At 45.8% G+C, this 1,095,594-nt stretch overlaps 39 protein-coding genes, 2 long non-coding RNA genes and 6 pseudogenes across 119 annotated transcripts; 28 read left to right on the top strand and 19 right to left on the bottom strand.

The window, feature by feature from the left end:
* Positions 1 to 3,184: 3,184 nt before the first annotated feature.
* On the bottom strand, positions 3,185 to 10,804 carry PIP5KL1 (phosphatidylinositol-4-phosphate 5-kinase like 1). Its single transcript, XM_037798254.1, has 10 exons — positions 10,775 to 10,804; positions 9,743 to 9,946; positions 8,625 to 8,675; positions 8,257 to 8,411; positions 7,866 to 7,990; positions 7,499 to 7,533; positions 7,355 to 7,410; positions 6,463 to 6,575; positions 6,012 to 6,165; positions 3,185 to 4,041 (listed from the first exon to the last, which is right to left on the bottom strand). The coding sequence occupies exons 1-10, from the start codon at positions 10,802 to 10,804 to the stop codon at positions 3,774 to 3,776; spliced, it is 1,191 nt and encodes a 396-aa protein (XP_037654182.1). The 3' UTR covers positions 3,185 to 3,773.
* Positions 10,805 to 34,915: 24,111 nt separating this feature from the next.
* Positions 34,916 to 63,570, top strand: LOC119545276 (translation initiation factor IF-2-like). Its single transcript, XM_037850791.1, has 4 exons — positions 34,916 to 34,925; positions 35,230 to 35,417; positions 35,521 to 36,267; positions 62,701 to 63,570. The coding sequence occupies exons 1-4, from the start codon at positions 34,916 to 34,918 to the stop codon at positions 62,722 to 62,724; spliced, it is 969 nt and encodes a 322-aa protein (XP_037706719.1). The 3' UTR covers positions 62,725 to 63,570.
* Positions 63,571 to 66,078: 2,508 nt separating this feature from the next.
* On the top strand, positions 66,079 to 86,067 carry LOC119545275 (ral guanine nucleotide dissociation stimulator-like). The gene is made up of 6 exons (XM_037850790.1): positions 66,079 to 66,192; positions 83,588 to 83,781; positions 84,067 to 84,107; positions 84,382 to 84,441; positions 85,117 to 85,398; positions 85,658 to 86,067. Exons 1-6 carry the CDS (start codon positions 66,079 to 66,081, stop codon positions 86,065 to 86,067), a joined length of 1,101 nt encoding a protein of 366 aa, XP_037706718.1.
* A 198-nt stretch (positions 86,068 to 86,265) lies between these two features.
* On the top strand, positions 86,266 to 88,193 carry LOC119505225 (ral guanine nucleotide dissociation stimulator-like). Its single transcript, XM_037797875.1, has 4 exons — positions 86,266 to 86,388; positions 86,550 to 86,671; positions 87,246 to 87,438; positions 87,610 to 88,193. Exons 1-4 carry the CDS (start codon positions 86,371 to 86,373, stop codon positions 88,006 to 88,008), a joined length of 732 nt encoding a protein of 243 aa, XP_037653803.1. The 5' UTR covers positions 86,266 to 86,370; the 3' UTR covers positions 88,009 to 88,193.
* Positions 88,194 to 88,394: 201 nt separating this feature from the next.
* LOC119505226 (ral guanine nucleotide dissociation stimulator-like) lies at positions 88,395 to 91,245 on the top strand. The gene is made up of 2 exons (XM_037797876.1): positions 88,395 to 89,210; positions 90,546 to 91,245. The coding sequence occupies exons 1-2, from the start codon at positions 89,069 to 89,071 to the stop codon at positions 90,692 to 90,694; spliced, it is 291 nt and encodes a 96-aa protein (XP_037653804.1). The 5' UTR covers positions 88,395 to 89,068; the 3' UTR covers positions 90,695 to 91,245.
* A 2,685-nt stretch (positions 91,246 to 93,930) lies between these two features.
* Positions 93,931 to 97,050, bottom strand: DPM2 (dolichyl-phosphate mannosyltransferase subunit 2, regulatory). Its single transcript, XM_037797364.1, has 4 exons — positions 96,982 to 97,050; positions 96,593 to 96,682; positions 95,668 to 95,770; positions 93,931 to 94,635 (listed from the first exon to the last, which is right to left on the bottom strand). The coding sequence occupies exons 1-4, from the start codon at positions 96,982 to 96,984 to the stop codon at positions 94,577 to 94,579; spliced, it is 255 nt and encodes an 84-aa protein (XP_037653292.1). The 5' UTR covers positions 96,985 to 97,050; the 3' UTR covers positions 93,931 to 94,576.
* A 1,988-nt stretch (positions 97,051 to 99,038) lies between these two features.
* FAM102A (family with sequence similarity 102 member A) lies at positions 99,039 to 137,587 on the bottom strand. The gene is made up of 11 exons (XM_037797242.1): positions 136,518 to 137,587; positions 110,804 to 110,924; positions 110,551 to 110,580; positions 107,639 to 107,755; positions 106,091 to 106,137; positions 105,806 to 105,963; positions 104,432 to 104,536; positions 104,134 to 104,329; positions 103,395 to 103,516; positions 103,207 to 103,276; positions 99,039 to 101,803 (listed from the first exon to the last, which is right to left on the bottom strand). Exons 1-11 carry the CDS (start codon positions 136,946 to 136,948, stop codon positions 101,758 to 101,760), a joined length of 1,443 nt encoding a protein of 480 aa, XP_037653170.1. The 5' UTR covers positions 136,949 to 137,587; the 3' UTR covers positions 99,039 to 101,757.
* Positions 137,588 to 188,185: 50,598 nt separating this feature from the next.
* On the bottom strand, positions 188,186 to 192,138 carry NAIF1 (nuclear apoptosis inducing factor 1). The gene is made up of 2 exons (XM_037797453.1): positions 191,443 to 192,138; positions 188,186 to 189,684 (listed from the first exon to the last, which is right to left on the bottom strand). The coding sequence occupies exons 1-2, from the start codon at positions 191,951 to 191,953 to the stop codon at positions 189,212 to 189,214; spliced, it is 984 nt and encodes a 327-aa protein (XP_037653381.1). The 5' UTR covers positions 191,954 to 192,138; the 3' UTR covers positions 188,186 to 189,211.
* Positions 192,139 to 193,054: 916 nt separating this feature from the next.
* SLC25A25 (solute carrier family 25 member 25) lies at positions 193,055 to 226,180 on the top strand. Of its 7 annotated transcripts, none has more exons than XM_037797226.1 (10): positions 193,055 to 193,422; positions 217,969 to 218,095; positions 218,185 to 218,272; positions 219,348 to 219,459; positions 220,764 to 220,922; positions 222,253 to 222,405; positions 222,762 to 222,869; positions 222,972 to 223,139; positions 223,735 to 223,885; positions 223,995 to 226,180. In XM_037797226.1, exons 1-10 carry the CDS (start codon positions 193,165 to 193,167, stop codon positions 224,177 to 224,179), a joined length of 1,509 nt encoding a protein of 502 aa, XP_037653154.1. In that variant the 5' UTR covers positions 193,055 to 193,164; the 3' UTR covers positions 224,180 to 226,180. The 7 variants fall into 7 exon arrangements, with proteins under 7 accessions (XP_037653154.1, XP_037653158.1, XP_037653155.1 ...); XM_037797230.1 differs by lacking the exon at positions 193,055 to 193,422 and adding an exon at positions 208,117 to 208,739; XM_037797227.1 differs by lacking the exon at positions 193,055 to 193,422 and adding an exon at positions 208,803 to 209,315.
* Positions 226,181 to 236,142: 9,962 nt separating this feature from the next.
* PTGES2 (prostaglandin E synthase 2) lies at positions 236,143 to 242,464 on the bottom strand. Of its 2 annotated transcripts, XM_037797240.1 has the most exons (7): positions 241,382 to 242,464; positions 239,962 to 240,159; positions 239,178 to 239,236; positions 238,670 to 238,819; positions 238,190 to 238,390; positions 237,511 to 237,628; positions 236,143 to 236,812 (listed from the first exon to the last, which is right to left on the bottom strand). In XM_037797240.1, exons 1-7 carry the CDS (start codon positions 241,655 to 241,657, stop codon positions 236,684 to 236,686), a joined length of 1,131 nt encoding a protein of 376 aa, XP_037653168.1. In that variant the 5' UTR covers positions 241,658 to 242,464; the 3' UTR covers positions 236,143 to 236,683. The 2 variants fall into 2 exon arrangements, with proteins under 2 accessions (XP_037653168.1, XP_037653169.1); XM_037797241.1 differs by lacking the exon at positions 237,511 to 237,628 and having other exon boundaries at positions 241,382 to 242,460.
* An 8,577-nt stretch (positions 242,465 to 251,041) lies between these two features.
* On the top strand, positions 251,042 to 255,064 carry LOC119504899 (hepatocyte nuclear factor 4-gamma-like). Its single transcript, XM_037797507.1, has one exon. It carries the CDS (start codon positions 251,768 to 251,770, stop codon positions 252,992 to 252,994), a length of 1,227 nt encoding a protein of 408 aa, XP_037653435.1. The 5' UTR covers positions 251,042 to 251,767; the 3' UTR covers positions 252,995 to 255,064.
* A 7,875-nt stretch (positions 255,065 to 262,939) lies between these two features.
* LCN2 (lipocalin 2) lies at positions 262,940 to 274,103 on the top strand. 2 transcript variants are annotated; one of them, XM_037851283.1, is made up of 7 exons: positions 262,940 to 263,160; positions 263,661 to 263,797; positions 264,626 to 264,705; positions 264,895 to 265,011; positions 265,249 to 265,350; positions 266,159 to 266,188; positions 273,975 to 274,103. In XM_037851283.1, exons 1-6 carry the CDS (start codon positions 263,023 to 263,025, stop codon positions 266,179 to 266,181), a joined length of 597 nt encoding a protein of 198 aa, XP_037707211.1. In that variant the 5' UTR covers positions 262,940 to 263,022; the 3' UTR covers positions 266,182 to 266,188; positions 273,975 to 274,103. The 2 variants fall into 2 exon arrangements, with proteins under 2 accessions (XP_037707211.1, XP_037707210.1); XM_037851282.1 differs by lacking the exon at positions 273,975 to 274,103 and adding an exon at positions 266,324 to 266,510 and having other exon boundaries at positions 262,941 to 263,160.
* On the top strand, positions 270,893 to 274,453 carry C10H9orf16 (chromosome 10 C9orf16 homolog). Its single transcript, XM_037851284.1, has 2 exons — positions 270,893 to 271,124; positions 273,975 to 274,453. Exons 1-2 carry the CDS (start codon positions 271,046 to 271,048, stop codon positions 274,145 to 274,147), a joined length of 252 nt encoding a protein of 83 aa, XP_037707212.1. The 5' UTR covers positions 270,893 to 271,045; the 3' UTR covers positions 274,148 to 274,453.
* A 1,006-nt stretch (positions 274,454 to 275,459) lies between these two features.
* CIZ1 (CDKN1A interacting zinc finger protein 1) lies at positions 275,460 to 294,604 on the bottom strand. 6 transcript variants are annotated; one of them, XM_037851277.1, is made up of 17 exons: positions 294,415 to 294,604; positions 293,606 to 293,747; positions 293,217 to 293,332; positions 291,592 to 291,663; positions 289,556 to 289,785; positions 287,543 to 287,636; positions 287,239 to 287,347; positions 286,100 to 286,734; positions 285,737 to 285,858; positions 284,888 to 285,085; positions 283,980 to 284,104; positions 278,889 to 278,976; positions 278,401 to 278,514; positions 278,047 to 278,199; positions 276,496 to 276,565; positions 276,165 to 276,286; positions 275,460 to 275,799 (listed from the first exon to the last, which is right to left on the bottom strand). In XM_037851277.1, exons 2-17 carry the CDS (start codon positions 293,740 to 293,742, stop codon positions 275,584 to 275,586), a joined length of 2,601 nt encoding a protein of 866 aa, XP_037707205.1. In that variant the 5' UTR covers positions 293,743 to 293,747; positions 294,415 to 294,604; the 3' UTR covers positions 275,460 to 275,583. The 6 variants fall into 6 exon arrangements, with proteins under 6 accessions (XP_037707205.1, XP_037707206.1, XP_037707207.1 ...); XM_037851278.1 differs by having other exon boundaries at positions 294,455 to 294,601; XM_037851279.1 differs by having other exon boundaries at positions 294,482 to 294,587.
* Positions 294,605 to 304,075: 9,471 nt separating this feature from the next.
* DNM1 (dynamin 1) lies at positions 304,076 to 350,505 on the top strand. Its single transcript, XM_037851020.1, is given in 23 exon segments — positions 304,076 to 304,349; positions 317,321 to 317,394; positions 317,698 to 317,847; positions 318,201 to 318,404; positions 318,660 to 318,758; positions 318,862 to 319,022; positions 320,089 to 320,231; positions 320,363 to 320,498; positions 320,769 to 320,836; positions 321,941 to 322,079; positions 329,052 to 329,138; positions 333,721 to 333,791; positions 333,949 to 334,000; positions 334,207 to 334,218; positions 336,481 to 336,594; positions 340,383 to 340,492; positions 341,313 to 341,424; positions 342,566 to 342,577; positions 342,981 to 343,151; positions 345,268 to 345,509; positions 345,877 to 345,985; positions 345,987 to 346,093; positions 349,880 to 350,505. Coding segments are annotated over 23 exon segments (2,595 nt in total). The 5' UTR covers positions 304,076 to 304,188; the 3' UTR covers positions 349,941 to 350,505.
* On the top strand, positions 346,127 to 348,548 carry LOC119545483. Its single transcript, XR_005219091.1, has 3 exons — positions 346,127 to 347,479; positions 348,266 to 348,302; positions 348,462 to 348,548. It is a non-coding gene; the product is annotated as an uncharacterized LOC119545483 (long non-coding RNA).
* Positions 350,506 to 351,167: 662 nt separating the features above from the next.
* Positions 351,168 to 367,885, bottom strand: GOLGA2 (golgin A2). The gene is given in 29 exon segments (XM_037851021.1): positions 351,168 to 352,130; positions 352,226 to 352,379; positions 352,459 to 352,565; positions 352,665 to 352,767; positions 352,850 to 353,065; positions 353,340 to 353,428; positions 353,668 to 353,743; positions 353,829 to 354,077; positions 354,784 to 354,897; positions 355,189 to 355,538; positions 355,976 to 356,063; positions 356,332 to 356,439; positions 356,544 to 356,633; positions 358,111 to 358,249; positions 358,571 to 358,629; positions 359,586 to 359,692; positions 359,796 to 359,889; positions 359,977 to 360,030; positions 360,296 to 360,334; positions 361,648 to 361,692; positions 361,694 to 361,828; positions 361,830 to 361,985; positions 362,425 to 362,488; positions 362,609 to 362,655; positions 362,945 to 363,055; positions 366,415 to 366,442; positions 366,444 to 366,508; positions 366,510 to 366,536; positions 367,805 to 367,885. Coding segments are annotated over 29 exon segments (3,213 nt in total). The 3' UTR covers positions 351,168 to 351,912.
* A 106-nt stretch (positions 367,886 to 367,991) lies between these two features.
* On the top strand, positions 367,992 to 375,340 carry SWI5 (SWI5 homologous recombination repair protein). The gene is made up of 6 exons (XM_037850789.1): positions 367,992 to 368,055; positions 368,315 to 368,396; positions 368,751 to 368,799; positions 371,779 to 371,900; positions 372,647 to 372,741; positions 375,084 to 375,340. Exons 1-6 carry the CDS (start codon positions 367,992 to 367,994, stop codon positions 375,146 to 375,148), a joined length of 477 nt encoding a protein of 158 aa, XP_037706717.1. The 3' UTR covers positions 375,149 to 375,340.
* Positions 375,341 to 377,498: 2,158 nt separating this feature from the next.
* Positions 377,499 to 379,064, top strand: LOC119545273 (annotated as a pseudogene).
* Positions 379,065 to 395,101: 16,037 nt separating this feature from the next.
* On the bottom strand, positions 395,102 to 406,615 carry TRUB2 (TruB pseudouridine synthase family member 2). Its single transcript, XM_037850992.1, has 8 exons — positions 406,217 to 406,615; positions 405,697 to 405,825; positions 404,200 to 404,274; positions 402,716 to 402,777; positions 401,200 to 401,281; positions 399,654 to 399,726; positions 398,071 to 398,207; positions 395,102 to 395,654 (listed from the first exon to the last, which is right to left on the bottom strand). Exons 1-8 carry the CDS (start codon positions 406,323 to 406,325, stop codon positions 395,329 to 395,331), a joined length of 993 nt encoding a protein of 330 aa, XP_037706920.1. The 5' UTR covers positions 406,326 to 406,615; the 3' UTR covers positions 395,102 to 395,328.
* On the top strand, positions 406,428 to 421,394 carry COQ4 (coenzyme Q4). 2 transcript variants are annotated; one of them, XM_037850993.1, is made up of 8 exons: positions 406,428 to 406,570; positions 406,663 to 406,852; positions 406,940 to 407,071; positions 408,125 to 408,221; positions 408,730 to 408,832; positions 419,558 to 419,687; positions 420,272 to 420,365; positions 420,813 to 421,394. In XM_037850993.1, exons 2-8 carry the CDS (start codon positions 406,783 to 406,785, stop codon positions 420,982 to 420,984), a joined length of 798 nt encoding a protein of 265 aa, XP_037706921.1. In that variant the 5' UTR covers positions 406,428 to 406,570; positions 406,663 to 406,782; the 3' UTR covers positions 420,985 to 421,394. The 2 variants fall into 2 exon arrangements, with proteins under 2 accessions (XP_037706921.1, XP_037706922.1); XM_037850994.1 differs by lacking the exon at positions 406,428 to 406,570 and having other exon boundaries at positions 406,582 to 406,852.
* A 4,142-nt stretch (positions 421,395 to 425,536) lies between these two features.
* SLC27A4 (solute carrier family 27 member 4) lies at positions 425,537 to 438,619 on the top strand. 2 transcript variants are annotated; one of them, XM_037850989.1, is made up of 14 exons: positions 425,537 to 425,555; positions 425,689 to 425,776; positions 427,037 to 427,203; positions 428,707 to 429,101; positions 430,366 to 430,524; positions 432,020 to 432,089; positions 432,185 to 432,276; positions 433,062 to 433,171; positions 433,445 to 433,654; positions 433,819 to 433,945; positions 434,642 to 434,779; positions 435,022 to 435,186; positions 435,293 to 435,439; positions 437,749 to 438,619. In XM_037850989.1, exons 3-14 carry the CDS (start codon positions 427,043 to 427,045, stop codon positions 437,904 to 437,906), a joined length of 1,932 nt encoding a protein of 643 aa, XP_037706917.1. In that variant the 5' UTR covers positions 425,537 to 425,555; positions 425,689 to 425,776; positions 427,037 to 427,042; the 3' UTR covers positions 437,907 to 438,619. The 2 variants fall into 2 exon arrangements, with proteins under 2 accessions (XP_037706917.1, XP_037706918.1); XM_037850990.1 differs by lacking the exons at positions 425,537 to 425,555; positions 433,445 to 433,654 and having other exon boundaries at positions 425,613 to 425,776.
* A 6,304-nt stretch (positions 438,620 to 444,923) lies between these two features.
* On the top strand, positions 444,924 to 483,332 carry URM1 (ubiquitin related modifier 1). 2 transcript variants are annotated; one of them, XM_037797131.1, is made up of 6 exons: positions 444,924 to 444,967; positions 449,063 to 449,133; positions 461,932 to 462,013; positions 463,524 to 463,572; positions 482,599 to 482,691; positions 483,031 to 483,332. In XM_037797131.1, exons 1-6 carry the CDS (start codon positions 444,933 to 444,935, stop codon positions 483,304 to 483,306), a joined length of 606 nt encoding a protein of 201 aa, XP_037653059.1. In that variant the 5' UTR covers positions 444,924 to 444,932; the 3' UTR covers positions 483,307 to 483,332. The 2 variants fall into 2 exon arrangements, with proteins under 2 accessions (XP_037653059.1, XP_037653060.1); XM_037797132.1 differs by lacking the exons at positions 482,599 to 482,691; positions 483,031 to 483,332 and adding an exon at positions 463,907 to 466,274.
* Positions 444,928 to 493,223, top strand: CERCAM (cerebral endothelial cell adhesion molecule). 6 transcript variants are annotated; one of them, XM_037797126.1, is made up of 15 exons: positions 444,928 to 444,967; positions 449,063 to 449,133; positions 482,599 to 482,691; positions 484,904 to 485,014; positions 485,172 to 485,289; positions 485,843 to 485,977; positions 486,142 to 486,346; positions 488,287 to 488,406; positions 488,744 to 488,820; positions 488,909 to 489,015; positions 489,858 to 489,990; positions 491,167 to 491,294; positions 491,479 to 491,682; positions 492,092 to 492,344; positions 492,709 to 493,223. In XM_037797126.1, exons 4-14 carry the CDS (start codon positions 484,941 to 484,943, stop codon positions 492,342 to 492,344), a joined length of 1,554 nt encoding a protein of 517 aa, XP_037653054.1. In that variant the 5' UTR covers positions 444,928 to 444,967; positions 449,063 to 449,133; positions 482,599 to 482,691; positions 484,904 to 484,940; the 3' UTR covers positions 492,709 to 493,223. The 6 variants fall into 6 exon arrangements, with proteins under 6 accessions (XP_037653054.1, XP_037653056.1, XP_037653055.1 ...); XM_037797128.1 differs by lacking the exons at positions 444,928 to 444,967; positions 449,063 to 449,133 and adding an exon at positions 475,528 to 475,891; XM_037797127.1 differs by lacking the exons at positions 444,928 to 444,967; positions 449,063 to 449,133 and adding an exon at positions 477,805 to 478,258.
* LOC119504698 lies at positions 466,275 to 467,792 on the bottom strand. The gene is made up of 2 exons (XR_005210615.1): positions 467,439 to 467,792; positions 466,275 to 466,729 (listed from the first exon to the last, which is right to left on the bottom strand). It is a non-coding gene; the product is annotated as an uncharacterized LOC119504698 (long non-coding RNA).
* A 10,644-nt stretch (positions 493,224 to 503,867) lies between the features above and the next one.
* On the top strand, positions 503,868 to 539,847 carry ODF2 (outer dense fiber of sperm tails 2). Of its 12 annotated transcripts, none has more exons than XM_037797517.1 (22): positions 503,924 to 504,031; positions 505,169 to 505,400; positions 506,779 to 506,869; positions 507,729 to 507,845; positions 508,135 to 508,260; positions 512,337 to 512,507; positions 513,421 to 513,581; positions 514,508 to 514,637; positions 515,248 to 515,379; positions 518,482 to 518,553; positions 521,149 to 521,220; positions 521,344 to 521,460; positions 522,442 to 522,627; positions 523,238 to 523,347; positions 525,258 to 525,393; positions 528,958 to 529,068; positions 529,233 to 529,337; positions 530,377 to 530,535; positions 531,918 to 532,018; positions 533,924 to 534,086; positions 534,368 to 534,493; positions 538,257 to 538,445. In XM_037797517.1, exons 2-22 carry the CDS (start codon positions 505,369 to 505,371, stop codon positions 538,443 to 538,445), a joined length of 2,607 nt encoding a protein of 868 aa, XP_037653445.1. In that variant the 5' UTR covers positions 503,924 to 504,031; positions 505,169 to 505,368. The 12 variants fall into 12 exon arrangements, with proteins under 12 accessions (XP_037653441.1, XP_037653442.1, XP_037653446.1 ...); XM_037797516.1 differs by having other exon boundaries at positions 503,939 to 504,031; positions 505,164 to 505,400; XM_037797513.1 differs by lacking the exon at positions 505,169 to 505,400 and having other exon boundaries at positions 503,868 to 504,031; positions 538,257 to 539,847.
* A 2,979-nt stretch (positions 539,848 to 542,826) lies between these two features.
* On the top strand, positions 542,827 to 626,708 carry GLE1 (GLE1 RNA export mediator). Of its 3 annotated transcripts, none has more exons than XM_037798050.1 (16): positions 542,827 to 542,987; positions 567,786 to 568,004; positions 586,941 to 587,051; positions 595,854 to 596,002; positions 596,230 to 596,290; positions 596,544 to 596,798; positions 607,536 to 607,767; positions 608,406 to 608,518; positions 608,681 to 608,750; positions 620,601 to 620,743; positions 620,849 to 621,039; positions 621,583 to 621,712; positions 622,806 to 622,910; positions 623,973 to 624,055; positions 624,762 to 624,825; positions 625,585 to 626,708. In XM_037798050.1, exons 1-16 carry the CDS (start codon positions 542,889 to 542,891, stop codon positions 625,651 to 625,653), a joined length of 2,094 nt encoding a protein of 697 aa, XP_037653978.1. In that variant the 5' UTR covers positions 542,827 to 542,888; the 3' UTR covers positions 625,654 to 626,708. The 3 variants fall into 3 exon arrangements, with proteins under 3 accessions (XP_037653978.1, XP_037653980.1, XP_037653979.1); XM_037798051.1 differs by lacking the exon at positions 542,827 to 542,987 and adding an exon at positions 567,441 to 567,464; XM_037798052.1 differs by lacking the exon at positions 567,786 to 568,004.
* Positions 547,605 to 548,088, bottom strand: LOC119505079 (annotated as a pseudogene).
* Positions 550,475 to 552,108, top strand: LOC119505345 (annotated as a pseudogene).
* LOC119505078 lies at positions 598,996 to 599,461 on the bottom strand (annotated as a pseudogene).
* Positions 626,709 to 637,133: 10,425 nt separating the features above from the next.
* SPTAN1 (spectrin alpha, non-erythrocytic 1) lies at positions 637,134 to 710,115 on the top strand. Of its 4 annotated transcripts, XM_037798581.1 has the most exons (57): positions 637,134 to 637,271; positions 647,787 to 648,026; positions 649,151 to 649,276; positions 655,757 to 655,897; positions 656,270 to 656,416; positions 657,762 to 657,895; positions 658,057 to 658,201; positions 658,282 to 658,436; positions 659,042 to 659,177; positions 660,511 to 660,612; positions 661,562 to 661,699; positions 662,234 to 662,344; positions 663,604 to 663,681; positions 663,823 to 663,978; positions 664,213 to 664,417; positions 664,954 to 665,135; positions 665,499 to 665,742; positions 665,937 to 666,059; positions 666,572 to 666,789; positions 667,883 to 667,975; positions 668,137 to 668,271; positions 669,765 to 669,913; positions 670,991 to 671,050; positions 672,193 to 672,391; positions 682,824 to 682,928; positions 683,425 to 683,448; positions 684,038 to 684,073; positions 686,077 to 686,124; positions 686,906 to 686,997; positions 687,334 to 687,478; positions 687,588 to 687,769; positions 689,269 to 689,368; positions 689,518 to 689,715; positions 689,820 to 689,966; positions 690,679 to 690,782; positions 690,957 to 691,119; positions 691,511 to 691,525; positions 693,169 to 693,300; positions 693,578 to 693,715; positions 694,761 to 694,865; positions 695,948 to 696,156; positions 697,851 to 697,971; positions 698,198 to 698,319; positions 698,648 to 698,780; positions 700,111 to 700,209; positions 701,862 to 702,021; positions 702,699 to 702,775; positions 703,509 to 703,718; positions 704,169 to 704,465; positions 704,686 to 704,798; positions 705,272 to 705,289; positions 707,840 to 707,894; positions 708,370 to 708,566; positions 708,712 to 708,765; positions 708,856 to 709,002; positions 709,095 to 709,242; positions 709,631 to 710,115. In XM_037798581.1, the coding sequence occupies exons 2-57, from the start codon at positions 647,790 to 647,792 to the stop codon at positions 709,754 to 709,756; spliced, it is 7,434 nt and encodes a 2,477-aa protein (XP_037654509.1). In that variant the 5' UTR covers positions 637,134 to 637,271; positions 647,787 to 647,789; the 3' UTR covers positions 709,757 to 710,115. The 4 variants fall into 4 exon arrangements, with proteins under 4 accessions (XP_037654509.1, XP_037654511.1, XP_037654510.1 ...); XM_037798583.1 differs by lacking the exon at positions 670,991 to 671,050; XM_037798582.1 differs by lacking the exon at positions 691,511 to 691,525.
* On the top strand, positions 651,018 to 652,720 carry LOC119505712 (annotated as a pseudogene).
* On the bottom strand, positions 710,099 to 759,009 carry DYNC2I2 (dynein 2 intermediate chain 2). The gene is given in 10 exon segments (XM_037798585.1): positions 710,099 to 710,518; positions 710,718 to 710,875; positions 711,144 to 711,376; positions 711,681 to 711,848; positions 712,386 to 712,495; positions 713,110 to 713,267; positions 713,854 to 713,963; positions 732,375 to 732,623; positions 758,826 to 758,985; positions 758,987 to 759,009. Coding segments are annotated over 10 exon segments (1,608 nt in total). The 3' UTR covers positions 710,099 to 710,279.
* Positions 759,010 to 779,583: 20,574 nt separating this feature from the next.
* On the top strand, positions 779,584 to 786,549 carry SET (SET nuclear proto-oncogene). 2 transcript variants are annotated; one of them, XM_037798680.1, is made up of 8 exons: positions 779,584 to 780,031; positions 781,612 to 781,669; positions 782,301 to 782,443; positions 782,795 to 782,898; positions 783,006 to 783,119; positions 783,708 to 783,878; positions 783,967 to 784,113; positions 784,737 to 786,549. In XM_037798680.1, the coding sequence occupies exons 1-8, from the start codon at positions 779,959 to 779,961 to the stop codon at positions 784,758 to 784,760; spliced, it is 834 nt and encodes a 277-aa protein (XP_037654608.1). In that variant the 5' UTR covers positions 779,584 to 779,958; the 3' UTR covers positions 784,761 to 786,549. The 2 variants fall into 2 exon arrangements, with proteins under 2 accessions (XP_037654608.1, XP_037654607.1); XM_037798679.1 differs by lacking the exon at positions 784,737 to 786,549 and having other exon boundaries at positions 783,967 to 784,300.
* A 3,518-nt stretch (positions 786,550 to 790,067) lies between these two features.
* PKN3 (protein kinase N3) lies at positions 790,068 to 801,241 on the top strand. 5 transcript variants are annotated; one of them, XM_037798668.1, is made up of 22 exons: positions 790,068 to 790,185; positions 792,212 to 792,440; positions 792,689 to 792,834; positions 793,331 to 793,442; positions 793,516 to 793,643; positions 793,852 to 794,035; positions 795,455 to 795,586; positions 795,694 to 795,803; positions 795,916 to 796,059; positions 796,483 to 796,558; positions 796,649 to 796,817; positions 797,026 to 797,113; positions 797,237 to 797,304; positions 797,638 to 797,701; positions 797,840 to 797,931; positions 798,388 to 798,564; positions 799,258 to 799,320; positions 799,453 to 799,529; positions 800,002 to 800,144; positions 800,236 to 800,343; positions 800,504 to 800,584; positions 800,698 to 801,241. In XM_037798668.1, the coding sequence occupies exons 1-22, from the start codon at positions 790,162 to 790,164 to the stop codon at positions 800,908 to 800,910; spliced, it is 2,628 nt and encodes an 875-aa protein (XP_037654596.1). In that variant the 5' UTR covers positions 790,068 to 790,161; the 3' UTR covers positions 800,911 to 801,241. The 5 variants fall into 5 exon arrangements, with proteins under 5 accessions (XP_037654596.1, XP_037654597.1, XP_037654594.1 ...); XM_037798669.1 differs by having other exon boundaries at positions 795,455 to 795,598; positions 800,771 to 801,241; XM_037798666.1 differs by having other exon boundaries at positions 795,455 to 795,598.
* ZDHHC12 (zinc finger DHHC-type palmitoyltransferase 12) lies at positions 801,177 to 804,570 on the bottom strand. Of its 4 annotated transcripts, none has more exons than XM_037798675.1 (5): positions 804,418 to 804,570; positions 802,805 to 802,947; positions 802,378 to 802,455; positions 802,048 to 802,298; positions 801,177 to 801,832 (listed from the first exon to the last, which is right to left on the bottom strand). In XM_037798675.1, exons 1-5 carry the CDS (start codon positions 804,515 to 804,517, stop codon positions 801,511 to 801,513), a joined length of 894 nt encoding a protein of 297 aa, XP_037654603.1. In that variant the 5' UTR covers positions 804,518 to 804,570; the 3' UTR covers positions 801,177 to 801,510. The 4 variants fall into 4 exon arrangements, with proteins under 4 accessions (XP_037654603.1, XP_037654604.1, XP_037654605.1 ...); XM_037798676.1 differs by having other exon boundaries at positions 802,048 to 802,214; XM_037798677.1 differs by having other exon boundaries at positions 802,048 to 802,211.
* A 5,214-nt stretch (positions 804,571 to 809,784) lies between these two features.
* Positions 809,785 to 840,869, bottom strand: ZER1 (zyg-11 related cell cycle regulator). Of its 4 annotated transcripts, XR_005210824.1 has the most exons (18): positions 840,751 to 840,869; positions 839,860 to 840,124; positions 826,464 to 826,715; positions 824,825 to 824,975; positions 824,169 to 824,605; positions 823,659 to 823,835; positions 822,861 to 822,975; positions 822,555 to 822,701; positions 821,968 to 822,141; positions 818,990 to 819,205; positions 818,090 to 818,131; positions 817,802 to 817,921; positions 816,981 to 817,096; positions 816,444 to 816,632; positions 815,283 to 815,380; positions 814,768 to 814,867; positions 813,344 to 813,446; positions 811,470 to 811,484 (listed from the first exon to the last, which is right to left on the bottom strand). XR_005210824.1 is itself a non-coding variant. In XM_037798671.1 (17 exons), the coding sequence occupies exons 3-17, from the start codon at positions 826,619 to 826,621 to the stop codon at positions 811,427 to 811,429; spliced, it is 2,301 nt and encodes a 766-aa protein (XP_037654599.1). In that variant the 5' UTR covers positions 826,622 to 826,715; positions 839,860 to 840,124; positions 840,751 to 840,869; the 3' UTR covers positions 809,785 to 811,426. The 4 variants fall into 4 exon arrangements, 3 of the variants coding, with proteins under 3 accessions (XP_037654599.1, XP_037654602.1, XP_037654600.1); XM_037798671.1 differs by lacking the exon at positions 814,768 to 814,867 and having other exon boundaries at positions 809,785 to 811,484; XM_037798674.1 differs by lacking the exon at positions 814,768 to 814,867 and having other exon boundaries at positions 809,785 to 811,484; positions 821,974 to 822,141.
* Positions 840,870 to 856,774: 15,905 nt separating this feature from the next.
* Positions 856,775 to 871,972, top strand: TBC1D13 (TBC1 domain family member 13). Of its 6 annotated transcripts, XM_037797111.1 has the most exons (13): positions 857,840 to 857,903; positions 858,067 to 858,140; positions 859,691 to 859,731; positions 860,316 to 860,377; positions 860,528 to 860,627; positions 861,467 to 861,549; positions 861,999 to 862,158; positions 865,289 to 865,339; positions 865,433 to 865,499; positions 866,748 to 866,911; positions 867,966 to 868,126; positions 868,379 to 868,436; positions 869,311 to 871,972. In XM_037797111.1, exons 1-13 carry the CDS (start codon positions 857,872 to 857,874, stop codon positions 869,374 to 869,376), a joined length of 1,119 nt encoding a protein of 372 aa, XP_037653039.1. In that variant the 5' UTR covers positions 857,840 to 857,871; the 3' UTR covers positions 869,377 to 871,972. The 6 variants fall into 6 exon arrangements, with proteins under 6 accessions (XP_037653038.1, XP_037653040.1, XP_037653042.1 ...); XM_037797110.1 differs by lacking the exon at positions 857,840 to 857,903 and adding an exon at positions 856,775 to 856,851 and having other exon boundaries at positions 865,289 to 865,499; XM_037797112.1 differs by lacking the exon at positions 857,840 to 857,903 and adding an exon at positions 856,805 to 856,851 and having other exon boundaries at positions 859,385 to 859,731; positions 865,289 to 865,499.
* A 582-nt stretch (positions 871,973 to 872,554) lies between these two features.
* ENDOG (endonuclease G) lies at positions 872,555 to 876,581 on the top strand. Its single transcript, XM_037797116.1, has 3 exons — positions 872,555 to 873,685; positions 874,852 to 874,961; positions 876,232 to 876,581. The coding sequence occupies exons 1-3, from the start codon at positions 873,182 to 873,184 to the stop codon at positions 876,512 to 876,514; spliced, it is 897 nt and encodes a 298-aa protein (XP_037653044.1). The 5' UTR covers positions 872,555 to 873,181; the 3' UTR covers positions 876,515 to 876,581.
* Positions 875,943 to 883,126, bottom strand: SPOUT1 (SPOUT domain containing methyltransferase 1). The gene is made up of 12 exons (XM_037797115.1): positions 883,068 to 883,126; positions 882,433 to 882,478; positions 881,990 to 882,115; positions 880,483 to 880,642; positions 880,135 to 880,224; positions 879,979 to 880,028; positions 879,623 to 879,753; positions 878,551 to 878,623; positions 878,365 to 878,463; positions 877,770 to 877,872; positions 877,445 to 877,592; positions 875,943 to 876,737 (listed from the first exon to the last, which is right to left on the bottom strand). The coding sequence occupies exons 1-12, from the start codon at positions 883,101 to 883,103 to the stop codon at positions 876,669 to 876,671; spliced, it is 1,131 nt and encodes a 376-aa protein (XP_037653043.1). The 5' UTR covers positions 883,104 to 883,126; the 3' UTR covers positions 875,943 to 876,668.
* Positions 883,127 to 886,009: 2,883 nt separating this feature from the next.
* KYAT1 (kynurenine aminotransferase 1) lies at positions 886,010 to 940,679 on the bottom strand. Of its 8 annotated transcripts, none has more exons than XM_037797672.1 (13): positions 940,552 to 940,599; positions 897,236 to 897,294; positions 894,891 to 895,038; positions 889,460 to 889,609; positions 889,291 to 889,377; positions 888,939 to 889,067; positions 888,355 to 888,475; positions 887,922 to 887,998; positions 887,717 to 887,806; positions 887,414 to 887,600; positions 887,256 to 887,335; positions 886,633 to 886,719; positions 886,010 to 886,529 (listed from the first exon to the last, which is right to left on the bottom strand). In XM_037797672.1, the coding sequence occupies exons 2-13, from the start codon at positions 897,286 to 897,288 to the stop codon at positions 886,464 to 886,466; spliced, it is 1,275 nt and encodes a 424-aa protein (XP_037653600.1). In that variant the 5' UTR covers positions 897,289 to 897,294; positions 940,552 to 940,599; the 3' UTR covers positions 886,010 to 886,463. The 8 variants fall into 8 exon arrangements, with proteins under 8 accessions (XP_037653600.1, XP_037653599.1, XP_037653597.1 ...); XM_037797671.1 differs by having other exon boundaries at positions 940,546 to 940,589; XM_037797669.1 differs by lacking the exon at positions 940,552 to 940,599 and adding an exon at positions 900,177 to 900,387.
* Positions 940,680 to 940,783: 104 nt separating this feature from the next.
* LRRC8A (leucine rich repeat containing 8 VRAC subunit A) lies at positions 940,784 to 965,324 on the top strand. 3 transcript variants are annotated; one of them, XM_037797067.1, is made up of 4 exons: positions 940,784 to 940,891; positions 944,092 to 944,198; positions 957,280 to 959,444; positions 965,024 to 965,324. In XM_037797067.1, exons 3-4 carry the CDS (start codon positions 957,288 to 957,290, stop codon positions 965,297 to 965,299), a joined length of 2,433 nt encoding a protein of 810 aa, XP_037652995.1. In that variant the 5' UTR covers positions 940,784 to 940,891; positions 944,092 to 944,198; positions 957,280 to 957,287; the 3' UTR covers positions 965,300 to 965,324. The 3 variants fall into 3 exon arrangements, with proteins under 3 accessions (XP_037652995.1, XP_037652997.1, XP_037652996.1); XM_037797069.1 differs by having other exon boundaries at positions 940,835 to 940,891; positions 944,097 to 944,198; XM_037797068.1 differs by lacking the exon at positions 940,784 to 940,891 and adding an exon at positions 940,925 to 942,622.
* A 60-nt stretch (positions 965,325 to 965,384) lies between these two features.
* On the top strand, positions 965,385 to 980,481 carry PHYHD1 (phytanoyl-CoA dioxygenase domain containing 1). Of its 4 annotated transcripts, none has more exons than XM_037797073.1 (12): positions 970,004 to 970,065; positions 970,457 to 970,532; positions 972,635 to 972,793; positions 975,426 to 975,501; positions 975,640 to 975,687; positions 976,612 to 976,667; positions 976,755 to 976,817; positions 977,468 to 977,489; positions 978,777 to 978,905; positions 979,007 to 979,123; positions 979,867 to 979,993; positions 980,102 to 980,481. In XM_037797073.1, exons 3-12 carry the CDS (start codon positions 972,695 to 972,697, stop codon positions 980,145 to 980,147), a joined length of 783 nt encoding a protein of 260 aa, XP_037653001.1. In that variant the 5' UTR covers positions 970,004 to 970,065; positions 970,457 to 970,532; positions 972,635 to 972,694; the 3' UTR covers positions 980,148 to 980,481. The 4 variants fall into 4 exon arrangements, with proteins under 4 accessions (XP_037652998.1, XP_037652999.1, XP_037653001.1 ...); XM_037797074.1 differs by having other exon boundaries at positions 970,048 to 970,065; positions 970,485 to 970,532; XM_037797070.1 differs by lacking the exons at positions 970,004 to 970,065; positions 970,457 to 970,532 and adding an exon at positions 965,385 to 965,663.
* A 2,113-nt stretch (positions 980,482 to 982,594) lies between these two features.
* DOLK (dolichol kinase) lies at positions 982,595 to 985,071 on the bottom strand. Its single transcript, XM_037851225.1, has one exon. It carries the CDS (start codon positions 984,380 to 984,382, stop codon positions 982,766 to 982,768), a length of 1,617 nt encoding a protein of 538 aa, XP_037707153.1. The 5' UTR covers positions 984,383 to 985,071; the 3' UTR covers positions 982,595 to 982,765.
* NUP188 (nucleoporin 188) lies at positions 984,786 to 1,075,330 on the top strand. 3 transcript variants are annotated; one of them, XR_005219113.1, is made up of 44 exons: positions 984,786 to 984,841; positions 989,244 to 989,298; positions 990,296 to 990,369; positions 995,877 to 995,961; positions 996,476 to 996,556; positions 997,010 to 997,054; positions 997,770 to 997,862; positions 998,000 to 998,119; positions 1,007,084 to 1,007,295; positions 1,008,061 to 1,008,175; positions 1,013,847 to 1,014,047; positions 1,014,936 to 1,015,025; positions 1,040,775 to 1,040,840; positions 1,041,836 to 1,041,955; positions 1,042,511 to 1,042,637; positions 1,044,322 to 1,044,474; positions 1,044,664 to 1,044,790; positions 1,045,063 to 1,045,150; positions 1,045,249 to 1,045,325; positions 1,046,017 to 1,046,131; positions 1,048,303 to 1,048,423; positions 1,048,550 to 1,048,616; positions 1,049,352 to 1,049,480; positions 1,049,782 to 1,049,921; positions 1,050,785 to 1,050,891; positions 1,051,832 to 1,052,038; positions 1,052,156 to 1,052,325; positions 1,054,078 to 1,054,147; positions 1,054,525 to 1,054,592; positions 1,055,017 to 1,055,212; positions 1,056,966 to 1,057,043; positions 1,057,375 to 1,057,460; positions 1,057,746 to 1,057,891; positions 1,058,215 to 1,058,396; positions 1,059,675 to 1,059,878; positions 1,060,080 to 1,060,172; positions 1,071,896 to 1,072,054; positions 1,072,420 to 1,072,557; positions 1,073,275 to 1,073,349; positions 1,073,430 to 1,073,669; positions 1,073,800 to 1,073,931; positions 1,074,186 to 1,074,259; positions 1,074,455 to 1,074,532; positions 1,074,699 to 1,074,841. XR_005219113.1 is itself a non-coding variant. In XM_037851224.1 (44 exons), exons 1-44 carry the CDS (start codon positions 984,810 to 984,812, stop codon positions 1,074,873 to 1,074,875), a joined length of 5,262 nt encoding a protein of 1,753 aa, XP_037707152.1. In that variant the 5' UTR covers positions 984,786 to 984,809; the 3' UTR covers positions 1,074,876 to 1,075,330. The 3 variants fall into 3 exon arrangements, 2 of the variants coding, with proteins under 2 accessions (XP_037707152.1, XP_037707151.1); XM_037851224.1 differs by having other exon boundaries at positions 1,059,678 to 1,059,878; positions 1,074,403 to 1,074,532; positions 1,074,699 to 1,075,330; XM_037851223.1 differs by having other exon boundaries at positions 1,074,403 to 1,074,532; positions 1,074,699 to 1,075,330.
* LOC119505077 lies at positions 1,018,309 to 1,040,066 on the bottom strand (annotated as a pseudogene).
* An 815-nt stretch (positions 1,075,331 to 1,076,145) lies between the features above and the next one.
* On the bottom strand, positions 1,076,146 to 1,095,310 carry SH3GLB2 (SH3 domain containing GRB2 like, endophilin B2). Of its 12 annotated transcripts, XM_037851209.1 has the most exons (14): positions 1,095,172 to 1,095,310; positions 1,090,580 to 1,090,721; positions 1,089,639 to 1,089,767; positions 1,083,762 to 1,083,895; positions 1,083,414 to 1,083,506; positions 1,081,928 to 1,081,939; positions 1,081,107 to 1,081,169; positions 1,079,751 to 1,079,897; positions 1,079,290 to 1,079,313; positions 1,078,601 to 1,078,690; positions 1,078,124 to 1,078,224; positions 1,077,727 to 1,077,741; positions 1,077,330 to 1,077,570; positions 1,076,146 to 1,076,975 (listed from the first exon to the last, which is right to left on the bottom strand). In XM_037851209.1, the coding sequence occupies exons 1-14, from the start codon at positions 1,095,232 to 1,095,234 to the stop codon at positions 1,076,868 to 1,076,870; spliced, it is 1,362 nt and encodes a 453-aa protein (XP_037707137.1). In that variant the 5' UTR covers positions 1,095,235 to 1,095,310; the 3' UTR covers positions 1,076,146 to 1,076,867. The 12 variants fall into 12 exon arrangements, with proteins under 12 accessions (XP_037707137.1, XP_037707140.1, XP_037707148.1 ...); XM_037851212.1 differs by lacking the exon at positions 1,077,727 to 1,077,741; XM_037851220.1 differs by lacking the exon at positions 1,078,124 to 1,078,224.
* Between the last annotated feature and the right edge of the window lie 284 nt (positions 1,095,311 to 1,095,594).

Here is a 1,095,594-nt window from a genome sequence, read left to right as displayed (position 1 = left end):
GGAAAGGGATCGGGGGGTCGGCGTCGGAGCTACCGCTCCCTTCTGACTGGCCGTCAGGACTCGAGTTTCTCCAGCTCTGAAGTTGGGGGATGGGTAGGGAAATTAAGCGGGGACTTGGCGTCAGGTTCCAGGATGGTAGGGCTGCCAGATTTTGCAAATAAAAATACAGGACACCCAGTGAAATTTGAATTTCAGATAAACAACGAATAATTTTTAATTACTCGGTTTAATTAAGTACATTTCAATGAATTATAATTACATTTATTGGTTGTTTAATTTAACTGGGCATCCTGTATTTTCTCACCAGGGCTCCTCTTTTTTTTGGCTGTGTAACCTTCACCTGAGCCTGTTTTTCTCCTCTATAAAGTGAGAATAATGTGACTCCCAGTGAGATCGTGCAGGGGCAGATCATGGTGGTGCCAGAATTCGAACCCTGGCCAGTCTCACTTCAGAGCCAGAGCTCTTCCACCTACTTTCGTCTCCCAAAGCCCCTTTGCTAGTGTCCAAATTCAAATCACCCCAGACCAGGGCCCCCAGCAGATGTCCCATTTGAAGGCTCAGACGGAGTCCCTCAGGAATCTCAAATTCAAATGCACTCAGGGGCCAGCTGGTGGCAGAAAGGATTGAAGGGGGCAGGTGTGGGGCAATAGGATGAAGTGAAGATCACACTCATCATCTAAGTTTTTTAAACTAAATGTTGCACAGGCCAAACAAGCTCATCTAAGTATCCCCACCACAGTCACTTCCCTCTGTAGGACTCTGGCCTGGGAAACCGGCCTGGATCCATCCAAGTCTGACCCAGTTGTGTACTCTGGCTCTCATTTCCAACTCCAATTTCCTTTGTGCTCAGATATGGGCACAATATCAGGGTATCTATCTGTCCCCAGCTCAGCAATCTTTCAAGATCCCCCTGCTCCAGGTCTGAAGCCAACCCCCCAAGTCTGGCTTCCCAGCCTGGATGCCTCTTCCCATGCCATGTACACAGGAGGACCCTGCTGAAGTGGCCCTGCCCCTGGGACCTCCTCTGAGCACAAGTCCTCTGTGTCCTCTCCAACCTGGGCACACCTCAGGAGCAGGGGTGCAAGCTCGGTCTCTCTGGGGCCCCTCACTGGCACAAGGCAAGGCATACAGTGGGTTCTCAAGCCAAAGCCCTTCTGGCCACCACTCCCCCCTCCTGAACCCCCCAAGTCTTTGTTTCAAGTTCCTCTTCTTCTAGACCAACCCCCAAAGAGGGCAATGTGAGAAGTTCCTATGGATTCATTCATCAGTCTTCCCCAGGAAGGAAACTCCCTTCTTGCTAGGGCCACACAGAGGCAGGGGCATGCCCAAAGCAGATGAGTCCCAGAACAGATGAGGATCCTATGTCCACAGTGGAACTGAAACTAGTTAGTCCCACAGTCCCAAATGAAGCTCCTCAGTTTGATTTGGCAAAAACCCACACCCCTTACTCCAGTCTACAAGGTCCTGTATGGTCTGGCTTGTCTCCCCTTCAGTAACCCTAAGCCCACTCTAGGCACCCTTCTGATCCCCAAGCACACCAAGCTCATTCCCACCTCAGGACCACCCTGGTCACATTGGCTGGCACCTTCTTGTAATTCAGCTGTCAGCTCAACTGCCATCTCCTCAGAAAGGCCCTCGCCAACTATCCAATCCAGCACTACACCCCCATTTTATTTTCTTCATGGCATTTGTCACCCTCTGAAATTACCTTGCATATTAACTGGTTTCCTTGTTTATGGTCTACCCACCCACTATACTCTTAGCTCCATGTGGGAAGAGTTAGACTAGTCATGTTCTTGGGGGCACCTCCAGCACCAGTGCAGTGTCCAGTACACACTGGGTGCAAGATAATCCCTGTCCAATGAACAAGTTAGGAGAGCCAGGGGTCCTGGGCCCATGAGGACTTGGACATGTCACTTCCCTCTCCAGCCTCAGGTACTGCCTAGTAGCACTGACAGGCACCCAATGGGGGTGGCAGGTCTGAGACACCTTGACTCAGCTCTGTCGGAGCCAGACTACAAGGAATCTGGGGTCAGACCCCAGCCCCTGCCGCGCTGCTCTGCCACCTCTGAGTTTCCACGGCCCTCCCACCATCTGAGTGATGAGCTTAACACACTTGGTGTCTCAACTTCCTGCTGAGCCATAACAAGAAATTCCCCATGGCTCACGCCAGCTCAGAGAGGTTAGTGGTTACCCAAGGTCACTCAGACTAGGGATGATGCTAACATTAGCAACAACCACCACCACAACAAAAATCCAAGAATTCTCATTCCAGCCCCATAGCATAAGCCTTCCCTTTTCTCCCCTTTCCCCATCAGCCATTTTTCTTTAGGGGTATCTCAAGGCCAATGGCATGGCAGTGCTTTGTGAGCCTGAGTAGCTTTCCCAAGGACCCGAGTGCTCCAGTCCTGGGGGGCAGCACACTGCCCACCCTCCCCCATTCTGTACTGCAGCCACAGTGACATTTTTTTTCTCTTAGATGCCATGTTTTCTCTTATCCCAGGCCTTTGCTGGTCCAGGGATATGTCTGACTGACACTGACTTCAGGGCTCAGTTTAGAGGCTAGATCCCCCAACCCCAACCCCATCCATCAAAACATTAGGTGGGCATCCCTTCCCTGAGCTTCATGACCATGTGCTTCTCCACGAGGCTTTGTCACACCAGGCTGTTTTGGTCACTATCCTCCCCGGACTGTAAATTCTGTGAAGGTGGAATCTGTTCATCCTGTTCCACCCCCATGTCCCCATTGCCCGGCAGAGGCAATGTGTTCGATAAATATTTAATCAGGTAATAAGATCTGTTTTCATCTTTTCCAGTTACAGATTAGACCACTGAGGCACAGAGAGGTTTAGCACCTTACCCTGGTCACAGAGCCAGGCCCCAGAGCAGCTCTGGACTGGACCAGTGTCAGAGGCTGAGCTGGAGTTTCCTGGAGGGAGAAGGAGTGATGAGGGGCTACAGAGGTGCTTTGTGCCTCTGCTCCCGGTGACGTCTGTGCAGCCAAGGCCTGTGGTCTGACCCTGCCCCCACCCCCATTTCACAGATGAGGAAAGGAATGGCCAGAGGAGGGCAGTGCTTTCTCAAGATCAATAATGGATTCATCAGAATGCCTGTCAGAGCTCCAAGAAGCTCCCCCACCTTCTCCCTTCTGCATCCCTGGAGAAGCAGAAGCAAGGGTGGCCATCCTAGAGGGAGGCTGGTGGGGCCCTGCTTAAGTTGGGGGCAGTGGGGCAGGAGGCCTGGGTTCTACGGCAGGCCTTACCTTACCTTACCTGTGGAAAGCCCTTTAAAGTTTTTGGGCCTCCATTTCCACGTTTGGATGACAAGGGGGTTGGAGCCTCCAGCCTCTCCCTTTCCCCAGAGCATGAGGACAGGGCTGAGGGAGCTGGTGTTAAGAATACAGGCTCCTGAGTCAAAAAGGCATGGGTTTGAGTCCTGACTCCAGCATTTATTGCTGAGTGATCTTGTTCAGTCCCTTCCTCCCCTGAGCCTCCATTTCATGGTCTGTAAAAAGAGAATAGTTTTTTTTTGTGTGTGTGTGAGGATTAAATGAACTACTATAGTAGAGTCCTTGGCACAATGCCTGGCACAACATCACCATCAAATGGGGGTCGGGGGGTTGGTGTTGTAGCATTAAAGGATGCTGCTGCCCCCTTCTGGCCATCACGTGGAACGGCAGGAAGGGAGCCGGAACCGCTGCCCGACCCCGGCTAGAATTAGAACTCCTGCCCTGTGCGGATTGTCGAGATGAGGAGACTGGGGCTGGGTGCCGGTCACTCGGTGTGAGCCTCCACCCACTGGCATAGGCGACGGGCATAGCGAGCCGGGCTGACTGTGGAGAAGGTCCGGCCCGGGTAGCGCAGCGTCTTCCACAGGTACTCTAGCCGCTTGCGCAGCCCGTAGACTGTGGCGAGGTCCACGAGGCCCAGGAAATAGCGTTGCTCTGGCCCGTCCAGGATGTGTAGGGCATTGGGGGCGTCGGGCAGCAGCCGGCGGTTCTGGGCTCCCGGCTCCTCCGGGCTCTGTGCCCCCTGCACGGACCTGAGGGCAGACACGAGGGTGAGACAGCTATCTCCGTAGGGGGACTCCAGCCTCTCAGCCCGGTAAGCCTGGCTCTGTAAGCCCTGTAAGCGCTGACACTTCTGTTCACATTCTCATTCACATACCTCCTGTGTGCCCAGGACTGTGAAGTCCGGTAAACCAGGAGGCTGAGTAAATTATGGTTGACAGCTGGGCTGTCCAATACGTAGTCACTAGCCACACGTGGGCATTGAGCACGTGAAATGTGTACGGTCCCAACTGAGATTGCTGTAAGTGTAAAACACACAGCGGATTTCAGACAGTATGGGAAAAAAATGTAAATATTTCAAATAATTTTTATTGATTATATGCTGAAATAATATTTTGGTTATATAGGGTTAAACAAAATATATTAAAATTAATACTGAAATTAATTTCACCTGTTTCCTTTTACTTTTTTTAAATGAGGCACTAGAAAACGTAAAAAGACGTGTGGCTCGCATTGTATTTCTGTTGAGTAGCACTGGTTTACAACATTTGGGTTACACAGATCCTGGCTCTGTACTTATGTGCGAAGTGCTCTGGAACTTATTTGGGTTTCTGCTCAGGGTTATCCAACCCCACAAGTCTCAGGGTGTTATGGCTGAAGCTCTGTGAACAAGATCCAATCCCAGTTTGCAGATGGTGCGTGTCTTTTTGCCTCAAAATATATCCCAAATCAGAAGATGCCCTTGGCTGGGTCTCCAGTCCCAACCAGATTCTGTAAATTTGGCGGGTGGGGAGTCGCTGACAGCTTTATTCCAGCGCTGCTGCGGTCTAGGGGAAAATAAACCAATAAGAGGTAAGCCCCGCCCAAGCGTCGACCAATCAAAACCTAGAGGTCTGAGCGCCCAGGCAGAGTGCAGATAACCCTCGGCTGTGCCTGCGTTAACCAGCTAGCTGCCGACAGAGTCCGAGGCGGGGAACACGCTTAGAGAGCGGCTGGGAACTGGGGTGGGGTTGGGACTAATTACCATTCAGCGTGGAAATATTTCGGTATATTGACAATCACCATGTGCGAACCGGTGCGGACACTGGTGGCAGCCTAACCTTAGCACCAGTCTGGGGGAAGAGGGCAGGGAAGAGCTGACTTAGCTTGAATGGGCAGACTTAGGGAGTTCTGCACCCCAGCCCAGGCATTCCCTCCATTCCATCAGTAAGCGCCCAGCCCCAGGATTCTGCCTAAGATTCACCTCTACCAAAGTCTTCCTCCAAGGGGCTGGCACGAGAGGCTGGATGTGTGGACCTCAGCTTTCAATTCTCTTGTCCACCCACCTGCTAAATGGGCTTCTTTTCTTAAGGTGCCTTTGTTCACCTCTAGATAATTCTGTTCAACCAATGGGGTGGGCCTTGGACAACTGAAATCCAAGTAATGTACTAACTTGAGCCCACAGAAGTCCTTCTGCAACTTCATTTTCCCTCTCTGAGTCTCAGTTTTCACATCTCTAAAATGGGAATGATCAGCACACAAGGAGTGAAGGTTACTACTATGAAGATGAGGAAAACATGCCCGTGGCCTCAGGGTCCTCAGCTGAGGGGCCCACAAGTGAAATGACCAGGTTAAGAGGCAAGGGCTATTTCTGAGGCAAAAATGAAACAGGTCCTTCCCCTGATCCAAAAACTTGAATGACTCCAGATCTCCTGCTGGAAAATGGGCAGATTCTTCAAATCAGCACCAAAAACTCTTGCCCAACTGGACCTCTCCTGTCTGGTCTCCTGCTATGGCCCCCTATGCCTGCTACCCCCCAACAGCCAGGCTTCTCCAGCCCAACACCCTACACAAATGCACACACATACACATATTCATACATATACCCACAAACACGGCACTTTCCATTTGTCGAGCTTTTGCGCCATTCCTCACACAAGGTAGGCACTCCTTCACCTCACCACCGGTCTTTCCCATGCTCTCATCATCTCATTTCTTGCCTCTGCCCCTGTGGGAGGCCCACCTGGCCATGCGGAAGATAAGGCTGCTGCCTGGGCCCTTCTCGTCCTCGTGGAGAGGCTGGAAGGCTATCAGGAGGCTGTAGTCCAGCACGTTGAGCTCCCGGAGGAAGGCAGTGTCCAGTTCCATCTGGCGGAGCAGCCAGCTCCTCTGGGACCCTGCCAGAGCATCAGTGTCCCTACCTGAGTGCTCACTATGTGCCAGGCACCATGCTGAGGGCTCCACATGCATCTGCCCTAAAAGGGCAGGTGTCATTATTGTCTCCATTTCACAGATGAGGAAACTGAGTCCTGGTAACACCTGGCTAGTAAGGCATAAAGCTGGGATTTGAACCCTGCTCTTCCTGACTCCAGAATCTAAGCTTTGAATCACTAGGGCAAAGCAGTGCCAGGGACACCCTTCTAAACATCAACCTGAATGGAGGATGAGCAAGCAGTGACCAGGCAAGGGCTCACCCAAGTTGAGGGTCTTGCCCTGAAAGTTGAGGTCCTTCAGCACCAGGACGAGGGGGTTGCCCTCGGGGGCCGGATTCACCCAGCGGCTCACCTCACAGCCCTTGATGTCATACCTGGAGGTGGGGCAGAATTCAACTTCACACAGAATTCAGACACATAGGGAACGTCACAAGGTAATAAGAAGCAAGAGCTTCCTCTGGGTGACTGTTGACGTATGCACTAAACCCACTAAACCCATCATCTCTAGTCCTCAGCACAACCCATTCTATTATTGTTCCCATGTTAGAGACGAAGAAACTGAGGCTCAGAGAGGTTCTCTGATTTGCACAAAACCACACAAAAAGTAAAGGGCACAGCAGGGATTTGAACTCAGGCCTTTGGAAACCCAGCCCAGAGTTCTTGCCTCTCAGTACTGTGACATCCTTTGGGGTCCCAGACACAAGGCCACAGCATCAGGAGTGCATGAAGTAAGACAATAGTTCTGGGGGGAGGGAGCAGTAAAGGGAAGTCTTTGGACAGAGCCAGGGCTGGGAGGCACAGAGGGCAATGCGCAACTGGAGAGGCTGGGTTTGAATCCCTGCTCCCTCACTTATTAGCTGTGTGACCTTCCCTTTCTCATCTATAATGGGATTATAACACACGCCCTTCAGAGTTGTTCTGTGAATAAAGGAGATAATTAATGAAAACGACTCAAGGCAGTGCCTAGGCATACTGAGTGCCCCAGAGAGGCTGCTTGCAGTTATCATTGTCATTGACACACCAGGGGACCTTAGGAACTTCCTTTTCCCTCCCTGGGCCTCAGTTTCGCCGGCTCTCTAGTGAATGTGTATGTCTCAGGTGGCACATTCCGGGTGGGACCGGGTCCTGTGAGGCCTGGTCCCGCCGGACTCACCTCTCAGAGATGCGGCCCACCGGGTAGAAGACGCTCTGCATGATGATGAAGTATTTCTGGGGGCGGGGGTGGGGAGTGAGGGAGGCCAGGATCTCACCCTCCAGCTGAACCCCCGGCCCAGCCCCTCATCCCGGCCTCACCCACCTTCTTCCCCCCGGTCACCCGCAGACTGTGCACTCCTGGAAGGAGAGAGAGCGCGCGAAGTGAGGGAGGGGCCCCAAACTTGACAATCCCGGGTCCACCCCGCCCCAGCCCAAGCCACGCCTCCTTCTCAAGGACCTCCCCATCCCGAGCCCGCCCCTCCAGGCCCCTCCCTCAGCCAGCCCGACCGCTCCTTAGACCCCGCTCCAAGGATGCCCCACCCGCCGGGGCTCCACCTCCAGATCTGTCTCCGCCCAGCGACCCATGACTGTCCAATCTCGAGTCCGCCCCTTCGGGTTCCGCCCCGGAGTCTGACCCCGCCCACTCGCGGTCCCCCGCCCCTCAGGGACCAACCCGGAGCGGTCCTTACCCAGCAACCGCGCAAGCAGCGAGTGCGGATGCCTCTGCAGGTGCTGCACGTAGCGGGGCAGGTGAGCGAGCAGGGCCCGCACCTCCCGACGCCCTTGCGTCTTCAGGAAGAAGCGCTGGTCGTGGCTGAGGGGTGGAAGGGAGAAGTCACGGCCCGAGCCGGGATGAAGCGACCCCCACCGGGCTCCCTGCCCTGGTCCATTTGTGGATTCGTCTCCCCAGGTCTTGCCCTCGGTCTTCCCTCCCCATATCTGACCAACACCTGGCCCTGCTCCTTTCTGACCCTGGCCGCTCTGTCTCCCCAAGCGGCCTTTTCCCACCTCTCAGAATCCTGCCTCTCTCCAACGCTGGGCACTGTCCCCACCACTCCCCCACCCCTGCCGCCGGCTCACGACAGGAAGAAGCTGGCCTTGCTCTTGGAGGTGCTGAGGAACTGCAGGTAGGGGCCGCCGGGGCCCAGTGCGGCCTGATAGTCCTCCTCCGCCAGGCCTAGGGAGCGGCGCAGCCGGGCGAAGGTCGGGCCCGCCAGGGTGCCCAGCTCGAAACCCTGCGGGGGAGAGAGCAGCCCCAGGAGTGTCGTCGGCGCTGCCGGTTCAGGTGTGTGAAGGTAGTCCTGGAGTGCAAGGGTGCAGGTGACCACATCCTATAAAACCCTGAGGCAAAACATCCCTCCCACTGCACAGCTGGGGAGATAGAAGGAGAGAGAGGAAAGCCGGGTGGGTACATGCCCCCTCCCACACAGGAGTCTTGGGCTTCCTACCTCGTGAACCTGGGTCAGGACCTCAGAGAAATCTTCCTCACTGGGCAGCCCCTGCAGAGAGCAATGAAGGGGCTCAAGGCAAGTCTCAATCCCACACTGCCCACCCTAGAATCTCCAAGCATCTGGCCAGGAGGGGAGGAGACGAGCCAAGCCTGCAACTGGCCTCATCCATCTTCCCCCAGTTTGACTCCTTCAGCACACAAGAACCGTGGGTCTGCTCTGAAGGTGCCTGAGAGGGCAATTGGGCTCCTGGTCCCCAGCACCAGGCTCTGAGCTGGAGCCTGGTGCATGCTCTCAGACATACACACTGGCCAAGTGAAGCTGGCTGTCATCCCAGTACAAGGAGATGGCCCTGAAGACAAGGACCAGCCTGACCCAGCCTGGGAGGAGCAGGATCAGGGAAGGCTCCCTGGGAGAGATGACCTCCAAACTGAAATTTGAAGGGAGTTGGAGAGGAAGAGCAGGATGCTCATGGCAGTGGGAACAGCATTGGTGGCCACCAGGAAGGGAAGGAGGACCCAAATGGCTGAAGTGAGTAAGGGAAGGATGGGATGTGAGTGAGGATGGGCAGTGGGCCCTTAGGCCTGAGCCAGCAGGATCTGGAGACCATGCTGAGGAGCCAAGATTCCATCCTGAGGGTACTGGGGAGCCATGGAAGATACTCAGCAGGTGATGAGGCTTAGAGGGCTCCCTCTGGCTCTGTACTCTCCCTGCACCTCCAGGTTCATGTACCAGGTATGTGGTCACACTCTGTACATGCAAATACACATAGGCAACCCACACGCTTACCCGGGCCCTGCTGAGCTTGCATTTGGGCGACATTTTCTGCTGAGCTAGCCTTGCCCTAGCTTGAGGTCCAGGGAGGGGGCACAAGCCCAACGGGATGGGGGTTGGGTCCCTTCTCAACCCTATACCCAGGTGGGGCTGAGAGGGCCTTAGAAACCAAGCACAACTCGTTATACAGGTGAGGGGCTTCCCGGCCTCAACCCCACTCCAGAATTTCTCTCCCTCCCTGCTTCAGGCTCCTGCCCTCTCCTCTTGAAAGCCTTGGCTGATCCCAGCCCTGTGGTATTAGTAAACCAGGCCATCGGGGTCAATGGGATGGATTGGCCACTCACCAAAGGTGGGTGGTCCATGGAGACCTGGGTGGCAGCCCACAGCCCGGCCTGCATCATGCATGTCAACCCGTGCAGCTCATGCCCCAGGCCAATCTCAAATAGGCCCAGGCGTGACTGCTTATCCCGCAGGCGCCACAGGAGGCCACGGCGGCCAGAGGACGAGGCGGCTGCTCTGCATCCACCCTCTGGAGAAAGGGTCAAGACCTGGTGGGAGGAGGCACAGGAAGCAGTGAGCATGTCACAGCATTCCAGAGGGGGAAAGGACCTGACTTTGGACAGCCCAGGTTTGAGTCCCACCTCCACTCCTTGTGAGCCATCCCCTTGCCTCTCTCTGCCTCATTATCCCCAGCTGTACACTCAGGATAGTACTGGTACTGACCTCACAGGGTGTTGTGAGGGGTCACACAGCGCTCAGCATCTCAAATAGAGTAACAGTTTTATTTTTATCGATATTGTTATTGGTGGGTAAAGCACGCACTCTGCAGTCAAACCTGACCCAAGAATGACTGTCTCTCACCAGCTGTGTGACCCTATAAGTCTGCCTTTCTCTGCCTCATTTTCTCATCTGTAAAATGAGGATTGTAACAACTTTGTTGCACCCTTGATAGTAGGAGCTGCGATACTGGAGATTCAGGCATCTCTTCGACTCGTCCATGCCTAGGCCCAGGGCGAGGAAGGGCCAGCACAATGCTGAGCTCACACCAGCTGACCCATTAGTGGTAGTGGGCACCGGCCACGTGGCCAACACTGGCTGAGAACTTGACCTCCTAATAGCCCCAGGAGGGAGGGGCTTTTATTAGCATGTCCATTTTCCCGGTGAGAAAACTAAGGAAGTTCTCGGGGGATACTCGGCAGACCCCCTTTCATACCTGTGGCCCCATGTGGGGCGTGTCCTGGTCCTCGCCCAGTGCAGAGCCCCTCCCTGGCTTGCATGGGGGCGTGTCCGCACCGCTCCGGGTGGGGAGGCCCGGCCCCTGCCCCCCAACCTCTCCCTCGCCTGTCTCTCCTGTCCTCCCTCGGGTCCGCACCTACCTTGCGGGGCCCGGGGCTCGGCGCCGCCATCGCCCCTGCAGCAGCTTCGCGGGCTCTGGCGGCGTCCCCAGCCACACCGCTGCAGGAGCCGGGCTCCGCCCCCGCTTCCGGGCCGACCAATCGCACCAAGCTGGTCGCCGCTGCGCCCAATCCGCGCGGGGGGCGCCGGCCATCGCCTGCGGGGCCCGCCTCCCCGGCTGCAGCAGCCTCTGGATCGCTGTCCGGGCGGGGTTGGGGGGATGGGGCGCCAGGCGTTGGCTAGTGTCCTCGGGAGCGACAGCCCCCATTCTGCTCCCTGGGGTGGAGGGCTCGGGTCTCCGGGGCCGCCTGGGGAGGCGCGTAGGCTACATCCAGTCCCGCCCATCCACGCTGGCGTGAAATTCCCACCGACTCACTGCGCTTCTGTGAAGAAACTAAGGTCCAGAGAGAGCAGTGGCTATCTCCAGGTCACACAGGAAGTCAGGGGCATGCACTCATTCAACACACATGTTTTAAACACCCACTATGGGCCAGGAGCAAATTGCTAGGCCCTGGGGATTCGGTGGTGAGCGAGAGGGAGGGATACGGGTGCCAGAGTGATCTTTTAAAAGCATGAATCATATGATATCACTCTCGTGCTTAAAGCCTCCAGTGGCTTCTCCCGGCACCGGAACAAAATCTAAACCCCTCCCCGAGGCCCAAGGCCCTGAGCGATGGACCGGCCCACTCCAGCCCCACCTCAAACCACATCCTAGACCATTACCTGTCCACCACCATTCCTGCTTTTCGTTAGAAACCAACTCTTCTCACCTCGGGGCTTTTGTGTTTACTGCTCCCTTTGTTTGAAATCCTTTTTTCCCAAGCTTTGTCCGTGGCTTTCTGAAGGATGCACACAAGCCCCCTCTTCCCAGAGCAAATGCCACAGCAAACGTCCGTTTCAGTGTCAGTCACCTGGCTGGAAGCTGACTCTGACCATCTGAATTCCCTGGGACTAGAGGTTGAACGACCTTCCTGATGGCACAGCCACCACCTCGGAAATGTGGGCATCTTTCAAAGTAGCATTTGCAAGGACCTCAGTTCCCACCCAGGTCCTTCTTAGGATTGCAACTACATGAAACATGAGAAAAGCAAAACTCCGGAGACTGTAAACATATCCGAGGTTGTCATGAGTCTGGGGTCTGGTCAGGATAAACAGGTGGAGCTCAGGACATTTTTAGGGCAGTGAAAGTATTCTGGATGCTTCTGTGTTGCTGAAAGCATGACGTCATGCATCTGTCACACCATAGAGCTGTGCAGGCAAAGAGTGACCCATAAGGTACACCATGAGTTTCCTTTACTAAAGATGTATCCACACTGGTTTGTTAATAAAAGATATTAATGGAAGGTGGAATTGGGGTGGGGAAAGTTATATGGGAATTCTATACTTTCTCTGCAATTCTTTGTCTTGTGAAGTTAGAATAGCTTTATAAAGAAGTTTATTATTTAAAACACACCCAAAAAACTTCCTCAAGATTGAATTCCAATCCTTCCATTTGATGGGGAAATTGAGGCTCACTGGGGATAGGTGCTACAGGAGCTGGAAGGTGAATATTTTCTCCTGTGTAAACCTTGCTTCCATCCCTTCTTTCCCCCTCCCCTTGCCCTCTGGGAACAGTACAGGAAGTGTCCGAGGGCCCTGCCCTGCCTCAGAAAGGAGGGAGTATTCACTGAATCAGAAGGCACCTGCAGTGCGGGGCAGATAACTCTGGAAGGACTCTGCCCCGGGTCCCTGAGGGAGGGGGTGGTTTTGTACAAAGCCCCTGTGCACACGCACCAAAGGGTCCCATTCAGTTCCCGAGCACTGTAAGTGGGCCTTGTGGGCCTTTACGGTTTGGCTCAATGTCTTTTTCCTTCTCCTCATATATCATCTCAGTGTAAACTGCTGCACACTGAAGAGTCCTACTTGTAGTGTATGTGCTGCGCTGGACCAGGTCTCCTGAATGTAGGCTTCCTCCATCCCTGTTTGCAGGACTAGTCCGTGTCTTCCACAGGCATTCTTTTTTAAAGAAAAAATTCAGTTGTATTGAGATGTATTCACTTACCATGCAATCATCCATGTTGCACAAACAACTGTTCACAGTAACCATCTTATAGTTGTGCATTCATCACCCCAATCTATTTTTGAACATTTTTTATTACACCAGAAAGCATCAGAATCAGAATAAAAAATAAAAATAAAAAAAGAACACCCAAATCACCCCCCCATCCCACCCTATTTTTCACTTAGGTGTGTGATCCACAGGGTTTTCACAATCACAATGTCACCCCTTATAAGCTATATTGTTATACAATCGTCTTCAAGATTCAAGGCTATTAGGTTGGAGTTTGGTAGTTTCAGGTATTTACTTCTAGCTATTCCAGTATATTAAAACCTAAAATTTGTTATCTATATAGTGCATAAGAATGTCCACCAGAGTGACCTCTCGTCTCCATTTGCAATCTCTCTGTCACGGAAGCTTTATTTCATTCTATTTCATCCCCCTTTTGGTCAAGAAGATATTCTCAATCCCATGATGCTGGTTTCAGATTCATCCCTGGGAGTCATATCCTGCATTGCCAGGGAGATTTACACCCCTGGGAGTCAGGTCCCACGTAGGGGGAAGGGCAGTGAGATCACCCACAAAGGTGGCTTAGAGAGAGAGGGCCACATCTGAGCAACAAAGAGGCATTCAGGAGGAGGCTCTTAGGCACAATTATAGGGAGGCCTAGCTTCTCCTTTGCAGCAACAGTCTTCCCAAGGGCAAGTCCTGTGGTAGAGAGCTCAGCCCATCAAACCACCAGTCCCTTATGTCTGTGAGCACAACTTATGATCTTTCTTTGATGCAATTTTGAGAATACTAAAGCTCCTTCTTATATGCAGCAAATTAGACCTCGCTGTAGACTTCAGGGCACTAGCCATGAACTCTGCTTCATCTGTAGATATTGCTGCAACAAAGTCTACCCTTAGTTATAGCAATATCAATTTTACCCACCGTTAAAACAGGTGGCGTCCTTGTGAGGTTTCAGCACAGCGGCTGAGAACTTCTGAAGTAGCAGGTGTGGAGGCAAGGACAATGAAAAAGGCATCAGTCCACTATACCCAGAAACTATAAAATAAAACAAAATGCTTTGATGTCCATAAGAAAAGAAAAGAACCATGGGAATTTGGAAAGGGCTTTTGCAGGAAGTGGCCCTAGAGCCAAGCCTTGGAGGGTGGTTTTGGACAGACGATGAGAGGAAGGGAAAGGAAGGTGTGGGTAGAATGACAGCATCGAGGGGACATGGAGGAAGAAGAGGGCTAGTGTAAGGAAGGCTTGAAATTCTGAATTTGAAATGACCTGAATGACTTTTTAATATAATTTATACATAAAGAATCACTGTTCTCACAATGAGCCACAGGTCTGGACATATTGCTTTATTCTCCTCCACTTCCCTCAGTTCTAATAGGTGGAAGATAAAAATGCAAGTTCATAAGGAAAAGACGATTTGCAAAATGGCTGTGAAGCCCTTGTGTGTGTTTGGGGGAAGGTGGGAATAGGGCACTAAAGCAAACAGGGTTTAGTCTGTGGATCTGGGTCAGGTGGAAGAGGAAAAGCCCAAGGGGATCAAGACCCTTCCTTCTCTTGTATTCATAATTGATTGTCTCACCTCCCTCTGTTTGGGCCTATGAATTGTCTTTACTTCTCTTCGTTGACTTCAAATCTTCCTTAAATTGGTTAATTTGACTCTGCTTTCCTCTGCAATCCTGAACTTGTTTTTCTATTTGATGATTTGTTTGACTTCAGATCCTAAGTTACATGTTTCCAAAGCTAGTCTAGAAGTCCATAATAGATTTGATTGCTTCCCTTTTCAGGGTAGTACCACCCCCATTGAAAGCATCTGGAAATGGGAAGTAGTTTCCATAGCTGAAATGATTGTGGGGTGCTACCGGCATTTAGTGGGGGGAGACAGCAGGAATGATAAAGGTTCTGCAATTCTTGGGATATCCTGGCACAAGGAGAACTGTCTCATCCAAAATGCTAATAGTCCTCCTTATTAAGAAATATGACTTCTTTAGATCTCTTTATTTGCAGGCTTATTAAATTGACCCAAGCAACACAGCAGAATGGACCAAAATCATTTCCCTTAACAGGCTAGCACAGTGCCTTGTACAGTTTTGAAAAATTAGGAATGGAAGGGAGTTTGTTGATAGAATAAGGAATTTATTGCTATGGTCCCTGGAACACAGAAATTGAGCCCCAAGACCACAGGTTAACCCCTATCTGCTTGGCACACTGTTTTCCACAGGAACCTCACAAGCATTTTGCAAACTGTCTTCATCAAATATTCATCACCATCCACCACCACCCTGGCACCACCCCCACCCCCCAGCCCAGCTGCAGGAGGTTGCCAAACAAATTCTACAGAGAAAGAACAACTGCAAAATGGGAACAAAATACCACTTCTTTGATGGCTGAACAAGTATCTGACACACCTAGGAGAGCTTTAAACAAGGTTGGGTTGGAGACCAAGATTTACATTAGACAGCCTGTGCCAGTTTTGAAACTGTTACAAATCCCAGAAGAGCCATGATCTTTTAACCCAATCTTGTTGGGTGGAACCTTTTGATTGAGTGTTTCCATGGAGATGTGACTTACCCAACTGTGGATGAGACTTTGATTACATTACTTCCATGGAGATGTGGATTAGTTCACACCCATTCAGGGTGGGTCTTGATTAGTTCACTGGAGTACTTAAGAGAGCTCACAAGCCAATACAAATGCTTGACGACACTTGGAGATGCTTGGAGATGCAGACAGAGGGACGTTTGGAGATGCTAAGCTAAGAGATGAAGCCCAGCGTTTACCCCAGAGAAGCTAAGAGAGGACCCCCAGATTGCCCTGGGAGAACCAAGCAGAGAGCTGAGAGAAGCTAAGAGACAAAGGAAGCCCCAGAGACATTTTGGAGAAAGCCATTTTGAAACATAACCCGGGAGCAAAGGGAAGAGCAGATTCCAGCCACATGCCTTCCCACTGACAGAGATGTTCCAGATGCCATTGGCCTTTCTTCAGTGAAGGTATCCTCTTGTTGATGCCTTAGTTTGGACACTTTTATGGCCTTAGGACTGTAAACTTGTAACCAAATAAACTCCCTTTATAAAAGCCAATCCATTTCTGGCATTTTGCATAACAGCAGCTTTAGCAAACCAGAACAGAGCCTATCCTGAGCCTCTACTCCACACCCAGGCCCCACACCCACCCTGCCAACCCACACGACTACATAGCTTTCCCAGAGTGAGCAATGAAGTTAAAGAAAGGAAGAAGCATGGCTAAGTATCTAGCGTAAGCCTGAGTTTAATTTAGCAACTTAGTTTCATTTATCAAGCAGCGGCAAATGTAGAAGCAGTCAGAAATGGAGAAAGAGAGAGACCTGACTGGACTTGCCCAAAGATGAGGCACTATCCAGTCTACATCTGAGACACCAGAGACCAAAGGTGCAACAGGACAAACAAGGCCCAGCTCCCGAACTCTACAGTCTTCCTGCTGAGTCAAACACCGTGACCTAAAGACCTTGTCTCTGACCTTTGATTTCCTTTCCTCCTTCTGGGTGATGGAGAACCAAGAGGAGGGCCAGCAGAAGCAGGCCTTGGGAGATGAGAGGAAGAACTCTGGTGGCCTACATTTTCAGCCCTGTGTGCTTTCCGGTTAAAGGGGACCGTATCTAATGTTTTAGGCATCTTGAAATGAAATTGGGTTTGGAGGCATGAGAGGCGTTTCAGACAGGAGAATGAATCCAGGTGAAAGTTAGAGGGTCGGGCTTAGTGACAGGAGCAAGGTGGACTAGCTGTGTGGAGGTGGACCTGGCAGTATGTGGTGATGAAGTAGACGTGGAGGCTGGGGAGAGAGGAGTTAAATTGAAAACAGCTTTCAGAGTGGCACCATTCACTAAAATACAGAATAAACGTTTGGGGCAAGAACTCTTTCTTTTGGATGTGTTGGGATATCCAGGGGAAGGTGTCCAGCAGGCAGCTGGGATATGAGTCAGGCACCCAGTCAAGAAGTCTAGGCCGTTTAGCCCCGTGTCTGACCGTCAACTCCACTGATTCTTCAAGGCCCAACTCAAATGGCTGCTTTCATTGACCCAAATGAACAGAATTATGTGTGATTGTTGTACCCAGTGCATTTTCTACCACTTCTGATAAAATGCTTATCACATTTTATTCTTGTCTTCATGCCTTCCTTGTCTTGTGACAATCAGGCCATGTCTGATTCATCCTTACGTCCCCAGTGGCTAGCCCAGCCCATACGATGCTCCCTGAAATAGAATCAACAAATACCTGGTTAAAAGCTGATAGACTGTTCTGGCAAATTCAGTAACATATGGATGCAGTCTGTGGTCATGGGCAGGTGTAGTTTGGTAACTAGTCAACTCTCGCCTGCCATTGGCCTTCTTTTTGCTCCTACAACAAGCCAAACTCACGCTCATTCTAGATCTAGGATTTAGATCTAGATTTATTCCTTCAGGTGTTCCTACTGCTTTTCCTGATTTCCAAATGATCTTCTCAGAGAGGCACTCCAACTAAAGAACGGCCAGCCCACCCGGCCCCTCCTATCGTAGCACCACACATCGTTTTTTTTTTCATAGCTCACATCACAACTGGATTTATATATTTGTTTGTTGTCTGTCCCAAATTTGTGAGAGCAGAGATGGTGTCTGTCTTGGCATGGCTGTATCCACAGTGTTTAGAACAAGGAGGCTGTGTTGGTTTGGGTGTATTATGTCCCCCAAAACACCATTATCTTTGATGTAATCTTGTGTGGGCAGACATATTAGTGTTGATTAGATTGTAATTCTTTGAGTGTTTCCATGGAAATGCACCCCACCCAACTATAGGTGATAACTCTGATTGGATAATTTCCATTGAGGTGTGGCCCTGCCTATTCAGCATGGGCCTTGATTAGTTTACTGGAGCACTATATAAGCTCAGACAGAAGGAACGAGCTTGCTACAGCCAAGAGGGTCCCTTTGAAGAATACACAGGAGCTGAGAAGAGTTGCTGCAGATGAGAGACAGTTTGAAGACAGCTGTTGAAAGCAGACTTATGCTTTGGAGAAGCTAAGAGAGGAAAAACGCCCCAAGAGCAACTAAGAGTGACATTTTTGAGGAACTGCAGCCTAGAGAGGAATGTCCTGGGAGAAAGCCATTTTGAAACTACAACTCCGAAGCAGACACCAGCCACGTGCCTTCCCAGCTAACAGAGCTTTTCCGGACACCGTTGGCCATCCTCCAGTGAAGGTACCCGATTGCTGATGACTTACATTGGACACTTCATGGCCTTAAGACTGTAACTGTGTAACCAAATAACCCCCCTTTTATAAAAGCCAATCCATTTCTGGTGTTTTGCATTCTGGCAGCATTAGCAAACTGCAACAGGGGCCCCCTGGAAAAGTTTGTTGACTAACTAAATGAAGGATGTCCTCACCAAGGGAAGAGAAGGCATTGGGCTTACTCTAATTGGATTTATATATTGAGACCAGTGTGGTGAGCTGCCCCGGCCTCCTGTGTTTGCTCTCCACCCGCAGCTTTTCACTTCAGCGAATCACGAGACACAGAGTCAAGGATCCTGGCATCCTCCATTTTCACAGCTGAGTTGCTGAGATTATAACTTCAGTGATGAGAGACTGGGTTCTTTCTAGGATCTCTTTGTTGGAGATTTTATCTTATTTAGTGCTGCCCACGAACAGGAACAAAAAATAGGCATGCCATTATTGCAGGTTCAAGAATTGCCTCTACAACCACAGGGAAATAGAACATCTGAAAGAAACATCTGCAGTTCAATCACTGCTGCCTCCGGAAAGCTGTGACCAAGGCTCGGCGACACCCAAACTGCACAGTTTGCAAATTGCCTAGTTAAGCCTGGACTCAAACCGTGTTACCCACTTTTAAACTGTGTTGAATTTCCTAATACTTCCGAGTCGCTAGGATGAGCCTATTTACTGTCACAAAAGGATAACCTTTAAGTTGGTCTTTTACCTTAAGTAAGTAATGTTTCTCCTTTAATGATTCTAACAAAAGAGGGCTACAGTTTATTACCTACAGAGAGATTATAAAGAGGAAGAATCTGAGATGTTGGGTTTTGAGGGGAACTGCTGGCAGAGCTCATAGTAGGTTTGGGGATGTTATAAAAGTAAATCATTAGGATGATGGGGTGGGGATAAACCAATCTTGGGTCATGAATACATATTCCAAAGTAGATTAACTAAAACATTTAATAAAATAAAATTTAAAGATTTGAAAATAGTTTCTCCTAACCCACATGAGTATAAATACTTAGCTTCCCTTAATGATAATTGTTCTAGTTTGCTAATGCTGCCAGAATGCAAAACACCAGAGATGGATTGGCTTTTATAAATTGGGGTTTATTTGGTTACAAAGTTACAGTCTTAAGGCTATAAAGTGTCCAAGGTAACGCATCAACAATTGGGTACCTTCACTGGAGGATGGCCAATGGCATCTGGAAAACCTCTGTTAGCTGGGAAGGCATGTGGCTTGTGTCCGCCCCAGAGTTCTGGTTTCAAAATGGCTTTCTCCTAGGACGCTCCTCCTCAAAAATGTCACTCTTAGTTGCTCTTTGGGCATTTTTCCTCTCTTAGCTTCTCCGGAGCAAGAGTCTGCTTTCAACGGCCGTCTTCAAACTGTCTCTCATCTGCATTCTGTGCATTCTTCAAACTGTCCCTCTTCGCTGTAGCTCCTCTTCAAAATGTCACTCTCAGTTGCACTGAGTTCCTTCTGTTTGTCAGCTCATTTATATGGCTCCAGTGATTTAATTTAGACCCACCCTGAATGGGTGGGGTAACACCTCCATGGAAACTATCCAATCAGAGTCATCACCCACTGTTGGGTGAGGTACATCTCCAGGGAAACACTCAAAGAATTACAGTCTACTCAACACTGATACGTCTGCCCACACAAGATTACATCAAAGATACTGGCATTTTGGGGGACACAATACATTCAAACTGGCACAATAATAGTTTAGGAATTAGCATCCATTGAAGGGTTTGGTAATCTTGGCAGGAGCTACTGAAGAATGATTTTTTTTTAAATCACACTAAAAGGATATTCCTCTTCAAATTTCACCATTTATTCATTTAAACATTTTTAAAAGACCTTCTTCAACACTTTTTCTTACCCTTTTTTGCAATGCACTGCTAATATTTTCTTCTTTTTTTCTTTCTATGATATACCATCCCCATCTTCCTCTGAAAGTTCAGATCTACTCCAGCAGCAGTTCTCTAAATTTGTCTCCACACTTCACATGTCATTCTTCAAAGATCTCTTGAGATCTTTGCTTAATTTTGCTTTAGAATCCTTAACTAGCGGTCCAGTCCCGAGATACCCATCACACATTGCCTGTCTTTCCTGACAAATAGACATCGAATTTCTTGCTGATTTTACTGATCTCACGGGGGCTGTGCCCCCTGCAGGGAGCACTTCAGTTCTACTGAAAAAGGCCTGGTGAGGTGTTGGGGGAACAGCATTTCTGGATCTGAAGACTAGCCCTAAAATTGGCAGTGGGTCATCCCCCTTTGTAGAAAAGATTCTGTTTATTTAAAAAGTGAATTAATTTCCAAGACAGATTTGTTACTATTTACATTCAATCTCCTGGCTTAAGTCAAATATTAATTCTTGGAGGAGGGGGTCTTGGAAATGAATTTATTCTGTACCCTAGAGAGACTAGGATTTCTTTGGAGGCCCTCTAATTACATCTTCCTCAGTACCATGAGGGAAGACAACAGGCAAATAGCTTGAAAATAGTTTTAACCTTATTCCAGTTTGCTAATGCTGCCTTTTCCCAAAACACCAGAAATGGATCGGCTTTTATAAAGGGGGTTTATTTGGTTACAAACTTACATCTTAAGGCCATAAAGTGTCCAAGGTAAGTCATCAACAATTGGGTACCTTCGTTGGAGGATGGCCAATGGCGTCTGGAAAACCTCTGTTAGCTGGGAAGGCACGTGGCTGACGTTTGCTCCAGAGTTCTGGTTTCAAAATGGCCTTCTCCCAGGATGTTCCTCTCTAGGCTGCAGCTCCTCAAAAATGTCGCTTTTAGTTGCTCTTGGGGTGTTTGCCCTCTCTTAGCTTCTCCAGAGCAAGAGTCTGCTTTCAAGTCCATCTACAAACTGTCTCTGTAAGCTGCGGCTCCTCTCTCAGCTACTGTGCATTCTTCAAAGTGTCCCTCTTGGCTGTAGCAAGCTCGCTCCTTCTGCCTGAGCTTATATAGTGCTCTAGTAAACTAATCAAGGCCCATGCTGAATGGGCAGGGCCACAGCTCCATGGAAATTATCCAATCAGAGTTATCACCTACAGTTGGGTGTGTCGCATCTCCATGGAAACACTCAAAGAATTACAATCTGTTCAACACCAATATGTCTGCCCACATAAGATTGCACCAAAGACAATGGCGTTTTGGGGGACATAATACATCCAAATCGGCACAATCCTATTGTTTGGAGCCCGCCAGTCACCCAGCCTCTCCATTCTCCCATCTCCCTACTCCTTTGAGCTTTACTTCCGAATCAAACCCTTCCTCCCTCCCAAACCCTTTTCCCTGTGATTTCTGGAAACCTCATCACAGAATCTTCACTCTACTTTGCTTTAATTAAACTATCAGCTTTCTCAACAGGAATATTGCTTCCTTTGAATCCCTCTCAACTGGAGGCTGCTCGTTGACCCCACAACTAGTTAATCACAGGATTTAGAAGGGGGGTTGATATAAAATTAGCCCCACACCATCTCTTCCAAATCACTGCTCCTCTACCATGGTATAAACACTCTGTCTTTTGAAGATGTTGCCATCCAGTGACATCATCTTCTAACAGCCACTGCCCCATTCATTTTTTAACTTCCTCTCCTCCCAACTCCCAAAATTGTCTTATTTGGCTTCCATGCCCATGAGGCTGACACATCTATCACCCTAACCTCACAGTTTCTTGATTTCTTCAGCTCTGAGATTCTGAACTTTTCGAATTCAACCTCCCACCACCTATATTCTAGACACTTTTTATGGCCCACAACTAATCCATATCAAAAAATCGTAAGCTTCAGTCAGCATCCTTCTTCTCTGACATATTTTTCAAAATATCTTATTCCTAACTTCTACTTTACCTGTTCTGTGACTTCAGGGTCTATTATCTATTTTCCAAAGGTATCAGTTGTTGCTGTCTTAACTTTCCTAGTCCTTTAGAACAAACCACATGATACATCATTACAACTGCACTCAAGCCAGTGCCTTTCACTCTCTAACTCTTGATTGCTCTGCCATGAATGCCAGGAAAGTCTTAATCCTGAGTCAATACTACTGTTGACGCCTCCATTCCTATACACAAGTTGCTGAAAATTGGTGGGGAAAATTGAGAAGATCGTGCAGTCTCCAAACCCAGCAGCACTCTCAGCGGTGCTTCCCCTTTAGCATATATAAACAGGTTCTAGTTTCTCTCACCTTAGGATTATTCACCCACATGTCTGCCTCTAAGATAGGCCATCTGTCCTTTCTTTTGCAACCAAGGAACCTCAAGGTGCCTGATGGTTCCTGAGATACACCTTCCCTCCTGAACCCATTTCTGACTTCCATTCCAGAGAGAAGAGGAGAAGACTTCACCTTCTCTCCTGTACCGTGTGTGGAGTGGGGTCATGTGGCTGAGCAGCCCCAGGGGAGGTGGAGGACGTTACCTTCATCCCATGAGTCAGAATTCCACGGGGGAGGGGCAAGTGGGCCAAACCCTGTCCTGAGAGCTATAGGTGATCAGTTTAATTTTCATTTTAAACATTATGTGAATTAGAATAGTAAAGGAAATGATGCACAAACAAACAAACCAGAGAGTGTCTTCCTTTCCCTTCGTGGAACCCAAGTCTTTGATGGAGTTTTGCCTTCAGAGATGAGTCAGAGGTCATCAAGATTTGGACTTGAATTTATTCCCCAAACCCTTTCCTGATGACTGAATCAAAAGGTTGGCTAAGCACTTAACAGTTACTTGGTTCTTCCCTCTGTCTCTGGGCAGGGGTGCATTTAGGATTTCATAGAAAATTCCCATTTTAAAAGATCCCCCTAGAGGATATTCCACAAACTCCCTCTATTGAATTTAATGTGCATCAGTATTCTAGCCAAAATGTACCCCTTAAGTTGTTCGTTTCCATTTCCCTTCCCTAAGGCTCAACTCTCACGACAAATCACATGTGACCAACATAATCCTAGAAATAACTCTTTGAGAAATGAGATTGTGTATTTTTGTATTAGTAGATACTTTGTTATTTTTAAATTTAGCAATATTTCATAGCTAAAAGAGCCTCTTGGGCATCTAGTTTCTCATTTTCTATTCTTTGTCAATGCATAGATCTTAGAAATAAAAATGAGCCCCTACTCTCAGCAGAAGGGAGCTCAGTTTATCAAATTCAACACCTCCCAGCCTCTCTTGGGCTCACACCAAAATGTTCTAGAAGTAAAGATGGGCTTTTACAACTATATTTTAACCCCGTAGGACTGAAGAGCAGGAACTAGAGAAAAAAGGAAGGAAAAGGCTTACTTTTAACTCAGTGCAAGGTTTATAAGGGACTATAATCTACAGATTCAGAAGGCAGAATGGAAAAATCTAACCATGACAGGCAGTTCCATAAGAATTCTGCTCCTGAATCCATGCTCTTACTATTTACTTCCATAGAAGATTGTTCTGAGGACCTGCTATTCACTTTCAAATAATTTATATTTTAGGACCTGCTATTCCTTTTCAAATAATTCTTATTTTAATGTATTTATGTAGAAAATTTACATAAAATGATATTTTGAAAATCTGACCTATTTCAATCTGTCTCCTGATTATCCATGGTTTAATTCCTGTGAAAAGCAATTAAGTCTGTCCTGGACTCTGGCCAGAAAGATCTCTAATTTTGTAGGTCTCTTAATTTGTTCACAAATGACCATCCATCTCTTTCCAGGCATGGCATCTTCTAATGTGAGATGGTCTGAGCCCACACGTCCACCCAGACACAGGGCTTGGAATGCATGTTATTCAGTTATGCAGATGGTTGGGGACAAATTGATGCAAGAAGCATCAATATACAGCCTTTTCAAACACGCCCCCTGAGTGGCCTTCTTGGTTTGCTATGACAAATGCCACTTTATTGGTTGGCTTATGCAACAGGAATTTATTGGCTCACAGTTTTGGAGAGTGGACGTCCAGAGTTGAGGTGTCATCTGTAGCTTTCTGGCAATGGCTAGCCTTTGTCACTTGGTGGCTTCTCTCTCTGGCTTCTCTCGCTTCTGACTTCTATTTCCGCACCCGATTTCCTTTATTCTAAGGACTTCAGCCTTCATAAGTGGCTAAAGTCCACCCTGATTCAATGTAGCCACATCTAAACAGGGTCTTTGAATATCCTATTCACAAATGAGTGCACACCTTAACTAACAGTCACGTCTTCAAGGTCCTGTTTACAAATGGGCTCACACCCATGGGATGGTGGTGAGGCCTTGAACATGTGTTTTGTGGGGGATGTGATTCAGTCCCCAACACCTGCCTTCATGTCTAGTTTCTTATCTCCTAATTCAAAATCCTGGGGAGCTGTTCCTAGAACATTTCTTCTCCAACCCTAGGCAGCTGGAATCAATACATATCTAGTCAATATCGAATCTCGAAAAAAAATAAATGAAATGATAGAATAGCCTCAGAAAAGCAGCTTAAAAAGATGAGAAGATTTTCATATATATAAGAATACATATACATACATATTTACATACATATGTGTGTATATGATCCAATGCTATGAACTGAATTTTTAAATCACATGATCTTTTAAATTCACACCAATTCACAGTTAACCGGTATCTAAGTAGGAGGCTGGATTTGGGAAACTGGGACTCATAAGCTCAAGGACCAGGGATGCTTGGTGGAATGCCAGCGTTCAGGAAATAGGCTGTGAATTGAGTGCAATAACCACAATATTTCAGCGCAGAGATGGTGGTTCCACCCATTAAAAATATGTTGGGTTTTGGTGGCCTCAACAAAAATGGTCTATTAACCCAACAGCCAGTAACTGAGAGGTTCCCATGAACTAAGGGACTAAAGTTGCTGGAGAAGAGGCACACAATACTTGCAGAACAAATAACTTAATGCTGAGGCCTGACCTTTACTGGCCACTCCTCCACTCTGGAGAGAATCAAGACCAAGAGAGGCGAGCCTGGGGTCCGCTGGTGACTGCAAACGTTTTGCTGGCTGCACTGGTTGGTCAGAGGGAGAAAGCAGCAGCGACTGGTGGCAGGCTTCGGTGCCCCCCACAGGAGGGTTGGTCTAGCATTTACACGTGCAGTGCATTGCTACAGTGCAGTTCATCCACCTCCTAAATGTAGCCCATGTGAGTGAACTCAGGCAATGGAAACGAGAGTAGAGCCAATGGTTTCTATCCCAGATGAAATCATGCACATTGAGCATCCAATAATTCTCCTTTCAAAGTATGTTTGTAGTGGCAAGAAAACATAAATCCCAAGGGGAATTTGTCTATACTCTGCAAAGCTTTTCCCTGTTCTCACAGTAGAAAATGGATTATAGGATTTTTTTTTTTTAACTGGCTATTTATTGACAAATCTTCCTGTGAGAACTGAGTTGTTGGCTCCATCCCATGCACTCAGGAACATCTGCCCTTGGGGACTGATGCTTTCATCCAAAGGAACCATGAGTACAAGGAAACTGATGCAGGAAAGCTGCCTGCAGAGTTTGTTTAGGATCTCAACTTTGGTCTCTTGTTTACTTTATCTTCCTTTTTGTTCATTTATACTTCCAGATTCTTGACCATTTGCACAACTTTGCCTGCTTGCCCTGTTCTCCAGAATTTGAGATTGCCTTGACACTACTTTGCCAGGTGTTTTAGTTTCCTGGGCGGCTCAAGAAAACACCATGAAATGGTTTTGACTTAAACAATGGGAATTTATTCATTCATGGTTTTGAGACTGGGAAAATGTACAAATCAAGGCATCATCAAGGCAATGCTTTCTCCCTGAAGACCATGGCATTCTGGAGCTGGCTGCTGGCGATCCTTGGTTCCTCTGTCACATGGCAACGCGCACGGCAGCGTCTGCCGGTTTCTTCCTTCTGCAGTGTTCTGTCTCAGCTTCTTGCTTTCTGTGGCTTTCCCCTCTGTCTCTTTGACTTTCATTCTCTTATGAAGGACTCCAGTGATAGGATTAGACCCATCCTGAATGAGGTGGGCCACACCTTAACTGAAGTAGCCTCATCAAAAGGTCCTACTTACAATGAGTTCACACCCACAGGGATGGATTAAATTTAAGAACATATCTTTCTGGGGTACATACAGCTCCAACCACCACAGCAGTTTTGCCCCAATTGTGCCTTTTCTCACCAGTTGTGATTCCTGACCATTATTAGCTCTGAGCATTGAACCTGCCCATATACCCCCATTTAAACCTCACCCCCAGAACTTGTCATAGAGTTGATTAAAACCAGGTTTGTGCTCTGAGTGTGCAAACCTGAGCTGGACTGCCAGTATTTGCAGAATCGTGAGTAGTGCTCACCCCAGATTGCTCCAGAATCTGTGCTATTGATTTCTCTCTAAGACACCACACTCTTCAACGAATTGTCCCAATTTATCTCATCTGTGTCCACAGCATCCCTACCAGACATTCCCAGTTAATGTTAAGAAAACCAGGATTCAAAGAGGTTGGATAGTTTACTGAATACCACACAGTGGAGATTTGATACTTTGAATTCTAGTTTAAAGGAATTTATCCCTCCTCAAAATTCATGTTTTAAGGAAGTGTGCACTTCTCAAAATTAGCGTTATAAGGCACTTAGTCCTTCAGGTGAGTGATTTTATTCTGATTTAAAAAGCCTTTGTTCTTCCTTTAGTAGCTGCGATTGCCTTATATTGTGAACAATTAGTATCAAACGGTTGAATATTGAACTGTTAAAATTTCTACCCTTTAATTTCTTTCCTCCTTTCTTTCCCTCATTCAAACATCTCTGGAGAATGTGCCGAGCATCGGCCAATAAGCACAGCGTATTGCTGAAGCTTTTGTTTGTAAGAAAGACATAGTCTTTGCCTTCAAGTGGGTGTGCTCCTTATTAGAAGGTAAGGTCCATGAGGACATAGACCTTGTGTTCACTGCTTTATTTCCCAAACCCTGAAAGTCTCCATGGCATACAGAATGCACTGGACAGACAAGTGTAGTCAGAAACAAAATGTTAGTTCTCTTCTACGCCTTCTAAATAAAATTAATCATATGTTTCTTTTTTTACTGAATGAAGATTACTTATTAGATACATGAATTCAATATATTTCACTTAAGTTTTTGGTTGTTTTATGTTGAAATTCTTTTTAAGTTTTTCTAGCCTTATTAGCAAGGCCACATGTGTTATGTTCTTCAATGGACACACAATATTTTAAATATTGAATTCCTTTCATCCATTCAACCACACACATGTCCTGTTATAAATACAAGATGTCTCCTTACAGTAGTCTCATTTCATGTTTTCATTGCTTGAGGCCCTTTAGTTTGCCCTCGATGAATCTGTGATTGTTAGAATTGCTGTTTGTTTATGTAATAATTTTGGAGGAAAGTTTTTATTCATTTACCATTTTAGGTTAATAGAGATTGAGTAATAGGTGGTCAAAAAGCGCTAAGGGTTGATGATGCAATTACACTGGCTTTTTAAAAATGTTTATAGTTTCTGTGTCTAAGTTTCATTGCATCTCTGCTCTCACTCTCTTCTGCTCTATGTGATTATATTTCCTTGGCATTTTCCTTACTTAAAAATTAAATCTACCACAGTTTACAATTCTCGAATGCCGAGACCACGTCTCTGGATTTAGCTTTTTGAATAGTCAACAGTGTTATTAAGTGCAAACTTAATATATATTTTACAGTGATTGGGGATAAGACATTTTCAGTCCAGGCACTGAGTAGAGGCACTGGGACAACGAAAGGCATGGTGAATTTTACAAATATTCCCGAGTAGAAAAATTCCTAAGAAATAATAGACAGGAAAAGAAAGCAGGGGTACCAAAATATCCATTGCCAACTCACATTTTAAAAACTGGAAGCTCTGTGGGTAACAAAAACAAGAAAGTTTGTGGCATATGATTGAAGTAACTAGTGTCGTGTGTTTACGGCAATGTCACAATTAAACACACACACCTAAGAAAAAATTTGGAATCGTTTCTGGAAATCCCGCTAGTCCCTTTAAAAAGTCCTTTAAAAAGAAAGTCAAGGAAAGCTCTCCATCTAGGGATGAATTTAAAGTGCTGAACTTTATTATTTATTTACAAAAGATTTTAATGAAAACTAAAAGTAGAGATACAGTCAGATATTGAAACAAGAGGACAAAAGTATGTTTTATCCCTCAGATATATTTTAGTAGACTGTTTACTTCTGTGGATTAGGAAATTATAAAGGATGATTGTTATTATTTCTTTATTATTTTAGCTTTTTTATTTTTAAAAAGCCTTAGAGAAAAATACCTAGTTCTTAATATGCCTTCTTTCCCTGTGATTAGCTAAAAATAAAGAAATGATACATTGCTAATTTGGTTTAATGTACTTAAGAGGTATAACATTTAAGTTTGAGATAGGACTGCAAATTATTAGGAACCTTGAAAACAAATGTTGAATACACATAGGGCTATTAATTAGGAAAAAAAAACAACTAAAGAAGACACTACTGTCTTATTTGCTATTTGAAGAGGGGAAAATTGAGTCAATGAGTTAAAAGAGAAAATATGTGGAGAAGATTAGTGTGTTCTAATTATATAATTTGAAATCTCACAAAGCTCTGCTAAGCCTTCTTTTTGTGTTGATGTATAATCACAACTTCTGTATTTATTGAGTGCTGACTAAAGGCACTGTTCTAAATGCTTCACATGTCTTATCTCTTCAAACCCTCACAGCAACACATATGAATTAATTACATTTTACAGGTGCAGAAATAGGCTCAAGAGCAGTTTGTCTGGATTTGAACCCTATCTATTTGATTTCAAAACTGATTCCTTAAGTTATATACCATATGCCAAAGGACTATATTGGATTAGGATGGGGATGGTAAAAAAGCAGTGAAATGATTGGGAGAAGCATCTAATTTCATAACGTAACCATATGAGCTATTTCTTGTGCTTATAAAAGAAAACACTTTTGTTGAATTATGAGGGCAACCAGGTGGTTTTTCTTACTATGCCTCACTGAATGCAAATAACCCTGAAACATAAAGTCTTCTCACCACTGCAAAAGAAATCTGGCTGAGCTTGTTTTACCGTAAACAAATAAATGAGTGATAAAACTGGCCCACATATGACCTTCCAGCAACTTCTCACAAGCTTACATTAGCCAAATAGAAAGGAATTTTTATATACACGGTCATGTAGATTTGATACGCAAACACTAAATGTGATTAAGCATCTTGATCTTTAACCTCTCCCTTTAACCATATGATTATCTGTGCTATTTATTTTTTTATTTGTTTTTACATTAACAACAAAGGGGCTATATCAAATGTATACCTCAACATACATGCGATTAAACTCTCAGTTTGAAGGTACAGGTCAGATTCCCTGTTCTACCTTCCTTTTACTTCTCTCTCTTTTCTGACCCTGATTCTACATTTCTACCCATTAAGTGACAGGAGATCTGTTATAGCCCTGGGAAGTCAAGCTTCAGGTTCTCCATGTACCAGCTGCTAACTGATCACTGAGGGGCCATCTCACACTTCTTCCACTGGTTTGTCCATGGCGCTGCTGGTACCTGAGAAGGGCTGCAACACAAAGCTCAATGCTGCAGGACAGGCTTTGCTTGATCCTACATGCTCTTTCTTAGTAGGGCTACAGTTTTATAAGATGCCATCTCTTATTCCGAGGAGACTCTGGTCAGTGCCTGACTATTTTAAAGGTCACTTGGACATTTCCACTTTGCGTGTCTTCTTCTCCCTCCACTCATGGTCTGTGCTTTTTATTATAATTATATAGAAATCTAATGGTGATACTTTTCAAGAGGAAGTAGGAGATTCATGGTTAGTTAGACACATAAAATCTTTGCTAGAAAAGCAAAACGAGTAATATATTAAGGGAACTATGAAACTAGATTTTGGTTAATTTTAATGAACATATTTAAAAACAATTTGTTTATTCTGAGTGATTTTTGTCCAATATACTTCACCAAAATTAAAATGTTTTCCAGGAAAAGAAATGGTTGATGGAATTTTCTGAATGGTGATAGGCACAGAAGTCTAAAACCAGATTGGTTCTAGACATCATCTTTTGGAGAGCAGCTTTTACTGAAACAGGCAAAACAAGACGGTTTTCTTCTTTTTGTTAATGACCTTTCCTGATCTCCTTTACTATCTTCCATCTGGCAAATTTGATATGAATGTGACAGTGGCCTCAGGCTGGGTCCCGATGCAGCCTGGGTGCGGTGGGGAAAAGAGAGGACCCTGGACTTCATTTGCCAGGCACAGAGAATGCGTGGAGACATGTCATCAATTGAGCTGATGACATGTATCCGTGTAGAAACTGTTGTGATTAATAAAGTAAAAATTCTGGAGCACCAATCCACCGACCCACACGGAGCTGTTGGGAGACCAGCCATGTCCAGGGTGGACTGGAGAAGGGGGAGTGTAGAGATAAGAGCTGGTGTGATGTGATGAGGACTTGAGTCAGGACGGGGATGATGGCGGTGAGAAGGAAGGAACCTGAGCCCGCCAGTCCTCTTGCCATGGGAGAATGGGCAGATTGTTTGGCTGACTGGATGGAGAATAGGAATGCGTGTTTGGTGCATTTGTGTGGATATTCAAGTAAAGGTGTGAGGTGCATGTGCACAAAGGATGTTTTTATGATCTCTGGTTCTTTTGAAATTCCAGGGTACTTATTGCTTCTGTACCATTCATCTGACCATTTTCTTGTACTGACTTGCTGATTGATGTTCCATGTGTGAACCCAGTATTTCTCTAAATGGAAACTTTGGCATTATCTATTTCAACTAATCTAGTTTCTTGCACACAGTAGGTATTCCAATCTGTAAGTATCAACATTTTCGTCATTCCCACACAGGGTTAAATTAGGTAATAAATAGTGAATTTCTATTTTGTGTCTCTGCTCTCTATTTAGGAGAAAAAGTAGAGGAGTGAAAATGGCAGTGCTAATAGCAATTGGAAGAAACTGAAGTTTAAGTTTGGTGAGGAAACTGTAAATAGGCACTTAACTAAATGCCTTCAAGACCCCAAGGCAGGACAAATTATACCTATTGATCCTGAAAGAATATGAAAACTAGATCATTGAACAGCTCTCAATGGTCTTTGAGGAGTCACAGAAAAGCAGAAGTGCCACAGGGAGAAGGAGGAGGTAGATTCTTGAAAATTCAGAGCAAGTAGCTTGGTGTCACTTCTAAGTGAGCTTAGAGGATGGTTAGCCCATCAGAAAAGGAAGCACTGAGTTGTATAATGAGAATAAGCTCATTTTTTGGTTTTTAATATAATTCTTGGAAAAACTGATCATGATAATTTGCATCTATGTATTTCTTATTTTAATTTTGCTCAACTGGGGATAGGCAGAGTGTATCCAGACCCCAGTTAACTGGTTGTCAAGATCCCTTATGATACCTTTTCAGACAAGTTAGAGAAATATGGGCTAGTTGTTAGTACAGTATGCTAACTAACTTAACAGTTGAACAGTTAAAGCATACCATTGTTTACAAGCAACTTAAATCAGTGGTTTTCAAACTTTTTGACCATGACCCACAGTAAGATATACGTTTTTATATCAGGACCTAGTAAGCATACATATATATATATATATATGTATGTGTATGTGTGTACATAATTAAGACAAAAGTTTTGTAAAACAATACCTACCCTTACAAAATGGATATTGATATTTCCAATGTTATGATTTTCTATTCTATTTCATTAAAAAATAAAACAAAACCCTGCTGGTTGCAACCCACTAAGTTGATTTCATGACTCACTAACGGTTGGGACCCACAGTTTAAAGAATGTGATTTGATTTTAACCAGAATGTTTTAGTGACTAGAGAGCTCTATTTTTATCCTATTCCATCTAATATTTGGATGATGTAGAAGGAATGTTCTCAAATTTGCAGATAACAAGATTAAGAATAATAAGACAGTAAATGATTTGCATGATGTAATCAGGATTAAGAGGACTTTAGCAGAGGATAATGAATAGCAAAGGAAATTTAAATAGATACGTGCAATTCTGCACGTAGATCTTAAAATCAACATGTAAAATGACCAGAGGAGATGTGGCTTAGCAGCAGTATGTCTAAAACAAAACAAAACAAAACAAAACAAAAACCTTGTAGTTTGAGTTGACAGTAAGTTCAACATGACAGGGGAATGGAACCAACAATTTTGGGGAGCTGACATCATGACAAACACGAGGCAGCTTGCATTTACCTGAACCATTAGTGTCATGTTGCTAGAGAAAACCAAACCAAGCCAAACCAAACGAATTCAATTGGAGGTTACATTATCAGAAGTTATATCTCTAAAGGTTAATGAAAGAGTTTCCCTCTGATTTATATGTATGAGAACCCACTTAGAATTTGGAGTATTGTGTTCGGATGAATTAAATAAAAGTTTAGAGGAAAGTAAGAAACCTGTTCTTTAAACATGGGAATACTAACCTGGAGAACAGTTGTTTTTCTTTATCTGTCCATTCATTTATTTTTGAACACATGTATTAAATGTAAATTACATGCCAGGTATATTAGATGCTGAAAACACAAAAATAACTATACCATGGTGTTTTCACACAGTAAACAAAGGGAAACATTATTTATTGACACTTGGTACTCTACTAAGTCCCTTAAACGTTCTCCTTTAATCCTTTTAAGTAGCACTAATACCCTTACTTTGGGTTTTGTTAAGATGTTGGTTGGTTTTGAAACTAAGTCATTTGCCCAATCACATAGATAAGTGTAACTGAAATTTAAACTCAGGTTCCTTTGAATCTGGAGCACGTGTTCTTGGCCATCAAGCAACAGTTTCTTGTGAAACCCCAGACTCATGGGCTTCTTATTGTTGGAATTGTGTGTGTATATCTATTAAGGCAAAAATTTATACAAAGTTAATATTCACACTTTTTTTTAATCTAGAGATTTAAAAATGAACATTTTAGGTAGCTTCTATTATCATATAGCTGTCTTTTATTTCAAAAAAATCAATGCAGATGCAAAAGTTATTTGCACGTTAGCAGGGAAATAAGCTTTGTAAGCCAGAAGGAAACAGACATGCTCTCTTTTTTAATCTTCAGGTTTTGGGGAATGGTACTGAAAATGTGTAACTGCAGTTATGAAGACTTGTTTGTGGCTATAATTGGTCTTAGATGCATCTGCAGTCATCTGACATACATTGAGCCTGAGTGCTAAGGACATGGCGACACATTTACTGTACTCTTGTGATGGAGTTAAATTTACTGCCTTGGAGTCTCACTTCCTGTGGGGCAGGACTGATCATCCCTGTTTAATATATGAAGAGACTGAAGCTCAAATAGTGTGTGTAAACAACACAGCTAGTAAGTTGTGAGTGTGATTCAAAAGCCTGTGCACTTTCCCATGGTGCCATACTGCCGATGAGGAGCTGACAGTCTTCTGGAGAGTATTTCTTAGTTTTTATTTTTATTGTGGTAACATATACAAAACACAGTTTCCCTCTTTTTAAGTGTACAATTCAGTGGCATTAATTACATTTAGAATCTTGTGCTACCATCGCTGCCATCCACTACACTAAACCATTTTCATCACCCAAACAGAAACTTTGTATCCATGAAGCCAGGGCTCCCCATTATGCCCCACCCCCCACCTCTGGTAACCTCTATCCCACTTTCTAGTTCTATGAATTTGCCTATTCTAGATATTCACCTAAGTGCTATCACACAGTATTTGCTCTTTTGTGTCTGGCTTTTTCACTCAACACGAGATGTCTTCAAGGTTCATCCATGTTTTAGCATGTATCAGAGCTTCATTCCTTTTTATGGCTGAATCATATTCCACTGGAGAGCACTTTTTAATTGGCAGACTCTTAACTATCTTTAAAACTGAATTAAGTGTACAAAAGAAGTGAGGTTTTCCTACTTTGAAATACCAATATCTTCTTTACCAACTTCCTATCTATACTAAAGAAAAACAAACAAACATGAAAAACAACACACACATACGTCTTAACAAAAGTGGACAAATCAAAGTGAAAATATTTAAATGACGTTAAGCTATTCATTCAGAAAGGAAACAGAAAGTTCAGGTTGTCACTGCTTTTGAAAGCATGCTGTAGAAATCTAAAAATAGCAAAAAGTAGAACTGGCTGCCAAGTATATGCACAGTGGAGTGAAATAAAGCAAGAGTGATGACCTTTCAGTCTGGATTTATGTATTTGAAACAGATATGTCATTTTAAATTTGCAAATGAAAACAATGCTGGTGACAGTAGGTGATACTTGGGAGAGACAAAATTCTACAGAGGGATATAAATGTCACAGGATTTTTCAATCACATCATATCTCAAGTGACACTATCCATACTTACAGGTTCGTAAATTTCCCACACACTTTCAACTATTCTGGCATTTGATAATTACTATTTAACTTAAATGGATGTACCAGTTACCCATTTCTTTCAGAAATTTCTGTTTCACTATTTTAATAATTCATTCACTTCAGTGCAAGTTAAAACAAACACACAACCAAAAATGAAACCTTAGCACTGGTTTTGAGGAATTATTTTATACATAGCCTGTGCATATCGTGAGAGTCAATCTGATTAGTGGAATTGGGTTAAACATGGAGAAAAACAAACTGGATTATGATGGATTTGTCTATTGACTTTTTCAATGGAAATGAAAATTAAAATGATTTGAATATACCTCAGTATACACACTATTTCTGGTAGCTTGTAATGCATCTTTATTGAGAAGGGCATGCCTCATAATAGATGAAAGAAAATGACATCCTTCATTTTGAGGATGAAACCACAGTCATGCTTACTTAGCTTTTAGTCAATACCAGCAGCAAGATGACTGTGTATATTTTCATTTTTTACTAAACTTCCTTTTTTTTCTGCTTCTAGATCTGTGCAGAGTCAGAAATCTAGTTTTATTTCGGATCATGGCTGGCAGTGAGAATCATCCATATTTTTACATAATTTCAAAATTCCTTTGAACTGTACGTGCCCAGGAAGAAGGAGGCTCACTGGCCTGAGACCTGAGGATGTTGGGGATTTTTAAAAGGTGGGCTCGTAGCTCCCACTAACCTACCCCAAGAGTGACACAGCGCAGCCTTTTTCGGGCTGCGAGGCGGGTGCCAGTGCGCGGCTGTGGGACGATTCTCTTTGACGTGCCAGCGCGGGCAGGTGTCAGCCTCTCTCACGGCTGGGGAAAAAGCCCCGGGCCACCGTCTGCCTCCTTCCCCCGACACCGCAGGCGGTCCCCGCGGGGTGCCGCTCTCTGCTCCCGCGGCCAGGGTTTCTTTGAGGGATTCCGGGGAGGCCCGGACGAGAGCAAGGCGAGGGGGACCGCGGCGGCGGCTGCCACTCCTGTACCTGGTCCAGCACGTGGCGCTGGCGCGCCCGCAGCGCGGTGCCAGCGCCGAGACCATGACGACCCCACTAGTGAAGCCCACTCGCGCAGTGGAGCGGCGGCCAGGCACAGCCGCGCACGCTCCCAGGGGGAATCGGCAAGCCAGGACGGGCCCCCGCGTCCGCGCCTCCGCAGCGGCGCGCCCGCTCACCGGCCGGTCGGCTCCGAGGGGTCGGGTTGGACGTCGGACGCCGGCGGGAGGGGGGCAGGGCGGGGAGGGGGCCCGCCCAGGCCACGCCCCCAGGCGGCGCGCAGGCGCAGAGGGCCCACCGCAGGCAGGGGGCGTCAACATGGCGGCGTGAGCGGCGGCGTCGGGGCTTCGCGACCACTGTTGCGGCCGCAGTTGCGGCGCAGCTTCCCCAGCGTCGGCCAGCCCGAGCGGCAGCGCCGGGGCTCTTCGCGGCCGCTCGCGTATCGCCGCCGGGACCAGGCCGGGCGCACCGGTACCGCAGAGGCGGCGGCTCCCGGGCGGGCAGTGTCGCCCGCCGGCAGCGGTCAGCGGCGCCGCCAGCGCCTGGGAGCTTCCCGGGACCCCCTCCTCGGCCGGGCCCAGCGCCGGTGGATGCCGGGGCTCCGAGACGCCGGCCGGGGGGCGGGGGCCGAGGCGGGTGTTGTGGTCCCGGAGGTGGTTCGTGCCCGCTGCCCGGGCGCGGGCAGATAGTGAGCGAGAAGCCGGGCCCGGGCCCTGGGCTGGAGCCTCCGCCCACGGCGCTCGTCGCGGTCGGGGGCGGCGGCGGCCCGGGCGCAGTGGTGCTCCCCGCGGGCATGATTAACCCTTCTGTTCCGATCCGCAACATCCGCATGAAATTCGCCGTGCTTATCGGACTCATACAGGTCGGAGAGGTCAGCAACAGGGACATCGTGGAGACCGTGCTTAACCTGGTAAGGGTCCCCTGCGCGCCCCTGGGGCCCACGCCCCGCGGTCCCGAGCGGCGTCCGGCCTCCCCGGCTGGCGCCTCTGCGCCCCCGGGTCGCGAGCGAGTTCTCCTCTGCCCCCTGCGCGCCCCTCGGGCCCGCGCCCCGGCACCCGGGGTCCCGGGCGAGCTCCCCTCTGGCCCTTGCGCGCCGCGGATCTCCCCGCCACCCGGCTCCGTTGTGAGCACCCCCACGGCTGGCAGCGCACCATCCCGCGCCGCTAGGGCTTGGGGTCGGTAGGAGAGGTCGCGAGGGGGCAGGAGGCCGCCTTCCCCCCGGGTTCTGTTCCCCACTCTGAATTGTCGGCGGGGCTGCGCCCGGAGGGTGAACTCTCCTGGAGCCCGAACCCTGAGCTGCCTAGACGCGAGGAGCGCGTCGGCTCCAACTTGAGCAACCGGGGCGTGATGCTCTCCAGCCGGGAGGGCAGCGCCTCAGCTTTCCTCGGCCCTTAAATGTCCTCCCAGACTGTCCTCCCACCTCCCCCACCCCCTTTTGGGGCAACCTGCCTTCCTTTGCCATATTGCCCCAAGTCTGCGCATCCCTTAGCCATTTTTGGGCGCACAAAGCGTTAAAATGGGAGGACCAATCGCACAGGTTGGTCTCGGTTGCCTTGCGAGAGCGTGGCCTGGGGATGGAGAGCAGCGGAAAAGCGTCCGCGCCGCGCTCGGTTCGGGTTCTTTGCCGACGAGAGAATCACTGCAGGACTGAGCATGACTTAATGTTCTGCGCCGTCGGTGGATAGGCCAGGGAGCTACAAGGTGTCAGGGCAAGAGATGGAGAGGAGTGGGGAGAGGAGACTCACAAATTGCAGACAATTAAGACTAGTTCGATTTCAGTGTTTTGTAGATGCAGTTTTTGCTTCATGCAGCGAAGCTTTTTAGACAATTTCGTTTGCAATATCTTGTCTTTGACATGCTGTGAGGCTGGGTTTTGGAAGGCAAGGCTTGAGTCAGGAGCAATCAGTTGAGTCTTGTATTTGATGTGGAGTCACAGGGATATAAAAATATGCTTTCCGGGGGATTTTATAATGTCCGAGCCATCTGATTTTTTGGCTAAGCAATTATTTTTATTTGATCTATTGGAAAACTGAAGAAAGCTGCAGCTACAGCAGTGGTGCCTTGAGACGTGGATTAGATAATGTCTTCGGTTTATGAACCTCTTAAGTTCACAAAAAAGTTAAATTGATTTTTTCTTTTTGCTAAGAAAATAGCAGTCTTAATATTGTTATGTTTACTGCTGTTTAAACACAACACCACTTTCTACTTTTGAGGCACATTCCCTTCAAATACATCACTACGCAAAGTCAAATGTAAGTTTGGGAAAATGTCACCATGTTCCTAGATAAAACCAAAGTATTTTAGAACACTGAAAGGAACACTGTTTTCTTGGGAGTTTTAATTTTAACCATCTGCAAATGGGAGGTCAGTGCTTTTTTTTTTCCCTTATTCTTTTTCATAGAAAAGAGATGGCATTTCATAATGTTAATATGTTAACAGGTACTGTATTTTTGTAAATTTAAGGGAACACATTTTATGTTTCTTCCAGTTTTCATCTAAATGATACCATTTTTACTTCAGATAATGTGATATTAGGTTATTCTGATGAGTATTTGTGTGCTTACTCGGTACATTTTAGCCTGGTAAGAGGCAGTCGAGCTCTCCAAGCTGGAAACTGATCTGAATGTGTAACCAGTTGGGACTCTGCAGCAGGAGCAATATATGTTGGATCAGTTCTTAACAGATGGGGGTTCTGTAGATATACAGTAGATTAAGAAAGGAAGCAAAATACTTATTTTCATGTAAAAAGAAATTTTAGTTTCTTCAGTGCTATGAAAATCTGGCATGAAGTATTGCAACATTATTTTAGAGATTAACTTCACTGTTAGGCTTGGGTAATAAGAAATAAGGCAATATCGAAATGGTGTATCCCCAAATCCACTTAAGGCTTGTAATTGCATTGATTTTTGGAATAAAAAACTTAGGTTTAAAATTTCTTTTTACACGTTTTAAGAATGCAGTAGATTTTTAAGTGGAAACTTTTGGGGAAAAGAATGAATGACAAAAGGAGCTGTTTATTATTAAGTTGTTAATTATATTGCTTGTAGAGTATGAATTGGTCATTTGAAGTGCAGTAGTTCTTGCACTATAATGTTGGGACTTTATCTTTCCAGTATACTTATGATGAAAGTGTCATGTGAAAATTTAAGCTAATTCTGAACATATTTTAAAATCATAGACATTTTTAAAACAATGATCAAAACTTAATTCTACTTATTTAATAAGTAAATGAGTAAAATCCATTTAGGGCACTCAGTGGCTTAGTAGAGGTTAGAATCCTCTAATATCTTTAGAATGAATTTAAAATTTTCAATCTGAATTTAAGACATTAAATGATAATGTAAGGTAGAAATAGGAAAAATATGTATCACAGTGCTTTGTATGACAAAAGAAAGAAAGGGAACTAATGAAACTTTAAAGAACAGAATAGCGTTTCTACCTTAAATAATGCTTTGTCAAAATAGTTTTCTTTCTTCATTCGCCCTGAACATTGTTTTTCCATATATAATATGGAAATACTAATACTTGGTTTTTAGGTGCTGTTTCTCATGTGCCTTGCCCCCAAAATGAAAAGTTTTACAGAGTAAAGTTTAGTCCTGCAGTAAAGTCAAGCACATCACTTGTTCACCACGCTGTGGCTGTGCTTTTTCTGCTTTTGTATGCTAAAAGGGGAGAGTCATTTCCACCACCTGGTTGTGCTGGGGTCTGTTGAAGAATCACCAATGTAATGAGAAAACAAAATGAATGACATTAATTGTGAATGCTGTGTATTTTATATAGTGATGCTGTAGTTTATGTAAAATATTCAAACATGAGGTGTATAGTTTTGGGAAGATGAGTAAGTTTGTTTTAAATAACATTAGTAACAAAGAATATTGCCAAGAATTTTGCCTTGTAGTTTTATCAGGACGAGAGAGTGATCATCAACCCACTCTGATCCTGGGAGACGTTGTTTAAAGTGGCAGTATCAAAGAGTTTACAGAAATGGGTTTTGTTGGTTGGTTCAGGTGTGAAACAAGCATGCTACTTCATCTATTTCTTCTTTTGTAAATGTATTTCACCTGTTTGCGTAACGTTTTTTCCCTTCCTTGAAGGAAAATGCTATATAAATATGATGTGTTCATTTTATTTATAATGTGAAAGTTTCTTTTTATCACAGATTTTAATAAAAACATAAATTTTTAGTAAAGAGAAAACAGGATTAACATTACTTAATGAAAGAATTCACAATAGTGTTTTTTTGAATAGTTGTCTTCTGTAGTATAATTCTATAAAGTTTGATTTGTTGATTTTTTAAAAGAATTATTGTGAGATATATCAGTTTTTTCATTTTTTGGTTAATAATGAGAATATTTTCATTTTAAGCATATTTAGGATTTTCAAAAAGAAAAGATGCATTCTGCATTTGAATTGCATTTACTTAGAATATATAGTTACATCTTTGATAGTCATGGAATTCCTAATACATTAATAAAACCACATTTATTTATATTACAAGAGAATTTCCTGCATCTTAATTTGTGTTGCCAAGTAATCCTTTTCATATTAACTTGAATTATGTTTTTATTCTTGTTATTGGGTATGGAAGATTAAAGTAAGGTTGCTTATGTAAATGCTAGAAGTTTCCATGTCATAAGGAATGCTGAGATTTTCCTCAGAAGTATTAATTTAGTCACATAATGATACTGAAGTAGTAAATATATCTATAACCTATGATCAGGTTTTATCAATCTGAAATGAGTGTTTTGTACATCTAGTCAATTTTTGGCAAATACCATGCTGTTTAATTAAAAATACATCAAGAGTCCCTTTTCTTTTACTCTCCTTTCCCCAAACATTCATTGGGTTAGCAGAGTCAACCCCCATCTTAGATCATGATGTAGTGGTTTTATACGATTCTGTCTTCCACATTTTTGACTGTTTTAAATATTGTTTTGCATCCATTAGTTTTACAGGTTTTTCATTTTTTGCCTTATTTCTCACATTTTTCCATTGTCAGCATATCTTTTTTATGTCGCCTACTGTTCTCTAGTATTGCAGTTGTATGTGGGTTTTTCCCTCCTGAGCTGTGCATTCTAGTAGAGCAGAAGACATAATATATATGTGTATGTATGTGTGTTTATGTGTGTTATATATATGTATATATATGTATTTTGTATTTGTGTCTCTTGGATAAGTTAAGTGCATTTTGAATATGCGGGACACCTTTATTAGGCAGTAGAGGACAAGTTTCTGAAATTGTGTTCAACGGTAGGATCCAGAAGACAGCAACCTGCAATAGATTAAACTCATGTACATTTAGTGTACTGCTTATACCTGTAACTGCAAATGTGTGTTGTATATTTTGACTTTCTCTTTGTATGTAGGCATTATCATATATGTAATGCTATTTTGAACAGGCATCTGGGAACATATAGGAACCTGGTAAAAACCTTTTTCTTTTCAGTGAAACTGTATGATCAAGTATAAGCACATAACAAAGATTGTATTTTTATTATTAACAGAAACAAGATAGGTTGCATTGACCCATATGCATTCGATAGAGATAAAAAAAAACACTGTCATAGTACCAAAGGGTATTGGATGCCCCTGTTTCTGTCTGTCTAGCATCCACCTGTCCTTCTGATAATGGTGCCTCAGTTTCCCTTTGATGAACCACTGACCCACCTTTCTTGGTGCAGCTGGCTTAGGTGGGGTTGGCCCCTGGAGGGACCAGAGCCTCAGGGATTTTCTTTAGATTCCTGATAGCCTTTAACTCCAGGGGAGCCACAGACTAGTCCCAGGACTAGAACCCTTACTGATGGGGAGGAAACTAGTAGACTCTTTTTTCCCCAAGGGACACTGATTTCACTAAGCTATAGCTGCCTGGTGGCTGGCTTAGAACTTGACCAAGTGAAGCTGGAGAAAGAACTAGATTCTTGGTTCTGTTGTTTGAGCACTCAGAGTTCTCTGTGCCTGTGGTGATTTATCATTTTCTAACCATTAAATTATCTCTTAAAATTTATTATTATTAGCTTCTAATGTAAGTTGGGCTTTTGTCACTTGTAAACTAAAAGAATCCTCAGTGTGCATAGAAATTAGTAACTGGGAAGGGGACAATGTTAGGGACAAACCTTAAATGTTGAAATGGAGAGCAAGATGATGAGGATTTTACTGTGTCTGTCCCACCTCCTGAGCAGAGTAGCAGTCCAGGTTAGACCGGGGTACGGCCGGGGCAGGAGGGCCAGCTGGCCTGCTGCTGGTGCCAGTGCTTCCGGGGCCATGCGGTGGGTGAGTCGGGGCACTGCCAAGGCCTGCTGCTGGGAGCCCGAGACCTGGGGAGCTGAGTCCCAGTCGGGGTTCTGTATGTGCACAAGACCTCTTGCTTTGGTTGGTGATTCAACTAGCTGAGTAAAGTAAACTGACCAAAAGCTCAGTGATATTTTCGGGGAAGCTGTAATTGTGGAGAAACTTGAGGCCAGTAAACAAAGGGCGTGTGGTGTTTTGTGTCTAAGGCACGTTCACAGGGAGGAAGTGGGCTGCTAAAGTTCAGCTGCCAGCAGGAGACTCTTCTTCAGTGACCCTCTCGGATGTGGCAGTGGAGGGTAATGGAAAAGTGAGGCTTCTGGGGTAGTACTAACAGGTGTGGCCAAGTTGGCGGCCAAGGACAGTAAGTTCTTGCTGGTCTGACGAATAGTGTAGGGTAATGCACAGAGAACACTGAGTGCTCAAACAACAGAATCAAGAATCTTGTTCTTTCTCCAGATGGCTTTTTTTTTTTTAACCATTGTCTGTACCTATGTATTGTCAGATCATTAGATACCTCCCAGATGAATGGCCTTGACCAAGAATAATGCTCATTACACAGATATCAGACCTGTAGCTCCTTGAGTAACTGGATATCATTTGTTGTTTTTTCCCATGGAGAGGTGGTGAGTGCATTTTCTGTTGTGGCTAATACAGTAATATGATTAAACATGAGCATTTAAAAAGTTGTGTATATGGAAAGAAGCATGTATGTAGGTGGATGGGCAGCCGGGCGCTGGACTATAGTTATTTGTTGATTTGGGCTGCCTGGCATCCATTTTTTCTGCTGCTAGTAGTTCTAGATTTTTAAGTATTCCTTTGGGAGTCATCCTTTCTCCATTCTTTGTTAATATGGTTTGGGGCTCTCTGGACCCCTCTCTCCCTCTCCTGGACCGTACACACAAACTGAGACCTGGCCCATCAGTGACACACGTTGGTTATAAAATCGAGCTGCCCTTCTAAGACGGCCTTATAGCGTTGCTGTTTTGCTGGGGTTGCGAAGATGTTAGAGTGTACATCCAGACGTGACTGGCACCCTCCACCTTGAAGGCAGGGTCTGCTTGGGAGAGGAGCCGTCACAGAGGACTTAGAACCAAGACCCCCGTTGTCATTGGCATCTTTGGAGCCCCCAGGTCAGCTGTACCTGCAGACTTTTCAGTGCGTGAGCCAGTTTGAGTCACATTCTATCTGTTGTGCCCGAAAGTTAAATCACTAACACACTAAATTAATTTTTTTCATTAGGTATTAAATATTGTAGGTCAAATCAGTGAGAAAATTAACATTTAGTAGAAAATTTGGCAAAGGACTTGATACATTTCAGAAAAGAAATATACATGACTAATTAAAAAATTCAGCTTCGCTAAATAAGAACATAAGGTAACAGTGAGATAACATGAACTAGAAGTGATTAAAAAGAAAATTACAGTAGTTTGCTAGAGCATGTTAAAATAACCTTAAATGCTGTTGTTGGGCATGTAAAATGTGACAGCTGTTCTGAATAGACGTTTTGTCAGTTTGTATCAGGAGCTTTAAAGGGGCTCTGGTCCTGCACCCTTGGTTCTCCAAGCCCAGAAGCCAGCCTTGAGTGAGGGGAGGATGTTGGGGGGAGGTCGGGCCGGGTTCAGTGAGGGATGATTCTGTAGAAGATATGTCCCGCAGGGACTCTGAAAAAGCTGTTCAGAGGAAATAAAAGATGGATGCAGGAGCATTTATGGATTTGCACACAAAAATGACTTAGCAAAAACTATACTATGAGCTATTAATTTTTGAGTTTTCCTGAATAACCCGCCATACAGTTATAAATGGTAACTGACTTTGACTTTGATACCTCTTTGTTAGGCAACATGTAGCTACTTTAGATACTATTCTGAATTACAGTAAATATGCATTGATTTATTTATATTATTTAGACAAAATAGATGTGATTGATTTTCTTTGTATATATTTTAGAGTTAATTATATGAACCACCGCATCTACCATATTTGAACAAAACGAATGGTTATGGTAGGAATTATACTGGAGTCTTTGTAATATAATTTTCAATAATTGTAGCTCCCTTCTCAGTTTACTAAAGTAAAGCAAACATTGATTTATAGCAACTTCTGTGGAGGTGTAAATGTCGATACATTTCTCTCTAGCAAATACTTTCCTTTTCTGAAGGAACTAACCGAAAGTTGATTTTAAAATGGTGTATAAATATTTCTAGTGTTACTTAAAATTTTTTTATATTTGAAGAGGGAATTGGCATTTATAGATTGGGTTTGGGTTCAGGCCTTAGGCTTTTAACTATTCTCTCCCAACCCCCCCCCTTTTTTTTTCCCCCACATATTTTTTTTCATTAATTTCAGTTTTATTGAAATACATTGACACACCATACAATCATCCATGATATACAATCCACTGTTCACAGCATGATAACATAGTTATTCATTCATCACCACAATCTATCTCTGAACATTTTCCTTATATCAGAAAGAACCAGAACAAGAATAAAAAATAAAAGTGAAAAAAGAACACCCAAATCATCCCCCCATCCCACCCCGTTTGTCCTTTAGTTTTTATCCCCATTCCTCCACTCATCCATACACTAGATAAAGGGGGTGTGATCCACAAGGTCTTCACAATCACACTGTCACCCCTTGTAATCTGCATTATTATATAATTGTCTTCAGGAGTCCAGACTGCTGGGTTGGAGTTTGGTAGTTTCAGGTATTTACTTCTAGCTGTTCCAGTACATTAAAGCCTAAGAGGTGTTATCTATATAGTGCATAAGAATGTCCACCAGAGTGACCTCTCGACTCCATTTGGAATCTCTCAGCCACTGAAACTATTTCGTCTCATTTTGCATCCCCCTTTTGGTCAAGAAGATACTCTCAGTCCAACGATGCTGGGTCCACATTCATCCCTGGGAGTCATACTCTGCGTTGCCAGGGAGATTTACACCCCTGGGAGTCGGGTCCCACGTAGGGGGGAGGGCAGCGAGTTCACCTGTCGAGATGGCTCAGTTAGAGAGAGAGAGGGCCACATCTGAGCAACAAAGAGGTACTCAGGGGGAGACTCTTAGGCACCATTACATACAAGTTTAGACTCTCCTTTGTGGTAATGAGCTTCATAAGGGCAAGTCCCATGCTCGAGGGCTCAGCACATCAAACCGCCAGTCCCAATGTTTGTGACAACATCAACACCAGTCCAGGCGAGGATGTCCAACACATCCGCACCTTCCCCCAGATCCTCGGGGCTGGGGAGGGGGAGGCTGTAAATATATTTTTTATTATCTGCCCAAATTACTCTAGGATGTGTCACTATTTCACTCCAGCCTATACTAACCTACCGTATCTCACTTCCTATTCAAAGTTCCATGCAATTGTGGTGTTTGAACAAATCGACTGTAGAGTTGTACCGTTTAGAAAATTTAGATCCTGTACCAAATAGATATCTATTCCCTTGGTCTCATATGAAAGTTGAAGTTTTAAAACACAATCAGTTTCAACCTTTACCCTTTGGCCTGGCTTGCCCTGGTCTTAACCAGACCTGCTTCATTCATGTCACTAATTGAAGTCTGGGCTCTTTTTCAGCTTTTTTTTTTTTTTTTTTGACAGTGGCTGTATGCACTAATACTGACATTCATATCTGCCGAGCTCTAGCTCTGAGTTTCAGGTGTCTCAGAGATATGCATTGTTCCAGAGACCAATCAGGTTATACGCTAGGGGATCAGCATCTCAAAGTTTAGAGATAGTCCTTACAATTCAGGGATAGAGTTAACTGCTGTAAGAGCTTACAATCTAGGGACTATTACAATTATGTTATGTATGTTATATATATAACAAGTTAGGCTATGTTCTAAGATTCAATTCTGAGTTTACACATTGTAGTTAGTCCATATTGGTGAGGCATCATCCCTCTCACCATGTTTTCTCCAACACTTTTACTCCTATATATATATTTTCCTACAATTTTATAGTTATATTCACATACCATACATTTATCCACAGTGTACAATCAGTTGTTCATGGTATCATCATAAAGTTGTACATTTATCACCACAATCAGCACTTGAACATACTGATTACTACAAGAAAAATTGTTTTTTTTTTTTAGCAATAAGAAAAAATGATAAGAAAAATAACATGTCATGCAATACAATATACTACTAAGGACAGCAAATAACACCACTACCAAGAATCCCATATTACTCCCCTATATCCCCCTCTCAAATACATTTAGCATTGGCATATTGCCTTTGTTACATTTAATGGAGGTATATTACAATGTTGCTGTTGACCATAGGCTCCAGTTTGCTTTGATTATGTTTTTTCCTGAATACCATCCCTTTTTCAAATTTCTACATGGTTGACATTCATTTGCTTTCCCACATGCCAAAACATTTTTATATTTGTATATTTAGTAACAGTCATTGGCCACTCCAGTTTTTGCCACGTTATACAGTCCCAGTCTTTATCATCTATCTTTACCTCTGGTGTCATACATTCTCCTATCCCACCTCTTTCAGCTTTACTCACAGACATCTTTGTTCAGTGTACTTACAATACCGTGCTACCATCACACAGTATTATGCTATCTATTTCTGGATCTGTGCAATCAATCCTAAACATTCTGTAGTCCTTCAGCATCAAATGGCTGATCTCTGTCCTCTTTCTATCTCCTGGTCGCCTGTGTTGTCAGCTTTTAACTCCCAAAGTTTGTTCATTAATGTCTGTTCATATTAGTGAGACCATACAGAATCTGTCCTTTTGTTTCTGGCTAACTTCACTCAACATAATGTCCTCAAGGTTCATCCACATTATTACATGATCCATGTCTTTGTTCTGTCTTACAGCTGCATAATATTCCATCATGTGTATATACCACAGTTTGTTTATCCACTCGTCCTTTGATGGACATTTGGGCTGTTTCCATCTCTTGGCAATTGTGAATAATGCTGCAGTAAACATTGGTTTACAAATGTCTGTTTGTGTCTTAAGTTTCAGTTCCTCTGAGTATATACCCAGCAATGGAATAGCTGGGTCATATGGCAAATCTATATTTAGCTTCCTGAGGACCCTCCATACTGTCTTCCAGAGTGGTTGCACCATTCTACATTCCCACCAACAATGAATAAGTGTGCCTCTTTCTCCACATCCTCTCCAGCACTCGTCATTTTCTGTTTTTTGGATAAAGGCCATTCTGGTAGGTGTGAGATGATAATCTCATTGTGGTTTTGATTTGCATTTCCTTAATAGCCAGTGAAGTTGAGCATTTTTTCATATGCTTTTGAGCCATTTGTATTTCCTCTTCAGAAAAATGTCTGTTCATGTCTTTTGCCCATTTTTTCATTGGATTGTTTGTCTTTCTGTTATTGAGATGCAGGATTCCTTTATATATTCGGGATATTAAACCCTTATCTGATACGTGGTTTCCAAATATCATCTCCCATTGTGTAGGTTGCCTTTTGACTTTTCTGACAAAGTCCTTTGATGTACAAAAGTGTTTAATTTTGAGGAGATCCCATTTGTCTATTTGTTCTTTGGTTGCTCGTGCCTTGGGTGTGAGGTCTAAGAAACCACCTCCTTTTACAAGATCTTTAAGATATTGCCCTACATTTTCTTCTAAGAGTTTTATGGTCTTGGTGCTAATGTTTAGGTCTTTGATCCCCTTTGAGTTAATTTTGGTATAAGGTGTGAGATGGACATCCTCTTTCATTCTTTTGGAAATGGATATCCAGTTCTCCAAACACCATTTATTGAACAGGCTGCTCTTTCCCAGTTGCTTTGGCTTCACTGCCTTATCAGAGATCAGTTGTCCATAGATGTAAGGGTCTACTTCTGAACACTCAGTTTGATTCCATTGATCAGTATATCTGTCCTTATGCCAGTACCATGCTGTTCTGAGCACTGTAGCTTTGTAATATGCTTCAAAGTCAGGTAGTGTGAGACCTCCCACTTCATTCCTCTTTCTCAAGACATTTTTGGCTATTCAGGGCATCTTACCCTTCCAAATAAATTTAGTTATTGGTTTTTCTATTTCTGTAAAGTAAGTTGTTGGGATTTGAATTGGTATTGCATTGACTCTGTAAATCAGTTTAGGTAAAATTGCCATCTTAACTATATTTAGTCTTCCAATCCATGAACATGGTATGTTCTTCCATTTTTTCAGGTCTTGTTCAATTTCTTTTAGCAGTTTCTTACAGTTTTCTATGTAAAGGTCTTTTGTGTCCTTGGTTAAGTTTATTCCTAATACTTGATTCTTTTGGTTGCTATTGTAAATGGGATTTTTTTCTTGATTTCCTCCTCTTGTTGCACATTACTTGTGTATAGGAACACTACAGATTTTTGCGTGTTGATCTTGTAGCCTGCTACTTTGCTGTATTCATTGGCTAGTTCTAGTAGCTTTGCTGTAGATTTTTCTGGATTTCTTACATATAGAATCATGTCATCTGCAAATAGTGACAGTTTTACTTCTTCCTCTCCAATTTGGATGCCTTTTATTTCTTTTTCTTGCCTAATTGCTCTAGCTAGAACTTCCAGCACAATGTTGAATAACAATGGTGATAGTGGGCATCCCTGTCTTGTTCCTGATCTTAGAGGAAAAGCTTTCAGTCTCTCCCCGTTGAGTGTGATGTTAGCTATAGGTTTTTCATATATTGCCTTTATCATATTGAAAAAGTTCCCTTCTATTCCTATCCTTTGAAGTGTTTTCATCAGGAAAGGATGTTGAATTTTGTCAGATGCCTTTTCTGCATCAATTGAGATGATCATGTGGTTCTTCTGCTTTGATTTATTGATGTGGTGTATTACATTAATTGATTTTCTTGTGTTGAATCAGCCTTGCATACCTGGAATAAATCCCACCTGGTCGTGGTGTATAATTCTTTTAATGTGCTGCTGGATTCGATTTGCGAGTATTTTGTTGAGGATTTTCGCGTCTATATTCATTAAAGAAATTGGTCTATAATTTTCTTTTTTTGTAGTGTCTTTGCCTGGTTTTGGTATTAGGGTGATGTTGGCTTCATAGAAAGAGTTTGGTAGCTTTCCCTCTTCTTCAATTTTTTTGAAGAGATTGAGCAGGATTGGTACTAATTTGTTCTTGAATGCTTGGTAGAATTCACATGTGAAACCATCTGGTCCTGGGCTTTTCCTTTTTGGGAGTTTTTTGATGACTGACTCAATCTCTTTACTTGTGATTGGTTTGTTGAGGTCATCTCTTTCTTCTTGAGTTAATGTTGGTTGTTTATGCTTTTCTAGGAAGTTGTCCATTTCATCTAAGTTGTCTAGTTTATTAGCATATAGTTGCTCATAGTATCTTCTCATTATCTCCTTAATTTCTGCAGGGTCAGCAGTTATATTTCCTTTCCCATTTCTGATTGCATTTATTTGCATCTGCTCTCTCTTTTTTTTTGTTAGCCTAGCCAGTGGTCCATCGATTTTATTGATTTTCTCAAAGAACCAACTTCTGGTTTTGTTGATTCTCTCTATTGTTTTCCTTTTCCCAACTGCATTTATTTCTGCTCTAATCTTTGTTATTTCTTCCCTTCTGCTTGCTTTGGGGTTAGTTTGCTGTTCTTTCTCTAATTCCTCCAGGTGAGCAGTTAACTCTTCAGTTTTTGCTCTCTCTTCTCTTTTAATATAGGCATTTAGGGCAATAAATTTCCCTCTCATCACCGCCTTTGCTGCATCCCATAAGTTTTGATAAGTTGTGTTTTCATTGTCATTTGCCTCGAGGTATTTACTAATTTCTCTTGTAATTTCTTCCTTTACCCACTGGTTTTCTAAGAGGGTGTTGTTTAGCCTCCATATGTTTGTGAATTTTATGACCTTCTGCCTTTTATTTATTTCCAACTTCATTCCATTGTGGTCTGAGAAAGTGTTTTGTATAATATCAATATTTTTAAATTTGTTGAGACTTGCTTTGTGACCCAACATGTGGTCTATCCTAGAGAATGTTCCATGAGCACTTGAGAAAAAAGTGTATCCTGCTGTTGTTGGATGTAGTGTTCTATAAATGTCTGTCAAGTGTAGTTCATTTATCATACAATTCAACATCTCTGTTTCTTTAGTGATCCTCTGTCTAGATGTTCTATCCATTGATGAGAGTGGTGTATTGAAGTCTCCAACTATTATTGTAGAGGTATCTATTTCTCCTTTCAGTGATCGCAGTGTTTGCCTCATGAATTTTGGGGCATTCTGGCTTGGTGCATAAATATTTATGACTGTTATGTTTTCTTCATGAATTGACCCTTTTATTAATATACAGTGTCCTTCTTTGTCTCTTTTAATTGTTTCGCTTTTGAAGTCTAACTTGTCTGATATTAATATAGCTACTCCCGCTTTTTTCTGGCTGTTGTTTGCATGAAATATCTTTTTCCAACCTTTCACTTTCAGTCTATGTTTGTCCTTGTGTCTAAAGTGAGTTTCTTGTAGACAGCATATAGATGGGTCCTGTTTTTTAATCCATTCTGCCAGTCTGGGTCTTTTTATTGGCAAGTTTAATCCATTTACATTTAGTGTTATTACTGTAAGGGCAGTACTTTCTACTACCATTTTGTTTTTTGGAATTTATATGTCATATCTTATTTTTTCCTCTCCTTTTACCTTTCCTGATAATCTTAATTTCTGCACTCTTCTCCAACTCTCTCTCTCCTGTCTTTTCCTATCAGCCTGTAGCACTCCCTTTAGTATTTCTTGTAGTGCCGGTCTCTTATTTACAAACTCTCTCAGTGTCTGTTTGTCTGAAAATGTTTTAATCTCTCCCTCATTTTTGAAGGAAAGTTTTGCTGGATATAGAATTCTTGGTTGGCAGTTTTTCTCTTTCAGTATCTTAAATATATCATGCCACTGTCTTTTTGCCTCCATGGTTTCTGCAGAGAAATCTGTACATAGTCTTATTGACCTTCCCTTGTATGTGATGGGTTGCTTTTCTCTTGCTGCTTTCAGAATCCTCTCTGTCTTTGACATTGGACAATCTGACCAGTAAGTGTCTTGGAGTAGGTCTATTGGGATCTATTGTATTTGGGGTACGTTGTACTTCTTGAATCTCTAATTTTCTGTCTTTTATAAGAGTTGGGAAATTTTCAGTGAATATGTCTTCTATTACTCTTTCTGCCCCTTTTCCCCTCTCTTCTCCATCTGGGATACCCATAACACGTATATTTGTGCGTTTCATGTTGTCACTCAGCTCCCTAAGACCCTGCTCATATTTTTCCATTTTTTTCACCATCTGTTCTTTTGTGTGTATGAATTCGAATGACCTGTCTTCCAGTTCACTGATCCTTTCTTCTGCCTGTTCAAATCTACTGTTGTGTCCCTCCATTGTGTTTTTCATCTCCTCCATTGTGGCCTTCATTCCCATGAGTTCTGCCATTTGTTTTTTTAAGTTTATGAATTCTTGTTTATGGTCAGCCAGTGTCTTCTTTATATCCTTCAGCTCTTTTGCTATATCTTCCTTCATTTCATCAAATTTATTTAGCATTAGTTGCCTCCACTCCTGTGTCTCAGCTGAGCTATTAGTTTGTTCCTTTGGCTGGTCCATGTTTTCGTGTTTCCTGGCATGGCTTGTTATCTTAAGTTGTCTAGGCATCTGATTCCCTTGATTAGTTTATTTTGGAGCTTGTTTTCTGTCTTTTACCTGGTGGTTTTCTTGTTGGTTGGCTTTGTTCTCTGGCCTCTGTTATTCAGTTCAACTTATTCTAGACCTGTAACTTAGGTTCTATTTAGTTGATCAGAATTTTTCCCCTCTTGTTTTTTCTGTTTCTTGCTCTGCCTCTGTGTAACCTTTTTGTGAGTGGGTCTCCTCAGATATGGTCGACCCTAGTCAGATTTTCCCAGTCTAGTGAGGCCCAGGTCTCATTGGGAGGGTATGGAGTTTTCCTGAGAATGAGACCCTCCTATGAGTCCTTTAGAATTGGTGCTTTTCCTCTCCTGTCCAGCAGGTGGCGCTGGCCAGCCCGCAGCTCCCCTACCAGTGTAAGGAGGTATGGAGACATTAGTTCTCCTGGTGACTCTGATCCTGTCAGGGGCGTGGCTGACTGAAGCCACAATCTGAATTCCAGCCCCTGGGGTCTGAATTCCCAGAAGGAGGACTGCCAGTTGAGCTGGACCTCCCTCCACTCTCCCAATCCTCAGAACTCCAGTTGTCTCTCAGGGGCACTATTCCCTTCTCCCCTCTCCTCTTTGGGGCCTCTCCAGGTAGATTCCTTGGTCAGCCTGAGTTGCCAATTAAAGACGGGGGTGGAGGCCTTCAGTAGTGAATACGGAATTCAGAGACACTGTGGGTACTCTGTCTCTCCCCAAGCCCAGCCTAGTCCCTCAACCTGGGCTTTCCGATAGAAAATAACCACATATATTACTTTTAGATTTAAAAAAAAAAAAAAAAAAAAAAACAGAAAAGAAATCAAGAAAAAGAAAACAGGAAAAAAAGAAAAAAAAACCAGTCTCTTTTAAAAGTGTTTCCCCAGCCTGGAAGTTTTGTCAGGGTCAGGATAGAGCATTTAAAGATATGCTTTGGGCTATTGTCTGATAATTACTCTCCAACCGCTTCAGTTCCACCCCTGCCGGGGGCTACTGAAATGCAAAAAGATAAGGGATCAGTGAGAAGCCAGAAGGGACAAAATGTAGGGGGAAAAAAAATGGCTTTTTTGGAGTCTGGGAATGGGTGCCCGCTTTAACGTGCCCCCACTTCTTGGAGCCCAGCCCTTCTTTAGCACCCCAGCTCCCAAAGTTAGTTAATTAATTTGTTAATTAATTCTGCAGTTGAGGCTGGGTTGAGCCTCCCTTCTTGCCCTCAGCAGATTGCTGTTTTTTGGTTTTTTTTTCCACCCCCCTTTCAGGGAGCCAGCAGCGAGACAGTCTGTGAGGTCTGGGTGGGGAGGGGCGCCAGATCCTTGGTCCGGGAACTTACAATGTTCACTGCGATCTCAGCTTTTCCTCCAATTCCAAACTTGTGTCCAATGTGTGACTGGTTACTGGAGACCCCGAAAACACTGTTTCATATAGTTCTTGGGTAATTGCCAGCTGCTCTAGGGGAGAGACGAAATTCTGCTCCTCACCACTCTGCCATCTTGCCCCGCCTCCAACAGTTTGATTTTTACTTGTGGTTGGCTGCTAGCATCCAGGTGTACTACTATATGTTATAGTCATATGAAACAGTTATAAAAATGGTTATATACTGCTTTTGATAAATGGCCTGTTGTTTTAAATACATTTTAGAGATACATTTTGAAGTAGGCACTTGTTGTTTGACAGATGCTCCCTTTGTTTTCTCCTTTCTTCTCTAGAGTTTTTATGGCCTGTATTTGTGGCAGCCTTTGTTACACTCTTGGGTATTATTTCTATCCCTTGAAAAGATTGCAAATAGGAATTACTTGTAGAGAGGACTGCTAGGAAAGAAAAAGGAAACAAATAATTTTCTGTCTTGCCTTGGTTTGTCAGCTGGGCTCAGGATCATTAACTTTTATTATGTTGTGCCCAAATAGTAAAGTATTTTCTTGTAATTTACTAAACAGTTATCCAGAAGTTATTTATTATACATGTTAGTGGTTGACGATGGCAGGTCTTGAAGCTAGATGATTGGGGCAGGTCCTTAGGTAAATCTTAGAGGCGGTGATCTTTTCAGGCATTGGTCTACTTCTGAATTCTTTGTGATGTTGACAAGATCATGGTTTCAATTTCAGATGCTGATAACTAGTTTTGGGACTTTGGGCAGATAGGTTAACTTAGGTTAGCCTTAATTTCTGCCTTTGAGATCCGCATTTCACACAGTTGTGAGAATCAAATGAGGCCATATACATAAATTACTCAGCATGTAATAAATGTTCACGAAAGGGTGATTCTTAATTATTATGTTTGCAGTTTACAGAGATAAGCTTTATTGTAAAGATCGAAATAGTTCATGAGCTTTATAGTTTAGATTGTGTTTCCTTCTAAAAATAATTTTAATTGGCTTACAGTAAAAGACGTCTGTAAACTAAGAGGAAAAAAAGTAACAGGAAGATAAAATAGAGGAAGGGGTAATAGAGATAAATATTGTTATCAAATTTCGGTCATTAAATTTGTGAACTTCCTGACAGCCGAGACAAAAATAATAAACAATGGCTGACATTTTTCTTACTCTCATGAAAGAAAGCAGGTTAGTTTGTTAGTGCCTATAGCACATTCACCCAATTTCTATGCTAGAAATGTATTTCTTTATAAAGGGATGTTTTTCGGTGTAACAAGTGATGAAGTCACATATAAAGAAGATGAGAATTTATTCTGTCACCTCAACTGTCTTCTTAAGCTCTTAGGCTGTAAAGGGCTTTCCTGTGCACTTTTCGTTTTATCACATGAGTGGGCATAATGCATTTTACATGTCATGTATAGTACAGTTACCAACACAAGTGTCGTGGGGTCAGATAGCTGAGTACTGTGGATTTTGCAAAGAAGTGTTTTAGAAGGCCTCGCTGAGGGGTGGGGTGTAAGTCGAGTCTTCACTGACATGGAAGAAAGAGTGTCTGGGTCTGTGTCTCTGCACACGTGTGTAAATGTCTGTGCCTGCGCAAAGGGAAAAGCCGGAGTAAAAGCGAGGAAGTGGAAGGCTTAGGTGGAGGTTGTGCGTGGGAGCTACTGGGAGTCCACCCTACCGCCCTGGATGCCCCTAGGAAGTCGGGTCTGTCTTTAGGAAGCGCCCTGGGGCAGTTACGCTTCAGAAAGGGGGCTAGAGCTGAGCAGCTGAGGAGTTGCGCCATATTGTGTCCATCTCGTCCCCTTTCTTGCAGACGCATTATGGTTAGACTACTGGAGGAACCTCCTACGGTTCTTTTGTCCTCTTTCTTTAGGAAGAGTTTTTCAGTAGTCAACAAATTATTTTGTGTTTTTGGAGCTTCTTTGCAATCTCACTTGAATTTTTCTGCTTTGTTTGGCCAGCCTTTTCACTGTCCATGTTAGGAAATGCATGTTCTACAATTATTTCATCTGTTTTCCCCACCAGCCAGCTAGCTTCTCAGACAGTCTTGTCAATAGAAATAGAAACTATAGCTCAATTGCCAGCCATATGTAATTGTGATTTTTCTAGAAGCCACATGGAGAAAGTGAAAAGGAAGAGGTGAAATTAATTTTGATAATATATTTTATTAAACTTAAACTCAGTGTATACAAAATTATCATTTCTACATGTAATGAATGTAAAAATTGAGATTTTTATATGTTTTTTCAATACTGTCTTTGAAACCTGGTCTGTGTTTTACGTTTGGAGCACATCTCAGATCAGTCTGACCCCATTTCAAGCTCTCTCTCACCACGTGGGGCTCAGGGCTGCCCTGTTGGACAGCATGGTTCTAGAATGTGTAGGATTGTATTTTACTCAGCATTGTTTCCTTCAGAAGTTATACATACTACACATATAACTTTTTTTAGTAATTTTTTTTAATTTAAATTCTTTTTAAAATTTCATTTTATTTTTTATTGTGAACTTTAACATAAATACATAACAGTGGTAACTTTCAAGGTACGATGTCACAACTAGTTAGCAAATTTCAAAGAATGTCGTGAATCACAGTTCCACAACTTCAGCCATTTCCATTATTGTAAAATATAACATACAGAAAGGTGTCATCTCTCGATGTATAGCTCAACAAGCAGTCATATGGGTAATTACAGAAATTGTTGTGGGTTACAGTTGCACAGTTTTAGTTCTTTCCTTACTATGCAATACAAGGTATATACAGAAAGGTGAAGACCTTCAAGGCACAATTCAGCAAGCAACTATAGAGCAAATCCCAAGGGATGCCATAGGCTATAGTTCCACCATGTCATTTACCTCCTTCCAGCCATTCCAACACCCCAACATCCAAATATATTTATTTATTTATTTATTTATTTATTTATTTATTTATTTATTTATATAAAGTTTCAGTATTCATAGACCTATGTTAAATCTTAACCTTGTTTGTTGCTACTCCTTCCTCTCAATCTCTTTCTCCCTCTTCAGGCATGTCTAGGCAGTGAGCACCCTAACTTGTTCATATTGAAAGGGGGTGTCGACAGTATGGAGAGGGGGCCACATCTGATAGTTGATCTTAAAGAGGCTGTGTTGCCTCTGAGTTTTAGGACTTGTCTGATATAGGAACACCTGGTGAATTTAAGTTTCTGAGTGAATCTTTTATAGAATTTCAGGTAGGGGCATAGGTTTTTGGGGACTACGTGTGGTAAAGGCATGGCATACTGTGGCTATTTGGGATGTCTAGCTGGAGCTTGCCTAAGAGAAGCCTCCAGGATAGCCTCTTGACTCTGTTTGGGATTTCTCAGCCACTGTGACCTCAGTTTTTTACCTTTCTTTTATCCCCCTTTTGGGCAAATAGGCATTTTCAGTTGTCTGTTCTGATCATTCTTTTGCTCGTCTCACTTGTATCCTTCGTGTTTAATTGTACAAGCATTTGCTTGTTTAAACGTATTCCTTAATTTATAAACATGAACCCATTCCTTTTTATGATCTGCTTTCACGTACACTGTGCACATACACATGAGCTCATACTTGCGCCGAGATGCTGTCTACATAGGAAGAAGCTGTAGCTGCAATGAGATGAAGTGGTTTGCTCAGAATCATACAGATGGAAAGCAGATTTGGCTTAAAACTAGTTTTTAAACATTTCTTGTATAATGTTAAAATACAGCATACAGAGAGGGTCATATAATTTGATGGAGTAAAGTTAAATTTTTTTGTATGCAGTTTCAGAAGCATTCATATAAGCACTGGTTTGTGTCCCAGTGAATTATGTTGGTAATTTGACACCCTAATTATTGTATTTCTCCTCTTACTAGCTTTCTTTCTCAATTTATAGTAAAAATATTTTATATTTGGCTTTAGTTTGCAAACAAATGGAGAAACTGTATAGACTCTTAATTGAATCTTCAGTTATAAAAAGGAGGTATTTTTAGCATCCAAAAACTTCACGTATTTTTATAGTGGTATTGGTATATGCTGTAATCTGTGAAATCTGTAACGAGAATTATTCAGAAATTCCATTTCCAGAATCCGATGAATAAGCTTAGTTTTCTGTTTTCAGATGCCTCCCTGTGGACGTTGATAAAATAATAGTCTCTTGCCTGTGGAAATGGGGATGGTCTGGTAGCCAGAGCTCCATTTGGGAGCCCTCCAGTTAAAGACTCCTTGGCTTGTCTGGAAGGATGGTGGAGTAGGTTCTTATTTGCAGTTTTATTGTATGCAAAGGAAACCATAACTTGTAAATTTGTATGTGTTTTGTAGAACAAAGACATTAAAAACTCATTGTGATAACATACATAAAACATAAAATTTCCCATTTTAACTGTTTTCATGTGTATCCTTCCGTGGTATCATTTACTTGTGCAATATTGTGCCACTGTCACTGCCATCCATTATCAAAACTTTTTCATTACCCTAAACAGAAACTCTACCCATTAAACAATAGCTCCCCCAACCCTCCTTGGTAATCTACAATCTACTTTCTGTCTCTCTGAATTTGTCCTTTGAGGTCTGCTTATTTCACTCAACATGATGTCTTCAAGGTTTATCCACTTTGTCACATGTCTCAGAACGCCATTCCTTTTTAAGACCAAATAGTCTTCCATCGTATGTATAGACCACGTTTTGTTTATCCATCATCTGTTGATGGGTACTTGGGTTGCTCCCACCTTTTGGCTAATGTGAATATTGTCACTGTGAGCGTTGGCATGGAAATATCTGTTGAAGTCCTTGCTTTGAGTTCTTTTGGTTACCTGGGAGTGGAATTGCCAGGGCATGTGGTTATTCTGGGTTTAACTTTTTCTTAGGAACCGCCAAACTTGTTCCACAGTGGCTGCAGAATAGATTCTTATGAAATACTTGGCAGTTAGAGTGAGGAGAGATGAAGAGTGGTTTGGTCAGAACCAAGGAGAAAGTGGGTTCATGGGGCCTGTTTAGATGGCCTTGACTCTCACGGCAGCCGCTCGTTCCTCCAGTCTGAGTCTGTAGATGAGTTTGCAAGTCCATTCATTGGGGCAGGGGAACGTGTATTCATTTTATCTCCCTGGAACCATGCACGTCCCATTGACACGTAGCAGTTAATCAGTGGAATGTTTCTTGTCTTAATTGTTTTTCGTGCAATTAGGAGAATCATTAGTTCTTAACATTTTGTTGTTGTAGTGACAGAAGGAAAGTTTTCTCTTAAAAGTATCCCTTAAATTTTTTCTCTTACCAAGTTTCATTAGTAAGTGGTTTTTATTTATTTCTTGTTTTACTCTATAATATTAGAAGAATCAGTACCACAGAATATAGTTAAGATCATTGATTTCAACCCTGCTTTTTGATGCTTTCTTATTTAAGGAATTATTTTGAAAGGTTAGAAAAAAAATTTTGACCTTTTTATTTTGAAATAATTATAGATTCAAAGGAGGTTGCAAGGGTAGTATACCGAGTTCCCATGTACCCTTCTTCCAGGTTCCCACATGGTTTCATCCCACATAACTATAGTACCCTGTAAAAACAGGGAGTTCAGCATAGATATTATGCCATTTTATCGTATTTGGATTCCCTTAGACACCATCCCACACCCCAGAGAGCTGCCTCGGGCTGCCCTTTGTAGTTGCACCTCACCCATCTGGAAGTGTGGGCAACCACTCCTCTGTTTTCCATCTCTATTACTATGTCATTTCCAGAATTTATGTAAATGGAATTAGACAGTATGTGGCCATGTGAGATTAATATTTTTCACTCAGAGATTCTGAGATTGCCACGTGTATCCAGTTTGTTCCTTTTGTGACTGAGTAGAATTCCACGTGGTGGTTGCACCAGTTTGTTTCACCTTTCCCTTATTGAGGGATGTCTTCATTGTTTCCAGTCTTTGACTATTCCAGATAAAGTTGCTGTGAACAAGTTGTGTCTTGGGTTTTGTGTGGTCATAGATTTCCATTTCTCTGGGGTAGAAATGCTCAGAAGGACAGTTGCTGGGTTGCACAGTAATGGTATATTTAATTTTATAAGAAAGCACCGGACTATTTTCCAGAATGGTTGTACTCTTTTGCGTTGCCACCAGTAATGTGTAAGAGATCCAGTTTCACCGTATCCTCACTGACGGTATTGTCACTATTTTTTGTTTTCGCTGTTGTGGTACGTGCATCGTGGTATCTTATTGTGCCATCCATAGATCCCCTTTGGTGAAATGTCTTTTCATGTTTTCTACCCATTTTCTAATTGGACTCTTTGCTTTTATACCATTCACTTTCTAGAGTGCCTTATACAGTCTAGATGTTAGTCCTTTGTCAAATCTTTTTCCCAACCTCTTAACGTGGACTTCTGCAGAGAAAGCATTTTCATTTTGATGAAATCCAAGTTATTAATTTTATCTTATGTGGATTTTGCTCTTGGTGTCATGTTTAAGAAATTTTCATTGAGCCCCTGGTCCCAAAGGTTTTCTCCTGTGGTATCTTCTAAAAGTTTTTCAGTTTACATTTGCATTTAAATCTGTGACCCATTTTGAGTTAATTTTTGTGTACACTGTGCGATTTAGATTGAGGTTCACGTTTTTGTGCGTCTGTTGACACCCAGTTGCTCCAGTGTCAGTTGTTGAATAGGTTAGTCTTCCTCCTTTGAACTGCTTTTGCACAGCTGTCTGAAATCACTTGGCCATACTTGTTTGGGGCTGTTTCTGGATTCTCGCTTCTTTCCATGACCAATGTGTCTATCCTTTCATGGTTGACACCACATCGTCCCGATTACCCCGTTGAGGTAATAAATCTTGGAAGCGTGGAGCGATTTCTCTTTTCTTTCTTCAAAAAAATCACTTATTCTAATTTTGTTGCCTTACCATATAAATTTTAGCATTATCTTGTTTATGTCTACAAAAAGTATTGCTGGAATTCTGACAGGAATCACGTAAACTGATGTGATAGTTTGGGGGAGAGTTAATGTCTTTACCATGTTGAGTCTTGCAGTCCCTGAACTCTGTGCGTCTCTCCATTTATTTAGATGTTTTTTGATTTCTTCTATCAGCATTTTGTAATTTCCAGTATGCGAGTCTTGTACATGCTTTGTTAAATTTACCTAAGTATTAGATTTTTTTTTTAGTGATTGTAAATGGTACTATATTTTTAACTTCAGTTTCCACGTGCTCATCGCTATATCATATAGGAATACAGTTGGGTTTCATATGTCGATTTCATATACTGCAACTTTGTTGACCTCACTAGTTCTAGAAGTGCTTTTGTAGACGGTCATGTCATCTGAACATAGGGGTAGGTTTATTTTTTCCGCTTGGATGCATATACCCTTTATTTCCTTTTCTGGCCTTGTATGCTATGTAGAGAATTTCCTGTGTTGTGTAGAGTAACTGTGGTGTGAGCAGATATCCTCGTCTTGTTTCCAGACTTAGGGAAAGCATTCCATCTTTCCGCATTAAGCATGATGCAGGTATTTGGCAGATGCTTTTTTAGTAAGTTGAGCAAAATCCCCTCTATTCCTCATTTTCTGAGAGTTTGTTTTATCATGAATGGGTGTTGGATTTTGTCAAAAGCTTTTTTGCATCAATTGATAGGATCATGTGATTTTTCTTCTTTAGCCTGTTAACCAGGTGGATTTCATTAGTTGACTTTTGAATGTTAAAACAGCTGTTTAGTTATGGTATGTAATTCTTTTTATATATTGCCAAACTCTGTTAGTTAATATTATGATAAAGATATTTGCGTTTATGAGGGAATTGGTCTGTAGTCCCCCCCCCCCCTCCCCACACACAGACCTTTTAATACTGTCTTTTTCTGGTTTTGGTATCAAAGTAATACTGGTTTCATAAAACGCATTGGAAAGGGTTTCCTATTTTATTTTCTGGAAGAGATTGTGTAGAATAGGTGTTCATTCTTTAATGTTGAGTAAAAGAAACTATATGAGCCTATTGAGGAATTTTAAAATTATGAATTCAATTTCCTTAACAGTTTTAGGACTGTTCGTAACATGTATTTGATATTAAGTGAATCATGGTAGTTTGTGCTTTTTGAGGAATTGGTTGTCAAATTTATATGTATAGAATTGTTTGTGGTATTCCTTTATTATTCTTTTGAAAGCCACACAGTCTGTAGGGATAGCCTGCATTTTATTCCTAGTATGGGTAATTGTATCTTTTCTGAGTGATTGTTTGTCATTCTAGTTAGAGGCTTGTCAATTTTATTGACCTTTCAGAGAACCAGCTGGCGCTTTTTGTTTTGTTGATTTTTTTTTCTATTTTTCTGTTTTTCAGTTTCATTGATTTCTGCTCTTATCCTTATTATTTCCTTCCTACTGCTTGTTCTTTTTCTTGTTTCTTGAATTGGGAGATTATATTTCTAGATTCTTAAGGTAGAAGATTAGATTATTGGCTTGAGCCTTTTCCTTTTCTAATGTCAGTATTTAGTGCTATAACTTTTCCTGTCAGCATTGGTTTAGCTGCATCCCATGTGTTTTCTTTTTCCTTCAATTCAGGGTATTTTTTGATATTCCTTGGGTCTTCTTCTTGAGGAAGACTTAACCCTGGCTTATTTAGATTTTCCTGTTGATTTCTAGTCTGATTTCATGTGATCAGACAACACACTGTGTATGATTCCAGTTCTTTTAAATTTGTTTATTTTTTTATGGTTCAGGATATGGAATATTTTAGTATTCTTGTGGCATAAGAGAAGACAAGTTGACCAGTGGAATTGAACCCATTTGCAAATTGACCAGTGGAATTGAGCCCAGATACAGGTATGGAAGCTTGATATATGACAGATGGATCCAAGTGGCATTGAAGTCAGTGGGGGAGAGGAAAAGCTGGCTTTCCTGTAAATGGTGCTGGGACAATCAGTGCTAATATATATGGGTGCAGGTGCACACACACACACACACAACAGTTGTATTTCTACCTCACATCCTACACGAAAAACAAATCTAGTTCAAGCACTTCAGTGTCCATGTCAACGTTTTTAGAACTTCTAGAAAAAAATATAGAATATATTTATGATTTTGAGGTGAAGGACTGAAATTAATCTTGAAATAAAAATATAACTACACTAAATTAAGAACTTCTGTTAGACAGGTCCACAAGAAAGTGAAATGCTGAATCAGGAGAAGGTGCTTGCCCACCTGTGGGGCCAGGAGAGGAGTGGTGGGAATGCCACCTAGCGCACAGTAGGGCTCGAGTCTCTAAATTCAGTAACCGAGACAGCAAAGATAGGCAGATGTAAGGTGTGTCTTCTGAAATAAGAGAGGTTCCTGATACAAGTCGAGTTTGAGAATGTTAGCGGTATGCTTTCAGTGCTAAAGACCAGATGAGGGTGTAATGGGTCAGAATCAGGGTTTGTTCACCCAGAGCAGTGTATGAATTCAGCGGCATTCTGCTATGACTGCTGTAGGCTGTGTCCCCCAATCCCCACCCCAAATGAAATGTAGCAAGTAGATCCTGAAACTTAAGTGGAGTAGCAGAGGTGTGAGGAGATCCAAGTCCATTTTAAATAATGATAGTAAGACAGGTGGACTTGAGCTACCGATTATTAAGGTTTAGTATAAACCTTTATTAATGAAGACCCTGTGTATTGCTGCTTCTTGTTTGTGCCTACTAATATGCTTTCGTTCAGTCACGGCAAGGGGAAGGGGAAAGGCTGCGGCTACTGATTTTCTTGTAAGCCTTTCTGGTCTACTCAATTTCTTTAAAACCATATTTATGCTTTACTTTGATGATATTTAGAAGGATATTAAAAATGCAACGTTTTTTGGGGAGAAAAGGAACAAAGCATAGTATTTTTGGCTTCTCAGACTGCTTAACTCAATGGCGGATTCTTTCCTCTGCCTGCTGAGACCCGCTGTTGGACCTCGGCAGGAACGTTTCATTTCGGTCTTGGTCTCGAGCAGGTCCAGTGCTTGGGCATCTGTGGGAACAGTTTCTTTTCCCATTTTTTCTGGTTTCTTTGCATGCCTCATATATTTTTGTCTTAAAGTGGACATTTTAATGAGGCTACTCTGGAAATCAGACCCCCACCCCCATGGGTTTTGTTGTGGCTCCTGCTTGTGAATTTGCTTTTTCAGTGACTTTTCTAACGCTTGTAAAATCTGTGTCATGTCTTCCCTTAGCTTGGCGGCCACCTGATGCTCTGACACAATTTCCTTTAATGCTTGGAGCCAAGAGAAGAGAAAAAAGAAAAGAGAGCAAGGCATGAAGCAGCACCTCTCCCGGTCTGGACTGGGGCTCTCCCCAGGCCCTGCTGGCACACGGCCCTCTCCTCACCGCAACCCGCAGGCCCTTCCCAGGCGTGTGCGCCTCCCGCGGGGCCTCATCCCCTCCCGCTGCGGGTCCCAGGTCCTGTCCTGTGCCCCGTCCCTGCAGCCAGTACCTGTGCCCGTGAAGGGGCAGCCAAAGGCGGAGGAGGGCCTGGGCGCGGCACTTGCGGGCCCAGCAGCCTCTCAGCAGCCTCCTGCGTCTGCCCTGACGATTGTATGTTTTTGACCAGATTTCATAGTTCTCAAAAGTCGGTTCTGGCAGTTTCTGCTGGTTGCTTTTGGGCCCCCACTGCTTTTTCTGTGGCATTGTTCCTGGCCCTCTCATAGACTGGTTTCATTTGAAAGTAGTTAGAAACTGGAAGGGAAAATATATTTAAGCCTGATTTTAACAACTAAAAATTGTGTATAGTGTACTTATTATACATAGGAATAGAGTAGAGAAATTGTGCCTACTGACCCAAAAGTTCAGGTCTCCTGGATTTTATCTGTGTTATTTAATTTCTAACTTTTCTCAGGTTGTCACAGAGGAGTATAAACAGTGGTGACAAAAACATCATCTTTGGCTTTGTGATCATCTCTGGAGCGCTAAAAAAGTTCTGTGGCCAAAGGAGAAAAGTGAGAGTACAGTGGATGCTGACTCCCAGCGTGGGAGGTGGTTGTGCAGGCCGCCCGTGGCCCTCGCTGGCTGGCGCCTGGCCTCCCCGCCGCCCCACCAGCCCCGCCTCTGGGCCTCCCCGTCCCCCTTCCCCCTCCCCGTCCCCCTGCCCCCCTTCCTGCCTCCCCCTTCCCAGCCTCCCTGCCTTCCAGTCTGCCCGCCTCCTGGCCTCCCTGCCTCCCCTCCTCACCTCCCCACTTCCCAGCCTCCCCACCTCCCAGCCTCCCTGCTTCCCTGCCTGCCCCCGCGAAATACCGTGAGATACCTGGTCCTGTGCGTGTGCCAACTGCTCGGCTCCCTCCTGGTGTACTTCAGTGGAGGGTGAGATGGGAGTGGTCCTACCCTGGAGAGTGTGGACATAGCCGTGCCGGGCTCAGGACTGCTGTGGGCTGAGTTCAGGGTACCCGCCAGTGGGTCTGGGCAGGCTCTGGGTGAAGCCACCGCAATGAGATGTGGGGATTCCTGGACCTTGTGAGGGTTGGGGCCTTGCTTCGGGAGCACACACAGGGAGCAGCACTAGGAGGTGGTAGGGAAGCGGGAGACACATCGTAGCCAAGCCCTGGGCTTCGGGAGCAGTGCTACCAAGCTGGGAGTTTATCCCAAAGAACTTGGCAGAGAAGCCCAGCTGGTTAATAGTTGTCCAGTTTGATTTAATTAATAGATTGAATTAGCCCATGCTATCCAATCTAATCTAAGATTTCAAGTAAAGATTTTTAAAGACTACAGTTTTAAAGAAATAAACAAGAGATACTTAAATTGTTAGTATTTAGAAAACTTCCTGCTCTCAGAAGACTGTATTTTGAAGCCAATATTTTATATTCTAAAGTTTTGATTCAGATATAAAGTAAATAAAAGTTATTGGCATTCTGAAAGCTCAGCTATGGTATTTACTTTTTTTTTTAATCTTCATTTTATTGAGATATATTCACATACCACGCAGTCATACAAAACAAATCGTACATTCGATTGTTCACAGTACCATTACATAATACACATAAATCAATCCCTGACACCTTCATTAGCACACACACAAAAATAACAAGAATAATAATTAAAGTGAAAAAGAGCAATTGAAGTAAAAAAGAACACTGGGTACCTTTGTCTGTTTGTTTATTTGTTTCCTTCCCCTATTTTTCTACTCATCCATCCATAAACTAGACAAAGTGGAGTGTGGTCCTTATGGCTCTCCCAATCCCATTGTCACCCCTCATAAGCTACATTTTTATACAATTGTCTTCGACATTCATGGGTTCTGGGTTGTAGTTTGATTGTTTCAGGTATCCACCACCAGCTACTCCAATTCTTTAGAACCTAAAAAGGGTTGTCTAAATCGTGCATAAGAGTGCCCACCAGAGTGACCTCTCGGCTCCTTTTGGAATCTCTCTGCCACTGAAGCTTATTTCATTTCCTTTCACATCCCCCTTTTGGTCAAGAAGATGTTCTCCGTCCCACAATGCCAGGTCTACATTCCTCCCCGGGAGTCATATTCCACGTTACCAGGGAGATTCACTCCCCTGGGTGTCTGATCCCCCGTAGCGGGGAGGGCAGTGATTTCACCTCTCAAGTTGGCTTAGCTAGAGAGAGAGGGCCACATCTGAGCAACAAAGAGGCATTCGGGAGGAGGCTCTTAGGCACAACCATAGGGAGGCCTAGCCTCTCCTTTGCAGCAACCGTCCTCCCAAGGGCAAAACCTATGATAGAGGGCTCAACCCATCAAACCACCAGTTCCCTATGTGTGTGGTCATGTCTGCCACCATTGAGGTGGCATTCTGAAAGCTCAGCTATGGTATTTACTTTTTATAAATTGACCTAAGATTGATTCTTGAGTGGGACCACTTGTCTTGCTGTGGGAATACGTTTTGTAATTTTGAGGACAAGGCTTGTAGGAAAAGAACACTCTTAATTGTGTTAATAGAATGTCACACTGACACATTCCGAATTATAGGAAGTGTCATTTGACTTACAAAGCTTCTGTGTAATGGTAACAGTGATTTGGCACACTTAATTTCTAAGACCAGACATTTTGATACCTTCATAAGGGTAGGATTTAGCTTTGTCACATCACTTGCTGTGCTTTAAAAATGTTTTTCTATAAAGGAGCTTCCCTCCCTCACTCCCTCCTCTCTCCCTTTCTCCCAATTCCCTTATACTGGAGCCTTCAAAGTCTTCTATTTTCTTGCTGAATTAACTTTAAAGAAATTGGTTGTTTTTCTTCACTGTAGTTTACTACATCCAGGGGTTTCATTTATTACCCACAGAAATACCGTGTCTTCCTTCCCACATTTTATCCCCCCTCAGTGTTCATGAAGTGCTGATTTCTTCAGAGAGCTGCCTAACCAGGCTGTCCCCCAGACTTCCCCGCGTGGCATTTCCGTGCATTCGCCAGTCCGTCTGTCCTGCCACCCTGGCCCTGCACTTGGCTCCTGGCTGGCTGGGCCCCTGGGTTCCCTCATCACCTTCTTCCTTGCCCGCTCCCAGGATAGGGGAGCCGTGTCGTCCTGGGTCCTGCAGACCAGGGCGGCCTGGAGAGTGAAGGTCGGCCCGGCCCATTCGGCTGATGTGCTGGGCTGCCCACGATGCCCGTGATGCTGGTGGTGCCGGAGGTGCTGAGGCAGAGCTGCCTGCGATGCCGGCGGTGCCAAGCCAGAGCTGCCCGTGATGCTGGTGGTGCCGAGCCAGACCTGCCCACGGTACCTGCAATGCCGGCATTGCTGAGCCTTCCTCCCAGGTGGGCTGCCTGCCTCCTGGTCCTGGGACGGCGCGGTGAGCCTCTCTCCAGTCTGGCTCCAGCCTCCATCGAGCACTCCTGCAGCTTCCCGCTGCGATGTCGGAGAGCCAGGACCTCTCTCTGCTCTGTAATTCAGTGAGACGTGAAAGGGGGCCTTGTGCTTTTGACAGCGAGAAATGAAACGTTAGGCGGCACGTAACAGTGTGATTGTTGGAATTACAGATATTAATTGTTAATTCCTTGAAAAGGAGACAACTTTTTATTTTCTCTTCCCTCTGAGACCATCTTGATTATTCACACATTTCCTAATGGTGCTTGGTTTTAGCAGACTCTGCTAAAGCATAAGGAACCGGTTTAGGAGATTGGGTTAACAAATTCTTCAGTGCTCTCCTAATTTGGTGTACGCTGGTTCCTGCACAGATTTATTTATTCAGAGGCTTAAGGGCTCACGCTTCGGTCTTTGCTTCTGTAGGTCCGTCAGCATGAGAAACAAGCACTATACCTAAAAAAAGGATAAATGCTCACCCGATTGTGGAGAAGAAAGGATTTATTCATGATCTTGCAAGAACGGGTGCACAACCAAATCATGGTGGCTGGTACGCAGAACTATAGAACACAGTACTATTTTATTCGCTAAGCCTAACACTCAAGTCCCTCCCCTGTTTCTCCATTGGCTGGATACTCCAGACATTACAGTCTGTTGGACAGGCGTAGTAATCTGTGCAGATTTAAAACAAGCAACCTGTGCAAATTTGAAACATTTGAAACAAGTCTTCCTTGTGAATTGGAAACATTTGAAACAAGTCTCCACCCCAACTATAACTGTTAATGCCCATATAAGGCACTGACAGCACTCCTGTGCTTACATGGCCTCTTTCCTTTGCTCCTCAACTGCAGAGCCAGTTGGTAACAAATTATGAGGCTATTTTAGAAGCCTCCACCCCCGAGTCTCCACCTTGCAAGGACAGTGGGTGGGTAAACAGGAGGACCGGCCTCTGACTACGGTTTGGCTTCTTGACCCTCTGCCATCCCCTTGAGCTGCCCCCACCTGTGTGAAAGCTAAAGTTATTCTCACAGTCAATACGTGTCCACATGGCTGCTCCTTGGCCCTTTCTGTTTCCTAGTTACTGGTCTGCAAGGTTCACATTAGCGAATAGTGAAAAAATAAGCTGTTAGACCAGTGCTCGGCGAAAATGAGGTTTGAGTTGGTTTGGCTAGATAGCCAAGTATTCCCTAACAGAGTCCAAGACATGCCACCAGATGCGCCTTTGCGGGAGCCCGATGGCTTAAGCTGGGGCGTCCCAGGGTTGTTCAGCGGGGTGTGACCAGGTGGCTCGAAGCAGGCATGTGGGAAGTGATGGTTGCTGACAGCAGCCAGATGCTGGCTATGTGTCTGACGTGGTACCTTGGCCCATGGACACCGTTCTCTCTCTCAGTCCCCACAGCCGCACTGTGAGGCGGAGACTTTGTGCCCGTTTTGTAGACCAGATGACAGGCTTGGAGAAGTCGCTGCATTGGGGTCACTGCCGGAACCTGAACCCAGGGCTCTCTCCCTTAACCACGGCTCTCCCCTTTACCACAGTTGTGGTTACTGTAAAGTCAGAGGTTAGCATAAGGGCCAGTTGCTTACAAGTGGAATTTTTGAATGGCAGAGAAAAATATACATAGTGTCATATTTTAAAATTTGGGTTAAAAATTATTATAAAAAATCTTTAAGAAGGGTTTTAAAACATCTTAGATTTTATTGCTTGAGTAGACTTGCATGAAGACAGACTACTTGAGTTTGAATCTTGGGTCCACTACCTGCTAATTTTGTGACATTTTGGAGTTCTTTGACTTGCTGTGCCTCCAAGTCAGTATTATTGTTATTGCTATTACTGTGCTATTATTATAGCATGTGGTCATCCAGCTGTTTGTGAGCACCTTAAGTGATGGGAAGCTAATTCTACTTCTTGGTGCTAGTTCTTCTCCCTGTCTGTGCCTGATCTCAGTTTTCAGTTGCTTCCTCTTTCATACCTACTTATGATCTGTGTCCTCTTCTGTGCTTCAGGGATCATTCTAAGCCCCCTTCAGCCTTCTTTGGAATAAGGTAGGGCGTACATACATGATGCATATGTGTACCTTTATTCCTGGGAGCTTAGAACTTTGTCTTGTCCATTGATACATCCCTTGTGCCTAGGACAGTAAGTGGGAGATACAGCTTTAGTAAATGAAATAATTGCTGAATGGAGTACTGACTGACTTCCGGTTTATCAGGCTTGTTGTGTATGGCTATCGTTTCCTTCTTAAATCTTCCATTCTCTAGACTGAAAGGATATCCAGTTTGTCAGTGTTCTTCTTTAAGAATGATGCTTACAATTGAATATAGTAATTCATGTGTGACTTAATCAACAGAGAATGAGTGTATCATTATTTCTTTTATACTGTGTGTATTTATCACGCTACTTAAAGTAGCATTTGGGGGAGGGCATCATGCTTTTGACTTGTTTGGCATAAGACCGTAAGTCAAATATGTTGCCATTAAACCTGCTGCTTTACTCATTCACGTTAGTATATGAACTTACATATTGCTTTATTAAACTTACTTTGATATTCTTTCCATCATCCCAACATTTATTGTAAGTTGTGTGATTTATCAGTTTCATATTTCTTCATCTTCTACGCATTGACATTAGAAACCAGCTATTCTTTTTCTATTTTATCTCTCTTTAAAAAAAAGTTTTATTCACACATCATATATTCCACCCAAAGTACACAATCAGTGGCTCTCGGCGTAATCACAGAGTTGTGCATTCATCACCACAGTCACTTGGAGAACATTCTCACTGCTTCCAGAAGGAAATCCCGTATCCTGCGTACTTCCTATCAGTGACACTTAGCATTGGATGGTACCTTTGTGACAATTGATGAGAAAAGGTTATATTATTATTTACTGTAGCCCATATGTTATATCTCTTTTACCTGTCAGTTTAGTAATATCAAAAAAGAAAATAAATTTCACATATCAAAATTTATTCTTAGCGAACTCTGTCTCTTCTCCTGATAATCACTTTTAAAGATCAAAGCCTTCTTTAGTAATTTGTCTTAAATCTCACTCAGGAATTTGTTGGGTAATCTCCTTTTCCATTAAAAAAAAATTAGAATTGTGTTTGCTAGTTTCAATTTTTATAGCAGCTTTCGCTTATCTGTAATTCTCAAACCTTTGATCAAAATTAATTTTACACCAGAAGACTTGAAATTTTTTAGAATAGCATGCTTTTTTATGACTTGAGTTTTTGGTATTGTTTTATTGCATTGTAAAATAAACTGCATTCGCTTCAGTGATTGTTTCTTTCTGTTTACTTTCAGCTCGTTGGTGGAGAATTTGACTTGGAAATGAACTTTATAATCTAGGATGCCGAGAGTGTAACGTGCATGACAGAGCTTTTGGAGCACTGCGATGTCACGTGTCAAGCAGAAATATGGAGCATGTTCACAGCCATCCTACGCAAAAGTGTTCGCAATTTATAGACTAGCACAGAAGTTGGGCTAATTGAACAAGTGTTGCTGAAAATGAGGACATGATCGCAGGTATGGGGCTACCTGGCAGGAGAGTGTAATTTAAATGTTTTTGCAGGTTCTCTCGTACTTCCTTCTGTTCAATAGGAAATGCAGATTTGTTGAAGCTACCTTGACTTAAAATACATAAACAGAAATATAAGGTAAAATTTACTTTTCATATTAAAGGGAAAGCTGAAGAAGATATGAAGACTTCTTCAGTATTAGACAAATGTAGTTACCAATTTTACTTTGCTAGCCTTGAGAAAATCTCAGGACTGTGTAGTGAGCATATATATATATATATATATATATATATATATAATGGTCTAGAATGTAAAGTTTGCATGCAATTTCAGGGTAAATACTAACGTTTGTGTTTGTTTTGAACTTGTTCAAGCAGTGATCCTGAAATCTATCCTATTTGCCCTCACCCATTGCCTTTGCCCCAGTCCCTTCTCCTCTGTGGTTAGAGGCACTCCAGAAGTGTTTTGAAACCTGGGCCCACAGCAACAGCTGTTCCCAGAGAATAGTGTACAGTGTGAAATGTCAGTTCTTTGAAGCCGTGAGTCTTCAGCAGGAGTGTCTTGTGACGTGAAAGGGTTTTCCTAATTCTGTAAGTGGCAGTGCAGTTCCTTGCAATATCCTAATCCTCTCTGATCATTGAAAGTAGTTCACACACCAGAAAGCCGTCAGTAAATGTCTTTAAATAATTTTAACATTTGTCAGACAAAAACAGTACATAACAAAGAATTTAATGAGGAATGGGTTGAAGAAGAAGGCTTTATTTATTTTGATTTGAACAGTATTTTTGGAATTGTGTTTTTTTATAGAGTATATTAAAATCATTTCTAGTTGCTTTTAAGGGGACATATATCTCTATTTAGGATGATCTGATATTTTCTATATTGGACACTAATGGGAAGCTTGTTGAAAATGAGATTCAAATTTATATTTTTCAAAAGTCTTTTTAATGTAGATGTGGTACCATTTCTGTCAATTCTTGCAGTGACTTAATGGGAGTTTATTTGTGTAAATGTATATGTACCCAGGTTATGTAGAATACTGTGCAGTTTTTGAATCTTCTTGTCTGAGCTTTAGCATTTAAATTTATTATTATTTTTTAATTATTTATTTATTTTTAATCTTCATTTTATTGAGATATATTCACATACCACGCAGTCATACAAAACAAATCGTACATTCGATTATTCACAGTACCATTACGTAGTTGTACATTCATCACCTAAATCAATCCCTGACACCTTCATTAGCACACACACAAAAATAACAAGAATAATAATTAAAATGAAAAAGAACAATTAAAGTAAAAAAGAACACTGGGTACCTTTGTCTGTTTGTTTCCTTCCCCTATTTTTCTACTCATCCATCCATAAACTAGACAAAGTGGAGTATGCTCCTTATGGCTTTCCCAATCCCATTGTCACCCCTCATAAGCTACATTTTTATACAATTGTCCTTGAGATTCATGGTTTCTGGGTTGTAGTTTGATAGTTTCAGGTATCCACCACCAGCTACCCCAATTCTTTAGAACCTAAAAAGGGTTGTCTAAATTGTGCGTAAGAGTGCCCACCAAAGTGACCTCTCGGCTCCTTTTGGAATCTCTCTGCCACTCAAGCTTATTTCATTTCCTTTCACATCCCCCTTTTGGTCAAGAAGATGTTCTCCGTCCCACGATGCCAGGTCTGCATTCCTCCCCGGGAGTCATATTCCACGTTGCCAGGGAGATTCACTCCCCAGGGTGTCTGATCCCACGTAGGGGGGAGGGCAGTGATTTCACCTTTCAAGTTGGCTTAGCTAGAGAGAGAGGGCCACATCTGAGCAACAAAGAGGCATTCGGGAGGAGGCTCTTAGGCACAAATATAGGGAGGCCTAGCCTCTCCTTTACAGCAACCATCTTCCCAAGGGTAAAACCTACTGTAGAGGGCTCAACCCATCAAACCACCAGTCCCCTATGTCTGTGGTCATGTTAGCAACCATCGAGGTGGGGTAGGCCAATACCCCTGCATTCTCCACAGGCTCCTCAAGGGGGCACTACGTATTTTTTTTCCCCTTTTTTTTTTAAAAAAAACTTTTTTTTTCTTTTTTAAATCAACTGTATGAAAAAAAAAAATACAATAAAAGAACATTTCAAAGAGACCATAACAAGGGAGTAAGAAAAAGACAACTAACCTAAGATAACTGCTTTACTTCCAACCTGTTCCTACTTTACCCCAAGAAAGTTACCTAATATAGCAACATTTCTGTGAACTTGCTCCTACTATATCCATCAGAAATTAACAGACCATAGTCATTCCTGGGCATTCCCAGAACGTTAAATAGCTTATCTGTTTTTCTTGGATTATTGTTCCCCCTTCCTTAATTGCTCTCTATTGCTAGTTCCCCTGCATTCTACATTATAAACCATTTGTTTTACATTTTTCAAAGTTCACATTAGTGGTAGCATATAATATTTCTCTTTTTGTGCCTGGCTTATTTCGCTCAGCATTATGTCTTCAAGGTTCATCCATGTTGTCATATGTTTCACGAGATTGTTCCTTCTTACTGCCGTGTAGTATTCCATCGTGTGTATATACCACATTTTATTTATCCACTCATCTGTTGAAGGACATTTGGGTTGTTTCCATCTCTTGGCACTTGTGAATAATGGTGCTGTGAACATTGGCGTGTAGATATCTGTTCGTGTCACTGCTTTCCGATCTTCCGGGTATATACCGAGAAGTGCAATCGCTGGATCGAATGGTAGCTCTATATCTAGTTTTCTAAGGAACTGCCAGACTGACTTCCAGAGTGGCTGAACCATTATGCAGTCCCACCAACAATGAATAAGCGTTCCAATTTCCAACAAGGAAAAAAATATGTAGTGCCCCCTTGAGGAGCCTGTGGAGAATGCAGGGGTATTGGCCTACCCCACCTCGATGGTTGCTAACATGACCACAGACATAGGGGACTGGTGGTTTGATGGGTTGAGCCCTCTACCATTCTTTCACTTTCAGCCTATTTATGTCATTGAATTTAAGGTGAGTTTCTTGTAGATAGTGTATAGTTGCATCATGCTTTTCCCCCCGTTCTGTCAATCTCTGCCTTTTGACTGGAGAATTTAATACATTTACTTAGAAAGTCACTATTGATAATGCAGGACTTTCTTTGCCATTTTACTATTAAGCCTTTGTATGTCTTTGTGATGTTTAGGTTCCTGTGTCAACTTGGCCAGACGATGGTATCCAGGTATCTGATCAAGCAAGCACTGGCCTATTACTGCAAGGATGTTTGTGGCTGGTTAATAAACCAGAATGTTGGTTTATTAAATCATCAGTCAGTTGGCTGTAGCTGTGACTGACTACATCAGTGAAGGGCATGTCTTCCACAATAAGAGAATGCAGTCAGCTGGATTTAATCCAATCATTTGAAGATGTTTAAGCAAGACAGATAGAGGACCTTCACTTCTTTGGCTGACCAGCAAAGCGTCTCCTGAGGTGTTCATCAAAGTTGCCAGTTCATTGCCTGAGGAGTTCATCGAACACGTTCATTGGAGTTGCCAGTTTGCTGCCTGAGGAGTTCATCAAACGGCTTCATTGGAGTTGCCAGTCTGCTGCCTGCCCTACGGAATTTGGACTCGTGCATACCCACGGTTGCATGAGACACTTTTATAAATCTTGTATTTATAGATATCTCTTGTTGATTCTGTTTCCCTAGAGAACCCTAACTAATACAGTCTTAAACCATTTTGTCTCTTAGTTCTTCTGTTAATACCTCCTTTCATATATATATGATTTTTTATATTGTACCATATTGAAGATCCTTGTCATTTCTATCTGGTTGTATTTTTCATATTTTTTTTCTGGTTACCATGTTAAAATTTAATCTCCTAAATATATAACGATCATTATTTTATTTGTTACCAACTTGACTTCAGTAGCATATGCATATACTATTCCTGAATCCCTCCCCCAACCTTTTTTGTACTTGTTGCAAATTATATCTTTGTACCATGTATGTCCAAAACCATAGATTGATCATTACTTTTTATGCATGTGCATTTTAGCACCTGTAGGAAATAAGAAGTGGAGTTATACCAAAAGTACAATACTAGAGTTCAGGCATTTATAGTTTCCTAAATGATTACCTTTACAGGGGGTCTTTATTTCTTTATGCTTCTATGAACCATTGTCTGGTGTCCTTTCCTTTCAGTCTTAAGAAATCCCTGCAGTATCGTTCGTAGGGCAGGTCTAGTCATGATGAACTCCTTCAGCTTTTGTTTATTTGGGAATGTCTTAATCTTTCTTTCATTTTTTTTTTTAATCGGATTTATTGAAATACATTCACACACCATACAATCATCCATGGTATACAATCCACTGTCTACAGTATGATAACATAGTTATGCGTTCATCACCACAATCTGTCTCTGAACATTTTCCTTACATCAGAAAGAACCAGAACAAGAATAAAAAATAAAAGTGAGAAAAGGAACACCCAAATTATCCCCCCATCCCACCCCATTTGTCCTTTAGTTTTTATCCCCATTTTTCTACTCATCCATACACTAGATAAAGGGGGTGTGATCCACAAGGTCTTCACAATCACACTGTCACCCCTTGTAATCTACATTATTATATAATTGTCTTCAGGAGTCCAGACTGCTGGGTTGGAGTTTGGTAGTTTCAGGTATTTACTTCTAGCTATTCCAATACATTAAAACCTAAGAGGTGTTATCTGTATGGTGCATAAGAATCTCCACCAGAGTGACCTCTCGACTCCATTTGGAATCTCTCAGCCACTGAAACTATTTCGTCTCATTTTGCATCCCCCTTTTGGTCAAGAAGATACTCTCAGTCCCACGATGCCGGGTCCAGATTCATCCCTGGGAGTCATATCCTGCATTGCCAGGGAGATTTACACCCCTGGGAGTCGGGTCCCATGTAGGGGGGAGGGCAGTGAGTTCACCTGCCAAGGTGGCTCAGTTAGGCAGAGAGAGAGGGTCACATCTGAGCAACAAAGAGGTACTCGGGGAGACTGTTAGGCACAATTATATGCAAGTTTAGCCTCTCCTTTGCAGTATGAAGCTTCAGCTCAACCTCTGGTTGCACCTCTTCCTCCTGGATGTCTCTCTACTTTGCCCACTGCAGTCCCTCCCACCCTCAGGTGCCCCTCTTAGGGGGCTGCAACCTCAACTCCTCACTGCCCCTCTACAACCGGCAGGGGGCGACTGCACCATTCACTGGGACATTAAAAAAGATCCTAGGTAGAACATCCTGGAAGCCAGGTGGGCCTGGAATCCCCTTGGTGCTCCACTCAGCTCTCTCTGGCTACTGATCCCCTGAACAAGTAGTTTATATGTATCCAGATCCAGATCACTGACCAGAATGCCACCCCTTTACCCCAGGATGAAGCAGGCATCTTCCATAGCACCCACTATACAAAGGATAACTAGGGAGGCCTCTTCATTGCTGGGTGAGGCTCAGCCAGCCATGCTTGGGTTTGAGAGGACCATGTGCCCACTAAGGTCCCTCCAGCTCTGGACTCAGAAGACAGCCAGGTCATGTTCCCTGCTCACCTGCCAACCTGCAGAGGCCCTGAGTCCTTTTCCCAGCATTCACAGCCCTGAGCGGTCTGCTCTAGACACCCTCTCCAGCCTGTTCTGCTGACCCCATCCACCTTCCCGAGTGCTTTCTTTGCCTCTGGAGCAGGCCATGCATGTGCCCACCATGGAAGCCCCCTGGGTGCCTTGGAGCTCCCAGTCACCCACCCATCCTCTCAAGACTGAGGTTAGAGGGTACTTTTATGGCCACTGGGGTAGTACACTGCATCTGGGGTCAGATGGACCTCAAGAAAAGTAGGGATTGACCCAAGACCCAGGAATGGACACAGACTAGAGACTAAGACAAGGTTAAAGCCTCCTAGGCTACGGTTCAATTCCCTACAGTAATAGGGTTTGCTTTGGGAATGAGAGTCCCGAAGATTCTGGAGAATCTTGGTCTCTACTTCCCAAACCCAGCCATTGACCAGGCAACCCTCCAACTCAACTATTACCAACTGTTCCCCCACCCAAGGCTGGGCCCTGTGGTGACCTGCCTGCCTCTCAATGAGAATCTGGCACTAACAGGGCAGGAGGGGTCAGGAAGGGGTGGTGGAGAAGACGAGCAGTGAGCCAAAAGCAAGGGTCTGGGTCTTTCTCTCTGACCTGAGCTGTGTTTTCTTTTCCTCCTTCATGGCTGAAGTGAGAGGGAGCTGAGTGGAGGGTGCTTCCAGGAGATGGGTCAGGGTCTTTGGGGAATCAGCACAGCCTGGTCCCTAAACTCCAATTCCTGGGGTCACCTAAGACACTGGTCGTCTCTGTGGCCTGCAGTGCTGCACCTCCATCCACACTGGACCTCCATCCACACTGGACCTCCCATCCCAGTGGGCTCGTATCCCTGCCCAGTGGGCTCGTATCCCTGCCCAGTGGGCTCGTATCCCTGCCCTCAGGATAGGGTTAGGGGTCACACCCAGGGCAGGGCCATGTGGCCCCACAGGAGGGTCCAAATGCTCAGGGTGTGAAATCTCACCTGTGGTGGAGATGTGATGGCTCTCTCCAGGCCCATGGCCCAAGGAAAGAGTTGCAATTTTGACTTGAGAAGTTGGGGGTTCTCAGCTCAGATGGGACACCCTCTGCTTGAGCCCTTCCTTGGGCCTGAGTCTTTGCTGCTGTGAAATAGGATGTGCCACATCAGCAGGGTTCAAACTCTGTTTCTGGTGCCTGGAACCCAAGAGGCTGAAGCGCCCCTTCCATTCATGTTTTGTCTTCTGCATTTGAGCAACGGACTAAAAAGTCAGAAACCTGCTGGGTCAGCTCTGGTCTCCACCCCACTCTGTTCATTGGGGACCTCCAGCAGGTACCCGGAGTTTCCCTGCAGGTCTTGCTCAAGTTTCCCATGTGCTTTTCCCCCTCAGTGTTTGTTGGAGCCGCTGGGGGCCATGGGTGTGAACAGATGTTCCATCAGGTCCTGATCCCAGGTAGTTTCATTTGCCAGGTGCTATGCTGAGCTGCTGCTGCTTCACCCCATGTTCGCCCTGCTGGAGAGCTGGCTGTTGTCCCCATTGCTCAGAGGAGCTCCTGGAAACTGAGTGCTCAGGAAGCCACAGAGCCGGGAGGAACATCCCTCCCTGAGAGTTGGAGCTCTGGGGTCTGGTCGACCTGGGGAGGAGCTTAGAAATCCCTGGTTTGACACTGGGAACCCACTAACTATATGTCCCTCCTTTGTCCCACCCCAGTGTGAATACAAGTGCCCAGAGCAGGGCTGACACCTGCACAACGAAGCTTGTCAAGGCAGGCAGACAAGAGAGGCTTCTGGAGCACTGGGGGCCCCCGTTCCAGGAGAGTGGCTTGTCCTATATCATCATCTTCCTGGGCACCTAGACAGCCTTCACCTCCACTTGACAGGTGCTGGACCTGCTATTCGACAGGTGAGTCCTCCTCTCCCCACATGGCACAGTGATGACTCTTCAACCCACTAGTTCATGTCTGGGGAAGGTCACTGCAGCTTCTAGCCTCAGTATATGCCTCTGAAAAGTGGGGTGGTAAGAGGACCAACCTCCTGGGTGATTGGCAGTTCTCAATGGGAGATGCCATGGAAAGTGCATCCGTAGTGTCTGGTTCTGCTAATGGGCAGGCAGAGCAGCAGGTAAGATTCCTCACTCTAATGAAGAGGCTCTGCCTCACCTGTCACTGAGCTCTTGTTGTTTGGCAAAATTCTGTTCCTGTTTGTAAAGGATGTTTGAGAATCCATTTTGGTTTATGCCTTATTGGGTGTAGTGAGAGCAAAGATGGGTGGTGACTAGCAGGGGGGCCCAAAGCCACTCAGATATCTTGGAAATGGGCAGCCCAAGGCTGGGCACCATGGAGTCTCTGGCCAGATGCTGAGCAGCTGGGAAGGTAGAGCACTGAGAATGATGACGTCTCAAGAGAAATTAACAAATAGTTGAAAATGAACATTCAACTGTCATAATTGGAATCAGTGAAGGGACTGTTAGAAGGCCATTTATAGAAGTGGGGGAAGGGGCTTGTTGGAGGAGGAGGCTTTGCCTGGGCCTGAAATGAGGTAGTGGGAGGCAGGGATGGCAGCCTAGGAGCTTTAGTCAGGAGGCATCTTGCTCTCTTGCTACCCTCTCTGGTTCCCCTGCACAGTCCAGGCAAGTTTCAAGGAACACAACACCCCATAGAAATTCACCTAAATGAAGCTTCATGGCCAGGCAACTGGGAGGAGGGAGACAAGATGAGCCCAGCCCCTCTCATGGGTTTTATGTGCTTGTAGGACCTCCTGTGTCCTCTCCACTCTAACCCCTGATGCCACATACATCGACACCGCCAGAGGAACTGCTCCTTCTTCCTAGATGTTCCTGCACGCACTCCAGCTCCTCCTGGGCTATTTGGATTCACACCTTCCAGGATCACTCCTGCTGGGAGGAGAGCCTCATGTGCCAATAAAAGCCCATTGCCAGCATACTGGGAAGAGAGTGCCCCAGGAGAGGGACTACCTCTTCCCACACTGATGTGGACCTGGTATTTTGGAACTCAATGGAGTTGGAGAACAAGTGGCAGCCTTTCTCCTGGGCTACTCCGCTGTATCCTGCCTGCAGTTCCCCATGAGCACACGTATTTCCACCACCTTTGCAGCATTCAGTTGGAAAGAAAGAACTTCTGTTATGGTGGGGTGATCTTGCAAGGCATGTGGGCAGCATGTCCTGGTTAACCAGGTGCTTCCACATGGTGATCTGGGCTGACAAAGATATCAACCAATGGCTCTCTGACAGGTAGAGAGCCACCTGAACCTGCATGTCATCTGTCACAAGCTTCCAAAGTGCCATCTCTGAGTACCCCTTCTGCAACTGGAAACTCCTAATACCCGGCCTGATGCTGATGAGGTTTTCTCTACTGGTCAAGAATTACCTCTGCCTGAGGAACGATGGCAGAGCAAGCGCTGTGATGTGACTGGACCCGCCAACCTGCTGCCAGGATGTCCAAACTGGGCCAACTTGCATAAGGGTCTCGCTTCTCAGAACCAGCCCTGGCATGCCGTCCACTCATTTTGTCAGGAGTATCCATCAAGTCCCAGGATGGGTGAGACCTTTGTAAACTGTAAAGGGCTGTGCACAGAGGAGGAGACAAAAGAATCCCACTATGATGAAGTCCAAGGGTGGTCAAGCAGGAGGAGGGGAGACCATAGGTTTAAGCTGGCAGGGCCTGATCAGGCTTCCCAGGGCAGAGGAGCCTTTGGGCTGAAGCTAGGAGCCTCTGGGCAGTCTCCACTGGTCCTCAAATCCTGGAAGTTCCACTTCAGTTCCCACTCTTGTTGCACATGGCCCTCAGAGGGGAACTCTAATTTGCAAATATGAACAGCATCCAATCACCCTCCTCTGACAAGAGTGCTCCAGATAACTGTGAGGCTCAAGGCATCAGTGGCCAACTCTTTATGCAGGTCCAAGGAATCACCTTTGAAAAGTGAAGGTCTGGACTTTCCCTGGGTCCGTGCCCCACCTGCATCCCATGTGTGGCCATAGGCCCTTGCACTGCCCATTGCTTTCTTAGGGCATCTGAGGCAGGTTTCCATAATGGGTCATGTGCTAGCAGCCTAACCAGGGCTTTGTCCACATCACATTTGAGGGTCTGCTCTGCCAGGTGCTGGATGGAGAGACAGCCTGGCTTCCCAACACACCAACCTGCAGGGAGCTGAGGGTACAAGTATTTCAGAAACCTGAGCTCAACAACAGCTTGGCAGATGTACTTCTGTTTGTCCTGGGTGACTAGGTGACTTGGAGACATCCCGACTGACTATCCTCCCCTCACCTAAATGAAAGGAAGCAGAACCCCGCAGCTGAAGAGCCCTGTGGACATTCATCTGCTCCTCCCTGAGTGCATACCAAAGATACATTGGGTTCATCCTCAGCCCTGTGAGACCACTGGCTGGCCAACACCTCCAGGTGGAGATGAGAGCCTAGGATATAGGTGGTGGGAGGGGAGCCTGACAAACCTTAAAGCAATGTGAGGCATGCTCTGATATGCAGCCTGCTTTTGCAAAAAAGGGAGATGGGGGAGGGGCCCAGGGCACAGACCTAACAGTGCCCGGAGAACAGGGTGGCATGGTTGAGGAGGATGGTGTGAGAAACAAGCACTATTCCTAAAAAGGAATAAATGCTCACTCGATTGTGGAGAAGAAAAGAATTTATTCACGATTTTGCAAGAACGGGCACGCAACTACAATGTGAGGAGTTGGCGTGCAGAACAATAGTCCCAGCACTATTTATTCCCTACACCTAACTCGCAACTCCTTCACCTGTTTTTCCAGTGGCTGGATACTTCAGAGGTTGTATTCTATTTGACAGGCCTAACTAGGCCATGCAAATCTGAAACATACAGCCTGTGCAAATTTGAAACATTTAAAATAAGTCTGTGTGAACTTGAAATATTTGAAACAAGGAACATTTGAAACAAGTCTCCACCCCTGACTATTTGTTATGCCAAGGCTTCTTTCCTTTGTTCTTTAACTGCAGAGCCAGTCTAACCTAGTTAGGTAACAAGTTATGAAGCTATTTTAGGAACCTTTACCCCTGAGTCTCCTCCTTGCAAGGACAGTGGGCAGATAAACAGGAGGACTGGCCACCAATTACAGCTTAGCTTTTTAACCCTCTGCCAACCCCCAAACTGCCCCCACCCTGTGTGAAAGCTAAACTTAATCTAATTCTCACAGATGGGACATGAGGGGTCCTCAGGGGCCTTCGCTGAGGTTTTATCTGTTGAGTGGTGTCAATTAAGGGACACAAGGATGTGACCTCACTTCCTTGGAGGTAGAGCCAGTGGAACTTGGAACTCTGGTAACCAGGCACCCAGATTCCACAGACTGGCCCTGCCCAGCTCACTTAACAGGAGACGCTCGAGAGAGCAACATGTCCTGTTGTTTTGGTAAGTCCCAAGGTTCTCACCTCAAGACACTTGAGAATGAGACCTGTTTCCAGCGGTGCAGACATTGGCTCAGCCCTTCTCCCCAAAGCCGCTGTCCATTGGCCAGGAGGTTTTCAAAGGTAAGTCAAGGTTGCCAAAGTTCAGACAATTGAGGAAATGCCTGTATTGTCATCATCCCTTGGTAGCCTAACATCCCTCTTCCTTATCAGTGTGTAGGAGGCAAGAGGAGCAGGCCCATCTGGGCAGGGTTGGGAAAACTGGTGGGCCCTTCATGTTCACACCTCAGGTCACAGGTGGCTGGTGGGAAGGCAAGTGGTGATGAGGAGGCAACCGTTATTCAACGTGTGAATCCCGGCTCCAAAAGTTGTCATCTCCATTCCAAGTGGGCCGGAGGTGCATTCAGGCGCCCATCTGTGCCTGACCTGGGTCGCAGAGATAACAAGGGGTGCTCCCCTTGTGGCGATGGCCAGGCAGCCTCCTGATGCCCCTTACGCAGCTGCTGGGCACTGTGTTTGCAGAGCTCCACGCAGGGCATCAGTGAGGAGCTGCTTGTAGGTGTCAGGTACACTGTATGTGTATGCAAGGTGGTGGGGCCTCCTGACAACAACCTGGACTGGTGGAGTGTGTAAGTGAGAGCAGGAGCAGGGGCTTCTTCATTCCAGGGTCCTGAGGCAGCTGGGGCAGGCCGGAAGGTGCAGATATGACCGTTGAGGCTTCCCCGGGCATCTTTCCATGGCTTTGCCTTCTGATTGGCTGAAAGTCTCACTCCAAAAGGCATCTGGGCCTCCACCCTCACCACCCCACCAATCTGCACAACCGTGTTCATGGCCAGGTGGAGAGTAGTTTTACACACATTTGTAGTAGCATCTGAGAAGAGATAGCAAATTTTTTTCCCTCCAGATTAAGCCAAGAGCTCCTTTGCACTTTGGTGATTTTCATTGGCAGTTGTTGAACTCAGCTAACCCCTCGTGTGAGAAACAAGCCCTATTCCTAAAAGGAATAAACGCTCACCCGATTGTGGAGAAGAAAAGAATTTATTCACGATCTTGCAAGAATGGGTTCCCAACCCCAATGTGGGGGGTTGGCGCCCAGAACAATAGACACACCGGAATTTATTTCTTAACACCTAACAGCAAGTCCCTCCTGTTTCTACAGTGGCTGGATACTCCAGAGGTTACATTCTATTCCATTCTATTTGACAAGCCTAACTAGCCCATGCAGATTGAAACATGCAGCCTGTGCAAATTGGAAACATTTCAAATAAGTTTTCTGCATGAATTTGTAACATTTGGAATGTTTGGAACAAATCTCCACCCCTGAATATAATGGTTATGCCCAGGCCTCTTTAGAGCCAGTCTGGGCTAGTTTGGTAACAAGTTATGAGGCTATTTTGGGAACCTCTCCCTGGAGTCTCCACCTTGCAAGGATAGCAGATAGTGGGTGGAAAAACAGGGGGACTGACCGTGGATAGTGGGCAGATAAACAGGGGGACTGACCGTGGACTACAGTTTGTCTTTTTAACCTTCTGCCAATTCTTGAACTGCCCCACCTTGCAAGGCACACCTATCCTGTGTGAAAGCTAAACTTAATCTCATTCTCACACTGGGGTAGTTGGCTGGACTGTCCTTCCACACCATCTCCAAGCCTTACAGATCTTCATGCTCTCAAGGGTGGTTTGACTCAAAGGAGTGGGGCTTACTCGATCACATGATTTCCAGTGCAAATTGAATACTAACATAACACATCCCCTTGACTTTCCAAGCCAGGAACTGTGGCCTGAGACACCTGCAGCACATTCCAGAAGGGGGGCTGCATGGACCAGTGGTTCAGCCTCTGCTGTTCTCAGCTCCTGAAGGGATTCCTTCCTGGGCCATTTCTGCAGTGCTACAGGGAACATCTGCTTGTCCTAGCAGACTGCTCGCCCTTCCCGCATCCCAGGATACAATCCCCAGAATGGGATGGCTGGGCATATACATGCAGAGGAGATTCAATAGCCTGAGCCACTGAACTTCTGGAAGGCTGCAGTGGTTCAGTGGCCACCAACAGGCCCCGACCGTGGCTGCTTCCCTATGTCCGCTCAGTCTGGCTGTGAACATTCTCTTGCGTTTTGGCAAGTCTGGGGTCAGTGGGGCAAATGGAGTCACTTTGGTGATTTGATTTGCAACTCCCCCGTGAGAGCTGGAGTCCCATCCCATCGTCCAGGGGCCATTTGGGTTTGCTTTTGTCTGAGGCTTCTGTTCAGGTCCTCAGATCTGTAGGGGACATTCTCCCACTTGGATACCCCTGGCATTTGTCCCTTTGCCAGAGGAGGGATCACCATGGCTGCAGGTTCCCAGAACTCCCTTTAAAGGAAGAGAGCAAAGTCAGGGTGTTTCTTGAAATCACAGGTGTTCCCATAGTCTGGGCAATCTGCGTCCACGCCTCCGAAGTGGGGAACAGATGAGGTGGAGCAGACCCTTTCCCTCCATGTCTGGGGCACACCCACCTCCCAGAGTCTTGAGGGATCATCCCGAGGCCTGAGCATGGATGGTTCTGCTTCTGACCTAAGGGACCTTGAGTTGCCCCTGGAGGATCCCCCATCCCATGAATGGGGGTGTTTCCTGAGGACTCATGGGATGAAGCTCTTTCCAGGCAATGATGCAGGGAGGTTCTCCTGTGACTCAGCTCCCCATATGATGGGGACGGTCCACGACTTCATTACTCCCTCACCTCTATTCTCCTTTGGAGGCTGGGCCCTTTTCCTGCTGGAAGCCCTCCTGCCCCTCTTAATGACCAGGTCTCGGAGGGCCTGGGAGAGGCAGATCTACACCTCCCCCCAGTGCAGCTGCTGACCATCTGCTCCTTCTCTGCCCTTTCCTAGCGTGCAAACACACCGGCACACAGGAGGGTGCAGAACAGCCTGGAGCGCACCCCCAAGGAACGGGTTTTGGATAAGCTCATGGAGCTGCTGGTGCTGGCCGTGCAGGAGGGTGACCGAGTCTACGTGACCAACTTGCTAATAAATTACCGGGGCTTCCTCTCCATTGAAGAAGTCCTCGACCAGGTTTCCAAAAGGTGAGTGCCCCCCTCTTCCATCCCCTGACAGCTCTGCCACCCACGAGCTGTCTGTCTGGGGAAGGTCATTGCAGCCTCTAGCCTCAGTTTCCTCCCCTGGGAAGTGGGGTGGGAGAAGGACCAGGTTCCTGAGGTCACCATCAGGACTCAATGGGAAGGTGCTCACTGTGCTAGGCCTCAGAAAGGGGTGTCAGTGGGGAGGGGTTGTCAACGTTTAGAAATTTCCTCTCCACGTGGAGAAGCCGTACCTCAAACTGACCTTTGGAAACCTGTATTCCCATTCAGAGGAGCTTTCAGATCCCATCTTCATGGACCTTGTCTTCGAGGTAGCCTGGGCAGACAATGCTGGGGGCTGGCAGAGGAGCCCCAGGCCCTATCTGAGAAGGTGCAGTTCAGGCCTCATTCATTCCTCAAATATATATGAAGGGTCCGCTACGTGCAGGCACTTTTTAAGGCACTTAGTCTACTTCATTGCACAAAGCTGCAAACTTGTCTGCACTTCTGGGCTTTCCGTCTAGTAGGGGGGTGAGAGAGCAGCACCAGATATCATTAGGAGGTACACCCAGAAAGTTACATGTGACACCCTCGTGTCCCCTCTAGATATGCGGATTACTGCAGTTTTGGTGATGGGGATGGAGGAGGCCAGGAAGGCTTCAAAAAGTGAGTGAATTCGGGGTGAGGAGAGGGGGCTCCTTCTTCACAACCCAGGATGGGGGTGGGGGGCTGGTTGCAGGAGTGACTGGGCAGAAGCCTGGGTCCCTCTCATCATTCCCACAGGAGAGCAGAAGCCAGGGCTCCATCTCCTGCAGGAGAACCGGACTCACAGTGACCCATGGGAGGGTTCCCGGGGCACTGGGTGCAGACACCACCCTGGGTCTCATAGGCCATCCCAGCTCCACCCCAGCTCTGCTTGTCCCTGCAACACCCTCCAGCCAGAGTTCCAGATCAGTGGGTGTGGTGAGAATGCAGCTTACAAATGTGCCTCCATGCTTAGTCCTGTGAGCCTAGCTGCTGGAGGGCTGGGGGGAGCTGTCCCATGCCCTCTGGGGGACAGTGACAGTGCATGAGAGTCCCTCACATGGCTCACAGAGAAGGAGGAGGCATGACCTCAGGGCATGAACTCCAGACTGAGGGGCCACGGGGGCTGGGGCAGGCTAGGGCAGGGGGACAGGCTCTGTTCCTTCATCAGGTGGAGACGTTCACATTTCCTACCGTGTGCCAGGGCTGTGCCATCCGACAGCAGACACAGCCCTCCCTGTCCTCATGAAGGTTCTGTTCCAGGTGGAGGGGCCCAGGGGACACAGACGGAGAAGTCTCTCTTCTTGTCTGACCCAGGAACCCCGACCCGGGAGGTGGTCGTCAGAGGGCAGTGTGGCCCGAAGGGCCGTTCCCCTCACCCTGCTGCCCACCCGTCCACCCCCAGCTCCATCTCCTGCCTCCTACTCACCTGGCTGGAAGAGCTGCCGGCTGATTTCTGCCAGCACCCAGGCGTTCCCTGCCTCAAACAGCTGGTGGTGCTTGCACAGGTCGCCCTGCCTGGGTCTGCCCTGGAGAGGCATGCTCAGGACCTCCTTTCTCTCCTGGAGCCCGCGGAGCCCAGTGAGACCGCGACAGAGGGTGAGGGCCCTGGGGGTGAGGGCACGTGAGCGGGTGGGGAGGGAACGGGCTGGAGCCTCACAAGGAGGAAACTCCAGAGGGTGCCTTTGGGTCCCTAGTAAAAGGGAGCATCAGACCACTCACCTGGGGAACTGCAGTTTGGGAAGGATTCTTGGGGGTGGCGTGCTTGTGTGGGGCTGGTGTAGAGGCCGTGCAGTCATTTCTGCCTCCAGAAAGGCCCGTAGATAGCCAGGCCTGTTGCATCTTCCTCCTCTTCCAGCTCCCGTGTTAGACCCAGAGGTGAAAACCAGCTCAGTGCCCCCTGCGGAGCCAGTTCCATCAATGGCACTGCCTCCAGTGCCACATGCAGTGGCAGAGCCACTGCAGGCTCGAGAACTCCAGCCTCCTACTCCTGCAACGTTCATCCCACGTCTGGAGTTGGAGGCAACTCTGAAGCCACCTGCTGTGCCACCTCCAGAGGTTGCAATATCACCGGCTGCAGCGTCACTGACAGAGCCGGCAGTAGCTCTGAGGCCACCTCTACTGCCAGAGGTCGAGGCATTTACGGCACCTGATGTGGAGCCATCCTCCTCACCAGCAGACACCCCGTCGCCAGAGCTGGAGGCAGGTCCGTTGCCACGTCCAGAGGTGGTGACCTTCCCAACTGAGGAGCTGGAGCCGGTTAACTGAACACCGGTAGCCTCAGTTCCACAGCAGGAAGTGGCTCCTGTGTCACCTGTACTGCCACTTTCCCACCCAGCACCAGTGCCACCTCTGGACATAGCACCTGTTAACTCACCGACCGTGGTAACAGCTGCAGAGCAGGAGGAAATCCTCGTGTCACCTGCAGTGCCACTGGCAGAGCTGAATTCAGCGCCAGCTCTTGCTCCACCACCAGAGCCTTCCTGCTGCTCCCCTGAGTGCCTGGAGCATGGTCTGAAGGAGGTGACGTCCCCCCTCTCTGAGGACCCCCCCAGGCTGGTGGCCGAACAGATGACACCGATGCAGGTGGTGAGCATCTGGGCTTGGGCGGACTTGGGAGGAACTGTTCTGGCATCGGTGTCCCTGAACTGCCACTCCTTGACTGGAGTCCAGTGATCTGGGTCCAAATCCCAGCTCCACCATTTGACAGCCTGGTGACCTCTCCACCCTCTCCTGCCCTCTCGCCACAGGGAGAACAGGTCATGCCGAGGATCCAGCACCTCCAGGCGGAATCCAAGGAGACCCACTGTCAACCCCTGCAGCAACTTGGGGCCTGTTTTGGGGACGTGGAACAGCTCAGCGAGGCCAAGTGGTAATGCCAGGGCAGAAAGTGGACAGAATTGGGGGCATCTTCCTACAGGCCAGGTCCAGAGAGCCTGTGGCCCTGACTCTGGGTCCCATCAGACCTGTGGCCGAGGGACCCCTGGGGCACCCAGACTCCTGATCAGACTGTGGGAGGGAGCCCTGAGCTGTGGCTTCTGGTAGCCTCACAGCAGCCATTTGCCCTGTAGCGACCACTGGTCTTGTGAGTTGGAGCCCCCAGCCCTGTTGGCCAGCAACATACCCCAGGCCCCAGACCTCCCAGGGGACCTCATGCCTGGGAGAACTGAGTGTGTTCCCAATCCAGGGATGCCTCAGGGCTCAGTGTCCCTTTGGGCTAAGGATGGGCTCAGGGTGTTGATTCCTTAGTATTGGGTCCCCTCTCCACACCTGAGCAGGCCTGAGACAGTATCGAGTCCACCATCATTCTGGTCCTTGGTGTCCCTCAATGAAAATAGGAGATGTTGAATGAATTCTCTGGTTGGTTGAGCCCAGAGTGCAAGGGGAGCATGAGGGTGTAGACTGTGTCCCTGGCAACAGCCCAGGTAAGCCGCCCTTCCTTTCAGCCCTCAGGAACCCAGTGCTGAGCCCAGCACTAGTGGCAACACAGAGTCCGGGGCCTGGCTCCAGAGTGGCCCCGACCTCAGCAGTGGGGACACAGCTACCTCATTCCCTGGACACGTGGCTGACGCCTCAAAGCCAGATCTCGAGATAGGCATGGCCCTTGTCTCCGAATTCCCCGATGGCCAGGAGAAGCAGGTGCCTGCCCGCTCCTCCTCCCTGGAGGCCCTTCCCCATGTCCCCCTAAACAAGTGGTCAAGGGGTCCCCAGTAAGAAACAGAGCTCCTAGAAGCCCCACTGGAGCCTGCCATTTGCCAGAGGTGTCCTGCAGGCTCCAGGGTTGCTTCTGACCTTGCTGTCCCCCCACAGGTTGGGGAGTCGACCTTCCCGTCATCCCCGGAGTCACCCGGTGTCACCTCAACATCCAGTGGCACCACCTCCTCCTCGGCCCACCCCGTGCCGAGGGCCCCTCTGAGAACCCAGATACCCTTTGAATTCCTGCCAATTTATAACAAGATGGTGGACGACAAATGCATCGTGCGAGTCAGAGTGGACATGGACAACGGAAATGTTTACAAAAGCATGATGATGAGCCGGGTGGGCAGCTGTGCGTGGGGGCCCCTCACTCGTTCAGACAGTGGATGTGGAATAACTGACATGTTCCCTCCCTGCCCTCCTGGTGCCCACAAGCTAGCGGGTTGGGAGGGACAGAGACACAAGCAGATCCCGAAGGAGCACAGGCGGGTGCTCAGTGGCAGTCAGGGCTGAGGGTGGTGGATGTGGGTTTGAGGCTTCACCTTGAGATTGCACAGCCTGGGACGACCTCAGTGAGGCAGCCCCTGAGGGTGGGGAGAGAGGGGACAGCCTGGAAATATCCAGGCTTGAAGCATGTCTGCCCCAACTTAGGAGCAGTCAGGAGGCCAGAGGTGAAGGAACAGGAGTCAGGGGGCATGAGTGAGGTCAGGAGGCCCCAGGGGCTGGGTCACATCAGGCCCCGAGTGGTGCAGACCCTGGGAAGTCAGTTAGGGGCTGCTGCTGCCCCCCAGGAAGGGAGAGGAGGGGCTGCCCCAGGGCAGTGGCCGTGAGGGGACCAGACCCTGGATAGATTTGCTGCTTGAGACACCTGAGCCCGCACCCACACAGGCTTGCTGAGGTGCCATGTTACACACGTGCCTTTCTCTACTTCCCTTGTCACCTGGGACTCGGGTGGTTGTAACTAAGCTGTCACTTGTGTGACTCTTTGCCTGAGTCTGGTTGGTGCCCAGGCACTCGGGGTGAGGCCGCTGGGGTGTGTCCCCTGAACCAGCACAGGCCTGGTGTGTGGTAGCCCTGTGGGTGTCCAGCTCCCCCTCCTCACTGACACCCAGGCTTGGACTAGATGTCTTTCTCGGAGTTCACTCACATTGTGATCCTGGAGGGGCCTGTTCAGCAGGGCTGGTCCTTGAGTGCAAAGAATAGCTCAGTGTGGTGGGAGGAGCTCACAGAGAGTGTCCACATCCGTCTCCAGCACCATCCTCTATGGAGGCCTCTGTCCCTGGGGCCCTTGAGGTGGAGGAGCTGTGCAGACTGAGGACCCAGAGGGGAGGGGCTCTATCCTGCTGAGGGAGCTATAAGACAGATGTGTATTTCTTGAAGGTGATGGGGAAGGAATAATTGGAAAACACACCCTCATTTCCTGGAGGTGGCTCAGGGGAGCAGAGGAAAGCAGTGGGGCCCCTGTCCACCCAGGCTGACTGGAAGCTCAGAGCCCTGTGTTCCCTGGGGAGACAGCCCCAGAGGGACCCCGGCCACTGCCCTTGTGGGAGTTGGCTCCACAGTCTGAGCCCTGATGGCCTGTCCCCCCGACATACCCCAGCTGACCTGCCAAGACAGGACCCGGGCCTTCATCCGCAAAGCCTTGCAGAAGCATCTCCTGGAGGAAGAAGATCCAGAGGACTACATGCTGGTGCAAATTGTTTCACCGAAAAGAAGTAGGTCAGGTGGCTCTTGAAGAAGTCCTCTGTGCGGGGGACGGCCTCAGCACCCCACTCCCAGCCCCCGGGACCCAGGCCCTCTGCCCAGAAAACCCGTGAAAAGGGAAGTGGTCAGCATCTTGGTGCCCTCGGTGCCTGCAGCGACTGCTCCTGCCGGCTCCTTCTCCCGGACATATGTCCTCCCTGGGTGTGTCCAAACAGTGGGGGTCCTAGGGGAAAGCTGACGTCAGTGAGATCCAAGAGAAAGGCCTCCTTCCTTGGCTCAGTGGACATCAAGCCACGTTCACATTCTCCACTTTGAGGGACCCTCTAGCCAGCGTGGGATCAGTTGTGCATCCCAAAGAAACAAGAGGCTGTGCACACCAATTTCAAATATGAAATATTATAATGACAAAAGAGAAAAAACTCCCCTTGATCCCCTTCAGAGGCTCCAGGAATCCACCGAGTCCCCACAGCAGTGACTGAGAGCCGGGCAGCCTGGGGTCTGGGTCCATGGGGCAGTTACACCCCCGTGCCTGTTTCTCATCCCCAACGGGAGAGGAAACCACTCCGTTTGAGAGCGCACAGTCTATCCACGCACCATAAAGGGTAACTGTATTTCCTTTTTGGTGAGCTGGTCACACTTTCTCAGCCATTAGCCCAGGGAAAGTCTTCTGACACCCTGGAGGTGGTTTCCTAAATCCTCTCTCATCTTCCAGCACCACTGTGGTGAGATAGGCAGGGTGGGTGGGACCCCGAGTTTCAGAAAAGGAGGAGTGAGGCCTAGAGAGGATGAGGACCTAGAGAAGGAGCCACACAATTGAACCTGGAGCAGTGAGTCCGCCCCAGCCTTGTGTCCCAGCAGGCTCTAGGCCAGAGCCGACAGGTGGAAAAGAGGTTCAGAGAGGAAGTCAGTGCTGGCTTAAGGTTCCCTGGGCTTGGAGGCCCCCTGGTCCCCTGCTCTGGAGGCCTGGGCTTGGCCTGCCCCTCCTTCGTCCTCAGTCACCTTGCCCCGAGGAGTGTGGGATTCAGGAGAGATGTCTGCATTCTAGAAGGCTTCCACCAGCTCCAAGATGCCCAGCAGGAAAGAGATCTAGGATTGGGGAGTGAGGTGTCCAGGTGGGGGAGCCTTTGACAGCTCTCACCTGAGGTTGACCCTGGTAAAGACAGAGTCCCCTTTTCACAAGATTTGTTGGTTCAGTGCTTCTTGACTTTTGCCTTTGGGCAAGTGTCATTCAGAGGGGTCCTTGGTGGTCTTAGACCTGGATAGTGGGACTCATGTCTCTCGCACAGGCCTGCCCTTGTGGGTGTGCAGTGGGTGGAGGTGACCACCTGTCTTTCCCTCTCCTCCAGGGATGAAGATTCCAGATAGGGCCAATATCTTCTACGCCATGGACCCTTCAGGCAATTATGATTTGCTGCTGTCTAAGAAAACCTCCGCCAAGGGGAAGAAAGGGGAAAAGGGTGGCCTGTTCACCCTTTTCCAAGGGAAGAAGAAGTGAAGCCGCTTCTCACTGGCCCTGACAGCCGCCACCCTCAGGGTCATCTTCCCATGTGTAGCTGGTTGGGTGCCATCGCCCTGCCAGGTGGGCACTTCCCTCCCCACCAGCCAGCTGAGCCCTCCCTGCCCTGACCCTTGTTTCAGCCCTGAACCTCTCCTCCTGCTGGCATCTCCCTGCCCCTTGACAGCCTGACCCAGACTCCTGTGGACCACTCACTGCCCCCTCCTCGGGCCATGGGTCCCCACACATGACCTTCCCTGGGGTTCCTGCCCTGCCTCACCCCACTGCAGTGTTCCTCAGGCTGCTCCAAACGTTTTATCATCAGGACCTCCCCGGAGTGAGGCTTCTCCTCCCACCCATCCCAGGCCCTCATCCCAGGGATTGCAGAGGCCTCTTCACTCTGTAAGGCTTTACCCATTGATGGAGGAAGCACCCAGCTGGGTGCCACAGACCTTAAATCTGAAGCTGTGCAAGGGCCATGCACCACTGCTTCCTGGGGTGTATGAGACCCCTGGAGATGGAGGTAGTGGGAGGGCATATTGGGGAGGATTGGTCAGTTATTGAACTTTGGTATATTGGGCAGAAAATACATACCTATTGGAGAGAGGTAGTTTTTTTTTTTTTGTATATAGGAAATGTTAGGCTTTAGTATTATATTAAATCTTCTTTTCTTCAAGCTTCGGAGTTGAGGGTTTGTTCTGTCATGTACTGTGTTGAGATGAATGAGATACTGGCTCTCACCTGATCATTCAAATAAGCAGTCATGCAGGGTTGTCAGTTCATTGTCTGTGAGGGAACGGAGAAGGGCCAGTGAACCTTTCCTTCTTGTCGTCTACTCAGAAAAGCCTTGCCCCTACCCTGAATCATGATCACATCACCTTGTTTTATTTTGTACATCACCCTTAACAGAGATGAAGGCATCAGAAATCGCCGTGATCATTTGTTGGTTTATTACCTCTCCCCCCCTAGAATGTGGGTGTCAGGAAGGAAGGGACCAGGGCTGTTTCATTTCCTGGCCCAGTGCCTGGCACAAACTAGTGAGGAAACTGCCCAAAGGGCCATGAACTGAAAGGCCAGTGTGGGTGGGCGGTGAAGGAAAGCCGGGGTCAGGGATGTCTTCCAGGCTGGGGTCAGGGACACAGGATGATGCTGGTTGTGAGGGGCAAATCAGATTTGGGGGGAAGCCTATGAATTCAGCTCATGACAGGGTGAATTTGAGGTGCCACTGGGCATCCAATAGGGATGTCAGGTAGGCGGCTGGGTGCATGGACAGTGCATCTGTTGCTAAGAGGAGTGGGCTGAGCTAGAGACAGGCCTGGGCATCGATGAGTCACCCAAGGAGAGTGGGGGTGAGAAGGCTACAACTCGGACACGAAGAACCCACCATCTCATGGCAGAACAGAGGGGCACAAATGCAAGAGACGTGTAAACTAGAGAACGGATCTTTAGAGACCCCAAGTCAGTGCTGCAGGTGAGTGCAGGGTGGGTCGCAGGGATATCCCAAATGTGGCAGAAGAGTTAGAGAAATGTCCTTTGGATTTAAAGACTAAATGCCATGATTGCGTAGTAGGGGAAGGTCTGAGCACAGCCTTCTCCCTTTCCCCCTGACCCACAAATAAACCCTGTGGTCAGGACTATGCTTGCCCAGCTCCTAGAATGGGATGATAAATGTGGGTTGACTTCCTTCCTGGGAGTTCCTTGAGGTAAAACACATCGCCTAGCAGAGAGGACTGACAGCACACTCCTTCTGCTTTGGCCCCAAGCATATGGAAATAGCAGTGGGAGACAGTCTAGTTAAAGTATGGCCATTTTATAGCATTTGTTCACCTCTGGTACATCTGTTCCTGGCAGGGAGGGAGTGATGTCCTTCCACTGTGACACAAGACGTGTGCATAGACCATCCCCTGCAGAGGCCACAGATTGAGACCCACTGGTCCTGGGGAGCCGATGCCTCTAGGGGGGCTGGCCTTGCTCTGTCTCCTCTAGGTGAGTAAATGCTTTTCCATGAAACGCCTGTGTCATGCTTTTGTTGGCGACCCCGACACCTGCAAACCATGGAGTGGGCTGGGCCCCTAGGAGCACTGCTTCTGGGGACAGGTCTTGGTATGCTCTTTGCTACCCCTGGAGGTGGTAATAGGGTGTCTCTCTTTCTGACTGACAGTTTGGCACAGGGAGGGGGGTGCTGACAGCCCAACAGACAGCCTTACTGGGTGCAGCCTTCCCAGAGTGGGTGGTAAGGTGGGTGGATGTCAAGCACAGGGGGAAGTGAGGAAACGCAAACAGCAGGTGTGGATGCCTTTTAGGGAAGTTTGGCTGTGAAGGGGAGGAGAGGGAGATTCCTAGAGGGGAGTATTGGATGGATGGAACAATGGGAGCCTGCCGCACATTCATGAAACTGGAGTGTCCTGTTGAGAGGCAGAGGTTGGACGTGTAGAGAGGGATCTTTGGTGACAGGAGGTTCGAGCTATAGCAGTGGGAGAGGATCCAGTGGGTAGCTCTGCCTGGGACTGGAAAACAAAGGGGAAGGTGCAACAGGTGAGGGCAGGGCAGGTGTGACTGTGTCTGGCCTCTTTTCTCTATGATTGGGGAGACGAGATCCTCCACTTACTGGAGGAAGAGTGAACATCTGAGGTTTGAGGGGATGGAGGGGTTTCTACCAGGCACTGTGGTGGACAGGACAGTCAGCTGCCCAGTGTGTATGTTTGGGGGGGCACAGTTAGCCTGCTGTGCCAGATCAGCCCACCCGAAAACAGTGTAACCAGCCCTGTTCCAGCTTAGCTGCAGCCCTTGCTTCTCAGGGCCAGGCTGAGTTGGGGTTCCGTTGTGTGCAAGCAACAGATGGGCAATGGGCTTGGGCTTTTAAGAGACTGGCTTGAGGGTCCCTGAAACGCTAGTACATGCTGGCCAAGCTAATCGAGGGGAGGTGTGTGTTGGGGGGGATAATCTGCCTTGGGCAGATTGCGATACCAGAGCCCCTCACCCTCACCCCAGCCATAAGGCAACAGAGGTTCTGAGCTTCTCCAAGCACTTATGCCAACTGTCCAGATCCAACTCCCCAGCCATGAGCTCTACTGGACTGGAGCCACATCTGTTCCAGTTCCCATTGTATCCCGTGTCTGGTCCAGAGAAGGCACCTGAGGCCCTGTCACTGCATGAACCAGGATCTTCTGACTTGAGATGACTGTCCCCCCACCCCACCCACAGGAGCTCCCCTAGTCCGGAGTGGCACACGGACAAACACATGATCAATGTTTATTGTTAAACTCTCCAAACAGACCAGCTCTGAGGCCCGGGGGTTGGGAAGAGAAAAGAAGCTGTCAGTCTGGGGGCCCAGTGTGGTCACCCTAATGTACCCTGATGCCTGGTGGCGATCCTGGTATAACAGACCTTCCCCTAGGTTTTTTGGGTCTAGAAGTCCTTATAGGGTTGGAGGCTGTGTCAGGCTCGGTAAAACTGCCTTCATGGAGGAGCAGAGTATGATGGGGAGAGACTGCATGTTGCCTCAGAGCCTGTTAAGTCCAACATTAAATGTGTGAAAGGAGGGAAACTGAGGCAAGAGAGTAGAACCCAGAGGAAAAAGTGACAGGAAGTCTAAAGGTGAGGTGGGGAGGACCAGCATCTTTCTGGTCCTGGGCCAGAAGGGGGTGAGAAGGAGACTTCCAGGTACCCCTCCATCCTGGCTTCTGGAAGGGTGAGCAGGGGAGTAGTAGTCAGGGGCTGTGGTCGGGGGGAGTAGTGCACTGCTCTATCCCATGGGATGTCTGCAGGGCAGCCAGGCTTGAGAGGCTTCAGTGTCTGGACCGGTCCTGCTGGCTCCCATCCTTTGTCCCTGCTGCGAAGGGAAGCAGGGAAGGGGCAGGCAGCCTCCTCCCCATTGGGCCTTCACTGAGCCTTCTTGGACACCTTCTGGTTCTTCAGCATCACGTAGGTGATGAACACTCCTGGATTAGAGAGACCAGCGAGGCAGGATAAGATCCGGGCTCAGGGGTGCTGGCAGGGCAGGGCAGGGCCATCCCCACCCAGGGGCCATGCACCTACCCTGCCACCCTCCAGACTATTTGGTCATCTTCCCGGTCATTCGCCAAGCTATATATTCACTCACATTCACTGAACAAACACCAACTGAGTGTCTACCACATGCAAGACACTGCATTTGGTGTTTGGGATTCTGTGGGAGAACAAAACCCATCCATCTATCCATCTACTCACCCACCTACAAACCCACTCACCCACCTGCCCACTCAGTATCTACATCCATCCACCCACTCATCCATCCATCTAGGATCAACCAGTCATCTGATTGTTGACTCATCCAGACCAATTCAGTGCTAAACCCTGTGTCAGGTGCTAGGGACATGGTAATAGTTAAGGCACAGTCCTTGGATGGATGGATGGATGGACAGATCGGTGGATGGATGGACAGATAGGTAGAATGATACAGCAAATGTGGCAAAAGGTTTAAAGTTGGTGGATCTGGGGATCTGGATGGGGGTATGTTGGAGTCTCTGTATGGGTTATGTATTATTTTTGCAACTATCCTGTAAGTTGAAACTATTTCAAAATAAAAAGTTTATTATTAAAAAAAAAAAAAGACATCCCTGGCCCCTTGAGAACCCGTAACACTAAACCTTGGGAGATAGAGAGGTGCAGGGCTTACAAACCAGGATGACAAGAGGGTGAGAGATGATTGAGGTGTGAACAAAATGACGGTGGTGGTGGAGGTGGGGGCAGGGAAAAGGGAGACCTCCCACTAGAGACCAATGAGCTCAAGGCATCAGAAAGACCAGAGGGGTTACTGACCTCCAGCCTTGAAGGATGAACCGGAAAACCCCAAGGGAAGAGATGAGGATAAGAACCCTCAAGTAGGGATATAGCATGTGCCAAAGTGTGCAAGTATGTTCAGGGGTGGGAGAGGGTCATTCCTGGGGACCCTCTAGACAGCCCTGCTCAGGACCAAGGGAGTGATGACTTACCCACAAACAGGAGCAGCAGGAGGCCTGCGGCCAGCGGGATGGCAACAGCGTAGGCTCGAGGTAGGAAATACTTGTGGATGACATGCTGGCTGTCAATGAATGGCTGGGACCGAGGGCAGAGCTCTAGTGAGCATTACTTGCCTTGCCTAGGCCCATCTAGCTCCCCAAGCCCAAACATCCCACCTCCTCCATCTAAGAGGCTGACTCCATTCAGGGCACTGGGATAGCATCAGTTTTTCTTTAAGATGATGGCATTTTGGATTTCTTGATTTGTTTCCTTCTTTCATTTATTTAATGGTTGTTTACTGGACACTGGCTTGGTGCCTGCTCTGGGTTGTGCTGGGGACTTGGCAGTGAACAGAAGACAAGGGACCTGCCCTAGGGCACTCATGGCTTGGCAGGGGAAAGGGGTAAATGAGGAATTCTCCAGTGATTCCCAACCTGGGGCCCAAGGTTCTCTTTACTAACATTTTTCTCCAAAGGATACCAAGTTCTACAAGATTTTGCCTTCCAAACACACTGCACTCCTTAAGCAATAACCAACAAATTTTCTCATAAGAAAAAAAAAAATCCTAAAGGCTCTCACAAAATCCATTGGCACTGGCCATACTCAGGAGCCAACAGAATAATCAGAACGACTAGAATTCCCATCAAAGGCAAAGCAACTCAGAAAACAGGGCTTCACAGTGCAGTGGTTACGCATGAGACTTTGGGTCAGAACCTTCTCCCTGAGCCTCAGCCCTCTCATTTATAAAATGCGGACACCACCAGAATCTTCCTCATAGTGCGGTTCTGGAGATGTAACCAGATAAGGCAGGTAAAGCACCTAGCCTGGGACTGACACATGGTAGCTGCTTAAACGGTATTAGGTCGGCTTCAGGATCCGAGGATGGGGAGAGATAAAAAGAGGGCAAGGGAGACGCACCAGGAGAACCACCCAGATGGTGTAGTAGGTGAAGATGACCAGACTGACAGCGACGAGGCCAAGTCCCACCACCTGATCTGTTCCCGTGGCCTGGAGAAAAGGGAAGGTTCAGCTGATGAAGTGACTCTCCACTGACGTGAATTAATGGAGCGAGGGTGTCGCAGCCTGATTATGCTCTAAAGCTTCCTTCATTCAAGAAACCTATTGAGTGTTAACTAGTTATCGGTTTCTAGGTTGGAAATGGGGGTACCGGGCCTAGGTGTTTTCATCCGTACAATGTGCCCGCGAGAGGACAATCCCAATTCCGAGGGCGGAAGCCCCAGCTCCTGGGTGTACTCCGAACCCTTACCCGAGGGGCCCCCAATTCCAAGACCCAGCAACAACCTCACCATCTCCCCGCCGCTCCGCCGCGAGAGCAGCAAGCCTCTTCCGGTTCCGGATCCGGGTCCTCCTTGTTTTGAGACGCGGGGCACGCCGGGAGTAGTAGTTCCCAGGCCCAGGAGCCGATGCCCGAGATCAAGAGGCTGTCGCCTCCTCTTTGCATGTCGGGAATTGTAGTTTCTCAAGGGACTGTGGGGCAGGTTGTTGCCCGAATTCCCCCTAGAGAATAGGACCGAGTTGGGAACCCAGACTGCTTGGCCCTCATGGCCTTAGTCCTATTGGACCCACTCCAGAAACCAAACCCATCCCTAAATATTTCAGCGTCCCAAAGCCAGGCTGGAATGGCAGTCCCATTTTTCAGATGGATCAAGTGAGGCTCAGAGAGGAACAGAGATTTGCCGGTGGTCACCAGCCATGTCAGCAGTGAAACCGACACCAGAACCCGAAGGTCCTGGTCCCTGGTCCGGAAGCCCTAACTTATTGGTGCGAGGGGTACAGAGGGACTGGCCCGAACCTACGGGGATGGGGATTCTGTTTGGCAATGAGAGGGCCCCTTACCATCACCTGGCCGACGGACAGACTCTATTTCGCTGTCCACCCTGGAGGTGTCCCCTCTTTACTGCAGGGGTGGGGCTAGGGGAGCCTCCCCACCTCTTCACCATCTGGCCTAGTGTGGCAGCAGCTCGGATGGATCTTCAGACTGGCCCCGTGGACACATCCTTCCCCTATCTCGGAGGCCCTTTCTGCCAAGGACGAGGGGAAGTTGGGCCAGGACATCTTTGATGTCTCCTCCAGCTCCAGGGTCTGGAAGGCTGTCTCCCCACAGCTCACAGGATTGGCTGTTCCTCACCCATCACATTTCACTGAGGGAGGCCAGGGGCCTCAGCTGGAGGCAGGGGCTCCCTCCTCTGTGCTCCACAGCCCTGGGTGCATCTCCATCATGGCACTTGTCACTGTGTTTTAATTAGCTGATTTACTTGGTGGTCCTGCCCACCTGACTGTGCACTTCCTGAGGGTAGGGTCTGTGGTCACTGCTGTAACTCCAGCACCCAGAATGAGGCTTGGCACAAAGCAGGAGCTCAGTAATTATTTACTGAATGAATTGGTCAATGAGCTTTAAGATTCTGTGGTTTTTGTTTGTTTTTTAACATTCTGGAGTGCTACAGGGTCACATCTTGGGACTCCAGGCCTCCCTTAGAGGTTGTGTGGAGGCTGTCTCCCGTGATGGTGGGGAGGGTCTGAGCCTGGCATGGTTTGCTCCCGCTGGCAGCGGCAATGAGCCCATCTCTGACTATGGGGGCTACCCCTGCAAAGCTGATAGGAGCTATATACTTTCTGATCCATAGCCCAGTTCCTTACCTCACACTGGCCCCGTGGGCAGACCCTTTCCCTATCCCTTCTGCCCAGAACAAGGGAGAGTTGGGCCAGGTCATCTTCAGTGTCTCTCCTCCAGCTCCAGGGTCTGGAATGCTGTCTCTCCTCAGTTCACAGGGTTGGCTGCTCAGGTTTCATGAGTCTGGCTGGCCCGCCTCGCTGCTGTGTGACTTGGGACAGTCAAGGGCAGGGAGTGAGGGGCCCAGGCCAAGCCCTGGAGTCAGCCTGGGCCTGGGAACATGCTCAGCACCTCCTGCAAAGCAGCTTGTATACCCACTTTCTCATTTGATCCCAAACCCCATTTTTGCAGCTGAGAAAACTGAGGATTAAGAGACAAGTTATTTGCCCTGAGGCACACTTGACTACTGAGTAAGTCTGTAGAGCATTAGTTAGAACTTCAGTTCTGAGATTAAGTCCTCTGAGGTCAGAGACAAGTTCAAATACAGGCCCTGCAACTTAATAGGTGTGTGAAACTGGCAAGTAACCGTCCTTCCAGGCCTCAGCTTCCTCACCAGGAATCTGGAGTAATAAAGGTGGTGATAATTAAGACTGCAGCCAGTACTTAGAGAAAACACTGGCAGGTACACCTTCCCTATCCTGGGGAAAGTCACCTCACACATCTGGCACCCTTCCGATGTGGTCTTGGTGTGATCCCAACACCAATGTGAAGTAACAAGGAAAAAACATGCCATACCAAAACAAAAACCACAACATTTAATTTTTTTCCCAAACCAAGACACTACACTGATTTCCCCGTACAATGTTATTTTCTACAATAGAAGCTGGAGACAGAGATACAAATAGCCCGCTGAATCTGGGGGGCAGTGGTGGCAGCATTCTGTTAGAAAGGAGGGGAATTAAAAAAAAATAAAATAAAAATAAAAAAGACAAATGATGCCCCTCCCTCATCTCTCTGCTCATCTCCCTAAATAGAGGAAAACGTGGACATTCTCCATCCTGGCTGATCATGTCTTATGGTCAATTTGTAGAGTGACCAGGAAAAAAAAACCTAAAAATACTGTAGACCTTTATTTTCTTTAAATCTCCTAGTAAAAACATTAAACTGTCTTCCAAGAAGATTCCAAACTGGCATTGCATAGACTGATTCCTTTCCAAAAATATCTATAATAAAATCTATCTCTACATATAGAATTTGCAGCCGGAGCTGTGGGCGCCTGATAGGGATTCACTGAGCTCAAGGGGGCCAGAGGGCCAAAGAAAGGGCTCCTACATGGGGGTGAGGCTGGACTCCAGGCCTCTGGGTCCAGCCAGTGTTCGTTCATTTGGTTTTGGCCGAATTCTCAGTTGATCAAATTCTTCTGCCAGGGGCCTGGTGTAGGAGTATGGCAGGCTCTCTCTCCTTCTAGGGTGACTCTCAAACTCAGACCTTGCCCTTGATGGGGCTAGGATTCCTGGTTTGGGGCAGTCTCCCCAACAGTGCCAAAGCCAGCGGTTATGTACCTAAAGCGCCAGAACCTTGAACCAAACCCAAAATACACCCTGAATGCACCTCTCCACTGAGCTGAGGTCATGCTGACACAAAAGGACAGCACACCTCCATCCTCTGGGAGTCACCCCATTTGGACACAGTGCTGCCAGTTTCCTTCTAAAGTGCCAGATGTTTGTGGGGCAGGAAGGGATCTTCGGAGCTCATCAGAGCCTTCCCCAACCAGAGCAAACACTCCATCCTGCCTTGGCAGGCACCTTCTAACATTCATTTTTTCTTCTAAAGTTAGGTGATTTAAAACAAAAACAAAAACACAAAATATCTACTAGAAATGCTCTGGTCCCAATGCCAGTGAGGTTCCAGGACCAAGGAACCCAAATTTTACCAGCTGGGGCAGATAGAAAACTGGGCAAGGAACCCTCCTGGCCTGGGGAGGATACACCCCACTTGGCAGAGAGATCCAGCATCCCAGCTCCTCCATCCAGAGCCCTAGCCCCGCTGGGACCCAGCCAGCAGGGAGGGCAGAGAACAGAACCATCTCCCCTCACCTGGGGGAGGAGAAAATATTGAACTGTGAACTCAAAAAAAAAAAAAAAAAAAGAAAAGAAAAGAAAGACTTGAAGATGTAACTAAACACCAGCCTGCTGGGTTTATACAAAATGACTAAAATTTAAAAGAATGGCACATGGAGTTTGTCCAGGGACTGGCTGGCAATCAGACCTCACCTTCAAGCAAGTAATAAGGACCAGGAAAGGAAAAGTGCTGAGAGCAGAGGCTTTAGTGAGGGGGGGTCAGGGCCAGACTGCTCCCCACTGGAAAAAAATACATCCCCCTAAAGGACCCCACCTCTTCCTTGCCCAGAAATGGGGGATGCTTTCAGAAGGCTGAGGTACTTTTCCAGCCAGGAGCCCAGCTCCGGGCCGGCCCAGTCACACCCCACCTGCCTCTCCAGCCTGGGCCAGCTGACCCTGAGGAAGAAATGAGGGCCTTCCTTGCTAAAGTCTAGCTTAGCTAGGCCCCCAATCTCCAAGAGCTTGGGAGGCACCTTCTGTGACACCTCTACAGGAAAAACAGTGAAGTTGCTCAGGACCCTGCCCTGGGCAGAAGGAAAATCACACCGATGCTCAGACCTTTCTCGGCATAGGTTACACCTAAGCCGGGGCTAACTAGAGGGTGGGGAGGAAGCGCCAGGTTCCAGCCGGGCTGCTAGACCCTGGGACTCCAACTGCACAGCAGGCAGAGCTCAGGAATCCTTGGGAAGGGGAGGCAAGGGGCCAGTGGGGGCTGTGCTGAGACAAGCATGTGCAAAGTGCAGGCTGCCAGGGTGGCAGGAGAACATTCGTTTGCGGGCGAAGGGGGGGGTCTCAATCTGGAGCATGGGTGGGGTCTGAGGTCTTGGCTCCTGGGGGGAGGCCACCAGTGGGTCCCCCAGGATACAGGGGAAGGACAGCTAAAGCACTAAGCAGTCAGGGGGTCATGGTGGCAGGATTCTGGGGGTGGGCTGCCCTCCAAGGCCAACGGAGCAATGGAGCAAGGCCCTGCCTCTGGAGTGAGTGGGGGACACAGGGGAAAAGCAACAACCCCCTCAGCTGCAAGCAGCCCCTACATGTTAAGGAGCTGCTGGCATGTCCTCAGCCAAGACGGCCAGGTCAGTCTTGTGCAGGGGCAGTCCTGGCTGTCTTTCTTGCCTGCCTACTGCATGGCCTGCTTGTCCTGCCCTCTAGTGGTTCACAGGAAAATATTCACAGTGGTGCCTGGACCTGAAAGGGCCAGGAGGGCCCTGGCCTGGATGGGAGGACTATGGAATGATACTTTAGGGACAGGTGTGGGGCTGGAGTGCACATGGGAGGCACAGATGAGATGCAGCGCAGATGGTGATCCAAAGGGGAAGGTCCCTCGTGGAATGATGCAGGTCTAGACACCCACAAAGGCAGGGCCCTTCTCCAGCCTGGATACCAGCTCCTCAATGGCTTTCGATCACAACTGGCTCATAGACCCCAGAGGAGACCCTGTGGGGAAAGAAGCAGGTCAGCTTGTCCTCCTCATTGCTCCTTCTGCCAAGTGCTCACCTGGGCCAGGCCCTTGGAGGTACTTCAGTTGTAAGGAGGCACTGTTAACAGGCCTGTATTTGCAGACAGAAAACTGAGGCTCAGAGATGTTAAATTTCACTTGCCCAGTTGACACAGATTGTTAAGTATCAGAGTCAAGACTTGTCACCAGGTCTATGGTGAGACTGCAGCACTGTCACAGGCTGTGCCCCTTAACCCGTCCTGGACACCAGCAGCCTACACACATGGTGTGCCACCCCCATTCTCACAGCAACCCTGGCAGGTAGGGACTATCCAAGCTGCATCTGTCAGATGAAGAAAATGAGGCTAAGAGGAGTTATGAGGTTTGCCAAGAAGGCAGTGGAAGGTGGGGAACCTGGCCAGTAGCCAGCCTTCTCCCCAATGATGCTGGGGCCCATCTGTGGGGTCATGGACATTCAGGGTTTGGCATCTAGCTCCTCTATGATGCTGCTGCCAACCAAATAGGTTTCTTCTCTCTCTCGGATCCTAATTTCTTCATTTTCAGAGGAATTAGAGCGGGATGTTCACAAACCTCTAAGGAAGCCTTCTCTCTTTTCTTCTTGCCTGCCCCACCTGGGGCAGCCCAGGAGGCTGGCTGGGAGGTGCTGGTTGCAATTTTGAGCCTCCGCCAGCAGGGGTCAGCAGAGTAGCACCAGATGGCATGTCCTGGCACCCAGGGCTGCCCTGCCAGTTCTCCTCCCTGCCTTGGACCTAGATGCTAAACGGACACTTTCCCACCAGGCCCTCAGGAATGCAGGGAAAAGCGTTCAGCATAACTCTCCACATGGGACACTCTACTCACTCATTCATTTGGTGAGCCAGGCACATTGCAAACGTTCTAAATGAATGACCATGAGAGGGCACACTGCAAACTGTTGAGTTCAAGCAAAAATGTGGTCCGACCACCCCTTGGTCTGTGAGCATCAAGGCAGAGAGATGTGTTGCTCACTGCTGGATCACCAGCACCTAGCACAGTGCCTGGCGTTCAATTAATAAATGAAATCATCAACATATTTTAGGGTTCCCAGATCCAGGAGGACTAGGAAGGAAAGCTGGGTCCAAATTAAAATGTAGTCAGCCCTTTCTGTATGCCAAGCCCTGTGCTAACTAAGCTCTTTCCAAGGATCACCCTTGGAACATCCTCATAACCAACCAACCCCATGGCACTGGTGCTCTCTTACTCTCCCAGGTGCTGCCCACATCATTTGGCACATGGGGAAACTGATGCTTGAAGAGAAGTGATTTGCCCAAAGTCACACAGCGTGTCAGAAATGGCATTCAAAGATCTCACCCCCATGCCCCACAGTTTCCTTGGCCACCCCTCCCCTGACCCTTCCCCCTACCTGTTGGCCAGCTGGATGCCACTCAGTGTGGTGGAGCCGTCACGGCTCACAAACAGCCGGAGGTTGCTGTCTGTGAGGACACAGGAGAGGATGGAGGCTGATCTGGGGCAGGGGCAGCCAGGGAGCCCCCCTGGAGCAGGTGACACCGTCCCCCCGACCCCTCCCTCTGCCTGGCGTGGGCAGCTCACCCTCGGTGTTGCTGCCGTCCGTAAAGTCTTGGCTCTGCATGATCTTCTCCACAATGTCGTCCGCGTCAATCCGCGTGTCATCCACCCAGGTTGGGTGGCTCTCCATCGAGTCCTTTTTCCGTCTGGGTGGGATGGGCCAGAGTCACAACAGTAAGAACGGTAACAGGCATGACAACAAGAGCAGCACCTACAGCACTCAGAACGTTCCAAGCACATTCCATGTCATATCCACTTAAACCTTGTAACAACCCTAGGGTGAAGGTGCTGTTATTATTATTCTTTTGTAAATGAGGACACAGAAGCTCTGAGAGGTCAAGTAACCTGCCCAGGCCCACACAGCATGTAAGTGGTGGACCCAAGGCTCAGCCCAGTTCTGCCTGGCATGAATGGTCACACTCCTGATCACTACACCAAACTGCCAACAGCAAAACTGTTAACTGACCACCTGCTACATGCCAGGCATGTAGCCACATCCTTTATGAGCATCATCTGGTTGAATCTGAGGTGGGGACATTTGCCCCTGTGTTCCAGTGGAAGAAGCAGAGGCTCAGAGAGTCACCAGAAACAGGGAGCACAGTGGCCAAGCTTTCCTGTCCACTGCATCACACTGTCCCTGGAGGGTAGGTGCCCAGCAAAGCCCCTTGGGGTCTTCCCCACCCTTGCACCAAGCTGTGCGCAGAGGCACACTTGGTGGCAGGCTGTGGCTCTGGCCAGGCCTCGCTGGGGCAGTGGGACTCACCGAAATGAGCGGTCTGAGAGATGCGGAGGCCGGGGTGGCCGTGGTGGTTTCTCGGGGGGCCGGTACTCCCGCTCACTGACCTCAGGGCCCTCCACAGTCATGTTGAGGCCACCCGAGGCACTGCTGCTAGTGGATGTGTTGCGGCGGTGTGTCAAGTCCGAGAGGCTGGAGGAGCGCGAGTGCTCCGTGCTGTAGCCTGGTGGGTGGGCAATGGCGGGGGGGGGTTCATTACTGGGGGATTCCAGGAATGTGGGAAGCTGTGGGAGGCTGCTGGGGTGGGGCCAGATGGGGCACTCACCTGAGATCTTGGACTGCTGGCTGGCGTAGCTGGAGTTGCGTGAGTGGCCAGAGTGGAACACCTCCTCAGGGCTGGACAGGTTCTGGTCTGGCTCCTCTGGCACCCCTGGAAGGCAGGGAGAGGTGTGTTGTGTGTGTGGGGTTTTACCCATCAGCACTACCAAGGCCCTTCACACCCATCCTCTCACTGAGCCTCACAGCCTCCCACAGCGGGGGAGGGCCACTGTGTACTTCCATTTTACAGACTGTAAAACAGGTTCTGAAAGAAGCCACCTGCAACCCTCCCACTCTGAAGCTGGAGACAGTGCTAATTCTGGAAGGCCTCCATCCCCTGGGCAGGCAAGAACCTGAGCTTTTAACTCTGGGCAGAGCCTTCTGCTTTCCTCATCTGGCTGGATCTGCAGGAAAAATGGGAGTGGAGGAAAGCAAAGTCCTTGAGGTCAGAGGGTCCCTCACTGCTCCCCAGCCCTGGTGAGGGCAGAATCATTCAACAAACATCTACTGAATGGCATGAGGCTGTGTGCCCTCTCTTATTGCTCCTGGGGCACAAATTAGGACCGCCACATGCTGCCTTGCTCACTAATCACTTGGGGGCAGTCTGCTTCCCAGTTGAGTTCACCTCTAGGGGACCCTGCTTCACCCCACCCAGAACTAGGTACAGGGGGAGCCTGGCAAACACTCTGGGGCAGACCAGAGCCTCCTTTCCAGGTAACACCCATCACCTCGTCCTAGTTAGCAAGCCATTTCCTCCAGGGACTTGACTCGGTCACATTTTTCATAACAACAATATTAGTAATAATGATAATAAAAATAAAATACCAGGAAATACCTATTGAGCATTTAGTATGTGTCAGGCCCGGCACTATTGCACATTTCCTTAGTTAAGCCCCAAACCAACCCAGGATTCAATTGCTACCACTGATCCCATCTTACAGAGGTGGATGCTGAGACTCAGGTCACAAAGCAAGTGGACAAGCAGGAGCTCACCCCACTTCCCTCTGCCAGGAACACTGCACCCCTGTGTCCCCAGAAGCCAACTCAAATGCCACCCCAATGCTGCCACATCTGCGAGTGGACATGTATTTGAATTATTGATCATGGGATTAAGGCTGTCTCTCCTGCTAGCCTGGGAGGGCCACAAGGCAGGGGAGGCGCATCGGTCTGGGCCCAGGTCACCGCTGTGATCTCGGGGCCCTGCCCAGTGCTTGGCGCACAGGAAGTGCTCAGCCAACGTCTGCCAGATGGAAGCATGGACAGATGGAGATACCATTCCACCCCCAACCGCTTCTCAGCATGAGAATCCCTGGGACCTGAGGACCCTGGGGAGGTAAAAGCTTTCAGGGGCTGGGAGGGGTGGGAAGATGGGGAACAGTACCTGAGCTGAGGATGGTGGGCCGGGCCTTGGGGGGCCGGGTCCCTGTGAGGGAGCTGGTGCTGCTGCCGCCACTGCCGCTGGTCCCACCACCCTTACATGTCAGCTGCAAGGAGGAATCCTGGCCTGGGATGGAGATGGACTTGGCAGTGGACGGTGGCCTGGGAGGACAGACAGGAGTGACTGAGGTGCCCTGCCTTTGGGAACAGATGAAGACAGGGGAGCCCAAGAGCCTGCGCTCCCAGTCCTGAGCTGCCACCCCCTCACCCAGCCTGTGCTGGCACTCACGTCTTGAAGCAGGGGTCTCCAGAGAGCAGGAACATGCCAATGGTGACCTATGGGAAAGAGAGAGAAATCAGCCATGCTGCTACACCCAGTCCAGGGGCCACCTCCCTGTAGCCTTGGATCAGGCTTCAAAAGGGCTTGGACTTTAATCCTGTCTCTGCCCCTTCCTGGCTGGGTGGTTCTGGCAAAGCCACCTGACCTCACTGAGCCCGTTTCCTCAACTGGAAGATGGGGATTATCATGGTGTCCGCCTTGTGGAACAGAAGTGAGGATGCAGGCAGCTGAGCACAGCACCCGGCACAGAGTACATGTGCAGCAAAAGCCAGCTGCTATTTTAAAATCATGACAAGGCTGTGGGCTCCTTGAGGGCAGGGGCCACAGACACTCACTCCCCATTCTCCATGCCCCGCTTACAGCCCTCAGTGGGCCAGGGGCTCGCTGAGCCTGACAAGAGAGGGAGGGGGAGTACCGGGCCCCTCACAACGGGAAGAGGGTTCACTGAGCCCGCCATGGTGGTGGTGGTAGTGGGGAATTCAGAGCCTGAATTGGGCTGCAGCTCACCAAGTCTGACACAGGGGGTGGTGAGGGGAGGGCATGTTCAGAGTCCAACTCGGCATGTACTGGCTCAGGGAAAGTTTGCTGGATAAAGTAAAGCATGAAGCCAGTGGAAATTTAACACCCACCCAGACAAAGATTTTGGCCACCTGACCCCTGGCTCTCGCCATGACTGGCCTGGACCTTTGGTCTCTGGTATTTCTGGTTTCCTCTGCGAGGGTCCAGGAGGCTCCAGAGCACCTGCCCGGCTCTGCTCTAGCACAACACTCTCCCTCTGGGTCAGTTCCCAGAGGTGTTGTTAGGACAACATTGCATTCTCAGCCAGATGGAAGGGTGTGGAAATGAGGAAGAGTGGTGTGCTGGCAGAAGACATCCACACATCTCTGTTCCTGAGAGGCTAAGAGGCAGCCGCCTGGGGAGGGAGCTGCCGCCAGCACTGGAAACCTGCACGTGTCAGGCCAGGGCAGGGCGGGCCACAGTGGGGCCTTCGCAGTCCGCACAGGTCCAGGGAGATGCGGATTCTTCCACTCACAGACACTCTACCTGGGAGCTTGGGCCACCTCAGCAAGGTCATGGGGCAATGGTTAGGGGCTGGACTGCAGACTCGAATGGCTGGGGGTTCAAGTCCCAGCTGTGCTAGGGACCCCAGGCAAAGTACTAAACTTCTGTGCCTTAACTCCCTCCTATGCAAAACTGGGACTAATGATAGACACACCTCATGAGGCTGTTGTCAGGGGATCTTAAGATAAGAGATGGCCAGCATTCAGCACAATGCTTATCTCCCCTAAAGTGCTCGCTAAACCTTTAAAGCAACTGAGCCCAATCCTCAACCCCCTGATGTTTTCCTGACCCTGATCCCATGTCTTTCCTCTTTCTTTCACTGCCTGGTTCAGGGTGAGAACCTGCATTTTTAACAAGCCTGGGGGATTCTGACAAGGAGCTAGGTTTTCCCCTTGGTGGGGAGCAGGCAAAAGAGGCAGGAGGGTCCCTGGGTACCTTGAGGATGGAGTTGTCCTGGCGGGTGTTCTTTGTGTCGTAGCCCTCCAGCAGGCAGCAGCGCACCGTGGATCCCGAGCCTGCAAACTCGGCTAGGTTCAAGTCGGCAAAGCCCAGCTGGGAGGAGAAGAGGAGCCAGAGAGGGTGGGAGGCTGCAGGGAGTGTGGGCGCATGGCTGGCAGATGTGGCCAGAAGGGTTAACTTGGCAGAGCGGGGAGGGGCAGGCAGAGCCCCCAGCCTGACCCACAGCCCTGACTGTTGCATAACCAGGCCCCAAGGACAGAGGCCCCGGGTAGGCATCACAGACATGGCAAAGCCAGGAGCTCACATCCCTGAGCCACACAAAGCACCCTTTGTGCCACATCCCAGTATGCACTGGGGCCAATGCGCCTGAGATGAAAGGACATTGTTGTCTGTGACACAGTCACATTGTTCCCTGGGAAACAAGGCCGTGCTGTCGAGCTGCCAGGCGAGAGAGCAGGGGAGAAGAGAAGGCCCATGGGAACTTGGCAGTGGGGTGGGGGGCAGGGGTCTGGGAGACGGGGCACTCTGCAGGTGGAGGCCCATAGTGAAGGGGCTGGTGGGCAGAGTCGAGGGTCTGGACAGGCTCTTGTGGAGCTCTGGGAGCAAGGACAGGGAATCTAGGCTGCTTCTCTGATGCCAAGTCCCAGAGAGGAGGCAAGGGATGGGTAGGGAAGTGGGGGAGAGTGCAAAAACAGGGCAGGAGCTAAGGAGTCCCTAGATCGAAGCTAAGGCGGCCCAGACCTGGAGGGAAAACTGCACTTGAGGTGAGGGCTTGGTGGCTGGGGGACAACCAAGGCACCCAGGGATGACCGCTGAGCACCTGCCATGTGCAACTCCACTGCAGTGTTTCAGGACACATGCTCCAGAATCAAAATGACCCCCATTTTACAGATGAAGAAACCAAGGTTCAGAGGGGAAGGGACTTGCCCAGAGCCACACAACTTTAACCAGCAGAGCCAGTACTGAACCTCATGCCTGAGCAGCACCCAGTCCCACCTGTCTGGGTCTCAGTTTCTCCTCTAACGGGAATAAAACCTGGAGTGAAGTTTCCACCAGATAACAGAAGGGAAGGGGCCTGGCAGCATCTGACATGTGCTTGGTGCCAATAAATGTTTGCTGGGTGGAGGGGGAATGCTCCCAGCTGTCTGCTGGTAGGTTCTTTCGTAGTTGTGCTGCTGTCCTAACCCACATGAGCCAACAGAAGGAGAACTTTCCAATACAACCGCCTCTTCCACAGGCCTCTTCCACAGCCTGGTTCTAGCCACCCGCCCCCTGATTCTGGAGAGAGACAGCAGCATATGGGGCCGGGGCAGAGCGCCTGCAGACCTGCTGAGCTTCCTGAGCTCTTCAGTGGGAAGGGCCAGGCCCTGGGCAGTGCCGCCCTCCATGCTGGGGGAGAGGTGAGGCGAAGACACTTGTGGTCCCGACCGAATGAGCCCACCCTCTGCCTGCTGGCCCACGAGGGATGTGCCCAGGGTCCCTACAGAGAGGCGCTGAGGGCAGAGTAAACCTTCTAAAGCTGTTTTCTTCCACTTTTCCCAGTGGAAAAGGTTTCTGTGGAGGGCCGGTCTGTGAGGGCAGTGAGAAGACTGGCAAGAACATACATGTTAACAAGTCGAGAATGGCTGAATCAAGTACAGCCCAACCATACAATGGGGTCCTCTGCTACTGCTACAAAGCACAAGGAAATTTGTTTGTGTTGACAGGAAAAGATACCCAGAAACGATTTTTACTGGAAAGTAAAATTCCAAGCTGCAGAATCTGCTTAGAGTGAGTCCCATTTGTGTATTAAAAAATCATATTGTTTACACGTGTACAAGATCATACAAAGTATGTGCATTTTACATTCCTCTAAACCACACACGTTTTATTCACTGCTCTGTATGTCTGATTTACTTTACAATAATTTATTTATTTTTTCTAAGAAGGCCCGGAAAGAACCCAACCAACTCCGATGGTGAGGTCCAGAGAGGAGGCCTGGAGTGAAGAAGGGGGATGAAAAAGTCTTTTTTTTAATTCTATGAACATCTGTACCACTTCTGTTGCAACAAACCTGTGCTGCCTTTATAATATTCAGCGCAAAAATTATTAATAAAGAAAACTGCCAAAAGATGGAAGCAACCCAAGCAATCAACTGATGAATAGATAAACAAAATGTGGTACCTACATACAATGGAATATTATTCATCATAAAAAAGAATTAAGTTCTGATACATGAGACAACATGGAATAACTCTGAAGACACCATGTTGAGTGAAATAAGGCAAATATTGCATGATCTCACAACATGAAGTTATTAGAATAAGCAAATTCATAGCTTCAGAAACTAGAAGACAGGTTACCAGAGGCTGGAGTCGGCGTAGGAAATGGGGAGTTAATGCTTAAGCTGTGCAGAATTTCTATCTGGGGTGATGGAGAAGTTCTGGAAAAGGATGGTGATGATAGCAGCACAACATTGCATTCATAATTAATACCACTGAATTATATATTTGAATGTTGCTAGAATAAAAAATTAAAAAAAAATCCAACCATAGGACTGTACAACAGACAATGAACTCTAATGTAAACCAAGGACCACGGTTAATAGTGAAATTACAAAAATATTCTTTCATCAATTATAGCAAATAAATACATGCCCCACTAATGCAAGGTGTTAATAAAAGGATGTTATATGAGAACTCTGTATTTTATGCATAATTTTTCTGTAAACCTACAGCTTCTCTAATAAAAAAATTATTAATAAAGACATTTCCCAAAATACTCTTTCTCATGTAGAGCTGAATGCCTCCCATTTGGGGCAGAGAAGGGACCGGAAGTCCTTCTGGGCACTTCTCTCAGGTGAGCTCCCTCCCACCCCATCCCACCCCCCTCCACAGAGCCCTGCTTACCTTGGAATAAGCCTTCCCGCCTTTCAGCTCCTGCACAAGGAGGGGAGACACAAGCAGCAGGGTAATTATGGAATCCGAGGAACCACGCGGGTCTCCCCCAAACCCCCTAAGTCTGACTGCCAGGGGAGGAGGACAAGAAGAGGCAGAGCAGCACTTCTCATTTTCCCTTGGGGTGGGGGAGTGGGGGGGCGTAACTCAGGGGATGGACCCTAAGCTGCCAGGCCAGTTGCCCCACTCCCGCCCCTGGCCTCACCTTGCGCACGGACACACGGAAGATGCAGGGGTCCAGCAGGCCGGTGGCCGGATTGGCGCTCATCTTACACACAAAGGTGAACCTCTTCTGCCACCGCACGCAGTTCTCTTGGACCTCCTCCCTGTGGGCCAGACAACCTTGTGAGGTAGGCTCTAAGTCACCTCCTCCTATAGCTGAGGGCACCAAGGCTCCAAGAGAAAGACACACCCTCCCAAAGATCAGATCCCTAAATGAGCAACAAAGCAGGGTTTGAACCCAGGGCTGGTGGATTTCAGAACCAGAGCACTCAGCCATTGCCTTGGTTCATAGGCCCCTCAGAGCCCACAAAAGGCTGACGGGCAGAAAGAACCCATGGGGTTGTGGGGTCAGCCGTGTGCAACCTCCTACCTGTCCATGTATCTGAGTGGTGAGTATATGCTAGGTGATGGGCTACTGCAGTGGTCTTTATTCACAGACTGACATTTGACAGTCACCCCAGTGATGACTCAGTGTCCCCAGGAGAGGGTGGGGAAAGGGGTGAGTCAGAGAAGGTGACTGGCTACAGGGAGGTGACATTCAAGTTCAGATCTGAATGAAAAGCGGGGAAGGAGACAGTTCCAGGAAGAGGGAACAGCTCAAGTGAGGCAAGAATCTACTTTCCATTCTGCTGGGGAGTTCATTTCCTCAGCTAAGGAGAGCCCCCAAGTCTCACCTTCTATGAGGAGCTTTCTCCGGTTAACCCCTCCTGGCCCCCACAAAGCTTTGGGGATGGGTCCAAGGCTTATCCTGCATCCCTGCCAGGGCCGTGATGCGGGGCACCTTGACTTGGGCCAGGCAGCCCTGGGCTCACAGCCCTCACACTCACTGTGTGGCTCGGGCTGGGGGCCTGACCTCTCCATCCACTGTAAAATGTGCACACCACCTGCTCCCTGTAGGCACTGGGACACTCAGTGAGATGAGCCCTGCGAAGTGTCTGCCTGGTCAGGAGGGATCTGTGGGAAGTGTCTCGTCTGAAGAAGATGGTGAGGATCCAGGGGAACTCCATCGCCAAAATGCTCCTCATTGGGGGGTGAGGTGCTGAAACCCAAACTTGGGACAAGCAGAAGAGGGCAGGGCCAGGTAAGGGGGTAAGGAAGGGAGAGTACCCAACCCTCTGGCAGACGTGGGTGGGACCCCACAGAAAGCAGGTGCCACAGGAGGGGAGCCCGGGGAGGGGAGGGGTATCATTGGCTCCAGTCACCCCACTCTGCTCATTCATTTCATTCAAAAAGTAGGTGAGCGCCAGCTGTGCCATACCCTGTTCTATGCAACAGAAACACAGTGGGGACCAGCTTATACCTTGGTGGGAGGAGAGAGGGAAGGATCAAACAAACCTAAATAATACACGGTAGTGGAAAAGAAGTAAAACTATCTCTATTTGCAGATGATGATTTTGTGGATATATAAAGTCCTAAGGAATCCACTAAAAAACAATTAGAACTAATAAGACAGTTCAGCAAGATTGCAAAATATAAGTTAAAAAATAATTGTATTTCTATGCATTAGCAATGAACAATTCAAAATGAAATTAAGAAAACATTTACAACAGCATGAAAAAGAATAAAGCACCTAAGAATAAATTTTATCAAAAGAAATAGAAAACTCCAAAAACTACAAAACATTGCTAAAATAAATTAAAAATCTAAATAAATGAAAAGGCATCCCATGTTCATGGGTCAAAAAGCTTACTATTGTTAAGATGGCAAAACTCCCAAATCGAACTACAGTTCAAAGCAATCCCTATCAAAATCCGAGCTGGTTTCTTTGCAGAAACTGACAAGCTGATCCTAAAATTCATACAGAAATTCAAGGGACCAGAGTAGCATAAGAATCTTGAGAAGGAAGAACAAAGTTAAAGGATCCACACTTCCTGATTTCAAAACTTACCACAAAGCTACAATGCACAAGACAGCATGGTCCTGGCATAATGACAGGACTATGGATCAATAGAAAAGAACAGAACAGTCTAGAAATAAACCCTCACATTTATGGCCAACTGATTTTTGACAAGGGTGCCATAACAATTCAGTGAGGGAAAAAAAAGTTCTGTCAACAAATGATGCTAAGACAACTGGATACCTACATGCAAAAGAAAGAAGTAGGACCCTAATAACATCATATACAAAAATTAACTCAAATTGGACCAAATGTAAGAACTAAAACTATAAAAGTCTTAGAAGAAAACATAGCGGTAAATCTTTGTGACCTTGGGTTAGGCAACAGTTTCTTAGATATGATCAGCAAAAAGCACAAGTGACAAAAAGAAAAAAAATAGATAAATTGAACTCTCTCAAAATCAAAAATTTCTGCATTACAATGTATACCATAAAGAAAGTAGAAAGACAACCTACAGAATGAACTAAAATATGTGCAAGTCACATATATGATGACTATCTAAAAACAGACTACATAACTAATACTTACAACTCAATAATAAAAAGGCTCAATCTAAAGAGGCCAAGGACCCAAATACACATTTCTCCAGAGAAGTGAATATTCAAAACGACCAATAAACAGCTCAGTATCATTAATCATCGGGGAAATGAAAATCAAAACTAAAATAGGATACCACCTCACACCTGCTAGAATGGCTCTGATCAAACGATAGTAATGTGTTGGCGAGGCTATGGAGAAATTGGAACCCTCATATACTACTGGTAGGAATGCAAAATAGTGCGGCCACTTTGGAAAACAGTCTGGCATTTACTCAAAAGGTTGAACACAGAGTTATCACATGGCTCAGCAATTTCATTCCTCGGTATATATCCAAGAGAACTGAAAACATATGTCTACATAAAATCTTGAACAGGAACATTCACTGCATTATTTACAACAGCTAAAAAGTGGAAACAATCCAAATGTCATTCAACTGACGAATGGATAAATAAAATGTGGTATATCCATACAATGGAACATTACTCAGCATTAAAAAGAAATGAGGTACTGATACATGTTACAACATGGATGAACCTTGAAAACACTTTGCAAAGCAAAAGAAGCCAGTAACAAAGGACCACATGTAACATGATTTCATTTTCATTTATATGAAGTGTCTAGAATGGGCAGATTCATACAGAGAGAAAGTAGAATGGTAGTTGTCTAGGGGAGAAAGGGGGAGTGATTGCTAATAGGTGCACGGTTTCTTTTTCAGATGATAAAAATGTTCTAAAATTGTGGTGATGGTTGCACAATTCTGTGACTATTCTAAAAATCACTGAATTTTACACTTTAGATGGGTGAATTGTACAGTATGTGAATATCTCAACAGAGCTGTTAAAAAATGCATGGTAGATGAGATGACGATAGAAAAAAAATGGAAAAAAACAACAGGAAAGGTGGGTGGGGACTGCTGGGTAGAGACGGGAAGCTGAGGGCTGCTATTTTAGGTGGGTGGTGAGGGAAGGCTCCTGAGGCAGTGACATATGATCAAGGCCTAGAATGAAGTGAGGGCACAAAGACCTGGGAGAAGAGCTGTCCAGATGAGGGGGAAGCAAGTGCAAAGGCCCTGAGGCAGAAACACGCAAACAGGAAAGCACCATGGCTGAAGAGGAACCAGGGCAGGGTGGAGGAGGTGTAGTCAGCAATGGAGCAGGAAGTCAGGTGTCACCGGACCTTGAGGGCTGGCTGGTAAGGAATTTAGAGCTAATTCTCACAGTGGAACTGTTCATTATGGCTCTGGGCAAAGGCAAGAGCAGTCACGAGGAGGTGGGTGGAAAAGCAGAGAGAGCAGAAACACTTCCCAAGCAGCCAGAGGCCCAAGCCTAAGGGGGCAGGGGGGAGGCTGGGGAGCGGCCCTGTCTCCCTCGTGGACCTCAGATCCCCTCAAGACCCTCCCCTCAGATCCCACCCAGGAGTTGGAAGCAGCTGCTGGAGACCCAAGGAGGAAACTCGGCTGGGCATTCTGAAACACCCAAAGGAATTAGGATTAATGTTTAAGAACAAAAGCCAATATCGAATTTTAGGCTTTCTCCCTTCCCCTGTGAGAGTCTGCTGTGGGAATGCCCGGCCAGGAAGCCTGCAGCCTGCTTGTGGTTCCTGTCGGCCCTGCCAGGCCAGGCCAGGGACACCCACGTGGAACCCTCCCAGGCTCAGGTACAGGCATTTTCCTCCCTCTGCAGGAAGGTGAGCCAGGGCAGGGTTCACAGGATCAGTGATGGGCCCCCTCCTGTTTCCACGGGGCTCAAAACACACACATATTAAATGCCACCACTCCCACGGGAAGAGGCTATCAGCTCCACCCCACTCCAGCCGCAGGAGGTCACAGCAAGGGGAAAGTAAACACCACAGCAGTGGCCATTTCCTGAGGGCCTACTGTGTACCACCTGGATGCTCCCACAATACTGAAAGGTGGGATCAATCACGGTTCACATTACAGATGAGGAAAGTGAGACCCAGAACCCACCCAAAGTCACAGAGCTGGTGAGCTGGGTCTCAAGCCCAGGCTCATGTCACAGAGCCAGGCAGGGCCAAGTCACCTCCAGGGCCCACACAGCCTCCTCATCCAGATCCAGGGAGCTGGGCTCCACTACTCAGGTGGTATGGGGTTCCAGGCATCCAGCAGGGATAATACATGGAGCTGAACATGGGTTGGGGTGGGGGTGCTCCTAAGAATGAGGCCCCTCCCGGAGAGGTGGGAATGAGGAAGCAGTCATGAGCCCCAGGGTGGGAGCCAAGAAGACCACTCAGGACCTGTAGAGGAAATATCAGGGACTTGATTCACAGAGAACCTTTTATTGAGCACCTACTATGAGCCAGGCACTGTTGAAGGCCTGAGGACACAAACAGTGAACAAAGCAGACAGAAATATCTGTCCTCAAGGGGCTTCCACTCTGGCAGTGGGTGAGACATAGACAAAACAAGATAGATATACATCATGGTGATAAGTGAGTGCCATTGAGAAAAAGGAACCGGGGAAGCAGGTGGGGAGTGCCTGTGAAATGGGGGGCACGAGGGAAAGACAGTTAGGGAGGGTCTTAATGGGAAGATGACATCTAGCCAACAACTGGAGGAGGTGAGAGAGAGAGCCATGCCGTTACCAGGATGGGGGGTAGGGGTGGAGGGGAGCATGCTCCAAGCATAAGAAACAGCAAGTGCAAAGGCCCTGAGGTAGGAATGTGCCTGACAACTTAACAAGGAGCACAAGGGCCAGTACACTAGAGCTGGGTGCGTGAAGGGGAGAGTGGTGGAACTGAGACTGGAGACAGAACCTTAGCCCCATATTTACTGAGACTTTTCAGGGGCCTGTGCAGGTGCTGGCAATTGCTGGCATCCACATGTGCAGGAGTGGCCATGGCAGCAGTGTTTATAGTTGGAAAATGCGAACAACCCAGATGTGCAACAGGAGACTGCTTGAATTGGCATTAGGCAGCCTGGGATAGAATGGCAGGCAACTGCCACGAAGACGGAAGGGGGTGGTTTATGCTCACCAACAGGGAATGAGGGCCCCCCCAACACGCAGGAAAAGCAAGGTGCAGAAGAGTATCTGCGACAGGACCCCCATTTGTACTTAAAATTTAAAAAGAAGAGAGAAATACAGAAATGCCTGTACGTACAGAAAAAGATAGAGGTGCTCATATCACACTGTGAACAAGGGCTGATGGACCACCCAGAGATCAGGGAGATATGGAAGAAAAGAGAGGCAGGATACTATGCCCACCCCCACCCCCCTTCCTTTGAACGGGTAAGTATGAGTTGCGGCTTTTTAATAAAGCATGTCTGGGAAGCCTTGAGCTTGCAACGAGAGTGATTTCCTAAGAGGCACTCAGGGGAAGAGCAGAGGCCACAGCAGCACCGAGGGACCACTGAAAGCTGACAGCCACCTGGCAGGCGGGAGGGCAGGGATCAGGCTGCTGGGCACTGTGGGCCCCTGGGCAGCAGCACCCAATACACCAATGAGGACACAGTGAGCCACCTGTCTCGGAAAAAGGGAGAGTATGAAAAAAAGTGGAACAAATGAGCAGCTACGAAGAAAACTTACAGATAAAATGTTGATTAAGAAAATGCAAGACTGTGCATCCCCCCATTTGCCCTGCCGATGTGGCTGAGGACAGGGCTAGACACCACCACCCAGAGAAGGAGACCGCCTTACTCCTGGAGGCCCAGAACTCTGGACTCTGGGTTCCGGGATCTGACTGGCTTGTTCCATTTCTACATTAACTTGAAGAGACAATGGCCAAAGCAAGGAGGGGAGTTCAGAGCAGGTCTGGCCAAGGTGGGGGTAAAGGGTTGCCAGAGCCATTTTCCTTATTTCTGCCCTCAAGTTGTTTCTATAATTGAAACTGAAAAATGAGAAAATGGTGCATGAGGTTAGAGGGCTAGTCAAAAGCCAAAGGGATCGGAAACTCCATCCACCTGATTCAAGGCCTGGGCCCGTACTTGCCCAGGTAGGTAGGACCTGCTGGCAGGACCAGGCACCCTATTGGGAAAGAAGGGGCAATGGACCCAGCCCCCAACCCAGCCTAGGGTTTCAGGGCATGATTCCCCAGTCCCAGCTGCTGGGGACAGGTAATTAGAGACTGGGTTTTCAGGGCGGCTTCAGGGGAGTTTCAATTTTAGCTTTAAGATGTACAATTAGCCATCCACACCCCAGAGAGGCAGGGTGAGCCCTCCACCCACCGCAGCCCACTGTAGCGACCACAGGGGCAGAATTCAGCTATTTCTGGGTTGTCTTAAAATAGAGCAGAGCACCCCACCAGGCTGGTGTCCTCAGCCCACGAGAACTCCCCAGCCCCAGGAAGGTGAGACGGGTGACCTGACCACCCTCTGGGCCCTCCCAGGCGGCTGTGCCAGGCAGCGTGGGGAGATGCTGGGACCTGGACCCAAATCCTGACTGGGCCTCTATTACACACCCACAAAGGCTTACTGTGCCGGCCCTGCTGGGGGTGGGGACACAACATGAGCAAACTTCCCTTGGGAACCCCCAGTTAGGTGGGGGAGACAGACATCTACACAAGAAATTAATGACAACTGCTGCCAGTCTCTGGGAAGTAGAGCAGGGTTACAAGAGCACTGAACAGAGCAGGGCCTGGTCTAGTCTGGGGGCAGGTGTCAGAGAAGGCTCCCATGGCACTGACATCAGAGCTGGGACCTCAAGGCCGAGGGTGGTCAGCTGGATGGCTGGACGAAGATTTGGGGAAAAAGATGTTCCAGGCAGAGAGAACAGCACAGAGAAGACCCAGAAGGAAGGAGGTGGCTCCCAGGAGCAGCCAAGAGAAGGTCATGGGAGCAGGATCAGGCTGAAGAGCAGGAGAGAATGACGTGGAAGCTTCCATCAGAGTGAGCCTCCATTCCTTTGTCTGTAAAAGGGTGATACTGCCCAACATACGGGGTTGTTGAGATGACCCTATGATGCTGTGTCCAGGCTCCCTTCTCCATTGCCCTGCTCGGCGAGGGAGGGGCAGGGGTGTGTGTGTATGTGTGTGGCCAAGTCTCCCTAGTATCTGCCCCAATGCATCTCAGGGGACCGGCTGCAATTGGAGTCCACATGGAGATTCCTGAGGGGTTGTGGGCCCCATGCAGATGGGGACTGCATCTGTCTTTGTCACTACTGTCTCCCTAGAACACAGGACATAGCTGGCATAGAGTGGGACTCCCCCCTGGGACCTATTCTAGAATACACTCCCCTACCCCTCAGGTTCATCTTTAATCAACAATAGTGAAATCAGCTCCTGTTCACTGAGCTCTGCTGTGGGCTATGTGTTTTACATACATGGCCAACAGAATCCACCAAAATCCTCTGAGGTACATACCATTATCATTCTCATTTTACACATGAAGAAACTAGGACAGGGGACAGGACAGGCCCAAGTCATTCAACAACAGGGCCACCAAGGCAATACACTTTCCTCTATACTCCATGCCTTCCCTATGTTGGTTCCCCCCAAAAGCAGGAAGGTAAGTGGAGACCCCAGTGGAGGAAAATGCTTTCCCATCCACTAGCACTGAAGGCCACTGAAAAGGCCTTTAGGATTGTGAAGGGTGACAGGTGAGGCTGAAGTGAGCCACTGTCCTCCTCCTCAGATGGGCAAACTCAGGGCTCCCAGCAGGAGCCTGCTGGGCACGCAGTGGTAGTTCCAGGTGGTCAGCTCACTGCCACATCCCCAGCACCTGGCCAGGCCTGGTCCAGTTACTGCTCAGTAAGAGCAATAAGACCTAGGTCTCCATCACACAGGTGACAAAGGGCCAGTGCCAAGGGAGCCACCTCCCGACCGCAGGCTGCCCATGGCCCCCAGGCTGCTGGGCCAACAGAGTCCTTGCTGACAGGGCCTACACAGACCAATCTGGACCTCTCTAGAGTCCAGAGCAAAGGCACACACACAGCCAGGCTGTCATCAAAGGAGCAAAGAAATGGGGGAAGGTCACCTGGGGGGCAGTGGAACAGTCCAGGCCCTGAGTCAGGATGACAGGGACAGGGCTTCAATATGACCCCACATCCACTCTCAGCATTTCACCTTTCCAACTGCCCAACTTAAGTACTTCTGTCCATGCATCTGTCTTGTTCACCACTGCGTGCCCAGCAGGGAGCAGGTGCTCAAACAAGCAGAAGCCATGAGCAAAGTGGGGTGGCAAGTCCTGGCAGAACAGGGGTTCTCAGACTGGTGCAAACATAAAAATCCCCCTAACCTATCAAAAGTGGAGATTCCCAGACCCTGTCAGAACAACAGATTCTGTACGACAGGGTTTAACCTCGAACCTACTGACATTCTGAGTCAGATAATTCTCTGTTGTGGGGGGCTGTCCTGTGCATTGTAGGATGTTTAGCAGCATCCTGCTAGTAGCACAACTCCAGCTGTGACAACCAAAAATGTCTCCATACATCACCAAACATTTCTCCTGGGGAGCAAAATTGCCCCATTTGAGAACTACAGCTGCAGGCCTTGGACTGGACATTTTACACAAGCTCTCAGGTGATTCTGATGCAGGGAGCTGGGTAACCTACTAAGCGGTAGTGTGCGGAAGACAGCACATCCGCAAGAACCTGTGAGACTCCTAGGACCTCCCAGCTCCCAGCTGTGATCCGGGGTTCCTGATAGGGCCGGATGTGTCCCGTCCCCTGATTCTTCCTATTTGGTCCCTATAATGAAAGGTAACCAGGCTCTGTCACATAAGCCCCCACTGCTCCACCCCCTAGAAAGAAGGAGAAAGACACATGGGGCCATCCTGCCCTTGGCTGGAGGCACAGCTGAGAGCCTCCCTCCTGCCCCTGCCCAGTGGCCCCTGAGGGGCTGCCCCAGCACCCAGCCTGCACCTCTTGAACCACCTCAACTCCATGACGGCCTGGACTCCCCGTCCCTGGCCAGGTTCCTGGAGGAGCAAGCGATCACACTGATGTAATCAAGGTTCCCGGATGATGAAACCCAGCCCAGGCCCAGGCTGGGAGAGGCACGAGTCTAATAAGGAAACAATTTAAATCTACAACATCTGCCTGTGCTTCCCAGAAGAGAAGAGAGTACAGTTGCCTGGGGAGGGCCCCACCCTCGGGACCAGCCAAGGCGTCTGTCCAGGGGCTGCAGGGCGGGAAGAGCCTCCATCCCAGCAACATGGCCAACGTGGCAGCACAGCAACGCCTGGCTCCTGCCAGGAATTCGGGGCTGCGCGGGGAAGCAGCTTGTTACAGTTCTGGCATGGCCAGACCCCTTCTCCTGCGACAAGGCAGCCATAAGTTCCTAGAAGCCAAACAATTCTGTTCCCAATGCTGGAAGGCTCAGAGGAACCACCCTGGCCACCCCAAGACTGCTCCTGTGCTCCTTGCAATGTGAGCCCCAGGAGTGGCTCAGGGATTGGTAGATGGGCTGAGGGTGGAGGCTGGCATCAGCCAGTGGCCTGCAGCAGCACGGAGTGGACAGCAAGCAGGGAGCTTCAGAAACTCCGAAATGGAAAAGGAGTGGGGCCTTAGGCAGGCCATTAATGCTTGGTGGGGAAGCATCAGGGTGAGGAGGAAGGATTCTGGAGTCAGACACACCTGGGTTCGAATCCTGCTGTTCACCAAATAACCCTGAGATAGTGATCCTCAACTGGTCCCCCACTGTTCTACAGACACAGGCACATACATAGCCACCCTGCTCTGCCTTCCACACCCAAGGGTCAGTATATGCAGGCAGCTCGAGGCCCCCTGCCACCCATGTGAATGCCCCATGAATGCCATTCTCAACTGACATCAACAGGTCACTCCTTCTTGCTCTTTTTTTTCCCCCAAGGTTTGTTTTATTTCTTAATATCTGTTATTTGCACTAAGACTCAAAAAAACTGCAACCATAATTTGAATTAAAAAACAAGCAAACCAAAACCAACAGACCCAGAAAAGTGAAACAGAATGATACGGTCCCTTTTTTTTTTCTGTTAGTTAGTCTCTAGTTTATGTTGATTGCATCCCTCCCCCAATGCCTCCCCATTTTTAACACCTTGCAAGGTTGGCATTTGCTTGTTCTCCCTCGTGAAAGAACATATTTGTACATTTTATCACAATTGTTGAACACTCTAGATTTCACCGAGTTACACAGTCCCAGTCTCTATCTTTTCCTCCTTTCTTCTGGTGTCTCACATGCTCCCAGCCTTCCTCTCTCAGCTGTATTCACAGTCATCTTTGTTCAGTGTACTTACATTGCTGTGCTACCGTCTCCCCAAATTGTGTTCCAAACCACTCACTCCTGTCTTCTCCTATCACTCTGTAGTGTTCCCTTTAGTATTTCCTGTAGGGCAGGTGTCTTGTTCACAAAGTCTCTCATTGTCTGTATGTCGGAAAATATTTTGAGCTCTCCCTCATATTTGAAGGACAGCTTTGCTGTATATAGGATTCTTGGTTGGCGGTTTTTCTCTTTCAGTATCTTAAATATATCACACCACTTCCTTCTTGCCTCCATGGTTTCTGCTGAGAGATCCGCACATAGTCTTATTAAGCTTCCTTTGTATGTAATGGATTGCTTTTCTCTTGCTGCCTTCAGGATTCTCTCTTTGTCTTTGATGTTTGATAATCTGATTATTAAGTGTCTTGGCGTAGGCCTATTCCGATCTCTTCTGTTTGGAGTACACTGCACTTCTTGGATCTGTAATTTTATGTCTTTCATAAGAGATGGGAAATTTTCATTGATTATTTCCTCTATTATTGCTTCTGCCCCCTTTCCTTTCTTTTCTCCTTCTGGGACACCAATGATACGTACATTATTGTACTTCGTTTCATCCTTAAGTTCCCGGAGACGTTGCTCATATTTTTTCATTCTTTTCTCCATCTGCTCTTTTGCGTGTAGGCTTTCAGGTGTTTTGTTCTCCAGTTCCTGAGTGTTTTCTTCTGCCTCCTGAGATCTGCTGTTGTATGCTTCCATTGTGTCTTTTGTCTCTTGTGCTGTGCCTTTCATTTCCATAGATTCTGCTAGTTATTTTTTTGAACTTTCGATTTCTGCCTTACGTATGTCCAGTGTTTTCTTTACAGCCTTTATCTCTTTTGCCAAATCTTCTCTAAACTTTTTGAATTGATTTACCATTAGTTGTTTAAATTCCTGTATCTCAGTTGAAGTGTACGTTTGTTCCTTTGACTGAGCCATAACTTTGTTTTTCTTAGTGTACGTTGTAGTTTTCTGTTTTCTAGCCATCTGACCTCCTAGGCCACCCCAATCAGGTTTTCCCAGACGAGAACAGGCTCAGGTCACAGGAGGAGGAAATATTCAGTATCTGGTTTCCCTGATGGTCTTTCTTAGAGGATTGACACACTCAGTGCTTTTCTGCCTGGCAGGTGCACCTGTCAGCCTGTCACTGGCTGGTGTAAGGGGGTGTTGGCCTGTGGCTCTCCTCCCCCAGGCTTTGGGGTCTAGTTCCAGTAAGGCAGGTAGTATAGCTGGGCCCCTCTCTTTCCTCTAGGGAAGCTATGCCCCCTCCAGAGAAGTCATCTGTATATCAGTAAGTTCTTTGTTTCTCTGATTCTGCTGGTCAAACTGCTGTGATTTTAAAATGGCTGAGGCTTTCTTTACCGCAAAGCACTGCGGGCTGAAAATGGTTGAGGCTTTCTCCACAGAGAGAGAAAGGGACAGAAAGCTCCCAGATTCACCCATCAGCCAGAGATAGCACCTGATCCTCTGTGTTCCCCATCCTGAGAAAGATATGTCCCCTGACTCTCCCAAGGTCAGTTGTCACCAAAAGCCTCTGTCTGCTTATTGGGGATTCGCTGTCTGTATTGAGCGGTTAACATTAAAACCCCAGTTGGAGCTGGGCTGAGAGAGTGCTGCTCTCTAGCACCGCAAGGCTTCCGTGAGGGAGGGGCTCTCGGCTCTCGGCGTGGGTCCAGTTTTTACTTACAGATTTTATGCTGCAATCTCGGGCATTCCTCCCAATTCAGGTTGGTGGATGATGAGTGGACAGTCACATTTGTCTCCCCACAGTTATTCCAGGTTATTTACTAGTTTTTTGGTCATTTATGAATTGTTCCAGGGGGACTAACAGTCTTCTACTCCTCTCTATGCCGCCATCTTAGCTCCTCTCCCTCTTGCTCTTACAGCCTGAGAGGAGAGCTGGCTGTAGAAAGGATCCAAAGCAAACTGCTGACTTTGACCAAGCACTGGTGCAACCCCATGCCCCTGGGCGAAGAAGCCACCACCACCCAGTACAGCTCAGCCTAGTTCCTGTTTCCTGGGCACCCTCCCATCTGCCAGGTGCTTCTCAAGCATTAACTCCCTGTTCTAGTTTGCTAATGCTGCCAGAATGCAAAACACCAGAGATGGATTGGCTTTTATAAAAGGGGTTTTATTTGGTTATACAGTTACAGTCTTAAGGCCATAAAGTGTCCAAGGTAACACATCAGCAATCAGGTACCTTCACTGGAGGATGGCCAATGGCGTCCGGAAAACCTCTGTTAGCTGGGAAGGCACGCGGCTGGTGTCTGCTCTAAAGTTCTGATTTCAAGATGGCTTTCTCCCAGGACGTTCCCCTCTAGGCTGCAGTTCCTCAAAAATGTCACTCTTAGTTGCACTTGGGATATTTGTCCTCTCAGCTTCTCCGGAGCAAGAGTCTGCTTTTAATGGCCATTTTCAAACTGTCTCTCATCTGCAGCTCCTGTTCTTTCTTCAAAGTGTCCCTCTTGGCTGTAGCAAGCTTGCTCCTTCTGTCTGATCTTATATAGTGTGCCAGTAATTTAATTCAGACCCACCCAATGGGCGGGGTAACACCTCCATGGAAATTATCCAATCAGAGTCATCACCCACAGTTGGGAGGGGCACATCTCCATGGAAACACTCAAAGAATTTCAATCTAATTAACACTGATAGGTCTGCCCACACAAGATTACATCAAAGATAATGGTGTTTAGGGGACATAATACATTCAAACTGGCACACTCTCTAAGGCACAAATACCACCCCACTTCACAGATGAGGAAACTGACACCTAACGAGTCCAGGCACTTGCTGCAGACCACACAGGAGGTGAGAGGTGGTCTGCACCCCTCCAGACCTCACCTCAGGAGCCCCCACCCTCCCTAACCCCATCCCTGCTCTGCAGGGATCCCTACCAAGACAGCAGAGCCATTCTCAGGGGACTGTGGCATCAGGGTGAGTATTTGTCACAATGGTGACCCTGGACCCTATGCTTTATGGGCTGACCTTTCACTGTGAGTCTCAGAGACCAGGCTCACAGCGAGACAGGAATGGCCACTGGGTCAGAGTGTGGGGGCAATAGGGCGTGGCTCTGAGCCAAACCCATCAAATGACCCAAGCTGGGTCAATTTGGGGTCAGAGGAAGAAGTGAGAAAACACTCCCCAACAGGTGGACCCTGTGAAAGTTCAGAACCTCAGCTTCCTACCCTGAGCATTTGCTATGCTTCAGGTACTGAGTCAGGAGCTCTCCCTGCATGACCACTAGAAATTCACCCCCCAACCCTGGGAGGTGGGTACTACTCTCCTCATGTCACAGGTGAGCAAACTGAGGCCCAGAGCAGGGAAGTCATCTGTGGAAGGTCTCATGACTGGGAAAGGGCAGGGCTCTAATTTGAACCCCTAGTTGTCTGACCTCAGTGCCCCAAACTGGCCCCCCATGCCAGGGCTGGGCCACGCTGGAGGCTCCAGGAATTCATAGCAAGAAGTCACAGCAGGTGTCATGCTGGGCTGTGGTAGTAGGTTCCTCTCTTCAGGACCCACAACTGTAGAAAACAGAGCTGCAGGTTGTCTCTGCTCATGGAATTTACCTTCCTGAGCCCTGAAGACTTCACTTACAAGTCACAGACCCGAGAGGCAGAGAGACCAGGGCTGAAGGGCCGGCTCTGCCACCACTGGATACTTGACCTCTGCAGGTCTCAGGCACCGTCCTTGTTTACTGAGGCTGCTGCAAGGACCTAGTGAAAAGAACAGGGCCTGCCATACACATGACGGGGACTCAATCACATGGAATGGGGGACAAGGGCTAGACCTTCAAGAGGAACTGGAGAGAATGACAGTGAGCGCCCCTGTGAGACAGCTGGTCCAGCAGGAAGCCAGGCATGTAAAGACCCCACCCACACCCATGGCTCAGGACATTTCTGCAGGCCTTGAACCCGACTGTGACCCTTGGCTGGATGCCCAGAGCGGTGAGCAGGCAGGTGGCCCAGGCACTCCCAGACCGTGCCTGGTTGACTCACGCCCAGATGGTGTTTGATCCGCGTTGAGGAGGAGGAAGGGAAGAGAGAGGTGAGAGCAATCTCCATCCCTGGGGCCCAGTTCCCTGAACGGGTGAACTTGAGTCACAGGGGTGTCCCTGCCCTCTGAGCCCCTACCCTCCATCAGGCTGGACAAATTCCTCTCTCCCAGTGCAGGCTGGACAAATTACTTCCTCTTCTGGGCCTCAGTCTTAGGTGTGGTGAAAATGGACCAAGGCTCCCATCTCCCAGAGAGCGTTGCTCCTGAGGGAGGGTCCTGTTCTGCTCCTTCCTGCACCCCCAGTCCCGAGGATGGCCCCTGGTGCACAGCAGGGGCTTTGTGCCCTTCACCCCCCTGCTCCCAACAAGGGCTGTGCCCAAGCCTTTCTGCATTGCCACTTCTCTCTCCAGGGGAGGGGCCTCCCAGCCATGATCTCTTGCCACAGAATTCGAGAGGTCAGGGGTCACCACCACCTCTGGAGCTGCACCCAGCACTCCTGCTCTTCCACATGGCGTTCCTCATGGCTCCCTGGACTTCTGAGGTGACCAGGGATAAGGAAGGGCCACTTGGCCAGAGTCACATCTCCTCACAGGCCTGTTTTTCCAACTCAGACCTGTTTTTCCAACCATCTTGGTGACTCTCAGAGATTCTGATCACAGGAGGAAGGGCTCAGGGTCAGGAGAGACCATGAGGCCCTGGCTCACTGATCCTCTACCTCTTCCCTGGGACATTTAATCCCCCTGAAGACTCACTGACCTGCCCTGGGCCAACTGCTGCCTCTTTGGTTCACCTACTCCACACACATTCACTGAGCACTTGTTACAAGCCAGGCCTCAGCAGGACACTGGGGACACAGGCATAACCAGTCTGGGCCTCAATCTTGCCTGCATTCAAAATGGGCGTGTCATCCTCACCCAGGCCCCAACACAAAACCGTTAGTGGGGCTGGAGCTCAGAGTCAGGCCATCTCTTGGCATTTGGGGAGAGCACCCATCAGTCAAAGGCCCATCCCCAAAGACAGGGTTCAAGACCAGAACAAGCAGAAGCCAATGCCTCCTCCTCCCTATTGTACACAGCACTTCTCTGAGAGATGGATATGTCTAATGGTCTCCCCCAGTTTGTGAGTCCCAAGGGCAGGGACTATGCCCAATGGCCCCAGCAGTGGCCGGGACCATAGCCTGGTTCTAATCACAAATGTCTGATGAATGGGTGAACAAAAGGAAGAGAGAAGAAAAACAACTAAAGGGAGAGCGGAAGGAAAGGGGACCTTGCCTTTCTTCTCCCACGTCTGGATGCTCTCCAATAATTGTCCAGGATTAGTACCAAACGCTGCGAGGCTTTCCTGAGCATTCACTCTGTGCCAAGGGCTGTGCTGGGTACGCAACAGGCCTTAACCCATTTAATCCAAGCACCAAGTGGGAGCTCATTACTCCATTTCACAGATGACGAAACTGAGGCTCAGAGACATTTTGTGGTCCAGCAGCTTTAGGAGCCTCCCTCTGAAATGCCAAGCCCCACAGCCCAGCAGGCCCATCTGGGATTTGCAAGAGACAGAAAGAAAAGTTCCCCAGCCAGAGAAGACTGCTGGCAGCTATTGCCCCACAAACAGGCGCGATGCTTCTCAGGGTGGAATGGTTCAGGCTGCCCCGCCAGAAAGGCCCAGAAAAAGATCCAAGCACCCCACCTAGGATATGGCTTCCTGATGCCACATTTCTGTCTAGAGGACTTTGGTGCCTGGGTACCAACGTCAGTGCGGACATCTCAAGGCTTACTTCTGGCACAGAGACGAGCACACATAGATAGTGCACAGCCCGAGGGATCTTGAATGAACATCCCTGAATAACCAGCCTTCATGAGGGAGCATATCATGACCCTCAGAAGCCCCTCCAGTCACGACCCCTCCCCCAACAAAGACATCATCCTGACTTGTACCAGGATGTTATACAAATGGCATCAAATGGGAAATTTTATGCTGTAATATGTTACCACATAAAATTTTTTTAAAAAGCCACTACAGAACTATGCAACACAAAGCAGAAACCTTAATGTAAACTATGGAATACAGTTAATAACCATAATATTGGTTCATCAACTGTAATGTAATTGTACCACTCTTGCAAAATGTTAATAGTGAAAACTGCGTGTGTGAGGGGTGGTATATGGGAACTCTGTACTTTCTGCACGATTTTTCTGTAAACCCACAACTGCTCTGAAAAAAATAAAGAATAAAATCAATTAAATGCCATTGTACAGTGCACTCTTGTCTCCAGCTTCCTTCACTGCACGTAATGCTGGCTGTGAGGAGCGGCAGCTGGCTCACTCTCACTGCTGCGCACCATGCCTGAGTTTTGTTTTTAACAGTTCCATGATGTCAGCAGTAAAGCCACCCCCTCTTGGCTGACACCCACCTCCCCTTCCGCAACCTGGAGCTCCTGGCAGTCAACCCCATCCCTGCCCTCAAGACTCTAAAATACAAACCTGCCTGAGTCCCTCCCCTGATTCTCACCCTTCAACGGCTCCCACTCCTCAGGATAAGGTCCAGCCCCTCCCCATGGCCTCCACAGCCGCTCTGTGCTCCCGCCCTGCCTCCCCCCACTCCCCGGCCCCCTCCTAGGCTGCCCTGGCTCTTCCCACTGCAGCCTCGCTGTTCCTGCAGCCTGGGCTGCTTTCCTCTGCCCTCCAGAGGCTAATCCCACTCAGACCCGGGCAGAAGAGCCCAGCATCATTTCCTTGGGGCCTGCCGCCACAGCACCGATCCCAAACACAACTAAGCAACTGGGGGATAATTCAATTTGTGTGCCTCCCCCACTGGAGGGGGCTCTGCATGGGGTGGTCCCTGGGACCCCACACAGCGCTGAACCCCTCCTGGAGGTGCTCAGGAAATACTTGCTGAGTGACTGTGGGAGCTGCGGGTTTGCTACCCTCACATGTCGCTGAGGAGCCTGACTGCCCTCAGAGAGGAAGTGGGGGTGGGGTGGGGGTGCTTTGCGTGCAAAGAGGGTCCAGATTCCACCTCCCCAAGCTCCAAGCTGCACCCCTTCTCCCCAGCACCTCTTCTCTTGACAGGCTTTGGTCTGATTTTGGCTGCCAGTTGCCTGGCCCTGCCCTGAACACATTATTGGCCTGATCACAGGTAACACCCCTGTCTCCACATGATCACCCTCATTTGACAGAGGAGGGAGCTGAAGCTGGGGGTTGGGGAGGAGCCAAGGCCCTTGGCTATGGACACAAAGCAAATGGGCAGTGGCCAAGGTCCAAATGCAGAGCCTGGGGTAAGGCCACAGTCCCCTCTCCTCCCCATCCTGCTATGACCAGCCCCACCCCCATTTTTACTCCATTTCACAGATGAGGAGACCAAGGCTCAGAGATTTCATGGCCTGGGAGCCTCAGGAGCTTCTCTCTGAACCACTCAGCCCCACAGCACAGCAGGCCCAGATTCACCAGAGACAGATGCAACACAACCCATCAGTGCTGCCAGCTGCCTCTCAATTGCAGCCTGAGCCCGGGGTGGTGCCCAGCTGCCCGGTGCGTGGGTGAGGGCTGCCCCTGACACAGACTGACACCTCGGGGCACAGGGATGAGGCGGGTGGAGACTGGGCAGCTGGCAGGGGCTGCTGCACGGTCCAGCACCATCAGCATCCACACTGGTTCAGAGCTAGGGAAGAAATGTCCCAGCCCTGGGCCAGAGCCAACCCACAGCAGGAAGCTCTGGGACTAAGAGGTATTGGAGGTGACCCCTGCCCATGGTCTGGGGAAGCAGACGGGGATAGCAGTGCTCTAAGGTAGGGGCCCACAGGGGTGAACAAGTCCAAAGGAGAACAGGAAAGGCTTCTCAGAGAAGGGTGGCTCTTGGGCTGAGCGGGAGTTCAGCCAGGTGAAGAAGCAGGGAAAGGGAGCAAAGGCACAGAAGCTGGATGAGAAAAGGGGCAAGACAAGGGCCAGGAGTGGCAGGGGCCTCCTACCCAGTGCCCTAGCCAGTGCCCCCCACCTCATGTGGGAGCTCTCTTCGGCCTGCCAGCATGGGTCCCAGAGCTGGCTGTGGAGAGGGTGGCCTGAAACAGCAGGAACACTCCAGATTTCAGGGACTCATGGCCACGCAACAATTGTGGGGAGGTTCAAGCCAACAGGGCCAGAAAGAATGGGAACACCATGGGGTTGCAGCTTGAGGCCCTGGCCCCTGGAACACTAGGTGTGCTCCTTACCTGCTCCCACTCCTCCAGAGGGCAAGGTGCCCCATGCAGGAGCACCCTCTCCCCGCAGCCCCCAGCAGTATCGCCGTGAGCACCTTAGTCAGTCCCAGCCCATGGCAAATACCAGCTGCTACACAGAGACAACTGAGGGGCACCAAACAGACCACTGCCGTGACTCAGCCACAGGGATGGGAGGATGGGGGGCAGCATGTATGACGTGTCCTCCACGTGCCAGGAGCAGAGCTGGACGCCTGACAGGCATCACTGCCTCCTCCTGAGCATGTTACAAGGCAGGCACCAGCAGCTCCATTTCCCAGGGAAAGTCACTGAGACTCAGGGGTGAGGTCCCTTGCCCAACATCACTCAGGCAGCAAGTAGCAGAGGCAGCACTGGAAGGTCAGTCTGTATCTTCACCCATCTCGTTGGGGTCTGTGTGAGAGGCCAGGCACCCAGCCTGCAGAAACCCGTTCTTCCCCGCAAACCACCTCTGGCCCAGGCATAAACTTCTCTATCAGAGCTCCTTCTTCCCAACCCTGAAACAAGTCAGCTGGAGGAGACCATGACCACTCCCAGCTGACATGTGGGCAGTGGGGGAGGGAGGGCAGTTCCAGGCCTGCCTGTGGGAGCTGTTCCAAGCCCTGAGTGCCAAGAGAGGCTCACAGCAAAGACCAAGGATTTGCAACCACAACCCCTGGCCAACACCAAGCCTGGGCACAGGCTGGGCAGCTTCAGGCCTCATCAGTTCCGACTTCACAGGGAGCCAGCAGGCCCAGAGGGTGACTGACCTAAGGTCACATAGCACATCTGAGGCCCTGGTGGAAGGTCTGGTGTCCCCAAATTCCAAAGCACTTGTTAGAGACTCCCCACCCCACCCAATGTTAGTTCCAGGTCTCTTTCTAAGCAAATCTGATGTCTCTCCCCTGCTTGCTTATACCTTTTGGAGTCCTCCAGGTGAGATGAGGATAAATCAGAACTCTCCATTGTGGTTGCCTCAAGTATTACTGCCTGTCCCCAGCAACAGGTGAGGTCACCACATGGCAGTCACCAGTCCCCACAGAGAGTCCCGAGGCTTCTGAGGTCTGTGAGCACACATGCTAGCGGCTACCCCAAGGCCCAGGCAGAGCTGCTAGAATGTAAGTCAGGCCTTCCGTGTACTAAACCATGAGCAGGGTTCAAAGGACCCGCTAAAAGACGGCCTCCTAGCCACCCCTGGCCAAGCAGGGCCCACAGGTTGCAGCTAAGAACCACCAGCCAGAGCAGTAACCAGGACAGAGCTCAAATGAAGAACAGGCCTCAGGGGACAGCCTTGGCTCCGTGGAGCCAGATCACCTTGGATCAGGGCTGTAGCCGGTGACAGGCAGGCAGGCTGGCTGCAGGGGCTGCCAGGGCAGCACCTGCGAATGGGTCCAAGGAGCAGACACCAAGGCCACCAGCATCGCAGTCCAACCTCAAGGGGAGCTGGCAACTGGCCTGGTACCCAGGCCTTGCTGCCTGGGGTGGCCTCTGAGGCCTCTCGGTCTGGGGCTCCCCTCTTACGCCCCCAGGCTTCACACAGAGTGGTGTCCACAGGGGCCCCCAGAGGGGCTGGCCTGAGTAATCCGAGGGAGGGAGGCCACAGTCAAGGATCCAAGGACAGGGGGTGGGGTCAGGCCTATGTGAGGAGGCAGCTGTGAAGCCTCTTGAGCCAAATGTGGCCACACAGCACTGTTGCTAGATCTTCCAACTCAAAGAGAAACCAAAAGCCTGGATTTTTATTTCATTAAAAACTTTTGGATCACTATAAGGGTCAACAAAATCCTGGTTACATTTGGCCACTGTGCAACCGATGAACTTCCATTTCCAAGTACCTGTTACATGCTGGGCACAGGGCCAGGCACCTCAGGACAAGGAAACCAACCTGCCCACTCTGCTTTCCAACCTTCCCTCTCATCTGCCCACTCCGCTCCGTCTCCCTGCATCACCCGGCCAGGTCAGGCGAGTACTGTGCCCCTCACCCCACCCCCCACGTGTGGCCGACTCTGACTCTCCCTCACCAGGCACAGGACAGGCCCCCTCACATCTTCTCCACCCGGCAGCCAAGAACCATCATCCTAATCGGCAAACCCACACGGCTCCCCTGCCCCTCAGCAGGACTCCCAAGGCCATGAGTGGTCCAGCCCTGCCACCCTCCATTTTCATTCCCTCCAGCCCTCCCCAGGCCTCCCTGCACTCTAACCACACCAGTCCCTTGCTGGGGACCACCAGGATCAAGTGTCTTTCCCAGGCAGGGGTGTCGACACCAATAGCTTTTCTCAACCTCTCTTTAGTCCAATTCCCCTCAACCCTCAGGCTCCCATGAGGGTGGTTTCCTTGGGGAAGCCCTCCCCATCACGATGATGTGCCCAGCATGACCAGGATTAAATACCCCGTCTGACAGCCTGGGGGAAGTCTCAATCAACAGCTGTCAAAGGAATGGACAGTCACCCAAACAGAAATGCCTCCGCAAGTCGATATACTGGTGCCTATGGGATCCAGGACCACCTGGCTCATTTCTGGCTTGGGAGTCTCTGTGGTGCCCACCAGTCACACTGCCCCCCACCCAACTGGGAGCTCCACGAGGGCAGGGCTCCCTGGTCTGGTTTACCTGTGGAAACCAGGACCAAGAGGTGCTTGGTACATATGAAGAAGGGGGACACGTGCCTGCCCCCCACCTCCCAAGCTGGATCATACAATACCTGCTCTGTGAAGCAAAGTGGATGCCGTCCCCACTTCAGCGATCCCACTGCAGTTTCATACCCCCTCCACCTCAAGGGACAGAACCATGCATGCATGTGTTCGCTGCCCTCCCTCCACACCAAGATATGCCTCAGAGAGTGATGGATTCAAGTGGCATTCTGTAGCCTTTTCCTAGGAGAGAGGGAGAGGGATTCAGGGAAGCAGAGACCCTGGCCAAGACTGCGGTGTGCGCGGAAAGAACCAAGTAGGCCAGGCCTTCCCAGGGGCCAGGCCCAGGCTCAGGGCCTCCAGCTGCAGAGCTGACCTGTCCAAGGCCTTTTTCATGCCCAAAGAATCCCAAATATCTCCCAGAGGCCTTTCAACCAGCACAAAGCTGCACATACCGAAGGCAGGCAGTACTGTGTTGAGAACACACATGCACTCTTCCTGTAAGATTGAACTTATTTCAAAATAAAATTTATTAAAAAAAAAAAAAAAAAAAAGGCTTACTGAGACACAGGGGACAGACAGAGTTCACCTGGCTGTGCCATTAGCTCCTCCTATGAAGTGACTCTGGGCAAGTCACTTCTCTGTCCCAGGCCTTGGTTTTCGTGTCCATTGGCTGAGCAGACACTCTCTCCTCCAGAGAGAACCTGCGGTAAGGTCAGTCAGTCCTCCCTTGGACTTCCCTCCTTGGCACTGCCAGCCACGTGTATGGGGCAGGCCACAGGACCAGTGCCAGCTGGGAGCAGAGACCTCTCAGGATGTTTGGGATTCTTCCTGCTTGAAGGCTGCCCTGGACAGGTTGGGTCGGTGCTGGAGGCCTGCTGCCTGGCTCGCCCTGGGGAGATGGCGGCCCAGCCTACTGCCTCCTGACCTGTCACAGACTTGGCTGGGGTGTCTGTATCCCTCCCAGGGTTCCTGGGGAAAGCCTCCTGAGAGCCATCTGGATACACCAGCCTGGGAGATCTCCAGGCTGGGGACCTTGGCAAATGTCCACTGTGCCCCAGTGCCAGCCTGTGCCTGGCATCTTATGGCCCTGAAGACTCTTTTCCTTGTACCTCACAAGGCCTAGCTTGGTACCTCCAAACTATTCAAACCCAGACTTCCCACCCAACCCACTGAAAGGGACCTTTAAAAAGTCTAGGGACATTGTGTAGATCTGTAGCCCCCTTCAACCCTCTGTTACCAAGGCAAGGTGGGACTTTGGAATGGACCTGCCCAAATTTAAATCACTTCCCTACTACTCCCTAGCTGTGCGACAGGGGCCGAGTTACTTTAGCTCTCCTGACCCGTCTCCTCATCCGTGCATAGCACCATCAGCCCATCACGTAAACTGCGAGAACTCTATGGATCACGGGTCTGAGGTGCTTACCAAGTCCCTGATACAATCAAAGGTGGATTAAATAGTATTGATAAATCATTATCTCCCAGTTCTAGCATCACCAGCTGGGTGACCTTTGGAATGTGGCTTCACCCCTCAGGCCTCAGTACCTTACCAGATGGCCGAGAGGATTAATGAAAATACCATTTGCAAAATACCCAGCATGGTGCCTGGCACATGGTACGGGCACCCAAAACATGGTACTGTGAGGATCAGAGTCCATAAGGAGGCCTTAGAAAGATGAGGGTAAGGAACGGCCGACATACCACCTGTTCTACCTGCTCAAATTGGGTCAGACTGGAGCTGTGTACCCAGTTGTTGCCATGGTACCCCCCCACACAGGGAAACACTCCAACTAAGTGGGTGGGTGCTACAGGGGTGGGGCCTGGGGCCTGGGGCCTGCCTCACCCTGACACCACCATGCTGTCACCACAGGGTGTCTGGGCCATCTCAGGAGTCTCTGGGATTGGGGGGAATATGCTACTGGACAGGCAGATCCTGTCGCTCCACCTGCTGACCCTACCCAACTTGAAAACAAAAGTGCTTTGGCTGTCTGGAGGGATGGGCGGAGAGGCGAGGCTCCTGGGCGGCAGTCCAGGGTGGGTGGGGCTGGTGTAGAAGGGGCAAGAACCCAAGAATCCCTATCTCCTGGACAAAGGCCCAGACCCCAGCAAAAGACAAATCAGCTTAGATCCCAGTGTCTTTGCACACTCCCTACAGCCACACCTGCCATAGGAGCAAAGAGGTACCCAGTTCCCACTAAGTGCCCAGCCTTGGGGGCTCAACATCAGCTCTTCCCACCCAAGCCTAACTCAGGCTTCATCCAGGACTCATCCTGGGAAAGGCAATTCAGCCTCAGCTGAGTTCAAGGAATCTGTGGCTCCTTGCCAGGAGGGAGGAAGGGAAGGCAGAAGTGGAATCCAGGCATTGTAGGCCAAGGCTGGGAACTTTCCAGACTTTCCCAATGAGGGAGGGGGGCAGGTTTAGGGCGGATGGAGAGCCCAACAGGTAGGGCAAGGCCAGACAAAATCCCAGCTTGGGGCTCGATATCAATTCCTCAGTGGGATTCAAGACCTTGTGCTGTCAGTCAGCTCACAGGCAGGCCTCCTGCAGACTCTACCCATTCGCTCCAAGACCCGACTCCTCTGCCCAGTGTAACCACAACTGCTGCAGCACCTTGCCCAGGCTAGACGTGGTACGTACATTATCCATTCCCTCAATAACATCAAGGTGGGTATGACTTCTTCATTTTTACAGGAGAGGAAACTGAGAACAAGATAGTGCTTAAAAGTAAACCCTGAGCTTGAATCCAGGGTCCACTGTATTAACTCAGGCAAATCATATCCTCTCTGAGCCTTGGTTTCCACCTCCGTAAAATGGGAATAATAATTTTATAGAACCCATCCCTCCTGCTCCACAACACAGCCAAGGAGTTAAGTGAGATGTACTTAAATTACAAAAAGGGGAGCACAGCACCAATAAACACTGGTTCTTGGAATCAGAGAGGTTAGGCAACTCACCTAAGGTCACCCAGCCAGTGAGTGGCAAACTCCAGGCTTTGAACACAGCCCTCTCCCTACAACCTTGGGCCACTATGTGGGTGGGCTGCAGAATCACTGGCTTCCCAGGCAACTGAGGATGGTCCCCATTCTGGCATCCCCCCTTGTGAAGGGCAGCCCATCCAAATTCTTCTGACAAGCAGCCCAAGTGCACAGAAGCAGCACCCCAGCCTACCCACACTATAGACCGCTAAATTTGGATTAAGCCACTCTGCTCCCCTCCACTCCTGCCATCAAAGCATTCCATTACCAGATTCGTCCAACCGGTCTCCGAACAGGCCAAATTCTAGTTGGCAACTGCCACCTGCAAAGTCCCTGGAAAGCCACTTAGTTCCTCTCTCTGGATCTCAGTTTCTCCATCTTTAATACACACCCCAATCTCTCAGCAGTGAGGCTAACTGGGCCCACAGGGAGGCCTGAAGCAGCAAAGGGACAGACCAGGGAAAGGAACTAGCATGCCCCAGGTGTGGGGCCAGGTCCTGCACCGCATTCTATCTCACTGAAACTTCAAAGCTACCTGACATGGGACTTCTATAGGCCCATTTTCCAGAAGAGGAAACCGAGGCCCAGAAAGTGACAGAACCAAGACTCAAACCCTCATTTGTCAGGCTCCAAGACTCTCTCTTGGGCCGGCCAGGGCTGTGAGACCAGCGGGCCCAGTCAGTGGAGCACAGCCCAGGAGCTCCGTCTCCTTCAGTAATAAACTGGGCAGTGAGACCTGCCCCGATGGAGAGAAACACAAAACCCAGCCGGATGGAGCCTCTTTCAGAGAAGGCAACAGCCTCCTCTATAAGGGCATTTGCAATGCAAAGCAGCCTGGTTCCAGCAGGGACAGACACTGGGAGGGGGCTGGGCAGGCCAAAATCCAGACACCTCCCTTCCAGCTTGGCTAGGGAGTGCCTGAGGCAGGGCCTTCCCAGCCACCAGGGAACCTGCGGCTGGCACAGGTTCCAAATCATATGACGGCCTGCATGGCCAGTTGGGATGCAAGGTGGCCTGGTACACCCCTCCCCTCCCCATCCCTTCAAAGCACAAGTCCGGTTGGACTTTTCCTGCACATCTGCAGAATGGGTCTACTGCGGGCTTCAGGCAGTAGCTTCCTCAGGCCCAGGCCTTCCGGATCTCCCAGTCTAGCCTTGAACAAATCTGCCCCAAGCACCAACAATCTCCAGGACTCTCCCCAAGCCCGAGAGGGGTGCTTCCACACTTGACAAGTGGGTGGATCCTGCTCATCACCCTCCTTCCCTGCTGAGGTCGGGTGGACTGCCCCAGCTCCTACCTTGACGACAGGCTGACAAAATCCCCGCCATCCAGCAGCCGGACTTTGCAGAAGAGGACCCCGTTCATGAACGGGACCGCAGTCAACTCCTCCAGGGTGAAAGTGGTTTGGAATTTGAATTTCTTCTTCTTCATCAAGAAAGCCATGGGCGAGTTCCCTGAGTCTGAAGCCCCGAAGGCCAAAAAAAAATGGAGTGGGGAGGGGGAAGGTGTGCAGAAATCCCCAGGATTCCTTTCCCCACACCACACCCCCTCCTCAAAACACCAGAGCCGGATCCTGCCCAGATGCTGGCAGAGGCGGCAGAGCGGGCGGGGGTCTGAATCCAGAGGACCGAGGTCTGAGCGTCCAGGGCAGTTCGCGGGTCTGCTGGCTTCACCCTCTGGGGACCGGGGCTCGGAGGGGCTCGGAGCTGTCGGAGGCTTCACCGGCATGTAAACAACGGTGCATGGCCCAAGAGGCAAGGGCAGGAGTGGCAGGCGGCGCGCGACCGGCCGTGCTGGCGGGCAGCATCCCGAGCCGCGGTCCCGGGGGAGCTCACGCCGTGCGGCGGGGCATGGCAGGCGGACGGCTGAGACCGAGGGCGGAGAGCGGCCCCGCCCCCGCCCCGCTGGCGGCTGGGGGAGGCGCCCTCGCCGCGCACACGCCCCCGCACCTGGGTGCCAGGCGGCCTGCTCAGGTGAGTCCGGGGGGGTTGCTGAAGGTACCCCCAGGGGCAGCCGAGAGCCCTGGGGGCTCCTCCGGGGGTCACGTCGGGGCGCCGCGGACCTGGGGCTCGGGTCCGGCGTCGCGCTCGGGCCGGGAACGTCTGGCCACGGGCCTCCTCCGGGCCGGCACCGGGCTCGGCCCCAGCCCCGGGCAGCGGGGGCGTCGCTTACTCTTCGATCCTGGGTCCCGCACCGCGGGCCCCGGCGGAGCTGAGGCGCCCCTCCGGCCCGGCCGGTGGCGCCCGCCTCGTCTGCCGCCTCTGACCAGCACCCCGCGAGCAGCAGCGCAACCGCCTGCTCTCCCGCCGCCGCCGCCGCCCGAGCCCGACGCTGCGCGGCGCCCCGCAGCTCTGAGAATGCCGAGGCCCAGCGCGGGCGCCCGCGGAGCCCGAGCTGAGTGCGGGTGGGGCGGGGCGCCGGTGGCCCAGCCCTCCCGCGATTGGGCGGCCCGGCGAGGCGGGCACGGAGCGGCGTCCCTGGCCGCGATTGGTGAGCGGCGGTGTGGGGCGGGCCTCGCGGGAGGCAGAGGCGGCTCCAGGCCCTCAGATTGGTGCGTTGCGCGGCTGGGCCCGCCTCGCCGCTTCGGGCGGAGCGGAGGGAAAGCGAGTGGGGCCGGGGGAAGGCAGTGGGAGGTCGCCGGGGGGGGGGGGGGGGGGCCGGGGTTGGTAGGGCAAAGAGAAGAGCGCGAGCAGAGGAAACGAAGAAACAATGAACAGGAGAAACAATATGAGAACTATCACTGGGACAGCCGTCCAGTGTTCCCCCAGATTTGGCCGCGTTGAACACCAAATCAGGTCCGGGAAGTAGTGAGTCCCTTTTCTCAGAAACCTGACACCCAGAGAGGTGGCCTGGGACTAGCCCCAGCAGGTCTTTAACCTCCCAATCTCTAGTTCTCAACGCTTCGCCGAGGAGGTGACTTGGAGCAGTTCATCACGCAACATTGTGACCCAGCCTCGATCATCCCAAACTGCTATCTAAGCCTTTTAGTTTTTTTGGAGTTTAGTTTCTTGCCTAGTTATGGCTGCTCTCCCTGACTGGCTTAACTGTTCGGGGAGCAGGGACTGCTTCTGGAGACTCGTAATCCCCAGGCCTGACACAAAGAAGGCCCTCGATATATTGTAGCTCATTCAGTCCCCAAATCTTTAGCGGGCAGTCTGCTCTGATCTAGCCTCTGGGACCTAGCACTGAGCCCAGTGGGCTTTTCCTCTCCAGCTTCACCAAGCTCAAGACCAGGCAAGGATGCAGACAGGGACATGGGCAGTGACAAATTTGATGGACCAGAGCTGTAATAGGAAATGTACCAGGGGCTGGGGATCTCAAAGGAGGCACCTGAGAAGGGGGTTTTCAGAGAGAAAGCTTCTTGTACAAAGTGACCTAAGCCACCCACAGGATGCATGCTGTGAGCCAGGCAACTTCTTGCGAAGAAAGTTGCAAGTACCTCCATCTCGCTGCATTGTGGCCATCTGAGGGAGAGAGGGGTCAGGATATGGGGCTGAAAAGACCTGCAGCAGCCGGATCTTGCAGAGGCTTGCACGTTGCACACTAGAGCAAAGAGCTTAGACTTTCCCAAAGGCAATGGGGAACCACCAACAGGTTTTGAGTAGGGATGTGACACTGTCAGATTTGCTTTTTGTTGGAGGAGGCTTACTTCTGGCTGCAGGTAATGTGGAGGGGAGAAGATGGGAAACACATATAGGCAGGAAAGGGACTGTTGTGTTGATGGAAGCAAGAGATGTGATGGTGAACCTCAGCCTTGGAGGAAAAAACTAGAAGATGGGTCTGAGAGGCCTTCAAGAGGCAGATTCAACTGGATTTGGAGATCAGTTGGGTCTGGACGTGTAACCGAGGACTCAGATTTCTGACTTCTTTCCATTTCCCTCTCAATTCTTCCCAGCCATAAAATGGGTGATGATCCACGCCTCTTTCCAGTTTGTCCCATAATTTAGAAAACACAACCAGGTGGGAGAAAAATGGTAATAGTGCAGCTCCAAGTGCTATTATTTATCTCCATTTACAGATGGGAAAGTTGAGGACTAGAGAGTATTTAATCATTTGACTAGTGACTTGGCAGGCTCTAGATTGCTAAATGGGAGGGTGTTCCTCCAATTAATCCTTTCTGGGCTTGCTCCACAGGGAGGAGCCTGTGGCTCCCTGACCCCATGAGAGGATTTCAGAGGAGGGAGCCAGCCAAGGATGTCCCGAGGTTTTACTAGCTCATGAGTACCTCAGGCTACTCCAGCAGGAAAACAGGATGGGCCCTGCCAGGCTTGGCTCCAGTGGGGCATTTATCTCTCCAAAGCCCAGGAAGTTTCCCTGCCCTTCATTTCCCTGATGGGATTTGGGGAAGAGAGAGAACATGGAGCCATGCCAGGATGCTGGATTTGGAGTGAGACAGGTCCGGGTTAGAATCTTGGCTCTACTGTGTGTCAGCAGTATGGCCTTGGTTTGGGACATTGAGCTCTAGGGGCTCCCAGTGGGGAGGGAGTTCAATGTGGTATGGCTAGGACCACTTTCCCTGGATTCAAAATGCAGCTGATGTAACACTGACTTGTGTCACACACATTTTGGGTGGGTTGCTTTTCCTTTCTAAACCATAGTTTCTGCACCTGTAAAATGGGAATAACTATACCAACCTTTCCTGAATGTTGTGAGGACTTGAGAGGCTGTGCCTGAGAAAGGCTTGGGCCCAGAGGGACCTGGGGATCTGAGCAAGTGCTCAGCAGGGAGCTCCAGGCCAGCACTTCCACACTTCTCCAGCCCCATAAAATTCCCAAGCATGGCCTGTCCTACCTTCTTGAGGCCCTAACCAGACATATAAGGAAACCAGTACTGAAGAAGATAATCTCAGACAAGTGGTCTGGGGAAAGAAACCCAGGGAAATGTGAGAGAGAACAATTGAGGTCGGGGTCCTGATTTAAATGGGGTGTATCATCTCAGCTAAGACCATAATAACAAGCAGGGGCCCGGGCACAGGAAGCTCTAGGGGCAGAGGCACAAGCTGGCTTGTTTGGAGGACTCTTTGCCTGGAGTGGAGTGAGTAGAGAGGAGAGAAGGAGAGATGGGGAAAGGCAGGGACCTACTCATGTGGGCCTTTGTGGGCCTAGGAGGAGTTCAGATTTTGTTCTGGGCCCACCAGGAGGCCACTGAAGGAGGTGAGCTGGGGAGTGACAAGAGCCAAACTACATTTTTAAAAGTTCCCTCCAGCTGCTGTTTGGAGAAAGGATTGATTGTCAGGAAGCAAGAACAAAAGAAGACAGGTGAGGAGGCTAATACAGCAGCTCCAGCAGGAGAGTCCAGGGGCTCACACCAGGGTGGGAGCAGTGGATGGATCAATGGGGAGAGAAGGACACATTTTGGAAGAAGAGCTGACAGCATTTACTGGGCAAAGGCAACAGTTACTCAAAGTTGTGATCAAGGCTAACGAGCCCAGAAAGGTCTTAGAACCTTTTGAATATAAATAATTCCCCGTGTTTTGAATTTAGTTGAAAACAGGCTATCAACTATCAGGCTGTCAAAGTGGGGAGCTAGGTGAGCATAAGCGCTAGATTAGAGGTGGGAAAGGAGTAGAGGGGAACAAAGGAATTTAGTGCAACTGCCTCCAGAGGAGAATCACAGCTCACAGCTGGGTAAAGCCGGAGGGCCTTAGAGAATCCTTAGTCTTCTCTGGCCCTGGACAAACACTTGTGGTGCTGTGGTGCTGTTTTACTTACTTCTCTGTCCCATTAGAGCATGAGCTTCGCCGGGTCAGATACCTCATCTGTTGTGTCTCCATCTCCAGTTCTGGGACTGTGACAGGCACTTCATGAATGGTTGCCAAGGGAAAGGATGCATAGATGAATGCATGCATGTGTGTGGATGTATGTGTGGACTGATGGATGCATGATGGATGATGGCTGGGTAGATGAAGGACTGCAGCTTTAACCAGGTAAAATTCCTTGATGTTACCAATAACTATCAAAATTCAATGTGCACTTTCCTTTTAGCATTAATTACCCAGTGGCAGTACCCATACATGTGTGCAAAGATACATGTACAGATATGGTCTCTGCAGTATTGTATGTTATAGGGGAAAAATTGGAAGCAGCCTAATGCCTGCATTTTGTTTCCTGCTAGATCTTTGGCACTTGAAACAGCACCTGGTACACAATAGGGTCCAATAAATGTTTGTCGAATGAAGAGAGGTGTTGTCAGTAGATGCTGTTGAGAAGGATTGGGAAATGTGTGTGCTGAGGTGGGAGACATCCACCCTACAGTGGCAAAGCAAGTCACAGAACAGTCTGTAAAGGATGATGAGGTTATTTCTCTGAAGAAAAAATTGATGTTTGTGCATGCCTAGAAAAGAATCTTGAAGGATATACCCTAAACTGTTACCAGAGGCTTCCTCCAAAGAGCAGATTTGGAGGGAAATTTTTCACTTTATTGTAATGAATATTCTTGGGTATTGTTTGCTTTTTTGTAATAGAATGAATTAGTTTTAAAATTTAACAATATGTAATTGTAATTATAGACAAAAGCCCTTCCTGCTTCTCTGTAACCCTCCAGATAAAATCCAAGGTCCTTAACTTGGCATACAGGTCTCTCCAGAAGCAACCACTCAGCCTCTCTCTTGCCGTCCTCCCTCGGATCCCTGCCTCCCTGCTTAGAGGTCCTGGGCTCCTCCTCCCTCTTTACCTGGTGATACCTACCCAAATGTCAGGATTAAGCTCAAGTATCTGCCTCCACCCTGTCCCATTCAACCCTGCATCAGGTACAATATCCACTTCCTGTTCTGTGCTCCCATATTACCAAGCATGAGAAAATGTGGTCTTGGTCTTTGGTTTGCTGTGATCCCAGAACCTAGCATAATTCTTGGGCATACTTGACATTCATGGAAGGGAAAGGGAGGGAGGGGAGGGGAGGGAATGAGGGAAAGGGAGGGGAGGAGAGGGGGGAAGGGGAGGGGAAGGGAGGGAGGGAAAGGGAGGGAGGGGAGAAGGAGAGAGGAGGGAAGAAGGGAAGGGGAGAAAGAGAAAGAAACAAAGAAAGGGGAAACTGAGGTAGGGGTGAAGAAAATCACTTGCCCCAATCACCCTGAGGGCAACTACACGCTGGCCTGCTCTCTCTGTCACCTGACACCCAGCACAGAGCCTGCTTCATACAGCCATGCCACACCAAGCCACCTTCCCAGCCCTGCTTGCCAAGGGCAGTCGGTGCTGATTCACTGGTGACTGGCCTCCAGTTATTTGCAGAACAGGAATGGCAGCTGAGCCACCACAGCAGCTGACCAAAGATGTATTGATTTGTGCTGGGCTCCTTGCTAATATCTGAGCCAGAAAGATAAAGGCTCCAAAGAACTCGCCCACAGCAATCCGTCCTGCTTAAGCCTCCCACGGTCAAGTCCACAAGTCTCCACGTTGAGCAGCCAACTCTGCCCTTTCCAACTCAAGCCTGACCGTCACTCACCAAGGGTAGTCATGGTTCAGAACACGAGATCTAGAGTCAGGCTGCCCTGGGTTCTGGCCCTGGGATGACTGAGTCAGGGTATTTGCATGTTTACTGTTGAGAGAAGCTGCCAAACAGCCTTCCAAAACTGTTGGATCCATTTATATTCCCACCAACAGTATAAGAAAGTGTCCATTCCCCACACTTTCTCTTTACCAATCTGACAAAAACAAAAAACAAAACGTTCTCTCATTCTGCTAGCAGTTCTTTCATGAGCCTCTTTTCATATGCTTTTTGGCTATTTGAATTTCTTCTATAAATTGCCGGTTCAAGTCCTTTGTCCATTTTTAAATTAGGGTTGTCATCTTTTTGTTATGTATTTGTAGTAGCTCATTATATATTATGGATATTAACCTTTTATGTATGTTGAAGTATTTTTTCCACTTAATCAGTTGTCTTTGGACTTTGTTTATGGCATCTTTTTGCCCTACAGAAGCCCCCTACCAAGCCCCAGCCAAGAGATAAGAGTCTTAATGGAGAGAGCACTGGGTTAGGAGTCAGGAGCCCAGGGTAAATTCCACTGCTACCACTGACTTACTGTGTGACTTTGAACCAGTCCCTGACTTCTATGTCCCGATTTGTTAAGAGCATTAATTAAGTGGTGTTTGGGGACTTGTCCACCTCCCTGGTCTAGAACAGTGCCACCTGAAAGAACTTTCTAAGTGATGGTAAAGTTCCATACATGTGCTGTCCAATAGGTAACCACTAGCCACATGACAGTTCAGTGCTTGAAATGTGACTAGTGTGACTGAGAAACTGAATTTTAAATTCCATTGTATTGGACTGTGCAGGTCTAAGAATTGTCTAGATCTCCCCACCTCTGAGCAAGCTGCAAAACAGAATTATAATTAAGGCAGGAGCTCCATAGTCCCTGAGTGACTTTGGACAGGCCATTCCACCTCTCTGAGCCTCAGTCTCCCCATCTGATCAGCAGGGCCTACACCGGTGCCTGCCTCCTGGGATTGTTCAACAGATTTTATTGGTGAGCAAACAAGGCCAAGGCCCAATGCCTGACCTGACATTGTGCAAACTCAGCCCAGATTCCCAGACTGAAATATAAAAGTATATTTACCCTATTTACGTTGGTTCCAGAGACCCATAGGTGGCTTTCCCCAGAACTGCTTTTCTCCTCCTTCGGCTTTGAGGCCAGATGCACCCTCTTAAAGCAGGACTTTGGCTCCAGCATGCCTTAAACCTAAGACTCCAAACTGCTGATAGGGCAAAGTCAAAACTCTGTAGACTATTCCAAGCCCCCAAGAACTGGCCCTGCCATTGCAGTACCATCATTAGTACAATCTGCAGGTCAGTCTGGTGGCTCTTGCCATCCTCATCCCATATCTGACTCTCACCCCTAGCCTTCCAAGATTTGCTTAGCACTTCATTCCTTCAAGTCATTCATTTTTCATCCAAAGTATTTGTTCTGCTAACTGCTCTGGGAATGAGGCTGTGATGGTGGGCATGTAGATGTGGCCCAAGTGATGACAGCTGTGATACACATGGTGGGTGGGTGGGGAGTTCAGGGAGCCATGGGAACACAGAGTAGGTTTCCATGAGAAAGTGGCATATAAGCCCAAGCTTGATGAATGGGTAAAAGTCAGCCAGGAAGGAATGGAGTTAGTGGAGAGGACAGTCTAAGCTGGCCCATGGCAGGAGGGAGTGTAGGAGCCCAGGAGCTGCCAGAGGCAGGGGTAAGGCTGGAAAGGATGGCAGGCCGAATCCCCTGTTGGCCATGTTTATGATGTTATGCTTGACTCTAAAGGTAATGGGGAGTCATGGAAGGTATTAAGGAATTATGTGATTATTCCAGATTCCAGGCCATTTCCCCTTGTGACCTTTGCCTCCTGTGGGATTCAGGAATTTAGACCCTTGCCTTTCTTTTCTCTCTCCGCCGCCTCTCCCAGAATGCTTCCTCCTGCTTAGATAACCTGGGTTCAAATCCCAGCCCTGCCACTCCCCGGCCCTATCACTTCAAGCAAGTCATTAACCTCTTTCATTCCCAGTCTCTTCGCCTTGTAAAAAGGAGATAATGACACCCGCTTTGCACAGTAACATTACTTAGTGAGGGGAAAGTGTCTGACGCAGAGCCACTTAGGAAATGGAGTCCAGTTGAATTTCTTCTGTGCAAGGGCTGACCAAAGCCATGAGGGAAGCCGGAAGGGGCTTCCCAGAAGGCAAGCAGAAATACAGTTTCTTGGAAATGGCCCTTTGGCCCAGATGGCCTGGATGTGGGTAGAGGAAAGGGTTGACTGAGGCATTTATTGGGCAGTCTGACCACATGCTCATCCACCTCAGACAAGGCTTCCTGGCCTAGCCTTGGTCTTCTGGACCTTCTCAACCCCCCACCCAGTGGGGCCAGGAGTCAGCAGGTGGGTATGGAGCTTATATAACCAGGCAGAGGTCTGACACTTTTCACCCAGTCATCAGGACCATGTTGACTGAGAAAAGGTGTTCCCGGGTCACCTCCCTGCCATCTTTGGTACTGGCATGCACACAGCCCTTTGGCCTTTGCTGAGCTCTGCTTATTTTGTGAATTCTTAGTCACAGTCCCTGGTGTTACTGTCAGCAACAGCTATTGTTTTTCAATGTGAAAGTGGTACTATTTAGTGGAGAGTATTGGGGTGCTATGGGGTGGGAGGTAGCAAAGGGCAGTGGGAGCGGCAGGGACTGGCAAGTGGACCAGGGTGTAAGTCCCAGCCTCCTCCACCTGTTAGCTCTGGGACCTGAAGTCAGTCGCTTGGAGTCTCTGAGCCTTGGTTTTTATAGCTGTAATGTGGGTCCAGTGGCCACACTTATCCTGTGAAATTTTGAGAATTCCACGAGGTCGTAATGTTATACAGGGCTTCATGGAGTACCTGACTGACAGGAAGCATTCAGCCAATGTTAGCTGTTAACGTCACCCTGTGTTTTGTAACCTGACTTTTCTACTCAACAGTGCATTATGAACCTCTTTCCTGTGGGAGTAGAGAACTTAACACTTATTGGGATTTTCCCATACATCCCAAATTCCTGACTGCCTGGGATTGCAGGGCTGAAAGCCAGGAACCCTGGATTCTAACCTCCAGTTTGGCCTCGGGGCCCCGCCCTTCCAGGCCTCAGATTCCACTTGCGGAAACTTTGGTAGGGGTTCCGTGGCGGGGTGGAGAGGAGGGAAGACTGCTTCTGGCTACAGGCCCTGCTCTTTGACTCCATGTTTCAGACCTAGAGACCCGAGACCTGTGCCTCATCTTTTCCTTCCTTCCTTCCTTCCTTCCTTCCTTCCTTCCTTCCTCTCTTCCTTCCTTCCTTCAACAAACATGGCCCAAGGTTTTAAATTCTGTCCTGCTGCTCTTTGGCTATGCGACCTTGAACTAGCTATGTAATCTCTCCATGCCTCAGTCTCCTGATCTCTAAAATGGGACTCATCATACTCCCTATTTCACAGGATTGCTCCCAGTATTGAATGAGTGGATATTTCTAAAGTGCTTAGATATCACCTGTTTGATTAAAACAAAACCAAGTGAGCCCGTATGTGGCAGGCACTGTTGTAGGCACTGGGGATAGGAGTGAACAACCAGAACAGGCCTGTCCTCAGTGAGCTTTTGTTGGGTGTGGTGAGGGTGGGGGGCGGGAAGTCAACATTTCCATGATGCAGCCTCCAGGCAGGGCGGTGCTCACCCTTCAACCTTTCCTGCCAGGGATTGGCTTTAAAGCAGGCCTTGGCTCTCCCCACCTCTTTTTCTCCACAAAACAACTGCAGCTTTTGGGTATTGACCTCTCCCAGTGGGCCAGGACCTGTGTGAATCACTGAGCTCCTAAGACCTCCTCAAAAGCCCACGATGACCTGCAGGTAGGGAACAACCTTTCCCCATTTCATATGTGAGTGCATAAAGACACAGCTCGTTTATGTCTGCCACCTTCAGGGCCTGGCCAGCAAATGAGTGTTTAATGAAGGAATGAATGAACAAACCAGCAGGACTGTCGTTAACACTACCACAAGATAAGCCTGGAAAGCAAGAGGCAGGAACCCTTGAGACCCTGTGGGGCAGAGAGCTCAGTGTGTATACCTGGTGGCTGCCATGCTGGGCTCAGCACAAGCTGTGCGGCTGTAGCAGCTGTGTCCCACTGCCCTTCTCCAATCCTCACCATCTTCATAGCTAACCCTTTACTGAAGTTTGAGTTAGTATATGCCCCAGGAACTGATCTCACATCAGTCCCATGAGGCATGCCCCACTTCCCAGGTGAGGAAACCGAGGCATAGAGAAGCCATGTCATGCCCAGGGCCACATGGGCAGTGGTCGATGGAGCTGGCCTCAGATGCAGGCAGTCTGGATCCTGAGCTGGAGCCTTGAACCCCAGTGCTGTCGAGACATTCTTCTTCTTTAATCTTTGCTTTGCTGATTTCAAAAATAACACATGCTCATCATTTAAAAATTGAAGCATTGCACAATTTTATACTACAGAAAGCGCACACTTAGGAAGTGAAAGTCCCGCGTAACATTCCTCCCCAAAGATGACCTTTGTTAGCAGTGCAGTAGAGACACCTCAGATGGCTTTTTCAAAACTTGCAGCAATCATGCAATACACATTGTTTTGTCACTTTTATGGGTTTTTGTTTTTCTTTTGTTTGTGACAGTGATATCTACAGGCAGTTTCTTGTACGAACATTTGCTTCAGGAGCTGCCAGGTCCTCTGTGGTGAAAACATCCACACTGGATTTACCCACTTCCATCAGGCTGTGTTTAGAGTGTTTGCAGTTTTTGACTATTTCAAACCAAACTGCAGCAAGCACCCTTGTAAATGCCTCCTGAGTGCAGGTGGGAGGGTCTTTGGGGGGTAATTTCCAGAGGTAGAACCCCTGGGCCAAAGGGCAAAAACATTTTTAATGTTCCCTCCAGGAAGAGAACCAGCTTTGCCCAGAGGGTGGGAGAGGGCCGGTTCCCCTCCCTCCACCCCTACTGATGTCGTCTTTGTCCACCTGATCGAAAGGAGCCCAAACCGCTGGCCTGGGCTGCTGGGTACCGCAGACCCCAGGAGTGACCCAGCCTCTCGTGGTGACGGCCCAGCTGCCGCCTTTGGGGTCTGCAGATTGACCGTGCCTGTCAAGAAGCTTCGTCAGGTGGCTGAAGCCGCAGCACTTCTCAAAAGCCCCAGCGTTTGCTTTGTAATTCATTTAGTAAAGCCAGGAATGTTAAAAATAAACCTTTGGAGAGGGGCCCAGAGCTGCTCTGCATAAACAGCTGGGCTGGGGCCCCTCTTTTCAAGGTGAGTGGTGCCCAGGCGGCCTCTGATTAGCATCTCCACGCATGGGTAGCTGTGCCGGCTCCATTCCCTTCCAGAATCCAAAGAACAGCTTTTCCCCTGAATCATCATGACTTGGGCAAACCTGGCACAAAAGTGATCATTGTCCTTCCAGGCCTCCTGGTAGCAAATATCTCTCCAGACACATCCACCGGTTTGTCCTGCTGCCCCCTCAGAGAGAGCTGCCAGCAATCCCCCCGCGTTTGCTAGTGGGGAGGCGAGGCAGAGGCACAGAGGGGGCTGCCAGTCCACCTGGAGGCCAGGGCGGGGTCCTTATCATGCGTGTCACCAATGCCCGGGGGACCCTATGCAAAGTGTGTACCTAATCTGGGGCCCACTGTACACGCTGTTCCCTCTTACCTGGGCCTCAACTCGTCACACCCCCATTGCTTTGCCTGGCCCACTCCTCTTCACCCTTCAGACCTCAGCATCAGTTGTCACCTCCTCAAGGAAGCCCTCCCGGACTCCTCCAGGCAAATATGATTCCTTTCTAGATAGCCTCACATTTCAAGCCACGGTGCCCAGCTCAGCTGGTGGGTCATTACTATTTATATCTGTCTCCTCCAGACGGTGAGGTCTGCGAGGTAGGATCTGTGTCTTAATTTGTATCCCAGTGCCTGGGACAGTGCCAGGTACAAGGCAGTGTCTGCAGGACAGTGTAACACAGCGATTATAAGCATGGCACCGAAGCCAGGCTGCACAGGTTTGCACCCTGACTCTGTGAACTGCGGCTGGTTACTGAACCTCCTTGCGCTTTAGTTCCCTAGCTGTAAAACGGGATCACAGTGTCTACCTTGTGGGATTGTTGGAAGGGTTGCAGTCACGTCAGTCTCACATCCATGTGACTTGCTCTGGTGACAGCGCTGACAAGCCCCCAAAGCTGATCTTTATGTGTCTGTGCTGCGGTGGAGGTGACGCTGGTGATGCGGTCTGGAGAGTGAAGAGGAGTGAACCGGGCAGAGCAGGGCCATGGAGTCCGCCGTTCCTCCCACTCCGCTGCTGGCTGTGTGGACCTTTCCACCTCTGCGTTTACTGACAGAGCCCCCCGCGAACCCAGTTCAGACTGCTCGGGGGAACTTTCACCACCGCCCTGTTGGAGCAGAACTTTGCTGCCCTGGGGCAGGTGTCTGAGCAGCTGTAGCCGGGGGTCGTGGGAGAAGAGAGGGGCTACGGACCACTCCCTGGGAAGGGGCTCGAACCAGACCAGCCTTCTAATGCCTGCCCTCCTCAGGCAGATGCCGCCCAGGGAGGTACCACGGTGTCTGGGGCCCAAACCATCCTATCAGACTTCCCCTAGAGAGTGTAGTGGGTAGCCTTTAGCGAGCCCGGCCCACCCCTGCCCCTTCTCCAAGAACCCCTGAGAACACCTTCAAAGGGTTGGGTTTTTTTGTTTTTGTTTTTGATTAAAATTTATTATGGTAATATACATACAACATATATTTTCCCATTTTAACCACTATCAAGTATACAATTCAGTGTTTTGAAAGCATTTTACTGTACTTCACCCCACTGCATTGGCTAACTGGATGCCACCTGACCCAGGTTGGGGCAGTCAGATTCCATCTTAGGAACTGGACCCAGAACCCAAACTCTGAATGTGGTCAGGGGTAGCCACGTGTCCAGAGAAGCTGAGAAGGAAGGAAGTAGTCCTTGACACTAAGAACTCAAGAGGGTCCTTCTGGCAATCCCGGTTTCCTTCAGTTCTCTAGGGAGCTGGGCAGCTCTGCCTGCGCTCTGTTCCCACAAGCCTCCTCTTTCTCCACATGATAAACTCCTAGCCCCACCCCCTCAAAGCTAGGTGTGAGTGAGCTTCCCTTACTCACATCCAAAGTCTGCATGCATTTCCCTTACAGAAGAAACGCTCCGGCCCTGCGGGTAGCCAGCGCAGCCAGGACGTGCGCCGGTGGGTGATTTTCTGGTCTAATCGAGGCTGACCCTGGGGCTTCCGGGAAGCATCTGCAGGGCTGGTCTCCGCCAAAGCACAGGAAGCCCTTGAGGCTGTGTCAACTCCAGTCTCCGGCTGGGGAGGACAGGCCCCTGGAGCAGAGCACTCCGTGAGGTCAGCAGGGGCCAGGCTCTGCTTAGGGCACTTGTTTCGTTTTCCTCTTGCAAAATGGAAATATTTTATTTATTACAAATATAAATGCAGACGTGTGGTTTTTAAAAGCATTACGCAAATGCAGAGAAGTTTAAAGAAAAAATCTACATTACCTTCGATCCCATCATCCAGAAGATATGCACACACTTTTTTTTTCCCCTGAAAGGAAACCAAACTGTACTTACTGTTTGGAACCCTTGCTTTTTTCTTTCTTTTTTTTTTAGCAATATATCAAGAGGGTATTTTAAAACAACAGCTTTATGGTGATAACTGACACAGAATTAGCTACATATTTAAAGTATGCAATATAAGTTTTAACTCATGAACCCATCATTACAGTCGAGATAACCAAAATATCCACTACCCCCAAAAGTTTCTTTGTGTCCCTTTGTAATTCCTCCCACCATGCCACCCCCCAACCCCCAACCCCCAACCCATTGCTAGGCAACCACTGATCTGCTTTTTGTCACTGTAGATTAGTTTGCGTTTCCTAGAATTTTACATAAATGGAATCGTGGAATACTCTCTCTCTCTCTCTCTCTCTTTTGGGGAGGGGAAGGAGGATCTGATTTCTTTCACTTAAGCATAATTATTTTGAGATTCATCCATGTTATTGTGTGTATCAGTAGTTTGTTCTTTTTTATTGCTAAGCCATATTCCATCGTGTGTATATACCACACATGGCTTACCCATTCACCTGTCTACGGACATTTAAGTTGTTCCCAATTTGGGGCTTTTATAAATAAAGCTGTTATAAACATTTATATATCAAGTTTTTGTATGGACATATGCTATTATTTCTCTTGGGTAAATAATGGCTGGATCATATGGTGGGTGTATGTTTAATTTTTTATGAAGCTGCCAAACTATTTTCCAAATCAGGTGGTAGCATTTTACATTCCCACCAACAGTGTATACAAAAAGTTCCAACACTTGGTATGTCAGTGTTTTTAAATGTAGCTATTATGGTCAGTATTTTTAAATGTAACTATTCTAATAGATATGTAGTGGTATCTCATTGTGGTTTTAATTTTGAGTTTTCCTGGTGACTAACGAAGTACAGCATTATTTCTTGTCCTTGTTCAAGGCTTTCTTTGTATGTTGATAAATGGAATGGAAAGATAGGGCTTAATGGATACAAAGTTTCTGCTCGGGATGATGAAAATGTTCTGGAAGTAGTGGTGAAAGTTACCCAACATTGTCAGTGTACTTAATGTCACTAAAGTATATACTTAAAAATGCTTAAGATAGTTTTAAATTGTGTATATTTTACACAGTGAAAACAATGGAGACCCACATCACCATTTTTAATGATAGTATCAACGTTGGATATATAATTTTATTTAATCAAGGCTCAATTGATGGACATCTTGATTGGCTTTGATATTTTGCTATTATAAATAATGCTGTGATACACAACTTATTTGTGCATATTTACACATTTGTCTGATTATTTGCTTCATATGGGATCAATGCGTGAAGGGATGCACAATTTAAAAGGCTTTTGGAACACAATGACAAAAGCTCTCCTGGAAATCCACACCCGTTAAAGACCTGTTGGCAGTGTGTAGGAAACAGTCCCTGTTTCTAATTCAGGCAGAAACCTCCAGAGTGATGACTTGCAGGGTTTGAGGAAGTCTTTCAAGTGTGACCCCATGACTTTTGGCAAGAAGCCAAAAGTAAAGGCAAATTGGCCACAGCACTCACTGGGAATGGCCTTGGAAATCATTAAGACAGGCTGGAGGGAGGTGAAGCCGCTTCAGGGCTGGGGAAGGAGTGGAGGAGCTGGGTTCAGATCTGGGTTTGAGCAATGTTCACCCCCAACCCTGTGACCTCGGGCCAGCCACTTGACCTCTCTAGTCACAAATTTCCCACATGTGGAGTAGAACAAGTACCAGTAACCCCCAACCCTTTAGAAACTCACAGATGGCACAAAAGGTGTGTTGTTAGACGCCTTCATTTCCTCACTAGAAATGCAGGCAGCGCACACTTCCTCCTGCTCGCCTGCCTGAGGACACCTGCCTGGAAAGGGTGAGGGGGAAAGGGCAGGAGCTGGTGACAGAGGGGGACAGGGACGTGTAATAGGCAGAACAATGGTCCAGCAAAGATGTCCACCGGAACCCGTGACTACATTAGGTTACATGGCAAAGGGAAATTAAGGCTGCAGATAGAATTAAGGTTGCTAATCAGCTGACCTTAATGTAGAGAAAGCCTCCTGGGTTATCCAAGTGGGTCCACTGCAGCCACAGGGGCCCTTACATGTAGAAGAGGAAGGCAGAAGAGAACCAGAGAGCTGGTAGCTTGAGAAGGATTTGACCTGACCTTGCTGGCTTGGAAGAGAAGAGGACCACCAGCCAACGGATGGGGGCAGCCTCTAGAAGTAGGAAAAGGAAAGAGGTTCTCCCCTGGAAGGAAACAGCTCTGCCAACACCTTGATTTTAGCCTGGCAAGACCCATTTTGGACTTCTAACCTGAGAAATGCAAGATAATAAATTTGCATTGTTTTAGCCACTAAGTTTGTGGTCATTTGTTACAAAAGCAAAAGGAAACTCCTGTAGGACAGGTGGGCCCACGGGCTGCAGGAACGATTGAAGGGACTGGAGGGCCTCCATGCCAGCATCCCTGGAGGCGGCCAGGGCAGGGTCCAGCGGCAGGCTTCCCCGTGCCCTCCGGGGAACACTGAACAGAGAGGGTTCACGCTTTGGGTGGGTTCACGCTTTGGGTGGGTTCACGCTGGGGGACAGGGAGCACCCTGAACAGGGATCTTGAATTCCAGACTGAGACAGTGTGGAGCCACTGAGGGCTTCGAGCAGGGTTGGAGGATAATGAGAACCTGCTTCTTCTGGCAGCTAGGATGGGGTGAAACAGAACTGGGGCCTAGATCAGAGACCTGGGCTCAAGTCGCTGCACTGCCTCCCAGAGTGACCTTGGGGGCAAGTTACTTACACTCGGATTTATTCCTGAAAACTTTAGGGCCATGTCTGGTGCCCTTCCCCATGAAGGAACACAGTTGGCTCAGCCCAGTCAGAGCCTATGGGAATCAAAGAGAATCCTCTGACCTGACTCCCAGGGGTTGGAGAAAGTAAAATAACATAACACTGACAATATGATGATGATGATGATGATAGCAGCATTAGTTGAACATTAACTGTGAGTTAAGGACTTCGTAGGAAGTATCTCATTTAATCTCACCATCCCTTCTGTGGCTCTCCTGGGCTCTTAGTTTAAAGGTCAGCATCCTCACCGTGGCCCACAAGGCCCTGCATGGTGTGGCCCTGCTGACCTCTTGGGCCTCATCTCAGACCTCTCTCCCCTATGCTCTCTGTGCTTCAGCTTGCTTCAGTCCCCAGAATGAATGTAACATGCTCCTCCCACTGCAGGGCCCTTGCACGAGCCATTCCACCTGGCTGGAATGCTGCTATCCTGATCTTCACCTGGTGAGCTCCTCCACACTTCTGGTCTCAAAGTGATGGCCGTCTAGTTGCCCCACCCTCCAACCAAACCAGGTTCCTGAGTACCTGCACTCATTTCCACATGATGTGTCTCCGTATACAAGTTACACATATATACATATCTTTGTGGGTATCTGATTGGCCTTTGCCTCTCCCTCCAGACCATGGGGGCCAAGAGGCCTGGATGGGGAATGTTTGCTGAAAGTATAAGTAAATAACTAGATAAGTAAGTAAGTAAATAAATGTTTGCAGGAGGAATGAACAACAGAGCCCAAAGGTCAGTATTGTTATCACCCACATTTTTCAAAAGCAGAAATGGGCTCAGAGAAGATCGGAGGTTTGTCCGAAGTCATGAAGGTGAACTAGGAAGGCCTGGCATCTGCTCCCCTTTTTGCAGCAGGTGGGTTTGAGGCTGGTGCCCATCTGAGCCAGAGGGTCCCTGTGAGCAGGGGAGTGGGGGTGGGGGTAGCATCAAGACCAGAGGAAATCGGGCCTAATCATGGAGCAGGTCTGCTGGGGAAGCGCCTTCAAGGGCAGGCTGAAAGCGGACGTGCTGAGCACAGCTGCCCAGGCAGAAGAGGAAGGAACCGAGGGGGTGGGCAGGCGGGGGCCCCTGAGCCTGCTCCCTGCAGCCGCAGCAGATCTTCCCCCCAGTCCGGGCCCTCACCCCACCCTCAGCCACCCTCTGTAACACTTTCTCACGCTGTCACTAATTTTGTGGTTTAAATGATTATTTGAGGTGGATCTCAGGTGTGAGCAAGGGTTAAAGGCCAGACCCATTTGCCCACTGTGGGTGGGAGTATAAATTGGTACAAACATTTCAGAGGGTAATTTGGCAATAGTTGTGAAAAGTCTGACCCAGAAATTCCACTTCTGGGAATTTATACTCTAGAAACCCTAAGACCAACCAGCAATGATATTCACACAAGGAGCATTGTTTGTCATGGCAAAGAATTGGAAACGACCTAAGGTACACATCAGTAGGGTAAGTAAATCATGCGTCATTGATCCATGGAAAACTATGCAGTTGTTAAAAAGAATGAGCCGACCTATGTGAATTGACCTAGAAGGAGGTCCATGATATACAGGTGTTGCTAAGATTTTTTAAAAAGTTGCAGAACAATACATGTTTCAGTTATCTGTTGCTGAGAAGTAAACCAGCCCCAAACCGGCCAGTTCTTTTACAACACACGGCCTCAACCAGGGTCACTCGCTTGGCTGCATCCAGCTGGGAGCCTGGCTGGAGCCGCAACATCCAGGAAGCCTCCCGTCATTCCGCAGCCTGGCCCTGACCTTCCTTGTGGCGCGGCAGCTGAATCACCAGAGCAAGTATTTCCAGAGGACAAGCCTCAAAGCACAAGCCTTTGGCAAGCCTCCGTTTGCTAACATCCCCTTTTCCAAGCCAAGTCACACGGCCAGGCCCAGAGGCAATGTGAGAGGGTCCTGCAGCAGGGCATGGATCCCGGGGGGCGTGAATCAATCTACTACAATACATGTAATCAGATCACATTTTACCAAGAAACTGGGCATGCTCTTAAAATATCTTTTAACATGTGTTGTCTAATACATACATATGTATAAATATTTCCGCATTTACAAATGCATTGATATAAGTCTGAAAGACTTTTTATTTTATTTATTAAACCATGAACTCTGGTTAACTTTCAGGAGTAGAAATAGGTGGGTAAAAGGGGACTTTTCAGATTTTACTTTATACTCTTCTTTAGGGTTTGAGGATTCTGAAAGTAAGCACATATTATTTTAGCAATACAATTTTTAGAAAATAACATACTATGAAAACCTTTATGTCACCAGATACAATTTTTCAACACAACTTTAGATAGCACAGCCTCCCGTTCCCTTAACGCTGGGCATTTAGATCATTTCCAATTGTTCTGCCATTATAGGCCACACTTTGATGTATATCCTTTTTGGCCAATCTTTTCACCAGTCCTAAATTATCATCTCAGGGTAAATTCTGAGAAGAACTGCTGAGTTGAAGGATGGGGACGATTTAAGGGTGTAATACACTCTGCCGGATCACCCTGCAGAAGATGGTACTCGTTTGCCAGGCCACAGCAGGCTCAGGGAGTGCACATTGTGGCCCAATCTGGTGTCGTAACCTCACAGGAAGCTGGTGCCCATTTCACAGATGAGAGAACTGAGACCCAGAAAGGGGAAACAACCTGTGCCAGGCCCACACAGTGAATGTGCAGCCAAGGGTGCTCCAACCCAGCTGGGGATTTCCTTGCTCCTGGTCCAGCCTCTGATGCCCCATCCCAGGCCCTGCCTCAGAATGAAGTCCAGCCTCCTTGTGATGCTGAGTGATCGAGGTCCTGCTCGCTTGCCTGTGCTCTCTTCCCTTGCCACCTCCCAGCCTCACCTTCTGACCTCCACCCAGATTAACCTGCTTTCAGTTTCCAAAAGGAATAAAATGTTCTCTGCTCTCAAAACATTTGTACATGCTTTTCCCTGTGCCTAGAACACCCTACTCCTCCTCTTACCACAACCTGCCTCCTCTTCCTCCTGGAAGCCTTTGCTGATTGCCAGAGGGTAGGTTCAGTCACATGGTCAAGAGTCCACTGTTGGACTTTCCATTCATTCGTGCTTGCTTGTGTTCATTATCCATCAGTTGCGTACTGAATGCTTGTTTGGTGGCAGACATCAGGCTGGGCATTAGGGGGTACCTAATGAAGGAGCTGACACTCCCTACCTGCTGAGCCCCCATCTCAGTCTGGGGTTGGGGAGGGTGGGGGAGCAGACAGCCTCAATGCACATGTGAGCAGTGCTGGGCTGGCCATGGGCTGTGAGCACTCTGGGAGGCCCATGTTCTTCCACCTTGAATAATGTATGGACCCATTTAAAAGGGAGAAATCTCTCTTAGAGCCCAGGAGGGTGCGGGAGTGACATAGAATTAAAATAGAAAAAAATATTTCCATTCCTTAAATATGTATGACCTTGATTATGATACCAGCTTACATTTATTGGATTTTTGCTCTGTGCACCTCATATGTATGAACTCACCAAATCCTTACCACTACCTATGAGGAAGGGACTATCAGTGTTCCCATTTTTCAGAAGGGGAAACTGAGAGAGGAAGCTCAGAGAGGTGTGTCACTTGCCCATGGTCACCCAGCTGGGAAGTGGCAGAGCTGGGGTTTGGCCCCGTGTTTTCACCACTACACTACGTGGCCACAGATTAAACATGAACTGAACTACAAGAGCAGCAGCATTCAAACGATTTCACAAACTGAACGTGAAAGACAATGATGGTTTGCAAAAATGAGGTTGCCTCATCTCCTCGCCCACATTGCGTTAAGCCCCGGTCTGCCCACTGTGTGTCTCTTTCTAAACCACAGGAAATCATCAACTTTTGTCCTTCTCTTGGACCACAGCAACTTTTTTATTTTTTTATTTTTATTTTTATTTTTTTTAATTTTTAACTTAATTTTTGGAACAGATAATATGTCCATATGGTTCCAAATACCATACATATTATATATATATATATATATATGTATAATATATATTATATATACAAGGTATACAGCCCCATCCCTCTCCCACTGGAAACCGGGGTTATAGGCTTCTTATATATCCTTCCAGAGATAGTTTATACAAGCACAAGTGAACACAAATATATATTCTGCTTTTCCTCTCATTTAAAAAAAAAAAAGTTATCAGGCCACATCTGTCGCCCTGCTCCGTGCTATTTCCACTTAACTGAGTGTCCTGGAGATCGCTGCTTCTGGGCAGGAAAAGGGCCTCCTCGTTCCCGGTTGCCACGCGCCCCTGTCCGCCCCCTGCCCGTCCCCTGTGCCCTGCACTGAGGTTGGTTCTGCCCTTCACAGCTGCACCATCTCAGGTGAAGTCACTGGGGTGAGCAGCCTTTCAGGGGGCCCCAGTGCCCCCGCCTCCTGGTGCTGATGCCCTGTGTGATCCCCTCCCTGTAGGACTGGGCTGGACCTGGGGACTGGCCTCTCACACGCGGAACACGGCAACAGTGAGGGGCTGGCTGAGGGGCCTGGAGGCCGCGACACCACAGGCAACCGGCAGACCCAGCCCCCAGAGCTTGAATCCTAAATACCATTCTCCAAAAAGAGCTTCAGGGCTCCGTTGAGAACAGGCTGATTCTGAGGCCAGGACAGGGAAGATGAGCCTGAAGCATCTTAAAGTGCCAGAAAGGAAGTGCTCAAACAGCAAAGAGATGGGGGCATGTTCAAGGGATGCCTGAAAGAGCTCCCAGTGCTGTGGCGATTTGAGCAACAAAATAAACAGTGCAGTATTGGATGACAATCCAAAGTATAGAATAAATATACCTTTACATACTAATATAAATAAACGATTTAATAAGTGGGGGAGATGGGGCAAATTGTTCTCGCAGAAGAATTTCAAATAATTTATGTAGATACTTCCCCTCCGTGGACCTTGGCTTAATGACTTGCTTCCAAAGGATAGAGTATGGAAAAGGGAAAAATAGTCACTTTGCAGTGGAGAAATCTGGCTGACAGTCCCTTAATCAAGTGATGTAGATTAATATCACTGGAGATAACGTGTGGATATTCTGTGGCCCCTGATATAATGTAATGAGGAAGGCTCATTACAACTCCACTCACCTCTGTGGCTACACTCACCTCTTCCCCAAAATCCATAACCCCAATCTAATCGTGAGAAAAATAGCTGACAAACCCAAACTGAGGAACATTCTACAACATTCTTGACCAGTGCTCCTCAAAACTCAAGGTCATGAAAAACAAAGTAAGACTGAGAAATGGTCCCAGACCAGAGAAAACTAAGGAGAGATGACAGGATTGGATCTGAAACAACAAAAGGCTGGAAGTGTAAAAATGGGTGAAATCCAAAGAAAGGTTGGAGTTTAGTTAATAGTAATATACCAAAGTTGGTTTCTTTTGACAAATGTACATGGTAAATTAGGATTATAACATTAGGGAAACTGGGTGAGGAACATATGGGAACTTTCTTTCTGATCTCTGTAATTTCTCTGTAAATCTAACATTATTCCAAAAAAAACATTTGTTAAGAAAAAAGTGATGGAATGTCACTTCAGAGATTAGATTACAAAACGACTCTGTCTTCTGTCTTGCTTCTCCTGTCTTGCTGTCTTGCATGCTTGCTCTGAGGGATGCCGGCTGCCACATACGGATCCGTCTGCTGGAAAGGTCCACGTGGCAAATGGTGCTGGGACAACTGGATATCCACTTGCAAAAGAATGAATGTGACCTTACCTCTCATCATATACAAAATTAATTCAAAATGGATCAAAGACCTAAATATAAGAGCTAATACTGTAAAGCTCTTAAAGAAAACATAGGGACATATCTTCAGGACCCTATAGAAAGCAATGGATTTTTAGATTTTACACCAAAAACACAAGCAACAAAAGAAAAAAATAGAGAAAATGGACTTCACCAAAATTAAAAACTTTCATGCATCTCAGGACATGATCAAGAAAGTGAAAAGGTAAACAACAGAATGGAAGAAAATATTTGGAAATCATATGTCTGATAAGAGTTTAATATCCAGAATATATAAAAGAACTCCTACAATGCAACAACAAAAAGACAAACAACCCAATTTAAAAAATGGGCAAAACTTGAATAGGTATTTTTCCAAAGAAGATTTATAAATGGCCAATAAGCACATGAAAAAATGCTCAACATCATGAGCCATTGGAGAATGCAACACAAGTCCACAATGAGATAGCAACTCACACCTACCAGAATGGCTATTATTTAAAAATGGAAAATAATGAGTGTTGACAAGGATGTGGAGAAATAGGAATCCCCTTACATTGTTGGGAATGTAAAATAATGCAGCCTCTGTGGGAAATAGATTGGCTGTTCCTCAAAAAAGTTAAATATAGACTACCCCATGACCCTGCAATCCCACTTCTAGGTATATATCTAAAAGAATTGAAAGCAGAGACTCAGACAGATATTTGTATACCCATGTCCATAGCAACGTTATTCACACTGGCCAAAAGGTGGAAGCAACCCATGCCCATCAGCAGATGAATGGATAAACAAAATGTGGAATATCCATACAATGGAATGAAGTTCTGTTACATGCCACTACATGAATGAACCTTGACGACATCATATTGAGTGAAATAAGTCAGATGCACAGGGACAGACATTGTATGGTTCCACTTATATGAAATAGCTAGAACATGCAAATTCATGGAGACAGAAAGTAGAATACAGGTTACCAGCGATGGGGAGGGAAGGAATGGGGAGTTGCTGCATGATGGGTGCAGGGTTTCTATTTGGGGTGATGGAAAGTTCTGGTAGTGGATGACAGTGAGGGTAGCACAACTTTGTGACTATGCTTAATCCCACTGAATGGTATGCTTGGGAGTGGCTAGGATGGGAAAGTTTATGTTGTATATATGTTTCTACAATTTTTTTTTTTTAAAGAGCAACTAGCTGCAAGGAGAGACTGGGCCTGCTTATAACTGTGCCTAAGAGTCTCCCCCTGAGTGCCTCTTTGTTGCTCAGATGTGGCCCTCTCTCTCTAACTAAGCCACCTTGGCGGGTGATCTTGCTGCCCTCCTCCCACATGGGACCTGACTCCCAGGGGTGTAAATCTCCCTGGCAATGCAGGATATGACTCCCGAGGATGAATCTGGACCTGGCATTGTGGGATTGAGAACATCTTCTTGACCAAAAGGGGGATGCAAAATGAAAGGAAATAAAGCTTCAATGGCTGAGAGATTTCAAATGTAGTTGAGAGGTCACTCTGGTGGACATTCTTATGAACTATATAGATAACACTTTTTAGGTTTTAATATATTGGAATAGCTAGAATTAAATACCCGAAACTACCAAACTCCAACCCAGTAGCCTTGACTCTTGAAGACAATTGTATAACAATGTAGCTTACAAGGGGGTGACAGTGTGGTTGTGAAAACCCTGTGGATCGCACTCCCTTTATCCAATGTATGGATGGATGAGTAGAAAAATGGGAACAAAACCTAAATGAAAAATAGGGTGGGATGGGGGGGGGTGATTTGGGTGTTCTTTTTTTTAATTTTTATTTTTTATTCTGATTCTGATTCTTTCTGGTGTAAGGAAAATGTTCAAAAATAGATTTGGGTGACAATGCACAACTATAAGATGGTACTGTGAACAGTTGATTGTACACCATGGATGATTTTATGGTATGTGAATATATCTCAATAAAACTGAATTTAAAAAAAAAGATAACATGGAAATATAAAATTACTTAAAGGTCATTTAACTTGTTTAGAGTACAGATTGATCAAAAATTTCAAAACACTCTCCTTCTACCAAAGTTAAATGATTATAAGATATTCTAATTAATTGAAAAATCAGAGTAGATTACTTTAGTGATATCACCTTTCTACCTAATAAATATGAAAACCTATAAATTCCATACAACCATGAAAAAATTTTTGCACAATTTCCTGAAGACATTTGTCTAACAATCTTAAAGAAGTTCTTGTTACTGCAATCATTTATTTAGGAATAGATACAATTGTAATCCAATGAAATTATAGCATGGAATTAGGTAACTTTGGAAATACATGAAGTATGTATTTATTGTAAAGAATAGTATTTCTGAACATATAGAATAAGACACAAACTATGTTGTGATTACCTTTTCTTCCACAACTGAACTTGTCAACACTCTATGTATGTGAATTTGGACTAATCTGGTAACTGTAAATACCCAAAGACGATCTACTTCTTTAGGACTATGAACATACATATTTGAAACACTAACATTATCTCATACTGAAGATACTAGCCATTTGCAAAATAAGTTGGGCTAAGGACAACTGTCTAAAAGAAGGCCATTAAGCTCACATAAATAAAAAAAAAGTTAAGAAAAAATAGATATAAAATTTGAAGGACTTATCCAGTTTATAATAACCTGAGCTGCACATGTTAAAAACTTGAGAACTCTTAGTAAGAATATTATTCTAGGTGGATGAGAACAATCCCTAACCTGAGAACAATCTTTAACCCAGAGTTTGTGATACTGCAAGCAATTTTGTGTCAAAAAACTATCATTTTGTTTTTAAATTGTGATTTGAAGAAGATTGTGACATCTAAGTATCATTCTCACTAAAAGGAATGACAGCTTTTTGGAGAAGAGACTAATGCCAAAAGAGAGACTTTACAGGGGAAAATACAAGATGAGTCTGCTACGTCTTGGTGCCAGAAAGTAAGGAAGTGCTCAGGAACAATGGGAACAAGTCAAAAGGTCACAAGAGCCAGTTTGAAGAGCCCACGCTGGCCAAATCTGGGAAAATTTGAGCATCAAAACTGATAATAATAGTAAAGGAACCATTGAGTTAAAAAAAAGTCTGTACTGATATTAATAAATAAATAAACACATAAGTAAGAAATGGAAGAAGGCAAAGAGAAAGTTTTTCCTTTCCATAGAATGTCAGCTAATAATGAAAAGAAATAAATAAATGAAGAAGGTAGAAAATTAAAATTTTGAAACATCATAGTAGTAATTGATTCAGACAGGAATTATCAATGGATGCTAAAACCACTGGGCAAAAGTTTGATAGAGAATAGATAATTGACATAGTCTCAAAATATCTCCCCACAGAATACTTACTAATTGTAAACGGGATAAAGTAACTTTATAGAGCTATTAAAGTTAACATTCCCAATAACACAACAAGCCAATATTCTATGCCTCCTTTTTATGCTGCACTGAGAAGGACTTAACTCACATATAGTTTTCCTGCCCAAAATGCGTAACCTAAATCTAATTATGAGGAAAAAATTATAAACTTCCAAACTGAGGAAGATTCTACAAAATAGCTGGTTTGTACTCCTCAGAAACATTAATGCTATGATAAAGAAAGGTTGAGGAACTGTTCCAGACCATAGCAATATGACAACTAAATGCAAGCCATGGTCCTAGACTGTATCCTGGATAAGAAAAAGGAATTCTATGAAGCTCATTATTGGGACAACTGGTAAATGTGCACATGAACAGTAATAGCTTTGCATCAGTGTAAAATTGCCTAAATTTGGTAATTCTTGTGTGGTTATGTCAAAAAATATCCTTATTCTTAGGAGATCTGTGAAGTATTCGGGAGTAAAGAATCATGATGACGTAAAATGTATTTAAAAAAAGAGCAACTAAAGAGACAATGATAATTAAATTTTTAAAAAAATCCTGGAAGCCTCACCCACTCCCCGGTCTTGGGTTCCATCTCCCCCTCCCCCTTGTCCTCCGGCCTCCCTGTCCCTGTCCATGCCCGCCTCAGAGTATCTGCACACAGCTTGTCTTTCGCCTCATATGCCTTTTTAGCATCTTCCTGGGGCCTTATCATTCCGGCCTCAATTAAAATATCACCAACTCTGGTCACCCCCCACTCCCACCCCCTGCCCCCCACTAGCTCTGCTTTAGGTCTTTATTTTCTTAATAACATTGGTCACTTTTTTTTTTTTTTAAGTCAGAGTGTGGTGTTTAAGAACCTTGGACTCTGGTTTGAATCTGGCTCTATCACATGCTAGCTCTGACCGTGAACACGTTATTTAGTCTCTCTGGGTCTCAGCTTCCTCATCCGTGAGACAGGCACGATAATAAAGCACTGCGTCACAGAGTTGCTGAGAGAATTTAAAGAACATAAGAAGTGCTTGGCCTGTGCCTGGTGTGTTAAGTGTTCTGTATATGTGTTTGCTGTTGTTGTATTTGTTATTGCTCTGTCTCCTCTGCTTCCAAACATAAGCTGTATGAGGGAACGGACTTGTTCAGTTTGGGGTTTTGCTCATTGCTATATTCCCATCGTAGAACCTGGCACACTGTAGGGGGTTAATAAATACCCGCTGAATGAATGAATGAACAAATGAAGGAATAGTGTGGAATAAGGATTAGGAACCCTGGCTTTGGAGTCAGGAAGATCTGCCTCACTTCTCAGCCTTACCCCTAGGAGGTGAGTGATGTCACCTCTCTGAGCCAGCCTCAGTTTCCCTGTCTGGCTGGGTCCTCCGTGTTCCTGCAGGGCAGGCCCTTATCATAGCTCTGGCGTGTACAGGCACAGAGAACAGTAGCTATCATACGTCTCAACCTTGGGGAGTCTGGTGCTGTTGGCCTCCAGATGCACAGGGGTGCACACAGCAGTTTGCAAACATTTCCTGAGGCTCTGGGACCCAAGTCCATCCTCAAACGGCCCAACCCCAGCCTCTGCCCCCCTGGGAGAGAGCGGCAGGAGGGGGCGCCAGGTTGAAGGCCGTGCTCCTGACGCTGACCACACCAGACTCAATGGCCTTCCCTGGGCCCAGAATGAACACTTCTAAAACGTGCCTCATCAGCACTTCCTTCTGCTGGGTGGCTGGCAGCTTCCAGGGGCAGCAGGGGAGCCTGGCCCTAGTACTCCAGTGACTGAGGCTCTGGGATAGGAGGATGACAGGGAACGCGGACATGAAGGGAAGCAATCTGAGGGGCCAAGAGGCAGGCAGGCCTGGGGCTGTCGAGCTGGAGCCAGGGAGGATCACTAAGTGGGCAGTAGAGACTGGCCAGATCCATAAAAACGTCCCTCTCCATCCTCCACCCTCTCAATTACCCCACCTGCCACAAGGCTGTCTATGTAGGCGGCCTCCTGGGGAGCCACACGAGGAAGCTGGCAGAATCCCCGTGGGCCAGAATCCCTGGACGACTGTGCACTAAAGGCCTTCCCAACCCACCCACCCCCACCCCCACCCCCAACCCCACGCTGCTGACGGGGCTTTACAAGAGTGAGAAATAAACTTCTAATCTGTTAATTACTGAGATTTCAGGTGTGATTGGTTCCTGCAGCCATTTTATTTTGTTTCCTCAGGTTTGTTTTGGGCAAACCTTTTAAAAATTATTGTGTTTTTCCCCCAGTGTACCAACCAAAACACAAACACATACATTGTAAAAGATTCAAACATCACGGAAATGAATGAAGGCCCCCACGAACCCCACCCCTGCTTCTGCAACCAGAGATAACCACTGTTCATAATTTGGATATATTCTTCCAGATTTGTTTCCTAAGCACGGGCAGCATATTTTTATACAAAAAGAATCGTATTGTACATATCGTTCTGCAAGCATCCCTTTCATTTGGCAGCATAGCTTGGACACAGGGATCCACCTCATTCTTTTTAACACTTGTCTGGCGTTCCATAGCACAGCTACACTAGAATGTATTTACTAGTTATTTATTGCTACATAACAAATTACTCCAGAACTTGGCTCAGTAGCAGCAGCACTGAGAACTAATAGGCAGCCCTGCAAGGTGGGGTTGGGGGGGGACACAGTATTGATCATGCGAGTGGGCTGGCTGTAAGCGCAGCGGGCAGACTGAACTAGGATGTCAGCGGTCTTTCGTCTCAAAGGAAGGACTCTTCTGATTTCCTTCAAAGCCGGAAGGGCTCAAAGTGAAAACCAGTAAGTTCTTTCCTCTCACTCATGTCATGCCTTGGGAGCTGCATTCATTCTTATTTTATTGCGAAGTATTAAAACTTGAATGTAAAGTTTCCTTGAGGGGAAAACATTTACCCAGTCTTCTTTCCTTTGGACTCTCTCTCTCACACATGTGGTCTATCATTCAATGTAAGAATCAAAGTGCAAAATACAAAAAAAAAAAAAAAAAAAAAAAGAAGAAGAAGTTGCTCTGTATTGAAAGTCCAAACTGTGCTGGGCAGTGTAGAGAACATTTTGCATGGGTTATGGTGTTGTAACAATAAAACAAAACAAAATGTAGCAACTGAGAGCAACAAGCATGTGTTATCTCAGAGACACCGAGGGTGAGGAACCCTGGCTTGGCTGGCTGGTTCTGGCTCAGGCTCTCTTATAAGGTGGGGCTGTGGTCCTCTAAGGGTCTGGAGAATCTGATCCAAGATCAGTCTTTGCCGGCTGGGGCTGGGACTGGAGCCTTCAGTTCCTCACCTGAGAGCGTCTCCATGGGCTGAGTGTGTCCTCACCATGTGGCAGCTGCTTCCCCCAGAACCAGCGATAAGAAAGAAAAGGCCCAAGATGGAAGCCACAGTCTTTCAGAACCCAAGCTCAGAAGCAACATACCCTCTCTCTGCCGTTGGTCACTCAGACCTCCCTGGTCCAATGTGGGAAGGGCCACCCTGGCCGTGAGTGCCAGGGGGTGGACAGCGATCCCTGGGGCCGTGGAGGCTGTCTGTCGCAGGCCCCTGTTGACGGAACATGGACGGCCCCCCTTTCCTCCATCCCAGCCCTGGCTGCTGCTGCAGGGCTCAGCCTTCCTCCCTTCTCTTGACACACCAGTGGGAGGGGGTTTCTGCTTAAGGCAGTTTATAGGCATCAGCTACTGAATTCTTACCACACTCCACTGAGGCAGATGCAATCGTGGTGCACATTTTGCAGATGAAGAGGTGGCTCTTGGCTCATTCCCACAAGATTCCTAGTGTCCTCGTGAGCAGAGGAGTCTGGTGTGAGTTTTCCAGAGGGAGAAGAGGATCAATGAAGATGACTGTTAATCACAGTAACGTTAGCTTTGCACTTTAGGTAAATAGAAGGCAGGGCAGGGCCATCACACCCAATACGTAGATGAGGAAACCGAGGCTCACAGGAACAGAGACTTGCCTTGGTCAGTACAGCTGGTCAGTGGCAGAGCTGGGATCGCACCCATATCCCCAGACTCTTAGACACTCCCAGATTCCCACCTGGCAGCTCCCCCATTGGCCGCAGGCTCAGAACATGTGTCAGCACATCAGTCTCCACAAGCACCCTATGAGGTGAGCTTTACTCTTCCCTCCCATTTGACAGAAGAGGAGACTGAGGCTCTGAGACATGAGGTGTGAAAATCCTGCAGCCCCTGACGAGTGCCACTGGTGGTGCCACAACCATGCACAAGCCGGGAGCTTCAGGGCAGAGCAGAGAGGAAGAAACAAGGGGGCAGGGCCTCACATGGGAGATTTACTACTGATACCCTACTATCATGAATTCATATCTTTGAAGCAGAACTGGAAACAGGATGTGGGTTGGCTTTTAAGGGGCTGGTACCCCAGATAGACATTTGCGATCGGATACACATGAACATCATGAGAGGGGCAGTGATATCAAGCGCTTAGACCGCAGGTTCCTGAGTCAGATGGGGTCCTGGCTGTGTGACCCTGACGTGTGGCTTGACCTCTCTGAGTCTCTGGGTAGAACCTACCATGCAGGCTGTTAGGGGGGCTAGGGAGATGACACTCAGTAAATGGTAACAAGGTCTCATTGCAGTGTTGGGAGGTGGTGGCAATCGTTTGTCAAACAAGGAGGCAAAGCCAATGGAGAGGCTTTATCTCTCTCTCCACATAACAGCCACCAGCAGCCCTCTGCCCCAGCCACCCCAAACGAATCCACCATTTAAGTAACAACAGGGAGCTTGCTGTGCAAGTGAAGCTTCCAGACAACCCTGGCCACCTTGTATAATTTCTCTCCACCTTCATGACCCCAGACCCCTCCTGTGCAGTTGTTCTGGGGCTGCCCTATCCTGAGGCCAGCCTGACCCAGCCACTGGCCCAGGCACTCACAGCTGTGTGCACATGACACAGGTTTGCTGAGCCCCTGGCAGGCAGCAAGTGCTCGTGAGCAGGACAGACAAGGGCCCTGCCCTCCTGGAGCACACCTTCCAGTGCTCTGCCTGGGACCCCCTAAGTGCCACCTGCATTTCGGAGCTGCAATTCAAGTTCTCAGTCGTCTCCTGAGTGTCAGGATCATGGAAAGGAAGGGAGATACCAGATTCAAGGGAAGGACACCAGACTGGGTGTTCAAGGCCCATGTCTAGGGCCAACGTGGTCTTATTCTTGCTGTGTGATTTTAAGCAAATCACTGCCTCTTTCTGGTCCTTAGAACCAAAGGGACCATAGATGGAAGTCTTTTAAACCAGTCAAAACATAGGCCCTGCACTGTCAAAAGACAGCCCCTTTTTTGACTCATGTGTCTATTACTTACTGACTGGCTGACATTAAGGAAGTCACTTAACCTCTCTAAGCCCCAGTTTCTTCATCTCAAAAATTTGAATAATCCGGGGCTGTCAAGAAAGCTCAGTGCTTAACCCAAAATAGGAGCTCTTCCAATTTAGCTCATTTCCTTCTTTAAAGTAATTTTATTTTATCAAAACAATAGCATACATCATTGAATCTAAGACAGTGATAATTGTAAAATGCACCATTACTTACGCACCATCAAGAAAAAATACTGTCAGTTATGGTTGTCGCAGATGCACCATTGATTATAAAAAGATGCATCCTGATTTAAAGATGTTCAAATGTGCATAACTGGGCATCTTAGAATTGATGGAATATGGTGACAACCTTTACTAAAAGTCATAAACAGCACACAGCAGTTTCCTGTCTGCCCCGCCCAAGTCACCTCCTCCATTCCCCAGAAGCAACCACTTTTGACTCTTCTAGCTGTGTTTTCCAAGCACTTACACATATCATGTTTCTAAACAATATGCACATACTGCTGTGTTTTGATTCATTTGTTTTAACCATTATCTACCCACTATCTATTATGAGAAATGAGGATTTAGCTTTCCTCTGTCACCATCCCCCTTTTTCCCTTCTCCATCATCCAGTGTGGCAGAAATTTTGCAATTTTTGGTTAAATCACTAGTCACACTTCAGATTTGTACACTTCTTTAAACAACTCATTGTATGCATTTTATACCTCAATAAAAGAAATCATTCTTCAGTGTTTTTATGATTTTTCTTATCCAAATATTCACAGCTGAGCATTGCAATTCCTTTTCTACTATTTTTCCTAAAGTTAATACTTGCCTTACTATTTTTCAGCTTTATCGAGATATAACCAATAAACTATAAACTTCACATATTTAAAACATACAACTCAGTAAATTCTGATACATGTCATCACCCATGGAAGCAAAATCAAGACAGTGAAAATACTTATTACCCTCAAGAGTTTCATCATGTCTCTTTGGAATCCCTTCTCCCTAACCCTCCCTATCCTCCCCTCCTTTCCCACCACACCCCTGACCAGACACCACTAATAGACTTTCTGTCATTAGGGATTAGTTTTCATTTTCTGGAATTTTATGTAAATGGAATCATACATGCTGTACTCTATATCTTCTGGCTCCTTTCATTCAGCATCATTTTTTTCTTAATTAATTTATTTTTTATTGAAATGTATTCACATACCATACAATCATCCAAAGGGTAAACACAATTATTCACAATATCATCACACAGCTGTGCATTCATCACGACAATCAATTTTTGAACATTTTCATTACTCAAAAAAAAACACCAAAAATAAAAATAAAAGTAAAAAGAACTCCTAAAACATCCCACACCCCTCCTCCCCCATATCATTCATCTACTTCCTGTCCCCACCCCTCTACTCGTCTGTCCATACACTGGGCAAAGGGAGCATGAGCCACAAGGTTTTCATAATCACACGATCACACATATAAGCCATATAGCTATACGCTTGCCATCAAGAACCAAGGATACTGGATTGCAGCTCAATGGCATCAGACATTTCCCCCTACACTCTAGTAAACTAAAAACTAAAAAGGGATATCTATATAATGCAAAAGAGTTACCTCCAGAATGACCTCTCAACTCCATTCGAAATCTCTCAGCCACTGAAACTACATTTTGTTTCATTTCTCTTCCCTCTTTTGGTCCAGAAGGCTTTCTCAATCCCATGATGCTGGGTCCAGGCTCATCCCTGGGAGTCACGTCCCACATTGCCAGGGAGATTTACACCCCTGGGAGTCATGTCCCACGTAGCAGGGAGGGCAGTGAGTTTACCTGCAGAGTTGGCTTAGAGAGAGAGGCCACATCTGAGCAATGAAAGAGGTTCTCTGGGGGTGAGTCTTAGGCACAACTATGAGTAGGCCTAGCCTCTCCTTTGTAGTAACAAGCTTCATAAGGGCAAACCACAAGATCAAGGTTTCGGCCTACTAAGCTGGTGGTTCCCAATGCTTGCGAGAATATCAGGAATTCCCCAACTGGGGAAGTTTAATAGTTCCACATTTCCCCCCAGTACCTCAATGGGGGCTTTGCAAATACTTTTTATTCTCTGCCCAAATTACTCTGGATTTTATTGGGGCTTCATGCTAACCTGTACAAACCGACAAGATCTCACTCCCTAGTCAAGATTCCATGTAATTATGGTATTTGAGCAAACTGACCATACAAGCTAAATTATGTAGCATGCTTCAGAAAATATAGATTTTTCCACCAAATAAATATCTCTTCCTTTGGTCCCACACAGAAGCCAAAGTTTTAAAACACAGTTTTAAAACCACTCTACCCTTTAGTCTGATCTACCCCAATCACAACCAAATTCATTTTGTTCATATCTCCAATCGAAGTCTGATCTTTTCACCCTCTTTAACAGTTGATTCATGGGGCAATGCCGTCACTCACAGCTGCTGAACTCTGGCTCCAAGTCCCAGGCGCCACACAGATACCCAAAGCTCCAGGGACTGACCATGTCACACACAAACAGCTCAGCATCTCAAAGTTTAGAAATAACTGTTACGACTCATGAATAGACGTGACTGCTGTGAGAGCTTACAATCTAGGAACCTTTACATAAGCCTTCCCCTGATAACCCGTGGTCCCAGATTCAATTCTCAGAGTTTGCACTTTATTATTAGTCCATATTAGTAAGGCGTTATAATGTTTCTCTTTTCATTTCTGGCTTATTTCACTCAAGCTACTGTCCTCACGGTCCATTAACATAGTTGCATACCTCACAACTTCATTCCTTCTTGCCACTCCTTCATGTAAAAACATTCTTATATTTGTACATTTAATCACATTCATTGACCTCTCCAGGTTTCACTAAGTTATACAGTCCCAGTCTTTATCTTCTATCTTTCCTTCTGGTGTTATACATACCCCTAACCTTCCTCTTTCAACCATATTCACAATCATCTTTTGTCAGTGCACTTACAATATTGTGCTACCATCACACAGTACTGTGCTATCCATTTCTGGATCTATAAAATCAATCCTCTAGAACATTCTATATTCCTTCAACATCAAATGCCCAATCTCTACCCTTTTTCTATCTCCTGATATCATCATTTCTATATTCTTCTTCAAACCTTTCTCTCCTGTCTTTTCCTGTTTGTAGCACTCCCTTTAGTATTTCTTGTAGAGGAAGGTCTCCTGTTCACAAACTCTCTCAGTGTCTATCTTTTAATATTTTAAACTCTCCCTCATTTTTTGAATGACAGTTTTGTCAGATGTAGGATTCTTGGTTGGCAGTTTTTCTCTTTCAGTATCTTGAATATATCATACCACTGCCTTCTCGCCTCCATGGTTTCTTCTGAGAGATCTGCACTTAGTCTTATTGAGCTTCCTTGTGTGTGATGGATCACTTTTCTCTTGCTGCTTTCAGAATTCTCTCTTTGTCTTTGACATTTGACAATCTGATTAGTAAGTGGGTCTTGGAGTAGGTCTATTTGGGTCAATTCTGTTTGGGGTACGCTGTTCTTCTTATACCTGTAATTTTATGTCTTTCATAAGAGCTGGGAAATTGTCATTGATTATTTCCTCTATTATTCTTCCTGCTGTTTCCCTTTTCTTCTCCTTCTGGGACACCTATAACATGTATATTCATGCACTTCATGTTGTTATTCAATTCCCTGAGACCTGCTCATATTTTTCCATTCTTTACCCTATCTGTTCCTTTGTGTGCAGGATTTCAGATGTCCTGTCCTCCAGCTCACTGATCCTTTTTTCTGCCTCTCCAAATCTGCTGTTGTATGTCTCCATTGTGTTTATTATCTCTTCTATTGTGCCTTTCATTCCCATAAGTTCTGTCATTTGTCTTTTCAAGCTTACAAATTCTTCCATATGATCACCCAGTGTCTTCTTTATAACCTTCATCTCTTTTGTCATATTCTTTCTCAATTTGCTGATTTGATTTAAAAGATTTGTTTGAGCATCTACAATTAGTTGTTTCAACTCCTGAATCTCAGATGAGGTGTTAGTTTCTTCCTTTGACTGGGCCATATCTTTCCATTTCCTGATGTGGCTCATGATTTTTGGCCATTTGGCATCAGATTTTCTTGGTTTATTCTGGAGGGTGTTTTCTCTCTTTTGCCTAGGATTTTCTTGTTGGTTGTCTTTGATTGCTAACTTTTCTTTGTTTTCAGATTGGCTCTGCCCCCCCCATCTTCCCCCCAAAATCAGGTGCCCACCATGGCCTGCACAGGGATGGGAGGTAGGCACTGGGCACCCCAGCAAGTTCACTGCGTGTGGTAATACAGATCTGCTGGCTTCCAGTGGTGCTCTATTTTCCACCAGCTAGCAAGACCTGGGTTTGTTTTGGAGCCCTGCTTTAACAGTTGGGTCTTCTCTATTTCTCAGCCAAAACAGGGTCGTGTTTCCATACAGGGCATGTAGACCAGCTCCTGTGCTCCTAAGAAAGGGTCTGAAGCCTCTTTTAAAAATTATTTTATTTCCTTTGCACTTTCTGGATGGTCCAGCAGATGGCACTGTTCGGTAACTTAATCGTCTTCAGAGGCTGCTTTGCCTCTGAGCATAGGCTATATCTACACGTGAGCTGAAACTGTGGGATTCGTATGCCTTCACTTTGCCGCCAAAATCTGGCTCAACGTGGGGCTACACCTGTGGCACAGTACTCTCTCAGTTGACCCGGCACTCCAGCTGTCTCCAAGGCAAGGAAACGGCCACTGGCTGCTGCTTCCCTCAAGGGTGGGGGAAGGGCTTTCAGACCCAGGGCTGGGAACAGTCTCTGTCCATGTTTTCTCAGTCTCTTTGTTCCTCACTGATCTGGGCCTTGAAATGTCCTCTCCTTCAAACAGTGAGGGTGTTTTTCAATGCTGTGAGAGATTTTAAAATCTGTGTCCCTGGTGGGAGGGGTCCCATCTGCTGATTCTGTGCCTCAGAGACTGAGTGAGGGAGAGGAGAGAGGACTGGCTGGTGTAGGACAGAAGATTCCTACCTGATATTTCTTCTCTTTCTTCAATTTGGCATTTGCAGAGTCTTTCTCCAGTCTATATCCTCTTCCAGAGTTTCAAACAATTCAGAATTGTCCTTTTTTTCAATGAATCTCTGGAAAAGAAGGTTTCAGTAGCTGTTTACACTGCCATGTTGATGACGTCCACTTAGCATCATTTTGAGATTCAGGTTGTTGTGTGTGTCAATAAATTGTTCCTTTTTATTGCTGAGTAGTTCCTTTATTCAATTGCAGCACTCACTCTGGTATGGACGCACTACAATTTGTTCAACCATTCACCCATTGATGGACATTTGGATTGTTTCCAGTTTTTGCTTATTATGAATAAAACTGCTATGAAGATTCCTGAACAAGTCTTTGTGGGGATACATGTTTTCATTCCTTTTTGTATTTCTATATACCTAGCAAATACAGCCATCTAGGACTGTATTTGCTAAGTATATAGTACGTATAGGCTTAACTTCATAAAAACTGCAAATTGTTTTCCAAAGTGATTGTTCCACTTTACATTCCTACCAACAATATATGACAGCTCCAATTGCTCCACATCTTTGCCAACACTTGAGATTGTCAGTCTTCTTTATTTTGTATACATACACTGGAATATTATTCAGCTGTAAAAATGAATGATGTTCTAATACATGCAATGACATGGATGAAACTTGAAGACATCATATTGAGTGAAATAAACCAGTCACAAAAGGAAAAATAATATGTGACATCACTGATATGAAATAATTTGAATAAGCAAACTCATACAGTCATAATCTAGAATATAGTTTACCAGGAAATGGGTTGTGGGTAGGGAATCGGAAGTTAAAGTCTTAAAATATACAGAGTTCCTATTTGGAATGATGGAAATATTTTGGCAATGGAAGGTGGTGACAGTAGCACAACGTTGTGAATGTAATTAACAGCACTGAAATATATAGTTGAATGTGGTTTAAAGGGTGCTCTAGTCTGCTAGGCTGCCAAAAGCAATATGCCAGAGATGGGTTGGCTTTTAATGGTGGGAATGCATTAGCTTACGAGCTTACAGTTCTGAAGCCATGACAATATCCAAATTGAGGCATCTTCAAGATGATACTTTCTTGCTGAAGACTGTCCTGCAATCCTGGACTCCTTTGTCACATGGCAAGACACATGGTGGCATCTGCTGGTCTCTCCCTTCTCTTCTGGGTTTGTTGCTTCTAGCTTCTTGCTTCTGCGGCTTTCTCTGTCTTTTTTATTTTAGCCATTCTAATGGGCAAGTAGTGGTGTTTGCAGTTTTGATTTGTACTTCTCTTACAATTAGTGATGTTGAGCATCTTTTTCTGTGGTTCTTGGCTATTCACATATCTTCTTTTGTGAAATAACTGTCCAAATATTTTGCCCATTTTTAAACTAAGTTGTCATTACTATTGAATTGTAGGGAAGTTTGTATATTCTGGATACAGGCCTTTGTCAGATATATGTATTGCAAATATTTTTTTTTTCCCAGTCTGTAGCTTGCTGGTACATTTTCTTAACAATGGCTTTGAAGACCAAAGTTTTAAACTTTGATAGAGTCCAATTTATCAATATTTTCTTTTATGGTCACTCTCTTTGTGTCCTTTCTAAGAAATATTTGCATGTTTTTTTAAAACATATTTTTACTGTATTGTAATAGGGAGACAAATTATGCTATCATCTTACCAAGGAACTTCTTGAAGCTCATTTTTGTTGACGGGAAATTCCCCACCCTGCTTTGCCTTTCCTTCCATTGCAAGCGGGAGGTTGGATGGACGTAGTAGAAGGAGAAAGCAGATCTAGCTTTTACTCCTGGCTCCAAACACACTTGTGCAGCCGTGGGAAAGTCACTTAATCTTTTTGTGCCTCAGTTTCCTCATCCGGAGGGTAAGAGAGATGTCATGGCCTCAGTGGGAGGTGGCAGGGTCAGACGGGAAGAGGGCTGTCCCCTGGCTTCAGGCTCAGCAGGAAAGCCAGTGGCCTTCCGGGCAGGGCAGGTCGAGGCCTTCTGGTTACCGCAGAGTCTTGCCTGTCAGGGTTCAGTTGGCAGGCCCCCACACCCTCACTGCATAGTGGGGGAGACTGAGGCCCGGAAAGGACGGGGAGGCCCAGAATCACAGAGCTTGCCCAGGCAGGGCACAGCCCCCCGATTTCTGTTTCTAAGCTCTCTCCACACCCAGAACTGTCTCTGGACTAGGCGGGCTGGTAGAACCCGCTGCATCCTCTCCTGGGGTGGTGGAAGAGCCCGCTCCCTGCTGGGGAAGGATACCCCTGAGGCCTCTCTCCCAACCCCACCCTTCCTCACCCTCCCGCCTAGAACTCTCCGGCTGTGCTCAGAACCGCGCCTGGCTGTGGTTAACCATCGCCACCTGCAGGGCGTATGGAGAATGACATGCAACAAGGGTTCTCTGAGCCCAAGATTCCTTCCCGTCCTGAGTTGGAAGGTGCCGGATGACAGGGTCCCTCCTGAGTGCCCTGTCGAGAGCTCTGCACCCGCACCCCGCACGGGTCTCTCCCTGGATCCACACCACATTTCCATAGGCCAGGGATACATTACCGTATTTAATCGAATCTAAGAAGCCTCCAGTTGTAATTTGCATCAATAATTTCTGTGCCACTGAAAAAGACAGTACCAATTAAAATATGGCACAGTGCTTCCTTATCACTTAGACTATTAATTTTATACTTATTGAAGGAGCTCTTTTTTTAAAAAAATTCAGTTTTATTGAGATATATTCACATACCATACAGTCATCTATGGTGTAAAATCAACTGTTCACAGTAACATCTTATAGTTGTGCATTCATCACCCCAATTTATTTTTGAACATTTTCCTTACACCAGAAATAATAGAAATAAAAAGAAAAAATAAAAGAAAAAAAAAACACCACACCCAAATCATCCTCCCCATCCCATCTTATTTTTCTTTTAGTTTTTGTCCCCATTTTTCTGCTCATCCATCCACACATTGGATAAAGGGAGTGTGATCTGCAAGGCTTTCACATAACACTGTCACCCCTTGTAATCTACACCGCTATACAATCGTCTTCAAGAGTCAAGGCTACTGGGTTTGATAGTTTCAGGTACTTCAGCTATTCCAATACATTAAAACCTAAAAAGGGATATCTATATAGTGTATAAGAATGCCCACCAGAGTGACCTCGCAACTTCATTTGAAATCTCTCAGTCACTGAAACTTGATTTTGTTTCATTTTGCATCCCTCTTTTGGTCAAGAAGATGTTCTCAATCCCACGATGCTGGGTCCAGAATCATTCTTGGGAGTCATATCCTGTGTTGCCAGGGAGATTTACACCCCTGGGAGTCAGGTCCCATGTAGGGGGGAGGGCAGTGAGTTCTCATGTCAAGTTGGCTTAGCTAGAGAGAGAGAGAGGGCCACATCTGAGCAACCAAGAGGTACTCAGGGGGAGACTCAGGCACAATTATAAGCAGATTTATCTTCTCCGTTGCAGTAATGAGCTTCATGGAGGCCAGTCCCAAGATACAGAGCTCGGTATACCAAGCCGTCAGTCCTCAAGTTTGTGAGAACATCAGCAATAATCCAGGTAAGGCAATCCAACACTTTCACATTTTCCCTCAGCCCCTCAGGGGGGCCCTGCATATACATTTTTATTCTCTGCCCAAATTACTTTGGGATGGCTCACTATTTCACACTAACCTATACAAACCTACCAGATCTCACTTCCTATTCAAAGTTCCATGTTATTATGCTGTTTGAGCAAACTGACTGTATGAGTTAAATTTATTAGAAAATATAGATCCTGCACCAAATAAGCATCTCTTCCCTTGGTCTCATATGGAAGTTGAAGTTTTAAAACACAGTCAATATCATCCTTTACCCTTTGGCCTGGTTTGCCTTAGTCCTTACCAGATCTGCTTCATTCATATCTCTAACTGAAGTCTGGGCTCTTTTTCAGCTTTTTAAACAGTTGCTGTGTGCATTAATACTGACATTCATATCTGCCAAGCCCTAGCTCTGAGTTTCAGGTGTCACACAGATACCCAAAATTCCAGAGACTAATCAGGCTCTACACAGAGGGATCAGCATCTCAGAATTTGGAGATAGCCATTGCAAGTCAGGAATAGATGTGACTACTGTAAGAGCTGACAATCTAGGGTCTCCCTGATAAGCTGTGCTCTAAGATTCAATTCTGAGTTTACATATTGTAATTTGTCCATATTGATGAGGCATTGTAATGTTTGTCTTTGTTTCTGGTGTTCTTCACTCAAAATGCTGTTACAGGATCCATTCACCTCCTTGCGTGTCTCACAGCTTCACTCTGAAGGAGCTCTTTTAAACTAACTTCGATTTTTACCACAGACCACTCTTGTGAATATGTAAACAGGAAACTATAATCAAAATATTTTAGTTAAAGTATTCCTAAAACTTTTGCACATTCAGAGTTTGACTTTTCTGGATCACTTTTTCATTCAGTCATTGGTGTCTGTGTTTTTACCAGACAATATTATCTCTGCCATCAAGAGCTTGGGGGATACAGCTTTTTTCAAAGAGGGTACCCCTATTGTCTCCGGGATGTCCTTCCAAGCTGTAAGTTTTGATGCTCACGTGCAGGCATTGATGAATAGGTCACCATTGCTACCTGGCACGGCCACTGTAATATATCCTGATTTCAGAGGTGTTAAAATATGGGTGGGGGAGGGTGGGCAAGGCATCGTAGAATGGATGAAATACGGTGTCAGCTCTACTTGCTCAACAAAACTACAGGGGCACCGACTTCATGCCAGGGCTGTGCAAGGGGTAGGGGGACAACCCAGAACAAGTCTGACTTGTTCCTGCCCTCAGAGTTCCCAGTGCTATAGGGGAGACAGACATCAAACTAATAATCACACAGACATCATTGTTCGATGAGCATGGTGGTGCAAAGGGGAAGTACTAGGAGAGGGGTCAGCAGCAGGAGTGACTGTCTAGGGTCAGGGAAGGTGTCCCTGAAGAAGTGGCATCTCGTAAGCTCTGAAAAGTGAATAGTAGCTAACCAGGGAGAGAGGGGAAAGGACATGCCAGACCGAAGCCAGAGCATGTGTAAAGCCTTGGGGAGGAGGGAGGAGCTTGGAGATTCCCCTGGACTGAAAGGCAGCCAGTGTAGCTAGATTTTGATGCAGGAGCCAGGAAAGTGGGAAGAGGCAGATCATACAAGGCTTTTTGCCTAAGCACAATGGGAAGCCACTGTGGCTTTAAGTCGAGAAAGGAACTGAGGTATAAAGAGGCTAAATAACCTGTCAAGTCATAGAAAATGATGGAGAAAGAAGTAGAACTCAGGTCTGGCTGGTTCCAGCATTCATGCTTTCAATAATTTCTGGAGAGACTGGAGGAGTCTGACTATCTGATCCAATTCCTTCACTGTTCAGCTAGGGAAACAGGGCCTAGCAAGGGGAAAGTGTTTGCCCAAGTGACTCAGCAGGGCAGGGTCTAATCTACAATCCAGGTCTCCAGGATCTCAGCTCCCCTCTTGCACCCAGCTCCAGAGGTCCTAGCCAAGCCTCAGCTGAGGTCAACTTCCCTGAGGCCCTGGGAAACTACTGGTGCTTGAAGAACAAAGAGCCATCCTTCCTTGGGTTCCAGCCCTAGAGTCCCCACTTTCCAGTATGCACTGGTGGTGGCTGCTTAAAACATGAATTCTGGCCCTTCCAAGGCCAGGCTAGGCTCGGAGTGGACCTGGCTCCTGACGCAGTGGGGTGAGACCAGCACTCTCACTTTCCTGGCTACCCTCCTGGGGACAGGTCGAATTCCAGTCCCACTGACCTCCCAGTCCCTCTGAGCCTGCCACCCAGGCTTGATGTAAATGGGCTCTGAGCCACATAAGGGTTCAATACCAAGAGCCTGGTGCCAGCCAGCCAGGCATGTCTGCAGCCCGCTCTGCTCAGCACAGTCCGAAGACCAAAGGTTCTGGGGCAGACAACTTACTCCTTTCGTTTATATTTTCAGGGAAAATTCCTAGTACTGAACTTGCTTAGTCAAGGAACCCACATTTAAAGATTTCTGATGGACCATCAGCAAATAGCCCTCCTGGGATTTTGTACCAATGTACTCTCCTTCCAACAGGAGTGCACCCCGCCCCTGACTCAGTCACCTATGGCCAAGTGCCCTCCTTTTGATCTTTGCCAATCCAATAAACCAGCACCTCACCCTGCTGTTTTCATTTGTACTGTTTGTTGTTGAAGACAGATTCTCAGATTTGATGTGTTTTAAAGTAATCTGTGGAACTTGTTACAACAATAGCCAGGCAAGCCCAAAAGGAAAGAAAATGTTGGCCAAAAAACATATCCAACAAAGGATTTGTATCTAGATATATAAAGAACTCTTAACACTTAATATGACAATTTAAAAATGGGTAAAAGACTTGAATAGACACTTCAGCCAAGAAGATAAACAGATGGCAAATAAGTACATGAAAAGATGCTCCACGCCATTAGTCTTGAGGAAATGCAAATTGAAACCACAATGAGAATGGTTAAAATGGAAAGGACTGACCAGAGCAAGTGTTGACATGCATGTGGAGGCACTGGAACTCTCATACACTATTGGTAGGTGTATAAAATGTTGGAAAAAAGTTAAACAGTTTGGCAGTTTTTGAATAAGTTAAAGATACAATTACCATATGACTCAGCTATTGCCTTCAGAGGTATTTCCCTAAGAGGACTGAAAGCATATGTTCCAGCAAAGTCTTCTACATGAGTGTTCCAGCAGCTTTGTGATAGCTAATTATTGGAAACAACTAAAATATCCATCAATATATGATTGAATAGATAAATTATGATATCTCCTACTCAACAGTAAAGGAATGAACTATTGATATCCACAACAAACTTGGATGCATCTCAAAATAATTATGCTGCGTGAAAGAAGCCAGAGAAAGAGTAAGGGCTGTATAATTTTATTTATGTAAAATTCTAGAAAACACAAACTGATCTATAATGACAGAAAGCAGACCAGTGGTTACCTGGATAGGAGGGGGAAGGGAGTGGGGAGGGAAGGATGGATTACAAAACTTGGAGATAATGGAGATGTGTGTCTGTCTTAATTGCAGTAATGGTTTCAGAGGTGTGTGTGTGTGTGTGTACTCAACAAATTATTAAATATGTGGAGTTTATTGTATGTCAACTAGGTGTCAATAAAACTTTAAAAATACATATAACTGGGCCCCACCAGACCTTCTCCATGATCACAGTCTCCATATAAGGCCCAGGGATCTGCATTTAAAAAGTTTCCCAGTAATTTCAGTGCACACCAAAGCTTTTGTAGTGAAATCCTCTTGCCCCCACTGCCCCATGTCACCCAAGACCTCTCCTGATGGAGGGAGTGGTTGAAGCCTGGTGTCTTCAATGAGGACCTGGTGCATGGATGGGGGGGCATAGGGGTTGAATTACACCTCTGGTCATTTTACAGACAAGGAAAATGAGACCCTGAGAAACAGACTGCATCTTAAGTACGATTCTCTGGGTTACTAGTAATAGAAATCACCCAAGTTAGTTACAGCAAAAAGAGAGTGGGGTTATAAGAATACTGGGTTCCACAGGCAGTGAGGAAGGGGCCTTGAGGGGCCAGGGCCAGGCCTGGGAAACTCACAGAACCAGGGTCAGGTGCTGGCACGTCTCATCTCTGCCTCCATTCACATGTCCCTTCCTCCCTCCTCCCATCAAGCATCCTTTTCTGCTTCTCTGTGTGTGAGATGGAAGAAGTGTCAAGCAGCCTGCAAAGACTGAGGGAGTCTCTGGATCCCAGTTCCAAATTTCTGATAAAGAAAACCAGCGGGCCCCACTTGGGCCAGGTACCCTCTCATCATCCAATCAGCCAAGGCCAGAGGGGTGGCATCATTTGGTTCAAATATGGAGGAAAAAGGATGGAAAAGAAGAGAAGCACAAGCCTGGCTAGTGTACTCAAACCTGAGATTCCATCAGAATCACCCTGGACTTTTAAAAAATTCAGCCCCTAGTTTGTATATGTTACCAGAATTAAGAAAAAAAAAAAAAATTCAGCCCCACCTCCTCCAAATATCTCTTTCAGTAAGTCTGAGTTGGGGCCCAGAGAAACAACTGGGCTAGGCCAATTCCTGACCTGAATCTGAATTATCTTGACCTGAATCTGAATCTCAGAGGCTTAGGGTGGGAAAAAGCCTTAAGACTCTTTCAGCTGCTAAGGTCAGACAGCCTGTTTTAAACGGCATAAGCAGAAATGGAGATTTGTAACTGGTAATTCTAGGAGGGTAGCTCTAACTTCAGGAACTGTTGGATCCATGTATTCACGTTCCAACTGAAATCTCTATCCTCTGCTTAGCTTTCTCCTTAGCGTTCTCCTCCTTTTTTCATTCTTATGTGGGCTCTTCCCTTGGGGTGACCCTCCCATGAGGCCCAGATTTTCATCCTAATAGCTTGGAGACTTCAGTGGAAAAGAGCAGGCTGTTTCCCAGGGAGAACCACGTAAAGTCCCAGGGAGGACTCTCACGGGTCCCATTGGGTCACATGTCCATTCATTAACCGATTGTTGTGGATAGAGGGATGCGTTACTCTCACGGACCAGCCCTGGTCACATCCTCACCCCTGAAGCCAGAGTTGGCAATCCTTGCTCCAAACATGGACTGAGTGTGCAGGAGGGATGATTCCCCAAAACAGAGTGCCACAGCCAGGAGGAGCCCTGGGTGCTTAGCAGACACTAATGACAGCCAGAAGAGATCATGGAGGCCTTTTGTGCTAATCTCCTACCCAGATGGCATCCTGTTGGAAGCCTGCCTAGAAACAGGGCTTCTCTCAGCCTCAGCCTTGGTGGGGGCCCCCGTGGCGGCCAGTCCTGGTCACGCTTGGTTCCTGACAAGCAGGTGACATGTATTATTGCCAACGTGTGCCAGTACTGACTCAGCCATAAGCAAAGCAAAGAGTCCAGCCCAGGTCCTCCCAGTGAGTCAGGCCCAGCCTGGACAAAGGAGGGTATCCTTACCAGGGAACATTCCAGCTAGGATGGCCCAACCCCCATAGCATGTAAGGGGAGACTGAGATGCAAGAGGGAGAAGGATCTGGCACCCAGGCCTCCTGACTACAACCTCTGCCTCCAGTTGCCTTCCTCTGGCTCCCCCCACAGGGTTATAAACTGGCCCCCAAAGGGTTAAGTAAAGGGCTTGCAAACTGACTACCATGGGTTGAATTCAGCCCACAGGTGTTTTGTCTGGACTGCCCAGGGTTTAAAAATACTTAGTAGTCAATATGTTTAAATTGGGAGACTTCACTGCTTTTGTAAAAAGGAAAAGTCTGGCAGAACAGGCCTACATTCCTGACCATCAGTATAACCTGGATCTGGGATCAGCCTTCACCTGGCCAGCCTCCTGTAGGTGCAGGCATAGGATTTGTTATCTGAGGCAAGGGACTCATAATCCGAGTTACCATCAAGGCATTTCAAGTTTATGATCCCAGTGTTAGCAGAATCCCTGGAGAACGTGCTGTGACAGGTCCTCAGATGGGCCCCTTCCTGCCAGGCCCTGCATGGGGTTCCAGGACTCTCACCTGTGCACAGTCGTGCCCACTGTTTCATCTCACACCAGGTATCCCTTTAGTCCTCTCATCAGCCCTGAGAAGCAGGGGCAGCCCAGCCTGGAGGCATGGCTTGCCCAAGGCCACAGGGCACTCAGGTGGGGCAGGGTCCCTCAGGGCGGGGCTCCTGCTGCACTTGACAGGGGTCCAGGGTCCAGGTTGCAGCTCCGGAAGGCTGATTCACACTCACACTCTCACGGGAGGGTGACTCACAAAGAGGAGGCTGTGGAGCCTGGCACACCTAGGTTAGACTCCCAGCTTGGCAGCTTACAAAATATGGACCATGGGGTGAGTCTTGGCTTTAGTATCTGCATCAATCAAATGGGGGAAATGCAAACCATCTCACAGAAATGCTGTCAGCATTCAACCCAAACAACACTGCAGTAAAACATGTATTAAGATATCTGTTCAGGTCCTAGTATATATCAGGGACTGTACCATCTACTTGAAAAGTAATTGTGAATAAGGCAGATGTGGTCCCTGTAGGACAGTGGTTCTCAACCAGAGGTGATTTTGCCCCTAGGGGACACTTGGCATTGTCCGGTTACATTTCTGGTTGTCACAGTTGGGTGGGTGGGTAGGGGGGCTACTGGGATCCAGTGGGCAGAGGCCAGGACTGCTGCTCAACCCCCTCTGATGCACAGGACAGTCCCCACAACAGAGAATCACTCGTACCGAGGTTGAGAAACCTTCCTCCAGGGTTTACAGCAGGACACTGACATTGAAACATGCAGTTACCGTACAGTGTGATAAACATGGGAAAGAAGCACAGCACGTGACCCAAGAGGGCTCCCTGGAGGAAGTGACACCCAGGCTGGGCATGAAGGATGAAGAGGAGTTAGGAAAGCATTGAAGAAAGTTGTTCTGAGCAGGAGGAACAGCAAAGGCAAAGGTTTGAAGGCTTGAAAAGGAGCCTGGCCTATTTGAGGAAGGAAACTTTCAGTGTGGCTGAAATTAGAATACAAGGCGGGAAGCAGTAAAGATGTAAGGGACGTCGGGAAAGAATTCGTAGGTCACGTTAAGGAGCTTATGCTTTGTCCTGAGAATTAAGGGAAGTCATGAAGGGATGGAAACAGGAAGCAGCCTGGTTATATTTGCTTCTGAAGACCCTCAGGGGGAGGATAACACAGGTGAGAGAGCACATGGAGCTGGACCAGGGGAAGGAGAGCTGTGAGTGGCATTGAACAGTGTCAGGGGGAGATCTCACCAACTAGCGGAGCTGTGGATCTAGGGTGTCACCTGGGTCTTCAGTTTGAGCAACAGGAGAACAGAGGAGCCATTCCCAGAGTTGGGCTCTAGCCTGGAGCAAGGTGGACGAGGTCCCCGCAGCCAAGGAGCTCCTGCTGGGGAAAACAGTCGGAAAATGAGCAATTCCAATGGGACCAGAGTTAGGGAGAAGGTGTGCAGGGAGCTATGGTGTGGAAGCAGGGGAGAGCAAACCCAGGGCTGGTGGGGGCAGTTGGGAAAAGCCTCTTGAGGAAGTGACGTCCAAGCTGAGCTCTGAAGGCTCTGAAGGCTGAGCAGGAGTTGGTCAGGGTAAGAGGTGGAGCAGAGAACCAGCACATTCCGGCACAACCTCTAGGCCTCCATCACTGGACAGGCTATTCTGAAAACCATATCTCCCTTCGTGAATACCCATACCAAGTTGTAGGTCATCATCTCTAACCGGGAAAGTTGGGTTTGTCCCTGCCTGTTCCTCCCAGAAACAATCCATGCCCACTCTCTGAGACCCCAACCAATTGTCTGGAATTTCTCCAGGGGTCAGTATGTCTTTTCAGGGAGATTTACAAGCAGGTCTGCGCATATGGGCCCTTCCATGCCCTGGGCCCCATTTAGTGTGCAAAGATTCTAATCAGCGGCATGGAGAGGCTCCTTCCTCCACCCTCTGCCCTGGCTGACAGTCCCAGCTTAGTTCACAGCCAGCATCCAGCATCTAGTATTGACTTGCAAGGTGTCAGTGAGCCATCTTGGAAGTAGACGCTTGGAGGTAACCTCAGTAGAGCTGCTCCAGCTGACACTATGGGGAACAGTGACAAGCTGTTTGGGCAGCTGAGCCCTGCCCAAATTGCAAAATCATGAGCAAATCAATTGATGTTGTTTTAAGTCACTAAGTTTTGGGGTGGTGTTGCACAGCGATAGATAACTGAAATAAGAAGCTACTTTTATTGAGCACCTACTAGAGGCCAGGCACTGTGTTCTACAAGTATTAACTTTTTAAAATCTCCTCATTAGAGAAGAATTTTTAGATGAGGTGGCCAAGGCTTCGAGATATTAAATGACCCTGTCCCAGGGCACACAGCCAATAAGGGGCAGGCTGGTTCCAAATACCTGCCACTTCCTTGTACAACCTGCCTCTTTCAGAGCACTTGCAGCAAGAGCCTCTCAGTGCCAAGCTCTTCCCTTTTCTGGCCCTGTTTCTCATGCGCCCTGTCTGCCTTGAGTCCTTCCTCCTCTGTTCCCTGTGCCCCATCCATCCTCTAGTTCCAAGGTCACATCTTTTGTAATCTGGCTCAAACCACTTTTAACAAAGCTCCCATTGTGATAACGAGAAAAGACTAGATAGTTACACTTTGGAGTGTCAGGCACTGTGATGATGATGAGAGCAGCCAGTATTTATTGAGCACTTACTATGCCCCAGGCTCCTACTCAGTGTTTCATATACATGATCTCATTAAAAGAGTTAATATATACAGTACTTAGAAAAGTGTCTGGACATAGTAAGCACTCAAGAAATGGTAGTTATTATTCCTGTTGAATCTTATACCACCACTGACAAGAACAGACTATCATTTACCGTCCTCACTTTATACTGGAGAAACTGAGTCCCAGAAAGGTTAAGATACACAGCAAGTAAGCGGTGGAGCTGGGCCTCAAGCCCAAACCTGTCTGACTCGAGAGCCCGGTGCTTTCCATGGGGCTGCACCACCTCCTAGACCTGTGTTGCAACCCTACTGCATGAAGCATGGCTTAGTAAAAAGGAACACCTTTTTGGGTTCTATCAAAATGGTTTAAGACACAAAAGGTTTCAATGCTTGAAGTATTAAGTCTCAGTGGCTTGGAGGATTTCCTTTATAGAAAACTCCACATTTCATAAGGGACCACAGATAAATCACCCTCATGACAGTTCTTCGCCAGCACCATCAAGGTGTGACAGGTTTAATCTTGTTAACCCGTCCTTCCTTCCCTTTTGATAAGTCCAAAGCCCGTAGGAAGTAGAAGAGATCACCATCTTCCCTTCCAAGCATCGAGAAGAAAACCATGAGCTGCCTCCTTCTCTGACCTAGAAACTCTTCAAGGTCAGGTCCAAATATCTCCAGATTACAGCATCTCACTGGCAGCAAGGTCAGAGGAGGTAAGAGCAGTTGTAGTTAAGAGCATGGGCCACCCTCGGGAATAAGGTAGTTCTGACTTGAGGCAAATTATTTAACGTCTCTGATCCTCAGTGTGGTCTGCAAACTGAGAACAATATTAGTACCTACCTATGGGGCTGTGGCAGGGAGACAATGAGATGATGCCTGCTAGGGCTGGACAGAGTAGGGGCTCAAAAATTGCCTTTTTATACAACTCTACAGTCGATTTGTTCAAACACCACAATTGCATGGAACTTTGAATAGGAAGTGAGATACGGTAGGTTAGTGTAGGCTGGAGTGAAATAGTGACACATCCTGGAGTAATTTGGGCAGATAATAAAAAATATATTTACAGCCTCCCCCTCCCCAGCCCCGAGGATCTGGGGGAAGGTGCGGATGTGTTGGACATCCTCACCTGGACTGGTGTTGATGTCACAAACATTGGGACTGGCGGTTTGATGTGCTGAGCCCTCGAGCATGGGACTTGCCCTTATGAAGCTCATTACCACAAAGGAGAGTCTAAACTTGTATGTAATGGTGCCTAAGAGTCTCCCCCTGAGTACCTCTTTGTTGCTCAGATGTGGCCCTGTCTCTCTCTAACTGAGCCATCTCGACAGGTGAACTCGCTGCCCTCCCCCCTACGTGGGACCCGACTCCCAGGGGTGTAAATCTCCCTGGCAACGCAGAGTATGACTCCCGGGGATGAATGTGGACCCGGCATCATTGGACTGAGAGTATTTTCTTGACCAAAAGGGGGATGCAAAATGAGACGAAATAGTTTCAGTGGCTGAGAGATTCCAAATGGAGTCGAGAGGTCACTCTGGTGGACATTCTTATGCATATATAGATAACACCTCTTAGGCTTTAATGTATTGGAACAGCTAGAAGTAAATACCTGAAACTACCAAACTCCAACCCAGCAGTCTGGACTCCTGAAGATAATTATATAATAATGTAGATTACAAAGGGTGACAGTGTGATTGTGAAGACCTTGTGGATCACACCCCCTTTATCTAGTGTATGGATGAGTGGAGGAATGGGGATAAAAACTAAAGGACAAATGGGGTGGGATGGGGGGATGATTTGGGTGTTCTTTCTTCACTTTTATTTTTTATTCTTGTTCTGGTTCTTTCTGATGTAAGGAAAATGTTCAGAGATAGATTGTGGTGATGAACGCATAACTATGTTGTCATGCTGTGGACGGTGGATTGTATATCATGGATGATTGTATGGTGTGTGAATGTATTTCAATAAAACTGAATTTAATAAAAAAAAAATTGCCTTTTTATTATTACTAAATGCTGGGAGAGTGATAATTATGCCCAGGAGGGCTGGGATACATCCAGAACAAAGGCCAATCTTCAATGAGCATCTAGTCTTGGTAGCACTTCCAACTGTTCAGTAGAAACTCCTAAGGGCCAGCACTCCCTGGGGCATGGTCCGGATTCCAGCTGGGTTTAAGTCTTCCAGTCTCTGAGCCACAGTTCTTTGTCTTCAGGAAGTATCAGAATCACCCAGAGAACTTGTTTACAATGCATATTCTTAGAGCAACCTCCCACCCTCACCCCCAACCAGGGTCTAGTCTGGGTTTTGGGTGAGGCACAGGGTTGGGTATACTTAACAAATGCTCCAGGTGATTCTCACTCAGAGTCTCAAACACTGCTCTAAACCAGTGTTTACAGCAGTGTTTTAGACTTTTTCTATAAAGGGCCAGAGAGCAAATATTTTCAACTTTGTGGGTCAGATGTCTCTGCTCTCCGCAGGGCAAAAGCAGCCATAGACAATAAACAGGTGGATGGATGTGGCTATGTCCCAATAAACTTTATTAACAAAAACAGGCAGCAGACCAGGTTTGGCCTGTGGGCCAGTTTGCCAGCCCTGGCTCTTTGCTAGCCCACATTTCTTCTATATATAACCAGTAAAGACACAGAGACTCATGTATAAAAAAGTGACATTTCTTTAATTTAAAACTATGACCTGGAAGGAACTAGTAAGTTCAAGTGCTCCAGACTTCCTCTTTATAGCCAACTGAAGGAGACACACTATTGGCTCAGATTTCCAACCCTGAAGAACAACCAAATCAAGTTGCAAACCCTCAAGAAGTCCCTGCCGCTCCCCTGGTGGGAGCCATCCAGACTCCATGAAGTGAGGCTGCCAGGGGCTGTGGCTTTCCAGCCATGCTGTGCAGAGCTCTTCCTCTGCCACCCAACTCTCTCCCTGGGCCTGATGCTTCTCCACCTCTCTGTAGTAGAGAGGCTGGTGATATGACAGTCACCTCCCAATTCTTTTGGTGGGCATCTTCCCATGATTGCAATTCTTAATGGGCATGCCCAGAAGGGAAGCATCTTGCATTTTTTTATTGAGATCTGGGGCCTCGAGTTGCAAGCATGAGTTGCGTGTGGCCAAGGCACCGGCAGCAAACGGCAAACTTGGAAAATGATCTGGGGAGCTGCAAGTGTCTTGGTAATTGATGGTGATTCTGCAGATGAAACAATCAAATGCCATTTGGGTAAAATCCTTACAAACTTCATTGGTTTTGTCTGAGGGGTGTGAAGACGGAACAAGGGAGCACCACCTCCTTCAGCTCTGCAAGCTTCAGTCTGCTCTTCCCCAAGCAAAGGATGCAAGGAGGCCAGAATTCAAAGGGTCCCACTTCTGAGGTCAACTTCAACCCTCCCACCTCATACATTCCATGTCAGTCATGGTTTTGGGTTCATTCCAGCCAGTCAGTGGGAGTCTTGCAAGACCATGAGGGGCTACCTTTTATGTCAAGGGGGAAGAATCCAGGGTGTGATGTTCAGCAGGCTTTTTTTTTTTTTTTTTGCACTGAATTTTGAAAATGTGGAGTCAGCAGAGAGGGAAGGAAAAAGGGCATGGCCACAGAGCTGCATGCATTTCCTGGAGGCCTTCCCAGGAGGGGTTCACATACAGAATAAATACAACTGGCTTGAAGCAAGCCTTCCGGAAAAAGCCAACAGGTCATCTCAGAGCCACTGCAGCAGAGCAACACATTTCTGCAAGGGTTTGCTCTTCATTTCTCTACAATTTACAGCACCCCAAAGCCTGATGCTTGACCCGAGTCAAAAAGGTGTTGGGGCAAAGCACAACAGGGCTGTCCAGGGGACTCTGTGGAAGACCAGATGGCAGCCACGCCAGTCCCCACCATGCCCAGCATTGCTGAGCCTGGCTGACTGGTGGCTCAGTCATTTTTGAGCTAGAGCTGCTGACATCCTGGATGTATTGCAGACGCACCCCCAGGCATGAGCAAATGCCCCTGCTGTGCCCAGAGGAATGGGAGAGAACATAGCATTAACCGGAGTCCCCTGAGAACTGAGGCACAGCGAGAAGAAAAGCGTGGGGTTACCTCCTCTGGCCTAGTCACCCTGCCTCCCAAGGGAGGAAGATATTATTGCGCTACTGCCAGCACCAATGACATTGTCTTACTCAAAATGATGACACTTAGGCTGAGGCAGCTCAGCACAGACTCCTGGCTGTAAGACCCTCTCCAGCAACAGCCTTCCTTACAGCTGTCCCAGACCGAGTTGGGTCATGTCACAAGCCATGGCACATGACAACACACGTACCATCAGCAGTGCCTGGGCTCCCAGCTAACCAATCTTCTAGTTCTTAGCAATGTAGCTCACAGGTTGGGGAGTAAGAGAGTCTGGGTCCCAGAAGCCCAACAAGTTCTTCCATTTCTCAGAAACACCGGACCCCTAAATGTCTATCAGAGAGGGAGCTGTTTACATGGCCAGCACTAAGGCCAATCACAGAACCCACATACAAGACCATGGAAGTTTCATCCTGGCTCACCCCATGTCCTCATTGGATGATGCTGTCCGGCTGCCCGTTCTGGGCCACCTGTCCAGGGTCAGAGGCTGGAATGGGGTTTGGAGTATTGCTCTGTAGGTAGCGGCGGAAATCTTTGATCATGGGCCGGAGGACTTGGATGAGGACGCTTAGGGCCGCCTGGGTGCCCTCCATGGCCTGGGCCTGGCGCTCCTGGGCACAGGCCTGCACTTCCTGGGAGCGGCGGATCATCTGCAGGAGGTCGTTTTGCTGTTCCAAGTGCTGGGCGATCTCCTTCACATGCAGATTGGTTACCCGCTGCTCCTGGATCAGCTTGGCTGAATTGAGGGCGATGCGGCTCTTAAGCGCCTGTGGCTTGACGGATGTGTCTGCATGCTGGGCCATCATCTCCACGGGGGCCTCGGCTGGCAGGGGTGGGGGGGCCTCGGTCGTGCAGTACTCCACCACTCCCTCCTCCAAGGTGTGATAGGTGGTCTCTGTGGGGACTGCAGGGAAGAAAGAACAAAGGCAGAGGCAGGTCACTTTCTAGAAGCAATGAAGCTGGCTGCATGGGGTGGAGAGGCCATTAAGCCCCATCCTAGAGAAAGAGGAAGGGGAATTCAGGTCTTTATAGCTATTTGTCTATAAATCTACAATCAAAAGGATTTAGAATCTTAATCTACTTGGTAACCAAAGGGCCAGCCCCGGATCTGGCAAAAGCAAAGATGTTAATAATATTACTAGCAAAAATTTTGGAGTGCCTCCTATGTGCTAGCCATAGTGCTAAGCCCTTTATACTCATTAGCTCAATGAAACCACATAATAATACCAAGAGGTGGGTATTGTCATCTCCGTTTTAAGAGAGAAGGAAACAGACTCAGAAATATGGAGTGACTTGCCTAAGGCCACACAGCAATTTCAGCAGAGCCAGGATGCAAACCCAGGTCTCTGTGACGCCAGAGCCCAATGTGCTAGTAAGCACCCTGCTGGGCTGCTTCTAGCTAATAAAGGCACCTCAGAGGCAGGACCACATGCTCCCTGTTCTGCCAGCACACAGCAGGCATCTTGTATGGGATGCTTTATCTAAGCTGCTTGCAGCCAGACTAGTCCTACCTTCTTTGGTGCTTTCTTGACTTCCACGTCCCATGCGGCTAAGCAGAGGAGATGGGAGTAGGGCAGTAGCAGCAGAAGTGCCCAATAACCTGTCTCCTTGATTACCCTGGTCAATGGGATACCTACAGATCCTTCCTGTTGCAGAACAGCAACTTGTTTGTGTTTGTCCCCTCTTTTCTCACCTCAATATATTTGAGAAATGTGATGCCTTCCTAACAGCAACTTCAAGAGGAGGGATGGCTATCATACACACACCCAACTCCCCTAAGCTCCAGTGAAAATCACTGATTGATACAATTCAGAGCCCATCACAAACAAGCAGGGTGAACCACCACTGGCACAAATGTCTGAACTAAAAAATCCAACCAAAGAAAATTGTGTTGTCATTCATAGCTGAAAACCTTTAAAGGGATCCTAGGTGGACTGTTTGGGCTTCCATGCATGTGGTAAAGGTCAAGTCCGCCTTCAATCTCCCAGCTGCAATACCTTTCTCCTCTGGAGTCTTTAGGTACTCCCAACTGACAGCGCAGTTATTCATTTATGTGTCTTATCTGTTCTACTAGAATATAACTGGTCTATATTTTAGACACCTTGGAAATCCCAGCAGCCAGCACAGGGCCTGGCACAGAGTAAGTGCTAAAATTTAATGGATGAATGAATGCATGAGTAGATCAATAGCAGGAACCATGAGGTTCCCGAGGCACCCAGCAGTGCCTGAGGGATGTTCACCACACTGAAATCACAATATCTTTGTTCAGAATCCATGTCCCACTTGGACATTATCATTCCCACATATTCATTCAACAACTAAGTCCTGACTGCCTACTATGTGCCAAGTCCTGTGCGGAAACAGACATGGTCTCTGTAGTCAAGGACCACACAGTTCAGCAAGTGGGGATGAGTCATGGACATAAATGGTGGCAAAACACAGTAGAAAGCTATCCAGCTCGTCAGAAGTGCAGACTACATGCTGAGAAAATCCCAAAGAGAAAAAGATCACTTATGTCTGAGGAGATTCTGGAAGGCCTCATGGTCTTCCCAAACCATCATCTGACCATTGACCCTTGGCAGCCAACCTTCCCCAGGCTGCCCCAGCTCTTGCTGGCCCTTCCCATTTATGCACGCTGAACTGGGCAAGAGAGGTCACTCACTCTGTGTCAGGGTGACCGTGGCGGCGGCTGCAGTGGCTGTGGGTCCAAGGGCCACGGGGTGAATCTCTGTGGTACTGGGCAAGCTGATGATGGTGGCCTCACCCAGCAGGTTGCAGATGCGTTGTTGCATGGGGGTCAGCAGTACAGGGGCTACAGCTGGGCCACCACCGCCACTGCCACCACCTGTCCCAGGCCCACCAGCTCCATCCTCCTCAGTGGGCCCCGGGGCCTCGCCACCCTCCACGGCTGCCCGGACCTGGGCAACCTTGCGACGGACCTCAGTCTTGAGGTCAGACCACTTCTTCTTGACCTCGGGCAGCTCCCTACGACAGGTGGCCACTGCGTTGACCCTTCTCAGGATACCGTGCCAGGCCGCACTCTTGGCGGCCAGAGGGACCCCAGCGTTGAAATGGTTCACCAGCAGGTGCTTCTTCAGCTCCAGCTCCTCCACGATGATCTCCACCTCCCGCTCAGAGAAGTTCATCTTCCTCTTCTTGGCTGGGACAGCCATGGCTTCTCCCCTCCCCCTTTTAAAAGAAATTATAATCCCCTCAACCGCCCAAATTTCCCTTCTCTTCTTCCTCAGCCTCGCCCCTCACCTATCCCCTACAGGGGATAGGCCGGGCTTGCCCAAGGCCAAGCATCAAGCCTTGGTAACCCCCCTCACTACGCAAAGTGCGTAGGGCCCAGCCCTGACCGGCCCAGACGCTGCCAGCCAGCTGCGTAATGGCTTCCTGAATCTGCCTCTTCCGCTGGGGTGTGCGGAGATCCGCCCACTTCCCCTCTTCCCGCCTCCCAGCACTTCTCCCGGGGAATCTGCCCTGCCGGCTGGGCGCAGCTCAAATATCACGTCGCTCATTGGTTCTTTTTGTCTGTCGCTCAGCCAAGGAGCCCGCCCACTTATTTGAATTGGCCTGATCATTGGCCTAAAGATGTGTCTGTCGCTACAAAGCACACCGCCCATCTAGCCTTTCTTCACTTCCATTGGAAAGTCATTCTGTCATTCAATCACTACTACGACTCTTACGCCTTTAAATTCAGCTGTTTTATTGGCGGTTTAGAGAGTTAGACTAGCAAAATCCAGCCTACTGAGGATACCTGTTTCTTTCGGCCTTGAGCCGTTGGCCAAATAATTTTAAATTCCATCCACGAACACAAATTTTTGCCTTGCAACTGCAGTTCATAATTTCCCTTAACACTAATTCTGTTTTCCGCCGGAGACTCCGATCTTTCTGCACACGACCGCTCCTCCTAAGTTTATGATTCCGCAGCCTAAACAGCTTTTCGCAATGGAAATTGGACACTGGGCCTTCCGTCTGCCAATCTCATGACTTCTGCCTATCGCTGCGTGATTTTCTCTCTCTAGCCAATCCCGGCTTCCCTCAGTTTGAATCGGCCCCGGGCTGAACTGGGGTCGCCCCGCCCACCACATTGATCCAGGTAGTCCTGGGTGGAGTGGGCCGTCCCCGGGCAGGCTCCGCCCCCGCCTCTCGCCCCGCCCAGGTCGCCGTCCGAACCTGTGGCTGGCCGGCGGCGCCCCTGGGGGCGTGGCCATCAAGGCGGCGCGCGGCTGGGCGGGACTCCCGGAAGCGACCCCTCCCGCCAGCTTGCCGGCTACTCGCAGCTCGCGCTTGCCATCTGGGCAAACCCGGCGTGTCTTCCGCGCTCTGCCCGCCGGCCCGCCGCTCTCGCCCCGCGCCCGGTGCCCCTGTCTCGCGCCCGATGGTGAGCAGTGTGTTGTGCCGCTGCGTGGCCTCCCCGCCGCCGGACGCCGCCGCTGCCGCCTCGTCGTCCGCCTCGTCGCCGGCGTCAGTGGGAGACCCGTGCGGCGGCGCCGTCTGTGGGGGTCCGGACCACCGGCTGCGCCTGTGGAGCCTCTTCCAGACTCTCGACGTTAACCGCGACGGCGGCCTGTGTGTCAACGACCTGGCGGTGGGGCTGCGGCGCCTGGGACTGCACCGCACCGAAGGCGAGCTCCGGGTAGGCGGCGCGCCCCGTCCGCGCGGGCTGGGAGGGGGCCCCTTTGCTCCCCGGCACCTCCGGCAGGGCCTGGTGACAGGTCTGGGCCGCTGAGTGATAGGTGTGGACGGCTGAGCTTCTTGGGCAGCCCCTTGAAGCTTGAGAGGTCCGGGTGGACTGCCCCTTGGGTTGGGCAGGACCCCTAATGTTCGGAAGCGTAGTGCCCCCTTGACTGAGAGATGGACGCTCCGTTTGTGTCTCGGGGAGTGGAGCCCCTTGCTGACCTCTGTGAGCGCTTAGGCCAGGGAGAAAGGCTCTTCGTGGGAATAGGTGGGCACTCTTCAGGCGTTCTGGTGGACTAAAAGCCTGCTGTCCGAGCTTTCCCCAAAGTAGAAGGGCAAGTCTCAGGAGTCTGCCTTTCAAGCTTGATGCTCCTCCCTGCCATTGACAGGTTCATCCATCCATCTCCAGCAGTACCCTCCTTCCTCTTCGGTTTCCATGCCACCCGTGGGCTCTGAGCTGGTTCCTCTCAGAAGCATGTGGGAGTCGGAGAAAATGGGAACTGGGGTTTCAGGCAGATGTATAACAGTGTGGGTATTTCCAGGCTCACTTTGCTATACATATCCAGAAAAAGGGATCGTTTTCAGGCTTGTAATGTGGATGGAGTGGAAGAATCTGGGGGGAAATGTTTCCTAAAAGTGAAAGTGTTGTAGACCTAAGAGGGGAGATTATTAGTCTTGCTCTGGAGTGGGTCCTTGGTGGGGTGGGGAATTGGGAGGTAAGTTAGGAGAGGGGGGATGGTGATCTCTGGTATTGCCAGGGAGAGAAGTTTTGTACTTTTCTCTGTCAGAGCAGCAACTGCTTCTTCCTTGCTTCTTCCCCTTTTGTCTCTCACGGCATGTTTTTCGGTCTAACTTTGTAGCTGTAGCTGCCCTTTCTGAGTATTTTATTTATTGCAGCTTAGCCTGATTTACAATCTGGAGTAGGACCATTAAGTACTTACTTAGTAACCTGTTTCTCTTCTAAGTTAGCTAGTTTGCTCTATTTATACATACATAATTAGAGAATAACTCATAACCAAATATGAAAAAATCTGGTAAAATGCCACTGTATTAAACCAATTTGTTGGCTGGGTGAATATACAAAAGGTGTTTTAAACTCATGTCCAAGATATCTTAGATCAACACCCAAGGTATTTAACCTACTTAGGATCAGCCAAGGAAGACCAAGGGTGACACTATACAAAATAGAATCATTGGGTTAAGTCTAAGAGAGTTAGAGACAAGCTTTAAAATTTTTTGAAAAGTCAGTTTTACATAAAATGGTGTTGTGAGCTGGATATTTCCCCATACCTACCTGATAAGTAAGTCACCTGGAAAGATAGCAGAGGGTTTGTGCCTTAGGGGTTCAGGGAAGTGTGGGCCCAGAGTACACCTTTTTGCTTTTATGAACCTACCCGTTTGACATATGCCACTGGTCACATTGAGGGCATCTGGCTGCAGGAGTGTATTAAATGTTTATACCACGATTTGTGCCACAGCCTGGGAGCCCTGGCCCCACCCACCTCTCCATGCCTCCCTCCCGCCCCCCTTTCTGAGCTCCATTCACTCTGACCTTCTTCCAGGGGCTACCCTAGCTCTTTTTTGGTTACTATTTGCATGGAATGTATTTTTCCATCCTTACACTTTCAACCTATTTGTGTCTTTGGGTCTAAGGTGAATCTTTTGTAAATGACATATTTGTGACACATCTGATCCTGTTTTTTTTTTGGCAGTAAATTTCTAAGGACCAAAAAGGAGAAAGTGATCATTTTTCTTTCCAGTGCTGAAAGAAAGCCTTTCTGATTAACCAAAGGGAGCCTGGCTCACTGGGGTCACTTTGTCTCTAATATCTTGGCTCTGTGACTGATCTGAGTTTTATGATATGAAACAATTCTTTCTGGTTCTTTTGGTATGTGGATTTAATATGGACTCTGACTATTTCGACATTTTTTTCAGCATTTGGACAAGTAATACAGCTTTGAGAGAGATTGGAAATGATTCAGTTTATTAGTTTATTACCTGTGGAGGAGCACAAGTTAGTCCTGAGGTGAATGTTTTAAGTATTGGAAAGAAAATCTGCCTTTTTGTAAATAACTTAGCCACAGGAAGACACTGTGCCTCATGTACCCCCTGTTCCACTTCCTGTTAAGTTGTATCAGTATTAACTATCTACAGAAAAGCAGTGGTACAGTTCATACAAAAATATCAAGAGCTGAAAGAGAATCCAGGGCCCCTTCGGTCAAAATGGGTCATCTGCCATAGAAATAGGGATTAAAAAATATGACATCAAATTTTGGAAGCTGTCTCCTGTGACCCGAGGGACCAGTCTGAGATGCTAGGGTTTGCACAGGAATCAGCTGTGACTACACCAGCATCTTGCTAGAGGCCTAACTTACAACAGCTTAAGTCAGGTTTTCTTTAAAAGGAAGCCAGCAAGTTTTGGCGTTTGCCTTTGTTGCAGAAGAGATTCAGAGATGTTCTTGTTCATGGGAAGTGTGTATGTGAATTATAGTGTTTGTTCAAGGATGTGTGCAACTAGCTCTCATATGTTCAGAAGACAGAGCAATAGATGATGGATAATAGATAGGGAGGGAAGAAATAGCAATGTCACAGCGTGTTAAAGTTGGTGGATTGGGGTATCGGGGAAGGGGGAGGGGTATGCTGGAGGTCTGTGTATGGGGTTTGTATTGTTTTTGCAACTGTTCCTATAACTTTGAATTTATTTCAAAAAAAAAAAAAAGATTCAGAGAGTCAAATAAAAATTACTTAAAATGGAAGTGGGGAGAGAAACCCATGGCAGCTAGCCAGGGACATTTTTTTTATAAGGGGTGTGTGAGCAAGAAGCTTTGGAGTTCAGAGTGTGAGTTATGGAAAGCCTGGACCCTGTAGGCATTAGGAAGATAAACCTTGGTGGTCAGACAAAAGAAGGAAAGGATTTATTAAAGAAAATAAAAGTTGATGAGATAGTAGTGACTTTGGGAGATGAGACCAGCCAGAGCTAATTATAGTATTGCCTATTTAAGGCATTTTCATGTGACCAAGCAAAATCTTTCTGTCTTAAAACAAATTTACACCGTGGGTTAGAACTCAGCCAGCCAGAGGAAAGCAAGCTATGTTACTTGTAAACAGTTGTCCCTTTAGCTGAGGCTTGTGGAGAGTGGACTCTCTTAAGGCCCTGTGATTAATGCAGGTGAGGATTCTGGAAAATGCTATGATTGAGTTTGCTGATTTGAAGACCTCAGTAATCTGGCTTGAGTTTGCACATGCAGTATCTAGCCTGAGCATCACAGTAACTTTGTGAAGTAGGCAAAGCAGTGATTTTACTCCTTTTTACAGGTGAAAGAACAGAAGTTCAAAAAGACAACAAGACAACCTCAAAAGTCATTTGACAACTTAGATTCCCAGGCCACTCCTCTTTTTTTTTTCTTCCCTGTTTTATTGAGATATATTCGCATACCAAACAATCATCCACAGTGTACAATCAGTTGTTCACAGTACTGTCATATAGTTGTGTATTCCTCACCACAAGGGCCACTCCTCTTTAACATAACATTTGTTTCTGAGGAACATAAAGAGTTCCAAACTTGGGTGTTTTGGAGAACTTGAAAAAGATAAGGAGAGATCAATTTAGAAGCACCTCTCTTCCCCAAAGCATATGTTTCAAAATTATCTACAGTGTTCTGTCAAAGAACAAGAATCTGTCCTGCCCTAATTCTTTCTTTGACCTGAGCAGTATACATGAGGCAGTCCCTGTTGACTTAAAGTAATTGAATGCAGAATCAGCATTGTGGAGTTGGTATTGCTTAATCAGAACCGTTGAACTGTATACCTTTAAAATGTTTGGCCATTTGTGAGGAGGATGTTTACCAAAGCAGCTGGAGTTATATAAAATAGTCTATAGAAGAAAGAGCCTTTTTCAAAAAAAAATGTATGGGCATCATTTAATGTAGTATAATAGCCCATTAGAAAAAGAAAAAATGCTATTTTCAGATAAGATTGAATTCATACATCAAACTGATTGTATTATATTGTTGCAAAATTGGTTTCTGGCTCAAAGTAATTGTCATTGAGTCAACTAGAAGGTATTTTTAAAAAATGAGTTTAAAAATGACTCCAAAAGGTGGAGTCAGGTACTCTGATTCTAAAACCAGATAATAGATAAGACTATACCAAGAGTCAACCCCATCGACTGGAGCTTCAGTTGAGTAAAGTCCTTTGATGTTCAAAGAGTCATTAATTGTTGAAGTCTCACAGAAACCACAGGAGAATAAGGGAGACAAATATTTTGCTGGTATTCATTTCCAATCCAGCTGAGTACAGCTGTGGGATGAATTCAGTGAGCAAAACTGTACCTCTATAGGAACAGCCTCATTAAACTTAAGCCCGGACAGCCTTTTTATTTTAAACCATTTCTTACAACACTTGTGAATTTGGCAGCCTCACAGGATTCAGTCTTCGGGTCACCAGCTGTCATAGGCCAGCTGCCCACCCAGTGTGGGGATCATTCTTCCTTGGCGTCATTGGCGGGTGGTCATCCAGCCCATTCCACTGCGGACCTAATCACGGTCATTGTTCTTTGTTATGTCAAACTGAAACCTGTCTTGTAAGCACTACCCATTTGCTCCAGTTTTATCTTCTGGAACAACCCAGAAAAGTGATCCAAGGACCTTCAATATCTGAAAACTGCTGGCTTGTCTTCCTGCAAAACAGTAGGTGTCTTCTTCCATTTCTCACATGATGTGCTGTCCATACCTTCTGCAGTTCCCTCATCTGAGGCGGTATACCACGGGGGTTAAGAGCGCAGGCTTTGTGGTAGAGACCTGAACTTAAATATTGTTTCTGCTGCTTGCAGCGGTATGACCTTGAGCAAGTTACTCAACCTCTCCAAGTCTGTTTCTTCATCATAAACATGGTGGTGTGAATACTTCACAAGGTTGTGGTATGGAGTAAATTGGATAAAGTCCATAAAGAGCTGAAGACTTAGTCTGGCACAGAGGAGTTCAATACATGCTGACTTATTTCCTCATTGATTCTTTCAAAATGAGTTGTCTAGAATTGGTCATAATCACCTACATTTTCCCCAGATCAATTAGGTGGAAAGTGAACTACAAAGAAGGACAGAGGCTGGGGAAATTGGTAGCACTCAGGTAGAGCATCAGCAACCTGGAGAAAGAGGACATTTAGCAGCTTTGGAGTAGAGAGTGTGAGTTATGGAAAGCCTGGACACTGTAGACATTAAAAAGATAAACCTTGGTGGTCGGAGATTTCTAAAAAGTTGTTGAAGTAGAGTCACTCTATGTACACAGAGTTCATAATGATGTCTTGGGCCTACATGTTTCCCCAGACAGAAAGGAACCCTATGAGTACTGATCTGATTTGGCAAGCCTGTTGCCCACTGGTTCTCCTTTAAATATGGAGTTGACTTTGAAAGTTGTGAAAATGGATGGCTGAGAAGCTTCAGGTTAAAACCTTTAAAGATTATCCCACTACCCCTTTACTTTACAGAAGAGGGACAGGCCCAGAGATACTGGTTGAAGGTAAAGCTGGTGCTAGAACCCAGGATTTTGACTCGGTCCAAATTTAGCTGAGCACATACTGCCTCTTTCTTTCTATGGTTGTAGATAAATTAACTGGTCCTAAAACTTTGCAGAATTTATTTTAACAGTTCACAACAATGATATTGTGTTTAACACTGGCTCAGCATTTTAAGGCCCCTCATGGTGTTCAGGAAGCAATGACTAAAATGATAGGTACATTGTCCTTAAATATGGGCTCAAAAAGACTAAACACAACATAGTACCTAAGAAAAGATTTCCTTCTAAAGATTCACCTTCCTTTAAAATAAATAAATGAATAACAAAGGTAGGATGCAGTGGCCAGGTTTTCCAGGAAGCTTGAAAAGGAGGTGGGTTATGGCCCTTTTCTGTGGGGTCAGTCAGGAAACTGGAGATGTTAGCTGCCCTTGTTTCTGTTTTATGACGCTTTCCAGGCTGCTCCATCAACCCCTGGCCTCTTTGCTTCAGTCTTCCCTCCTTCTCGGCTGGAGATGTATGACTCTTCTTACCAAAACATGAAGAAAACTGCCTACATTGTGTGAAAAAAATTCTCAAAAATAAAGTAAAAGAAAAGGTGGGGAAAGGTAGTTTAGATCACCAAGATTAAGAATAAACTGCTAAATCTTAGTCTGAGGTGTGACACAATTGAATAGTCCTGTTGGTAGAAACCAACCATATAATCAGCCTGGTTGGCCCTTTCTCCATCCCACATAGCTAAATTCTTATGTTGCTTTGGCTAATGCCTTGAGATTGAACTTGAATCCATAGAACGTTAGAACTAAGGTCTTCAAGGTTTGTCCAGTTCATTCCCCACATTTTGCAGTTCACACAGGTTAAAATGACTTGCCCAGGGTCATACAGAAACATTTTAGGGGGTAATTTAGGGGGAAGGATAAGGTCCTTCTAATGGCACTCAGTGATGCATTTATAGTCACAGTTAACTTTTTTCCTTTTTTCATTCACCTCTTGGGTATATTCTTTTGTTTGTTATAGTATCTTCTTGTCTAATCTGTATCTGAAGTAAAAATAGGATCTGGAGGGTAAATAGTTATGTAGCAAAAACATTCCTTTTCTGAATTGTGTCTAAGAGCTGGCTTGGTATAAACCTTCCCAGAATTCTCCCAGCTACCCTCCACCCCCGAACAGCCCTGATGTCTGTCTGCTGAAGGCAGCCATTGGGTGGGTTTCACACACTTGCCCTTGCTCTTCGCTCTGCAGTCTTCCCTCAGTGCAGAGTGATCAGCTGGTAAAAGCTGTTTGCATTCATTCAGACAATCGCAGTTTTAGAATGAGATTCTGAAATCATTTTTAAGAAACTGAAAATGTTTACTGTTGTTTTAATAAGCCTGATAGTTTGCCTTTTCATGGGGGTGGGGTGGGGAGAGTAAGGATAAAGTAGCTGTGACAAAGAGGCACAGCATGTAAGAGTTGTTTGGCTCCCACTGATCAAACTTGGATTGGCTGCAAAATGCTCAGTATGTAAGAATTGTTTAGTTTGCTCTGATCAATTTTGGATTGGTTGAGAAATTTTTTGATCATTTTAGGTGGTTGGGTTTTACATGCTGGCCTCAATACCGTGCCCTCCCCCTCCCTCCCCAATACACTTGGCACATATCTAATCTGAAGGAGATTCATGCCCTTATGAGAGCAAAAAAAGAAGAGAAATTATGTTGTGTTTCTGTGCAGACTCTTGCTTCCATAGAACTTTAATTTACATGGTATATCTCAAACTCCTATGCTTAAAACTGAGTTAATTTTGTACACCGTAACTTTCTTTCAGGGGGAAAAAGGACATCTTTGTTAACAGGCATTCACCTTGAACTTGGGACCTTGATGGGGACTAGTTTCTCACGATGAATCAACAAAGGTCATCCAAGAGACTGAGTGTCTTCTCATGGTGCACTTCTCTTTTTCTTCTAAAGTTACGGAAGTTTTCTTCAGGGAGTTTTCACCAAAACTGGATTTTCCGGTTTTATTTCCTAAAATGGAAATAGATTAGGGGATTTCACCTTTTTCATCACTGCAGTTTTATCTTTAATATCTTTGTTTCATTGGTGCCAAATGAGGCAAGTGCCTGGTCCTCTTCATTTTATAATTGTAGGCTGAGGCACGAGCAGGAGGATGTTTAGTAGTCCTAAAACCCCAGCTTCCCGTGCCAGGGCATAGGACAGCACATAGGATCTAAGTTTTAACTTAGCCAGTTGATTGAGTGCAGTGGAGACATATGTACTGATACTCACCTGCTCAAGCCATGCCTCTGAAATAGCAAATTGCTACCCTATATCAATATACAGAACAGATTCTTCAAACTTTTTTTTGGTACTGGACCCCCTTAAAAGAATTTTTCAAAACTCCTTGCACATTTTAAAGTTGACATCTAAAAATGTTTATTATAAGTTTAATAGTTGTGGAGAATATAATTTCTGGCATATTTCTACTTTAAACATATTTGTTTGTTTTGTCTTAGTCACAGCCTTTTAACTGATTCAATTCATGGAAAATGCCCTCCTTATAAACTAGTTGGCAGAGCTAGTCTTCGTTATCAAATCAATCAGCCAAGTCAGTCTGGCTTTCTGTCAGATAAAACCTGGCTTCATTTTTCAATTTGAAAAAGAAGTGTTAATAGTTTTCCCTCTTACATCCCTTCTGTATGTTAATAATTGCCCTAAAACAGATAGGCAGTGGGTAGTTACCTTGGTAGATGATGAGCAGAGAGCATTGCCCTGGAGTTGGTCACAGGTCGCTGCTGTGTTGTTGAGGTCCCTCAGGAAACTCCAGTTGTCCTCTGTGTGATACTCCAGGGCCTTTTGTACCCTGGGCATCTCAACGTAAGATTTGGAATGGGTAAAGTGCCAGTCTTTTGATTGCCTGCCTCCTGGTGGCGGTCCATTCCATTAGAATCTGTTTTCTTTGAGAACTACAAGACATCCTCTGATACACTATTATCCATTAAGTCTATTTTCTAGATTCTTAAGACAAGTGAATTACTTCTGAAGTGATGAACTTCATCTTAACCAGATTCTGTTTGTAAATAGTTACAGGAGCATTACATTTGCCAGTCCTGTCCCTGAATATTGGCGCTCCCTCATTCCCAGGAAAGCTATGTATGGTTAGAGCTGTTGTTATAATAACTGGCACGTAACCCAAAAGAAACTGTTGATCTACCAGGTACTGATGGTTTAGGTGATGCTGTGGTGTAAGGAAAGAGATGTTCTGTATTAATCCATAAGGAAAACAAAGGCATGAGGAAAAAAGTACTTCAAAATAAAAATACTGGCAAGTTGAATAATTTTTGATCCCCATTTTAGGTGCCAGCTAAGGGGGATCTTAGGATAACTAAGGCATGGGTCTCTGCCGTCACCTATTTTATTATTTCTTTTCTTCTGCTCACTTTTGGTTTAATTTGTTCTTTTTCTGATTTCTTAAAGTAGAAGCTGAGGTCATTGAGACCTTTCTTTACTAACAAAGTTATTTCCTTCTAAGTACTGCTTTGACTGCATTCCACAAATTTTGATACATTGCTCTTTTACACCATTTAAAATACTTTCTAATTTCCCTTTTGGTTTCTTCTTTGACCTATGGATTATTAGAATTGTGTTGATTTAGTTTCCAAATATTTGGGGATTTTCCAGATAGCTTTCTGTTATTGATTCTAATTTGACTCCATAGTGGTTAGAGAAGATGCTTTGTTTGAGTAGAGTCCTTTAAAATTCGTTGAGACTTGTCTTAGGGGCCAAAATATGTTCCATGAGCACTTGAGAAGAATGCGTATTCTATTGTTGGGTGAAGTGTTTTAGAAGAGTCAATGAGGTTAAGTTGGTTGATAGCGTTGTTCAAGTCTTCTATCTCCTCATTGCTTTTCTGTGTCAGTTATTGAGAGAGGGGTGTTAAAATCTCTACTGTTGTGCGTTTGTCTCTTTCTCTTCGCAGTTCTATTGGTTTTTGCTTCATTTGTATTGAAGCTCTGTATTTGGTGCAAAAACATTTGGATTGTTATGTCCTCTTGATGAATTGACCCTCTTATGATATGAAACGTCCCTCTATCCCTGATAATATTCTTTGCTCTGAAATCTACTTTGACTGATATTAATATAGCCATTGCAGCTTTCTTTTGATTAGTGTGAATATCGTATCTTTTTCCATCTTTTACTTTTAACCTATGTGTATCTTTATAGTTAAAGTGTATTTCTTATAGGCAGCATCTAGTTGGATCTTGGGTTTTAATCATTATGATTATCTCTACCTTTTAATTGGGGTATTTAGACCATTTGTATCTACTGTCATTATTCATATGGTTGGATTTAGATGTACCATCTAGCTGTTTGTTTTCTATTTGTCCCTTCTGTTCTTTGTTCCCGTTTCCCCCTCTTTCTGTCTTTTGGATCAAGTGAATATTGTTTATGTTCCATTTTATCTCCTTTGTTAGCTTACTAGCTGTAATTCTCTCAACGAATACTTTAAGAATTATACATCTTTAACTTATCACAACCTCTACTTTGCATATAATTTAAGAACCTTACAATACTGTTCTTGTAGTGCAAGTCTGCTGGTGGTTAATTCTTTCAGTTTTTGTATGTCTGGAAAAGGCTTTATTTTTGACTTTATTTTGGAAGGTGTTTTTCTGGGTATAGAATTCTAGTCTGACAGTTTCTGACTGGAATCTGCTGTAATCCTTACCCCTGTTCCTCTGAATGTACTGGCTCTTTTTCCTCTGGTTGCTTTTTTTTCCCCCAACTTTGAGATTTTGAAATAGTTTTAAACTTATAGGACAGTTGCAAAATCTGGCTACTTTTAAGATTTCCTCTTTAATATTGTTTTTTAGAAATATAATTATGTGCTTGAGTGTAATTTTTTAGTTTCTTATGTTTAGGGTTCACGGTGCTTCTTGGATCTGTAAATACGTAGTCTTCAACAAATTTGGAAAAAAATTATGGCTGTTATTTCTTTAAATATTTTTTTCTGACTCCCTTTCACAGACTACAATTACATATATATTTGCTTGTTTAAGGTTGTGCCTTAGCTCACTGATGCACTGTTCATGTTTGTTGTTGTTTTCAGTTTTAGCTGTGTGTTTCATTTGGATAGTTTGTCTTCGAGTTCATTAATCTTTTCTTCTGCATTGCCTCATCTGCTGGTAAAACCATCCAATGTATTTTTTTTTTATCTCAGGCATTGTCATTTTCATCCAGAAGTTTGATTTGGATCTTTTTTTAATAGCTGCAGTGTCTCTATTTAACATGCTGATCTTTCCTGTAGCTTCTTGAACGTGGTGTATACACTTATAATGACTTTTAGTGTCTTGGTCTACTAATTCTGTCATATGTATCATCTCTGTCAGTTACAATTGCTTGATTTCTGTCCTCATTGTGGCTCATATTTTCCTGCTTCTTTGCATGCCTGTTAATTTTTTATTGGCTTTTACCTTCTTGGGTGCTGGATATTTCTGCATTCCTACAAATATTTTTGAGCTTTATTCTGGAAGGTAGTTAGGTTATTTGGAAACCTAACTTTTAAGGCCTGCTTTTTAGGGTTTGTTAGGGGGGACAAGAACAGTTTACTATAGGGCTAGTTTTGTCCCACTACTGAAGCAAAACTCTGAGTTCTTCCTGACGCTCCCCGTATTTGGAGATTTTTCCACTCTAGCTGATGGGAATAATAACTGTTCTCAGTCCTGTGATCCTTTTCGGTGGTTCTTTTCCCAGTCTCAGGTAGTTTCCTCACATGTGGGTGCTGTGACTCTAGGGGCGTCTGTCTTCATTTCTCAGCTGCTAAAACAAATACCATACAACAAGTTGGCTTAAACAACGGGAACTTATTGGCTCATGGTTTTGAGGCTAGGATAACTTCCAGATCCAGGCATCAGCAAGGACAGAACAGTGTGGTATTGTAGGTTAGCTGTTGGTGATCTCTGGTCCTTTGCTTTTCTGTCACATGGCAATCACATGGCAGCATCTTCTTTCTCTTCCAGGTTCCACTGACTTCCAGTTTCTGGCTGCTCCCCATAGTTTCCTTTTCTGTGTCCAATTTCCTTTTCTTATAAGGACTTCAGCAATATTGGATGAAAGCCTACCCTCATTCAGTTCAGGCCCACCTTAATTAACTAAGAACATCTTCACAGGGCCTGTTTACAAATGGGTCATACCCACTGGACCATGCCTTTTATTGGGAACATGATTCAGTCCCCAAAAGAAACCCTTGGCAGATCTCTGAAATTCTCTCCCTGTGCAGCTCTCTCTTCTCTGGTACTTTACCCCATAAACTGTAGCTGCTCTGGCCTCCCAGTTCCATTCCTTCAATGTAGGGAGACCCCTGGGCACTGCCTGGGTTCCCCCTCTCTGCACTGTGGCCCAGAAACTCTCTCCAGGCAGTAAGCTGGGGGCCACCATAGAAATCACCCTGTTTGTATCCATCTCTCAGGAATCACTGTCCTTCATTGCCAGGTGTCCAGTGTCTTGAAAACTGTAGTTTCATTTGATTTGTCTGGATTTTTGTTGTTATAGGCAGGAGGGTAAATCTGTTACTCTATCTTGGCCAGAAGCCCCTGACTTTATAACTCAGTTCTATGGTATGGAGAAATCTATTAAATTAAAAGCCTTACTAAATAAGGTATTTCTCTTATGTCTGTAAATGAAACCCAAACATCAATATCCTCTCAATTCCACTAGTCTTTTCTGTACCTAAAAATAGGATTCATTTTACATTCCCACCAACAGTGCACTAGAGTTCGAATTTTTCCACATCCTCTCCAATACTTGTTATTTTTCAATTTTAAAATAATTAATAATAATGTAAAATGGTTCAGCCACTGTGGAAAACCATAAGGCAGTTCCTCAAAAAGTTAATTATAGAATTATCATATCACCCAGCAATTCTACTTATAGATATATACCCAAAGAAAGTGAAAACAGGGTTTCAAACAGATAACTTGTACATTGATACTGTATAGCAGCATTATTAACAGTAGCCAAAAGATGCAGACAACCTGAGTGTCCATCAACAAATGTATGGCTAAACAAAATGTGGTCCATAAACAATGGAATGTTATTTGGCCGTGAGAAAGAATGAAGTTCTGAAACATGCCATAACAAGGAAGAACCTTGAGGACATTATATTCAGTGAAATAAGCAAGACACATAAAGGCAAATATTGAATGATGATGTCACTTATAAGAGATGTCTAGAAACAGCAAATTTGCAGAGACAGAAAGTTCATTAGAGATTACAGAGGGTGAGGGAAGGAATGAAGGGGAGTATATGTTTTCTGGGTATAAATTTAAATAAATTCTTTAAGAAACACTATTCATTTTCATTAGATTATTGTTCTAGTTTGCTAATGCTGCCGGAATGCAAAACACCAGAGATGGATTGGCTTTTATAAAAAGGGGTTCATTTGGTTATTCAGTTACAGTCTTAAGCCATAAAGTGTCCAAGGTAACACATCAGCAATTGGGTACCTTCACTGGAGGATGGCCAGTGGTGTCCGGAAAACCTCTGTTAGCTGGGAAGGCACGTGGCTGGCGTCTGCTCCAAAGTTCTGGTTTCAAAATGGCTTTCTCCCAGGATGTTCCTCTCTAGGCTGCAGTTCCTCAAAAATGTCCCTCTTAGTTGCACTTGGGATGTTTGTCCTCTCTCAGCTCCCCCAAGAGTCTGCTTTCAACGTCTGTCTTCAAACTGTCTCTCATCTACAGCTCCTGTGCTTTCTTCAAAGTGTCCCTCTTGGCTATGGCTCCGCTTCAAAATGTCACTCACAGCTGCATTGAGTTCCTTCTATTTGTCAGCCCATTTATATGGCTCCACTGATCAAGGCCCACCCTGAATGGGTGGGGCCATGCCTCCATGGGACTATCTGGTCAGAGTTATCACCCACAGTTGGGTGGGGCACATTCCATGGAAACACTCAAAGAATTATAATCTAATCAACACTGATAGGTCTGCCCACACAAGATTACATCAAAGATAATGGCCTTTGGGGGACATAATACATTCAAACTGGCACAATTACTAATGAGTTTTAGCCTTGGACTTGTTCTTCTTTAGTAATAAAAATACCTAGTTTCATGAACATTTTCTAGATAATCATAATAAAATAGCTAATAGTTATTGAGTGTTCCATGTACTGCTCTAAGAGCTTTATATAATACCATGTAATTTAGTCCCCAAACAACTCTATGAAGTAGGTTCTGTTACTACCTTCCTTTTGTGTGTAAGGATATTGAAGTACAGAGAGCTAAGTAACTTAACCATGATCACACAGCTAGTAAGTGGCCAGGATTTGAACCTGGATCTGGTTCCAAAGACTGTACATTTACTCAACACAGTGCAGCTTCTAGATAAAGTTATTTTGTATATCCAGTGAGAGGGCAACAGATATAGCCTCCTTCATATACATTCCTGGATCATACATGTACATGGTTTAGTTTCCCAAGATATAAGAGGATATTCCATGAATGTAAGTCTTCCACCTGCCTCTTCCCTCAAACCACCACCTTCCCAGATGCCTTCCCTGCAGCCAACCCTCTCTTCTGTTTTATTGTGTCCTTCCAGAAATAGTCTTCATGTACACAAACCTAGAAATAAATGGCAGCATTCCATCCCCACCTTTCTGAACCTTTCATGTAACAAGCTATTTTGAGGTCATTCCACAACAGTACACAGAGAGCTGCCTTATTCTTTTTAACAGCTGCATAGGGTTCCATTGAATGGGTTTGCCATAATTTATTTACCCTTCCCCTTTTAAAGGACTTTAAGTTCTTTCCAAACGTGCTGTTATAAACAAGGCTGCCAAGAATATCATTATATTATACTGATGTGATTCCCCACATGTGCAAATGTCTATAGGATAAGTTCTAAAAGTGGAATTGCTGTGTCCGAGGGATTGTGCTTTTGAATGTTGATAGCTATTGCTAAATTACTCTTCAGAGAGGTTACGTTCTTGCAGCAATGTATTAGAGTCTATGATTCCCTGTACCCTCCGCAATAGTTTATTAAACTTTTCCAATGCTTGTGTTTTTAAATAATGGTTATGAACACCATACCAAATGGTCACCTTTGTGGATGTGTGTTTTCCTAGTAGTTGATATTTGCATTTGTCTGCTAGTGAATTAAGAAACAAATAACCAAAGATTCATTCCTTTTTATTCGTGATCATTTACTCCACTATGCCTACAGACTCAATTGGTGCCTGGTTCTAGGTACTAGGGTTAGAAAGGACTGTGACACGGCTTCTGCCCTCAAGAAACTCACTGTCTACAGGGAGACACAGGAAAAGAGGTAGCTATGACATGGCGTGCATCATATGTTAAGTATGGCTGAAAATAATTGGATAATGGAACCAGGCAAAGTGCTGCTAGATGTCTTAGGAAGTGTTGCCAAGGACTCTTGATCTTGTTGAACTTGATGGTAAACAAACCAGGTGGAGAGTAGGAAGTTGGGCCCCTGATGATGCCCCAGGCTTGGGGTGCCTTCGGTGAGGCTGGAGTCTCATCTGGAGGGTGTGGTCTTCACCTCCCTGCAGAATTGCTGGGCTGCATGCAGGAAATCATCCGGCTGTGTGCGCCCGTGATTGGAGGGAGGTTGCGGTTGGAATAATGAACACGGCAGTGTCGGCAGAGGTGATTGGCCGGGCACTGCTGCAGTGAGAATGCAGCCTGGATGCTTGGGTCCTCGGCTTGTGTGATGATCATCAGTTGAATGAGGACAGCTGAATAATTGGGGAGCTCGAAGTTGCTTCTGCTCCTGGAGAGGTCAGTTTGGCTATTGCTTCCTCCCACCCACCCACCCACCCCCTTTTTTTAAAAGCCAAACCTTTGATCAGCGGCCACCTGCAGAAGTGAGTTTTTGTTGAAGACGCTCCAGCTGCTCTGTCCTTACTGCCAGCAGCCTGGCGAGACGCTCTTAGAATGAGCTACTTCTCAGGCCAGGCACGACAGCAGTACTAGCAGATTTGAAAAAGCAGGAAACAGCCTCCGCATGCCGAGTTTCCAGCCTCAGAACACCCCAGGCTAGTCTTCACGCAGCTGTGTGGCCAGAGACCCTGGTACTGTGGTCTCATCCCTCCTCCAGAGCACAGTCGCCATCGGCAGCATTTGCAGGGAGCCGTGATGTTGCAGATGCTGTGGCATTTTCTGTCTAGCTTTTTCCCTAGGGCTGGGTGCCAAGGCTCCAGAGAGGGGAAAGATGATGAAATCAGAGGCACCCAAGCTCCTGCTCGGGGATACCAGGTGTCAAGCTTTTTGGGCAAACAGGACGGAAGGGCTGAGGCCCCAGAAAAGAGAGCCACCATTTTGCTGGTGGTTGGACCTGCAGAGCAGTTTCCTAAGGTAATGGCAATCTCAAGAGGACCTCCGAGTTTGGGGGCTGGTCATTTTCCTGGAAAAAACTGGGGTGCGGGGAGGAAGGCAGGGCTTTTAAATAAATCAATTTTGTTGATTTATTGTGGGATAGGGAGAAATATTAGACAATGAAGAAGCCTAAATCTTCCGTCAGTCAAAAACCTTTCTGTGGTCACTGTAAAAGCTTTTTTGTGCTATTAAGACAGTCCCAGGTGGCCACTGAGGGAAGAAAGGTTCAATTCAGTTGATTTGTCAGTTTGGCCCCAGATTTGTCAGTTTGCCCCCAGAAAGCCATTTGAAAGCACAGGACAAAGTGTCTTAGCTCATCTGAACCATGCAGGGAGGACTAAGCTGAAACGGCAGTAGAGTGAACCTTGAAAGTTCAATCCAGTTTCCTGGAGCTGGGGCGGGACTGCCTCTGCCTGAGCACTCTGAAGGTCAGACAGACTCCCCTTGCTTTGGGCCTGCCGGCTTCCTGCCTTACCTTTCGGATTCGGGGGGAAGAGAGTGAAGGGGAGAAATTGGGTTCCAGAAGCAGCTGGGCCCTCTCAGAATGACTGACCGCAGCCACTGTGGGTCCCAGCCTCTGCTGAGGCCAGGGCCTCCCCTCCCTCCCAGGCCCTGTGCATGCGATATCTCATCCAGTCCTCACAGGGGCCAAGGTAAGTGTAAGTGGTAGTTCCCCCATTTCATAGATGAGGAAACTGAGGTGCAGAAGGGTTCAATAATTTGCCCAGGGTTAAACAATTAAGGAGTGCTAGAGCTGAGATTTAACCCCAAATCTGGCTGGAACTTTGTCCTAAATTACCTTGCTTTCCCTTAAGAAAGCATCTTTAATGTGACTGAGTTCTCAGGATTATAAATAAAATTGCTATTTGGCTGAGATTTTTCCTGCCTGCAGTAGGAGTGACCTGAGCTTTGGTTGTTTTGAGTTTTTTCTCCCTTGGAGATTTCTCTGATAAATTGGAAAAGGGAGATTCTGCCGTGTTTGGTATATAATAGATAGTACAAAATGTTTGTTGTATTGAATTGCTACATTTAAGAAGTAAGAGTCCATTTTTCTGTTTCTAATAGGAAGGGACTTTTGATGCAGCAACTTCTGCAGTCATTTGGGCATTGAGGAGGATCCTTAGTATGTGATGGGCTCTTTCTGGTTTTCGGGAGTCTTACCGAGTCCGCATTCTGCCTGAGATGTGCATTCTTAATGTGCTGCTGTAGGGTGTCACTTTCTAGCTTTGTTTTAGACAAGATAAGAAAGGACAGTGGTGCTGTCTTTTATGAGTAACCTTTATCTACAGACCTGCTTGTCTTATGGCCTCAATTGGCTGGCTGCTTTTTAAAGTCACCTATTTTTGACTTTAATAATTACCTGTTCCATTTCCCAGACCCTTGCCAGCGCCTCTTGCCAGCTCTCCAGCTCTCCCCACAGGGGTTGCCTCGCCTTAGGACTTTCTGTTCTGAACTCTGTGGGTCCTGGCCTGCAGAATCAAGAAGCTGGAGCTGTGGGGACTGAACCTGAGACCCAACCTCTCGTTGGCTCTGTCCCCAAGAGGGAGGTGAATCAACCAGCGGAATGTGGGGGGAGCTCTGCTGGTTTCAGCTTGGGTTTTTAACCACCCAACCAGGAAGACAGGTTTGAAGCAAGAAAGAAAACATAACTGGGGCAGTGAAGATTCTTTAAAAGCAGGTAAACTGAGACTTGGAACAGTAGGGGCACTTATGCAGCGTGTGTCCTTTTCCAGTGCACTAAAGGTGTTTGGGGTTTGCAGTCACTGGCTGATGGGGCTGGGTCTTGCTGTCTCTCTCTGGAAGGGGTCTCCAAAATACTATGGAGACCTGAAAGAGGAGTTCCCTTTGGTTCTCAGGCTTCTCAGTTTCCCAGAAACACTACTATGTTTTGCTCTCACTTCCCCCGTTTAAATATGTCTCCTAGTGAGTCAGGTTCCTGCAAGCTTTTTTTCTAGGAACTGTTCCAGTTTTTCCCTTTATCTTTGTCTTACAGTTAATCTGCAGTTGGAGAAGGAAGCCATTACTCTGGAGTGGGAGGTGCCCTCAGCGGCATTCAAGCTTTCAAATCGTGAGGGGCTGTCTTCTCAGAAGCTCAGAGAATTTTGCTCATTGTGTGTCTAATTGCCAAGTGTAGGCAGGTTTCATTGGAAACGGGCTACACTCGGCTGTCATGGCAACCTGATCATCAAATGACACTGCGGCCACAGCAGCGAATGAGGTTTGAGAGCCTTTAGGGTGGGCGGGGCTTGATCAGCCCGATGCTGGCAAGGCTCCTTCATATATATTTCTGCCTTGCTCTGAGTCATTGCAGAGGAGGGGGGAAATACTTTATGACCTAATGCTAAACTCCCAAAGGCACTATGCCTGCCCTGTTCTTACTCTCGATACTCCCACCTTTACAGGAAGCACCTGTGTTTTTGGCATGTCACAAGAGTGGTAGAACAAGGAAAGAATATAGAGCCATTAGCATAGCTGAAGGTGAGAAGCCGCTTGGGAGTGGAGCTGCTGGTTTACAGATTAAATGAAATCTGATACCACTAAGTTCTAAGGGATCTAGAGTTGCCCTCCTTGTTTCTAAATACTTATTGTTATAGAAATGGACATCAGAGGAGGGGAAACAAAAGTAGATCTGGCTCACAAAATTAGAATAAGTAAAGACAGCAGAGAAAAATCGTGGTTGGTAGGAGGGGAAAAGATACAGTGGTTTAAGACCGGATTTTGAAAAAAAAAAAAAAAAAAAGACCAGATTTTGGGGGCCGCAGAGCTGGTGTGAACCGGCAGGAACGGAACATGAGCCTTTGGGCTTCTTCCTGGTATTTCTTATATATGCGTTCAGAAGCTGTAAAACAGATGTGGTTGCTTGTCGTTTAACTCTAACAATCAACTTGCTCAGGTCGGAACTTTCCCACCTATGTGCTACCCTCCAATATGAGGTATTGCTTATTAATTCTCAGTATTAGGTTTACAGGTTGTCTTAGGAACTGAATTCTGAAACCTCTTGGCAGTGTAGGTCTCTGGTGCTGTTTTAAGTGGATGTTGTACAAGAGCCCTAGCGTGGGTGCGAGGTCCAGTCCTACTACCAACAGACTCCGGGCAAGTCAGGTCATCTCCCCAGGCCCATTTGCTGTCTCAGAGATAATGAGAATGACCCCCAGAGCCCCCCTGGGTCCCACAGTCTGCAATTCCAGGAATAGAGCATTTGCCTTGGAAGAATGAGATTGTCTTAATTTGGAAGAATTCCCAGTGTCTGCATGAAAATGGAGTTCTAAATTATCTAGAGAGTCAGTAGGATAGTTGGTTTAAATAAATAAGCAAACACCAGTTTAACTTTGTCCAATGAAGATGTTCTGTGGGACTCACAGTAGAAAAATAAAAATGTTAGAACTCCTTTTTAAAACTAGTGTTGCAATAGAATTGATGTCAATTATTGCTAAACATTTCAGAGAACATTTCCTGATCCCACGATACTCTTGGTCTGTATGGAGTAATGAGCTTTGTTATAGTCAAGGAGATTCCATTCTATTTTTTCTAGAAATCAATTGCTCTTATTTGAAAATGATTTAATAGTTTTTCCTTACAATTCGGAATATAGGTTTCACTTTTAATTGGTATTTCCAAATGATCTCCTCAGATTTGTTTTGTAAACACATCACAAAACGAATGGTACAGATATATTTACCAAAGTTATTTGAAAAAATGTACTTTATTGGGGGAAAAAACTCCTGTTGAACACCTTGTTTATTCACTTGAAATCTTTGACATTTTATATTGGAATGACTGCAGCCATCACTAAAACAAGATACTTCAACAGATCTGTGCAATTTTATTTTGGTTTTGGAAAAATACATGAGTAGTTTAAGGAAGGAAGACCATCCTTTAAAAATTCAGCTACTTTGTTTATAAATGTGAGCCTCCTTTAAAAAAAACATGAATTGTTTAGTTGGATAAAATGCCCTGGTGACTCTCTGAAAACAAACCTGAGGTCTTCATGAAGAGTGGCCATGAGTTTATTTCTTGGGGTGTTAGAGGCTTACTGTGCCTGATTCACTCGTTTAGAAGCTGCTCATCAGCTTCAATGGTTAAGGTATGGGGCTAGTTCCAGGAGAGGGGGTAGAAAGGTTTGAAACGATGATCCTCTGCCTTCATGGACCCCAGTAGTAGAAATAAGATGCATATAAAAATAGCCCAAACAGAGCTTTCTGGATTGGGCAGCTTAAGAGACAGCTGAGTGTCATGGCCTTAAGTGGAGGCTGAGTGGGAATTGGCCTGGATAACCAGCCCAGCTTCTGTTTACCCCCTTGGATCAGGCCTTACTATAGCCCAAGACCTGTTTTTACAGACTCTCAAATTTCTTTTAGAAGAGTCTGACTGCCATATAATTTGCTAAAATCTCTGTTTCACAATGTTGTACATAAGCATCAAAATCTTATTCTAAATCCTCTGAGTTTGTAACCCAAAGCTTTTTAGTGAATTAAGAAATTCTTTTTAAATTTGTTGACCCCGAAATTAAAACCACTAGTTTTTATCCATCCTGGTAGTGAGAAGACTCAGTCTATATTAGGAAGTGGTATGCTGTAGAAAGAACGAGGTTGAGGCTGACTCCGTTCTCATCTTCTAGATGTGATTTCTCCCTCCGTGGCAAGTGTTCTGTGGCATGTGCCATGGGGAAGGAATGCGGTTGAGAATGCCGGCTGGGCTGGAGAGCATCCTCTTCTAATAAGGATAAAATCTTGAATTTTCATTCAAATATTCATAACATTAGGGGACCCGATCTTCATTTAAAAGAGATGTTCTAGAGCCATGTTGGCCAATAGATCTATCTGTGATGATGGAAATGTTCAGGGGCTACCTGTGGCTCTTGAGCCCTTGCAGTGTGGCCAGTATGACCAAGGAACTGAATTTAAAATTTCATTTCATTTTAATTAATTTAAGTTGTAAAAGCTTCGATATTGAACAGCACAGTTCTGGATCAAAAAGCTGTGAGTAAATTGAATTTTCAAGTGTTTTGAATGATCAGGAACTAAATCTGTGGGTCTTATGTGAGGCCCTGGATGACCCCAAGTTTAATGTTTGTGGGGAGTCTCTCAGGACAAAGCCTTTTAGCCCAGAGAGCATCATCTTCCCACCCACTTCGTGTCAGCCCCTCGGCACTTCTGACACCCCTAGGTGAACCCTTCAGAGGAATGGTGCTTCTGCATTGCTCAGATTGCAGAGTGGCCTGGGAAAGGTTTCCAGGGCACTGGATACATGTGAGCTGTGGAGGACTGGGGATTCTCTGGATTGGAGCCAGAACTGTGCCAGGACAGCTCAGGGGCACACCCCACTATGGGATGCACGATCCCATGTGGTCCCATCTCAAGGAAGGCTGTGGATGGGCTCTAAGGCACTCTCTCTGACTCCTACCCTCAGAGCTGAACTGGACCCGTTTTCAGTGGCATTGATTCTCTCATATCCACATATCTTCTCTGTTGGCAATGATTTACCAGGGGAAGAAGACTGTTGTATTCCGTGACGTGTTTGGAGACCTTGTGTAAAAAAGTACTGTAGGCCATTTGTTCATTTGGAGGGATTGGCAGCCAGAGTGTGAAAGTTTGTTTGGGCATGAACTCAAAGCAAGGCAGAATGCTCTGCCTTGCTGTCTGAAGAGTTAACTGCTGGGAAGCAAGTGACGTGAGTCCTGATCTTTACACATCTCCGCTTGAGCAATCTGAAGCCGCCCTGCTAGTCAGTGATGTGGATCTGTTCTCATTGGCTGTTGGTGAGGACTTACAGTGGGTGGATTTTTCTTCAAATAAGTAAAAGGGCAGGGCTTAAACAGCCAATGACAGCTGAGCCCCTGCATATCTTGTGCAAGTTTCAGTGGACAAGCAGCATTTCCCATTCTTCACGCTGCCAGAACTTGCTCCCCGGTGGTGGCTGAGCCTCCCTGCCAGCATGCTCTGCCTGTGCCTATATGTGCCGCTCATTGGGGAGGCCCAGACCGAGTTCCAGTACTTTGAGTCCAAGGGACTTCCTGCCGAACTGAAGTCCATCTTCAAACTCAGTGTCTTTATCCCTTCCCAGGAATTTTCCACCTATCGCCAGTGGAAGCAGGTCTGTATGGACAGCCACGTCAGGAGGTAAAAGGCAGTGGGCATTTAACCAGTGTTTGTGAAGTGCATGCATGAATGGTCACCACCAAGAGGAAAGAATATCTGGTACACGGGAGTTTTCTCTGGTTGTCACGTGGCTACAGAAAAAGCTGTACATCCCAGGAATGACGGCTTTCATGTGTCCAGCAAGGAAGGCTGGAATTGTAGGGCAGGTACTTGTGGGAGATGGAATCCCGACAAGGACTCTCCCTGCTGGAAGGAGGTGGCCTGAGAAATACTAGGGCTAGAAGGGGACTTGGGCGAGTGGTCCAGCTGCTACAGGACTGTTCTCTGAGCTTGTGGGGCAGAGGCCAGGCGAGTGTGTGAGGGGAGAGGCAGAGAAGCTCCTCTTTTGATCCCAGGATCTTGGCACTGTTGCTGTGGAGTAGAGATGATCCTCCATGAGGACTGGAGCGAACTGGCAGGGGCTGTGCACCAGATGAAACAAAGGACATACAGGGAGGCTTTGCGTGCTGACACTGGCTCTCCAACAGCCCTCTGGAGCATTATCTATCGTTTTAAAGATGGGGAAACAGTTGTGCAGTCTCTGGGTGTCGCGTGCGTCCTAACGGAGCACCTCTACTGCCTTGTTAATCAGATTCCGGTGCTGTCCTCAGGGTTCGTGATGGCCATGGGGGTCAGATATTGTGCAGTGAATGGTGATTTGTACATCCTAGGAAGGTGAAAGAAAGTAGGCCCAATTGTTTTGAGGTAGAAGCAAAGGACTTTGAGAATCTTTTGAAATCAGCAGCAATGAGCACATCCTTGGGTTATCTGTATTACAGGGCCCCCAGCCCTCTGCTGGGTGGCAGAGCAGCCCGGATATCAAAGAGCTGTCAAAGAATGTTCAGCATAACGTTTGCCTCCTCTGTTTCCGCTCCTGGGATTTATCCAAGTGATAGTTTGTATCACTCTTGTCTGAGGACACAAATGTCTTCAGGAAGTTAATGTAACTCCAGATAGCAAAGATGAAACATGTGCTAGCATCTGACCAACATTCCAGCTGTGCCGCAGGCATTATTCTTTTGATCAAGTCAGGTCACAGCATTATCCATCCAGGCTTCCCACCTCTCAGCACATCTTGAGGCCGAGCAGTCACAAAGAGTCATCAAGGGGTTCAGAGTGTTGCCTGAGAGAGAAGTCATGGTTTTAATCATTTGAGAGCATGAGCTGGGCCAATAGTCCATCAATTATCAAACCCCAAATGGCTTGAAAGACTTTTACGCCCATATTGGCTTGTGTATAGTTAATGTATTTATCTCTGAGAGAATCAGGGAACAAAGGAATACTATAACCAACTTCCTTAGGAGACTCTCGGTTCTAGTTTTGGCATGATTCAGGGTGGAGCTCAGTTGGAGTAACTCAACTTGTGTCCCCCACGTTCTTGAGACTAATCTTTAGAATGGCAATCAGGTCTCTAGAAAGACAGCTCTGGACTCTGACAGACCCAGCTTGAATCCCATCTGCCACTTCATTAGCTGTCTGATCTTGCATAAGTTCCTTAACTTCTCTAAGCTTCTGTCCTCTAATGTGGGGAAAATGATAGTATCTCCCTCCCAGAGATGTTGGAGGTGACTTCCTGTCATTTAGCATGATCTGAGGCACATGGTAAGTGCTTGGTAAATGTTCACTGTTTCGTGCAGAAATTCCAGTTGTTGAGCATCCAAAACCGATTGCAGCTGCCGAACAAAGCTCATCTCCTAAGGGCAAGTGTAGAGCTTTGGAACCCCATGCCAAGGAGCAGTCTTTTAGGGTCACTAAACTATTGTTAAGTAGCGTTGCACTGGTTTTAAGTGCCTGGTTGAGAAAGCCAATGTTGGTTATATCATCGGGCTCCCCCGAGTATAGGGACTGGCAGTGCCATTAAGCACATTCCTTGACTCGTACCCCTTCTCCAGCTTCCAAAATTCTATCTGGCAGTTTTCTGCCAAGCGGGCATTGGCAGGGTCCTGCTCTGCCCCATCCCTTCACCCTGGCCACTAAGTTGTTCTTGGGCCATTGCCACTTCTAGGGATAAAAAGAGCAAGCTACAGAGTTCCTGATGGAATCTGGAGTCCCAAGACCAGTTCTGCATTTAGACAGGGAGCATGTGGGGTTGAGGCCTGTCGCCAGGGACAGCTCTGTAGGGGAGCTAAGCAGCTGACCCTGGCTGTGCAAGTTGCTTCAGAACACTCACAGTGAAAAGGCGCCAAGTCCCCCACTGTTGGCCTCTGTCTGAAGGGTTCTTCCTTCCAGGGCTCCTTTTTTCTTCTTTGCTTGTGAGGGAAGCAAGGTGGGCCCTTGCTTGGGGTCTGGCCAGCACTTGGAGGTTTACAGGGTGGCTCTGGGAGGGAGGTAAATGGACATGGTGACCTTGGGAGTAGAGCAGGAGAAGTGTCTCGTATTCTCAGGGTCAACTCTTCATGGATTAGCACGGTTGTTTCCTTGGTATGGGGCCCTAGGAGGGACAAGCAAAAGCTGGTGCATGAGCTAAAGGACAAAACCCTACTTTTGTTTTCTAGAAAATTGTACAAGCCGGAGATAAAGACCTTGATGGGCAGCTAGACTTTGAAGAGTTTGTCCATTATCTCCAGGATCATGAGAAGAAACTGAGGCTGGTGTTTAAGAGTTTGGACAAAAAGAACGATGGTGAGCATTGCCTTCCAGAGGCACTGGCTGACCCAGTCTGGGGCCTTTCGACATGCCTGGCTACTGGCTCACTGCCTTTGTTGTTGCAGGACGAATCGATTCTCAGGAGATCATGCAGTCCCTGCGGGACCTGGGAGTCAAGATATCTGAGCAGCAGGCAGAAAAAATTCTCAAGAGGTGAGCATTTAGCCAGCCTCTGGGTTTGGGTTAACAAAAGTGTGATGAAAGAAAGATTCTTGGACTAACTCTGTGGTTCCATTCATTGTGTCAATCTTGATTTTCTAAACTTTGACTTTGGTTTGAAAGGGTGAGTAAGTTCCCCTCTCTGAGACAAGCAGCTCCCCCGGCCACAGGTCAGCTCTCACTTGAAAAATCACGGATCACCCGGACTTACGCCTGTTCACCAGTGACCCATGAAGAGAAAAGACTAGTTAGGGGATTTTAAATAGGTGAAATGTGAGCAAGGAGTGCCCTTCTCTGGCCATGGAGGAGGGAAGGAGTTTTCCTTGCAGCCCTCGGTTCACAGTGGATGCCTACCCTGATGCCAGCCACCTTTATCTTAATACTGTGATCAGATGCGCTGCCCTGAAAACATCCTCACTGGTCAGCTGTGGTCCTTCAGGACAGTATAACTGTTGCTCTACCAGGAAATCATATAGAATAGCCCCAGGAGGTGCTTTTTCTCCTGGCTGCACCTTTCCGAATGCTGGGGCCCAAATCCTGGCTGGTCCTTAGGGCCAGCAGCCTCTTGTACCCACTCCCTAGGGTGGCTGCGGAGGGGTGTGTCCTTGTGCTGTGCTGTGCCCCGATGTCTTGGGGTGTGTTCTTGCTTTACTAACATCTACTCAGAGCACTTAATTTGTGTTGTTTTTCCTTTCTCCTCTGCATCCTCCTTTGTCTGTCTGTCAGAATACGGACGGGCCATTTCTGGGGCCCTGTCACCTAGTAAGTATCTGTGTCACCCTGGTGACTGCCCCCCTCCTTGACTTCTGTGCCGATTGGACAGGGTTCTTGTGGGCCATTAGATCAGATTTTTTTTGTGTAAACTGGGCTGCGGAGCCACCTTTCCTTTTTTCTTGGGGGCAGGAGGAGCACTGCTTCCTTGGCAAAGGCACCTTCTCTGGTCCTCTCTGTGGCCACGGCCCCTGCCTCTGGCTGGCCTGGAGGTGGGAAGTGTAGCTGACAGATGGGGTGTGTTGACTGAGGGCACTTCACCATGTTTGCACATGGCAACTGTGCATTTTCCTTGTAGCATGGATAAAAACGGCACGATGACCATCGACTGGAACGAGTGGAGAGACTACCACCTTCTGCATCCTGTGGAAAACATCCCCGAGATCATCCTGTATTGGAAGCATTCCACGGTGAGGCCCGCACTCCCGGTGCCTGAGCACGATTTCACCAGGTCTCCCAGTAGCATCAGTCCCCATTGCCAGGGTGTGGGGACAGTCATCCCGACTGGCCTCTTCTTCATTCATGTGACCTTCAGCTCCTCTGCCAGCCAGGTGCAGCCACCCACGTGCTGGTCAGCGTGCACTGCCTGACCCATGGGTGTGCTGTCCCATCCCACATGCTCCCTGCTCCTCAGGGTCCATTCCAAATACCCCTACCCCCTGATACTTCTTGTTCTCTTCTTCCTCCTGAGGTATGGGGAATGGGGGAAAGAAGCTCCTCTATAGTGAACAAACATGTAGAGCTGTTAGCTTTCTCCCCCACTGCCCCATTATTTGTTTCACGTATCTATATAGCAAAAGACCAGGTCCCCACAGACACACACATACTGCTTTTTCACCCCATGTTCCATGTTCAGATATATGGACCCACGCTCTTGCTGGTTGTGGCCACATAGACCTTCCTGCCCAGGAGCCCCTTTGGTGCTTGCTTTGTTTCTCTCTGCCAGCCTTTGCCAAGTTCCCCATTGACTTGCAGTCAGCTGCGGGTCTGTCAGCCCTGGGAGGGGAGGCCAGCGGCACTCTGCCTCACCGTGTCCCTCAGTGCCCAGGTGGAACCTCGCCCTCAGGGACATCTGTCATCTTTGTTGGGTGAAATGAAGTGAACTTCTTAAGGGGTAGGGACAGGCTGGCCCACGTCTCTGGACATCAGCCCTGGGGCCAGGGCAGAGCTGGCTCTGCCTGACTAGCCAGGATGCCGCCCAGAAGAGAGGATACTGTGCAGGGCTCGTTGCCCTGTCAAATTTGCTTAGGACTTGCACAATGTTCTGCCAGCATGATCTGGTTACACATCAGGTTTCAGAGGATTCTCTCTCCCCTCCCCTGCCCCTGCCAACTCGATCCTTTCAGTAAGGCCAGCCTGGTGATCCTCGGTGAAATGCCTTTGTAAGCTGTTTTCGCAGGAGCAGAACAGAAGGGTTTTATAACTAAAGATTTATCTATCTGGTCTCTTTCGGCCATGTCCTTGTTTGTGGCCTGAGCCTCTCCAAGGCCACAAACAAGGATAAGGGCTTTGCCCTCTTCTCATAGTGAAGGGGAGGGGGCTTTATCAGCTTCCTTCCCAGAATCCTTGGCATTCTCACCATTCATGTGGTTCCCTGGGATGCAGGCCATTCTAGAGGGTGGAGGATTTGGCAAGCCTGCTGTGGCTTTGCTAGGTGTGTCAGTTGTCTGCTCCTGGGTAAGGGTTGTTTTATCTCTGTTGGTCTTCCTCACAGATCTTTGATGTGGGTGAAAATCTGACGGTCCCTGATGAATTCACCGTGGAGGAAAGGCAGACGGGGATGTGGTGGAGACACCTCGTGGCAGGAGGTGGGGCAGGGGCTGTCTCCAGAACCTGCACAGCTCCCCTGGACAGACTCAAGGTGCTCATGCAGGTGCGCAGGTACACAGGCCCGACCCTCCTGGCTTTCGCTTCAGGCTTGGTTGGTTGCTTCCCTCCCTTGGCTGAAGCCTTGCTTTGGGCCCATAGCTTCTACCCAACAAATTAGATTGGAATTATTACCCAAACAAGGGTAACTTTAGATCCAGGCCAAGTGACCTTTTGCATATAGCTGAACTAATTTTATCTGAGGCACTTAAGCAAGGCATCAGGTTACGGGGACTTAGGACAGGTGAATCTGGTGAGAACTGGAGTGTGGCAGGAACCCATTTCCTTAAGCACATCTTGTGTTGGGCACTTTGCTGGGAGGGTATGGGGCAGTGAGCAGATCCTCACCTGCCCCCCAGATACCAGGTAGAAACAGCACCATTACTTTGGCTGGGCACTTGACTCCACGTCCACAGGGCAGAGATAATCTAGAATGATGTCGGGGGCTGAATTGCGAAACTGACATGCAGGAGGATGCTCTGTTGGACTTTGGTATCTGCCTCAATAGTGGCCAGTCATACCTTTGTCCCCTGCTTGCCTTCTGGCACTTGATGTTCCAGGGGCCCTGTTTAGGAAAGGTGTCAACTTTCCCTTCCCCCTTTACCCTCCTGAGCCTCTGTTGGTTGGAAGCCTCTTAGTGGTAAATGTGAACACCCTGCATTGCAGTGAAGCAAAGGAGGCAGAGGAGTTAAGGGAGAAGAGCTTGACATCTGCTGCGGGTTCCCAGTCCGGCTCCCTTGCTTACCAGCTGGGTGACATTGGGCACATCACTTCACCTCTCAGGGATTCCACTCCTCTATGAAATGAAGGGGCTTGAAAAAATTGCATAATCAGTTGGGTTTTTTAAAACACAATTCCCAGGAATATTGTAGAGATCAAAAGCAGTCCTTGGGTGAATGATGCAATGCCCAGGGTTTGCTATAAAGTAATCCAGCAGGGGTGGGGCAGCAGGGGATATACATTGGCCGTAGTTTGATTGTTGTTGAAGCTGAGTGATAGGTTCATGAGGGCTCATTATATAACACTCTCCACTTTTGTATATGTTTGAAAATTCTCCATAATACAAAGCTCAAATTCTTTTTATTTTAAAAAGTAGTCCTTGTGAAAGGGTTTGGCCCAATGCTGACACATAGGAGATGCGTGGTAAGAGCTGGTTGAACCTAAGTCAGTCCTTTTTGGTTCTCGTGGTGCTGAGTTAGTCTTCAGAATCCCAAGAGGGACGAGCCTTCCTGCTGACCTTGATCTGCCGGTCACTAAGAAGAGGCTCTTGGTCAGGATGTGGCGGCCCTGGGGGCCCAGCTGCATTGTTTCTGACCACGTGTCCTTCCCCTCCTCAGGTCCATGCCTCCCGCAGCAACAACATGTGCATCGTTGGCGGATTCACCCAGATGATTCGAGAGGGAGGGGCCAAATCCCTCTGGCGGGGCAACGGCATCAACGTCCTCAAAATTGCCCCCGAGTCAGCCATCAAATTCATGGCGTATGAGCAGGTGAGGACTGGGCTCCCCAGGGAAAGTCACCCATCGGCGGCTGTTTACTGAGCATCCCCTGGACTGAGGTCCTACCCTGCTGATTCCCAGGAGCCTGGACAAGTCACTGTATCTGAGGGACAGCAGGGCAAGGCAGGAGGAGGGAGGCCAGTTCTGTCCCTGGCTTGGCCTCTGGTTCCACTTTGGGCCAGTGCCTTTCATTTCTGAGCAGTATGGAATGTGCCAGGGATACCAGGTCTCAGCTAAAACCAGCTGGCTCAGGCTCAGTGAAGAAGAGCGGGGGCAGGGGCAGGGGTTCTGGTCTACGGGGCTCATCGGTTGTTTTTTCTTTTTTCCTTTTTTGCTCCCTGTTCTAGATCAAGCGTCTTGTAGGTAGTGACCAGGAGACACTAAGGATTCATGAGAGGCTTGTGGCTGGGTCCTTGGCAGGTGCCATCGCCCAGAGCAGCATCTACCCAATGGAGGTGAGGGGCACCTTGGTCCTGGGGGCCGGACAGTGCACGTGGGGGTGAGAATGAGGAGTGGGCTGGGCTCATGCTTTGTGTCTCTGCTCTCTGATTCTGCAGGTTTTGAAGACCCGAATGGCCCTGCGGAAGACAGGCCAGTACTCTGGCATGCTGGACTGTGCCAGAAAGATCCTGGCCAGAGAGGGGGTAGCTGCCTTCTACAAAGGCTACGTCCCCAACATGCTGGGGATCATCCCCTACGCCGGGATAGACCTGGCCGTCTACGAGGTGAGGCCCTAGATGACTAGGCAAGGGACTTGGAAGCCCTCTCCTATCCGAGCCCCACCATGGTCTCTCATCAGTCCTGTAGATGGTTAGAACAAGAAACACCACTAAAGACTGAGTCTCTGTACAGACTCATCTGTTTATTGCAGTGGTCTGGCAGAAGGGTCCGGGCAGAGCTCCTATCACCCTGCCTGCCCCTTGCAGCCCCCACCCTAACTCCTGCAGCCCTTTTCCCAGATTTTCCACCCCCAGGGCCTCAGCAAGCAGACCTCTAGAGCATGTTGGCCCTCAGGAGCTCACTGGGCCCTTAAGCCCCTGAGCAGACTCAAGACCACAGAAGTTAGGCTTTTTGTGGGGAGAATCCCCACTCCTTGTGCTATCCGGGAATCCCTGAGGACAGCAGAAACTGAGGACAGCAGAAACTCAGGGCAAGCAGGCCAGGAGCTCGGCAAGCCACGGGCATAGCCCAAGCCAAATGAATAATTTTACAGCTGCCTCCCAGGTCCAGTAACTCACCCCTCCATCTCTCACCACCTCATAAGCTCTTCCCTGGGGTTCAGAGGCTCTTTGACTCATCCAACCCTCTTCCCCCATCCAGACACTCAAGAATGCCTGGCTGCAGCGTTATGCGGTGAACAGCGCTGACCCTGGCGTGTTTGTGCTCCTGGCCTGTGGTACCATGTCCAGCACCTGTGGACAGCTGGCCAGTTACCCACTGGCCCTGGTCAGGACTCGGATGCAGGCGCAAGGTAAGACCAGGCCCAGACCAGCCCGCAGGGTCCAATGTCCCAGGGGCAAGTTGGGATCGAAGGAGGTACTGACGTAAGGCCTTTTGTGAGTGGTGGCCTCTCGTTGCAGCCTCCATCGAGGGTGCGCCAGAGGTGACCATGAGCAGCCTCTTCAAACACATCCTGCGGACCGAGGGGGCCTTTGGGCTATACCGGGGGCTGGCCCCCAACTTCATGAAGGTGATCCCAGCAGTGAGCATCAGCTATGTGGTGTACGAGAATCTGAAGATCACCCTGGGTGTGCAGTCACGGTGACGGTGGGGAGCGTGGCCCCACCCGGCAGACTCTCTGATCCTGGGCCTGCAGCCCCAGGGTTTGTAGCCATCTCATTCTGTGAATGTGCCAACACTAAGCTGACTTACACCAAGCTGTGAAGACCCTGGGATGTGCAAGGGGAGCGGGGATGAGCTGGCATGCCCACTGGGTTTGTCCTGCTGACCCCAGCTGATCCTCTGTCCATTCCAGGGAAGACCTGTGGATATTCCTCGGGGTCCAGGGGTCAGCATGATTCAGGCTCATGCACATCAGGACAGGGATATTTCCTCCTGCAGTGCCTGCCAAATAGCAGAGCTTGGAAGCTGGCTTAGTTCTTCCATCTCGCCCTAGCAGCCAGACCATCAGCCATAGGCCCTCTGCCCTCTGGCCTACTGAGCGTTTTCCCCCTGCCCACTTGGCGTCTCTCCTCTCTGCTATTTTAATATGGTAGGAGGAGGACTAGCAGCCCACTCCCCACCCCTCTCCTCACTTGTCTCCTCTCAATCCGTAGTAGGAGGTGATGTCACCTGACTTGACAAACCTTACTTCCCCAACCTACAGCCTCGATGCTGGCCTGGTCATGCAGGGCAGAGGGAGGAGGCTAGCTTCTGTGTTCACCCTCCCTTGAGCCCCTCTGTTGGCTCGAGCTCACCAACTGGTGGGCATGTGCATGCTGGGTGGTTGAGGGGCTGCCCGGCAACAGGGTGCATGGCTTCACAAAGTTGGTGCTGGGTCCTGGAACCCAGAGGACCTCTGCAACTTGTCTGGGGCCTCATGACACTCTGAGCTGGCCTCGCACGCTGTCAGGACTGGCACTGGCTCGGAACCAAACTCCACCTCCCCGCTCTGTGGCATGAGGGCAGTGGGGGAGAGTTTTTAAGGGGAGAAGGGCAGAGTTTCTGCCCCATGTCTGCATCCCCTGGCAAGAGAAGGAAACGGTGTTAAAGGCCTTAATTAGGTATTGTTGGGAAAAGGGTTTTGTTCAGAAAGGCAAGCTGGACAAACGTGCAAGCTGTTTGCTTCCAGAGAGGAGACAAAGGGAGTAAGTAGATAGGTTTGCTGCCTGTGTTAAAGTCTATTTCTGATGTCCCTGGGGATTTATGCCCAATCCCAACTGGGGTGGAGAGGGACCAGCCTCACATTCCACTGACGTAATGTATCACACTGCTTGGAGCCTATTTATTTCGTATTTATTTGAACAGAGTATGCCCTAACTATTTTTATAGATTTGTTTAATTAATAGCCTGTCATTTTCAAGTTCATTTTTTATTCATATTTATGTTCGTGTGATTGTACCTTCTCCACACCACGCGGTGCTGGTGGGGAGAGGAAAGGAAGGAGGCCTTCCCACTACCCAAGTGTATGTCTGTCTGTCCAAAGAAATTCCTCTCAGAGATGAAGATGGGGAAGAAAAGCAAGGAGCAGGAGGAACCTTAATCGTGGGGGAGGGACGTGTCCTTGGGCAGGTCGGGGCTGGGCTCCTCGGGATTCCTGTTACTTGCGTGTTCAGGAAGGAGTGAGCCCAGGAAGCCTCGGAAGCTGTGGAATGAAGGCCTGTCCAGGGGGCGGGAGGATTGGGAGAAATATCAAAAAACCTTGAAGATGAAAGTCCAAATCATTTCCTGGACTGGCAAAATTTCTTTGTCTGACCCTTTTTGAATCAGAAGGCAGTGAGGTGCCTCTCACTGTGGGTTTCTGGTGGATGGGTGGGGAGGGGGCCGTGGAGGAGAGGGCGGCCAGCTCCCCAGGATCATTTATTAGTGGGCTCTCTCCCGCCACCCCCGCTCAGTAATGCTGGTCAACTTGCACCTCTGCAGTTGCACTTCCGTTCCACCAGAATGGCCTACTGAGGAAATCTAAAATAGGATGCAAAGATCAATGCAAAATTATTGTTATATATAAATATATATATAGTTATAACTGGACTTTGTCAAAAAGCAAATTAAGAAAGAATTGGAAGTTGTCATTTAAAACAGCCTTCTAATAAAGCTTCAAAGCTCATGGTGGAGCCATGATTTTTCTGATTTGGGCTTGGGTGGTTTGGGGACATTTACATGTTACAAGATGAATCCATTTTTCCCATCAGAAGCCTCAGCAGTTACCCCATCTTGGCTTCTTGGAGGCCTCCCTCTGTAAGATGGGTGTTTGTTAGATTTGGGTGCCCTGCACAGGGTCACCGATGGGGACTGAGAAGCAGCAGTATTTGTGGCAGAGTATGGTGGCCTTCCTCAGTCCTTACCTGACTCAGCCGCTCGTGGGCTCTGCTGATCATTCCTGCTCGTAACACCATCTTCACAGGGCCTCCGACACCACTCTGCTTCCTTCTGCACTCCCTGACTATTCCTCCTCAACTCTCAGAGTTGGCTCCTGCCCGTCTTTCTGAACTATAAATGTTGCAGGGCCCCAGGGGTAGCCTTAGACCTCTCCTCTTTAGGCTCACTCTTAGTAATCTCACCCAGTGTCATTACTTTAAATATCTGTATTTAGATGACCCTCCTTTTATGCTTGAACTAACTCTGGATTCATAAATCCTACTACAAATCAGATCTTCACTTAAATGACTAATAGGTATCTCAAGTTTAACACGTCTAAAACCAAACCCTATTTTCCTCCCAAACATGCTTATCCCATCCCCTCATTTTCCTAATCCCAGCAAATGGCAACTCATCCTTTCTAGTAACTTAAGCCAGAAACCTTGGAGTCATCCTTGACTCCTCCCTTCCATCTCATTCTATGTCAAATCCATCAGACGGTCCTGTTGGCTCTACCATCAAAATAGATCCAGAATTTGACCACTTCTCATGACCTCCACACCGAGACAGAGTGATCCTTTGGGAACCTAAGTCTGGTTCATTCATTCCCCTGCTCCAAACCCTCTAATGAATAGGCTAGCCACAGATTGGGGGAAAATATTTGCAGCACACATTATCTGACAAAGGATTTGCATATAGAACATACAAATTTAACTCAATAAGACAACCCAATTTAAAAATTGCCACTTTACAAAGGAAGATTAATGAATGGCCAATAAGTAAATTAACATTGTTAGTTATCAGGAAAAAGCAAAAACATAGTAAGATAACTGCACCTACACACTAGAATGAGGAAAATAAAGACTGACAACTCCGAAGGGTGATGATATGGAGCCACCAGAAGTACTCATGTGCTGCCAGCGGGGAGGTAAAATGTTACAACCATCTTGGAGAACCGTTTAGCAGTTTCTGATAAAATTAAGCAGACATTTACCGTATACCCATCAATTCTAAGTATTTACATCTCCCCCACCCCACCCCCAAATGAAAACTTGTCTATCAAATGACTCGGACCCGGTTCACAGCAGCTTTATTCATAATAGCCCAAAACTGGGAACAGTCAACAGGTGTATGAGCAAACTGGTACACATCCATATGTTGGGATGCTGTTCAGCAGTAAAATGGAAACTACAGTCAACAATATGGAAGAATATAAAAAAAAACACTGAGCAAAAGAAACCAGACACGAAAGAGTAAATGTTCTAGGTCAGTTGTACCTAGCACAGGCAAAACCAGTCTGTGATGCAAGAAACAAGAATAGCAGTTGACTTAGGGGAGGGACGATGGGGACTGAGAAGATGCAATGTGCATTTGTCAAAGCTCATTGAACTGTACTCTTCAGGTGCTATTTCATTTCACTGTATGTGAATTATACCTAAGTTTAAAAAAAAAAAAAAGGCGGAAAACAACCTCCCATTGTTTCCCTTCTCACCGGGAGGCAAAGCCAAAGTCCCCATGCCTGCGTTTACCAGGCCGGTTTACCAGGTGGGTTTACCAGGCCGGTTTACCAGGCGGGTTTACCAGGAAGCCAACCAAGCTTGTTTACAGGCCCCCCCACCCCCACCCCTGCAGGGGCCTGGGAGTGCTGAGCGTTGCTGGGAGCTGTGGGGCCTCTGAGCTGGAGAGAGGAAGCCTTCCTGGTAAAGAGCCAAGAGAGAAAAGGACCTGTGTCTCCAAGGCTCCTGCAGGTGTCCGATTTCTTATTTAAATCAATATTCATTTTCAAACCTAATTTTGCGGTCCTATTTTGTTTTGTTTCCTTAAACAAGGCTTCCAAAATGCCATTAGCTTCAGGCCCCACAGAACCTGGATCCACCCTTGCTCCAGCCTCCCCTGTCTCTCTCTCGCTCCCCTCCAGCCACATGGGCAGCCCATGACCCCAAGTGCAGTCCCGCCCAGGCCTGTGCCCTGCCCTCCTACCCCCGGACCCTGTCCCCTGCTTCCTTCTTCACTTCCTTCGGTCCCCGCTAAGGCATAATCCCCTTGGAAGCCAAAGTACAAGACAGAACCCCTACCCCCTCTCTGTCTTGGTCCCTGCTTGGTTCCTTTGTTCTGCCTTTATCTGCTTTCTGCCCATCTCCCCCGGACAGGGTGAGGTCCCAGAGGACAGGGAACACTTTTACCCTTGTCTCTCCAAGGCCTGGTGCGTGAAGTGCTTAATAAACCTTTCGATGAATCACTGCATAAAGAACTATCCACCCTCCAGTTTCCAGCCGTCCTGGGCACTGTAGGTCCAGGCTGGCAGGGGCCGGTATGAAGCAGCTTGGGGAACCAGCCGGGGGCACTGGCACGCAAGGGAAAGCCTGGAAGTGTACCCATGTGTGAAACTGGCATATACTACTTGCCTCAGTTCGTTACAGGACAGTGGGCATAATTCATTTCCCAACCACTGGGTCTTGGCAGATTGGTCCCCCCCCAATCAGGCCATCCCAGGTTGATCCCTTGGGGCGGTAACCTGGGTGCCCCACCCAGAGCCTCAAATCCATCCGGCTCCCAACCTGCCTAGTCTCTGTCCCGTTTTATTTTTCTCCCTTACCCTTTTTACCATCGAATATACTACTTATTTGTGTTCTGTTTCCCCCAGGTGCATGTAAATCCACAAGGGCAGGGGCATTTATTGGCTTGTTCACTTCCATATCCCAGTGCCTGGAGTAGTGGCCTGGCACCTGGTAGGTGCTGGGAGAACAGTTCCTGGTTGAATGAAGCCCATCCATGTGTTTCCTGATGTGGTAGGTAGAATGGCCCTCAGAGTTATCCATATCCGAATCTCCAGAATCTGTGAATATGTTAGTTGACATGGGAAAGGGGAATTAAGGTTGCAAATGGAATTAAGGATGCTAATCAGCTTGCCTTCAAATAGGGAGATTATTCTGGGTTATCCAAGTGGGCCCAGTGTAAACACGAGGGTCCTTCAAGGCTGCAGAGGGGGCAGAGAGAAGGCAGCGTGGGAAGTGTTACTGGCTTTGCAGATGGAGGAAATTTAGTGGTTTAAAATACACCTATTTATTCTCATAGTTCTGGAGGTCCAGGGTCCAAAAATGGGTCTCACTGAGCTAAAATCTGGGCGTCATCTGGGCTGCGTTCCTTCTGGAGGCTCTGGCGGAGAGTCTGTTTCCTTGCCTTTCCCAGCTTCTAGAGTCAGCCCACACTCCGTGCTTGCTCCGGTGCACTGTGCTCCTCTTGGGAGCTGGTGAGCGCTCTGCCCGTAGCAGTCAGGCTGACCTGGTGGCAGTTCTGGGAGGGATGGGCCCTGGCCTTGCCACCGCTCCATCTGAGCATGAGACTGCAGCTGTGGGCAGCTGGGCAGACCCTCCTCTTCCTCCAGGCAGCCCAAGACTATGGAGCTCCCTTGGTCACTCAGGTCTTCAGACACAGAGTCACAGCACCTGCCCTCAGGGAAGGGGCACAAGAGACCAGAACAGTGCCATCCCCTGGTCTGGGAAGGGGCCAGGGGAGATGCAGAAAACCTGTCTGGCTTCCCCTTGGACAGATGCTATGACAGTGGAAATCCTTGTTCCACTGTTTCCAAGCTGTGTGACCTTGGACAAGTCACACCACCTCTCTGAGCCTGTTTGCTTGTCCATTAAGTAAGGAGAATAATTCTTACCTTGGAGGGCTGTTGGAAAGTTTAAAATGAATAGGAAATGGAAAGCGGTTAGTCCTTAATAAACATAGTTTTATCTCCCTGCTCCCCTCCCCCCAACCCAGGATTCCAAACACAGGGAAATTTCTCCCTTAAATCCTTTTCACTCCAGCCTCCCAGGCCAGGAGGCCCATGAGGGTATGCAGAAGAAATCTGCAGCCAGCCCAGCGGGCTACTTATGCTGGACTGTCTGCCCAGATCCTCCTCGTGCCTCCTTCCTGAAGCTAGCCTCTCATCTCTTAACTCTGAGAGTGCCATTTATTGAGTGCCAGCTGGGCACTGCACACGTATCTCACTTAACCTCTTAACAATTCTTGGAGGTGGTGCTGCTGCTATGTCTCTGCTTTACAGATGAGGAAACTAAGGCTCAGGGGAGGGAAGGGACATGCCCAAGGGACGGACCCTCCTTGCCTTGCCTCAGGACCTAGGAAGCCACAGAGAACCTGCAACATGTTGCACAGGCCTGTGTTTGAATCCTGGCTCCTGGCGGTGTGATCTTGGGTGAGTCTTGTACCTCTCTGAGCCTCAGTTTCCTCACCACTAAGATGGGCATCCTACCTTCCTTACAGTGCAGGGGGGAGGGACCTCTTTGGGTTATACAAAGGGGAATGTTGAGCCGAGACTCCAACAGCCTTGCTGACTCTGAAGCCATGTTCTGCACTGTGGCTCCCCTCTGAACTGCCTGCAAACCAGATTCCATTGGTCCACGCAGGGTTGGAATGTAGGGGAAGGGTGAGGGGGTGGCGCCCAGGGTGACGGGCCCAGTGTGGACTTTGGTTCCTCACTGCAAGGGCCAAAAAGGAAGCAGGAGGTGGCTGAGCCACTAGAGGCAGGGCCGGAGAGGTCAGCCAGGCTGGATGGGAAGGGCCAGCAGGAGCGGAGTGATGGACTAGGGCAGGGAGGAACCAGGAATGGCTCCCCCATCCTGCAGATGGGTAAACTGAGGCCACAGAGGGCCAGAGGCCTGCGCTGGGCTCCCGAGGAGGCAACGGCCTTCCGCACTTGGCTTCCTGGCACATGGAGGCTGGCTCAGAGGATTTTGAGGATCCCAGCTCTGGCCACAAAGGAGTGATTTCTCTTGGTCATTGGCTATCACCCAGCATTGCTGTCGCCAGGGTCCAGGAGGAACGATTATCTCCCTACAGCAGTTGTTGAGGCTGATGAGACAGGGGGAGCTGGCCTCACTCATGCCAGCCAAAGAGCCTGAACTTCCACCCCTCACTTTACAGATGAACAAAGTGCCATCCAGACAAGGGATTTGCCCAAGGTCACAAAGCTCCCTGACTTCACTTTGCTTATACCATTTGTATTCGTTTCCTAAGGCTGCTGATACAAACCACCACAAACTCGGTGGCCCAAAACTCCACCAATTTATTCTCTTACAGTCTGGCATAGGAGGCCTGAACTCAGTTTCACTGGGCTAACATCAAGGTGTCGGGAGGGCTGGTTCCTTCTGGAGGCTCTAGGGGAGAATCTGGAGGCCACCTGCCTTCCCAGGCTCATGAGCCCCTCCTCTCACCATCCCAACCTCTCGCTTCGTCCTCACGTGGCCATCTCCTCGCCTGCACTCAGATCTCCCTCTGTCTCCCACTTACAAGGACACTTGTGATGACCTTTAGGGTCACCTGGATAATCCAGGATCATCTCCCCATGTCAAAGCTTAAGCACATCCACAAAGCCTCTTTTACCACATAAGGTTGTATTCATAGGTTCCAGGGACTAGCCCTGAATATCTCTGGGGGCTGTTCTTTAGCCAGTCACACTGTTTCCCATTAAACACTTCTGCCCATCAAAGTCCTTCTCATTAGCCTGGTTAAGCAAATTATGGCACAGGCAGACAGTGGAGCCTGGCACACTGGAATACTGCGCCATCATTACAAATAGCGCGGGAGAGCAGTTACTCACCTGGAATATGGTCATGATGGAGGAGCTACTGTATGACCTGAATGTTTTTTTTAAATTCAGTTGTATTGAGATATATTCACATACCACATAATCATCCATGGTGTACAATCAATGTTCATAGTACCATCCTACAGTTGTGCATTCATCACCCCAATCTGTTTTTGAACATTTTCCTTATACCAGAAAGAACAAGAATCAGAATAAAAAATAAAAATTAAAAAAAGAACACCCAGCTTACGCCCCCCATCCCACCCTATTTTTCATTTAGGTTTTGTCCCCATTTTTCTACTCATCCATCCATACATTGGATAAAGGGAGTGCGATCCACAGGGTTTTCACAATCACACTGTCACCCCTTGTAAACTACATTGTTATACAATCGTCTTCAAGAGTCATACTCGGTTGGAGTTTGGTAGTCTCAGGTATTTACTTCTAGCTATTCCAATATATTAAAACCTAAAAAGTGTTATGTATATAGTGCATAAGAATGTCCTCCAGAGTGACCTCTCGACTCCATTTGAAATCTCTCAGCCACTGAAGCTTTCATTTCGCATTCCCCTTATGGTCAAGAAGATGTTTTCAATCCCACAATGCTGGGGCCAGATTCATCCTTGGGAGTCATATCCCAAGGATATGACATTGCCAGGGAGATGTACACCCCTGGGAGTCAGGTCCCACTTAGGGGGTACAGCAGTGAGATCACCCACCAAGGTGGCTTAGTTGGACAGAGAGGTCCACATCTGAGCAACAAAGAGGCATTCAGAGGGAGACTCGTAGGCTCAATTATAAGCAGGTTTAGCCTCTCCTTGCAGCAACAAGCTTGTATCACCTGAATTTTTATTTAATTTTTTTAAAAGAAAAACTTATCTAGAGGGAGTGGGGCACTGTAACATCATGATTAAGATCACAGACTCTGGAGCCAGGAGTTGTGGGTTCAAATCCTGGCTCTGCCACTTGCTAGCTGTGCAACACCAGGCAAGACACTCAACCTCTCTGGTGACTTGGTTTTCTCATCTGTAAAATGGGAGTAATGTTTGTACCTACCTCATAGAGATGTTGTAATGATTAAATGAAGTAATGCATGTAAAGTGGTTGAAACTGCCGGCCATAAAAAGGCCCCGTGCAATATTACATATTTTAATATAGACACATTTTAATATAAATTATATATATAAATACTATATAGACTACATAGAAGAATAAACTAGAAGACTATACTCCAAAAATGTTAAAAGTGATTAAAAGCACTCTGGGTAGTGGGACTATGGATAATTTGTATAATCTTTTTGTTTACCTGTAATTTCTATTTATCTACAACAAACATTCATTATTTGCATAAAGTGAAATTTTAAAAACTTAATGACTTAAAAATGACAGCAAATGACAGCAAAAATGGACTGCTCCCCATCCTTGAAGCTCAGCTCCGGCTTGCCCTCCCCAGGGAGCCTCCCCCAACTCCTGGGGGGAGGATCTCATTGCCCTCACAACTCCCTTTCAGCTCTTACTTCCTGGAGCTCTTGACCACAGACTCTGGGAGCCAAGAGAAAAGAACAGGGAGTTCTGAGAACAGCAAGCAGACCCCCGCTGGCTGTATAAAAACGCCCCTTGCATGTCCACTCTATGCCACATTGTCCAAAACATCTTCCCATCCCTGACCTAACCACCAACATACCTATTAAAGACCAACCCTCTAGAGATTCCCTAATTCACAGCTGGTGGTGGCAGAGTCCCAAACTCAGGCCTTCTGCCACCATCAAGGCTACAGGGGATATGCTGCAACCTGGGCATGGCAAAGATGGGGCAGGGGTTTCTGGCTTGGGGCCCTTTCCGTGGAGAGATGGCTTTTCCTACCCACCCATCTTCAGACCCTTAACATACTAAATCCATTTTACGGGTGGGCCAAATACTGAAGGCTGTCCAGAGAAGTTGCATCCCAGACATGGCCACAAGGAGGCAGCATCAAATCTCATTTCCACCTCCTACAGGACATCGCAGACCACACCGCCCTCTGTTGATTGTGGGAGAACACAGCAGAGAGGCTGAGGAGCGTTTGGGGAAAATGCAGCATGACTGTTACCTTTTTTGGGAGGGAGTACACGAGAGAAGCCAAGCCCAGGAGGTGCCCCGTGGTGGCTGCGGGTCAGCTGGCATCTCCAGCCCCGTCATATGGCACTGGCCTGACTAGCACAGTCCTTGTTCTTTTGCATTGCGGTACCCACTCCAGGGAAGTACCCCCCAGACCCCAGCAGCCCCAGGGAGTCAGGCCCTGTTTCAGGTATAGCTCAGCCACCAATCACGTGTGAAAGGGGACAGAGGAAAGTATTATCTCTGAGTCTGTAAAAATGAGGAGAGGGGAGATGGCTGGTGGCTGAGACCTGCCTATGCCCAGGCCTCTTAGTGGGGCCAGGCCTCAGGGGGCTGAGGTGAGATCCACAACCGCTGGGCTGAGCAGGAGGGGCAGAAAGTGCAGGGAGCACAGGGTGGGCAATGGGATGCTCTCCTGGCCACGGTGTCAGGGTCAAAGGGTGGATACCAGTCCCAAGCCGGGCACATCAGATGCCCCTTCTGGGGAATTGGGGATGGAGACAGAGAGAGGATGTGGCCTCCCTGTGGGGCTGAAAAGGTACCAAGTAACCCCAAGCAGGGTCTGTGGGTGCCCTGTCCTCCCCTTCACAGGGTGGCAGGAGAAACCTGTCTGTGAGAGGTGGGGAGTAGGTGAGATGCCCGATAGAGCTCTAGTCTCGTTCCTGCTCTGCCGAGAGGCTCCAGGGCCTGCAAGCCGCACCAGGGCCCCCTCGGGACGTGAGGCCTGGCCAGCAGGGCAGGAAGAGCCTTCTGGGCACACCTGCGGGCCTCCGGGACGGCCTCCACCACGCCACAGCCACCGACTGGAACAGCGTCAGGACTCGGCTTCTCTCCTCCCCACAGCCCTTCTGTGAGCCCCCGTGCGACACTCCCAGAGGGCACGTGATGGGGGAACGGCCACTGCCTGCGTGGCCTGGCTCAGGTGGCCGAGCGCTCTGAGCTGTGAAGGAGCCAGTGTGACACGTGCTGATGTGGAGAGACGCCCATGATGCGAACGAGAACAAAACAAGTGGCAGCCCAGCCCTGCGAGAGGAGCCGGGGCCGCCGACTCCACAGCCAGGCTGCCCCCACTAACCGGGCACTGCCTGCCTCCAGAGCACAGGCCACTCACCTCTTCCTTATTTGTATCTTTGTTATGACAAGGAGCATGTATTATTTTTGTGTTCTTAAAAGAGTTAATAATTAAAAAATTAAAAAATAACAAAATTTTCCCGTGAAGGAATGGTCAGTCACTGTGCAATAAGGAGGGCCCAGTGGGTGTTCCGCTCATGAACGGCCAACCCAGGCTCTGGAGGCCTCGTTGCGAGGGCACCTCCCTCCCACCTGCAGAGAGCAGAAGAGGGACCCCGGCTCGGGGTGCTCTGCTTGGAAGGGGGCTCCACCCACAGCCCCACCCCCGCCCTGGAACACCCAGAGCAGGCTTCTCCCCAGACCCATCCCCACATCTGCCCACTTGAGGGCAAGTCCCAGACCCGGGACTGAAGCCTGGGACGGCCACCTGCTGCCGGAGGGGCCCTGAGTGAGGTGCTACGCTCTCTGAACCTCGGTCTCCTCGTCTGTAAAGCAGGGATTTGAACAACCCTGGCCCCCTGGACTGGGAGCCTGCTGAGCTGGGCATTGTTCTATTTCTTAACAAGGCTTGACCAGCTTCTTCTTGTCATTTATCCCTCACTTCCCCATGAGGTGGGTACTGTCATTATGCCCATTTGACAGATGGAGAAACCGAGGTGCAGACGGGAGGTGGTCACTGCCCAGTTTCCCACAGTCAGTGAGAGAGAGAACTGGACCCAGACCCAGGGCTGTCTGATCCCCAGGGCCATGTTCTAGGCCACTCTGCTGTGCACTCCACCCCACAGTGGAGTCCTGGGGATTATGTAACACATGCTGAAGGCTCTCACCCCATGCCTGGACAAACAAGTTCCTACCTGAGCTGGGTGTAACCTTATCTGGGAGCTTTACCTGACCGACGGCCACATCACAGCACTCAGCCACACAGACCTCACACAGCACCCACCACAAGCAGAGCAATAAACTGTTTCTTTATTGTGAATCTGACAGGCAGTTCTGCATGGGGTTTGGGGAGAGCAGGACTTGGGGGAGCCAGGGATGGAGTGTTCCCTAAAACAGATCCTGCTACTTCACTTGTCTGGGGCTGGAGCCTGGCCTGATTCCCACCCACAGGGTGCAGTCGCAGAGCAGCCACTGAGAGCCTCAGGAGAGCAGGGTGGCCCAGGGCTGGGGGTAGGGGTGGGCTGGCTCCTCTAGGGCTGGGGTGAGGGGGGCAAAGTAGTCTCTGTGCCTCTCGGGGGGTCTGCTGAACGGAAATTGAATCTGAGTCTTGACCCCAGCACCCCAGGACCCTAGCAGCTATTCAGTGTTAGAAGCAAGAGGGCTCAGGGGGTAGCCTAGAATATCAATGTAATGGCGGGGGGCACCAATGGGCAGAAGGCTCCTGCCCCCTCCACTGCACCTGAGCACAGTCACCCTGCCGGGGGTGGGCCCAGCGGCCCTGGTGCCTGGCAGCCGGCGTCTCCCACTGCCTCATCCTGGCGGGGATGCTCAGTGCACCGGGGGGGCCTCGGCGATGGCCTTCTCCACCCGCAGGTACCAGGGCTGGATACGTGTGTGACGCATCAGATCGTCAAAGGCCTCCATGCCCTCCATCACACGCAGTACACCATACACCGCCTGGATGGGGACAGGGTGGTGGGGTTAGGCACGGTGTTGGGGGGCTGGCACAGAGGAGACAGAGGGGGTCTCCAGCCTGCCCCGGTGTAGGCACTTCGCTTCCCCTCTCCATGACCTCCTGAAGGGCCAACTTTGAATGCAGGGCTTTGAATGGTGGGGTAGCTTCTGGTTTCACCTGTCCTGTCCCCACACCCCCTTTCCAGGCAGCAACCTCCCCGAATTTCCTTTGGGAGAATACTCCTCTGCTCTCAGATTCTGAGGTTTAGGGGGAGGGGACCCCAACTTCCGGCTCCAAGATTCAGGCCTTCCAATCAAAACATTCCACGCCCGGCTGCACGACTGCTTCAAGGATAGACACCCAAGCCAAGGCAGTAAGATGCCAGCCCATGACTTTTGCTGTGGAAGCCTGGAGCACCAGAGACCTGCCTCAGGCTGAAGCCAACTCTGGTCCCCTGGATCCAGCCAGGCCTGAAGCCACCTCCTACCCCTGAACTTATCAGTCATGTGAATCAGTATAGTTCCTTGTGGTTTCTTTTTCCCTTAAGCCACTCTTAGTTGGGTTTCTGTCCCTGAAAACAGATGAAACCAGGTTCCTCTAGGGAGTAGGAGGCTGCAAGATGTCAATATTGTCTGAGCTTTCCCCCACCTCACCCAGGACAGACCCTCAATCTGGCACTTCCTGCCACCACTGCACTCACCAGATCAGCAAGGTTAGGCTCCTGGCCCCCCATGAAGGGCCGGTCTTTGCCCACAGCTGCCACCCACTTGTTGGCAGCCTCATACAGGTCCACACGCACGTCGTCCTGGAGGTGGTGCCTGGGCCGGGGATGAGGGAAAAGTCTACCAAGGAACTCCCACGTCTGGCCCAGGGACCTCCTCTGGGGAGAGAGGGAAGGCCTGGGGGCCAGCATCCCTCTGCTGCACCCCAGATGGGGGCATTGCACCCGCAGAGCCTGAGTGGCCTTAGTGGTGATCTGCCCCAGATGGGGAGACTGTGGCTCAGGAAGGTCAAGAGACATGGCCACAGAGCCCAAGGCAAAGGAAGGCACAAGACAGGGACTCGGGCATCTGAACTCCGAGGCCAGCCCTGCTGCCCCTGGGGTGGAGGAGGTGATTAGGAGTTCTGGGTTCGAGTCCTGGCTCTGCTGTGTGATCTGTCCTGTGTTCCTTGCCTTCTCTGGGCCTCAGTCTCCCAGACTGAGAGGATAGATGGGAGATCTATCCTCTGAGGGTTTTGCTGGGATCATCTTTGGGATGGAGGATCCACGGCCAACATCAGAGCCCTTGGGCCTGGGGACTCGGGAGCAGTAGGTCCCCAGAGAGACACATGCATATACACGCACAAATATACACATACACACATGCGTGCACCCTCACCTGCTCTTGAGTCGCTTGCTGATGAGGTACATGGCAGCTGCGCCCACGTACTTAGCCACAGTGCCCTCTAAGGCCCCAAACTTGCCCTCATGCACAATGTAGTCAAAGGAGGCCAGAGCCTCAGTGGGTGTGCGGTACACGTTGGGGGAGATGAGGTGCACCAGCCAGTCATCGGCCCACTGCCGCCACTTCATCTCCTCCCTGCAGGTACAGTGGGGAGGGATGCAGGAGGGAACATGAGCCACCAGCCCTGCCCTGCCAGCTCCACCCTCCCAAGCCCACTGCTGGGGGGAAACAAGGGGAATTCCAAGGCACGGAAGTCCAGACCAGTCATTGTGCGGACAGGAAGCTGAGGCCTGGACAGGAGACTCAGTCCCGGGCTTGGGGTGGCTGCTGGCCCAGCCCTCATGGTCTCCCAGGCTGCTTCCCCCCTCCCCCTGCCCTCACCACCTACCCTGGGCTGACCCCAGCCCCACTCACGTCCTTGCCTCCTTCCCACCATAGATTCGCTGGGCCTCCTTCTCATCTAACATGAGCCAATACTTGTTGCAGAATTCAATCACCTCCTTGCCCTGGTCGTTCTCGGCTTTCATGGGTGGGTAGTAGGTGATGATCTCCTCCAAGGGCTGCCTTTGGGGAACATCCAGAATCTCACTCCAATTCCTTCCTGGGGCAGACTGAGCCTCACCTCTCCCATCCACCCTAGCTGACTAACCCTGAAGTGGAGCCAGGACTGCCCCACAAAGGCTTTCCGCCCCTCCTGTGGGTGACACAGGAAGCCCTACAGCAAGAGGCATTTGGGAGACACACGTGGAGCCCTTCCCTGACAAAGGGAGATGTTTGGGGTTAAGGGACTGTCCCAGAGCAGGACATTCTGGAAAGGCAGCAGCAACCCCTCCCCTGCGCCCATGTGGGCCACTCAGGTGAGGCTTCCCCAGAGCCAGGAGGAGGATGGAACACACACCTGGATCTCTGGGGGGCTCCTTACCCTGACACGAGGTAGGTCTTAAGGGCACTGATGATGACAGAGGAGTCATTCAATTGTTGCTGGAAGAGAAGAGGTTGGTTTAGATCCAGGTTCTCACTGACCACCGGGAGCTCCTAAATAATATCAACATCCAGGGATTCCGAGGTCACTGACCAGATGGAGCCTGGGCACTGTTTATCCATCCCCAGGAGTTCAATCCTAAAAGTGATGCCCACTGAGCTCACCCCTCCCCCCAGGCCCCAGGCCCCGCCTCCGGGCGCCTGCCGTGGGTGAAGGGAATGTAGGTGTGGCTAATGGGAGGAGGGCATGAGAGGACCCAGGGCCTGGGGCCAGAGCCCACTCACCTACCCGGCCTCCGGGGGACAGAGAGGTAGGACAGGCTCCTAGACGCTACCGACCAGATGCTGAGCATTGTGCCAGGCATTTCATGTCTGCTGACCCTATAACCCAGAGCTTTTGGTCCCCTGTCATTAAAGAGCCAGACTTTGAACCCAGAACATCCTAACTCCAGAAGCCATGTTCTTTAGCTCCGTGGTACTCGCCCTCACTTCAATACAGCTGGTGTTTAGCATTGGTGGGGATGGAAGGGAGCCAATGTTTATCAGAGCAGCTTCAGTAAAGTACTTCATTTCCCCTTCATGATTCTGTCAAGGTCTAGAAAAGCCAAGTTCCTTCTGGGCCAGACACAGGGTACCTGAGGCGAGCCTGTGGTTTTCCCAGGCTCTAGGATGAACCTGGGACAGGAGGGGGATTTTATGGGGTTGGGAGGAACCCCGAAGCTCACCAAACAGTCTCCTTCCTGTGCCAGCAGGATGGGCACCTTCCTGTAGGAGGAGAACTTGATCTCGGTCTTGCGCACAGGGTTTACCTCCACCACCTGGTAGGGCAGGGCGTGGAAATCGAGGAAGGCGCGGACCTTGCTGCAGAAGGGACACATCTTGTACTGGTACAGGGTCAGCTGCAGGCTGCTGGGTAGGGAGAACTGGGTAGGGAGCAGAGGGAGGGGCTTCTGAGGCCCGGTGCCCCCAGGCCCAGGCCCTGCCCCCAGCCAGCAAACATGAGTTTCCCAGGGGAGTCTTCTGAGATGACCCTGAGAGCATGGAAAGGAATGGGGGGTAGGTAGCCTCCTGGAAGGTGGGGAGAGCAGCCCATGCAGTGGACAATCCAGGTTCAAGCCTTCTTCCAGCAGCCCCCCAGGGGAGAAGGCCAAGCATACGCTGAGGGTCTGTGTGCAGAGGAATCTTCGGCTCTGCCCAACAGTGGATACCACCTCTCCTCTCCCTCCTGTCCCCAAGAGACACCAGACAGCCCCAGGGGTGCCCCTGCCAGATGCAGAATAATTGCTTCAACTTGGGCTGTCTTCCCCCCTCCCCCACTCTGCTCCCCTAAACCCAGGTACCCCGACCAAGAGGTCCCCAGCGGATAGGAAAGGGAGGGTGGGGGTCCCAGGCTACCCTTGCCCCTCTGCCAGGCTGGGTTATCACCTAAGCTAGCAAGTGGGATCTACATCAAATATCCAAGGGGGCAGGTTTGTATCTGGGCCATGGGCCTGGAATCTGCATTTTCAGCAAGAAAGGTGAGCTCACTGCCCATCCACGTTTGAAAGTCACAGCTGGGGACAAGTTCCCTCAATATGCAGGTGGGAAACTGAAGTCAGAACGGCAGAGGTGGGCAGGCAATCCCCTCCCCCTCCACCCACCCCTCTTCCCCTGAGTCCAGGAAAGGAGCACCTGTAGGTGGGCTGTGGGGACAGAGCAGAGATAAGGGGCTGTGATGTCTCCCCAGAAGCAGGGCTACAATTTCAGATGGGACACCTCTTTGTCTTGGGACCTGGATTCTAAGAGCCATCAGTGCCATGCAGACTAATAATTACACAACTTTAGGATTTAAGGGAATTGGGGGGGACAAAATGTTTGGAAAGTGATAAACTATGAAAGCCACTTTCCCTTTTAGATTTTCCTAATCTTTCAATTAAAAAAGTCTTCCTAAAACACGTTAGAAAAACAATTTTAAGAGAAAGACAACAATTCTAGTAAGCAGATCTCTGTGAGCGTCCCCATTTTACAGATAAGTCACTCAAGTCACTCGCCCAAGGTCACGATCGGGCGAAGGCGCGGGACCGGATTCCGTGGGTTCCCAGAAGTCCTGAGGTTCGGCGCTGTCTGATCCCAGGTCCCGCCCCGCCAGGCCCGGTCTGTCCGTACCTGCGCGGTCGCGCTCTCGGCGTGGAGCTCCTGGGAGCGCAGGTGCCACCGCGCGGTGTGGTACAGCCCCAGGGCGCCTCCCAGGGTCAGCGCCGCTGCGCCCAGCAGCCGTGGGCTCCGCTTGCGGGCGGCGGCGCGGCCCGGGCCGCCCGCTGTTCCCGCAAGGCCAGCCCGGCTCTGCGCCGGGACCGCGGGCCTGGGACGGCCGCCCAGCCTCCAGGCCAGAGAGCGCCCGCCGGGCCACAGTGGCCGCGCCACCAGTGTCACCAGGGCCATGTTCGAGCCGTCAGAGCGGCGGGCACCGCGGGCGGGCGCGCGAAACGGACTGCGGGAGACGCCGGCTCCCCTTAAAGGCGCTGGGTCTTCAGCGCCGCGCAGGTTGCCAGGAGCTACGATGACGCCGGGGGCGGAGGCGGGAAGGGATTCGGGAAGGAACAAAGCTCCTGAGACCCGGCGTGCGTGTGCCCGCGTCCAGGTTCGAAACCCTCTTCACTGCCGCAGGAACCCCCAAGGATGTCTGGAAGTCGCCAGGTGCCTCCGGATATATGGGTGTCATCCCAGGCTGAATGCAGGGACCACCCGGGTGGGGTGCCAGTCCGGGCTCTGCCACTTAGCTCGCTAGTGGCTTTTGAGCCCCAGGGTCTTCGTCTGCAATATGTAATTAGTAGTTTCTACTTCACGCACCCCTTCGAAAGAAATTAAGCACTTCACCGTGTCAGGGAAAGGCCACGGATTCCGCTCAATGAAAACCGCGGAAACGGCCGGACTCAGTCCACAAATCGTGCTCTTTCTGCCCTCCCGTACCACTGCACCGTCCGTTCTGTGGCTCGAACCATAAAATTTTCCTGGAGCCATAGGGGGCCTTGGAAACCACGTGTCTCAGATTTCGCCCACGCGGAGGGTGCGGTTCGCCGACCAAGAGGTCCCCAGCGGATAGGAAAGGGTAGGGTGGGGGGTCCCACGCTACCCTCGCCCCTCTCCCGGGCTCGGTTCCCCTCGTGAGTGCTCGGGCCTCCACCGCCTAGGCTTCTCCGCGGGCAGCCCGGGACTGGCCCCGCTCGGTAGCCGGGAGAGGGCGGAGCTGGTGGGGCAGGCGGCTGGTGGGCGGAGCTCTGCCCGTGGACGTGTTGGCGGGGCGGGGCGGAGGGCCGGCGGGGCGGGGCGGGGAGGGGCGGGGCGGAGGGCCGGCGGGGCGGGGAGGGGCGGGGCGGAGGGCCGACGGGGCGGGGAGGGGCGGGGCGGAGGGCCGGCGGGGCGGGGAGGGGCGGGGCGGAGGGCCGGCGGGGCGGGGCGGCCAGGCGGAGGAAGGCTCGCGGCTCCTGGCCGCATTTAGCCCTGGCGTTACCCTTTCTCGGTCCCGCGTTCCTCCTACTGCCTCTCTGTTCCCACCCGCGCCGGCTTTCGGCCACGGTCGCTGGTTCCATCGTCTTGGGGCCTCGGCTTCGGTAGAGCAGGTGACTGAGGGAGCCGCTGAAGCGATCTTTGCCTTTCTAGGGTTGCCTTCCTGGGACGGTGAATCGGAGCCTGGGTCCGGGCTTAGAAAGGACGGAAGAGCCCGGCTCTTCCCTTAAGTGTCTCCTGCACTGGGATGTATCAGGATTAAATGAGAAAATGAATGTGGGGAGTGAAGCCGCTGCCCTAGAGACTTGGTATTTATGTGTCCACCCGGCAGCTGCCCCACCCCAGCATGCGGTGACTCAACCCTTGCCAAATAAAAGAAGGAAACCCAATGATCACCTCTTCAACCAAAATGCAGTTTTCCCTTTGTCCTCCTGGCCAAGGTTAGGCAGGACATCAGGGCGGGCCTTTGGCTCTTTGTTGGATGTCCCCTACTCATTTTGCCTCCCAGCCCTTGGTCTGTCTCTTCCTTAATTAATCCCAGCCAGGGACGTCTGGTCTGTGGCCAGCACTGATCACAACCCTGCTTAACGCCCAGGGGACCTCAGGGCTGAGGACCCAGCTGTAGCTGAGCTGAATGGAGCCCTAGACACAAGTCTGAGTTGTGCAAATGCCAGGGCCGGTATAGGTGACCACTGAGCATAGCCTTGCTGTGAGGCCCCTTTCCCTGACCATCTCCCAGCCCCCACACCCTGCCTTCACGGAACATTTGTGTTCTGTCCTCCTCTCTCCGGAGAGGGGCTTCAGGGGCTGGCCAGCTGGCCAGGTTGCAATGGGATTCTCTCCCACTCCATTCACCCCCAGGAGGGGACCCAGTGGAGCTTCCAGTGTGATTCAGTCAGAGGGCTGGATGCATCTCCTTGATGCTCTGTCAGCTCCGCCCAGTGGCTGTGGGAGAAAGAGCTGGAGACAGCTCCAAAAAGGGCCTTCTTGAAAGGATGGACTGATGCTGTCGGTTCTCTGTTGCCAAACTGTCTATGGACAGCCTGATCAAGGATGAATAGGTATATATAGAGAGGGCAACAGTGAATGGAAGGCAAGGCATGAAGACATGGATGTTATGAAGAAACAAACGACGATTGGTTAGAAACAACAAGGGAAGGACAAAACACACATTTGAGGGAAGCAGAACAAACGGCAAAGACACTGGAAGAGTGGCCAAGACTGTCCTCAGTGGGGCCAAGCCCGGAGACCCTGAGCTCCAGCTGCCCCTCACCCAGGCTGTTGGAGCAGGTGCCTGCCTCCCATACAGATGTGAGCAATCCCTGGGCCCCAGGACTTGGGGTCATCTCAGAGTCTTTTGCACCTTGAAACCAGAGGCACCTGGAATGCCCAGCTTCCTTCCTCTTAGAAGGTATAGGAAGATACAGTTTGAAAAGCGAGTTACTAGGCAGAAATCTGACTGCCACTGACCCTTCCTCCACCTCTCGATCCCCAATTCTGTGTATCCTGGCCATGAAGAGACACCGCTAGTTACTATTTGCTCCTGTCCTGCCAGCTCACTCCCCAACCTCAAGCAGGTGCTCATGGCTATAGGGAAGGGGTGGGAAGGAAATGGCAGACCCAGTGACTGCCACAGGCACCACTGTGTCTTTTTTCATGGTGAAGTGAGGTCCTTGGTAAGAAGGAGTGAGGCGTGGAATGCCATAGCCACGCACGTAGCATTCAGTTAGACCAGCGCTTTGTTTGCAAAGTTATCTGACAATTTCTGCTATGAAATATGGTTCTGATATCTATTTCAGTGTCTTTTTTGAAAAGATGGATGAATGCACTTGTAATTTAAATTTAGTTTCCTTTAAAACAGAAGAGTTTGAGAGCCTGCAGATCCTTGCAAAGAGAGCAAGCATGCTGAGGGTCAGGGAAGATGGAATTGACACATGTGCAGACCACCCACCATCCTGAGCTGACTCCGTAGTTCCAGCACTGCTGGCCACCAGCATGGCTTGACAGTTTCACAGGCTGTGATATCTTTATTCATGATTGGATCTGTTTCAGTAATATGTATAATGGGCTGGGGGCCCAACAACATAGTGATGAGCTTGGAAAACTATCCTCATTTTGCAAATTTGTCTGAAGACGTCCTTCATCAGATCTTCTTTGAACTGATCAAAATTCTTTGTTAAGAAGAGGAATCATAATGATTACTATATCCAATGTAGCTTTTCATTTATCAGAATGAGGAATATCCATGTACAATGTATTAGTTTCACAAAGTGCTTTGGAACACTTCTCTTACTTTGTCACTTAGAAGTAAAACAAAAAGTATACATAATAAACCAAACCATTAGAATGTATTGGATAAGGTAGATAAGTAGTTATGTTAGTTGTTAATAGCAAAGATTTTCAGCAGAAAAGACATGTAAGGAAAAAATCCCAGATGTTGAGTGAAAATCCCATCTTTTTTTTATACTTTATTTATCAAAAAATTTAAAAAAAACAATCAAAATGAAACAAAGGAATAAGAAAAACAACCTAAAATAACTACATTGCTTCTAACATGTTCCTACCATACCCCAAGAAAATTAACAAACCATAGTCATTCTGGAGCATTCCAATATCATTAAGATTACTCTCAATATCTTATCTGTTCTTTTTAGATTATTGTTTCCCCTTCACTAGCTGGGGTCTATCTCTAGGTCCCCTACATTCTACAATATAAAACATTTATTTTACATTTTTCACAGAGTTCACATTAGTGGTAACATACAATATCTCTCTTTTTGTGCCTGGCTTATTTCACTCAGCATTATGTCTTCAGGTTTCATCCATGTTGTCATATGTTTCACGACCTCATTTCTTCTTACATCATGTGTATATACCACATTTTGTTTATCTCCTCATCTGTTGAAGGACATTTGGATTGTTTCTATCTCTTGGCAATTGTGAATAATGCCACTATGAATATCAGTACGCAGGTATCTGTTTGTATCACTGCTTTCAGATCTCTGGGTATATACTGAGAAGTGAAATTGCTGGATTGTAGGTAACTCAGTATCTAGTTTTCTAAGGAACCGCTCCTCCAGTGTGGCTGTACCATTATACAGTCCTACCAGTAATGAGTAAGAGTTCCAATATCTCCACATCCTCTCCAGTATTTCTAGTTTCCTGTTTGTTAATGGCAGCCATTCTAATTGGTGTGAGATGATATCTCATTGTGGTCTTAATTTGCATCTCTGTAATAGCTAGTGAAGATGAACATTTTTTCATGTGTTTTTTAGCCATTTGTATTTCTTCTTCAGAGAAATGTCTTTTCATATCTTTTGTCCATTTTATAATTGGGTTGTTTGTACTACTGTCATTGAGAGGTACGATTTCTTTATATATGCAAGATATGAGTCTTTTATCAGATACATGGTTTCCAAATATTTTTTCCCGTTGAGTTGGCTGCCTCTTTACCTTTTTGACAAATTCCTTTGAGGTACAGAAGCTTTTAATTTTGAGGAGTTCCCATTTATCTATTTTTTCTTTTGTTGCTTGTGCTTTGGGTGTAAGGTCTAAGAAGTGTCCTCCTGATACAAGGCCTTGAAGATGTTTCCCCACATTATCTGTAGGAGTTTTATGGTACTGTCTCTTATATTGAGGTCTTTGATCTACTTTGAGTTAATTTTTGTGTAGGGTGTGAAGTAGGGGTCCTCTTTCATTCTTTTGGATATGGATATCCAGTTCTCCCAGCCCCATTTGTTGAAGAGGCTGTTATGCCCCAGTTCAGTGGGTTTGGGGACCGTTCTGGCTTGCTAATGCTGCTGTTTTGCAAAACACCAGAAATGGATTGGCTTTTATAAAGAAGGTTTATTTGGTTACAAAGTTACAGTCTTAAGGCCATAAAGTGTCCAAGGTAAGTCATCAACAATCGGGTACCTTCACTGGAGAAAAGCCATTGGCATCCAGAAAACCTGTTATCTGGGAAGGCATGTGGCTGGCGTCCACTTGCTCCCGGGTTGCGTTTCAAAAAGGTATTCTCCAAAATGTCAGTGTCAGCTTTCAATGGCCGTCTTCAAAATGTGTCCTTCAGCTGCAGTAAACGTCTGGGCCTGTGTGGCTTTCCTATTTATTTATTTATTTATTTATTTTGAAATAAATTCAAAGTTATAGGAACAATACTAACCCCATACACAGAACTCCATCATACCCTGACCCCCCTCCCCCGATAGCCCAATCCACCAACTTGAACCTGCTGTCACATCGCTATTTCTTTCCCTCCCACCCTATCTATCATCCATCATCTATTGCTCTGTCTTCTGAACATATGAGAGCTAGCTGCACACATCCTTGAACAAACACTATAATTCACATATGCACTTCCCATGAACAAGAACATTCTTTTATGCAATCCCATTAAGCACAGCTAAGAAGTACAAGAGATTCAACAATGATACAAAGCTTACATTCTATATTTCCTTTTCCTTATGTCTCAACTGTGTCCCTTGGAGCCTCCTGTCCTCCATCCTCCAATCCCATCCAGGTTCATCCTTGGCATTCAATTGTCATCTGTTTAAACTGTCTTTTTTTTTTTTTTTTCGGTTGTGGATACATATATACAGCCTAAATCTTCCCATTCCACCCCCTCCCTAGCATTCCATTAGTGGGATTAATCACCTTTAGAATGTTGTAATGCTCTTTCCCACCATCCATTACAAGAAATTTCCCTTCACCTCAAACAGCAACCCTACACTCATTTCTTAACTCCCCATTGCCCCTTCCACCATTTCTCTTTACCCATACTCTACTTTTCATCTCTATGGTCATATTCTCTGATAATTTCTTTGTGTTTACTGTGGGGCTTAAAATTAACCTCTTAAATCCATATCAATCTTGTTTTTCTTTGATACCACCTTCACTTCAATAGGACATATAAACTATGTTCCTATACTTCTCCATTCCCCCACCTTTATATAGTTGTCTAAAATTACATATTTTACGTTGAGCTCAAAACCACTGATTTGTCATTAGAGTTTGTGTATTTTATATCATGTAGGAAGTAAATAGTGGAGTTACAATTCAAAAATCATTGACTTCTATTTGTATTCCATTGTGGTTGGAGAATGTGCTTTGAGTATATTCAAAAAAATTTTTTTTAATTTATTGAGGCTTGTTTTATGTCCCAGCTTATGGTCCCTTCTGGAGAAAGATCCGTGATCACTAGAGAAAAATGAGTGTCCTGGTGATTTGGGATGTAAGGTTCTATATATGTCTGTTAAAATTCTCTGTATCTCTTTCTCCTTTCTTTGTTTCTCTGTTGGTAGGGCTCCCTTTAGTATCTGAAGTAGGGCAGGTCTTTTATTGGCAAACTCTCTCAGCATTTATTTGTCTGTGAAAAGTTTAAGCTCTCCCTCAGATTTGAAGGAGAGTTTTGCTGGATAAAGTATTCTTGGTTGGAAATTTTTCTCTCTTAGAATTTCAAATATGTCATGCCACTGCCTTCTCACCTCCATGGTGGCCGCTGAGTTGTCACAACTTAGTCTTATGTTGTTTCCTTTGTATGTGGTGAATTGCTTTTCTCTTGCTGCTTTCAGAACTTGCTCCTTCTCTTCAGTATTTGAGAGTCTGATCAGAATACGTCTCGGAGTGGGTTTATTTGGATTTATTCTATTTGGAGTTCACTGGGTATTTATGCTTTGTGTATTTATATTGTGTAGAAGGTTGGGGAAGTTTTCCCCAACAATTTCTTTGAATACTCTTTCTAGACCTTTACCCTTCTCTTCCCCTTCTGGGACACCAATGAGTCTTAAGTTTGGATGTTTTATTTTATCTATCGTATCCCTGAGATCCATTTAGATTTTTTTGATTTTTTTCTCCATTCTTTCTTTTGTTCTTCATTTTCTGTTCTGTGGACTTCTAGGACACTGAGACGTTGTTCATCTTCCTCTAGTCTTGTATTGTGAATATCCAGAGTCTTTTTAATTTGGCCAACAATTTCTTTTATTTCCATAGGATCTTCTATTTTTTAATTTACTCTTGCAATGTCTTCTTTATGCTCTTCTAGGGTCTTCTTTATGTCGCTTATATCCTGGGCCATGGTCTTCTTGATGTCCTTTAAATCCTTTGCCATGTTTTCATTCCTCGATTATAGTTCTTTGATTAACTGTGCCAAGTACTGTGTCTCTTCTGATATTTTGATTTGGGTGTTTGGAATTGGATTTTCTATATCGTCTGGTTTTATCATATGCATTAAAATTTTCTGTTGTTTTTGGCCTCTTGGCATTTGCTTTGCTTGATAGGGTTCTTTCAAGTTGTAAAAAAAAGATACCAATATAATTTTTCAGAAACACAGTTTGGTGGCGTATGCTTCCTCTAACTAACAGGCAGATGGTGTCTGTGAGTCACCTATACCCCTCAAGTCAGTTCTCAACCTTGTCCCCATGGTGTGTGGGGAAATGATTCTTGTGGGGTTCAGTTGGAGAACTCAGTTTGGGTGTGTTGCTTGAGCCGTCTGCCCTGAATGTGGGGCGTGTGTCTGGGTGGCCAGGGAGGAAGGGCAGCTTTAATATTCAAATCCCCCAGGTTCCTGGAGATTCAAGGCTGCCGCAAGAGTCTAAGCCTTCATTTCATTTCAGCCCCAGACCCTCTCTCTCGCTGTCCCACAAACCCACCGGACTTGGCGTAGCGTCCCTGGGTTCTCCGAGTGGGCCCCCGCTCCCAGCCGCAATCCTCCAGGACCTCTGCCAAGGGAATGCTGTGCTACATCACCAGTGCGCGCCGTCCCTCAAGGGAAGCCCCAGGCCACCGGGCCATGCAGGGGCACTCTCAGCCTGATGCAAAGATGGCCGAATGGGGCGTCTCAACCCCCCCCCTACTCGCACAGTTCCTCCTTCCCTGCTGCTGGACAACTGGCGGGGCTCTGGACTGTGGGCATGGCCCCGGGCAGGAGTTTATCCAGCCCTCCAGGGAGCAGGCTGCAAGCTGCGGGGTTTCTTTCTGCTTCTGGCTCTCCCCTCCGTTCCCCCGGCCCCGGGGGTATCTGCAGCGGGCTATCCTCCAGGCCAGACACCAAGCGGCCAGCCCAGCCCCCTCTTGCTGTGTTTTACTGTGTGGTTCCCACTGTCACAACTGCAGCCGTTCCTGGGTTTTTCCCTTTTTTTTTTTTTAAAAGAACCAGTCAGTCTCCAAATGCCAACCCCTGGCTTCCCCAGACTGCCACGCAGCTGTGGGTCTTCCAGCCAGCTTACTCACTCGCTTCAGAATGCAGACTCCCGGTTTCACCAAGTATAAGGCCCCTGTGGTACTAGCAGACCTCGTCTAGCTGGCGCATCACTGTAACCAGTATTCTGGGTCACTTTCTGGTTTTTATCTAGTGTTTTTCATGGAGGTGTTTTTTTGCCCTGTCTCACCTAGCCACTGTCTTAGTTTCTTCGTGGCTCTCTTTTAAACTACTCCAGTAATTAAATCAAGACCCACCCTGAATGGGTGGGGTCCACATCTCCATGGAAATAATCAAAGGATTCCAACCTAATCAACACTAATACATCTGCCCCCGCAAGATTGCATTAAAGAACATGGCTTTTTCTAGGGGACGTAATATATCCAAACTGGCACAGGGACCTTATCAAAGATCAGTCGACCATAGATCTGAGGTCTATTTCTGAATTCTCAATTCGATTCCATTGATCAATAAGTTTTTCTTTGTGCCAATACCATGCTGCTTTGACTACTGTGGCTTTATAGTAAGCTTCAAAGTCAGGACGTGTAAGAACTCCCACTTCATATTTCTTTTTTAGAATGTTTTTTAGCAATTCAAGGCATTGTTCCTTTCCAAACAAATTTGGTAACTAGCTTTTCCAAGTCCACAAAGTAGGTTGTTGGAATTTTTATTGGAATTGCATTGACTCTGTAGATGAGTTTGGGTAGAATTGACATCTTAATGACATTTAGCCTTCCTATCCATGAACATTGAATATTTTTCCATCTTTGTAGGTCCTCTTCTACTTCTATTTCTTTTAGTAAAGTTATGTATTTTCCTATGCATGGGTCTTTTACATCTTTGGTTAAGTTTTTTCCCAGGTACTTGATTTGCTGTTGAGAATGGAATCTTTTTCTTGAGTGTCTCTTCCGTTAGGTCATTTCTAGTGTATAGGAACTTTACTGACTTATGTGTATTATTTGTTTATTAACTCAAGGAGCTGTGTTGTTGATTTCTCAGGGTTTTCCAAATATAAGATCATATCATCTGCAAATAATGACAGTTTTACTTCTTCCTTTCCAATTCAGATGCTTTTTATTTCTTTGTGTTGCCAGATTGCTCTGGCTAGCACTTCTAACACAATGTTGAATAATAGTGAAACCCCATCTTCTTAAATTGAAATTAAAATATCAGCATGAACTATAATCGTTGGCTGCTTAATAAGACTGCATTTCCTAAGTCTGCTCACCGTAAAGAACTTGAAGTACTGACAGCCCTGTTGATATAAGCAACCCTGGTGCCCAGAAAGTGGCCTCTAAATTTCGTTTTCCTTCTAAAAAGAACCAGAGATTCTTGGAGAAATGGTTGTTTCTGAATGTGGGGCAGAAAACGTACAGGATAAATCTGGGATATCTTTTGCCAGAAAGCCGAGAGGAGTTCAAAGTCTAATGAGTCATGTCAAAAGAATATAGGAAGAGGCAACGCAGGACACCGCTGGCAGGGGTGGGTGGGGGGAACCTGCTGCTGGGAGATGCAGCGGCTGCCGCGCGGCTGACTGCGACGCGGGAAGTCCCGGAGCCACGCAGGGTGGTTCTTAATCTTCTTACTGGAGTCCTTTATAAAAGGATGAAATTCAGAGAGGAAGACACAGAAACTGAGAGAGAAAGCCATGGAAGCCAGAAGCTGTAAACAATGAAACCTGGAAAAGAAGGGAGAGATCAGCATTTGCCACTCAGTGCCTTGCAATCAGACAGAGGAGTCTAGGATCGCCAGCAACCTGTCTTCAGGAAGAAGATGAAAAAACTGAATTTGAGAGAACTTGACTTGCCCAAGTTTGCAAAGCTGATAGTTCTGCCCCAGAAACAACAAGTATGAATACTGCAGACAACGGTGTGAACTGCCTATGTGCTATATGTGGGGACAGAGCAACAGGAAAGCACTACGGGGCATCGAGCTGCGATGGGTGCAAGGGCTTCTTCAGACGCAGCATACGCAAGAGTCACGTTTATTCCTGCAGGTTCAGTCGTCAATGTGTTGTTGACAAGGACAAAAGGAATCAATGTAGATATTGTCGATTAAGAAAATGTTTTAGAGCAGGAATGGAAAAAGAAGCTGTGCAAAATGAACGCGATAGAATAAGCACCAGAAGAAGCACGTTTGATGGCAGCAATATTCCTTCCATTAACATGCTGGCACAGGCCGAAGCTCTGTCTCGCCAGATCCCTGTCTCAAGCCCTGGGGCAAGTACTGACATAAATGTGAAGAAAATTGCAAGTATTGCTGATGTCTGTGAATCTATGAAACAGCAACTCTTAGTCTTGGTGGAATGGGCTAAATATATCCCTGCCTTCTGTGAGTTACCATTGGATGATCAGGTGACACTGTTGAGAGCTCATGCAGGGGAACACTTATTGCTTGGAGCTACCAAGCGATCCATGGTGTATAAAGATATTTTGCTTTTGGGAAACAACTACGTTATCCACCGCAACAGCTGTGAAGTAGAGATCAGTCGTGTGGCCAATCGGATTCTAGATGAGCTGGTCAGACCATTTCAAGAAATTCAGATTGATGACAATGAATACGCTTGTTTGAAGGCAATTGTATTTTTCGACCCAGATGCAAAAGGACTCAGTGACCCAGTAAAAATTAAGAACATGCGATTCCAAGTTCAGATTGGTTTGGAGGACTACATCAAAGACAGGCAGTACGACTCCCGGGGGAGATTTGGGGAGCTGCTTCTGCTTCTGCCCACCCTGCAGAGCATCACCTGGCAGATGATTGAACAAATACAGTTTGTTAAACTTTTTGGGATGGTTAAAATTGACAGCCTACTTCAGGAGATGCTACTGGGTGGTGCTTCCAACGATGCTGGCCATCTCCATCATCCAATGCACCCACATTTGTCTCAAGATCCATTAACTGGACAGACTATCCTTATAAGTTCCATGTCAACACTGGTTCATACAGACCAGATCTCAACTCCTGAAACCCCACTCCCTTCCCCACCGCAAGGCTCTGGGCAAGAACATTACAAAATAACTGCAAATCAAGCCTCCGTCATTTCACACCAGTCTCTCGCCAAACAAAAGCAATTGTGAGAGTACATGTTTGTTTACTTCTGAACGGCACTGCATAAATGTGAAAAGTTGCTGGCCTTGAAATATCTCAGGATAGTACTTTTGGCAAACTCTTACCCAAGGCTTCTTCATGGTGCTGTTATAAGAGGTTATCCCATTCTCTTGTTGATATGTTCATTTGTTCTTTTTGTCATTGTTATTGTTTAAACCCTTCATATGCAACCAATGTATATGAGTTTGGATATGTTTATATGGTGTATTTTTCCGCACTGCCTTGCACTGTGTCTGAATGAATTGAATGTTATGTACTATTTTCATTTGTTGTCTTAATATTAATTTAAGTCTGTAAATAATTGCTTTATCATAATGTGTTGCAGAATGAAGTGTCCTTCTTAGACTGAGAATTGTAAATCAGAAATCCAGGTTATTCTAAAATGAACCAAGTTTTTACAAATTATAAACCTGCTGATTAGAAAAATAAAGCAGTTGTTATAGAATAGGGTGTACTTCTTTGAAAAGAGAATTACTTATATGAGCTTTCTGTGACCAAGAAGCACCTCTTTGGCCCACAGTTAAATATGCCTATCTTAAATTTGGAAAAGTATAGTCATTCTAAAGATAACCAGATGCTTTTGGAGATCTGACTGAATTCAAGGAAGAATGCTAGGATCTTAATATGCTTTACCAGTTGGGATACAGGCTCAACTACAGCAACAAAGAAACCCCTGAAACAGTGGCTTAAACAGGAAAGATGTTTATTTCTTTCTCCTGAAACAATCCATAAGTAGGCATCCACCAAGTAGACTTTAACACAAGCTCATATCTAGCTCTCAGGGAGGCTGGGAGAGGGAAAAGCCTTTGCCAGCTACAACTGCACAAATCTGGGAGAACTGATACTGGGAGACAATTAATCACCTCCCACACATGTGTTGCCTTGTTTAATTTTTACAACAACCCTATAAGGGAGGTATCTCTAACTCTTTTTTAAAAATAAAGAGACCAAAGCTTAGAGGGTTTAAATAATTTAACCAAAGTTCACAAACCTAAAGGGTGGGTTAGCCACATTTGAGCCCAGGTCTGGTTGATATTAACCAGAATCGATCTTGGTGCATTGGAATAAAAATCTTGAGCTTATCACTGTGATTTTTAAATATATGTAATTGAGTAATTATTGAATACTATATCTGTCATGCTACTTGTAAAATCCATTTGTCCACTTTTCACAAGCATCTCCTCCCCTAAAATTTTTAAACAAAATAATAGAAAAACAACAACCACAACAACAAAAATCCACTGGATAGGTTATGATGAAAATAAAAACAAAATCAAATCAGTGACTTAGCAAATTTTCAAAAACCCAAGAATATACTTTAATTTAATTCCATACTGAGGGGAGGCCAGGAGTTGTACCTATGTGATATCATCTGCAATTGGAACTTATTTTAAAACAGTTAATGATGAGTTGCCACATGAAGCAGTAACTTCTCTCTCTTTCCTCACTATAATGGCTGAACAGGAAAATACCAACTAATTATCAACAATATAAAAAGAAATAACACAAGCTTTCATTTAGAGATTAAATTAAACTATTTTTTTCTGGACTTTGCAAAATTTCTAAGATTGTGATTGCATAACCCTCACTTATCCTACAAATAAACAAGTTCTGTTAATGTTAACTGACTTACTAGGTTTTAAAATCAAATTGAATTTTCAGAGTGGAAAAATAATTACTTACAAGCTATCGTTGATTTAATAGAATCAATAAAATTCCTTCTAAGTTGGTATCCTTGTAAAACTGTAAAATTTTTCTTTGAAACAGAGACAGAGCAGGAGAAAGAGAGAGACAGACAAAAAGAGAGAGAAGGAAAGTATTTTTTAACCCTTATTTAAAAAAAAAAAAATCACTGTGGTATCCATTTTATGAATAATATTTTTGATGTTTATAAATTCAAATGTCTTTTGTAGGTCTCTGTTTACTTTTATGTGTTGTTCCCTTAGAAGACACGAAAAAATATCCATAAAGTATAAAACATAAAATTCATTTTTAGTACACCCTGTAATTTAACCACATAATTTACTAACTAGCTATATTTTAGAAATTATTACTACAGATTTTGTTTTAATAACTATGGTCAGGGAATTTATAACATAATATTTTTGTATACTGAACTGTCAAAAATGCTAGACAAAAAGGAACTGATGTTTATATAGTACAAAATGTTTTTCAGGTAATAAAAAGGAATAATTTATTGTGCAGTAATGATTCATTTTATAAATATAAAATTATTTTTATAAATTTCATTGTTGAAAATCAAAAATTACTAGATTTTTAAATGTTAAATTATAGTGAGATTAAAATTCCAAACCGTGATATCATGTTGTTTTACTGAACTTTCTAAATAAAAATTGAGAAAAAAAAAAAAAAAAAGAATATAGGAAGAAGTTTGAGGCTCTTTTTGTGGGAGGATGTGTTAACTGATTCTATTTCTGTAATGGTTATAGTCGACTCAGAGTTTCTTTTTCTTCTGGAATCCATTTGGTAAGTTATCATTTGCTGGGAGATGTCTCATTTCGTTACTTGTAGTATTCCCCTATTATCCTTTTAATGTTTGTAGAATCTACAGTTATGTCCTTTTTTGAATTCCTAATATAGTCTGTGTCATATCTTTTTGTCTTGAAAATGCTTGCCAAATTTCTATGTTATTAGTCTTTTCCAAAGGTCAGCTTTTGGCTTTGAGATTCCTATTATATCTTTGTTTCTGTTTTCTTAGTTCCTGCTCTTAACTTCATTTTCTCCTTCCTTCTATTTGCTTCTGCCTTATTCTGTGGTTTCTTTTCTAAATTCTTACTTTGAACACTTTGCTTATGACGTTGCAGCGTTTGTTATTCTAAAACACATATTTAAGGCCATAAATTAGTCCTGGTTTATTGTGAGCCCCGAAGGGCACTGAGTCTGGTTTATGCAGGATCTGGTTGTCTGGCTTGGAGAATGCTGTTCAGCCAGGATGGCTTTTTGCATGGATCCAGGCCTGCTTCCTCCCAAGGTCCACCGGATCCCAGGGGGGTGTCTGCCATTGGGGAGTGGCAGCCCCTCTGTCCAGCAGGGGCTGATGTGTCCCAGGCCCGTCCCTTGCCTTTAGACTTCCCCTGGCAAGAGTCTGACCCTAGTCCACAAGCTCCAACGCCAGAACCCAAAGCAGATCCAGAGTAAGGGGGGCAAGAGGTGCCCTGGGGGTGGGACTGATCCTGCTGGGGGTCTTTCTAGCAGCTGTGGCCATCCAGCAAGACTTTGGCCTTGGCCTGGCCTCTGTCTCTCTGAGGTCCAATTCTCAGGGGCCCAAGCTCAGGGGTGTGGGGCCGGTGGGGAGTGTGAGTATCTGGGGCAGGGTTTGGTGTCTCAGACCCTGGGCTGGGGGGAGGAATGCCCACACCCCCACTGCCCCTTCCCCTCGGGTGGTGCTCTGAGATGCCCCTCGCTTGGGAGGAAGTAGCTCCCTCCTGCCTCCTGCTCCCAAAGTCTCGCCTTCCTTGGGGAGAATTATAAACAGAAGGGAAGGGTGGGAACCCTGAAACCCCTGGACACCAGGCAATGCCTTCTCAGTGGCCACCGCTCCTTGTCCTCCCAGTCCCCCTGGGGGCACACTTGGTGTCGTGTGCGTTTGAATCCTATATGAACCTTAGCCACGCGGGAAGGGGAAGGCAGGGGGAGGGGCAGAAAGAGGAGGGGACAGTGGGAAAAGGGCCGGATGCGTCTCCAACGGGCCTCCCACCCTCCAGCCACAGCCACAGCCCTACCCTGGGACAGAGCCGAGCCATGAAGCTCCTCAGCCCAGGGACACCAGGGGTTCTCTGAGCAGCCCAGCTGCAGCTCCCTACACAGGCCAGGCCACCCATGGCCCAGGGCCCTGCCTGAGAGGGACCCAAGTTCCTGGTGGGCAGACCTGGAGCATGGATGGCCCAGGACAGGGGGGACCCAGGAGTGTGGATAGAAACCAAGGAGCCATTAGGCCCTCCAGTCTTGGCAGACCCAGGCTGAGCCCCCAGGGAGGGAAACTTGGGGCTGCACAGACCCTGGGGGAGGATAGTGCCCACCCAAGTCGTTAGGGCCTTCCAGAGGGAAGCTCCCATACCCTCCAGCCTGTGCCCTGCTCAGGGTTAGGGTTCGGGCCCACCTGCCCATCACACCTCTGCAGAGGGGCTCCTACTCCCGAGAGATGATCGGAGAGTCAGTGGAAAGGGCGGTGGGGTGTGGGTATTTCTCCCCCCAGCCCAGGGTCTGAGACACCAAACCCTGCCCCAGAGACTCACACTCCCCACCGGCCCCACACCCCGGAGCTTGGGCCCCTGAGAATTGGACCTCAGAGAGACAGAGGCCAGGCCAAGGCCAAAGTCTTGCTGGATGGGCACAGCTGCTAGAACGACCCCCAGCCGGATCAGCCCCACCCCAGGCACCTCTTGCCCCCCTTACCCTGGATCCACTTTGGGTTCTGCTTCTTGTTCTCCTCTGCCCCCCACACCACCTGCTGCCCCCTTGCCCCTGCTCCGCGTGCCCCGCTCAGCCTCCCTCCCCTGATGAAGGTGGACACTGCCTTGCCTTTGAGGCCTGACCTGGTCCTTGATGCCTGTCACAGCCTGGGGTGTGTGGGGGGGCTCAGCCAAGTCTGTTCCCTCCACGCCCCACCCACCCAGTCTGAAACAAACCCTTGGTGCCAGGACCCAGACCCTCCTCCACCGTGGAGATGAATGGTGGGGAGGGGTCGAAGGGCCAGACCACGGGGTGGCTCCCCAGTCCCGAGGAGCAGGCATGGGTTTCAGATTCAGGCACAAACCTGAGCACCATATTTCTGGAGCCAAGAGGAGTCCTCTGGGGCACCTGTTCTCATTTAACCCTTCTGGTACCCACCGCCCTGCTCCCCTACCCCACCCCAGGCTAGGCAATCTTCTGGCTTGTCCTGGGCTCTTAGGGCACAAAGGTGAACCAGCCTTTTGGAAGCACCAGACCCATCTTCCCACACAAGGCCGCCTTCAGGTGCATCCAAGAGAGACCTGGGAAGCAGGGAGTGTGGGGATGAGCCAGGAGAGGCCCTTCCTCAGGGCCTGCTGGAGTGCCAAGGGCCGCAGCAGGAGGGTGCAGAGCTGGTAGTAGCAGAGGTCATGCCTAGTGCCAGGGCTGTGCCAGGCAGAAGCCTCTGACACAAGCCCCACAGGGCCCAGTGCCCACCTACCCCTCCTGTCCCTCTATGGTCACCTCGTCCCTGTCACCTCTGTGGAATTCCAGGTGTAGAGTGAAAGACAGGCATGCTTGGGCCTGGCACCTGAGGCAAGAACCAGGAGGTGGCCCTCAGCCCAGGCCCCATGTGGCAGGGCCTGCTTCCCCCTGTCTGGCAGGACCCTGAGGGCCTCCCTGGAAGGAGGAATCCAGTGGGTGCATTGGGGGGGGGGTGTTGGGAGGGGCTGCTTTCAGAGCTCTCCCACATGCAGGGTTCCGGTCAGGTGGGAGAGGAAGGGACCAGGAGATCCTGGAGGTTCCCCGGATGAATCATGGCTTGAGGGAGGGGGTATATTGGTAAGAAAGCTGCTTCTGTGAACAGGAGACCCCAGGCCTTGGAGGTGCCCAGCCTGGCCCTGCAATGACCAAAGAGGGCCCATCTGTGGACCCCAAGCATTTCCACTGCCATGACTCGGCCTCCCAGCGGCACTGGGCCTGCAGGCTCTTCCCAGGGGTGGCCCTTGGATCCCAGATGTCGCCTTGTTCCCACCTCCCTGGAGATCTCTTGGGAGAGAGGGATGCCGGGATGGTTCATTTTATGTGTCAAATTGTGTGGCTAAGTTATGGTGTCCAATTGTTTGGTCAAACACTGGCCTAGATGTTGCTGTGAAGGTATCTTGTAGATGTGATTAGCATCTACAGTAGTTGATTCTAAATAAGGCAGATTACCCTCCATAATATGGGTGGCCCTCATCCAACCAGTTGAAGGCCTTCAGAGCAAGACAACGGAGGTTTCACAGAGAAGAAATTCTGCCTGAACACTGCAGCGCCAACTCCTCCTCCCTGAGTTTCCAGCCTGCCAGCCTCCACAGTCTTGTGAGCCAGTTCCTTAAAATAAATCTTTTGTTGGTTCTGTTTCTCTGAGATCTCTGACCAACCATCCAGGCCTGGGCTGGACACTGCCCATGAGCTTCAGGAAGCCAGAAGGAGCTCAGCCTGGGTTCCTGATATGCCAGCACTGCCAGGGAGTATCTCACATGGGGATTCAACCAGGAGTGGGGCACAGGCTCCTCCATGGCAGGGCAGGCCCCTGCAGTCTCGGGGAGTGGCCCTCTGAAGACAGAGGGGGTGGTCTGGAGCAGCACAGGTGGTGGGGGAGAAGACCCTTATCTGTGATGTGGGAGTAGGGACAGGCAGGAGCCCTGTTCAAGCCCCTGTGAGTCCCAACCCCAAGCAGGACTTGAAAGGCCCAGCCCTGACTTCTCCCAGCTGGGGCTTGGCCCCAAAGCCTCCGTGTGGCCTATTGAGGCCTCGCTCCTGAACATCTGCAGCTTCCTAGAAAGAGCAGGGGAAGCTGGGTGAGGTGGCCAGGCTCTCACTGCTGCCAGCTGGCTAAATCCCACTGCCCTGCAGGACCAGCCCCAGCAGCCTCTGGTGCACAGTGAAAACCAGCAGGGGGTCAAGAGGGAGGGGGCTGTGTGCATGCCGGGCCACCCATGGTGCCACCTGTGTGGTACAGACCCTTCCAAGAACCGTGGGATCCTGGACAGAGCGAATCTTCCGGCCATCTCCTTCCTCAGGGGGAAGGAGGTGGGTACAGAGTGAGGGCCTCCAGTGTCCTGTCCACCCTGGCATCCTTGGAGCCAGCCAGGAGTATAAACCCTCTCAGTGCAGAGTCTCCAGCCTGTGGGTGGTAGGCGTGGGCGCCTGTGTTCAAGTGTACATGTGCCTGTGGATGTGCCCTGGGGGTTGAGCCGTCCACCCTGCCCCACAACCCTGCTGGACTCTGAAGAAGGTGGGCCCAGCTTCTCACCTTAATCGCTCACCATGCCTGCCGGATTCCTCCCTTCCTAAGAAAGAACGCTGCAAGGCACCCCCCCTGCTCATCTCCTGCTGCGCCTCCCATCCTGCGGGCCTGGCCTCTGCTCCAGCCATGCCTAGGACCGTCCTTGGTACCCCACAAGGTCTGGCTGGGATACTGCATGTCCGAGACTCAAATCCCCAGAAAGGCCTCGTCCCCTTCACTCCTGTCTCCTCCCTCAATTCCTGGACCAGCCCAGCCTCTAGAGAGGCAGCGGGTGAGGATGAGGCGATGAGAGGGTCGCCACCAAGTGTCAGCAGAGCAAAGACCAAGGTAGAAGTGGAGGCAGAGACAAGGCCAGTGGGTCTGAGACAGTCCTGGAGCCAGTGCAGAGAGAATGGGCCCTGTGTGGGCTCTGCCAGAAACTCAGATTCGACCCTGTGTGGGGACATTCAAAGTCCTGGGTTCTTGGCCGCAGATGGCTTCATTAAATCCACTGAGCAGCTCTCTCTATACGGGGGCAATTAGGTTGAGGGATGAGCCAGGATTTAAACATGGCCTGGAGACCCCTGAGCTGAGCTCTCCCCTCCTGCACCCAGTTCTGGTTTTCTCATGCTACAGACCCAGCTTCCCACCCCCCCGCTGCTGCTCCTGCCCACCTTGTGCCCTGAAACCCACCCGGGAGCTCTAACCACTCTGCCCCCTGACTTTCAGAGTCCAGAATATTCTGTCCAGCAGCTCTTGGGTGATCCAAGACATTGCCCCTTAAAATTCTTTGGGGCTCAACTCGGCAGGTGAACTCACTGCCCTCCCCGCTACGTGGGACCTGACTCCCAGGGGTGTAAATCTCCCTGGCAATGCAGGATATGACTCCCAGGGATGAATGTAGACCCAGCATTGTGGGATTGAGAACATCTTCTTGACCAACAGGGGGATGCAAAATGAAACAAAATAAAGTTTCAGTGGCTGAGAGATTCCAAATAGGATCGAGAGGTCACTCTGGTCGACATTCTTACGTACTATATAGATAACCCATCTTAAGTTTTAATGTATTGGAATAGTTAGAAGTAAATACCTGAAACTATCAAACTCCAACCCAGTAGCCTTGACTCTTGAAGACAATTGTGTAACTATGTAGCTTAAACAGTATGACAGTGTGATTGTGAAAATCTTGTGGTTCATACTCCCTTTCTCCAGTGTATGGACAGATGAGTAGCATAATGGGGACAAAAAACTAACTGAAAACTAGGGTGGGGGGTGTTTTGGGTGTTCTTCTTTACTTTTATTTTTTATTCTTCTTTTCACTTTTTCTGGTACAAGGAAAGTGTTCAAAAAATAGACTGGGGTGATGAATGCACAACTATATGATGGTACTGTGAACAGGTGATTGTACACCATGGATGATCGTATGCTATGTAAATATATCTCAATAAAATTGAATTAAAAAATTCTTTTGGGCTCCCTCTGCCAGTTTCCCCCACATACAACAGCCACAGCAGACCCGAAGACACCTTTTAAGGTCAAAGAGAGGAGTCTCTGCAAGCAGGGGTGGAGCTTCTGGGCTGTGAGGCCAGGGGCAGCCACCGGCCCCTCTGGAGGGCGGGCAGGGGGGCTTTAGTGGCAACATCGTTCCTCCCCAGCTTTGCTCATCTTCACTTCCTGCCCTTTCATCACACCCACGGCTGGCAAGCAGGGCCCAAGAGGTGGGGTAGGGGTCCAACGGGGGCCATTCCAGGCCCCGTGGAGGCGAAGGCTGCTCTCTACCCACCCTCTTAGTACACCTCGAAAGCTCCTTCCCTCAAACCAACTGCCCCACAGCCCAGGTTGGGGGGAGCTGATTCCCATGCAGCAGTTGGGTAGAGCTGATGAGGTCCCTGCTGGGGATCAATGCCCAGGCTTGTCTCCAATCTGCCTAGGCCACAGACAGGGGGATGGTTTCAATGACCTCTCAAAGGCCAAGCCCTATGACCCAAAGCAACCAGTGTCCAGAGTAGGGGGGTGATATGTGCCTGCCTCCCCACCCTAGCCCACCAGGCAAAAGCTATGTCCACCCTCACCCCACACAGGTGCCCACCCCTCATACCACCCCCCATGCCTGGCCTTGGGGACGGTCTGGCAGGAACTGCAGCCTCCTTGCTCTGCTTTGCCAAGCGGCCACATCTGTGGCTCACGTTCCAGCTTGGGGTTCTCTGCCCACTGGCCCCACAAGAGTCCTGGGGTCAGCTGCCCAGCGTGCTGCACATAGGGCCAGGAGGAAAGGAGGCGCTGGCTCAGGGCAAGGAGCTCTTGCCAGGTCAGGGAGCACGCCAGGCCAGCCTCTCTGGCATCACACCCTGTACCAGGGCCTGGGGTGGGGCTCCTGGGAGAGCCAGATCTGGGCTCAGGAGCTCAGAGCAGACACCTCATCCTTCCCTGTCAGGAATGTTCACTTGCAGCTGCTGCAACCTCCCTTGTCCTGTGTGAGAACCGGGAAATAGCACATGGTCTGCAGGGGGTGAGGTATTCCCTGCTTTCGGCATGTGGGGGGAGGGAGGCCTCACCACACACACACACACACACACACACACACACACACACACATTCCACTCTGGGCTCAGGCACAAGCAGGGGCTCCTGTGGGGCAGAAGTGACAGCTAGGTCAGCTGTCCAACATGCAGGGCCAAACTCAGAGCACAGGGAAAGGGCACAGACAATGTGCAGAGGGAGCCCTGAACCCTGCTGGAGGGGACGGGGTTCTGGAGAATGTCCCCTCCTACCACCCTTCCCCCAGGCCTCCCTGTCCCTCCATCTTGCACAATCTTGACCAGGGGGAGAAAGGGGCAGAAATCTTGCCAAGTGTTTCAGCAGGAGTTGCTGACAATTGCCTCATTCTTCCTGGAGTTGGCAAATGATGAGTCACCCCACCCAGAGAGAGGCTGGCAGCCAGGTGGGCCCATAAATAGAGTCCCGCAGGCTAATGCCCTCACTTACTTCCTCCTCCTTCACCACCTGCCAGGCTCAGCATCCACTGGGAGCTCCCGCTTCCTCGGCGCTGAAATCATGTCCCTGGGTCTCCTGTGGCTGGGCCTCACCCTGCTGGGGGCTCTGCAGATCCAAGCCCAGAGCTCCACCCCAGACCTGATCCCGGCCCCACCCCTGCTCAGGATCCCTCTGCAGCCAGACTTCGAAGACGACCAGGTAGGAGGCCTGTAGGGGCACCTGTGGGGAGGGACTGGTGAGGCGCGGGAGCAGAGGGCAGAGGAGGCAGAGGGTCCTGGTGCCAGGGCAGGACAAGTCCTACTCAGTCCAGGGCCCTGCCCGTAGGTGCCCTGATGGAGACCCCCACCCTTACCTGAACAGACCCTCCCAGGAGTACACACTCTCGCCCAGAACTCCCACAGGGCCATCTGAGGGGGGAACATCTTCAGTCGCTCGGCACAGAGGAGGAAACTGAGGCTCAGGAGGCCAACGGGCCACTTGCCCTGGGTCACCTCACCCCTGCCAGACTTAGGGCTCCCTCCCTGGCCTGGCAGCCTCCAGCTCCTGCTGGCTTCATCAGGGCAGGTCCAGCCTAGGCCTGAGTGCCCAGTTAGAGGGTCTCGGGCTCCAGCCAGGCTGCCAGGAGGACTGGCAGGGGCAAGGCAGGAGTGGCTCCTGGGACCATGCCTGGGCTCTGCCCATCGCCAGCCCTCCTGCAGTTCCAGGGGAAGTGGTATGTCCTGGGTGTGGCTGGGAATGCAGTGACGAAAGAAGAAAATGGCCAGTTTAAGATGTACACCACCACCTACGACCTGCAGGAAGATCACAGCTACAATGTCACCTCCATCCTGCTCAGGTGAGAGCTGCCTTCTCCTGGGGAGCATGGCGGACCTGGGAGGGCTGTCCCAGGGGTCTGAGAGGCAGACAGGTGTCACGGCCAAGGGATGACCAAAGCTGAGGGACACTTGTTCATTCATTCGTTCATCCATCAACTAACATTTTTTGATCAGTTTAGTGCAGACACACACAAGGCACTGGAGGGGAATGGACCTCAGAAAATAAGCAGAGGCCACAAGCTATCTGGCAGTGAGAGGAAGGACACTGGATCTGGCCTGAGGTCCTACTTCGTGCCTTCATGGAGGGCTTCTGGGAGGTGGTCTCCGGGCTGGTCCTCAAAAGAGCCAAACTGCCTCAGAAAGAGATGTGGGGCACTGGCAGCAGGGGACAGTGGCCTCCAAGTCAGAGAGCACTTTCCCTTCGGGAGGCAGCAAGCCATCTCTGTGGCTGCCCTGGGCAGCGGCCGATGAGCAGCCTGGAGGGGGTGGGGTGGTCATTCTGGCAGGGTCCCCGGGCACCAGTGAGGAAGGGATCCAGTGTGTGGGTTTGAGCAGGTCCCTCTGGCTGCAGCGGGAAGGGGAGTGGTGGGGATGCAGATGAGGGTCCAGGAGACTAGTGAAAGGGAGACTGGTGGGTCACACAGATGGGAAAGCACACAGGGAAGGAAGGAAGGACAGTGGGTGCTGGGTGGAAGATCAGAGCAGGGTCAGGTGACCCAGGTTGGGCTGGAGACACCAGACTCCTGACCTCTCCAGCTGCAGTCCTGGCCCCTACCTTGTCCAGCCCAGGGGCCCCCATGCCTGCATCATCTCCCCCCTCACCCACCCACCATCTCTCACTCCCACAGGGACGGGCACTGCTTCCACTGGATCAGAACTTTTGTCCCAAGTTTCCAGCCTGGCCAGTTCAACTTGGGCAATATCAAGGGTGAGTCCTGAGCTTGGGGGGCTCCTGGGTCAGACACCTGTGTCCTCCTGGAAGGGACACAGGCCTCTCTGCCCCTCTACATAGAGACTGTGATGTCGGGGGAAGCCCATGCTGGTGGGGGGGGGAGCAAGGGAGCAGCCCCCTCCTCCCGGCCGGGGCAGGGCTGACACCTGGCCGCCCACCCTGCAGCTTACCCTGGGATACGGAGCTACACGGTGCGAGTGGCAGCTACCGACTACAAGAGGTATGCCATGGTGTATTTCAAGAAGGTTGCCGACAAGGAGTACTTCAAGACCACCCTCTACGGTGGGTCCTCACTGCCCCCTCCCTCCGGGGACCCTGATCCTGGCCCCATGCAGGGAGAGGGGAGGCCCATCCCCACCTGACCCCAAGGGCCTTCCAGCTCTGTGCCCTATCCCCAAGGAGGGCTGGGAAAGTGGCCTTTCTGGAGACCCACCACCAGGAAGGGGTCTGAGGGTTGGGTCACGCATTCAACAACACTCATGGTGTTCGCTGACCACTCACTGGCCTTCTCGGGCACAGGGAGAAACAAGGAGCTGACCCCTCCACTGAAGGAGACCTTCGTCAACTTTGCCAAATCTCTGGGCCTCACCGATGACCACATCCTCTTTTCTGTCCCAATTGGTAATGGCTGGTCAGGGAGAGGAGAAGGGGACGTGAGGATCTTTTGGGTTTGCTACCGCCCCACCAGGGAGAGGGGGAGAGGAGGGACTGCTCGTTGTGGGGGTCTGAGAGATGGATGACCCAGGAGCCTCATGGGTTTAGGAAGATCCAGCCCTGCCCCCTGGGGGTCTGTGGGGACCCTGGGGATCGAGGCCCACGTGCTCCTCCCTGTCAGTTTAGCCAGGGTCTGCCCAGATGAAAGTTTTAGGCCCATGACCAAGTTTCCCGGGTCTCACTGACCTGGACAACCAATCCCTATGCCCTGGGTCCTGCTGTCCTGTCACTGTCCCCTTCCCCCACTCCCAGGCCCGTGTCCTGGGCCACCTCCCCATTCCTCCTGGGGCTTGCTCGCCATTGACTTGGGAGGTGCCCTTGTCTTCAGGTGGCCTGGCCTGGACAGAGAGTTCCCGCCAGCCTGTTCAGAGAGCCGCCAGCCTCCCTCAGGCTGAGGGCTGCTAGGGCTCAGCGGGGTGAACAGGCAGGAGGCCCGGCTGCCCAAGCCCGTGTGTGGCTGGGCCCCACTTGCCTCCCAGGTCAGCGCTTCCCAGGCCTGTCGCCCACATCCTTCCTCATTGGTCCCTCTGCTGTCCGATCCCTGAAGGCAATACCCAGAGCTGCTGCTGGGCCAGGCTGGAACCCGGGGCAGCCCAGGGGCAGTACAGAGGCCCCAGAGGTCAGGGTGCGCACACACACGCACGCACACACACACACACACACACACACATACACACACTGGCCTGCCAGTTCTGACAGACCCTCTCCCTAACAGACCGGTGCATTGATGAAGACTGAGCATGCAGTGAGTATGGCTCCCCTGGGGCTGGGGCTGATGGGAGGCCAGGGTGGAGTGGGGCGGGGTCTCAGGCTCCTCCTCTCCCCACGACCCCAGTCCTTCCTGCACTGCTGCCCTCCTACTCTCCTGTCTCCCTCTCAGCTGCCTCCTGTCTCTTGGGCCCCGTATCCCTCCTGTCGGCCTCTGTCCTTGGCACTGTCCAGCCACCTATGCCAGCCCTGCCACCAGTGAGAGAGCCAGGAGACCTTCCACACAGCCCTGCACCCCCCAGGCCAGCCTGCCGATAGAGCCCCCCATTGCCTGAGAAATAAACAAACTGCCAAGAGGAGCTCGAGTCCATGCCCCTTGACACTCATCCGGGAGGGTAAGGCCAGGGTGGGTATACCCCAGCATCGCTCCCAGGGCCTGCCTGCCCCCAGCGAGGGATGGAGGCCACAGAACCCAGCACAGATGTTAGGGCTGCAGAGTGAAGGCACAAAGGGAAGGAGACTGAAAGGGCTCTAGGCCGGCTCCCGTGCGGCTTACTGTCCCCAAGCCTTTCCTCATGTCTGCTTTGATTGGGCATGTCTCAGCTCCCAGCCCTCACACACAGCAGCCCTCACACACCCCTGCCTTTGAGGGGTACCCAGTCCAACCCGAAGACAGATGGGGTCACACCTCATGCCCACCGCAGAGGCCCAGCCAGGGCCCAGGAGCTGGAGGGGCCCTAGGGTGGCTGAAGGGCAGCCACCCCCACCTCACCAGGATGCTGGGAGACAGAGCCCAGGCAGGAGGGGTGCACAATGGGTGGGAAAAACGAGGCCAGGACAGAGAGGGCCGGCAGGGGTGGCCCCTGCCCCTCTGCCAGCCCCCAGCATGCCCAATGCCCACCTTCCGCCTCCGCTGGGTAGGTGGCAGTGTCTGTGATGACCATTCACAGTGAGAATCACCTCCAGACCCTCTCGGGGGTCATTTTAAGGCTGGGACAGGGGTGGGAGGGGCAGGTAATGCTGCCAGGAATCCAGCTCTTGGGCAGAAGACTCCAGGGCCCTGGGACCAAGGGTCTGTACCCACCACATGGCTGAGCCTGTGTTCTGGGGACCCACAAACCCCTCCCTGTCTACCCCTGGCCGTAGCTGCAGCCTCTTCACGTCCACATCACACAATAGGAACTCCTTCCCCAGCCTCTTCTCCCCTCTCAAGGTCAGAGGCCAGAGGTGATGGGGTCCTGAAGAAACCCATCCCACAGACACACATACTTGCCCCCTTCTGGGAGATACCGGAACTGTGAGCTGTCCCAGACTCAGTGCCCCATGGAGCACAACAGGGCTAGGCCTGGTCCCACCAGAAGGTGCTGTAGCCTCAGAAATCTGAGCCAGATTTGGGGAGAGACCAGGTCGGTGCAGCTTGGGTGGCAAGTAAGGGACAGGGACCCATGACCAAGCCCAGAGAGGCCCCGAGCTAAGAAGGATGCCCAGAAAGCCACTGGTCAGAGCCCCAACAGCGGGCCGAGGTGGTGAAGCCATGCCCAGCAGGCCTGGCTCTTGGACCCCATTGCAGGCAGCTGATTCAGTACTTTACTTTTGCCCAGGCCAGGCAGATTCCCACCACCACCTATGCCACCCAGGCCTTTCAGGACCAAGCTCTCAAGACACAAATGGGCATTATGCTTCCTCCTGGGGTAGGCGGGTATATTAGTTTCTTATCGCTGCTATAACAGATTACCACAGATCTGGGGGTTTTAAGCAACACATATGTATTCTCTTACAATTCCGGAGGCCAAAAGTGCAAAATCAGTTTCACTGGCCCTGAAGTGTGTGCAGGGCTGCACTCCCTTTGCATGGGAAGAACCCATCTCCCTGCTATTTCCAACTTCTAGAGCTGCATTCCTTGCATTCTTTGGCTTGGCCCTTTCTTCTATCTTCAAAGGCAGCAGTGTGGCATCTTCAGTTCTGTTGACTGCAGTGGTCACATCACTGTCTCTCTTCTGGCTGTATCACATTTCCCTCTGCCTCCCTTTGATGCAGACACTTGTGATGACATTCAGGGACCGTTCAGATAATCCAGGTTAATCTCCCCGTCTCAAGATCCTTAATTTAATCCCATCTGCCAAGACCCTTTTTAAAGAAACATTCACAGCTTCCCGGGATTAGGACCTGGCTATCTTTGGGGGCCATAATTCAGCCTACCACACCGGGCTTGGAGAGGGAATGATGGTAGGGTTTGTGAGAAGGGGTGTTAGAGGGTCTCAGCCCTAAGTGGGAAGTGACCAGAGACCCCAGAGACAGGACAGCACTAGAGACAAGTGGCACCCCCTGCCCCTATCAGAGCAGGCTGGGGTGGGGGCTGTTTTCTCCAATGGTATGTGGGCCATGACTGCAGGAGTGGGGTGGGCAGGATCCAGGCCAGCTCTGATCTCTGGGAATAGAGAAGGGGACAGCCATGAAGGCCCCTTGGCCAGCAAGGACCAGTACTGTTCTGGGGCAGAGTCTCTTGTATAAGCAGCCCCATGGGGGGTGAGGCTGCACCTGGGTCCCATCCTTCCCCCTCCAGCATCACAAGCCTCCATGGGGTGGCTCCTGGGTCTTGGGTGGAGGCCAAGCCAGTCCCATGAATAGGAGTCTCCCCAATGCCCAGGATTCTCCTGCCCACCTCCCTTCTTCTGCCCTCGCATTTGGTACCAGGCCCTGGGCCTCTGCTCAGGCTCCAGGAGAATGGCCAATCCTTGGATGCTGTGGGTGGGGCTGGTCCTGCTGGGGACTTTGGGGGTCCTGGAGACTCTGGCCCAGGCCCCCAACCCTGGACCCCAGGTCTCTGTGCAGCCCGACTTCCAAAAGGACAAGGTGAGGCACTCCCCTGCCTGGTCCCCATGGCAGGATGGGGTCCCTGGTGGGAGAGAGGGGCATTCTGTGGGGCTGAGTTGTCTTCCTGAGAAAGAGGGGGTGCTGAGCTGGGGCAGGGCCAGGCAGAGGTCTGAGCAGAACTGAGAAGGCAGGCCCGTGAGAGACTCTCCTTGGGGCTATAGCATTTCCCCAACCAAGAGAGAAGAGCCTTGTGTCCCCAACAGGCACAGAAATATGAGCACATAGGCATGAAGGGACACTGCAGAAACATGGGTCACACATGCAGACATGCAGACACAATCCAAACATGTTCACCCCTATAAGCACAACACACCCAAAGAAAAACACAGGCACATGTTCTCACACATTCCCAGATGCAAAGTCACATCTGGGTCACAGGACACAGCTCTGTGTGGTTGCCCACAGACAAGGGGAAAATCAGGCAGCCTTCCAGGCACACAGGATGTGGGCAAGACACCAGCAGGAAAACATGCAGATCCTCAGAAACACACCAAGAGGCACGAGATGGGGCAGGAGGCACGACAGGAGCAAGAGATTAGGAGGACAGGAGGAAGCATGTCTACCCCTTTCCATCGAGGAGGGTTGGCTGACGTGGGTGAGGGACCATTCGCCAGTTTTTCAGGTATGTGGTTCAGCGTGGAACTCACTTCTAGCTCAACCTGTTTGAGGGAGAAGAAAGCAGCCTGTCCATGTGCAAGTCGGTGGTGGCCCCTGTAGCAGGTGACAGACTCAGCCTCACCCCCACCTTCCTCAAGTTAAAAGTGGGGGCAGCATCTGGGACCAGGGAGACCCCCTGTGCTTGTCATTGTCTGGGAACATACCCAGGCTGACCCCTGACCCCGAGGTTGGTCTGCCCTCAGGGACAACCAGTGTGAGGCTAGGACCATGATGCTGCAACCATCAGGGTGGCCACTACAGCTACAGAGTCCTCATGAGTGACCCTCCTCCCATCTCTCATCTGGACCCTGGGCAGGGTCACACTTCTGTGGTCAACCCGGAAGTGACACTTGCTGGCTGGATGACTTTGGGCAAGCCTCCCTTTCCCAGCTGGTGAATATGGGGAGTGATGGCAAAAGGGCCAGCCTTATCCTGAAACCTGCAACACTGAGCCACACAGGCTTCCAGTAGAGCACCCCCTCACACACATACACCCCCAGGAGTGGAGCAGCAAACACTGTGAGGGCTTGGGAAGAGCAGGAACTAGGGGGAACCTCACCCTCTGCCCCTGCCCCCAAGCCCAGGGATGGGATGTCCCAAAAACAGGCTCTCCCTACTTCCCTTCTCCAGGGCTGGAACTCGGTGATTTCCACTCACAGAGACTAGGCAGCTGAGGCAGGGCAGCCATTGAGAGCCCCAAAAGCAAGTCTGAAGACCAGGGAGGCCCAGGACAGGGGGTAGGTGAGGGTCGTCTCCGCTGGAGCTGGGGTTGGGGTTGGGGAGGACGAGGTAGCCCCATCTTAGCTCTCAGGGAGGTTGTTGAACAGAAATTTCCCCAAAATTTCCACGGGGGCCTTGGAAACCAATTGTCGCAGATTTCGCCCCCACGGAGGGTCCGCCTGGCTGACACGGAGATCCCCAGTGGCAGAAGGGAGCAGAGCTCCAGCTTCCTCGCCCAAGTTTCCCCGCGGGCGGCGAGGAACTGACCCCAGCCTGACAACCGCGAGAGGAGCGAGGCTCGGGGCCGGGCGGGGCGGGGCGTAGGCGGAGCGCTAACTCTGAGGCAGGGCGTGGGCGGGGCCACGACAGGAGGCGGAGTCTGACGGCGGGGTGGGGTCGGAGCCCGCTTCCGCGGGGAAGGGGCGGAGCTCTGGAGAAGGGGCGGGCAGGGGGCGGAGCTTGGGCCGCGGGGCCAGGGCCGCGGGGGCGGGGCTCGGGCGGTGAGACCGCGTTCCGCCGCCACGTTCCGCCCTTCCGGCAAGGAGTTCCATCTACTCCCTCCGCGTTCCGCCCCGCGCCGGCCGTCGGCGCGTCGGAGTCCGCGTTCCATCGTCTTGCGGCCCTTGCGGCGCCGGACCCCGCAATGTCGGGCCCCAACGGGGACCTGGGCGTGCCGGTGGAGGCGGGCGCGGAAGGCGAAGATGACGGCTTTGGGGAAGCAGGTGACGGAGGAGGCCGGCTGAGGCGACCTCTACCTTTCCAGGGGTCCCTGTTGGGAAGGGGAATCGGGACTTGGGTCGGGGCTTGGAAGGGAACGAAGAGCCCTCCTGTCCCCAGCCACTGGGTGGGTCCCGAGCTGCAGGTGCCGTCTCCAGGGTGTAAGGCGAGCGCCTGCAAGCGCGTCCTTGGAAATCGCAGCATCGGAGAACTGTTGACGACCGGCCTCGTTTTACAGATGCGGAAACTGAGGCAGCTCCAGAGACACTCGCCCATTTGGGATTTGCTCCAGCCACTTCCTTCAGCTTCCTAGGGAGACAGAGGCACCGGAGGGGGGCTGGGCTGGGCTTGGGCTGCCTTGGATTAGCTGGGGCGGCCCACTGAGGGGGCGCGCCCGCTCTGCTGAGTCAGCATCCCCAGGCCCCTGGCTTTGCTGGTGTAGCCTCCAAGCTTTGCCAAATGTGACCTGTTTGCAAAGCAGCCTCACTGCGGGGACATGGGGTGAGGTGTGAAGAGAGACCCAGTGGCTCATCTAGAGCCTCAGTTTCTTCATCTGTAAATAGGAATAATGATTAGTGCCTCCTGCATTGAAATGAGAAAATGAATGGGAAATTCTCAGCGGGTTTCCAAGGACATAAATGTTCAGTAAGTGGTTATCATGGTTCTCTTTTAGCATAATCCAAGATTGGTTTATTAACTTAGAGGGAAAGAGTAAATGTGGGGTAAGTATAGGATCTGCTTTCTTTCATGTGACTTCTTTATTGAGACATAATTCACATATTTTGCAATTCACCCATTTCGTTTAAAGAGTACAATTCGGTGGTTTTTAGTATATTCACAAAGTTCTGCAACCATCACGATCTGTTATCAATTTTAGAACATTTTCATCACCTGGGATCTTTCTGCTTTTAATAGAGTAGCAGATTTCCTGCTGCTGGTGGGGGGTAGATGGGGGGTGGTAAGTGGTGGGCTTGCAGTTCTGCCTTGGGAAATGCTGGTGACCAGTAGCCAGATGTGTATAATCACCTCCTGCAGGACGGGTTGGCCGGGCAGTGCCATAGCTTTGGTGGGAGCATTAGGAAAGACCTCTTAGGGAGGTCACATTGAGTGGATGTTAGCAGATTCATGAGACTTAGAATGGTGGGGACGAAGGCATCCAGGCAGAAGGCAAAGGCTTGGAATTGGAAAGTGCCCTTGACGCAGATTCAGCCTGACCTGGGAGTGGTGTGGAAACGCCCCTTCCCTTCTCTTTTCTTCTGGCTGTGTCCCATGACATGAGTGTGAAATATTGATAATTGTGACCATCTCTTGAGTACTTGCTGTGGCCAGGCCCTATCTGAGCTCTTGATATATTTGAATCCTCACAACAACCCAGTTCTCCTCTTCTTCCATAGAGGTACAATAACTTGCTGGGATGTAACAGAATGGCAGCTCACACCCAAGTCCACCTTCTCCCTAAGTCTGAGCCTCCACTCTGCTTCTGATCAGCTAGAGGACCCTGGACAGGTTCCTTCCCTCTTGGGCCTCAGTTTCCCTATCTGTGCCACAAGAGCATTAGATTCTGAGATCCAGCAGGGACTTCCCAGGATTCTGTCCTCTGTAAGGCATGTCACTGTGGGTAACAGGTGCCCTTCCCCTAGAACTCAGGCACATTCACACCCACATCCCAGTCAAGCTTCCCTGACCCTGGCCCTTTCCAGCCACTGCCAGCTGCTTCCTCTTTGGTCCTGAGCTGGCAACCAAGTGTGTCTGAGCCAGAGAGGCCTGAGTCATTGACTGGCTCAAAACTGGGTCCCACAGCAGGGATAGGGCCAGACGTTGGCTCCAAGAGACATTATGTGTCTGAGAAGCTGGTCAGGAGTGGCCTTAGTGGAAGTAGCCATGGTCTCTGGGGGAGGCCAAGGAAGACTTCTTGGAGGAGGAGCATTTTGAACTGATCCCTGAAGGGTTGTTGTGGTTGAGGCATTCTGGGTGGTAGGGACAGTTGAGCAAAGGCATAGAGGATGGAAAGTCAGGGGCTTTGTTCATTCATTCATTCATTCATTCATTCAACAAATGCTCATTGTGTGATTTGTGGGCACTGGAGAAAAAGCAGTGAAAAAGACAAATAATTCCAATGGTACATCCCAAGATGGGGGCTATGGAGGTGTGAGAAGAGCAATGGGATCAGGAATAGAGACCTGATCTGGCCTGGGACATCAAGAGGGCGCCCTGTTATGATATCCATGCTGAGACTTGAAGGATGAGTAGTATTCATCCAAGGAGAAGAGGAGGGAAGGAAGACAGGAGGAGGATGCAGCAAGTTCCAGATAGAGGCAATGGCATGTTCAAATGGCCTGAGGTGGGCAAAGGCTGAGGCAGGTGTGAGCGAGGAAAGGAAAAGGCATGGGAGGCAGGGCTAGAGAGAAGCAGCAGGGGCTGGATCCTGACGCAGGGCCTTGGAGAGTCTGCTGGGTGCTATGGGCTTTATCCTGAGGAATGAGGGAGCCACAGAATAGCTGGAGAAAAGGGCTGCCTGGGGACAGCGACATTTAATGCCCAGCTCAAGGATGTGGGCATCTCTAGGCAGATGCGGAAGGAAGTGGAGAGATTTGACACCTGGCAGGATGTCCCAGGCAGAACACTGTCTGGCTGACCACCCTGGTGACCACCTGAACCTTGGAAAAGGGATGGTGCACTAAGGTGTTTTTTCTCCAAAGCGGGGGCTCAGGGAGGGGTAGGGACTTGCCCAAGGCCCCCTTGATGCTGTTTCCCAGCCCCAAAAAGGCAGGCTGGGGGATAGCTGGGAGCAGAGAGGATGCCTGTGAGCCATGAAGGGGCATGGGGCCTTAGCTGTGTCTTCCTCCTCCTCCCAGAATACGCCGCCATCAACTCCATGTTGGACCAGATCAACTCCTGTCTGGACCACTTGGAGGAGAAGAATGACCACCTCCACGCCCGCCTCCAGGAGCTGCTCGAGTCCAACCGGCAGACGCGCCTTGAGTTCCAGCAGCAGCTTGGGGAGGCCTCCAGCGATGCCAGCCCCTAGGTTCCGGGAACCCCTAACCAGGCCCAACCCTGCCTTCCTGGGCCAGGTCTGGCCCGGTCACTCACCACCTGACTTGGGTCCCCTCTTAAGGGCTGGCCTGCAGGTCCCCTGGTGGGTCTGCCTGTCTGAGCCATCCTCTTGGCACTCCCCTTGGCCTACCTAGGTCAGCCACCACTGCCCGGCAACCCCTCCTGGGGTCAGGTGTGGGCCTACAACCCACCCACCTTGCCTGCCTAGCCAATTCCAGGACACTCCTCCTCCACCTGAGCCTTGAGGGTCCACATTAAACGGGTCTCTCCAACGCCACTGTGCTTTTCTCCTCTGTACCCCAGGATGAGGACCCCAGTGGCTGCCAGAGGTGAACAGGGCAGACAAGGTATTCTGGGTGTTGATCGTGCATTGGCATCTCACGGGCTGGCGGTGGGGCTGGGGTTCTTGGCTGCCTTGTATTTCTGGACACGGAGAGTCAGGACTTCCTCCCCACCTGTGTGCTCTGGGCTGTCGGCTGCTTCCCCAGCCCTGGCTGAGACCGTGTCAGATGTGCTGTGTGACCCTGTGTGATGCACTCAGCCTCTCTGGGTACCAGGGCCTTTCACCAAGCCAACCCAAGCTCACTGCTGTCACACACATGCTGTGCGACCTTGGACATGGCCTTTCTGGTCTTGGCCTTGGCTCCCAGCTGGCCAATAGCAGGGCTGGCCTGGTTGTCTCCCTGTAAGAATCTTTCCAAATGGGGAGACAGCAGAACCACAAAGCCAGCTGAGCCCGGATTCCATTTGCTGATGTTTCATCGCACAGTGTCACCTGATGAAGAGGGCTGGGCCCTGCTAGTGAACCCAGGACTCAGAACCAGGGGCCTGAACAGCCAGGGCCCCTCCTCCTGCACTTCACCTTTCACAGGGTCCAGCTGGGAGACAGGCCAGCACAGGGGCCCAGAGCTCAGGCCCTAAGGTGGCATCCTGGCCACTTACCAACTGTGTGACCTTAGGCAAGTCACTGACCTGGCCAGGCCTGTTTCTTCATCTGTGAATTGGGGATAACAAGACCCACCTCCTAGGGCCACTGTGAAGATTAAATGAGATTTTTCTTGAAAGCGGTTTTCCAGCCCTGATAAATTATTACGAGGGAAAATGAGACTCAGAGAGGTGAAGAACCTTGAGATCCCAGCATCCCAAGTCTCAGGAAGCCTGTCTGCAGCCTTCTAGTCCTGCCACCACACTGCGCCCAGGGAGACTGGACACTAGCTGAGAGCTGGCTAGGGTGTCCCTCTCTCCCCTTCCACACAGACAGAAGTGCTGGTGGGGAATGCACAGCCGAACTACCTTCTTTTATTGGATTTTGAGTAAAAATACCAACTATGTCACAGTTTCCACGCAGACACCTAAAAAATGTATTGGCAGCTCTGGACCCAGACAGGCTGGGTCCAGGGAGCTCTATCAGGTTTTGAGGCGGGTAGAGCGCCGGGGTGGTGGGGGCTGGGGGGACTGGGCCATCAACTTGCTGGCGGTTTTGGCCGTGTTCTGGGTGCTGGGCTGGGGGGGCTGGCGGCCACCGGAGGTGAACAGGGCAGTCAAGGCGTTCCGGGCATTGATGGCGCACCGTCGGCTCACGGGCCGGGTGGTGGGGCTGGGGTTCTTGGCTGCCTTGTATTTCTGGACAGAGAGGGTGCAGATGAGGTCAGCACTTCCTCCCTACCTGGTGCGTTCCTGGCTGGCAGCTGCTTTCCCAGCATAGGACATGCTGTATGACCCTGCGTGATGCACTCAGACTCTGGGTCAGGGCTCTAGAGCTAATAGCCTGACCCCTCAGCAGCCTCCAGAGCATTAATAGAGAGCCCAGCCCCACCCCCACCCCTGCTCAGACCTCATTCATGGGAAGGGCTTCTGGGTTTTTTGCAGGGGACATCCAGTGGCTGAGGCCAGGCACATGAGGGAGGTGGCCACTGGCCATCCCCATCAGCTTGGACACAGTCTCAGCCCCCAGGCAGGGCAGGCTGGGGCAGGGATGCCTGGCTCACCTGCAGGTTTTCAAAGTGGGCCAAGGACTTGCAGTGGGAGAGCTGTGCCCCTGAGTTGCTGTGGTAGAACTTGTGGCAGATGCGGCAGATGTACCCCATCACGGGCACCAGGTAGTCCACACCTGTGAGATGGCAGGGTCTGCGCACTCAACACCCTCCCCCCGCTGGGGCCAGCCATGTATCCCACCCTCTCAAGGAGTTGATTTGCTCTCAGACACTCCAAGTGAGTGCAGAAGAGAAGAGGACATGGGGACAGGCTGCCAGACTTTGGGTCTAGGGGGTCATCTGGATGCTGGGCCTGAAGACCGTGGGGTCAGGGCTGGGATCTTACCGTATGCGGTGTTGGGGGTGTAGGTCTCTGAGCCCTTCCACTCTTCTATGGATATATCTCTGGTCCTCACCTGGGAACATGGAAGCATGGGCCTTGGATCTGGCTTTCCCCCAGACTCCTCCCAAACATGGGTGGGTGGACCTGGATCCCACCTATGCTTTCCAACACATCTGCCCCTTGATTTCCAGGAAGATGTGGGTGGGACTCTGAGCTTTTGCACATGCTGATCCTGCCTCCGAAGTGCCCTTCCCAATCTGTACCTTCTAGGCACTAATCCCTCCTCCAGGAAGTCTTCCTGTTCCCACAGTGTCCGTGATACATGCCAGGTGTGCCAAACACGTTATGTGCATCATCTCATTGAATCCTCCTAACAACCCTCTATGGCGATACCCATTTTATAGAAGAGGAAACTAAGGTGCAGGGTTGTTAACTCATTTGCTCAGGGTCTTACAGCTGTTTTATGGAGGAGCCAGGTAGTGAAACCTACTGGGCCCCAAGCCAGAGTTCACACTCAACTATGAGCCCTCTTCAGCTCCCTGAGCTCTTATCTGATGCTGTAGTGACCTCAGCCCTGGAGGGTGGGTTTCAAGTGGTCAAGGGCCACTCATCTCACCTGCTTGGACATGAGCCCCTTCCAAATGAGATAGCTGACTCCAGCCACGTCAGCCCCACCATGCCTAGCAGTGCCCTACAGAACTTACCAGGCAAACAAAAGTGACTCCTAAGAATGACAGCCACTCCTATTTGCTGGGCCCTTCCTAGGGCCAGGTCCTGGGTTGCAGCCTTTCCTTGCAGCCTGAGTTGGTACTGTTACTTCTGAGCAGAGGAAACAAGCTCAGAGAGGCCAAGTGGCTTGCCTGAGGTCAAACTGTTGCTGAGGGGCAAAGCTGGGGCTCACCCCTAACCTGCCTAAGGCTGGAGGCCACCCTTGCAACCCTCTGTTCACAGCCCCACAACACTCTCCCTTCAGCTGCCCATAGCCCATGAGCAGCCCTGGCTGGACCCTCACCGCCCTAGACTCCAACTGGGGTGAGCTCTATGATGGCAGGAGCCAGACCTTGGTCCCCATGTATCACTGGTGTCCAGCTCCAGGGCCTGTCCCAGAACAGTGCTCCAAGGCATTTGTTAAATTGAAGTGAATCCAAGCTCCTCCAATTCCTCACTCATGGGAGGCAGCGGATCTGGGCATTAAAAGCATGGGCTCTGGAATCTCACTTCCTGGCATCCAATTCAATGAGATTCTGCCAGGACAGTGCTTAGTAAGTGCCTGGCATACAGTAAGTGCTCAAAAGATGCCAGCTGCTATCATCATCTTTTCCTACGTGCATCACATAGTTTCCCACCACCTTACCTTTGTTTGTGTTTTGCCCCCAGCCTAAGGGGCCTTTTTCCTTCTTCAGGACTGGTCAAGATTTTAGCCAGGCTTGAAGGCCCTTGCAAATTTCACCTTCCCATTCTGTAGTCATCATGATGTATATTTACATGCAGTCATACGTAATATAGTTCGTATGAACAAGATTGAGGCATGCCTCTCCCCCATTCCCCAAGCACCTGCTTGCAGAATTCCTCCTCAACCTCGATCTCTTCTTCTTCATCGTCCTCGTCCTCCTCCTCCTCTTCATCACCTTCAAAGCAGCCCACGGCGTCCACTGTGATGAAGTGGTCCTCGTCTTGGCCAGCTATCTCTTTCTCGAGCATCTTCAGCTGCCCAAGGGAGTGGGTGAGGGGCCAGGTCAGCTCTGGGCAGCCAAGGTGCCACACCCTGCCCACCCCACACCCCCAGGAGTCCCAATCCCTCCAGGCCTATTTTGAGTTTGGACTGTGATAAACCCTGACTTGCTGTGTGGCCTTAGTCAAGGCTCTGTACCTCTCTGGGTCCATGTCCTCTGAGGGAGCTGGGGTTACCTCCTTGGCTTTGTCCTTATGTCCCTGGGACTTAACGTGTTCCACAAACTTGCGAGGGGTCTTGAAGTAGCGGCTGCAAACAGTGCAGAATGGGCGCAGGGACTGTTTGGCAATCTGGGGAAAGGAGGGCAGGTCAAGTGGGTGGGAGACAATACCCCTAGCTGCACTCTGCCCCTGCAGACATGGGCAACAGAGAAGCAGGACAGAGAAGGAGAGGACAAGGGAGAAGGCAGCCACCCAAAGGACCCCAGAAGCCCCATGGTCAAATGGCAGGGTGAGATGGTGCCTTGCCCCCATTGGACAGATGGGGAAACTGAGGCCTAAAGAAGAAACAGGACTGACTTGTCCAGAAACCACACGGTGAGTTATGGCCATGTAGAGATTAAGCCTGACATTTACTTCCACTCCCAACTGGGCTCCCTCCCTCCCCAGCCCTCAGGTTGGAGAAAGCATGGGCAGGTGCCTTCCCAGCCAGCAGTCCTCCCTACCTTGTGGTCCTGTGTCCTGCGGTGTTGGATCAGGTCGCCCATGTAGTAGACCTGGCAGGTGTTGCACCAGCGCCTTGGTGGAGGCTCTCTGAAGGATGACAATAAAAACAATTACAATGTGACATGATACTGTGTTCTTGTAAAGAAAGCACCTTCCCAGGTTGCTCCATAAACGCAATTCCAATTTAAATCTCAACAGGATCATCCTAGAAACTTAACGAAAGGTTCTAAGGTTCATCTGGATAAATACTTAAGAATGAGCAAACTTTGGGGGAAACAAATAGATTTAGAAGCATTTGGGATACCAGCCACTAAAATGAAAATAACAGCTCTAGTAGTCAAAACTGGGTAGCCCTTGGGAAGACGGTTGCTGCAAAGGAGAGGCTAGGCCTCCCTATGGTTGTGCCTAAGAGCCTCCTCCCGAATGCCTCTTTGTTGCTCAGATGTGGCCCTCTCTCTCTGGCTAAGCCAACTTGAAAGGTGAAATCACTGCCCTCCCCCCTACGTAGGATCAGACACCCAGGGGAGTGAATCTCCCTGGCAACGTGGAATATGACTCCCGGGGAGGAATGTAGACCCGGCATCGTGGGACGGAGAACATCTTCTTGACCAAAAGGGGGATGTGAAAGGAAATGAAATAAGCTTCAGTGGCAGAGAGATTCCAACAGGAGCCGAGAGGTCACTCTGGTGGGCACTCTTATGCACACTTTAGACAACCCTTTTCAGGTTCTAAAGAATTGGGGTAGCTGGTGGTGGATACCTGAAACTATCAAACTACAACCCAGAACCCATGAATCTCGAAGACAGTTGTATAAAAATGTAGCTTATTAGGGGTGACAATGGGATTGGGAAAGCCATAAGGACCACACTCCACTTTGTCTAGTTTATGGATGGATGAGTAGAAAAACAGGGGAGGGAAACAAACAGACAAAGGTACCCAGTGTTCTTTTTTACTTCAATTGCTCTTTTTCACTCTAATTATTATTCTTGTTATTTTTGTGTGTGTGCTAATGAAGGTGTCAGGGATTGATTTAGGTGATGAATGTACAACTATGTAATGGTACTGTAAACAATCGAAAGTACGATTTGTTTTGTATGACTGTGTGGTATGTGAATATATCTCAATAAAATGAAGACAAAAAAAAAAAAACAAAAAACTAATAAATGCAGTGATACATTCAAAAAAAAAAAAAAAACAAAAAAAACCTGGGTAGCATGCTGTACATTCTGACAGTGTATCAATGGGACAGAATATAAAGTACCAAACAGATTTGAATATTGGTAAGAATATAGCTTCCAATAAATTGGTTTTGAAAAGTACAACTTACACAATAAATTATGTTGGGACAATTACTGTACACTTAGAGAAAGAAGGCATTTGCTTTCGCTCCCTACAGTACTTAAAAATAAATTCTAGTAATTACTAGAATTACTACTTGTTAAATTGTACTTTGACAATTATTACCTTTTTGCATATATGATGTATTTCACAATAAGGAACTAACTGAAACTGTGGAACTGTAACCCATAACATTCTTTGAAATTTGCTCTCTAACTACTTGTTAAGTTGCACTTGTAAAGTTATCACTTCTATGCATATATGTTATATTCCACAATAAAAATATGATTAAAATAAAAATAAATAAAAATAAATTCTAGCTAACTAGAGATTTGGGTATAAAAATCAAAACCTTTTTTAAAAAGGGAGGGGAGAGGGAGAGGCAACCATTTATACAGTTTTTGGTAGGGAAGACTCATCTAATTATAACACCAAAGTCATAAATCATAAAGGAAAAAATTGATAAACCTGATTGCACAAAAATGAAAACGTCTACACACTGAAAAATGCCACAAAGAAAAGTAAAAAGAAAACAAATATTAGAAATAGGTCTGTGCTGTCCTTTACAGTGGCAACTTACCAAAGAAGAAAAATCAAATACATAAGAAAACATGTTCCAACTCAGTGAAAATATAGACCCTCCACAAAATACACACATACACAATTTTCCATAAGTTTTATGGGCTCATGAACCCCTCAAGGTCCACTCCCAGAGTCCTGTTAAAGAACCCTTGTTTAAAGACATGGAAAACTGTTCATACACATTGTGTAGCATGATTCTAATTTTTATTTTTAAAAATACTGTCTGTATAAACATAGAAAGGATCATGGCCAAAATGTAAACAGTGTTTATCTCTAGGCAATGAGTGTTTATCTCTAGGCAATGAGGTTTGGGGCAATTGTTATCTTGTGTTTTTGTCTTTTTGTTTTCCTATTTTTGAAATGTTATATAATGAACACAAATTATTGTAATCAGAAAAAAAGGTTGTTTTGTTTTGTTTTGTTTTGTTTTAATTAAAAAAAGGCACATCGACCACATAATGAAAGCTCCAGGTTTTAGGAGCCATCTACAGAACGGGGCTTTAAAACAGCTCACTCTGGAGGGCAGCGTTACTGTGGATTTTTGCTTTTAATATAACTTTGTCATGTTTTAATTTTTTAACGTGCATTTTAATATCTTTGTAATCAGAAACCACAATAAATACATTTATGGGATTACGAAGAAAGTGAGGGAGGGAGAGGACCTGGTACTCCAAAGGGCGGACAGCCCAAAGCCTCTTAGAAATGGCCAAGGCAGGTGAGGACTTGGACCATGGAGCCTATTGTCTGGGCTGCAAAGAGAAAGGGGACAGTCACCCCCTCATCTGGGCTGGACCTGGCCCAGTTCTGGGATCTGCTGCTCCATCCCCACTTCGGGAACACTGCCTTCCAAGTGGTTTGAGTGTCTACCTAGAGGCACATGGCCCAGGCCTGGCCAGTCAGAACACCCCATCCCTGGCCAGAGGATTGGTTCCAAAATGGGTACACGGCCACTGCTAGACCATCAACAATCCTCCCAGAAACTGTTCTGCTATTGCAGACACAGATGACTGCCTTTCCTCAGGGGTCGCTGCACTGGGAGGCTGGGGCTGTGGATGTCTTTGTGCCCACATGAAACTCTCTAAGAGATGGTGTCCCCCGGACATCACTTGAGGCACAAGATCCGGCTGTATCCCTAGCTTTCTCAGTTACTTAAGCCAAAACCATCACCCCTTTTTGCTCAAGCTAATGTGAGTTGGGTTTCTGTCATTTACAACTGCAAAGGGCCCATCTGATATGGGAGGACATAACCGACGTCCATATGTTGGGGACCAAAGTGGGACAATCATAGATTGGGATTAGAGGCTTAGTTTGTTTTACCAATTGTTAATACTTTAATGCAGCTAGGCACTGACAGACATGACACTGACTACTGGTGGTGTATAAAGGAGGCTACCAGTAATGGAGACGCAACAGGATATATGGCTGCGAAAACTCCTGTTTATCCTTCATTTTAATGCTCCATCCGTCACCAAGCTCTTTTTGCCCTGCGCCCCTACCTGGGCCTGTGCCCATGCCAGTAAGCCAGGCCCACTGTGGGACCCCAAAGTGCCACTGCCACAGCATTTTCGCCATGGATTAGAAGGACCTTCTCTGTCCCCACTAGACTGTGAGCTCCAGGAGGACAGGACCCACCCTGGGAATCAGCCCAGAATTTAGAACTCTGTTGGAGGAAGGACAGGCAACATGTCTGAAGGACTGCCACGTCTGCATGGCTTCAGGGGGCCAGATCAGAATTCCAGGGGTGAAGTCACCAGGAGACGGTGTGTGGTTCAATGTGAGAATGGATTTGCCCCCCCTTCAGACCTCCCCCCCCAAGCTTGTTAACAACTTGGGCTGCATCCTTCCAGCTTTCTTCTGTGTCACAAGGTCTATTTTTACCTGGTCAAGCTGATTATGCATATGCAATTTTGAATCCTGTTTCAACTAGATATTGCATTATACATGTTTCCACATTATTATAAATTTCCTGCAATTGTCCTATTTATTGGTTGTTCCACCAAGTGGACAGGTCTTAACCAATCTAACCAATCCCCTAGTTTTGTATATATTAGATTATTTCCAATTAAACATTTTTTTTATACCATTATATTAACCCTGCAAGGAACATCTTTGTGAGTCAATGTTAATGATTATTTCACATAAGTATAATTCCAGGGTCTACAGGTAGGGGGAGGTTTAAAACTCAAGAACATACTGCAAAACTACTTAAGGAAGCTCTTCTCACTGTGTGAGTCAGCTAACAGACACAAGCTGCCCTTGGAGAGAGAGAGCTCCCTGTCATTTGAGGCATGCAAGCACAGCCATTTCTCAGAGGTCTACGAAGAGCTCTTACCATCCCTTCATTCCTCAGGGGAGCTTCAAGCTGTGACCCTCTGTAAATGCTCATGGCCAAGTCTCTGCCACCAACTGAAGGGCCTACCCAGTCTGGATATGGGTTTGATTTGGCCTCCGTAGGGTTTGTTTCAATTCTGAACTAGCTGTTAACATTTTGAAACTGGAAGGTTTCACGTACAAATCTGGATGTCTGGATTCTCCCCCAAAACTAGGAGATCTGGAGTTGAGGGGCAGCTGGCCCGTGAGACAGAGTCTTTCCCTCCCAACCCCTACTTCTCTCCCTGATGACACCTGCCAGCCCCTGCAGGCCTCCGACTGCCCACAGGGCTGTGAACAGTCCTCCAGCTTCTCACCAAGCCCTTCCAGCCCAAGAGCTAGCCCCAGACTCCAGGAGGGCTGACATTTCTGATCAGTCAAGCCCCCGTGACAATGAAGTGGAAAAGATGAAGGGAAGCTCTGGAAATAAGATGACCTGGTCCTTACCATCATGCCCCCATGGTTGGGGTCAGAACCTATGCCAGGGGAGCAGGGGGCCGGGCCATGGTCCACCTCCCTCCCAAGTGGATGGTCACACTGTTTCTACCTGGATGGGACCTTGGAGACCAGTTCATGTATTTCTGCACCACACCACCATGCCTCGCCATTTTACGGATGGGGAAAACTGAGGTCCAAGGTCACAGTAAATGGAGTGAAGAGGCCTCTGGGGGAGAGCATCGCTTAGCCCAAAGGCAGACCTCATACATGGTGGATTCAGGGCCTCTCTAGAGAACTCAGCCTGGCCTGGCCCGTGAGACTGCCCACCCCCCGGCTCTGGGCCTCCAAGGCCTCCCACTCACTCCTCCTCTCTCTCCAGGACGTCCCGGGGAACGGGCAGCAGGGACAGCAGGCAGGCTTGGCTCATGTGCTGGATCTCCCCGAGCCGCTGCTGGTGCTGGGCCCCCGACATGTGGTCCTGGAACTCCTGTAGCAGGAGGGAGTGAGGGAGGGGCATGAGGCGTGAGCCCTGGGACGGTGGGCAAGGGTGGGGCCCAGGGAAGAGGCCTCCAACCTTGGCCTCATGGCCACCCTGCCCTTGCTGGGAGGCTGTTTCTCTCCCAACAGCTCTGCGTGGGCCAGAGCAGGGATGGAAACCGAGGCACAGAGTGGCCACACACCAGCCAATGATTCTGTTCTTCCTGGGAAGAAGCTGGCTGTGTGGAGTGAAGACCCTGTGAGCGCCCCAAAGCTGAGGGGCAGTCTGATTAGCTTCTGGATATCCAGGGCTCTGCTTGGGGTGAGGCACAGAGTAACAAGAGGAAAGAGTAGCAACCAGAGTAATGATACGGACATTATGCCATTATTAATGCTACTCGTGAGCACGCACTCTGGGCTAGGCCAGAGACTCAAGAATTCAATGTCAAGTCCCTGAATTATCAGAATCACCCAGGGAGGTGGGTTCTAAATTTTTCTTCATCTGACTCATGAGGAAATAGAGGCAGAGGGGGATGGAATTCACACTGGAGGCCCACCTAGCTGGTCAGGACACAGCTGGATTTGAACTAGGTCTGCCTGACTCCCAAAGCCTGTGTTCTAGATTGGTCAGGAAATGTTTTCTGGGCAAACAAACAGCTGCTAGGGTGGGGCTCAAGGGGTCCAGTGTGGTCTCTCAGGCAGCTGTGGAAGGGGCATGCTGGGCATCCCAGACAGACTCAAGCCCTCCCAGCACCTGCTCCCACCACCCATCTGGGGCCTGGGCTTGCAGTACCTGCTGGCTGGAGCAGTTGGCCTTGCAGATGTAGCAGAAGAACTGGAGGGTCTGCTTGGAGGACGTGCTGGCAGCTGTGGGGGTAGCGGAGGTGGAGTCGCCGGGACGGGGCCCGGATGTCAAGGGTACAGTGCTGAAGGCCCGGCTGTCGCTGCTTTGCAGGATGGTGACCTTCAGGGAGCCCCCGGCACCCCACATCTGCACCGAGAGCAGGAACAGAGCTACCACCGGCTGTGTGCTTATGGGGCACCAGCCTCAGCACTGACAAACATTGTCTCACACATCCTCCTGACAGTCCACTTTATAGACGGGGAAACTGAAGCTTGGAACCTCTGTTAGACTTATCCAAGATCACACAGCTGAGAAATGCTACAGTCAAAATTCAAACTCAGGTCCACCTAACTCTACCGGGACAAGATCCAGCCCACTCCACACTTCATATGACAGACAGGGAAACTGAAATCCACAGAAAGGAATGGGTTTATCCACGATTACACTGTATGGCAGATTGGGACTCAAACGCCAGGCACCAGGCTTCCCACTCTGTGCTTTCCAACGTTAATCTTGTTAGGGAACTGGGGGCTCTAGTTTTGGGATGAGAAGGCTGGAAGGAGACACTTGTCACCAAAAGTGCCTCCAGGTCTTCAGAGCATAGGCATGTGAAGGCAACACAACAGCAGGAGAGTCTCACGTGGACAAACCACTGTCAAATCCAGTCTGGTTTGCCCAAGTGCCCAGGTGGGAGGGCTGCTGCTGTCCCAAGTCACAGGTGGGGAAACAGGTGGTCTGGGGACAGGAAAAGGCCATCCCACTGCAGGGCCTTAAGCTGCCACATTTGCATCTACCCACCCCCAGCAAATCTCTAGCTCTTTGATCACATTCTCCCACATCCAGGCCACTGGCTAATTCCTCCTGGCTCTCTTCCTCGGGGACTCGGGTTCCCACTGGCTCCAGCGAGGTCTCCTCCAGGCCTGAAATGACAGATTTGCTCTGTTCCCCAGAATCCATCTCCCACCCTGGACCCCAATGGCTGGCCACCTTCACTGCCCATGGCCAGGACCTTGAAGCCTCCAGTGTGGGTGGCCAGACCTCAGTTTGATTGGGTGCTGGTCCCAGGCAGCACCCAATCAGGGCTGGAAAATGTCAGGGGAGAGGTGAAGGAGCCCAGCAGAACCAGTCCATCACCAGGGCCAGCTGGGGGTCAGGACTCACCTCCTCCAGTTTCTACCGTATCAGGCAGCTTCTCCAGCATTGTGGCATGAGCTGGAACTGGTGCTTGCTCCGCAGCTGGCACCAACACCTGTGGCTGGGCCTGAGGCTGCCCCTGGGTCTGCTCTGGAGGCTGCACTGGCAACTGCACTGGTGGTTGTTCCAGTGGCTGCTCCAGTGGCTGGAGCCTTGGCTGTGCTTGTGTCTGCAGCTGGGTTTGTACCTGTGGATATGTCTGTGTCTGGGCCTGCCTCTGCAGCTGTGTCTGGGCCTGCTTTGGGGGCTGTGAATGTGCTTGTGGCTGCACCTGTGACTCTGCCTCCTTCTGCAGCTGTAGCTGCACGTGCACCTGCTTCTGCTGAGGCACTAAGTGCTCTGGATAGGTCTGCGTTTGTGCCTGCTTCTGAAGCTTTAGCTGCACCTGGGTGTCCATTTGTGGCATCTGTGGCTGAGTCTGCGGCTGCACCTGGGCCTGGATCTGCAGAACCTGTGGCTGGAAGCGTGGCAGCACTCGGGCTTCCAGTGGCTCAGGCAGCACCTCAGGGGTCTGTGTCTGCTTTGGTACTGTCATCCGGGCCTGTGGCTGGATCTTTGCCTGCAGCTGCCCTGGGGTCCCCTTCTCTGTGGGCTCCTCTGAGCTAGGAGGGATCAAGAAAGATGAAATTCATGTTTTCCCAGAGGGAAAACCAGGAAGTTCCCATGAAAGGCCAAGACCCAGGCTCCAATCCTAGCTCTATCACTTACGAGCTGAGGATTTGGGAAAGCTCCTTCACCTTTCTGGCCTCAGTTTCACCTAAGTCAATTGGAAAGAAAAGCTCCCACCTCCTGCAAAGCCCTGTAAACCTGCTCACCCTCCTGCCCTCTCTATGAGATGCCAGATGCACATCCTCTCCCTTTCTACCTGGCCACCCAGCCTAGCCTCCAGGTGGGGCTCAGTCACGGTGGAAGACACCAGAGTCTGGCCTGGGGCCCTCCCAGGTAAGATGCAGAATTAGGTTTGACCTTCCTCCAAGCCAGAGGCCAAGGCCCTTTCCTTGTTCCAGCTCCCCTGAAGGGTCCTGCCCCCAGCCACACCCTCCCCCTGCCTTTGCAGGCAAGCAACTATAGGGCTCCTGAGCCCAGGCAGGCTCTCAGCATGTTACCTCTTCAACCTCTTGGCTGGTGGCTCTGATGTCCCACAAGGCTCAGGCTCTGGTGCTGGGGTGTGTTTCTCCTTAGTGATACCATCCGGACAGTGGGGAGACACTCGGCCTGGAACGGACAGTAGGTAGGTAACCTCAGAGACAGAGTAGAGCTCCAGGAGACGGGGCCTGGGTCACCCCTGCCACCACCCCTTCCCTAACCCAGTGAGGGGATGCTCACCTCTGTGCCCCCCCGATCTGCCTCCAGGACCCCACCTGCCCAAGCCATGTCCCCTCTGGGAGGCCAGCAGCCTCCCTCTCTCACCTTCTGGTGTGTTGGTTCTGGGCTCTGTGGCTTCCTCAGACCCCTCTGGGGGGTCTGACTTGTCTTCCACAGGCATCGTCTGAGAATAAGAATCCTGCTTCCTTTCAGAAACCATTTCTGACATCCACAACCCACCTTTGCAGATACCCCTTTCCCAACAGCAGTGGTAAAAGTCCCCTGGGGATCAAGGGGCCCCAGGGACCTCGGGTCATCCTGGCCCCAGAGCTGCTGGGCAGAGGATCCTAAACACCCCAGGAATGGGGGGTTCCACCGAGCAGCGAAATAAACTGCTTATATTTTTTAGTAACAAATAAATAAATAAACACATGTTTAGGGGACACAAAACCTGCTTCTGGCCCATGGTTTCTCCATCCCCTTCTTCACAGAGCAGCCAGACGGATCTTTCTAAACTGCAAACCCGATCCTATCTCTCTGGGTTAAAGCCTTCCCGGGCTGCCTGGTGCCCTGCAGGGCTCCTTACCCCAACCCTGAGCATCACCTGGCCTCTGCTGCCCACTTGGGCCTCAGCTCCCTCCTCTCTCCCTGTCACCCTCTCTGTTCCATCCACACTGGCCTTCACTCTGTCCTCTGACACCCCAGGCATCTTCCTGTCCCCAGGTCTTCCCCCAGAGTCTCAAAAGGAAGCCCCCCCTGACCCCAGGCCAGATCCAGACCCCTGATACAGGTCCCCAAAGCCCAGGCATCTCCTGTGTGGCATTTTCCAGTCTTAATTAATTATTGGAGCACCATTTGCATTATTGCCCCTCATCCCACCCCCACCCACACCACACCCCTGGACTTCCAGGAGGGCCAGACCAGATGCATCATCTTCACCCCTGAATCCCCTGAATCTCCAGTAGGGGTTTACAGATGTTTGCTAAATGAATGCACGACTCCGGCTGGTTCCAGGGCACCCCAGATAGCCCCAGGAACCCGCCTACAGCCTTCCCTCCTGCCAAGTCCAGGGATCCAGCACTGAGCTGGGAGCAGCCATCTGTGCACCAGGTCGGACTCCACATTCTTCAGAAACTCCCCAGCTGCCGCCCCGCCACACAACACAGGCCCTGACAGGTAAGTCAGGACACTAGCCAGTCTTTAAAGGACCATGTTATGACAGGGCTCTACTGGAAGCTCTGAATCTGGGGCCCCTCTCCGGAGGGGAATGACTCACTTTCAGGTAGGGGTGACCCCAATGCAGACAGGAAAGGGAGGTGCTGGGAGGTTCAGAGTCAGGACAGCCTCGAGGGAGTTGATTCCCTCTGCAAGCCTCTTTGAATCTTTCTGCTTGTCAGGGACAGGCTCATTTTGGTGCCTCTTGTGCCTCAAACACCTGCTCGTTGCCATTTAACAAGGAGCCAGAGGCCAGGGCTCAGAACCCTCAGCTGGCAACAGTGCATAGCTTAGGATTTTATAACATTTTTCTATCCCAGTTGGGCAGTCATACCATTTGTTGCATTTCAGGTAGCGATATAACGATTCCTTTTTAAATAAATGTAACTGAAAAGAAGCTAGTGTATTTAAAGCTGTCATCCCACTAACCACACAGTGGTTCCTGAGCACTTGAAACGTGATTAGTCAAAATTGAGATATGCTGTAAGTATAAAATACACACTAGATTTTGAAGACTTGGTACCCACCGCCACCAAAAAAAGGAAGGTAAAATACCTTATCAAGTTTTTATATTGATGACATGTTTTTAAAATATAGTGGGTTGAATATGATACACTAGTAACATTAATAAAGAATTTTAAATTACATATATGTCTTACAGTATATGCTGATTTAAAGAGAAATATTAAGTAAATAACTGGTGGTATTTAGACATGGCAACCAGGGTTACAGGAATGTTTGAAGTTTGAGGAATGCTAGGTAAGTCCAGCCCCCGACTTAGCAGGTGAGGAAGCTGAAGCCCAAAGAGGCCCGAGGTGACCCGAGTGGGTGGAGCTGGGGCCGATACACACGTGGCCCCTCTCCCACTCCCATCCCCACCTGCTTCACCCAGTCACTACTCACCTTGCGATTGGGGACGGTGGAGGAGGGGGTTCGGGCCTGTTTCTGGGGGGTCCTCCCTGAGAGGTTGAGCTGGGAGGTGTTTATGGGGACCCCAACGGGAGGGGGGCCCAGCAGCGATTGGCGAGTGGCCTGGGGAAAGAACTGCTGTAGGTTTGGGGTGGCCATCTGGGGGGGTGTGAGGCTGGGGGCTGTCAGATTCGGGGTTGCCAGGCTATAGCCACGGAGGTTACCTGTGGGCCAGAAGAGGGGAGAAGAGGGATCACACCATGCTTGGGTGGTAGAGGCTGGGGTCAAGGGTCAGCCCCTCAAAGCATCATGGGAACATCACAGACAACTTCGAAGTGGACACTTCCCTGCCCAGGGGCAGCCAGAGGGAAGAGATGAGGGCCAAAGGGTCAGTCCCACCTTGGGCATAGGTGGTGGAGGAGGCGTTAGGGCTGGGTTTTTTTGCTCCATCTGGGAAGGGGCAGGGACACTGCCTTTTCCCCCTCCAGATGCCTCCCTGGTCAGTAGCTCACCATCAGCCATGCTTTAGGATATGCAAAAGACCTCATGCAAGGCCTGCAGGGAGAACCAGCAAGATGGCTGGTCCCTGGAATAATCGATAACCCTGACTCCCACCAGCCCCCCTTCATCAAAGGCCTACTATGAGCCAGGCACCATGCTAAGCACTTTCTCTACACTGCATCAGTCACTCCACCCAGCAGTCATGGGGCAGGATGATCTCTACCGATGAAAAAACAGACACAAAGTGGAGGAGTAGCTTGCCCCGGGTCAGTGAGGGACCCCGTCATCCACCCACCAGCCCCAGCCAGGATTCTAGTGTTCCTCCTTCTCCTACTGCGCCCATCCAAGCCATACCCAAATCCTATCAATTCTATCCCCTACACCTCTGCCCAATTTGGCTTCTCCTTTCCATCCTCCACCCACCCCTACCCCCGTTTCCAAAGCCACTTCACCCCTTGCCTGAATTTCAGCCACAGCCTCAGCACAGGCTGGTAGCATTTGGTGACCTTTCCAAAACCACTTTCTGACCTTGTTCCTTTCCCGGCTTACACCTGTCCATAGGTCCCTGCTGCTCAAGAATGAAGCTCACTACTCATCGTTCAAGATTCAGCCCTGCCCATCTCCCCAACCTCTTTCCTTGCCATTCTTCCCACACATGCCCCCACTACCCTCCAGCCATGTGCCCCCTGAGCACCCCTCAAACATGCCAGGCTTCTTCATGCCTCTGGGCCTTTGTACATATGGTTCCCTCTGCCTGGGCCGTTCTGCCCCTGCTAACTCCTAGTCATCCTTCATTCCCCCTCTTAGGTGTTTCTCCTCCAGGAGGACTTTCCGGACCTCCACTATGTCCCCACAGGTCCCAGCTTCCCTGTCCTAGGATCAGCCACACAATCTTCTTGTCTCCCTCTGGCTGCCCACCTCCCAGTCACACTGGAAACTCCTAAATGGCTGGCACCTCATCCAGCCCAACTCCACACCTCAGGGGAGACCCAGTGCTCAAGAAGTGCTTGGGCCATAAAAGTTGGTTCAAACCCTTGCCCAGAAACACTGAAGTGCCTCATTGTGCTGGGACAGGAAGCACAGAGGTTAAGGGCATGAGTCAGTTCTGAGGTAAGAGGTAAGTTCAAATCCAGACTCTGTGACCTTGGGCAAATCAGTGTCCCTTTCCAAGCCTCAGTTCCCTCTCTGTAAAATGGGGATAATAATAGTGATAATAATAATTCATGAGATATATGAACATGCCTAGTACATAGTAAGTGCTCAATAGACGTTAACTTAAAATAAATACATATACACAAATGTGCAGCTTTTGAAAACAGTAAGACAAACGATGGAACATCCTAATAGAAAAATGGACAAAGGACATGGACAAGTCACAAAAAGAAATACCAATGTTTAACAAACAAACAAAATGTCCAAATGCACTAGTATTCAAAGAAATGTAAATTAAAACATTAATGACCTAGTTTCGTTTACCAACCAAATTAATAAATTATATACATATATATTTTTTAAAAAGTATATAGTACCCAAAGTTGCTGTGGGCATGGTGAGACCGGTACTGTCATACGTGGCTGGTGGCATTGCAAACTGGTCCAGTCCTTTGGGAAAGCAATTTGGCAGTATTTATCAAGAGCCATAAAACATCCAACCCCTCACCCCCCACCCCGACCCAGTCATCCTGCTTTTGGGAATCCATTTTAAGAAAACAGTCTCAAACATATGGAAATATATCCATTCCAGTGTTATTTAAAACAACAAATTTAAAAAAATAAAAAGGAAACAGGTCAACTGTCCAAAAAGAGGAGAAGGTTTGGGTAAGAAAACATGCATTCCACCCCCCCCAATGAAATATTAAACAACTATTAAAAATAATCTTTAAGAAGCCTGTAAAATCATTCGGTAAAGGATCATGCCATTATATTCAGTGGGAAAGAAACACTTAAAATATGATCACAACCCAGTTTGTGCCTATAAAAAAAAAATTGAGAAAAAATACCCTAAAACACTAACCCATGTATTTTTTTTCAGGAGGTGCGTGAGTACAGATGACAGTTTTGGGTTTTTCTATCACCTGTGATTATATTTTTTCATGTTTCTTTGAAGAGTATGACTTTTCAAATGGGGAAAGAAAAAGGGGGAAATACATGTATAATAGTATACATCGTGGGTCTCTATGTGTATTTTTTATCCCTTCACCCATCCAGCCATCGTTTGTAGGTCAGCTTCTTGGGCCATCCACACCCAAGTGGCCCTGGCAGGACTGAAGACTGATGAGCCATCACGTCTTCTGACCCGGCTGCTTACCCTGCTGGGAGCTGGACAGTGGCTAAGGACACAGCTCTGCAGTAAGACCTGGGCTCTAATTCTCCCTCCACTCAACACCTGTTCCCTACCTGACCTTGGGCACATGCCCCCTCTCTGGGCCTTGGTTTCTTCAGCAGTAAAGCAGGGATCATAGGTCTCTCTCCCGCCTCGGGTTGTCAGCAGAGACAATGAGTTGAGCACGTAAAGGTCTCATTACAGTGCCCTGCCCGGAGGGAGCGCCCGTAACTGTTAACAGCTCTGTAGGAGGGTCTGGGTTGAAGATGAGCTGGCCCCAGGTACGGGATTATTCCTGCAGGGGCTATGGTATCAGGAGCAGCATCTAGGAAAGAAGAGCTGAGAGACTGCCCTCCATATGGGGAAACTGAGGCAAGGGCATAGGTGTAATATGCAGGGCTAGAGACACCCACCCAGAGAATAGGATTCAGGAGGCCTGGGCCCTGGTCTAGCTTAGCCACTGCTGGTGTTGTGTGACCCAGGGCAAATGACTTCCCCTCTCTGGGCCTCAGCTTCCTCATCTGTCAAATGGAATCTGGAGGGTGGACCATATGTATGTTTCCACTCATCAGCTCACCTAATCTGAATGTAGGGGAAGGGCACTAAGTACTGTCCACAGAGCCAGCACCATGGCCAGGGGCATGCCTCTGTGATCAGACCCAGCCACAACTCAGCAGCACCACTTGGGAATTCTCACCTCCTGGAGCCTGACTGGAAACCAAGGTGTTGAGAGTAGCTCCCTTTCAGGGTTACTGTGTAGACTGAAGAGATTTTGCACAATGGGGCTGCTGGGGAATTACCACTAAAACGGAGAAGGATCCTACAGCCATACCTTGCAACTGCTGCAAAAGCAAAGCTCTCTGTAGCATAGAGCCATTGAGGAGGGAGGCCGAGCTGGTGCCCTGGAGATTCAGAAGCTGCTGCTGTGGCTGCTGCTGCTGGAGCCCCCTGTGTGCCAGGAACGGGTATCAGAAGGCTGTTGAGCAGGTCGGATCCTCCTCTTCCCTGAGGCCCCTCGCCTCCACTCTCTGACCCCCAATACAGCAGATAAAGGATCCCCCTGGGGGTAGGAATTGATGACACCCCTCTCTCCCAGGCCTCAATTGAGGCAGGGATGCCCCTGGAAGAAAGGACTGGGGTGGGGGTGGGAGGTGGGGGTATGTAAGACATGGGCCTGAGTGGCAAGGCTGGGACTGTCTAAGACCCCGATGGGGAGCTCACCTGCTGACGGCCATGGGCAGCGAGGCCTGTGGTGGGGACTGCTGGAGCAGCTGCTGGAGCTGCAGCAACTGTTGCTGCTGCTGCTGCAACTGCTGAAGCTGCTGCTGCTGCAACTGCTGCGGCTGCTGGTTGAACATGGTGGCTGGGGGTCAGAGAGGGAGAACGCTGGTCAACCTAGGTCAATCTAGCCCCCCACCCATTCACCGCCACCCACCCTAACCCACGGCCCTCAAAAACTGCCTGCTAAGCTTCACGGCTTCACTTCCGAGATCTGAAAATAGCATGTCACATTCACACCCATTCTTTCAAGACGCCTACAATTCTGCCAGCAGCACCCCGGTTCAACCTCTCCCGCCAATTTCCCCTAAATCCTGACAATAGTCCGTCCCTCAAATCTCCAACCTCGCCATCCATCTCGTCAACTTTTGCAGCTCCATCCTTCCGGAAGGAGCGCCCAATCTGTCAGTGCCATTCTAATACGCCTCCCCACCCCCACCATCCCATCTTTCTCTGCGCCAATCACATCCTACTACCAGCCCCTCCCCATTCACACCCCCCTTTCAATACCCCCCACCTTTTCCTCATACCTGTTTCAAAAACATCAGCGTCCCCCATAACCTTTCACTTTCACCCATCAGCCAAAGGAGGAAGGCTGCCCTCCACCCTAAACCCACCTCCCTGAGCCTCTCACCCCACTCGACCCCGTTCCGCTAACTCTTCCCTCTGCAAATACAGCCGACATTGTCCATCAAATCCTGTAACCCCAGCTTCCCGCGAAGCCCGCAGCCTCCATTCAAGTTGCCCCTAACCTTTCCACACCCCTCAACCTCCGGGTGCGGCTTTTGCTACCGGAATTGCACAGCCTCCTCCCCGCACCCGTTTAGCAATCTCCTCGCCCCTCGGGAAAGGAGGGTCGCGGGGCCTGCCACGGGCGGGCCGGGAGGCTCCAGGTCCCGGGCGCAGGACTCCCAGCGGCTCCGCCCGGGCCTGCCTGCTCCGAAGCTCGTCTGCGGGCCGGGCCGGGCCAGCGCCCTCTGGAGGACCGGAGGTCCTAGTGCCGCCGGCCGCGCGGCAGGAACCTTTCCCGCGCTCAGGTCACGCTGTGAAGGTGGCGCCCGCTCACCCGGCGCCCTGGATACTGCGGGCGCGTCTCGGGAATGCGAGGGGGTCCTCGGCCGCGCCGACCCTCTGTCCCGCGTCCTCCGCATCTGGAAGGGGCGACTCGGAGCCCAAGATCTGTCGCCCGAAGGAGTCTGTCTTCAGGCGGGGACATCGCAAGGAGCTTCGAAGAGGGCTGGTTCCCAACCGACCTCCCCGTGGCCGTCCCTGTCCCGCGAACCTGGGGCCCCGCGCGGGCCCGGAGTGGGAGGGGGCATGTAGCCGGCAGATTTACATTCGGGGACGGAGGCCGGGCAAGAGAGACCGGTCAAGGCCGCACAGCCAGGTAGAAGAGTCTGCCCTAGAAAGGGATGGAGGTGGGGGCTCTGTTTGAAGTGTTCTCATTGGAGTTGGCTCGGGTGGGGGTGATGAGGGCAGAGTTCAGTTATAAGAGAAAAAACAAACGACAATCATCCAGACCCTAAAACGATCCTGCCTCAAGGACCCCTTTAATTACGACTCTATCTCCCACCCCGGCGCCCCCCTACTCGGTCCCCAAACGTATTTACTGTGCCAAACAGTCCTTGGTTCCTAAGTAGCAATTCCTTTCCCTCCCCCCCCCACCCTTTTTTTTAATTGCTCAAAGCCATCCAGAGCTGTAACAGCCCTAGGGGATTCACTCCTTTTGCATTAAGCGCCGGCTGTGTGCGGGCAAGGCGCGCGGTGGCGCTAGGCACGCACACACCAGTCAGGTGATGTGCTTTGATGGAGGGCGGTCAGGCAGCCGAGACCCGCAGAGCAGCAAATCACTGCAGTCATATGACAGGCTCTGCCCTAAAGCTCTGACCCGGGCTCTACCTCCGCCCCGGGCGGCGGCAGAGGTGTCCTAACTCAGCCTGGACTAATCTCAGCAGAGTTGGGATTTAGAAGCCCAAAAAGGTGGCTCAGCGTGGCTGGAACACCGGGCGGAGGGCGGGATCAGGGGCACCCCGGAACGGGTGGGTGGAAAGGCAGCCCGAAAGGCGGCTTTGAACGCCGAGCTGAGGAGTTGGAAGCTTTATCCCGGACCAGTAGGGAGATCCCGGGAAGGATGTGAAGTCCTAGAGTGGCTGAATGAAATCCGCTCATTAGAAAACTCACGCCATTGAGAGACAATGGTGGCCCGAACCGAGACAGAGGGACTGGGGAAGGAGAGAAAGAAAGGGCAAGTCGAAATAGCCTACTCTTCCAACCAGGTCGAAGCACTCTGACCCCCTGATCTGGGCGCTGGATTCAGAGAAGTCCAGGGTTTGAATCCCGGCTCCACTGCGTTCTGGCTGAGCGACCCTGGCCCTTTTCCACTTCTGTAAAATGGGTGCCACCTGGTGTGAGGATGGCATTACACAATGCTTAGCACGGCACCTGGCACAGAGTGAGCTTAGCAAATTGCCAAAGTGAAAAAAAACAAAAAAACAAAAACACAAACCCATCGGAAAATAATGCTCATGCTGGTGAAGATTGGGAACCCATCTGGCTTCCTCTGTGGTGCACATTTTTTGAAAGCAGTTTGCATTTATGTATCAGGACTCTTGAACATGTTCTGTGCTTTGACCTGGTAACTCCACATGTAAGAATCTAGCCTAAGAAAATAATCAGAAATGAGACTTTTGAAAGCCAGCAGGTTGTTCATGGAAATATTATTTATAATAGCTGTCAGGAAAATAATCAACATTAGGGGAACAGCTAAATGAATCCAGTTGTCTGCCTCTTATGGAATAGCACACAGCTACCCAAAATTATGTTTTCAAAGGATGTATAAACGTTCACATTATGATGTGAAGTGAACCAGCAGGTTACAAAGCCACACACGCATTATGATCCTGGTTTGGGAAAGAATAAATATATGTGTGCAGTGGGCTCATGGGGAGTTTTCACCTTCTTCTTTTCTAATTTGCTGTGATTGGTTTGTACGACTTTATCATGGAAGGGAGTAAACTTGTTTTTCGTGTATCTGATCTAGTGCTGCCTCCCTGAAAGCCTGACAAGATCATGATGGGAACTCTCTGGGGACACTGTTTGGGGCTAGACTGATGTTAACTGCTTTTTATCAGCCCCATGCAGGCAAAGCCCTTCAAGGAATAGCTCCAGAGGAAAAGGAGAGGCCCATCTGTTTTCATCCCAAATGAAGTCTGAGGCTGTAGAAGCACCCTGAGACATCGTTCTTGCCTTTGATTTGAGATGCCCCTTTACCAAAAAATAAATTCTTTTTTAAAATTCAATTTTATTGAGATATATTCACATACCATACATACCATGCAGTCATACGAAGTGCACAATCAGTTGTTATATATAGTCGTGCGTTCATCACACGAAATAAATTCTTATACTCACATGGATCTGTGGACCTAGTCTCCTCCAAGAATCCGCCTCTGTCTTCCCATTATGATACCAGATAGTGCGATCTTTGTAACTTTAGAATACATTTTAATGCCCTATCTCACAAGTCCCTGATGTTATTCATGTTTTCCAAAAATTTCTTGCCAATTTCCAATCATATATTTTTTTTCAGATAAAGTATAGAATGATTTTGTCAACTCCTTAAAAAAAAATCCATCAGAATTTTGTTTGGTGTGGTATTATATATATGTTAAGTTGAAAAAGAGCTGACATTTCTACACGGAGTTTTTCAGTTTAAGGTTTTCAGTTTAAGATAAATGTCTCCATTTATTCAAACATTTCATTATGCTATGGTTTTGCAGTTTTCTTCATCCTAGCACCTGTGCAGTTTCTATGGTGGCTATTGTTATTTCCTCAGTTCACTTATTGATTATGGCGTCTGTATCTTGTACCCTGCCATCTTGCTCACATCAAATTATTTCTGCATTAAGTAATGAATGTCATGTGTGCCTTGAGGGCAGAAAGCAGCTGCTGATTTGGTCCTGTATCTTTGTGACCTAGCTTAGAGTCCTGCATATCATGGCTGCCTGGTGAAGGTTGAATGAATGAATGAATGAATGAATTGCTCCAGGATGCAGTTTTCTCCCTCCATCCTCACATAGGTGTGCAATGTAGCAGCTCTTCCCTCCTTGACATCTGTCTCCAGTCTTTCAGAGAGGGGAACTCCTCTGAGGCATCAACACAGACAACATGGATCAGGGCCAGAGTGTGCCCTATAGCCAGACACCCCAACTCAGAAACCCTGGGAAGAGCTGCAGAGAAAAATATAAGGCCATATGTTTGTCACATGGTCTCCCCCAGTGGCTGCTGTCCACCCACCTGTGCCTTTATCTATAAATAAATAGGGCAAGGCAGACAGAAGACAGAAGTGGGGTGTAGCAGGGTGGGCACAGCACTTTCACTGCCCCTTCCTCCCCAGGTGACACAGGGCAGGCCTTTTCCTGACATAAAGCCTTAGTTTGACTGTCTCTGCTAGAGAAGCCTGACTTGCAGGTAACAGCCCTCCATCTGCCTGGGCCTTTTCTCTACTGCTTCCATCAGTCTCTTTGCTTCCTTCCTGCTAGGATGTGGCTCATCACTGCCAAACCCCTTCAGCCCTGATAGGTGTGGATGAAAACCACAGGGACTCCTGGTGAGTTCCTTCCATCCTAGCAGCAATTCTGCCCCTTAAAAGATATGTCTACGTCCAAACCACTGGAATCTATGAATGTGACTTTATTTGGGGGGGAGGATAAAAAAGGTCTTTGCATATGTAATTCGGGATCCTGAGATGAGATCATCCTAGATTTAGGGTGGACCCTAAATCCAATGACAGATGTCCTTAAAAGAAAGCCAGGAGGAGATTTGAGACACAGAGACACAGAAAAGAAGGCCATGTGAGAACAGAGGCAGAGACTGGAGTTATGCTGCCACAAACCAAAGAATGCCATCAGAAGCTGGAAGGAGCAAGGAAAGATTCTCCCCTAGAGCCTTCAGAGGGAGCATGGCTTTGCTGACACCTTAATTTGGGACTTAATGCCTCCAGAACTGTGAAAGAATAAATTTCTGTTGTTTTAAGCCACCCAGTTTGTGGTACTTTGTTATGGCAGCCCCAAGAAACTAATTCACATCCTTGAAGCAGCCCTGGAAAAATAGGACCAATACCAGCTTCCCCACCATCGATGGGCAGAATAAGGTTTAACTCCTTCACTCCTCTCTTGTTGCTAGGAGTGTGTGACCTTGGGGAAGCCACCCTGCCTCTCTGAGGCTTATTTGTGAGATGGCAGTGACCACAGATTTCATGGTAAGATGCAAGGGCCAGGTGCATAGTAAATAACAATAAGCATTAGCCATCAGTAGCACCATCTCCCCATCCCCCTCCCTCATCACATCCAGCCACAGTGGCTGTCTCTGACTTTAAAGGAGCCAAGTTTCCTTCACAAATGCTTCACATAACCTCTCACTCCTCAGCAGGTGTTCTAGTTTGCTAATGCTGCTGGAATGCAAAACACCAGAGATGGATTGGCTTTTATAAAAGGGTGTTTATTTGGTTACACAGTTACAGTCTTAAGGCCATAAAGTGTCCAAGGTAACATATCAGTAATCGAGTACCTTCACTGGAGGATGGCCATGGTGTCTGGAAAAGCTCTGTTAGCTGGGAAGGCACGTGGCTGGCGTCTGCTCCAAAGTTCTGGGTTCAAAATGGCTTCTTCCTAGGACATTCCTCTCTAGGCTGCAGTTCCTCAAAAATGTCACTCTCAGTTGCTCTTGGGGTGTTTGTCCTCTCTTAGCTTCTCCAGAGCAAAAGTCTGCTTTCAACAGCCGTCTTCAAACTGTCTCTCATCTGCAGCTACTCTCTCAGCTTCTGTGCATTCTTCAAAGTGTCCCTCTTGGCTATAGCAATTTTGCTTCTTCTGTGTGAACATATATAATGCTCCAGTAAACTCATCAAGGCCCATGCTGGGTGGGCGGGGCCACACCTCCATGGAAACTATCCATCAGAATTATCACCCACAGTTGGGTGGGGCGCATTTCCATGGAAACACTCAAAGAGTTACAATCTAAACAACACTGATACATCTGCCCACACAAAATTACATCAAAGATAATGGCATTTTGAGGGACATAATATATTCAAAGTGGCACAGCAGGCCAATTCCTGTCCAATCTTCCCAGCTCAGCTCAAACATCACCTCCTCAGGGAGGCCTTTCCTGATTGTCCCATGGACTAAGTCAGGAACCTAGTTATGCCCTCAAAGCCTCCTGTGCACACCAGAAATCAGGCTATCTGGGGCCCACAAGGCCCTGGGATTCCCATGAGCTGAGCCATCTGGGTAGAGAGTTAGGCCCGAGCCATCTGGGTAGAGAGTTGGACCCCTCTCTGCCTGTCTCTTCCCCCAAATCCTGGCCCATTTATGACCCTTTATCCTTTCTTTCGAGAGGTGACTCCCTCTGCTACCTTCACGAGACTGAAGAAGTTTCTTTGGCCAGTACAATAATGAGGATGGTGATAATTATACCAGTCATAGCTCCAACTATTGACCATTCCAGGCCCCACTCTAATGCTTAATGTAACCCAGGATTACATCATTGAATCCTCACACAACCCTACGAATTAGGCACTATTATTCTCCTTTTACAGATTGAAAAAAAATGAGACTCAGGGAGGTAAACTGACTTGTCCAAGGTCTCCAGGTTAGAAAGTGGCAGAGGTGGGATTTGAACCCCAGGCAGATTGGCTGCAAAGCCATGATCTTGACCCTCATGAACCTAAACATGGCTCAATCAGCAGGCATCAGGCAGCTGCCCTGAACCAGACTCCTGGGGTGCTCCTCACCATGATATGGGGCAGTGCAAGCAGAGATGCCTGGACCATCAGTGCCTGAAAGCCCCTGGGAAGTCCCAGCCATGCAGAAGAGATTACTATGTGCACCCCAGCCTGGTCCAGCTGCTCCCCAACAGAGACTGTAAGGACCCAGGGTGAGGGCCCTGGCCCCATGCCCTCATGGCTCCTGGGTTTGTCCTTCCTGGTTCAGGTCTGCTTAGCATGTCTGTCTCCCCTGCACAAACCCTGCATCTTAGTAACCTCATCACCCCCGTGTCTCACATGAGATCTGACAAGAAGTAGCCACTAATCAATGCCTGTTGAAAAACTAATGAATGAATGAATGACTCCAAAGGTCCAGATCCTGAGGAGACTTAATGATTAAATGCAGTGGCCTGACCCAGGAGCTGTATAATAATGATACAGTCAGCATTTATTGAGTACCTGCTGTATGCACACCAGAAACCTGAACAGAAAGGGCTAGTGTTTATTTTTTGTGCCTTAAAAGCATGTTTCAAGAGCTGGTGTAGTGTAGGATATAAAGTGGAAGCTCTGAGTCACACTGATCACTGTTTGCATCTTGACTCCATCACTGCCCAGCTGTGTGACCTTGGACAAGTTTCTCATTAACTTCTCGGTGTCTCAGTTTCCTCATCTACCAAACAGGGCTAATAAAACATCTCCCTCCTGGGATTTGGGCAATAGTGCAGGTGAATCCCTTAGCACAGCACCTGGCTGGGAGGAAATGCCCAGCGAATGTTCCTGTTGTTAATAATCTGCCAAGCACCGTTTGTGGTTTAAGCTTTGGGATCTCTAGAGAGCTTTCTCTCTCCTCAGCTCAAAGTGAGGGTCAGAGCCATTACTAAGACTTTCCATTTAATCACCTGTACATTCAGCAGAGCCCAGCTTCTCAGGGCCTGGGGAGAACCATCTGCAGCCTTCCAACACCCCCCATCCATCCCTGTGGGGAAACTGAGGCCAGGCTAGATCCAGGTTCATTTCCTTTCTGACTCCATACTTGGCTTATACTGGTTCCTCTGCCCAGAACATTGTCCCTTCTCTACACACTCAGGGGCATTCTATCCACCCATTCTTCAAGCCCAGCCCAGAGATGTGTGGGAAAGGTGCACACTGCAGCCATTTTTAACAGGCCAGCAAACAAAACTGGGGCATGGCCAAACAGTGGAAAACGATGCAGCTGTGAACAAGGAATGTAACCCATCTGACTGTTCTTATGTGGAAAGATGTCTAAGACATACTGTCACTAAAAAAAACAAGTTGCAGGTAATAACATGTATGAGCTTCTCCAACTTTAGCATATGTATGAATCCCCTGGAATTCTTGGTTCTTGTTAAATGCAGGTTGTGATCCAGCAGATCTGTGGAAGGGCCTGAGATTCTGCATTTCTGAAAAATTCCAGGTGCTGCCCAGGCTGCTGGTTTGGCATCAGTGATACAACAGTATAAGATATATAGTATGATCTCATTTCTGTAAAAATAAAATGAAGCAAACAACACACACACACACACACACACACACACACACACACACACACACACATATGCATGTATGTCTATGGGGGAAAACGCCAGAGCATAAATCCTAAATTATAAATAGTTTTATCTCTGGGTAGAGGGATGACCAGAGGCTCTCAAATACATGTACAAAGTCCGATTTTTTACAGTAAGTTTCACTATTGTAATTAGGGGGAAAAAAAAGACAATAAAGATTAAAAACAATGAAAGCCTAGCTGGTACAGCGCCCCTCCAGGCAGACATCTGTAAACCATACTCCTTCCACTTAATATCTCCACCCCAGGCTCCCTCATCTAGGCTGCCCCGGGACCGCAGGGGAGCCCCTGAGGCAGGTGCTCATGTCTGCCATCCCGATTCTCAGAGCCTAATAATAACAGGCTGCCCTAAAGCAGCTGCTTGGGCTGCACATTGTGTGGAGCTGATGCTCCAACTGTCTGGAGAGCTGTAATTATCCACATCCTCAGAGCTGAGGGGTTACTGAAGGCCTCCTGACCTTCATGGGCAGGATAATCCATCATTATCCCCATTTGGGGGATTGGATAACCAAGGCTTAGAGACAGGGATCACAGAGCTGGGCTCCTAATCTACTCCCTGGTGCCATCCTGGCTGGGGCCTGCTTGCTCCCCTCTGCCTGCCTGGGGATCTCTTCCCCCCAGGTGTCCACACGGCTCCTTCCTCACTTCCTTCAGGTCTCTGCTCAAATTTTACCTTATAATAGAGTCCTTCCCTGCCCACCCTCTACAAAATAGCAATGCTGCCCGTGCCCACAATCCTCCCCAGCCTCTGACCCTACTGCCTTGCTCTCCATAGCTCTCATCATCACCTGACCATGCTCGTATTTATTAGTTTATTTATGCATTGTCTCTCATTTCCCACTAGACTGCAAGCCACGTCTGGGTAATGACTTTGTGCACTTTGCTCACAGCTTTATCCCTGGGGTCCATTTTAGGGCCTGACATATAGCAGATGCTCAATAAATATGACTTAAATGGATGAGTTTATGAACGGTCTCTGATCCACAGGTCTCCGCTCTCCCGGTAGGGAGGTGACCCACCAACCCCCAATAGCACAGGATAGGCTGGACTCCCTTTCCCACCCTCCTGGTGGATAGTCCTAATTAGGTTCCTTAAATGCAAAGGGGGATGGCTGGGCCTGGGTCTTCCTGGCCTCTCAGTGTGAACGGGATAAGCAAGATGATGCTGGAGGAGTCCCACTGTGTTTCCACCACCCTGATGGGTTGGGGCAACCACTGCCATTCTCTCGGACAAGGATTCCCAACCCTCCCACGAAAGGCCTTCCAACCCTCAGGGCCATCACACTTCCTGTTCACTCTTCGCGTGCTTTTCCCCTGATCCATCCATGGCAGCTCCTTCTCCTCATTTAGGTTTTTTCTCAAATGTCAGGTCCCCCTGACTCCCATAGACTAATGTGGCCTTTCACACCCACTCTGTTACCTCTCTTTACATCCCCTGTTTATTTCCTTCATTGCTCTTGATATAAACTATTTTCATTGGTAGTATTTCATGCATCTGTTTATTTATTTACCATCTGAATGGAAGCTCTGTAAAAGTAGAGACCTTGTCTGTCTTGTTCACTGCTGTGTCCCCAGTGCCTAGGACAGGGCCTGGCTCTTAGTAGGTGATCAGTAGATATTTGTTAAATCAATGTTCCATCTTTTTGCTTCTAGAAATAGGGAAATTGAGGCCCAGAGGTGGGAAGGGACATGCTGGAGATGAATTAGTGTCAGAGTAGAAGCAGCCAGGCTAAGTGGAGCTCCAGGTTAGGAGACTGTGACCTTGGAGGAGGCAGATGTTTTCTCCAGGCCTCAGTTTCCCCATCTATAACATGGAGCGAGGCAGCCATGACCACGATCCAAGAGACCCAGTACTAGAAGGGAAACCCCTCCCATTCCCCAGAATGACATCCTAAGAACAGCATCCGCGCTCCCCAGGAATCGCTAAAGCGCGGGGAGAGCCGCAGGAGGAGAAAACTACAACACCCATGGCACCACAACGCGGCGCCTGCGCACCGCGGCACACCCGCAGCGCCGCGGGCGCCCTCTGGCGGCGGCCTGGCGCGGCGCTCCGCTTGGATCCCCGAGGGGCTGGGGGCCGGCGGCTCAGGCAGTCCCGGCGTGCGGCGGCAGCGGCGGAGCCCGAGCCCGGAGCCGAGCGGCAGGCGGATAGCAGCCCGCGGGGCCCGCCGCAGCCATGGGCAACCGCGGCATGGAGGACCTCATCCCGCTGGTCAACCGGCTGCAAGATGCCTTCTCCGCCATCGGCCAGAACGCGGACCTCGACCTGCCGCAGATCGCTGTGGTGGGCGGCCAGAGCGCTGGCAAGAGCTCGGTACTCGAGAATTTCGTAGGCAGGTAGGAACGCACCCCGGCTCCCCGGGTTCCCCGGCCCCCAGTCCCCGGCCTCGACGGCGCCGTGACCTCGCAGCCCTCGGCGCTGCTGCCCGCGGACGCGCGTCCCCTACCCCCAGCCAGACGGGGCGGCAGCGCCTGGAGCTCGTCCGCAAACGTTGTCAAGCAGCGGGCCACGGTGTCAAGTCCCCCTCCTCCGCCCCATCCTTTAGGGAAGACAGCGCTCTCTGGAGACCCTGGTGTCCCACCACCATCACCATGGCCACCTAGGGGCCCCGCGTTACTCAGCGCCTCTCTTCGGCTCTGGGAGCCCCCTGAAGCGGGCAGCATCCGCGGCGCAGAGCTCCCCACCCCAACAGGCTCTATGGAGGACAGCCCTCTCCACTGTGGCAATCCCTGGTGCGCGGGGAGAGGACACCCCACAACAGTCCCTCATAGAGGACATAGCCCCGTGGGCATCGGGGGCCAGATTCAGCCTCCCCCCCCCCCCTCCACACACCTCTGCAGCTCCCGGCAGCCATCCGTGCGCAGCGCGGCGGAGGGGGGAGTTGCGGGTTGCAGGCTGAGGAAGGGAAGGGATAGGCGTTGGGGTGTGTGTGGGGGGCGCAAAAACCAGCTTCTGATCCTTTTCTGAACAGCCTGCCCCTTGCTCCGCCGCCGGCCCTGGGTGGGGGGCGCCTGTCAATGTCGGTCTCCGCTGGGTCTTGCAGGGGGATTTTGACGGAGGGAGGGAGAAAGCGGCGGAGCACAGAGATGACTAAGACAGGGAGGCAGGATGGGGGGGGGGAGCCATTTGCAGAACCTAATCCCCTTCCTGCCTCTGATCCCACAAGGCCTCGGATAGTCAGGTGGCAGGCAGAGGGGGGCAACCGCAAAAAGAAAGGGCTCCAGGTTTGGGGGAGCAGGTAGGGTAGGAACCCCCAGGCTGCCTCCATATAGGGGAGAAAGAGATGGCTTTTCTGATGCTGAGAGGAGGGTGGGGTTCTTCCACTGCTGCAGGCAGAATGGGGCAGTGGGGGGAGAGTTGACACCTGACCTCTCCCTCCCCCATCTCCCTCCATCACCTTCAGAAACTAGCTTTCTTCCAGTAATCTTTGTGGCTAAGAAAGTGACTGGCATATGGGAGAGGGAGCCAGGGACCCCTCCCCCCAAAGGGACAGCCATTCTGTAGGGTGACACCTTGGGTCCCAGTTAGGTTCTTCTGGTGAAACCTCAAGCAAGTCACTTGAGCTCTCTGAGCCTCAGTTTCCCCATCTGTGATATGGATAATTGGACTGGATGGTTATTCCTGCCCCCAAATTTGACTTGGAGAGCCCAGCACCAGCCCCAGAGGTGAAAGGAGAAGACTGGGACAGAAAGATGTATCTGTGGGATGTTAGAAAGCTACATGACGGTGGCTGGGCCCATCTGCTCAGCAGAGGGGAAGGTTGTCTGGCTCCCGCAGAACCACCCTCCTGCTCACATGGCCCCAGAGCTGCAGAGCCTCAGGCAAGAGACGCACAGATGGCCCTTTCCCATGGCCCCATGGTCTGGGCCAGGATGGGGGGAGGCGACCCTGGAGAGAGTAAAGCCCCAAGGGCTTGGTGCTTCTGATGGCATTCATGGATATCCAGCACTTTATAGTTTACAACCATATTCCTACCTTTTCTGTTTATCTATTCGTTCATTTATTAATTGAACATTTGCTGAATGCCTGCTCAGGGCCAGGCCGTATGCTCTTGGCAGAGGAGACAGAGGGGAACAACTGGCATCCACAGCTCCCATTTACTGAGCCCCTCTCATCTGCCCCATAAGGCATGGCCACACAACAGCCCCATCGGGCAGGTACCATGATGCACGTCCTACAGATGAGGAAACTGAGACCCTGGAGGATAAATGCTTAACCCAAGGTCACATAGCCAGAAGAGCAGTGTCTGTTAGACTCAAACGCCCAGGTTTATAATCTCCACCCTGCACAGACTCTAAGAGCCAGGCCCTACACTGACATGGGAGACATGCAGGTGAGTGTACCTCCATTTACCCTTCAGTGGAATGGGAACTTGGATGGCTCCTGCCCCACCTTCCTAAGAGGGTAACTGTGGGGCGCCAACAAGTTCATGAGTATAAAAGCCCTTTTGTAAACACGTGGGAGGGAAGCAGTGCTAGTCAATTAGGCTTGGGAGCTAGCCCCTACCCTCTTGGAATTCACTGTCCAGTGGACAGAGATGCCAGTAAGCAGACAGCATGGCAGGCCATCCCTGGCCACAGAAGTCTCCAGCAACTGTTTGCCTCTTGAGTGTCAGGGAAAGGTGTGGAGTCTGTCCCTAGAGGGCCCTGGGCCCTCTCACTGCCCTCCACACCGTAATGCCCTTTGACCATGGTGCCTGCAAGAGGTTGCACAGGGGGTCGGAGGAGGGCTTGGTCTGAGAGCTGATGAGGAAGCCAGGGAAACTGAGGCTCATGGGGGCTTCCAGTCAGCTCTGCCTGCTCCTCATGCATCCCGACTTTGGGCTGAGTCCCCAGGGCTGTGAACATGGTAACAGCCGTTCTGCCTCTGGGGCTTCACATGAGCCAATCCCCTATGGAGAGGAAGTGGAAAATGTGTCAGAGGAAGCAGAGGCTTCTCCAGACTACCTGGGGCTCCCAAGCACCCAGGAGGCCCTACAGTGTCAACTCTGCAATGCAGGTGGCCCAGTGGCTCCTTTGGACCTGGTAGGACTTGTATGAGTCTGTGCTAGTTCCTCATCCTCCTTTTATAGAAGGGAACACTGATGCTGGTTCATTCAGTCTTTTGGCAAATATTCACAGTGTATCCACAATGTCTCAGCACTGGGGATTCTATGGTAGAAAAGACAAGGGCTCTGCATTCCAGAGGGGAAACTCAGACATAGTAAACACAAGAACATGCACGTTAAGGAGACAACTGGAGAATGTGGTCTGAGGAGAAGAGAAGGGCTGTTTTCCAGAGTGAGGTAGAGAAGGTCTCTAGGAGGAGATGACATCTAAGATGAGAACTGAAGGATAAGAGACCATGTGACTAGCCAGGGGACAAGCCAAGGGAACAGCAAATGCAAAGACCCTTGGGCAGGAAAGATTGGTGGGACAGAGAGAAACCACTGTGGTTGGTGGCTGGTGGGCAAGGAGAAGACGGGATAAGAGAGGTAGGCAAGGGCTAGATCTACAAGGCCTCAAAGACCATAGTGAGGAGTCTGGATTTATTTTCATTGTTGTTGGAATGTTTATGTAATGGATGACCACCAGCTTCCAGCAAGGGTGTAGCTTGAGATGGAGATGGCAAGAGAGGCAGCAGGAGACTGGTGAAGAGCTAGTGCAATAGACAAGAGGTGACAGGGGCTGGACCAGGGCTTTAGTAGTGGACAGCAGAAGTGGCAGGTTCAGGATATATTTTGGAGGAAGAGCCAACAGCACTTGCTGGAGGATAGGACATGGAGGATAAGGAAGGAGAGTATCAAGTATGACTTCAGGGTCTTTGACCTGAGCGATTGGGTGAACGGGGTGCCATAACGGAGATGAGGAAGGGTGCAGGAGGAGCAGGTTTGGGGGGCAGGGGGTAAGATCAGGAGTTTGGTTTTGAACATGTTAAGTCTGCGATGCCCACTAGACTTCTAAGTAGAGATGGCTGGTGGGCAGCTTGGTGATATAAGTCAGGAGCTCAGAGGGAAGGTGGGCTGGAACTATAAATTTGGAAGTTGCCTGTAAGGATGGGATTTAAATCCATGAGCGTAGATGAAGTCATCGGAAGCAGAGAGATCTTGGGCATGTTCTTTAAACCCTGCTCAGCTGCTATTTCCTCATCGGTAAAATGGGGATAATAATAGCACCTCCTTTGTGGGGTGCTGGTGAACGTTGAAATAATGCCTGTGAAGCACTCAGGGTAGGGCCTGGCAAAGAAGATGTGCCGGTTCCATTCCTCCCAGGCATAGGCAGGCAAACCCTTTGGGATGGTGCAGGCTCAGAGGTGGGCCAGGGTGGGAGTGGAGGGTCTTCTCCATCCAGGGTGGGGGCTGGGGGTCTGGTGAGTGAGCCTCTACTGACAGCCCATGCTGCAGCCTGGGAGGGGAGGTTTGGATTTCCCCAGTGAGTCTGCCTACCCCCGCGGGGCTCAGGGCATGCCTCCCACCAATCCCCTCCCGCCTTCCTGCTCATTGTCGCCCTACCATGGGCTTAGTGCCTGTCTCTGGCCTCTGGGAGCCCCTCCCTTCCTTAGGCCCAGCCTCTCCCACAGGGAGCAGCCCACTGCCCACTGTGAAGCTCTGTCTCTTCCTCTGTACACTCTGGGATACATTATAGTGGTCCCATTACCCAGATTTGGACACTGAGGCAAAGATTAGGGATAACTGAGACATCTTGGGCAGAGGGTCATTGACCTGAGGGGGAAGAGGGAGCTAACATCTATTTGACACTTGCAGTGTGCCAGGCCTGGGGATACAGCCGCAAACAAGACAGACCCATGCGTGCCTCAGGAAGCTCGCAGCTGACAGGGCAGACAGACATGAAATCACACAAAGAGCTCAGTTATTGTGTTTTGAAGAAGAGTGTGTAGAAGAGAGGAGCCTGATATTGCAAGGAGGGGAGTCATCTGGGGGTCAGAGAAGGCCTCTGAGGAGGTGGCATGTAAGGCTGGGCCTGATCAAGGACAGGAACTGGTCAGGCAAAGGAGTGGGAGCACTTGGGGGTGGGGAGGTAAGCCGTGGCTTGAGAACCCGGGAGAAGGGCAGGGTAGCTGGAGCATGTGGAGCGAGGAGCAGAGGCTGGAGGGGAGACTGGGAGGTCTGGGGGTAGTGGGTGGGCGCTGATGGCCCCCTTACAGGCCCTTCTCCATACACACTCCCCCAGAGAGCTTGTGCTGCACTCTGCTCTGGCCTCTACATGCTGAGGACATGCACCTGCCACATGCTAAGCACACGCTGCCTGTGGAGCCCGCATGTGCAGTACCTGCCTGCGGGCTTGGTGCACATGGAAATGAGTCCACTCCTTAGCCAGAGGATGTCCTCCCCAAGCCCCCACCCCAACCAGTGACCCAAAGCTGCCGGGAATGAAAGGCGACCCTGGCAGACGGCATCTGATCCTGGCGCCAGGAGAGTGGAGGATCCTAGGACTTGGCCGGGGTGAGAGGGCCAGAACCCCAGGGAGAGGGGGCACAGGTGGACAGGGAGGGGCCTGGCAGGTCAGGAGTGGAAGAAGGGTAGAGCAGGAGCGAAAATGCAGGCCCATGTGCCATATGTCTAAATATTCCAGTTATAAAACAAGCTAAGGAATTACTAAATAGAATACATTCTACCCTCCCTACCTTGACAAAAACACCTTCATAACAATCTGGCAGACTGGCTTTGAATTTAGAATTTCAGCCTCCTCAGCGTTCCGTGATGGGAGGTGGGGTGTGGGGACAGGTGGCTCCTCTCCCCAGGCCGTCTCTTCCCACTCCCACTCCATCCACCACCAGGGGCCTCTTAGGGTCACATGTGGAACCCCAATCCGTGCCTTACAGCTCCATCCGTAGCCTTAGAAATGATTGGCCTCAGGCCTTGTGCCGCCCCCACCCCATCTCATCCTCCCCCAACAGTAAGGTCAGCCTTCAGGAGGGCAGACCCTGAAGATGGACTTGGGAATGCCCAGGCACCCAAGTGTGGTCTAAGAGGGGTGCACATGCTTCAGCTGGGAACCTTCCCTTGGCCTCTAGGGACCCCTCACCCCATGAGAAGGGCAAGGCTGGAGGAGGACCAGAGAGGGGCCCATCAATTGTGAGGCCCAGGGTAGGGGCACCAGTTCCCCAGGTCTAAGGGCTGATATTCGTTGTTGTCTTCTTGGAACCAACAACCCATCAGTAGGAGGAGTAGAGACTATTGTCCCTGGTTTTCAGATGGAGTCATGGCACAGAGGGGTGAGGGACCTGCCTGAAGTCACACAGCAGCTGGATCGGGGACAGGACAGGAACTGGCACGAGGACTCCTGCCTCCAGGCTAGGCCTTTCTATGTTTCTGTCCATCCCCTTCACCCTCCATCCGGGTGACCCCACACATCCACACACTCACGGTTTCTTCTCCTCTTCTCTCCCTGGTTCATCTCTCTGGCACTCCCACCCCTTCCCTGGGCTGAAATCTGGCCAAAGGAACAAGAACCATTTGGACAAGGCAACCCTGGCAGCTTGGAATTGCTATAGGCCACATGAAAAAGTGGAATATTGGGCTTGGAAGGTGTTCAAGACAGTCTCCTAAATGGCATCTTCCCAGTGCCCTGGCCAGAGTCTCTGGAATCGACTTCCACCCCCGTCCCCCATCCTCGCCATGCATTCAGACCCCAGGCCCTGCGGATTCTACCCCCAGTCAGCCACCCTTCTCCACCTCAGCTGCCACCACCTTTGTCTTAGCAACTGGGGCAGCCTCCTCTCTTACCCCCCTAATCCACTCTCTGCTGACAGCAGGGAACCTTCTAGAGCCTCCCAATCTGACCTTTCGGCTTGAAGCCCTCCCTGCTCCCCTGCCCTCAAATCAGAACCCCAGCTCCCGTGTCAGGCCTCTGAGAACAGTCTCATGTCCCATGTGACCCACCCCTACTTCCCCTCCAGCTGATCCCCCCAGGCCCACCCTCTAGCCATGCTGAATATCTTCCAGTTCATGGAAAAAATGGGCCGTGCCCTCTCTCGCACTCTCCTGGGGTGCTGCTGTGTATGCCGTTCCTCCTTCTGGAAGGCTCTTCACCCAGCCCTTGTTTCTTCCTTCACTTGCTCATCCTCCAAGTCTCACAAAAGCCAACACCTCCTCTGGGATGGCTTCCCTGACCACCCTCTCCCCAATGACCTGACCTTGGTGTGTGGGCAAGCGTTCAGATTTCTCCCAGGATGAGGTGCTGCAGAGGAAAAAAAGAGGCTGGTTCCCTTGGGCTGAGAGCTCCTGGCAGACAGCAGCTCTGACCACGGCTACTCTTAACATCTCATCTATTTATGATCACATTATTCCTTTTTCACTCTGGCTCAGATGCGTCTGATCTTAGCACAGGGAAAGTAAGCCACCAGCCAGGATTCAACAGGTAAATGCTTGCCCATCTCCTACCTGAGCTCTGAATTCGAGGGAACGTAATGCTCAAGCACACACAGAGCATGTCAGGGCAGGCGGTGAAGGACTGGGCACCACCATTGGGCACCCTCTGTTAGAGCTGGGCCAGGCCCTTCCACGGCCAGGATCTCAGGGGATCCCCTCAACAGCCCCGGAAGGGAGCTTCTGGACTGTGTGGCCCATTCGCTGATGGGGAAACTGAGACCCAGGGCAGGGAAATAAGTTAGCTGGTGGGATTCCTTAGCATCAAGTCTCTGGTAATAAAAAAATAAGGATCCAGATGTAGCTCCAAATGGAATGACTTGTAAAATATCCATGATGTGCTGTTGGAGACTAGAACAGCTACCAAAGTGTGGCTAGGAGGCCAGTACGTGTGTACACAACGAGGGGCTTGGGACTTTGCCTCTTTGAGCCTCAGTTTCTCTTCTGTAAGACAAGGAAACCGAGCATATTGACCTAACAGCTGTTGTGAGGATCCATTGAGATGATACGGATATTTCATAATGGCTTTATTGAGGCATAATTTCCATAACATAAAACTCACCCATTTTAAGTGTGCAATTATTGATTTTTTAGTAAATTTGCAGAGTTGTGCAAACATTATCATATTCTAATTTTAGAACATTTCCTTCACCCCAAAAAGAAGTCTTGTGATGATCCTGATCTTAAAGTCCCTGGCAGAGTCCCTGGCAAACAATCCACAATCCATCAGTGTTAATCATTTTTATTATTATCAATATTAAAATGTTTACAATAGTTATCCCCAGGTGTTAGGATCATGGTTGATTTTTCTTTTTAAAATATTTCTATGTATTAAAAAATTTTTTTCAGATACAGAATGTATGATGTTTTAAATTAGAGGTCAAAAGAGAAATCTATTTACAATTTCAAAAATACAAAAATCAACCTTGAAAAAAGGAGAGAAGGAAGGAAGAAGGAAAGGAAGGTGGGAAGAAGGGAAAGAAGAGAGTTTAGAAGAATGGAAGGATAGGGAGGGAGGAACGAGAGTAGGTTTTCTTTAATAGGGAAAGCAGTCGTTGTGGAGAGAGCACTGGACTGGGAGTCCAGAGCCCTGGGCACTAGTCCTATTCTGTCACCAACTTGCACGGTGACCTTGGACAAAACTCTTCCCCTTTTTATGCCTCGGTTTCCACATCTGTACAATGAAGGTGATGGTGGGAAAACTGAAAGAGTGCCTCTCCAAATCATTCATTCAGTCAACAAAGGTTCTCTGACCACTTGCTATGTGCCAGGCTCCGTGCTGGGTGCTGGGTGCCAGGGACATGGTGGGAAAGAGAATGGGCCCAGTCCCTGCTCTCAGGACCATCAGAACATCAGGGAAAGTCAAGACAGCCCTGAGATGTTCAAACCTCAGTTGAAATTCATAAGCTGTGTGACATGGGCACGCCCAGGCCTCCTGAGGCAGCAGGAACAGAGAGGGATTTGTTGCCTGGGAGCAGCCTCACCTCCTCCCAGTTGTATTTCTTGGCCCCTCCTCTCCCTTGCCTTGCCCCAGCTCCCCCCTTCAGAGGGCACCTCAGAGTTCCACCCAGAGCCCTTGCCTTCTGCTCCAGAAGGAAGATTTAGCCAGAAATGTCCTGGTTCACCCCTCATTCTGCCAGCCAGCTTCCAGGAGACCGCCTTCCTGCTGCCTTCCTGCTGTGTCTTCTGGTGACATGGTTGAGAGAGTCCAGTGTGTTCTAAGCATGTGCAAGTTATCATTATTATAATCATCATAGCGTCCATTTGTTCATGCGCTAATTCAAATGAGCCTCACAGCAACCGATTTCACTGATGTGGAAACTGAGGCTCAGAGGGGTATGGTCATTTGTCCACAGCCATACAGCGCCTAAGTGGCAGCTCTGAAATGCCACACCACAGCAGGTCTGTCTGACATCAGAGCTCAGGAAACAGGGGACTTAGAAGAATGACCACCACTGGGCACATGCCAGACCAAGCATGCTGCTTTCTGGCATCCTCTGCATTCAGCTGGGCCTGGGAATCAGCATCTCTAAGCTCTGACCCCAGATCTCAGGTCCTAGAGTAGGGGTAAGGGGTCACTTCAGCCCTTTGGCACAGTTTCTCCAGACCCTACTAGGGGTGACAGTGACAATTCAGACAGGGGATGTATGGCATTTTGAGGTCCTGGGAAGTGTTTATTTCATCCTCTCCATGCTTTAGGTTTGAAGGCGCTTCTGCAGATGGCAAGGCAAGGCCTCCCTGGGAAACCACCATCTGCCAAAATGAGTGGTGAGAGCTGGCATACTAACCAGCCCTCCCACGCTGGGGCACAGCACACAACTAACTGAGGCTGGTGGGCTCAGCACACTTCCCTCTTGGCAGCTGTTCTGTCCTCCCTCAGCCTAACCAGGAGCAGGGGTGGGAGGTGCAGGAGGCGGCCTGGCTGGAGGCCAGATCAGGCCCCAAATCCCAGCTGGGGAGGTGCCCAGGGGAAGGGGGGGTGCAGTTTAACAGGGTGCCGGGTGATCATGTGTCCAGGTGAAGGGAAAGCACTGGGGAGCCAGCCCCTGTGCCGGGTGTGGGGATCTGGCAGTGAGAGAGGAGCTCACAGGCTATACATGGGTGCCAGCTGGTCCTCTTCACTGTTGTCCAGGTGTGGAGCTGAGAAGCATGCCTTGTGGGGGCCCTGGTTCCATCTCGGCCACTTTTCCCACCTCCGTGTGGCTTCACAGCTCCCTGCCCCTCTCTGGGCCTCTGTCCCATTCCCATCCTCTGGATGATAATGGAATGAGACGGCCTCTGAGAGCTTCTCCCACTTGATTTACATCATTTCCACCTAACATGTCATGGTCAGAATTCCAAGATTCCATACCCAGAGGAGGTGAGGTTGAGGAGTTCTGCAGGGTTTAGGATTCTCATGCCGAAATGCAGGAATCCTCCTAGGGAGGAGGCCGAGAACAGGAGTCACTCTTCAGCAACCTCCTTGAGCTAGTGAGCACCTACTGTGTACCTGACATGGGCTCAGCTCTCTGCATGAAAAGGCTCCCTAAATCCTCCTGCAGCCACAGGGGACTCTGAGGCCCGGAGGGTGAAGCAACTTGCCCAAGGGCACTGGGCCCAGAGGGGCAGAGTGAGATTCGAACCCAGGACCTGTGCCAGGCATTGGCTCCTAACTGCCGAGACAGTGATCCTGAGACTGGAAAGGGAACATGAAAATCACCTGGGGATTGTGTTTAAAATCCAGATTCTACCTATTGTCAACCCAGCATGTCTGAGGAATGTGCATTTTAACAAGCTGCCCAGGGATTTCTGATGCAGGCTGTGTGTGAGGCACACACTTTGAGAACCTGGGCCATGGCAGAGATGGGACCTCTTCTTACCTGGGCACCATTTTGCCCACCCTGGCCCGGGAGCTCTCCGTCTGAGGAGAGACTCTTTCCCCAGGCATCACCCTGCCCTCTAATCTCTATTTCCCATAAGCTGATAGACCCTGGAGGCAGCGACTTGGGGCAGAGTAGCCCAGGCGTCTGACCGCCCACCATTCTCCCCAGCTAGACCCTGGGCTGCCAGCACCCTCGGCACCCCCTACGTGGCTCCTCAGAGACACCAGCCCCTCAGCCTGCTCTGGCCGGGTAGGCCCAACTGTGCAGGGGGAGGCCTCTCAGGGAGGAGATCCAGGAAGGGTCCATGTCTCCATGTGGGGGGGGTTCTCTGTGGGGAGTCTCATCCTTCCCAGCCCCTCCTGCAGTTCCCATGGCAACTGCTGTTGCCATGGAATTGCTGAGTGAGGAGCTGGTGGGGAAGAGAGGTGGACCCCAGGTTCCAACCCCAGCCTCTGTGAGACCAGATGTCCTATCACCACAGCCCTGGGGGACCCCTAAAACTTGGGGTCACCTCCTCAAGAAGTCAGTGATTAAAGGATGGGAGACAGAGACGCAGGAAGTCCGTCACCATTCCCCCCCAGTGAATCACCTTCTCTGCGCAGCCTGGTACATCTTCTTTCTAGCACATGTCACACTGCATTGCATTAGTGTTTACTTGTCTGTCTCTCCCACCACACAGTGAGCTCCTTGGGGTGGGGAAGTGTCTGACTCATCTCCCATCTCCAGGGCCCAGCACAGGGCCTGGCACAGAGCAGCTGCTCCCAAATATGTCCTAGATTGAATGCAACCAAATTACATAAAAAGCCAAGTCTGGCTCCTTGGATTTAGGGGGTGGCACAGTTTGAAAGGGAATTTCCTCAAGTTCTGGTGTTCAGCAGACACTCAGGTTTCAATGATTCCAGCTCTGCTGTTCCTAGCTGGATAACCTTGGGCAAGTCACTTTACCTCTTTGAGCCTCAGTTTCTTCATCTGTAAAATAGGGATCATGATTTCCATATCAGAGCAGTTTTGAGGACTTGTGGATGTAATCAAAACTCGTTGAGCACCCCTGTGTCCTAAGCCTTGCACCAAGCACTGAGATACAGTGGTGGACAGAAGGATGCAGCCCCCACCCTCCTGGATCTCACAGTCTTGCAAGAATGAATTGCACTTACCTGGCACCTAGAAAGATATTAATAAATGTAGGATTTATCCTTCTCCTCCTCCCGTTTACAGTGGCTCCCTCAGCTCCAGCCTGGACTTCCCATGATTCTTCCCCAGCAGCCTATGCTCTCCCCAGAGTCAGGGCAGGATGACAGAGGATGGAAGAGGCCCTCCCCAGGGCCCCCAAAGGAGACCTGGAACATAGGAGTCCTGAGCCCTCTGCCCCTGACCTTGGGGCACAGGAAGCTTTTTGAGGCTGGGGGCAGGAGACCTGGGTTCTGGCTCCTGCTCTGCCAGGGCTGCTGTGTGAGCCTGAGTGCATCTATTCCTCTCCCGGGGCCCCTGTGTGCCTCTCCATGAACAAGGCAGTTGGCCAGATCTTGGGGGTCCCTTGGGCTCCATTCTATTCCCCCCTTTCCTGGGTCTTGGGGATCCCATGACTTCTGATTCCATCAGCCTGATCCCTGGAGAGGCCTCCACCCTCATGCTTGTGCTAGCCTGGGTGGGGCCATGGGTGGGTGGGAGATGAAAAGAGCTGACAGGACAGAGAGAACCCAAGTCCACAAGAGTCAGCCAAAAGGACCAAGGCTGACACGGGCATAAGCAGATGTTTGAGGTATAAACTCTGAGGATTTGGGGCAGTGGGTGCCTTTGAGTTCCCTCAGTCCAGTCCCTCAATGGCGGCTGAGTCCCCAGAAGGCAAGTGGCTGAAACGCAGAGAGCTTTCACTTCAGAGTCAAACAGACCTGGATCCAGGGGCCATGCTGCCAGTTACTGGCTGTGAAACCTGAATGTCTCTGAGCTTCAGTCTCTTCATCTGTAAAATGGGGATAAAAACAGCACCTACCTCACAGGGGTATTGTATACAGTCCATGAGATAGTGCCCACAAAGTGCCTGACACACAGTAGGCACATAAGAACATGTTATTTTCCTTGCCTCCTCCTCCCCACCCCCACACATCCTCAGCCCCAGCCAGATGGGGCCCCGGGGAAGGGGAAGTGAGATGCCATGCCACCCTTTTCCACAGAGGAAGGGAAGGGAGATGTAGCTCTGTTTTCCTGGAAACCACTCTATAGCCACTTGGCACTTAGGCCTATGGGGAACTTCATGCCTCAGTTTCTCCTGCTGAAAAGCAGTGGCTGAGTTGGTGCAGATCAAACACAGCATATCTGAGAGTGGTCTGGGGAGTTGTTGGTCTTGTCTCTTGGCAGCTCAGGTGCTTAAATTCTGTGGCCCAGGAGAGTTGGAGGAGGTCTTTTCCACCCTTCTCAGCTGCCGCCTTCCCCAAGTGTCCTGAAGCCCTTGGGCTAAGATGCAGAGTGGGGACAGCATTTTGGGGGAGATTTGGAGCTCCCAGTGGCAGGACAGGTGCCTCTGGGACAGAGGGAGCCCTCTCAGACCTTGACCTCCATCTGACCTCCAACTGCATTGCAGAGACTTCCTGCCCCGAGGATCTGGCATTGTTACACGCCGCCCCCTGGTCCTGCAGCTGGTTAATGCTACCACAGGTACGTGCTCTCGCCCACTAGCAGCTCCGCCTGGCCTCCCAGTCCCCCTGCCCCAGCCTTCTCAGGGAGGTCCAGCCTAGTGGCTGATGTGACTTGGAGCAGGGACATCCCCTCATTGGGTCTCAATACCCACCTGGACAGGGGGATGAAAATGCATAACGGAGTCGTGCGTTGTTGTGGAGAAGGGAGGGGAAGGCAGTGTTTGGGGTGTGTGTGTGTGTGTGTCTTCCGGTGGGAATGGGACCCACGTGGGTTCCCGGGCTACGATGCCCACTCCCCTTTCTCTACCCGTTTCTGGGGCAGAATATGCCGAGTTCCTGCACTGCAAGGGGAAGAAATTCACCGACTTTGAGGAGGTGCGTCTGGAGATCGAGGCTGAGACAGACCGGGTCACTGGCACCAACAAGGGCATCTCGCCGGTGCCCATCAACCTCCGCGTCTACTCACCGCACGGTGAGACCTGGCCCTGCCCCTGGCCTCTCTGGACTCTCGCTTAGCCCCGCCCCTTGGGACCATTTGGCCACGCCCCTTTGCTGGCGCCTAGGACAGGAGCCCCGCGCCTCCTGCCGACTGCGCCCCCACAGGGACCCCTGCTTGCGCCTTCCTACCAAAGCGCCACCCTGCGGTAGCTCCGCCCATCTGTGGCCACGCCTCCAACGGCCGGCGTTTCAGTCAAGCTGCTGCCCTAGCACTGCCCACCTAAGACCAAGCTCGCAGCCCGATTTAAGCCCAGCCCTGCTCACTAACTCCGCCCACCCGCGGCCACGCCCCTCGCCTTGAGCCCGCCCTCTCACCGCCCTGTCCAGTTCTGAACCTGACCCTGGTGGACCTGCCCGGAATGACCAAGGTCCCGGTGGGGGACCAGCCTCCTGACATCGAGTTCCAGATCCGGGACATGCTTATGCAGTTCGTCACCAAGGAGAACTGCCTCATCCTGGCCGTGTCACCCGCCAACTCCGACCTGGCCAACTCGGATGCCCTCAAGGTCGCCAAGGAGGTGGACCCCCAGGGTAGGTTTCCACGCGACAGCCCATGCTCAGGGCCCCCGGAGCCACTTCTCAGGGTAAAGGGGGAGCGAGGGCCGAAGCAGAATAGGCTACTCTGTGGAGAATGAATGAGAGGGGAAGAGCTTCAAGCAAGGAGTGGGTGAGCAAATAGGCCAGAGAGAGATTGGCGATGCCTGAGAGTGGGATCTGGGTGGGAGTGTGGAGTCTTGTGTGAGGGCTAGTGTAGACACCAAGGACTCTCTTCCTGCCTCCCCCCAGGGCAGCGCACCATCGGGGTCATCACGAAGCTGGACCTGATGGACGAGGGCACAGACGCCCGGGATGTGCTGGAGAATAAGCTGCTTCCTCTGCGCAGAGGTAGGCATGCCCCCTACGAGACCCACTCCACTGTCCCTCTCATCCCCCCTCCCTCCACCCCCTTGGCAAGGCTGGTTGCCACTGACCTCGATCCCACGCACAGGCTACATTGGCGTGGTGAACCGGAGCCAGAAAGACATTGATGGCAAGAAGGACATCACGGCCGCCTTGGCTGCTGAGCGCAAATTCTTCCTCTCCCACCCTTCCTACCGCCACTTGGCCGACCGCATGGGCACACCCTACCTGCAGAAGGTCCTCAACCAGGTAGGAGCCCAGGCCAGGTGGAGTGGGCCTGGGGAAACCAGCATGGAAACAGAATAACGTGAGTGTGTTCTGTGAGAGCGGCCAGCAGAGATTCATGTCCCCATCATGCAGATGAACAAATTGAGACCCAGAGAAGCAAAGCAACTTGCACATGGATACACAGCGAGGCAGCAGCAGAGCTTTGCTGACCTTTCCCTGTCTGTGGCCTGGGATGGGAGCCCTGGAATTCCCCAGGACTTGGAGCATACCAAAACCGTCTGTGAAGGGTGGTGTTGATAAGGGCTTGGGTTTGGAGGCCAGGTTTGGAGTTTCCTCGACTGAAGACCTTGGTCTATTCTGAAATGGGGAGAGGCTGATCCAGAGACAGGGGCCTTCCTAGGATGTTTCTCCACCTGGAATGGGGTCTCCAGAATAGAGGCGCGCAGGCACGTGTGCGTGTGTGTGTGTGTGTTAGGGGGAGGGAGGTAGGGGGGAGCGCAGTGTGGCATGGGTGCAGAAGTGCGGACTCTGGAGGCCACAGACCTGGGTGTCACTCTCTGAGACAGTCTCTCCAGCTCTCCGAGCATCTATTTCTGCATCTATAAAATGGTGATAATAATGGTACCTGTCTCATCGGGTCATTGTGAAGATTCAGGGAGATTCTGTGTGTGAGGACCAAGCCAGAGTGAGCACGAAAACTTGAAATTTACCTTAAGGGAGGCCTTAAACCCAGAGGTACAAGGGGGCAACCCTCCAGCCATCCCTGCCCCAGACACATTTGGTGTGGCACTCACAGTGTATCTAAAAATAACTAAGTAAAAGTCAGTTTATTTCACCTAAAAATCCAGATTTCTGTCTTCCATTGAAAATTAGGTTGGTCACTCATTAATTCAGTATACTCTGTTGAGCACCTGCTGTGTGCCAGGTCCTGCCTTCAGGCAGCTTGCCTTTCGGTGGGCAGGGCAGCCGTGCAGCTCCCCTCCTCACCATATCCACATGCCCCGCTGACGTCCCATTCCCAGCCTGGCTCCACGGACATCTGGGTTTGTGACCCTGGCCTTAACCCCTTCCTTGCCCCTACCCCCAGCAACTGACGAACCATATCCGGGACACGCTGCCAGGGCTGCGGAACAAGCTGCAGAGCCAGCTGCTGTCCATTGAGAAGGAGGTGGAAGAGTACAAGAACTTCCGCCCAGATGACCCAGCACGCAAGACCAAGGCACTGCTGCAGTGAGGCCCTCCCCAACCCCCGACTCCCGAGCCCAAGCTCTCCATCCCCCCATCCCCAGCACCACCCTCTGCATAGGTGCCTCTCCACTGGGCTGCTGCTGCCCCCTCAGGCCACATCACTCTCCCCCCAGGATGGTCCAGCAGTTTGCCGTGGACTTTGAGAAGCGCATTGAGGGCTCAGGAGACCAAATTGACACCTATGAACTGTCAGGGGGGGCCCGCATCAACCGTATCTTCCATGAGCGCTTCCCCTTCGAGCTGGTCAAGGTAGGTCAGGCTCCTGCCTCCCAGCAGCCCCAGGGGCAGGAGGGCTCAAGAACCATCTCCCTTTTCAAGTTTCTCTGTCTCTGTCTCACATACACGCACACACATACACACACACACACACACACACACACACACACACACACGTCCCTTTGCTGACCCCTTTAGAGGTCCTGGTGCCCAGCCCTGGGGAGGGAGGGGGGCAACCCTGACTTGACTTCCCAGGCAGCAGAGATAGGCCTTAACCAGCCATCTCCCTGCTCTTCTGCACAGATGGAGTTTGATGAGAAGGAACTCCGAAGAGAGATCAGCTATGCTATCAAGAATATCCATGGCATTAGGCATGTACTGGGACCGGGGAGGCGGTGTGAACCCTGGAGGGCAGGGGGGTCTGGCGCAGAGGCACAGGGAGTGATGAAGTGGGCATCCCTCAGACAGGACCCGAGAGCCCTGGTCTCAATCCCTTGACCCTGACTTTTTGGTTCCCAGCTTGACAGGCCCCAGTTGGGGGTGGCAAATGGGAGGCCTGGGCTGTCCTGCTCCCTGCAGCCTGCTGCCCTCCTTTGCTGTCCCTGGAAGCAGGGCCTAGAGCCCAGGGCACAGGTGGCAGGGGAGGCATCCTCTGGGGCTGGGCTCCCTGCCCATTCCCAGGGTGAGACAGATCCACCTGTCTCACTTAGGTGGGAGAGTAAAGCTGCCCAAACCACTGGTGGGGCCTGGGGCGGAGCATCTAGGCAACCCTTTGTGATGTCACCAGGAGTGGGGCTGCTCAACCCTCCCATATACCTGTTAGTCCCAATGACCCCATTCTACCCCACCTCCTTCCTTCCAGCCAACCCCAAGGAGAAGGAAGGGGGGTTGGGGAATAGACTTTGTTCCTTAAAAGCTTAGTCCTTCTTTAGGAACTCAGATTTGCACTTCGTTTATTCAACAAATCAATTCAACAACAACAAATTTAAAGCACCTACTATGTGCCAGACAGTGAACAAAACCAAAAGGTCACTGCTTTCATGCAGGTTCCATTACAGTGTTTGGTTTGGAATTTGCATTCTAATAACTGCATTGGCCAAGAAACGGAAAAATATCTCTCTCCTAGACCTAAAATAAAATGCTCTCTTCCTGGAAAGGCTGTTTGGGAGAACCCAGTCTGGCAACTTTCAAACCATTTCTGGCTGTAGAACCCTTTGTATGAACAGAATCTTGAGCAGAAGCACAACATATAAAACAGATACAAACAGACTTTGTCTTGCCCCAAAGAGCATAGATCGAAAGCTCCTCGTTAGAATCCCTTCTGCCCATTTTACAGATAGGGATGCTGAGGCCCGAGAGGGGTAGGGGGAGGACCTGTGGGCAGAGCTCAGGGGCTTGGGTAGGGGCCCTGGCCTAGCACTCCCTGCCGGAGCCGGCCTGTGACACTGTGCCCTTCTCCCGCCCCGGGCGTTCAGAACGGGGCTGTTCACCCCAGACATGGCCTTTGAGACCATTGTGAAAAAGCAGGTGAAGAAGATCCGAGAACCGTGTCTCAAGTGTGTGGACATGGTTATCTCGGAGCTAATCAGCACCGTTAGACAGTGCACCAAGAAGGTAACCCGGGCCAGCCCCACCCCCCCGCCTATGCCCCCGCCCTGCACTGCTGCCAGGCACCCCTTCCCCACAACCCCCACTGCCCACTGCCTCCTTGGTAGCATGTACAGGCCCCAGTGGGGTGGGGGAGGCAGCCCGCCACAGATGAGGGGAGGGACACCCTCTGAGGGGGGCCTCACCCACCCCCCATCCCCAGGTCCCGGAGACCAAGGGAATAGACATTGGGAAAACAGGTGTGATGGCTGGCTGTTTACCCTGAGAGCCCACCAAGAGCTCCCCCAGCTCAAGGAGAACAGGGCTTGTGGGTCCCCTGAGGCCCCTCCCTGCCCTCAGAGGTGGGATCATCTTCGGGACCTCCAGGGAGGGACCTTGGGAAGGAAGACCTTGGCCCTGGAGACAGGTGAGGTGCAGGGCCTTCTTGCAGGCTGCCTGGGGGGCCTGGGCTGCTAGAGGGGTGCAAAGGACCCAGGCCTACCAGGTAACTTGACTCCCCACTGCCCTTCATCACTTCCATCCTCACCCCACCCTCACCCAGAACCCTCACTCAGGACCTTTCCCTTCCCTTCCATCCACATCTAGCCTTCCAGGGACAGGGCCCGCTTTCATCTGCCATGTCATCTGAGCCTCACAGAACCACACAAAGAGGGCAGGGCAGGGAGGATGGCGCCCATTTCACAGCAAGAAAACTAAGGCCAAGGAGATCAAGTGACTTACCCAAGGTCATATAGTGAGGAAGTGGAGCTGTTACTCGAAGCCAGAGCCCACAACCTCCCTTCACCTTTCCCACTCCTGCCCTGGCTCTCCACTGTCACCACCTCTACTCTCTCTCTTTCTGTCTCTTTCTCTCTTTCTGAGCTGCGTTCCTCCAGACCCCTTTTGGAGCAGAGGCAAGGGATGCCCCTTGAAGAGAAAGGTAGGAGCAGGAGTAGAGCAGGGAGCTGGAGAGTGGAGGTCAGGCTGCAACTCCAGGAGGCAACATCTGCATTGTAGTGTACATGAATGGAGCCCCCTGGAGTTGTGCCATGCACAGCCTGGGCAGCTGGAGGAAGCATCCCTGGTGGAGGTAGGGAATGATGCTGGGCTTTGGAATCAGGATGAAGCAAATGAAGGGAGCACTTTGAACCTAGAATTGAACAGGGTAGGTGGCGTCCTGGTCTTGTCCTGGCCTGGGTCAGCCCCTTAGGAGGTCCCAGAGCTGTGGACAAAGATGGCATTGGAAAAGAGAGAGGGCGAGCCCAGTGTAGTGGAAGAGTAGGGGATCCCAGCCGTTACTCAGTAAGGGACCTTGTACATTACAGGGAGCTCAGTCCCTCTGGCCATACTCACAGAGCTCTACGGAGTGCTTGGCAGACCTGGGAGGTGCCAACCATGGGTGGCGGTAGGGAAGGCCTGGTCCCACGCTCACACTGTCTTCTGTTCTCTCTCTCTTTCTCTGTGTCGGTGTCTCTCTGTTCCCCCATACCCCATGCCATCCTCCCTGACCCTTGGCCCCTGGCCCTGCTTGGCTTTTACCCCTCTCCTCCCTGCCCACGGCTGCTCCTCCTCCTCCCTGGGTGCAGGACGGGCCTCTTCACACCTGATCTCGCTTTTGAAGCCACAGTGAAAAAGCAGGTGCAGAAGCTCAAAGAGCCCAGTATCAAGTGTGTGGATATGGTAGTCAGTGAGCTCACAACCACCATCAGAAAGTGTAGCGAAAAGGTATGATGGCAGCCCTCCCTCATGGCCACGGCCTTCCGTGGGCAGAACCACCTGCTGAGCCGGCCTGGTGGCCCTTCAGCCACCACGGTGGGCCCGGGTGCCTGCACAGGCCGGGTGGTTCCTGGCCCTGGTGTTTCCTGCCAGCCTGTAGCTCTGGGCCTCCTTGCACTCAGGGTCCCTTCAGGCCCTCATCCCTGCCAGAGAATTCTGCTCAGACCCAAGCATCGTCAGTGGGCCCTTCCCACAGTAAGAACGACAATGATGATCATGATGATAAGGAGATGGCACCTGTTTATTGAGCACCTACTATGTGCCAAGCCCTGGGCCGAGTGCTTGCCCTGTTATCTGACTTAATCTTCTTGACAGCCGGAAGGAGTGGGTAGTATGATTGCCCTCACTTAAACCGTGAAAAAACTGAGAGGAAAAGTAATTTCCCCAGGCCCCCTTGTAGAATTGTATTGCCTCATAGAAATGTGCTGAGTGTCAGCAGAGCAGGACCCGGATGCCTGGAGGCCGAGGAAAGGAATCTGCAGTCAGAGCCTCCCGGGGTGGGGGAGCTAACCCTGTACCTCAACACCAATTTGCCTAAAAGTATATCGGACATTTTCACTTTGCAGTAAGTCATACACGGTAGGCAGAATCAGCCTTTTTTGAGCCATTCATGACCTTTTAGATGCCTTTTTCCCATTTGTCTACTTTGGGACATTTTGAGGATTTTTAGCCAGGTCATCTGAAGCAGTTCCTCCTTGGGGAGTGCATGAGAATCGATCACTTTGGGTGAGCTTTTCTAGAATTCTTATGCTGGGCACAAATGCCCTCACCCAGCAGGCTGAATCAGAATCTCATGGGGTGGAGGGCCCAGCTGCACCTGTTTTGAAAAAGCTCCCCATGCTGGGGGGTGGGGAGCACGTCAGCTTTTACTTCATGTGCCATGGCTCATACAGTTCATTAAGTCACCCCTTTCACAATCTTGTCTCCTTTTGGCCCACCTTCATACCTGATGGGGCTGGGTTAAGCAAATATCCATCCGCCCAACGCCTGCTCCAGTCAGAATACAATTTGGGCTGGCCTCCCTATTGCATAGGATTTATTGAGTCATCAAAATCATAGTCTCTCTGGATCATGAATGCTAAGCAATGTGATCACACTTTGGTTAAATTTTTTAAAATATAAAGTTTATTTTAAACTGCCTTAAGTCTCTTTGCAAAAGAAGACAAGATATAAATGAGTTAAAAATAAAATCCTTTGGTTTTAGTGATAAAACAATATGTGCTCATAAAGAAAATTTGGAAAATAGGTAAGAGTAAAGAGGAAGAAACAATTCTCTTTTCCCAGAGAGTCACTATTGACATTTTCGGACTTTTCCTTCATGTACGCTCCTTGTTTAAGGAAGGAGATTACTGGTATTGATTTTGTTCTGCTCATACATGATCATTATGAAACTATTCAAACAGCCCAGAAAAAGTGAAAGTCTCTACAATCCCACCCTCTGAAAATAAGGACCACTAGCAGAATGTCCTCCCTAATTACAGAACTATACATACGCCAATTTTAACTTTGATGGGATCACTCTACATGCACCAATCCATGAACTCTTCTTTTTTACCAAGCAGCACATTACGGAATCTTCCTATGTTGCTGCATAGAGATTGACCTTATGCTCTTTAACTGCTGAATTGTATTCCCGGATAGAAATGTGTCCTCATTTATGTATTTAATGTCCTATTGATAGATATTTAGATTGTTTCAACTTCTTTTTTTTTTATTTCTTTCACAAATAGAGCTACAGTGAACATCATTCTAGATGTATTTTTAGCACTTATCCTACTGTCTCTCTGGGGCAAATTTCTAGACACAGAAATGCCCAGTCAATGGCTATGAGCATTCACTATTTTGGTAACTTCTGCAAGATTGCCCTCCAAACAGTTTTCACCAATTTATAGTCCTCCAAATCTTTTTTTCTACACATAGTTTTGTTTACTTTGTTAGGTAATTGCACTGTGAATATATTAGCGTTCTGACTTTTCTATTACTAACATGCGTTTTTGTATGTTAACAATGTACATAGATATTTTTAACGATTTCATAAAAATATCAGATGGATTTACCTAGTTTGCGTAATCATTTTACTACTGGTGAACAATTAGATTGTCTACATTTTTCACTATTATAAATAATCTGATGATGAGCATCTTTGTGTATAAAGAGTTTTCTTTTTTTTTCCTTTAAGGCTATAAGATTTTTATTATCAAAGCCACAAGGTGACATTTATGCTCAGAATATGCTGAGAAATATTGCCAAGAAGTGTTTTTTCTTTATCTAGGATTGTTTCTGTAGTATAAATCCCTGGAATATTAATTACTACATATAAACGCTGAAAAACCATTGACCACTTTGCTAAATTTCATTCCAAAAGGAAAGCAGTAATTACTGTAAGTGGTAAAATTTTGGAAACAACCCAGATGTCCATCAGGAAGGGATTGATTATATAAAGTATCACACTGCAATAGAAAACAACAGCCATTAAAAGAACAAGGAGTGCTTATTTCCCCACATACCGTGGGGGAAAAGCAAGTTCCAGAAAAGAAATGTAAATATTTTGGGGAAAAAAAATCACATCTAAGAACGATAACATTCTGAAGCCATATCCATCAAGTTGCTAACAGTTATTTTGGGCTACGGGATCTTTCCATTCCTACTTAACAGATTTTCATCATGGTCAAATCGTTCACAGCAAGTCTGTATGATTATTGTGAGCAGAAAATCCTGTTAACTAAAGTTTAAAAACGGAGGCTTTGGTCTGAAAGGGGGGAAATAATGATTTTACCTTTTGGTTTGTTTAATGGACAGTAATTACTTTTATTTATATGGCAAAAATCACCCCTCCCAAAAATCTGTATTAGATTTCTCATGTCTGGATGAAATCGGGAATTTAATGTGGAGCACAGCATATGCTGCTCAGTCCTCTCAACAACCCCCAGGGGAAAGTGCCAGTACCACCCCCTTCTACACTCGGAGAAACTGAGAATCCAAGAGGCCCCGTCACTCTGCTACGGAGAACTGGCAGGGCAGGGGCTGGCTTTGAACCCAAGACCACTCTGCCTGCCCGCTCTAACTGGGGGCTTCAGGCTGGCTGCCCTGCTCAGCTTCCCTCTCAAACCAGCCAAGGACAGAAAGAGAAAAGTTCCATTTTAAAAGCTGGCTAAAAGTCCTGGAAATGCTCAGAGGTGATCAGAATGGAAAAAGATGCTCAAAGGGAACAGAACTCCTCAAAGGGGCTGACACTGCCATGTCTTGTGTGACACGTGGAAAACCTGAGACACGTAACATGCAGGCTGTCAGTGGTTCTGCTCTTTGGCAAATTGTTCCTCCTCCTCCCTCCTTACTCACCACCCCCACCCTGGGGAGGGGAGCACTTGAGACCACTGCAGAGGAGGACTCCTGGGGACGGGGACCCAGTCCTCTCCCACAGGATCCCGAGGAGTGGGAGCCCCTCCTCGTGCCTCACGGGCAATCAGTGGTGTTCACTGGGTACTTCCCGGCCGGTGTTTTTAACCCCCTGGTCTCAGGCTTCCCCTCCCCCAGGTCCCCTTCGCTTGTTTGCATCAGCCACGCCCTTGGCACAGCCAAGGGACTGGCAAGATGTGGGCACGTCTCACCGTCTGCTTCTCCTGGTGCTTTCCTGCCCCATCCTCCTGCCTCTCTCGTCCCCCCCTCCCTACCATGTCTCCTTGGCCTCCATCTTGCTCTGAAAGTCACCACCTGTGCCTGTGGCCCGGGCACGCCAACCCCAGCTCTCTTCCCACACAGGGGGCTCTATCTGGGGCCCCAGCGGCCTGACCCAGGCATGAGAAATGGGGCAAGGAGAGGTTCTAGCTTTGCCTCCTCTACCCCACCTGGGCACCCTGTGGCCACCGAAGGAGGAGGGAGGGCTGGCAGGACTGGAGGTCCCTGTGGGTGAGCTCCCCACCATCTGAAGCTCAGGGGGCCCTCCTCGCCAAGGAGGAGCCTGCTCACAAGCCAGAGGGTAGAAGAGCCCATGCCCACTCACCCTGGCCAGGAGGGCAGGCATCCATCCTTCATTCATTCCCTGATTCTGTCAACATGCCCTTTCTGAGCACTGGTGGGGTGCCTGGCCCCGCCGCCTGCCGTTGGGAGTGGCAGGCAAGTGATCAGGCAGTTGCCACCCAGTTTGGTGGAGAAGGAGGGGGTCAGAGGGAGGCCCCTCACCCAGCTCTTGGGGCGGCCGGGGCAAACTTTCTGGAGGAGAATGAGGCCACCCAGGTTTTGTCCAGCGCACTGCTGAGCTGAGGGCAGGAGTCACAGGCAGGGGGAAAAGGTTTGAAGCAACTTCCCTTTGGCCTCAGTTAATGAAAACTGGGGAAGAAATGGGTGCTGCTGAAGCTCCCACCCCAAAGAAATGTGGTAGAGGCAGGTCGAATGGCCGGCTCGGAGCTGGGCAGAAGTGGCCCAGCAGGTGGGGGGTGGTGCCAGGCAGGGGCATGCAAAGGGAAGAAGGCAGGTGGATTCCACCGAGAGGGCCTGGGGCCCAGCCCAGCCCCCGCGGGGTACTGCCCATGCTGCTGGCATCCACGCCCCTGCATGCACCCTCCCGCCCGCCCTCGCATGCCCATGCCTGTGGCTCCTGCATGGTGCCCTCTGTGGTTGCTCTTGCCCACCTCCCTATCCCCCAGCTCTGACAAGGAGCACTGTCTGTCCCCAGCCTGACTCAGGAGGCCACCTGGCACCTCGGGCCCTGCCCTCACCCGATTCCTCCTGGAACTGGACTCTGTTCCCTGCCTGGTTCCCCACCTGACTGTGCCCTTCTAGCCCTTAGGAAGGTCTGGGGTAAACCTGAGAGCCAGCAAAAGCCTTGGGAGCTAATTGTCCCCTAAACGAAGTCTTCATCTTATATGCCTGTTTCTACGACAGCCGCCGCCAAGCTGGTGGCCAAGGAGCAGGCTGATGCCCATGCCCTTCTCCCCATCGGCACTGCCCGACCCCCCAAAGGTTCCCCGGGTAGGCCAGTGGAGAGGACCTGGAACCAGGAAGACCTTGAATTGCCACTTGGAACCCAACTCTTGGGGAAAGGGGGCGGCCGTGGCCTGGTGCCATCAGCTTCCTGGGACCCCGGGCCTCTCTCCCTTCCCTCGCGGACGTGCCGTGTGCGCCTCCCACCACACGCCCCTGGGGCCCTAGGCTGTGGCGGGGTTCGGGTGCCCCTGCCCGTGCCCCCTGTGTACGTGGCTCCCTCCCCTCCCGCCCCCCCTCCAGCTCCAGCAGTACCCTCGGCTGCGGGAGGAGATGGAGCGCATCGTGACCACCCACATCCGGGAGCGTGAGGGTCGCACCAAGGAGCAGGTGAGGCCTGCAGCACCTGCCCAGCGGCTCTTCCCACCTCTCACTCCAGTCCCGGGAGTTTCTTCCCATTTTGGTTTCTCTCTCGCCTCACGCTCACTCTTTGCTTCTGTCCTTGTCAACTTCCTGGCCATCTGTACTTCTGGACGAATCTTCTCGGGCCTCTCTGCTGTTTCTCTGGGTCACCTTATGCCCCTCATAACCCACCCATCCCCCGCCCTTTTGTAGTCACTCTTCATATGTTCATTCATTCATTCATTCACTCATTCAATCATTTGATCTCAAATACACTCACTGGCGGCGCAGAGAGGGTCAGGCCACTGTCAGGGCGCCCACCAAGCTCACGAGCTGGTCCCTTTTTTGTCCCTCATCCCTTGTCCATGCCCACCTGTGGCTCCCATTTCCCAGTCCCTATCCTCACAACCCTTCTCCACTACGGTGCTGTCTCCAGTCAGTCACCTTGTCTTGTTGATGTTCTGTTTTAAAATCTTTATTAGACTTATTATAATTACAAAAGTGATCAATGCTCATGAAAATATTGAGTCAGTATAGACATGATTAAATGACAGGTGTCCTCATTCACTCCTTCTTGCCCTCCTGTGCCTCAGAAATCACCATTTTTGACAGTTTGGTGTTCCGTGCCTCCAGACATTTTTCTAGACACACACACACACCCACCCAGAAGATTCTGTCTTCGTCTTTAGGAGCCAGAATCCTGTTATATGCCTTGCCTTTTTTCTCTAACGATAATTGTGGTAGCCAACATCTATTGAGCACCTGTTATGTATCGGCACATGTCCTGCCTCACCTTGTTGTGCCTTCACCAGTCTCTGTGAGGCAAAGCACGTCAGGTGCAGAAGCTGAGGCTCAGAAGAGACCAGCCCCATTTCATAGCAAACAGCAGGGCCCGGGCTGGAACCCAGCAGTCTGCGTCCAGAACTTTGTTCTCAGCACAACACAATTACCCAGTCCCTCCACGCTTAATCATATATGTGGAAATCTTCCTCACTCCTTTGAACAACTTCAGAGTGTTTTATTGGCTAGAGGATACCATAATCTATTTCACCTTCTGTTAACCACTGGCTCCTTCCCAATTTTTCTCTACTACAAATCATACCACACCAAACACCTTGGTACATATATCCGCTCAATTGATGAGTTCTTCTGTGAGATATAGTTCTAGAATTGTTCATGTGCATTTTTTAAACTTTTTATTTCAAGCTGACAGGAGAATTACAAAAATAATATAAACCCCATACACAGAATTTCAATTTTAACATTTTGCCACATGTGCCATATCATTCTATTTATCTATCCATCAATCTGTTGATCCATTATCTATCTATCCATCCGTTGATCTGTCAATCCATTTTCTGAACACATGATGGTTGTATACATCATGCTCCCAAACACTTACTTGTTTTTGGTGTATACATACCAAAAAATGTATATGTATAATAAAAAATACTGTCATGTACATTTCCTAAGAACAAGAGCATTCACTTATTTAACCATCTTAGGTGTAGTTATCTAGTTTAAGAAATTTAACATTTATATAAAGCTTACAGCCCAATTTTTTCATATGTCCCAATAATGCCCATTTGGGCTTTATCGCCTCCCTTGTTGGATCTCATCCAGGATCAAGTATTTCATTTAATTGTCATTATCTCTAGTTGCTCATTCTTTTTTTTTCTAATTGTGGGAACATATGACAAAAACTTTCCCATCTCTACCACTCCCAAGCACACCATTCAGTGGGATTAATCACATTCACTATGTGGTGGCCCCCTCACTATCCATCAATTACTAAAATGTTCCTATCTCTCCAAACAGAAATGCTACACCCATTTTGCATTAACTCCCATTCCCCCTACCCCCAGTCCCTGGCAACCTGTACTCTAATTTCTGCCTCTTGAGCATGCACATCCTCTGATATTTTCTTTGTAGTTTCCATGGGGCTTAAATGTAACATACTAAATCTGTAATGATCTCATTTGCTTAGGTACCAACTTAACTTCAATGGTTTAAACAAACTATGTTCCTATTCTCCTCCATTCCCCCACCTGTATGTAGTTCTTGTCACAAGTGGCATGTTTGTACATTATGAGTCCAAAACCACTGATTTATCATTGCATTTTATGCATTTACCTTTTAGGGCCTGTAAGATGTAAAAAGTAGAGTTACAATTCAAAAATACAATAGTATTGGCATTTATATTTACCCCTGTTGTTGCCCTTACCAAAGATCCTGATTTCTTCATGTGGCTTTGAGCTAATGTCTAGCATCCTTTCCTTTCAACCTGCAGAACTCTCTTTAGCATCTCTTGTAGGGCTGCTCTAACGGTGATGGATTCCTTCAGCTTTTGTTTATCTGTAAATGTCTGAATCTCTCCCTCATTTTTGAAAGATAGTTTTCCAGAAATAGAAATCTTGGTTGGCAATTTTCTGCTTTCTGCACTTTAAATATGTCTTGCTTACATGGTTTCTGATGAGAAATTGGCATTTAATCTTATTTAGGGTCCCTGTATGTGACCCGTTGCTTCTCTTTATCTTTGGCATTTAATCATTTGATTATAAAAAGTTGTGGTGGGGGTCTACTTGTGTTTATCTGTTTGGAGTTCATTGAGCATCTTGGATGTGTGTATTCATGTCTTTTGTTAAATTTGAGAAGTTTCCAGTCATTATTTCCTTGAATATTCTCTCTGCCCATTTCTCACTTTCTTCTCCTTCTGGGATTCCCATGATGCAGGATATAAGCAATATTATTTATTTAATAGTATAATGGTATGCTTAGTGGTGTCCCACAGGTTCCTCAGGCTGTGGTCATTCTTCATTCTTCTTTCTGATTCTCAGACTGGATGTTTCAATTGTCTTATTTTCAAGTTCATGGATTCTTTCTTCTGCCAACTCCAATCTGCTGTTGAACCCCTCAAGAGGTTCTGTAGACTTCAGGTCTGTTTGGTTCCTTTTCATAGTTTCCATCTCTCTATTGATATTCTCCTTATGTTCATCTGTTGCTTTCCTGTTTTCCTTTAGTTCTAGTTCTTTGTCCATGTTTTCCTTTAGCTCTTTGAGCATATTTAGTACCTTTTTAAAAGTCTTTGTTATGTCTCAGGTCTGATCATCATCACTGATAGTTTTTAATGCTTTAATCTTTTTCTTTGCCTGGGCCATCACTTCTTGTTTCTTTGTTTTGTGATCTTTTGTTGAAACCTTGAAACCTGGACATTTTGATATTTTAATGTGTTATCGTTGGATTTAGACTCTGAGGTGTTCCTTAAGCTTGTACCCAGCTATCCAGCTAGTGTTATGACAAAGTTTTCCTGAATGCCAGGAGCTGACCAAAAAAAAGGAGGAGGAGGAAGAAGAAGAAAGCACCTTTCTCAGCCTTTGCAGATTGACCTGTGCAAGTGCTCTCCTTCAGAGCTTATCCATATGAGTTTAGAGAAGACCTTGAGGCCAAAGCATAGGGGCCTTCCTGATACTTTCTGCACATGCCTCTTTTCTTGGCCATGCACATGTGGCTCTAGCAATTCCCGCATTTACAATTGTCCCCTTTTCCCTAGGAAACAGTTTCCTCTCTGTCCTGGGCACTGCACTGTATGTCCCACAGCCAGCAATCATTGCCCCAGGCAGCACGACTTGACTGCTCTCCCATAGCATTCTAAAGGAGAGCTCTTTGAGCTGCCTTCTGCACACGGGGCAAGTTCTGGCCCAGCGAGTCCCACAGTCCACCACTGGACAGATTGGGCCAAATAGGCATGCTCCCACTATGTATGATAGGGTTGCTTTGCTCCCTGCACCCCCAGAACTGGGATTGGGGATCTGCACTGGAAGCACAGGTCAGCCCTGGCAAGCGCCCTGCTACTGCCGTCATTTAACTGTTTTCTGGAGCTCTGAGAAACCTGTTTCTGCCAGTTCTTGCTGGTTGTGCAAAGCTTCCTGGGGCGATAGAATCCTGAAGCATCTCACTCTTCCTTCTTGATAGGGACAGGGCCCTCAACTCTATCTTTTATGTGCATTAATGTTGTTAAATATTGCCATATTGTTCTCCAAGGGGATGATACTAGTTTATGTCTCCACTGACAATATATGAGAGAGCCCATCTCCCCACAGCATGCCCATGATGGCCATTATCAGTATTTATCATTAATTTAATATGTTAAAAGAAATTCGCTGTTGCTTTAACTTGCATTCCTTTAATTATTAATGCAGGTGAGCAATTTTTTAAGCAGTTTCATTCAGATATATTCATATACCATACAATCCATCCAAAGTATACAATCAATGGCTCGCAGTATAATCACAGAGTTGTGCATTCATCACCACAATCAATTTTAGAACACACCTTTTACATATCCTTACCAGCTATCTGACTTCTATGAATAGATACGTTCATGATCTTTGACTATTTTGATTTGGGTTTCTTGTCTTTCACTTATCAATTTGTAGGAACTCTTTATTTTTTACAGTTACTAACCTTTTGTCTGTTATATGTGCTGCAAGTCCTTTTCTCCCAGTTGTCATGCATTTTTAAACTTTGTGTCATCTTGTCTGTTTGCCCTCTAACCTGTGTATCCTTGAAGGTCATGCTCCTCATCGACATTGAGCTGGCTTACATGAACACCAACCATGAGGACTTCATAGGCTTTGCCAAGTGAGTGCTCCCTGGGCAGAGAGGGTGACACCTCTTGTGTATGTGTAGGACCCAAGCCCTCTGGGTTACTCCTTTGGGTCCTGTGCTCATTGAGCAGTGGGCAGTGGAGCTGGGCCCCTTGAGACATTCTGAGGCTTGCCCCTCCCCTCTCCATTAGTGCTCAGCAGAGGAGCAACCAGATGAACAAGAAGAAGGCTTCAGGGAACCAGGTGAGTAGGCCCCAGCACCCCAGCCCGAGGGATGGAGGGTGCCAGATGGACTTCAACCTTTGAGAGTGCTCTCCCCCAAGGGGGAGGGTCCCACGGGGGCCAGGGAGCCTGTCAACCACCAGCCACAAGCCTCCCACCCTGCCTCAGTAACCCTCTTTCCTCTCTCCCCGATGCTTCTCGTGGTTGCTATGGTTACCTCTTTGCAGGATGAGATTCTGGTGAGTACCAGGACTGGGGCTTTTGACTTGTGAAGTGAGGGGGAGGAGGAGGTCCATTGGTTTGGGGTGGGGAGGGATGAGCAGGGGGCAAGCGGGCACCCTTTGGCTTGAGCTATTTGCACACACCAGGACAGACATTGGTGGCAAAGCCTAGCCACAAGCAGAGTCCCATCGATGTGTCCATCAGTGTGCATGAACCAAGCACCTCCTTTAGGCAGAGCTAGACCATGTGGGGTGGGGGCAGGGGTTGAAAAATGCCTAACAAAGGCCTGGCACAAAGTAGGTGCTCCTTAAACATCTGTTGCATGGATGTTGCATGGATGCATGGATGGATGGATGGATGGATGGATGGATGGATGGATCAATGGACAGGTGGATGGAGAAGAGATACATGTTTTTAAGAAGCTAACAGCCAGTTCTCCCAGACAGCTAAATAAAGAGATGAATGAAGTGTCAAGAGACAATTCTCTCCTCACCTGGCTTCCTGCTCTCTGTCCTTCAGATCTCTGCTGAAACATCATTCCTCAGGAGCCCTTTCTCAAACCCCATTATACTTAAACACCATAGTGTCCTGAGCTTTTCTTTCCATAAGTTCCATAGGATGTCATTTCTTTGCAATCATCTAGGTGTTTGTGTGATTATTGGTTTAATATCTGTTTCCCTCCCCAGCTCCTTGCAGGCAGGAGCTGATTCTGTCTTGTTCATCACTAAATCCTCAGCCGTAAGCCCAGTGCCTTGCACACAGTAGGTGCTCAATAGAATGAAAGAATTAATGAATGTAATACCCTAGGGTAATTCAGTTTAGCAAACACTCACCAGTGCCTACACTTTGCTGAACCTTGGATAGGACTCATACCTGATCCTGCCCCATGGAGACCTGGGCCTGCATTCAGGACCCAGCTAAGGACCCCTGAGAACCCCAGGCAGTGCAGGAGTCAGGGGAGCAGGAGATCTCTGCTGCAGGGGCTCTGGAGGGAAGATTTTGACCAGCAGGTTGGAGGGCAGGGCTGAGGATGGCCGAGGTGAGGACAAAGGCTGCAAGTCATGGGACTCCTGGCTACTGTGTCCCTGCTAACTGGCTAAGGCAGCTGTGGTCTCCCCTCAGCTCAGCTACTGATTGGTTGTGGGCCCTGGGTTCTCTGCAAGGTTCTCGGAGAAGCAAGAAGGGGTAAGGAGAGCTCCAGAAGGATGCTGAGGGCCTCAGAAGCAAGCTTAGCCCCAGTGGACTTTCTCGCCAGCTCCAGGCCTCCTTGGGTCTTCTCTGGCTGCTCAGAGGAGAAGACAGGGCTGTCAGGGCAAGCAGAGGGAGAAGAGGCAGCATCCTCACACTGTCAATCTGCATCCAACTCCTCCACAGACTCAGAGCATTCCTGGGGACAGCTGCTCCCTACCATGGAAAAGGACCTTTGCCTGTTACTCTCAGCTTTACCTGGGAAGAAGGGGCCTGGGAAATTCCTGGCTCAGCCCCTTAGCCCATCTCCACTCTCCACCACTCCATTCCTGTTCTGAGCCTGGGTTCAAACACTGTTAGAACTATAGTATCATAGCATTCATTTATTCATGTCACAAACATTTATTGATCACCTGCTCTTTGTCAAGCACTCTGCAAGCAGCTGGGAATACGCTAGGGAGTTCACAGATTAGCAGGGGAGGCTGACACACACATACATACAGAAGTTAGTTCAAAATTGCAGTCAGTAACAGAGAAGACTTAAGGGAGAGATAAAAGATTATAATGGGGGTCCTCTTTATATTGGGGGGGGGGGCAGTGAGGGAGACCTGCCTGAGAATGTGTCTTCTGAGCTGATACTCAAAGGGTGAGTTTGTCAGACAAGGAGGGAGGGAAAGCTCTTTCTAGGCAGAGGAAACGACATGTGCAAACTCCCTGAGATCAGAAAAAAAGTCGTAGAGTAAATTGGATCTTAAGTTGAAAAGGAACTCAGAGTAGTCTTGCCCAATCTGCTACGTAGACTCTACTGGCACATTTTTAGCGATGGGCATCTCATCACCTATCAAGCCACCAGTCCCTTGCTCAAAAAGTTCTCTCTGAGGCGCTTTATCCTGAGCTGACCTCTGCCTTCCACTCTGTTCACTTGTGGTTCAAACCGGGGCAGGTCTGACCCCCACCCTCTCTGACCAGCCAGACCTCCAGGAGCTGGGGGAGTGGGGGAGAGGGGCTTTTGAGTATTTCCCTGTGCCTCCCCTGCCCTCCATGGGGAAGCCTGGCTCCTGCCCACCGACCTCCGGCCCCTCACCCTCCAGGTCATCCGGAAGGGCTGGCTGACCATCAACAACATTGGCATCATGAAGGGTGGCTCCAAGGAGTACTGGTTTGTGCTGACTGCTGAGAATCTGTCCTGGTACAAGGATGATGAGGTGAGGAAAGGGCTACCTGTCATCAAGGGGCTGGTTGGTGGCCAGGGTCAGGCTCAGACTCCACCACAGGCTTAGAGTGGCCTGGACCACCCAACAGGGTTTAAAAAAAAAAATCCCACTTAAGACCCATGACTGGAGGTGGGATGGAGGGATGAGAGGCAGGCAATCCTGGGGGCTTTGGGGGGAGGCAGCTCTCTCATCGAGGTTGTAAAGAGAAGGTGGCTTGTCAGGACCAAGGAGCTGGGGGCTGGGCGCCCTGGAGAGGAGGATGGGCAAGGGGGCCGAGTGCCCCTCCCTGACCCCGCCAGCCCAGCCTTCCTGTTTTCCTGCTCCAGGGCGTGCCGCCTCCTCCATGGTCCCCACAGGCTTATGACACACACAAGTCCAGCTGCCAGACGCCCTGTTATCCCCCACCCTCAAGACCCTGGCAATCCATGGGAGATGCCCAGGGTGTCTCCAGGCTGAGGGGCAGGAATGATGGCGCTCTGTGTAGCCACCGCAAAACCCTCCTCCCACTAAAACCCCCAGAATCCCCCTGCCACCTCCCTCCCCTGTCGTGGTCTCCTTTAAGAAAGCGTTTATTTGGCTTCCACATCTGGATTCCAGAGGTGACCAGAGAGAATGGGGAGGGCTGGGGGGGGGTTGTGGTAATGAACTCCAGCTGGCCAAGGAGTGGGGGAAGGGACCCTCTTGCTCCTGAGGGAGCTATTGGAGGATAGGGTACTCTCAAAGCAGGGGGTGGGGTTCAGGGTAGGGGTCTGTGGCTTTGGTCTCCAAGGCCCCTCCTCGGTCCTTCCTTATCCAAATCCGCCCCGGGCAGGGCCCCCTCCTCCTCACCTCGGGCGGGCCCTCTGTCGTCACTGGTGGGGGCGCCAAGCCATCTGGACCTCATTACCCCAGCCCTGGGCCTCTCCCTGAGCACAGAGGCCCCTGGAAGGGATGGAGTGTGAGGTGGCATGGGGCGCGGGTGGGGGGGTCACTTCCTGCTCTGTTGCCCAGGCAGGCTCCCTAGACACCCCCTGTGGGCTGGGGGTCCCGGCTTATGCCCCCACAACTCCTAGTGCTCTTAAGTTGGGGCTCCCTGCACAGTGTGACCCGGGGCTGAGGGCCTGCACATGGATGCACTGGGGAGGGGGGTGGTAAGTATATCTGAGGGGGCCCCCTGGTCTCCTACCTTGGTGTGTGTTTTGTTAAAAAGTTTTGTGTGTACAGTTGAGTTTAGTCAAGTGTGAAAGACTGCTATGAGCATGTGAGGGGGTGGGTGGGGGTGGGAATTGGAGCGTGGGCAGTGAGTGTTGGGAGGTGGTGTGTGGGTGTGGAGGTGTGTGTAGATATTGTGTGTGGATGTTTTGTGGGAGAGGGTGTTTGGGGTGCAAACATCTGGGTGTGTTTGGAATATAAGGGTCTGTGTGTGTATTTGGGGCATGTGTTTGGGGACGGAGTGTGTCAGCTTGAAGTGTGACTCTGGGGAGTGTGCCTATGCTTGGTGTGTAAGTGCAGGGTTGTGTGTGTGTATTTGGGTGTGGGCTTGAGGAGGGAAAGTGTGAATGTGGGATATTTGGGGCTTGATAATATGTATTTGTGTTTGGGGCTTAAGGATTGGGGAGGGGGAGAGTTCCATTGTGAGGGGTGTGTGTGTCTGTCCAGATGTGTGGGTGTGCGCTTGTGATGTGAATGTGCATTTGGGCCGTGACTGTGTGATTTAAAGTTCGGGTGTGCGATGTATGTGCCTGAGTTGTGGGGGTGTGAGTGTAGAGGTGAGTTTGTGCTTGGGTGTGAGTATTTTTGCACTAGACAGCTGGGGACTTGGAGGTGGTCCGGACTTGGGGGCAGTCATCTGTCCCCCTCCTCTCCCTGGACGTCAGCCCTCTGATCTTTGGGGGCGAAGGGAGGTCCTCTGGGCAGACAGGCAGCTGCCCACATCCCCAGCCAGGGTATGCACTGAGCCCACGCCCAGCCCTCGTCGACCCCCCAGTCTTTTCAGTCTTCTTCCGCTGCCCTCCCCCCATCACCACCACCACCCATCCCACAGCAGGGTGGCACCCCCGTCCCTCTGCGCCTCCTCCCAACCCATCCCATGCTCCCCAAGCCCCCCGCCCCGGCTCCGGGCTCCAGTCCTGGGATGACAGGCGGGGGTCCGTGCAGCATTCCAGTGGCGGCGCCGAGGCTCTAACCCAGCCCAGCCTAACCAATGTGCAGACTACTGTACAATTTGGGAGTCCTGAACAGATAGTCTAAACACTGGGTAGACGGAGTGGAGGTATCCTCTGGTCCATCTGGGCAGCAGTGTCTGTGTGTCCATCCGGTGGGAGCTTCAGCCTCATCTCCTGGAGATCCAATGTCCCCCAGTCCCAGACCAGCCAGCCCGTGGTCCCCTCTCTGCTCCCAACAACCCTTCTGCCTCCTTTGACGTGGCAGGGGTGAGCGGGAGCTGTGGCTGGGAAGGAGGGGCCTGGGGAGGGGGCCGGCCTGGCAGGAAGGGAGGGCTGGGGGGGAGGAGGGCGCGCCTACCTAGTGTCCAACCCCGAAGCGCAGGGTGGGTGGCGGCGGGGCCTCCCTCGAACGGTTCCAGATGTTCCCTGGCTGTGTGTGCAACTTCCTCCTCTCCTCCCCCAGCCGCCCTCTGGGGCTCCTGGCCACCCGCCTGGTATAAAGAGGGCTTTATGTGGCTGGGTAGACCAGGCGGGTGTGGGGGGCAGAGAAGGGTGGGGCAGGATGACGCCGGGATGGGGGGCAGGGTCCTCCTAAACCCACCCCTTCACCTGAGATCCTGGGTGACGCTCATGCCCAAGCCCTCTGAGTCCCCCCAGTCCCACCTAGACCCACTCTCCCACCATAGGTCCTGGGGCATTGGGTGGGCCAGTGGGGTACAGGCAGCAGAAATCCCTCCCTGCTGCTGGATCCCTGAACCCCTCCCCTTGGACAGAGGAGCTTACAGACACATGTCAGTGCACATAGGCCCAGCACCCACACGCCTATCCACAGGTACACATAACTCTTCCTGGATGCCTACAGATAACTGAACACATACAGGCCATTACACAAACTGTCTGCATGTAAATGTGTGCACCTACAGCACATGTCACACTGGCATGTTCTTGAAAACACATTCACATTCACATTTGCCACAAACATTTACAACACGCGTTGATGGTGTGCCCACATCCGCATGGATATGCAGACATGTTCACTCTGCCTCATGTCCATGTCGGACACCTCCCCAGACACACATGCACACACATGCATGTATGCAATACAGACACATGGGTGCAACACATACAATGGCCATAGAATATGTCCTCAGGCTCCTGTGTGTTTGCCCAAGCAAGTAACCACACATGTTACAGACACAGACACAGCATCTCCAGGTTTGTACCATGTGCCTGATTGCTAACACATGGGCAGCTGGCGGAGTGGGCTGAGCCAGCCCTTTGAAGCCACAGGGGCCAGTAGCCCCCCTTCCCTGTCTCAGCAGTCAGGAAATGAAGTCAGAGGCTTATCCAAGCAGGCCCTGCAGCCCAGCAGCCAGGATAGGGGGCGAAAGAGACTCAAATGTGGGGTCCCTGCCTGGGGCTGTCCTGACTAGCATCCAGGGCTTGCTTGGGGCCTCACCACCTCTGAATTCCAGGGCTCCACAATCAGGCCTCCATCAGTCAGTGTCTCAGAAGCCTGGCGCCAATCTGGGGGTCCACAGCTTCAAGACTCTGCCAGTGTGGAGCATGCTTAGGAAGTAAGGTGTGGCAGAGAAGAGTGACAACCTCTCCCATCACTCCCACCCCTACCCACAGGAGAAAGAGAAGAAGTATATGCTGTCCGTGGACAACCTGAAGCTGCGGGACGTGGAGAAGGGCTTCATGTCGAGCAAGCACATCTTCGCCCTCTTTAACACGGAGCAGAGGTGTCTGCCTGCCCCTGGCCTGGGGCTGCTGGGGCCCCAGACCCTGCAGGCCCCAACCCACTTCCACTGGGTAGAAAGGGGGATACATAGATCCAGAGAGGAGAGGGGTCTGCTCCATGCCCCACCCCCAGCAAGTCATTCATTCTACAGCTGCTTATTGAGCTTCTCCTACAGCTATAATAGATATCATGTCAAGCCCTTCTCCCTTCCTCCCATCCCCCATTTCTTTCTTCCTCTCCTCTTCCCACCTACCTTTACTTGTTTAACACCAGCTTTGCATGAGACACTACCAGGCACTGGGGACCAAATACAGCCCCGGTCAGACCTGGTCCCTTTCTCATGTGGCTTAGTGCCCAGTGGGGCCAGTGCTGAGACCGGGCCTTTGGCTTCCCAATTCAGGGATGACTCTGGTGGGTCTTCTCCTCGGAAATGAAGGCTCAGTGCAGCCACCCATCAGACGAGTCCTCAGAGTTGAGGAGGGAGCAGAGTGGGTCCGAGACCCAAGCCGGAGAGCTGCACTGCCTTGGGGATGTAACCTTGTATTGGGGGCTCAGTCTCTTTCTAAACATTTTACTGCTTCTTTCCCTAAATCTTCACAGTGACCCTAGGAGGCAGGAATTATTGTTATTAACCCATTTTCCAGATGAGGAAACTGAGGCTTGGAGAGAGGAAAGGACTTGCCTAGGATGACACAGCTGGGAAATGAGAAAGTCAGCCAGGACCTTAGGCCCAGTGACCCCAAAGTCCAGGCATGCCCTTAACCTTACCCAGGAGGGTGGGCTTTGCCCTGGCCTCCCCTCACTGCCTGCCCATCTTGCAGGAATGTCTACAAGGATTACCGGCAGCTGGAACTGGCCTGTGAGACACAGGAGGAAGTAGACAGCTGGAAGGCCTCCTTCCTGAGAGCTGGCGTGTACCCTGAGCGTGTTGGGGTGAGTGGCAGGGCAGGGAGAGGATTGGCAGGATACCCTATACTAGGGGTCCCTGGGACACCATCCTTAGTGATACCATACCATGTGTCTGAGCCTTTATTGGGCTCAAAAACAGCAAGCAGTCAGGGGCACAGGGCAGGGGGAATGTGGAGTTAATACATAATGGGTGGAGGGTTTCTATTCAGGGAGATGGGAAAGTTTAAGTAATAGAAGGTGGTGACAGACAACATAGCGAATGTGATTAATCCCACTGAATGGTAGCCTTGGGAATGGTTGAGATGGGAAAGTTTATATTGTGTGTATGTTCCCACAACTTGAAAAAAAAAAGAGCAACTAAAGAGACTACGATAATTAAATGCAGTATATGTTCCTGGATGAGATCTAACAAGGGAGGAGAAAAAGCTCAAAGGGACATTATTGGGATATATGAAAAAACTGGAATATAGACTGCAAGCTTTATATCAGTGTTAAATTTCTTGAACTGGTTAACTGCAGTTGATATGGTTACATAAGTGAATATCCTTGGTCTTAGGAAATGTACAAGTGTTCAGGGAGCACAATGGGTACAACCTACACTCAAGTGTTCAGAAAATGGATTGATAGACAAACAGACAAGTAGACAGATAGATGGATAGACGGATTGATATATTGATGGTGGATAGAGTTATATGGCAAAATATTAAAATCGGTGGATCTGGGTATCTCTGTGTAGGGTTTGTATTATTTTTGTAACTGTCCTCTAAGTTTGAAAGTATTTCAAAATAAAAGGTTAAAATTAAAATAGCAGGCATCACACACACACACACACACACAAACACACACACCTGCCCTGAGGTGGGATCAGTGGTAAGCCTTCCAGTCCTCCCCTTCTTGTCCAATGGCAGGTCCCTGTCTCTGCCACAGATGGCATTTTTTGCATCCCCTTCCTAGGATGGTGGTTTCTTGTGACTGCCTTCTTTCATGGCAGTTTCACTGTGGCAATATTCAGGGTTGCCTTAGAGTTGGGGTGCAATGCCCTGGGTTCACTCATTCCCTCCCTTTTCCTCTGTGTGTGTGTCTGTTGCAACTGTGCTCCCCCGGCTGGTGGTGGTGGTAACGACGCTGGTGCGGTGACCTCTTGGCTTTGGTGTGGGCCTCCCAGGACAAGGAGAAAGTGAGTGTGCCCTTCCCTGGCTTTCTGCCAGGCCTCATCTAGCCATGCACCAGCTCTGGCCAGGTTTTCAGAATCAGGAAAGAACCCTGGAGACTTTGGAGATGGCTTTTTCTAATTTGTGGATTGGGAAATGGCAGCAAATTGTAGGCACTAGAGTCCGAGCAGAGACAAGGCTGAAGAAGGGGAGCCTGGGATCCTGAGACGTAGTGGGAAGGGCAAGGCCCAGAGACCCGGAGGGAGTGAGGCACTGGGTGCCTGTGTGTTTGGGCTTCTCCTGTCTGTGCCTCCGTGTTCCAGGCACCCATGGAGAGGCTGAGACCCTGGGGGGTGGCTGGAGCCTGGTGGGGCCCTGTCGGGCTGGGAAGTCCTGGTCACCTTCATGCCTTTCTGTTCCCCGTGTTAGGCCAGTGAGACCGAGGAGAATGGCTCTGACAACTTCATGCACTCCATGGACCCACAGCTGGAGCGGCAGGTAGAGACCATCCGGAACCTGGTGGACTCGTACATGGCCATCGTCAACAAGACCGTGAGGGACCTCATGCCTAAGACCATCATGCACCTCATGATCAACAATGTGCGTGGGCCACTCTGGGGGGCGGGAGTGCCTGTGGTACCACAGAGGCAGGCAGCCAGGTTCGTCTGGGGCAGGCACAGGCTGGCCCTGTGGGACGAGGTCCAGCGAGGGAGGCATGGTCCAAACCAGAGCTGCCCATGGCTGCTCATGTGGGCTTTGTATATCATTTTACATGTTCTAGAAGCCATGTTAAAAGAAGTAAAAAGAAACAAAATTAATTTTAATAATATCTTTTAATTACTCCAAGAGATCCAAAATATTATCATTTCAATCTGTAATCAATATAAAAATTATCAAGGTAGTTTAAATTCTTATTTTTTTTGTACTAAGTTCCCCAAATCCAATTTGAACACTAAATTTTCACTGGAAATACTCGATCTATATTTAGAAATTTCCAGTTGAAAAAGTAGATTCACATACCTAAATTGTGCCAAACATACTTAAAAGCTTTCCAATAACTGAATTGAGGATCAGTTGTTAATGTTATATTAAAATTAAAATTTAATTTAATTTAAATAAAATTCTAAAATTTGGTTCCTCGGTCACACTAGCCACTCTTCAAATGCTCGGCAGTCAAATAGCTAGTGGCTACCATATTGGAAGTGCAGGTCTAGCCCATGGGAGTCAGAACTCCTGAGGGAAGCATGAGCCAGCCGTCTGGGGCCAGGTGTGGTGGGGGAGACACGATCCAAGGCAAATGTGAGCCAAGCATGGGCCAGCTCTGTGAGGCAAGGTCTGACGGAAAATGTGGTTCTCACGCAGGCAACATCTGCTGGCCTTTTTTATCCACAGTCACTGATGAGGGAGCCCCGACCCTCCACATCCCCACACAGCTCTTCACCATGGCCCCCCTCCAAGGCCCCTCCTGGCCCCGCATTTGTACTTTCAAGACCCCGCCCCCATGCCCCCAGCAGTCATCAGTGATACTTCCAGTCAGTCCTCTGCTGGGAACACTAGGGAAGGGAGGGGCCACCGGGCTGGTGAGGGATTCTGCCACAGAACAATCCAAGGGCAGAGGATGAGGGCAGACACACATTCCCTTCCTCCTTCTGCCTCAGATTTCTTGTGCTCTTCAGGTTGGTGCCCAGTTTCCAGGCACCCCCCCACCCCCGCCTGCTGCTAAGTGGATCACACCACTTAGCAGCATTCTCAAACCTCAATGTGCATTAATCTCCTGGGGAGCTGGCTAAAATGCTGATGCCTGAGCCTGCCCCAGGAGTTCTGATTCAGTAGGTCTTGGGAGGGGCCAGGAATCTGCACCTTTTGAGAACCCCCAGACCTAGCTTTGGAATACACACCTACAGCACCACCACAACCCATGGCTAAGTGAAAAAACATGGCCCTGGGGAACTGGCTTTGCCAGGAATTCCGTGTGTGACTTTCATCAAATGAACTACCCTCTCTGTGCCTCTGTTTCCTTATATGTAAAATAAGAATAATAATAGCACCTACTCACAGGGTTGAGGATTAAATGCATCTAAAGTACATAGCAACACAGTACCTGGCACATAGTAGGTCCTCAACATATATTTGAAGAATGAATAAATGAGATCCTGGTCTGTGAAGTGAAAATCCTCAATTATCTCTCCAAGAATGTCCCAGAGCTTCAGTGGCATAATGCCTGGGGATTTCAAGGAGAACATTAACTCACCTCCCCTACATGCAGAGACCCACAATTCTCCCTATCCATACACACAAATACACTTGTCACTCCCATTTCTCAAGGACTCCGGAAATTTTAAACTGTCATGTTCGTTATTTCCGTCAAATAGAGGGAGCAAGTTCTCGAAAAAAGGGTAAAAATATCCCGGATTTATAGATGAGGAAACGAGACTCAAAGAGCTGAGTGGGCAGGGGTCCCGAGGCATGATAGATCCCGAGAGTCCTCCCATATCTGTAACCTTGGACAGGTCACTTTTCCTCTCGGGGCCTCGGTGTCCCTATCTGAGAAAAGGGCAAGCGAAGTGACTTCCGAGTTCAGGCTGTGGCAGAGCTGCGTTGGAAACGCCGAACCCGGGCTCCAGTCCCAGGGCACAGTGCCCGCTGGGCCTCGCGGGGAGGGCCAGGCGGCGCAAGCGTCCCGTCTCAGCCCCCTCCCCTCCTCGCTCGCTCGCAGACCAAGGAGTTCATCTTCTCAGAGCTGCTGGCCAACTTGTACTCGTGCGGGGACCAGAACACACTAATGGAGGAGTCGGCCGAGCAGGCGCAGCGGCGCGACGAGATGCTCCGCATGTACCACGCGCTGAAGGAAGCGCTCAGCATCATCGGCGACATCAACACGACCACCGTCAGCACGCCCATGCCTCCGCCCGTGGACGACTCCTGGCTGCAGGTGCAGAGCGTACCGGCCGGACGCAGGTACCAGGGCCGGCCCCCAGGGCCCCAAAGCCCCCCAGCCCGGGGCCCGCGGGAGGACCGCCGGAAGTCGGCGGTGGCGCGTAGGCGTCACGGGGGCGGCTCCCACCTGGAGCGATGGGCGGAGCTTAGATAGGGGCGGGGCTTGCAGAGGGGCGGGGTTTGCCTGGAGCGCTGGCTACGGGGTGATGTGGAGCTGCAGCGTTTAGCGCAGCTCGGGGCGAGGCTTAAGCTCAGGTCCTTGCAGAGAGCTCGGGGGCGGGGCTTGCGTTCGTGGGCGGGGCTAGCGCTGGGCTGGGGGCGGGGCCTCAGGTTAAGGCGGAGCTGCTCATCTCTTTCCTCTCCCTCCTCGGCTCTGTCTCTCCAGCAGGTCGCCCACGTCCAGCCCTACGCCGCAGCGCAGAGCCCCCGCCGTGCCCCCAGCCCGGCCAGGGTCGCGGGGCCCTGCTCCTGGGCCTCCGCCTGCTGGGTCCGCCCTGGGGGGGGGCGCCCCCCGTGCCCTCCAGGCCGGGGGCTTCCCCTGACCCTTTCGGCCCTCCTCCCCAGGTGCCCTCGCGCCCCAACCGCGCCCCGCCCGGGGTCCCCAGGTGAGTAGGGGCTGAGTGCGGTGGGAGAGGCCGCCGGGCGGGATGTAGCCGGGAGGGAGCCCGCCTCGAAGGAGGGGCTGGATACTGGGGCCCCGGCCCTCTTCATCCTAGGAACTCGGACTGTAGGTGCGGGAACCACCGGCCCTGTGGCCGAGGGCTGGCGGAGCCTGTCCCCCAGGGAGCGCTGAGTCCCGGAGGTGGTCATTCCTGCGGAAAGGGCCGTGGGGCTCATCCCACCCTGCCCTCTTCTTTCCAGCACTTGCATGGCGCTTCCCTCCCTTTTCACTTTTCGCAGCTTCCCACACATTACATTCCTCTTCCTTTCTCCTCTGCTCTCCTCCGTTCTCCATTCCGTGCTGTCCTCCTCTTCCAGCGCCCGGTGAGCTTACCTCAGCTCTGAGGTCTGAACCCAGATCCTCTCCGATGTGTGGATTCTGCTCAGTTATACTCAGGGCTACCCAGGTGCCCTGGCCTCCCACTCTTTTGAGCTGTTCCAGGGAAGTGTCCCATCTCTGGCCTGCAGGGACAGAGGCCAGGCTGTGACTGTGTGAACAGCAAGGTGTGTGGTGTGTGCGTGTGGGCGTGCACACAGGTGTGAGACTGTAAGAGTGGCACCCAGGCACAGGTAGTACAGGGAGCAGCCAGAGAGGGGGTCTGGGAGCCATGGGGCAATCTGATGGTTTTTCCTTCTGTCTCCGGGCCTGCCCGGCCTGGACCAACATGTTTGGGGTGGGGGCAGGAGTGGGTGGATGAACACTGTCCCGTTCCCAGAGATTTCTAGGGAAAAGGATTCTACTTCATCCTTGGTTTTGCCTTTTGGATCTATGGCCCTCTTTCCAGGAAGTTTCCTCGGATATCTGACACAGATTCTTCTGTCTCCATTGGCCACATTCTCTTGAGGAAGAACACATCAAATCAATAGCATCCTTTATGTTTTCAGAGGACTGGAGGGTAGGGCCATGGGCCTAGCCTCCATAAACCCAAAATAAAGCAGGGATGGCATGGGACTCGCTCTATGGTGATGAGATGACAGAAGCAGATGGGGTATTGGGGCAAGAGCACTGGACTGGGAGTTCAGAGATGCTGGTTTGCCTTGGGACCTTAGGCAAGTCATCATTTGCCTTCTAGGGCCTCAGTTTTCCTTCTACCAAATGATAATATTCTACCTTTCTACCAGGGTTGGTGTGGGACTCAAGGTAGGCAATGGCAATTGCATTAATTGCCGACATGGCTTTGCTAACTGCCAACATGGCTTTGCTAACTGCCAACATGAGTTCAGATTATTGATGGTATTTACACATGTCCAGGTCTATGTGAGGCATAAGAGAACTGTAAGATTTGGCACCTGCTCTAACTCCAGTCCTGCTAACACACGGGAAACTTTTGGTGAGTCGTGCCCCTGCCTTGAAGAAGACAACAGTCTGACATGGCATCTTAAAGGCAGCTTGGCTTCAGTGAGGTCTGGTGGATGACAGAGATAAAAGATCAGTGGTGAGGAGTGGGGAGGGCATTTGGGCAGGGAGCAGCAGTGTGGGGAAAGGTTTTTTGTGGGGTATATTGAGGAGAGCCGCCAGGCAGAGGAGAGAATGCAGGGAGAGCAAGGAGGAATAAGAGGAGGTTGCCCTGGGTAGGTTGGGGAAGGTTGGGGAATCTTCAAAGCCCACAGAGGAGTTTTGACTTGTTGGGACTCAGTGCTATGGGTAGTAGAGAGCCATGGAAGGCTCTTGGGCTGAAAAATGACAGCCAGACCCCAAGAAAGCAAGCCCTGCCCCTTATAGAGCAGGGTGGATGGCCCTCTGAGCATGCCAGGACGAGTGTTCAGGGGAGCTGGTGCAAATGCCTTCTGTGTGCAGGCGAGCTTCTGTGTTGTGATTCAGCCCATGCGTGTGCTTCAGTGTGCCGAGTGGCTGCATGCCCCAGATCCGTGCTGCACGTACCAGCCAGTAGGGTGCTGGGCTGCTGGGGGGTGGTTGTGGAGGGAGCAGGATGGAGGGCCGTGGGAGGTGTATGCGTGTTGTTTATGGGCATGTGTGTTAGCGTGAGCATGCAGGGCCATGGGCCCTCACAGCATGTGTGTGCACGCCCGAGCGTGTGCGTGTGCATATCCCCCACCCCCTGGCCTTCCCCATCCGTGCGTGTGAACTGCCATGTTGATTTCGTGCTGTCTTTCAGAATCACTATCAGTGACCCCTGAGGAGCGTCAGCCACGGTAGGTACATGCCTCTCTGCCTGCTGCATGAGGTGTGTCTGCCCCCTGCTGCACCAGCTCCACACTGGGGGCATACCTGGGACCTCAGAACCAGGCTCCCCTCCCTCTCCCTTCTGCAGCTCCAGACTTACTCTTTCCTCTTTCTGTCCTTGCCACCAGCTGGCTCTCTCATGTCTCTTCCCAGCGAGCCTCGGGACTCAGTGCCATTTGCCCAAGATCTCCATGGCTGAGCCTGGGGGGCTCTTGGGACAGGCTCCGTACCCAAGCTGGTGGACATGGTACTCTCTGAAACCATCAGAGAGAACAGCAGGCACATGGTTTATGATGCAGAGGCTGGGAACTTGGAGGGGGTTGGGTGGGGGGCTTGACTTGGAGGTGGCCAGAGGCCTTTGAACTTCATCCCCTTATTGGTACCATGCTGCTGGGGCAGGACATCCAGCTCCCAGGCTGGGAGGTCTGGGAACCAAAGCCACCATAGGGCAAGGGTGGTCAGAGTCTCACCTCCTCTGTCATGCCAGCAACTGAACAGTTATCTGAGGCGAAGGCTCTGACTGTTTGATGATTTTTCCTATACACACCATCAGCCATAACACACCTCACAGGGGAGGCAGAGCCAGATAGCCCCTTCCCCTCCTTCCTTGGTATTGTCAAACCTGCTGGTGTGTGACCAAAGGCAGTGTCCTTGGCCCCAGATGAAGCACCACAGCCAGCCAGCAGGCTCATGGACTTTGGCCTGTGGCATCCAGGGGTGACCTATACTTTTCAGCCAAGGGGACGAGTGTCTGCCGACTTGGGCAAGTCACCTTCTCTGAGTTCTGCCCCAGCTGGGCCATAAAATTCACCCAGCTAACCTGTCTCCAGTCTGCCCCTGCCACTGACTCTTGCTCTTCTGCTTTTCCCCAGCAGGAAGGGCCCAGCCTCACCTACGCGACCTGCAGTCCCCCGACCAGCTGAGGCTCCCCTCTTAGACTTATAAGTCTGTGGCCACTGGCATCTGGCTGCTTGTCCTCCTTGCCTCTCCTAGGGACCCTTCAAAGGATCCCTGGGCTTTCTGGCCACCAAGAGGGGCTTCCAGTGCTCCCTCCAGCCACCACTTTTAGCTTCACCTTCCTGGTTCAGTGTTCTTTCCCCAGTCCATCAGGCCTGGTGGCTGTTGTGTGGGGGCTCATGACCCCATACTCCCTGAGGCTAAGGGTGGCCCTGGGCCAGTGGTTTGCGAGTCATGGTGGTCAGAAAAGAGGCAGCCAGCAGGGAAGCCAGAGAGGGCAGAGCATATGTTCTGGAGCTCTGGGTGCACAGCCTGGGTGGTGTGTGAGACTGGTGTGCGTGGGGGAGGGGCAAACCAACCCCACCCCAGACTCCCCGTGAAGCTCTAGCTCCTGCCCATCTCCAGCTCCTCCTTTCCATCTTCCCTTTCTTGTCTCTCTCTTTTCCAGAAACTTTTCCCCACACCCATACCTGTGTCTTCTTCCCATTCCTATCCCCTCTCATCACCACCGTGGCTTGGCTGCTCTTGCCTTACCAGCTCTCCCTTTTTCTCTCTCCCATTCTCTCTTCACTTTCTCTCCAACTGCCAGCCGATCGGGTCAGGCAAGTCCATCCCGTCCTGAGAGCCCCAGGCCCCCCTTCGACCTCTAACCAGATCCTTCCTATTCCTCGGAGACCTTCCTTTCCAAGCCTGCCTGGATGGCTGTTCTGTGACATGACAGTGGCTCCCCCATCTCCCAAAGCTCCACCTTCATCTGTGACTTAGTGAGCTGAGCTGACATAACCAGGTGTGACGTTGGTGAAAACTTGTGCTCCCTTCTCTGGTATTGCTCCCACCCTGTTCTATAAATATCTATAAATAGTCATATATATACATACATATATATATATAAATGGCAGATTCAGCCTTGCCTCTAGTGTTGGGAATCAAATCACCGTGCAGTCCCTGTGGAGTCTTGTGGCCCAACTACAAGGAAACGCTGTCACCCTGACACAGCCCCTCAAAGTGTTCCACCTCCAATGAGCCTCCCTGTCATGCCCAGCCTGTGGACAGCCAGCCCCTCTCTGACACCACCCCCACCCCATCCCTCTCCCCCTCAAAGCATGGGGGTGCTGCCCTGGCAGCTGTGTGGGTCTCTGACCACTACTGGTCTTGCTGTCTCTTGGCTGAGAATAAAACCCATTTCTGGATGGAGAACAATGTGTGTCCTCTCTGCTGGCTTGTGTTCTTTGTGGAGCTAAGCGGGGGCAGGTGAAGATTTAAATGTTGGGGTGGAGGGTGGAGGAAGGCCCAGCCATTGCTAAGATGCTGTAAGGAGTGGCAAGAAAAGGGCTGTAAGGAGTGGCAAGAAAAGGCTGCCTCATTTCCAAGGCCTACTTGGAAAGCACCTGGAGGTGAGCTTGTCTTCATCCTATAAGCTTTGCTCTGGGCACTAGGGGGCAGGGTCACAAATTTAGCCTGGGACCCTCAACCCGCCTTCTGGAAGAATAGGCTACCAGGTGCCAACAGGTGAGATGGGCAGGGTGTTGGAATGCAAATGCCTGGAATGAAAGCATTCTTGGGTTCTCACACCCTGCCTTCCCTCCCCAGGATTTAGAGAACCCTATCTGTCAAATGTGAGGCTGCTGGCCATTATGACAGATCTGCCCCCTATAAGCCCCATAGCAGTCCCCATAGAATCCCCCAGCATTCACCTAGCAGTGTGCAGGCAACAGGTCTGGAAGATCCCCAACAGCCCCAGTAGATGTGCGGACACACGGGGGCTCCACACAATCCAGAAGACAGCTCCCTCTGCTGGCAAGACCCACTCCCCAGCTGGGTACTCACACCTGGAACACAGGACCCAGTGATGGGCAGCAGGAACACACAAGGCCAAGCACGGTGGGCTGAATCCATTTATTCAGAAATTAAAAGCAAAATAAACAGGAGCCGAATCACCCAGGCACCAGAGCCCCGTCCCCGCCTCCTTCCTCTGTGCTACACTATATATCAATAAATAAGTTTCCCTATCCCCCAAATAATTACCAGCACACCACACTCCATATACCATCCCCAGCCTCTGCTACTATACAGGGGGCTGTCCTGCCTCCGGAATATACAAAATGTTATACAGTTACAGTATTTACACTGCAAGAGGGGAGGCCAGACCCACCACCAGCCCACAACCTTGCCTGGCCTGCAGTTAGGCCCAGCTATTCCAAGAACTGTGTGAGTGCTGCCCAATATGGTAGATGAAGAAAGTGGCACCAGTGCCCCCTAAATGCCTCTGAATAGGGGATGCATGAACCCCTGCTTGGTAGGGGGTGAGAAGGCCACCAGTGAGCCTTGGCTCCTCCAGAGAGGCGGGCCTTCTAAATAAGCTACATTTTTTGAGCCTCTGGCTCTTCATTTTTTCTGGAACAAACAGCCATAGCCCAGAGATGAAGACATGGTCCTACACTGGCCAAGGTAGCAAGGGGTCTGCACCCGCCTACCTGCCTGCCTCCCCCCAGCAGGCAAGTGGCTCAGCACATCACCTCAGGGCCCCACCTAGCTGCTCTAGGGACAAAGGGGTGGTAGGGAAGAAGTGGGGCAGAGCACCCAGCCCAGAGTCACCGGGCTTTGCCTGCCAGGGTCAGGCTCTTAGATGACCAAAATCTTCACTTCTTCATTCTCATTAGCCCGGTAGAAGAAGGGGATGCAGGGATTATTGCCCAGGCCTGCATGATCCTGGGGGTTTTGAATCTCACGTAGCAGCTGCATTATCTGCTGGGCAGTGGGATTCTCTGGGATAGTTGGGCCTGGGAAGGCCTCTCCCTTTACAGGTTCCACATCATCTGCCAGGCTCACCTCATGAAGGTCTGAGAAGAGGGAAAGGCAGGGCTCTGAGCACCATATGAGGTCTTCCCTCCATCGACTGCCTATCTTGTCCACCCTCCCAGGGGGCTCTACTCACCCTGGCTGTTGGCAGCTCCAAGCTCCTGGGGGGCTGAGGGTGCTGTTGTGGCCTCACCAGCAGGGCTCTGAGCAGCTACCAGAAATCTGCTATAACTTTCATTGCGCTCACCAACAAGTCTTAAGACAAGCTCCTGCAACTCCAGCAGTTTTACCTAGACAGAGATATGCTCAGCACCCCTGCCCTGCCCCTGTGCCTTTCCCTTATCCACAGAGATGGTTAGGGCCTCCTACCTTCATTTCTTCCTTGTCCTTGGCCAAGCGTCTAATGTACTCCTCCTTCTCACGGTGACGCTCCTTCATTACTGCCCTCTGATTTTGGTAGAGGGCAATGTACTCACCTGGGGAGAGAAAAGGCAGGTGGACAGACTCGGACACTGGGGCTCCCCCTTCTGCACCGCGCAGCATTCCCTGCCATGCAGCCTGTCCTCCCTGCTCACCAATAGTATCTGTCTCCCCAGATAGCTGGATGCAGCGATGCTCCAGCTCTTCCATCCGCTCCTTCAGATCCACTTTCTCTTGCATCAGTTTTGTGAAGCGATCCTGGAGCCAAATGACAGGGTCAGGGCACAGCAGTGATCTGCCCCCAAATCTTTTTGGCCAATGGCAGGAGACATTCACTTACTTGCAGCTTCTCCATGGCCACCTGTAGGGCCTGGTAGGTCTCCCCAGACACACTGTCCCCACTGGTCCCAGGGGGAGAAGGGGTCTCCGGTTCAGGCTGAGATGAGGTCACCTGGCTTCCCAAGTGCTGGCAGCGTAACTTCTGCGCCTTCAACTGCCCCCGCAGTCTTGCCTGTTCTTCTTTAGCACTGGCTAGGGCAGAGCTCAAAAATGCCGCCTGCAGGCAAGAGGTGCTTTTGTAGGGCGAATATTGAGGAAGAGCATCGAGTAGGGAAGCTGAAAGGAGCCCCTCCCCTCTCTGGGCCTCAGTGTGCTCACCTATTGTTCCAATGGCTGGGGTGGTCTCCACCCACCGGCTCCCAGGGAGGTGGAAGGACCAAGGGAAATCAGAGGGCAGGGAAACCAAGAGCTAATAATGGGTATTCAGGAGGGACCATAGAGGGTTCCAAAGGGTGGGACAGAGAAGGAAGGGGCAGTGGAGTCAGGCTCACCACAGCCTCTCGGCCTTCTAGGTCTTCAGGGATGCTCAGCTCTGGACAATCAGCCTCTTCATCCCTTTCATCATTGTCCAGCCCACCTCCTGTTGGGACCAGCCAGAGGAGTCCTCAGACAACCCAACAAGAAGGTGGAGAGGACCCAGGAAGGAAGTTCAGGGCCCACGTCTGCCACTGCCTCACTATGCAACCCTGGGCCAGCCCCTCACCAGGGGAAAATTATTAGCTGTCTTTAAGGTCTGGTCTAACTCCTCAATTCTCTGCATCCAAAAGTCCCCCTCTTCCTCTTCAGGCTCTCTCTCTCCCTGTGGGCAGTCCCACTTACCTTCCCCAGGCAGAGTCAGGAGGCCCAACTGGGCCTGCAGTTGCTGGTTCTGCTGGTTGGCAACTTCCAGGCGCTCCTAAGAGGCAAGGATTGAGAGTGCGAAAGGGCACATGTTACCAGGTCCCTATACTTAAGGCCCCAGCACTCAGTGACTCTCTTACCTGGATCTCCTGCAACTCCTGGTGGGTCATCTCAGCCATGACCTTGCCCTGAACTTGCTCGTGCTGCAGCTGGTCCATGAGCTGGGTCTGCAGGAGTAACTGCTTGTGCAGCATCTCCTTCTCAGTGGCCAGGTGCTGATAGGCAGCCACATGCTGCTGACAAGCAGCCACATACTGCTGCAGGTTGGTTTCAAGTACTGGTCTCGCCTGCTCTTGCAGATCCTGAGCCTCTTTGTTCTTTACTTCTACCTGTGGGAAGACCCTGGTAGTGAGGGTAGGTTGTGGCTTGCTTCCAGAGTCTGAGGCCAGGGAGGGTGGGTTGGGCACAGGCCCCTCCTTAGGGCAGGACCCTGAGGCTCTGCTGCATGCCAGGCCCCAGGCCTCCTCGCCTACAGTCCCAGCCTCACACTTCACAACTTTTTTTCTCACCGTTTTAACTTCAGGTCACAGACTGGTGGCAAAGCAGAACCAACCAGTATCTGTTAAGTCACACCACATGCCTCTATATGCATTATCTCATTTAATCCTCAACACCTCTATGAAGAAAATGCTAATCTCCTCACAAAGTTAAGGAAATTGATGTGTAGAGATGTCAAATGAATAGGGACCAGCACAGCTAGAATGAGAATCCAGGTCTGAATCCAAGGAGCCTCCAATCACATCACTGTCTCTTTCCCTATAAACCAGGGACTCCATGCCTCTAGCCAGGAAAATGACCTATGGTCCAGGGTTACTCACTCTAAATTTCAGAGAGCAGGGAGTAATAAATATTCCCAGGCTCTGCAGGACTCTAGGGTCACCTGTCCTCCCAGGCTGGAGCTGGCTCTCTTGTCCCCTAGAGCCCAACACTTCATCCCTGTTGCAAGCACTACACCACCCCCCCCACACCCCCACCGCCCTGCCACGCAGATGGAGCCTGTCTTCTAAGCCTATCTCCAAGCAGGGTAGGGGTTACCGTTTCTTTAAGTTCTGCCAGCTTTTCCTGCAGCTGCCCCAGCTTCTTGGCCAGCTCTTTCTTAACATACTGTTCTGACTGCAGGGCACTGGTCATCTCCATATTTTCATTGGTCTGAACAGAGAGAAGTAATCAGCAGCCACCCAATGCAGCTGGAGACCCCAGAACTTGGTGTCTGCCTCCCACAGCTCAGGTGAGGGTGGAGACAGGTTGGAAAATAGCCCCCCTCAGCCCACTTACAGCTGAGCAGGGTTCTCCCATAGGCACTGTTCCACATACAGGTTTACACACCCAATTTTACAGCTGGGAAAAAAAGGCCCAGAGGGGTCAATTGCCTTGTCCTACACCAAAGGACACGGCAAGTAAGGAATGAGGAGGGCAGGCCAGCCAGGGAGGGCTGCGCACCAGCTTGATAAAGCCATTCTGCAGCTCAACCAGCTGCTCCTTGAGCTCGCGGTTTTGGGAAAGAGCACGGCTGATGGTGGTGCGGTCGCTCTGCATGGTCTCCAGAATCTGTTTCCGTTCTTCTGCCTGCTCTTCTGCCTGCTCTCCCCAGAGCTCAGCTGCCCGCTCCAGCTCCAGCAGCCGCTGCTCTTGCTCCTGATTCAGGCGACTCAGGCCCTCATTGTCATGCACCTGGGCCTGCAGTTGCTCTGCTAGGTTCTCTAGCTCCTTCTGCAGCTTTTCAGCCTCTGCTTGTAGCCGCTGTTCCACTTCGGAGGGACCAGCTTGGGGTTCCTGGGGTGGGGGTGCAGCTGAGAAAGAAAGCATAGAGTAAGGGCTTCTAACAGCTGTATTCTCTAAAACCCTCTTTTTGGTCCACAGCTCCTAATTCATGCTCCACACCCCAAGCCCTGGCTTCCTTCCTAATTCCTCACATTCATATGATATTCAATCTTCTAAGCCACTTTCAAAAAGAGTTCTTTATATTTTTATGCTCAAGGCAACTCTGGATGGTTGACAGTGGGTACCCCATCCCCTTTTTGTAGATGGGGACAGACACTGAAGCTCAGAGAAATTATGAGACTTGCCAGAGGTCACACAGCAAGTCAGCATTAACTCCTGGTACAGAACGCTTCTCCCTTTGCCAAAATGCCCTGTCAAATACTCCCTCCTCCTAAGGACATTCTACACTACCCCTACAGCCTTCTCACACCAGTTTTGCTCCCACATCACTCCAGACCCAGCCTACCTGTCTCTTTCTTCAGTTTAGCTAAACTGGTCTCCAGCTCCTGTACTTGACTCATGCTATGCTCTTTCTCCTCCTTCAGTGTTCGATTCTGTCCAAAGCACAGGGAAGAGGAATATATGGATATGGAGGAAGGGGGACAGAAGATGGGGAAGGCAACTTTAAATCTGGCTACCATCTCCCTTTATATCCCCACCTCCAAAAAAATCAAAACACACAACCCCTTTGGCCATACAACATGGCAAATAATATGATTCCCAATTTACAGTTGTGTAAATAGAAGCCTAGAAAGATCAAGTGTCCTCGTGTGTGTGTGTGTGTGTGTGTGTGTGTGTGTGTGTGTGAAGGTCAGAACTTACCTCCTCACATAAATGCTGTACCTTCTTCTGCCAAATGGCACTCTCTTCTTTCAGAGCCTCTGCATATCTATCTCTCTCTAATTGCAGAAGCTTCCGTGATTCTGTAAGCTATAAGAATGGGCCCAGAAGTTAGGAGGGGCTGTCACTGGACTTCACCTCCTCCTGGCCACCTGGGGTCCTCCTCCCACATCCCACCCTCTGTAAAACCTGACCTCCCCAACATGCATCTCCAGCTGTGCCCGCTCCTCCAGGGCCTGCTGTAACTGCTGGTGGCTCTCAGGAACTCCAGGCTGGAGAGGTAACTGGATGGAGAAAAACGAGGTTAGATCTGAGATGCCCAGGCTGTTTCACAGAATGCTCCCTCCTCCCCAAAAGGGGTTTGACCTAGGATCAGCCAAAACTCAGGGTCAGTAAATATCTCTACCCTATTGTTATTATTTTCATGTATACAGGTTTTACTTCCAGTAACAAAAATCATATACACTCGTAAAAAATTCAAACAATATCTAAGAGTTTGTACTGGTTTGTATGTATTGTGTCCCCCAGAAAAAGCCATGTTCTTTGATGCAATCTTGTGGGGCAGACCTACCAGTGTTGATTAAGTTGGAATGTTTGGACTGCGTTGTTTCCATGGAGATGAGCCCCACCCAACTGCAGGTGATAACTCTGATTGGATAATTTCCATGGAGGTGTGGCCCCACCCATTTAGCGTGGGCTTTGATTCACTCACTAGAGCTCTACAAAAGGTCAGACAGAAGGAGCCAGCATGCCATAGCCAAGAGGGACACTTTGAAGAATGCACAAGAGCTGAGAGAGGAAATGCAGTTTACAGAGACATTTTGGAGAGGCCTTTGAATGCCGACTTTCGCTCTGGAGAAGCTAAGAAAGGACAAATACCCCAAGAGCAACTGAGAGTGGCATTTTGAAGAGGAGCTGCAGCCTAGAGAGGAACATCCCGGGAGAAAGCCATTTTGAAACCAGAACTTGGAGCCAACGCCAGCCACGTGTCAACCCAGCTAACAGAGATTTTCCAGATACCATTGGCCATCCTCCAGTGAAGGTACCTGAATGCTGATGCATTACCTTGGACACTTTATGGCCTTAAGACTGTAACTGTGTAACCAAATAAACCCCCTTTATAAAAGCCAATCCATTTCTGGTGTTTTGCATTCCAGCAGCATTAGCAAACTAGAACAGTGTTGAAAGTAATTATTTAATCAGAAGGGTAAGAGAATGCATGGGAAATATGTGAAGGAACTGGGGCTCTTTAGCTCAGAAAACATCTTAGGGAAGACAAGAGAACCCACACAAAGCCCCTTTCAAGTATCTGAAGGCCTATTTTGGGGAACAGATTAGACTTTTCCTGTGTTGCTCCAGAGGGAAGTTACATGAAGATGGAGTATTGTTCAGTGTGAGGAAACAACTGGAGAAGAAGAGCTCTCTGACCCAACACCCTGACCACCTGGTGATTACTTAGCCAAAGTACTGGCTTGGGCCCAGGGGGGGAGTAAATAGCTTCCTGGGCCAACTTTTTAATCTCTAAAATGATGGCTTTCAACCAGGATGCTTTAAGAAAAAAAGCTCTATTCCTCAGATTCTGATTCCACAGGTCTGGGCAGGGCACCATTCTGTGGATTTTTATCAACTTCTGGAGAGTCTATAGCAGGACCAGAACATGGATCCAAAGCTCCCCGCTCTTAACTGAAGGCCAGAATGATCCCCTAGGACCCTGGCTCCAGCTGGATGGGGCCCAGACTCCCTAAGCTCTAAGCCCCTCACCGGCTGCATGAGCTCTGTCATCTCCAGCTTCTTGCGCAGCTCCTCAATCTCATGGTGAACAGCTGACTTTTCCATGAGCAAAATCCGAAGTTTCTCTTCGAGTTCTGAGTTCCGTTGCTTCAGGTCCTCCTCACTTTTGCTATGGCCAGTGGCAATAGAGAAAGACATGAGTAAAGAACAGAAAGGATCACTTTGGTGATCAACCCACCTGCCCTCGGCACAGAACCGTGCAACTGTGGCTCTGGAACGGACTCCAGAAATCAAGAGAGTTACAAGTGGGTGGCCAGAGAGGACAAGCTCTCTAAAGCCACAGCATGAGCTGGTGGCACAGCTGGGCCTAGCCTGGCTCTGCACACTTCCAAATCTATACTACCTTCCTCACCGTGCCTGCTTATAGCCCCTTCCACTTACTACCACCCATCAGGGCTAAGGTCCCCCAACCCACCTTCCCCCATCCTACTTTGTTTATATAACTCTAGTTTTGAAGGTATCACGCTCTTTGGTTAACTCTTTGTTGTTCTACGAACACAGAAAGGTTAAATCAGCAGTTGGCAAGTGCAAGGAGCAGCTTCCATGCTAATAGCAACAGCAACAATAACTAACACTTCCTCACCCTGAATCACACTTGACATTTTTTCAAAGTATTTCCAAACCCATGTTCTCTTTGCTTTTAATAAAAACTCAGTAAGGATGCAAGAAGCAGGTAAAGTGAACTAATTTATAGCTGGTAAATGGAGTTCCAGAAGTAACATATATTTGCTGCTATTGTTACTACTATTATCATCATTTGACCAGCCAACATTTGAGTCCTTTACCAGGGCACCATGCAAACACTTATACACACAATCCCATTCATTCCTCACCACCACAATAGAGTGGCAGTTACTGCTAGCCCCATTTTATAGACAGCAAACCCTCAGTATTAAGTCCCTTGTCACAGGTCACACAGGCAGAACTGGGATTGACCACAGGTCTGACTCTATAACCACATTTTTTTTCTGTAAGGGAGGGGTACACACGAAGGGGAAAATTAAATTTGTATTTTAAGCTTTGTTCAGTTTTTGAGTGGATAAATCATTCATCTGGTCCAAAGGTACAGAGGTAAAATGTCTCCTAGTGGCCCTGTTCCTCTCCTGAGTTTTCAATGAATCTTTTAGGACACATTTTATATAGATTCAAGGATATATAAATGTGAATATAAATTACATATTACCCCCTTTTTACACAAATTGCTGTTCTGCACCTTCATTTGTCTCTTTCTCCTGGGGCCAAAAGTGGGTAATGGCAGGGCCAGAACTCAGGCTTCCTGGCTCCAGATCCAATGCTCTCTCTAGAGACAGCAACCCCACCCCCACCCAAACCAACCAAATTAAAGCAGCAAGAGAAATCCCATGCTGGTTTCTAGGCATCAAGGCACTCCATTCTGCAGAAGGGACCTTTAGGCCAACTGCCCCATCAGGGAAGCTGGGGCTCACCCTGTCCATCTGCTTCTGCTGAGTGGAGACAGCAGATAGGGTCCGCTCCAGCTCTCCTACACGCTGACGGGAAGACTGCAGGCGATTAGCGAGATCCTCTGACTCTCCTGGAAAGAGAGAGGTACAAAGATGGAAGCCAAAAGAAGGAACTCCACAGAAGGGTGACCACATGACAGGGTGAGGGATGAAGGGGGTGTCCCAGACTCCTACCTGCTTTCTGCCTGACTGCCTGCTGGGTGTGAGTCAGGGCCGTATATAACTCGGATTTCTCAGACACTAAAATCCCGATGGTCTGGATGTGAACCTTGGGGAAAAAAAGCCAAACAAGTACGGAAAAAGAGAGAAAGAAATGTTTCCTAGGACATGAAGGAACACCATCAAGTCTACTCACCTGCAGCTGTTCCCTTAGAGCTCACCCGCCTCCTCTTGCAAATTCTTTCTTCTCCTGTAGGATGGGCGGGGGTGGGGGTGGGGACAGCCCTTACTGGGAGGAGGCAGAGATGGAACAGCAAGGACATGCCCCCATCGCCCAGGATGGGCCCACCAATGAGACCAGATTATCAGGAACTCTGGCGGGGCAGAAGAGGGGTGGGGTGGGAGCCCTTTATTTCTCCAGACTGGGAATGGGCAAGAGACTGGAGCCTCTACGTCTGAATCCTCCCCCCAAACCCATCAGCCGTTGTAATGAACAAGCAAGGAAATCACATTACTTTCTCCAGTTGTTCCAAAGCATCTTGTTTCTGCTGTTTCTGTGGAGAGAGCAAAGCTAGGTGTCTCAGGTTGTTCTCCTTTACTACATTCCCCAGACCAAGTAAGAAGGGACAGGTAGGGACCATGTGATGGTTAGGTTCATGTGTCAACTTGGTCAGGTGATGGTGTCCAGCTGTCTGGTCAAGCAAGCACTGGTCTAACCTTTACTGCAAGGACATTTGTGGCTGGTTAATAAACCAGAAGGCTGGTTTATTTAATCATCAGTCAATTTACTGCACCTTTGACTGATTACATCGAAGGGCGTGTCTTCCTCAAGGAGAGAATTCAATCAGCTAGATTTAACCCAATCAGTGTGAAGACTTTAAGGCAGAAAGGAGAGAGAACCTTCACTTCTTCTTCAGCTAGACAGCGAAGCATTTCCTGAGGAGTTCATCGAACACCTTCACTGGAATTGCCAGTTGGCTGCCTGCCCTGTGGAATTTGGACTCATGCATCCCCACAGTTGCATGAGAGTTTTATAAAATCTTATATTTACAGCAATCTCGTTTGTTCTGTTTCCCTAGAGAACCCTAATACAGACCAAGAATGGATTGTAAAGGAAAAGTTCTCAGATCCTATTTAGACTTAAAGACAGATTCTTCTCGAGTTCCCGAAAGAAGAGAACTTGGGTTTTCCTGGTTTTATCTCATAGCTATGGAACTGAAAGTCTGAACCTGGAGTCCTTCTAAAGGACAATAACATAAACCTCTAGAAATGGAGGCTGGGAAAGGAAGGACAACCAGCCTGACAGCCCATGATTTGGAAGGGTGCATTCATCCAGCAGATGTTTACTCAGGACATATTATGGACCAGGTACTACTCATAATAGCAGGGACAGAGGAATGCAAAGGACAAGAACCCCATATGGACCAGGTACTACTCATAATAGCAGGGATAGAGGAATGCAAAGGACAAGAACCCCATATTCCTTAACATCTTCATTCTAGTGGACCTTTAAATCTTTGATTTTTTGAGCTAAAAGACACCTTAATTCTACTTCCCCAAGAAACTGAAGCCCACGGAAGAGAGGTGACTTGTCCACAGTGAACAGCGAATTAGGTGCTGATCTGGGCTGGACCACAGGGCTCCTGACAACCAGTCAGGTTAGTGCTTCCAGTGAGAGGCCACAGCGCAGGGCAAGGGTGGGGAGGACTCAGGCAGGGGAGTTTGGAGAAGAGACTGGGTAAAGAGGGCAGCAACAGAAGAGCCATTGCTGCATGCTCAGTGTTTTGGGTCCCTCCAGCCCCTTTCTTCAGAGCCCCATGGGGAAACTGGAGCCCAGAGTTGACTGCATGGAATCAGGGGACCCCACTGGACTCTTACCCAATTCCTCTATCTGGTTACCGAGTTGCTTGTTTTGTAAGACTGCTGGAATCCAGGGCTACTGAGAGCTCTTGGCATCGGTTGTGCTGACGTGCATGCAGAGAGGAGGAGGAGTGGGAAGAGTTGGAGGAGAGGTAGAGAGAGCAATCATTAGGGTTGGGGGGTGTCTGGGGCTGTCTCAACTGGCAGTGGGGTACCTAGCCCCCATTGTGGGAGATGGGGGGACTCGCTTGCAGGGTCACTGGACCACAGTCCAGAACCACTTACCTCCAGATCTTTCATGTTAGTAGAAGATGCTAGGCCCTCCCCATTGATATAGGATGAAGACTAGAAGAGATTGAAAGAGCTCACATGGAGATGCTCTTTGTCCTCACCAATGTCTAAGCCCTCTGACATCCTTTCTTCCCCACCAACTGGCAAGAGTTTCTTTTCTGCCAAACTTGGCCCCCTCTTCTAGTAATCCCTTATATGCCACTTTTTCACGGTTCTTATCTTCCCATCCTTCTTCCCCTACTGAGTGGCTCCCATCTGTACTTTCTGCAGTAAGATAAGAGGACATAACCTATCTTGTGGTCCAACTCTTTCATTCTGACAGCATAAAATAAGGAGGCTCAGAGAAGGAGTGACAAGTCAAACATTACCCCCAAGTCAGTAGGTCCCCATGATCTTTCCACCATACTGTTCGGCCGTCCCCTCTATGAGGAAGGTTTCTTTCTATCATACTTTCCTTCCTCCTCTCTACTCCTGGCCCAAATTTCTGGCATACCTCAGACACGAGCCCATTGAGCTGTTGTGAAATCTGTCGCAGGCTCTCAGTAGATGACATGGTCCTGAGGATGAAGGCACAGGGGTCAGGGCTAAGGCAACTCACAGGAAAGAGAGGGTCACAGACAGTGGCACACCCCAAACACTCTCAACCTAGCGATGCTGCCCCCATAAAAGACACTCACTTGCTTTCATCCGAGGTAAGAGGATCATTGTCTGCATCATCATAGTTCTGTTTGGGAAGAAACACTTGGGTGGTCATTCAGTTTCTGATAAGAACTGCAGGATGGAGGGTAAACCAAGCTAATTCCAACAATCTTCGACCTCTCCCAAACCTTAAGGAAAAGCCCAGTCTTGGCCTCCCCCATCCCAGTCCTCAGGAAGAATGCTTGGCTCTAGGAACCAAGCTACCTGAAGAAAGGAGAGGAGAATCCAAAGTAGATATCGTCCTTAGGAAGGGGGGCAGGAAGGGGGGGTAAAGATACAGTGGGACAGCAGGCAAAGGAGGAAGAGGCACAAACCTTAGGTGATGCCATGCTAGTAGTGCACGGGGAACTAGCACACGGGAGATGGACACCACCAGGAAATATGGTGTCATCAGCAGAAGCAGGAGTGGCGCAGTCGTTGGGCGCCTGTCACAGAACAGAGCAGGGGGTTAGGGGGACATGCAGGAAAGAAGGTGCTGGGATCCTGTGGCAATGAAGCCATGGACATAGGGGTGTGGAGCAAGGAGGACAGGTGTTGCTGCTATTGGAGTGACCGTCACACATGCTGGCAGCCTCTCTGGGGTATGGACATGGCTCGCCCAGGCCTCTGACCACTCCACAGCATTTTGGACAGCCAAAGCTCAAAGCAGAGCCTGCACAACCTCCTTCATGAGAACATGAGGACACTGTTCTCCTTAGAGCTCAGAAATAATATCAGGCTCTGACCTGTGACAGCCACAGCAGGTAGAAGGAAGGTATGTCAAAGTCAGGGAGAAGAAAGACATTCTTTCAGAAAGCTAGTTTGTGCCTCAAAGTGACCCTAACCCACAGCCCTAGCTGGGTAGAGGAGGGCAGTGATGAAGAAGTAGATACGATCAACAAAGGCATCTGCCTGTTTCTTCTGTTGCTCTTCTCCTTTCTTCCTTCTGCCACAGGAAAGATGGCAGACAATCTGACGCTTGACAAGGAAAGACCTTGAGGGAGCCAAGGCCTCCGACTAGGGAGCTGGACCTGGGCTGGAAGAGGCCACACCTGTCTCAGGGCAAAGGGCTGCCTTCTCTCGATACCTTAGGGCTCTGGTCTCTGAAAACCCAAATCTTTCTGTTCCTCAGAAGGAAGTGTTGTGAAGCCTGAGAGAGCTGTAGATGAGAAAAGTTGTCTTGGCACGTTTATGATCTGTGTTGTGACTTCTGACCTGGAACCTGCCTTGTTAATTTCTACAACTGAATCTAATAGGTAATAGCAGGGCTTCAGCAGCTGGCTAGCACGAGACTTTGGAGGAGGAGGCTGGCACTCCTCACCACGGACCTCGGCAGGCTCTGGGTCCTGCCGGGCAGCCTGGTTTCCCATGATCTCTAGGATTAGACAAGGAAAGCTACAGGAAGGGAAGAAGTAATTTTCTGAGGACTTTCAGGAAAAAGTAATTCTCCATAAATTTTTCTAGTTTCTGTGCCTTACAGAGGAACCTAGGCACGGAATCTTAGAACATTTAGAGCAGACTAATATTTTCCCGTAAGGAACAGAGGCGCCAGATCCCCTAAATGACTGGATCATCGACAGAGCAAAAGCAAAATACATGGATGCATGACTCCTCTAGGGCTGTGCTTCCCGCACCGTGCCATTCCTCTAAGTCAACCAGGCAAGTCACAACAGCTTCACAGACCTGACCAACTGGGTGTGAACAGGCTGACGAGTTAAAAAATCTTTTCTGACATCAGCCAACAGTGACCTTTCCCAGTCCCTTTTCCCCTGCCTACCTCAAACAGGATTTCACCCCATTACAGCCCCTGTCCTCTGCCTTGGCAGATGTCTCTTGGGCAAGTCAGTTAAGGACTGAGTGCCAACATCACATCTGGAAGAGGTCAGAGGTCATTCTCCCAGCCTATGAACCCCTAACACCCTACCATTCCAGGCTCCCTGCCTTCCTAGTAGGTGCTCTGTGAGCTTATGATCCCAGCCATTACCTGCCCTGCTCCCTGTGCTTGGAATTCCCACTTCCCCCACTCTCCACATGATGAACACTACCCACCTTTACCCTTCAACCCAGCACCAAAGGCCACTGTCTCCATCCTCAATCCATTCAGAACCAACCTCTACTGCAACTGAGCACTTAGAATGTTGCCACGTTCTACCTCACTTCCTTCAGAGGGCCTGCTTCCCTCAGTGTGCACCATGTCTTGTTCATCTGCTTTCTCCAGGGTCTAACAAAATGCCCCAGTCCAATGGTATCCAGTTCATTTTTCGGAGACCGGGAGCAGAATGTCCTGGTCACTCATCTGATTGGTTGATCTCACAGACTTTACAATTAGTTCCTCCGAAAAAAGAAACTCAATCCCTGCAGCTATAACATACTCTCTTTCTCTTACCCCCATATCTCCTACACTCAAACTGAAAAGAACTCATCAATTCTAAAAGTCACCAATATCCATATGGTCTACTGGTCCTCTGGGAACAGATGCCCTAAGGGCAAGATCTAAGGGTTCAAAAAAAAATCTCTCCTAGTCTGACCATTCAATATTAAGGGCCCAAAGAGTCCCTATCCCTGCTCTGAAAGTATTCCCAAATTATCTCTAACTTTCAAGGTGCACCTCCACCTTCTCCAAGTTGATAAAAGATATGAGGGAAGGAAAAAAACCCAATCAGTCAAGTAGGTGAAAAAGGAGACATGAGCAGGCTGAGGGTTAATGACGCAAAATAAATAAGCCAGAGGGAAAGAATCCCCCAAAGCAGAGAAGCCTCGGAGGCATGCACAGCAGGGAGAGAGCAAGCCAGAGAGGGGGTCTCGGCACTGCCTCAACCTTCCACTGTCCAATGGAGGTAGGTAGTGTACCCCATTGGAGCCGTTAAGGTCGGACACCAACACCTTCAGAAGTCCTGAATCTACGGAGGCGAAAGGGGGAAGAAAACAGGGATGGGGGAGGGAGAAAGAGAGAAGTGACTAGAAAGAGGCAAGAGTCAGGGCAGGAGGAGGAGGCGGGTTTCAGGGAATGGGATATTGAAGAAGACAGAGGAGGGGATCAATATCATGGGCTTTGTCATCCTTCCAATAGCCACTTGCTGCCTTGCCAGAGGCATAAATCAATGTACACAATAAATGGAAAAGTTCACTGAATGAAACAGTCACAGAGTGGGGGAAAAGACTTTTGAGTAAGGGTTCACTTGAACAAAGGGGGCTACAGCTAAAAAAATAAGTTTTGAAAGATGCTGTTCTAGTCTAGCAATATCTTGTTACACATAAGGAAAACTGAGGCTCAAGGGAGGAAGAGATTTTCTTGAGGTAACTCAAGCAAGTTGGTGGCCAGAGAGACTCAGAACTCAGATCTCCTAATCCTAGTGCCTGGGCCTCTCTTCATCACACCCTGGGGTCTCTTCTGGGACTTTCTAAAGGGGACAGCCTGATGGCAAGTGGCTGTTTCTCATTAGCTTGGCTTCTCCTTGAGGCTGGGAATGAGGAAAATCACCAGAGCAATAGGTGATTTAGGAACTACCATTTATTGAATGTTTACTCTGTACCAGACCCTGTACTAAGGGGTTTATATGAAAACAGCAACAAATCTCATTTAAACTTCACAAGTATAAAGAAAACATTATCCCTATTTCACAGATGTGGAAACAGAGTCCCAAAGAGCTTAAACAATTTTTCCAAAACTATACCCTTAGCAGCGGGAGACAAAGCCAGAATTCTAAATCAGTACTTAATACTTCCTCTTCCACAATCTTAACCCTTCGCCTATACTGCACCTTAAGCATCCCTATTCCCTGAAGCCAGGCCAGTCAAGACTCACATCCTCAGGCGAGCGGTCATCAGAAGTTGGTTTCCTCGGGGCTACTGCCATTTTTTATCTTCCTTTTCTTTTTGGCTCCTGCAGGGACACCAGGGACTATTTCTCTGCTGAAATTCTCTCAACTGCAGAAAGGAAAAGGAGAGAGACTCATGAGAAATCTAAGCCTCTGTATACCATGTGATTTTAATGCCACCACCAACCCTACATGGTGTTGTAGTTCTCATTTAATTACTGAAGAAACAGACTCAAAAGAGACAAGTGATGGATAACATGTTTGTTTTTTTTTTTAAAAAAAAAAAAGAATGTTATTTAAACATCTGACTTGAAGCCCTGGGTTCTGCCATAATCAGTAACTGCCAGGGGGCCAAAACCAGAGGTGGACATGGAAAAGTAAACATTAAATGGGCAAGACCAGTATATGTGTGATTTAGAAATCAGACATCAGGGTCCTTTCTTACACATCTACACTTCATACCCCCAAGCACTCTTCAGAGCACCCTAGGTGGGGAAGATGATATGGGGAAGATTCCCAACAGTGAAATTCATGTAGTTTCCTAGGATTTAGTCCACAGAAGATAAGCAAATCTCACTCTAAAGAGCACTAATTGAGGGGGATTCCGGTCCCAGAAGCACAGAGTATTAGAATGTGAGGTAGAGAACTCAAAAAAATTTTGAAAGTCTCTCTGGAGAGTAGAAACCTGGGAGAAAACCGAAGCAAACAAATACGCTCTCCCCATTGTTACCCAGCGATGTTGTAAACGTTTCGAGATCACTGGTGAAGTGCAGGCTTTTCACGCTGTCAAAGTCTGAGGATGCGGTACAGCCCAGAATATGGGAGCCTGAAACCTCTCTGCCTATGTCCCATAGTCCCGAGTCCCCTTCAAGCTGGAAATCTGAGCCGCGACCAGAGAAACCGGAAGGGGGGTAACTAGGGGGACCGGGTCGGAGGATCAAACGCCGGTCCCGCGGCAATATTGACAGTTACAAGGGGGACTGTGACGTAACTGCATTCCATCTCTCCCTACCCACCGCCGAGTCGCCGCTCCGCGGTGGGGGAAGGGAGCGCAGCGCACAGCCTAGGTCCCTGGAGACCGAGACCCAAGGTGGCCGAGAGCCCAAGGAGGACCGGTTCTGGGCAGCAGGAGGCGAGGGCCGCGCCTGGAGCCGGGACCCCGGGAGTCACCGACCCAAAGTCAACCGGGAGCGACGGGCGAGGGCGGGGGCTGGGCGGCCTAGGGGGCGGGACTGGCTGAGAAGATGAGGGGGTTGCCAAGGGGAGTCGAGGGGTTCTCCCCATTTGCCTCAGAGGCGGTTCAAACTCTGACCACCGTGCGGTGGGTCGGAGAGGCCTCGGGCTGGGTCGGGAGCCAGAACCCGGCGCGGCTTTTACCTTCTTCTTGGCCGCGGCCAACTTGCTTCGTCGGGTTTCTTCCGACATCGCGGAAAGGGGAGGGGTAAGGGGAGGCCACATCACCGAGATCCCGGCATCCACTGCGGAATCGCTTCCGCTCCCCACAGCGCCGACGTGTGACTGAGCCAGGGAAGGGAGGGACAAGGGCGATACCAGGCAGCACGGAATGTGGGCGTGGCCTAAAAATGCTCCCAGCCCATTGGTCAACGAGAAAGATGCAAGGAAAGGGGGTGGGACCAGCTCTCGGTGGGCGTGGCCCTGGGGGCGGGATTACAAGGAAAGCGGAGCGCGCAGTCTCTGTCTCCGCCTACTTGGGGGAGGGGCGCGGTTGTTTCCGCCCACGTCGGGAGGGAGGTGCCCAGACGCTGCCTCCTCCTACTCCAGGGGGAGGGGAAGGACGGGGTCCGCCTTCTCAGGGTGCGCGCGCAGCTCTCATTATGGCTGTTCTTCGTCTCCGGCGCAGGCTTCCCCTTACACTTCAGGTGTAAGGCCCCTCTCCAGCACTCGCCCTGGACCCTCCTGCGCTACAGACAGCCCCGAGACGGGGCCCTCGGACTCCTGGGCTCAGGAGGTGGGCGAGGAGCGTGAGAAAGGGAAGCTCAGCCCTCACAGTCCTCTTCCTGGTTCCTCACAACTGCCCCAGACTTTCTCGCCCATTCAAAGCCCCTCTCCAACGTCCCACCAGAGGTCACCTCTAGGGTCCCCTACCCAATCCTCCAGACACATTCCCCACATCAGGGCCTCCCCTTCCTCAAGGGCCCCTACCTACCCTGATCCCGGGAGTATATCCCACCCCTCCCAGCTGGATCCCGTCCCCGTCGCTTCTGCTTCCCAACTGCTCCTCCTCCCACACCTCTACGGCACCCCTTTCCTCCCAGAGCGGACTCGAGGCCCAACCAGACTTTTCCCTCGAATTCCTCCCCAGGACTCAACCAGGACTTTTCAGATGTTGCCGCGGGACCTTCCGATCCCCTGTGAGTATGTCGTGACCCCGCCCCCCAACACTCGCCCACAACTTCCTCTGGCCCTCCTTCTCCATCCTCAACAGCAACTGACCTACCCTTAGCCCTCTTCAAGATCTTCCCCCAGCCGGACCTTATTCTGCTGAGAAACTCCGTGTTATTCCAGTCTCTCACCTTCTCACCCCTGCACCCATCTTTTCCTCCTTTCTGCCAAGCTTGGAAGAAAAATCATTGTCCTGTCCTGTTAGAAGCCAAATTCTTATGCTGCTACTGGAATCCCTTCTGCCCTCTTCCTACCTCCCCAAATGCATTTACTGGTCTGCAACATCAGCCATCTCACCTGCTCACTAGTTTCTCCCTTCACCCAGCCCTACCTTTAAGCATACCCAAAACTCTTCTATCAGGAGAACACTTAGCTACTAATATTGTCTTCTCTTCTCTGTCAAATCACCCAAAAGACAAACGACCTCCTTTGCCTTCTGCTTCCTTCTCTCATCCCCCTCGATGGAGTTTCCACCACCTCTCCCACTCTCAAGTTAGATGGTGAGAGGCTTGGTACTTATTGTTCATTCAACATGGATTAAGCAACTAATCTGAGCCTGGCGTAGTCCCTGCCCTCAAGAAGCCACAAGCTGAGGAGGATGAACCAGTAAAATTCCTGGACAGTATGAGCATGTTATGTGAGGGGGAGCCCAGACTTGGGAGTGCAGGTGAGGGCTCCCCAGAGGTGGTGGAGTCAGAGGCAAAGCCTGAAGGACAGGGTGGAGTTAGGCCAGATGACCTGGTAGGAAGCCCACAAGTTCACCAAAAATACTGGGTTGATTGAGCTTCTTTCTGAGAGTTGATGTTATTTTTCTTTCAGAGAAGCTCAGTATTCACTGTCTTTGACCTCCCTGTGTCTTCTGACACATTCATTCCCTTATTAACAAATATTTTATTTTAGTGAGCACCTACTTTGTCCCTATCAGCCCCTGGTTGATTCATCTTGCTGAATCCTTTAAAACAACCTTTGAGGCCGAGAAGCAGGTGAGGACTCTGAGTTCCAGAGAGATTAAAAGTCTCACAGTCTGGGAGTGTGGTGGAGCTGGGGCATTTTGAGCTGAAGCAGTCTGACTCCAGTCCTGAGCTCTTAAACTGGTACCATCTTTGGGCCTCTCTGAAGGTACCTTATCCTGATCCTTCTCGATTTGTCTTTGCCTGCTTGGCTGGGCTCCTCTGCCTCCTGTTCCCTCCTTATATAACTGTGGTGTTTCCTTGTGGTTCCACCATACTCCCTCCACTGTTTTTTCTACACAGTCCTCAAAGATCTCACTCCAATGCCTTTCAAATCGTGTCAGGACAGATGATTCCCTCAAATCTCTCTCTAGCTGTACATGTTCTCTGGACACTTAGAGCTGCCAGCAGGATACCTCTGCCCTCCCACTTGCCCAGGTCTGAAATCACACTCTGCATTCAACCAGGATCATGAGCCAGCTCCCTCCTCCAACTGTTCTCACATCTTATCAGTGGTCCCCCCATCTCTCAAAGTGGGCACTGTCTCCTCCTTTCTAAGGCACCACAGCGAATCATTTTTGTTTCTTTCTCCAGCATTGTCCCTTCACTCACCCCATTCCACACACACTGAAAACCACTCTCAGTCCCTCAACATGCTGTGCTCCTTCCTGGCTTAGGGTCTTTGGACATATTGTCCCCTCTGTCTGGAATTGTTTCTTCCATTTTTTTCTTATGCCATCTTTTTGTCTTCTCAGCCTTCAGGATTCAGCTTTCTCAGCCTTTCCCCTACTCCTGGCTCAGCTGAGTCACCCTGTACTTCCACTTCAGGGAACTTTTCAGACTTGTAATTAGGTGATTAATTATTTGTCATTCATTTGACAAATATTGAGTGCCTCTCTGTGTGACAATCTGTTGTAGACACTATGGAATCAGCAGTGAACAAAACAAAGTTCCTGTCTTCATGGAGTTTACATTCTAGTGATTTAAGACTGACAGTGAAAATAATAACATTGATGAATTGTGTATGTCAGGTGGTAAGAAGGGCTATAAAAAGTGAGGGCAAAGGGATAGCAAGTGATTGAGGAGTTACCATTTTAGACAGAGTGTATGTAGTGACATGTGAGTACAGATTTAAATGGAGATGTCCAGAGCAAGAGCATAATTGTTAGGTCATTTATATCTGGGGATAGGCTCTACTTTCCATGAAGACAGGACCAGGCTTGATGTCTTGTCCATTGCTAAGCTCCTGGAGCCTTTCCCAATGCCTGGCAGATAATGCACACTGACTATTTTTTGATTGACTGGTTAAAAACCACAGATCTAAGAACAGGAATCACATCTTAGTCTCTTCTTCTATCCTGTGCAGACACTTCCTCCAACACACATTTCCTGAAGATTAGCCTTTGCAACCTTTAGGGGCAGAAAGGGCAAAGAAAAAAATGTAGCCCTAAGAAAATATTTTGTTATCCAGTGAGATTATAAATCTGGGAATTAGCAGATTTGAGAACCCAGAAGGTGACCTGAAATAGAGTTTTCTGGGTCAGATTGGGGAGCAGTTAGGGTTCGGCTTGCCTGGGAGTGAAAGAAAACCCCAGATAACAGCAACTTAGACTATCACCAGGGACCCAGGCCTCTATCTCAACGTGTGGCTTCTACTTGATCTTCCAAGATAGTTGTTCAACTCCAGCATTACATCTGCATTCCAGCCTGTAGGGAGGAGGAAAAGGCAGAGAAAGGCATGCCCTCTTCCTCGAAGGATAATTCCCAGACATTGCATACACCATTTCTGATTACCTTCCACTTGCCATAATGTACTCATAGGGCTCCACCTAATTCCAAGTGTGGCTGGGAAGTACAGTCTCATTTGAGGTGGGGTGGGGGGGTTGGGGGGTGGTTTCTATTACCATGGCAAAAGGGGAGAGTGATTAATGGGGGACACCTTGTAAGCTCTGAATTACGGATAATTGGCCAGTGAGTCAATGACTATTTGCCACTCAGTTGCCATCTCCCAAGTCTGGCCAGATCGATGGAGCTGGTGAGGATTCCCTGCAGCTTGACATTCAGAAACTGAAGGAGAAGAGTGACATGCTGGACAAGGAGATCTCCCAATTAATAGCTGAGTAAGTCCCTTTGCTGGATTCCTCGACATAGTTGAGAAACACTTTTGATTAGTGCCCAGTAACCAGAACTTGGTCGTACTAGCTTAGCGTAAAAACAGTACTGTGCTGTTGAATTCAGGGTGACTTAGTGGCCTCCAGGGCAGGGAAGGCTTGCAGGTCTCAGGAGGGCCTGGAACTAGAAACTGGAAAACTGTCAGGAATGGAAGCAGTCACTTTCCCAGTTCTCTCTCTTGGGCTCCCCATTCTCTGCCTCTGCTTCCATCTGCACACACACTCTAATTTCTCTCTGGCAGGTGTGGTTTTCAGTGTATCAGGGAAGCTGGCGGTTCTACAGCTCCTGGCTTTTACCACACACCTTGCTCCAGCCTTGTAGCAGAGACTGAGCAGTCTTTTAATCTGCATATCATATTTCAGAGAATCTGACTACGCCAGTTTGGATTACGTACTCATCTGTGAGTCATTCAGCCATGGCCAGGGTCACATAGTACTAATATGACTGGGAACTCTTCACTAAAGATGCAAGAAACATTTGCCAGGAGTGAGAGGCTGGGCAGATACCCCACCCCTCCTCCAAGCTTCATGGGGCAGGGTCAATGTTGCCCATCACTATATTCCCAGTACCTAGCACCTAGTAGGCTCTTAAAAACACTTTTTAAACAGGTGCCTTATTACTGTCTGAGCCCTGAGTCCTCATCGCCTTTCTTAAGAGGTCTCTCTTTCTCCCCTCTCCCCATCCCTCACTCCAGAGGCTACAGTGTGGGTGAACTGGAGGACCACATCTCCCAGCTCCATGAGTATAATGACATCAAGGATGTAGGCCAGATGCTGCTGGGTAAACTAGGTGAGCAGGACTCTGGACAAGTAACCCGGGCCCAGAGGTTGTCCCCACCCCCAGGGGTGGTTTGAATTTCTCCTGGGCCTTCTCACTTGCCAACGCCCCCTCCCTTCTCAGCTGCCCCACTCTCCAAATGCCCCACCACCTCTCTTCTCACCAGTCCCTGCCCTCCTGATAAAGGAAACTCTTTACTTGAGTTCCTGGGTTTTCTCTCCCCTCAGTACAGAGCTTGCTTTGGAGCTGCAGACAGGTTTGAGAATGGGCTTGTCCACCTGTAGACTGAGGACTGAGGGCTCTCAGTCTTCCAGGGCCACCTCAAGTGGCTGAAAAGCTAAACAGGCAGAAAGTGCTGGGGCAGCCATTTGTGTCTTTAAAAGAGGTATTTTGGAAACTCCTTATCCAGAGTGCTTGTAAGCAGGGCACAGGTACCTGTGTCTCAGCTGGCTGGGATGGCCCACTCTGGAGGTAAGGAAACATGGAGGTGGCACCCTGATATTTGTTGGCCAGGGATCACTCAAGGTAGTGTTCACAGCTCCATCTGTCTGCCCAATTGCTGTATAAGTTTTAACAGCTGTTCCAGAAATGCCTGGCAGCATCCAGGATTCCATAGCAGGGAGGGCTTCTCTTATGCTTCATTGGGGAATGGTTCCCAGATTAGGGGAAGGAGAAAGAAGCAGAAGAGGGAAAATATAGTTATGATAGAGAGGAAGGTGACCAGGGCCCAAGGAGAAAGGAATATGAGGGAAGTGAAGCTTAGTGGTTAGAGCATGAGCTCTCTTTAGAATCCAGCTTGAGACCCGTCACTTCCAGGTCCTATGACCTGGAGCAGGCAGCCTTTCCTTTGTTGAACACCTACTGTGTGTCAAGTATACTCAACAGGGTGCTGGGAACACTTTGGTGAACCAGGACACCTGAAAGTCTCTGTCCTCATGTGCTTATGTTTTGGTTGTTAGAGGTAGGGGATGGGAGAGGGAGGTGGTCCATAGGAAAATGGACACAAACAAAGTTAAAACATGTTGAATGCTGTCAAGGAAACTTAGCATAATTACAAACTAAGCTAGTCTTGTCCCCAGTTGCAGGGGAGGGAATCTGAGTCTTTGGAATTTCCCTATAGGAGTGTCTTTTGTTATTCATGGTGGGCCCAGGACCACACCTGCTGCCTGATAGTTCTTTTGGAAGGAAGCTGATGAAAGGTTGGGAGCAGCCACACCTATAATCTTAGGTGGGGGCTGGCCAAAGCAAAGGCTGGCCATGTGATTGCAACGTCTGGAGAGTGTGTCAATTGGGACACTCGAACCTCTGAAGAGCTTCCATAATTGATAAGCTACATCACTGTGCTGGGAGGGTGAGGAGTTCTGACTTCACGTGGAGAGCACATGGAAGCTTGTGTTTGAGACCCTCCCAGACCGCACCCTTTGTGTCTCTTCCTTTGGCTTATTTGTATCCTTTTACTATAATAAAACTACAATTATGAGTATAGTGCTTTCAGTGAGTTCTGTGAGTCATTCTAGCACATTAGCAAACCCGAGGGAGTGGTGGGAGCCCCCACATTTGTAGCCAGTTGGTAAGAAGTACAGGTGGCCTGGGCCCCCAAATTTGAGACTGGTGCCTGCAGAGCAGTCTTGTGGAGGATTGCCCTTAACCTGTGGAGTCTGGCCTAACTCCAGGGAGTTTGAGTCAGAGTTGAATTGAATTGAGTTACCTCAGTATTTGAAGTTGTTGGAAGTTGAAGAAGTTTTTGCAACCTACTTAGAAACAAAGAACAGAAATGGAAAATATTGAGGTGAACAGCGTGGTGTGTGGGCGGTGAGAGAAAGTAATCAGGAAAGGCCTCTGAAGAGAACCCTTCCCATGGGAAGAAAGTGTTTGAGAGAGAACAGCGGGAGGAACCTCACAGAGGCTCTGAATGGACAGGATCCTGGCCCGTGGACCATGCTAAGGAGTCAGGGTTGTTTAGCAGGTGTGGGATACAGTCCAATTTACCTTTTAAATTACATTTTAGCCAGATGATTCTAGCTGCACCAGGTGGAGATTGGATTATAGGAAGCTTCATTTCACTCCTGCAAAACGGGGTGAGAGTTCAGTGAGTCCTTGCAGGTTGAGTGTTGAATACAGCACCTGGCACATGTAAGAGCTCAGATGGGAGCTGGTACTTTGGGGTGGCAGGGACAGGGGTGAGACCCAAAGCGGGAGCAGGAGATTAACTTAGCCAAGCAGGGGAGAAGAAAGCAGGTACAGATGCGGTATGGGTCAGGGGTGGATCAGAGCATGATGCCAGAGACAGGGCTTTGGCCGCATGCCTTCCCACTAACTCACTAAACATTTCATCCTTCCTTCCTTTCTTTCAGCTGTGATCCGAGGTGTCACCACTAAAGAGCTGTACCCAGAATTTGATCTGGACATGGATGACTGAGCAGAAGGCTAATGGCCCATTGTCCATGACCAACTGGGATTGGTGGATATGGACATGAGAAGCAATGAGAGCCCAGGCTAAGTTTCCAAGGGAGCTTGGGGAAGAGGGGAACACGGAGAATGGGGACATTCCCAGCTCCAAGGTTCCTGAAATGTCAGGTATATGTATCCTATGATAAATAGATGTACAATCTTGGTGTGAGTCTGTATACTAATTCCTTCTCCTCTGATAGCACCCTAATCTCACTCGGGAGAAGAGAGAGCCTGCTTGGATTATAACAGGCTTCCACGTGCCTGTGCTAAATGCCTGCCATCCATTACCTCTAATGCTTAAAACCACCCTGTGAGGAATTAGCATAGCTATCCCCAAGTTACAAATGAGGAATTGATGTTCAGAGAGGTAGAGTGACTTGCCCAATGTCACACTACCAGAAAATGGCTGAGCAAGGGATTTGAGCCAAGTTTGATTTCTGAAGGTTATGCTTCGAAATGCCTTGTCTCTCTGGGTTGGAGGTGGAAACAGGTAAGCGTACAGAGTGAGCAGTGGTGGACATTTAGAACAGATTCTTCCCTTTTAAGTAGATGTACAGAACAAAGTTCCAGTCCCCAGTTGTAATTCTCTGCCAAACAAGGGTGAGCTGTTGTCATCCTTTCTTCATTGTATGTTGCTTATCATGAAGAGTCATCAGTGGCTGATTTGGAAAGGAGTGAGGTAACTGCTCAGGGTGCAATCCGGCCTTCACACTGACTTGCTGAGTGTTCTGACTATCAGCTGGCCCCTCTGGCTCTGCCCCTACTGAACACTTTTAGAGCATCATAGTAGTGATTGAGGTCAGGCTGCCATGAGGTTGAAGGAAGTATAGTTACTAAAAACCGGCCATGCAAGTCAGGCTGGGTTGGAGTTCCAGCTCTGCCCACTTATGAGCTGTGTGAACTTGGGCATCTGGCTTGGCTTTATGAGATGGAAATAATAGTAGTACTATATTCTTCAGGGTAATAATTGGCATTAGCTGCCTCAACAAACAACTCTAAAATCTCAGTGGCCAAACTCAATAAATGTTTATTTCTCTTGCAAAGCCTGGAGGCCCTCCGTTTCATAGCTATGATGCCTGGAACACGTGGCCACAAGTTACCACAGTAGAGGAAAGAGATGGAAAAGGCACATCAACTCTTAACTGGCTCAGCCCCAAATTGGCAGACCTCACTTCTCCTCAGAGCCCATTGTCCACAACTAGTCATGTGGCCCAAATGACTGCCAGGGCAATTGGGAAATGAGGTGGCATGTGGATATTTGGTGTGAGTACCCACCTCCCAAGGCTTTGCCTGAGGATCGATGAGCTACTAAGTGGGAAAGTGGCTACACAGGACCCAGAGCCTAGGTACGTTTGGAATCCAGCTCCCCTTTAGAGCTGGACAGCACCCCATCCTCCGCAGTGACACGTGTGTGTCTATTCAGATGGCCATGCTTCTTGTCCCTTTCCAGGCTTCAGATGCTTGTTTGCATTGATACATCTTAGAGTCACTGTGAAAGCTTCCATGACTTTCACAGTGCATTCTCATTTCTGGGCTTTTCTTGCCATTTTTTTAAACCTTTGTACTTTCACATCATAATGTCAACTGGTCCTCACAACCACCTTATGAGATAAGTTCCATTATTAACCCTATTTTGCAGATGAGAAACAGGCTCAGAGAGGGGAAGTAACTTGTCAAAGTCACACAGTGAGTCAGTGGCAAAGCTGGGACCAGAGCCCAGGTCTATCAGTGTCCAAAGCTCTGAAACCTAACCTTGATACCACACCTCAAGGCCTCACACTGCCAGGTAATTGACGGCTGCACACTGGCTTCTGACCAGATGGGGTGCCCTTTGAGGACTAGACCATGTCAGGTTCAATTCAGAGCACCACCTTTGCCTGCCTGCACCTTACACATACTCAGTATTTGCCCTAATTGAGTGTGGCCTTGGTCCTGTTCCCATAGATCTTCAGTGAGAACTAGACTTAACTGGAGATTGAACCAGGCCTGGGATGGGCATCATAGATTCTCACACTTCTTGGGCCCCACAGGGCTCTCAAATTCCTGGGCCCCCTCTTTTTACGGTGGAGGAGGAGAGGGTAAGCAGCCAGACTCAGAGGTGGGTGGCAGCCCCAGAAGTGACCCCCTTCTATGAAGTTTCCTCTGCCTCACCCCATTTTCTTCAAGTAAAGAGGTTATTTGTCTGCCCGCCCCGGGCTTGGCGGGACTGCGCCGGGCAAGGTCCTCGCCGGCTGGCGGCGGGAATGGCCGCCGCCCGTGGGAGAGGCCGGGGCGCCTCCGCCCTGCGCCAGGCCCCCGCCCCCGCGGGCTGCTTGTGCACCGGGACCGCCGGCACCATGCACGCGCCGGCGCCGCGGGCTCTGTTGACATCATGGACATATGTGAATCGATCCTGGAGAGGAAGCGGCACGACAGCGAAAGGTCGACCTGTAGCATCTTGGAGCAGACACACATTGAAGCAGTGGAGGCTGTCGTGTGCATGAGCTCCTGGGGACAGAGATCCCGGAAAGCTGATCTGTAAGGATAAGGCCCCTCACGCCTGTCTCTGACTCCAGGGATGTCAGCATCACCATGCACGTGGACGCAGCCACACCTGAGCTACCAAAGGACTTCCATTCTTATCAACCCTGTGCATGACTCCTTCAGAGCCCTGATCTTGTGGAACCTTCAACAGGAACACCTGTTGCTTCCCAGGTGCCTGATTCCAAAGCACCCTCGGCCCTGGCCGTCCCACCGCCCGCTGCCATGGCCACCGAAGCTCTGAGCCGGGAGGCCAAGATGTCCGGAGCCGTGCTGATGAGTGTGATCTGCCACACAGCGGGGCATCCCCCTGTCCACATTCCCTCAGCCAGCCCTAGCAAACGAGAGAGACGGCGAAGCACAGTTTTTTGGGACACTTTGAAGCTCTTCAGGACACCCCCCTGGCGGACAGTTTACTCGGCACTAACTCGGTGTCCTGGCAGCCTCGTGTGCACGGCTCCGGTGGCCTCATCCCTGCTGAGAAAGGCCAGCAGGCAGGGTGGCCCATGGCAGTGCAGACCTGCTCACCAAAGAATTATGAAAACGACTTGCCAAGGAAAGCTGCTGCTCTGATTTCTGTCCCTGTCCCGAGTCCCCCTCTCCTTTGCCAAATGATCCCTGTGACCGGACCAAGTGGCATGGTAACAGCCTTTTTGAAGTCCCCTCCTCCAGCGGCTGCAGGGACGGTCAAACCCATCTTACCCCAAGCAGCCCCCGTGTCCCAGGCTGTGCTCGTGGGCCCATCTGTGCCTCAGGGAACGGTGATGCTGGTTCTCCCACAGCCAGCCCTTCCGCAGCCTGCCACCTGCGAGCCCAGCGTCATGGCCGTGGGGAGCACCAAATTACTGCCGCTCGCCCTTGCTCCCGTCTTCATCACCTCCAGCCAAAACCTGCACCCCTCAGGTAGACTTCTCCCGAAGGAGGAGGAACTATGTTTGCAACTTCCAAGCTGCCGGGAAAACCTATTTCAAAAGCTCACATCTCAGGCTCACTTTCGCACGCACACAGGGGAGAAGCCCTTCAGCTGCAGCTGGGACGGCTTGTTGATAAGAAATTTGCTCGTTCAGACGAACTCTCTCGACACCGCAGAACCCACACGGGGGAGAAGTTTCGTGGTGCCCGGCGTGTGAGCGGTGCTTCATGCGCTGCTGCGACCACCGACAAAGCACGCACGGCGCCACATTGCCGCCAGGAAGCCCCCAGGCTGGCAGGCCGAGGCCGGCGCGCTGGACGGGGTCGCCGCGGCAGAGACCCGGGCGCCCGCGGGCAGTGCCGGCCTCCGCCTGAGAGCACAGCCCGGCGTCCCCGCGGGGACCTGTGAGAAGCCTGTGCTCAGAAATGGAAACAACACAGGAGATAGCTGATGGCTTCCTCTCCAAATACTCGGGGGTTGAGGGTAAGCAGGGAGCTGGCTCTGATGAAAGTGTGTTAACTTTTCCTTTTGGTTGGGACCCTGCTCAATATCTTTTGTAATTTCAGAATTTTCTTTAAGGAAATGGAAAGAAAAATGGATAAGCTAAGTCACCAGCATCCAAACAAACATCTTGGCAATAAAGTTTACAAAATCTGGGGTTTTGCAACCTTTCTATTTGTGTTTTGTAGAAATGAGACAGGGTACTAATTTTTATACCATTTTCTAAAAAATATTTATATCGTTGGTGCTCAGATCACCAATTTCTAGATGGATTTTACAACCTGCTTTTCAGTGTTTAATAGCAAAGGTTATTTATAATGACCCTACTTTATTAGACTTGGTGCAGTTTCCAGCCAAAAAATAAATCACAGGTTTATAATCTGGCCTTTTAGATCGAAGAATATTTTAGAATCAGAACTGGTTAAATAAGGGCCTCTTAAAGAAAAGGGAAAAGTAAGCTTTGAAGTTAGCTTCTTTGTACCAGCTTCAAGGGAAATTCCAAGCAACCATTCCTTCCAGGCTATAGCCCAGGAAACTAAGGTTTTGATTAATTGGGATCAGTCACCTGTGTTCAGGGGGTGACTTGTGAAGGATGTACCCCAGAAGACAACCTAAAGTACTCAGTAGATGTCTGGGAAGCAGGGGGCTGCTGTAGGATTTGAGTGTCTGTGTTTAACATTTGTCTTTTGGTTTGTATCTAAAACACCAAAAGGAGAATACAAACATTCTAGCAACCGGCTGCTTTGTAAATTGTAAATTAACTTCTTTTAATGTGGCCTTATCCAGAGTATATTGTGGGTAGAATTTCTTAGAGTAAAAGGGATTGTCCTTATTGGTTGAATGAACTTTTCACCAAAGTACAGCTCACCTGAAGTAAAGTGCATGTGCAGATTGTCCCGCCTCAATGCTCTAATTTCTTTATTTATTGAATATTAAAAGCTATAGGAAATGCAAGTTAGGCTAAATGGCAGCAATAGTACTCAGCTGCCCTCTCATTCGTTTTGTTAAGAGGAGATTGTTTTGCCCAAACAGAAAATTACTTGGAATGGGGTAAAAGTGAGAAGTTTTTTGCATTCTATCTAGAAAATAGATGGTGGCACCATGTTTAAGCTGTGTGAGTCCACGTCCCAGATACAGAAGAGACTTTCCTCCTGCATCCTGTAAGCCGCCCAAGTTGTTTTTTTCTGGTAAACATTGTTGGAAATTTAGGCAACAGAATAAATATAAGGAACATATGGAATGTTGCACTACTTTGTTGGCCTGGAAATTCTGCTTTATTGTGCAGTGTGTATTTAGATTTTGTCTTTACCTTTTAGTTATTGGCATTTACCTTTAAAATGATGGTAAGGTGTGAAATATTGAATAATTAAAATGTAATTAAGTTTTTGTTCAGGTCTTTTTCATCTTTGCTACAACCCCTCACCGGGTCATTCATCGTGTGTTCCTCGATAGGTTGAGCTTTGTTATCAAATGCTATTTGACATCTGTATGTAAGTGCTATCTGTATTTTTATGAGAGTTTCACATTTTTGGATGCTTTGATTATTTTTACATTTCCTGAGACACAATTGCAAGAGAACCATAATTAAATGTATATAATATCTGATGGTTTTCTCTATGAACCCAATTCCTTTCTCCCACTTATATCTTAAATCAGCATAAACATTTTTGATGCTATGCCATAAATGGTATCAAATTTGGATTTTTTTTTTAATTATGACCTACAAAATAATTTTGGTCCTATGCGTGCTCTGGTGGGTAGTACAGAGCCTTTGAGTATTTGGTTGATTCTCACACTGGATTTCATTCTCAGAGCAGTGTTGGCTCTAAAGAATAGATGTGTTAAAAATGGTTTTAATTTGCACTTCCATTTCCATTTTCACAAATAACTTATATGAACACCTTTTCTCTGTTTGTTCATTGAAAGACTGTAACCGTGAAACCATTCCCATCTGGAAAAGCAGTCGCCCCGAGAACCAGACCCCTCGCTGCTGTCTGTGGCCCTCACACCCGTGTCCCTGGCCTTGGGGGCAGCCGACGAGGCAGGGTCCCCCGTGCACTTTATATTGCCTGAGCAATTTTGCTTGATCCTTTTTTGACTAGGAGCATTTTAAGTGCTCCTACTATTTTAAGTCGTTTCAGTAATAAAATTTAAAGTGTTTCATAATTATGTTTTATGTAAAAGTCTTTGATTTATTTAAATGAGTATGTGTAATATAACTTCTTCCTTTGAATCACATAAAACCTTTGCTGATTTGCAAAAAAAAAAAAAAAAAAAAAAGAGTTCTTTGTCTGCCTCTGTCCACTCAAAACTTGGTGTTAGGTACTGGGGAGCCATGGTCTCTGCATCTCTGTCACAGAAAGTCACCTGACAGTAGGAAGGCAAGGAACTAAGAAGCCATGACAATACCATTTGATAAAAAGATGTCATGGGGTGATAGGAGCACATTTGAACAGCATCCAACCAATCTGGGCATTGGGGAAACTTCCTGGGAGAAGACACGTTGACGCCTGTACAGTAGAAGGAGTCAGCCAGGCAAGCGTGGGGCAGTGTTCCAGGTGGTGAAACAGCACTTGCAAAGGCCCAGAGGTGAGAGAACTTAGTGGGCCCAGGACACAAAAAGATTCAGTCTGGTAAGAGAGTAATTAGGGGTGATGATTGCTGGCTGTGTCCATTCAGACTCTTGGTGCCAGACAAGAGCCTTCCTCAAACACCACTGTAACCTGCTCTTGCACTTTGGGTCAATCTGGGGGCATCAAGGAGGATGCTGGGAAGGAAAGCTTAGTCTGGGCCTGTTTCTCTCCTGCAAGATCACTTCTTGCAGGTGTCATGTCACGCAAAGGTCTCAGGAGGGCAGTGTCTGCTCAGAAATGAGCGCAACGGCTCCCAGAAGCAACCCCTGGGAGGGCCTTGTTGGGAAGGTCCAGGCTTGCCAATCCACTGGTGCACACCGGATCCTCACAGCACCCCATATACAAGAGGGGTTCTCTCTGAAGCGACCCCAGGCAGTGAGGAGCCAGCTGGCTGTAAGATGTGGACTGTCCGTGTGCCCAGTGGTGCTGGAAAACAGGCCGGGCACCCTGGCTGAAGTTAACTCTGACAGGGCCTGTGCACGTACGTGGTTTGTTCAGTCATATCCGAGATAAACCCTACTCAAAAATATTTATCATCTGGCATCTATGGATTTCAAAACACTAATGTAAGAGCCTGCTCTCTCCCCAAGACAGGTGGGAATGGGCTCATTACTGGCAGCCTGACCTCATGGGGGCAGTGTCACCAAATATCACCCTGCTTTGGCTTTTCTCAAGGGGACATTCTGAGGGAGGGACGAGGTCCAGGCTAGGAGCCCAGTGCCCCTCTGTGGTGGGGGAGGGGACAGCGGCCCTTACCCTGATGCCTGGAGCATTGTGAGGAAAGCACTCGGTTTTGTGTCAGGTGGGAAGGACTAAGAACAAGGTGAAAGGTCACAATAACACACCCACCAGTCACAAGCTGAAGGCCTTATTGCAGGAGAGGTTGACAGTCACAATAACTAATATTTATGAAGCTCTGTGGGTCAGGCAGGGTGGCAAGCACTTCTCATGCAATATCTCATTGACTCCTCACAAAGACTGAGGGGGGTTAGGTGGAGTATCCTCATTTCCAAATGAACAAACTGAGGTTCAGAGAGGCGGAGTGACATGCTCAAGGTCACACAACCAGAAAGTAGCTGAGCCTTCTGAGTAGCCGCAATGTGACATCCTGCCTCCACTGCAGAGTCCCAGCTTCTCTTGAGTCTCTCACCCAAGGTCATGAGTTCTTAGAATTCGAACCCAGAACTCTCTGAGCCATTAAGCCAAGGTCTTAACCATGAATCTTTGCCGAGTTTCTTGTAAGTTCAGTCTGCCCAAGCACCTAACCACTAGACCAGTGGCCAGCTTTTATCCCCAGAGGAGGGCCAAAAATGAATGGCCTCTGCTGAAGGCTGGGCACGGGCCCCTCCCTCCCAATTCCACTGAGCAGGACGCTTTGCTTCCTTGTCAGAGAGCCTTTCATCCCCAACATCAGGAACTCTGAAAAGAAGTAGATATCCTCCTGACCTTTCACTCCCTCAGCCCTCATGTTCACCCCTGAATCCCAAAGAATATCAGCTGGAATAATAACCCTAGCAGCTAACAGGGCACCTCTGAGCCAGGCCCTGAGCCTAGTGCTCTGCATGATTATCACATGTATTCCTCATGGCAGCCCTCTGAGATATGAAAAGTTATCCCCATTTTCCAGAAGAGGCAAATGAAGCCCAGAGAAGTAAACTCATTTTCCCAAGGAAATGCAGCTAAGTAGCAGACTCGGAGGTTGAAGGGGTTTCCAAAGATATGCTCTTTAAACACCAGGTAATAGTTTCCAAGCCTCTCAGGAGCACAGTTATCTCAGAGGCTTTTAAAAATAAAGATATAGGACTCAAACAGACCCTTGTACACCAATGTTCTTTACAGCATTATTCGCAATAGCCAAATGGTGGAAACAACCCAAGTGTCTGTTAACAGGGGAATGGATAAACACAATATGATTATTCAGCTGTCAAAAGGAATGAAGTTCTGAAACATGCTACAACACAAATGAACCTTGAAAACGTTATGCTGAGTGAAATAAGCAAAGCACATAAGGACAAATATTGGATATGAAATATCTAGAATAAGCAAATTCATAGAGACAGAGACAGAAAGTAGACTACAGGTTACCAGGGGCTGGAGGGAAAGGAGAAATGGGGAATTATTGCTTAATGGGTTCAGAGTTTCTGTTCTGGGTGATGAAAGAGTTTTGGTAATGGAGGGAAGTGATGGAAGCAATACATTGTGAATGCAATTAATGCCACTGAACGTACACATAAAAAATGGTTAAAATGGCAAATTTTATACTATATGTAAGTGTTACACAATAAAATAAATTTAAAAAAAAAAAAGATTTGGGGCCCTAGCCTCTAGGAATTCTGACTTTTTAGGTCTGTGGTGAGCCCAGACATGTATTTTTTTAATAAGCACCCCAGCTATTCCTTGATCTCTTGCCTCTCTGTTGCATGTTCCTTGCTGGTAGACAAAATTGCTTCTAAGTACCAGTAATAACATTCTATCAAATCCTGCCCGCTGAACCAGTCCATCTTCAAACACACCTACAGAGCCACCTGACCCTCAGAGCAAGCTGTGACTGTTTAGATGAAACCTGGGTGTGATTTTATCTACATTCTCCCCAGCGCCTCCTCTGGCCCTCTCACAGGCCCTGCCATTTGTTGGTTGCCAAAGACTGGAGTTGACTTGTGCTCCACCCTCCACCCGGGGCCCCAGCAAACCTGCCCCACTGGTTTGCCAGAGAAGAGCTGGGCTGGTTTTGCCATCTTAGGGCTCTTCTGGCTTCTGATTTTTTTAGGGGCTCGGGGAGTACATTTAGGGAATGGGAGGAAGGGGCCATTTGGAGAAGAGCGCAGGGCAGGGGGACACTTTGAGCGCAGCCTGCTTTGCAGACCCCGGGGGTGAGTGCTGGAAGCCCCAGGACATGCCCACACCCTATCACACCTCCCACGCCCACCTGCGATGCTTGTCTCTCAGTCAACCTCCAGTGCCCCAGCAGCCTGATCCAGAGCCTCACCCCAGACAGGGAGCTTCTTCAGTGTGACTAATGCTGGTCCCTCCTGTTATCCAGCCCAACTTGGGGAGGAGGCCTGTACCTTTTGCTAAGGTGCTCAAAGAAGGGGGTGAATCAGCAACTGACAGGCTGTTGCAGAGGAAATCAAGATGTTCATAATATGGTGGTGGCTAAGGTTTTTTGTTTCTTTTTTAATCTGAGGTCAGAGGAAGCTTGGCAGGCCATGCAATAAATAGACACAGGGGCCCGGGCTTGTGGCTCCACCTCACCAGGCCTCAATTTCTTCAACTGTAAAATAGGGAAAGTAATGCCTGCCATACCAACTTCACAGTGACCATAGATAGGAAGGCTGGCTCAAGGATTGTAAAGAAGTATGCAAATGTCAGCTCATTATTATGAAGGTGATACTCTGTGTGTTCTAAGAATATTCATGGCCCCGCAGGAATGCAAGGACCTTATAGCTTAAAAGGGTACCTTAGTGGGCCAGCATTCACAGTGCATGCAAGCTCTGGTGCCATAGGGTCTGGGGAGGGGTAGGGAGAGGAGTGCTGGGAGGAGTGAGGGAGGGAGCACCTAGGAGGGGGGAAAGGGGAGTGGGCAGGGAGAATATGAAGGAAAAACTCTTACCTTGGCAGCAAGTGCAAAGGCCCTGAGCAGGACTTTGCCTGGTGTGCTTGAGGAACAGTGAAGAAGCCAGTGTAGACTCAGCAGGGTGTGAAGGGGAGACCAGAGAGGAAATGGAAGGAGAGATTGCCCTGGGGCTCTCAAGCCATTGTGAGGACTTTGGCTTCTATTCTAAGTGAGTTGGGAAACTCTTAGAAGGTTTTGAGCAGAAAAGTAACACAATCTGACTTGCATTTTTACAAGATCTCTCTCTCTACTGGGTGGAGGGGGTGCAAGAGCAGAAGCAGGGAGACCATCAGGGTGGCCTGAAGCAGGGTGGTAGTGGTGTGTGGTAGGAAGCAGTTAGATTCTAGAAACACCAGTATTTTGAAGGTCGAGCCAGCAGTACTTGTGAATGGATTGAATATGCAGTGTATGGGAGAAAGAGGCGTTGAGAGGGAGCCTCCTAGGATTTTGGCCTGAACAGCTCGAAGGGTGGAGTTGTGATGTTCTGGTATGAGGAAGACCATGGAAAGAGCAGGTTTTAAGGGAAGATAAGGAGTTAAGTTTTGGACATGTTAGGTTTGAGATGCCAATTCAACATCAAAGTGAAAGATCTGGCAATGGAGTTCTTGGAAGAGGCCAGGCTAGAGGTGTAAGTGTGGGCATTATTGGCGTAACGTATGGATGGCACTGAACGCCACGATGACATCAGGATGCTAGCACCAAGGGAGTAAGCAGAAAAAAGAGCCAGGGATGGAGCTTGTGGGCACAGATGAGGAGAGCTCAGGAAGTGAAAGCTCAGCCAAGGACTCTGAGAAGGAGTGGCCAGGGAGGGAGGAGGGGACCCAGGAGAAGTCGCTCCAAAACAGTGTTCTGGAAGGAGGCGGCGACTGGCTTGCCTGACACTGCTGAGAAGGGGCCCAGGATTTAAGGAGAAGGTCATTGGCGACCTTGACAAAACAGTTTGGGGAGCGCAGTAGCGAGTGAAAACCTGATTCAAGTGGGTTCCAGAGGGGAATTGGGGACAGTCTTTGAGAAGTTTTGCTCCAAAGAGAAGCAGAGAAATGCAGTAACTGGAGAGAGATCTGAGGTCAAGAGAGTTTTGTTTTGTTTTTCTCTTGTTTTAAAGATAGGAGACAAACAGTATATTTGTATGCTGATGAAAATGGTCCAGTAAAAAGGGGGAAATTGTTAAAACAGAAGAGAGGGGAGAATTGCTGGGGCAATGATCTTGAGTTGGGGAGAGAACGTAGATCTGCACAAGGAGAGGGTTGACCTTGGGTAAGTTTTATGGATGCAAAGAGATGGTTAGATGCAGTGGAGGGAACTTGTGCTTCCCTCCAGGAAATAGGAAGCAATAATGTATAGCAAATGAGGAAAAAAAAAAAGCCTTCCAACTTTATTTATAATCACTAAAAATGGCTAAGAAGTCCTTCAATTAGCAAGTGGATAGACAGACTGTGATATATCCATCCGGTGGAATACTGTGCAGCAATAAAAAGGAATGGGCTACTGATACATCTAAAATGGATGACTATCTGAGAGAATTTACATACTGTATGATTCCATATATATGATTCCATATACATGATATTCTGGAAAAAGCAAAACTATAGGACCAGAAAGGAGACCAGTAGTTGCCAGGGGGTGAGGGTTGGATGTAGGGAAACGAGTTGACTGCAAAAGGCTACACAAGAGACTTCAGGGGGTGATGGAACTGGTCTGTCTCTTAATTGTGGTAGTGGTTAGACAAGTGACTGCACTCCTCTAAACTCCTAGAACTGTACACCAAAAAAGAGTGATTTTGATGTATGTAAATTTAAAATAGTGGAAAAAGAATAGCGGTTGGTATTTTTTTTTTTTTTAAAAAGTAAACCTACAACTTCTCTTAAAAAAAAAAAAAAACCCCTCCCAGCTTCCATTTCTATAATACCTACTACCCCATACATGGCAGAGGCAGGTTTACTGTGAAACTAACAGTGCTCAAGGCTCGGCAAAGCCTGGGTCTACGCCAGGACTGGGCCCTGACAGCTTCTCCTCGCTAGGCCTCCCACCCAACTTCACAGAGAACATTTGGCCCTGGTCCTGTTCTCCATCCTCAGCCACCCCTTTGCCACACAGCCTTGGGGTTTGGTGTCTGCCGTTCCTCTATGTAGAAAGCTCTGCCCCCACAGGTTTGCATGGGCAGCTCCCTCCTGTGTCCGGGTCTCAGCTTGTATGTTGCTTCCTCAGAGAGAGGCTCTCTGGGACACCCAGTCGACTGCAGCCCCTCGGCCTCCACTTTATTTCCTTCCAAGTGCTCAGCGCTCCCATAATTTTCTTACCTGCTCCTTTGTGATGGGAGCTGCCTGACCAAGGACGTCCTTGGTCCTTGGACCATGGCCCCAGCACCCCGAGCAGAGGCTGCTCACAGAAAGCAGGTGTTTCATACGTGTGGGAGGGGTGGTGGGAGCCATCAAGCGGGTATCGTTTTTGCATAACTAAATTGACCTCACAGAGGTTGTCATCTAGTCAATGAAATAGGGCAAAAGAGATTCACACTCAGTCCCTCCCACTGCCAAAATGCACAGCCGTGGAGCCACACCCCTTCTCCAAGGGCCCTCATCACCCAGTGCAAGCGACTGGCGAATTTGGAGGTCTGTGGGCTCATCTATGAGTTAAGAGTGGATAAGTGTACAGAAAGAACTATTGGTAGCTTCTGTGGCTTTTTAAAAAAGAGTATTTCTTGCAATAATAAACTCAATAATTTTTCTTTCATTTCGAAGCTCAACTTATAAATCTCATTTTGTTTACACATTCAGTACATTTTTTTTTCCATTTGTTATTGTGGTAAAATGAATACAACTTCACATTTTAGTACATTTTAATACTACCCAATTCCAGCCTTCTCAAGGTTAAGACATTCAGTAAGGAAATCATTTTGCCAGCCCAAGCAATATGGGATGAACTTTACCAAAAGACTGAGGTTGCATGTTGGCAGAGTACTTTGGCCGTTACACAGGGTCCCCACCTTCACCCCAAGATTATGGTTGGCACTCTGGGTCCTCTTTTATAATCTCTGTGTCCAGTGAAGAGATATGGTAGCCGATGTACCCTGAGTCCAAGTTACATAATTTTTCTGACTAATTGAGGTCTGCAAACACCTTCTGCTCCCACCCAGGTTTCTGCACTGTTGGATTGGATTTGGCTAATCTAAGTATTACCTACTTCATTCTGAATTTTCTATATTCAGAAATACATATTTCTATATGCTTCCTATCTATCAGGGCCACACCCTGATATGGGGTTGGATTATATATATCTTCCCAGGCTCCGAGGTCCCAGTGGGTAAATCTCTCTGAGAACGCACTCAGAGCAGACTTGGGCTGGGTCTGAGTTGGGCCCGTGTCAAGACAGAGAGGCCATGGCTAAGGAGAGATTACAGGTCTTGGCTCTGGAGCCAGACTACCCAGTCTAGCTTGGAGACTTAGGCAAGTCTTACTTTCTTAGTGTCTCAGTTTCTCCATCTGTAAAATGGGGATAATAATATTATCTGTCTCATAGAGTTGTTGTGAGGATTAATGAGTGAAATGTTTGTAATTTCTAAAGGAGGAAGCCCCCATGGGACCACTGCTCCCTGGGAATTTCAGTGGCGGGGGAGAGGTGGATCTGCTATACAGGAAAAAGAGGTGGCTGCTTTGGGCAGTGAATGTGGCTTGAGTCAAGGTGGAGAGAGCATTTGCTCATTGCTCAGCCTGGCCACAGCTCAGGGTGGCACTAAGGTTGGCAAACAGGGCCTGTACTCACCTTCTGGAGCAGAGATGCAAAGAGCAGGCAGGTTAAGCTATTGTCTGGAGCTTGTGCCTGCTCAGAAATCAGCTGAAGGAAGGTCCTACTGAGGTGAAAATGCCCTCTGCTAAGCCAGATGCTCTCCCTGGCAGCCCAGGTTTCCTCACCCATAAAATGGTGATGATCCCAATACCTTCCACACTGGGTGCTGGAAGGAGTAAGAGCAATGGTGAAGAGAAAATTCTTTGCACAGAGCCCTTAGTAAATGGTAGCAGATGTTATTACAATCACTGTCATCGTCTTCCATTCAGGTCAGCAGGCCTGCTGATGGTCAATCCTGTCCAGGACAGCTTGGCCCAGCTTTCCGGAGAAATAACGTGGACGCCAATTTCTACCTTCTATTGAAGTCGTTGGGGTAAGTGCTGGAGGTAGAAGCCCAAAGGGTCAGGGCCTCTCTCTCAGAGGAGAGGGAAGGAACAATACAGGTGGAGCTGCCCTTTGCCCTGCCGGGTGAAATAAAATGTCTAGATAATGAAACTGAGGTTCAGCATGGGTAAGAGCTTTGGTCTAGGGCAGACAGATTCTGAGTCAGAGAGCTGAGAGAAGGCACCCAGGACGCTCGTGGGATGCAGGCATTTTAAGCAAGCTCCCCAGGTGATGCTGATGCAAGGGGTTCAAGGCCGCATTTATTGAGAACACAGGGCACTGAATGCCCTATCTGGTATAAGAGGCCTCCAGGTGATTTTCACTGCAGCCAGCAGATCAAGCAGTAGATCACAGGTCATCACTGGGACACTATTTTCTCCCGATAAAACAGATATCCTTTGAACTGCATTGGCTGTTCCCTTGGCCTTGAACACTTCCTCCTCCAGATGCAGTCCTGGCTTGAAAACTCACCTCCTTCAGGCCTTTATTCAAATGTCCCCTTCTCAGGCAGACGGATTTAACATGGCAACTCTCCCTCTCCTCCACTTGGTAGGGAGTTTTCTCTGTCTGGTTTACTGTTGTATTTCTGGTGTATACAACAGGACCTGGCTAATAGTAGGTGCTAAGTACGTATTTGTTGTGTGAATGTTGGATAAACGGGCTGGAACTCAGTCCTTTGGGAGAAAACTGCTCCATTCCGGAAGCAACAATCTGCTCAACCATAAGGAACATTCCAGGGAGGGAAATGATCAGGTCCCACACACAGCCAGGCCCTTTCTCAGCGAGATCCCTGTCTTCCTAGCTCCTTGCCACAGGGTCTGGAGGAAGGAATGATGGAGTGACAGTGCTCAATGGATACACGTGGAGAAAGGTTAAATGAAAGAAGCAATTCCAACAGCACACTGGGTGCACTATAATTCCACGTTGCTAAAAAAGTAACCATTTGGGTTATTCATTCTTTCAACACGTCTACTGAACACTTATATACAAATATTCATTCCTTAAACAGACATTTACTAAGCACCGACTGTGTGCCAGTCCAGGGTCTAGGTCCTGGGCATTCTATGGTGAACAAGACAGGGCCCCTGCCTCCATGGAGCTATAATCTAAAAATATAAGCATAGAGAAATTTCTGGAAAGTTGCACAACAACTCATCAATAGAAAGTGGATTTGTTTAAGAAGGAACATGATTGTGTTATCAATACTAATGACAGTAACAACCGTTAGGAAAGCAGGGATTGGTCTTGCAGAGAGAGGCAGAAAGGTATAGTGGCTGGGAGCGCTGACCCCAGAGCCAGACGGCTCAGATGTGATCCCTGGCTCTGAACTCCCTCACTGGGTTTTCTCATGTATGTCATTTCACCTCTTTATGCTTTAATGTCCTCATCTGTAAAACAGGGATAACCATAGTGCCTAAACCTTCAGCTCATTTCAGGATTAGGTGAGATGAGGTAGAACTGCTTGTTTTAGTTTGCTAAAGCTGACAAAATCCAATATGCCAGAAATGGACTGGCTTTTACAATGGGGATTTATTAACTTAAAAGTTTACAGTTCTGAGGCCATGAAAATGTCCAAATCAAGGCACCAATAAGTGATGCTTTCTCCCTGAAGACCAGCTACTGGTGGTCTGGGACTCTGTCATATGGCATCTGCTGGTCTTTTCTCTTCTGGGTTTCATTGCTTCCAGCTTCTGGCTTCATTGGCTTCGTCTCTGTTTCTGTGGTTTCCGTTTTGTGTGTCCTTCTCTCTCAGCTTCTCTGGCTTTTCTCTCTTAGCTTCTCTGTGTTTCTCTGAATTTCATCTCTTACACAGGACTCCAGTAAGATGATTAAAACTCACCAGGGGCATGCCTCAACTGAAATAACCTAATCAAAAAGCCCCACCCACACCACCCAAACCATCACACTGCTCTTAGCACATGGTAAGCTCTCTGTGGGCGTTTGTCTTGTGGCCTTGAGTGCATCCTGCTACCTCTATGGGACAGGAACTATTGTCCTCACCCACATTTGACAGGTGAGGAAACAAGACTCACCATATGAAGTTTATCAAAGTTCCCATAATGAGGAAGGGGCAGCACTAGGAGTCAAGGCCAGGTGGTCAATCCCCTTTGGACCATTTCAGCTTGCACAAGGAGCATGTAGCATGTTCTAAATGAAAAAGAAGAAAGATGCATTCCCAACCTAGGGACCCTAGCATGGATCTGGTGAGTGAAGTAGAGTCAGCAGACCCCCGAGATACACTTTTCTCACTTACATTACCCAAGGCCAATTGCCCAAACTTTGTGAATTCTAGCATGAGATCCAGATAGACTTCTTATATACAGTGCAATCAAATAAAAAGTTAAAATTCTTATCTGGACAAAGGAAGAAGAGCTACTTGGTGAAAGCCTTGGAGAGAAACAGCTAGATTTCCCCCACCCTAGGTCACCACCTTCTAGACAAACTGGGGCCCTGTTTTGCCTCTCTCCCATCCCTTGGCCTGGCACCAGGGAATGCTGTAAGCATCTGTGGCCCAGAGGAGTTACTAGGGGGTGTTTATTAACAATAGTATCGCACAAGCCCCAGTCAACCTGCAGCAGATGGGGGGGAGGGGCTGCTGCTGCTTCAAAAGCTGTGGTGGTGGTGGAGGATATAGGGGGCCTGCCCTGGACTTTGGGGAGTTTCCACGTCAGTCCACCAATCCTATGCCTCTCACAGGACAACAGTGCTCCAAGGAGCTCTGGGCCAGCCCACGTGAATGTCTCACCCCTGCAGGTGGCTGTTGGCCAGTCTTCTTAAATGGCCTCTCCCATAGCCGCTGTTTATTCCTAAAGACCAAGAGAGAGTAACAGCCCCTGCTTGGCCTCTGGGGGGCCCTGTTTCTTTTTGTTTTCTTTTTTTTTTTTTTAATTAAATTCAGTTTTATTGAAATATATTCACATACCATACAATCATCCATGGTGTACAATCAACTGTTCACAGTACCATCATATAGTTATGCATTCAGCACCCCAATCTATTTTTGAACATTTTCCTTACATCAGAAAGAATCAGAATAAGATTAAAAAACAAAAGTAAAAAAGAACACCTAAATCATCCCCCCATGCCACCCTATTTTTCATTTAGTTTTTGTCACCATTTTTCTACTCATGCATCCATACAGTAGACAAAGGGAGTGTAATCCACAAGGTTTTCACAATCACACTGTCACCTGTTGTAATCTACATTGTTAAACAATCATCTTTAGGAGTCCAGACTACTGGGTTGGAGTTTGATAGTTTCTGATATTTACTTCTAGCTATTCCAATACATTAAAACCTAAGAAGTGTTATCTATGTAGTGCATAAGAATGTCCACCACAGTGACCTCTCTACTTCATTTGAAATCTCTCAGCCACTGAAACTTTATTTCGTTTCATTTTGCATCCCCCTTTTAGTCAAGAAGATATTCCCAATCCCACGATGCCGGGTCCAGATTCATCCTTGGGAGTCATATCCTGCATTGCCAGGGAGATTTACACTCCTGGGAGTCAGGTCCCACATAGAGGGGAGGGCAGTGAGTTCACCTGCTGAGGTGGCTTAGTTAGAAAGAGAGAGGGCCACATCAGAGCAACAAAGAGGTACTCAGGGGGAGACTCTTAGGCACAATTATATGCAAGTTTAACCTCTCCTTTGCAGTAATGAACTTCAAAAGGGCAAGTCCCATGATAGAGGGCTCAGCACATCAAACCACCAGTCCTAATGTTAGTGACAACATCAGCATCAGTCCAGGTGAGGAAGTCCAACACTTCTGCCCTTTCCTCCAGCTCCTCAGGGGTGGGAGGCCCTGTTTCTTAAAGCCCTGGTATCAAATTCGTTTGGTGGTATTTCCTATAATGCAGAACTCTGGGCCTCCCTCCAGACCTACTGAGTCAGAATCAAAAGGATGGGCTAGACTGTGGATTTTCAAAAATCTCCCCAAGTGAATTTTACAAATAGACTATTTTTTAGAACCATTTTAGAGTGACAGAAAAAGTGAAAAGATAGCACAGAGTTCCCATATACCTTGTGCCCAGTTTTCCCTATTACTAACATCTTGAATTAGTATGATACATTTATTATAATTAATGACCCAAAAGTGATACATTATTATTAACTAAAAGTCCATTCAATTCAGATCTCCTTCATTTTTACCTAATATCCTTTTTCTCTTCCTGGATCCCACATTATATTTGGTTGTCAAGTCTTGTAGGCTCCTCTTGCTTGTGGCAGTTTCTCAGACTGCCCTTGTTTTTGATGACCTTGACAGATTTGAGAACTGGTCAGGTATTTTGTAGAATGCCCCTCCATTGGAACTTGTCTGATGTTTTCTCAAGAGCCTGGGGTTATGGGTTATTGGTAGGAAAACCACAGAGGTAAACTGTCATGTTCATCACATCATATCAAAGTGACATACTATCAATATCATTTCTGACGGCTGCTGTTGGCCTCCATCACCTGGCTGATACAGTGTTTGTTAGGTTCCCAGATGATGTTTATGCCAGAGAACCAGGAGGCAATCGAGAAAAGGACTTTGGGCTCTGTGACCACCAGATTTCTAAATCGTGGCTTAGAAGAAAGAAGCCATGTAAGCAGACAGTTCACAGGCTGACAGCGTCTTTACAAGCCAGGGGCCATAAGCACCTGACACAGTGACCTTGTTTGTTCCCACAAAAGCCCCAAGAGGTGGGCGAAATCATTATTCCTATCTTATGGATGAAGAAACTGAGATTTTGAGCCCTCACAGCTAGGAAGCGGCAGAGCCAGACTTGTTTAGCACCGCTCTGGGCTAGGGGATGCCCCGAAGGCAGGCAACACTGTGGAAAGGTGAGGAAGCCATGGAAGGTCCAAACTGGAGTTCCAGCCGGGAGCCATCTAGTTCCTTCCTCCAGTCAAAGTGGTCTAAGTGGTGTGAGTGGGGAATGTCCAAAACAGATAGAAGAAAGAGGCAGCCAGGCCAAAAAAAAAAGAAAAAAGGTACATAAGGGGCCAAGGTGTCCAGAGCCTACAGGAATAAAACTGGCAGAAAAAAGGCTAAAAAAATTTTTTTTCTTTATAATTTTCTTCAAGATATTATAATAAAGCCTGTGACCCTGAAGGTGCTATACTGGTAATAATGTTTCCTAGTTTTTATTATTGCAAGGCAGCAATGAACATCTACTTACCTACAATTTTCTGTGGAACCAGAAGTGAAACTGCTAGGTCATAGGGCAGGAACATTTTGTATTTTCAAACATACTACCAAAGTATCCCTAAAAAGCTGCAGTTTCACATTACCAACAGTACAGGAGATTGCCCTAAACTGGAGACCAATACAGAAACGTTATCTTGTTATTAATTCTTCCACTCTGAAAGGCAAAGGAAAGGTCATCTCATTTTTTTTTTTTTTTTTTTTTTGATATGTCTTTCATTCTTAGAGAGGTTGTACATCAATTCTGGTTTACTGACCAGTTGGATTTCTTTGGGTACACATACTGTTCATAGCCTTTACCCAATTTTCTCGTCTTTTCCTTATTGCTTTACAAGGGCTCTTTATATATTATGGATATTAGTTCTTCGCTAAACATATTGCAAATATTTTTCCCAGTGTGTCATTTATTTACAGTGTTTTTGTCTACACAGAAGTTTTTCCTTTACAATTGGGTCAAGCTTGTCAATCTTTTCTCTTACAGCTTCAGAGTTTTATGCTTCATGTAGAAAAGTTTCCCCTATTCTCGTTTACTTTTTGTATAGTCATTAGTTCTGGTTCATGAATAGCTCTTATCCTTCTGCCACCCACTGCCTCACCAGCTGCCCAGCCTTTTAATGCCCTGTGCAGCTCTCCAGCCCCAAGGCAGAGCTTGGCTCTGCAGAGTCCCAGGGTTGGCCTGGACCCGGGAGCTGCTGGGTGCCCAACAATGGCCTTAAGTTCTTCTCCAGCTCTGCTGCCACCCTGGGGGCTGAAGCCTGGATGGCATCCTGGATGCTGTGTAGGTCCCACTGGGTCCTCAGGAGGGCATCATCCAGTGTGAAGAAGCCATCACGTGTGCGCCGCACTTGGGAACAGACAGCAGTGGTCTTTAGCTCCAGGCCGATTTCATGTACTAGCTTCCGCAGCTGCTTCTGCGTCTCGTGTATGCATTGAACCTCTGCCAGGGACACACAATGACAGACACAGTGATCACAAGCACATCCTCTGGTGTCAACTTATCTGGATCACACCCCTTGGACCCGTCCTGGCTGCGTAATAACCTTAGGCAACTCACCTTGGTTCTCTGAGGCTTTGCTGTTCTGCTAAAGTAAATCCAAGACCAGCCCTGTCCATGTTACCTAACAGCTTGTTACACACGGTGACTCTCAGGCCGTACCCAGACCTGTCAGGTCCAAATCTGCCTATTGATAACACTCCCCCCCCACACACACACACACTTGCCCAAGGTGATTCGTAGGCAGGTTAAAGTTTGCGAAGAGCTGCTCTAAGACTTGGTTTGCTCATCTGTAAAATGGGATGGTTGTGAGGAGTCAAGGGGATAATTCACTTAAGATGCTTGGCATTGGGTGCTAAAGAAAGTACTCAAGAATGGAGCTCTTATCCTTGTATATAACCTGACTGGTCTCAGGAACTTTGGGTAACTGTGTGACACATGAAACTCAGAGCTAGAATATGGCAGCTATGAATGTCAGTCTTACCCGAAATGGCAACAGTTGAAAGAGCTAAAAAATAATTCAGACTTCAGTTAGAGATGTGAATGAAGAGGAGCTGGTTAAGACTAAGGCAAATCAGGCCCAAGGGTAAAGGATGATACTGACAGGGTTTTAAAACTACAACTTTTGTGTAAGACCAAGGGAGGAGATGTTTATTTGGTGCAGGATCTATATTTTCTGTAGCACACTAGATAATTTAGCTTGTACAATCAGTTTATTTGACCACCATAGGTACACGGTAGGATTTGGTGAGTTTGTACAGGCTGGGGTGAAATCCTGATACATCCCAGGGTGATAAGAGCAGAGAATAAACGAGTATTTGCAGGGTCCCCCAAGGAACTAGGGAGAAATGCAAAAATGTTGGACTTCCCCACCTGGGTTACTGCTGATTTTCCTGCAAACATTGAGGACTGCCAATTTAGTGGGCCAAGCCCTCGATCTAAGGGCTTTACCTTGTGAGGCTAGTTGCTGCAAGGGAGAGGCTAAGCCCACTTATAATTGTGCCTAAAACACACACACATACACAGAACCTCTTTGTTGCTCAGATGTGGCCCCCTTTCTCTCTAAGCCCACTCAGCAGGTGAAATCACTACCCTCCCCACTACGTGGGACATGACACCCAGGGTGTGAATCCCCCTGGCAATGTGGGAAATGACTCCTGGAGATGAGCCTGGACCAGCACTGTGGGATTGAGAGGATCTTCTTGACCAAAAGGGGGAAGAGAGATGGAACAAAATAAGGTTCCAGTGGCTGAGATTTCAAATGGAGTCAAGAGGTCACTCTGGAGGGTATTCTTATGTGCTATACAGATGTCACTTTCTAGTTTTTAGTGTGTTGGAATGGCTAGAGGGAAATACCTGAAGGTATCAAACTGTAATCCAGTGACCTTGATTTTTGAAGATGACTGTATAACTATGTAGCTTGTACAGTGTGACTGTGTGATTGTGAAAACCTTGTGGCTCATACTCCCTTTATCCAGTGTATGGACAGATGGGTGGAAAAATAGGGACAAAAATTAGATGAAGAATAGGGTGGGCTGAAGGGAATGGAAAGTTTTGGGTGTTCTTTTTTGCTTTTATTTTTATTTTGGAGTAAGGAAAAGTTTCAAAAGTTGATTCTGGTGATGAATGTACAAATGTATGACGGTGCTGTGAATAACTGATTGTACACTATGGATGACTGTAGGGTGTATGAATATATCTCAATTAAACTGTATTTAAAAAAAAGTAAATGAACAATGAGGGGGAGGAGGAGAATGGGATGTTTTTGGATGTTCTTTTTTATTTTAATTTTTTATTTTATTTTTTGGAGTGACGAAAATTTTCAAAGTTTGTAGTGATGAATGCACAACTATATGATATTGTGAACAATGAACAACAGTACACTTTGAATGATTGTATGTTATGTGATTATATCTCAATAAAATTGCATTAAAAAGTAAAGAAAAGAGTTCTTGTTGCGATCAATAGAAAAGGGGAAGGGGGAGTGTCTAGAACGAACAAAAGATAATGGGGGATTGAGTTGGTTGAGACTGGGGAGGTGGGAGTGGTGTTAACTTCAAACACTGGGCAGCTCTGGAACTGAGTTGCTAAATATAACCTTTGCCTGTCAAGGTCTGGCTTCAAAGGGTGACTTGGCAGGAGATAGGAGAGCATTTGTTCTGTGTGCTCTGTGATCGGCCAAGTGAAGCCCAGGGCTAGGAAGGAAGTCGGCCCCTGAAGTTTTCACCAGCAGAGAGCAGGATTGGCACGTGCCAGCCTCGGTTGAACCAGAGAACAGCAGTGTCTGTAAGGGCATTCCACAGTAACTCTCCAAACCCAGGAGCCCATCTCACTGCTCCCACTTCCTGGGACAACGTACCTAAGAGGAATTCCGGAGGCGCAAAGTGGAGGCATCTGATACCAGTTATCAGCATTGGAGACTTGTTCATGGGCCGGACCAAGCCTCTTACAGCCATCTCATAAGCCTCCTGAGTCTTCAGGTTGAGGTTGGAGTACCTGGGAATCAGGAGGGAGCTTTAATCAGGCAGCCAGCATGGGGATAGAGAGCTGGGCTGCTTGCCCCTGCCCCACTCACAAAAGAAGCCTTTTCTGAAGCTCCCTGCTCTCTGTCCATGTTCCCTGCCCTTCCCTGATCCTCCAGCCAGGTTTGCAGTAGCCTTTCTCTGTCCCCGCCAACCCGGTTAAATGTAGTTTCTGCCCTCCCCCTGCACACTGTCCCTGGTTTTAACACACACCCAGGAGCTGGCTACTCCTAAATCCTTACCGTAACTCTGGGCTCCAGATTCTCAGCCTGGATGTCCCACGGGCCATTCTCAACCCAACCCAAAGTAAATTCAACATCTGCCCCTACATGGGTTCCTCCTGCCCTTCCCAACACCCCCAGAGGCCCAGCGAGAACCCAGAGCCCCCTTCCAGCCTCTGCCTTCCCCTGCCCCCACACTGTCCTGTGCATTCTGCTTCCTAATCCTGCCCCAATTCCTTATTCTTCATTGCTGATGTCCCTGCTACAGTTTAGGCCCTTCCTGGTGGTCCCCAGGCACTATCCACACAGCCTCCAGTTTTGCCCCCTTGAGTCCATTCTCCATGTCCACAGAAGGACAGGACCACAACTCCCTGGCAGCTTAAGACATGTCAGTGGCCACTGCCCTCGCCAACTCTTGTGTTCTCTTTACTCCCTTCCCCTGAGGCACCTCATGTCCCTTGTGCTGGGCTCATCTGGTTTCTGAACACATCTGCCTGTTTCATGCCTCTGAACCTTAGCACATCATGTTCCCACTGCCTGGAATAACCTTTCCCCACAATCACAACCACTGGGCAATTCCATGCTCCTCCTTTAATCAGTACTCCCTAAGGCGTTCCCTCCAATCCTAGCAGCCTCCCCTGCCTCAGGTGGTTGTTCTAACTGGTGTCACTCTGCCCTGCAAAGTCACTGTGCTCAAGAACCTACCTGACCTCCTTGAGTCCTCAACACATGTCTATAATGTGGAGGCTGTTTCTATGCCCAGTTTATAGATAAGGAAAGTGAGGCTCACAGCAGCTTAGGCTGCGTTTCCAAAGTCATGCCACTGGTGGCTGGTAGAACCGGGATCTCCAGGCAGACTGGCCCTGGAGCCCGAGCTCTTAGTCACTAGGCCACACTACCCCCCAGCCTCATCCCCCACCCCCCGCATGGTGATGATGTGGATCCTTGGTATCCATGAGATCACACACTGCTTGGAAGGATAGCAGGGTTCTCTTGTTTCCTCAGTGTCCACAGTGGCTGGCACAAGACCCAGCAGACAGAAACATATCTATGTGCTATCGAAGGAATGGGTGGGTTGGTGTCTGTTTTCAGGTTCTGAAATGAAGATCTGTGGAATCTGCCCCAGGGTGGGTAGAGCCTATGGGAGCCCTGTGGGCACTCCTCTTGGCTCCTCTAGCACCCCTCAGGGTCCCACTTACATCACCAGAGCCTTCTGATGGGAGCCTTGGATCACAGACAGGATCCGGTCCAGCTTCTCCCTGGTCACATGATCTGGAAAAGCCAAGGAATGGTCAACACATAGGTGCCAGCTGATCCACCCTGTTCTTGGAACCCAGAAGGGGTGATGGAGCACACCCTAGTCCAAGGGTTTACATTCAAGGGTGTTGAGAGTCCTCTGAGAACTGGATCCCCCTTTCTGAGGAAATTTTCAAGGGGCTCACAGATCCCTGAATCCATCCATTGACCCCAAGTTAAGAATGCCTTCCTCTGTAAACGAAAGGAGTGATGACTGGCTCAAGATTCCACACCAGGGACCCTGGGAGGGAGGGGCCATCTGTCCAAACACAGAAGCAGGCAGCAAGGAGTCTGAGTGGCTCTGCCTGCTGGTCTCCTGCCAGGAGCCTGATCCTGGGACTACCCAGAGCTGTTGCCAACTTCTGGCTCTGAGGGCCAGAACTCTGGGAGTAGGTACAGGGACCAAAGGCTCAAAGGCAGGGACCAAAAGCTAGCTTCACTCATGCTGCTGCCTCCTCCCCCTCCATTTATAACCCAGCTCAAACCCTGCCTCCACCAGAAAGTTCCTCCTGGAGCACACTAATTCCTTCTCCTGGCTCCTGCCACTCTGCACCTGGGTCTCTTTCCTAGCACTTAATTTTCTTTTATTTGTATATACTTTTTAATTACATAATTGATACATGAATCTTCTTTAGAAACTTTAGAGCATCATCAACAAGGTCCCCCCTTGCTAGTTCTGGCTCCCTCCCTCCTGGAGATGTCAACATAGTCGTTGTCTCTAGATGTTTTTGGGTGTAGACACACTCCTATATGTAAGAAATATATAGTGTTGCTTTGTCACACGTTTTCTGTTTTTTATGGATGTATATTTGTGTGTCCCCTCTCCCAGCTAAACTGAATTCAGTGAGATGGGGGAACCTGTCTGGTTTACCGTATGTCCCCCTCACCCAGAGCTCAGTACATAGTTGGCACTCAAACAATGTTTGGCAAATAAGCAAATGCAGTAGAACCCATGGGAGGAGAAGTCTTCAACCATGGAAACAGTGAGAATGAAGAATGAACCATCCATTCATTCAATAAACATTTATTAAGCGCCCCCCACATCCTGGGTCCTGTGCTACATGTACAACCACAGCAATGAACCACACAGGGCCTGTTCTCGGGAGAAACAGACTGGTGGGGAAACAGATATCAAGTAAATAAACACTAGTCATTAGTTAGGATTGTGAGGGTCCATCCAGTGATGACCTAGTCTGGGGCTAAAGAAGGCTTCTCTGGGGAGATGACATTTGAGCCAAGTGAGAAGGTGACCGCAGGGCACTCCTGGTATCCAAAGTTCCATGAAGGCCAGCTGGAGCCTGGTGTGTCTGAGAATAACCAAGGTGGCTGTCACGGCCCACGGGGGAGTGAGGAATCAAGGGAAAGCAAACTCAGAGGGAGGTGGCCTCAGCCAACCCTCCCATCTGCCCTCCTTTCCATTGGAATGGACAAGCTCCCACAGGCTCTCACCATAGGTTGTTTTCTCCACCAGCCGCCCATCCTCACAGAAGTCATCTGTGGCTTTGCCCAGGAGGCCACGTACTGTGTAATCCTGTCAGGACAGGGAGGGGAAGACATGGTCAGTTTCCCTACTCTAAGTAAGCCTCAGCACCGAGGAGGGAAGCCTGGCCCAGTAGCTCACGCCCTGGAGGTGCTAGTCTGAGGCTGGGGGCTGGGAGGCCTCCCCCCAGTCACCCCAACTCTGTGCTGTGGGATGCTGGCGGTGGGATGGTGAGGGGAGCAAGGATAAGGGAAGCAGCTCTTCCTCAGCCCCAACTAGCTGACATGGGCAGCTCCCTTGCTCTCCCTGCACCCAGTTCTCCTTCATAACTGGGGGATGATGACAGGGCGTATCCCAGAGGGCTGTTGCCCCACTCAGTGCAACAAGGTGCCTGACTTCGAATCAGTGGGCCTCCTTCATAATCTCTGGCTGGGTTTCCACAGACAGATTTTCCCATGACAGTAAGCACTACAGCCTGCACAGGGCGCTGACAGCCATCTTGCCACTGCCCCATGCCTACAAGTCTCTCTACTCCAGCCAAACCTGACAACTCATTATCATGCACCGCCCGCTCCTAGTAGCTCTGTTGTCTTCTCTCCACCTGTCTAAACATGACCACACTTTCCTGGCCCACATCAAGCCACTCTTCCTCCTTGAACTCAGGAATTCCTCTTCCTCTAAACCTGTGGGGCTGCCTCTGCCAAATACTGACAACGATGAGGATAGAGATGATGATAACAGTGACAGCTATTGAGCATTTACTATGTGCCAGGAGCTGTGTTAAGCACTTTACATACAGTCACTAATTCAATCTTCAAAGTAACCCTATTAGGAAGGTACTATTACTCCCCATTTTAAAGATGAGGAAACTAAGGCACAGAAACTAAGGCCAAGAACAGATAGTTGGCAGAGTGGTACAAGTTAGGTTTTAACCCAAGCTGTTTGGCTCCAGAATCTGTGCTCTTAACCACTAAAAACACAGTCCTTCTAATGTGGCACCTCTACACACACTATGTGGTACCAGAGTCCATGGTCCCGCCCTAGATGGAAGATTCCTAAGGGCTGGATGGTGACATCCATGTTCTCAGTCTCAAGAAGAGACTGGAGTGGTGTCATGATCAGGCTCTGGTGTCAGACAGATCCAGGTTCAAATCCCAGCTCTGCCCCCTCAGGGCTGTATGACCCTGGGCAAGTGACAGCCGCTCTCTGAGCCTCATTCCTCTCATCTGTTAAACGGGGTTATCAATGGGACCCACTCTACAGGGAAGCTGTGAGGATTCAACAAGGGAATCTATGTACAGTGATTAGCACAGAGTAGGCCGCATGCATAAATGCCAGTAGTTGTTATCACACTATTATTAGTCTTCCCTAGCAAAATGCTTGCTAACCTGGGTGCTCCCTGTGGAGCTCTCTCTGCTGCAGAATCATGCCGGTGATGCCAGCAAAAGGGCTGAGGGATAAGCGGGATGACCTAGAACCCCGTACCTTGGTGAGATGAGCATCATACATGTCGGTCAGAAGCCTGCAGCCATGTCCCACGCCGAGCACTGAAAGGCACCCAACCTGATCTCATACCTGGTTCCCCATTCCCTTTACCCTGGGGGACCCCCACCCCCCACCAGAATACTCCCACCTCTGATGCTGCTGAAGCCTGCAAGGTGGCAAGGAGAGCTTCTTCTACAGGGAGCCAGATGGCTCCTCTGGGCACATATCAAATGCAGATTTCTGGGCTGCACCCATATTTACAAATCTGATTCCTGGCTGGGAATAGCCTAGGATCTTTAGCAAGCTCCCCAGGGGATTCTTATGAACTCAAAAGTAGTCATACAGAGCTGTACACGAATCTCAGGTGACTCTCAGTATGTCTTTTCACCTCCCTTGGCCCTAGGCTCCTCATCAGTAATGGAGATAAAAAGGCTGTCCGAAACTCTGTGGGTGTAGTGAAGGTTAAAGGAGGAAATGCATGAGAAGCAGTCAGCACCAAGGAAGGGTCCAATAAATGGTGGCCATGGTGCCACTCACTGCCCTTCCCCAGGTCTGTTTCTTCTCCTGGTTGAGGGAGAGAATGACTTTCCATTCACTCTTGGAGAGGGAAAAGGGAGCGGGCAGGCGAGATCACATGTGCCTACCTGTGCCCCAGGAAGCAACACAAGAGGACTGTTGCTGCTGGAAGATGTGGCCACTGACTTATTCTGGGCACTCAGATGGCTCATGACTCAGAGCTTTGTGTATCCAGCACCAGCAACATCTAGACTTCAGCCAGTAGGGCCAGAGCCACATGTGTGGATGACTCATGCATGCCATGATGGTTTCCTTCTCTGGACCACGAAATTCACAAGCCATGCGACCCTGGAGAAGTCACCTAAGCTCCTGAAGCCTTACTTACTTCATCTGTAAAATCAGATAATACCTATCTAATAAGGTTGTGTGATGAATAAATATGCACAAAGAGCTTGGTACCACATGCAACAGGAGGAATCACATGATAAAGGTAGCCAATTGTGACCATGACAGGTTGTGTGGTGAATAAATATGCACAAAGAGCTTGGTACCACATGCAACAGGAGGAATCACATGATAAAGGTAGCCAATTGTGACCATGACAGGTTGTGTGGTGAATAAATATGCACAAAGAGCTTGGTACCACATGCAACAGGAGGAATCACATGATAAAGGTAGCCAATTGTGACCATGACAGGTTGTGTGGTGAATAAATATGCACAAAGAGCTTGGTACCACATGCAACAGGAGGAATCACATGATAAAGGTAGCCAATTGTGACCATGACACTGACACCCTTCCCTTCCATCATTCATCTTACAACTATCAGAGGCTTGGGACAGGAATCAGGGGAGAAAGGCAGTGGTGGGAAATGGCTATCAGGTAAGAAGTGGGCTGAGTTCTTGGTAGCTCCCCGATCCTCCCCCAAATACATATCACTGTACCCCCAGGCTCACCACATCACCTACCAAGCACCCCAGAAGACTGGATATCCAGAAGGTGTCCCACACCGACCTTCAGGCTGGTGAATGCTGGCCCACGTACTGAGAAAAAACAAACGAGGTCCATTTCTTAAATTCATCCAGCCTCCAGGACAACTTTGGGTTGTGTGATGACCTCATTCCTAAAATGTGACCTCATGGAGCCCAAAGCCAGGATCTGGCTAGACTCTCAGGCGTTGCCACAATGGAATCTGGGGCCCAGAACTATTTCCTCAGTTCCCCAGGCCCAGAGAGAGGGCAACCCAATATACATGTCACTCTGCCTATCACCATCTGCCCAATGAAAGGATTTGACCTCAGCCAGCAGAACACTGGGGATCAAGACTGTGGGATTCCCTGTGCAGCTCCTGCTGAAGGAGAATCCTGATGACCATCTGGGGAGAAAATGGGAGCTGTGAGCTCCTTAAGACAGGACCTGGGTCTATCTGTTCACGGCTCTAACCCAGAGACCAGAACTCACTATCTGCTGAGGAAATAACTATTGAAAAGAATGAACGCAGGAATGAGTTGGAAATATGTAGTCTTTTCTAGATCAAAAGAAAACTAAGGGAAGGCTAGGGGTTAGATAAGAGTTTACTGAATCCAAGCTATGTTACTTAATGTCAACACTGAGCCTCAATTTTCTCATTTGTGAAATGAGACTAGGATCTGCTTCAAAGGATTGTGGGGAAGATTCATGAGATCATATCTGGGAAAAGCTTAACACAATGCTAAGTAAAGAGTAGGTACTCAATAAATTATACTTGTTATTGCCATCATATTGTAGAGTCATTGAACATCGCCAGTGAAGGGATTGGTAGAGGTTTCTGGCCCAGTTCCTTGGCCTTTATAGACTTCCTAACAGATACCTTAATCACTTCTAGTGACAGGTCTCTAATTACCAGAACCAGTTCTATTTTTGAGCAGCTTTGTTGACTAAAAGTCACTCTTTACCAGGAGCCCAAAACTCCCTCCTAGGACATCTACCTGCAGCCCTTTTATTCCCACCTGGAGTTCTAGAATAGTAAAAGGGACAGCAAACCACAGCCCACAGGCTGGATCCACAGCCTGTTTTTTCAAATGGCTCACCAGCTAAAAATAGCTTTTGCATATTACAGTGGTTCAAAAAAAAATCAAGAGAAAAATCTTTCAAGACAACTGAAAATTAAATGAAGTTCAAATGTCATCGTCCATCAACAACGTTTTACTGGAACACAGCCAGGCTCACCCCTTTATGTATTGTCTATTGCTGCTCTTTCACTACAGTGGGAGAGTTGAGTAGTTGTAACAGGGACCACATGGCTCTCAAAGCCTAAACTAGAAACTATCTGGCCCTTTCCAGAAAAAGTATACTGACCCTTGGTCTAATACTTTATTCCAACAGTGGTCCTTCAAGGGTCTTGGAAAGAAGGACTCTAAGTACTGAGACATTGTGAGGGATTTGCAGGAAAGTGACACCCAGAACCCTGTCCCAGTCTGCTTTACCGAGGGGATGGTTGGCCAGGGTGGGCGCACTGGTGGCAGTGAGGGTCAACTCCTCCTGGCTGCCTTCCACCGGGCCCAGAAGGAAGCGAACACGCTGTTCAGCGGCAGGAGGCTTCCCATCGTTGAGACCTGAGCACACAGGTAAAGAACATCTTGTCAATTCTGCCTGACAATCTGGGGGATGGGTAGTTTGGGCAGGGAAGAATGGTGATGTGTAAGACACATGAGATGCCCACGGTGTAGAGAACATAATAGTGGTAGTTAAAAAAGACAGATGTAGGTTCAACTCTAGACTGCTATTTTTTTTTTTTTTCACTTTGAGACAACGGGCAATATACCCTTTCTGAGCCTCAGCTTCCCCGTATCGCGAAACGTGAAGAGAAACAGAACGCATACAAGAGGATTAGGAAGGGGCTCTGCCCAGCGAGCCGGTCACATGACTTTGTTTTGGGGGATCAGAAGAAGAGATGGACCCTAGGAGAACGGGAGCGGGATCGTGGGTCTGGTTCGAGGTACTCACCCTTCAAAAGCTGCATCTCCACGGTGTTCCTCAGGTGCTTCCATTTTAGACCCGGGGGCTTGTAGACCGCGAAGAGTCCATGCAGCCGCAGCAGTCCTACAGATCCCATACCTGCAACCAGCAGCAGATGACATCGGACGGAAGTGTCGCACAGCCCCGCCCCCAAGGTGGCTCTTAGAGAGTGTCGCCATATTCCGCAGCCGGAAGTGGTTCTTTTCTTATTGTCCTCGGGGAAAACATGCTGGAGAGAAGGAAATAGGGCCCGGCTACGAAACTCAAAGCTAGTTTCGTCTCCTTAGGAAATCCTTTTTTGGATGTGTGGTGAAACGGGAAGTCTTATACAGGTGGAAGTAGGTGAGTTGATAGACAGATAGCTTGGGTTTCCTTCTCGTACTTAGCGATAGTGCTCCTTCTTGTCTGTGACCCAGTTTTCCCCCTCTAAAAAGCCATAGACAGCACAGTCGGGATCGAATCCTTTTGACTTCTCCGTCGCTTCGTCGCCACGGAAATTTGGGGCGTCAGCCTTGCCTTCCCATTCCGGGAGGAGTCCGCACGGGCCCGCTGCCATGGCGACGCTGCTCCGCGGGGCCCTGCGCACGCACCCGCTACTCTTCGGCCGCCCCGGGTCTGCTGCAGGCAAGTGGCGCAGGGTCCCGGGTGGAAATGGGGAGGGGTTCTGGGGCACCCTGCTCCTCTGACCTCGGCCTTTTTTGTGTCCCGCAGATACGCCCCTTCGGGCTGCAAGCCATGGCGCCGGCCTGCTCTACCCCGACCATATCCCCACGTCCCCGCTGCAGAAGGTGCTGCTGGCTGCCGGCTCTGCGGGAATGGCGCTTTACAACCCGTACCGCCATGGTAAGGCCGCTAGTACCCTGCGCTCCTGTGAGGGCAGTGAGGGATGCGGGTGAGCCCTTGCGTTGGAAGCCTGGAGGGGCCACGACCTCTGTCAAAGCCTCAGTTTCCTACGAGTAACTGCAGGATAGACTAGACCAGGCTACCCAAACCTGTTGGCACTTATAGTCTACCGGAACGTTTATAAAAATGCGGATGCTGGGCCCCACCCGAAATACACGGAATCTGAATCTGCGGACAGGGACAGGGTGTGAGGGAGGGGCGTGGAATCTGGGCGTTTTCCTTTTCAAACTGGTTCCCGGGAGCTACGCTGAGAACCTCTAGACTAAATAGATGATTTATAAATACCTATCTAGTTATAAGATCCCACTGGAAAGTAAACTTTATGAGATCAAGGACAATGACTGCTTTGTTCCACTGCATTTTGGATAGTGCTCAATAAGTGTTAGCTGAATGAATGAATAAAACATCCTAGGATTCTACAGTGCCCTTCTTATTTCTCCCAGAATTCTTAAGTGTGGGAAGTACCGTTATTCCTACTAGTAAAAACAATTTTGCTAACTGCTTGTTGAGCACTTGTTTTGACTGCTCACTATGCTGAGTATTTTATATATATGATTTTCTTGATTTCACATTAACTCCATAAGAAAGGTATTATCCACACTTCACAAATTAGGACGCTGAAGCTTAGAAATGTGAAATGATTTGTGCAAGGTCACCTAGATAGTGAGAGAACCTGGGCTCAAACCCAGCACTTTGTTGCCAAAGCCTGTAACTACAATGGAGGTGTTGACATGACACTCTAGTGATAATGGATGTAAAAGTGATTTATAAATCGTAAGGTGCTGTGTTAACCAGGTCCACCTCAACCCAGCTGATTAAAAACATTGATAATCTTGCTGTGTGCTGGGCAATTTGCTAAGTGTTTAACATGAATCCTCGTAACTAAGAGGTATGTATTATCCCTATTTTACCATATAGGAAGTTAAGATTCAGACTGGGTGAGGTAACATCTAATATTACATCCTCCATTTGTGCCCATTTCTGTCCTTTCAGACATGGTAGCAGTTCTAGGGGAGACCACAGGACGCCGAGCCCTGAAGACCCTCAGGGACCAGATGAAGAGGAATCCAGAGGGTATCCAGATCCTGCAGTAGGTCCCAGCTCTGCCCCAGGGAATTCAGGGCATTCCTGGGGATCCTGATCTCTCTGGAGTCACACTGTATAAATCTCGTTCCTCTAAGGAGCTTTACTTGATACCTTGGCCATAGATGGTTGCATAGACTGTGCACTGTCCAAGTCCAGGGTCACCATTCACATATAAACTACAATGACCCCAGAGTTGTGTAGTGTGGCGGCCTTGACTCAGTGTCTCTAAGCTCCCATAAAATGTGTTTGCTGTAGCCAGCCTTTTGTGACTACCCTGATCTCATCTCCGGCCTGCCTTCCTACTTAGACTATGGCCCTGCAGACAGGAACCATGCCCTTAGCTTGTGTCATCCCATCACTCTCCACTACTGCCCTGGCCAGTAGTAGATACTCCATAAAGGCTTGTGGCCCCATTGCTGCCCTCCATCCCTCACATCCTTGCTATAGCTGGACCTTTCACCTGCCTTTGAAGATGCCCTCCCAATATGTGAGTCCTGCCTTCTGCCTTGCAGGGAGCGTCCGCGGATCTCATTGTCCACCCTTGACCTGGGCAAGCTCCAGAGCCTGCCTGAGGGCTCTCTTGGCCATGAGTATCTCCATTTCCTAGATGTGAATGTGAGTGTCCAGCTTCTACCATCAGGCAGTTAAGAGGAAGGGAAGAGTGGTGGGACAGGAGTGACATACTGAAGAAGGAGCTCTGCCCACCATGGGCAGAAGTGCTTTACAGTCTCTTATACTAAGGCTGTGTCATTTTCCATGGGAAAGGCAAACAGGCCAGCAGCATCACTCCAGGGATAGGGAAAAAAAAGCAAAACACACAATAGTACTAGCCAGTGCTTATTAACCTCTTTCTTGTGCCAGGCTTATATGTGATCTCATTGAATCCTTCCAATAATTCTGTCAAGTATATTCTTTCATTATTTTTTTAAAAAGAAGATAGATGAGGAAACGAAGACTTAAAGTACTTAAGCAGGTATGCGGGAAGATAGCTGAGTAGGAAGCTCCACAGATCAGTCCCTCGACCAAAACGACCATTGAACTGGCAGGAGCTGTCCAAATCAACTAGTTTGAAACTCTGGAGACAGATAGAACACTGTGCAACATCAAGGGAAGACCTGGAAGAAGAGATTGATAAACTGTGTTAAATATCAGTGAATTTCACCCTCCCGCAGCAGCTACCATCCCCCATCCACCAGACACGTGGTATGCAGCAGTGGAGACTGCAACCTGGGCTTCTGGTGTGGCTTGCTGGTGCCAGGGTGGGCTTTGAGGACCCAGTCCTCTAATTTCCCAGGGAGTGAGGTCTGATTACCCTCACTACTTTTGATCAACTGCTTCAGACTGCCAGGGAGGAGGTGAGGCATGGCTCTGAGGGCAGACATTTTGTTCTGGTTGCTAAAGGTGCCATTATGCCAAATACCATAAATGGATTGACTTTTATAAATGGGATTTATTAGGTTACAGATTTGCAGTTCTAAGGTCATAGAATTGTCCAAACTAAGCCATCAACAAGAGGATACTTTCACTGAAGGAAAGCCAATGGTGACCGGAACACTTGTCAGCTGGCAAGGCACATGGCTGGCGTCTGCTAGTCCTTTTCCAAAATGGGTTGCGTTTCAAAATGGCTTTGTCCAAAATGTCTCTGGTCTTCTGTCTCTCTTAGCTTCTCTCGGCTCTCTGCTTGGTTCTCCTGGGGTGTGTTCTGTAAGCATCTGGGAGTTCTCTCTTAGCTTCTCTGGGTCAAACTCTGGGCTTCACCTCTTAGCTTAGCATCTCAAAATGTCCTGTCTGCATCTCCAAGTGTCAGCATCTATGTTGACTCTTGAGCTCTTTTTAGTACTACAGTGAACTATTCAAGACCCATCCGGAATGGGCAAGGTAACATCTCCACGGAAATAATTTAATGAAAGTTTTCACCACAGTTGGGTGAGTCACATCTCCATGGAAACACTCAATCAAAAGGTTCCACCCTAAGCAAAATACTAATAAGTCTGCCCCTACAAGATTGCATTAAAGAGTATGGTTTTTATGGGGGACATGATATGTCCAAACTGGCACAACCGCCCCTCAGGCAAAAGTGGCAGAGGAGTCCTAAACAAGTAGTACCTTTTTTTTTAAATTTTATTGCCTCTTTTCTCTTTCCATTCCCTGTTTGGGAGAAAAAGTAGTCTGGAAAAGTCACAGATTGATGACTCCAGCCCTTACCAACAACATCAACAACAAACCTAGTAATTCCAGAGTAGTGGGAGAACTAGATCTCCAGAGTTATAACAACATGATACTCAGAATGTCCAGTTCTCAACAAAAAATTACAAAACACCAAAAAAAAAAAAAAAAAAAGGAAGGAAAAGAAAAAGGAAAGAATGGCCCATTCACAAGAAAAAAAAGAGAATTTGCCACAAACCGTCCTTGAGGGAACTCATACGTTGGAACTGTTAGTTGAAGACTGTAAATCAGCTGTTTTAGGTATTTCCAGTGAGCTAAATGAATCCATATACAGAGAACTAAATGAAATTAGGAAAACTTCTGAACAAAATGAAGAGCAAATACAAAAAGGAAACAAATTTTGGAGCTGCAAAGTACAGTAATTGAAATGAAAAACTCATTAGGCAGATTCAACAACAGATTTGAAGAAGCAGAAGAAAGGATCAGTGAACTTAAAGACAAGACAATTGAAATTATTCAAGGTAAGTAACAGAAAATAAAAAAAAAATGAAAAAAAATTGAAAAAAAAAAAAAGAACAGAGCCTGAAAGACTTGTGGGAAACCATCAAGTGTACCAACATATGCATCATTGGAGTGCCAAAAGGATGGGGAGTGGGGGCAGAACACGTATTTGAACAAATAATTACCAAAAACTTCCCAAATCTGATGAAAGACATGATTTTACACAAACAAGAATCTCAATGAATTCTTAAGCAGGATAGATTCAAGAACTCTACAACAAGACACACACACTATGGTGAAATAGCCAAAATCCAAAAACAAAAAGAGAATTTTAAAAGCAGCAAGAGAGAAGTGACTGTCACATACAAGGGTCCCCAGGAAGATTCATGGCAGATTTCTCATTAGAAACCATGGATGCCAGAAGATAGTGGGTTGGTGTGCCAGTTTGAATGTATTATGTCCCCCAAACGCCATTATCTTTAATGTAATCTTGTGTGGGCAGACCTATCAGTGTTAATTTGATTGTAATTCTTTGACTGTTTCCATGGAGATGTGCCCCAGCCAGCTGTGGGTGATGACTCTGATGAGATAATTTCCGTGGAGGCGTGGCCCCGCCCATTCAGTGTGGGCCTTGATTACTGGAGCAGTATATAAGCTGAGGCAGAAGGAGCAAGCTTGCTACAGCTAAGAGAGACACTTCAAAGAAAGCACAGGAGCTGCAGATGAGAGACATTTTGAAGATGGCTGTTGAAAGCAGACTCTTGCTCTGAAGAAGCTAAGAGAGGACAAATACCCCACCTGCAACTAAGACTGACATCTTTGAGGAAGTGCAGCCTAGAGAGGAACGTCCTGGGAGAAAGCCATTTTGAAACCAGAACTTTGGAGCAGATGCCAGCCATGTGCCTTCCCAGCTAACAGAGGTTTTCCGGACGTCATAGGCCATCCTCCAGTGAAGTTACCTGATTGCTGACGTGTTACCTTGGACACTTTATGGCCTAAAGACTGTAACTGTGTAACCAAATAAACCCCCTTTTATAAAAGCCAGTCCATCTCTGGTGTTTTGCATTCTGGCAGCATTAGCAAACTGGAACAGTTGGCATATTTAAAGTCCTTAAAGAAAAACAAAAAAAGAAAAACGTGTGAACTAAGAATTTCCTATCCAGCAAAATTATCTTTCAAAAATGAAGTAAAAATTAAGATAAATAAAGGCAGAAAGCATTCATTTCCAAAAGACTTCTCCTAAAGAAATGCTCAAGAGAGGACTTGAGGCTGAAATAAAGGGACAGTAGGCAGTAACTCAAAGCCATAAGAAGAAATAAAGAACATTGGTAAAGGTAACTATATGGGTAAGTATATAAAATCCTGTTGTTATGGTTTGCCAATGCTGCCATTATGCAAAATACCAAAAATGGTTTGGCTTTTATAAAGGGGGGTTATTTGGTTACAAAGTTACAGTCTTAAGGCCATCAAAGTGTCCAAGGTAAGGCATCAATAATAGGGTACCTTCACTGAAGGATAACCAATAGTATCCGGAAAAACTGTTAGCTCGGAAGGCACATGGCTACTGTCCCAGGTTGCGTTTCAAAATGGCATTCTCCAAAATGTCAGCATCAGCATTCAACGGCCATCTTCAAAGTGTGTCTCAGCTGCAGCACAAATGTCACTCCTAGCTTCTCTCCAAAATGTCACTCTTAGCTGCTCTGAGTTCCTTCTGTTTGTCAGCTTTTTTATATGGCTCCAGTGATTTAATTAAGACCCATCCTGAATGGATGGGGTAACACCTCCATGGAAGTTATCCAATCAAAGGTCTTGCCCACAGTTGATTGAGGCACATCTCCATGGAAACACTCAATCAGTAGGTTCCAATCTAATCAGCACTAATACATTTGCCCCAAAAGATTGTATTGAAGAACATGGCATTTTGGGGGACATAATACATCCAAACTGGCACACCCGTATTTTGTACTTTTGGTTTGTAATTGCCCCCCCCATGACTCAACAAGAAAATTTGTAAAATAATATTTAAAATCTATGTTAATGACCAATCTTTAAAGATGTTGTCTGAGACAATAATGATATATAGGGGAGGGATGGAGATATATGAGAGTAATGAATTTGTATACTACTGAAACGAGATTGGTACTAGTCAAACAAGGTTGTTATTAGTTTAAGATGTTGATTGTAATTACCAAGGTAACCATGAAGAAAATAATTTTAAAATATAGAGAAAAGGAAGGAAGAAGGGGATCAAAATGGTACACTACAAAACAGCAAAAGAAGGCAGTAATGGAATAACTGAGGAACAAAAACATACAAGACATACAGAAAACAAATGGCTACATTGCAGAAATAAATCCTTTCTTTTCAGTTATTACCTTAAGTGTCAATGGATTAAACTCCCCTATTAAAAGGCAGAGGTAGGTAGATTGGATGAAAAAGCATGGTCCATCTTTTTACCTTATATGAGGTACAAAGACACAAGGATGTTGACAGTAAAAGGATAGAAAAAGATATTCCATGGGAACAGTAATCAAAAGAGAGCTAGAGTGGCTATATTACTGTCAGATAAAATAGACTTTAAGTTAAAAAAGGTTATAAGAGACAAGGATATTATGTATTGATAAAATGTTCAATGAAGAAGATAAAATGGTTATAAACCTATAACTCACAACAGAGCACCCAAATATATGAAGCAGAAATTGATAGAATTGAAGAAAGAAATAGTTCTACAATGATAGTTGGAGACTTCAATATACTATTGCTGACAGGGCGGCGCAGGAATGAGACACGGACACAAAGCTAAGAGTTAAGGGAGCAGGAGGCCCACTGCATCTCGTGCTAAGTGGACGCCAATGCATCCTTGCTCCAACTATTTATTTCTGAAGATCACGTGTATATGCTAAAGGGATAATTTACATCAGGTGTATATCAGAAGGGATAATTTACATCAGGTGTATCAAACGCCGTCATCGCAGTCACAAGACACACATCTTTACAGGGTGGGCCTGCATGGCATTCTGTGCAGTCCTGCGGCTCAGCATTCCAAGCCACCACCCTAGATATGCCTCAGGCAACATGGAAGACTCAGTTCCCCACAATATACCACTTTCAAAAGCTGATAGAAATCCTAAACAGAAGATCAACAAGGGAATAGAGGACTTGAACAACACTATTAACCAATGAGACATAATGGACATATATGGAACACTCCACCCAACAACAAGAGAGTAAAAATTCTTAAGTGTACATGGAACATTTTCCAGACTAGACCATATGTTAGATCACAAGTCACATCTTAATAAATTTTAAAATATTGGAATCATACGAAGTATCTTTTTGGACCATATTGGAATAAAGTTAGAAATCAGTAACAATTAAAACAGGAAATTTACAAATATGTGGCAATTAAACAACACACTATTAAACAACCAATGGGTCAAAGAAGAAATCACAAAGGAAACTAGGAAATATATTGAGATGGAAAAAAAAAAAACAATATACCAAAACTTTGGGGATGCAGCAAAAGCAGTTCTGAGAAGAAAATTTATAGCTCTAAGTGCCTACATTTAAAAAGAAGAAAGATCACAGATCAATAACTTAACTTCATGCCTAAAGAAATGAGAAACAGGAGAAAAAACTAAACTCAATAGAAGGAAGGAAATAGTAAAGATTAGAGCAGAGAGAAGTGAAATAGAGAATGGAAAAGCATTAGAGAGAATCAACAAAGCCAAATTTGTTTTTTTAAAGATAAAAACACTCAGAAAACTAGGGATAGAAGGTAACTTTCTCAACGTGATAAAGGGCATTTATGAAAAAACCACAGCAAATTTCATACTCTGGTGAAAGATCAAAAGCTTTCCCCCTAAGATCAGGAACAAGACAAGGATGCCTGCCAGCACCATTGTTACTCAATATTATACTGGAAATTCTAGCCAGAGCAATCAGGCAAGAAAAAGAAATAAAAGGCATCCAAACTGGGAAAGAAAAAGCCCAATTATCCCTAATTGCAAATGACATGTTCCTATATAGAGAAAATCCCAAAGAATCCACAAAAAAGCTGGTAGAACTAATCAATGATTTCAACAAAGTTGCAAAATACAAGATATGCATGCAAAAGTCAGTTGGGTTTTATACACTTGTAATAAACAACCTGAAAAGAAATCAAGATAACAGTTCCATTTACAATAGCATCTAAAAGAATAAAATACCTAGGAATAAATTTAACCAAGGAGGTGAAAGACCAGTACAAAAACTATAAAACATTGTTGAAAGAAATTAAGGAAGACTTCAATAAAGGAAAAGACATCTCATGATTGTGGATTGGATGACAATATTAAGATGTCAGTACTGCCTAAAGCTTCTATAAATTCGATGCAATCCCTATCAAAATTCCAGCAACTTTTTTGTGTGTGGAAGTGGAAAAGCTGATCCTTAAATTCATATGGAATAGCCCAGATAATCTTGAAAAAGAAAAGCTTGGAGGATTCATACTTCCTGATTTTAAATTTACTACAAAGCTACAGTAACCCAAAACACTCATACTGACAAAAGAACAGACATATAGAGCAATAGAATAGAATTGAGAGTCCATAGATAAATCCACACATCTATGGCCAGTTAATTTTCAACAAGGGTGCCAATAGGGGAATTCAATAGGGGAAAAACAGTCTCTTCAACAAACGGTGCTGGGACAACTAGAAATCCACATGCAAAACAATGAATGTGCCTCTCCCCATATACAAAAAATAATTCAAAATGGTCCAATGACCTAAATATAAGAGCTAATACTATAAAACCCTTATAAGAAAACTTAGGGAAATATCTTTATGACCCTGTAGTAGGCAATGGATTTTCTTCAGAAAGTTAACTATGGAACTACCATATGACCCTGCAATTCCACTCCTAGGTATATACCAAAAACAATTGAAAGGAGGGACTCCAACAGATGTTTGTGTATCGATGTTCATTGCAGGATTATTCACAATAGCCAAAAGACAGAAGCAAACCAAGTGTCCATCATTTGAATGGATAAACAAAATGTGATATATCCGTATAATGGAATGTGATTCAGCCATAAAAAGAAGTGAAGTGCTAATACATGCTACAACTGAGATGAACTTTGAAGATGTCATGTTGAGTGAAATAAGCCAGACACAAAAGGACAAATAGTAGTTAACTGGGTGGGGAGGGGGCAGTGGGGAATTATAGCTGAATTTAGTCTGGAAATAGTGGTGGAAGTTATACAGTACTGTCAATGTACTTAATGTTAAGGTATTGACGACTTAAAAATAAATTACGTTTTAAGAAGTTAAGCATCTTGCTAAGGTCCACAGCCAGTAGGAATAGAGGCACTCTTCAAACCCAGACCATGCTCTTGACCACTGCACTGTGTCTCCCTGTTCCAGGGACAGTGCTGTCCCTAACATACAACAAGCTGTGGTACTCTTCAGCTCCAGGCTGGGAGTACTGGGGCTGGAGGGTGTTTCCAACTACTGAGGAATTTGTTCATTTAGTCAGCATCTGTCATGTGCCATCCACTATTCCAGGTGAACTAGACAGACATGGTCGTTGCCATCTTAGAGTTTATACTGTAGTCAGGAGACAGCCAATAAGGTAGTGAAAAACAAATTTATATAAAATATCAGACAAAATATTCCGTGAGTACTTAAGAGTGTAGCAGGCACTTTTGTCAGCAGTGGTGGTACACTGAACAAAATCAGAAAACAGCCTGCCCTTATGGAGCTTATGTCCTAGCAGGTAGGTGCTGTGAAGAAAAGACTTGACATGATAGAGGACAACTTTGGTGCAGGGAAGGTATGGCCACTGCTAATAGGTGGCCAGGGGAGGCCCCTCTGATGAGGAGGAGCCAGCCTTGTGCAGTGACGGAGAAAAACATTCTAAGCAGTGGGAAAAGGAAGTATACAGGCTTGATGTTTAAAAGAAGGAAAATCAGCTAGTAGAGGAGTAAATGGGGGAGAGGCAGAGTGAGCTGGGTGGTCATCAGGGGCTAGGTCCTGCCAGGCCCTGCAGGTCACAGGAAGGAGTCTGTATTTTGTAATAGGAGCAATGGAAGCCATTGGAGTGTTTTGTTTTAAAAATACCTTTTTTTTTTTTTTTTTGGAAAAATTTCAAACTTACAGGACAGTTATAAGAATAATGAGAATTCCAGTATACCCCCATCCAGATACCCAGATTCACCAACCTTTAACATTTTGCCACATTTGTCATATAATTCCATCCATCCATTTATCTGTTTTCCAAACATTTGAGATTAAGTTGTATGTACATCATGCTCTTTGAACACTTAATGCTTTCATGTATATTTCCTAAGAACAAGGATATTTACTATGTAACAACCAAGTACAGTTATCAAGTTCAAGAAATTTAATGCTGACATAAAGCTTACAGTCTATATTCCATTTTTTTTATAGATCCTAATAATGTCCTTTCTGTATTTTCTTCTCCATTACTGGATCCAGTCCAGGATCATGCATTGCATTTAATTGTCATTGTTTTTTCAGTTGCTTTTTTTTTTTTAATTGAAGGATTTTGAGCAGGATGATCTGATTTATTAAAGGATGTTAGGACACAGCTGGGCCACCTTTCCTACCACATCCCTCTGCATCCACAACACATACATACCTCATCAAAGCACCTCTGATGAGTGATCATCTAGCCCAGCTCTAGGATCCATCCAGATGATGGAGGTGACCAAAGGTTGCTCTTGAACAGGATTTTGTTTGTTTGTTTGTTTTAACTTTTATTGTGGTAAAATATATATATAACATAAAAAACATTGTACCATTCTTAAGTAAACAATCCCGTGACATTAAGTATGTTGACAATATTGTATAAATTTCACCACTATCTACTTCCAGAACATTTTCATTGTCCTAAACAGAAACTCATACCCATTAAGCAATAATTCCCCCTCCCCACTCCCCCACCCTGATAATCACTACTCTGCTTTCTGTCTCTATGAATCTGCCTATTCTAAAAATTGCACATAAGAGAAATCATATAATATTTGTCCTTTTGTGTCTGGCTTATTTCACTCAACATGACATCTTCAAGGTTCATCCATGTTGTAGCAAGTACCAGCACTTCATTTCTTTTCATGGCTGAATAACATTAAATTGTATGGTGTTTCAGTTTGCTAAAGGTGTCAAAATGCAATATACCAGAAATGGACTGGCTTTTAACAATGGGGATTTATTAGGATACAAATTATAATTCTAAGGCCATGAGAAATGTCCAAATTAAGGCATCAGCAAGAGGATACCTTCTTTGAGAAAGCCACTGGCATCTGGGACACCACTGTCACATGGGAAGGCACATGGTCGGCATCTGTTGGTCCTTCTCTCCTGGTTTCATTGCTTTCAGCTTCTGATTCCAGTGGCTTTCTCACTAAGCATCTATGTGTCCTTTCTTGGTATCTTTGATTTGTTCCTCTCTCTAAGCTCTCTGCAAATGTCTCTGCCTTTTATCCTCTCATAAAGGACTCCTGTAAAGGATTAAGACCCATCTTGAATTGAGTGGGTCACATCTCAATTGAAACAACCTAACCAAAGGTCCCACCCACTATAGGTCTGCTCCCGCAAGAATGGATTAAAAGAACGTGGCCTTTTCTGGGGTACATAACAGCTCCAAACTACCACATATGGATATACCACATTTTGTTTATCCATCCATCTGTTGGTAGACACTTGAGTTGTTTTCACCTTTTGACCATTGTGAATAATGCTGCAATGAACATCAGTGTACAAATATCTGTTTGACTCTCTGCTTTCAGTTCTTTGGATAGATGCTTAGAAATGGAATTGCCAGGTTATCTGATAATTCTGTGTTTAACTTTCTGAGAAACCTAGAACAGGGTTTCTGAACCTCAGCAGTATTGACGTGTTGAGCTGGATAATTCTTTGTTGTGGAAGCTCTCCTCTTCATTGGAGGTTGTTTAGCAGCATTCTGGCCTCTACCCACTGATGCCAGTAGCAACCTCCAGTTGTGACATCCAAAAATGCCTCAAGACATTGCAAATGTCTCCTGGGGACAAAATCTCCCCAGTTGAAAAGCACTGCTCAAGAAGGTTATTGTCCTTGGGGCCAATATCCTGCTCCCCACACACTCCTGACATTCTTGCTTTGGCAGGGCATTCCCCTGACCCATTTTATGCCATTTCCCTCAGATTGCACCAGGATACACATTATTTTATCCACAGGAAACCTGCCAGGTTAACCTCCTTCGGGTGTCACCCAGGGAGGGACAGTCCTCTTCTGAAATTCCCCAGAGCCTTTAGTCCTATTGCTGTGGAGGAGACAACTTAAGCAGGGTCATGAAGTAGGAATTGTCAAGGTGAAGATGAGGATGGTGGAAACAGCATTCCAGACTAAGGGCAGCCTGTGCTAGGGATCAGGTAACTTGGGGCTTCTTTTCCATAGATTCCAAGAGGCTACAAATATTGTGTGTGAGTTGAATTAGACCAAGGGGGTTGGGGGGTGCCAATCCCACCACATTCTCTGCCTGAGGTCTCCTCTCTTAGCTGATGTGGACAGAAATAAAGTCCCAGATGTTCTCGATATAAGTTGGTGGGGGTGATTGACAGTCAAGGGAGGCTGACAAATTGGGTCCTGAGGACTGTTGGGAAGGGGTATAGGGGAGGCTCATGGTTGTCAGAGGGTCTCCCCAGATACCCGCGTGCCCACCCGCTTTGCGGATGATGAAGAGCTAGCATACGTGATCCAGCGGTACCGGGAAGTGCACGACATGCTCCACACCCTCCTGGGGATGCCCACCAACATCCTGGGTGAGTGCCCCCGAGCCACCTGCCGGGCTGGGGGGCGGGGCATGCTCCAACCAGCCTGTCTCCCTGGGTCTGTGTTCAGGGCTGGCATAAGGCTCACCTGTCTCCACCACCCACCAGTTAGCTGGCTTGGTGCCTCATTTTCTGCTTCACCTGAACATCTTGGTAGCATCTCTGACATGCATCCCCTCTTCTCCAACCCCGCCATCTCATTATGGCTCCTACACTGATGTAGCAGCCTCCAGTCACCTCATTTCTGCCTCCTTGCTCTGAAACCCTCAGCAATTCTGTCAGGCCTGTAGAAACCACTCTGGACTCCTCAGCCTGGCATCTAGGGTCTTCTGCACTCTGACCTCCAAGCTTCCTTTCCAGCTGTTACTTCATTCTGCTCTGTCTTGAACCCTTTCCTCCACTGCAAGCTGAGTGTCCCGGGGCCCAGAACAGGCTAAGGCTGGGCATGGCTGATCCCTGGTCGAGTTGGGAGAAAAGCAGATGCCTTGCTGTGGCCTGCCAGGAGCACCACCGGCCTCTCTTCCTGGCCCCTGTTCACCCCCTGAATAATAACTACCTCCCTCCTCACCCCCCAGGGGAGATCGTGGTCAAGTGGTTTGAGGCTGTCCAGACTGGCTTGCCCATGTGCATCCTGGGTGCACTCTTTGGACCCATCCGACTCAATGCCCAGTAAGTTCTCAAGTGACGGGGAGTTGGGGGATGGCTCAGAGGGCCCCAGGAAGTGGGAAGAGCGTGCATGCCCCTGAGCAAACCTGATGGTTCTCTAGGAAGCAAAGGTGGAATGAATGGGCAGAAAGGTGAAACTGGCAGGGGGTGGGGGGTCTCAAGGTAATGAATAAAATCTGAACATCTTAGGCACTAGAAACAATGGGAAAGCAATTTAGCATTAGTTTCTGCAGTTAGGTAGCCCTCGATTTAAATCTGGGCTGCAGGATGTTCAAACTATGGCTCTGAGCATGGTATTTTACCTCTCTGAGCTTCTTTTGCTCTACTGAAAAATGGGAATAACTACTTCCTTCATAGGTCTATGTGAGGATTAGCTGAGAAAAATGCACATCAAGTGCTTCACATGTAAAGAGCACATAAACAGAATCTTTTTCCTCTGCTGTCCCACAGGAGATTGCAAGTGCTGGTCTCGGAGCTGATTCCATGGGCAGTTCAGAATGGTCACAGAGCTCCGTGTGTCCTCAACCTGTACTACGAGCGGCGCTGGGAACAGCCCCTGAAGGCTCTGCGGGAGGAGCTGGGCATCACGCCACCCCCCAGGGAAGTGCAGGGCCTTACCTAGGCCCTGAGCAACTGAATCAGGCGGGTCTGGTTTGCCTACCCCTGGCCTTCTCCCCACTGGGGACGGAAGGGTCCTTTGCCATTACCTTTGTTCCTTTCCTTTGAACACTGGACATCATAGTTTGTCATAACGATCCCTGAATGGTCTTGAAGGCCAACCCAGGAGGAAATAGTCATCTCCACGGGGCTTCCAGGGGAGCCAGGAGCTTCCCAAAGAGAAACACATGTGAACAGGGATTGGCTGTCTAGGCTTGTCCTGGGATGTGTCAGGTTCACAACCCAGGGATCCGTTCCAGACCCCTCACTGACAGCCAGGGTTTTTCTAGGGGCCAGGCTGGGCTGTCCCCACAGGAGTGAGGGCTACAGGCAACTGGCTCGAGGCATGACTGTCTGAATAAAGGGTCCCATCAAGTCAAGTGTCTGCATCTCCTCCCTTTCCCCCTAGGGTTTGCCCAGTCCTGCCCATGACCCCCACAGCCTTGGGCCCTCCCAGCACTGAAGGCAGATTCCCCTCCCAATCTCATCTTCAGCTCCTTGTCCCATCACTGGTCTGAAGTCGGCAATCTGGACTCAAATTCCCAGTTCCTCCACCACTTTCTAGCCAAGGGACTAGGGCAGGTTTTCTCCTCTCTCTAAGTCCCCATTTCATCATCAGTAAAAGGGGAATAATAATAGTACCCACTTCCTAGGGTTTTTGTGGGGTCTTCAGAGAAAGGGTCCAAGGAGCAGGAGCTGTTTATATTGTATGTGCAGGTGGAAGAGGAAGCTGCTAGACTGCAAGTTCATTTTGGAGTGGCAAGAGGCATCTTCCTTAGGTCAGAGCCAAGGCGTGGGGGCAAATAGAGTGAAAACTATCATCAGAATAGCAAGTGCCCCCATCTTGGAATTTAGAGCCTTTGGTGTTTTGGGTGGCCAACTCCTCCTTGTGAGGAGAGGGCAACTAAAGCCTAGAGATGAGCAGGGAATTACCTGGCATCACTAGGACACAGGCCACAATGCCTCCTGGTTGGTTTCCTGTGCCTCGGTTTCCCCATCTATTATAACAGCCACCATTTATTTACAACTTTACCATGTGCCAGGCAATGCTGAACACTTGAGATGCAGTATCATATTGACATCTCCAACAGTACCAGGAGGTAGGTGATACTATTACTTGTGTTTTTACCAATGAGGCAATAGGAATAGAGTTGGGACTGGAACCAGGGGCTATTGGAAGACCTCCCCAGAAAGAGCCATGTGAGCCCTTGCCCAGCACTGCCACACCAGGGCTTCAGCTTTCCTTGTGCTCACCATATCCCAGCCCAGGGTTCTCAGTGGCAGAGAAAGCTTGTGGCAGGCTAGAAACCTACCTTGAATTCTGGACTTTTAAATATAAAAACCTTCCTGATATCCTTGAATTTCTACAAAAAGGAGGGGATGGGGGTGTGTTCCTCGTACCTTGTAAAGCTTTGGATTATAGGTTACCTCTCCAGAATCCATCCCAGTGCAGTGATAGCTCCCAGGGTTAACCTCCCTGGGTCCCAGGCCCCTCCATCACCACCAGCTCACTAAAAAGTAACAGTGCTGAGATGGGGGGCAAAGATCACTCCCTCAGATGTCTTCTTTGCCCAGATGGGCAGCTCCCCTGCTCCTGGATTATCCTGGGCATTCACAGCACTTGTGAGATGGGCACTGGCCATCAGAATTAACTGGGAATGGAGTCTGGTCTGACGGTAGGGCTGCATTTCTGGCATCAAATCATGATTGGCGAAAAATGAAACTGGCACTATCTACCACTCATGAGTTCTTAACACAGTCCCTGAGGCCCCGCTGACTTCAGCATAGAGACTTCCATTCTCCAACTCAGTAAACTGTGTTGGAGTTCTTGCTTCCTGAATACATCAGGCTTCTTCCTGCCTTGGGGAGTATCATTCTGTCCCTAGGTCATTACATGGTCAGCTACTTGTCATTTATATCTCTGCCCAAATGTCACCTCCTCAGGGAGGCTTCTTTGACCAGCCCATCTGAAGCACTCCTCCTCCCCACCTAGCTCTATCACATCACCTGATTTTCTTCAAAGCACTTACTACTCTGAAATTGTCTTATCCATTCATTTATTTATGACATCCATGTCTGCTCCAGGAAGGCAGGGCCCTTGTTCTTTTTCACTGCTGTGAATACTGCTTGGCACACAGTAGGGGCTTGGTCCTTCATCATTGAAGGGAAGGATGCCAAGCCCTGTTTTGAGCACCCCACTTGCAATAAATCATTCAGCTCTACAACAACCCCTGGTGTGGAGGCTGATGGTAGCTTCACATTGCAGCAAAGACTCTGAGTCTCAGGTTCCAGGAGTCTCTTAGGGCCACACTGCTGGGGTGTGGTGGAGCATGTCCTGGGACATACAGGTCTTGAGCCTCTCCCAGTAGCCACGGGAAAGCCCCCTTTTCCCCTCTGCCTGATACAAACCATATGTAGCTGACCCAGAGCAGTTTGGGGGGGACACAGGCTCCAAAGGCAGAAAGACCTGGCCCTGCCACTGACCAGCTATGCATCTTTGCAGTAGTAGCACCCCTCAGAGCCTGTTTTCTCACCTGTAAAATGAGGAGAGTACGGAGCCACTGGAGGCTCAGTAAAATCATACATATGTAGTGCTTAGCACATGGTAGGCTCTTAGGAAATGGAGGCTGACATTTGCCAGGAAGGCCTCTGAGTTCACCATGTACAAAGTCAGGCCAGAGGTATTTGTTTTGAACACACCCAGAGTGTGAGGACTTATACAGTCCAGGTTATAAGGCCAAATCAAACGGAATATCTGTAGGGTAAGCACTTCAGTTCCTTGGAGAGGTATAACTCCTTCAAGTGAGTCCAAATGTCAATTTCTGATAAGTCTGGAGATGTAAATGCTGATGTTCATTTTCCAAACATAGCACTGATTGGGTCATGTCAGTGGAAAGGAGCCCACTGTGAGATCAACCTAAGCTAAGCCTGCCCCACAAATGACAGGACCTAGCTCTGCCTTGTCTTACAAACCCTCAATGGCTCTTCATTGCTCCTGGGATAAACAACCTGGCACACAAAGGCTTTTCCAAAGACTTTCCCCAACACATGGCCCTCCCCTCCCCATGGATCCTAGCCACTAGTCTTCAGTCATTTCACAAATACCTTCTAGGTGTTTGTCTTTTGCAGATTATGGGGTTTAGCAGTGATAGAGGTCCATCCACACCTTCTTGGAATTGAGCAGTTATGCTGGCTAAGGGCCTTCAACATGCTAGCCCTGTGCTGAGAACTTGACAAGCATCTTCTTACTGACTCCTCACCCAGCCTTAGGGGACAGGGAACGTGATGCCTATATTCCCACATTACAGACAAGGCCGCTGAGGCTCCACGGGGAGAGGTGATTTGCCTCACAGGTGGGTTTGGGAGTGCAACCCAGATCTGTCTGGGAAGCAAAGAAGACAAATAATTACAATCATATGTGATTAGTATTATGACAGGAAGTACAGTTGAGCACTTGGTAAGGGAAAACTTACTCTAGTGGTCTGATCTCTGCCTGCCCTCTGTGTTTATATGTCCAGCTAGATTGTGAGCAACTTGAAAGCCTTAATTTACCCAGGTCCTCCAAGAGGATGCACCCATATTTCCAATATGGAAATATTTCCAAATCTTTATCAGACCAAAATTCCATCTTTAATTCTTGTGAATAGTCCTGAAAACTGTCTGCTCTCCTTTCTTAAAGGTTTCTACTAGACCACCCACCAAAGGGATTAAGGATTAAACAAACCTATTTAAAGAGAAGTGCAACAGGCTTCCTTATCAGGGAACCAAGTTATCAGAAGCTCAGAGCACCACAGGCTGGGAAGCCCTTGGCAGGTTGCCTGACAAGTAGGGTCAAAGGCTTAGAGAAGTTAACTGATTTGCTACAGGGGAAAGAAGAATCAGAGGTTAAAGTCAACTGGTGACTCCAGATTCCAAATCCTTTGTGCCACCTCAAACAGGTTTTCCTCTGCTTATGAGATAATCACGGTTGGAAAATGATTCCTGAGTCTTAATAACACTGCTAGGCCTGGAGGACCAAGCAGATTCAGGTATGCCGGTAGCAGGGGGTCTTCTGAACCTTGTGGAGACTAGAACCCAATACCTTTGCATAGCCACAGCAGGCTATGCTAGAAGTCCAAAGCACTATCCATTACACCACAGACCCAAATATCCAAGGTCACCCCTCGATCACTTCTTGGCCTCAAACCGCCCTTTTATCACTCTCTAGGCGGGATGCTAGGCCTTTGCTAAACTCTGCCCGGGTTTCAGGCGCGGATTCTGCATTCTCGGCTGATGGTGCAGATGACGACTCTTCCCCCACGACCCAGACGAAGCCCTCCTGCCCCCTCCCAGGTCTCAAGGGTCTCAGAATCTGGGCTGCGCGGCACGAACTACAACTCCCAGCGTGCCCCCCGGCACCGCCGCCCGACGTTGACCCGCACGCAGGGCGGTCTGGGTCTGACGGCGTCAGGGGCTGCGCTGCGTGGCGGGCTCTGCGGCGCACCAGCTGCGGTGAAGTTGCGGGAGGTGGTGGTGCCCGCGGCGAAGCTGGTTTAGGTTGCGGAGGCGGGCGGGGGCGGAGCGCGGCGGGAGGGCGGGGCCGGGTGGCGGGCGGGGCTGGCCGGGAGGCCGGGCCATGCAGGGTAAAGAAGAGGCGGGACGCTGCTGAGACTGGGTTCTACGCGCCCAGGGGCTACCGATGCCCCCCGCGCTCCTCACTCCGCTGCCGCAGACGGGCTGCAACTGCACTGGGCGCCGTGCGGCCGGGCCGACCATAGGTGAGCACAGGCCGAGCCGGCGGGTCCCCGGGCGGGGGAATATGGTCCGCCAAGTCGGGGGAGGTAATGGGGGCTCGCCCTGCCGCTCTAACTCCCCGCGGGGCGTTCTGTTACTCTTGCTCGGTAGGCGACGGGGGCCCGACGGAATTGGGCACCCCTCCTCTTCTCACCCCAGACTTCCGGAACAAGTTCCTGACCTCTGTCTTTGTTGGTTCTGAGAGCCGAGAGGTTCTCGGACCCTGAAGACCCCAGGCATTAATGTTAGGGACGCTGCTGGTTCGGTCCTTCCAGCTTTGGGCTTTTTGCGAGGAGGAGCGGGTAGTTTGTAAGGGGTTTCCTTTGGCCCGTATCATGGCATCATCTGACTTGGAGGCGCTAAGGCTACTTCAGCCTCTCCCCAGGAAGAGGAGAACCGGAAAGGAAACTGAGGCCCAACAGCCGCCCCCTTAAGTAAGTCCGTAAAGCGCCAGGAGTAGAGTCCGAGAGTCCTAATCCTAGGCCAGCCCTTGTGGCATAGTCGGCCATTCCCCTCCCCCGCAGCCCCAGCCCCCAAGTTTTCAGCTGAGCCGCTTGCTGAGTACGCGTGTGGGTGCCTTCGAGACCCTCTTCCTCTCCCTCAGTCACCGTCACCCCTTGGGCGTTCACCTCACGGGCACCTCTCCGGCTCTAACACCGCTGCTCTTCCGCCCCCTATCGGCCGGCAGAGCATGGAGCTGCCTGACACTGAACGAGGACTGAACCTGGTCCCCCTTTCGAGGAAGCTGCTCATCTGGGTTTTGTGGCTTGGCTTGGTCACCCACAGAACCAGCCTGGGTTTCTGGGTTGGGAGTCGAGCTCCCCACCTTGGTGAGAACCCTGAGTGCCAGGAGAATGGACTCCTCTGTTCTGGCTAAAAGGGGCCTCTGACAGCAAGTCTTGCTACACCCATGGGCCAGAGAGGGAAACTAAGGCCTAAAGTGGGAAAGGGACTTGCCCACGGTCACACAGAAAGTGGCAGGCAAAGGTGGACTGGGGGACTAGAACCCAGCTGCCTGCCTCTCACCCCTGGAACTCCTCACCTTTACTCCCATGCTTCTCGCCTACCTCTCCCAGGCAGCCCTGGGAGCCAAGCCTGGAAGGGGACCTCTGTCCTCAGCACTCCCGCTCAGTGTGACCAGCTACACCATAGACTGACCCTTTGGAGTAACAGTTGCCTGGACTGTTTGGGCCTGGCATTGGGGGACCTAGACATTGGGTCTGCTGACTGCCCTCTGCCCACAGGCCACAATGCTGCTTGGGGCATCTCTGGTGGGGGTGCTGCTGTTCTCCCAACTGGTGCTGAAACTACCCTGGACCCAGGTGGGGTTCTCCCTGCTGCTCCTTTACCTGGGGTCTGGCGGCTGGCGCTTTATCCGGATCTTCATCAAGACTGTCAGGCGTGATGTCTTGTGAGTACCATGTCTACCCCTTCCCTCGATCTTCCATGACATGCCAGGCTTCTAATCCTGCAAATCTCCCCAAACCAGACCCTATAGCCTCCACCAACACAGAGCATCTCGTCCCCAAAGGACCAGCTTTGCTCCACACCCTTTTCCTGGCAGTACCTGGTACCTCCAACTCCAAGGTCAAAGTCCTCTTGGGGAATCTGTAACCTGAGTTCCCTAGTGTGGAGCAGGCTTGGGGCCTAGGATATCCATCAAACACCCAGGTGTGTTGCAGGGACACCAGCAACTTGTGAGAGGTTGAAGAAGTATCCTATGAGAAAGGCCCTGCCCTCAGGTTGGTCTGAGTCAGGGAGGGCACGAGGGGCACTGACAGTCCTAAAGCAGGGTCCTGAGTCAGATGTCTTGGAGAACTGCTCCCCCAAGAAAGTCAGACATGGTCCACAGGGACATCCTGTACCAGAAACACATGCTCTCACCACCTCTGTGCCAGATGCTGGGCTGGCTCTGGGTCCCAGTGGGAACAAAGCAGGTCCACTCCTGGGCCAAGCTCAGACTGGTCAGGGAGATAAGAAGGGTACACAGTAAACCCCTTAACAGGCAGTGCTAAGTGGACAGAGACCCTGGTGGACTTGCTCCATTGTGTCCCAGTGCCCAGCAGTGACCCATACCTGGAATAGGTGGCTAAACATTTGTCCATCTGAGTTGATTACAAAAAGAAGTTTAGTGACCATGGCACTGAGCTGAGGGAGTGTGAAGCAAGGAGAGATAGCCTCAGGAGCTTGGGGAATCAGAGAGGCCTCTTGTATTGCATGTCCAAGGTAGTGGGAAGAAGGTACTTCAGCCAGAGGGAACAGCATCAGCAAGGCAGTGAGGTCTGAAAGCTGTGAGAGTTCTAGGGGTCAGAAGGTGGGTGGGGGGTGCAGGGAAGAGGGATGTTGCCAAGTGTTTCCACAAACACTGAACTTGCTCTGTGTTTGACACTGAGCAGAATACGGGGGAGGAGACAGTGAGCAAGACAGAGTCCTTCCCTTGGCCGATTCATCCTTTGTTTACTGTGGTAATGAGTGGTGGGGGGCAAGTTTCAATTCAGGGGTCTGAGGGGTCCCAAATGAGGAGTTTGAACTTTAATTTGGGGACCCGAAGAGCTCTGGAAAGCTTCTGACAGAGCAGTGGGCTCGGAGCAGAGCTTAGAGGGTAGAAGTTGAACTCTGGAGCCAGAGTGGCTTGATGTTCAAATCCTAGCTTGGCCATATCCCATCTGTGAAGCGCTGGACAAGCTGTCATCCCATTGGAGCCTCAGTTTCTTCCTCTGTACAGGAAAGAGAGTAATCACTCCAGTCTCTGAGCATTATTGTGAAGAATCAGTGAGATGATGCATGTTGTGGGGCTTACACAATAACTGGCAGGCAGAAGGTGCTCAGAAGTGGCACACCCTGGGCTGGATGGGGTGGTGGCCCCCCACCCACCCCCACCCGCAGCAGTCATGGCTCTTTTGCCCCCACACAGTGGTGGCCTGGTGCTCATGAAGGTGAAGGCAAAAGTGCAGCGGTACCTGCGGGAGCAGCGGACAGTGCCCATTTTGTTTGCTTCAACGGTTCGGCGCCATCCTGACAAGACAGCCCTGATCTTCGAGGGCACAGACACGCACTGGACCTTCCGCCAGCTGGATGACTACTCGAGCAGGGTGGCCAACTTCCTGAAAGCCCGGGGCCTGGCCTCAGGTGATGTGGCTGCCCTCTTCATGGAGAACTGCAATGAGTTCGTGGGCCTGTGGCTGGGCATGGCCAAGCTGGGTGTGGAGGCCGCACTCATCAACACCAACCTCCGGCGGGACGCACTGCGCCACTGCCTGACCACCTCCAAGGCACGGGCCCTCATGTTTGGCAGCGAGATGGCCCCAGGTGAGCCCCGGGGAGTGACCAGTGGTGGTGGGGAGTCCCTTAGTACCTTGTGCAGCCCACCCTCCCCCAGGTGGCAGAGGCTGTGTGGCTCAGCTGTCAAGGGCATGAGCCCTAGAGTCAGACTACCTGGGCTTTGCCACCTGTGAGCTGGATATCCTAGTAAGAGACCTGAATTCTCTGAGCCTTGGTTTCCTCATCTGCAGTACCTCCCTCATACTGTTTTCAAGAAGACACTTCACCTGAAGTGCTAAGCAAGTGTGTGATCCTGGGCGAACACCCTGAGATAATGAGACTCATTAGGCCTCATTTGCCTCATCTGTAAAATGGGAACACAAATCCATTCCCTGCTGTCCTCAGAGCTTGTGTTTGGTTTGCTACCACCTTGAGCACTGACAGTGTGCTGAGCTTGGTACTCTAGAAGCAGCAGCTTTAATCTTCCCACAGATTGGGTAAGATAGGGACTGTCATATAGGTTTTACAGATGAGGAGACTGAGGTTCAGAGGAGTTTGATTAACTCCCCCAAGGTCACACAGCTGGTGAGTGGAGGAACTTGAATTTGATGTTGGCTTGACCACAGTGTCTGTGTTCTTTCTCCCGACACTGCTCTGGTGGTAGGATAATGGACAGGGAAGGTTACTAAGATGCTGGAAGGGGGAAGATTTGTGGGGAGAGGGGAGAGGCTTGGACAAACATGAGGAATCCAGAGGAAATGGGGCTGAGCAGGGCAGGACTGGCTCATACCCAGGGCACATGATTATCTGGATGTCTATGCAGTACCCAGGGGAGCCTGGGAGAAGTTCCCAGTCTCTGAAGGGGCTTGAAGGCTGCTGGACACTGACCACCCAATTCTCCCTTCTAACAGCCCCATGGAGTAGCGTAGTACAGTGGTGAGGTGCTCACACTATGGTGTGACACAGAACTGGCATTGAATCCCAGGTCCAGCACATTCCAGCTGTGAGCAAGTTTCTCCTATTCTCACAGCCTCCACTTCCTCATCTGAAAAATCGGCTGTTACTGGTACCTACTTCATAGGGTTGTGTTAGCAGAATGCATGTAAAGAACCTTCTGTGAAGAGAGCCCACTGCTAATGGGAATGTTGCTCCAATCAGCATCTTCCTTGTTATGAAACACCAGGTGCTTTACCATTTCTGGGGGTGGACAAGTCAGTCTCCCCTAACAGCATGGCTGGCACCAACATGAACAGAGGTCCTGGGACATGGGGTTTCCTGGACTGCCTGCTGACCTACCCTGTCTCTCCTACAGCTGTCTGTGAGATCCATGCTGGTCTGGATCCCTCACTGAGCCTCTTCTGCTCTGGCTCTTGGGAGCCCAGGGCAGTGCCCACTGGCACAGAGCATCTGGAGCCCCTACTGGACGATGCCCCCAAGCACCTGCCCAGTCCCCCTGACAAGGGCTTCACAGGTAGGTTCCTCACCCCCACAGAGGGGTTCCAAGATGAGCTGAGGAGAGAGCACTGACATTGGGGCCAGAAGACCTGGGTACTTCTGTGGGACACTCCAGGGGTTACTGAAGGGTTAATGACTTATGTGTGTGAAAGTGCCCAGCACACAAAATCCAGTTCTTTGATTTGTTGAATGAGCCCAGGAAGCTGCTGTGTTGGAATTTTGGCTGGGGGTGGGAGGTGAGAGGCAAGACTCTTTTTGTAGTCATCAAGCCCCTTTTCAGTGTAAGACACTGCTGGGTCCCAACCTTGATCTCCCTGCACTGGGCTGCCTGCTTTCCCCTCCACCTCCTCCAGACAACCTTCCAAGCTGCACTTTTCTCCCTCTACACTCCAGCCTGCCTTGCTCCTTAGCTCTCACATTTCCTTGTGAAACTTCTCAGCTTGCTGCATTGACTGGCAGCTCAGAGCTTGGACTATCGAGCCAGATCCAAGTTCATATCCCACCTCTACCTCTTACCTTGTGTTACTCTGGGAACCTGACCTTTTATTCCCTCAGCCATAAAACTGGGGATAGTAAAAGAACCTAGTTTATAGGGTGGCCCTGAGGATCAAAAAAGATACAGCAGGTAAACTTCTGAAGCTAGGGTGTGGCAAGACGTGCTCAGTAACTGGTCATAGTCATTATTAAGCTCCCTTGCATGCATGTCCTGTCACCGTGGTGCTTTTGTCAGCTACCTGAGGGCAGAGACTCTGGCTGATTCACCCTGGTGCCCTCATGGTGCCCAGCCTAGGGCTGGCATATGGCAGGCATTCAGAGAGCTTGAGATGGTTGCTATTTGATATGCAGAGTCATCCCACGGAATTCCCAACCTCAGGAACCTCTGGTGTGGTAAGACTGAACCTTATACAGAAATGATAATGTGACAGTCCCCATTCTGGGCTGAAGGGTGGGATAAATAAGTGGTCAGTGGTATAGAAGGTGCCCAGTCTCTTCCTCCACCTGGAACACCCCCCTTACTGCATATTGCCTACCTATGCACTTAAGACTTGGCATAAGCATCACCTCCTTCAGGAAGCCCACCCTTGGGCGCCCACCTCCTCTCAAGCCTGGGTCAAGTGCCTCTGCTGTGTGTTGACAGGTCCTGTGCTTCCCACCCTCATCCCAGCACTTTGTGTGTAGTACTGGAATTGCCTGTGTACTCATCTGACTGTCCCACTAGCTGTGACCTCCTCTAGGGCAGAGACTGTGCCCATCTTAGTCCCTCTGATATCCCTAGGCTTGGCCCAGAGTGAGGGCCCAGGAAATGTTTGCTGAAAGAATAAATGCAGGTATTAGAGCAGAGAGCAGTGTCTGGGTCATCAGAGAAGGCTTTCCAGGAGAGGTGTACTGGGAACAGGCACTAAAGGAGGTACACATGCAGGTGTCTGTCTGTATGACCCTTTGTCCAGCACTGTGCCATAGTGGGGTGGCTGTGCCCCCTCTCACAGCCACTCTTATCTGCTTTCTCTCAGATAAGCTCTTTTACATCTACACGTCAGGCACCACGGGGCTGCCGAAAGCTGCCATTGTAGTCCACAGCAGGTAAGGGACAGGTGCCTGAAGGGTGGGCAGGGCCTGGGAGCCTCTTCTTCTGCCTCTCCAGGGGCCTATGAGTCCTTCACCCTCTCCCTTCCTAGGTATTACCGCATGGCTGCCCTGGTGTACTACGGATTCCGTATGCGGCCAGACGACATTGTTTACGACTGTCTTCCCCTCTATCACTCAGCAGGTAAACTTAGACCTGGCCCCCTCCTCCCCAGTCCACAGGAACTATATCCCCCTTTCCAGGCAGTGTGTTGCAGTGGAAACACATGATCTTTGGAGTCGGATCTGGGTTCAAATCCAGACATTGCCACCTTAGTCGTCTCCCATCTATGAAATGAGGGTAATCACACCAGCTTCAGTCTGTGTGTGGTAGCTACATTTCCCAGGGCACATGGGCAGGCCTGATAGTTCATCTCATTTCCACAGATGTAGATGGCATTGCTGCTTGGCTTTAGGTGCTTAGGAGGAGACAGCGTTCGAATTAATAAGGTTTCTGCCCTCAAGATGCTTTAAAGTCGATGTGTGTGTTTGGAGCAGGATGAATGATGGGAACCTACATAATACAAGAAATGGCACAATGAGTGTGGAGGAGGGGCAGGGAGCAAGCCTGGCATAGGGGAGAGCCCAGTTATGGGAAACCTGGGAAGGCTTCCTGGAGGAGGCACACCTGAGCCAGACAGAGGCCAGGAGTGGTGTGAACTCAGTCCTCCATGCTGAATGGCAATGTTATACAGGTACAGGACAATCAGGGCCTGCTCCAGAGGCCTTGGAGGCCCATCTGAAGAGTGCACACTGGATCTCCTAGGTATCTGAGCAGGGCAGAGATCAGTTTGTGTAGGAGGAGCAGGAGAAGAAAGGAAGAGAAGTGGGGAAAGGGGCCTGTTAGGAAGCTGTCCTAGACAAGAGGAGACTCTGGAGGAAAGGGTCTCCCATCTCCATGACCTCTGGAGCCCACTCCTCTGCCTTCAGGAAACATTGTGGGAATTGGGCAGTGCCTACTTCATGGCATGACAGTGGTGATTCGGAGGAAGTTCTCAGCCTCCCAGTTCTGGGACGACTGTATCAAGTACAAGTGCACAGTAAGTGAGAAGGGAAGGGAACGAACCATCTCTTTCCCCTTGTTACCTTCCTACCAACCCCATTTCAGGGACACCTGTCTTCGAGCTGAGGTGGCCCGTCATTTAGAGCAACATTTCCATTGTTCAGAGGGGGAGACTGAGGCCCAGAGAGGGAAAGGATCACACAACCAGCCCCTGGGAAGACAAATTAGTAGGGACAGGGATTTGGGGGTTGGGAGGTTGTGAAGTGAGAGCAACCATAGGGGCCTAGAATCATGCCAAGTCTACCCCCAGATTGTACAGTACATCGGCGAGCTGTGCCGCTACCTCCTGAACCAGCCGCCCCGGGAAGCAGAAAACCGGCACCAGGTGCGCATGGCACTGGGCAATGGCCTCCGGCAGTCTATCTGGACCGACTTTTCCAGCCGCTTCCACATCCCCCAGGTGGCTGAGTTCTATGGGGCCACTGAATGCAACTGCAGCCTGGGAAACTTTGACGGTCAGGTGTGGCCCAGGTTGGGGCATGGGCGGGGCCATTGCAAGGATGGACCAGAAGGCCCTGGGTGGACATGGGGGGGCAGAGTTCCAGGGGTGCTAGATACGCCCCCTTATCATCCAGTTTTGGACCCACAGTGGAAGTGTCCAGGCACAAGTCTTGGTTTTTGCAGGTGGGAGCCTGTGGCTTCAACAGCCGCATCCTGACCTTCGTGTACCCCATCCGGCTGGTGCGTGTCAATGAGGACACCATGGAGCTGATCCGGGGGACCGATGGTGTCTGCATTCCCTGTCAACCAGGTCTCTGCGGGGCTGGAATTGGGGGTTGGCCCAGGAGAGGGTTAACACAGGTGAAGGTGGGTGGGGAGCCCTATTCTGACCAGTGGACATCAGTCAGTTCTTCTCTTACTTCTACAAGTTTCATTTCTTCCATCCATCCATTCATTACTTCACCATCCCATCCATCCATCCGTCAGTCCATTCACTCATTTTCGTGTTGACTCGAGAAGAATCTGTCCGGGCTGCCTGGATTTTATCCTGGCTCAGCCACTTAGCTCTGGGACATGGACAACTTATTCAGCCTTTCTGAGTTTCCTGATCTGCAGATGGGGATGAAGGCAGCACCCACTTCATCGGGTTGACATGAGAATTAATTGTGATAATGTAAAGCTCCTCCAGGCACAGAGGAGGGGCTCGGTAAGCACTAGCTTTGGTCACACTGTCCACTTAGAGGCTGGTCACCCATTTATTTGTTCATCTTCCCATCCATTAAGCAAATAGACATTACTGAGGGCCTGCCTGTGTCAGAGATGCCAAGATAAGCTCCCTGCCCTGAGGAAGCTCCTGGGCTAGGGGGAGAAATGGGGCATTTCCCAGGGAAGCAGTGTGAATAGAAGTTAGATCAGGATGCAGTATTTGTTCATGGATAGAAGGAACAGGTGGAAGAGACTACCTGGGGACGCTTCCAAATCTGACTCTGCCTTCCCTGCCTGCTAGGTGAGCCAGGCCAGCTGGTGGGCCGCATCATCCAGCAGGACCCCTTGCGCCGCTTTGACGGCTACATCAATCAGGGTGCCAACAACAAGAAGATCGCCAAGGATGTCTTCAAGAAAGGGGACCAGGCCTACCTCACTGGTGGGTGGACACCTCTCCCCAGCTCTTCACAACCCCCTTCTTTCCTTAGCAGTTCCTTCCTGGAGGAGGGAGGGATGACAGGGAACTCCCCCTACCTTCAGAGAACACCTCACTAGGGCTCCCCCAGTTCCAGGTCTTGTGGTAAAACAAATCCTTGGGATCCAGCGACGACTGCCTGGCCTAAACCTCTGAGTCAGGAGCTGGGGCAGGCCCAAGCTCTGCCACACACCACCCCTCCCTAGGCGATGTGCTGGTGATGGACGAGCTGGGCTACCTGTACTTCCGAGACCGCACCGGGGACACGTTCCGCTGGAAGGGAGAGAATGTGTCCACCACTGAGGTGGAGGGCACACTCAGCCACCTGCTGGACATGGCTGATGTGGCTGTTTATGGCGTCGAAGTGCCAGGTATGTGGGGGAAGGCCTGGGTGGGCAGATGATAGCATGCATCTGGCCAGTACCACCCAGGGGCTCCCTGCCACCAGCTGCTCACGGTCCACCTTACTGCCTCCAGGAACTGAGGGTCGGGCCGGAATGGCTGCCGTGGCCAACCCTGCTGGCAGCTATGACCTGGAGCATTTTGCACAGTGCCTGGAGAAGGAGCTACCCCTGTACGCCCGCCCCATCTTCCTGCGCTTCCTGCCCAAACTGTACAAAACAGGTCTGTCCCCACCCCCACTCCAACTCTCAGGTTCCACACCTAGCCCCTTGCCTGTTTCCTTCTGGAAGGACCTGGGTGGCTGTCATTTGACTTTCACCCACAGCCTTACTGGGTAGTTGGTAAACTAACCTCCTATTGTATGGGTGAGCAGACTGAGCCTTCAGAGAAAGGAGGTCCATCTGTGCAATAATGGAACAAATATCTATTGGGTGCCTACTAGGTGCCAGTCACTGTGCTAGGCCCTGGGAATATAGGTAATAAGTTTTGACAGGGCCTTTGCCTTCTTGAAGCTTCTAGAGCAGTGCAGGAGGTGGCTGTAGGAAAAGGAATTCCAAAGGTGATGAATGGAATACAAGTGATCAGGCTGTCCACAAAGCAGATGAAAGGGGGTTTGGCCTACTGCTGGGACAACTGGGAAGTTCCCCTGGAAGGTAATGTTTAAGCTGAGATCCGAATGAAACGGAAGATTTTATGGGGGGAGGAAGGCATTCCAGGCTGTGGAAACAGCAAGTGCAAAGCCCCTGAAGCAGGAAAGAGCTTGGGCGCTGGAGGGATGAAAGGAGACCCCTGAAGCTGGAGAAGTGCGAGGGTCAGGTCATGGAGTGTGGTGGGATAGAGAGGCCAGCAGGGGCCAGAACACAGGGCAAGATCTTGGCCACTGTGTGGAGGTGTGGAGAGGAGTGCAAGGGCTGTCACAGGCATCTGGGAGAGAGATGAACAGTTTGCCCACTCATACCAGCAGGGCAATGCCATCCTTCCAGCTGTGAGTCTACTGATGCCTCTCAGAAGTTCTCTGGTGGGTGTCTAGAAGCACTGAGGCCCTTCCTGGCTCTCCCCACTGCTCAACCTCTGACCACATCTGCCTGGGTGCCTCCCACGTGGTCCTTATGCCAACTCCTGCCCTCTGATGAAAGGCCTTCTCTGACGATCTGGCCCCTGCCAAATAGCGGGCACCTAGGCCTCTGAAGCAGGGGGTGGGTCTTGGGCTTCAGAACAGGGACACTAGTGCTGAACTCTTAACCAAGACTGTGAGTTCCACACAGTTCCAAGACTGTGAGTTCCCTGAGTTCCCTGAGGATTGGATGATCACTGTGACTTCTTGTCCAGGGGAGGCAGGAAACTATCAGACTTAGGATTTCAGATAGGCTTTGCTGCAGAACAAACCACCACAATACCTAATTATGGCCTAAAATAACCATTGTATTTGCTCATGATTCTAGCAATTTGGGGGTTAAGTTCAGCTCAGCGGTTCTTCAGTTGGCCTCACCTGGGGTCATGCAAGGAGCTGCAGTCATGAGGTGACTCAGCTGGGGCTGGACAGTCTAAGGTGGCATTATTCCATGCCAGGCTCTCAGTTGGTTGGTTTTGCAGCACTGCCCAACAGAACTTTCTGCATGATGGAAATGTTCTCTATCTGTACTATCCAACCTGGTTGCTACTACTAGTCCCACTGGCTATCGAGCACTAGAAAGCTTGCCTGTGATACTGAATTTTAAATTTTGTTTAATTTTAATTAATGTAAATTTAAATAGCCACATATGGCCAACAGCTCTAGGATAGCATGAATCTAGGGTCTCAGCTGGGATGGCTCCTGCTTTTTGTAGCTTCTATCCTTCAGAAGGCTGGACTGGTCTCAGGGCACCTCCAAGAGGTCAGAGGTGGAAGGTGCAAGGCCCATTGAGGCCTAGACTCACTCACAACTCCCACGACGTTACTAGCTGTGTGATATTGGCCCTGTGATGTGCAGCTCTGAGCATCAGTCTTCTCATCTATACAGTGGGGCTAATAACATTGATTGAAAAGTGCACAATTTATTTTACTATGCTGCTAATTAAACTATTTTGAGGTATGAAAATGTGAAAACGTGTGTCTTAGAATCCATAAAATGTTCAGCACCTGCCTCATGGGGTTGAGGTACAGATTAAATGAGATACCCACACATGGTAAGTGCTCAAATAAAGGGAGTCATCAATCAAAAGACCTGAGTTCTGGTCCCCACTCTGCTCTCACTGTGTGTGACCTTGGGCAAGCAGCTTCCCTTCAAGTCCCATTTTCCTCATCTGCAAAACAGAAAATGCAGCACCTACCTTGCCAGGGCTGATCTGAGAAGCAGTACATAATGTAATGGATGGACCATTCCTTGCAGACTCTAAAGGGCTAAACCCCTTCTCCCATACCTCCCCTTTTTCTGTTGTCTCTCTAGCCCTCCTTCCCCCTGACCCCTTGTTGACACTAGTGGTTCGGTTTCTGGGGGCCATCTGCCCTGTCCCATCTGATTTTCTTCCCTCTTGTCTCCCCTGCTCTCCCAGGGACCTACAAGTTCCAAAAGACAGAGCTGCGAAAGGAGGGCTTTAATCCAGCCATTGTGAAAGACCCACTGTTCTACCTGGATGCCCGGAAGAGCCGCTACTTCCCTCTGGACCAAAAGGCCTACACCCGCATCCAGGCAGGCGAGGAGAAGCTGTGATTTGCCCCCTGCATCTCTCTGAGGGCCAGTGGATGCTGGATCTGGAGCCCCAGCTCCCACTCCAGAGAGGTCCTGAGCAGTGCCAGACCAAAGCAAGCAGGGCGTAACACCTCAAACTCAAGGTGCTGACCCCTGTCCCTGAAAACTGCCATGTGACTCACTGCTGCCTCACCCACCCCCTCTAGAGGTTTTCTGTGAAAGCTTTGTGTCCATGAGACTGACGGGCCCCATAGGATGATGTCTTGGGTCAGAGCAAGGAGGGGGGAGGGGGTCACCAGGGTCTTCCCAGAGATAGGGGAGCTCATCTGTGGGACCGGGGCAGAAGCCCCCAGACTCAGGAAGTCATCAGAGTGGGCAAGGGCAGGAGTGGCCCAGTCAATCTGGAGACCGAAGAGGATCATGGACCCTGAGCTGCCCAAATGTCTCTCAGACCTGCCCATGCCTCCAGGAGGCTGAGAGGTGGGCCTGGTGGGGCCCCTGCTGTTCCACTCTCAGTGGGAAGCCCAGGCAAAGTGCCCTTCTCTCTCCACCCCTCCATCCTCTTCTCCCTGAGCCGCTGCCTGGCTGTCCCTCAGGCAGGGCTTTTCTGTCTTGGTGGGTCTGTCCACTTCATCTTCTCTATCTCAGTCCTGGCCTGGTGATAAGAGAAGGAAAAATGGGGCTGCGGCAGGGAGGGGCTCAAGAGCCAATAAATTCTGCCTCGACTGCCCATAGCCCTTGTGCATGATGACTGAGTTCTTTCCGAATCCTTGTGTCCCCCCCGTCCACCCCCAGCCTGGGCTTCTAGGCCCTGCTCAGACCCCACCTACTGCTCCTCTGGCCCATGCACTCATGTATCCAATTCATTCATTCATTTAGACTCCTAAGGATATGGCAGGTAAGATGACAGCCCCTGCCTTCAGTCTGCTGTCTCAGAGCCAGTACCCACCTGCATCTGGAAGATGGTTAACAGCATAGGCTTGAAAGTCCAAACCAGCTCTGTCATTCAGAAACGTGTGACCTTGGGCAAGTGCATCAGGCTTCTCATCTGCCAAATGGAAATAACTAGTTAAGAGGATTCAGAGAGCTAAAGGTAGCCCTCATGGTGAATGGGGATGTTCAGAGTCTTTGCAGTGAAAATCCTAACCTAGGGCAGAATTCCCTCTCCAGACCCTTGCTAATGCTATTCCCTCACCCTGGGGTGCATTCCCCAATTGTTTAGGGGCTGGAGAGGCCTGCTTGGGGTGAGGTGGCGGGGGGTGGGGGATGGGGACCTGTAAGAGCCAGAGCAGCAGGGCTGCCTAAACCTTGCACAGGCAGAGTCCATGGAAGCTTCCTAGAGCAGAGTCTTACTAGAACAGCACTGTTGCAGTGCTGATGGTGAGGCAGCTGTCTTCTAGGCCCCATCAGCCAGAGTCAAGCCCAGCCTATAAACCTAACACTTAAAGGGAAAGGGGTCCAGCACAATCTAGGGCAGTGTGTGCCCGGTGCTTTATCTTTACTGTTTAACCCTCACAAGTCTGAGGTGGATTTTGTAATGAGCTTTTCAAAGAAAGATCCAGAACTTGGAGATTTTGAGTCACTTGGCCAAAGTCACATAGCAAGTAGCGCGGGTTGTAATGCAAGCTTGGCTCCAGGAACCCTTACCCCTCTGCTGCACCACCCTACCTTTTGGTGCAGAAGGCAACAGGAAACATGAGCTTCCATCCCATGCATGACAGTAGAGCTGATTCTGGGGGCCGTGCCCAAGGCCACAGGCAGTTTAGGTGGATGATGGCCTGGCGGGGAACATTGAGGTAACTCCTGGAGGGAGCGGTAAACATTTAAAAAAAGAGGAATTGAATCGGGTGCTTCTCAGGTTTAAGGAGGAAGCAGCACAGAAGTCAGGACCCTTGGGGATCTATGCTGAGGAGTTTGAAGGTGGCAGGCATGGCTGAGTGCAGTGCCCCAGTGTGGCCAGCAGAGGGCACATGGGTCTTGGAGAATCTAGTCCTGGCCCTTTGAGCTTGGCCAAGAGATACTGGAAGATGGGGCTATGAATCCCCACCCTGGCCTCCAAGCAGGTACCCAATCCAGAGGACCCCTTGGTGGGCCTTTGGTCAGGCTTCCAAGGGACTAGACTTGTTTGACAATGTACCTTTGTGTCTTTAACCCTCAGCAGTGAGTTCTCTACAATAAGAAGAAAGAAACTCACCCCCCACCCCAGGGAGCTGTTCCTTCCTCAAGGTAGAACAGTCACCAAAAGGCAGTATGGAGTGGTGGTTAAGAGCTCAGGCTCTGGAGTCAGGCCTGTGTTCAAATCATGGTTCTACCATTTGCCAGGCAAGCCTCAGAGTCCTCTCCTGTAAATGGAGGTCAAGGAATTCCTACTTCTGGAGAGTTGTGAAAATGCAATAAGATTAGTGAGATTGTGAATGAAAATCTCTTATTACAGGGCCTGGTGCTTATATCTGCTCCACAGATGGTAGTTAAAAGAAAAAAAGGAGATATGTTCAGCTGTTAAGACCCCAAATTAGGCCCAAGTTTCCCACCTGGACCCCAGCCCCCCATCCTTCCATGAAGGGGTGAGACTGGCCTCTGGCCCCCACAACTCTCCGATCTGTATATGATCATCCCTGGATGTGTATGAGTCATCTCCATGCACACCATAGGTGCTCAATAAATGCTTGTAGAGTTAATTAACAACAGTAGTAACTACCATTTATGGGCTTTTCTGGACATTTATATAGTACTTCCTGGTTTACGAAGCACTGTGTTAGTTCATCTAAGGAGCAGATAGAAATAGAGACCCGGTCCTAGATCTGCCCTCAGGGAGCCCACTATCTGCACGGTGGGGGTGCTTTTGTGGTCAGGGAGGGCTTTCCAAGAGTTATTCAAGAACTGGAAGGGGAAGAGTGCTCCAGACAGGGGCAGCAGCAAAATGTTAAGTTGTGGAGGTGAAGGGTGAGCAAGGCTGATTAAAGAAGTACAATGTGGCTGCAGGGGAGTGGGGGGAGGGAGAGAGGGAGACTTGAAGTCCAATATGGCTGTAGGGGGAGGGGAGAGGGATAGAGGTGAGTGCAGATGTGGAAAATCAGTCCTTTGTGGGCACTTCCACTTGCACACTTCCAGAGACTAGGAGCTCCATTAGGAAATCCTTATATTGAGTCAAACCGCTTCCTTTGACTCTTGCTAATGGCCACCATGTATGGAGTACTTACTCTGTGTCAGGCACTTGGCAAAGCACTTTGTGCGCCTTGTTTCGTTAACACAAAGCAGGTACTGTTTTATCCCTGTTCCACAGATGAGGAATCTGAGGCTCAGAGAGGCAAAGTCTTCCCAAAGACCAAGAGTCTGTGAATGGCAGAACTGGGATGAAAGCCCGCTTTCCTGAGCCTCAGTGTTCCCATCTGCAACCTGCCTGCTCTGCCCAGGGAGGCTGGAAGGGGCCTGCCATGAGCATCTCTGGAGGTCCATCCTGCCCTCAGGACAGGCAAGTGGCTGCCTAGGCCAATGCTTGGCGTATCACTTTCAACTCCTGGGAAGAAGGTTAAATACCTCTGGGGGGCCCATTGATGCGGCAGTGGCAAGGCAGAGGGCGGCCAAGAGACTTTCAAAGGAGCGTGAATGTGTGTCCGGGCCCCTCCCCCCCAAAGAGCGGGACTTGCTTCCTCCCGGCCTAATGATATTCGGGCTCAGCCCTCGTCTTTGGCGGCAGTTTAACCCAAGCCTGGGCGGATTTCTTTCTCACTGATCTCAGCTTGACACCTAATTAGCACAAGAATGGGAGGAGGAAGCCTGCGAGAGGCGCCTCCCAGCCTCCAGGGGCATGGGAGGGGAACAGGCGGGCAGACAAAGGGCAGTGAGCAGGGGGGCACCCAAACCCTCGCCTCCCCCACCTTTGTCTCCCTGGTTGCTTCAGAGGGGTTGGAGGCCAAAACCCAGGATGGCTGGCCCATTGGAGAGGACAGGGGCTGGGGTCCAAGCCCCTTTTCCATGTGGATCCAAGGGGACGGCATTTGGGTGAGCCTAGCGTAGTTAGGGGCAGTGTTTAGGGGCAGGGATTCTGAAGGCGCATAAACCAGGGATTGAGGCTTGACACTTAAGGGTCCTTGGGTAAACCACAAATTCTGAACCTCATTTTTCTCATCTGAAAAATGGGGATACGATAGTCCCTACCTCATTAAATATCTATAAGGAATCAATTAGGCGATGCATGTAAAGCACCTGGCAGGTGCAAAGTAGGTACTCAAATATTCAATATGCGTAGAATGCATATGTTAACCATGATGGTTATGAATTAAGGGGTTTAATGGAGAAAGCTTGGGGTGAGAAGAAGGAAGGACTTCGTTAAGAGTGAGAACAGGGCATTCACAGAATGGTCTGATTTACCCAGAAGTGAGCTGTCAGTCTCTGGGGCTATGGAGAAGCTGGAGGACCACCTCTCTGATGAGATGTAGGAAGGATTCCCACTCCAGGAGGGAGGGAATGCTTCTAGCCTTTGTATGTGCCTTCTTCCTCCTCACCATCCCTCCCACTACCCCTTTTGGACTTTGGCTTAGATGTCACTTCCTACAGGAAGTCTTCCCTGATCTGGAGCTGGGATCCCAGCTTCCCTTGGCTCCCACAGGCTCCCATGTTCCCTTTTCATATCATCCATTACACTGTATAGTCTGTTTTTCCATGTCTGTGTCTTCAAGAACATCAGCGTGAGAGGGCAGGGACCCATTGGTTTTGTTCACTATTGTGTTTCTAGCACCAACATGGGCTGGCACGTAATAGGTGCTCAATGAATGTTCGTCAGATGGATGAAGCTCTTCCAAATCTCCCTAGAGCTCTGTTTCAGTTCTGGGAAATAGCAGTTCCCAGGGTCAGAGGAGATTTGGCAGGTTGGGATCAGGCTGTAAAAGTCCCTGAACACCTTCTAGGTAAAGGCCTTTATATTGTTGGCAAAGGGAGGCCATTAAATGGCCTTGAGCAGAGGAATGATTTTTGTTCACCCGTTCATGTATTCATTTATTCATTCAGCAGCAAGTACTTATCAAACCCTACAGCATGCAAAGCCCCTAAATATATGCTGAGGATCAAAGATGAATCAGGTAAGGAATTAAGTCCAGTGGGAAGAATCTTAGAATATTTTTGCTGAAAGAAAAAAGATAATTTCATCCCAAATCCTCTTTTTAGTTTGGGGAAACTGAGTTCCAGAGAGGGGAAGTGATTTAACCATGTTGCATGGTGGGTGAATGTGGGGACTTTCAATTTTACTATAGGATTCTTTTGCACTTTTTAAGGACCAGAGCTGTCTCTCCTTTGTTTTATTTAGCCAATGACCTGGAATAATGCCTGGTACATTGAAGGGACTTGGGACTGACCATGAAGTTGAACTGTATGTACAGTGAAGCCAGTGCTGGAGAGGAGGTGGGCAGGCCAGAGAGAAAGCAGGTGTACATGAGAGGTGATGAGCTGGAGGAGGAGGGTGGTGGTGGTGACAGTGGAAGAATTTGAAGTTAGAAGGGAGACTAATTGAAATTTGGTGACTTGATGTGGGAGGTGAAGGAGAGAAAATTAAGAACAATGTCAAGATTTCTTGTTTGGGTATCTTGTTGAGTGTTAGTGGTACACCTGAGATGGGGAATGCAGGAGAGAGCCTGTATTTGGGAGAGGCTTTGTGGCAAGAACTCATTTAGTCCTCACCAGAACTCTCTATGAGGTGTTTTTATCCCCATTTTACAGATGAGGAAACTGAGGCATAAAAATGTTAAGGGACTTGCCCACAAACACTCAGGAAGTGGCTGAACCTGAATATAAAGTTGGCAGTTGAACTCCAGAGCTCTCACTCTGAACCATTCAGTATTGCACCCTTAACTACAAGGCTACACCATCATACTCTCACAATGCTGCGTTCACTTTTGGAATTGCGATTTAGATACTCATGGGCTGTCCATTTCTTTTCACTCCATCATTTCTACCCTAGACTCTTTCAACAGGCTCCATGTGGTCTCCCTGTCTCCTTTCCTGTTCCCCTCCAAATCATTCACCACATTGCAGCCAGGATATTTTGAAAAATAGTTCTGATAATGTTACCTCCTCCCCAAACCATTAAATGGTCTCCCAATGCTCTCAGAATAAAGACTGAATTTCTTACCTGGCTTACAAGTCATGGTTTGGACTTTGCCCACCTGTCTAGCTTCTCTTACCAGGCTCCTTACTGCTGAACTTCCACCTTCCTCTTTTAATGCTCCAGCATGTTCTCCCACCCAGCGCCTGTAGCCCTTCTATTCTCTTCATTGGAATGCTCTCAGAGGTTTTTCTCCCTTCACACCCATCTAGTTAACTACCCAGGCTTTAGATCTCACCTCAAGCCCAGTCTAATCAGTTTCCTTTTGAAGTTCCTTAGCTTCAGATCATTTCTCTCAGTTTGAGATTTTACATTGATTTGTATGTTTACTTGAATTAAAGTTAGTCTTCCCCACTAGAATGTGAGTATCCTAATGGCAAGAACCTTGCTTAGCCATAGTACCGACCAAAATGCCTTGCACATGGAGGGAGTGCAATAAATATCTATTGAGTAAGTGAAATCCAAATGGACATGTCTAGAGGCAGTTGGATAGCGTGTCGAGAGCTCAGGATAGAGATTTCTGGGCTGGAGATAAAAATTTGGGAGTCACTTATAATTGAAGGCAGACAAGTGGATAGGCTCGCTCAAGTAGTGTGAAAACTAAATTTGTAACTAAGACAAGGTAAATAGTAATGTGGCTCAGTCATTTCGCAAGGATGCTGGGGGCTCTCCTCTGACTAGTTGCAGCTTTGTACAAGTCATTTGCCCAGCTGGGTCTCAGGCGCCTGTCTGTAAAACGCGTAGGGTAAGCAACTCCAGATTCCCCACCAGTGCCTGTAGTCTTCCCTACTCCACTCCGTCACACACTTCACTCGGGACTTCATCCGTTAAATGAAGACGATGACTCCTTAGACACCGCCTCTTCCGGCTGCGGCGACGGACAGTGACCGGAAGTGGGGGCGGGGCCCCGGAAGTTGAGGGGCGTTTCTTGCTAGCTCGGTTTCCCCAAGATGGCAGCGCCCTTGTCAGTGGAGGTGGAGTTCGGGTGAGTTGCGGAGCTGGGACGCCGTGGGGACGGATTGAAGTCGTTGGACTCAGAACTCCTGTCAGTCTGCCTTGGGGCCTGTCACGGCCGAATGGTCAAGGCTCCTGGTGCCCGCCCTGAGATACACCACCCGCCTCAGAGAGTATGAGGGATTCGGATTTCCTTGGTGACGAGGCTGTATGTCCGGGAATAGAGGCGCGTACCGGAGCGGAGAGCCGCACTCTGGGCACTTCTTGGTGCCCTGCTGGATTCGAAAGGCGTGACGGGTAGATAGCGGCCCCCCTACTTTTTTTTTTTTTTTAACCAGTCTCGCTTCGGACCGGTCCCGTGCGGTCTTGCGTCTGAGCTCCCAGGAAAAGAGAAGGGCGACTCTTCACTCCCTCATTTCTTCCTTCGGGCAGCAGTTTGCGCTTATGCAAATAGGGCAAACAGGGGCCCTATTTCTCGTGGGCTGTGTGGCCAAGGACGGGATCCTTTTCTTCTCTTTCCCAAGACTTGGGAGTGTTAAACAGACCTGAGTCCCTTTTAGGGCAGTCATTAAATTTACTGAGTACCTTCTGCAGATCTTGAGTCGGTGGAGATACGAGAATAAATAAGATAGTATAGTGGGGGAGACTAGCGCTGACAGGACGGTGTGCACAAGGTGAAATGTAGCAAAGATTGGGGCACACATATCAATACTTGAAGAAGCGCCAAGCAGAGAGGTAGTCTCCTTGAGCCACTGTCTCCTCTCACCTACAAACAAGAAGCCGAGATATATGGTGTATGGTTTCATAGCTGGGAGAAACTGCAGAGCTCAGAGAGAAGGCAAACTGAGGCCCTAAGAGATGGGTGGTGTAATTTCCATAGAGTTACATGGAAAAGCTGGGATGAGATGAGTGTGTGTGTGTAGAAGATGAGCCAAGGCTTATGTGAAAGGAATGGTCTGAGATGAGAATTTAAAATCTTTGCCTATAAATGCCCTCCCTTTCATTGGGTTCCCCCAGTTTCTTTCGTGTTTTCCAGTCATTGGGTAGTTCATTCACCAATCTTTTATTGAGTGCCTACCGTGTGCTAGGCAGTGAGTCAGGCATGGAGGATACAAAGATAAATCGAACTCTTTCCATGCCCTTCAGTGTTCTGCATTCCAGTCTCTTAGAAGGGGGTAGTCTCATGCATGTTAAGTGCATTTTGATTGACGGTATTGTCCGGCCCTTTGGATCTAGTTAGAACTGTGCTGGCCTAGCCTCCTGACTCTTATGCCTCACTGACCCTTGGCCCAACAATGTCCACAAAGGCCTTGGATACTAGGAGGATCTCTGCTGCCTTGACAGGCCTCAGCAGAGCTGGAAAAGGAGAAGCTGCAAACTGCCAGTATTAAGGTTTATCTACAGTTTCATTCTTAAGTAGACAAACAGTAATTGTTCAGAAATGTCTTCTAAGTGCCGGGTACTGTGCTGGCATCTGTAAAGAAGACATGAGAAAGATACAGTTCTTGTCCTTGAGAGGTTACAGACTGGCATAATGGCCACTTTTTTGGCCTGACCATCACTAGCTTCAGTCTCCTTTACCTCCAAGAGCAATATGAACTCCAGCAAGGCAGGAAAGCATTCCTCCACCACTACTTCCATGCATTGCCTCTGTGCCATGAGAATCACAGTTTCTTGGGAGCAAAGAATGCTCAAGGTGCATGCCAAACTTCTCCCTTGTCTTTATGTATGTTTTTACCCCTGACCTTTCTTTCAAAATTTCCCACATCTCTTAGCAAGCATTCTTCACCCTTAACTCTGAACCTGAGCAGATTTGCAAAGAAGCTGCTGTGTCCATCATTCTCTCCCTCTAATGCTTAGAAAGTCTGGGTTGAGACTTTGCTTCTTCCTGCTGAGCAGAGACAGTCCTCTCAGTCCCACCAGCTCAACAGATTCTAGAAAGCCTCTCCTACCTTCCTCCCTCTTCTCAGTGACCAGCTCTGTCATCCTTTGTCTTGCCCCATGAGTCGTCCTTAACAGAGCATTTTCTCAGGTCACACAGGATTCAAAGTATATAATACAGATGAGTTTTGTGTCTCAAGTTGTGAGATTCAGTCCAAGTTGCAAAATTCCTTTGCTTTTTCTTCCTTCCTGAGTCTGGGAGGTATCGGCAGGGGGATGGAATACCATTGAGGTCAGAGAAGAAGTGAGTGAAATGGGCATTTTCATTCATTAAGCAAGTATTTGTCAAGTGCCTACTATATGCCAGGCACTGTTCTAGGCAGAACTTGCATTTTGGCAAGAGGGGAAGGGAATAGACAAACAAAAATAAGATAAAATGATGAAGGTAAACCAGCAAAGGTGAAGGTGGTTTTGGGAATGTCTCTACCTGTCACTGGTACCAACAAACATTCCCACCAAGAATTGGGGGGTGGAGGGAAGGTAAGTTACCATAGGGTATAACTCCTCAGTTGAATTTGAATAGCAAATCCTATAAGACATAAGAGGGTCTGGACTTGGGTCTCTTCTGGGGCCTGAATGAGTCACTGGCCTGCCTCCCTAAATTACTCCAACATGTACCCGTCCCCCTCCAGATATGTTGAAAACAAAAATGTCAACCCTTCCCTCGGGCCGGTGAACCCAGCAGTGAGCCACACTGAACCACTCTGGTTCTTCCTTCATCTGCTTATAAAAGGGGAAAACAGACTCAGCCTCTGAGCCTGGCACCACCAGGTTTGACCACTCTTGATTGTTTGCCTGGGTCCCAGTGCCTCCAGTTCCCACCCCTCTTCTCCGACCCCCCACTCCTGAGCCCCTTGCTTGTCACCCTCCCCCACTCCAGCTGCTGTGTGTGCCAACCCCCACCCAGGAGAGAACGAGGCTCTTGGAAACGGATAAATGGAGGCTCTGTGCAGGCTTGCAGCTGAAATGGCCCTGTGCGCAGCCACAGATGGGCCTTCTCTCCCCCTCCACATTTCTGCATCAACAAAGCATGACCTTGTTTGGATGACAGTCGCCCCATGTTTTCCCCATGACAATGCTTGCCTTGCCTTTGCCTCCCAGTGGTCTCTCTTGGGACATCTCTGTTCTCTGGAATTGGGAAAGGACAGTGGGGTGGGAGGCCTCACATCCATCAAAAGTCTGTTAAGGCCTTCTCAGTTAAGATCCGTGTGAAGTCTGAAATGGGCATCAGGAGACTCAGAGAGAAAAGCAGTGTGGGGCACTGAAAGAGCCCTGGTCTCAATATCAGAAGCACTGGCATCTGGACTTGGCTCCAAGCATCTCCACCGTCCCAGCCTTCCTTTGGCTGGGTGCTGGGACACAGAAGTAAACCAAACTCTGCCTTCAAGGGGCTTTCTGACCTTTGGGGAGTCCTGTTTTCTTTTCTGCCAAGGCTTCTAGGCTGAGAAGGAACTATAGGATTCAAATCAGAAACTGCTTCACTGACCTTGGACAAGTCACTTAACTTTTCTGGGCCTCAGTCTGCTTCTCCATCAGTTGGAGTTAATATCTACCTCCCCTCTCCTTCCCTGATATGCCTTGGGGATGAAATGGCATGAGGAATGTCTTATAAATGATGTGGTGATGTGGGCAGTTGTTATTAGTTGATGCCCAGTGGACTCTTCCCTCTGGTACTGTGGTGTACTCAACAGACCAGCAGTGGGAGGCATGGGTTGGGGCATTGCAAACCTTCACTTGGCCAGAGAAAACCACCAGACAGACAAGGTCATCAGCATGCTTCACAGTGGCTTGTCAACCACTTTTGCAGATGAAGATACTGAGGCTTGTGAAGATTGAGCCACATGCCAAAGGTCTCACCACTAGGTAGAGGTGGAACCTGTTCTCCATTTCAGGGCTGATAGACACCAAAGCCTATGCTTTGCATATGCGTGCTAAGCTGCCTTTTGAGGGAGCAGAGGAGTAAAAATAAGAATCTGCAAATTTGGGTACTTGATTATTAGTAGAAATTGTTTATATCCTACTCTTCCACATCAGGATGTCATGTTTGAGGATCATATTGGTACCCAAGGTATTCCTGAACTTTGGTCTCCAAATCCCCTGGGCTTCTCAGTTTTTGGTTTCATCTGCCTCCTCTTAATTGCAGGAGCTCACCTGGCTGTCTTTTTTCTCTGGCCCTCCTTTGCAGAGGCGGTGCAGAGCTCCTATTTGACGGTGTAAAGAAGCATCAGGTCACCTTGCCAGAACAGGAGGAGCCCTGTGAGTATTGGTCTGCTGAGCCCCTATCTGGGGCTCCTCTGCACTGTTCAGTTCAGGTGGGAATGTAGGAGTTTCCTGGCTACCTCAAGGAGGGGTGAGGGAAGAAGAGAGATCACCAGGTTACCCTCCCTACCATCCCCTCTGGGGTTAGCCGGCTTTGCAGGAAAAGGGTGGTATAGCCTCTTTTGTATTCAGAAATACTTTAGTTTGTTGGTTATTTTTATTGTGGTAACATATATACAATTTAAAATTTCCCATTTTAACCATTTTTGAGTATACAGTTCAGTGATGTTATTTGCATTCACGTTGTGCTACCCTCTCCACCATCCATAACTTTTCCATCACTCCAAACAGAAACTCTCTACCTATTAACTCCCATTCCCTATCTGCTCCCCCACCCCTGATAACCTGTAATCTACTTTCTGTTTCTGAATTTGCATATTCTAGTTTCATTTAAGTGAAATCTTACAATATTTGTCCTTTTTTGTCTGGCTTATTTTACTCAACATGATGTCTTCAAGGTTCATCCATGTTGTATGTATCAGAATTTCATTCCTTTTTGTGGCTGAATAATATTCCGTTGTCTGTACATACCACTTTTTTTTTATCCATTCATCTGTTAATGGACATTTGGGTTGTTCCTACCTTTTGGCTATTGTGAATAGTGCTGCTATAAACGTTGTATAAATATCTGTTCAAGTCCCTGCTTTCAATTCTTTTGAAAGAAGTGAGATTGCTGGGTCATGTGGTAATTCTCTGTTTTAACTTTTTGAAGAACTGCCAAACTGTTTTCCACATTCCCACCAACAGTGTACAAAGGTTCAGACAGACTTGGGTTTGAATCCTCTTGGAACCTTAGGCAAGTGAGCTCACTTTTCTGAGGCTTAGTGTTCTTATCTGTGAAGTGAGGATGGTAATGCCTCTCAAGATTCTTAAAAGGAGTAGATAAGCTATACCATATGTCTCTATTATTGTTATATGGCACAGAGAGATGTCTTTTGAAGGTGGTAACCTCCACTGAGAATGGAAAAATATGGATGAGTCCTCATTATGGTAAGAGGATTTAGATGAGAAGAAAAGTACCCAGCTAAAAAGGATACCAGTCAAGAATGGTTGGCTAACGTGGAAAAATGTTATAATTACTGAATTTTGATGAAGGGTATATGGGTGTTCCTTGAAAATTCTTCCAGCTTTTCATAGTGCAAAATAAAAGTTGATGGGGGAGGTTGATTAAGGGAGATAGTGGATTTTTTTTTCACTTGTTGAAATACATGTTCATCTTTCTTTAACAAATATATACCATGCACCTCCTGTGTGGCAGACCTTGTACCAGGCATTGGGGGTGCAGACATGAACAAGAGCCTTTCTCTGCCTTCAAAGTGGCAGTTCGGAAGAGTTAACTTGAAGAGATCCAGTTGGGTTCCTGATGTCAGTGTAGCCTAGAGGCGGGGGGCTGGTTATTGCAACTACTGAGGTCCTTTGGAACCCTAGCAGTGAGTCCTAGCAAGAGCAGAATGATCAGGGTGGAAAGCCCAATCTCCACCTATGACTGAGCTACTTTTTGGGGGAATCAGTTGTATGAGGAGGTAAAGGAATAGGTTTCTGAGGGTGGGTAGTAATGATCAGGTGAGATTTGACAGGATTCTTCTTGAACTGGACACACATCTACCAGGAATCAAATAAGTATTACCCGAATTATTGGCTGCCACTGGCCATCTCTGACCCTCCCTCAGTCCAGGGAGCATGGGCTCAGGGTGGGTCAGTCTGCCGCACTCAGAGGCTTGGAGACACTTAGTGAAAAACAGGGCAGGGCCCTCTCTCTCTAGCTAAGCCAATTCTGCAGGTGAACTCACTGCCCTCCCTCCTGTGTGGGATCTGACTCCCAGGGGTGTAAATCTCCCTGGCAATGCAGGATATGACTCCAGGGAGTCTGGACCCAACATCATGGGATTGGGATGCGAAATGAAACAAAATAAAGTTTCAGTGGCTGAGAGATTCTAATGGAGTCGAGAGATCACTCTGGTGGGCATTCTTATGCACTATATGGATAACCCTCTTTATGTTTTACTGCACTGGAATGGCTAGAAATAAATACCTGAAACTATCAAACTGCAACCCAGTAGCCTTAACTCTTGAAGATGATTGTATAGCAGTATAGCTTATGAGGGGTGACAGTGTGGTTGTGAAAGCCTTGTGGCTCACACTCCCTTTATCTAGTGTATGGATGAATGAGTAGAATAATGGGGACAAAAAACTGAATGAAAAATAAGGTGGGAGGGGGAGTGTTTTGGGTATTCTTCTTTACTTTTATTTTTTATTCGTATTTTCACTTTTTTGTGGTACAAGGAAAATGTTCAAAAAATAGATTGGGGTGATAAATGCACAACTATATGATGGTATTGTGAACAATTGATTGTACGCTTTGGATGATTGTATAGTATGTGAATATATCTCAGTAAAATTGAATTAAAAAAAAACACAAAAAAACAGGGTAGGGCCTGTGTTGTGCTGGCGGTGCACATGTACCTGGGATTAAATGTCAGAATTGTGGGATTGTGTGTCTCCCTGGTGGGGGAAAGCCCAAAGGTAGTAAAAGTAACTGTTTCTTAGGTTGACAGATGGCTACCCAGCCTTGGCAGCCTTGGGAGGGAACAGGGGGATCTCAGAAAAAGCTTCTCAAAGATTCAACCTGAAAGACCTTATCAAGAGAGTTATTAATTTCACTATTTGTGATTTATTTCCCTCTGAGTTTGCTTGACCTGAAAGTCTGCAAGTTTCATAATTTCAGCCCCTTTCATTCATTAAGTGAGTGCTTACAAAGTACCAGGTATGATAATAAGTGCTATATCCGTTTGCTTAGTTGGTAAATACATATTTTTAAAATTTATTTTTTAGAGCAGTTGTAGGTTTCCAGAAAAGTCATGCAGAAAGTACAGAGTTCCCATATACTACCTCCCCACACAAATCATTTTCCCTATTATTAACATTTTGCATTAGTGTGGTACATTTGTGAAAATTGATGAACCAGTATTAACTTAATTTTATTATTAACTAAAGTCCATAGTTCACGTTAGGGTTCACTGTGTTGTACAGTTCTATGGGTTTTTTAAATTTTTTATTGTGGTAATACATATACAAAATGAACTTTCCCGTTTTAACCACTTTAAGTATGCAGTAATTTAACCACTTTAAGTATGTGGTAATTACTTTCACAATGTTGTGCTACCATCAATGGTATTTTTTTTTCTTTTTTTTTTTTTTTTTTTTTTTTTTTGAGCGCCTTCTTTGTGCCATGCACTCTACTGGTTGCTAGGTATTTAGCGGTGAGAAAACCAGATGTATTCGTACCTTACTACAGTTTACAGTGCAGTGGAAGTGGATCCAGGCAATAAACAAGCTAACAAACAAATGTTTAATTACAAATTATAGTAATTACTGTGAGGAGAACAAAAAGCTGCTTTGAATGAGATTAACAGGTGGTCAGGGAAGGCCTCTTTAAGGAGGTGGTATTGAAGCTAAGGCCTGAAGGATGAAATTAAGACAGACTAATAAGTTGTGAGGGAGAACAGAGGTGTACAGAGGCCCATTCCAAGCAAAGAGACATTTGTGAAGGCACCAAAGGGCAAAAATGCTTGGCGTGGTCAGGGAACTAAAGGAGGGCCAGAATTATAAAGGGTACAGACTGCATTTGGAGCAGTGAGCAAAACCCCAAATGGTTATGTATATAATTCTCACAGCTTCCTTGGAGATTGCTACCAATTTTATTCCCATTTTAAAAGGTAGAAACCAAAACCAGATGTAAAGGGTCTTACCCCAAGTTATATATATGCTTAAGTTGTAGAGCTGAGATTCAAACAGATCTCCAAAGTCTTGCACTGTGCCACTGACACCATTATCCCGAAAGTCTCTCTGATCACCATTAACATCTCACATCTGTAATATATTTTACACTTTTTATACTTTCATGCATTCATTCATGCCTTCAGCAGCTACTTATTTCAGTTTCCATAATGATCCTGACAGATATTACCATGGAAGAAACCAAACGTCAGATAGAGTGACCTGTCCAGTTACCCAGGAAGGGAGTGGTAGAGGCTGGGCTAGGACCCTGGTTTCTTTTCTTTTTTTTTTAATTAGAGAAGTTGTAGATTTACAGAAAAATCATGCAGAAAATACAGAGTTCCCATATATCCTCCCATTAACACTTTGCATTAGTGTGGTAATATTCTTTCATTAATTACAATCATTGTTATAATTAATGAAAGAATATTATTATAATTGTATTATTAATGATAGTCCATAGTTTACATTAGGGTTGACTGTGTTGTACCATCCTAAGGTTTTCACTTTTTTTAATGTTTTTATTCTAGTAAATATACAGTCTAAAAGTTCCCCTTTCAACCACATTCAAATATATAATTCAGTGGTGTTAATTACATTCACAGTGTAAATTTGCTTATTCCAATTATTTCATATCAGTGAGATCATACAATATTTGTCCTTTTGTGTCTTATTTTACTCAACATGGTGTCTTTAAGATTCATCCATGTTGTCTCATGTATCAGAAGTTCATTCTTTTTCATGAATGAATAATATTCCAATGTATGTATAGACCAATTTTGTTTATCTGTTCATGGGTTGATGGACTTTGGATGCTTCCATCTTTTGGCTCCATCTTTTGGCAATTGTGCCTGATGCTTCTGTAAACTTTGGTGGGCAAATATCTATCCAAGTCCCTGCTTTCAATTCTTTTGGATATATACCTTAAAGTGAGATTGCAAGGTCATATGGTAATTCTATACTTAACTTTCTGAGGAACTGCCATACTGTTTTCCACAGTGGCCATACCATTTTACATTTCCATCAACAATGAACAAGTGTTCCTGTTTTTCCATGTCTTCTTCAACACTTATTTTTTGTTTTTTACTTAGTAACCATTCTAGTGGGTGTGACATGGTATTTCATTGTGGTTTTGATTTGCATATCCACAATGGCTAATGAGGTTGAGCATCTTTTCATGTGCTTTTTGGCGGTTTGTTTTGGAGAAATGTTTATTCAAGATTTTGCCCATTTTTAAATTGGGTTGTTTGTCTTTTGTTGTTGAGTTGTAGAAGTTCTTTGTACGTTCTGTATATTAAACCCTTATCACATATGTAGTTTCCAAGTACTCAAGGTATTGCCGACTCATGCTGTATCCATGCTTAGTGTGCAGGTGGGGGCCTATCATTCCCCCTCTAGGATGAAAGGAAGAAAATAGGGAGAGGGTGCTAAAATGGTCCCTTTCCTTGGTCTTTGTGCCCTTGACTGTGGGTCTTTACTCCTGGTTCCCATTTATGCCCTGCTGTGCTCAGAGATGGGTCACATTACAGCTACAGAATTATATGGCAGCTGCCAGTCCTTACCCTGGCACAAGTGGGCCCAAAAGGAAGGCAGGGACCTGGTGCCACTGGGAGAATCCTACTCTTCCCCCAAGCCCGTGCCCAGAACTGTTGCCTGGCAGCCTTCCCAGCCTAGGGGCTGCCACTTTGCCAAGCAGGTCTTGGAGACTCCAGCAGAAAAAATAGCAGCCATAAGATTATGGATTGTGACAAGTCTCACAAACAGAAGTACTCCAGGGTCCTGGGCCAGGAGAGAGCTTCCATCCCAGCCAACTTGGGACAAAAGGATTTGAGAGCAAAGAGGCTGAAGGGTGTGAGACTGCAGGAGAGGAGCCCTGGCAGCAATTCCAAATCATTTATTTCTGGGGGCCTCTTTTTCCCTATCTGTAAAATAGGGAGGCTGGGATAGTTTTATTCTTTACTGAGCTGGATATCTATTTGACATTTATAGCTTAGAAAAAGTTGCTTCCAGCTCTAAGTATATACAGTTCGGTGGAGCCAGATACGCTGATCCATTGAGAAGTTACATGCACAGGGCTATGTCTTGACAGCAAGCCCGATGGAACAGGCCATCTCCTAGATTGTCAGGGGCTGGTGGATACCCACCAGCTTTGGGCATTGTGGAGCTTGCTTTTATGACTTAGGGATCCCTTTAACTCAAGGCTCCTGGCCTTTGGTTGGTCAGAGCAAATCCAACACCTCCAGGGGCAGACTGCCCTGGCCCCCAGCAGAAGAAATGTCTGCCTCACCTTTTCCTGCTTAGCTTCCTCTTCCCTGCCATTGTGCCCCTTCTGTCTGTGCCTGCTCCACTCACATTAAAGAGTGGCTGATGGGGGAGGGCAGGAGCTGCAAGGGCGCTCCTGGACATTTTAAACTGCTTAGCATGCGTTTCACAGCGTCTCTGGGGCCAGCTGTTCCTTTCTCTGCTCTCAGGGCCTGTTTGCTGATCCCCTCTCTACCTCCCTCCTCCTCCCCCCCCCTCCCTGCCCACCCCCCAGTCCCTGTGCAAAATTGCTTTTGAAAAGATCCACTTTCTGCTTAATTAAACAATGAGGAGCGTCCCCTCTCACATCTGTAAACCTGCTTCTGAGGCCAGTTTAGCCCACAAACTGCTCCATTCTTACCCCCATTCACTTGTAAATGGACCCTCTGATGTTCCCTTCACCCCCTCTTCTCTTTTACTCCCCCCATCCAAGCTCTTTCTTCTCTCTTTTTAACTAAGGCCTGGGGTGGGCTCCTCGAAGAGCCCTATCTTGGAGCCTGGTGGACTTGGTGGAGACGGGGGCAGTTTACCTATAGAAGAGAAGACCTAAAGGATCATTCCTTCTTTTCCAAATCTAGGGCCAGTGTGGAGAAGGGGGGACACATTTGTTACTGTCATCCCTGTGGACCGACTTGATTCAGTCGGTGGGAACGTCAGGAAGATAGGTTTTTGCTTGGGATAAAAGAGCTCTTAACAGTCAGAACCGCTGCACAGAGAAGTTGACCTCAGAGGCTGGATGTGGATTGTCAGATCTGTTGCAGTGGGAATTTATTCAAGTATCAGATCGGACCTTGAGGTTTTTCCCTCCAAGCCCTGAGAGACCAAGATTCACAGTTTTGGGGGCCTTGCCACAGTGGACAGTTCGTGTCCCCCAGACAAATACAAGTCCACTGGGGCAAGGGATTCTGGTGGGAAACTTTTGCTTTTGTAGGAGCTCTCTAAGGCATATCATGGTGCCCCTTTGTCAGGAGCCTTTAGGAGAGGGTTTGGCAGCCAAGAGGATAAGAGGTCCAAAGTCACTGTGCCCCTAACGCTCAAAGCCCCCATCTATTGAGTATGTCCTGTGTGTTTGATGCTCTGCTGGGTGTGCTGCTGTGCTTGCGTTAGGCCTTAATCCTCACAGCAACTCTTTGGAATTAGGACATTATCCCCGTTTGTTAGAGGATGACATGGAGACTTAGAGAGGTAAAGGGGCTTCCTAACCCAAGGCCATCTAGCACACAGCCCAGGTCTTTCTGACTCCAGAATCTGAACTCTTAGCCACTCTGCCACAGAACAGCAATTCCCATCACTTGCTCTTTCCCAAATGGGCAGGCAGGATCTCAAGGCTTCCTGCACTGGAAACTGAATTAATGTGGCTTCCTCCCTTTTCTGGTGCTATGTAAGCAAGGGCACCCACAGCCTCTGAATATAATTCCTTCCCAGGTGTCCTGGGAGCGTTGGCCAACCCCTGACTTCTTGTGGGTCTTAATATCTAAAATGGAGGGAAGGCCAATGTCTGGAACCCTGTCACTACTCTCCCGATCCCCTCATTCCCTCTCCTGCTTCTTAAGGGAAGGTAGTAGATCCCACAGAAAACCCCAGCCAGTCCCAGCACTGTCTGATTAATGGTTGAATGTACCCCACCCTCCAAAGCTGTCTGAGCATATCTCTGGGGTGCCAGGCCACTGGGCAAAGCATCTGGAAGCACAGGACTGTGAAGAATCATAAAATAATTGCAATGTTGATTTGCCAAGCAGTGTCAAGAACTTTATATTTGATCCTCACAACAGTTCTGTGAGGCATTCTTACCATCCTTATTTTACGAAACAGGAAACTAAGGCTATGCACATACATTTGAGAGAGTACCTCACCCAAGATCATACACCTAGGAAGTGATAGAGCTAAACACAAAATCAGTACTGTTTAATGCTGAAGTCCTTGCTCTTAACCTGTTCCTGTGTGATTGCTCTTGTATTCAGCACACATCTCAAGTGTATTTTGTGTATGACGTTCTGCTCTGTGTGCTATGGTTGGTGCCAGGTGCTCAGAACGCACCCACTCTAGTACTAGTGATGGGTGTATAATATGCATGTTGAGGCAGAGAAACATGGGACCACAGGCCCAGGCAGTGTGGTTTATGTGCCCAGGTAGCAGTGCACACTTGGTAAATACCCCTGGAGTTCAGGAGGAGAAAAGGGCCTCTTCTAGGACAAGCTTCTTCTCAAGGCTAGCAAGAGCCTGCATGATCTCCCCTACCTATTACTCTGGCCTCATCCCCTGCCGCTCTGGTGCCATCTCTGTTCCAGTACTTTGGACCTGCCAATCCCATTGTGCCTCAGGTATTTCCGTATGTTCTTCCTTCTGCTGGGAATGTTCCCCCATCCCACTTTGCTCATCCTTTAGACCTCAGCCTCAGTGTTAACACTCTCAGAAAAGCTTTTCCTAATCCCAGACCAAAGGAGATCCTTTGGTAAATGCTTTCACTCTCCCCTGAACACCTTTGTACATTTATCACAACTAATTAAATCATTACTGTCCATCTCCCTTGCTGGCCTGTTAGTTTCATGAGGGTAGGCTGTGCATCTTGCTCACCACCATCTCTCTAGCACCTGGCACATGGTAGCTCAATAAATATTTGTCTTGTAAATGATTGCATGGGATTCAGGAGGGAGGCTACCCTCTGTAGTGATGGGAAGGCAAGAGGACAGGTAGAGAAGAAGGTGAAGTGAGATTCCCCAGTCTCCATCTATTCCAAAAACCATCCCCAAGCCTCCAGCCTCTGACTCTGCTTAACCCTTCCTCCTCCCCTGGGTGCCTCTGGAAGCCAACCATCTGGCTGGAGGCTATTTGCATATTGTCTGGGCCTTGACAAGCCTAGCAAGAGGTCCCTGGGGGTGTGTTTCAGGCCAAGCTGAGTGGCCCTTGCAGCCTGCAAATGGAGTTGTGAGTTCCACCTCTCCCCACCCCCAAAACCAGGCATGGAGGAACAATACTGGTGGCCTCACCATGGTAACAGCTATCAAGAATGTGGGCAGGCCTTGGGTGGGGGGGATAGATGAGGAGGGAGGGAGTAACCTCTGCAAATAAGAGTATTATGATAAATGAGCCAGCACTGGGCAGCAGACTCACCCCCTCACCCTCACCTCTCTGCAACTCCATGATGGTACTATCACTTAGATGACCCTAACATGACCATTAGCCCTCCCCCATCCTCCAGCCATCCCAAGCCTATCAAGTGTAGAACAGAAATCTGCTCCTTTTGGAGGGAGCCAGGGCTGTTACTCAATTGAGTCCTGCTTCTGTAAAGGCCAGTCAGGCCACGAAGGTGCAGCTGGTTGCTCTCAGGCCAGCCACTGCGCAGTCCCTCTCAATGCCTCTGCGTACACAGACCCAACCCCTCCGCCAAGGCTGGTTGATGGATGTGTCAGACTCCGGCAGCTCTATCCAGCGGCCACAAGATGTATAGATTGGCAGCCTGCCAGACATTGCCAAGATGGAGGCCAAGAGGAGCCACAGCCAAGGGGAAACCTCTGAATTCTAGGCCTCAAGGAAGAATCCAGCCAGGAGTCAAAATGGACTGCTGCTAGTTGGATGCAGCTCTCTCCAATCTGCTTTGTTTAAAAGGATTTAAAATTGAAAGGCAGCATCCCGTGTTCATGGATTGGAAGACTTAATATTATTAAGCTGTCAGTACTGCCTAAAGCAATCTACAAATTCAGTGCAATCCCTATCAGAATTCCAGAAGTCATTTTTGCAGAAATAGAAAAGCTGATCCTCACATTCATAAGGAATTACAGGGGACCCTGAAAAGCCAAAAAAAAATCTTGGAAAAGAACCAAGTAGGGATACTCATACTTCCTGATTTCAAAACTTACTACAAAACTACAGTAATTAAAACAATGTGGAACTGGCATAAGGACAGACATACAGACTAATGGAATCGAATTGACAGCCCAGAGATAAACCCACACATCTATGATTAGTTGATTCTCAACAGGGTATCTAGTCCATTCAATGGAGAAAGAATAGGCTCTTCAACAAATGATGCTGGAACAACTGGAAATCCACCTGTAAAAGAATGAATGTGGACCCCTACCTCTCATCATGTACAAATTTAATTCAAAGTGGATCAACAACCTAAATATAGGAGCTGATACTCTCTTAAAAGAAAACAAAAAGGGATACATCATCAGAACCTTGTAGTAGGCAATGGATTTTTAGATTTTATACCAAAAGCATAAGCAGCAAAAGAAAAAATAGGTAAATGGACCTCATCAAAATTAAAAACTTGTATGCACGAAAGTCCGTAATCAAGAAAGTGAAAAGACAACCTACAAAATGAGAGAAAATATTGGGAAACCATTTATCTGATAAGGGTTTAGTATCCAGAATATATAAAGAACTCATACTACTCAGAGTAACAAAAGGATATTAACAACTCAATTTTTAAAATGAGCAAAAACTTGAATAGACATTTCTCCAAAGGAGATATACAGATGGCCAATAAGTACATAAAAAGATGCTCCACATTATTAGCCATTAGAGAAATGCAGATTAAAACTTTAATAAGGTACCACTTCACACCCACTAGAATGGCTCTTATTTAAAAAACTGAAAGTACTAGTATTGATGAGGATGCAGAGAAATAGGAACTCCCATACATTGTTGGTGGGAATGTAAAATGGTGCAGCCCCTGTGGAAAACAGTATGGCAGTTCCTCAGAAAGTTAAGTATGGTATTACCATATGACCTGGCAATTCCACTCCTAAGTATATACCAAAAAGAATTGAAAGCAGAGACTCAGATAGGTATTTGTATAACAGTATTCATTGCAACATTATTCACAATAGCTAAAAGGTAGAAGCGACTCAGATGTCCATCAAAAGATGACTTGATCAACAAAATGTGGCATATCCATACGATGAAATATTATACAGCCATAAAAAGAAATGAAGTGCTGGTATATGCTACAAATATGGATGATCTTTGAAGACATTATGTTAAGTGAAATAAGCCAGACACAAAAGAACACATACTGTGATTTCTCTTATATGAAATAGCTAGAATAAGCAAATTCGTAGAGACAAAAAGCTGAATAATGGTTACTGAGGGAAGTTATTGTTAAATGGGTATGAGTTCTGACTTGGGATGCTGAAAATAGTCTGGAAATAAATAGAGGTGAAAGTTACACAGTATTGTCAGTGTACTTAATGTCATAGAGTTAAAATTATTTTTGTTATGTATTTTTTACCACAATGAAAAATAAGTAAATTTTTTTTTTTTAATTGAAAGGCAGTAGCCTCAGTCCATGGATACTTTTCTCATGGCCCCATGCTCTGCTGCCTTATGATCCTGGGAAGTTGGCATGGAGCGGAGTGAACTAGTACATCCAGAATGCAAGCCTGACTGGTACACCCTGATGGAGGCAGGCAGGCTGGTCAGAGCACCTTAACACATTGCCTAAGGCTGGTCCTTTGTGTGTGACAGGCTGCTGGGCCTAGAGTGGGGCAGAGCCTGTGGACAACCTAAATCTCTCCTCCATGCAGACTTTCTTCTGCCTACACTCCAGGACTCTGGACTAGGCAGGAAAGCCAAGGCACCACCTGACCATTCTCCAGCTTAGCCCCTGAGCTTTGTCTCAGGCACAGGTCCAGGACAGCAGGACCCTCTGAGACACTGATTCTGGTTTAACCCCAAGCCCATATTGACTTCCTGGAGCCTGTCTCTTCAGGGCCTCCATTCTCAAGACTCAGGGAAAGAGAAAGAACTCCAGCAGCCTTGGGGGAATGGCCTATTTGAAGAGTGAATAATAGAGTCATAGATTTAGAGGACTTTAAGGAACCAGATTCCAGTGTCTTGGGGCCAGGACCCCCTGATCCTGGGAAAGGAGTGCTTCAGTCCAAAGAGAGGTGATCCTGGGGATGGGCAGTTCTAGCCTCCACATGATGTAGAAAGAGACCAGGGGCTGTCCCAGAACTGCAAGGAGGCCTCAGTGAATAGCTGAGCAGAAGAGACTCTTTTGACCCTGAACATTTTGCCTTAAGATTTTAGCAGCCCTGGTTTCAGGGTGACTGCCCCAGGCCTGGAGGGCTCAGTTAGTGGGGGGAGTAGTGGAGCAGTGATTTATCAGCATCTCTAACTAAAGGATCCTTCTCTCCCTCTGCCAGAGGAAATTAACTGATGGTATCTGCTCAGCAATTGTTCTTCTTCCCTCACAAAGGGAAATGTATGCAGACCCCTCCAAGAGCAAAGCCCAATCCTCCTATCTGGGACTGGCTGGAGAGATAAAGGAGGAGAGATAAAGAAGCCTATCTGTGGCAGTTTTAGATGTCTTCTAGGACTTGTGGTTGGGGATCTGTTTCCCAACCTTGCAGATGTGACAGTTCCTTCCACTGTCTGCCTTGAGTCCCCTTCTGATAGATAAATGCCATTGCCTCTTCTTCAGGCCTTCAGCAGTGCCAGGTGCCACTATCTCTGAGGATCTCTTTGGCAGGTTACTGGCCACTCCTAACCTGTGTCCTCACCTTGGGAATCTACTAGTTTATGAGTCATCACAGCCTGGTCCAAAAGAAGCCCTCTCAGCCCCATGTTCACTTCCTTCTGGTTCAAGAAAAGCTCTAGGGGCCAGGAGTCATTTGGATTTGACAATAGTTTGTCCTATGCCTTCCTCTCCAGGGGACATTCGGAATCTTCTTGTCTGGATCAAGAAGAATTTGCTAAAAGAGCGGCCAGAATTGTTCATCCAAGGAGACACTGTGTGAGTCCCTTTCTTCCCTTCCCTGAAGAAGGTTGGGGAGGGAAGTATGTTTGAGCCCCTGACCTTAGGTTAAAACTCAGCCTTCTCTGAATCTTCTTCTCCCCTTTGCCCTCTCTTCCACCCTCTGGGAAAATAACTTCTGTCCAGCTCTATCTTGGGTCTAATTTCCATTTTCTTATTACCACACTGGACTGTTAAAGATTTTTTTAAATGCAGATAATGGGTGAATTTCTCAAAAAACTTGGATTCAAATCTTCTGGTTGCCACAGACTTGCTGTGGAAACTTAGGCAAGTTACTTCCTTATCTGGGCCTCAGTTACTCTCCTTGGATTAGAAGTACTGAGAAAAAGATGCTGCCCAAAGTCCCTTTAATCCCTCAGCAGTCTCGGATGTTCTACTATCTGTACTGTCCAATATGGATAAGAGCTATTGAGCCCCTGAAATGTGGCTGGTCTGACTGAGGAACTAAATTTAAAATTTTATTTTGTTGAAATTTGAATAACACATATGACTAGAGGCTACCATATTGGACAGTGCAGGTCAGGGACTCCAGGGAGGCACTGACTATGTGCACATGTATACAGGTGCACACATGTTCACTTTTGTGCTGACTGGGGACACCCCCCACTCCCAGCCTAAAGCTTCTATTCTTGTTCCAGACCCAGCCCTGTCTCTTAGGAAAGTGACTGGGTTCCATTGCCAAGAAGTCACCTTATTTCTAAAACAAGACCAGCCTCTTGTGTAGATGAGGTGGACAGGGCAGTTAGGGGACTTGTTCATCTGCCTCAAAGAATAGGTCACCAGCAGGCCCTGGGGATGAGGACTACCATCCAGCCCCTGGCTTGGGTCATGGTCTGGCAGTCCTGGAGTCCCACCTCCACGGACAACAATGCTTATTGGGCCATTGCCAGCAGGAGCAAGCAAAGCTGCCTGTCCAAATGTGGAGCCACTCCCCCTTACACCAGGCAGGGGGCTGCTGTGGAACATTCAGGTGTTCAGTGCCACTGGCAATTTTGCCTGATTCAGAAGAGCCAAGATAGCCTGCTTTCCAGGATGGGGATGCAGGAGGCCTTAGAGGCCAAAGTTCTTCCATTTCAGGGCCAAGGAGAGTGAGACTAACAGTTACCATTATGCACACTCTGGCAAGTGAGTGCTTCACGTGCATCGTCCCATTTTATCCTCACACAAACCGTGTGCGGAAGGTACTATAGTTGACCCTATTGCTAGATGAAGAAACTGCTGCTCAGAGCCACAAGGTGACTTACCACAGGTCTAGATGATGGTGCTGGAATTTGTACACAACTCCATCTGGCCCCAAAGAGCACAAGTATCTGAACTGGTTTCCATTAGATTCAGTCTGTAGCCTCCATGTCCTGGGAGATCTCTAACTAGAACCTTAAGAGGGAAGGCTCCCCACCACACTGCCTTGCAGCCCAAAGAATCTAAACCTCTCTACTGTGTCTGCCTCCTGCTCTTCACTCCCTGCTACTCACCACCCTCTTTCCCACAGGCGGCCAGGAATTCTGGTGCTGATTAACGATGCCGACTGGGAACTGCTGGTCAGTACTTCGGGGAACAACCCTCCCCAGCTTCAGCAAGAGAGCCTTGGGCCCAAATGGGGTGGCTGGACAATCCTTTGCCCACTCTGACCCCCAATCTGAGACTTTACAAGTCTCCTACCCCCGAGTAAGGAAGGAATGGGTAGCTGGGAGGAAGTGGTGAGTTCCTCATCGCAGAGATTTGCAGGTTGATGTTTAGGGTATGTTATTCTAGGGTATGCGAGTCTATCTTTCTCCCCCAGAGCAATCAGGCTCCCTCCCCTTCCCCTCCTGACACCTGGGAAGAAACTGGGAAAGTGCCCTAACAATCTCCCCCTCCTCTCTTCTGGACCAGGGTGAGCTGGACTACCAGCTTCAGGACCAGGACAGCATCCTCTTCATATCCACACTGCATGGCGGCTGAGGGCCCCTCTCTGTGCCTGCACACCCTTGGGGTGGCGAGAACAGAACAATCAGACATCCCCTTGGGCCCTGCTTCCAGATCTCCCTGTCCCCCTTGGTTGCTTTCTTCCCTTCTCTATCCCCTCAGCTCCCTCTGGGCAGGGAAAAGAGGCCAGGTGCTAAAAATGAGCCTTTCTCAGGCACATGAGCAGAGGAAAGCAGGCAGGCAGGCACCTGAGCCCAGCACTTCCTCTCCCAGCAGCTGAGGTGGGGGGAGTGGAGTGTGTCCCTTTGGTTTGTCAAGAGCGGAGGAGGGTTCTGTGGCCAGGTTACTCAGCTGCTTTAGGGACTAAGAACAGGTCCTGCTGCTTTCGGTTCTTTGTGTCTCAATCTAAATGTTGAGTTACTGCTGACAAGGTGCTCCAGCTCTCTGGGCCACAATGTCTTCATGGGAAAGATGAGTGAACCTAAATAGCCGTTGGGAGGTCCCTCCTTCTCAAAGATTGAAGGAGTCTCTGCCTCAGTTTCCCCATATGGACAGCAGAGGGGTCTGCCTATCCCCCACTGATGTCATTATGGAACCCCAGCTGGGGTCCCCTATTCACTGCTGACCCCCTCCCCACCCGGCAGCTGCTCTTCCAACCACCCTTCTCTCTACCCTTCTCCTCCTGCTACCCCCACCCCCAGCCCTTGACCCTGGCCAGCCTCCCCCCTTTCCCCCCCAGGCCACCAGATGGGCTCCTGCAACCCTCCCCCAGCAAAAGGCTGTCTGCCGTTCATGCTGCTGGGGCGGTGGGAGGGGGGCGAGTCTAAACCTTGGACTGGCAAATAGAGGGTGGGGGTGGGTGGGTGGGATTTCAATATGCCTCAGTTTCCTCTTTTACAACAATATGGATATTTATAGTTATAAATCAGTTCATCTGAAAGCAGGAGGTATTCAATGGCACAAATATATCTCTTCCCACTTCCTTGTAGGAAGGAGGATGAGGTTAGGCAGCACCTGGTAGCAGAGTGATTTGTCCCCCTCCCTCCATCCCTTCTGGAAGTCTTGGGGCCTCAGTGCCTGCAACAGCTGGCCTTGGGCAAATAAAAGACTAAGTTGTTTACTAGCCTTTCTTGGAGCTTCATCTTAGAAACACGGGTGGCAACCCCACATCGCCCCAACCTCTCAGTCCTCAGCCTAGGACTCAGAGCTGCCCTTCATCCAGAGAGGGGGCATGGCTTGAAACCCAGACTCTCCAGGAGGGATATTCTGATGGGGCGATCTGGAAAAAGGGGTGGCAGAGCCAGTCTGTGCTGACCAGTCTGAGTCCCAGGACGCTTCTCCACCCATCTGTCTGAGGCCAGGCTTTGTCCCACCAGCTGCAGCCAGTAGCCCCAGAACCCAGAATGGGGGTGGCATAGATAAGACTGCTGAGCCCCCAGTTTCCTTCCCATGACCTGGAGAAAAGAGCTTTGTTTGCTGGAAGATGTCAGAAAAAATAGGGCATTACCATCATCCTGCTCAAAACATTGCTTTTCACTAAATATCAATAATTTAAGGTGGAATTTCTCTCACTATGTGAAGATGAGATGCCAAATTATTTGTCCCAGCAGTGCTGGGGAGGGGGTGCACATCATTCTTAAGACAGATGACCCCTTGGCTAGTGAGCTTCTCTCCAGCACTACTGTCACTGGAGGCCCTTTGGGGATGTGTGTGTGGGTAGGGGCGGCCATGTTGGGGTTATGGGTAGGAGCTGGTTTGGGTATGAATTTGCCTAGTGTTAGGGTCCAGGTCCAGGTGCTGTCTGGAGAGGCTGTACAACCAGCCCTAACTAGATGCTTGAAGCCAAGGTCTTCGTGTTAGGGGACAGAGTAGGGGATTTGAAATGGCCCTTTATGGCCTTACTTTAGAGGGTCAGCTTGTCCCGATTCTTGTAAGCTGAAAGTCCCTCCCTGCTTCCAGTCCTCCTGACCTGCCAGTGTGATCCATCATCCCACCCGTGATTCCTGGTTCTGAAAACCAGTTGCTAGGATGCGTTTCCTCTCCTGCATGCAAGGATTGGGGGGATGGGATACAGGATATCCCTTCCCCCACTGCACCCCAATTAAAATTGAGGAGTAGGGCAAGAGAAGGCTCTGGGAAAACCGGCTTCTCCGTGCAGCAGGGATTGTGCCATCTCTGCACTGCAATTGGCAAGGGTCAGTTCACTTCATTTTGGCAGAGAGGGGTACGGACAGGTGACCCATACTCAGCCCCAGCAACTCCCAAATGCCCCCTGGGCAACTCCTGTCAAGTTGGCCCCCAATTTTGAGGAAATAAACGAATAAATAAACCCCAATATGTCCGAAGATTTTTCTTTAATGAAAAGGATTCGTTTGTCCAATTTCTATTTCCAAAGCCGAGGTGATTGCCTGGCTGGAGCGCATCATTCCCAGCGCTTCTCAGTCACGGTCTGCGGCTTGAGGCACAGCCCATCAGTCCGTCGGGAGGGACTGGCGCGAGGGGTCGGTTTGTTTGGGATTCGGGGGTTGGTTTAGAAATTTTTTGTTTTGTTTTGGGAGTATTGGGGGAATAGGTTATAACCAAATCGAAACGAGTTAGTGGGCTCAGTCCACCGACATCTCCTTTCGCTCCCGACTTCCTGCGGCTGGGGGCGAGGGCGGACTCCCCCGACCACTTTCGGACCTTGCCGCTGTGTGCCAGCTTCGTTCCCAGCCGAAATTGGAAAGGAGGAACCCCGCCAGATCGACTGGAATCGACTGGAGAACCCCGCTGGCCGCCGGGACGATCACCCTCAGGGAAGGAGGAGAACGAGGACGAGGATAAGGATGGCGGCGCTGGTGGCAGGCACAGACGTCCCTCTGCGCGTCCGGCCGGGGCCGCGATCCTCGCGCTGGGGCCAGCCAGCCGCCGCCCCAAGGGGTCTCTCCGGCGCTGAGCTCCGTCCCAGTGGCCCCCGCCCCGGTTGCACCCGGAGCTCAGCCACAGATGGTCCAGCCACAATTCTCGGTTGGCCGCAGACTCGTACAAGAATTGCGTTTGGACAATCAGTGGGCGAAGCCCCCGAGTTCAGGGCCACGGTTTCCTGCGGAATTCTGTTTTGCTTCTTAAAAGAGCCGGACCAGATCTCTGGAGCTGCGAGCCCGACTACCTCGCAGACGTTCAGCGGTCGCGGCCCATCCCGCGGTAAGGTGGACAAGCAAGCACGCGGATCCTGACCCGCGTGGGGATCCCCATCGCCCCTGGCATGTTTACCATCGTCGCAGCCCGAGGTCCCTAGAGTAGCCCGCGTTGGGTCTCTGCGCCGCCCCAAGTCGAGGGGGAAACTCCTCTTTCAGGCCCGGGGAACCCCGACTCCCCTCTACCCGCCCCCAGCCTGGGCTTCCCAGGCTAGCAGGGAATCCGGAAAGCAGGGGACTGAGGCCGGGTCGCGTTTCCGAGCCCGGGGTCCGGGCTACTAGACTCGTGGGTTCCCCGCCCCCGCCAAGCCCCGCGCACGCACCGGCTCGGGCGCTCTCCGCTTCCCCGTGGCTGAGTCGCGGCTGGGGCGCCGGCGGTAGCGGTGACGGCGGTGGCCCGGGCGGCGGGGAGCGCTGGAATGCGCCGCTGGGTCACCTGCAGCGCCCGGGGAGCCGGGTTGGGAGCCGGGCGGGTTGCGAGGCGCAGGGCTGAACCCGAGCGGGTGCCTCTGGTGGCTCAGGGCCGGGGCGGGCTTTTAGTGGGCCGCTCCAACAATACGGGCCTGGCGCGGAGAAAGGGGCTCGGCTGCAATTGGTACTGGATTTGAATAACGCCACGGGGCCATCAATGGTCATTGTGTCGGCGGGTAATGAATCTCCGCTGTCTCTCGGGCTGGCCAGGCAGCTGCAACCTGCGCTCAGGCAGCTCTTAAAGACATAGCGTGCCCCTCCCCAAGGGCCGCCCCCCCACCTTGCACCGGCCGGACCCCTCGCCCTCCCACCCCCACCCTGCGCCCTTCACTCCTGCTGCCCCTCCTGCTCCCTTGGCCTGACCCATTTGCCCATCACCTCCTCCCTCCTCCCAGGCCAGGAGCCCGCATCTCAGCCCTGCACTTCGGTGGACCTGACTGAGGCCCCTGGCCTTGGCTGAACTCCCCGAGAGTGCCCAGGAGACCCCAGAGTCTTTGAAGGCCCAACCCTTTCCTCCCATCTCCATCTAAACCTGAGACCTCTGGAACCCGCCTTCCTTTAGCTCCTGCCCCAGGGGCTTCTAGCGGGAGGGTGAGGGGGGACAGTCTGGAGGTCAGAGGGTCACCCCCTTAAAAGGCTTTGCTGAAGGATAAGGGAGGAGGGGGTTGCAGTCCCAACCTCTAGGCTGAAGATGCCATCTCCAGAGACCACACCCCCACTAGGGATCAGGAAACCTCCCCCTCCCCACTTGAAGGACAAGGTTCCTGGAGACCTCAGCTCCAGCAATGGGGGGTGGGGATGGGGAGCAGGTGGATGTGAGAGGGGTGTGGAATCTATTAATGCTTGTCGTGGCATTCTCTTCCACTGGACAGCACACCCGTCTGGGAGGACAGGGGCTCTGTCACAGATCTACTGTGCCTATACACACCGCAGCATACACCTCTCCCCACCCCCACCAAGTCTGGCTCAGTGTACTGAATGAGTACATACCCAGTTTCTCTCTCCCAGAGCTCAGCCTATCTTTCCCGGAGAATATCACACTCTGGCAGAGTGTGTGGCCATTCTTCCCATACATCCTGCACCTGACGTACTCCTGCTTCTGCCCTGGAACACCCCGTTGCCTCTGGCCTGAAATACCCTCCTCTCCTTACCTTAGCACACAGTCACTGGGCAACCTTCTTGCCATGTGCCCCCAATAAATTGTGATTATTGGTTTGTCTGATTTTCCTCACCAGGGTAAGAAGTGTATCCTGATCTTCGTGCCTCTGGGGCCTAGTGTCCTGTCTCCCTGCCCCACTCCCCAACCAACCAATAATTAAATATCCATTGGTGGTTACATGCATGCTGACTTAAAAATGAACCATATAACCTCTTGGAGTTTCTTACAAAAGTTGAGAAGATGTGGCTTCTGGGGAATAATACTTGAAGTCAGGGAGGGAGCCCTTCTAATCAGATCTCAGCTTCTGGAGATGCTCCATTTAATAATAACGACAACAATAAGTGCCATATGTGCCAAGCACTAAGTGCTTCAAAGATAGTAGCTTGTTAACTCCTCACAACAACCCTGGAAAGAAGGTACTATCAGACCCATTTTACATATGAAGAAACAGATTGGGGGAGGTTAAGTCCCTAGCCCACATGTGGCAGGTGATGGAACCAGAATTAGAAGCCAGGGCTGTTGAACTCACTGCACACTATGGTTTCCTAGCAGACTCATGAGACTGACCTGAACGCATGCTCAGAACACAAGGCCCAGGAGACAATCTGTGTCCTTAAAATTCCAGTCCCAGCACCACCCAGCCAGGTATGAACACAGCTGTGACAAAGCAGGAGAGAGTGGTTTCTGCAGGAGTGGAGAACTCCCAGATCAGGGGACTGGGCAGCTGCATTCTAGGAGGAGGGCTTCTCCACCACCGGAGTATCTCAGAGCTACTTAAAACCCTTCAGTTCTGGGCAGAGGAGGGTCATTTCCTCTCACCATCACCCTCAGGGAAACTGAGGAGCCAAGGAGAATTCTACTGCAAGTCTTTAAACAGATACTTATAGAATGCCTACTGTGTGCTGGTCAAGACTCAGCAGCAAACAGATGTTCCCAAAAGAAATGACTGTGCAACAGAGGCGGATCACATGGGGAGGAGGAGAGCTGTCCAGAGGCACAGCGAGGTAGTTGAAGGTGGCAGGTGGGTGGGTAAAGTGGGGGTCACTGCTCCAAAGCCAGCAAGCAAAATAGAACTTGTTAAGTTTTGAGGAAGGAAGAAATTCCATGTGGAAGAAGGAAGGTGCAAGATAAAGCTGGGGTTGACCCTGCTGGGCCCTGGAGGATATTGGGAGGATATTTGGGGATCCTGAAGGTCTGACAAGTGCAGATTTACGTTTTTAAAAGGTTTTCTCTGGGACTGAAGTATGGAGAGTGGCTGGGGAAGGGGGAAAGGCAAACTGAAGCAGGGAGGACCATTAGGCTGTTGCTGGGTTTGCAGGTGAGAGGAAATGGTGGTTTGGCTTAGATGGTGGCAGAGCTGTGTGCTTAATCAGTCTGGAATGACCTCCAGTGGGTCACTTAGTGACAAATAGCATTTAGTGAACATCTGATGTGTGCAAGGTATTATAGAATGTGCTGGAGGGCTGGAGTGGGGTGGGAAGGAGAAGAATGAACAGCCTGATGTCACTGCTCCAGAAGTATCTGACCAGTGGACCAGTGAACAGACTCCCAAATACCCATCCAACAATATTGAAAGGAGCAGAGCCACAAGAAAACACTTCAACTGAAGTATGAGCAAAGTACTCTGGAATATAGAAGACCAAGGGGTTCATTTCAACAGGGAGGATATGGGAAAATTTCCTGGATGAGGCAGCATTGCCTTGAACTTCCAGGGCAAATGAATTGCATTAGATGGAACCTTAGTTACCACCTCTGTGAAATGGGGCCAATATGCCTGTTCTGCCTCCCTAGAGATGGTGGTAGTGTTGTGAGGAACCAAACACACTGTTTGCTTGGAGTAAGATACTATCATTATCTTCCACCACCCTCTCCTTTGCACACCTGCACACACGCATACATGTGCATGCTCAGGCTTAGGCATGCCCTCAACTGTCCCTGGCCTCCTCTCTCCCTTCTCCCTTATTAAAATTAACTTCAGGAAGAAGAGGGCAAAGTCTTCCACACTGCCAGTAAGATTGATTGTCAGTAGCATGCCCTTCCTGCCCACCATGACTGACATTTTAATAAGGATTTGACCAAACACAGTGCCCAGCACAAAGAACGTGGTCAGTAAAATCATTGAGTGAATGATTTATTGAAGTTATGATTAAATGGATGGATGGACAAGCAGATAGGTGGATGAAAAAACAGACTTTGGAATGATTGAATGAAGATGAAATGAATAAAGGAATTGGTGGTGGGCACATGAATGGCTGCAGTCAATTGGCTGAGGGTTTAAGGTGTGGAACTGGAGGAATTATTGGGATTGGGGCTTCATTAGAAGGGGACTTCCATCATGCTGTGGCCTCAATTCTTGCTTTGAATGCAGAGCCGGGAGCCAGAGCATGGCAGACAGGTGCCAGTGGGGAGCAGCTATGGCAAAAGGTCGGTCAGGCCCCCACCTCTGTGCTGGGTATTTCCAATCCTGGAGCTCTGCATAGCTTGTTTCAGTTTACAAAAGGTTTCATTTTACATGAAATGAGTGCTGGCAGGACAGAGAAGCCTTCCAATCCAAAGCAGCCATCTCCACTTTCCCCCCACACTCCCTACTAGCATGTAAGCCTTATCAGGGCAGGGACCCTGTCCTGTTCATTGCTATATCCCCAGCACCTAGAAGGTGCTAAGTAAAAATTAAATGCCTGGGTAAAGGAATAATTAGGCTGATGAACAGATCTTTGTAATCTGTTTAATAACTACCATCTATTGAGCACTGAGCACTGGGCTACACACTTCTTATGCATCACCACTGCCTTGTAGAGAAGTACTATAACTCTCCTGGTTTTACAGACCAGGAATCTGAGGCCGAGAGAGAGGAATTGACTTCCCTCAGGTACAGAGCTACTGAGTGACAGAGCCAGACCCAAAGCCTGTTCTTAACGACTCCATCTGTCCCTTCTCACTGTTTTATTCCAGTACACGATGAGGTCAGAACCACTGGGGATTAAGAGTTGGGGCTCAGACATATATAAAATACCCAGAAACGGAAAATGTATGTATAGAGAAAGCAGATTAGTGGTTGCCTAAGGCTCGTAAAAGGGTGAGGTTTGGAGGAAAATAGAGTGACTGTTAATGGGTACAGGGTTTCTTTTTGGGGTGATGAAAATGTTCTAAAATTGTGGAGATGGTTGCACAGTCTGTGAATATACTAAAAACCACTGTATTGCAGTTTTAAATGAGCAAATTGTATGGAATGTGAATTATATCTCAGTAAAGCTGTTATTATAAAAAAGAGATGGAGTTTAGGAATCCCACCTCTGCCACTTACCTGCTAGGCACGTGACTTCACATCTCTGGGCCTCAGTTTCCTAACCAGTAAAATGAGAAAAATCAATGTTTCATGGGGTTAATGTGAGGGCTAAATGAAACAATGTGTATTATTTTCCCAATTTTATGAAGGAGAAAACTCTTAGGCCCAGAGAAGGGAAATGACTTGGTCCAGCCCACACAGCTGGTGGGTGACAGGTGAGAGGCTTGGACCCATGTCCTGTCTCTTGGCACCCCCTCCTCTTTTACTATTATCTAATGTCTATACACTACACTCCTCCCCCTTCAACATCACCACTCTTTTCCGTCTTGCACCTTCTCTCTGGCTCTAGAGCCTGTCTCCCCACTGCCCATGCCCAGAGCACAGCTAAGGTAGCACAGTCCCCCCAGAACACAAGATGCCCTCTCCCCCAGCCCCCACCCTGTTCCCCTCCTGGGGCCATGATGCTGTCTTGCTTTTGCTTGTAATAAAGAAAATATCTCAGCTACCCTTCCATGGTTGCTTGGCAACTCCAAAGGGGGATGGGGGGGAGGGAAGGGGAGGAGGGAAGGGGGAGGACTCTGGAGCCAATCTGGAGACAAAAGAGTAGGATTTGGGTGACATGGAGTCTGTTCTTAGTGGTAACCTGGCCTGGCCGGGGTGGCGGATGGGAGCTGGGGGCTTCCTCCCACCCCAGTGTCTCACACCAATAAATATGGATTAGGGAAATGGGTAGAGTTTTTTCCCACGGGCCTGAAAGGCCACATCTGACCTTTCTACCCGCTTTATGTACCAACATGACAGTCAGAGAGAGCAAAGAGCAGGACCCCCTGAGATGCCCCCCTCCCCCATGGCCTTCTGACTTCAGGAAACTTTTCACCCTCCTCTTTCTACCCAGCTCCAGATCAGGTCTCAGTCCCGCCTGGGCCTCTGTCCCAGTGATGAGGAGGAGGCTGGTTTCTGGGCAGAGGTCAGGAGCTCTAGCCTTAATGTCCACCTCAGGCCCTGCCCACCCTGACTGGCACAGAGCCAGTCAGGGCGGGCAGAGATCAACATCTGTCAAGGCCCTTCCTGCCTCCTGTACCAGTCCTTGGCATCATGATTCCCCCTCTGCCACTCTGCCCTTTCTGGCCCCCTCTCTGCCTGACATCTCCATTGGGAGCACTCCCTGCCCAATTTCCCTCTTTTCCCACCACCCTCTTCTCCACTTTGTTTCTCTGTTTCTCCCTTCTCCTCTGGGGTGGATCGTCCTCTGCCCAACTCCCCCTACTTCTGCATCTCCTCCCCCCTCCCCTCCCCTCCCTCCCCCCATGAAACTAGAAATCCTCATGGCTGATGTGGCTGCAGTCCTGCAAAGAAGATGGCAGGAAGGGGTGTGGAGGAGGGAAGGGTGGGGGTGGTACTCTCTCCCTGGTGCCCTGGCTCGCTGGCCCCCAGCTGGGGGTGGGGATCATCAGCCCTGAGTGGAGTCAGTGTAGAGACAGGAAAAGCAAACACCTCAGCCTGGGCCAGGCTAGCCTGCTCAGTAGGAGTGGGGGAGGATGGGGTAAGAGTCTGGGCTCCTCCCAGCCTCCCTGATCTGCCCTTTCCCCACTCCTGGGGGTCCCGTGCCTTCCTGGACCACTGCCCCACAGTCTCTGGAGGGCAGTGGGATTAAGGATTGGGGACAAGCCTTTTAGCAGACACCTTTGCCCAAATCTCTCTTTGCCTGTCTGCCCAACCCCTAGCTAGTACTCTTCCTGCTCAGCAGATGCCAGGAAAATCTGTGCCAGGGAAGGGCGGTCTGGCACCTGAGTGCCTGCCTGACCAGCCCTTAGCAGCACGAACTGGGCAGGGAAATCACCTTGTGCCAGAGATGCCCCAGCAATACCATTCACCTCCTGGGCCTGATGGGGAACCAGAATTCTCTGCCTGGGTGAGTGCTCCTCTGGACCCACAGCCAAGCAGTGAGGGAGGGGGAGGTTGTCCTTGGTGGGGCTTCACAGGAACCCCCTCATGCTCCTTGAGTCCTCAAGATTCCACCACATTTTCTGTTTTGACTGCCTCACCTTCTGTGGCTCATGTGTCACTCGTGATTTGGTGAGGAGAATGGAAGGAATGGTTAGAGACGCTGGAGGTGAAGTCTGGGGACACAGGGAAGCAGGAGGGGTTGGAGTCTGAGGTGTAAGACTCCTGGACTCCAAGCCAACTTTTTATTAGACATGTAGAATCACAGAGGTTCATCTGATGGTTTCCTCTTAACACTTCAGATTCTAGGCTTTTGAAATGAGCTCAGAGAGGTGTAGCAACTCATCTGGATGAAACAACTAGTTGGTGGTAGAGCTGAGACTCTGACCCACAGGGCACCCTTACAACACTGAGGGCAGTACTGTTCGTGCTATGGAAGTTGCTCTTGGCCGTCTCTCGCCTTCCTTCTCTACATCCACAGTTTAGTCTCTCTAGACTTAAGGGGCTTGCGGAGGGAGAGCAGACTCAGCCATTTTCATCTGCTCTCCAGGCACCATGTCCAGGACCGAGCCTGGTTGCAGGAGCAACCCCTGCCTGGGCATCAGAGAACTGCAACTCTCTTCTTACAATCCCTGAGAAGTCACAGTCAGCCTTTGCGTTACTGATCCCAGAGAACAGAGGCCCCTTTGCTCTTGGTATCTAATCATAGTCCCTCATGCAGTATTCAAAGCCTGACCATTTCTCAGAAAGCAAGCTCAACAGCTGACTGCATACCCCAATATCCCTTGAAGTGTCCTGGTACATGGGACCTTGTCTGGGAAGACCTCCTCGCCAAATAAACAGGAAAAGGCAGCCCTCACCGAGTCGGGCACTAGGGCATGTAAGTCTAAGGCTTTATATGTACCTCACTGAATGCTCACCAGAATCCTCTGAGGTAGGTACGGTTTTACAGATCAGAAAACTGAGGCACAGAGAGTTAAGTAATTTGCCTATGGACATGCTAAATGGGATTTAAACCATTGTCTGGCTCCAGAGCCACAGCCCTTAAATGTTCTCTACTGCCTCCAGTTCATAAGGAGGACTCCCCCAAAGGTCTTGTGTGGCCATTCCCCTGCATCTGGGTGTCTGCCCAGGCCAATCTCTGCTCACAAACAAGAATCATTTTAGTTTGTAAAGGCACCTGCTCCAAGGATTGAATTTCCCCCTGTGGATAATCAGACATGTATTTATTCATAGCCTTCTGGCTGGGAGGGAGGGCCCTCCCACCCAGAAGTCACCAGTGGGTGTCCAACTGCCTCAGTGCACCTCACTCCTTCCTACTGGGATTAATAGGGTGAACGAGCTTCGCCTTCAGCCTTGACTCACGGACAGTGACTCAAACATTTCTGAGCCTCAGTTTCTTACTGTAAAGTGGGGTTAATTATATGCCTGCTTTGTGAGGTTGATAAGGATTAAATGAGCAATGGGGCAAGTCCCAGAAAGGACTTTGCACAATGCCTGGCACTCATGAAGTGCCCAGAACAAAGTAGTCAGTACTAATCATAGCCTATCATCATCATCATGACTATTATTGAAACCCTTCTGCCCACAAGATCAGAGCCTCCTACTTTGAGCCTTGTAGTTTAGACTCCTTATTATGATAGGGAAACTGAGGCCCAGAGTGGGGAAGGATTTGCTCAATTGATGGTAGAGCAAGAAGTAGCTCTCAGGCCCTGTGAGTCCCAGTTGAATCTCCCATCTCTTCTTTATCACTTTCCCACCTCATGGCCTATCCCAGCTTGCCCAGGGGCCAGGGCCCTGGCACCCAGTCCTCCCAGGGCAGAGCCGCAGGAGAAAAGTGAGCAGCAGTTGGAGGAGTAGGCCCAGAGGCCCGGGCAGCGTTCTCAGCTCGGCCCTTTGTCTGCTGCTTTGTGATGGTAAGTGCTGCTCTTAAATCAGTTCTGTGACACTGTTATTGTTGCCCAGGGCGCAAAGAGTCTAAACTTTTCCTCCCGAGGTCAAGAATGTGGCCGGTCCCCAAGCGCCCCAGGCCTGGGTGGCTGGGGGTGGGGCTGAGGCCTCACCCTGGGCTGGGGCGAGATGTAGGGGGGGAGGGGGTCAGCCGGCGGGAACAAAACGCTTTGAAATGGCTCCTCTCCATCACTGCCAACATTGTCAGCTGCCCGCGGGGGGCCTGGCACCGCCTCGCCCGGGCTCCGGCCCCCAGCCCTGGCCAGGCCCAGCCCAGCATCTGAAAATGGACAGAAGGTTATTGTCCCTTCCCGCAGTCCTTTGTCTGCCCTAGTTCCAGATGTCTAGGCTGGGACCAGGGAACTGACCCATGGTAGGCAGGGGGGAGGGGACAAAGGGGGAGAGCACGGGTCACTGCATCCTGAGGGGTCGTTCCCAGACCCTGAGATCCCACCCAGCAGCAGCCAAGTCACCTTCTGGGATCTCAGCCCTGGGATTGTACTTGTCCTCATCCCTGACCCCCCTAACCCCACCAAACCAGGGTCCTAGCCTCAGGTGAAAAGGCTACAGGGATGCAGGAATTGAGAGCAGGAGACTTGGTAGCTGCACAAATGGGGGTCTGAATCCCATGTTTACCCTGGTGATCTTGGGCAAGTTGTACCATTTCTTCCAACTTGCATTCCCCATCTGGGGACCAAACTAGGGTCCATTCATTCACAAGTGATGACAGAGCCCTTCTATATGCCGGCCCTGTGCCAGGCGTGGGGAGCACAGTGGTGGGTGGGCCACTCACATCCTTCCAGATTGTTATCAATAGTCATAATTGTAAGAGGTAAGGTTTTCCTCCACTTCCTGTGCCTATGGTAGTAGGGTAATACTGTACCCGCATTATCTCATGGATTTCACAACAAATGAAAGACATAGGTATTGTTCTCATCTCCATTGTCTAGCTTTGGAGACAGACAATGGCTGAAAGGTTGCCCAAAGCCAGGCAGCCAGGGACCCAGCAGAGAAGGGATTCTGGCCCAGGCTGACCCCACCACCATCAGAGTCCTAATAACCTGATAATAAATACCTGGAAGGTGTTGAGTGCAGAGCCTGGCATGGCCGTAGGGCTTAGTACACAAGAGCTAGTAGTCTTGTTAATTCATTCATCAATTTTCCCATTTCACAGATGAGGATATGAGGCCTAGGCCAGGGGAAAAGCCTGGGGCAAGGAGTATGAGGAAATGTAAACAGCATCACCAGTAGCGATTCCAGAGCCACTTGGGCTGGCCAGAGGTGCAGGCAGAGCTGGCTTCAATCCCCAATTCTACGTACGCTTGGACAAGTGACCTAGGCATGCCGTGCCTCAATTATTCATCTGTAAAAGGAAAATATTCCCTACTTCACAGAATTGTGAAAATTAAGTTAGATAATACCTTTAAAGCACTTAGCACAATGCTTGGCACACAGCCATTAATGATAAGTTATTTTTAACATCTACTCTTCGAACCCCCCCACCCGCCTCTCACCTGGGGTCAGCCGAGGACAAGGGGGATGGGTTAGTAGTTGTTGAGGGGGGTGGGGGTAGCAATGTCCTGGGGTCTATAGAAATCTCCTTACTCCTGGTATTCTTGTGGGGGGTGAGGGGGGCAAAGGGATCAGGGTGGGGGATGGGGGGTGGGGGAAAGGGGCTGCCTGGGCCCAGAGGAGTTAACAGTTCTGAGGCCCTGGCCCAGCAAGGCTGCCACGCTGCAGCCTGCAGCCACAGCAGTGATTTTTAGCAGAGGAGCCAGGGCTACTTCCTGATGGGCAAAACAGCTGGCTGCCCAGGAAAAACAGCTGGCCTGGTCCCAGCCTCCTAAAGACAGAGGCAGAGCCTCAGAGCAGGACAGCTTTATCTGGGGTTCTGGGAGAGGAGGGAATGATCAAGAGGATGAGGGTAGTCCTTAGAAGTGTATATAGGTGTTGGGTGGGACCCCCAGAGATGGGTGTGTGTGTGTGTGTGTGTGTGTGTGTGCAAATTCCTAGAGTAGGAGCCAGGTTGATGCTAAATCTAAGCGGAATGGGCAAGGATGCCTCCAGCTAGGATTTGGGGTCTTAGTTGACCCTTGAGTAGGAAAGATGAGACAGGGAGCAGATAGCAGGCAAACCTCCACTCAGTCCTGGGTCCTCTTTGAACTGGGCTTGAAACCGGGCTGGGCTCCTGGACTCCCATCTGCTGAGCTGCACCCAGAACCAGGAGCAGGGCGTGGGCCCATCCTCTGGAAAGGATCCTGGGCTCCCTTGCCCACAAAGCAGAACAGGGGCCCAGAGAGCCCCCAACTCAAGAGAAGTGAAGCTGGCAGCTGGTAAGAACTCCATTCAGGCATCCTCCCCACCTTAGAACCCCCATTCCTGCTGGGCTGCCAGGCTGTGAAGACCCAACCCCAGTGCTCTGTCTAGGCCCTGGGCACCTCCCTGCTGCCCCATACATTGGCGGGACAGCAGCACCTGGGTCCTCGCATGAGGTTGAGCAGGGTAATCAGAGGGTTAATGGGGTTGTGACCAGAGCCCACTGGACCCAAGCCACCTGCCTGGGCTCCTAACTCCTACAGGCCCAGACATCCCTAATTTCTCTCTGACCAAAGGGGCTCCTAGTCTAACCCACCTTCCTAACCTCCAGGAATAGGGGTGGGGTGTGCACAGCCTCAGCGCCCCTCTCCCTGGAGAAGGCCATGCTGTAGAGCCTTTGCCAGAGGGCATGCTTTGGAGCTGAGGCTCCCAGAAGGAAGAAGGCTCTAAGGAGGGGGTCAGTGCTTCCAGGGTCTGCCTTTCCCGAAGCCAAAGAGAAGCCTGAGGCGCGGGTGCCACCACCTGGCTTTGCCAAGAACTACAGTACCCGAGGGATGGGAGTGAGGATGCTGTGGAAGAAATCCGGAGCCCAACTAGGTGTTTGTCTAGTCCCCATCCTACTTAGCCAGTGGGCTCTAACAGTCATTTCTTTTACATGACCTGGAGAATGAGGCCTTAGGTCCCATAGAAGACCAGTTTCAAACTTTAGTCTGCATCAAAAATACTAATTTTTTTGTTCGGCCTCCATTCCCCAAGTTTCTGATTCAGTAGGTCTAGGGAGTGGTCCAAAAATTTGTATTCCTAACAATTTCCAGATGAAGCTAATGCTTCTGGACCAGGGACCATGCTTTGAGAATTACTGCTTTAGAATTTCTGTGGATTTGACCTAATATTACTTTTGCAGCATATGTTTTGTTTGCTTTTTGACAAAGAAAAAAAAATGAGTGTAAGTAGGAGTGCAGGGGGTTGATCGACCCATTTCAGTCAATGATCCACTCATATTTATATTGAGAGCTCACCTTGTATCTGGCTGGCTCTCCTCCAGGGGGCTGTACATACAATGGTGAATGAGGCAGAAGGTCCCTGCCTCAGAACTCACAGTCTAGCTGGGGAGACGGGGAGGCAACCGGGCAGGGAAAGCATGTAATCTCTCCAACTTGAGGTCTAAGAGGCAACTCAAAATAATATAATTACTCAAAACAGGACCTGATTTTGACATCCCACCTGCTCCTCAATCAGTAAATAGGGCCACCATCCAACCCAATTGCAAAACATAGAAGCCGTCCTTGATTCCTCTCTCCATCTCCCACATGCAATCTCACAAGGCCTGTTGGCTCCACTTCCACTGTATCTCTCAACTCTGCCCACATCATCTCTCCTTGTACTCAAGCGTCTGGCTCCAGCCTTGCACCCACGTTCTGCTCTCTGCACTGTAGTCAGAGCAATCTTTTTAAAACAGATCACATCACTCCTCTGCTTACTCCCTCCAATGTCTTCCTATTGTGCTTAAATGAAAAATCCAAAATTCTGCCATGGGTTCAAGTCCCTGTGTGATCTGTCCCTGCCCACCCATTGGACCTCACCTCTTACCACACTCCCCTTGCTCACTTTGCTCCAGCAACACTGACCTCCTTGCTTGTTGCCACCTCAGGAGCTTTACCCCACCTGTCCCCTCCATCTGGAACACGCTGCCCCCAGATCTTCCTGCGGCTGGTTCCTACTTATGCTCCCAAAGTTCTTCCCTGACCCTTCTATCTGAATGTCACTTCCCATTCCCAGCTACTCTCTATTCTTATTAACTTGGAGCAGAGACCCTGTGCCCTTCCGTACATAGTAAGTGCTTGATAAATATTGTTGAACGAATGAGATCATATAGGATACTATGTAGGGGTATGTCCCTAAGACATGATATGAGGGAAGGCTTTCCAGAGGAAGTTTGAGCTGAGACTGAAAGGCCTAGAGGAGTTGGCCAGAGGTGAAAGACAGTCCAGGCAGAGGGACCAGAAAAAAAAAAAAAAAAAAAAAAGTGGGAGGGTTCTAAAGCATGAAGAACAAGCATGGAGTATTCTGGCAGTGAATAGTCCAGTTTGGCTGCAGCAGAAGTTTGAGGGGAGGCAGGGAATAGAGGAGTTGGAGGAGTTGGAGAAGCTCAGGCAGGCCATGCAGGGCCTCCCCACCCTGTGAGGGGTTTGAGCTCTATTCTGAGAAAAGTTGGCAGCCCCCAGAGGGGTTTAAGTCAGGCATTTTTATGCAGCCTGATTTCCAGGGAGAAAGCCTAGGAGGTGAGTGATGCTGATACCCTAAGCCAGGCAAGTGGCAGCATGGAAGGAAAGAGGTGGCTGTGTGCAGGAGACCTGGAGGAGGAAGCCTCACCAGGATGCAGTGATGGAGTAGATATGTGGGGTAAGAAAGAGGGACTTATCAGTGACACCCAGGTCCCCAGCTTATGAGACTGGGTGTCAGAGGTGCCATTTCCTAGGGCGGGGGGCACTGGAAGAGGATCAGGTTTGGGGAAAAGATGAGAGTTCTGTCTTTGACAGGTAGCCTTGGGGTCCAGGTGGACAGTTGAGCTATAGGTCAGGTTTCCAGAAAGAGGGAGTGGCTCACACAGTCAGCTGCTGCAGAGAGTCCGAACCCTTTTGGATGAGGAATAAGAAATGTCCATTGGGGTTGTGGCAGGGTGGCTGCTGGTCTTGGCAGGAACAGTTTGGCTGGAACAGCCTTGGTGTGTGTCAGCAGTGAATGGAGGTGAGGAAGTGAGACGCAGTGAAGCACAGATCTCTTCCTTCGAGAGGTTTTCCTTTGATGGAAGGAAGGAGAAAGGGGTGCAGCTGGGTTTGGGGGAGGTGGCTTGGTATTTTCTTATTTCTAAGTTGGGGGAGATTTAAGTCCTTTGGAAGGCAGAAGGAAGGATCCAGAAGAGAGGGAGGTTGACTATACAGGAGGGGTAAGAGAATGGCATTTGAAGTCCAGGGATGGTTTCATCATGAGGAGGAGGTGGTATCTCTTCCATTGTCACAGTAAGAGTAGAGGCTGGTTTGGGGGCAGAGGGTGGAAGGTTTGGAAGCTGGAAATGATAGTTCCCAGGTGATGGCTTCTATGTTTTCCAAGAAGCAGCAGGGAGATCCTTGCTGCTAAAGGGTGAGGAGGAAGTGGAGTGGGGCTTCATAAGACTGGGAGCATTTGAAATGCCATTAAGGACAGGGGACAGGGAACAGGGAATCAGAACTGTTGGGCTTGGTGAGAATCCAACTGAGGGTGGAAATTATGAGTTTGCAGTAACCCCAACCTGCCCCAAAGCAAAACGGTTATAAGATTGGGTTTTTCCAGGGGTGATGGGAGAACCCCGGGTCAAGGGAGTCAGTAATACTCAACCACTGGATGGGCTGCATGGGGGGAGAGAGATGAAGATGGGAGGAGCTGATGCATTGGAAGAAGGAGGACTTTGAGGCCAGGGAAAAATCTGGAAGCCCATGTGACTGACAAGATGGGCAGAAACTCAAAGACACAGAGAACTCTGGGTTGACTCTGGAGTGGTTTAGGTGGGGGACACTGCTTTACTTTAGAAAGGAAATCCTGGTTCTGGAGTTGGAAGTGTCTTTGCCATCCAGCCCAGAGAGGCAACCCATGCACAAGAGAGGGAACTCTTGAATTTTTCCAGGATGCTTCCATGGGGCTGGGACACTTCTCATTGCAGGGCCATTGGCCAGGAAATGGCTCCACCTGGAAGCTTTGGCCTAGGGCCTGGTGAAGACTTTGGAGCCCAACTGGCAGTCAGGACTCTTAGGTTCAATGCCCCACTGTGCTGCCCCATCACTAGGTAAATCCATTACCTGCTGGGCACTCCCTCTCCCCTTCCAGTGGAAATACTGTGCCCAGGCCTAGCTCCCTTCCTTGACCCTGCCTGTAGGAAAGTAGACCTTCCAGGTAGGGTGGGAAGGTGTGTGTGACAGGGAGATGTCTCCTCCCTTTCCCCTTCCTCTCATTCTCAAGTTCTGTCTCCCAAACCTAGGAGCTCTTCCTGTGTGTCAGGTTCATGCAGAGAGACACTTCAAGTGATTTCTTTCTCCCAAGGAATCCTTGCACACCCTACCATGGAGGTAGTATCGTCGGATTTTACCGATGAGGGTCGTGAGGCTGGGCAAAAGTGACCAGTTAAAATGAGTAGCAGATTCTGGGCTAGAACCCACTCTGGTGGCTCTAGGGGCCTTCCCTTTTCTACCTCTGTCCAAGAGAGGCTGGAGACCCCTTCCCATTTCTGCTCCAGGGAGGCTGTATCCCTTGGTTGGATCGCTGTGAAAGGCTCTGTGGTGTCCCTCCTACACTCAGTCTAAGAGTAGGCTTTGCTCTCTTACAGGACCACAGAGGAGCGGAGGTGCTGGCGACCGAGGCGAAGACAATGACGTGCGGGGAAAGCCTGGCTTGGACCGCCGCGGGATGGGGCGCCCAGGTCAAGGGGAACCCCTTCCCTGCCCCCCCCGCCGCCCCCCGGGCTGTCTTCCTCTCTGGTCCACGCGTCGCCTCGTTGGTCGGCGAAGTTCCCGTCTGGGCCCGCTAGAGGGCTCCCCTGGGCGGCGGAGAGGCCGCGACTGGGTGGGATCCGCCATGCCAGGTCTGCTGCTAAGGTCTGAGGGTCGGATGGTCAGGAAATCCGGACTCAGGGGGTCGGACGCTCAGTGAGGCCGGATTTTGGGGTCGAACGTTCAGGGATTCGAGGAGTCAAGTGTTTTCAGACGCTCGGGTGACTCTGATACAGTCAACCCAGTCCCCCTCCCTTTTTCCCCCGCAGGGTCCCGCGGGGAGGGGTCTGCTCCTGGATCGCGTCTGGGGCGGTTTTGCGGACCCTGGTCCTCAGGTGCCTAGGGCCCAGGAAAACTCGAGATTACATGCATCCATCGGGTTGGGGAAATGGAAGACCGCCCTTTGGGGCATATGCTCCCCTCCTGCCCCCCTCGGTCCCGCCCGCGCCCCAGGCCCCGCCCCGGCCGGGACGCACCGTCCACTCCCCTCCGCCTGGCGGGGAGCCCCGGGGGCCGCCGCCGCCGCCGCCGCCGCCGCCGCCTAAGCGCCCGCCATGCGTGCTGCTCTCGCCGCCCCGCTGCTCCAGCTGTTGCTCCTGCTGGGGCGGGGGCTCGAGGTTGCCGGCGTCGGGGAGCCACCGCTGCCTGCCGTAGTACTTGCCATCCTGGCCCGCAATGCCGAGCACTCACTGCCTCACTACCTGGGCGCGCTGGAGCAGCTGGACTACCCCAGGGCCAGGTTGGCCCTCTGGTGAGAGAGACCCGGGCATTGGCATTCACTGGACATCTACCCCTAGCCTCCCAGACGGCCCCGCCCAGGACGGTCCCCATCCTCTCTCTCCCCAGACACCGCCGACAGACAGGACCCTCCCCTGGCGACCGGCCCTCCACAGCCCAAGCCCCAGATAGGACCCCTTACCCTAGCAAGGACAGACCTCTGAGGTCATGGGTCCACCCTGGGGATACCCACCCCTTATTCCAGCCCTCTCCTGCTCTTGGGTTCTCCTTTAGGTGTAAGTTGGGCCCAGGCCCTCTTGCACCAGCTCCAGAAGCCCAAACTCAACCTGTGGTTGGCTTGACTTGGATTGGAGCAGACCAGAACTGCTGGAGTCCCCTGGGGGGCCGTCGTGGCAGGGATCTGCAGGACTGGGGCTTCTTAAGAAGCAGGTTGGGGCACTATCAGCCCTGGGCTCTGCAGGGGGCCGTCCCTCCTGCTGGGTAGAGGGTCTGCATCCTGTCAGCCAGGAGCAGCGCTGCTGCTGGGGGCTCCCCCTCCCTGGAGTCTGCCCTCCAAGGCATGTCCATAGGGCACTGGAGACAGTATCTACAACCCACCCCCGCCCCCAGGCTCTGGAAGCCAGAACAGGGAGGAGTCCCAGGCTGAGGGTGGGGATAAACTGAAAGAAATGACAAACTACCCCTCTCCCAACACACCAAAATTGGACTGGGGGGTGGAGCCGTGGCATGAGGAGGCCGCCCACAATTACCACAGTTTGGGAGTTAGTTAGTTCCCACCCCTGTAAAGTTTGACACGTAGTTAGCCTTCACTTCTGGGGAATTGGTTTAAAGGGGCAGTATCACATAAAACCTAGGGCTCTTGGCTAAGTCACCCTGCACCCCTGCCTCCATGGTGGCAGCCCTTTCCCCAGGAGAGGAGAGGCTATGATTGGTGGCAGTGAGCTTGGGCCCATCAACACTTCTTCAGGATGCTGAGAGTGTGGTTTGCCCTTTATTACAACTTGCCAGTGGAGGGAAGCAGCAGTTCTATCCTGACTCAGAGAGAGGCATAGGCTGAGCTGTGGTCACATAGCAAGGAAGGAAGGTAACCAGGGAAAGTTGAGGTGCCTTTCATTCTTCAAAATGCATCTGCCTTCTGTATCTCAGCCCAGGATACAGGCAGGAACATTTATCACTACAGAGAGAGAAACTGAAGCCTAGGGAAGGGATGGGATTTGCCTGAGGTCACAGAACTGTAATTGGGCCCTGGCTGTCCTACCTCCAGCCATTTGCTGTAGCACTTGTACCCTCATGCCACCTTCCACTGCTCCCAGGAGAGGCCAGCCTTGCAGATGTTGGTGCTCTTAGGGCCAAGGGTTAAGTCCCTCTGTGACTGTGCCCCTTCTTCTTCCTTTGTGTTCCCAGGTGTGCCACGGACCACAATGTGGACAACACCACAGAGATGCTGCAGGAGTGGCTGGCAGCTGTGGGTGATGACTACGCAGCTGTGGTTTGGAGGCCTGAGGGGGAGCCCAGGTGGAGATCTGAGGGCAGAGCTTCTGGGAAAGCTGGGGAAACAGCTGCAGCCCAGAGAGGAAAAGGGCCACAGCCTCTAGCCCAGGGCTCTGCCTACTGCCCTGCAGAGAGGGAGAGGCACCCACTCCATGGGAACATACCTTTTTATCCTCCTCAGGCCCTATCCAGACGAAGAAGGTCCCAAGCACTGGACCAAAGAACGGCACCAGTTTCTGATGGAGTTGAAGCAGGAAGCCTTGACCTTTGCCAGAGTCTGGGGGGCTGACTATATCCTGGTAAGGAAGCCTGGCCTAGGATCGAGCTTCTCACAGGTGGTGGTTGTCTCTGATGGAAATCTAGACATGACTGAACCACTCCTGTAGGTTGGATCCTTCATCTGGCATCCTGGGCTAGAGCCCAGAACAGATACTTAGCTTGGATCACCTAGGCTTGACCTCAGACTGGGTACTAAGCCTGGATCCCTGAGATAGATCCCACAGTATATATTGAGCCTAGATTCTTGGACCAGAGCCCATAGTATAAACTGAGCCTGGATCTCTGGACTAGAGCTCAGAGTAGGTATTTGGATCTACTCCCTAAGCCAGATCTCAAATAATGTTCTTAGATCAACAATTTAGATACAATCCCTGGACCAATGCCAGGTTTGTTGGTTAGACCTCTCTAAAGAACTTCCTTTGGTCCTGGGAGCCACACTGGGTCTCCGGCACCTGGAAGGATCCCATTCAGTGAACTCTTTGGGGGACTGCAGCCTAGATAGAAGCTGTCTGTGGTCAGCCTGCCTGTCTTGGAGGGCTGTAACACTCCTTTCCCTCCACCCAACCCCCCCAGTTTGCAGACACAGACAACATTCTGACTAACAACCAGACACTGCGGCTTCTGGTGGAGCAGGGCCTGCCCGTGGTGGCCCCAATGCTGGATTCCCAGACCTACTACTCCAACTTCTGGTGTGGAATCACCCCGCAGGTGAGGCCAGGGATGAGGCCTTGGGAGGTTTATGGTCTTGGGAGGAGGGACATGGAGAGCAGAGAGCCTGAAGGTCTCAGGTTCTATGGGCCAAGGCAGGGGGTGTGCTGTGCTGTGGATGGAGGAAGGGGCCCTCATATCCCAGAGCATCCTTCCTTCCGCAGGGCTACTACCGCCGCACATCTGAGTACTTCCCCACCAAGAACCGCCAGCGCCGGGGCTGCTTCCATGTACCCATGGTCCACTCCACCTTCCTGGTATCTCTGCGGGCTGAGAGGACAGCCCAGCTCGCCTTCTACCCACCTCACCCCAACTACACCTGGCCCTTTGATGACATCATCGTCTTTGCCTACGCCTGTCAGGCAGCTGGTGAGGCTCAGCCTTCTTGAGCATTCCTTGAAGCCTTTGGCACATGCTGTTCCTCAGCTTAGCATGCCCTTCCCCACTCTGTACTCTATCCTGTTGACTCCTATTTGTCCTTTCTTGAGCCCACTCCTCCCAGTGGGTTAGATGCCCCTCCTCTGGCTGTTCCCATTATGGTTTACTTTCATTTATTCCTTCATTAGGCAAATATTTACAGAGCACTTACCATGTATTAGGCACTGGAAAGACAGTGGTGAGTCAAGTCCCTGCCTTCCTGGAAATTCCAGTCCAATGTGAGACAGACATCAATCAAAGAATCACACCAATCAGTGTTCAATCAACTGTGACAGGAAGGAAGGCATCTCAGTTGTAGGTGCTCTGGGAGCTTAGACTAGAATTAACCTGGTCAGAGAAGGCTTCCTGGAAGAAGTGACCCTTTGGGCTGAGATCTAAAGTATAGGCAGGTGTCAACAAGGCAAATAGGGCAAGAAAGAGCATTACAGGCAGAGGGACCAGAAGGTGCAAAGTCCCACTGGCAGCAGGGAGCATAAGAAGGCAATGTGGCCAGAAAGTGAGGGAAGCACTGGGCAGGCCAACACTGGCAATATAGGCAGGGCCAACCTCCACAGACCTGAACCTGACAAGCAAGCATCAAGAATTGGTCTTTAGCCTGAGAACATCCAGCAGCCATCCGAGAGTCATGTGATCAGAGTGGCATATTGAAGAGATCACTCCAGCATTGGTAGTTATTTTTAAGATAAAAGTTACTAGAAAGTGTTTCGGTGTAGATGAAATAAATCCATCCTGAGGAAGAGTTGAAGTTATAAAAGAGAAGAACTAATGTTGGAGTGAGGTTCTTGAGAAGGCCACAGAGAAGGTAATTCATGTTGTGGATTGAGGGTTGGTGGAGGACTTGAGGACTAGCTGGTGGGTGGAAAAGAAGGTTGTTGGAGGTTATGGTGCATTAGAAGTCACAATTTAATCCTGGGCAAGCATTGTGGCAGCAGTGGCCAGAGAGGGTGATGGGGTAATAGGTTGTTTTGTACATGAGATACAGTATCTCATGCTGGCAAGTCCGCAGTGTGCAGACATGCAAGAAGAAAAAGAAACCTTGTCAAGTGCAAATAGTGAATAAGGGATGGTAGAACAAATAAATGGAGAAAATGAAAAGAAGCAAAAGTAGTCCCTCATTATTTCATTGCCACTGTTACTTGTAGTTACAGCTGCTGTTTATTGGTCAGTAATTTGAAGAAATCTCTTGAGCAGTGAAGTCTCCGTCATTCATGCTACACCAATAAACCCAGGTATTGAGTCCCCGCTATGAGCTGGGCACATTGCTCAGGGCTGGGCTCAGGGTCGACTTTAAGGTGTTGCCCCTAAGGAGTTCATGGTCTATAAAGGAAAAAGATAAATAATTATAATAAAGTTGATAAATGTTGAAGAAAAAAAAAGATCCCTCTGCCAGCTGGAGAACAACATGGAAGGGAGCACAAGAGGCTATGGGGTTAGCGTGGGGATCTGGGCAAAAGGTGATGGTGCTTGGATCAGGGCAGGGCAGCAGGGATGGGCTGACATGGGAGAGATTCTGGGTATGCGGAGCAGCAGGGCTTAGTGATATCATGTGGCTGTGGCCTTCCTCACCCTGATCCCCCGAGGTCAGGGACTCTGTCTCTCTTGCTCACCACAGTAGCCCCAGCACCAAGCACCCACTACAAAAGCACTGGACATGTCTGTTGCATGAATAAACCATCTCAGCAGAAAGACCTCTTAGATAGCATTTGATCCAAGTCCTGTCTTCCTCCAATCACACAGATGGGGAAACTGAGTCCCAGAGGACTCACACACTGGGTCACTGGCAAAGCTGCCTAGGACTTCTCAGCTGGGTTCTAATTGTGTGTGGGGGAGGGTACCCCCCACTCTGACATGCACTCGGCCTCTCTCTGCAGGGGTCTCAGTCCACGTGTGCAACAAGCACTGTTACGGGTACATGAATGTGGCTGTGAAATCCCATCAGGGGCTGGAAGATGAGAGGGTCAACTTCGTCCACCTCATCTTGGAAGCACTTGGTGAGGACTGGGAGCTGGTGCTGCCTCCTTGCTGCCATCGCTCCTTGCCTCCTTATAGTATCCCTTCTGCTAGAACCCAAGCATAAAAGGGCACTGGGCTTGGGGGCCCACCTTGCCCCCTCACTCATCCCATGACTCTGAGCAAGTCCTTCCTCCCACCCTGGGTCTTAGTCTCCCCATCCCTACAATGGGGGCAAATGGATTCTGAGACCTCAGAGAACCCTTCCTGTGGGTGTTTTGCCAAGAGGGCAGGAATCAGGCTGGGGGCTGAGACTCCAGGGTCACTGCTGACAAGAGCCAGTATGGACTCATGAATGGGGGGTGCTTCCCCCTGCAGTGGACGGGACCCCCATGCAGGCCTCAGCTCACGTGTCCCGGCCCCTGAAGAGGCCCAGCAAGATGGGCTTTGATGAAGTAAGTACCCACAACCTGTGGGACTGTGGTCAGGGGGTGGGTGGGCTCTCCTTCCCCCTCCCCCTGGATCTACTCCCTGTTCTTCCAGGTCTTTGTCATCAGCCTGGCCCGCCGGCCTGACCGCCGTAAACGCATGCTCAGCTCCCTCTGGGAGATGGAGATCTCAGGGCAGGTGGTGGACGCTGTGGATGGCCGGTGAGGCTTCCTGGGGAGGGGGTCCTGGGCAGTTGTGGGGTGCAATGTGGTCCTTCTCTAAGCTCCCTGGAAGTGGGAGAAGATGGGTTGGATGAGTTTCCTGTTCCAGGAGGTATTTCAGCAGGGACTGAGTAATACTTGTCTCAGGGAGTCCCAGGGCAGATGAGTACAGGACAAGATGTCCTCCTCAGGCCACCGGTGGTAGGAAGAAGTGGCTAAGGCCCAGGGTCTGAAGCCACAAGGCTTGGGTTCCAGCTCTGCCTCTTTCCAGCTGTGTGACCTCCAGCAAGCTACCCCCAGCTCTGAGCCCTATTTCCTCATGTGAAAGATGGCAAAGAATTGTGCTTTCCTCTTAAGGTTTTATAGAGGTCAGTGAAGAGTTATCCAGGGCCTGACAAATGGGAAGTATTCCAAAGTGTCATATGTCTTCATTATTACCACGATTATTGTCCTCTGTCCTGGACTTAGGCCCTGATGGGTGAGGGTGGGGCAGGCCAGCCATGTTCCCTGGAGAACCCAAGGCCCCTGACTCCTCCAGCCACCAGAGGTCATGCTGCCCGATATGGCTGCTGTTGCTTGTTCCACACCCCCGGCCCTTTCAGCCACAGACTGTCCATCCTTTGCTTGGGCCTCTGTCTGAGAAGTATCTGCCATGTTCCTCATATCCATCCTAGAGTACTTCCCCTTCAGGCAGCTGCCGCATCCTACCCCTGAAGAGCACCCCTTGCCCTCCCATAACTGGCTTCCCCAGGTCCGGTCTTCACACCAGACTCCAAGGTGGCTGTTCACAACACACACAGGCACCTGTCACTTGAGCACCCTGTTATGCCCATCTCCCTTAGGATGCTCAACAGCAGTGTCATCAGGAGCCTTGGCGTGGGCTTGCTCCCTGGCTACCAGGACCCCTACTCGGGCCGCACGCTGACAAAGGGCGAGGTGGGCTGCTTCCTCAGCCACTACTCCATCTGGAAAGAGGTGAGGACCCCACCCTTCAGGGAGAGTGGGGACCAGTTTTTCCCAGTTGCTGCTCTATGCCTGGCACTCAAGCAAGCAAACAAGTGCATTAATACAGTACAAAGACCCCACCTGGAAGCTTTAAACCTCTATGTGTTCAACACCACACCAGGCTCCATTGAGGGGCACCCTAATTCATTCTACAGTCTCTGTTTAGTCTCTATTGAGCACCTGCTGTGTGCCAGGAGCTGAAGAGCCCAGAGACGAGCCTTCTAGGCAGAGGCAAACAGCGAGGGCAAGGGCCTGGAGGCAGGAAGGATTTGGGTACAGAGAGAAGGAAGCCTGGAGCTTGGCATGTGCTTGGCCAGGAAGCCTCAGCCCAGTACCTGGGGGCGTGGGTGCCCAGAGAGAGGTCTGGACCTGCTGTAGAGAACAGGGAAACTAGGTTCTGGAAGGGGCACTCCTCCAGGAGACAGTGCACAGATTCCTTGTTTTTATTTTCTCCTGTGGCCAAAATACACATGCATGTGTGTTTGTTTATATTTATATTCATGTTTGCTTTTTACTGTCCCTGAAAAAATTGAACGATGACTTATATTTCACCATTTACTGCGCTGATTTCCTATCCTTTTCAAATTTCCAGAAGTTACACCAAGTGTTTTTTCCTGTAGGATGCTGGGGGGTGAGGGTTTCCCCCACCCTGCTCATTTCCCTCTAGGAGAGCTCAGAAGGTTGAAGCAAAGATCCGGGCCCTGGAGGCCAACAGCTCCAGGTTCAAATCCTGGTTCTGCTGCTTCCTGGCTGTGTGTCCTTGAACAAGTACTTTCCCCTCCCTGTGTCTCTGTCTCCTTATCTGTAAAGTGGGGGTCATCATGTTTCCCACCTTCCAAGGGCCTTCTGAGATAAGCAGCAGCACTGTCGCTCTTGGGGTGTCGTCAGCACCTAATGAATGGAAGCAAAGGTTAATGGTTGCCTTTGTGACTGTAGGAGGTGCAGGGAGCCTGAAGGACCCGAATGCCAGAGAGAGGCATTGGGAGTTTGGTCCTCAGGCACTGGGAGCCTCAGCAGACTTTTGAACAACTGAGTGATGCACATTTGGAATGTAACTGAGGCCAGAGAAAGCCTGAGGCCTTCAGCCACGTGGGAAGGGAACAGCCCAAATCTGAAGGGCACCCCCCACCCCGCTCTGTATCGCAGGTGGTTGCCAGGGGCCTGGCCCAGGTCATGGTGTTTGAGGATGATGTGCGCTTTGCGAGCAACTTCAAGAGGCGGCTGGAACGGTTGATGGAGGAGGTGGAGGCAGAGAAACTCCCATGGGACTTAATGTAGGCAGCCTGGGCCCCCAGGGGCAAGGGAGAGGGGTGGGCCTCTTGAGGTCTGCCTCTTCCTCTGGAAAACCTGGCCAGCCCCCCTCCTGAGCTTGGCTCTGTAGAAGTGAGATTAGGAGAGGGGTCCTGTGATAGCCCCAGGACCTTTGATGACTCCTGGAACCCTTGGTGTCACCTGCAGCTACCTTGGCCGGAAGCAGGTGAACCCTGAGGAGGAGGTGGCCGTGGAAGGGCTGCCAGGCCTGGTGGTAGCCGGGTACTCCTACTGGACGCTGGCATATACCCTGAGCCTGGCAGGTGCCCGCAAGCTGCTGGCTTCCCAGCCCCTGCACCGGATGCTGCCTGTGGATGAGTTCCTGCCCATCATGTTTGACCAGCACCCCAAGTGAGGCTCAGTGAGACGGGAGCAGGGGAGGGGGCCCAGTAGAGCAGGGTCATCCTTTCTGAGGTATCCACCACAGCAAGCCTCACTGGGCAGTTGGGGTGACTGAGGCTAGTGAGGCCAAGTTGCTTGTTCAGGTCACCAAGGAGTAGCCCTGGAGGCAGACTGACCTGGGTGTGAATCCTGTGCTGCCCAAGTGGTTTTCAGTCAAATGACTTCCCTGTTCCCAGCCTCAGTTTCCCCATCTGGAAAGTGGGGATAATAGAAATCTCACCTCTCAGGACTGTTTGTGAGGACTAGATGGGGAGGGCACTGAGAGGCTTCAGGCAGGTGAGGTGCCCGACTTGGACTGGCACGCGGTCTGGGAGGGGGGCCTGCCTGCACCCTCCTGAGCTGCCCTCCCGCCTGGCAGTGAGCAGTACAAGGCACACTTCTGGCCACGGGACCTGAGAGCCTTCTCTGCCCGGCCCCTGCTTGCTGCCCCCACCCACTACGCGGGGGATGCCGAGTGGCTCAGTGACACCGAGACATCCTCCCTCTGGGATGATGACAGTGGCCGCCTTGTCAGCTGGAGCGGCTCTCACAAGACGCTGCGCGGGCCCCGCCTGGACTTGGCTGGCAGCAGTGGGCACAGCCTCCGTCCCCACCCTCGGGATGAGCTCTAGGTGAGGGCAAAGCCAGGGCCAGAGGAAGCCCAGCCCTGTGGGCCTGGTTCTCTCCTCTTCTTTGGCATGGCCCTGGGTCTCCGTTTTCCTCCCTTTAGCCTATCTTCTCTCTCTCTCTCTGGCTTTATCTCCATCTGTATCTCTTCATGTCTCTGACTGTCTCTGGCTCTCTCTTCCACCTCTAGCTCATTCTCTTTCTCTCGGCCTGTCTCTGGCTTTCTTAGTTTTTCTCTATCTGTCTGTATTTCTGTCTCTCTCTGTTTTTGTCTGTATCTCTGGCTGTTCCTGGCTCCTATCTCTGTCTTTCACTGTCCGACTCGAGTTCATTCTTTCTTTCTTTTCCTGCCTCTCCGTGTCCCACCAGGTCCAGGTGTGACCCGCTAAAAGAACGCTCAGGAGCAGGCACAGCTGCCCAAGGAGAAGAGGAGGAGATTGCTGGCAGCAGCTGCCCCCAAGAGCCACAGACCCAGTGGAGACCTGGCTGCCACCTAAGGCACAGTTGCTCTGCCCTCTGGACCCCTCCCCCAGTCTACAGCAGGGATGGATCCCCTGCTCTGAAAGTCACAGAGCAAAAGGACAGGACTCTTTTGTCCCCTCCCCCTGCCCAGCCTGACTCAGCTTTCCCTTTCAAGCTAGGCAGACATCAGAGCCTTGCGCTCCCTCCCTGAGGACTCAACCACTGGGTCCACTCTGCCCCCTTCTACCTCCACCATAGCCCACTCCCCAGCTCGACACCTGGGTCCCTCATGTCTGGGCCCAGCCTCTTCCCCTGGCCAGTGGGAAGTGCAAGGAGGTAAGAGGAGGGTCCTTACAGACCCGGTGCCCAGCACACATTAGGCCCTCAATAAAAGCTAGATGGTATTTGCACTTTCTTTTTAACCCATGACTCAGCCTCTTTACTAATAGGAGGTGTCCCGTTCTCTGGGTGAGCAGTCGGAGGGGCAGAGAGGGGAAGGGTGGCGTGGAGGAGGGGCCAGGTGACCTGGCATCACCACCGACTGGGTGGTCTTGGGTGGGCATCATCCCCTCCCTGGGCCTTAGTCTACTCATTGGTCAAGCAGGGGCGGGATGGGTATAAAGTGGCCTGGCCCAGAGCCCGGCCCACAGTGAATGTTCACTCATGGGGCTGTCATCGTCATCACTGATGTCATCACCAGCCTCACCTTGGCTATCATGGTCATTAATGAGCTGGTTAGTGTGGGCCCAGGCCGGATTTGGGGCTGCTGATGCTTCCCCTCTTTGCATTTTCTCTTGTGCAGCTAGAAGCTTGGCTTAGGTCCCAGGCCTGCTATGAGGAATGGTCTCTCTCCTGGGAGGGGTTGGGAGATATCCAGGGCTCACTGCCAGTCCTAATCAGGATGACCTACAGAGGGTGCAAGGTGGCAGAGCCTGGACCTTTTGGGCCAGGGTGCCCTCTGCTGGGCATTGGGCTGAGGACGGAGAAGGGAGCAGGGGCCGTTTGATATCTGCCCCCGTGCTGATGAGCCGCTCACAGGTTCTTCCTGCTCCGAAACTCTTGGCTTCCTGGCCCAGCAACTGCCTCCAATACCCATGCTTAGGCAGTCGGGGGGAGGTGATGCCTTGCTCTGGCCATGGCTGCTCTGGCCTCCAGTTGCAGGACCATGGCATGGCATCTCCAGGTTTCCTTCTTCAGAGGAGCCCCATTCCCACCCCTCTTTCATGGCAGCTCCTTGCTTGGTCATGTGAGCAGAATCTGACAGGCACTCCCTGAGGCTGAGCCCTCCCTTGCTTCTGTCCTGGGGATGAGGTGTCTTGGCTTTGGTTCCAGGACCTGGCATTGCTGTGGAAAGGTCTCCAGGCTGGAGCTGTGGGCTTGATGCTTTGTTTGTTCCAAAAATGAAAGACATTGATTGTGAATGGCTGTGACCTTGAGAGTCACTTCCTCTCCAGAGGCTTCAGGTGCCCTCTGCATTCGATTAACATTTATTGAGCATCTCTCATGGAACTGACATTCTCATGAGACAGACAGACAACAACTTGTAAGTAAAGATTACAGAAAAATGAGGAGGGAGGAGATAAGTGTGGTCTGAGAAGGTAACATTTGAACAAAGGCTTGAAGGGGGTGAGGTAGCAAACCATGGGGATATCTGAAGGAAGACCATTACAGGGAGACAGCAACAAATGCAAAGGTCCTGATGCAGGAGCAGGCCTGGCAGGTTTGAAAGGAGGCCAGTGTGCCTGGAGCACAGTGAGCCAGGAAGAGCCAAGGAGCCAGAGCAGGGAGGGCCTTGGAGGCCATTTGGCTTTTACTCTGAGACAAGGAGCCACTGGAGAGTTTAGAGCAGAGAAGTAGCATGATTTAACTCACATTCTAACATAATCTCCATGGCTTTCATACTGAGAATGAACTGAAGGTGGGGCTAGGGTAGAATTAGGGAGACCAATCTAGAATCTTGTAATAATCCAAATGAGACATGATGGTGGCTCAACCATGGTGGTGGCTGTGGGGGTGGTGGGAAGGTAGAGCAGACAGAATTTTCAGAGAAGGAGAGGAATTGAGATGAGGTTTTTGGCCTGAATTATGGGAAGAATAGATCAGTTATTGCTGAAATGGGGAAGAATGTGGGTGGAGATAGATTGGAGGCAGGTCAGGAACTGTTTTAGACATGCTAAATTTGAGCTCCAGGTAGGGATGTAAAGTGACAGTTGGATACCTGAGTCTGGAATTCAGGGACAGGTCTGGGCTGGAGAAAGAAGCTCGGAATCCTCTGTCCTAACCCTGAAGTCCCTCCACGCCCACCCCGTCAGGTTCTGATTCAGTAGGTTGTAGGTGAGGCCTGTTTTTTGAACAAATGATTCTAAGGAGCAGATATGTTTGGGAACCGCTGCTAAGCTCACTGTGTCTGGTCCACGCCCCTTTCAGCAGTGACTCTAACAGTTGGCAGAACCGAAGCTCATCACTTTACAGGCCAATAGAGAAATACATTTTTTTAAGTCAGTTTTATTGAGATACAATTTACATATAGTAAAATTTACTTTGTAAAAGTTTGATGAGTTTTGACAATGGGTACAGGCCTGTCACCACCACTACAATGGAGATATGGAATATAATACATCCTGTCAAAATTTTCCTCTGTGTCTTTGCAGCCAATTCCTTTCTCTCATCACAGCTCTTGAAAACCACTGAACTGTTTTTTGTTCCTGTTTTGTTGTTTTAATTTTTATTATGATAACAGATATACAACATAAAATTTCCCACTTTAACCAGTTTCAAGTATACAATTTGGTCGTGTTAATTACATTTACAATGTTGTGCTACCATCACTACCATCCATTACCAAAACATTTTCATCACCCAAAACAGAAACTCTGTACTCATTAAGCATTAAGTCCCTATTCCCTTTCTCCGTGTTCCTATAATTTTGCCTTTTCTAATTTGTCATATAAATGGAATCATACAGTATATGGTCTTTGCCTCTCTTTTTTTATTTTTTTTTAATTTTTTTTTATTTAATGGATTTTATTTTCTTTCTCCAGATAGGAAGACTACAATGTTATACATTTTGCAAAGTTCTAATAATAATTCTTGATCCTTCAAAGAAATGAGCACAGGCTTTTCAACACTGGATAGTCCTTAAGCCAAGCACACAATAACCCTAGTGGGACAGGTTCAGCCAAACTGTTGCACCTTCTCTCAGAAAATGCAGGCCCAATTTTTGTTCTCTCAAAAGATCATGCATTCCAACTTGACAGTTGGAAAACTTGCTATAACAGAGGACAGATTGAATCAAGTGGAGAGAAGATATCAGGCTGATATCAATCCACTTAATGCTCGTGGCACACACGGCTCCTGTGTGTCAGGCCTCTTTTATCCAGCATAATGTTTTTGGGATTCATCCATGTTGTTGCTTGTATCAACATTTCATTCTTTTTAATTGCTGCATAGTAGTCTATTCTATGGATCTACCACAATTTATCCATTCATCGTTGACGGACATTTGGGTTGTGTCCAGTTTGGGGTTATTACAGATAAAGCTCCTATAAATATTTGGGCATGGGTCTTTGGATATAATTTTTCATTTATTTTGGGTAAGTACCTAGGAGAAAAATGGCTGGGTCAAGAGGTTAGTTTAACTTTATAAGACACTCTCAAACCATTGCGAATCTTTTAAAACCCATTAAGATGATGGTTTTTCTAAAAACCTGCTTCATGACTTCTTAAATAGCAAGTAGTACCTTTTCTTCTTAACTCAATATTGTTAAGTGCCTCTGGGCTCTTTGCCTGCTGAGGTGTAGAGGCTGTCTGCCACTTTGCTAAATGGTCCCAAGCTGCTGTGCTTTCTGAGCTCCTTTGTTTTTAACGTTTTTCTGCCTCTTTCCTCACTGGCATGATAACTGGGATGAAGAACATGGGCTCTGGAACGTGGTACATGTTCCATTGGAGTTCTTAGCCCCCCATAGAAGCCATGTGACTTTGGGCACATTATTTAGCCCTCTCCAAACCTCCACTGCAAAATGATATAATATTGCCTTGCAATGTGCAGGTAATGCATAGTGAATGCCACTGTTATTTTATCATCTGATCTTGTGATTATCCCAGAGCATTGAGTAAGGATGCTCTCTGCTGCAAGGAACAAAAAAGCACAACTCAAACTGGCTTCAACAATAAGGACATACATTGACTAACATAACTAGAAGTCCAGAGAGGAGGTGGGCTTCAGGTTGACTTAATCCGGGAGCCCAGGCTCTGCTTCTTTGGGAGTCTTTCCGGTCCATGTATTGGCTTCATCCTCAGGCTGGTGGCAAGATGACTACTTCCATTCCCCATGTCATGTCCTGGCACAGAAATACATCCAGTGTAAAGAAGAGAGTCACGTCTAAAAGTTTGTCCCCAACAAACTTCTTCCTCCACATTGGCCCAAATTGGATCACATGCTGCTTTGAGGTGAATTGTGCCACCCCCTGCCCCAAGATACATTAAAGTCCTAATCCCTGGTTCCATTAATGTAACCTCATTTGGAAATAACAGTTTTGGAGATGTTATTCATTAAAATGAGGTCAAACTCATCTTTTGTGGGCCATTAATCCAATATGACTAGTGTCCTATTATAAGCAGAGGAAATTTGGACACAGTCAATAAGACAAAGAGAGAGATGGCCATGGGTTGGAGGCAGAGATTGAGTCAGGCCCTAAAAGCCAAGGAATGCCATGAGTGGCTGGCTATCCACCAGAAGCTAGGAGAGAGGCATGGAACAGATCCTCCCTGAAAGAGGAAGCATGGCACTACGGATCCTTTGATTTCAGACTTCTAGCTTCCAGAACTGTGAGACAATACATTTCTGTTGTTTTAACCCCACAAATCTATGGTACTTTGTTACATACAGCAACCCTGGCAAACTAAGACATGTACCCATATCCAAACTGATTGCTGACCATTACTGACAAAGGGGTGGGATTACACCTAGACCAATCAGACTCATCTGCAAAGCTAGGTTGGAGTCAGCTTCCTCTGAGGCTCAGTTCCTGGTCAATGGGCCATGGCACCTGTGGCAAGTGAGTCTCTAGATGTTGATCCCTTGGTCCTCAGGACAGCTGGCCAAGGCCTATGGTGGCCCTGGGTGGAACAGGGTCCTAGGCATGCCCGTGATTCCTGCAGTTGGTGAGCTGGGTGGCCAAGGTGGCATTCTACCACTTGAAGTTCTATTTAAGCAGCCAGCCACAGAGGGTACCACTGCCCATGCTGGCCAGGGGGGCCCATGGATCTCTTGCCAGAGGAGAAGTCTTGTCCCTTGTGCCCAAAGTGCAGCTTGTGCTCCTAGCAGGCATAGCTCCAGGTGATTCCTCAGCTCTTTTCACAAAGGACATACTACCCCTGTCTGCACTGACTTGCCCTCTGACAGGCTTCTGAGGGTGCTGCAGGTGACAGAATTAATGATGAATGCCCGTTCCATACATTAGAGCTTCATCTTTATTCTGAAATTCTTAACACGGAAAAGTGCCATTGGATTTTAAATCCATTGCAGGAATTTCAACATTCCATTTGTCAATGAAATAAGGGAAAGGGTTGTTCAAGTCTTTAACTGTAATTTTAACTGTCTGAAAATTCTGAAGGATTAAAAATGGTTTAAATGTTATCACCTGTTTATGGAAACAAAGTTTCTCACTAGGAGCAATCATCAAGACCTTGTTAAAACACAAATTGCTGGGCCCTACCCACCAGGCTTCACATTCAGTAGGTCTGGGGCAGGGCCAGAGAATCTATTTCTAACAAGTTCCTTGGTGAAGCTGATACTGTTGGTCCACGAACCACACTTCAGGAACGACTGGTTTGGGGAACAACACTGAGGGCTCTCAGGTGAGTCCAGTATCCATCTGACCTTAGAAACTCAGGATCATTGTTCAGAAGATCCAAGAGGGGTCAAGCCTTGACTTAGTCTGGGGGAATTTTCTCACTCAGCTCCAGCCGTCAGGGCCTAGACTCCACATGGTCTTTTCTTCTCAGGCTACCTGAAAGAAAAAGCCCGAACCACTTTGGAGCGCAGCTTCCTTCTCCCCAGGGCAGTACTGTAGCAGTTGCATTAGGACACTGAGGAGGTGTTCCTGGATGGAAAGAACTGTTAATTGGGCCCTTGGGCAGATGGAAAAGCCACAGCCTAGCCCCCCTGAGGTATCCCCTGTAGAGAGTTGCAAGCTGGGCTGGGGCCCTCCTGCAGGACCTGACAGCTCCTTCTACATGTGTGCTTTTTTCTAACTGATAAGGGAAGCCCATGTTCATTGTTGAAAGCAAAACACAAAGAGGAAAATCACATCGCCAATGTTAACATTTTAGATAGAGCTGCTGTTGTTATTTTTCAATTTGCTCTAGAGCTTTTATTTCTTAATCTGGGTGGTGGCTTCATCAGTGTTTATTTTATTATAAATCTTTAAACTGAACCTATGCATTGCATATGCCTTTTTGAAAATATAGTTGACAAATTAAAAAAAAAATCAAAAGTACCAAAAAGAACATACAAGACCAAAAAAAAAAAAAAAAAAAAAAGAGAAAAGAAAAAGAACAAAATTGGAGGACTCACACTTCCTGATTTCAAAACTTGCTACATACCATTTGATGCTGAAGGACTACAGAATGTTTAGGATTGATCGCATAGATCCAGAAATAGATAGCATAATGCTGTGTGATGGTAGCACGGTATTGTAAGTACACTGAACAAAGATGTCTGTGAGTAAAGCTGAAAGAGGTGGGATAGGAGAATGTATGACACCAGAGGTAACGATAGATGATAAAGACTGGGACTGTATAACGTGGCAAAAACTGGAGTGGCCAATGACTGTTACTAAATATACAAATATAAAAATGTTTTTGCATGTGGGAAAGCAAATGAATGTCAACCATGTAGAAATTTGAAAAAGGGATGGTATTCAGGAAAAAACATAATCAAAGCAAACTGGAGTCTATGGTCAACAGTAACATTGTAATATACCTCCATTAAATGTAACAAAGGCAATATGCCATTGCTAAATGTATATGAGAAAGGGATATAGGGGAGTAATATGGGATTCTTGGTAGTGGTGTTATTTGCTGTCCTTAGTAGTATATTGTATTGTATGACATGTTATTTTTCTTTTTAACATTTTTTCTTATTGCTAAAAAAAAACAAAAACAAAAACAAAACAATTTTTCTTGTAGTAATCAGTATGTTCAAATGCTGATTGTAGTGATAAATGTACAACTTTATGATGATACCATGAACAACTGATTGTACACTGTGGATAAATGTATGGTATGTGAATATAAGTCTATAAAATTGTAGGAAAATATATATATAGGAGTAAAAGTGTTGGAGAAAACATGGTGAGACCAATGATGCCTCACCAATATGGACTAACTACAATGTGTAAACTCAGAATTGAATCTTAGAACATAGCCTAACGTGGACACAATAATTGTAATAGTACCTAGATTGTAAGCTCTTACAGCAGTTAACTCTATCCCTGAATTGTAAGGCCTATCTCTAAACTTTGAAATGCTGATCCCCTAGCGTATGTTGTCACAAACATTGGGACTGGTGGTTTGATGTGCTGAGCCCTTGAGCATGGGACCTTGCCCTTATGAAGCTCATTACCACAAAGGAGAGTCTAAAGTTGTATGTAATGGTGCCTAAGAGTCTCCCCCTGAGTACCTCTTTGTTGCTCAGATGTGGCCCTCTCTCTCTCTAACTGAGCCATCTTGACAGGTGAACTCGCTGCCCTCCCCCCTACGTGGGACCCAACTCCCAGGGGTGTAAATCTCCCTGGCAACGCAGAGTATGACTCCCGGGGATGAATGTAGACCCGGCATTGTGGGACTGAGAGTATCTTCTTGACCAAAAGGGGGATGCAAAATGAGACAAAATGGTTTCAGTGGCTGAGAGATTCCAAATGGAGTCGAGAGGTCACTCTGGTGGACATTCTTATGCACTATATAGATAACACCTCTTAGGCTTTAATGTATTGGAATAGCTAGAAGTAAATACCTGACACTACCAAACTCCAACCCAGCAGCCTGGACTCCTGAAGACAATTATATAATAATGTAGATTACAAGGGGTGACAGTGTGATTTTGAAGACCTTGTGGATCACACCCCCTTTATCTAGTGTATGGATGAGTGGAGGAATGGGGATAAAAACTAAAGGACAAATGGGGTGGGATGGGGGGATGATTTGGGTGTTTTTTTTTCACTTTTATTTTTTATTCTTGTTCTGGTTCTTTCTGATGTAAGGAAAATGTTCAGAGATAGATTGTGGTGATGAACGCATAACTATGTTATACTGTGGACAGTGGATTGCATATCATGGATGATTGTATGATGTGTGAATGTATTTCAATAAAACTGAATTAAAAAAAAAAAAACTTGCTACATAGCAATAGTAATCAAACAGTGTGATAGTGGCATAAGGGCAGACATATAGACCAATAGAATAGAATTGAGAGTTCAGGAATACACACTCAAATCTATGGTTAAGTGATTTTCAACAAGGGTGCCAAGACCATTCAATGGGGAAAGAACAGCCTCTTCAACAAATGATAATGGAGAAACTGGATATTCTCATGAAAAAGAATTATACAAAAGATTAACTCAAAATGGGTCAAAGAGCTAAGTTTAAAAGCTAAAACTATAAAGCTCTTAGGAGAAAACATAGGGGAAAATCTTCATGACCTTGGATTTGGCAATGGTTTCTAAAATGTGACACCAAAAGCACCAGCAACAAAAGAAAAAATAGATAAATTGGACTTCATCAAGATTAAAAACTTTCTTACATCAGAAGACACTATGAAGAGAATGAAAAGACAACCCACAGAATGGGAGAAAATACTTGCAGACCATATATTTGATAAGGGTCTAATGTCCAGAATATATAAAGAACTCTTACAACTCAACAGCCAAAAGACAAACACCCCAATTAAAAAAATAGGAAAAGTGCTTGAACTAACATTTCCCCAAAGAAGATATACAAATGGTCAATAAGTACATTACAATGTGCTTGATATCATTAGCCATTAGGGAATTGCAAATTAATACTACAATGAGTCATACTTCACACCCACTAGTATGGCTGTTACATATATAAACAAAACAAAACAAAATAACAAGTGTTGGTGTGGATAGAGAAACAGGAACCCTTATACCTCGCAGGTAGGAATGTAAAATAACGTAGCTGCTGTGGAAAACAGTTTCGTGGTTCCTCCCAAAAAATTAAACTCAGAATTACCATATGATCTCACAATTCTACTCCTAGGTATATACCCAAAATAACTGAAAATAGGGACTCAGATTGTTAAATAAAAATAAAATGGCCCTCTACATTGGGAATTGCATGGAGGGGTCCCCTTGCAAGGACTTTTTTAAAGATAAAACTGACCAAGGACAGGACTTTAAGAAAGAATGGAGCAGTCCCCACAAAGTTGCAATTTTTGCAACATGTAGTGATTAGCTGGTCTTGGTCCAGTAGGGATAGCCTATTAAAAATGGACAAGTATGCTGTACTAACCAATATACATCTGCTCCCCACTTTAAAAGACCCCCCCCCCATGTAAGCTGAAAACTTAATGCCCATCAAAATGTTTCTTCATTTGTTTCCCTGTTTGCCCTATATAAGCTCTTCCTTTTCACCCCCTCTGCAGAGTTCCCTTTTACTTTCTAAATGGAATGCTGTCTGATTCATGAATCGCTCAATAATGCTGTGAGATCTGTTAAGTATAGTGGCTGCCAACAATGGACATTGCCTGGAGAAGGCCCCTTTCTGAAGGCCCTTTTCCAGAAGACAAAAACAATTGACCTGCAGAGTTTTTCTAAGAAAATGGAACACATCCTACAGGGTTGCTGTTAAGCAACATCTGATGATAAAACTCGTTCCAGTTCAGTAGAGTTAGCTTAACAGATTGGACAGGCATACCATATTAATCAATGCATATCTGCTCCCCATTTTGTAAGACCCCTCCCCCCATGTAAAATGGAATCAATGCCAGCCAATGAGAACATTTCCTCCCTTGCTTTACTCTTGGCCCCTATATGAGCTTCCCTTTTCCACTGCCCCACTCATGAATTGCTCAATGAATCTATGAGATCCTACATTTCATGGAGTTTTTCTCAGACCCTAAGCTACATAAAAAGTTTTTCTTTTATCAAGATACTTGAATGTCAATATGTTTTATTCAATAGGGAGAAAATTAAGGGGTCACAGGAATGGAGGGAACCACAAGCTGAAGAATGTGGTAGGCATTAGTCAGTCGGAGAAGGCAGGGAAGTTTGTTTGGAGATTTCAGGTGACCCTGGGGTGACCCTGGGGTGCGCGACTGAGGTGGTGGGAAAGGTCACTGGAGATGAAGATGTCAAGGAAAGAGAGGCCAGGTACAGTAAGGGTTGTCCTTGAGAATGTTAATGTCTCCCAGAATCCAGGGCGACACATGAGTCACGTGACAACCCCTCACGAGTGGCTGACAATGAAACAGAGATGGCGGCCCGGCGGGAAACAAATAGGAGCAGGTCTGTACACACCGCGGCACACTGTGTACAGGGAGCTGGTGAGGAGAAGGGGGATGTTGACCCTTCCTCCTTTTTGGCCAAAGACAAAGGGGATGTAGGAAAGGGTAAGAGTCTGGGTGGTCTGAAGAAGCCAGCTCTGTCTCTGCACTGCCAGCTGACTGAAGGCCGGCCTGTGGTGCGCAGCTGACCTGGCTAGGTGTGTGCTCTAGTCACAAACTTCTTCTGTGATCCCTGTTTGAACCTCAATTTCCCAATATGTATCAAAGGGTCCAGGTTAGAGGTTTAAAGCTCCTTTTGAGTCAGAAGAATCGAAGACCGAAGAAGGGTGATAAAAATGGCAGAGGCAGGAAGCTAATCCTTGAGAGGCTGGGCAAGACGAGGCTAGGCCGGGCAGGAGGCGTCGCTCGTCTCCATGACGACGGCGCGCGTGGGCCGGAAGTGGGCGGAGCTTCCTGTGGGCGGGGCAACTCTGTGACGCCAGGGGCTGGGCCTAAATGGCGAAACGCGAGCGGCTCACGGGGGGGTTTGAACTGGCCAATGGGCGAGCTGCCGACCGGGTGTCGGAAAAGGAGGCGGAAGCGGGGAGGAGTCGCCGCTGGAGCTGGACTGCATCCGCCGCGGCGTCTCCATGGCACGACCCTGGCCTCCGACTTCAACGACTTCATAAGGAGACGTTTCTGGGCACAGCCTTGTCGCTCCTGGTGAGATGCCGCCGGCACGCAGGACTGAGGGCGTTCCGGGGCGCCCCGCGGCCGCCGCCAAGCCCAGTCCCCACCAGCGGAATCGCCCCGCCTCCCGTCCTCCAGCACGGTCGCCCCCCGCCGGAGTCGCCCCGTCCTCCGGCCCCCGCCGGGTCGCCCCCGCCCCAGCCTGTAGCGCGCTCGTCCCCCTCCTGTCAGAATCTGGCCCCCTGCCCCGCCCCCTGGCGCGGGGCTTCTTCTCCCGCTAACGGGCGGGCCGGGCGGCCTCCCTCCTCTCCTGGTCACCAGCAGGGCTCTGCTCCCTCCTCTGCTGCCCTCGGGCAGGGCTTCGTCATTCTCTCTATGGGCAGAAATTGGCACCCTCCTGCCCACTGGTGGGTGGTCGTCCCTCCTCTCCACTGACGGAAATTGGCCCCTGGCCCTCTTGCCCGCCAGTGGGATTCGCCCTGTCCGCCTCTCCCTCCCTGCTGGTCTGCGGCCCGGATTTATCTCCGCATGGCAGTTATTTGCCCGCTCCTCGTAGGCAGCGCTGTCTCCCGGGAACCACCTTGGGGACACCCCAACACCGCTGGAGCGGGTTTGCTCGTCCAGGGGGCTCACCCGTGGGTCCCTCCCCGCTCCCTGCACAACCGGGCGTTTAATCCTCTAACTCGGGTATTAAATCCCAGCCGACCTTTGCTGCTCCCAGGGGAATTTTGCGTGTATCTTCGGGTGTACGGACTAGCTGTCTAGTGCCCATTTTCCCCAGGAGCCTCGGCTCTTCCCTCCTTCAAATACTATTGGTTCTTTCCGCTCTTGTGCTGGGAACCCCCCTTCTCCTAGGAGACTGTTGCTCCGGCCCCGCCCCCAATATCTTTCCAGCGCCCAGCGCCGATTCCGGCCCCTGGGGGCCCACTTGGGCCTAGAGGTTCTCACCCGCCCTCTACGCACGCCTGCCAGCACTTCAGGTTTTCCCCCAGTAGCCATCCACCTTCCCTCCCTAGTGGGGCCTGGGCGTAGTGGTTCTTTTGCCTTGCTGTTCCTACCGTATCCGTGGGGAGGGAACTCCCACTGTGACCCCACCCGCCTACCGGCCGCCCTCCCACCACCCGACAGGTCGCTCAGCCTCTCCTATCTCCCCCCACTTTGGCAGGACAGTTGCTGTGCGACTTGGACAGTAGAGGAGCGCCTCCCAAGTTTTCATCCAACTGCCACCCCTAAAGCTTCCACCCTCCTCCCCTCAAAGAGAGGACGTTTGATGCCGGGCCCCTGAGATTCTCATTGACAAGCCCCTCTGGGTCCCCCTGAGCAGAGCCTGCTGACCCAATTGCCCACCTTTGCGGCTTTGATGCCTAGCCATGTCTGCCTCATCCTCAGGCGGCTCCCCCAGGTACTGCCAACGTGGGGGGCGCCTCTTCTGTAGGGCAGGGAAAGGTGGTCAGGGGCCCCCAGGCCAGGCTCGCTAGAGGCTTCTCTTTTCAGCTTCCCTGTTATGTGTTCTGAAATTTTGGTGCAAGAAATTAAAAAACTGGTTTTAAAGGATAGAAAGAAGCACACACATGCTCAGTCCCAGCCCTGGCTCCCTCCCTCCTTCCCTTCCCCCCCCCCCCTCCCAGGTACCACAGCTTCCTGAGAGCAAACAGAGTCACCAAGGAATGGTTTGTTTCCGTGGATTACTAGGCCTAGATCCTTTTTGAGAGGAGGCCAGGTGTAAATAAATAAGAATGATGTAGGAGCTACCAGCAAGGTATTGATGAAATCAACGTGGTTTGATGGGAAGCCTGTTGAGGGAAAGAGATTTTCCAAATCTACTGAGTTTAAGGGAGCAGAAATGTTGTAAGTGGGAGAGAGAAAAAAAAACTTTCTTGTCACATTTGGTATCCTTTGGTTAAATTATTAGTAGAGTTCAATAAATTTTCTCTTTTTAAAGGTATAATATACATATGGCTAAGTGCATAATGTGTATTTTTATGTTGCATTTTTATGTAGCATCAATTTTCTCCAAGCATTTGTGGGGAGGGTAAGATGATATTTGGGGGCTGCCAGGAGGCAGTGGGATGAACCAGCTGATCTTTCCACAGTCCCTTCCCATCCTGAAATTCTTGGATGTACTGCTGTCAAAATTTTGGAGCAGATTACAGTTTTGCTATATTTACAGGTTTGGGGGAGTCTGTATATGCATAAGCAAGGTGAATTACACATGACATGAAAAAGAACAAACCTGGCTCTTAGAGGAGCTTAAAGGGCAGCAGGTGGAATATTTTGAGAAGTAGGTATTCTTTTTCATGCTCCTTACTGAATACTTAGTCTTATGTTTGTGAGTTTTAGTCACAGTGACTTTTTGTTCCTGAGCCCAATGCTCTGTCTTATGTCAGCCATTTACTGGGCATTTCTCCAGGCTGTCTCTGCTGAAGGCACTTTCTGGGTACTTTTACCCTTGGCCAAGCTAGTACCTTGGTTGCTCCTCATGGGCAGTCTGCTTTTTGTTCCCAATGACAACTAGACTTCAGCAAAAGGTCACAATATGTGTGATGCGATAGCAGGTTAAAAGGTCAGTCATGCGGATGCTCATCACCCCCTGTTTCCATCCCACTGCTGGGCACACCATGCATGTTTATTGATAGTGTGAAGGGAGTCAAGTAATTCCTGACTGGTTCTCCTAGCTGTGAACTTGTTAGCCACGATACGCAGTGTGTAATTTCGGGAACTCTAAGAGATAGGAGAGCCTTACCTTGCTGCTTATAATCGGTTCTTGTGCCCGGGTGCAGGTTTCCATCGTGTGGGAAGAACGGAGTAACGAGTCTCACGCAGAAAAAGGTCTTGAGAACACCTTGTGGCGCGCCCAGCGTAACTGTGACGGTAGGTGATGTGCACACAGGGATCAGCCTTCTCCAGTCTTTGCCCCTGCCAAAAATGCTTGTGTATGCTTTTTCTAGGTGCTGCCTTACCCTGCTGGGCACCTGTCATGGCCTGGGTACCTTGCTAGGTGCTGTCTTGCATATCTGCTGATATTTTTGTGTGTGTGTGCCTGTGATAAGGCTGCCGCCATTTATGAGGAAATTGTCTTAACCTTCTCCTTCTAGACAAATTCCAAAAATCTTTAGAATAAAAAAGGAGTGGGAAGAGGGGCTGGCAGGGGCAGGGGGTAGGGGTTGGGGTTGTAGCTGGGCTTTTGTCCTACTCATGTTTTCTTTAGAATCTATATGATCTTCTCATCCTTAGCATTTCTTCTAGCTGTGATTTCATTGTCTTTTTTATCTGCCTGCTGCCTGATTCATTTTGCACCCTAACCATTTTATGTGTTTCTCATGCTAATCTGCATGCCCAGTTCAGATTATCATGTGGAAGCTTTCACTGCTCTCCAGCTGTGCTGTACTAAATCCAAGTAGGAGCTATGCATTCCAGCAGGCTTGAATGGAGATTCAGCTCTGAGGAACCTGGGGTCTGTGTTTGGGCTCTAGTAGAGCTGATGGATCTTGCAGACCCCTCTCTGGAGTGGACCTGGCTCCCTCTGGTGGCTCTCAGCAGGGATCTCTGCAACAGCCTGCTGAATGGCACTCTCCTCAGTTCCTGCCTGCATGCCATTAGGTGGTAGCTGTCCTGCTCGCTTGGTGGCTAGGCTTTCATTGGCCCCCAGGGGCTGTGAGCTCTGTTTTTTATGCCCAGTTTACTCATCCACAGATCAACCTTTTTTGTGTTATCCTCCCCTGCCTGCCAGAAGCGAATCATGAAGGACCGCTCTTCAACTCCCCCCTTACATGTTCACGTGGATGAGAACACCCCTGTCCATGTCCACATAAAAAAACTCCCGAAACCATCAGCGGCCAACAGCCAGGTAGGAGCATGCCAGTGGGACAAGGTAACAGCTGTGGATTAGGGCGACACCTCCCAGCTCAGCCTCCTCGCACTGCAAACTCCAAAAATTTGCGAGACAAATATGCTGCCTTTTGGAGGTCATTTGCTCAGTTGGAAGGTAGGCAGTCCTGTCATCCAGAAGCAGCAGCAGTAGCTTTAGTCAGAAGAGGCTCCCCTGCAAAGTTGGAGGTGGCCTCTTCTGATGCCACCAGAGTGATGCCATGGCCAGCTGTGCAAGGAAGTGACCCTGGGTTTCTCCCTTTCCCCAGAAATCTCATAAGCGTGGAATGAAAGGGGACACCGTGAATGTACGGAGGAGTGTCCGGGTGAAAACCAAGGTACCTTGGATGCCCCCTGGAAAATCATCTGCCCGGCTTGTGGGATGCAAGTGGGAGGTAAGCTCATTCTTGTTCAGGCTTTTCTTCTCGGACTGGTCAGATTCTAGCAGGCCTCAAATGTGGTATGATTCAAGGTTGGCTGTAGCTACTGGAGACATCCCAACAGGCCCCCATTTACTGAGCACCTTGCTTAACCCTGCATGTGCGTGAATCTTCTTGAGTCCTTGCAACACTGCTATTGGTAGGTTCTGCTATCCCAACGTACAGATGAGGAAATGAAGGGCCTAGAGAGGTGAAGTCACTTGTCTGGAGTCTCGAAGCTAGAAAGTAGCAGAGCTGGGTTTAGGACCCAAGGGTGTTTCATTCCATAGGCTGTATTCTTAGCCACTCTGATTTTATGTGAGGAGCCACGTGTCTTTTTTCATATAACTGTTAGAGGATCTGAAGCATACTTTAAAATAAATATACCAGAATATACATATCCAAGAAGCATCGCCTCTTTTGAGGTAGTCCCCATAAGAGACCATGCACATATTCCATAGACTCCATCAAAACCATTTTTAGAAAAAGCTGCTGGGAATTACTGCCTTCAGTATTAGTTGTCAAGGTGCCCAAGAGAACTGGTGTCTTTTTTTAGCCACACTTCAACATGTATTACTTCTCTGTCCATCTATTTATTCATTCATTCTTCCACCCATCCAGCCATCCATCCTCAGCATACATTTACTGAATCTTCTCTGTGCCATACACTTTTGGGCATTAGGTTTACATCTGCAAACTAGCAGACTTGCCCTCATTTTGCTCCCCTTCTAGTCAATTGTAATGCTAAAACTCAATGATAAGACAAGACTAAAAGCCTTTTGGCCCTGTTTTATACAAAGATCTCATGATTAGGACAAGTAAAGGGCTCTGGCCTACATTAAAATAACAATGCCTGGTCTATTTAAAAAGATTTAGTCTTTTTTTCTTATAATATATTGCTTTTAAAATTAGAAATAAAAAATAAATGTAATTCTTTTGAAATTTATATTCAGGCTTCATGGTTTTGACTCCCTCCTTTGCCAGTTTTATCCCTGAGAGACAAAGGGATTAGGGAGTATTCTAGGTAATAAATGGAAAGTGTTCGACCACCATATATATAAAGTCCAAGAAAGATTGGAATTAAACTGCTGTCTTAGACTTTTTACTATGTGAATCTCACTAATAATCAGTGAAGTTTAAATTTAAAGCAATCAACAATATATTAAAAACAAAATCAATGAATATCATTTTTATTGAGTGGATAAAAGTTTAAAAGATTACAAACACCTCATGTTGGCAAGAATATAGGGTATCAGCAAACTTTTATAGATGTTTTTGGTAGGACTTTAAAACTGGTTCACCTGTACTAGAAGACAGTTTGGCAACATCTGTCTAAACATTGATTCTGCTCTTTTACATCTAGGTATTTTCCTAAACTTGTCAGAGGAGTGCAAGAGTCTGTGTATAAAGATGTTTGCTGCAGTAGTGTTTGCAATAGAGAAAAATTAGCAGCAACCTAAATGTCTGTCAGGAAGGTATTGGTTAAGTTATGATATATCTATACAATGGAATACCCTGTAGCCATTATAAAGATTAAGGTAGATATTTATACGTGAAAATGAAGCATGGAGCTACACAGCATGTAGGCTTTGGCCCTTTTTGCACAAAAAAGGGTGTCTGTAACCTTGCATGTGTGCGCATTTGTTTGTATATGCATAACATTTTCTGGAAGGATATACCAAAAACAATAAGCAGTGATAATCTGTGGGGTGTGGAATGTGGGGAAAGTTTTTATGACCTGTTTGAATTTCTTTATAACAAGCATACATTTCATAATTAAAAATGTTTTTTCAAATAGAGAAAAGTCTTAGTGTAGTTTTCAAGGTAAGAAACCAAAAGATATGCTGCTATGGAAATTGACTTCCTGTTGACTTGGGTGGCTGGGAGCTATGGTCTCCTCCGGAAGGCTCAATACCCACTTCCATTCCTGAGGCCACAGAATCCTAGAGATGGAGGGACCCAGAGAGGTTACTTGTCCAACATCTTTCAGCATTTCTTCTTGCATGCTTTTTCTCTTGGGCCAGCCCCTTTCATTTCCCAGTGGCCCTTCGTTTGTGGGAGGCTTTAGCCTGACCCTTTCCATAGTGTAGACAACAGGAAAAAGATCTGAGGGAGTGGAAGTTTGGGGTGGAGCTAGGAATGGAACACAGAAGCTGCTGTGTGCATGTGTGTGATTTTGTTTGAATTTTAAAACCCTTTCTGATACATGAGATTGTCTTTGGGAGGAAGAAGGTCTAGGTTTTTTCCTTCTCTCCCTTATGAAAGGCAATCTACTTCTATTATGAAAAGTTGGAAATACAGAAAAATAGACAATCCCTGTAACTCTACTACTCAAATCTGGCTGCTATTAAGTTTTAAAAACTTTTTGTTGAAAAGTACAGAAAAGTACACACATCATAAGTATATTGCTCAATGAATATTTATAAATGGAATACACTTGGTAACCATCACCCAGATCAAGAAATAGAACCTTGCTACCTTCCCCAGAAGCTTACTACCTCTACTTCTCTACCACAGAGGATAACCACTGTTAATATTGTGGTATATTTACTATCACGCTTTTTCCTTTGCATAGTTCTCTCTCTCTCTTTTTTTTTTAAATATATAGTTATAATCATACTGGCTATATATGTGTATATATATATATGTATATATTTTATTATCCTTTTAAAAATTAAAAATAACCTTTTTTCCTATAAAAGCAATACATAGTCATTGTTGAAAATTTAGAAAATCCGAATCAGCACAAAGAAGAAAAAAAAAACAGCCTTTAATCCAGCCACCCTGGAGGACCCATGTAAACTCTTAATTGGGGAGCCTTCCTGATCTTTTCTTATGAATAGACTCATTCTTTTGATTTTTGTAAAAATAGGATCATATGTTACTTATTGTTTTATAACTTTCGTTTTTGTGTAAGATATTTTGGCGCTTTTTACATTGTACATTGTTTTTTTTAAGGCAGTATTCCATTGTGTGTATATTCGTAATATTATATACTTAACCAATACCATCTTGTCATACATTTAGCTATAACCTTGTCTTAAATTGAAATATTGAGTCATGTCTTTTTTTTTTCTTTTTTCTTTTTTCATAAATCCCTAGAAATAGAATTGTTGGGACAAAAGGCACATGTGTTTTTTAAATTTTTTTTTTTTTTTTTTTATTGCACCCTGTGAGTTCCATTTACACCCTTGTTAACACTTTCTTCATTCCTGATAGCCGACATCTTCCCCTGGAAATTGACACAGAAGCTTAGCAACCTCAGCTTAAGAAGGGCAAAGAATTGTACAAATAATGAGAAGTATACAAATAATACATCAGAATAAATTTATAAAATGAAAGTCAGGTTCAGTATATCAAAAATATCAATGGAAACCCTGGCCCTTAGAGTAAACTATCTTTCTTAATGGAGTCAAAAGCTGCATTATACAGCTTTGCATAAATGTTTCTGAGGGGCATATGCATTTCTAAAAAAAATATTTTTTAGGTTGAAATATTTTTAAAGTATTTTTCAGATAGCATACCTTTTCCTACCCCTAAATAGTTCTAATAATATTTTTACATAATCAAAATATCAGTTAGTCCTAAAAGCTTATAAAATTTTCCCACTTGTCCCTAAAACACCTTTTACACCAAATTTGTCTATGCTTTTAACTAAACCACTATCATATTCATGTTCAGTTAAAAGATTTTAAATCTTTATGAAATATTTAAATACATGAAAACATTTATTGCCTGAACTTTGGGTATTGTTAATATTTTTGCCAATTTGTTACATCTTTTTTTATTTAACTTAATTAACATTGTAACATAGCTTTTTCTTTCTATGTTAAAAATCCTTCAAAAAGATCATTTAAAAATGGATAGGTAATATTCCATCAAATGGGTGCAGTGTATCCTCCTTCCATGGATCCCTGTTGTTGGATATTTAGCTGTTTTAGTTTCTCCTGCCTAATAAATAAATGAGCCTCCAGTGGTCACCCAGGTATGGTGGAACTGATGGTTTAGGTTTTGCCTTACGAGTTCATGTGTCTCTACTTCCTCTTTGTCAGAATCCAACTCGTTGCTTAGAGATCACTCCACCATCTTCAGAAAAACTGGTCTCAGTGATGCGGTTAAGTGACCTCTCTACGGAAGATGATGACTCGGGTCACTGTAAAATGAACCATTATGATAAGAAGATTGACAGTTTAATGAATGCGGTTGGTTGTCTCAAGTCTGAGGTGAGAGGGGTGCCCTGAGGATGCGTGGGAATGCCCAGGTGGGTTTCTGGTGGGTGCTTTCCTTAGGCTGCCTCTCTGCCACCTGTGGATGTTCCCAGAGAGGTAGCTGGGGAAACCTAGGGTACCACCACACTGGTAATGACCCTCTTAATGAGCACTTATCTCAGGGCTGATGTTTTCCCTGCCTGGTGCTCCCCATGGATGGCCTGATTTGATTTTTTTATAACAGCAAATGAAGTTAGGGGTTTTTATTGTCCCCATTTTAGAGATGAAGTTCCTGGGAAACTGGGGTCTGGTTTTCCATTTTACAGAAAAGTTTAACAACCACCACCCCAGGAGGCAAAGGAAGTTTGTCTTCAGTTGCTTAGCTGTCTCTTTGGGTGGGATACGGAATTGGAAACAACCTGGAAGTTCAAGGTCCCCAACTAGGCAGTTGGCACTAACATGCAGGACTTGACTGCCAACAAGGCCCTTTGTCTTTGATCCTCCACTTTGTTATTGAGTCCCATGGACCCTCCTGAAGACAGTGTGGCTGGCTGCTTGGCAAGTTTCTCTTTTCCCCATAACCCACAGCTGCAGGGGCCTTTTTATGACATCTTTCCTCCTAGGGTGTGCCAGCAGAACTATGGTTTGCATCCTGGCTCTGTGCCCAGCCAGCTGAGTGACCTTGTAGAAGTCACTTAGCCTCTCTGGACTCAGTTTTCTCATCTATAAAATGAGGAGAGGAATAATATCTACCCAGAGACTTTGTGAGCATTAACTGTGCCCATAAAGGACCCTGGCACAGGGCCTATGTAGCTACATAGCTCTCAATTGGAGGTGCCCTTATTTTGGTTCAAAGCAATGGACATAGCAGTGTGGCAGAGGGGAAGCAGTTCCCCTCAGTGGCCCCTGCCTGTGTACCCTTGCACAGGTCAAGATGCAGAAGGGTGAGCGCCAGATGGCTAAGAGGTTCCTAGAGGAGCGCAAGGAAGAACTGGAGGAGGTGGCCCAAGAGCTGGCTGAGACTGAGCACGAGAACACGGTGCTGAGACACAACATCGAGCGCATCAAGGAGGAGAAAGACTTCACCGTGTAAGGTGGCCCCTGGTCCTGCCTCGTCCCGCCCTCCTGCCAGGCTCCCCTAAGCCCTGGGAGTGTAATACAGCAGAGGAGGCAGACACAGGCACTGGCCTTATGTCTTGGAACACAGTCCAGCCCGTGGGACACCTGGTCAACACAGTCACACAATTACCTGATTGCACTTGTGATTCACACTGTGAGGAAAAGGAGAACCCCACAGAGTACAGTGGACAGGGTGGGGTGGTCAGGGAGGACTTTTTGGAAAAAAGTGACATTTAAATGGAGTGCTGCAGGATGGTTAGGAGTTAGGTAGGTGGGTGTTGGGGAAAAAAGCATGCTAGATGGTGGAACAGGGTGTGTGAAGGCTGCAAGATAGGGAAGGGGTTTGTGATTGAAAATGGAAAGCAGTCTGGAGTGGGGGCAGGAAGGTGGGCAGAGAATGAGGGGTGCTACAGAGGTTGGCAGGGGCCAGCTCTTAGAGACCACTTTAAGGTGTTTGCTTTGAGGGCAGTTGTAAGCCATGTAATGGTGTTAAAAAGCAGGGACATGGCATGATCAGCCTTGGCTTCAGTGTGAAGAGTGGATGGGAGGGCTCAAAAACAGATTTGAAGGTAATATTCAGGAGGCTGGGGCAGTGGCCAGGGGGCAGAGATGATGATGGTGAGGACTAAGATGGTGGCTGTCTGAGAGACAAGCAGGGCCACAGTTGGCATATTGTCACCTGGAGTGGAGGCCCTGGTCAGCTGCCCACATGGGGCTAACTTCTGGCTCTCATCCTTCCAGAAGGCCCCTTGGGCCAGATGGGCTGTCCCTGCCCCCTCCCCCACTGTTCCCTGACCAGGAGGTGAGCCTGGCAGGGCATTGTGAGGCGAACCTCGGAGCTCTGGGCAGGCAGGGGCCAGGGAGGGCTCACAGAGCCCTGTTCTTTCTGGCCCCAGGCTTCAGAAGAAACACCTCCAGCAGGAGAAGGAGTGCCTCATGTCCAAGCTGGTGGAGGCTGAAATGGATGGAGCCGCCGCTGCCAAGCAAGTCATGGCTTTGAAGGATACCATCGGGAAACTGAAAACGGTAGGTGGCAGGCAGAACGACCACAGTCCTGGGACTGGACCCAGAGAGGGCACACCAGGTAGGGGACAGCCCCAGGCTGGGGTGTGGTCTCTATGTAGTCATCAGGCTGACTCTATGACGTCTCAGGGCCAGGGGAGGGCACACTTAACTCCTCAGCCCCCACCCCCCATTTTCAATCCCTGGATCCCTGACCCTTAAAGATGACCTCTGGTAGCCAGGGCATCTGAGGAGACCTCATCATGGGTCACCTGGGATCACATTGAGTCAAGGCATGCAGTTGATTCCTGCAAGTATCTGCCACCATGTGTCTTCCCCCTCCCTCGCCTCTTCCAGGAAGCCTACCCCAACTGCACTTACCCACACTGAGCTCTTCGGCCCCTTTCCTTACCTGTTGCTCTCGGAAGGCTTAGATTCTGCCCATCCTTTTAGTCCCAGTTCCCCCAGAAAGTTTGCCCTTGACCACCATGGCCCTGTATAGAGGCCTGTTTTGAAATGCCCCAGCTTTTGTCTGAGCTTTTTGGCACCAGGCCCTCTTATGTCCCTGGTGGGGCCTGCCTCTGCTGTCTCCTCTCTTTCCCCCCTGCACCTAGTGAGACTGCTTGTCTTCCAGGAGAAACAAATGACCTGCTCGGACATTAACACCCTGACGAGGCAAAAGGAACTTCTCCTGCAGAAGCTGAGCACATTTGAGGAGACTAACCGCACCCTTCGAGACCTGCTGAGGGAACAGCACTGCAAAGAGGTGAGCTCCTGGCCTCTGCCCAGCTGGGGCAGGGGAGGCGTGTTTGGACTCGGCTCTATCCTTCCAGCATAGCATGCGCGTCCTTTCTGTCAGCCTCTTGGTCTGTAAAATTGAGATAGTATTGTAAAAAGGAAATAATTGGCGCCTGGCCTGAGAGGGCCTTAGAGCGAGCTAATGAAATCATTCACATAAATGCTTGGCGCTCAGTAGATGAGGACTGTCTTAGTTGTTTTTGAAGCTGGGCCAGATGGCACTTGAAGGACCATAGAAGCCAGTATAAGGGCAAACACAAATGTGTGGGATCATTTGTTTTCTTGAAAGGTGTTCTCTGAAGCATATTTTATGTTAGAATGATGCCGAAAAGAATTGACAGTATGAACATTTTCTTACTTGGTTCAAATTGAAGGGATGCCAAGTGCTTTAAAATGATGACATTTTTTCTTAGTTTAGCATCTTATTATTTTTTTTTACATTTTCAAACTCTTAAAAAATTAGTATTTAAAACAGGTAATATATTGCAAAGTGATGTACTGCCCAGCTTTCAGAATAAAACCTTATCCACATAGTTAAATCCCTCTTGCACCTTCTTTTGTGATAACCCTTTGTTTTGAATCTGATAGTTTTATCCCTTACATATGTATCCCTAAGCAGCGTGTAGTATTGTTTAGCATGTTTTTAAACTTGACATACGTGATTTTGTTTTGTGTGTTTTTCTGAGTTTGCTTTTTTCACTTAACATTTATTTTTATGAGATTTGTGCACTTTTACCCTTGAAACCTAAGATAATTTTCACTGCTGTATTTCATTTTCAGACTGTCACAGTTTATTTATCTATTTTTCTGTTGATGGACTTTATATTTTTCAATTGTTGCTGTTGCAAGCAGTGTTACTTTAAGCATTCACATACACTTCCTGGTGTACTGTTTGAGAGTTTCTAGAATAAGTTTCTATTAATTTTACTAGTTATGGCCAAATTATTCTCTAAAATATTTATAGTTGTTTCTTCCTAGCTTGGTAATCTTGGGCAGGTGATTTTTACCTCTCTGGGTCTCAGTTTCCTCACTTGTAAAATGGGAATAGCATCTTCCACATGGGGTTGATACACGAGTTAGAGATGATCTATGGACAAGGGATTTGCATACTACCTGGCATATAATAGGTGCTTGCTAAATGGCAGGGGGTGCTGCTGTATATCCTGGGACTGGTGCCTTTAGAAAACCTCTTCCTACCTGGTTTTTCTCCTTTTTGACTTCCTGGCTTCTACTATCCTGGAATCCCCAAATCTCCAGTTGAAGATGAAGAGTCAGCTAATTAGGACACCACCCACAGGTGTTCCCTGTGCAGGTCCAGGCTCTCTCTCGTCAATCCCTGTTTGTCACTCAGCACCTTCTCCCCACCATCTTGGTGGGGGAGTGCTCAGTGTGGTAGGAAACTGCTCAGGCTCTGACCTTATTGGTGTCCACCTGGCTCACACACACACACACACACACACACACACACACTCTCTCTCTCTCTCTCTCTCTCTCTCTCTCTCTCGCTCTCTCTCGCTCTCTCTCGCTCTCCCTCGCTCTCCCTCTCCCCTCCTCCCCTTTCATGTTCAAGAACAGCTCTGTTAGGGCCTGGCTCTGACATTCCCAGCTGTGCGACCTCAGGCAGCTTGTTTCTCTTATATAAACCTTGATCTCCTCATCTGTAAGATGGGGTTGCCGATAGTGTGTGGCTCTTAGAGTAGGGGGATTTGGTGAGGTCATGCACACAGGACAGCAGGAGAGCTGAGCGACAGTTTGGTTATTTAGTGTCCCCCTGAGGCATGGGAGGGCATGGGTCTAAGGGGCAGTGAGAGCAGCTTTAGGCTCTCGGTCTCTAGCCTAGGGTTTTGCCCATGTCCTTTGCCTTTTCTTGTTGCTGGAGAACCCACAGTGCTTTCTTTTTCCCCAGGAGATTTTGGGAACCAGGGATCCTTTTCCTCTTGGCTTGTGAAGGGAACCTGTGGGACTGAGGGAAAGGGAGGGTGAGCCTCCTTGAAGGGATACTCTGTTCAGGTGCCCTGGAGGAAGAGCAGGCTGTGTTCCCACACATATAGCCCAGTAGGAAAATGGGCAGGGACGTGAGCAGAGGCAGTTCAGAGAAAAGGAAACTCAGATGGCTAATAAGCATATGAAAAGATGTGGAGCCTCACTGGTAATTAGAGAAAGGCAAATGAAAACGGCCAGTGGATAACTGAAACTGTGGAACTGTAACTCGTAACATTTTTTGAAATTTGTTCTCTACTTGTTAAATTGCACTTGGAAAGTTATCACTTCTATGTAAATATGTTATATTCCACAATAAAAAAAAAAAAAAGAAAATTGAAACAAGAAAACAAACAAAAACAAACACCAGTGAAGCAAAGACTGGCAACAGGCTTCTGTCCTCTGCTCGTGAGTGTGGGGAAGAAGTACACTCACTCTCTGCTTGTGGCCACGTGAACTGGTAGAATCATTTGCAGGACATTTCAGAAGGCTATAGTAGAGTCAACGTCACAAACCTTCTAACCCAGCAATGCTAGAAAGACACTTTGTACATGCCCTGTTTGTAACTGCAAAACTTGGTAACAACCTGTATGGTCGTTAATAGAGGAGAGATGAAAAATCCAAGGGTAGATCTATAGGCTGGAAGGCTATGCAGCAACAAGTAAGAATGAGGTAGATCTATTTTTATTGATATGGAAATATCTGCAGACATATCATTGGGGGAAAAATCAAGTTGTAGCACAAAAATACAGTATGAAATAGTTTTTGTAAAAATACATGTTAATCCCTCCCCACACTTTATCTCCCCCCAAAAAGATATTTCTCTATGTGCAGCTGTATGTAAATGCATAGAAAAAGGATGGGAAGGAGACTTAGCACACTGATAACAGCAGGGTAGGATTTTGAGGTGAATATGAGGGGGACTTGAGCTTTATCTGGATGTTCACTAAGTATCTTATAATGAGAATGCATTCATTTGTTACTTCTATAATTACAAATACAATTTTTGGAAAAGGAAAAGAATCAATAAAATGTAGGCATCTGGGTTTATTCCTTGATGACTTGGCTTTCCTTTTGCCTTCCCTCAAAGGATTCCGAAAGACTGATGGAGCAACAAGGAGCATTACTAAAACGGCTGGCAGAAGCAGACTCAGAGAAAGCGGTAACAACGTTATCTGTTGTCACCTTCCTCACCCCCCACCTGCTTTAGTTTGGAGGGTAGAAGTGTTAAGAGGGCTTGGTGACAAAGCGTAGAAGTGCTGAGTGGGGCAGGAGGACTAATACAGAGCCCTACTCTGGGATTTCTCTGGGTCCTAGTTTCATGATTTGTAAAATGGGATAATTTTACAAGCCCTGCTCTGCTGGGGTTCTCTAGTTGATCACTTGAGAGTTTGAACCACAAAGTTGGGGTATTAATGAGGGTTATTGATGATAATGTTGATAGATATAGAAAATATCAGGGTAATGTTACTTGAATTTTCTTATTTGTGTTATGGATAGAAAGCCATAAAAAAAATACATACCTTTTGACTGATCAACTCGAATTCTGGGAATTTCTCCCTAGGCAGCCTGTTCCAAAGTCTATTCCGTGGAACCCCAGGTTCCTCAAGATGTTTATGGGTGCAAGACAGAAAAATAGGGTTCCATGGCCAAATAAATTGAGGAAATAACTGGTTGGCCTGAGCAAAACGTTTAACAGGTTTCTAAACTGCAAGACCTTTTGGAGCCTTTGATGTATTGATGCCCATTGTAAATCTCCAAGAGAGGGAAAGAAGATGAAGGTCAAGTTTCCCAAGGTTTGGCCCTTGGCCCTCCATGCCTGGCTAAACATCACTGTGGAAAATGTGGAAAATGAGAAAGGAGTAGAGATTGAGCAGTAATGATGATAATGCATAACACTGCATTCCCAGCTCAAGAAGACTTGTTAAATTGTGATAATATCAGTAAATGGAAACATTAAGCAATTGGTTCAAAAGATGACTTTTTTTTTTAATTCGGTTTTATTGAGATTATTCACATACCATACAGTCATTCATGGTGTACAATCAACTGTTCACAGTACCATCATATAGTTGTACATTCATCACCCCAATCTATTTTTGGAGATTTTCCTTATACCAGAAAGAATCAGAATAAGAATAAAAAATAAAAATAAAAAAGAACACCCAAATCACCCCCCCATCCCACCCTATTTTTCATTTAGTTTTTGTCCCCATTTTTCTACTCATCCATCCATACACTGGATAAAGGGAGTGTGATCCACAAGGTTTTCACAATCACACTGTCGCCCCTTGTAATCTACATTGTTATACAATTGTCTTCAAGACTCAAGGCTACTGGGTTGCAGTTTGGTAGTTTCAGGTATTTATTTCTAGCCATTCCAATACATCAAAACCTAAAAAGTGTTATCTATATAGTGTGTAAGAATGTCCACCAGAGTGACCTCTCGACTCCATTTGAAATCTCTCAGCCACTGAAGCTTTTTGTTTCATTTTGCATCCCCCTTTTGGTCAAGAAGATGTTCTCAATCCCATGATGCCAGGTCCACATTCATCCCCAGGAGTCATATCCTGTGTTGCCAGGGAGATTTACACCTCTGAGAGTCAGGTCCCACATAGCGGGGAGAACAGTGAGATCACCTACCAAGGTAGCTTAGTTAGAGAGAGAGGGCCACATCTGAGCAACAAAGAGGCACTGGAGGAGACTCTTAGGCATAACTATAAGCAGGTTTTGCCTCTCCTTTGCAGTAATAAGCTCCATAGGGGCAAGCCCCAAGACAGAGGGCTCAGCATGTCAGCCGTCAGTCCCCAATGTTTGTGAGAACAAAAAGATGACTTTTTTTAAAATGCAATTTTATTGAAAATACAGTCCATCCGAAATACAGTCAGGGGCTCACAGTATCATCACAGTTGTGCGTTCCTCACCACAATTTTCGAACATTTTCATTACTCCAGGAAGAAAAAAAAAAAAAAAAAAGGCAAACTCCAACCCAGCAGTCTAGACTCCTGAAGACAATTATATAATAGTGTAGATTACAAGGGGTGACAGTGTGATTGTGAAGACCTTGTGGATCACACCCCCTTTATCTAGTGTATGGATGAGTGGAGGAATGGGGATAAAAACTAAAGGACAAATGGGGTGGGATGGGGGGATGATTTGGGTGTTTTTTTTCACTTTTATTTTTTATTCTTGTTCTGGTTCTTTCTGATGTAAGGAAAATGTTCAGAGATAGACTGTGGTGATGAACGCATAACTATGTTATCATACTGTGGACAGTGGATTGTATATCATGGATGATTGTATGGTATGTGAATGTATTTCAATAAAACTGAATTTAATTAAAAAAAAAATAAATAAAAAATAAAAAGACCCTAAAAAAAAAAAAAAAAAGGAAACCCAAAACATCCTGTCCCCCTTATCCCCCTGAATATGACTTTTTAAACGTATATTAATAGTGATCACCTCAGAGGGAGGGGGAGAGATTATGGGGATTCTTCAGAATTTTTGTGTGTTTTTCAATGTTTTCCATAATTAAGATTTCTTTATTTTAAATTGCAAAGCAAACACATGCTCATTTTAAGGGAAAAAAATTTAGCACAGACATTAGGTCCTTCCTACCAGGGTTTCTGTGACATAGGCCAGTATACTTGGAATCTTGGATCCCTGGTGGCCACCACCCACAAGAGTCTCCCTCCCCACTGGGGGAGGCCTCCTTGCCCTTCCCAGGGAGCATATGATGGTGTATGTTCTTTCCCAGCGCCTGCTGTTACTGCTACAAGACAAGGACAAGGAGGTAGAAGAGCTACTCCAGGAAATTCAGTGTGAGAAGGTACCGTCCTCTACATTTGCTCCTTTTTATGAGCTAGTGGAACACAATTGTTAGGGAGTATGCTCTGGAGTTGGTAAGCTGGGTTCAAATCCTGACTGTGTGGCTTTCTCTCTCTCTCCAAAGGCTCAAGCAAAGACAGCATCTGAGCTTTCTAAGTCCATGGAATCCATGCGTGGACATTTGCAGGCTCAGCTTCGGTGCAAAGAGGCTGAGAACAGTCGCCTGTGCATGCAGATCAAGGTACCTGATTGCCCCATAAGGGAGGAAGGAGGAGGAGGCAAGGGCCTGACAGGCCAAGGAAGGCTTCTCTGCTAGGCCCCTGAAAGTGGCCTGGCCACAGACATCACAGACAGGTTTATGGGGCAGCTACTACCAAAGCACTCATGCTTCAGAGAGACTTTGGGGGCAGTGGCAAGAACATGAAGAGAGACCCTGGAGGCCTTGGGTGCCACACCCCTGGGCCAATCACTTAATTCCTTAGGTTCTCAGTCTACCTCATTAACGTGGAGAGGGGATGGTCTGCAGTGCTCCTTGCATGTATGAGCCCAGTGATCCTCTGAGGTCACAGCTTCTGTTCTTTGACTGATCATAGCCCTGCTGAGTGACAGGCAGAGCTGGCAGTTGACTCCTGAGTTGGCTTCTTTCCCTTCATACTTGCCGTCATCCCACATACTCTCAGGCAATTCCTGCCTGTGCCAGGTGAACACTCACCCGTGGACAAGCCAGTTATGACATATCCTCTCCCCTGAGGGAACTTCGGCCAGTAATTACAACCCTGTGTGAAAGATACTGTGTTGGGGAAGAATGCCTAGGGGATTTCCTTGACCACCCAGCCTGGAAGGTCAGGGAACATTCCAGAGGAGTTCCATCCTCATTTTAAGACCTGATAGTTTAAGAAATCTGGGAAACCCATTGATTTTCTGTAGTTTCTATTAAACTTGAATTGAGAAAATGAGAGATCTGGGGAGGGGCTGTCGGCAGCGGTATCTATGGTCCACATCAAGGACGCCCAAAGGACTCACGCAGTTGACCTGTTTTGTTTTCTCTCTCCTGCTGCCCCATTCCCTGTTTTTGCTTGTCTCTTCTTTTTCCTCTCTCCCCTTTTCTCTATGCCTTACCCTTCCCTTGACTTTCTCATCTCACTCCCACCCTCTCTCCTCCTTTCTCTTCGTTGTCCCTCCTCCCACTCCCCTCACTTGTTTCCTGGACCTCCCTCCCCAGAACCTGGAACGCAGTGGGAACCAGCACAAGGCAGAAGTGGAAGCCATCATGGAGCAGCTGAAGGAATTAAAGCAAAAGGGAGACCGAGACAAAGAGACCTTGAAGAAGGCCATCCGAGCCCAGAAGGAGCGAGCTGAGAAAAGTGAGGAATATGCTGAGCAACTGCACGTGCAACTTGCTGACAAGGTAGCAGGCCTGGGGGTGGCCTCCACTTCTCTCCTACACTGAGGGGTATTGTGTGATGATGGAGGTGGGTGGGCGGGGGTGGGGAGGGGTGGGGGGAGTGCTGGTGGCGGGGTGGGGGGGATGGAGGGGTGGGGGTTGGTAGATGAGTAGCGGATGGATAGATGAATGGAGGTGGTTATGGTGACTGGGCAGGTGTTTGGAGGTGGCCAAGCTGGGTAGAGGTGGCTGGGTGGATGAATGGAGGATTGCTGGTAGTGGAAAAGGTGTATGAGCTGATAGGAAGGATGGTTGGGTGGAGGGGGAGGTAGTTGGGGGCGTGGGTAGTTGGATAGCTGGAGTTGATTGGAGGGTTTATTGAGCAGTTTAGCCACATAGACATCATGTTTCAGAATGGTGTTAAGGAAAGATATATGTGATTGCTGGAAATCTACCTAACAATTGGGTCCCTGCTATTAACTCTTTGTGCTCTCCAGAAAAGGGGAATTCCAGGAGTGAAGTGTAAGCTATAAGGGTGATGAACGATTGTTTAGTTTGAGCCCTACCTCAGGCTCCCTGCGTCCTTGGTGCTAACCACTAGGCTGACAAGCCCTGTTGTCACCTTTGTTCCCAGGATCTTTATGTTGCTGAAGCTTTATCTACTCTGGAATCATGGAGAAGCCGCTACAACCAAGTTGTGAAAGATAAGGGGGATCTTGAGCTGGAAATTATCGTCCTGAATGAGTGCGTCTTTGTGTTAGGAGAGGGAGGGTGGAATGACTGAGGGAGTTGGGTGTGCAGGTGGAAGGAGCCTGTCAACCTGAGGCAGGCTCCTGTGGCTGCTGGTCCCCACCAGTCAGGGGCTGCACTGGGCTGAGATGTGACCTGGACTTTCTGGGTGGATCTGGGGTGCAAACTCTGGCTCCTGCCCCAGGGTCCTACCCCACTGGCAAGCACTGTTGGAGGGACCAGGTTTCTCTGGTTACAGTGGCCTGGGCCTGATCCAGGGCCGAAGCCTGAGCCTGGCTCTGAAAGCATTGCCTTCTGTCCCCAATCTGCACAGCATGGGAAGTGGGCACACTGGGATTCTCATTCCTGTTCTTGGGGGTTCAGGGCAGCTGGTGATCCTGTGTCTTCTATGCATTGTCTGCACAGTGACAGCAGCTACTTTGCCAAGGCCAGCCAGCCAGTAGGTCAATACTATGGCATAGGAATAAGGGGAGCAAAAGTGGCCTCTAGTTGCCCATAACTCACACCTTCTTACCTCTTGGTAACTGTCAGCAGTGACCAGTCATTCTCAGGTCAGGCCTAGGTTGACATTTGTTCCTTCCTTCATTCAAAATATATTGAGCATCTGCTAAATACCAGGCTATGTGTTGACTCCTAGTGTTATACCAGTAAAAAGACAAATGTGGTCCCTGCCCCCGTGGAGTTACCCTGTACTAGCAAAGGATATGGGGCTCCCTGGGCTAAGGAGGGGTCACCAGGGTGCTAAATCAGTCTGTAGGTCAACTAAGTCCTCTATAAGGAGGTGTCTTTTGCTGTATTCAACTCAATTTAGCAAACATATCCTGAGAACCAGCTGTGTGCTGGGCCATATGCCAGGTGCTACCCTCAGGGAATTCTCAGTCTAGTGGGAGAAAACAAATAAAGTAAAAAGATACATGGTACAGAGAGGGGTTGGGGAAGATGTCTTGAGGAGAGGAAGTCTAAACTGGGTTTTTAAGGGTGAGTAGGAGTTTGCCAGATAAAACAGCATTGTGTATTTGTTTGGGCCTAGTCAGTCAGACTCAATAAATATTTATTGAATGGTGAACTGTAGTTAATCAACAGTGATGGCACATACAAAGGTTTTGTGCTGGATCTGTGGTTAAGATAAACGAACAAGTGAACATCTGTGAACCCAGTGATCCTCTGAGGTCACAGCTTCTGTTCTTTGATCATAGCCCTGCTGAGTGGACAGACAGGGCCAGCAGCTGGCTCCTGAGTTGGTTTCTTTCCCTTCATACTTGCCTTCATCTCACACACTCTCATTGCATTTCTTGCCTGTGCTAGGTTGACATTCACATGTGGACAAGCCAGTTAATGGCACCTCCTCTCCCCTGGGGGAGACAGAACTTAGGCCAGTAATTATAAGCCAATGTGAAAGATGCTGTGTTGGAGAGGAGTGCCTGGGGGATTTCTTTGACCACCAAGCCTGGAAGGTCAGGGAAGGATTCCAGAGGACTGTCCTCATAGTAAGACCAGATAGGTTAATAGATTGAGGACATTCCATGGGGACCTAGGAAGGAACCATGTCTGTTGTCCTTGTCTTTGGGGAGTGTCTGAGCCTCATGGGAAGATCAGACATGGACATGCATATCTAAGTTAGCAGTTAGAGTAGAACTGTAGAAGGCTTTTTTCAGGGGTTGGGATGGGAGACAGATCATACAGGATGTTATTAGGAGGTGGGTTACAGGAATGCTGCAAGCAGCAACGGCAAGGCTGGGCAATGCAGCTGCTTCTCAGGATGGAGATTGGGGAGCGGGCAGGGTAGCAAGAGGTGTGACATGGCCTGGGTAGGAATATTTGGTTCTGCTCCAGGCAAGGCCGTACCTCCTCAGAACCTGTATAATTGGTTCTCTTAAGTCTGCTTTCACTTTATGACCTTCCAGCCGGGTGACAGATCTTGTAAACCAACAACAGACCTTGGAGGAGAAGATGCGGGAAGACCGGGACAGCTTGGTGGAGAGACTACACCGTCAGACTGCCGAGTATTCTGCATTCAAGCTAGAGAACGAGAGGCTGAAGGTCTGTAGTGAGAGCTGAGAATGGTACAAGTGGGTGGAGATGGTCCAATGGCTGAGCATACGTGGTTGGGCACCAGAGATAAGCAAGAGGGTCTTTCGGGGGCCTGGAGGTTGAAGAGTGCTCTTGAGTCAGAAAGGCCCAGGTTCAAGTCCTGACTCTGCTTCTTATTAGCTCTGGAAACTGAGCAAGACATTTCATGTTTCATTGCTGAAATTTCCTTAGTGGGAGAAATGAGCTCCTTGTCAGAATATGGTAGTACATGTGAAATGCACTATGAATTTGAGGTGAACATTTATTCTCCTGGGGGACTGCTGGGCCCTGTTGTATGTATTAATTCTCATTTCAACCCTCCAAACTCCAAACAGTGTGATTTATCTCCATTTTATAGAATAAGGAACTGAAGCTTAGAGAAAGGTCTAATTTCTTGCCCAGGATTTTGCAGTAGGAAGTGTTGGAGTTGGGGGTGGAATCCGATTCTGACTTTGGAGTCCTCACTTTTTTTTTTTTGTAAATTTAGTTTTATTGAGATATATTTATATACCATGTAATCATCCACAGTGTATAATGATTTGCTCATAGTAACAGCATACAGTTGTACATTCATCACCACAATCAATTTTTGAACATTTTCATTACTCCAAAAAAAAAAAAGAATAAAAATACAAGTAAAAAAGAACACCCCAAACATCCCATTCCCCCATATTATTCATTTAATTTTTGTCCCCATTTTTCTACTCGTCTGTCCATACACTGGATAAAGGGAGTGTGAGCCGCAAGGTTTTCACAATCACACAGTCACACCGTGTAAGCTGCATAGTTATACAGTCATCTTCAAGAATCAAGGATTCTGGGTTGCAGTTCAACAGTTTCAGTATTTTCTTCTAGCTGTTCTAATACACACACACACACACAAAGAAATATCTATATAATGCATAACAAGAACCTCCAGAATGACCTCTCAACTCCATTTGAAATCTCTAAGCCACTGAAACTTTATTTTGTTTCATTTTGCTTCCCCCTTGTGGTCAAGAAGGCTTTCTCAATCCCATGATTCCAGGTCCAGGCCATCCCTGGGAGTCATGTCCCACATTGCCAGGGAGATTTACACTCCTGAGAGTCATGTCCAACTTAGAGGGGATGGCGGTGAGTTTATCTGCTAAGTTGGCTTAGAGAGAGAGGCCACATCTGACCAGCAAAAGAGATTCTCGGGGGTGGGTGGGGGTCGTGACTCTTCTGCACAATTATAAATAGGCTTAGCCTCTCCTTGGCAGTAACAAGCTTCGTAAGGGCAAGCCCTAAGATTGATGGAGCCCTCACTCGTAACCACTTTCTATACACCCTCCCAGCATGCCAGGGGCATGCCAGGATTGTTCTTGTTTTTTTTTTATTGATCTGTGCAGTAACATCCAGGTTTAATTTTTAAATGAAAATTTTTTAAGGAAATTCTGACTGATTTTAAGGAAGTGTAACATTTGGAAAAGTGAACATGTTTTGTGTATCACTCACTTTAGTCAAAAATAAAACCAGACCATTGCGTGAATTTACCTTTGATAGATGTTGCTAAACAGTAAAGAAGTTGTATAACCCCCACCCCTGCAAAGGTAACCTCTACCCTCTATCACAATGGATTAGTTTGCCTATTTTTGAACTTTATTTATTTATTGATAGATTTTTATTATAGATAAATTTGTATAGTTTATATACTCTTGTCTCTGGCTTCTTTTGCCCAACAGGATGATTGTGAGAGACATCCATGTTATTTGTAGCAGTTTATTCATTCTCATTGCTATATGATATCCCATTATATGAGTACATCACAATGTATTTATCCATTCAGCTGTTGATGGCATTTGGGTTGTTCCTGTGGTGCTGTTATGAAGATCTTTGTACGTCTTTCAGTGCACATATTTGTACACATTTTTATTGGTTGTATACTTCAGAGTAGAATTGTTAGGTCATCGGGTAGCCTGCATAAGTACAGCTTTGGTAGATTTTACCAAACAGGAAAGTGCTTGTACAAATTTACACTCCCATCAGTGATGTGTGAGTACAGTTGATCCATATCTCCTCATCAACACTTGGTGTTGTCAGTCTTTTTATTTAATTTTAGCCAGTCTTGTGGAAATGTAATAGCATCTCATTTGTTATAGTGCAGTTGGATAAATTGAAAATAACCCTCAAGTCTAACAATAGAAGATTAGTTACATACTGGTACATCAGTCTAGGATAATATAGTTTGGCCATTCAAAATGATGATTGCAGAAATGTATATTCTTAAATATCAAAATTATAAAACTAAAATATGTTCATAGTAAAAGTTTAAAACATTGTAGAAGTGCAATATAGAAGTGATCTGGCAATTGCATTTCCTACATTTTAGGCAGTTAATAGTTGTGTATTTTTTTAACTTTTTCCTCCCCAATTCTAATGTACATATTTGAACACATATACATCCATCCATCCATTATTTGCAGCTTGCTTTTCTCATTTAACCACATTTCGTGGACATCATCTTAAATGACTGCTTTATTTATTTATTTTCATTTTTTTAATTGTAGATATAACATATATGTATATAAAAATGATAACTTACCGAGTACAATCTAAGAAGTAGTTAGAGTGCAGATTTCAAAGGATATTATAGGTTATAATTCTGCAGTTTCAGTTATTTCCTTATTATGAAATATAACATATATACAAAAAGGTGTAATCTTTCAAAATATGATTTAACAAGTAGCTATACTGGAAATTTCCAAAGTTATTATGAGTTAATAGTACCATAGTTTCAGTTGTTTCCTTATTGTGAAATATAACATATGTACAAAAAGATAAGGCTTTCAAATTACATTTTAACAAGTAGCTATAGAACAAATTTCAAAGGATGTTATGGGTTACAGTTTCACCATTTCAGTTCTGTCCTTCTATCTATTTAATACCCTAGCACAACTAAGAAAAAGCAAATTATATAAAGAGTCAGTATTCAGAATTCTATGTTAAATTCCGTCTTGTCTGTTGCTACCCCTTCCTCTAGTTTAATCACTTTCCCTATCTTCAGGGATATAAATGACTGCTTTTTATTGCACTGTATTGAGATGTCATGATTCATTTTTTCCATATGGTAAAGTGAGCCTTTTGGATTATAGGAGGGTATATTTTGACTTGGCTAGAAGGTCACAACATATTATTTAAAAAAACATTCTTGTTTAAGAAAATAGCTACACAGCCATAGCTCTGTAGCCTTATACCAACATATTATGCATTATGATTTGTTTTTCTTGATCTTATCTCCATTTCTTTTAGTAATTAGTTATTGCTTTTGTAATAAGCAAAAAGGAAACACAGACATTTATTTGCATCTATATTTACACAGACATTTATTTGCATCTATATTTACTTGAGTTGATCATATTTGGAGTCTAACCTGTTGCCTCTCTGCGGAAAAAATGATCATGTGGATTTGACTAGTGGGGCTTTCCTCGGCTGGCCTCCCTCTTGGAATAGAGGGTGGGATGGCCACCTGATCTGAGACCTTCCTGCTGCTTACTCACGAGCCACCCCTTCTAGGCAAGTTTTGCCCCGATGGAGGACAAACTCAATCAGGCGCACATCGAGGTCCAACAGCTGAAGGCATCAGTTAAGAACTACGAGGGAATGATTGACAACTATAAGAGTCAGGTAGGCCTCTTGGGGGCCCTGGTCCTTTGAGGATAGCAGCAGCCTGTGCTCTTAGGCTGGGAGACTCACCATGATGCCTCTTGAAGGAAGGGTTGGGTGTAGAAGGTGTTTTTCACCAAAACTTGGCTCTGCCCAAGATGACCTGATGTATTGTTGGAACCTAGGTGATGAAGACCAGATTGGAGGCTGATGAAGTGGCTGCCCAGCTGGAACGCTGTGACAAAGAGAATAAGATCCTTAAAGATGAGATGAACAAAGAGATTGAAGCGGTACTGTTCCCCTTCTTTGTTCTCTTTCCCTACCTGGCAGAATTCTGAGGCTGTCCCTCTTATTTGCCTTTGGCCCTCCCTCAGTCTGATAGCAAAGATTAATTTTCTTATTGGTGGGCTGGTGCACTCTACTGAGTGGGTGCTCTCTCCTTTCTCTTTCTTGTCTCCTCTCTTCTGTCTCTTGCGCTACATCTTTATTCCATTAAAAAAAAGTCTCTCCTGCTTAGAGCATCCAAGTGGATTCACATCCTTAGTGTGATAGATAGGTCTTAGGCATGCCTACTTAATTCTGTGTGGTGTCTTTATTTCATGCCAACCAAAAAATAGGCCTCCCATTCCCTTCCCCAAGAGCCTTATTCTTCTAGAGATGGTTTGGCTACCATCTAGAAGCAAAGGGCTCATCCTCATGGCAACCTTGGAGATGGGTTGCGTCCAGGCTTGACCACTAATTTATTGCATAATTGTGGGCAGATAGCTGCCCCTTTATAGTCTTTGGTCTCCTTGTAAGTACAAAGATGGGATAAGAACAGCTATTGTTTCTACCTTCACCCCTTGACATTTAATTTGGAAACACTATAGCATGGTCACTGCATTCCTAAGGGTTTTGGAGTTAGACTAGATTTTAACCCTGCCTCTACCAGTTTCTAGGTGAGTGGCTTTGGGCAAATGACTCTGCTTCCTTGATCATTAGTGTCCTTATATACGGTGACAACAGCACCTATTTTATAGGTTGTTCTGTGAATTAAATGAGCAACTGCAGAGAGCCCTTAACACAATGCCTGGGTCCTAGTGTTTACCTCATGGGTTGTTATTTGATGACTGAAGGTTGGCAAGTGTCAAGTCAGGCCCAAGTATGTCCCCTCAGCAGCTGGACACCTGCTCCTGGCATACAAGGAGGGCAAGCCACATTCTTGCCTGTGCATTTCACAGGATCCCCTTCTGGGCACTGAGGCAGCCCTGTCCTAACTCCAGTGGACTCTGCCTGGCCCCACCAGCAGCTGGACCCTTCCCAATGGTGGGCTTTTCTCCCCTACTCCAGGCACGTAGGCAGTTCCAGTCCCAGCTGGCTGACCTGCAGCAGCTGCCTGACATCCTCAAGATCACAGAGGCTAAGCTGGCAGAGTGCCAGGACCAGCTGCAGGGCTATGAGAGGAAGAACATCGACCTCACAGCCATCATATCAGACCTGCGCAGCCGGGTAAGGGACTGGCAGAAAGGGTCCCACGAACTGGTCCGAGCAGGGGCCCGCTTACCAAGATGAGCTGCTCGCCCCCGAGGGAGGACCACTTCCTTTTTCTTGGCTGCCACTTTCTGAAAGGAGTGAGCTATCATCAGTGCTGTGAAATAAAAGTCTGGTGTGCCAAATGCTTTGTGTTTGCACATAGTGATTGTAGTTGTAGAAGTCGTCACTTGTTGGAGTTGTTGGGCCCTCCTGCTCCTGTCCCACCCCAGAATGCACCAAGTCTTCACTTGCCTCGTGCCCTTCACACATTGCTGCCATTCTCAGCCACACATGCACCGGCCATGGGATATGAGCAGACACCAAGCCATAGGTCTTTTCTTCCAACTTTTCTCTTGCTTTAACTGCGTTTCCTTATTCTTAACACATTGTCTTGAGATTCTACCCTGAAAGAGGGCCCCCTTTCTCCCAGAAGCAATCCACCTGTGGGTTACTGGAGCCATGTCTACTTTGTCCAAGAAGTTATATGCCACTCATTTGCAGTGTAACCTTGGGTAAAGCCTTTCCCCTCTCTTGACCTGCTTCCTTGTAATAATAACAGTAGCTACCAATTTTTGAGTACCTGCTCTGTGCTCCACACTGAATAAGCAGTTTACCAGCATTATCTCATTTAATTCTCCTAGGACCTCTTGAGGCATAGGTATTATCATTCCCATTTTACAGAAAGCAGTCAGAAGTATAGAGAGGAGAAGTAATTTCCTAAGGTCACAGATTTAACAACGAATAGAGATTGGAACCCAGCCAACTCTACCTGGTTCCCAAGCCCATGCTCTCAGTACTCTTAAATTGCCTGCCTTCTCTGTTGAACTTGAGCATTCTCAGGGCTTTTGAGCTCTGCTGTCAGAGGCTTCTGCATAAAGCAGCCCTCTGGATATCTTCTTAAACTTGCTAGTTTAAACGTATGAAAACATGCTGCTTTGCCTATACGTGTTCCCAGTTAAGGGGAGAAGGAAATCAGCAGTATGGACAACATCATTGGTAAAGACACCAGCTTTCTGGTGTGTCCTGTGGGCTAATTAGGCCTACCATCTGCTTCTGCCTTCTCATGTCCGCCCTGGATTCCAACTAGGCTGCTGAATGGCCTCACCTGATCAAGAAAGCGTCATTGGAGTTCCCCAGGGTCAAACCTCACTTCTCTTCCTGTGGGAAAGCCTTCAGTCTTGGGAGTTGGGCCTAACCTATCCCTGCTGTCCTCTCTCCTCTAGGTTGTGAGTTGACACCTGGATGCCTGCTGAAGGCAGTATGCCTCTTTCCTGGGTGTGGATAACAGGTCATAGGGAAAAGGGAGGGCTGTACCAGGAAGTTATTTCATAAACCAGTCTGTGTTCCTGTCATTTTAGATCGAACATCAGGGGGACAAGCTGGAGATGGCGAGAGAAAAACATCAGGCTTCCCAGAAGGAAAATAAACAGCTGAGTCTGAAGGTGGATGAACTGGAGAGGTTAGAGGCACTTGGTCCCATCTCTGTCCTCTTCCTAGGACCTGAGACTTTCAACCACTTAGCTGCTTTGTGCTTAGCGTGCTGAAGTGTTTGAGGGACTCAAAGCCCTGGAAGGTACTAGGCAGACCTCAGAGGAAAAGCTGTTCCCACTTCAGTGGTAAGCATTATGGGAGAGTGGAAGGTGATGTCTTGGGGCATGGGTGGATGCTCCATACAGTGTCATCAAGATCAGACCATCAAATGGCATCAGAAAGGCAAGCTTTGTCCAAGCAGGGCCTGATTTAAATGGAGCAGCAGGTACACTGTGGTGGGGGCATTTCCCACTCATTCTGCTCTTTGTTTCCTATCATCCTTCCCCAAGACCTTTTTTTTTTTTTTTTTTTTTTATAATCATTTTATTGAGATATATTCACATACCACGCAGTCATACAAAACAAATTGTACTTTCGATTGTTTACAGTACCATTACATAGTTGTACATTCATCACCTAAATCAATCCCTGACACCTTCATTAGCACACACACAAAAATAACAAGAATAATAATTAGAGTGAAAAAGAGCAATTGAAGTAAAAAAGAACACTGGGTACCTTTATCTGTTTGTTTGCTTCCCCTACTTTTCTACACATCCATCCATAAACTAGACAAAGTGGAGTTTGGTCCTTATGGCATTCCCAATCCCACTGTCACCCCTCATAAGCTACATTTTTATACAACTGTCCCCAAGACCTTTTAATACTGATTCTTCTCTGTTACTTACGGATTGTTGGAGGCAGTCTGAAGTGAAAAGTACATCTTTTGTAATGAGAAGCTCTGGCCTTGAGTCCTGGTTCTGCCTCCTAACCTGCATTGTGATCTTGAACAAATCACTTAACCCCTTTTGAACCTCAGTTTTCTCATCTTGAGAAAGGGACAAAGGTAGGAATAGTAATATAGCTCATGGGGTTATTGTGAGTCTTCAACGTGATAATCTTCATAAAGGGCTTAGTCCATTACCTAGCATAGAGAAATGCTTAATATATGTTAGCTGGTATTTTTCCAATTTTAAATACGAGGAAACAGACTCAGGGAGAGGTTAAGTGACTTGCCCAAGGTCACACAGCTGATACCTGGCAAAGCTGCAACATTTTCTCTCCCTTCAAAACTTGTGTTAGCTTCTATAAGATAAGGACTGGAGACTTCTGGCACAGGTCCCTGCCTTAGTTTCAGAGCAGAAGGGCCCTAAGAGGCTCACCACACTGCCCAGAGTAGTATGGTGCAAATGCACCTAGAGGGGCACTTGAAGCAGGTGGTCTCTTTCTGGACTCCACCTCTACTCTCCACCGCAGGCCTCAAAACAGCAGAACTTGCTGAGCTCCTTAAATTAGAAAGTGTTCTAGAAGAGCAGGGGGTGGGCAGTGTGTGTGCATTGGATAGTCACCATTGCTCCATGGCTGGCCACATAAGATGTTGAGTGGTCTAGCAGAAGTCCGTTTGCTGAGGGAGTGAATGGTAGAAGTTGAGGGTATGGGCTTTGGAGACAGATTTGCCAGCTGTGCTGACCTTGGACCAATGACTTCACCTTTCTGAGACTTGGTTTCTTCATTTGTAAAATGGGAAAAATAAATGGTACCCATCTCCCTGCGCTGCAAGTTGTATTCCTTGTGATAATATGCGCACTTAGTGCAGCCCACAGTTTATGCTTGTGTTTCCCACTCTACATACTGTACTCTAACCAGCTGCTCCAGTTGCACAGTTCCTTGGTTTTCTTGCTGATCTGCAGATCTGTTTGGTTTATTCCTCTGGCTCCTTGGAGATTCTCGGCGTGATGAGAGCCCCAATCCAAGGGTGGCTGTTGGCCCCCTGATGGGGTGGAACAGGACAGATGGGGGTGTGAGCAAGAGCTGATTGAGTGTTTTCACCTAGGAAACTGGAGGCGACCAGTGCCCAGAATATTGAGTTTCTACAGGTGATTGCCAAGAGGGAGGAGGCAATCCACCAGTCCCAGCTGCGGCTGGAGGAGAAAACACGGGAATGTGGGACCCTGGCGAGGCAGTTGGAAAGTGCCATTGAAGATGCTAGGAGGCAGGTTAGTCTCAAGTTCATAAGTAACTAGCTCTGTGACCTCTGAGCCTATTTCCCCATCTGAAAAATGGGTATAATGCTTCACGAAATTGTTGTAAGGATCAAATGAGTAATGATTGTAAAGCAGTGGTCTCTTTAGTTAGTTCCTGCCGTGAGGTTCTGGGGAAATTTTTTCACACGGATATGCAAATGCTGTCTGTGAGAAGAGATGGTGGAGTGGCCCAGCTTTCTTTTTGCCAGGTGCTCCCCATATCAGACAACCCCACTTCTATGCCTCCTGTGTAGGTGGAACAAACCAAGGAGCACGCACTGTCCAAGGAACGAACAGCCCAGAACAAAATCCTGGACCTTGAGACCCAGCTCAGCAGGACCAAAACCGAACTCAGCCAGCTGCGTCGGAGTCGTGACGATGTGAGTCAGGATGGTGGGTAGGGAGCTAGAAGAAAAGGAAGAGAATTGAGATTTTAGACATCCTTGGGGCTTGCAGGGCAATGTGTTTTCTTGTTGGTTTTATGAATATGACATGGCTTTTATGTTTCTCCAATCACTTTTATTGCTTAAGGATATCTTAGGCAGATCCCATTTTTTTATATAACTTTATTGAGATACCATTTTCATACCATAAAATTCACCTACTTAAATAGTACAATTCGGTGGCTTTAGTATATTCAGAGTTGTGCAATTATCACCACTATCTAAGTTTAGAGTGTTTTCATCACCCCAAAAAGAAACTCGATAGCCATTAGCAGTCACTTACCGTTCTGTTCCCCCAGCCCTTGACAACCACTCTGAAAGTTTCTATTTCTCTATGAATTTGCCTATTCTGGACATTTCACATAAATGGAATCATATAATATGTGGCTTTTTGTGACTGGCTTCTTTTACTTAGCCTAATGTTTTCAAAATTCATTCATGTTGTAGTGTGTATTATAGTACTTCATTCCTTCTTATTGCCACATACTATTCCATTGTATGATACACAGTATTTCGTTTAGCCAGTCGATTCATAAGTTGATGGACACATGAGGATTGGTTCTTCCTGGCTATTATGATTAATGTTGCTATGAATGAGTACAAGTTTTTGTGGGGATGTATGTTTTCATTTTTCTTGGATATATACCTAGGAGTGGAACTGCTAGGTCATGTAACTCTGTTTAACTTTTTGAGAAACTGCCAAACTTTTCCAAAGTGGCTTTACCTTTTTACTTTCTCACCAACAGTGTATGAAGTTTTCAGTCTCTTTACAACTTCTCTAGCACTTATTATTATTTTATTATAACTATCCTAGTGGGTATTAAGTGGTGTCTCATTGTGATTTTGATTTGCATTTCCCTAATGACTAATGATGTTGAGCATCTTTTCATGTCATGTGCTTATTGGTCATTTGCATATTTTTGTTGGAGAAATGTCTATTCACGTCCTTTGCTCATTTAAAAAAATGTGTCATTAGCCTTTTTATTGTTGAATTATAAGAGTTCTTTATATATTCTAGATACAAGGTTTTTTTTTTTATCATTTATATGATTTGCAAATATTTTCTCCCATTTGGTGAGTTGCCATTTCACTTTCTTGATGGTGTCGTTTGAGTTTTTTCTTTTGTCATTTGTGTTTTTGAGGTCATATCTAAGAAATCACTGCTGACCCAAGGTCACAAAGATTTACTCCTATGTTTTCTTCTAAGAGTTTTATATTTTTAGCTCTTACATTTGGGTCTGTGATCTATTTTGAGTTAATTTTTGTCTATGGGTTGAGATAGGGGTCCAACTTCATTCTTTTGCAGTGGATAGCCAGTTGTCCCAGCACTATTTCTTGAAAACACTATTTTTTCCCCAATGAATTGTCTTAGAGCCTTTGTCTAATATCAATTGACCATAAATATAAGGGTTTATTTCTGGACTATGAAATTTATTCCATTGATCTAGAGGTCTGTCTTTATGCCAGTACCACACTGTCTTGATTACTGTGGCTTTGTAGTAAGCTTTGAAATTGGTGTGAGTCCTACAATTTATTTTCAAGATTGTTTGGCTTTTCTGGGTCTCTTGCATTTCCATATAAATTTTAGGATCAGCTTGTCAATTTCTGCAAATGTACCACCTGAGATTTTGCATAGGTGTTGAATTTGTAGATCAATTTGAGGCATGTTGTCATCTTAAAAATACACAAATCAAGTCTTCTGATCCATGAACACAGGATGTCTTTCTGTTGATATGTCTTCTTTAATTTCTTTCAACAATGTTTTGCAATTTTCAGTGTACAAGTCTAGCACTTTTGTTAAATTTATTCCTAAGTATTTTATTCTTTTTGATTCTATTTTAGTTTCCTTGGTGCTAAATAAAATAAACACTATGCAATGGGTTTGCTTAAATCAGAGGCATTTATTAGCTAATGGTTTTGAGGCTAGAAGTCCAAAACCAAGGTGTCGTCATGGCAGTGCTTTCTCCCTGAAGACTGTGGCATTCTGGGGATCGCTGCTGGTGATTCTTGGTCCTTGGCTTTTCTGTCACATGACAATGCTCATGGAAGCCTCTCCTGGCTTCTCCCTTCTTTTCCAGGTTCTGTTGACATTTTGCTTCTGGCTGCTCCCTCTGGCTTTTTTTCTTCCTGTGGCTTTCCCTATGTGACCTTCAATGATAGGATTAAGACTCATCCTGAGTTAGTTGGGCCACACCCTAACAAAAGTAACCTCATCAAAAGGTCCTATTTACAAGAGTTTTCACCCACAGGAATTGATTAAGTTTAAGAACATGTTTTTCTGGGATGCATAGCTCCAAGCCACCCCAGATGCTACTGTCATTTCAGTTTCAATCTTAATTTCATTTCGTCTCTTCCCCTCAATTCAGGTTTGACCTGAGACTTGAGAGACCTGCATGGGAGAGGGTCTGTGTTTCACTCGTCCTCTCCTGTTTCCTTCTGATTATAGGTTCTTCAGGTTTTGGTCCTGGGAGGGTAAGGAGAGAAAGGGGGCTGCTGTGTCTGTATTTCACTGGGCCTACAATTCACCCCCTCCAGTGGCCACCACTGTCATTGATGTCCTCCATGTGAGTTAGCTCCCTGGGGACTTGGCAGGGCCTCCATACTCTGCAGTACCCTGATTATCTCTTGCTTCTCTAACTCTTGGCCCTGGTGTTCCTCTCATAGCCTGTCCTTCTGGCCTCCGTGGCAGGCAAGGTTTTCACCCTGTTTTTATATGAAGTTATGGACATAGTGATTATTGGGTGTTTTAAATGGGGTGAGTACAAGTAATATCCCCATGTTACAAATGAGGAAACTGAAGCTAGAGAACCCAGGCAATATGACTGAATAGTTTACATGAATTATAACTGTATAATAGCTCATTCAACCAATATTTATTGAATATTTTTTTGCCATGGTCTTTGCTTTTTTGGCTCTGAGGCAGGCCCATATGATGAAGGTTATACAGTGCTTTCCATCCCCCCAAATACCAAACATTTTAGTTTCCTAGGCTGCTCAAAGCAAATACCATGAAATAGTTCAGCTTGAACAATGGGAATTTATTAATTTATAAGCTTACAGCTTTGAGGCCAGGAAAACGTCCAAATCAAGGCATCATCAATGAATTCTTTTTTCCTGAAGACCAGCTGCCAGTGATCCTTGGGTTCTCTGCCACATGGCAAGGCACATGGTGGTATCTGATGGTCTCTCCCTTCTCTTCTGGGTTTTGTTGATTTCAGCTTCTTGCTTCCATGGCTTTCTCTCTCTCTGTATTCATCCCATTTATAAAGGACTCCAGTAATAGGATTAAGTCCTATCCTGAATGAGGTAGGTCACACCTTAACTGAATACCCTCATCAAAAGGTCCTACTTACAATGGGTTTACACCCACAGGAATGGTTTTGATTTAAGAATGTGTTTTTCTGAGATACACAGTTCCAAACCACTACAACCATATACCTCTAGTTCTGCATATGATTTCAGAGGGTTATACACCCCAGATTAAAGACACCCTGGTAGGCCAGGCCCTGAGAAACATGGAGATTACAGGTGAAAAAACCTACTGTTTATGGGAAGGACAGGAAAATGAACTGACCATGCCAATCAGTGGATAAATGAATGCTGTTGGGGGGTGGGGGTGGGGGCAGCGGGGGCAGGGAGGCACCTGACCTATGCCGCTTCTCCCACACTCAGCCTATACTCTCATGGTTTTTCCTCTTAGGCAGACCGTCGCTACCAGAGCCGGCTCCAAGACCTGAAAGATCGCCTGGAGCAGTCAGAGAGCACCAATCGCAGCATGCAGAACTATGTCCAGTTCCTCAAGTCCTCATATGCTAATGTGTTTGGGGATGGTCCCTACACTACTTACCTGACTAGCTCTCCCATCCGTTCTCGCTCTCCTCCTGCCTGATGACATCTGTATTGAGCCAGGAGCCCTGATTGATGCTTTGGGAACCATGGAGTTGCCAAGCCATACTTGGAAAGCCTGTTGGTTTTCCCTTCTCTTTCAGTGATGGAATGTATTTGAGGCCTTAGCTACTGGCTCCAGAAAAGTCCCTGAAGCAAGAAGGGCATGAGGCAGGAAACACTTCGTTCTCCCTGACTGAAACAGTCACATGATGGGAGTTTTTAAATTATCTTGACAGGGCTTATGTTTACTACCATTTAGGTACTAGATTTTAACTCACTGTGACATTGCTCATTTCTTTTCTGAGAGAATGTTTAGACTGGGCCTTTTCCTCTAGTCACAGCCCTCTCTTTTTAGGAATCTCTCTTGGGTTTTCTCTGACCTGAACCAACAGGAGCTGTTTAGCCAGAGGTTTGCCTTCTTCCCCATGACCCTTCTTGGGCTGTGAGCATCTTCACTTGTGGTTTGTTTGTTTGTTTTTCCCTTATTTTATGGGTGCTGTTTCCCCCAAGATCTTCCCAAGCTTTTGGGCTTAAGAGTTTTCTTGATGTCAGTTGCTTCCAAGTACTTCACAATACCCCTTGAGGTTTTATGTACAGTTGGCCTTTTAAAAGTGTAACCCCAATCTCATTGATTTTTATTTCTATTTGCCTGGTTTGTATCTATGGAATGTATTTGCTTATGAAATATTTGTTTTACAAAAAGATTTTATAATCAGTATTTAAGGCTCCTTTGGATAATTTCCATTACCTACCCCCATCCTGTCTTAAAAATAATAAATAAAACCTTAGGAATCTTATAAAGTACTGCAGGAGAGCCAGTAAATGTTTTTAAAGTACTTGGTGCATGAACATTAGGGTTGTCATTTCATCTTGGCCCAGGTTGTTTCTTTCTCCTTTGTATGCTTTTTTTTTAAATAGAAAATTCTGAGTTAACTGAAGGTCAGAAAAATGTTACATAAAGTTACACCATTAGATGAGTGCATTGAGGTTTCTAAAGATGAGGTAATGGGAACAAAATTTATTTTGGTTTCTTCAGCATAATGTTTCATAAAATACTCCTTGGAACAGTAGTTCTTTAGCACTGTGTATAGAATTCCCTCTGTATCCTTTCCCAGTTTGTTAAAAATTAATCTTTCCTACAGCTCCCAGAGATTGTATCTGGGGTGGAGCCCAGGAATCTGAATTTTATATACAACTTGGTTTTGTTTTTTTAAGCAGTTTTTCCCTCATGTGCTTTTACATTATAACCCTGTGGACATCTGGAGGACAACAAATTTTGTAAGACATTGCTCAGTGTTTGGGGGCAGACCACTTTAGCTGTTAGGAGGAGGATGGGATGTATATAAATTTTATTTAAAATTACTTTTATTTTTAAAAAAAATAATAAAATTGTGGGACATTTTTGTTCTCTTCACATTTTCCTGTATTCAAAAGAAAGAAACACAAATTCTTTATGGATAGAAGAAAACAAATTTGGTACTGCTGTGCTGAATCCTAATTTTTCCATTCTAGCTGGTATTGACCTTCTAGGTGATTCTGTCATCCACTCTATCCCAAGTCCAAAACTACAGATAATCCCTCTATATCCTCACAACCAATGGGTCCTTCTCAGACACCAGGCATCTGGTTTTTTCATGGACCAGAAAACAAACACACACCTCTCCACCCATTTTGGGGACATTTAATTTTGCCAGGAAGGGTTGTTTTTTAAAAAAATAACTAACAGCTACCTGTTGCCACAAAACCAAACCCATTGTCATACTCTTAAAGTAAATGGACTTAAACTTTTATCTGAAAGACCTTCCCAAGAAAGAACAGTTGGCCAACTTAAACCAACTTATGTATCTGTATAAGTCATTTTTGCCAAACTAGTAAAAACCTCCACAGCAAAGGGCCCTGGATTCTTCCAACAATGTTCTGTTTTTCATTGTCAAAAATTTTGTACTGTCCAAATTTTTTCACACAAATGTCCAGAGAGTTTGTAAAAAATCAGAGCTGAATGAAAAATGTTTATATTGCTTCAAGCCTCTGAGAGAAGCTTTCCTACGTCAAACTGAGATCCCATGAAATGGCAATAGAAGGGTCAGAAGGTCTGGGGTCCTAAAGCTGCTTCCCAGGCAGTTGTGAGTCATACTTGATTTTTTATTGAGATATAATTCATGTACCAAGAGTGGCCATTTTAAAGTTGTATAATTCAGTGCTTTTTAGTATATTTGTGAAGTTATGCAACCATCACCACTATCTAATCCAGAACATTATCCCCTGGAAAGAAACCCCAAATGTATTAGCAGTCATTCTCATTCCCTGTTCCCCTCCAACCTTTGGCAACCACAGATTTACTTTCATTCTCTATGGATTTTCCTATTGTGGACATTTCAAATGGGATCATGTAATATGTGCCCTTTCGTGACTGGCTTTTTTTTTTTTTTTTTGTATTTCATTTATTTTTATTATTATTTTTTTAAATCTTCATTTTATTGAGATATATTCACATACCACGCAGTCATACAAAACAAATCGTACATTCGATTGTTCACAGTACCATTACATAGTTGTACATTCATCACCTAAATCAGTCCCTGACACCTTCATTAGCACACACACACAAATAATAATAATAATAATTAAAGTGAAAAAGAGCAATTGAAGTGAAAAAGAACACTGGGTACCTTTGTCTGTTTGTTTGTTTGTTTCCTTCCCCTATTTTTCTACTCATCCATCCATAAACTAGACAAAGTGGAGTGTGGTCCTTATGGTTTTCCCAATCCCATTGTCACCCCTCATAAGCTACATTTTTATACAACTGTCTTCGAGATTCATGGGTTCTGGGTTGTAGTTTGATAGTTTCAGGTATCCACCACCAGCTACCCCAATTCTTTAGAACCTAAAAAGGGTTGTCTAAATTGTGCGTAAGATTTTTTCCAGTCTTCTGGTATCTCTCCAGTTATTGAATTTTCAAAAATAATTGTAAGTGATTCAATTGTAAGTATGCCCTCTACTTCTTTCAATGGATGAAAGCTTATCTGTGGTGCATGTCATCTCAAATTGCTAATTGTGAACATAAACTTTCCAAATAAAGTGACTTTTCTGCAGTTTTTATAACTTTAATTATAAGATATGTTTTGCTAATTTTTTTAAATCTACTTTTGCCACATTCATGCCATTTATTTGTCATTAGGAGGCTTGTTTTCTTTGGTGTTTTTCCTTTGTTAATTTTTTAAGCTGTTATTCTTTTTTACAGTTGTATTACTAACTTATCCTCTTTTCTTGTTATTCTGAACTTTTCTGTGAGACTTAGGTGGAATAATTAATGTATTTCCAGTATATTTTCCTTTTCTCTTTTTGCTACATATTTTTTATTACATACTATTTTGTGCTATATAGTAGAAAGCACTGAATATAGGATACTTAGTCCTTCAATATTTCACTGTGAAATAAAATTAATATGAAAAAAAAAAAAATTGTGCGTAAGAGTGCCCACCAGAGTGACCTCTCGGCTCCTTTTGGAATCTCTCTGCTACTGAAGCTTATTTCATTTCCTTTCACATCCCCCTTTTGGTCAAGAAGATGTTCTCCATCCCACGATGCCAGGTCTACATTCCTCCCCGGGAGTCATATTCCATGTTGCCAGGGAGATTCACTCCCCTGGGTGTCTGATCCCACGTAGGGGGGCAGGGCAGTGATTTCACCTTTCAAGTTGGCTTAGCTAGAGAGAGAGGGCCACAGCTGAGCAACGAAGAGGCATTCGGGAGGAGGCTCTTAGGCACAATTATAGGGAGGCCTAGCCTTTCCTTTGCAGCAACCGTCGTGACTGGCTTTTCATCTAGCACAGTATAAGATTCATGTTGTAACGTGTATTAAAATACTTAATTCCTTTTTATAATCAAATAATATTCCATTGTATAGATCATATCACATTTCATTTATCCATTCACCAGTTAATGGACATTTCAGTTATTTTCGCTTTTTGGTTGTTATGAATAATGCTGCTATAGACATCCGTGTACAAGTTTTTGTGTGGATGTATATTTTCATTTCTCTTGGGTATATACCTGGGAGTGGAATTGCTGGGTCATATGGTAATTATGTTTAACCTTTTGAGGTTCCTTTTGAGGAACTGCCATGCTGCTTCCCATCGCGGCTGCGCTATTTTACAGTGTATAAGAGTTCCAGTTTGTCCACATGCTTGCCAACACCTATTCATTTTTACATAACCTGGAGGTCAACTCCGCTTCACAGCGGAACCCGTGCACTGGCACAAAACCGCACTCAGGCTGGCTGCTGGGCGGGGCTCCCGGCAGGAAGCGGGGTCGCGCTGCCGTTACTAGAGAGGCTGCTCCAGGCTCGCCCCGGAAGCGGAAGTTGATTCTCGTTTCCCGGCGGCTGATTCGAGGGCTTGTTTTGTCACAAGCGGAGCCTCTAAGGAGTGGTACCTGGCGGGGCCATGCGGTCCGAGGGTCGCTGCTGGGAGACCTTGCAGGCGCTGCGCAACTCCGACAAAGGCCGCCTGTGCTACTACCGCGACTGGCTTCTGCAGGGCGAGGTAAGCGGGTGGTCCGGGAGGGTGGTGGGCCCGCTGGCCCCTCGCAACGCCTCAGCCCTGAGCGGGACCCAGCTTTTTCCCAGGCCTTGGCACGTCCTGCTCCGGGAAGTTCGAGCGTTCTAACAACAAACATTTACTTTCTGTCTCCTGTGCGTGCAACTACCTATTCTAGGGTTCTCAGACCCACTTCCTGCCCTCCTCAGCCTATTTTAGCTGTACGGGGAGCTCCCTTTATTTTAGAGGTGCACTTCTCTCTGAAGGCTTCATTGCCTTTATCCAGGATTAGGTGCTTCCTGTGTTCTCAAAGCAACCTTGGCCATTCAGGGTCAGTTAACTTACTTGGTAGCTCATACGCCAGGAGCAGCAGATTTAGCAGCCCAACCCATTGCTAACAGGGAAATGACCCGTTTTTGTGTGTGTGTGTGTGTGTGTGTGTGTGTGTGTGTGTGTATCTGTGTGTGTGTGATTTTGGGCGAACCTGGAAAGTTAACGCGGCGTGGTCACTACCTAGTATTTGCAAAGCCCTATACTAAACAGCAGGGGTGGGAAGATATAGAGAAAATTAAGGCATAGCTTGTGTTCCCGAGTTGCTGATAATCTAATTATGGAAATGGCTGTTGTCTAATAAGACTTGTAAGTGGAACAGTTCTAAAGAATTTCCCAGTCTTTTATGTGGTTGACCATTTTAAAGAATGCAGAACTTGCACTCTGTATGGTGATTCCCAGCTTGGGTCTGTCTGATGTTTTGAAATGACCAGACTCAGGCTATGCATTCTTGGTAGGAATACCACAGAAATGAAGCAGTGCTCTCTGTATGTCACATTAGGAGGCACACAGATTTTAACCCATCCCAACAGTGGTGATCCTCACCTTGATCACCAGGTCACTTTGATGTCTGCCAGGGTCTCCATTTAAAGTTAATGATTTTTCCATTTGTGATTGATTGGTATTTTGTGGGCAAGTATTCTGAGATTACACCAGTGTCCTTTTCTCATCAAACCTCCACCCACCAACCTTGGCATTCATTGGCAACTTCTACCTGAATTAGTCATCTCTGTTATGTGGCAAATGGTGTTTCCTTATATCCATCATTCCTTCTGCATTTGTTAGTTGTCATTCTACTGTAACGAAGAACTTTTCTTTTTTCCCCTGTTTAGTTATTTATATCAGTATGGACTCATGGGTTCCTATTTTATTCAATGAGTTACTGTTACTATCATTATCTTTTGATACTCAGAATGTCCCAGATTTGGCTAGTTGGGAGTCTCTTCAAGATCCTTTTAACATGGTTCCATCATTTTTTTTATTTCTTTGCTTTTTGGCACAAGGTGTCCTGGTGCAAGTTGTACTTTTCCTGTCCTGGAATCAACTATTTTCCCAAAGATCCAATTCCTTTTAAATGGAGGATGGTATTTACAAACCAAGAACTGTGAGCTCATTGTGCTCAATATATGTGCATATGTGTTATGAAGCCAGAGTTCATGCCAATAACTGCATATTCTAATCCAATACTTCAGTGGTCTTTTTAACGTTCCCCCATCCATATTAAACATGTTATCTAGCAGTGAGAAACTTGCTATCATAATCCTCAATATATTTACTTATTTGCTAAATCAATTTATTTAGTTCATTTTGGCAATCTTCCAACCACACTGGTTGTTTCCTCTCTCAGGCTCCACAGCTCCCCCTTCTCCCCACCCACCCACCTTCCCACATCTTCAGCTGCCGTGCTGACTTCTCCATGCCAAGTGAAAGATGGAAGGGCCTCATTCTTTGAGCATTTCCTTACTTTCTGGGACAAGATGTTTGAGAATCATATTTTCACAGCCCCAGTTCTGGAACCTGCCATTTCTGCAAGGTCCCCTAGTTTCTTTTAGTGTAAAATTATATTTGGAAACTAAGATCTAGGAAATAGATGTGTTCGTTACTACTACTAGGGTTGTCATTGCTTCCAGGTCCTCTCAGGGACAGAGAGATACGGGGACACATGCATACCTGTAATTACTTGTATATCTATGTACATATGTATATACACACACACATCTATATCTATTTCTATATATATTTAAAATTTTGGTTCATATTGACATACATACATATGCTTCAATATTTATGAAATCTACATATATAAGTATATGAATGTGTGTATAAACATACCTGTTTTTATATTAAAAACCATGAGTTCATATCCATATCTACAATTTTTATCTAAAATCACAGGGTTCATTCTATCCTTCTCCTTTTCCTTCTCTGACAGTTTGAAACTTGGCTCCCCTGTCCATAACATATTTATTTTCCCAATTTCAGAATTTAGAAAACCCCTCTGTCGCAGCCCAAGAGGGTCATGCCATTCCAGAGGCCAAAGAAGACAACGAGCATTTTCTGATACATGAACTTTTATTCAGGGCTTACTTACAGGGTGAGAAGTCGTGGAGAGATCATGACGGCTCTCTCAGGCTGGGCGGGCATCACATTCGCAGGGAAGTGACCACGCGATGCAAAAAGGACAGCAAGCCACTTATAAGGGTTTAAGGCAAAGGCATTCCCAAGGGTGGGGGGAGCATAGATGAAGGAACAGGTCACTTTGACCTGAGGGCTGGTGCAGGAAGGTCTAGAATAACACTTGAACAATTAGTCTCTTTTTGTGAGACTAAGAGCCTCTCACCTCCTGCCTGCTTCCCATAAAGTTACATTTTAAGGTCAGTTTTCCCTTTTTCTCTTTACTGGCTTAGAAAGACAATAGGTTAAACATTTAGCTGCCTAGGTCATGCAGACTGCTGTGCACCAAAGATCTGCAGGCCTGTTTTGCTCAGGCCACGGGTTGCCATATGCTGTGAAAAGCAAATTTATTAACTAGAGTTTAGTATTTGTTTACAGTTCTTTTTGCCTTTACCTGAGAGTTTATAGTGAAAATAATCGGTTCAAAAGTTATTTGTGTTAGTTCCACCACTCCCACCCCCCATCAATGTTATTTTATTCATTTGAAATATAGCTAGGTCCATTTGTTCTTGTTTGCATTCCGTTTTAGTTTTTTCTCATGTGCTTGTTGATCTTGTTTGTATGTTTATTTTGGAAAATGTGCTAAAATTGAATCATCCATAAAAGCTGTAAAACACAAGAAGCAATATTAGAGTTGGTTTAGTGTATTATATATTTTAGCTTTGAAAGCCATAGAAATCAGTTATTCCAGTTTTTTCCTATAAAAGACCCATTTTTCCAAAACATTGTGCATAATTTTAATTAGAATATAATGACGGAATGATATTTCATAATTTCTAAAATATAAAATGAAGTTAATGACTCAAAAAATTCTGCTGCAGTGAATTGAAGGGAAATTTCATAATCTATATCATTACAAATATAAAGTATAATGGTTCAGCTTTTTAGTGCAGGATAGGGAAGAATCATAAAAAGGTCAATATGAAATCATTTGATTATAGTAATAATATCTTTGAAATGCATCCATGCTCTTTTTTTTTTTAACTTTTTATTTTGAAATAATTGCAAACATACAGGATAGATGCAAAAATAATATGAACCCCATACAAAGAACTCCAATATACCCCCCCAATACCCAGATCCACCAGTTTTAACATTTTGCCACCTTTGCCTGCCTTTCCTTCTTTCCTTTCTTTCTTACTTCCTTTCTATTTTCTGAAAATTTGAGAGCATACATCATAGTCCTTGAGCACATAAAACTTCCTGTACATTTCTATGAACAAGGAACTAATTATCTTAAGTGCAGTTATCAAGTTCAAGAAATTTAGCATTGATACAAAGCTTATATTTTATATTCTAATGTTTTCTTATGTTCCCATAATGTCTTTTTTGGGGGGGCAGGGAGGTTGATAGTTTCAGGTATTTACCTCTAGCTATTCCAATACATTAAAACCTAAAAAGTGTTATCTATATAGTGGGTTAAGAATGTCCACCAGACTGACCTCTCTACTCCATTTGCATTCTCTCAGCCTAAAATGCAGATCCCAGGGGCAGGAATTCAGAAACCAGCTTCAGTCAGTCAAACCCCTGACAGGGTCAGGGTCACTGGGAGAACTAAAGTCTCCACACCTCCTTACAATGGTGGGGGCTGCAGGCTGGTAAGCACCACTTGCTGGACAGCATAGGAGAAGCACAAAGTCTAGAGGCCTCACAGGAGGGTCTCATTCTCAAGGAAATGCCATTCCCTCCTCTGAGACCTGAGACTCCCTGGACTGGGAAAACCTGACTGGGGTTAACCATATCTGAAGGGACCACCACACAAGAAGGCTATGTAGAGGCAGGGAAGCTTTACTTTGTTTCATTTCGCATCCCCCTTTTGGTCAAGAAGACAGTCTCAGTTTTTCGTTTAATCATATCAGAGTCAAGTACATCTATTTTCACATTTATTGTAACTGCTTCTACAGAGGAGAAATGTTGTCTTATTTTCTTATATACAGAGGAATTTTTCTTCAGAGAACTTGTGCAAACCAATATAAGATCTAAATTTGTCACATAATATATAAAGCAGGAGAAGCTTCTTCAGATTTATTTTTTGAAGTCTGGAATGCTGGCACTTTCCAATTAGGCAACAGTTCTTCATTCCTGTAATCAGGCTCAGAGCTGCTGCTTACTGTGGATCTAGAGTAGCAGACATGGTTTCTTTTTAGGCTTCTTCTTTTCCCACTGGTGGTTTTCTATTTATATGTCTGACCAGATCATAACAATATCTCGTTAACATTGATCTTTGACTTTGCAGAAGATTCTTAAAAGGCACAGTGACACCAATGTCTTGCTAAATCCTGCTCCTGTTCTTTGCCAGCTACTCGCTTGTCTTCCAGGTTACATTTATTGCCATCCCAAATCATTGGAACATCTTCTGTGTCCTTAACATGTAAATCTGTTTCCTCAGGTCCTGTAAGTCATTAAATGTGGACTTAGCTGTAATAGAATATACTAGTGCAAACCCTTGGCCATTCTTCATATACAAATCCCTCGTTGCTATAAATTGCTCTGTCCTTACTGTATCCAGGATTTCGAGCATACGCTGTTGGCAATCTACTTCAACTTGCTTTCTGTAGGAATCTTTTAACGTTGGATCATATTTTTCAAAAAAATTTTTCATGTGTTTCAAAAATTCCCTGAACAAATTGAACAATTACCTTTTGCTCTTTATCAAAGTAGACTTCGCTGCGCCTCTTGAACAAGGTCTACTAGCTTTTACTCAGGCATGGTGTGGTCTGTTTAAATAGACAATCCCCCCAGTCTGGCAGTAGCTGTAACTCCCTCCCTCCCTACTCCCCACCCCCACCCCCACCCCCTCCTTGGCTGTGGCTCTTACTCTGGCTCTTTATTTATTAATTTTGAGTATGTGAAACATTAAGATAATTACAATATCAGAACTATACAGAAAAGTATTCCTAGAGAAGTGTCACTCTTCTCACTTAAGTTTCAGCCACTCACTCACTGTAGGTAACTGATCTTATTAGATTCTGATTTATCTTTCCTTTGTTTCTTTTTGCATAAATGGGCAAATACATGTATGTTTTCTTATTTCCCCTGCTTCCATACATTAAATACTTTCAATAACTCTTTTGCACTTGTGCACTTTTCTTTTTTTACCTAATATATCCTAGGAATCACTCTATCTGTTCATTTTTTTTCTCCAGTTGCGTAGTGCCTAGAATTCCACTGTGTGGAGATACCATTGTTAATTGAAATACTCTCCTATGTATGGGTATTTAGATTGTTTCAACTACTCTCCAATGTACGGGTATTTAGATTGTCTCCATTATTTTGCAATAACAAGCAGAATTACAATGAATAACTGTGTATGTGTATTTTCATTTTGTGGGAAATATATCATCAGGATGAACTCCTAAACTGCTGGGTCAAAAGGTAAATTCATAAGTAATTTTGTTAGATTCTGGCAAATTTCCCTCCATAAGGGACATACCAATTTGCATTCCAGTCAGCAATGCATGATTGTGCCTGTTAGTTCACAGCTTTGCCAGCAGAATGTATTGTCATCTTTTTTAGTCTTTGCTAATCTAATAGTAAGAATGGGATCTCAGTGTATTTTTGTTTAGTTTTTTTACCTTTTAGTTTGAAATATTTCCAAACTTATAGGATACTTGCAAAAATAATACAAAAACCCATACAAGAAACTCCAATATACCCAGTACCCAGATACTATTTTTGCTGTGTTTGCTATATCATTCTATGTATACATCTATCTATAGATCCAACCATTTATTTATTTTCTATACATTTGAGGCAGGTTGTATATATCATGTTCCTTAAACTCTTAATACTTCCATGTGTATTTCCTAAGAACAAAGATACTCATTTATGTTATCTCAGTGTTGTTTTCATATGCATTTCTCGTGAATGAAGCTAAACTTCTTTGCATATCTTTAAGAGCCAGTTTTAGGTTTTAATTGTGAATTGCCTGTGCATGTCTTTTGTCCATTTTTCTATTGGAGTTTTGGGTTTTTTTCCCTAATTTTTAAGAGTTCTTTATATATTAGAGATAGCCCTTTATCTGTGATCTATATTGCATATTTTTTCCAGTTTGTTGGTTGAATTTTTTCTTTGTTAATGATGTTTTTTTTTTTAACATGTGTGGCCTTATTATTAACATTTGAAACTTTGCCCCTAGAATTTATTTTGTTGTAAAAAATGAGTAAAGGGTATTGTCACAACATTATTTCTAATATGTTTTTAAAATCACCTCCATTACTGTGTAAAGGGTGCATATCAGTTTGTTTGCTTCTATGTCCAGATCATTCACCTGTGGTTTGCATATCTGTTGATTTTATTATAATGTCTACCTATGATCTAGATGAGTGTTTCTCACCCTTGACACTAATTGACATTTTGGGCTAGGCCATATAATTCTTTGTTGTGGGAGGCTGTTGTCTTGTGCATTATAGGATATTTTGCAGCCTCCCTGACTTCTACCTACTAGATACCACTAGCACCTTCCCAATTTGTGACATCCAAAAATATCTCCAGACATTGCCAAATGTCCGCTGGGGGTAAAATTGGCCCAGCTTGAGAAGAACCACTGATCCAGAAAAAATAATAACTTGCAGTTATTGATCACTGATTTTGTGCCAGGCACTGTACTAAGTCCTTCACATGAATTAGTCATTTAATCCTTCCAGAAACCTTTAAGGTTTACAAAAAACAAACAAACAAACAAAAAAAAAACTTTAAGCTGGTTCCTTTATTATCCCATTTTAGAAGTGATGAGGCTGAGGCTCATGGAGGTTAGGTAACTTGTCTACCATTATACACATTACAGATAAGTGAAATTCAGACCAAGAAAGGCTGGTTCCAAACTCAATGCTCTTAACCACCATTATACTATTTCTCCATAATGTCCCTAACCTTCTATGGTTTCCTGGTAATGTTTCCTGACTTTGAATAAAGGTCTCTGCCAAAATTTGCTGTGTACTTTTAACTAGAGTTAAAATGATGCTACCAGCAACTTCCCACCGAAGAATATGATGCAAGGGGAATCAAATGCTAGTGCTTCCCTTATTGACAGAACCATCAAGATGAGAAAAGAAACAAGCCAGGAAATTGGTCTTAGCCTGGAGACTCCTAAATGTATCTATGGCTGGAATAATATATACTGAAATGACTGGAAAATTGATTAGTTCATATTATAATGTGACCTACTGGCTCCTCTGGTATACTGAGCTTGCCCTTGCATCTTTCTTCAGCCTGAATGCCTTATTTGATTTTTGGAGATATTTCAAATAGACTGTGGCACCAACAAGTCTCATTGTTAGCCCTGGACAGCAAATACTTTTAGGGTTGAAAACAGCTGTTATACAGACTACTGCTCCACATGAGCTGACAGCAACCCAAATCCTTCCATCTCCACCTTCTCCTTTAATTCAAGGTCAGAGTCTCTTGAGTCCATCTCGTTCACCTAGTACCAGCCCCAAGTTCACCACCAGCTGTATGACTGGATATAGCCCTCAATTGCAAGGTCTGTCATCAGGTGGCAGTGGTTCTTGTAGCCCTGGAGTGACCTATTCACCCATCAGTACTTATAATAAGTTGGCAGACTATAGTCCCTCTCCTTCTCCGTACGCTACCACTGTTGGACCAGTGGAGAGCAGTGGATTGAGATCTTGCTTCCGTTCTTGACCCATCGTCTATAACTCACCTACCAACAAAGAAGACTACATGACAGACCTATGAACTTTAGACACTTTTCTTAGAAATGAAGAAGAGAAACAGCATAGAGTTAAGCTGGGGAACCTAATTCTACCTCTTCTTCCACTAGCCCTACTTTTTGAAACTGTAGTCATTCTATGGGGGATTATGCACAAACATTAGAGGAGTTTCAATATCAACTTGCCTGTAGGTCTCAGGCCCCGTGTGCTAACAGAGATGAAGCTGATCTCAGGTCTAAACAAGCTGCAGAAGAGGTTTGGGCAAGAGTGACGGTGAATAGACAACTTCTTGATCATGTGGATTCATGGACAGCTAAGTTCAGAAACTGGATTAATGCGACAGTATTAGTGCCACTTGTACAGGAGATTGAATCTGTCAGCACACAGATGAGATGGATGGGTTGTCCAGAACTACAAATAGAAGATGCTAGTATTACTGGCTTGAAACAAGCTGCTCTGGTCAAAACTCCTCTCATTCTAACTCTGAATACAATTGTACGATATCTAGACCTTACACCAAATCAGGAATACTTGTTTGAAAGGATCAAAGAACTCTCTCAGGGTGGCTGTATGAGCTCATTTTGATGGAATAGAGGTGGAGACTTCAAAGTCTGCTATCATCATGCATGTATTTGCACTTACCTTGATTCCAGGGTACATCCTAAGTACCCTGATAGAAAAACATTTACTTCTCATCACTTTGTTCAGACACCATATAAACCAGATGTTACAAATGAGAATGTTTTTTGCATTTATCAGAGTGCTATCAACCCTCCCCATTGTGAGCTCATCTACCAACTCCATGTCTACAATCTTCCAAAGGGTAGAAATAATATGTTTCATACATTGTTAATGTTCTTCTGTATCATAAAGACCAAAGAGTCTGGAATGGTTGGAGAGTTAATCTTGGTCTGTCTGGTGTGAATATTTTGTGGATTTTTGGTGAGTAATGGATCTTTTAATTCCAAACATTTAGATTTAAATTTGAACCAGAAGTTGAATCTAAGCATCTTAGTCACTGCCTCTTCTGAATAAGATACATGTGTGTATTTATAAATTCTTTAGATTTAATGAAAAATTAGCTATTTGAAACTTCCTTGTGAAAACATGTCTGATATCTTCTACAATGTAAAGAAAGACATTACTTTCTGTTTTATATAGCATTTCAGATTTTTTAGTTGTCAGAAAAACTGCAACCCTTCAGATTTTTGTTGACCAAAAACAGTGACTTTCTCTCTCCTTTTTCATTGTAATCCTCAAATCAGAGTCATCCACAAGATTGTTCCACCACAAGATTTTTTTAGTCATGTTATTTAGAATAAATACTTAAAAAGAAACAAATTACTAATTTAGTATTTTTATCTCTGTGTTTTTCCACTGTTCGGCAGGTCAGCCCAAGGCCCATATTCAAAAAAATAAGGTTAACTTCTAAGTAATATATTAGCCCATGTGTATTTTTAAATGTTATTAAAAGAAGTTTGACAATATTGTCAAGGGTACTTAAAAGTCAATTCCTGGGTTAATTTAGCTGGTAAAGTAAACTGGGTTTTAGAGAGTCTGAGGACATCAAGAGAAACTTCACTGCTTTTGGTTGTAACAACTCAATTTCACTCTTCCATACTATTGTGTTATTTTAATAATAGTTCCTTTCTTTAAGATCACAGTGATATCCCATCTGTTTAACTTTTTTAGACATGTTTTAAAATATCCAGAGAATGCGAAGTTACCAAGTTTGTAGCTTTTACTTGGCTCCCCATCTTTATTTTTTATTATTATTTTTTTCCTAATAAAATCAGCCATCATTTATTGAGTACTTACTTCATGTTGCCCATGCCATCTACCTCATGGGGCGCTTGTGGCAATGTCCTGAGGGTACTAAACACCATCCCCATCTTACAGACCAGGAGCCTGGGGTGCTGGTCGTGGTGTTTGGGCATGTGGCCATGAGTGTGACAGGGAAGAGAGGAGGCATTGGGATGGCCAGATCTTCTTTCCCTGCAGAAGGGCTCTGCTCACCTCTGTTCTTCTCAAGAGGTGGGAAGAAAGGGAAGTGAGGGCTTTAGAGATGGAGGGTCTTGTCTTGACGACTCCTGCGCAGTACATTTCTCTCTTTATTTTGTTGATGGAGGGCTACCTCCTTCCCTGTGCTGAGCACCCCCAGCCTTCTTCCCTTCCTTCTCATCTTCTTTGCCTCGTTCTCTCATCTAGTATGCTGGTCCTCAACCCAGAGAGCTGAGATTCAGGCTAAGCATCCATAAATCTGCTTCTGTTGCTTTTCTGAGCAGAGAAGAACCCCACTCAACCCAGCCTTGACTCCATGTAAGCGCTTGGATCCCCAGAGTCAGACCAGGGGCTTTGCTTTCCTCCGAGATGTGCTCGTCCTTCCACCCCAGCTCAGGAGCAAAGCAAGTCTTCCCAGAGGGAAGTGGGGGCTTAGAGGAACAGTGACTCCCTGTTGGCTTGGATGCCTCACCTTTTGCCCTCCTGGGGACTTGGGGAGGTGGTCACTGGCTCCTGGTTCTATTTTCGAGGACACATGACCCGGCACCTAAAGTATGGAGGCTGTGTCAGTGAAGATGCTTCCCAATGAATGGATGGGAGGAGAGTGTCTGATGAGAACTCCCCTGGTGTAGGCCTGCAGAGGAGTCAGAGCAGAAGGAAAAGCCTTTCATACCTCTTGAAGGGATCAGGCCATGTGAGCCTCTGCCTGGCTCCCCATCTTTAATTTCTTATGTGTATATGTAGTATCTCTCTTTTTTTTTTTTTTTAATTTTATTTTGAAATAAATTCAAACTTACAGGAACAGTTTCAAAAACAACACAAACCCCATACACAGAATTCCAGTATATCCCAACCCCCCTCCCCCGATCCACCAACTTGAACATCCTGTCACACCTCCATTTCTTTCTTTCCCTCCCTCCCTCCTTCCCTCCCTACCTACCATCCATCATCTATTGCTTTGTCTTCTGAACGTATGAGAGCAAGCTGCACACATCCTTGAGCAAACAATGTAATGCACATATACATTTCCCACTAACAAGAACATTTTTTTATGCAATCCCGTTAAACGCAGCTAAGTTGTTCAAGAAATTCAACATTGATACAAAGCTTACATTCTGTATTTCCTTTTTTTCTTTCTTTTGTCCCAACTGTGTCCCTTTCAGCCTCCTCTCCTCCATCCTTGTGAGAAACAAGCACTATTCCTAAAAAGGAATAAATGCTCACCGATTGTGGAGAAGAAAAGAATTTATTCACGATCTTGCAAGAACAGGCCCAACCAAAATGTGGGGGTTGGCGCCCAGAACAATAGACCCAGCAGTATTTATTCCCTGCACCTAACCGCAAGTCCCTCCCCTGTTTCTCCAGTGGCTGGATATTTCAGAGGTTGCATTCTATTCGACAAGCCTAACTAGCCCAGGCAAATTTGAAACATGCCGCCTGCCCAAATTGGAAACATTTGAAAGGAAAGTCTCCTGTGCAAACTTGGAACATTTGAAAGAAGTCTCCACCCCTCTTTCCTTTGTTCTTGAACTGCAGAGCCAGTCTGAGCTAGTTTGGTAACAACTTATGAAGCTGTTTAAGGAACCTTCCCCCTCCCCCCTCCCCCAGTCTCCACCTTGCAAGGACAGTGGGCGGATAAACAGGAGGACTGGCCACTGATAATAGCTTGGCTTTTTGACCCATTGCCATTCCCCTGAGCTGCCCCCACCCTGTGTGAAAGCTAAACTTAATCTAATTCTCACATCCTCAGATCTCATCCAGGATCATCCTTGGCATTTAATTGTCATTACCTATTTAGACTGTCTTCTTTTTTTTTTTTTTTCCTCAATTGTGGAAACATGTATACAGCCTAAATCTTCCCATTTCAACCCCTCCCTAGCACTCTGTTAGTGGGATTAATCACATTTAGAATGTTGCAATGCTATCATCTTCCCACCATCCATTACTAGAAATTTCCCTTCACCCCAAACAGAAACCCTACACTCCTTTTTTAACTCCCCATTGCTCCTTCCCCCTCCTCTTGTAACCCATACTCTACTTTTCATCTCTATTGTCATATTCTCTGATACTTTCTTTGTGTTTACAGTGGGACTTAAATTTAACCTCTTAAATCTATAACAATCTTGTTTTTCTTTGATACCAACTTAACTTCAATAGGAGACGTAAACTATGTTCCTATACTACTCTATTCCCCCACCTTTATGTAGTTCTTGTCAAAAATTACCTATTTTACATTGAGTCCAAAACCACTGATTTATCATTCCTGTAGGAAGTAAATAGTGGAATTACAAATAAAAAATAAAAAATACAGTAGTATTGGTATTTATATTTACCATGTGATCTTTACTGAAAATCTTTATTTCTTCATGTGGTTTCAGTCAGATGTTTAGTGTCCCTTCCTTTCAGCCTGCTCAGTTTCCTTTAGCATTTCTTATAGGACTGATCTACTGGTGATGAAGTCCCTCAGCTTTTGATTATCCGGGAATGTTTTTATCTCCCCCTCGTTTTTACCCTCCAGTTGTTGGTGAATTTTGTAAGTCTCTGGTGGCCGCTGAGTAGTCACTACTTAGTCTTATGTTGTTTCCTTTGTATGTGGTGAATTGCTTTTCTCTTGCTGCTTTCGGAACTTGCTCCTTCTCTTCAGTATTTGAGAGTCTGATCAGAATATGTCTTGGAGTGGGTTTATTTGGATTTATTCTATTTGGAGTTCACTGGGCATTTATGCTTTGTGTATTTATATTGTGTAGAAGGTTTGGGAAGTTTTCCCCAACAATTTCTTTGAATACTCTTTCTAGACCTTTACCCTTCTCTTCCCCTTCTGGGACACCAATGATTCTTAAATTTGGACATTTTATTTTATCTATCATATCCCTGAGATCTATTTTGATTTTTTCAATTTTTTCCCCATTCTTTCTTTTGTTCTTTCATTTTCCATTCTGTGGTCCTCAAGGAGGCTGAGTCATTGTTCAACTTTCTCTAATCTTGTATTATGAGTATCCAGAGTCTTTTAATTTGGCCAAAAGTTTCTTTTATTTCCATAAGATCATCTATTTTTTTATTTACTCTTGCGATTTCTTCTTTATGTTCTTCTAGGATCTTCTTTATGTCCTTTATATCCTGTGCCATGCTCTTCTTCATGTCCTTTATATCCTGTGCTATGCTCTCATTGAGTTCTTTCCGGATATGAAAAATACCGATCTCTAATTGTCAGGTCTACAGCTTGGTGGTGTACACTTTCTCTACCTAACCAGCAGATGGCATCTGTGAGTCACTATTCCCCTCAAGTCACTATTCCCCTCTGATCTTTGTGGTGTGTGGGGATTTGATTCTTGTGGGGTTCAGTTGGCGCACTAAGTTTGGGTGTGTTGTTGGTGCCGTCTGCCCTGAATGTGGGGCGTGCTTCTGGTTGGTTAGGGAGGCAGGGGAGCTTTAATAATCAAACCTCCCAGGTGTTCCTGGAGATTTAAGGCTGTTGTAAGAGTACTAAGCCTTCATTTCAGGCTTGCCACAGATTGTCTCTGCCGCTGACCCACAAGTCCTTGGTATTGGCGTAGGGTCCCAGGTATTTCCGAGCAGGTCCCCCTTCTCAGCTGTGCTCTTCCAGGACTTCTGCTGAGGGAAGGTTGTGCCACATCACAAGTGTGCGCCAGCCCTCCAGGGAAGCCCTGGGCCGCTGGGCCGTGCAGAGGCATTCCCAGCCTGCTGTAAAGATGGTTGAATGGGGCATGTTAATTTCCCCCTTTTCGCACAGCTCCGCCTTCCCAGCTCTGGGACAATTAGCTGTGGGTTCACTAAAGGCCACTGTCCACGGCAGATATTGTGGTGTGTACGCGGTGCTGTGGGAAACACTCCCTGTCACACTGGGTTTCTTGGCGCACCTCTGGGGTCTGGGTCAGGCCCCAGGCAGGAGTGTTCCCTGCCCACTGGGGAGATGCTGCAAGGGGCGCAGTTTCTTTCTCCTTTTGGCTCCCCTCTGCCCCCCTGGCCCCGAGACAATAGCAGCAGGCTATCCTCCACGCCAGACACTGAGACGTTGACACAGTCCGCTCCTGCCATGCTTCACTGTGTGGTTCTCACCATTGTAACCACGGCTGCTCCTGGGTTGTTTTTTTTTTTTTTTTTTTTAAAGGAATTAGTCCATCTCCAAACGTCAACCCATGGTTTCCCCACACCACAGTGCGGCCGCCGGACTTTCAGCCAGTTCACTCACTAGTTTCAGAATGCAGGCTGCCGGTTTCACCCAATGCATGGTCCCTGTGGATTTAACAGACCTTGTCTGGCTGATGCATTGCTGGAACTGGTGTTCTGGGTCACTTTCTGGCTTTTATCTAGTATTTTTCATGGAGGTGTTTTTGTGCCCTGTCTTACCTAACTGCCATCTTAGGTTCTCCCTATGTAGTATCTTTAAGGCTAGCTGGCAATTGAATATATATATTTTTATTGACATATTACAGACTGCTTCATATGTAAATGTAGAAACAACTAAAGCCAGTATCTTCTGAAAACTGTATGTCAGTCTTAAGTATACATCTCGTTTTGTATAATTTGTAAATTATGTTTTTCAAAAAGTTGTTCTTGTTTTTTAAAATTTGGATGTCTAAAGGAAAGATGTCTTAACTTCCTATCTTTTAACTTCTTTTGATGTATGTTAAATACATTTATTATGTTATTTTAGAAGAAAATATCAATTAACCATATTAAATATAAGAACATGTTTTTAAAAAATGATATTACCTTCTCTGATTGAAAGCATTGCACACCAAACGTTTAGAGATAATAGTTAACTGATACAATTGAATAACTTGTCCACACAGATATTGGAGTGTGTCTAGAATTTATTTTGTACTCTTTCTGGTATAAATCCCATTTTATTTAAGCCATCGGCTTTTACATCAATAACCACATTCTATGTCTTTTTAAATATGCTTATTTTCATTTTAAAAATAACATCATAAAAAATTTAGGAAATACAGAAAATTAGAGCAAGGAGAAATATGTCACTTACTCAAGTATATTGTCTGATATATTTCCTTTATTCTCTTTAATACAGTAACACTTGTTTTTATTTTACATAATAGTAATCATATTGTATTTATACTTTTATTTTTTCACTTAAAATTGAATCTTAAATATATTATTACATAGGATTCACAATCAGTATTTTAAAAATGACTAATACTCCATTGATCATTTGTACTATGTTTACTTTAAAATTTGTCTAGTTTTCTTTGCCAGTGTTTATTTAGATTGCTTTCAAGCATGCTTTAGTTTGGAAATCTTATTCATTGTTGGTGGGACTGTATAATAGTACAGCTACTCTGGAAGACTGTCTGATGGTTCCTTAGAAAACTAGATACAGAGCTACCCTTCAATCTAGCAATTGCACTTCTCGGTATATACCCGGAAGATCTGAAAGCAGTGACACGAACAGATATCTGCATGCCAATGTTCATAGCAGCAATGTTCACAATTGCCAAGAGATGGAAACAACCCAGATGTTCTTCAACAGATGAGTGGATAAACAAAATGTGGTATATACACATGATGGAATACTACACGGCCATAAGAAGGAATGATGTTGTGAAACATATGACAACATGGATGAACCTTGAAGACATAATGCTGAGCAAAATAAGCAAGGCACAAAAAGAGAAATATTGTATGTTACCACTAATGTGAACATTGAAAAAATGTAAAATAAATGGTTCATATTGTAGAATGTAGGGGACCTAGTGATAGCAAATGCTGAAGGGGGAATGATAATCTAATAAGAACAGAAAAGTTATCATGGGTAAGCTTAATGTTCTGGGAATGCTCAGGAATGACTATGGTTTGTTAATTTCTGGGGGGTACGGTAGGAACAAGTTCTCAGAAATGTAGTTATTTTTGGTTGTTTGTTTTTCTTATTCCTTTGCTGGGTTATAGTCTTAATTTTCTTGGGATACAGTAGAAACATGTTGGAAGTAATGTAGTTATTTTAGGTTATTTGTTTTTTCTTATTCCTTTGTTTTGGTTTTGCTTGAAATGTTTTTTTATTTGTTGTTTTTTTTTTTAATTTTTTGATAAAGTAAGTTAAAAAAAAAAAAACAGTGAAAAAAAATATGCACGGCCCCCCTGAGGAGCTGGGGGAAAATGCAGAGGTGTTCAGCTTCCTCACCTGGACGGTTGCTGATGTTCTCACAAACATTGAGGACTGATAGCTTGGTATGCCGAACCCTGTATCACTGGACTTGGCGTTATGAAGCTTGTTACTGGAAAAGAGAGACTAGGCCTGCTTATAATTGTGCCTAGGAGTCTCCCCCTGCATACCTCTTTGTTGCTTAGATGTGGCCCTCTCTCTCTAGCTAAGCCAACTTGGAGGGTGAAATCACTGCCCTCCCCCCTACATGGGATCTGACACCCAGGGGTGTAAATCTCCCTGGCAATGCAGGATATGACTCCCGGGGATGAATCTGGACCTGACATTGTGGGATTGAGAACATATTGACCAAAAGGGGGATGCGAAATGAAACGAAATAAAGTTTCAGTGGCTGAGAGATTCCAAATGGAGTCAAGAGGTCACTCTGGTGGGCACTCTTACACGTTATATAGATAGCCCTTTGGAATAGCTAGAAGTAAATACCTGAAACTATCAAACTGCAACCCAGTAACCTTGACTCTTGAAGACGTATGTATAATAACATAGCTTACAAGGGGTGACAATGTGATTGTGAAAGCCTAGTGGATCACACTGCCCTTTATCCAGTGTATGGATGGGATGAGTAAAAAAATGGGGACAAAAAACTAAAGGAAAAATAGGGTGGGATTGGGGGGATGGTTTGGGTGTTCTTTTTTTTTTTTTTTTTTCAAACTTATAAAAATATTTATTGTAAGAATGTTTCACATGAATTAAATGTTTTTAAGTAACATGCCAAGAAATAAAATGTTTTCTTAAGAAAGTTTTTCTTCTTCTAGCTAATATTCCTGTGATTTCTATAGGATTGTTATTTACACATTCATATTTTAAAATATAAGATAATTCTTTAAATCTAGATTTCTGGAGAGTAGTATTTGATTTTTTTTTTTTTTCAGTGGATTAACATAATAAACGTCTTTTGTCTGCTCACCTTACATTCAGTGTAGGTGTTTTTTTTTTTTTTTTTTTTTTAATCTTCATTTTATTGAGATATATTCACATACCACGCAGTCATACAAAACAAATCGTACTTTCGATTGTTTACAGTACCATTACATAGTGGTACATTCATCACCCAAATCAATCCCTGACACCTTCATTAGCACACACACACAAATAACAAGAATAATAATTAGAGTGAAAAAGAGCAATTGAAGTAAAAAAGAACACTGGGTACCTTTGTCTGTTTGTTTCCTTCCCCTATTTTTCTACTCATCCATCCATAAACTAGACAAAGTGGGGTGTGGTCCTTATGGCTTTCCCAATCCCATTGTCACCCCTCATGAGCTACATTTTTATACAACTGTCTTCGAGATTCATGGGTTCTGGGTTGTAGTTTGATAGTTTCAGGTATCCACCACCAGCTACCCCAATTCTTTAGAACCTAAAAAAGGGTTGTCTAAAGTGTGCATAAGAGTGCCCACCAGAGTTACCTCTTGGCTCGTTTTGGAATCTCTCTGCCACTGAAGCTTATTTCATTTCCTTTCACATCCCCCTTTTGGTCAAGAAGATGTTCTCCGTCCCATGATGCCAGGTCTACATTCCTCCCCGGGAGTCATATTCCACGTTGCCAGGGAGATTCACTCCCCTGGGTGTCTGATCCCACGTAGAGGGGAGGGCAGTGATTTCACCTTTCAAGTTGGCTTAGCCAGAGAGAGAGGGCCACATCTGAGCAACAAAGAGGCATTCGGGAGGAGGCTCTTAGGCACAACCATAGGGAGGCCTAGCCTCTCCTTTGCAGCAACCGTCTTCCCAAGGGTAAAACCTGTGGTAGAGGGCTCAACCCATCAAACCACCAGTCCCCTATGTCTGTGGTCATGTTAGCAACCATGGAGGTGGGGTAGGCAAATACCCCTGCATTCTCCACAGGCTCCTCAAAGGGGCACTACATCTTTTTTTTTTTCCTTGTTTTTCTTTTTTTTTTTTTTTTAACTTTCCCTTTTTTTTTTTTTATTTTCATTTTATTGAGATATATTCATATACCACGCAGTCATACAAAACAAATCGTACTTTCAATTGTTCACAGTACCATTACATAGTTGTACATTCATCACCCAAATCAATCCCTGACACCTTCATTAGCACACACACAAGAATAACAAGAATAATAATTAGAGTGAAAAAGAGCAATTGAAGTAAAAAAGAACACTGGGTACCTTTGTCTGTTTGTTTCCTTCCCCTATTTTTCTACTCATCCATCCATAAACTAGACAAAGTGGAGTGTGGTCCTTATGGCTTTCCCAATCCCCTTGTCACCCCTTATAAGCTACATTTTTATACAACTGTCTTCAAGATTCATGGGTTCTGGGTTGTAGTTTGATAGTTTCAGGTATCCACCACCAGCTACCCCAATTCTTTAGAACCTAAAAAGGGTTGTCTAAAGTATGCGTAAGAGTGCCCACCAGAGTGACCTCTCGGCTCCTTTTGGATTCTCTCTGCCACTGAAGCTTATTTCATTTCCTTTCACATCCCCCTTTTGGTCAAGAAGATGTTCTCGGTCCCACAATGCCAGGTCTACATTCCTCCCTGGGAGTCATATTCCACGTTGCCAGGGAGATTCACTCCCCTGGGTGTCTGATCCCACGTAGGGGGGAGGGCAGTGATTTCACCTTTCAAGTTGGCTTAGCTAGAGAGAGAGGGCCACATCTGAGCAACAAAGAGGCATTCGGGAGGAGGCTCTTAGGCACAACCATAGGGAGGCCTAGCCTCTCCTTTGCAGCAACCATCTTCCCAAGGGTAAAACCTGTGGTAGAGAGCTCAACCCATCAAACCACCAGTCCCCTATGTCTGTGGTCATGTTAGCAACCATGGAGGTGGGGTAGGCGAATACCCCTGCATTCTCCACAGGCTCCTCAAGGGGGCACTGCATCTTTTTTTTTTCCTTGTTTTTTTTTTTTTTTTTATTATTTTTTTAATCATCATTTTATTGAGATATATTCACATACCACGCAGTCATACAAAACAAATTGTACTTTCGATTGTTTACAGTACCATTACATAGTTGTACATTCATCACCTAAATCAATCCCTGACACCTTCATTAGCACACACACAAAAATAACAAGAATAATAATTAGAGTGAAAAAGAGCAATTGAAGTAAAAAAGAACACTGGGTACCTTTGTCTGTTTGTTTCCTTCCCCTACTTTTCTACACATCCATCCATAAACTAGACAAAGTGGTGTTTGGTCCTTATGGCTTTCCCAATCCCATTGTCACCCCTCATAAGCTACATTTTTATACAACTGTCTTCGAGATTCATGGGTTCTGGGTTGTAGTTTGATAGTTTCAGATATCCACCACCAGCTACCCCAATTCTTTAGAACCTAAAAAGGGTTGTCTAAAGTGTGCATAAGAGTGCCCACCAGAGTGACCTCTCGGCTCCTTTTGGAATCTCTCTGCCACTGAAGCTTATTTCATTTCCTTTCACATCCCCCTTTTGGTCAAGAAGATGTTCTCCGTCCCACGGTGCCAGGTCTACATTCCTCCCTGGGAGTCATATTCCACGTTGCCAGGGAGATTCACTTCCCTGGGTGTCTGATCCCACGTAGGGGGGAGGGCAGTGATTTCACCTTTCAAGTTGGCTTAGCCAGAGAGAGAGGGCCACATCTGAGCAACAAAGAGGCATTCAGGAGGAGACTCTTAGGCACAAATACAGGGAGGCCTAGCCTCTCCTTTGCAGCAACCGTCTTCCCAAGGGTAAAACTTATGGTAGAGGGCTCAACCCATCAAACCACCAGTCCCCTATGTCTGTGGTCATGTTAGCAACCATGGAGGTGGGGTAGGCGAATACCCCTGCATTCTCCACAGGCTCCTCAAGGGGGCACTACATCTTTTTTTTTTTTTTTTTTTCTTTTTTTTCTTTTTTTTTTTTTTTTTTTTTTTTTTTTTTAACTTTCCCTTCTTTTTTAAATCAACTGTATGAAAAAAAAGTTAAAAAGAAAACAAACATACAATAAAAGAACATTTCAAAGAGACCATAACAAGGGAGTAAGAAAAAGACAACTAACCTAAGATAACTGCTTAACTTCCAACATGTTCCTACTTTACCCCAAGAAAGTTACCTAATATAGCAACATTTCTGTGAACTTGCTCCTACTATATCCATCAGAAATTAACAGACCATAGTCATTCCTGGGCATCCCCAGAACGTTAAATAGCTTATCTGTTCTTCTTGGATTATTGTTCCCCCTTCCTTAATTGCTCTCTATTGCTAGTTCTCCTACATTCTACATTATAAGCCATTTGTTTTATATTTTTCAAAGTTCACATTAGTGGTAGCATATAATATTTCTCTTTTTGTGCCTGGCTTATTTCGCTTAGCATTATGTCTTCAAGGTTCATCCATGTTGTGATATGTTTGACGAGATCGTTCCTTCTTACTGCCGTGTAGTATTCCATCATGTGTATATACCACATTTTATTTATCCACTCATCTGTTGAAGGACATTTGGGTTGTTTCCATCTTTTGGCAATTGTGAATAATGCTGCTATGAACATTGGCGTGCAGATATCTGTTCGTGTCACTGCTTTCCGATCTTCCGGGTATATACCGAGAAGTGCAATCGCTGGGTCGAATGGTAACTCTATATCTAGTTTTCTAAGGAACTGCCAGACTGACTTCCAGAGTGGCTGAACCATTATACAGTCCCACCAACAGTGAATAAGAGTTCCAATTTCTCCACATCCCCTCCAGCATTTGTAGTTTCCTGTTTGTTTAATGGCAGCCATTCTAACCGGTGTTAGATGGTATCTCATTGTGGTCTTAATTTGCATCTCTCTAATAGCTAGTGAAGCTGAACATTTTTTCATGTGTTTCTTGGCCATTTGTATTTCCTCTTCAGAGAACTGTCTTTTCATATCTTTTGCCCATTTTATAATTGGGCTGTCTGTACTATTGTCATTGAGTTGTAGGATTTCTTTATGTATGCAAGATATCAGTCTTTTGTCAGATACATGGTTTCCAAAAATTTTTTCCCATTGAGTTGGCTGCCTCTTTACCTTTTTGAGAAATTCCTTTGATGTGCAGAAACTTCTAAGCTTGAGGAGTTCCCATTTATCTATTTTCTCTTTTGTTGCTTGTGCTTTGGGTGTAAAGTCTAGGAAGTGGCCGCCTAATACAAGGTCTTGAAGATGTTTTCCTACATTATCTTCTAGGAGTTTTATGGTACTTTCTTTTATATTGAGATCTTTGGTCCATTTTGAGGTAATTTTTGTGTAGGGGGTGAGGTAGGGGTCCTCTTTCATTCTTTTGGATATGGATATCCAACTCTCCCAGCCCCATTTGTTGAAAAGACCATTATGACTCAGTTCAGTGACTTCGGGGGCCTTATCAAAGATCAGTCGGCCATAGATCTGAGAGTCTATCTCTGAATTCTCAATTCAATTCCGTTGATCTATATGTCTATCTTTGTGCCAGTACCATGCTGTTTTGGCAACTGTGGCTTTATAATAAGCTTCAAAGTCAGGGAGTGTAAGTCCTCCCACTTCGTTTTTCTTTTTTAGAGTGTCTTTAGCAATTCGAGGCATCTTCCCTTTCCAAATAAATTTGATAACTAGCTTTTCCAAGTCTGCAAAGTAGGTTGTTGGAATTTTGATTGGGATTGCATTGAATCTGTAGATGAGTTTGGGTAGAATTGACATCTTAATGACATTTAGCCTTCCTATCCATGAACATGGAATATTTTTCCATCTTTTAAGGTCCCCTTCTATTTCTTTTAGTAGAGTTATGTAGTTTTCTTTGTATAGGTCTTTTACATCTTTGGTTAAGTTTATTCCTAGGTACTTGATTTTTTTAGTTGCTATTGAAAATGGTATCTTTTTCTTGAGTGTCTCTTCAGTTTGTTCATTTCTAGCATATAGAAACATGACTGACTTATGTGCATTAATCTTGTATCCCGCTACTTTGCTAAATTTGTTTATTAGCTCTAGTAGGTGTATCGTTGATTTCTCAGGGTTTTCTAGATATAAGATCATATCATCTGCAAACAATGACAGTTTTACTTCTTCTTTTCCAATTTGGATGCCTTTTATTTCTTTGTCTTGCCGGATTGCCCTGGCTAGCACTTCCAGCACAATGTTGAATAACAGTGGTGACAGCGGGCATCCTTGTCTTGTTCCTGATCTTAGAGGGAAGGCTTTCAGTCTCTCACCATTGAGTACTATGCTGGCTGTGGGTTTTTCATATATGCTCTTTATCATGTTGAGGAAGTTTCCTTCAATTCCTACCTTTTGAAGTGTTTTTATCAAAAAGGGATGTTGGATTTTGTCAAATGCTTTTTCAGCATCTATTGAGATGATCAATTGATTTTTCCCTTTTGACTTGTTAATGTGTTGTAATACATTGATTGATTTTCTTATGTTGAACCATCCTTGCATGCCTGGAATAGACCCCACTTGGTCATGGTGTATGATTTTTTTAATGTGTCTTTGGATTCGATTTGCAAGTATTTTTTTGAGGATTTTTGCATCTATATTCATTAGGGAGATTGGCCGGTAGTTTTCCTTTTTTGTAGCATCTTTGCCTGGTTTTGGTATTAGATTGATGTTAGCTTCATAAAATGAGTTAGGTAGTGTTCCATTTTCTTCAATGTTTTGAAAGAGTTTGAGTAAGATTGGTGTCAGTTCTTTCTGGAAAGTTTGGTAGAATTCCCCTGTGAAGCCATCTGGCCCTGGGCATTTATTTGTGGGAAGATTTTTGATGACTGATTGGATCTCTTTGCTTGTGATGGGTTGGTTGAGGTCTTCTGTTTCTTCTCTGGTCAGTCTAGGTTGTTCATATGTTTCCAGGAAATTGTCCATTTCCTCTACATTATCCAGTTTGTTGCCATACAGTTGTTCATAGTATCCTCTTATAATTTTTTTAATTTCTTCAGGATCTGCAGTTATGTCACCTTTTTCATTCATTATTTTGTTTATATGGGTCTTCTCTCTTTTTGATTTTGTCAGTCTAGCTAGGGGCTTGTCAATCTTGTTGATCTTCTCAAAGAACCAACTTTTGGTGATGTTTATCCTCTCTATTGTTTTTTTGTTCTCTATGTCATTTATTTCTGCTTTAATCCTTGTTATTTCTTTTCTTCTACTTGGTTTAGGATTGGTTTGTTGTTCATTTTCTAGCTTCTTCAGTTGATCCATTAGTTCTTTGATTTTGGCTCTTTCTTCCTTTTTAATATATGCGTTTAGTGCTATAAATTTCCCAGTTAGCACTGCTTTTGCTGCATCCCATAGGTTTTGGTATGTTGTGTTCCCATTTTCATTCATCTCTATATATTTAGCAATTTCTCTTGCTATTTCTTCTTTAACCCACTGATTGTTTAGGAGTGTGTTGTTTAACCTCCAGGTATTTGTGAATTTTCTAAGTCTCTGATGGTTATTGACTTCTAATTGTATTCCATTGTGGTTAGAGAATGTGCTTTGAATAATTTCAATCTTTTTAAATTTATTGAGGCTTGTTTTATGTTTGGGTGTTCTTTTCTATTTTTTATTCTTATTCTGATTCTTTCTGGTGTAAGGAAAATGTCCAAAAATAGATTGGGGTGATGATTGCACAACTATATGATGATACTGTGAACAGTTGATTGTACACCATGGATGATTATGTGGTATGTGAATATATTTCAATAAAACAATTTAATTAAAAAAAAACAAGGTGTGAACAACGTGTGTAGTATGCATCTGTTTGTTAAAGTAAAAATATTTTTAAAAAACATTGGCTGGAGGGAGGGATATATAACAGCCATGCTTCTATGTTTGTATAGACTTTTTATGGAAGGATCTACAAGAAATTTTTCATCAGTTTTGCTTCTGGGGAGAGGACTAGGTTTGGGGTAGGAAAGAGAGCATTCACTGTAAACCCTATTTGGTGTTTTTAATATATGTATATGTGTTAATTTGCTCAATATGATAAAATAAAATTAAGATTTTTTTTTAAATGGGGACAAAAAACTAAAGGAAAAATAGGGTGGGAGGGGAGGGACGATTTGGGTGTTCTTTTTTTACTCTTACTATTTTTATTCTTATTTTCACTTTTTCCGGTACAAAGAAAATGTTCAAAAAATAGATCGGGGAGATGAATGAACAACTATATGATGTTAATATGAACAATTGATTGTACACTTTGGATGACTGTATGGTATGTGAATATATCTCAATAAAATTGAATTTTAAAAATATACGCTTTATTGACAAACTGTGCATTGTTCCTTTTTTCTGTAGTTAGGGTTACTTGGTGTGATATTCTTCAAAAGAATAGAAATCAGGATCATTATCAAGGAACCACTGTACTTTCTCTTCATCTCTGATTGTTTATATGATTACTTTGAGTCTTTGATATTTATTTAGGCCCTCTTAGTTTTTTGATAAGGCACATAGTGAATTATAAGGAGATAATTATTTTTGATTGCCTAGAATCAGTTGACATGCAGGTTGGGCTTAATCCTCCTTTCTTCTCTAGGATGTTTTAGAAGAATATATGTCTCTCCCCAAGCTGTCTTCTTACTCTGGATGGGTGGTAGATCATGTCTTACCCCATATGCAAGAGAATCCACCTCCATCTGAGACGTCAGCATTGTCTACCTCAGCCCTAGACCAACCTTCATTTGTTCCCAAATCTTCTGTCAGAAGCGCTGTATTCTCATTAGTCACCCACGCAACACCACCAAATGGAACCAAGGTAAGGGTTTAATCAATTTAATGCAAAAGACACAATGTCTGCATTACTAAAGTGTTTAATATTGTTATATGACTATTACTTTACTTTGGGGACAATAATGATTGCGTCTCATTGCATCTGTTTTTAGGGACATTATTTACTACAGCACTCAGTGTTCTTTTATCAAGACCCAGAGGGAGAGATTTCCCTCTTAATGCCAACAATGGTAATACATTTCATGAGCAATTGGGTTATTTTTTCTCATGAACATTGCGGTTGTTTAAGTGGTAAGGTCTCCCATTTTGTGTTGGCTGCTGGGAGGCTTACAGTTAAATTTATGGCCTACTCTTAAAATGTATGTACCTTAACACTGGTTCTGTAATGAGTTTTTACCCTATCGCTGGCTCTGTTTTGTCCTGGCCTTTATTTGTTGATTCTTACCCCCCCTCGCCCTCTGCTTCCCCCTCCCCCCCCAACAGTTACAGAAGTAGTTGGTATATATACAAATATATATATATTGTTCTTGTTCTTCCTTTTTTAAAAGAAAGGTGGTGGAATATACTGTTAGGTACCTTGTTTTTTTTCACTTGACTGTATCTTGGAAATAATTCCATATCTGTCTAGCTATATATTTCTGCCTCATTCTTTTTATTTTTTTCTGATTTTAATTTATTTTTGTCATATTTTATGTTTGTTTGTAAGCTGCCTTAAACTCTGTTGGTTCAGAGTTAGAAAGTAACTGGCCTAAAGTAAAGAGATAATTGAAAAATCCTTAACTGCATTATTGTGCTTTTTCAAATTTTAGATTTTTGTGCCAACAAATTAAGACTAGGCAACTTTTTAGAAAGGTGGAGATTACATTTCTCACATTTAGCTTCTGAAAGACAAAGTTCTTTGTTTCTTTTCCCCATCCCCATTGCAAATTTTTTTTTGTTGCAAAAACATTATCATAACATCAAAAGAAGAAATTTAAATCTCTGTGACTTCATCATTAAAGTCAACAGTTATTGCTTTCCAGTCTCTTATGCCTGCATATTTGTATTTAGGCCTAATCAAAATGTATGTACACTTTTCATATTCTACTTTTCTTTCTTGACCTTATTTTGTTACTATTTGTTCATGTTATTACCACCTTTGTAAATATCATATTTAGTGGATATACAATATTCTGTAATTATTAAATTGCCTTTTTTATTATTAGGCTTTTATATTATTTCCATTTCTTTGCTTTTAAAGATATTACAGTGAGAAACTTTCTGCAGTGTTTTTTTTCTTTTAAAACTATTGTCTTAAATTCTCAAGCATTAGATGACTATATATATATATATTTTTTTTTTCGATTGTTCACAGTACCATTACATAGTTGTACATTCATCACCTAAATCAATCCCTGACACCTTCATTAGCACACACACAAAAATAACAAGAATAATAATTAGAGTGAAAAAGAGCAATTGAAGTAAAAAAGAACACTGGGTACCTTTGTCTGTTTGTTTCCTTCCCCTATTTTTCTACTCATCCATACATAAACTAGACAAAGTGGAGTGTGGTCCTTATGGCTTTCCCAATCCCATTGTCACCCCTCATAAGCTACATTTTTATACAACTGTCTTCGAGATTCATGGGTTCTGGGTTGTAGTTTGATAGTTTCAGGTATCCACCACCAGCTACCCCAATTCTTTAGAACCTAAAAAGGGTTGTCTAAAGTGTGCGTAAGAGTGCCCACCAGAGTGACCTCTCGGCTCCTTTTGGATTCTCTCTGCCACTGAAGCTTATTTCATTTCCTTTCACATCCCCCTTTTGGTCAAGAAGATGTTCTCCGTCCCACGATGCCAGGTCTACATTCCTCCCCGGGAGTCATATTCCACGTTGCCAGGGAGATTCACTCCCCTGGGTGTCTGATCCCACGTAGAGGGGAGGGCAGTGATTTCACCTTTCAAGTTGGCTTAGCCAGAGAGAGAGGGCCACATCTGAGCAACAAAGAGGCATTCGGGAGGAGGCTCTTAGGCACAACCATAGGGAGGCCTAGCCTCTCCTTTGCAGCAACCGTCTTCCCAAGGGTAAAACCTGTGGTAGAGGGCTCAACCCATCAAACCACCAGTCCCCTATGTCTGTGGTCATGTTAGCAACCATGGAGGTGGGGTAGGCGAATACCCCTGCATTCTCCACAGGCTCCTCAAGGGGGCACTACATCTTTTTTTCCTTGTTATTCTTTTTTTTTTTTTTTAACTTTCCCTTCTTTTTTAAATCAACTGTATGAAAAAAAAGTTAAAAAGAAAACAAACATACAATAAAAGAACATTTCAAAGAGACCATAACAAGGGAGTAAGAAAAAGACAACTAACCTAAGATAACTGCTTAACTTCCAACATGTTCCTACTTTACCCCAAGAAAGTTACCTAATACAGCAACATTTCTGTGAACTTGTTCCTACTATATCCATCAGAAATTAACAGATCATAGTCATTCCTGGGCATCCCCAGAACGTTAAATAGCTTATCTGTTCTTCTTGGATTATTGTTCCCCCTTCCTTAATTGCTCTCTATTGCTAGTTCTCCTACATTCTACATTATAAACCATTTGTTTTACATTTTTCAAAGTTCACATTAGTGGTAGCATATAATATTTCTCTTTTTGTGCCTGGCTTATTTCGCTCAGCATTATGTCTTCAGGGTTCATCCATGTTGTCACATGTTTCACGAGATCGTTCCTTCTTACTGCCGCGTAGTATTCCATCGTGTGTATATACCACATTTTATTTATCCACTCATCTGTTGAAGGACATTTGGGTTGTTTCCATCTCTTGGCAATTGTGAATAATGCTGCTATGAACATTGGCGTGCAGATATCTGTTCGTGTCACTGCTTTCCGATCTTCCGGGTATATACCGAGAAGTGCAATCGCTGGATCGAATGGTAACTCTATATCTAGTTTTCTAAGGAACTGCCAGACTGACTTCCAGAGTGGCTGAACCATTATACAGTCCCACCAACAGTGAATAAGAGTTCCAATTTCTCCACATCCCCTCCAGCATTTGTAGTTTCCTGTTTGTTTAATGGCAGCCATTCTAACCGGTGTTAGATGGTATCTCATTGTGGTCTTAATTTGCATCTCTCTAATAGCTAGTGAAGCTGAACATTTTTTCATGTGTTTCTTGGCCATTTGTATTTCCTCTTCAGAGAACTGTCTTTTCATATCTTTTGCCCATTTTATAATTGGGCTGTCTGTACCATTGTCATTGAGTTGTAGGATTTCTTTATATATGCAAGATATCAGTCTTTTGTCAGATACATGGTTTCCAAAAATTTTTTCCCATTGAGTTGGCTGCCTCTTTACCTTTTTGAGAAATTCCTTTGATGTGCAGAAACTTCTAAGCTTGAGGAGTTCCCATTTATCTATTTTCTCTTTTGTTGCTTGTGCTTTGGGTGTAAAGTCTAAGATGACTATATTAAAGATCAAAAGGTATGAACATTCTTTATGGCTCTTGATATATGTCATTAAGTTGCTTTCCCAAAGGATTATTGCAATATAGAGTATTTGCATACTTTTTTTTTTTTTTTAGATTTTAAGTTTATGCTCTAGCCTTTTTTTTTTTTTTAAATTAAATTCAGTTTTATTGAAATACATTCACACACCATACAATCATCAGTGGTACAATCCACTGTCCACAGTATGATAACATAGTTATGCGTTCATCACCGCAATCTCTCTCTGAACATTTTCCTTACATCAGAAAGAACCAGAACAAGAATAAAAAATAAAAGTGAAAAAAGAACACCCAAATCATTCCCCCATCCCACCCCACTTGTCCTTTAGTTTTTATCCCCATTTTTCTGCTCATCCATACACTAGATAAAGGGGGTGTGATCCACAAGGTCTTCACAATCACACTGTCACCCCTTGTAATCTACATTATTATATAATTGTCTTCAGGAGTCCAGACTGCTGGGTTGGAATTTGGTAGTTTCAGGTATTTACTTCTAGCTATTCCAATACATTAAAACCTAAGAGGTGTTACCTATATAGTGCATAAGAAATTTGCATACTTTTTTAAGTTGGGAATTCGAAAGATCTTGTAACAGACTGCTGACTTGCTATTGTAAAGTATGTTTTAGGTAAGAGACTATAAAATGCTGTATCCTTCCTTTTAATTTTGAAAATGTGAAAACAGATTATCTTAAAAGCCATTTAAATAAGATGGATTTATTCACTTCATTATTCATCATTCCTTTAACAGAATTTATTTGTGCTTGGTAAGTACCATTCCCTGTGTTAGGTGCTGGGAATTCAACAGTGAGCAAGAATGACATAAACCTTATTAAACTTAAAATGTAGCCGTACATTATTTGGCTTTGGGATGGCGCTATTAGCCAACTTAATTATACAAGAGAAGCAAATAGAGGCATAAGAACTGGAAAGGAAAAGCTAAAATTTTGAGAACAATGTGATTATTTATCTGGAAAACATAAAAGAATCAATGGGAAAACTATCAACCATAAGAAAATGTAGTAAAGTAATGAGTTACAGAAATAACATACTGAAATCAGTAGTCTGTGTAAATAATGATAACCCAGTTACACAAGATATATTAGAAAATAAGAACCCATTTATAGTAGCAAAAAAATAAAATAAATTACCTAGACATAAACCTAAGAAGAAATGTGCCAAAACCTTTTTATTTTTAGAAATATGTAAGCTTATCTCGTTAAAAGATTACAATAATAGAAAACAAGAGTCCTAGATATTATTTCTTATACAAATAACTTAGAAAAGTGTTTTAACCTCGCAAGAAGGGGAGACTCAATTTTCTTAGAAGTAAAATGAAATGTTTCGACTGGGTGAAATGGGACAGCATTTCCAGCTCCCAAAAATGTCTCAAGTTAGACTGTGCCGATTCATACAGCTGTGTGTCAAAGAGGCTGGCACTCATCTTTGCTTGGCAAAGAGGGTAAATTTGTTAAAGGAACTCCCTAAAGCCTACAAAAAAGGTTGACTTTTCAATTTGCTGGTAGTTAATTAACAAAGAGTTTCAGAATAGAAATTCAAGGAGATAATGTAATTTGATTGCCTGCAGTGTATCTTCCAACTTCTCAAATGTGCACTTGCTGGTTGGGTCTTTGAGTCTTAATTGTAATGAAAGACAAGGTTGTGTTCCTTATGAAAACTTTTTCTTTAGTGTTTAGATGGGCAAGTGATGAAGGTGGTGACAGTCAATGGATGGCTGAAGAGTAGATTGTGGGGTTTGCTGCTGCTCAGTAGCAAAATTAATAAATATCTGAAAGAAATAAATAAAATAGCTGTTGGAGGCGGGGCAAGATGGCAGACTGGTGAGCTGTATGTTTTAGTTACTCCTCCAGGAAAGTAGATAAAAAGCCAGGAACTGCGTGGACTGGACACCACAGAGCAATCTGTCTTTGGGCATACTTCATACAACACTCATGAAAACGTGGAACTGCTGAGATCAGCGAAATCTGTAAGTTTTTGCGGCCAGGGGACCCGCGCCCCTCCCTGCCAGGCTCAGTCCCGGGGGAGGAGGGGCTGTCAGCTCCGGGAAGGAGAAGGGAGAATTGCAGTGGCTGCTCTTATCGGAAACTCATTCTACTGATTCAAACTCCAACCATAGATAGACTGAGACCAGACACCAGAGACTCTGAGAGCAGCCAGCCCAGCAGAGAGGAGACAGGCATAGAAAAAAAACAACACGAAAAACTCCAAAATAAAAGCAGAGGATTTTTGGAGTTCTGGTGAACACAGAAAGGGGAAGGGCGGAGATCAGGCCTTGAGGCGCATATGCAAATCCCGAAGCAAAGCTGATCTCTCTGCCCTGTGCACCTTTCCTTAATGGCCCTGGTTGCTTTGTCTATTAGCATTTCAATAACCCATTAGATCTCTGAGGAGGGCCGTTTTTTTTTTGTTTTTTTTTTTTAAATCCTTTTTGCTTTTTCTAAAACAATTACTCTAAGAAGCTCAATACAGAAAGCTTCAAAGAATTGAAATTTGGGCACGTCAAGTCAAGAGCAGAACTAAGAGAGCTCTGAGACAAAAGGCAATAATCCAGTGGCTGAGAAAATTCACTAAACAACACAACTTCCCAAGAAAAGGGGGGTGTCCGCTCACAGCCACCATCCTGGTGGACAGGAAACACTCCTGCCCATCGCCAGCCCCATAGCCCAGAGCTGCCCCAGACAACCCAGTGTGACGGAAGTGCTTCAAATAACAGGCACACACCACAAAACTGGGCGTGGACATTAGCCTTCCCTGCAACCTCAGCTGAATGTCCCAGAGCTGGGAAGGGGGAGCAGTGTGAATTAACAGAGCCCCATTCAGCCATCATTTGAGCAGACTGGGAGCCTCCCAACACTGCGCAGCAGCCCAGAACTGCCCTGGGGGTCGGCACTCACCTGTGACATAGCACAGTCATCCCTCAACAGAGGACCCGGGGTGCACAGCCTGGAAGAGGGGCCCACTTGCAAGTCTCAGGAGCCATACGCCAATACCAAAGACTTGTGGGTCAGTGGCAGAAACAAACTGTGGCAGGACTGAACTGAAGGATTAGACTATTGCAGCAGCTTTAAAACTCTAGGATCATCAGGGAGATTTGATTGTTAGGGCCACCCCCCCTCCCCGACTGCCCAGAAACACGCCCCACATACAGGGCAGGCAACACCAACTACACACGCAAGCTTGGTACACCAATTGGGCCCCACAAGACTCACTCCCCCACTCACCAAAAAGGCTAAGCAGGGGAGATCTGGCTTGTGGAGAACAGGTGGCTCGTGGACGCCACCTGCTGGTTAGTTAGAGAAAGTGTACTCCACGAAGCTGTAGATCTGATAAATTAGAGATAAGGACTTCAACTGGTCTACAAACCCTAAAAGAACCCTATCAAGTTCAGCAAATGCCACGAGGCCAAAAACAACAGAAAATTATAAAGCATATGAAAAAACCAGACGATATGGATAACCCAAGCCCAAGCACCCAAATCAAAAGACCAGAAGAGACACAGCACCTAGAGCAGCTACTCAAAGAACTAAAGATGAACAATGAGACCATAGTACGGGATATGAAGGAAATCAAGAAGACCCTAGAAGAGCATAAAGAAGACATTGCAAGACTAAATAAAAAAATGGATGATCTTATGGAAATTAAAGAAACTGTTGACCAAATTAAAAAGATTCTGGACACTCATAGTACAAGACTAGAGGAAGTTGAACAACGAATCAGTGACCTGGAAGATGACAGAATGGAAAATGAAAGCATAAAAGAAAGAATGGGGAAAAAAATTGAAAAACTCGAAATGGACCTCAGGGATATGATAGATAATATGAAACGTCCGAATATAAGACTCATTGGTGTCCCAGAAGGGGAAGAAAAGGGTAAAGGTCTAGGAAGAGTATTCAAAGAAATTGTTGGGGAAAACTTCCCAAATCTTCTAAACAACATAAATACACAAATCATAAATGCTCAGCGAACTCCAAATAGAATAAATCCAAAAAAACCCACTCCGAGACATATACTGATCACACTGTCAAACATAGAAGAGAAGGAGCAAGTTCTGAAAGCAGCAAGAGAAAAGCAATTCACCACATACAAAGGAAACAGCATAAGACTAAGTAGTGACTACTCAGCAGCCACCATGGAGGCAAGAAGGCAGTGGCACGATATATTTAAAATTCTGAGTGAGAGGAATTTCCAGCCAAGAATACTTTATCCAGCAAAGCTCTCCTTCAAATTTAGGGAGAGCTTAAATTTTTCACAGACAAAGAAATGCTGAGAGAATTTGCTAACAAGAGACCTGCCCTACTGGAGATACTAAAGGGAGCCCTGCAGACAGAGAAACAAAGACAGGACAGAGAGACCTGGAGAAAGGTTCAGTACTAAAGAGATTCGATATGGGTACAATAAAGGATATTAATAGAGAGAGGGAAAAATATGGCAAACATAATCCAAAGGATAAGATGGCCGATTCAAGAAATGCCTTCACGGTTTTAACGTTGAATGTAAATGGATTAAACTCCCCAATTAAAAGATATAGATTCGCGGAATGGATCAAAAAAAATGAACCATCAATATGTTGCATACAAGAGACTCATCTTAGACACAGGGACACAAAGAAACTGAAAGTGAAAGGATGGAAAAAAATATTTCATGCAAGCTACAGCCAAAAGAAAGCAGGTGTAGCAATATTAATCTCAGATAAAATAGACTTCAAAGGCAGGGATGTTTTGAGAGACAAAGAAGGCCACTACATACTAATAAAAGGGGCAATTCAGCAAGAAGAAATAACAATCGTAAATGTCTATGCACCCAATCAAGGTGCCACAAAATACATGAGAGAAACATTGGCAAAACTAAAGGAAGCAATTGATGTTTCCACAATAATAGTGGGAGACTTCAACACATCACTCTCTCCTATAGATAGATCAACCAGACAGAAGACCAATAAGGAAATTGAAAACCTAAACAATCTGATAAATGAATTAGATTTAACAGACATCTACAGGACATTACATCCCAAATCACCAGGATACACATACTTTTCTAGTGCTCACGGAACTTTCTCCAGAATAGATCATATGCTGGGACATAAAACAAGCCTCAATAAATTTAAAAAGATTGAAATTATTCAAAGCACATTCTCTGACCACAATGGAATACAATTAGAAGTCAATAACCACCAGAGACTTAGAAAATTCACAAATACCTGGAGGTTAAACAACACACTCCTAAACAATCAGTAGGTTAAAGAAGAAATAGCAAGAGAAATTGCTAAATATATAGAGACGAATGAAAATGAGAACACAACATACCAAAACCTATGGGATGCAGCAAAAGCAGTGCTAAGGGGGAAATTTATAGCACTAAACGCATATATTAAAAAGGAAGAAAGAGCCAAAATCAAAGAACTAATGGATCAACTGAAGAAGCTAGAAAATGAACAGCAAACCAATCCTAAACCAAGTAGAAGAAAAGAAATAACAAGGATTAAAGCAGAAATAAATGACATAGAGAACAAAAAAACAATAGAAAGGATAAATATCACCAAAAGTTGGTTCTTTGAGAAGATCAACAAGATTGACAAGCCCCTAGCTAGACTGACAAAATCAAAAAGAGAGAAGACCCATATAAACAAAATAATGAATGAAAAAGGTGACATAACTGCAGATCCTGAAGAAATTAAAAAAATTATAAGAGGATATTATGAACAACTGTATGGCAACAAACTGGATAATGTAGAAGAAATGGACAATTTCCTGGAAACATATGAACAACCTAGACTGACCAGAGAAGAAATAGAAGACCTCAACCAACCCATCACAAGCAAAGAGATCCAATCAGTCATCAAAAATCTTCCCACAAATAAATGCCCAGGGCCAGATGGCTGCACGGGAATTCTACCAAACTTTCCAGAAAGAACTGACACCAATCTTACTCAAACTCTTTCAAAACATTGAAAAAAATGGAACACTACCTAACTCATTTTATGAAGCTAACATCAATCTAATACCAAAACCAGGCAAAGATGCTACAAAAAAGGAAAACTACCGGCCAATCTCCCTAATGAATATAGATGCAAAAATCCTCAACAAAATACTTGCAAATCGAATCCAAAGACACATTAAAAAAATCATACACCATGACCAAGTGGGGTTCATTCCAGGCATGCAAGGATGGTTCAACATAAGAAAAACAATCAATGTATTACAACACATTAAAAACTCGAAAGGGAAAAATCAATTGATCATCTCAATAGATACTGAAAAAGCATTTGACAAAATCCAACATCCCTTTTTGATAAAAACACTTCAAAAGGTAGGAATTGAAGGAAACTTCCTCAACATGATAAAGAGCATATATGAAAAACCCACAGCCAGCATAGTACTCAATGGTGAGAGACTGAAAGCCTTCCCTCTAAGATCAGGAACAAGACAAGGATGCCCGCTGTCACCACTGTTATTCAACATTGTGCTGGAAGTGCTAGCCAGGGCAATCCGGCAAGACAAAGAAATAAAAGGCATCCAAATTGGAAAAGAAGAAGTAAAACTGTCATTGTTTGCAGATGATATGATCTTATATCTAGAAAACCCTGAGAAATCAACGATACACCTACTAGAGCTAATAAACAAATTTAGCAAAGTAGCGGGATACAAGATTAATGCACATAAGTCAGTCATGTTTCTATATGCTAGAAATGAACAAACTGAAGAGACACTCAAGAAAAAGATACCATTTTCAATAGCAACTAAAAAAATCAAGTACCTAGGAATAAACTTAACCAAAGATGTAAAAGACCTATACAAAGAAAACTACATAACTCTACTAAAAGAAATAGAAGGGGACCTTAAAAGATGGAAAAATATTCCATGTTCATGGATAGGAAGGCTAAATGTCATTAAGATGTCAATTCTACCCAAACTCATCTACAGATTCAATGCAATCCCAATCAAAATTCCAACAACCTACTTTGCAGACTTGGAAAAGCTAGTTATCAAATTTATTTGGAAAGGGAAGATGCCTCGAATTGCTAAAGACACTCTAAAAAAGAAAAACGAAGTGGGAGGACTTACACTCCCTGACTTTGAAGCTTATTATAAAGCCACAGTTGCCAAAACAGCATGGTACTGGCACAAAGATAGACATATAGATCAATGGAATCGAATTGAGAATTCAGAGATAGACCCTCAGATCTATGGCCGACTGATCTTTAATAAGGCCCCCAAAGTCACCGAACTGAGCCATAATGGTCTTTTCAACAAATGGGGCTGGGAGAGTTGGATATCCATATCCAAAAGAATGAAAGAGGACCCCTACCTCACCCCCTACACAAAAATTAACTCAAAATGGACCAAAGATCTCAATATAAAAGAAAGTACCATAAAACTCCTAGAAGATAATGTAGGAAAACATCTTCAAGACCTTGTATTAGGCGGCCACTTCCTAGACTTTACACCCAAAGCACAAGCAACAAAAGAGAAAATAGATAAATGGGAACTCCTCAAGCTTAGAAGTTTCTGCACCTCAAAGGAATTTCTCAAAAAGGTAAAGAGGCAGCCAACTCAATGGGAAAAAATTTTTGGAAACCATGTATCTGACAAAAGACTGATATCTTGCATATACAAAGAAATCCTACAACTCAATGACAATAGTACAGACAGCCCAATTATAAAATGGGCAAAAGATATGAAAAGACAGTTCTCTGAAGAGGAAATACAAATGGCCAAGAAACACATGAAAAAATGTTCAGCTTCACTAGCTATTAGAGAGATGCAAATTAAGACCACAATGAGATACCATCTAACACCGGTTAGAATGGCTGCCATTAAACAAACAGGAAACTACAAATGCTGGAGGGGATGTGGAGAAATTGGAACTCTTATTCATTGTTGGTGGGACTGTATAATGGTTCAGCCACTCTGGAAGTCAGTCTGGCAGTTCCTTAGAAAACTAGATATAGAGCTACCATTCGATCCAGCGATTGCACTTCTCGGTATATACCCGGAAGATCGGAAAGCAGTGACACGAACAGATATCTGCACGCCAATGTTCATAGCAGCATTATTCACAATTGCCAAGAGATGGAAACAACCCAAATGTCCTTCAACAGATGAGTGGATAAATAAAATGTGGTATATACACACGATGGAATACTACGCGGCAGTAAGAAGGAACGATCTGGTGAAACATATGACAACATGTATGAACCTTGAAGACATAATGCTGAGCGAAATAAGCCAGGCACAAAAAGAGAAATATTATATGCTACCACTAATGTGAACTTTGAAAAATGTAAAACAAATGGTTTATAATGTAGAATGTAGGGGAACTAGCAGTAGAGAGCAATTAAGGAAGGGGGAACAATAATCCAAGAAGAACAGATAAGCTATTTAACGTTCTGGGGATGCCCAGAAATGACTATGGTCTGTTAATTTCTGATGGATGTAGTAGGAACAAGTTCACTGAAATGTTGCTATATTATGTAACTTTCTTGGGGTAAAGTAGGAACATGTTGGAAGTTAAGCAGTTATCTTAGGTTAGTTGTCTTTTTCTTACTCCCTTGTTATGCTCTCTTTGAAATGTTCTTTTATTGTATGTTTGTTTTCTTTTTAACTTTTTTTTTCATACAGTTGATTTAAAAAAGAAGGGAAAGTTAAAAAAAAAAAAAAAAAAGAAAAAAGACAAACAAGGAAAAAAAAAAAAAGATGTAGTGCCCCCTTGAGGAGCCTGTGGAGAATGCAGGGGTATTCGCCTACCCCACCTCCATGGTTGCTAACATGACCACAGACATAGGGGACTGGTGGTTTGATGGGTTGAGCCCTCTACCATAAGTTTTACCCTTGGGAAGACGGTTGCTGCAAAGGAGAGGCTAGGCCTCCCTGTATTTGTGCCTAAGAGTCTCCTCCTGAATGCCTCTTTGTTGCTCAGATGTGGCCCTCTCTCTCTGGCTAAGCCAACTTGAAAGGTGAAATCACTGCCCTCCCCCCTACGTGGGATCAGACACCCAGGGAAGTGAATCTCCCTGGCAACGTGGAATATGACTCCCGGGGAGGAATGTAGACCCGGCATCGTGGGATGGAGAACATCTTCTTGACCAAAAGGGGGATGTGAAAGGAAATGAAATAAGCTTCAGTGGCAGAGAGATTCCAAAACGAGCCGAGAGATCACTCTGGTGGGCACTCTTACGCACACTTTAGACAACCTTTTTTAGGTTCTAAAGAATTGGGGTAGCTGGTGGTGGATACCTGAAACTATTAAACTGCAACCCAGAACCCATGAATCTCGAAGACAGTTGTATAAAAATGTAGCTTATGAGGGGTGACAGTGGGATTGGGAATGCCATAAGGACCAAACTCCACTTTGTCTAGTTTATGGATGGATGTGTAGAAAAGTAGGGGAAGCAAACAAACAGACAAAGGTACCCAGTGTTCTTTTTTACTTCAATTGCTCTTTTTCACTCTAATTATTATTCTTGTTATTTTTGTGTGTGTGTAATGAAGGTGTCAGGGATTGATTTAGGTGATGAATGTACAACTATGTAATGGTACTGTAAACAATCGAAAGTACAATTTGTTTTGTATGACTGCGTGGTATGTGAATATATCTCAATAAAATGATGATTAAAAAAAAAAATAGCTGTTAACTAGAAGAGAATGATCAACCTTTTAGTCTCAACTTTTATAAGCATGGAGGAATCTCTCCAAGCAATACTCAGTCTTTCCAAAAAGCTATAAAACATTCATTCAGACCATCCCTTCCTAAATTCCCAAAATCATATCAATCCTTTGAAGACACCACCACAGGAATGACATACATTTCTGGAAAATTAAAACACAACAAACACACACACACACACAAATATCTGGAAATCCTCAGTGACAGAAACCTGGTTCTAGAAAGAAGTTGTGAGCTAATTTTACAGTTTTGGTACTCCTGGTATACCAAGCACTTTTTCTTCCTAATTAAGTGAAGTCCCCTTAGTCTTTTGGGGGTGGGTAAGGTAGACAAGGAAAGGTTAAGTGGATATGATTTAATCTACTGATTTTATGATGTAATTGTGAACAAATTGAAGCCCTGTTGAATATATACCTTGAATGGAGATCATTCAATAAACAATCTCCTCACACTCAATGTTGGGGATTGAATCATATCCCTCACAAGACATGGTCATGTCTTAATGGCCCATCCTGTGATTGGGGGTTCATTTGTAAATAGGATCTTCAAAGATACTGAGATGAGGCCAAATTGAATCAACATGGGCCATAATCCAATGTGACTGAAATCCTTATAAGCAGCAGAAATTTGGACACAGTGAGGAAAAGCCAGAGGAGAAGATGAAAGGAGACAAATTACCATGTAACAGAAGCAGACATGGGTTGCCATCAAGCCACCACTAGTACTCTATAGACTTCGGAGAAAGCCTAGCCTGCCAGTACCTTCATTTTGCTTCAAAACTGTGAGACAATAAATTCCTGTTGCAAAAGCCAACAAGTTTGTAGCATATGCCACAGTGGCTCTGACAAACTAAGACACTCACCACCCTTATCACAATTTTGTAAAATCAAACAGCAACTAATTTCAAGAAGAAATCACACTTAAGTTAAAACTATCTCAGTTAGGCCTCATGAGCATACCAAAAGTCAATCTACTGAATCATTCAAGGTACTTTACCTGTTCCAAAGTGGTTTGGTTAATGGAGTAGTGTTTGATATTCAAGATGGTCTTGTTATTCTCTAGAACTTTGAACAGGTCAGCTAAGCATCCCCATCTTTTTGGTACATGATATTCCAATAAATTAAGGTGCTGCCCCTAAAAGACAAAAAGACAAAATGTGTGTGTGTGTGTGTATTCATTAAAGAAAATAAAATATATATATATATATATATAAAACTATAAAACACTTCTTAAAGACATGAAATATTGAACAAATGGGAATGCATACTGAATTCTTAGATAGGCAGATTCAATATCAAAAAAATAACAACTTTCCTTAAGTTAATTTATACATTTAATATGATCCCAATAAAAATACTTTTTCTTTTTTTCTGGTTGTAAACAAGTTGATCATAAAGTTCATAGGGAAACTTAACAGAATAGCCAGGAAAACCTTGAAAAATAAGAGCAATACCTGAAGGCTGACACATTATAAAATTTTTATAATTAAAGCAGTGTGGCACTGGCACATTAATAGGCCAACAGAAAACAAATAGGAAAAAAAATGAAATGAAAAAGAATAGAAAATCTAGATGTAGACCCAAGTGTATATAGAAATTTAGTGCATGAGACAGTGGCATTTCAGATTAGTGGGAAAAAGATTACTTTTTAATCAGTGGTGTTTGAGCAATAAGATATGGGAATCTTTTCCATATGGAAAAACAAACTTGGAAACATTCCATGTAACATAAAACAGGATAAATGAAAACTGGATCAGAGATCCAAATGTAAAATTAAATGATAAAGTACTATGAGAAAATACGGATTAATTCAGTTATGTCCTGGGAGTCAAAAAACTTCCCCAATTACAACTCAAAATCATTAAACAGTAAAAGATTGATAAATTCGATCACATTAAAAATCAACTTTTTCATCACAAATGCACACAAAAAGCCATAAGCAAAGGTACATGATAAAAGGAAAAACCATTGCAACTCATATTATAAAGGGAAAATGTCCACAGTAAAGAGATCCTAAAAATTGAGAAAAGTCCAGTATCTTGTTTTTTAAAAATGGGCAAAAGATATATATATGTGTGTGTATATATATATATATATGTATGTATATACGTATATAATGGCTCATATAGAAGAAATAGAAATGGCTCTTAAGATACGAAAAAAGGCTCTCAGCCTGCTAATAATAAGAGAAATACAAAATAAAGCTACATTGTGATCCATTTTTTTAAACTAAGTTTTATTGAGATATATTCACATACCATACAGTCATCCTCAGTGTACAGTTGTTCACAGTACCATCATATAGTTGTGCATTCATCACCACAGTCAATTTTAAATATCTTCATTACTCCAAAAAAATAAAAATAAAAATAAAAATACAAGTAAAAAAGAACACCCAAAACACCCCACCACCACCCACCACCCACATTATTCATTTGATTTTTGCCTCCATTTTTCCACTCTGGAAGGCACTGTGGCGGTTCCACAGGAAGCTAACATAAAATTGCCATGATTCAGCATTTCCATTACTAGATATATACTCAGAGGAACTGAGAGCTAAGACATGAGTGGACATTTGTAAACTGATGTTTATAGTGGCGTTATTGATGATTGCCAAGAGATGGAAACAGCCCAAATGTCCATCAACAGATGAGTGGATAAACAAACTGTGGTATATACATAACGATGGAATATTATGCAGCTGTGAGACAGAATAAAGTCATGGAGCATATAACACCATGGATGAGCCTTGAGGATGTTACATTGAGCAAAATTAGCTAGAAACAGAAGGACAAATACTGTATGGTCTCATTTTTACCTTTCAAATTGGCAGATTCCTAAAGTTTGACACCATATTCTTTCGGTGAGGCTGTAGGGACATGCACTACCACATATTATTTGTAGGAATGCAAAATGATATTATATTATTATCTTATAATATAAGATTATATATATTATTATAATATTATATTAATATCTATTAAGGGAACTTTACCATAGCTAGCAAAAATTACATATGCTTATACCTTTGGACCCAGTAGATACACTTTTAGGTATCTGTTCCAAAGATACAGTGGCAGAAAAACAAAATGATACGTACTTAAAGCTATTCATAGCATCATTAATTGTAATAGCAAAAAATAGGAAATAACACAAAAGTCCGTCAATAGAGGAATAGTTAAATAAGCTTTGGTACATCCATACAGTTGGAGTACTATACCATGGTAAAAAGGAATGAGAATAGAAACAGAAAGTAGATTTGAGATTACCAGGTGCTGGGAGACAGGAATGAAGAGCTGTTTCTTAATTGGTACAGAGTTTCCATTTGGGGTGATAAAAAACTCCAGAAATAGATGATGATAATGGTTATACTACATTGAGAATGTGGCTAATGCCAGTGAATTGTACACTTAAAAAATGGCAAATTTTATGCTATATATGTTTAACTACATACACAAAAGGAGTGAGAAATTTATTTTATATTAAAATTGTATTTAAAAAAGCAAGGTTTAGAGCAGTATTTTTAGAATTTTACTTCCTGTGCCAGAAGGGGTTGATATATGAACACACAAACACACTCATTTGCTTATTTAAAAAAATAAACAGTGTCAACAACAAAAAGACAGGCAACCCAATTAAAAATGAGCAAAGGATTTGAATAGACATTTCTCCAAAGAAGATATACAAATGGCCAATAAACACATTTAAAGATACTCAATATCATTAGCCACTTGGGAAATGAAAATCAAAACCACAATGAGATATCATTTCACACCTACTAGAATGGTTGCTGTTTTTTAAAAAAATGGAAAATAACAAGTGTTGGAGAGGAGGTAGAGAAATAGGAATAATCGTTCATTGTTGAAGGGAATGTAAAATGGTGCAGCCCCTGTGGAAAACAGTTTGGTGATTCCTCAGAAAGTTAAATATAGAATTACCTTATGACCTGGCAATCCCACTTCTAGGTACATGCCCAAAAGAATTAAAAGCTGGGACTCAGATTTTTTACACATTGATGTTCATAGCAGCCTTATTCACGGTTGCCAAAAGATGGAAGCAACCCAAATGTCCATCAACAGATGACTGGATAAACAAAATGTGACATATACATGTATTTGAAGGGGGAAATTTTAGGTTGTATATAGATATTACTAAAATAATTTTTAATATGGCATATACATGCAATAGATTTTTTTTTTTTTTTTTTTGGGAAATCAAAGGGGCCTTTAATGAGTTGTACCTACAAACAGACATTTGTATTTGACCAAATGAAAATGCACAGGGAAAAAGGAGACCTGAGGTTTATAATCAATTCTACCACTAAGTAACTGAGTGAACTTGACTTAAGTTGCTTTAATTAAGAGGCTTGACTAGAGGATCTCTGGGGGTTCTTCTACAGAAACTGAGGTCCTTGGGATGCTTTAAGTGGAGTGATGGAGACTTCACACCTGGGTCTATACAACTTCCAAATTTACTCTTTCTCCTCCCATTAAAAGTAGAAGAGGAAATAGAATTTCTGACACAGGTTGGAAAATATTTTGACAAGGTTGAAGCTATTTGGGCCTAAGTAGTGACTGGAGAAAGGAGGGGAGACAGGAGAGGTTTTTATTGCTCATTGACCCTGAGAGACAATCTCAGCTCTGGCTTCACTCACCGGGCAACCTTGGACAAGTTCCTTCAACTATATTTATTTGTTAGCAATAGATTATTTTTTTAATCTTCATTTTATTGAGATATATTCACATACCACGCAGTCATACAAAACAAATCGTACATTCGATTGTTCACAGTACCATTACATAGTTGTACATTCATCACCTAAATCAATCCCTGACACCTTCATTAGCACACACACAAAAATAACAAGAATAATAATTAAAGTGAAAAAGAGCAATTGAAGTAAAAAAGAACACTGGGTACCTTTGTCTGTTTGTTTGTTTCCTTCCCCTATTTTTCTGCTCATCCATCCATAAACTAGACAAAGTGGAGTGTGGTCCTTATGGCTTTCCCAATCCCAGTGCAATAGATTATTACTCAGCCATAAAAAGGAATGAAGTTCTGATACATGCAACATCATGGATGAACCTTGAAGACATCATATTGAGTAAAAATAAGCCAGACACAACAGGACCAATATTGTACGATAATCACTCATGAAATAATTAGAATAAGCAAATTCATAGAGTCATAAACTAGAATACAGGTTGCCAGAGGGTGGGGTGGTGTAGGGAATGGGAAGTTAATGCTTAATTGGTACAGAATTTTTGTTTGGGGTGATGGAAAAGTTTTGGTAATGGATGATAGTGATGGTAGCACAACATTGTGAATGTAATTAACACACATTGAGTTGTATATTTGAATGTGGTTAAAAGGGGAAATTTTAGGTTATGTATGTTACTAAAATAAAAAAAAAAAACAAAAAACGACATAGGACTCTTCAATATAAACATTGAGCCCTAATGTAAGCTATGGACTACAGTCAATAGTATAATTATAACAGTATTGTTGCATTAATTGTAAGGAAAGTACCACACTAATGCAAAGTATTAATAATAGGGCAAAAGGTGTGTATGAGGGTGTGTGTGAAATGGTATCTCATTATGGTTTCTGGTTACCTCTTTTCCATCAATTGAAGCAGGGGTAATGTTAAGAAATACACACTAGTTCTAACCTAAATTGTTTTTTGAATGTTGTTCTTGTTCATAGTAGGGATGTAGTCTTTGCCTAAAAGGGATAACACCAACTTTACCATCTAAAAGTACTTCTTTTCACATCTTCTGTCTTATAGGGCAAACATGAGATGCAGCATACAGAATCTGTGGTACTTCAGTCCTCCCGGGGGATAAAAGTGGAAGGCTGCATCCGAATGTATGAGCTGCTGCACAGAATGAAAGGGACTGTAAGTAAACCATGAAGTAAAGCAGGCTTGACCCTGGGGAGTTACATTTAAGTGCAATTCCCTAGGGCTTATAAATGCCCACCCTGATTCAGTCAGGGAGGTGGTATAATGTAGTGCTTAAGAGTGAGTGCTCTGAAGTCAAATCTGGTGTCAAATCCTGGCTCTTCTATTTTATGCATGTCTTTTGGAAAATGAGGCTTTCTTGGCTTCCATTTATTCCTCCAAAATTTGGAGCTTAATAATATAATGTGAACATTAAATGAGGTAATTATATAAAGTACTTAGTACTGGGCTTGATTTTCAATATTCAAGTGCTTGCTGTTTGTCAAATGCTGTTTTTGGCTGTGGGGATACAATTGTGAACAAGACAGACAAAAATCCCTGCTCTTGTGAAATTGAAGCATATTATAAAAAGTGATTCAGACAATATGCTCTGGGAGTATGGGGCTAAGTTGGTTAGGTAGATGAGCTAGAGCGGTTAGTCTATTAAAAGATTTATTGCTCTTGCTTTAGCAACGTATCTTGAAAAGTGGACCCATGCTAAGGGCTGCCCTGTGTTCAGATGTGGTCTGTGCGCTCAAGGAAACTATAATAAAAAGGAAGAGAAGAAATGTTTTAGATACTTTTTGAACATAAACTGTGTGAGGAAATAGAATTATAAAGCAGTATTAAACATCTTTCCTGCTGTTTGTCTGCTCTCAGCCAACTGAGAAGGTAAGTCATAAATGTAAAAAATTTAAAATGCCTTCAAAGGGTAGCATGTAGTTACCATAGGCATTCAATTCAGAGCGCGAGATCAGGATGGGCTAGGGTTTTGACATCTTCCCTAATTCATTTATCCAATGAGGCAGTAAATATCGATGCTAAATATATATATGCTAGATTCTGTTCTAGGTGCTAGAGATAAAACAGTGGACAAAGCTGAAACAAATCCATGCCCTCATGAAGATTGCATTCTGGTGGGGAGAGACAGATGTAAACGAGAGAAATAAATAAAATATATAGTGTTTTAGATGAGAGTAGGCACTAAGGAAAAGAATAAAAGGGAGGGTATAGGAAGAGATTGCAGTTTCACACAGTGTGACCAGGGAAGGCATCACTGAGAAGGTGACATTTGAGTAGAGAACTGAATGAGGTAAAGGAGTGAGCCATCTGGATGTCTGAGGGGACAACATTCCAGGCTGAGGGAACAACTCTGCAGAGGTCCTGAGGCAGGAATATGTTGGACATGTCCAAGGAATTGTGAGTATACCCTTGTGCTTGAAATAGAGTGAATTTGAGAAAAGATGGGAAATTGGGTTAGTTCATATAGCATCTTTCATGCCATGGTATAAAAATGTTGACTTCTGCTTTGGGAGAGAAGCCATTTGATGTTTTGACCAGAGGAGTATCATGTTTCAAGATGTCAATGGCTGCTTTACTGAGGCTTAAGGAGGATAAGGGCAGCACAGGGAGACTCGTGTAATAAACTGTGTGAAAGATGATGATGTCTTTGACTAGGGTGGTAGTAATGGAGATGGTGAGAAATGGTCAGATTCTGGATATATTTTGAAGGTAGAGTTGAAGGATGATGAGTTGTGTATCAGCCAGGGTTCTCCAGAGAAACAGAACCAATAGGATAGAGATTTATTTTAAGGAATTAGCTCATGTGATAGTAGGGGCTGGCAACTTCAGAATATGCAGGAAAGGCCAGCAGGCTGGAAACTCAAGTACGACTTGATGTTGCAGTCTTGGGGCAGAATTTCTTCTCCAGGAAACTTCAGTTTGTGCTCTTATGGCCTTCAGCAGATAGGATGAGGCTTTTCCACATTTGGGGAAGTAATCTCCTTTATGTAAAGTCAACTGATTGTGTAAATAACATCTACAAAATAGCTTCACAGCAACATCTAGACGGGTGTTTAAACAAACAACTGAGTTACCACAGCCTAGCCAAGTTGACATGAAATAAACTCTCAGATTGGTATGTGAGGAGGCAGGAGTGAAGGATAAATGAAAGGGAACAGTCAGTGATGAATGTATGGTTTTTGGCCTGAGTACCATGTATTGAGATAGGGAAGGCTGGCAGGAGGAGCAATTTGGGGGTGGGTAGGTCAGAAGCCCAGCTTCAGAAATCTTAAGTTTCTGTTAGAAGTCCTAGTAGAGATGCAGAATAGATTAGTTGTGTATTTGTGTCTGGTGTTCAGGGGCTAATGAGCCCAGGCTGCAGGTACACATTTAAGAGTTGTTAGTTTATAAATGGTATTTATAAGGCTTGAGACTAATGGGATTGCCAGGTAAAGGAATTTAGATAAAGAAGAAAAGAAGTTCAGGGACTAAGCCTTTACATGAACATTTAGAGGTGTGTTGGGGGTGGGGGGTTGATTAGAGTCCTGATGATGAGACTGAAAGAGTGACCGCGAGGTTAGAAGGGAAATCAGGAAATTGGTATTCTGGAGGCCAAGTAAAGAAAGAGTTCCTGGGGAAGGGAGTGATCAACTTTGTCAAATACATCTATTGAGATGAGAACTGAGCTCTTGACTGTTGGATTTAACAATGCAGAGGTCATCAGTGACCCTAAAAAGTAGCTTTAAAGGAGTGGCCAAAAGATAAAGCTGGATTGGGTCTAAAAGAGAATTAGGCAACAGCAAATTTAGAAAACTCAAAAAGTTTTGCTATAAGGAAAAGAAATGGGGCAGTATTAATTGGAGAAAGAGTTTTATTTAAGGTGGGGAAAAAAGATAGCTTGTTTATATGCTAATTGGAATATCCAGAAGAGGGGAAAATGTATGACATGCAGGAGAGATATAACCAATACTAATAATTTGGCTTTTTTCTCTATATATATGCAAACCTTTAAGCATATATAACTATTTTGTCTGGTGGTTACCCCACATCTCTAAATAATGAACTCATTCTGCTTTTTTTTTAAAATCAAATTTAGACATTATCTGTTGTGTTCTTGCTATGATAGCTGATAATTTAGCTCACTTATTACCCACCTCTTGCCAAAATGGCTTTATTACTATTTTTAGTTTCTCTGTTTTAGCATCTTTAATATATTTGTCTTTATTCCATCAGTTATGGATAGTATCTCTTGACTTTTTTGCCATTTGGTAAGCTGTGGATATTAGTGTTTTTTGTTTTGTTTTGTTTTTTTAATTTTTATTTTGAAATAAATTCAAACTTACAGGAACAGTTGCAAAAATAATACAAACCCTATACATAGAACTCCAGCCATACCCCAATGCCCCCTCCACCGATACCCCGATGTACCAACTTCAATATTTTGTCATTTTACCATTTCTTTCTTTCCCTCCCTTCCTATCATCCATCATCTATTGCTCTGTCTTCTGAACATATGAGAGCAAGTTGCATACATCGTTGAACAAATAATATAATTCACATATACATTTCCTATGAACAAGAATATTCATTTATGTAATCACATTAAGTGTAGTTAAGAAGTTCAAGAAATTTAACATTGATATAAAGCTTACATTCTATATTTCATCTTTTCTCTTGTCCCAATTGTGTCCTTTTGAGACTTTTCTCCTCTATTAGATCTCATCCATGATCATCTATGGCATTTAATTGCCATTATCTATTTAGACAGTCTTTGTTTCAATTGTGGAAGCATTTATACAGCATAAATCTTCCCATTCCAACCCCACCCAAGCATTCCATTTAGTGAGATTAATCACATTCACAATGTTGCAATGCCATCACCTTCCCGCCATCCATTACTAGAAATTTCCCTTTACCCCAAACAGAAACTCTACACTCATTTCTTAACTCCCCATTGCCCCTTCCCCCTATTCTCTTAACCCATACTCTACTTTTCATCTCTATGGTCATATTCTAGGATACTTGCTTTGTGTTTACTGTGGGGCTTAAATTTAACATCTTAAATCTATAACAATCCTGTTTTCTTTGATACCAACTTGACTTCAATAGGACACAGAAACTATGTTCCTATACTCCTCCATTCCCCCACCTTTATGTAGTTTTTGTCAAAAATTACCTATTTTACATTGAGTCCAAAACCACTGATTTATCATTACAGTTTATGTATTTTAGATCCTGTAGGAAGTAAATAGTGGAGTTAGAAATAAAAAATACAATAGTATTGGTATTTATATTTACCATATGATCTTTACTGGAAATCTTTATTTCTTTATTTGGTTTCAGTCAATTGTTTAGTGTCCCTTTCAGCCTGCACAATTCTGTTTAGCATTTCTTATAAGACTGATCTACTGGTGATGAAGTCCCTCAGCTTTTGATCCTCTGGGAATGTTTTCATCTCCCCCTCATTTTTAACCTCCAGGTGTTTGTGAATTTTCTAAGTCTCTGATGGTTATTGACTTCTATTTGTATTCCATTGTGGTCAGAAAATGTGCTTTCAATAATTTCAATTTTTTTAAGTTTGTTGAGGCTTGTGTTCTAGTTTGCTAACGCTGCCGGAAGGCAAAACACCAGAAATGGACTGGCTTTTATAAAGGGGGTTTATTTGGTTATACAGTTACAGTCTTAAGGCCATGAAGTGTCCAAGGTAACACATCAGCAATCGAGTACCTTCACTGGAGGATGGCCAATGGTGTCCGGAAAACCTCTGTTAGCTGGGAAGGCATGTGGCTGGCGTCTGCTCCAAAGTTCTGGTTTCCAAATGGCTTTCTCCCAGGACGTTCCTCTCTAGGCTGCAGTTCCTCAAAAATGTCAGTCTTAGTTGCCCTTGGGATATTGGTCCTCTCTCAGCTTCCCTGGAGCAAGAGTCTGCTTTCAACGGCTGTCTTCAAACTGTCTCTCATCTGCAGCTCCTGTGCTTTCTTCAAAGTGTCCCTCTTGGCTTTAGCTCCTCTTCAGAAGACCACTCACAGCTGCACTGCGTTCCCTCTGCCCGTCAGCTCATTTATATGGCTCTACTGATCAAGGCCCACCCAATGGGCGGGCCAACACTCCATGGAAATTATCCAATTAGAGTCATCACCCACAGTTGCGTGGGGTACATCTCCACAGAAACACTCAAAGAATTACAATCTAATCAACACTGTTAGGTCTGCCCACACAAGATTACAACAAAGATAATGGCATTTGGGGGACATAATACATTCAAACTGGCACAGCTTGTTTTATGTCATAGCCTATGATCTATTCTGGAGAAAGTTCCGTGATCATTAGAGAAGATTGTGTATCCTGGTGAATTGGGATGTAACGTTCTATATATGTCTGTTAAATTTCTCTATATCTCTCTCTCCTTTCTTTGTTTCTCTGTCGGTAGGGCTCCCTTTAGTATCTGAAGTAGGGCAGGTCTTTTATTAGCAAAATCTCTCACTGGTTGTTTGTGAAAAATTTAAGCTCTCCCTCAAATCTGAAGGAGAGTTTTTCTGGATAAAGTATTCTTGGTTGGAAATTTTTCTCTCTCAGAATTTTAAATATGTCATGCCACTGCCTTCTCGTCTCCATGGTGGCCGCTGTGTAGTCACTACTTAGTCTTAATGTTGTTTCCTTTGTATGTGGTGAATTGCTTTTCTCTTGCTGCTTCCAGAACTTGCTCCTTCTCTTCAGTATTTGAGAGTCTGATCAGAATATGTCTTGGAGTGGGTTTATTTGGATTTATTCTATTTGGAGTTCGCTGGGCATTTATGCTTTGTGTATTTATATTGTGTAGAAGCTTTGGGAAGTTTTCCCCAACAATTTCTTTGAATACTCTTTCTAGACCTTTACTCTTCTCTTCCCCTTCTGGGACACCAATGAGTCTTATATTTGGACGTTTCATTTTACTTGTCATATCCCTGAGATCCATTTTGATTTTTTCGATTTTTTTCCCCATTCTTTCTTTTGTTCTTTCATTTTCCGTTCTGTGGTTCTCAAGGACGTTGACTCGTTCAGCTTCCTCTAGTCTTGTACTATGAGCATTCAGAATCTTTTTAATTTGGTCTATAGTTTCTTTTATGTCCATAAGATCATCTATTTTTTTATTTACTCTTGCAATTTCTTCCTTATGCTCTTCTGGGGTCTTCTTCATGTCCTTTATATCCTGTGCCATGCTCTCATTGTTTGTCCTTAGTTCTTTGATTAATTGGGCCAAGTACTGTGTCTCCTCTGATCTTCTGATTTGGGTGTTTGGGTTTGGGATATCCATATCGTCTGCTTTTTCTTTTTCTTTAAAATTTTCTGTTGTTTTTTGCCTCTTGGCATTTGCTTTACTTGATAGGGTTCTTTTAGGATATGAAGAATTATTCAAATCGCAACCTCTAATTTGTCAGATCTACAACTTGATGGCATACACTTTCTCTACGTAACCAGCAGATGGCATCCGCGAGTCTCCTATTCCCCTCAAGTCGGTTCTCCCCAACTTTGTGGTATGTGGGGGTCTGGTTCTTGTGGGGTCCAATCGGTGCACCAAGTTTGGGTGTGTTGTTGGTGCTGTCTGCCCTGAATGTGGGGCGTGTGTCTGAGAAGTTAGGGAGGCAGGGCAGCTTTAATAATCAAACCTCCCAGGTGTTCGCGGAGATTTAACGCTGTTTCAAGAGTCTAAACCTTCATTTCAGTCTCGCCACAGATTGTCTCTGCCGCTGACCCACAAGTCCTTGGTATTGGCGTAGGGTCCCTGGGATTTCCAAATGGGTCCCTCTTCCCAGCCGTGCCCTCCCAGGGCCTCTGCTGAGGAAAGGCTGTGCTATGTCACAAGTGTGCACCGGCCCTCCAGGGATGCTGAATGGGGCATGTTAATTTCCCCCTTTTCCCACAGCTCTGCCTTCCCAGCTCCGAGACAATTAGCAGTGGGTCCACGAAAGGCTACCTTCCACGCCAGATATTGAGGCATTCCTGCCGCCCTTCACTGTGTGGTTCTCGCTGCCGTATCTGCAGCAGCTTTGGGGTTTTGCTTGTTTTTTAAAAAGAACTAGTCCGTCTCAAAACGCCAAGCCACGGTTTCCCGCAGTGCGGCTGCCGGACATTCAGCAGCTTACTCACTCGTTTCAGAATGCAGACTCCCGGTTTCACCAAGTGCATGGTCCCTGTGGATTTAGTAGACCTTGTCCAGCTGGTGCATTGCTGGAACTGGTGTTCTGGGTCACTTTCTGGCTTTTTTCTAGGATTTTTCACTGAGGTGTTTTTTTGCCCTGTCTCACCTAGCCGCCATCTTAGGTTCTCCTGGATGTTAGTGTTTTGACCAATAAACCCTTTTCCCCTTTCACCTGTCAATACCTGGCTTTTGAACTTTTGAACTTTTACTTATATATTGCTAAAACCGAGTACATTTTCACTTTGTTCTGAAATCACTATTAAGTCTTCTATGCTAAGTCTAGAGCTTGGTTGTAAATTAAAAATCAGTTAATAGTGTTTATACTATTAGGGATATAATGATATTTATTACAGAACCAGGTTATATACTGCAGTCATATTTCCTTTCATGTTTAGCTTTTTGTTTTCTTGAAGTATTTAATTGCCCGATTGCCTGCTCACTTTTTTGGGCAATATTTGCCTTTTCATACAACCCCATTAAAAACTTTATTTCAGAATATATTCAAACTTACAGGAAAGTTGCAAAAATAATAGAAAAACAATACAGAGCACTCCAATGTACCTACCACCCAGATACCCAGATTTACTAACTTTTAGCATTTTGTCACATTTGTCCTTCTTTCCTCCTCCTCCTTCCCTCCATCCCTTCCTCCCTTCCTTCATCTATCTTTGTGTCTATTTTCTAAACATTTGAGAGTAGATTGCATATTTCTTGCTCCTTTAAACATTTAATACTTCCATATATATTTCCTAAGAACAAGAATAGTCACTTATGTAACTGCATTAAGTACAGTTGTCAAGTTTAAGAAACTAAGCATTGATATAAAACATACAGTCTGTATTCCAGTTTTTTCAGTTCTCCCACTAGTGTCCTTTTGAGCATTTTATCCTCCATTATTTCATCTAGTCCAGGATCACGTATTATATTTGTCATTGCCTTTTTCATCTCTCTCCTTTTTTTAATTGTGGACACATATATACAGCATAAAATTTCCCATCTCAGCCACTCCCAAGCTTACGATGCAGCGGCATTACACACATTCACCATGTTGTGCTACCATCACTATCATCCATTACCAAACTTTTTCATTGCCCCAAGTAGAAACCCTGCACCCACTATGCATTAATTCTCCATTTCCTCTCCCTCCCATCTCTCTTAACTTTCTGTCCCTACAAATTTGCATATTCTGGTTATTTCATATAAGTGAAGTCATAGAATATCCGTTCTTTTGTCTCTGGCTTATTTCACTCAACTTGATATCTTCAAGGTTCATCTGCATTTTAGCATGTAACAGAACTTCTTTCCTTTTTACGGCTAAGTAATACCCCATTGTCTGAGTCTACCACATTTTTTTATCCATTCATCTGTTGATGGACACTTGGGTTGCTTCCACCTTTTGGCTACATGAGCAAAGGAATAAGAAGGAATGTGACTAGCATGTTTATGGAATTAGAATAAAAATTACTGTAAATTATCAGGAAACCCTCATAAGAATACAGTGGATGGAATCTTAAAGTACATTGTCTGTTTGATACTATGTTGCTAAGTGCTTACCCATTCCCAGCTTATAATTGAGTGATATAAACCATATGGGACAAATTGTAAAAGCTTACCAAAAACTGATATAAAGATAAGCCCAAAGGGGAAGGAGTACTCCTGCAAAGGTTCTGCGATGGGAGCAGATATTTCCATGCCTTTGAGTATTTCTGATGGTGTTAAGAACTGTTGTGAGGGTGGTCCACAGGGTAATTGAGCAAGGATGTGGTGGAGCTCCCTAGAATGTTGCTGATCCTTTTAAGGAGGGCCTGAGGCAATGGCAGGAGGAGCAGGAGAAGAAGGTGCAAGACCTCTCAGAGATGGCATCGGAACAACTGAAGCGGTTTGATGAACGGAAGGAACTGAAGCAGCATAAAGAATTCCAGGACTTACGGGAAGTGATGGAGAAGAGGTGAGTTTCACTGAATCATGAATGGGAATGTTGGTATGTTCAAGGGGAAAGATTTGAACATCTGAGTCTTTTTATATCAAAATAAGATAGCTAGAGAGCTTATACTCTAGGAATGTGACCAACTTTGGAAGGATGACCGATGTAAAAAAAGCAGGGAGCTTTTTAGGAGAAATAAAACAATTTTAGGAAGTATCCCTGACTGTTCTTCCCTGCTGTTTTTCATTCAGTTCCAGAGAAGCCCTGGGGCACCAGGAGAAACTAAAAGCTGAGCATCGTCACAGAGCAAAGGTCAGAGCCTGGGAGAATCAGTTGGGGTGATTTGATGTCTGTAACCTGCCTGAAGTATAGGTTTTGGCAGATGGTCATCATGGAGGATGTGGCCCATATTGTGCCTCTTTGTGCCTGACCTTAGAAAGTCCATTTCCCTCTCTGAGCCCGTCTGCCATCTGAAAATATATAACCCATATAGGACTTGAGGGATGAAGAAGGAGAAAGTCCAGGAGCCCATTAGAGAGAGGTAATTTGATGGCCCTTTCTATAGATTCTCAACCTGAAGCTGCGGGAGGCTGAGGATCAGCGCCTGAAACAAATGGTGCAGGAGCGGCTTCGGAAGGAAGAAGGCCAGGTCCGCCTGCGGAGCCTCTATACCCTGCAGGAGGAGCTGCTGCACCTCAACCAGCAGCTGGACTCCTCTGACCAGCACAGAGATCTGCTTAAGATAGACCTCTCCGCCTTCAGGACCCGAGGCAACCAGCTATGCAGTCTCATCTCGGGGATCATTAGGGCTACTTCTGAGGTGAGGCGTGGTTCAGAATGACTCTGTCTTCTGTCTTTGAAAGGAAAAACTTTTAAAAACAAAATTGTTTTCTGATTTAAAAGTAATGCCCGCTTATTGTAGAAAATGCTGAATGTTACTTATCATGTCCTTACCTAGAGGTAACCACTGTTAACATTTTGGTATGTTTCTTTTCGGACAGGTGTGTTTGTGTGTATGTATGTGTGCCTGTTTTGTCCCCACTCCAAACTGGACTCATATATAGAATTTCAAATCTTGGGTTAGAAAAAAATTTTTTTTCTGATTGCAAAATACTTTAGCTTATTCAGTACTGTATGTTAAATATCTAATATGCGTGTAGTAAAAATTAAAACTTCACAGAAATGTATATCACTTTTTTTCAGTTAATATTGTATTTTGAACATGTAATTACTATAATCATTAAAAACATTTTGATGTTTTTAAGCCAGCATTAGTAGCTGCAAGTATTGCCTTGACACATGGTAGGTTTTCAGTAAATATTTGGTGAACAGATGAAATTGAATACTTCCAACATATAACCATACCAAAATTTATTGAAAAAAATACCTATTGTTTAGCATTTAACTTTCCATATTTTTTTTGCTATCATGCATAACACTGCAGTGATACCATTTTAAATACATTTTATTTGTGTTTCTGATTGTGTCCTTGTGATAAATTCCTAGAAACAGAATTACTTAGTCACAAATTTTAAAGTTCTTGGTTCACGTCACTTTCCAGACAGGTTCACGCTTTTACCAGAAGTGTCTAAGTGCCATTTTTGTTGTATACTTGACAATATTGGATATTATAAATTCCTTATATCTTTGCTCACTCAGTAATATTTTTTTGGTTATAATTTGCATTTCTTGAATTACTACTGAGATTGAAATATTTTTCATGTTTATTAGCCTTTTATATTTAGTTGGCGAATTGTATATTCCTGTCCTGATTTCATATTTCTGTTGGAATTTATGTTTTAAAATATATATATAAGCTCTAGATGTTAAGCACTTTAAACATTTATCATATTTGAGGCAGAAGTTTATTTTTATAGTTTATTTTTCCCTTTGAATTCTTGGAATTCTTCTTATGACTTTTGTTAACCTTTCTTTTTGTAAAATTTCAAACCTGTACAAAAGTAGAGAGAAGAGCATAATGAACTTTCATGTACCCATTACTCAGCTTTCAACAAGAATGTACATATGGTAGTCTTGTTTCTTACATACTTCCTCCTGTGCCTGTTGCCCTGGATTGTTTTACAATAAATGTCATATTTGTTATTTTATCTGTAAAATACTTTAGTATTTATTTCTAAAACATAAAAACTATTAGCATAACCACAGTGCTAATACTACACTTAAAAAATTCATTTCTTTAATATGATCAAATATCTAGTCAGTGTTCAAACTTCCCTGATTATCTCAAAAGTATTTTTACGATTGGTTTGAAAATTAACATCCACTCAAGGTTCAAAATAATTGCATTGGGTTGATACATCTCTTCAGTCTGTTAATCTTTAGACTCTACCTCCCTTGTCTTTATCTTTCTTGCCATTTATTGGTGAAAAACTGAGGTCATTTGTTCTATAAAATTTCCCACATTCTTAAAAATTCCAGAATGCAGTTGCATTCCTATGATGCCTTTTTTTTTAGAAAAAATATTTATTTCTGCTCCTTTCAAACATCTTATTGTTCAGGAAACAACTTAATACATATCTGAAATAATGTACTATCGCACACTCTGTTTAAAGGCAAAGTACCATAGGTAAAGCTGATGAACTGTCCAGAGTTCTCAGGTTATAGGATCTCGCTTCCTGATTTTACATTAATTTCTGAAAATCAGAAATGCCATCTCCGAAAACTGTTAAGGGGGTTGTTAAAAAAAATCACTTATTCAATATTATAGTTGTAGAAATGGAGTATATTTCCTTCTAGAAATAAAAATCTGAAAAGAAACTGCCACTTCACATCATTGGTATGCTACCGTAGGTCAGCAGGAAAAAATACTGTGGTATGATTGTCTCTCTGATATTACCAAGAAGAAATTCTAGTCCAAGCTTTAATAAACTTCCTGTTTTCACTAGATGCTTCTTCCTCTGCTGCTTTTCATCCTTTTCCACATTTCATATTAGAGGATTGGTATAGCCTTTAAAATTTCATTAACAGGAGAAAATCCAGTAGCCATTGATTTCTTCTCAAAAGGCACTGTAACCCATCAGATAGCCTGGCAGTTTCATTCTCATGAATACTCTAGCTTTGAACAAACTCAGTAGTACACAGAAGAATCCAATGAACAGCAGAAAAATCTATTGAGTTTTGGACTGTTTGGTGCATTGGATTGGTCCAGGATTATGAATCCTAAACCTCCCATTGTAAACAGGAAGCTGGATGCAAGTCCTTCCATAATATATTGTCCATTTACTTTGTAGGCCAGGAAAGCTACTGGCCTCTGATGCCCATGTTCATTAGTCATTGAGCCAACACTTGGAGTTCAACAATAACATCATAAATTATTCCTCCAGTGATGAGGAAGTAAGACACCACTACCAGAGTGTACACTGCCATAGCCGACGGCATGTGCACCCAGGGCAGCTTCTTCAGCTGCTCGTTTGGTCATTTGAGCACTAAAAATGGGACTTGATACAAGGTCTCCATGTTGGTGGCGGCAGGGGCAGCCCTCTCTGATTTCTTTTAATATGTTCCTTTATTCCCTATATTTCACATTAACTGGTAACTTTATCTTGGGCAGTACTGTCTAATAGAGTTTTCTGTAATGAAGAAAATGTTCTGTATCTGTGCTCTGCAATATGGTAGCCACTGGCCACATGCAGCTGCTGAGCACTTGAAATGTGTCTAGAGACTGAAGAACTGAATTTTATTTTTTTAAAAACTTTAAATTTAAATAATGAAATGTATCTACCTTATTGAACAGCACAGATTTAGAGGCTTGATCAGATTCAGGTTCTCTTTTTTTTCCCTTTTCTTGCAGCAGTACTTCATAGTTGATGCTGTATAATTGTTATTGTATCACATCAGTAGGCATCTAATACCTGATTGTCTTTCCGTTTGTGATGTTAATTAAGTTTGACCAGTGGCTTCAGGTTTTGTCAGCCTTATCTTCCATAGTAAAGATCCCTTTGAGCCTGTAGCTAATGGTTTAGCAGCCATTGGTGATCATTGCTTATATCTTGTTATTTCATTATGGGTAGTAAAATTTAAGTTTTTCTAATTTTATAATTCTGCATTTATTAGCTGGAAATCTATAGAGGAAAAAATTTCTCAACTAATTTATCTTGATGTTCAGTATGTTCAGGAAAGGTGGGATGAATGTTTGATTCTTTTCCTTTGAATTGGTTTTCTAGCATTCTCCTAACGTCACCAATGAGGTTTCTTGTGTTTTTTTCTTTTTAAAATATCATTAAGAAATTAGGAACTTTTATGTATTTGATGTATAATGTGTTTCGCTCTTACATTTTTGTTGTTGTTTTGATGGCTCCATCTTTGGCCATTGGGAGCCCTTAAAATTTGGCTCCTCCTTCCTTTTTTTTTTTTTTTTTTTTTTAAATAGTATCCCAGTTGATCCAGTTTGCTAATGCTGCTTTTTCGCAAAACACCAGAAATGGATCAGCTTTTATAAAGGGGGGTTATTTGGTTACAAAGTTACAGTCTTAAGGCCATCAAGTGTCCAAGGTAACACATCAGCAATCGGGTACCTTCACTGGAGGATGGCCAATGGCGTCCAGAAAACCTCTGTTAGCTGGGAAGGCATGTGGCTGGTGTCTGCTCCAGAGTTCTGTTTTCAAAATGGCTTTCTCCCAGGTTGTTCCTCTCTAGGCTGCAGCTCCTCAAAAATGTCACTCTTAGTTGCCCTAGGGACATTTGTCCTCTCTTAGCTTCTCCGGAGCAAAAGTCTGCTTTCAAAGGCCATCTCCAAAATGTCTCTGTAAGCTGCAGTTCCTCTCTCAGCTCCTGTGCATTCTTCAAAGTGTCCCTCTTGGTTGTAGCAAGCTCACTTCTTCTGTCTGATAGGGCTCTAGTAAACTAATCAAGGCCCAAGCAGGATGGCTGGGCCACACCTCCGTGGAAATTATCCAATCAGAGTTACCACCTACAGTCGGGTGGGTCGCATTTCCATGGAAACACTCAATCAAAGAATTACAATCTAATAAACACTAACATGTCTGCCCACACAAGATTGCATCAAAGATCATGGCGTTTTGGGGGACATAAAATACATTCAAACTGGCACACCAATTTTATTACTTTTACATATTTTGCAGCATTTCCTAGTCCATAGTTAGCACTACAATATTACTAATTAGCTGTACGCTATTTTTTTTTTTGGCTAGGTACAAGGAATTAGAATTTAAGGATAAGTATTACTCATTCAGTAGGTTATTATATTATCTTTAAATTTGTTTGAGGAAAATGCCAGGTTTGTTTATTTTAATCCAGATTATTCTCTCATTCCTCAGAAAGTAGACGGTTTACTCTATATTCAACAAGTCTTGAATACTGCTAGTGGCCAGTGTTTGTGTCACTCACTTTCTTTTGCCTTATTGTGACACCCTCATGCTCTTTAGGAATAACAGAATGAACAAATAGTTGCCTTTTCTAGGTCTCAGTGCTGTAAGAGTAACCTCTGAAAACAAGGAAGGAAACCCCACCTTTCTCGTACCACCTCTGCATAATTCTCAGATATAAGACCCATGTGAGAGACAGAATTATTAATAAAGAGAGGATGAGCTCCTCCTCTGCCCTTTTGTTATGGCCTCAGTAATACTTGTTGTAGCAGAAAGGAAATAAGCTAAAATGGTCCTACCTGATGTTGTACATTTTCTTCTCTAGACTTGGAATCAGTCGTTCTTCAAGGAGCCCTAGTACATTTTAGTATGAAAAGGTATTTAGAGATCATAGTCTGGTTACCAGACTTTGCTGTTTTTTTTCTAGGCCATTTCAGGGAACAGAACTAGGAAATGTGTATATTTTAAGTGAAAGTACATCATTAATTCATACTGACTTTTTCCATTCAAACATAGGGTTACAGTGTTTTTTTATGTAACTTCTTTGATTTCATGTTTGTATCACTTTTTTTCTACACCAAAAATCTTGGTTCCTAAAGACATTAACATTACTTATTTACTTTCTCCTACTATATATGGTATAATATACATGTATGTGTGTGTGTGTATATATATTAATATATGTGTAATTTCAAAATAGTAGTACCAGTGTTAACAATATGAATGTTAAGTTTAAGATTTCTTTGCAATTATTTTTGCTTTATAGCTCACTATAAATTATATATCTATAACTCACAATTAAGTTACAGTTTCATTTCATTTGAAATAATTCTTTTTGTTGTTAAGCCACCAGCTTGATAAATGGTTGGATTCATTTGTTTCTTTTTTTTTTTTTTTTTTGTAAGCAGTTTTCTTGAGTTATATTTACACACCATACAATCCATCCGAAATATACAGTCATTGTTCACAGTATAATTCCAGAGTCGTGCATTCATCACCACAATTAAATTTAGAACATTTTTAATACTTCAAAAAGAAAAACCCCATACTCCTTATCCCCTCTATTATTGACCCTTAGCATTGGTGTGGTACATTTTTTACAATTGATGAAACAATATTAAAATATAACTAACTATAGTTCATAGTTTGTATTAGGCGCATTTTTTCCCGTATATAGTCTATTATTAGCTCCTTGTTATAAGGACAAACATTTATTCTAGTTCATGAAAGAACCTTATATTTGTACTCTTAATTGTCCATAACAGGGTTCACTATGTTATACAGTCCCAGGTTTTATCCTCTAGCTTTTCTTCTAGTGGCATACACTACCCTAAACATCCCCTTTCAACCACAATCACATGCATAATTCAGTGTGTTTCATTTTGCTTTTGATTAAGAATTTTTTTCCCACTGGATGTAATTTTTTTTAATTCTGTATAACGTTTACATGGTTCCAAAGTCAGAACTACAAAATAAGGTGTATTCAGAGACTCTAACTTCCTCCACTTTTTCCCTCTAATCCTGTTCTTGTCCTCTGCATAAGTGACTGTTCCTTTTAGTCTTTGGGTTTTATGTCCATTGCAAATATAAACATATACATATATCTCCCACTCCAAGATAAAAGGTAGCTTTTTATATGCACTGTTCTGTGCCTTGCTTTTTTGCACTCAACAAAAAAGTTTTTGACCTGGAAGTCACTCCTTAGCAGTATATAGTTTTTCTCATTTCATATATAACTGCATAATTCTGTGTTGTGTAGATGTACATCACTTATTCAGTCATAGTTTATGACTTTCTAATGCAATTTTATTGAGATAGTCACATACCATAAAATCATCTGAAGTGTACAATCAGTTGTTGATAGTATCAACATATAGTTGTGCATTCGTCATCACAATTTTTTGAACATTTTCATTACTTCAAGAAATACAAATAAGAATAAAAATAAAAGTAAAAAAGAACACCCCAAACATCTCATGTCCCCCTTACCCCCATTTTTCATTTACTTTTTGTCCCCCTTTTTTCTGTTCATCTGTCCATACACCAGATAAAGAGTGTGGGACACAAGGTTTTCACAATCACACAGTCATCCCGTATAAGCTGTATGAGGTATACAGTGGTCTTCAAGAATCAGGGATACTGGATATTTCAGTAGCATACATAAACTATGTTTCTGTAACCCTCTATCACTTCCACCTTTATGTAATTCTTGTTGCAAATTTACATGTTTAGATATTATGCATCCAAAATCACTGATTTATCATTGCATTTTATGCATTTGCCTTTTAGATCCTGTAAGAATTAAGAAGTAGAGTTAAAAATACAGTAGTGCTGACATTTATATTTAGCCCCTGGAGATTTACTCACTGGAGATTTTTATTTCTTCATATGGCTTGAATCTACTGACCTTTTCCTTTAACCTGCAGAACTCTTATAGGGTCAGTCTTGCATCTCTTATAGGGCCAGTCTAGTGGTAACAAAGCCTCAGCTTTTGTTTATATGGGAATGTCTCTCTCATTTTTGAAAGACAATTTGCTGGGTATAGAATTCTTGAGTGGCAGTGTTTTGCTCTCAGCACTTTAAATATATAATCCTACTTCCTTCTTGCCTCCGTGGTTTCTGAAGAGAAATTAGCTTTTAACCTCATTGAGTCTCCCTTGTACATGACAGGTTCCTTAGGCTCTTTCAGTTTTCTCCATTTTTTCTTTCTGCTCCTCTGAATGATTTCAATTGACTTATGTTCCAGTTCACTGATTCTTTCTTCTGCCAGCTCCTATCTGCTATTGAACCCCTCTAGATATTTGTAATATCTCTTTCTGTGGTCTGCAGCTCTGTTTGGTTCCTTTTCATAATTTCCATCACTATATTGATGATATTCTCCTTGTGTTCATTTATCATTTCCCTGAGTTCCTTTAGTTCTTTGTCCATGTTTTCCTTTAGCTCTTTGAGCATATTTAGGACCATTTTTTAAATGTCTTTCTCTGATGTTTCTCAGGTCTGGAACTCCTCATTGAGGGTTTCTAATGCTTTAATCTTCTTCTTTGCCTGGGCCATCACTTCCTGTTCATTGTATGTATGTTTTGTAACCTTTTGTTGGAACCTGAACATTTTGATACCTTAATGTGTATCGTTGAAATGTAGACTCTGTGGCATCTGTTCCTTAAGTTTGTATCCAGCTAGTGTTATGACTGAGTTTTCCTTAAATGCTAGGGGCTAAAAAAAAAAAAAGAAGGAAAAAAATATCTTTCCCAGTTTTTGCAGATTGAGTTGTACAGGTGCTCTCCTTTGGGGCTTATCCTTGCAATGGGTTGCATGAGACTAGCTCCAGGCCAAGGTTAGGGGCCTCCATGATCCTTTCTGCACATGTGTCTTACTTTGGGTATTCATTTGTGATCCTAGGAATTCCATTTACACAGATACAGATATCTCCTCTTCCTTAGGAAACCGTTTTCTCATTCCCAGGCACTGCACTGTATGTCCTACAGCCAGCAATCCCTTTCTCCAGCCAGCACAATTACACTGCTCTCCCACAGTGTTCTCTGAAAGAGCTTGGTGAGCTGTCTTCTACACACAGGCCAAGTTTTGGGACTGTGAGTCCTTCAAGCTACCACCAGAGAGGCTGGGCCAGACATAATATGCTTCCAGTATGTGCACTGGGATCCACATTGGGAGCATGGGCCAACCCAGCACTTAGCGGTGAGGGGATGAGGAGGGCTGGCCAGGGCTCCATGAGATCCTATCCCTTTTAAGACTGTTTTTTTTTTGATTTGGCAAGCACCCTGTTACTGCAGTCCTTTACTATTTTCTGGAGCCCTGAGAAAGATGTTACTGCCAATTTCTGCTTCTGTTTTCCCTGGATCATCCTATTTTAATTGATGTGGCTTTATATAATATATTTTCATATCAAAAGGAGAAAGCTTATCATGAACTAATAGACCAATCTGCAGACTAAAACTTATGGGACTAGAATTTTCTTCTTTGTTTTCCTACTGTGTTAGACAACTTGGTTTAAAATGAGAGGCCTCCATGATTTAACAGACAAAACTATCAAGCAACATTTTAGGACAGAGTGTAGAAAACACTGCAGAGCTTCTTGGTTCATTTTATAATCCTTATAACCAAATTCTGACAGAATAGCACACTAAAGAAATTTGTACATCAGTCTTATATACAATCTCATTTTTGAGCAGAATTTCTAAATAAAAGATTAGGAAAGCAAATCTATTAGTGCATCAAAAGAATAATACATCATAACCAAAGAGTTGTTCTAAGACTAACATAAAGCTGGTTCAATTGTTATACTATCTGTGCATGAAATTCATTTTACTTATAGGTTAAAGAAGCAAAGTCATGTTTTTCTCATCAAATTTTTCAAAAGGCATATGCTAAAATTCAGCATCCTTTCTTGATTAAAAAAAAACTTGTAGTAAACTAAGAACAAATCTCGTTAAATGATAAAAGAATATGAATCTAGGACTATATTTCAGGTATTCCATTGAAGTTATCAAAGAAATAAGAGTATGTCACGTTACTACTGCCATTGATGTTATTATAGAAATTTTAGCTAACACAAAGCAATAAAAAACTGACATAAATATTTAAATGAAGAAATGTAATTACTGTTATTTGATGACAATATGATTGTCTACCTAGAAAACTAAGAGAAAAGGCTGGAAACTATTAGATTTTTTGAGACTTTAGTAATGTGTCCAGAATTCAGAATATTCCAGAAAAAAAAATTTTTTAAAAACCTAGGAAAAACTAGCACAAAATCAGTGCAATTTACATAAAGAAAAGTACAAAGCTTTATGGAATTTATAAGTGAGACTTGAATAAACACAAGGTTTTATCATATTCCTGAACTTCAATACCTTAATATAGTGGCTATCAACTTTGCTCAGATTGATAAATTTAGTGAAATTCTCGTAAAAATCTGTTGGGCTATTTAAAAAAGAGGAATAGTAAAAAAAATAATAATTAAAGAGACTAGTAATGGGGACTTACGTTATCAAATATAAAACCATTTTCTACTACAGTTAAAGGAGTTTGTATTTGCCCGGGAACAGACAGCAAGATTAGTGAAAAAAAATAGTGAGCTCAGAAAGAGGAAAATTTTATGTGTAATTAATATATTGTAAAGGTATCATTCCAAATCAGTGAAGAAAAGATGGATTATTTAGAAAAAGGGCTAACCATAACACTAAAAGTTAAATTCATACCACATCTTCAGATCTTACTAATTCCATATTATTTAGATATTTAAATGTAAAGCAAAGAGACAAAAAGAAAGAAATCATTTAGGTCAATGGAAAAAAATCGAGGTGAATATTTGAATTATATTAAGGAAGAGAGGACCTGTGTAACCAATCAATAAAGGCAGAAGTCATAAAGGAAAAAATGGTTAGGTAAGAATACATAAAAGTTAAAGACATCACAAATTAGGAAACATATCTGCAACATATATAAAAGATCAAGACTTAATATCCTTGTTACAGAGAGATCACATACAATTTATGGAGGAGAAAGATAAATAAATCACTCACTTTCTATCTCTATGCCACTAATCACCTTGTAGAAACAAAAATGTAATTGTTCAAAATGTGAAAATAAATTCTAGATCACCATTAACATACAGAATGCAAATTAAAGCAGTATCATTTTTATCTAGTATATTTTCACATGTATTTTTAAATATCATGCATAAAATACAGGATTTCCATATACTACCCTATTAACACCTTGCATTGAACATACATATTTGCTAATTTCTCTGTTCAGTGCTGGTGAGATCACAGGAAAATCCTTAATTGGATACTGTGGATATGATTGTAAATTGGTGTTACCTTTAAGAGAAAGTAAAGCATTAAGTATAAACATGTTAAATGTGGGTACTCCATTATTTCAACAATTCCAATTCTAGGAATTTTTCCTAAGAAAATAAACAAATATGCAAAAATGTTTATGTTGCAGTATTCATTTCAGTGGTGTGATACCAAAAATTGGAAACAAATGCCTATCAGTAAGGAATTATTTAAATCATTTTTGGTATATTCATACAATGGCTCATAATGCTGCCATTAAACACGGTGATAGTGGTGGTGGTGATGGTGTGTTTGTCTGTGTACAGTATTTATTGACTTATCTGAGGTGTGATTGAGCTCCACAAGGCTGCCTAAAGACCAACTAGTAATCTCTGCCCATCACTCTGACAGAATGGCTTTCCTACAGCGGAGGACCAAGCTGTAGCTGAGCGATCTCTGCAGGAAATGCGGGACCTCCTTACAAATTTGCAGCAGGAGATCACCCGAGCCTGTGAAAACAAGCGTAGGCAAGATGAAGAGGAGGCCCAGGTAAAGCAGCGAGACTCACAGATGCAGCAGGGGCCAGAGGTCCACAAAGAGTCCCCAGCTCCCATCCAGGGCCCAGAACAGAAACAGAATGAAGGTGGGTTTTGGTGTGGTTGCCATCCTTCAAATTCATGTAAGTTTTAGAATGTGAAAGAAACAAGAACGTGTTTTGAACACATTCAGATTTGAACACATTTGAATATTGTGTTAAGCTACAAGACAATTAGCGAGGACTTTTATGTAATATATTACATTCAGTTTTGGTTGATGTGGAACCTGACTTCAGATTCTTACACTTTCCATGAGGACTGAGATTCTGTGTCATTCTAGAAGGATGTATTTTTCTAAGTATTGCTGCTGCTGAATATGTTAAACAAATATTTTAATAGATACATATATTTGTATAAATTTATTTTAAATAAATAAATATATATGTTCATTTAATACATATGAGAATCAGTGTAGCCAGTGGTTGAGAATGCTGTCTCTGGAACCAGATCAGTAGGAATCTAGTTTTTCTACTTAAAAGCCATGTAACCTTGGGCAAATTGTATAACCTTTCTGTGCTTGTTTCCTTATTTGTAAACTGAAGAGGATAATAGTATCTACTTGATAGGGTTATCATGACAATTAAAGCAGCTAATACACGTATAAAATAATTAAAACTGTGCCTAGCCCCCATTTAAGTGTTCAATAAATACTAGCTATTATTAAAGCCTCTCTCTTATTCCTCAGACCTCCAGGTGAAGGTACAAGACAGTACAATGCAATGGTACCAGCAGCTGCAGGATGCCTCCAGTCAGTGTGTGTTGGCCTTTGAGGGTCTGACCAGCAGCAAAGACAGTCAGGTAGAGGAGAGTGTATGTCAGGAATTCTTTGGGCCTGACTGTGCTCCCCACAGCCTTGTGTCCCAAAGGAATATACCCAGTGTGTCACATTCCCTTATCCTAAGTGGTACCTGCTCATCTCTTCAAAACACTATCTGCCGTCTCATTTTTCTCTTCTGGCAGGCCAAAAAGATAAAGATGGACCTACAAAAGGCTGCCACCATCCCAGTAAGCCAAATCTCCACCATTGCAGGTTTGCCCTTCTTCATTTTTTTATTTAAGATGAAATCTACTTTTCTGTAAGGTTTCAATAAACAGTATATTGGAATAAGTATTGACAAATGGCACAGATAATATAAGTTATGCATCCTATTTTCCTTTGTTTCCTCTTCAACACATAGAAGGTAATCAGTATGTTTTTGTTGATTCATTTTTTATATGAAAATCAACATTTATTATTGCCAATGGATAAGTTTCTTATATAATTAACTGTTTTCTTTAAAATGCAATTTTATTGAGATAGAGTCACATATCAAGCAGTCATCCAAAGTGTACAATCAGTTGTTCACAATATCATCACATAGTTGTGCATTCATCACCACAATCACTTTTTTAACATTTTCCTTACTCCAAAAAATAAAAATAAAAAAGAACACCCAAAACATCTCATACTCCTTTTTCCCCTCTATTATTCATTTACTTTTTGTCCCCCTTTTTTCTACTCATTTGTCCATAATACTGGGTAAAGGGAGTGGGAGCCACAAGGTTTTCACAATCAAACAGTCACACCATATAAGCTATGTAGTTATCTGATCATGTTCAAGAATCAGGGATACTGGATTGAAGGTCAACAGTTTCAGGTATTTCCTTCTAGCTATTCTAGTACACAAAAAACTAAAAAGGGTTATCTATATAACGCGTAAGAATAACCTCCAGAATGACCTCTCAACTCCATTTGAGATCTCTCAGCCACTGAAACTGTATTTTGTTTAAGTTCTCATCCCCCTTTTGTTCAGGAAGGTTTTCACAATCCCGTGATGCTGGGTTCAGGCTCATCCTTGGGAGTCATGTCCCATGTAGTGGGGAGGGCAGTGAGTTTATCAGCCTAGCGGGCTCAGAGAGAGGCCACATCTGAGCAACAGAGGTTCTCTGGGGGTGACTCTTAGGAACCATTATAAGTAGGCTTAACCTCTCCTTTAATGAGCTTCGTCAGAGGAAGCCCCAAGATGGAGGAGTTGGCCTTCTACAGTGGTAGTCTCCAGTGCTTGCAAGAATATCAGGAATTCCCCAGGTGGCGAAGTTTAATGTTTCTACGTATTCCCCCAGGCCCTCAATGGGGCTTTGCAAATACTGTTTATTCTCTGCCCAAATTACTCTGGGATATATTGGGATTTCATGCTAATCTGTACAAACAAACCAGATCTTGCCCCCATTCAAGCTTCCATGTAATTATGGTGTTTGAATAAACTGACCATACAAGTTAAATTATATACCATGCTACAGAAAGTACAGAGTTTGCACCAAATAAACATCTCTTCCTTTGATCTCACACAGAAGTTGAGGTTTTAAAACACAGTCAATGTCATCCTTTTCCCTTTAGTATGGTTTACCTTAGTTCTAATCAAGTCCATTTCGTTCCTATCTCTAATTGAAGTCTTACCTCTTTTTTTCAGCTTTTTTAACATTTGCTGTATGGGGTAATGCTGACATTCATAGCTGCCAAACTCTGGCTCTGAGTCTCAGGTGTCACACAGATACTCAAAGTTACAGGGACCGACCAGCTCAAAATCTCGGAATTTAGAGATAACCATTACTACTCATGAATAGATGTGACTGCTATAAGAGCTTACAATCTAGGAACCTTTACCGTAAGCCTTCCCCTGATAACCTGTGCTCTCAGATTCAATTCTCAGAGTTTGCACATGATAGTTAGTCTGCATTAGTGAGGTGTTACAATGTTGTCTTTTTGCTTCTGGCTTGTTTCACTCAACATATGGTCCTCAAGATCCATTCACTTGGTGTATACCTCACAACTTCATTTCTTCTTGACGCCACTTGTATTCCATTGTATGTGTACACCACAGCTCGCCATTCCATTTTTCAGTCAGTGTTACCCTTAGGCCACCTCCATCCATTGTGAATCGTGAATATGGTTGCCATAAATACCAGTGTGCAATGTCCACTCATGTCCCTGCTCTCAGTTCTTCCAAGTATATACCCAGTAACGGGGTTGCAGGACCATATGGCAACCCCATAGTTTGCTTTCTGTGGAACCACAAAACTTCCCTCCAGCTGAGCTATGCCATTCTACTTCCCTACCAACAGGAAATAGATACATCCCTCTCTCCACATTTTCTCTAGCATTGTATCCTTCTGTTTATTTTTTTAACAGTTTTATTCACATACCATATAATTTACCCTAAGTAAACAATCAGTGATTCCCAGTATAACCACGTAATTATGATTCAACACCACAATATATATGAGGACATTTCCATCTCTTCCTCAAAGAAAGAGGAAAATGTGGGGAAAAAAAAAATACAAAAGATTGAAAAAAATAAGATACAATGAAAAGGTCAAACATCACCACCACCAAGCATCCCATATCACTCCCTTATATACCCCTCTTATAGACATTTGGCTTTGGTATATTGTCTTTGTTATAATTAATGGAAGCATCCTACAATGGTACCGCTAACTGTAGAGTCTAGTTTGCATTGATTGTATTTTTTCCCCTATACCATCCAATTTTCAACACCTTGCAGTGTTGACATTCAGTTGTTCTCTCTCATTTAAAATCATTCTTACATTTGTACATTTAATCACCATCATTGATCCCTCTAGGTTTCACTAAGTTACACGGTCCCAGTCTTTATCTTCTATCTTTCCATCTGGTGTCATACCTGCCCTTAGCCTTCCTCTTTCAGCCGTACTCACAGTCATCTTTGTTAAGAGTACTTGCAATATTGTGTGACCATCACCCACTATTATGCTTTCCATTCCATTTCTGGATCTATACTGTTAACCCTGTTGAACCTTCTATACTCCTTCAGCATCAAATGCCCAATCTCTAACCTCTTTCAATCTCCTGATAACCTATGTTCTCAACTCTCAAATTTCGCTCATCAGTGTTAGTCCATATTAGTGAGACCGTACAGTATCCATCCTTTTGTATCTGGCTAATGTCACTCAGTGTAATGTCTACTGTCAAACCATTTTGTCTTTTGGATTTTATATGTCATATCTTACTTTAACTTTATTTTTTCCTCTGTCTCTCTTTTTACCCTTACTGGTAGTCTTCGTTTCTACATTTCTACAAACATCTCTCTCTCCTGTCTTTTCCTATCTGACTATAGTGCTCCCTTTAATATTTCTTATGGCACAGGTATCTTGTTCACAAACTCTTTCAGTGTCTGTCTGAATGTATTTTAAACTCTCCGTCTTTTTTGAAGGACAGTTTTCCTGATTATAGAATTCTTGGTTGGCAGTTTTTCTCTTTCAGTATCTTAAATATATTATACCATTGCCTTCTTGCCTCCATGGTTTCTACTGAGAAATCTGCATATAGTCTTATTGAGCTTCCTTTCATCTTGCTGGTTTCAGAATTCTCTCTTTGTCTTTGACTTTTTTTTTTATTTTGAAATAAATTCAGAGTTATATGAACAGTTGCAAAAACAATACTAGCCCCATACACAGAATTCCATCATACCCTGACCCCCCTCCCCCGATAGCTCAATCCACCAACTTTAACATGCTGTCACATCACTATTTCTTTCCCTCCCTCCTCCCTATCATCCATCATCTATTGCTCTGTCTTCTGAACATATGAGAGTTAGCTGCACACCTCCTTGAACATATACTATAATTCACATATACACTTCCCATGAACAAGAACATTCTTTTATGCAATTCCGTTAATCGCAGCTAAGAAGTACAAGAGATTCAACAATGATACAAAGCTTACATTCTATATTTCCTTTTCCTTATGTCTCAACTGTGTCCCTTGGAGCCACCTGTCTTCTATCCTCCAATCCCATCCAAATTCATCCTTAGCATTCGATTGCCATCTAGTTAGATTGTCTTTTTTTTTTTTTTTTTTTCAGTTGTGGAAACATATATACAGCCTAAATCTTCCCATTCCACCCCCTCCCTAGCCTTCCATTAGTGGGATTAATCACATTTAGAATGTTGTAATGCTCTTTCCCACCATCCATTACTAGAAATTTCCCTTCACCTCAAACAGCAACCCTACACTCATTTCTTAACTCCCCATTGCCCCTTCCCCCATTTCTCTTAACCCAAACTCTACTTTTCATCTCTATGGTTATATTCTCTGATAATTTCTTTGTGTTTACTGTGGGGCTTAAAATTAACCTCTTAAATCCATATCAATCTTGTTTTTCTTTGATACCACCTTCATTTCAATAGGACACATAAACTGCGTTCCTATACTCCTTCATTCCCCCACCTTTATATAGTTGTCTAAAATTACATATTTTACATTGAGTTCAAAACCACTGATTTGTCATTGGAGTTTGTGTATTTTATATCATGTAGGAAGTAAATAGTGGAGTTACAGTTCAGAAATTATTGACTTCTATTTGTATTCCATTGTGGTTGGAGAATGTGCTTTGACTATATTCAAAATTTTTTTTTTTTTTTTTTTTAATTTCTTGAGGCTTGTTTTATGTCCCAGCTTATGGTCCCTTCTGGAGAAAGATCTGTGATCACTAGAGGAAAATGAGTGTCCTGGTGATTTGGGATGTAAGGTACTATATATGTCTGTTAAAATTCTCTATTTCTCTTTCTCCTTTCTTTGTTTCTCTGTTGGTAGGGCTCCCTTTAGAATCTGAAGTAGGGCAGGTCTCTTATTGGCAAAATCTCTCAACATTTGTTTGTCTGTGAAAAATTTATGCTCTCCCTCAAATTTGAAGGAGAGTTTTGCTGGATAAAGTATTCTTGGTTGGAAATTTTTCTCTCTCAGAATTTCAAATATGTCATGCCACTGCCATCTCACCTCCATGGTGGCCGCTGAGTAGTCACTACTTAGTCTTATGTTGTTTCCTTTGTATGTGGTGAATTGCTTTTCTCTTGCTGCTTTCAGAACTTGCTCCTTCTCTTCAGTATTTGAGAGTCTGATCAGAATATGTCTCGGAGTGGGTTTATTTGGATTTATTCTATTTGGAGTTCGCTGGGCATTTATGCTTTGTGTATTTATATTGTGTAGAAGGTTTGGGAAGTTTTCCCCAACAATTTCTTTGAATACTCTTTCTAGACCTTTACCCTTCTCTTCCCCTTCTGGGACACCAAAGAGTCTTAAGTTTGGACGTTTTATTTTATCTGTTGTATCCCTGAGATCCCTTTCGATTTTTTCAATTTTTTTCTCCATTCTTTCTTTTGTTCTTTCATTTTCTGTTCTGTGGGCTTCTAGGACACTGAGATGTTGTTCAGCTTCCTCTAGTCTTGTATTGTGAATATCCAGAGTCTTTTTAATTTGGCCAACAGTTTCTTTTATTTCCATAAGATCTTCTATTTTTTTATTTACTCTTGCAATGTCTTCTTTATGCTTTTCTAGGGTCTTCTTTATGTCACTTATATCCTGGGCCATGGTCTTCTTGATGTCCTTTAAATCCTTTGCCATGTTTTCGTTCCTTGATTGTAGTTCTTTGATTAATTTTGCGAGATACTGCGTATCTTCCGATATCTTGATTTGTGTGTTTGAAGTTGGATTCTCCATTTCTTCCGGTTTTATCATATGCATTAAGATTTTCTGTTGTTTTTGGCTTCTTGGCATTTGTTTTGCTTGATAGGGTTCTTTCAAGTTGTAAAAAAAAAAGGGGGGGTTATCAATCTAATTTTTCAGAAACACAGTTTGGTGACGTACACTTTCTCTAACTAACCAGCAGATGGCGTCTGTAAGTCACCTATATCCCTCAAGTCAGTTCTCAACCTTGTTCCCACGATGTGTGGGGAAATGATTCCTGTGGATTCAGGTGGAGAACTCAGTTTGGGTGTGTTGCTGGAGCCATCCGCCCTGAATGTGAGGCGTGTGTACGCGTGGCCAGGGAGGAAGGGCAGTTTTAATGTTCAAATCCCCAGGTTCCCGGAGATTTAAGGCCGCCGCAACAAGCTAAGCCTTCATTTCAGTTCAGCCCCAGACCCTCTCTCTCGCTGATCCACAAACCACCGGACTTGGCCTAGCGTCCCTGGGTTCTCCGAGCGGGTCCCCCCTCCCAGCCACAATCCTCCAGGAGCTCAGCCGAGGGAATGCCGTGCTACGTAACCAGTGCGCGCCGTCCCTCAAGGGAAGACCCGGGCCCCCGGGCTGTGCGGTGGCGTGCACTCAGCCTGAAGCAGAAATGGCTGAACGGGGCGTCTCAGCCCCCTCCTCCTTGCACAGTTCCTCCTTCCCAGCTCCAGGAAAACTGGCGGGGCTCTGGGCTAAGGGCACAGCCCCGGGCAGGGGTTTAGCCAGCCCTCCGTGGGGCCAGCTGCTAGCCGCAGGGTTTCTTTCTGCTTCCGGCTCTCCCCTCCGTTCCACTGGACCGAAGGGTATCTGCAGCGGGCTATCTTCCCGGCCAGACACCGAGAGGCCGGTCCAGCCCCCTCTTGCTGTGTTTTACTGTGTGGTTCCCACAGTCACAGCTGCAGCCGCTCCTGGGTTTTTCCCTTTTTTTCTTTTTTTAAAAAGAGCCAGCCAGTGTCCAAATGCTGAACCCTGGCTTCCCCAGACCTCCGCGTGGCTGTGGGTCTTCCAGCCAGCTTACTCACTCGTTTCAGAATGCCGACTCCCGGTTTCACCAAGTATATGGCCCCTCTGGAGCTAGGAGCCCTCGTCCAGCTGGCACATCGCTGTAACCGGTATTCTGGGTCACTTTCTGGTTTTTAGCTAGTGTTTTTCATGGAGGCGTTTTTTCGCCCTGTCTCAGCTAGCCACCATCTTAGTTTATCCAAACCCCCTTTTATAAAAGCCAGTCCGTCTCTGGTGTTTTGCATTCCGGCAGCATTAACAAACTAGAACAGACGTATTCTCCCCTACACGTTTCAGATGAAGCATGGCCCTGCTTTGACTTTGGACTTCTATACTCCAGAAGTGTGAGATGATTTTCTGTTGTTTTAAGTCATCCAGTTACTGTTACAGCAGTCCTGCTAGGCTGAGAAGTCAAAACCCCCGCCAGCACATCCCGCCTGAGATTACTTGGGGCAGAGCTTCTGGGGCGCTGCCCACGGCCTGTCTTTGACATTTGATAATCTGATTTTTAAGTGTCTTGGAGTCAGTCTACTTGGATCTGTTCTGTTTGGGGTGCGCTGCGCTTCTTGGATCTGTAATTTTATGTCTTTTATAACAGATGGGAAATTTTCAGTGATTACTTCTTTCATTATTCTTACTGCCCCTTTTCCCTTCTCTTCTCCTTCTGGGACACCCATGACATGTATAGTCGTGCACTTCATGTTGTCATTCAGTTCCCTGAGACCCTGCTCATACTTTTCCATTCTTTTCCCTATCTGTTCTTTTGTGTGTAGGATTATAGCTGTCCTGTCCTCCATTTCATGTATCCTTTCTTCTGCCTCTTCAAACTCCTCTTGTATGTCTCCATTGTGTTTTTCATCTCTTCTCTTGTGCCTTTCATTCCTGTAAGTTCTGCCCATTGTTTTTTCAAACTTCCGAGTTCTTCCTTATGTTTGCCCTATGTCTTCTTCATATCCTTCATCCCTTTTGCCATATCTTCCCTCAACTCATTGATTTGAATTTTGGATTGGTCTAGGAGATTTGTTTGATTAATAATTAGTTTTTTCAATTCCTTTATCTCAGTTGAAGTGTGTTTGTTCCTTTGATTGGGGCCATATCTTTGTTTTTCCTAGTGTGATTTGTAATTTTTTGTTGTCTAGGCATCTGTTTTCCCTGATTACCCCAGTCAGATTTTCCCAGATCAGAAGGGCCCAGGTCTCAGGAGGAGGCTGTATTCAGTATCAGATTTCCCTGAGGGTGAGACCCAGAAGACTGTCAGACTTTCCTGAGAGGCCTCTAGACTCTGTGCTTTTCCTATCGTGCCCAGCAGGTGGCACTTGTCAGCCCACAGCTTCCTATCAGCATAAAGAGGTGTGCTGTATTTAATTCTTAGTGGACCCTGTCCTGGCCAGGGACCTAGGGTGTCAGAGGCCAAGCTTAGGCTGTTTCATTTTTTTTTTCTCCCAGGCCCTGGTGTTTGAGTTCTCTGAGGGAGGGTTGCCACTTACGCTGCGCACGCCTCCCCCAGCTTTTCTTAGGGAAGATAAGCTGTTTAGGAGATTGTCTCTTACACTTGAGTTTTTCCTTTGACTATCTTAACTCCGCCTTTACCTTGGTCAGTGCTGGCGATTGAAACTGCCTGAGGCTTTCTCTGATGAGCTACTTAGAATCAGAGAAAAAAAAGGAAAAAAGCAAGAAGTCTCCTTTTCAGAGCCAGTCCCCAAGCCCTCCAGTTCACCAGGCAAGAACTGGAATTGGTACCTGGTTCTGTGTGCCCCTTTTCTTGGGACACAGCCCTTTTCCAGTATTCTGAGCTCAGCGGACTCCAGAAGCCTCTGTTTTTATTTATTTATGTAGTTTTTTTTCTGTCAGCTCTGCTTCTTCTCTGCCAGGATAAACCTCCAGTTTCCTCTCCTGCTTGCTCCAGGTTTATCTGTGTTCCTAGCATGTATTCAGTGGTCCAAATTTGTTAATTAAAACCACAGTTGGAGCTTGGTTGAGCTACATTCCCTTCTCCCAGCAGGTACTGCTTCTTTTTCCCACAGCGAAGTTTTGCAACTCAGCCTGCCATGCCAGTGGGGGAGGGGCACCAGCTCTGCAGTTTTGGGAGCTTTACTTACAGCTCTATTCTGCGATCTCAGCTATTCCACTCATTCCTGACTGGTGACGATGTCCACTCACGGATGTCCCCCCATCAGTTGTTCCAGACTATTTTCTATTTGTTCCTAGCTGTTTACTAGTTGCTCTACTTGACTAAATTTCATACCTCCCTATGCTGCCATCTTGCCCTGCCATCTTGATTCATTTTTTGTCTTGATGCATTTTTAGTAAGCTATATCTTAATAAATTATTTAGGATGGCTCTTAACTTGAAAGTTACTGCTGAAAACATAACTAAGAGTACCTGGAATGTGACTTTTATTTTTTGCTTTTTTTCCCATAACATTAGTTTTTCCAAACTCGAAGCCTGCCTTTTTAAAACTTTGGGACTTCTTTGGTTTTTCTGCAGAGACTCGGGTTTAGAGAGTAAGAACTAGACAGAAGAAAGATCCTTTTTCTTCTTTAGAACTGAAGTTTCATTTTTATGGAATTCTAGATGTGGAAGCCTCCAAATTACTGATGATGCTGTCAAGTGGCAAAGGGAGTGTATAGACTGGAAAGCTTCTCTGACTTATCATGAGTCCCAATTCAGTTTTTTAACTTGTATTTGTTTTTACCTGAAAAACATTGGAGAGTTGCACTTCCTGCCCTTGAGAGGCTATATGACAATACTTACATATTACTTCGCTGTCTGAAATTCTTTCTGAAACAGGGCAAGGTATAAATAAGTAAACACATATCTCTTTCTGTAATTTAAAGCGCAGTGTCCTTTGGTAACAACCATAAGTGGAGAGGTTGACTTGATAACCATTCCAAACCTTCACTACTTTCCTCAAACTTAACCCTCAGTATTTACCTGCTCAGTTGACAGCACACAACCTTGCCTCCTACTTCAACAGGAAAATCGAGGCATCAAGTGTGAGAGATCACCATAAGCCTGTCCCTTTCACCTATATCCAACTGTATTTTCTTACCATCTTTACCTCTTAGTCTCCTGTTTTAAAGGATGTGTGCCCTGCTCACACTTACCCTTCTACCTCTGCTCTTGATCCCATTCTTTCCTTTCTCCTTAAAGACTTTGCCTCATCATTTATAATCTTTCTCTCCTGTTTTCTGCAGTTATTCCTTTTTAACAGTTCCTTTCCTTCAGCCTTTAAACAATCTTGAGTCACTCATGTCCTAGAATACTTTTCCCTTGATTCTATTTCTTCTAATTTTTTTCCAGTCTCCCTCATGTTGGTATTTGGCACTATTTATCATTCCCTTCTTTTTTAAACTCTACTACTTTGACTTCCATGGCAGAATTACTTTCCATGTTTTCTTCCTATGTTTCTGACTCTTCTTTCCCTTTCTCCTTCATCGGTTCCTCAGTCAACTATCAATACCTTAATTGTAAGTATTTCCTATGTATCTGCTCTCACCCTACAGTTCTCTTCATTCTACATATCCTCAAGGCTTTAACATTACCAGTATGCTGACAATTCTCAAATCTGTCTCTGGTTCATTCCTCTATTCTGAGCTTCAGATTCTTTAGCTCTAACTGCCTGAAGGACATCTCTGCCTGGATATCTCTCAGGTAACTTGATTCAGTGTGTTCAAATCAGAACTCATTTTCTTTATGCTTGCTTTTTCCTACCATTATCTACTCAGTCACTTTAGCAGAAATCTGCAGTGATCCCATGACTGCTTCCTCTATTTCATTTGCCACCTCTAATTAGTCTCCAGTTTTGCTGATTTTGATTTTTCTGTATATTTCTTGAATATGGCTCTTTGTCTCCATCATTACTGTAAGCCCTTTAAAAGCAGGGGCTAGACCTTATCTGTCTTTATAGTCAATGCCAGATATAGAGCATGCTCTAGAGTTAGTGAACAGTAAATGTTGAATAAGCAAGAGAAAAAGATGATTTATCTATTTCATATCTCTTTAAGGAATGTGGATATCCGTGAACAGATAGATTTGGAGAAGAATTTAAATAAGGATATGGTGCTGATGTGACAGATGGGATGTGGGAGGCCATTTCATGCATAGAGTTGGGAGTGACTGTCCTAACTGGAGAGCAGTGGAGAGAGGGGCTGAGTAGGGTATTTCAGTGGAGTCCTTTGAAACCATCTGTAAACTAGTAATAGACTGTGACTGAGCAGGAATATGAGCTGGGTAAATCTTTATGGAAATTTATACTTATTTTAACATTTCAGTGAGATTGGGCCTGTTTCCATTTTTCTGGAATTCTAACCTTCTTCGGGTTTCTCTGGAGGCTAATTATTCAATTTTTGGTTCCTTCCTGCTCTTCTTACTTCCTGAGAAATGAGGCTGGCTTTTTCTTTTTTTTTCCAGTTGGTACTGAATTGGTGGTTTGGGAGGATTTTTCTGAGATTTTTGTAACATTTCTTGAAGTTATTAGGCACTTGGCAGAGTATTTCTGAACTGGAGATGTTTTATTAATTATAAATTTGATTATAGGTAATGAAAACTATTTCAAGTCTGCTTAAATAAAAATGGACATTTATCCTAAAGTTAAAGGGCTGTTTCACAAAACCCAGTGGTAGGAATGGGCTAGGTCTTGGGAACTAGAAACTTTAGGACCCTTTTCCTCTCTCATCTTCCTTCTGTGTATCTCCATTCTTATCTTATATGGACTGTTCTTTGGTCCACATGGCAGTTGCGTAGTGGCTGCTCCAATGCTCAGAGTGTACATGTTGTAGGGCCAGCCACTTCAAGGACTAGATGGTCAGTCAATTGAGTGATTGGCTTAGCTTGATTATTTCTAATCTAACTGTAGCTGGTATGGAAGTGGGGCATAGAAGTTCTTGTAAAACAAATATTAGCTATTAGGAACCCACTCATGTCTCTGAGGATGGAGGAAGGCAGGTACTAGAGAAGGGGGCAGCGGAGTCACTGTGAGCTGCGAAGGTCCTCTAGAAGGTTTTTACTAGAGATGCGTATCATTCTTCTAGAGATAACAACCAGAGCCCTTGGGATCAGTAACACACAATTTAACACCTGTTTCTATACTGCTTATTTCTTTCATGTGTCAGTTTCAGAATTAGTCCTTTCCCAAACAGGTTGTAAGTTTCTTTAGAATTATGTACTTATGCATCCCCAACAGTGGGTGTTTGATTGTCCTATATTTTTCTACGTCATATTTTTGGTCTTAGGCTCTGAACTATAGGGCTACAAAGCTGAATTTATATGGATATCTTGTTATTACAATAATGAAAAGAAGACTGAGCTGCAATTTTATCTTTTAACTAATTTTGTCTCTCTCTTATGTAGGCTCCAAGCTGAAGGAGATCTTTGACAAGATCCACAGCCTGCTTTCTGGAAAACCTGTTCAATCTGGTGGGCACACTGTGTCTGTCACACTTAATCCACAAGGACTGGACTTTGTCCAGTACAAACTGGCAGAGAAATTTGTGGTGAGAGACCTTGTTACCAAATGTATGGAAAGAAGAGGTTGGTGCACGACATTTAAGCCTTTCGCTGGTATTGACTTAAATTTGTACCCATCTCTGTGTTTCCAGAAACAAGGAGAGGAGGAAGTGGCCTCTCATCATGAAGCAGCGTTCCCCATCGCAGTAGTGGCATCTGGGATCTGGGAGCTCCACCCCAGAGTGGGGGACCTTATTCTTGCTCATCTACATAAAAAGTGTCCTTACTCTGTTCCTTTCTATCCAGCTTTCAAGGAGGGAATGGCCTTGGAAGACTATCAGAGGTAATATTGTTTTTCTCCTTGCTCACAAACCCTAGAAATATAAATAGAATTGATTCTTTTTCCTTCCTTCTCATATCTCCTTTTATGTACCTTGTATGTAGTAGTAGAGAATATAGTGTCTTTCATACAGATTGGACAGCTTTGGGGATTTGTGTATTTCAGTAACAATAATCAACATAATTTATTGGAAAGTAACTGATCTAGAATCCAAGGATCTTGGAATTTTATCCCTGCTCTGTCATTTAATAGCTTTGCAAAACCAGGTAAATCATTTAGCCTCTTTGAGCATCAATTTCCTTACTTGTAAATGGGGGTAATGATATCCATACAGTTTACCGCAAAGGGTTTATATGTTACACAAATTAGATAATGGATATGAACGCTTTGTAAATAAAGTATTCTGCAAATATAATAGTATGTAGTAATGTGTTGATAACCTAAGTATAATAATAATATATTGTTACTTTTAGCCATAAAAAAATAATCTCTTATTTGTCATTCTCACTTTCACCTTGTCACATTGCACTTTTTCTTCCCATATAGAATGCTTGGCTACCAAGTGAAGGATTCCAAAGTGGAGCAGCAAGACAACTTTCTAAAACGTATGTCTGGGATGATCCGTCTCTATGCTGCCATCATCCAGCTCCAATGGCCATATGGGAACCAACAAGGGGTAGGTAGAAAAGGCTTACTATCAATAATGAGCATCTGGACTGGGGTCCAGATTGGTGTACTCCATCCACAGGAGATACTGATATTCTTTCAGAGAGGTCAGTCTAGTTAAATGGAAAAGTAAAGTGTATTTCTGCTTTAAGTGTTTTTAGAGTTGTTGCTGTTGAATATGAGAAAACTTTTTTGGATTATCAGAGCCATTTGTTCAAGGGCTGACTCAGCTGAGGTTTATAACAGAGTCCAGCAGAGGAGAATCTATTATATATCAATTATTAAGGGTAGAAGAGCTTATTAGAAAAGGAGTGAGCAGTAAATTGGCCTATTAGAGCTAGTTGGGGACTTAGAGACCATCAAGTTCCCATTCTTTACTTCACAGAGATACAAGTGGAGACTCAAAAAGCTATAGTGATACTTTTTTTTTTTTTTGGCTTTTAGCATTGGGGACTTATTAAGTTACAAGTTACAATTCTAAGGCCATAAAAATGTCCAAATTAAGGCATCAGAAAGAGGATGCCTTCTCTGAAGAAAGGCTGCTGGTATTTGGGGTTCCTCTGTCAGATAGCAAGGCATATGGCTGGCATCTGCTGGTTCTTCAACCCTGGACTTTATTGCTTTCAGCTTCTGATTCCAGTGGCTTTCTCTCTGAGCATCTGGATACACACTTTTAATGACTGGGGTTCAGGGCTTTGACCTGCCGGCCAGTTCTTCTCTCAAGGAATAGAGACTAAAAGGATTGAAAAGTTAATGGACTTAGAGACCTGAGGAGAAAGGAATATAAGTTGATTGAAGCCAGGAAGTTTCTGTTGTGCACCTGCTATGCCCCAGGTTCTGTACTAAAGGTACCATGAATAATAAATAAAATGTGTATCAGAATCCCTGAGACTGACACATACGTGTGTATTGAGGGATCCTGTAAAGAACGTATGGGAACCAATGTATTGGAACATTTAACAACAGAGCTCAAGTTAGCTTACATTGGTTTTGATCTGTGGCACGTGTTTGGGTTAAATGATCTAGAGTTCATATCCGGTTGGTAATGGCTGGATGATGACAGTGGAAAATTTCAAATTATGACCAAGCTTCTCTCCTCCCAGGTTCACCCTCATGGCTTAAATCATGGCTGGCGCTGGTTAGCACAAATCTTAAACATGGAGCCCCTGTCTGATGTGACAGCTACCCTCCTCTTTGATTTTTTGGAGGTATGTGATGTAGTAATCACACAAGAAAAGGCCAATGGTTGAAGCAGCCTTGGGCCACTGAGTGACATGAATGGGGGAGGAATGTAGAAATACAGGCTGGTGCTGAATGGCAGTAGTATCCAGAGTTATAAATTTTTCACCAGCCCTAAGACAAACCTAGCTTTTTCTTTTTCTTCCCAATGTATTTTCCTTCTCTGTATGGATGTCTTTTCATGGCAAGGAACAGAAAACTATATATCATAGCACAAGTTAAAAGGGGGGATTTGCTAGAACCAAAGGTAGGATGTACAGTTGAATATCATGAGGGGTTGGAACCAGGAACTGGAATGTCACCAGGCACCAAGACATCTAGTCTCTCTCTGGGGCCACATGGTCTTTCATATCTGATCTCCCTGCGAGTTGCCTAATTCTTGCTCTATAGGTCAATATTCTCTGTTTTTTTGTGCACAGTGAAAAAGGTCAGCACCCTGGGCTGTATCACTCTCAGCTTCAGAATAGTCACCAAACTGACTAGTATCCCACTTTTCTAATTCTTAATTCCCAGGAGAGAAAATATGATTAGCCAGCTTGGGTCGGTTATCTCCCATCCCAAATGCCCTATACAATCACATCTGCTTAAGGAGGACTATCATGTTGGATGAGGGTAAGGGTTTCTGTGGAAAGGAGCACATGCTATAACAATACATGAACAGTGATCTTGAGTCATTAGGAGTACAAATGGTATGCTGTATACTCTGCTTACTAAGATTGGGAGGTATGTCAGACCTTTAGAAAGGCTTCCATTCAGTAGAGTAAAATAAAAATAGCTAATTTGATTTGCTTCTAATTTCTGGTATTCTGAAACATCTGTTTATCTGGCAGGCTGGTTAAAGGGAGGTATTGCCACATACAGGGAAGTGCTTTAAAAGGGAGTTGGAGTTTTCCATTTAAATCTCTGGTTAGCCAGTTTAGTGGCATTGAGGCAGATATTCTTGATAGAAGTGAAAGGCAAAGGGCTGGTTGTGCTTTCCGTGAATGTGAATTTTCATTCTCTGCAAAGATAGTGCCTGTCTTTCCCTGCAGGTGTGTGGGAATGCCCTCATGAAACAGTACCAGGTCCAGTTCTGGAAGATGATACTTCTCATCAAAGAGGACTACTTCCCCAGGTATCAGGCTCATTGAGCCAACAACAGGATAGGCAGTACTCATGATTCAAAACTCATGACCGAAGCATCAGATACCCTTGGGTACTGTTACTTGCCGTGTTTGACTCCGGTCAAAGACACTTAAATTATGTATGACATCTTCTTACTCTTGTCCTCCCCTTCCTCTTTGATATTTAAATAAATGTTTTTGAATTCTGAGAGTACCTCTTAAAAATTGTTGTCTAAACAAACGAAAAAATTAAGAAGTCCTTGGATTAAGATACCTGGCATTTTTTAACTCCCCACATAATAATCTGGAATGGTGAACATGAATTAAACCAAAGAGTCAAGTCCCCTCAACAAATCGGTTGTAGAAACTGATTTATCAACCAGTTTGCTGGACTCTAGTGTGGCTTTTACCTCTGTGTACCCTTCTTTTTTTCTCAGTTCATTAGCATTTCAAGTTGGAGGGAAGGCTTTAGCAAAACCTACCCCACCTTATCACAAGAACCATGAAAAGGAAAAGTGCACTCTTTCTTTATTCCCTTGTTTGAAAAGAAGGTTGGGGACCATTTGGAAATGTGACATCCTCTTTAGTCTAGAAGTCACCTCTGAAAGTCATTTGATCTAACCACTTCACTCCAGGTCAACAATGTACCTATCTCTTCTTCAAAAGATGGGTGAATATCATAGGTGTGATTGATGTATTTGCTTTCTCTTCCTATAGAATTGAAGCCATCACAAGTTCAGGACAAATGGGTTCCTTCATACGCCTCAAGCAGTTCCTAGAGGTAAAATGCCCTTAGACCAAACATATCCCAAACTGTTGATGGCCTGGAATACACCTGTGTCTGACAAGTGTTGGACCTCCAGGCTCTCTGATTGCAATTTCTTTCTCTTGGTTTTTCTGAACTCTGTGTTTTTGTCTATGATTCCTCCTTAATCTTTGGGTTTGGGTTGCCTTTTCATTTTCTTCCTGCCTCATTCTGTACACTGCCTAAGGGGAAGCTGTCCTAAGAGGTTAATAAAGTATCTTTTAATATTCACTCACCAATTGATTTTTTGCATATTGGCCAAGATTCTTTTCTCAGACTCAGGTCTGGGGAACTGTTAAGTGTTGTCACTTTCTCCAGGAGAACAGAATGCACTTTGAGTCAGAGTTCTCTCATAATTCTAAGTGCCAAGTAAATTTAAGAGGTTAATTCTGACAAATAATTTACAGCACTGTAGTAGGTCTGCCAAGACAGCCCACTGACTTCCAATTTCCAGTAGCCCAATCTGGGAAAATAGTAATGGTGAAAGAAGAGGCCAGGCTCTGGGGACCAAAGAGTAGAGCAGGCATACTAACAGCATTTCATTTGTTCTCTGTGGCAATTCATGCAGAAGCAGTAGTCTAATTCAGAACCACCAGTCTTACTGGCTGATTGCTTTTTTGTTCACTGATCCATACGACTTAAACTTGGTGCCCCTCAAAGTTTCATTCAACTGCTAAGTGGAGGAAGCAGTGCTATCATAAAATCACTCTGTTTTCTTCATCTTTCCCTGACCAGAAATGTTTGCAGCGCAAGGAGATTCCTGTTCCCAAGGGCTTTCTGACGTCTTCCTTCTGGCGCTCCTGATGTCAGCTTTGTTACCCACTAGAGGCAATTGTGAGGAAGCAGTAATAAAGCAACTGAAGACAGCTGTTTTGAGGAGAAGTCATGTCAGATTTAGAAATCTGCCAGTGTGTTTTTATATATTTGTACTGGGTGGCTAAGAGGGAAGATTTTCATGGGTCACAAAATCTATGAGGTCCTGTAGTAAATTTGGTAGCTTCTCAAGGGGTTCGTATGATGGAATAAATGGAATTGGCCATTCCCATTTCTGTGAAAGTTGAGAAGAGGTTTTTAACATTTCATCTTATCCTTTGTTTTCCTTTGTCTCTGGTATTTTTCAGATAGTAAGGGACACCTTAACTATTTAACTCTGAGCTAAAATGAGCTCACTTCCACTGTCCTCCCCTAACTCCTGTTCAAATGAATTCCCAAGAAGAACAAACACTCACGAGATCCCCTTTAAAGTATCGTTTAATAGTTGACACCCAATTCCTTACATTTAAGCCTAGGTTATGGTTGGTTTGCTTTTCTCAGCTTGTGGAGTAGTTACAAATCCAGAGGAAAAGTGCAGTGGAAACATGGACTGAGGCCCAAATTACATCATGGACGGCTGAGTTTGTCTTCTGAATAGCTAGAGATGTTACGACCCAGAGTAGGTGCCCTTTTTTTTTTTTTGCTTTTCAGTTTGAATTAAGAGACTGAAATGGGGCTTTCAGCATTATACATGAGCTGAGCATCCATGAGTAATGAATCAGATTAAATAAAGATGTTAGGTAGAAATTGAGAACTGCGTTGTAACTTTTCACACATTCTGAATATATGATGATATGTTTGCCTAACTAAAGCTGCTGCAAAAATGCAGAGCTGACCCTTCAGATAAGAGTTGAGATTTATTTTATGAAAGGATACATTCTCTTTTATACTTCAGAGGCTGTGGCCATGGATCTGTTCTGTACTAAGTGTCATGGGGGGCAGGGGGTTGTTCACTGGTATTCTTGAGTGGCTTGAAGTGACCCATTCTATGAATTGTTGACTGTGGTGCCAAAAAGTAAACAATAAAGTTTGGTTTTTTAAACCCATTGCTGTTATTTAGTTTGTATGATCGATTTCCTGTACTTTGAGCTAATAGGGTCATGGTAGTACCCAAGGCCAGGTACAGAATTGTTCTGGTTTGCTAATGCTGCCATTATGCAACACACCAGGCATGAATTGGCTTTTATAAAGAGGGTTTATTTGGTTACAAATTTACAGACAGAAGGCCATGAAAATGTCCAAATTAAAGTATCAACAAGAGTATACTTTCACTAAAGAATGGCCATTGACATCCAGAACACCTCTGTCAGCTGGGAAGGCATGTGACTTGTGTCTGCTGTTCCTTTGCTCCCAGGTTGCATTTCAAAATGGTGTTCTCCAAACTGTCTCTGGGCTTGTCTCTCTTAGCTTCTCCGGAGCAAACTCTGGGTTAGCTCTCTTAGCTAAGCATCTCTACATGTCCTTCTGTCTGCATCTCCAAACATCTCTAAGCATCAGCAAGCATCTGAGTCTGCTCCTTTTAAAGGACTCCAAAAAACTAGTCAAGACTCATGCTGAATGGGCAGGGCCACACTTCCATGGAAGTAATTTTATCAAAAGTATCACATATAGCTGGGTGAGTCACATCTCCATGGTAACAGCCTAATCCAAATATCCCACAAGATTGGATTAAAACATGACTTTTCGGGGGCATAACAGATCCAAACTGGCACAAGGGTAGTATGTGTTTTTTCCTTTATTGTCTTGACCTTCACCTTGGGCAAATTGCCTATTTTTCTGTCATCCTTTGTTCAGTCCATGTACAATTAGACCCTATTGAATCTAGGGATCTAGTATTAAAGTCTTTAATGTAGATACAATAGAATCAATACTGGAGAAGGAGTCAGGGGACTTGGGCTCAATTCACATTCATATTTTATGGCCTTGGCTAAGTTACTTATCCTCTCTGAACCTCAGTATCCTGACCTGAAAAACAAAAGAATTAGTGTAGTCACTAGATCAGTAGTGTTCAAATTGTGCACTGTAGGAGTGCTAGTGTGTCATATGGCACACTCATCTTAGTCTATGAGGCTACCTGATGGAGCCTCCAGGACAAGTGCTATTTGCTCTTCTTGTCATTACCCCATGCTTTAAAAATTGTGTTATTTTCTACGTGTCTCCTGAAGGAACAGGTTAGGAAGCACACGTTAGGACAAAGGACATGCCTAGTGGACAGAGCTCAGCCCTGCCTTCAGTTAACATGGAAGCTTTGTGCCAATTTGAAAAAAGCACCCCTTCCTTCAAGATACTATTGCCATCTCCTGGAAAATTGTTCTGTTAACAACTATGAAAATCTATGATGCCTAGGAGGTAGATGGTGCCCACTAAAATTGTGCGGTTCATCTGTTGCACAACGATTATTTTGGGACTCTAATGGAGGTCTGGGATTCTTTCTACCATAGCATTTTTGCTTTATGTGCTTTATATACTGGGGTCTCATGGAAGATTATATATGGGAAAATACCACTGTTAAAGACATTTAAAAATCGCTGGACAAGATGATCTCTAAGGTCCTTTCCACTTTGAATTTTCTAGCACCCCATAGAAAATTTGAAAGAATTTTAATATTCTTTCTCTAAACATGTTTAACATTTTGCATTTGTCATTTGTTGCTGGTATTCCTAATGGATTCTCAATGGTAAACCAAGAAAGGAGAGCTTTGGGGAGGCTAGGTTTTTGATACTGATACTGTTACCCTTACAGATATGGATTTCTAGTGGATAGATGCAACTCCTGATGGGCAGTAGCATCAGATTCCTTAAAGTAGAACAGTAAGGACTGAATTTAGTTTCGAATTCGGGTACTCATCTACTTGCTTCCCTTCAAGCTTGACCTCATTTCTCAGACTGACTGCCCATATTTTTGTCATAACATTGTCCTACATCATCTTAAAGCACACTTGTTGATGAATTGAAAATTCCAATAGGGCAGAAATTCTACACCTCCTTTATCGAGAAAAATCAAGTTGTTCTGGGTATTTCCCACCCAGGCACTGGGAGACTTCCCCTACTTCTCAAGCTTCCTGTAATGATAGCAGTGACATAATTAGATTTGGACCTTTTCTACTCAGTGCCAGTACAATCAAAATGGAGCCATAGAGCTTCTTATAGGAACCTTGTTAGTCCTGGTCATTCACTTCTTTTTTCTGTCCTTCCTAACAAGTTCCTGATGTTAAATTGCCTGTGGAACTGCAGAAAGCTGATGGCATCTGTGGTACTCCAGCCATATGATTAGTGTACATAGCACTCATTATAAAGGGATTTGTCCTCTAGTTTACATCCAGCCTCCATTTTTTAATATCAGTTACACAGATCCATGTATTCAAGAAGTTTTCTTCTTTTCTCTTAGCTCTTTTAGGATGTTTACACTAAATGTAATACATGATCCTGGTTTGGAAGCCGGACCAGAAAAAAAGATTTTTAATTTGTTTTTTGCTTATAAAGGACATTGGAACAATTGGCAAAACTTAAATCAAGATCTATGAATTAGATAATAGTATTCTATAAACATAAATTTTCTGATTTTGTTTATTGTACTGTGATTATGAAAATGAGTATCTTTGACCTTAGGAAATAGACCTTAGAATACTTATGGATAAATGAACATGATGTCTGCAATTTATTCTCATGTTTGGAGGAAAATATGTATATTCATATGTAAAACAGAATGATAAAGCAAACATGGTAAAATGTTAACAATGGTTGTGTTCTATGGGAGTATTCTTGTAACTTTTTTGTAAATTTGAAATTATTTCAAAATTAAAAGATACTCCTTTCCTCCCCCCAAAGAAGATGCCTATAGTTCTAATAAAGTGCCAGAATCAAGCCCTAGACCCCTGAAAACAGGACCTTAGTCATTAAGATTACCTTGAAGCCATCAGCCTGTAGCACAGATGGAAAACTGACTCTGAATATGTTTTGCAAAATACTTTTTACTTAAAATGAAATATGTGACTTGGGAGAATTTTATTTCAATGGAAAATGTTATTTAAGCTCTTAGGAGGGCTTGGCAGTTTGAGCTAAAAGCTATAATTTCTATCAATTAGGACAACTTTTCCTGGAGTTTTATGGCAGGATCCTAAAAAAGGGTTCTGTAGTCAAATAACTTAGGAAAATAACGATTACAAGTAACCAGGTGCCCTTAATGTTAACACCATTTACAAAAATTAACTCAACATGGATCAATAACCTAAATATACCAACTAAAACTATAAAACTCTGAAGAAAACGTAGATGAAAATCTTCAGGACCTTGTATTTGGCAATGGTATCTTAGATATGATACCAAAAGCATAAGCAACAAAAGAAAAAATACGTAAATTGGACTTCATCAAAATTAAAAAATTTTGTGCATCAAAATTGATAAGGACTTTATCAAGAAAGTGAAAAGACAACCCTCAGAATGGGAGAAAATATTTAGAAAGACAAGCAACCTTATTTAAAAATGGCCATGATGAATGTACAACTATGTAATGGTACTGTAAACAATCGAAAGTACGATTTGTTTTGTATGACTGCATGGTATGTGAATATATCTCAATAAAATGATGAATAAAAAAAAAAAATGGCCAAAGGACTAGAATACTTATCCAAAGGCTATGTACAAATTGCCAATAAGCATATGAAAAGATACTCAACCTCATTAGTCATTAGAGGAATGCAAATCAAAATCACAAGGGTAACACTTCACACCTACTAGGAAGGCTATTACTTAACAAAAAGGAAATAACAAATGTTGGCAAGGATGTTGAGAAATTGGAAACCTGTGTATTGTTGTGGGAATGTAAAATGGGGTAGCTAATGTGGAAAACAGTTTGGCAGTTCCTAAAAAAGTTAAACAGAATTACCGTATGACCTGGCAATTCCACTCCTGATTATACACCCCAAAGAATTTAAAGCAGAGACTCAGACATATACCTTTACTCCAATGTTCATAGCAGCATTATTCACAGTTGACGAAAAGTGGAAACAACCCAGATGTCCATTGACAGATGAATAGATAAACCAAAAGTGCTATATCCATACAGTGGAATATTATTCAGCCATAAAAAGAAATGAAGTTATGATACATGATACAACACGTGTAACCAAGAAGTTAGGATTTGATAAATGATTATGATTACTGAATCATTATAAAGATACTTCTCTTTACTTTATAGAATAGCCAGTGGGAAATACTTGAAATTACTGAACTGTAATCCAGCCACCTTGATCTCTGATGAATTTATAACTAGCCTTTATCTTTGATTGTAAAAACCTTGTGGCTGACACCCACTTGTACCCCCTTATCCTATTTTGCAACTTGGGAGTCTTATGATCACTAGAGACAGTCCCTAATGTTTATTAATGAAGGCACTAGAGTCAGCCCAGAAGTAACCCACTCCAATTCCAAAACTCTCTTGCGAGACAGAGCTGGAGCTGACCAAAACTGGTGTGCCTGACATGCGCAGTAGCTTGAACTTTAAATCCTAAAGCCTGCCCATCTTTTGATACTATAGAACCATCAGAGTTACTGCAGTTTGTGGAGGCAGCTTTTAGGCCAGTAGGCCATCTGATCTCTTGCTTCGTGCTTAGCAATAAACTCGTTCTGTCTTTGAAACCCTGGTGTCTCAGGAATTGGTCATTTGAGCGTTGCAGGCAGAGAACCCACTGCTTTTGATCGGTATCACATGGATGATCTTTGAAGACATCGTGTTGAGTGAAATAAGCCAGACAGTACAGGACAAATGTATGATTTCATTCATATGAAACAGCTAGAATAAGCAAATTCATGAAGACAGAAACTAGATTAAAGGGGAAAGGGTGATGGGAAATTATTGCTTAATGGGTACAAAAGTTCTGTTTGCGGTGATGAAAAAGTTTGGTAACGGGTGATGGTGATGGTAACTCAACATTGTAAATGTAATTAATGTCACTGAATTGTACATTTTTAAAATGGTTAAAATAGAAAATTTTATGTTATGTATACATTTGTCACCACACTGAAAAAACAGAAGTAACTCAGATGAAGTAATAAATAAGAATGATAGAATGTTAATAATTGTTGAAGCAGGGTTATAAGCATATGGAGGTGTGCTATATACTATTCTTTTTACTATGTTTATCTTTGAAATCTTCATAATAAAAAGTTTAGAGATTAAAGAAAATAAAAACTCTTCCAGGATTTCTTGGTGCCTTAACTGCTACTTTGAGTTATTAACCTCCAAGAGTTTACCAAACTGACAGTGGAACTTCTATTTCCAGAACTTCTCTTTGGATTAGTGTTTCTGGGAATACACTTTTCGAATTGCTTTACTTTGGGTTGGAGTAATCAAGAAAGTATATTATTACTATTGTGGATAGTATTTGATCCAGATACTCAAAAATTTTTTAAAGAGAATAAAAAAGTCCAAAAATCTTTTCATTTTTAGTTACCCGTTGTTTGTTTGCTAAAGCTGCTGGAATGCAGTATACCAGACATGGGTTGGTTTTTACAATGTGGATTTACTAATTTACAGTTTACAGTTCTAAGGCCATGAAAATGTTCCAATTAAGACATCAACAGGACGATATGTTCTCTGAAGAAAGGCCGATGGCGTTTGGAGTTCCTCTGTCAGCAGGTACATAGCTTGTGTCTGCTGATCCTTCTCTCCGGGGTTTTGTTGCCTTCAGGTTCTGGTTCTTTCTGTTTCTGTGGGTCCTTGCTTGCTTCTCCCAGGGCTTTTCTCTCCAAGCTTTCTGGATGTTTCTCTCTCTGTGCTCTCTGGCTTTTTTCTGTCTTTTATCTTCTCATAGAGGACTCCAGTAAAAGGATTAAGACCCACCTTGTATTAGGTGGGTCACATTTCAGTTGAAACAACCTAATCAAAAGGTCCCACCCACAATATGTCTGCCCCCACAGGAATGGATTAAAAGAACATGGTGTTTTCTGGTGTATTTAACAGCTTCAAACCAGCACACCATTGTGAACATTCTTTTAGTCATGTCTATGCACACATACACAAATACATGAATATAGGTCTTAAGTGAATGGACTCAGTACCCATGTTCTTCTGTAACCTGCTGTCATTCAGTAATATCTTAGATATTTTTTCAAGTCAATCTGTGTGAGTTACATAACCATTAAAGTCTGTTGAATTTATGAATCATAATTAACCAGTTTTCAATTGATGACTAGGTTTTTCTAATTTCTTACAGTTATTAATGTTAGGTCGGAGTCGTTCAAGAATCCACACAATGCATCGAGTCATGGTTTAAGTAGTAGAGAGTTTAAGGTTTATTAGAGGAAGAAAGCAGGTGGGAGCCAGCAAAAAGAAAGAAAGAAAGAAAATGGCTCCAGCTCTCTATCTGCAAGCAGCATTTTTTAAAGGAAAAACCTACATTGGGATGGGAGGGTGTTGGGGGCAAGGGTGCCTGCTGAGTGTGTTCTGTGCCTCGATTGGGTGAGTGCTTATCAGTTTTGGGGCTGATTGGTTGCTAGGGTTCTGAGCATTATTCTTCTTTGAAATGTAACTGTATTATCTATGTGGAGGAAGCAGGCCTTTTGGCTTGTTTGTGGTCGTTCATCTTATGGACCTATCTGATCTTGTCTTATCCACCCTTTTGGGGTTTAGGTGCCACTATGACTGGGATTTCTAAAACAGCCTTCAACCTTTAGTTTATGGCGCACCTGGTATCTATGAGATAAACAGCAGGGCTCCTTGACCAGACATTCCTTCTGTATGTTAGACTCTTTTTTCTGGGGTCTGACAATTAACATTCTTCAATCTTGTCCTACTTCCTTAGGATAAATTCCTAAATTTAACATTGCTGGGGTCAAATGGTATACAGATTTCATATTTTGATCCATTTTGCCAAACTGTTCTTCCAGAAAAGTTCTGCCTACATATATTCAAAATGACTAAGAATTGCCAGGCAAAATTGTTAGGTGGGTGTGAGGGAGGAAGGACATTCTAGTTAGTGGAAAAATCAAAGCAAAACCCTGACGTTGGAAAAATACATGTATTTAGGAAGTGGCTAAACTCAGGGTTGGTGGAGAAAAGCAGTGAGATACGATGCTTGTGATGGTTGGGTTCATGTGCCAATTATCAACTTGGCCAGGTAATGGTACCCAGTTGTCTGGTCAAGCAAACACTGACCTAACTTACTCTGAAGACATTTCTTAATCATTAGTAAGTTGATTGCCTTTATGGCGGATTACATCTATAATCAACTTCTCTTCTGTAATGAGAGATATCTAATACTATCAGTTGTCTTTAAAGAAGAGGTGATGAATTCAGCAGTCAGAAGAGAGAATTTACATCTCCAGGCAGCCAACCTCTCCTGGGGAATTCATCAAAAAACTTCTTCAGAGTTGCCAGCTTCCACCCTGCCCTACAGAATTTGGACTCGTGCATCTCCACAGTTGCATGAGATACTTTTATGAAATTTCATATTTACAGATATCTCCTGTTAGTTCTGTTTCCTAGAGAACCCTGACTAATAAAATGCTGGAGAGGTAAGTTGCAACAAGGTTGTGGAAGCTCTGGACTTTAAATAGTTTGGGCTATCCTGTAGGCAATGGGTAGCTATCAAAGGTTTAGAGAAAGTTTGACATAGTTTGTGAAACTAATTCTAACCATGTGTTCAAGATGAGCAGGAGGGATGGAGACTAATTGGGCCTAAGAGGCAGTTCCACAAGAATATAGATGTGAAATGACCCTGAATAGGACAATGAAAGAAGGGAGGGAGGAGTTCCTTTTAAGCAAGACAGCCTGGCAATGCCATGTTCCGAGCTGTCAGGCCTTTTCCATCAGCCTCTGTTCTAATGTCCCCTCTTTCAGAAGCTGTCACTTGTTTTGAAGATCTGCACTATTCCTTGTCAGCTCTGATGCTGCAGAATGTCACCTGGGAAGAAGTACAGTCCACTTGCCAACTCATGACTTTTCCCAGTCAGCTCCTTGGAGGGAGGGAAAATAGTGGAGGTGCTTGCCTGTCAACTTTGCTGTGTGTTTCCCTCCCAGGGAGTGGCAAGTGACTTTCCATGGCTGGCACTCATTACCATTAGTTTATTTCCCTATGTTTGTCCTTTTTGAACAACTTGAAAAGATATTGGGACTACAGAGATGCTTAAGCTTAAGGTGCATGTCAAACCTTTAGAGGACCTTCAAAGGACTGCTGGAGCTAGAAAGGAGCTTGAAATTCACTCCTATGGCTGCTATTCAGGAGACCAAGAGAGATGTGATTGAGAATGTGGAATTGATTGGTTACAGAGCTTCTATGCTGTCCCATGTTTGTGTGTGTGTGTATGTGTGTTTCTGAATGGGTTTCAGAAAATGAAGCAGGTCATTATCTGCTTTATCCCCTCCTTCTCCCCACACTTAACCAGAATGTTAGACATGTGGTGAAATAGGTAGAAGGTGAGGTAGGCAGACAATAGAATACTTGAAAAAGAAAAGCTTTTTAAATGTTTTATTTCCAGTGTCAAATGCAGAATAGAGTGGGTGAGTGAATGGGAGGTGAGGAGGACTGGGAATACTGTTTCTTGGCCATGTTTCAGATCAGACAAAAGATCAAATAAGATTTTAGTTTTTGTATCAATTCAGAAACTTGATTTCCAATATGTTTTACATCTGGCAAAAGCAGCAAAACCTTCATTTCACTATGGAGCCAGGATGATTTAAAAAAAAAATTCTTTCTCTTTACAGCTCCTGCCCACAGCCCTCAGACCTGTTCCTTGCTGGAGCAGTGTCTTGGCAATTTTGGAGAGCTATGATTGTGTTAGCCATTTCATACCCAGAGATGAATGTCTGATTAAATATTTTGCTGCTACTCGCTAGAGAGGAAGCTATCAATGCCATCAGCTGTTTCCAGAAATGCACACTCTAGGGAGGAGTTACCAGGCCTTGTTTTCTCTACATAGAAGATTGCAGGAAATGCCTTTCAGCTCCTACGTTTTTCCTCCACATTCTGGAGAACCGCTTCTAGGGTGTAGCCAACTCCTTTTCTTTTCCCTCTGCTCTCATGGAGTGAGGGAATGGGGGAATTTTTCCTCACTATCATGGCTACAGCCAAGGCAGCTTAGAAACTAGATTGCAGAGCCAGGCACAGAGAAAGAAGGCAAACTGCAGAGGGCCAGGAAGCTCAGGGCTGGGCCTGGGCCCAGGTTTTGGTGCAGTGCCCAGTGCCTTTATATTTATTTAAAGAGGAGGACTCCTTGGTAACCAGGAGGCTGGGGCCTTCATGAGTTTCTAGTCTGCCTGGCTGCACAGGAATGATCTGGGTGTTGCTCTCAAACACACCGCCCAGCTGTCACCAGAATGGGGATGGGAAAGGGGCTTCCTAAGGGAGGTTTCTGGACTACAGAGTTTAGAACCAAGCCCTCAAACTGCTTACTTTTCATTCTCTGCAGCCCTGCACCTACCTGCATCAATGCCCCCCTTTCCTATGGAAAGGCAGTATTGAGAGAAGGTTCTGCTTGGATTCAAATCCTAGCTAGTTTTTCTGCTTGCTAGCTTTGTGACCTTGGGCAGGAGACCTCTGTCAAATGGGGAAAATACTATCTACCTCATAAAATTATGGAAAAATAAGTAATTTTTTAAAAAAAAAGATAATATAAAAAACAGAGTGCCTGGTACATAAGGAAATTTCAATTCATCATGGCAGAAAGAACCTTAAGGTCTTGTTCATAAAATAAAACTAATACATCCTATTCTACTGGCAACCTGTGAGAAAGCTTTTGCTGTAAAAATATAAGAAATTAACTCCCCAAATCTCAGAATGACAGATTTACATCGCAATAAACAAACTGATTTTATTTTTTTATGATTCGAATTTGGTCGTTTCTCCTTAACACCCCCTCAAACTGGGGTCCCAATATCATTGTCGGTTTCTCGACCCTAGACTCCATCAGAGAATGGTTGCAGGGAGAGTAGGCTGTGGGGTCACCAGCAGCACCTCCTCCTACGGAAAGTGGGCAGGAAGAAGAAAGCATACGGGTGACCTCACCCTTTGGGACTAGGCGTTTTCCGGCTGCGGCGCAGCATCCCCAGCCAGACTGCAGCGATGGCCCCTGCCCCGCCCTTCGCTGCAGTCCTGGAAGGGCTCCCAGAGCCGGAGGGGTGGGGTGCAGAGGATTCTCTGCAGAGAGGGGAGGGGCAGGATTAGAGGACCGAAGCTGCGAGAAGTGGGGTGTAACTGAAGCATCTCGGCCCGACAGGGCGGAGGCAGTGACTCCACTGCACCACCAACCCCCATCCCTTGTGCGCGCCCCGTTTCCCAACCGCTTTGCTTCCCTCCCCTCTCTTCCCTCTTCCCCAGCCTCGCCGCTTCGGCTCCTTCCGCGACCGCTCGGTCCTTTCCGCCAGGCGGTAGCGAGGCTAGCCTGCAGGAACTCCGCCCCCTTCGCTCCTCGGGAGCGCTCCCCCGCCCTTCGAGCAGCGTTGGGGCGCTTCCCTCGTGCTCGCGCCCGCCCGCTGCCGGAACGCGCTTGGCTGTCTATAAAAGAGGCGGGGCGCGCGCGTCGCCGCCACTACCCGCTGCGGAGCGAACGGCGAGGAGCAGTGGCCGCTGTGGTGCGTCGGTCCCTCAGCACCCTCTCATCCCTCAGGAGCGGGTGAGAGGGGGTTGCAGGGTAGCTCAGGGTGGGAGTAGGGCCCGAGGGTAGGAGACCTGAGGTCGGGGAGCCGGGCTGCTGGGAAGCGGCGAACAGGGAAGCCCCCTGCGTGGGGCGGAGCCACCGTGCGGACAGGTGAGCCGGACCCGCGTCAGTGCTCCCTTGCGTCGGGAGGAGCCGGCCGAGCCGGCCGCGACCGGCTTTGTGGCGCGTGGGCTGCGGATCGGCAGCCTGGCTGAGCCTTGGAGCCGGCGGCTGGAATGTCATTGACTGGGGGGAGGGGGCAGGGCCGTCGGGTCTCTCCCCGCACCCTTCTCTCCGCCCCAGCCTGGTTACGGCCTCGCCCTGCTCCATCCGGCTGCGGCAGGTGGGGTGGGGGCCCTCGTCAGGATCTTCACCATCTCCCTTCACCACCAGCGCCAGTCCTTTGCCCCTGTGGGGAGCGACTCCTGCAGCTCGTTTTTGCAAATCTCCACAAGATTGAGGTTCAAGCAGCAATGCCGGTCCAGCCCCTGAAGGAGGAAGAGCTCGAAGCATAAAGAGCTCTTTGACCTTAATTCCATTCTGCCTGGTGATTCTTGACTCTCTAGATCTGGAAAGGTCCGAGACTAGCTGTCTCGTTTTCTTTCTTGTAATAAACATTTCTTTCCTCCTCAATTGTGATCTGATTGTAAACAATAGGTAGATGCAGCGCGTGCTTTGTAGGAGACCCAAATCAAATAATTTAATATTTTAGAGGCTTTTTTCTCCTCGAGACCGGGTCTTTCGGTCGAGTGCGGCATATTATTAGTCAAAATTTTACAACCATGCTAGTGTTGAATAATACGGCAGTCTTTTGTTTGAAAGCCGTCTCTGTGAATTTGGTCTTTCCAACGGAAATTGCTTTTAAAGATCTCTTTAATCTATCGCAATAAAATATATTTTAAATAAGGGTTTTCTTAAAGTTAAGGGTTGAGATGTTTTAAAGGAAAGCCTGAATAGCCCGTGAAACTGGGTTGAGATGATGCTTGAACTGCTGTAACACCTTGTCAAATCTTTTTTATGTAATAGATCCTTAAATATTTAAAGCCCTTTGTTCTGTCTTCATGGTATTTTAGAAAAACTTAGAATCATAGCTGTGAGGTTTTTAGAAGAGAGGCTATATGAAGTATTTTCATAATGTGTTGAGAAATTGCATCGTCATAGCAATCGGACTTAAGTAAAACAGAATGTATCAAAAATGGAAGAGTGGGGGTGTCTGCAGCCAGGGAGCAGATACAGTCTTAAGAATAGCAGTATATGAAGCCATTGAGCCAGGGTTCCACTTTAAACTAGTCAATTTCTCTTTCATTGTAGCTTAATGTCTTAGATTTTGAAAGGTCAGATTGAAGTCAAAGTTAAAAAAAAAAATGTGCTGCAGGAAAAAAATATGTGCTGCAGTAAGTGCCTCTGTGCAGGAAATTAACAATCCTTTTTTAGTAACTGGGCCATAACTACTCAAAGGGACCCTCAAAGTGTGTTAGCAGTTATCTAGGGACCTAGAATGGAAAGAATCAAAAGGAGGATTTACTCTATACTGGACAGGGGTGAAGTGTTTCTTGTTGGTAAACCATCAGCTTAGTAACTAATTCTATGATATGCTTTTGTCTTGGCTCAGTGTGTTTTGTAGTAATCTAGTAATTGGAGAAATCTGATATGTCACAGGCTCTAATGTGAGCCTGTCAAACAATCTGATGAACAAGTTTTGGTGGGGAGACCTGTTTTAAAAATGTAACTTTTGGTTCCCTGGGTCAGAATTTTCGCTCCTTTTCCTGCCCACCTTTATCTCAAAGGGAGGGGCCAGTTGCAGATCATGAGAAGTGGAGCTCAGGAATATTCCACCACAGCCCTGTCATTGCTGAACTTGCACTAAGGACACGGGGCTGGAAGCCGACCTGCCTTTGTAATCAATCCTCAGTGGGATATGTGAGGACTTCCCTAGTTTTGCACGCCTGTCTGCTGCAGCATTTCAGCTGTGGTTGGCTGAGTACAGGAGAAGAATGCAACACCCTGATGGCAAATGCTGACTCCAGGAATGCGAAGGAAGAATGCATAGTTGATCGCTTGGGACCAGTTGACTGGAGCAGCTGTGCTTTTGAACCATCACCTTCCTTCCACGTTTTTGTCATAGTCCTCTTGTACCAATTTTAAGCAGGATATAGTATTTTGTAAAGGAAATTTACCAGCAAACTAGGCCCAAGTCAGATCTTTTTAGCTTGAGTTTTCTTGTTTCTGATGATTTCATGAAAGCATGCTATTTTATTAGTGAATATAAGGAATTTAGGAATCATCTAGCCCTGGGATTCTCAGTTAACTTATCAAAGTGTGAATCAGGGCGGGGGTGGGGATGTTTAGTTTTAACAAGTATATTCAGTATTGTAAATTTATTTGACAAGTGGGGAAACAGGCCTAAAAGGAGTTGTGGCCAAGACAGCACTTGGAGATAGTAACCAAGATCAGAGAACCTTGGTTCTCTTTCTACATTTTAAATCTCTGGTGGGATAGAAACTTGATAGAATTTTCCTGTCAAAGGAGACAGGAAAATGTCTGAAAATTGATATTTATCTGTATTCATGTATTTTTAAAGGTTTTCTTCATTTTGAAATTATTTTGTTCAGTTTGCCCTTAGAAGCTTGTTATCTTGCTCTTCCCCCTCCCTCTTTAGACTCCACATTCTTCCATCATGTTGTCATCCTTTCGTAAACGCAGAGTCCAGGTATTTGACCAGCATGCAGGAAGTGTGTTGCCTTTTGAGTTTTGCCTGGCTTGTAGTGGAGACACATTTGTGTCAAAGAGGTTGAATGATCCAAAGAGAGGGGGAAAAAAACCCTTCCTGCATGACCTTTCTGTTAAGCAGATTGGTTAGGGTTTTTTTGGCATTACATGATCAGAAGTCTTAGTAAATTTACTCTACAATTTCCAAAACCTCCTGTTTTTACCTTCCTCTCTTTAAGGCATGAATATATATATATATATATATATTAGTTTCTTGTCACCCTACCGTTTGCATGTAGTGTTTGCCAATTTTTTTAATTTATGTTTATTTGGTTTCTAAGAACCAAGGGTCTAAACAGATTATCCTAGATACTAGGAAAAATTAAGAATCTGAAAACATGTACTAAAAATGATATTTTTAACTTGACAAATATTGTAAACTTGGGTTTGTTTCCAGTTCCCATTGACTTATATCTTCAGCCACAATCCCTGTAATGAAGTAGAGCTTGCATTTTCTTGTTTAAAAAAAGCTCAATATATACATGTTTTATATGTGTACAGCTTTTGAATGTTTGCTAAACTGGACCTTTTTCAGGAAGGAAAAAAATGCTTTAATTAATGTCTTGATATCCCATACTGAGAAATACAAACTTTACAAATTTCTAGTGATTATAAGTGATAAATCCAAGGCATGCCCTTTTATAAATCAAAAGTAAATTTTTTAAATGAGGTTTATAAAAATGGGCCACAGTATAACCTCTTTGTGTTTTTGAATTATAGTAACAATATGTTGCTCTTAAATACCTCTCATCTGAATTTTGCAGGTTAAAAGGTAAGTAGCAGCAAGATAGTATTTGGGAATCATTCAGAAGTAAGTTATCTCAATGTTGCTCTGCATTTCTGGATTTTGATGCAATGCAGTATGAATCTTTTGCTTTCTTAGAGCTAAGTCCCTGCTCACCTTTGCAGAATTGTGCTAACAAGTTGAAGTGAATTAATCAATTTGAAGGCTGAAGTGCAGATCCACAATCCTGATTGGAATGTGGTTTAAGCAAATATATTCATTGTTTTTCTTATGGCATTGAAAGACTTAACTTATGTATTATGTACCTATCTGCTTATCATCAGATCTGCCACTAAAATCTGCAGCTGAGTTGGTTTTGAGTTAATTTGTTTGATCTAAGAAACAAATTGGCATAAAATTTTATGAGTGCTAACCAATTTTTTGGTGGTTTGTTCTCAGGGGACCCTTCCACATCTGTGGATTTAGTTCTCTTGCTTTGCAAATCTAAAATTTGGTAGTAGGCTGGCTTTCTAAGCCATGGAAAATGGCATTGTCAGTTCTGCACATTGGGGCTCTGACTAAGCAACAAAAACAAAGATGATGAATGGTTTCTTTGACCTTTTGCTTTGGGTGATGTTTATGAATTTTTCCATATAGCAAAGTGATCTGTTCATCCTGTGAGTGAGTCCATAACATTCCTTTCCTTGAAAAACGGTTTATCTGGTATCCTTCCTGAAAACTGGAATTTTATGATAGTTTTCTAAGTGCCTGTAAAATCCCAGCACCTTCAGCTTGGTGAAAGAATGAGAATCCCAATGCATTGTTTTTAATAGAGACTTCCATCTTCCACAGATTTTTCTTTTCCTTTTCTGGGGTTCCATAGAGAAACTGTAATTACCAAATTCTTTCTTTCACTATTTACGAGGTAGTCCACTCACTGCAGATGCCAAGTTTGCAAGACCAAAGTGTTTGACCTTTGGTCTGAAAATGTTTCTATCTACTTTCTTTTTTTTTTTTTTTTGTATCTACTATCTTTTGTGTTGCTTAACACAGTGTGATTACCACCCTCTGCCTCCTTCTCTTCCAAAGAGAATGAGAGCATATAGTTTCTCTAGATAAGGTTAGGTCATTTGAAAAGTCCCTGAGTACCAAGATCTGCCTCAGTTTTCTTTTGTCATTTATCAAGAAGACAAAGATACTGGTCAATGACTAGCCTCTTTTGTAGGAATCCATTTTCAGCTGATAATATATATAAATTTGTATTGCAAATAAGGTGTCATTCCTAGGCATGTTAAATCTTTGGATTAAACTAGAAATATCTAACCAACATTCGTATCTTTAGACCCCTCTCTTACTTCACAGAGATTTGGCAGTATTGTGAGGATGCTGACAATCCTTTTTACTTATTACAATGGATGACATAGTTGTAATTCCTGTTTCATCCCCCTGAGATCAATTCACATTACTTGCTAAATGATGCAGCTAACATTTTGACTGCTGCATTGCAGCATTTATAGCCTGCATCTTCGATCTTCTCCAATAATATTTGAAAAAATATAGCCTTTTTCTTTCTGTTACCTTAAATGTGAAACTATCCTTAAACATATAGAGAATATATTTAGCATATTCTTTCCCCTCCATTCTCCATATACATTGACTTGATTGGTAAAATCGAAGTTGATCTGCTGGTTTGAGATAACACAGTCAGTTGATTGTACTCCTAGGAGGTCTTCTCAGTTGTGGTTTTAAGGCAGTTAGTGGAATAGATAAAACCAGCTAGTAAGATTGGAGATTGTTTTTTAATGGCACATTTCCCCAATTTTCCTTTCTAGCACCCAAAAAGGCATTAATCCCCTTAGGACTGGGAATAGCCTGGAACTTTCCCTCTGGAATCTGCCTTACTTGTCTGCTGCATATTGCCAGGGCAGGGTTCTTGCAGTATGCAGCCTCAGTCATGAAAGGAATGTAGAGTACGCAGGCAGCGTCCAAGAAATTCCAGTAACTCTCGGGGATAGTTTTGGCTGAGAGGTTGTAGCAGCACCTTTGGGTAATTGCTCTTGGTGATACACATGAATACTTTTCCTGTGGGTTTAATGTAGTCTCTGCTCCCTTTAGGAGCAAAAAGAAATCAGAACTTGTATAGATAAACTGGAAACAGCTTCCTGTCAGGTTAAGAGGGAGAAACTCTTATTAACCCATAAACTTATGTTCCTGTAATCATGCAAGTGAAAATTTTGAATACTAGCAGCAGTGGGAGAGCATTGATGACTTGCCAGTTGTGGCTTGGCAAATCTCCCACCTCCTAACGTCAGCTGTTCTACTGCAGGGAAGAAAAGTCCATTATTGCCTGACCAAAGCACTTGGTATAGAATTGACTCGTTCTACTTCAGTGGGGTGACAAAGAGGTCCTTTTAGGTTGGTTAATTTCAGTAGAGCCTCCTTGGACTATATCCCTGGATTGGTAGGGTCAGATCAGCAGGCTGGGCCCAACCAGGGGAATTTGCTCAGGTGGATAATTTGCGGTATTATGATGGAGATCCCTTTTTCATGGGAAAAGCCTGCTCCCCCAATGTGATTTCTTAGTAATGCAGCGAATTCTGTGATATGAGGAGGCAGAACCAATACCATAAACATTAATCCTAAAGACTTAGACATCTTTCTTTCAGGAATTCATGTACGGCATAGTTATTGTTTCATACATAAACTGTGCCTTTCTTGTTATTTGTAAGCAAGCAAATTAGGTGCATCATTTCCCTATTTTTCTATCTTTACTTTTCCTGAGAGATGAGAACAAAGGAAGTATATAAATACTTGATTCTTAACCCAGATTGTTTACTAACTTAAGGCTCAATCTTAAAAACAAAAATAATTTTGATTTTTAAAAATTATTAATTCTCTCTTTTTTTTCCCTCCAAAGCGGGAATGAAAAAGATAAGGGGGTGATGGTGAAAGGAAAAAATAAATAACCAAACAGCTATCGGTGTGTTAACTCTAAACATGTTAGGAATCGGTGGTGCTAGTGAGTTAGTCTGGGAACCAGACGTCACTGGCAACCTTAGACTCCACGACTTGCTTACTAGATGACCTTTGGTTTCTGACCACTTATCAAGTGAGCAGTTTTTTATTTCCAAGTTTAGAATATAATTGATTCTCTAATATGTTCCAGGTCCTGAGTTCTGTGCTAAGAGTGGATCCAAGTGAGAGTAAGTTATGGTTTGCCCTTAAGGAACTTATAAATATGGTAGGGAGAGAACAGTAATTACACAGCAAAATGTGATAGTGCTGTAAGGGGAACGTAGAGGGAGTGAGGACCTCTGATTGAGAAAAACTTCATGGAAAATGAGATTTGCTTTAGACTTTGATGAATTTATATGATACTAAATTGCAGAGTTGGGAGTAGGAGAGAAGAGAACATTGCTGACGAAGAGAACTTTTTGAGCAAAGAGCTGGGAAATGGACCCTGCCCAGGGCCTGTCATATGGGTTTGGTGAAGGAGTTTAATTTGAGATATGGCTGGAGGAGACAATTGGAAGGTAAATGAGTGAGGACGTGTTTAAACTCTAATAAATATGGCTGGTGATGGTAGTGATTCTTTGTCAAGATCCTTGTCAGAATCGGACTTCTCCGAAATAGGCTGATGTAGTTAGGGCAGGCAGCAGTGTAAACCAGAACTGCCTTGCTGGTAGTTAATTATTATTACAGAAACTCTGCTCTGATCAGGCACTTGGTTTTTCAGGGTTACGCTCAAATTTTGGTTTAAGGACTCTTTTGAAGCCTGTTTTAAGAACAGAAAATACTGTTTTCAGACATAGCTGTCCTGATGATGCAAATTGTGCCTTCTTGAACTGTGTTTCCCTGAGGTACCACCCTGCCATGGTCAAAAGAGCAGCTACTTTCTCAGAATATACTGTCATTTGGTCATTCCAAGATAAGTACTTCAGACTTATTCATTAGGCTGGATAACCTAATTGTATAGCTTCAGTCAGTAAATTTTTTGTTTGCCATTCTTGTCTAGCTTTTACTTGTATGGCATTCCAGTTTTACAATGTGGAAAATGAAACTTGGTTAGATTGTGAGCTCTCTCCCCATCCCTTACAAATGGGATGCATAGCATAGCAGTTGCAACACTCAATGTACTTAATATTTATTCAGCAAACACTTCTTAATGAACTCTGTATGCTAGAAATCGGGGATACAAAAATTGGGTTGCTTGGTCTGATTGTACTGTGGGAGGTATATACAGATGCTTTGTGAATCTACAGAAGAGTATGATTAAATTGAGGAGGGAAGGAAGGAGCAGTGAGTACAGCTTTAATTCTGCAGTTTGCTCACTTTAGTTGGGTGTTGAAATATAAGTAGGAGTTACCCAGGGAGAGAAGAGACAGACAGTCTAAGCAAAGGAAGCATGTGCAATAGCTTGATATTTTAAAAGGGAGTTATGTATTTTGAAGAAGGAATATTTTCATATGGCAAGGGAGTAGAGGGACCAGGTGAGAGACATACCAGATCAGGATGTTGGGCCAGATCATGAGCGGCCTTAAATGTCCTGCTAAACAGTTAGACTCACTCTTCTGCCAGACTGGAGCCTTAAAAGATCTTACAGCATGGGAGTGACATGGCAAAAAATATGTTTTCTTCTTATAGTTAAAAAAACAAACAAAAATAACTGGTTAATATGTGGAGAATAATTTGGAAAGAATGGTTATATGACTAAGATCATCTCATGTATTCTTCCCTAAGAAGATAGTCTCTTCATAGAAAGCTTGCAGAGTTGTTCAGGTGCAAACAATGTGTTCTTACCTCCTCTTGGAGCTGCTTTAATCCCCTAGGAACTGGAATGTGAGCTAGAAACTCTGATCTCATGCAGATCTCACAGATCTCACCCGTGTTGTTTATGTCAGAGTTGATTGTGGGTGAGCAGTCTCATTGATTTCCAGTTCCTAACCCTTTGGCTGCTTATCCTTTCCTAATAACTGGGACAGTCTAACAGGATGACAAGAATAACTCCCAAATGTTACCCAGGTGATGCAATTTTCATACTTTTTATTAATAATACAACAAAGCTGGAAGGGACCATAAAGTTTATCTGGACTGCTTCCTTACCAAATCTCAGAAGCCCCTCTGTATAATGTAATTTTAAAGTTGGAAGGGATTTGAGAGACCATCTCATTTACACCTACCATTTTTAGTCACTCTAGGAAATGGTGAAGAGAGGCAAAGTGGCTCATGCAGATCACACATTACTGACAAGTTTAGAAGCTATTTTTCATCTGTACCTATTTCCTTCTGATTCTTAGAGGATAAAATGCCATGTTCTTTTCTTTTAATTCAGTTTTATTGATATATATTCACATTCCATAGAATCATCCACAGTGTACAATCAGTTCACAGTACCATTATATAGTTGTGCATTCATCACCACAATCATAGTACTCCCATTCGTATTTTCCCCTCGGTTTCATTGCCATATTGGCATCCTTTGGGTGGGGTGGAGGTTGCACCCGTGTAGTTAGTTGTTGTGGGGAAGTGGATAGTCATTTTATAAAGGAATAGGATCTGGGTTTCATTGTTGAGTCCTAAGAAGGGGCTACCTTCTCACTTTTTTTCATTACCACACTCAAAAAAAAAATAAGAAAAAAAGTTAAAGTAAAAAAGAACGCCCAAAACATCCCATACTCCCCATCCCTCCCTATTATTCATTTACTTTTTTGTCCTTATTTTTCTATTCATCTGTCCATGCACTGGATAAAGGGAGTGAGAGCCACAAAGTTTTCACAATCACTTGGTCACACAGTGTAAGCTATATAGTTATACAGGTCGTCTTTGAGAATAAAGGCTACTGCTTCAACTTTTTCAGGTATTTCCTTCTAGCTGTTCCAATACACTAAAACCTAAAAAGGGATATCTATATAGTGCATAAGAAAGCCCTCCAGAATGACCTCTTGACTTGGAGATCTCTCAACCACTGAAACTTTATTTTTCATTTCTCTTCCCCCTTTTGGTCCAAGAAGGCTTTCTCAATCCCACAATGGATAAAATGGCTTATTCTTGATACAAGCATTTAGCTTATTCTGGGTTTCTCACATAAATAGGTCAGATATTCTCTCTGACATTAAAATTTGGTGAAACAGCCCAGAAATCTGAGGGTTTGAAGTGGGGCAGATTGAGTACTACAGAAAATGTCCGCCTGTCCAGTTAGCCTGCATTTGTAGTTAAATTGACATTGATGCTAAACGTATACAGTCTACTTGCTTTACAAAATAACAGGGCAAATCTTTCCCAACACTTTTTTTTTTTTTTTTTTTGGATACCCTTGAGTTGTTTTTCTTTTCGTTGCGTGCATTTGGATGAAACTGAGCCTGTTCATTGCCCAGGCATTTTGATAAACTGAAGGAGACTTGTAGGGGTGACATTTGGGGGTAACTGAGAAGTTAGTTACTTTGTCTAAATAACTTTTATTAATTGTTGATATTAAGGACACAATTATTTTATAATTATTCCCTTTACTTCATTGAATAACAGGCTGAGATCTGGAAAGAAACAGAGAAAATCTGGTTTAAGTAAGGGTAAATTGTTTCTAATCCTTACACAATGAAATATAGAGACCAGATGAAAGAATTTTTGAATGGACTTGTCACTTAATTCTTTGAGTGGGAAAGTGGTTTCTTTTGAATCCTAAGAACCCCTGTAGAATTGACAGCATAAATCATAGTACTCCCATTCGTATTTTCCCTTCAGTTTCGTTGCCATATTGGCATCTTTTGGGCAGGGTGGAGGGTGCACCCATGTAGTTAGGTGTTGTGGGGAAGTGGATAGCTATTTTATAAAGGAATAGGATCTGGGTTACATTGTCTAGTCCTTAGAAGGATCTACCTTCTCACTTCATTTGTCTGCTAGGACCATCTGATAATTCCTTCTCCTTCCTTCAGAGAGGCTGATTCTATTGAGTCTGTTTTGATGTCTTGTGGTGCTTATCTTAGGGCATTCTCTCTTTTCAGAAAATGGACCCAAGCGGGGTCAAAGTGCTGGAAACAGCAGAGGACATCCAGGAGAGGCGGCAGCAGGTCCTAGACCGATACCACCGCTTCAAGGAGCTCTCAACCCTCAGGCGCCAGAAGCTTGAAGATTCCTATAGATTCCAGTTTTTCCAAAGAGATGCTGAGGAGTTGGAGAAGTGGATTCAGGAGAAACTTCAGATTGCATCTGATGAGAATTATAAAGACCCAACCAACTTACAGGTGTGTCTGAGCTCCTTGAGATTCCTGCCAAAATTCAAAGAGCACAATGTTCTTGCTCTAAAATCAAAGAAATTTAAACTAATTATCACCTTGAGAGATTGGGCAGCAGAAGGAATGTAGACTAGACATAAGGAAGGGCTAACTCATTAATGTGAAAAGCCCTTAGCTTATTAGTGAAAGTGAGTGTGGAATCTTGCAGGTATTTAGTTATTTTTTCTGAATGCTTTAGCTGTTTGTTCTTTAGCCATGGCCTTGCAACCGTTGGTGACCTTTAAGTAGTTTTCAGGAAAGGTCTGGGGTGATCTCTTGGAATATGTGTTTTTGAGAAAGACAAGCTAACAATGTTGTTATTGGCAGAAATTCATAGTTATGAACCATTAAAACCCCATTTGAGAGATTCATAGGTAAATTTTATCAAAAGCAAAGCCTTTAAAAATCACTGAATTGTACACTTCAGATGAGTGAATTTTATGGTATGTAAATTATACCTCAATAAAACTATTAAGAAAAAAAAGGAAAGCCTTTCTTTTCATTGATTTTGTTGAAATTCTTTTTTTAAAAAAATTTGTTTTGGTACTTTACCAAAGTAGTCTAAGAACAAAAAACTTAATGAGCACTTGCTTAGGTACATTCCTGCTTGGCAAATCCCTTCCCGGCTCAGTACTTGATGAAAAAAAGAGGTATTGAGATGTGGAATGTACGCAGGATCAAATGACTTCTAAAGTAAGCTGAACAAAGTGTCACGTTGTGAGTGAATGTGGATGGATTATGCAAGAGTAAACACTGCATGCTAAGAAAACCATCAGTATGGATCTGTATTTCTAGAAGACATTGCCTGTCCATTTAAGGCTAATTTCCTTATGGACAATAAGATTAGGATATCTTAAAACATCTTCCTGTCTGCAAAATTGGTGGTTCTCAGTGGTTTAAGTTTTCAGAAAGCCAGTATAGATGCACTCAGAGTACTTGAGTAAGTAAGCAGTTAGTGGGATGAGTGAGATGCTGAGTGATGTGTCCATGATTAGAGGGTGTAGGATTAAGGAGGGGAGGAATAAGGGGGGTGAGAACCAAAGATGAGTACTGTGTGGTTGCACCTTTTGGCTCACTTCATGGTTCATCAACAGGGAAAGCTTCAGAAACATCAAGCATTTGAAGCTGAAATACAGGCTAATTCAGGAGCCATTGTTAAGCTGGATGAAACTGGAAACCTGATGATCTCAGAAGGGCATTTTGCATCTGAAACCATAAGGGTAAGAATGAGTAGTGCCTGGTATGGACAGCCTTCATCTGGTTGGTAGAGGAATTATGTGTCAGGTTTCTAAAAAGATAGACTTCTCCAACTTCTTAAAAGAATTTATGAAGTCTCTTAAAGGCATTATCAAAATCCCACCTTTGAAATATTATGACTTGGCATGAATATAAACAAGTGTTTGAATACTCAGTGAAGAAAGTTTTGTAGAACAAACTAGAATGTGATTACAATGCAGCACTTTAAAGAAGATACGCTAAATTGAACTCTCACTACAGATTGTAAATACGTGGGAAAGCATAAGTGAAATCAGTGAATTAAGGGAATAGGACACAGTGATAAATAGGATCAATCATGAGCTCTGTAAAGAAAGTTCTCTGTTGGGAAGCTTGCTGTCTGATCTCGGTGGCTGGCCCTGGATAGCATTTACTGAGTTCAGTCAGCAAGCCAGTTAAAGGTCCAGTTGTGTGGCATCTGTTGGTCAGTGACCATGGTGCTGTTACTGACTTTGAGGACAAGAGTCCTCAAACTCTTTGGTCTTGCTCATTTTGGTGCTGGTTCATTGAACTTGGGGCAATAATTGATCTCTGTCTGTTTCACATTTCTAATACTAAGATATTAAGGCAAAATGAGCCTCTTGAGGATAAGGTATACACACAGAGTTTCTCATAACTGGAAGCTCTTGTATATATTTCATGTACCTTATATCTATCTGTGATTTGTTCCTTGTCATCCAAAGTCCTGTTCCACCAAGGGACCAACCTCTTCTAGTCCTTTATCTGTCAAAGTGACCCTGAAGATTTAGATGAAAGCTACGTTCTTAAGCCCCAGCAGAAATGTTTCATCCCCTCTCCCCAGTCTAGTAGTTTTCAAATACTTTTGCTCTGCTATGCTCTGTAGTCTCATATTGAACACTTGCAATTAGCCCTGGTAATATGAGTAATAACATTCACTATTTTTAGTAATGATTGTAAATAGGAAATAAAAGTAAATTCTAAATGCCATGACCCAACTATTTATTTAATTACATTCAGTCCATTTCAGTAATGTAATATGCCTCTGCAATTAAATACAGATGGAGATCGAGAATATATCAGGGGTTTGGCTTGAGTAATTAATCTGGTCTATTAGTACCCTCTGCCCTGTTTAGAGATCTTATTAAAGCAACATTAAAAAGTACTGTTAGAGGAGTTGGGGGGGGGAGAGGGGGGATCCCAACCTTGAGGCTCTTGGAGGAGCAGAGGAAGCAGCAGGCAACTGAAGAGGTGTCAGAGGTAACTGCTCGTGAGGCAGAGGTGCTTACAGAACTATGAATGATACAAGAACTTTACTCAAAATTAAAGAGTACCCTGATAACAAGGTACAAAAATCCCAAGTACACTCTCTGGAAGAATGCCATAAAAAAGTAGGTGAGCCGCAGAATTGGATTTCTAGAAGAATAAGGACATCAAAGAAGCATTTGGATACTTTTCTTAACAGCAATAGTGGACTCAGGTTATTTTTTCCTCTTTGTGGAAAAGCAGTTGAGGTGACATGTTTTGCAGACTAGGTACACAGTATAGTTGGGGTGGAGATCAGTGACCTTGGGATCCAAGAATTTTTTACAGAGCAGAATCTTTCTTACTCAGAAGAATCAATTGCTGAAATTCCAATAGCCAAAATATTTAAGAGTTCTTCAGGGAACATTTCATTGTACTATTGCAACATTTTTGATCGTCTCAGAGTAAATAATGGTAAGTTTGACAGGATTGGGATAGAGGAGCCTTAGTCACTACTAATCTAGGTGCTCGGAAACACTATGCTGATATAATGTTGTCCCTAACAAGAAAAGGGTTTCATTACCTCATGTCTTTGGTTTCTTGTGATCCAACTAAACATGCAGGCTCAATATTTTATATTCTAGACACTGAAATTTAAAGGTCGTTTGGCACAATATGCAATATTCATTGTCTTGAGAAAGTTGATGTTTTTGAAGAACAACATAAAAGTTGGGGAATTGACTACATATTTGAAAAGTTATTGACTCCTAGGCACAGGTTTCAACAACCGGGAATCTCTTTCAACATGGCCCAGAACAACTCCACAAACAACATGATCGCTACACACCAAAGGCGCAGTCGCACCAAATTCACAGCCGACCAGTTGAAAATCCTCATCAACACCTTCAACCAAAAACCTTACCCAGGTCATGCCACCAAACAAAAACTTGCTTTAGAAATTAACGCTGAAGAGTCGAGAATCCAGATTTGGTTTCAGAATCGAAGAGCTCGACAGTCATTCCAGAGAAGAACAGAACCCGAGCAGGCCTTGGAATCAAGCCAGGCCCACAGGCAACACCTCCCTGCGGAGAATCAAGCTACTCTAGATGGTGCCGCACCTGCTATACATCTTCCCAATTGTGCACTCTCATCAAGGCGTTCAAGAACAACCCTTACCCTGGGATTGATTCCAGAGAACAGCTTGCTAAAGAAATTGGGGTTCCAGAGTCAAGAGTCCAAGTTTGGTTTCAAAACCGAAGATCTAGATTATTTGCCCAGAGAAAAAGAGAACCTGATGAGATCTTAGAACAAATACAAGACAAGGGGCAAAATCCCTGAGATGAGAAGGTTCACGGCATAGAAGCGACGCAAAATATCACCAACCTCACTAGCAATTGTTTTATTTCTCTGGAACCAGAATGAGGGGGCACAGAAACTAGTTCAGTGTATCTGATATCATCATCCTGAGCCCCAAATATTTCTCACTCTTGCTGGGGATGCACCCTTCCTCTGAGACTGCAAGTTGAGCATTCTGGAAATGTTAAGCAAGACTTCGGGGACAGAGATAGGTCCAAGAGGCACTCCACAGCACTACTGACCCAGCCTGGACCCAGAGTTCAGCAGAGCTGAGGACAATGAAAATAAAATGAATACATATCATTTCATAATCATCTCAGTAATAATTGATTCAGGCAAAAAACATCAATGTATGTAAAAATTTCGAAGTGAATGTTTTATGAAGAACAAGATACATATTGTCTCAAAGACTCTACACACAGGTTACTTATTAATCAAAAAAGGAAAACTGATAAATTTGCAATGGAAAAACCTGATAGATTCCACCGTGACCAAGTGCACAATATTCACTTTACCAACAGTAATACAGACTGACATGAGGTGCCGCCTGAAATGAAGCATCTAAGACACAATATCCCTTCTGTGGTTTTACTGCCATAAGTGCTCATGCTTAATTTAATCATAAGCAAACAGCAGGCAAAATTGAGTGACATTCTGCAAAGTTACAGACCTGTACTCTTCAACAGTGGATTGAATAATTGCAGTAAGGTTGGAGAGAAAGTATTCTAACTCAGGAAGTCTCCTGAAGAGTTATCTTCTATATGTAGCATTTATATGGGGAAGGGACACAAAAACAGAGACCTGTTTATGCCTAAAATTTCTCTCCAAAGATGCTCAAGAAACTGGTAATGTTAGTTATCTCTTGGGAAGAGAGGTGGAAAATTGAAATGGGAAATAGAACTTTTTTTTCACTTTGATATATGTATTTTTTTACTTATCATACCAAATAGTCAACTCAAAATTTCTCAGTTTAATCACTTCCAAGTATACCATTCATTCATTGGCATTGATTCTATTTGCAATATTGTGCTGCCATCACTAACACCCATTACCTCAACTTTTTCATCACCTCAAAGAGAAACTGCACCCATTAAGCAATAACTCCCCCTCCCCACACCTTCCTCTTCCCCACCTCCTGCTGCCATGGTCACTGGTATCCTTTAATCTACAACTGTTGCTGTGAAGTTTGCTTATTACAGGTATTTCATATAAACTATATCATACAATCATAAAAAAAAAAAAAGTTATTTACTTACAGAAAAATAAATGAGAAAAAAATTTTTGTACATGAACCTGTTTTTGAGCGATTGAAAATTATCTCAGGCATGAAAATAAAATGAATAACTAAAAGAAGTCATTTACAAGTCACCTCACAGATCTTTGTTCAAAAATGCATGTAACTTTTTAGAGAAAAACATGTAGTGTAACTAGGGGTAAAAATAGATTATACCTGTTTTATTTACAGATTATAAAAAGTTTTTACCATCAGCACTGTATAATAAACATATAAAAGAGAAATGCAATGAATATAACTTAAAGAAATACAGTAGACTTAAAATTGACATTGAGTGTAATATTTAAGGTGCAAGGTAAAAAGAAAGTAAGCTACAAAATTATTAAATATTAATTTTTACCATAAGCGCTCTTTATGTTTACCATGAATACCCCTGTTTTCTTCCCTTTTCACATTTTGTCTCCTTATATAGTAATTGTATATGTAAGAGAATCAAGAAACAAATTTTAAATTTTAATTAAATGACCCAGTCCATAAGGAACCAAGTGTTTTTTCCAAACTGTAAAAATTAAAAAAAATAATTTTTGAAGTACTATTAGCTGCCATTTGTTGTATAGCTGTTAGTAGCTATTTATTTGCAGACACTTTGCTAGGCTTTTTTCATGTGTTATCTCTAATCTTCCAATATCTTGCAAAAAGCCATTATCCCCCATTGTTATAGAAGGAATAAGGGTAAAAACTGAGGGTGCCCAAAGTCACATAGCTAATAAGTGACAGAACTGGAATTTTAGTCTTATACTTTCTTTCTCAGGTCACAACTATTTGCTTTATTTTTCCAACCTGCATTTCATTCCTATTGGCTTTCCTTAATTTCCCACCCCCCCCCCCCATCTGCCTCTCTGAAAGCTACTGCTGTTTGCTCATGCCTCTATTGAGAAATCCACCTGAATCAGAACCAGGATTTCCTCTCCTCCCTGTCAGCTTTCAACCTGTTTCTTAAGTGCACCTGTGATGGTTAGGTTTTTTTTTTTTTTTTTTCCCCTGGCTAGAAACCCTGCCTTCTTGCCCCCTTACCCTCTCCAACAATAGTAAGCTTGTGAAACTGGACACTCTCTAGCCCACAATATTTACCAGATCAGACGTTAGCAGGAATGGGAAAATTGTTCCACTACTGTAACAGGCGTAGCCCTAGTTCTTTACTTGCAGGTAATGAAAATGAAATTTGTGAGAGACAGTTGATTTGAGGGTGAGGTTTTCTCTAGCCTTCTGTGTCCTCATTTTTAATTTGAGCAAAGGCCTCTCATTTAATTTTTATTTTTGTGCTTACAGTTATCATGGAGATCTTGGCTTGGTAATTTATCTGATCCTATAAGTTAATAACTCAGTTTGGAAGGCAGCATTAACATAGAGGAAGGTGGGTGGAGTGCAAAGGCTATGTTTCCTGGATAACCTTTCTATCACTGGTTTAGACTTTCACACCGTACCGGACAGCGTGGCGCCCCATAGTCACTGCCACCCACATTGGGTCCCACATCCGAGTAGGTGGAGTATGGTTGTTGGTTGCCTTTTCCCCCTTGCCTTGGAATGCCTTTCACATCCTTCTCAGTGGTGGCTTACGATTTTAACAAACGGGTGGAAGTGATTGCAGTGGTGGAAGTGAATTGTGTGAGCGTTTTCCCCCCACACTCCTTTCTCCTTTCAGATTAAACGTCCAAACTTGTTTCTAAGAGAATCCACCCATGTTGACTATCCCATGACTTTCAAGTTTTTATTTTGCTGGGAGTGGCATCTCAACAGTGGGTGGATCCCAGCTTCTTTTCTGTTAGTGTTTAACGCTTTGTGTTTGTTTTTCTTATGTCTATTGGTGTTATATAGAAACTCCCAGTATCTTGGGTAGGCATAATCAAGACATTGAAGTTGAATTGGAATGTGGAATACTTTACCGAAACTTGGATTGATGATCAGTTTGCCCCACTTCTTGACAAGTTCTTACTGGGCCTATGCTGTGAGAACCCAAAGATGCTGGGAAGTGAATATGTTTGGGCCTGTGTTTGAAAGAAACTGAAGATGTGTTTTACCACAGACTATCTTTTCACAGAGGTTCCAAACATTTTTTCTGTCAAGAATCCTTTTTAATAGCTCATTACACTTCAGGACACCTCTCTTTTCTGCTTTCAAACGAAGGTTTTCTTCTTTATGTATGCCTCATACTTATTTCTTTATATTTATGATGTCTAGAGGACATAATATTTTTTGTTGCCCCCACCCACACCCCTACTTGCCTCCATGAATTCAGAATATACTCTTCAGTAATTTCTTTTTCAGTTTTCATGTTAATTCCTCATCTTTCCCTCCACAATAGGTTTCTGAGGTAGGAATCCCATTTGAGGAATAATTCCTCTGAAGTAAACTAGAATAAATCTATTTATGGAGGGTCAGTTATTTTGTAATTTTAAGACCTATCAGACCACTATAAAGTGTGAACTTTTTTCCTGCTCTCAGTTAAATCTGTAATTTCCTCTCGGTTTAGGGATTATCTTTTCAAAAGATTTTTATTTAGGGCTCCATGTGGTTTTTATCTCAAAGGAGCTCAACTGGTTATAATCTAGAGGGTTGAATTTTTATCCTCCAGACTCGTTTGATGGAGCTACACCGCCAGTGGGAATTACTTTTAGAGAAGATGCGGGAAAAAGGAATCAAACTGCTTCAGGCCCAGAAGTTGGTGCAGTATTTACGAGAATGTGAGGATGTGATGGACTGGATCAATGACAAGGTACGTTTTGGGAAGAAAGATTTCCAAAAGAAATGGAAGAGACTCATCTGTGATCTACAGCTGAGAGCCAGTGTTTATGGCAGATATAACCAGTGTATGCAGAAGGTGTGGAAGTGGGATTGCTATATCTCTAGTTGCTCTCTGGTATATTCTGTTCTGGAGCTCTGAAGCCTGGAGTCTCTAAGACAGAAATGCTGTGAACTCCTCCGCTTACCTGTGGGAGTAACTGAAATCACAAACCACACAGATAATTGTATCCAGTAAAGCTAATATGGCTCCATTCCTAATGTGTCTGTTTCATAGTAAACTTCTGGCAGGCTTTGTTACCATGTGTTGGTTGGTGACTCTGGCTCTGTTATGGTCCCTAAATAGGAAGCAATTGTGACTTCTGAGGAACTGGGCCAGGACCTAGAACACGTGGAGGTTTTACAGAAGAAATTTGAAGAATTTCAAACAGATATGGCTGCCCATGAAGAAAGAGTTAATGAAGTTAATCAGTTTGCTGCCAAACTCATCCAGGTAAATAGCAGAGAGCTCTGTGTTTCCTACAGCATCATTGTGTTAACCTTCTAGTGTATTCAGAAGAAAATTTTGATGATCAGTTCCTTAATCTCGGAGTAAGCAAGTTTTTGTAAGCATATCTAAGAGTTCTGTGTAGATCTAGGTAGGGCAACAATACTGAGTGCTCCTAAATTAGAGAATGCTTTTTAACTTTTTACTATGGGCAGGAAGGGCAGAGTTCATTTGATATGTTTTCTTCATCCACTTTGGGGTAGGGCTTGGTGAAGCTTTTATTGGGCTGCTAAAGCTAGGTCTCGGAGTTTCTCAGACAAGGGTGTAGTTGTGAATGCTTTCTTAGAATTGGCAGACATCCACCAATGCCTGATTGCTCTTGCTCTTTGATTTGAAGCTTCCTTGGGCTTTCTTGGGAGCTTGGGGACACCTTGTAATGAACAGCGTCTCCACTGGTAGTTCCAGAACCCATTAAGTGGGGAGTGACTCAGCTGACTCTTCCCTGTTGCCTACATGTGCAATTGTATACACTGCTTTTTTATTCTCACCTTCCACTATAGAGTTTAAAGTGTTCCAGAGACATCAAATAGTAGCAATTAGAGAGTTTTTGTTTTTAGGGAAATTTGATTTTAGGGGTACAAATTTTATATTTATGGCTCTGCTTAAGAGCTGGTGCTTCTTCCTTTTTGTCGGTGATGAAGAGGGAGGATATCCAGTCATTCCTCAACAATCCCTCACCCACATTCACTAACCTGGAATCCTGAGCCATCCCAAAGTTCTACTTGAGAAGAGTAGTCAGGCTGAACCCATGGTCTCCACAAATGGATCCAAGAACCCTGAAATGCTTCTTTTTACTTTATATTTAATGTTATTTTTAATTAAATAAAATGTGGTTGGTGGAGAAGAATATTTTTTTAAAAAGTGTTTCCAGTTTGAAGCCAGGAACAAACACTTGGAGCCCTGAAAACCATGTGTTTAGGCAGGAATGCTTGACAACTTCACAAGCATTTGAAATACCAAACTGAAGCAATTGGGGCAGGTGTTTGCATTGATGAAGCTATTATATAATTGCAGTTGAAGTGTTTCTTAATATAAAGGTTTTTAGTAGTTGCATAACCACTTTATATAGACTTAACCACCCTATTCTAATAGTTTTCCCCTTTTTAGAGAAGAGGAAACAGAAGCTCTTTTAAGATGTAGGTCAGAGAAGACCATTATTTTTTCTGTCATTGATTTTCTTCAGAACAGCAGAGATTTTGCTAAGTCAGACAGTTCAAGGAGCCAACCCTAGGGTAACTAGTTATAGGAGCCGGAATTATGACCAGATTCGTCTCTTCTACTTCTCATTTAGGAACAGCATCCTGAAGAGGAACTGATCAAGACTAAACAGGATGAAGTAAATGCAGCCTGGCAGCGACTGAAGGGACTGGCTCTTCAGAGACAGGGGAAGCTCTTTGGGGCAGCTGAAGTTCAGCGCTTTAATAGGTACCAAGTCAAAGTGGACGTCCATTTGAAGGGGCCTGATAAAGAATGTGGCATATGTTAATAAGATGCTATAGTTGGCTAGGCCTTAGCCCCGCGTAGGTTTCCCTATTCTTCTAGAGAATCATCATAACTGTGGGTTAACTGGTTTCTTTATTCTGCAGGGATGTGGATGAGACCATTAGCTGGATTAAGGAAAAGGAGCAATTAATGGCCTCTGATGATTTTGGCCGCGACTTGGCAAGTGTTCAGGCTCTGCTTCGGAAGCACGAGGGTTTGGAGAGAGATCTTGCTGCTTTAGAGGACAAGGTGGGTTTTGAAAGGAGCCGATTCTATAAATAACTTATCAGTGATCAGGAGAGCAGTTTTGACAGTAATTGTCTCTCTAGGTCAAAGCCCTGTGTGCTGACGCTGACCGCCTGCAGCAGTCCCACCCTCTGAGTGCAACTCAGATTCAAGTGAAGCGAGAGGAACTGATTACAAACTGGGAACAGATCCGTACTCTGGCAGCAGAGAGACATGCACGCCTCAATGATTCATACAGGTAGAAATAATCTTTCTGTGCTCAATAGCCTGTATCTTTTGTCTGTTTTTAGAGAAGAGGGGAAGGCAGAGTTAAGGGTCAATTCTATATATTGGAAAAAGTTTCTCTTTGCCTGCCAGGTTTCACTTAAGAAAATGCAGGTGACTTTTTCTTACCCATATCGTATTAGTTTGGAGACTGGCAACTTTATAGTTCTGTAAATATATTTTTTCCATTCCATATCACGAGATCATGGCTGATAAAAATGGAACTATCCCCTAAACTATCTGGATACCACATGAAATATCCTATTAAAATTATGCAAATCAAGGATTGGAAAGGAGAAGAATGCTTCTTACTAAACAGGAGTTAAACTTGGAAATAACAGGGAAGTTGAAAATATAGGACAAGATTGGGCAATGGACAGAACCTAAGTTTTAAAGGACTGATTTCAGCCTTTTGTTTTCCTTTTCCGTCTAGATTGGGAGACTCCTATATTTCCCAGGACTAGAGTTTGTATAGTTCATTAGACCTTTGAGAACATAGAATTTGGACCTTTGGTAGGCCATTTTCCAACCTGGGACATCCTGGGAAAGGTCTAATGACTTATCTTTGGTTTTTCCAAGGCTTCAACGCTTCCTTGCCGACTTCCGTGACCTCACCAGCTGGGTGACCGAGATGAAAGCCCTCATCAATGCAGATGAGCTTGCCAGCGATGTAGCTGGGGCTGAAGCTCTGCTGGATAGACATCAAGAACACAAGGTAATGTCTCCAGGATGTTCCCAAAATAAAGACATTAGCTTAAAATGAATTAGCATGTCATTGTCCAGTGAGGTCTGCAGTCAGCAGAGTTGTTGAAACCTTTTTCACAGGAGTCTGTCATCATAAGGATTGTTGTTGGCTTGGCTTTTGTAGATTTGCTCTACCTGCTTCTAGTAGATTGCAGAAATCGTGGGTTAAATGTCAGGATGTTAACTAATCCATAAAACCAAAGAGACAAACTGTGCCAAGGTAGAGGTGCTACTATTTTGCACATTCATCCTATGCTATCTTAAAAAAATGTCTTCGTTTACATGCTGAATTTCATAGTTGAATGCTGTGAAATACTGGTATTTCCCCAAGGTTTATTCCATGGAAAACTAGTGATATGAGATCTTAATAGGTCTTACCTTTAAAAAGAAGGGGGGTTTTCTGTGGCAAAGTAATTTGGAAAACACTGTTAAATAGGATTTTTAAAATTATTATTACTAGAGAGGTTTTAATGTACTAGGTATAAAATCAGTATACAAAAGTCAAGTATGTTCCTTTACACTAAGAACAGAGTTAGAAATGTGATTTTTAAAGATACCACTTAAATTTGCATCAGCAAGCATAAGATACTTGGGAATAAATCTAACAAAAAGTTGTGTAAGACATTGTGGAGAAAGCTATAAAGCTCTTTGAAAGACATTCAAGAGAAACTAAGTAAATGAGATTACTTATCTAGTTCATGAATGGAATGTCCTTTTTTTCTTTTGTCTTTTAAGAGCAGTTGTAGGTTTCAGAAAAATTATGTAGAAAGTACCAAGTTCCCACATACCCTCTGGAACAATCTTTTGTAAAGGTGTAATTCTCCCCAAAATAATTAAGTTCGGTGCAATTCCAGTCAAAGGACCAGCAGGTTTTCTGTTTGTTTTTAGAATAAGAAAAGCTGATTCTAAAATTTGTTTGGAAGGAAAAAATCCAAAAACAGCTAGGAAATTTTTGAAGAACAAGATGGGGTTGTGGGAGGAGCTTTCCCTACTAGGTAATATAAAGTCATAGCAAGCAAGACCATTTGGTACAAAGAAAACAAATAGACCAATGGAACAGAGGAGAGAGCACAGACCCATGGAAATGTATGGAAACTCAGAGCTAGGAAAAAGTAGGAAAAGGACATATGAATAAATGATGTTCTGTTTCGTGAATTAGACTGATAATTAGGAAACCTGGTCTAATCTCTTGTTCTATTCCTCATTCTAGATGTGTTATTTTGACTTCTAATGATCATTTGAAATCCCACACTTCTTTTTCTTTTATAAGATGCCAAGCATAATTGTGCCTTTTTTGCCCATAGGGTGAAATCGATGCTCATGAAGATAGCTTTAAATCTGCAGATGAATCTGGACAGGCCCTGCTTGCTGCTGGTCATTATGCCTCAGATGAAGTGAGGGAGAAGGTAAGAGAAGAAAAGAAGTTTTCAAAGGAGAGATTATTTCTTTTTTGTTTTTAGTTTCTGATAGTTATTATCTATCCTTAAGTATCCAGACATTGCATGTCATCGTGGTGTGTGAGAACACTTAGATTACTTAGATTGAGATTCCATCTCAAAGTTGAGGAGCAGCTTCTCTCTTCAGCGATTTAAAGAGACCTGTGTGGTACAGTATGGTGATTGGTGTCTGACGGGAGAGAGACTGTTTGTTTGGCAAACATGCGACACATTTCCTACTTAAAGGGAATTTTGCAGGGACCTGAGTCCCACATTAGTAGTTGGAGCCAAGAGCCAACAAAATTTATTTTTTTGATTTATATGTATAAATGCTTACGTGGGCCTGTCTTGGAATATAGAGTTGCCTGGGGAACACTAGATAAATAATGTCTTTTTAATATATTATATGTGCTAAGAGATATTTCATAAAGAGACCAAAAGTAACTTTGGAGCCTAAAGCCTAAAAGTTGTGTCCATTGCTGGATTTTTTTTTTTTTCTTTTATACATATTTTACGGAGCACACGCTCAGTTGGCATTCCTCAGCTAAGATTCTCTACTCTATTTACACTGCCTCATTTTTAGATGGATGCACTTTTTGTTCTAACTAGGAGTTTACTTAGCATTTTTGCCTGGAATCGTTTGTGATGTGTGGCAGTAAGTTCCATATTAGCCAGAAGATGCCATCTCCCTTAGATTCACATAAACATACAAGTTGCTCAGGATTTATACATTTCTTGTAGCATTGCTTACACATACAAGTGAAAGTTATTCTTCCCCTTTTGCAAGTCAGTAAAAAGTCTTCAAGATTAGCATTAGGATTAGAAATTCCATGGCAGCCTTTATGTCTGATTAGAGGACATTAAGACTGACATTTCATCCCAGTAGTGAACCTGACATTCTGTTTCCTGTCTCTCCTAGCTCACCATCCTTTCTGAAGAAAGAGCTTCTCTGCTGGAGCTGTGGGAACTGCGCCGGCAGCAGTATGAGCAATGCATGGACTTGCAGCTCTTCTATCGGGACACTGAGCAAGTGGACAATTGGATGAGCAAACAAGAGGTAATTTGTGAGCAAAAGTCCTTGCACAGAGGTGAGAAAAGAAGTCTTGATTTTGTTTATCTTTCACATAGTTTTCTTATTCTGTTTAGGAAATCACTGCCATGTCAGTTCTGAATCAAATGAAGAGAGGACAATGAGCAGGCTTTCTGTTAGCTTTACCAGCATTTCTCCCTGCTGAGATTGCAGGGTCCTCAGAGGAGGCACCAGTTTTTTAGATAGGTGTGATATTGTAAAATTGTTTTTTATTAAAAAGAATACTTTCTTTCTTAGAATATAGCATTATGCATATTCTAAATCTAATAAAAGCAACAAAGTTATTGGAAAATATGGAATAAGGATTTCACTGGTATTGTTGAATTGGTTTTTAAGTGGATCCAAAATGACTTTATGCTTTCCAGAGGAAATCTTAGAAGTTTAATAGACGTAGAATCTCTTTTCTCCGTTCTGTATTTTGACCAAATTATCCTTTGTTTTCTCATTTTAGAAGATCAAAGGATAGAACATTATTCTGAACACTTTACTTTCTTTTGCAAGGCATTCTTACTGAATGAAGACCTGGGAGATTCCTTGGATAGTGTGGAAGCACTTCTGAAGAAACATGAGGACTTTGAAAAATCTCTCAGTGCTCAGGAAGAAAAGATTACTGTAAGATCCCTTATTGTTCTCAGTGTCTTCAAATGATCCTTAGAGTAAGCCAGAAGTCTCTTCTTTTCCATAAGATTTCTGAGCAGCTTTGGTGGAGGAGCTATGTGAAAGATACTCTTGTGAGTGCTTAAAATCTCATGGAGATGATGTACCATTTGTTCTAAATATACACAACTTTATAGAATGAAATCATTTACTTGCTGTAAACCTCCAAGTGAGAAACACTTTTCACTAGAAGTAGTTAAGAATTACTGTGGGAGGTGATCTTCCCATTCAAAACAGATCTTGGAAGTAGGAATTGGAAGGCTGTTAACTTGCATCTGATCTTCTGTGAGGAAATGATGTTGTAGGTAATGTCTCCAGTTTTGAATGGAGCTAGCATAATATTGTTGCATCTGTCTAATAACATCAAGCAAAAACTCAAAAGCTAAGGGAAAACCCTTGCTGGATGAGCAAAATGTAGTATATACATATAATGGAATATTATGCAGCTACGAAAAAGAACAAGGCTCTGATACATGTGACAATATGGATGAACCTTGAAGACATGATGTTGAATAAAATAAGTTAGACACAAAATGACAAATGTTCTATGATGTCACTGATATGAAATAATTAGAATAAGCATATTCATAGACTCAGAAACTAGAATATAGGTACCAAGGACTGGGGATGGGGAAGGAAATGGAGAGTTAAAGCTTAGTTGTTACAGAATTTCTGTTGGGGCTGATGGAACAGTTTTGGTAATAGAGGATGGTAGTAATAGCACAACACTGACTATAATTAACATCACTGAATTAAATAACTGAATGTTGTTAAAGGGAGAAATTTTAGGTTGTATGTATGTTACTAAGATAAAAGTTTTCAATAAAAGATTGACAACAGGAAAGATGGAAAGTTATTAAATCTCAAGAAAAACCTGAGCCTGATGCTTGAGATTGAAAATAAAAGCATCATGATTTAGTTAATTCTGCCAAAAAATACCTCTATTGGAACTCTTATCTCTTTGTGAAGGTCTTTGTAGTGGTAGAACCAGGAGTCAAAATAAACTGAACTTATAACTAATCTTTTAAATTACTGTATCATAAAGTATTAAAAAAAAAGTTAAGGGAAAATCATAAGGAACCTTAGAATGAAAACCTTGGCCCATGTTAAAGTTTAAAATGTTTTGTGACCTGTTCAGCAGTTACTTTTTTCTTTAGTAGCCAAGCTACAAAACAGTATGCTTGCTAGTGAAGGACTTTTACCTTCCTTCCTAGGCATTAGATGAATTTGCAACCAAGCTAATTCAGAACAACCACTATGCAATGGAAGATGTTGCTACTCGCCGAGATGCTGTAAGTTTCTAGGTTCTCTATGCTCCTTTCTGTGTATGGATATTCTTTCTAAGAGAGATATTAAAGTTAAGCCTCTTCAGCTGGAAATCTTAAAGTCTTGGGAGTAACAATTAGAGACTGAAATGGATCCTTGTCCTTCAGCTGTTGAGTCGTCGCAACGCCCTTCATGAGAGAGCCATGTATCGCCGGGCCCAGCTGGCTGATTCATTCCACTTGCAACAGTTTTTTCGTGATTCTGATGAGCTCAAGAGTTGGGTCAACGAGAAGATGAAAACTGCCACAGATGAAGCTTATAAGGTATTATACTGTTAGCATTGTCACGTAGCATTTGGTTAATAAAGCTAAACACAGGGTGGTTATCCTTAGCTCTCACAAATAAATTGTAGCTAAAAAAAGAAATAAAGGATTCCAAAATCCATGCTATTTAATATAAATTTACTGTTTTCTACATCTCCCTCATAAAGATAGATAGGAAGGTAACTTGACATGTTCAGGTTTAAGGTAGAACGCCCTTCTTTCTTTTATTGGCAGGACCCATCCAACCTACAAGGAAAAGTACAGAAGCATCAGGCTTTTGAGGCTGAGCTCTCAGCAAACCAGAGTCGCATTGATGCCCTGGAGAAAGCTGGGCAAAAGCTGATTGATGTCAACCACTATGCCAAAGATGAGGTAGCAGCTCGTATGAATGAGGTCATCAGTTTGTGGAAGAAGCTGCTAGAGGCCACTGAACTGAAAGGCAAGAGAAAATGTTTTTATTGGATTGTAATTGGAATATTTGAGAATTTAAATCTTCTTTATTTGCTAGGTGTTTTGGGGGACATAGACCATTCGGGTAAGGTGAGGTGAATGATCACTTGGGCAAATTTCTTATGAAGGAGTTACTTGGCTCAGGCTCTGATGTATAGTTAATTTGGTAAATACGGTTGAGTATGCTGATTGGTGGGGGAGCCTGACTGAGAAGGGAATGAATTGGCCAATCTTCCTTGATTAAATAGGGTCTCATCACATCTATCAAAATTTTGAGCCAAGCGCATTTACTAATTCTCAGGTGTCTACTTTATGGAGGCTAGACTACTTTTCAGACAACTTCCAATTCAGCCTCTAGAAGGTAGAGAGGTGGTTGGAATTTATATTTTCTTTACCTATGAGATAGAAGTGAAGCAATAACTAGAATTCTAATCCATAGTCTTTGACTAAGAAACCATAGTTTATGAGCAATGTTCATAGAAGGATGATGTTAACAGAGAAACTTAAACTTGCCTCTTTGAATAGGAATAAAGCTTCGTGAAGCTAACCAGCAGCAGCAATTTAATCGCAATGTTGAGGATATTGAATTGTGGCTGTATGAAGTGGAAGGACACTTGGCCTCAGATGATTATGGCAAAGATCTTACCAATGTCCAGAATCTCCAGAAGAAGCATGCCTTGCTGGAGGCAGATGTGGCTGCTCACCAGGTAGAGTGTGAATTGGGGGCTGTTGTTGGGCAAGTGATGTAGAAACAATAGGAGTGAAGGATGGCAAGCAATTCCAAGACCAAACTAGTTTGGGGAAGGATAAAATGTATTGATTTTCTTAGATAGCCCTTTATATTCTGTATGCCAATGCTCAAACTAAATTCTCTTTCCGCAGAGCTTTCTAAGAGCCCAACATGTGGGAAAGATGTCAAAAAGAATACTCTCAGGGTTGGAGGAAGATCATGTTAATTTTTCTTCTTATCTGATAAAACCACACCTAGAAATGTCAACCTAGAAATATCCTGAGCATAGTTGCCCAACATTCGTCAGAGCTTTTAAGATTCCTTTCTTTCCCATTCCCAGGATCGAATCGATGGCATCACCATTCAGGCCCGCCAATTCCAAGATGCTGGCCATTTTGATGCTGAAAACATCAAGAAGAAACAGGAAGCTCTCGTGGCTCGCTACGAGGCTCTCAAGGAACCCATGGTTGCCCGGAAGCAGAAGCTGGCTGATTCTCTGCGTTTGCAGCAGCTTTTCCGTGATGTTGAAGATGAGGAGACATGGATTCGTGAGAAAGAACCCATTGCTGCATCCACAAACAGAGGTCATTCTGCCTCCATCATGTGGAAATTTAGTTGGGGAAAGGCCATACCATTGTAGCATAGAAGTGACACATCTCAGAATGAGCAAGGGAAAGTTAACATTATTAAACTGGAGTCATGGTAGCTAAGAGTGACAGGTTAGTGCTGACTTCTCTCTTCATGGCTTGGATAACAAGAAAGTGTTTTCTACTTTCAGGCAAGGATTTGATTGGAGTCCAGAATCTACTAAAGAAACACCAGGCCCTACAAGCAGAAATTGCTGGACATGAACCTCGCATCAAGGCAGTTACACAGAAAGGAAATGCCATGGTGGAAGAAGGTAAGTGTTGTGAGACTATCGTCAGGAAAAGTGGCTTTGCTTTTCCTAGCTGCTTTTTGATTAAATGTATGGATTTTAGTGAGACCAAGCTCTGAGGTTGAAAACGTACCCATTCTTTCCTAATTGTGTGACACTGACTAAGTCTTAACCTCATTGAGCTTCACCTGCTTACCTGGGTAACAGTACCTAATATCAAGTAGGTAAAGTGCCTGGTACAGTGCCTGGCACATGTAAGGCGTATTCACTGGTAACATTACTAATGACGTGTTGGGTTATCTGCTTCTTAGAGTCTGGACTGGGGTCATAGTTTGAAGAGGCAAAAAAACAAGACAATCTTTTAAAGGGTTGGAACCCAAACTTCCTGTAACTCTTGGAATTAGGAAGGGGCCTGGCTCACCAAAATGTAGTAATGAAAGTTCCATAAATACACAGAAAGACTTCTTTTTTGTCCTCCTGTAATGTGTCCATATACATTTCTTTGTCCTCCCTTCCCTCCGCCTACTGGCTTCCAGGCCATTTTGCTGCAGAAGATGTGAAGGGCAAACTTAATGAACTGAACCAGAAGTGGGAATCACTAAAATCCAAAGCTTCCCAGCGTCGGCAGGACCTAGAAGACTCGCTGCAGGCCCAGCAGTATTTTGCTGATGCCAACGAAGCTGAGTCCTGGATGCGAGAGAAGGAGCCCATTGTGGGAAGCACTGACTACGGGAAGGATGAGGACTCTGCTGAGGTAATCTCTGAGCTTGGGAAGCATGTTAGGAAAAAAGATAAAAGTATGGAATGTATGGCTTCACAGTTGAGCTTCTTTTAGTTTTTATTGTGGTAGCATACATACAACATACAATTTCCTGTTTTTCACCTAAACTTTCAAAGATACAATTCAGTGATGTGAATTACATTCACAATTATATGCTACCATCACTACCATCCATTACCAAAACTTTTCCTTCACCCCAAACAGAAATTTTATACCAATTAGGCACTAACTCCCCATTCCCCATCCCTGCCCCACCCCAGTAACCTCTGTTCTAATCTCTGATTTTATTGACAATTGGTTGATTTTTTAAAGATGATTTAGAAATTTTTTACTTTTTATTACGGAAATTCAATCATATTTTTATTACGGAAATTCAATCATATCAAAACCTGTCACCTAGCTTCAAGCATTGTTATTCTGTCATCTTGTTTCAGCTGTTTTACCCACCATGTGTGTGTGTGCACACATATATGCACACTTTTGCTGGTAATCTATTTTTGGCTAAAGCTCTTACATTGTTTTCATAAAAATTTAGTTGTAGTCTCTATGCCTATCTCATTTCTTACCATAGTCTTCATAAAAACCAGAACAAGTTGAATATTGACATGAGCCGTATATTATTTTCCTGAAAGATGGGAAAATGGAAAAGCTTTGAGAATAGTAGGGGTGGAAAATGATAAAGCAACAAACTTGGAGACAGAAGGGAATAACAACAAGAAGGACAGTATATATGGCCAACTTCTATTTAGGGGTAATGTTTTATTTCTTAAGATGAGTGGTTGATTCACCAATATTTGTGATATTATTCTTTAGGTCTCTGCATATTTCAAGTATTACATAAATGAATATATAAAAGCAGGGTGAAAGATAATACTTGTAAGTCACAATGTTTCCTCCAAATTAAATGTTTATTTTTTTAGAAAAGGGTGGGAAAGTGCAGAATGAGAGGTGATCAAATAATCATGTAATTAAAGATTTCAGAGGGAGGATGTCATGTTGGTGAGAGCCAGTGACAGGAGGCTCAGACTCCTTGTGCAAGATACACTATGTGTGATTTTGGTTTCAGGCTCTACTAAAGAAACATGAAGCTTTGATGTCAGATCTTAGCGCCTATGGCAGCAGCATTCATGCTTTGCGAGAGCAAGCTCAATCGTGCCGGGTAAGCTTGACTTCATTTTCAGCAGATATGGGTTATTTGGAGGGCAGGAAAAGTTGAGGGACTTGGGATACTGCCAGCAGCAGGTATTATGGTTATAGGTAACATTAGACATTCACCATAGACATTCTTTAACCATGTTTGCCCTTCCATTGGATTTTTAGCAACAAGTGGCTCCCATGGATGATGAGACTGGGAAGGAGCTGGTCTTGGCTCTCTATGACTATCAGGAGAAGAGTCCTCGAGAAGTCACCATGAAAAAAGGAGATATTCTCACCTTACTCAACAGCACCAATAAGGCAAGGCATAGAAAGTGGTTGTGTGTGTGTTTCTGTCAACACCATCAAGTTTGCTCAGTTGAGTGTCTTAGGGTGGTTATGCCTCCCCACATGAGGCTGGTTTAGAATTTGAAGAAATATTAAGAATTTCCTCATTGAATCTTCTATTTAGTATAGTTTTATTCTATACTGCATATAATCAAGAAGGTATTAAATTTCTCTTCTTGAATACCTGTAAGTAGTATAGAGATTCATACTCTAAAGGGTTGCTTTTTTCATGATCGAATACCTTCAGGCGGAATTCTTTCTCTTTTGAGTTAAAGTCTGCTTCTCTATAACTTGCACCTGTTGGTTCTTAGTCTTAGACTAAACATCTACATCTCACTCAAGCAGAGAGTTGAAGACAGCTGTGACATCACCCCATAGGCTTTGATTTCTCCAAGTTAAATGCCACTTGGTTCATCAGCCTTTCTTCCTTGACTCATTCTGTTTTGACAGTGGCTTTGAAGTGAGGTGCATGATACTCCACAAATTCTCTGACTAATCCAAAGGAGGCTACTTCCTATCTTGGTTAAGGCTGGAAAAAATGTTCTCAGCCATTGTTGAGAACCTCCTTATTCCCACACCCCCAATCTTCTCTAGTCATGAGACATTGAGAAAATATGATTCATATCTTTCTGCTAACTTATTTAAACTTAAACCAACCAGGATGGTCTGACTCTGGTTTATTCGAGAGCAGCATTGTCCAGTAGAACTTGTCTGTGGTAATGGAAATTTTATATGTCTGTGCTGCTCATAGAGTAGCTTCTCCCTATGTATAGTTATTAAGCACTTGAAATGTGGCTAGTTGTATATACGTTATATTTTACAATAAGGAAGTCATTGAAACTATGGTTTCACTGTTATAACTCATAACAACTTTGGAAATTTCCCATATATTACTTGTTAAATCATACTTGGAAAGATATTACCTTTTTGTATGTATGTTATATTTCATAATAAGGAAATAACTGAAACAGTGGAACTGTAACCTATAATATTCTTTGAAATTTGCTCTCTAACTACTTGTTAAATTGCACTTGGAAAGTTATTACTTCTATGTATATATATTATATTCTACAACAAAAAAATGATAAAAAGAAATGTGGCTAGTGCAACTAAGAAACTGAATTTTTTAATTTAATTTTAATTTATTTAAATTTAAATAGCCACATCATTTAGTGGCTATAATATCAGAAAGCACAGTTCTAGAATGTCTAAGCAAAGAGAAGGATGCCCTTCATGTCTGGGTATCAGTGCTGCCTCACTCATTACTATTTCCATACTTGGCATGTCATGAAAAGGTGAGACCACAATTTTAGTCCTTGGGCAGAGCGACTTTGACATGAAATGGAATCCTCCTAAAATGATTAGCACTCTCTTTTGTGTGCACATACACACCTCCTTGAATACTTCCTTCCTGTGGGAAGTATTTTTCTTTCAGCTCTCTCACACCCACACCCTTTTTTCTTTAGGACTGGTGGAAAGTCGAAGTGAATGATCGTCAGGGTTTTGTGCCAGCTGCATATGTGAAGAAATTGGACCCTGCCCAGTCAGCATCCCGGGAGAATCTTCTGGAGGAGCAAGGCAGCATAGCACTGCGGCAGGAACAAATTGACAATCAGTAAGGGCGGTATAGTCTGATCACAAAGGTCTCAGGCAGCACAAGGGGCTTAAGCTGCAGCACTCTTAAGCACAGGGTTTAGGTAGAATGTCCTGAGGCTTCTGGAGTGAATATTCTTCTGATGCCCAACTATACTCAAGGGCATATTCTTCCTGCTTTCCCCAAGTTATTTTTAACCTACAGAATTCTCTGTTTTAACTTAAAATCCTTGATATCTTATTTTCCTTTTTTTTTTTTTAATTCCCCTGAGCTCATGGGTTTCTTTTCCTAAATAGCATTTTTCTAAACATTACAATCTTAACCTCATCCTCTGGTTTGAGATGCTTTCTGAAATTGGATTTTTAGATGTTTCATACCCCTACAGCTCTGCCCCTTATAACAGGCTGCTCAGCGAGCCGCTCCTTCTGGTACCATGGCTTGGTGTTCTGAAAACGGAATTTATTTTAATGAAATGGTTCTGTCTCCTTTCCTATAGCTATCCCCATGTTGACCCATGTCCCTTCTTTATGCCATATCTTATTCCACTGATGAAATCACCAGCTTTGGAACTTGGGAAATATCCAGAAAATACATTTCTTTTAGAGTTGATGCTAATTGAACTTTTCTGACCCTGATGATCCCGCTCACGGTCTCCTTCTGTTGCTGTTAAGACAAGAATGAGAGGTGTTGGTCTGTATTCTTACCTGAGTCATAAATGTGAGAGCAAAAAAATGTGGACCAAATATATGGCCAAAGTTGCTTGTTAACTCTCAGTAAAAATTTGTTTTAGGGGCAGTTTTATTGTCTGACCTTGCTCTTTGAAATTACTAGTGTTTCCAGTTCAGGAAAATCTGTTGCCTTAGGCTTGACAGAATTCTCAGGAAAATAAAAGTGAAATAATCCTCTAATTTAATTTTCCTGCTCTTTCTTAACTGTGATTTCATTCATGGCATGCTTCTAATAGCTTTTGAGTGACTCCTTAATTTTCCCCACTTAAGGCATCAGCTGTCATGGCACTAGTTGGAGCTGCTGCTATTTATTCCTGTGGATTAATCCCACTAATTTGTGCATGCTTTTGCTGTGCCCCCCTCTGTGCAGGACACGCATAACTAAGGAGGCCGGCAGTGTATCTCTGCGTATGAAACAGGTGGAAGAACTGTGAGTAGGCTGAACACCTTGCTGAGCACCCTTGTCCATTGCTGTACCTGTCCATCCTCCCTTTGCCGCTTCTCTTGAAGGCAGTTGTTCATCCAGACGAGGTGGTGGGAGGAACTGCGTTTTCTGTGCTACAGCTTTTGCTCATAAGGGCAGAGTTTTTGGTGAAGCTGTGTAGTTGCTGACTGCTCATATCATTGGTTGCTTCCATGTGCAGTTGTGTGTTCAGAGTGTTGTTGGTTCCCCCTCCTGTTGGTTCTTCATGATAGACCAGCCACTATCAGTAGTAAACCTAAAGGCTGATTACAAAGTATTTTTTAGTAGAAAGGAAACTAAATCCCTCTCGTAAAGAGCTCTGATCTTGGTAAATCATTGCTTTTTTTATTTCAATTCGGGAAGCTTAGATTTGATGGTGATTCTGGATTTTTTTTTCTTTTAACTTTTAACTTAGTTTTATTGAGCTTGTCATTTTCATGTCTCTAAAGATAGTAGTGATGCAGCCTTTTGTATTTTAGTTCACAAGCGTTTAGAATATTCTTTGATTTTTAAGATATCTTCCAGATAACAAAATGGTACAGGTACTCTGTACTCTACCTGATTTTCCTTCTGAAGTTGCCAAAAGTCAGCATTATTTCAGACATTTCCTACTGATGCAGATATAGAAACCTCCTGTAGCTATTTGTAAGTTCAGTGTACCTTACCTTCCCCTCTCTGCCTGGGAGTGCTTCAGAAAATTATAAGAGAGAAAAAACAATCCTCTGTATACATTATGCCCAGCAAATTCAACTCATTTCTCAGCTGTAGTTGCATGAACCTTGTGTTATTGTGCTAATGCTTGGTTTCAGTCATTTGTGGTTGTGATGTCATAAGTGCAAAATTGATCTGAGGCTAAGTATGCCTGGCTGTTCTAGCCACTCAATTGTGAACAATACAGCATATGCTTGTCCTGTGGTTGTGGTGTGGATACTTAGGTTCTTGATCTTCATTTACATTCTGGTACTTTTGTCACAAGGGCATCAGTAAATCAAACTTACAGCCTTGGATCCATAACTTGGAGACACCTGATGGTTTACCATTATGTTATTGTCTGTAGGAAGCTAACTGCTTTCCTTGTCCCTTCTTGTCACCCTCTTGAATTAAATCAGATATCAATCTCTGTTGGAACTGGGTGAGAAGCGTAAAGGCATGTTAGAGAAGAGTTGCAAGAAGTTTATGTTGTTCCGTGAAGCAAATGAACTACAGCAGTGGATCAATGAGAAGGAAGCAGCTTTGATGAGTGAGGAGGTCGGCGCAGACTTGGAGCAGGTTGAGGTGCTACAGAAGAAGTTTGATGACTTTCAAAAGGTAGGAGAAGTCTTGTGGCTCTGCTGAAAAATCATGTGAAGACTTGATTCTCTTGATTTTTTTGCTGCAGATAGCTGGAATGAAAATTACGTGGATTATATTCCACCATCTGTGTAGCTGTTTTTTTAAAAACTTATTTTGAAATAATTTCAAACTTACAGGATAGTTGTAGAAATAATACAAATTCAGTAGAAAGAACTCCAGCATATCCCCACACCTCCAGATACCCAGACCCACCAATTTTAGCATTTTGCCACTTTTGCTGTATTTTTTTGCTATATTTTGCTATTTGAACTTTTTTTTTTAATTTTTATTGAGATTGTTCACATACCGTACAATTATCCAAAGATTCAAAGTGTACAATCAGTTGCCCCTGCTACCCTCATACAGCTGTGCATCCATCACCGCACTTAATTTTTGTTCAATTTTTAAAACCTTTTCATTACTCCAGACAAGAAATAAAGCGAAAGACAAGAAAAGGAGGGGAAGAAAAAAAAAAAAAGAAATTCGAATCCTCCCATTTCCCTAACCAACCCCTTCAATTGTTGACTCACAGTATTGGTATAGTACATTTGTTACTGTTTATGAAAGAACGTTGAAATACTATTAACTGTAGTACATAGTTTTCAATAGGTATATACTTTTTCCCTATATGCCCCTCTATTATTAACTTCTAATTGTATTGTCATACATTTGTTCTGGTTCATGGAAGAGATTTCTAATATTTGTACAGTTAATCATGGACAGTGCCCACCATAGGATTCAGTTGTATACATTCCCATCTTTTGACGTCCAACTTTCCTTCTGGTGACATATGTGACTCTAAGTTTCCCCTTTCCACCTCATTCATGCACCATTCAGCACTTGTAGATATTCTCACATCTTGCTACTGACACCTCTGTTCATTTCCAGACATTTAAGTTCATCCTAGTTGAACATTCTGCTCATACTAAGCAACCACTCCCCATTCTTTAGCCTTGTCCCGTATCTTGGTACCTTATATTTCATGTCTATGAGTTTACATATTATAATTAGTTCTTATTAGTGAGTCCCTGCAATATTTGTCCTTAATGTGTCTGGCTTATTTCACTCAGTATATTGCCCTCGAGGTTTCTTCATCAACCCATTTTTATTTTTAGTTGCTTTTATTCACATGTCATACATTCCATCCTAAGAAACAATCGATGGTTCTCTGTATGGTCACATATTTACGTGTTCACCACCTTCACCACTATCTATATAACGGCATCTACATTTCTTCCACAAGGCAGAAGGGAGAGTCAAAGAAGGTAGAGAGGCAAAAGAAAAAAGAAAGAGGAAAAAAAATGACAGCTAGGAAGCAGCAAAAGGAAAGATAACCTTAAATCAAAGTAGAGTCAGACAACACCACCAATGTCAAGTGTCTAACACACCTACCCTATCCCCCCATCTTATCTGCATTTACCTTGGTATATTGCCTTTGTTACATTGAAGGGAGCATAATACAATGATTCTGTTAGTTACAGTCTCTAGTTTACGTTGATTGCATCCCTCCCCCAATGCCTCCCCATTTTTAACACCTTGCAAGGTTGACATTTGCTTGTTCTCCCTCATAAAAGAACATATTTGTACATTTTATCACAATTGTTGAACACTCTAGATTTCACCAAGTTACACAGTCCCAGTTTTTATCTTTCCTCCTTTCTTCTGGTGTCTCACATGCTCCCAACCTTCCTCCCTCAACCGTATTCATAGTTATCTTTGTTCAGTGTACTTACATTGCTGTGCTACCATCTCCCAAAATTGTGTTCCAAACCACTCACTCCTGTCTTCTATCACTCTGTAGTGCTCCCTTTAGTATTTCCTGTAGGGCAGGTGTCTTGTTCACAAAGTCTCTCATTGTCTGTTTGTTGGAAAATATTTTGAGCTCTCCCTCATATTTGAAGGACAGCTTTGCTGGATATATGATTCTTGGTTGACGGTTTTTCTCTTTCAGAATCTTAAATAAATCACACCACTTCCTTCTTTCCTCCATGGTTTCTGCTGAGAGATCTGCACAGTCTTATTAAGCTTCCTTTGTATGTGATGGATTGCTTTTCTCTTGCTGCCTTCAGGATTCTCTCTTTGTCTTTGACATTAGATAATCTGATTAAGTGTCTTGGTGTAGGCCTATTCAGATCTATTCTGTTTGGAGTACGCTGTGCTTCTTGAGAGATGGGAAATTTTCATTGATTATTTCTTCTATTATTGCTTCTGCCCCTTTTCCCTTCTCTTCTCCTTCTGGGACACCAGTGATACGTACATTCTTATACTTTGTTTTGTCCTTAAGTTCCCGGAGACGTTGCTCATATTTTTTCATTCTTTTCTCCATCTGCTCCTTTGCATGTAGGCTTTCAGGTGTTTTGTTCTCAGTTTCTGAGTGTTTTCTTCTGCCTCTTGAGATCTGCTGTTGTATGTCTCCATTGTGTCTTTCATCTCTTGTGTTGTGCCTTTTGTTTCCATAGATTCTGCTAGTTGTTTTCTTGAACTTCCGATTTCTGCCTTATGTATGCCCAGTGTTTTCTTGATAGCCTTTATCTCTTTTGCCAAATCTTCTCTAAACTTTTTGAATTGATTTAGCATTAGTTGTTTAAATTCCTGTATCTCAGTTGAAGTGTACGTTTGTTCCTTTGACTGGGCCATAACTTTGTTTTTCTTAGTGTAGGTTGTAGTTTTCTGTTGTCTAGACATCTGATCTCCTAGGCCACCCCAATCAGGTTTTCCCAGACGAGAATAGGCCCAGGTCACAGAAGGAGGAAATATTCAGCATCCGGTTTCCCTGATAGTTTTTCTTAGAGGATTGACACACCCTGTGCTTTTCTGCCTGGCAGGTGCACCTGTCAGCCTGTCACCAGCTGGTGTAAGGGGGTGTGGTCCACGGCTCTCCTCCCCCAGGCTTTGGGGTCTGGTTCCGGTAAGGCAGGCAGTGGAGCTGGGCCTCCTCCTTTTCCTCTTGGGAAGCTATGCCCCCTCCAGAGAGGTCATCTGAGTATCAATAAGTTCTTTGTTTCTCTGACTGGTCAAAGTGCTGCAATTTTAAAATGGCTGAGGCTTTCTTTACTGCAAAGTGCTGTGGGCTGAAAACGGCTGAGGCTTTCTCCACAGAGAGAGAAAAGGACAGAAAACTCCCAGATTCACCCATCAGCCAGAGATAGCACCCAATCCTCTGGGCTCCCCGTCCTGAGACAGATATGTCCGACTCTTCCAAGGTCAGTTGTCACCAAAAGCCTCTGTCTGCTTGTTGGGGATTCGCTGTCTGTATTGAGCAGTTAACATTAAAACCCCAGTTGGAGCTGGGCTAAGGTACACTAGTTTGTTTGGAGAGCGCTGCTTTCTAGCACCACGAGGCTTCTGTGAGGGAGGGGCTCTCGTCTCTCTGGGTGGGTCCACAGTTTTTACTTACAGATTTTATACTGCGATCTCGGGCATTCCTCCCAATTCAGGTTGGTGGGTGATGAGTGGACAGTCATGTTTGTCTCCCTGCAGTTATTCCAGGTTATTTACCAGTTTTTTGGTCATTTATGAATTGTTCCAGTGGGGACTAACAGTCTTCCACTCCTCTCTATGCCGCCATCTTAGCTCCTCCCCTATTTGTACATTTGAGAGCTGACTGTATGCATCATACTCCTTGAATACATGCTTCCAGGTACATTTCTTACAAACAAAGATATTCATATATGTAATCACTTTAAGTACATCTATCAGGTTCAAGAAATTTAACATTGATGTAAAGCTTCATTCTAAATTCCAGTTTTTTCTTATGTCCCCATAATGTCCATTTGAGCCTGTTCTCCTCCATTCTTAGATCCCATCCAGTATCGTATATTACATTTAATTGTCATTATCTCTTTAGTTTCTCTCTTTTTTTTTTTTTTCAGTTGTGGAAACAGATATTCAACATAAATCTCTCCATCCCAATCCTTCCCAAGCATACCATTCAGTGGTATTAATTGCATTCACAATATTGCAGTACTTTTGCTACCATCCAATACCAGAACTTTCCTTCGCCACAGAAACCCTACACTCATTTTGTGTTAATTCCCCTTTGTCCCTACCCTTTAACCCTAGTAACCTATACTCTACTTCTGTTCAATGAGTTTACATATTCTCTGATATTTTCTTTATGGTTGCCATGGGTTGAAATTTAACATCTTACATTTATAACAATCTCGTTTGCTTTGATACCAACTTAACTTTAATACTATACAAAACTGTTCCTTTACTCCTCCGTCACCCTACCGTGTGACAGATTATGTATTTTATACATTATAGTCTAAAACCATTGATTTATCATTACATTTTATTCATTCATCTTTTAGATCCTGTAGGAAATAGGAAAAAGTGGACTTACAAATAAAAATACAGTAGTGCTGGCATTGATATTTACCCATGCCATTACCTTTACCGGAGATCTTTATCTCATTTCTTCACGTGACTTCAATCAGTTGTCTAATGTCCTTGTCCAGTGTCCTTTCCTTACAACTGGCAGAACTCCCTTTAGCATTTCTTCACCACTTCGTCTAGTGGTGACGAAGTCCCTCAGCTTTTGTTTATCTGGGAATGTCTTAACCCCTCCCTCATTTCTGAAAGTGAGTTTGCCAGATAAGAATTTTTGGTTGGAAATTTTTGTTTTTAGTACTTTAAATATGCCATCCCTCTGCCTTCTTACCTCTGTGGTTTCCAGCGAGAAATGGAAACTTTATCTTTTTTAAATTCAGTTTTATTACTATCTGTTCCCTACAGTCATCCACAGTGTTGTTCACAGTACCATCATACAGTTGTGCATTCATCACCAAAATAAATTTTTGAACATTTTCATTACTCCAAAAAAAAGGAGAAAAAAAAAAAAGAAAATACAAGTAAAGAACACTCAAAACATCCCACCACCACCCCTAAAGAACACTCAAAACATCCCACCACCACCCCTTACCCCCTATTATTTATTTAATTTTTGTCCCCATTTTTCTACCCATATGTCCATACACTGGATAATGGAAGTGTGAGCCACAAGATTTTCACAATCACACAGTCATACCATGTAGATTACATAGTTATACAATCGTCTTCAAGAATCAAGGCTACTGGGTGCAGGAACTTAATCTTATTGAGGCTCCCATGTACATGATATGTTGCTTCTCTCTGTGGCATTCAGGATTTTCTTTTTATCTCTGGCATTCGACAGGTTGATTATAATGTAGCCCAGTATAGGTCTGTTTGGGTTTATCCTGTTTGGATATCCTTTTTGTCACAGATTACGTATTTTATACATTATAAGATACATTGAGCATCTTGTCTTGCATTCAGTTTTGGAAGTTTTCAATCATTTTTTTCTTTGAAAATTCTCTCTGCTCTTTTCTCTTTCTTCTTCTGGGAATATCACAAGGAGTATATTGGTGCGCTTGATGGTGTCCCACAGGTTCCTCAGGCTCTCTTCACTTTTCTTCATTCTTTTTTCCTTCTCCTCAAATTGAATGCTTTGAATTGTCTTTTCTTTAAGTTCTCTGATTCTTTTTTTTTTGCCAGCTCCAATCTGCTGTTGAACCTCTCTAGGAAATTTTTTATTTCTATTACTTTGGTTTTCTGCTCTGTTTGGTTCCTTTTCATAATTGAGGTGGAAAACCTCTCTGTTGATATTCTCTTTGTATTTATCTGTTGTTCTCCTGATTTCCTGTAGTTCTTTATCCATGTTTTCCTTTAGCTCTTTGAACATATTTAGGGCTATTTTTTTTATAAAGTGTTTTGTCTGGTATGTCTCAGGTCTGGTCCTCCTCACTGATGGTTTCTAATGCTTCAGTCTCCTTTGCCTGGACCATCACTTCCTGTTCCTTTGTGATACCTATCTTTCATTGTAATGTAGACATTTTGATATTTTATTTTGTCTTTGTTGGAATTTAGATTCTGAGGTGTCTATAAACTTCTATCCAGCTAGGGTTATGACAGAGCTTTCATAACCCTAGCTGGATAGGAGCTAACAAAAAAAAAAAAAAAAAAATCCACCTTTCCTACTCTTTGCAGATTGACCTGTACATGTGTTCTCTTTCAGAACTTATCCATACAGTGAATTTAGAGAGTAGCTCCAGGCCAAAGCATAGGAGGCTCCCTGGTCCTCTCTGTACATTTGTCTTGTCTTGGGTATGCACATTGGCCATAGGAGATCACTTGTTTACGTGGATACAAATGTCCAAGGAAAGAATTGCTTCATGGTTCCAGGCCCTTCACTGTAGTCCTACAGCCAGCAGCCACTTGACCCCTCTCCCACAGCATTCTGTAGGAGAGCTCTGAACCGCCTTCTATATGCAGGGCAAGTTCTGGGACAACGAGTTCCTCAGTTTGTGGTATGTGTATGAAGATTACTATGTTCCCTCTGGAACCAGAACCAGGGATCCAGACTGGGAGCATGGGCCAGCTCCATGCCAAGCCAGTGAGGGGTGGGAGAGAAGCTAGCCAGGGTGCCAGGAGATCCTACCACTTTTAAGTAGGCTTTTTTCTTGATTTGGTGCTCTCCCTGTTACTGCAGTCTTTTTTTTTTTTTTTAAATTAAGTTAAGATTCAAGTTATCTGAAATTCAATAACAGGCAAAACTGATCAATGATGACAAGACAAAACAGTTGTTCTTCTGGGGAGATAAAGATGACTTATGAGAGCACACATTAAAAATAATTACTATGGTAGCATACATACAACTAACATTTCCAATTTTAAACACTTTTGAGTACATGTACACAATTCACTGGTGTTAATCACACTCACAATGTTGTGTGACCATCATCACCATTAATTACCAGAACTTTTCCATCTCCCCAAACTTGTTAAGCCTTTCTTGTCTTCCAGACCATACCCACAGCCTACCAACTAGCTTTATGTTTCTTCTGGACCCCACAAATTGGCAGCTAAAGTTGGACCACAATGAAGGTTATCATTGAGTGTTGGGGGGAGGTGAATAAGGTGTATAGTCCCCACCACCACCACCATTAGTATTTCCTGAATAATTCAATAACATTTAATAAAATTTTGCTCACAGGCTGCCATGAGCAGAAGTCAGTTTTAGGAACTGGAGAGAAGGGAATGCAGGGCAGAGACCATTTCAGCAAGACTTGGGTGGCTGCTGAACTTCACAGACTGTTTTGCCATTTGGGGATTTTCTAAGCAGTGTATTACACACTTCTCTCTAGCTGTTAGATAGGTGGCCTGAAATCCCTGCTGAGCCAGGTAGGTAGGTGTATTTTCATTTTAGCTAATAACCACTTTGATCTTTGTTATTTTCTTCCATCGTCTTTTCTTCCTCCTTTGGATTTAATTGCTTCTCTTCCACCCCAATTGTTGGAGATATATCCTTACATCATTGATTTTCAGCATTTATTTTTTCTAACATATGCAATTAAGACTAAAATAATCACTCTCAACCTGGCTCTGGCTATGTTTTAGTTTGTCAGGACTGCCATGACAAATACTGCAGGCTGGTTGGCTTAAACAATAGGAATTTATTATCTCTCAGTTTTGGAGGCTCGAAGTCTGAAATCAAGGTATTGGCAGGCCATGCTTTCTCAGAAGTCTGGTTTCCTGATGGTGGCTTGTATGCCGCTGTCATTTGGTGATGTGTTTTCTGTGATCTACTGTGGCCTCTGCTTTCATGTCCAACTTTCCTTTGCCTTAAGGACTCTAGTCATATAGGATTAAGGCCCACCTTGATTCAATTTGGTCTCTTCTTAACAGACTCTTTGAAGATCACATTCACAAATGAATTCACACCCATGGGACCAGGGGCACTATAAAATGTCTTATAGGAGACATGATTTAATTCCTAGCAGGCTATATACGAAGTCATATGTGATCTTTTACAAAAATTTTCTTCTACTGGGTGTGTTCTAGCCTGAATATTCTGAAATCAGAGCCCAAGGATGAACTTTCTATTTGGGCTTAATTTTAGATTTACAGAAATTTTGCAATGGAGAGAACCTAAAATGCTATTTAAGTCCTTTGTAGAGAAAAGCATTAGAATCCAAGTTTGGGGGACGAATTTGGGATTACAAAATGGGATAGAGGCAATATATGTTGGAATCTTGGCAGCAGCCAAAACGGACTGTTTTGTGGCCAAGAAAGTGGCCTATGGGGACTCTAAAGTTGGGACATATGCTGAATTGGAAAGAGTACTGGATTATCTGTATAAGTTAAGGAGACAGGACAAGAACCCTTGGGGTCTGTGTGGTGTGTCCATATTTCTCTTAGAACGATGCTCTTGATGCCTTCCTCAGGTAATTGCTGTTGTTGAGCTTCTTGTTCTTTTTGCTGAATATGCTTGTATGTTGCTTTCTTGAGTTTTACTCTATGGTTCTGGAACCAAACCTCAGTACTGTTGGATGTATACCCATCTTAAAGGCCAGATCTTCAAATCTTCTAGTTGTTTTTCAGTGAACATAGTTCATTTCCTTTGTGGCCGCCTCTGGTGCTTGCGTGAGTCAGTTCATCTGGGCCGTAGAGCATCAATCACTGTCCCAGTTAGCTAATGCTGCCATTATGCAAAATACCACAAATGGATTGGCTTTTATAAAGGGGGGTTATTTGGTTACAAAGTTACAGTCTTAAGGCCATAAAGTGTCCAAGGTGAGGCCTCAACAATCGGGTACCTTCACTGGAGGATGGCCATTGGTGTCCGGAAACCCTCTGTTAGCTGGGAAGGCACGTGGCTGGTGTCCGCTTGTTCCCAGGTTGGGTTTCAAAATGGTGTTCTCCAAAATGTTTCTCTTGGGGCATTTTGTCCTCTCGTAGCTGCATTCCTCTTCAGAATGTCCCGCTCAGTTCCTTTCTGGTCCTTCTGTCTGAGAATTCCTTTATAGGACTCCAGTGATCCAATTAACACCCACCCTGAATGGGCAGGGTAACACCTCCATGGAAATTATCTAATCAGACGTTTCACTCACAGTTAGTTGATTGAGTCACATCTGCATGGAAACAGTCAATCAAAGAATTCCAGTCTAATCAACACTAGTATGTCTGCCCCCACAAGATTGCATCAAAGATAATGGCATTTAGAGGGACATTATACATCCATACTGGCAAAATCACTTTCTGAGTTCTTCCAGGCTTAAGAAGTTATCAGAAGTAGAGACAGTCATAGGGGTCACTTGGGCCTCCAAAGTGTGGAGTAATAGTTCTTTACAATGCCAGGATCTGGCAGTCAACACCTGAACTGAGTGATTAAAAATAGCATCTAGTAGCATCATCAGCAGGAGGACATCTGGCATGGTGCACCTCCCGATGTGATGGGAGAGGAAAACCTTAAAGAAGATGCTCGGAGCCTGTCGTCTTTTAATCTTGGTCTGTTCAGATGTTCAGATCCAGTGACAAGCTGTTGCCTGCAGTCTTTTAACTGTTGTCTGGAACATTGGGAAAGATGGTTTTGCCAGTTGTTGCTGGTTGTTCAAAGTTTCTGTGGGGGGGATGGAGTCTAGAAGCTTTTCACTTCCCCATCTTCATTGGGGTGCGGTCTGTGTAGCTAATTTTAAATGACCTTAATCAAAACTTTTCTTGAACCAGTGTAGTTTCAAGAGAAAGAGACACAGGGAAGGAGATGCAGTTTGCTTTACATTTTGTTTTAAGAATGTTTCTAAACCTAAAATATAAAAATGTTTGACAGTGTTCTTTTTTTATGTAATTGGGGTAAAAATTCACATAATGGAAGATTAGCCATTTTAAAGTGTACAATTCAATGGCTTTAATACATTTACAGTGTTGTACAACCATCATCTCTGTTTAGTTCCAAAACATTCTCATTACCTCAAAAGGAAACCCCATACCCATTAAGCAGTCGCTCTCCATTCCCACCTTCCCCTAGTGCCTGGCAGCTACTAATCTGCTGTCTATCTTCATGGATTTAACAATTCTGTATATTTCATGTATGTTACCTTTTGTGTCTGGCTTCTTTCACTTAGTTTAATATTTTCATGATTCATCCATGTTGTAGCATGTATCAGAACTTCATTCCATTTTATGGCTGAATAATATTTCATTGTATGGACAGGTCATATTTTATCTATTCCTCAGTTTAAAAGTATTCTTATAACCAATTAAAATGCAACTTACCCCCCATAGGCATTAAAATTTCATCATATTTTAAAAACATTGTTTCCCTCTTCCCCAAAAAAAAGGTTTTAAAAAAATCTCTATTCAATTAGAATAATGGTTAATTAACTACAGTTAGGCAAATTTGAGATGAGTACCCTATTATTTTCTTCTTTGATAGTAGCAGTCATGATTTCTTAATTTAGGTCACTCATTTGGGAGTAGAAAAACCAATTCATAGGATACTTGTTGAACAGAAATTGATAGGTTCAAGCTACAGTTTATGAATATCCGTTGCCCTCTTTCTCTTTGACTTGCTCTTGTGGGTTTTAGTTATTATGGCTTTTGCTTTAAGGATCTGAAGGCCAATGAGTCACGGTTGAAGGACATTAACAAGGTGTCTGAAGACCTGGAGTCTGAAGGTCTGATGGCAGAGGAAGTGCAGGCAGTACAACAACAGGTGGGTGTGTCAATCTTGGATCAAAGTTTTGTTGCCATAAGGAAGCAACTTGTACCTTCCTATGTCTTTCATACACCAATAAGCAGTGTTTCCTAGTATGGAATTGTAGCTAAGATGCAGTTCATGTCCCTTATTAGACCTAAACCATTTTGTTTAGCTTCCTTGAACCACTATCCCTTACCTTCCTACAGGGGTGGGAATAGCTCCTATCTTCTCTTAAGCCCATTGAATATTGTGAAGGTTGTTTAATGTTTCTATAGCCCCTTAACTAATAATAAACTCATGAGGTCCTTAAATAAATAAAAGGTTTTACATGGAAATATCAGGCCTCTCTAGTAGACAGTAGATTTTAAAAAGCTTTTCTGGCCAGCTGGGCTAGCATTTCTGTATGTTTTTGTGTAACTCTCCTGTGTCTACAGATCTGGGAGTAATGAGTATTCCCAAGCTGTGTGTGTTTCCTCTAATTATGAAACTGGTGTCCCTCTTCTCCTTGTAGGAGGTGTATGGAATGATGCCCAGGGTAAGTCCCAACTACTCCATGCGGAACTTGAACATGAGAAGGATTAGCTCTTGGGAAGAATATAAAGTCGAGCCTCTTAAGGACTTTTCTGTTCCTGGATCTCAGAAATGCCTTTGGTCAAAATGTAAAAGCCTGTGGAAAAGAAATGCCAAAATTAGTTTCCATTTGCTATTCTCCAAAAGACAAAAAAGTCTTAATTTCTTCATTTTTATAAAACTTTTCTTCCGCCTATAATTTGGGTTTTGTTTTTTGTTTTTTTCTTTAATTACCCCTTTTGAGAGAATCCTATGAGTATGACATAAGGAAAAGTTGATCGTTTTATTATTAAATTTCCTTATTCTCTCCGGTTCTTCTACTGAGGTAGAAAATTGGAATTTTTCTCATTTTGCTTAATCTGTCCCATCTAACCTTGCAGTTTGCTACCAGCTAATTATAAACTCGAAATTATGGAGGGAAAATGCTGTTCTGGTTAATTTATCTGTGAATTCCCCCTTGGGAAATAAAAGGGACGTTCAGAGGAAAGGTTGGGCCTGTTGCATTGCCTTGTGGTCAGTTGCATGGCTGCCTAAATGCCTTCTCCTTTGAATAGGATGAAAATGATTCTAAGACAGCTTCCCCATGGAAGGTAAGGACTCTTTTGCACCTTACTCTTTGCAAAGGTTTTGCAGGAGCATAAAAATATTTTATGTCCTTAGCTTGTGTACCCTTTTCTGACTATTTTAGGCTTGCCTTGAGCCTTTGATCATCTTTGGACTTGTTTGGACTTGTTTTTTTCTGATTCTGATATTATATTCTTTGAATCTATTATCTCTGGAAATGTGATACTTAATATATAGAAGCAAAGTGTTCACATTTAAATGCTCATTATGATTAGATTGCATTTATTACCCATATTGGGGGCAGGATATACCTTAGGACGGGTGGGGGATAGTGGAGCTGAGTATCAGTTGTGGTCCCACCAACAGGAGTGCGTTCACACGGGCATGACACAAACAATAGAGGGACTGAGGATGTAAAGGAGGTTAATGTCAGTAAACTTCCCATTCAGTCATCTATCCAGCCGCTTTCTCTGCTGAGAAACGGCTTCAAAGAAGATAGAGGAGATGTGTAAAGAGAGAACAAGAGATGTTTATCAACTGCAGTAGAAATTATTCCAAACAAATCAAGTCGTGGTGCTTGGCCAGAGTGGACATAACTCTCACCAGGAGTTCAAAGAAGTGTTTTTTGTTTTGTTTTTATGTGACATGTTTACAACTGATTATGAAACTTCTGTGCCTAAGTCTCAATTCTGGCCTCTTCCCTTCTGGCCCAGCTGTTGGGAATGTATCACTGTGAGCTATAGCCAAGTTAGAGAGATTTCTATTTTATAAAAGTCTCTCTTCCTGAAATGTGAAGAAAACTTAAACAAAAAACAAAAGAAACCTCACACCAGAGATACCAATACTCCTCCTCCTTGATAAATTTACCTACTCAGTCATCTTATCTGACTTGTCTTGAGGACTCAGGCTAAAAAGAATCAGTTTCTTTTGGCCTCTTTCACTCCACTTAGCTCTGACTAGTCTGCTCATTAAATAAGAAGGGCTCCAAATTCAGGAAGATAATAATTTTCCCTTTGATTCAACTTTCTCCCCTTTTAGCAATCTTAATTTTTCTCATATAGCAACATTGATCATGAGTGTTATGAATGGGCAACATCCTTATCTCATCTCCTAGTGGGGATTTTCTGATAACAGAAGTATTCTTTCAGAAATGTATTTTAGATGTTTTCATAAATGCAGATACCTCCTATTTCTGAAAAGGATGGGAGACAGTGGTTTTCTACCTTCTGAATTCTGTTACATACCCATACTGGCTGAAAATGTCATCTGCCAGTTTCATGGAAACATCCCCCGAGCTTAACTTCCTTGCAACCAAGTTTAGCCTCTCCTTTTCTTGACAGACACGAAGGATTATGGGCATCATAATGTGTGCCAAAAGGAGTTTCACATAAAACTGGGTGGGCCCTAAGGTCCCAAGGGATGTTTTGTTTTTAGGAGGGGTGACTGTCTTGTTGAGAAGAAAGCTAATTCACTGTTTTATTTTCTCTTTCATCAGGTAAGGCAGTTGCTCTTACTTTAAGGGGACACTGTTTAATGAATAGCAGCTCAATAACCATAATTAGAAATGAAATCAATTATTAATGCACTTGTGTTTAAATAAATAATCTCAGCTGCAAGCATTTGCTAAATCAAGTGAGTTTTTGGCAGTATTCCTGTAGTATGGACAAGAAAAAAAGGCATAAACATCAGTCTTTGAACTGTTTTTTCTGTCTGTCCCAGCTGTTTTAACTGTGGTTTTTACTATCACTTTTCACTGTTCATTGGGTAAAATTAATCATTGATCTGGGCCTAATTGTGCACCTTAAGATTTTTCATGACTTTCTAATGGTTAGTTATTTTATTAAAGCCTCTGCTCAGGATTTTGACAGTATTCAAGTTGATTATAATTTCATTAGGACATAGACTTTTTAAATAGAATTTTTCTAGAAAAGCAAAAAGATAATTTTGGCTGACAATTGCATCTCAGATATCTGTCTTTTAATTAACATTTGATTTGTTTTGCTCTTCTGCTTTCCTTTCCCCTACATAGTCTGCTCGCCTGATGGTTCACACCGTGGCTACCTTTAATTCCATCAAGGTAAGAAACAATAACCAGCTGCCTTCCTTGCCGCCTGGTTTTCTTCACCAGTCTCCTTTCCCTGTCTGTAGGAGCTCCTCTCTTAAAGTTGTGTGAACTGTAGCACTTCCAACTCGTCCTGGTTGCACAAGTGTCCAAGGCAAATATCAACACTCTTTGTGGCAGCAAGGAGGTTTGGTTGGCTTTCTTGGTCAAGAGTTTGCGAGTTCTAAGTTATAAATGCAAGCCTTTGTAGGAATTGGCATCTTGTAAACTTGGGGAAATAATGCCTTCCTTGCCTCCTCACAGAAGAGGTTTGGCCCCACTCTTTCTGGACCTCAAAGTAATTTGCTTCCTCCGGTACCAGGTCCTTTAGCAATCCAGCTTTTGTTTAGGCCTCCCAGGGCCTGGTGATGCAGATGTGTAAAGTGTTTAGAGGCAGTGTACTCTTTGGGGTTTATCCACTCAATTGTTTATGAAGCTACCTTTCTGGTACCAAGCTAGGGGTTGTGGGTGAGGACAAGTCTGCTGTATCTCCTGCTTGAAAGGCAGTTCCTGGGGCAGGTGTTTGTGGTTTGTCAAAGCCACAACTAGCTTTGGCTTGGTTCTGACTTTGGATTTTTGCTGTAGTTGTATAACCCTTTATTTCACTATAGGCAGGTTGAAAACAGGAAATTTTATAATGCCCTAACATTTCCCTTCAAGTTAAGCCATCAGTCCTTTGGCCCTTTTCCCAAAAACTGGTGTGGGCATGACAGAAGAGGGGTTGCAGCAGAGCTGACACTTTGCTGTCCTACTGCAGGAGTTAAATGAGCGTTGGCGGTCTCTGCAGCAGCTGGCCGAGGAGCGGAGCCAACTCTTGGGAAGCGCCCACGAAGTGCAGAGATTCCACAGGTGAGGTGTCCAGCAGTTGGCTAAAGAGGAAGTAACAAGTGCTATTGGATTTACACCACTCAGTTCCCAAATTTGCTGACTGAGATCTCTCAGAGTAATGGCTGCATCTTGTTAATGTTTGTGGTGTAGCACTTAGGACTACATCTGACACAGGGTGGGTTCTTGAAAAATACTGCTGAGTGTCTGAAGGTATGTTTTCTAGGTTTTTAGAGCCACTGATGGCAGCCACTGACAAACATACAAATGCTAGCAAATCAATTCTGTTCTTGTATTTGTCTTGTAATCAAGGCAACTAAACTCAGCATTCATTAACTCAAATGTGTCTCTCACCTATAGAGATGCTGACGAAACCAAAGAATGGATTGAAGAGAAGAATCAGGCTCTAAACACAGACAATTATGGCCATGATCTGGCCAGTGTCCAAGCCCTGCAGCGCAAGCATGAGGGCTTCGAAAGAGACCTTGCTGCTCTTGGTGACAAGGTGAGAGGATGTAAAGTCATCTTCTGGCATTTTTGCCCAATGCAGAGGCAAAGTCACTGCAGAACAGAGCTCCCTTATTTCTTGCTTTCTTACCACCCTCTTTTCGTAGGTGAATTCCCTTGGAGAAACAGCAGAGCGCCTGATCCAGTCCCATCCTGAGTCAGCAGAGGACCTTCAGGAAAAATGCACCGAGTTAAACCAGGCCTGGAGCAGCCTGGGAAAACGTGCAGACCAGCGCAAAGCCAAGCTGGGCGACTCCCATGATCTGCAGCGCTTCCTTAGTGATTTCCGGTAAAAAGCAAAGTATTAACTTAGACCTCTGGGCATGGGACCTTCTTTTCAATGGTTGGTTTTATTATGGAAAGAATACGTGGTCAGTGTAAAAAATATATAAGCAGTGCTAAATGCCAAAAAGTAAAAAATTTTAAGTCTTTACTTCCCTATCCCAGTACGTGTACACAGAGATACATCTCCCCCTGCCCCTACCATATAGTATTTCATTTTTCCCTTAGACATGTTTTTCACTTAATGGATAGCAATAGGCCTTAGTCATTTCTGTCAACTTTTTTTATTTAGAAGAATCTCAAGGCTGCAGAAAAGTTGAAATAATACAGAGAACACCCATATGCCCATGCCCTTTGCCTATAGTCACCAGTTAACTTTTTGTGACATTCACTTTGTTCCTAAATATATGCTTTTATTTTTCTGAACCATTTGAAAGTAAGTTGCAGATACATGACACTGTATCCCTAAATAGGTCAGCTTATATCTCCTAAGAACAAGGATGTTCTCCTGAGTAATTATATTTCCATTGTCATACCCAAGAAATCTAACACTAATATTTAAGTCCTTATTTACTGTTTTCTAGTCGACTCAAAGATACATATTTTTAGCCTGGACTTGTTTTCTGATCCAGGCTCTAATCAAGGATTATGCATTGCATTTGGTGGTCTTTCCTCCTACAATCTAGCACATTACCCCTCCACCCTCTTTTTTTGTTTGTTTTTTATTCTTGAATCTAAGCCAGTTGTCTTGTAGAATGTCCCATAATTTGGTACCTCAGATTTTTTAATCGCAACATAGCATTTCACTGAATTATAACTTACTTAATATTACCCATTTAAGACAGACTTTTCCTTTGTATGTTTTTGTGCTGTCTCACAATATTCTTACATACAGTCATCCATACCACCCCCAACCCCGCTGCCAGTCTCTGTGTGTGTGTGTGTGTGTGTGTGTGTGTGTGATTTTAATCCTGGGGTTTCCTCAGCTTGCCTGGGAGTAGGCAGATAATGTTCCTCCCCTTCACAGGCTTATGGTAGTAGGTGCCAGTGCTTGCTTGACTTTTCAAGTGAGATTCACTTAACATATAATTAACCATTTTAAAGCATACAAATTCAGTGGCATTTATTGTCCTCACAAGGTCATGTAACCACTACCTCTCTCTAGTTTTGAAACTTTTTCATCACCCCAGAAGAATACCCCTATACCCCTACAGTAATCACTCCCTGTTCTCCTCCATTCCCATCCCTTGGTAGCCACTAGTTACTTCCTATCTCTCTAAATTAGCCTATTCTGTAGGGTGAAACGATCTTAGTTATAAAGCTATTCATTTTTCCTCTAAAAACTTCTTGATTATTATTTTTTAATATCCCAGGAAGAAAAGAGACTTCTCAGAGATCTAGCCCCATTAGATTAGATTAAACCAAAATAAGCTCTGAGGCAAGAATTATGTGGTTCTCTTTTCTGGGGCAGATAACCTAATAGCTGTTTGTGGATTTGGATTTCAGGGACCTCATGTCTTGGATCAATGGAATACGGGGGTTGGTGTCCTCTGACGAACTAGCCAAAGATGTGACAGGTGCTGAAGCTTTGCTGGAGCGACATCAGGTGAGCAGACCTGCCTGCTGAGCAGCAAAAACATGGCTGCCCTGCTGAGCTATGGAAGGCCTCATTCTCCACCCCTACCTTTTGTTGTGAGCCGATGGTTGAGTGGACATCTACTGCCAGTTATTTAATCCCTTCTCTCCTCTTGGCAGGAACACCGGACAGAAATTGATGCCAGGGCTGGCACGTTCCAGGCATTTGAGCAGTTTGGGCAACAGCTGTTGGCTCATGGGCACTATGCCAGCCCAGAGATCAAAGAGAAACTAGATATTTTAGATCAGGAGCGTGCAGATCTGGAGAAGGCCTGGGTTCAGCGCAGGATGATGTTGGATCAGTGCCTTGAGTTGCAGGTACATGTGCTCTGGACAGTAGCTTTCTGTTTGCTACAGGGTTCTGACCAGATGTTTCACTGACAGAAGCCTCCATCTTCTCACCTGGCTCTCCTCCTCCTTAGCTGTTTCACCGGGACTGTGAGCAGGCCGAGAACTGGATGGCTGCCCGGGAGGCCTTCCTGAATACTGAAGACAAAGGAGACTCACTGGACAGTGTGGAGGCTCTGATAAAAAAACATGAAGACTTTGACAAAGCAATTAATGTCCAGGTGATACGTTTGTGCATTAGTTTGAATCTGAATTTTTCCAGATTTTGTCTCTTTCTTGACTTACTCTCCTTTCTTCTCTTGATGATTAGAATAAAAAATAATCTGAGTTATTTCAGCTAGAGGACTTTGGCAGTTAGCTTGAATGAAAATACTTGACATCGATCTCACAAAGAAGGAACATAGTCATTGTTATGTCTCAAAGGAATACTTGTGTAGTCTGCAAAAAATGATATGCACATAAATAATTGGAAAAAAACTCTAAGTATAAATTCTGGTATTTCTGAAGTTTCAGCAATGAAATATCACTGAAAAAAAATTGCAACAGGGGTAAAAACAAATTCATGGATAGGTAAACATAAACAATTCAAGATATAAAAGTATTTGATTTATAAGCTGTTTTGTTGAAAATCTGACACCCTTTTCCTATTATTAGGCCTAATTTTTTGTGTAACATCTACTGGAGTTCTGGCCCCTGCCTCACCCCAGTGTGACCTGGAATCTTCTTGAGTTAAACTCTAGTAATGATTGAAATCAAGCTTTCTTCTGGCATTTGATGCTCCTGCTTCTAAAGTGTCAGTGTATTCTGATCCTGTCACCAGCTAGTTGTTCTCAGTCACCCAGAACAACCATTCTCTTCTCAAGACCTGCCTCATTTCTAGGCAAGGCAGAGTCGTTTGCCCCATCTTGCCTCTCCCCTCTTGTTTGCTAACAGGAAGAGAAGATTGCCGCTCTGCAGTCCTTTGCTGACCAGCTCATCTCCGCCGGTCACTATGCTAAAGGAGACATTTCTAGCCGGCGCAATGAGGTTTTGGACAGGTTAGTGTTCCGTAGTGCTGGTGTATCTCACCAGCTCCAGGAGAATGTGAACTCTTGTGTGACAGCTCTTATCTTTCTTGTTCTAAGGTATCACAGATTGCTCTGTTTTCCAACTTACTCCTCCACAAGGGAAGGTGTGTTGTTCACATTGATCTAATGGTTTCACTTTCTCAGGTGGCGACGTCTGAAAGCCCAGATGATTGAGAAAAGGTCAAAGCTAGGAGAATCTCAAACCCTCCAGCAGTTCAGCCGAGATGTGGATGAGATTGAGGCTTGGATCAGTGAAAAATTACAGACAGCAAGTGATGAGTCCTACAAAGATCCCACCAACATTCAGGTGAGCTGAGCCAGTTGAGTGCCTTTGTCTCTGAAGTAGCCCTATGTTATCTAGCAGACTTTGTTAAATAAGGCATCTTTAAAAAGGATTATACATATAAAACACTCTACTTGCCCCCATGGTGAAGTTAGTGAAAATTATTTTTTAATAAGCTGTGCCAATGGAAAAGCCCCAAGAAATTGTGAAAACCATGTAAAAGGTGCTTTCCTTACATGTCTGTATTGAAACCAAGCCTGCTATAAAAGTCTATATAATCACCCTTTTATTTACTGTTCCCAAATACTGAGCTTCCCAGGGGAAGTATGACAGCAAAATGAATTTCTGTTTAATAGCTGATATGTGTATTCATGTCAGTGTACTGAATTATTGTTCTTTTAATCTATTTTTGTAGCTTTCCAAGCTTCTGGTAAGTTTTTTTGTTTTTTTAAAGTCTTCTAGTTAAATAAACTCCAATATTTGTGTTCTGCTCTATAGATTATTATTGTAGTCACACATAGTCTGCTAGTGTCTCTTCAGCCTTTTCATTTCTCATCATCCATCACACTCCATTCAGGTGCCCCTATGGGATGTAGCTTTCTCTGTTTTAATTAGCCTGCAACCCCTCCCATCCCCTTTTCCCCAGTTTATCACTTAGGCAAATTCTGTATACAATGTTTGATTTTGGAGGCAGTAGTTGATGGCTTTCTTTCAGGGGTTGCTGCTTTTAAAAAAATGGAATAACTAGCTTTTTCTCTGTAGACTGTGGTTCAGTTTTGTCTGTAGGATCATGTTGTTCGGTAGCCAGGGTAGGGGCATCTAGCGGTCTGGGCGAGTTTCACTGGATGCCCAGTCAGGCGTCCAGAAGTGCTGGTCCCTGAAGAGAAACCACTAGATAACTACACGGGATGAGAGGCTATGATAAATGGGGACATTAGTCAAGGGGCAGGGAAACGGATCTTTCCAGTGGGCACGTAATTCAGAAATTGCTTAAATAAAAGAATGAATGGACTTTGAACTGAAGAGTGATCAGGACAAGAAACAGAGGAGAGGGGGAAACTGGACTTTTGTCAGGATATATGAGTATTTGAGACCCTTTTTGTTCTTGTATTTTGAGTGAGGTAGTTGGAAACTTAACAAGTACCTTTCATCTTAGTGCTGAATTTAACCAGCCCAATGACTCCAGCCTTTCACAATTGCTGTCTCTAAAATGAAACATTTGATGTAGAATTCTTCCCCACCTGTACTGCTTTTTTCTTTTTAATTTTTTACCCCAAATAACAGTCTCCCCCTAAACCCTGTGTTTCTCACCCAGCCAAATGTTTTTCCCCAGAATTGTGCCACAGCTGCTTTGTCCTTGCAATTTTCTTTTGTTGGTAATGTTGCAGCACCTTCTGTTTCTTTGTGAGTCTTCAAAACCATTCCATATTCTCATGGCCCTCTTTTTCCTAGCAAATATAAATTGCTACCTGCAGGCAGGCAAGCCTGAGTTTTGACAGTATTTTGGAATTTTGATTAATGATAGTTACCAAATGGTAGCCAATAAAATCAAGGGCTGTAACAGCTGTAGACTTTTCATCCCTTAACAGAGGCATAAGACCAACCATCCATCAAATACTGGTTTATAATGATTGCTGCCTTAGATCATAAGATAGCCATGTATGTGTTATTTGTTAGAGTGCCTGTCCAAATAGAAAGCCGTGAATGGAAATTGATGTACAAGTAGATTCAAAACTGAAATTGGCCATTGGCATCTTCTGCAAAATGTTAGAAAGAGTGAAATTCGAGGACTTAACTCCCCCAAAACTAGCCCAGCTAATTTAAGAATTGACTCTCAATTCACCTGAACTGATAAATTTCCTTTCTCCTCTGGTCCAAAGTGTCAAACTTCTCTACAGACTGACCCCTAAAATATTTCACACAGATTCTGTGATTGCCTGCTATACAAAATGTTGACCCTTGTCCCTGGATTTTAGATTTACTAACACTCCCTACCTATAAGAATCCCTTCCTTCATGAAAACATGTAACACAGCAGAATCTGGTTTATAAAGGTGGTTTTTGGTGTTTTCAGAGCAAGCACCAGAAGCACCAGGCCTTCGAAGCAGAGCTGCACGCCAATGCCGACCGTATTCGTGGGGTCATCGATATGGGCAACTCCCTTATTGAGCGTGGGGCCTGTGCTGGCAGCGAAGATGCTGTCAAGGTATGCTTAGCTACTCTTCTCCTGGTCCAGGAAGCCCAGGGGGCGGGATTTGACTGTCAGCATGTTATTGTCAACTTGACAATTTTGAAATATGGTCTTAAGAAACTAAACATATTAGAAGACTTTTTACTACATTACAGATAGTTAAATGCTACTAAGAATGGCTCCTATAAATGTTTTCCATTCTTAACGTTTAGATCTTATCAAATAAGGCTTTAGGAGAGGAGGGGGTTCTTCCTGGGTTTCACCATCTCTAATGGCTCCCTGCCTTCCCCAGGCCCGGCTGGCTGCTTTAGCTGACCAGTGGCAGTTCCTGGTGCAGAAATCAGCAGAAAAAAGCCAGAAACTGAAAGAAGCCAACAAGCAGCAGAACTTTAACACTGGAATCAAGGACTTTGACTTCTGGCTCTCTGAGGTAATGCTAAGTGGTTTTCCCTTTACACCAGTGAGGGATTTCTAGTCATTTGGGATGATAAGTCACAACTTTGAAAAGGCAGGGATTACTGGATGCCCTCTTTAATAGAACTCTTTGTTATCAGGGTGTGAGTCGTGTACTGTAAGAGACTTCCAAGCAAAAGGAATGACTGTTTGGAGAAGAGAGAGCACATTTTTGGTGGGACATGGACCACATATCACTCATCTAATAGGATATGCAAATCAGAGGAATTAAGGAGTCTGTGTGGCAGACAGCTCTAAGGAGTCAATGCTGAGATAGAAACCAAAATAGCAATGAGCCAGGAAGCCAGAGTCAGTAATACATTTTCCCTGTAGAAAATTTGGCTTGTACAGAAAGTATAAATAAGCAGAAATCTCTTAGAACCATACTGTTAACATTTTTAGAGTATTTCTTTCTAATCTACATATATTTCCTTAAATGTTTGTTTGTGTAGATACAGTTTTGTATATAGATAGTTGGGCTCACAATGTAATTTTTTCTTTATTAGTATATATTGGGAGTGTTATCCCAAGTCACTAAAAGTTCTTTCTAAACATTTGAATAACTGCATAACAGTCCTTCACAGAATTATGCCATAATTTAACCATTCCCATATTGTTAGACATTTAGATGTTCCTAGCTTTTCGGTAGTGGTAATTTTGATGCAGTGAAATCTTTGTATATTAATTTTTGTCCATGATGCCGATTACTTTACTAGGAGAGTTTCCTTGAAGTGGTATTACTGTGTAAAGGTTCAGTGACCTCTGTCTTTAGCTGTAGTATTTAAATTAAAAAGCTCAGGTCTACATTTGTTTGACAGTGGGGGAAGGTGCCCTCAGCCCTGCAGGCGAGTACTAGCTGAGTAGTAGGTATAACAAGCTTGTCGTGATCAAACAAGTGATCAAACAAGTGATCAAACAAGGTAGGACCTGGAATAACAGCTACAACTGGGGATCCTGGATTTTCCAGGAGCCTAAGTATATACCATACAGTAGCCTTTTCCTTCTGTGTTTCCACTGCCAAGGTGGAGGCCCTTCTGGCATCTGAAGATTATGGGAAAGACCTGGCTTCTGTGAACAACCTGCTGAAAAAACATCAGTTGCTGGAGGCGGACATATCTGCTCACGAGGTGAGCAGAAAGGGAGACAAGGCCACAGGGTGTCTGGGACATGCCTTTGCATGGCTCCTAGGGAGAACTAGTGCATTTGAGGAAAGAGAGTAATGTGCATCAATTAAAGCAGCAGTTCTCAAACATTTTAGTCTCAGAACCATTTTCTACTCTTAAAAATTATTTGGAAAATACTGGTTTGTTGGGCTGTGCAGCTCATCTAAATGTTGATGCTTTTCATTATTTAAGAGCAGACATCACATTTGTTAATATCACAACGAATCTCATCAGAAAAATCTTTACATATGGAGAAGCTATCAAGTTCATGGTGATGGATACAGATTTTCCAAAATTCTAATTTTTTCATGAAAGCTCAAATTTTATTATTAACAGACTGTCAGTTTTCTTTGATGTGTGACAGGCTCGATTCACTGATTTTCAACAAAATATTCACCAAATACCCAAGTCTAAATGACCCTCATTTGTTTGTTAGTTGTTCTTTCAAGTAAAAATAAGAGTCCATGAAAAAAGCGGCTAGTTCAGCTTGCAACATGTTTTCAAGATAGTCATTGAACTTGAGTTCAGTACAAGTGCTTTATCTGTATTTCCCATTTTATCACACAGGATATTAAAATGGCATGTACTCAAAAGATGGATATTTAACAAAAGTAACAACTTTTGCTGCTTTTTCAAGGGTGTTCTTGAGAGAAAACAGCATTTTTTATTGCAAGTGTGTGGCAGTGAAGAATCTGATTTCCACTATTGCAGTTTGCCTCTGCTGAAGCACTGGCAGTTGTACCCCACCCCCATTGCTTTTGTACCATCACTGCAAATGTCTCTACAGTAGAACAGGCAAATTATCTCTTAGTATTGTTATGAAAATAATTTTTTCCTCATAGAACCCCAGGGGTCCACATACCACACTTTGAGAACCACTGCCTTAAAGACTGTAATACTCCACAGGGCAGACTGTAAACTATGGTCCTGTTGTTAAACCTATTAAACCTCCTGGTTCCATCACCTCAATGAGGAATTCCTGAGTTCTTGTTTTCAAGCAGCTGTGCATGGAGACCCAGAGTCCTCTCTTTATGCCTCCTGCTCAGGACCGTCTGAAGGACCTGAACAGCCAGGCAGACAGCCTGATGACCAGCAGTGCCTTCGACACCTCCCAAGTGAAGGACAAGCGGGACACTATCAACGGTCGCTTTCAGAAGATTAAGAGCATGGCAGCTTCCCGGCGAGCCAAACTAAACGAATCCCATCGCCTGCACCAGTTCTTCCGGGATATGGATGATGAGGAGTCCTGGATCAAGTACATATTCCTGGGACTTCATGTTCTGAGTCCTCTGAAATGACCCTTGAACTTTTGATTCAAATTTAATTTAATTTAATTTTAATTTTTAAAAAACTTTTTATTTTGAAATACTTTCAAACTTACATGACCATTTCAAAATTAATACAAACTCCCACAAACCTCTACCCTCCATATACCCAGAGCTACCAATTTTAGCATTTTGCCACATTTGTTGTATCATTCTGTCTGTCCTACATTTGTTGAATCATTCTATCTGGCCATCAGTCAGTCATTCCATTTATCTGTCTGTCTGTTAACCCATTTTCTGAACACTTGAGTGTAGGTTGTATACCTCATGCTCCTTGGACACGTAATACTGCCATGTACATTTACTAAGAACAAGGATATTCACTTATGTAACCACTTTAATTGCAGTTATCAAGAAATTTAACATTGATATAAAGCCTACAGTTTACATTCCAATTTTTTGATGTCCCAATAATGTCCTTTAGAGCCTTTTCTCCTCCCTTGTTATACCCTGTCCATGATCACATATCACATTTAGTTGTCATGGTCTCATTGCTCTTTCTTTTTTTCTGTTTAATTGTGGGAACATATAAACAACATAAACTTTTCCATCTCAGCTGTTCCCAAGCAGCTATTCGGGTGGGATTATTCACTTCCTTAGTGCTGTGGCCCCTCACCACCTGGCATTACCAAAACTTTATTGGGGGTAAGGAGGGAGGAAAGAAGAAGTCAAGAGTTTTCTGATGGGGTTTGTAATATTTTTGCAACTGTCCTGTAAGTTTGAAATTATTTCAAAATAAAAAGTTAAAATAATTAAATGAAAAAAATATAAAACTTTGCCATCTCCCTAAACAGAAGCACCCAATGTGTTAACTTCCCATTCCCTGTACCCCACCTACCCTGGCAACCTCTGCTTTGATTTCTTTTGACCCTTGAGCTTTTAATAGTGGGTGATGGAGACACGGGTCTGATTTTGTGAGTCAGGAGGTCTGGGTTGCCATAAGGTTTCAGTCTTTCCTGGACTGTGTTGGTGAGAAAGGAAAGCTTGGCAGGAAAATGGGGCAGGCCCAGAAGCCGTCCTGGGTGGGATCTCTGTTCTGGATGCTTCAGTTTCCTCATCTAATGTCAAGTGTGCAGTAATAATTATCAGTAATGAACTCTAAAATAGACCCTATCTAGACCCTACCCTTTAGATCCCTGGGAAAAGTAGTGAGTTTATATTTGGAAAAGGCAGTCTGATCTCCTGGAGAAGATCTGAACTTAAAAGAAAATTGGCTTTTGTTTAATCATTTCCCTCAAAATTTCAATCTCCGTTTTCCATCTGATGTAGCATATAAACATATTTCGCATATTTAAAGACAAAATCCTCTCAGTTCCTTACTTCTTTTTAATTTGTGATAAACAAGGTCTGCCTTGTTCTCCAGTGCATCCCCAGCCTTCTGCAGAGTCTAGACCCAGTAGGTGCTCATAGATACATATATGGGCAGAGGAGATTCTTGGCTACTGTTATTTGAGAAATGCAGTCTTTTGTTTTCCAGAAGACTGGCAAGGGTTTTCCTGGAGACTTTGGTAGATGTAGGTCAGGGCATCAATGGGTCTGTAAATTTCACACACCTTTTGATCACCCATCTCAAATTGAAAACAGGGAGCTGCAGACTGACTCTCTGCCTGCCTGTGTCATCCAGGGAGAAGAAGCTGCTGGTGAGTTCTGAGGACTATGGCCGAGACTTAACAGGTGTTCAGAACCTGAGGAAGAAGCACAAACGGCTGGAGGCAGAACTGGCTGCTCATGAGCCAGCGATTCAGGTGAGAATCGCATCTTCTGACTGAGAGGCAGGGGAGTGGATGGGGCCCAGATGACATACAAGGAAATTCTTTGCTCTTGTTTATTTCATTGAGATTGCTCCAGTATTCATGACCTACTAGCCCAAACTGCGAAGGGGAAATTTTGAATTTGATGTTGAGCTAGAAGCCTAGTGACAGGCGACAGGGGACCTGCTCACAGTTAATCGAATCATTTCTTGCCTGTCAGGGTGTCCTAGACACGGGAAGGAAGCTGTCTGATGATAACACTATTGGGAAGGAGGAGATTCAGCAGCGTCTGGCACAATTTGTGGAGCACTGGAAAGAGCTGAAGCAGCTGGCAACAGCCCGGTGAGTGGGCAGAGGAAGGGGCATGTTCTCCTGCTGTTGGGAAGGAGTGTGGAAGGAAGGCCCACATCCTGAGGTCAGGCTGGCCCCGCTGCTCATCCCCTCCAGGCTCTCCTGCTAGCTTCACAGTCAACTTGTTCCAAAACCACCTAGAATAGGCCATTACATGAATCTCTAATTTGTAGTACATGAAGGCTTGACTGAAACATTTATATCCCACCCTCGTCACAAATATTTTTAAACATGTTAGCAATCAGAATCAAAGTTGGAAGGGATTGTGGCTGATTTTTCCCTGTTTGTTTGTTTGCTTGTTTTCTGTCTCCTGTATTAGGGGTCAGCGGCTAGAAGAGTCCTTGGAATATCAGCAGTTTGTAGCCAATGTGGAAGAGGAAGAAGCCTGGATCAATGAGAAAATGACCCTGGTAGCCAGTGAAGATTATGGAGACACTCTTGCTGCTATACAGGTCAGAGAGAAACTAAAGATGCCACCTTCTTTCCTTGTTAACAGCTGTCTGTAGTTCATCATTTTCCTGCTGGTTTGCCAAGTGACCCTGTTCTTACCAGTAGAGCATTCAGAGCCAGCAGCCAAGCTCTCACTGGTTGATTTTAGCCCTCAAGCTCCCACGCTAGAGATGTTGCCCCTCTGTAGATAAAATTGGCCTGACTTTGTCAAGCCCGGTTCCTGGAGCCCTACTGTCAGTCAAGTAGTATCACCACCGCAGGTTAGTTGTACTCCCTAAATACATTGGTTAATTCTTGCTGCGTGACAGCAAACCCAAAACTTGGCAATTGAAAACATCAGTTTATTATTTCCCATAATTGTGTGAATTGGTGGGCATTTCCTCTGCTGCTTTCACTTGGGATCACTCCTGCAGCTGCATTCAGGTGAAGGGAGGGCTGCGCTGAAAGATCCACAGTGGCCTCTCCCACATGTCTGGTATCCTTCCCACATGGCCTCTCATCCTGGGCAGGCTGGACCAGCTTCCTCAGTGGTACTCCCGAGGCAGCATCCAGAGAGGCAAAGACGGGCCACCGAGTCTCTCAAGGCCTGATCTCACACATCACACACCATCATCCCCCTCTGCATTCTGCTGGTCAAAGCAAGTCGCAGGGCAGCCGAGTCATGGGGTAGAGAAACAGACTCACCCCTTGCTGGGAAGGAGTTGCAAAATACCATGGCCCTGCATTTCAGTCTCCCAGTTTCCTGCCACCAGATGTGAAAGCAGAGTCTGCATTCCCCAAAATCAGGATAGCCCCTGAGCCACATTTTTCTCAAGGGGAATCATCTCCTGCTAGTTCAGGATTATTTGGGTAAAATTCAGGTGAAGTAAATGATATCTCATCCTATGCATACCTTAGAAGTATACAAAAAGGGTATTGTCTCCAATGTTTAAATTGTACTAAGGAAAATAAAAGACTTAGAAGGTCCTTTATGAATTCTGCTCAAGTTAAGTCTCAAAAATAAGTGGCGTTTTTTGGGTGTTTATCGGAAGCTCCTCTTTGTTCATTCTTGTGGTCTCTTAGAGGGAAAGAGTAACATTATATGGATTCATGAGGAAGACTCAAATGTTAAGCCCTTCAGAAAAGCCTTCTCTAACCGTAGCTTCTCCACCCGCACCCCATCACCCTGTTTATACTACCTTTATAGTTACATACTCATCTGTGTTTGTTTTAGTCCCCAACTAGACTGTAATGTGTTTGAGGGCAGGGACCATATCAGTTTTGCTGCCTTCTATCCCCTGCACACTGGCATGTAATAGGCTTTTAATACCTGGCTTGCTGCTTCCACTCCAGGGCTTACTGAAGAAACATGAAGCTTTTGAGACAGACTTCACTGTCCACAAGGATCGCGTGAATGACGTCTGCACTAATGGACAAGACCTCATTAAGAAGGTGAGCCTGGCCTGTTGGCAAAACCCTTATTTCCCACTCTAAGACAGTTGCCCTACAAAGCTCATCTCCTGGGAGAGGCCCAAACAAAAGTTTGCATAGAGACCAATAAAAATTCCATTACTGTGTTTCATAACTAAGACAGATTATGTCCTAAGTTGGATATTTCCCTCATTTTTGAAGCTAGTTAGTGAAGTTTGTCTACAGCTCTTATTTTTTTCTGCCTTAATAAAGCAAACAGAGAAGCATCTCTGTTGTCATATCTGCCAGTCCTTCTGTGACAGTGGCACTCCCAAATGGCTGCTCTTAGTTTACTATTTCTCAAGTAATATAAGTTCATTATAGCAATAGTAAAAAATATAAATAAGCAAAACATAAAATTAAAATCACCCATCAACCCATCACCCAGAGACAACTACTACTAAGATTTTAGTGTCTGAACATCCAGACTTTCTCTCCACATATAGTTACATACTACATAAAATAGATGGATACCTGTTAAAAGGATTACCCCGCTCTATCATATTATCAAACACTTGGCTGCTATATAGGATGTACAGAAATGAATCTGTTAGAGTCACAGGTTTATTTCATTCAAACAGTTCTTTAGGGAGAAAAGTAAAAATAAAGGGTCTTGGTACTTTCTCACCAGCAAGTCAAGTCACTTACTGAAGTGGAAATTCTAGACTAAAGGCTGTGCAGACGTTGGTCATGAATTAATCACCACGATCACTTAGGTGAATAAACTCAGTGCCACAAGATAAACATTTTAGCAAGTATAATTTCCTGTAGGAAACAATGAGTAAATAAAATTTCTCATCAGAAAATATGGCCTTGAGATTAGGATTTTGTTCCATAGGAAGTAAAAATGTAGTTTAAGTGACTGCCTAGTTGTTTTTTTTTTCTCCTTGCCCTTACAGCAAATAAACTAACATGAAATTAATTTCAGATACAGATGTAGGTATAGATAGAGATGCAGATGTAGCCTTAAGTATGAACCCACACACACACACCACCCCCAAACCCATTTCTCTCTCTCTCTCTGTCACACGTGCACATACACACACCTGGATCATGTTCTGTGTTCCTTAAACCTGTGAGATAACAGGTTTGTGAATATTCTTCAACCTTCTGGCAAAAAAGTCAGTGCTTTATTCCCTGCAGCACTTGGGTCAACAACTTTGTTTCCTCCCCAAATTTCTCTTTAAATTCTGTGGTGAGTTATCTATATTTTCAAATATGGTTTTAACCAAGACTGAATGAAGGTGGTTGATGCTTAATTATTTTCTATCTCCATAGTGTCAAAATGTTTTTCTTAACCATTGGTTTCATTACATGTGTATTATAGCCATTCTTTGGATGTACAGTATTTTAACTATTTCAATTTTTCCCAAAATAGGAATTAAAATTTAAGCACTTTCTTCATTATTTCTTTTGAATAAATTCCTAGAAGTAGAATTTCCAGTATAAAGGTTATTTTTCTTTTTAAAAGGCATTTACTCTACGTTGCTCTTACCCATTATTCTTCCCCTGGCTGTGGACAGGGGAACAAATAGCCCGCCTTATAGAAACTGACAGCCTTCCCAGCGAGGGCACTGATCAGGTAACTAGCAGGAGGTGAGGCTGACCAGTGTGTACTTCTCTTCATGGCCTAGAACAATCACCATGAGGAGAACATCTCTTCAAAAATGAAGGGCTTAAATGGAAAAGTATCAGACCTGGAGAAAGCTGCAGCTCAGAGGAAGGCTAAACTTAATGAAAACTCGGCCTTCCTTCAGTTCAATTGGAAGGCTGATGTGGTGGAATCCTGGATTGGTAAGCACTGTTCCAGCAAGGCCCAATGTTTCTTATTCGTTCAAACCAGGAAGATTGTTCCCAGAACCACAACTTACCTATTTCCTATGCAATTGGTTTTCTCTGCAGAGAGGAAATTAGTTGAAAGCAGACATATCAGAGAATCCTGCCAGCTAGAAAGCAGCCAGAGAGTTGGGGTTGCAGCAGTGCCTGTCACTGGGCTCACACTAGGGTTAAGCAGTCAAAGACCTGTAAATGCTGAAGTGAGTCGTAGACATCATGGCACAGACAAAATGGGAACACTAACGGGGACCTAGGCTGCATCAGAACTGTCCCACCAGCTACACTGGTCATGTGTATGGTCCAGTTCCTTGATAAGGAAGAACTAGCTTCTGATATCTGGACCCACATGTCCCTGGTAGTTGCTTTTACCTAAGTAGTGACTGAACACATCCAGTACAGGCCAGAAGGGCCCAGCCCACGTGATGGTCCCATCCAGCCTCTCCATGGCACAGGTGGAGAATGGGGGCTGGGGTGCAGGGAGGAGCCAGCTAATATAGGCTCAGAGACAGCTGTTAGTAATTCCTGTGTAATGTAAACAAAATAGTTTACTCAGGTTTTCTTTTTTTTTTTTTTCTTTTTAATTTATCTCACTATACTGAGAAGGGGTAGTATATTTTCCATGCCTGATTTTCTAGGTGAAAAGGAAAACAGCTTGAAGACCGATGATTATGGCCGAGACCTATCTTCTGTCCAAACTTTGCTTACCAAACAGGTGAGTTGTGGCCAATTTATTGATAGATTGAAAATTATTCACATAGTATTTCCTGCTAGATGAATAATGATCAACATCTTTCATTGAGATGTTTGACTGTTTTACGTTAAGCACTAGAGATTCAGAAGTGAATGAGAGAGAGTCCTGGCCCTCAGGGAGCTTCCAGACTCACTGGGGAGACAAACAAATAACCAGGCATTTGTGCCACAGTATGATGGGTGCTAACAGGGAGGAACAGATGGTGCACTGAGAGCTTACATGGAAGAGACCTCTGACTCTGTTTTCAGCAGGAGAGGGTTGATCAGGAATGTCTTCCCAGGGAAGACTACCTCTCAGCTAAATCATGCAGGATAAACTGATACTGGTCAGGTGAAGAGGTAGGTAGAGTGAGTGTTCCAGGCAGAGGTAATGGAGAGGCCCTGGCATGTTTTGGGAACTCCAGTGTATCAGTCAGCCTAGAGCCTGGAGAGCTGGGGTGGAGGGGTGCACAGCTGAAAGTAGGGAGACTGGGAGGAGGCTACACATTCATCTGCATGAGAGAGGGAGGTGGTTTCAAAGAAAAGCAGGAAAAGGGGGCAGGGGCAACTGAGTGTCAGGAGAAGGTGAGGACTCTAGACTGGCATTCGGGCTTGGACTTTGACAGAGATGGTGGTGCTCTTCTGAGCTGAGACGCCCAGGAGAGGAGTAAGTTCCTATCTCAGTGCAGTAAATTGGCTTATCCTCCTTGTTCCAGGAAACCTTTGATGCTGGCCTGCAGGCCTTCCAGCAGGAAGGCATTGCCAACATCACTGCCCTCAAAGATCAGCTGTTGGCCGCCAAGCATATTCAGTCAAAGGCCATCGAGGCCCGGCATGCCTCCCTCATGAAAAGATGGAGCCAGCTTCTGGCCAACTCAGCCACCCGGAAGAAAAAGCTCCTTGAGGCTCAGAGTCATTTCCGCAAGGTGAGAATGGAACTAGGCAAAGCTCAGCTGGCCCAGTGCACAGTAATGGCAAACCCAGCTTCTGTTTGCCATGATCTACCATTCTGTAAGGCAGAGCAACTGTAAAGCACCTTAACATAGAGGTTCCAGACATGGTCATGGAGTCAACATAAATCCAGGCAAAGGATTGCCTTCATGAGGCTCCCCTTCAGAAGCACACAGACAGACTTTGAATTTGAACTTATACCAAGGGGCAAAGGGTAGAAAGGCTGGTGAGGACTTAGAGAAGTGGAAGTGGGAGTGAGGATGGGTTTAAACGGAGCAAAGAGCCAGCAGGCTGTGCTCAGCTCTGATTCTTTTTAAACTGTACTCTGCCTTCCCTGTCAGCACGGCCCACAGTCCCCACCTTCCTGTCAAGGAAGGCCCATCAAGCCCTAGCAACTCTCTTAAGTCAGTCTCCTCTGTTTCCAGGTGGAGGACCTTTTCCTGACCTTTGCCAAAAAGGCTTCTGCCTTCAATAGCTGGTTTGAAAACGCAGAGGAGGATTTAACAGACCCAGTGCGCTGCAACTCCCTGGAAGAAATCAAAGCCCTACGTGAGGCCCATGACGCCTTCCGCTCCTCCCTCAGCTCCGCCCAGGCTGACTTCAACCAGCTGGCTGAGCTGGACCGCCAGATCAAGAGCTTCCGGGTGGCCTCCAACCCTTACACCTGGTTCACCATGGAGGCCTTAGAGGAAACCTGGAGGAACCTGCAGAAAATTATCAAGGTACCCCTTTTCTCTTGTTCCCCTCCCACTGGGTACCCCACTCCTTCAGAGAGCTTTCCGACTAGGACCCCTTGTCAGATTAACCAGTTCTCTCAAGTTTTAAGGCCAGCTGATGAGTAGCTGAGGGTGGAGCCTTCTCCATCCCGAGGTCACCCATGAAGGAGGGGCTGGGGATGAAGGCCCCAGCAGTCCATGGTATCTGCTTCCCTTTTATCCTTAGGAAAGGGAGCTGGAGCTGCAGAAGGAACAGCGCCGGCAGGAGGAGAATGATAAGCTGCGCCAGGAGTTTGCCCAGCATGCCAACGCGTTCCACCAATGGATCCAAGAGACCAGGTGCCCAGCCTTGCAGAGCCCCAGGGGGCGGGAGAGTGGCTGGGCTGCAGAAAGCCCCTGCTGTGCTGAGGCCCTTAGGAACACTCTGGCCCCCAGGGCTGAATCCCCAGGTCTCCAGCACCAGCTTTAGGGTTTGGGCTTTAACCAGAAACCAAGCTCTGAGTAAAGAAAGGAAGGTTAGGAGCATAGACTTGCCTGGCTCTGAAGCCAAAGGGGGTGGGTGGAGTTAGAGGAGCATGTCCAAGATTGATTTCCCCAATGTCATGTTGCTAGATTTCCTAGGATTGGGTGGAACCATGTTCAGCTTCCAACGGCGACTTACAGACAGAAGAGGGTCTAATGCAGTACGGGAAGTGATGCTGATGATTTTGTTTTGCTTTTTTTTTTTTGTCTTCTCACTGTCCCCCACCTCCCAATTGGTGCTGTTCTGGATGCCACCTCATCTTGCGGCTGCTTGGATCTCATCTCCACAGAACATATCTCCTTGATGGGTTAATATCTTTTGTTTTTCTGGGATCATGATGTGGTGGTGTCTCATGTATTTGTCTCTCTGCCTTTCCATCCCCCTATGGCCTGGCTTGCAGAGGATTGCACGATGGGCCTTCTGACCCAGGGTGGGCTGTACTTCCCTCAGCCTGTGTCCCCATCACCCTACAAAGAATGTGTTCCTTGCCCCACAGCCCACTGTCCCTGACAGAGTCCGCAGTCTGGGGAGGGGAGCCACTCCTGCTTTTCTGTTCAGACTCCAGGGTTCTCTCTGGTAAGGAACTGTGATCAAGCAAGAAGGCCAGAGTTGAGCATCTGAAGCCTCAGAATCCTTATGCTCATTCAGCTACTGGGACATATGTATTGGACTTCTCTTTTGCTTCTGTTTCCCCAGTGTGTCAAAAGAGATTGTATGTAGCCCCTAGGTTCAGCAGGCCTGAAGCTGGATCCCAGTATTTTCAGGGCTTGGGCTGGGTGCAGTAAGTCCACAGCTCAGAGAAAGGGCTGTGCATGGTCCCTGCCCTCCAGTGCCCACTCGGAGGCTATCCCCTGGCTTTCCTGGAGGGAGGGAGGTGAAAGTGCTGTTAGCCCTAATCAAAGACAAAACACACAATGTTTATGGTGTGATGGAGCAACCAGGCTTGGGAGGAGCCAGCAGAGAGCAGCAGGGCTGTCCCATCCAGTCCTGGTTTGGGTTCCCGCTAGGCTTGGTCTCTGCCTGGATCCCTTTGCTCACAGGCCCACTGTAAATCCTCTCAGTGTGATTACAGAGGTGGTGTTGGTGGGACTGTAGCGGTGCCTTAAAGGACTAGCATTTCTAAGGTCCTGCAGTCAGGTAAGTCAGGCATTTAAGGGTGGTAATGGGAGAGATGCCCAAACCAATCAGACTGCACATGCTAAAGGCAGGGCAGGTAGGGATTTAGGGATAGCAGTGTCTAGTCTGAGGCCCCTAAGGCACCCTGGCCATCTGGCTCTTCTCCCCAGCCCCCCACGGCTGTGTCTGCTGGTCTTGCTCATGTCTCCATGAAATGCCATGCTCCCCTTACCTGGTGGCTCCTCCTAAGCCCTGTCGTGTCTTGCCCAGCCCCAATATGAGCTGCCCTAGGGCCGCCTGTCCTCCCAGGTCCAGGTACCTGCCTGGGCACTGTGTCACCATGTCCTGTGCACTGCCAGCTTAGATCTTGTGGCATGTGTCTGTCTTGATGTGTTCTTGCCTCCCCTTCTCCCGCTGGTGTATTCATTTGGTTTCTTTTCTTTGAATAGCATAGCATATCGTCGGGTCATTCGTGTCTATCGGTATGAAGTTGGGGATGATCTGTCTGGAAGGTTTTTCTCCTTATTTCTCTTCTTACCTCACTGTGGTTTTACCAGTGCACTCTTGACTTCCCCAGACGGCTCTGCTTTCTGACTAACCCACCACCCTCGGCTGCTTGGGAAGGAGGGGTCTGTCCTCCTCCCACTGCACCGGCACCCAGCCTCCTGCCCCCAGATCCTGGGGGTGTGCTTTTCCTTTGGGGACATGGCATGACTGTGAGTCTGATCTGCTGGGGTAGGAGGAAGCTTGGTGCCTTGCCTTGCTATAGAGCACTTTGAACCTGGGGAAATTTCAGAGCTAACCCTGGCTCTCTGGGTTTTAAAAGGGTAGGTTGGGGGAAAGGCAGGCATAGGGGAGGCTGGGCTAAAAATCCACAAAGACACACGAGCACAGTGTGAACTTGTCCCTGCATGATAACCCCAGCTTGTTTGTTGTCATTGTTCACTGGTAGCCTTCTGTGCCCTCACACTGTGTTACACTGGGAAGATAGAGGCTCCCCAAAGCCCACCTGGTCTTTAGAACTTGACCCTGGAAAGGAGTCTCAGGTCCCGGCTATTTGTCTAGATTATGGAATCTGAATCCCAGGGCTCAGCCAATGCCATCTCCCTCCTTCGGGCAAGACTAATTAGAACCACTGTCAAAACCCAAATCATGCCATGCTCTTAGCACCCTGCTTGTTTTTTCCCTGAGGGGTCATGTGACTGCATCTCTCCTCCATTGCTATCACTCAACCTAGAATGTGGCTCCCCTCCTCTGGGATCTGCAAGGGGACTCCAGGGGTTTCTGGGGAGTGGCTGTCAGGTTCTGAGCTTCCCTTCCTTCCTAACATTTCCCATTTCTTGGGTGTTAGGGTTACACAGAGTGTCTCAGTCTCCCACATGGCTGCATAGGGGCCTGTGCTGTTGGTGAGGCCTGCAGCCTCTCTCAGGGAACTTAAAAACTGATTCCTGAGGATCCCCATGGGAACAGGTCCTGGCCTGAGAGGGTCTCAGTCTTGGCCCTTCACTTGACCTTGGTCAGGTGGGACAGTGCAGCCTGCAGCAGCTGCCTGTCTCTGAAGATTACCTGTTTTCCTTGGTTCACTGGTTAGGAAAAGATTGCCAACAGTAAGTAGGTTTTGTGTTCCTTAATAAAAGGGATTTGAGGATGCAGGTGTTGTTTTACCTGAGAGGGAAGTTAATGTAGAGCTCTTGATCTACTGTGATCAGGCCCTCTTTCCTCACTGTGTCTCCATGTTTAGGTCCTGCATGGTGGAAGAATCGGGGACCCTTGAATCCCAGCTTGAAGCTACCAAAGTAAGTGACCCTAGGGCTTCTGGCCCAACTAAGACCCTTAACCCCCAGCCACCCCTGAGCAGGCCTGCTAGTTTTTTCTTGGCTTAAAGTCAAAAGAATGAAATGGACTGGTTAAATCTTGTCCCTTGGCTTAAAGCAGTCCGAGACCCTGTCATTTTAAAGATGATAGTTGCTACCTGGAGCCCTACTTATAAAGGAAGGATCTCCTTTTGTCTTCAATATATACTATTTCCTGGGAAGTCCACCACTGTTTTGTGACTCATTACATTGAAAGTCTTGCCCTGTTCTGAGGCTGTTTTGGATTTCTTCATCTTCACCCCAGCCCACCTTCTAGTTAGCAGCAACACACTGGGTCCTGGAGGCCTCAGGCCAGGCTGGGTGGGAGGAGAGTGAGGGCAATTAAGCAGGCTCCAGGGCCTAGTGACCGAGGCAAGAGCTCCTGTCCCATGCATTTTTGCTCTCCCACCCCCTACAGCGCAAGCACCAAGAGATTCGAGCCATGAGGAGTCAGCTCAAGAAGATTGAGGACCTGGGGGCTGCCATGGAGGAAGCACTTATCCTGGACAACAAGTACACAGAGCACAGCACCGTGGGCCTCGCCCAGCAGTGGGACCAGCTGGACCAGCTGGGCATGCGCATGCAACACAACCTGGAGCAGCAGATCCAAGCCAGGTACCTGCACCTTGAGCTGTGTGGGCACTGACAGTGGGAGTAAAAGTCACCCTAGAGTCCAGTGGATAGTAAAGCCTTAGGACAACAGGAAAAGAATGGCAGCTGCTGTGGAGGGGCTGGTCCCTAATTCTCTACTTACTTCCAGGAACACAACAGGTGTGACTGAGGAGGCCCTCAAAGAGTTCAGCATGATGTTTAAGTGAGTATACCCCTCCCACTCCTGGATACAGAGGAGGCGGGCTCTGCAGCAGGGCCTGTGTGCTGAGCAGCTCTTGGCTTTGTGCTGCAGACACTTTGACAAGGACAAGTCTGGCAGACTGAACCACCAGGAGTTCAAATCCTGCCTACGCTCCCTGGGCTATGACCTGCCCATGGTGGAGGAAGGAGAACCAGACCCTGAGTTTGAGGCAATCCTGGACACTGTGGATCCAAACAGGTGCGCTTCAGGAAAGGTATTGAAGCATCCTCTGCCCTTGGCACTGGTCTGTCCTCCCTGCTCACTCCACTTGCTTCCCTGCCCTCTCCCAGGGATGGCCATGTCTCCCTGCAAGAGTACATGGCTTTCATGATCAGCCGTGAAACTGAGAATGTGAAGTCCAGCGAGGAGATTGAGAGCGCCTTCCGGGCCCTCAGCTCTGAGGGAAAGCCTTACGTGACCAAGGAGGAGTTATACCAGGTAAGTGAGCTCTGGGAACTGAGAAGTGAATTAGAATCAGTTTATCCAAGACCTTCCCTTGTCCTTTGGGAGGCAAGTTGAGGTGTCCCTTTGAAAACTCAAGCTGAAGGTTGACTCTGAATTAGTGGAAGAGCCAAGTCTAGAGTGACAAGTCCCAGTTTTGAGTCCTGCTCTGTGCTGGGTGCTCAAGCTTACCTGAGCCATCTAGACCCCACCTGTCAGTTTTTCCCCATTTACAAGTGAAATATAGTAGCCGGCCAGGGTCCCACAGCTGTTGGAATGGGCCTTGACAGCCTGGTTGTGCTGTACACTCTGTTGTTCCTTCCTGAAAATTGGAGTTAAGAAATGTTTGAAGTCAGGCTGTCTATCCCTGCTTCTTTCCCCTCAGAACCTGACCCGGGAACAAGCAGACTACTGCGTCTCCCACATGAAGCCCTACGTGGATGGCAAGGGCCGGGAGCTGCCCACTGCTTTTGACTACATTGAGTTTACCCGCTCACTCTTTGTGAATTGATCCTCAGCCTCTAGGGTTAGCTTGGCCCCACGCTGCTTGTTGTCACCTTGCATGTCAGTTCATGTTTGTGCTCTTAAGAAAAATATTCCAGACAGTGTTACTTTTTGACATAACTTTAAAACTGCTTAGCTTGGGATAAGACTTAGTAGAAAACGGTGCTTCAGTTAAACGCTTCTGGTCCAATCACAATTGCCCTGTTGCTGTGGGGACCCAGATTCATGTCTTGAAGCTGCTGCCTTCATTCTGCCTTCAGAAAAATCTACAAGCTGGATAGTTAGTTCCTTTCTTGTTCTCCCTCCCTCTCCCCAATTCCTGTTTTCACATAAAAGACAAATAAATGACTTGACTCTCCCCCTAAAGTTTTTCTTTTCTTCATTTGACTTACATCAGAAATACAGAGCTCAACAAACCAAGGCTCATTTCTGCTGCCTCTGTGTTTGGGGACCCCTTCCCCCTAGCCAACGTCTCCAGGGACCCCCGTCAGCCATGTCCCTGCTGGAGGGAGCTAAGCTGCAGGAGCACATCAGGTGGCTACCTCTGTTGCTAGCTGGTCCAAGTCCTCTGTTTCCCGGGGTCCCTGTTCTGTGAACTCAGTGCTCAGCTGCCAGATCTTCACTGTGCCCTTGGCATCACCAGCAGCCAAAAGCTGAGTCTGTTGGCTGTTAAATTCCAGACAGTAGACAGGGCTTTCATCCTGGGTTTGCTTGATAGAAACTCTGGGTTTCTGGGAGCTTCTCTGGAGATCAAACAGCTGTACATCACCTTAAGGGAGAGCAAGTTGTGGGGTAAGAGGGGCCCAAAATAGTGGCCTCTGAACCTCTTAAAGTTAACAAGTGCACTAATTTTTAAAAAACCAGTCTGCAGTCTGTGCAACCATGTTTTTTGCAGTTGGGTTTCTGGTGGGAAGGCATCCTAGGTCCATGTGGAAAATTCCTGTTAAGAGGCTAGGCCCATTTCTTACCTTCCCCAGAAGCAGCTGCAAAAACCAAGGGGCGCACTGGAGACCAGCGTACAGCAAACAGGTACTTGTGGGACAGCTGCAGTGAAGTCAGGGGCTGGGCCTGCAGCATGGAGTACAGGTGCACATGCCCATCGGTCCCTGCACTCAGGAAGAGATTCCTGGAGGAGATGGAGGCAGGGCAGAGAACAAGGCAAGGGGATCAGTGCTGGGCATCCTGGGGTCTGTCCTCCACAGTGAAGAGGGCAGCAAAGGTCTGAATACGACAGCGCGAGTGGGGAAGATGTGGACTCAGAATCAGTAAAAAGCAGGTTCTAGTGTATGGCCTGTTGGGTTAGAGCTGTGTTGGGAGGTCATTTTTCCTGTCCCTGTCCAAGAGGCCCTTTGGCTGACGGAGGAAAAGGAGCTCCCAGCCTGGGCCTTTCTTACCTGTGGTAGGGGGAAAAGCTCACAGAGTAGATGGGACCACCATGGGGAGAGAAGGTAAACTGTGCAGGTGCCCGCAGGGGCACGGAGCTGGGCATCCTCGTGAGAGCAGCCTCTTCCGCTGACAGGGAACACTTGAGGGGGAAGCCACCTTCGGTGCCCAGAACAAAAAGGCTGGGGTCAAAGCTGGAGAAAGCCACAGTCGTGACACCCACCTCAGTCTCACCCCGGGTAGGCTGTGGAGAAATGGCAGCACCAGGGTCAGAGCCAAAGGAATTCCAGATCTCTCTGTCCCACCAAGGCCAATGTATGGGGGGCAAGGAGGCTGTGGCCCCAAGAAGGTCGTGCAGCCAGTCACAGCTCAGCCAACAGCACTGGCCACAATAACCCGGGTGGTCGGTACTCTTGCCTTCCCACCACTCCCCACCACCAAGGCTCACTCGTGCAGGGAAGCAGACTCTTATGTGCCCCAAAGTCCCCCAAGCCAGGGGCTGCCTTCAGAACCTGTCTCCAGGTACAGCAGCACAGCCCCCAGCATACCTTCTTTAGCTTGGTGTTGCGTGGGAGCTGCTGCACGACCAGGGCGAAGCCCTCCGTAAGCTGCAGCTGGCCTGCCCCAACCCCCTGCCAGAGCAGCACCTTCCCATCAGTGGCCACACTAAGCAACTGGAAGCGGTGGTTGTGTCGAGGATCAGGCAGCCAAGCCACCTGGGACAACAGAGAGACAGTGACAATATCTAAAAAGAGGGATGCCTGATCCCAGCCTACCCCACACCTCCCAGCAAAATCACATGTCTTCCTTGGCTGGGTCTCAGGATCCACTTCCACCCTCCCCTTCTTTTCTAGAAAAAGAAGGGAGAATTCTGGGGGAGACCAGCCTTACCCACCAGGTGCAGTCACAGAGGGTTCTGAAGTCCCTCCCCAAGACCTAGAATCCCACTGCCAGCAGAAAGCTGGGACAACTGGGAGCCACTCACTGCAGCTCCTGTGTTGGAGGCTGGGAGTGGCCACAGGGCTCTGGGGGTGGCTCCAACAGGGATGGAGAGGTCTGACTCAGGCCACAGGAGCACCAAGAATGCAGAAAGTCCAACTGCCAGCTCCCAGGCGACTTTCCTTGGAGAGTGGGCCCGCAACTATGCCAAGCGGCTGCCTTCTCTCCCACGCTGCTTCCAGGGAAAGGCCCACAATAGCAAGGGCCCACACACACAGGAGGAAGAAGGATCCGGCCCAGCCCCACCACCTGACCTGGTACACGGGGTCTGTGTGGGTGTCATCGGTCAGGCCTGTGCGCCAGAGCAACGAGTCCTCGGACCGGCTCATGTCCCACACCATCACTTCGCCATTGTACAGCCCCCCTGTGGAGACCAAGTGGGCCTGGGCAGGAGCTCCTCAACACCCTGCAGCCTGCCATCCTGGCCAAGCACTTACCCCCTCCTGCCCACTGAGCCAGGCCTTAAAGCCACTTCCCCAAAAACTATCCCTGAGGAGGAAAAGTCCCGGCCCCCCAGGCCTCAAACTCAATCCCTCTTTGCTCCTTGGCCCAGCACCTTGCATCCCATTGTCAGGCTGGTTTCCTCCTGCCAGTCCCTCCAGCCTCATCTGCTGCTTTGCCCAGTACTCATTTCACACCACTCAGCGCTCCCCTGCCACTTCCTGTTTCTTACCTTGACCAGACTGCACCTCTGCCCTGGCTCACACCCCCTACCCCTTTGAGACACAGCTAAGGACACTCCTGCCTCTCCCTGCTGCTCCCACGCCCGGCAGTGCCCACTATCTCTTTGCCTGGCTCTTGAGTTCAGGAGGCCAGTGATGGCCTTGTTTCTCTGCCTCCCAGTGGACCCTGCCCTGGTTGTGCTCAGAGAAGAGCTGAAGTTTGGGCTTCCCTTTGGCCTCCCTCTGGGCAGGGTGGAAAGCACAGAGGTCTGAGAAGAGGTGAATCAGGCCAATGACGAGCAGGGGGTGGACTCACCTGCAACATGGGACGGCTGTGTGGGGTGGAAGGCCAGGCACATGACAGCACTGGGCACCTCCACCACTGCCGACGGCTGCCGGGGACTCAGGCCTCGCCGGTCCAGGTTCCAGGCACACACGAAGGACTTCAGCGTGCTCCAGTCCCCGTCATCAAGTCTGCACAAGGATGTGCCTGAGCTGGCACAGCCCTCAAGCCAGGAGCTTTGTGCCAACCTGCCCTCTCCCCACCTCACTCCTAAAACCTAACCCACTTCTTCCCCCACTAACCCCAAACAAGATTAACCTCTATGTGCTCATCACAGCCAGACACTGTACTGTGGGTATTGAGGTGGCAGCCCAAAGGCATGACTTTCTCTGGAAAAGGGGTCCCCAGGAACCAAGGATGGGTCTATGTGTTAGGAAGGGAGGGGGAACCCCAGTGCATCAAGGAATAGGGAAATGGCTCAAGAAGGCGAGGGAGGCCCAGGGCTGTCCCATGCTGGCAGGTGGGTACCAGAAGGCCTGGTGGGCTCTCAGGCCCTCCCACCCATGCTCTTTTCCTGGCAACCCTTTGCCAACCCTGCCCAGGCAGCCTTGAGAAGACAGAGATACCACCACCACCACCACCAATGACCAAGTTCTCTGGGTCAACCCTTTGCTGCAGATGGGGAGACCGAGGCCCAGATGAGGGTCAGGACAAGCCCCTTAATGCCTAGTCTAAGGGTCTCCCATTGCCCCACCTCCCCACCCTGTTGCCACTCACCGGCCATAAGCACAGGCCACCACAGAGCCGGTGCTGTTCCAGGAGATGCTGGTCACATGCAGAGCCTGCGCCTGGGCTGGGGGGTAGCACAGGGTGTACAGGCAGGACACCTGCAAGAGACAGGCCACTCTCAACCCCAAGCCCCAAGAACCACCCACAGCACCTGATAAAACTACACACTGTCTGGGGCAGCCTGAAGCCCAGCCTTAATGGAAAACCTGGAGCATCATCCTGACATCTCCCCTGCAAGGATACTTCTGGAAACCCAGAAGGAAGAGCCTTAACCAAAAAAAAAAAAAAAAAAAACAGACACCAGGCTCCATACCAGAGCTGTGTCCTTTCCTCAAATCTGTTCTACACACAATTTCAAAAGCTTTGGCATCTTTTTTCTCAGCCCATAGCAGATGGGAGCAGTAAATGAGAAGGGCTGACAAAGCTGGTAACAGTGAGGGGATCAGCACAACCTTCCAAGAGGTGCTATGCATGCAGCACAGGTCAAAACTTACCTAAAAATGTTCATATCTCTAGACCTCAGGTACAGAGCTATTCAATGGAAAAAATCTAAAATCTGTAAAAAGCTACTCAACAGGAACCCTCATACGCTGCAGGGGGAAATGTAAACTGATATAGCCACTTTGGAAAAAGAGCCTGGCAATTCCCCAAAATGGTTACCATGGAGTTATCTCCTGACCCAGCCACTCCACTCCTAGGCACACAGTCAAGAGAACTTAAAACATCTGTCCACGCAGAGACTTGTACACAAGTGTTCCAAACTGCTTTGTTCATAGTGTCAAAAAGTGGAAGCAACCCAAATGTCAAGGATGAGTGAACAAAATGTGACATGTCTATATAATATGATTCCGCAATAAAAAGGAATGAAGTCCTGACACATGCCACAACAAGGACCAACAATGGAAGCCTTCTATTAAGTGAAAGAAGTCAATCACCACATATTGAATGATTCTTTTTATATGAAACGTGTAGAACAGACAAATCAAGAGAGACAGAAAGTAGATTAGTGGTTGGCAGGGATAAGGGGAGAGAAGATGCAAATGGATACAGGTTTGCTTTTTAGGGTGATGAAAATAATCTAAAACTGTCCAATAAAGGCTTCACATAAAAAAGTATTTTGGAGGAGAATTCCAGGAAGATGGCCGAATAGGGAGTTGCAGGGCTCACTCATCTCCCAAAAACCTGGTGTACAGGCATAAACTGTCCAAAACAACTGTTCTGGGGCTTCAGAGACCAGGGAAGTGCTGCACAGCATCCAGGGAAGAGCAGGTTGAAGAAACTGAGAATCTGTGGTGAAGAACTGAATGTAACTCACTCTGCCACAGCCCCTGGGGCCCCTCTCGCACCCGCAAGGTAGCAGCCTTGGGTGGTCTGGTCCCTGCCTAACAGGCTGCTAGGCAAGAACAGAGGGGGACATGGCCCAGTACTGACCCAGCTATTGGCCAGCAAATTTAGGCTGCTGGGTCCAGCTGCTTTGGCCCTCCCCAGACAGACACCACCATGCCATTGTTTCCACCTGCTTCAGAGGCAGAGCTGGCAGAATGCTAAAAATCCCTCCCTTCTTAGGGCTGCGGTTGCCAAAGAGCGCCATCTGCTAGGCAAGCCAGGAAAGTGCACCTGTGGGGAAATGTCTAAAAGGCTTCTTGGCCAAGAGCGCCACCTGCTTGGCAGGCCAGGAAAGCACAGCTGAAAAAAAGGTTTTTGGTGTCTTTTCTGACCCTCTCCCCAGGATGCTTTGGAACTGATCTGCAGTCCCAGCATGGGTCCCTGGCCCTGATTTGGCTGGGAAACACAAACCAAGGGTCAAAGAAGAGCCTTAACACAAACCCAATCAACAACAAAATCTGAGACAAGAGAGAGAAAAACCAACCTTCAGAATAATCTCATTAGGATAATCAGCTGCCCAGATATCAGCAAAAAAATTACAAGCCATATTAAGAAACAGGAAGATATGGCCCAGTCAAAGGAACAAATTAAAAAAGAGGAGATACAGAATTTGGAAGTAATCAAAGATGTTCAAACAAATCTAAATCAATTCAAGGAAATGAAGGAAAATATGGCTAAAGAGATAAAGGATATTAAGAAGGCACAGGGTGAGGAGAGAGAGGAATGTGAAAGCAAGCAAACAAAAATAACAGAACTTATGGGAATGGAAGGCACAGTAGATGAGATTTAAAATACGCTAGAGGCATAAAACAGCAGATTTGAACAGGCAGAAGAAAGGATCTGCACCTAGAAGACAAGACATCAGAAATCAAATAGACAAAAGAACAGATAGAAAAAAAGAATGGAAAAAACTGAACATGGTCTCAGGGAATTGAATGAACGCAAGAAGTGTCAAACATGCATGTTATGGGTGTCCAGGAAGGAGAAGAGAGGGAAAAGGGGCAGAAAGAATATTTGAGGAAATAATGGTCAAAAATTTCCCAATTCTTATGAAAGACATAAATATACATGTACAACAAGTACAGCGTACTCCAAACGGAATAAATCCTAATAGCCCTACTCCAAAACACATACTAATTAGAATGTCAAATGCCAAAGACAAAGAGAGAATCCTGAAAGCAGCAGAGAAAAGCAATTTCACACATACAAGGGAACTTGTATTAAATGCTAATTTCTCATCAGAAACCATGGAGGCCAGAAAGCAGTGGTATGATATATTCAAGGTACTGAAAGAAAAAAACTGCAAGCCAAGAATTCTTTATCCAGAAAAACTGCCCTTCAAAAATGAGAGAGAGTTTAAAATAGTCACAGATAAACAGAAGCTGAAAGAGTTTGTTAACAAGAGACCTGCCCGACATGAAATAGTAGAGGTAGTTCTGGAGGCTGAAAAGAAAAGACAGAAAAGAGGCTTGGAGGAGAGTGTAGAAAATGAACATTATCAGTAAGGGTAACTAAAAGGTTAAAGAGAGAGACAAAAACAAGACGTGACATTTAAAAGCCAAAGGATAAAATGGCTAAAGTAAGTACTGCTTTTACAGTAATAATATTGAATGTTAACAGATGAAACTCGCCAATCAAAAGACAACAGATTAGCAGAATGGATTTTAAAAATACGATCCATCTATATACTGTCCACAAGAGACTCACCTTAGATCCAAGGTTATAAATAGGTTGAAAGTGAAAGACTGGAAAAAGGTATTCCATGCAAACAGTAACCAAAAAAGAGCTGGAGTAGCTATATTAATATCAGACAAAATAGACTTTAAATGAAAAAATTATCAAAGGACATTATATATTAATAAAAGGGGCATGCCAAGAAGAAATAACAATCAAGTATTTATGCACCTAACCAGGGTGCCCCAAAATACACGAGGCAAACACTGACAACACTGGGATAATACACATCTCTACAATAATACTTAGAGACTTGAATACACCACTCTCATCAACAGACAGAACATCTAGATAGAGGATCAGTAACTAAATTGGGAACTTGAATAATATGATACATGAACTAGACCTAACAGACATATACAGAACATTGCACCACAGGATATACATTCTTCTCAAGAGCTCATGAATCATTCTCAAGGATAGACCACATGTTGGGTCACAAAAAATTCTCAATAAACTTTAAAAGACTGAAAGTATATGAAGAAATTTCCCTGATCATAATGGAATAAAGCTGGAAATCAATAACAGGCAGGGAACTAGAAAACTCACAAATACATGTAGGTTAAACAACACATGCTTAAACAATCAGTGGGTTAAAGAAGAAATTGCAAGAGAAATCAGTAAATATCTCAAGATGAACGAAAACAAGAACATGACATCAAAATTTATGGGGAGAGGAGAAAAAATAGAAAAAGAGAAGAAAAATAAAATAAAAACAAAATTTACGGTATGCAGAGAAGGTAGTGCTGAGGGAAATTTATGGCTTTAAATGTCTATATTAAAAATGAAGAAAGAACTAAGATCAAAGACCTAACTGCACACCTGGAGGAACTAGAAAAAGAACAGCAAACTAATCCCAAAGGAAGCAGAAAGAAAGAACAAAGATTATAGCAGAAATAAATGAAACTGAGGATAAGAAAAACAATACAGAGTCACCAAAGCCAAAAGTTGGTTGTATGATAAGATCAATAACATTGGCAAACCATTAGCTAGACTGAAAAAGGAAAAGAAAGAAGATGCAAATAAAATCAGAAATGGGGGGGACAGACATTACAACTGCCCCCACAGAAATGGAAAAAAAAAAAAAATCATAAGAGGATACTATGAACAACTGTATGCCAACAAATTAGACAATTTAGATGAAATGGAAAATTTCCTAGAAACACACAAAACCTACATTAACTCTAGAAGGAATAGAAGACCTCAACAAACCAATCCTAAGTAAAGAGACTGAATCCATCATCAAAAACCTACCAATAAAGAAAAACCCAGGACCAGATGGCTTCACTGGTGAAGTTTACCAATTCCAAGAAGAATTAATACAAATTCTGCTCAAACTCTTCCAAAAATTGAAGAGGAGGGAACACTACCTAACTTATTCTATGAAGCCAACATTACTCTAACAGCAAAGCCTGAAAAAGATACTAAATGGAAAAAAAATTATAGACCAATTTCTCTAAAGAATATAGATGCAAAAATCCTCAACAAAATACTTGCAAACTGAATCCAACAACATATGAAAAGAGTTATATACCATGACCAAGTGGGTTTTACTCCAGGTATGCAAGGGTGCTTCAACACAAGAAAATCAATTAATGTAATACACCACATTAACAAATTGAAAGGGAAAAACCACATAGTCATTTCAATTGACACAGAAAAGGCATTTGACAAAACCCAGCATACTTTCGTGATAAAAAACAATTCAAAAGGTAGGAATTGAAGGAAACTTCGTCAACATAATAAAGGGCATATATGAAAAACCCACAGCTAACATCGTCCTCAATGTGAGAGACTGAAAGCTTTCCCTCTAAGATCGGGAATAAGATAAGGAAGCCCACTACCTCCACTGTTACTCAACACTGTGCTAGACATCCTAAAGAGAGCAATTAGGCAAGAAAAGGAAATAAAAGGCATCCAAATCAGAAAGGAAGAAGTAAAACATTCAATATTTGCAGACAACATGATCCTATATTTAGAAAGACCCAGAAAAACTAAAAGAAAGCTACCATAGCTAATAAACCAGTTCAGCAAACTGGCAGGATACAAGATCAACACAAAAAAATCAGCAGTATTTCTAAACACTAGTAATAAGCTATATGAGGAGGAAATCAAGAAAAAAAATTCCTTTAAAAAGCAACTAAAAGATTCAAATATTTGTGAATAAACTTAACCAAGAATGTAAAGGGCCTATATTCAGAGAACTACAGAATGTTGCTAAAAGAAATCAAAGAAGACCTAAATAAATGGAAGGATATTCCGTGTTCACGGACTGAAAGGCTAATGTCATTAAGATGTCAATTCTACCCAAATTGATTTACAGATTCAATGCAATACCAATCAAAATTCCAACAGCCTACTTTGCAGAAATGAAAAAGCTAATTATCAAATTTGGAAGGGCAAGGGGCCTCAAATAGCCAAAAACATCTTGAAAAAGAAGAATGAAGTTGGAGGACTCACACTTCCAGAGTTTAAAGCATACTATAAAGCTGTAGTGATCAAAACATCATGGTTTTGGCATAGAGAGAAAGATATAATTCAATGAAATCAAACTTAGAGTTCAGAAATAGACTCAGATCTATGGTCAATTGATTTATTTTATTTTTTATTTATTGTGGAATATAACATATTCACAAAGAGGTGATAACTTTCCAAGTGCAATTTAACAAGTCATTAGAGAACTTCAAAGAATGTTATGGGTTACAGATTCAGTTTGTTATTTCCTTATTATGAAATATAACATATATGCAAAAAGGTGATAACTTTCAAAGTACGATTTAACAAGCAGTTATATAGGAAATGTCCACGAATATTGTGGGTTACAGTACCATAGTTCCAATTATTTTGTGAAATAAATATACAAAAAGGTGATAACTTTCAAATTACAATTTAATAAGAAGCTATAGAGCAAATTTCAAAGAATATTATGGGTTACAGTTCCACCATTTCAGTTCTTTCCTTCTAGCTATTCTAATACCCTAGGAACTAAGAAAAAGAGAGTTTATATGAAGAGATTCAGTATTCATAATCCTTTGTTAAATTCTATCTTGTCTGTTGCTACCCCTTCCTCTAGTTTGATCACATTTCTAATCTTCAGGGATGTCTAGGCAGTGAGGATCCTATCTTGTATATGTTGAAAAGGGGTGTCAACATTATGGGAAAAGGGGACACAACTGGTTGATGTTCTTGAAACGGTTGTTGCTTCTGGGTTTTGGGACTTAGCTGGCACAGGACCTCTCTAGAGGATTTAGGTTTTTGAAGAATAAACTTAGTGAGTGAAACATTTATAGAGTCTCAGATAGGGATCCGGATATTCTTTAGGGTTTTCAGGACTACTGTTGACTAGGGCTTATCATACTGTGGCCATTTGGCATATCTAGCTGAAGCCTGTATAGGAATAACCTCCCAGAACAGCCTCTAGACTCTATTTGAAATATCTTAGTCACTGAAACCTTATTTTGTTGCCTTTCTTTGCCCCTTTTTGATCAAAAGGCATTCTTAACCCCTTGATGCCAGGGTCAGGCTCACTTCTGGAATCTGTCCCACATTGCCAGGGAGACTCATTCACCTAGGGAGTCCTGTCCAATATTGGCAGGAGGGTGATGAATTTATTTGTAGAGTTGGCTTAGAGAGAGAAAGTCCACATCTGAGCAACAAAAGAGGTTCTCTGGAGATGACACCTAGGCATAATTATAGGTGGGCTTAGCATCCCCTTTACAACCATAAGTTTCACAAGAGCAAGACTCAAGGTCAAGGGCTTGAATTATAACATAAGGGGTTCCTACTTTCACATAGAGTATGTTCAGTCCATGATAATCAATATCTCACATCATCATCACTTAGTTGTATGATCATCATCACTCAATACTCATGACCCAAAACAACCCATAGCTCTTTTAGGCCCTCAATTATTTGTCCCTAGTACTTGTGTGGTACCAGTAAGATATTTCTATTAATTACTGCCCCTAGTATGCAATAGGTAGATTTCTCCCATATACCACTCTGTTGTCAACTCTGTACCAGTATCATACCTTAGAAGTATATCATGCAAGCACCTATCTGTAAGTGTAGTGCTGATCTGTGGGATACATGACTTTAAACATCCCCTTTCAATACTGTTCACCTTCAGTGCAGCTCTGATACTTATAATCCCATTAAAAATCATCACCCCTATCCATTCCCATACCTTTAGATTCACCCTCATTAACATATCTGAACATATTCAGTTATCATTTCCCCTTCAATAGCTTCTGTCTATCTCTAGGTGTTCAATATTCTATATGATAAGACAATGATTTTACATTGTTCAAGGAGTTGAAAGTAGTGGTAACATACAATATCTATCCTTTTATGTCTGATTTATTTCACTCAGCATTACATCTTCAAGGCTCATCTATGTTGCCATATGTTTCAGGAACTTGTTCCTTCTTACTGCTGCATAGTATTTGTGCCGGTTTGAATGTGTTATGTCCCCCAGAAAAGGCCATATTCTTTGATGCAATCTTGTGGGGCAGACAGAATAGTGGGGATTAAGTTGGAACGTTTGAATTAGGTTGTTTGCATGGAGATGCGCCCTACCCAACTGTAGATGGTAACTGATGGGATACTTCCATGGAGGCGTGACCCCACCCATTCAGGGTGGGCCTTGATCAGTGGAGCCATATAAAACATGCTGACTCAAAGAGACTGAACGGAGTGCAGCTGTGAGTGACGTTTTGAAGAAGAGCAAGCTTGCTAGAGAGGAATGTCCTGGGAGAAAGCCATTTTGAAACCAGAACTTTGGAGCAGACGCCAGCCATGTGCCTTCCCAGCTAACAGAGGTTTTCCGGATGCCATTTGCCATTCTCCAGTGAAGGTACCCGATTGTTAATGTGTTACCTTGGACACTTAATGGCCTTAAGACTGTAACTGTATAGCCAAATAAACCCCCTTTTTATAAAAGCCAGTCCATCTCTGGTGTTTTGCATTCTGCAGCATTAGCAAACTAGAACAGTATTCCATCATACATACATATATATATATATATATATATATATACACACACCACATTTTGTTAATCCATTCATCTGTTGTTGAAGGACACTCGGGTTATTTCCATCACTTGGCAACTGTGAGCAATGCTGCTATGAACATCAGTGTACAAATGTCTGTTTGTATCACTGCTTTCAGATATTCTGGGTACATACCAAGAACTGGAACAGACAGATCATAGGGTAAATCGATATCTAGTTCTCTGAGAAACTGCCTGTTCTAGTTTGCTAATGCTGCCAGAATACAAAACACCAAAAATGGATTGGCTTTTATAAAAGAGAGTTTATTTGGTTACAAAGTTACAGTCTTAAGGCCATTAAGTGTCCATCAACAAATGGTATCTTCACTGGAGAATGGCCAATGGTGTCCAGAAAACCTTTTGTTAGCTGGGAAGGCAAGTGGCTGGCATCTGCTCCAAGTTCTGGTTTCAAAATGACTTTCTTCCAGGATGTTCCTCTCTAGATCGCAGCTCCTCTTCAAAATGTCACTCTCAGTTGCTCTTGGGGCATTTATCCTCTCTCAGTTTCTCCAGAGCAAAAGTCTGCTTTCAAAGGCCATCTCCAAAATGTCTCTGTAAGCTGCAGCTTCTCTCTCAGCTCCTGTGTGTTCTTCAAAGTGTCCCTCTTGGTTGTAGCAAGCTCACTCCTTCAGTCTGAGCTTATATAGTGCTCCAGTAAACTATATCAATGCCCATGCTGAATGGGCGGGGCCACATCTCCACAGAAACATCCGATCAAAAGTCTCCAACCCAATCAACACCAATACATTTCCTGCCCACACAAGACTGCATCAAAAATAATGGCGGATATAATACATCCAAACCAGCACACTGCCAAACTGTCTTCCACAGTGGCTGTACCACTATACATTCCCACAAGCAATGAACAAGAGTTCCAATTTCTCTACATCCTCTCCAGCATATATTGTTCCCTGTTTGTTTAATGGCAGCCATTCGTACTAGTGGGAGATAGTATGTCATTGCGGTTTTGATTTGCATTTCCCTAATAGCTAGTGAAGATGAACATTTTTTCATACGTTTTTTAACCATTTGTATTTCCACTTCAGAAAAATGCCTTTTCATATCTTTTGCCCATTTTATAATTGGGCTGCTTGTACTATTGTTCAGTCATAGGATTTCTTTATATATTCCAAATATTTTCTCCCATTGAGTTGGTTGCCTCTTCACCTTTTTGACAAAGTCTTTTGAGGCACAGAAGCTTTTGATTTTGAGGAGTTACCATTTATCTATTTTCCTTTTGTTGTTTGTGCTTCGGGTGTAAGGTTGAAGAAGCTACCTCCTATTACTAGGTCCTGAAGATGTTTCCCTACGTTATCTTCTGAGTTTTATTTTCTGTGTCTTATATTGAGGTCTTTGATCCATGTTGAGTTAATTTTTGTATAGGGTGTAAGTAGGGGTCCTCTTTCATTCTTTTGGTTATGGATATCCAGTTCTCCCAATCTATTTGTTGAAGAAATTGTTCTGTCCCAGTTCAAATGGATTTGGGGACTTTATCAAAAATCAAATGACCATAGATCTAGGGGTTTATTTCCGAACTCTCGATTCAATTCCATTGATCAATATGTCTGTCTTTGTACCAATACCATGCTGTTTCAACCACTGTGGCTTTATAGTAGGCTTCAAAGTCTGGAAGTTTAAGTCCTCCCACTTCGTTCTTCTTTTTTTGGATGTTGTTGGCAATTTGAGGCCCCTTTTGCTTCTACATAAATTTGACAACTGTTCCAGTCTGCTAATGCTGCCTTTTTTGCAAAATACCAGAAATGGATTAGCTTTTATAAAAGGGGGTTTATTTGGTTACAAAGTTACAGTCTTAAGGCCATTAAGTGTCCAAGGTAACACATTAACAATCGGGTACCTTCACTGGAGGATGGCCAATGGTGTCCGGAAAACCTGTTAGCTGGGAAGGCATGCGGCTGGGGTCTGCTCCAAGTTCTGGTTTCAAAATGGCTTTCTCCCAGGAAGTTCCTCTCTAGGCCTCAGCTCCTCTTCAAAATGTCACTCTCAGTTGCTCTTGGGGTATTTGTCCTCTCTTAGCTTCTCCGGAGCAAGAGTCTGCTTTCAACGGCCATCTTCAAACTATCTCTCATCTGCAGCTCCTCTCTTAGCTCCTGTGCATTCTTAAAACTGTCCCTCTTGGTTGTAGCAAGCTCACTCCTTCTGTCTGAGCTTATACAGGGCTCCAGTGAACTAATCAAGCCCATGCTGAATGGGTGGGGCCATGCCTCCATGGAAACCATCCAATGAAAGATACCGCCCACAGTTGAGTGATCACATCTCCAACACAATCAACACCAATACGTTTCCTGCCCATACAAAACCGCATCAAATATAATGTCATTTGGGGGGACATAATACATCCAAATCAGCACAACAACTATCTTTTCAGAGTCTGCAAAGTAGGTTGTTGGAATTTCTATTGGAATTGAGTTGAATCTGTAGATGAGTTTGGGTAATAGAACTGACATCTTCCTATCCATGAACATGGAATATTTTTCCACCTCTTTATGTCTCCTTTGATTTCTTTTAATAACAATTCGTTTTTTCTGTGTGGAGGTCTTGAATATATTCAACTCTCCATGGTTTTTGAAGGACACGTTTGCCAGATATAGGATTCTTGGTTGGCAGTTTTTCTCTTTCAGTATCTTGAATATATCATACCACTGCCTTCTCATCTCCATGGTTTCTGAGGGATCCGCACTTAGTCTTAGCGAGCTTCCCTTATATGTGATAGATTGCTTTTCTCTTGCTGCTTTCAGAATTCTCTCATTGTCCTTGACATTTGAAAACCTGATTAGTAAGTGTATTGGAGAAGGTCTATTTGGATTAATTCTATTTGGGGTATGCTGCACTTCTTGGACTTGTAATTTTGTCTTTCATAAAAGTTGGGAAATTTTCATTGATTATTTCCTCTATTATTCTTTCTGCCCCTTTTCCCTTCTCTTCTCTTTCTGGGGCACCTATCATTTGTATAGTCCAATGCATCCTATACATATGTTATTCAGTTCCCCGAGACCCTGCTTATATTTTCCCATTCTTCTCCCTTTCTGTTCTTTTGTGTGTAGGATTTCAGATGTCCTGTCTTTTGGTACACTGATCCTTTCTTCTGCCTCTCCACATCTGCTATTGTATATCTCCATTGTGTTTTTCATCTCTTCTATTGTGCCTTTCGTTCCTATAAATTCTGTCATTTATTTTTTCAAGTTTACAAATTCTTCCTTATGGTAACCCAGTATCTTCTTTATATCTTTCATCTCTCGTCATATTTTCTTTCAACTCATTGATTTGATTTAGAAGATTTGTTTGAACACCTTTAATTAATTGTTTCAACTCCTGAATCTGAGCTAAGGTGTTAGTTTCTTCTTTTGTCTGGGCCATGTCTTCATGTTTCCCGGTGTGGCTTGTGATTTTTTGCTGTATAGGCATCTGATCTTCTTGATTAGTTTATTCTGGAGGTTGATTTCTTTTTCTAGGATTTTCTTGTTGGTTGACTCTGATCTCTATCTTTTCTTTGTCTCTCTCACCGGTCAGTTGTCAGAATGGCTCTGCCCCCAGTCTTCTCCTCAAAATCAGGCGCCCACTGTGGCCTGCCACAGGGATGGGAGGTAGGCACTGGGCACCCCAGCAAGTTCACTGTGTGTGGTAATACAAATATGCTGGCTTCCAGTGGTGCTCTGCTTTCTGCTGGCTGGCAAGACCTAGGTTAGTTTTAGAGCCCTGCTTTAACAGTTGGGTCTTCTATATTTCTCAGCCCAAACAGGGCCATGTTTCCATACAGGGAGTGTAGACCAGCTTCTGTCATCTTAAGAAAGGGTCTGGAGCATCTTTTAAAAAGGTTTTCACTCCTTTGCACCTTCCGGACAGTCAAGATGGCACTGTTCGGTAATTTATTTGACCTCAGACGCTGTTTTGCCACCAAGCACAGGCTACATCTACACGGGTGAGCTCAAACTGCAGGATTCCTATGCCCTCACTTTGTTGGCCAAAACCTGGCACAGGGCTCCACCTGTGGCAAAGTATTCCCTCAGCCAACCCAGCACTCCAGCCATCCCCTGGGCAAGGAAAGGGCCACCGGCTGCTGCTTCCCTTAAGGATGGGAGAAGTGCTTTCAGACCCAGAGCTGGAAACAGTCTCTGTCTAAGTTTTCTCAGTCTCTTTGTCCCTCACTGATCTGGGCCTTGAAATGTCAATCCCCTGCCACCTGGGTCTTAAAACGTTGGGGATATGTCTCACTGCTCTGAGAGATTTTTGTAGGTTGGGTCTATGGTGGGAGAGGAGAGGACCAGCTGGTCCAGGACGGAAGATTCATACCTGATATTTCTTCTCTTTCTTCAAATCAGCATATACAGGGTCCTCTTCCAGTCAATATCCTCCCCCAGAGATCCAAACAATTCAAAATTGTCCTTTTTTTCATTGAATCTCTGAAGAGAAGTTTTCAGTAGCTGTTTATGTCACCATGTTGATGACATCAACTCCTTTCTTGCTTTTTGATGTACGCATTTAGAGTCTGAATTTCCCTCTCAGCACCACCTTTGCTATATCCTATAGGTTTTGATATGTTGTGTTCTTGTTTTCATTCATGTCTAGATATTTACCTATTTCCCTTGTAATTTCTTCTTTGACCCACTAGTTGTTTAGAGGTGTGTTTTTTAATTTGTGAAAGATCTGGCCTTCTGGTGGTATTGATTTCTAATTCATTCCATATGGTCAGAGAATGTGCTTTGAATAATTTCAATCTTTTTACATTTATTAAGATTTAGTCCCAGCACATGATCGATCCTGGAGAACGTTCCATGGGCGCCAGAGAAGAATGTATATCCTGGTACTTTGAGATAAAATGATCTATATATGTCTGTTGAGCCTAATTCATACATCACATTGTTTAGGTTCTCAATTTCCTTATTGGTCCTCTCTCTAGTTGTTCTATTTATGGAAAAGAGTGGTGTATTTGGTGTATTTAAGTCTACCACTTTTATTGAAGAAATGTCTATTGCTCCCTTCAGTTTAGCCAATGTTTTTCTCATGAGCTTTGGAGCTCCTTGATTGGGTTTATAAACATTTATGATTGTTATTTCTTCTTGGTGAATTGTCCCTTTTATTAATATATAGTTTCCTTCTTTTCTCTCTCATGACCTCCCTCTTTGCATTTAAAGTCCATCTTGTCTGATATTAGTATAGCTACCCCTGCTTTATTTTGCTTGCAGCCTGTGTAGACTATTTTTTCCCGTCGTTTCACTTTCAGTCTCTTTGTGCCCCACGGTCTAATGTGAGTCTCTTGTAAACAGCATATTCACAGGTCATAATTTTTAATCCATTCTGCCAGTCTGTATATATCCCTCAAGCCATTTACCTCAGGACATTCTGTTGCAGTTTCATCTTGTGAAACAGGATTAATCTCTCCAGACAGAGGAGTGGGGGTTGCTTCCTCAGGCAAGGTGATTACAGGTTTAGCAGGCACTGAAGGGTTCATCTCTTTTGGTGGAGGTTGGATGGAAGGCTCCTCAGGGCAGACTAGAGGTCTGGAAGCTGTCTCCTCAGAGCAGACTGGAGGTAGGGGGACAGTTTCCTTAGGACAGACCATTACAGGTCAATCTAGCAAAGACTCAGCAGAATCCAGGGCTCCAGTGTCCTCAGTGCCATTATTATCAATCCACATGTCACCATCCAAAGTTTCAGGATCCCATTCTTTTCCAATCAATGCCTTTACTTTAACGGCAGATACCCTGTGAGGTTGAGATTTTAGTTTATATTGTAAATCTGCTACTCACACAATGAGATTCTGGGTCTGGTTTTCAGAAATCTCAAGTCTGTGGCCAAAGAAAATAAGATTTTCTTTCAAGGCACATGTACAAACCTTTACATCTGTCATACGGCACTTAAGTTTCAAATTTGAAAACTTTAGTTCATCCCTTTCTCTTACAACTTTATCCAGAATATCTAAGAGCAACCAGCCAACATCATGATACCTCTTAACTCCATAAAATTCTGTTAAGGTGTCAAAAACACTGTCATCCAGAGCCTTGCTTCATATAACAGTATGATTAGGAGAATCAAATGGTGATATTTTGTTTATAACCACTGCCAACAAACACCATGGACTGTCAGTTCCATCTTGATTATTGGAAATGGACTCATTAGTGCCTTTGAATCTAATCAGAGTAGAAAACCAGTTGTAAAAGCCCATTTTAAGATTCTGTTTCTCAAGAACCACTCCCAGTACCAAGCTGTATTAGTTAAGGTTCTCTAGGGAAACAGAACAAACAAAAGATATCTGTAAATATATAATTTTATAAAAGTGTCTCAAGCAACCATGGGGATGCACTAGTCCACATTCCGTAGGGCAGGATGTACAAGTCCAAATTCTGTAGGGCAGGCAGCAAACTGGCAACTCCAAAGGTGTTCGATGAACTCCTCAGGAGACACTGGCTAGCCGAAGAAGTAAAGGTCCTCTCTCTCTCTTCCTTAAAAAACCTCAACTGGTTGGATTAAATCCAGTTGACTGAATTCTCTCATTGCTGAAGACACGCCCTTCACTGATATAATTGGTCACAGGTGCAGTCAACTGACTGATGATTTAATAAACCAGCCTTCTGGCTTATTCACCAGCCACAATGTCCATGCAGTCACGGTTACGCCAGTGCTTGCTTGACCAGACACCTGGACACTATCACCTGGCCAAGTTGACACAGGAACCTAACCGTCACAATATCTCAGTAAAATTGAAAAGAAAGAGAGAGAAATTGCCCCTTCCCTAAGGGAAATCAAGGAAAATGACTGCAGCTATTTAGATTAAGAAAGTATTTATTGTTCTAAAATTAACTGTGGTGATGAATGCACAACTATATGATGACACTGTGATCCACTGATTGTATACTTTGGATGTATTATATGGTGCATCAGTTGAGTTGCATTTTTAAAAAAAAGAAAGTATTTGTAAGAAGGCGTGAATTACAGGTAAAGGCAGCATCATTTGACTGTCTTAAGGTGTACATCAAAAGGTCATTGGATGGATTTTAACTTACTAAACCTCTACTTTGGAAGCTTGTTTTGAACGACACTGACAATGATTATATTATTTAGGAGTCAACTAGGGAAATAGTGATTGTGTTCCAGAAAGCTTTTCAACCACAGCACACCTCATATTTACTAGTTAGGATTCCGTTTTGTAAGCATACCAAAAACATTATGTAAGAGAACTAATGAATTGTATTTTTGTTTTAATCTAAGTATATGATTCTATACACAAATCAGCCCATTTTTTTACTCTGTGATTAGAAGGGTTCAGGTCTTTTTATAATCCATGCTTATGCGGTGGGTCCTGACTGGAATACTCCCAAAACAGGAACAGATCTTTATATTCCACATAACTCTTAAAAGAGATGTTGGAAATAGTTATCCAGTGGGATACTCTGAAACCCCTCTGCCCCAGGGTAACCTTGAGGACTGCGATCCTAACCACTGAATGAATGGACCCTTAATCTAGAAAGGAGGAAGGGCAGAAAGATAGAGTAGAGGCAAATTGCCTAAGTTTCCAAGCTGCTGGAATTCAATCCTATTGGATATTAGCTACTTTAGTGCTCCTTAACAGGTGGTCATTGGACTAGCAGTATCATCATCACTTTGGTGCTTGTTAGAAATCTCAAGCTCCACCTCATTCCTTCAGAGTCAAAATCCCTGGAGGCAGAGTCCAGAAATCTATGTCTTAAGCCTTTCCAGATGATTCTTATGAGTTTGAGAAACAGTGGGATACCTAGTCCTGTTGACATGTCTCATGATTTTTATCTATCCATTCTAATTAGAATTATCTGGTCTTTCTCTTTTTTCACTCTATTTCATTTGGACTCCGGCTCACCATACCTTTTGGCTTTTCTAGTTTTAGTTCTCTGAAATGACCTTCTTAATCCAAGTACTCTGATGACTGTGAAATAAAATGTTTTTCAAAGGTAGTGACTTCTTGAAAAGCAAAGGTTGTTAAATTTTGGACTATTACTGAGGGAGTTACTCATTCGTATTTTTTTTTTTAATATTTGTATCTGTGTGAACTAGGTCATTACAGTACTGAACAAAGTACAGAGGGATGAACCCAATGGCTTAGCAACATTCTTTCTAGTGCCAGAATTTTATAAGTGTGTTTAATTTTTAGCAACTTTGATTTCAACATAAAAAGCCAGTTTTTAACAATTCTCAAAGAATTCAGTAGTATCCTCCACTTCTTGTTAGATACTGTTGTTTGACATGAAATTTTCTGTTCTGTTTTTATGTATACTATACACTGGGTGTTAATTGTTAGTGTTCCTTTGTTTGAGTTAATTTTTCACTTGTACTGTTTATAAAAAAAAATTATTAAAAAAAAAAGAAGAAATGAATTTCTGAAGTATGCGACATTATGTTAAGTGAAATAAGCCAAACACAAAAGGACAAATAGTGTATGAGCTCACTAATATGAACTGAATATAATGAGCAAACTCACAGAGTTAATATCTAGACTATAGGTTATCAGAAGATAGAATGAGAGTAGAGAATGGGGAGCTGATGCTTAATTTGTAAAGAATTTTTAATAAGGTGGATTGTAAATGTTTGGAAATGAATAGAGGTGATGGTAGAAAATTATTGTGAATGTAATTAAAAAAAAAAAAAAAGCATATTAGAAAACAGTCTGTCAGTTCCTCAAAAAGTTAAACATAGAATTACCACATGACCCAGCAATTCCACTCCTATGTATATACCCAAAAGAAATGAAACGATGGTGTGTGTGCGCAGCAGGACATGAAGCAGCAGCTGAAAAGACACTATGGGTACTGACATGAAAAGCTACAGTAAGAAAAGCCACAAAACAAAATGTAGAACCCATTCCACCTCTTGGTACACTGTGCTTAATGACTGTAATGCTATGTGCTGATCCAGCACAAGGAAGGCTCTAGAGGACTCTGAACCAAAGCGAGAACTTTCACTGTCAGCATGTAAAGTACTTCTGTAACAACTGAATTTATCAAATTGAATATGTATTACTTTAGTAATCAGAAAAAGATAAAGATATTAAAAGGGGGGAAACATGAAACACATGTGGACCAAATTAATCCACAGAAATTTGGAAAAGGCTTAATAATAAAGAATAAAAGCTTAAAGTTTAACATGGCTGAATGCATTTGTTAAAGGGGGCAGAAACAATGACAAAGAGAGAATATAAGGTGTTTAGGTTTTAATATTCATTGCATTCTTTTTCTTGTGCCTTGCTTAAAAAGACATGACTCCACACTTTGGTGGAGCACCTGGCAACTATTTTTCAGAGCAATTATGACAATTTCTCTCAAATAAATCAACTCTCCCATACCCACTAATCTTTTTCTGGGAACAAGGGTACTATATAGCAACAGAAATAGATGGGAGGGAAGGCTCAAGAGAAGTAGTTTATAAATCTGAATAAGTAATTACCTCATCTCAATTTCTAAAGGAAGAAAACACTGTATTAAAAAAAAAAAAAAGTTTACACCAGAACTCAAAATGCTTTGCAGCCGGGGGCACTTAGGGCTAGAGGAACAGCCTGTCCCTCCCATGGTAGGGGAGGATGACCCACCTCCAATGATGAAGTATCAGCCCTGCAGATTTGCTGGAGCACCCAACTCCCTACCTTAGGCCAGTATGGAGCAAAACAGAGCCCATTCGAAGGCACCCTGACCTCAAAGCCTAGGAGATCTGTCCCCTGGAGGGCTGCATTTACATTCTGAACTGTACCTTAAGAGTGAGAAGACTTAGAGATGCTGAAGTCACTGAAGCATACATAGTGGTGAAATCAGACCAGAGTTCAAATCCCAGCTTGGCCAGTTTATAGCTGTGTGACCTTGGACAAGCTACAAGCCTCTCTGAGCCTGTTTCCTGATCTCTAAAATAACTCCTAAAGTTGTTCTGAGGATAAGAAAAGGAAACACAGGATAAGTTCTTTGAACAGTACCTGGCACAGAGAAAGCCTCCTACAAAGTGACTAAGAAAAGGCAGAGCAGAGCAGTTGAGAGAGTAAGATCCAGAGTCAGATTACCCAGGAACAAATCCTGCCTCCACCACTTATTAGCTCTGTTTGATTCTGGAAAAATTACTGCAAATCTGGGCCTCCACTTCACAAACTGTAAAATGGCAACAACAATGATGCCTACTTCAAAAGGACAGTAGTGAAGGGTCAATGACTTATTCTTATAAAACTCAGCGCAGTCCCTAGCAAAAAGCAAGAGCTCGATTAATGCTGCCTGGCATTATTTGGTATTGTTATTCTTTGGGTAAAACAAAAGAAGGATGTAATTCGGAGTAGAGGTGTGGCCTCTTGCACCCATGCACCAGCTCTACTCCTTACCGTCTGCTGCTGCTCAGTCCAGTTCACCTCGAAGCCATCAAACGCATGGCTCTGCCAATTCTTATTCAGTTCTCGGATGACCATGCCCTCCACTCTCCGAAGAAAGGCTGCAAGCTGGGGGCTGTCCTGCCAGGACACAGACAGCACTCTGATGGGCACAGGGGGCTCAGTCTGCACTTCAGCATCTGCATGCTTCCGGGTCTGGACAGATACTTCAGCTGTGGCAATACTGGCTGTCTGGCAACTTTTCTGGAGGGAAAGATCAAAACACAGCAGTCACCACCCAGTTATACTTCCAGCATCACTCACTGATAGCCCAAGGCACTCACAGACCTCCCCTCTACTCAACAATTCACCTTTGATGCTGCTGCTATCCTCAGGCTAAGGACCTCTATTCATTTTGTTTGCCCAAAGATTGTCCTCTTTCTCATGTAACAACCTATCTTCCTTAAGAGGACCCCAAAATAGGTGGAGATAAGCCTTCAACCTTCCTATGTTCCTCGGTGGCGGACATATGACCTCCAGCTGGCCAGAGTACTGCAGCCCTCCCCTAGCCACAGTGACTGCTTCAGGAATGGCCACATGACCCAAACAGGCCAGGAGGAGCCTGCACCAGGACTTTTGGGAAAACTATTCAGAGGGCAGGGAAAGGACAGTGACCCTTCTGAAGAGACCCACAGCTGTAAGAATCATGTAAGCTTACAACCAGCAGTAGCCACCTTAGCCAGTGTGTAGGTAAAACTTCAGACCTGGCCACGAGCAGAACATTAAGTCCCTCCCTTGGCAGGAGACCTTCTCCGGCAGGGGTACCTTCCAAGGTGCCCACATGATCCACGTCCTCTTCCCCTGCTCAGATGGGCACAGGGACGGACACTGGTTCTGGGAAGGAGATGCTGGCCTCCCTTTCTTACAGGTGTATCCAATCTTTACCAAATGAGTTTGTAAGCTAGTGTGGTGACTAGGGTTGTTTAAGACATCCCCCACTTGGTCACACATAAGGCCCCTGTACTCCCATGGCCAGGACAAGTCCCTGGACACTGCTTGCTCACCCTCCACCCCAGCTCACTCAGGCTTGGGGGATGGTGCTGGGAATGATGGCCAGTAACAGGACCAGTCTGACCATCTTAATGAACCCAAAGGAAGGTACCTGGCCCCACACAGGGCCAGCTCCCTTCAGAACATGGAGTACTCAGCACTTGAACCCCAACCTCACCTTCATACACTTAGTTCTCTCTCTGTTTGTCCTCTCCCTGCTAAACTGTGAGATCCTCCAGCACAGGCACTCTGCCAGAACTATGCTGGTACCCTCAACATCTAGCACCATATTTGGCACAAAATAGATGCTACTTGCCAGGCATTGTTCTAGGTACTGAGGATATAGCAGAAAACAAAACAGGCAAGATTCCTGTGCTCATATGGGGATGAGGGAGAGACATCAAACTAATGAACAAGAAAAGATGTCAAATACAAACCATGCTGTTCTAGTTTGCTAATGCTGCTGGAATGCAAAACACCAGAGATGGACTGGCTTTTATAAAAGGGGGTTTATTTGGTTACACAGTTACAGTCTTAAGGCCGTAAAGTGTGCAAGATAACACATTGGCAATCGGGTACCTTCACTGGAGGATGGCCAATGGGTCTGGAAAACCTCTGTTAGCTGGGAAGGCACGTGGCTGGCATCTGCTCCAAAGTTCTGGTTTCAAAATGGCTTTCTTCCAGGACGTTTCTCTCTAGGCTGCAGTTCCTCAAAAATGTCACTCTTAGTTGCACTTGGGGTATTTGTCCTCTCTCAGCTTCTCCGGAGCAAAAGTCTGCTTTCAACGTCAGTCTTCAAACTGTCTCTCATCTGCAGCTCCTGTGCTTTCTTCTAAGTGTCCCTCTTGGCTGTAGCTCCTCTTCAAAACATCACTCACAGCTGCACTGAGTTCCTTCTGTTATGTCAGCTCATTTATATGGCTCCACTGATAAACTTAGACCTACCCCGAATGGGCGGAGGAGCAACACCTCCATGGAAATTATCCCAAGTCATCACCCACAGCTGGGTGGAGCACATTCTAAAGAAACACTCAAAGAATTATAATCTAATCAACACTGATAACATCTGCCCACACAAGATTACATCAAAGATAATGCCATTTGGGGACCACAATATATTCAAACTGGCACACATGCTGAATGCAATGCAGTTTACAAGGAAGGAGAGAGAACAGCTAGGGAGGCTACTTGGATGGGATGGTGAGGGAGGCCTCTCTAGGGAGATGGAACTTGAGCTGAGACATAAAGGGCAAGAAGAAGCTGGCCAAGTAAAGAGCTGTGAGAAAGAGCATCTTGGGCAGGCAAGGGAATCAAAACTTTACTGTGAAAAGGGTCCACATATCAGACGCTAGACAGCATGTTGGCATGCCAAGACACATGGGTGGGGGTAGGGTGGTACCCTAGGCCTGGGCCAGGTCCAGGACATAATGAGAGCGAAGATGAAGAGATGGGATTTTACAACCCACGGAATGGTTGCAAGCATGGGTATGACATATAAAACTGACAGATCTCTTGGGCAGGAAGAGTGAATGGCAAGAGAGCATAAGCCCAGGTGGCAAGAGGTTTGCAGTCCCAGTGAGAGGTGAGGGTGGCTAATAGGAAAATGGTTGCAGAGATAGGGAGACATGGGTGGCTTCGAGATGTTTTAGAAGGTAAGTTGAAAGGACTTGATGGGTTGGAAATCAGGGATGGGGTGTGGAAAGAAAGGGATCCAGGGAAACTCCAGGGTGTCTGCCTTGAGAACCGGGTAGATGGAGGTGTGTCTGAAGGTGATGGCAAATTCCAGGAGAAGAGAACACTGGGGCAATTCTATTGGACAACACCTCTATAGAGATGCCTCTTAGACATCCACATGAAGGCATCAACTATTCCCAAGAGGTCACGAGACATGACCTCATGATGCTGGAAAGCACCTCAACAGAGATATGATTTGAAGCCACAAGCCTGAAGGAGGCCCCAGAGGGAGTATGTACACAGAGAGAACTCTTGGTCAATGCTTGCGGAATTAACGTATGGACACGGGAAGAGAAAATATGTATGGTGAGACAAAACTTAATTGACAAGATGACAGGTGTTTCAGTGAAATAAGCTAGACAATAAAGGAAGGACAAATACTGTATGATTCCTCTTATCTAAAATAACTAGAATACATAAAAATTCAAAGAGACAGAAAATCATAAAGCACTTGAAGAATCTAGAAGATATGGACAAGCCAATAAGGAAACTGAAAACCTAAACAATATGATAAATGAATTAGACTTAATAGACGTATATAGATCATTACATCCCAAAGAACCAGGCTATACATTCTTCTCTACTGCCCACGGAATGTTCTCCAAGATAGATCAAGTGCTGGGGCACAAAACAAGTCTTAATAAATTTTAAAAGACTGAAATTCTCCAAAGCACATTCTCTGACTATATAGAATGCAATTAGAAATCAATATCCACCAAAGAACCAGATCTTTCACAAATATATGTAGGTTAAACACACTCCTAAACAACCAGTGGGTCAAAGAGGAAATTGCAAGAGAAACAGGTAAATATCTAGAGACGAATGAAAATGAGAACATGATGTATCAAACTTATGGGATGCAATGAAGGTGGTGCTGAGAGGGAAATTTATAGTTTTAAATGCATAAATCAAAAAGCAAGAAAGAGTGAAAATCAAAGACCTAACTGAACAACTGAAAAGGCTAGAGAATGATAAGCAAACTAACCATAAAGCAAATAGAAGAAAAGAATTAACAAAGATTAAAGCAGAAATAAATGAGCTGGAGAACAAAAAAAAAACAACAGAGAGAATAAATAAAACCAAAAGTTGGTTCTCTGAGAAGATCAATTAGATTGACAGACCCTTAACTAGACTGAGAAAGTCAAAAAGAGAGAAGACCCAAATAAACAGAATCAGAAATGAAAGCAGGGTAATTACTAAGGATCCTGAAGTAATTGAAAAAAATCATAAAAGGAAACTATGAACAACTGTACGCCACAAGCTAGACAATTTAGAGGAAATGACTCCAGATTTCAATTTCCATGTTTCTTCCTAGAAACACATGAACAACCTAGACTGACCCAAGATGAAACAGAAGACCTCAACAAACCAATCACAAGCAAAGCAATCCAATCAGTCATCAAAAATCTACCTACAAGGGACTCGGGCAAGATGGCGGCATAGAGAGGAGTGGAAGCTAAGTAGTCCCCCTGGAACAACTACAAAAAACCAGAAACAACTAGTAAATAATCCAGAATAACTGCGGGGGGACAAACGAGACCATCCATTCATCATACACCAACCTGAATTGGGAGGAATGCCCAAGAACACAGCATAAAATCTGTAAGTAAAACCTGCGGAACCAGGTCGGGAGACCCTCTCCCCCATAGCCTGAGCTGCAGAGCTGCGTGGTGCCACAGAGAAGCTCTCTCCCAGCAAGCGAATACAGCTCAGCTGAGCTCCAACTGGGGTTTTAAGTAGCGAGTGTGAACTGCTCACTACAGGTACGCAGCCCCAAAAAACAGACAGAGACTTTGGGTGACGACTGACCTGGGAGAGCCGGAGGGTTGTCTTGGACTGGGTCTGAAGGGGACTATCTGTTTCTTTTTTGGCTCAGTGGAGAAAGCCCCAGTCATTTTCAGTTTCCAGGGCTGTGACCAGTCATTTTCAGTTTCCAGGGCTGTGACAGGCAGTTTCCAGAGAGCGAGACCATTGAAATGCTAATGACCTCCACCTGAGGGGTCTGTCTTCTCTAGGAGGAAAGGGGTGGGGCCCTTTCCATTCAGAACCAGACCCCAGAGCCTGGGGGAACACAGCCGTACCTCCTCACACCAGTCAAGAATTATAGGCTAATCAGACACCCAGGGGAGTGAATCTCCCTGGCAACGTGGAATATGACTCCCGGGGAGGAATGTAGACCCGGCATCGTGGGATGGAGAACATCTTCTTGACCAAAAGGGGGATGTGAAAGGAAATGAAATAAGCTTCAGTGGCAGAGAGATTCCAAAACGAGCTGAGAGGTCACTCTGGTGGGCACTCTTACGCACACTTTAGACAACCCTTTTTAGGTTCTAAAGAATTGGGGTAGCTGGTGGTGGATACCTGAAACTATCAAACTACAACCCAGAACCCATGAATCTCGAAGACAGTTGTATAAAAATGTAGCTTATGAGGGGTGACAATGGGATTGGGAAAGCCATAAGGACCAAACTCCACTTTGTCTAGTTTATGGATGGATGTGTAGAAAAGTAGGGGAAGGAAACAAACAGACAAAGGTACCCAGTGTTCTTTTTTACTTCAATTGCTCTTTTTCACTCTAATTATTATTCTTGTTATTTTTGTGTGTGTGCTAATGAAGGTGTCAGGGATTGATTTAGGTGATGAATGTACAACTATGTAATGGTACTGTAAACAATCGAAAGTACAATTTGTTTTGTATGACTGCGTGGTATGTGAATATATCTCAATAAAATGAAGATTAAAAAAAAAAAAAAAAAAAGAATTATAGGCTAAGAGGCGTCACCTGCTGGGCAGAAAAGCACAGTGACCTGAGGCATCAAAGGCTGGAGCAATTTTCTAAGACATACCCGCAGGGAAACCAGATACTGAATATTTCTTCCCTCTGGGACCTGAGCCTGTTCTGGTCTGGGAAAACCTGATTTGGATAAACAAGGAAACCATGCCTAGACAACAGAAAATTACAACCTACACTAAGAAAAACAAAGTTATGGCCCAGTCAAAGGAACAAACGTACACTTCAACTGAGATACAGGAATTTAAACAACTAATGCTAAATCAATTCAAAAAGTTTAGAGAAGATATTGCAAAAGAGATAGAGGCTGTAAAGGAAGCACTGGACATGTATACGGCAGAAATCAAAAGTTCAAAAAACCTACTAGTAGAATCTATGGAAATGAAAGGCACAACACAAGAGATGAAAGACACAATGGAAACATACAACAGCAGATCTCAAGAGGCAGAAGAAAACACTCAGGAACTGGAGAACAAAACACCTGAAAGCCTACACGCAAAGGAGCAGATGGAGAAAAGAATGAAAAAATATGAGCAACGTCTCTGGGAACTCAAGGATGAAACAAAGTACAATAATGTACATATCATTGGTGTCCCAGAAGGAGAAGAGAATGGAAAGGGGGCAGAAGCAATAATAGAGGAAATAATTAATGAAAATTTCCCATCTCTTATGAAAGACATAAAATTACAGATCCAAGAAGCACAGCGTACTCCAAACAGAAGAGATATGAATAGGCCTACGCCAAGACACTTAATAATTAGATTATCAAATGTCAAAGACAAAGAGAGAATCCTGAAAGCAGCAAGAGAAAAGCAATCCATTACATACAAAGGAAGCTTAATAAGACTATGTGCGGATCTCTCAGCAGAAACCATGGAGGCAAGAAGGAAGTGGTGTGATATATTCAAGATACTGAAAGAGAAAAACCACCAACCAAGAATCCTGTATCCAGCAAAGCTGTCCTTCAAATATGAGAGACAGCTCAAAATATTTTCTGACAAACAGACAATGAGAGACTTTGTGAACAAGACACCTGCCCTACAGGAAATACTAAAGGGAGCACTACAGGGTGATAGAAGACAGGAGTGTGTGGTTTGGAACACAATTTTGGGAGATAGTAGCACAACAATGTAAGTACACTGAACAAAGGTAACTATGAATACGGTTGAGAGAGGAAGATGGGGAGCACGTGAGACACCACAAGAAAGGAGGAAAGATAACGACTGGGACTGTGTAACTTGGTGAAATCTAGAGTATTCAACAATTGTGATAAAATGTACAAATATGTTCTTTTACGAGGGAGAACAAGCAAATGTCAACCTTGCAAGGTGTTAAAAATGAGGAGGCATTGGGGGAGGGATGCAATCAGCATAAACCAGAGACTGTAACTAATAGAATCATTGTATTATGCTTCCTTTAATGTAACAAAGGTGATATACCAAGGTGAATCAGATAAGAGGGGGGGATAGGAGAAACATGTTAGACACTTGACATTGGTGGTATTGTCTGATTCTTTATTCTACTTTGATTTAAGGTTATTTTTCCTTTTGCTGCTTCCTAGCTGTCATTTTTTTTTCCTCTTTCTTTTGCCTCTCTACCTTCTTTGACTCTCCCTCCTGCCTTGTGGAAGAAATGTAGATGCTCTTATATAGATAGTGGTGAAGGTGGTGAACACATAAATGTATGACCATGCAGAAAACCATCGATTATTTACTTGGGATGGAATGTATGGTGAGTGAACAAAACCATATTAAAAAAAAATGGGTTGATGACAAAACCTCGAGGGCAATATACTGAGTGAAATAAGCCAGACACATTAGGACAATTATTGCAGGGTCTCACTGATAGGAACTAATTACAATATGTAAACTCACAGACATGAAATATAAGGTACCAGGATATAGGATGAGGCTTAAGAATGGGGAGTGGTTGCTTAGTATGAGCAGAATGTTCAATTAGGATGAACTTAAATGTTTGGAAATGAACAGGGGTGTTGGTAGCAAGATGTGAGAATAACTAACAGCGCCGAATGGTGTGTGAATGAGGTGGAAAGGGGAAGCTCAGAGTCATATATGTCACCAGAAGGAAAGCTGGAGGTCAAAAGATGGAAATGTATAAAACTGAATCCTATGGTGGGCAATGTCCATGATCAACTGTACAAATACTAGAAATCACTTCATGAACCAGAACAAATGTATGACAATACAATTAGAAGTTAATGATAGAGGGACATATAGGAAAGAACTATATACCTATTACAAACTATATACTACAGTTAGTAGTATTTCAACATTTTTTCATAAACAGTAACAAATGTACTATATCAATACTAGGAGTCAACAATTGAGGGGGGTTGGTTAGGGATGGGGAGGATTAGAGTTTCCTTTTCTTTTTTTCTTTTTTCATCTTTCACTTTATTTCTTGTCTGGAGTAATGAAAAGTTTCTAAAAATTGAACAAAAATTAAGTGTGATGGATGCACAGCTGTATGAGGGTACCCAGGGGCAAGTGATTATACACTTTGGATCTTTGGATAATTGTATGGTATCTGAACAATCTCAATAAAAATGAAAAAAATAAAAAAGGGAAAAAAAAAAAATCTACCTACAAATAAAAGTCCAGAGCAAGATGGCTTCACAGGGGAATTTTACCAAACTTTCCAAACAGAATTGACACCAACCCTGCTCCAACTCTTTCAAAAAACTGAAGAAAAAGGAATACTACCTAACTCATTTTATGAAGCTAATAGCACTCTGATACTAAAACCAGAAAAAGATGCCTATAGTTTCCCTTTTTTGTAGCAAATCTCACCAATGAATACAGACGCAAAAATTCTCAACAAAATACTTGCAAATCGAATCCAAAGGCACATTTGAAGAATCATAAACCACAACCAAGTGGGGTTCGTTCCTGGCACGCAAGGGTGGTTCAACATAAGAAAATCAATGTAATATAACACATTAACAAATCAAAAGGGAAAAATCAAATGATCATCTCAATAGACACTGAAAAAGCATTTGACAAATTTCAACATCCTTTTTGATAAAACACTCCAAAAGGTAGGAATTAAAGGAAACTTCTTCAATATGATAAAGGGCATATATGAAAAACCCACAGCCAGCATAGTACTCAATGGTGACAGGCTAAAAGCCTTTCCCCTAAGATCGGGAATGAGACAAGGATGTCCACTGTCACCACTATTATTCAACACTGTGCTAGAAGTTGTAGCCAGATATATTCGCTGAGATAAAGAAATAAAAGGTATCCAAATTGGAAAGGAAGAAGTAAAACCGTCATTATTTGCAGATGAGATGATCCTATATTTGGAAAATCCTGAGAATTCAAAGACAAAGAAATAAAAGGTATCCAAATTGGAAAGGAAAAAGTAAAACCGTCATTATTTGCAGATGAGATGATCCTATATTTGGAAAATCCAGAGAATTCAAAGACAAAGCTACTTGAGCTAATAAACAATTTCAGCAGAGTGGCAGTGTTCCAGTTTGCTAGAGCTGCCATTATGCAAAATACCAGAAATGGGTTGGCTTTTATAAAAGGGGTTTATTGGGTTACAAATTTACAGTCCTAAGGCCATAAAAGTGTTCAAACTAAGACATCAACAAGAAGATACCTTCACTGAAGAATGGCCAATGGCATCCGGAACACCTGTCAGCTGAGAAGGCACGAGGCTAGCGTCTGCTGGTCCTTTGTTCCCGGGTTGTGTTTCAAAATAGCTTTCTCCAAAATGTTTCTGGGCTTGTCTCTCTTAGCCTCTTCAGCTTCTGTGCATCTAACCATCTTGGGGGTCCTCTCTTAGCTTCTCTGGAGCAAACCCTGAGCTAGCATCTCTTAGCTTAGCATCTACAAATGTCCTCCTGTCCGCATCTCTAAGCATCAGCTTTCAACGGCCTTTTCCAAAATGTCTCTCTTTTATAGGACTACAGTAGTTTAATTAAGACCCACCCTGAATAAGTTGGGTCCATATATCCATGGAGATAATTTAATCAAAGTTCTACTCCTCACAGTTGATTGAATTACATCTCCATGGAAACACTCGATCAAAAGATTAACATCTACCCTCACAAGATTGCATTAAAGAATATGGCTTTTGGGGAGACATAATATATCCAAACCAGCACATAATATATTCAAACTGACCCCAAAAAGACATATTCTTTCCAAATAAAAAATGCATTCATCCCATCACAGTATCACAAAAACTTAAATCATTTCAGTAAAAATCACTAAGTACAAGATCTTATCAACATCAGTTACAGGCGTGGTGTGTCCTAAAGGCAAAATTCCCCTCTGGCTGTGGACCTGTGAAACTTAGAACAAGTTATCTGCTGTTAATATACAAAGGAGAGACAGTTATAGGATAAACGTTCCCATCGCCATAGGGAGAAATTGAAAGGAAAACAGGGTTCACTGGACCAAAATAGTTCCTAAAAATCACAAGGCAAACTCCATTAGATTTCAAATTCTGAGAGTCATTTATAGAATGACGTTGTATCCTTGGGGCTTGAGAAAGACAGTCCCACACCTTCCAAAGGCTTATGTGGCAGCCCTTTTCTCTCCAAATGCTTCGGTGAGTGCTCCAACATTATCCACGCATTGGGGAGACCACCTCCTCAAGCACGGGGTGCCACCCAGACTCTGCCTCTCCAGGGCAAAAGCTCTCCCCTCTCTGAACAGTGGGGTGGTGGCCAGGCTCTCCCCAATCCTCAGGGAATGTGCTCCACCCTCTCTGAGGCCTGGGGCAGCAGCATTCTCCCTGAACATCTAGACTAAAGACCTGCCCTCCATCTCTGGGACAAACTTACCTTTTCCATGTACATGGGTTGCTCTGCTCTCCTTGCCCGAGAGTTCTTGACTCCAGATTTCAATTTCCATGGTTCTGTCTTTGAGGAAATTTTTCCTACCATTTGTTCCTTTCACATCCTCTCCAGTCCAGACTGGCAGTGATCCCGTTTATACAGATCTCACAAAAAGTTTGCTAGCTTGGCATGCAGCATACAGGGATCAAAACCATCAGACAATAGGACTTTCCACAGATCCTTTATGGATAACACCATCTCCAATCCTGGCTTGTACTGAAATGGCAGTCAGGTTCCATGCTTGGTTAAATACTCACATGGGGCTGTAGCCTCTGGAATCTCACTTTCTGGAAGTCCAGAATTTCCCAAACTATAGGTTTCTGGTTTCCTTGTACCCAAGGGTTCAGTTCTCAGTTTATCTATTTCCTCTCACATTTTACTATAAGCTGCAAGGGGAAACCAGGCTACATCTTCCACAAGTAGTTTGGAGATCTCTTCAGCTAAGTATCCCAGGTTGTCACTTTCAAATTTTGCCTCCCATCTGACACCAGAACTCAATTTTGCCAAATTCTCTACCACTTTAAAACAAGGATCATCTTTCTTCCAGTTTGCAACAACACATTCATCATTTCTGCTCAAGGCCTCAACATCAGAAGTATCTTTAGAGTCCATATTTCCACCAACAGTCTCTTCAAAGCAATTAAGGACTTATTCATCAAGCTCCTCACAATTCTCCCAGAATGTTCACCTTATCCATTTAAAAAGCCATTCCAACATATTTGGTATATGCAAACTCAGCAGCACGCCACTCTTGGTACCAAAATCTGCTCCAGTTTGCTAGAGCTGCCATTATGCAAAATACCACAAATGGATTGGCTTTTATAAAGGGGGTTTATTTGGTTACAAATTTACAGTCCTAAGCCCACAAGTGTCCAAACAAAGGCATCAACAAGAAGATACCTTCACTGAAGAATGGCCAATGGCGTCTGGAACACCTCTGTCAGCTGGGAAGGCACAATGCTGGCGTCTGCTGGTCCTTTGTTCCCAGACTGTGTTTCAAAATGGCTTTCTCCAAAATGTTTCTAGGCTCTTATTCATTGTTGGTGGTAATGTATAATGGTACAGCTGCTGTGGAAGATAGTTTGGTGGCTTCTCAGAAAAATAGATATCGAATTACCCTACAGTCTGTCAATTCCACTTCTTGGTATATACCCAGAAGCTCTGAAATCACTGACATGAACAGACATTTGTACACCGATGTTCAGAGCAGCATTGTTCACAACTGCCAAACATAGAAAGAACCCAAGCGTCCTTCAACAGACGAGTGTATAAAACAAAATTGGTATATACATATGATGAAATACTGTGCAGCAGTAAGAAGAAACAAGCTCCTGAAACATATGGCAACATGGCTGAACCTTGAAGATATAATGCTGAGTGAAATAAATTAGACACAAAAAGAGAGATATTGTGTTACCACTACTTTGAACTCCGTGAACAATGTAAAATCAATGTGTTATAATGTAGAATACTGGGGACCTAGAGATAAACAGAAGCTACTGGAGGGGAAATGATAACCTAATATGTTCAGATATGTTAATAAGGGTGAATATGAATACAAAGGTATGGGAACGGATGGGGTGATGATTGTTTGTTAATGGGATAATAAGTATTAGAGCTTCATTGAAGGAGAATAGGATTGAAAGGGGATGTTGAAAGGCATATATGCCACAGATCAGCATGACAAATATGTCATGGTCCAAGGAGGCTTTTGAGACCAAAGGACTAAAGAAGACACTGGGCAAGTTCTGAGATGTGAGCTTTTATTCAGGGCTTACTTACAAGGAAATGGAAGTCAGAAACTGCTCTGAATGGCGGTGAGTTCAGAGCTCAGTGTGTAGGCACTCTGCACATTGGGGGAGCTGATCAAGCCGGTTATAGGGGCTTGAGACAAAAACATTCCAATGGGTATGAGAGCATAAGCGCAGGAACGGGGTTTTGTGACACAGGGAAGGATCAATTGTAGTCAACAGAAAAGAGAGGAGGATATAGGCTATCTTGTACATAACAGTGTCTCGGGGAGTTTCAGGAAAGAGGAAAGCTATAGATTCCATTTAGTGCCAGAGGTCTGATTTTACAAGGAGAGTAGGTCAAACTTTAACTGACATAGGTCATGCAAGCTGCTGTGTGCACAGTCTTCAAGGCCCTTAGGGAAGGTCCTGGGCCTGGGGGTCTCATATAATATAGATAGGTGTTTGCATGATATACTTCTAAGGTATGACACTGATACAGATAGTTGACAACAGAATGGTTTATGGGGAAAATCTACCTATTGCCTACTAGGGACAATAATTAATAGGAATACCTTACCAATACCACACAAATAACTAAGGGCTGAAAAGAGCTAGGGGATGTTTTAGGTCATGAGAACTGCTTAAAATGGAGAGTGATGAGGACTGTACAACTAAGTGATGATAATGTGAGAGACGGATGGATTATGTGGATATAAGAGATGCTATGTGAACTTAGGAACACCCTACTTCAAAAGTCAAGTCCTAGATCTTGAGGCTTGCTCTTGTGAGACTTATGGTTGTAAAGGGGAAGCTAAGCCCATCTATAATATGCCTAGGAGTCACCTCCAGAGAACCTCTTTTGTTGCTCAAGTGTGAACTTTCTCTTCTAAGCCCAACTTTGCAAATAAATTCATCACCCTCCCCACAACATGGAACAGGACCCCCCAGGTGAATGAGTCTCCCTGGCGACATGGGACCCAGATTCTAGGAATGAGCCTGAGCCTGGCATCAAGGGGTTGAGAAAGACTTTTTGACCAAATGGAGGAAAACAAAGGCAACAAAATAAGGTTTCAGTGGTTAAAAGAATTCAAGTAGAGTCGAGAAGCTGTCGTGGAGGTCACTCCTATGCAAGCTTCAGCTAGATATGCCAAATGGCTACAGTATGATAAGCCCAAGTCAACAGTAGTCCCAAAAACCCTAAGGAATACCTGGATCCCTATTTGAGACTCTAGAAAAGTTTCACTCAATAAGTTTATTCTTCAGTAACTTTAATCCTCCAGAGAACCCCTATTCCAGCTAAGTCCCAAATCCCAGAGGCTATAGCCTCTTCAAGAACATCAACCAGATATGTCCCTTTTTCCCATAAGGTCAACACCCCTTTTCAACATGAACTAGTTAGGGTGGTCACAGCCTAGACATCCCTGTAGACTGGGAACGTGATTAAACCAGAAGAAGGAATAGCAACAGACGAGACGGAATTTAACAAAGGATTATGAATCCTGAATCTCTATATAATTTTCTTTTTCTTAATTGCTAGGGTACTAGAATAGCTAGAAGGAAAGAATTGAAATGGTGGAACTGTAACTCATAGCATCCTTTGAAATTTGCTCTATAGTTACTTGTTAAATTGTAATTTGAAAGTTACCACCTTTTTGTATACATATTTCACAGTAAAGAAAACTTAAACTATGGTGCTGTAACTCATTAACATTTTTGGAAATTTCCTATATAACTTCTTGTTAAATGATACATTGAAAGTTATTATTTTTTTGCATATATGTTATACTTCACAATAAGGAAATACCTGAAACTGTGACACTGTAACCCATAACATTCTTTGGTATTTGCTCTCTAAATTACTTGTTAAATTACACTTGGAAAGTTATCACTTCTAGGTATGTATGTTCTATTCCAAAATTTTTTTAAATGAAGGAGAAATGAAGACATTTATAGGTAAACAAAAGCTCAAAGAGTTCACTACCAGAAGACCTACCCTTTAAAAAATGCTAAAGGAAGTCCTTCAGGTTGAAATACAAAGATACTAGACAGCAACTGGAAGCCATAAGAAGAAATAAAGAACACTGGTAAAGGTAACTAGACAGTAAAATATAAAATCCTGTATTATGGCACCTTTGCTTTGAAACTGCCTTTTTCTGCCCTATATGACTTCACAGGCAAATGTAGAAAGTAACATTATAAATCTATCCTAATGAGAATACAATGTATAAACACGTACTCTGAGACAATAACAGTATAAAGTGGGAAGGACAGAGATATAGGAGTAGCGAGTTTCCACACTATTTAAACTAGGTTGGTACTAGTCCAAACAATTTGCTTTTAGATTAAGGTGTTAACTGTAATCACAAAGGTAGTTTGTGCTAAAAAACAAACAAACAAACAAACAAAAACTAAAAAATATAGAGAGAAAAGGAAAGAAAAAGGAGTTCAAAATGGTCCACTACAAAAAAAGGAACTAAATACCAAAAAAAGGGCAGTAATGGAGTATTTGAGGAACAAAAAGCATACAAGACACACAAAACAAATGGCTGAATGGCAAAAGTAAATCTTTCCTTCTCAATTATTACTTTAAATGTCAATGAATTAAACTCTCTATTAGAATGCAGTTTGGCAGATTGGATGAAAAAGCATGATCCACCTACATGCTCTCTACAAGAGACTCATTTTAGGTACAAAGACGCAAAGAGGTTGAAAGTAAAAGAGTGGGAAAAGATATTCTATACAAAAAGTAATCAAAAGAGAGCCAGAGTGGCTAAATTACTATTGTAGTTTCCTTGGCTGCTCAAGCAAATACTATGCAATGGGTTGGTGTAAACAATAGGAAATTATTAGCTCACAGTGTTGAGGCTAAGAGAAAGTCCAAATCTAGCTGTCATCAAGGCAACGCTTTCTTCCCAAAGAATGGCATTCTGGGTTTGGCTGCTGGCGATCCTTGGTTCTTGGCTCCTCTGACACATGGCAATGTTCATGGTGGTCTCTCCTGACCTCTCAGCTCTCTTCCAGATTCCAATGAATTTCAGATTCTTGCTTCCCATGGCTTTCTATCTGTCTGAGTTTCATTCTGCTTATAAAGGACACCAGTAATAGGATTAAGACCCTTCCTGAGCCACACCTTAACTGAAGTAACCTCATCAAAAAGCCCTACTTACAATGGTTCACATCCACAGGAACAGATACATATTTAAGATGTTTTCTGCAGTACATAGTGCTCCAAACCACCACAATTACTTTCAGACAAAACACACTTTAAGACAAAAAAGACTGTAAGAGACAAAGAAGGATATTATATATTGATAAAAGGTTCAATGTAGCAAGAATACATAATGGTTATAAACATATATGCACCTCATAACAGAGTCTCAAATACGAAGCAAAAAAAATTCTGTCAAATATGACAGAATTAAGGGAGAAACATAATTCTACATCAACAGTTGGAGAGTTCAATACACCACTTTTGATAATTGATAGAACACATAAACAGAGAATCAATAAGGAAATAGAGGTCTTGAACAACACTATTAGCCAATTAGACCTATATATTAGACATACATATACATCCATTATATATATAATGGACATACATATAAAACTCCACCCAACAACAGAATACACATTCTTCTCAAGTGCACATGGAACATTTTCTAGGATAGCGCATATGAAAGGTCACAAATCAAATCTTAATAAATTTAAAAACACTGAAATCATACAGAGTGTCCTCTCAGACTAAAAGGGAATAAACCTAGAAATCAGTAACAGAAGGAAAACTAGAAAACCTACAAGTATCTGGAAATTAAACAACACACTATTAAACAACCAGTGGGTCAAAGGAGAAATCACAAGGAAAATTAGGAAATATCTTGAAACAAACAAAAATGAAAATAGAAAATACCAAACCTTATGGGATGCAGCAAAAACAGTGCTCAGAAGGAAATTTATAGCTCTAAATACCTACATTAAAAAAAGAAAGATCACAAATCAATAACCTAACTACACAAAGTTAGTAAAAGGAAGGAAATAGTAAAGATTAGAGCTAGGGTAAATGAAATAAAGAATAGAAAAACAATATAGAGAATCAACAAAACCAAATGTTTTTTTAAAAAGATCAATAAAATCAACAAACATTTAGCCAGACTAACCAAAAAAAAGAGAGAGGACACATATAACTAAAATCAGGAATGCAAGTGGGGACATTACTACCAACCTTACAGAAATAAAGGATTATAAGAGACTACTATGAACAATTATATGTCAATGAATTAGAAAATCTGGATGAAATGGATAAATTCCTTGAAGCATACAAATTACCTAATCTGACACAAGAAGAAATAGACAATGTCAACAGAACTATAACAAGTACAAAGATTGAATCAGTGTGCCAGGTTGAATGTATTATGTCCCCCCAAACGCCATTATCTTTGATGTAATCTTGTGTGAGCAGACCTATCAGTGTTAATTAGATTGTAATTCTTTGAGTGTTCCCATGGAGATGCGCCCCACCCAACTGTGGATGACGACTCTGATTGAATAATTTCCAAGGAGGTGTTGGCCCGCCCATTGGGTGGGTCTGAATTAAATTACTGGAGCACTATAAAGATCAGACAGAAGGAGTGAGTTTGCTACAGCCAAGAGGGACACTTTGAAGAAAGCACAGGAGCTGCAGATGAGAGGCATTTTGAAGATGGCCATTGAAAGCAGACTCTTGCTCCGGAGAAGCTAAGAGAGAACAAATACCCCAAGTGCAACTAAGAGTGACATATTTGAGGAACTGCAGCCTAGAGAGGAAAATCCTGGGAGAAAGCCATTTTGAAACCAGAACTTTGGAGCAGATGCCAGCCCCGTGCCTTCCCAGCTAACAGAGGTTTTCCAGACACCATTGGCCATCCTCCAGTGAAGGTATCCGATTGCCGATGTGTTACCTTGGACACTTTATGGCCTTAAGACTGTAACTGTGTAACCAAATAAACCCCCTTTTATAAAAGCCAATCCATCTCTGGTGTTTTGCATTCCAGCAGCATTAGTAAACTAGAACAATCAGTAATTGAAAACCTTCCAACAAAGGAAAGTCCAGGACTGAAGGGTTTCACTGCTGAATTCTATCAAACACTTCTGAAAATTCAAAGAGGATGGATTACTTCTTTACTCATTCCATAAGGCCAGCATTACCCTGATATTAAAATCAGAAAAAGCACACACACATACACACACAAAAAGAAAATTACAGACCAATATCCCTTACAGATACAAATGTAAATATCCCCAACAAAATACTGGCAAACCAAATCCAACAGTATATTAATGGGATTATGCACCATGACCAAGTGAGCTTTATTCCAGGAATGTAAACATGATTCAACATGAGAAAAATCAATCAATGTAATACATCACATTAATAGAATGAAGGAAAAAAAAACTACATGATCATCTCAGTCGATGGGGAAAAGGCATTTGACAAAAGCCAACATCCCTTCATGATAACAACACTCAGAAAACTAAAAATAGAAGGAAACTTTCTCAACATGATAAAGGGCATTATTGAAAAAACCATAACAAATAAACTGAATGGTGAAAAACTGAAAGCTTGCCCCTAAGATCAGTAACAAGACAAGGATACAAGGATGCCCACTGTCACCACTGTTATTCAACATTTTACTGGAAGTTCTAGCAAGAGCAATAAGACAAAAGAAAGAAATAAAAGGCATCCAAATTGGAAAAGGAGAAGTTAAATTATCCCTTTTCACAGGGGACATGATCCTGTATCAAGGAAATTCCAAAGAATCCAAAAAAAAGCTTCTAGAACTAATAATTGAATTCAGCAAAGTTGTAGAATAAAAGATAGACATGCAGAAGTCACCTGGGTTCTTACACAGCAGTAACGAACAATCTGAAAAGGAAATCAAGAAAATAATTCCATTTACAATAACATCTAAAAGAATCAAACACCAAGGAATAAATTTATCCAAAGAGGTGAAAGATTTGTACACTGCAAACTACAAAACATTGCTGAAAGAAATTAAAGAAAACCTAAATAAACGGAAAGGCATCCAGTGTTCATGGCTCGGAAGACTTAACATTGTTAAATGTCAATACTCCCTAAAATGATCTACAAATTCAATGCAATCCTTATCAAAATTTGTGGTTTGAATCTGTTATGCACCACAGAAAACCCACATTCTTTTAATCTAATCTTGTGGGGACAGACCTATTGTGGGTGGGGCCTTTTGATTAGGTTGTTTCCATGGAGATGTGACCCCACCCATTCAAGGTGGGTCTTAGTTCCCTTGCTGGAGTCCTTTATGAGAGGATAAAAGACAGACATTTTGGAAAGAGCTCAGAGAAGCTAAAATATGTAACCCAGGGTTTGTCCCCAGGAGAAGCTAAGACAGAAGCCCAGTGACATTTTGGAGAAAGCCTAGGAAACCAGAAGCTAAACCTGGGAGAGGACCAGCAGGCTCTGGCCATGTGCCTTCCCATGTGACAGAGGAACCCCAGATGCCACTGGACTTTCTTCAAAGAAGGTATCATCCTGTTAATGCCTTAATAGGGACATTTTCATGGCCTTAGAACTGTAAATCTGTGAACTAATAAACCCCCATTGTAAAAGCCAATCCATTTCTGGCATATTGCATTCCGGCAGGTTTTAGCAAACACAAACAAAATTCAAGCAGCCTCTTTTTTTTTTTTTTTCCCAGAAATGGAAAACCCAATCCTCAAATTCAGATGGAATTGCAAGGCACCCCAAATAGCCAAAAACAATCGTGAAAAAGAACAAAGTTGGAGGACTCACACTTCCTGATTTCAAAACTGAGTACAAACACAGGCTGGGGTGGAAATAAGAAATGGGGAGTCAATGCTTCAATTGTACAGTTTCTATTTGGAACAACGGAAAAGTTTTGGTAATGGGTGGTGATGATGGTAGCACAACATTTTGAACATAATTAACAGCACTGAATTATATACTTGAATATTGTTAAAAGGAGAAATTTTGGGTTGTATACATGTTACTAGAATAAAAATTTAAATTAAAAAAAACGTAGAACACTACAACACAAACAGTGAACCCTAATGAAAACCATGGACTATAGTTAATAGCACAATTATAAAAATGTGTTTTCATGTGTGATACAAATGTATCATACCAATGCAAGGTGTTAATAATAGGGTAGTGTATGGGAATTCTATATTTTTCTGTAAACCTACAACTTCTCTAATAAAAAAATAAGAACTTACTACAAAACTACAGTAATTAAAATAGTGCAGTGCTGGCATAGGATAGACATATAGACCAATAGAATAGAATTGAGAGTCCAGAGTTAAGTCCACACATCTATGGCTGGTTGTTTTTCAACAAGGGTACCAGGTCCACTCAATGAGGAAAGAATAGTCTCTTCAACAAATAGTGCTGGGACAACTGGAAATCCACATGCAAAAGAATGAATGAGGATTCCTCCTCTCACCATATACAAAAATTAATTCAAAATGGATCAACAACCTAAATTTAAGAGCTAATACTATAAAATTCTTACAAGGAAACATAGGGAAATATCTTCAGGACCTTCTAGTAGTCAGTGGATTTCTAGATTTTACACCAAAAGTACAAGCCACAGAAGAAAAAAAATAGTTAAAATAGATTTCATTAAAATTAAAAACTTCTGTGCAAAGAACATTATCAAGAAAGTGAAAATACAACCTACTGAATGGGAGCAAATATTTGGAAACCATATACATCTGATAAGGGTTTAATATCCAAAATATATTAAGGACTCTTAGAACTCAACAACCAAAAGACAAACCCAATTTAAACATGGACCAAGTATTTAAATAGGCATTTCTCCAAAGACAATATTCAAAAGGCCAGTAAGTATATGAATAGATGCTCAACATCATTAGCCATTAGAGAAATGCAAATTAAAACTATAATGAGATACACCCACTAGAATGGCTATTATTAGGAAAACAGAATATACCTGTTGGCAAGAATGTGGAGAAAATGGGAACCCTTGTACACTGCTGGTGGGAATGTAAAAAGATGTAACCACTGTGGAAAATAGTTTGGTGCTTCCTCAGAAAATTAAACATAGAGTTTCCATATTACACAGCAATTTCACTTCTAGGTATATATCCAAAAGAAGTGAAAGCAGGGATTCACAAAGATTTCTGTACACCACTGCCGCATTATTCACAAAAGCTGAAAGGAGAAAGCAACCCAGGTGACCATCAACAGATGAATGGATAAACAAAATGTGGCATATCCATACAACAGAATATTATTCAGCCATAAAAAGAAGTGGTACATACTAAAACATGGATGAACCTTGAAGACATCATGCTGAGTGAAATAAATCTGACAGAAAAGGACAAATATTGTACGATTTCTTTTATAGGAAGTACTCTGAATAAGCAAATTCATAGAAACTGAAAGCAGAAGAGGGATTTCCAGGGATGAGGAGAGAGGAGAAAGAGGAGTTTATTGCTAAATGATACGAATTTTGGTTCGGGATGATGAAAATAGTCTGGAAATAGTAGTGAAAGTTACACTGTATGCTCAATGTAGTTAATGTCGAAGAATTATCCACTTAAAATAGTTAAAATTATTTTTATGTTACATATATTTTACCACAACTAAAAATAAATAAATTGTTAAGGAAAGAAAAAATAAATAAATAAAGGAAATGAGCTATCCAGCCACAAAAAGACATGGAGGAAACTTAAATGCATATTGCTGAGTAAAAGAAGCCAGTCTGAAAAGGCTACATACTGTATGATTCCAACTACATGACACTCTGGAAACAGCAAAACTACAAAGCCAGTAAAAAGATCAGTGGTTGCCAGAGGTTCAGGTGAGGGAAGGAAAGGATGAATAGCTGGAGCCAAGGGTAATCGGGAACAATGAAATTATTCTGTATGATATTGGAATGGTGGACACGTAACATTATGCATTTGTCAAAACTCATAGAACTGTACAACACAAAGAGTGAACCCTAAGGTACATTATGGGCTTTAGTTAATAATAGTGTATCAATATTGGCTCATCAATTGTACCACACTAATGCAAGATGTTAATAATAGGGGAACCTAGGGGGATAGTAGAGAAGGTTATGGGTTATATGGGAACTCTGTACTTTCTAGGCAATTTTTCTGTGATCCTAAAACTGCTCTAAAAAAAATAAATGTCTATTAAAAAAATAACAGCACATATATCCAAGAAAAATTAAAACAAGTCCTCGAAAAAGTGTAAAACACAGTTATTTAGTAATACCTCTGAAGGTAAAAACTATATTAAATATCAGTGTGATACCTCCTTTTTCTAAGATCTGTCAAAATGTGGTGGGGACAGAGGAAATACAGTACCATACAGTGCTTGTGAATGTGCACTGATTTGCCACTGAAGGCCAAGTTCCCAGTTTACCTCCCCAACACTACCAAACACTGACCACTGCCCAGGAGCCAGCTTCTGGCCTAAGCTCACACTTTCTCATTCCATCCTCCGAACCAGCCTGAGCTGGCACACCAGACTCCAGAGTGGAAAGGAACCTCAGACACCACTGTAGACCACCAGCCTCAGAATCACAAATTTCTGCCCTCCCACCCACCCCACTTCTTCAGATCTGGGAGGTTTGGGATGGACAGAGAATTTGCTTTGCTAACAAACTACCAGGCAATGCTGATGCTACAGGTGCAAGGGACCTACACTCAGATCCCCTGATACAGGCTGAGCCCCTCATTTATATGCCTCTTCAGGCCAGAGCTCAGAGCTCATCAACTCTAAAGCTCCGCTGCACCCTTCCCCCTCCTTAGTCTGGTGACTCAATCCCATACCTTCCATGATGCAGACAATACTCCTATCATCTCCCTCCTGACTGCATCCTCGTGTCATCCACCACTCTGTGGGCCAGGGTTCCACCTGGGGTAGGGTAGGAATGGAATAGGGCTCCTCCCTAGAGGCTGAAGAACACTGCTGAAGTAGAATCCACAAACTGCCTGACCCGTGTGGGAGTAGCTGGCCATTGTCATTACCTTGCCACTTCCCCTTTTTCCTCTGGCTTCCTTCATTCCCAAGCCCTCCCTCCCATGCTCAATTCCCTTCCAGGTCCTGTACACCCACCTGAGGAACATGCTGGTGTTACAGGAATGGCGATTCAGTGACACAATTCAATGGCTCTCAATCAACACCCTGCAAACCCACAAGGGTATGCAGTCAAAATCTGACCATGAATTCTTGAGCAGATAAAATGTGACAGGAATATCTCAACAGATGCAATGTGGAGCTGAGTTTCTGGGATGTGATATGGACAATTAAGTCATCATGTGACATCTCTAAGAGTGTGAAGGTACAACCTACTTGCCATGTTGAGTATATGAGGGCAACAAACAGCTACTCAAGGAATCATTTGGAGTTGAAAGACAATCAAGTGAAGAGGGCAATAATTGTAAGTTTTCACAGAAGTTAGGAGGCAATGTTATACAGTCACCTTTGTGTTGTAATTACTGCAGACTATTTCGATGTTATCCTAAATATTTTAATCCCTTTGCATGTGCACTGAAAAAAATCTAGGATCAAAACTGTCCAGCAAAGTCAAGGAGAGGCTAAAACCTGCTTGTAATTATGCCTAAGACTCCCCCTGAGTACCTCTTTGTTGCGCAGATGTGGCCCTCTCTCTCTCTAGCTAAGCCAACTCAGTAGGTGAACTCACTGCCCTCCTCCCTACATGGGACCTGACTCCCAGGGATGTAAATCTCCCTGGCAACGCAGGACATGACTCCCAGGGATGAATCTGGACCTGGCAACGCGGGATTGAGAACATTTTCTTGAACAAAAAGGGGATGCGAAATGAAACGAAATAAAGTGTCAGTGACTGAGAGATTCCAAATGGAATCAAGAGGTCACTCTGATGGACATTCTTATGCATTATACAGATGATCCTTTTTAGGTTTTAAGGTATTGGAATAACTAGAAGTAAATACCTGAAACTATTAAACTCCACCCCAGTAGCCTTGACTCTTGAAGATGTTTGTATAACAATGTAGCTTAGAAGAAGTAACAGTGTGATTGTGAAAACCTTGTGGATCGCACTCCCTTTATCCAGCGTACGGATGGATGAGTAGAAAAGTAGGGTAGGATGGGGGGGGTTGGTTTGGGTGTCCTTTTTTACTTTTATTTTTATTCTTATTCTTATTCTTTCTGGTATAAGGAAAATGTTCAAAAATAGACTGGGGCAATGAATGCACAACTATATGATGGTACTATGAACAGCTGATTGTATACCATGGGTGACTGTATGGTATGTGAAAATATCTCAACAAAACTAATTTAATTGAAAAAAAAAAAAACAAAACTGTTCAGCAAAGTCAAAAAGGTTGAGTGCCACCGACTTAACTCTCCCTTGAAAATCTCAAAAAGGCCAGACCCCAGGTTAAAGAAAAACACGTTCCAGCAAGGAGTGCCCTATGCTGGAGAACCAAAGAGGCGAGGAAGGTGCTGCCAGGTCTAGGAGGGAGGGTGCTCACCTAAAGGAATATTGTCAGGCGAGGAGGCAGCCAGGTTTAAGTCAAAGCAGAAAGGGAGAAATGATGAAGCACTTGGGATTAAAGGACACAAGGAAATTATTCAATCAAAATAAAAATACACAAGACCTCCTCCCTTCCCTCAGGGAGCTAACGATCCATCAAAAGAGACATCCCAGAACATCAAAAATGCCCCCCACATTCTGATAGGATCAAAATCGTGCTTTAAAAATATAACTCTGCTGGAACAGAGGATGGATTAAATTAGTGGTTCTCAAATTTTGCTATTAAAAACACCTGGAAGCTTTTACAAACCCAGACACCCAAGTCACACCACATACCAATTAAGTCAATCTCTGCAGGAAGGACCCAGGCATCCATAATATTCAAACTTCTCTAGGGCATTCCAGCATGGCTGAGCGGGGTAAGGGGTGATTAGGAGCCTTGTATCTGAAACAGCTGGACTGGTCGACTCACAATCCCTTCCACCTGAACAGCACTTTACTTTTAAATTGCTTTATTATCAATAATCTCATTAAATCCCACAAGAAGTATTGTAACAATACCCACTTTGCAGAAGCCCCCAATAAGAAGGGACCACACATTAAACCCAGGTCTATCGTCTCTAAATCCAGGACCTTGTCTCTCTGTGAACAGATCCAGATATAACAAGAAAAGTCAAGTTAGGTGAAAGAGCATTAATATTTTTTAAAAATCCATCACTGCAACATGAAAGTATATTCCAATATATGCACTGCTAATGTGTTAAGCCAAGATCACCATTCAACTTTTCCAAAACAACTTTAAAAATAGCTAAGAAACATATCAAATTTTAGCTACAACACTTATCACAGGCTGTTGATAATAGAGGAAAACTGGAAACAACCTAAAGGTCCTTCAAACTAGACTAGTCAAACAAAATGGAGTTACAGAAAAATATTTTAAAACACAGAAACACATTCAGGATGTATTAAGTGAAAAAAGTGGTTTCATAAGATGTTATGTACAGTGATTCCATTTTTGTTTAAAATAATAATAAAGAAAGAAAAGAAAAAAATGTGGGGGAAGATGGGGAGAAAAAAACAAAAAAAAACCAGATTGAATAGACAAATGGCTGGTGACTTTTACTTCCAGTTTTTTATCGTTTTTTCTAAATTTTGGACACAGATTACTTTTATACAGAGATAAAAAGTTAATTTGGAAAAAGCAACTTACCACTTTTTCGGGCTCCTGCAACATTTTTACAACTTAAACAAGAATCTGCCCCTCATTTGACGAGATAGGAGAGGCTCTGATTCAAAATGAACCACACTCATAGATAAACAAGTATCTATGATAAACAATTATCTACAAGTATATACCTTTATACCTTCAAGTATTAAAATCAGTGTGTAGAACCCTAGAGGTTAAAACTGTATCTACAAGAAAATTAACAAGCTTTAATCTCATTCTCTGCAAAAAAAAGTGTTAGACTAAAACAGTGGTTCCCAAACCTGGGGTATTCTGAAATCTGAATCTTCAGCAAGCAAGAGTTATTCTTTAAAGGACAGGGTATGGGAAATATACCTCTACCTGTGATAAGGAGAGACAGATTTAACTAAAATGTTCTCTGCCTTTGCTGTTGACTAAAACCATTCCTATGCAACATGAGGAAGTGGGAAGAATTCTGAAGCCAGATCACATCCTGGCTCAAGACCTGCAGACTGAGGCAAGAAACCTGTCCTAGACTTCATGCAAACCTCCTCGGTAATTGGAGAGGACCTGTGCTTTCTGCAGGTTCTGCTATCTGTGTGGCAAACTAAGCCTCAGTTTTCTCTTCTAGACAATGTGCAGCATCCTGCAATGCTCACTTTCACTCAGAAAAAGCCAAAGTCCTTACAAGAATCTAGGAAGCCCTACTTGACCTGCCTCTTCTTATCTTTTCTGGCCTCAACTAGGACCACTCTCCCCTTCCCTTTGTTCTCACCATCCCCACCTGCCTCCTCAAACACACCAGATTTGCCCTAGCCCCAGGACCCTTGCACTTGCCCTTCACTCTGCCTGGACCTCTGTACCAAATCTCTCACTCCTCCTAGTTTTTGCTCAAATGTTCCACTCCCAAGGAAACCCAACCTTGCCACACTGCAATCCACCCTCCCATTCCCCAAGCCAGTCCTTCCAATACCTCGCCCTTCTTCTTTTGTCCATGGCACTAGTCACCTTCTAACACACTACATAATTTACTTATCTATTTCATACACTGTTTATTTTCTATCTCCTGCAACCACCCCATGTAAGCTCCACAAAGGAGACCTCTGTCTTCTTCACTGATGAATCCCCAGCACCAAAACAGTACCAGGCACATGGCTGCACTCAGTCTACACAGGCGCCTCTGGAGAGGACTTGGCACCAAGTAGACCGCCCCACAGCCCATCAGAGCACCTGGTTTTGTGTACTATTGATTAAACAACCTAAAAACCAGCCTATCTGGACCTTACGACGCAGTTTGGTCATTTCTTAAAATGAAAGTTAGTTTGAAATGTCTAACAACTGCAGTTCGCACAAAATCTTTCAAAGGTGGGGTCCTGGGAAGTTTAACAACTTCTTTATTCTTTTTTAGTTGAAAGACTGGGGAATCGCTGGACAAGAGGATATAAAGGGCTAGTTTCTGGGGATTAAACATAAAACCAACACGGCCGGATGTCAATAACTTCACCCTACCGCCGCGCGGCGCCCCCAGCTCTCACTCCCGCCTGCGTCGCCCCGCATCGGGCCAGACCCCTCACCGTCTCCCCGCGGATGCCCTGGGCGCCCCTCCACTGTGAGGGCACCGACACCACGCCCAGGGCCTCATCCTGCAGCGGCCCGGGCCGTCCAGACCCCTCGGCACTCGTAGCCACTCCTGTCGCCAGCGCCGCAGCACCCGCGCTCCCAGCCTAATGAACAGCCCGGCTGCGCGCGGGTTGCCATGGAAACGGCTCCTCCCTTTAGCACCTGCGCACTGCGCCGCGACCTTCGCCCCCGCGCCTCCGAGAGCAGAAGACTGGGTGGGTGAGACTGGCGGCGCCATTTTTTAATTGGTCGCACCGCCTTCTCCATGGCTCGAGAAAAAGGGATTAATGATTCTTTTTGGCCGGTGCGACAGGCGTGACCAGTTTTGGATACCCTGTATCCAGGACGGGCATGCTTGGACAGGCGTGGCTACTCCTGGGTACAGGGAAGCGCAGGGTGAGATGCGGGTGCCAGGCTCAAAGATGGGGCTGAGCTACCCGTCGCGGAAGTGTGGGCGGGAGGCTGCCGAAGCGGCGGCCGAGAGAGTTCTGGGATCTAGGGGCACAGAGCTTTCAGAGCTGCTCGAAGTATTTTGCAGATTGAGTAACCGTCCTACTCCGGTTGGCTGTGGCTTCGAGGCCAAGTCCTCACCCTCTGGTCCTTAGTTTCTGCTTCAGTGGAATGTGATTAAAAATATCCATATGCGGATCCCAAATGTGGTTGAATAGTTAGAAGGCCCAAATGAGGTCGTATACAGAAAAATCCTTGTTAAATTGAAATTAAAGACCTCAATAACTATCGATTATTGAGTTCCCACTGTATATCAGGCAAAGAGCCCAGAACTTTATGCATGATTATTTTACTAAAGCCTCACAACAACGCCCCAAGAAAGCAACTGTTAATTATACATATGTCGCATGAGAATGCTGATGGTCGAGGAGTGAGAGCCCCCAGTCACCCAGTAAAGCCGACATCACATTTGCCCAAGATCCTGCAGATAGGCTGCCTAGCTCCAAAGCTCCGTCTGAGCCTCGGCGGGAATCTCCCCGCAGACCTCTAGGCCGTTTTACTCCTATCCCTAACAGTTAAAGATGGAAACTTGCCCAGTTAGGGGCCCCTCTGCCCCTCCCGCGGTGGAGCCCTCATTATTAGGACTCTGTTGCAGCCAAGGCCATAAGGATTGATTAGATTAGCAACACTGGAAATAGAATGCACTAGAAATTTCTTTCTAGAAAGAAAGTAAAATGTTGTAACTCTCCTTAACATTTGAAGATTTGCAGACATCACCAGGGTTCCAAAAATCACACTCAGAAAAAGAAAAGAAAAGACTAAAAAAATAAATAAAAGAAAAGGCTGTGGAAGTCAGGAGGCCTGGGTTTGAAGTCCCATTTAGAGATTAGCTGTAAAATGAAGTTAGCAAGACTGTATTTGCTTTACCTGACCAAGGAAGAAGAGCCTCTCAGGAAGAGAAGGTTGGTCCCAGGTATTAAATGCCACAGACAGATCAATAAAGATAAGGCCAGAAAAGAAATCACTGTAATTGGCATTTTGGGTGATAATCTGGTGGCCTCTTCAGAGAAGGATTTCCATGGAGTAGTCGGGGCAAAAGCCAGACTGCAGAGGGTTGAGGAATGAGAGGAGGCAGTAAAGTAAGTACTGGATGCTATTGGGAAGCTAAACACAGGAAGATGGTGTTAAGTGTAAATTGGTAAAACTTAATTTAAGGATAATTTGGCCTTAAAGTGTGCCTCCTCTTTAATCCAGAAATCCTACTTCTGGGAATTTTTTCCAAAACAAAAACTACAGATTTACACAGACATTAAGCCTTAAGGATATTCAGCAACACATCATTTGTGACAGTACTGCTAGTATAATAATAAGATAGTGCAGTCAGCCTAAATGTCTAAGCAAAGGCCTGGCACACGACCAACAGGTGTTCACTACACATTTGGGTATACATGGAGAGGAGGCATTTGGTTGCATGTTTTTGACCCATGGTACAGAACCCCAGGTAGCCACTAAAAGCATTGTTTATAGATGTTTAAATGTGGCAAAAATGTTTGTAGCATCTTAAAGTGTTTTAAATGTAGTGTATCTACTTTTTATTTTTTTAATGAATAAAAATATGTTTGGAACAAAACCTGGAAGGATAGATCCAAAATATTAATAGCAATTACCTCTGGGTAATTTAAATTTTATCTTTCTTTCTTTCAAGTTTTATATGGCTTATTTGTGAATAGAGAGGAGTGAATTAATTAATTAATGAATTCATGACCACTGAATGGCTTAGCTATGCTGGAGAGGAGAGAGTACTATACCATGGGAAGGCAGGACAGAAGGGGAAATACTTCCAGATGGGAGAGTCTTGAGCAGATATCTATGCCCCAGAGGAGGCTGAAGGGAAAAGCAGGCTCACCAAGGTGGAGTGGCCATACAGGAAGTAGCTCTGCAGAGTTTCTCAGCCCTCCTCTCCATCTCAGGGCAACAGGCACACTGGCCCATTCCCAGGTATCCTGACAGCAGGCCAAGCCTCTGACCTTCATGCATCCTCTCTCCACCTGGCTCCTCCTGCCCTCTCTATTCTCAGGGCTCCTGGGAATTGTTACTTCCTCAGGAAACCAGATTTGGAGCCCCTGTTACTAGTTCTAAGGGCACTGTGTACCTCTCCTCTGGAGCACTCACTCCTCAGGATTGTAATTAAGTAACAAGTGTTGATAATGCCTGTTTTTGCCCTGGTGAGTCAGTTCCACCAACAGAGGGACTGTGTCTGACTCCAGAGCCCAGCACTGTGCCTGGCACACCATAAAGACAAGTTGAATGACTGACTAACCATCACTCAGTACTGTTTCTGTCTTTATCAGCAGGGCAGAGCCCCTTGTATATCTTGACTGGGCCTCACCCTACCTATCAGGCCATTTCCTAGAGGCCTCCTGTTTCTTACCTCCACTTCTTACCTCACAAAAAGTTCAATGTCTTTTCAGAGAATGTTCAAATGCATTCAAGGAGGCTCTGGCACAGGGGCAAAAAAAGAAAGCATCCCCATTTAAAAACCCTGGTGGCAATTGTTGTAGGAATACTCAGTACTATTTAGTAAATAACCTTTGAATGCCTGTACCATGTGCCAAAGATGGAAAAACTAATTATAATACAATAACACCTCCTAGTGTTCTCACCATGTACTAAGCACTTTACATGAATCCTCATGACAACCGACATGGATAGTATTATTCTTATCCACATTTTACAGATGTAGAAAAGAACAAGGACTCAAAGACATTTAGTGACTCGCCCAAGGTCTCCCAGAGCTGGTCAGTGGTGGAGATTGGATTAGAACCCAGGACAGCCTATTACAAAAGCCTACGCTCCTGTCTTCTTTAAGTCACTCTGTATCTCAATTTTCTTGTTTGTAAAATTTGGATATTAGGGTCTGTCTCTTCGTTTTGAAATAGGATTGAGGGAGTTAGCATGAGTTAGCATGTGAAAAGCACACAATGCAGCAACCTCATGTTATCTTACCTAAAACTTCTTAATTAATAACATGATTATTACCACCAAAGCCATAGGGAATCAGGGAGACTTCACAAAAGGAGACTTAAGAGATAGGAAGGATTAAGACTAGATAACACCAGGTACAGCTTAGGTTCTTAATACAGTTCTTACAAATAAGTACTGTCTTCCCCCAAGTTGCCACCAACTATGTGCCAAATGCTGGGGACTGATTTGGTTTCTGCCCTCAATGAACTGACAGTTGAACAAGTAAATGGACAGGCAAGTACATGGACAATTACCAAACCCTGTGAGCTGGGTTGCTGTAGGTGATGGACAGGAGCTGTGGGGCGAGAAGAGGGTACTCATGAAATTGGGATTCAGGAAGGACCTCTGGGAGGAAAGCACATGTAAGTCTATGATGTGAAGAAAGAGAAGTCAGCCAGGTAAAGACAACTTGAGAGTGAAGATAGGAGTGGGGAGGGAGGAGAGTCTTCAAGGAATAGCACTGAGGAGGCCCCAAGAAGTGAGAGAACATGGTGCCTCGGATGCAGCAGGTAGAGAGGGGCTAGATCAGGCAGGCACTAAAGAGACGAGGAAATGGGATTTGATCACCAGGACGCTAGGGAACCTTTGAAGGGTTTTCACCAAGTGAGTGACCTAAATCAGATTTATGTATTTTAAGAAGACACTCGGCTGCAGAGTAGAGAATGGATTGCGAATATTCTAGACTCCCTTAGTCTACAAGACCATTAATTCATTACCTCTGAGGTGGGCTCTGGGACCCTAGCACCCCTGGTGATTCTTTTATGCTCTGAAGTTCCCACTTACTCAAGAGGAATTCCAGAACTATTTAGGTAAAGGTGGTATTAAAGAAATAAGAGCAGAGCCAGCCCCCACCCCAGAACTACTTGGAGTGTTCTGGTTAGCTGAGTTGCCCCTGAATTCACATAGCAGGTATCCAAGGCCCAGAAAGCCATTACCAGCCATGCATGGATTCATCCTCTCACTAAGCAAATAATTACCTCACACCCACCATAAGTCAGGCACTGGGCTGGGGAGGGGGCTATGCCACTGAGTGGCCCTGCTTTCTTGGAATTTACACCCTGAGAATTGACATTGCACAAATAAATAAATACAGAGTGAAAGGTGCTTGGAAGAACCTAGGGTTATTATAGCAGGGCAGTGTTCACCACTGTGGAGATGGAGGATAGGGTGGGAAGGAAGGGATGAAAAATGACCCAAGGTCATGCCTCTCACATGAAGTGCACAAATAAATATTTGTTTATTTACCAAGTACTAATTGAATGCCTACTATGTGTCAAACACCAGAAGAACAATAAAGCAGGTGATGAAGCTCAGGAAAGTGATTAAAGTAAAGGAAGGGGTAACAACAGACAAGATAGAATTTAACGAAGGATTATGAATCCTGAATCTCTATATAATTTTCTTTTTCTTAGGGTATTAGAATAGCTAGAAGGAAAGAATTGAAATGATGGAACTGTAACCCATAGCATCCTTTGAAATTTGTTCTATAGCTACTGTTAAATTGTAATTTGAAAGTTATCACCTTTTTGAATATGTTACATTTCACAATAATGAAACAACTGAAACTATGGTATTGTAACTCAACATTTTTGGAAACTGCCTATGTAACTACTTGTTAAATCATACTTTGAAAGATATTACCTTTTTGTATATATGTTATATTTCACAATAGGAAAATAACTGAAACTGTGGAATTGTAACCCATAACATTCTTTGGAATTTGCTCTCTAACTACTTGTTAAATTGCACTTGGAAATTTATTAAGTCTATGTGTATATGTTATATTCTACAATAAATAATATGATTAAGAAATAAAGTAGTAAAATAAATAAATAAATAAAGCAGGGGAAGGGGCCAGAGAAGGAAACAACTATTTTATCCAAGGCAGGCAAGGAAGGCCTCTTGGAGGAGGTGACAATTAAGAAATGAATTCAATTCCTCCAGGCCCCAAGATTCCCTTCCTTCCCTGTCCTCTCTCCATCCTGTGGCCTTTGTTCTGCAAGCCCTCCCCCAGGCCCCAGCCTGACCCCAGCCGGAAAGGCTTCAGCTCAAAGGTGGAGTGAAGACAAAGGGGCCCTTAATAAACTCATTAAAACAGCTTTGTCAGAGCTGGAGTTGGAGAGCCGGGAAGGAAGGGAGGACAATGGGGTAAAACTCCCCTGGTCATGTCTCCCCGCCTCCTTTCCCAACTGGGGCCCAGAAAGATAAATCCTTTGGAATTCACCAGCTCTGCCATAGGCTGAGTCCCAACCCTCAGCAGCCAGTCAGCCAGCCAAGATGAACCAAGCACAATTTTTATTCAGGACTACTGTGTGTGAGATCCCACGTTGGATCGCTTTAAGGGAAGAGGATAATGCAAGGAAATGAACAGTTATTAGAGTGTCTTGGATGGGAGTTTGGCTCTGGCATTAGAATCACCAGTTTTCAACTCCTGGCTTTTCTGCGTAGTCGCTGCATGACCTCATGACCTCATGCCCTCCTGTCCCTCTCTGTGCCTCAGTTTCCTCTGCCTGGAATGCTTATCTCCCAGCTCTGCAAGGAGTTGACTCCTTTTGATCTTTTAAGTCTAAGATTGAAGATCCTCTTCTTAAACTCACTTTCCCTGAAGAATTGATTGAAAGATGCCTTTGTTATTATTATTCTCCATTGCGACCGTGGTTGGCTGCCTTCTCAGTGGCCTTCTCATCTTCTGATTACATATTTACCATTTGTTTCCCCCTTTATGGGCTGCATCTTCCCACTCAACCATGGGCTGGGACTGTTGTCCCCTTTGCCTAATAAATGTGTGCCCTCTTTGAATGACTATGCAAAGTGGGGATGATAACAATACTTACCATACCTGGTCGTTGGGAGGATTAAATGTGTCTGGCAATAAGAACAGATAAACTATGGAGGGTAATCTCAATGTTATGGGAATGCTCAGGAATGATTATGGTTTGTAAACTTTCTTGGATATAGTAAGATCATGTTGGAAGCAATAGAGTTATTTTAGGTTTTTTTTTCTCTTATTCCTTTGTTTTCTTAGGGTTTGTTCATTTTCTTGGGGTATGGTAGGAACATGTTGGAAGCAATGTAGTTATTTTAGATTATTTGTTTTTCTTACTCCTCTGTTTGGACATGGTTTATTAATTTTCTTGGGGTATGGTAGGAACATATTGGAAGCAAAGTAATTATTTTAGGTTATTTGTTTTCCTTAATCCATTGCTTTGTTTGAAATGTTGTGGGGTTTTTTTGGTTGTTGTTTGCCTGTTTGTTTTTAATTTTTTGATAAACAAAGTTAAAAAATTGAAAAAAAATCAGTAGAAAAATGGGAGTAAAAACTAAATGACAAATAGGGTGGGATGGGGGGATGGTTTGGGTATTCTCTTTTCACTTTTATTTTTTATTCTTATTCTGATTCTTTCTGATGTAAGGAAAATGTTCAGAAATAGATTGTGGTGATGAACGCATAACTATATGATCATACTGTGAACAGTTGATTGTATACCATGGATGACTGTATGGTTTGTGAATATATTTCAATAAAACTGAATTAAAAAAAAAAAAAAATGTGTCTGGCAGTGGCCAAAAGCTCAGTAAGAGGGAGCCATAACTCAAATGTCTGTTCTTTGCACACTCTTTGTGGTTTGGTGACAGCAAGACCCTAAAGACAGATAGTGGATATAAAGCAACTAGATAACTATGTTATAGTTCCCATTATACAGATATAGAAAAAACTATATAGAAAAAACTATATATCATTTTGTTTTGTTTTTAGGAAGCAAAACAGAACTTACACACAAAGTGCCCTTCAAAGTAGTTACCTGTAAAATTATGATGTATCTATTCTGGAGCTACTGCTTAACTTAGTCTGAAAGAATATTCTGGAACTATCTTTTTAGTCTGATAGCTAAAATAAAAATAAAAATACTCTCTGTCCCTTGAAGATGAATTTGATTTTTAGATCAAAATTTTTTCAGAGCCAAATCAAATGACTAAGTTGGAAACTAGCTGGGTGATACCTTTTGATGTATAAAATGAACCATGAACCTGGCTTTTAAAGTTCATTGGGAAAAATAAACACATGAAAATATCAATAAAATTTTTTCAGTGAAGAACAATGAAAGAAGACAGATCCAACCACATATTAAGAAATAAACAAAGTAGTCAGATGTAAAAGACCACATGTTACATTATTCCATTTATATGACATGTCCACAATATGCAAATCTATAAAGACAAAGTGGATTGGTGTTTGCTGGGATGAGGATGAGAATGGGCATGAGGTTTCTTTTTGGGGTAATGAAAAGTTCTAAAATCAGATTGTGGTGATAGTTACACAACTTTGTATATTTATTAACAATCATTACATTGTATTCATAAAATGAGTGAATTTTATGGAATGTCAGTTATACCTAAATGAAGCTCTCAAGAAAAGTACAATAATTTAAAGAATGTGGCATTGATATTTTTAATGTATGTCAAGGTGGCATTTCGAAATAGAATGGAATAGTTAAATTGTTCAATAATTGGTGATGCCAACTCGTCCTACCCCACCCCCACTAGTCTATGAGATATGAGTGATGGGGCTATATCATTTTCATATTTGCAACCCTAAGCCCTAGCTCAGTGCCTGGCAACATATAATATGCATTCCATAAATGCCTGAGTTGTCAATTCCTTGCAATTTTCCAAGACTCAGAACAAGATAACTCCCATTTCTTAAAGAGAAAGTCCCTCACAAATACTGTCCCCAAACCAAAACCTCCCGATAACCTAAAATGTTCATTCTTCCATACTACTTGGAACTTCAAGTCATTCTTCTTTTTTTTAATATAACAGCTTTATCAAGATAATACTTTACATACTATACAATTCACCAGTTTAAAATGTGCAATTCAGTGATTTGTAGTATATTCCCAGAACTGTGCAACCATCACCACAATCAATTCCAGAACATTTTCATCACCCCCCAAAAAGAAACCATGAACTCCTTAGCACTGACTCATTCTTGATGACCCAGTTTAAAGTTCACTTTCTCTAATTTCTGCCAGTAGATTTATTTATTGCATTTTTTCTATTCTTGTAGAATTTCATTCATAGCTATTACAGTTTTGGATATGTACTATGATCTCATCAAAGCATAGGTGTGTCTTAATCAGATTTACATTTTTATGCCCAGTATAGAAAAATCTAGAGACCATATCACAGCCCCCAAGTCCTATAAGACCTGAGTCTCCAACACCTTCCTGAACTCATCGTCCCTGATTTACCCCATTCCAAACACCTGGCTTCCTTGCTTCTTGAGGCGTACATCAAGCATGCTCTTGCCTTAGGTCTTTGCCCTTCCCGTTTCTCTGTCTAGAATGTTCTTACCCCAGATGGTAACAGTTTGCTTATAGCACTTATCATTATCTGACAATATATTTTTGTCAGATAGTTTGGTTCATGGTACTTGGCATGTGTTAGACACTAGATAAATATTGATTGACTGGGTGAATGAACATAGTTCTATGCAAGCAAATTTTCTTATAGATATGTCAATTCCATTATTTCTTTTGTCAACCATATGAATTGCAGCACCAATTTTATTGAATATATGTTAAGTTATTTGGGTAAAAAATACCTTATGAACCTAAAAGTTATACAGTGAGAGATAGACCATGTTCAATTCATTGTTACATTTGCCATCACATTTAACTACAGCGTTCACATTAAAAAGTATTTTATAAACATGAATTGAATGAAAAAAATGTATGGGGTCAATTATCATTCATTTTGGAAAAAAGTCACAGTATATCCCTGCCTCACATCGTAGTCCAGGATGAATTCAGGTGGGTTATAGATGTTGTTAAAAGGAAGATATGGCAACACAGGAAAAAAAGTCAAATTATTATTTACATTATTTTGGAATGGAGGAGTTCTCTCTAAGCATCATCAAAGGCAGAAACCATTAAAAAAAAAAAAGATTGAGAGTTTTGACCACACAAACATACTTTTGTGAGTCCAAAAATTTAAAAATCACTAATAATACAATAAAAAGCAAATAAGAATCTAGAGAAATATATTTTTCAATATATAAGAAAGAATACATACTGTCTTCATGATCCTGGATTGGATTTGGCAATGGATTCTTACATATGACATCAAATGCATGGACAACAAAAGAAAAAAACAGAAAAACTAGACTTCACCAAAATTAAAACAAAACAAAATTTTTGTGTTTCAAAGGACGCCATCAAGAAAGTGAAAAGACAGCCCATAGAATGGATGAAAATATCTGCAAATGATATATCTGACAAAGGTCTAGTACCCAGATATAAAGCACTCACACAGCTCAGCAACAAAAAGACAAACCAATTTAAAAACAGGCAAAGGACTTTAATAGACATTTCTCCAAAGAACATATACAAATAGCCAATAAGCACATGAAATGATACTAACATCATTAGTCATTAAGAAAATGCCAATCAAAACTACAATGAGATACCACCTCATGTCCGCTGGGCAGGCTATTATGAAAAAAGAGAAAATAACAAGTCTTGGCAAAGACATAGAGAAATCAGAACCCTCATGCATTTTGGGGAATGTAAAATGGTGCAGCTGCAGTGGAAAATAGTTTGATGGTTCCTCAAAAAGTTAAACATAGAATTAGCATGTGAACCAGCAATTCTACTCTTAGATACATAACCAAAAGAACTGGAAACAGGAACTCAAACAAATACACCTACACACATGTTCATAGCAGAACTATTCACAAAAGCTGAAAAGTAGAAATAACCCAAATGCTCATTAAGGAATGGAATGATAAACAAATTGTGTTATATACATACAATGGAATATTATAAGACCATGAAAAGGAATGAAGTAGTGATACATGCTACATCTAGGGTGAAACTCAAAAACATTATACTAAGTGAAAGAAGTCTGATACAAAAGGCCACATAGTACATGATTCCATTTATATGAATTATTCAGAATAGCTAAATCCATAGAGACAAAACCCAGATTAGGGGTTTCCAGGGTCTGGGGGAGGAAGGAATGAGGAACGATTACTTAAAAGATATGGGTTTCCTTTTGGGGTGATACAAATTTGTGGAATTGGATAGAGGTGATGATTGTACAAATTGTTAATTTTTATGCCATGTAAAATTCACCTCAATTAAAAAAAACGCATATGAAAAACTGTTCAATCTCACTAGTAATACCACCTCCAAGATAAAATTTTCCACCTACTAAATACAATGTTGAAGGAATGAGGCTGGGTTCAGTGAAATACACACACACACACACACACACACACACACACACACAGAAATATACCAATAATCCTGCAGTGGCACAATTGGCCAACTTTGGCAACATGTTAAAAAACCCTTTTTTTACAGACTTTTTCATTCAACTAATACAGTTTCAGGAATGCATCCTAAGGAAATAATGATGCATGTGTGCCAAGATTTAGCTACCAGGATTTGCGTCACAGCATTGCTTCTAATGACCAAATGGTAGGAACATCTTAAATTTCCACTGTGGGGGCTTGGTTAAATAAAATACAACACATCTACCCAACAGAAAACAATGCAGCAATGAAAAATGTTGTCACAGAAGAATATATAGTGGCATGAAAAGATGTTAAAGAAAATTGTTAATGGGAAAATTAGATTAAAAAGCAGTTTTATATTATAATCCCCATTTATATGACATATAGGTTGTATTAGTCAGGGCTTTCCAAAAAAACAGAACCAACAGGATATATATATCAGGATATGTATATATAAAATAAATCATATATATATGATTTATTATAAGGAATTGCCTCACATGACTTGGGGGCTGGCGAATCTCAACTACATAGGGCAGGCTGCCAACTAGAAACTCCAATAAAGGCCATAGTAGAGTCCTTAGTCTGAATTCCCCAGGGGAAGCTGGCTGGCTGAAGTTCCAGCAAAGCCAACGCTAAAGTTGAGGCAGAAATTCTTCTGACCTCTGAAACCCTCAGTTTTGGCTTTTAAGAATTCCAACTGATTGGATAAGGAGCCTCTCCACCTTGTTGACGGCCATCTTCTTTGTTGATTATAGGTGCAATCAAATGATTATAGATGCGAATCTCATTTACAGTGCTTGAACAAACAACTGGACACCATAACCTAACCAAGGTAACACATGAAATTAATTATCACACAGGTCACTTTATGTAGGTTATGTTAGTAATTGCTATCTCTGGGTATTGGGATACTTGTATATCTTTTTTTTTCTTATTTTAATTTTCTAAATTTTAATAAAACTGTCTATTATAGATAATCCATTGTGCAGCCACATCCTTGGTGTTCTTGGGGCTCACTTGGCCATCAGACTCTGGGAATCACCTTGTTTGCATTATACTGTGGTCAAAAGATACAGGTTTGAATCCTGACTCTGCTACTCCTAGCCCTTTGACTTCTGAGCAAGTCGCCTCTTTGAGCCTTGATTCTTCATATCATTTGGTATCAATCTTGATTCTCCCATCTGTAAAATGAGGACATAATATCATCCTGGAAAGGCTACCGGGAGGGTTCAAAAAGATAATACACAGTACATGCCTTAGACATACAGAGAGAGAGACAACAAATACCCAAACGGACAACTGAACAATATGACGTTTTTGAAACCACTGGTTCCCAGAGACTCCCTCAAGAACTCTGTCAACTTTTGGGTAGGGTGGAGGGAGACCATTCCCCCACCCCCCACCCCCATGCCCCACTTCCCCTGCAGGCTGTTCTGGAATAGACTAGTTGCCACAGTAGTGTAGTAACACCCCTGTGAATCCAGGAAGTTAAAATTTTGGAAGCTATAGAGGAAAGGAAAGGTGGGGCCTTGCATGTTTGAATGTAAGCTAGTATGTGCCAGGTGGGAACTGTACTTAGTGATCTAAATGATTCCAAGTAGTGGATGGAGCCCAGGTCATCCTTTTTTTTTTTTTTTCCCGTGTGTAATATATTCACAAGATTTAAAATTCAAAATGTAAAGCAGGGCAGAGAGTAAAACATCTCCCTTTTATGACTGTCCTCTTAGCTTTCATCACCCAGACCCCTCCTCAGGGACAACTATGGGAATGCTTCAGGACATGTATTATAGGTATAAAAGCAAATAAGAGAACACAAATGGTAACATACTAACTCAAATGGCTTGGGACTTTGCTTTTTTCACTTCCCGGTAAGCTGTTGTGTCCCATTTGTTTTCATGGTTGCAGTGTTCCACTACCCTTTGCAACCCAAAGCCCCACTGAAGTTCAGTTACTTTGTTTCCAAGCATTTGCTCTTACAATGTTGCAATGAATTGCCCTGTGCAGGTGCCACCCTGCCATCTATGCAGTGAATTTGTAGGATAAATCCCTAGATGTAGAATTTCTGAGTCAAGGGCATTTGCTTGGCACTTTTGATAGACTGATCACTAAATTGCCCTCCAAGTGGGCTGCATCACTGACATTTCCACTAGCAGTGAGAATGTCTCTGCTCCTCACACCCTCTGCCAAGAAGGGAGTTATCAAAAGCCTGGATCTCAAGGGGGAAGATGGTGGGGCAAAAATGGAATCTCAGGGTAGTTCTAATTTGCATTTGTTTCATAAAGCTCCTCTCTTTTGTTTCTAGGAACCGACCAGGTCAAGGGAAGCTCCTGCCTCCTGTAGGTACACCCTGTTCTGGCTGCTGCAAGCAAAAGATTTGGTTGGCCCCCTCACCCTCCAAAAGCGTCTTAGAAATCTAGCCAGGGCTCTCTAGGTCTTCTCCCGCACACACTCCTTCTTCTCCCCTGCTTCTGGCATTCCCAGCATCTACTTCATGGTTTGGGGTTTAGCTGTCTCCTGGTTTCATCAAAAATGGAATTTTCATTTTTGTTTCCCATTCTGCTTTAAGATAATTTCTGGAGGGAAACAGGAAAAAGATGACCCTTTGTCTTCAAATTGAAAGCCCTCCGGGCAATCTTACAATAAAACAGAAGCAGGTATTATTTTTTTTCAATTTTATTGAGATATATTCACATACCATGCAGTCATGCAAAGGGTACAATCAATTGTTCACAGTATCACCATATAGTTGTGCATCCATCACCAAAATTAATTTTTGAACATTTTCATCAGCACACACACAAAAATAATAAGAATAAAAATTAAAGTGAAAAAGAACAATTAAAGTAAAAAAGATCACTGGGTGCTTTTTTTTTTTGCCCCTGTTTTTCTACTCATCCATCCATACACTGGACAAAGGGGAGTGTGATCCACATGGCTTTCCCAATCACATAGTCACCCCTCATAAGCTACATTTTTATACAATCGTCTTCAAGATTCAAGGGTTCTGGGTTGCAGTATGATAGTTTCAGTTATTTACTGCTAGCTATTCCAATTCATTAGAACCTAAAAAGGGTTATCTATATTGTGCGTTAGAGTGCCCACCAGAGTGACCTCTCGACTCTTTTTGGAATCTCTCAGCCACTGAAACTTATTTCATTTCATTTCACATCCCCCTTTTGGTCAAGTAGATGTTCTTCATCCCATGATGCCTAGTCCAGATTCCTCCCTGGGAGTCATATCCTGTGTTGCCAGGGGTATTTACTCCCCTGGGTGTCAGATCCCTTGTACGGGGGAGGGCAGTGATTTCACCTTTCAAGTTGGCTTAGCTAGAGAGAGAGGGCCACATCTGAGCAACAAAGAGGCATTCAGGAGGAGGCTCTTAGGCACAGTTATAAGCAGGCCTAACCTCTCCTTAGAAGCAGGTATTATTATCATGCATTTTGTAGATCTAAACACTAAGACAGGTTAGAAAGCATGTCCCTGTGGTAAAGTGATCCCAGAATGTGAGTTCTAGCTATAACTCAGTTATTCTTCTCTAGGGCCTTAGACAAATCACTTCTCTCAGGGCCTCAGTTTGCCTATCTGTAAAATCAAGACACTAGGCTCAACTTGTGACTTTCAAACTGTGTTCAGTGAAGCCAAAACTCCCTCAGAAGCTGCCAAAGAATGAAGGAGATAGACAGAAGCAAGAAGTGGTAGTGGTGGTGGTGGTGGTGGTGGTGTTTCCCACTTGTGCTTCTAGCAGAGCTCAACTTTTTATCAGTTTTGACATCATTAATTTATGCTTTATTTTGATAAGAAGGTAATTAATTGGGAAAAACAAACAGGAAAAAAATGGAAAATCCTTGGACTATCTCAGAAATTGTAAAATTGTGGTCCACTGGCTGGAAGAGGGCTGATGTCTGGCCCATTCAGTATTTGTTAAAATATTTAATTAGTTGCCAACATTTAAAAATCCAGAGACTTTATATGAAAATTTGCATCTCTGTGTTCTGTAAAAAAAAAAAAAAAAAAAAAAAATCAAAGATTTAGCAACAGAGGGTTCACTCTGCTATTTGGCAATGATTGGCTGGAGTTGAGAGTGGCCCCCTGCATCAGCTCCAGATGCAGAAACTGAGCATCACCAGTATCCCAGAGGACCCTCATGCCTCCTTTCAGGGATGCTCCCCAGTTCCTGTCCAATGCAGGGGTAACCAAGCTCTGGATTTCTAACAGCATATATTAGTGTTGCTTGCTTGTTTTTGTATTTTATACAGATGAAATCATACAGTGTACACTATTTTGTGTCATGTGTCTTTCACTCAACATTATGTTTGTAGGCTTCATTCATGACAATGCAGTATAGCTGTAGTTCATTTATTTTCATTGTTTTATAGTGTTCCTTTGTACAAATATCCCATAATATCTTCATTCTACTGTTGACGGACATTTATATTGTTTCTAGATTGGGGCAATTATGAATCTTGATGCTATGAACATTCTTGTACACATTTATCACACATGTTGATGCACATGTTTGCATTTCTGGGTAATAGAGTGTGCACACATTCAACTTTGGTAGACCCAGCCACAGTTTTCCAGAGCAGTTGAACCAATTTAACCTTTTCACTAACTGTTGTGGGTTCTAGTTGCTTGCCTTATTCATTGTTATTACCTGACAAGCCCCACACAGGCATTGATATTTGTGACTTGCAAACAAGATGCCTTCTAAGGGTTCTTCTAACTCTAACTTTCTATCCTTCTCTGAAATTCCCTATCTAATTGTTAACTCTAAGTGAAGAATGAATGGATGAGCCAAGTGTTCTCAAGGGTACCTGTTCTCTTCCTCTGCCTTTGGAATTCTGGATTGGGAATCTCTTTAGTTCAACATTCATTTAACCGGAGTCCTCCAAGCTGAGACCTGGAGGTTGGGAAGGAGTTTAGCCAGACTTGGTGGGGGGTGAAGAATGTTCCAGGCTGAGGTGAGGCAACAACCTTCTTCTTCTGGTAGCCAAAGAGAAAAAAGAGGACAAGTTCTCAACAGGGGCAGGACTCCCTACCTAGGGGTTTGGAAAAGGACTGGGGGATGGGCTGTTGGTGTGGTTTCATGTCCAAGACTAGGAGACTCCTACTGGGTGCAGAACTGCTCCCGACAAGGAAGACCCTCCCCCATGCCAAAAGCACCCCTGCAGAGAAACACAGAGATAGCAACTAAAAAGCATTTATCCTGATTGGAGGGAAGTGAGAAGAGATGAGGGTGGGGAAGGGGGCAGGGGACCTGTGTCCCAAGGTCATGTAAATATCCCTCCCAGGCGGAGTGTCTCCAGGGCAGATTTAAACCCCCTTTGGCCCGGGAACTCTCAGTTCTCTGAGCTTCTTCCTGGTGAGCATCTGTCTTAGCTTCTGGTTACTGGACTTTTCTGACAGCATGGCCCCCAAACGCCAGTCTTCACTCCTGCCTCAAATAAAGAAAGTAAAGCTGCTTCCTGTCCCCAAGCCAGAGGAAACATCAGCCGCTCTGGACGTGCCAAAAGGAGGTACGTCCCTGCACTACGTTTTATTGGCAATTTAAGGGATTCGCAAGAGTTGACTATTTGTGATTTTGTCTCCCTACTCCCTCTTGTGAATCACACCACAAGAGGGAGTAAGGAACTCCCTTGAACGGCTTTCGGCACACGGTGAGGGGATATTAGGTTTGTGTGAAGAAAAAAACAGAAGATGCAAAACTGGGAGACTGGGGGCACATGGAAACACACCATGGTCCCCACCCCAATGCTGAGCTCACCCCCACCCCCCATCCCCCAAACCCACTCCTTTTGGGTTCCCTGGGTTTGTGAGTGGGACCATCTCAGCCAGCCTGAGGCTGGAGTGATACATAACCCCTGCCGCAACTTCACCCTCCACATCAAGTGAAATCCCCATGTTCGGGGTTCGGGTGGTTCTGCCTCCTCAGAACCTCTCATCTGACTACCTCTCTCCTTCCTGCTTCTGACAGCCTGCCGAAACTCTGGCCCAGATGACTTTCTCTTCCTCCTCTGGCTTCCAGCTTCCTCCTCCCACCTAGATTGAGCAAAGCTGGTCACGTGACTCTTTGGCTTAAAACTTTCTAGCCTCTCCATTGCCCTGAAGGTAAAGATCTAGAGGCTTCCGGGATCCTGCTCCATTCGTTTGCCGTCGCCCCCCACCACCACTTCTCCAGGTCCACGCTCCTGACACTCCCCGCCGGGAGGCCTCCCTCCAGCACCCCTAACCTCTCGGCACCTCCTGTTTCCTCACCTTCTCTGGCCAGACACCCACTTTTCCTCTACCTGGATCATTTTCTTCTCTCTACTTTCCCTCATCCCTGTCCTCCAGCTTTCAGTTGAAAAGCTCTCTGTTGCAAGCGTTCTCCTTTGAACCACAGCTCCTTCTGCCAGGATCCTCCTCCTTGGGACTCCCAGAATCACCCCATCCCAGCCCTTCTGTCATTACACTGTAATTGTCAGTTTCATGTCTGATCACCCCCTCACCCCAAGCCATTAAACCATTAACTCAGCCGGGGCCGCATTTCTCAAGACACAGAACTTGGACTCACCTACGAAGTTGGTTTGTTCTGGTGATTAAGTCTAAAAGAGTAGGCATGTGGGGGGGCCTTGGCAAGGGGTGGGTTTGGACAGGTACAAGGCAGGAAAGCAGGCTGAAAGGCGTGCCCCAGGAAAATGTGATAGCAGGCTGGCTTTGAGGGCAGAGGCGGCTTGGAACCGACATGGCTGAGGCCCAGTCATGCTTGTTGAAGGAGCACTGGGCAAGGAGTCATCATTTCAGTGCTCCTGCAGACCTGCTGAGTGTGACCTTGGCAAATTTTTTAACTTTACTGAGTCTTAGTCCCCTGGCATTCCCAATGGAGAGGCAAAGAATTCCTGCTCTGTTGCTATCCCAGTGTGGTAAAGCTCCACTACCAGAGTTTGAAACCTATCTCTGTCTGGTGTGACCCTATTAGGGAAGTTACATTAACCTGTGCTTATTTCCTCTTTTATAAAATGGGTTCAACAGTACTGGTCTCTTAGGGTTGCTGTGAGGCTTAAATATAAGTAACGCACTTAAGACAGTGACTGGTGCATAATCAGTGCTCTTGAGATGGACAGTAAGTTCCTCTCCACCCATGAGCAGCAAAATGTGGATGTGTTTCCCCTGATCTTCTGGTTCTCTCCCTGAGAGAATTAACAGATTCCTCCAGAAGGAATCTGAAGGTGCAACCACAGTCCCTCCCAGGCTCTTTATCTAAAACCAAGTGGCACATGCCACTCACTGAGCACCTATGACCTGCCAGGGGCAGTGCTGAGCACGTGTCTCCATCAGTCCTCAGCACCGTGCCCAGGTGTTATCCCCCTTTTATGAATGAGGCAAAGGAGGCTCGAGGTGGGAGAGGCTGTGTCCAAGGCTACCTGAGCTAAGATGTCCCGCTTGGGACAGTGAGCCACACGGAAATGTCGGCATCTCTGTGGTCCAGTTATTCAGCTGTGGGGGTTTTCTCCCCTCAAAGGACAATGAGAAGGAGAGGAGAGGGAGGAATCCCAAGAGGGAGGTGAGAGGCCAAGGAGAGAATGCTGAACTCATGACTTTGGGGGAGGGTGAGAGACCACAGTACTTTGAGTGGGTGCATTATCTCCTTGGCGTGCCCATGACACTCCCTTGTTTACTGAACCTCTGGCCCTTTTGCTTTCTCTTTCTCTTCCAACGTCCTAGCATACTCCTTACATTCATCTTGAATGTACTTGTGGGAAAGGTCTGGAAGGGGAGCAAGGATGGTTCTAAGGGCTAGGAATGGTGGAGGGAAACCTTGAAGGCAATAGTCCGGTCAGAAGGCATTAAAAGGTTCCCTGGGGCCTCTACAGATGCTCGGAAAACAGATGGGTCAGTTGTGTGGGAGATGCTGTGGGTCTACAGTACCAGCCTATCAGCAGGTTTGCAAATGAAAGCAGATCAGGGTGCAGTGCTTTTCAGTGTCATCTCATTAGCAGGTCATGAAATCAATTTAGTGGGTGCAACCAGCATTTGAAAAAATAAAATAGAATAGAAAATTACAGAGTCACATTACATTTAGTAAGGGCACGTATCATTCTGCGTGTAGGTACATACTAGGTCATAATGTAAAATGTAGGTCCTGTCAAATAATTGAAAAAACACTCTTGAGGCAAGGGCTTTTCATCTGCTAGCCTGGTTCAGAATCACGGTTCTGCCACTTGCAACAGGGATCAATTTCTTTATCTGTGAAATGAGAATATTAATACCTCCCTTGTATTTTTTGTGAGGATCAAGTGAGAAAAATGCGTGTAAAGTATTTGCCATAGCCTGTGGCCCATGGTCATTTTTCAGAGGTGTAGAGCCTGCTCATAAGAGCTGATTGTGGTATTTCTTTCCAACTCTGCTCAATGACATCGCAGTGGTAGCTTGAAATTGACCATGGTCAGAGAATTTATGCCACTGAAATCAGCAAATGCTACAAATCAGCTCTCTCCCCACCCCCCCGAAGAGCTGGTTGAACACTTAAAAGCTTATCATTAGTACGAATTATTCTTCCTTCAAAAAACCTGTACAATTGGGGTAGGTATGAATTGAGCTGGACTCAATTGGGAATAAGGTTTGAAGGGAAGGATTGGATGAATTTCTGAGTTTGGGGGAAAGTCCCAAGAAGACATTTGTATTCTCTGCCCATGGACTGCATGCTATGTATTTAACATTTTATTGATCACCCACTATAGACTGTCTTGAACGTTAAAGACACTGCCTGCACTTTGAATACACTTTGAGTGCACTTTGAGTGCTGGAAGGCATCTAGGCCAATCCCAAATTCTGGTTACAAACACCTTGGGAGAGATTTCAGGGTTTTGTGGTCCATATCTTGGTTCCTTGGAGGAGGTAGTAGAGCTTGGTGCATCTGCACTACCTGGAAAGCATTATTTAAATGCTGAAGCAGGTCTTGTTCTTCCATTTCACCTCTGAGTGGTGTAATGAATGTGATACTGCCTTGGCCATAGAATGATTGTGGGGCCTCAGTGAAGATACTGTGGGCCATGTGCTGCTTGGACTGGCATTTAGTATGAAGTGTAGTTTCTTTCTTGCAAGCATTCCAATACTGAGTTAGGTCAAAGGATAAATGTGGCACCTTCCTGCTTTCAGAGGGCTTCTACTTAAGTGTGGCTCTGCTTCAGCACCAGCAGATACAACGTTCCCATTTATTGGCCTTTTTTGAATTTTATAAAATCTCAGAGCAGAAAGGGATCCAGAAAGAGAAATTGGCTTGCCTAAGGGTACACAGCCCTCTCCGCAGGGTTTGAACTAAAACCAGGAAGTGACCCTGTGAATGGATTGGACAGCTTTGGGTTTTGCAAATAAGCCTGACTTTGAGTCTGAATGATGGTTTCCTCATCTGGAAAATGGGATGGAGGTGCCACTTCCCCCTTCGAAAAGGGAGGCTCTGAGATGTCCCAGCAATGTTCTAGGGTACACTACACGGGACAGGTGGATTTCCAGCGCCCTTCGGGCCTGGATACGAAGATTGGCTACTGAGGCCTGCACTTTTGGGGGGTGGGGCGCGGAGGGTTGAGAAGATCCCTCTTCCACGCGCGCCGCGCTGCCCAACACAGTAAGGTAGCCGCGCCGCCACCACGTGACACGCCCGCGCGGGGGGCCCGCGCACTGCCAGGCGAGGCCCCGCCCCTTGGGCCGCCGCGCGCCCGTCGCGCGCGAATGTCCCGGGTCGGGCTGCAGAAGGGGAAAGAGGGGGAGGGGAGCGCAGCGCGGAGGGCTGGCCCCTACGTCGCTGCGCTCCTTCCTCCCGCCTCTTCGCCAGGCCCTGTGTCTCCCCGCCGCGGCTCCGCCCCCTCGCCCCGGCGCTCCAGCCAATGGCGAGGCAGCGCGAGCCTCTCCGGTTGGGGGTGGGGCGTGCGCGCGAGGACTGGCGCGCCTGCGCTCTGCCGCCCGCCCCTCGCCGTGAGGAGGAGGTGGTGGAGGAGGAGGCGGCTCGCGGAGAGCGAGCAGCGAGCTACAGCGCGGAGCGTGAGTGAGGGAGCCCAGTCGCCTGCCCGCCAGCTTCTGTCGCCGCTGCCGCCTCCTCTCCGTAAGCAGGAGCCCCAACCGGGGCCCGGCATCCTGCCCTAGCCCCAGCGCCTCCCTCGTCGTTAGGCCGCGAGGGCAGCGAGAGCGAGGGGGAGGGAGAGCAAGCGCCAGGAGGAGGCGGCCGGACCGAGTGAGCGCCAGCGCGTGTGGCTTGAGGGAAAGCCGCCTGCCCGCCCCCTTCGCCTTCCCTTCTCTCCCCCTCCCCGCTCCCCCCCCGACCGCGGAGCAGCACCATGTCGGCGCCGGCGGCCAAAGTCAGTAAAAAGGAGCTCAACTCCAACCACGACGGGGCCGACGAGACCTCAGGTGAGGAGGAGGCGAGGCCGGGGGCCGGCCCGCGCCGCCATTTTCGCCGCCCGCCCCGGCCCGCAGTCGCCGGCGGAGTCTCGGACGCGCGCGGGGGGCGCTGGGCGGAGGGGGGCGGCGGGCGGGCTGGGCGCGGGGTGGCCACAGGCCTCGGCGCCCTTTTTTGTGCGCGGCGGGGCCGGGGGCCTGGGTGGCGCCGCCGCGGCGGACTGCGATGCGAGGCGGGGGCGCTGCAGGCCTCCTCGGCGCGGGCGGAGGAGACCCCCCTTCCTCTCCCCCCTCTCTCGCTCTCCTCCCCCTCCCTCCCTCCCGAGAAGCCTCTCTTTATTGTGCTCCGCCATGATGCCTCGCTCCCATCAGCCGCCGCCGCCACCACATGGTGCGGCCGGACGCGGCCCCGCGCCCGGGCCTCCCGCGCGGCTCCCCCTTTCGGCCCCCCCCGCGGGCGGCGCCCCCGGCGCCCCCACCCGGAGGCTGGCTACCGCGCGGCCTTCTGCCGCGAGGTTGGGCGGGGTGGGGGTGCGGGGAACCACGCGGCGGGCCGCGCACTGGGCCTAGTCCGGGTGCGAGGATGCTCCGGCCGGCCCCGGACACGGTCCCCACGTGGAGTGGCTACCCCTTCGCGGCGGCGTGCTGAGAAGTCTAGCGCGAGCAGCCGGAGTGTCGGAGGGTCTTTAAAATGACTGTTAGAAAACATACTAACCTTTTCGTGGAGGCTTTTTCGGCAATGGGGGGAGGTGCTGCAAATCCCGGGATGGTCACCGGAAATGAACCGTTGGATCAAACCCCTTCACGCCCACTTAGCTTTGTAGGCTTTGCAGTCTTTACAGGGCAAAAAGGACACCTTTTCATAGCACACCCCCTTTTCCTCCTCTCCTCTTTTTGTGCTTCATAGTTTTCTGACTTGGTAGTTGCTCCCTGTGTACTACAGAACCGTGTGGTGTCGCACTTGAAGCCAGCAGCTCGCCTGAAATTGGGTTGGGGGGAGGTGAGAAAGGTCACATTCAAGTCCTGGGGTTCACCTTACTCTAAGTAGAGTGTTTAGGTTGGTGAAGTAGTTCCGCGTGGCTTCCCTTTGTAGGTGTGTCTGTTGCACTAATGCAATAGATATTGAACAGAATTTTCAACTTTCTAGAAAAAGTGTTTCTACCATTGGTGTATTGATAGCCTAATGGAGAGATTAGTTTCCTTATATTCTTCTGTTCAGCTGGTATTCTGTAGCAAGTATCTAATGTGATAAATAAAAATCTCCTAATGAGGTTTTTCTTCTTTTTGTAATAGAACTGTGATAATTGGCCTCTTTTTTTCCCCAGTAATGGAACTCTTAAAAAGTGCTACAGTCAAAACCATTTTCTAAGTAGCCTAGTAAGATAGCGTGATTGGTGAATGGCCCTTTAATTAAAAGTAATTTGTCAACTAAATGAATGAACACGTGGAAAGCATGCCGTATAGTAGACAACCCCCTCTTTAAAAACAGTTTTATTGAGATGTAATTAACATACCATAAACAGTGTTTCTTAACATTGGGAAAACTAGCGTTTTCTGATTAGTATTGAGTCTTACGCAACTTTTTCTTGCAGAAAAAGAACAGCAGGAAGCAATTGAACATATTGATGAAGTACAAAATGAAATAGACAGGTAAAGATTTTCCTAATTTCCTTTGGCGATATTCTCTATGAAGTGTTTACTGGCCTGGTAGTCATTAAAAATATGGTCAATTAAATCTGTGTCTATTAAGCAGGGAGATGATTGTAACTTGGTTAGAAATGGTATGAAAATTATTTGTCAGATATTTGTATAGTCACCAAAAAATATTTGGTGAAAGTATATTGACCTTTTGAAAGATTGGGTTTCTTTCAGAGGCTACAAATTGCTTCAATTGCTATGTGTAGACTTCTTACTGTTCAGCATTAGGCATCAGTGTTGCTCTGGCTTACCTTATAACTTTGTTACTTGATTAGCAGCTTAAGAAAAAATCCTGCCTGAGAGAAACAATTGATGTCCTGGTAATAGAGTAGTAGATGAAGTAAATATACAATGTTACCAGTATGCTCAGTTTGAGAACTGTCTTACTGGTGCTTATTGTAAATCAGGCTGAATTTCTTGCTAATAGCCATCATGATTTTGGCATCTACATCTACAAAAAAAGATGATTTGTTTATGATAAATAGGTATTGTTATAAAGCCAGTAAGAATATTCACTCTGTAGCCTCATCAATTTTTGTGGTTGTCAAATCCCATTGTCAACATGTCTTTTCATTTGCTCCAGACTTAATGAGCAAGCCAGTGAGGAGATTTTGAAAGTAGAACAGAAATATAATAAACTCCGCCAACCATTCTTTCAGAAGAGGTCAGAATTGATCGCCAAAATCCCAAATTTTTGGGTAACAACATTTGTCAACCATCCACAAGGTATGATTTCCCCCCAGTGAGTGGAAGGGTATTACTAAAAGGAAGATGCTAGCATGTTAGTGAATGAAGAGACCTCATACTGGATTGCACATAGAGGATGAAACACACAAAAGAGAAAAAGACGTGAAAGTAAATGCTTTCTATCTATTTGGAAGAGACTGTATTTTAACTTTGAATTGTTTAATTATTTGATAATAGATGGTGACAGCTTTGACACTCTTAAGTAGTTAAGAGCTCTTTGATTTTCTTCAGTTAATAATGGATTTCTGAAACCAAAGATGCTCACTAAATTGGATTGTTATTAATGTTCATTTGTTTAAACTTCACTTAACCTGTAATTTGTTGGTCTAGTGTCTGCACTTCTTGGGGAGGAGGATGAAGAGGCACTGCATTATTTGACCAGAGTTGAAGTGACAGAATTTGAAGATATTAAATCAGGTTACAGAATAGATTTTGTAAGTATCAATAATTCATGTTGTTTGCCACTATGGAAATTAATCTCAGCTTTGTTTAGAAGAGCTTTTTAAAAATTGATTTCTAACCCTTTAATCATTTATCCTAGTATTTTGATGAAAATCCTTACTTTGAAAATAAAGTTCTCTCCAAAGAATTTCATCTGAATGAGAGTGGTGATCCATCCTCAAAGTCGACTGAAATCAAATGGAAATCTGGAAAGGTATGCATTTAGGAATTGGACAGGATATTTTGTGTATTTTGGCTTAGTGGAACTTAACCAATTCTTGGTGCCCTGGTAATAAGCTAAATACAAAATGTGAAAATATAAAATGTACCAATGTGATAAAATTTAGAGCTCTCATTAAAATTATAATGCAAGTTTGTTTTAAGAATTAGGCAAACTTGGGGATTTCTATATTGGTAATTGAGTTCTTCAAATGGTTTGCCCTTTCCCCAAAACCCATTTATGCCTGCATTTAAGTTAAGGTATATTTATTAATTATCATACTGTGTAATGGCATTTTTTTAAAGTGGAACTAATTTTATGAAAAAAATTCAGGTGTGGCCTTGTCTTCAAAAACTTGTCATCAAATTAAGAGGGCGCAATCTTGTGGATCTAGGATTTTAGAGCTTGCTCTTTACAGACCCCCTGTAAATTTTATAATTACAATTTTAGACAATGATAATGTAGATAATATACTGATGTCTATATTTGGTTCTGCTTTGAGGGAAAATTTGTTATTTTAGATTACAGGGAATTTAATATTGCAGACAGCCTATATCAAAAGTTCTTTCCATCTTCATTTAGGACTTGACGAAACGTTCAAGTCAAACACAGAATAAAGCCAGCAGGAAGAGGCAGCATGAGGAGCCAGAGAGCTTCTTTACCTGGTTTACTGACCATTCTGATGCCGGTGCAGATGAGTTAGGAGAGGTCATCAAAGATGATATTTGGCCAAATCCATTACAGTACTATTTGGTGAGTGGCAAATGCTCTTGTATTCAGTGTTGCACATGTGTCATTTGATAAAAAATGAGTGTTTAAGGTAATTTTTTGTTTTTTTAAGGTTCCTGATATGGATGATGAGGAAGGGGAAGGAGAAGAAGATGATGATGATGATGAAGAAGAAGAAGGATTGGAAGATATTGATGAAGAAGGGGATGAGGATGAAGGGGAAGAAGATGAAGATGATGATGAGGGAGAGGAAGGAGAGGTAAAAGAAAAATTGGCTAAATCTTAGAAGACTAGAATCTTTATGCCCATTCAGAGCTGAACTGATTCTTAAAGAATTCGCCGTGTTACTTGATTGTGTAATGGAACTGACCCAGAACTGATTGTGTGGGTGATATAAACCCTTCTCTGTCTCAAGAATCAATAAAAATTTTGATAATCGCATTGTATCCATAATTTGACTAGTTCTGCTTTTGGATTTAGTTTTTATGGTTTCTCAAGCCTGTCTTTCTAACCAGTACTTAATGAAAGTGATAGGCTGTGCAGCTGGTTACAGTCCTAGGAAATCTCCCAAATAACAAAAACCTGCAAACTTTAGGATTCTTGACTAGTCAGATTGGAATAGATTAGTTTTCATTTGGTTTGAATTGTTTGGTATGAAATGTGTCCAATGATGTGGTTAGTGCTGAAAAGTTACTAATTTATCTGGAAGAATGTCACTGGGCTTTTTCAACATAGAGTCAATGCAGATTGATGTATAGGTTCAGAAATTGGGTGCCCATATTGTTTTCCTTATGTTCTATGGGATCCATCATGGTCTGTAGAGCATATGAAAACTAGTGAGTATTAACCCTGAAGATTTAACCGCCCACTTTTTTCTTACAGGAGGATGAAGGAGAAGATGACTAATAGAACACTGATGGATTCCAACCTTTTTAATTTTCTCCAGTCCCTGGGAGCAAGTTGCAGTCTTTTTTTTTTTTTTTTTTCCCTCTTGTGCTCAGTCGCCCTGTTTTTGAGATCTCTTTTCTCTCCTTTACACCATGATTCTCAACTTATTTTGGGGGAAATACCTTGCGCAGAATACAGTGGGAAAAGAATCTCTACCCATTTCTGTTCCAAATTCGTTTTTATACCTTCCTGTCTTGGCAACAACAACAAAAAACTTTATGGAATCAACACACCACCGTGCTCTGTGGGAAAAAAGAGAAACCTTCTGCTTCCTTCACTCAGCTGGAAGCTGGAGGGTGCTAGGCCCCTGTGTAGTAGTGCATAGAATTCTAGCTTTTTTCCTTCTTTCTCTGTATATTGGGCTCAGAGATTACACTGTGTCTCTATGTGAATATGGACAGTTAGCATTTACCAACATGTATCTGTCTACTTTCTCTTGTTTAAAAAAAGAAAAAAAAAACTTAAAAAAATGGGGTTATAGAAGGTCAGCAAAGGGTGGGTTTGAGATGTTTGGGTGGGTTAAGTGGGCATTTTGACAACATGGCTTCTCCTTTGGCATGTTTAATTGTGATGTTTAATGGACATCCTTGCAGTTTAAGATGACACTTTTAAAATAAAATTCTCTCCTAATGATGACTTGCCCTGCCACTCGATGGGAGAATCAGCAGAACCTGTAGGATCTTATTTGGAATTGACATTTCTCTATTGTAATTTTGTTCCTGTTTATTTTTAAATTTTCTTTTTGTTTCACTGGAAAGGAAAGATGATGCTCAGTTTTAAACGTTAAAAGTGTACAAGTTGCTTTGTTACAATAAAACTAAATGTGTACACAGAGGATTTGATGCTTTTCTCTCAGAACAGATACAATGTAGATGTTCCAAGTTTGACTTTTTTAACACATCATTGTCAAACTTTGTCACCCTATCTCCAAATTTTTTGATACGCACTTTGCAGGATGACCTCAGGGCTATGTGGATTGAATAAAGGGATTTGAGTCAATGTATTAATGTCTCCATAGCTGGGAAACATTGTGGGAACAATTTGCCATCAATTTCTGAAAAGACATCATTGGTGATATCAGATTGCTCAAAATTCAGTTTGAGGGTTTGTACCCTTGTTTTTAAAATGTCTAGTTGGCATTTTTTTAAATGGGCTTTTATTTATCTGGATATAATAATGAAAATAGTGCCTGCCACCACCGTCAGCCAGACCTGGTGCTCTAAGGCCAAGTTACATGTGGGGCAGTTGCTGGCATGTCTTCACTGGCACTAAAATGTGACCAAGAAGAAGGGCTCCGTGTAGGAAGTCATGTTGGTGAGAAACTCAGGTTAGGATTACTTTTTGTCTGAAGTACCAGCTATCTAACAAAGCTTTCTCAAATGAGACTCATCTTTGTGAATCTGGGTGAGATGATGGACTCTGCTTGGTCTGCTATATGCCACTGTGCATATAACAATTTGAGAAGCTACCTAATGCATAAGCTTTTAATGCTGTAAAATATAATAGCTAAAATTCAATGCCACTTAACTTTTTCAGAGATGAATTTAATGGCCAGCCTGGTCAAATTCAAAGCTTTTGATGTATAAAACTTTATAAATGGAACTATTCCATCAAGAGGCAAAGTGTATCAAAACCTGTTTAGATGGATAGTATGTAATTTTTCTGCACAGGTCTCTGTTGAGTGAATACATCACTGTATATCGGTCAGGAATCTTGCTCCAATAAAGGAACATAAAGATTTTTTTTTTGACTGGGGTCATTCTCCTTGTTTTGTAGAGAAATGTTACTTGCTTTTGGATTTAGATGGTAAAGTTTTTTGTTTGTTTTTTGTCTGTTTTTTGCATTTTTAGTGACTGGGAAGGGGGAAAATTGCTCTATGGGATGGTGGGGAAACTGCTCTTTAAATAGGGTCTGACAGTAAGTGGAGCATAGATCTATATGAAGAGGCTAGAGTTGGTCCATTGTAAGTCATAGGCAAATTGCTGGCTCAAACCTTGTTTGGAATGCAGTTAATAGTTCCTGAGGGGGATTCTGTATTTTGATTTAAAGGATTTTCACTGGGTAAAACAACAACTGAATAAATAACCATTAAGTAAGTCTTGTGTCGTACAAAGACAGTTGACCATAACTGCATGTTATGGTGAGTTGTAGGGCTGTTATATTATAAATGTTGATTTATCTTTTGGATGTGGATCCCTTAAGGTAATATGCTCTAGACTAATGTCTCAAATCCTGTAAAAGAGTGCTAGGTGGTTCTCTGATGGTCTTTAATATTGGAAAGGGTTGAATGAATGGCTTAAAGCTCCTTTGCTACAAGGACATTTAAGAAGAGCAAAACAAATAGTGACTTCTAGGTAGTTTTTCTATAGGAAGCACATACTCTTCTAAAGCTGTGCCATACTCTGCTTATGAGGGGAATTTAATAACTTCATGATTTGGGACTGTAACTTATAATGCGTCCTTACACTTGTTTTCAAAACCTAAAGGAATGCTCTATTCTAGACCATCCCTGCAGTTGATGAGGTTACTTGATTTGCATCTTAAACTGGACTCCCCTACTTCCATAGCAGGCTAACACTCAGGTGTTCATAAGCCAATTTTGATTCAAATTTAAAATTCAAATGACTCACAGGATAACTGGACATCTTACCTGCTGACAAATTTGCTTTACATCTGGCCAGATTGCTTTACCTAAGTTGGCTGCTTGGTTTCTAAAAGGCATGAGTTTTTAACTGTTGCATGGAGTTTGGGGGCCTTTGGACTTAAGAGGATTTCTGAACAATTTTTTTTAATCCATTTGGTAATCATTACTGCTTTATAATGCCACGAGTTTCATGGTCTCAGCTGGTCCCAATACTAGGTTTGTCTGCCTTTTTTGTTAGATTTTGATATGAATCCTTTCTGGCTGTTGGGGGGGAAAAAAAAGGAATTCTGTTGCAAAGAATGAAGACTCAGGATTTTCTGAAGACCAAGACAAGTTCTTTAGGAGATGAGTTAATACCCACTCCAATTGTTTAAAGAGGACAACAGTTTTGCATTTTGAAAAGTCTGTCCTCCCCCCACCCCTAGCAGCAACCAGTGTTTATGAAGGGTTACGGGTTTACTTTTTACCAGGTCTAGTTATAACAAGAATAGTGAAGACATTGAAAATGGAGTGGGGGTGTGCCACCTTGATTGGTGACATTGTGTACTCAGATCTACACAAGGGAGGCAAGTCTAAATGTCTTATGGGTTGATGTTTCCAAAGTTTATGGGAAGGAGGAAAGTTTCATTATGTGGCCTGCTAGAAAGTTTTAGGTTCCTTTCAGACTGAATGTTTATACAGACATTTTAACAGCCAATTAGCTGGAATTTGCACTATCTGCTGGATGTTAAACTTGAACTTCAGTTTTCCTAAGATTTGCAATCCCATAAATTGCCATCACCATCAAATATGTAAAATGCAGATAAATGTAGTTATCTGCTCAGGCTTCCATAAGCCCAGGACTTAAGTTCCCTATAGTTTGTACTCTGGAGGCCATGGAAACTTTGCTTTTGCCCAGCCTGTGTGCATTAGGAAAGAGGTGAATAGGTTCTGTTAATTCTGATCTACTCTCCCTTAATGTAATATGTGAGGCAGTGAAACACTTCATAGCAGACTCAAAGCTATCTTGACTTATTCTTCCACATAATTCAGCTTCTTGGCTCAGGGAGTAGATAAATGACCCTTGAGATGGACAATAAATACCTTCCTGTGGAGAGTTACTTGAATCAGGTTACCCATTTGACTTCCAGAAGTGGCATTCACCCATCAATTCAAATACATTTTTAAAGTGTTAATTAGTGTTGTTGGTATGACTGTTTGCACTATGGGGGAATTCCTTGAAAGGGGGAGCTTGCTAATTTGATTCATGGATTTTTTTTTAAACCTATGAACTGCAGTCAGAAGCTGAGAGTCTTTACATTCTGCTCTGGACAGCTGGATGGTGAGCTCCATTTTGAAGCATCTATGTGCTCTATATGCCTGGTGTTTGTCTTAAGGTTCTCTAATGTATAATAATTCTGATAGGCGTAAACAGTTTGCCTCTAATTAAAACATCTGGACAGGCATGTCCTGCTGAACCAAGTTGTCTCCACATATATTGATAACACTTTGATTTCCCATTGTTAGGATAACCCAGGATTGCCATGGCTTGCCAATTTCTTTTCCAGTCCATTGTGAGGGAGGTGGTCAAAGCAAAGTGCAACTGACATCGTTTCGTTCAGTGAAAGCACTGGAGGGCGCCTCTTCCAAGGCAGCAAATAAGCCACCCTTGATATCCTTGCTCCTTCACTTCGGAAGTTAAAAGTACCTTTTCCTTTTGGTTCCTTGTAGGAGGCCCCTGGTGAAGACCTGGCGCAAACTACTCGTAAGCACAGTATGCCCAGTATTGGTGAAAAGGCCTTAGGCTAGGCAGTAAAGAACCAGGATTCCCCCTGACAGGCAAGCCAACGCTGGGCAAATTGTGCAGACTAGTTATCACTTTCCTGAGGCAAAGAAAGGTCAAGTGACTTGCCCAATTTCACAAGAACTAAATGCTTTTCTAATGTTTAGATGGACTCGAGTTCAAAAGTGGAACAGTGGTTCTGGCTGACCATAAAGCTATCAGGTTAAATGGTGGGGGTCAAGAGACGTTTGGCTCTTTCCTCTGTAATTTATAATTGGGGTGAGGTTTTACTTTTTTCCACACACATGTTCTTACAGTGACTAATATCTTTCAGAAAGGGCCAACCACTCCGTGGGGGCAATAGTTTGAGATTAACCCATTTTACACCACAACAACCTAGACTCAGAGACGGAGGGACTTGACCCAGGAGACCCAGAGCGTTGGGGGGCGGGGGGAAGCCAGGTCCTGGCAGAGCGAGGAGGAAGAGGAGTGGACCCGCCACACAGGCTGCGACCCCGACATGGCGACTTAGCGCCCCGCCCCGCCGTTGGCAGCGGGTGCTGTCTCCACCCGGGCCTGCCCCTCAGAGCGTTCCGCGGGGCAACGCTACAAACTTCTGCTTTTCCATCTTGCGCTTGGCATGGTCAATGTCAGCGGGAACTGGACCCAGAAGAGGGTGCTGGGTCCCAGGTCCGGCGGATTTTCGGATCCGGACGAGGCACTGGGGCTTCAGAATTCAGGAGTGCAATCGGGGGCCCTGACCGGCTCATCCGAAAGGCGGCGCTGATTCCAAGGTCCCGGAAGGGCCAGCGGTTCTCGGGAGGGGGCGCCCGATCCCGCGTCTTGGGCGCAGCTTCCCGGGAAGTTTCAAGTTTGAACGTCCTGGCGGAGGGACCGGGGCTTCCGGAACCCGAGTGGTCAGGAGGAAGGGCCCGAACGGTCCGAGCGGCGCCATGGAGGAGGGGGCGCCGCAGCAGGTGAACGGCGCCGGGAGAGACCCGACTGTGGCCGGGGGCCAAGGGGGTGCGGTGAAAGCTTCACTCTTACCGCGGGTGCCCCAAGCTTCGGCCGCGTCCCCAAGCCCTGCCCGCTAAATCCGCGACCCCAACCCTGCCGCGCGTCTCTCCCAGCCCCTGGGATCCCCACTATACCTTCTCAGGGAGGACCTGAGTACTGGGCTTAGGCTGTTTATGGCTCTTGGAAATTGCCCCAAAGGAGTCGTCAGGATGACTCAGAGCCAGTTTAGGATTTTTTCCGAATCCACAGTCAGGGCCACCAGGGTGGGCTCCAAAGTTTCCTAAAATCTGTTCTTCAGGCGGGAATGTAAGGCCGATGGGAATTAGCCGGGAAAGCAAAGGTGGGGGCCCGTGGGTGCACATGGGGAGGGGGTCCTGGTGGGAGAAGGCTGTGTGTGCACTGGCAGGGGTCCTATCCGTGCACTTTTGAAGGGTCCTTCCCAGAACGCACAAGGCACGTGGGGTGTGTGTACGCGAGGGGGTGGGGCCTAGCCCACGCGGAGTGGGAACCTTCCGGTATACAGAGGGTTCCAGTTTCAAATGCTGAGGGATGCGGGGTCCTTGGGCAGAGCTGGCAATCGGTGCAAGTGGGCACAGAGACCAAGGTTGTGTGTGTGTGTCTGTTATTAGGGACGGGAGGCGTCCTAACCCAGAACAAATAAGAGGGGGCAAGTATGTACAAGATAAGGTCCCAGATCAGAGCAGAAAGAAGGTGTGTGTATACATGGCGGGATTCCAGTTGAGAGAGATAGGACCTTGGGATTTAAGTTCAGTGTGGGATATGGTAGAGAGTCCAATTGCTCAGGGAGCCCTCAGGCCTGCAGTCCACCCCCTCCCACCCCCTTCCTCCGGAGGTCTGTCTGCCTGTTCCAGCAGTGACTTGTACACATTTTCCGATTTCCTCTGAACCTCCACCCAGTGGCAGAAGGGTGACTCAGGACCCTGGTGGCCGGGCCCCCAGCTCCATGAGATCTTTGTTTGCTCAGGCCTTTGGCTCTGGCCCTCTCTCCTAGGGCGGTCAAAGGATTTCCTGAGCCTCGCCCCTGCCCTCTGAGAGCCAGGCCCAGCTGGCCAGCAGAGGCCTGGGGTGAGAGTCCCTGAGGCTGGGGTGGTCACACCTTCTACCAGGCTCAGGAGATGGAGAGCCAAGAGGTAAGGTGAGGGGCCTGGGGGCCCTATAAAAGCTGAGGACAGCTTTGGCACAGATTACTTTGAAATGGCTCCTGGGGAGGAGGTTTTCCTTTTCCTTGTTCTAGGCTGGGGTAAAGTAGTGAGAGAGACTTCTACTTCCTCCCAGGAGCTGAGCTGGGAGTGGGCCCTTGGAGTCCTCCTCAGCTCCTCTCCGTGCCCTGCCTTGGCACCTGTAGCACTGGGACATCAGAGGAGCAAGCCTTGGCCTCTTACTCAGGCCTCCAGCTGCCCTCTCCATGTGATCTTGGGAGAATCCCTTCTCAGTTCCGAGCTTCTTTTCCCACCTACCCTGGTGCCCAGATTTAGAAAATGCAGCTTGATTAAGGTGCTTGAGAGAGAGAGACTGGGACCCAACAGATGGTGGCATCTCTTTCTGTATGGCTGTGACTGACATTGGGCAAGTTACTTAACCTTTCTTTGCCTCAGTTTCCTCATCTGTAAAATGGGGATAATAACTGCACCTTCCTTGTGGGGTTGCTTTAAGGATTAAATGAGCGAATATATGTAATGGTCTTAGAACAGAACCTGGCATCCAGTAAGCACTGTATAAGCATTAGCAAGTTTTTTCTTCACCCTTCTCTTTTTCTGAATGGCAGAGGAAGGAGCATGGGCTGGATAAGTGGACTTTGGGATTCCATCTGGTGTAGGGGTATTGAGCTCTAAGTTCAGAGAAATTTCCCAAACCTTCTGTGTCGGTCCCGGCTGCTGTGTACTTCTCCTTCTGTTCCTCCACCTGTGGTGAACAAAGGCCCATGGGAAGAGCTGCCTGGTGTGACTCCTTCCCATTCTTCCACAGCATGGGGTGGGCCACCGGCCCCCAGAGGATGAGAAAGAACTGATCCGCCGGGCCATCCAGAAGGAGCTGAAGATCAAGGAAGGTGTGGAAAACCTGCGTCGTGTGGCCACAGACCGCCGCCACCTGGGCCATGTGCAGCAGCTGCTGAGGTCCTCTAACCGCCGTCTGGAACAGCTGCATGGGGAGCTGCGGGAGCTGCATGCCCGCATCCAGCTGCCCAGCCCAGCTGGTGAGTGAGGAATCTGAGCAGACCCCTCAGGACAGGCGGCACCAGGGTGACCTGGTTCCTGGGCCTTGTGCCTGACCACCGTGTGGCCCCAGGCAGGCTGCCTCACCTCTCTGAGCCTCCTCAGGACATTCTCTGCCGATACCTCTTTGGAGGGGAGAGGAGGAGAACGCTAGGCTACGGAAGGAGTGAAGGGGTGAAATCTTGGTTCCTGGTAAGGGGCTCATGTGCCCCACATTCCCTGCACACAGAATCTGCAGCCTCAGGACCCCAGCCACGGGCAGAGCAGTCAAGGGCTCGGCATCTGGAGGCTCTACAGAGGCAACTGCAGGTGGAACTGAAGGTCAAGCAGGGGGCTGAGAATATGACCCACACTTATGCCAGTGGCACCCCCAAGGTAAGGCCCCTGGAGACTGATAGGGAGGCAAGGCTCCAGCCTCCTATCTAAGGGGGGAGGCATAAACTCTCAATTATAAGAGGAGGTGTAACTATTTCCCCTATTATGATAAAGAAATGCAACCCAGCCTTTGACGCCATAGGGGAGACACAGTTCCAACCCTTAGTCTGATGGGGGAGGCAAAGCCCCAAATTCCAATTTGGTGGGGAAGACATGGCTCTAACCTCTAATCTAACAAAGAAGGCACAACACTGGTCTAATGCGGGAATCCCAGTCCAAGTTGAGAAGGCCCAGCCATAGTCCCGACTCCCAGCATGATGTAGGGAGCGCAGCCCCAGACCACATCTTATAGGGGAGGACTAGCACCAACCTTGACCTGATGGAGAAAGTTTGGCTCCAGCCCAATTCTGATGGGAAGGCTTGACTCCTTCCAGCCCTGAGGGAGGAGGCTCTGGCTCAGTCCTGGTCTGATGGGGTATGTGCTATGGCCCCATAGGAGAGGAAACTCCTGGCAGCTGCCCAGCAGATGCTGCGGGACAGCCAGCTGAAGGTGGCCCTGCTGCGGATGAAAATCAGCAGCCTGGAGGCCAGTGGATCCCCGGAGCCAGGTGAGGCCTTGAGAAATGGGGATGGGCCTTAGGACTGGGAGGAATCCTGCCTGACCCCTTCTGTCCTCCTCAGGTCCTGAGCTGCTGGCAGAGGAGCTGCGGCATCGACTGCGGATTGAAGCTGCTGTGGCTGAGGGTGCCAAGAACGTGGTGAAGCTGCTTGGCAGCCGGCGAACACAGGACCGCAAGGCACTGGCCGAGGTCAGACCATGACCGCCTCCCCTTCCCGCTCTTCTCTGAGGGTCTGCTTGTTCCCATGCCACCCTCTGCAGTGGTGGGAGGCACTGCTGGATGGCCATGCGGGGGTGGAAAGGAGGGAGCAGGGAGGGGTCTCAAAGTGGCCTGGGCTGCTGAGCAGCCCCTTGCTGATGCCCCAAGGGCCTGCACCTGCCTGTATCCACTCCTGCAGGCTCAGGCCCAGCTCCAGGAGTCCTCCCAGAAACTGGACCTCCTGCGGCTGGCCTTGGAGCAGCTGCTGGAGGGACTGCCTCCTGCCCACCCACTGCGTGGCAGGGTGGCCCGGGAGTTGCGGACTGCTGTGCCTGAGAACCCCCAGCCTTCAGGGATACTTGTGAAGCCCACCGCCATGACAGGTAGCCAGGATTCCCTCTCCCTTCAGAGCCCTCCTCCCTGGTGGGGGAGGACCCTGAAGCACGGTGGGGAAGAACTTTGGAGTCCGGTGTACCTGGGTTCCAATCCGGCAGCTGACATCCCCTCTCTGAACCTCAGTTTATAGGGTTGCTGTGCAGAAGCAGTGAATTGTTGGAGGTACGGTATAGTGCCTGGCACGGTCAGCACTTGATCAATGTAGCTATTTTTTGCATTGGTAACTATAATAATGGTTAAAGCACCAGTGTTGGGGAGCTTACAGCCCTGGGGGCCTTGGTTCCCAGTCCCAGGCCTGGGCAGCTCAAACTAATAGAAAATTATTTCTTATAGAACTGAGAGCTATCTCCTTGAAGCAGCAGCTGAATTGCAATCAACAAATAATCTGAGAGCACTGGCTTTCTGCTGGGCCCTGAGATTCCCCACTGGGATACAGTAGGATCTAGAGGGCCCAGCCCATGCTGGCACAGAGCACTCGCTGGGGTGGGGGAGTGTGCAGGGAGGCAGCATTTCATGGTGAGCAGGGCTAGGTGGGACCTCTCACCTGGCCTTGGGGAATCAGGGAATGCTTCCTGCGGGAGGTGGCATCTGAGCTTGGTCTTGAAGGACCTGCAGGCATTGTTCAGGTACAGAAGCTGGGGAAGGCAGAGGGGATAGCAGGTTAAAAGGCCTGGAATTCAACTATTTGGGGCCACCTCATATCCTGTCTCCTGGCTAAACACCCCAGTTCTTCCAGTCGTTCTTCCTAAGATAATCTTCCCACCATGGGCATCTGCATTTGTTTATGAAGTCTCTGAGTGTAACTTCCAGGCCTGGACTCCCTAAATTGTGTACTTGGGCCCAGTTTGTGTCCTCAAAATCTGCTTGATTCCTACTGCTTCCTCTACCCTTTGAGAGACAGAACTCTAGTGACCCTAACAATGAACACTCTCGGTTGACAAAACACAATTTGCACCCATTGTGGGAGGTGGGGGCAGAGCTGGGACTCATCCCCACTGTACAGATGGGAAACTGGGGTCCAAGAAGGAAGTGGGACAGGAAGCCAGGCCTCTTGTTCCCTGACCCAAGCTCTTGTCCCTGCCATGGTGCTTTCCAGGCCCCGGTCCCTGGGCATCTCATCGTGTACTATGGCTTCATGTGGCCTAGGCTGAGGCCTGAGCCTCTGGCTCCTCTGCCTGTGTCCCTGCAGCCACCCCCCTGTCCCCCTGCATATGGGGGATGCTCAGGAGGTCTGCCAGTTGTTTTGCTCCAAGGATGACAGATGGCTGCCAAGGCCTAATGTGGTTGGGGTCTGGTTTCAGCCACCTCCAGGAGAGGATGGCATTCCTGGGGTCTCAGGGGCACATTGGTGGTGGTGGTGGGAGGATGGCACCTGACAATGCATCTACCCCCATGCATCTCCACAGGGACACTGCAAGTCCATCTCCTGGGCTGTGAGCGGCTGCTAACCATCGTGCCTGGACGTTCTCCAGCGGCCGCACTGGCTGGGAGCCCCTCCGAAGGCTGGCTTTGGGCCAGAGCCAAGCAGCGTGGTGGGGGTGAGCTGGCCAGTAAGTAGGGGCTTTAGGGAGCGGGGGTTGGTGGGGTGGGCAGCAAGGGATCTCCTGCTCGTGGCCTGCCCTGAGCCCCAACTCTGGTCCCGCAGGTGAGGTGCTGGCTGTGCTGAAAGTGGACAACCGCATCGTGGGCCAGACAGGCTGGGGGCCAGTGGCCAGGCAGTCCTGGGACCAGACTTTCATCATCCCCCTGGAGCGGGTAAATCTGGCCTTGTGTGCTCTTAGGGGTAACCTTAGCCATGGGGTGGAGGCTAACCAGATTGGGCCTGATGCTGTGGCTCCCTGCCACAACCTGGCCTTCCCCACTGTAGGCCCGTGAGCTGGAGATTGGGGTGCATTGGCGGGACTGGCGGCAGCTGTGTGGCGTGGCCTTTCTGAGGCTCGAGGACTTCCTGGACAATGCCTGTCACCATCTCTCCCTCAGCCTGGTGCCACAGGGGCTTCTCTTTGCCCAGGTGCTCACTGCCCCCTGCCCTCACAGGCCCTGGATCTGTCAGAGCTGGAAGAGGTAGACTGTGTGACCCACCCCCTTATTTGAGGCCAGAGGAAGGGGGTCTCTGGGAATGTCTGAAGGATTCCCAGCCCTTCTTGGAGGAGCAGTGGAAAGAGCACTTCACAGGAGTCTGGAGGCCTATGTCCTTATCCTGACTCTGCCCCTGAGGCATGTGTGACCCTGGACAAACACGGCTTCTCTGGGCCTCAGTTTCCCCACTGGTACCAATGAGGGCCTTGAATCCATCTCTCTGGGCCCTTCTGGCTCCTGTATTCATTGATGTTGGGAGCTCAGGCTGGGATGCTGGAGGCTGAGGAGATGTCATGGCTGATAGGATGGCAGACGGGGGGGGACGGGTCCTTAGCCCTGACCCCTGACCCCACAGGTGACCTTCTGTGACCCTGTCATTGAGAGGAGGCCGCGGCTGCAGAGGCAGAAACGCATATTCTCTAAACGCAGAGGTGTGGAGGGGGTGAGGGCTGTGTCTGTAGGGAGCAGGGCTGGGGCTGTTAGGGTGCCCTGGGACTGAGCCCCCCAACTTTGCCCCTCAGGCCGGGACTTCCTGAGGGCGTCCCAGATGAACCTCAGCATGGCAGCCTGGGGGCGCTTGGTCATGAACCTGCTGCCCCCCTGCAGCTCCCCAAGCACCATCAGCCCCTCTAGAGGATGCCCCCAGACCCCAGCCATGCCCCGGGGGTCCACTGACCCTGCCTCCCCCAGGTGAGGAGCCCTTCACTCCAGACTGCTTGCCTCTCTGTGGGTCCCCCTCTCTCTAGGCTAAGTCCATAGCTGTCTTTCTGTCCCCATTGCTCACTGTCAGCCCTGCCTCTGTCTCTGTACGGCTGTGTGTCTGTCCGCACCAGCCATTCCATCTGCTGTGCCCGGTTGTGTATCTTCTGTTTCCTCCCCACACTAATTTCCCATCCAGGAAAGCCCCTGTGGGAGAAGAGATGAAGCCCCCTCCCAAGCCCCCACGCCTCTACCTGCCCCAGGAGCCCATCCCTGAGGAGACTCCGGTGAGGGGCAGGGGGACGACAGAGCTTGTAGCCCCTGGGGGCTACATGGGGGATAGGGGTGGGGCTCACGGAGAGAGAGGAAAGGAAGCCCAGCTCTGCCCTGATTGCCCTCTCCCCTCACAGTGCACCAAACGCCCCCATGTGGAGCCCACGACCAGAGTCCGGCCGTTTCCAGCAGCCTCCCCCACCAGGTACCTCCGTCAGACCCCACATGTGTGCTTGAGCAATCTGGCCCTCTGCTTGAGTGTTTGTATCCCCTTTCAGCGATCACTCTTCAGCCCCTTGGTGTGTTCACTGGCTCGCTCTCAGGTTCTTACCTTGCTGAGCTCACCTTACTGAGTCCCGGCTGTTTCCCAGACCCCAGGAAACTGCTGTCTAGGAGCCCCCACCTTTGGTTCTCCATCCCCTCCTCTGCGAGCCCCGTAGGTGGGGACAGCTCAGGACTGGGCATGGAGGTTTGGAGCAGCTCCTGTTGGGGGCTCGCACTTGTTCTAGGAGCTTCCCGTGTCTTTTTTCTCTTACAGGAAACCCCCCCGGCTTCAGGACTTCCGCTGTTTGGCCGTGCTGGGCCGGGGACACTTTGGGAAGGTAGTGGGCTGAGGCGGGTGCAGTGGAGGGGGTTGGGCAGGATGCTGGAATTCTGCGGGGGAAGTGGATAGGGGGTGAAAGCTCAGGGGGGCTCCCCTGTACTGCCCACCTGGAGCCCAGCCTCTCTCTGATCCCCAGGTCCTCCTGGTCCAGTTCAAGGGGACAGGGAAATACTACGCCATCAAAGCACTGAAGAAGCAGGAAGTGCTTGGCCGGGATGAGATAGAGAGGTGTGTGGCTGGGCCAGTGGGGTCTGCCAGGCCTTCCCCAGCCACCTGACCCCAGAGGATGCCCAGAATGGCTGTAGCCAGGACTGCAGGCACCCCAAAGGCTGCAGGCACCGCAAAGGCAGGCACTCCAAAGGGCTTTGGAGAGGTGTCCCAGTGAGGGCTGAGGGTGCAGGCTCTGGGGCCAGTCAGGCCTGGGTTCTCTTTTTAGACCCTGTAATTATTAACTGTGTGTCCTTAGGCAGGTGACCTTTCTGAACCTCAGTCTCCTCATCTGTAAAATGGGGACAGTGGTGGTTTTGTGGGTTCAGTGACCCGCAGGGACCCTCAATACATAGAAGCCATCACTACCTGCCTGGCACTTTGACTGAAAACCCACGGGTGAGGGGTGTTGTGTGGGTGGCAGGGCACAGCCAGTGGAGTTTTTCTTCCCTCTAAAACCCACACCCTCCCCTGCAGCCTGTACTGCGAGAAGCGGATCCTGGAGGCTGTGGCCCACACGGGGCACCCCTTCCTCCTCTCCCTCCTTGCCTGCTTCCAGACCCCCAGCCATGCCTGCTTCGTGACTGAGTTTGTGCCTGGCGGTGACCTCATGATGCAAATCCATGAGGATGTCTTCCCTGAGCCCCAGGCCCGGTGGGTTCCCAACCCTCCTCTTTGTCTCTGCCAGCAGTTTTGCTGCTTCCCTGTGTCAGACTTCCTTCATCACAAAAAGCATGGAGTCAGAGAGGTCTTGGTGCAAATCCTGGCTCCAGTTTGCACAGGGTTTGTGACCCCACTGGTCCTCAGCTTATGTAGCTGTGAATTGGGCTAAGGCATCTATCTTATAGAATTGTTGCATAGATGAGAGGAGCATTTGTAAATTGCCCAGCACAGGGACTGGTGAATACTAAATACAAGATGGGTGACAGCTGGAGCTGTTTTATTTTTGCCCATCCAAATACAGGCTCAGGAGGCAAAATACCTGGGTTTGCATATCAGCTGTTTCCTACCCACAGTGACTTCCCCTGGGCAGGTCACTTACCTGGAGTCTCAGATCCTCTCCTGACAAATAGGCATGTTGATTATCAGTCACAGAGGCTGCTGGGAGAATAAGGTGTGTGGAACTCCTGGCACAATTAAGACACCAGGGAGGGTAGTCCACAGCAACCTTGGGACAGTCACCTGGAGGAGACCCCCCAACAGGGGCATGAGGCTTGTCAAGTCTCTGTCACCCACCCGACTCTGGTTGGGACATCCAGGGGTCCCCAGGCCACGGGTAGCCTAGTGCCTCCCTACCCAGCCCCTCGCAGTCCTGGGCCTGACCTCTCCCCCACTCCACTGCCCCAGGTTCTACCTGGCCTGTGTGGTCCTGGGGCTGCAGTTCTTACATGAGAAGAAGATCATTTACAGGTAACTTGCCCCAGAGGTGCTAGCAGGGGAGGAAAAGGGAGATGCTGCCCTTCTCAGGCAGCTCTGGAGTGGGTTGCTGTTCCCTGGGTCTCTGCCCTTGTCATCCCCTTGATCTGTTTCCCTTGCCCTCAGGGACCTGAAGTTGGATAATCTCCTGCTGGATGCCCAGGGTTTCCTGAAGATTGCAGACTTTGGGCTCTGTAAGGAAGGTGGGTGCTGCCGGTGCAGGATCCCCTGTCCAGGCTTGCCCACCCAGCCCAGTCAGTGGGCAAGTGGCATCTCCCAGACAATCCTCTTTCTACCCACTGATGGCCTGGTTCCCCCACTCCGGCTTTTTCTTGGGGACAGCTGGGCACATTGGCTTTTCCTTCCCAACCTCAGATGCTCTTAAAAAGCCCCAGCTTGCACTTGGCTGGAGAGGGAAAGCCCATGGTCTCGGCTGGTAGAAGGAATTGGGTTCTGCTTTCTGTGTGACCTTGGCATGTGAGCTTGGCTCTCTGAGACGGAGCTTCCTCATTCAGTCACATGGCAATAATAACTGTTTCCACCTCCTAGGGCCAGGGGGCGGGGTAAGAGCTTGGCATGGGGTCCTGTACATGGGATCATAAGGGTTGGCTGTTGATTCTGACAACCACACAGGTTGTTGTGATCAGAGCACACAAATGGATGTCGTTTTTGCAGGGATCGGCTTTGGGGACCGGACAAGCACCTTCTGTGGCACCCCAGAGTTCCTGGCTCCTGAGGTGCTGACCCAAGAGGCCTACACACGGGCGGTGGACTGGTGGGGGCTGGGTGTGTTGCTCTACGAGATGCTGGTGGGTGAGGTGAGCACTGGGCCCAGGCTGCTGGGGCATTGGTCAGGGTGGGGTGGGGTGGGGGGTGCCCAGGGACCCTGCTGAGCCCCCATCTCCACAGTGCCCGTTCCCGGGGGACACTGAGGAGGAGGTGTTTGACTGCATCGTCAATGCGGATGCCTCGTACCCCTGTTTTCTGTCAGTGCAAGGACTAGAGCTCATTCAGAAAGTAAGTACTACCAGGTCCAGGGCTGGGGCAGACGGCTGCTCATGGCTCACGTGCTCTCTGCCATCCTCCTTGGAGCCGAGGCCCAGCTCGCTTGGGGCACCTGAGGAGGTGGGCAGTGCCTGGGCTGCATGCTTAAAGTGAGCCCTGTCCTCTTCCCCAGCTCCTCCAAAAGTGCCCGGAGAAGCGCCTGGGGGCGGGCGAGCAGGATGCTGAGGAGATCAAGACACAGCCTTTCTTCAGGGTGAGTGGCTGGGTGGCAAGGGTGCCCAGCAGCACCTGGCCAGAGTGGGAGGTGTGGGGTGATCCCTGGGGGCCGCTGTTCCCGTCTCAGGTCCCTCTGCCCTGTGCTCGTAGACCACAGACTGGCATGCCCTGCTCACCCGCACTGTCCGGCCCCCCTTTGTGCCCACCTTCTGGGGCCCTACAGACCTGCGCTACTTCGAAGGCGAGTTCACGGGGTTGCCGCCTGCCCTGACCCCACCGGACCCCCGCAGCCCACTCACTGCCCGCCAACAAGCTGCCTTCCGGGACTTTGATTTCGTGTCTGAGCAATTCCTGGAACCATGAGGGCCTCTCCCGGCATCTCCAGCTATCCCTGGCCCCAGACTCTTGTAGCTGCTGCCCTCCTGCCTGTATGCCTGTGTGCCCTGTTCTGGATGTCCAGGCCTTGCCTGGTATTTATGAGCCCTTGGGGCTCTGTGTGGTGCGGCCATGGGGCTGCTCTGTCCTGGGGCTGCTCAGTGTCACTGGGCCAAGTGCTTGCCCTCCCCCTCTCACCCAACCCTTCTCTGCTTCCCAGTGAGACCTGGACCAGAAAGGGCGCCATAGGGCGGAGCGGTTTGTTTTATTTTTTTAATACTTGACTTGCTTTATGGATTATTAAATTTGTAAAACTGTGCTTGACAGAGGCAGCTTGGCTTGGGGTGGTGGTGGTGGTGGAGGGCTAAGAATCGAGGGGTCCAAGTCCCCTGCGAGTCCTCTTCCTTCCCTTCTTCCTTTGGAGGGCAGAAGTGCCCACTGAGGCAGGCATTGTCTTTACGCTCTGCCCTGAGGTCTAGGAGGAGTGGGCAGGAGTGAAGAGCCCCACGCTCTCCGAGGGCAGACCCCAGCTGGAGGCAGCCCCTCTGGTTTTCAGGCCCAAGATGGCAGCCCTGTCTCCCAACAATCCTAAACAGTTTGGCTGCTGCCCTCTTCCTCCTCCTCGGCCCAGAGGGTCTCCCAGGACCCTGAAGGCCATCCACAGAAGAAGTGGGCCAAATTGCGGATCAGGCCGCGGTCAAAGGGGTTGCCAGAGCGCTGGCGGAGGTAGGCAATGCGGTGTGAGGAGATGAACTCCCAGGTGGTGGTGTTGCTGGCCACCAGGTAGAGGTGTGAAGCCAGGAGCAGGCCGGCCACAAAGGAGAAGAGGGACAGCAGCAGGAAGGTGGCAAACAGGAGCCCACTGGACCGTAGCCACAGCCCCCAGGGCTGGAAGAACCGGAGGCCTGACCTGCAGGACAGGGACAGGGGACCCAGAGATGGTAGGGGGCAGGGGTGCCTCTCTCCCTCGGCTGGGCCCCAGGGAGCCTGGGTCAGCAGATCACTTGGGAGAGAGTCCCAGGCTTCTGAAGAGGGAGCCTCCCTCAGCCAAGGGAGACCTGGCATGCCATACACCTTGCAGGAGCATGCTGGCCACCCTCCCCCCTTGCCCACGGCAGCACCTACCATGCCAGGTTCAGGCCCCACAGAAGCACCACCAGCTGCAATGCCAGGTAGGCCACAAAGAGCGGGTGGTTGCGCTCCCCCACGCAGTTCTCCATCCAGGGGCAGTGGTGGTCGTAGCGGCGGACACAGTGGCCGCACTCACGGCAGTGCCGGGCCCGCAGGGGCTGCTGTGGGCATGGATGAGGGCCTGAATCTGGGAGGCCTTCCTGGAGGAGGGGTGAGGCCAGGGCTTGGCCCCAAGACCCAGGGTCCTAGGGCAGGAGGAGGTCGGGGAGTCTCATTCTGCCCCCCAACCCCGGCCCTTCCCACAGGGTTCCCTGCGTCACTCACCACCACCAGGCAGCATCTGCAGCACCGAAGGGGGAAGGCCTGAGGAACCATGGCCATCTGCTCCTCCTTGGGCTCCACCTGAAATGGGAGGGACAGAGCATAAGGTGGGGTTCCCCTTGGAAGGCAGTGATGGGCTGGGCTTAGCTCTAGGCATGGACAGTTCGGGGCCCATCCCACGTAGAATGCTGGCAGTGGGTGGAGCAGAGTGCCAGGGACTGAGGGGTGGATGCATGACCCTTGCAACTCACTTCTCTGAGCTTGGTGATCTCATTTGCAGGATGGGGTTTTAGCTGTTCCTGCCACACAGGGCTAGCAGAAGGATTTACAGAGATGCTCCACAAAAGACCTCAGCACAGAGTCTGGCATCTAGACTGTTCCTGGGGCCTTGGGTAGGAGAGATTCAGGCCCCAGGGTCCCCACCGGTTACCTGGGGCTGGGGCTGGGGCTGAGTGTTCACGTAGCCTGGGTCCATGAGTGACACAGCCAGGTAGAGCAACAGGGAGCCCAGCACGAGGAGAAGGAAGGTGAGGGGCAGGAGCAGCTCTCCCTGCTCTTCCCACTGCCGCAGCTCTGGAGAAGCCAGAGGAGGAGAGTGAGGCCAGGGTCTGGGCAGAACGGGAGGGTGTAGGGGTGGGGTACAGTTGGAGGTAAGACTGGGTGTTTCTGACAGAGCAGAGGCCTGGGGATGGGGTTCAATGAGTGGTCAGGTGCAGCTGCAGCATGGGCTTACAGGAGGGAGAAGGTGGGGCTCAGTCAAAAAAGCAGTGTGCACTTTATCCAGAGGGCAAAGGGAACCATGGGAGGTTACAGGGTCATATTCCTGTTTCTGAAAGCTCTCCCTCTGGAAGCAGAGAGTCCTGTCCAGGTGGGAGAGCAAGGCGGGTGGACAAGGGCACTGGCAAGGAGGGTGAAGGGGAAAGGATGGATAGAGGGGGTTATGGAGGTCGTAGGAGCCAGATTTGACTGGATGTGGAGGGAGAGGGAGGAGGGGTCCAGACTGTCTCCTGGATCTCTGGGGTCTGTCATGAGGACCGCAGCAGGGAGAGACTGGCCAGGTCTGAGGTGTCCACGAGACAGAAACGCAGGACGGTGGGGCTGGCAAGCCCGGATGCTGCAGAGGGACATGAGGGGAGCCCAGGTCAGGGAAGGGTACAGTGGGTTTATGCCAATGGAGGTGACAGGATTTGGGGGATGTTGGGCGCTGAGGAGTAAGGGGGCATAAGACAACCAGACAGCAGAGTGTGGACAACTCTGGTATCCCTTAAAGGGAGCAGAGAAGGAAGAATGGTTGCGGGGTGGTCGTTTTCTGATGGAGAGACCTGAACAGGCTTTTAGGCTGAAGTGCCAAGGCGGCTGAAGAGATTTGAGGGAGTCTTGGGAGGAAAGTAAGAACGGCCCTCAGTCCTGGCCCCAGGGGCTCAGGCTGGACCCTAGAGGAAAGGGTGGGGGTTGGGCTGCTGTGGCCCGTAGTGGGGAAGGGGGAGAACTTTCCTGGAGGCCAATATGGCAGGTGAAGGGCTGGGTAGAGGACTACTTCAGGGGAGTGAAGGGCTGGAGGTGTGTCGTGTCAGCGGGTGCTAGGAGGGCAAAGAGGATGGAGGGAAAGGTGGGTGACTGGCCGCTCCCTGATCTGGTGCTCTCTTGACTTGGGGTGGGGAGTCTGGATTGGGCAGTTAGTGGCCATGGAAGTGGGTGGGATGACGGTTCTTGAATCCAGTTGATCCTCAGGATTTTACTGATAGGGAAGATTGAGAGTCAATTTACGGTTAGGATCAGGGAGATGGGGACTTGAGTCGGTCCTCGGATCTGGTGGGCACCGGATGGGTCCTGGATGGCTAGGGCATCCGGCAGGGATTAGAAAGATGCCGGGATTAATTAAGGATCCACTGGGTATCAGGCGGAAAGCAGGTGGCTCTAGAAATGACAAATATGGAGGGGGCTTCAGGAGCTGGTGGAATTAGAGTGGACCAAGCGAGTCCCAAACGTCTGGGGAACCACGCGGGATCGGGTGGGTCCGGGTTCACGCGGGGTCCGGCTCACCGGTATCGTGCAAGAAGAGTACCAGCGTGATCCCCCAGGTCAGCACGGTGTGCCCGGTCCGCACCAGGACCCCAGGGCCGAAGAGCGCCCAGGGCGCCATTGCCTCGGCCTCGGGCCCTACCCGGAAGAAGCGCCGGGGGGGTGGGCCCTTGCCAGAGGGAGAGTGAGAGAGAAAGGGTAGGGGGGTGGTGGCCACCCGGGGATTGGCGGATCCGGAGAGTGGGCGGGGCTGGATTGGGTCAGGGAGGCTGCCTATTGGATAGCAACTGCGGGCGAGTGGGCCCTCGAGCCAACAGGTGCCTGAAGAGGCTGAGGCGGGGCCGGCGCGCGCGCAGCCGGTTACTCCCTCAATCCCAGCCCCCAGCAGCCAGGTAACTTTCGAAAGCCCGAGAGTAAGGTGTGTCTCGGCTCCGCCCCCGCCCCACGCCCCAGTCTCGCGCATGCGTTCAGCAACATTGGCGCTTCAATGATCCAGGGGCTCTTCTCAGTCCAGGCTGCCGCCTTTTGTCGGTCTCAAAGTTGTGGTAACTGAGGCCTCAAGACGGGCAGGACTCGCTCAAGGTTGCTCCGTAGTGAAACTTTATATCTGATATTCGTGCTCAGCTACTGGAAAACGGAATCAGAAAAGACAAACTGGAGGTTTGTGGTGTGGTGATTCTGGCTATGGGGGTTCAACGGGTCAGACAGTCACAAATACCAGCACTGCCCCTTCCTACTTGTGTGATCTTGGGTAAGTTACTGGACTCCTGAGCTCTGTTTTCTATCTATATAATGGCAATGACGATAGTACCCACCTCCTAAGGTGGTTGGGAGGAATTAAATAATGGAGTCTCCCCTGCTGTAAACCACCATGTATATACCCCATCAGACCGACTTTCCCAACCGGAGGCTTCAGGCTTTTCTAAGATGAAACCTTATCCTGCGTTGCTCAAACTCCATCAACTGATCCTCAGTGTCTTTCCCATTCGGCCCTGCCTCTCTCTTCTCCACCCACACCTCCCATTGATACCAATATCACCTTCTTCCTATATCAGATGGGCTCCCCACTCAGACCTTATAGCCTAACCTGAAATTTGTTGTTATAGGGACCTATTTTCCCTATCCCCTGTGGTTCTGGTGGGAAGATCCCTCACCCCATAGTGAAGTGGGAAGCAGGGAATGGGCATGTGATTCAGTGAGGCCAATCATAACCCTAGGTGGTGGGCTCAGCAGGGCCAATTAGACTCATTCCATGAAATTTACTAAATAGATGCTGAGAGAGAAAAGGATATACCTTTCTTTTGGATCAAGCATAAAGAATAGGATATAAGGGCAACCAGCAGCCATCTTTAGACTGTGAATAGAGTCTGTCTGTGGCAGGAGAAAATGAGGCCAACTTGTAAAGATATATAGAGATGAGCACCATTGATAGAGGGAGCAAGAGACAGTCTTAACAACATTGTTTGAACATCCTGGATCCAGCTATGCCTGAAGCTGATCCTACCCCTGGGTTTCCCAGTCACATTAGTCAACGATGTTCTAAGCTGGGTAGGGTTTTGAGTTGGCTATCTGTCACATGCAACTTGGTGTTGATTACTGCAAGGGATGCACAACTGTGCCAAGTGCACATTTTCCATTCAACAAATAATTTTGAAGCTTCCATGAGTCAGGCACTGTTCTGGACATTGTGCACACACCTGCTTGGCATCTATTCCCCCTTGATTTGTACCAGCACACAGACTCTCTCTTCCCCATTGGGTGTGGCCATGATGGTACAATCAGTCAGACTGCTCTGACCTTCCTGTCTCCAACAAGGTACCTGAGCTGGCCAATCACTCTTTCTTGAGCAGAGGGACACAGAAAAGGAGAGTAGCCAATCAGCCACTGGCCTTTACCCAGAGTCCCTGAGCCACTCTGGTGTGCATCCCTCTGGAGACGTGGCTGACCAGCCTGTCCCTTGGTACCAGGATGTAGGCTTTGCTACATCCTGAGGTTATCTAGCACGGGTTTCTTTTTCCTGCTAAAATGCAACTTACCAGAAATGGGTTGGCTTTTACAATGGGGATTTATTAACTTACAAGCTTACAGTTCTTAGGCCGTGAAAAATGTCCAAATTAAGGCATTAACAGGATGATACCTTCTCTGAAGAAAGGCTGCTGGCAGTCTGGGCTCCTGTCACATGGCCAGGTACATGGCAAAGTCTCCCAGTCCTTCTCTCCCAGATTTGATTGCTTCCAGCTTCTGGCTTCAGTAGCTTCCTCTCAGCTTCTCTTCTGAGAGAGCTTCTCTTCTCTTCTGGCTTTTTCCGTGAGCGTCTTTAAATTTCAAATCTCAGCTTCTGTATGTGTTTTATCCTCTTATAAAGGACTCCAGCAAGAGGATCAACACCTGCCTTAATGAGGCAGTCACGTATCAATTGAAATAACTTGATCAAAAGGTTCCCACCCACAATAGGTCTATACCCACAGGAATGGGGTACATAACAGCTTCAAACTACCACATCTGCATCTAAGGCACCCTGACGGGTTCTGCAGTCCAGATTGATCCTTGCCTTTGGGAATTCACATCTTGCTGAGGAAGAGATGAGAAATAAGTCAGTTACAGTTCATAGTGGCAACAGGGCAGGCAGGCAGATGGGTTCATCCAGGGTGGAAGTTTGTGCAGGTCTTTCCCCACAGTGGATAGGGTGGCATCAGGTGATTGCAGTTTGATGGCCATGACTAGCGGAATCACCCAAAACCCTTTTGCTCAGAGACTGTTGTCTGTATACCTCCCATCTAACACTCAGCTTCACATAGAGATTTGCCCTGATAAGTCCATAGGAGGATTCTGGTTCCCGTCAGAGGTCACATTTCTTACGGAGAATCAACAAAATGACCTTTCTGGTTTAGACTTCAGCCTTCTTCTGGAGGAGTGGGTCACCTCTGAGGTTACCGATTACAAAATATAAATTCGTAACCTGTGAAACAGGATTGAATCCTGGGCTGTATGTAATGAATGCTCCAAAGTCCAGCTTTCCCTCACTCTCTCCCTTCCATTCATCTAGTAAGTTTTTAAGGAATGCCCTCAACATGACAGGCCCTGTACTGTGTGATGGGCCAGAGTGGAATCTTGATGTTGCTCACAGTCCAATAGAGGAGGCAGAAAAGGTCATTTAGCCCTGTGAGTAAGTGCTGTGAGGGGGTGAGTAGGAATTAGCCAGGCAAAAAACAGAGGGGAAAAGTGTCCCAGACAAAAGGAAATGGCATGTACCAGGACTGGCGAGCTAGGGGAGGAGATCGTGGCACATTTGGGGAATTCTAATTTTTCCCTCCTTTACTGTGGTAACCATTAGGCAAGTCACTTCACCATTCTGAGCCTCAGCATTCTTATCTTTAAAATGGGTTGTGAAGATTTTTAACAAGGGTGTAGAATGTACATAGGGCATTTAGCACAGGACCTGGCAGGTGAATGCCATTTGATAGGCTCCTTTCAGGCACTATCCTTGTTCCCTCCCAGACACTATTCCCCCCAGGCTCCAAAGCCAAATCCTTGTTCCTAACATCCTTTCTGCCCAGGTCTCACAGGTGACCAGTGGCAGGAGGCTAGGGGTGGGGTCACACCCAGGGGAGAGAGAGGCCTGGCCCTGAGTCCTGCTCAGGGGGCAGGAAGTGGGGATTGGACCCACAGGGGAGGGGCCGGGGAGAGGAGCCAGAATGCTGTGTTTGCAGGAATGTGTTTAATTGATTCTTGATGCTCCCTGGCTTAAGATCATCTACTAGTTTTCCCTCACAGAGAATAAAATCCACACCCTCGTTGTGGCCTTTGAGGAACGCGACCATACAATTTATTATTCCATCTGGGTCACCTTTGAAAGTAAAAGAGGGCACTGTTAATAGTTTCACTGGGACAGCAGGTGTAAACCAGGACTGTCTTGGTTTTTTGCAAAGCTGGGGAGGTCTGGTTACCTCACAATTTGGCCACAACTGCTTCTCTGGCCGGGGACTCCTGTTCCCTCTGTCATTCCTTCACCCTCCTGCTGCCACACAGGGTTCCCTGCAAGGCCCTTCTAGTAGGGCCCTCTGTCTTGGAATGCTCTTTCCCTAGACCCCTAGGGCCAGGCCTGGCAGCCTGTATCTTATTGCTGGATTCGGCTCAAATGTTTCTTCTATGAGAAGCCTCCCTTGACTGCCTCAGGAACACCATGCAGTTTCTCATCTTGACAGGTGCTCTTCTTTCTCCATTATTCCCTGACCCCACTACACCCACCAACCAGCCTGCAGAAGGTACCTTCTCTGTGTTCCCCTCCCTCTGCACATTGCATATTGGGTTGCAATCTCATATTTAATATCCACCTCCACTTCCAGACTGAGCCGTCCAGGGCAGGGGCCTCCACGGTCAGGTTGCCCGCTGTGTGCTCAGTGTCTAGGCACATGCGTGTGAAGAGAACATAGAGGGAACAGGAACTTCAACCCACTCTGCCATCTGTCCTGGGCCTGCAGTTGATTGGCCCTGTGTGTTGGCACAAAAACTGAACCAATACACCCTTCCCAGCCATAGAATTTACACACACTCAAGGCCCACTGCCCAAGCCTCTCTCCTGACCTTGGAAGCCAGGCAAGTATGTAGTAAAGAATGTGGCTGTGTCCAAAGAGAGGTCCGACCTTTGTCCCCAGTTCCTGGGAGTTACCCTCTAAATCCTTGAAATTTCCCCAGTGCTAAGAGTGTCTTTGCTATTCATGGTGGGTCCCTCAGACCACACCTGTGACCTGACAGTGTGTGCCAACAAGGTGGACCCCTTGGGTCACATGGTATCAGCCCAACCTCTGGAGTGGGGATGGTGCTGAAGACTGAGTTCAGCCACATGGGCAATCCGTCATTCAATGTCTACATAAAGGAAGCCCCAGTAAAATCTCTGGATAGTGAAGCTCATGCACATGTTCCAGGTTGGCAATATTCGGTGCTTACTGTTACACATTGATACCGGGAGGATACCGAGTTCTGAGGACAACAGAAGCTTGACCCCCTCCTTCCCTGTGTGTTTGGAACTTTCCAAGACTATCCTAAGCATGTCTTCTTTGGCTGATTATCTGTATCCTTTCCCTATAATAAATCGTAACTATGAGTATAATAGTTCTCAGGGAGTTCTGTGAGTCTTTATAGTGAATTTTCTAAACTGAGGGTGGCTTTGTGAAATGCTTGAACTTAAAATTGGTGTGAGATTGAGGGTGGTCTCCTGTGGACTCTTCCCTCTAACTTTGTAGTTGGGCCCTAACTCCTTGCAGTTGGAGTCAGCAGTCTTGGACAGTCTTGGCAGCCTGGAGGACTGGGTCCTTAACCTCACAGTCTGGCTAACTCCAGGTAGCTAGCAACCTCCATCCCTTCTGCAAAAAAGACGCTCTGCTCTTCTTCACTTTGCACAAAAATGTATTTCTATGACATCCCAAATTACAGACATTTACCCAGGCCCCAGGTGGTAAAGCAATACGATTGAGCTCTGCCTGGGATCTGGCTCTGGCAGGTGAGCATGGAACAAAAAGGCAGATGCAGCCCACCTGCCAAGGTGGTGGAACATGACAAGGCAGCTGCCACCTTCCCAAGGCTGGGATGGAAACGCTTCAGGAGATAAAGGCCCGGTGCCTCTCCCCTGAGGCTGCTACCCAGCTTGTTCTGGCTGGAGGAGAAATGCTGGGAGAATCCAAATAGAGGCCCAGGGCAGGAGGAGGGAAGAGAAGACATTCCCCCAGGGCTGCCGTCAGGGTCGGCTCTGCCTTCCGGGCCCGTTTGTTCAGGATGGGCCCTCTCACCACCCATCTGTCCCTATGAGAAGCAAATCAGGGTTATATCAAGGGAGGACCCACAAGACATTTAGAGATACACCTGTGTCTCACTTCTCTGAAACACAGCACGGAGATTTCCAAGGTAAAGCCTCAGGGTAGGGCAGAATGGGCGAGGGAGGGGCCAAGTGGTGCCACTGAAAGGTGTTCCAAGTGCTGGTCTGGAGGCGTGTCTGCCTGTTGCCACAGTGCGAGGCTGGCGTGGGAGGGTGGGACCACCTGCCTCTGAGAGAAGTGTGGGGTCCTCCCAGGCAGCGGGGTAGGCAAGGGGGAGTGGCAGGCTCAGTTCTGCTGGTGGGAGTGCCTGGGCACCTTGGGTGTTTGTGGGCAGATGAGGGAGCAAGCCCCTGGCCCCAGAAGGTGCTGGCTTCTAGGGCTGAGGGCAGGTTCCAAGTATGTTTGGCAGAAGGGGCAGTGGACTCTGCCCTTGAATTCTAACCATCCCTGGGGTGGGGACCTTCAACAACCTGGGACCTGGTGGGAGACTACGAGACAGCCTCCATAGCAGCGTGGCCTCAGGCAGGCCTGGCCGGAGAGCAGCAGGGTCACTGTGAACCCTGCTCCTTGAGGGGCCTCTGTGGCTGGGGCTGCCCAGTCCTAGGCCTAGAATGGCTCAATTTCTTGCCCCAGATGGCCCACAGCTGGGAGCACCAAGGCATTTGGGAGACCCAATGGGGTTAGTTTTAATCTCCCAACCCCACTGTCCAAGCCCAGGAGCCTACATGGGGTCCTCAGGCTTTGGCAGGTAGGTTGGGGTGCTGGAGTAGGCTGTTAAAGGTCTGTTGCCTGTCAAATAGAAAGTGAGGGCAGGATCTGATTTTAACGGGAAAGGACCAGACACTCACAATGTTAGAGGCGTTTAGCCTGGTTGGGATAGGAACGAGCGTGGCAGCAATGAAGGCTTTCATTTGGGGTTTGAGAATGGCCAAGGAAGCTGCAAGGACTCAGGGAATATTTCTTTTGTTTTTGTACAGAAATCATACACACAAAACTTCACACTTCCTAACCAAAAAAAAAAAAAAATAATATATATATATATAATATATATATATCTCACTAATGTTAAGGAAAAGCGTCGGTTGTGCAAAAGTTCCCCCATGCCTCTTCATCTGGTGGGAGACTCCCCAGAAGGGGGTCTGCCAGCTGGGCTGCTTCAGAGTGCTTCCTCCTGGCCTCGTGGTCCAGAGCAATGGTGGCCGTGGGGGCAGAGGCTTCTATCTGGATGTGTCCATGTTCTCCTCTTTAAAGTTACTGCAGTGCTCAATCACCTTGCTGGAGACAATGGGAGAGAGAGGATTGGAGGGTGAGCTTGGGCCCAGGGTAGCTTGGTCCCTCTTGGGTGATCAGGCAGCTGGATCAGCAAATGTTAATAGTGATGCTGAAGCTGATTGAGATGATGTATATAAAGTGGATGGTGGAGTGGCCAGCATATGCAAAGCACCTAGAAATGGTACCTGTGGCCCTGAATATCATCACCACCTTGTCCTCCCTTCCTTCCTCTCCATACCCCGTTTCTCTGCCTATAATTCCAGAGCATCTGTGGTTAGGGGATTCCTCGAATCAGCTCAGGTCTAACCTCCAAAACCCTTTGGTTCTTTCTTTAGCAATGTCTTCCTTCTTCATTTCCCCCCACATCCCTAGACCTTTTTCTTTCCAAAAGTCCACCAGCAGACCCCCAAACTGGCTGTACATCAGATTCATGCAGAGATCCGGATTCAGCAGGGGTAGGGCTAAGGAAGCTGTGCTTGCACAAGGGCTCTACACTCCCTGCAGCTGCCAGGCCCCAGGCCCCAGGCCCCAGTGCAGCATTTGGGAACCATCACTCATGCTCGCATCTCAAGTCTCTTGCCCACTCCAGACTGATCCTTGGCACTACTGCCCCACTGCTGTCAAGTGTAATCTTACCCTGGATAGCCCAGCCTTCTTGTTCAATACCAAGACTCTGGGTTGTGGTGGTGAGTGTTTACTGCAGCCTCATGGCACCAAAGAGGTGCTCTAACGCCTTTTAAGCAATAAGGGATACCTGGGGTGTGGTAGGGAGTCATGGACAAGTGGACTGCCTTCTAAGAATGATCCCAAGCAGCTACCTACATGACTTAAATGCCATTCAAAACTCATTGTCAAATAGGCCTGCCAGTTCAGAAATATACTTCAGATCTTAGAGAAAGATTGAAAGTGACTGGGGTAGGTTACTGGTCTGTCTTACCCAATGCTTCTCAAATTTCCTGGAATACATTTTAAAAATGAATATTCCCAGGCTCATTGGAAAAAAAAAATCTAAGGAGTGGGGCCTGTACATCTTGAACATTCTGTTCAGGTTATTCTTTAAGGAGACTGAGTTTGAGAACCACTCATTTTACCATTCGTAAATGGAGACAATCTCCCAATCTCTAAGCAGCAGCTTTTGCTCAAAATAATGGCAGAACCAGCTGACGTCTTCCCATCCAATGAGTCATTATCTGGGGAGCCTCTCAGTTTCAGGCTCCTCCTCCATGTTACTTTTTATTCTAGACTGTGTTTAGGACTATACCAAAATTTTGTTGGGGTAAACTTAAGTACTGTCTCTTTTAAAATGAGTCCTGGAAAAAGCAAGTTAGTTACTGCTGATTCCGACATGTTAAGTCTGAGAGTCTTTCTGGTTCACTAATGGGTGCAAGAATCAGAACTGATGTTATTTTAGACACTGTAGTTAAAACCATATAGCAATGAAAGGCCTGACAACCTTGCCATGTCAGTGACTTTCACAATCAGAAACTTGCTTGCACTCTGCTGTTTTGATCTCCATACTGTATTTTACCACACTTTGTCCTCTCTTTGGATGGAATGTCTTTGAAAAAAGTAATGAAAAATTCTGACCTGATCAGCTTAATGCTCAGAAATGAGATGAAGGAATCTGTTTGGAATTAAAGAAACTAAACTTATACGGGCAATAATGCTCCATTCAAAGCTCCATCATTAAGATGACAGTCAGGGGAGCCCCAGCCTGACATCAGTACACTGTCCACCTCCACAACTCAACTCCAGGTTGCCTCTGGAAGTTTCAGTGATTCCTTATTATCAGAGTGCCACTGCTGAGTCCCTCAACTCCCCTAAATCAAGGCTCCAAGAGAAAAATATTGCCTGCCTCTTACCGCGCCATTTCCTTGGTCTCCTGCCGGGCAGTCACCATCTTGATCATGTTCCTCAGAAGGGGCATCCCACCTTCTTTGATCAGTAGAGGGCAGTACTTGTCCGCTGTGGGGTGAGGGTAGCCAAGTGGATAATCCCGATGAGTCTTCTATCAGCCTCTGACCTAGAAACCCACCCACTGCTGCAGGATTGCCCTCCCAAGGGTGCAGATGAAGACGCAGGCCTGGGTGGAGGGGCACCTCTGGAGCCAGGGGATGAACCATGTTTACCCAGCCACCAGGGCCAGAGTTCCTGTGTCCACTGGGGAAGAAGCAGGTGGTGAGTCCTTGGAAAGGGCAATTCCCTACTCTGGTTTAAAGTTGCTGCGTTTGTTTTCCAGAGGTCACCCTATAGAAAATATCACCCAATCCACTGGCTCCTAAACATGAGGATCCTCTGAGAAGTTTTTGTAAAAATACAGATTCCTAAGCCGTGTTCCTGAGTATTCTGATTCAGCAGATCCGGGGACTTGTATTTATTCGCATTTTTAGCAAAACACCATCAGGTGATTCTGGTGACCAGCCAGGTTGGAGATCATTGACTAGGAGATGTCAAACAGGTGGAACCACCATGACTTCCTACTGGGGGGTTGGGTGGTTTCATGCTCATACTCCATTAAAGAATAGTATCCAGAGCTTTCCACTACACAGAGAACATGGACATCTTATTTGCAACTTCCAGCAGCAATTTGCAGTAGGAGCTTTCTTCCAAAATTTTTATTGTGGTATATGTACAACATAAAATTTCCCATTTTAACCACTTTCATTGGTGTTCATTATATTGAAAATATAATTAAAAATAGTAAATATTTTTATCATTTCCATTTTACAGATGAAGGAACTGAGGTTCAGAGAGGTGAAGTAATTTATCACCCTAGAGGCTTGTCTAAGAGAGTCCCAGCTTAGGACTCTTTCCTCTATGCTGTGCTGCCTCTTTGAGGTCAGGTACTATTTACTAAGACTAATGTCACAGTAATAATAAAAAAGGTTAACTTCTATTGAACATGTAGTATGTGCCCAGCACTGTTTTAAGTACTCTGTGTGTCTTATTTCACAGCAAGCCTATAAGATTAAGTCTCATTTTAAAGATGAGGAAATTGAGACACAGAAAGTTTAAGAAACCTGACCAGAGTAACACAGGAAATGGTGGAACCAGGTTTGAAATCCAGGTAGCTGATTCCAGAGCCTACACTCTTTTCCACTCAGCCTGTTAGCATAACTGAACAGTGCCGACAGTGTTGGCAGGCACTGGACTAGACACTATACATTGGTTCTCTTTTCACATCAGTCTTAGGAGGCAGGTGCATTGTTATCCCCATTCTAAAGATGAGGAAACCAAGGCACAGAGAGGTCATATAACCAGTTAGAGAGAGAACTAAGGGTCAAACCTGGTCTGCCATCAAAATCTCTTAGCACTGCATCCTCTTTTTCTTCTCCCTCAAAAGCCACCAAGCAGAAGAAAGTTCAGGCTCTCCTCAAGGGACTCTCCTTAAGGATACAAGTTAGAGTTATTTTAAAGTTCTTGCCTGTTCTCTCTGATATCTGTTTCCACAGGGATTAATTCTTCCCTTTGCTTGGTCTTATGGTCTGCCCCTGTCATGCAGAAGGCATGGAGATTTTTGACTATTCACTCAATGATGCAGGAAGCATTAAGAAAGCTATCTGGGAATTCTGGGTGGACCTTCTTACCTACCAGGCCTGCTTCTGGGCAGTAAGGTGGGGAGCCAGACATTAGACAGGGTGTCCCACAAATGCTGGAAAGTGGAGAGCTTTGCTCTAGGCACAAATTCTTAGACCCGCTCTCTTAGTGCTCTTCAAATGGATTATAAGCTCCCCAAGGGCAGGTGTGCTTTCAGCTGGGGGACTGTCCCTGTGTCTGAACAAAAGGCAAGTGGGTACTCACGGTAGACAGATACAAGGTTGTACAGGGCCCAGGTTGCCCAGTGCTGGCTTACAGGGGAGATGCCCTGGGGAAGGAGGCGGAGGATTGGCTCAAAGGACCTGTGAAAAGAGAAATCAAGGTCACTTCCTGGGATGAGTGGGGAGGGGCAACTTCTCTTGTTCAAGGTTTCTCCTCCCTGAAACGTCCTAAGGACAAACCCTAAGCAGTCCAGTCACATACAGGAAGAAAGGGCATCAGGTTCTTCATCCCACTGTCAGGTTCCTTGACACCTTGGATCCGGACTCCACATGGGAAGCTCCCTTGTGAGAGGTCAAAAGAATGGGCAGGTACGGGAGGTAGGAGGGGCATGGATAAGGTGGCAGAGGAAGCAGGGGATCTGGGCAAGGAGGAGAGACCCAGCCTTGGTGTGTGGGGATAGGTGGGGGGATGCAATGGGAAGCATAAGAAAACATGGCTGCACTCTTACAAGGGCCTTCTATGGGCCATCTGGAGACATGGTTCAAAAACCTGAAGAATGTACATTCAAACCCTCTGGCCCAGCAATTCCACTTCATCTCTTCTCAGGAATTTTAGTAACTGGAGCATGGACAAAGCTACAAGCATAAGCTCATTTCTCCTAATATGGATGTTCAATTTAAATGTCAGTCAGTACAAGATGGCCTAAGCCCATCCACACATGGAAAATGGCTCAGTTGTTACAAAACAACGAGGGAGACCCATACTTTTGACTGGAAAGTCAGCTAACAATATAGTGAAAATTGTTACCAATTTGAATTGAAGTAATTAAATCTGTGCATAAAGATAGACACCAGAATGTTAACAGGGCATCTCTTACAGGAGATATGACCAGGAGCGATTTCTGTTTTACTTCCTATTTTCCTATCTGTATTTTCTCCATTCCCACCCCCCCAAAAAAGTCAAATGTGTAGCAAAGTAAATACTCAAAAAATATTTGTAAAGAGCAGGTTTCGGGTATATACAGGTGTTGATGTGCATAAAAAATGTACACATAAGATCTGTGCACATTATGATCTTTATTATTTGTGAACTATACCTCAATAAATAAGAACAGCAGAGGACTAGAAGAAAGGCAATAAGCTCTGTCCAGACCTTGCCCCAGCCCCCTCCCCAGTTCTATACCACCCCCTACCCACCCGGCACCTGTAATTGATGTTTCTCCGAGAGTTGATGTCCCAGCTTTGGATGGCTGCCCACATGCGCTCCTCTACCTCCTCCCGCTGGGGTTCGCAGATGCCCCAGGCCTCAGGCCCGTCAAACATGATGTGGGATAGGACGCCACAGGCGTTGTAGGAAACCTCAATCCCATCTGCCTTGCTCTCCAGCAGATTGCTGACAGGGGGAAGAGAGTGAAATAGAGTCCCATTCCCCCAGTCCCTCTTCCAATACCAGCTGCTGGACCCCAACTCACAAACCAGATGCCAGAATACTATTTATTTCTTTATCACTTATTATCTACATCCAGACTACTTCTAAAAGGGAGATGAAATCACTTAAGATACAGCTACAAGAAGACCCTTTAATGGACGGTTGAAAGAATAAAAACAATATTATAGAGGGAAAGTGGTATTTCTAACAGAAACCTAGGCTAAGAGGAGTTGCTACAACCGAGCACAGGCTAGTTAAAAGTGCTGAGCATCCTGGTGGCCAAGGCAAAAGGGAAAGGAGGGAAGTACCAACCTGAAGACACTGATGAATTGGGAGGTCATGAGCTGGGGCCGCAGCTCCTTCACCTCTGCCACATTCCCTAGGAGTCCCAGCATATTCCGATGCAGTTCCTGCTTCTCTGGGAATTCCTGGCAAAATGAGGGCCATTGGGGCCACCTCAATTAGATTTTAATTACTTTGTCCCTTAGTACCTAAAAGCTTTTTGGGCTTCTGTCTGGCCATTCCAGCTAGACAAAGAGGGGGTGCAATATGCTGCCCACATACCTTTCAGTGAACCTAGGACAGTGCTGGGTACAGACTATAAGGGATTTAAAAAGGTGGAGGCTCCCTGCAACCAAGACAAAGGTGGAGTGGAGATATGACCTATACGGTTGTGAATGGCACAAATGTGGTTCTGTTTACCAAAGCTCAAAATATTAATTTAAGGGGACCCCCATAACCGAGACTGGAGCAAGGGAAATAAAGGAAGAGTTTTAGGATGAACAGACAATCCTACCGGACAGAATTCTGTCCTCTGTCCAGCTGATATCCCAATGGACGCCAGCCAGCTCTAGGCAGCCTGAGAAATCACTGCTGAGAAGGAAGGGACCAGGTTTTCCCTTGGAGGGCTCTTAAGAGAGGACCCAGCCAGGCCGTCTGGGTCAGGGGAGGTCTGTGGAGCTTCCGTTAGCAGCGAAGCCTGGGCTGGTGGACCCGTGAGTTGGTTCCACTGCCCTTCGGCGGGAACTATGCGGTGAGGGGGGTGCTGATGGATTTGGTTGGTGGGGAGCCTAGGGACAGAAAAATGACCATGTGGACATCAAGGAGGCTGCTGCACTGGAGGTCAGTGCTACCTTCAGGCAGTCTAGGAAGAGCTTCATGCCATTGAAGTTGAGGAACATCTCGCAGTTGTCAGGCGTCTCATCCGTGATGTTCCATAGGGCGCTCCAGGAGAACTCCATCACCTGGTCGCACTGCGAGCGGCAGGGCAGGGCTCAGCAAAGGCTCGCCTGGACGGGCCCTGCAGGCTCCTGGCACTGGCGAGGGGGTCCCCTGACAAAACACGGATATCCCCCAGGGACAAACCAGTCCCCTCCCAGGGTAGGGAAAGGGCAGAATGGCTCCATGAAGACCCGACTTACTATCTTGTCCAGCAGCTTCTTCTGAATCAGCTTCAGCATGGTCTGTGGGCAAAGAGGGCTTGCTGGGGGCCAGGGCCCAAGAACTACCATATCTCCCAGGAACCCAGAATGGACAGAAGATCTTGAGAATCAGTGATTCACTTCCTGGTTAAAACATTCTGATCAGACCAAATCTCCATATCTATTTGGGAGGCTATTTGAAGAAATTCAATGCATAGACCCTTAGTGTTTGACACCAGGAGGCTGGGTGCTGGCCCTGGTTTGACCAACCTCTGTGTCTTTGGGCATGGCCCTTCCCCTCTCTGGGCTTCAGCTTCCCCAGCAAAAAAATAGGAGGAGGAAGACTGGATACTCTTGAGTCCCTTCCTCTTTCTTTCCTTCCTTTCTTCAGCAAATATTTATCATCTTTCCACTGTGCAACAGGGCCCGTGCTAGGAAGTGCTGGGGCCACAGTGATGAAATGAGGTGTCTTTCCCTATGGAGCTGACAATCAAATGGGGAGACTGAAATTAACAGATGGTCCCTTAAATACTTACTTAATCCACAATTGAGATGGTATAACAGGGGCACCCAACCAGGTCTGAGGAGACAGGGAGTGACTTCCTAAGTAGAACCTAATGGATGAGTGAAGGGCGCTGGGAGAGGAAATCTACAGGGGTTGTGGCAACATTCACTGTTAGGAAAATTTTCCTTTGGTCTAGCCTAAATCCTTCATGCTTCAGCATAAGCTCACCTTCCCTTACCCCACCCCAAGCCCTCCTCTGAGACTCTCACCTAAAATGGAGAGGTAGTGGAATATGGTGGGGGGGTGGGGGTGGCTCCGTAGTTACTGGAAGTGAACCCAGGAAGTGGGACTATGGAGAAAGTAAGGAGGGAGGGGGCGGCTCGCCCTGCACGTACCACAACAAAGCCCATCTTGCCCACGGCCTCCTTGTGGTCATTGTCCACCTGGCATACCAGGGCATTGCACAGGTGCACGGCGATACGCTGGATTGACTCGTCCTGCCTCGTGGGGTTGAGGATGCTGAGAAGGAGCTCGTTGACCCGGCGGTACTGGAATTCCAGCTCCTCAGGGATGCTGAAGTTGCAGAGGGTCAAGCAGCAGTTCCGCTGGACCTGGGCCGGTACAGGAGACAAGTGGACCACATTCAGGGTGCGCCTCAGCAGCCAGTTGAGGAACGCTCCAGAGGCAGGAGATGCATCCAGAGCTGTGGTGGTCCAGGAAAGCTTCCTGGAAGGGGAGACTGCAAGCCTTCATCTTCATTTGAAAAAATATTTTTAAAACAAATGTGAAGTGTAATATTCATACAGAAGAGTGCAAAAACACAAACATACCATTTTACAAATTTCTGTAAAGCCAACACCCATGTAACCACCACCCGGGTAATGAAACAGAACATCATCAATTCCCCGAAGCCCCCATATGTTCCTTCCCATCATAAACCCCTCCCTCCCCACTAGAAATAACCACCCTCCTTGCTTTACCAGGTGAATTATTCTTTGGCATCTTGCTGCTTTTTTTCAATCACAGATTTGTAAGATCAACCATGTGGTCATAGATAGCTGGAATTCATTCCTTTTTAATTGCAGTATAGTATTCCACTGTGATATTACCCCACTTTATTCATCTGGTCTATGGCTGCTGATGGACATTTGGGATGCCTGAATTTTTGGATACCATGGACAATTTTTTACACATGTGCCCTGGTGTCCAAGTGTGTTGGGTTTCTCTAGGGCATGGAACTGCTAGGTCACAAGGTTTGTGTGTCTTCAACTTTACTAGATAGTACTGTTTTCCCAAGTAGTTGTACCAATTTACACTCCTACCAGCAGTGTAGGACAGTTCTAGTTGCTCTAAAACCTTCTCTTTGCATTGTCTGCAGGCTTATTATTTTTTTTTACAGTGTTTTCAGTACTTTTCATGTAATTTAATTTCCTTCCTTCCTTTGTAGATATTAAAGGTTTGCCATTCTTTATTAATCATATAATTTAGAGACATCACTCTTGGTTACCTTTTTGTCTTTTTTCTCTCCAATAAACACAGATTTTTTCAATTTGAGAAAAAAACCTATTTTTTAACTATAAAAGCAATATTTACTATAAAAAGTTCAAATAATACTATCCGAACAGAAAGTTAAACTCCCTCACCCTATATGGTTCCCCAGAAGTATTCACTATTAAAAGTTTGGTGTACATTCTCCCAGAGTTTTCTCTCATACAAATTCAAACATACATTTGGGGAAGAGGGGGGATGAAAAAAGGTATTATACATATTTGTCCAAATTTGCTTCTCTTCACTTAGTAATATGCAGTGGACATCTTTCCATGTTAGGATGTATAGACCTGCCAGAGTATCCAACTGTGTGGGTGGACTGCAAGTTACTTCTCCAGGTCCCTGTTGCTAAGGCATTTTGGTTTCCTCAGATTTCTACCTAATCAAACAAGGGTGGAAGTATGTATAGTTTTTTCCTCTAAGAACATTTTCTAAGTGTGGAATGCTTAGGTCAAAAGATACTTATTTTTACAATTTTGGTAGGTTCTGACAATTGCCCTCCAAAAGGTCGTACAGTTCACACCCTCCCGGCCCGGTAGAAAGTGTACGAGTACTCTTCCCCTGAACCTTATCGATGCTGGGTATCGTCGATCTCTTGAGATGAAGCGTGGTGTCTTCTTGTTTTAATTTCCATTTCTCTAATAGGATTTATTAATTTGTTTGGAAGTCTTAAACTAGCATTTTTTTTTCAGTAAAAGAAAAAGAGACACCCCTTTTACCTGATTATAAAATCAATCTCTATGTAGGAAAAATCACTGGAGTTGGCAAGGCAGTGGGGAAGCGGGCGTACTCATTCCTACAGAGGGAGGACAGCATACCGTAGCCTTTCTGGAGGATAATATGTACCAAACGCTTTGAAAATACACATACCTGTGGCCCCAGCAATTCTACTTCTAGAAATGTATTATAAGGATGATCAATTAAATATAGTTGGCAAAGCATGGTTTGAAATAGCAGAAAAAACAAAAAGCAACCAAAATGTTCAATAGGAAGGGACTGACTGAATAACTGCAGCCCGTGCGTGTGGCAGGGTCCTGCCCTGGGAGTCCATGAGCACAGGGCTGGACCGCCACCTCGGGCTCCAGTGTGCAGTCTGCTACAGACTGGCCGCTCCACAGGTGCTGCACACTGTGCTGGCACTGACAACTATGAAAGTAAGCTCTTAGAACTGACTATTGGCAGGAGAGATGAGAATGTGACTGACTTTTACTTTCCAGTCAATATATTTTCTTATTCCTTGACATTTGTTTTGTTTTGTTTTGTTTTTTAAGCATTAAACATCTTACTTTTGTAATCAGAAAAAAAATCCTGTTAAAAATGTTGTAGAAATGTATTTGTTGATATGGCAGATGTTCACAAGACACTGTTAAATTAAAAATCCATGTGACACAAATAGTACACACAGTATGATCCAAATCTGAACAGATTTACTAAATATATATGCAAAGACTAAATTCCAGAGCAATAGACAGTCAATGTTAATGGTGGTGGGAAGTGGGTGATTTTTATTTTCTTTTATTTTTTATATCTGTAAATATATAAATTTTTTAATATCTGTAAATATATAAATTTATATATAAATATATATTAAAAAAAATGGGGCTGGGTAATGGGGGACCTGAAGGCTGTGTCTGGGGAGTCTGGGAATGTTGCAGTGGGATGGGGAGTTGGAGAGGGAGGCAGTACAGAAGGTGGGAAAGGGTGAGAGCATATGTGGCACTCTAAGGGACCTATGAGCCAGTCAGCATGGCTGGGGCCCAGGGTAAGCAGGAAAACGGGTGGTTGGGGTGAGAGCATGCAGGGCCTTGGCAGGTTGGGGGCTCACCGTCACCTCCTGGTAGGATTCCATGCCATTCAGCACCACTTGGATGACCTGCCGGCGCAGCTTGACACTCTGCTCTGAGCGGTACTCGGAATTGGTTAGATAGAAGAGGGCAGCACTGCCTGTCACTTGAATGTTCTTGTCATACTTGTGGCACTTGAGAGCTGTGATGACCAGCTATATGGAGACAGGACAGGGGCCCAGGTTGGGAAAACCCATTAAAGTTGTGCTGGGACAGGCCTAAAGCTGTATGAGGATGGAAACTAGGATTGGGAAGCAGAAACTAGGATAGGGCCATGGTTCTGGAGGCCCCGCTGTTGTGCTCCAGGGCCCTGTGTGGAGCGAGGCCTGAAGGCCAGAGCTCCAGGCTGGGTGTGAAGAAGGCCAGTGCTACAGCAAGTCAGGTACTGCGAGGGCAGAGGTGAGGTTCCAGAGGTAGGTGTGCCAGTGCCCTGGGGATAGAGGGCAATGTAGAGGAGGGACAGGACCCAGAGGCAGGGCTGGGGCTCTAAGGACATGTCTCAGACAGTCAAGCTTCCTCTAGATGGGAGTGGACAAGAGCCCGAGGGGCCACCAGGATTGGGGCTGACCTTCAGGGCCCGCAGAAGCTGGTTGCAGCGCTCGATGCGCGCAATGTCAAAAAGCAGGTTGATGGCCCGCGATGTGATCTCAGGCCGGTGCTCCGTGTAGGCCTCGATGGCGTTGAGAACCTGCTCCTCATTTTTGTCACCACTTACCTGGGGATGGGGCATGCTCAGAAAAGCCCATAGAGGCTGAATGGTGGGATCCCCCATCCCAGCTTGGTGCTCTAGGCCCAGGGCAGACACCCTGGTGCCTCCAGCTCTGCCACCCCCTTTCTCCCAGGGCTCCCTGGTCCTCCCTATCTCCCCTCTCACTTTGTAGGCCGGAATGTGCGTGAGGCGGCACAGGGAGGTCTCGAAGAGCCCGAGAAACTGCAGTGGCCTCTTCAGAGCCCGGAAAGGCATGATGCTGCTCTTAGAAGGCTCGATGCTAGGGAAAGAGGATGTTGGGGTCAGCGGTGTGGGGCCTGGGGCTGCCCTGGGCTCAACATAAAGAGGGCCTCTCCCTGGGGTGTCCTCTTTTAGATGTTCCAGCCTCATCTCTCTCTTTTTTTTTTCAATATCAAAAAATAAATTTATTTCAACTTTGAATCAGTGAAGAACAAGCATATAGATAAACAGTACGAAGAACAAAAATTAAAACATGAAAAATGGCTTAAGACAGAAAGGCATTCTTCAGCCCCATCTCTTAACACCATCTTCATGCTGTGCTCCAGTGGGTCTGAGTGTCTGGTAATTCCCCAAGCACTGCTTTTGCCTTCATCTACCAGCCCATGTGCCTGCTGTTTCCTCTGCTAGAGTTTCCTCTGGCAAACTCATAATGATCCTTCAAGATAACCTGGATGTCATTCCTCCTCCTTCCTCCTTCCAGAGCCTCAGGGCAACCCCAGAGCCCTGTGCTTCCCTGAAAACAGCCCTTATCATGACCTACTTACTGGTCTGTCTCCCACTATCTCACATGCACTCTGAGAGGGCAGGGCATGATTCATTTCTTTATCTCCAGCACCCAGCACAGCCCTTGGCAGTGAAGGCACTTGGTAAATGCTGTTGAATGACTCCCCGCTTGCAACAATAAAGCGTGGCTTCCCAAAGCTCCCCTGCCTGTGGCCCTACCTGGTCTGTCCCACTTCCTCATCCATCTTGGAAATACTGCAGTTCTCCAGGATCATGTGGCCAGAGATGTCCAGGGACATCAGGTTCCCTAGCTTCTGCACAAAGAGGCTCAGCACCTTCCTAGTCAGCTTGAACTTGTAGTAGCTGGAGAGGCGGTCTCGGGAGATGTCCAGGTGTCTGGAGATTGGGGTGGGGGCCACAGGTCAGAATCTGGGCACAGGTGGGGCTAACTCATAGACGCTTGCTCCCTCAGTCCATAACAGGTGAGAGTCCATTTCTACCACAACTGATCCAGAGCATTCTGGAAAAAAACTTGCCAGGACCCAAGTGCCCTGAACAGCCTCAATCCAGCTGAAGCACTGGGTTTAAGGTCTAGGACTGTCTTTTCTATCCCCATGCTCTGCCTGGCCAGGGGCTCATAAACCCTCTGGGACTGGTAACTCCCACATCCCTGCCTCCCTGCCCCTCCCCACTTCCCATCCCTGGTGACCTCTGGGCTGGGCAACTCACCGCAGCTTGTGCAGCTGGACAATGACACGGATGTGGTCATCTGACAGGTCCATATTGTAGAGTACAAGGGATACTAGACTGTCTTTCCACTGGGTTAGGAAGGCTGCGTCACTTGTCTGAATGCCTGAGAGGTCCAAGGCGGCAAGCGAGTTGAGGGGCCGCAGCAGGGACTCCACAGGGACACCATCAATCATGCGGCCCAAGTTGAGGAAACGTAGGCGGCTAAAACCTTCAAAGGTGAAATCCTTGACCAGCACCTGGCATGTGGGGTTGACAAGGCACTCGTCTTCGCAGCCCCCTGGATTTTCCTCCTCGTAGAAAATGTTTGCACAGCCAAAGAGGCTCAGTGATACCAAGGTGTGGCTAAAGCTCCTCAGTGTCTGCAGGCTCTTGGCGGACAGCTTCTCGCAGTTGGTCAGATACAGCTCCACCAGGTCCTGGTAGCAGGCATGGCTCTGTCATCACTCCTGCCCACCCCTGCCCTAGGCCTTGACCCAGGCTTACAGGTGGGCATGGTGGGGTTGCACAGTGAGGGAAGAGTGGCTTTGGGATCCCTGGGTGGGAGGTTAATGGCCCCAGCCCTGGCTCACTGTTTGAGCCATTTTGGGCCAGCCTCCCCATGGCTATCCCCAGTGCCCTGGAGATGCAGGCCTCACCTGCTTGCGAATGGCTTCCAGGTCCTGGTCCTGCACCAAGTCCTCACGGAGATGGATACGGGTGAGACGTGTGCTGCGGGGGTCTGAAAAGAGGCTGAAGAAGCTTTCATGTGGCTCAAAGTTGCAGGCAGCATTGACCAGCTCCACATACCTGGGAGAGAAGAAAGGCTCAGGGAAGCAGCCCAGGGACCTTCGTTCTCCCTCCAAGGCCCAGCACAAGGCCCTCCGTTTCTGAACCTCTTCGTCCTTCTCCTAATAGATCCTGACTACACTACAGGTGAGACTCTTTGAGTAAGGGTACCCCAGGAAGCGGGAGCCCAAAGGTAGCTCTCTGAGTGACCTACTGGTGATGAAGGGACTACTTCTCAATAGCAAATCCCAAGCCCTTCCCACCCCCCAAATCCTAGACATTCCCAATACAAACACATACACCTCCTGTCCAAATGCACACCCGTTACACACTTCTCCACAGATGGAGCAGTAGCTCCACTGCCATGTCCATGCTCATCATCTTCTTTAAGCTAGCTTCTGGTTTCTTTATCATCCCTCCCAGGGCCCTTTCAAACAGGAAAATGAAGCTAAGTGGTTGGAGTTTCCAGCTGGGTACAGGGCAAGCCCTCGATAAAACTCTGAGGTACTAGCTCATGCAAGAATTCTGATCTGGTGGAAAGAATTCTCTCTGGAGTCAAACATTATGGAGTTTAAACTTCAACTCCCAGGAAACTGCATGCAGGTAAATGAACACCTCCAGTCCTGTTTCTTCATCTGCACAGATTTCATCTGTAAAACCAACCTAACATTGGTCTGCAAAGTGTCCAACTTAGTGCTTGCCCCACATCAAATGCTCAGAATAAAAACATTATTACAAGTGTGGCTCTGTCCTCAGGTCACACACAGGTTCCCACTTTCATATGCAGCTGTCTGGTCTAACAATCTCCCTTCTGGGCATCCAGACAGCACTCCTGGCAGCCAGCAAATGCACACCTGCTTCTCAGAGGCCCCTGTCAGTAGGGGGCAGGGAGTGGGGAGGGCACATAAAGATTTTCCAAAAGATTCAATCCCTGATCACGAATCCATTATTCCAGCACTGGCATATACACCTATACATCCATGCTCATTTAGCTCACAAGCACACACATTAGCCTGTTCTCTTGTGCATGTGTGCTCTCTCACACAGACTCAAATGCACACATGCACTCTCACACTCAAACATACCGTTGTGTTTCAGAAGCCCACATGTGTATACACACTGATTCCTTCATGTGTAAATACCCACACACATACCATCATGCATACATATACCTTTTTTTAAATGCATTTTTTTCATTGTGAACTTTAACATATATATATAACAGTGACAACTTTCAAAGTATGATCCAACAAGCAGACAGAGAACAAACCTCAAAGAATGTCATGGGTCACAGCTCTACAACTTTTATGGTTATGGATAACCACATATACTTTTACGATTATGAATACACCAATATTCTCTCACAGCCACAGACAACATGTGCACGCACACCCTCGCACATATGTGTACACATCCAAACCACCACATGGTGCACAGACACAGTCCCTCTCTCTCCACACACGCTCATGCTAAGACATGCACCCTGCCCCATTCCCTGGGCCTGCTCACTCATTGACAAGCCGATCACAGATCTCACTGGGCAGGAAAATGTCTGGATGTAGCCGCAGGGTCTCCTTGTCCAGCAGATAGCCCAGGGTGCCATCCAGGTTGCGTAGGCAGAAGTCAGTGCAGAGGGCCATCAGGGACTCGGGAGTGTCAGACGCCATGCTGGGGGCAGGCAGGTGGGCCACTCCTGCACAGGGGCCCTCAGGGATAGCAGGGAGGTCCCAGCACTCACAGAATCATTGGCAGAGTCAGATCCTGGGGAATCGGAGAGAAGCCAAGTGAGCCACACAAAAGGCCCAGAACCACCAGTTGAGCTATATCCATTCTCCAAGCAGGGAAACTTGGAGATCATATTTGAATTGGCAGCTCAGCAGGGCTAGATTCCAGGACTCCTGACTCCTTCCCTCGCTGCTGTGCCACCATCTAAGCATGATTTGACCTACAAAGAGCATGGACGGGGCCTTGTCCAGGCATCTCTATGGCTTCAAAATGCCAGTGGGCAGACATATTTGTGGTGGGGACAAAATGCTTGACAGGAATTTTCACCACCTGCTCCTTACAACCGTAGAAGCCATATTTTTTTAATAATTTAATTCTTTATTAACATAATTTTATTGAGATATATTTACATACCATATAATCCATCCAAAGTATACAGTCAATGGTTCACAGTATTCATCACATAGTTGTGCATTCATCACCATGATCATCTTTAGAACATTTGCATTATTCCAGAAAAAGAAATAAAAAGAAAAAGAAGACTCCAAACATCCGTTACCCCTTACTCCTCCCTCTTATTGACTACTAGTATTGCACTCTACCCAATTTTAAGACTTTCAATTGAGGTAGGTTAAACAAATGTAGTATTGTCAGAGATAGATATAGATGAGTGAAACAGAACAAAACATCCAGAAGTAGATCCATACAAACATGGGCAACTGAATTTTTCTTTTGCTGTATAGTTATACAATCATTATCAATGATCAGGGCTACTGGATTACAGTTCAACAACTTCAGGTATTTCCTTCTGGCTCTTCTAAAACACCAGACACCACCATCACCACCACCACCACCACCACAACAAAAACCGACTACATAATGAGTCAGTGGTCATGGTCATTTGTTACGTTCTAATTTCTCAGTTACATCTCCTCCCTCTCACTTGATCTTTCTCTCAGTCTTCACAGATATCTGGGCAATTACCATTTTACCTTCTTCATGCTGGAAAGGGGGTAATGATTGTTGATCTTATGGGGCAGAAGAATGAAACTGGTTGATGTTCTTGGGGAGACTGGTACCTCTGGGTTTCAGGGCTTATCTGGCATAGGATCAATCTGGGGGCCTTAAATTTCTAAAAAAATAAACTTACTAAGAAAAACTTTCATAGAGACTTAGATAGAGCCCAGTGCATTCCCTAGAGTTTTCAGGAATACTGTTGGTTGGGGCTTGGCATACTGTGGTAGTTTGCAATATCTGGTTACAGCTTGCATAAGAGTATAACCTCCAGAATGACCTCTTGACTCTATTTGAATTCTCTTAGCACTGAAACTCATTTTCTTCCATTTCTTTTCCCGCTTTTGGTTCAGAAGGCATTCTCAATCCCACAACGCCAGGGCCAAGCTCACCCTGGGAGTTATGTCCCACCCTGTCAGGGAGACTTACATCCCTGGGAGTCATGTCCCATGTAGGGGAGAAGATAGTAAGTTTATTTGCAGAGTTGCTCAAAGAGAGAGACCACATCTCAGCAACAAAAGAGGCTCTCTAGGGATGACTCTTAGGCATAATTACATGCAGGCCTATCTTCGCTATTGCAGAAATAAATTTCATAAGGGCAAGCCTCAAGATAGAGGGCTTGGCTTATTCAATTGTGAATTCCTAGTGCCTGAGAGAATATCAGGAATTTCCGAGTTGGGGAAGTTTAATAGTTCCACCTTTTTCCTCCAGTCCCTCAAGGGACTTTGCAAATACTTTTTTTTATTTTCTGCCCAAATTACTCTGGAATGTATCAGGGTATTACATTAACCTGTACAGAATAACAAGATCTCATTCCCTATTTTAGGTTCCATGTAATTAGGTTGTTTTAATAAACTGATCAGACAGGGTAAGTGTGCTACAGAAAATTAAAATTTTACACAAAAACATTGCTTCCCTTTGGTCTCACACAGAAGTTGAAGTTTTAAAATACAGACAATATCATCCTTTACCCTGTATTCTGATTTACCTTAGTCCTAACTAGGTCCATTTCATTCATATCTCAAATTGGAGTCTGACCTCTTATTCAGCTGCTTTAACAGCTGCTGTATGGAGTAATACTGACTTTCAGAGCTGCAGAATTCTAACTCTGAGTCTCGGGTGTCACACAGATACCCAATGTTTCAGGGAACTACCAGGTTATACACAAAGAGCACAGCATCTCAACAGTTCAAACTCAGGAACAGATGTGACTGCTGTAAGAGCTTACAATCTAGTAACCTTTACAATGAGCCTTATTTGAACTTTCTGTATTCTTAATCAACTGCCCAATCGCTGCCCACTTTCTGTCCCGATAACCTGTGCACTTGAATTCAATTCTCAGATTTTGCTCATTATAGTTAGTTTATATTAATGAGCCTATACATTATTTGTCCCTTCATCTCTGGCTTATTTCACTCAACATAACGTCCTCAAGGTTCATTCACCTACTTGTGTGCCATACGACTTCATTCCTTCTCTTAGCAGCTATTCTGAGGTGTCTCTTGCTATGGGGTAGTTCCTAATTTGTACATAGCTATCACCTATTGAGCACTTAGTATGTGCTAGGGCTTTGTAGACATGATATTCCTGAATTTAAAATGAAGGCTCCTCCCAAGAGAAATGAAAACATATACCCAACTAAAAACTTTCACTTAAATGTTCATAGCAGCAATATTCATAAATAGCCAGAAAGTGGAAGCAACCAAATGTCTATCAACTCATAAATGAATAAACAAAATGTGGAATATCCATACAATGGAATATTTTTCAGTCATAAAAGGAATTAGTACTGATACATGCTACAACATGGATGAACTTTGAAAATATTATGCTAAGTGAAAGAAGCCAGAAACAGAAGGACAAATGTTATATGATTCTTTGTATATGAAATGTCCAGAATAAACAAATCTATGAACACAGAAATAGATTAGTGGTTGTCTAAGGCTGGGATGTTAGGGGAAAATAGTGAGTACCACTAATAGGTACAGGGTCTTTCTGAGGTGATGAAAATGTTCTAAAATTGATTGTGGTGATGGTTGTACAACTGTGAATATACTAAAAAACCATTGACTTGTATGCTTTAAATAGGGGAACTGTATGGCATGTAAACTATATTTCATTTAAACTGTTATTAAAAAAAGGTGAAGGCTCCTATTGTCTTCATGACCTTATGGTAGACAAAGATTCCTTAAATAGATTTAAAAAGTGCTAATCGTAAGGGGAAAATGATAAAGTGATCTGTACTGAAATGAAGAAACTTCTCTTCATACATACATGAAAATTAATTTGAGATGGATCATACAAATGTGAAAGGTAATACAATAAAGCTTCTAGAAGAAAACACATGCATATATCTTTATGACTTTGGAGTAGGCAATGATTTTTTCAGTCACACATACACACACAAAACAAAAATGTCCCACAAATCATAAGGAAAAAGAAACTGATAAACTGGACTTTGTCAAAATTAAAAACGGTTCATCAAAAGAGACCATTAAGAAAGAAAAAAGAGAAAAGGAAAAATATTATATGATCTCATTTATATGAAATAATCAGAATATACAGCTTCACAAGGACAGAAACTAGAATACAGGTTACTGGGGTGGGGGTGGAGGGAAACGGGGAGTTAATGCTTAATTGGTACAGAGTTTCTCTTTGGGGTAATGAAAGAGTTTTGGTGGTGATTGTGGCTGTGAATGTAATTTACCAGTGAATTGTATAATTGAAAGCTGATAAAATGGGGAATTTTAGATGTTCCCAGAATAAAAATTAAAAAAAAAAAAAAAAAGGGAAAGAGAAAGAAAAAGGGCAAGCCACTGACCAGAAGATACTTGCAATAATATGTCCAATAAAGGACTCATATTCAGAATATATAAATAACTTCTATAAATCAGTTAAAATTTAAAAAGCCCACATAGCATCCAACTAAAGAATAGCCACAAGACTTGAACAGGCATTTCATAAAAGTGAAGGTCAATGACTCAGCTTCATCACCATCAGGGAAATGTGTTGTAAAACCACAATGAGATAGTATTTCACAGCCACTGGAATGACTCAATTGCAAGCAACAAGCACAATTTAGACAATAACAAGCAAAGGTGAAGATATGAACAGGAGGAAGTCACACACACTGCTAGTGGGAGTGTAAACTGGGGTAAATTGGGAGTGTAATTGGGAAACTGACCATATCTACTAAAGCTGTTGCATGTTCAGCAATTCCACTCCTAGGTATATACTCAAAAATGCATATACAAATGCTCATCAAAAGACATATATCAGAATGTTCATGCAAGCACTATTTGTAATAGCCCCACACAGAAAAGAACCTGAATGTTCACAGACAATAGGTAATTGTGTATATTTACCAGTGAAATACTACATGGTAATGAGAGAATGCACAAACTACTGTTAACAGCTTGGATGACCTCACAATGTTCAGTGAAAGGAACCAGACACAAAACAGTATATACTGTATTAATCTATTTATATATTACTCCACAAGTTCAAAACCAGGAAAAACTAATCTGTGGTAGAGCAAGACTGTGGTTACTTTTTTTTTTTAAACAATACACAAAATTTTATTTTAAAAAATGCCTTCATTACAAAGTTAAAATCTGGGGAGGCTCTTTTCCCCCACATAAAGCATTCATAAATATGGCCAACAGAACTAGTTCTTCATTTAAAAAGAACATTTTTAAGTTGGAAAATACGATATCCACAGGCACTAGTGCAACTTCTAAGAGGCAGTGCAATCCTCATGCTGTCACAGCATCTGGGTTAGTAAATTTGCCTCACTGTCCAGAATTTATAGCATAATTCCAAAATTTAAGAGGGAGGGATAAAATATATGTGATCCAACAGGGGAACATTTATTCCCAAATGTCATTCCTGGATAGATACTCGTGTTTTCCACTTCAGATGATGTTGAGTTTTTCTCTCTCACTGGCTTTTTGGATGCATGACTATTACCTCCTTTCACTTTGTTCACAAGGGTGAATGAAAATTTTCTTTGAACATAGCATGACATTGGGATGTATCCTCTGATCTGTGGTTACTTTTGGCAGGGGCATGTGAGAGGGTTTCTGGGGCTGGTAAGCTTCTAGTCCTTAGCTGAGTGCTGCATACACAGGTGTGTTCACTGTGAAAATTCGTTGAGTTGTACACTCATGATGTGTGCACTTAAGAAAATGGCCTGGAGAGCAAAGAGCTCCAATGTTTAAAAGGGATTTGGCATTCAGTCAAGTGAAAATCTGATAGTGCTAAGATAAATGGCTACAGAGAATGTAAATTGAACCTTCACATTGAAATCAAGTGAATAAGACAGAAAATGATCAACCATTTATAGAACCAAAGACAGCCAGGAACTAATCCCAAACCAACATTTTCCTATCAGAGTCTACATCAGAGAGAGGGAAAAAACAGGTATCACTAATCTATGGTGTCAGAAGTCAGGGCAGGGATTACCTTTGCAGGGAAGAGATAATGAGAAAGCGGCAGAGGAGGCTTCTGGGAAGGCTGGAATAGGTGTGTTCACTTTTGAAAATTCATCGAACCATGCACTCACGGTTTGTGTGCCTTTCCTTGTATGTTATACTTCAAAAAAAGTTTTTTTTTTTTTTTTTTTGTAAAGCGTCTCTGTGGTCAGACAGATATAGATCTATGTTTAACCTCGTTCCACAACTCGCTGGTAAACTACTTAACCTCTCTGGATCTCAGTTTCCTCTTCCAGAAAATGGGGATAAGAATCCCTCCACCTCCCAGGGCTGCTGGGGTGAAGAGATTGTCAGGAAAATGCTTATTCCCAGGCCTGACACTGGCTAAGGTCACAATGAATGGTAGTTAGGATCCCATCTCATAGATGAGGAAACTCAGGCTCAGAGAGAGATTACTTGGTCCGAACCAGGATTTGAACCTGGTCTCTGACTCCACCATGCCATCTCTTGGAGGGTTCTGACAAGAGTATAGTGCCCAGCATTGCACCTGGCTTCTGAGAGCCTCCATGTCTACCCATGAGCCTTCCAGGCTGCTCAGGAAATCCAGTGGGAGACCACAGAGCATCTAGGCTTTGGAGTTAGCCAGTTGTGAGTTCAAGTTCTGACCCCACCGCTTACTGATGACCATGATCTAGGAGCTCTGGAGTCAGGCAGCCCTAATTTCAAGTCTCAGCACAACCAGGCCCATTGTGGCAGTTGTCCCACTGACAATGTGACACCCTTGAGGGAGGGCACAATAACCAGTCTGCTTCAGCCCTGGGCATGGCCTTCCTTTGTCTTCACTTACTTCTAGATCATCAAGAGCCCAGCCGCCTCCCCTGCCTGGGAAATGAGCCAGAGGGAGCACCCTGTGGAAACTGACAAATCCAATCTCTTTTACTAATCACTCAAGGCCTCCAGAATTAGAACCAGCTTTCTGTCCTATTTGGTCCTACTGAGCCCTTCCTCCAGCCAGCCTGAGCTCCCTCATGGTATTGGAAATACACAACATAACACAGGGTCACTTTCAGCTCTTTACCCAGTCTGTTCTCTTTCAACTGGGGCTGTCCGAATTCAACTAATAAATTCCACTTTCTATGCTAAATACTGCCTGCTTCCCCAAATAAACATACCTGAACCTCTTCCAAGAGACATCCCCTGACCACTCCAGTCCACACTATCTTTGAATTCTCCTCTTTATTTGGCTAATGCCTACTCACCCTCAGCGCTTTCTCTGGATGCTTCCGTGACTTGCCAGGGAGCTCCTGCTTATGCCCCCGTAGGCCCTACCACATCAGCTAACATTTTGTATGGATGCTTGTTTAATTAACTGTCTTCCTTTCCTGCCTGTCAGCTCCATGAGGGGCAGGGACCAGGTTGGTCTTGCTTGGCACTGAGTCCTGGGCCTAGCCCAGGTTGTTTATTTATTCATTCAATAACTATCTATTGAGCATTGAGGGTCTAACAATGAGCAAAAGCAGACAAGGGTCACACAGCACCAGAGGGAGACAGACATCCACCTAGGAATCACACACAAATGCATGTCCAGTCATAATGGGACCAGTGTTCTGAAAGAGGGGGAGGAACCTGGGGCTCCAGGCGCCCCTACCAGGGGACCTGCCCGGGATAAGGGAGTCAGAACAGGCCTCCTTGGAAGTGACATTTTTAGCTGAGACCTAAAGGATGAATCACAGTTAACTCTGGTGGTGAGGAGAGAAGGGAATGGCATTCCAGGAAGAAGGAAAAGATGTGCAAAGGCTGCAAGGAGAGAGGGTGTGTGAGACGTTGGCATTTTGGACCCAATTCTATAATGACTATTTGTTGAATGAACAAAGGAAGGACTAAGCACCCTTGTGGGGCCTGACACATAAGAGGGGTTCAATAGCTTCCTGTGGAAGGGAAGAGTAGGGCCTTGTAGTTTGCATCACACACGCTCTTGTATCTTCCTGGCCCTCTGTGCACAGGACATTGCTGGACACCCAGGGGTCACACAATGTGATGAAGCCTCACAACTCTGAGAGGAAGTCACTGGGGCTTTGCCTTTCCTGCAGGTTTGAGCCCAATTACCAAGATAGCTGCTCCACTGTAACTTTGCTCCCCAAGTGGAAGAAATATCACCATACCAGGCACCAAGGTCACCAAAAGCCCCCTCCCCCAAGATAAAGCAGGCAGATAGCACCATCTGCTAACCATTCCTTGGCCATGACAACCCTGGCTGCATGGGGCTGGGATGAGCTGTAGGAGGAAGGAGCTGTCCTCATCTTGGCACCAAGGCTGAGAGGCCTGGGGGCTGGAATACCCTGCCACTTGTGCCACATCCAGCTGCAGTGCCTGGCACCACCAAAGGTAACTCTGCCCGTCCCACCTCCTGGGGACCCTCATCCTTGTGACAGGCACTGACCTTCTGGAATTCTGGCAATTGGGGCAGAGAGAACTCTGATTATGACAGAATGTCACATAGAAAGAACTATGCATCTTTCTCCATCCCTTTTCTTGCAGGTTCTCTAAAAACTGGATCCATCATGAGCCTATGATATCCAAGAGGGAAGAGCAGTGGGGAGAAGAGGGAAAAAACAAGAACAGCATCAACAGCAGCAGCTGCCATGCTACCTCCATGGTACTATGGTATATAGACATGGTACTATGTTCTTTAACATTTAATTTCGTATATTCTTTTAGCTAACCAACAAAAAACAATGTCTCCTGGTACCAGTACTTGTGGGTGATGAATCATTTGTATACTAATGTGTCTAATCACCCCCACCCCTGCCAGCCCATGGGTTCTGGGAGGACAGGAACCATGTACGTTCAGATACTCCTGTACCCTCAGTGCCTGCCCCATGCCTGGCACTTACCAGAATAAAGGTTTGCTTTTGCCTGAAAGACCTTACAATAGCACTACGAGGGAGTGGTTGTTATTCCATTTTTTGATGAGGACACTGAGGATCCCACAACTGACAAGAAGCTTGCTCAAGGTTACACAACTAATAAGGGTGTAATGCAATCCTAAACCAAACCCATGGTTCTCACCAAATCATTCAGTCCTCCATCCATCCAACAGAGCGGGAAAGAGAAACTGAGGTCCAGAGGAGGGATCAGTGGGACCCTGGCAGCATCCAAAAGTTCTAAGCCTTGGAGCAGCACCCACCCTGTGAAATATTAATCCTGGAGCTACGGGTAAACGCAAACAAATGCCCTATTTACAGAGGCTGGAAGCTCTCCAGGAGGAAGCCAATCATGGGCCAGAGACTGGGCATGGAAGGCTGTTGTGACGGGAGTAGGGGCGAGCTCCAGGAGTCTGCTGGGGGCAGGGCTGCAATAAGGGTCAGAGGACACGCCAGATGTCACCTAACCCGAAGTGCTTGCAGAGACTAAATCCATAGGGCGGGTTATGTTAGGAAGATGTAGAAAGAGAATGAGAGAAGAGGACACCTCATCATGGGGCAGGTACTGGTGCCACTTGGAAAAGAGAGACCTTAGGATGCTGGATTATCCTAGGAATCAAACTGCCTGGGTTCTATTCTTGCAATTAAACTTACTAATAATCATACCCATACTGAGCACTAAGTATGTAGCAAGAACTATGCCAAGCATAGCACTTCTTATTCATAATAGCCAAAAGGTGGAAGCAACCCAAGTGTCCATGGACTGATGAATGGATAAACAAAATTTGGTACATACATACAACGGAATGTTATTCAGCCATAAAAAAGTTATGAAGTTCTGGTACATGCGACAACATGGATGAACCCTGAAGACATCATGTTAAGTAAAATCGGCCAGACAGAAAAGGACAAATAGTATATGATTTCTCTTATCTGAAATAAATAGAATATCCAATTTCATACAGATAAAAAGTAAATTATAGGCTACAAGGGGCAGAGCAAGGGGTGGGGAATGGAGAGTTAATTCTTAATGGGTACAGAGTTTCTGTTTGGGGTGGTGGAAGAGTTTTGGTAATGTTTGGTGGTGATGGTAGCACAATAGTGTGACTGTAATTAACACCACTGAATTGCATACTTGAAAGTGGTTAAAATGAGAAACATTATGTTGTATGTATGTTACCACAATAAAAAATTTTTCAAAAAAGAACTATTCTAAGTACTTGACGTGTTAACTCAATTTTTTGAACAATCATGAGGCTGGAGTTATAATCTACAACTCACATATGAAATAGCTGAGGGGCTGAGTGACTAAGTAATTTGCCATGGCCATATGTATATGTACATAGGTATATATGTATATACAGATATGCACACGTGTTCATTAGTTCCACACACTGTGTTTTGAGCTCTACATGCATGTTCTCACTGAAGCCACATGATAACCTATGAAGAACATATTATCATTTTGTTTTCCAGATGAAGAAACAATGGTTCAAAGATGTGCAATGACTTGTCCAAGGTCCCCCAGTAGTGCCTAATTCTAAAGCTCAAGCTCTTTATCATTTTCTCACGGCAGAAACCTTTCTTCTAAGCCTCAGCTTTTCCTTGTAGCATGAGCCTCCACAATGATCAGGTATTGCTACTAAGTGTTACATGAGCATACTTCACTTTTCCTGAGGGCAAGGGTGGAGAGCAAGGCCGTTATTCGCAATGTAAAGATAGGAAAACTAAGGCCCAGATCCATGGGATCTCCCTGACACAGTGAGTGTCTGACTTGGTTAGTCGGAGTGAAGGAGCCTCAGCTCTTTGAGGTCCCCAGCCAATATTTATTAGCCATTCACCAGGGTCCTTATCTGTCAAAACATTGCAAATGGCACCTACATGATAAGTTGCCAAGGAGATGCCATGAAACGGCAGAAAACTGGTAACCAATAATTATGAAGAACGATGTTCCTAAGAATAATGCTTGCAGACCCTTCTGCTCATTTCTGAAGCTGGAAAATCAGCTTCAGTGATTGAATCATGTATAGGACATTGGTCCCAAAATAACGACCCAACAGGGGTCTCTGAACTCACATTTCAGGAGTCAAGAACAGCTGAGGTACTAAAGCCAAAAAAACGACTCTGGTGCCAAGAGCAATCCTCTGCTTGGTGCCCCCTCCCCCCACAATGTGTCTGCAGAATCCTGGTGGTAGTAATAATAACAAGAATTCTTTCCCTTTGTGGAGAGCTTTAGATTGCACCAAATTCTTTCACAACCAGTGTCTCATTTCATCCTCTGGATAGCCTTCAGAGGTATGGGGGGTGGGAGGGTGGAGAGCAAGGCCGTTATTCTCAATGTAAAGATAGGAAAACTAAGGCCCAGAGAAGGGTTGGGACTTGCCCAAGGTCACATAGCAAGCCAGCAGCAAAGCTGGGGCTTGAACCCAGGTCCCTAGTTGGTTCTTTCCACAAAAGCCTGCTCTAACATGCTGCCTCTCAGCCTCCAAGTGTTCTGACTTTTCATTTTCAAATCCTCTGGGCCCAGTTGCCCTACTCAGCCTGTGACCCAAACCTGAGTAATGTAGTCAGGCTTGGGGGGTGAGAAGGGAGATCAATCACCGTTCTGGCCCTTTAGAGCATGCTGCAAAATCTCAGCCTTTGCCGGGGAACTTCCAAGACCAACAGCTTTTACCAGAGATTAGCAAAACACAGACCCCAGCCACACATCTAGGCCCAACATACACTGCCTTTTCCAACCGGTCTCCAAATCACAATTATTTTGACACCATTATTTTGCCTATTTTATGTGGCAGAATGCAGACTTGCTGGGCTCTTAAAAAAAGCCCCCATCACCATTCACTGGCACCAAAAAAGCCAGGCCCAAACTGCCATCCTCCTTGTAGGATACACAACCACTCTATTACCACTGACAGATGTTAGTAAGTTTCCATCTTGTCCCTCACACTGTTCCCCCAAATTCTACTAGCTCACAGGGGCAGCCAGAGATGGTGATACCACTAGCTGGTTCTAAAAAGAAAGGCTCTAAACAGACCACATGCAAACAGTTCATCATCGTCTTGTCATCATCATGACTGCTATGTAGTGAGTACTTGCTACACGCCAAATTCTGCACTAAGCACTTCAGTGCAGGATCTCATTTAACCCATTTTACAGATGTGGAAACTGAAGTGGAGGAAATCCCCTTGCCCAAGTTCTCACAACCAGGAAGCAGAGGCATGACCTGATTTAACCACAGTGCTCTACGGCCATCCTTTCTGTGTTTATTCCATCAATGGTCATTACAAAGATGGAAAAAGGGTACTTACCGCACAAGGTCCGAACACAATGGCTATTTGTCATCTACAACAAATCAGTATTTTTTCTAGTCATTGGACACTTCAACAAGTTAGTACAGTTCTGAAAGGGTGCCCATTAGGTACCCCATAACCCTGCATTGCATGAACAGCTCTTGACATCCCCAGCATTATCTGGTCCTCACTGTTCTCTGACCTCCTCACCAACACTCTTCTCCTCCTTTACCCTGCACCAGTCCCACTGTGGTCTCACTGTTTCTTAAAAACATCAAGTATACTACTACCTCTGGACCTTTGCACTTGCTGTCCTCCTGGGAGGAAGGCTCTGCCACTGCAGAGCTGCAGAGCTCACTCCCTCACTTCCTTTAGGTCTCTGCTCAAATAACACCTTAGAGAGAACTTCCCTGACCACCCTCTCTAAAAAGGCACACACCCCCCACCCCATCTCAGGCCCTCCCCATGGCTCTTCCCTGCTTTATTTTCTCCATAGCATTTATTACTACTAGACACATTATGTTTATTATTTGCTGAATGAATGAATGAATCAAAGCAGAGAGACCCCTCACCCCTGACAACTACCTCCTGCTCTAAGTGCAGCCTCCTGTGACCCTTTTCAAAGTTGTCTTGCATGCTCATTTGAACCCTGAAGAGAAACAGTCTTTGGGAAAGATCATCTGGGGTGATTTTCCTGAGGCCTCAGGCATTCCTCTCCCCCTTAAAAACCAAATGCAATGACAAGCACAGGCAAAGATTGGAAATCTTGTTCTCTTTTATCCTAAAAGCAGCCAATTCCAATTCCACACTTGCTGGTGTGGCCAGCAGAGTCAGTTTCACTTTTAACTCACCTATCGGGATCGGACTCCTTTGGCCCTCAGGTTGCAATCCTACCCCATCCCTTTCCCACCCTGTTGGATTTCCCTGCACCTTGTCATCCCTGAACTGATCCAGAATCCAAGAGGTTCCTGAGCTTTTAAGCACTGCTCTGGGGGAATTTGAGCTCATCCAACAGGTAGGAGGGGCAATGGCTGGCCCTTTCAGCCCTACATCGATCCCCCATCTTGGAGGGGCATCCGCCAGGGCGTCATTGTCTTTTTGAAGGGAGCTTAGTTTTAAAGGCACGTTTCTCAGTCTTAGGGGCAGGGGTAGAGAAGGGAGCTCTCCCACCGTAGGCCGAAATGGATCTATGCAAGTGGTTGCAGCAGCGGCGATGCTGAGGCCCTGGAGGTAGTAGGGAAAGAGGGGAGGGGGGAGTCTATCCCTTGGCCTGGGTTCTGGGACCTACCCTGGGATGGGGATGCCTTCAGCGTTGGGGAGCGGATGGGATGCTTCGTCGGAGAGGAGCGGAGGATGAGGCCGGGGAGAATCCAGGGCCAGAGCGCCTCGAGAGGCAGGGGATCTCGCCAGGATAGGGCCGGGGTCCGGGGAGACAGGGGTCGGCGGGGCGGAGCTTGGGATTGGGGACTGGAGCCCCAAGCGGGAGGGTGTTCGCGACGGGAGACCCCGTGGCCGTTACCTTGCCCTTAGGGCTGCCGGCGGGGCTGAGGGCCGCCAGGTGCTGGCTCCAGGGCCCGGCCCCTCCCCCGATCCGGCTCCTAAGGCTCACAGTCTGCAACCGCCGCCGCCTCCGCTGTCAACAAACCCCGGGTGCGTCACTTCCGGGGCCGCCCCTTAGCAACAGCGAACGGGTTCCCCAAACTGGTCCCGCGGCGAATGCGGACAGCGGTGGCAGAAGGTTCCGGAGCTCCGCGGGCATTTCTTCTCCCGAATACCGGTCGGGTCTAGGGTTGGAGGAGGGCGCGAGTTAGTCCTCCACCCCGACCCAGAGAACACGACTTCCAGGGTTCTCTCCCTCGTCTCTGAGGGGCCCGTTCGCGTGAAACACAGGTTCAGTTCCTGTTTTGGCCGTGTCGTTCTCCAGAGCCCAGGCTGTGGTTAAGAGCAGGACTGACTCTACATTCCACTGCCAGTGCAGACCTCCCTCTGAGCACCAGCTCCCTACATCCAGCAGCCTGTTGGACAGCTCCTCTTGGTTGCACTCCCACGTTCAAAACACAGTAGTCATCTCCTCCCCTTACCCCCTCCCCCACCCCCAACCTGCTCCTACATCTCCATCTTAGTAAATGGGCCCCAAGCACTTCGGCTATCAGAAAACTGGAAGTCGGCCTGCGCCCCTGCTTTTCCCTCAGTTCTTTGTCCAGTTTCCAAATCCTAAGGATCTCTCAAATCAGCTGCTTCTCGCCAACGACAGTGCCCGACTTCTGCACGTCAGCATTTCTTGTCTGGATTTCTTCCAGCTTCCTAACAGAACTCCCTACTTCCATTCATATGCACCACAGCCCCAGATTTTTCCAATACATAAATCTGACCAGGGTACTCTACCCTCACCCCACCCCGCCCCTCTTACCATTCTTATCGGACGAGGACTTTAATGATCCTGTCTCCTTCTTCAGCCTCTTGTCCCCCCCACCCTTCTTCCCCCTTCCTTTTTCGGATCCAGACAGTTGAAAGCAGTTTTAGTACTTTTAATGATCCCTTTCTCTCCCGTAGGTTCAAATACTCTTCCTGCTCCATCTATATCTAGCACACTTCTGCTCCACCTTCTGGTCTCAGTTTAGATGTTACGTTCTTGAGGAACTCTGACACCACATCCGCTTCCCTATTCTAATAACTAGGTTTTGTTGCTGTTGTTGTTTTGCATAATATCTTTTAGTATCTCCTATGTGCAACTATGTTCATACAATTTTAATCATTTAACAATTCTATTGATGATTTTAAATTACCAAAGTAAGACAGAATTGTTTTTAAAAAAATACATTAATATATGGAAGAAAAAATGAAAATCTCCCTTCAAATCCTCACCAACTCCAACCGCATTCTCTTCCCCAGATGTGAAGAGTTTGGGGAGAATCCTCTTAGTTTTTTTTTTTTTAAGAAAATAAAAAGCATGTTTATGTAAGAACTAAAACTGTAAAACTCTTGGGAAAAAATATAGGAGCAAGTTTTTATGATCTTGGGTTAGGCAGTGGTTTCTTAGATATAATACCCAAACACAAGGGACAAAAGAAAAAATAGATAAATTGAATTTCATCAAAATTAAAATCTTTTGTGCTTCAAAGGACACCATCAAGTGAAACAACTCAGAATGGGAGAAAACATTTGCAAATCTTATATCTGATAAAGACTTAGTATGTAGAATATAAAAAGAACTTACAAATAGTTAAAAGGTAATCCAATTATAAATGGGTAAAGGATTTGAATATACATTTCTCCAAAGAAGGTATATGAATGGCCAATGAGCACATGAAAAGATGCTCAATATCATTAGTCTTTAGAGAAATGCAAATTAAAACCACTTCACTGTTAGTAGGATAGATATAATGAAAAGGACAGATAATAAAAAGTATTTATGAGATTGAGGAGAGATTGGAACCCTTATACACTGCTTGTTCCTCAAAAAGTTAAATAGAGAGTTACCATATGACACAGAAATTCTACTCTCAAGAGAAATGGAAACATATGTCTACATAAAATCTGTACTCAAATGTCCATAGCACCATTATTCAGACTAGCCCCAAAGTGGAAACAACTCAAATGTCCATCAACTAGTGAATGGATATGATATGGAATGGTATATTCATACAATGGAATATTATTTGGCAGTAAAAAGGAAAGAAGTGCTGATACATGCTACAACATGGATGTTCTTTGGAAAGATTATGCTAAGTGAAAGAAAAGTCACAAAGACCATATGTTGTATTATGTTATTTTATTCATATGTTCAGAATAGGCAAACCTATATAGACACAAAGTAGGTTATTGGTTGCCTAGGGCTAAGGCAGGGGTGATTAGGGAGTGACTGCCAATAGGTATGGGGTTTCTTTTGGGGATGATGAAAATGGTCTAAAATTAAATGTAAATTGTCTAGACAATCTGCAGAGATTGTCAAATCAGGTAAAAAAGCAAGCCCTAACAATATGCTGCCTAAAGAAACCCACCTTTAATATAAAGACACAAATAGGTTAAAAGTCAAAGGATGGAAAAAGATATACCTTCTTTGCCAGTCATCAATTTATTGCCTTTCAGATCCAAATTCACTTTGCATTGCCTACTCTGAGAAAGTGGATCTGGGCACTTTAGGTATTTTTTCTGCAGAAGGAGAGAATTCTCCTTTCTGGTTCTGGTGCACTCCTTAGGCAGGCTTCATCAGTGCCTGCTTCCTGCTGTGCAGGCAGTGAAAAACTTCACCCTTACCTGGCTCAGGCAGTTGCTGAGAGGAAATCTCTGGTGAGGCACCTTCCTGTGAAGTTTTCCCAGGCATTTTAGAAGGCTGATTTCTGGCAAGTTCTGGAGAGCAGATTTTCAGCAAGTTCTGTGCATGGCACCACAGCTGATTTTTTCAGCAAGTTCCAGAAGTAGGATGTCCAGAAAGTTCCATCAGGACGGTTACATAGACTTCTCTGCCAATCAGTGAGCCATGACCATGTCCTTTCCAACAAAGGCTGGATCTCAGCTTTGGGGAGAGCCTCTTCTGTAGGCACAGTATTTCAGCAGAGTATTGGCTGCTTCTAATATCTACTATTCATACATTCTTTAGAGTTCTCTTTATTTCTTAGCAGCCAGTCTCTTGAACTCTAATTTCCTGTTTTTGTTAATAAATCTTTGTATTAAACTTTCCCTATTCAAATTACTACATGGCTTCTCTCTCCTGATTGGATCCTGACTGATATACCATGCTAACATTAATGAAATGAAAGTTGCAGTGGCTATATTAATATCAGAGAAAGTAGATTTTGGAGCAAAGAATATTACCAGGAATAAAAAGGGTCAATTCAAAATGATAAAATTGTCATCACCAAGAGATATAATAATCCTGGATGTTTATGCACCTAATAACAGCTTCAAAATAAATGAAAAAAAAAACAGAGGAAAGAATCACAAGGAGAAATAGACAAATCCACAATTATAGTTGTTGTTTTTAACACTCTACTCTCAATAATTGATAGAACAGGTACTCAAAAAATCAGTAAGGATTTAGAAGAGTTGAGCAACACTATCAACCAACTTGACCTAATTAATATTTATAGAACACTCCATTCAACAACAGCATAAGGAACACTGACCAACATAGACTGTATTCTGGGCCATAAAACTTGTCTCAATAAATTTTAAATGATTCAAATCATACAAAGTAAGTTTTCTGATTGCAATGGAATTAAATTAGAACTGAGTAATAGAAAGATATCTGGAAAAATCCCCAAATATTCAGAAACGAAATAACATACTTCTAAGTAGCCCACAGTTTAAAGAAAAATAAAAAATGGAAATTAGAAAGTACTTTAGTTGAATGAAAATGAAAACAACATAGCAAAATTTGTGGGAGTCATTTAAAACAGTGTTAAGAGGGAAATTTATAGTACTGAATGCCTATATTAGAAAAGAAGAAAAGTGTCAAATCAAAATCAATGACCTCAGCTTCCATGTTTATCTAAGAAATTAGATAAGAAGAAATGAAACAAAAAAGATCATAGCAAAGAATAATGAAATATAAAAAAAGAAAAACAACAGAGGAAATCAATGAAACCAAAGCTGGTTCTTTGAAAAGGTCAATAAAACCTCTCCTATAGTGATTAGGAAAAAAAGGATAGACACACATTATAGGAATAAGAGGGGTGACATTACTACAGAATCTACAGTTATTAAAAAGATAAGAGAATGTTATGTACCACTTTATGCCAATAAATTTGACAAAAGAGCTGAAACAGAAAAATTCCTTGAAAGACACAAACTACAAAAGCCAACTCAACAAGAAATAGATAACCTAAATACCCCTATATCTACTACAGAAATTGAATTTGTAGTTTAAAACTAGGGTGATCAACTGTTCCAGTTTTCCTGAGACAGAGGAGGTTTCCAGGATCTGGAATTTTCAGTGCTAGAACTGCAAAAGTCCTCAACAATGAGACTATTTAAAAACTTCTCCACAAAGAAACCTCCAGTGCTTAATGGCTTCACTCATGAATTATACTAAACATTTAAGGAACAAATAACACCTATTCTAAACAATGCTTCCAGAAAATTGAAGAGGAGGGAAGCTTGTCAACTCATTCTATGATGCCAGCATTACTGTGTTACTAAAAGAAAATATATGACAAGAAAATAAAACTGCAGACTAATGAATACAGGGGCAAAAATTCCTAAGAAAATTTTAGTAAATTGAATCCAATTATATATGGAAAGGAAGATTCTTCATAACAAAGTGGAATGTATCTCAGTAATGGAATACAATAAATGGAATCAGTCAATCAGTTAATCAATGGAATTCACCATATTAACAGACTGAGAAAGATAAATTATGTCATCATCTCAATAGATGAAAAAAAATTTTTTTGACAAAATCCAACATCCATTATTGTTTAAAACTCTCAGCAAACTAGAAATAGAAGGGAATTTCCTAAACCTCATAAAAGGCATCTACTCAAAACCTGTAGCTGTCTTCACAAAATGGTAATAGAATTCTTTCCCTTTAAAACTACAAACAAGGCCAGGATGTCTACTCTCACCACTTCTATTCATCATTGTCCTAGAGGTTCTAGCCAGTTTAATAAGGCAAGAAAAATTTTAAAAAGCCATCCAGATTGTAAATGAAGAAGTGAAACTGCTTTTATTTGCAAATGACATGATCCTCTATATAGAAAATTCAGTGGAATCTACAAAAAAGTTTCTGTGAGTTTATCAGGTTTTCAGAATACAAGATCAATATTTAAAAATCAATTTTATTTCTGTATCCTGATAATGAACAATTAGAAATTGATATTAAAAAAAATTTAGGATAGCATACAAAATATAAGATAGGGATAAATCTGAAAATTACACTGAAATATACAAAACATTACTGAGAGAAATTAAAGATGACCTAACTAAATGGAGAGATATATCATGTTCATAGTTCAGATGATTCAAAAATGTTAAGGTATCAATTATTTCCAAACTGATCTACAGATTCAACACAATACCAATGAGAATGCCAGCATGATTTTTTTCTAGAAATTGGGAGGCTGATTCTAAAATTCATACAGAGATGCAAAGGACTTGGAGAAGCCAAACAAACAAAATATAGAATTAATGGATTTATACTCCTTGACTTCAAGAGTTCAGATAAAGCAACTGTAATCAAGACAGTTTTGTATGGGCAAAAAGATAGAAAATTAGATCACTGAAATATAAGAGAGCTCAGAAATAAGCCCACATATAAATGATCAATGGATATTTTTTTTAAAGGTGCAAAGGCAATTCAGTGGAGAAAGGATAATCTTTCCAATAAATGGTGTCAGAGCAACTGGATACTCATATAAATAAATGAACTTTAATCCTTGCACCATTTACAAAAATTAACCCAAAAGGCATAAAATTTTAAAAAGGGAGCATAGAACCAAAGGTAAAATCTAAATCTCCAGAACATCTTAAAGAAAACATGGGAGAAAATCTTTGTGATTTTGGACTAGGCAAAGATTTTTTTAGATATAACACCAAGGGAATTGTGGACTTCATCAAATTAAGAACTTCTGCTCTTTGAAAAAAACACTTCTAAGTAAGAGAATGAAAAGATAAACCACAGACTGGGAGAAAATACCTGCAAATGACATCTTAAATAGACTTGGATCGACAATATATAAAGAATTCTCAGAATTCAACTTAAATAAGAAAACAAGCAGGCCAATAAAAAAAAATGGGCAAAAGATTTGAACAGATACTTCTTTAAAGAAGATGTATGGATGGAAAACTTGTGAAAAGATTCTCAACCTTGTTAGTCATTAGGGAGATGCATGCTCAAACCACAAAGAGCTACTACCACTCCATACCTATTAGGATGTCTAAAATCTAACAGACTGACCACACCAGGTGTAAGTGAAGATGTGGAGCAATTGGAACTCTCATACAATGCAATGGTTTGTTTCTTGATAATTAAAAATTCCTCTGTTGTACTATCCAGCCATTCCACTCCAAGGAATTTTATGCAAGAGAAATAAAAGCATGTGTCCCTATAAATATTTGTACACAAATGCTCACAGCAGCTTTATTTGTAATAGCCCCAAACTGGAAGCAACCCCAGTGTCCATCTACAGGTGAATGGAAGAATAAACTGTGGTATATTCATATAATGGAACACATACCACACAGCAATAAAAAGGAATGATGTGTTGATGTACACTATGGCATGGATGAATCTCAGAATAATTAGGCTGGGCAAAAGGAGCCAGATACAAAAAGAGTACATAGTGTATTATTCCCTTTATATAAAATTCTCAAAAATGCAAAGTAATTTATAGTGACAGAATGCCGATCAATGGTTGCCTGGGCATGGGGTGGTGTGGTGTAGAGCAGAAAGAGGGGAAAGGAGAAGATAGGAAAGGGGCGGGAGGAATCTTCTGGAGGCGATGAATATGTTTATTATTTTAATTATCATGATTTATGGGTGTATGTATATGTCAAAACTTATTAAAGAGTACACTTCATGTGCAGTTTATTGAAAATCAGTTGTATCTCAGTAATGCTGTTAAAATTGTATTAAAAACTTGTGGGAAACTGAGTGAAGAGTATATGAGACCTTTCTGTACTATCTTTGCAATTTCTTGTGAACCTATAATTATCTTAAAATAAGTTTTTTAAAAGAAGCATAAAAAATTGTATTAGAACTTATTGAATTGCTCTCTGAAAAGGCTGTACCAGCTTAATTCCCTTTAAAGGTGTGCAAGGGAGGTCTGTTTCTTCACATCCTACCAATGGTGGATGTAATAAATGTTGGTTACTTTTATCAATGAAAGGGCATGATATGGTTCACTTCCCAATCTTGCGTTAGTCTAATTAAATGACATTTCAGGTTTTGGTCAGCCATTTTTATTTCCTCTTTGAAGTGCCTGCTTCTAAGCCTGCTGTCTTCCTTCAGGTGTTTGCTTAGCTGTCACCTCAGACAGGTTTTTCCTGACCCTATCGAGAACTGCAGCTCCTTTACCTCCATACTCTCTATTACTGCTTTATTTTTTTTCTCCATAGGATTTGTCACCAGCTAGCACACTATTCAATTTGTTTATTTAACTTACTTAACTTCTGTCTCCCCATACTAATGTGGCAGCTCTAGGAAGGCAGGGATTTTGTGTGTTTTGTTCCCTGCTAAATTCTCTATGCCTAGAACATGCCTGTCACATAGTAGGAACTATTAAATATTTAATGCCTTTTTTTTCCTGAGGGAAGGTTGTTTTTGTTGTTGTTGTTGATTTAAGAGCTCTTTATGTATTAAGGACAGTAACGTTTTATCATAAGGGATGCAAATATTTTCCCCTATTAATGTTTGTCTTTTATTTTACCCTTAGAGATTGAAAGTTTTATGTAGTTACATATCTGTCATATCGTTTATAGCTTCTGGCCGTTGTGTCTTCCTTGCAAGCATCTTTCTTTCTCCAAGGTTGCAAACATTTTTCCATATATATCTTTTTTCTAATATTTTATAGATATTTCCCATGTACAGCTTTAATTCACCTAGAATTTATTTTTATGTTGGATGTAAGATAGGAGAATAACTTAATTTTTTTCCAAATGATAGCTTACTGTAATAATACCATCTATCTGTATTTTTCTTAACATATCTTTTGCATTTTTTCCCTTTTCTTCCTAACCAATATTTTAAAGGGCTGCCTAGCTTTCTTTTTATCTGGAAAAATATTCCTTTTCTGCTGTGCAATTAAGTCAACATTTATTCACTTCTTGTATTTCATTCAAAGAAACTTAATCTTTGTATTCTCCAGAAATATTTAGCACAGTTCCAAGCACATAGTAGAAACTGTTTGCGGAACGGTGACTAAGTGAGCAGTTATCTGCGTGCCTACGCCTTTGGATAATGAACTCTGGGTGGGCAGGCACACGAGAAGTGGACAGGACGTAGGGATTATATAGTCCAGTGACAAAGTGTTCACTCATCTGTGGTTAAACTTTTAAAAAAAGACAGTTATGGGAGGCGGGGCAAGATGGCAGGAGGCGGGGCAAGATGGCAGACTGGTGAGCTGTATGTTTTAGTTACTCCTCCAGGAAAGTAGGTAGAAAGCCAGGAACTGCGTGGACTGGACACCACAGAGCAATCTGTCTTTGGGCATACTTCATACAACACTCATGAAAATGTCGAACTGCTGAGATCAGCGAAATCTGTAAGTTTTTGCAGCCAGGGGACCCGCGCCCCTCCCTGCCAGGCTCAGTCCCGTGGGAGGAGGGGCTGTCAGCTCCCGGAAGGAGAAGGGAGAACTGCAGTGGCAGCCCTTATCGGAAACTCATTCTACTGATCCAAACTCCAACCATAGATAGACTGAGACCAGACACCAGAGAATCTGAGAGCAGCCAGCCCAGCAGAGAGGAGACAGGCATAGAAAAAAAAACAACACGAAAAACTCCAAAATAAAAGCAGATGATTTTTGGAGTTCTGGTGAACACAGAAAGGGGAAGGGCGGAGCTCAGGCCTTGAGGCGCATATGCAAATCCCGAAGAAAAGCTGATCTCTCTGCCCTGTGGACCTTTCCTTAATGGCCCTGGCTGCTTTGTCTGTTAGCATTTCAATAACCCATTAGATCGCTGAGGAGGGCCCTTTTTTTTTTTAATCCTTTTTTCTTTTTCTAAAACAATTACTCTAAGAAGCCCAATACAGAAAGCTTCAAAGAATTGCAATTTGGGCACGTCAAGTCAAGAGCAGAACTAAGAGAGCTCTGAGACAAAAGGCAATAATCCAGTGGCTGAGAAAATTCACTAAACACCACAACTTCCCAAGAAAAGGGGGGTGTCCGCTCACAGCCACCATCCTGGTGGACAGGAAACACTCCTGCCCATCGCCAGCCCCATAGCCCAGAGCTGCCCCAGACAACCCAGTGTGACGGAAGTGCTTCAAATAACAGGCACACACCACAAAACTGGGCGTGGACATTAGCCTTCCCTGCAACCTCAGCTGATTGTCCCAGAGTTGGGAAGGTGGAGCAGTGTGAATTAACAAAGCCCCATTCAGCCATCATTTCAGCAGACTGGGAGCCTCCCTACACAGCCCAGCAGCCCAGAACTGCCCTGGGGGGACGGCACTCACCTGTGACATAGCACAGTCATACCTCAACAGAGGACCCGGGGTGCACAGCCTGGAAGAGGGGCCCATTTGCAAGTCTCAGGAGCCATACGCCAATACCAAGGACTAGTGGGTCAGTGGCAGAGACAAACTGCGGCAGGACTGAACTGAAGGATTAGACTATTGCAGCAGCTTTAAAACTCTAGGATCACCAGGGAGATTTGATTGTTAGGGCCACCCCCCCTCCCCGACTGCCCAGAAACACGCCCCACATACAGGGCAGGCAACACCAACTACACACACAAGCTTGGTACACCAATTGGACCCCACAAGACTCACTCCCCCACTCACCAAAAAGGCTAAGCTGGGGAGAACTGGCTTGTGGAGAACAGGTGGCTCGTGGACGCCACCTGCTGGTTAGTTAGAGAAAGTGTACTCCACGAAGCTGTAGATCTGATAATTTAGAGATAAGGACTTCAATAGGTCTACAAACCCTAAAAGAACCCTATCAAGTTCAGCAAATGCCACGAGGCCAAAAACAACAGAAAATTATAAAGCATATGAAAAAACCAGACGATATGGATAACCCAAGCCCAAGCACCCAAATCAAAAGACCGGAAGAGACACAGCACCTAGAGCAGCTACTCAAAGAACTAAAGATGAACAATGAGACCATAGTACGGGATATGAAGGAAATCAAGAAGACTCTAGAAGAGCATAAAGAAGACATTGCAAGACTAAATAAAAAAATGGATGATCTTATGGAAATTAAAGAAACTGTTGACCAAATTAAAAAGATTCTGGACACTCATAGTACAAGACTAGAGGAAGTTGAACAACGAATCAGTGACCTGGAAGATGACAGAATGGAAAATGAAAGCATAAAAGAAAGAATGGGGAAAAAAATTGAAAAAATCGAAATGGACCTCAGGGATATGATAGATAATATGAAACGTCCAAATATAAGACTCATTGGTGTCCCAGAAGGGGAAGAAAAAGGTAAAGGTCTAGGAAGAGTATTCAAAGAAATTGTTGGGGAAAACTTCCCAAATCTTCTAAACAACATAAATACACAAATCATAAATGCTCAGCGAACTCCAAATAGAATAAATCCAAATAAACCCACTCCGAGACATATACTGATCACACTGTCAAACACAGAAGAGAAGGAGCAAGTTCTGAAAGCAGCAAGAGAAAAGCAATTCACCACATACAAAGGAAACAGCATAAGACTAACTAGTGACTACTCAGCAGCCACCATGGAGGCAAGAAGGCAGTGGCACGATATATTTAAAATTCTGAGTGAGAAAAATTTCCAGCCAAGAATACTTTATCCAGCAAAGCTCTCCTTCAAATTTGAGGGAGAGCTTAAATTTTTCACAGACAAACAAATGCTGAGAGAATTTGCTAACAAGAGACCTGCCATACTGGAGATACTAAAGGGAGCCCTACAGACAGAGAAACAAAGACAGGACAGAGAGACTTGGAGAAAGGTTCAGTACTAAAGAGATTCAGTATGGGTACAATAAAGGACATTAATAGAGAGAGGGAAAAATATGGCAAACATAAACCAAAGGATAAGATGGCCGATTCAAGAAATGCCTTCACGGTTATAACGTTGAATGTAAATGGATTAAACTCCCCAATTAAAAGATATAGATTCGCAGAATGGATCAAAAAAAATGAACCATCAATATGTTGCATACAAGAGACTCATCTTAGACACAGGGACACAAAGAAACTGAAAGTGAAAGGATGGAAAAAAATATTTCATGCAAGCTACAGCCAAAAGAAAGCAGGTGTAGCAATATTAATCTCAGATAAAATAGACTTCAAATGCAGGGATGTTTTGAGAGACAAAGAAGGCCACTACATACTAATAAAAGGGGCAATTCAGCAAGAAGAAATAACAATCGTAAATGTCTATGCACCCAATCAAGGTGCCACAAAATACATGAGAGAAACACTGGCAAAACTAAAGGAAGCAATTGATGTTTCCACAATAATTGTGGGAGAATTCAACACATCACTCTCTCCTATAGATAGATCAACCAGACAGAAGACCAATAAGGAAATTGAAAACCTAAACAATCTGATAAATGAATTAGATTTAACAGACATATACAGGACATTACATCCCAAATCACCAGGATACACATACTTTTCTAGTGCTCACAGAACTTTCTCCAGAATAGATCATATGCTGGGACATAAAACAAGTCTCAATAAATTTAAAAAGATTGAAATTATTCAAAGCACATTCTCTGACCACAATGGAATACAATTAGAAGTCAATAACCATCAGAGACTTAGAAAATTCACAAATACCTGGAGGTTAAACAACACACTCCTAAACAATCAGTGGGTTAAAGAAGAAATAGCAAGAGAAATTGCTAAATATATAGAGACGAATGAAAATGAGAACACAACATACCAAAACCTATGGGATGCAGCAAAAGCAGTGCTAAGGGGGAAATTTATAGCACTAAACGCATATATTAAAAAGGAAGAAAGAGCCAAAATCAAAGAACTAATGGATCAACTGAAGAAGCTAGAAAATGAACAGCAAACCAATCCCAAACCAAGTAGAAGAAAAGAAATAACAAGGATTAAAGCAGAAATAAATGACATAGAGAACAAAAAAACAATAGAGAGGATAAATATCACCAAAAGTTGGTTCTTTGAGAAGATCAACAAGATTGACAAGCCCCTAGCTAGACTGACAAAATCAAAAAGAGAGAAGACCCATATAAACAAAATAATGAATGAAAAAGGTGACATAACTGCAGATCCTGAAGAAATTAAAAAAATTATAAGAGGATATTATGAACAACTCTATGGCAACAAACTGGATAATGTAGAAGAAATGGACAATTTCCTGGAAACATATGAACAACCTAGACTGACCAGAGAAGAAATAGAAGACCTCAACCAACCCATCACAAGCAAAGAGATCCAATCAGTCATCAAAAATCTTCCCACAAATAAATGCCCAGGGCCAGATGGCTTCACAGGGGAATTCTACCAAACTTTCCAGAAGGAACTGACACCAATCTTACTCAAACTCTTTCAAAACATTGAAAAAAATGGAACACTACCTAACTCATTTTATGAAGCTAACATCAATCTAATACCAAAACCAGGCAAAGATGCTACAAAAAAGGAAAACTACCGGCCAATCTCCCTAATGAATATAGATGCAAAAATCCTCAACAAAATACTTGCAAATCGAATCCAAAGACACATTAAAAAAATCATACACCATGACCAAGTGGGGTTCATTCCAGGCATGCAAGGATGGTTCAACATAAGAAAAACAATCAATGTATTACAACATATTAAAAATTCGAAAGGGAAAAATCAATTGATCATCTCAATAGATGCTGAAAAAGCATTTGACAAAATCCAACATCCCTTTTTGATAAAAACACTTCAAAAGGTAGGAATTGAAGGAAACTTCCTCAACATGATAAAGAGCATATATGAAAAACCCACAGCCAGCATAGTACTCAACGGTGAGAGACTGAAAGCCTTCCCTCTAAGATCAGGAACAAGACAAGGATGCCCGCTGTCACCACTGTTATTCAACATTGTGCTGGAAGTGCTAGCCAGGGCAATCCGGCAAGACAAAGAAATAAAAGGCATCCAAATTGGAAAAGAAGAAGTAAAACTGTCATTGTTTGCAGATGATATGATCTTATATCTAGAAAACCCTGAGAAATCGACGATACAGCTACTAGAGCTAATCAACAAATTTAGCAAAGTAGCGGGATACAAGATTAATGCACACAAGTCAGTCATGTTTCTATATGCTAGAAATGAACAAACTGAAGAGACACTCAAGAAAAAGATACCATTTTCAATAGCAACTAAAAAAATCAAGTACCTAGGAATAAACTTAACCAAAGATGTAAAAGACCTATACAAAGAAAACTACATAACTCTACTAAAAGAAATAGAAGGGGACCTTAAAAGATGGAAAAATATTCCATGTTCATGGATAGGAAGGCTAAATGTCATTAAGATGTCAATTCTACCCAAACTCATCTACAGATTCAATGCAATCCCAATCAAAATTCCAACAACCTACTTTGCAGACTTGGAAAAGCTAGTTATCAAATTTATTTGGAAAGGGAAGATGCCTCGAATTGCTAAAGACACTCTAAAAAAGAAAAACGAAGTGGGAGGACTTACACTCCCTGACTTTGAAGCTTATTATAAAGCCACAGTTGCCAAAACAGCATGGTACTGGCACAAAGATAGACATATAGATCAATGGAATCGAATTGAGAATTCAGAGATAGACCCTCAGATCTATGGCCAACTGATCTTTGATAAGGCCCCCAAAGTCACCGAACTGAGCCATAATGGTCTTTTCAACAAATGGGGCTGGGAGAGTTGGATATCCATATCCAAAAGAATGAAAGAGGACCCCTACCTCACCCCCTACACAAAAATTAACTCAAAATGGACCAAAGATCTCAATATAAAAGAAAGTACCATAAAACTCCTAGAAGATAATGTAGGAAAACATCTTCAAGACCTTGTATTAGGCGGCCACTTCCTAGACTTTACACCCAAAGCACAAGCAACAAAGAGAAAATAGATAAATGGGAACTCCTCAAGCTTAGAAGTTTCTGCACCTCAAAGGAATTTCTCAAAAAGGTAAAGAGGCAGCCAACTCAATGGGAAAAAATTTTTGGAAACCATGTATCTGACAAAAGACTGATATCTTGCATATACAAAGAAATCCTACAACTCAATGACAATAGTACAGACAGCCCAATTATAAAATGGGCAAAAGATATGAAAAGACAGTTCTCTGAAGAGGAAATACAAATGGCCAAGAAACACATGAAAAAATGTTCAGCTTCACTAGCTATTAGAGAGATGCAAATTAAGACCACAATGAGATACCATCTAACACCGGTTAGAATGGCTGCCATTAAACAAACAGGAAACTACAAATGCTGGAGGGGATGTGGAGAAATTGGAACTCTTATTCATTGTTGGTGGGACTGTATAATGGTTCAGCCACTCTGGAAGTCAGTCTGGCAGTTCCTTAGAAAACTAGATATAGAGCTACCATTCGATCCAGCGATTGCACTTCTCGGTATATACCCGGAAGATCGGAAAGCAGTGACACGAACAGATATCTGCACGCCAATGTTCATAGCAGCATTATTCACAATTGCCAAGAGATGGAAACAACCCAAATGTCCTTCAACAGATGAGTGGATAAATAAAATGTGGTATATACACACGATGGAATACTACGCGGCAGTAAGAAGGAACGATCTCGTGAAACATATGACAACATGGGTGAACCTTGAAGACATAATGCTGAGCGAAATAAGCCAGGCACAAAAAGAGAAATATTATATGCTACCACTAATGTGAACTTTGAAAAATGTAAAACAAATGGTTTATAATGTAGAATGTAGGGGAACTAGCAGTAGAGAGCAATTAAGGAAGGGGGAACAATAATCCAAGAAGAACAAATAAGCTATTTAACGTTCTGGGGATGCCCAGAAATGACTATGGTCTGTTAATTTCTGATGGATATAGTAGAAACAAGTTCACAGAAATGTTGCTATATTATGTAACTTTCTTGGGGTAAAGTAGGAACATGTTGGAAGTTAAGCAGTTATCTTAGGTTAGTTGTCTTTTTCTTACTCCCTTGTTATGGTCTCTTTGAAATGTTCTTTTATTGTATGTTTGTTTTCTTTTTAACTTTTTTTTTCATACAGTTGATTTAAAAAAGAAGGGAAAGTTAAAAAAAAAAAAAAGAAAAAAGAAAAACCAGGAAAAAAAAAGATGTAGTGCCCCCTTGAGGAGCCTGTGGAGAATGCAGGGGTATTTGCCTACCCCACCTCCATGGTTGCTAACATGACCACAGACATAGGGGACTGGTGGTTTGATGGGTTGAGCCCTCTACCATAAGTTTTACCCTTGGGAAGACGGTTGCTGCAAAGGAGAGGCTAGGCCTCCCTATATTTGTGCCTAAGAGCCTCTTCCCGAATGCCTCTTGGTTGCTCAGATGTGGCCCTCTCTCTCTGGCTAAGCCAACTTGAAAGGTGAAATCACTGCCCTCCCCCCTACGTGGGATCAGACACCCAGGGGAGTGAATCTCCCTGGCAACGTGGAATATGACTCCCGGGGAGGAATGTAGACCCGGCATCGTGGGACGGAGAACATCTTCTTGACCAAAAGGGGGATGTGAAAGGAAATGAAATAAGCTTGAGTGGCAGAGAGATTCCAAAAGGAGCCGAGAGGTCACTCTGGTGGGCACTCTTACGCACACTTTAGACAACCCTTTTTAGGTTCTGAAGAATTGGGGTAGCTGGTGGTGGATACCTGAAACTATCAAACTACAACCCAGAACCCATGAATCTCGAAGACAGTTGTATAAAAATGTAGCTTATGAGGGGTGACAATGGGATTGGGAAAGCCATAAGGACCACACTCCACTTTGTCTAGTTTTTGGATGGATGAGTAGAAAAATAGGGGAAGGAAACAAACAGACAAAGGTACCCAGTGTTCTTTTTTACTTCAATTGCTCTTTTTCACTCTAATTATTATTCTTGTTATTTTTGTGTGTGTGCTAATGAAGGTGTCAGGGATTGATTTAGGTGATGAATGTACAACTATGTAATGGTACTGTAAACAATCGAAAGTACGATTTGTTTTGTATGACTGCGTGGTATGTGAATATATCTCAATAAAATGATGATTAAAAAAAAAAGACAGTTATGCACACATACACATATTTGTGTAGAGAAAATCCTGTAAGTCTGCCAACTGCCATTTCTTGGGAAAGATTCTTAAATTACGGCTCTCCTCTTTTAGGTAAAAGTGTTCTGAGGTTATGGTGAACTTACGGAAATTTTACTGTTCATGAATCCAAAAGTCAAGGAAACTCAGAGTTGTCGTCCTGCTACTCCTTCCAATATTTATTGAGTCATCTGCTTTGGTGCAGGCACGCTTTAAAGGTCTTGAGGATTCAGCAGTGCACAAGGCCAGGGCGGTCCCGTCGCACGGGAGGTCGATATTACTCAGACATCACGCAACAGTTAATTACAGGCGAAGTACGTGTAAGTAGGAGGACAGGATGTCAGGTATATTGCGCAGATAGAAACTGAGGCCCAGGGACGCGAAGGACTAGCCCTAGGCAAGACACCCAGTCCACGCGAGCTCACGCTTGGGCGCTCCGCCCACCCCATCCAGCCGTGGCAGCGTGGGGTGGAAAGAGGAGGTGCCACGTGAGCGGGACGCGGCGGAACGCGCGCTCCGGTAGCCGGGTTTCCGGCGGGAGGCTTTTGGGGAGTGCCCCGCGTCCCTGGAGGGGCGGGGGCGGCGGTGGAGGCGGAGGTGGGATACGGAAGTCAGCACCATGTCGAGTCTGCACAAGAGCCGGTAAGGGGCCATAGGGGTGGGATGGAACGCGGGTGCAGCCAGGAACTGGGATCCCCAGACCTCAGGCAGAGGCGCTGGGGCGGCCACTTTCTAGCTTCTTTGCCTGGGGGCCTGAGGAGGGAGGCCAGGGCCGGGCGGGGGCACCTCTTGCTCCCGCTGTCACCCCTTCTCTCTCTCCTTCTCACTCGGGCACCTGGTTTCCCCCTACTTTGGTGTCTTCCTTAGCCCAGGGTCTCGTTGCCCAGACCCGGGTCCCTTTCTTGTTACTGCGCTGCCCCGATACCCTCTTGAGATATCCCCAGTCCCCTTTCCTACTAGAGATACTAGAAAACCTGGACCTTCTAGGCCGTTTTCTCCTCCCTTATCAGATCCTGCAGTATTGGCTAAATTTTGCTCACTTTTCAGTTTTCCTCCAGGACTTACTTTTTTTTTTTTTTTTTTTTTTTTTTAATTCAGTTTTATTGAAATATATTCACAAACCATACAGTCATCCATGGTATACAATTAACTGTTCACAGTATGATCATATAGTTATGCGTTCATCACCACAATCTATTTCTGAACATTTTCCTTACATCAGAAAGAATGAGAATAAGAATAAAAAATAAAAGTGAAAAGAGAATACCCAAACCATCCCCCCATCCCACCCTATTTGTCATTTAGTTTTTACTCCCATTTTCAGGACTTACTTTTTAAACCTTTTGTCGTTGCCTGCCGCCAGGCCGAGAGGTCTTATAATGGCTACATTTTTTGAGCATGTTGGGCTGCATGCAGATTACACAGGTCCCTTGTCTGCGGATCAAATTACTCCTGGTGCCTAGGGGTTATTGAGTTCATGTAGTAAGGTGTTATGGGCTGGGCCTGGCTGGCGGAAGTACCCAATAAATGCCAGCTAGTTAAATATTATTACATGTGCTTAATTTTATGGCGCGCCTTTGAGAACCTCTAGACAAGAATATCTGTCAAATTTCTTTACTGGTAATCTATGTCTCTGGGCTTAGTAGAAGTGATAATGGCAGTATGTCATCATTAGTTCCCCAAAGCTGCCTTTGGTGAGGACCTGCACTGAGCTTGCTATCTTTGTGTCCTGAAGTGTGGGTGGGGCAGGTTGGAGATTGGTGGTGTGAGAGAACTGTGGGCCCCAGACTTGGGCACTAAGCCTGTCACCTTGGGTTATTGGGTATGTTTCATTTGCCTTTCCTGTTCTACTTCTAGGATTGCAGATTTCCAGGATGTCCTGAAGGAATCCACAATTGCCTTGGAAAAGCTTCAGGAACTCAGTTTTTGTGGTAAGAGGCAACTCTGCATTTTCAGGGTTTCCTTAGGGCAGTGTTGTAGCCAGGATAGAGGGGAAGGTGGCCAGTACCACCCCTTGTCAGTTCTGGGGCCAGCCTTACTCTTTGAAGACTCATGGAGCCTTCTCTAGATTCTGTAGAGCTGAAGGATTAGTGACTGAGCTTGGAGGGGATTCCCAGAGAAGTAATAGTTATGGTTAACAGGTTGGTAGGCCTTAGACAGGGAGGTGCCAGATTTCTGAGAGTAACTGGAGAGGGATGAAGGGATAAGAGTGGGGAGGAGACCTTATGAGCCTAGGTCTGGCCTTTCCTTATTCCTCAGTAGGCTTCCTATATTGTGGAATTTGGTTAGTCCCAGAGTGGTTCCTGGTTTTCTCCCTGACTTGGAATCAAAGCCAACTGAGGCAACGGTGAACTTCGGTTAATGGTGAAACTTCAGCCTTGGGACACTGACTTAAAGGAATTGAACCTCAGCAATGTTTGACTTTGCCCTCCTTGGCATGGTTAACCTGCCAACATGGAGATAACCTGCTTTTTGCTTGTTTTAAAAAATATCTCAAGATGTTCTTTGTAGCTTCTTGTCACTGCTCTGTCCCTGTAACTTTGCCAACAAGGAGTTCTTGTGTAGTGTGCCTTAATTCCAAAACAGATTCTGACTTGGGGATGTTAGCTCATATTTATGGTACTAAGGATATCATAACAACAGCATTTCTAGTGACCATCTGTGAATATTGTAGATGTTTGTCTTTCTGTTCAGGACTGACAGAGAGGCCCTGAAGATCTTGAGGGATCCTGGGCTCTGTGGTGGACTGAAGAATCTGCTCAGGTCTCGGGGAGGCAGTCTGCGGTGGTGGTTACGAGTTTGGGCTCTAGAGTCAGACAGACCTGTGTTTGAGTCCTTGATTGTTCTGTGTTTTACAGATAAATTTCCTTATCAATAAAGTGAGAACAATGATGCTAATCTTCCATATCTACAGGGGTTATAATGAGGATTAAGTGAAATAATGTCTGTGAAGCACTTAGTGTTCATAGCTCCGTTGATATCCCACAAATATTTTTGGAATATCTTTTGTGTACCATGCCCTGTCCAAGGCACTGGGAATGTAAGACAAATGTGCTTCTTGTCTTTCTGGGATTTAACTGGTAGTAGAGGTTGCAGCTGTTAAATACATTGTACAATTCTAATTGTGATGGGTGCTATGAAGGAGAAGTCATGGAGCCATTGTGGTTTATAACAGGAAACATGACTTTGACTGGGAAGAGATGGTGGTTGATAAGGCTGCTCTGAGGAGGAAATATTAAGGATGAGAAGGTGTTATCCTCTGAAGAACATTCCAGAGTGCACTTTGTGCTGAAGGCTGAGGCCATGGAGAGGAAATACCTGCAGGATTACCATCCAGTCTAGTAATCTTTTTGTTGGAAAATGATTCTTGAAAATGTACCTCTTGCTAATTCCATTCCCTGCCAACTGACTCCTGAGGTGGAGGACTGGGGGGGTTTGGGACTCTGGCCTGGGGCGTGACCTTTGCCTGCTGTGTCCACAGGCATCCCCTGTGAGGGCGGACTGCGGTGCCTCTGCTGGAAGGTGGGTGTGCCTGGGATGGGGCTTCTGCTCTGCTGAGAGTCCCTGGGTTCCTGCATGGGCTGTCCCCACCCCCGGCCCCTTCTTCCTGTCTCACACCTCTCCTTGCTTGCCTGAGGAAGCTTTTCTGGGCAGTTATGGGTTTTCTGTTCCTCTTGGCATCCTCCAGGATCCCCTGGGGATGGTGCACTTTTTAATGCCAGTGAAGCCCTCTGCTTTCTGGTCCACATAGTGCAGTAAAGTGATGCTTATTGGAACAAAACAAAGGCCATACTTTGCCCAAAGCTATTAGCTGAGGTGGGAGAGTGGAGGCTCAGTGTCCTGGTTTCTGGTCCCTTTGAGCAAGGGATTGTATTATCATTTTTAAGTGTCTTTATGAGGAATAGCAGAGGAAAGGGCTGGTTTGGGATAAAGGAGGAAGTAGTGGGGAGGAAAGGGGAGTTTATCCCAGGTTCCTGGGTTTCAGCCCATCATATCTTCTCTGGGCTTTATCGGGCATTCTTTTCAAGGCCTGTCAGCCTCTACTCCTATTCAGGGTTGAGGTTTGGGGGGGGCTGGCAGACCCTTACTCCTCTCCCTTTGTGCAGATTCTCTTGAACTACCTCCCCTTGGAGAGAGCCTCATGGACTTCCATCCTGGCCAAGCAGAGGTAAAACCCTGAGAAAGGGTGATGATGGGAGGACATTCTTATCAGACAGGGTGGCTGTGCTGAGACTGTCTTGCTTCCAGTTGCTATTTCTTTGAGCTACCTGGGCAGAATCTTTGGAAATCATCCCCGTCTCCCTCTTCTTTTCTGTAGGGAGCTGTATTCTCAGTTCCTGAGGGAAATGATTATCCAGCCTGGCATTGCCAAGGCCAACATGGGAGTGTCCAGGGAGGATGTGACCTTTGAGGACCATGTGAGTAGGGGTCAGCAGCAGGGACTGAGGATACAGAGTAAGGAGGGGTGGAGGCTCTGTAACAGCTAAGGTCCTCTTCCCCAGATGATAGGTGGCAGCCTGACTTTGGTCCCCTCTGGGATCCTCCAGTACCTCCATTTTTGTTCAGTTACTCAGCCCCTGAAGACCACCATCTCTCCCCTCTTCTCCCCAGGACTGGCCAAATTGCAGGCCCTGGGCTCAGTCATTGATATAAATGATAGCTGGTGTTCATGGTGTGCTATGGGTGCAGCACTGTACCAAGTGCTTTACGTGCATTTCTCCTTTAATCCTCTTCCTAGTTCTGTGAGGAAGGTACTATGATTTCGTTGTTGAGGAAAAGTCAGAGAAGGGTAGGAGTGAGGATAAACTGCCTTTCTGTGGCCTGGTGGAGCATTCTGACTGCCTCCCTATGTACTTCTTTATGGAGAAGGTGGAGAGGAATTCGCATCTCAAAGGAATTATGAATTAGATTTGAAGAGACTTAATCATATAACAGTCATTTATTCATTCAACAAGCATTTATTGAGCTGAGTTCTAGAGCTCCCACAGTAGACAGAAAAAAAAAACAGAGTCCCTGCCAAACAGGGATATACTCAGAGCAGACTGCAGAGCTCAGATGCTAGCTGTGGAGTTTGAACATGAATTGGAGGCTGTTGGAAAGCCTTTGCTGCCTTTGAGTAGCTCCCAGGCTTTCTCAGAACACCAGCTAGGTCACTGGTGGGATTGTTGGTGTGTCTACTACTGAGGCCTCCAAGCTAGTGTCTTCCCTTGAGGTCCTTTGCAGGCCCAGGATGGAATAGATTCTTTTCTTCCCACAGCCACTCAACCCCAACCCTGACAGCCGGTGGAACACATACTTCAAGGACAATGAGGTGCTGCTGCAAATAGACAAAGATGTTCGGTAACTTGGGGCCTGGGAACTGACCCATGGGACTTCTTGGGTGTTTCTCAGATTTGTTCTTTCTTTTTTCCAGTAGAGGCCCATGGGCTGGGGGTTTGGGAACTATCTGTGGGTTGTCTTGGTAGTTGGGTCTAGGCCCCATTGACGATGGGCTTGAGGATGGGGCTGGCAAGGAAAGTGAGTGGTAGGGTTCTATGCTTGTCCAGGCCAGACTCTCATTTATCCCTTAAAGGGGTATATATATGTAAACAATGATAATGTTGTTTAAAATATATATATATATATATATTTTTTTTTTTCTTTAAATAAAATGTTATTAATTAAAAACAAAAAACAAAAAACAAAAAGCACCTTTTACAATGCTTTGAGTCTCCCAACAGTAGGGCGCTGATGGAATGGCCAAAGTCTCCACCCTGAGTAACTGTGCTCCCTCCTTCCCTTCCTCTCAGGAGGCTGTGTCCAGACATATCCTTCTTCCAGAGGGCCACTGAGTACCCCTGCCGCCTCATCTTGGACCCCCAGAATGAGTTTGAGACCCTTCGTAAACGCGTGGAACAGACAACGCTGAAATCCCAGACAGTGGCCCGGAACCGGAGTGGGGTCACAAATGTGAGAGCCAATCTGGGGTCATAGGGACACCCCATGACAGCCTTTCCCTTCCTGCCTCCTTTGGACCACTGGCCTAACGCCCATGGCCATCTGTCCTGGACAGTTGCCTAAAAATAGTCCTGGTCCTCCCAGATCCACCTCTGGGGCTCTTTCTGAAAGTCAGATACCAAACATTCATTACACTCCATCTGGGTGCTGGGCCCTGCATTACAGTGAATGAGCAGTGAGTGAGCTGGTTTCCAGTCAAAGGTGAAGATGGCTCTTGGAAAAGGAATTACAGATGTGATGAGGATATATGAAATGGAGCAATAATGGCAGGGGGGTGGGCTGACCTGGTCTGGGTATCAGGGAAGACATCCTGAGGAAAAGTGACATGTAAGCGGAGGCTAAAGGATGAAGAGGAAAGAGCATTCCAGGTAGAGAGAGAGCCCATGGGAAATTCCACAGGCAGGAGCAGGTGTGATGTGTTCAAGGAGTAGGGGAGTCCAGTATGGCTAAGAGGCAGGGAGTGGGGGTTGAGGAGAGGGTTGTAGGAGGATGTTGGAGAGGTCCCTGGTGGTGAGGCTGTGTGAAGTCTCTATCCCCAGGGATGGGGAGTCCTCAGAGCATTCTAAGCAGAGTAGTGACGTGTTTGGTCTGCTTTTGTAAAAGATTGCTTTGGATGCTTTGTGGATATTTGCTTGGAAGGGGCAGGAATGGAAGTGGAGAGACCCCTTGGGAGGCTGCTGCAGTCATCTAAGCAAGAGATGTTGTTGGCCTGGGCTCGGGTGGAATGGGGATATAGCTGAGAGATTTACAAGATGGAATTGACAAGACTTGTTGATCAGTTATGGGGGTGGATGGTGAAGACAGCAGTCAAATCACAAGTGACATCTGGGTTTCTGGTCTGGATGTGTTTTTAAGCAATTGATAACACTGCTGGGCAAGACATGCTGGGTGTCTGAACTCCAATCTTCTCCCAGATTGCTGTAACTGAGAAGCTGCTCGTAACCAAACAGGTGTATTACTCCTTAATTTACACCTCCTGCTTTTGTTCCTGGAACTCCATCTTGTTCTCCAAAACTTTTTACTGCCCTCCAACAGTGGAAAAATTGTTCTCTGTGACCCCCAACAAGTTGGAGATAGATGCTACTATGGAAGCTTTTTTCCTTAAGTGAAATGACTTTGATCAAGGCACTGTACATCTCGGGGAGCAGCCATGTTTCTCTACAGGGGTGGCAGGGGCACAGTTTCAGCGTACCCTGTGGACAGTGTTCCATGTGCCTATGACAAGATTTGGGTGTCTAGCGGAAGTGTGGTGAGGTGCAGAATGCTTGATTAACTACATTGTTTGTTTGGTGGGTAGCCCTCTTACTTGGCTGCTGATTTCCTGACTGAAGGGACAGGTGGCTACCTGCCCTTGTCATTTATTTGACTTTAGTATTTGGGGTCTGAGAGCTGAGCTGTCACCCATTTTTAGGTTTTGGGGCTGGTCCTGGTGGCAGAGAACCTAACCAGAAGCTTCATTCCTAGACCCTCTGGACCCATGCTTGTGGGATTTGAGTTAAAGTTGACCATCTTTGTGACTCTCTGCAAGGAATACTAGACTCTCCTTCCTGAGCTTACGTTTTCTCTTCATGAACTGGGCATGATAGTCTCTGCCCTGTCTGCTTTTGAATTGTCAAGAGGATGAAATAAGGTCTTCAAATTCTTGGAAAGTTGGAAAGTATTGAACATTCTTGAGAGACAGCCTGGCCTAGAGACCTAGACCTTGGGTTCTGGACTCAGACAGTCTAGGTTCAAGTCCCAGTTCCACCACTTAATACGAGACATTTGATGAGAGACGTATCATTTCTAAGCCTCAGTTTCCTCATCTCAAAAATGATATTGAGAGGATAGTATTGGCTGTTGAGAAGGTTAAAGGGAGGAATATTTGTAGAGCGCTGTTGGACCTGTACAAAGCCCTTGGTAAATGTTAGCAATGTGTGTGTGTGTGCACACAAATACACATGTATGTGTCTGTGTGTGCTTATGGAGTATTATGAGAGGGCGTTCAACATTCCCAGGACCCTGCCCTTCCAGGATGGCTGCATACACCGTGTGCCTGGGTTTGCCTGTCACGCTTTTAATCCACATAAGCCCAGTGCTGGAGCTTCTGACTGAGTAGGTCTAGGATGGAGCCCAGGCACCTGAACCTTTACAAAGCTCCCTGAGGGGTCTTGTAGATGGTGTGGGCCCCCTGCTCTGTTGCTTGAGTCTTGGACGGGGATCACCATCTCTATCACCCAACCTTTTAACATTCAGAAAAGTTGAAAATGCAGTATGGTGCACACATGTATACTTTGCACCTAGATGGAACATTTAACATTTTAAATGCCCATGTTGCTTTATATAGGGATAGTAAATTGCAGATGTCCCAATCCTTCACTTCCAAGTACTTCTGCAGGCATCTCGTGGAAATAAGGATATCCTCCTGCTTACCACTATCACATCTAGGAAGATTAATAATAATTCTGTGATATCAACTAATATCCAGTCCATGTTCAAATCTCCTCAATTGCCCCAAGAACATCTTTCATTCTTTTACTTTCAAACCAGTGTCCATTCAAGATTTATGCATTGCATTGGGATGTTATGTTTCTTTAGTCTCTTGATCTGGAGCAGGCGTCCATACTTTTTTTACCTGCCGCATTTGACTTTTGAAGAGTCTTGCCCTCGTATGTTTTTGACATATTTAAAGTTTTTTTTTTAATAATTGAAATATAACTTACATGCAGTAAAATGCACAAATCTTAAGAATACAACTAGATAACATTTTTCTTATGTATATGTCTGTGCATCCACCACCCAGATCAAGCTATAGATCATTTCTATTATCTAGAAAATTCCTCATGCCCCTTCCCAGTCAGTACCCCTTACTTTAGAGGTAACCACTATTCTGGTTTTTACCATCATAAATTAAGTTTAGAAGGTCCCACATTCTGGATTTGTCTGCTTGTTTCCTCAGGGTGGTGTATGGCATGCTCCTCTATGTCCTTTATTTCCTCCAAGCAGGAAGTTAAGTCTAGGCTTAATGGTAAACATTTTTGGCAAGAACACATTGTTGGTAATGCCACCACCTTCTTACCGGGCTCTTCCTCTTCTTCCCCAGATGAGCTCCCCACACAAGAACGCTGCACCATCATCCTTGAATGAGTATGAGGTGCTGCCCAATGGCTGTGAAGCCCACTGGGAGGTGGTGGAGCGGATCCTGTTCATCTATGCCAAGCTCAACCCCGGCATTGCTTATGTGCAGGGCATGAATGAGATCGTTGGCCCCCTCTACTATACCTTTGCCACTGACCCCAACAGCGAGTGGAAAGGTAAAAGGGCCCTTGGCCGCGCCCATCTTTCATTGCTGGCTCCCTAGAATATCAGCCTGAGGAAGGCTGGGTTAATGAGCTTTATCAGGTCGTATAGCTTTTCCTCTCTCTGGGCCTCCATTTCCCTTCTGTCTGATGAGGGGGTTGGCCTGGATCATCTCTAAGATCCTTTCTGGCTCTGACTTTCTAGAATGTTGAATGTTTACTGATCTTTTGGTATTTGCAACTTAAAGCCTGGTCAGAGAAATGAGATGTATACACAGGAAGCTGAATGATAGAAAGGATTTAAGTAATTGTTCTAGTTTTCTAATACTGCCAGAATGCAAAACACCAGAGACGGATTGGCTTTTATAAAAGGGGGTTTGTTTGGTTACACAGTTACAGTCTTAAGGCCATGAAGTGTCCAAGGTAACACATCAGCAATCGGGTACCTCCACTGGAGGATGGCCAATGGTGTCCCGAAAACCTGTTAGCTGGGAAGGCACGTGACTGGCATCTGCTCCAAAGTTCTGGTTTCAAAATGGTTTTCTCCCAGGACTTTCCTCTCTAGGCTGCAGTTCCTCAAAAATGTCACTCTTAGTTGCACTTGGGGTGTTTGTCCTCTCTTAGCTTCTCCAGAGCAAGAGTCTGCTTTCAATGGCCGTCTTCAAAATGTCTCTCATCTGCAGCTCCTATGCTTTCTTCAAATTGTCCCTCTTGGCTGTAGCTCGTCTTCAAAATGTCACTCACAGCTGCACTGCACTGAGTTCCTTCTGTTTGTCAGCTCATTTATATGGCTCCACTGATCACTCTGAATGGGTGGGGCCATGCCTCCATGGAAATATCTCATCAGAGTCATCACCTACAGTTGGGTGGGGTGCATTTCGATGCAAACAACCTAATCCAAATGTTCTAACTTAATCCCCACTAATATATCTGCCCCACAAGATTGCATCAAAGAATATGGCTTTTTCTGGGGGACATAATACATTCAAATCAGCACAGTAATGATTTGAAAAAATGTTGTTAGGAGAGCATGTAAAGAATTGCTAAGTGAGTGTACAGAGTTTTGCCAGAGGATGTGAGAAGAAAGAGGCAATGGCTTGGTTTGGGGGTGGAAAGTGGTCAAGGACAGAGGACCAGGGAGGTGGAGGCAACTTGGTAAGACTCAGAGGGGAGGGGGAAGATTGCATTTAGAGAAAAGGTGGTATGGGACTTGAGAGGACACCACTTCCTTGCCTCTGCTCATACCCTGCCCATCTCTCCCAGAGCACGCTGAGGCAGACACCTTTTTCTGCTTCACCAACCTCATGGCTGAAATCCGGGACAACTTCATCAAGAGCCTGGATGACTCGCAATGTGGCATCACCTACAAGATGGAAAAGGTGTACTCCACTCTGAAGGAGAAGGATGTAGAGCTCTACCTGAAACTGGTGAGGACCCCCAGGACCACATGGGCCAGGCAGACAGAAAGTGGAGAGGACTGTGGGCTTCCTGAACATCCGAGGCCCAGGGTGAGGTATGGGGGTTGAAAGTGGCTTTTGCTGCTGGGAATACTGTGCAGCCTGCTGAGGTGGGACTGGGGGAAGATCGAGGCAGCCTATGGGGGGAACCCAGCAGGCTGGCAGAGGAAGGGGCAGTTGGTAAGTTACTGAGTGCTCACTGTGTGCCAGGCACAATCTGGGGCATTTACCATATGCTAAGTTAGTTAAGTCAATTAGTGGTCCTCTGAGGTAAGAAGTATTAAGTTCATTTTAAAATTTAAAAATAATTTTTAAAATTATCATAGTGGCATTCATGTTTATTTCAGAAAATAGTTCAATAATAAGAAACCTTGCTTATATATAAATAAAAACAGTTTTGTGAAAAAGAAAATATTTATATATGAAAATGTCATTTTAAACAAACATGGAATTGTGTTTATGCTGTTTTGAACATGCTTTTCCACTTAATAATAGTGCCTCCTGGGCTCATCTCTAAAGTGGTAATAATTGCCTCAGAGGGTTGTAGTATGGATTAAATAAACGATTAAATAGCTGTAACATGCTAAATAGAGTGCAAGATCAGGTTTGTAGTAAGTACCTGATAACAGTCACTATGTATACCCATAAATCCAGGGTTGTAAACCACTAACTGGCTTAACTAACTTTAAAGGAATTTCAGCCATCATTTATAAATCTGGAGAGTTTATATAGAAGTCTGGGTTTCTGGCTTCTCTTGTAAAATTGGGGGATCTGATAACATTAGCTGGTGCCAAGTAGCAACTGCCCCTTTCACCAAGTAAGCCTCTCCAGTAGCCCCAGTGCCCCACCTCCACCCCCTATAGTGTACCTGGTACTCCCACCTGCCCTGCTGACACCTTGACATTAGGTTCTGGGCCCTGCTGCTCACGGTCATCTGAATTCATTTCTAATTGGCTGCGTGATATTCCATGGCAACCAAACAACACACATTATTGCACAACACTCTGTACCCCTCTCTCCTCAGCAAGAGCAGAACATCAAGCCCCAGTTCTTCGCTTTCCGCTGGCTGACACTGCTGTTATCCCAGGAGTTCTTGCTGCCTGATGTCATCCGTATCTGGGACTCCCTCTTTGCCGATGACAACCGCTTTGACTTCCTGCTCCTTGTCTGCTGCGCTATGCTCATGTGAGTGTGGGCTTGACCAGGTGTCTGCTCGCCTGCTAGGCGAATAAATAAGGAGGAAACTTCACCCCCAGAATTGTGGGCAGGGGACTGGGGGCTGCTCTCACAGGGCTGGAGCGAGCCTCTGGCATTGTTGTGAGAACTTTAAAGCATACCTGCTGTGGGTGGTGAGGAAGAAATGGGAAGGGGCTTGGCTGTGCCTGCATCTTCAGAGTGGCCCAGGGTTCTAGTGCTTTTGTTGTTTGTGTTTCTTAGACTGATCCGGGAACAGTTGCTGGAAGGGGACTTCACTGTAAACATGCGGCTCCTGCAGGTAACGGAAGTTTGGAGGGGCAAGCTCTGTCTTTAGCCCTGAAGCAAACACCAAGTATCCACCCTGTCCCTGCTACTGTAACAGGCTAGGGGCAGGAACAGCAGAGTGTGGAGTGTGGCAGGAGTCCGAACGCCTGAGGCAGATCTGGGTTTGAATCTTGGCTTGAGTGTTGGGTGACCTTTAGTGAATGACTTGGTTTCTCTAAACCAAGTGCTTTCTGTAAGTTAAATGTACCTGGGACACAGTGGGTGCTCTGGTGATGCTCCCTGGTAATCATGCTCGGGCCAGGAAAGGAGGGACTTGGGATTGAAGGGGTGGAGCCTCGTGGTTAAAAACATGTGCACAAGGGACACACAGCTTTGGATTCATGTCTTTGTACTACTGTGCTAGTCATGTGACTTGAGACAAGAAACAACCTCTCTAGGTCTCCATTTCTTCATCAACTCCTGACCTAGGGTTAGTTTTCAGTAATTTTGTTGTCTAAATCAACTACATCACAGAACTGTTGTGGTGATTCATGAGCTAATGCATGGACAGTGTTTGACACAGTAACCAGGCTCGTTATGAATGGAGCTCAGGGTTCTAGAAAAGGGGTTGGGGAGAGGTAAGGCAGGATGGGGTCTGGTCCTAAGGAAGCAGCTATGACCCTTTGGGTGGTACTGGTTGTCATTTAAATTAGCGTTGCAGTGGGTGTAGTGTTAGCTACCTGCAGGGCTTTGGGCAACACACAGGGTGTCTGGTATCCTGTGGTCCCTGTCCTTGAGGCTAAGGGTCCCAGCACAGTGACAGGTTCCTATGGAAGGGTGTGGATATACAGGGGTGGCAAAGAGTCATCTGACTGCACAGGCTTATTGTTGGCCTTTCCCATGTCCAGGATTACCCCATCACAGATGTCTGCCAGATCTTACAGAAAGCCAAGGAACTCCAAGACTCAAAGTAGCCTGGTGGCAAGAGGCCCAGGTTTGGGAGAGAAGCCACCTGACCCCTCTGCCCTTGCTTCTGGAATGTGCAGAAGCCTGTGGGATCCCCAGCCGGAGGGGAAGCTGCAGGATTGGCCACACTCCAGGCCTTCTCACCCTGGCTCCCTCAACCTAGGCTGCTCCCACTGGGGGTACACTGTGCTGTCCTCCCTCCTTAACCACCAAGCCCAGTCTTTCTCCTTGCTCTTCAGCCCTGGGACTCTCTGCCCAGGCTGCTGAGCAAGGCTGGAACTCATGAAGTTCTGTTTCCTGGGACTGGGGACAGCTTGGGGGCTCTCGGAGACTGGCAGGGGTCCCTTCCTGCTTCCATTTGCGGCCCCGTTTCTCCTTTCCTGCTTCTGATCTTCTGGACTCTGGTAGAGGGGAGGGGGGAAGGCACTGGGCAGATGGCCCGGCTTCCGCTTCTTTTGGGCATTGGTGCTTAGGCTTCTCCACGGGGAAAGCGAGACACTATGAAGGAGCTAAGCGGCTGCCAGGCCAAGGTCATACCGTCTCTCTCCCACTGAGTGTAGTACCTGGTCATAGGTTGCGTATGTGTGTCTGAATCCTGCAGGTGTCTCTGCTTCTCTGTCTTGTCTGTCAGTCAGTAGGTATGTAAAGGTATCTTTGAATCCCTCTAGGTCTATCTGTCTTTCTACTTTTCTATCTCTTGTTCCCTCTCTTCTCCCTCCGCCTCTTTCACCGAGGGTGTGAGTGACTCTCTTACTCTGTATGTTCCTTTCCGTTGCTTTCTCTCTGCCCTTCTCTCTTGGGGTGCCTTATCTTGAGCCTCTTCCCTTCCCTGCTTCTCTCCATGAATTTGTAAGACAGAATGAGGAGGAGTCTGGCTCAGCAAAGCCCCAGGAGGTCAACCTTGGTCTTTGTACCTTGTTCCCTGCTCCCCAGCCCTAGGCTCTGGGTCCCCAAGATTGGGAGGAAATCCACAGTGCCTCACTAGAGGTCCCTCAACCTGTTCCCCACAACAGAAATCTTGGAAAGCAAAAGCTGCTGAGGAATGAAGAAGGAGATCTGTGTCTTTCCAGAGAGTCCCCTAAAGGCCCTTCTTTGGGGTGGTCTGTGCTCCAAGGGAATAGAAAAGGTAATTCAATTCCAGGGGTTGGAATCCAAGTGCTTCCTAAGAGTTGTCATTCCCTTGGCTTCCAGGTCTCAGTCCAGGGTGGGTGAGTCCTAAAAAGGGTAAGTGGAACCAAGGGGAGCCTCCCTAGGGCCAGATATACCTGAGCTCAAAGGCCCTGGATCCTGTTCATGCCAGGAGGGCCTTGTCTCTCTTCCATTGTGTTGCCCCATCATCTCCTAAGCAGTGTGAAAGAGATGCTGACCCTTCTCTTCTGGTCACCTGCTTCAGCTGTTCTAGGATTTGGGGCAGGTGAAGTTTGAGCAGGAGCAGCTGGCTATTTGCAGTGCTGGGCTGTGGGAAGAGTGGGGCTTGTTCCAGCCATGCCCCATCCCTTCTTTTGCGAGGAGGCAGGTGCTTTTGGCCTGGAAGGGTGGGTGTAGGAAGAGTCCTTACCTTCTTCCTGGACTGGCCAGCAGGAACAGAGCTCCAGGAGCCCTCTTGCTCTAAAGCCTTCCTAAATCTGGCAGCCAGGCCCAGCTGTGGACCAGAAACAGCTCCCTCCAGCTGGCTGCCTTGCAGGCTCTACCTTGGATTGTGCTGGGACTTTATATGCTTGCCTTTTTGCTGCCTCTTCTCCCGATACTCAATATTTGGGAGCTAGTTACTATTTATTCAGACTCCTGGTTATTTATTGCAGATTGGCAAGTGCTTAGTTTGGGCCTGGGGCTGGGGCTCGAAAGGTAGAGTCAGAGACATGGTCCTCCTGATTTCCCAAGGTCAGAGCCAGCATTCTCTCCCCTTGCCTCTGGGACCTTCCTGGGTTTCCAACTGGTCCTGGCTGGGATGGTTCTGAATTCTGTACTGGAGCTGAGTGGAAAGTAGAGAGAAGACAGCTGGTGCCCTTGCCAGACTCCAAGGCCCCTGGGATGGGGCAGAGACACACTCCTTTCCCCAGCCTGACCCAGCCTCTTCCCAGGATTGAAGTCCCCAACTTTGATCACTTCCGACAGCCTGAGGTCTGGGCCATGACCTGGGACCCAGCAGACACTGCCCAGGACGGCGTATTCATCTCCTCTTGCCTGTTCACCTGCCTCCTTCCCGGGGCCATACTACTTGAATCACTGCATTTAATTTGCCTTAGTGGCATACCTGTGTCCAGTGCCCTCTTGTTGACCTTGGGATGAAGGTCAAGATCATAGGGACCATGTCCTAGTTAGGCTGAGCTTTCCAATAGGGTACTGCCTGAGGAAAGGACCTACCCTTGACTATGCCTTCTCCCCCAGATTCTTCAAGAGAAGTCCCCAGAGAGCCAGAGTGCTCAAGGCTTCCTACTTGAGAATCTGCTGCTAGGACTTGCAGACACTTTTACAGATTAGGCTGTATGAGTTCAGCAGGCCTCACTACAGGGGGTCAGAATGTTAGTCTGCTTTTCCGTTTTGTTTCATGAATCAGTGCTGTTGATAACAAATTGTCTTTAATAAATCATGTGTTCTTTGCAATGGGCATTGGTGCTATCCTGGACTGAAACCTCTGTGAGACCTCTCAGAGCAGGGAAGAAAGTTTGAGCAGGAATGGAGTCAGAAGTCTCAGAGTGGTCTAAACAAAAACCAGGAAATCTTGTTGCAAGAGCATATTCAGATCTTCTAATTCCACTACAGCAGTTTACAGCTGGAGGTAGAAAGGAATTGGACTGGGGAAGTAGGTATTACATGGTTACATGGCAAGTTATTTTTTAGGTTTAAAAAACTTTTAAAATTCAAAAACGTGTAAATAAAACGACACCCATTATCCCACAATCTGGAGAAAATCGGTAACATTTTATTTTTATGCAGATGTAATTTTTTTTTACGTAATTGTCATTTTCTTGATCTGTTTTGTATAGTGTCTCCACTTAAAATAGTTAGAAGGTTGCAATAAAATATTTTCATGGGCGACATACTATTCCATCTACTATGCCAAAATATGTTCGTAGCGAGTCCCTACTTCTAAATATTTTGCTTATTCCAGCACTATTATTTAAGTAATACAGTGGTGAGCATTCGTGTTTGAAATGGTTGAGCCTTTTCAAGGCTTTTCATGCATCCTCCCAAACTGCTTTCTGGAATCGTTGTACTAGTTTCTGTTCCATCCAGCTGTTCGCATAGGCTGCCTGCCTCCTTGTCTTAGCAGTCGGTGTTATTCAGGTAGAGTTTTTTGGTTTATTTTATAGTGTAATGGTTAGGAAGATGGGCTCTTGTGTCATACCCAAGGTTTTGTCCTTGTCCTGTCAACTAGAAGCTCTCTTTTGGGGCTTTTCTTTTTCCCTCGGGGCTCTTGAGGATTGCTTGAAGTAATCTCGGCGGAGACGCGTGGGGGAGGCAGGGCGGAGCTGGATCTAGCGGTGGCCAATCACTGCTTAAGCTGAGGGGTGTTACGCCCTTCACGCCTGCGTCTTAAAAGGGCAAAGAAAGAGCGCTGAGAAGTCCACCCGTGGCCGGTTTTATTTCTCTGGTTGCGAATCCCAGGCCCTTCTGAGCGACTGTGAGAGGAAAGGGCGGTCAAATTCCTATCTTTCCTCATACCCCGCCCCTCCCCGCTCCCAGTCACCACGGTGGGCCCGCGGGCTGGTGCGGCCCCTTTAAGACCTTCGGGTCGGGCATTCGAGGTCATCGGGTTCCCTCTGGCCCGCAGACCGCCTTCCTATCCCGCTCGGTCTACGGTCCTCGGTCATGCGGGCGCTGCGGGTCGGCCTAACTCTGGCGCTGGGCGCCGGGCTCGGCGCGGCCGCCGAAAGTTGGCGGCGGCGGCGGGCCTGCGCGCAAGTGGCGCCGGGACTTCTGGGCAGGCTGCCCGTGCTGCCCGTGGCGGCGGCCGAGCTGCCTGCGGTGCCCGGGGGACCGGCGGGTGGCGGCCCCGGTGAGCTGGCCAAGTACGGGCTGCCTGGGCTGGCGCAGCTCAAGAGCCGCGAGTCGTACGTGCTATGCTACGACCCGCGCACCCGCGGCGCGCTCTGGGTGATGGAGCAGCTGCGGCCCGAGCGGCTCCTCGGCAGTGGCGATCGCCGCTCCTGCGATTTTCGCGAGGACGACTCGGTGCACGCGTACCACCGCGCCACCAACGCCGACTACCGAGGCAGCGGCTTCGACCGCGGCCACCTCGCCGCCTCTGCGAACCACCGCTGGAGCCAGAAAGCCATGGACGACACCTTCTACTTGAGCAACATCTCGCCCCAGGTAGCGCCTCGCTTCTCTGAGCCTGGGTTTGCTGCTCTGCAGAGCGGAGTCGCAGTTGAGCGCGCGCTTCAGGCCAGGCGCTTTGCGGATCGCGCTATGCTCTGTAGGAGAGAGGGGGAAGCGCCGCCTCTGCTGTCAGATTGACCGTGGGTCCCGGGCACCGCCCCAGATTCCTCAAGGGAGGTCCCCAGAGAACTTCGGTGTTCTCGGTTGTAAAATGGGGAGAATTCTCTCTTGTGGTAATGTTGAGGAATTAAAGATATACTGCATGTAGAAGTATTGAGCACGCTTCCTGGCCCATGGCAAGTATTTAGTGAATGTTAATTTTTAGCTATACTGAGAAAACTGAGGCTGAGAGAGAGAAAGCGACTGGCGCAGTGTCACACCGTGAGCCTTGGCGGGAGAACCCAGGTAGTCTATCCAGAAGAGCCTAAGCTTTCAGCCATTGTCCTAGTCTGCCTGCGTCTGAGGAGTAAAAGGGAAGATAGCTGACATGCAGTCAAGCTGTTAATACTAGTTACTGTGCATTCTGGACAAGCCACCCAACTCTGGCCCCACTCCCAACAGGGCCTGGCACCCAGTGGTTGGAGAGTGATGTGGTGCTCTGGATAAGACCTGTGGGGCATGAACTTCCAACCTCACTTCTTATGCTCTCCCAGCAGTACAGTCCCCTACCAATTTTATTAGACATTGTGCTTAGTCCTGGGAGCTAGCTAAAGTGATGGAGACAATAGCAGATTTAAGAAGTTCCCAGCTAGGTTCTGCATGTATTCAGAGCGTTAGAAGAGATGGTTGAGAGCTGGCCTTTCTGTGAAACCCTCTGCAGCCAGGCCTGTTTCTTTCATCTTAATGGGAGAGACGTGCCCCTTCCTTCGTGTAAAGGAATCTTCTTTGAGGCTGAGACCTATGGGTGCTAGTCCTCCCATTCTAGATGGGGGTGGGGTAGGTAGGTGGGTAGCAGCCTCATCAGCCCTATCTGGACTCAGCCTTTACAGCCACGTCACCTTGGGGAGTGACTATCCTCTGTGAACCTCACTTTCCTGCTCTCACATGCCCACAGCTAGGTATCTCCCCACTTGATGCCAATGTCCCCTCAGGGCTTGGGGCATTCCTGGAAAAGGGGGAAGAGCCCCCCCCCCTCCCCTTAGCCCTCTTCTTCCTCCCAGGTGCCCCACCTCAACCAGAATGCCTGGAACAACCTGGAGAAGTACAGCCGCAGCTTGACCCACACCTACCAAAATGTCTATGTCTGCACAGGGCCGCTCTTCCTGCCCAGGTGAGGCTGGAACTGGGGGGCCTGGGGACAACAGGGCCTCCCACCTACCTGCAAGCCCCTTCCTACCACTCACACTTGCCACAGGCTCTGGATCAATACCATCAAGTCACTACTCATCTGGTTTCTTGATAGGTCTGAACTTCTCCCTGCCTTGGACCCCCCCATTCCACTTCCATAGCCAGAGACCTTTTGGGTGTCCACTATACCATTCCTCTCCTGGGCCCTGAAACTGCCCTGCTCCTCTCTCCATTACCTCTCGCCACACCCACCCCAGCCAAACCTGTATTCTACCCAGACAGAAACCTGTGCAGGTCCCTAAATGCACCAAGCAAGTCTTTTTGCCTTGGGTCTCCTCTGCTCAGAGCACCCTTCCCCTACAGCCAGTGTTTGAACTCAGATCTTCCTGATTCAGAACCTTCACTCTTGTGCCTTTGTAGTCCTGCCTCCCTTTTGTAGTCAAAAGGAAAGAGGTTCTCTGTGCCCAGTCTGATTTTTACTGGTCTGCTAAGGACAGGGATGAGCAAGGCAATAATTGGGGCTAAGTAGCTGGCTCTGCAATCTGTAGACCTGGGATGGAATCCAGGCCCTATCACCTAGTCCTTAGGTGATGGTAGGCAAGTGCCTTGTGAGCTCCAAGGTCTCCTCTAACAGGATTGTACCCCTTACTTACCTCAGGGTTGTTGAGGGGACTGAGTGGGATGGAGAATGTCACCTGCTCAGCCAATAGTAAGGGCTCGGCATGAGCTGGCCGGGGTGGTAGCTGGGGAATTGATAAGCTTTAATTGGAAGTTCCTCCTAGGGCTTACTGAAATGGAGGAAATCATTCATTCAGCATTCTAGGTGCCTACTACACACCAGGTCCTTTGCTGGGTGCTGGGGATTAAACCATCATGGCCCTTGCTTACTTGGTGGTTACCATCCACAGGGAGAGACAGTAATTAAATGCCCACAGAGAGGAATGTGAATGTTGAGGAGGCCTGGTTCTTTTAGCAGCATTTATTGCCACCCACTCTGCCTGGCTCAGTGTTAGGAATGAAGAAAACACCTGAGGGTAAGAGGTAGTCCCTACCCTGCAGAGTTCCAGCCTCATGGAGGAGCTGAGCAGGGCACAGAAACCTCACATTGAAGGGGCTGCCCTGCGTTTGACAGAGGTGGAGTTTGGGTCAGGGAAGGCTTCCTGGAAGTGGCGGTGGCAGTAGCTTTGGGTTGGACTAGGCCTCAGGCCCCTGGGGAGCCCTGAAAGAACACACATGCCTGGGTCTGCCCACAGGACAGAGGCTGATGGGAAGTCCTACGTGAAGTACCAGGTCATCGGCAAGAATCACGTGGCAGTGCCTACACACTTCTTCAAGGTGCTGATCCTGGAGGCAGTGGGTGGGCAGATTGAGCTCCGCTCCTATGTGATGCCCAATGCACCTGTGGACGAGGCAATCCCACTGGAGCGCTTCCTGGTGCCTGTCGAGAGCGTTGAGCGGGCCTCGGGGCTGCTCTTTGTGCCAAACATTCTGGCACGGGCAGGCAGCCTCAAGGCCATCACTGCTGGCAGCAAGTGATGGCAGCAGCCTGGTGAGACCGTGGGTATCCAGATGTTGGGTGGCATTAAACGTGGTTATTTTTGGAGACAAGTTTTGGCTGCTTCTGTCCCAGGTGACTTGTAGGAACCCCTGGCTTCATTGCTTCTTCAGTGCCTTGGACCAGATACAACCTTCAGCTAGGCCTGGCACCTGCCTGGGTGAGGCTAGGCTGCAGGGCAGCCAGGGAGATGAGAATGGCTTCCTGGAAGAGAAATGTGACAGTGGGCAGGGCCAAGGCTGGCTGGGTCCCCTGGCTCCTAGCCTGTCTTCAGTGACTGACTACACAAGACTGAGCTCCTTGGAACTTCCTACCCTCAGCAGTGCCATGTGGAGGGTTAAGGACAGCCCCAGATTCACGCTTCAGAGCTGCCACTTGGCTAACTACATGCCTGCCAAGGACGGGCCTCACCTTTCTGCCCCTCAGTCTCTTGCTCTGTAAAATGAGAATGACAGTAATCATTCCCACCTTCTGGGATCAGGGAGAGGCATTCCCAAGATGATGGGCAGGAAGTTCTCAGCCTTTGATGTCAGTGTTCCAAGAGTTCTGCTGGGAGGGTGAGGGTGGCAGGATCACAGCACCTGGCCCAGGCAGGGCCCTCAGGAACAGATAGACTGGGGCTGTCCACCCTGTTTAATCACCATCCTCTGAGACTGATGGAAGCAATGGAGCTTTCCCCTAGGTAAGTGCCCATAGGCACAGTATTCTCTGCTGCCTCAGAAGTGGGTTCACAGGTTCCATGGATGCCCAGGACTAAAGCTCTCATATCTAGCGGAATACTGCTCCCTTAAAAAGAGATGCAAGTGAGGCCCAGAGAGGAGAGCTGCCAGACCCACAGTCATACAACAAAAGAGTGGGAAGGCCCATTTTGGAAGAGCCTGGGACTGAAGTAGGGGAGGCAGGCTGCTCACCTCCGTGCGGATGGTGCGGCTGCCTTGGCTAGGGCAGGTGTTGATGTACAGGTCAAAGAGGACACTGGGTTCAGCCACTTCCAGGTTAGGGTCAGCGTCCACTCCAGCTTCTAGCCCCTGAAGGCCCCCGAAAACCACAAGGGCATGCCTGGTACGCACAGGAGAAGGGGAGATCACTCACTGTTCATCAAAGCCCCAAGTGGACACAGGCCCCAGGGCCCAGCCTCTCGTACATGGTAGGGGCTGGATCTAGACAACTTTGCCCCCAATGGATAGTTTCCCACTCCACTTCTCCCACCCCCTTGCTTCCCCAGGTTGTGCCCACCTGAAGCTGGGGAGCTGGGCAGAGGCCACGGCTGAGCCTCGCTCTGATGTCCCAATGGTCAGGTCATACCCATCCTTGAAGGGGGCCTCAGCAAACACCGCACCTGGGGGTGGGACAGCTCAGTGGGGGTCTTGTTCCCTACCAGCCACAGCTTCCTGGCTGTGTGTATATATTGTGGGGGAGACAGACACTCAGGCAAGGGAGCCACACCCAGACCCTCCACTGTTGCTGGAAGGTCAGAGCCATCTCTGCGTGGGGACTGGGTAGGGTGGAGACCAAGAGTATGCTGGATTAGGGGAACAAAGCAGAGAGTGGGAGTGGGAAGGGGCTCCAAGAGCACATGGTAGAGCTGTAATATATCTGACCCTTTTACCCCAATCCCATGACAGACAATAATAAACTATGATAGTTTTCCTCAGATATCCTAATAGCACACCAGGTAGCACACTTAGGTAACACGGACCCACCGTCCTGGACTGAGGAGACAGGCCAAGGCCCAGAGAAGACCCAAAGACACAGCCAATTCAAGCAAGGCTCTCTGCTGCCTCCCAGATAGGCATGGACAGATATTCACAGGAAGCAGCTCTGTCCTTACTGAGGCAAGACGCCAGTCGGACAGTGTAGCCCCAGTAGAGACCAGCTTTGGTGCGAGGGTCCTGCGATGATACAACTTTTCCGCGGTAAGTCTTGCTTTCTAGAAGGAAAGCAGAGACAGTGAAGACTAGGCTCTGAGCCCTCAGGCTGGCCAGGCTACCAGAGGGCCTGGAAAACTCTCAGATACCTGGGAGTTGCTTCTGGTTCAGCTGTACCGTGACCCGAAGTCCAGGCTCCAAGTTCTTGTCAATCTTCACCTCCTGAAAGAAGCCAGAAGAGGGGTGCTGTTCCCCCCGGACCAGCAGGGCGCACCGCTCTCCAAAACACCAGGGGAACTACAAGGTTGGCAAGGAGCGGGAGGAGTCCAGGTAAACACCTCCATCCCACCCCACTGGCTCCTGGGCCAGATCTGCCCACAGGAGACCATCTGTGAAAAACAACTATCAACACAAGACACAGGTTAAAAATGAACTCTAGCCTGCACAGGGCCTGGCACAGAGTAGGAAGTCAACATTTCATGAACAGATGAAAATCCCAGTTTACTGCATTTTGATGGCTCTGCCAATGATTAGCTATAGGGATTTGAGCAGGTCCCTTAACCTCTCTGAGCCTTAGTTTTCTGACCTGACAAGCAGAAAACTTTCCGTAAACAATAACTACTGCCATACTGCACATCACCCGGCATGAAGTCAGAGCTCAATACACAGGAGTTGTTATAATAACTGATGTTTGTGTTTTGTGCCAATTTTGCATTTATCACATTTGGGGGCACTTTCTTCCTCATTTGAGAGTTTCTCGTTTTTTTTCCTACTTTCACATATGTGTGTTACGTTATGCTTTGCTTTTTGCTAGTTACTTCTGACCTTTTTTATTGGGGTGGTGTGGGGGAGAGACTTTAGAGTAAATGGGTGGAAAAATAATGCTTCTAACCCCTGCGTGGCTCTTCAACACACTGGAGCAGCCCCAGAGTGACTGGACTTTTTCTTTCTAGAGTTTGTTTTTTGTTCTGTTTAGTATCAATGTGAGAACCATCCTGTGTTGTTCTGCTTTTTTTAAAAAAAGTAAATTCACTCCTGGCTTCACTTCCTGAGGCCTGTCTGTCACTTCTCTGGCCCAAATCTGCGTCAGTGGAGGATCCACAGGTAGAGATGCCTACATCCAAGGCCCCACCCACATGCCCCTGCCTCCCCTCCAGAGCCCAGGTATGTCCAGGAGAGCCCAAGCAGGTGGCAGGTCCCAGCCCACCTCCTCATTCCTACCTTCTTCATTCCACAGTTGACAAAGGAGCCATGGCCTGGCCGGGTGGGCCGGTCCAGCACAATGCCTTCTCGGAACTCAGATTCCTCATCCTGACGCATGTGGTGAGGGCTATCCAAGGGGTTCAGGAGCCCTGTGGGTGAGGAGCAGCCAGGAGAAGTATGGGAGATACTAAAGGACACTGGGATATGGCAGGGATTCCTGGCTCAAGTTCCACCTCTGCCACAGATCTGTCGTTTGATAAAAAGCACAAGCCCTAACCTCCCAGGGCTGGTTTTTCCAACTATACAGCAGGTGAATTTCTCAGTGCCTGGGGGACAATACACAGGAAATGGGGATAAGGCCCACCTATACTTACCTGCAAACTGTAGATCCTGGTGCTTGGGGAAGAATGCCTTTCGCAGGTACCTATTAAAGAACGCAGGTCTCAGGGGGTTCCCAGGGAAGGCCACCTCCCACCTAACTGCACCCTGACCACTACTCACTCAGGATGTCTGCCCTTCATCCCCCTTACTGTGGACACTCCAGGTACTGTAGGATCCGGGCCAGCTGTATACTTGCTTGCCCCTTCTTGCCAATTCCCATGAATTCCCCCTCCACAGTCCTGGAGAGAGAAAGACAAGAGCTCAAGAACCCACCGTGTTCCCAGCCTCCTTCAAGAGCTCCTCCCTCCCAATCTGACCCTCCTCAGTCAGCGCCCAGGCCTTGTAACCCTACCCACTGGTGATTATGATGGGGCATTTCAGGCAGGGCACTCAGAAAGGACACCAGACAAGGAGGCAGGAAGCAGGGTGAAGCCACAGCCAATCCTGGTGGCTCCTCTCTACTCCGACTCCCAGCACCTCGTGGAATAGTATCTCACTTGGCATCTTGGCTGTCTTCATCGAATACCACAATCTCATCCACACAGAAGATAGTACAGGCTCTGGCAATCTGGCCGGCCAGGTAGGTGCGAAGTTCAGGTGACTGGGCGTTGTCCAAGATGGAGCCCGGCAGGGCCACACTCAGGGTGTAGGGCCGCCCTGGGTATGGGAGGGGTGACTGTGGTCAGCCTGAGAAGCCAGAGCCCTATTCTCCCTCCCTTCTGCCTCCAGGGCCCAGGATTAAAGAATTTTCCAAATAGGAAGAATTTTGAGATCAGCAAAATAGATCCAATTACCCTCACTGGGCTTCAGTACCCCCAAGAGGAAAGTGGACTCAGTGATCAACAAGGTTCTCTGAGCAGGGCAGACCACTGTGCAAGGCCAGGGAGTAATTAGAAGCATTGGCCTGACCCCTTACTGCCTCAGTCCTCCAGCTGTAAAATGGGGATAATAATGAGGGCTAATATCTAATAAGCCTCTTATGTGTGTACTTTAACCCAGTAACACTAGGAAGTAGGTACTGTTTTTATCCCCATTTTCAGGGGAGAACCTGCAGCCCAGACAGGTGAAATATGTGGCGAAAGGTTACACAAAAGGCGGGGTAGGGGGCAGCTGAGATACAGGTTCAGGCATCTGGCTCTGAGGGACCATAACCCTACCTCCCTCCAAGGGTCATTTTGAGACAGCCATATGAGATTACACCTGTAAGGGGCTTCCCTGGTGTCTGCACAGATACCATGCACAGTCCTTGTCTCCACTGGGACCAGCATCACTGGTAACTGCTGGCCTCCATCAGGATAGACAAGGCTCCCTGACCCTGCAGAGGTTCAGGTCTAGCCAAGCAGGAAAGACACAATTTGTTAGGGTAGATCCAGACATACTGATGTGGGAGAATATCCAGGACATAATGTGGGATGACAAAAACCAGGTTTCAGAAGATCCTGGACAAAATGGGTCCATTTTGTAAAGCTGTATCTATATACTCCTCTATACATGTACAAACAGGCACAGTGTCTGGACAAACTCTCACCACAATGTCTGGGAAGATTTTTCCATTCTTCTTTATGGCTTTTTGGTATTGTCTGGAGGCTTTTGTTTTAAGCAGTGTGTTATTTATAATGAGAAAAAACTAAGGCATTTTTATTATGAAATCAAAATAAGTGAAAAATGAAATCAAAACAGGCAGAAAGTGCTCAATAAAAATGTACAAAATGTCTATCATTACAGTTATGAGGTTCTGGGGATATAAAGCTATGAGATGTGATGCTTATTCTCTAGAGGCTTGAAATCAATCTAATAGGGAATTAGGACTCAATCTGCTGCTATGTGACTTGGGGCAAATTCCTTCCCTTCTCCAGGCCTCAGTTTCTGCATTAGTACAAGATGTTTGGCCCCAGTGTTCTCTAAGGGTCCTTCCAGATATGACATTCTATGTCCTTCCCACAAGACAGGTGCTGCAGGCCAGAACACACAGCCGTTCTCCTTTCAAGGACCCAGCCCACTCACCGCGGTCCTCCCTCTGCTCAGCTGCCTCCTCCTCCTCCTGGTGCTTTGCCTGTTCCTCCTGTGCCCGCTGTCGCTCAAGTTTTTTCATCAGCTTGAGATCCTTCCACTTCTTTTTCTCCTCTTTCTCTGGATAAGAGAATACCCTGATTGGTAGTGGTGGGTGGGGGACATGGAGGGCTCAAAGGAGCAGTCCCCTCTAAGGGGTCCCAGCCTGGATTCTGGAGTGCTACGGGGTGGATGGCCAGGGGGCTGTGAGAGAAGCCTCTCCAGGGCTCCTGGCCCCTTCCTTCCTCGCTACTTTGGGTCCTGTGGGACTGAGAGGGAACAAAGCTGGTGGCTTCCCCCAAGGCTTAGCTGTGCACTTCTGGAGTAGTCCGGGGTAAGGGGGAGCACAGACACCCTCCCACGGCTCCCCTCTCCTTTCTCCCCAGCCTCGCACTTACTCTGTTGCTTCCATTTCCGCCATTCCACCCTTTGGCCGTGTTCACCCTGGAGAAGCGGTGAGAAGAGGACTGGGAGTGAGACTGAATGGTCACACTTGGGAGTGGGCGTCTTTCCCCTAAATGGGGGTAATGAGGCAGCCAGGGAGGCTCCACACGCTGATGCCCAGAAGAGAGCGTCAGGAGGGCAGGGACCTGCTGTCCCCCCAGTGCCCGGGACACAGCACAAAGTAAGAGGATGAGTGAGTTCCCACTGGACAGAAGAGAACTGGGATTCAGAGGGACTCGCACTGGGAGTCAGGAGAGGAATGAGTGATAAGCTACGAAGGGGCTCGTGACTGCGAGCAGCACTCCACCTCCTGAAACCCGGCCCCGGCCCCAACCCCGGCCGCAGAACCCACAGCGGGATCCGCCCACGGACTATCTGACGCTGCCTCCGCTCCAACTCCGACCCCGGCCCGCACCGGTTGTCTTCCGGGCTGAGGCGCGCGAGGCCACGAGCATCAGGCACCTTCGGGGCTTCCGGCCTCGGATCTGCGAGAGGCGCAGAGCAGGAGGGAGGCCGGGACCTCTACAGGACCCTGAGCAGCTTCCTTTCAGGGCCTTCTCGCCCTGGAGACGCACCACCAGTTACCTACCGGGCCGCAAGGCCTCTTCGCAACGCGCTCCGCCATATTCCGCCGCACACCGCAGGTCACGCCCCTGCCAATCAGCCCCACCTCTTCCGGCCGCACCCCCCACCGGGTCGTCCAATCGGAGAGCCACCGGCGCGCGGGGGCGTAGCCCGGGCGCGAGGTGTCTGCACGTGCACGTGGGCGGGGCTGGCTCCGCGGGCCGGGAGGGTACTGAGTGGGTGACGTCTCTGTCGTGGGCCTTCCGGCGACCCCAAGAACCTCCCCCTCCAGCTCCGGAGAGCAGTTTTATATATGAGGACCCTGGGGCCCAGAGCTGGAGTGTGATTCAGAGCTGGAAAGGACCTTGGAGATCATTTCATCCAAGTTCTTTTATAGATTCATTCATTTTCTCTTTTTAAAATTAGCAAATTTAAGTGTCAATATTCATTCATTCAATCAAGAGATATTTATTGAACTGAGCCTATTTTGAGCCAGGCAGTCCCCGATTTAACCCCCAGGGAAACAAGGGTAAAGCGAGGCAGACACTGGTGGTCTGGAGCTTAGGACCTACTAGAGAGAGAGATTAATCAAATCACCACCCACTTAAGTTTAAACCCGCTTTAAGTTTTTATAATTAAAATAAACTTAATAGAAATCAAGATTTTAATTGAAAATTACGTCTAATAGATGAGATTCTCATAAACATTTCAAAAACCTTAATAACAGGCATACATGCTGATCATAATGATTTTAAAACAAATTTCATGAGGGTTGTGTTTATTTTCCCTTTTTTTTCTCCTGTACCTGAATGGGAAGACAAAATATTTACCCATTTAAGGGAAATCTTCCACTTCGGACATGCTGAGGTTACTTGGTCTAAAATGGGCTTCTGCTGAGTCACAGATTTAAGTTATGGGCAGTTTCTGGACTGGTTCATGAGACCTGAGCACTTGGACCAGGGTGGTTCTACCCAAAAGATCTACAGGTTTGCCCCACAAAGGGCTTTCCTACAAAAATCAGGCTATGTGGTGTGGCAAAGGGGACCCAAAGCTGAGCCTTGGAGCTGATAATTTGTTTCACAATCCTGACTGAAACAGTGGCAATACCAAGGAGTGGCTAGGAAAGGGAAGGAGGGAAGTGTTTTCATCCACTCCCTCAAACAATTGCTATGCACAAAAACCAATTGCTTGCTATGCAAATTTACTTCAAGACAAGTCCCCTAGCACCATCTTCCAAACAAATTCAGGAGCTGCTATTGCTTTCCAGGGGATGCATGCCTAGGGATCAAATCCCCCTTCCACCTTTTGCCAGCTGGATATGCTTGGGCAAATCGCCTCACCTCCAAAGTGGTTTTCTCACTTGTAAAATGGAGATAACTCCTGTCTCGTAAGGTTGTTGTGACCTGTCCAGACATCTAAGTGACTGGCACGCAGGGCTTGCACAATAAATGTTAGCTACTTCTTTCCCTTCTAATTATTTAAGTCTCTGGCGTTCCTGGACCACACCGAGATTGTTCTTGGAGCCCTGTGGGACTGTGTCTTACCTGTCAGTCACCCAACTCAGCCTCCCATCTCCTACACCCACCCACACATGTGCCAAGCCACTATGCCCAACACCAGTAAGTGTCCATAACCACTTGTCCTCGACACCATCTGACTGACAAAGTGAGGAGTGGGTCCTAGTTGTGAGAATTAGATTAAGTTTAGCTTTCACACAGGGTGGGGGCAGCTCAGGGGAATGGCAGAGGGTCAAGAAGCCAAGCTATAATCGGTGGCCGGTCCTCCTGTTTATCCGCCCACTGTCCTTGCAAGGTGGAGACTGGGGAGGGGGAAGATTCCTTAAACAGCTTCATAAGTTGTTACCAAACTAGCTCAGACTGGCTCTACAGTTCAAGAACAAGGGAAAGAGGGGTGGAGACTTCTTTCAAATGTTCCAAGTTTGCACAGGAGACTTTTCTTTCAAATGTTTCCAATTTGGGCAGGCTGCATGTTTCAAATTTGTGCGGGCTAGTTAGGCTTGTCCAATAGAATGAAACCTCTGAAGTATCCAGCCACTGGAGAAACAAGGGAGGGACTTGCGGTTAGGTGCAGGGAATAAATACTGCTGGGTCTATTGTTCTGGGCACCAACCCCCACATTTTGGTTGGGCCCGTTCTTGCAAGATCGTGAATAAATTCTTTTCTTCTCCACAATCGGGTAAGCATTTATTCCTTTTTAGGAATAGTGCTTGTTTCTCACATAGTCCTGCATTTACCAGTAACTAATTGTGTGACCTCAGACAAATCCCAAATCCCTGCCCTTCTCTGGACCTCAAGTTTTACTCTACACAAAGGGATGGGACCTGAGGCTCACCAATGTGGCAGCCCCTGGCCTGAACAAAACAGGCCTGTGGACCTTGGCATACAGCAGTCTGTGTTACCTAGGTGGCTAATTTTAACCTATCATCTTTGTAAACCAGTAAAGAGAAAAAGGGTAAATTGTAACTTTAAATGGGAAGTAAGGAGGAGGTGAGAAACTCTTGGTCTCCTGAAAGAGCAAGAATGGTAATCTAGTCTACCTGCTTCCTGGCCCCCAAGTGTTAACACTCTTGTGATTATTTACAAAGCCCCATCCTATAATTCTTTCCTCCCTGCACCACCCTCATGTCACAGGATGCTGTCTCACCCTTAGGAATGTCTTTGCCTTAAACCCTTATAACTGGCTTGCTGTTCTCTTTCAATTGTGAGGCGAACTTCCCTGTGAAAGTGGTACCTGCCCAGCAAGAAAAAAAAAAGTTTAATTTCTGCTGATTTCTGCCTCCCTGTGAGTAAGCCCCAAATAAAGTTCATATTTCAGAAAATGCGTGGCATCTTCTTTGGTCTTTTGATGGGCAAAGCCCGCTGAGGCTGTGACACCAAGTTTCCTTCCATTCTGACCAAGTCCTGATTGGCACCAGAGTGTGAAGCATAGAGAAACAGTCAACGAGGGTTTGAGTAACTTAAAACTTTATTGTGGGCAAAGAGTACTGATTTGAGGAGTCTAAAGGCAACGTCCTAAGATCAAGGTTGGATAAGGAAAGGGGAGAGGGGATGCCTGAGCCCTAGCTGGGGCCAGTGCAGGGCTGAGGACAGGGCTGGGACTCGAGGTCTGATGCACTGTGGACTCTGCCCTCTGAATCCAGGGAGAGAGGGAGCCCTATTTACAGCCTGATTTAGGAAGGGACAGGGAGGCCCTCAGGCCTCCCTCACCTCAGAGACAGAAGTATTGGCACTGTAAGAAGGGGACTCCTGGCTCCCCCAAGACCCAGATGAGGGGCTGTTCCCTGGGGACATTCTGTTTCACAGGGAAGGGGTCTCCCAGTACCATCTATAGCTGAAAACTAGACAAAGATGACCCTGCAAAGCATGCGTGGACCAGCTGGGGCAGGGCCAACGGAGTGACTTCAGGGCCTGAGCTCAGTCTTCCACTCCTGCAGCTTCTTGTCCACCGCCTGGAGCGTGGCTTCATCCTGCACCAACACAGATTGGTCCTACCCCTGTACCTGCATCCCCAGCCCCAAGGGGTCTTGGGAAGTTTGGGGAGGCCTCCCTCCCCTCATCCCCACCCTTTACCTTCACAAAACAGAAGCGGATATAATGGTCAAAGTATTTCTGGTGTGGCATGCTGTAGAAGATGGATACCGGGATGGCCACTAAGCCCTGGAGTGGGGGGAGGTAGAAAGCCCATATCTCAACATGGCCGCATGGCCCAGCAGGTCTGGGGACCAGGGGGACAGAGAGGTTCCCACGAAGGGGTGGGGGAAGGAACATCAGTTTCAATGCATCAGAGGAAAAGAACCCCAGAGCATCCTTCCAAGTCCCTCCTCACACGGAGGGGAAATGGAAACTGAGAGAGGGGATGGTCACATGTCAGGTCAGGGCAGAGACAGAGAAGAAATAAGATTTAGAATCAGAGAGCTGAACTGGAGGGGCCCCAGAGATTCTGGGCCAACTCCCCACTGTACAGATGGGAACAGCGAGGTGCAGGGAGAGATTGAAACTCCTGCCACCCCACATAGCATCTTGGTGCAAATTAGAAACAGGCTCCCTTTCCTTGAAGTGGATACAGTGCTGCACCAGGGCTCATGGCAGCGGCTGAGCTGGGTTTTGTCCCATTACTCCCTTGGTCAAGCACGCTTGAGCAGTGCACAACCCGTAAAACCATATTCAGTGACCCTGGCAGACGCTCAGCTCACCTTGTTCTTGATCATCCACTTGACAAAGCGTCTGTCATAGGGCTCATCTGCAGCACCAGGCAAGTTGGGCATCTTGCTCTCTGGGGGACAGAGGCCATGCTGAGCCCTGGGCAGCCTCCAGCCCCCACACCCTGCCTGGCCCGGCCAGTGTCACTCACTGAAGTCTGAGATGTCTGTGATGAGGAAGTAGCTGCCCTGGGGGATCACAGGTCTCAGGCCCACTGACTGCAGGCTGCGCACCATGTGGTCACGGTTGCGCTGCATGGCCTGTGGGAGCTGCACAAAGTAGCTGCTGGGTTGGCCGAAGTGCAGTTCCTCCCGCTTGAAACTCTCCGTTACTGCAGCCTGGGCAGGGAGGATGGACAAACAGATAATGTCAGGTGTGACTTGACTCGGGGGCCAGCCTGGGCTCTTTTTCTTCCTGTCCCCCCACAACAGTGAGGTCCCCTGCCCCTCCTCACCTGGCCCTGCGTGGGACAGTGATAGATAGAGTTCTGGTGCACGGTCCGCAGGTGCTTCATGAGACTATCTGGGCCCAGGACCCAGCCCACCTGGACCAGGAACACAGGTAGTGGGTGAGGCCCTCCAGGGCCTGGCCAAACCCCTTCTTAATTCCCAGGCCCCCCTCACCTGCCAGAGATCACAGCAGTACCCTCTTCCACTCACCTTCCAGCCGGTAACACTAAAGGTCTTGCCAGCACTGCCAATGGTCAGGGTCCGTTCCCACATGTCAGGGAGGCTGGCTGCCCAAGGCCAAAGAGAAGAGGGGCTGAGAGGGGAATGGGGGGCAGGGAAGGGGTGGTGGCCTGGGCTCCAGGGGACACACATAGGCTCTTGACACTCTGGACTCCACAATGGACTAAGACAGCTATTTACAGGACTTATTTCATCTCATCCACACAATCACCCCAGGAGGCAGGTGCTAGCGTGATCCTATCTTCAGAGGTGGTTACACCACCTGTGTGGCTTCAGCCCCCTCAGTCCTTAGCGCTAGGCCTGTGCTGACTCCCAGATTGGGTTCATGGTCCTGCCTCCGGGGAATCAGGCCTGGCCAGAACAAACATCCAGGGCAGGGGGAGCCTGGGTGGGCACAGCTCACCGATGCTGATGTGCTGGCTCCCATCATAGACCAGCCACTGGTACACCTCGTCACTGATGCACAACACGTCATGCTGTTGGCACAGCCTGGCCACCAGCTCCAGCTCCGCCTTGGAGAAGACCTGCGGGACCCAAGGAGGGCACAGGCCTACAGCAAGGACCATACCCCCATATCCTGGGGGGTGGGGGTGGGGTCTGCTACTCAGAGAGGTTAAAAGTTATGGCCAAACCAGGGACTAAAGCTTTACTTGCATTATCCCATTGAATCACTATCACACTGACCTTGGGAATCCGTTCTGACATGTTTTCCCTTTCCAGACGAGGAAACATGCTGAGAGGCAGTCACTGTCTCAAGAGCATGGGGAAGTGATGGAGGCACCCAGCCCAATCCATCACCTGTATCCTGATACCTTCCCTGGGATCTGTCCCTTGGACTTTTGACAGCTTCAGTCCTCCCAGCTCATCGCCTGCAGCCCTGACACTTGCCAGATGAAGAAACTGAGGCCCAGAGGTAGCAAATCAGTAAAAGAGATGGGAATAGAACCCAGGCTGAAGGGGTCCCAGGAAGAAGGTTCTCTCAGGTACCTTTCCCAGGGGGTTGTTGGGCGTGTTGAGGACCAGGACTTTGGTGCGAGATGTGAACTTGCTGGCCAGCTCATTGGGGTCCAACCGCCAGTCACTGCTGGAATTCAATTCCCCATCCTGGGTGGGGCTCTGCAAGAGGCAGTAGGCAGGGGGTACAATATTCACTAACCCAAACCTTCAACTGCAGGGATTTGGCCCTCCTTCCCCCAGGCATCTGTCTCTACCCTTCTCCTCTGGGGCAGTGGACCACCCCTCCCCCTTCACTTCCTTCCTTCTTTCCTACCTCCCAAGGTCCAGCCCAGCTCACCCCTTGGACCCCTCTGCCCACTCACACCCCACTCAGCAACCTTACCGGCTTCAGGGTCACAAAAACAGGGCGACCCCCTGCCATCAATATCATCGGCTCATAACAGTCAAAAAAGGGTTCAATGATGATGACCTGGGTAAAGAGGCCAGATTAACCGTAGTCGGCCCTGCCTTGAGCCCTCACCCCGCACCCAGTCCAAGCTCTGTCCACTTACCTCATCTCCTTCATCCACCAGGGCCTGGAAGGCTGTGAACAGGGCCCCGTAGGCACCCACAGTAACCAGCACATTCGAGAGCGGGTCTATCTCCTGCCCCAGCAGCTTCCCAAAGAAACTTGCAAGGATCCTCATCAGTGGTGGATAACCCTGCCAAGAAGGCAGGGGTCAGCAGTCTTCACCACCTGGGTGCAGCATGGACCGTACCAACTCCCCCTTAGCTGGATCCAAGCAATTCTAGCACAGGCAATTCTAGCTGCAGACCCGAGGGTAAAGTCAGCTCCTGTGGAGTGAGCTCTTTCAGCCCCTCCACTGAGCCTGTTCTGAGCCAGGCACAGCACCAGGGCTGGGGCTTGGCACAGAACAAGACACAGGGCCGGCCTTTGGGGAGCACAGGCTACAGAGCCCCTGAAGTAGTGGGAACTCCACATTTTAAACATCTCTCTTTACATTTTAAGAAACACACCTGTGCTCATCAGATCCTCTCAGCAGCCTTGCAAGAGAGGCATTATTTGATTATTACCATTTGACAAGTGGAAAAATAGAGACCTAGGGAAAGGGAAACGACTTGCCCAAGCTCACACACAGTTGAGGCAAAGGAATAGGATTTTATGTTGCACTTTAGAAGCATCCCATTTTGAAAGGAAGATTGGATCCGTAAGCTTGTTTGCTGAGGACGCTTATAAAACACTCAAGGCTAAGCAAAGTAACTGAAACTTAGAACATAACTAAATACTTACTAAACCAGATATGACCACATAAAAAATAAATTTTCTGTATAGCAAAAGATATCATGAACAAAGTTACAAGATGAAGAGAAAAAAATTTTAATATAAGAGAAAGATAAGATATTTAGTAAGAAAGAGCTCTCACAAAGCAACAAGACAAAGATAAACACCCAAATGAAGAAAATGAGCAAAGGTAGCTCATAAAAGAAAAAAATGCTGATGTCAACACACATATGAAAAGAATGATTGAAGAAAAGCAAATAAAAGCAACATTGAAATATCATTATAAGGTCATAAGATTATAATGTTAATATTAGCAGATACTAAAAGAATTGATGTTGCCCACAGTTGGGAAGGGTGTGGGAGAAATGAACCCTCTCTTTCATTCAAGGAATTTGTATGGGTTCATTTATGTTTAAAAAAAGCAAATCACGCACACATGGAGGATATGTATAATGTATTATAGAGTATGTTAGTCAGGGTTATAGGAATTGGCCCATACAACTGTGAGGAAGATGGGAAAGCCTGAATTCCACAGGGCAGGCTGTAAGCTTGGAACTGTGATGAATGTTTTCAATGAATTCCCAGGAAACGCAGGCTGGCTGAAGTAGAGATGGAAATTTTTCCTTCTGACCACTGAATCATCATTTAACCTTTTAAGGCCTTTAACTGATTGGATGAGACTTCTCTCATTGTTCAAGGCAGTTCGTGTAGGTGTAATCAGTCATAGATGCAATCAACTTACTGATGACTTGAATCCAGGAAATATCCCCACAGTAACAATCAGGCCAGTGCTTGTTTGACCAAACAACTGAACACCATAACCTGTTTTGATGCATGAACTGAACCATCACAGTCTGCCCCTTGTCATCTTGGCACCCATACACATCTCTTTCAACCATACTTAATCCCTAAATTAAAACAGTAAGTCATATTTTAACCTAACAGTTCTCAACCATCCTACGTTCAATCAGAAGCACACTCTTTCCCCAGAAGAGGGTGCAAGTCCTTGGGTAATATTCACTCTTAAACTTAAATACTATTATATAAAGTTAACACAACTTATGTTATATGATAAGGCGATAAGATAGGGAATAAAACAAAGATTTTTGTTTTATGTATATATACAACCATATTCTTAACAATTACAGTCCTCGTGTCTGTAATTGATCATGTGGTCATAATCTGTATTTATAATTACCTTCTTCCATTATACATTCCATAGTCCCTTTATCCCCAGCAAGCACCTCAGCTTGCTGTGGTTCTTTGTTGGTGGGGTGACCCAAGCCTTCATTCCTGAAGTTTCTAGACCATTAGTAGTCTAGTCTGGATTGGACTGTTGCAGTTTTCCATTGACTTTAGTCACAGCATATGGTAGTACTAAAAGACACCCTAGGGGATCTCCTGTATTCTAGGCTAATGCTTCTTTACCTCCATTGCATAACAGCAGTCCTATTTCCTCTTGATAATCAGGATCAATCACCCAGGTCAGTACAGTAATTCCTACTTTGCCTGTTGATTCAGAGGTATGACGAGCCCAAAGTGGCTGGGTGGCTGTCTTAACTTCCAGTTCAACCACTGTTGTGTCTCCTGGTGGGAGAACTCCTCCTTTTGGAACTAAGACCTGTAGACCAGCAGAACTTATGGTTGTTTGGGGGGACAGGAAGCAACAATTTTCTAGTGGATCACTAGGGGTAATAGTAAGTGGTACAACTCCTCTTTCCACTCCTTTATTCCTGGACCTGTGAAACTGGGCTGTGGGAGAAACAGCACCATTAAATGGATGCTGATTCAGAGCATACATAGCCTCCTGGAGAACACTGCCCCAGTCCTGCAAGCCACTCAGTTGGCACCATAATTGAGTCTTCAAAAGGCCATTCCACCGTTCTATCAATCTAGCTGCTTGAGGATGATGGGGAACATGATAAGAAGAGTGAATTCCATGAGACTGTACCCATTCCCACACTTCATTTGCCATGAAGTGGGTTCCTTGATCAGAAGCAATGCTGTGTGGATACGATGACGGTGGATAAGGAATTCTGTAAGTCCATGGATGGTAGTTTTGGCAGAAGCTTTCCATACAGGGAAGGCAAACCCATATCTGGAGTATATGTCTATTCCCACTAGAACAAAACACTGTTTCTTCCATGATGGAAGTGATCCAATGTAATCAACCTGCCACCAGGTAGCAGGCCGATCACGTTGGGGAATGGTGTCATATTGGGGACTGAGTGTTTGTCTCTGCTCCTGGCAGATTGGGCACTTAGCAGGGGCTGTGGCCAGGTCAGCCTTGGTGAAGTCCATGTTGCTGAGCCCATGCATAACCTCCATCCCTACCACTATGACCACTTTGTTCATGAGCCCATTGTGCAATGATAGGAGTGGCTGGGAAAGAGGCTAACTGGTTTCCATAGAATGGGTCATCTTATCTACTTGATTATAAAAATCCTCTTCTGCTAAATCACCCTCTCGTGAGCATTCATATGGGACACTAATATCTTCATTTTTTGCCCACTCAGAAAGGTCTATCCACATACTTCTCCCCCAGACCTCCTTGTCACCAATTTTCCAGTCATGTTCCTTCCAAGTCCCTGACCACCCAGCCAAACCATTGGCCTTGGCCCATGAATCAGTATAAAATGCACTTCTGGTCATTTTTCCTTCCAAGCAAAATGAACCACCAGGTACACTTGCTCTGCTTGAAGTTCTGCCCACTGGGAGGATTTCCTTTAATCACTGTCCTTCAGAGAAGTCCCAGAAAGGGGCTGTAGTGCTGCCACTGTCTAATTTTGGGTGATACTTGCATATCATGCAGAACCGACTATAAACCAGGCCTGAATTTTTTCTTCAGTCAACTGATCACAGGAACTCCCAAGGAGGCCATAGTTCTGGGCTGGGAAAGAAAAGGTAATATGGTGGGAGTAGGGGGCCATGGGCATTTGGGTGACTTCTTCATGTAACTTACTTGTGCCTTCAGGGCCTGCTCGAGCCCTATCTTGTATACACCACTTCCATTTGATGATTGAGTGCTGCTATGCATGCCCAACTTTATGGCTTGGTGGGTCAGACGACACACAGTTCATGATGGGCAACTTAGGTTTCATGGTAACTTGATGGTCCATGGTTAAGTGTTCAGTCTCTACTAAGTCCCCATAGAAGGCCAAAAGCTATTTCTCAAGAGTAGTTATCTGCAAAGGATGGCAAGGCTTTGCTCCAAAATCCTAAGGATTGTGCTGTAATTCTCCCATAGGGGCCTGCCAAAGGCTGCAGACGTCATCTCTGTTTGGCACTGATACTTCCAGCACCATTGGATCTGCTGGATCATATGGTCCAAATGGCAGAGCAGCTTGCACAGCAGCCTGGACCTGTTGCAGAGACTCCTCTTGTTCTGGTGTCCACTCAAAACTAGCAGCTGCTCTTTGGGTCACTTGGTAAATGGTCTGGAGTAGCATATTCAAACGAGGAATATGTTGTCTCCAAAATCCAAAGAGGCCAACTAGGCATTGTGCTTCTTTTTTGGTTGTAGGAGGGGCTAGGTGCAATAGCTTATTCTTCACCTTAGAAGGGATATCTAGACATGCACCACACCAAATCTATATCAGTCAGGATTCTCCAGGGAAACAGAATCTACAGGAGACATATGTCAATATTATAAGATTTATTCTAGGAATTGGCTCACATGACTGTGGGAAAAGGCAAGTCTAAATTCCATAGGGCAGGCTGCAAACCGGGAAATCTGATGAAAGTTTCTGATGAATTCCCCAGGAGAAGCTGGCTGGCTTAGGTATGGACGGAAATTCTTCCTTCTGACTGCTGAAATCATCAGTTCTCCTTTTAAGGCCTTCAATTGATTAGATGAGACTTCTCTTGTTGAAGACAATCTCCTTAGTTGATTACAGGAATAATCAGCCATAGATGCAATCAAATGACTGATGACTTGAATAAAGGAAATATCCACACAGTAACAATCAGGCCAGTGCTTGCTTGACCAAGCAAATGGATATTATGACCTAGCCAAGTTGACACATGAACTTAACCATCGTAATATATAAATGTGTATGTGTGAATGTAATATGTATTTATATAGGTATTTTAAAAAATTAGGAAAGTCTAGAACACTCTACCGCACACTACCAAATTGTTGGTAGTGGTTATCTCTAGATGGTAGAATTGGAGATTCACTCCAGGTGATTCTAAAGCATACCAAAGTTTAAGGACCATTGCTCTAATTCAAGGGTTGATAAATATTTACTATCTGGCCCTTTACAGAAAAGTTTGGATTGGAGTTTAATCCAATCAGCAGCTTGTCTTTCAGGGTTCAGCTGAGGTATCGCCTCCTCCAGGAAGTCTTCCCTGATTACTTGACCCCCTCCCATAGGGTACATTCCCCCTTGCTGCTCCCATAGGATGCCTTCTGTCTCTATCACAGAACTTATCAACTGGCTTTGCTAGTATTGGTTTCTTGTTTGCCCTCCCCACCAGGCAATGAAAACCGGCATGCAATAGAAGAGATGCTCAGTGAACACTGAACTGGACCGAATTCCCCACGCTCTACCCCAAGTCAACTTCTGTCCATTAACTTGGTTTTCCATGAATCCTGACACCTATGTTGGCTTGGTCCCAGAAACTCCTGTCCCGTTCCTCCCCCAGGACCTCCTCAGAGGCCTGTCTCCAGGGACCCTGGAAAGGGCCAAGAGACTCACAAATGCCTTGGTGTACTGGTTGAGCATGAAGTCTCCGCTGACGGCACGCTGAAAGGCTTCGATGGCAAAGTCAGGGGGTGCAAAATCAGGAAAGCCCTGGCCCAAGTTGACGGCCTCATACTCGCTGGCCAGTTTGACAAATTCCACCCTGGGTGACAGACAGACAATTGGCAACAGCCCATTCCTCCACTCCAGTCTGGACTTCTGCCTGCTTTCAGGACAGGGTGAAGAAGGCATGGGGCCCCTTCTAGAAAAACTGGATAACTAGCTTCTGCCGCTGGCCTGTGTGATGGTTAAAATTTACTCTTAACATGCTTTGAGCTTAGATGGGCTGGGCACTGCCCAAGTGCAAGGGTTAGCCCAGGTACTTTCAACTTTTTTGGACCTTGACTCAAAGTAACAATCTTTTACATCACAAACAATGTAGAACACAAACATGAAACAACATTATCCTTCTAGTTGTAATCTACTGTGGTATTTCCTTTCTTTTCTTATCCTATCCTCTAAAAATACTTGTTGAAACCCCCTAAACTGATTTCATGACACACTAGTGCATTTGTCAAGATCACCGTTTGAAACACTCTGTTCAAATAATCTTTGTAACAGTCTTATGAGGTCTCCATGCAGAGGGAGAAGCTGAGGTTTGTAGTGACTTGCCCATGATCTCCCTGCTAGTGTGTGGCAGAGCCAGGCTTTGATTCCATACTTCCCTGGACAAAGAGGGGCCCATCAGTGCTGGCACCCACCAACCTTTCTTTTGGCCCGGCCTGGGGGCCACCCATCAGGAAAAACTAGGAGAGAAGCTGAAAGGCTGGATGAAGGGGCTGGAATTTGGTTCCTGACTAGTAGAGGGCAGAGTAGTTGAATTTTATAGCAATATCTAAAATTCATCATTTTTTCCCCAGAGCTTCACAGAGTTGCTGAGGCTCAGAGAGGGGCAACAGTGTGCAGCTATGGAAAAGCCATCCCAAGAACGTCACCGAGACTTTGGAGAAAGCATCATCTACTGATAGTTTGGTTTGGATTTCTAGCCTCCAAAACTGAGACAACAAATTCCTATTGTTTAAGCCAGTATTTGCTACAGCAGCCGTGGCAAAGTAAGGCACCTGCCTGGAGTCGTACAGTGGCTAATGCTAGAGCTGAGGCTCAAAATCAGGTAGTGGATATTCCCTAGTGGTAGGGACAGGGGGAATCAGACCCAAACTGCTGCCCACTGGGCTGTGCCTTGAGGGTCCTGGTCCTCAGGCCCCCACCCTGGTTCAGCAAGAGCCTGGGGCCCTCTTTTGCCCTGACTTGCAGGGTCCTCATCCCTTCTGGCACTCTCCTCCGTGCATCCCTCCAAGCCAGCTCCTGCCCTTTCCTGCCATTGCAAGGTATCTAGCTTCTCCCAGCCTCAGTCTCCCCCTCTGTACAATGAGAGTCTCCTGGGAGCCCCCTAACTCTGTTGGGTCTGTGACTCAGGAACAAGTCTGGCTACATTTCTCAGCCTGCCTCCCAGTTGCTTCCTCCCTCTGAGCCGGGCTTTATCTGTAAAACGAGCCTCATGTCTTGCCCAGCCTGCCTCACAGAGAAGATCCAAGGGGAAAATGGAGGTGCAAGATCTTTGTAAAGCACAAAGTGCTGTATGTGAGGGCAGTTTAAAAGAAAGAAAAAATAAAGGTCCCATTTTTTAATAAAAACAAGCACCCAACAATTAAAAAAAAAAAGGCAGTCTAGAGGTGTTTCTCTGCATCTGGCCAAAGGTGTGGGGCAAGGACTGGGCAGATCTTACATCTCTTTCCATTGTGTCCACGGAATCACAAGTTACAAGAGACAAAAAAATCTTTCCTATTTAGAACAAATCCATAAAGAAAAGAATGTTAATAACCTCTGCAAAAGTCTGGTAAACAAGCCTGTGTCAAAGGCTTATCTTACTCTTTACAAAGTGTGAAATAAACTCATCCCTGGAAAACCCTTAGCCTGGTCCCTGGGTCACAGCAGGTACCAGGTAAATGGCTATGGCTATTATACAGTATTTCACCTTCTCCTCCTAAGGGCCCTTCAAGGTGGGTATAATTATCTCCATTTTGCAGCTGGGAAGCTGAGGTTCAGAGCAGGTGAGTCACCTGCCCCTGGGCCCAGCCAAGCAGGGAGAAGCTGAGATTCAAACCCAAGCCTGCTGCCTTGGCCCAGGGTCCCCGACACCTGCAGCCTCCTCACCTCTCATTGGCGGTAGCTTCAAATCTTGCAGTCCCAGCAACCTGGCTGTTGTAGGTTCCGCTGCATTACTGCCTAGCAGCAGACCCTGGGGACAGCTAACCCTGTCCTGCCTCACACCCATACCTCCCCAGCCCTGCCCAGCTCACCAGGGGTTCTTGTCGATCCCGTCCAGCCTTCGGGCCGGCAGCCGTCTTGCCATGGAACACTGGAGACGGAGGAGAGGGAGGTCAGGGCTGGTCGGTGGTGAGGCAGCAGTTTTCAAGGCCACAGCCCCACCTCTTCTACTTCCTGGGCGGAAGGAAGCAAAGATGGGACCTCCTACATAGCAAGGTGTGCTGGCTTGCCTCCCCTGCCTGTCCCCACATGCCCCCAAGCCTGGTTCCTCTCCACTCCCCCAGCCTCGACCTCCCCACCTGCAGGGGCCTCCTGGCATGTGCCACTGACCAGTGGAATCCATTGGCCCGATGTCCTGGTCTCCCCAGGCCTCCCAAGAGACTGGGCCCCTCACCCGAGTCCTGCCGCAGCAGGATTAAAGGGCTGTGGGCTGCGGAGGAGCAGGAGGGGGAGAAGTGGGGAGGGGAACAAGCTCCTGTGTCCAAAGCTCTTACCCTGGGCTCCACCCTGGCCAAACGCATTCATTTACTAGGCAGTAGGACTTGGCCCAATTTATAGATGGAAAAATGAAGTGAGTTGGGGGCAGTGATCTGCTCAAGGTCATATTACAAATACTCAGACTCAGGCCTGTTTGACACAAGACCATCTTCTGACTCAGGTAAGAGGGACATTTACCTGAGTGTCCCAGCCCACCTCTCTCCTCACTCCCCTTGCCTCCCTTCCAGTCCAAGTTCCTTCTTACTCCCAAGTGTGCAGAAACTGGCTGGGCCTTGAGCCACACACTCGAGCCCCTTGCCTTGGCTTGGATGACGGTGGACTGGTGATTTACTCCTCCTGGCCTCAGTCTCCCCATCAGTGCAATGGGAACCTGGGCTTTGCGGTCCCTCAGTAACCTGCCAGCCCTGTAAGTTTGAGTCCCAGGTGGCCAGTAGGTAGTGAAGCCAGGTATCTGGTATTCTTCTCAGTTCTGCTCAGGATCTCACTCAGTCACCACGGCATCCCCTAAAGGAGCTGCTGTGATAATCCCCACCTAACAGATGGAAGCACTGAGGCTCACAGATGCTCAGGGACCTGCCCAAGGTCAGCAGAGAAGCTGGCTCGGACACTGGTCAGGGTGGTGGCAGAGCTCCTAGCCAGGCCCCCTGCCTTGGAGAGGGACACTGGGACCATTGGTACAAGGGCTAGTTTCTCCCCATAGCCTGAGAGCCCTGCTGATGTGATTCACAAAGAGAAGAGCAAAAGGCCCGGCACCTAGAGGGTGTTTTGCCAACATTGGCGGCCCTGTCCCTTCAGTAAACCCCTGACATCTATCACTAGGCCTGGTAGTCTGTACATATCAAAATACTTCAAAATGAGGGTGATCCTTGCTAGGAAAAATCATGTCCCAACTAAATTGTTAGGGATGGTTATTTTTGGTTGGCTATGTTAAAAACACACACACACACACACACACACACACACTTTCTGCAATTTAGGATCTCATGGCTTTATTGAGCAATCCATGAATCAGGGAGCATCCCATTCTGAAAGTAGAAGGGAGCTCTGCAGAGGCACTTTGGAAAGGGGAAGCTAATACAGTGTGAACGTGGAAACAAGTGAGGAAATTGTTCTGATTACCTGACCTTAATTTTCCATTTTACGTAGTGGGGAGCAGATAAACATTGATTAGCGTGGTATGTCCAATCTCATGAATTACCTCTCCTAGACTGAAACTGGGCTTATTTCTAGGTGTTGCTCATTTGCAGCCTTGTGGGGTGTGGTCCCTTGTTCCATTGTCCCACTTTTGGGAAGGACCTCCCAGCAATGCCCAAAGCAGGCCACCATTTTATTTTACTTAACATGTTTTTATAATTTTTTTCTTTATAATTTTCTTACTTTCCAAATTTTCTAAAGTAAATGGTTTAGTTTTATGATTAAAAAACGTGGGAGAAAAATCACATTTTAGAAGACTATTTATTGATGTGATACATGGATATCAATAAAACAGGCTTCAAAATAGTATGTATAGTATTATTCTGTTTTGTTAAAAAAAAATCCTCACTAATATATATTTATAATATAAATATATGTTTTCTATGACCATATATACATAGAAAAAAGTTAGGAAGAAAATGTATGTTAACAAAATGTTAACAAAGGTTCTCTCTGAGTGGTAGAATTATAGGTGATTTTAATTTTGTGTATGTGCTTTTCTATGTTTCCACACATTTTTTTGTATGATGAACATACCATGTTTGGCTGAGTCTAATATGTGCATTTTTCACACCATACCATCTGAATTTGGTACGTCTCACAATCAATGGCATATGTTTAACTGGCTTTTTTTTTTTTTTTTTTCCATATTGGTCCATAAATTACAACTGATGGCATCTTGGATTTGATGATATATGGAATTACTTTTAATTGGGGATGCATCTTATTTAAAAAATCAAGTGAGGATGAGGCAGGGACAGCATGGGGGGGAGATGGGAGATCAAAGTTGCAGTGAGGGGAGTATGAGGAGGGTTGGAGTTGGGGAGCAATAGAGGGGCAAAGAGAGAGAGAAGAACAGAGGAGGTGAATGGAACTGAATGGGTTTAGGAAGGTGATGGATATAATGGGAGGATCCCCAAAACTTGGAGGGCTTATAGGAGTGACCTTCAAGTACTTCAAACGGTGACTAGATAAGTGAGGAAATAGTACCTGTTCTTAGGCTTATGGATAACTTATTCATTCAGGCAATATTTATTGAGCACCTACTGCGTACTGGGCAAGGGATGTTGCAGGAGGAAGCAGCACCAAGCAGATTATTTAGATGCAGAGTGACAAGTTCCAGACTAGAAGCAAGCACAAGGGAGAGCCCACATCCTGACTGAAGTCAAGGAAGTCTTCCTAAAAGAGGGGGCTCATGCACAGCTTTGAAACCAGAACCAAGCCAGACCCCAGGAGCCTTTGGCCATGCAGGCAGTGCAGTGGAGAGGCTGGAGCACTTACAGTCTGGTGCAAGTACCGGTTGAGTGATGCTCCAGCATTCTTTCCCTGGAGGGGCCATACCAGGTTCACAAAGACGGCGGCCACGTTCCTGAACATGCCTCCCAGAGCCACAGGGCACTGCTGACTTCTCCAGGAGCAGAGGAGAAGGGATGGGAGAGCCCTGGCCAGAAAATGGCTCCAAGTCCAGAACTTGGGTTCCACACACACAGCTCTAACAACAACAATAACAAATAATGGATAATATTTGTGGAATGGTTCTGTGTGCCAGCCATAGTGCCAAGCATGATTATCCCCCTCAATCCTTAAGAAAAGCCTGTGATTCATCTGTACTGCAACAAGAATTACCTGTTCAAATTATAAATCTCCTCCAATGAAAAAAATAATCCAGGTAAGGATCATCAATGGCCCCTAACATTACAGAGTCAACCCAACATCATGCGCTGCCTCTGGCAGCACTCACACTACCTGCAAATTACTCCTGCTATAAAACCAATCCTAAATCAGATTATGCCTCTTGATCCAACTAACAGTTTACAGAAAAAAATGCAAGGGATAGTGTGATGGTTAGGTTCATATGTCAACTTGGCCAGGTGACAGTACCCAGCTGTCTGGTCAAGCAAACGCTGGCCTAACAATTGCTGCGAGGACGTTTGTGGCTGGTTAATAAACCAACAGGCTGGTTTATTAAATCATCAGTCAATTGACTGTAGCTGTGACTGATGACTCACCAAAGGGCATGTCTTCCGCAATGAGAGAATGCAACTGGCTGGATTTAATCCAATCAATCAGTTGAAGACCTATAAGCCAGACAGACAGAGGACCTTCACTTCTTCTTTGGCTGCCCAGCGAAGCGTTTCCTGAGGAGTTTGTCGAAGTTGCCGGTTCATTTCCTGAGGAGTTCATTGGACATCTTCCTTGGAGATGACAGTTTGCTGACTGCTCTACAGAATTTGGACTCGTGCATACCCACAGTTGCGTGAGTCACTTTTATAAATTTTATAGTCATAGACACCTCTCATTGATTCTGTTTCCCTAGAGAACCCTAACTAATACACATAGAAAAACATGTTAAATGACATCACAGAGATGCAATCAACACATTCAGATGGAGGGAAATGTTACAGAACAAACTATCCTGTTTCTTCAACACAGAAACTGCAAGAAGAAAAAAAAAAAAAGCCAGAGCACTATAGATTAAAAGAAACTTAACAGACATAAAAATTTAAAAGTCAATGCCTTGAAAAAGAAGAATGAAGTTGGAAGACTCACACTGCCCAATTTTTAAATGTACTACAAAGCTACAGGAATCAAGACAGTGTAGCACTGTTATAAGGACAGGCATTTAGAACAAAGGGACAGAATTGAGAATCCAGAAATAAACCCTCATATCTATGGTCAATTGATATTTGACAATGGTACCAAGACAATTTAAAATGGGGGGAGGAATTATTTTTCAACATATGGTGCTAGGACCACTGGATATCCACATGTAAAAGAATGAATTTGGATTCCTACCTCTCAGAAATCAACTCGTAGTGGATCACAGACCTACATGTAAGAGCTTAAACTATAACACTCCTGGAAGAAAACACAGGAATAAATCTTCATGACATTGGGTTAAGAAATGGTTTCTTAGACATGACAACAATAGCACAAGCAACAAAAGACAAAATAGATAGACTTCATTATAATGAAAAACATTTGTGACCAAAGGACACCATCAAAAAAGTAAAAAGATAGCTCACAGGATGGGAGAAAATATTTGCAAATCATATATCTGAATTTCTCCAAAGAAGATTTACCAATGGCCAATAAGCACTTGTGTGCTGCTGCAGAAACACAGTCTGTGGTCCTGAGGTATTCCTGCCCTTGCTCAGGAGCCCAGAGAATGCCTTGGACAGACATGGACAAATCATACAAATGTCTAAGGAAGTTTACAAACAGGAGATGTGGTCCAGGGTGGCAGCTGGAGCCCAAGTATACTATGCTCTTCACGTGGGGATATGCACAGTATATATAGGAAGAGAACAAAGAAGGCACAATGCCAGGGGCATGATAAATTACAGGATTTGGGAGGTATTCAGTAGAATGTGTATCACCTTTCTTAACACCCTTTCCCATGGTCTTTGCGCAGAGACCCTTATCTTTACGTTCGCAAGATTGGATTTCTATATTTAATTCACATGGCTGTCTTTGCCCCATACCTGTTTCTTTCTGTATCAGCCTTGTGTACCAGTCATGCTCTATGCACCTGTTACTACTTATTTATAGAAGATTAATGATTAGTTAGGGATTCCTTAATTCCCCTGAGAATGAAGAAAGAAACAAGTCATAACAAGCAAGGAAGGCAAGGTGTGCACAAATGAAACTATACATACCCAATAACACTTGAAAAGATGTTCAACATCATTGGTCATTAGGGAAATGCAATCAAACCACAATGACTTCCTGATTTCAAAAATCACAACAAAACTACGGTAATTAAAACTGCATGGTACTGGCATAAGGACAGACATATAGACCAATGGAACAAAATTGAGAGTCCAGAGTTAAATCCACTTATCTATGGCCAGTTGTTTTTCAACAAGGGTGCCAAGTCTATTCAATAAGGAAAGAATAGTCTCTTCAACACATGGTGTTGGGACAACTGGAAATCCACATGCAAAAGAATGAATGTGGATCCCTACCTCTCAGCATATACAACAATTAATTCAAAATGGAGCAATGGCCTAAATATAAGAGCTAACACTATAAAAGTCCTACAAGGAAACACAGGGAAATATTTTCCAAAACCTTGTAGTAGGCAATGGATTTTTAGATTTTATACCAAGAGCATGAGCAACAAAAGAAAAAACTGATAAATGGGACTTCATCAAAATTACAAACTTTTGTACATCAAAGGACATTATCAAGAAAGTGAAAAGACAACCTGCAGAATGGGAGAAAATATTTGGAAACCATATACCTGATAAGGGTTTAATATCTAGAATATATAAAGAACTACAACTCAACCCCTAACCGACAAACAATCCAATTTAAAAATGGGCCAAGGATTTGAATAGGAAATTTCTCCAAAGAAGATATGCAAATGGCCAATAAATACATGAAAAGATGCCATAGAGAAATGCAAACTGAAACTACAATGAGATATGACTTCATACCCACTAGGATGACTATTAAAAAACTGAAAATAATAAGTGTTGACAAGGATGCTGAGAAATAGGAACTCTCATACATTGTTGATGGGAATGTAAAATGGTACAGTCACTGTGGGAAACAGTCTGGTGGTTCCTCAAAAAATTAAACACAGAATTCCCATATGACCCAACAATTCTACTCCTAGATATATATCCAAAAGAATGAAAGCAGGGATTTGGACAGGTATTTGTACACAAATGTTCATCATAGCATGATCACAATCACCAAAAAGTGGAAGTCCCCCTAGTGTCCATCAACAGATGAATGGCTATACAAAATGTGGTATATCCATATTTTTTTCGTTTCTTTGTTGCTAAAGCAAATACCTTGCAATGGGTTGGCTAAAACAATGGGAATTTATTGGCCCATGGTTTTGAGGCTAGGAAAAGTCCAAAATCAAGGTGTCATCAAGGTGATGCTTTCTTCCCAAAAACTTGTATTCTGGCGCTGGGCTGCTGGTGATCCTTGGTCCTGGCTCTTCTGTCATATGGCAATGCACATGGCGGCCTCTCCCTTCTCTTTTGGGTTCCATTGACTTTCAGCTTCTGGTTGCTTTCCCTGGCTTTTTGTGTCTGACTTTCACTCTGTTTATAAAAGACTCCAGTAATCTGGACTAAAGCCCAACCTGATTCATCTGGCTTGCAGCATCACTGAAGTTACGTCTTGAAGAGATCTTGTTTACAATGGGTCCACATGTACAGGAATGAATTAAGCTTAAAAACATGTTTTTCTGGGGTACATAGCTCCAAACTACCACAGTCTGCCCTCTCTGGACCCCCTGAATTCGTGTTTTTCCCATATGAAAAATATATTCATTCCATCACAACATCCCAAGAGCCTTAAGTCATTTCAGAAACAATGCTAAGTACAAATTCTTATCAAAATCCATTATGGGTATTATTCTGGTTTGCTAATGCTGCCATTATGCAAAATATCAGAAATGGATTGACTTTTATAAAGGGGGTTTATTTGGTTACAAATTTATAGTTCTACTGCCATAAAGGTGTCCAAACCGAGGCATCAACAAGAGTATACTGTGCCGGTTTGAATGTATCATGTCCCCCAGAAAAAGCCATATTCTTTGATGCAATCTTGTGGGGCAGACATATAAGTGGGGATTAAGTTAGAATGTTTGAATTAAGTTGTTTGCATGGAAATGCACCCCACCCAACTGTGGATGATGACTCTAATTGGATAATTTCCATGGAGGTGTTACCCTACCCATTCAGGATGGATCTAAATTAAATCATGGAAGCTGTATAAATGAGCTGACAAACAGAAGGAACTCAGTGCAGCTGTGAGTGACATTTTGAAGTGCAGCTGAGAGTGACATTTTGAAGAAGAGCTACAGCCAAGAGAGACACTTTGAAGAATGCACAGAAGCTGAGAGAGTAGCTGCAGATGAGAGACTGTTTGAAGACAGCTGTTGAAAGCAGATTCTTGCTCCAGAGAAGCTAAGAGGGGACAAACACCCCAAGAGCAACTAAGAGAGATATTTTTGAGGAACTGCAGCCTAGAGAGGAACATCCTGGGAAAAAGCCATTTTGAAACTAGAACTTGGAGCAGATGCTGGCCATGTGCCTTCCCAGCTAACAGAGATTTTCCAGATGCCATTGGCCATCCTCCAGTGAAGGTACCCTACTGTTGTTGACTTAACCTTGGACACTTTATGGCCTTAAGACTGTAACTGTGTAACCAAATAAACCCCCATTTATAAAAGCCAATCCATTTCTGGTCTTTTGCATTCCAGCAGCATCAGCAAACTAGAACATATACCTTCACTGAAGAATGGCCAATGGTGTCCAGAAAATCTCTGTCAGCTGGGAAGGGTTGTGGCTGGCATCTACTTCGGGGTTCTGGTTTCAAAATGGCTTTCTTCAAAATGTTTCTGGGCTTGTCTCTCTTAGCTTCTCCGGAGCAAACTCTGGACTAGCATCTCAAAACATCAGCTTCAGCAAGCATCTGGGCCTGTTCCTTTATAAGGGCTCCAGTAAACCAATCAAGTCCCATGCTGAATGGGTAGTCACACCTCCATGGAAATAATCTAATCAAAAGTATCACCTACAGTTGGGTGAATCACATCTCCAAGGAAACAATCTAATCCATATATCCTACAAGATTGGTTAAAACATGGCTTTTGAGGGGACATAATATATCCAAACAGCACAGGTGTGGTCTGTCCTGAGGTACAACTCCCCTCTGACTGTGGACCTGTAAAATCTAGAAAACATGTTATTGGCTTTCAGTGTATAATGGAGAGACAAGCACAGTATAGACATTCCATCCTAGAAGGGAGAAACTGGAAGGAAAACAGGGGTCACAGGTTCCAAACAATTCTGAAAGCTGGCAGGACAAAATCCATTAGATTTCAAAATCCGAGGGTCATCTATGGATGGATATTTTGTCCTCCGGGCCTGCTGGAGCCATGGCCCCACCCCTTCCAAGCACTTGTGCTGTGGCCATGCTCTCCCTGAACACTGGGGTGGAGCATCCACCCTCTCCAAGCATTGGGTTGGCAGTCAGGCTCTTGGTGAATGCTGGTCTGCGAGCACTGGGGTGGCAGCCAGGCTCTTGGTGAATGTTGGGGCATGAGCTCCACTATCTGCAAGCACTGTGGTGGCAGCACTCTTCCCAACAATGGGGAGGAAGACCTGCCCTCTTCCAGAGCTAGGGCAGATGGCCTGCCCCCTCCAAACACAGGGATGAAACGGCCCTTTCCACACTTGTGGGTGGGTCCATTCTCTTGGCCCAAGGAGATCTGTTCGGTGCAGACTTCAGTTTCCATGGTTCTGCCCTTGAAGTCATTCTTCCTTCATTTTGTCCCTTCTCTATCCCTTTCAGTGTAGGCTGGCAGTGGTTCTGCTCATACAAATTTCGCAAAAACTGTGTTGACTTTGCATGCAGCTCACACGGGTCTGAACCACCAGAAAATAAACTTTCTGCAGATCCTCCTTTCACTCCAATCCTGACTTCCACTGAAATGGCTGACTGGATCCATGTTCAGGTAAACTCTCACAGGGATCCCTATTCTCTGGGACTCATTTTCCGGAAGCTCAGTGAGGTCCCTAGTAGAGCTGCTTTGGCCTGTCTCAGAGTATACTATCTGGATAGACTTAGAATTTTCCAAACAATCATTTTCTGGTTTCTCAGGGATTAAGAGTTTCCTTCTCAGCTTATCCCTTTCCTGTCTCATTTCACTATAAGCTGTAGGAGAAATCAGGCTGCACTTTCACACTTAGCTTGGAAATCTCCTCAGCTAAATATCCAATTTCATCCCTTTCAAGATCTGCCTTCCATTTGACATTATAACTTAATTTTGCCAAGTTTTCTGCCACTTTAAAATGAGGATCACCTTTTCTCCAGTTTCCAATAACACATGCATTATTTCCTTCTAAAGTCTCACTGGAAGTACCATGAATGTCCATATTTCTACCCACAGTCTCTTCAAAGCAATCTAGGCTTTTACTATTAAGCATCTCACAATTCTTCCAGCCTCTACTCAATTCCATAGCTGTTTTCACATTTTTAGATATTTGTAATAGCAGCACTCCACTTTCCAGTTCCAAAAACTGTTTTAGATTCCTTGCTGCTAAAGCAAATACCATGCAATGGTATTATTGGCTTAAACAATGGGAATTTATTGGCTCACGGTTTTGAAGCTAGGAGAAGTCCAAAATCAAGGTGTCACCAAGGTGATGCTTTCTTCGTGAAGACTGGCATTCTGGTGCTGGCTGCCAGTGATCCTTGGTCCTTGGCCTTGATCTTCTCCTGGTCTCTCTCTTCTTCCCCAGGTTCCGTTGACTTTCAGCTTTTGGCTGCTCTCTCTGAATTTTTTGTGTCTGACTTTCACTCTGCTTATAAAGGATTCCAATAATTTGGATTAAAGCCCAACATGATTAATTTGGGCCACAATTTAACTGACTTAACATCTTGAAGAGATCTTATTTATAATGGGTCCACACCCACAGGAATGGACTAAGTTTAAGAACATATTTTTCTGGGGTACACAGCTCCAAACCATCACACCAACACACAACAGAATATTACTCAGGTGTAAAAAGAAGTGAAGGCTGGTTACACTACAATGCGGATGAATCTTGAAGACATCACGTTGAGTGAAATAAGCCAGATGCAAAAGGACAAACATTGTATGATTTCTCTTATATGAAATACTTAGAATAAGCAAATTTATAGAGACAGAAAGCAGGATGTGGTTACAAGGGGTGGCGAGAGTGGGAGGTGGGCACTTACCGCTAAATGAGTATGAGTTTCGGTTTAGGATGATAAAAATAGCCTGGACAATACATAGTTGGTTAAAGTTACACAGTACTATCAAAGACCCTTCCACTTAAAATGGTTAAAATGATTTTTATGTTATGTATATTTTACCAATCTTTTATCAAAAAATTAAAGATAAATACATTAAAAAAATACAATGTGATACTACTTCACACCCACTAGGACTCCTATAACACAAGAAGATAGACAATAAATCAGGTGAGTATGTGGAGAAATTGGAATTCTCAAACATGGCTGATGGGAATGTAAATGTTGCAATTACTTTGGAAAAAAGTCCGGCAGGTCCTCAAAGTATCAAACATAGAGTTACCATATGACACAGTCATTCCATTCCTACGTATACATCCAAGAGAAATGAAAACATATGTCCACACAAAAACCTGTACACAAATGTGGATAGCAGCATTATTCATAATAGCCCCAAAGTGGAGATGATCCAAATATCCATGAATTGATGAATGTTAAACAAAATGTGGTAAACCCAGACAATGGGATATTATTTGGCAATAAAAAGGAATGAAATTCTGATACATACTACAACATGGGTGAACCCTGAAGACATCATGTTAAGCAAAATAAGCCAGGCTCAAAAGGACAAATATTATGTGATCTAACTTATATTAAACAACTATAATATGTGAATTTATAGAGCCAGAAAATAGATTACAGGATATCAGGGGTGGAGAATGGGGAAGTATTGCTTAAAGGGTGCAGAGTTTCTGTTTGGGGTGATAGAAATGATTTGGTAATGGATGGTGGTGATGGTAGCACAATGTTGTGAATATAATTAACACCACTGAATTGTATACTTCTAAGTGGTAAAAATGGGAAATGTTATGTTTTATACAACAAAATAATAAAAATTTTTATAAAAAGGAATGAAGTACCAGTGAATGGTACAACATGGATGTTGAAGAAATGCTAAATGGAAGAAGCCAGTCACAAAAGAACATGTATTATATGATTCCAATTACATGAAATAGACAAATTTATAGAGACAGAAAGTAGATTAATGGTTGCCTTGGGCTGGGGATGGGAGTGCAAATGGGGTGTGACAGCTAATGGGTATCGAGTTTTTTTCTGGGGTGATGGAAATATTCTAAAATTAGACTGGACAAGTCTGGGAATACACTAAAAATCAGTGAATAGTATGCTTTAAATGGTTGAATTATATAATATTATATATAAGGGTTGAATTATATAATATTATATATAATACCATAAATATATAGTATTATATCTCAATGAATTTAAAAAAAAAAAAAAAACCTCCAAGATTTGGGGGAAAAAAAAGGTGTCAATGCCTCTGTGTTGGCCACGGGAATGAGTCTGACTGCTGAGAGCCTAACTGGCTGAAGGTCCAGGCTGTGCTCAGACACCCGTCACCCATTCCCAGTGAGCATGGAGGCCACGCTTCCCATGGGCGCTCCCAGCCAGTGAGTGAAGGACTCAGAGGCAGGCTTGTTCCTGGGAGAAAGGGAATTCCCAAGGACTCCCACAGGTTTTGCTGAAACTTTGTGAGAACTGCACCACAGCCTTAGACTTCGCTCTCTCCTCCATGGGAGTCAGACTTGCATGGTTTTTTGACAGCTCTTCAAACTTCCTCTGCTCCCTCTCATTTTCCTCTCACAGGCATCCCCCTTCCTCCCCCCCCAATAAATCTCTTGTATGTTTAGTCCCATCTTGGTGCCTGCTTTTCTGAGGATGTGTTAACGCAATCCTGAAAAAAAAAGTGCACGTGTTTTAGGGAGGGGGTGTTCCAGTTTAAAAGAGATTAAAGAGACACAATAACCAAATGTAATACTTGATCCTTAACTGATCCTGGATGAATGATAAAAACAAGGACAACGAAAGTTTACCAAAGAAGGGCAAGGGGACCCGAATAGCCAAAAATATCTTGAGAAAGAAGAACAAGGTTGGAGGACAGAAGCTTTCCGGCTTTAAAACATACCACAAAGCTAGAAATGGTAGCATTGTACTGGCATAAAGATAGATACACTCATCAGTGGAATCAAATTGAGAGTTCAGAAACAGACCCTCACATCCATGATTTTTGACAAGGCTGCTAAATCCACTCAACTGGGGCAGAACAGTCTCATCAACAACTAGTGCTGGGAAAACTGGATATCCATATCCAAAAGAATGAAAGAGGACCCCTATCTCATACCTTATATAAAAATCAACTCAAAATGGATCAAAGACCTAAAAATAAGAGCTAGGACCATAAAACTAGAAGAAAATGTAGGGAAGTATCTTTACGACCTTGTGGTATATGGTGGTTTCTTAGACATTACACCCAAAGCAGAAGCAAAAAAAGAAGAAACATAAATGGGATTGCCTCAAAATTAAATATTTTTGTGCTTCAAAGGACTTTAAGAAAATGAAAAGGCAGCCTACTCAATGGGAGAAAATATTTGGAAACCACATATCTGATCAGGATTTAATATCCAGAATATATAAAGAAATCCTACAATTTAACAATAAAAAGTCAAACAACACAATTAAAAAATGGGCAAAAGACTTGAATAGACATTTTCCCAAAGAGAAAATACAAATGGCTAAAGGGCACATGAAAAGATGCTCAACATCACTAGCTATTAGGGAAATGCAAAACCACCAAGAGATATCATTTCACATCTACTAGAATGACCACTATCAAAAAACCAGTATTACAAAAGAGGGAAGCATGAGCTGAACTGGGCCCCCTTGGCCAGAGGATGTGGGGTGAGAGCCAGACATGGAGATGGAGCAAGAGAAAGAGATAGAGAGACAGAGGGAAACCTGAATCTTGTCTAGGCTACTGCTACTTTGGTTTTTCTTTCATTCGCAACAAATCTAGTCCTAAACAATACACCCTTTCAATACCTTCCAGCCAAAGACCACCACAGCACACTCCCGGGATTGAACAAGTTGGCTTTATTCCTTGTTGCAGTGAGAGAGAATGCACACCATGGGGAACCAGAGAGTGGCTAAATATGAGTTTGTTAGATATTAGCCAGGAGAGGGAGGGGCTTGGTATTTAGTGGTGTGGACAATGTTCGGGTTTGTATGCGTTCAAACAAGATTACCGAATGGCCTTGCTTTCGTCTTGATGTACCATGGTCACAGAGCGGCCTGGGCTAATGCTAATGTTCTGTGAAATTGGTAATGTTCAACGGGAGGACACAAAGTCCTAACTGTAGGAGTCAGACCAGCTCTGGGATGCCGGAGTCTGCTTTGCTCCTTCTCAACCCTCATTCTAAGAGTAAGAGCCAAGTCTTTACTGTGCACCGTGGAGTCCTATTAGAACAGATGTGAGGACACCTCTCCCCTCTCATGTCCTGACTCTCTCCCTTGAGCTTCCTGTCCTCCTGCTGCACTTACCATTCCTGTCTATTGTGATGTCTGCTAGTTGTTCCCCAATATCCACTATCCTTCTATAACTGGGTTGACAAACTTTTCCTGTGAAGGATAAGGTAGTAAATATTTTAGGCTTTGTGGAACACACAGTCTCTGTCACAACTTCTCAACTCGGCCACTGTAGTGCCAAAGCAGCTGCAGACAATACATAAATGAAAGGGTGTGGTTGTGTTCCACTACAACTTTATTCACAAGCACAGGTGGCAGGCCGGATTCGGCCTTCGGGCCAAAGCTTGCCATTTTTTGTCAGATTTTCTAGAATAAAGACTACATTTCCCAGCTTTCCTTGCAACCCTGGCTAATGGAACCCAATCAAAAGTGGATGTATTGAGCCTCACCCCTCACTCTTTTTTCTTTCATTGGATGGGTGAGGCTTTAGAAAGGAGCTATTTGAAACCCTGTGGATTAGGGCAACAGCCTAGAGACAGAGAGGCCCAAGAGAGGATCTTGTATTTTCCAAAGATAGAGGCAATAGTATATCCCATGCCACAAGCTCTTTTTACAATGTGACTGTGACCTTCTTTCCATGGAGAGGTGGCATCTATGTCCCCTCCTTGTGAACCTGGGGGGGAACCAGTGACCGCCATGACCAATCGAGTATGGCAGCAGTGATGGTGAGACTTCCAAGTCTCATTTTAAAAAATGCCTTTCATGTCTACTTGTTCTCTTGGGATGCTCACTCTTGGAACCCAGCCATGAGGCCATGAGGGAGCCCAAGGAGTCCGTGGAGAGGCCCCACGGAGAGAAACCAAGGCCTCAGCAAATCCCTGGCTGAGCACCTAGCTGATGGCCAGCACTGCCTTGCCCACCATAGGAGGCAGCCCTCTCAGAAGTGGATTCCTCCAGCCCTCAGTGAAGCCACTGCAACTGACGCCGCGTGGAGAAGAGACGAGCTGTCTCCACCAAGCCCTGCCCCAACTGCAGACTGGTGAGCAAAATAAATGACTGTTGTTTTAAGCCACTAAGTTTTGGGGGTGTTTGTCATGCAGCAATTAGTATCTAGAACAGGATCCCTGATGATTTCATAAGCAGAGCCACCATACCAGCTACAGCCTTTACATGAAAAATAAACTTCTATCTTGTTTAAGCTACTTTCATTTTGGATCTCTCCTATCTGAACTTCATCCTTACTAATGCACCATCTCAGGGCCTTGGCACCTGCTGTTCCCTTTGTCTGGAACACTCTTCCCAAAATATCTGCTTGACTCACTTCCTTACTTCATTTAGACCTCTACTTAAATGCCACTGTCTCAGAAAAGCCTGCCTTGATCTTCCTACATAACATAGCACCCCTCACCCGCTATTCCCTAACTCAGTTTTATCTTTCTTTGTATCAGGTATCACCACCCGACATTACTGCCATCTATTTATTTGCGTATTTGTTCAGTGCTTGTGCCTCTCACTAGAATACAAGGTGCATGAGAGCTGGGATTTTTGTCCACTGTGGCATCCCCAGTGCCTGCCTGGCATGTAGCAAGTACTCAATGAAACTTTGTTAAATGTTGTATATATATTTTTTACTGTGGCAAATAAATACAAAATAAAATTTGCCATTCTAGCCATTATTCAAGTTTACAGTTCAGTGCTATTAATTAAATTCACAATGTTGTGCAATCATCACCTATGTCTCTTTCCAAAACTTTTTTATCACCCTAAACTATATATCCATTAAGCAGTAACTCCCCATTCTCCTTTCCTCTTCCCCTGGTAACCTCTTATCTACTTTCTGTCTCTATGAACTTGCCTATTCTAGATATTTCATATAAGTAGAATCATAAACTATTTGTCTTTCTGTGTCTGACTTATTTCACTCAACATGATGTATTTAAGTTTTATCCACGTTTGTAGCATGTACCAGCACTCCATTCCTTTTTATGGCTGAATAATATTCCAGCGTATGAATATACTACATTTTGCCTGTCCATTCATCTGTTAATGGACATGGGTTGTTTCAGTCTTTTGGCCATTGTGAATAATGCTGCTATGAAAACTCATGTGAGTATATGTATCAATTTGAACCCCTGTATTCAGTTCTTTGGGGAATAATGTATATTTCAGTATAAAAACGCCCAGGCTTGCTCCCATTAGAAGATTAAATAAAGTAGATGGCTGCTTGCACCTACTTGTAAGAAATAAGTTTGAATTTAAGAAAAGAAAATATTCAACAGAATATTGTTGACACTTTCTTTCCATTTGACCTTGAGAAATAAAGGCTAAATAAATGCATTTACACACACACACACACACACACACACACAGTGGCACCATGGATGCAAGAGCAACAAATGCAGATTGTCACAAGCATGCAGTTTTGTGGTTCAATTACCCAGGTGGTTGTGCCGATAGCCACATGTTCTCCTGAACATCACTCTGGGGGAGCTCCCAACAAAATAAAGGCTCATCCTCCTTTACTTTTCACCGTTTAACCACAGTCCTGGTGTATATTAAACCATGCAAAAAGGCCCATGTGCTTATGTGCTGGGCTTGGGCAGCAAACATTAAATTTTTTTTAATTTATTTTATTTTATTTTTTATTTTTATTTTCATTTTCATTGAGATTGTTCAGATACCATACAACTAATCTAAAGATCCAAAGTGTACAATCAATTGCCCATGGCACCACCATACAGCTGTGCATCCATCAACACAATTATTTTTTTTTGAATTTTTAGAACATTTTCACTACTCCAGAAAAGAAACAAAGACAAAAAAAGGAAACTCACATCCTCCCATACCCCTAACCACGCCCCCCCTCCATTATTGATTCATAGTTTTGGTATAGTACATTTGTTACTGTTGATGAAAGAATGTTAAAATACTACTGACTGTAGTATATAGTTTGCAATAGGTATATATTTTTTCCCTATATGCCTCTCTATTATTAACCTCTAATTATACTGACATACATTTGTTCTAGTTCGTGAGAGAGATTTCTAATATTTGTATTGTTAATCACGGACATTGTCCACCACAAGATTCACTGTTTTATACATTCCCATCTTTTAACCTCCAACTTTCCTTCTGGTGACATGCATGACCCTGAGCTTAGCCTTTCCACCACCTTCACACACCTTTCAGCACTGTTAGTTATTCTCATTACATGTACCATCACCCCTGTCCATTTCCAAATATTTAAGTTCACCCTAGTTGATCACTCTGCTCATAATAAACAACCGCTCCCCATTCTTTAGCCTCATTCTATATCCTGGTAACCGATATTTCATGTCTATGAGTTTACATATTATAATTAGTTCATACCAGTGAGACCCTGCAATATTTGCCTTTATGTGTCTTATTTCACTCAATATAGCGCCCTCAAGGTTTCTTCATCAACCCATTTCTTTTCTTTTTTAATTTAATAAATTTTATTTTGAAATAAATTCAAATCGTACAGGAACAGTTGCAAAAACAGTACAAACCCATACACAGAACTCCATCATACCCTGACCCCCCTCTCCCAATACCCCGATCCACCACCTTTAACTTCCTGTCACACCACCGTTTCTTTCTTTCCCTCCCTCCCTCCCTCTCTCCCTCCCTATCTATCATCCATCATCTATTGCTCTGTCCTCTGAACATATGAGAGCTAGCCGCACATATCTTTGAACAAACAATATAATTCACTTACACCTCTCCCATGGACAAGAACACTTTTATGCAATTTCATTAAGCACAGCTAAGAAGTTCAAGAAATTCAATATTGATATAAAGCTTACATTCTAGATTTCCTTTTTTTTTTTTTCTTGTGTCCCATATGTGTCCCTTTGAGCCTCCTCTCCTCCATCCTCAGATCCCATCCAGGATCATCCTTGGCATTTAATTGTTATCTATTTAGACTTTTTTATTTCAATTGTGGAAACGTATATATAGCCTAAATCTTCCCATTCCACCCCCTCCCTAGCATTCCATTAGTGGGATTAATCACATTTAGAATGTTGCAATGCTATCACCTTCTCACCATCCATTCCTAGAAGTTTCCCTTCACCCCAAACAGAAACCCTACTCTCATTTCTTAACTCCCCATTGCTCCTTCCCCCACTTCTTGGAACCCCTACTCTACTTTTCATCTCTATGGTCATATTCTCTGATACTTTCTTTGTGTTTACCGTGGGGCTTAAATTTAACATCTTAAATCTATAACAATCTTGTTTTTCTTTGATACCAACTTAACGTCAATATGACACATAAACTATGTTCCTATACTCCATCATTCCCCCACCTTTATGTAGTCCTTGTCAAAAATTACATATTTTACATTGAGTCCAAAACCACTGATTTATCATTACAGTTTATGTATTTTAGATCCTGTAGGAAGTAAACAGTGGAGTTATAAGTCAAAAATACAGTAGTATTGGTATTTATATTTACCATGTGATCTTTACCGGAAATCTTTATTTCTTCATGTAGTTTCAGTCAATTGTTTAGTGTCCCTTCCTTTCAGCCTGGTCAACTTCCTTTAGCATTTCTTATAGGACTGATTACTGGTGATGAAGTCCCTCAGCTTTTGATTATCCATTAATGTTTTCATCTCCCCCTCATTTTTATCCTCCAGGTGTTTGTGAATTCTCTAAGTCTCTGATGGTTATTGACTTCTATTTATATTCCATTGCGGTCAGAGAATGTGCTTTGAAGAAATTTATTTTTTTTTTTATTGAGGATTGTTTTTATGTCCCCGCATACAGTCCATTCTGGAGAAAGATCCGTGATCACTAGAGAAGAATGTGTGTTCCGGTGACCTGGGATGTAATATTCTATATATGTCTGTTAAAATTCTCTATATCTCTCTCTCCTTTCTTTGTTTCTCTGTCGGTAGGGCTCCCTTTAGTATCTGAAGTAGGGCAGGTCTTTTATTAGCAAAATCTCTCAGCATTTGTCTGTCTGTGAAAAATTTAAGCTCTCCCTCAAACTTAAAGGAGTTTTACTGGATAAAGTATTCTTGGTTGGAAATTTTTCTGTCTCAGAATTTTAAATATGTCATGCCACTGCCTTCTTGCCTCCATGATGGCCGCTGAGTAGTCACTACTTAGTCTTATGTTGTTTCCTTTGTATGTGGTGAATTGCTTTTCTCTTGTGGCTTTCAGAACTTGCTACTTCTCTTCAGTATTTGACAGTCTGATCGGAATATGTCTCGGAGTGGGTTTATTTGGATTTATTCTATTTGGAGTTTGCTGGGCATTTATGCTTTGCGTATTTATATTGTGTAGAAGGTTTGGAAATTTTTCCCCAGCAATTTCTTTGAATACTCTTTCTAGACCTTTACCCTTCTCTACCCGTTCTGGGATATCAATGAGTCTTAAATTTGGACGTTTTATTTTATCTATTGCATCCCTGAGATCCATTTCAATTTTTTCAATTTTTTTCCCCATTCTTTCTTTTGTTCTTTCATTTTCTGCTCTGTGGTCCTCGAGGAGGCTGAATTTTTGTTCAACTTCCTCTAATCTTGTATTATGAGTATCCAGAGTCTTTTTAATTTGGCCTACAGTTTATTTCCATAAGATCTTCTATTTTTTTATTTACTCTTGCAATATCTTCTTTATGCTCTTCTAGGGTCTTCTTTATGCCTTTTATATCCTGTGTCATGCTCTTCTTCATGTCCTTTATATCCTGTGCCATGCTCTCGTTGCCTGTCTGTAGTTCTTTGATTAATTGTGCCAAGTACTGTGTGTCTTCTGATCTTTTGATTTGGGTGTTTGGGTTTGGGTTCTCCATATCATCTGGTTTTATCATATGCTTTAAGATTTTATGTTGTTTTTGGCCTCTTGGCATTTGCTTTACTTGATCTTTAATTTGTCAGAATTGCAGCTTGGTGGTGTATACTTTCTCTAACTAACCAGCAGATGGCGTCTGTGAGTCACCTATTCCCCTCAAGTCAGTTCTCCCCAACTTTGTCTTTGTGGTGTGTGGGGATCTGATTCTTGTGGGGTCCAACTGGTGCATTTAATTTGGGTGTGTTGTTGGTGCTGTCTGCCCTGAATGAGGGGCGTGTATCAGCGGTTAGGGAGGAAGGGCAGCTTTAATAATCAAACCTCCCAGGTGTTCCCAGAGATTTAAGGCTGTTCTCTGCTGCTGACCCAAAAGTCCTTGGTATTGGCGTAGGTTCCCTGGGATTTCCGAGTGGTTCCCCCTTCCCTGCTGTGCTCTTCCAGGACCTTTGCTGAGGGAGGGCCACGCCACGTCACAAGTGCACGCCAGCCTCCAGGGAAGCCCTGGGACGCCAGGCCGTGCAGGGGCATTCCCAGCCCGCTTCAAAGATGGTTGAATGGGACATGTTAACTTCCCCTTTCCGCACAGCTCCACCCTCCCAGCTCTGGGACAATCAGCCGTGGGTGTATTAAAGGCCACTGTCCACGGTGGATTTTGTGGCATATGCATGGTGCTGCGGGAAAGACTCCCTGTCACACTGGGTTTCTTGGCTCGGCTCTGTGCTGTGGGTTCGGCCCTGGGCAGGAGTGTCCCCACCCGCCAGGGAGATGGCTGCAAGTTGTGCGTTTTTTTCTCCTTTTGGCTCCCCTTTGCTCCCCTGGGCCCGAGACAATCAGCAGTGGGTGTGGGAAGGGGTATCCTCCACGCCAGACACCGAGGCATTAGCCCAGCCCGCTCCCATCGTATCTGTAGGGGCTCCTGGGCTTTTCTTTTTTTTTTTAAAGAACTAGTCCATCTCCAAACACCAACCCACCATCTCCCCACACCACAGCATGGCCAAGGGACTTTCAGCCGACTCACTCACTCATTTCAGAATGCAGACTCCTGGTTTCACCAAATGCACGGTCCCTGTAGATTTAGCAGACCTTGCCTGGCTGGTGCTACTCTGGAAGTGGTGTTCTGGGTCACTTTCTGGTTTTTATCTAGTATTTTTCACGGAGGTATTTTTTTTGCCCTGTCTCACCTAGCCGCCATCTTAGGTTCTCTCAACCCATTTCTTTTAAGATGGTTTTGTTCAAACACTATACATTCCGTCCTAGGTAAACAATTGTTGGTTCCTTGTATAGTCATGTATTTATGTATTGAGCACCATCGCCACTCTCTATATAAAGACATTTCTTCCACAAAAGACGGAGGAAGAGTCAAAGAAGGCAGAGAGGCAAAAGAAAAAGGCAAGAGAAAGAGAGAAAAACAAACAAACAAACAAAAAACTTGATAGCTAGAAGGTGACAAAAGGAAAGATAGCATTAACCTGAAGTAGAATAGTCAGACAACATCACCAATGCCTGGAGTCCCATACCCTTCCCCTACTCCCCCCCCTCCCATGTGCATTTAGCTTTGGTAGATTGCTTTTGTTAAATTAAAGGAAGCACAATACAATGTTTCTGTTAATTCTAGCCTCTAGTTTGCATTGACTGTATTTTCCCCTCAATCCCACCCTATTTTTAACACCGTGCACTGTTGACATTCATTTGTTCTATCTCATGTAAAAACATATTTGTACCTTTTATTACAATCATTGAGCATCCTAGGTTGCCCTGAGTTACACAGTCCCAGTCTTTATCGTTCGTCTTTTGTTCTGGTGTCCCACATGATCCCAGCCTTTCTCTTTCAACCATATTTACAGTCCTCTTTCTTCAGTGTACTTACATTGCTGTGCTACTATCTCCCAGAACTGTTTTCCAAACCTCTCACTCCTGTCTTTTCCTTTCTGTCTGCAGTGCTTCCTTTAGTGTTTCCTGTAGAGCAGGTTTCTTGTTCACAAACTCGGTCATTGTCCGTTTGTCAGAGAATATTTTAAGCTTTCCCTCATATCTGAAGGATAGTTTTGCCGGATATAGGATTTTTGGTTGGTGGTTTTTCTCTTTCAGTATCTTAAATATATCACCCCACTTCCTTCTTGCCTCCATGGTTTCTATTGAGAAATCCACACATAGTCTTATCAAGCTTCCTTTGTATGCGATAGATCGTTTCTCTATTGCTGCTTTCAGGATTCTCTCTTTATCTTTGATGTCTGATAATCTGATCATTAAGTGTCGTGGCACAGGCATATTCAGATCTATTCTGTTTGGGGTGTGCTGCGCTTCTTGGATCCGTAATTTTATGTCTTTCATAAGAGATGGGAAATTTTCATTGATTATTTCCTCCATTATTGCTTCTGCCCCTTTTCCCTTCTCTTCTCCTTCTAGGACACCAATGACATGTAAATTCTTGCTTTTTGTTTTGTCTTTAAGTTCCCGGAGACGTTGCTCGTATTTTTCCATTCTTTTCTCTATCTGTTCTTTTGTGTGTAGGCTTTCAGGTGCCTTGTTCTCCAGTTCCTGAGTGTTTTCTTCTGCCTTTCGAGATCTGCTGTTTATGTTTCCACTGTGTCTTTCATCTCTTGTGTTGTGCCTTTCATTTCCATAGATTCCACTAATTGGTTTTTTGAACTTTCAATTTCTACCTTATGTACGTCCTGTGTTTTCATTATACGGTTCATCTCTTTTGCCATATCTTCCCTAAACTTTCTGAATTCACTTATTATTAGTTGTTTCAATTCCTGCATCACAGCTCAAGTGCAAGTTTGTTCCCCTGCCTGGGCCATAACCTCATTTTTCTTGGTGTAGGTTGTAGTTTTTTGTTGTCTAGGCATGGTTTCTTTGGTTACCCCAATCAGGCCTCCCCAGACCAGAATGGGCTAAGGTCCCAGAAGGAAGAAATATTTAGTATCTGATTTCCCTGAGGGTGTATCTTAGAAAATTGGTACACCCTCTGATGCCTCCGGTCACTGTGCTTTTCTGCCCAGCAGGTGGTGCCTGTTAGACTATAATTCTTGACTGGTGTAAGTTCTGAATGAAAGGCAGGTAGTAGAGCTGGGCCCCACCCCTTTCCTCTTAGAGAAGATAGATGCCCTAGGGGGAGGTCATTAGCATTTCAATGGTCTCTCTTTGCCTGTGCTATACCCTTGCCTGGGTCACAGAACTGGGAACTGAAAATGGCTGAGGCTTTCTCCACTGAGTTGAAAAAGGAACAGAGTTAGTCCGAGGCGACCCTCTGGCTCTCCAAGGTGACCCTCTGGCTCTCCAAGGTTAGTCATCACCCAAAGCCTCTGTCTACTTGTTGGGGATTCGTACCTCATAGTGAGCAGTTCACACTTGCTAATTAAAACCCCAGTTGGAGCTCAGCTGAGCTATATTTGCTTGCTGGGAGAAAGCTTCTCTCTGGCACCATGAGGCTTTGTAGCTCGGGCTGTGGGAGAGGAGTCTCCCGATTTGGATCTGCAGTTTTTACTTATAGATTTTATGCTGTGATCTCAGGCATTCCTCCCAATTCAGGTTGGTGCATGATGAGTGGATGGTCATGTTTGTCCCCTGCAGTTATTCTGGATTATTTACTAGTTGTTTCTGTTTTTTTTGAGTTGTTCCAGGGGGACTACTTAGCTTCCACTCCTCTCTATGCCGCCATCTTAGATTCTCCTCAGCAAACATTAAGTTTTACCTCTGTAACTGCCCAGTGAGTTTGAGAAAGTCTTGAGAGATCTTCTTCTTTATGTGGACTTCCCCATATGACAGGATTACTGCATTCCTGCCCCAGCACTAATGCCAGCTGTGCCCCCCACCATCACTTTGGCACCCCAAGGTGCCCTGTTGACTCCTCAAATACCCCTAGAGGCCCTGCCTGCCCCCCAGGATCACTTGATGGCTTCTCTTTCCAAACCTGCTGCTCTCTTACTCCCACCCCAGCAATTCTCTTACCTCTCACCAACCCCCTCCTCTGCAGCCCACCAGGCAACTGACCCTTTGCATTCTTCGTCACCTCCTGTCTCGGTCCTCATAACTCTCTTACCCAGGGCAGAACCTGTGTTCTTACCTCATCATCCTTGCCTGGTGGGGATGGACCCCTCCCCAGGCAGGGACCTGCTGCAGCAGGGTTCATGCAGCTTCCTGAGGCCCTGCCTGGTTCAATGCTCTGTACCCATCACCTAGCACATAGCCTTGCACCTAGAAGGTACACAGTTAAAATAAACAGAAAAACACCAAAACCCTAGGAAAGAAGTGGAGAGGGGACAGCTCAGTCCTGGGACCTCCCCCTTCTCTCCCAGGACTCCACGAGAACTCCGTGGACTGTGCTCTGAGTTGGGGGCAATGCTCCCACCCTCACAAATCACTGCACCCCTTTCACAGAGAGGAGGAGCAAGAGAGGAGCAGACACTGGGCCTCTGCGGGCCTGCAGGGCCTTGCTGGTGACCCACTCCCTTCTCCTGTCGAAGGTGGGGTTCCCCTCTGTACTCTTTCCTCAGCCCAGGCCCATGCGCACGGGGCTGCACAGGGCCACACTCCCTACACCCTCACCCACCGTGCAGTCACAGAGGGGTGGGGTGAACAAGGTGAAGGGGGCTGGGAGAGGACAGACAATCCATTTTCAGAAAAGAACAGTGGTTGATGGGTTAGATCCTAGATGGGCTGGGGCATGTGAGGGATGGGAAGGGAGGGCAGCAGAGGCCAGGAGTGCAGGTGCAGAGACTGGCACCAGGTGGCCCGCTAAGGGTTTGCTCACCTGCCCATGGCCTGACCTGGGCAACTCTCTAGGCCCAGTCTCTTCCAGCCTCTTCCCCAAAGGTCTTTCAAAGCACTCTGGAGCTCTCTGTCCAAAGGAGGGGGCACTTCCCGCTCTGCTCTCCCTGCAACATTCAGCTCCTTCCCAAGCATCTCCTCTCTCCAGGCCCTGGCTTTGCACTGAAACTACCATGGGGACCAGGCCCCCTGGAGTCACCATCACAGGGAGCAAGAGAGGCCACCAGCCCTGTCTCCTTCATTCCAACAAGTGCCTTCCTGACAACTGCAAGGATTGGGAGCTAGAGGGCGCTCTGGGGCACTCGCCCCAGTGTAAGGGGGCCAGGGACGGTTTCCTGGAGGGAGGGGCCATTCAAGCTGCATCCAGGAGGGAGGGAGAAAAGGGCTCCAGACAGAGAGAGCCCGTACCCAGGCCTGGATGTGGAAGGGAGCTGGGTGGGTTCTAGGAGCTGAGAAGTCAGGCTGGCCAGAGTTCACTTCACCCTCTAATTTCTCAGAACTGAGAGTCAGTTCCCAGGAAAACCTTGCAGGAAGCCTTCTCTGAACCCTGTGGTGAAGAGCCAGTGCTTTGGGGCATGCCACAAATGGCAGAGCTATCGTTTTCCAGGGAGGGGCACTCGTGGTGTGTAACATCAGAGGGGAGGGGGCAGCCTGGGTGCTTCAGCCTCAATGCACTCAGCCAAGGGGGCGAGAGGGATGACAGCAGTTCGGAGCACAGAGCCCAGTCACAGTAGGTGCCCTGTGCCTGCTGCATTTTCTAGGGGGGCAGCCATCCTGCGTGCCTGGGACTGAGGCGTTCCTTGGGATGTAGTATTTTCTGTGCTAAAACTGGGAGAGTCTTGGTTGTCCCCCCAGGTTGGCCAAATGCGAGGTTGGCTGCTCCTGTCCCTGTCCTGGGCCTGATGTCCTGCTGACTCCCCTAGATGGACCTCATCCTACAGAGACCACACTCCACCGCCTCCTGACCACCTGGATCAAAATCTGCAGACACCTCCTGGGATGATCTTCTCTCTGCCACCCTTGCCCACATCAGACTCTACGTCTTACAAATTCTGGCCTTTCTCCTAAAGTGACCATACCTCCTCTGCCCTAAATCCTGCCTGCATCATCTCGTTGGATAATAGCCATAGGAACACTATTAATACCATCAGCTGTAGTTTACTGAGCACTTACTGTGTACTTAGCACTGCCCTAAGGACTATAGACACATACATTGTTGGATCAATAGCTCTGTAAAGCAGGTGCTAGCCTTATCCCCATTAACAGGCAAGGAAACTAGAAATAATGGTAAGATAACAGTTAACACATACTGGGCTCTTGGAGGTTGGGGACAGGGCCTTACAGCCTTCTGTATCACCTGGTGCCCAGCACAGAACAGAAACTCAGTGCATGGAAGAGATCCCAGCTTGTGGTTCTCCCCCATCCCCTGCCACAGTATCAGCCATTCGATTTTCTGGGCAATGCCAGCTGCTAGGGAAAGGTGGTGCCCTGGGGCTGGAGGTGGCCTGGTGGGTGCCTGAGCACCCGGATCCACAGAGGACAAGGAAAGCCATTGGCACCTGAGCTGAAACAAAGAGATGATTAACCAGTTTCATAGTCTCAAGGCTGGAGCTGGAAACCGGGATTGGTTTTCACTTCAGGGGATTAGAAGGGCAGGGGCAGGGGGTGATGCATGCTCAGCGTCTGGAGGTATGTGTGCCCAGGTGCCTCTGAGGGCATGTGACTGAGCATTACACTGTGTGCTACTGACATATCCTTGGTGTTCACCCAGGGCCAATCCCCGAGCAGACCCCAGGGAGAGGATAGGGTGGGGGTGGAAGGGATCAGAACACAAGCTTGGGCGTCACAAACTGGGCTGTGTGACCTGCGGCAAGTCACTTCATCTCTTTGAATGTCAGTTTCCATATTTATAAAATAAAAATAAGATAATGCATCGGAAACACTTCACCTGGTGTCAGGCATGCAGACAGATGTTACTAAAAGGGCAGATGTGTTAAGAATATTCATTGAATTAGTATGATATGGCATGTGCGTGAATTTACAAGGGCATGTGGGCAGGGCCAACTTCTCCATCAGGCCCAGGAGGCACAATGCCTATGGCCTCCAATATTTTTAGAGGCCCATGAAAATGATTTTATTTAAGTTTCTTTTAAAATAGGAAGAAAAGAAAGTAATAATGAATGTATAATAATGACTCCAGCTTGGATGATTGATTTTTTATACAAAGTTGTAAAATATACTCTTTACTCTTTTTAATGGAGAAAAGGGCCCATGAAAGTCATAATGCAGCCCTGCACAAAAGTTAATACATGCATAAATACGAGTGTGTGCATATGTCTGTGTCTATGAGAACACGAGTGTAATTAGGGCAGTTTCTGGGAACTTGAAGGGGAGAGAGAAGCCTTGGGGGTCTGAACCAAGAGCAGGAGGGCACAGGTGGCTACATGGACGGCCCTCACCTCACCAGTCAACACAGCCAGGTGCCTGGGAGCTGCCCTGGAGGGTGGTTGTTCCTCCAGATGCCAGCAGAGGGCGCGCAGGGCCAGCTGTGTCTGGACTTAGGGCAAGCTGGCCCTGGGGTTCCATGCATTTGGGCCTGGGTGACTTTTGTGCCCCAGGAGGGGACTGTGGCCTCCCTTCACAGAGGAGACCCACAGCAGGGGAGGGGCTGGTCCTGGCCCTAATTCAGGGCTTTCCTACTGACCTGGGACCTCACAGCACCTGGGGGTCTCTGTGGGCAGCCTTTCCCAGGTCATAGCAGCCTCCAACTTCCTATGCCTCACTTCTCATCTTCCAGGAAGCAGGCCTTCTCCTCGTCAGCCCTTCCACAGCTCCTGAGATCTGCCCTAAAGGTAATGACAGTGATCTTATATTTGCTGCAGACTCTTTCTGTGCCAGGCACTCTGCCGAGCACTTTACAGGTAGGCTGAGCCACACACACAAGGCCACAGCTAGCATGCGGCCAAGCTGGCATCAGAACTCAAGACTCTGACTCCAAAGCCTGCCCTCACTGCCACAGTGGGACAAAGGGAGGCTCTGAGCAGTGACACAATGGCCCCTTGGACCAGTGACTCCTACTTCCTAAAAGGGCCAAAGAATTTGGCTATTCACATTTTATGGATGGGGATACTGTGGACCAGGGAGGGGAAATGATCTGCCCAGATTCCCACCGAGACCAGGTCACCCAGTCCCAGTAGTTTTCTTATCTTAGGAGGCTGCTCTTTCAATGGATATTATACCCAGCATAAAGTAGCTGCTCAATAAATTTTTGTTGAATTAGAAATGAATATCCCTCTCTCCATCAGACTGTGACCTCCATTAAAACAAGGACTCTGTTCTGCTCATCTTCTTATTATGAACACCTGGCACAAGGCCTGGCATCTATTGTAGGCCGCTTCATTGCTTCAGCAAATACATATTGAACCTTTATCACGCTATGCTCTATGCTAGCTGCCAGATAATGAAGGACACAAACAAGGAACCAGGCCATGTAAATACAGTATGAGCCTTGATATACAAAAAGTTCTTACAAATCAATAACAAAAATACTAACATCTCAATAGGAAAAAAAAATCAAAGGATAGGAAAATTCACAGAAAAAAATGTTAATAAACTTGAAATGATGCTGAACCTTACTCAAAATTAAAATACATACTATTTTCTGCCACTTAGATGGGCAAAGAATAAAGACTGACATCCACCAAATTGAAAACACAATGCATGACGTGGAATATGACTCCCGGGGAGGAATGGAGACCCGGCATCGTGGGACGGAGAACATCTTCTTGACCAAAAGGGGGATGTGAAAGGAAATGAAATAAGCTTCAGTGGCAGAGAGATTCCAAAAGGAGCCGAGAGGTCACTCTGGTGGGCACTCTTACGCACACTTTAAACAACCCTTTTTAGGTTCCAAAGAATTGGGGTAGCTGGTCGTGGATACCTGAAACTATCAAACTACAACCCAGAACCCATGAATCTCGAAGACAGTTGTATAAAAATGTAGCTTATGAGGGGTGACAATGGGATTGGGAAAGCCATAAGGACCACACTCCACTTTGTCTAGTTTATGGATGGATGAGTAGAAAAATAGGGGAAGGAAACAAACAGACAAAGGTACCCAGTGTTCTTTTTTACTTCAATTGCTCTTTTTCACTCTAATTATTATTCTTGTTATTTTTGTGTGTGTGCTAATGAAGGTGTCAGGGATTGATTTAGGTGATGAATGTACCACTATGTAATGGTACTGTAAACAATCGAAAGTACGATTTGTTTTGTATGACTGCGTGGTATGTGAATATATCTCAATAAAATGAAGATTAAAAAAAAACAAACAAAAAAAAACACAATGCATTATAGGTCATAATCCATGACTTGAAAAACACTGGATTAGTGCTCACTGGTATAACTTTTGGAAGGCAATTTAATAACACACATTACTCTTTGACCCAACATGCCCTGTCCTAGGAATCTATCTCACAGAAATATTCACACATATACACAAAGTGGTATACCCTTGGATGATTAGTGCAGCATCGTGTGAGAGAGAAAAAACTGGAGACATCCGGAATGTCCAATTGGGGCTGGTTCAATAGGGTAGGGTTTTTCTTACAATGGCATATTGTGGAACCACTAAAACTAACGAGCTCGTTTCTAGCATTCTGATATGGGAAGATATTCAAGTTCAGGAAAGAAAGGCAGGCTGAAGAACAATATAATCAATTTGTATTTTTTTTAATTTAGAAAGAGGTATGCATATCAGTGTATGGAGCATACACAAACATACAGAGGCAATCCTTGCTTTGCACAGTAGCATTGGTCTGTACAAATGATCATGCAAGCTGAAATTGTGCAAAGAGATCTTAAAAATCCATGCAAAAAATTACGATTGTTTCATGAACTTTAAAAATTATTGTCAAAACATTAAAACTTGTTACTATCAGTTATAAGAGCATAGGGAAAAAATATATAGGGAAATGAAAAAATAGTAAAACTAATATTTATTTAGTACACTATAATTTAAAACACTGTGAATTAAAGTGTTTTATTTCCTTATAAAAAACTTATCAAGGAAAAAATTTATCAAGAGTAGTGTGAACGGTGTTTGTCTTCTAATCATATAACTTATGATATGGAACAAGCATCTTTTCTAAGCTTTGGCAAATTGTCATATTCCTTTCCAAGTCTGGATCAACTTCCAACATTTTATCCTTTGCACTTTCAACGTCATGAAATATCTCTGAGAGTTCCTTTAATGTGAAGTTTTTTGCAGATGTCATTTCCTCTGTACTACCTTATCCTTTTTGTTAAACCACTTTCCTCATTTATGTCAATTAGTTCACCTTCACTAAGTTCCTCTGCCTACATATCTAGAGACCCTTGAACAGTGTGGTGTCAACATTCTCACTGTCAGCTGTTTCTTCTATTATTCCATTTACCTTTGATTCAAATCTCACTTCTGCCTTAACACTTTTCACTTCTTTGCTGCACTTTCATCTTTGTTGGCCAGTTCCCTCATTTGACTGTCCATTTTTTAAAATTAAATTCAGTTTTATTGAAATATATTCACATACCATAAATCATCCATGGTGTACCATCAACTGTACACATTCATCACCCCAATCTATTTTTGGACATTTTCCTTACATCAGAAAGAATCAGAATAAGAATAAAAAATAAAAGTAAAAAAGAACACCAAATCATACCCCCCATCCCACCCTATTTTTCATTCAGTTTTTGTCCCCATTTTTCTCCTCATCCATCCATACACTGGATAAAGGGAGTGTGATCCACAAGGTTTTCACAATCACACTGTCACCCCTTATAAACTACATTGTTATACAATCATCTTTAAGAGTCCAGACTACCGGGTTGGAGTTTGATAGTTTCAGGTATTTAGTTCTAGCTCTTCTAATACATTAAAATCTAAGAGATGTTATCTATATAGTGTGTAAGAATGTCCACCAGAGTGACCTCTTGACTCCATTCGAAATCTCTCAGCCACTGAAACTTTGTTTCATTTCGCATCCCCCTTTTTGGCAAGAAGATATTCTCAATCCCACGATGCCGAGTCCAGATTCATCCTGGGGAGTCATATCCTGCGTTGCCAGGGAGATTTACACCCCTGGGAGTCAGGTTCCACATAGGAGGGAGGGCGGTGTGTTTACCTGCCGAGGTGGCTTAATTAGAGAGAGAGAGAGGGCCACATCTAAGCAACAAAGAGGCACTCGGGGGGAGACTCTTAGGCACAATTATATGCAAGTCTAGCCTCCCCCTTGCAACAACAAGCTTCAAAAGGGCAAGTCCCATGATAGAGGGCTCAGCACATCAAACCGTCTCGACTATCCATTTTTGTCCATGTTTGTGCATAAGGATGTTTCTGGGGACACCACCAAATCATTAATGAAAGCTTTCTCTGGGATTGGATTAGGGATTTTTACTTAGAAACTTCCATACAGTTTGATTTTTTCTTTTTCTTTTTTAACAAGGCTGTGAAGCACAGGCTCTGGAATCAGACAGACCTCAGACTCAAACCATGTACTAGCTGTGTGACTTCTGGTAAATTACTAAACTTTCTGTGTCTCATTTCTGAAATGAGGATAGTGATAGTACCTGCTTCACAGGGTTATAATGAGAAATCAATGAGATAAAACATTGTCAGTGTGTTGCCTGGTAAAGAATAAGTATTCAAAAGATGTTATCATTGTTACTGTTATTATTTAAAGATAAATCAGTGGAAGAAGTGCTGTAATGGAGACAGCTCAGGCAGGATGAAAGCACGGAGGAGATCATAACCCCACCTGGGGAGGGGGGGCAGAACTAGATGGGATGAACTTTAGGACACCTTCGAGCCCAGCTGCCCAGGCATCTAAGAACTCAAGCCTCCTTGCTCCCAGGCCAGGGACCGGGGGCCAGTGCTCAGTGCCTTCCCTGTGTTCCCAACACACGCCTCCATCAGCATGTCTGGGCAGCAACCGGCCACCTCCTGGCCAGAATGCACCACTGTAAGTGACCAGCAGGTGGATGACTCCTGGAATGCCTCAGTGATCGTGCTCACTGACACCCTTTAATGATGAATACTCTGGGGGCTGACATCAGCCACCTCCCTGTTGGACCAGCCTTGCCAAGCAGCCTTTGTTGACATTGGGTGAAGTCCAAAACCTCCTCAGTTCAGCCTTTGGAGCTGACCTGAATTCACACTGCACCTCTATGCACCCTCCTCTCCCAAACAGATAAATCATTTGCTTTTGAATAAACACTGCCCAGCTTTGCTCAAGCTGTGCCCCCTGCTCAGTATGCCCTCCAATATGATCCATCCGGCAGGATCTAGCCCTATATCTGCTTTCTCTCTGAAGCCTTCTGGGGCCACCCAGGCCCACCTCTGAACTCAGAGAGTACCTAATTGGCACCTGACAACTCCCCAGCCTCTCATTCTCAAATTCTCTTACCCTTGCAATGGTCTACTAGGAAAGTATTGTCATTCCTATTTGGTACAAGAGAAGAACAAACAACGCTCACTCTGAGTCCGAGCTGGGATTCAAACACGAGGTCCGCCTGTATTCCTCTACAATACTTCTCTCTGGAACTATGTGCTACCTCCTCTATCAGTTCTCCAGCTGGCAGGAGACCACCAGTCCCTTGGAGATAGGAGCAATGCCTTGTCCAGCTCTTGTCCCTTCCACCTTGCACGGAATGATTGCAAAGGCAGGCAAGGTGACTGTGGCTTCTCAGGCTGGCTCCACGTCACCTAAGTCAACTCTTTGCAATGAGAACATTTGGTTTTGGTGTTTATCAACAGTGTATGCATTTTGGTGAGACAGTTCTTCATTGGGCAGGTCTATCTGGTGCCTTGCGGGGCCTGGGATCAAAATGCCAGGTGACTACCTGTTACTGAGACAACACAAACCACGGCTGCTCAGGGAGGGAGTGCGAGAGTGGGGGGACAGGGGCAACCAGGGTATCATGCCTAGGTGAGAGCAGTCAGATACACAAACAACCAAAGATCAAAGCTTGGACACGGAATTGGATAAAATGATCCCAGTTCCACTACTGACTAGCTATGGGACCTTGACTATGTCACATCACAGCCCCTCGGAGGTTCAGCTTGCTCATCTGTAAAATGGGGAAAATAATAATAGAAGACAAACCATGAAAAGCATTTAGCACAGGTCCTGACCCATAGCAACCTATCAACGAAAGTAAGCTATTAATATGTAAATCTGTAAGTTTTTTTTTTTTTTAAATCATCATTTTATTGAGATATATTCACATACCACGCAGTCATACAAAACAAATTGTACTTTCGATTGTTTACAGTACCATTACATAGTTGTACATTCATCACCTAAATCAATCCCTGACACCTTCATTAGCACACACACAAAAATAACAAGAATAATAATTAGAGTGAAAAAGAGCAATTGAAGTAAAAAAGAACACTGGGTACCTTTGTCTGTTTGTTTCCTTCCCCTACTTTTCTACACATCCATCCATAAACTAGACAAAGTGGAGTTTGGTCCTTATGGCATTCCCAATCCCACTGTCACCCCTCATAAGCTACATTTTTATACAACAGTCTTCGAGATTCATGGGTTCTGGGTTGTAGTTTAATAGTTTCAGGTATCCACCACCAGCTACCCCAATTCTTTAGAACCTAAAAAAGGTTGTCTAAAGTGTGCGTAAGAGTGCCCACCAGAGTGATCTCTCGGCTCGTTTTGGAATCTCTCTGCCACTGAAGCTTATTTCATTTCCTTTCACATCCCCCCTTTGGTCAAGAAGATGTTCTCCATCCCACGATGCCGGGTCTACATTCCTCCCCGGGAGTCATATTCCACGTTGCCAGGGAGATTCACTTCCCTGGGTGTCTGATCCCACGTAGGGGGGAGGGCAGTGATTTCACCTTTCAAGTTGGCTTAGCCAGAGAGAGAGGGCCACATCTGAGCAACAAAGAGGCATTCAGGAGGAGACTCTTAGGCACAAATACAGGGAGGCCTAGCCTCTCCTTTGCAGCAACCGTCTTCCCAAGGGTAAAACTTATGGTAGAGGGCTCAACCCATCAAACCACCAGTCCCCTATGTCTGTGGTCATGTTAGCAACCATGGAGGTGGGGTAGGCGAATACCCCTGCATTCTCCACAGGCCCCTCAAGGGGGCACTACATCTTTTTTTTTTTTCCTTGTTTGTCTTTTTTCTTTTCTTTTTTTTTTTTTAACTTTCCCTTCTTTTTTAAATCAACCGTATGAAAAAAAAAGTTAAAAAGAAAACAAACATACAATAAAAGAACATTTCAAAGAGACCATAACAAGGGAGTAAGAAAAAGACAACTAACCTAAGATAACTGCTTAACTTCCAACATGTTCCTACTTTACCCCAAGAAAGTTACATAATATAGCAACATTTCAGTGAACTTGTTCCTACTACATCCATCAGAAATTAACAGACCATAGTCATTTCTGGGCATCCCCAGAACGTTAAATAGCTTATCTGTTCTTCTTGGATTATTGTTCCCCCTTCCTTAATTGCTCTCTACTGCTAGTTCCCCTACATTCTACATTATAAACCATTTGTTTTACATTTTTCAAAGTTCACATTAGTGGTAGCATATAATATTTCTCTTTTTGTGCCTGGCTTATTTCGCTCAGCATTATGTCTTCAAGGTTCATCCATGTTGTCATATGTTTCACCAGATCGTTCCTTCTTACTGCCGCGTAGTATTCCATCGTGTGTATATACCACATTTTATTTATCCACTCATCTGTTGAAGGACATTTGGGTTGTTTCCATCTCTTGGCAATTGTGAATAATGCTGCTATGAACATTGGCGTGCAGATATCTGTTCGTGTCACTGCTTTCCGATCTTCCGGGTATATACCGAGAAGTGCAATCGCTGGATCGAATGGTAGCTCTATATCTAGTTTTCTAAGGAACTGCCAGACTGACTTCCAGAGTGGCTGAACCATTATACAGTCCCACCAACAATGAATAAGAGTTCCAATTTCTCCACATCCCCTCCAGCATTTGTAGTTTCCTGTTTGTTTAATGGCAGCCATTCTAACCGGTGTTAGATGGTATCTCATTGTGGTCTTAATTTGCATCTCTCTAATAGCTAGTGAAGCTGAACATTTTTTCATGTGTTTCTTGGCCATTTGTATTTCCTCTTCAGAGAACTGTCTTTTCATATCTTTTGCCCATTTTATAATTGGGCTGTCTGTATTATTGTCATTGAGTTGTAGGATTTCTTTGTATATGCAAGATATCAGTCTTTTGTCAGATACATGGTTTCCAAAAATTTTTTCCCATTGAGTTGGCTGCCTCTTTACCTTTTTGAGAAATTCCTTTGAGGTGCAGAAACTTCTAAGCTTGAGGAGTTCCCATTTATCTATTTTCTCTTTTGTTGCTTGTGCTTTGGGTGTAAAGTCTAGGAAGTGGCCGCCTAATACAAGGTCTTGAAGATGTTTTCCTACATTATCTTCTAGGAGTTTAATGGTACTTTCTTTTATATTGAGATCTTTGGTCCATTTTGAGTTAATTTTTGTGTAGGGGGTGAGGTAGGGGTCCTCCTTCATTCTTTTGGATATGGATATCCAACTCTCCCAGCCCCATTTGTTGAAAAGACCATTATGGCTCAGTTCGGTGACTTTGGGGGCCTTATCAAAGATCAGTCGGCCATAGATCTGAGGGTCTATCTCTGAGTTCTCAATTCGATTCCATTGATCTATATGTCTATCTTTGTGCCAGTACCATGCTGTTTTGGCAACTGTGGCTTTATAATAAGCTTCAAAGTCAGGGAGTGTAAGTCCTCCCACTTCGTTTTTCTTTTTTAGAGTGCCTTTAGCAATTCGAGGCATCTTCCCTTTCCAAATAAATTTGATAACTAGCTTTTCCAAGTCTGCAAAGTAGGTTGTTGGAATTTTGATTGGGATTGCATTGAATCTGTAGATGAGTTTGGGTAGAATTGACATCTTAATGACATTTAGCCTTCCTATCCATGAACATGGAATATTTTTCCATCTTTTAAGGTCCCCTTCTATTTCTTTTAGTAGAGTTATGTAGTTTTCTTTGTATAGGTCTTTTACATCTTTGGTTAAGTTTATTCCTAGGTACTTGATTTTTTTAGTTGCTATTGAAAATGGTATCTTTTTCTTGAGTGTCTCTTCAGTTTGTTCATTTCTAGCATATAGAAACATTACTGACTTATGTGCATTAATCTTGTATCCCGCTACTTTGCTAAATTTGTTGATTAGCTCTAGTAGGTGTATCGTTGATTTCTCAGGGTTTTCTAGATATAAGATCATATCATCTGCAAACAATGACAGTTTTACTTCTTCTTTTCCAATTTGGATGCCTTTTATTTCTTTGTCTTGCCGGATTGCCCTGGCTAGCACTTCCAGCACAATGTTGAATAACAGTGGTGACAGCGGGCATCCTTGTCTTGTTCCTGATCTTAGAGGGAAGGCTTTCAGTCTCTCACCATTGAGTACTATGCTGGCTGTGGGTTTTTCATATATGCTCTTTATCATGTTGAGGAAGTTTCCTTCAATTCCTACCTTTTGAAGTGTTTTTATCAAAAAGGGATGTTGGATTTTGTCAAATGCTTTTTCAGCATCTATTGAGATGATCAATTGATTTTTCCCTTTCGAGTTTTTAATGTGTTGTAATACATTGATTGTTTTTCTTATGTTGAACCATCCTTGCATGCCTGGAATGAACCCCACTTGGTCATGGTGTATGATTTTTTTAATGTGTCTTTGGATTCGATTTGCAAGTATTTTGTTGAGGATTTTTGCATCTATATTCATTAGGGAGATTGGCCGGTAGTTTTCCTTTTTTGTAGCATCTTTGCCTGGTTTTGGTATTAGATTGATGTTAGCTTCATAAAATGAGTTAGGTAGTGTTCCATTTTTTTCAATGTTTTGAAAGAGTTTGAGTAAGATTGGTGTCAGTTCCTTCTGGAAAGTTTGGTAGAATTCCCCTGTGAAGCCATCTGGCCCTGGGCATTTATTTGTGGGAAGATTTTTGATGACTGATTGGATCTCTTTGCTTGTGATGGGTTGGTTGAGGTCTTCTATTTCTTCTCTGGTCAGTCTAGGTTGTTCATATGTTTCCAGGAAATTGTCCATTTCTTCTACATTATCCAGTTTGTTGCCATAGAGTTGTTCATAATATCCTCTTATAATTTTTTTAATTTCTTCAGGATCTGCAGTTATGTCACCTTTTTCATTCATTATTTTGTTTATATGGGTCTTCTCTCTTTTTGATTTTGTCAGTCTAGCTAGGGGCTTGTCAATCTTGTTGATCTTCTCAAAGAACCAACTTTTGGTGATATTTATCCTCTCTATTGTTTTTTTGTTCTCTATGTCATTTATTTCTGCTTTAATCCTTGTTATTTCTTTTCTTGTACTTGGTTTAGGATTGGTTTGCTGTTCATTTTCTAGCTTCTTCAGTTGATCCATTAGTTCTTTGATTTTGGCTCTTTCTTCCTTTTTAATATATGCGTTTAGTGCTATAAATTTCCCCCTTAGCACTGCTTTTGCTGCATCCCATAGGTTTTGGTATGTTGTGTTCTCATTTTCATTCGTCTCTATATATTTAGCAATTTCTCTTGCTATTTCTTCTTTAACCCACTGATTGTTTAGGAGTGTGTTGTTTAACCTCCAGGTATTTGTGAATTTTCTAAGTCTCTGATGGTTATTGACTTCTAATTGTATTCCATTGTGGTCAGAGAATGTGCTTTGAATAATTTCAATCTTTTTAAATTTATTGAGGCTTGTTTTATGTCCCAGCATATGATCTATTCTGGAGAAAGTTCCGTGAGCACTAGAAAAGTATGTGTATCCTGGTGATTTGGGATGTAATGTCCTGTAGATGTCTGTTAAATCTAATTCATTTATCAGATTGTTTAGGTTTTCAATTTCCTTATTGGTCTTCTGTCTGGTTGATCTATCTCTAGGAGAGAGTGATGTGTTGAAGTCTCCCACAATTATTGTGGAAACATCAATTGCTTCCTTTAGTTTTGCCAGTGTTTCTCTCATGTATTTTGTGGCACCTTGATTGGGTGCATAGACATTTACGATTGTTATTTCTTCTTGCTGAATTGCCCCTTTTATTAGTATTTAGTGGCCTTCTTTGTCTCTCAAAACATCCCTGCATTTGAAGTCTATTTTATCTGAGATTAATATTGCTACACCTGCTTTCTTTTGGCTGTAGCTTGCATGAAATACTTTTTTCCATCCTTTCACTTTCAGTTTCTTTGTGTCCCTGTGTCTAAGATGAGTCTCTTGTATGCAACATATTGATGGTTCATTTTTTTTGATCCATTCTGCGAATCTATATCTTTTAATTGGGGAGTTTAATCCATTTACATTCAACGTTATAACCGTGAAGGCATTTCTTGAATCGGCCATCTTATCCTTTGGATTATGTTTGCCATATTTTTCCCTCTCTCTATTAATATCCTTTATTGTACCCATACCGAATCTCTTTAGTACTGAACCTTTCTCCAAGTCTCTCTGTCCTGTCTTTGTTTCTCTGTCTGTAGGGCTCCCTTTAGTATCTCCAGTAGGGCAGGTCTCTTGTTAGCAAATTCTCTCAGCATTTCTTTGTCTGTGAAAAATTTAATCTCTCCCTCAAATTTGAAGGAGAGCTTTGCTGGATAAAGTATTCTTGGTTGGAAATTCCTCTCACTCAGAATTTTAAATATATCGTGCCACTGCCTTCTTGCCTCAATGGTGGCTGCTGAGTAGTCACTACTTAGTCTTATGCTGTTTCCTTTGTATGTGGTGAATTGCTTTTCTCTTGCTGCTTTCAGAACTTGCTCCTTCTCTTCTATGTTTGACAGTGTGATCAGTATATGTCTCGGAGTGGGTTTTTTTGGATTTATTCTATTTGGAGTTCGCTGAGCATTTATGATTTGTGTATTTATGTTGTTTAGAAGATTTGGGAAGTTTTCCCCAACAATTTCTTTGAATACTCTTCCTAGACCTTTACCCTTTTCTTCCCCTTCTGGGACACCAATGAGTCTTATATTCGGACGTTTCATATTATCTATCATATCCCTGAGGTCCATTTCGAGTTTTTCAATTTTTTTCCCCATTCTTTCTTTTATGCTTTCATTTTCCATTCTGTCATCTTCCAGGTCACTGATTCGTTGTTCAACTTCCTCTAGTCTTGTACTATGAGTGTCCAGAATCTTTTTAATTTGGTCAACAGTTTCTTTAATTTCCATAAGATCATCCATTTTTTTATTTAGTCTTGCAATGTCTTCTTTATGCTCTTCTAGGGTCTTCTTGATTTCCTTTATCTCCCGTACTATGGTCTCATTGTTCATCTTTAGTTCTTTGAGTAGCTGCTCTAGGTGCTGTGCCTCTTCTGGTCTTTTGATTTGGGTGCTTGGGCTTGGGTTATCCATATCGTCTGGTTTTTTCATATGCTTTATAATTTTCTGTTGTTTTTGGCCTCGTGGCATTTGCTGAACTTGATAGGGTTCTTTTAGGGTTTGTAGACCTATTGAAGTCCTTATCTCTAATTTATCAGATCTACAGCTTCGTGGAGTACACTTTCTCTAACTAACCAGCAGGTGGCGTCCACGAGCCACCTGTTCTCCACAAGCCAGTTCTCCCCTGCTTAGCCTTTTTGGTGAGTGGGGGAGTGAGTCTTGTGGGGCCCAATTGGTGTACCAAGCTTGCGTGTGTAGTTGGTGTTGCCTGCCCTGTATGTGGGGCGTGTTTCTGGGCAGTCGGGGAGGGGGGGTGGCCCTAACAATCAAATCTCCCTGATGATCCTAGAGTTTTAAAGCTGCTGCAATAGTCTAATCCTTCAGTTCAGTCCTGCCACAGTTTGTCTCTGCCACTGACCCACAAGTCTTTGGTATTGGCGTATGGCTCCTGAGACTTGCAAGTGGGCCCCTCTTCCAGGCTGTGCACCCCGGGTCCTCTGTTGAGGGATGACTGTGCTATGTCACAGGTGAGTGCCGTCCCCCCAGGGCAGTTCTGGGCTGCTGGGCTGTGTTGGGAGGCTCCCAGTCTGCTCAAATGATGGCTGAATGGGGCTCTGTTAATTCACACTGCTCCCCCTTCCCAGCTCTGGGACATTCAGCTGAGGTTGCAGGGAAGGCTAATGTCCACGCCCAGTTTTGTGGTGTGTGCCTGTTATTTGAAGCACTTCCGTCACACTGGGTTGTCTGGGGCAGCTCTGGGCTATGGGGCTGGCGATGGGCAGGAGTGTTTCCTGTCCACCAGGATGGTGGCTGTGAGCGGACACCCCCCTTTTCTTGGGAAGTTGTGTTGTTTAGTGAATTTTCTCAGCCACTGGATTATTGCCTTTTGTCTCAGAGCTCTCTTAGTTCTGCTCTTGACTTGACGTGCCCAAATTGCAATTCTTTGAAGCTTTCTGTATTGAGCTTCTTAGAGTAATTGTTTTAGAAAAAGCAAAAAGGATTTAAAAAAACAAAAAACAAAAAAAAAAAAAAACAAAAAACGGCCCTCCTCAGAGATCTAATGGGTTATTGAAATGCTAATAGACAAAGCAACCAGGGCCATTAAGGAAAGGTGCACAGGGCAGAAAGATCAGCTTTGCTTCGGGATTTGCATATGCGCCTCAAGGCCTGAGCTCCACCGTTCCCCTTTCTGTGTTCACCAGAACTCCAAAAATCCTCTGCTTTTATTTTGGAGTTTTTCGTGTTGTTTTTTTTCTATGCCTGTCTCCTCTCTGCTGGGCTGGCTGCTCTCAGAGTCTCTGGTGTCTGGTCTCAGTCTATCTATGGTTGGAGTTTGAATCAGTAGAATGAGTTTTCGATAAGAGCAGCCACTGCAGTTCTCCCTTCTCCTTCCCGGAGCTGACAGCCCCTCCTCCCCCGGGACTGAGCCTGGCAGGGAGGGGCGCGGATCCCCTGGCCGCAAAAACTTACAGATTTCGCTGATCTCAGCAGTTCCACGTTTTCATGAGTGTTGTATGAAGTATGCCCAAAGACAGATTGCTCTGTGGTGTCCAGTCCACGCAGTTCCTGGCTTTTTACCTACTTTCCTGGAGGAGTAACTAAAACTTACAGCTCACCAGTCTGCCATCTTGCCCCGCCTCTGTAAGGCTTTTCATAAAAATTAGTTTACCAAGCAGGAAAGAAAAAAGTTTCTTGTTATATGATGAGTCCTGTTTTTTTTGGATCTAAAGAAACAGAGTCCCAGTAAGACAAGTGTTTGGTGAAAACTTGTTGAGCCAGTGTTTCTACCCCAAGGGAGATGACCACCTGACTGGGGAGATCTAGCAAGCACACTGACTTATACGCAGTTCCTGTTGGCTCTGGAATTGGCAAAGGAGAGAAAAACAACTTCTGGAGCCCAGACAGCAGGTTCCTGGGCCAGAGGGGTTGGAAGGGGACCTTGAGTGAGACACACAGCAGGTAGCCCAGCCCTTACCGGCACAGATCCAAGATCAAAATCTCTCTCCCAAGCCCTGACAGGAACTTTAGAGAGCATCATGTCAGTTTTACAATGGAGAAACTGAGGCTCAGAGTGGGGAAATGACTTATCTAAAGCCAAAATTCCAGAAAAGTACATGAGGCCTCCAACTGTGAGCCCAGAGCTCACACCATTTTCCAGGAATAAGGAAGTGCGATGAGAATTTTGGAAATTTTCCAGGGAGCTGGCAGTGCCGTCTGGGAATAGGACGTGGCCCCTTGTCTGTTGGGGCAGGAGTGACAGTGATTCCTCTCCCAATGTACCTGGAATGACTTTGGCCAGCTGGCTACAGAAGAGGGGGGTCTTGTCCACACCTGGTCACACAGGTGTACTGGCACACCGGCAACCGGGGAACCCAGGCTGGGCATCTTGGAAGACAAGAGGAACTCATGATCTGCAGTCCGAGAGGCCTACTTTATTTACTTGGGGCAGAGTTTGTGTGTAAGCAGTGGTTTGGTGCTCTGGGACAGAATGAAATAAGGAGGCCAGGAGGGGTGTGGGCATTAGTGGAAAGAACTTCCTCATTGCTAATTAACTCCCCTTGTGTTCCTTTGTTGCCCCTACCTGGATTAGAAAATCAGGGAGACTATTCTTTGAAGGTTAAATGTGGTTGAGGGTGGGAAGCCACAGATGTTGATATGTTAATGCCTAACTGAGGCATTATTCAGGAGGAAAGAACGATTCACACAGATGCTGGACAGTACCCGTTGCTGTCCTGCACAGCTGGGTTCATGTCAGTCCCTGAGCAGGTAACTTATTCTCAGCTCCTTAGTGGACCCAGAGGCAGACCCTGGGATATGAGCCCATCTCTGCTTGAGTGTTCAGCCTCATCATTTCTTCTTAAAGACCTTCTCTCGTCTTTCGGTTGCAGATTAAAAGTCACCTCCTTTGAGAAGCCCTCCTTGACTCCACCTGGGCCAACCCAGGTGCCCCTCCTCTAATGCTCCCCCAGACCCTGAGCTTCTACCACAGTGCTCATCACAGATGCTAACTGCTGGGTTGTCTGTTGCCCTCGCTGGACCCCAAGAAAAGAAACTGTGCGTCTGTCCTGTTCTCCACCAGATCCTCAGCCTCTGGTCTCTCAGTCAGCACACAGTGGGTCCTTAAAGCATCACTGCTGATGATTCCAGGAAGCCCAAGGTGAGACTGAAGTGTCCAACAACCTCTGGCGGGGAGGGAGGCCTTGTGGGAACATGGCTCTTCAGGCAATTTTCTTAACCTCCCTGTGCCTCACTTACCCATCTGTAAAATGGGGCTAATCTGCATATAAAGCACCAAGTAGGGAGCTTGCCCCACAGGGGCACTTAGTGTCAGCTATAGTGGTTGTGGTTGTCAGTTTTACAAGTGGGGATACGGAGGCCCACGGAGGGAAGTGCCAGGTCCACAGTCTCAAAGCTGGAAAGGGGCAGGCCTTGTACTCCAGTCTGGGCTGCAGCCCTCAATGTCTGCTTCTTTTCACTCTATGCCCCAGGATGTCTCTTTCTGACTGTTTCACTTGCAGTCAATAAAAATCACTGGATGCCTGCTGTGTGCCAGGCTCCAAGCTGGGTATCGTCTGAGTGACAACAAAAAAGCCTCTCAGAAGGGAGTGGGAAAAGCTAGAACCTGGGCATCTCATGTGAAATCCTACAAGGCTCAACTTCTAGCTCCTCCAGTTTCTGGGCTGTGAAATACTGCTAAGTTCCCTAAGCTTTCTGTGACTGTTTCCTCCTCTAAAGAAAGGGAAAAATAAGACCCTGTGAGACAGCTGAGGCCAAGCACTGCCTCAACACTTGATGAATAGGAGCCATCACCTTCATCATGTATTTGCATAATCGACCTGGGCACCTAGTTGTAAATTTCTCCTCCTCGACTGCCAGGTACCAAGCACTCCAGGTCTCCTGGAAACAACCACAGTCACCAACTTCTTGTGCATCCTACCAGATGATTGGTGCACACACCCACAGACACACACACGTTCTTTTACACAAACGGTAGCACCCATCAATATTATTCTTTCTGCCCCTTCCTTATGCCATCTAATGTATCCTGGATGTCTTAAAGATGAGTGCATATTGGATTTTATTTTATTTTTTTTTTTAGCGGCTGCACGGCCTTCCATTGAATGGTTGGACTGCAATCATTTTTTTTAACTTGACTGCCGTTACTATTATCAGTCTGGGAACTGCGGTAACCCGGTATCCTTGGAAATGTATAGCTAGAGTCCGGGAACAGGGTTCCAGCCACGGCTCTGCCTCAGATTCACTAAATTACCCTGAACTTCATTTTTCCCATTGGTACAATCGTGGGGTGGGAGATGTGGTTGCCGAGGGAACCAGCCTGGCTTGGTCTCCAGTGTCCGCGCGCGGATCAGCGAGAAGCGCGCACAGTTTATTCTGCGGGCTACTCACGGCTGGGTTAATCGTTCGGCGAATCCACTCGGTTATGCTAGCGGCACCAAACGCAGCAAGCAAGCGCACCGGCACAATCAAATTCGGAACCGTTATTTGGACCTCCGAGCCTCGGCACCACATCTCCCGGCAGCCACGCACAGGCACTAGCTACTCACCCCTACCTCGTCCTCTTTACTCCTCGTCCCGAAGCGCGCCCAGAGGTCACAGCCGTCCCTGTCCCTGTCCCTTTAAAGGGGCCGAACCCGGGCTCCGCTACTTCCGCCCCGAAGCAACATGGCACCTGCGGGAGAGGGTAGGGGCAAAGGCGCGGAGAACATTCCTCTCACAAAGATGGCGATGCCTTCCCGCCCGTCGGTGACGTCATTTCCGGGGCGGAGGCGGCCGAGTGGTGCAGTGAGGGACAAACAAAAGGAGGCGCCGGAGGAGTGCCGCGGTGGGCGGTGGGACGGAGCTGCCGGGGGCTGGGGCTACCTGCTGGGTGCCCGGGAGCGGCAAGCTCAGGTGAGTGGGAGGGGTGGGAAAAGGGGCGTAGGGTGTCATTTCTCGAAACCCATTTTTACATGCCTCCGGCCAGCTGCCTGGCCCCCAGGCGCCCTGGGCAGCGCCGGCTCTGCTCTCCTGGGCCGGATCCTTCTGGAGGCCTCCCGCGGCCTCTCACACCGGCTTACCTCCGGGTTCTTCCATCTGCCGGGTCTCTGGGCCCTCCGTCCTCTCCCCGATGCCCGGGCGCGCGAGCCCCCTCCTCGGCACCCCATTGCCTCCTTGCCCTCCACATACCGGAGTTTCCGCCTCCGCTCCTTCATGCCCCCTAGTCACCACCTGGGTTCCCCAGATCCTCACCCCTCCATACAGCATTCCCCTTCCCTCTCCCCTCCCCTTGAGGTTCCACTTCTGGGTTCTCTCCTTGCCAGTTCTTTTTTGACATTAAAGATTCCTCCTGCTTTCTTCTCCTGGGCTCCCGGCCCCCTCCCCTTCCCTTGGACGACTCCTCCCTTTACTAGGCTGGGGCAGTGTCCGACTTGCGGCTAGGATCCCTGGCTCTGCTCTTGGAGCCTGCCTGGGCTGGAGTTCCTGGGAAGACAGGCTGGGGGTCCGAGGTCCCGTCCCTCCCAGTGTTCTGAGCTTCTAAATGGATCCGATAGGTAGATCTGAAGAGGGCTTGGCTTGACCCTGCTATATGTGAGTTGGTGGAGATTCAGCAAAGTTGGCTCCCAGGCGGATGGAACATAATTTGGGGTCCTTGGAGTTTATGACGATTCTGCTTATTTTGTTGACTGCTTCTTCCCCTTGGTCTGAGCTGGAGTGAACCAGGATCAGGCTGGTTCTCAGCTGATGCAATTGCTGCCTTTTTTGGGAAGGGATAGAGATGGGTTGGGGGTTGTCTGGCAGCCTTGTCCTGTTGGGGACTTGGCTAGAAGGGTGGGGTGGCTCCTTGGTGGGCCACAGTTCCATCGACTGTTCTTTATCTGCTCTATCTCAGGCAGCCTTTTGAGGATGAGATGTGGAGGGAGAGAACCTGCTGAGGAAGAAGGAATTTGGGCCTAAATTGGGGGAAGAGGGGATTGGAAGAGTGAAAGCCTCCCAAGGGCTTCTCCCGCTTTTTCCAGTGGGAAACCCTTAACCCCTGCCAAACTGTATACTGCTCTCTTGAGCAGACAAACTGGCAGGCAAACAGATTGTAGAAATGAGAAGGAGGCCTTCCTGCGGAGGGGATGGGAAACCCGGGAGTTTGTTCAGAGGGGCTGAGCAGAGCTGGTGGTTCAGTCACACTGGCAATTCCTCCGTGAAGGTCAAGTCTTCCTCCTGCTCTGTGGGGAGGCAAGGACAGATGACTTGTGCTGGAGGATGGGCTGTTGGGGAGATGCTTGGGCATGGATGACTCGTCTCTACTCTTTCCCAGTCTTAGAGGTTCTTTGGGGTGGGGCCTAATACCCCTCTGCCTTCCAGGAACTTTGGGGCCCTGTAAGGGCCCAAGAAATATTTATACCTTCTCCCAGACCTCAGCCAGAAGCATTTGTTCTCCATCCCTTGGACACACTAAGAAGCAGTTTTCCTCTGCAAACTTTGAGTGTCCTTGCTGGACAGTGGGGTGCCTGAGGATTCCCCCAATGGGTCAGAACTTAAGGTGCTGGCAGGACCTTGGATTGCTGCCTGGCCTGACCTGGACCTTACCTGCAGGAGTCTGAGGGAAAGAATCAGCCTGGTTCCTGACTTACTCTTGTGAAAGTGGAGGTAATTTCAGGTTTTTACATGGGGACACTGAGGCAAAGGCTGATGGGCTAAGACCCCATGGGGAGTTAGGTGGGATGCATGTGGGGCCCTCAAGCCCAGCACTCCATCTCTTCATCCCTTGATTGATTGATTGATTCATTCATTTATCCATTCATCCATTCAACCATCTTTTCTTTAGTAAGTGCCTGTCCTGGGCCAGGAATGGTGCTCTGAAGACATGGAGGTGAATAAATTATAGTCCCTGGTTTCTCAGAGCAGCATTCTGGAAGGAGAGACAGACAGGAAGACATATAAATTCCAGTATAGTGTGGCCAATATAATAATAGAAATATTACAGAGGCAGCCCAGAGGAAGGAGGGTTGAGCTCCAATGAATATGTGAGAGGTGGTCAGGATGGACTTCTTGGAAGAGGAAGGACTAGAAGAATCAGTGACAGAGAGTTTGAAGGCCTGAGATCTGGTATCCTCATCCTCAATGAGGAGGGTAGGGCAGATGCAGAGGTTGGCTTGGAAAGCTTTTATGCTTTTACAACCTAGTTGCCATCATCTCATGTAGGTTAGCTGGGTTATTGACCTATCCCCCCTAGAAGGGTGGACCCTGTCTTCTGTTTTGTCCTCCCAGCACAGTGCCTAGGACTGAGTAGTTATAATAAATACTTGATGGCATACATGGTTGAAAGATTCCACAATCCTTCCTAGCTCCATTCCTCCTAACTTCTAGGTCCCTTTGTCTGGAACTCCCTCTTCTCTTTGCCGGCTAACTCCTGCTTAGGCCTTCCCTGATGGCTGTGCTCCATTCCCAGCTGGTTTAGATGCTCCTTCCCTGCTCCCACAGCTCCCTACCCTACCCCCATTATTGTCTAATCACTCTTCTCTCCCCACCCTGCCAATTTCTCTGTTCACTATTGTATCCCTAGTTCTGAGCAGAGTGCCTGGCATGTAGTAGATGCTCATTAAATGCTTGCTGACTAAGAGGTGATGGATAGATGTTGTGTTTGACTTGAGATTGTATGTCTGGACTGAAGCTTCGTCTTTGCCTGGACCCAGCTACTTCCTACCTCTGGCCCTAGATCTAGCCAGGCTGAACTACTCAGCATTCCCTAGATATGATGTTCTGTTTCTTCTACCTGGAATGCCCTCAACTCCAGCTCCTACTCTTCCTCAGGAAGCAACACCTCCTCCAGGAAGCCTTCCCTGACCTTACTAGTCCAGGTCTGGTGCTGCTTCCATATTCCTATAGTTCCTGGATTCCCCCCAGCAGAACCCTGGGCACTCAAGACTGCCATTGTTGACTTGGCATCTCCTCAGTAGACTGAGTTCTGTGAGGCAGGCACCCTGTCTGGTTCTTTATTCTTACCCCAGAGCCCAGCACAGGGCCTGGCATCAAATAAGAACTCAGAAAATTTTGGCAGCACAGCAGGTAACTCGGTGATAATCACACTGCTGACAGTGGCTTTCGCTTCCTCCTAGGGAAGCATCTTCCATGGAGCAAAGGGAATACCAGGACCCTGCCTGGACAGACGTGGGCCAACCGCAGCATCGACACCCATCACGCAGATAGCAGAGTCATCCGCAGGGTAAGGACCGAGCCCTTCTCCCACCAGGCCAGCATGGCCTCCAGTCAGGTGTCTTCCCCAGCCTGGGGAGCAAAGGGCAGTGTGTCTGTCTGTGCAGTCCTTTGCTCTTCTCACTGTAGTCCCCAGGGGATCCAGGGCAGAGGTGGCAGAAAACAGAATTCTTCCTCCTTCTCCCAACTCAGTGGCCAGCTGAGTAATATCTTGTTGCTGTACTCTGAATGCCAATGTTAAGTTTCATTGCAAACCTCTGTTTTTTTCTCCCTCACCCAGATCTTATCAGGGTTAGCTGGGTTGCTAATAATGCTGCTTTGTGACCATGTTTCCTAAGGTGTGTTCCACAGAACACCAGTTTCTTAGGTCACGGTGGTCAGATAACCCTGGGAAACAGAGACTAATTGTTTTCTTTGCTGTGGGACTTCTCAGAGCCTTGAATGTGTTGAGGTATGTGTGGTCAGTCTCCAAGAGGGAGCTAGCAGGTTGAGTTTCCCCACACTTATTTGATCACATAGACATCTTTGGGGAATGAGGTTCTTTGGCCTGCACTTTGGAAAACAGTTCCTGAAGGCAGGGAAGTATACTGGTTAGCATCCAGACTCTGTAGTTAGACCTGGATTTGAGTCCCAGTTCTTATGTGCTCACTGAGTAACTGTGGGCAAGTCATTGTACTTCTCTGAGCCTCAGTTTTCTCATCTATAAAAAGGGGATAATACTAGTTCCCACCTTCCTTTGGAATATTTTGAGGATTAAACAAGTTGACATGGGTAAGGCACTTAGCAGAGTGTGTGCCCCAGAAAGTGTTCCCCAATTGTAGCTGTTATGTGTACACACTCCATTATAATTTGTAAAACACATCCGCATCAGGGCTCTCTTCTGATCATTTGAAGAAGCTTGGGCAGCAGCCATTATCCCCCATTTACAGATGTGGAAACTGAGGCTCAGAGTGAGAATGCAACTTTCCCAAATTCATCAGGAAGGAAGGCAGAGCCATGGGTCTGAACCCAAATCCCTGGAATCCTGGGCTGGGGTCCTTTGTTTTCTGCCCCAAGTCCTCCCTGCATCCTCCTCCTACCTCAGCTTTTTGTGAAGGAAGGGCTGAGCCTCCCCAGCTTGGATTGTAAAAGAAATAATAACCTTATATATATATATTTTGTAATTACCAACCGAGTTTCTTGTTTATATGTTTTTATGCTCATATGTTTATATATTTTTATAAGTTTGGATTTTTAAATACACTGTAGAAAGTAAAAGTCTCCCATGAACCCCCATCTCCAGAGACGATCACCATGACTGGGAAGGGGTACATTCTTCCACATCTATTATTACCATTTGCTTATTTTTCCAAAAACTGGGTCATGTGAGAGCTACAGATTGGCAGCTTGATTTTGGTTCATTTACCACTGTCTCCTGGACGTCTTTTCCAGGCAGGAGGTAGATCTGCGTGTGAGTCCTGTTGAGATATAGGAATATCATGACCCTCTCCTCTCCTCTCCTCTCTCTTGCTTCCTCCCACCCTCATTGCTCTTCTCCCCCAGCATCCTGGGATTTTTGAGCCGTTTGTCTGGACATTTACAGCAGCAGAGGGAGGTGGTAAATGCCTGCTGTGTGATTTGTGATTTTGACAACTCCTGTTTATTGGGACAAGGTCAGCAAACCCAGCCCTGCCCTGTAGGAGTTTCCTGTTGGTTTTCAGGAACTCTGTCCCCTGGAGTGGGAGGCCTGAGCTGAGGTCTCTCTTTCTGGGCTTCAATGAGCAGGAAGCAGTAGGTCCTCCATATCTGAGATCAGAATTCCTCCTCTATGCCAGGGGCAGCTTGGAGGGAACAGCATGGGCTGGCCTGAGAGGTTCTGGCCTCCAGGTTTTGGCATCTGCTGTGTGCCTGAAGTGGGGCCCAGACTGGGAGGTGGGGGGAGGAAACACACAAGGTGTTGGGTTTGCCTGAGTCTCCCCTCCTGACTCTTCAGGGATCGGACATCCCTGATTTGGTTTACCTTGGTCTCAGGCCCCCTGGAATGTTCCTTTCAGGCAAGTCTGTGTTGAGAATGGACAGGCAGGGAGAAGGGGAAGGGACTGACCTGTGACCTGGGTCCGAAGTTGCTCTTTTGGGGCATAGGTGATCTCAGGATGGGTTTTGGGAAGGAGTGATTTCTGGGCTGGGAAGCCTTGTTTTGCAGAGCCAGGAGAGTGTTGTTTGGCAGGGTCAAGGCTGGGAATGAGACCTTTGCCACATTCCTGACGTCTTCTTTCACCTGGTGGTTTCCTCAGCTCACACTCCTGGCCCTTTCCTTCTCCTATGTCTCTTCCTCCCATACTTTTCCTGGAGTGTCTTTTCCTTCTCTTGTGGGATATTTCCTGGCAGAGAACCCCAGGATTGGCCTGTCTGTAGGTGATACTCTGCTTCTCCAACTTCCCTCTCCTTCCCATCCCATAATCATCCTTGGGAGCAGCTACATTCCGAGGGCACCGGGTCACTGCATGCATTTACACATCTTTGCCTCACCACAGGCTTGTGCAGGAGCTACTTTTGCCGTTTTACAGATGAGGAGACCAGGACTCAGAGGGATGAAGTCTCTTGCCCAAAATTGTACAATTCGTAGGTGTTAAAGTCAGGACTTAAACCCAGGTCTGTTTGGCATGGCAGCCTTGCTTTTTCTACCCCACCTTCTATTGCCTGTTTCTTTTTCTCAAGATTCTCAGGCCTGAAGGTATGCCATAATCACCTGGGGAGCTTGTATAAAATGCTGTATCCCTGGCTTCACCACCACAGATCTGCTGTGTCAGCCTCTTGGGTGCTGGGCCCAGGAATCTGTACTTTGAAGACACTCCCCAGGCAGCCCTGAGGCTGATGGTCTGCAGACCATGCTGAGAAACACTGACCAGAGGCGGTTCTCTTGAGTCCTGGTCCCCACTTCTAGCGAAGAAGTCTGTCAGCCTCCAGAACTGGTCTAGAAGCCAGGCTGCAGGACTGGGGATGGCAGGTTTGTCTTTAGTGACTTCCCAGTATGTGTGGGTGGGTGTGAGGGGGGCCACTTAACCTTTCCTCTTCAAGGATGTGGGTTGGGGTGTCAAAACTGGGATTTTGAGGAGGACTTTTACCCCCAGCCACCAATGCTCTCTACTCTTCTCGGATGTATTTCCCAACTTGTTTCTGCTATTGCTTTCTGGTCTCTGTTATCAAGTTCTTGAGGGCTTAAAACTTCAGAATTAAACAAACTGCTGCAATATAGCCTCATGTCTAGAGCCACGTTCACCAGAGTAAAAGTGGCTGTAAAATTCCATAGCTTTCACATGCCACCTGGGCACTCTTGGAGTCACAGCTGCCAAACCTGCACCCTCTGGCAAAGTCCACATGATGAATGTGCTGACTGGCAGCAGGGGTGGGGGTGGTGATGGCATAGGAGTCCTGGCTCCGAGGGTGTGCTTTGTATCTTCCAGCTGGCTCCCCGTGTCAGAGTCCGTGGGTGCAGCACCCCCTCCAGCAGGTGGCTCACCCACAACAAGCCCTCAGTCCTTCCCCTTGCCTGGCTGGGCCTGGCCAGTCCTCAGTCCCCTATGATCTCAGCAGGAGATGCATCTGCAGCCATCTCTGGGCAGTCCTGCTCACATTTTGTAACCTTCCTAGGAAGGCAGTGTTGAGATTCATAGCAGGTTAAGTCCCATTTTCAAGGCAACTCCCCCACCCGCATCCTCCCACTGTCCCTGACTCGAAACTGCCTTCAGGGCCCAAACCCAGAGCTGGGCTCCCTTGCAAAGTTTCCATAAAGCTGTACCTGAGAGATCAGAGGCATCAAAATCTGGCCTGCCATGGTTTTTGCACAGTTTCCTGTGGAGACCTTGTTTCCATACACCCCCCAGGAAAAGAGAGTCTTGTCCCAGGAAGCATCTCCAGGAGGTTCCCAGGTAAGCCCAGGAGACCTGCTTGTCTTTGAGGCAGTTGGTACAAGGGAAAGACAGGTTTTGGAGTCAGGTGGGCCTGGGGTGGATTTTCCCCACCATCTTCTAGCTGTGTGGTCTTGGGCAAATCACTTAACTTCTTTGGGCCTCAGACTTCATACCCATAAAGGGACTGATAAAACCTACCATAATTATAATAGCAGCTCAGATTACTGAGTCTTATTATATAGCAGGTACTGTTCCAAAAACTTTTTACTGGATTACCTCATTAAGTTCTCACCACAACCCTACAAGGAATAGACCCATCATTCCATTTTACAGGTGAGGAAACCAGAGCCCAGGGACGCACACCAACAAAGGGGGAGGGCTGAATTTGAGGGTGCCTGTCTTCTGATTTGCATGGCGATTGGGAGCTGAGGCATAGGAAGTGCTGAGCACAGTGCTGGTTCATAGCTGTTCAGTAACTGGTGGCTCTCGTGGCAGTCTGATGGGGTGACGGAGGCTCTGAGCCTGAGCCTCCAGCCTGGCCTGCTGCCTCTGTGTGCCTGGCTGGGGAAGCTGAGGGGAAGATCCCTAGGCCGTGCCCTTGTGAGTCTGCATGGAGGCAAACCTGTTTAAGAGGCCCTGCCAAACCTGAGAGCAGTTTGGAGCTAAAGCTTCACTCCCCTCCGCTTGCCCCAGACTGCTTCCTCTCTTCCTTCCCCTGGGAAGTGAGGGTGTGCCCTAGAACACAGGGAGAGTGCCAAGCCAGGCAGCGCCCCTGGCCCACAGTCTTTGACTCACCCTAGTTGGTCATGGGTGTGGGGGCCTAGAGGGCAGTGCTCCACTACTGGGTGGGAGTGGGGGCTGTGCATGCCAGCTGGTGGGTGAGACCTTTCCTCCCCTTCCAGGCTCTGGGACCAGAGGAAGCACACGGCCCAGGGGTGCTGACCAAGAAGCAGATTCACAGGCTCAGGGCCCTCCCAGGACTGGGCCAGTGACCCAGTGTCTTCCTCGGGCCACTTGGGGGAGGGCCTTTCCCCTTCCCTGGGAGATTGTTGGAGAGACAGCCTTCCTATCTGTGGGACAAGGAGGAGGGGCACTAGCTCCCACCCCTCCTCCTGCCAGGAAGTTCTCCCCGTCACTTCTGTGCTTTAACAAAAGGCCCTCTGTGCCCTGTTCCCCAGTGCCTGTGCCTGCCTGCCCCTGCTCAGGTGTGGGAGCCATGCCTTATCTCTGCAGGCTGACTTGGGTCTGGGCACACTTGGGTGGTCTCCCTCTTGGGCTTAGGGAGCGGGATGTCATTTCTTTGACTCTCTTCCATTTCTGTAAGAGACATCAAGAGGAAATCAATAATGTGGACTGGGATTGACACTGAAGGGTGGTTCTGAGAGTAGACCACTAACTCTCTGGCCTCTGGCATTTCTTGGGATCTGAACCTGGGAGGGTCTCTGGAAGTTTGAAGACTGTGAGTCCCAAGAGGTACTGGGTGCTTCTGTGTGGTCTGGTCTGTGCTGGCAGATGTTTATGCTTGCTTCTGAGCCCTGCTCCCCAAAGAATTCTAGGAGGGTGTTCTGTGGCAGCAGGTGGGGCTGTGGTGACAGTAACACTTAGCCTGTGCCAGGCGTAGCTGACACATAGGACGTTATCTAATTTTTAATCCTCTGAATAACCTTTTGATCTAGGTACCACAATTTTCCCATTTTACAGTTGAGGGAATTGAGGCTCAGAGAGGAAAAGACATTCTCCCAAGGCCCACAGCAAGGAAGTGGTGGAGCTGGCATTTGGGTTTCCTGACTCCAGCCTGAGCTGTTACCCACCACGTGGCATTGTTTCCATCAAGTGGACTGTCCATGAAGATTAAGGCCCCATTGGAGTGTGTGTGTTGTTTGGGTGGGCAAAGAGGGGCAGGCTAGCATAGGAGTTGGCAGATACTTCTTGTAAGCTATTTTACAATCCTTAGAAACCACACACAAAAAAATGAGAAGATTGCACAACATAGACAACCCTCTACAATCTTAACCACCCTAAAACCTAACCACACATGATTCTATATGCAGCCTTCCAGATTTGTCTATTTGTACAGTAATAAGTTTGTTACTGATAACGACTTTTTAAAATAAAAATGGGATCATACCTTTCATGTACTGCTCTATTGCTCAGCATCTATTTTTACTGAATATTTCTTGGATGTCTTTTGGGCCACCTTATACAACCTTTGAGGTAGTTGGCATTATTCCTGTTTTAAAGTTGTAAAAACAGAGGTTTGGCTAAATAATTTGCTTGAGGTCATGAATTTTTTTTTTTTTTTTTTTTTTGTCATGGAATTATTTTATCCTAGAGCTGGATTTGAACCCATTGAACCAATTCACCCCACCTCTGAAGCTCTTGCTGTTGGCGCTCCCCCTGATCCACCTGCCACTGGGGGGAGGACGGGCTATCTAGGCTGCTCATTTGACCCCCCAGGGACCACCATGCTTTTCCCCACTGCCCATGCTACCTTGTCAGAAAGATCTGGCCTGCGTCTTGTCCATTTCTTCGGCTCCCCGTGAGCAGGGCAGGACAGCAGACATGGTACTCACCGTCTGCAGTATCCTCAGAGGGCAGCAGGCAGGTTGGAAAAAGGAGCTGGGTCTGTTGCACTGGGAACCAGGAAAGTGGCTGCCACTGCCCACTGAGCCTTCTGCCTGTGTGAGGATGGAGGGAGGGAACCAGCCTGGAAGGAGAAATGGACAATGTTTTTTCTTGGGGGTGGGGAGGGGCAGGGGAGGAAGGGTGTAAATTTTTTATGATTAAATAGTTTAAGCAAACAGAAAAGTATAAAGGCTAGAACACATATCTTTGTGTTCAAGACTACTTTATAAGATCTTAATGTTTTGCAATAATTGCTTCAGATATACATACAAATACATATATATAAATAAAATGTTTCATATACAGTTGAAGTATTCTCCCCAATCCCATTTCCTTCCCTCCCTAGAGGAAATTACGATCTTCATTTTAGTGTTTCCATGCATGTTTTTATGCCTTTGCTATGTGTGAATATATGCCTGATAGAAAACCTTATGCAATGTGTGTATCATTCTACAGCTTGACTTTTGTTTCAACATTGTTTTTTGAGGTGTAGACATGTTAATACATGTAGCTGTAGTGTATTAATTTTAATTGCTTTAAAGCATTCCATTGTATGAATAGAACAATTTATTTATCCTTTGTCCTACTGCTGAATATTTAGGTTGTTTCCAGTTTTTTTGCTACTACAAATAACTCTTCAGTGACCATTCTTGTCTGTGGCTTCTCTGATATGTGAAGAGACTCTAAGGTGGATACCCATGAAAGGAGCTGCAGGGTCATACGGTGTGTGCATCCTAACTGCTCACCCGGGAATTCAACGTGTTTGTCCATCAGAGGTAGTGAAACGGCATCTGATTTTTTAAATTTGCATTCCCTGATTATGCATTAGTAATTAGTAATCAGATTAAGAATTACTTTATACGTTAATTCCCATTTGCATTTTTTTCCTGTGGATTGCCTATTCATACCATTTTTCTCTTGAATTATTTTCCCTTATATTTGTAGGAGTTCTTTATTTATTCTGGATACTAATTCTTTGGTGGTTGTACGCATCGCAAACATCTCTTCCCACTCTCTGGCTTCTTTTCACTTGTCTACCTTGTCCTTTGATGGGCATATGTTTTAAGTTTATTCTGATCGATATATCAGTCTTTTCCTGTACAGGTTTGTACTTTTGGAGGTAAGAAATATTTCCCTATCTTAAAGACATTAAGATAGTCTCTTGGAGAGATTTCTTTAAATATGTTCAAGTTTTGCCTTAGATCTTTAATTCATAAGGAATTTGTCTTTGTGCTTTTTTTCATGTGCATAGTCAATAGCCAGCACCATGTATGGAAACCTGTTCTTTCCCCCTCACCTGCAAAACCAATGTTGTCATGTAGTAAGTTTCCAGAAATGTGAGGGTTTGTCTCTGGGCTTTACCCATCCATCCTTATGTCAATATCACATTGCCTGAATTCCTATGGCTTTATACTAAGCCTCAATGTCTGGTAGGTGTCTCTTCCTACATTAGTTTTTCAAAATTATCTTATTCTGGATCTTTTGAAATAGTGACTTAAAAAATATTTTTTCTGAATTACTTGAGTAATACATGCTTATAATAAAAAAATAGAGATAAGTTCGAGGAAAAAAAGGATTATAAAAAGCAGTCTAATCTCACTACCAAGACTTTCCAATATGTGTGTGTATATATATTATTTGTAGGGTTACCCTAACACAGTGTTAACTACTTTTTGCATTTAACATACTTTGAACATTTTTTCACGCCAAGTGTTTTGCTCTAACATGTTTTCATTATTGCCTAGTATTTCAACATGTGATCATTTAGTAAGTATTTAACTAACCACTAATGGGTGTCTGGGTTGTTTCCAGTTTTCCTAGGGTATGAATGATCCTGTGATGAATATTCCTGTAACTGAATCTTTGTCCTAGAGTCTTTCCCAGACAATTGCCCTCCTCCTCCCACCTCTCTTTCCTGAGCCTGGCTCCATTCAGCAAGCTCTTACTCCACCTTCTGTGTTCCTGATTCTACACGAGGGACCTGGGATGACTCTGAGATGGTCCCTGTCCTGCAGAGCTCCTGGCCCCTTCACCCCCACTCCTCTGTGGTCTCTTGTCTGCTGCCTCCTGAGTTTTACCGGCGTGTGGCCGAGGGGTCCCCACCTCACCAGTGGAAATTAATCCCTGACCTCAAGGAGGGCCCAGTCTTCAGATGAAACTGATGCATTTTTGTCTGGAAGGAGAAATAGCTGAAGTCCAGAGGAAGAAGGGCACATACGTTTTTAGTCTTTTCTCAGCCATCCTGGTCACAAACTCTTTACTCTCTGTCTTCTATTCAGGATCCTCTCCAAATTCTCCATCTCTTGGGGCAGAGACCTGAGCTGATGCAGTTCCCTGTTGCCCTCCTGAAAGTACTCTCAAAGCTACAAAGAATACCTTTTCCTCACGTCTGAAAGCCACTTTTTTTTTTTGGAGGTGATATTTATTATAAATTTCTTCACTATTTTTAAGTCACAAAGGTAATGCATGCTGGTAAAAAATTCAATCATCACAGAAATGTAAGACTTAGAAAGTAAAGGTTTCCTTTTTAGATTTCTAACTCCTACTTCCTTCTGAGAGAGAGCCTCCCACAGTGCAGAGAATGTTGATTAAGGATTTATCAAAATAGGACTGTACTTATTTTTTATTCTGGATGTCACTTTTTTCCCAAAATGGCAAAACATACGGAGTTTTACTTCATTCCTTTGAAAAGGCTTTGTATTCTGGTGGCAGGCCCCACCTAACTCTGTCTGTTCCCCAGGTGTCTGTGAGCCCTCCAGGTTTTCCTTCTTCCGTTGGAGTTCCTTAGTGCTCTGATTGCGCGTACTTTTCACTCATTCCACCAGTGTCTATTGGAAAGTTCAGGGAGGGCTAGGACAGCATCTGTTTACTTTTCCTCTGCCCACTGGCTCCCACCGGAGCCTGGCTGGCGGTTTGTGTTGTGTATTTCAGGTCCCATCCTTTCAGCAGCCCCTGATGCAGTGCCTATCTTTAGCCCCATTCCACAGATGGGGGAACTAAGACTCAGAGGAGAAGTCACCTTCCAGTGTCGCTCTGCTGGTCAGGGGCACAGCCGAGTCTGTCTCTTTCCTTCCAAGCTCGTGTCCTCACCTGTGGGCGGGGCTTGCTCTCCACCTGCCCAAGGTCCCACACACAGTTTGGGAGACCCCATTTTTTATGGTCTTCTCGGTAGAGCTGAGAACTAGGGTGGGGCATCTGTTACCATCCCTATTTTATGGAGGGGGAAACCAAGGTGCTGAGAGAGGAAGGGTGTCCTGGCTCTTGGACAGTGCCTCTCCCTCTCTGCTGGGCTGTAGGCAGGACCATTCAGGATCTGTGGTGGTAGTGGCGGCTTTGCAACCACAGCCCCACGTCTCACCTAGGAGAAGGCTGCAGATTCTTGTGAAAGGAGGAATCCAGGATGGGCAGAGGCCTGGAGCCACCCAGTCCTTGGTACTTTGGCCCACCCTTTATAAAATGTGGACATATGTATGACTGATTCTCTGCTCCCTTCTAGATGAGGAAACTGAGGCCCTGGTTAGGAAGCTGTATCACACTTCTAAGAGGCAGTGCCTGCTACGGAAGATTAAGTGCAGAGAGGGGACAAATGCACTGCCTAGCAGGAAACTTCCTGGAAAGGGTATTTCCATAACTTGGAGAAAAGGGCCCCACTCCCTTGAATCTGCCCCCCTTCCCTTCCTGTGGTTTCCTGGCCTAGGTGTGCCCCCGGGATGGCTGGGGGGTGGCATGGTCTGCACTATCTGAATGCTCACCCCGTTTGCCTAAAGGTGCTGCTAGTCTGTTCCACAGCAGATTGGGGGTTTAAGGCTGCCCCTGTCACATACAGGCTATGGGAAGTTGGGCACATGACCTCTCTCTGAGCCTCAATTTTTCCCATCTGTAAAGTGGGCATGAAATCCATGGGCACTTCTGGGCTCATGTGAGAATTCTGGCCTCAACCCTGCCACAGTGAAAGGGACCGTCTCCTCCATGGAGCACTTCCCAGCAGAGAGTTTGCATCTCTCTCTTCTGTCTAACCCCACCATGCTGTAGCCACGGCTGCCCCTGTCCTGACATGGGGTCCAGTTATTTGGGTACCCTGTCTTTCCCAGGCCTTGCTACACACTTAAACTGGACCAAGAGTACCCTGAGCCAGGGTCACTGCTTGCTCATCCTTAATGCCCCCACTGGACCTAGCCAAGGCTGAACAGAGATCAGGTTGTGCTTAGGTGTGGAGTGGGGAGGGGAGTCAGACATACCTGAATGGAACAGACTGTTTCATACCTTGGGCTTTACTTCTCTGAGCCTCAAGTTCTCTCATCTGCAAAACCTAGCTGTGAACACTTCCTATCTCAGAGAGAGTCAGGAGGGCAATATATATAAAGCCCTCGGATAGCAGGGACACAGAGGTAACTCCTCACTGTGAGCAGACTTCTTTAAACCGACACCCCCGCACCCCTCTGAGTAAAGTTGTAACCACATCCTGCCCGGTCATAAACTGTCCCCACCCCAAAGGTCTTGCATCCAGCCGGTGGCAGTCTCACATAGGACTCCTCTGAGGCAGGCCACTGCATGCCCTGGGGCCCTTTTGTCATGGCCCCTCCTTCCTTCCAGTCCTCAGGCCCCCACCCTGGATGTGGGAAGGGCGTCTCAGCTGGAGGCGGGCTGTGTGATTCAGCAGGCCTTCCCCAAGAGTGCCACTTTCCGGGGAGTGTGGGTGGTATGAGGAGCCAGCTGGTTATTAGAGGGCCCAGGGCCTTCCTGGGGGGTGGGCGCCCGCCCTGGCCTGGCTGGGAGGGCTGCCCCTGGGCTGGAGCTGCTGGCCCAGGGCGGTGGAGGTGTCTGCTGGCCCTGTGCTGACCTGGGCTCTGGGAACCTTGGTTGGGGGGAGGCAGTGGGGAGCTGGACTCCTGGGCTCCATTTCTCTTGTCACCGCCTGCTTTTGGATGAGTGGAGGCCAAGCGCCACACAGCTGTGAGGACGTAGCTCTGCCAGTCACCAGCAGGATGACACTGGGCAGGTGACTTCACCTCCCTGAGCCTTGGTTCCCCTGTAGGCCCTGCCTCTCAGGTGGTGAAGAGGCTCCGCTTACCCCAGCGCCGGAACATGTCCTGGCTCTCTGCAAATGTGTTAAGTGCCTGTTGCCACCTCATTCATTAGGGAGCTCAGACAGTTTGCTTTCCTGCTGCACTCCCTGTGTGTCCCAGAAAAGCTAGGACAAAAAGCATGTTGCGTTTGAAGGGAGGTCTCGTTTCATGAAGAGTTTGGTACCTTCGTGGTTATTGATATCATCAGCGATCAGGATAAGGTGGCCCAGTCCCATAATACAGGTCCTTTAGTCCCTCTGCCAAGACAAGAGACCCCATTTGAGGAAACACAGTTATTTAAAACTTGGTTTAAAAATCTAGACTCCAAGTTACAAAATAGTGTGTACAGTAAAAAAAAAATTTTTACTTGAAAAAAAATAAACAGAAAAGGACTGGAAGGTTATTACTCACTGCAAGTTAACAGTGGGTATCCCTGGATGGTGTTTTCACAGGGTTTTTTGTTTGTTTGTCCTTATGCTTTTCAAAAAATTTTCCAAGCTTTCTACAGTCTTACAGGACATTATAAGAGCAACTTACCTTCCCAAGGTGATCATGCATGGCCTTCAGAAAGGCCTCCTGGAGGTGGACAAGGTCCTTCCCTCACATTTATTTTGTCACACACCTCCTGTATGCCACAGGCTGGATTTCCTAAATGTGGCTTCTTATCTAGTTTCCCAAATTTGACCAATCATTAGAATCACCAGAGTCAGGTATTAAAAATCAGATTCCCAGGCTCCAACTGCAACCTCCTGAATTAGACCCCCCATCAGGGAGAATCCGCTGCTGCTGTTGTTTTTAATTTCTTCATCCATATAGACAGAGGTAATTTTACATAAATGCATAAATGTGATCATTCCATCCAGGTTTGGAGTGGAGAGTACTCTTGTTTTCTTGCCCCCTTTCAGTTTGGCTCCTACTCCCAGGAGCCCATCATTCCAGTGCTCTTAGAATCCTCTGTGGACACAACTGTATGCACACATGTAGAATTTTTAAAACTTCAGTATTTTACAAAAATGAGTTAATAATTAAGCCTGCTCTCCCGCATATTGCTTTTCTCACACTTTACAGAAAGCCCTTTGGGTCGCTTGTGCAGCTTGATGGCTGTATACTGGTCCCTCGGGAACTTGGAGTTTTAAACAAGCCCCTCAGGAGGTTAATCTGATCATCAAATAGGATGGAATCTCGAGGCAGGGATTCCCAAATTGTCTTGCTGGGACGTGGGGGTGAGGGGATGTAGGGGGGGTGTTGGGAGGCTGCATTACTGCTCTGTCAGCGTGATCTGAATCTCGGTGCAGTCTTCCTTTCTGTTCAGTGGGGAGACTGCCTGCCTTCCCCAGCAATGTTTTCTGGGGAAAAGCTGACCCCGGGACTGCCCCGTGGGGTCACAAGCTCACAGCTAGACTTGCAGTGGAATTTTGGACAATGGGTCCATTGTCTCTTGCCCCTGACCACTCATTCCTGGGGAAGCCTGGCCACCCATTGGTAACCCCGTCCTGTGGGTCCCTTTCAGGTTGAACCATGATTCCAGTGACGGAGCTCCGCTATTTTGCTGACACACAGCCGGCGTACCGGATCCTAAAGCCGTGGTGGGATGTGTTCACTGACTACATCTCCATCGTAATGCTGATGATCGCAGTCTTTGGTGGGACGCTGCAGGTCACCCAGGACAAGATGATCTGCCTGCCATGTAAGTGGGTCACCAAGGACTCCTGCAACGACTCGTTCCGGGGCTGGGCGGCCCCCAGCCCGGAGCCCACCTACCCCAATGCCACGCTCCTGCCAGCCCCTGACACAGGTCCCACGGGCATCAAGTATGATCTGGACCGGCACCAGTACAACTATGTGGATGCTGTGTGCTACGAAAACCGCCTACATTGGTTCGCCAAGTACTTCCCCTACCTGGTGCTTCTGCACACACTCATCTTCCTGGCCTGCAGCAACTTCTGGTTCAAATTCCCACGCACCAGCTCAAAGCTGGAGCACTTTGTGTCTATCCTGCTCAAGTGTTTTGACTCACCTTGGACCACACGGGCCCTATCAGAGACGGTAGTGGAGGAGAGCGACCCCAAGCCAGCCTTCAGCAAGATGAACGGCTCCATGGACAAGAAGTCATCAACAGTCAGCGAGGACGTGGAGGCCACTGTGCCCATGCTGCAGCGGACCAAGTCACGTATTGAGCAGGGCATCGTGGATCGCTCAGAGACAGGTGTGCTGGACAAGAAGGAGGGGGAGCAGGCCAAGGCACTGTTCGAGAAGGTGAAGAAGTTTCGGACCCACGTGGAGGAGGGGGACATCGTGTACCGCCTCTACATGCGGCAGACCATTATCAAGGTGATCAAGTTCATCCTCATCATCTGCTACACTGTCTATTATGTGCATAACATCAAGTTTGACGTGGACTGCACCGTGGACATCGAAAGCCTGACAGGCTACCGCACCTACCGCTGTGCGCACCCTCTAGCCACACTCTTCAAGATCCTGGCATCCTTCTACATCAGCCTGGTCATCTTCTATGGTTTCATCTGCATGTACACACTGTGGTGGATGCTGCGGCGCTCCCTCAAGAAATACTCGTTTGAGTCAATCCGTGAGGAGAGCAGCTATAGCGACATCCCCGACGTCAAGAACGACTTTGCCTTCATGCTCCACCTCATTGACCAGTATGACCCGCTCTACTCCAAGCGCTTCGCCGTCTTCTTGTCGGAGGTGAGTGAGAACAAGCTGCGGCAGCTGAACCTCAACAATGAGTGGACGTTGGACAAACTGCGGCAGCGGCTCACCAAGAATGCACAGGACAAGCTGGAGCTCCACCTGTTCATGCTTAGTGGCATCCCCGACACTGTGTTTGACCTGGTGGAGCTGGAGGTATTGAAGCTGGAGCTGATCCCCGATGTGACCATCCCACCTAGCATCGCCCAGCTCACAGGCCTCAAGGAGCTATGGCTGTATCACACAGCAGCCAAGATCGAGGCTCCCGCCCTGGCCTTCCTGCGCGAGAACCTGCGGGCACTACACATCAAGTTCACTGATATCAAGGAGATCCCGCTGTGGATCTACAGCCTGAAGACCCTGGAGGAGCTGCACTTGACAGGCAACCTGAGCGCAGAGAACAACCGCTACATAGTCATTGATGGACTCCGGGAGCTCAAGCGCCTCAAGGTGCTGCGGCTCAAGAGCAACCTGAGCAAGCTGCCACAGGTGGTCACGGATGTGGGCGTGCACCTGCAGAAGTTGTCCATCAACAACGAGGGCACCAAGCTCATTGTCCTCAACAGCCTTAAGAAGATGGTGAACCTGACGGAACTGGAGCTGATTCGCTGTGACCTAGAGCGCATCCCCCATTCCATCTTCAGCCTCCACAACCTTCAAGAGATTGACCTCAAGGACAACAACCTTAAAACCATCGAGGAGATCATCAGCTTCCAGCACCTGCACCGCCTTACCTGCCTTAAGCTGTGGTACAACCACATCGCCTACATCCCCATCCAGATTGGCAACCTCACCAACCTCGAGCGCCTCTACCTGAATCGCAACAAGATTGAGAAGATCCCCACCCAGCTCTTCTACTGCCGCAAGCTGCGCTACCTGGACCTCAGCCACAACAACCTGACCTTTCTCCCTGCTGACATTGGCCTCCTGCAGAGCCTTCAGAATCTGGCTGTCACGGCCAATCGGGTGAGTGGCCCAGCCGTGGCCCAACATGTGGGCTGGCAGCGGACTGACGGTGACCCATGGGGGGTGCAGAAGGCCCAGGGTCTCAGGACAGTCCAGTGTTCCCTGGTTTGGAGTCCTCACCTGTGGTTCTGAGAATCACCTGGAGGGAGCTTGTTGAAATATAGACGTCTGACCCTAGCCCAGCCCTGCCAAATCAGAATCTCTAGGGATGGGAGCCTGTGGGCCACAAAACATTGTGAGGTTCTCCTGACCAGTATGGGCCTGCCAGGAGGGATGGTCACGGTCAGGTAGGGCCTGTCACAAGGTGCACTTTGAGCCATGTTCCTGCGCATCAGTAGGTCCAAGGCCTGTGGTTCCCTCTTGGGCCTGGGTTGTGGGAGGCAGGACTAGGCCCAGAGCCTGGAGTATCTTCCTCAGCTTGTCCATACTGGATTTGGAGCTGAGGGGCCAATATGGATCCATCACGGACAGAGACTGCAGGTGGCCGGAGCTTGGTGAAGCAAAACCATGGGTCTCTGCAACTCCTAGAATCGTTCACTTCCCTCTCCTCTTTGGGTTAGGGCAGGCAGAGTTGAGTTTATTGGGGCTGGCTTGTCATCACCTGCCTTTATGGAGAGGAAGTTGTACAAATGCTTGTGGGGCAGGCAGTGTGGGAACCACACCCTTGAGACAATTGGTGGCAGTCTCTTGCCTGGTGTCTCCCCAGCATAGGGTGGATCCACCAGAAGGAAGCCAGGGCTGGGGCAGCCCCTCGCCCAAGAACCTCTTCCCAGAGGCAAGACAGGGTGAGGTTGAGGGCAGGGTTTTTCTGTGATTTTGTGGTTCTGGGCTTTTGCAGTGGAGACAGAGTCATAGTGGCTGAGAAGGTGACCTCCCCCTGCCCATCCCTTCTTGGGGACCTGCAAGAGGCTGATGTTTGAAAAAGCAAGTCTGCCAGGGCCTTACTTTCACGGTGGAGATTCTCACAGTGAGCTGGGGTGGTGCTGGAAGCCGCCATCTCTGTGTCCCGATCACAAACTGTGGTGCTAAAGCAGCCCCTGATGATTTATGCAGCACTTGCTGTGTGTCAACCCTATGCTGGCAAATACTCCCATCATCTTGTTGAGTCCTCCCATCAGAGGCCGCTCTCTAGCAAAACACCCCTGCCACTTCAGCTTTTCTCAGGGGCATGGGCATTCCAGGCTCCTGACCATTTAGTCCTTTCTTCTCCCTTCCCTAAGTCTCTTATTGCAAACTAACCCATTTCCTCCATGGATCAGGGATTGTGATAAATCCCCCAAATTATGACTTTCACAGACATGTGCGAGAGTATGGAGAAAGGTGAGGGTTAAAGCTCAGATTGCACTACCAGGGGAGAATCTTCTCCTTAGGTCAGGGTCCGGGGTGCGGGCAGGCCCCCTGATCAGTAAAACTGGACTCCCCCAGGAGAAGCCAAGTTTGGGAATCACTGGCTAAAATTCAGCCCCTTCTTTAGCATACAGAGGGAAGACTAAGCCATTTACCCCAAGCACAATGTTGGAGCTGGGACCTCGTTTCCCTGAGCCATACTGCCCCTTGAGTTGATGCAGACTTTCTCTTTCATTCCAGACCCTTTGTCTGCTCTGTTCAGAGGAGGGTGGCAGCCAGCCTACAGCCTGCCTCCCCATCCTGCCCCCCATCCCCAGTCCTCGCACCAAGCACGTCTGTCTTTTGGCTGAGGTCACCCCTCAGGAAAGGAGCTGGCGACAGGGACACTGTCCTGGAGGAAGGAGAACACCCTGTTTAGCACACTGCTTAATCACGTCCTGTCCCCACCTCCGGCATGCCGGAGGTCTTTATAGGGAAAAAAGTTCATGCGGGCCAATCCCAGCCAGGCTTCTCCTTTTAAGCTGGAGGCCTGAGCCTCTCCCCCTTCCTTGCTTTCAGGGCTGGAGGGCTCCCGTAAAAGGGCAGGCAGGGCGGGTGGGTGTGGGCCGGGTTTAGGCCCTCCGGGTATTGTCTTCCCAGGTTTAAACTAATGCAGATGAATTGTTTGGCAAGGAAGGTATTCATTTCTCATTGATTCAGCAGATGTTTTCTGGGCACTTCTATAGTTCAAGTAGGGAGCCAGGTGCTTGGGACTCAGGGCCGATTAAGGCCCACTACTCTCTCCCCACACTGAGCTGGGAAAAAGATGAGTAACCAGCCGCCAGCACGCGGTGCGAGGAGAGCTACACTGGGCACTAGGCGCCTGGGAGCACGGAGGAGTGGCCCCAACCTAGACTTAATCCAAGGCAGGGCAGGCCTCCTAGAGGAAGGGACTTTTCACCTGGCCCCAGAAGGATGAGAAGGAATTAGCCAGGTGCAGAGGAGCTGAAAACCAGCTGGAAAAACTGGGGGGAAAGGGAGGGTAGCAGGCTGGAGAGGAAGGCCTGCTGAGGGTGAGTTGAGCTGTCCTGGAATTTGAACTTTATCCCTAGGGCATGGGTAGGGCCATCTGTGGAGGAATGGTGGGTAGGATCCTGTTCTTTTCCACTTAAATTTTGATTGTATCTTCATTTGTTTAAAGTCTCTTTCCCCTTGCCAGGCCAGAAGTTCTAAGGACAGGGATCTTGGCTGTTTTATTCAGTGCCTGATATGTAGCAAATATGCGCCAAATTCTTGTTGATTGAGTGGATGAAGGGGTGAGCAAACTTGCAATTTAGAGAGACCACTCTTGCTGCAGTGAGGAGGGTGGGTTTGAGGGCATAGGATGAGGAGACCATGCAGAATGTGGTGAGAGGGGCTGGCGGCCTGCCACAGAAAGGCTGCTAGGGATGGAGAGGCATGGATGGAGTTGGGAAAGATTTTGGAGGCATCAGATGTGGGGATGAATTAGATGTGGGGAGGAGGGAAGAAGGGCCTGGGGTGATTTGCAGGTCTCTCACTTGGCTGCCTGGGTTGAATCATGGATGCAGGAGGAGGCCCAGGTTTGTGGAGGGGAGAGGATGTGTCTCGGGTTGGGTATTGCGGGTAGGGGGTGCCCTGGGACATCCCAGGGACCAGGTTGAATAGGTCGGAAGTTCCAGAAGTCATCACCCTATGGCTGGGGTTCTTGATGAGATCGCTGGGGAGAGGATGGCGGGAGAAGGAAGGGAGTCTGACTAGAGGCTTAGAGACGGGCTACAGTAGAGGAAGGCCAGGCAGGAACCTGTGGGGTCACAGGGCATGGAGGAGACAAGTTTGGTGGACTAGGATTGATGGTTGATGATCTTGGCCAGATAGTTTCAAGGGTGAATTGTGGCAGAATGGTGGGCCAAGGAGAGAGACAACCTCTTTCTGGATGTTTTGTCATGAAGATTAAGAGCCATGGAGTGAGCAACCACAGAAAACTCCTGGAGGGTTTCTTTTTCCAAAGACCAGGTAGACTTGAGGCCATTTAAGTGTTCCCCCACTGGCAATGTGAGGTCCTTGAGGTGGTGGGAGAGGGTGGGATCAAGGATGCTGGGAAATTTCTTGCAGCCTTGGGTGATCTAGTGACCCTTCTGGAAGGAAGGACAGACCCAAAGGACAAGTGTGGGTATGGTGGGGAGATGAGCTATTAGTTGTGCTTTGTCTTTCCTCTGTGTGGCCTGGAGGGAGCTCACTGGCTGTGGGGAGGGGTGCCCCAGCAGGGGAGGGGGCTCTGGAGCCAGACCAACTGCACGCGAGCTCCAGCTGGAGTTCATTGGCTGGAGTCTTTCCTTGGCTGTGTCATTAGGGGAAGCCACTGGGGGTACAAATGGGGGGTCTTGCTGGGTAGGCTCTGGCCCCTTAGTCCTGCTGGAGCCTACTTCCCAACTGTTCTCCTACCTTCATGCCTCAACCTTCGGCCCTGCTGATATTGAAACCACCAGCGGAGGTTTCAGAGAGGATGGGAGACCTTAGCCACCACTGCTCCTTCCCTAATCATTATATACAACGGTGGTAGCTTTGAGAAGCCCATTTCAAGGGTTCCCTTAAAATATTCACAGTGTCCCCGAGGGCATGGCCTGTGTCTGGCCCTGGCCATACTTACCTCCCTGCTGGGAAGGCCCGGTTGCTCACCAGGAACCAGGGTCCTCTTCCAAAAGTGGCCAGAGAACAAGAGCCTGTGAGGTTGAAGCCCAAGTCTGCAAAAGTTCCCTAGCCACTGAATGTCCAAGCAGAGAGGCATTTCTAGTCCAGTGTTTTCATTTTACAGGTGGGGAAACTGAGGCCCGGGGTGGGGCAAGGACTCCCTGCAAATGAGTGCCATGTTTGGCAGAATGAAAATAAAGTCTATGCCCTGAGCCAGAGGAAGCAAAGCCTATGTCCTGTCTTGGCCCTTTCTGGCTGTAGGACCTTAGACAAGTGTTGTGTTTCCCTTCTCTGGGCCTCAGTCTCAACAGGAAAATCAGAGCAGTGAGAAAGCAGCCTCAGAGTGGTTACTGTTCAGTCTCTCTACCATCCTCACATGGGGTCTGGGCCCAAGTCTCCTAACTCCTGCTTGCTCTTAGGGTCCCTCCTGCCCATCGTAGCTGAAAGAGGTAGTTTTAGGACAAATAGGGCCATTAAGGACTCATATTGATAGCTGATTACTCACAGAAGAGCAGGGGAAGAAGCTGGCATTGATAGAGCTCTGCCTGTGTGCGAGGAGAAGCTGCAGGTCCCCATGTTGGCCCTACTGTTTGCTCTCCTGGTGGTATCAACAGTTAGCAGAGTGGTTCAGAGATGGACTGTTGAACCAGACTACCTGGGTTCGAATCCTGACTCCACCACTTACCAGTTGTGGCTCTCTGGGCAAGTTAGCTTCGTTAGGGCCTCATACCCCATTTGTAAAATGGAAGAATATTTTCAAAGTAAATACCCAAGGTGAGCAGTGCTTAGAGTGGGAGTTTGCCATGTAGTAAGCAGAATATGAGCGTTGCCTGTAATTCTCAATTTGCAAAATCTGAACTGCAGTGGGGGAGGCCTGAATGGCCAATACCGGGCCCCTGCATTCATGATCAGCCTGTGGCTTGACAGATGAGGAAACTGAGGCCCAGCTGAGATTCTTGCCTGTATTGGTGGTCTCTCCCCAGTTCTCAGAAACAGTTCAGGTTATCGAGTTTTCTCAACATGCCGCTCTTCTTTCATAAATTGTTCTTAAACCTTGTCAGCTATGACCAACAGCCTGGCTCATGGAGAGCCCTGGGACGTTGGAGCGGGGGTGGAGGTGGAGTCGGTAGTAGCTGGCTAGTATTATATGCTGCTTACCAAGCCAGGAGGACAGCAAGGAACAAGCAGACCCAGTCCTGCCCTCTCAGAGCCTGCAGTCCAGGGGATAACAGACAGGTAAGCAGGTAGTTTTACCAGGAAGGGATAGTGCTGTGGTGGAGGGCACGGGTGTCAGGGATTACCCAGGAGAAAGTCAGGGAAGGGTTTCTGAAGGAAGTGACTGCCAAGGTGAGACCAAATGGACAGCTGGAAGTTAGCCAGAGTTTGGCACAGACCGTGCTGGTGCCTGAGGTCCTGGGCAGCTGGAATGGGCAACAGAATGTTCCGGCTTCTGGGGGAGGAAAGGAAGGGTAGCCCTGGGCATAGAGGCCTCCAGATTTCAGCTGCACCCACCTCACTTTCACCCTCTGCTGCTTTCCCTCCAGATCGAGGCACTCCCTCCAGAGCTCTTCCAGTGCCGGAAGCTACGGGCCCTGCACCTAGGTAACAACGTGCTGCAGTCGCTGCCCTCGCGGGTGGGCGAGCTGACCAACCTGACCCAGATTGAGTTGCGGGGCAACCGGCTGGAGTGCCTACCTGTGGAGCTGGGCGAGTGCCCGCTGCTTAAGCGCAGTGGCCTGGTGGTGGAGGAGGACCTGTTCAATACGTTGCCACCTGAGGTGAAGGAACGGCTCTGGAGGGCTGACAAAGAGCAGGCCTGAGCCCTGGTGGCTGACCAGAGCATGCGGTCGGCTCAGAACTGCCGGTAGCGGAACCACCGAGAAGTCCTCGGGCCCAGGAGGGCCAGGCCCTGCTCCTCCCAGAAACCCGGGGACAACCAGCTCAGCCTCTTGTCTGGAGCAGGAGCTGGGGCGCGGGTGTGAGCTGGGCTGAGCCGAGAGGACAGCACTGAAGGGCTGGCCCCTTTCTTCCTCTGAGACTCACGCCCCCCCAGGGCATATGCCTGTCAAGGGAGACCAGAGGACTGTGCAGTATTGGGACAATCAGGTTCTCCTCTCAGGAGGCCATCTCTGCCCCAGAGGCCAAGCTGGTGCCAGAGGTCCAGGGACACCTATTCAGTTCTCGGTATTTATTTTTCTCCACCTCCCATCCCTTCCCTCCAAATAACTTATACATTCGCAAGTTCAACTCGGAGGGTATTTGAGGAAGGGTGGGCCATGCTTCCCCTTTTCCTTTTTCAGTGCTGCTGCTGGGGTTTAGTACCTGCCAAGATTTGAGTGGAACAGGGGTCCAGGGGTGAACCAGCTGTGGGATGGTTGCCCCTACTGGTGCCAGGCCAGGCTCTGGTGGCATGGCTAGAGGGAGAGCAGGCTGCCAGGTGAGAAGGCCAGGCCTGGGGCTTGCCTAATCAGTTTTTATGGCAGCTTTAGTTTTTTTTTGTTTTTTTTTTTTTTTTTAAAGTGAAAGACTTTTTTTTAAGCTTTGAAAATCGATGGTTTGGGTATTAAAAAGAAAAAAAAAAACTAAAAAAAAAAAAGATACTAAAGGCCAGTGAATTGGAGTCTCAGGGTGGGGTGGCAATTTCCCTTGAGCAAAGCAGCAAGATATTGAATTGTGTTTCCTTTCCCTGGGATGTGGGTTACAGGATGTCTTCTGAATCTGATGTGACCTTGATCCAGGAGTTCTGGTTTGTTCCTCTCCTCTCCTGAGGTGGATATTTTTTGGGGGGGAGGGGAAGGGGCTGTCTTGTTTTCTTTCTTCTCCATGTATCTTGGCAGGCGCTCATTTCTGTGGCTGCTGACCAAAGGGAATGTTCTAGAGCTGCCAAGAGGGGAGGACAGTCGAGTTGGCTAATCCCAGATGAACGGTGCTCCATCCTCCCCTTTACTCAATGCCCCCTGCCCCCCACCCCTCCACATGCAGTACTAAGGAACCAAGAGGAGCTACTTCTCCTGGACTGTTTTCCCACTTCGTGTGTCATGGGTTTGCCCAATTGCCACCACCCCAGCCACTTACATCAGCCCTGTCACCACTGGTCCTTCAGAATGGGCACTTAGAGGCGGGGCAGGGGAGGGCACATCTGGGTAGGCACGCGTCCCAGTTTTTTATTTCAATCCAGTTTCCATCCAGGGTGCCTGGTGTACCCAGGGCTGGGTCAGCGCCTGGTGGTGGGAAGCCACCCTGCTTTGGGTCAGGCCCTCGGGTCCCAGCCTTAGATCAATCAGCCAGACACTAAGGCACATTTTAGCGTCTCTTGTCTTAATGATTATGTTCTGTCCGTCCATTTGTGTTTTCTGCATTGTGTCATCGGATGTAATCCTCAAATAATGCACACTAGCCTCTGACAACCATGAAGCAATCCGTTACATGTGGGTCTGAACCAGTAGATGAGGTTCAAATATCAAATAAATCTATAACAACGTAACCTTTGGAGGTCTTCATGGGGGAGGGGTGCATGCTTCCCTCGCCTCTCTGAGAGACCATTTATTGGACCTCTCAGAATAGGTAACTGCTCGTGTCTCTGCACCACTAAACTGTAAGCTCCTTGGAGGCAAGCACTGGAGGTTTGGAGCTGGATGTGAGCTGGATGGAGTACCTGTTATTTGCCAGGCACAGGCCTGAGCCAGGGATCCCAAAGCCAACACATCTCTGCTGGTCCACTCACCTGTGGCTCGTGCCCTGATGAGCTTTACCAAGGGGGCAGGGAGGGGAGGGCCCTGGAAAGGGAGCTAGTAGTCCTGGGTTCTTATCCCAGCTCAGTAATCCCCTATGTGATGGGGGACAGATCCCTTCCCCGCTGTGGCTCCATATCTGCATCTGCAAGATGGGCATTTTCGCTCAGTGCTCTGAGAGAGCCCTTGCAATTCTAACAGCGAGTCCCTGGGGCTCTGAAAGGGTGGGGCTGAGAGTCACCGTGGGACAGCCTGACTCGGATCCCAGCCCCTTTGGAGGCCTGTGGAAGGTGGTGCTGGGGTCAAAGGTAGAGGCTCGGGTGGGAGGACCGAGCTGCTTTTAGAACCCAGCTCTGCCATTTATTTGATGTGGGGCCTTGATCTTCATTTGTAAAATCAGGATGGTGATACCAACCTTAACAAGATTGTTCCATGGCTTACATGTGATAATCATGCAGGTAGGTGGCGTTTTTAGCAGGGGGCTGGCTCCTAGTAGCCAATAAATGCTCTTACATCTTTCCCTGGGACAGAGCGATTTGAACAGGGCCATCAGGGGGACCCTGAGGCAGTTTTTTGGTGAGGAGGAAAGGCCACGGTGTCTGTCCTTGATGGAGTCTGATTGCTGCTCGGGCATCTCCTCTGGAATGGGCAGGATAGTCCGTCCTTCCTCCCTGGGCTTTCTCCCAGGCACTGTGACCCCTCCAGGTGGCCTCAGGATCCAGCTGAAGCTTCCTTCTTCTGCCTCTGTCTTTTTGACAGGGAGGCTGAGCAGCTAGGCTGCAGCCCCCTCTGGGACTCTTGTGTTTCTGCAGTGGAGGTCTTCCCCTCTGTCTAGTGTCCTTGTCACTAGCTGCCAGCACTCCCCCTGCCCCCCTCTGCCCCCCCCCCCCCCCAAGGCCTTGGGACCATCCAGCATCCAGAGCCCAAGGGTTGGATCTGGAGCTGATTAGTTTTTGGAAAAAACAACAATGTGGAAATCACCACCCACTCACTTCCCAAAGCCTGAGCAGGATGAATAAATAGCAGCAGGAGGTGGAGCCCCTCCTTTTGCCATCCCATGGCTCCCTCCACCCCCACCCCCAGCCAGACTGAGGGCTTAATACAGTGGTGGTCTTACAACAGCAGTTTGGAAAACTTGAGGAAACTAAAAAAATAAAAATATCCTCATATTTTACCCCACTTCTAACATCTGGTGAACAACTAAAACTTAGTAGGCACTTAAATAAGTACCAGCCACTGTGCCAAACTCAATCTGTGGTAAAGCATTTGTACTGTTCAGTCCTCCCAGGAGGTTCTTCTGTTATCCCCAAATTACAGATGGGGGATAGTGTGGCCAGAACGTGCTCAAGGTTTCAAAGTGATGGCTTCTCTGTGCCTCAAACCCAGGTCTGCCTTACTAACCTACTACGAACCTTTGTTGGGGCTTCTCAGGGGCATTGCTTGCTCTCTATGCCTGACTGGCCCAGCTTAAGGGGACACTCGCTGTGTGCCAGGCATACGGTGGGTGTCTGTGTAATTTGTTGAGTGAGTGCATAGGAAGGGGCTGGAACAACTGGGAGTGTGCCCTGTCTCCTTGCCTCGGCTGTATTTTCCGCGTGGTTCTGTCTTCGCTGCCCTCTTCCCCTTGCCTAATTTGTCTGAACTTTTCCCACCAGCCTCAGGAGCAGGGGAGGGGGCTCGCCCCTCTCTCAGGCCCTCCGGAAGCCTGGACAAAGCAGCAACTCCCAGTGCTATAGCCCAGAAAACACAGCTTGACTTGGGGCCAAGCTTATAGGGCTGAGCAGTGTGTCCCTGTGCTCACTCCCAAGACACTCTGTCCCTTCGCCATTCAGAAAGCCATCATTTCAGGGAAGGCTGGTGGCCGGGGCTCCAGAAGCTGCAGCCAGAGAGTGGCCCTGCCAGCTACCGACAGAGCAGGCTCGGAGAAGGGTGTGTGTGCATGTGCAGTTCTGACCTCCAGGCGGGGCTGGTCCAAGCCTTCTTGAGATGTCAAACATCTTGGGCCTGGGGGTGGGGAATAGGAACCATCGCTTTTCTCTCCCTCATTCTGAAGACTCAGGCCCCACTCTGTAGCCCCTTCCTCTTTCTAAGTGAGATACCCCACTCTTCTACCCTTTCCTCTGAATTGCAGACTCCCATAAACCTCCCAGAGCCTAGAGAGTTTCAAGATATCTGAGCTGGGAGAGTTGGGGACACCTTTGGAATGCAAAGCCACTGAGAACCTGGTGTGACATGCATGTTCCCCAGACCCACCCTGCACCCCCACCTTACCCAGATGTTGATGCTGGTGGTCCTCGGGACTTTCTAATCCTTACTCAAGGCCTAGAGAGGGACAGATACTCATCAGAGGTTACAGTTAGTGGTAGCACTTGGACTAGGACTCGGGTGCACTTCTGCCAGCTCAGCTTTTGCCCCGACACTCCCAGAACACAACTTTTGGGTCCCTGGTAAGTAGCCTGGAGGAGAGGGAGTGGTTAAAAGCCAGACAGATGGGAGAGGGCTAATTCTGGATTAACTGTGGGGGAAGAATCCAGAGGAAGGGCCATTGCTTCCTCCCAGGGCAGAAGGGAGAGGGAGAGGGAAGAGGGGGTTCTCAGCCTGGAGAGAGGTCCCAGGCCTGTCTGTGAGTGTTGGGGGTGGGGGAACTGTGGTAGGAGTGGGTTTTGTCGGGTAGGGAAGGGTTAAGTCCTCCTGGGCGTCCCAGACTCAAGACACCCTCCCTTCCGGACCTCTCTCCTCTCCGAGCCAGGGCATACCAGGAAGTGCTCTCTGTTCACCGTGTCATGCCAGGAAGTGCTCTCTGTTCACCCTGCGTCGCCAGCATGGCCTGCCTGAGCCCCTTGCAGCTCCAGACGGTAGGGGCCTGCAGGGTGGGGGGCCCCAGACCTAGAGGGTCCTAAGGAAGGCAACCCCACCCCCAGCCATATTATGAAACAGGAGACCAAGGCCCAGAGGGGCCCACGACCCCGGATTTACACACACCCAGCCCAGAACGTGCAGGCCACGAGCCTCGGTGGGGGTGGACGGGTTGACCGAAAGGAGAATAAAGTACCGGGATCGGCCAGTCCGGACCCCAGCACCGACCACGCGACGGTGGGGGCAGGGCCCACGAGGGGCGACCACCGCCGGCCCTGAGCCGGGAACCCAGAGCCTGGGGAAGGAGGGCTTCCGACTGGACAAATACGAAAGGCAAACCCCTCATAATAGCTCCCACTTTTGAGTGCTGGCCATGTATTTCTTATCAAGGAGGTACTACTGTTATCACATTTAACAGTCTGAGGTTCACAGAGGTGAAACCACTTAACCCAAGTTCTCAAAGCAGGTAAGGTACTAATTTGTATCCACTTTTTTTTTTTTTTTTTCATGTCACAGTTTATCAGGGACATATCCTTGTGTCAGTCAATATTTTTGTACAACATGACTTTTATCCACTTTGTTGCATGCCAGGGTAAATGAACCCATTCCCTGTGCTGAGTGTTTAGGTTGCTTCCGATTTATTGCTGTCTTTAAACAACTTTCAGTCGATACCCTCATACATATGTCTTTACTCCCCTGTTTGCTAATCCCAAGAGAAGAATTCCTAGCAGTGTGTTTACTGGATCGGGGGTATGCCCAGTTGCTGTGGATTGCCCAGTTCCCACGGAGGCATTTTCAGCTTGATATTGATATAAGGATTAAGTTTCTAACATTCGGAGCTGCCCAGAGACAGAAGGGCCCATGGTGGCTGGTCAGGAATGTTCCAATAAACGGTGTGTGGAAGTCAGAACTGGGCATCCACAAGGATGGGCAGGGGGTGTGTTCTAGTTTGCTAACGCTGCTGGCATGCAAAACACCAGAGATGGATTGGCTTTTATAAAGGGGGTTTATTTGGTTACAAAGTTACAGTCTTAAGGCCATAGTGTCCAAGGTAAGTCATCAACAATTAGGTACCTTCACTGGAGGATGGCCAATGGCATCCGGAAAACCTCTGTTCGCTGGGAAGGCATGTGGCTGGTGTCTGCTCCAAGTTCTTGTTTCAAAATGGCTTTCTCCCAGGATGTTCCTCTCTAGGCTGCAATTCCTCAAAAATGTCACTCTTAGTTGCTCTTTGGGAATTTTTCCTCTTAGCTTCTCAGGAGCAAAAGTCTGCTTTCAACAGCCATCTTCAAACTGTCTCTCATCTGCAGCTCCTCTCTCAGTTCCTGTGCATTCTTTAAAGTGTCCCTCTTGGCTGTAACTCCTCTTCAAAATGTCACTCTCAGTTGCTCTTCAAATTGTCACTCACAGCTGCACTGAGTTCCTTCTGTTTGTCAGCTCATTTATATGGCTGTAGTGATTTAATTTAGACCTATCCTGAATGGGTGTGGTAACACCTCCATGGAAATTATCCAATTAGAGTCATCACCCACAGTTGGGTGGGGCACATTTCCATGCAAGCAACCTAATCCAAAAGTTCCAACTTAATCCCCACTAATATGTCTGCCCCACAAGATTGCGTCAAAAAATATGGCTTTTTCTGGGGGACATAATACATTCAAACCGGCACAGAGTGTGTGTGTAGAGAGGGGTGGGGGGAGAGGTAATTGGTAATCTGACACTTGGTAGGGGATTTACGAAGTGACTTCCAATGTCCCTTTTACGGCTGGACTTTATAATGCTTTGCAAACAAATGTGCAGATTTTTTTTCTCTCCTTGTCATGTTCTCAATAGCCTCAGAATATGAGGATTAGAGGCAAATCAGAATAAGCCATTCTGTTTTAACTCCCCCACTGGTTGCCCACTGTACTCAGGATAAAGCCCAGCTCCTGTCATCCTCCTGCCTCCTCTCTCCCCGACCCCCCATCTTCACTCTGTGCTCCATAGCTTCCAACTCCTCTTGTTCCTCTGCACTCAGGGGCTTCACACATCCTCTTCCCTCTGTCTGTAATGTTCTTCCTCTTCACCTGCTGATTCCCATTATCCTGCTGCTCTCCCCTATAAATTTCACTTCCTCAGACCCCTGAGACCCCTCTCCTCCCCCTTCTGCCAAGTACACTCAGCACAGTTTGTGATCACACCTGTGTTGTGATTTGTTTAATGTCAGTCTCCTTCACAAGACTGTAAGCTCTCTGAAGGCAAGGGTCATGGCTGGTCTGCTCATAATTGTATCTCCAGCTCCTGACACTGTGTCTGGTACATAGGAGATGCTCAACCAACATTAGCTGAATAAATGAATAAGGTTGTATTCGCGTGTGACCCATGCCAGTGGAGGGGAAGGACTGAGACACCTCCCTTTCTCCTTCCTTCCTTCATACAGCCAATATTGGCTGCATCACTGATTGCCAGATGCCTGCCCAGTGCAGGGATAGCAACGAACAAGACACTTGGGTCTCTGCCTTCACACAGATGCTGGTTTGGGGGAGGGAGGGGTGAAATCAGTTGTTTGAGTCTCCTTCCCATCTGCAGTTCCAGGAGAATGGATTCCTGATCCTGGAAGGATTCTTGTCTGCAGAGGAGTGTGGGGCCATGCGGGAGAGGATTGGTGAGATAGTGGCCCAGATGGATGTCCCTCTCCATTGCCGCACAGTATTTTCCACTATCGAAGAGGAGCAGCTCGAAGCCCAGGTAGGTGCTTGGAGCAGATGAGGATAGGATATGGCCTTTGATTGGGGCACTCAACCCCCAGCCAGAGCAGCAGCCTGGAAGGAAGGATCTCAAGGCCCCTGGGCTTGTTCTGATAACAGACCAGGCGCCAGGTTAAGCACATGACACACATCTGCACCCCTCACTATGAATTCATAATGAAGGCATTATTATCCCCATTTGACAGGTGGGGAACATGAGGCTCAGCTCACTTGCCCAAAACCACAGTTAGTCATTGATAAGAGACAGGATTTGAACCCAGATCTGTCTGATACCAAGCCTGTGTTGTTCACTGCTCTGCTGTACTGCCTCTGCAGTTCTCCTGCCACAAAAGGGCCTCTTGGTGGTCAGCAACCCAGAATGAGCCAAGCAATTCTGTTTACCGATGGGCCCACTTGTGTAAGGCTTATCCCCCAATGAGAAGAGGAACTGTGCTTGTTTCCTCCCAGTGACCTTCTTGACCACAATAAGACCCAATACAGTTTGAAATGGATAAACTGAAACTCAAAGAGGGTTGTCCCACACAGTTCTCTTAATTCTTTGTGGTCTGAATCTTTGAGCCTGTCTGGCAGGGCAGTCCACTGGCAGCATGGGTGTAGGTCCACTAATGGGGTTCACACACACTCAACCCGGGGAGCTCCTGCCACCTGGTGGACACAGAGAGCATTACAAGGGCTGGGTGCCTTGCATCTGGAGAATGGAGACTTTTAGATGGATAAAGGGTTACAAGATGACAGTTTCCTCCAAATAGTTGGTCCATTTGGCCACACTCCCACCTTCCAGGCAGGGAAGGCAGAGATGGGAGGTCCTGCAGGGAGAGACAGTCACGTCACCCAAAGGCTTAGAGGAATGAGGGGACCAAATCTGGTATCCTTCAAGCTCTCTGAGAATGTTCCAGAGACCAGAGGGTGAGTGGGTGGTAGGAGGGATAGGAGAAGAAAGTGTATATGTCTTGGTTTATGGAGCTTGCAAAGAACTCTGCACAGTGCTCAGCACTAAAGCTTCAATATATACTATTGATATTGTGAAAGACTTTGAAATGGGCATAAAAAAAAGATTGCCAGGTCCTATCTAGCACTTCCTTCCAGCTTATCTCCACCTTTCATTGTCTTTGAGTTATTTTACAACTTTGTAAGTTGTATAAAACTGATAGTAATGCACATACTTGTTCATAGAAATGGATGTGGACTGTGCCCCGTAGAATGCAATTATTGCCCTGTGGATACACCAGTTTTGCATCTATTTGTAAATTCATTTCAGCATTCTTTATTGCCTATGTATGTGTGGTTCTTGGGATTCTCCTTAGAGTGGTCGTAACAGCTGGTTCCCTTGTTAATTAAAGAGTTAACTAAAATATTTGACACGTTTAGCATCATTATCTTTAGTATTATTATCGATTAGGCTCTCCCTACTTACTTACCTTACCCAGATCCTGATGCAGAGGAGGTAAGAATGTTGAAAAAACTTGTAGTTTTCATTGGGAAGGGCTTTGAAAGGGGCCTGGCGGGTAACTGAGTTAAGCCATGTAGGCTGAGTCTGAGTGCAGATGCATATGGGAGGGAGTGATGGGGACTGTGGCTACCTGGGGAACTCAGAGAGGGGTGCCAGTGCCCACTCAGCTCCAGTCATGTCATTCATCACACAGGAAGGTAGGTATGGTCTGCATTTGTAAAACGAAAGGAGCTGGACAATATCCTTGCTTCCTGCTAGGGAGGGAGATACATATGATGGCAGGTCAACAGTGGCTAAAGCCACATGGAAAACACGGGGCATCTTCCTGGAACAGCATTTTCATATGATGCTAAGAAATTTAAAACATTGTATTAAAATTAACAAGGAAAGTTTATTAGGAAAACAGGAAAAGATTAGTAATAGCTCATATTTACTGCACATTTAGCCATGCCCTTGCTAAGTGTTTTAAGTGTCATAATAATAATAATAAAAGCAAATACTCACATGGTACTGACCAATTCCAAGGACTTGCCTGGTGTTTTATATATATATCAATGCATAATCCTTCCATACCCTATATGATGGGTCCCATTAATAGTATCTGTATTTTATGGGTGAAAAAACTAAGCCCAGAGAAGTTCAGTAATGTAGTCATGGTCACACAGCCAATCAGTAGCAGAGCTGGGATTTGAATTCAAGTTTTCTAGCTTGAGTTTGTGCTCTCAATTGTAAGATTCAGCCTCTGGCTGAAGCTTCCAGTAATCCAGAGAAGGTAAATTATATTATTATCCTGTTTCACAAATAAGGAAATCAAGGCCTGGAGGGGAAAAATAAGTGGCCCAAAGCTAACTGGGAACCAGGCCTGTCTGATTTTAGTGCCTGTGTTCTGAATTACTTTGGAGTCAAGTATAAGAGTCATGTGACTTATTAAAGGGTTGCAAGCAATTTTGCAATTATAGCTTCAGGCTTTACTTCCAGGCTTTTGGGGTTCTAGTTCACTGTCCTATGCCTCAGTGGACAAGTGTGAGAAGCATCAGCATGGGGTGGGGGAGTCTGTAGCCCTTTTGGAGTGGAAAGCACCTGAATCTTCCTTCCCTCTTAGCCAGGCCCAGCTCCAACTCTAGGATGCTCTCTCAGTCTCTTTGATGTCACCTCTCCGTAGGGCAACACAGACTATTTCTTGAACAGCGGCGACAAGATTCGATTCTTCTTTGAGAAAGACGTTTTTGACGAAGAAGGTTTGGAGCTGGGGCCCTAGAGGTGTAGGGAAGTTACTGGGAGGGGTGAGCTGGACTCATGTGTCTGCCCCCAGGGCTGGGAGGCTCTGAGGCCAGCTGCCCCTTGAAGGCTGCCTTGACCTGTTCCTTGTACAACAGGCAATTTTCTGGTTCCTCCGGAGAAGTCCATCAACAAAATTGGCCATGGTGAGCAGGGGCCCAGGGTGGGGTGAGGGTGAGAAAGAAAATGGGAAAAGTGAGGCCTGAAGAAGTTAGGGGTCTTGCCCAAAGCCCACAGTAAGTTAGTGGCCAGGCAAGTGGCATTTCTGGCTTTAGAATCCCCCTCTGGCCCTGCTTTCGTGCATCATATGATGCTAATCATATGATGATTGAGTTGCTACCACAACACTGGAAAGAGGGGTCTCTACTCAAGCCCCCTCCCACACAGATGCGCCACGTGGCAGGCCCCTCAACTCTTCGCTGCCTGTTCTGGGGATGATCCGGGCCCCAGAAATGGGGGGCTTCTGGGTCCAACTGCTTCCTGGAACCTCCTCAAGGAGCACCTGACATATTGACATTCTGTGACCCCAAAACACAGCCAAAACCCTCACTTTTTCTAATAATAACAATAGCAAATGATGATAACAAATGACTCTTCTGTGCCAGGCCTGCGCTATTGCTGTACATGCATTAGCCCATTGAGTCCTTAAAGCAGCCCTGGGAGTAGGGCTGTTCTTCTGTTTTTACAGAGGAGGAAAGTGAGGCTTACGGGAGTGAAACGGTTACCTGAGGTTGCACAGAGTAAACGGCAGTGCTGTGATTGCTACGAAATGATGGGCCCCTTGGAACCCTTTGTCCTCTGTGAGGGCTGGGGCGTCAGGGCTGGAGTGAGGTTTCCAGGTAGCTGAAAGGTCAAGAATATACATGATCATGGGTGGGATGGGGCTGGGGTGGGGTGAGGGCACCTGTGGAGCCCTTTATTTGGTTGTGAAAATGCAGAAAGTTTAGCACACATAAAATAGGTGAGAATGTCAAAATGCACCTTAGTTTGGGTGCCCAGAGCTAGTTGCTGGAAGGATGCATGGCAGGGGGTGGGAGGACTGACCAGTCAGCCCACCTCTGCCCCTGCAGCTCTTCATGCCCATGATCCAGTCTTCAGGTGTGTTACACATTCCCCCAAGATACAGGTAAGCAGAAGATGGGACAAGGGCCAGGTGGATGGGCCAGATGGGTGTGGGGGCAGACCAGCAGAGTGACTCTCTGCCCTCTTCCAGGCCTTGGCCAGGAGTCTGGGTCTCCAGAGGCCCGTGGTGGTACAGAGCATGTACATCTTCAAGGTGAGCCCCCCATCCTCCTTAGACTTATTGCCCCTCTGTAAAATGGGCATGGTGCTCCTACCAAGCCCCTCCTTAACAATGGGCCAAAGGAACCATTATTGGAAGTTGGCAGGAGAACTCAACACAGCCCAAATAAAATTGGTCTCCTTTAGCTAAGGTGCCTGGCACTTGGTGCTCAGTTAAAATTTGGTGATAGGAAGGATCCTCAGGATTCCTTCTTCCCTCCTTTGAAACACTTTGCTCCCAGCTTTCAAGGCTCAGCTCAGTGCTACCTCCTCTAAGAAGCTTCCAGATATCCTGAGCAGGGATCCATCTCTGACCTTGGGTCTGGAAGGCTTAACCACTGGCCTAGCCTTAGCCTCTCCTTGAGCCCTCACTCTGTGTTGCTTTGTGTTCTTGTGTTCTTGTGCATGCTGTCTCCTGCTTAGACTGGAAGCTCCCTGTTGGGAGGGTGGTTTTACTCTTTGCAGCCTTCCTTGGCCTGGCACACAGTAGGTGCTTGGTAGCTGGGTGTTGGCATGGAATCCTTTGGGGTGAACACCTGTAGCCAGGGCAGGAGCAACCTGTAAGATTCAGCGTGAGCCCTGCTCCTCCTGCCCCCACCCCATCGCTGCCCTCCATCCTCACTAGGCTTCTCCTCTCTCTTTCAGCAACCTTACATTGGTGGCGAAGGTGAGCTGAAAGCAGGCTGTGGTGCCCAGCAAAGACCATGGATGGGTGATCTGGGACATTAGTGGTTGTCAGGCCTTTTCAGGGAGGGAAAGTGATTACTGAAATGTCTGTGAGCAGGAGCCTGGGCCAGGGCAGGAGGAGCCACTTTCCATTCCTCCCCAAAACAGTGGATTGGGAGGGAGCTGTGGAGACCATGGCACAGTAGTTTCCTAACCTAGCAGCAACACTATCTTGTTAAAAATACAGATTCCTGGGCACCATTCCTGAGATCTTGAGTTAGTAGGTCTGCATGGGACTGGGATCTTTTTAACATGCTCCCCAAGGGGCTGATTCAGAAGATATTGCTGATTTAGTTCTAAACCCCAACAGATGCACAGTTGCCCTTTACAGCATCCCTAGTGGGTAATTATCCACTTCTGCTCAAATGCCTCTGGTGACATGGAGCTCATCCCCTCACCAGCTAGTCCTTTCCTTCCTTCCAGGAGCCCAAGTTGACTTAGTTGTGACCACCCCCCCTTCCCTGCTTTTCTGCCCAAGGGCAGTCCTCTGAAGCAATGACCATCCCTCCCTGAGCCTTCTCTGCCCAAGCACAGCACCCCCAGTTCCTTCTGCCATTCCTTTCTCAAATGCTTTGGAGCTCCCTACCATTAAGATACCTTCCTTAGGGCATGGTCCAGATTGCCAAAGTCCCAATTAAAGTTCAGGGTTCAGAAAAACACACAGTTCTGGAGGAAGGAAGGAGGTGAGGTTAGCACCTCTTTACTTCATTATTGCAGACTAAGGTCCTTTGTTCAGTGGTTCTCCATTCTGGCTGTGCCCCAGCATCACTTGGGTGAGATGTTTAAAATGTGGCTGTCATAGTTAGTCCCCAGTTTGCACCCAACTTTCCAATCCTATGCCAGCCAGTTGACCAACTGGTGGCTGCAGAATGCTTGTACCCAGTTAATAATGGTGGCTTTAGTTACTTGGCTGGAATTAAACAATAGCAGCTACTTTTTAATGAGCAATTACCAAATTGAGCCCTATACTAAGCACCTTTCATCCATCATATCATGGAATCCTCCAGAAACCCTATGAGGTGGGCTATCATTGGGGCCACTTGATGGTTTCAGTGATCGATGCTTTCATAGGTGAAATATCTGCCTCAAAGTCTCTGGGCTAAGAAGTGGTGAGATTCTAACTGATCGTAGGAAGGGAGGCTGTTCCAGGAGGGCTCTGAGAGGACTGAGGGTGAGGTGCGGCCAGGAAAAGGGGTGAGCTCCTCACTCCCGGGAGGGCTTGTTGTAGTCCTCCCTCACCAGGACGCCTCCTTCCTGTACACGGAGCCCCTGGGCCGGGTGCTGGGCGTGTGGATCGCACTGGAGGATGCGACGCTGGAGAATGGCTGCCTCTGGTTCATCCCTGGCTCCCATACCAGTGAGAACACCTGTCTCTCCCTGCCCACCTGTACCTCTCTGACCTCCAAGGAAGAAGGACCTGGAGGTCAGAGGGGCTAAAGGTTTCATCTTGGCCTGCAGGCGGAGTGTCAAGAAGGATGGTCCGGGCCCCTGCTGGCTTGGCACCTGGCACCAGCTTCCTCGGGTCAGAGCCAGCCTGGGAGAACAGCCTCTTTGTGCCCATACCTGTGCAAAGAGGTAGGTAGAATGTGGAGGGCAGGGAGGCAGAGGGCCTGAGACCATGCACGTGGGTCTGTGCTCATTTTGACTGTCCAGAATCCAAGAGGGCTGTGAAGTAAGAACGAGAGAAGGCCAGGGCTGGATGGACACTTGGAAGTCAGGAAGCAGTGTGGTTAACAGCAAGGGCTTTGGGATCAGGTTCAAATCCAGGCTCTGCTACTTATGAGTGGGCTCTTTGGGCAAATGACTGAAACTCCCTGAGCCTTAGTTTCCCCAAATGTAAAGGAGGACGATAATATACATAAGATGTTTTCACAGAATCTGCACGGCACACAAGAAGTGCTTGACAAATGCTAGTTACTAGTCCACCGTCTTCCTTTTAGAAAAGGGAAAACTGAGGCCCAACTCAGCATTCACTGGCTGAGGTCATACTGATTAACATGGTACAGAGAGCTTTGGCCTCATTCTGCAAACACCAGAGAAGAGATGCCCTTCTTAAGGCTTGCCAAGGGCATTGACCATGCCAGAAGGAACTTGATCCCAGGGGACATCCCTACCCCTAAACAGTACAGCCTCTAGCCCTGAAGCAGGATGTGGGGGTGGGGTGGGGGTGGCCAAGCTCTCAGGGATTGGAATGGGGTTACATGGGGGTACAGAACTGCTTGAGGGATGAGGGCTCCATGTCCCTTGCTGCCCTGGGAAGGGAGTATGTGGAGGAGTGTGGGGCTGATGTTCTCCTGATCTGCTTGTGTCCTTGCCAGGGGCCCTTGTCCTAATTCACGGAGAAGTGGTGCACAAGAGTGAGCAGAACTTCTCTGACCACTCACGCCACGTCTACACTTTTCACCTCATGGAGGCCTCTGGCACCATCTGGAGCCCAGAGAATTGGTAGGTGGCAGGGTGGGTATGCATGCCCCAGACAGTTTCCTGAAGAGGTCCTGGAGGCTGGGAGCACTAAGCCCAGCATCTCAAGGTCAACTCTTCCATCTTCTGCAGGCTCCAGCCGACAGCTGAGCTGCCCTTTCCCGCACTGTACACCTAAAGGCCCTCAGCAGCGCTGGGGCACTGTCTCCTTCAGGTGAAGCTGGGGGCTGCAAACACTGCCAGCAGGCCAGTCTGCCTTGCCCAATCCTCTGCCTGGCAGGCAGGTAGGCAGGGAAGTGGCAAGGCAGTAGCCCAGGCTGCACAGGGGGCTTTTCCAATATCTTTGTCTCTGCTTCCATACTGCCCCAACACCACCTCTCCCTAGAGGTGGCCTTTTGGCCATGAAAGGGTTCTGGCCACCTCTCTGCCAGCTTTTCACTCTCACCTCCTCTAAGATGGAACTCTGATTTGTACATTGCAAGACATTGAATAAAAAATGACTTACAAATTCAGCTTCTGTTTCCTTCTCTCTTTAGCAGCCTTGCTCTCAAGATGAGAGCCCTGCTGCAAATCATCCCAGGTATCCCAGCCTGGCCTGGCACAGACTGCATGATTTTAATAACAACATGTACATTTACTGGGCATTCAATATGAGCCCAGCTCTGTGCTAAGAGCTTCCCATGCTTTATCTCATTGGCTCCTCAAACTGACCTGAGTTCTTTGTTCTTAGTGTTCACAGTTACAGATGAAAGACCTGAGGCTTGGAGAGGTTGGGTGCTCAAGTCAGCCATTCAATTGTTCAGACTGCTCCAGAGCCTGCACTCCCAAGTGCTACACTCCCCAGTCCTCCCTACTTGGGGAGGTGGGCAGAAGACTAGTCCCTTCCTGTCTCTGGGCTCGTTTCCCCATGTATACAATAAAGGGGGCAGAGTAGGGTTTTCAAGGTCTCTCCTGCCTGGGCTTGCTTTGCAGATACCCAGACCTTCAGTGGGAACAATCACCAATTCCAAAACCTGATAAGCTAGGGTCTGGCCCAGTTGCAAACTGGGGGCCACCGGCTGAATCTAGACTGCAGATGTGTTTTGTTTTTAACAATTTTTTTTTAATTGGGAGCTTTCCCAAAAAAATTCTGGTTTTTAAGCTTCCCTTGAACAGCAGAAGATAATAACCTACGGCCTACATTCTAGCATGGCATCTATTGGCTGGAGCTGCCTCCTCAGAGGCTCATGTGTTCTCTGATTAGGCAGAGTTCCTACTTCCCCTGTCCTCATACATCTGAATTACCTGCCTGGCCTCTGTGGGCATATGTGTGACCCTGATTAGTCTAACCTCCCACTGTAAACACGGACAAACCAAGGCCCAGAAGAGAGAGCCCTTTTCCAAGGCCACCCAGGGAGTCAGTGGGGCAAAGCCGGGGCTGTGTCCCCAACATTTTGCTGCTTCATTTGGCAAGCAGTAGACGGGAGCCTGAGTCTTGCTGACTCTGCTTTGAGGCACAAAGGAAGATGTCAATACTCTCCTTTGAAGGAAAGGACCTGGTAGTAATTCCCAGACAGAAGCGCAAGCTCCCAAGAATAGCTGCTGGGCTCTGCTCTTGGTTTCTGGCCTTGGTGGGACAAAGTTCTCATCTCCTTCTGCTAGACCCCTCCCTGCCAGGCTGGTGAGAAGGGAGAACCTTGTCCAGTCTCATGAACCCTGCTCTGCTATTTTGCCACTGAAATGTTCATCCACTCAGTGAATGTCTAACAAGTTCCTGCTGTGTGCCAGGCTCTGCCCTCCCAAGAGCAAGGCTGGAGCATGGGACCCTTGCTCAGGCAGAGAGGTTCAGAGTAGAGTTATCTGAACTCCCAGGCATCTCCTTCAGCCCCTCTGAACCTGTCTTAGGTTCTAATTTGTTGCCAGCAAAGAAACAAACAGGCTTGAACAGGACTGGAGTGTGAGAGGATCACAGGAGGGACAGCTTGACAAGGACCTGTGCTGTCCAGCCCATTCTTCTCCATTAACACACCCAGCCAGGCAGCAGAGGCCTTGGAAGCGGGAGGCAGAGGGGTAGGTTTGGCTTAACAAGACATCAGCCCAGGACCTGATCCTCTTCCCCTTAGCCCTTCCACGCATGCCCCAAGCCTATCCCACCTCTCCCCAAGTCCAATTGAGAGAAACCACTTGCATTCTCCTCCTCTAAATGAAGCCAGGGGAGTAAAGGTCACTCTGGTCTCCAAGTGCAACACATAACATTCCTTGCTTGCAAGGCTTTTTTGCTAAAATGAGAACTGGCCTTGGGCAATCATGACACTTTCCCTTACTTATTGCTCATTGCCTAGGCCTGGGCTGGACACTTCACACACATCTCACTGGATCCTCACACACCCTATAAATAATTATTCCCATCTTGCAGATGGAATTGAGGCTCAGTGACTGAGAGACTCATCCAAGGTAACACAATTAATAAGTGGTACAGCCAAGGATTCTAACCAGAACCTGAAGTGTCAACAATTATGCTCTACTGCTTCCAGTGTTCACTCTGGTCCTCCCTGAGGACTGCAAGGTGAGAGGGGGGAGCTCTACAGCACGCTCAAACTCTTTGAGCTGCTGCCATATCCTTTAAGCCTGTTTTCTTTTTAAAAATCATCAAAACTAAAACCAGGAGAACTTTGATTTTTATTTTAAATCTGAATCAACTGAAATATCAAATCTGCTTTTAACCCCTTGGCTCTTCTTGCCTACGAGGCTGGCTGCTGTGGGGGCCATTCATCCTCCCCATGTCCCTGTTTCTTTTATTAATGCTGCTGCAAAGAACTAAGCCATCAGCAATATTAAAAGGTAGAGAGGCAAAAGGAGATTGTCTATCTGTGTAGTATATGCTTCTAGAAGGGACACAGTGCTGATGGACCCCAAAATCCAAGCATAACTGTAGTTTAGGTCCACTCCACTATCAAAGATTAAGATCAGAGCTACAGAAATGATCTGGGCGAATATAGATGTCATGGTTCCCTCGAAAGTCTTTTTGGTTCCAGGCCAGCGAATTTCTCCCATGGTGCTGCCAAAGACAGAGGCCACAGTATCGCCCACACCCACAGCCAAGACACCAGCATAAGGGACTAGGGCCCTTGCTCCCCCTAGGCTACCCTTCTGTGTACAGGGTCTGGGGACCAGCCAAATGGGAAGAGACATGCCCAGGAGCAGGTAGATGTGTGTCAGGATGAGTGGTCCGCTGTCTCGTTCATCTAGGAAGAGGGAAAGGAGGCTTCGCAGAGTGTGGCCTAGGGGCTTGATGCGGAAGTAGCGCACATACTCCAAGAAGATGAAGACTGCCAGGCATACAGTGGCAGCCACGTAGAGCAGTGGCCGGTCAAAGATGATACCTGGGATATAGGTGGCTACCACAATGAAATGGAAATACTTCCGGGTGATGGCGGGAGCCTGGTGCTTCTTGGACTCAGAAGATGACCGCTTGGCATGCTGGTACAGCACCACCAGACAGGCCAAGGTGGCCAGCAGAGACCAGTAGACTAGGAGGTAGATGCGTGTTTCTGTCTGGAAGAGGAATTGAAGGAGCCAGTGCAGGGGGTTCCTGCGGATGAGCCGGTGTAGCCAGGGTAAGACCACTCCGAGGCCCAGGACACAGGTCATGAGGTGAAAGAAGATGGAGGAGGCCCAGGTGCCTGAGTCCATGAAGACAAAGAGAGTGCTGAAGAAGATGCCCATGAGCACCATCCCTACCACCACCACCAGCAGGAAGAAGTCCACCGGGTCTCCTTGGCTTTCCACCACAGTAAGAGAGCGCTTGATGAGCTGGTTGAGCACAAAGCTGATGCCACCTAATACCAGCAGTGCCTCACCAGGGGTGAAGCAGCGGGGTAGCAGGTACAGCAGGATCATGTTGAGGTAGACAAAGATCAGTAGGACCTCCAGGACCTCAATTACCTCACCCACACTCAGGGAGTGCCTCATGATATAAATGATGACACCTCCAGCCAAGCCTGAGATGACACAAGTGTTGGTGGGCACAGGTCGAGTGATGCCCAGCGCCAACACCGAGGAGAAAAGGGCCACAGCCATGCCAGTGGTTGCCACCACAATGCCAAAGCGCTCGAAGTATGGGTTCCCTGCAGCCTGGCAGCGCTCCTTCATGACCAGTCCAAGCAAAGGCATCACCATGGAGGCTGGCAGTAGGCCACTGTTGGCAGACATTCGGAACTGGAAGACGGCGCTTCCCTGCTGTAGCAGCCGGTCCCACTTGTACTGGACGTAGAAGGCCTGCACTGCGAGGGCCACGGCACACCACGAGTAGCGGTCCCACACGGCCGCATGAATGCTCAGCACCATGGCGAACACCACTGCCGCCTCGGCCAGTACCGACCCGCTCAGCGGAGTCCCGGCGTCCGGAGTCGGGGGAGCGCCATCTCGGGTCATTTTTGTAGACCTGGAGCCCCAGGGAAGCCGAGGTGACTAGGGACGCCTTGCACTCCGGGCCCCTCTGCCCCGCCGGGTAGAGGGAGGCAACTTCACCCAGCAAGCAACCTTCTTCCTCCGTTCACCAGCTGCGAGGAGGGAAGCTCCACTGCAGGTCACTCTCTGCGGCCTGGGAGCTAGCTGGTGTCCAGTCACCCTTCACCGCCTTCAACCTGAGGCGTAAAAGTAGCCACTCTGCCGCCTTCCTCAAAGCCTCTGCTAAGCTCATCACAGGTTCCTTACCGCCCCGGGTATCACCATCTTGGTTCCGCCCCGTGCCGCCTTCACGTGACAAACGCCCCTCCCCTCGCACCCAGCCTGGAGGCGAGCGATCACGTGGGCGCGGCGTCTGGAGGCGGGGTTGGGGCGCGCGCGCGCGCGCGCGAAGATGGCGGCGGCCGCCGGCGGGCCGTGTGTGAGGTGCGGAGCGGGCAGAGCCGGCGGGGGTGGCTGTGAGGCGGCGGGGTCCAAGCCGAGCAGCAGCGGGGCGGGAGTTCGGTGCGGAATGTGGTGGCTGTGGCGGAGTGAAGCCCAGCTGGGTGGACGGGCGCCGAGACAAGAGGCAGTTACGTCCAAACGGTCCCCGCGCGAGGGGATCTGAGGGGACTTCTTCAAGAGGAGGGCCGGTTCCTCACGCCTCCTCTCAGCACTGGGCCTTCTGTCTTCTCACTCAAGACCCTTTCCGTTCCTCCTCTCTCCTCGCCGACACGTCCCTTAGCGCACCACCTGCGCTTCCTCGTCCGGCCGTGACGCTCCCTTGGGGCAAGTCGGAGCGCTTCACGGTCGCCTTGAGGAATCCCCCACCCCCAGCCCCACGGCGAGTCCCAGTGGCCTGCCTCGCTGACGGCTGGGCCTTTCCCGCCCACACATGCTCCGGGTGTGCCCTCATTAGGAATATGTTTGATGGTGCGCGGAGCCACTCCCCTGCAGTTTTTACCCTTTTTCGCGCAGACTTGCATACTCCCATCTGTTCATTTCTTTTTGTCAGCGGACATGCTTGGATTCCAGGCACTGTGCTAGGCTTTGGGGACAAGAAGATGCAATATTAAAAAGAATGATACAGTTCTCACCTCTAGAGTACTTATCAGTGCCCAACATTGGCAAAGTGTTTTATATGCATCATCTCATTGAATTCTTACAACTTTGTGAGTCACCTTCTGTTTTACAGATGACTCAGAAGTCCAGCTCAGAGCTGACTGTGTGGTAAAATGAGGATTCAAACCCAAGTCTGTCGAGTCTAAGGCCATAAACCAAACCACCACACCCCCATCTTCCACATAACAGCTTGGATTGTCTTCCATCCTTGTTACCTATGGTGCCAATAATGTTTTCCCCACTTTTTTGTGTTTTTCACTGCGGTGTTCCCGGCAACTGGAACAGAATCTAATAGCATCTTGGTAAATATTTAGTTCAAATATCGCCCATCTTCTCTGAAATCACTTCCTTCACCTCAGTTGGAAGTGAGATTTTGTTCTTTGCAGTTTCCATTGGACTATGTCTGTACCTTGTGAAATCCAGTTTGTTTTTTTCTACCCTGCCTTTTCATGTCAGCCGTTACATCAGGCAGCATTGTGACCCTGTGCCCTTCTTTTCTGAGGCCTATTTCATAGTCATTGCTGAGCTTGGGTAGAAGTTTAGCTCCTGCAGGGGAAAGCATGTTCTTATTGAGAGAGAACAAAGAGAAGGAAAGCATTGGTTTGCCTGAAAGATTCCTTTGATCATGCTGGGAGACCTACCAAACTCATATCCAAAGATGGAAGAAATGACAGTAGTATTTCTAGGCACCGCTTTGCTCATGGAGAATAATCTTTGTTTTTGTGCCAGAAGTCATGATCAGTTGGGATTATACTGAGCAATTCTCCCCTGTTTGAAATGTCTAGAGGTCTGGACTAAGAGAAAACACAAATTCTATTCCTGCTGTCTGCCAATTTGCAGATGACCCTAAATCTCCAAGTGTGAATCTGTTGCAGAGGAGTATTGAGGTATCTAAGAAGCATGTTGTTCTTGTAGGAAAGTAATTGTGTATGTTAATACAAGCTGGCACTAGTCAAAAATGGAATGATACTCTTAAATCAGTTTTTTTGGGAAAGTCACTCAGGGATTGACAAAGTCAGTTTGAAAATTGTCATTTTTTTCATGTATTTTTTGTGCTTTTCAGTTAATGAGTCTTGTAGAAGTCTGAGTGGTGTAGGCGTGCTAAAGAAAAATAACTGCAGTTTGAAAAGCTTTTGCATCTAAGCTTAAATCTCAGTTTACACAAAAAAGGTGTACCTCATCTATGGAGTCAGAACATCCATGGGCAATGGTAGCTTTTATTTGTTGTCTTCAGATGGAGTATAAGTGTGTTCCTCAAAAGAGCTATCAGAGTAGCTTGGCTGTGTTTCAGCTTTCAACCAAAAGTTCTGAATTGTAGAAACTATTATTCCTAACCTCCCAGTAGCTTTCACCCGAAAGCTTTTCAGCCAGAAGGATCTCTCTAAAGAAGATAATTTCTATTCTTAACTCCAGCTCTTGCAGAAATGGAATTCCATTTTGTCTGCTAAAATGTTGGACTAGAAGTCAGTAAAATTTTTGAAACTTACCTTTGAATTTGAGGCAAATTATTAAATTTCTGTGCTTTAGTTTCTTTTCCAAATATTTAGTGAATATTATGCAAATAAATGAGAGACACTGCAACAACATATTTAGTTTCTTGAAAATACAGGTAGACGCTCCTGAAGCTTTGGATTAGACCTTATGGTTCTAAGTTCCGGCCGTATCTGTTATATCTTTTGAGAATCACCTGCTCAAACCTTCAGGTAACAATTTGAGGTGACACCTTTTGTTGATCACTAGATCAGTCTCTTGTGATTTCTCTCTTCTCTGACTCTTTTCTGTTCTGTATGGCTGTGTTTCTTTCTAGACTAATTGTTAGTATCATGCCCTTTAGTACCATCTTCCTTTTGCTGATTGTGTAATGTGTGTTTAATATCCTTTGTCATACCCAACACTAAGCTTATAAGCATTATGAAGGTCTTAGATTTGTGCCCCCATCTATTACCAAAACCTTTTCATCACCCCAAACAGACTCTATCCATTAAGCATTAACTCTCCATCCTCAAACCCCAGCCCCGCCCCAGGTACCTGGTAATCTCCTTTCTGTCTCTATGAATTTGTATGTTCTGCCTCTAAAATTTTTGCCATTAATTTTGAAGTTTTATTAGCCACATTATTAGGTATGAAGGTCATGTAATAGGTGTCTAATTAGTTTTTGTGCAAACCCAGAAACTATCCTTGTAGGTAAAAATGTATTTAATTTTAAATAGAACCCTCCTTCTCCTTTATTTTTTGTTAATTCGTATTTATTAAATAAATATATTAGATGATAATTATTCCCTTTGTAAAAGGCATTCTTTCAAAATTTTACTGTAAATTTCTTTAAATAGTGAGCTTGCCTCTGTGTTTTTAATTATTTAGGACTTCATTTACTTACACCTTTTTACCTATACATTACCAGAGTAAAGGGGCATTTGTTTCATTAACTAGATATAAACTAATTATTTTTGAACAGTGAATACTATCTTGTTATCGGAGTAATGATTAGTGATTCCAGGGTGCAATTGTGAGAGTTAGTGGCTATTGATTCAATGGAATTGAAGTGGTTTTCTTAAAATCTTTAACCCATAAGAAAGAGGTTTATAGTTTTTAGGTATGTTTAAACCTTCTTTGATAGGAAATTCTGAAAGATAATTTTTAAATAGAGCTACTACTTTGTATCACAATCTTAATAGGGAAAACATTTTTCAATTTATCATCACATTGTTTTAACTGAATGTTTCGTATATTCACTAGGATCTTTTCAGCTTCTTTTTTGTAGTGGGCTTTCTAAGCAGTGTTAATTATTTCAGTTGACTATTCTAGGTGCTGATTTAGAATCTCACAAAATATAATCCCAATCCTTTTTATAATTCTTGAGAGAATTTCTCAATGGTTACATTTAAAAATTTAATTCTAGACTTAAAATAAAAAATACTTCCTGAAATTCCAAAGGCATGGGTGAGGTAAGGGACTGGGGTAAGTGCATGGTAGAGGATATATTTGAAGAGTTCACTGGGGCAGGGACTATATCTCGTGTTTTTTATCTCACATGTCTAGTACTGCATGTGGTACCTCCTAGGAGTTCTTTGTTAATAAATGAATGAACACTAGTACTATTCATGATGACTGCTAGACTTGATTGAGAAAGTGACTTAGTTTATGCATTTAGAAAATTTTCTTGGGGTAATGGGGATCCTGAAATATACATGGTCCTTTTCTAGATTCTTCTTGCTTATTAGCAACTATATTGTAATGAGAATGGAGGAGACAAATATTAAATTGGGATGTCTTCTTAGCATGGAAGACTTTAATTCCTTAATTATTTATTGTAATTCATTAGTTTTAAGAAACACATTTTTTCATATTTTTAATACCTCTGAAATCAGGATGTGTCTTATAATGATGATTTATTATAGTTTAATGGGTGCATTTTTTTGGTAGTAACGTGTAAACAGTGATTGTCTTGTGATTAATATCTTCTTAGATGGAATGAAATGTGGTGGCCATCCTCATTTTTAACATAGTACCTGCTTGATTTAGGTTAAAATCTTATGCTTTACTTTTCTTTGTTTTGAGCATCAAATTTCTAAGAATGATGTAACAGGGTTACTTTCCAAAATTTTAATAAATTGCTTTGTACATTAAGTTTTTTGCTTTTAGATAGTAGACAAAATAACTTTGAGGCAGCTTAATCAAGTTTGATAATTTAAAAAAGGAAAATTACTTTTTTGCTTTCTTTTCTCAGGAGCAGCAGAGAACTGTGGACAATTCTGCTTGGAAGATCAGCTCTGCGAGAACTGGTAAGTGCTGTTCTTGAGTGAATTCATATGGTTCCAGGTGTAGCGTATGTTACAAAAAATCCTGCCTTGTCTTTAAAGGAGGAGAAAGTATACACTTTTTTTTTCTTTTTTTAATATTCCCAAATCTTTAAAAACATTCTGCATTCCCTACTTCTCTCTGCTGAAATTGAATGTGTTTTGTAGCTTAACTCCTGAAGTTTTTGGGATCTTTATTTTTCATTGTACCTCATTGATTGTCTTTCTGAAAAGATACCATTGCTGCTTGATTGGCTGCTGAGGATGGGGGTACATATACCATTCTGTTACCTCAGGCTAAGAAAGATATTCTCAGGCCTTTTCTCTGACACATACTCTACTTACCTGTCCTTCCATTTCCATTTAGGCTGGCTGGCCAGCTAGCTCCTTTAGGTAATAGAGCTTTGGTTTCTAAGACACTTCCAAGTATATAATCAATAAAGGACAGTTCTTCGTGTTGATTATCAGGTGTTCTGACCCTTTGAAGGCGAATTGTTATGATGCCATTAAATTATTACTGTTATTGTTATTATTATAATTAACATAATGAATGTTATACCTCTTTTAGAGCCTTAACGTTTTTCAATATGCCTTGATCTGACAATTCTATTTCTAGAATGTATCTTAAGAGAAATTCCTAAAAATATTTTGTGCACTAAATTATTTACCCCAGCATTATTTTATATTAAGAATGACAGTCAGCTTAAGTGTTTAACATTAAGAGGAATGATAAATAAATTGTGATCTAGCCACTTGATAAAATATTATGCAACCCTAGAAAGTGTGTTTATCAAGGTTTCCATAATAATAAGGTTAAATCGTTATGTTACAACGTTAAGCAAAGAAAAAGCAGGCTACAGAATTGTATATTCAAAATGATTTCAACTGTGGGGAAAAATGAATATTAAAAAGACTCAGAGGAATATGTAATCCCCAACATGATCCTATATTGCATCTATATAATTCCCTTGTTTTCTTCCAGAATCAGATTGAGGCAGAACTGAACAAACATTGGCAGCGGCTATTAGAGGGGCTTTCTTACTACAAACCTCCCAGGTATGGCTATTTCATGTGTTTGGTTAGAGTAATTACTCTGAGGAAGCTGGCATAATTGAAACCACCTTCATTTAGATATTTATGAGATTACTGGGATATGTAGATCAGAGAGAGTACAGTTTGGTTATCAGTGGAAAAGAGTAGGGCACATTTTTCTGTCTATTGAAAGAAAGGAAAATTCCTTCTAGAAATACAGTACTGTAGAATCCGATTATATAATCTTAGTGTCTGGAGATGAGGATTTATTAAATATTTAACTAATATTTCTAATATTTATTTAGGGTCCACCATCATTGTGTGAGCACTGTGAGCATTAAGTTCTGGGTTATAGCACTTACGTAATGTTTACTATGTACCAGGTATTATTCTAAGCATTTGATTTGTAAGTCACTTTATCCTCATGGTAACCGTTTGAGATCGGTACCATTTTTATTCTTTGGGTGAATTTGTAGATTTTTAATTGGGCAGTGGAAAACAAACTATAAAATAGTTAAAAAAAAGAAAATACAGCTTATAGAACTAGCCTCATTGTTTTTTTTAAATTCAATTTTATTGAGATATATTCACATACCATACAGTCATCCAAAGTATACAGTCAATTGCTCACAGTACCATCATTGAATTGTGCATTCATCACCACAATTTTTGAACATTTTCATTATTCCAAAAACAATAAAAATAAAAGTGATAGAGAACACCCAAAACATCCCATCCCCCATGCTTCCTATTATTCATTTAATTTTTGTCCCCATTTTTCTACTCATCTGTCCATACACTGTATAAAGGGAGTGTGAGCCACAAGGTTTTTACAATCATATGGGCACACCGTGTAAGCTACATGGTTATACGGTTGTCTTTAAGAATCAAGGCTACTGGGTTGCTGTTCAACAGTTTCAGGTATTTCCTTCTAGCTATTCCAGTACACTAAAAGCTAAAAAGGGATATCTATATAACGCATAAGAATAACCTCCAGAATGACCTCTCAACTCCATTTGAAATCTGTCAGCCACTGAAACTTTTTTTGTTTCTTTTCCCCCTTTGGTCAAGAAGAGACTCACTGATTTTAATCCAAGTCTAGATCTCATTCTGTTACCCATCACAGTTTCCAAACCACCCTCATTTTCCCTTCTACTTCTGAACAGCTATTGAACTTATTGCATCTTCGCCTTCCATCTTTTGAAGAACTTTTTTTCCCTTGTTGATTAACCCTTCCCCCATAATTATTTTCAAGTAAGGCCCAGATACCATATTATTTTATCTGTAAATACTTCTCTATGTATCTAAGTTTATGGACTTTAGAAAGGAGGATAATCACAATATTAATATGTTTAAGTTCTCTTATCATCTTATCATTGTTTTCATTTTACACGTAAGGAAACTGAGGCATAAAGAGGTTAAGTAACTTGCCCAATGTCACACAGCTAGAAAGTGGTAGAACTACGATTTGAACCTGGCAGTGTTGCTCCAGTGTCTGTCTTCTTTTTTTAATAGTTTTTTCAAGTTTTTATTTTGGTAACATATGTGCAACCTGAAATCCAACGCCTACCACCCTATTTTTCCTATTGTTGACATTTTGCATTAGTGTGGTACTTTTGTTAAAATCGAAGAAACAGTATTCTTATATTTTTATTATTATTTGTAGTCCATAGTTTATATTCAGGTTCACTGTGTTGAATTCTATGTTTTTTTAAAAATTTTTCTTCTGATGACATATGCAACCTAAAATTTCCTGTTTTAACCACTTTCAAATATACAGATCATTGGTGTTAAATCCACCCCTATCTATTATCAAAACTATTCCACTACCCCAAAGAGAAACTCTGTTCCCGTTAAGCATGAACCAATCATTCCTCACCCTCACCCCAGCCCGTTTTCCTGTATTCTAATTTCTGATTTTATTTACATATTTCTTACAATTTACATATTGTAACTATTTCATATCAGTGAGATCATATATTTTTCTCCTTGTGTCTGGCCTATTTCACTCAATAAGTTGTCAGGGGTATTCCAGGTTGTAGCATGTATCAGAACCACATTCCTTTTTATGACTGAATAATATTCCATTGTATGAATACTACATTTTGTTTTATCCATTCATCTGTTGATGGACACTAGGGTTGCTTCCACCTTTTGGCAGTTGTAAATAAATGCCCTGATGAACATTGGCATGCAAATATCTGTCTGAGTCCCTGCTATCATTTTTTTCGGTATATACCTAAAGTGGGATTGCTGGATCATATAATAATTCCATACTTAACTTTCTGAGGAACCACCTAACTTGTCCACAGCAGCTGCACCATTTTCTATTCCTGTCAAAAACATGTGGGTGTTCCTACTCCCCATCTTCTCCAACACTTGTTATTTTCCATTTTTTTAATAGTAGCTGTTCTAGTGGATGTGAGATGGTATCTCATTGTGGTTCTGATTTGCATTTCCCTAATGGCTAATGTTCTTGAACATCTTTTAATGTGCTTTTTGGCCATTTGTATATCTTCTTTCGAGAAATGTCTATTCAGGTCTTTTCCCCACTTATTAATTGGGTCAAGTGTCTTTGTTGTTGAGCTGTAGAAATCTTTATATATTCTGACTGTTAAACTCTTGTCCTGAAGACATTCCCCTATGTTTTTTTTAGGAATTATATAGTTTTGTTTGTTTTATTTAGATCTTTGATTAATTTCGAGTTGATTTTTTTTTTTTTTTACCAACCAGTGAAGATTATTCTCATCAAATTATTAATAGATCACACGTACACCTTCTCTCTTATGTGTTCCTTTTCTTTGTTTCTTTCTGTATTTCTCTTTTTAAAAAATTTTATTTTAGTAACATATTTATAACCTAAAATTTCCCCTTTTAACCACATTCAGATTTTTTATTTGTTGGTGTTAATTACATTCACAATGTTGTGCTACCATCACCATCATGCATTTCCCAAATTTTTCCATCACCCCAAACAGAAACTCCTCATTTCCTACCCCGACCCCAGCCTCTGGTAACCTGTCTTCTAGTTTCTGACTTGAATTTGCTTATTCTAATTATTTCATATCAGTGACATCATACAATATTTGTCTTTTTTGTGTCTGGCTTGTTTCACTCTACATGATGTCTTTAAGGTTCATCCGTGTTATCACATGTCAGAACTTCATTCATTTTTATTGCTGAATAATATTCCGTTGTATGTATATACCACATTTTGCTTATCCATTGACCTGCTGATTGACATTTGGGTTTCTTCCATCTTTTGGCAATTATGAATAATGTCACTAGGAACATCGGTGTGCACATACCTGTCCAGATCCCTGCTTTCGATTCTTTATTGAGTATATACCTAGAAGTGAGATTGCTGGGTCTTATGGTAATTCTATACTTAACTTTTTGAGGAGCCACCAAACTGATGTTTTCCACATCGGCTGTGCCATTTTACATTTCCACCAGCAATGAATGAGTGTTCCTATTTCTCCACATCCTCTCCAACACTTGTTATTTTTCGTTTTTTTAATAGTAGCCATTCCAGTTGGTGTGAAATGGTTGTCTCATTTTGGTTTTGATTTGCATTTCCCTAACGACTAATAATGTGCTTTTTGGCTGTTTGTAAAACTATTTTGGAGAAATGTCTGAGTCTTTTGCCCATTTTTTGATTTGTTTGCTTGTTTGTCTTTTTGTTGTTGAGTTGTTGGATTTCTTTAAAAATGCTAGGTGTTAAACCCTTATCAGATATGTGGTATCCAAATAATTTTCTCCCATTCTGTAGGTTTTCTCTTTTCTTTCATGATGAAGTCCTTTGATGCACAAAAGTTTTTAATTTTGATGAGGTCCCGTTTATCTATTTTTTCCTTTGTTGCTTGTTCTTTTGGTGTAAAGTCTAAGAAACCATTGTCTAATACAAGGTCCTGAATATGCTTCCCTGCATTTTCTTCTAGGAGTTTTATAGTCCTGGTTCTTATATTTAGGACTTTGATATATTTTAAGTTCATTCTCTTATATGGAGTGAGATAGGGGTCCCCGTCATTCTTTTGCATATGACTGTCCAGTTTTCCCAGTGCCATTGGTTGAAGACAGTGTTCTTTCCCAATTGAGTAGACCTGGCATCCTTTGCAAAAATCAGTTGGTGAACAACACTAACAATAAACCCTATTGTGAATGACGGACTATAGTTAATAGTACAATTATAAAAATGTTCTTTCATGAATCATAACAAATGTACTGCACTAATGCAAAGTATTAATAATAGGGTGGAATATGGGAACTCTGTGTTTTATGCATGATTTCTCTGTAAACCAACAACTTGTCTAATTAAAAAAAAAAATCACCTGGCCATAGATGGGAGGGTCTATTCCTGAACTCTCAGTTTGATTCTGTTGATCTAGGTGTCTGTCCTTGTGCCAGTACCATGCTGTTTTCACCACTGTAGCTTTGTAATAAATTTTAAAACCAGGAAATGTGAGTCCCCCCACTTCATTTTTCTTTTTAAAGATGGGTTTGGCTATTTGGGGCCCCCCACCCATCTAGTAAAGCTTGATGATTGGCTTTTCCATTTCTGCAGAGAAAGCTGTTGGAATTTTGATTGGGATTGCATTGAATCTATACATTGCTTTGATTAGGATTGATGTCTTAAGACTATTTCGTCTTCCAGTTGATGATCACAGAATGCCCTTTTGTTTGTTTAGGTCTTCCTTGATTTCTTTTAGTCTCCTGTTGTTTTTAGGTTGCATTTTCTTGATTTGTTGCTTGCCCAGTTACTGCAACCCTTTAACTGTCTGGATATCTGAGGAAGATGGCTCTGCCTGTTTTGCTGGTTGTTCAAAGATTCTGTGAGGGAACAGAATACTGGAGCATTTTATGCCACTGTCTTGGTTGATGGAACACTTTCTTTTATTTTTTAGCACTTCCTTACTTCCTGGTACTACAAGATACTCCAGGCTCATCTTGTATGTTCCGTGCCCTAGCTCTAGAATCAGCCATTACTCCAAGGAGTCCTGGTATTTTTTTTTATTGGAGAATGGTATTTAGAAACCCAGATATGGGTGCTGGGTGTGCTTGCTGCTTCTGGTTTTCATAGCTTCTAGACCCTTCTAGTGGACAGACCTAGATATATGTACGTATACTAACATACCTAGTTGTAAATTTCAGCTCAACTTTTTATTAGCTGTGATATTTTTGGTAAATTATTTAAACTTTCTGACTATTGGTAATTCCATTTGCACAATGGGGATAACGATGTTTACCTTTCCGAGTAGTTGTAAGGATCAAAAATAAATGTAATGTGATGTATCTACAAATAGTAGATATTGTTGTAACAATGATTTGCAACAGGCATATTCTATATTTATTTCTTTGACATAACCAGTTCTATGTTAAAAAGTCTGTAGAGATTTATTTGTGTATGTGTATATTTCATAGGCACTTAAAGGGCAGAAAAAGGTCTATTGTAAAAATATCTGTTTATATTTTTATTGTAAATCCTTAGAAGGTCATTGAGAAGAGAAAGTGATTCATTGTTCTTTTTACAGTCCAAGTTCAGCTGAAAAAGTGAAAGCTAATAAAGATGTAGCTTCAACACTGAAGGAACTGGGTTTAAGACTCAGCAAGTTTTTGGTGAGTAAAAATTAGCATTGGCTGTGCTTTAGGGATATGCGCAGTTTCATTGTTAGTGATTGTTAGTGAAAATTCAGTTTATGTAAATTTGGGGGATTAACTTGAGCATTTGTATTTCAAAAATATCTAAGCTGTAACTTTTCTTGCTAAAAATCACAAATCAGAGTTGTTTTGTGACCCATTTACTACTATAGCATTTTCTTCAGCATAAGTTGACTAGTTTATATTTAAATATGTGGATGTTTCCTTTTATTTGGAGGCCCAGATCATGCCTTCTGCTATATTCAGTGCTTGGTAAATAAAAACAGTTGTTTCTGGCATTACTATGTAAATATCATGTCAGTTACTGACTCCTTTTTTCTCAATATTTGTTTTAAAACTGTTTTGTTATAGGAAGTCTTTTCAAAGGATTTTTGTTTATTCAAGTCCTGTGTTCATTCCAGAGGACAAATCTTTAGAATGCTTTGCATTCCATGCATTGTTGCTGAGTTGAGGTGGCTGTTCTGTGTTTCAGGGTCTTGATGAAGAACAGAGTGTACAGTTACTCCAGTGTTACCTTCAGGAGGATTACAGGGGTACTCGGGACTCACTAAAGGTTTGTGATTATGGCCAACTCCTTCCTAGTCCTTTATCCTTTCCTTGTTGGTTTTGCATAATTTAGGGTTTTGGTACCAGTTCTTTGCAGCAGTGGTAGGTGATCAGAACGGGTTTAAAAAAAACATACTTCAATCTGACGTCTGTCCTCCGACTTGGAGGAGTAGAAAGGTCCAAGATTGACAAGTTAATTGTAGAATTTTAGGACATCAGAGCTGAAAAGGATGTGAAAGAACGTTTAGTCTGCCCAGCCCTTTATTTTACATATAAGGAAACTGAGGCTAGAGGAGGGAGAGGAATTTGAGCACGTTTGGATATACTTAGATAAAAAGTGTTTCCAGAAGCAAATGGAAAATTATAATGTTGAGGGGTGAGGGAAAGATGTGCACCTATTTTCTTTGTTAGCTGAGTTTTGCCTATAATATGGCTTCTTGTTTGCTCTCTTTTCCTTTAGACAGTTCTGCAAGATGAGAGGCAGAGCCAGGCCTTGATCCTGAAGGTCAGTAATAGTCACCATTTCTATTCTTTGATGTCAGATTGGGTGACAGTTTCTTGACCTTGTTCTGTCTCAGAGTTGCTGGCCTTTGACTTCTATGTTGGGTAAGCACTGAGGTCCTTCTGTTCACTGGACCAGGCTGAGAAGTTCTCCAAAGGAGATCCTTTAGCCATTGGTGGTAAAAACTGGTTGATGAGTATTTTTTCTCTAGATCTAAATTCCACAGGGTCAATTTGTATTTCTTTGTTCCTCTATTCCAGTAAACTTCTGACAAGACTCTCCTTTTAAAATGGAATTTCATCATGACTTCTGAAGTAGTTTCCTAGCTGGTATTTAGTGAGAATTAAGTACATTAGTTATAAGCAGTTAGAACATGTATCAGTGGTTATTTTTATATTTATTTTCATGTATTTGACCTGTCATTTTATAGCATTGTGTGTTACTTGAGTGCTGTGACTGAGAAATGATGCTAGAAACCTTTGGAAACTTGTTTATATTATTAAATAATTCCTTTCATCTTGATGGACTTAACTTGCTATCCTTGTTTATAAAGATGTTTGGCTTTCTTTTGGCCTAACCCAACTTGTATCCATTTCTGTATGATTGCTTATATAAATCGTAACATTTCCATTCATATCTTTAAGTGATCTTTCTGTCAGTAAACTTAAAATTGAGTATCTTCTGTGCAAAGATAAGTAACTCTTTTGAGTCTTCCTAGATTGCAGATTATTATTACGAAGAAAGAGCCTGTATTCTTCGTTGTGTCTTACACCTTCTCACTTATTTCCAAGATGAAAGACATCCCTACAGGGTAAGCACATTTAGATCTCTTTGTTGTTTTTGCCTCGTGTCATTCATCCCTTTTTAATAATTTTGTATTATTTATATTCATATACATTTGAATATTTAGCTTTTCCTCAGTATGTTATTCTCTTGATTTTTTTTAAGGTTGAATATGCAGAATGTGTTGATAAATTGGAGAAAGAGCTAGTTTCAAAATATAGACAGCAGTTTGAAGAACTTTATAAAACTGAGGCACCAACATGGGAGACACATGGAAACCTCATGGTATGTGGTTATTGTTTCTTTTTTTATAACTGATATAAGAATTGTATACCCTTGCTCCTGTAGCTTCAGGTTATGTAATTTGTTCATTTAATGACTTAAAATGTTCATATATTATAATTCTTCAAAAAATTTCAATGTGTCATATAGCTCAAACATATATCACTTTGATTAATGATACTTCATTAAGTGTACTTAATCTGGGCCTTTTAGTTTGACTTTCTCTATCCAGTTTTTTTTTTTCTATTCATAGCTAAAATACTCTCATAGTAGTTAATGGAGCTCTAAACCAGAGGTTTCATCTCCTTTATTATCATTATCAAGTGTGTGACACTAGTCTGATTACTATTTTATCCTAAATCGCTAAGCCAGTGTGCATTTATAGGTTAAACCATGACCTTTTCTGTTTTGAAAATAGTATGTGCTTATTAAACCAGTTCAAGCACAGATATGGGCAACAGCTATTTAAAATTTTTAGTAGAAGAAAAAGGTCCATTTTCAATAGCAACAAAAACATCAAATCCCCAGGAATAATCTTAAGGCCACCCAAAATCTAAATGAAGAGCACATATTAAAATACTATAAAGGATATAAAAGAAGACATAACCAAAGTGAAAGACTCAGCATCATGAAATGATCAAATGGAAAGATTCAGCACCATACAAGTGTTAGTTCTTCCTATATTGATCTGTAAATGATGTGCAATCCCTGAAAAAATACAAATAAGTGTCCTGCCTTTTATTTTGGTATTAAACAACCTGATTTTAAAGTTCATATGAGACCACAGACATAGGGGACTGGTGGTTTGATGGGTTGAGCCCTCTACCATAAGTTTTACCCTTGGGAAGACGGTTGCTGCAAAGGAGAGGCTAGGCCTCCCTGTATTTGTGCCTAAGAGTCTCCTCCTGAATGCCTCTTTGTTGCTCAGATGTGGCCCTCTCTCTCTGGCTAAGCCAACTTGAAAGGTGAAATCACTGCCCTCCCCCCTACGTGGGATCAGACACCCAGGGAAGTGAATCTCCCTGGCAGCGTGGAATATGACTCCCAGGGAGGAATGTAGACCCGGCATCGTGGGATGGAGAACATCTTCTTGACCAAAAGGGGGATGTGAAAGGAAATGAAATAAGCTTCAGTGGCAGAGAGATTCCAAAACGAGCCGAGAGATCACTCTGGTGGGCACTCTTACGCACACTTTAGACAACCTTTTTTTAGGTTCTAAAGAATTGGGGTAGCTGGTGGTGGATACCTGAAACTATTAAACTACAACCCAGAACCCATGAATCTTGAAGACAGTTGTATAAAAATGTAGCTTATGAGGGGTGACAGTGGGATTGGGAATGCCATAAGGACCAAACTCCACTTTGTCTAGTTTATGGATGGATGTGTAGAAAAGTAGGGGAAGGAAACAAACAGACAAAGGTACCCAGTGTTCTTTTTTACTTCAATTGCTCTTTTTCACTCTAATTATTATTCTTGTTATTTTTGTGTGTGTGCTAATGAAGGTGTCAGGGATTGATTTAGGTGATGAATGTACAACTATGTAATGGTACTGTAAACAATCGAAAGTACAATTTGTTTTGTATGACTGCGTGGTATGTGAATATATCTCAATAAAATGATGATTAAAAAAAATAAATAAATAAAGTTCATATGAAAAAATAAGGAAAATTTGAAAAAGGAAATCAGTAGAGGGGATTAGCCTTACCAAATAGTAAAACATATTATGAAATTATAATCATTTACAGAATGACATTGGCACATGAATAAATAGACTGATGAATAGAGCATAATAGAAAGTCTTGAAATAGACCCAAATACTGACAGTAAATTAGTGTAGGATAAATTGCTGGGCAAAAGTTGGATTATTTAATAAATGATTTTGGAATTACTGGGTAGCCATCTGGAAAAAAAAATTGAGCTTCTACCAAAAAAACTAGATGGAGCAATAATTTAATTATATAAAAAAATAGTTATGAAAGTACAAGGGGAAAACATGGGAGTTTTTTGTTTTTTGTTTTGTTGGAGTAGGGAAGGTCTTTTATGGTAAAATTCAGAAGCCATAAAAGAAGTAAAAAATTGATAAATCCAGCAGTATCAAATCAAAAATTTTTTGCAAGACATGAAACCAGTGATAATACTATAAACAAAGTCAACAAACTCGTATCATAAAAGATTTATACTCTAAAGAAAGAACTCTTATAAATCAATAAATAAAAGACCAATAACCCAAATGAAAAATGTGCAAAAGCTGCAAACAGATTCATATAATATTCTTATTCAAGAATTTGGTTGGATAATGAGTACTCACTCTCATATTTTGCTGCATAAGTATATATTAGTAAACTTTTTTCCTAAACAGATATTTTATTAGCAATAACACTTGTCTATTTTTTTTTACATTTTTTATTGTGAAATATAACATTGATACAGAAAAGTGGTAACTTTCTTTTTTTTAATTCAATTTTGTTGAGATATATTCACATACCATGCAATTATACAATGCATACATTCAGTTGTTCACAGTACCATTATATAGTTGTGTGTTCATCACCAAAATTTCTGAACATTTTCATTACTACATACACAAAAATAATAGGAATAAAAATAAAAGTAAAAAAGAACAATTAAAGTAAAAAAGGTGCCTTTTTTTTTTTTTTGCCCCCATTTTTCTACTTGTCCATCCATACACTGGACAAAGGAGAGTGTGGTCCATATGGCTTTCCCAATCACATTGTTACCCCTCATAAACCAAATTTTTATACAATCATCTTCAAGATTCAAGGGTTCTGATTGTAGTTTGATAGTTTCAGGTATTTACTGCTAGCTATTCCAGTTCATTAGAACATAAAAAGAGTTATCTATATTGCGTGTAAGAGTGCCCACCAGAGTGACCACTTGGCTCCTTTTGGAATCTCTCAGCCACTAAGATTTAACAAGTAGTTAGGGAGCAAATTTCAAAGAATGTTATGGGTTACAGTTCCACCATTTCAGTTATTTCCTTCTAGCTATTCTGATACTCAAGCATCTAAGAAAACATTTATTTAAAGATTTGTAATCCTTGTTAACTCTTATCTTGTCTGTTGTTACCCCTTCCTCTCGTTTAATCATTTTGTCAATCTTCAGGGTTGTCTAGATAGTGTCCACCATAATCAGTTCATACTGAAAAGGGATGTTGACATTATGGGGAAGGAGGCTACATCTGGTTGATGTTTTTGAAGAGGCTGCGCCTCTGGGTTTTGGGACATATCTGGCATAGAAACAGTCTGGAGGATTTGAGTTTCTGAAAAAATAAACTTAGTAAAACTTTTATAGCGTCTCAGATAGGGACCTTAGTATTTTGGGTCTACTGTTGATTAGGGCTTGGCATACTGTGGCCAGTTGGAATATCTAGCTGGAACTTGGCATAAGAGTAACCTCCAGGATAACCTCTCAACTCTATTTGGAATCTCTTAGCTACTGAAACCCCATTTCATTTCTCCCCAAAAGGGGGAAACCTTTCTTTTTCCCCTTTTGGTCAAGAAGCCATTGTCAATCTCTTGATGCTAGGGCCAGGCTCATTCCAGGGAGTTGTATCCCACATTGCCAGGGAGACTCACTCCCCTAGGAGTCATGTCCCCCGTAGCAGGGAGGGTAATGAATTTCTTTGCAGAGTTGGGCTTACATAGAGAAAGGCCACATCTGAGCAACAAAAGAGGTTCTCTGGAGGGGCCTCTTAGCCATAATTATAGGTAGGCTTAGCCTCCCTTTTACAGCAATAAGTTTCACAAGAGCAAGCCTCAAGATCAAGGACTTGACTTATTAAATAGGGGGTTCCTAATTTCACATAGCATATATTCTGTCCAAGATAAACAATCAGTGTCTCACATTATCATCACTTAGCTGTACAATCACCATCACTCTGAATTTTAAACAATTATCATAACACAAAACATCCCAAAGCTCTTACCAGCCCCTAATTATTTATCCCTAGTATTAGTTTGGTGCTGGTAAGGTATTCCTATTACATATAGTTTATAATATGCAATAGGTAGTTTTTCCCATATACCACTCTGTTGTTAACTCTTTGTACCACTATCATACCTTGGAAGTAGTTCATGCAAGCACTTATTTATATTTGTAGTGCTAATCTGTGGGTTACATGCTTTTTAAACAATCCTTTTCAATCATGTTTGCCTTCAGTGCGGCACTCATACTTATAATCCCATTAACAAACCATCGTTACCCTGTCCATCCCATACCTTTAAGTTCACCATCATTAACATGTTGGTACCGTATTAGGTAATCATTCCCCCTTCACTAGCTTTTGACTATCTCTAGTTTCCCTCTATTCTATTTTTTTTTAAGCTAATTTTTTTAATGCAATAGTGTTTTTTTAATTTTATCAAAAAAGTTAAAAAAAATTCAAACAAAAGAAAATAAAGGAATAAGAAGAACAAATGACTTAAAATAGTTGTTTTGCTTCCAACATGCCCCTACCATCCCCTATATTCTACATTATAAGACACTGACTTTACATTGTTCAGGGAATTCATAATAGTGATAACATACAATATCTCTCCTTTGTGTATGACTTATTTCACTTAGCATTATGTCTTCAAGATTCATCCATGTTGTCATATGTTTCAGGACCTCCTTCCTTCTTACTGCTACATAGTATTCTGCCTATGTGTATACTACATTTTGTTTATCCACTCTTCTGTCTAAGGATACTTGGATTGTTTCCATCTCTTGGCAAATGTGAACAGTGCTGCTGTGAACATTGGTGTGCAAATATCTGTTCGTGTCACTGCTTTCAGATCTTCTGGGTTATACCAAGAAGTGGAATTGCCGGATCGTAGGGTGACTTGATACTTGGTTTTCTGAGGAACCGCCCAGACTGCCTTCCACAGCAGCCATACCATTATACATTCCCACCAACAGTGAATCAGCGTTCCAATTTCTCACGTCCTCTCCAGCAATTGTAGTTTCCTATTTGTTTAACAGCAGCCATTCTTACTGGTGTGAGATGATACCTCATTGTGGCTTTGATTTGCATTTCCCTGATAGCTAGTGAAGATTTTTCGATGTGTTTTTTAGCCATTTGTATTTCCTTTTCAGAAAAATGTCTTGTCATATCTTTTACCCATTTTATAATTGGGCTGTTTGTACTATTGTTGTTGAATTGTAGGATTTCATTATATATGCTGGATATTAGTCTCTTATCAGATAAATGGTTCCCAAATATTTTCTCCCATTGAGTTGGCTGCTTCACCTTTTTGACAAAGTCCTTTGAGGCACAGAAGCTTTTGATTTTGAGGATTTCCATTTATCTATTTTTTCTTCTGTTGCTTGTGCTTTGGGTATAAGGTCTAAGAAGCTACCTCTTATTACTAGGTCTTTTTTTTTTTTTTTTTAACAGTTTTATTTATTTAACAGTTTTTAACTCCTAAATGAATAATCAGTGTTCCTGGTATAATCACATAGTTATACATTCATCACCACAATCTATTTGAGGACATTTACATTTCTTCTGCAAAGAGGAAGAGGAGAAAAAAAGAGAAAGAAAGAAAAAAAGATGACTGAAAAAAAAAAGAAAAAGAAAATACAATAAAAAGTTCAGACACCATCAATGCTAAGAATCCGATACCCCTTGCTTATATCCTCCTCTTATAGACATTTAGCTTTGATATATTGTTGTTAGAATTAGTGGAAGCATGTTACAATGTTACTGTTAACTATAGACTCTAGTTTGCGTTGATTGTATTTTTTCCCCAATACCATCCCATTTTCAACACCTTGCAGAGTTGACATTCATTTGTTCTCCCTCATGTAAAAACATTCTTATATTTGTACATTTAATCACAGTCATTGACCACTCTAGGTTTCACTAAGTTATTACAGTCCCAGTCTTTATCTTCTGGTGTCATACATACCCCATAACCTTCCTTTCTTCAACCATACTCAGTCATCTTTGTTCAGTGTACTCAGAATATTGTGCTACCATCACACAGTATTGTCTTATCCATTTCTGGATCTATACAATGAATCCTCTTGAACATTCTTTACTCCTTCAGTATCAAATGCCCAATCTCTACCCTGTTTCTATCTCCTGATATCTTCATTTCTACACTCTTCTCCAAACCTCTCTCTCCTGCATTTTCCTGTCTCTGTAGCATCCCTTTTAGTATTTCTTCTAGAGGAGTCTCCTGTTCATGAACTCTCTCAGTGTCTGTTTGTCTGTAAGGATTTTAAACTGTCCCTCAATTTTGAAAGACAGTTTTGCCGGATATAGGATTCTTGGTTGGCAGTTTTTCTCTTTCATTATCTTGAATATATCATACCACTGCCTTCTCATCTCCATGGTTTCTGCTGAGAGATCCGCACTTAGTCTTATTGAGCTTCCCTTGTATATGATGGATTGCTTTTCTCTTGCTGCTTTCATAATTCTCTCTTTGTCTTTCGCATTTGAAAATCTGATTAGTAAGTGTCTTGGAGTAGGTTTATTTGGGCCAGTTCTGTTTTTGGGGTAAGCTGAGCTCCTTGGACTTGTAATTTTTTGTCTTTTGTAAGAGTTGGGAAATTTTCATTGATTATTTCCTCTGTTATTCTTTCTGCCCCTTTTCCCTTCTCCTTCTGGGACACCTAGAACATGTATATTTGTGCACTTCGTGTTGTCATTGAGTTCCCTAAGACCCTGATCATATTTTTCCATTCTTTTCCCTGTCTCTTCTTTTGTGTGTAGGAGTTCAGATGTCCCGTCCTCTAGTTCACGAATCCCTTCTTCTGTCTCTCCAAGTCTGCTGTTGTATGTCTCCGTTGTGTTTTTCATCTCTTCTATTGTGCCTTTCATTCCCATGAGTTCTGCCATTTGTTTTTTTAAGTTTTCAAATTCTTCCTTATGGTCACCCGGTGTTGTCTTTATTTCCCTCATCTCTTCTCACATTTTCTTTCAGCTTGTTGATTTGATTTAGATTTGTTTGAACATGTTTCATTAGTTGGTTCAACTTCTGAATCTCAGTTGAAGTGTTAGTTTGTTCCTTTGGGCCATATCTTCATGTTTACTGGTGTGGTTCGTGATTTTTTGCTGTCCAGACATCTGATTTTCTTGATTAGTTTATTCTGGAGGTTGTTTTCTCTCTTTAGCCTAGCATTTTCTTGTTAGTTTTCTTTGATCTTTGTCTTCTCTTTGTTTTTCTCACTGGTCAGTTGTAAGATTGGCTCTGCGCCTCAGTCTTCCCCCCAAAATCAGGGACCCACTGTGGCCTGCCACAGGGATGGGAGGTAGGCACTGGGCACTCCAGCAAGTTCACTGTGTGCGGTAATACAAACCTGCTGGCTTCCAGTGATGCTCTGTTTTCTGCCAGCCAGCAAGATCTGTGTTTGTTTTTGAGCCCTGTTTTAACAGTTGTGTTTTCTGTATTTCTCAGCCAAAACAGGGCTGGGTTTCCATACAGCATGAGTAGACCAGCTCCTGTGATCCTGAGAAGGAGTCTGGAGCATCTTTTTAAAAGTATTTCAATTCCCTTGCACTTTCCGCCCTGTCAAGCACATGGCACTGTTCAGTAACTTAATTGTGCTCAGAGGCTTCTATGCCTCTGATAACAGGCTTTGCCTACACAGGTGAGCTGAAACTGCGGGATTCCTATGACCTCACTTTGCCAGCCAAAATCTGGCTTGACATAGAGCTCCACCTGTGGCAATGTACTCCCTCAGCTGACCTAGTACTCCAGTTGTCCCCAAGACAAGGAAACGGCCACTGGTTGCTGCTTCCCTGAAGGGTGGCAGAAGGGCTTTCAGATCCAGGGCTGGAAACACAATCTCTGTCCACATTTTCTCAGTCTCTTTGTCCCTCACTGACCTTGGCCTTGAAATGTCCTCCCCTGTCCCCCGAGTGGGGATATGTCTCACTGTTAGGAGACTTTTTATAGACTGTGCCTTGTGAGAGGGGTCTTGTCTGCTGATTCTGTGCCTTTCCCACACTGAGATCAAGTGAGGGGGAGGAGAGAGGACCTGCTGGTCCAGGATGGAAGATTCCTCCCTGATATTTTTTCTTTTTCTTCAATTAGGCATCTGCAGGGTCCTTCTGCAGTCTATATCCTCTTCCAGAGTTTCAAACAATTCAGAATTTTCCTTTTTTTCATTGAATCTCTGGAGAGAAGTGACAGTAGCTATCTATGTCACCATATGATGTCACCCCCATATTCTATATAACTTCAGTCTCTTAAAATTTATTATCCCATGGTTTATGTCCCGACATATAATCTATCTTAGTGAATGTATCATGTACAGTTGAAAAGAATGTGTATTTGGCAGTAGTTGGATATAGTGTTCTATAAATATCAGTCAGGTCAAGTTTGTTCAGATATTTTATGTCTTTGCTATTTTTCTGTAAAGTTCTCAATTGTATAGCATAGATTTTAAAAGCAAAAGATTGATAATAATCTAAATGCCTATCTTTGAGGGCTGGTTAAAAGAAGTTATGGCATTGTCATCCAATGAGATACTATGCAGCATTAAAAATAATGAGGGGAGTGGTTGAATAATCTATGGCGTATTTATGCCATAGATTACTATGCACCTATTAACAGGTATAAAAAATAAGATAATTCTTTGTATACTGTTACAGGAAATTATCTTTAAAATGTAAAGTTACATGAAAAAATCAAGGTGCAGAATAGTTTTTGTGATACATTATTTGGTTTAGAAATAGAAAGGGAAAGAAAGAGGAGGTTGGCAGGAAGGAGGGAAGAAAGGAAGATATATGTCATATTGCTGGAAGGAGAGACAAAAAATAGTGATTGCCTATGAGAAAGTTTCTATGACTTGAGTATAGGAATTGTAATGAGGGAGATACATCCTTTTCTTACACTTATTGAATTTTCTATCGTGTGCATGTATTGCCTAATGAAAATAATTTTTAAAAATTTTATTATGTTTTTTTAATCTCATTTTATTTCTCTCCCATTTTTTTCTTTATTGGTTATGCAGACTGAGCGCCAGGTGTCTCGCTGGTTTGTTCAGTGCCTTCGGGAACAGTCCATGCTGCTGGAAATTATTTTCCTTTATTATGCCTACTTTGAGATGACACCTAGTGACCTACTTGTCTTAACCAAGATGTTTAAAGAGCAAGGATTTGGCAGCAGGCAGACCAACAGACATCTTGTGGATGAGACCATGGATCCTTTTGTGGATCGGATTGGGTAAGTCTGAAGGAATTGAAGGTCATAGAACTTATACAATTTTTACAACATTGATGCTGTAATGGTCCTGTGAGTGGGTGAGGCGGAAGGTGTACTTTTCACTTAACGAGTGGGGAAGTACGTGGGTGTACTGCCACATTCCAGGTTATACAGGTCATAGAGGCTTTGATTGAGAGGGATATTCAAAATAAGTACTATGTTATGTTCTTTTACTTACTGTCTTCATTTAAGGGATTCATCCGTTAATTCAACAAAAATTTGTTGCACCTGTTGTAGTTCAGGCATTGTTGAAATGCCAAAGACACAGTGATGAGCCTGGCAGACATGTTCCCTGCCCTCTTTGAGGTCATAGTCTGTGGACTTTGAATTTTTTATTTTTTTCTTTAATTAATGGAAATTGATATATCCGCTTTTGGGGGCCTGTTCCCTGTGTGAACAGAGGAACACACTTGAGAGATGAGACAGTTTACAGGGGTCAGTTGTAATTGGTGGCTGTAGAAACCTTCCCAATAGAACTGTGCCATCCAGTATGCTAGGACTAGCCACACGTAACTACTAAGCACTTCTAATTTGTCTGGTCTGACTTGAGATGTGCTGGAATTATGAAATACATACTGGATTTTGAAGACTTAGTATGAGAAAATAATGTAAAATATATCAACAGTTGTTTTGTTATTGAAGTGTCTGAATGTCTCTCCTTATTCTCAGTGAGGTTCAGAGTAGCATATAGACACTATGATACTATGATACTGTTTTTCTTTCCAGCTACTTCAGTGCCCTTATTTTGGTGGAAGGTATGGATATTGAGTCTTTGCATAAGTGTGCTTTGGATGACAGAAGAGAACTGCACCAGTTTGCTCAGAACGGGCTTATTTGTCAGGTGATGTTGGAATAGCCTCTGTGCCTTTTGGGATGGTTTGTAGTTATTAGTATGTTTTATTTTTAAAAGTTTTCATTATGGTAACATATTTACAACATAACATTTCCCATTTTAACTACTTATAAGTATGCAGTTCACTTACATTCACAACATTGTGCTACTGTCACCGTCATCCACTACCAAAACTTTTCCATTATCCGAAATAAAAACTATATACATTAAGCATTACTTCCCATTTCCCCTCCCTCATCTCTGCCACTGGTAACCTATAATCTATGTTCTGTCTCTCAATTTGCATAAACTGGTTATTTCATTTGAGAGATCGTACAATATTTGTCCTTTTATGTCTGACTTCACTCACCATGATGTCTTCAAGGTTCATCCATGTGGTTGCATATATTAGAATTTCAGTTTTATGGCTGAATAATATTCCATTGTTTATATATGTCACAATTTGTTTTTCCATTCATCTGTTTATGGGCACTTGGTTTGCCTCCATCTTTTGGCAATTGTAAATAATGCTGTAATGAACATTGGTGTGCAGAATACCTGTTCAAGTCCCTGCTTTCAATGGTAATTCTACGTTTAACTTTCTGAGGAACCACCAAACTGTTTTCCATACTGGCTGCACCATCTTACACCATTTCAGACTAGTTTCCAAATATTTTCTCTCATTCTGTAGATTTCTTGTTCACTTTCTTTTTAAGTCCATTTTATCTATTTTTGCTTTTTGCTTGTGCTTTCTTTGTAAAATCTAAAAATCCATTGCTTATTACAAAGTCCTGAAGATATTCTCCTATGTTTTCTTCTAGGATTATTATAGTTTTGTTTCTTTTCTTTGTTTATTTAAGAATTTTTGTTCAGATGAAATGGTGTTAATCTTCAGTTTGGTTAATCAACTATGGCAATGTATTTTCTTTAAAATTTTTTTTTTTATCAGCGCAGTTGTAGGTTTATGGAAACATCATGCAGAAAGTACACATTTCCTATATACTGCCCTCTCACATACCCAGTTGTCCCTATTAGTAACATTTTACATTAGTGTGGTATCTTTGATATAGTTCATGAAACAGTATTAAAATTATCCTATTAATTTTAGTGCACTGTTTACATTAGGGTTCACTCATTGTGTTTTACAGTTCTGTGGGTTTTTTTGTGTGTGCGTGGGGTAACTTACATAAAACCTAAAATTTCCCTGTTTTTCCCTTTTTGAATATACAAGTCAGTGGTGTTAATAACATATGCAAGGTTGTGTCTCCATCCCCATCATCCACTGTCAAAACTTTTCCATCACCCCAGAGACTCCATACCAATTAAACATTTACTACCCATTCTCCTCCCTGCACCTTGTTCTAGTTTTTGACTTTTTGTATGCATTTTCTGCTTATTTCATATATGTGGGATCATAAGGTATTTATTCTTTTGTCTTAGGTCTAGTTCATTTATCATATTTTTCAAGTTCTCTGTTTTCTTATTGCTCCTCTGTCCAGATGTTCTATCTTTTAATGAGAGTGGTATATTGAAGTCTCCAACTATTATTGTACAGACATGTATTACTCCTTTCAGTTTTGCCAGTGTTTGCCTCGTATTTTGGGGCACCCTGGTTTAGTTGCATAAATATTTATGATTGTTATTTCTTCTTGGTGGATTGCCTCTTTAATATAATGTCCTTCTTTGATAATTTTTGCATTTAAAGTCTGTTTTGTCTGATATTAGTATAGCTACCCCAGTTCTTTTTTGGTTACTTTTTGCATGGAGTACCCTTTTCCAGCCTTTCACTTTCAACCATTTGTATCCTCTAAGTTGAATCTCTTATAGACGGCATGTAGATGGATCATATTTCTTTAAGTATTTGTTCTTTTGTGTCAGCCTTGTCTCACTCAACATGATATCTTCAAGGTTCATCTAGGTTGTAGCATAATAATTTTCCATTGTATTTTATACCATATTTTGTTTATCCATTCATCTGTTGTTGGACACTTGGGTTGCTTCCACCTTTTGACAATTGTGAATAATGCTGCTATGAACATTTGTATGCAAATATCTGTTCAACTCCCTGGTTTCAGTTCTTTTGGGTGTATACCTAGAAGTGGATTGCCAGGTCATATGGTAATTCTATACTTAACTTTCTGAGGCATCACCCAACTGTTTTCTACAGTGGTTGCACTATTTTTCTTTCCCACTAACAGTGTACAAGTGTTCCTACTTCTCTGCATGCATCCTTTCCAACCTTTTTTTTTTTTTTTTTTTTTTAAATAATAGCCATTTTGGTGGGTGTGACGTGGTAGCTCATTGTGGTTTTGATTTGCATTTCCCTGACGGTTAATGACACTGAGCATCTTTTCATCTGCTTATTGACCATCTGTATATCTTCTTTGGAGAAATGTCTGTTCAAGTGTTTTTCCCAGTTTTTAACTTACTCACGTGTCTTTATATATTTTAGATATTAAACCCTTATTAAGTGTATGATTTCCAAATTTTTTTTCTCCCATTCTGAAGGTTGATTTTTTTTACCTTCTTGATAAAGACCTTTGATGCAGAAAATTTTTAAATTTTGATGTAGTCCCATTTATCTACTTTTTCTTTTATTGTACGTGCTTTTTGTGTAAAGTCTGAGAAACCACTGCCTGACACAAGGTCCTGAAGATGTTTCCCTGTGTTTTCTATCAGGAGTTTTATAGTTTTAGTTCTTACATTTAGGTCTTTGATCCATTTTGCATTAATTTTTGATATCATGTGAGGTGGGTCCACCTTCATTCTTTTGCATATGGCTATCTGGTTCTCCCAGTACCATTTGTTGAAGAGATTGTTCTTTCCCCACTTAGTGAACTTGGCACCTTCGTCAAAGATCAGTTGGACAAAGGTGAGAGGGTTTAATTCTGAACTCAGTTTGATTCCATTGATCGTATGTCTGTCCTGGTGATAGTACCACACTGTTTTGGTTACTTAGCTTTGTAATAAGTGTTCTACAACTTTGTTCTTTTTCAACATGGTTTTGGTCAAAATGACTGGCTGTTTGGGGCTCTTATCTTTCTGCATGAATTTGATGATTGGCTTTTTCATTTCTGTAAGGCAGGCTGTTGGCATTTGGACTGGGATTTTGTTGATTCTGTCCCTTGCTTTGGGTAGAATTGACATCTTAATATTTAGTCTTCCTATCCATGAAGAAGGAATATGTTTCTGTTTATTTAGGTCTTTGATTTCTTTCAGTGATGTTTTGTTGTTTTCCATGTATAGGATCTTTACCTCCCTGGTTAAATTTATTCCTAGGTATTTGATTCTTTTAGTTGCTTTTTTTTTTTAATTGTTCCTTGCTGGTATGTAGAAAACCATTGATTTTGTTATTTTTTTTAAATTCAGTTTTATTGAAATATATTCACATACCATACAATCATCCATGGTATACAATCAACTGTTCACAGTACGATCGTATAGTTATGCATTCATCACCACAATCTATTTCTGAACATTTTCCTTACATCAGAAAGAATCAGGATAAGAATAAAAAATAAAAGTAAAAAAAGAACACCCAAACCCTCCCCCCGTCCCACCCTATTTGTCATTTAGATAAAGGGAGTGTGATCCACAAGGTTTTCACAATCACACTGTCACCCCTTGTAATCTACGTTATTATATAATCGTCTTCAGGAGTCCAGACTACTGGGTTGGAGTTTGGTAGTTTCAGGTATTTACTTCTAGCTATTCCAATCCATTAAAACCTAAGAGTTGTTATCTATATAGTGCATAAGAATGTCCACCAGAGTGACCGCTCAACTCCATTTGAAATCTCTCGCCACTGAAACTATTTCGTCTCATTTTGCATCCCCCATTTGGTCAAGGAAAACCATCGATTTTTGCAAGTTAATCTTGTACCCTGTCACTTTGCTGAATTTGTTTATTAGCTCTATTTGCTTTCTTGTAGATTCTTCATGACTTTCTATTTATAGGATCATCATTAGCAAACAGGAAAAGTTTTACTTCTTCCTTTCTAATTTGGATGCATTTTTTTTCTTTCTCTGATTGCTCTAGCTAGAACTTCCAGTGCAATGTTAAACAGTGGTGACAGTGGGCATCCTTGTGTTATTCCTGATTTAGGGGGAAAGCTTTAAATCTTCCACTGTTGCGTATGATGTTAACTGTGGGTTTTTTATATATGGCCTTTGTCATGTTGAGGAAGTTGCCTTCTATTATAGTTTTCTGAATTTTTTAATCAAGAAGGGGTGTTGGGTTTTGTCAGATGCCTTTTCTGTGTCATCTGAAATCATGTGGTTTTTTCCTTTCATTTTCTTCATGTGGTATATTACATTGATTTTCTGATATTGAACCAACCTTGCATACCAGGGATAAATCCCGCTTGGTTGTGAAATATAATCCTTTTAATGTGTTGTGGATTCAGTTTGTTAAGGAGTTTTGCATCTTTCTTTATGAGGGATATTGGTCTGTAATTATCTTTTCTTGTGATATCTTTATCTGGCTTTAGAATTAGGGTGATGCTGGCCTCATAGCATGAGTTAGAAAGTGTTCCCTTCCCTTTGGTTTTGTTGGAAGAATTTGAGCAAGATTGTAGAATTCCTGAGACTAGTAACCCTAGAATCCCTGAGACCTGTAACCCATGTCACCTGAACATCTATGGGGAGCCTTCCTCCCAGCCTGGCCTTTGTATGTAATGTATTTATTGTATGTATTTGTCAATATAGTGGAAGCCTTGGGGGCATGGGGGTAGGGCTGCTTTTAGCCAGGCCTGCTTTCCCTCACAAGCCCTTTCTCACTGTAGCAAAATAAGCCCCGCTTCCACCTGCTCTCAGGCCTTCCACATAGCCCCCATACCCTGGCTGCTTGGATCAAGGTAGTTTGGGTGTTGGGGTTAGGTGCAAATGAAGAATCACGACTTACCTCACTCCGTTATAAACCATTATTTGAGTTTTTTCAATTGTGTGTGATTACTTTATCCATCTTTTTTTGAGAAACTTCCTTTTCTCATTTGTTACGTTTTTCCCCTTGCCATATCTTGATCTGGGAATAGCAGAGGTGTCCCCTAGCCCCATATAACATTGAGCACCTGTTTGCCTTTTGCATCAGGGGCGTCTGCTTCTGGTATAGTCATGTCCCAGAGAGTTGCCTTCCTCTGGCTGACCATTTGAAAAATAATCTGATCTTGAACTGGGGCTCAGATGCTCAGCCAATCACCTCCCCTTTAAAAATAAAGAACATGTCTCCAAGCAAAGGCTCCTCTCTTCCAGTTGTCCTGAACCAGGTAGGCAACTATTTCAGGCAAACTCCACCTAATAAAGTTCTGAGCGCAAAAAAACACAAAAAAACAATATAAAACAAAATAAAATGAAAGTGAGTGATGTCACTCACAGAGATGGTGAAAGGACAAAAGATTCCCAAGGACAGAACAGAACCTTGGGTATTATCAGTATTTATAGGGCCTGTGAAAGAAGAGGAAAGGGGAAGAACATTATTACGGGATGATTAGGAAGATAGAAAACGAGTAATCAAGGGGTTTATTAGTGAGGTGGCTGGGGGTTTTAGAAGAGTAAATTATCAGAACGGGAGAGACAGGCCTCTAGGGCTGAATGAAAGGCTTGTTGAGCATGATGAAGAATTCTGTTGAGAAGTCTTGACCCTTTCTATTCAATGACACAGTTGGTGTTTTCTCTCTCATTAGGATATGGACCGTTTGATGTTGACCTTTGGGGACATTCCGCATCATGCCCCGGTGCTTTTGGCATGGGCTCTTCTCCGTCACACCCTGAGTCCAGAAGAAACAAGCAGTATTGTCCGGAAGATAGGAGGCACGGCCATCCAGCTCAACGTATTTCAGTATTTGACCCGGCTGCTCCGGTCCCTTGCCAGTGGGGGAAATGATGTGAGTCAAACTATTGGTGTTTGAACATGAGAATGGGCAAAGAGGGGATTCATTAATGTGCCATGGTAATAGTGATGATAATTCTAATAGTGATTTGGTTAATGATAATTTAGTCACCAGCCTTTATGGAGCATTTTCTATGACCAGGCACTATGCTCAGCTCTTTTTATACATTATCTTATTTAATCCTTATAGCACTTCTTTATGTTAGGGACTATCATTCCTCTTTTACAGATTAGGAAATTGAGACTCAGGCAGATGTAACTTGTCCAAAGAAACAGTAACAGCCAGTAAGTGGTGGATATGGTTTGAGCCTGTTTTGTCTGACTTTTAACCAGTATGCATATACCTAGAAGAAGATACCTTTGACCATTTTGATTGAAGAAGTCTTTTTTGGTGGCTTATTTATTCAACTATACCAGCATGAATTAGAAATTCTCATGAATCTTGAGTTGGGGCTTAATTTGAAAGGCATGGTTTAGTCAGCCTGTTTCGATGTGCTGAAGTCAAACCTCAACCAGCAGACTCACTTACTGACCCTGATTGGTTTATCTTGTTGGCAATTCAGGCATCTATGTTGTTCACATCACACACAGACTCTATCCTTTCTCTGGCTGAATATGAGTTTTTTCTTCTCCATACAGACTTTGATCAGTTTGAAAGTAATTTTCTTTTGATTTTTTTTCTTGACTGAGTTGTAATACTTGTGGTTCATACCTTCTCTTTTTTTGCCTTGTCTTACTGATCCTGGAAGGAAATTAGGAAAATTATGAGGCTTTTGATTCCCTTCCCATTTGTTTATAGGAACCATATTAATGATAATGGGATTATGCTGAAATGGAGAATTTTTGTAATTCAGAATTATTCACTGACTCCTTGCCATTACAGTGTACCACCAGCACTGCCTGCATGTGTGTCTATGGACTCCTTTCTTTTGTTCTGACCTCACTGGAGCTGCACACACTGGGCAATCAGCAGGTGAGTATCTGGCTTTCATGATACTATCTATCCTTCCCAACTTTGCAATCATCTCCCTAAACTACTCCCTTGGAGGTGATACTGTTTACCACTGTTAGGTATTAATTTGTTTATTGCTGTTCATTTTCATTTATTGTTTTATACAAGTGCTATATGTTAATTGTAAGAAAAGTCAGCAAATGCTGATAAAAACAAGCAAATATAAAACTATACTCAAGATAACTTCTGTTAGCATTTTCATGTATTCTCTTCCAAACATTTTCTGCACATACATACATGAAAATATAGTAATTCTTTTCTAGAAATGGAAGTGCAATTTATCTATTGTTTTGTACTTCATTTTTTTACTCTGTAGTACATCTTCCCCAGACGACTGGGTATGCTAACAAATACTCTTCTGTGACATTTTTTTAAATGAAACATTTCAAACTTATACAAAAGTAGACGCAATAGTGTAATGAACTCTTAAGATGCCATCACCAGTTTCCAACACTTATCAACTCAGCTCATTTTCATCTTTGCTCCTCCATACCCCGATTATTTTGAAGCAAATCCCAGGCATCATTTAATTTCATCTATGAATATTTCACAAAAATGTAACTTTGTAGCTATTATATCTAAAAAAAACTATCTTCAAATTCAAGTCAGGGTTCAAATTTTCAATTGTCTCATAAATGTTTTGATGCTGATTGGATCTCTTTGCTTGTGATTGGTTTGCTGAGGCCTTGTATTTTTTCATGGGGCAGTCTAGGTTGTTCATATGTTTCCAGGAAATTATCCATTTCCTCTAAATTGTCTAGCTTGTTGGCATACAGTTGTTCATAGTATCCTCTTATGCTTTTTATTATGTCTTTGGGATCTGTAGTAATTACCCCCTTCTCATTTCTGATTCTGTTTATTTGGGTCTTCTCTCTTTTTAACTTTGTCAGTCTAGCTAAGAGTCTGTCAATCTTGTTGATCTTCTCAAAGAACCAACTTTTGGTTTTATTATTCTGTTGTTTTTTTTGTTCTCTAACTCATTTATTTCTGCTTTAATCTTTGTTATTTCTTTTCTTCTTCTTGCTTTAGGGTTACTTTCCTGATCATTCTCTAGCTCTTCAGTTGTTTAGTTAGGTCTTTGGTTTTAATTCTTTCCTGCTTTTTGATATGTGCATTTAGAGCTATAAATTTCCTTCTCAGCACCAGCTTCCCTGCATCCCACAGGTTTTGATATGTTGTGTTCTCGTTTCCATTAGCCTCTAGATATTTACCGATTTCTCTTGCAGTTTCTTCTTTGACCCACTGGTTATTAAGGAGTATGTTAACTTCCATATATTTGTGAAAGATCTGGTTCTTTGGTGGTTATTGATCTCTAGTTGCATTCCATTATGGTGAGAGAATGTGCTTTGAATAATTGCAGTCTTTTTAAATTTATTAAGACTTGTTTTGTGCCCCAGCATATGATCTATCCTTGAGAATGTTCCATGGATGCTAGAGAAGAATGTACATCCTGGTACTTTGGAATGTAACTATCTATATGTCTGTTAAGTCTAATTAATTTATCATGTTCTTTAGTTTCTCATTTTCCTTATTGGTCCTCTGTCTGGTTGTTCTGTATATAGAAGAGAGTGGTATATTGAAATCTCCCACTGTTACTGTAGACGTGTCTGTTGCTCCCTTTGGTTTAGCCAATGTTTGTCTCATGTATTTTAGAGCTTCTTGATTAGGTGCCTAAACATTTATGATTCTTATTTTTTCTTGGTGAATTGTCCCTTTTATTAATATATAGTTTTTTCTTTTTCTCTTATGCCATCTTTGCATTTAAAATCTATTTTTTCCGATGTTAGTGTAGCTACCCCAGCTTTCTTTTGGTTGCAGCTTGTGTAGAGTATTTTTTTCCATCCTTTCACTTTCAGTCTCTTTGTGTTGTAGGGTCGAAGATGAGTCTCTGTAAACAGCATATAGATGGGTCGTACTTTTTAATCCATTCTATCAGTCTGTATCTTTTATTGGAGAGTTTAATCCAGTCACATTCAAAGTTGTTACTGTGAAGGGAATTCCTGAACCAGCCATCTTATCCTTTGGTTTTTACTTGTTAGTTCTGTTTTTTTTTCCCCACTCTTTCTTTTTTACCTTTAAGTTATCCTTACTAATACTCTTCAGTTCTGTGCCCTTCTCTAGATCTCTCTCTCATTTCTTTTTTTCTCAGCTGGTAGACCTCCCTTTAGTATATCTTGCAGGGCAGGTCTCTTGTTAACAAATTCTCTCAGCATTTGTTTGTGAAAATTATAAGCTTTTCATCAGTTTTGAAGGAGAGCATTGCTGGATACAGAATTCTTGGCTGACAATTTTTCTCTTTCAGGATCTGAAATATATCATACCACTTCCTTCTTGCCTCTATGGTGCTCGTGGAGTAGTCATTACTTAGTCTTATGTTGTTTCCCTTGTATGTGGTGAGTCTCTTTTCTCTTGCTGTTTTCTGAACTTTCTTCTTCTCTTCAGCATTTGACACTCTAATCAGTATATGTCTGGGAGTAAGTTTATTTGGTTCATTCTACTTGGAGTTCTTTGGGCATCTTTGATGTGCATTTTCATGTTATTTAGAATGATTGGGAAGTTTTCCCAAACCATGTCTTGAAACACTCTCCCTAGCCCTTTACTCTTCTCCTTCTGGGACACCAGTGATTATTTTTTTGTTTGTTTTTTTGTTTGATTGTTTGTTTTTTACCAGAAAATAAACACCAACTTTATTAATACAATGACAACAGAGTTCCCATTTTTTAAAAGAAAAATAACATGAAATGAGCACCACCTGGTAAGCTTTACAAGATAAAATGCCCACATTTATTGTTCTGATAGCTCGCTACTACATACTGGTGTTTCATTAAGGGTGACTGCCATCAGAGCTGCTACAAGGACATGTTTTCACTGTAGTGATGAAGGAAAGTGTCATAGGCAACTCCTCAAAAAACTGAAATTATATTTTCCTGTTTTAGAAGCTCTGGTGTAGAGAGAACATTTTGATGTAGAGAACAAAAGCCTTGCTTCTTAAATACAAGAAAAATCATGAATGAATCTATCAGATTTTCTCTGATACAGTCTGTCAGAGTGCTTGATGAAGAATCCTTTTCCATTCCAGCCACATGGCTGGATGAGGGGTGAGGAAAGGGATAGGAAGATGTCAGTATTTGGACAAGCAAGCCTGGTGATGCTCTGGGCTCCGCTTCTCTTCTGCTGGTGGTTGTTGGTGTCTTCTTGGGCAGCTGTGGCAGCCTGATGAGGGGAGGAAAGAGCCACCCACCAGTCACCTCTTCTTGAAGCCATATTTTTTGCATTCATAGAAGAGGTCAGTCTTAGAGCTCCCCAAGTTGACAATCTTTGGGCAGCCATCTCTGTCCTTCTCCTGAATGGTGCACTCCTTCCAATAATAGGCATCAGAGACTCCGGGGCCTCCGCATATCACGCAATGCCCGTTAAGAGCCGTAGTTACACTCATCACAAATGCGCACCAGGGTGCAGGGACACACATGGGAATCACAGATCACACACTTCCATCACATTTTTCACATTGTCTTCCGATGGCAACACCAGCCTGCTTGTGGCAAAAGATCAAATCCCAGGACACCAGTGATTCTTATATTTATTTGCTTCATGTTGTCCATCATTTCTCTGCATCCATTTCATATTTTTTGATTTTTTTCACCATTCTTTTGTGCCTTCACATTCGATTGCCTTGTCTTCTAGTTCACCTCTTCTTTTTCCTTTGTTTTCAAATCTGTTGTGTGTGTCTAGTATATATATATTTTTTTTTTAATAAGAAATTTTATTTTGAGATAAATTCAAACTTACAGGAACAGTTGCAAAAACAGTACAAACCCCATACATAGAACTCCAGCATACCCTGACCCCCCTCCCCCGATATCCCGATCCACCACCTTTAACATCCTGTCACACCACCATTTCTTTAGTTCCCTCTCTCCCTCCCTCCCTCTGTCCCTCCCTATCATCCATCATCTATTGCTCTGTTTTCTGAACATATGAGAGCAAGCTGCACATATCCTTGAAAAAAACAATATAATTCACCTGTACATTTCCCATGAACAAGAACATTCTTTTATGCAATCTCATTAAATGCAGCTAAGAAGTTCAAGAAGTTCAACCTTGATACAAAGCTTACATTCTATGTTTCCTTTTTTTTCCGCTGAAGTCCCATCTGTGTCCCTTTGAGCCTCCTCTCCTCCATCCTCAGATCCCATCCAGGATCATCCTTGGCATTTAATTATCATCTATTTAGACTGTTTTTTTTTTTTTTCCTAATTGTGGAAACATATAAACAGCCTAAATCTTCCCATTCCACCCCCTCCCTAGCATTCCATTAGTGGGATTAATCACATTTAGAATGTTGCAATGCTATCACCTTCCCACCATCCCTTTCTAGAAGTTTCCCTTCAGCCCAAACAGTAACCCTACACTCATTTCTTAACTCCCCATTGCCTCTTCCCCCACTTCTTGGAACCCCTACTCTACTTTTTGTCTCTATGGTCATATTCTCTGATACTTTCTTTGTGTTTACCATGGGGCTTAAATTTAACATCTTAAACCTATAACAATCTTGTTTTTTTTTGATACCAACTTAACTTCAATATGACACATAAACTATGTTCCTATACTCCCTCATTCCCCCAGTTTTATTTAGTTCTTGTAAAAAGTTACGTATTTTACATTGAGTCCAAAACCACTGATTTATCATTACAGTTTATGTATTTTAGATCTTGTAGGAAGTAAATAGTGGAGTTATAAGTAAAAAATACGGTAGGATTGGGATTTATATTTACCATGTGATCTTTACTGGAAATCTTTATTTCTTCATGTAGTTTCAGTCAATTGTTTAGTCCCTTCCTTTCAGCCTGCACAATTCCCTTTAGCATTTCTTACAGGACTGATCTACTGGTGGTGAAGTCCCTCAGCTTTTTTCTCTGTCGGTAGGGCTCCCTTTAGTATCTGAAGTAGGGCAGGTCTTTTATTAGCAAAATCTCTCAGCATTTGTTTGTCTGTGAAAAATTTAAGCTCTCCCTCAAATTTGAAGGAGAGTTTTGCTAGATAAAGTATTCTTGATTGCAAATTTTTCTCTCTTAGAGTTTTAAATATGTCAAGCCACTGCCTTCTCATCTCCATGGTGGCTGCTGAGTAGTCACTACTTAGTCTTATGTTGTTTCCTTTGTATGTGGTGAATTGCTTTTCTCTTGCTGCTTTCAGAACTTGCTCCTTCTCTTCAGTATTTGACAGTCTGATCAGAATATGTCTCGGAGTGGGTTTAATTGGATTTATTCTATTTGGAGTTCACTGGGCATTTATGCTTTGTGTATTTATACTCTGTAGAAGGTTGGGGAAGTTTTCCCCAACAATTTCTTTGAATACTCTTTCTAGACCTTAACCTTTCTCTTCCTCTTCTGGGATACCAATGAGTCTTAAATGTGGACGTTTTATTTTCCCTGAGATCTATTTTGTTTTTTTTTTTGATTTTTTTCCTTATTCTTTCTTTTGTTCTTTCATTCTCTGTTCTGTGGTCCTCGAGGAGGCTGAGTTGTTCAGCTTCTTCTCATCTTGTATTATGAGTTCCAATGTCTTTTTAATTTGGCCAACAGTTTCTTTTATTTCCATAAGATCATCTTTTTTTAATTTACTCTTGCAATTCTTCTTTATGCTTTTCTAGGGTCTTCTTCATATTCTTTATATCCTGTGCCATGCTCTTCTTCATGTCCTTTATATCCTGAGCCATGCTCTTGTTGCCTGTCTGTAATTCTTTGATTAATTGTGCCAAGTACTGTGTGTCTTCTGATCTTTTGATTTGGGTGTTTTGGTTTGGGTTCTCCATATCGTCCGGTTTTGTCATATGCTTTAAGATTTTCTGTTGTTTTTGGCCTCTTGGCATTTGCTTTACTTGATCCCTAATTTGACAGTACTGCAGCTTGGTGGTGTACTGTTTCTCTAACTAACCAGCAGATGATGTCCATGAATCACCTATTCCCCTCAAGTCAGTTCTCCCCCACTTTGTCTTTGTGGTGTGTGGGGGTCTGATTCTTGTGGGGTCCAGTTAGTGTACCAAGTTTGGGTGTGTTGCTGGTGCTGTCTGCCCTGAATGTGGGGTGTGTGTATGGGTGGTTAGGCAGGCAGGGCAGCTTTAGTAATCCAACCTCCCAGGTGTTCCCGGAGATTTAAGGCTGTTACAGGAGCCTAAGCCTTCATTTCAGTCTTTCCACCGATTGTCTCTGCCACTGACCCACAAGTCCTTGGTATTCGCACAGGGTTCCTGGGATTTCCGAGCAGTTCCCCCTTCCCAGCTGTGCTCTTCCAGGACCTCTGCTGAGGGAGGGCCATGTCACATCACTAGTGCATGCCGGCCCGCCAGGGAAGCCCTGGGTTGCTGGGCCGTGCAGGGGCACTCTCAGCCCGCTTCAAAGAAGCTTGAATGGGACGTGTTAACTTCCCCCTTTTCTCACAGCTCCGCTCTCTCAGCTCTGGGACAATCAGCCGAGGGTGTATTAAAGGCCACTGTCTACGGCCGATATTGTGGCTTGTGTGTAGTGCTGCGGGAAAGATTCCCCGTCACGCTGGGTTTCTTGGCACGGTTCTGGGCTGTGGGTCCGGCCCTGGGCAGGAGCGTCCCCCACCCGCTGGGGAGATGGCTGTAAGGAATGCAGTTTTTTTTCCTCCCTTTGGCTCCCCTCTGTTCCTCTGGTCTCGAGACAATCAGCAGCAGGTGTGGGAAGGGGTATCCTCCACGCCAGACACCAACGCGTTAGCCCAGCCCCCTCCCTCCGTGCTTCACTGTGTGGCTCTCCCTGTCGTATCTGGAGCCACTCCTGGGCTTTTTTTTTTTTTTAAAGAACTAGTCCATCTCCAAACACCAGCCCACCATTTCCCCACACTGCAGCGCGGCCGTGGGACTTTCAGCTGACTCACTCACTCGTTTCAGAATGCAGGCTCCTGGTTTCACCAAATGCACGTTCCCTGTGGATTTAGTAGACCTTGTCCGGCTGGTGCATCGCTGGCAGTGGTGTTCTGGGTCACTTTCTGGTTTTTATCTAGTATTTTTCACAGAGGTGTTTTTTTTGCCCTGACTCACCTAGCCACCATCTTAGGTTCTCTCTCTAGTATATTTTTAATTTGATCCACAGTATCTTTTATTTCCATAAGATCTGCTGTTTTTTTTTAATTTACTCTTTCAAATTCTTTAAGCTCTCCAGAGTCTTCTTGATTTCCTTTATGTCTTTAGCCATCTTGTTGAAGTTGTTTTGGAGATTTGTTTCTACTTCTTTAATTGTTCTATAAATTTTGTATCCTTTCCAGCCTTTTAATTTGTTCATTTGGCTTGTCCATATCTTCTGGATTCTTCAAGTGCTTTTTGATTTGCTGTTGACTTTGGGGCATTTGCTTGTCTTAATAGTTATTTTGGAAAATGCAGGATATTTTGGCATTTATAATTTGGGAGAGCTACAGTTTGCTGGAGTGCAGTTTCTCTATACTACCAGTAAGTGGCGCTCTCAGGCCAGCCTTCCTTGAACTTTTCCTTTGGGGTGGGCAGAATCCAAACCAGGTGGGGAACCAATCAGCGCACCGTTTCTCCATGTGCTCTGGGGATTGCCTGCCCTGGGGCTGTGATGTGTACCCTGAGTAGGCAGTGAGTCCGCTCAGGGCACCCTGCTGATCACATGTGCCAGGCTACCTGCCTGCTATGTACCCACGAGTCTCTGGGGTGTGGGAGGGGCTCCTGATGCGCTAGTATGGCACATTCTCCTGTCCCTGCTTCTGCTGGTACACCCTCCCTGGACTTCTGTGTGGTGAGAGCAAATGCTGCCTCCCGGGTTCCCCTAAGGGAAGTCCCCACCACCTAGCTGTGGAGGATCACCTTCCTAGCTAACTGCCAAGGTAGATGCACAGGTGTGGAGAGCCACTGCTCACTGTCTTGCTTGAAGGGCGTGTTGTTTATGCTGGCCGGGAGGTGGTCCCAGACAAAAAAAAACTCACCCAGTCCCTCCAGTTGCCATCTTTCACATTTTTGTCCACGTCCCCTCCACATACTGTGGGTGACCCTCTGTGGCCGTTCACACCTCAAAACTGCAGTCCCAGCGTCCTCTGGCCGGTCTGTAGTTTCTTTCATGGAAAGGAAGCCTGTTTTGCCTCACCTGTTCCACCATCTTCCCAGAAGTCCCTCCCAACTGTAGTTCTGATTTGCATTTCTCTAATGGCTATTGGACTTTGAATATCTTCTTTGGAGGAAGATATTCAATCCTTGGCCCATTTTTAAATTGAATTGTTTGCTTTTTTGTTATTTAGTTGTAGGAGTTCTTTATATATTCTGGATATTAAACTCTGATCAGATAAATTAATTCCAAATATTTTCTCCCATTCTTGAGGTGGTTTTATTACTTTCTTGATAATGCCCTTTGATGCATTGAAGTTTTTAATTTTGATGAAGGCCCATTTATCTAATTTTTTGTGGTTTTGGTATAAATTCTGATAATCCATTGCCTATCATAAGGTACGGAAGATATTTCCCTATGTTTTCTTGTAAGGGTTTTATATTTTTAACCCTTATATTTAGGTCACTCATCCGTTTCCAATTAATATTTGTATATGGTCTGAGGTAGCAGTCCACATTCATTCTTCTGCATTTGAATTGCCAGTTGTCCCAACACCATTTGTTGAAGAGATTATTCTTTCCCCATTGAGTGGTCTATACTACCAGTAGGTGGTGCTCTCAGGCCGGTCTTCCTTGAACTTTTCCTTTGGGGTGGGCAGAATCCAAACCAGGTGGGGAACCAATCAGCGCACCATTTCTCCGTGTGCTCTGTTGAAAATCAGCTGGCCATTGATGTGTAGATTTATCTGTGGACTCTCAATTTGATTCCCTTGATGTCTATAAGTCTGTTCTTATGCCAGTGCCACACAGTTTTAACTACTGTAACCTTATAGTCAGTTTTGAAGAGAGTGTGACTTCTACTCCATTCTTCTTTTTCTAAGAAAAACACTGCTGGAATTTTGATAGAGATTGCATTGAGTTTGTAGATCATTTTAGACAGTACTGACATCTTAACAATTTAGACAGTGGTAACATCTTAATATTAAGTCTTCCAGTCCTTAGATATGGGATGTATTTCCTCTTATTTAGGTGGTTTTTAATTTCTTTCAGCAAAGTTTTGTAGTTTTCGGCATACAAGCCTTTCAACTCCTTGGTTAAATTTACTCCTAGGTATTTTATTCTTTTAGGTGCTATTGTAAATGGAATTGTTTCAGATTTCTACTGATTTCTCCTGGTGTAGAAACTCACATGAATTTTGTATCCTGTAACTTTCCTGAATCCATTTGTTATTTCTGGTACCTTTCTTGTGGATTCTTTAGGGATTTCTATGTATAGGATCATGTCATCTGTGATAGGAATAATTGGATCTCTTCCTTTCCAATTTAGATGACTTTTTTTTTTTTAAATCTTCATTTTATTGAGATATATTCACATACCACGCAGTCATACAAAACGAATCGTACATTCGATTGTTCACAGTACCATTACATAGTTGTACATTTGTCACCTAAATCAATCCCTGACACCTTCATTCGCACACACACAAAAATAACAAGAATAATAATTAAAGTGAAAAAGAGCAATTAAAGTAAAAAAGAACACTGGGTACCTTTGTCTGTTTGTTTGTTTGTTTCCTTCCCCTATTTTTCTTAGATGACTTTTATTTCTTTTTCTTGCCTGGTTGCTCTGGCTAGAACTTCCAGTGCTGTGTTGAATAATAGTGGTGACAGTGGGCATCCTTGTCTTGTTCCTGATCTTAGGGGGCAAGCTTTCAGTCTTCCGTCATTGAATATGATGTTTGCTGTGGGTTTTCCATAAATGCCCTTTATCATGTTGAGAAAGTTCCCTTCTATTGCTAGTTTGCTGAGTGTTTTTATCATGAAAGGATGTTGGGTTTTGTCAAAAGCCTTTTCTGCATCAATTGAAATAGGTCATCATACGTTTTTTCCCCTTCATTTCATTAATGTGATATATTACACTGATTGATTTTCTCATGTTGAACCATCCCTGCATTTCTGGAATATATTCCACTTGGTCATAGTGTATAATTCTTTTCATATACTGTTGGATTCAGTTTGCTAGTATTTTGTTCAGGGTTTTGCATTTATATTCCTTAGAGATGTTGGTCTGTAGTCTTCTTTTCTTGTGCTTTCTTTATTTGGTTTTGGTATCAGGGTAGTGTGACCACGTAGAATGACTTAGGAATTATTCCCTCCTCTTTTAATTTTTGGAAGAGTTTAAGGATGGTGTTAAGTCTTCTTTAAATGTTTGTAGAATTTAATATGAAACCCTCCAGTCTTCGACTTTTTGTTGTTTGGAGATTTCTAATTACCAATTCAATCTCTTTGTCACAGAACTGTTTAGAGGGTTTTATTTCTTCTTGCGATAGATTAAGTCATTTGTATGTTTCAAGGAATTTGTCCATTTCATCCCATTTTTTTAATTTGTTGGCCTATAATTTTTCATAGCACCCCCTTATAATCCTTTTTATTTTTGTAAGATTGGTAGTAATGTCCCCACTTTCATTCTTGATTTTAGTTTTGTATGTCCTCTCTTTTTTTCTTTGTTAGTCTTGCTATTCTCTATTTCATTTATCTCTTCTCTAATCTTTACTGTTTCTTTCTGCTAGTAATTTTGGTTTTAGTTTGCTCTTGTTCTGGTTTCTTTATGTGTGAAGTTATGTTACTGATTTGTGATCTTCCCTTTTAACGTAGGCATTAAGGGCTTTAAATTTCCCTCTGAGCCCTGCCTTCACTTTATCTCATAAGATTTGAGATGTTGTGTTTTTGTTCTCATTTGTCTGACGATATTTCCTACTTTCTCTTGTGATTTCTTCTTTGACCGTTTTGTTGTTTAATTTCCACATATTTGTAAAATTTTGCTGTTTTCCTTCTGTTTTTTTTAATATTTTTAATAGTTTTATTGAGATATATTCACATATCCTACAGTCATCCACAGTTTACAATCAGTTATTCACAGTACCATCATATAGTTTTACATTCATCACCAGAATCAAATTTTGAACCTTTTTCTTACTCCAGAAATATAAAAATAAAAGTGAAAAATAACACCCAAAACATTCCATCTCCCCAATCCCACTGTATTTTTCATTTAATTTTTGTTCCCATTTTTCTACTCATCTGTCCATACACTGGATAAAGGAAGTTGGGGCCACAAAGTTTTCACAATCATGTAGTCACAGCCTGTAAGCTCAGTAGATATAAAATCATATTCGAGAATCAAGACTACTGGGTTGCAGTTCAGCAGCTTCAGGTATTTCCTTGTAGCCATTCCAACACCCTAAAAACTAAAAAGGGGTATCTGTATATTGCATAAGAATACCCTTGAGAGTGATCTCTTAACTCCATTTGAAATCTCTCAGCTACTGAAACTTTATTTTGTTTCATCTAACTTCCTCCTTTGGTCAAGAAGATTTTCTCAATCCCACGATGTCAGGTCCAGGCTCATCCCTGGGAGTCATGTCCCATGTTGCCAGGGAGATTTACACCCCTGGGAGTCATGTCCCATGTAGGGGGGAGGGCAGTGAGTTCACCTGCTGAGTGGGCTTAGAGAGAGAGGGTCACATCTGAGCAACAAAGAGGTTCTCTGGGGGAAATCCTTAGGCACAGTTATAAGTAGGCTTAGCCTCTCATTTGCACCAACAATCTTCCCAAGATTGAGGGCTCGGCCTACCAAAATGTTAGTCCTAATGTTTATGAAAATATCAGTAATAACTCACATGGGGATGTCCAGCATTTTTGCATTTTTCTCCAGTTCCCAACTTACTTTGGGATGCATTGGTATTTCACACTAACATGTACAAACCTATCAGATCTCACTTCCTATTCAAAGTTCCATGTAATTATGGTGTTTGAATAAACTGACCATACGTGTTAGATTATTTGGTGTGCTGCAGAAAATACAGATCCTGCACCAAATAAACATCTCTTCCCTTGGTCTCACACAGAATTTGAAGTTTTAAAGTACAGTCAGTATTGTCCTTTACCCTTTGGCCCGATTTGCCTTAGTCCTAACCAGATCTGCTTCATTCATATCTCTAATTGATGTCTGAACTCCCCTTCAGCTTTTTTAACAGTTGCTTTATGAGGTAATACTGACATTCATAGGTTTCAAGTTCTAGCTCTGAGTCTCAGGTGTCACACGGATGCCCAGAGTTCCAGAGATCGATCAGGTTATATACGAAGAGCTCAACATCTCAGAATTTGGAGATAGCTATTACAACTCAGGAATAGATGTGACTGCTTATAGAGCTTACAGTCTAGGGACCATTACAATAAGTGTTCCCGGATAAGCTGTGCTCTAAGATTTCAGTTGTCCGAGTTTACACATTGTAGTTAGTCCATATTGGTGAGGCATTATAATGTTTTTCTTTTCCTTTCTGGTGTACTGTTTGGTTTGTTTTTGTTTTGTTTTGTTTTGTTTTTTAATTAGAGAATTTGTAAGTTTACAGAAAAATCATGCAGGAAATACAGAGTCCCATGTACCTCCTGCCATTAACACCTTGCATTAGTGTGATACATTTGTTACAATTGATGAAAGAGTGTTATTTTAATTGTAGTCAACTACTGTCATCATAGTTTACATTAGGGTTCATTGTTTAGTTGTTATGTTTGCTTTTTTAAATTTTTATTCTAGTAACATATATACAGTGTCAAATTTCTTTTTTTAGTCACATTCAAATATGTAGTTCAGTGCTGTTAATTTACATTCACTATGTTATGCTACCATCACCACCATCCATTACCAAAATTTTTCCATCACCCCAAATAGCAACTGTACAGTTTGAGCATTAACTCCCCATTCCCTACCCCCACTCCATCCCCTGGTAACCTCTGTTCTCATTTCTGACTCTTTGAATTTGTAATCATTCTAATTATTTCATATCAGTGAAATCATACAAGATTAGTCCTTTTGTGTCTGGCTTACTTCACTCAGCTTGTTTTCAAGGTTCATCCATGTTGTTGCATGTATCAGAACTTCAGTCCATTTAAGGCTAAATGATATTCCAGTGTATGTATATACCACATTTTCTTTATCCATTCATCTGTTGAATATTTATTTTCTGTATGCCGTTTGTTTTCCTCAATTACTCCATTACTCCTTTTTTTTCAGTTGCTATTTTGTACTGGACTATTTTGAATTCCTTCTTTCCTTTTATCTGTATTTTTTTCGCCAATTTCTTAGTGGCTACCTTTGTAGTTAAAACAAATACCTTAAACTAATAACAACCTCCATTGCCCAGTACCAACCTAGTTTCAATAGTTTACAAACTCTTTACTCATGCATATCTTTGTTCCTCCCCTTTAGTATTGTTATTGTCTCAGAATACATCCTTATACATTGTATTCTCGTTAACCTAGATTTATAATGTTATTTTATATATTTGCATGTTACATCATACTGGGACGGGGATTAAGGCAATTTACAGGTAAAGTTACCTTTACCGGTGTCCTTTATCCCTTCTTATGGAGTCCAGTTACTGTGTATAGTCTTTGAATTTCAGCCTAAAGGACTCCCTTTAGCGTTTCTTGTAGGATAGGTCTTCTGGTAATGAACTCTTTCTGCTTTAGTTAATATGTAAATGTCTTAAGTTGTTCATTTTTGAAAGGTGATTTTGTTGGATATAGAATTCTTGGTTAACAGTTCTTTTACTTTAAGAATTTTAAATATGTCGGCCTACTGTCTGCTGGCTTCCATGGTTTCTGATGAGAAATTTGATATTAATCTTATTGGGATCCCTTGTATGTGACAAGTCACTTCTCTCTTGCTGCTTTCAAAATTCTCTTTTTTCCTCTGGATTTTGTTAATTCCTCTATAATATGTCTTGGTGTAGGTCTCTTAGAATTTGGATCTCTTAAAATCTATCCACCTTGGAGTTTGTCTTCCTAGATGTATGTATTCAAGTCTTTCATCAGATTGGGGAAGTTTTTCACCTATTATTTCTTCAAATACTTTTTCTGCCCCTTAAACTCGCTCTGGACCTTCTGGGATGCCAGTGATACCTATGTTGGTATGCCTAGTGGTGTCACACAGGTCCCTCAGGCTCTGTTCATTTTTCTTCATTATTTTTCTTTCTATTCCTCACAATGAATAATTTCAGTTGTCTTGTCTTCAGGTTTTATAACCATTTCTTCTACCTGTTCAAATCTGCTATGCATCCATCTAATGAGTTTTTCATTTCAGATATACTTTTGAGCTCCAAAATTTGATTAGTACTTTTTTATGATTTCTATTTGTTTATTTAGTTCTGACAATATCATCCTAATTTCCTTTACTTCTTTGTATATGAATTCCTTAAGCCCATTAAACATATTTAAGATCATTGATTTCAAGTCTTTGACTAATAGTGCTAATATATGAACTTCCTCAGTGGTGTTTTCTGGCAAATCCTTTTTGCCTAGGAATAGTCCATATTTTTCTTTGTGTGTTTTGTAAATTTTTTTTGTTGAGAGCTGGACATTCTGAGTATTGTTTTGTTATTACTTTGGAAATCTGGTTTTTCCAGTCCTCTGGGATTTGTTGATGTTCTTGTTGAGGGCTTTTGTTGCCAATTTGTGACTTTTCCAAGCTATCTTGGCTCCCAATTGGAGAATGGAAAGAGAAGGGGGGAAATGTATGTATGTATGTTATACCTTCTTGGTACTTCTCTGCCACTTTTCTGTGAGGGGGTTTAGAACAGTAGCCGCCTTCAGAACTCGCCCTCCCAGCAATCTGAAGTAATTAATCAAAAGCAGTAGTCAGGGATGGGATTATACATACCCTGTATTTTGGAGGACTAGGTCCTTATGAACTGTGGCACCTGCAATCTTTACCACTATTTCAGGCTGCATTTCCCACTGCTGCTTGCCACACTATTGGAGAATGGCGGGGTGGTGGAGTGGTATCCACAGCTGGGAGGGTGAAATTCACTGGTACTTCCCAGAATTTACCAGCCTCTTTCTCCAGCTCTTCCGTGAATGCTGCACAGTGTTCCACTAGAGTTTCAATATAGTTGATTCTGCCAGTTCCAGTCAGTTCAGTATTTGTTTTGGTGGAGAGACTTGATTCCTAGAGATTCCTATTCCACCATCTTTCCACAATCCTCTCCCTTTCCTCATTATTGATGAAGACAGTTTTTCCAGATACGGAATTCTTGGTTGACAATTTATTTGCTTTCAGCGCTTGAAATATGTCATCCCACTACCTTCTTACCTCTTTTTCCGTGAGAAATTGGCACTTGTTCTTAGTGAGGCTCCCTTTGTATGTGACATGATGCGTCTCTCTTTCAGCTTTCACAATTCTCTCTTTATCTTTGGCATTCAACAGCTTGATTACAACATGGTACAGTGTAGGTTATTTGGGTTTGTTCTGAAGTTTGTTGAGCATTGGCTATGTATATTCATACCTTTCATTAAATTTCAGAAATTTTCAGCCACGTTTTCTTTGACCGTTTTCTCTGCTACTTTCTATCTTTCTTCTCCTTCTGGGACTCCCACAATGTGAATTTTTTAGTGTGGTTGATGGTGTCCCACAGCTTCCTCAGGATCTGTTGATTTTTTTTTCATTCTTTCCTTTTCATACTCCTCAGATTGGATGATTTCTATTGTCTTACCTTCAGGTTCGCTGATTCTTTCTTCTGCCAGTTCCAATCTGTTGTTGAACTCCTCTAGGGAATTTTAAATTTCTGTTGCAGTGATCTTCAGTTCTGTTTGATTTCTTTTCATAATTTTCACCTCTATGTTGATAATCTCTTTGTGTTTATCTATCATTTTCCTGCTTTAATCTTCTTTGCTGTGGCCCTTGGTTCATGTGTCTTTGCATGTTTTGTAATCTTTTATTAAAATCTTGGTATTTTGATACTTCTATTATCGCTGGAATTTAGACTCTTTAATGCTCATTTCTTAAGATTTGTGTATAGGTAGTGTTAAGACAGAGCTTTCTGTGAATGCCAGGAGCTAACAAAAATAAATAAATAAATAAATAAAAGAAAAAAAGAAAACACTTTTCGCAGTTTTTGCAGGTTGACCTGTATGAGTGCTGTCCTTCAATTTTTCCATATAGTGAACTTAAGAGAATAGCTTCAGGTCAAAACGTAGGTGCCAGTCTAGCCCTTCTGCACATGTGTCTTGTCTTAGGCATGTGTGGTTAGCCCTATGATTTCCCACTTTTACAGTTAAAGATGCTCCCTCTTCCATAGGAAAGTTTCCTCATGGTCCTGGGCATTGCACTACATGTCCTACAACCAGCAGACCCTTGCCTCAGGCAGCTGCAACTTAACTACTCTACCACATGGAAGAGAGTTCCATGAGGTGCCTTCTGTATACAGTGCTAGTTCTGGCACAGCAAGTCCCTCAAGTCACCACTAGACAGATTTGGCAGTCATACATGCTCCCTCTATGTGCATAAGGGTAGCCCTGCTCCCTGAAGAACTGGGAACAGGGATCTGTACTGGGAGTGTCAGGTGGCTCCATGCCTAGCTGGTAAGGGGTGGTGGAGGGATCAGCCAGCGCTCCACGGTATCCTACTGCTTTTTTTTCCCTCATATTTTTTATCATGGAATATAACATACACACATAGAAGTGATAACTTCCCAAGTGCAGTTTAACAAGTAGAGAGCAAATTTCAAATGCTGTGGGTTACAGTTCCAGTTTTAGTTATTTCCTTATTGTGAAATATAACATATATGCAAAAACATAATAATTTTCAAAGTATGATTTAACAAGTAGTTATATAGGAAATGTCCAAAAATATTATGAGTTACAGCACCATGGTTTCAGTTGTTTCCTTGTTGTGAAATACAACATATATATAAGAAGGTGATAACTTTTAAAATACAATTTAACAAGTACCTATAGAACAAATTTCAAAGGATGCTATGGGTTACAATTCCACCATTTCAGTTCTTTCCTTCTAGCTATTCTAATACCCTAGCAACTAAGAAAAAGAAAATTATATAGAGATTCAGTATTCATAATCCTTTGTTAAATTTTATCTTGTCTGTTGCTCCCCCTTCCTCTAGTTTAGTCACTTTTCTGATCTTCATGGATGTCTAGGCAGTGACCACCCTAACTTGGTCATGTTGAAAAGGGGTGTCGACATTATGGAAAAATGGGATGCATGTGGTTGATGTTCTTGAAGAGGCTATTGCCTCTGGATTTTGGGACTTAGCTGGCATAATACTTCTCTGGAAGATTTAAGTTTCTGAAGAATAATCTTAGTGAAACTTTTGTAAGGTCTCAGATAGGGATCTGGGTATTCTTTAGTGTTTGGGGGACTACTGTTGACTTGGGCTTATCGTTGTGGCCATTTGGTATATCTAGCTGAAGCTTTTATAGGAGTAACTTTCAGGACAGCCTCTTGGCTCTATTTGAAATCTCTTAGTCATTGAAACCTTATTTTGTTGCCTTCTTTTCTCCCTTTTGGTCAAAAAGGCATTCTCAACCCCTTGATAACAGGGTCAGGCTGTTTCCTGAAATCTGTGTCCCACATTGCCAGGGAGACTCATTCACCTGGGGGGTCCTGTCCCACGTCGGGGGAAGGGTGATGAACTTATTTGCATAGTTGGATTTGGAGAGAGAAAGTCCACATTTGAGAAACAAAAGAGATTCTCTGAAGGTGACTCCTAGGCATAATTATAGGTGGGCTTAGCACCATAAGTTTCGCAAGAGCAAGCCTCAAGATTGAGGGCTTGACTTTTAAAGTAGGGGGTTCCTACTTTCACATAGAATATGTTCTGTCCACGATAATCCATCCGTATCTCACATTATCGTTACTTAGTTGTACAATCCTCATCACTCTCCATTTTAAACAATTCTCATGACCCCAAACACCCCATAGCTCTTTTCAGGCCTTAATTATTTGTCCTTAGTATTTGTGTGGTACTCTTAAAGTATTCCTATTAATTATAGTCCCTAGTATGCAAAAGGTAGATTTTCCCCATAAACCATTCTGTTATGAACTCTCTGTACCATTGTCATACCTTAGAAGTATATCAAGCAAGCACATATCTATATTTGTAGTGCTCCTCTGTGGGATATCTGCCTTTAAACAACCCCTTTCAATCCTATTTGCCTTCAGTACAGCTCTGATATTTATAGTCTCATTAACAATCAATCATCACCCCCATCCATTCCCGTACCTTTGAATTCACCATCATTAACATATCTGTATATATTAGATTATCATTCTCCCTTCACTACCTTCTGTCTATGACTAGGTCCCTGATATTCTACATTATAAGTCATTGATTTTACACTGTTCAGGGAGTTCATAGTAGTGGTAACATACAATGTTTCTCCTTTTGTTTCTGACTTATTTCACTCAGCATTATGTCTTCAGGGTTCATCATTGTTTCCATATGTTTCAGCAAGTTGATCCTTCTTACTGCTGCATAATACTCTATCGTATGTTTATACCACATTTTGTTTATCCACTTGTTTGTCGAAGGACACTTTGGATTGTTTCCATCTCTTGGTAAATGTGAACAATGCTGCTGTGAACATTGGTGTACAAATGTTTGTTCAAAAAAGCCATTTTCTTTAATGCAGTCTTGTGGGGACAGACTTATTAATCTTTTTGATTAGGGTGTGATGTCTTGATTGAGCGTTTCCATGGAGATGTGACACCCAACTGAGGGTGAAACCTTTGATTAAATTATTTCCATGGAGGTGTGGCCCCACTCTTTCAGGGTGGGTCTTAATTGGATCACTGGAGACCTTTAAGAGACGATTGGGAGCTGCCAGAGATGCTAGGAGCCAACAGAGACACTTGGAGATGGAGACAGAGGACGTTTGGAGATGCTAAGCTAAGAGATGAAGCCCAGAGTTTGACCTGGAGAAGCTTAGAAAGGATTCCTAGAAGCTTAGAGAGAAATGCCCTGGGGGAAAGAAGCAAGGACCCACAGGAGCTGAGAGAGAGTTGCCAAGAGAGAATCTGAGAGAGACATTTTGGAAAAAGCCATTTTGAAATGCAACCTGGGAGCATATGCCTGCCACATGGCTTCTCAGCTGGCAGAGATGTTCTACACCACTGACCTTCCTTGCATGAAGTCTTTTGAGGCACAGAAGCTTTTGATATTGAGGAGTTACCATTTATCTATTTTCTCTTTTGTTGTTTGTTCTTTGGGTGTAAGATCTAAGAAGCTGCCTCCTATTATTAGGTACTGAAGATGTTTCCCTGTATTATTATCTTATAAGAATTTTATTGTGCTGTCTCTTATATTGAGGTCTTTGATTCACTTTGAGTTAACTTTTGTATAGAGTGTGAGATAGGGGTCCTCTTTCATTCTTTTGGTCGTGGATATCCAGTTCTCCCAGCCTCAGTTGTTGAAGACACTGTTTTGTCCCAGTTCTGTGAATTTGGAGGCCTTATCAAAAATCATTCGACCACAGGTCTGGGGGTCTGTTTCTGAACTCTCAGTTCTGTTCCATTGATCAATATGTCTATATTTGTGCCAATACCATGCTATTTTGACCTCTGTGGCTTTATAGTAGATTTCAAAGTCTGGAAGTATAAGTCTTCTCACTTCATTCTTCTTTTTTAGGATTTTTTTTTTTTTTTTTTTGAATTTCCCTTCCAAATAAATTTAATAGCTAGCTTTTCCATGTTTGCAAAGTAGGTTGTTAGAATTTTAATTGGAATTGCATTGAATTTATACATCAGTTTGGGTAGAATTAACATCTTAACGACATTTAACCTTCCTGTCAATGAGCATGGATTATCTTTCCACCTGTTTAGGTCATTTTTAAATTTCTTTTAGTAATTTTTTAAATTTTCTGTGTGGAGGTCCTTTATGTCCTTGGTTAAGTTTATTCCTAGGCACTTGGTTTTTTTAGTTGCTATTGTGAGTGTTTTTTTTTTTTTTTTTTTTAATTGCCTCTTCAGTTAGTGTATAGGAACATTGCTGACTTAAGTACATTAATCGTGTATCCCGCCACACAGCTGAATTTGTTCATTAGCTCATGTAGCTTTATCGTCGATTTCTCAGGATTTTCCAAATATAAGATCATATTATCTGTAAATAATGACAGTTTTACTTCTTCCTTTCCAATTTGGATGCCTTTTATTTCTTTATCTTGGTGAATTGCTCTGGCTAGAACTTCTAGCACAATGTTGAATAATAGAGGTGACAGTGGGCATCCTTGTCTCATTCCCGATCTTAAGGGTAAGGCTTTCAGCCACGCACTGTTGAGTAGTATGCTGGCTGTGGGTTTTTCATATATGCCCTTTATCATTTTGAGGAAGTTTCCTTCAATTCCTACCTTTTGAAATGTTTTTATCAAAAAGGAATGCTGAATTTGGTCAGATGCTTTTTCTGCATCTATCAAGATGATCAATTGATTTTTCCCTTTTGGTTTGTTAATATGTTGTATTACATTAACTGATTTTCCTATGTTGAACCACACTTGCACACCAGGAATGAACCCTACTTGGTCATAGTGCATAATTCTTTTAATGTGCCTTTGGTTGCAATTTGCAAGTGTTTTGTTGAGATTTTTTTGCATCTATATTCATTAGGGAGATTGGCCTATAGTTTTCCTTTTTTGTAGTATCTTTCTCTGGTTTTGGTATCAGAATGATATTAGCTTCCTAAAATGAGTTACGTAGTGTTCCTTTTTCTTCAGTTTTTTGAAAGAGTTTGAGCAGGAATGGTGTCAGTTGTTTTTGGAAAGTTTGGTAACATTCCCCTGTGATGCCATCTGGCCCTGGGCTTTTATTTGTAGCTGGATTCCGCCCCCCCCCGTCAACCCTTTATTTATTTATTTATTTATTTTTATTCATTTTTATTGAGATATATTCACGTACCATGCAGTCATACAAAGCGTACATTCAGTTGTTCACAGTACCATTATATAGTTGTGCGTTCATCACCAAAATTAATTTTTGAACATTTTTGTAGGTGGATTTTTGATGACCGATTGGATCTCTTTGCTTGTGATTGGTTTGTTGAGGTTTTCTGTTTCTTCTTGGGTCAGTGTCACAGGTTCATCTTTTTACACCTCAAACCTGTGATGTCCGTTAAAAAAGGCCTGATCCTGATTAGATCATGATTCATTCAGTTTGGGCTTCATCAAGTAACCTCCCACTTAGTTAAACATATGGGGACAGACAGTAGTTTAAAAGTTAAGAGCACTCAAGACAAGAATTCACCTTTAACATGTTTTTACTAAAAGAGCACTTAAGGTAAAAGGAACAAGTTTACAATGTAAAAATTAATTTATACATTACCAAGCCTGGGAGCCCCTGTTCCTCCAGACAGCTGGACATGAGATCAGAGAGCTTCTTGTTTGAGTTACAGAGAATTTATAGCGTCTTGATTTAGAGTAACTTTAATTAAGTCATATTCTATTTTTATGTTAAATGATGCTTTGTGAACACGAATGACTTTCGAAGCGAAGTGTCTTGATCCATGAGTGGTTAAAGATCAAAGGATGGTATCCATGTTATAAGAGACTTAGCCTTGAAAGCTTGTAAAACTCTACTGATAATATTTTTACTAATTAAGCTATGATTTCTATAAGAGCAATGTAACATACTTTTACTTGTATAAAGATTAGAAAAGAGATTACTATTACTTGTCTCTAAATTGTTAATAATTTTTTTTTCATTTTATTCTATTGATTAGTTTAGCCAGTACATCATACTGATAAACATACATTTGATTAGGACTGTATTCAACCTTGCTACATTATTTATGAATTCTCTATGATTAAAGTAACAGCTGCAGCCCATTCTGTTTTCACAGAGGGTTAGGTGATTACATGTTTTCTGTATATAAGAAGGTTGAGAGGGCCTTTCTGCTTTCTTGAAGATATTCATAGTTCTTTTAACTGTTTAGCTTCTCCTTCAGTATAATTTTCTAACATGGGACTTGCAGTGTATGAAACATCTGTTCCATTTATTATAGTAAGGCCTTTCCAGTTTTTACATTTGGAAATTGTACTTGAGTGTTTTTTAGGTAAAAGTTCTATTGAATATGCTTCTATATCAGAAGGAATAACTGGTTCTTCACTATCAGAACAGAAAGCATCAGGTGGTATATGAGAGCAGCATGGAGAGAAGGAATCAGGTTCTTAGTATCAGATTCCTCAGTAGAGGTACTATCCTGCGTATCATCTGTGTTGTTCATGTGTTTTTAGGAAATTGTCTCTTTCCTCTAAATTGTCTAGCTTGTGGCATACAAGTATCCTCTTAGGGTTTTTTTTTTTTTTTTTTTTTTTAATTTCTTTGGGATCTGTAGTAATCCTGCTCGCATTTCTGATTCTGTTTATTTGGAACTTTTCTCTTTTTAACTTTGTCAGTCTAACTAAGGGTCTGTCAATCTTGTTGATCTTCTTAAAGAACCAACTTTTGGTTTTATTTATTCTCTTTATTGTTTGTTTTTGTTCTCCAGCTCATTTATTTATGCTTTAGTCTTTGCTATTTCTTTTCTTCTACTTGCTTTAGGGTTACTTTGCTGATCATTCTCTAGTCTCTTCAGTTGTTCAGTTAGGTCTTTGTTTTTAGCACCTTTTGATGTATGCATTTACAGCCATAAATTTCCTTCAGCACTGCGTTCGTTGCATCCCATAGGTTTTGATATGTTGCGTTCTTGTTTTCATTTGTCTCTAGATATTTATCTGTTTTCTTCTTTGACACATTGGTTGTTTAGAAGTGTGTGTTTAACCTCCATATATTGGTGAACGATCTGTTTCTTTGGTGGTTATTGATTTCTAGTTGCATTTCATTACAGTCAGAGAATGTGCTTTGAATAATTTCTATCTTTTAAATTTATTAAGACTTGTTTTTGTGCCCCAGAACGTTCCATGGGCAATGGAGAAGAATGTATATCCTGGTTCTTTGGGATGTAATGATCTATATATATCTGTTATGTCCAATTCATTTATCATATTGTTTAGTTTCTCAATTTCCTTATTGGTCCTCTGTCTAGAAGAGAGTGGTGTGTTGAAGTCTCCCACTATTATTGTACATATGTCTATTACTCCCTTCAGTTTAGTCAATGTTTGTCTCATGTACTTTGGATCCCCTTGGTTGGGTGCATATATATTTATGATTGTTATTTCTTCTTGATGAATTGTTCTTTTTATTAATATATAGTGTCTTTCTCTGTCTCTTATGACATCTTTGCATTTAAAGTCTATTTTGTCTGATATTAGTATAGCTACCCCTGCTTTTTTTTGGTTGCTGCTTGTGTAGAATATTGTTTTCCATCCTTTCACTTTCAGTCTCTCTGTGTTGCAGGGTCTAAGATGAGTCTCTTGTAAACAGCATATAGATGGGTCATACTTTTTAATCCATTCTACCTGTCTGTGTCTTGTAATTGGAGAGGTTAATCCATTCACGATCAGAGTTACTGCTTTGAAGGGAGTTTTTGAACAAGCCATCTTATTGTTTAGTTTTAATTTTCAGATCTATCTATCCTTCCCGCCTCCTTTTTCCCTTTAAGTTACCCTTGCTAATACTCTTCAGTTCTGTGTCCTTCTCCAGACCTCTCTCTCATTTCTTTTTTTCTCAACTGGGAGAGCTCTCTTTAGTATTTCTTGCAGGGCTGGTCTCTTGTTAACAAATTCTCTCAACATTTGTTTTTCGGTGAAAATGTTAAACTTCCTAATTTTGAAGGACAGCTTTGCTGTATACAGAACTCTTGGCTGGCAATTTTTCTCTTTCATAATCTGAAATCTGTCATACCGCTGCCTTCTCGCCTCTGTATTGTCCGTTGAGTAGTCAGTACTTAGTCTTATATTGTTTCCCTTGTATATGGTAAATCACTTCTCTTTGCTGCTTTTGGAACTTTCTCCTTCTCTTCAGCATTTGATAATCTGATCAGTATATGTCTCGGAGTGGATTTGTTTGGATTTATTCTGTTTGGAGTTCGTTGGGCATCTTTGATGTGCATATTTATGTTGGTGAGAAGGTTTGGGAAGTTTTTTCCAACTATGTCTTGAAACACTCTTCCTAGCCCTTTTGTCTTCTCCTCCTTGGACACCGGTGATTCTTATATTTGTGCACTTCATGTTGTCCATCATTTCCCTGAGATTCATTTCAAATTTTTCAACTTTTTTCATCATTTGTTCTTTTGTGTGTTTGCATTCAGTTGTCTTGTCCCTTACTTAACCTATTCTTTCTTCTGCTTCTTCAAATTTGCTGTTTTATACTGTAGTGTATTTTTAATTTGATCAACAGTATCTTTATTTTCATAAGATCTGCTGTTTTTAAATTTTGTCTTTCAAATTCTTCTTTATGCTCTTCTAGAATCTTCTTGACGTCCTTTATGTCTTTAGCCATCTCTTTGAAGTTGTTTTGAATATTTGTGTGTACTTCTTTAATTAATTGCTCCAATTTTGTATCTCTTCTGGCTTTTTAATTTGTTTGTTTGGCTCGTCCATATCTTCTAGATTCTTCAAGTGCTTTATGATTTTCTGTTGGCTTCAGGGCGTTTGTCTTGATAAGTTTATTTTGGGGAATGCAGGATTATTTGAGCATTTATATATCTTTTGGCAGAGCTACAGCTTGCTGAAGTGCAGTTTCCCAATCCTATCAGCAGGTAGCACTCTTGAGTCACCTTTTGCTCTCAAGCCAGCCTTCCCTGAACTTCTCCTGTGCTCTGGGTGGAGTCCAGTCTGTGTGGGGATCCAATCAGTGCTCAATTCTCCATGTGTACTGTGGACTGCCTGCCCTGGGGATGTGATGTGGGCCCTGTGCAGTTTGGCAGGGAGTCCACAGGCACACTCTAGATGAAACATGTTCCGCTCTCTGCCTGGTGTGCACCTGCGAGGACCTGGGCTGTGGGAGGGGCTCTTGATGCTTCTGTATGGTGCCCTCTCCTATCCCCACTTCTTGCTGGTGTACCCCTGGATTTCTGTTGGGGGGAGGGAGTAAGTGTTGCCTCTTGGATTCCCTTGTGGGAGCTCCTGGCCATATGGCTGTGGAGGATCACTTCCCCAGCTAACTGCCAAGGTGCCCAGCAGCCGTCTCGCCATTGCTGGCTCCAGGAGGCGGTGCCAGCCAAACAAACTCACCCCCTCCCTCAAGGCACTGTCTCTTCTGCATTTTTGTCTATGTTCCTACAACATAGTGTAGGGGTCCCTCTGGCCGGTCACACCCCAAACCACGGTCCTGGGTGTCCTCTGGCCCTTCTCTAGTTTTTTTCATGGAGGAGAAGCCTGCTCTGCCTCACCTACTCTCATCTTCTTGGAAGTCTCTACCACTTTTAAGTTGCCTTTTTTTTGATTCGGTGCTGCTTCTGTTATTGCAATCCTTTAATTATTTTCTGTAGCTTTGAGAAAGATGTTTCTGTCAGTTCTTGGTTATTCAGAGGTTATGGGGGAGAATGGAACCCTGAAGTGTCTCACTCTGCCATCTTGACTGGGGCCTCCTGGTACTTGGATTAAAAAAAAAATCATTCTGTAAGCATTTATTAGCTCTCCCAATGCATTAAGCTCTGTGCTAGATGCTGAGGATAAAAAAAGGTAAGACCTTGTTGTTCTTGTAGTTGTGACTAATAATACCTTACATTTAAAGTAATTTTAAAATTTCCAATCCATTTCCCCATACATTATAACATTTTGTCTTTACTGCAATCCTGTAAAACATATGAAGGTGTTTATTAGTGTTTATTTCAACTGAATATAATTTAAAAAGATAGACTGGTTCAACCAGGAAACTCATTTTATTCCCCTCCCCAACAGGATTTAATTGACACAGCCTGTGAAGTCCTGGCAGACCCTTCTCTTCCTGAACTGTTCTGGGGAACAGTAAGTATGTCAGAGGAAGTCATGCTATGCTATTCCCTGGAGCTAAAGAATTTATCAGGCACTTACTCTGTAACAGGTTACAGTAAGCATTTGTATTTTCTCATTTGTATTTTCTCACTTTATCTTCATGAAAACCCATGAAGTACATAACTGTTATCACCATTTTTGCATATAAGGAAAGGTGATGCTCAGAAATGTGAAGTGACTTGCCCATGGTCACTCAGCTAGAAAGAGATATCTCCAGGATCAGGGTCCAGGTTTGTCTAACTTGAGTCTGTCGCCCAAATCATTAACCAGTGTTTTGCCTCTCCTTCCCACCAAATGACAGTTTCACACTGGGAGTTTCTTGGGCACCAAGATTCCTGTAACTCTTGAAAGTACCATTGGAGGACTATAACTTTTATGAGTTGTCAGTGTATTATAACTGTTTGGAATGAGAATTGGGCTTAGAGAGAACAATTTCTTGTTAGCACTTGGTCTTAACATTGGCGGCAGCCTCAAATCTCAAGGTCCAGCTGCTGAGTGAGGCCATCTTCTCTTGTACTGTGGCTTGACTGATCTGCCTGTATATCTTACCATGTTTTTCTTGAGATACTTTCCAATCTGACAGAGTAACAGCATTCCTAGGAGAAGCTGGTATCAAACAGTGTTTAGATAAACTGTTTGCATGTTGTGGCTAAATGCTAACATGTTGAGTGGTTTTCACATTAATGAAAACATGTAATAAGCAAAGGTAGATAAAATGGTGTTCCTATAGAAAGGGTAGCAGGGAAGGTCCCTGGAAGGTGTAGCCATTTTTTTTTCAGATCCTCACTAAATCGCTTGTGGATAGCTTTTTTCAGTGGAAATCTGAAAATCTTTAATTATTAGGGAGAAACGATGCCTGCCTAAAGGAAAGGGTTATTTTAGATTTTCTTTATGATTGCTGGGCAGTTTGGAGATGTGTTGCTTTGTGGGTAATGTGAAGGTAAGTGACTTCTTACCTTCCACCATAGGAGCCAACCTCTGGTCTTGGGATCATTCTGGACAGTGTATGTGGCATGTTTCCCCATGTACTCTCCCCACTCCTGCAGTTGCTCCGAGCCCTTGTATCAGGAAAATCCACTGCCAAAAAGGTAAGTTGTTCAGTCAGATGCCTAAAAGAGAGTGGGAGATATTTTTTGGAGCCTTCATTAGGAACACTTTTTGCTTTCCACTTTGAAATTCCACTGCCATAACAAGAGTTAGTCTGAAGTTGAATGAAAGATGACAGAGTTAGTGTCTCAATTCTATAAAATTAAATAAAAATCCTTTTTATTAAGTACCTATTATAGATACTTTAGGAAGTAAGACAAAATAAAAAATTTCTTAATATATAGTTAGAAGAAAGTCATAGATATAAGAAATAATAACTAATAAAAACAGGTGATGTATGATAAATGTCATGTGTTTAGTAAAGACCACACTTTTCAGGAGAGGAAACTGTCTCTGTGCAGTGAGGGTGGGACTTGAGTTGTACGTTAAAGAATGGGAAAAATTTGGAGAGGAGAGCAGCACACAATTCTAAGAAGATATAGTGGTAGGCTTATAAGAAGTTTGAAAGTTAGCACATATAAAATCTGTTTGAACCGGTAGAAAAGCAGATGTGGGACCCTAGGTGACTAGGTGACTGGATTTCTTCTTGTTGGCAGGTATATAGTTTCTTGGATAAGATGTCTTTCTACAATGAACTTTATAAGCACAAGCCCCATGATGTGATCTCCCATGAAGATGGAACTCTTTGGCGGAGACAAACACCTAAGCTACTTTACCCTCTTGGTAAGATAGAGGGATCTTTGGTTCAGTATCCTTTATTATGACAGCCTCTATTTAGACCTCATTGTTGCTGTTTTAATTACTTAATGCATGTTGCCTTTAAAGACATCCTTGTCCTTTCCACCATTGTTGTTGATTTGTTGATAAATAATTATAGTTAATTTCTCTATTTTTTTATTAACTTTTTTTTGTGAGAAGGTTAACTATGCAGAGTATATTTTTAAAAGTTAATCTCTTCAATCCTTTAATTTAGTTTGTTTCCTCTCACATATTCCTATATAAACTCAAAACTCGTTCTGCAAGTTGATTTTATTACATATAGATCTGACAGATTTTTTTATGATAATTATATAATTATTGTCTTTGTTCTATAATTTTTAAAATTTTCCCTTCTAATGGACATTTTGGCAGTGTTAGTATTTTTTTTGTCACGATTTATTATTCTTAATTGTTCATGTACTTTTTTAAAAAAATTCATTTTTATTGAGATATATTCACATACCATACAATCATCCAAAGTATACAATCAGTTGTTCACAGTACCATCATATAGTTGTGCATTCATTACCCCAATCTACTTTTTGAACGTCTTCCCTGTACCAGAAAATGTGAAAAAATAAAATAAAATAAAATAAAAGTAAAAAAGAACACCCAAATCATCCCCCCACCACCACCCTATTTTTCATTTAGTTTTTTGTCACCATTTTTCTACTCAGCCATCCATACACTGGATAAAAGTATTGTGATCCACAAGGCTTTCACAATCACACCGTCACCCCTTGTAAGCTACATTGCTATACAATTGTCTTCAAGAGTCAAGGCTACTGGGTTGTAGTTTGATAGTTTCAGGTGTTTATTTCTAGCTATTTCACTGCACTAAAACCTAAAAAGGGTTATCTATATAGTGCATAAGAGTGTCCACCAGAGTGACCTCTTGACTCCATTTGGAATCTCTCAGCCACGGAGACTTTGTTTCGTTTCATATTCCATCCCCCTTTTGGTCAAGAAGGTGTTCTCAATCTGACAGATGCGGGTCCAGATTCATCCCTGGGAGTCATATCCCATGTTGCAAGGGAGATTTACACCCCTGGGAGTCAGATCCCAGGTGGAGGGGAGGGCAGTGAGTGTTAGTATTTTTCCATTACAAACAATGCTGCGTTAGGTGCATATACCCTTATATACTGATGCTTTTATTTCTGTTAGATAGACTCCTCAAAGTGGGATTGTTGGGTAAACATTAAACATTTTTAATAGACTGTGCCAAATTAAGTTGTAGAAAAAGGTTGTAGCAGTTTATTTTCCTCCTGGTTGTGTGTAAGAGAGACGAGTCATTACTTTTGAGTTCACGTGTGTTACAGGTTCACGTGTGTTACAGGTACTGAAGGAGCAGCATATAAAAGGAAGGGCTTCATTTGCTCTAATCCTTGTAGTCCCATAAGATGGGACTATAGTAATCATTTAAATGGAAAGCCACTCTCTGTTCTCAGCTGTTTATCAGACATGGGAAAGAGTCAATTCCCTGCATGACAAAAGAAGTGTTTAGTTTTGTTTTTAATGGATAAGATGTAGGAATGTTAGGCACTAAGATTCCATATATGCCTATGTGACTATTGTGTCTGATAGAGGAATTGCCTCTTTTTGTTGTTTGCTTAGGCATTAGATAAGTTTCTCTTCCTTCCTTCCTAAGGGGGTCAGACCAACCTTCGCATACCTCAAGGCACTGTGGGCCAAGTAATGCTGGATGATAGGGCTTACCTGGTACGTTGGGAATATTCCTACAGCAGCTGGACCCTTTTTACCTGTGAGATTGAAATGCTGCTTCATGTTGTTTCAACTGCAGGTAACATCAGCTTTGGGAGACATTACTATGGGGAGGAAAAATGGACATGCATGGAGGATAGATAATTTCAAGATAAAATTAAGGTTCATCAAGATTGTGATTTGTTTGATTTGTTTCCTGGGACTCATACTATTAAGCAATCTTAAAGGAGTTGTTTTCTATGAGGTCACAGGCTATCTTTCCTCTCAGATGTGATTCAGCACTGCCAGCGGGTCAAACCCATCATTGATCTGGTCCATAAGGTCATCAGTACGGATCTGTCAATAGCAGATTGTCTCCTGCCAATCACTTCTCGCATCTACATGCTGCTGCAGCGGTGAGTGTTGGTTGGATAACCCCTTTAGCTGCATGGCAGAGCTCTCAGAGGTTTGTCTGTTTCTGGGAACCTGACCACATATAGTGGGTTAAAGCCCACAAATGTTCCTCTGTGGAAAGCTCTGGTGTGATATCTATTCCCAGCTAAGGGCTTTCCTGTTTTTGTATCCCTGCTGAGAGGAGGGACTTGGAAACAGAGTAACTAGAAGATATTTTTGATGGAACAAGTTGTATTTTTCATCTTACTGGGTGCAGTATACTGTTCTCCAACAGGTTAACAACAGTGATCTCTCCACCTGTGGATGTCATTGCATCTTGTGTCAATTGCTTGACTGTTTTGGCTGCCCGGAATCCAGCAAAGGTAAGGTGTTGCCAAGTCTTCCCAACAGGAAGAAAGACATAGCACTGGGTGTATATCTGAAGACACATGTACATTTGATTTTTCTTTTCCATTCTTAGGTCTGGACTGATGTTCGTCACACAGGTTTTTTACCATTTGTGGCTCACCCTGTCTCCAACATGAGTCAGATGATTAGGTGAGCCAAGTCTTAGGTTGGGTAGAATGTATTCCCTAGGGAGAACCATGTACATTTCAGATGTAGCCTAGTTTTTAAGAGGCTTCTCTTTACCTGTTTACTCTGTTTGCTTCTTGTCTGTTCAGCCCTCTGACCGGAAATAAGAGGGATGAGTGAGGACCAGGTAAAAAGAGACTGCTCTCCTCTCTTAGGGTACCACTGATGGTTCAGTCTTTGAATCCTTAGAGAGGTATTTTTCATCTAGCAATAACCACCTTAGGTCCATGGGAGTTTACTTTCCAGCCTGGAGAACCCAGAGGTTTCTGGATCAAGGGAATTGGCTTTCCTTTCTTAAGCCATAGTTACTCTGTACTTTTTCTTGTTTCATGGGTACTCAGGCTTGCCCAGTAGACCAGTTGCCAATAGACAGGCTCCATCTTGAGCATTCTTCCCTTGCCCCTGTTGCTTGTAAGACAAAAATGTTTCCCTAATGTTTATTTGGTTTTTCACTTTAAACCTCTTAAAACTGTACATAAATAATACATGTTGTTAATGTTTAACTGGGGAATAACATTGCCTAGATATTGTTAATTCCCTTGCGGAGTTTCCCTGTTTTATGTTCAAGACATCTAGACAATAACAGCAATGCTCTGTGATTACAGTTTCTTGAAACCTTAAAAATGCCCCAGTTTTTTTCCTCTGTCATTTCCAGCGCGGAGGGGATGAATGCTGGAGGGTATGGAAACCTCTTGATGAATAGCGAGCAGCCCCTGGGCGAGTACGCAGTCACCAGTGCGTTTCTGCGCTTAATCACCACTCTTGTCAAGGTAATACCTGATTGAAGATACTAAAATAGTTTCCCTGCCACCTGCTACTATAGTCGTCTTATCTGGAGGCAGAAAAGTTGTCCTGAAGCTATGGTGACAAGCTTTTATGTATTGACTACCTATAATGTGCCAGGTTCTGTAATAGGTGCTTTATCTGTGTGAATTTATTTAATACTATGAGAAGGCTTATGAGGTAGGATTAAAGAGGCCTGTGGTATAATGCAGTGACTGTCAAACTATATTGACTGCACCCCAGGACAATAAGTTTATTTTATATCACTCAGTACATAACAACTGTGGGTCTATACTCCTGAAGCAACTCTTACGACACTTACTCTTTTTTTTTTTTTTTTTTTTTTTTTTTTTTTTAATCATCATTTTATTGAGATATATTCACATACCACGCAGTCATACAAAACAAATTGTACTTTCGATTGTTTACAGTACCATTACATAGTTGTACATTCATCAACTAAATCAATCCCTGACACCTTCATTAGCACACACACAAAAATAACAAGAATAATAATTAGAGTGAAAAAGAGCAATTGAAGTAAAAAAGAACACTGGGTACCTTTGTCTGTTTGTTTCCTTCCCCTACTTTTCTACACATCCATCCATAAACTAGACAAAGTGGTGTTTGGTCCTTATGGCTTTCCCAATCCCATTGTCACCCCTCATAAGCTACATTTTTATACAACTGTCTTCGAGATTCATGGGTTCTGGGTTGTAGTTTGATAGTTTCAGGTATCCACCACCAGCTACCCCAATTCTTTAGAACCTAAAAAGGGTACGACACTTACTCTTACTACATAAGATGTTCTCTGATATTTTCTACTGTTTCTTTCTTTCTTTCTTTTTTTTTTTTTAGCTAGTTTTCACCATAAACCACTAGTGGGTCACAACTCTGATTGAAAACTACTGATGTAGCACTTAAGAGCAGGGGTTTTGAATTCAGACCAAATTAGGTTTAAATTTCAGCTTGATTAAATTAAAAAACAATACCTTCATGATTTAGGGCATGTATAGAATTTCTTAGAACCTCTATTAGATAGGAGTCATAATTATGGGCTCTACCTCATGGATTTATTGAGCGGGTCATGCATGAAAAACATTCAACACATTTCCTGCCCACATGGTAAGCCTTCAATGAATGCTTAAAAAACATAGAAACAATCATATATAGAGATATGACTATAGGTAAAGATGTTTACTTATATATAAATAAGGAATCCCCATTTTAAGAAGCAGTTCTATTGAGATACATTCATATACCATACAATCCATCCAAAAGTGTACAAATCAGTGGTTCACAGTATCATCACATAGTTGACCATTCATCACCACAATTAATTTTAGAACATTTTCATTACTCCAAAAAAAAGAAAAAAGAAAGAAAACAACCAACACATCCCATACCCCTAATCCTCCCCTATAATTGACACTTAGTATTGGTGTGGTACATTTGTTACTGTTGATGAAAGAATATTAAAATGTTACTGTTGATGAAAGAATATTAAAGTTACTGTTAACTGTAGTCCATAGTTTGCAGTAGGTGCATTTTTTCCCATATACCTCTCTGTTATTAACTCCTTGTAATAGTGATGTACATTTGTTCTAGTTCAGGAAAGAACAGTTTTATATTTTTACTATTAATCATAGTCATTGTTCACAACAGGGTTCACTGTGTTAAAGGAATCCCCATTTTTAAGATCAGGAAACTGATGTTAAATAATACCAGGGTGAAGAATTTTGGGTGACAGTTCTCCTGTCTGGTTTTCCAGTGATGGAATAGTGGGTGAAGGTTAAAGATGATTGATGATCATGACAGTGAAACTGGCATTCTCCATCATCAGCAATCCTATATTCTTTATGTTTAAGGTTCCTCCCTTCTACCCAGATTTAGTCTTCATCCCTCTCCCTCATGCAGGTGCCTTTTGTGACATAGTCGCATTGGTTTTTTTTAGTCCCTTTCTCTTTTCTGTGAGAACAGAGAAACTCACAACTTGGGCTTAATTGAACTAGGGTGTTCTGGTGTGCCTTTTTTTCACTGATGGCCAAGGCTTGCCTAATTTCCTTTGGACTTATGGTTTTGAAGTTAAATACCTAATAAATAAATGACTTTTCTTGTGTTTAAATAGCTGAAGCCCTCACAGCATGGTTTCTTGTAGGGGCAGCTTGGCAGTACCCAGAGCCAAGGGCTGGTGCCCTGTGTAATGTTTGTGCTGAAGGAGATGCTTCCCAGCTACCACAAGTGGCGCTACAACTCTCATGGTGTGAGAGAGCAGATTGGTAAGGACAGCATGGTCAAGGAAGGTCTGGAGAATTTCTGGCTCCCTGGAGATCTTGCTTTCCTTTTCTTGGGATATGAGTCATCACACAAGGTCACATCATTCCTATGTCTTTTCTGGAGTCCAGGTTGCCTGATCCTGGAGCTGATCCATGCGATACTGAACCTCTGCCATGAGACAGACCTGCACAGCAGGTATGAGAGAGGCGATAGCTTGGTGCTCGTGGATGCTGCCACTCACCAAGGGAAGACACAGGTTTCTGCTGAGCAGAGCCATCTCATTTCTCTCAGAGAACTCATCTTGGTTGAACCCAGAGCTCAGTATTCTTGAGGTTGTGATTTGCTTTCCATTGGAGTGAGAATGAAATTGTGTGTATATGCGTGTGCATATGTATATATGTGTGTATTGTATGTATAGATTTGTATAGATACACACTTTTATATCTAATCATTTTTTAATTCTGTTTACAAAAACTGTGTGTATTCATCGGAAAATACTCATTCAATCCAAAATGCCCTCAAAAACTTCCTTTCCAGGGGTGGGTATTAATAACAAATTAGTGTCTCTTCTTCCAGGATTTTGCCTCTGTTTGTACTCACTGCTCTGTAACTTACTTTCTGTGCCATTACCTATAGATACGTCTTATTTTAATGGTTGCGGGGCATTCATTATATGAATTAATCTTGATGTATTTCAGTAAATATTTCCATAAATTGATGGATATTTAGATTATTTCTCAGAGTCGTCTCTAGAACCAAGTCTATGTTAGGAAAGTGATCAGAGTGTCTTTATCTGGCAAAGAGAACTGATCTGTATCACTGATGCCCAGTTGCTTAGGTTTGCTACCCTAGCCCAACTGGACAATGCCCTTTCCTTCTGAGGATAAACTTGGTGGCTCCCTAGTAACTAAGAACACCTCTGTCTTCCAGTCACACTCCCAGCCTACAGTCTCTCTGCATCTGCAGTCTGGCCTACACAGAAGCAGGACAGACAGTTATCAATATCATGGGCATTGGTGTGGACACTATTGACATGGTGATGGCAGCTCAGCCTCGAAGGTAGGGTTCCCTCTCTTCCTTTCCCCCATTTGTCTTTCTTGTCCCTGAGAAAGTAAGAACTCCAGTTTAAGGTACCTTGTTCTTCCTAGAACATAGCCCTTAGATAGCATAGTCACTGCCATGTAGGCTGGCTTTTGAAAAGGTGTTGATTGCTCCTCTTTTCTCCTAATTTGGGCTAGGGCCTCTAAACAGAACCTATTGAATTCTGGGATTATTGTTGGAATCTGGTTCATGATAGCACATATGTTTCGAATGAAGTCATATTGTTTGAATCAATTTTGGTTTCTGTTTGGCATCCTAGTGATGGTGCAGAGGGCCAGGGTCAGGGCCAGCTGTTGATCAAGACAGTGAAACTGGCATTCTCCATCACCAACAATGTTATTCGGCTAAAACCTCCTTCTAATGTGGTTTCACCCTTGGAACAGGCTCTCACACAACATGGTATGTATTCCTCTTCCAATCACCAACATTTCTGCCCATAAGTATGTAACTCAGGCTGTGTTTTTGGAAGTCAACAGTATCTTCTGATTAAATTCTTGAGGACTTTTGGAAATAATCACCATCATCACCAGCTTCCATTCTGGACTTGGAATTAAAAGAACTAGATAATACTTTATTTCTGCCTCCTGTTGTTGACAGAATAATAGTTAAGAACATACATTCCATGTCAGACTGCTGTGGTTCAAATTTTGGCTCCAATCAGCTATGTGATTTTGGGTACATTACTAAACAACTTTACCTCAAATTCCTCATCTGTAAAATGGGGATAATGCTGAAATCTACCATATAAGACTATAATGAAGAGTAAATAACTTACTATTTAGAAATTGTGGGGAGGTTCCTGGTACCTAGTAAATATTGGCTGTTATTACTCTGTGACCTTAAACTTGTCATTTAATCTCTTCGGGATCCAGTTTCCTGATTTTCTATTAGGTGTTTGGATAATGTCTAAGGTACTTCCTAGCTGTATCATTTTGGAATTTTTATGAATTTTGCTTTTCAGCACAGTGCTTCAGTGTGATGCCTTTTCGTAAGCTATTTTTTATAAGACTACTTATTTTCTTCAAAATGTGTGATTTTCTTTTCTTAATGAATTGGATTGAACTGTGTTTATTCAAATTCTGTCCTGGCTATCTTCTTTACTACTGAAAAAAGACAGAATGATATGGGATTGCTCTAGGTTTGCTCTGGCCTCCTAAGTAGGTAAGTAAATTCTCTCATATGTATGAGCCTTTTTGAACAACTTGGCTACGAGCTTGAATCAGTCACACTTTGTATCTCAGCTGTTTCCCATGCTTCTTCAGGGGCCCATGGGAACAACCTCATTGCTGTTCTAGCGAAATACATCTATCACAAACATGACCCTGCTTTGCCACGTCTTGCCATCCAGCTGCTGAAACGTCTGGCTACGGTAGGATCCCACTTAACGAACCGAAGCCCCAGAAAACTGACTCTGCTCAAGATCACCCTTCTTCCCAGTAGTAACAGACACTTGGAACTCTTTGACTTTTAAAGTAACATAGACAAATATAAATGTATGTTTCTGAGGGTTTCTTTTCCTCCTCTTTAGAAAAGATATATGTACTTGTAAAAAATGTAAACATTACTGATAATGGTAACAGAAAGTTGAGGTATCTGTGATCCCTTCATTCTGAGAATTCCTATATGTAAATTGTTATGCATTGCTTCAGATTTCTTTTTTTATCTGTGTTTAAAAGGGTGTTTGCGTCTGTACTTTAGTTCTTTACAAAAGTGGAATTCCACTTATACATACCTTTTTGTGGGTAGCTTTATTCACTTAACACATATTGCATGTCAGTACATTTGGAACGACATCTTTTTAATGCTTGCGTGGCATTCCTTTGAATGAATGCATCAAGGCCTTTTCTGTGTTTCACTATTTTAAATAGTGCTGCAGTGAACATTATTAGCCGTAGAACTTGGTAAACATCTTAATTTTTATCATACCTTTCCAAATTGCCCTTCAAAAAAAGATTGAAACAGCTCATGCTCCTTACCATCAAGGCTGTTGCTGAATCCTTGTCATAATAAGCATCATCTGTTTTTTAACCTTTATCAATCTAATAGGCAAAAAAAAATGTTATCTCATTTTTTCGCTTTGCATTTGTTTGTGAGAAAGGTTGAGCGTAGAGCATCTTTTTAATTTTGATTACTATTTCTGTGAATTGTTGGGCATCTCGTGCTATAGTTCTTTTGTGGTAATGTCCCTTCTGTGTGTCTGGATGTTCCGTTTTTGCCCCTTTTCTGGAAGTTCTCTAGTACCCTTCTGTAGAAGCCTGTTGAGGTTGCCAGGAGATAGAGCTCTAAATCTGTGTCCTGGTTTCCACCAGGTGGCCCCTATGTCAGTATATGCCTGCTTAGGCAATGATGCTGCTGCCATACGTGATGCCTTTCTGACTCGACTGCAGAGTAAGATTGAGGACATGCGCATCAAAGTCATGATTCTGGAATTCCTCACAGTTGCAGTAGAAACCCAGCCAGGTCTCATTGAATTGTTTCTGAACCTGGAAGTGAAGGATAGCAGTGATGGCTCAAAGGTGAGTCTCCACATGGTTGAAGGTGGGAGACAGCTCCTTAGAAGATGGGTACTGGGCTCTGCAGGTACAGCTGCTGACAGTGACTACAACTGAACTCTCACTTGTCCCCTCTTACAGGAATTCAGCCTTGGGGTATGGAGTTGTCTACATGCAGTGCTGGAGCTGATTGATTCCCAACAGCAGGATAGATACTGGTGCCCGCCCCTCCTGCATCGCGCAGCCGTTGCTTTTCTGCATGCTCTGTGGCAGGACCGTCGGGACAGTGCCATGCTGGTTCTCAGAACCAAGTAAGTCTGACCCTAGGAGTTATTTAACCTCTGAGTCTCAGTGTTCTTGTTATAAAATGGGGTTAACAACAGTTTTAATCTCTGAGTTTTTTTGTGGCAGTTCACTGAGAATATGCATAAAAAGTGCGTGGTGCCTAGTTAGATACAGGGAAGTTTTACTCTTTGTTATTGTCTTCATGCTGCCACCAGCAGGGGTCATCTTTACTCTAAGGTTTAACTACTGTTGTGCTCCTTCTTTCTTCTAACCCCGTCAAAACCCATTCCCATTGTTCTTGAGAAACAGTGGATTCAGATAAAAATGGCTTACTCAAGCCATTGGACCAATATACCCCTATATCTGGGACCTCTGTTGGTGCAAAGAGAGGGAACATTAAAAAGGCTAGATTTCCTCCCCACTCTCTTCTTTGTGGGACTTTTAGAAAAGTGCAGTGGAATGAGTCATTGGGTTTTTTACTTATAAACTATAAAGTGCAATTGTGTGTTTTTTTAAATGCAATTTTATTGAGCTATACTCACACACCATATAATCTGTGGCACAGAGTATCATCATATAGTGCATTCATTGCTACAGTCTATTTTCGAGCGTTTTCATTGCTCCAAAAAAAAAGAGAAAACAAAAACAAAAACACCCAAACCATCCTGTACCCCTTATCCCCCCTATTATTTATATTTTGTCATCATTTTACTACTCATCTGCCCATACACTGGTTAAAGGGAGTGTCAGTCACCAGGTTTTCACTGCCATACAGTCACACAATAAAAGCAATATAGTTATACAATTATCATCAAGAATCAAGTCTCCTGGATTACCTTTCAACGTTTTCAGGTATTTCCTTCTAGCTATTCTAATACATTAGAAACTAAAAAGGAATATCTATATTATACATAAGAATAGCCTCCAGATTGACCTCTTGACTCTATTTGAGATTGCTCCGCCGCTGAAACTTTATTTTCATTTCTTTCCCCCGCTTTGTTCAAGATGGCATTCTCAATTCCATGATGCCAGGGCCAGGCTCATCCTTGGGAGTCCTGTTCCTCGTTGTCAGAGGAGAGTAACACCCCTGGGAGTCATATCCCATGTAGGAGGGAGAGCAGTGAGTTTATTTGCAGAGTTGGCTGAGAGAAAGAGGCCACCTCTGAACAACAAAAGAGGTTCTTTGGAGGTGACTCTTAGGCATAAATAGAAGTAGGCTTAGCTTCTCCTTTGCAAGAATAAGTTTCATAGGGACAAGCCCCAAGACCAAGGGCTTGACTTATTAAATTGAGATTCCCTGATGCTTGTGGGAATATCAGGAATTCTCCAGGTGAGGAAGTTTAATATTTTGACATTTTTCCCTATCTCTCAAGGGAACTTTGCAAATACTTTATTTTCTGCCCAAAGTACTCTGGGGTGCATCAGGGGTATCACATTAACCTGTACAGAATAATAAGATCTCACTCCCCATTCTAGGTTACATGCAACCATGTTGTTTAAATAAACTGACCATATGGGTTATATTAGAGAGCATGCTACAGAGAACATAAATTTTGTACCAAGTAAACATCTCTTAAAGAACAGTCACAATTGTGTTTAAGAACTAAAAATAATATACAGAACCCTGTACATTTATATAGGAACAATTGACCTAACACACATGTTAGGATTGGAACAGGTAAAATATGGAGAAGTAACCAATGAAGTGAGTTGGAGACAGGAGTAAAAGTCTGTGTGAGAGGCAACCGTGTGATTTCTAACATGTATTTCCTTTTTAGACCCAAGTTTTGGGAGAATTTAACAAGCCCCCTCTTTGGACCCCTTTCTCCTCCCTCAGAAACATCTGAGGTAAGTTGAAGGCTGGGGCACTGGCTGGAAGTTCCTGGGAGGAAAGGCTGGGCTATGAGACAGAGGTGTAGAAAATGATACCTCCCCTAATTAAACAACTAGAATTTTTTCTTTATTAGAAATTTCTGTCTTAAAGAAATGCCTACTTCCTCTCCCTTTGGTGTCTTGCTTTGGGAAGGAAAGTATCATGCCCTCCTCTGTGTTCTTCACCACTCATTTGGAGGCATTGTAAACCTCTATTTACAGAATACATTCATAGGGAATGAGCATTCTTGTTTTCCAAGTATTGGGTCCTTCCTCTGTTAACATTGTCAGAGGAAACCAGAGAAGAGATTTCTACACATAATTGACTTCTGCTCTGCTCTCCCCCTTCACAGCCCGGCATCTTGGAAACCTGTGCCCTAATCATGAAGATAACTTGTTTGGAGATATACTATGTGGTTAAGTGAGTCCTTTCCCCTTTTGAGATTTTAATTAAAAGTTGGGGGTAGGGAGACCATATATTTTTGGGATGCATGTCCATATGAGCCAAGGCATTGGAAAAAGCTGATTTGGAACCATTTATGGAGGGCCAGTGAACTGCCCTGGCCAATCCATTGATGGCATTTATGATTGTCAGAAAGAGGTATTGTGAAGCAAACTCGGAGTGACCGTGATTTTATGGAGAAGGAATCCTGGAAAAGGCCTCAGCCTAACCCATTATGTTGAGCAAGAAGTATGAGCCTCACACATTGGAGGTGACCCTGGAGCCATCTGCTTATAAGCCCATGTGAGGTTGCTTTCTCTGCCTCAGTGAGGGTCTGTGCCTGTCACATTCCCATCTGCTTTGGAAACCTAACAGTGCGTTTTGTTTTTTCTTGATACCCTAGGGGATCATTAGACCAGTCATTAAAAGATACTCTCAAGAAATTTTCCAGCGAGAAACGCTTTGCCTACTGGTCAGGGTATGTCAAGTCCTTGGCAGTTCACATGGCCGAAACAGAGGATAGCAGCTGCACCTCTTTCTTAGAATATCAGATGCTGGTCTCTGCTTGGAGGATGCTTCTCATTATTGCCACAAGTCATGTAAGAACCTCTTTGGGTAAATTTTACCTAGGGTGAGGTATCCTAGCAACAATGTGTTGAGATGCTTAGCAGATAGAGTCCCTTGGGATGAAGAAATAAATCAGGATTTGTCTCTGAGAGCTAAAATGTAACAGATTCTGTGCCAAGAGATTGGGGCTAATGGGGTTGGGTGTGTGTGTGTGTGTGGGGGGTGCGGTTTGAGAGTGTCGGGCCCAATCAGGGATGCTTAAAATGCAGAGAAGTAATTTAAAATCCCTTCAGCCATTTCTAAAAGCCTCCTCCAGCTTCCTGTGTGGCCTTGGATAGATTGAAGGAACTCCTTTCCTTATTCTACCTCTTATGCAAATTATAATTGCTGCCTTGTGCTGTGTGCCCTGGAGACACTAGGTAAATATTTTTGATTAGCCTGCAGGTATCTGTAGCAGCTGCAGCAACACCTTTAGAGAGCAGTGTGTCTTCATTGGTTCTGGAAACTGTTTCCTGGTTTTCTTCGAAAAAGAACAGAGGCCATTATCTCTGTAGTGTTTGTTCACTGAGAGTTGGTCTTATAGGGAGTTAAAATTTGGGAAGAGTTTGCATTTTTCGTGACATTTTTTTTGTGGTTTGACACCGTTGTTCTATGTTGAACTATTCTTCCCTAGGAAATCCTGAGTAGTATCTTAACTTTATGAATAACTTCAGCTTGGTGGTTGTTTCCTTGTTCCAAGAATATTCTTACATCTTCAGTGAGACTTGCTCTCTAGTGCCAGAGTTCCCACGTCCTTAGAGGTTTGATCCTAGAAAGAGTGTGTGTATGAGTACTCTTTCTGTTCCACAATGATTGTGGACCCCTGAGACTCCAGACACACCAAAAGGCTCAGGCTTCTTTGGGGAATGATTACCCCAGAAATAACCTCTGTGTCACCTGCCTTTTAGGCTGTAGTCAGCTAGCATTTTATGGGTTGTAGCTCTGAAAATCCCACTGTCCTTTTCCTCTAGAAACCTACCTGGTTAAGTCCAGGATATTAGTCATTCAGTTGTTCATTCCTTTAATATGTATTAATTGAGTGCTTACCATATGCCAGGCACTGGGGATACAGCAGTGAATAAGGCAGAAAAGGTCCTTGATCTCATAGAGAGGAGCCCCTAAGGGAGGCAGATTATAAACAGATTAACAAATAAAACAATAGTTTCAGACTGTGATAATTAGCTATGAAGGAAATAAAACATGATGCTATGGTAGAGATTCGCATTAGAAAGGGGTGGTCAGGGAGGGAGGTTCTCTCTGAGGAGGTAGTGTCTAAACAGACCTAAAATGATACAGAGAAGCCCTCCAGGTGAAGAGTCTGTGAAAGAGAGTAGTCTAAACAAAGGAATCACAAGCAAGTGCAAAGATCCAGTAGTAGAAAAGAGCTTGGTGTGTTCAAGAAAGAAGAGGCACCTAGGGCTGGAACATAGTGAACATAAGTGCGGGTGATACCAAAATCAGTTGGAGTAGATCATATGGAGCCTCTCGGGCCATATTTAGTTAGTTTATATTTCCAAGACACTTGGAAGCCTTTACAGGGTTCTAAGGAGGGGGAGGTGTAGTCATGAAGAGGAGGTGAACCTCGGCTGGATTCCGACCAAATCTAAGGGTAATACAAAGAAACAGCAGGTCTGTCAAGCCCCTCGTTAATCAGGGAGACAATGCTTGAAAGAGGACTCCACATTTCTTGGCTTCTGAAGTCTGAGAAATTTTTCCCAACTGAAAACTATTTCTGATCCTTTGCAGGCAGATATAATGTACCTGACTGACTCGGCAGTGCGTCGCCAGCTATTTCTTGAAGTGCTTGATGGGACCAAAGCGTTAGTAAGTGTGTAGGGAGATTTCACATTCCTCCAAGGGAGAAAGTATCCAGAGTTAAATAGCAGAGCCAGTGAGGCTACCAGCTGCACCCATTGTTAGGTCAGAGGTCTCAAGTTGTCTGGGAGGCCATGAGGCCTCTGGGGAAGCAGAGGTCTGCTGCTGTTGTGCCAGTTCCTGGCCTCTCCCCCTCTATCCCAACCCTGTGATGAACTTACTGTTAGGGAAGAAAGACATGAGGCTGAAAGGGGCTCTGTGGATAAAACTTGAGTCTTCCTCATCTGTCAGCTAACTCACAGGAAGCTGGACCTCTGATTGGTCTGCTGTCTCCCTTCAGCTCCTAGTTCCAGCCTCAGTGAACTGCCTCCGTCTCGGTTCCATGATGTGTACTCTGCTGCTTATACTCCTCCGAAAGTGGAAGAGGTGAGGGCTGTGCCAGGAGAGGTGGGTCCAAGCTCAGGAGCCTCCATGTCAGTGCCTTCTTGTTCCTTTTTACTGACTTTTCGCCTCACTAAAGTAGAGAAATTAGGTCTAAAGTGGGAATGTGTTCACTGAGCTTTCCGTCATGGGAATGGGAGTGACATAGCAAACCAAAAGGATGTGAGGCAAAGACTGCCAGGTGAGCCTTCTGAAATGGAGCAAGGACAGTTTATGGCCTTTATATGAGGTGTGCTCTCCCTTCCCTCTCCACTCCCATATTATTTCTAGGGAGTTGTGTTCTGTGGATGAAATCCTTGGCCCCTTGACGGAGATCTTGGAGGGAGTGCTGCAGGCAGACCAGCAACTCATGGAAAAGACCAAGGCCAAGGTGTTTTCAGCATTCATCACAGTGTTACAGATGAAGGATATGAGAGGTGAGAGGCAGACTGGGACTGTAGTAGTTGCTGTAGCAGTCTCCCTGCCTCTGCTGGCAGCCAACTGAGAGCTGGGCTTCCTCCATCTTAGATCCAGATGAGACATTTCTCCTCTGATTTTTGAGTTTTCAGTCTTGGAACTCTTGCCTTCTAGAAAGCTCTTTTTCTTCCCCACCTGTTCATCCTTCCCTCTCATGAGACAGATTCTTTCCCTCTTAGCGCCATACTACATTCCCAGCTGCCTGCCTGGGAAGGGGAGAGCTGTAGTGACTGTTGGCTTGATGAGCAGCATGGCATTGTCCTCTCCCCTGTCTATTCTGCAGTAAGTGAGATCCCCCAGTACTCCCATCTGGTGCTGAATGTCTGTGAAACCCTGCAAGAAGAGGTGATTGCACTGTTCGACCAGACCCGTCACAGTCTGGCATCAGGCAGTGCCACGGAGGACAAGGACAGCATGGAGACTGATGATTGCTCTCGTCCCCGACACAAGGACCAGCGTGATGGGGTAAGGGCACGTCTTAGGAAGCATTCTGCCCAACAAACATGAATGACTGCCACGTTTTTGCCGGCCCTTGTGCTAGACCTGAGGGATGTTTCGTGAACAAGATAGTCACTGCCCTTATGAAATTCAGCACCTAGAGTGAAAAACTAATAAATCAAAACTATGCAGAGAAGCATAAAGATTCAATTATGACAAGTACTGCAGGAGGGAAATACAGGGAGAACAAAGAACTTGGGGTTCTAATCTAATCTGGGGACTCAGGGAAGGCTTCCTGGCGAAAGTGTCTGTTCAGCAATGACCTAAAGGTTTGGCAGAGTCAGGCAGGCAAAAGGTGCAGGGAAGAATATTCAGGCAAAGAGAACAATGTGTGGTAAGCCATGGGTAAGAAGTATCTAGTGACCTGAAGCGAAAGCTTGTGTGAGCAAAGAGTAAAGTAGGGAATGGGGGGTGTGGGGTGAGATGGGACTGTAGAGATGTGCAGTCTTATTGGGGTCTTTAATCTGTATCCAGAATGAAGTAGAAACAATTTAAGGGTTTTAAGTAGAGGAAAGAAATGATCAGATTTGTACTCTAGAAAAATCACTTCAGATATAATATAGAACTGTTTTTAAGTTGTGGGTCATGACCTACAACCAGCATTTTTTTTTTTTAATGAAATAGAATAAAATGCAAAAGAAAATATCAGAATACTTTGCGTGATATATGGGTAGGTAGGTACCATTCAGTGAAAGTATGTAAATATGTGTACACTGAGGAGTACAATGTCAAAAGTATTTATTACTATGAGTCATTTTAAAAAATAAGTTTGAAAGCTACTAGTATAAAGAATAGATTAGAGAGGATCAAGAATGGATGAAGGGAGATCATTTAGGAGGCCGTTTCAGTAGTGCAGCAAGAGGTGATGGTCACTTAGACTTTGTGCCAGTGGCAAAGTTAAGTGGAATGGCCGGATGTGAGATGGGAAGTAGCACTGTCATGGATGATGACAGTTGGATTGATGGGGGAGTGAGTGGCCAAAAGTAGCTCCTGTTGGTTTGGGGATTGTTTGTTAGGGTGGATGGAGTTAGGATAGATGAGAGGTAGACACAGAACAGGAGCAGAATTGGGAGGAATTGTGAATTCTGTTTTAGTCAAACTTTAGTCAAGCTTAGTTGGAGATGTGTATGACCAGATAGGTCTTGGGGAACCAGGCCCAGGACTGTCTGCCCTCCTCCTCTGCCTCTTTCTCTTCCCCTGGACTGCTTCCCTCCCTTTTTACACATCCTTGCCCTTGGGCCTCAGCAGGTGTGCGTCCTAGGCCTACACCTGGCCAAGGAGTTGTGTGAGGTGGATGAGGATGGTGACTCGTGGCTGCAGGTGACCCGTAGGCTCCCCATCCTGCCTACCCTCTTCACCACCCTGGAGGTGAGCCTTCGCATGAAGCAGAATCTGCATTTCACTGAGGCTTCGTTGCACCTGCTACTCACCCTGGCTCGCACCCAGCAGGTAGGAGGCAAGCACGAGGGCAGGAGGGGCCCTCGTTGCTTGTGCTGGGTGGGTTCTGACCCTGCCCACAATTTTCTCTATAAGTTGTGGGCTAGCCTGAGAGTTCGTCCTTGCCCCTGGGACAGAGCAGCTATGGGTGCAGGCTCCCCCAGTGGTGGAGCAGTGACAGGTTCCATCTCACTCCATGTCTTTTCTTCCCAGGGAGCCACAGCAGTGGCTGGAGCTGGCATTACCCAGAGCATTTGTTTGCCCCTGCTGAGTGTGTACCAGCTCAGCACCAATGGGACAGTGCAGGTGAGTTCCAACCTGCAGATCCAGTTAAAAATGTTTCCTACTTCAGTGCTTTTTTTTTTTAAGCAGTTTTATTACGAGATATATATCCACATACCATACAGTCCGTCCAAAGTGTACAGTCAGTGGCTTTTAGTATAATCACAGTTTTGTATTCATCGTTTTAATCAATTTTAGAACATTTTCATTACTCCAAAACAAAAACCTCATACCCCTTAGCAGTCACTACTTAATCCCTCTGTGTTTCCCCAGCTCCACATAACCACTAATCTAATTCTGCCTCTACAAGTTTATTTATATATACATTTTATATAAATGGAATCATTCAAATGTAGTACTTTGTGTCTGGTTTCTTTCACTTAGCATAATTTTGTTTTAAAGTTGTTAGTTTTTAATTAGGGAAGTTATAGGTTTTCAGAAAAGTCATGTAAAAATACAGTGTTCTCATATACCCCCCTATTGCTGGCACTTTGCATTACTGTGGTACCTTTGTTACAATTGATGAAAGAATATTAAAATATTACTGTTAATTGTAGTTCATAGTTTATATTAGGTGTATTTTTCCCCATATAACACCCTATTATTAACACCTTGAATTAGTGCCGTATGTTTGCTATAACTCATGAAAGAACATTCTTATATTTGTACTATTAATTACAGTCCATCATCCAAAACAGGGTTCACTGTTACACAGTTCCATGTTTATCTTCTAACTTTCCTTCTAGTAACATACATGACCCCAAAACATCCCCTTTCAACTGCATTCACCAACGTAATTCAGCGCTGTTAATTACACTTGCGATAATATGCTACCGTCACCACTATCCATTTCCAAACATTTACAGTCAACCTAAATAGAAATTGTGCACAAATTAAGCATCAGTTCCCCTTTCTGTACCCCCATTCTATCCCCTAGTAAACTATATTCTAGATTCTACCTCTGTGAGTTTTCATATTTTAATTAGTTCTTATCAGTGCAATCATACAATATTTGTCCTTTTGTATCTGGCTTATTTCACACCACATAATGTCCTCAAGGCTTATCCATGTTGTCACATGCTTCGGGACTTCATTCCTTCTTAGACGGCTGAATAATACTCCATCGTATGTAGGTATCACATTTTGTTTACCCGTTCATCGGTTGATGGACACTTGGGTTGTTTCCATCTTTTGGCAATTGTGAATAATGCCACTGTGAACATCGGTGTGCAAATGTGTTTGTACCCCTGCTTTCAGTTCTGAGTATATACCTAGTTGGTGAGATTGCAAGATCATAATGGCAGATCTAAATTTAGCTTCCTGAGGAACCGCCAAGCTATCTTCCACAGTGGCTGTACCATTTTACATTCCCACCAGCAATGAATAAATGTTTTTTATTTCTCCACATTCTCTCCAACACTTGTACTTCTCTGTTTGTTTAATAGTAGCTATTCTCGTAGGTGTGAAATGATATCTTATTGGGGTTTTGATTTGCATTTTTTTAATAGCTAGTGATGTTGAGCATCGTTCTATGTGCTTTTTAGCCATTTGTAATTCTTTTTGGAAAAATGTCTATTCAGGTTTTTTGCCCAATTTTAAAATTTGGTTGTTTGGTTTTTATTGTTGAGTTGTAGGATTTCTTTATGTATTCTGGATATGGCACCTTTATCAGGTATTGTGGTTTCCAATTATTTTCTCCCATTGAGTTAGGCTGCCTTTTTACCTTTTTTTTACAAAGCCCTTTGATGCACAACAGTATTCGGTTTTGAAGAGGTCCCATTTATCTATTTTTTCTTTCATTCCTTATGCTTTGGGTATAAAGTATAAGAAACCACTGCCTACCACAAGATCTTGAAAATGTTCCCCTACATTTTCTTCCAGGAGGTTTATGGTCCTGTCTCATATTTATGTCTTTGATCCATCTTGAGTTAATCTTTGTCTAAGGTGTGAGATAGGGGTCCTCTTTCATTCTTTTGGACATGGATATCCAGTTCTCCGAGCACCATTTGTTGAAGAGACTGTTCTGTCCCCATTGAGTGGGCTTGGCAGCCTTGTCTAAGATCAGTTGACCATAAATGTGTGGGTTTTTTCCTGAACTTTCAGTTTGGTTCCGTTAATTAATAAATTTATCTATATGCCAGTACAATGCTGTTTTGAACACTCTAGCTTTGCAGTAAGCTTTAAAGTCAGGAAGTGTGAGTCCTCCAACTTCATTCTTTTTCAAGATGTTTTTGGCTGTTCGGGGCCCCTTACCCTTCCCAATAAATTTGATAACTGACTTTTCCATTTCTTCAAAATAGGCTTTTGGAATTTTGATTGGGATTGCATTGAATCTGTAAATCACCTTGGGTAGAATTGAAATCTTAATGATATTTAGTTTTCCAGTCCCTGAACATGGAATGGCCTTCTGTTTATTTAGGTCTTCTTTGATTTCTTTTAGCAATGTTTTGTAGTTTTCTGAATACAGGTCCTTTACATCCTTGGATAAATTTATTCCTAGATACTTGATTCTTTTAGATGCTCTTGTAAATGGAATTTTTTAAATTTCCTTAATTTGCTCATTCCTAGTGTATTAAAACACTACTGATTTTTGTGTGTTGATCTTGTACTTTGCTAAACTCAATTATTAGCTCTAGTAGCTTTGTCATAGATTTTTTGGGACTTTCTAAATATAGGATCATGTCATCTGCAAATAGTGAAAGCTTTACTTCTTCCTTTCCAGTTTGGGTCTCTTTGATTTCTTTTTGTTGCCTAATTATTCTAGTTAGCATGATGATGAGTAACAGTGGTGCCAGTGGGCATCCTTGTCATGTTCCTGATCTTAGAGGGAAAACTGTCAGTCTTTTACCTTTGATATATGCCCTTTATCATGTTGAGGAAGTTTCCTTCTATTCCTGTCTTTTGAAATGTTTTTATGAAGAAAGTATGCTGGATTTTGTCGAATGTTTTTTCTGCATCTATCAAGATGGTCATGTGGTTTTTCCCTTCAATTTGTTAATGTGTTGTATTACATTAATTGATTATCTTGTGTTGAACCACCCTTGCATACTTGGGATAAAACCCACTTGATCATGGTGTGTAAGTCTTTTGATGTGCTGTTGGATTTGATTTGCAAGAATTTTAAGAATTTTTACATCCATATTCATAGAGATTGGTCTGTAATTTTCTTTTCTTGTAATATCTTTATTTGACTTTGGTTATTAGGATGCTGTTGGCATCATAGAATGAATTAGGTTGTGTTCCCTCTTCAGTTTTTTGGAAGAGTTTGAGCAGGATTGGTATTAATTCTTGGAATGATTGTAAAATTTACCTGTGAAGCCATCTGGTCCTGCGTTTTTCTTTGTTGGGAGGTTTTTGATGATTAATTCAATCTCTTTACTTGTAATTGAGGACTTCTGTCTCTTCTAGATGGAGTCAGTGTAGGCTGTTCATGTGTTTCTAGGAAATTGTCCATTTCATATAAGTTGTCTCATTTGTTGGCATACAGTTCGTAGTATCCTTTTATGATCTTTAAAATTTTTGTGGGGTCAATAGTAAAGTCCCCCCTCTCATTGCTGATTTTATTTATTTGCATCTTCTTTTTTTTGGTCAGTCTAGCTAAGGATTTGTCAATTTTATTGATATTCTCAAAGAACCAGTTTGTGGTTTTGTCGATTGTTATTTTTTTTCTGTCAATTTCATTTATTTCTGTTCTCATCCTTATTATTTCTTTTCCTTCTGTTTGCTTTGGATTTAGTTTGCTGTTCTTTTTCTAGCTCTTCCTGCTGTGCAGTTAGCTCTTTCTTCTTTTTAAATGTAGGTATTTAGGGCTATAAATATCCGTCTCAGCACTTCCTTGACCCCAACCTGTAAGTTTTGATATGTTGTATTCTCGTTTTCATTTGTCTTCCTATATTTACTGATTTCTCTTGCAATTTCTTCTTTGACCCACTGATTGTTTAATAGTGTGTTATTTAACTGTCATATATTTGTGAATTTTCCTGTTCTCCGCCTGTTACTAATTTTCCACTTCATTCCATTATGGTCAGAGAAAGTGCTTTGTATAATTTCAGTCTTTTTACATTTATTGAGACTTCTTTTGTGACCCAGCATGTGGTCTTTCCTGGAGAGTGATCCATGAGCGCTTGAGAAGAATGTATATCCTGCTGTTTTTGGGGTGCATTGTTTGTTTTATGGCTGTTAGGTCTAGTTCATTTATCATATTATTCAAATTCTCTGTTTCCTTTTTGATTCTCTGTCTAGAGGGTCTGTCTATTGATGAGAGTGTATTGAAGTCTTCAGCTATTAATGTAGAGATTCTGTTTCTTCCTTCAGTTTTGCTAGTGTTTGCCTCATGTATTTTGGGACACCCTGGTTAGATGCCTAAATATTTATGATTGCTTCTTCTTCTTGCTGGATTGCCCCTTTTATTAATATATAGTGTCCTTCTTTGTCTTATAACATTTTTGCATTTAAAGTCTGTTTTGTCCAATATTAGTATGGCTACCCCAGCCCTCTTTTGGTTACTGTTTGCTTGGAATATCTTTTTCCATCCTTTCACTTTTAACCTATTTGTATTATTGGGTCTAAGGTCAGTCTTGTAGATAGCATATACTTTTTTTAAATTTATTTATTATTTTTATTTATTTATTTATTTATTTTTTATTGGGATTGTTCAGATACCATACAATTATCCAAAGATTCAAAGCGTACAATCAGTTGCCCCTAGTACCCTCATACAGCTGTGCATCTATCACCACACTTAATTTTTGTTCAATTTTTAGAACCTTTTCATTACTCCAGACAAGAAATAAAGTGAAAGATGGAAAAAAAAAAAGAAAGAAAAGGAAACTCAAATCCTCCCATATTCCTAACCAACCCCCCTCAATTGTTGACTTGTAGTGTTGGTATAGTACATTTGTTACTGTTTATGAAAGAATGTTGAAATACTACAAACTGTACTATACAGTTTGTAATAGGTATATATTTCTTCCCTGAATGCCCCTCTATTATTAACTTCTAGTTGTATTGTCATACATTTGTTCTGGTTCATGGAATAGATTTCCAAAATTTGTACAGTTAATCATGGACATTGCTCACCATAGGATTCAGTTTTATACATTCCCATCTTTTGACCTCCAACTTTCCTTCTGGTGACATATATGACTCTAAGCTTCCCATTTTCACCTCATTCACATGCCATTTGGCACTGTTAGCTATTCTCACATCTTGGCTACCGACACCTCTGTTCGTTTCCAAACATTTAAGTTCATCCTAGTTGAACGTTCTGCTCATACTAAGCAACCACTCCCCATTCTTAAGCCTCGTCCTTTGTCTTGGTACCTTATATTTCATGTCTATGAGTTTACATATTATAGTTAGTTCTTATCAGAGAGACCCTGCAATATTTGTCCTTATGTGTCTGGCTTATTTCACTCAGTATATTGCCCTTGAGGTTTTGACATCAACCCATTTTTTTTTTTTCTTTAAGATGGTTTTGTTCACACCCCATACATTCCATCCTAAGTAAACAGTCGATGGTTCTCTGTATGATCACATATTTATGTGTTTACCACCTTCACCACTAGCTATATAAGGGCATCTACATTTCTTCCACAAGGCAGGAGGGAAAGTCAAAGAAGGTAGAGAGGCAAAAGAAAGAGGAAAAAAATGACAGCCGGGAAGTAGCAAAAGGAAAAGCAACCCCAAATCAAAGTAGGGTAAAGAGTCAGACAACACCACCAATGTCATGTGTCCAACACGCCTTCCCTATCCCCACCTCCTATCTGCATTTACCTTGGTATATCACCTTTGTTACATTAAAGGAAGCATAATACAATGATTCTGTTAGTTACAGTCTCTAGTTTACATTGATTGCATCCCTCCCCCAATGTCTCCCCGTTTTTAACACCGTGCAAGGTTGACATTTGTTCTCCCTTGTAAAAGAACATATTTGTACATTTTATCACAATTGTTGAACACTCTAGATTTCACCAAGTTACACAGTCCCAGTCTTTATCTTTCCTCCTTTCTTCTGGTGTCTCACATGCTCCCAATCTTCCTCTCTCAACCATATACACAGCTGTCTTTGTTCAGTGTACTTACATTGCTGTGCTACCATCTCCCAAAATTGTGTTCCAAACCATGCACTCCCGTCTTCTCCTATCACTCTGCAGTGTTCCTTTTAGTATTTCCTGTAGGGTGGGTGTCTTGTTCACAAAGCCTTTCATTGTCTGTTTGTCAAAAAATATTTTGAGCTCTCCCTCATATTTGAAGGACAGCTTTGCTGGATATAGGATTCTTAGTTGGTGGTTTTTCTCTTTCAGTATCTTATATCACACCACTTCCTTCTTGCCTCCATGGTTTCTGCTGAGAGATCTGCACAGTCTTATTAAGCTTCCTTTGTATGTAATGGATTGCTTTTCTCTTGCTGCTTTCAGGATTCTCTCTTTGTCTTTGACATTTGATAATCTGATTATTAAGTGTCTTGGCATAGGGCTAGTCAGATCTATTCTGTTCGGAGTACTCTGTGCTTCTTGGATCTGTAATTTTATGTCTTTCATAAGAGATGGGAAATTTTCATTGATTATTTCCTCTATTATTGCCTCTGTCTGTTTTCCCTTCTCTTCTCCTTCTGGGACACCAATGATACGTAGATTCTTGTACTTTGTTTCACCTTTAAGTTCCCGGAGATGTTGCTCATATTTTTTCATTCTTTTCTCCATCTGCTCCTTTGCGTGTAGGCTTTCAGGTGTTTTGTTCTCCAGTTCTTGAGGGTTTTCTTCTGCCTCTTGAGATCTTCTGTTGTATGTTTCCATTGTGTCTTTCATCTCTTGTGTTGTGCCTTTCATTTCCATATATTCAACTGGTTTTTTTGAACTTTCGATTTCTGCCTTATATATGCCCAGTGTTTTCTTTACAGCCTCTATCTCTTTTGTGAAATATTCTCTAAAGTCTTTAAATTGATTAAACATTTGTTGTTTAAATGCCTGTATCTCAACTGAAGTGTACGTTTGTTCCTTTGACTGGGTAATGGCTTCGTTTTTCTTAGTGTAGGTTGTAGTTTTCTGTTGTCTAGGCATCTGACCTCCTAGGCCACCCCAGTCAGGTTTTCCCAGATGAGAACAGGCTCAGGTCACAGAAAGAGGTAATATTTCAGTATCTGGTTTCCCTGATGGCTTTTCTTAGAGGATTGAGACACCTGTGCTTTTCTGCCTGGCAGATGCACCTGTCACTGCCTGTGTAAGAGGGTGTGGCCTGTGGCTCTCCTCCCCCAGGCTTTGGGGTCTGGTTCCAGAAAGACTGAAAGATGGACAGTAGAGCTCGGCCGCTCCCTTTCCTCTTGGGAAGCTATGCCCCCTCCAGAGATATCATTTGCATATCAATAAGTTCTTTGTTTCTGTGACTCTGCTGATGGAAGTGTTTTGGTTTTAAAATGTCTGAGGTTGTCTCTACTGCAAAGCATTGCGGGCTGAGAACAGCTGAGGTTTTCTCCACAGAGAGAGAAAGGGACAGAAAAACTCCCGGGATCACCCATCAGCCAGAGATAGCACCCGATCCTCTGGGCTCCCTGTCCTGAGACAGATATGTCCCCCGACTCTCCCAAGGTCAGTTGTCACCAAAAGCCTCTGTCTGCTTGTTGAGGATTCGCTGTCTGTATTGAGCAGTTAATATTAAAACCTCACTTGGAGCTGGGCTGAGAGAGTGCACCGCGCGGCTTCCGTGAGGGAGGGGCCCTCGGCTCTCAATTCTCAGCGCGGGTCCGCAGTTTTACTTACAGATTTTATGCTGTGATCTCGGGCATTGCTCCCAATTCAGGTTCATGGATGATGAGTGGACAGTCACATTTGTCTCCCCGCTGTTATTCCAGGTTCTTTACTAGTTTTTTGGTCATTTATGAATTGTTCCGGGGGGAACTAAGTCTTCCATTCCTCTCTATGCCGCCATCTTCTCTCCTCACCCGATAGCATATACTTTTTAATCCCTTCTGCCATTCTGTGTCTTTTGATTGCAGAGTTTAATCCATTTACATTCAGTGTTATTACTGTAAAGGCAGTACTTATATCAACTACTTTGTTCTTTGGCTTTTATATGTCATATCTATTTTTGCCCCTCTTTTTACTCTTATAATTACCTTTATTGATTATTTGTACACTCTCTTCCAAGCCTCTGTCTCTTGTCTTTTTCTTTCAGCCTTTAGTATTTCTTGTATGGCAGGTCCTTTTTTTTTTTTTAATTCAATTTTATTGACATATATTCACATATTATGCAGTCATACAAAGTGTACAATCAGTTGTTCACAGTACCATTATATAGTTGTGCATTCATCACCAAAATTAATTTTTCAACATGACACACAGAAAAATAAGAATAAAAATTAAAGTGAAAAAGAACAATTAAAGTAAAAAGAACACTGGGTGCCTTTTTTTTTTTTTGCCCCTGTTTTTTTACTCATCCATCCATACACTAGACAAAGGGGAGTGTGATCCACATGGCTTTCCCAATCACATTGTCACCCCTCATAAGCTACATTTTTTTACAATAGTCTTCAAGATTCAAGGGTTCTGGGTTGTAGTTTGATAGTTTCTGGTATTTACTGCTAGCTATTCCAATTCATTAGAACCTAAAAAGGGTTATCTATATTGTACCTAAGAGTGCCCACCAGAGTGACCTCTCGGCTCCTTTTGGAATCTCTCAGCCACTGAAACTTACTTCATTTCATTTCACACCCCCCTTTTGGTCAAGAAGATGTTCTCCATCCCACAATGCCAGGTCTAGATTCCTCCTTGGGAGTCATATTCCATGTTGCCAGGGAGATTTACACCCCTGGGTGTCAGATCCCATGTAGGGGGGAGGGCAGTGATTTCACCCGCCAAGTTGGCTTAGCTGAAGAGAGAGGGCCACATCTGAGCAACAAAGAGGCATTCAGGAGGAGACACTTAGGCACAATTATAAGCAGGCCTAGCCTCTCCTTTGCAGTAACAGTCTTCCCACGGGCAAGTCCCATGATAGAGGGCTCAGCCCATCAAACCGCCAGTCCCCAATGTCTGTGAGCCCATCAGCAACCATCAAGGTGGGGAAGCCCAACATACTTGCATTCTCCCCCAGCTCCTCAGAGGGACTCTGCATATTTTTTCATTGTTTTTTTTTTTTTTTTTTTTTTTTTAATTAACTATTAACTTCTTGCCTCTATGGTTTCTGATGAGAAATCTGCACTTCATCTTATTGCAGTTGTCTTATATGTGAGGAATGGCTTTTCTCTTGCTGCTTTCAGGATTCTCTCTTTGTCTTAGGCATTTGACATTCTGGTTAGTATGTGTATTGGGTAGGTCTATTAGGATTTATTCTGTTTGGAGTATGCTATATTTTTTGGACATGGTATATTTATGTCTTTCTTAAGAGTTGGGAAATTTTTGGCTATTGTTTCCTCAAATATTCTTTCTGCACCTTTTCCCTTCTCTTCTCCTTCTGGGACACCCATGATATGTACGTTTGAGCTTCGTGCTGTCATTCAAGTCCCTGAGACCCTGTTCAATTTTTCCATTCTTTTCTCTATCTGTTCTTTTGTCGGATATTTCGATCGTCATAGCTTCTAATTAGCTGATTCGTTCTTCTGCCTGTTCAAATCTGCTGTTCTATACCTCTAGTGTATTTTTACTTTCATATGTTGTGCCTTTCATTCCCAGAAGTTCTGTTATGTTCCTTTTTGTACATTCACATTCTTTTTTATGTTCATCCAGTGTCTTTTCAATATCCTTTATCTCCTAGCCATGTTTTTCTTCATCTTCTTGAATTGATTTAGGAGATTGGTTTGAACATCTTTGATTAGTTGTTCCGAATTCTGTGTCTCCTCCAAAGTTTTAATTTGTTTCTTTGACTGGGCCATATATTCCATTTCTTAGTTTGGCTTGTAATTTTTTGCTGATGTCTAGGCATCTGATTATCTTAATTTTATTCTGAAGGTCAGTTTTTCTCTCTTGGCACAGGGTTTTATTGTTGATGGGCTTGTTAAAGGGTCTTCTTTGACACTTGGTTCAACTTATTTTAGACCTTTAGAATTGCCTGTGTTTCATCTGATTTTTTCACCTTTTCTTCATCTGATTCTTTCCCTGGGTATGTGGTACAATTTTTAAGATTGCATTATTTGTGCAGTTGTTTCACCCCCAGGGGAAAGCCTCCTCTCCTTTGTTCTTTCTTTGTGAATCTTGAGCTGTTCAGTTTTTGTTTTGCCTTATAGTTTTTTATTTTTGTTTTGTTTAACTCTCTTTTTATTGCTTCTAGCTGCTTTTGCCTGGAGGGCAAATTCTGGGAGGGCAGTCACCCTGGAGAGGTGTTAGTATTTCCCAGCCAAAACAGGGCCAGGGACACATGAAGGGGTTGCAGACCAGTTTCAAAGATCCCTGGGGAAAGGGTTAGGAAACACCTAAAGGCCTTTTTGATGGCTCCCTGAAGTTGCGCTTTCCTGGCCTGTCTAGCACATGGCACTCTTCAGCAAACATCCCCATAGCCCTAAGGAGACCCTACCTCTGAACTTCCTTGACCTTCACCACTGTCAGGGGAGGGGTGGAAATAATGGCCAGGCAGTCCCTGTCCAGGGTGGGCTAAAACTGTGGCTCAAAGCAAGGACCCAGTGATTGCAATTTGTCTATCAAAAGCTGTGATTAGTACTGGGCTGTGCCCCTTATTGTTTTTGGGGAAGAGCACTTCCAAAAAGTGGGGTTTGTGGGTTTATGGGCAGAGTGGAGTTGGGCACTGGCAGTTGCCACTGAGCGCTTTACTCACAGTGCTTTACCACAGTGTCTCAGCCTATTCTTGCTCTTCCTTGGTTGCTATACAGTGTTCCCTTGACCTCCAGAGCCCCAGAACGGTTGTTTCAGACAATTTCTGCCTGTCTGCTATCTGTTTTTGGAGGAGGGTTGAATACTGCAGTTCCTTATTCTGCCATCTTCCCTGGAAGTCTTGCCCTACTCTAGTGTGTTTGCTTGCCTCTGAAGTTTCTCTCTTCTTCAGTAGCCTGTCCAATGCACTGAAGGTAAAGAATACCCCCTCCCCACCCAGTGTTGATCTCTAGCAAGAGAAGCTTGGCCACTAAAAGGTACCACTTAGTCTGCACTCACCATATGTAGGAGATGGGGTGATTTCTTTCTGTTATGGGCATAAGGTGTCCCAAACCTGATTCAGAACAGGTCCATGGTACCCTGGCTCTCCAGCTAGGCCAGCTATCCTCTTCTCTCTCCCTCCTAAAGGCAGTGGTGTGATATAATGGTGTGAATGAGACTTCTGCTCCACTTGCCAGACCAGGAATAGGAAGAGGGAAGTGCATGGCATGAGTGCTTGATGAGAATTCAGTACACAGTCCTGTGTAACTTGGTTACTTCTAGTTTAATAGATGTCTCCTAATAGTATTCACCAAAACACCTCATTTTGCTAGAATCACCAAACATTTGATCATCTAGACCCATTAAAAGAAAAATGTGATGGCCAGAGCAGGGCAGTGATATCACTAAGTTCACCCAGCTAGTTAATGACTGACCTAAACCTAGAACCCACAATTCTTGTACCTCTGCCTAATGCTCTTTCCTTGCAGCCACTGGCTTCTGACCATCTCCTGCACTACCAGTTGCCAGCAGGTAGCTGTGCTCATTCCAGGTTTTCTCTTCCAAGTATTGGGAATCCTCAGCTTCTATGCTGCAAGGAGGTCCCACTACACCTGTCATTTGGGTTCCTGTGGTGCCATGTTCTGATCTTGCTTGCTGTTTCTGTCTTAGACTCCTAGCACCTCTCGGAAGTCCTTGGATGCACCCTCTTGGCCAGGGGTGTACCGCCTTTCGATGTCCTTGATGGAGAGGCTACTCAAAACCCTACGCTACAACTTTCTGACTGAGGCTCTGGACTTTGCAGGTGTTCACCAGGAGCGGACCCTACAGGTGAGGGGGCCACCAGGATTCTAGTGGTGGGGGTTAAGGTTAAATGGGTTCTGGGCCATTTGGGAGGCAGGGGGGTAGGAGCTTGGGACTTAGCAGTTGAAGTTTTGATGCTCTAATTTCCGATATGCTCTAAGAACTGCTGGCTGACTGGCCAGCCAGAGTGTAGCTGAACTGCTGAACAAGGGGAATAGATGTAAAATAGCTCGGATAGGAACCTCTTGGTTGTAATGCCAAGCCATTATTGTTGCTGCCACCTCAGTATTTGTGGGCCCATGAACTATCTCCTCCCCACAAGAGGGCAGGAGCAGGTGTGTCAGGTACCTGAGCCATCCCGATCCTTCCCTCTTGTTCTGTTTCCTCTCCAGTGCCTTAATGCAGTGAGGACAGTGCAGAGTCTGGCCTGCTTAGAGGAGGCAGACCACACCGTGGGTTTCATCCTGCAGCTCTCCAACTTCAGGAAGGAATGGCACTTCCACCTGCCTCAGCTCATGCGGGATGTCCAGGTGTGGGCCTCAGACATGGTTTCTTAGATGGGTCTGAGAAATTGCTGGGGGCAGAAGGATGATGGGCAGTCTGGGTAGCACTTTTCAGGGTACCTCTTGGGCATTTGAGGCTTATTCCTGAAATGTGGCCTTAGGGAGCACAAGGGATTGTTTTCATGTTGCTTTCTCTTGGAAGTGAATTTTTCCCTCCACAAGCAAGGGTAGCTTTGTAGGTTAAGAATTTGGGCTATAACAGATTGACCTCAGTTCAGATCCTATAGGAACAGGTCTGAAGCTAGGAGTCAGCTGGAAAGAGGAGGCAGTTAAGAACCAAGCTCTGGGATCAGACAGGCTTCTAAGTCATTTCCTGGTTGTGTGCTGTTGGCCAAGTCACTTAATCTCTCTAAGCTTTTTTTTCCTTCTGTAAACTTGGAATAATAATAATTCCCAAATCAATTATCTTATTTGTTTACTTAGGACCTTATAATGTGCCAGACATTTAGTGAGCTCCCAGGGAAACAATCCAGTCGTGATTCCTGCTGACCCATAATGTGCAAGTTAGCATACTTAGTGGTTGTGAAGATTTTAAACTAGAGAATGGAGAAGGGCCCTATTAGTAGGTTTTCAGTGAGAGGAGAGCATTGGTATTATGTAGAGACTTGTTTACTTGGTCTAGTCAGTTAGCCAGGACTGCTCCCAAGGGAAGGCCCCATATCCCTCCCCTGTGGTATGTTCCAGGTAAATCTGGGTTACTTGTGCCAGGCCTGTACTTCCCTCCTGCATAGCCGCAAGATGCTGCAGCACTACCTACAGGTAACTGAACCCCAATCCCCATGGGTGTCCTGAATGCCTCCACCCCTGGCTTCCACCTTCATTTTCTATCTCTCCCCCAGAACAAAAATGGGGATGCCATCCCCTCAGCTGTTACCCCCCGAGTCCAGCGACTGCCTACGGCTGCCACTGCCCCCTTCTGCTCTTCCTCCTCCTCCTCCAAGCAGCGCACTGCTGATACGGAGGCCTCGGAACAGCGAGCCTTGCGCACGGTCCAGTATGGCCTTCTCAAGATCCTCAGCAGGACCCTGGCAGCCCTGCGCCACTTCACCCCGGATGTCTGCCAAATCCTGCTGGATCAGGTAGAGTGCCCATGCAATACCACCAGCCTCCCAGCAGTGAGCCCTGAAGCTTTACTGTGCTCTGCTCTGTACTTGAGAGCTATCTAGGGGGTTAGCTAGGTCCTAGATCTCTTTTTTCCTTGCCTCACAGTCCCTGGATCTGGCTGAGTACAACTTCCTATTTGCCCTGAGCTTTACCACTCCCACCTTCGATTCTGAAGTGGCTCCCTCCTTCGGGACTCTTCTGGCCACAGTGAATGTGGCTCTAAACATGCTTGGAGAGGTAAGTAGGGTGCCCTTCCACTCAGCCTCTTCCTTCCACTTCCTAACCATGACCTTGGGCACATTACCTAATCTTCCCAAGCCTGTTATTCTTCATTAAATGAATATGATGGAACCTACCTGTCATTGTGAACATTAAATGAGGTAACTATAAAATTGCTTAATGCAGGATCTGACAAGTAGAAAGCTCCCAATGAATGGGAGCTCTTACTGTTTTTACCTTATGACACTGACCCCTTGCTTCTCTTTCTCCAGCTGGACAAGAAGAAGGAGCCTCTCACCCAGGCTGTGGGGCTCAGCTCACAGGCGGAAGGGACCAGAACATTAAAGTAAGACCTCCTTCTGCAATTTGATTTGGAGTTGGGGCAATCATGGGGCAGCCTGGCCAGCTATTCTCTCAGCTAAATGGTCTACCTCTTATTTACCACCCTGGCACTCTGCAACAGTGCCAAAAACCTGTTCTTTTTCTCAGGTCCCTTCTGATGTTCACCATGGAAAACTGCTTCTACCTGCTTATCTCCCAGGCAGTGCGTTACCTGAGGGACCCGGCTGTGCACCCCCGAGACAAACAGCGTATGAAGCAGGAGCTCAGCTCAGAGTTGGTATGGATGGATAGAGAGGACCCTGATTGGAGGAGGGTGGGCCAATAGGAAAAGAGCCCCATGGGGTCCCATCTGGCCTCTGGCTTCCTGCAGCCATTCCCTGAGGGGAGGGGTATGCTGGGCCCAGAGGCACTAGGGTCCATCCAGCTGCTCTTTTTCTTTGCAGAGCACACTGCTCTCCAGCCTCTCACGCTACTTCCGCCGGGGAGCCCCCAGCTCTCCTGCTGCTGGCATCCTCCCCTCACCTCAGGGCAAATCCACCTCTCTCTCCAAAGCCAGCCCTGAGAGTCAGGAGCCTCTTATCCAGCTAGTGCATGCCTTTGTCCGGCATGTGCAAAGATAGGGCTGAGACATGCTGCCCGTCTCCACCAGCCTGCCACCACCACCAGCCTGCCACCACAGCCTGCCACCGCAGCCCTGGGCAGTGGAGTGCGGCTGGCCTGACCTTGGCCCAATGTGCGACTGAAAGCAATGCCCATCACCCTCTTCCCAGAGTAGCCGTGACTCCAACTACCTGCCCACTGGCATTATTTTTATAATTGAGCAAAAGATCAGCAACAGAGGTGGGGAGCCAAGGATCTGCTGTGCTCAGGCTGTCACATGAAAAATGCCCCCAAAGAGGCCTATTCCTTTCTTTCAAGCATTCCCCCAGCACTTGACCTCCAGCACAGGCCATGTGCTATTCAGGAGAGAGGCTGTGTGCACAAGTTTGAAAAATCTGTTTTCCATGCTCTGTTCTTGCAGTTTTTTGGTAATACTGTGGTCTATTTATACAAATATTAAAATACTGTTTATAGACAGTTGTGTGATACGTGCCTTCAAAGCCCAGGATCCACTAGTCAGCTCCTAGAGCATCGAACAACATTCTCCCTTGGCCAGGGATCTAGGGGGTTTAGGGAAGGCAGGATATTTATTAATGGTTGACTCACAAACATCCCTCTATTAATGTTCCTCAGGCAGGGAGTACTAGGTAGATGCTGTCAGATTTTCCCTTCCTTGGCCTGTCCAGATCCTGTCCTGTCCTCCCAACCTCCACTTGACTAGCTGGCCGAGTTTATCACTGGGTATAGCCTTGCAGAAGCCCCAGGGTTGGGGCCTGCCAGCCTTAGTCCTCCTCAGAACCTAAGTCATTGGATGCTGGGCTCAGCTAAGAACCTTCTAAAACATGACTTGTAGCTCAAAGCCACCATTTGAAATTCTAGAATCAAATTGACCTGGGCTTGAGTCCCTGCTTGACCACTTGACAGTTGTGGTACCCTGAAGAGGTAAAAACTGTCAGGTAAATTTTAGTCTACTCCATAATCTCTGTCCAAATTTAGGAAGGTTTTTCTTAGGAATTTATGTATAGAAAGAGTACTCCTAGCTGAGAAGCACAGCTTCAGGCCCTATGTGAGAAAGGGAGGGCTGTGAAGGATGCATTTCCTACTTTAAAGAACTTTCTTTCCCTCTGCTCAGTGTTTCTGGGAGAGGAGCCAACAGCAGGGTGCATTGTTCATTCTGCATATCATCTGTTTCCCAAAAAGAGGACTGGTACAAATATGAACTCTTCTTTACTTTCCCACCTTCAGAGAGAGTCCTGAGAGGTAGGCAACCCCTAACAGGAGCCCAGACAATTTGCACACGAAGGATGGTTGTTTATTTGTCATTGGCTAGAGAGCAAGCAGACAGGCAGAAGTAAAAATATCAGTTAAAAAGTGTGTGTGGGGAGGTGAAGGCTGCAGCCGCCATACTTGGCTTGAGCTGTAAGGGATTGGGGAAAGGGAAAGAGCAGCACCGGGAAGATGCTGTGCCATGGCCCAACCCTGCCTTTCCTGCCAGCCTTGCCTCCTCTCACTCCAGGTGGATCCAGAGAGGAGACAGCACCCAGTCAGTCCCCAAGGGCTGCCAGAAACCGTATGCCTTGCTGCTTTCCCCTTTTACTACTTTTGGCAACTAAAAGGCAGGTGTTCTCTTCTTGCCTATAGTGCACCCCCCTGCTTCCTCATGCCCATCTGGGCTATCCTCACCATGGCCCTAGGCCTCTGAGTTCAGCTGCTGCAGCCAGTTCCCACCCTCCTTGGCAGGAGAGGGGAGGGCTTGGGTACTTGGGATGCAGGCAGGGTTGGAGGCTCCAAACCATAGGTTGGAAGTAGGACTGGGGCAGAGGGCAAGGGGAGCAGGGATCATTCAGCCACTTGGGGTCTCTCACAGCTGGATGACCGGGGACAAGGACAGGATGAAGTTAGTCTCCCCACCCTGAGTAGCTGGGTCACCAACAGACAAGGTAAGTGGCAGGGCTGCACCCATCCTGTCCTGCCCAGGCTAGGATGGACAGGGGGCCTGGGAGGGGGCCTGCTTAGCTGAGCAGTTCCAAGTAGGTTACAGGAACCTTGCCCTTCTTGTTGCCTCGCTCGCCAATGAGCCAGTCAGGGTCCATGCCGGGCAGGCTGTAGACAGTGATGAGCTGAAGAGGAAGGGCAGAGAGGGAAGGTCCAAGTCCTGGCCAAGGACAGAACTGGCCCCGGGGCTAAGTGAGGATAGGTGAGATCCCACCCTGCCCCTCATGATACGTGCACATCTACACCTTTAGTGACAGGCTCACCCACCCTACTGAGACACAGGCAGATTGGGAAGTGTTTCCTCACACAGCTGGAGCTGTTTTTCCTTAAATCCCCTGGTCCTGGCTCTACCCTTCAGGACCCCTCAGAGACTTGAAGACAGTGACGTGGGGTCTTCAGGCCCAACACTTCCAGTTACAGTCCCCTGGCAGTTGCTAATCCAGCCCTTTCCTGTCACCTCTTGTGGCACCCAGGCCCACCTCATCTGCCAGCAGGGCCAGCTCACTGCTGTCCGCTGCCTCGTAATCATAGAGCACACGGGCCTTTCGGGTTCCGCTGGCAGGTGGGGCCACCTCCTCTAGGCAGAGAGCAGCCTCTCCTGGAGGGGCCAGGCCAGCCACAGAGGGCATCACAGGCATAGTGGCTGCAGTGGTGGTAGGCGAAGTGCTGCTCAGGGGTGGGGAGGCAGGCTCTGTAGTGCCGATGAAGGTGCCTGGAAATCTGGAGAGAAGAGGAGAGGCATGTCTCAGTAGCTAGGAGCTGCATCTCTGTGAGGCCATCCCAGGTGTTCCTCCTGCCCCACTAAATGCCAGCTGAGCCCACTACCCAGAGGCAAGGGGCCTTCCCATTGCCTGGAGATACACTTTTGCTACTTACATGGCTCCCTGGGAGCTGGCAGCGTGAAGGGAAAAGCAGAGTAAGGTGAAAGGTGAGATGGTCCTGCCCCCTTATCCCTGCCATACTACCCAGCCCAAGTGTCCTCCTAAAACTGCTCTCAGAGCTCCAGGGTAGTTAGAGGTCATCAAATCCAGTCACCTCACTGCCCCACATACTGATGAGCTGCCCAGGCCCAGAGGGGGGTGATGGCTCTCAGCCCAGAGTGTCCTAGGCAGAGCTGGGGCTCAGTTGAGAGCCCTCTAATCTGGCTCTGTGTCATGGGCTTTCTGAGGTCACTTGGGAGAAGACCTGAAGGGTTGGGCTGCTCACTGGGTGTGGAAACTAAGGACCCCCTTGTGGGCTCAGGGGTGCCCTGGCCTGACCCTGGGCCCCACACCTGCCCAGCTGTTTCTGTAAGTCCAGCATGTGACGGTAGCATTGCGCATAGTAAGTTGTCTGAGACTCGACGAACTCATGGAGGCAGCGAAGGTGGTTCACCTGTGGGGAAGAGGCCTGGTTGCTGACTTCTAATATCCTGCCCACGGGGATGGGTGGTGTCTTAGGGGCAAAAATTCCATTCCCCACCCCCATCCTCTGCCAGACTCAGGTGCAGTAGTACAATCCCTTCTGTTCCAAGCTTCCTGCTCCCTTAGAGAAAGACAGAGATACCCTACCCTTTGGGACTTGCTCCGCTGAAGGCAGGCACCTCAAGCCCCAAAGATGTCTCTGGGTAATACATCCCACTCTCAGAGACTGTGGGGTCAAGCACTGCCTTTTTCCATCTTTTGAGATTTTAAGTTCATTCATTGCCTAATTTTGGATGAAACGTGACAAGATAGTAGTGACTGCAGGAGAAACTGGGGGTAGGACTCACATGAGTGCTACTGATTCCCTCCAGCAGCAGACGAGTAACTTCTGCCTGCCGGTCAAACTCTGTCTGGGCCACTCGGAGCTCCTGTTCAGCCTAGAAGGGCAGGGCAGAGCAGAAGAGTGTCTTAGTGAACTGGCCCTCCCTGGTTCCCTCCCATCATCCTTCTCCAGTGCCCATTAGGCCCACCCAGGACCAGCTTCCTCGTCCTATCCATGTGCAGATGTCACTTCCCCCCAGGTTGCAGACAGATGTTTGGGGGGCAGGGGTGTGCTTTCTACCCCTGACTTCAAACCTGGAGCCCAGAGTCAGGAGCTTAGGATCCCTGTCCCCTGGAGAAGCTACAGCCCTACTTTGTAACCATACCCCATCTTGGGCCAGAGGGTTCCTGTGACCATCAGCTAGAGCACCAGACCCTCCTAAGCTCTGCCATGGTCTTTCACACTTGTCCATTTGCTCATCCAACACCACCACCCATCGGGAAAACCCAGTTAGCGAACGCCTCCTGATGGCCTACTCTGTACTGTGAGGCACTGGAGTAAAAGTTGCCCCACAGAGAGGTGAGTGCAGAGACAGAGTGGCCCAAGTACTTGTGGGGCAGGGCCTAGAACTAGAAACCAGACCTGACTCCTACAGCAGGACTCCCATTCCCCTTCCAGCCCTCTTCCCCCAACCTCCCCCAAGCACCCACTCACCTTGTCCACCTCATCATTCCAAAGCTGCAGAGACCACAACAGGACCAGTCAGCAGGGAAGGGGAGGTGGGCACCGGTCAGCAGGGGAGGGAAGGGGAGGGGGGGACAGCTCAACCCCAGAGCTTGTGCTCTGCCCCAGATCCCGGAGACCCCAACCTCTTCCCACCCTCCTCCCATCTCTGCCCACCCCTACCCCATCCCCCTCCCAACCAGGAGCTGAGGCTGGGATGAGGCTTGGTGTAAGGGCAGTACTCCACGATCACAGTCCAGTCTTAACATGCCACATGCAGGGAAGGGGGACAGCCAGCTGGGAAGTCCTGCTTGTGTTTTTCCTGAGTCTCTCCTACAGTACAGACCTTGGTCTCAAGGGAGACCAAATATCCCCCCCACCCCACCCTGACACTTAGCTAAGGCTGGTGGGCTGGGAGGCAGGACCGTGTGACCCTGGGCCAGTCACTGAACCTTTCTGTTCTTCAGCAGAGAAAGGCAGCCTCGTGCCTGAGTCACACTGGGGTTCAATGGCAAAAGAAAAAAACAGGGCAGTCTCCACCCTCCAGGGTATTTCTCCCACTCGGACCAGGAAGGAGGGCAGGAAGTGTCATCCAGAGTCTAAAGAAGAAAAATCCCCCCTCCCCCCACCATGACTTAGGAGACCCATTTCTCCTGCCCACTTCCTGAAATCTGTCCTAAAACAATAACCTAAAATACAGAAAGCGAAACAAGGCCAACTTATGTGGACAGAGATGTCCTCACAGTGCTGTTTATAAAATCAAAACATGGGAAGCAACCTCTACACGTACAGCACTGTATCAGCTAGCAACAGGACCCTGGCAGAGAAAATGACAATGGATACTCCGAGGGACAATTCCCAACCACTGGATGACTGCACGGATAACACACGCTTAGGACAGAGTGAAGAAAAGCCAAAGGGCATGTATGTGAGGATCTCAAACCACAGGGAGAAATGGAAAAACAGAGAAAATGGCGAAAAAGCACAGCAGTGGTTGTAATAGGTGAGTTTTGCCTATCTCCCAAATTCTAAATAGGAAATACCAAATATCTCAACAAAGCTGTGAAAAAAAAAGCAAGAAAAGATACCAAGACATTCAAAGCCCTTCATGATCCACCTCCTGCCCCCACAACACCCACCACTCTACCCATCCCATACCCCCTTTCCACCCAAATATACTCTCATTCTCAGGACATACCCTGTTTTCAAACCTCTGGGCTTTTGCACAAGGTGTTCCTTCCACCTATAATGCTTCCCATTTTCCCTGCTCATTCTCAAGGCCTTCTACAGTCCCCATGACACCTAGCATATGCTCTATAAAAGCAACTGTATAAACCAGTGGCCATCCTCATCACCCTGTCTTCAGGGGTACCTGAACTGGAGGGCAGGCCCAGGCCTCCTTTTTTGTATCCCCAGGGCCTGCAGAGCAGGTGAGGAGTTAGGGGTAGAGACTGGTGCCTGTTGATGGGAGGTGGTCAGGGTTGTGGATGGGGGTGAGCAGATGCTCAGGTCCCCTGGAGGTGGGACAGCTGCCACCCTAAGCTTACCATACTGTTCAGTACAGCTGGCCCAGCAGGGAAAAGTAAGTCCAGTAACAATGGGTATAGGGGACAGACAGGCAGACAGAGTGGAGACTGTTGCTTTTCCCTCACCCCTCACTGCCTTCTCCCAGCCTCTGAGGACTTGCCCAATCAGTGCCCCTTGCCTTACCCTCTGGCTTCTGTTTCCTGTGCAGTCAGGGCTAGTGGCATGGGAGCAGGATGTGGGGGGGAGAGGAGGCCAAGGATGGGGTGGGGGGAGGCGCTTACCGCGGAGGCGCTGGCCGAGAGAATGTAATTACGAGGTCTAGTCTCCTGAAAGTCAGGCACCGTCTGGCAGAGAACAGAGTTCATGGGGGCAGGGAGTCACCCTGGGCCTGGGCCAAGGCCAGGAGGCTGCCCTAGAGTCTCCCACAAGGAGATGCCAGGAGCTCCTGGCACCAGGGACAGGAGGCTACAGACAAATACAACACAGAGACCCTTCTCCCCATTCCAACTGCCTGGGGATGAGGCGGCTTAGAAACTGAGTAAAGACAAAGGCCAAGTGGGTGGATACAGCCCAAGAGCCTATGAGAACAGATGTAGCAAAGAGCTTGTGGCAGCTGCCAGCGCACTTGCCTCTGGGAAAGCGCCAGCCTGGGCCCGGCCAGCTGGCCCACAGGTCATGCCCCCTCCCCAGGCCCATCTCACTCAAATACCCCAGTTAAACCCCCAAACCCTCAAACAAAGCGCACACACACACACACACACACACACACACACAGAGCTTTCTCCAACCCAGAAGTGTCAACATACCACATCTCTTACTCCTCCATCAAGGATCAGGTCCCTCCCCCAAAATGAGAGTAGACAGATGAATGCATGGATGGACAGACTGACAAGCTTCCAACATTTGCAAAAAGCTGACCCACAGGCTCCAATGCCTGGCAACCCCCAAATCAGAGGCTAGGCATGGTAGAGGCTCTAGTGGGGAGACCAGCTGCTTGCAAAATGCCCCAAGGACATCCCCTGGGCTGGCCATGGCACTGTGGGCCAGATGGCAAGATGGGCAAACCAAGAAGCAGCACAGCATGTGGGACAGGTATACTCACATCTCCCTCACACTGAGCCAAGTTACCCAAAGCAGAACAGAAAAGAACAAAAACAAAGAGTTAGTGAGTCCACAGCACAGGCAGGAGCAGGCCCCCCAGGGCCCAGCAGAAGGGGACACTAGGTTGGCGGACGGATGGATACACACAACTCCACCCTCTGGAAGGAGTCCTAATGTACATGTGTGTGCTTGTATGTTTAGAGGGGTGGGTACAAGGGATACAACTGTTGGGCTTGCATCCCCTGGGACACTGTACCTGGGGCTGCCTAAGTACTAGCTCTGGAGAGGATGTCCTGGCCTAACTAAAAAGTGTGAGACTGTCCAGGCCAACCAACTGGAGAAGAGGTCATGCCATTCCAGTAACTAAGCAAAGGTTACTGTACCCTGACTGACAGAGGAAGTGTTTGTTCTGGCCAAGTTATTGGGGAGAGGTTGTCCAGTCCAGATGACTGACAGATGATTGTGTGACAAGGGAGATTGTTCTGTCTGGATGACTTAGAAAAGGTCATGACAATAACCACAGGATCACCCTGGCCAACCCCGACAAGACTCCAGTAGCTGAGCCCCTGCCTCCATCTAGACTTCACATACCTGTATGAGCCAAGACTCTGCCCATGGCTCTTGTCAGAGGTAACATGGGCCCAGTAGTGGCCGAGGGCCCTTTGACCACCCAGTGGAAGGGGAATGCAAGGAAGGTCTGGAGGTGGGACTCTCATGGGCTGCTGTGAGCCCAGGCTGGGCCAGGCCTTCCTTGGCCAAGAGCCTGCCAGGCACAGGTGGCAGTTTCCCTAGCATGCCCTAGACCTGGGAGTTATGCAACCTCAGGCTTGGCTCTCCAACCCTAGACCTAACCATGGTCAAATCATCCTATGTTCTGTGTCCCATTGCCCCAGCCAGGCTGAACAGGACTCAAAGAGCTGGGAGTGAGGCGGGGAGACAGAGAGATGAGATGGCTCAGGTGCTCCCCAGTTTCATGGGGCTGGCTTGAAAGGGTGTTTCAGACATACTCTGAGCAGGTGGGCAGTCTAGCTCTGGGGGTCTCCACACCACTGTGGGGGAGCCTAAGCACAGGGCACCCTGGGCCAAGTGTTCTAGCAGCAAGTGGGGGAGTTAGTAAGGGGGAGCCATGCCCGGGCAGAGCCAGGGACAGAGAGCAGAGCATCCAGGGAAGGCAGGGAAGGGGCATGCAAGAGATTCCAACCAGCTGTCTGGAGAGGCTATTGGATGCCTTGGGCCCAGATAGGGGTACTGCTGGTCTGCCCACCCCATAAATGACTGCCCTGGGTCCCAGAGCTTTGGGGCAGCCAGGGTTCCCTTGCTGTGGGAGGCAGAGTGGCGTGACCTAAATTGGTCAGCCCAGCACCCCCCAGCCAGGCCACTCTAGGTAGGGAGGGGGGAGAGAGGTCATGCCAAACAGCAGGTCCTTCACACTCCCCATGACTGCATCCAGAGCCCAGTGGGGCCAGGAGGCCAGCAGAGACACCTACCGTGGCTTTGGCTTCTGCAGCCTTGGCCTTCTTCAGTCGTGCTTTGGAGGCATCCAAGTCTAGACGCCGGTTTTGGAGGACTCGCCTCTCCTTCTACAGAGTGGAAAATGAGGAATAGTGAACCTTGGGAGATCCTTGGCTGACGAGACTGGCCCACGGGGCCATCTGCTCAAGATAGGGAAACTGAGGCCAGGGGTGGGAGGCATCTACTCCAGGTCACTAAGTTCACATGAGCAAAGTCTAGGGAGGCCCCAGGAGTTCTGAGTTCCCAGCAAAGAAAGCAGAGCCTGTGCTCAAAGGCTCTGAGAAGAGGGTTACCAGAAAGCAGAGTGGGCCCAGGTCCCTCACCGAAATCGTCTTCCAGTCCCCTTCTAGGAAGTTACGCAAGGGCGTGAGGAAGTTGATGGAGGCCGTGTGGATAAAGTCCCGCTCTGCAGCTCCCAGGCGCTTTTCAGCTTCTGCCACCTTAATCAGTGTCTTCCCTGAGAAAACAGGGTGAAGGGTGAGGAAAAGGATCAGGCTCAGGCTGCTCTGACCCCCTGGAAGTAGTGGAGAACGTAGAAAGAGACATGCTAAAGAGGCAAGAGCAAGGATGATAAATGCAGAATGGTACGCCTAGCAAAAAGTAGAAGCAATCTCCATATCCATCAATTAGAGACTAACAAATAAATAGTGGGACATAGGGAAGATGGAAGACTTTACAGTCATTAAAAAGGACTGAGATTGGGGGTAGGAGTTCCAGAATGGCAGAGAAAGGAGCCTGACAAATCTCTTCAAAAAGCAATAATAAAACTGGCAAAATTGTCAAAAAGAAAATCATTTCAAGGCTCTGTAAACTGACCAAAGGCAAACTACACCTTTTTAATAAAATTTTTAATGTGGTAGCATATATATAATATAACATTTCTTATCTTAACCACTTTCAAGTGTACAATTCAGTGATTTTAATTACATTAATAATGATTGCTACCATCACCCCTATCCATTACCAAAACTCTTCCATGATCTCAAACAGAAACTCTGTATCAATTAAGCATTAATTTCCCATTCTCCACTCCTACTCTTGGTACCCCATAATCTTCTGTCTCTATGAATTAGCATATTTTAGTTATTTCATGTAAATGAGATCATACAGTATTTGTCCTTTTGTGTCTGACTTATTTCACCCAACATGATGTCTTCAAGGTTCATTCCTTTTTACAGCCGAATAATATTCACTGTATGTATACAGCACTTTTTATTTATCTAGCCATCTGATGATGGACACTTGGGTTGCTTCCACCTTTGGGCTATTGTGAATAATGGTGCTATGAACATTGCTATACAGATATGTCTTGGTCCCTGCTTTCAATACTTTGGGATATATACCTAGAAGGGAGATTGCTGGGTGCCAACCATGAACTGAAAAGCATTTATTGAAGAGAAACTATGGGAACTTGGTAAGAACAGCAGGAGATGCTCCCATCTCCCAGCTCTACTAGGGCAGGAAGAGCTGATTAGACTTGGAGCCAGAGCATGGCAAAACCCAGGAGATGCTGTCAAAAACAACAGCAATCTCAGTGGCAAATAATCAGGAAAGACCAACATCACAGCCAATCTGAATCTGCAATACTGGTTAAGACAAGCAGCAGACCTGCCAGAAATTTAACAGGGAACACTGGAGAATGAGACATGATATATTCCCAGATACCTCTGGTGGTCTGGAAGTTTGTGCATGTGTACAGCATGCTCAGAAGAGACTGGAGAGAACCCAAGCTACCTAAAGATCCCTGAATGAGCAGGAGGCCTTGCAAACTCACAAAGTAAAAGCTGGGGCAGATGGGTACACTCTGAGTTCCCCAACCACTCACAAATCCATCACTATAGGGTGGAAGCCTTAATTGTGCAAGATGTTTAAATACAACCTCTGGCCAATCACTAAGATATGCTGACCCAAGAGCCAATCCCTAGGAAGCCAGCCTTAAAACAGAAGAGAAATCGGTAGCTGCAACTGCAGGAGAAACACACCCTACACTATTAGTCTAGCCAAACTAAACAAAAAACACAAAAGCCCCCAAAGAGATCAGAATCCAAAGCCACTAAAATATATTACCTAAAATGTCCAGATTTCAACAAAAATTCTAAGACATCAAAGAAATAGGAAAGTGTGGTCAATATACAAGGAAAAAAAAAACGATTTATCAAGAGAAACTGTCTCTAAGTGGACCTAGATGTTGGATTTAGAAGTCAAAAACTTCTAAGCAACTATTACAAATACATTTTTTAAAAAACTAACAGAAACCATATTTAAAGAATTAAAGGAAAGCATAATTACAATGATTCATCAACTAAAGAATAGCAGTAAGAGGAGAAAAAATATAAAAGAGTAGAAATTTTGGAATTGAAAAGTACAATAACAAATGAAAAAGTCATGGAAGGGTCTCAACAACAGATGTGAGCTAATAGAAGAAAGAATCAGGAACCTTTGACAGTTAGATCAACAGAGATTATCCAATCTGAAAAAAAGAATGCAAAAAGTGAAGAAAAGTAAACATAATCTCAGAAACCCATGGGACCACCATCAGGCAAACCCACATATATGTAATGGGAGTTCCAGAAGAAGGAGAAAGAGAGAGAGAGAAAAAAAATTTGAAGAAATAATGGCTGAAAACTTTCTAAATTAGATGAAAACTAAATTTATATAAGATAAATTTATATATCCAAAAAGTTCTACAATGTCTAGTAGGATAAACACAAAAGGATACACACTTGGCACATCATACTCAAACTGCTGAATGACAAAGACAAATGACAGTCTTGAAAGCAGCAAGAGAAAAATGACTCATCATGTACAAAGGAGTCACAATAAAATTAACAGCTGACTTCTTATGAGAAGCAATGGAAACTGGATGACAATAGGATGATATATTCAAAGTGCTAAAAGAAAAAAAAAAAAAATCCAAGAATTCTATGTCCAGCAAAGCAACCTTCAAAAGTGAAGATGAAATATAAACATTCCCAGATAAACAAAGACTTATTGCTAATAGATCTGCTGTCCAAGAAAACTTCAAGTTGAAAAGAGATGCCACCAGATGGTAACTTGAATCCACACGAAGAAAGACGGAGTGACGGTAAAGGTAATTATATAGGTAAATATAAAAGATGGTATATATATATATTTTTTCTCTTTTTTCTCTTAATTGATTTAAAAGACAATTGCACATAACAATAATTATAAAGCTGTATTATTGGGCTTATGACATATATGCAATATATATGACAATACTAACACAAAGGAAGGGGGAGATAATAGAGCTATATTAAAGTTTTCTAAATTTTACTGGAATTAAGTTAGTATTACTTTGAAGAAGATTGCAATAAATTAATATGCATATTATAATCCCTAGAACAACCAATAAGAAAACAACCAAAAAATTTAAAATAAAACAACAAAGCAATTAAAACGGAATTAGAAGATTACTATTTAACATAAGAGAAGGCAATAAAGGAGAAACAGAACAACAAAAGGAACTAAAAGAGAAAACGAATAGCAAAATGGTATACATAAATCTAACCATATCAATAATGACATTAAATGTAAATGTAGTAAACATAAATATATTAATTATTCTAATCAAAAGGCACAAATTGTCAGCCTGGATTTATAAAAAGACTCAAATATATGCTGTATATAAGAAATACACTTTAGATTCAAAGACATAAGTAGGATAAAAAGAAAGGGATGGAAAAAGATATACCATGCTGTGATGGTTAGGTTCATGTGTCAACTTGGCCAGCTGACAGTACCCAGGTGTCTGGTCAAGCAAGCACTGGCCTAACCGTTACTGCAAGGACATTTGTGGCTGGTTAATAAACCAGAAGGCTGGTTTATTAAATCATCAGTCAATTGGCTGCAGCTGTGACTGATTACATCAACAAAGGGCGTGTCTTTCACAAGGAGACAATGCAATCAGCTGTATTTAATCCAATCAGTTGAAGACTTTTAAATGAGATAGAGAGAGGATCTTCACTTCTTCGGCTGACCAGCGAAGCCTTTCCTGAGGAGCTCATCGAAGTTGCTAGTTCGCTGCCTGAGGAGTTTGTTGAACATCTTCATTGGAGTTGCCAGTTTGCTGCCTGCCCTACAGAATTTGGACTTGTGCATACCCACAGTTACGTGAGACAATTTTATAAAATCTTATATTTATAGATATCTCTTGTTGATTCTGTTTCCCTAGAGAACCCTAACTAATACACATGCAAACAATAACCATAAGACAGCTGGAGTAGATATACTACTATCAGACAAAAAATGTTATTAGAGACAAAGAGGGACATCTTATAATGATAAAAGGATCAATTTATCAGAAAGATTTAAAATTAGAAACAAACATACCTGCTTTAGTGTGCTAGGCTGCTGAAAGCATATACCATGAAATGGGTTGGCTTAACAATGGGAATTTATTAGCTTACAAGCTTACAGTTTTGAGGCTGAGAAAAATGTCCAGATCAAGGCATCATCAAGGTGATGCTTCTTCCCAAAGACCAGCTGCCAGCGATCCTTGGGTCCTCTGCCACATGGCAAGGCACAAGGCAGTGTCTGCTGGTCTCTCCTTTCTCTTCTGGGTTTTGTTGCTTTCAGCTTCTTGTTTCCATGGCTTTCTCTCTCTCTCTGTATTCATCCTGTTTATAAAGGACTCCCATAGGAGGATCAAGACCCACCCTCGGCCACGCCTTAAGTGAAGTAACCTCATCAAAAGGTCCTGCTTACAATAGGCTTACACCCACAGGAATGGATTAGCTTTGAGAACCTGATTTTCTGGGGGTACATTACAGTTCCAAACCACCACAATACCTAATAACAAAAGCTCCAAAATTCATGAAGCAAACACTGACAAGAATTGAAGAGAGAAACAGACAACTCAACAGTAATAGCTGGAAACTTCAATATCCTACTCTCAACAATGGCTAGAACAAGACAGAAAATCAGCAAGGATACAAAAGACCTGAACAACACTATCAACCAACTTGATCTAACAGACATCTACAGAACACTCCATCCTAGAATCACAAAATACACATTCTTTTCAAATGCATACAGAACATTCTCCAGGATAAACCATATATTAAGCCATAAAATGGGTCTCAATAAACTTAAAAAGATTGAAGTTATACAAAGTATATTCTTTGACCAAAGTGAAATTAAATTAGAAATCAACAATGGAAGAAAACTTGGAAAATGCACAAATAACTGGAAATTAAAGAACACATCACTGGAGGGAATGTAAAAATCACACAGCCACTTTAAAAACAGTTTGGTGTAGTTTCTTAAAAAGTTAAACATAAATTTACTATGTAACCCAGCAATTCCAATCCTACATATATATCAAGAAAAATGAAAACATATGTCCCCACAATGCAAATGTTGTATGCAAATGTTCATAGCAGCACTGTTTATAATGGCCCAAAATTGGAAACAACCCAATATCCATCAGTTGATAAATGGATAAAGAAAATGTGACATATCCATTCAATGGGTGGTTATTCAGTAATAAAAAGGAAAGAAATCCTGATACCTGCTATAACATGGGTGAACCTCAGCTATGCTAAATGAAAGAAACCAAATGCAAAAGACTACACACATACTGTAGAATTCCATAAAATGAAATGTTCAGAAAAGAGAAATTTATAGAGTCAGATAGCAGATTAGTGGCTGTATGGGACTGAGGGTGGGAGTAGGAATTCACTATAAACAGATGAGTCGGATCTTTTGGGGTAATGGAAATGTTCTTTAAACTGTATTATGGGGATGTTTCACAACTTTGTAAATTTACTAAAATTCACTGAATTATACACTTAAAATGGGTACATTTTAAGGTATGAAAATTATACCTCAATAAAACTTAAAAATGGAGAAAAAAAAAAGATTGAGGTAGATCTAGAAGTGCAGTTAAAAACAGGTATATGTAATGCAATGCCAAGTTACAAAATCAAGTTGCGAACAGTCCATGCAGTATAATCCCATTAAAAATACACAAACCAGAACCAGTTAAGGGAGACTTCCATTTTTCACTCTTATTTTTTTCTGCATTGATTGAGGTTTTTAAATTAGAATGAATTCAGGTATTATCTATACAATGAAAAAACAAAGGAAGGAAGGAGAGGGGAGAGAGGAAGGAAGGGAAGGAGGGAAAAACAGAAGGCAAGAGACCATGCTCCCAACCTCAGCTGTGGGGCCTGGCTCACCGTATGGAGTGGTCGGCCCCAGCTCGCTGGCTGCCTCTGCCATATACTGAGCCAGCAGCTCCCCATTGGTGACACGCGAAGGGACCTTCCTGTCCAGCTTCTCATACAGGAACTCCTCTACTCGGGCACCTGTGGAGAGAGAGCAGCCAAAGCCACAGGACTCTTTGGTCTAAGTCCAAGGATGACCCAGTGAAGGCACTGCCTATCAAATGCTCAGCCTGGTGATTTCCAGAATATTCTCTTGCTTATACCCACATCCACTTTGTGAGACTGGCACTATTAACCCCTTACTTGATAGAGGAAGCAGCAAAGGCTCAGAGACACGATGTGCCTGCCCCAGGCCACACAACTGGGGGTGACTCAGCTGAAGTCCAAGCCTGCCCACTGCCCCCCTTATTACAACCTGGATTTTCAGAACATAATATACACTCTGAATGATTCCTGGCCCTGGTCCCCAAAAGATCTCTAGACACTCAATTAGCCACATGTCAGATTTATAGACAGATGAGTGCCAGGATGTCAATCATCCTGTCCCCATCAGTGCTTCTGCAGTTTGGTTCTGCTTGCTCCTTGCTCGCTGAGTGACTTTGGGCAAGTCCTTTTCTGTCTCAGAGCCTTGCTGACCTCTCTAAAATGGCAGGATTCGAGCACTGACTCCGCTTTTTCTGCCTCTTCTCCCAAGTGTGTTTTAGTCTCCAGGCATTTCTTCCACCCCTTTGTTGCAAAAATTATCACTTCTGCTGTCCCACAGAGAGCATCTTGAAACCCAACACTGAGTCTCCTGTCTTCTTTTACCTGGAACTCCCCACAACAGCCTTAAACCCCAGCGTCTAACAAAAACCCCACCTGCTGGCCAGTCCCACTTGCCTGGCCTTGGCAGGGCCCAACTGCCTGCTTCCCTGCCCCTCGCCCCGCCGAAGGCCGGCCCCACATCCACTCACTAGGGTTGGGCTGCAGCAGCACCTCTGTCTGCCTTAGGATCTTCTCTGTCCAGTTCTTGGTGCTGTCCGCCCGGGCCAGAAGATTTTCAAAGTGGGCATCAAGCTCAGTTTTTTCGGCCTGGCCAAATTTCTCCTCCGTGAACTGTCAGGGGAGGGCCAAGGGGCAGGGAGAGCTCAGAAAGGAGGTGGGAAGTATGGGGCAAGGAAGGGGACACAGGCTGGCTGAGGACTCACCTCCCCCGCCACCTGCCCCTGCCTCCAGCCAGAACCCAGACCCCAAGTTCATGAGACTCTGCTCTGCTCCTAACCTGCTCTGTGACCTCGACCAAGTTATAGCTCCGCTCAAGGCCTCAGTTTGTACCTCTGTGAAACTGGCTGGCTGGACTAGAATTGGGGCTACTTTTGGAAATTTGACAAAAGCTATAGACCCTGTCCCCACAAAAATGCACGTTTCTACAAACTTTGGCATATAATTTACAGGAGTAAGGAACCCTCGGGAGCCTATCTTTAAAGGTTCTTCTAGCCTGACTCTAGAAGACCTGGTAGAAAGTGCTCATGGAAAAAATGGGGTACAGAGTGAGATGTGGGATTATTGGAGACCCTGTGGAGAGCTGGGAGGCTGCTGGCAGGAGGCAGCAAAGGGAGTGAGCAGGAAGAACTCATGTTCTGGAATCAGAGATCTGTCTTCAAGTCCCAGTTCCTCCACTGATGAGCTGTGTGACCTTGGGCAAGAGACTTCACTTCTCTGTGCATCCATTTCCTGAGCTGAAAAATGAGGATCTTAACTAATAGGGACCCCCTCATAGGGTGATTGGGAGAATAAAATAAGAAAGAGGTGGGAAGGATATTAAGTCAGGGTTCCATGTAAGGTGATGCTGCTGCTAAGAGCTGATGGGCAGAGAGAAGTCTGGGAAGGAAGGGGAGTATGTGGAGATGAGAATGGCCAAACAGCTGGCTCCCTGTCGCCTGGTATGGTGGACGGGGAACATGGCCAGCCCCCTGGAGCCAACTTCTGGGTATACCCAGGACCCAGAAGGCTTGGCAGCCCCATCCCAAGGCCCAGGCAGGGACCAGGATGCCAAAGAGGTCCCCAAGACAGAGGTGGCAGAAGCCATGTGAGCCATCCAGGAACAACCACAAACTGGCCCAAAGCCCAGGCCCCTCGGATCTAAAAGGGCCCCTGGACCAATGTCCTGATTTTCCAAACAGAGATGCCGAGGCCTTCTGCAGCCAGGGGAAGGGGCTTGCCCTAGTCACAGCTAAAGAGTCAAAGGCTGAAGATCTGCAAGAATAATGTTTGATCTTATCTGTAGCCTGGCCCATGCTAAGTGCTTTACACCAAAAACCCCTTCCACTCCTCCAACAGCCCTCCCAGGCAGGTGGGGTGAAGTTTCCCATGATGCTGACCCTGAGGCTGAGAAAGGGACGGGACTATGCTGGAGTCAGGATCATCCATCTGGGGGTCTGGAGGCCCAGCCTGGAGCTATACAGCAGTGATGAATAATCCAAAAGCTGCAAGGCCACTCCAGCTGCGGGGAGTGGGGGCAGAAGACAGCATGACAGAGTCAGGCTGCTTGGCAGCCATCAATTATGTAGCAAGGCTTGGGTTTCTCCCTGCAGGGCTGAGCAGGCTGGTCTCCAGCCCTCCAACCTAGGGATCAGCTCCTGCAGCCCTCCTCCTAGCTTTCCCCACCCTTGCTGCCTCTGCCTCTTCTTCCTCACATTCCTCCAACCGTAGCCTCCCCAGACTGGGCCTTAGGCCTGCCCTTCCCCTGCACCACAGGCCCTGTGGCTCCAGCCCTTGCAGGGAGCCAGGCACTGAACAGGCCTTGCCTCATCCTGCCCTCCTCGGAGGGTTGGGAAAGGAGGAGCAGTAGAGTGGCATCAGCCCCATTTTCCAGACAGGGAAACCAAAGTCAACTCTCTGGGCCTGTTTCCCACTTGGAGAAAGGGGATAACAGAATTTATCTTACACAGTATCTGGAAGGTGCTTAGCTCTGTGGCTGGAACATGGTACAGACTTGATAAATGTTATCATCATCATTATGGTTAATAAAAAGCCTGCCACGTGTGCCTCTTCAGTTCCCAGGAGCCACCTGGGAGCCTCCCTACTCTGATGATGATAGTAGTTCTTCACACTCAATTATGTCCAAATCCAGTCCAGGTCTGCCCTGAACGCACACCTCAGCATCTCCCCTCCTTATCGAGGTTCAAGGCAGCAGTCCCCACCCTGCCACCTGGCCATCCTGCCCCTCACAACCCACATCCGCCCAGGTGCAAAGTCCTCCCAGGCTTTCCCCATCTTGTGGGCATCCATCCACAGGCACTGCTGCCTGCCTGCCTCTGATGGGAGCAACGCTGCCGCCTCCCTGGCTTTTACTATGATCACTTCTACCACTACTGTTACTATTACTGAGAGTACTACTACTAGTAATTAGTACTATCACTTCTACTGCTCACCTCCCCCAGCATCCTACCCATTCCCTTATATGCCTCAATGCCCTTACCTGGGCTCTGTCTGCCACCTGCAAGGCCCTCCCTGTGCTAATTTCACAATACCCTCCCTACTTTCAAGACACAGTTCAGGGGTCCTCCATCCAGAAAGCCACCCCAGAATCACCCTTGCAAAAGGGATCCTGCCCTCCGGGTTCCATGCCAGATGAGGGTGGGGGTAAGGCTCTTAAAGTTTCCTGGAGGGGCCAATGCCCTGGTGCTGGTGAGGTGGCTCCTACACCAAGGAGCAGACCACATATTGATAATAAAGATGTCCCCTCTTGTCCCTCTGGGCCTGACCTCCATCCCCAGGTCCACTGTGTGGTATCTCCTGCTCGAGTCACATTTCAGGCTCCTCTCTCCCCTGACCTGCCACCTGTCCTGTCCCTGGCAAGGGAAAGGGGCCCAGTGCCTCAGAGGCGGATGCCTGCAGAGTCCAAGGCTGCTCCCTGCAAGATGGCAGCAGCAGGGGGTGGGCGTGCAGAGCCAGAGAAAGCCTCTATTTATAAAGCTCCCAGCTCCCTCCTCCACCCCAGGAGGCTGGAGCCTGGAGCCTGGGAGCTGTTGGCTCCCACTCCAGTATGGGTGACCCTGTGGGCATGTCGCTACCTGGTGAGTGAAGCTCACAGGGCCCAAGCCTCCCCATTCCTGTGGGCCAGGTCAGGTGCAAGGGCCCCAGCAGCAGCAGGAAACCTGTAGATCAGGTTCTTCACCTGATGCGAAAGATAGTGCAGTTGCCATGTCAACCCTGGGGAGGCTTCCCCCACTCTCAGATGGGGACTGGGGCTGTCTGATGGGATCCTGGGTCCTGGATCTCCCCTAGGGCTGGGAACACCCAGCAGGCTTGGAGCACAGAGCAGCAAATCCTCACCGGGACACTGTGCTTTCTAGCAAACATCACCACACAGGCTTTGGAGAGGGAGGCCTGGCTAGGGCTCGGCAACTCTACAGAGGGAGGGCTGTCCTCAGTAGTGCCCAAAACAACAAGGACAAAACAACCACAAGACCTGTTCCCAAAGCACTGTGAAGGGCCAAGCCTCCCTATCTGCAGGATCTGGCTAAATCCTTACAACCTCCCTTGGAGGCTGGCACAGTGTGACACCTGATTTGCAGGTGGGGAGACTGAAGCTCAGAGAGGGAAAGTGACTTGCTAAGATCACATGGTGCATAGGTGCAATATTAACTACATTCATACCAATAATAAGCTTGCCTTTAGTGAACAAATACAGGCGCAGTCCCAGGGAGATGCAAGTAACCCCATTTCTCAGGTGAAGTAACTGAGACCCAGAGAGGTAGTCACTTCCCCAAGGTCACAGAAGGGTGCATTTGCACCATACCTGACTCTAGGTCTCCACCATGACATTAAGCTACCTCAGTTACTCTCCCAGACTTCAATGAATAGAACTTGTTCCAATCCCAGAATATGGGCCTGGACAGCTTCCCAAAGAAAGGGCCCAGCAAGCCCACATCCCTAGGCCTGGGGAACAGGAGGAAACAGGCCTCCCAGGGAGCAGAAAAGAAATAGCCCCAGCCCTCCTGGCTTCTGGACTGCTTCTCCAAGCCTGTACAAGGGACCTGGGGGATCATATCACTATCAGCCCATTGCACAGGTGTGGAGACTAAGGATCCGAGAAAGGGCTGTGACACGTCCAGGAATTCCTGGGCCTAGGGCCCAGGCCTCCAAATGCCCCGCAGAGAGCCAGAGTCAAGGCTGGGCAAGGACAGGGAGGGAGGAGCCGCCTGCTGTCCTCTATTCTCCTCAGGGGGACTACCACTGGGCCTGGGGCAGGCGCCAGGGCAGCACGGTAACCTAGACGGTCGAAATGGTGGTTTAGCACTGCTACCTCTCCCCCAGACAGGAAAATGGAGGCGGTGCTCAGCCCCCCGCCCTGGGCCACGCTTAGGGTGCGGCCGGTGTGGCCAGCGGCCCGGGTCTCGCGCTCTCTTCTAGGTAGCACAGAAGGCGCGGGGGCCCTGGCGCGGACTGAGAGTGTCCCTGCAGCCAGGATGGTGGCAGCAGCAGAGGAGGGGCATCTCTGCGCCGCGCCCGCCCCACATCCGGGCCCCGGCCGCGCGGAGCTCAGGGCGCACAGCCTCACCTGCACCGCCCGGGTGAAGAAGATGCCCGCGTCTGACGCCAGCTTCTTCATGTTGAAGTCCATGGTACGCCCCGTTCAGCCGGCCGCCCCGGCCGGAGCGCAGCCTAGCAGACCCCCGCCGCCGCCGCCGCCGCCGCCCGGCCCGCACCCCGCCCACCTGCTACCGGTGCGCCCGCCCTTAGCGCGCCCGCAGCCGCCGCCGAGCCGGAGCGCGCAGGGCGGGGCACGGCGGCTGCCGGGGGAGGAGCCCGGCGGAGGGCTGCCCGGAGGCGGCCCGCGGGCGCTCACTGCTGCCCCTTGTGGCCTCCGCACGCCCACCGTCGGTCCTACTGATTGCCTGCCCGCCTGCCCGCCGCCTGGGCTGGCCTCTCTTGGTTGCTCCTCATTTGTCCCTCTTTTCCCTTTGCCTCTCCCCTCTGTGCC

The sequence above is a fragment of the Choloepus didactylus genome, chromosome 10, assembly GCF_015220235.1.
Source record: "Choloepus didactylus isolate mChoDid1 chromosome 10, mChoDid1.pri, whole genome shotgun sequence".
In the NCBI taxonomy this organism is placed as follows: Eukaryota; Metazoa; Chordata; class Mammalia; order Pilosa; family Megalonychidae; genus Choloepus; species Choloepus didactylus.
This window is presented reverse-complemented; position numbering and strand designations above follow the sequence as displayed.

Bases quoted from the DNA above. Each gene is read 5' to 3' on its own strand.
- PIP5KL1 (XM_037798254.1), bottom strand. From the start codon at position 10,804: ATGGCGGCGCCGAGCCCCGGGCCCCGCAAG. The intron at 8,412-8,624 runs GTAGGAAGCCCA...TCTCCCCCGCAG, and splicing joins TCCTGACCCAGGTTCACGAG to GGTTTCGAGCTGGGCACCCT. The intron at 4,042-6,011 runs GTGGGCCTCCCA...GTCTGCCCTCAG, and splicing joins CTTATCTTCCGCATGGCCAG to GTCCGTGCAGGGGGCACAGA.
- LOC119545276 (XM_037850791.1), top strand. The intron at 35,418-35,520 runs GTGAAGCCCACT...GCGCCTCCGCAG, and splicing joins AGACCATGACGACCCCACTA to CGGCGCGCCCGCTCACCGGC. The intron at 36,268-62,700 runs GTAAGGGTCCCC...GTCTTCCCTTAG, and splicing joins TGGAGACCGTGCTTAACCTG to CTTGGCGGCCACCTGATGCT.
- LOC119545275 (XM_037850790.1), top strand. From the start codon at position 66,079: ATGCCCGTGATGCTGGTGGTGCCGGAGGTGCTGAGGCAGAGCTGCCTG. The intron at 66,193-83,587 runs GTACCTGCAATG...GCCCTTTCCTAG, and splicing joins CCGAGCCAGACCTGCCCACG to CGTGCAAACACACCGGCACA. The intron at 83,782-84,066 runs GTGAGTGCCCCC...ATTCCCATTCAG, and splicing joins CTCGACCAGGTTTCCAAAAG to AGGAGCTTTCAGATCCCATC.
- LOC119505225 (XM_037797875.1), top strand. The intron at 86,672-87,245 runs GTAATGCCAGGG...CCTTCCTTTCAG, and splicing joins CAGCTCAGCGAGGCCAAGTG to CCCTCAGGAACCCAGTGCTG. The intron at 87,439-87,609 runs GTGCCTGCCCGC...GTCCCCCCACAG, and splicing joins CCGATGGCCAGGAGAAGCAG to GTTGGGGAGTCGACCTTCCC.
- LOC119505226 (XM_037797876.1), top strand. From the start codon at position 89,069: ATGGCCTGTCCCCCCGACATACCCCAGCTGACCTGCCAAGACAGGACC. The intron at 89,211-90,545 runs GTAGGTCAGGTG...CCTCTCCTCCAG, and splicing joins AATTGTTTCACCGAAAAGAA to GGATGAAGATTCCAGATAGG.
- DPM2 (XM_037797364.1), bottom strand. The intron at 95,771-96,592 runs GTGCGTCTCCCT...CCTCGGTCCCAG, and splicing joins CCATCTGGGTGGTTCTCCTG to CCATTCATTGACAGCCAGCA. The intron at 94,636-95,667 runs GTAAGTCATCAC...TCTCTAATCCAG, and splicing joins CCTGCTGCTCCTGTTTGTGG to GAGTGTTCATCACCTACGTG.
- FAM102A (XM_037797242.1), bottom strand. From the start codon at position 136,948: ATGCCGGTGAAGCCTCCGACAGCTCCGAGCCCCTCCGAGCCCCGGTCC. The intron at 105,964-106,090 runs GTGAGTGCCAGC...CTGTCCTCCCAG, and splicing joins GGAGACCCCTGCTTCAAGAC to GCCACCGTCCACTGCCAAGT. The intron at 104,330-104,431 runs GTGAGTGCCCCA...CCCACCCACCAG, and splicing joins CCAGCAGTCCAAGATCTCAG to GCTACAGCACGGAGCACTCG.
- NAIF1 (XM_037797453.1), bottom strand. From the start codon at position 191,953: ATGGCTGTCCCAGCCAAGAAGAGGAAGATGAACTTCTCTGAGCGGGAG. The intron at 189,685-191,442 runs GTGAGTGACCTC...TCTTCCCTGCAG, and splicing joins CACGGTCACCCTGACACAGA to TCCCCACAGAGACCACCTAT.
- SLC25A25 (XM_037797226.1), top strand. From the start codon at position 193,165: ATGGTGAGCAGTGTGTTGTGCCGCTGCGTGGCCTCCCCGCCGCCGGAC. The intron at 218,273-219,347 runs GTGAGCATTTAG...TTTTCCTTGTAG, and splicing joins GCAGAAAAAATTCTCAAGAG to CATGGATAAAAACGGCACGA. The intron at 223,886-223,994 runs GTAAGACCAGGC...CTCTCGTTGCAG, and splicing joins GACTCGGATGCAGGCGCAAG to CCTCCATCGAGGGTGCGCCA.
- PTGES2 (XM_037797240.1), bottom strand. From the start codon at position 241,657: ATGGCCCTGGTGACACTGGTGGCGCGGCCACTGTGGCCCGGCGGGCGC. The intron at 238,820-239,177 runs GTAAGGAGCCCC...TGTTCCCCAAAG, and splicing joins AAGACCTACCTCGTGTCAGG to GCAGCCCTTGGAGGAGATCA. The intron at 236,813-237,510 runs GTGAGTGCAGTG...GTCCCCATCCAG, and splicing joins AGCCTAACCTTGCTGATCTG to GCGGTGTATGGTGTACTGCG.
- LOC119504899 (XM_037797507.1), top strand. From the start codon at position 251,768: ATGAATACTGCAGACAACGGTGTGAACTGCCTATGTGCTATATGTGGG.
- LCN2 (XM_037851283.1), top strand. From the start codon at position 263,023: ATGTCCCTGGGTCTCCTGTGGCTGGGCCTCACCCTGCTGGGGGCTCTG. The intron at 263,161-263,660 runs GTAGGAGGCCTG...GCCCTCCTGCAG, and splicing joins CAGACTTCGAAGACGACCAG to TTCCAGGGGAAGTGGTATGT. The intron at 264,706-264,894 runs GTGAGTCCTGAG...CCCACCCTGCAG, and splicing joins CAACTTGGGCAATATCAAGG to CTTACCCTGGGATACGGAGC.
- C10H9orf16 (XM_037851284.1), top strand. From the start codon at position 271,046: ATGTCGGGCCCCAACGGGGACCTGGGCGTGCCGGTGGAGGCGGGCGCG. The intron at 271,125-273,974 runs GTGACGGAGGAG...TCCTCCTCCCAG, and splicing joins TGACGGCTTTGGGGAAGCAG to AATACGCCGCCATCAACTCC.
- CIZ1 (XM_037851277.1), bottom strand. From the start codon at position 293,742: ATGTTCAACCAGCAGCCGCAGCAGTTGCAGCAGCAGCAGCTTCAGCAG. The intron at 286,735-287,238 runs GTAACATGCTGA...GATCCCTCCTAG, and splicing joins CCAGCCAAGAGGTTGAAGAG to CTCAGAGGAGCCCACAGAGA. The intron at 278,200-278,400 runs GTAACCCCAGCT...TCCCTTGGGCAG, and splicing joins ATAAGGACAAAGCCAAGGAG to CTGAAGATGCTCGAGAAAGA.
- SWI5 (XM_037850789.1), top strand. From the start codon at position 367,992: ATGTGGGCGTGGCCTAAAAATGCTCCCAGCCCATTGGTCAACGAGAAA. The intron at 368,397-368,750 runs GTGGGCGAGGAG...ATTCCTCCCCAG, and splicing joins CGGACTCCTGGGCTCAGGAG to GACTCAACCAGGACTTTTCA. The intron at 371,901-372,646 runs GTAAGTCCCTTT...CCCTCACTCCAG, and splicing joins ATCTCCCAATTAATAGCTGA to AGGCTACAGTGTGGGTGAAC.
- TRUB2 (XM_037850992.1), bottom strand. From the start codon at position 406,325: ATGGGATCTGTAGGACTGCTGCGGCTGCATGGACTCTTCGCGGTCTAC. The intron at 405,826-406,216 runs GTGAGTACCTCG...CTGTGTGCTCAG, and splicing joins GGAGATGCAGCTTTTGAAGG to GTCTCAACGATGGGAAGCCT. The intron at 402,778-404,199 runs GTAGGTGATGTG...GGTGCCTTTCAG, and splicing joins CCAGTCTTCTGGGGTGCTTG to TGCTCGGCGTGGGACATGGC.
- COQ4 (XM_037850993.1), top strand. From the start codon at position 406,783: ATGGCGACGCTGCTCCGCGGGGCCCTGCGCACGCACCCGCTACTCTTC. The intron at 406,853-406,939 runs GCAAGTGGCGCA...TGTGTCCCGCAG, and splicing joins CCGCCCCGGGTCTGCTGCAG to ATACGCCCCTTCGGGCTGCA. The intron at 420,366-420,812 runs GTAAGTTCTCAA...GCTGTCCCACAG, and splicing joins CCCATCCGACTCAATGCCCA to GAGATTGCAAGTGCTGGTCT.
- SLC27A4 (XM_037850989.1), top strand. From the start codon at position 427,043: ATGCTGCTTGGGGCATCTCTGGTGGGGGTGCTGCTGTTCTCCCAACTG. The intron at 432,090-432,184 runs GTAAGGGACAGG...CTCCCTTCCTAG, and splicing joins GCCATTGTAGTCCACAGCAG to GTATTACCGCATGGCTGCCC. The intron at 433,172-433,444 runs GTAAGTGAGAAG...GTCTACCCCCAG, and splicing joins GTATCAAGTACAAGTGCACA to ATTGTACAGTACATCGGCGA.
- URM1 (XM_037797131.1), top strand. From the start codon at position 444,933: ATGGCAGCGCCCTTGTCAGTGGAGGTGGAGTTCGG. The intron at 444,968-449,062 runs GTGAGTTGCGGA...CCTCCTTTGCAG, and splicing joins TCAGTGGAGGTGGAGTTCGG to AGGCGGTGCAGAGCTCCTAT. The intron at 449,134-461,931 runs GTGAGTATTGGT...CTTCCTCTCCAG, and splicing joins GCCAGAACAGGAGGAGCCCT to GGGACATTCGGAATCTTCTT.
- CERCAM (XM_037797124.1), top strand. From the start codon at position 483,316: ATGCGTGCTGCTCTCGCCGCCCCGCTGCTCCAGCTGTTGCTCCTGCTG. The intron at 483,513-483,772 runs GTGAGAGAGACC...GTTCTCCTTTAG, and splicing joins AGGGCCAGGTTGGCCCTCTG to GTGTAAGTTGGGCCCAGGCC. The intron at 489,991-491,166 runs GTGAGGACCCCA...TCTGTATCGCAG, and splicing joins ACTACTCCATCTGGAAAGAG to GTGGTTGCCAGGGGCCTGGC.
- ODF2 (XM_037797513.1), top strand. From the start codon at position 503,868: ATGGGCGAGCTGCCGACCGGGTGTCGGAAAAGGAGGCGGAAGCGGGGA. The intron at 521,221-521,343 runs GTACCGTCCTCT...CTCTCTCCAAAG, and splicing joins AGGAAATTCAGTGTGAGAAG to GCTCAAGCAAAGACAGCATC. The intron at 529,338-530,376 runs GTACTGTTCCCC...CCCCTACTCCAG, and splicing joins TGAACAAAGAGATTGAAGCG to GCACGTAGGCAGTTCCAGTC.
- GLE1 (XM_037798050.1), top strand. From the start codon at position 542,889: ATGCGGTCCGAGGGTCGCTGCTGGGAGACCTTGCAGGCGCTGCGCAAC. The intron at 622,911-623,972 runs GTATGTGATGTA...CTTTCCCTGCAG, and splicing joins TCCTCTTTGATTTTTTGGAG to GTGTGTGGGAATGCCCTCAT. The intron at 624,826-625,584 runs GTAAAATGCCCT...TTCCCTGACCAG, and splicing joins GCCTCAAGCAGTTCCTAGAG to AAATGTTTGCAGCGCAAGGA.
- SPTAN1 (XM_037798581.1), top strand. From the start codon at position 647,790: ATGGACCCAAGCGGGGTCAAAGTGCTGGAAACAGCAGAGGACATCCAG. The intron at 648,027-649,150 runs GTGTGTCTGAGC...GTTCATCAACAG, and splicing joins AAGACCCAACCAACTTACAG to GGAAAGCTTCAGAAACATCA. The intron at 658,202-658,281 runs GTGGGTTTTGAA...TTGTCTCTCTAG, and splicing joins TTGCTGCTTTAGAGGACAAG to GTCAAAGCCCTGTGTGCTGA.
- SET (XM_037798679.1), top strand. From the start codon at position 779,959: ATGTCGGCGCCGGCGGCCAAAGTCAGTAAAAAGGAGCTCAACTCCAAC. The intron at 782,444-782,794 runs GTATGATTTCCC...TTGTTGGTCTAG, and splicing joins ATTTGTCAACCATCCACAAG to TGTCTGCACTTCTTGGGGAG. The intron at 782,899-783,005 runs GTAAGTATCAAT...CATTTATCCTAG, and splicing joins CAGGTTACAGAATAGATTTT to TATTTTGATGAAAATCCTTA.
- PKN3 (XM_037798666.1), top strand. From the start codon at position 790,162: ATGGAGGAGGGGGCGCCGCAGCAG. The intron at 792,835-793,330 runs GTAAGGCCCCTG...ATGGCCCCATAG, and splicing joins ATGCCAGTGGCACCCCCAAG to GAGAGGAAACTCCTGGCAGC. The intron at 796,559-796,648 runs GTGTGGAGGGGG...TTTGCCCCTCAG, and splicing joins CATATTCTCTAAACGCAGAG to GCCGGGACTTCCTGAGGGCG.
- ZDHHC12 (XM_037798675.1), bottom strand. From the start codon at position 804,517: ATGGCGCCCTGGGCGCTCTTCGGCCCTGGGGTCCTGGTGCGGACCGGG. The intron at 802,948-804,417 runs GTGAGCCGGACC...TGGCTTCTCCAG, and splicing joins ACTCTTCTTGCACGATACCG to AGCTGCGGCAGTGGGAAGAG. The intron at 802,456-802,804 runs GTAACCGGTGGG...CTCCCATTTCAG, and splicing joins AGCCCCAGCCCCAGCCCCAG to GTGGAGCCCAAGGAGGAGCA.
- ZER1 (XM_037798671.1), bottom strand. From the start codon at position 826,621: ATGGCGTCTGACACTCCCGAGTCCCTGATGGCCCTCTGCACTGACTTC. The intron at 817,922-818,089 runs GTAAGTCGGGTC...TGCCGCTCGCAG, and splicing joins AGAAGCTGCTGGACAAGATA to TGCGACCAGGTGATGGAGTT. The intron at 813,447-815,282 runs GTGAGTACCCAC...CTCACCCCACAG, and splicing joins CAACCTTGTATCTGTCTACC to CGGACAAGTACTGCCCTCTA.
- TBC1D13 (XM_037797109.1), top strand. From the start codon at position 857,872: ATGTCATCATTAGTTCCCCAAAGCTGCCTTTG. The intron at 859,732-860,315 runs GTGGGTGTGCCT...CCCTTTGTGCAG, and splicing joins TGCGGTGCCTCTGCTGGAAG to ATTCTCTTGAACTACCTCCC. The intron at 860,378-860,527 runs GTAAAACCCTGA...TCTTTTCTGTAG, and splicing joins TCCATCCTGGCCAAGCAGAG to GGAGCTGTATTCTCAGTTCC.
- ENDOG (XM_037797116.1), top strand. From the start codon at position 873,182: ATGCGGGCGCTGCGGGTCGGCCTAACTCTGGCGCTGGGCGCCGGGCTC. The intron at 873,686-874,851 runs GTAGCGCCTCGC...TCTTCCTCCCAG, and splicing joins TGAGCAACATCTCGCCCCAG to GTGCCCCACCTCAACCAGAA. The intron at 874,962-876,231 runs GTGAGGCTGGAA...GTCTGCCCACAG, and splicing joins GGGCCGCTCTTCCTGCCCAG to GACAGAGGCTGATGGGAAGT.
- SPOUT1 (XM_037797115.1), bottom strand. From the start codon at position 883,103: ATGGCGGAGCGCGTTGCGAAGAGGCCTTGCGGCCCG. The intron at 882,116-882,432 runs GTAAGTGCGAGG...TCTCTTATCCAG, and splicing joins GCGGAAATGGAAGCAACAGA to AGAAAGAGGAGAAAAAGAAG. The intron at 880,643-881,989 runs GTGAGTGGGCTG...TCCCATACCCAG, and splicing joins TGAGCAGAGGGAGGACCGCG to GGCGGCCCTACACCCTGAGT.
- KYAT1 (XM_037797669.1), bottom strand. From the start codon at position 900,272: ATGTTCAGGAACGTGGCCGCCGTCTTTGTGAACCTGGTATGGCCCCTC. The intron at 887,999-888,354 runs GTGAGCTGTGCC...GGCCTTGGGCAG, and splicing joins GAGCCAGCACATCAGCATCG to CCAGCCTCCCTGACATGTGG. The intron at 886,530-886,632 runs GTAAAGGGTGGG...GTGTTGGTGCAG, and splicing joins TCCGCTTCTGTTTTGTGAAG to GATGAAGCCACGCTCCAGGC.
- LRRC8A (XM_037797067.1), top strand. From the start codon at position 957,288: ATGATTCCAGTGACGGAGCTCCGCTATTTTGCTGACACACAGCCGGCG. The intron at 959,445-965,023 runs GTGAGTGGCCCA...CTTTCCCTCCAG, and splicing joins TGGCTGTCACGGCCAATCGG to ATCGAGGCACTCCCTCCAGA.
- PHYHD1 (XM_037797070.1), top strand. From the start codon at position 965,538: ATGCCTGTCAAGGGAGACCAGAGGACTGTGCAGTATTGGGACAATCAG. The intron at 965,664-972,634 runs GTATTTATTTTT...TCCCATCTGCAG, and splicing joins GGACACCTATTCAGTTCTCG to TTCCAGGAGAATGGATTCCT. The intron at 977,490-978,776 runs GTGAGCTGAAAG...GGCTTGTTGTAG, and splicing joins ACCTTACATTGGTGGCGAAG to TCCTCCCTCACCAGGACGCC.
- DOLK (XM_037851225.1), bottom strand. From the start codon at position 984,382: ATGACCCGAGATGGCGCTCCCCCGACTCCGGACGCCGGGACTCCGCTG.
- NUP188 (XM_037851223.1), top strand. From the start codon at position 984,810: ATGGCGGCGGCCGCCGGCGGGCCGTGTGTGAG. The intron at 1,045,326-1,046,016 runs GTGAGCCAAGTC...TGTCATTTCCAG, and splicing joins AACATGAGTCAGATGATTAG to CGCGGAGGGGATGAATGCTG. The intron at 1,052,326-1,054,077 runs GTAAGTCTGACC...TTTCCTTTTTAG, and splicing joins ATGCTGGTTCTCAGAACCAA to ACCCAAGTTTTGGGAGAATT.
- SH3GLB2 (XM_037851209.1), bottom strand. From the start codon at position 1,095,234: ATGGACTTCAACATGAAGAAGCTGGCGTCAGACGCGGGCATCTTCTTC. The intron at 1,090,722-1,095,171 runs GTGAGGCTGTGC...CTCCCCTGACAG, and splicing joins TCTTCACCCGGGCGGTGCAG to TTCACGGAGGAGAAATTTGG. The intron at 1,089,768-1,090,579 runs GTGAGTGGATGT...CTCTCTCCACAG, and splicing joins GCTGCTGCAGCCCAACCCTA to GTGCCCGAGTAGAGGAGTTC.